Source organism: Symphalangus syndactylus, chromosome 5, assembly GCF_028878055.3.
Source record: "Symphalangus syndactylus isolate Jambi chromosome 5, NHGRI_mSymSyn1-v2.1_pri, whole genome shotgun sequence".
Classification (NCBI taxonomy): Eukaryota; Metazoa; Chordata; class Mammalia; order Primates; family Hylobatidae; genus Symphalangus; species Symphalangus syndactylus.
Genome location: NC_072427.2, coordinates 6934857 through 8088289, shown reverse-complemented (window position 1 = coordinate 8088289; position 1153433 = coordinate 6934857). Strand labels below are relative to the sequence as shown.

Here is a 1153433-nt window from a genome sequence, read left to right as displayed (position 1 = left end):
AGAAACAGCAATGTGGGATGAAAGATGGAAATTCTAGGGATCTTGGCAACTAGTTGACCATGGGATGATATGCAGGAAAGGAAGATTATTCCAAGGTTGGGAGCCTGAGTGATGGAAAGGGACCTTTGGGAATGGAAATGATGTGGATCCTTCATTGTTATCACAAACAGCATCACTGTCACCATTGTCAGTATTTAGAACAGTTTTCCTCTTCAAGAATATGTTCTCAAAATTAGCATGATCTCACTTAAGGGGGTTTCCAGTCTCTTGTCGTTTCAACTACTGAAGTGGCCAAAGCATGTTTTGTAACAAAAATTTTCCATTTGGCTGTTTTGTTTTCTGAAAATGCTTGTAATTATCCCCTGAGTATTTCAGGAACTCGAAGCAGGCGTGGCCTTTTTCAACAGCCAAATGAGCCAGAGCAAATCCTTTCCAGCAGCATCTTGTAACACTTTAAACAAGTGTGTGTTGACCAAGGGGCTGGCTGGCGTGCACGCAGGCAGACGGCTGCCTCACCGGAAGTCCCAGTGAGACTCAGTGGCAAGGGCCGCATCGATGGACTCATCAGCACTTTGGAGTTGAGCAGAGAGAGAGAAACTCAGCTGGACATGGGGAGGCACAAGTGGCAGGTGCTGACGGCATCTTCTGTAATGGCTTCTTGAGCCAGATGGTTCCTTCTGCTGGATGCTGACATCCTTACCTTCTCAACAGGTACGTACTAAACACCCTACTGCAGCAGATGCATGTGACTTCACCAAGCGTCAGATGCAACCAAACACTTGGCAAAAGCTGAAGCTGGCTCCCCTGGATCAGACACAAGGAAAACCATTAGGGCCCTCTTCTTTGCCTCCTCTTTAAAAGGCCACGCAAACATTAAGGGAATTCGAGGTTTACTCAAAAGTAGAAAACCTCTCTGGTTGCAGGCCTGCCACCAAACGAACTCATTCTCCTCCACCGCACTTATTTCAATGTAAAGGAAAAGCAGCAAGCGATTAGCAAGGAAGGTCATTTTATTCTTTAGCTTATTTACAGATACCTGATTGACGGAACCAATGCAGAGAATCCAGGACAAACGCCCCATGATATTAAGACAGTTGGGTGTGGTGGCTCACACCTGTAATCCCAGCACTTTGGGAGGCCAAGGTAGAAGGAGCCCTTTAGGCCAAGGTAGAAGGAGCCCTTTAGGCTGGTCAGTCTGAGACCAGCCTGAGCAACACAGCAAGAACCTGTCTCTACAACAACTATTAGCTAAAAAATTAGCCAAGTGCGGTAGAACATGACTGTAGTCCCAGCTACTCAGAGGCTGAAGCAGGAAGATCACTTGAGCCCAGGAGTTGGAGGCTGCAGTGAGATATGATTGTACCACTGGTACTCCAGCCTGGACAACAGAGTGAGACTCTGTCTAGAAAAAAAAAAGTTCTCCTCCTGGCTGTGGCTTTATTTGGGGGCCTTACCTTCTCAACAGGTATGTACTAAACACCTACTACAAATCCCACCCACTGCCCCAGACCCTGATCAGGAGAAGATTCCTGAGGAGACCCATCCGGGCACTCTGGCCATGCTATGCAAGCTGTGTTGCTCGGGCTGATGGGTTTGCTGTTTTTCCCACTGGACCCGTGGTTCTCAACCAGGGAGACTGTGACACCTGTGGAACATTGGGAAATGTCTGGAGACATTTGTTGATCGCCAAATACTGGAGCAGAGGGAGGTGCTATTGGCATCCAGTAGGTAGCATCCAGAGACGCAACTGCACACCACATAATTCCCAGGACAGCTGCTGGCAGCAGAATTCCCCAGCCCAGAGCACTAAATAATGCTGAGGCTGAAGAACCTTGGTCTAGATTATAAACTCCCCACAGGCCAGCATTGGGCCTTTTGTCCCCAGTGCCTAAGACACAGTGACTGATTCACAGTAGGTGTGGAATGGAGGGAAAAAGGGAAAGAAGGAAACAAGAGGAGGAGGGAGGAAGTCACATTGCACATTCTCGGAGAAACTTAAAGGCTGGATGGGCTGGGCACGGTGACTCACACCTGTAATCCCAGTACTTTGGGAGGCCAAGGCAGGCGGATCACGAGGTCAGGAGATGGAGATCATCCTGGCTAACACAGTGAAACCCCATCTCTACTAAAAGTACAAAGTTAGCCGGGTGTGGTGGCGGGCGCCTGTAGTCCCAGCTACTCAGAAGGCTGAGGCAGGAGAATGGCGTGAACCCGGGAGGTGGAGATTGCAGTGAGCCGAGATCACGTCACTACACTCCAGCCTGGGTGACAGAGTGAGACTCTGTCTCAAAAAAAAAAAAAAAAAAAAAAGAGGCTGGATGAAGGGACATTGCAATTTTGGCTTGACCAATGCGCTGTAGTCTCTCTGTCAAAGTGTGTCACCATCCTTCCAGATTTTTCCAGTTCAAGCCCAGTTGATGATATCAAGTCAGCTGCTCCTCCCAGAACTCCGACAACGTCAATCCTCATCAGTAGCCCCCAACTCTTCAGTTTCAGAGAGCCATAAAAAAGGTGGTCTTCTTCCCTACTCCACCCCAAGTGTGCCCCCACTGTGGCCCACGAGTGGCCTTGCACGACACTGACCTTCACCATCACCACTGGAGCTCACAACAGTTTTGACCGCCCCACAGCCTGCACAAGTGCACACACACACAAACACACACAGGAAGTAATGTGCAGGACCACTTGACTCTACTGCTCCCTGCTGGGGCTGGTCACCCAAGATGGCCTCCTTCTCAGTTGCAAACAAAACCTGGTGAGCTCAGAGCCCTTACATTCCAGAGCGGTCTGTAGGATGTTTTGTTTCCCCTTCGGACTTGCCATCAGAGAGAACGCAAACTCCACTGAGACAGGCTGTCGTGCAAAGCCAGCTTGCCACTGTCTTCCCGAAGGGTCGATCCTCTTCTTGGGCCTCCCTAACCCACCTCAGGCAGGCATCTCCTGGTGACTGCCCTGGCTGACCTGTTCAGCAAGAAACAGATCGAAGAGAGGCTTTTGACAAGGCCTCTGCTGGCACCGCTCTGCCTGCCAAGCATCATGGAATGCTGGAAGCATCCCCATTTGAATGAAGAATCTAGCCATTCTGTGCTCGCCCAGGAAGTGTATATTTGTGGCAGTGAAGCATGCATTCTAGAAGACCATAAACAAAGCCAGAGCCTTGGGGACCCAGAGAGCAGCTTCCTGGAGGGCTGTCCAAAGTTAGGACGTACCCCTCGCAGGGGATGGAAGTACCCATATCAACCATGTCTTATGATTTATTTCTGTATTCTGATGCTATGACATTTGTGGCTTTGCTGATCCTGAAGGGACTGCCCCTCCAGTGATAGCTAATTCCTAAGAGAGTCAACAAATTGTCCCCCAGCCCCAAGTATGTTTTTCAAATGCAAACAAACAAATCTTGATCTCACATACCCTCTCCAGCATCCTCCTTTATTGGGTCCCACCCTCCTGAGCCACCATCCATCCACCCTGACCACCCCAGGGCCAGGTGCCAGACAACTAGGGACAGCCTGGATGCCCTGGAGCGTGGAAATTCTTGCCCTGCCTCTCTGCTCCATCCCACAGAAGGCACAATAAAGACCTCTGACCCGTGTTCCCCAACCCAATCACCCTGACCAACCCGGCGCTTCCTCTTATGAATGTGCCTCTTGTTTGCAGGAAACTGTAATTAGGATAAGGTGTTTCCTGGTGACAATTATTTCCATATCTGGGGTATGGTGACATAGCCTCCCCACCTCAATGCTGGGGGAGTACAGAGTAGTCAGGAGGCAGTGCACTGCACTGTGGAAGCTCTGACTCTAAGCAGACAGGATGTCTGTTCCCCGTATCACCCCCTCTATCGTCACCACAAACTGTGGACACCAAAGAGGCACAGGAGCAGTTAAAACCCCTCGTTCATCAGAGGCAGAGTCAAGATTTGAACCCAAGACTCAGTGAACAGTGGTTCTCTTTCCACCTCCTCTGGCTGCTTTCTCAATGGACACTTTAAAGCCTCAACAAGGATATGTCTTTTTTCTTCTCTGGGACCAGCGAGGGCCACGCAGAAAGGGATGTCTACAAGGGTGTCACTGCTGCTATCAGTCCCAGAGACCATGCACCCCTGTGCTCCAGTTCTCCACCATCCTCCCCAGGGACACCCAGTTATTAGGCCATCTTCAGTAGCCAATGGCCAGTAATAGCTTCTGGTGTCCCCTCTTCTTGGGACATCAGCATTTTAGCAGAACTCCAACTGCAGAGAGGTGGCCCAGCGGGCAAGGGAGCCTGCCAACTGTTTCCCCGGAACCCCCGCTGTGGTACGGCACACTGGAGTGTTTTCAAAACGATGCAGCAAAACCACTGCGGAGGTAAAAGGTTGATTGTTCCCAGCCACAGCTGCTCCGTGGGGACGACTTTATAGCGCAGCCTGGGCAGTACCGACAGGGAAAATGGTATTTGGGAAGCGTGGGAACTGCCAGCATCACTCATGCCTAAAGCCAGCCTTCCCGCTGTAAGCCAGGAGGCTTATTAAGGTCTTTCAACCACAGCTGAGAATAAATGAGTTTTTTTCAGAGTCCACATTGAAAGAGAGCCATCTCCTGACATTCCAGCATTGCACAGATCCCATGGTAGCAAAGAGAAATGAAAATATTAATAGCTTGTGCTATGAGAAGGCATTTGAAGAAGGTTCTGATTTTAAATCTGCTTTCACATGGGATACCTTGAGAAGAAATAAAATCGTCTGCTCTGTGTTCCTGCATAATTACAGAGACTCATCGGACACACACAAAATAAAGAAGGTTCTTTTTTTAAAAGCAGAAGTACTATATGCTTCAAAAATGCCAGTGTCATAAAAGACAAAGAAATGCTGTGGAAATGGTCCAGATCAAGGTATATAAAGAGACATGACAGCCCAATGTAGTAACTGCCCCTAAACTGGATCCTGTACTATGGAGGACGGGGGATGCTATAAAGGACATTATTAAACCAAGTGGCACAATTAGAATATGGACAGCAGATGAAAGTATTGTATCAATGCAAATTGGTGTCAGTGACTGCACCGTGACGACATAAGAGGTTATCTCCATTCTTAGGAAATACCCACTGGAGTGCTGAAGGGCAAAGGGCCATGTTCCATATAATTCACCCTCCAATGGCTCCGAAAAAAAATTACACACAAGCGTGTTGAAATAAAAAGTACACAGGAGCGCCTTGTACTATCTGCATTTTTGCATCTCTTGTCAATTTAAAATTAATTCCAAATAAAAGGTCTGTTTTGTTTTTTGTTTTTTTTTTTTTTTGAGACAGTCTCACTCTGTCACCCAGGCTGGAGTGCGGTGGTGTGATCTCGGATCTCGACTCACTGCAACCTCTGCCTTCTGGGTTCAAGTGATTCTCCTGCCTCAGCCTCCTGAGTAGCTGGGACTATAGGCATGCGCCACTACACTCAGCTAATTTTTGTATTTTTGGTAGAGACTGGGTTTCTACATGGTGCCCAGGCTGGTCTCGAACTCCTGGCCTCAAGTGATCCGCCCACCTCAGCCTCCCAAGTGTTGGGATTACATCCATAAGCCACCATGCCCGGCCAAGTAGTCTGCTTGTAAATCTCATCTTTGAGTAACTGCAGGCAGAGGGAGAGAATGTTCTACCACTAGAGCATAAGCTGGCAGCAAAGTGTGACCAGCACGGGTGGGGACCAGCTTGGGGCCCAGGAGAGGGCTGATTTCAATTTTCTCAAGTCCCACTGGATTCCAGGAGCTGCCCCAGGCCCTATCACAGTGGGGAGCAAAACTGACAGTCTCAGGAGGCTTACAGCCTGAAGGAGAAGGAGGAGGAGGAAATGGAGGAGGACAAGGAGGAGGGGAGAGGAGAAGGGGGAGGAGGAGGGGGGGAGGCAGAGAGACAGGCCAAAAATCACACCAATAGATGGGTCATAACAAACTGTTAAAAGCTATAAGGGACAACTTCAAAAAGATCTAAAACACTAGCCTTAGCAACATGGTGATATCCTAGCTCCTAAAAAAAAAAAAAAAAAAAAAAAAAAAGTAATTAATTAGCTGAATGTGGTGTCATGCATCTGTGGTCCCAGCTACCAGAGAGGCTGAGGCAGGAGGCTCGCTTGAGCCCAGGAATTCAAGGTTACCGTGGGCTTTGATTGCAGCACTGTACTCCAGCCTGGGCAGCAGAGTGAGACCCCATCTCTTAAATTTAAAAAAAAAAAAAATCTAAGACAGTGAACTGCGGGGGAGCTGATATAATTTGGCTGTTTGTCTCTGCAAATCTCATGTTGAAGTGTAAACCCCAATGTCGCAGGTGGGTCCTGTGGGGGGTGTTTGGGCGGATCCCGCGGGAATGGCTTGCTTGGTGCTGTCCCCACCACAGTGGATGAGTCTTCGAGACCTGGTTGTTGAACAGTGTGTGACACTCTCCCTCTCTTGCTCCTGCTCTGGCCTGTGAGGCTGGCTTCCCACCCCACCCCCTGCCTCCACCATGATTGGAAGCTTCCTGAGGCCCCCGCCAGAGGCAGGTGCTGGTAGCATGCACTACAGCCTGAAGAACTGTGAGCCAATTAAACTTATTTTGTTGGTAAATTATCCAGCTGCAGGTATTTCTTTATAACAATACACGAACGCCCTAACACAGGGCCCTATGAGAAAGTAAAACCAGAAACCCGAATTAGAGTGTGTTTCTGGAACACTAAAGCAAGAGCTGAGGGAGGCTTGAGGAGGGGGGCATTTGAGGGGTGGTCTTGAGGGGCTCGTTGAAGCATTTGCCTGAGAACACGCAGCAAGAAAGCGGCGAGGGCAGCTCCCAGGCATCCCAGATCGAGCAATTAGGTGAGCGGAGCGCCAGTCACTGAGAGGAGACCCTGCCGGGAGCCTCCCTCAGCTCCAGGGCTGCTGTCTACACAGCAATTTCCTACACTTGTATTTCATGTTCATCCACCTCCCTCTCTCCATCTGGACCCTATGGACAGGTCGGCTCTGGCTGGCCGCTTGCCCTGGTGCACAGGCTTCCCACTGCCCTCACCTAGTCTTCTGTGCCGCGGCCGTGGTGCCTTTCTCTTCCTCAGAAGATGCCTGATTCCAAAGCTGCAGCCCTCAGCGATGCCTGTCAGCAGTCTCAGGGGTAGGGCATGGGGGACTCAGCACTTTCTCTTAAACCTTTCAGGTGGATTCAAAGCTCTGTCCGTTGGGAGCCCCAGTGCCTGCAAAGCTGCGCTGAGGGAGGAGGTGGGGCCTTGGGTGGAACAGTCGGGAATCCTGGGTCCCGTGGCTCCTCCTTGCCCCTGGAGCCAATGAGGAGAGACACATCCCAAGAAGGCCCCAGGCTGGGGCAGCCCCCTCAGTCGGGACACCACAGCTCCTGGGACCTCCACTGCAGACCCTGGGGCCTCTGGCTTGGAGGCAAGGAGGCCCTGGAATCAGAGGCCTGGTTTGGAATCCCGCCTGCGCCTCCCTGTGCCTCCACTTCCCCACCTGTGTACTGGGACACCACAGTCCCTCCCTCGTAGGGGTGCAGTGAGAGTTCAGTGCGTTTGTTCTCATTGCCGCCCTGTGTTTATTACTGTCACCATTACGGCCTCGTCCTCCAAGGAGACTGCTGCTGGAAAGGCCATGGTTGCTGCGTGTGTCCCCGCAGCCCCCTGCAGCGAGTGTCTCCTCAGTCCCGGCCCGACCCTGCCGTCCCTCCTCTGCTCCCACAGCGCCCACGGACCCCTCACTCACATGCCCAGCCCTGCAGTCCTCAAGCCCAGCAGATCGCTCCTTCTTTCTCGGGGCCTTCTGCGGGCCCCTTGCCAATCTGTGGCGTTTTTCCTTTTCCTCCTTGTCATGGCTGAATTGATGCTCAGACACAAAAGAATGCGGGATGCAATCAGATTAGAGGCTTCCCGTGAGAAGAAAATCGCCTGTCGCCACTTTTATGAGCGCTCAGCAAGGGAGGGCTTTGATATCAGGGTCTGTGACGGGAACTCTGCCACCCCAAGGGGCCTGGGCTTGAGTGGGGGCAGCATGCGGGGCGTGGAGACGGAGACCTGTAAAGTCCTAAAGGCTCTCCAGCCGCAATCCCACAGTCAGCGTTCCCTCTAGGCCAAGCCTCCTGGCTGCATATCATTTCCTGGACATCTTAGTGAGACCGGCCTCAGCTCACGGTGGCACGTTGTTATTACACTTCGGGGACTGTGGTGGGACCCTGGGAAGCCAGGAGGCGGGCGCCGGCGCGCCCCGCGGAGCCGATAGGAAAGTGCAACAGCGCCATCTAGTGGCCACGCGGGGAGGCTGCGGAGAGCGCGCGCCGCGACCCAAGATCCAGGAAAACGTGGTCCCTCCGATGCGTGGTCACAGCGCAGCAGCGCGGCCTTTGCAGCTTCTTAAATAACAGGTTAGCTATCGCAGCCACCTCAGTAAGAGAAGTAAAGGCCAAAACGCTTAAAGGATTTTGACCTATTCGGCTTGGCTGTTGTGGAGAGCGCTAAAAGGGGACGCTGTAGCGGGATTCTCAGCTCTCCTGGGCTAGTGGGACCCCCGGTGCGCCGCCGATGGGGTCTTAGGGCCTGTCTGCCTGGGCTAGAGCCAGCCCGGGAGCCTGTTTGCGGGGAGTGCGGGTCAGCAAAGCTGTCACAGAAAATCCTCCTCCAAAGGAAGGAAAAAGCTGTGTTCTCAGGGAAGGTACCCTACAGAGCGCAGGTCCCCACCCCTGAGCATGCATCGGCGACCCCCGGAGGGCTTGTTAAAACAAAGGATTCCCGGGCCTCCCTGAGGCTGTGATTCGCAGGTCTGGGGTGAGGGCTGAGGATCTGCATTTCTAGCAAGTCCTCTGTTGATGCTGATGTTGCTGGTCTGGGGCGCACCTTAAGACCCACTCAAGCCTCATAGCTATTTAAGCTGGGATGCTTCTTCCTGAATATTTGAAAAATTCCCATGATCTACGCTTACCTTGCTCCACCTACGCTGGCAGTTCCAGAGCCTCAGTGAGGGACTTTTCAGGAAAAGCCAGAGAGGCACTGGTGGGGGGGAGGGGGGCATGGGAAAGGGGATACGATGGAGCTGAACGTGGAGCTCTCTCCCACCCCCTGAACTCTGGCAGCCCAGATCCACCAGGAGTTAAAGTCGGACCCAGCCCCAGGCCCGCAAAGGCTGTTGGTCCCAAAGGCAGCATCTAGACAGTCAGTGAGGGCAGGATGCTTACACTCTGGAGGCTTACATTCTTTGGAGGACAGGTCTGGGGTCATCTGTGCAACATAAACGCTCGTGGATTTCCACCACCTTTACAGACAGATTTGCACTGGCGACATTTTATGCTAGAGATTTATCAACACAAATGAGAAGTTTCTCTTCTGATACAACCACCATGATTTCATGAGAGGGTTGGTTCTTCAGCTTGCAGTCTGTGGGTCTCTGGCTGAAACTTACGCCAACAAGACCACGTGTGCATTCAGTCAGTCGGGGGTGAGCAGTGCTCTTTAGTGCCGTCCTGTTACATTCCAGCCAGTCAAACAGCAAGCGTATTCAGCCGATCAGAAGTAAGCTTTGCTCTGAGCTCCATCCCCATCACATTCAGCCTAATCAGACCACAAATGCATTCAGCCAATCGGAAGTGATCACTAGTCTGAGCCCTCACCCACCAGGATCCATAATATTGTTATACCTGTTCTATTAATTCATAAATGGCCTCCATTGATGTGGCCATTAATATGTGCTGTAGATCAGCTGAAAAGTGATGTGCCTGCACTAGGAACTAACTGTTCATCACAAATGTACGCCCATGACAAAAATGTATACAAGCAGGCTGGGCACAGTGGCTCACGTCTGCAACCCCAACATTTTGGGAGGCCTAGGCTGGAGGATCACCTGAGGTCAGGAGTTCAAGACCAACCTGGCCAACATGGTGAAACCCCATCTCTACTAAAAATTCAAAAATTTAGCCGAGCATGGTGGCACATGCCTGTAATTCCAGCTACTCAGGAGGCTGAGGCAGGAGAATCACTTGAACCCAGGAGGCAGAGGTTGCAATGAGCTGCAATCACACCCATGCACTCCAACCTGGGAAACAGAGTGAGACTCCATCTCAAAAAAAAAAAAAAGAAACAAGAAAAAAAAGTATACAAGCAAGAAAAGAAAGTTAACACCCCCAGAGTTGATTTCTCCATTAAGTACACAGGCATCTTGGCCCAAGGCCCAAGGAAATATTTTATTTTTTTAGAAAAGTAAGTAAATACAATCTGTCTTGGCGTATATTTGTCTTTATACCAACACAGTGCCAAAATATATTTTTTAATATTTTTATGGAGGAAGGGGCCTACGAAAGCAAAAGTCCCTAAGGCCCAAGGAAGTCATGCTTCAAGCAAATAGGAAGAATTGGATCATCCTGAAGGCCTGTGCAGCTCTAACCATCTGTGGTTCCATATAACCATTCTCTTTTCCCTCCATTATCACAAAAGATACTGTATTGGGGAGAAGGAATGTGTCAGTCTGGACTGTTGGTTTCAGGGGCGGAAAACCAACTCGAATTAACTTAGGCAAAAGCGGAAGATTTTTAACTCTTGTCACTGAAAACTGTAGGAGTAGTTATGGCTTCAGGCTGGGTTCAGAGACTCAGTAAACCCCAGGTCCCAGGTCTCCCCATCTCTCAGCTCCCATTCCACTTTCTGGCCCTGCCCTGTAGCCACGAGATGGCAGCAGCTTTTTCACACTCACTTCTACCCTTTTCAGGCATCTGAGGCTCATTCTGTCTGGACCAGCTCAAGCCAACTTGCCACCCTGAGTGACTCAGGAGAATCCTATGCTCTGACTGGCTTAGGCCTGGGTCACCTGCCTTATTCTAATCACCAGGTAAGAGGCAGAGAGAGGGACTTCAGGCAAAAATCGGGCTATTCTGGAAGTAGAGAAAATGAAGGCAGGAGGCAGATGACACCTGCTGGATGGACTGCCCTCTGATCTGCACCGTGGAACAGCTGCTCCACCTTACAGCTGAGACGCCTCCACCTACATCAGCTTATTGCACCACCCAGCAACACCGGGACCAGAATATCATCATCCCCTTTTCACAGATAAGGAGACTGGGGCTCAGAGAGTTAAACTTCCCACCCAAGATCACCTGCCATTAATACAAAGCCACATCAAGATTCCAAATGTGTTCTGCCACTTAACCAGTCTCCCAGTTCCGTGTTTTCTCTTTATTGTACAGGAAGTGAGGAGAGAGGATGATCCTAAACCTGAGAGAGGAGGAGGAGAAAACACAGCAAGGATGAAAAATCCCTGAGGAAGTTTTCCCAAGGCCCTGGCCCCACTCCCTGCACCGCCCCCAGTGCTGGTCAGTTCATTGCTCTCCACTTACGAGCCTTCCTCCCAGCCTTTTTCGTTGTTTACCAAACATACTCATTTCCATGTCATCCTCACGATTTTGCCACTTGTATTTTCGTTTACTTATTTTCTTAAGTCAACTCATTATTATACTTGCAAACATGTATGTAAATATCAACTTCATAGGGCAACTGTCAATCAAAAGGAGTGCCACTTGCCTCAAATAAAAATTAACTTCAGGATCAACAGAGAACTATTAAACTTAATAACAGCCATCCACACATCCCTCAAAATCATCTTACATCCAAAGCGGGGTCCTCAGACTCACTTTGGGGAATCAGAGCTACCTGATCACACCGGAACACCAGCAATCACCATGCTCGTTATTCTGCCACATGCATTTAGCCAGGCATGCCTGCACCTCCCTTGTGCTCTGATGTGCAAGGGAGGGAAGGCAGAGGGCCCTAGGAGCAGGAGGCATGTGCAACCCACTCCAAATGCAGCCAGCGTGCTGCTGGATTACAGCCCGGTCCGCATCCTCCACCACAATGCCACTAGTTCTTCCACTATCAAAATAGTTTCACTATCAAACTAGGGTATCAGAAATCCTCCCCTAACCAAAAAAATTTCCCGTATCCTCTTTGGTTTTCTTCCTTTGGGTAAGCGCTCTTGGCTCACTGCAACCCTCACCTCCCAGGTTCAAGCAATTCTGGTGCCTCAGCCTCCCAAGTAGCTGGGACTACAGGTGCATGTCACCACATCTGGCTAATTTTTTTTGTATTTTAGTAGAGACAGGGTTTCACCATGTTGCCCATGGTGGTCTCAAACTCCTCAGCTCAGGCAATCCACATGTCCTGGCCTCCCAAAGTGCTAGGATTACAGGCATGAGCCACCGTATCCAGCCTAGATTGTTCTTTATAACACCATGAAACACGAGGGACCCTAAATATTCAAGAGGAGCAAAGCGGTGTCCACCATGGTGCAACGATGTGATGAGATCTTATGCAGACTTAAAGTATGACGGGCCAGGTGGGGTGACTCACGCCTCTAATCCCAGCACTTAGGGATGCTAAGGTGGGAAGATCACCTGAACCCAGGAGTTTAAGACTGTCTCTATTGGAAAAAAAAAAAAGTATGATGGTTAAAACATTGGGGTAAAATAACTCAGTTCTCACATTTTTAAAAAAACAGGAATTAAACTGCATGTGCAGTATGATTTCTAGTATAGAATAAAATGCTGCACTTTTAAAGCAAAGTCTAGCTGCATATACACCAATGATAGCATTGTTAGTGGTGTACTACTTGGGCACTGTGTGGAAATACAGCAAGATATGACTAATTAAAGGCAAGAGTCCCTGTTCCCACTCAGGGCCTCCCAGCTGCCTGGGACACCCAGCTCTGCCACTGCATGCCCTACACAGTTGTCACCTGGACCTCAGGCTACGATGCTAACCCAGGTGTGTGCTGAGCCCATGCACCTCAGGGTTTCTTCATGCAGGACACCACAGCAGCAGGAATGTCACCAGATGTGGCAGAGTCCAAGTTCTCCTGCAGATTCTTTCTAGCTCTTCAGACTTTCAGCTGACACTCACACGGTGCTGATTGCATCAATGCTGAGGGCGCTGTGAGCCCTGACCCTGAATTCAGGGAGCTTACAATCCAGCATAAATAGCCACAAGTGGACCCCACCTGCCCCTCCTTAGAAGTCCTCTCCTCTATTCATCTCGCTGGCTGCACCTGCATCTGGTCCTTGGGAGCCAAGGGCTGTGGAAGGACAATTTTCTGCCATACCCACAAGTCTGTACCAGTCCTCAGCACAGCACTTGGCCCATGGAAGCCACCAGTATGCATGGGAAGGATGACTGCATGAACCAGTGTTTTGTTTTTGTTTGTTTGTTTGTTTGTTTGTTTGTTTGTTGAGACAGGGTCTTGCTCTGTTGCCCAGGCTGGAGTACTAAGGTGGGATCACAGCTGACTGCAGCCTCAAACTCGCGGCCTCAAGCAATCCTCCCACCTTAGCCTCCCGAGTAGCTGGGGTTACAGGTATATGCCACCATGATCAGCTAATGTTTTCATTTTTTGTAGAGATGGTATCTCACTATGTTGCCCAGGCTGGTATTGAACTCCTGAGCTCAAGCAATCCTCCCACCTCAGCCTCCCAAAGTGCATGAACCAGTTTTAGAACAGTAATTAGAACTTCTATCAGCTGAGAGCGCTATCCTGAAGTCGGCAATCCCCAGAGGCATGGGGCACCCTGTGGCTGGGAGGATCTTGGGCACCTCTGTTACCAGTCCCAGCTTGGTTTAACTAGGGGGAGGGCTCCTTGGGCCAGAAGGGCATCTTCCATCCCACCCACCCCAATTCAAGTACCAGGTCTGCTCCCCCAGCTCCCCACTATCTCAGTTCAACCTCCCTGGGGGCAGGTGGGGGCGCCCGGCTCCAGCACGCTCTGTTGGATGTTCCACCTCCTTGTTCCCTCTCTTCCCTCTTCTTACCCCCAGTTCCATTCTCATCGTTGCAAGCCAGGGTTACTGTGAACTTGGCATCCCTGAGACGCTGCAAATTTACCTTCATCTTCCCAGTGAATCCTGCCAGGGAGACACTGTCCCCATTTTATAAACGAAGCACACTGGCCCCAGAGTATTTTGGCGGCTGCTGCTGCTAAAAAGAAGCCAAATAACACATCAAAAAACTACAGATGAAAATGGGGCCAAATTGATGACACAGAACAGAAGGGAGTCCAGATCACAGCTGGGTCGGGGGTGCCTCTAGGCCCATGGCCCCAGTGTTTTCTATAGAATGCTCAAGGGCCAGAGAGGCTAAGAGGGAGGAAGTGGGCTGCCCCCACTGCACCCCTCAGCTTTCATGCCCGGGTGGGGAATCCCAAGGAATAGGTGAGTCTCAAGGCCCCCCCACTTTCAACCTGTGGTGAAGGGAGGCAGTGTGCATTGTAGTGGGTTAGTTGAATTTTTTACATATGTATTTATTTATTTACAAGTCTATGGGGTTAATGAAGTAATTAGGGAAATCTGGGGTCTGCACTCCTGGACTCACAATGAAAGCTAAATATTTTTTTCGTAATCCCAGAACTTTGGGAGGCAGAGGTGAGCGGATCACATGAGGTCGGGAGTTCGAGACCAGCCTGGCCAACATGGTGAAACCCCATCTCTACTAAAAACACATAAATTAGCTGGGCATGGTGGCGGACGCCTGTAGTCCCAGCTACTTGAAGGCTGAGGCAGGAGAATTGCTTGAACCCGGGAGGCAGAGGTTGCAGTGAGCCGAGATCGCCACTGCACTCCAGCCTGGGCAACAGAGCGAGACTCAGTCAAGAAGAAGAAGAAGGAGGAGGAGGAGGTGGGGGAGGAGGAGGAGGAGGAGATGGGGGGAGGAGGAGGAGGAGGGGGGAAGGAGGAGGGAGGAGGAGGGGGCAGGAGGAGGAGGAGAGGGGAGGAGGAGGAGGGGAGGAGGAGGTGGAGGAAGAGGAGGTGGAGGAGGGGGGAGGAGGAGGGAGGAGGAGGAATGGAGGAGGAAGAGGAGGAAGAGAAGGGGGAGGAGGAGGAGGGGAGGAGGGGAGGAGGGGAGGAGGTGGAGGAAGAGGAGGTGGAGGAGGGGGGAGGAGGAGGAGGTGGAGGAGGGGGGAGGAGGAGGAGGAGGGGAGGAGCAGGGAGGAGGAGGAGGAGGAGGAGGAAGAGGAGGGGGAGGAGGAGGAGGGGAGGAGGTGGAGGAGGAGGAGGGGAGGAGGTGGAGGAGGGAAGGAGGAGGAAGGGGGAGGAGGAGGAGGAGGGGAGGAGGAGGAGGGGGGAGGAGGAGGAGGAAGAGGAGGGGGAGGAGGAGGAGGGGAGAAGGAGGAGGAGGAGGAGGAGGGAGGAGGAGGAGGAGGGGGGAGGAGGAGGAGGAAGAGGAGGGGGAGGAGGAGGAGGGGGGAGGAGGAGGAGGAAGAGGAGGGGGAGGAGGAGGAGGGGAGGAGGAGGAGGAGGAGGCGGAGGAGGAGAAAGAAGGAGAAGGAGAAGAGAAAGACACTCGAGCCCCTTTTAAGAATAAATCTCAGCTGTGTTATCTGTCTTGTCACATCACTGAAATGTGGGGATGGGGAGAACATACTTCCACATTGACACAGATAAGCTGTTTACATGGAGGCGGACGAGCAGGCAGGAGTGTGCAGTCTGTGCGGCTCTCTGTTTCTTTCACCTGTCAAGCGCAGAGTTTCTAGCTGCAACTAAAGACTCCCACCCAGGCCGAGCGCCCTTGGATTCTGTGGGAGGGCGGCCCCGTGTCCACTGTCTGGGGACACCGACTTGCGGCTGCGGACCTTGGAGCGCGCCCCGCGGGCTTTGGTTTGGGCAAGGCTGCCATCGTGTGGCCGCCGTGGGTATTTCCCTGGGAAAGCGGCCGGGCCGCGAGCAGGCGCGTCTTCTTTTCACGGGGGTCCACGCTCTCCGCAAGTCTGTCCTGTGATTGCCGTTTTCTCCCACCAGCCAGAATGGGGCTCACTGCTGCAGCCCGGGTCTCAGTCTTCTCCAGGGCACCTCCTGGGCCGTGCCCCGAGCCTTGACTGCAGCAGGTGGTGATTTCTCCTCTAAAGGAAGAACTTGCCCGTCAGGGCAGTCCACAGTCCAAAACGTGACGCATACCGGAGCTCAGGCCTGGTGTCAATCTCAGCATAGCATTTCAGGCTGAATAACTCTGTTCTGGGAGCTTTCCTGCCTCTACCCACTGGATGCCAGTACCACCTCTCACCCAACTGTGACAACCAAAATATCTCCTGACATGGCAAAATGCCCAGGGTTAGGAGGCAAAGTTACCCACCTGAGAACCCAGGAGGGAGTGTACTCGTTTCCCATTGCAACTGTAAGAAATTATCACAGATTTGGCGGCCTAAAACTACCAGGATTTCTTACCACACAGTTCTGGAAGTCAGAAGTCTAAAACAGGTCTTGCTGGGCTAAGGTCAAGCTGGTTCCTTCTGGAGGCTCCAGGGGAGAATCTGTTTTCTGGTCCTTTCCACACAGGCAGCCTGCATTACTTGGCTCATGGCTCCTTCCTTCATCTTCAAACCCAGCAATGGCTGACTGTGTCGTTCTCACGCTGCGACGCTCTGATGGTTCTCCTGCAGCCAAATCTCTCTGTGTGTCCCTCATTTAAACGACACTTGTGATCACACTGGGCCCACCCAGAGGATCCAGGATAATCTCTCCCTCTCACAATCTTTAGCTTAATCACATCTGAGAAGTCCCTTTTACCAGGTAAGGTAACTGATATGGTCTGGATGTGTCCCCATCCAAATCTCATCTTGAATTGTAGCTCCCGTGATTCCGATGTGTGGTGAGAGGGACCCAGTGGAGATCATTGAATCATGGGGCACTTTCCTGGTACTGTTCTCATGAGAGTTAATAGGTCTCAAGAGATCTGGTGGTTTCATAAACGGAAACCTCTTTCACTTGGTTCTCATTTCTCTCTTGTCTGCTGCCATGTAAGACGTGCCTTTCACCTTCCACCATAATTGTGAGGATTCCCCAGCCACGTGGAACTGTGAGTCCATCAAACCTCTTTTTCTTTATAAATTACCCAGTCCCAGGTATGTCTTTATCAGCAGCATGAAAACAGACTAATACAGTAACACACTCACAGGTTCCCAGGATTCCCATGTGAGCATCTTTGGGGGCTGCCACAAGAAGATAGAAGTGTAAGCCTTGACCAGGCTACAGCGACAGTGCAGATGAGTGACACAGGCCAGTGAGTGGTGGGGATATGCCCTCCAGGAAGGGACAGCAGCTTCCAGGCCTTAAGATGTCTCATCTGTTGACTAATTTGAACCCTCAAGCTGCCAGTTTACAGACACTGACTCATCCTCTTCCTTTCACCAATGAGAACCCCAGGGACCCAGAAGGAAAGTGATCGTCCCAGCCCCCTCTGGAGTAAGGAGCCAGGCTGAAGCCAAACCCCAAGCTCTTCCCAGTCCTGGGACACAAGTCCAGGTTACTCACCCTCAAAGGGAGACATTTCTGCTGTGGGATTTCAAGCTGTGCATGAGGCCAGGGAGGAAGTGGTGGTCCCCTCACCATCTACACTCCACACCCCCCACCAGAGGTTGGAGGCTGGCTGTGAGAATCAGCTCAGGGCCCTGCCTGAGGGGCTGGATGTGAGGACAACATGGGCACCATGACTCTCTGGGGACTGACAGGATGAGCTCAGGGGTCTGTCCCTCACTTGGAGGGTGAGACCCGTGTTTGGCTCTGCATTGAGTATGAGGATACGGAGTGCCAGGGAGGGAAAGAGAAAGAAATGCCTTTGTTATTTTTATTGACTTTGAAGTCTAAAAAGCCAGGCTCTCTTGGGCAGCGGTGGGAAGGGCATCGTAGAAGCCCTCAAATAGATTTGGGGGTCCCAGAGTAGAAGAGAGGTGCGTTCCAATTCCAGCTTGGAGTTCTCAGAGAATGAGTGGCCCCAACCCCAGGGCTCAGAAGAGGACTGCATGAGGGTGCAGGGTCAACCCCACAGCAAAGCCAGGAGTCCCCAGTGGGGACAGACAAATGATGCTTTCCCATGTGGCCAGGAACAGAGACGATGCAGGCTGAGAGTGAGACCTTGCCGGCCACAACGTCACTTCCTGGTTAGGACAGGGGTTTGGGGTAGAAGCGTCAGCAGACGCCAGCAGGACCACACACCAGGTGTCCGGGGAGCCTGAGACCAGAGACCATGACAAGACAATCGTGCATGTTAGCTTGAGCCAGGGTGGGCCAAGAGCAGATGGCATCTCCTCACCAAGGCCCCTGCCATTGGAGCTGACCCCAGGAAGAAAGAGGTACCAAAGAAGATCCTACTTGGAGTGAGGTTGGTTGGAAGGTGTCTGAATCCACTTGACTACTTTTTCTGCCATCAGCCAGAATGGGTGCCCCAGATACAGATAAAACTCAGTTCTAGGAAAATCAAGTCCTAATTTTGCACACCTGAGTGTGAACTGTGTAAAGTGAAAATTAAGTATGACAATAGCAGATGCATGTAATAATGGAGCCTTTTACAGATGGAAGAGTGCTGTCCTGGGTGACATCCATGGCGCCCTCACAGGGACGTGCTGGGGGTGGTGTTTCATGCCTATGGATAGCCAGGACCTCTGGGGCTCAGAGCTGTGCAGTGATCACTCAACAAGACCTGTCCAAATGTGCCAGGCCAAGTCTTCGAAACACTGTGTGTCCCCTCCCAAGCCGGCTTCATAGGAGAGATGGTGGAATGGAGCCCTCTCCCGGTGCCCACTTCCCGATCTGTCACCAAGAGTCCCCACACACCCAGGACCATCTGAAGCACAGGGCTGGGAAGCCGGCAGGGCTCAGCACGCACAGAATCCAGGCTTTGCAGGGGAGGGAGCAAAGGCCTCAAGTCAGCTTGGCCTTCCCACAGCACAGGCGCCAAGGCCAAAGCTGCTGGGCCTCCAGAAACCACCTCTGCAGCCCAGGCTCTGGTCCACAGCAAAAGTGGGTGGGATAAAAGTCAGCGCGTATATTGTGAAATCTGATTTCTTCTGCTCGACTTATGTCTGCAGCATTCAGGAAGGGAGCAGGGGAGGGTCTTTTTAGGGAATTACCAAAAATCTCTGATGGGGAGAGATCAAGAGAGGAAAGCAGAGCTCCCGAGTTCAGTGTCTGACATCAAACCAGGGCCGGTCACCAACACTCGCTGCCACAGCCGTCAGTCACCCGCAGCCCCGGAAGGTTGGGGGTAGAGAGGGGCTGACAGGGACTCCAGGCACTTTCCCAGGAGGCCGCCTCTGGCAACTCCTTTCTGCTCCCGGAGGCATCTGGGGGAGGAAATATAAGCTTCCGGAAAGTATGAGGAAATGGTTCTCAAACTTTTCAAACCATTGACTGAGATTTTATGGAACTTTATTTTCTAATACCAAATTAGGAACTTTTTTTTTCATTTTCAAAATATAGCACTGTGGTATTAGATGTCTTTTTCTAACCCACATCCACCTATCCCCACCCCGCACCCCAAAACATCCTCAAGTGCCACTTGTGTGGCAGGGGTTTGGGGTAGGAGCAGCCACTAGAAACGCAGAGGAGCGGGTGGGAAGCCGTGCTGCTGGCACAGCGCCACCGGAAGGCACATGGGTGGCCGGCAGCAGGACATTGCTGTGTGTTCCTTGTAATCTTTCTTTCTCTTTCTTTCTCTTTCTTTTTCTTTCTTCCTTTTTCTTTCTTTCTTTCATCTCTTTGTTTGTTCTGCCTTCTTTCACTTTCCTTCTCTTTTCTTTCTCTTTCTGTTTTCTCTTTCTTTCCTTTCTCTTTCTCTTTTCTCTCTTTCTCTTTCTCTCTCCTTCCTCCCTTTTCTTTCTTTCTCTTTCCTTCTTTCTCTTTTTCTTTCTCTTCTTTCTTTTTCTTTCTCTTTTTCTCTCTCTTTCTTTCTTTTTTGAGATGGAGTCTCTCTCTGTTGCCCAGGCTAGAGTGCAGTGGCACAATCTCAACTCACTGCAACCACCACCTTCTAGGTTCAAGTGATTCTCACACCTCAGCCTCCCAAGTAGCAGAGATTACAGACACATGCCACCACACCCAGCTAATTTTTGTATTTTTTTAGTAGAGACGGGGTTTTGCCATATTGGCCAGGCTGGTCTCGACCGCCTGACCTCAAGTGATCTGCCTGCCTCAGCTTCCTAAAGTGCTGGGATTACAGGTGTGAGCCACCACACCTGCCCCCTTGTAGTATTTCTTTATGTAGCTTATGTGAATTTAATTTAGACTGATTTTCATGAAGCTACTTTACAAATACAACACACATAGTTGGTTGTAATATCTACATTAGATGGGATGGATTTTATCTGCTTCTGTTGTTCACATGGTGATATGGTATGGCTGTGTCCCACCCAAATCCCATCTTGAATTGCAGCTCCCATAATTCCCACCTGTTGTGGGGGGACCCGATTGGAGATAATTGAATCATGGGGTGGTTTTCCCCACACTGCTCTCGTGGTAGTGAATATGTCTCACGAGATCTGATGGTTTTATAAGAAGTTTCCCGTTTCGCTTGGGTCTCCTTCTCTCGTCTGCCACATGTAAGACATGCCTTTCACCTTCTGCCATGATTATGAGGCCTCCCCAGCCACGTGGAGCTGTGAGTCTATTAAACCTCTTTTTCTTTATAAATTATCCAGTCTCAGGCATGTCTTTATCAGCAGCATGAAAACGGACTAATACACATGGAGACCCAGCAAACATTTCCTAAATTGAAGCACCCCTATTGCAAGTTGAGAGCCATGAGGGAATGATCATAAAAAGAGCCTACCCAGTCCTGTGACTGGCGTTACCTGGGAATATTATATCGCAATCCACCCCGAGGAGACGCCCTCCCAATCCCACGGAATTGGAACAGAACCTGGGTGCCCAAGGGCCCAAAGCCAACTGCTGGGAGCCCCTCCTGTACAGCATCGGCCGCCCACTGAGAATGGGTGCCTCAAATCTCAGGCAGTGAAGATCACCCAGGTTCACAAGTCCTGTAGCCCATCTGTCTGCACATTGTCAAGAATCCCTGTTAGAAGGGTTTGCTGCCTAGAAAATCTGAAGGTGACTTTTTTTTATTTATTTTTTTTGAGACGCAGTCTCGCTCTGTCGCCCAGGCTGGAGTGCAGAGGTGCAATCTCGGCTCACTGCAAGCTCTGCCTCCCAGGTTCATGCCATCCTCCTGCCTCAGCCTCCCGAGTAGCTGGGACTACAGGTGCCCGCCACCATGCCTGGCTAATTTTTTTGTATTTTTAGTAGAGATGGGGTTTCACTGTGTTAGCCAGGATGGTCTTGATCTCCTGACCTCGTGATCCGCCCACCTCGGCCTCCCAAAGTGCTGGGATTACAGGCGTGAGCCACGGTGCCCAGCCCTGAAGGTGATTTTGTTTGGTGGGAAGGAAAGTTCAGAAAGATGAGGCAACTCCATTAAACAGAGTTAGTTGGCACTAAAGCACCCTCTCGGAAGCACCTCAGTGGCTGTGGTCACATTAGGATTTTCCTGCCAGGAAAGAAATTATTCCTTCCAATTGTGTCTCATCTGATGCTGAAAATAACACAGGACCTTCCTAGAGCCAGAAATCACAGCTGCGGAGATACCGGACTTACGGACCTCCCATGACTGCATTGCTGTGGTTTGAGCTCGGTAGAATACGCAGCTCCAATCCCTCTTGCTTTGCCATGGTGATGTTTTGTGTCCTGTGTGAAATGGAGGAGCCAGGGGAAAAGAGGAAGGTGGCCAAGGAATTTCATGGCTTCTCAAGATGGAAACTTAGATACCTAACTTTAAAACATCCAGCTGCTAAGCATGCTTTCCCTAGAAAGAGAACTAAATCAAATGCAAAGATTGCTTCTTGCAGAAAATGGGGATTTTAAAAATTATCTCATAATCCATTGGCCCCCTGAGGTTTCTGGAAGTAGTCAACAAGTTGAATTTATTTCTTCCTCATCCTGAAGGGCTTGTTCTCAAAGACTTCCTGGAACAAAATACCCAATGCTGGGAGAGTCTCAAAACCCTGCTTCCTGAAATATAACCTGTTTGAACGCTCCATGCATAGCAGTGAGTGTCCGTCACCACTGCCAGACCCTGGCCTGGAATGCAAGCTTCCAAGTGACCATGGACTCCCTGCCTGAGCCCATGGGTGAGTGTGGGGCAGAGCAGCCCTCAAGACAGTGTAACTGTTACAGGGCATGTGCGTCTGGCCAGACGTTTGAGGAACGTGGGATCCAGAAACAGCCTTGTTCTAAGTAATGACTTCTTTGTGGATTTCCCACGTCGATTTTGGAGTCAGATCCCTTTCTCCCCAATAACTCCTTTTAGATGGGAATGAAAGAGCATGCATTTAAAGAAAAACACACACGGCTGGGCGTGGTGGCTCACACCTGTAATCCCAGCACTTTGGGAGGCTGAGGAGGGAGGATCACTTGAGCTCATGGGTTTGAGACCAGCCTGGCCAACGTGACAAAACCCCCATCTCTACAAAAATACAAAAATTAGCCGGGCATGTAGGCACATGCCTGTAGTCCCAGCTACTGGGGAGGCTGAAGTGGGGGGATGGCTTGAGCCCAGGAGGCAGAAGTTGCAGTGAGCTGAGATCACCCCACTGCACTCCAGCCTGGGCGATAGAGCAGGACCCTGACTCAAAAACAAAACAAAACAAAATTAAAACTGTGCTTCAAATGACATCAATAAAATGAAAAGAGAAACCAAAGAATGGGGGGGAAAACTGCAAAACATATATCCAAAAAGGGATTAAAATCCAGAATTTATAAAGAATTCTTACAAATCAACATAAAAACAACCCAATTCAAAAATAAGTAAGGATTTGAATGACATTTATCCGAAGAAGATGATACAAATAACTGAAAATGATACAAATAACATGAAAAGCTGTTTGACATCAGTAGTCACCAGGGTAATGCAAATCAGCACCACAATGAGATACCACTTCCCACCCACTAGGATGATGGCTGTATCAAAAAGATGGAATAGGCCCCGGGCGCGGTGGCTCACGCCTGTAATCCCAGCACTTTGGGAGGCCGAAGTGGGCAGATCGTAAGGTCAGGAGTTCGAGACCAGCCTGGCCAATATAGTGAAACCCCGTCTTTACTAAAAATACAAAAAATTAGCCGGGCGTGGTGGCGGGCACCTGTAATCCCAGCTACTCGGGAGGCTGAGGCAGGAGAATCGCTTGAACCCAGGAGGCGGAGGTTGCAGTGAGCCGACATTACACCACTGCACTCCAGCCTGGGGGACAAGAACAAGACTTTGTCTCAAAAAAAAAAAAAAAAAAAAAAGATGGAATAAGTGTTGGCTGGGATGAGGGAAGTAAAAACCCTCATACCTGGCTGATAAGAATGTAAAACGGTGCAGGGACTTGGAAAAATAATTTGGCAGTTCCTCAAAATGTTAAACATAGAGTTACCATATGACCCAGAAATTCCACTCTTGGATGTGTACCCAAGAGAACTGAAAACATATGTACACACACACACTTGTATTTATTTATTTATTTATTTATTTATTTATTTATTTTGAGACGGCGTCTTGCTCTGTCGCCCAGGCTGGAGTGCAGTGGCGTGATCTTGGCTCACTGCAAGCTCCACCTCCCAGGTTCATGCCATTCTCCTGCCTCAGCCTCCCGAGTAGCTGGACTGCAGGTGCCCACCAGCACGCCCGGCTGATTTTTTTTGTATTTTTAGTAAAGATGGGGTTTCACTGTGTTAGCCAGGATGGTCTCGATCTCCTGACCTCGTGATCCACCCGCCTCGGCCTCCCAAAGTGCTGGGATTACAGGCTTGAGCCACCGCGCCAGGCCACAAACTTGTATTTGTGTTTGTGTATATTCACAGCAGCATCATTGATAACTACCAAAACCTCAAATCAGTCCAAAGTACATCACCTAGCGAATGCCAAAATACAGGGTTCTACATCCATACCATGGGACGTTATTTGGCAATAAAAAGGAATAAGAACTGATGACACTCACCACAACACGGATGAACCTTGGAAAAATTATGCTAAGTGAAAGACGCCAGCTGTGAAAGACCCCGTATTGTGTGATTCCACTTACATATCTGGAAGAGGCAAATTTATATATAGATAAGTGGCTGCCGAGGGCAGGAGAAGGGGGTGAGTGGGGAGGGAGAGACTCATGGGCACTAATGGTGGTGATGAGTGCACAGCTCTGTAAATATACTAAAAATCATTGCATTATTACTTTTTTTTTTTTTTTTGAGACAAGGTCTCACTCTATCACCCAGGCTGTAGTGCAGTGGCATGATCTCCACTCAATGCAGCCTCAACCTCCTGGGCTCAAGCAATCGTCCCACATCAGCCTCCCAAGTAGCTGGGACTACAGGTACAGGCCACCACACCCGGCTAATTTTTGTATTTTTGTAGAGACAGAGTTTCACCATGTTGGCCAGGCTGGTCTTGAACTCCTGATCTCAAGTGATCCACATGCCTCTTCCTCCCAAATTGCTGGGATTACAGGTGTGAGCCACCTCGCTGGGCCTGAATTATTACTTTAAATGAGGGAACTTTAAGGTTTGTAAATAATATCTCAATAGAGCTGTTAAAAAATAAGAGACAGGACATGGAAAACTGAAAAATAAAATTGATTTAATAAAAACAACACAACACACACAAAGATGTGCATTATGGGCAGTCCTGCACACACTGCTGGAAGGGACCCCTGCACACAGCCTCACAGCTGGCATGGACTGGGCAGGAGGTTGCTCTCAGTTCCACAGCATTGCCTTCTAACTTGTGTGGTCAGTTCATATGCCCTTAAACGAAGCCATCGATACATCAGCTGTTCTTCCCTGAGAGGTTTCTTTTATTGAACAGTAACTTCATCAAACCCCTGAGACATTTTTAAACATTTCTTTTCATGTAAACACAAAATACTAACCATTCATCTCAAATAGCACAATGCTCACAGCACACACATCCCATATGAAAGGTTACATCTGACACCACACACAGGGCACCCTCTAGGCTGTAGACTTAACTCTACTTTTATGGTCTGTGCCACCTGCACAGAGAGCCGAAGTGTAAGGGGCAGGGGGGAGGCAGGCTTAATGATGTCTCCATATGAAGCTCTAAACTATATTTCTAGTCAATTGGACCCTTCCATCTTTGTAATGGGTGCAAGAGAGATGAAAACTCCAGTGGAACACTCCAGAAGAGATTCCTCCAAAGAGAAGAGAGTTTCCTGAGACCAGTAACCATACCTCACTTATATCCCCTGTGCCCAGCACAGAGCATGTCCCTGAGAAAGCATGCTGAATATCTGTTATACAACAGGATGGATGGATGGATGGATGGATGGATGGATGGATGGATGGATGGATGATGGATGGATGGACGATGGATGGAGGATGGATGGATGGAGGATGGGTGGATGGATGGATGGATGGATGGATGGATGGATGGAGGATGGATGGATGGAGGATGGGTGAATGGATGGATGGATGGAGGATGGATGGATGGATGATGGATGGAGGATGGATGGATGGAGGATGGGTGGATGGATGGATGGATGGAGGATGGATGGATGGATGGATGATGGATGGAGGATGGATGGATGGAGGATGGGTGGATGGATGGATGGAGGATAGGTGGATGGATGGATGGAGGATGGATGGATGGAGGATGGGTGGATGGATGGATGGATGGATGGAGGATGGATGGATGGAGGATGGATGGATGGATGATGGATGGAGGATGGATGGATGGAGGATGGGTGGATGGATGGATGGAGGATGAATGGATGGATGGATGGATGGAGGATGGATGGATGGAGGATGGACGGATGGATGGATGGAGGATGAATGGATGGATGGATGGATGGAGGATGGATGGATGGAGGATGGACGGATGATGGATGGATGGATGGATGGATAGATGGATGGATGGATGATGGATGGATAGATGGATGGACAGACAGAGAGATGGACAGCTGGGTGCATGGATGAATAAATAACAGGTCCCACCATGTGTGTCCTTTGACTGTTCAAGGGAACAGATGATATATTCCTAGAACTTGGGACTGTTGGTAGCCTCCTCACCAGGCCACAGGAGGGGCTTTATTACATCCTAAAAAGGTAAAACCCTATTCTTCTGTCTAACAAAGTAACCAGGTAGCCCAGGGCTAACCCTGCAGCTGAACTCCAATGGCAAGGAGCAGAGGCGGCAGGGCCCACGGTAGCAGGCCCCTGGCTTCTCCAAAGTCAGTGATGAGCACAGAGCGGTTTGGGGCGTCTTTGGCAATGGGATTGGATTTGCATTTTCCCAAAAGCAGGGTAAGAACTTGGGTCATCTGCCTCAAGAGGGCCTGACCAGCTTTCTCTGGGAAAAATCCTACTGAAATCAGCAAGGCTGGGCCCAATTGCAGAGAAAGCACCACCCCAGCTCTGGGGGAGCAGGCTTTGGGCTCCCTATAGCAGCCTGGATTTGCGCCCCACCCTTGAGGAGGGCAGGCGGCCCTGGGACAACTCTGCCTCGCCCATCGGACCTGGAGCCTGAGAGCAGGTCCTTGTCTCTGCATACACCACCCACCAAACAGGGCTCCATCAGTATTTGAGGGGGATGCCAATGTTACGTTCGAGCCAGGCTATCATTGTTAGTTACTTTTACTACCACAAGCCTTTCCACTCAAGGCCACCAATATTCTAGAAGCACCATTTGCCCAAATTCCTACCCAGTGCTTCCCATCTGAGCTCTCTGAGCACCTTCTGTATACCAGGCCAGAAGAGAGCCCCAGGCCTACAGTAGGCACCATCCAGCCACGGCCCCTGCCCTCAAGGCACTCCTGATATGGCTGAAGCCTCGCCAGAAGGACACGTGTACCCCTGCAAACCTCTTTGGTGTCCGTGGTCTCACGGCAATAGCAGGGTTGGCACGCACAAACCTGCAATGGGTTTCTACAGCCCAGATGGAACGGGTGTGGCCCCTTCCTGAGCATCTTTAAACTTCTACAAGGAAAGAGGTACATTCAGTAAAACATCCCTGTGGTTCCGGTGAAGTCCCACCAATTTATCCTGAGAAACAGAAACCACATTAGTTTTAACAAGTAGGCTTCTGAAACGTTTAGGAACTGTCAACAATTAACTTAGGGAAATATTTCCTCACTGTTGCATGGTGTCGCATGCTGAGCACAGCACGTTCTCAGGTATTCTAGAGCCTGAGCCCACCTCAGAGGTAGGTGGGGCCCCTGGGGTCACTGGCCCCTCAAAGATCCCTGGGGAAGGCACGCTCCCAGCCACACAAGTCTCAGACCCGAATCCTAGGAGCCCAGGCAGGCCTCTGGACCCGGCCCAGATGGGTATCTGGAGACGTCAGGGACTGGGCCTTGTAAGCTTGCCTGGTGGCTGCCCCGCCAGCCCGGCATCCTCCTTTTCCACTCCACACTCTGGATCATTCTTTGTGTCTTCCAGTTCTTCTCCACGCATGCTCTCCTGAAGTCAGAAGAGAATCCACAGGCATTCCAATTAAACATGGCAATGGGGTCGTCCCGCACAGTCTGGGGCTGGATGTTGAGGACATGGAGGTGTCCTGTCTAGCTTGTGCCTGCACTTCATGCTGAGATTCAGAATAGGCCAGGTTCAAACGCCCCAGCCAGCCACGGGGAAATCAGGTTTTGTGCATAAGAGCACATATTTACTGAAAGGAACTGAAGGACAGCCCAGCCTGGGGAGACCAGAGAAAGGGCAGGGAAGGAAGCACAGCTTTCAAAGCTGGCACCCCGTGCTCAGCTGTGCAGAATTCCCCCAGGTCCACACCCATGGGCGTTACAGTACCCCAGACACTTCTGCTTCCTCTAACAGAGGTTTAAAAGAAAAGTCAAGGATCAGCAGAAAAGGCCAAGTACAACGCTCTCTGTTCAGTGCCTGTTGGGTCTTAGGTTAGACCATCTTTCCATGGTGAACCAAAGAAAATGAAAGCCCTCATCTGCCAGATGGCTAGAGCTAATGTCAGACAGGAAGCGGCTTTCTAAAACAATCCAGCTCTTACTGGGATATTTTATGCTTTCATTGTTGAATCTTCTATTTCAGAGCAATATATTTTCCAAAATAAGCAGTGTTTGTCCATGAAGTGCAAGTGTGAGTTTAAAGTAATTTTGGACTCTTCAGGGATTTGAGAGTAAAGACCCTTTGGCACCAGAGAATGGACATTTTCACAATACCCTGTGTGGGCAAGAGTCTGGTTTAGCCACAAGAAAACCAGGAAAACCTAAAATCTTATAAAATACTGAATGACAGCAAGCTACTAAGAAATATTCTTAATATTCCCTCAAGATTCTATTCTACAGTCACTCTGGATTATACAAAAACCTAATACCTAATTCCACTCCATCCCAGCAATCTGGGCTTTCGCAGTGGAGGAGGAAAGAAAGACAAATTTGTCTTGCTTTTTGTTCTGCTTGACAGACACTGGTCCATGGCAAAATTTGAAATTCAGATTTTTCAATATTTCCTTAACGATGCAAGGTTACGGCCAATTCCCATGTGTTCTGTTCCATTTTGGTTTCGTTAGAGCTTGTCTAGTTTAGAGAAGAGAACCATAAAAAATCTAATTACAAAGGCCTCTCCTCGCAACACCCCCCTCCCATGATAGCCCGGAGATTCTGAGCCCAGACCAAGGCCCCGCTGCCACAAGAAGCCCACAGCCAAGTCGTCAAGGAAGTTGCCTGGCAGGTGCAGACCGCGGCTTCACTAAGCAAGGACAACCTGATTACTAGGAAAGTGAGGTTCATGGGGTGATACAGTATCACCATACCTTGCTGCCGTCTCCAGGGCCAGACTGTCTGGGTCTGTCATTCTGAGAAGTCCTCGCATGACGGCTCATGTCCTCGGAATTTCCTGGGTGTGCTGCCCTCCCCAAGCAAGAGAAAGAGGATAAGCAAATGAGGGTGGCTCCCAAGGGGCTGGACTATCAAAAGAGGAAATAGTACACTGGGGACATGGCAAACATGTTGATAGCCAAGACCCGATTCTATCTCTCTTTTTTTTTTTTTTTTTGAGATGGAGTCTCCCTCTGTGGCCCAGGCTGGAGTGCCATGGCGCCATCTGGGCTCACTGCAACCTCCACCTCCCAGGTTCAAGCGATTCTCCTGCCTCAGCCTCCGGAGTAGCTGGGATTACAGACACCTGCCACCATGCCTGGCTAATTTTTGTACTTTTAGTAGAGATGAGGTATCACTATGTTGGTCAGGCTGGTCTCGAACTCCTGACCTCAAGTGATCCTCCTGCCTCAGCCTCCCAAAGTGCTGGGTCAGTTCTATCTTCTTGACCTTCACTTTGCCATTTGCTGCAATGCTTTCCAGAAGACAGGAATACCTGCCAGGTGTCAGGAGAGGGAAAGTGATGGCTCCATTCAAGCATTGCTGAGCTGGAATCGTGATCTGTTCTTCCACCGATCTGGCATTCAATGGACTCATATTTCCAGTTCTAGTCCTGGATCCTTCTTTTTGCTCGCTGGTGGTTTTGCTCACAAGAGAGGTCATAATCACCCACGTTCAGTGAGTCTCCCTCCTCTCCTACCAAATCAGTACCGACTTGGAAAGGGATGTCCTCCTTTGCACCTCCCCACCCCACGCCCCCAAATCCATATGTGTGTGTGTGTGTGTGTGGTGTTCAGATCCCTAAAAAAAATACAGTTTTGCATTTAAGCTGAAAATACCTATGTAACACATTTTGTTTACTAAAGAACAAATGAATTATTTAGTTGTTATCTATATAAATAAATTTTTAAATTTATTTACAGAACTGTATAAATTAGCAAAATTTGGTTTGGCAAAATTTAATTGTGGGCACTTAAAAATACCAGCACACTTTAGTTCTCTCGGCCATATAGAGTTTTTATATCACACAGTAGTAGGTGCCCATGTATGTAGTTAGCTGGTAAATGAGTTCAGAAGCCAGGTCAGCCCTATTCACTACTGCATCCCTAACGTCTAGGACAGTGCCTGGCACATCTGTAGATGCCCCATTGACAGCGAATGAACGTATAAAGGAATACATGAATGAATGAATGAATGAATGAGAAAATGAAGTAGATAACCCATTATCAATTTTCCACCTTTCCTAATGTTTTTATGTGTTGTGAGCTATCACATGTTTACTTGTGTTTCATTCCTAATTGAGGTTCATTAAATCTTTAAAAATGAATGCGCTAATTTGGAAGCACACCTGGAGGTATCAGAGCACTCATCACAGAGGTTATCATCCAAGGCTGCAGTAGACTACAATAGCCACGAAGGGGAGCCACACAACCTGTCAAAGAGCAGCATGCGACAGAAAAAATCACACCCAGTATGGTGGTTTTGCCCCCAGCACTTCCCAGCACACTGCACCACCACAAAATTGCTGTTGCTATTGTACTCTATAACGTATGAATCACCAGAACAAACTGAAAAAAAAAAGGTCAGAACTGCAGTTTACTGGGCATCAAACTTTCAGAAAAGTAGCCCCCACTTCCCATCTCATATTTTTCACATCTCTTGATGCAAAGATCCTTCTGCCTTAAAAATTAAATGCAAATAAAAGTATGTGTGGATGACAACTGAATCCATTAAGAATTCAGCTGGAGAAAGCAAAACTATGACTTATAGATTGAAAAAAAATAATTTTTAAAGCAGTGGTCAATTATTTCCTTATCCCGGTAACAATTTTGTAAAAAAACATTTCACTGTTGACATATTCGGTTTCACTCTCTCTGGTAAAGAAACTTAAGGCATGTTCAGGCTGACCAGGAAATCACATCAGATGCAATTATGATCCTATTGGTCAAGTTTCAAAGGCTTTGTCTGTAACTGAGTGTAGGAAAAAAGAAATTTCCCACAAACTCCTTCCCTCAAAAGGTCTGCATAATCTGTAAATATTTTCAGGGCAATTATAAGCTGCAGATGTTATCAACAGCCAAGATCGCACAAACTTTTAAAGACCTGGCCCACCAATCAGGCTGCTTCAAAAATAGTCTTTAAAACATTTGCAAGGAGCACAAGTTAATTTCCCTTTGAAATGTTGTGAAATGTTCATGCCTTATTTAGAGCAAGAAGCAATTGATTCCACTGGGCTTCTTGCTTACAGTTCTATTTCTATGGCACATAAAATTATAGGATACCTCCAAAATAACTGTCAGGAAAAAGAAGGGAGAACAGATAAAACTTGAAAAAACAGAACAAGTCAAGAAAGCAACTCTAAGAATCACTGACTAATTTAAGACTAACATCCAATTAATGGCCTACTGAGATTCCCAGGGAAGAGAAGTTTCCGGAATCTGCGTTGTTCGGTGACCCGTAAGAAGTTCTAATCCACTAACACTTGCTGATTTCCATGAAGAGAGAAACAGACGAGAAACTGCAGAGCACAGAGCTAATCTGTGATCACATTTGCAGCCCCAACTCACCAACTTGAAAAAAACCTGAGATGTCAGCACTAACTGTCATAATGGCTGCAAGCGGAAGCCGGTTGGCTGAAAACCTTCCTGAGTGAATTAAAATCCTGACTGCAGACCCTCGAGGGGAAAGAAGGTGTGGGTGAAACTGGGAACTAGCCATGATTTATACAGGCAGTGAAAAGACCATAACTTGGAATTATTTTTTTTAATTAAAGAGTTTTAGTAATCTAATTATATCCTAATTATAATGATAACCCTTCTTCCTTCAAGAGACTCAAGCATGCTTCTGGAACATTCTCTGTGCAAGTCCCCTCATTTGCTGTTTTAAAATGAGAGTTGGTGAATCTCAGCATGAATTAAAGTGACATGTTTGGCATGTGACTTCCAGCTCAGTTTCCTCTGCCCAGACCACACCGACTCCCAGCTCTTGAAACAGCCCCAGTGGGATTCTCCAGGAGGAGCCATCTCCCCAATTAGGAGAAAACATCCTTGTCCCTGCTCACCCCTCTGGCCTGTGCGATTTCCACATTTCAATATGCAGTGCATTTTCTTTTTCCATTCCCAGCCAAGGAACCGAAACATCCAAACGCAGAGGCTGTGCGAGGCCCCACAGCCTCATTTGTGAAGCTTGTCCATAAACCCGCACGGCTAGACAGCTCAGTGCCCAGGGACCCGACCGGCTTCCCTTCATTCCTAACTCAGTGCCACAGGGCAAGTCACTTAACTGCTCCATTAGGGTCACAGCACAGCCCCACCCTGCCATGCCTCCTTCCCCGGTGCCTGGTCACCCCATTAATATCTGTAAAGATCCATTAAGCCTTCCAGCATAAAAGCAATACCAATCACTATTATCATCAATAAACTCCAAGGCACACTCACCTGTCAACACCTAAGGTGGATCAGTCACCACGTGGAGAGAAAGCCTGGCATCTCAGCTGCCTGTCAACCCCCTAATGAGCCACCTGCAGCTGCAGAAATGGCATTCGATGCTGACGGGAGCACCCACTCCAGGAGTGAAGGAGAGCCAGGGCTTTCATTTTGGACAGTTAATTTAAATTAACTGTCCCCCCTCACCTCTCACCCATGGCAGCACCTGAAGCCTGGAGGTGTCCACTGCCCCAGCCCTGGCCTGGCCTCACCTGTTAGTGCTGAGCTGAGAAGCGCCTGCCTGCTTGTGAGAAGTGGAAAGTCCACTGTCATAAAAGCAACTTGGAGTCGGGCGCAGTGGCTCACACCTGTAATCCCAGCATTTTGGGAGGCCAAGGAGTGCAAATCACCTGAGGTCGAGAGTTCAAGCCTGGCCAATATGGTGAAACCCCATCTCTACTAAAAATACAAAAATTTGCCAAGCATGGTGTCACATGCCTGTAGTCCCAGCTACTCGAGTGGCTGAGGCGGGAGAATGACTTGAACCCAGGAGTGGGAGGTTGCAGTGAGCCAAGATTGCACCACTCCACTCCAACCTGGGTGACAGAGCGAGACTCTGTCTCAAAAAAAAAAAAAAAAAAGCAACTTGGAAATCCAGACACTGCAAGCCTGCTTTCCCGTCTGGCTGATTAAAGGATTTCCCACCCCCTGCCTCCCCTGGAAACCCACCACCAGAGGCTCTGTTCTCCTGCTTCCTCCACTAAACCCCACTGGCAAACTGCCACTGGGGCACTGTCTCAAGCAACCAGAAACTGAAGACGCAATGCGTATCTGTCAACAGGGAAATAAATGATATCACGTCCACATGACATCATATTATGCTGCTGTGAAAAAGACCAGGCAGTGGTTTTGTAGAACGCTGTCTCTGTGATGCTGCCATTACGTGTGCAGTCCCCTCAGAGGTGAGGAGGATAGAAGACTTGCTTGTCATAGTAAACCCTTTTGAGTTTTCAACCAAGTGCACACATTACCTTTCATCACCTGTTCAGAATCGTGTTTTCAACTCATCTTCAGCTAGGCAGAGGAAACCGATCTTCTTATATGTTTCAATAATCTATCTAATTGTAAAAGGGGAGTCCCTTAGTCCCAGGGAGTTCCTAACTGCTAAACTGGGGGTGATCTTTTTGAGCAAGAAGGACGGGAAGGTGTGCTTCACTCAGGAGGGGAACGTTGGAGGATAAGATGTCCCCACCCAGGTCCCACCCCTCCTTTGTTCTTGCCACAACAGAAATAACATCTGTATGGGTCTCATTAGATCACTGTAAATCCACACTAGTATTGAAACCAGAAATAAATAGACACAGTGCAGTGTTTCAGTCCTACTCAGTCTGGAAGCCTTGCCTAGTGAAGCTGAACCTTGAGCCAGATATTAGTGCACTGGCCGCAGGCCCCCCGGGATTCCACCTCCCACAGGCATCCTCACTCCTCCGGACAGACCAGGAGGAACTGCCTACAGACTGGGAGAAGGGAACGCAGCGTGAGTCAGGAAGTCCCTCACCTCACCCTGGTTCACTCTGTGCCAGCTCTCTGGGTCTCAGACACAGCCCACTCCAGTCCTCGAGCAGCCCTCCACCTTCTGATCTCTGCTGGAATCCCTGCTGCACTCAAACCACTTTTTCACCTGCCTACCACGGACACGTCCACCTCCCCGGCTCCTCCTAGAGAGGAGCTCTCATCTCCACCCTTCCCATCTGCATTCATTTACTGGGGCTCCTCTAACAAAACGCTGCAGACCAGGTGGTTTAAACCAGGAGTCTGCAACCCCTGGGCCACCGACCAGTGCCAGGACACACAGCAGGAGGTGAGTGGTGGAGGAGTGCGCAAAGCTTCATCTGTATTTACAGCTGCTCCCATTGCTTGTGTTACCGCCTGAGCTCTGCCTCCTGTCAGATCAGTGGCAGCATTAGATTCTCGTAAGAGTGCGGACCCTATTGTGAACTTCGCATGCGAGGTTGCGCACTCCTTATGAGAATCTAATGCCTGATGATCTATCACTGTCTCCCATCACCCCGAGATGGGACCATCTAGTTGCAAGAAAATAAGCTCAGGGCTCCCACTGATTCTACATTATGGTAAGCTGTATACTTATTTAATTATATATTAAAATGTAATCACAATAGAAATAAGGTGCACAATAAATAAATGTAATGTGCTTGAATCATCCTGAAACCAACCCTTTGTCCCTGCCCCATCTGTGGAAAAACTGTCTTCCATGAAACCAGTCCCTGGTGCCAGAAAGGTTGGGGACCACTGGTTTAAACAACAGAAATTTGTTTCTCACAGTTATGGAGGCTGGACGTCCAGGATCAAGGTGGCCCAGGGTTGGTTTCTCCTGAGGCTTCTCTCCTTGGCTTATGAGTGGCCATTTTCTCCCTGCATCCTCACACGGCTGTTTCTGTTTGGGTCCATCCTGGTGCCTCTCTTCTTACAAGGACACCAGTCATACTGCACTAGGGGCCTGCCCTTAGGACCTCATTCAACCTTAATTAGCTTTTTAAAGGCCCTATCTCCAAATGTGGTCACACCAAGGGCTTCAACATATGAATTTAAGTGGGGGGCCCAATTCAGTCCTTGGCACCATCCACCCTGGCCGCTCTTCATGCACCGTCCTTCCTCCCTCCCAAAGAACCTTCAAGCTTATCCTCTGTTCCCTCCTGGATTCCAGAGTCCACTCAAAGTTCCCAGACTTTTATGCCAACATTCATGGGTGAACATGTTCACATGGCAATGTCCCGAATCCAGGTGAATGGGAAACTGCTCCTGGTTCTGCAGGTGCCCATGAGGACTCCATTAGGCCCTCTTCTTAACATTTGGGGGGTCCCGGGAAAGAACACAGATGGAAACCTACAGAGTGCAATGCTAAGTGCAGGCAGACTTCGGAGATACTGTGCGTTCGGTTCCAGACCACCACAATAAAGCAAATATCACAGTAAAGCAAGTCACGCACATTTTTTGGTTTCCTAGTGCATACATGTAAAAGTTATGTAGTCTAGTAAGCATGCAATAGCATTTTGTCTTAAAAATACAATGTACATACCTTAATCAAAATATATTTTAATGCTAAACAATGCTAGCGATCATCTGAGCCTTCAGGAAGCCATAATCTTTGTACTGGTGGAGGGTCTTGCCTGAAGGTTGATGGCTTCTCAGGGTGGGGTTGCTGTGGCAATTTCTTAAAATAACACAGCAATGAAGTTTCTTCCACTAATTGATTCTTTCTTTCACAACAGATTTCTCTGCAGCATGTGATGCTGTTTGACAGCATTTTACCCACAGTAGAACTTCTTTCAAAATTGGAGTCCATCCTCTCAAACCCTGCTGCTGCTACTACTTTCTCAACTAATTTATGGAATATTCTAAATCCTTTGTTGTCGTTTCAGCAATGTCCACTGCATCTTCAACAGGGGGAGATTCCAACTCAAGAACCCACTTTCTTTGCTCATCCATAAGAAGCAACTCCTCAACTGTTCAAGATTAATCATGAGATTGCAGCAGTTCAGTCCCATCTTCAGGCTCCACTTTTCATTCTAGTTCTCTCTGTATTTCCACCACATCTGCAGCCACTTCCTTTGCTGAAGTCTTGGACTCCTCCCTCAAAGTGATCCATGAGGGTTGGAATCAACTTCTTCCAAACTCCTATGAATGTGGATATTTTGACCTTCCATGAATCACGAGTGTTCTTAATGGCATCTAGAATGGTGAATCCTTTCCAGAAGGTTTTCAGTGTACTTTGCCCAGAACCATCAGAGGAATCACTATCTATGGAAACCTTAGGAAGTGTATTTCTTAAATAAGACTCAAAAGCTGAAATTATTCCTTGATCCCCAGGCTGCAGAATGGATATTATGTTAGCAGGTGTGGAAACAACATTAATCTCTTTGTACATCTCCATCAGTTCTCTTAGATAACCAAGTGCATTGTCAATGAACAATAATATTTTGAGAGGAATCTTTTATTCTGAGCAGTAGGTCTCAACTGTGGGCTTAAATTATTCAATAAACCACGCTATAAACAGACATGCTGTCATCCAGGCACCGTTGTTCCATTTCTAGAGCACAGACAGAATAGATTTGGCATAATTCTTGAGGGCCTTAGGATTTTCAGGCCAGTAAATGAGAACTGACTTCAACTGAAGGCCACCAGCTACATCAACCCCTAATAAGAGACTCAACCTGTCCTTTGAAGCTTTGAGGCCAGGCGTTGACTTCTCCTTTCTAGCTATGAAAGTCCTAGATGACACGTTCTTCTAGTAGAAGGCTGTTTCACCTACATTGAAAATCTGTTGTGTAGTGTAGCCAACTTTATCAATGATCTGAGCTAGAGCTTCCAGATAACTTGCTGTAGCTTCCATATCAGCACTTGCTGCTTCACCTTGCACTTCTATGTTATGGAGACAGCTTCTTTCCTTAAACTTCACGAGCCAACCTCTGCTAGCTTCCAACTTTTCTTCTGCAGCTTCTTCAAATCCCTCAGCCTTCATAGAATTGAAGAGAGTTCGGGCCTTCCTCTGGGTTAGACTTTGACTTAAGGCAATGTTGTTGCTGGTTTGATCTTCTATCCAGGCCACTAAAACTTTCTCCCTATCAGCAATAAGGCTGTTTTACTTCCTTATCATTTGTATGTTCACCAGAGTCGAACTTTTCATTCCCTTCGAGAATTCTTCCTTTGCATTCACAACTTGGTTAACCATTTGGTGCAAGAGACCTAGGATTCAGCCTACCTCAGCTTTTGACATGCCTTCCTCGCTAAGCTTAGTCATTTCTAGCTTTTGATTTAAAGTGAATGACATGTGACTCTTCCATTCACTTGAACATTCAGAGGCCACTGTAGGGTTATTAACTGGCCTAGTTTCAATATTGTTGTGTCTCATGGAATAGGAAGAGAAGGAAGGAACAGCTGGTCGGAAGCAGAATCAGAACAGGCTCGTGTATTGATTAAGTTCACTAACTTACACGGGCATGGTTTGTGGTGCCCCAAAACAATTACAATAGTAACATCAAATATCACTGATCACAGATCACCATGACAGATATAATAATAATGAAGAAGTTTGAAATCTTGTGAAAATTACCAAAACATGACACAGAGACACGAAGTGAGACCATGCTTTTGGAAAAATATCCCTGATAGACTTGCTCAAAGCAGGGCTGCCACAGCCTTCAAAAAGTAAAACACAAAGCATCTACAAAGTGCAATCAAGGGAAGAGCAGTGAAATGAGGAACGCCTGTCTTCCAAAGGTACAAACCAAGTTAGCAAAGCGCTATATATGACACGTTCTGCCCTCCTATCTTGACAAATATAACTTCCTAACAACAGGAGAAGCTCGTTTCAAATTTAGAATTCTTGGACTCCTTGGAGTGTTGCACCAGAATGTGGCAATACCAAGCGAGCTGGCCCCCAGCCGGCAGTCCACCCCCTTCTCCTCCCACCCCAGCCCCCGATACCTCAAGGGGCCTGTGAGTAAAAATGTGGCCGTCCTCCCCACATGCCATCCACAGCCCCCCAAGAGCCACCCCTGGGCTCTAAGGATGTGCAAACTGGCGGCATGGTCCACCCTCATGAGCACAGACCCAGGGATGAGGTCTACTCAGTCCCACAGTGGCCACTGGCAGGAATCCTGGGGTCCTGGCACCCTGAGCCAGTTTAGAAGGAGCAGCATGAGCCAAGTGGGCACCTCCTCTTGGGCCCATGGAGTCCTTGCCCCCCTGGAGGGAGATGCAGTTGAAAGAAGGCTCAAAGCATGGGGCCCAGGGCAGGGGTCCCTCCAGTCCGGTTGGAAGGCATCAGTGAACTCAATAGAAACCTGACGGGCACACCTGGGTGGCTGAAGCCCGGAGAGAAGCAGCGTGAGTCAGAATCAGCACGTTCAGGTCTTTGTTTGCAGGCAAAGACAGTGGAAGGACAAGAGGCATCACAGGGCCCTACAGGGTCTCAGCAAGGCTGGCCCAGGCTCAGCAGCCAGCCCTTAGCCTTGGAGCCCACTGTTCCTTTGAGTAAAAGCTCTCTCCTACTCCCTTGCCAAAGCCTCCTAAAACCCTGAGGCGGCCTGCACCTGAAGCAAGGAGGAGGAGGGGGCCTGGAAGGACATGGGTGTGGACAGAGGACCAGCTGCCTGGGCCCCCAAACGCTCCTGCACCTGAAAGTGAGCTACACGGTGCAGGAAGCCTCGAGCGCTCTTTGCAGAAATTGAAGGCTCTTCAGAGTTTTAACAACAGACTAAGAGTTTGAAAATACAAAGAAACAGCCAGACCCACTTGAGGAAAAGTATGTTTTTACCTGCTTTTCTTTATGACTTCACAGCAACAGAAGCTTTCTTGCCTTTCCTAACTGTTCTCTCCTATCCCTTGAGCCAGAAAGACACCAGAAACTGCATCCTAAGCATTCAAAAACAGCCGCACACCAAGAACAGGGGCAGGGCACAAAGTAGGGTGTGTGTGCTTCATGGGGGAGAAGGGGACTCAGAGACATGCTCTCCAGAGCCTCCCACCCTCTTCACCTTAGAGTGTGATGTTTCACATCAGAGCTGTTTCATCCTCCTTTGGCAAATGTGGATAAAGAATATGGGAGGCGTCTTGTGCGTAGAGAGCTACAGAGGCGCTGGAAAGCGGAGCCCATTCAGAGCTTGCCTTTCTACCCGGTCCCTGCCTTCCCTTCAGCCCCTGGGCTCTCCTGTGGCTTCTAGTTCAAAGGACAAAGTGAGGAACTACAGGCGTCAAGTGAAAGAGCAAAGGTGCTCCAAAGCCCCGCAGCCTGCAGCCTGGCGGCAGCTCTCCAGGTTCCCTCCTCTCTGAGCTCGTTGATTTGTTGGTGATTGTTTCTGAATCCAATTATTTTCCAGCTTGGGAGAGCTCCCTTCTTGTGATCAGACATGAAGTCTCGGTTTCTGCTGCAGCAACCAGAGATTTCTCAGGAGGAAGGAAAACCCCACGTGCGTGCTGCCGAGCCAAGGCCTGCATCTGCCCACGAGGGCTCCCAGAGCCTCCTCCTGCAGAAACCCCCGGAATGCACGTGTGTTATCCATCACCGTTACCCAAATGCTTCTGCACGACACAAGGGGGGTTTACCTTGGTACATGGTAGGAGACACCGGGCAGCCGACCCCCAAGGCCTCATCCTCTGGGAATGTCTCCCAGAAGTCCTGCAGCATGGCTGTCCCCAAGCCTCAGCGCCAGTGTTTCCTCCTGATGAACACGGTGTCAAAGACAGGCAGCAGGTAGCACGCACTGGTGCCATCACCACACAGGCTGCCTGCAGAGAAAGAAAGACACACACTGTCCCCTGGGCTCACGGCTGACCCACTAGGACCCTGTAGGGCCCCTGCACAGCCACAGTTATGGGTACCTCCTGGAAACACGGTCAGTTTCACAAGCTAAACAAGTGATGCTAAAATAGCAGATCATTCTCCAGTTGACTGATCAGCTTTCTTTACAAACTCACATGATACAAGACCACTGGACTGAAATGAAAGGTAAACCTGGGAGACCAGGCAGAGTGAGGCCACTCAGGCAGCACCCTCCTCAGATTCCTCCCTTCACTGCACACTGTTCAATGAGACCCTTGGAGCCAACCAGGAGTATCTGGCAACATCAACCATCTCCCTGCAGAAGTGAAACCTGAAGAGACAATTTGACCCATCGCTAGGGTACACACTTGTTTCAGTAACTCTAGCAAGGGCTCACCATGTCCAATTATAGCAAAATGCACTTATCTCAAATAGACGCAGCACCAGGCCCTGCTTCTCATGAAATATTGATGGCCTTGCTGCAGCAGAGCCAGAGAGGTGACAATTGGCACCGTCCCCCCTTTTTACCCACAACTTAACTGTATTGCAACCAAAGTCAACACTAGCACAGTTGCCATTTCTGCAATGAGAACGTGGCCTTTCAGCCAGGCACCTCTGTCATTGCCCTAACTAGAACACCAATTCTACACTGGGCCTACTAGCTCACCTTCCTCACCTCTAAACTGCACAGGTGCCCATGCCCCAGATGCAATGGAAGAAGAAAACAAATATGGAGCATTTTCAGCTTCTGTTGGAAGTGGTGGTATTTGTCCCTGCCAAGATTCATAAGTGGGTAATTTCCCAAACAAACAAACAAAAGTGACTCCGATTCTAATCAGCCAGACTGAACTGCAAAGATACACACTGCCATAGTGAACTGTTTGCAAAAATGGCCACGATTACTTCTTTCCTATGGCCATGCCCCTTTGCATCTGATTTTGAAGCTCCTCCCATCAAGAGATGGGATCAATTTCCCCTCACCTTTAATTCCAGCTGGCCTTGTGACTCACTCTGGTCAACAGAATGAGGCAGAGTGACAGCACCACCACTCTAAGCCTAGGCCCCCTGGGGTCCAGTGTGCCTGTGTTCTCTCTCGGATCCCTGCAACACACCATAAAAGCAAGCCCAGAGTGACCTGCTACCGTGAAAGGAATATGGCCCAGGCACTGCAGTGGTCCCAGCGAATGTCTAGCCAGCCCCAAGCAGCAGAGCCACCTGACAGGCAGGTTACCATGGATACACAGCAAGCCCAGCTAGACTAGAAAACCACCCAGCTGAGCTCAGCCTAAAATGCCAAGCAAAAGAATTGTTAGCTAAATAAGAAGTTACTATTTCATACCAAAAATGAATTTAAAAATAAATAATCCACAGCCAACAAGGAAGCTCATTTCTCTTGAGACAGTAACTACAAAATATTAGGGATTTCAACCTTGATGCACTTGAGATGACAGTACCAACTTGCTTGCAATTATATTATTTCAATATATAGAAGATGAGAGCAATGTTCTTGTAATTGTGAAGGCTTCCAAAAGTAAAAAGCTTTAATATTAAATAAAGATGCAATTTAATTTACAATAGCATTAAAAAGAAGTAAATAATTAAGAGTATGTTTAACAAAAGAATCTTGAAAACCAAAAACTACAAGACATTGTTGAGAGAAATTAAAGAAGATCTAAATAAATGAAGAGAAATTCCATGTGCATGGATTGGATGACTCAATTCTTACGATAATTCTTCCCAAAATGATCTGTAAACTCAATGCTAGCTCTATCAAAATCCTCTTTGTAATTCTACAACTAAGCATATGAAAGGATGCTCCCCATCATATGTTATTAGGAAATCGCAAATTTAAACAATGAGATGCCACTACACACCTATTAGAATAGCCAAATTCTTTTTTTTCGAGACAGAGTTTCGCTCTTATTGCCCAGGCTGGAATGCAATGGCGCGATCTCAGCTCACTGCAACCTCCGCCTCCTGGGTTCAAGCGATTCTTCTGCCTCAGCCTCCCAAGTAGCTGGGATCACAGGCATGTGCCACCATGCCCAACTAGTTTTTGTATTTTTAGTAAAGACAGGGTTTCACCATGTTGGTCAGGCTGGTCTTGAACTCCTGACCTCAGGTGATCCACCTGCCTCGGCCTCCCAAAGTGCTGGGATTACAGGCGTGAGCCACCACACCTGGCCTAGAATAGCCAAATTCTTTAACACAGACAACAACAAATGCTGGTGAGGATGTGGAACAACAGGAACTCTCATTCATTGCTTGTCAGAATACAAAATGGTGCAGCCACTTTGGAAGGCATTTTGGCAGTTTCTTACAGAACTAAACATACTCTTACCTTATGATTCAGCAATCACACTCCTTGATATTTACTCAACGGAGTTGAAAACTATGTTCACACAAAAACCTGCACACAAATATTTATTGCAGCTTTATTCATAATTACTAAAACTTAGAAGCAATCAGGATGTACTTCAGATGGTGAGTGGATAAACTATGGCTCATCCAGTCAATGTAACATTATTCTGCACTAAAAAGAAATGAGCTATTACTATAAAAAGATATAGAAAAACCATAAGGGCATATTACTCAGCGAAAGAAGCTAACTGAACAATGACATTCCATTGGATTCCAACTACAGTAAAGTGCTTCATAAAGACGTTTCAGTCAACAATGGACCACATGTGCAATGGAGATCCCATAAGATTAAAATACAGTTGAAAAATTCCTGTCACCTAGTGATAGTCATAGGCATCATAAAGTCATAATGCAACACATTATTCATGTGTTTGTGGTGATGCTGGGGTAAACAAACCTATCACACTGCCAGTCATATGAAAGTCTAGCACATACAGGCCAGGCACGGTGGCTCACACCTGTAATCCCAGCACTTTGGGAGGCCGAGGTGGGAGGATCACTTGAGGTCAGGAGCTTGAGACCAGCCTGGCCAACATAGTGAAACCCCATCTCTACCAAAAATATTTTAAAAAATCAGCCAGGTGTGGTGGCGTGCACCTGTAATCCTAGCTACTCAGGAGGCTGAGGCAGGAGAATAGCTTGAACCGAGGGGGCAGAGATTGCAGTGAGCCAAGATTGCACCACTGCACTCCAGCCTGGGCAAGAGAACAAGCCTCTGTCTCAAAAAAAAAAAAAAAAAAAAAAAAAAAGTCTAGCACATACAATTATGCACAGTACATAATACCCAATAATGATAATAAATGACTGATACTGGTTTATGTATTTACTATACTATATTTTTATTGTCATTTTAGAGTGTACACCTTCTACTCATTAAAAAAACAAAATTAACTGTAAAGCAGCCTCGGGCAGGTCCTCTAGGAGGTATTCCAGAAGAAGGCACTGTTATCCTAGGAGGTGACAGCTCCACGCGTGTTACTGCTCCTGAAGACCTTCCAGTGGGACAAGATGCGGAAGTGGAAGACAGTGATGTTGACAGTCCTGACCCTGAGCAGGCCTAGGCTAACGAGTGTGTTTGTCTCTTTGTTTTCAACAAGAAACGTTTTTAAACTTAAAAAAAAATTTTTTTAATTAAAGCTTATAGAACAAGAAAATATTTATGTACAGCTGCACGATGTATTTATGTTTTAGCCAAGTGTTATTACAAGAGTCAAAAAGTTAAAAAAATTAAAAAGTTTTTGTAAAGTAAAAAGGTTACAGTAAGCTACAGTTCATTTATTATTGAAGAAAAAAGTAGACATTTAGTGTAGCCTAAGTGTACAGCGTTTCCAAAGTGCACAGTAGTGCACAGTACTGACCTAGGCCTTCACAATCACTCACCACTCACTCACTCCCTGAGTCGCCCCGAGCAACTTCCAGTCCTGCAGGCTCAACTCACGGTAAGTGCTCTACACAAGCATACTGTTTTTAAATCTCTTTACTGTACCTTTTCTATATTTACATATGTTTAGATACACAAATACCATTATGTTACAATCACCTCCAGTAATCAGTACAATAACAAGCTATACAGGTTTGTAGCCTAGAGATGACAGGCCATACTCCACAGCCTAGGAGTGCAGCAGGCTCTGCCATCAAGTCTTATGTGAATACATTCTATCATGTTCACACAATGATGTAATTGCCTAACCATGCATTCCTCAAAACATATCCCTGTGGCTAAGTGACAAATGACTGTGTATTACATTCTGGAAAAGGCAAAACTAGGGAGGCATGGTGACCGGGCACGGTGGCTCACACCTGTAATTCGAGCACTTTGGAAGGCCAAGGTGGGTGGATCACCTGAGGTCAGGAGTTCAAGACCAGCCTGGTCAACATGGCGAAACCCCATCTCTACTAAAAATACAAAAACTGAGCCAGGCATAGTGGCTCATGCCTGTAATCCCAGCTACTTGGGAGGCTGAGACACGATAACTGCTTGAATTGGGGAGGTGGAGGTTGCAGTGAGCCAACATCATGCCACTGCATTCCAGCCTGCGTGACAAGAGTGAGACCCCGTCTCAAAAAAAGGATCTGTGGTTACCAGGCCCAGGAGTAAGAAGGATGAGTAGACAGAGTTCAGAGGAATTTTAGGCAGTGAAACTACCCTGTGTGATATAACAACAGTGGACACATGCCATTAAACATTTGTCACAACCTATAGAAGGTACAACATGGAGTAAGCTCTGATGTAAACTATGAACTTCAGTTAATGATAATCTATTCCTATAGGCTGAACCTTGTGTCTCCAACATTCGCAAACCCACGGTACCTCAGAAGATACTTTCTTTGCAGATCATTGGAGATAAGGCCTTTAAAAGAGGTCATGAAGCTAAAAAGGAGGCCATTAGGGTGTGCACCACTCCAACCTTCTTACAGGAACTAGTGTCCCTATAAGAAGAAATCTGGACACACAGAAAGACACTAGCAATACTCAAGTAGAGAAAAGACCAAGTATGGACATAGTGAGAAGGCAGCCATCTGCAAGCCAAGAAGAAGCCTCTGAAGAAAACAAGCCTTCTGGCACCTTGACCTTGAACTTCTAGCCTCCACAACTGTGAGAAAATTAATTTCTGTTGTTTAAGTCAGTAGTCTCCAACCTTTTTGGCACCAGGAACCAGTTTCATGGAAGAAACTGGTTCAATTTTTACATGGACCAGGAAAGGGAGGGGATGGTTTCTGGATGATTCAAGTGCATTACATTTATTGTGCACTTTATTTATATTATTACAGTGTAATATATAATGAAATAATTATACAACTCACCATAATGTAGAATCAGTGGGAGCCCTGAGCTTGTTTTCTTGCAACTAGATGGTCCCATCTGGGGGTGATGGGAGACAGTGACAGATCATCAGGCATTAGGTTCTCATAAGGAGCATGCACCCTAGATCCCTCACATGCGAAGTTCACAGTAGGGTCTGCACTCTTACGAGAATCTGATGCTGCCACTGATCTGACAGGAGGCAGAGCTCAGGCGGTAACATGAGCAATGGGAGTGACTGTAAATACAGACGAAACTTTGTTCACTCGCCCACCACTCACCTCCTGCTGTGTGGTCTAGCTTCTAACAGGCCACAGACTGGTACCGGTCCATGGCCCGGGGACTGGGGACCCCTAGTTTAAGCCACCCAGTCTGTGGCATTTTGTTATGGACGCCCTAGAAAACTAATGTATATGTCAATATTGGTTCGTCAATTGAAACAAATGTACCTCACTAATGCAATATGTTAATAATAGGGGAAACGATTAGGGGAGGTGATACATTGGAACTCTGTTCTTGCCCCTCAATTTTTCTATAAATCTAAAAACTATTCTAAAAATAAAGCCTATTCATATTTTTAAATGTATTAAGTATTTTATAAAGTGAGGTTGGACCTTTACCTTACATCATACATAAAAAATAATTCAAAATGGATCATAGACATGAATGTAAGAGCTAAAACTATACAGCTTTTAGAAAAAGTAAAAATCTCCCCAACCTTGGGTTAGGCAAAGAGTTCTTAGATTCAACACCCAAAACACAATCAATTGACAAACCTAACTTCATCAATGTGTTAAATGTTTTGTTTCAAAAGACACCACTGGGGAACATGGCGGACGGGAGGCAGGACTAGATTGCAGCTCTGACTGGGACAGACAGAGCAGTGTGTGGAGGCTCGCACTGTAAACTTCTGCTCCAGAACAACTGCAGGAATAAATCAGGAAACCTGAGAGGACCCACAGACTCCCTGAAAGAAGCAGATTGCTCCTGCAGGACCCGGGAGACACCCCAAATACTGTGCTCGTATCCATGACTGAGAGACCCACAGATGGTTCACATCACAGGACTCCGTGCCGACAACCCCCAGTACCAGCTGGAGCCTGGTAGACTTACTGGCTGGCTAGACCCAGAAGAGATAACAATCATTACAGCTTGGCTCTCAGGAAGCCACATCCATAGGAATAGGAGGAAAGTACTACCTCAAGGGAACACCCCATGGGACAAAAGAAGCCTTCAGCCCTAGCCCTAGAAGGAACCAGAAAACCAACTCTGGTAATATAATGAAACAAGGTTCTTTAACACCTCCAGAAAATCACAGTAGCTCACCAGCAACAGACCCAAACAAAGAAGAAATCCCTGATTTACCTGAAAAAGAATTTTAGAAGGTTAGTTATTAAGCTAATCAGGGAGGCACCAGAGAAAGGCTAAGCCCATTGTAAGGAAATCCGAAAAATGATACAAGAAGTGAAGGCAGGAAATAGATATTCAAGGAAATAGCACTAAAAAAAATCAAAACTCCAGGAAACAACAGACACACTTATAGAAATGCAAAATGCTTGGAAAGTCTCAGCAATAGAATTGAACAAGGAGAAGAAAGAAATTCAGAGCTCAAAGACAAGGTCTTCAAATTAACCCAATCCAACAAGACAAAGAAAAAATAATAAGAAAATATGAACAAAGCCTCCAAGAAGTCTGGGATTATGTTAAATGACCAAATCTAAGAATAATCAGTGTTCCTGAGGAAGAAGAGAAATCTAAAAGTTTGGAAAACATATTTGGGGAAATAATTGAGGAAAACTCCCCCAGCCTTGCTAGAGTACTAGACATCCAAATACAAGAACCACAAAGAACACCTGAGAAATTCATGACAAAAAGATCATCACCTAGGCACATTGTCATCAGGTTATCTAAAGTTAAGACAAAGGAAAGAATCTTTAAAGCTGTCAGACAAAAGCACCAGGTAACCTATAAAAGAAAACCTATCGGATTAACAGCAGATTTCTCTGCAGAAACCCCACAAGCTAGAAGGGGTTGGGGCCCTATCTTCAGCCTCCTCAAACAAAACAATTAGCCAAGAAATTTGTACCCAGTGAAACAAACCTTCATATATGAAGGAATGATGTAGTCTTTTTCAGACAATCAAATGCTGAGAGAATTCACCACTACCAAACCACCACCACAAGAACTGCTTAAAGGAGCTCTAAATCTTGAAACAAATCCTGGAAACACATCAAAACAGAACCTCTTTAAAGCATAAATCTCGGCTGGGCGCGGTGGCTCACCCTTGTAATCCCAGCACTTTGGGAGGCTGAGGCGGGTGGATCACGAGGTCAGGAGATCGAGACCACGGTGAAACCCTGTCTCTACTAAAAATACAAAAAAATTAGCCGGGCGTGGTGGTGGGTGCCTGTAATCTCAGCTACTCGGAGAGGCTGAGGCAGGAGAATGGCGTGAACCCAGGAGGCAAAGCTTGCAGTGAGCTGAGATCGCGCCACTGCACTCCAGCCTGGGTGACAGAGCGAGACTCCGTCTCAAAAAATAAAAATAAAAAAATAAAAAATAAAGCATAAATCTCACAGGACCTATAAAACAAAAATATAATTTAAAAAACAAAAACAAAAAAACAAGGTATACAGACAACAAACAGCATGATGAATGGAGTGGTATCTCACATCTCAATACTAACATTGAATGTAAATGGCCTAAATGGTCCACTTAAAAGATACAGAATTGCAGAATGGATAAGGATTCATCAGCCAACTATCTGCTGTCTTCAAGAGACTCACCTAACACATCAGGACGCACATAAACTTAAGATAAAGGGGTAGAAAAAGACATTTCAGGCAAAAGCGAGCAAGAGTAACTATTGTTATGTCAGACAAAACAAACTAAAGCAGCAGCAGTTAAAAAACGCAAAGAGGGCATTATAATAATGATAAAAGGTCTTGTCCAACAGGAAAATGTCACAATCCTAAACATATATGCACCTAACACTAGAGCTCCCAAATTTATAAAACAATTACTACTAAACCTAAGAAATGAGATATACAGCAACACAATAATAGTGGGGGACTTCAATACTCCACGGACAGCACTAGACAGGCCATCAAGGCAGAAAGTCAACAAAGAAACAATGGATTTAAACTATACCCTGGAACAAATGGACTTAATAGATATATACAGAATATTCCATCCAACAACCACAGAATATACATTCTATTCAACAGTGCATGGAACTTTCTCCAAGATGGACCATATGATAGACCATAAAATGAGCCTCAATAAATTTAAGAAAACTGAAATGATATCAAGCACTCTCTTAGACCACAGCAGAAGAAAACTAGAAGTCAATTCCAAAAGGAACCTCCAAAATAATATACATATACATGGAAATTAAATAATCTGCTCCTGAATGATCACTGGGTCAAAAATGAAATCAAGATGAAAATTTAAAAATTCTTCACACTGAATAACAATAGTTACACAACCTATCAAAACTTCTGGGACACAGTAACGGCAGTGCTAAGAGGAAAGTTCATAGCCCTAAACACCTACATCAAAAAGTCTGAAAGAGCACAGACAATCTAAGGTCACGCCACCCCAAGGAACTAGAGAAACAAGAACAAACCAAACCCAAACCCAGCAGAAAAAAGGAAATAGCCAAGATCAGAGCAGAACCAAATGAAGCTGAAACAAATAAACAAACAGAAAATACAAAAGATAAATGAAACAAAAAGCTGGTTTTTTGAAAAGATAAACACAATTGATAGACCATTGGCAAGATTAACCCAGAAAAGAAGAGAGAAAATCCAAATAAGCTCAATAAGAAATGAAACGGGAGATACTACAACTGACACCACAGAAATACAAAAGATCATTCAAGGCTACTATGAACACCTTTACATGCATAAACTAGAAAACCTAGAAGAGATGGATAAATTCCTGGAGAGATACAACCCTCCTAGCTTAAATCAAGAAGAATTAGATACCCTGAATAGACCAATAACAAGCAGCAAGATTGAAATCGTAATTTAAAAATGACCAACAAAAAAGGTCCAGGATCAGATGAATTCACAGCAGAATTCTGCCAGACATTCAAAGAAGAATTGGTACCAATCCTGTTGACACTATTCCACAAGATAGAGAAAGAGGGAACCCTCCTTAAATCATTCTGTGAAGCCAGTATCACCCTAATACCAAAACCAGGAAAGGACATAGCCAAAAAGAAAACTACAGACCGAATCCCTGATGAACATAGATGCTAAAATCCTTAACAAAATACTAGCTAACCGAATCCAACAACATATCAAAAAGATAATCCACCATGATCAAGTGGGTTTCATACCAGGGACGTAGGATGGTTTAACATACACAAGTCAATAAATATGATACACCACATAAACAGAATTAAAAACAAAAATCATAAGATCATCTCAATAGATGCAGAAAAAGCATTAGACAAAATTCAGCATCTGTTTATGATCAAAACTCTCAGCAAAATCGGCACACAACAGACATACCCCAATATAATTAAAGCCATCTATGACAAACCCACAGCCAACATAATACTGAATGGGGAAAAGTTGAAAGCATTCCCTCTGAGAACTGGAACAAAACAAGGATGCCCACTCTCACCACTCCTCTTCAACATAGCCAGACTCTGGAAGTCCTAGCCAGAGCAATCAGACAAGAGAAAGAAGTAAAAGGTATCCAAATCAGTAAAGAGAAAGTCAAACTGTCACTATTTGCTGATGATATAATCGTTTACCTAGAAAACCCTAAAGACTCCTGTAGAAAGCTCCTAGAACTGACAGAAGAATTCAGCAAAGCTTCCAGATACATAATTAATGTACACAAATCACTAGCGCTTCTATACACCAACAGCAAACAAGCAGAAAATCAAATTAAGAACTCAACCCCTTTTATAATAGCTGCAAAAAAAAAAAAAAATACTTAGGAATACACCTAACCAAGAAGGTGAAAGACCTCTACAACAAAAACTACAAGACACTGCTGAAAGAAATCACAGATGACACAAACAAATGGAGAAACATCCCATGCTCATGGATGGGTAGAATTGATATTGTGAAAATGACCATACTGTCAAAAGCAATGTACAAATTCAATGCATTTCCCATCAAAATACCACCACCATTCTTTGCGGAATTAGAAAAAACAATTCTAAAATGCATATGGAACCAAAAAGATCCTGCATAGCCAAAGCAAGACTAAGCAAAAAGAAGAAATATGGAGGCATCACATTACCTGATTTCAAACTATACTATGAGGCCATAGTCACCAAAACAGCATGGTACTGGTATAAAAATAGACACAAAGACCAAAGGAATAGAATAGAGAACCCAGAATAAACCCAAATACTTATAGCCAACTGATCTTCGACAAAGCAAACAAAAACATAAAGTGAGAAAGGACAGTCTTTTCAACAAATAGTGCTGGGATAATTGGCTAGCCACATGTAGGAGAATGAAATCGGATCCTTATCTCTCACCTTATATAAAAATCAACTCAAGATGGATCAAGAAGTTAAATCTAAGACCTGAAACTAAAACTTCTAGAAGATAACATTGGGAAAACCCCTCTAGATATTGGCTTAGGCAAGGATTTCATGACCGAAAATCCAAAAGCCAATGCAATAAAAACAAAGATAAATTGCTGGGACTTAATTAAACTAAAGAGCTTTCGCATGGCAAAAGGAACAGTCAGCAGAGTAAAAAGACAACCCACAGAGTGAGAGAAAATCTTCACAATCTATACATCCGACAAAGGACTACTGTCCAGAATCTACAATGAACTCAAACAAATCAACAAGAAAAAAACAATCCCATCAAAAAGTGGGCTAAGGACATGAACAGACAATTCTCAAAAGAAGATATACAAATGGCCAACAAATATATGAAAAAATGCTCAACATCACTAATGATCAGGGAAATGCAAATCAAAACCACAATGCAATACCACCTTACTCCTGCAAGAATGGCCATAATCAAAAAGTAGTAGATGTTGGTGTGGCTGTGGTGAACAGGGAACACTTCTACACTGCTGGTGGCAATGTAAACTAGTGCAACCACTATAGAAAACAGTGTGGAGATTCCTTAAGAACTAAGAGTAGAACTACCATTTGATCCAGCAGATAGCCAGATACTACTGGGTATCTACCCAGAGGAAAAGAGACATTATAAAAAAAAAGATACTTGTACATGCATGTTTATAGCAGCACAATTCGCAATTGCAAAATCAAGAAACCAACCCAAATGCCCATCAATCAACAAATGAATATAGAAACTGTGATATGTATATATGTATGATGGAATACTACTCAGCCATCATAAAAAGAAATGAACTAATGGCATTCATAGCAACCCGGATGAGACTGGAGACTATTATTCTAAGTGAAGTAACTCAGGAATGAAAAACCAAATGTCATATGCTCTCACTCATAAGTGGGAGCTAAGCTATGATGACACAAAGGCATAAGAATGACACAGTGGACTTCAGGGACTCAGGGGGAAAGGGTGGGAAGGGGGTAAGGAATAAAACTCTACAAATAGGGTGCAGTGTCTACTGCCCGGGTGACGGGTATACCAAAATCTCACAAATCACCACTAAAGAACTTACTCATGTAACCAAACACCACTTGTTCCCCAATAACTTATGGAAATTAAAGAAAAAAGACACCACTAAGAAAATGATAAACAAGCCATAGACTGCAAGAAAATGTTTACAAATCACATTTCTGATAAAAGAATTAGATTCAAAATATATAAAGAACTCTTACAATTCAATAAGAAGAAAACAACCCCATTAAAAATGGACAGAAAATCTGAACAGACATTTCTTCAAAGAAAACATACAAATGGCTACTTATCAATTAAAAAATATTTCACATCCTAAGTCCTTAGGGAAATGCAAGTTATAACCACAATGAAATGCCACTTTTGGCCTACTAGAATGGCTACAATAAAAAAAAAAAACAACTGTTGACAAGGATGTGGAGAAATTGAAACCCTCATCTATTGCTGATGGCAATGTGTTATGGTACAGCCACTTTGTGAAACAATTTGGCAGTTATTTAAGAAGTCAAACATAAGCTTACCCAATGACCCAGCAATTCTACTCATAGGAACCTACCCAAAAGAAATGAAAACAATGTCTATGCAAAGACATGTTTGTGAATGTTTGTAGCAGGGTAATTTATAATAGCCTAAAACTGGAAACAACCCATCAACTAATTTTGTTTATGATAGATGCATAAACGAAATGTGATATTCATACAATGGAATACTACTCAACAATAAAAAGGAACAAAATATTAACACATGTTACATTTGGATGAACCTTGAAAACACACTGTGCTAAATGAAAAAGAAACCAGATGCAAAAGAGTGCATATTTTATCATTCCATTTATGTGAACTGTCCTGGAAAGGCAAGTTGGTAGAGACAGAACAGATCAGAGATTGCTTGGAGCTGGGATGGAAACAGGCTGACAGCAAACAGCCAGTATTTTTGGGGGGGTGACGGAAATATCCTAAAACTGGATTTTGATGACGGTTACACAACTCTCTAAATTTGCCAAAAATCACTGGCTTATATACTTATAATTGGAAAATTTTATGGAATGTAAAAATTATTCAACAAATTGAATTATTCAATTAATAATTATTCAAAATTATTCAAAAAATCCAGTAAAATTGATTTCTTAAAAATACAACGGATTAAGTTTTTTTAAAAAAGAGATTGTAACAAATCAATTATAAAAAAGAGAAAAGAGTAACTTTACAGTGAAGAAATCTAGCAGACACTCCCTTAACTGTGATCAGGGTTATCACCAGTAGTAACGTTCATATCATGCACCCCACCTCTCTGATATGATGTGAGGAGAAAGGTACTTCCCTTTCCTCCCAAATTCAAAGCCCCACAGTCTAATAATGAGAAAACATCAGGCACGTATATATTAAGGGACATTCTATAGATCACCTGACCAGTACTTCTCAAAAGTGTCCAGAAGGTGAAAAATAAGGAAAAACCAAGAAAAGATCTCAGATTGGAAGAGTAGACTAAAGAGACTTGAAGACTAAATGTAACACGGTATGCTGGATCAGGAGGAGGAAACGGACATTGGTGGAAAATTAGCCAATATTGACGTCTTTGTTTTGATAATTATTCATGGTTATAGAAGATGTTGACACTAGGGGAGGGAGGGTGAAGGGTGAACAGGCACCTTCTGTGCTATCTTTGTAACCCTTCTGTAAATCTAAAATTCTTTCAAAATAAACAGGTAGAGGAAGAAGAAGAAGAAACAAAAATGCTGATTACACCTTCAGGTTGGTCAAATAAATTCATCTTGTAACATCAACTCCCAAAGCCAATTCTTATTACAAACCCAATCATGAACAGGGGCTGAAGCAATAATCTGGTTGTGCTCAAATGGGCTTGCTACTCATAATCAGAACATAAAGTCCAAGGAAACCCTAGCAACATAGCACAGAATATTTGATAGGAACCATAGCAATGATCTCATCCATGCTACCCATTTTACAGACATGGCAACTGACACGGTCATAAAAAGGTTAAAAACAGGGAGGACGTGGGACTTGGCCCCAACTGTCCAAAGATGTCTCTCTTCAGCTCGTGGGGCATCTTTTGATCCCAGAGCAAACCTAGACCAACCCATGCTGCCAAGTAGCTGGGGTCACAACTGAGCCAAGAACAAGATCTTCTGGTGCCCTTTCTTTTTCTTCTACTTTACGCCTAAAATCACTTCCACTGACTGCACAAGTTGTCTCTCTACCTAATGACACTTTGAAGACTAAAGCCTATTCCAAAATGTGCACTATCCAAAATCAGATGAAGCTGTGTCCCTCAGGTAAATGTTCAGAAAGGCCCGTTACATGAGGATAATTAGTCCTGGATAAAGGGTCAGGGGAACAGATCCAAAGAGACCACAATTCATAGTAAATAGTGGGGGAGGGCAGGTATGGCAAAGTACAGACCAGTCAGAACATACAACCCATAAGACCACAGCAGGGTGAACCAACCAAACTGTCAGTACTGTGAGACGGTTTTAACCGTGAATGCTGATAGTAGAAAACAAAAATGGCTGAAAGTGAATATGCTAAGCATCAGAATTTACAATATTCAGAAAGAACAGAAGAAACTCAAAGAAAATAAAGGGAAAAAGACAAAAAGATAGACATTAATGAAATAGAAAGGAAAGAGACAACAGAAAGAAGTTTTTAAAAATTCAAGAGTTGCTAAAATAAGAAAGAAAGGAGAGACAGTATATAAAGTATATTAGGAATTAAAAGAGATATCCCTAAAAATGTGGCAAAAGTTTAAAAGAAAAGAAAAGATGATAATAAACTTGAAAACAAATAAAAAGGACAAATTCCTAGGATAAGACAACCACCAAAACTGACTCAAGAAAAAACCAAAAGACTAACTTGTCCTATGAGCATTTAAACCTTAAATCAGTAGCTTAAAATCCTCCAGCACTGAAGACATCAGGCACAAATGGTTTTAGAGATAAGTTCTGTCAAACTTCCAAGAGCACCTTCAAGAGAACAAAAAATAAAGAGAACATTCCCCCTCTCAGTCTATGAGTATAATATAGCCTTTGAGGGAAAAAGAAAAAGCCAAGGACAGGAAGAATATGTCAACAGTAGTCATTTGTGAACATAAAGAAAATAAAAATAAACAAATATTAACATACTGCATTCAACAAGGCATACAAAGCTAATTTAGGTCACCATAGGGGGCTAGTTTCTCTGCTCATTAACCTAGCTGCTCTGGAGGAGACACAAGACCAATAACCCACACAAAACAAAGAAAAGAAAAACTAGGGTTACTTTAATGAAGATACGAGTGACTTCTTGGAATACCTAAGACAGAATTCACAGATGGCCCACCAGGAAATGATAGGGACAGACAGCTAGAAAGTAATGGAAGAAACTGTATCTACTTCAAAAAGGTGATTTGTCAGGAAGGAGGAAGATTAAAAAGACAAGTGGCAGGACAAATTCCATAATGTATGTCCCTGCTCAGCTGCTTTTAAGAATCAAGACAGGCCACCAGGAAAGTCATGGTGTGGATGTCAGAGCACAAAATAAACAAGCGCCTGGCCAAAGATGACCCAGCTTTCAGCAAATTTCCTTTTGCAGTATTTCTTTTGTGGAGCTGTGAAGCACCCATCCAGGTCTTGTCCTGATAATTCTAAGAGACATTATTCTCATGGTGGCTGCTGCACCTGCTGTGGCTCTGTAGAATGTTTTATGAAGAACTGCTCTAAAAATCCAAATTCAAGTCAAGTAGTAACAGTTGCTAGTCCAAGAGAATGAGTGCAAATTATGACGATATTTAGGATACTCCTAAACCACAGAAATCCAATACAGAAATGACTAAGAGTTCAATTTTGCTAAGTGTTATTACTTTTAGTTATAATCATGCTATTATATCTGTCCTGGGCCCACTTCACAAGGTTAGAGCCAGACTCCCTTGGAACCTAGCACAGTTAAGCATCCATTGAAGACACTACTAAACGGTCTGAATGTTCCTAAATTCTGCCCACCAAGAACTACTACACCAATTTAGATTAAATAATGTTTTGGAAAAAGAAATGTTTAAATTGCATTCTCTAGAACAGGGGTTGGCAAACTTTTTCTGTAAAGATCAGAGAGTTAAGTGCTTTAGGCTTTGGGAGCCATAAAGTCTCTGTTGCAACTACTCAACTCTACAGTTGAAATATAAAAGCAACCAAGGACAATATGAATGGGCATAGCAATGTGCCAATAAAACTTTATTTACAGAAACAAGCGATGGGCATGATTTGGCTGACAGACCATAGTTTGCTAATGTCTGCCCAGAAAAACATCATTTTTAACAGGGGGAACTAAGCTTCTATAATATCTATTTGTAATAATTATATGTTTCTCAAAAACAATTAAAAATAATGCATTCACATGAACCATCCCAAAATAGGACACACCTGGAGAAAAGCTTTATTATATTATTTTCCCTTTTAAAATTTCATTTATTTCTATATATTTTACTATTATAACAGGAATGAATTTATAAGGTGCCACAAAATTTGATTTACTTTTTAAATATTCAAAAAAAGCTCAGGAATTAAAAAAAAAAAAAAACACTTGACCTAGCAGATTTATCCCAGGTAGTATAACATAAGAAAATCTATATCAGTAATGTACCTCATTTAAAGATTACAGGAGAAAGGCTGCTTCAGTTCAGCATTGTGCTGGACCCTGAACATTACTCAATCCATTAATCAGAAAACAGAATTTTTTTTTTTTTTAGACAGAGTTTCACTCCTGTTGCCCAGGCTGGAGTGCAATTGCACGATCTTGGCTCACTGAAACCTCTGCCTCCCAGGTTCAAGTGATTGTTTTGCCTCACCCTCTGAGTAGCTGGGATTACAGGCGCATGCCACCATATCCAGCTAATTTTGTATTCTTAGTAGAGACGAGGTTGCTCCATGTTGGTCAGGCTGGTATCAAACTCCTGACCTCAGGTATTCCACCTGCTTCAGCCTCCCAAAGTGTTGGGATTACAGGTGTGAGCCACCGTGCCCGGCCAGAAAACAGAAAATTTTAAAAAGCAAAAGAAACCATAAGAATGGACAATCTTTTCAATGAATGGTGCTGGAAAAACTGGATATACATATGCAAAAGAATGAAATTGGACCCTTAGCTGACACTATACACAAAAATTAACTCAAAATGGATCAAAGACCTAAATGTAAGACCTAAAGCTATAAAACTCTTAGAAGAAAACATAGGGCAGAAGCTTCATGACATTGGATTTGGCAATGATTTCTTGAATATGACACCAATGACACAGGCAATTGGACTTCATGAAAATTTATAAATTTTGTGCATCAAAAGTCAGTATCAAGACAAAGTAAAAAGGCATCACATAGAATGGGAGAGAAAAATTGCAAATAATATATCTGATAAGGGATTGTTATGGTCTGAATGTGTCCCCCAAAATTCGTGTATTGAAACTTAATCACCAAAGTGATAGTATTCAGAGATAGGGCCTTTAGAGGGTGATTAGGCCTTGAAGGCTCCAGCCCCATGGATGAGATTGTCATCCCTATGAAAGGGCTGGAGGGAGTGAGTGGAAGGAGGCCCTTTTCTCGCCTTTCCATCCTTTCACCATGTGAGGACACAGCATTCATCCCCTCAGGAAGATATGTTAACAAGATGCCATTTGGAGGCAAATGGCAGATTGGGTTTATTTCGGGACACATCCAGCAAGTTGACACTTTCCTTAACCAAGGACATTCCTCAACTTGGGCAGCTGTAGTAGCAGAAGGCTGAAGTCAAATAAATGGTTTGAAGGGTCAGATTATGGAGTCCAAATCTAGCAGAAGCAAGGAAATCACAGAGAGGGTAAGTCACATCCATGTCCAAATCTTTGTTGAACCACCAACTTCGCAGGTACAGGGAAGAACCCTACAGGGCCAGGCTAAAGAAGCAGCCATGAGAAGCCATAAAACAGATGTCAGCAGCTACATATCACAAGGGAGATGAAGTGTGCAGTTTAAATCCGGGCAAGTTCAATGCCTGCTAAAACAAAAATCTCAAAATCCTCAGAAATCAAAAAAGAATTTCAGTTGCTGCAACAACTAGTTTTCAACCAAAAATTACTAAATATGCAAAGAAACAGGAAAGTATGACCCTTACTCAGGAAAAAAAATAATGGTGGTAAATAGAACTGAGTTTACGTAGGCCCAGATATTGGCAGATAAGGACTTCAAACCAGCTTTACAAATATATTCAAAGAATTAAAATAAAATAATCCTGTGACTTCAAACCAGCTTTACAAATATATTCAAAGAATTAAAATAAAATAATTCCAAGAATTAAAGAAAAAGATATAATCAAATGAATAGATAGGGAATCTCGATAAAGAATTTAAAACTATACACAAATTTTAGCACTGAAAAGTACAATAACTAAATTTTTCAATTGACTTAGCAGCAGATTATAGATGTCAGATGAACCTGAATATAGATCAAGATAAATTAAACCAAAGGAGAAAGAAAAATATTCCAAGAAAAATAAAATTTCAGAGGCTTGTAAGACAATATGAAGCACCCTAACATACATGTAGCTGCAAACCCAGAAAAAGAAGACAACTGGAACTGTGAGGAATAAATTTCTGTTGTTTGTAAATTATCCAATCTCTTGCATTTTGTTATAGCAGCACAAATGGACTAAGATATAGGTGTATCACAGTCAACTGCAACAAAAAAGTCAAAGTTAAAGAGAATGCCTTAAAAGCAGTCAAAGAAAAAATGACATTTTGTTTATAAGGGGACAAGAATAAGACAAATGGCTGACTTCGCACCCAAAATTATGAAAGCCAGATGATACTGGAACAAAATATTCAAAGTGCTGAAAGAAAAGAAGTGATCTCTAATAATTCTGTATCTGGATAAACTATCTTTCAAATATGAAAGTGAAATAAAATAAAAACATTTTCAGTAAACAAAAATTAATGGAATTTGTTGCCAGCAGAATGGCACTATAAGAAATACTAAGGGAAGCTGTATTAGTCTGTTTTGTGCTACTATAAAAGAATACCTGAGGCTGGGTAATTCGTAAAGAAGAGAGGTTTATTTGGCTCCTGATTCTGCAGGCTGTACAAGAAGCATGGCACCAGCATCTGCTTCTGGTGGGGCCTCAGGAAGCTTACATTCATGGTGGAAGGCAAAGGAGAGCAGCCGTGTCACATGGAGAGAGAGGGAGCAAGAGAGAGATGGGAGGTGCCATGCTTTTTTAAACAATCTGCTCTAGTAGGAACTAATACAGCTAGACTCACTCAGTATCACAGGGAAGGTGCCAAGTCATTCATGAGAGATCTGCCCCCATGACCCAAACACCTCTCAGTAGGCCCCATCTGCATCTCCAACAATGGGGGTCACATTTTAACCTGAGATTTGGAGGGGACAAATATCCACCTATATCAGAAGTATTTTGGCCTGAAGGAAAATGACACTGGATAGCAACTGTTTGAAAGAGTATGACACTTCCCCACTCTTGCTCCCTTGCAGATATGAATGACATCACCAATCACCATAACCTGACAGTTCTAAACACTATACCCAACAACTGCAGAATATACTCTTTTAAGTCCCCACAGAATGTTCCCAAAGATAGACCACACACACACTAGGCCATAAAACAACTCTCAGTCAGGCTGGGCACGGTGGCTCAAGCCTGTAATCCCAGCACTTTGGGAGGCCGAGGAGGGTGGATCACGAGGTCAGGAGATCGAGACCATCCTGGCTAACATGGTGAAACCCCGTCTCTACTAAAAATACAAAAAATTAGCCGGGCATTGTGGCGGGTGCCTGTAGTCCCAGATACTTGGGAGGCTGAGGCAGGAGAATGGCGTGAACCCAGGGGGCGGAGCTTGCAGTGAGTGGAGATCGCGCCATTGCACTCCAGCCTGGGGGACAGAGTGAGACTCTGTCTCAAAAAAAAAAAAAAAAAAAAAAACAACTCTCAGTCATTTTCAGAATATTAAAATACAGCAGGCTATATTCTCTTACTGCAGCAGAATTAAATTAGAAATCAACAACAAAAAAAAACATCAGAGATAGCCCCCAAATATCTGGAAATTAAAAACTCACTTTTAAAGAACCCACAGAAATCATAAAGTATTTTAGAAAATATTTTCAACTGAATAATAATGAAAACTGATCAGTTAGACTTGCATCAACATTTAAAACTTTTGCTCTTTGAAAGCCACTGTCATCAAAATGAAAATGTTTTCAAAACATATATCTGATAAAAAGCTCTTATTTAAAGTATATTAAGAACTCTTGAAGCTCAATAATTTAAAAAACAATTTAAAATGGGCAAAAATATTTGAACAGATGCTTCAGCAAACAAGTTATATGACCATCAAATAAGCACGTGTTCAATATCATTCATCATTAGTGAAATGTGAATTAAAACCAAAATTAGCCACCACTTCACACTTTATAGACTGGCTAAAATGAAAAAGATTGACAATACCAAGTACTGGCAAGGATGTGGTGCAACTGTAACTCTCAGACATTGCTGCTGGTAATATATATATATTGATTCCACAGAAATAGCCTCATTGTGTCTCCCTAAAAATGTTAATCCATAAAAAGGCAGTAAAAAATTTTAAAGTTGGCAATGAAAACCTGAAAAATACATTTGCTTCATTTATTTTATTTTCTATAAGTTTGATACTTTATTTTTATTTTTATTTTTTTTTTTGAGACAGGGTCTGACTCTTTTACCCAGGATGGAGTGCAGTGGCATGATCTCTGCTCAAGTGATCCTCCCACCTCAGCCTCCTGAGTAGCTGGGATCACAGGCATGCACCACCATGCCCAACTGGTTTTTGTACTTTTAATCGAGATGGGGTTCCACCATGTTGCCCAGGCTAGTCTCGAACTCCTGAGCTCAAGCAATCTGCCCACCTTGGCCTCTCAAAGTGCTGGGATTACAGGCGTGAGCCACCACGCATGTTTGACACTTTTTAAACCCACTAGATTGCTGAGTAACTAACAGTCCATTGCCACTTCAAAAACCAGTTCATTGATGAAAATAATGTGACCTCACAAGCAGCTTCAGGGAAGTTTTCACCAAATCTGTGGGATCCATCAGAAATGAAAAGGCAGAATTCAAGCACGCAGCCTGACCTGCCTCAGCTCAGCATCCTTCGGTGCTCCCTCTCCTCCAAGGCTCTGAATCTGCCTGGGGAAGAGCATGGCAGTTGCACACAACCCCTGCGTCCCTCCCTGGAATCAGGACCCTTGGTATCACTGCTTCCAGGAATAGCAGCAGGACCAGGCAAGACCAAGGTCCAGCTCCTTCTGCCGCCTGCCTGTGGTTTCACACGTCAAGCTGGCATCTCTTAACAGTTTTTGTCATTATTAGTAGCATGTCTATACCACAAATGATTTGGTTACAGATTCAAAAACAGCCATTTGGTAGAAAATGACCACTGATGAGTCTCCCGGGAAAGAGGAATTACAAAAAGCTTCCTTTTCATTTTTCTCTAGGCCCCTTGGTCTATCTTAAATGGCAAAAGAACATGACCATTCAAAAAAGTGAAAGGGTATCAAAATCTGAGGACAAAGGCTGTAGTGAGGAAAGGAGCTGAAAGACACAGGGGCTAAAGCTACAACTGACTTTGCAAATAATTAACCAAGAAATGAAGAAGTGGTTTGGATGAGAAACTGCTGTATCTCACTGAGGAAAAAACAAGAAAGTGAGAAACACAAATTTATCGCATCCTGGGCAGGTCAAGCACACACACAACGTGAACGTGGCTCAGAACCAGTCAGCCTCTTTAGCGCCCGAGAAAAACATCTAACTCATAGTACATCCATGGCAGTTTACTGAGAAGATTAATTTTTGCTAAAATTGAGAACGTTTTGACAACCAAATGATGGGGCTGGAATTAGTTAGGTGAGAGATGTTGACAGCCTTTAAAAGTTAAATAAAGAGGCCAGGCGCGGTGGTTCATGCCTGTGATCCCAGCACTTTGGGAGGCTGAGGCAGGAGGATCACTTGAGCCCAAGAATTGGAGGCAGCAGTGAGTTATGATCACGACACTGCACTCCAGCCTGGGTGACAAAGAGATCCCATCTCAAAAAAAAAAAAAAAAAGAAAAGAAAGAATGAAAAAAAGAAAGCAACTTTAAAGAAGAAAACCGGTGGCCAGGCGCAGTGGCATGCACCTGTAATCCCAGCACTTTGGGAGGCTGGAGTGGGCAGATGGCTTAAGCTCAGGAGCTTGAGACCAGCCTGGGCAACATGGCAAAACCCTGTCTCTACAAAAAATACAAAAATTAGCCAGACGTGGCTGTAGTCCCAGCTACTCAGGAGGCTGAGGTGGCAGGATCACCTGAGCCCGGGAAGTTGAGGCTGCAGTGAGCCATGATCATGCCACTGTACTCCAGCCTGGGCGACATCAAGCAAGACTTTGCCTCAAAAAATTAAAAAAAAAAAAAAAAGAGAAGAGACAAATGCCTTCAGCAAAATAGTACTAGTCCCACACTTAGCACTGGTCACTGCCCTTCGAGTCAGAGACTTTCACCCTAACCTTGTTATCATGGCCGGACTCCCTCTCTTCTAATGTCTATAAATCTTGGCATCCAAGCTGCTTTGGCTCCACATGTCAGCTATTAGCAGTGGTATTTTTCCTGACAACTAACTAGTAACACTGAAGGAAATAAATGAAATTTTATACCACTAGTTACAATTAGTTATTTTTTAGAGGGGACATGGCACTGCCTGGAAATCAAAGGGACATGCTTTTCACCGTGTTTGCCACTGAGACGAGAAATGTGGTGGAAATGGGATCCATACATGGGGTTTATTTACACCCAACTTAATCCGCGATACTTCCTGTGCCAGAAGATTCTCTCCACATGGCTGGTGCTGAGGAAGCCCTCCAGGCCAGGCAGACCCCTAGAGAGCCCCGCTCAGTCCAGCCTGAAGTGGTGGCCGTGCATCCCTCACCTTTCATCTTGGTTGTGTAAAACCCAACAGCCGCTCCACATCTCCGCAGGATTTTAGCTGGTTCCTTCACAGAGTGAGGTAGAAAAACATGTCATCATCATCCAAATTTCTCTCCCATCTTCCAAAAATAATGTCGTTTAGAATGAAAAGCACAATCCTTTCCCCAAACGACTGAACCTTTGAAGAAAAAAAAGAAAGAAAGAAAGAAAAAGAACAGTCAAGTGAGACAAGAGAAAAAAATCATATGCAGCAAATTCTGCGCTTAGATGTGACCCACACGTTGGGGCCAGGTGTGAGCTCCTCTATCGAAGATTCATTCTGTGCTCAAAGAGCCAAAACGTGCATCATGGCATCTCACAGAGGCTTCCACACCACTGACCTTTCGTACCACGCGGCCTCCAGGAGCAGAGAACGATACCAGGGGCAGCCCCTGGGTCCCCAGAGCCACAGACTAGGAATGTGAGATGACAAAGCACAATCCATCACATGGTAACAAAACAGGAAATTAACACTGGGGGGCTGGGGCAACCCATTTCAACTGACTTGCTGGATGTGTCCTGAAATAAACCCAATCTGCCATTTTCATGACAGCAGACTCCGGAATTCTGGCCGTCAGAAGGAGGGTAGATAATGTGGGAGATCAATTGCTACACCACAAGCAAGTGAATTTCAATGGCTTGTGACAGATTTAGAGCACACAGTGGTGTCCTAATCCCAGAGAATTACGGGGACTCAGGGCACAACCCGTTCTAAGGCTGTAAAATTGAACTATCTCTTGCCTGTAGCAAAGTTATCACAAGTGAGGAAATTGTATTGTGGTCAAAGTCAGGCCCACACACTTAGAAGCTTTCCCCTTCGCAAGTCAAAATGACTTCACACTCCTGCCTGTTAAAATGCTCTGCATGTGTGTAGCCCACGGATGGCAAATAGGTGGCAGAAACCAAGGTCTGCCACCCCTGGATTCAGAGCAGACCTATCTGTCCAGCTAAGCGTGGACACGGTCTCAGAAGCCTCCTTAACGCAGCCCTTCAAACAGCCACGAGCAACTGCTAAAATGTGGCACGAGGTGAAAACAATCGGCTATTTACGAAGTGACAATGCTGTTGAATGGGAATTTACTCTGCAACACTGCTAGATGACAGCCTCTGGTGTCTGTCTGTCACTTTATCCTATGCATTACCTCCAGATCAACAAGGCCACTAACTGGTCCATGACATCCACCCACATGCTACCATCTGATTCTCACCACCTGCTGGGGAGGTCCTGGTTCATAGGTGGGGAAATTGAAGCTCAAAGAGGGTGATTACATTTATTGATTTCCCTGCCTCATTTCAAAGAGGACTTGAGACAGCTGGGCGAGGGGTCCGTCAGAGGCAGGCACAAAACAACAGGCTGGGGCTTTCCAGTCCAGCCAGCGGTTTCGTTCTTCATCTTCATCCATTAGAAATGAGATTTGGGGAAAGGGGATAATACAAATATTAATACTTCATTTTATATTTAATACTTGACCCTTGGATTATCATTGTCATCATTTGTGGTTTGTGGGTTGTTACCCTGGATTTGCTGGGAGATCTTCAGCAACTCACAACCTCTTTGAGTCTTGGTTTCCCCCTCCAGTCAAGGGAGAAGATCCTTCATGTGGTCTCTAAAATACTTGCATGTTTTTCAAATGCTCTGATAATAAAAATAAGGCAGCTTGCAGCAAATGGCACGAAGTGTTCAGTGCCAATAAACTTACGAATTGGCCAGAATGTGAAATATTTCACCTTCGTCTGGAGCTAAATCTTAAATGAGAAAAAGATTAGTGAAAACCACACTAGCTTGGCTCTGAGAAGCCATCACATTTTGTATCTCAGACAGCGGCAGCCAAATCAAGTTCAGACGTTAAGAATAACTAGCTAATCACAAAACCAGATTGGTGTCATGGGGGAGGTTATATTTTTCAACTTATAAAACCAAAAAGTTCAGAAGAAAGCCAGAAGACAAAAGCAGATTGCATCTGGCAGAAGGGAAATATCCAATCAAAAACTGGCAGGAGAAAAAGGGGGAGAAAGAAAATGTACTTAATTTGTCCAGTTTCATTATGGGGGAGGAAAATGTGTGACATGTGATTTTGACTCAGAAATGTTTCTGAAAACACAAAAGTAAGTTCCAGTTCACATCCCTCATTACGACCACTAATTAAGTTAACAGGAAAAACATTAAGAAATCTTGTGGGGTTTTTTTTGGTAATTTGTGAAGAAGAGCTGGCTAGGAGACAAAACGTAATTAAAAGAAAAAGAAAAAAGTCAAGACCTAAAGTTCCACAAACAGAGGGGAAATATTCCTCTGTACATCTGGGGTAGGACAGATCTTTACAACATGGTTCATTAAGTGGAAATAACACCCAAGTTTCTTTTTGTTCATAATATAGGCCACATTGTCAGAAAATGTGCAGGTTTTCTCATTTAAACTTAGAAGAAGAGATGACAAATGAAGGAAGTAACAACTCTTGTTCTGAAAAAATTATTTAAGGAGCCATTCACATTCTTCATAGCATTCAGAACAGTCAGTCGTTAAGTGGCCACCTGGCCCACCTGCAGCACCAGAGCTGGGGCAGCAACGCAAACCAAGATGCCAAGCACCACACTGGGTACATCACGCTCACTTGCTGAATCTCAGGCCATCTCTAATGTGCTGGAAGAAAAACCGTTTCAAAATAATATCTACTGAGTCGATTAAAATGAGACCTAAAAAAGACAACTTATAGAATGGGAAAAAAACAATTGCAAATCATATATGTGATAAGGATTATGCATATGAAAAACTCTGCATATGAAACCCTGCATATGAAAAACTCTCACAACCCAATAGCAAAAAGTCAAATAACCCAATAAAAAAGTGGGCCAAGGATCTTCTTAAACATTTTCCCAAAGAGGATCTATAGATGGCCAATAAGCACATGAAAAGATGCTCCCCATCCTTAGCCATCATGGAAATGCAAATTAAAACCACAGTGAGATTCTACTTCACACCTACTAGGATGGAGAACGTTAAAAAGACAGTAACAAGTGCTGGTGAGGATATGGAGTGACTGCAGCCCTCAGACACTGCTGTTGAGAGTGCAGAATGGTGCAGCTGCTGGGGAAGGCAGTTGGACAGTTCCTCAATATATGAAACATAGAGTTACCACATGACCAGCAATTCTGCTCCTAGATATATACTCAAAAGAAATGAAAATATGTATCCTCACAAAAATTTCCATACAAATGCTTATAGAAGTATTATTAATCGCAGTCAAAAAGTGGATACAATTCAAATGTCCATCAACTGAAAAATGGATAAATGAAATGTGGTATATCCATACAATGGACTATTATTCACCCCAAAAAGGAATGAAGTACTGATGCATGCTACAATGGATGAACTCTGAAAATATTATGCCAAGTTAGAGGCTGTTTACAAAAGACCACCTGTCATATGATTCCATTTATAGGAAATGTCTAGAATAGGCAAATCCATAGAAACAGAAAGCAGATTAGTGGTTTCCAGGGACTGGAGAAACACAGGAATGAGGAGTGATGCTAGTGGGTAGAAAGCTTTTTTTTTTAAATGATGAAAATGTTCTGGAATTAGTGGTGATTGATATACGATGTTGTGAATATATTAAAAGTCAGTGCATTGTATACTTTAAAAGAATGAAAGTTATGATGTGTGAATTCTATCTTAATGAAGCACTTGTTTAGAAAAAAATCAAGAACTAATTTTTTTAATTGCTCAGCAGAAAAAAATAAAAATAAAATAAAACCTGGATTAACAACTTGGGAACATTACCTGAGACCCCTTATAGGGATTATCTAATTTCAGAACCTTCGAGGTATTTGTTGTGTAGATGAAGACATCGAGGCTGAGTCACAGAGCCAGTAAGTGACGTAGCTGGGTACAAACTTCCATCTCCTTGACATCAGTCTGGAGATCTTGGAAGTATTGTGCCTGGGACTATTTCCCCTCTCTGTTTGTAGAACTTTAGGTCTCGACGTTTTTTCTTTATCTTTTAATTGTATTTTGTTTCTTAGCCATTCTCCATACTGAACCTGAAAGAATACTGATATTTCATTCATTATTTACAGGGCTCTATGAAGGGAACCAAATGGCATTCCAGACAACTGTAAACAAGATCACACATTTCAAGACTGCAGGGAAGCATCATCCTTCTTCCTACCTGTGGAATTAAGATAAATATACCAATTAAATGAAAATGGGTGAATGTGAGGCACACAGTCCAAACTCTCAGTTGGGTACTGGCTTCCTCCTTAGCCTCTGCCCCAGCCAAAGTTCAGCAAAGAGGATGTTACCTGGATCTCTGAGAAGCTCCTCTGGCTCCTGCCTTCACACCTGCCATGCCAGGTCTCTGCTTTACTACTGCTCAACAGAGGCACAGCTCTTCAAAGATCACCAGGTCTGATGTCAAGGAGACAGATGTTTGTACCCAGCTAAATCACTTACTGGCTGTGTGACTCAGCTTCAACGTGTTCATCTGCAAAACAAATACCTTGAAGGTTCTGACATTAGATAATCCCTATAGAGTCTCAGGTAACATACAGGGTAATATCTGCTACAATTCTAACTCATGCTAAGAGCCAATAAACGTCACCGCAATGCGCTAAAGAGAAGTTTCCCATTCAACAGAGAGATGGTGTATATTAAAGCTTTAAAACTTAGACATGAGGGGCCACTCAGGAAAGCAAAATAGACTTATCAGTAGCCAGATATCTGTTATACATAGCACTGAGTGCTGTTTTCCTTGCTAGCAGGGTGTTATGGATTGAATTGTCACCCCCAAAAAGCTGTTGACATCCTAACCCCCAGTTGTGTGAATGTGACCTTATTTGGAAATAGAGTCTGCTGGTCCATCAACATGAGGGGATTCAGTTGGTCTCTAATCCAATATGACTGGTGTCCTTATAAAAAAGGAGGATTTTGACAGAGACGGACACACATATAGAAAACAATGTGGAAATACAAGGAGAAGGTCATCTACAAGCCAAGAAACCCCTGAGGTTACTAGAAGCCAGGAGGGAAGCCAGGAACAGATTCTCGTTTACAGCCCTCAAAAGAAAACAACCCTGTCGATTGCTTGATTTCAGACTTCCCAGCCTCCAGAACTGTCAGACAATACACTTCTGTTTTGTGGTACTCTGTGGTACTAGGAAGTGAAGACATGGCTAGACTGCTTTAAATGATCAAATTATCAAGTAAGCACTGTGACTTTTAAAACTTCTTTTACAACGTTCATTTAAAATTGCATCAAGTCACCTTCATCAACCCTTCTCTTGCACGATCAGAGGTTCTTAGTGCATCTTCCGTGGACCACCAGGGTTCCTTTATGTAAACAGCCACAACTAGAGAGAAAGCCAAGAAAGGATGATGCGCACACAGCAAACTGGCCAACAGAGGGGCAGCTTCACAGCACAGAGCCACTGACAAGATGCAAAGGGAAGATGATTTGTGGGGAAAGCAGGTGATATTTTTAGAGCTGAATTTATTGACCAGGAAAGAGTGACCACTCTCACATGAACGGGGCTTCACAGATGTTTCAAAGGTGGCCTGTTGTTGATGCCAAAACAGGATATATTCCAATGTTTGGGGACACAATGGGATACACACCAGTATTGACAAATCCAATGGGTAAGAATTACCTTTTTTTGAGTCAGAGTCTTGCTTTGTCGCCCAGGCTGGAGTGCAATGGTGCAATCTCGGCTCACTGCAAGCTCCGCCCCCCAGGTTCAAGTGATTCTCCTGCCTCAGCCTCCCAAGTAGATGAGACTACAGGCGTGAGCCACCACACCCTGCTAATCATTGTATTTTTTGTAGAAACAGGGTTTTGCCATGTTGGCCAGGCTGGTCTCAAACTCCTGACCTCAAGTAATCCACCCGCCTCGGCCTCTCAAAGTGCTGGGATTACAGGCATGAGCCACCGTGCCCGGCCAACTCTTTTCATGTTAAAAACACTTATCAAAGTCCAACCATGTGCCACAGCCCAGAATTTCCCCAATTTAGTAAAATTCAACATGGGCTAAGTGCATTAAACAAACTGATTTAATACCTGTGCATTGAGCATCACCTTGGCCCTGGGCTTGGTGCTGCCTTCTTTTACATGAGTTTCTTTCATTCTCACCATGAAACTGTTACCAGCATCTTTCTAAGGAGGATGCTGAAGCTCTGAGAGGTGAAATGACTTGCAGGCAATCAGCTAGAAGGGGCTGAGGTGGGGTTCAGCCCTGGGCCACTAGACTCCTAAGTCAGTGCTCCTTCTAAGAGGCTGGAGATGGGTTTGGTGTTAAGAATGGGGTGAATCACATGGGATAGAGGGGGTGTCTTTGGATGAGAAGGTCCCTGGGCTAAGATCTACAGGAGAAGGGTAGGGAAATCCTCCCCTCCTCCCCCCCACCCTTACCCCAGGCATCTCCAAGGCCTGCTAACTCTGCCTCAGAAGCATCCCCGGAACCATTCCAAGTGTAGACATGGGTACCGCTACTCAGCAGGGGAGACCTGGACATGACTGCAACTTCACTAAGCCCCACACTCCTCATCGGAGTTGCCCAAACCAATCACCCCAGGTGGCTGGGAAGTTCTCATGAGGATCAGGACTGAAATGCCCAGCATAGGGCCTGGCACACGGGAAGTGCTCAGTGTCTACTAATCAATGAGTTGATTTCTCCTCTTCCCCTCATGCTGGCATCACCATGTCCCATCAGTTCCTCCTGCTGCCTCCTAACAAAATCTTTCCTCTTGGTTCCAGCCCCATATCTCAGCTGGGTGAGGCCACCACCATCTCCACTGACGGCTGAGACAGCCCATCGCCCAGTTCCCACCTCAGTCTCCCCTGCCAATCCATTCCTACTGAGTGGTCGCTCTAAATCCCACCATGGTCTCTGCCCCTTGTCTCAACTCAGCAACTTTCCTTTCTTAAAAATTACATTTTTTTCTTTTTAAATTTTTTTCCTTTTTAATTTTTTTTCAATTGTTAATTTTTGTGGGTACATAGTAAATGTATATATTTATGGGATACCTGAGATGTTTTGATATAGGCATGCAATGCATAATAATGGAGTATCCAACAGGGTACTTATGTCTGTAATCCCAGCACTCTGGAAGGCAGAGGTGGGCAGACCGTTTGAACCCAGGAGTTCAAGACCAGCCTGGGCAACATGGCAAAACCCCATTTCTGTGAAAAATACAAAATAATTAGCTGAGTGTGGTGGTACATGCCTGTCATCCCAAATACTTGAGAGGCTGAGGCTGGAGGATCACTTGAGTCCCAGAGGTCAAGGCTGCAGTGAGTCATGGTTGCACCACTGCACTCTGGCCTGGGCAACAAAGTGAGAATCTGTCTCAACAAAAAAAGGAAAGACAAAAAATGGTGTATCTGTCCCCTCAAGCATTACATCCTTTGTGTCACAAACAATCTGATTCTATTCTTTTAGTTATTTTAAAATGTACAAGAATCACATTTGAAACACCAAAGTTACTTTGGTTGTTTTCTGGTGTCTTTTTTATACCCCTTTGATCATCATTTTTATGTCTGCTTCTCAAGCCCAGTATTTGAGCCTGAGGGTTCCAGAATCCACAGAATTATAAAAGAGGCCTCTTCCCAGTCAAACCTTTTTAGATGGAGATTTGGAGGAAAGTGTGAATACGGAGTAGGAAACAAAAGCAGTTGAACATTTCACATAAGCCTCAAGATTTTAAAACAAATGTTGTGGACCACTCGGGGTCAGCTGCCACAGCCTTTCTCCCTGTCCTCTCTGCTACTAAAGGAACTTTAGTAGAAAACTCTGTGAAGACCAAGCTACAGTGGTGTGATGGTTAATAATGAGTGTCAGCTTGATTGGATTGAGGGATACAGAGTATTAATACCGGGTGTGCCTGTACGGGTGTTGCCAAAAGAGTTTAATATTTGGGTCAGGGGGCTGCGGAAGGCAGATCCACCCTTAATATGGTGGGCACAATCTAATCAGCTTCCAGCAAATATAAAGCAGGCAGAAAAACATGAAAAGGAGAGATGGGCCTATACTCCCAGCCTGCATCTTTCTCCCATGCTGGATGCTTCCTGCCCTCGAACATCAGACTCCAAGTTCTTCAGCTTCAGGACTCGGACTGCTTCTCCTTGCTCCTCAGCTTGCAGACAGCCTATTGTGGGACCTTGCAGTTATGTAAGTTAATACTTAATAAACTCCCCTTTATACATATATATAATACTTGATAAATTCCTCTTTATGTATATATATAAAATACTTAATAAACTCATACATATATCCTATATATATATCCATACATATATATTCTATATATATCTATATATATATCCTATATATATCCTATATATATCCTGTTAGTTCTGTCCCTCTAAGAAAACCGTGACTAGGCCAGGCACGGTGGCTCACACCTGTAATCCCAGCACTTTGGGAGGCTGTGGCTGGCAGATCACAAGGTCAGGAGATCGAAACCATCCTGGCTAACACGGTGAAACCCCGTCTCTACTAAAAATACAAAAAAATTAGCCGGGCGTGGTGGCAGGCACCTGTAGTCCCAGCTACTCGGGAGGCTGAGGCAGGAGAATGGCGTGAACCCGGGAGGCGGAGGTTGCAGTGAGCAGAGATTGTGCCACTGCACTCCAACCCGGGCAACAGAGTGAGTGAAACTCCATCTCAAAAAAATAAAAAATAAAAAAGAGAGCCCTAATACAAGTGGCATTAGCCAGGTATTAAACATTAACTCTGCATAGCCAGCCCCTCCTGCCTAGAGACCAACAGCATCTAACCCACCCTGTCAGTTTCATATGGGTGAATTATATCATCTCTGACAATGGTTCCAAAATTGATTGAGCCAGCTGGGAGCAAAGAGCCAATTAAATGTTTGACATCTGCCTTCATTTATTCAACTCAATTCACTTCCAAAATGGCACCTACTAGAACTTCCAGGAGCTTTATAAGCTATAAGGATTATTTTCCTGCTTAACAAGGTGAATCAATAAAAGCTGTTGAATTTACTAATACTCTGTATTGCTGTAATACAGATGTTCAATTTGCTAATACAGTTTCAAACAAGAAATGTGTTACGATTCGGTGTTTATGTGGTACCTTGCAAGTTTCGTGGTGCACTGCAGACCAGTAATTAGTCACACAAGTTGTCACAAATAAGACTGAATGGTTTTTTTTTTTTTTTTTTCAAAACTCACCTTAAACTGCTAAGTATACATAACAATGAAACTGAAGTCCAATCACATGTAACAGTTAAAAACAAACTGCCCTCAAAACCAACTCTTGAAAAACAGAATCAGCCTTCTGGAGAGCAGTAGCTTTTGATCAGTGAAGTGTAATACCTTGTCCAGAGAACATAGGAGGGAGACATGGTGGCACAGCCCTTGGAGAGAGGCAGTCCCCAGCTCAGCAAGGATAAATGACAGCTCCTGGGGTGCTGACAGGTGCCACAGAGCCAGCCTCAGGGCATCACTGCTGAGACCCTGGAGCCAGCAACCTCCAAAGGTGAGAAAATGGAAGTCACAACATCCTTGTTTTTAAAAAGGAAAAATATGGTCCTGATCAGTCATTTCCTCCACCTAAGGACTGAGAAGAGCCTGGACAGCTGCAGAGAGAGATGCACCGTGCTGAGAGCCATCGGGAGGGCATTGTGAAGAGCCAGCCTCACCATGCCAATTCAATTTCCCTGTCCCCGAGTGGCAGGTGACATGGACCACAAGGAAGATATCAGGAATGGATTTTATTCTATGACACTCCAAGGTCTCCCAAAGAAGTTAAGACAGTGAGGTCCCTAAGGCAAATTCCTAGAGGCCTGGATTCACCCGAGGCTATGCATGATCCACTGAATTCAACTCTCCACGGCTGAGTTCCCCATTGTGTCCTGGACCCCGGGAGCTGATGATTAAGCCTCCATCCTTGCCTCTTGGAGTTGGGAGCCCACTGAGAACGAGAGAGCTAAATAAGCTATTCCAGTACAGGGCAGGGAGTGATCGGTGCTGGAATCGAGTTTCACAAGGACCCAGAGGAGAAGGTCGACTCTGCCAAGGGGAATTGGGAAAGCATTCCCAGAAACTCCACCAGCTCCGCATCACTGGGTGAGGTTTCAGCAGACAGAGACGGTGGGGAAGGCTGATGCAGGCAACCCAGGAGCAGAGGCACAGCGCCCTGGAAGTCCCAGGCCATGTTCAGGGCATCCCAAGTGGCAGGGGTAGCTGGGCAAGGTCTAAATGTGGAAGAGACTGGGCTGCAAACACCATCTCAGCAAAACATTGGCCTCATTCACTCAGAAGTCACTAGCCGACGTCAGCGCCAGTGAGGAGTAAGATGACTCAAGGCATTTTAGAAACGGCTCTACATACTGTCCATGGTATAGGAAAAGGAATTGGAACCTCAGAGCCAGACAGGGCCCAAATTCTGGTGTCTCCAGTTACTAGCTGCATGACCTAAACCCATCCCCTCCCTAGCTTTGATTCACCCACTTGTCAAATGGAGATCACAATCACATCCTCTTCTATTGTTATAAAGCAAGGTAGGTGAGAGAGTTCACCTCACCAAACTGCTTTTCCTTAGGTGTTTGAAGCATTCCAGTAATTTCTAGAAAGTTCCTCCACCTGCTTCAAACATTGCTCTGGGATTACAATGAAGTATGAAAAGGCTGTGTAATATTTTCATTGTCAACAAGACAATGGAAAGTGTTCTGTAACACTCTGTTTCTCCCTGGGAGATCCCCATCCAAACCGTCTTTCTGCTCCGGTTTGCACAGAAACGTCTGTCTTTCACAGCTTGAGGTCTGCCCATCCAGTGAGTATTTACTTTTCACACCACATTTCCTCACGACCATCCCCTTTTCTATCAGGGAATTAAGCTGACCACAGCTTTCCTCGCTCTGCCCTCCCAACGTAGTGGGCACACATCAGTGCGGGATTCAGACACATAACAGGACCTCTGACAAGATTTTTTAAACTTTGTGTCTTGCCTAAGACTTCTTAAAGAAGCTGAACCTTTTTCTCTGATTGTTTAAATCTATTAGTAAGCAAAACAATCCTTTTGAAAAAGTTAGCATGACTTTTTCACAGTACAGGTCAGAGAGACCTGGTTGTCACCTGTTACCTCGGATGGATGGGCTGTGGCAACTAAGAGTGAGTGGTGCCTTCAGAAGGATTTTGAGGCTGCAGCCAAATTCAGCAAGGAGGAGTCTACTTAAGGAATTAAACTATACCCTGGCTTAAGAAACTTACAATTTAAAGAAAGACACAGAATCGAGTGAAAACAGACCCAGGCTGTGTGGTGTGATGCAGCAGGAACGTCCAGCGGGGACGGTGGAGCGCGAAGTTGAGCTTGCGGTCCCTCTCCACCTGCCTCAGCACAGAGATCAGCAGGAGGTACCAAAGCAGTGCACAGACCCTCCGGAGGTCACAAATCTGTGGCACGTGTTGCTTATCCAATCCACATGTAGAGCAGCTATAATGTGCAAAAGACATATTACGTCCAATCAAGGAATCAAACTAGACCCTGGCTTAAGAAACTTACAGTTTAGAGAAAGACACAGAATACAGTCAAATCAGACCCAGGCTATGTGTTGTGGGAGGGCTAGAAGGGAGAAGAAGGTCATTTGGACTGAGGGATGAGAGTCTCCAATGGCAACTGACCTAACCAGGTGGGAAGAATGAGTCAGGCCAAAGTAAGGGGAGAAGGCCATGCCAGGTGAGGGAGGTGACAGAGAGGTAGAGAAGTGACAGGCAAGGACAGGAACTGCAGCACGCCAGAGCCACCAGCGTTCAGAGTGGTGAGGAGGCAGGAGAAGGCCCATCAGGAAGGCTATGACAGCCAAACTCTGGACAGCTACTATGCTTCAGAAAAGGATAGGAACATGATCCAGTTACTGCTTTAAAATAATAGCATTGACCACCACAGCACTCATCAAGCGCCTGGTGCAATGCCAAGGGCATATGCAGTATCTCATTTTTTTTGCCTTTATTATTTTTAATTGACACATTATAATTGTACATATTTATGGGGTACATGTGATATTTTGATACACATACACAACATGTAATGATCAAATCAGGGTAATTAGCATACTTACCACCTCAAACATTTATTCCTTCTTTGTGTTGGAGATATTCAAAATCTACTCTTCTAGCTATTTGAAAACATAGAATAAATTGTTGCTAACTGGAGTCACCCTGCAGTGCTACGGAACCTTAGAATGTATTTTTCCTATCGACCTGTGCTTTGCATCCATTTGCTAGGCCCTCCCTCTCATCCCCCAACAGTCTTCCCTGCATCTAGTAACCACTATTCTACTCTCTACTTGTATGAGCTCAACTACTTCAGCTTCTACATAGGAGTGAGAACATGTGGTACTTATCTTTCTGTTTTGGCTTTTTTCATATTTCGACATAATGTCCTCCAAGCTCATCCATGTTGCTGCAAATTACAGAATTTTGTTCTCTTTTTATGTCTAAATAGTATTCGATTACATTGTCTTTATCCATTCATCTACTGATAGACTCTTAAGTCGATTCCATATCTTGGCCATTGTGAATGCTACAGTACATATGGGAGTGCGGATATTTCTTCAACATACTGATTTTATTTCCTTTGGGTATACACCCAGAAGTGGGATTGCTGGACCATATAGTAGTTCTATTTTTAGATTTTTGAGGAGCCCCCATACTGTTCCCCATAATGGCTGTACTACTTTACACTCTCATCAACAGCATACAAATATTCCCCTTTCTCCACAACCTCATAGCATATGTTATTTTTTGTCTTTTTCATAATAGCCGTTCTAACTGGGGTGAGGTGATAGCTCACTGTGGCTTTGATTTGCATTTCACTGATGATTTGTCGTGTTGAGCATTTTTTCATATATCTATTGGCCATTTGTATGCCTTCTTTTAAGAGATTTGTATTCAGCTCATTTGCCCATTTTTTAATCGGATTATTTGTTTTTTTGCTGTTGAATTATTTGAGCCCCTTGTATATTCTGGATGTTAATCTCTTGTCGGATGAATAGATTTCAAATATTTTATTTGATTCTGCAAGTTGTCTCTTCATTCTGTTGTTTATTTTTCTGTGCAGAAGATTTTTAGCTCAGTATAATCTCACTTGTCTTATTTTGATTTTGTTTCCTGTGCCTTTGAGATCTTCTCCATAAAATATCTGCTCAGATCAATGTCCTGAAGCATTTCCTCTATGCTGAAGGAACAGTATCCTCTACTATTAATAGTTTCATAGTTCCAGGTCTTATATTTAAGTCTTTAATCTATTTTGAGTTGAATTTTGTATATGGTGACAAATAGGGGGACTAGTTTCATTCTTCTGCATATAAATATCCAGTTGTCCGAGCACCATTTACTAAAGAGACTGTCCTTTCCCCCAATGAATGTTCTTGGTACATTTTTCAAAAATCAACTGTCTGTAAGTATATCGGTTGATTTCTGGGTTCTCTATTCTGTTCCATTGGTCTACATGTCTGCTTTTATGCCAGTACCATGTTGTTTGGGTTACTACACCTTTGTAGCATATATTGAAGTCCAGTAGTTTGATGCCTCCAGCTTTGTTCTTTTTGCTCAGTATTGCTTTGGCTATTGGAAGTCATTAGTAGTTCCAAATTAATTTTAGAATTTTTTTCTATTTCTGTGAAGAATGCCACTGGTATTTTGATAAGGAGTACACTGAATCTATAGATTGCTTTTGGTAGTATGGTCATTTTCACAATATTAATTTATTCAACCCATGCACATGGAATGTCTATTTTTTGTGTATCCTCTTCAATTTTTTCATCAGTGTTTTATATTTTCCCTTGTGGAGCTCTTTGACCTCCTTGGTTAAATTTATTCCTAGTTTGTGTGTGTGTGTGTGTGTGTGTATGTGTGTGTGTGTCTATTGTAAATGGATTTCCTTTCTTGATTTCTTTTTCCACTAGTTTGTCGTGGATGTATTGAAATACTACTGATTTTTTATGTTGATTTTTGTATCCTGCAACTTTACTGAATTGGTTTATCAGTTCTAAGAGCTTTTTTGGTGAAGCTTTCATGGTTTTCTATATATAAGATCATGCCATCTGCACCAGGGACAATTTGACTTCCTCCTTTCCAACTTAGATGACCTATATTTCTTTCTTTTGAATAGTGGCTATAGCAAGGTCTTCTAGTACCATGTTGAATAAAAGTGTTAAAAGAGGGCATCCTTATCTTACTCCAGATCTTAGAGGTAAAGCTTTCAAATCTTCCACGTTCGGTATGATGTTGGCTAGGGGTTTGTCATATATGGCCTTTATTGTGTTGAGGTAGGTTCCCATTATACCTAACTTGAGAGCTTTATCATGAGACAATGTTGAATTTTGTCCAATACTTTTTCGTGTCTATTGAGGTGCTAATATGGTTTTTATCCTCGATTCCACTGACGTATCACATTTATTGATTTGCGTATGTTGAGCCATCTTTGCATCCGGGAGATGAATCCTACTTGATCATGGCGAACAATCTTTTTAATGCATTGTTGAATTGGTTTGCTAGTATTTTGTTGAGAACATGTGCAATTATGTTCATTAGGGATATTGGCCTATAGTTTCCCTTTTTTGTTGTTGTGTCCTTGACTAGTTATGATATCAGGGTAATTGTGATCTCATAGAATGAGTTTGGAAAACTTTCCTCCTCTTTAATTTTCTGAAAGAGTTTGAGAAGAATTGGTATTAGTTATTCTTTAAATGTTTGGTAGAATTCAGCGGTGAAGCCATCAGGTCTTGGGCTCTTCTTTGATGACAGACTTTTTATTACTGATTCAACCACATTACTCACCTATCAATAATAACCTTGACAGGTCTCTTTTTCTCTTTCTTATTTGGTTCAATCTTGGTTGGTAGGTTCTATGTGTCCCGAAATATATAGATATTGCTGCTGCTTTTCAAATTTGTTGTAAAGTTGTTTGTAATATTCTCTAATGACCCTGTGTATTTCTGTGGTATCAGTTGTAATTGTCCCTTTTCATTTCTGATTTTATTTATTTGGATATTTTTTCTTTTTTCTTATCTGTTAAAATAACTAACTTTTATTTGTTGATCTTTTGTATTTTATTTAGTCTCAATTTATTTTATTTCTGCTCTACTCTTTATTATTTCTTTTCTCCTACTTATTTTGAGTTTGTTTTGTTTTTGCTTTTCTAGTTCCTTGAGATGTATTGTTAGGTTATTTGAAATATTTTTACTTTTTTGATGTAGGTGTTTATTGCTATAAACTTCCCTCTTAGAACTGCTTTTGCTGTCTCCCAAAGGTTTTGGTATGTTGTGTTTCTATTTTCATTTGTTTCAATAAACTTTTAAATTTCCTTCATAGTTTCTTCATTGACTCCTTGGTCATTTGAGCGCATGATACTTAATTTCCATGTATGTATACTATTTCTAATGTCCCTCTTGTTATTAATTTCCAGTTTTATTCCACCGTGATCAGAAAAGATACTTGATATGATTTCAATTCTTTTAAATTTGTTTAGACTTTTTTCGTGGCCTAACATGTGGTCTATCCTGGAGAATGTTCCATGTCCTGATGAAAAGAATGTGTATTCTGCAGCTGTTAGATGAAATATTCTATAAATGTCTGCTAAGTCTATTTGGTCTAAAGTGCAATTTAAATCTAATGTTTCTTTGTTGATTTTCTGTCTAAATGATCTGTCCAGTGCTGAGAGTTTGGTGTTGAAGCACCCACCTATAATGGTATTATAGCATATATCTTCCTTTAGATCTAATAATATTTGCTTCATATATCTGGGTGTTCTGGTGTTGGATGAATATAGATTTATTATTGATATATCCTATTGCTGAAGTAACCTCTTTATCATTATATTATGACTTTCTTAATATCTTTTTACCATTTTTTAAGTCTATTTAATCTTCGCATAGCTATTCCTGCTTGCTTTTGGTTTCTGTTTGCATGAAATATCTTTTTTCATCTCTTCAGTTTCAATCTATATGTGTCTTTACAGGTAAAGTGAGTTTCTTGTGGGTACCATATAGTGGGGTCATGTTTTTTATCAATTAAGCCAGCCTATATCTTTTACATGGAGAATTTAATCTGCTTATATTCAAGGTTATTATGGATAGGTGAGGACTTATTCCTGTCATTTTGTTAATTGTTTCCTGGTTGTTTTGTATGTAATTTGTTCCTTTCTTCCTCTCTTACTGTTTATAATTGTAGTTTGATGGTTTCCCATAGTGATAAGATTTTATTCTTTTGCCTTTCTCTTTCGTGAATCTGTTCTCCCAGTGAGTTTTATATTTTTGTGTGTTTTCATGATAGTGATTATCATCTTTTTGCCTCCAGATATAAGACTCCTTGAGCCTTTTTTGTAATGTCAATCTAGTGGTGACATTACAAAGTTTTGTTTGTCTGGGAAAGACTCACTTTTTGCTTGTCTGGAAAAGACTTTATTTCTCCCTTATTTCTGAAGTATTCTTGATGGCAATTTTTTTTCTTTCAGTATTTTGAATACATTATTCCATTCTCTCCTGGCCTATAAGGTTTCTGTGGAGAAATCTGCTGTTAGCCTAATGAGAATTCCATCACATATGACTTGATGCTTTTCTCTTGCTGTTTTTGGAATTATCTCTTTGTCTTTGACTTTTGATAATCTGACTATAATATTGCCTCACGGAGGGACTTTTGTGGCTGAATCTATTTGAGGATCTTTGTGCTTTCTAAATCTGGATGTCCATCTCTCTCCCCAGACTTGGGAACTTGAGGTTTTCTATGCCTTTTCCCTTCTCTTTTTCCAGAATTCTCATAATATGATTATTTGTTCTCTTACTTACGTGTCATAAGTCTTGTAGGATTTCATCACTTTTTTCATTCTTATATCCTTTTTTTCCTCTGAATAATTTCAAATGACTTATCTTCAAGTTCAGAGATTTCTTCTTCTGCTTGATCAAGGCTGCTGTTGAATCTCTCTGTCATATTTTTTATTTTTCACTAAATTCTTCAGTGATAATATTTATGTTTGGCCCCTTTTAATGATTCCTATCTGTTGAATTTCTCGTTCATATTGTGAATGGTTTTCCTTATTTTGTTGAATTATATTGTATTTTATTTTATCTTTTTTAGTTTCCTTAAGACCATTATTTTGAATTCCCTTTCTGGTAACTCATTAATTTCCCTTTCATTGGTGTCTGTTACTATACAGTTATTGTGTTCCTTTGGTGATATCAAATTTCCTTGCTTTTTCACATGTCTTATGTTCCTATGTCAATGTCTATGCATCTGATGGAAGAATCACCTCTTTCAAGCTTTCTAGAGTAGATTTTGTAGAGAAAGACTTTCACTTGCAGTTGCATTTTAATGTGCCAGTTGGGAAGGGTGTCGTGACTCTTTCCGGATAGGCACAATATTATAGTCTCCATGCAGGTTCTTTATTTGTGCACAACATCAGGAATAACTGTGGGTGCCACAGTGACCTAGGCTGTAGAAGTTTGTGGCAGCAGCAGCAGTGGAGTAGGTTGCTAATGTCCTCAGTGTCAAGGGATTTGGGGGTCCTCCTAGGCTCATCTTCCCTACAGTGTGGAGACTCAGCCAAGGGGATCCCTCCTGATGTCAGGTCTGACATGACCCACAAGTAACTGCAGTGGTGCTAGGTTCCAGATTCAGGTGCTTAAAGCAACTGTGGAGCCAACATCCTAGGCTCAGAGTCTCACGAACCTATTTTGACACTCGGGTCTTGGGGTACAGGTTCACTTTCTGTGGCAGGGTTGGTTGAAGATTGCCCACAAAGCCAGTATCTGTGAGTCTGAGGCATCTTCTAGCAGCTCTGGCCCACAAGGTTGCATTGTACCTGTGATTCTACCCACAGGGGTTAGGGCACAGAACTGGCCCAACTCGAGGGAAGAAGAGGTGCTCTAAGGTTTGGGCCTGGGGAGAAAGGTACAGCTGAAATTTGGGAACCTGAGCCAACAGGGTTCAGTGGCAACTTGGGTCCCACAGGATAAGGCACCATGCAGTGGTGACTCTAGACACTGGGATGGTGGGGCTCACCAGTATTCCAGACTTTATGAGACCAGGTGCAGGAGCTACAAGTACCCCAGAACGGAGGAACACAGCTGCCCTTTGGGCCCCGGGATATTGGAGAGGCTAGGAGGTAGCAAAGCTGTAACTCCACTCCCCAAGGAAAAGGCTGTCTCAGCAGCTCAGATTCTAGGGATCTAGTTCAGCTTCAGGAAAGCAGGATACGAGAGTTATCTGGCCAGTAGGAAAGGGTGTCTGAGATCAGTCACTGCTCTGTTTCCCTAGGACATGGGATACCACATCAGCTCAGCCCTGGGATGTGTAGCTGCTCAGCTCAGCAAAAGCTCTAATTCCCCACAGGGCAATGTACCACTTCAGCTTGGGTCTGGGGGGTGTGACTGTTCTGGGTGCCCAGGCACCGTTTCCCTGGGATGCAGGGCATTACCTCAGCTTAGATATAGGATGTGTGACCACTCCGGATAACAAAGATATCATTTCCTGATGTAGGGTGCTGCTTCAAATTAGGCACTTGAAGGCATGGCTGCTCTGGGCAGCCAAGGTACTGTTTTCCCAGGAAGCAGAGTACTGCTTAAGCTCCAGCCCAAGGAGGTGGAGCTGGTGGTAGGTGGAGCCACTTCACCTCTACTTGGCCCCATGGGGATGGGTGTAATAGCTGCTGACAACTTTGCTTGGGGATGTCAGGCCATCAGGCTGGGGTGTTTCTGTGGCAGCTTAACCTCAGAGATGAAGGGAAGCTGTGGCTACTCAACCCCAGAGGCAGACATACCCAAGCCATCTTTCCAATTCCAAAATAAGAGAATGCAGTAGCCATGCAAGGCATGGGGCAGGGCACAATATTGGCTCCTACCCTGGGGGAAGCATAGCTGTATAGACTCCAGGCAGACTCTTCAGCTGGGCTTAGTGCCTGTGAGGGCTGTGGGAGATCCCAGCAGTGAGGTCTGTAGGTGTGATGGTGTAAGGTCCAAGGTGGTAATGGGGTTTTCTGGGATCCCCTTGCTTACTTCCTCACCATAGGAAAAAGCTCCTCCTGGTTCCCAGATTATCCCAGTTGGAAGACGTAGTGGCGGAGGCCCACTGCTCCATTCTCTATGTGGTCATCCCGAGTTTCTGTGCTCACCAGCATTTCTCTTAAACCTCTGATACACTTTGGCACTCTCTCTCTCAGTTATTTTCATTGACGAGTAGTGGTTTATTTGTTGTTCTGGCTGTCTTTGTAGGGGGTCAAGCACTAGGGGCTTTTAGTCAGCCATCTTCCTGACATCACACCAAGTTCTCCAGTATCTCATTTACTGGTTACTATTTTCCAGGTGAGGCTCGGAGGGTTAAGAAACCTGCTCAAGGGCTGGGTGTGGTGGCCCGCGCCTGTAATCCCAGCCCTTTGGGAGGCTGAGGCAGGCAGATCACTTGAGGTCAGGAGTTTGAAACCAGCCTGACCAACATGGTGAAACCGCGTCTCTACTAGCAATACGAAAATTAGCCAGGCATGGTAACGGGCGCCTGTAATTCCAGCTACTCGGGTGGCTGAGGCATGAGAATCACTTGAACCCGGGAGACGGAGGTTACAGTGAGCCGAGATCGTGCCACTGCACTCCAGCCCAGGCAACAGAGCAAGACTCCACTTCAAAAAAAAAGAAAAAGAAAAAAGAAAAAGAAACCTGTTCAAGGTTGTGTGCCTAGAAATAGCAGCACTGGAATTGGATGTGAACCCAGGTGGGTCTCACTGGCTCCAAAGCCCCTGTTCTAAGCAGTATGCCCCAAATGAAGAATGGACAAAAGACAAGAGGGCAGAGCTGGGCCAGACCCGGGCAGAGGCCAGCAGAAAGAGAAAGGAAAGGGATAGATAAGGAGAGGACAAACCAAGGCACTGTGCTGAGAAAGGAGAGGCTAGCCAGGAAAGACCTTAACAGGGTGAATGCCTCATGCCTGTGTAATACTATAATGGTGGATACATGTCATTATTCATTTGCCCAAACCCGTAGAACGTACAACACCAAGAGTGAACCCTAATGGAAATGATGGGCTCTGGGTGATAATGATGTGGCAATGTAGGTTCATCAATTGCAACAAATGTCCCAGTCTGGTGGGAGATGCTGACCACAGGTGAGGCTCTGCACGTGTCGGGGAAGGGGGCGTATAGGAAATCTCTGTACCTTCCTGAGCCTGAAACTGTGAAACCTAAAGCTGTGACCCCGAATCTGATCTAAAAAGATAAAGTCTTAAAAGGGAAAAAAAAAAAAAAAAAAGGTTCACACTGACTGAGGGTGGAGACTGGATTAGGATGGGGGCGAGGCTGGAGGGAGAGAAAACAATAGAAAGCCATGGGGATGCAGCCAGGAAGTGAGGAGAGATGGGCTGCAGCAATCATGCCCACTGGGACGGAGGTACTGGGGAAGAGACACGGGCTGGGAGTGGACTCTTCTGCAGCAGAAGGAAGGGGGTAGCAGCCAGGCATGGTCGCTCACGCCTGTAATGCCAGCACTTTGGGAGGCGGGGGTGGGTGGATCATGTGAGGTCAGGAGTTCAAGACCAGTGTGGCCAACATGGAGAAACCCTGTCTCTGCTAAAAATACAAAATTAGCCAGGTGTAAAAATACAAAATTAGGTGGCGCATGCCTGTAATCCCAGCTAATTGGGAAGGCTGAGGCAGGAGAATCGCTTGAACCCAGGAGGCAGAGGTTGTGGTGAGCCGAGATCGCACCACTGCACTGCAGCCTGGGCAACAAGAGCAAAACTCCACTCAAAAAAAAAAAAAAAAAAAAAAAGAAGGTAGCAGTGAGGGCAGCCAGCCCTCAAGCTTCAGCAGAAGGTCGCAGGTGCCTTAACTAGGAGGAAGCAAAGAGGAGGAAGAGGAGGAAAGTGCGGGCTGCAGTTCCCAGATGCCTGATCGAGATGGCAAAGTGAGCCTGGCCAGCAGGCAGCTGGATACATAGCCGGAAGCTGAGAAGACAGAATGAAGAAGGATCCATGTCCCATGCCATCACAGACACCAAGGAGGGACCCATTCCACTCGCACACATTTTATCTCCTCAAACTACCTGCAAATTGTTCAGGTCTGACCCCTGGTCTGGAAGGGGCTTCAAGTGCCCCTTCCTGCCCCTTTTTGCTCCCCCATCCATTGCTCTCCTGGAGTCTAAGTCGCCACTGCCCCGTTACAAATCCAACAAATATGTAGTTCCACAAAAAAAGAACACAGTCAAACCAAAGTGACAGGCCGTCTTCTCAAAAGCAAAACACACGTAGGAAAAAAAAATGCTGAAAAGTTCTGGCAGAGGACAGCACATAAACACATTCCAAGGCATTGCACGACTTTTATGCAACATTGAACTGGCCAATAATATAAGGGGAGGGGAAAATACGCGAGTCGACATAGCAACTGTCACATCGCATTACTCAGGCTACCACTTCCATACAGATGTCTTCCTTAAAGACAAACACTTCCCCAGATGCCCCCTGAACTTCAGCGCCTCTTTGCCACAGAGAAGGAAACATCTGGTTTGCAGTAGATTTGCATCAGCCTCCCTGTGTTTCTCAGGCCTTTCTTGCCTTAAGCAATTTTGTTTTCATGAGTCTAGGTTTTAACTAGAGGAAGATGGAGCAAGGTGGGGTGCCTGGATCCAGAGGTACAGCTGAACTGCAAGGTTTTGGGGACAAAAAGAAACCCACGCTAAAGCTGTCCATCTAGGAAAGGAATCTTAAAATCACTGGCTGGACCAAGGCAGGCTTGGTATGTTTCTTGGGTTTGGGGAAAGCAAAGACAGATGCAGACAGCCCCCCAAATGCGGTGGTAAAACCTTCAGTGTGCCTCCCAGAAGCAACCCACCCCCACCACACCAAGCCCAAGGCTCCGTCCTTGACACGAAATATTTTCCATGGAGCGTCCCTGTTTTCCAAATACCATTAGTCCCTTGGTAAGAAAGTGGGATGCTGTTTTCCCCTATATTTAAATCCAACTCACAGTAAGTGCCATAAAGAGGGAAATCCCAAACTCTAGCCAATGAGTGCTTCCAAAACATCTTGCTGTCCTTGTGAACAGCCAGCCCTTCAACTGGCACCTTTTAGGGCCCAACAAAAACAAATCTCTCTGTTCCTAGCACGGGGCTCCTTTAGGTTGTATGAGAAGTGGCTTGGGTCACTACTCAACCTGGGGGCCTAACACCGGCCAAATATCCATGGCCACATGGGCACCTTAGCTGCCCAGAGACGCAGGTATTTAAATAGAGCCTGAGTTTCTGGCCAGAGCTCTTTTCCCTCAAACTGTCAAACCTACTTAAGCGGGGCTCTGCCAATGTGGAGGGTGGGATTTGACCTGCCTCGGACTGACGTTTCCCTTTGCATGATCCAGAAAGAAAGCACAGACTAAAATACAAAGATGCTATGTCCACACGTTCATGGCAGGCATGTTTACAGGGTGCCTGCTAACCAGGTGGTCCCTGAAGCAGGCTCCGGGAAATCTCCACTCTGCATCCTTTGTGTTCATGAGTCTGCGGGGCCATCACACTTCAAAGCCAGAAAAATTGCAATCACTGCTCCACATGCCAAAACCCAGACTTCACTAGGACGGCGAGCCTCTCCCCATCTCCCACCACCCCAGTTGTTTTTTGTTTTTTCACTAGATATACACAAACTGCCCTCATCCTGCTAGTCAGCGCTGCACTGAACCCATCCATCCCACCAGAGGGCCCAGCCCCTCCCTTCAAGGCCCACCAGCAGGGACCAGGAGCTGCTCTAGCTGGGCCCACTTCTGGGAGTCCCAAATTCACAACCCCCACCGCTTCCAGCCCTCCATCCCTGACCCATCCCCAAAATCTGGGCAGCCCGCACAGCAGAGAGGAACAGCCCAGACAGGGCCTCCTGGCCCCAGAGAAGTTCCCGGAGGTTCCCTCCCGACCACCACCTGCCCCCCGCACAGCCCAGACAGGGTCTGGCCACAGCCCCACCATGTCGCAATCTTCCGGCCCAGGACAGCCATTCAGAAGGCAGGCTACACCAAGGCTCTGGTTTCAGCTGAATGTTTGCCTTGGCCCCTGCTGTCCCTGTAGGCTATAACGGGCATGCTTTTCCAGGAAAAAATCATCATTTTTTGATTCTCTGCTTGTTTTTCTCCGGGTGCACATGATGTGCAATCACCAAAAACTGTAAATCAATTAGCAGCCATTTGAAGGGTTAGTGCTATGCTTGGTCACAAAACGTCCTGGGAGTTGGCTGGAGGGATAGATGTTCTAATCAGGGAAGTCAACAACTGCAAACACTATTGCTTCAGCCTTCCTTCTCCCTCAGTGTCTTGATTTCTGTTTCTTAGCCCAGCTGCCTCCCCATCCCACATCTCCCCCATGCAGAGACCTAACTAATATTTAGCAAACACCCTCTGGGGATGCTGGCCACCCAACAGAGCCCAGAAGATCTAAGTGGCAGGACCCCTCCCTTCAGAGAGATTATAATCTACCAAAGAAGGTCAACCACAGGCAATGACCAGGGCGAGGAATAGCAACAGGTGATAACTGCAAGGTGCTATGCCCCAAAACGCAGACACGCCTAGAGCACAGGTTCCCACCCAGGTGGAGGATCCAGGCCCAGACTCCTCCTCTAGCTGCCGAATCTTACTTCCCCCTGCTTTTGCTGTTCCCCAGACCCTTCAGATGGGAGCTCAGGTTGACCTTGCCCTATGCTTTTTCTCCTAGATAACCAAGCATGGCTGTTACCACCACCTAGCCACGCTGAAACCTTCCTCACCATTGCTTTCAATCCACTCCACGTGTCTCCAACCTGTGCCCCCTGCCAGGCAAGCCCCCAGCATCTCTGCCCAGGTTGCCAGCAGCCTCCGCAAGATTCACTGGCATGTCCTTCCTTCCAATCATGGGTAGGGCATTTTGCCAAGGGCTGAAGATACGGAGCCAGGATCCTCATCCCCACCCCATCCTCCATAACATCGCCAGGCTTCTTTGGAAATCTGTGCTTCCTTTCAGCGCTCCTTCGGCGTGCCCCCCCATGCAGCCAAGGGCTGCGAGCAAGCAGGGAGGGCCTGCTGCTGCAGGTCCACAGTCCCCTAGTGCTGGGGACAGAGCCAGCCTCTGCGAGAGCCAGGCGCAAGCACCACCACTGAGTCTGGACGCCAGGAGGCAGAGCCAGAGGTCCTGAGGAAATGGGCAGTGGGCGGTGATAACTTATCTGGCTTCACACCCCCATACTGGCCAGACTGCCGCTTCCCTGCCAAGAACCAGGGAGGGCTCCCAACTGCTTCCAGCAATACCCAAGAGCCTCCTTACTCCAAAACCTTCTATAGCACCGTGGCATCATATCTTTGTCATTTTACTCAATTATAATTTTTTTTCCTTTTTCTAAAACACTTGATTACAAAAGTTTTCAAACATTTGTTACAGTGGACACCCACACACTCACTACCTAAATTCCATCATGAATATTTTTTTTTTTTTTTTTTTTTTTTTTTTTTTTTGAGACGGAGTCTCGCTCTGTCGCCCAGGCTGGAGTGCAGTGGCGCAATCTCGGCTCACTGCAAGCTCCACCTCCCGGGTTCACGCCATTCTCCTGCCTCAGCCTCTCCGAGTAGCTGGGACTACAGGCGCCCGCCACCACGCCCGGCTAATTTTTTGTATTTTTAGTAGAGACGGGGTTTCACCGTGGTCTCGATCTCCTGACCTCGTGATCCGCCCGCCTCGGCCTCCCAAAGTGCTGGGATTACAAGCGTGAGCCACCGCGCCCGGCCCCCCATCATGAATATTTTATCATCCTTACCTGTCTGCCTATCTATCTATACCTCTCCTATCATAGGTTTAATTTTAATTTGGGGGTCTTTACTGTTTAGTCTGTATATGCTGAAGCTAATCTGTTGTGAATTCCTTTTGCCACAGAGGTTTCCAGAAACTTAAATCATGAGTAGAAAGAAATTTTATATTCATTTTTATATTATGGGTGTGGATTTTAATTTTTTCTCATTTGGTTTTTTTACATGTAATTCCTCAATCCGTTTGGAGTTTATTTGGGTTGTTGTATAAGGCAAGGGTCTTGCCTTTATTTCCCAAACAGCTGCATTTGATTGCATATCAATTACAGTTTGCCATTTTTAATCAGCCTCTGGAACATTCTTTGCCTTGCCCTCTGATCATCTGACCCCTGGGCTTCATATGAAAAAAATATATAAAATAAAAGTTGTCCGAAAGAGAGCTGATAAGAGGAAATCTTACAAGACAAATCAGCAAGTTTCCTGACAAGGACAACAGGAAGACTCCATCTAGAAGAACTAACAGTGTGGCCCAGGAGCTTGCAGAAAAGAGGTCCATTCAGAAAGGGTCGGATGTTACGAAGGTGTTACAGTTGGGGATGGACAAAGGTGCCTGTAACTGAGTACAGAGCCCCAGGCCTGGCACAATCCTTAAAGAATAAGGTGGGGAAGACCAGAGCGCTGAGTAAGCTCAGGCAGGCTGGGAAACTGCTCGCAAAAACAGGGTGAGGGGCCTGGGTAGGCTGGCTAGACTCGGAGAGAAACTTGAGGAAGAACACACATTGGCCAGATGCTCTAATGGTCACGGAGGACCATCTCCACTGGAAAGACAACCGGCCCCCAAATTAGGAATGGGTTGGAAACTGGAAATAGTGGATTGGAGTATAAGGCAAGGGTCTTGCCTTTGTTTTTCTTTTGTTGTTTGTTTGTTTTTGTTTTTTATTTTTTATTATTATACTTTAAGTTCTAGGGTACATGTGCACAACGTGCAGGTTTGTTACATATGTATACATGTGCCATGTTGGTGTGCTGCACTCGTTAACTCGTCATTTACATTAGGTATATCTCCTAATACTATACCTCCCCGCTCCCTCCACCCCTCAACAGGCCCTGGTGTGTGATGTTCCCCACCCTGTGTCCAAGTGTTCTCGTTGTTCAATTCCCACCTATGAGTGAGGACATGTGGTGTTTGGTTTTCTGTCCTTGCGATAGTTTGCTCAGAATGATGGCTTCCAGCTTCATCCATGTCCCTACAAAGGACATGAACTCATCCTTTTTTATGTCTTGCCTTTGTTTATTTCCCAAACAGCTGCATTTGACTTCATATCAATTACAATTTGCCATTTTTAATCAGCCTCTGGGACATTCTTTCAGAGATTTGCTCCTTTTAGAGATGCTCCAGTCTCTAGACCCAGTGAATTCACATCCCAGGGAGCAGAACCTGTGAATGTGATGCTGAAGTTGAAATCCGCTCTCTGTAATTATACAATGACAGGAATGGCCAAAAAGACCAAACATAAACCAGTGCTGCCCCAGTGCGTAGGGGGATAACATCAGCCTTAGTATTAATGCCTGGTTCTCCTAGCATCCCCTCCTGACAAAGGTCTAGAGTGAATGGTGAAAGATGGTCTATAAGGACCAAGAAAAGAAAGACTAGACTTAAAATCAGTATGAATTCCCCAAAACCAGGTGATACAAAACTGATCTCACCTCCTTTTCTCAGAGTGTTCCCACACTAGTGTTAGGAGAACAATTAAACATAAGTCATCTCAGTTTCAGCAGCCAGGTTTCCCTCCACTCTAAATTTCAAGCATTCATTTCATAAAGTCTCTTGAAATCTTTTTGTGGATGAGCCAGCAATGTGTGCTAAACAATGGGTTGAGTGTGTTTTTAAAGGTATAATAATTGCATGAATAATGATCGGCATTTTTTTAGGTACTTGGATTACAAATAAAGAAAGCACACCATCAGGGCTGGGCATGGTGGTTCAGGCCTGTAGTCCTGGCACTTTGAGAGGCCAAAGTGGGAGGATCGTTTGAGGCCAGGAGTTCAAGATCAACCTGGGCAATATAGGGAGACCTTGTCTCTACAAAAAAAAAAAAAAATTTAATTAGCCAGGCGTGATAGTGTACACATGTATAGTCCCAGTTACTCAGAAGGCTAAAGCTAGAGGATTGCTTGAGCCTAGGAGTTCAAGGTTACAGTAAGCTATGAGCTCCATAGCCTGGAAAACAGAGTGAGATACTACCTTAAAAAAAAAAAAAAATGAATGTATGCCTTCAAAGGACACAAGCTATACAGTCAGAAGAAATAGCTAATATAACTGGATGGAAGGACCCACTCTTTAAACACAATGAAATAATAGACCCAAGTGAAACATAATCAGAAAACACAGGCATAAATCTTCATGACCTTGGATTAAGTAATGGTTTCTTAGATATGACACCAAAAGCAAACACAACAACAAAAAAATAGATAAAGTGGACATCATAAAAATTAAAAACATTTATGTGGCACATATACACCAGGGAATACTATGCAACCATAAAAAAGGATGAGTTCATGTCCTTTGTAGGGACATGGATGAAACTGGCAACCATCATTCTCAGCAAACTATCGCAAGGACAAAAAACCAAACACCGCATGCTCCCACTCAAAGGTGGGAATTGGACAATGAGAACACTTGGACACAGGAAGGGGAACATCACACATCGGGGGCTGTCATGGGGTGGGGGGAGGGGGGAAGGATAGCATTAGGAGATATACCTAATATAAATGACAAGTTAATGGGTGTATCACACCAACATGGCACATGGATACATATGTAACAAACCTGCAAGTTGTGCATGTGTACCCTAGAACTTAAAGTATAAGCTACGCGGGAGGCTGAGGCAGGAGAATGGTGTGAACCCCGGGGGGCGGAGCCTGCAGTGAGCCGAGATCGCGCCACTGCACTCCAGACTGGGTGAAAAAGCGAGACTCCATCTCAAAAAAAAAAAAAAAAAAAAATTTGTACTTCAAATGATACCACCAACAAAGTGAAAAGACAACCCACAGAATGGGAGAAAAATTTTGCAAATCTTATAGCTGATAAAGAATTTGTATCCAGAATATATAAAGACTAGATTTTAAATCTCACAACTCAATACTAAAAAGACAAATAACCCAATTTTAAAATAGCAAAAAATAGGAATAGACAGTTCTTTAAAGAAGATATACGAATGGCCAATAAACACATGAAAAGATGCTCATATCATTAGTCATCGGGGAAATGCAAATCAAACCCACACCCAGAGACACCACTTCACACCTGCTAGAATGGCTATTGACTTATTGCCAATAATAAGTGTTGACAAGGATGTAGAAAAATCGGAATCCTCAAACATTGTTGAAGGAAACATAAAATGTCACAGTGTCTTTGGAAAACAGTACAGATCCTCAAAAGGTTAAACATAATTACCATATGATTCAGCAATTAATCCCACTCCTGGGCTCCCAAGAGAAATGAGAACATATCCCCAACGCAAAAACTTGTACACAAATTTTCAGTGGCATTATTCATAGCCTGAAAGTGGAAATAATGGAAGTGTCCGTCAACTGATGAACGGATAAACAAATGTGATGTAACTGCATAGTGGAATATTATTCAGCCCTAAAAATGAAGGAAGTACTGAAACATGCTATAACATGGATGATCCTTGAACACATTATGCTATGTGAAAGAAGTCAGGCACAAAAGGGCATATATTATATGATTCCATTCATAAGAAATGTCCAGAATAGGCAAATCCATAGAGAAAGTAGATTAGTGGCTGCCTGCAGCAAGGGAGGGTAGAAGGATCATGATAGATAAAGCGAGTGGGGTTTGTTTTAGGGGTAATGAAAATGTTCTGAAACTGATTGTATGACGGATGCACAATTCTGTGTATGCTAAAAAACATGAACTGTAAACCTTAAATAGAGGAATTATATGATATGTGAATTGTATCTCAATAAAGCTGTTATTTATGTATAGTAGAATAAAGATAAGTTCCTATCTTTAGGTTTGAAACATCGACTACACAAACTTTGAAAGAGAGTCATGTCTTAATAACAAGTTCATGTGAAAAGCCCGGGGCCAAGCACACAGGTGGTGAGTGAAGTCTCAGGTAAAGGTGAGTCAAACCTGGGTAGGAAATGCCCGGGTAAACTGAGGCTAACTTTGTGGAAGGAAAATGTCCAGTCCAAGAAGAGCGAACACTTCACCATCCACCACTCTAATCTCACGGTTCTCTGGACAAGCATTTCGCAGCCTGCAGCGTGTCTGCAAATCGCCTGGGGATCTTGTTAAAGCCCAAGTTCTGACTCTAGGTCTGGGGTGGGGCTGGAGATCCTGTATTTTTTTTTTCTTTCTTTCTTTCTTTCTTTTCTTTTCTTTCTTCCTTTCTTTCCTTCTTTCTTTCTCTTTCTTTCTTTCTTTTTTTTTTTTTTTTGACAGAGTCTCTCTCTTGTCGCCCAGGCTGGAGTGCAGTGGCATGATCTCAGCTCACTGCAACCTCTGCCTCCTGGGTTCAAGCGATTCTCCTGCCTCAGCCTCCCAAGTAACTGGGATTACAGGCGCCCGCCACCACGCCTGACTAATTTTTGTATTTTTTTTAGTAGAGTCGGGGTTTCACCATGTTGGTCAGGCTGGTGTTGAACTCCTGACCTCAGGTGATCCACCCACCTTGGCCTCCCAAAGTGCTGGGATTACAGGCGTGAGCCTCGGCACCCAGCTGAGATCCTGTATTTCTAACCAGCTCCCTGATGATGCCTTGCTGCTGGGCACAGGCCACACTACCGAGTCGCAAGGCAGGAAAGTAAGGCTCAGAGACACTCAGGAACGCCACCAGGCCCACCCGCTCCTAAGGGTCACAGCCAGGATCTGAACCCAGGACTAACTTACTACAAAACCCAGGTGCTTCCCACAATGGCACCCATGACACAAGTTCTGATGTCATGCTAAAAGAAGCTTAGACCTGAAAGAGGGACCCAGGATGTGACAAGCTCTGCAGCCTGTATCCCAGGAGAAGCAATTGGAGGCTGAGAGATGTGTGATCTGGTGGAGGGGAGGACTTTGAAAATACGGCACACCTGAGTGGAGAAGCCACGCCCACCTACCTGGATGACCCCACGCGAGGCACAAGGCCAGTGGAGAGGCATATGGCCCTATCAATTTGGGCTCCTCATGAAGAATGTTCTAACAATCAGAGCCATCCCAGAATAGAACAGGCTTCTGGGGGTGCAGAGGCCCAGACCCCAGGCCAGTGCCTCCCAGAAAACACCTTTGTGATTTTGACACATCTGGACACCACCTGTCCTCTTATTAGCCCTGCCATAAATGAGGCATCATTTGCTATAATTATAAAAATACCTTACAAAGACAAAACATGGCATTCTAGCTAAGGGTACTCAGCTGGGAGGCCTATTTTCTTTTTTCAAAAATAAAAATAAAAAAGGAGATTAAACAGGGTTGGTCAAGCACTAAAGTCATATTGGCAGGAAGCAAAAACCTTCTCCTCAAAATATTGAAAATTACAACCCAAAAGATCATCCTTTTTCTCCGTCTGAAATTCAGCCGCACCTCCTTAAAATCATCTTGGAAAACACGGGACCTAACGACCTCAACACCCTTTCAAACCATGAGTTTCTAGCCCCCTGCATTCCTTCTCTAAAGTGAAATAGCCCTAGTTTCCTCAAGCGTTGCTCAAAAGGTTTCAAGTCCTCTCATCCGTCATCCCCATTACTCTCCATGGATAAGTGCTGTTTGCTTCAGTCACAGCCTAAGCAGCACCAAAGAAAACTGAGTTCTAACTGAGCTGGACCTATCCTTCCATTAGTGCCACATCGCACCTGCCTTAAGGCTTACCTGATGAGAGCCACTGTCTCTTTACCCAGGGGGCATGGAGACACATCCCCTCCAGCCCATCCCTGATCAATTGGGGCTTTTGGATGGACTGCATGACATTTATACAAGGAGGCAGTTTGGATTAGTATAAGGAATAACTTTCTGACAATAAGAATCCAAGAAGAGGCCGGGCGCGGTGGCTCACGCCTGTAATCCTTTGGGAGGATTGAGGCGGGTGGATCACTTGAGGTCAGAAGTTTGAGACCAGCCTGGCCAACAAGGTGAAACCCCATCTCTACTAAAAATTAGCTCGGTGTGGTGGCACACGCCTGTAATCCCAGGTACTTCGGAGGCTGAGGCAGGAGAATTGCTTGAACCCGGGAGGCGGAGGTTGCAGTGAGCCAAGATCGTGCCACTGCACTCCAGCCTGGGTAACAGAGCAAGACTCCATCTCAAAAAAAAAAAAAAAATCCAAGAAAAGTAGTTCAAAAACAGACTAAGCTTGCCCCTGGGGAAGTCCCCAAGCAGAATCTGCCAGGGTGGTGATTCCAACTGCCAAACTTTCACCAGAAGCTACAGAACAGGCCCCCCACTCTGAAATCCATACTTCTCTAGCACAACATGCAAAGACAGAGGAGGAACAAGCCAGGGTGCACCTTCTGGAGGAGCCCAGGAGTCCTGCACATTTCACGCCTAGGCTGTGCCCTGGGATGGTCCAATGCATCAGACTTCCTGCCATAAATAATTTTATTCTCACCACTGTCTTGTGAAGTAGGTAAGCTGTTTCCATTTTGCAAACGATGAAACTGATGCTCAAAGAGGTTAAATAACTTATCCCCTCTGCTAGTCAGTTGGCAGAGCCAGGATTCCAAGTCAGCTCCATCTGACGTCAAAGTCCATGTTCATCCTATTATGCTGCACAGGACACAGGAAGAAACAAGAAAAGCTGAAGGTCATCATCTGATGTCAATCTTGAAGGCTAGGATGAGTGGTTTTGATTTTACACGGAAGATCGGAAAAAGGCCCCAACTTTTTTGATGAGAGAAGTTTTTTTAATATTTGTAAACATTTGAGATCCATTAATAATTAAAAAATGAGAATAACAAAACAAGCAGAAATAAATGAAGTAATGAGGTGACATAAGTGAAAGCTGAAGTCCTTACAAAGGCACAGGAGCAACCTAGGAAAGGAGGTTCCTGGCAGCCTTCAGCCATGTCCCCTCAAAGAATATAAACCAGCCTCTGTCCAGAGATGCATCCAGAAAGAGCCCGCCAGGAGCCACGGGGACAAGGGCACCTGCTTTCACCCCCGCTCTATGGAAAGTGCTGTCACAGTTTCTTAAAGGGGAAAGGTGGAAAGCTTCATTACTTACATTGTAACAGCAGACTGCCACCACGAACGATAACCACTTGCCACAGGGGAATTCACGATTCCAGGATGTTTTTCATTTGCTTGCGGAGTTATTGGAAGTGACTGTGATGGATTCAACCACCTTATCAATAATTAACTCATACCCAGGGCTTATCAAACAGCTTCTGATTCCTTTAGCTTCCATTTAAACACACAAAAACACAAACATGCACGGCCTTCACAAATAGAACTCCTCCAAGAAAGTGACAAAGGAACGAGTGATAGCATTCTCCACGGTCACAGCTAAGCATAGAGGGGAGGTGACACATTTGTCAAAGCTGTGAATAGGGTCCCTGATACCATCGGCTGCTGCCCAGTCCACATGCTTCAAGCCACAAGACATGCTCTGGAAATGTGCGAGGTGTTTGGGAAAGAACTCGTGCCTGCTTCCAAATACCGGATTAAAGAGCGAGAGCGTGCGGCTCCAGGAACACCTGAGTGCTTTTTTTGAAAACCATGCAAAATCACAGCCAACACAATTGAGCCCACAGCAGCAGGAAAACATTTCGAAACGTTATTTAAAGTGCTATTATATATAACGAATGGTCCATAGTGAGATGTCTTGGAGCTTATGAATATTTATTATAGTACATTCTTGAAAACAACAAAAAAAATTAAGTCCAATACAAATGAGAAACAGATTTATAAGAGTCAGTCATATGTTTACATTATGCAAATTGTAGTTAAAGACCTATAACCAGAATATTGTTAAATGCCTAAAACGGGGTGGTGGGGCAGCTGATATGTGAGCACTTTCTTAAAATGGGCAAACAATATTCTTAGACGTTTTGACAATCTGTGCACTGAAGGGTTCATGTGGGTACATCTTGTTACTTTCAGCGACTTGGTGGTGGAGTCACACAAATCCAAGGCAATATCAAAGGCCTGAGGTTCTCATAGGCCCTCTGTTCACAACAGCCAAGGCTCCACCGGACGGAGGTAGGAAGCGCTCTGAACCTTGACAGAAAGCTCTCACACACATCTCAGCCACCTCCAGCCCTGAAGCAACGAGGAGGCTTTGCCAGCATGCTGAAAACTCCCACACAGCTAGCTAAGCACACTTGAGTTTCACGTTTAGCAAAGACAGAGGCCTTGAGGACGTGCAGAATAGCTTGCCCCAAAGATGTCACCTTGGGCTTTGTGACACGCACCAAGTGGGGCATCCTCTGAGTACGGGTCCCAGACAGACATGCAGGCGACAGGCAAAGGTCTATGTCTAAGGAAGCTGGAAGCTGAAGGAGGCCCCTGTTTGCAGATATAGTAAAAGATCCATAACCCCAAACTTTCACCAGATACCACATCATCGAAGGAGGGCTGACCAATAGTATTAGTCCGTTTTCATGCTGCGGATAAAGACATACCTGAGACTGAATAATTTACAAAGAAAAAGAGGTTTAATGGACTCACAGTTCCACATGGCTTGGGAGGCCTCATAATCATGATAAAAGGCAAAAGGCCTGTCTTACACGGCAGGAGGCAAGAGAGAATGAGAGCCAACCGAAAGCAGAAACCCCTTACAAAACCATCAGATCAGCCAGGCGCGGTGGCTCACCCCTGTAATCCCAGCACTTCGGGAGACCGAGGCGGGCAGATAACCTAAGGTCAGGACTTCGAGACCAGCCTGGCCAACACGGTGAAACCCCATTTCTACTAAAAATACAAAGATTAGCTGGGCGTGGTGCCACACACCTGCAGTCCCAGCTACTCAAGACGCTGAGGCAAGAGAATCACTTGACCCGGGAGGTGGAAGTTGCAGTGAGCCAAGACTGTGCCACTGCACTCCAGCCTGGGCAACAAGAGCAAAACTCCATCCACCCCAAAAAATAAAAAATAAAAATAAAAAAAACCATCAGACCTTGTGAGACCTATTCACTACCACAAGAACAGTATGGGGGAAACTGCCCTCATGATTCAATTATCTTCTGCCAGGTCCCTCCCACAACACCTGGGAATCATGGGAGCTACAATTCAAGATGAGATTTGGGCAGGGACACAGCCAAACCATGTCACCAATTGAGATGTACTATTATTATTTCTTATTAGGAAAGCAATACTCAGCCATTGTAAGAGATCTGCAAAACACAAGATAAAACATAGGTATAATAGAGGAGAAAATTTCTGCATAGGATTAAAATTAAATTGAGAGCCCTCACTGAAACGAGTTCCTTCACTTCTTCTCAGGGAGGACAGACAGGCTGCACCCCTTCTCTGCTCCCCACCTCACACCGCCCACTGCCACAGCCCACAGGCCCCTGCCCCAGATGCCATGGAGCCTGGTGGTGCCTCTTCTCCAGAGGACTCACTCCGAGGATCTGAAATCCAGCCACAAATGGTCTCTCCACAACACAGAGGAAGAATGAGTATGTTAGGATGTGAAATCCAGCCACAAATGGTCTCTCCACAACACAGAGGAAGAATGAGTATGTTACAGATTACCTAAACTTCACCACCAGAAACAAAACCCCACCCAGTCATCACCTTGCAAAAAAAATCCCTACCATGCCCTAACTGTGCGGTCTTAGGCCAGTTACTCCACCACTCAGAGGCCGCATGTCCTTGCCTGAATGTGGGGATGAGAATGGTCCCCTGGCTGCACAGGGCTGTGGTAACGCTCCAACAAAAGGACCTCGCTCAGCGCTTGCAATTCTGTGCGCTATTGTTAATGAGAACAGCAACCTCGAAAGCAGCTCCGAGGCCTGCTGCTGTGGGCAACAGGCAGTTCTCGTGTCTTTAATACAAAAACAAATATATAGGCCAGGTGTGGTGACTCACACCTGTAATCCCAGCACTTTGGGAGGCCAAGGCAGTCAGGGTCATTTGAGGTCAGGAGTTCAAGACCGGCCTGACCAACATGGTGAAACCCCACCTCTACTAAAAATACAAAAAAATTTAGCCAGGTATGGTGGCACACCCTTAGTCCCAGCTACTCGGGAGGCTGAGGCAGGAGAATCGCTTGGGCCTAGGAGGCAGAGGTTGCAATGAGCCCAGATCGCACCATTGCACTCCAGCCTGGGCAACAGAGCAGGACTATGTCAAAAAAAAAAAAAAAAAAAAAAAAAAGGCTGCGCGCGGTGGCTCACGCCTGTAATCCTAGCACTTTAGGAGGCCAAAGCGGGTACATCACGAGTTCAGGAGATCAAGACCATCCTGGCTAACACAGTGAAACTCCATCTCTACTAAAAATACAAAAAAATTAGCCGGGCATGGTAGCTGGTGCCTCTAGTCCCAGCTACTCAGGAGGCTGAGGCAGGAAAATCGCTTGAACCCAGGAGGTGGAGGTTGTAGTGAGCTGAGATCACACCACTGTACTCCGGCCTAGGTGACAGAGCGAGACTCCGTCTCAAAAAAAAAAACCCAACAACAATATATATGTCAATAAACAGAAATACAAATGCACTACTGGATCCCTAAGAGCTGAAAATAAATCCGTTCTGCTTTCATGTCCTTCTAAGTTCTGCCTATGAGCACAACCATCATCTCCTAGGGATTTGATTCTATCCATTGTATATGATGAAGTCAAGATGCCCGTTTTTGAAATCCATTAATAACCACCAACCTGTCTTTGTGTGCTGGGGATTAACCAAAACCAGTATCTTATGTTGAGGTTCATCACGGTGCACCGTGCAAAAGCAGACATATGAAGCTTCAAGTTTCACCTGAAAAAATAACAAAATAACCGTTTTGTTATTTCATCATGATACGGGCATGAGAATTTACTTAACATTAATTCGCATGGTGTGCATTGAAAGAACACTGTTGCACGGAACACAGGCTTAATTTGACAGAACACAGGCACCACAAAAATGTGAACCTTCCCCATGCTGAGCTAAACACCAGGGGAATTTCAAAAACTTCTCCTATCTCCCACCCAGCACACCTTTTCTTCCCCACGTCCACATGTCCATCTATCCATGTGTCAACTAGACACCTACTTGTTGGCCAATCACCATTCGGCTCTCCCTTCCAAACGCTTCCTACTGCAGCAGCTTTCTGGATTTCAATCTGCCCACCTCGGGCCCAGCTCTTCTCCCAGGGCCCCGGTGGCCACTGTATGGACACAGCCTGGGACGTGCCCACCTCCCCCCGGGATGCCACTCAGGCTGCCTGCTGCCCTGGCTCAGTCCAGCAAGCAGTCTCAAGAAACGCACACCTTTGGCCAGGCACAGTGGCTCATGCCTGTAATCCCAGGACTTCGGGAGTCAAGGCAGTTGGATCATTTGAGGTCAGAAGTTCAAGACCAGGCTGGTCAACATAGTGAAACCCCATCTCTACTACAAATACAAAAATTAGCCGGGTGGTTGTGCCACATGCCTGTAATCCCAGCTACTTGGGAGGCTGAGGCAGGAGAATCGCTTGAGACTGGAAGGTGGAGGTTACAGTGAGCCGAGATCACACCACTGCACTCAAGTCTGGGCAACAGAGTGAGACTGTGTCTCAAAAAACAAAAAAAGAAAGAAATGTACACGTTCTCTGGGCCCTACAGGCCCAGTCTAGGCTCCCTGTCAGCCCTGGGACAGAGAAGCTCAACTCTGGGTACTTGTTTGTTATATGAGACAGAAACCAGTGCCTCCAACGCTGAGATTGCCCCAGAGGCTTCTCCCAAGTGCCCACATCCAAAGCCCTTTCTGTGGTCATCAAATGAAAAAGGTCAATGTGCTCTGGTACCAAGTCTGTTTTGAAAACCAAGAACGGTATAAGAAAATTACAAAAGAACACATTGGCTGAGCTAGACAGGCAGGTTGCTTGTTAAAAGTTGATAGCAGCCGGGTGCAGTGGCTCACGCCTATAATCCCAGCACTTTGGGAGGCTGAGGCGGGCAGATCATCTGCGATCAGCAATTCAAGACCAGCCTGCCCAACATGGCAAAATCCCGTCTCTACTGAAAATACCAAAAAAAAAAAAAATTAGCCAGGCATGGTGGCCAGCACCTATAATCCCAGCTGCTCGAGAGGCTGAGGCAGAGGAATCGCTTGAACCTGGGAGGTGGAGGTTGCAGTGAGCCGAGATAGTGCCACTGAACTCCAGCGTGGGTGACAAGAGCAAAACTTTGTTTCAAATAAGTTGACAGCAGGCCTCCACAGTTTCAGAGAACTATTTCTTAACAAATCTTGCAACCTATAAATGTCTTGGTCTTCGGTGTCACTTTAATGAAGAGTCCCCAAGCTGGCCCTCCCGAAAGGTTGTGTGCAACATGGTTCATCCACAAGCCAGCTGTTACAGGCCATTAAACCCAACATTTACAAAGCGTTGGATCAACACAGAAAGACAGTTGAGTACAATGGCTCATGCCCGTAATCCCAGCACTTTGGGAGACCTCAGTGATCACTTGAGCCCAAGATTTTGAAAGCAACTTGGGCAACATAGTGAGACCCCATCTTTACAGAAAATAAAATATTAGCTGGGCATGGTGGCACATGCCTGTAGTACCAGCTACTCGGGAGGCTGAGGTGGGAGGATCGCTTGAGCCTGAGAGGTGGAGGCTGCAGTGAGCCATGGTCACACCACTTTACTCCAGACTGGGCAACACAGAGAGACCCTGCCTCAAAAAAAAAAAAAAAAAAAAAAGAAAGAAAGAAAAAAGAAAAGGAAAAGGTGCTTGTTATAAACCACATTGTATTCAGAGAGTAATCTCACCCATTTTTTTTTTGTTTGTTTGTTTTTTTTTTGAGAGGGAGTCTCGCTCTGTCGCCCAGGCTGGAGTGCAGTGGCGCTATCTTGGCTCACTGCACGCTCTGCCTCCCGTCACCCATGTTTTAAGAAATGCAAAAATACAAAAGTCAAAAGCAAACACATCAAAATGCTCATAGCAGTTAACTATGGATGATTTTATTTTCTCCATCCTTTGTAACAGTTCCTAAATATTAAACGACGAGCATGTACTGTTTTATAATCAGAAAAATCAATAAGTACTAATATTATTGTATCTTAACTGTGATAGGACAATTTCAAGACTGGAAAAAGAGTTAATTATCAAAAGGAAATATTTTTAGGAGGACCAAAGTGAAATGACATGATGTATGTTCAAACCACTTCCTTATCTTTCTTTTTGTTTTGAAAAACTTCTCTGCATTCAAAAAGAAAAGTTAAACCTTCTTTTCTTCTTTAAGCAATGAGGAGGTCCAATACTATTCCAAATTAGACTATTTCAACATCCTAAGTGGCAAGAGACGGCTCCCATTTCTTTCCTTTCTTTCTTTCTTTTTTTTTTTTTGAGATGGAGTCTCTGTCTGTTGCCCAGGCTGGAGTGCAGTGGCGCGATCTCAGCTCATTGCAATCTCCACCTCCCATGTTCAAGCGATTCCCCTGCCTCAGCCTCCTGAGTAGCTGGGATTACAGGCACGTGCCACCACACCCAGCTAATGTTTTGTATTTTTAGTAGAGCCGGGGTTTCACCATGTTGGCCAGGATGGTCTGGATCTCCTGACCTCGTGATCCGCTCGCCTCAGCCTCCCAAAGTGCTGGTATTACAGGTGTGAGCCACCGCGCCCAGCCTCCCATTTCTTATTAACTACAAAAATAGTAAAATAGTAGGAAATAAAATGATTGTTTTCATGAAATTTTTTTTTTTTTTTTTTTTTTGAGACAGAGTTTCACTCTTGTTGCCCAGGCTGGAGTGCAGTGGTGTGATCTCGGCTCACTACAGCCTCCGCCTCCCGGGTTCCAGCGATTCTCCTGCCTCAGCCTCCCAAGTAGCTGGCATTACAGGCGCCCACCACCACACCTGGCTAAATTTTTTTAATTTTTAGTAAAGATGGGGTTTCACCATGTTGGCCAGGCTGGTCTCGAACTCCTGGCCTCAGGTGATCCACCCACCTCTGCCTCCCAAAATGCTAGGATTACAGGCGTGAGCCACCGCACCCAGCCAAAACTTCATTTTTTTAGAAAGGGAAAAAGGAAATAGGTATAAAGTCATTTCGCATTCCTATCACATTAAAACAACTTAATTTTAGTAGCTGTCTTATGTTGCCGCTAATAACACTAAAATTCTTCACTCACTGAGCATACTACATATTGGGGTGGGTTGAAAGTAATGTAATCCATAAATACATGTGAAATAAATGCAGATGATTGAAACTGCATCCTAAACTACTTCAGGGCTAACTCTTGTAATTCTCCCCACTTCCGAGATGACCTAGCACCCCCACACTCCATGCAAATCTGCCCCTCACCACGCTGGCTCACTAACACAGCCCCTAGCCTTGACCAAGCTTTTGCCTTTTTGGCTTAATAGCCACTAGGGGGCGCCAGAAGCGTGTGAGGAAAGCGACCTCCCTCTGCAGATCAAAAACGTGGAGGCCTTTGATCACAGATGAGCGCTGGATTCTTCAGGGAAGGACTGCGAGCTGGCATCTCCAAAATCTCAAGGAAGCCACACAATAAACTGTACAAGCCATTGTTTCCATTAACTCAGGAACAACTTCAGTGCAGTGAAATAAAACCCTGTCTTTCTCAACCAACTTTGCCCACCAGATAACTATACCTGGTATAAGTGAAATTGTATCCGTATAAAACAAGAAAACTTTGTCTCTTTCAACAGATCAGCCTCAAATCTGAAAGGTAGCTGACACAGGTATTGACTAAAATTTACATATTCTTTTTACTTACTGCAGGGAGGGAAATAAAGATCTTAAAAGTAACACAATTTTAACATTTCACCCACAATCCTACTGTCCCAACAGAGAGATCCTTCTCTCTGTTGCTTTTCAGTCCCTACTCAAAATGCGTAGAATTGTGTCAGTGCTAAAAATCAAAATTGATATAACTTCATTCCAAATCACGAAGTTTTGGAACTGAATCAAACCTTGGAGACTGAAGACCAACCAATCCCCTCATTTACAAATGGGGAAACTGAGATAGCTGGGCACAGCACACAGTATCTCACTTAATTCTCATAACAACACTATAAGGTATGTGCTGTTATTGTCCCCAGTCTAGAGATGACAATACCAAGACCAGAGAGGTTAAGACACTTGCTCAAGGTCACACAGCTAGTCAGTGAGTGGTAGACATTCACACAGGCTGTCTGGCTCACTTCCTGGCAACTGTGGACTCACACTCTGGACTCCAGAATCCCAGTGCAGGATTTATTCTGCTTCTGAGGGTGCGCTTATTCTAATACTCACTCCAGAAGAGTTTTTTTTTTTTTAGTCTATTATATTCTTTCAATAACATTCTACTCTGTAAATTAGATTTTACAGAGCTCTTCGCCAAGGAAGATCACGCATACCTTCTCCCCAGTGGGAAGACAGAAAACCTCAGATGGGGCCCCAGCTCCTTCCCTAACTGAGGCGTAGTAAGCCAGAGCTGCTTCCTGATGTGCGTCAGGATCATCTTCCAAAACATCTACTGGATACGTGCCTGCTGGGGTGAAAGAGGCAAGAAAGGACATTAGTTTTACTCTTTTGTGAAAGGAAAGTCACTTATTCCTTGAGGAGTTTTTTTAAAAAGTGAACACTTGGGCCGGGCGCGGTGGCTCATGCCTGTAATCCCAGCACTTTGGGAGGCGGAGGCAGGAGGATCACGAGGTCAGGAGATCGAGATCATCCTGGCTAACACGGTGAAACCCTGTCTCTACTAAAAAAAATACAAAAAATTAGCCAGGCTTGGTGGCGGGTGCCTATAGTCCCAGCTACTCAGGAGGCTGAGGCAGGAGAATGGCGTGAATCCGGAAGGCGGAGCTTGCAGTGAGCCGAGATCGCACCACTGCACTTCAGACTGGGCGACAGAGCAAGACTTCGTCTCAAAAAATAAATAAATAAATAAATAAATAAAAAGTGAACACTTGCTCTAAAAATTATGTTTGCCTATTTTTTTAATTTTTTCTTTTTTTTATTTAGAGACAGGGTCTGGCTATGTTGCCCAGGCTGGACTTGAACTCCTGGGCTCAAGTCATCCTCTGAAGTAGCTGGGACTATAGGCACATTGCACCTTGCCTGGCTCACCTCTTTTTTAAAAAAATTCAAACAAACAAACAAAAAAGCAGCCCAGCAGAGGATACCAAAGAAAATAGAAGGCATTCCTGACGGCAGGGTTGGCCCCAGCCCCAAGGAGATGAAGCGTGAGCCCTCTTAGATGGCTGTAGAGTCAGCCTAGAGACCATGCAGACATGCTGGTACCCTGAGCATGAGACTAACGGGATAGAACTTGATAACTTGGTCAAAATCCGGCCTGAGTGATTATTTTGCCAGCTTACACTGGCCGTGCAGGTTCATAAGATTATGCCGATTCTTCTGCTTTAATTGGCTACTCTCTGTAAGACTGTCAGAACACTGCTAGTATGAATTATAAAACTACACGACCACACGCAGACGGGCTATTGTACATACTAATGTGCTGGTGATTCGTCAGCTCTTCCTCTGCATCTCTTTCCTCTCACCTTACTTTTGGAGGTAAATTATATCTTTGAATACTCAGATGATGGTTTTGTGTGTGTGACAGGTCTCGTTCTGTCACCCGGGCTGGAGTACAGTGGTGCAATCTTGGCTCACTGCAACCTCGGCCTCCGGGTTCCAAGCAGTTCTCGCCCCGTAGCCTCCCAAGTAGCTGGGACAACAGGCACGCACCACCACGCCTGGCTAGTTTTTGCATTTTTAGTAGAGCCAGGGTTTCACCATGTTGGCCAGGCTGGTCTTGAACTCCTGACCTCAAGTGATCCACCTGCCTCAGCCTCCCAAAGTGCTGGGATTACACGCGTGAGCCACCACACCCGGCCAGCTAAAACAAATAGACAGCATCCAACTTCAGCTGAGAAGCAGCAGTCGGTTTCCCACTCTGCAGTGACCAAAGATTCTGGCTGGCATGTCCCCAAGTGGGGAGGGGGCTGTATCCCTAATCTGTGGACCCCACCTCAGCCTCCAATTCACCTCTAAGCATCCCATAGGGGAAGGAGGCTGCCACAGCAACTGCCTCCTCCTCCTCCTCCTCCCCCTCCTCCTCCTCTCCCAAGATAAGCCTGGACGTAAACACCCACTTGGTGCCCCTTGGGGAACAGCAGCTTCCTCTGCTTGTTTCGGAAGCACCATTCCCCCTGCCAGTCACTATTCTGTATTCAAAGACAGCAATAAGTGGCAAAAAGTGTCAAGTCTTCAGTGCACCGAGTTTGCCTGGGAAGAATTTCACTGCTGGGAATAGTTCCCGGAGGAAAAGGCTCCTAACTTGGGAAGATGTCAACAGACTCAGTGGACCAGGACTCAGCCTCTGCAGAAGCCTAACCTCCTTGCCCCCCACTTTCCAGGGTGAAAATGTCATGGGCTTACAGAGCGGTAAATAAACAGCTGAGTAAACACATTCTTCCAGCCCCCTGGTCTGCACCTACAAGCCCTCCCTGCTCCTTACTGGGCCCTCCAGGCGCACAGCTTAGGAGCCAGATGGATCCACGATGGCACCCCAGTTCCTTAGTCAGGGACCACTCAGATCCGCCACAAAGTCCCAACTGAGCCGACACCACCTCTCTCCCACTGTCCTGACATTCATCCCTTAGCTCAGGGCCTCAGCACCTTTTCTTTTTCTTTTTCTTTTTTTTAAGACAGGGTCTCACTCTGTCACCCAGGCTGGAGTGCAGTGGTACGATTTCAGCTCACCATAGCCTCAACCTCCCAGGCTCAAGGTCTCCTCCCACCTCAGCCCCCCAGGTAGTTGGGGCCGCAGGTGCAAGCCACTATGCCCGGATAATATTTGGTGGTGGCGGTGGGTTTGTTTTTTTGTTTGTTTGTTTGTTGTTTTTAAGAGATGGGGTTTTGCCATGTTGGCCAGACTGGTCTCAAACTCTTGGACTCACGCATTCCACCCACTTCAGCCTCCCAAAGTGCCGGGATTACGAGCTTGAGCCACCACGCCAGGGCCTCAGCATCTTGTAACAACTATCTGCTCCATCCATCCATCCACCCTCCCTCTATCACCAATTAAAATAACAACAGCAGCTGATGTCTTTTGGGCTCCAGTTGCCAACAAGATGCTGAGCACTCCACACCCGTGATCTCACTGAATCCTGCTTAACTCATTTACAGAAGAGGAAACTGAGGCCTCTAGAGGATAACGCTTGGCCAGTAAGGGGCAGCACTGGGGCATGAGCCCAGGTCTATCTGATTTCAAAACCTGTGTAAAACATTCAGCTTGTGCTACTGACCGGATCAAAACAGTCCCCTTTACCAAGCTCAAATGCCATTTAAAAGTCCCAGGTCAGGCCAGGTGTAGTGACTCACGCCTGTAATCACAGCATTTTGGGAGGCTGAGGTGGGTGGATCACCTGAGGTCCGGAGTTCGAGACCAGCCTGACCAACATGGTGAAACATCATCTCTACTAAAAATACAAAAAGCAGCTGGGCGTGGTGCAGGCGCCTGTAGTCCCAGCTACTCAGGAGGCCGAGGCAGAAGAATCGCTTGAGCCCGGGAGGCAGAGGGTGCAATGAGTTGAGATCGCACCACTGCACTCTAGCCCGGGCGACATGAGTGAAACTGTCTCAAAAAAAAAAAAAAAATTCCAGGTCCCTCCCCTGCCGTACCCAGGGTGCCCTATACCCTCTGCTGCAGAGCTCTCTCTGCCTGTGCATCCTCAAGGCCCATCTCAAATGCAGCCAGCTCTCTCCTGGAGCCCTAAAACACAAGCGCAAGGACTCTGGGGGACACTGAGTCCTGTGTTCAGCCTAGGATAGGATGAGCACTGTGGGCCACATCCTCTGTCTTGCAGGACTCCCTAACCCACACCTCGGCTCTGTCTCAGAGCAGTCACTCCCCAGCTCACAACAACGAGAGGAGCCGGGACATGCCGAGTACAACACAGCTTCCCTCCGCTCCCCAGCCCACCATGAAGACCCCTTCCTATGCTTTTCCCATACGAAGCATTTAGTCCATTTGGGTGGCTGTTCAACTAAGCTCTCCGTTGAAACTGCTATTCATTTCAACTCACTGGGCAAGTGGCTTCCCACAAGTCTGAAAAAAGATTCACTGAACGTTCAAAGAAATTAAGAAAAACAAACTGGAGAGAGGGCTGCTTCCACCCTGGGGCCTGCATGCATGCTGCACGCTTCTCCCATGGAAACCAACTTCAACAGCTACCTTTCTCCAAACACACCCAGGAGCTCCAGCGTTAAGGGGCAAGGAGAGATCTGACCTTGATTTGTACTCTCTGTCGCTGGCCCGGTGTTCTGGGAAGGATGTTTGTCAGATCTAGACCACCCGTCTCCTACAGCAAGGTTGCAAGTTCAACCAAGACCATGATTGACCAGCCCCAAGAAGATGCTGACCTTGGCCCTTTGTGAACTGTCCTCCAGCCAGGGGAGTGCTGAGACCCTGTGGTCATTTGGATTTGCAGGGACTGGGGCACCTCCCCCGGGGCCGTCAGGTCTGAGGCCTGGGTGCTCAGGGTCCTGCTTGATTCCTGCAGGAAGCCTGGGGTTGCTTGGCATCATTTCTGGTCACATGTGAGCAGCAGAAATGCAATGAATGTTTTGCTCCTTCCACACCATGAAATCGTTTCCCCTGCAGCTTATGCCGCGGGGGCCGTCAAACTCCCTCAAAGAACTCAGTGGATTCTGTCCCAGGGCACCGCTGCCCCAGAGCTCTAGTGCCTGGCCACCCAAGAGGCCACAGGGACAGGTCCCTGGGGGAGTGTTCTCAGCACTGAAGCCACCAGGATCAGCAGACACAGCCCAGCTCAATGATCCTGAGAGTGGAGGCAGCATCAGGCCGACCTCTGGAGAGCAGGGTCCCGGAGGCCACAAAAATTAACCCTCCCAGACCACAGCAAACTGGGGGAGAGCTTAATGCTCAGAAAGTAACGTGGCACCCAGAGGCTTGGTTCCCTTTTAAAGATTGAAAGCAGGACGCAGTCCCCTGTGTCCCCAGGAAGAAGAGCCACAGAGCAGGCACCAGGGCCACCTCTCCCGGGCCGTCCCTCAACCCAGCCTGGGTGACTCGTAACAAGGGGCGCCAGGCTGAGGCCCGCAGCTCCAACCCACACCAAGGCCGCAGGCTGCCCAGCGTTTTTTGTTCAAATTAGTTCTCTTCCCTGAGGGACACTTCCCTCTCACACGGAGAATGTTTGGGTTGGCTTTCTGGAAAACTGGGTGGGAGTGAAAAATAGCTGCCTAAGGCATGAGGGGAGGGGGGATGCAACACTCACTAGCACTCACTAGGAAGAAAGATTCCTGTCCCCACTCCGGGAGAAAGGAACCCTCCTCATTACCCAAGAGGAAGACCCTCCATCTCCATTCCAGGAAGAATGAACACACACACACACACACACACACACCCCTGCCCTGGGAGCAAGGAAGCGCCTCTTCCCCGCTCAGAACCCCCTCACTCCCCGAAAACCCGCAAGGCTGAGCTTTGGGAAGTAAACAAGTCCCAGCGCTTTACGCAGGCGCTGGGGGCCCAGCCAGGCCGCCACACTCGCTTCGCTGGTGACGGGAGGCACAGGCTTCCAGATGTGAAATGCTAACAGGCTGTAATGGCTTGAACTGAACAGGAAATATTTTTCCAAAGCCAAAAGAACGTAATCTTTTCAGTACAATGTAAAATGCTTTTATGAAAAAGGCACACAGTTAAAACGATAATTCACTGCAGACTGTAAAGAAACTGAAACCCCCAGCAAACCCCAAATTTAAGAATTCCCTTTAAGCATATGTTGACGTAGTTACCTTAAAAACAAAAATAATGGTACGTCTTAAGGTGTTCTTTAGGGAAAATACTTAAATCATTCAGAATCTTCATATCAAAGCTTGGGTTCCCAGGGTTGCAGCAATAGAGTGATTCACTCCCTCGGCCACTGCCTATCCCATCAGCCACTACCACAGCTGGGTCAGCCACTGCTGATCAGTCCAGCAAGGCCTTATGTCCAAGCCCCTTAGTAGCACCTTTTGGTCCTTCCTATGTAAACTGCAAGGCCAACTAATGAAGACCTTGAACGGGATCAATGTTCTGCAATTAATCATTGATTTAGTATCACTAGCAAAATATTCTCTTCAAAGACTACCTTAACACAAAGGTTAGCAAAGTCTTTTCATTTTAACAAATGTAATTTGTATCATATGGGCCCATTATTTTAAGAAACATTACCGAAGATATTTTACACTTTACTAGCCCCACTCTTAGAAACTTGGACTTTGCCGAAAGCCACTACCTGGCAGTAACTATGAGGCAATGTGTCATGGGAAAAGCTGGCTGAAGTCACTTGATTGTTTTAGTAACGTGGGCTGTCATTCTTCAACTACAGCAAGAACGATTCTTGCTCCGGATAATGTGAACACATTTTTAAGGACACAAAATTATGAAGTAGTATTCAAGTCTTTTTGTTTTGTTTTTTTGTTTTTTTGAGGCAAGGTCTCACTCTGTTGTCCAGGCCAGAGTGCAGTGGTACAATCGCGGCTCATTGCAGCCTCTACCTCCCAGGCTCAAACAATCCTCCTGCCTCATTTTTTAATTTTTTTGTGGAGACAAGGTCTCACTACAGGCTGGTCTCAAACTCCTGGGCTCAAGCGATCCTCCTACCTTGACCTCCCAAAGTGCTGGCTGGGCTTACAGATGTGAGCCATTGCACCTGGCCATCAAGTCATATATATATATATATATATATATATATATATATATATATATATTTTTTTTTTTTTTTTTTTTTTTTTTTGAGACAGAGTTTCACTCTTGTCACCCAGGTTGGAGTGCAGTGGTGCAATCTCGACTCACTGCAACCTCCGCCTCTCCGGTTCAAGCAATCCTCCTGGCTCAACCTCCTGAGTAGCTGGCATTACAGGTGCCCGCCACCATGCCCAGCTGATTTTTTTGTATTTTTAGTAGAGACAGGGTTTCGCCATGTTGGGCAGGCTGGTCTGGAACTCCTGACCTCAGCTGATCCAACCACCTGGGCCTCCCAAGGTGCTGAGATTACAGGCATGAGCCACTGCGCCTGGCCTCAAGTCCTATCTTTAAACAATAGTTAGGAATAGATACTGCTTATACAAAACCTTTTTTTATTTTTATTTTGTCACATAGGTGGTCTGTTTCTTTCTTCACAAATCAATTTTCTTGTAAAAGGAATTTATTATAGAAGAAATCCTTATTAAATAAGAAATCTGCCAGAAGTGGGGGGGTTAAATGACTAATTTTGGGCTTAGCAGAGAGCATGAAAACTAGTTTCTAATCAGAAAGAGGACAACATCATAAAATATAGGAAGCTTGTGGCAAGAGCTCTGCAGGGGTCTGAACCCAGGTGTTCTGCACACCCACGGTAGCGGTGTAGCATCTAAAGGGAGAAGAGTTCCAAATGCCACCTCAGTAGCTCAGAATCCAGAAAGAGAAATGCAGCAGGGGTCCTGATTTCTAGGAAGGTGTGTGCTTCACAGCACAGTCCAGACCCCAGAGCTGCATGTTCTTAAGCTGTATGCTTTAAGAAAACTCAATACTCACAAATGCAAACTTCATTCTGCGCCTCCAAACCTCACCACGTGATGCTTTAAAACTCAAAGCTACTTTTAACTTAAAGTATGCTTATGTTTAATTTTTTTTTAAGGAGGGCTGTTGGATTCAGTAAGGAATGCCCACAGTTGTGCGAGGCAGTGCCTGGCATTTATTTAATAGCAAAGAATCTGAGGTTTTGTGCAGTCATCACTACAACCTCCCTGGTATCATGCTGGCCTTTTCCCAAGCACATCTTCGGAACGCTGGCTCCATAAGCTATGCTTCAGACATGCTCATGAAAGGGGGTTTCTGAAGTCAGCAAGATTAGAAAAGGGTGGCATGCTGCGCCTATCAGAAATCGAGCACTTTTGGAAATCCTGCAACAACAGAGTTTGCTTAACTCAGCATTTATTTCCCAAACGTATTTAACTAGAGACCCTTTGTCCCAGAACGTTGACAGGTAACAAAACCACCTTGGAGAACAGTGCTTTGGAATGATGTCACAGTGGGAGGAGCCATCACTGTCAGACAGAGGGCAAACAGGCAAGCACCCGGAGTTCAAGGTCAGAGTGTAAGAACTCATGGCCATTTGAAAGAGCCATGGTGACAGCAGCACATCCCTCTACATAGAGGAGGAGAGAACAGAAGGTAAGGCGAATAAACACTTGGATATTTTTGTTGTTTTTTGAAGAGCATCTGATTGCCAAAATATTCTTAGCAAAGAATTTTTTTTTAAGTTGGAAGACAGAATGTAGAATACGTTAGAATTTCTTGAGCAGATGAGCAAAATTGTCAGGGAACGAGGAGGCGCTGCTGGAGGTCTGCAGGTGGTGGTGGCGAAGGTTCTATTACCCAGTAATTGACAGGCAGCCTGTTGCTCTGTTATCACATATTTAGTATTAGACAACTTGCAACTTGTCATTGCCTTGACTGAGAATAAATCACTTTTCCCAAATCAAAGAAGGTAAAATATGCAGATGCCTTTCTGTGCCACCCACATAAAGGTTTATATAATCCCAATTGCTTCTAATAAGAAGGTCTTGTAATCTGAGCATTGGTACCTCTTTCCTTTAGGCACTTTTACAAGATAGAACTATTTTTTCCCTTTGAATCAATCAAAAGGAGATGAGGTGGGACTAAAACATACCGTTCCTTTTGCATTCAAAGAGGTGTCACGTCTGGGGACCAATGGATCTCTACATTTGGGACAGACAGGAGGATATAACGCCTCAAATATCTGCTTCCTTCTGAATGGTAACCAAAGACAGGTCCTGACCTTGACCCCGTGCAGGAAGCTCAGGCTTCCCTCGCCGCTGACCATGAGCCACCCCAACCCTGTGGTCATCATGATGTTGCCCTATTTGTCTAACCTTTACCAGGAAGGAAGAGGGCTTTGGCACATGCACAGGAAAACACGGAAAGCCCGACTCTTCGTATCCTGAATGTAATTGACCAAGAACTTGTAAAAATACCAAGTCCCAGTGTCAGTAATACCACAACACCACGCGGTGGCCCCAAAGCTGGTGGGAAACTGCTGTGGTGGAACAACTGTCCAGCATGGATCCGGAGCCCTAAACCACACAGCACACATGAGAAGAAAAATAACCCCTCGTCACCATAATGCGTTTACCCATTAGTCACAGAATAGCATTTCTCAGAACTTACTCCCAAATTGTGTCTATTTTTTTTTTTTTTTTTTTTTGAGACGGAGTCTCGCTCTGTCACCCAGGCTGGAGTGCAGTGGCGCGATCTCGGCTCACTGCAAGCTCCGCCTCCCGGGTTCACGCCATTCTCCTGCCTCAGCCTCTCCAAGTAGCTGGGACTACAGGCGCCCGCCACCACGCCCGGCTCATTTTTTGTATTTTTAGTAGAGACGGGGTTTCACCGTGGTCTCGATCTCCTGACCTCGTGATCCGCCCGCCTCGGCCTCCCAAAGTGCTGGGATTACAAGCGTGAGCCACCGCGCCCGGCCCCAAATTGTGTCTATTAATGGGCTTTATAAACTGTCATCCAAAAATCACATCCTTACATGTTCATCTATTACATTTCAAACAATACAACCTCTGAAAAGGAAAAAGTGTTTTTCTATTTGGTATGCCTAGTTCTGTGCAAGCGATGAGGAGACTTGAAAGCACATTGGTCCTCGTCTGCACAGCCCAGTTCTGGATTAAGTTGGTGCACACTGTCTAAGTACTTAGACTCCAGATATGCTGCACTCGAAAAACGTATGGTGTTGAACGTGTTTATCTTAAACTTAGACAATGATTTACTCAGGGAAAATGCAGTCACTTCCAAATAATTGAAAATGGATTAAGATGACTATATTTTTACAAGGGCACTGAACTCATTTGTGTAAAACTGAAAAGTAAATGAGGAAATACATGCAGAATACTAATATTTGTATCAAGGTTGCAATATTGGTGCCAATTCAGTTTTAAATTGAAGAAATAGTAAAGGAATGTAACATTCTGCCTTCTGCAAATAAACAATATTTCCGAAGTACTTACTGGGAGAAAATGTATGGTATTACAAAATATGGTGATATGTGCCTATATTAAAATGTACTCTTTTATGCCTGTAATCTCAGCACTTTGGGAGGCTGAGGCGGGCAGATCACGAGGTCAGGAAATCAAGACCATCCTGGCCAACATGGTGAAACCCCGTCTCTACTAAAAATACAAAAATTAGCCGGGCATGGTGGCAGGCGCCTATAGTCCCAGCTACTCGGGAGGCTGAGTTAGGAGAATCACTTGAACCCGGGAGGCGAAGGTTGCAGTGAGCTAAGATCACAGAGTGAGACTCCGTCTCCCAAAAAAAAAAAAAAAAAAAAAAAAAAAGTGCTCTTTTAACCTGACATTTGCACAGAGTTTTCCAGCTTACCAAGGGCTTTCACATTTCCTCTCTTGTTTGAAACTTACATCAACCCTATGAAGGCAACGAAGCACGAAGCCCTAACCCCATTTTTCAGGTGTGGAAACAAGTTCAAAAACAAGAAGTTATTAGTAATGAAGCTGGGGCTCAAACCCAGGTCTTGAGATTTCTAGCAGAGCCTTCACTGACTCACCTACTTATTAATTTCTATTGTCCTACCCACACACTGTGCAAACGGCAGCCAGGGCTCAGCATCGCACTGTTGAAAATACCACTGAACTAACTTGCACACCCACGTTCATAGCAGCATTATTCACCATAGCCCAAAGATAGAAGCAACTCAAGTGTCCATTGATGGGTGAGTGGATAAACAGAATATGGTATACACATACAATGGAATATTATTCAGACTTAAAAAGGAAGGAAATTCTGACGCATGTTACAACATGGATGAACTTTGAGGACATTATGCTAAGTGAAATAAGCCAGTTACAAAAGGACACGTGCTGAATGATTCCACTTATATGAGGTACCTAAAATAGGCAAATTCATAGAGACAGCAAATAGAAGTTATCAGCGGTTTCGGGGAAGGAAGAGTGAGGAGCTTTGTTTAATGTTTGCAGAGTTTCTGTTTGGGATGATTAAAAAAATCCTGCAGCTAGATGGTGATGAAGCTTGCACAACAATGTGAATTTACTTAATGCCAGTTAAAAACGGCTAAGATGGTAAATTTTATGTTATGCATATTTTAACACAATAAGTAAAATGTTGGCCAGGCACGGTGGCTCATGACTGTAATCCCAGCACTTTGGGAGGCCAAGGTGGGTGGATCACCTGAGGTCAGGAGTTCGAGACCAGCCTGGCCAACATGGTGAAATCCCGTCTCTACTAAAAATACAAATAATTAGCTGGGCATGGTAGCGAGCGCCTGTAATCCCAGCTACTTGGGAGGCTGAGGCAGGAGAATCACTTGAACCCAGGAGGCGGAGGTTGCAGTGAACCAAGATCCCGTCATTGCACTCCAGCCTGGGCAACAAGAGCAAAACTCCATCTCAAAACATAAAATAAAATAGGCCAGGCGCAGTGGCTCATGCCTGTAATCCCAGCACTTTGGGAGGCCAAGGTGGGTGGATCACGAGGTCAGAAGATCGAGACCATCCTGGCTAACATGGTGAAACCCCATCTCTACTAAAAATACAAAAAATTAGCCGGGTGTGGTGGCACGCTCCTGTAGTCCCAGCTACTCGGGAGGGTAAGGCAGGAGAATTGCTTGAACCTTGGAGATGGAGGTTGCAGTGAGCCGAGATCACACACTGCACTCCAGCCTGGCGACAGAGTGAGACTCCATCTCAAAAAAAAAAACAAAAAAAAAACTAAATAAATAAATAAATAATAAAATGTTAAAAACACTGAATATCTGGCCCCTTCCTTCAAAAGTTTTGTTTTATATGGAAAAGCATGACACATTATTATTTTAGATTGTTTTCACGGAGGTAAAATACATATAACTTAAAGTTTGTCACTTAAACATTTTTAAGTATACAATTTTGTGGCATTATGTACATTCACACTGTTGTGCAATCATCATCACCACCTAGCTCCAGAATCTTCTCATTTTACCAACTGAACTCTGTACTCCCTGTATAGAAGTGACTAACCCTCCCCTGCAACAGCCATCCCACTTTCTAACTCTATCAATATCACTACTCTAGGTACTTCAGATAAGTGGAATCTTACAATATTTGTCTTTTTGCGACTGGTTAGTTTCATGTACCATAATGTCTTCAAGGTTCATCCATGTTGCAGCACATGTCAGAATTTTCTTCCTTTTTAAAGCTGAATAATATTTTTTTCAAATTATTAGGTTTATTGAAACCATCCTCTTTTTATTCTATGTATAGACCACATTTTGTTTACCCATTCGTCTAACAATGGACGCTTGGGTTATTTCCACCTCCTGGCTATTGTGAAGAAGGCTGCTGTGAACACTGGTGTACAAATATCTGTTCAAGTCTCTGCTTTCAATTATTTTGGCTGCATATCCAGAAGCAGAATTGCTGGATCATATGGTAATTCTATGTTTACTTCTTTGAGGAACTTCTACACTGTTTTCTGCAGGAGTGACACCATTTTACATGTTTTATATGGAAAAGCATGACACATTATTATTTTAGATTGTTTTCACGGAGGTAAAATACATATAACATAAAGTTTGTCACTTAAACATTTTTAAGTATACAGTTTACATCAATGCGCAAGGATTCCAATTTCTCCACATCCTCAACAACACTTGTCATTTTTTGTGTTTTTGTTTGGTCGTTGTTGTTATTTTGTTTATTTTGAGATGCAGTCTTGGTCTGTTGCCCAGGCTGGAATGCCATGGCGCGATCTTGGGTCACTGCAACCTCCATCTCCTGGGTTCAAGTGATTCTCCTGCCTCAGCCTCCCAAGTAGTTGGGATTACAGGTGCTCACCATGACACCTGGCTAATTTTTTGTATTTTTAGTACAGATGGGGTTTCACTATGTTGGCAGGCTGGTTTCAAACTGCTAACCTCAGGTAATCCTCCCACCTCAGCCTCCCGAAGTGCTGGGATTAGAGGTGTGAGCCACCATGCCCAGCCAGTTCTCATGCTTTGTGACTTGCATTTCTCTAATGATTAGTTATGTTGAGCATCTTTTCATAAGCCTATTGGCCATGTGTATATCTTCTTTGAAGACATGTCTATTCAAGGCTAGGCACGGTGGATCACGCTTGTAATCCTAGAACTTTGGAAGGCCGAGGCAGGCGGTTCACTTGAGGTCAGGAGTTCAAGACCAGCCTGGCCAAGATGATGAAACATGGGAGGCAGAGGTTGCAGTGAGCTGAGATCGTGCCACTGCACTCCAGCCTGGACAGCAGAGCAGGACCTCAAGAAAGAGAAGAAAAAGGAAAAAAAAGAAAAGAAAAGAAGGAAGAAGAAAAAAGAAAGAAAGAGAGAAAGAGAGAAAGAGAGGAAGAGAGGAAGGAAGGAAGGAAGGAAGGAAGGAAGGAAGGAAGGAAGGAAGGAAGGAAGGAAAGAAAGAGAAAGAAATGTCTGTTCAAATCCTTTGCCCATGCCTTCATAATTTTTAACATCAACTTTGAAAAACTTGCAAGAGGGAGAAAGAGAGATATTCATTCAGTAGGAGATAATTAAGTGTGTGTGTGTGTGTGTGCTGCTTCCTCTAGAATATACTGCAATAGGAAACCAAATCAGAGAATCAGAGTGCCAAGAGTTCAGGCAAGATACAATGACAACTTAGTCTAGTGATGGCATTGAAGATGGCATTGAAGAGAGAGATGGGAGACTTGAGCCAGGTTTTGGCAATGGACATGGCAGAACTTGCTGCTAAGCTGCAGATGCAGGGTGAGGCCAAGCTGACCTTCTCCTTTAACTCTTCCCCTCAATAAAATTCAACTGGCAGCTTCCAAATTGTGACAGATTTAGACTGTTTCCAATGTTACTTTATAAACCTGTTAAGATCCTAGCCTTCCCACAGGGTTAAACTAATGAACACACCAACAGAAGAATGAGATGCACATTACTCTAAAACAACAAATATTTGTAAGGTATTTTAAACTGAGCAGGCCTCCCACAAGAGGATGGCTTTCATATATTAGATTGAAACCTGGAGAAACTCAAAGAATGATACCATGACTCTTCTCAACATTAGGCCACGCAGATGTTTGGACACGAGGGCAAGGGCACCCGCTTCGAGGTCATTCAGACTTGATTTCAAAAATCCCTGAGCATATGATTGAAGAAATTGCCAAGGAAGAATCAGCATAAACTACAGAATTGGACCCATCAAGACCACAGATATTAAAACTATTCCATATAGAAGATAATGATATTAAATAAGTTTCAGGAAATTTAAATAAAGAATTTAAAGGGCCAAGATTTTTCAAATTGCCCAATAAGATTCCAGGGGGAAAGAACTTCTAGAAAGGAATGTCTTTAATAGCCAATAAACTGGAAAATGTGTTTGAAGAAATTACCCAGAATGCAGTACAGATGAACACGCAGGTGGAAAACTTGAAAAGCAGGTTAAAAGAAAGGAAGAATAGAATGATAAAGCCTGGTAAGTATCCAATTGAGGTTCCAGATGGAGAAATTAGAATGAGGAAGAGTCAAGATTTGAAAAAATAATGCTGGAAATTTTTCCAGAATTAATGAAAAACATCTACCCTAACATTCTGGAATTCCAACCAATCCCCAAAGTAGGGAAAGTAAGAGAAAAGTCCCCACTTAAACACACTGTAGTCAAACTGCAAAACAATAAACATAAAAAAATGACTATAAAAAGAGCCAGAAGGGCTGGATGTGGTGGCTCACGCCTGTAATCCCAACACTGGGAGGCTGAGGCGGGTGGATCACCTGAGGTCAGAAGTTCAAGACCAGCCTGACCAATATGGTAAAACCCCATCTCTACTAAAGTAAAACCCCATCTCTACTAAAATAACAAAAATTAGCTGGGCTTGGTGGCATGCGCCTGTAGTCCCAGCTACTCAGGAAGCTGAGGCATGAGAATTGCTTGAACCTGGGAGGCAGAGGTTGCAGTGAGCAGAGATTGTGCCACTGTACTCCAGCCTGGGCGACAGAGAGAGACTCTGTCTCAAAAAAAAAAAACAAAAAAAACAAAAAAAAAAAGCCAGAAGGAAAAGACAGATCCTTTCAAGAGAACAGCAATTAGGGCCAGGCGCCGTGGCTCGTGCCTATAATCCCAACACTGTGGGAAGCTGAGGCGGACAGATCACCTGAGGTCGGCAGTTTGAGACCAGCATTGCCAACATGGTGAAACCCCACTCTCTCCTAAAAATACAAAAATCAGCTAGACATGGTAGCACGTGCCTGTAGTCCCAGCTACCTGGGAGGCTGAGGTGGGAGAATCACTCAAACCTAGGAGGCAAAGGTTGCAATAAGCCGAGATCACACCACTGCACTCCAGCTTGGGCGACAGAGCCACACACCGCCTCAAAAAAAAAAAGAGAATGACAATTAGATTGACAGCTGCCTTCTTAAGTGCAACTGTGGAAGCCAGGAGACAATGGAGTACTATTTTTTAAAGTGCTAGAAGAAAAATAACTTTCATTCTCCATCTAGCAAAAGTAACTTCCAAGTATGAGGCAAAATAAAGCAATATTTAGAAAAATAAGACGCGAGGGAATCTGCTACCAGAAGATCCCCCTAACGTCATTTCTAAAGGATGCATATCAGGGAATAAAACGGGCCAGGTGCGGTGGCTCACGCCTGTAATCCCAGCACTTTGAGAGTCCAAGGCAGGCAGATCATGAGGTCAGGAGATCGAGACCATCCTGGCTAACACAGTGAAACCCCGTCTCTACTAAAAAATACAAAAAATTAGCCGGGCGTGGTGGGCGCCTGTAGTCCCAGCTACTCGGGAGGCTGAGGCAGGAGAATGGCGTGAACCTGGGAGGCGGAGCTTGCAGTGAGCCTAGATCGTGCCACTGCACTCCAGCCTGGGCGACAGAGCGAGACTCCGTCTCAAAAAGAAAAACGACTCCCGAAGAGGTGATGGTTGCCATACACGCATGAGGGCAGACCCCACTGCCACCACTCCAATGAAGCACTTTGGCAGGCACCCCCTACTGGAGTGTTGTGGCCAGTGGACAATGTGACACATTGGCCCCTGCAGCACAGCAGGTGCTTAACCTTGAGAGGCCAGAGAACAAAGCCATAGGCCTGGTACCCAAGTCCCCCAGAGTTAGAGCACACAGCCCAGGAGGGCTGAGCTGTGCCTTTGGCCCCTGAAATCTTCCAGAAACCAAGCCAGTTGACTGAACCCACCTTATACCACAGTCAAACCCTTAAGGGCATCAAAGAAGATAAAAGCAAAAAACCCATTGAAAGGACAGCAACTTCAAAATTAAAGGAAAATCAACCGACACAGAAGACAGAGAACCAGCAAAAGAACTCTGTCAACTCAAAAAGCCAGTGTCTTCTCACTCCAAATGATCACACTAGTTCGCTCTCAACGGTTCTTAACCAGACTGAAATGACAGTCTGATAGGAATGAATCTGGATAGGAATGAAGACCATCAAGATTCAGCAGAAAGTTGAAACCCAATTCAACGAATCTAAGGAATCCAATAAAACCATACAAGAGCCAAAAGATGAAATAGCCATTTTAAGAAATAACCAGGCAGGGCGTAGTGGCTCAGGCCTGTAATACCAGCACTTTGGGAGGCTGAAGCTGGTGGATCGCATGAGCTCAGGAGTTCGAAACCAGCCTGGGCAACATGGTGAAACCCCATCTTTACAAAAAATACAAAAATTATCTGGGCATGGTGGTGTGCACCTGTAGTCCCAGCTACTTGGGAGGTTGAAGTAGGAGGATCTCTTGAACTGGGGAGGCAGAGGTTGCAGTGAGCCAAGATCATGCCACTGCAGTTCAGCCTGGGCAACAGAGCCAGAACTTATCTCTAAAAAAGAAAGAAGGAAAGAAGGAAGGCAAGGGAAGGGAAAGGGAAGGAAATGCAAGGGGAAGGCAAGGGAAAGGCAAGGGGAAGGCAAGGGGAAGGCAAGGGGAAGGCAAGGGGAAGGCAAGGGGAAGGCAAGGGGCAGGCAAGGGGAAGGCAAGGGGAAGGCAAGGGGAAGGCAAGGGGCAGGCAAGGGACAGGCAAGGGACAGGCAAGGGGCAGGGCAGGGCAGGCCAAGGCCAAGGCCAAGGCCAAGGGAAGGGAAGGGAAGGGAAGGGAAGGGAAGGGAAGGGAAGGGAAGGGAAGGGTTAGGGAAGGGAAGGGAAGGGAAGGGAAGGGAAGGGAAGGGAAGGGAAGGGTTAGGGAAGGGAAGGGAAGGGAAGGGAAGGGAAGGGAAGGGAAGGGAAGGGAAGGGAAGGGTTAGGGAAGGGAAGGGAAGGGAAGGGTTAGGGAAGGGAAGGGTTAGGGAAGGGAAGGGAAGGGAAGGAAAGGAAAGGGAAGGGAAGGGAAGGGAAGGGTTAGGGAAGGGAAGGGAAGGGAAGGAAAGGAAAGGGTTAGGGAAGGGAGAAAAGAAAGATCAGGCTGCTCCCATGAGAGGACAAGAGAACGTGGTCCCTTTGGTGCTGGCCATGGTGGAAGACCAGGCCCCAGCCTCACTTCAGAGGCAGGGACAGCAAGGAGCATGGGACAGGGGGATCCAGTCTATGTTGCATCAAAGTTTTGTTTTGTGTTTTGTTTTTAATTTTCAGATGAATAATTCAGTGGCTATGCCAAGGTTGAAATATTTTTCTGTTTTCAGTAAGATGTGAGAAAAGGAAATGAATTTTAATGAAATGTTTTGGTTTACTTTATCTGAGGCTTCCAGTGTAATGGGAGTCCCACGCCCTAAACAGATGTCAGCTGTTTCATCCTCTTGCCTGAAAAAGGCAACAGAGAGCTGGGGGGCTCCCCTGCTCAGCCCTCTTGCACCCGCCTCCCCCATTTCCCAGATGGGCAGGACTACCTGTGGGCGCAGCACTGGGAGAACTTTGAATGTCCCAGCCATTCAGAAAACTCAAAGTGCAGGTGACGATTATGATGCCTTCACAGATGCAGACCAACAGCACTTCATAGGTGACAGCAAAGCACCTGTTCCAGGTTCCTGGGGCCTGTGCATCCCTGCCCCGCCAGGAGGCTCAGACTTTGGCAGATGGCCCACGCTGTCTGAGCCAACGACCCCCAGGAAGAACTTGAGGGTCATAAAATTCTGCAAACAAGATTTCAGGAGAGGTGGAGAAATGTGGCAAGATCTCTAAGGAGAACGCAGAGCTGTCAGGTGGAGGTGATGTCACAGACGTCTGAAAATCTGCCAGAGCATGAGCTAACTTATAGCTGCGGGCTCAGGACGTTTCTGAGCAGAAGTTTCTGAGCTAAGTTGGCAACTAACAGACCACATAAATTCCCTTAAATGGGATTACTGATGGGATTCCTTCTGATTCAGTAAAACACCTGCCCAAAATGAGCTGTCATCAATGGATCCATCAAAGGAATGATGCACTGAGCCCTTCCCAAGTGTTCGTGCAGTCGGGGATGAAGAGGAAAAGATAAGCAGACTCTGCCTGCAAGGGCTTATGAGAATATGCCTGTTGAGGCAGCGACCCTGCATGACAAACCAAAGAAAACCCAAAGCACATCTGTAACCAAGTGCTCCTTGCCTAGGTTCTCAGCTGCCACCCTCCCTGTGGTGTCACCATGTCTAGAGACCTGAGTGAATATCTGAAAAGAAAAAAAGAAGAGTAGTTGTTGAAAGAACACAGCTATAAAAGATTTATGTGGCCACTGGGGTCTCTTAATAATTCTCTTTTCATATCCTTTGCCAGTTAAGATTTCAAGTCACATTCTGTATCATTGTTCCTCTGGTATGAAAAGGGTGAAGGTCTTTGTCCTGGTTTTACTGGTGATTTAGAGCACTGGGATTCCCAATCCCAGCTTCCCAGCAGCAACTATGCTTGGCTTTCCTGTATTGTGAGGGGGTTGTCCAGCGGGCAGAAAACCCAAACAATGGAGGACTCTAACGAAAGCCACACCAGAGCCTCCCTTGCTCCTTCTAATTCTCCAACAGGAGAAATGTCCCAAGCCTTCCTAGTGGAATGTGACTGTGGCACTCACCTTCCCAAAGGTGGCTAGCAAAACGAGAAATGCTGTTAGTCAACTTTCAATGTCCTCTCTGCCCAGCGCTTTGATTCCAACAGCCTGTAAATGCTGTTTCTACACTGGATTAGTCCTTCAACCCCACCGCACATGCTGTCTGCTGTGCTCAATTTCATCAACCCGCATTACCTAGAGGCCAAGCAGACACCATCGTCCTCCCTTGCAGGTGAGAGGGTGATGGAGGGGTCCTCAGGAGCCCAGCAGGAACAATGTCTATCTCTGCAGGCTTTGCAGAGATCCTGGAATATGATAATATGGTGGGCAGAGGCAGGTGGGAGAGGCATGTGTAGATCGGGCTCGAGGAATGGATCTGGTTAGGAAAAAAGGGATCAACAGAGCAAACAAAGCACCCCAGTGTGTAGACAGCTGCAAATAAGGGGTGAATTAATCAATAAAAACCTGTAGGAATGTAATATAATCCAGAAAAACATACCTACCCCTTTCTCTGCCATTAGACAAGCTGATTCTCATTTACATGAGAGCAACAAATAAGAAAGACTGGACAGAAGAGCTGTGAAAAAATACAATGAGAAGGAAAACTTCCCTGCAAATAGAACAGACTACAAAGCCTTCATAATTAAAACAGTGAGGAAATGGCCAAGTGTCCTGCAAAAATCCAGAAAGAGACCCAGAGACATACAGAAATGTATCTGGTGTCTCATTTCAGTGGAGGTAAATGTTAACATTTTAAATACATGGTGCTAGGTCAAATGGATAACCATCAAAAAGACAGAGCTGGATCCATACCTCACACTGTACATGAGGATAAGTTCCAAACGGATTGAAATTTAAACATGACAAATTAAATTTTAATAGTATAGGAAGAAAACATGAACAAACTTATTTGGCACTTTGGTGTAGAAAGCCCTGTCTATGATTTTAAAGATCCAGAAGCCATATCCAAAAAAAAAAAAATTGATTATATAAAAATAAGCTTCTAGAGAGGGAAAAATACCATAGCAAAGCCAAGATACGTAAATGAGAAAAAAACATTTTCAACTCATACCTTCTTAATATATCAAGACTTCCTAGAAATTGAGAATATGAAAAACCTATAGCCTAAAAGAAAAGAGGCAAAAGATTGGAATAGAGAGTTCACAAAAAAGAAATACAAATGGCTTGTTTTTTTGAGACAGTCTCACTAAGGTTGGAGTACAGTGGTGCAATCTCAGCTCACTGCAACCTCCACCTCCTGGGTTCAAGCAATTCTCCCGCCTCAACCTCCCGAGTAGTTGGGATTACAGGTGCCCGCCATGACGCCCGGCTAATTTTTTGTATTTTTAGTAGAGATAGGGTTTCACCATGTTGGCCAGGCTGGTCTCAAACTCCTGGCCTCGGGTGATTCGCCCACCTCAGCTTCCTAAAGTGCTGGGATTACAGGCATGAGCCACTGCACCTGGCCTTTTTTTTTTTTTTTTTTTTGAGAGAGGGTCTTGCTTTCATGCCCAGGCTGGAGTGCAGTGGCTCCATCATAGCTCACTGTAACCTTGAACTCCTGTGCTCAAGCAATCTTCCTGCCTCAGCCTCCTGAGTAGATAGGACTACAGGTGTGCACCACCACACCCAGCTAATTTTTAAAATTGTTTTGTAAAGACAGGGTCTCGTTATGTTGCCCACGCTGGGCTCTTACATTTATAAAAGATGTTTGATGAAGAAAATGCACATTTAAACTACACCGAGATACCATCTTTTATACATCAGCTTGGAAAAATCCAAGTTTCAGAACACCCTACAGATGTCTGTGGACAAACGTGGCTCATGGAAAGACAAAATGGTTCCATTCTTGTGGAGGGCAATCTGGTACTTAAACATCTATCAGAATGGCTAATGTACTACTGTTGCCCAGTGATCCCACCTCTGGGAATTCAGTCACAGCTGCACATGGACAAAATTACGCATGAACAAGATCCATCATCGTAACATTATCACAAGGAGGAATATTGGAAACATCTCAAGTGTCCATCAATGGGACAGCGGTTAAATAAACCTTGTAACACCATGCAACTGTCAGAAAAAATGAATGAGGGCTGTTCTGTATCCTAATATGGAAAATTCTCCATAGGATAGTCACGGGGGAAAGCAAGTCTTAGAATAGTATGCTGTCTTTTCTGAAAGAAAAGGGAGAGATAAGATCACACTCATGCTGGCATGTACTTGCATGAACAACACAAGAACAATACACAGGAAACTAATAAAAGTGGTTATGGGGACGTGGGATGGAACAGAGTAGCCAGGGGTGGGGCAAGGACTGAGACTTTTGGTCTGCATCTGGTCCCAAAGGGGAATCCAAAGTCTTCCCAGAGGAACCAAGTGGATGAATTAAATTTAAAAAAAAAAAAAAAAAAAAAAAAAAAAAAAAAAACAGGGTTGGGCGCAGTGGCAGTGGCTCACACCTGTAATCCTAGCACTTTGGGAGGCTGAGGCAGGAGGATCATTTGAGACCAGGAGTTCAACACCAGCCTGGCCTCAAATATCAAATAGTGAGACCCCCGTCTCTACAAAAATAAAGAAATCAACCTGGCAAGGTGGTGAACCTGTAGTCCCAGGTACTTGAGAGGCTGAGAGGGGAGGATCACCTGGGCCCAGGAGTCGGAGGCTGTAGCGAGTTGTAATCACACCACTGCACTCCAGCCTGGGCGACAGAGCGAGACCTTGTCTCTAAAAACAAACAAACAAACAAAACAACAAAAACAACCAAACAAGCAATCAAATTTAAAAAAGAAAAAGTCAACAGGAAGAAATTCAAATGAGAAAGAACTTGCTCTGAATGTCTGCTCCATCCTCCAGATCTTTAATCTGAGTTCCATCCCTCATTCTGTCAAAACTCAACAAGCAGTTCCAAGTCTGGAGTTGGTGTTTCCTGAGAAAATCAGTTACAGCTGATTTGCAGGTTTAGCATGGCTATTTGTGCAGTCTAAACGTCCAAGCCAGATTTCTACAAGACAGTAAGATTACACCACGACGGCGGGAGCACACATATATGTCTCTCCTATTTCTGTTGTTATGTTGTAAATATTTAAAATAAAGCAATCCAGCCAGGCGCGGTGTCTCATGCCTGTAATCCCAGCCCTTTGGGAGGCCGAGACGAGTGGATCACTTGAGGTCAGGAATTCGAGACCAGCCTGGCCAACATGATGAAATCCCGTCTCTATTAAAAATACAAAAATTAGTCAGGCGTGGTGGAGTGCACTCTGTAGTCCCAGCTACTCAGGAGGCTTGAGAATTGCTTGAGCCCAGGAGGTGGAGGTTGCAGTGAGCAGAGATCGCGCCACTGCACTCCAGCCTAGGCAACAGAGAGAGACTCTGTCTCAAAAAAAAAAAAACAGAAATAAAAATAAATAAATAAATATATAAAAATGAAAATAAAATAAAGCCATCCCTATGATGTTTTAAAAGACTATGAAAGATGTATTTACGGGGTAGTTCCTGCCATGTTTTCTGAGCGTGTATTGCAGGGAAGGCTCTGCGTCAGACCTCAGGGCCCCTTTGCTACTAGGAGACCCAGCAAAGTCCCTGTGGGCTGGGTGTTCCCCGGCATGCTGTGCTGTAGCTCAAGCCACTCACCTTCGTATTCTGTGCCCTGGCCACGCAGGTCTGTTAATTTCTTGCCTTCACCTCTGCTCTGCTAGATACTGTTCACGCTGCTGTCTACCTTCCCTCACGATCTGACAAGCTGACTTCTATTCACACCTCAGGTCTCAGCTGAAGAGCCTCGCTTCACACAAAGCACACCTGTGGTTGCCAGGGGCTGGGGTGGGGGTCCTGGAAAATGACTACTCAGCGGGATGGAATTTCTTTCTGGGTTGATAAAAATGTTCTGAAATTAGATAGTACTGATGGTTATAAAACTCTGTGAAAACGCTAAAAACCACTGAACTGCAAAACTTTAAGAGGTGAATTTTATGGTATGTAAATAATATTAAATCATTCTTTAAAAATCCCTTCTTAACCGGGTGCAGTGGCTCACACCTGTGGTCTTAGCTACTTAGGAGGCTGTGGTCAGAGGATTGCTTGAGGCCAGGAGTAAGATCAGCCTGGGTAACATAGTAAGATCTCCCACCTCTACCAAAAAAAAAAAAAAATTAAATTAGCTGGGCATTAGCAGCTTGCACCTATAGTCTCAGCTACTCAGGAGGCTGAAGTGGGATCACCTGAGCCCAGGAGTTTGCGGCTGCAGTGAGCTATGATTGCACCACTGCACTCCAGCCTAGGTGACAGAGCGCTGTTAAAAAAAAAAAAAAAAAATCCCTTCTTCAAGGAAGTCCTCCTAGGTACACCTGGACACTCTACCTCAGAGGACTCTGTGACATCCATTAGAGCAGACACCACAATTATAAAGAGTAATGGTGTTACTGGTTACTAAATACAGTAGGATACTGAGAGCATGGTAGGAAGGGTACATGGTCAATAATTTAGAAACAAGAATAAAACCAACTAAAAATTGATCTCTTTACCATGCCATGTCCTGGCAGTTCTAAATAACATCAGTGATAAAAGTCACCTCCCTCCTCAAATATTTTTTGGTTTAAGTTCTAAATAATTGCAGGGGCTACTGTTGAGTTTGAGTGATAGACATGTAAGCTTCAAATTAACACATTCTAATTACTTATCCTTTAATAAGCATTATCATTCTACATGTAATTTAATTCAGAAAACTCCTAATTACAGCCAGTCCCCCACAGATGAACTCGAGCAATAGGGTTTGTTTGTTTGTTTTTGAGATGTTTGTCACTATAACAATTTTGAGTTGGCTCAGCTAGCATTTCCAGCCCGCGATACTATTTATACCTGCCTTTAAAGTGTAGAATCAAAGTCAACACTGATAGCACACTGATACTGGAGAAAGAAAACAGAACTTGATAAAGCTCAGTTCTCTCACTCTATGTAACTGCATGAGTTTTGATTTGTGTTTTAAAATTTGAAACAGTGAAACAGTGAGAAGTACAAGGTGTAATATTTTTGTTTGATGAATGCAAATTTTAGTCCATGCATAAAATATTTGACTAAATTTGACACAAGTTTATTCTTTTCTTCTAATTATTGTTTTTTTTTTTTTTTTTTGAGACGGAGTCTCGCTCTGTCACCCAGGCTGGAGTGCAGTGGCACAATCTCGGCTCACTGCAAGCTCCGCCTCCCAGGTTCACGCCATTCTCCTGCCTCAGCCTCCCGAGTAGCTGGGACTACAGGCGCCCGCCACCACGCCCGGCTAATTTTTTGTATTTTTAGTAGAGAGGGGGTTTCACCGTGGTCTCGATCTCCTGACCTCGTGATCCGCCCGCCTCGGCCTCCCAAAGTGCTGGGATTACAAGCGTGAGCCACCGCGCCCGGCTAATTGTTGTTTGTTTTAAACTAAAGGACAAGGCCGGGCGCAGTGGCTCACGCCTGTACTCCCAGCACTTTGGGAGGCCAAGGCGGGCGGATCACGAGGTCAGGAGATCGAGGCCACCCTGGCTAACACGGTGAAACCCCATCTCTATTAAAAAATACAAAAAGTTAGCCAGATGTGGTGGTGGGCGCCTGTAATCCCAGCTACTCAGGAGGCTGAGGCAGTAGAATGGTGTGAACCCAGGAGGCGAAGCTTGCAGTGAGCAGAGATAGTGCCACTGCACTCTAGCCTGGGCGACAGAGCGAGACTCCATGTCAAAAAAAAAACTAAAGGACAAATTTTAAAAAATTGTTACAACATTAGTAATTGACTAAACTCTACCTTTTACACGATTTGGTTTTATTAAAATTCACTTACTAGTTACTGAACAATTATTTACATGAAATAATATTACATGAGACTATAACCAAAATATCAATGTTTAATCTTTAGTAAATATAAAACTGATTGAATAACTGGATTGAGTTTTTTCCCTTTTTTTGCATGATAACTTATTTTTATTCATTTTATTGGCAAGATTGTGTAAAGATTCAATATAAGGAAATTTCCAGTGTTTGCATTTATTTTCTATTTTTGTTATTAATTTTGTGTTATGATTATTGCTAAAAAATAAGCATATAGAGATTATTTTCTAACACTCTCTTTACTAAACTGTAATATTCATGAAGAATATATTAATGAGCTACACACGTGCTTTACTATATTTCTAAATATTCTTAATGTATATAAAATACATAATATGTATATTTTGAAGAATATTCGTATTCATTTAAAAATATCTAAAAAATTGCTTAATGCAAGGCTTTGGTAAATTGCTAATTTTGGTGAATTGTTTGGTGATTTAGCCATTCAGTGATTTGTTTTTTGCCCCGTGAGATAGATAGTTTTATCATTACTTCCAAGGGAAAACTGAGGTATAAGGTATGTAAACTAGTTGCCCATGGTCAGAAAACCAGTAAGAAGAGCTATGATCTCAATCAAGATCTTCTAATTCTAGCCATTATACTATATTGCTTCCTCCCATACCTCCCATTAAAACTAAAGTTGACCATGAAATATCATCCAGCTGTAACTTCACCAGAAATGCTGCCTTGGTGAGAATGAATAGCCACATGGGACTACAGACCCCCGTCTGCACACCTATGAGTCCAGCTCGCCCTTCAGCCTAGTCATCAAGAATTAGAGATCACACAGAGGCAACCCATCAAATGCCAAGGACATGTGTCCAAAGTGGTTCACTGGGTCCATGTTCTGAGCCAGGTTTTTGATCATGTTAGGTTCATTCCTGCCTCAGGGCCTTTGCACACACTGTTTTGTTGTTGTTGCTGTTGTTGTTTGGTTGTTTTTGTTTTTGAGATGGAATCTTGCTCTGTCACCCAGGCTGGAGTGCAGTGGCATGATCTTGGCTCACTGCAACCTCCGCCTCCTGGGTTCAAGTGATTCTCCTGCCTCAGCCTCCTGAGTAGCGGGGACTACAGGAACACGCCACCATGCCTGGCTAATTTTTGTATTTTTAGTAGAGACAGGGTTTCACCTTATTGGCCAGGCTGGTCTGAAACTCCTGACCTTGTGATCTGCCCACCTGGGCATCCCAAAGTGCTGGGATTATAGGTGTGAACCACCGTGCCCGGCCTGTTTTGTTGTTTTGTTTGGGCCTGGCTTTCCCCTCTCGCTTTTGAAATAACTCTTCCTCATGTTACCTACTCGGAGAGGCTTTCCTTGACTACCATATCTAAAGTTACTCCTCCCAACCACTAACCATTGTCCTAGTGCTTTGTATTATTTCTATGCACCATTCATCCATCTATATTTCTTTCTCTCTCTTTTCTTCTATGTCATATCAGTGACTTGTATAGAATAGATTCCTAATAAGTATTTATTAAGTTATTGAAAGAATGAGGCCAAGCACAGTGGTTCATGCCTGTAATCCCAGCACTTTAGGAGGCTGAGGCAGGCAGATCTCTTGATCCCAGGAGTTGGGATATCAGCCTGGGCAACGTGGTGAAACCCCATCTCTACCAAAAAATACACAAATTAGCTGGGTGTGATGGTGCGTGCCTGTAGTCCAGCTACTAGGGAGGCTGAGGTGGGAGAATCACTTGAGCTCAGGAGGCGGAGGTTGCAGTGAGCTACAGTGGTGCCACTGTACTCCAGCCTGGATGACAGAGACCCTGTCTAAAAAAAAGAAAGAAAGAAAGAAAGAAAAAAGCATGAAGGGATTAATCACAGTACTAAGGATTTTTCTGAGGTCACATCCAGGCTCAGTGGGGCAGAGCACTGAGAAATGAGCCTGTGCTGTCATACGTAGGATGTGGGGAGGGCTGGCGCACCAGCACCTGAGAACCCTGACTTCCATATTATCCCTAACGGGGGGGACAGGCAAGGGCTTTCCCCCATCAGCACCCAGCGACGCCCTAGCATCTGTCCATTCACAGGTAGGAGTCTTCAGGAGGGGAAGCAGGTAAGGCACAGGCAGGGCCCAGGTGGAGACTGGTTTTGTGTCTGGAGTTTGTTCCTTCTGGTGGGTTCCTGGCCTCGCTGACTTCAAGAATGGAGCCGCAGACCTTCGCAGCGAGTGTCACAGCCCTTACAGATGGCACGGACCCAAACAGTGAGCAGCAGCAAGACTTAATATGAAGAGCAAAAGAATAGATATTACAGAACACGCAAGGGGACCCAAGCATGTTGCCTCTGCTGGCTGGGGGGTGGCCAGCTTTTATTCCCTTATCTGTCCCCGCCTCTGTCCTCCTGATTGGTCCATTTTACAGAGTGCTGATTGGTCCATTTTACAGAGTTCTGATTGGTCCATTTTACAAACCTCTAGTTACACAGCACCTATTGGTGCGTTTTTACGGAGCACTGATTGGTGCATGTTACAAACTATAGCTAGCTACAGAGCACCCATTGGTGCGTTTTACAATCCTCCTGTAAGACATAAAAGTTCTCCAAGTTGCGACCGGTCCCAGGAGTCCAGCTGGCTTCACCTCTCAGTTTCGTGTTCTACTCCAATACCATCTGTACACCTTCATGCGGGGATTAGGGATTTGACAGGTGAACAGGTTACTCAATAGCGTTCAGAGTTCAGAAACCAAGACTCTACCTGCTTCCCACAGCCTGCGTTCATGGGAAAGAGGCAAGAGAATAAAACCAGCCTCAGCTATATCGAATTCTTTCCTTCCCCTCCCAAGTCATTAACAAAGACTGACACTGTAGTATTTATCAAAAAATCTTGTTCCCTAAGTGGTGATACAGAATAATTATCTCAGCATGCAATCAGCTCACCGATCTTCTTCAAAGCAATTTGTGGCAAGGATATGCATTTTTTAAATAGATTAAATTTTCAAGAGCTTGCCTCTGAAACCTGGTCAGAATGTATTTGCAACTCACCTGGTGAGATGATGCATATCTTGAAGCTGGAATTCTCTTTCGTTAGGTCTTGCTTAATTGAATCAAGCAAAGTCATTTTGGGATCGTCCCAAAAGAAAACCTTTTATCTCAAGGCAAATGTGTTTTAACAAGGCCTTAAGGTAAATAAAAGCCAGGTTTCCATTCACCAAAGCTCTCTGCTCCTCCTTTCAAAAAGCCTACCACTCTACTTCATTTGTTTTTCTTTTAAGTGAGGAAGTTGCTTATAGAGTTAACTGTTGCCAGTGAAAGCAACAAGTTGCCTCTCCCCTCCTCCCCGCCTTTACGGTTAAGAAACACCTTGTTTCCCTCCCTCCCTTCCTTCTTTTAAAATAAATAATTTATGCATAGCTGGAGCGTGCATGCAATGCTCAGGCGTGGTCTTGGTATAGCCAATAGCGTCATATTCAGCTCTGTTTAATTCCCACTGTCTTGGGTCTAGAATTTAGGCTTTTGAGAAATTTTTATTGAATTAATGAAAGCTCAAAGACCACGATTCTGCATTCCCCCAAATCCTGGAGTGCAGTAGGAGCCCATGCGGGGCTTGGGACGGGCCCTTTGCCTCAGCAGCCAGAACAGCCTCTGCATCCGTGACCACCTCCCCGCCCCCCATCCCCCCCATCCCCTAGTGATATCCTTCTAGCGCAGGCTCGGTCTCTGGAGGCGGGGTGGGGCCGGGATTCCGCAGCTGTAACCAACTCCCCTGCTGGGGGCATGGGGCTGGTCCCTGGGGCGCACTCCGGCCTTAGAGAAGTTGTGACAGATAATTGACGTGATCAGGAGGGGCGTCCAGGCAGACCTCATGTGACTTCTAAAACCAACCCACAAATCTGAAACGTCGCTTGCGTGGTCAGCCGCCTGCCCGGCACCCGGTGAACAGTTTCTCCCGGACTCTCTGCATCTAGCGCCAAAGAATCTAAGATTCTTTGTCTAGAAAAGTGCCCTTGTCTTCCCTGGCACCGTTCGCGGTGGGTTTCCTTTCCTTCCAGCCCAAATCAGAGGCGGTCGCAGCAGCCGTTCCTCGACTCCGTCAGCATCCGCATTGCCATTTCCCCGTCCTGAGCTGTTGCTCATATCAAATGTCACTCGGGGATGACTAAGAGCCGATGTTGATTAGGACCCTTCAGCGTTACCGTAAAGGAGCTCGTGCAAACTTAGACCCCAGTCATCTGACGGTCACGTGGGCGGGCGTCGCGGCCCAGGCTCCCGCCTCCTCCATCCTCCGTGATTCGGGCATGACACGGTCCTCCGCGAAGGGCAGGCGTTACATAAACACGGCGAGCTCACACCGTGCAGCGGGGAGCAGCGCGAACGCTCGACCCGGACACCTCCCTTCCAGCTCCCGGCCCGTAGGCGGGGCCGCTCCCGAGGCACAAGGAGGCCTGCGCGGCGCCCGAGGTGTGTGGATCCCAAAACAGGACCCCAGGAGTTTCTCACACCCAGGACTGGCCCCTAGTTGTCAATCCAGAACAGGCATCCTCCGTCCTAGATCCAGCCTGTATTTCACAGAAAGCGTTTCCTCCCGCATCCCCAAAGCCGGCAGGGGTGGGGCGGAGAGAGGAGGCCCGGGGAGACTGACTATTATATAAACTTGTAATTGGCTCCGGCTCCTGCAGCTCGGGCACTGCAGGACGTTTCCAACCAGATGGGTTGTGAGGCCCGGCGGCTTCCTCCTCCTTCCCTCTCCCCCTCCGCGCCCGTCCCCTGGCCAGCCAAGCCCCACCCTTCTGCCTTCCCAAGGCTACCAGAATTTCCCTGTCTTTGCAGTCCTCCCCTGCACAGGAGATGGCACCCAGAACAGAAATGCATGATGATTTGAAAATAGTATTCCATTGTTAAACGAATGTATTCCCAGTCGGCTAGTCCTGGCTCCAGCTGACTCTTAGAATCAATCACCTCAGTAACTCAAGTGTTCCAAGCTGGGAATTAGTCATCTCAGACCCGCATTCTCAAATGAGCTGTTGGTAGGGGGGTTGTCAAAACTCAGAGCGCTGAACCCGACTCCCAGAGTTATTTTCGATCACTCTAGATTGGGCCCCAGAAATGTGTATTTCTTTCTTTCTTTTTAGAGGCAGAGTCTCCTTCTGTCGCCCAGGCCGGAGTCCAGTGGTGGAGTCATGGCTCACTGCAGCCTCCACCTCCTGGGCTCAAGCCATCCTCCTGCCTCGGCCTCCTTCATTATAGACATGAGCCACCACGCCCAGCGAGGAAAGTGCATTTCTACAAGTTATCAATGATGCTGATGCTGTGGAACCACTAGTATACACAGGGGCAGGGTGGTGGTTTATATATTTTTCCTTCCGTTAAAAAGGTTTGCAAAACAAATAGTGTGACAGAATGTCAGGAAGACCAGCCTCCTCTCAGGGATTCTCTGGCAGTTTAGAAGTGAGAGGTGACAGCATGCTGGCAGCCCTCACAGCCCTTGCTCGCTCTGGGCACCTCCTCGGCCTTGGCGCCCACTCTGGCCACACTTGAGGAGCCCTTCAGCCCGCCGCTGCACTGTGGGAGCCCCTTTCTGGGCTGGCCAAGGCCGGAGCCGGCTCCCTCAGCTTGCGGGGAGGTTTGGATGGACAGGCGGGGGCGGGAACCGGGGCTGCGCGCGGTGCTTGCGGGCCAGCGCGAGTTCCGGGTGGGCGTGGGCTCGGCGGGCTCCACACTCGGAGCTGCCGGCCGGCCCCACCGGCCCCGGGCAGTGAGGTGCTTAGCACCTGAGCCAGCAGCTGCTGTGCTCGACTTCTCACTGGGCCTTAGCTGCCTCCCCACAGGGCAGGGCTCCGGACCTGCAGCCCGCCATGCCTGAGCCTCTCCCCCACCCCGCCCTGCCCTGGGGTCCCTCGCGGCCCGAGCCTCCCTGACAAGTGCCGCCCTCTGCTCCATGGCGCCCAGTCCCATCGACCACCCTAGGGCTGAGGAGTACGGGTGCAGGGCACGGGACTGGCAGGCAGCTCCACCTGCAGCCTTGGTGCAGGATCCACTCAGTGAAGGCAGCTGGGCTCCTGAGTCTGGTGGTGACTTGGAGAACGTTTATGTCTAACTAAGGGATTGTAAATACACCAATCGGCACTCTGTATCTAGCTCAAGGTTTGTAAACACACCAATCAGCACCCTGTGTTTAGCTCAGGGTTTGTGAATGCACCAATCAACACTCTGTATCTAGCTACTCTGGTAGGGACTTGGAGAACCTTTGTGTGGATACTCTGTGTCTAGCTAATCTACTGGGGGACGTGGATAACTTTTGTGTCTAGCTCAGCAATTGTAAATGCACCAATCAGCACCCTGTCAAAATGGACCAATCAGCTCTCTGTAAAATGGACCAATCGGCTCTCTGTAAAATGGAGCAATCAGCAGGATGTGGGTGGGGCCAGATAAGAGAATAAACGCAGGCTGCCTGAGCCGGCAGTGGCAACCGTTCGGTTCTCGTTCCACAACGTGGGGGCTTTGGTCTTTCGCTCTTTGCAATAAATGTTGCTGCTGCCCACTCTTTGGGTCCACACTGCCTATATGAGCTGTAACACTCACCGCGAAGGTCTGTAGTTTCACTCCTGAAGCCGGTGAGACCGCGAACCCACCAGGAGGAAGAAACAACTCCAGACGCGCCGCCTAAAGAGCTGTAACACTCACCGCGAAGGTCTGCAGCTTCACTCCTGAGCCAGCTTAGACCACGAACCCACCAGCAGGAAGAAACTCCGCACGCATCCGAATGTCAGAAGGAGCAAACTCCGGACACGCCACCTTTAAGAACTGTAACACTCACGGCGAGGGTCCGCGGCTTCATTCTTGAAGTCAGTGAGACCAAGAACCCACCAATTCCAGATACAGAAGCACACTTTTACAAACAACAAACATGTTTATTATAAACTGTAACATCTATTCCTGTGCAGGATGAAACAACTCTGCAGGAGCACCTCAAATGAGCAACCAAGGCTAGCTCACTCCAGCAACTTGAAATTGAGCATTTTATAGCAGCAGGTGACGTCAGAGACTGGCCAAGCAAAAACCTCATCTAATAGGTGAGAAACAAATGAAGGGCAGCAAGGTCGGTAGATTTGTGTGGTGAACTGGGAAGGCTGACATCCAGGTAAGCAGGTGAACTCCCTGGATAGGGTCAGACCCCAGCCTCCACCATTAGCTAGCTCTGTAACCACCTTTTCTCTGTTTCCTAATCTGTGAAATGGGATCGAAGTCTATTTTGCTGCAATGTTGTGAAAATTATATAGGATGTATAACAGAAAACCACAATTCAGATCAGATTTCCATGTGTGTCATAGTATTGCTATTATTAATAGTCAGAGCCACTGTGCTCATTATCAGGACTCCTGATTTCTCATCCGGATTGATTTTTTTTTTCACTGCCCTAATGAGTAGGGAATGTTTCTTTAAAAATATATACCCATGGCACTTATGGCTCAAGCTTCTCCAGTGAGAAGCATTTGCTCCTAATTAGTCCGAATAGATACAGTGTGTTGGACTTTGTTACTTCCATCAGGCTCATAAACAACCACAATCACAGCCCAAGAACCAGGAGGATTCAAGACGCCACTTTAGAGTTTCTGTGAAATGCATACCCTGAATGGCATGACTCAGTCTTTCTTGGTATTTATGAGACGGAGTTTCGCTCTGTCGACCAGGCTGGAGTGCAGTGGCGCAATCTTGGCTCACTGCAACCTCCGCCTTCTGGATTCAAAGCAGTTCTCCCTGCATCAGCCTCCCAAGTAGCTGGGATTACAGGCACCCACCACCACGCCCGGCTACTTTTTGTAGTTTTAGTAGAGACAGAGTTTCGCCATGTTGGCCAGGCTGGTCTTGAACTACTGACCTCAGGTGATCCGCCCGCCTCGGCCTCCCAAAGTGCTGGGATTACAGGCATGAGCCACCGCGCCTGGCCTCTCCTGGTTTCCAAAACTGGTGTTTTCAAATGTCACAGGCCAGGGACAGATGTTGTATACGTTATTACTGCTGCCCCTGAGGGCAAATACCCTGAAAACTAAAGAATCTTTGAAACTTCAGTCTAGAGTTTAATATTGCCCCCTCTGAGCTCCTAAACAGGCGATATTAGTGCTGAAACTGCTTCCTCTGTATTTTCAGGAAACAGGCTGTTACTATACCTTTGCAGCCTCTCTCGTCAACCCCTCTGAGAGATCCCTGCAGCTGGGAGAGTCCCAGGAGAGAAAGGGATGGGGGAGGAAGGGAAAGCAATGGAAGGATCCGGGTGGGTAAACTGGAAATATAGAACCTCCTGGTGTGGCACTGAGCACCATTGTGGGTGCTTGAGCACGTGGGTACGTGGCATTCACATTCCCACAAGAAATGAGATGCTAAATTGTTAATGGCCTCCCAGGGGTTTAGTTCCCTGCTGCTATGCCTTCCATGATTTCATCAGAGTTTAGGCGCATTAAAATACCACAATTTAGGCCCACATGTGAGGCATTCACTCATGCTCCTGACATTGATGCTGAAATCCTGCAAGGAAGAAAAACCTCTTTTCGTTGTAATCCAATTGCAATTATCAGTGTCAACGGACAATTCCAAGTAGGATCCTTCTTACTCTAAGAAGCAGTGATATCTGTGGTTTTTAAGTTGTAGTGATACACAGAACAAGTTCGGCCTGTTGCTTTTAATTCTCAGAATTTGTGTCTTTTCCACATTAATTTGTTTTCCATCTCTCCAACCTAATTCAGCCTTCAGTTTTATTTCATAATTGCTCATAACATTTTTAATCCCCACCCCCCCCATCTTTGATCCAAATGGTCTTTAAGATTTTGAATTTCTACTGTGATTCCCGTAACTCTTTGGATTATGAAACCCCAGGCATGGTTTTTAAATCCAATCAAGCATACTGAGATGTGCGTGTCTAATGTGTCTTCAGGTAGGTGGCATCTGTAACTAGGTAGAAATCTATTTTAAATCAATATACTTACTAGTCTGCACATTTATTCTGGGTTTTTTCAAGTTGTTGTCATAGAGCAGTCACTTATTTTGTCTTTTCATCTTCTTGATATTTTCCTTCTGGGTCGGTAAATTTTTAGTATGTCCTTAGGTACTGTAAGAGAAAGATTTTGATTTATCCAACCTTTTACAAATTCAAGAGCATGGCTCATGTTTCTTGAGATTGCAAGTGAGATTTTGATTGTTTCTCTGACAATTATTGATGTATGTAATATATCCAGACCTGTCATTTACAGATCCCTCCTCGGAGGCGGAGTTGATATAAAATTGAAAAAATTGCTCACTTGGTGCCCTTTCAAAGTTGCAGTGTGATTGTTCCTCTTGGGTTAATGCTTGGGTGTTAAACACATTTCCTTATCCAGCAAACACACTGAGAACGCATTGTGCCAGCCCCGATTCCTGGTGCTGGGCATACAGAGGGAAGCAGAGGGAAGTCAGAGAAGGGCCTTTTCTGTGGGAATCCGGTGATGGTGGCAAAATATGGACAGATTTTATCCTTAATGGAGCATGATAGGAAGAAGGGCCAGGGGCCATGGAAGCCAGAGGAGGGACATCTGAACTGCCTCTGGAAAGCCAGAATGGCTTCCCAGGGCAAGCAACACCTCGGCTGAGCATTACAGGAAAAACAAGAGTTAGGCAGACAGAAGAGGCCAATCAGTTTAAATGGTGCTTGAGGCCAGGTGTAGTGGCGCATGCCTGTAATCCCAGCACTTTGGGAGACTGAGGCAGGCAGATCACTTGAGGCCAGGAGTCCAAGGCCAGCCTGGCCAACATGGTGAAACCCTTGTCTCTAAACACACACACAAATATATGTAAAAATTAGCCGGGTGTGGTGGCGCATGCCTGTAATCCTAGCTGTTCAGGAGGCTGAGGCATGAGAATCACTTGAACCTGGGAGATGGAGGTTGCAGTGAGCCAAGATTGCACCACTGTACTCCAGCCTGGGCAACAGAGTAAGACTCTGTCTCAAAAAAAAAAAAAGTGCTTGAAAGCGCTCTTTATGTAAGTTAAGATCTTGTTTGTTTACAGATAGCCAAGACCTAAATGAATAATTGCTGAAACAAGGTAGAAGCTAATATCTTTCACATATAAAGACCAGACGTGACATTGAGGCTCTCTGGTGTCAGCAACATAAGGTCCTGCTATCTTGTTGCACTGCCATGTGTGGCTCCATCTCCACGTCACCTCTTGGTCTAAGATGGTTGCAGGAGCTCCAGCTGCAACAGCCTCATTCCAGGCAGCATAAACACAGAAGGGAAGGAAGAGAGGCCCTTGCCTTTTAAGGAGGCCTTTTGATGTGCCATACTTTCCTCATTGACCAAAACACATCACATTGTTCTTCATAGCTGCAAGGAAGACTAGGGTATGAGGTCTTTGACTGCATGGCAAGGTGTCCAGGTATTGTAGAAGTCAGTGTCTTTACTAAAGAAGAAGGGGAACTACTGGGAAGCGATCAACTGTCTCTGCCCTTAGTGATGGAGTGTGGGGAGAAGGCTACCTGAGCAAGGGAGAGAAGGAAAGCTTATCTTGTTTCACAGAATAGATAAGTAAATCAATTTGGTTTAGAGTTTGGTTTGCCAAGCGATAAGGCTGGGAAAATAAACAGATGCTGGGTTGTGGGAGGCCTTGTAAACTGTGCCCTGCTGGGGAGCTGGAGTTCTATCCTGAAGACCAGGGCGAGCGGTTAAAGGAGTTTTATCACTGAGGTGGAGGGAAAGGCACTGGGAGGTGAGAGCAGGCCCATCATTAGGAGGCACTCACAGCCTTTCAAAAGAAACTATGACAGCCTGAACTAGGTGGTGAAATCAGGGATGGGGAGATGTGAGCAGATTCCAGAGATATTAGAGAGGCAGAACTGGTCAGAAGTAGGTGAGATGTAGGTGACACATAGGTGTAGAGAGATTAATGATGGCAGACACTCAGGCATCTGGGTGGATGTGACACCATCCATTGAGATAACAGGGATTCTGGAGAAGGTGGGTGGAGAAAGTGAGCGTGGTTTCAGCACTGTATCTACACATACAGATTGGGTTGATCCATTTTTTAGCAGCTTTGATGAGGTATAATTTACGTACCATAAAATACACCCATTTTAAGTGTACAGTTGGATAAGTTTTAGTAACATACAGTTGTGCAACCCTCACCATTACCCAGTGTTGGAAGACTTCCACTGTCCCAGAAAGCTCCACTGTGCCCGTTTACAGCCAAGTTCCTCCCACCCTGAGCTCCAAGGAATCACTGATTTGATTTCTGTCAGGTCCACCCTTCAAAGTGTAAATTCAATAAAAAGACAAGTGCAGGGAAGGTGTGGGGGGTTGTGGAGAGTCATGATCCCCCAGGACAGTGTACAAGAATCATCCAGGAGGCGTTTTCAGACTGCATATCTGTCCCACGCGCCCTCAAGAGTTGAGTTCCCTTCATCTCCCCCACCCCGCAGAGTAAGCCATTGTTAGAGTCCTGGATAAGAAGTATTCTTCAAGCTTGCTGGCCTGGCACAGTGGCTCAGCACTTTGGGAGGCCGGGGCAGGTGGGTGGATCACTTGAGGTCAGGAGTTCAGACCAGCCTGGCTAACATGGTGAAACCCCATCTCTACCAAAAATACAAAAATTAGCCGAACATGGTGGCAGGCGCCTGTAATCCCATCTACTCGGGAGGCTGAGGCAGGAGAATTGCTGGAACCTGGGAAGCAGAGGTTGCAGTGAGCCAAGATCGTGCTACTGCACTCCAGCCTGGGCGACAGAGCAAGACTCTGTCTGAGGAAAAAAAAAAAAAAAGTATTCAAGTTTGTTGGGGCAGATAATGATAGAGAACCTATAAGCGTGTTTTTTTGGTTTTTTGTTTTTTTCTTTTTTTTTTTTTTTTTTTTTGAGACGGGGTCTTGCTTTGTCTCCCAGGCGGGAGTGCAATGGCGCGATCTCGACCTCGGCTCACTGCAAGCTCCGCCTCCCGGGTTCACGCCATTCTCCTGCCTCAGCCTCCCGAGTAGCTGGGACTACAGGCGCCTGCCAACACGTCCGGCTAATTTTTTGTATTTTTAGTAGAGATGGGGTTTCACTGTGTTAGCCAGGATGGTCTCGATCTCCTGACCTCGTGATCCACCCGCCTCGGCCTCCCAAAGTGCTGGGATTACAGGCTTGAGCCACCGCGCCCGGCCTGTTTTTTGTTTTTTTTGAGATGGAGTCTCGCTCTCGTTGCCCAAGTTGGAGTGTAATGGCACGATCTCAGCTCACCACAACTTCCGCCACCCAGGTTCAAATGATTCTCCTGCCTCAGCCTCCCGAGTAGCTGGGATTACAGGCATGTGCTATCATGCCCGGCTAATTTTTGTAGTTTTTTGTTTGTTTGTTTGTTTCTTTTAGCAGAGACAGGGTTTCTCCATGTTAGTCAAGCTGGTCTCAAACTCCCGACCTCAGGTGATCCGCCTGCCTCGGCCTCCCAAAGTGCTGGGATTACAGTCTTGAGCTACCACGCCCGGCCGTGTGTTGGTTTTTAATAACTAGCTTGATAGATACTGTTTTACTCTGTTGTTTTGAACTAGACATTGACACTCCTAGAATAGAGCTCAGATTTCTGTTATGTCCCAAATACCAGATGAGATGGTGCTCAAAAGCACACACTATATGACATGGCACTTTTTGAGGAAGTCTCCTTGATTCCCCGCAGAAAGTATCTCCATATTATCAATTGCACTCCTTGAATGAAGTTTTTCAAATGCAATTCAGCAATTTACAAATCCAAAGGGTGCCCCAGCCTCACTTGATACTATAACCATCTTTTTTGGCTGTGAATAATTCCACATGTAAACACAGATGGAGGATTCTTTTTTAGTGGCAATGCAACTCTGTTGAGTGGTTTGAGGACACGCTGGTTTGAATGTCCCTGGTTTTCTTCAGGAAGACTGTTCCATCAGGGACACCTGTTCTTAGTACTTGACTTTGAACCAATTACAAATATCTGAAGGCTCTCAGACTCCATTTCAATTATCTCTATCTTTAGTAATATCAAGATTTCTTAATTAGTTGCTAAAACCATCAATACCGTGAAGCTTAAGATTGCTGTTTTACAGACGAGTATTACATAGGCACTTTTTCCTCTGCTCTCTTGTCTCAATGCATGAAGGATTGATTCAAAGTGGCTTTTGGGTGGAGACGGTAGTTCTAACAGGTTTCCATTGCCCAAAAGGACTTTTCTACTGTCTCACCCTCCCTTGCATAGGTAGGCAAAGTGAAAATATTAAGCACCATACAACCCAAAGCTTTAAAAATCATCTTATCAAATACTCTTCAAATTCAACTTTCTTTCTAGCTGGCAGTACTGGGGTGTCGTAAGTCTTTGAAATCAATGCACAACTTCTCCAGGAAAAAAATGGCAAAGAGAGGTTACCAGGCATTTCTTCATCCTACACATATTTTTTGAGCATCTACTATGTGCTAGGCTGTGTTCTAAGCACATGGGATACAGCACTGAACAAGACAAGAAAGGTTTCTGCTTCCTGTGGTGGACATTCTGGTGGGACAAGAAACAAACAATAAGCAGGATGATGTCAAGGTAGTAAAGCAGACAGACTGCTGGTAAGTGATGTGAGGAGAGTCATGAGAGAGGCCTTTAGAGGAGGTGGAATTTACACTGCATCCCAGATAGAGAAGGGAGTAGCTGAGGTCGGGAGGACCATTCCAGACAGAGGGCCTGGGAGAGGAGAGGGCTTGGCATGCTCAAGGTGTTTCCGGGAGGCTGGAGGTCTGCAGAAGAATGACTAGGGTGGGAGGAGACTGGTGTGTAATGGGGGGGACCACAGGGCACCATTCAGATAAGCTGGCCTGTAGCCCACAGCAAGACATTTGGATTCTATGGTAAGGGCCATGGAAAGTCACTGGAGGAGGGGCCTTAAGCAGGCTAGAGGCATGGCACACTTGGCTGGGTAGGAAGATTACTCTGACTGTGGAGTAAAGGCTGGACTGTAGGTGGGGGAAGAGGAGGCAGGGAGACAGGTTAGGAAGCCATTACATAATGGAGGTGAGAGATGATTATGGCTCTGAATTGGATATGGTGTGGCAGGCAGAGGGAAGGGGTGGGATGGGGCATATTTTGGAGTTGGAGCGCTGGGCTGAGATGACATGGTAGGTAAGGAAAGAGAGGAGTCAAACATGGCGACAAGGCTATTGGCCAGATGACAAGATGGCAGGGGTGCTGTTTACCAGGGTGGGGAGGAGAGTGTGGGGGTATGGAGAGTTCTGTTTTGCACATGTTAAGTCTGAGATGTCTAGTCATTCATTCATTCAACTCTCCTAGAATGTACATTCTGTTTCAAACACCAAGCACTCTCACTGGAATCATAAAGTTAAACAAGCGAGAGCCCCTGCCTTCTAGGCGTTCCTTGACTACTAGAGGACGTGGACCTGCAGTAAGAGGGCTGCGATGGTCATAACAGAGGGGTGTCAATGGACCAGCCATGCCTACCTGAAGCAGGGCTTAGGGATACTTAGGAGATGGGAGCTCTCTGAGCTGGGTCTTGGGGGTGAGGCCAGTAGCCAAGTTTTCCCATAAGGGAGATTTCCTTTGGGCACTGGAGATGGTGGCTGTTGGGCCATAATCATCCAGCCCCAGAAGGGAGGACCTTACAGAGCAGCAGTCAAACCACAGTGACTGTGGACCAAATTGAAATAGTTACACATACCAGATAGCATTGATTAAAAAAAAAAAATACCAATATACTACACTACATTGGCCAAAAATAATAATTTTGAAAAGGAAAACGTATATTCTTTATTTTTTTATTTTTAGACAGGGTCTTACTCTGTCACCCAGGCTGGAGTGTAGTGGTGCTATCATAGCTTACTGCAAACTTGGTCTCCTGGGCTCAAGCGATCCTTCTGCCTCAGCCTCCTGAGTAGCTGAGACTACAGGTGCGTGCCACCATGGCCAGCTAATTTTTTTTTTTTTTTTTTTTTTTTTTTGGTAGAGACAGGGTTTCTCTATGTTGCCCAGGCTGGTCTCGAACTCCTGAGCTCAAGCGATCCTCCTGCCTTAGCCTGCCAAAGTGCTGGGATTATAGGCATGAGCTACCGCATCCAGCCAGAAAAGGTATTTTTCTATGTCTGGAGGTGTCTCTCCATGTAGGGGGATGTAGAGAAGTTAAGGAACTTGCCCAAGGTCACTTAGGTAATAAGTGCCCAGCCAGAATTTTATCCCAGTAGGTCTGGCTCCAATGCCCAGTCTTGCCCCTGTCCCTGTATGTGCCATCATGGGATGACTAGCTGGTGAAAATTAGGACATTTCACAGCAGTGCATTCAGCGTGATCATGATCCTTTTTATGTTTATGGGGGCACTTCATCACAAATATATATTCACATATATATTCTGTGCACAGAAGTTTTCTTTTTTTTTAATTTTTTCTTTTTTTTTTTTTTTTTTTGAGACAGAGTCTTGCTCTGTTGCCCAGGCTGGAATGCAATGGCGTGATCTCGGCTCACTGTAAGCTCCACCTCCCAGGTTCACACCATTCTCCTGCCTCAGCCTCTGGAGTAGCTGGGACTACAGGTGCCCGCCACCACGTCCGGCTAATTTTTTGTATTTTTAGTAGTGACAGGGTTTCACTGTGGTCTCGATCTCCTGACCTTGTGATCTGCCCACCTCGGCCTCCCAAAGTGCTGGGATTACAGGCATGAGCCACCACACTCAGCCAGAATTTTTCTATTAGGGTTTTTTTTTTTTTTTTTTTAACTTAAAGGTTACATTTGGGGAGTAGGAATGAGGTTAGAGGAAAAGGAAGCTTTAAATGTTGTATGTTTCTGCTGCTTGGATTTTTTTAAGTGAGAATGTATTAATTTGTCATTAAAATCATAAATTCAGGTCATCCAGGCAGGGCCAGGCCAGCATCCATTTCCACCTGGCTGACCACCCATTCCACCTTTGTGGAGTTCTTAGGATCCTGGGTCATTTTCCATCTGGCTGTTGCCCAAGACAGCATACTTCGGGGCATACTTGGGTAGCAAGGACCCTCACGTTGGAGGCTTATCTTTTGTAAATTTAGTTCCTGAACCTTCTTTCTTTCACCTCACACCAATCTCTATTGCCCTCACCTTGGAGCCTGAGGTCTAGAGAGAGGTCGTAGAATTCTTTCATTGTCGCCCTGGGAGGAACTTTCTCTATTGTATTCCCCCGAGGGATTGCGATACAAGCCAGCAACCTTTTAGGAATCGGAACCCTAGATACTAGACAACCTGGAATAACTGGAGGGTACAGACAGACCAAGCGGGGTACCTCCGGCAGCAATAAAGGGGAAAAGGGATGACTGGGGTTCAGACATTTCTATATTATTTACCTGACACCATCTCAATGTGATAAATACCTTAACCATAGGTGTGGCAAATACGTTTTTACCATGAGTGCCAAATATGTTCAATGATTGTTGGCTGCCAGGAGCACTAAATTGAGAAAACTTCTGAGATAGAGTGTGAGCTCTGCAGAGAAAAATGAATTAGTAACTGATTAGTGATAACTGCCATTGGCAAGACCATTGCCATTGCCATAGATGCCTCAAGTATGTGTGCTAGGTAGTTCTCATCCCAACTTGAGTTCAGTCCTGCCTTTGGCTTTGTCCTCAGATGAGTAATTCAGTCTCCCAGCTGATACGTGTCTCTTTCTTCCCCTACACTCATAGCACTTTGTTCATGCTTCTGGAACCACACTTGTCACAGCCTGCCTCGTGCCTGAATTAGTCACACGTGTGTCTGTCTCTCTGGTGCTCACTGCTCCAGAGGGAAGGAGTGGTGGACAGGTTTTGCTAGAGGTGACAAAGAAGAATGGGGAGAGAGGTGACAAGAATGGGGAGAGAGGTGACAAGAATGGGGAGAGAGGGGACTGTCTTGAGGATGAGGAAAGGCTTCTGCTGGTCCTCTTGTTTCCAACCTCACTCCACTCCTTGGCATTTTATGGGGAATGGCACACAGGGAATGCTTGTGGGATTTGGACTGTGTGGAACTGAATGTTCGTGGGGTCCCTGAGACGTGGGCAAAATGGAGAGTCTGGAGGAAGCACAGCAAGAGAGGGGAGAAGCTGTGAAGCGGAAGCGGCCAATGTGTATGAAATATTCATTTCATTTAGTATTATTATTTATTTTTTGGTTTTGAGACAGGGTCTCTCTCTGTTGCCCAGGCTGGAGTGCGGTGATGCAATCAGGACTCACTGCAGCCCCAACCCTCCAGCAATCCTCCCACCTCAGCCTCCCAAGTAGCTGGGACCACAAGTGTGTGCTACCGTGTCTACATTTTTTATTGCTTGTAGAGACCGGCGTCTCCCTATGTTACCCAGGCTGGTCTTGAATTCCTGGGCTCAAGAGATCCTCCTGCCTTAGCCTCCCAAAGTGCCGAGATTACAGGTGTGAGCCATGGTGGCTGACCTCAATTTATTTCCATGGCTGCTGTAACAAGTCACCATAAACTTAGTGGTTTAAAACTCAGATTTCTTATAATTGTTACAAGATAAGAAATCCAACACCCTGTAGCTGTGTTCCATTTGAAAGCTCTAAGAGAGGATCTGTGTCTGCCTTCTCCAGCCTCTAGAAGCTACTACCCACATCCTTTCCATCTTCAGAGCCAACAGCAGAGCATCTTCAGATCTCTAGATTCTCTTCTTTCAACCACTTCTCCCACAGTTAGGGCCCCTTGTGTTTACATTGAGCCCGCCAGGATGACCCCAGAGAGTCTCCCCGAATCTCCTTTGCCAGGTAAGGTGGCATATTCATAGGTTCTGGGGATTCAGAATGGACATATTTGAAGGAGCCACAGTTCTGCCTACCACATCTTCAAATAAACGTGCAGATGACTCTGAAGCTGCAGCCGGCGCAGTCGAGGGACGTTTCACCTGACTCAGAATCGGATCTCCCTCCTATTGTTTCACAAAGACCAGAGAGGCCCACGGGGCCCCAGGGGCATGACACTACCTTCCTGTCCATCATAGCAGCATTATGGTGGCATCAGTCAAGCTTCGAGGTTCCTATGGGGTGCCTTTCAGCTTCTTTTTTTCAAGCTGGAGTTTCGCTGTTGTCGCCCAGGCTGGAGTGCGGTGGCGCCATCTCGGCTCACTGCAACCTCCACCTCCTGGGTTGAAGCGATTTCCCTGTCTCAGCCTCCTGAGTAGCTGGGATTACAGGTGCCTGCCACTATGCCCGGCTAATTTTTGTATTTTTAGTAGAGACGCAGTTTTGCCGTGTTGGCCAGGCTGGTCTCGAACTCCTGCCTTTCAGCTTCTGTAGCATTATCCAGTCTGAGAACCTCAGGAGGGGCATCCAGCTTCCTTGAATACCAGCAGGAGCCTTTCTGTGGCCTGAAGACAGTCCCCTCTCAGCTCTTCTTTGGGACCTCCAGCAAAATCTGTCCAACAAGCTGTGAGTTTTTCGAGACAGCATCCTCTTCCTCCAGACACATACACACTTTAAGCCGTTAGTGAAGCAAAATTCCCTGAGGTAAATAATTACAAAAGGCCCAATGAGATGCTTGTAAATAGGGCGGAGGAGAGAAAAACACAGAGAAGGAAATACACATTAATACCTCAGAAATGTCTCGGGCCACACCTTTTGCCCAGTTTTGCCTGGGGCCTGTCTCAGCTCCGTAAATGCCTCATAACACCTCTGCCTGGGGTGTGCTTCCCGTGTGGGCCTGGGCCATGGGAACTGATCCTCTCTAAGCCCTGGGCAGGAGGCAGCCCCCCTGGCCACTGGCTGCGATGCTCATAAATGCCCAGGCCAGGCTGGGCACGTCAGGGCATCCCTGGGAGCTGGCGCATGTCTACACGGCTGGCAAGGAGGCCCTCCTCGGCGTGAGAAGAGGCCTGTTTCTAGTAGAACGCCCGGAAGGATTTATGGAGGGCCGGCTGCTGAAATAGAGTAGTCATTAAGGAGAGGTGGGCAGCCTTTGGAAGCGGGAATATTTAGTAATGACATGGGCACAAACATTGGTCAGGGAGGGCCTTCCTAGAATGTGCTGTTTTCTATTTGCTTTGTGGGAGAGGAGAGTCCGCTGCCTTTTTTGGAAAACAGGGATAAAAAGGTGTGGATTTAATGCTTGTGAGAGGCAGAGGAGAGCCTTGAAAACGAAAATCCTTAACTCAGCCCCAGAGGCACAGGTGGGCCCTGGCTGTGACCCTGGGGCTTGCTGTGGGGCTGAGAAGCCCCCTGAGTGGACAGGCCCTGGAGACGTACCCAAGCAAATCAAGCCACCCCAGAGCTGGGAGAGACTTCTGGGTTCTCCATCTTGGGTCTACTTCATTTTATCTGCAAAGATCAGCAAGACAAGCTTTTACTCTTTCCCCTTTGGGATTCTTTTTAAAATTCCTTTTTTTTTTTTTTTTGAGACAGAGTCTCACTCTGTCGCCCAGGCTGGAGTGCAGTGGCGCAATCTCGGCTCACTGCAAGCTCCGCCTCCCGGGTTCACGCCATTCTCCTGCCTCAGCCTCTCCGAGTAGCTGGGACTACAGGCGCCCGCCACCACGCCCGGCTAATTTTTTTGTATTTTTAGTAGAGACGGGGTTTCACCGTGGTCTCGATCTCCTGACCTCGTGATCCGCCCGCCTCGGCCTCCCAAAGTGCGGGGATTACAAGCGTGAGCCACCGCGCCCGGCCCTTTTTAAAATTCCTAACGCTTTTGAAAGGACATTACCTTAGAATCTAAGGCTTAGATGGATATGTTTTTGTTTTTTGTTTTTTTTTTTTGAGACGGAGTCTCACTGTCACCCAGGCTGGAGTGCCCTAGCGCGATCTCGGCTTACTGCAACCTCTGCCTCCCAGGTTCAAGCGATTCTTCTGCCTCAGCCTCCCAAGTAGCTGGGACTACAGACGTGCACCACCACGCCCGGCTAATTTTTGTATTTTTAGTAGAGACGAGGTTTCACCATATTGACCAGGCTGGTCTCAAACGCCTGACCTCATGATCCGCCCACCTCGGCCTCCCAAAGTGCTGGGATTACAGGCATGAGCCACCGCACCCAGCCCACAAATACATTTTTTTAATGTAAAGACATTTTGTAAATTCAAATGAGCACTTAAATAATACTGTTTTCCCAGTTTCTCTCTTTTCTTCATAATGGCTCATTTCTTCGTTTGCTGTTTTTGTACCTAACTCGTGTGTACATCTTCATTGGTCCTATAACCTTGAGAGAGCAGAGGGCCTGTTCTTGTCCCCACCTGCATCAGCAGGACCTTGCCCCAGGTCTTTTGGCCAGCCTATGCAGCTGAGGGGCCACCCTGTTGCTGACAGCGAAGTGCCTGTCATGAGAACAGAAGTCTACGCCATGGAGATTGTGCCTCAGTGCTCCCAGAGCTGCCTGAGAATGGTGCAAAAAGGACCGTTAGTCACTGGGAGGCAGCATGGTATAGTGGTTTATGGCATGGCTTCAGGAACCAGAATAATCATAGTTCCGTTCCGGAGCCACCACGTATCAGCTGCATAAGGTTGGGACGTGCTCCCTAAGCTTTCTGTTCTCAACAGCCTTATCTACTAAATGGACCTGATGGTCATATGTAACCCATGGGGCTGGACGGAGGAGTCAGTGAGTTACCGTTACTTATTGGACCCCAGGTCCCAGAAGCAGGACTGGTTAGGCCCAGAGTCTCACAAAATTGTTCATGAAACCCCAGGTTAGCCATTTCCCAGCTGTGTAACTTCGACGAGTCACTTACTGTCTCTAAGCCCAGTTTTCCTACTTGAGAAAAGAGGATAATAACGACAGCATCCTTATAGGAATGAGTGAGGAGTGGATAAAATAGCACTTGTCAATGCTTGGTATGTCATAGCTACTCGGGACACATCCACTGTCATAGGGACAATCAAAAAAGCTCTTTCCCAACAGATAAGAATGGGCCCACCTAGCTGTCTTTGCAAGCAGCAAACCTCTCCCAAGTGTGAGGTGTGGCAAGGGGCAATTGGCCTGAGCTGGGGCATCAGGGATTCTGCTTCTAGCACATTCTCCAACTGTGTGCATACATGCTCACACATACGCATGTGAGCACACACACGAGTGGGGACACCTTGTGCCAGGAAGTCTCAGCCTTTTCTTGGACAATAGGCAATTGCTGTGAAAACTGGTTTCAATATTTTCTATTTGCCAATTACCCATTTTAATTCAAATGGAATCTCCTTGGGCTGCATCGCACAACAGTGTTCTCTCCAGTTTCCCAGGTGAGGAAATGCATTTCCTGGCCAGGCACGGTGGCTCACACCTGTAATCCCAGCACTTTGGGAGGCCAAGGCAGGCAGATCACTTGAGCTCAGGAGTTCAAGACCAGCCTGCCCAACGTGGTGAAACCCCGCCTTTACTTAAAAAAAAAAAAAAAAATTAGCTGGGTGTGGTGGCAGGTGCCTGTAATCCCAGCTATTCAGGAGGCTGAGGCAAGAGAATTGCTTGAACCTGGGAGGTGGAGGTTGTAGTGAGCCGAGATTGTGCCACTGTACTCCAGCCTGGGCGACAGAGCAAGACTCCGTCTCAAAAAAAAGGAAATACATTTCCAAGAAACTTTCCTCTTCCTTCAAAAGATGTTTATTTTAAAGGGTTCAATTTTTATTGTGCAGCAATAAGTGGATATAAAATTTATTTATTTTAATGTAACTGGCTTTTAAGTCATCACATTTTACCTTTAACAAACTGTGTTTTTGGTCTGTTACTAACTTGATAATTTAGACATTGTCTGGTTTTAAATGTACTGTCATTATACTAGGATGATTTGGCATGGTATATTTTATTCTCTCCTTCAGAGAAATACTGATGCTCTGGAAACAAAAATTTGTTGAACTTTTATGTTTTTTAAAAAGAAAACCGATAGGCTTTTTGGTCACCTGAAAGCTAAAAACAAATTATATTGATATGTTTAAACATGCCTGTGTACCATTATTTTCAAGAATGAAAAGTACGAAGAACTGGTATTTCTAAATCATCTCAGTTGAGAGGTTAGGAAATCCCAGTCTAAACATAGCCTTGCAAAAGAACGAAGAGAGAAGTCAGTGGAGAAGGAGGAAGGCATTCTGCTTGCAGGACACAGTGCCCACTGTGGCTCCCCTGGGCACAGAGGAACCCTTTCCAGGTCTGGCCTCAAACTTGATGGGCAGGCGGACCCGCAAGTGAATGAAAGTTCCATTCATATGGCTCTTTTCATCCCAGAATCAAAAAAGACTGCTGAGCGCCCAGGTCAATGAGCCGTGGTGTAACCGCAGACGGGCAGCCACCTCTGAGACGAAACACAAACCCAGGTTCTTGCCAGAATATTCCACCAAGGGAATGGGCAGCCACCACACACACCTCCAAGGAGCCATGTGCCACACTGTTTCCCTAGATAGGCCAAATGTTTTGGCCTGTTGGCGTTCAGCTTAGCGTTTTTTCCTATCTGCCTGTGTTTGTCTCTAGTCCCACTCTATATTTTATCTCCCCAGCCTGCTTGGGGCTTTATAACTAGCCCAGCTCAGGTTTTTGTTTGTTTGTTTTTTTTAGAGATGGAGTCTCATTCTGTTGCCCAGGCTGGAGTGCTATGGTGCGATCTCACTCAGCTCACTGCAACCTCTGCCTCCCGGGTTCAAGTGATTCTCCTGTCTCAGCCTCCCGAGTAGCTGGGATTACAGGCCCGTGCCACCATGACTGGATAATTTTTGTATTTTTAATAGAGACGGGGTTTCACATCATTGGTCAGGCTGGTCTCGAACTCCTGACCGCAGGTGATCCACCTGCCTTGACCTCCCAAAGTGGTGGGATTACAGGCATGAGCCACGGCACCTGGCCCCACTCAGTTCTTAAAACCAAAAAGACCAGCTGGGTGCAGTGGCTCACGCCTGTAATCCCAGCACTTTCGGAGGCCGAGGCGGGCAGACCACGAGGTCAGGAGTTCAAGACCAGCCTGGCCAACACGGTGAAACCCCGTCTCTACTAAAAATATAAGAATTAGCTGGGCGTGGTGGCGCATTCCTGCAATCCCACCTACTTGGGAGGTTGAGGCAGGAGAATTGCTTGAACCCGGGAGACGGAGGTTGCAGTGGGCCGAGATTGCGCCACTGCACTCCAGCCAGGGCTACAGAGCGAGACTCTGTCTCAAAAAACAAAAAACAGACCAGGCTCTGAATCCCAGCTGAGTGTCTTAACCAAGAATAATTTAACACATATTTATTATCTATGCATTGGAAAGTTTTAATTCTAACATCCCTTCTGGGCCTCAGTTTCCTCATTGGTAAAATCACAATAGTGCCTGCCATGTAGGTTTGTTGTGAGGATTAAATGAGATAACCCAGAGAAGGCACTCAGCACAGAGGTTGGCACCTAGTACATTCTTAATACATATTAGCTATTATTATTTGTATTTGTATTATCATCACTGGAATATGTGGGTAGCCTTCCAAGGTTTTAAATGTCCCTACTTTGAAGAAGAGCTGTCACTCAGTGACGGGCTTCTTTGCATAATGTTAAAAAATAAGTTCCACATCATCACAATCCCACAACTTTAGGAGATGATACCTTCTATAAATTTGAACACGATTGGGGTAAAGCAATTTAAAATGTAGAAATGAAATAAATATCAGCTCAGTGATGCTACCCAGCCACGTGAAAAAGTGGGGAGAGATGGCCTATGCATGGGAGGTTCTATTTAAAATGAATTTTAATCCTTTTGATCTCCTGCAATTTTTCTTTCTCTGTTTAAAGTTTAATTTTAAGTTCCAGGATGCATGTACAGGATGCGCAGGTTTGTCACATGGGCAAACGTGTGTCATGGTGATTTGCTCACCTATCAACCTGTCACCTAAGTATTAAGCCCAGCATGCATTAGTTATTTATCCTGATGCTCTCCCTCCCCCAGCCCCCAGAACAAGCCCCAGTGTGTGTTGTTCCCCCCCGGCATGTCCATGTGTTCTCACTGTTCATCTCTCACTTATAAATGAGGACATGTGGTGTTTGGTTTAGATTTTTATTTCTCTCCTGCTCATTGGAATTCCATCACAGGTGGACAGATTGGTATACTGCTTGGTTTTCTCTCTGGAAGCCTTCACTTTCCCGGAGGCTGACCCAGTACCTTTGTGCTGACTCTTAAGCAACCAACAAACCTAAGTCACAGATTAAAAGCATCTAGGCTAAAACATTAGTCAACATTTTAACTGTCACTCAAAGCTCAGACTTATCCCCTTCAGGCAGCTGAGAACTGGGTGCCCATACATCAGGGTTTGCCTAGAACAACCCCAGTTTACATCTGTTGCCCTGACATCCTGTCCTTGTTGGTATCTGTCCTGGGTTTTCCAGTTTTCATGAGGTATTATTAATAATAGTTGCATTAAAAGAAGCTAGGATGGGTTTGGGGACCTCCACTTGGTACTTCCAACTCTTCCAAGTTCTCTAGTAGAAGCATGCAAAATTCATGCACAATAAACAGACTCATGCACAATTAACTCAAATGTGAAAACTGAAAGATGAATGAAACTCTCTCTAGTTCTTTCCAGACCCAAAGTAACTCACACCTTCATTTCAGGGATGGCATGTCGGTTGATGGCTAATAGAACAGTTTGCCCACACACAAGCATCTGGGGACAGCTGGCTCCTTTCAGTCTCAAACAGTGGTGAGAGAATAATTGGCGCCGCTGGGCTGACCAGCCGCATGGTGTACCAGCCAGGCATACCATGGTCTGTGCTGAGTCACAAAGCTGCCAGGCTTCACTCGGCAGAGTTAGGATAATACGGGAAATCATAGGTTAGGTGTGAGTGAAATATGTGCAGAAAATAGAAGCTGCAATCCTGCTAACAGGCATTTAGAGAGTCATCCGAAAATCTTTGCTCTGGTGCTATTGTTATTATATGATATAAATCCACAACTATTAATTGGTAATGATTTTTATTTTGTAATAGACCTGCAGCAGTAATGACCCATAAAACAATGTAGGTGCATGTTTAATGAAATATATTAAGTACTGCATTTCCATTTCTTAAAAAATTTGTTGAAGAATACATAATTTGCACAAGATGTCTGTCAACATTTCTCCCATCAGGGGAGCTGTGACAATTTTACTGACCACGTAAAAACACAGAAAACACCAATCTGCTGAAAGCACACTAACATCTATTACATGTAATGCTTGCAATTACAGACGGGGTTTTATATATTACTCTGGGAAGCATGACTTTTCATTTAGATCAAATGTCTTTCTTCAAATTGAATTTTGCTCATTTTCTATTCCACGTTTTCTTGTGCACATAGAAAAAGGAAACCATAGTTGTTAATGTGCTAGCTCCACTGGAAGCAGAAGAATTTTGCATATGGTCAAGTTATGCCTGATTTATATCAGTGACATCAGGTTCTTCAAACTCAAAAACAGTGAACTCTAATAATAATGTAATAGTTTTCATCTAGTTCATGGTATCAAAGTCAGGTTTTTGGAGGCTCATTCTGTCGACACAAACAGCTGATATATGGATAATTTTGTAAATCCAAGTAAGAAGTTCTACATTAAAGATAAAATTGTTTTTATAGTGATATCAGAATTACCAACTTTAGTGGAGGGCATAGTATTGTAGTTAAAACATTATTATTGCTAAATTAAGAAGCTTATGGAGCAGAAATCAATTTAGAAGTGGTTGTGGTGCACAGATAATTTATTGCATCTAAACAAGCTGATAAATTTTCTTTTTAAAATAGAAGCAGTAGTTACCTGTTTATCTACCTTTCTACCCACCTATTAGTAACTGAACTACAAATTTTTTGCAGCTGAGATGATGGTGAGCACAAAAACATACTTTGGCATGGCAGTATGTCATGTCCTTGGGCTTTTTTTTCCCTCTTAGTCATGAATAAGATTATAAACATATTGGAGCCTTTAAAGAAATATTTTATAAACCAACCAAAATATCCTGTAATGGAATTAAACATTTCTGAAAATGAGTCATCCAAATGTTGGTTGCATTTTGGTTACATTTTGTTCCAAACAAATTGGTTGGAAATATTCAATCAAATATTCAAAGAATGAAGCAACCAAAAAAATAATCAGCTTTTAAGGCTTTTTAGAGAATGGCAATTGTTGAAAACAAAGCTTGAAGTGGGAAAATATTAAATTTTTTTCTCCACAAAAGTAAGGAAGGCACAATGAAATAGCATTTTCATGCCCACTAGGATGGCTATAATAACAATTAATTAGTTAAATAGGAAATAAGGCCAGTGTGTGGCTCACGCCTGTAATCCCAACACTTTGGGAGGCCAAGGGAGGTGGATCACTTGAGGCCAGGAGTTTGAGACCAGCCTGGCCAACATGGTGAAACCCTGTCTGTACTAAAAATACAAAAATTAGGCATGTAGTCCCAGCTACTCAGGAGACTGAGGCAGGAAAATCGCTTGAATCTGGGAAACGAAGGTTGCAGTGAGCCAAGATCATGACACTGCACTCCAGCCTGGGTGACAGCGCAAGACTCTCTCAAAAAAAGAAAGAAACAAAATAAGTGTTGGTGAAGATGTAGGGAAATTGGAATCCTCGTACACTGCTGTGAAATAGCAGTGGGATAGAAAATGGTGCAGCTGCTATGGAAAACAGTTCAGCAGTTCCTCAAAAAATTAAAACTAGGATTACCATATGACTTAGCAATTCCACTCCTAGGTAAATAAGCCAAATAATTGAAAACAGATCTTCAAACACTTGTACAGGACTATTCATGGCAGCACTATTCACATTAGCCAAAGGGTGTGAATAATCCAAATGTCCATCACTGGATGAATGAATAAACAAAATGTAGTATATCCATACAGTGGAATAGTATTCAACCATGAAAAGGAATAGAGTACTGATACATACTACAACATAGATAACCTTGAAAACATGTTAAATGAAGGAATCCAGAAACAAGGATCACATATGTTATGATTCCATTTATATGAAGCATCCAGAACAGGTAATTTCATAAAGACAGCAGAATAATGGTCGGGCATGGTGACTCACACCTGTAATCCCAGCACTTTAGGAAGCTGAGACAGGTGGACAACTTGAGGTCAGGAGTTCAAGACCAGCCTGACCAACATGGTAAAACCCCATCTCTACTAAAAATGCAAAATTAGGTGGGCATGGTGGCACATGCCTGCAATCCCAGCTACTTGGGAGGCTGAGGCAGGAGAATCACTTCAATCCGGGAGGCGGAGGTTGCAGCGAGCCGAGATTGTGCCGTTGCGCTCCAGTCTGGGCAACAAGAGCGAAACTCCATCCTAAAAAAAAGCAGAATAGTGATTGCCAGGAGCTGGGCCTGAGGGGTGGAGAATGGAATCAGGAACGGCTGATCTGCTAAATGGGTATGAGGTGATGAAGATGTTTTAGAACTAGATAGAGAAGATGGTTGTATAACATTGTGAATATAGTAAGTGCAACTGAACTGTACACTTAACAATGATGAATTTTCAATTTTTAAAAAAGTAAGAGGCCGGGCGTGGTGGCTCACGCTTGTAATCCCAGCACTTTGGGAGGCCGAGGCGGGCGGATCACGAGGTCAGGAGATCGAGACCACGGTGAAACCCCGTCTCTACTAAAAATACAAAAAAAAAATTAGCCAGGCGTGGTGGCGGGCGCCTGTAGTCCCAGCTACTCAGAGAGGCTGAGGCAGGAGAATGGCGTGAACCCGGGAGGCGGAGCTTGCAGTGAGCCGAGATTGCGCCACTGCACTCCAGCCTGGGTGACAGAGCAAGACTCCGTCTCAAAAAAAAAAAAAAAAAAAAGCAAGAGAGGAACTGAACATATTCAACTAAATCATCTGCAAGATTTAACTTTGAAATTCTGTAATCATGCTTTGAAATATGTTGATTTATGGAAGGAATATTTGGGTGAAGCTTCTTTTTTTATTAGATGTTTAGTATTATGTTCAGTCACAGAAAAGAATGTAATTGAAATACCTAAAACACGGTGCAGCATTTTTTAAAGAATAGAGAAAACATTTAATTAATTGCGTCTTACACAAATATTTGTCAAGGAAAGGGTATCTGAATGAATCCAAAATGACAATACCTGTGAACATACGTTGACTAAAGTGTTTGCACATTTCAAAGACTGAAAAAATAGAATACTCTGTTCAACAGAATTTGCTCTCTGGTTACCATGAACCTCACTCTGCACCTATCAAGAGAGGTTTTGTTGTTGTTGTTGTTGTTTTGTTTCTAAGAGACGGTCTCTTTCTGTTGCCCAGGCTGGAGTAGAGTGGCACCATCGCGGCTCACTGCAGCAAGAGTATATTGTTAAAGTTATTATGGTCTACGGAGAAAACTCAGTTGAAGATGTTACCAATTTCAATTTATTATTCATAATTCCATAATAAAATGCATCTTTGAGGGTGGCTACAGCCAATTTTATTTAAAAAAAAACAAATGACTGCGTTTTTAAAAAATATGTTAGAACAAATAAGGCTAAGAAACTGATAAAAAGTATGTGAATATGCACAAGATTTGTATTCTGCTTATGTATGTTTTTTGTTATTGTTTGTTTTGAGACAGAGTCTCACTCTCTCACTCAGGCTGGAGTGCAGTGGCACAATCTCGGCTCACTGCAACCTCTGCCTCCCGGGTTCAAGCGATTCTCCTGCCTCAGCCTCCCAAGTAGCTGGGACTACAGGCACACACCACCACGCCCAACTGTGCTTATGTTTTTTAATGTTCAGATTAATCATCATCAAGGCATTTCATTTTTCTCTTTAATGTACAGAGATATTTTTATTTTTAAAGAAATGTATTTCAAAAATTATTTTTGAATAGGACTATTTTTACAATATAATACAACAGGCTGGGCGCAGTGGCTAACGCCTGTAATCCCAACACTTTGGGAGGCCGAGGCGGGTGGATCGTTTGAGGTCAGGAGTTGGAGACCAGCCTGACCAAAATGGTGAAACCCTGTCTCTACTAAAAAAAAAAAAAATTAGCTGAGTGTGGTGGCACATCCTTGTAATCCCAGCTGCTTGGCAGGAAAATTGCTTGAACCTGGGACACGAAGGTTGCAGTGAGCCGAGTTTGCGCCACTGCACTCCAGCCTGGGCAACAGAGTGAAACTCCGTCTCAAAAAAAAAAAAAAATATATATATATATATATAGAAGTTCCTGTGGATCGAGAGCAGAACTGAACATTAGCCGGGAAATCTCACACCAGAGAGTGAAGAAATGTGCAAAGACCATGTAGCCATGTCAAATGGACACGAGACTTCTCGAGTTTCTTGCTAGCCACATTTAGACAATCTGTGCATCAAACTAATAATGAATATGATTGATTAGAACATATTGACTGTTTTTGTTTGTTCGTTTGAGACAGAGTCTCCCTCTGCTGCCAAGACTGGAGTACAGTGGAGTGATCTTGGCTCACTGCAACCTCCACCTCCCAGGTTCAAGTGATTCTCCTGCGTCAGCCTCCGGAGTAGCTGGACTATAGACATGCACCACCACGCCCGGCTAATTTTTTGTATTTTTAGTAGAGACAGCGTTTTGCCATATTGGCCAGGCTGGTCTCGAACTCCTGATCTCAAGGGATCCACGCCTCAGCCTCTCAAAGTGGTGGGATTACAGGTGTGAGCCACCATGCCTGGCCCTGATTAGAACATATCGAATGAATAAATATTCATTAATGAATAAATAGAAAACAATGAGAATGCAGGGGGCATAAAAGCTCTTCTTTACTGAAAAACATCATCTGATAAATATACAGGTGTAGAATTAGAAAATTACCATTTTGAACCTTCAGTGTATCAACTGATTCAGGTAAGGGTCTTCTATAGGTGATAAAACCATTAGATGAAAAATTATTAGGGGACTGGATATCTGTATGATGTCAAAGCACTACTCTTTTAAAAAATGTATCTTTGACCAGGTGCAGAAGCTCATGCCTGTAATCCCAGAAGCTTGGGAAGCTGATGTGGGCGGATTATATTTGTAATTTCGTACGCTAAAAATGCTGCTTTTTTTTTTTTTTTTTTTTTTTAAGACCAAGTCTTGCTCTGTTGCCCAGGCTGGAGTGCCATGGTGTGATCTCGGCTCACTGCAACCTCTGCCTCCTGGGTTCAAGTGATTCTGCTGCCTCAGCCTCCCCAGTAGCTGGGATTACAGGCACGCACCACCACGTCCGGCTAATTTTTGTATTTTCAGTAGAGACAAGGTTTTACCATGTTGGCTAGGCTGGCCTCAAACTCCTGATCTCAAGTGATCCACTGGCCTCAGCCTCCCAAAGTGCTGGGATTACAGGCGTGAGCCACCGTGTGCAGCCTAAAAAAGCTTCTTATACAGCTTCAGACCCTACAAAATCTGGGTCCCTTCAGGGATGTCTTACCTGAACCCCAAGATTATTGGGATTATCCTATGAATGCCCTAAAGGCACCTCCTACTTTTGCTTGGTGGTTCTGACCATGATTTATAGTTATACACTCATCATGGCATCTGCCTCCCCTCACACCTTAGCTTCTGAGAGGGCAAGGACCACATCAGGTATTGTTACCAGTTATATTCCCAGTGCTCAGCACAGTGCCTGGCACATAGTAAATGCTCAATAAATGTTTGTTGCATGAATGCATGAACAAATGAATGAATATATAAACATGCCTTCTCTCTTTATCAGCCTTAAGTAACTGATACTCTATCGGTCTGATTCTCTGATTGTTTGTGTAGTGATTTCTCAATTTCAACAGGTGGCCTAAATTGTGAAGATGGTAAGGTATTGCCTTGATGTGTTTTCTAGGTATTAGCTTTTTCTGTGTATTTATTTTTCAAAAGACAATTGATCATAAACCTTTATTTTATATCTGTAAAGTATTGCGCTGCAAAAGGTTTTCGTACTTTGTTACTTAAAAAGAAATAATCTTTTTTGGTCTTCTCAAAAAAGTATGTATTTTCTCCCTCATGTACTAAGCTTTCTATGCTTGTATAACTTTTGCTATTAATGTCCATGAAATGCTATCTTCCTGTATGAAAATTAGGTACCTTGGAGGAATTCATTCAGGAACCTGAAGGACTCTCTGTGGGTGTGGAGTACCAGGAGCCAGGGTAGTCCCAGCAGTGTCAGGTTAACCAGGAAACCACTCACTAAAATGGGGAGAGAAACTCTTCTCAGGGCAGTTCTGAGGTTGGCAGGGAGATGATGTGTTTGAAAAGTCCTTCCCAAACCATAATGTATGTTGTATTATTATTATTATTATTTGAGACAGAGTCTTGCTCTGTTGCCCAGGCTGGAGTGCAGTGGTGCTACCTGGGCTCACTGCAACCTCTGCCTCGGGAGTTCAAGTGATTCTCCCACCTCAGTCTCCTGAGTAGCTGGGATTACAGGTGTATGCCACCATGCCTGGCTAATTTTGTATTTTTAGTAGAGGCGGGGTTTCGCTATATTGGCCAGGTTGGTCTCGAACTCCTGACGTCATATGATCCTCCTGCCTCAGCCTCCCAAAGAGCTGGGATTACAAGCATGAGCCACTGCACCCAGCCCATATGTTGCAAATATTAAGCTGCCCCTTTCTCTCCTCCTTCTCCCCCTCCTCCCTCTCCTCTTCATCACAGTGTTTTACCAAGGTTTTAACATTATTAAATAAATAACTTATACCAATTCAAGGTATTCACAGAAAAAAATCTTGGGGAAAAAACATAATTCTATATATTTATTACTTCTATTGCAACATTTTAATGAAATCGTATTTTTGTTTAAATGACATGTTTTCTTCTCTAAAACAAGACTATGGTAATTTTGTATGTACTATAGCCCAGTTTTAAAAATTTTTAAATGGAAAGTTCTTAAGAATGATTTTCCAGAAACAACAATCCTCTTATTTCAATTCACAGAATCCATTGCCAGTTTATTCTTCAGTAATTTTACGTGAAGGGGAGGCTAGATTTCTTCCAATATCAATTCATCTTTTGATATCTATTACCATCTTGTGAGCTAAAATATAGAACTATTTTCTCAATGAAAAAGCATCCTTTCATTGAGAATGCTCACAATGGAATATGAATTTCAGCCTTGTCTCAGTGCAAATAACAATAGGGGAGAAATGGGCTGAGTTCAGTGGCTCATACCTGTAATCCTGGTGCTTTGGGAGGCCAAAGCGGGTGGATCACTTGAGGTCAGGACTTAGAGACCAATCCGGCCAACATAGTGAAACCTCGTCTCTACTAAAAATACAAAAAATTAGCCAGGTGTGGTGGTGCAGGCCTGTAGTCCCAGCTACTCAGGAGGCTGAGGAATGAGAATCACCTGAACCCTGGAGGCAGAGGCGGAGGTTTCAGTGGGCAGAGATCACACCACTGCCCTCCAGGCTGGGTGGCAGAGCAAGACCCCATCTCAAAGAAAAAAACCACAAACAAACCCCGTAGGAGAGCAATGTACATATGAATGCATGGAAACAAGGAACCTTGTTATTAACCCCCTTAATCCTATGTCAACCAGAAAGGGTTTTTAATGTGTTTCTTTCCAAAATTAAAAATAGGCTCGGCACAGCGACTCATCCCTGTAATCCTAGCACTTTGGGAAACCAAGGTGGAAGGATCAGTTGAGCCTAGGACTTCAAAACCAGCCTGTTCAATGTAGGGAGACCCTCATCTCTACAAAAAGAAAAAATGTCTTTTTTAATTAACTGGGCGTGGTGGCACATGACTAGGTTGCAGCTACCCAGGAGGCTGAGGCAGGAGGATCACTTGAGCCTGGAAGGTCGAGGCTGCAGTGAGCTATGATTATACTGCTGTACTCCAGCCTGTGCAACAGAGCAAGATTCTGTCTTAAAAAATAAATAAAATTTGTTTTATTTTATTATTATTATTTTTGAGATGGAGTCTTGCCCTGTTGCCCAGGCTAGAGTGCAGTGGTGCTGTCTTGGCTCCCTGCAACCTCTGTCTCCCGGTTTCAAGTGATTCTCCTGCCTCAGCCTCCCGAGTAGCTGAGATTACAGGCATGCACCACCATGCCCGGCTAATTTTTGTATTTTTAATAGAGACGGGGTTTCCCCATGTTGGTGAGGCTGGTCTCAAACTCCTGACCTCAGGTGATATGCCTGCCTCGGCCTCCCAAAGTGCTAGGATTACAGGTGTAAGCCACTGTGCCTGGCCAAAATAAATAAAATTTAAAATTAATAACATGAATTTGACCCAAGATACTTCTGTTCAGCTCCGAGCTTGCTTATGCATCATTACTCATAAAACCTACCCAGGACTGGGGCCATTGACAGATACCCACTCATACCTAAGATTCCGTCACCCTTACTGAAAGCTATCACAGGAATACAAATGTTCACAGGTACTCTATTTTTATCTGAAATGAGACAAGTAGAGGCTGAGCTGATGGTTCTTCCGATTTGGCAGTGACCTCTGTCACCTGACCCTCAGGTTGATCACAGCCAGCTCCAGCAGGAATGTGTATCAGCAGATGGTTCACTACCACAAAGATCAAGTGTGTTCACTGAAGAAAATTTAGAGAAAACAGAAATGCACAAATCATATAATAAAAATTACTGTAACCCTACCTCTGAGAAATAGCCTACTGTGAACATTTGTGGAAGTTCTTTCAGTATGTTTACTGAGCATATATGATGATTTTTTTCATGATTGTCATCAGTATGATTTGTAACTTGCTTCTCTCATGTAGTATATCATGAGTGGTGTTTTATATCATTGGATATATCCTTCCCTTCCTTTCCTTTTCCCTTTCCCTTTCCCTTTTTCGTTTTTTTGTTTGTTTGTTTGTTTGTTTGTTTTTTAAGACAGAGTTTCGCCCTTGTTACCTAGGCTGGAGTGCAACGGCATGATCTTGGCTCACTGCAACCTCCACCTCCTGGGTTCAAGCAATTCTCCTGCCTCAGCCTCCCAAGTAGCTGGGATCCCAGGCATGCACCACTACTCCCAGCTAATTTTGTATTTTGAGTAGAGACAAGGTTTCTCCATGTTGGTCAGGCTGGTCTCGAACTCTCAACCTCAGGCAATCCACCCGCCTCGGCCTCCCAAAGTGCTGGGATTACAGGTGCAACCTTTTTTTTTTTTTTTCAACAGAGAGTCTTGCTGTGTTACCCAGGCTGGAGGCTGGAGTGCAGCCTTGACCTCCTGGGCTCAAGTGATCCACCCACCTCAGCCTCCGAAAATGTTGGGATTACAGGCATGAATCACCAAGCCCAGCCAAAGATATTTTAAAATCATGTTTAGAATATATCTTAGGAGGCCAGGCATGGTGGCTCACGCCTGTAATCCCAGCATTTTGGGAGGGCAAGGTGGCTGGATTGCTTTGAGCTCAAGAGTTTGAGACCAGCCTGGACAACATGGCAAAACTCCATCTCTACAAAAAATACAAAAAAATAGCTGGGTGTGGTGCTGCGTGCCTGTGGTCCTAGCTACTTGGGAGGCTGAAGTGAGATGATCACTTGAGCCCAGGGGGTCACGGCTGCAATGAACTATGATCGTGCCACTGCACTCCAGCCTGGGTGACAGAGCAAGACCCTGTCTCAAATGAATAAATAAAATATCTTCATGGTAGCTATTCTAATGCTTGTGCCATAACATACTTGATGATTCAGTATTTAGTGACATTTGTACACAATTTTGAGGATACCCTTTCCTGTACTCAGAATGCATTCCAAATTAGAACTTCTGGGGCAAAGGATAGTCATGTTTTTAAAAGCTTTTGATAAATATCTTTAAGCTGCTTTTTAGAGGGCTTCCAATAAGTTGAACCTCAGATGTCCTTGCCAAACTTTGATATTATCATCAAAGCAACAATACACTTAAAGAAAAAAAAATTGGCTGGGCACAGTGGCTTACACCTGTAATCCCAACATTTTGGGAGGCCAAGGCGGGTGGATTGTTTGAGCCCAGGAATTCGAGACCAGCCTGGGTAACATAGTGCGACCCCATCTGATATGGTTTGGCTGTGTTCCCACGCAAATCTCATTTTGAATTGTAATCTCTATAATCCCCACATGTCTAGGAAGAGACCTGATGGGAGCTGATTGGATCATGGGGTGGTTTCCCCTATACTGTTCTTGTGATAGATAGTGAGTTCTCACGAGATCTGATGGTTTTGCAAGGGGCTCTCCCCCCTACACTCCTCATTCTCTCTCCTGCCACTTTGTGAAAAAGGTCCTTGCTTCTCCTCCACCTTCTGTCATGATTGTAAGTTTCCTGAGGCCTCTCCAGCCATGAGGAACTGTGAGTCAGTTAAACCTCTTTCCCTTATAAATTACTCAGTCTGGGGAAGTTATTTATAGCAGTGTGAGAACAGACTAATACACCATCTCTTAAAAAACAGTCAGGTGCGATGGTGTGTGGCTATAGTCCCAGCCTCTTGGGAGGCTGAGGTGGGAGGATCTCTGAAGCCCAAGAAGTCAAGGTTGCAGTGAGCTGTGATCACACCACTGCACTCCAGTTTAGGTGACAAAGTGAGACCCTGTCTCAAAAAAAGAAAAATAACATTAATTATATGTAATTATATGTTTATATTCATTGATCATTTGTATAGATTTGTTGGGGAGAGGAAGAATCACTTTTCCATGTCTACTAGGGCGAGGAGTTGTCTCTTTTTCTTTCTTACTGAATTGTATGAATAAGCCTAGTTTTTACAAGTGACAAATTTCCAGGACACCAGAATAAGTTACTTGGTGTGATGGTCAGATTGTTATATTGCACTAATATCATACTCATCTTTTGGATAAAACACTCGCCAGGCACAAAAAAATATTTTATAATGCCGATCTGCAGCTAAAGTGCCAAGCTACTATAAACCCACTCTTGGCATTTCAAATTGGGGGTCCTTGGAGTGGGGTCCAGCTCCCATGCCCCCCTGGAGAGATGCCTTCTGAAGGCCACACCACCTCCAAGGGCACAGCTCCAGTGTGCTACCACATTTCTGTGAGGGCCACTTCTCTGTGATGGTCTTGGGGAGGAGGGCGGGTGTCCTTTTCTGTGTATGGGGCGATGGAGCACATGGTGTCAGGTCGCTGGCCCCGGACACACCTGCTCTCAGGGCAGCCTCAGGGTCGTCATTTGTGAGAAAAAAAGACCCGTAGCCGGGCGCGGTGGCTCACGCCTGTAATCCCAGCACTTTGGGAGGCCGAGGCGGGTGGATCATGAGGTCAGGGAATCTAGACCATCCTGGCTAACACGGTGAAACCCCGTCTCTACTAAAAATACAAAAAAAATTTAGCCAGGCGTGGTGGCAGGCGCCTGTAGTCCCAGCTACTCGGGAGGCTGAGGCAGGAGAATGGCGTGAACCCGGGAGGCGGAGCTTGCAGTGAGCCGAGATCGCACCACTGTACTCCAACCTGGGCGACGGAGTGAGACTCCATCTCAAAAAAAAAAAAAAAAAAAAAAAAAAAAAAAAAAAAAGATCGGTAGTAGCATCTCACTCGTCCGACTGTGGTGAGACACAAATGAGCTAAGATCACTAAAGCACTTTGTGTAACACACATATCTTATCAGTTTATAAGGAAAACCAGGCGGAGGTTGCAGTGAGTCGAGATCGCGCCACTGCACTCCAACCTGGGTGACAGAGCAAGACTCCATCTAAAAAAAATAAAATAAAAAAAAAATAAAAAAAAATAAAAATTATATATATGGAAAACCTTGTGTTTTAGAAACAGCAACCAAAACTAACTTTCCAGGATGACTTAACTAGCTGGTTGCTGTCTGATGACTCAATTGTGGACTCACATGCACATAATCTCATACTCCTTTCTTGAATAAAACGTTCACTGAGCCCCCAAAGTGATATTCTATTATTTTTCTACAAGCCTGGCAGGAGCGGGAGAGCAAGGGAGAGGAGAGGGAAGAGGGCTAAGATCTGGGCAGCACGGAACAGCATTTTGGCACAGTTCCAGTTGGGCAACAGCCCCACCAGTCCACCCCAGACGACCCCTGCCACCTCCTCAGAGCAGGATAGTCCTCATGAGCCTGGTCACTAAGTACACACTTTGCTCTCTCCTCCTGAAAAGCAGGTATCTTACGGGTGCAAGCCTTTCTGAGCTTCTAGCCCTATCCAATGTTGACTATTACCCAACGTGGCAGAGCGGAAGCCACAAGGAAAACATAAATGGAGCCCACATCCCCCGCCAAAATGCTCGCTGCAGCCAGACAGCTGGCCAGGACACTGTTGTCAGTGGAGGATGTGCGTGTCACTGAGGATTCCCAGGAATTTGGCTTGTTCTACGCTCTGCCTCTCCAGCTAGATGAGTTCCACTTGTACCCCGCATTACAGGCTCTGTCCATTAGGCAAAGTGGTGGTATCCCTTCCCGGCACAATTGACAACACTAATAAAAATAGATAACGTATTTTTAAAACCTACAGCAGATTGTCATGGTAATAAATAATTGTATCATGTTGCTGTCATAGCAACGAAGTCTGTGTAACACAGACAAATGAAGCCTATATGGAATTTTTCTAAATTTAGGTGTTTGAAAAGAGTTAAAATAGCCTATAGTCATCGGGAGGTGCATTAAGAGAAAACTCCTTAACCTTCATTGGAGAACATATTTTAGTCATTTTTTAAAAATCTGAATTGTTTGTTTTAATATTTCTCCATTCTCTTCAAATGATAAAACTCAACTTTCCTTTTTGTCATATATATATTTATTTATATATCCTTAAGACCTTTCATAAACAGTAGAAGACTAGAGCTGTCTCTCTCCCTCTGTTTCTGTCTCTCTCTGTGTGTGTATCTCTGTATCTGTCTCACTCTCTTTCACTTTCTCATCTTTAAAGTAATTTACAAGGCAGCATATCATAACTCTTGTACTTTCCCTTGGCAGCTAATGACACAATATTAATGGAATAACAAGTTACATTAGCTAAACCACGCCATATCAAATTAATAGCTAGTTTCCATACTCTTTGCTCCATTTTTTAAAAAAGCATTCATTACCGCATGATATCCAGTGTGTCATTAAGCACTATAGACTACCAGAGCAAACTATGATTATTTTCTGACACAGTAAACTTTCCTTCCTGACTTCAACTAAATGCTATTGAAATGACAAATAAGTGACATTGCCCAAAAAGGAGAGAAGGATTTTTTCCCAGATATGTAATTATTGTGCCATTAAGAGAAATCTCCAAGTCCAAAATAATTGCATGAAAAAATTCTGCAGTTTCCCACATGACAAAACAAGACCTATGTCCCTTGATTTTTTTTCTTGTATTTGGTTTTGATGAAATAAAACTGTCTCTGTTTTCCTCTGTAAAGATTTCTTCTGCATCCCCACCAGGGGCTGTTGTACCATAGAAATGGGGTTTAAATCGGAGCTTAGCTACCTATATCAAGGTAACTTGCAGCACGGTTGGGCAACATTCTTTAATTCTTTAAACTACGTATAGGTATTATTTAGAAAAAAATTGGATTATAAATTTTTAAAGATAAAATAATTAGGCGGGGTGTGGTGGCTCATGCCTGTAATCGCAGGACTTTGGGAGGCTAAGGTGGGTAGATCACCTGAGGTCAGAAGTTTGAGATCAGCCTGGTAAACACGGTGAAACCCCATCTCTACTAAAAATACCAAAAAATTTGCCAGGCATGGTGGCACACACCTGTAAACCCAGCTACTTGGGAGGCTGAGGCAGGAGAATCACTTGAACCTGGGAGATGGAGGTTGTAGTGAGCCGAGATCACGCCACTGCACTCCAGCCTGGGTGACAGAGCGAGATTCAGTCTCAAAAAACAACAAAAAAAGATAATTAAATGAGATAATATGTGCAAAGTTAGCTGCTGCTTTCAATTCAAGCCAAACGTTGAATTATATTCAACTTTAATAAGAAAGTAAAATGTTGAGATCTTTAAACATCTTCTATGATGTAAAAACAAAACCCAATGTAAGCATTGAAGTAAAAGGTCAGTCAGTGCCTCTAATGTTATTAATTTTTTAATGTGTTGTGTCCCTTTGTAATTTTCATGACTTATTTTTCCCTGATACACTGTATTAAAACGTGATTGCCAAAGAGTGAACAGACACTGGCCTTAGGTAGAGAGGAAAGATGATATCACACATGACAGCATTACTCTATTGGGGGCCACCACTTTTGCTGCCTGGAGCCCTGAGCAAGTGGGACTTGGTGGAAAGGGAGACAAACCTTATGTTTCTGTGCCAGCCCGCGGCCCCTAGCTCTGATCCAAAAACTTGATGGCTGAGTATTTATTAATGCCTGCAGAAGAAACCTGGGAAGGAATTATAGAGATTACAACTTGCCAAAAAACCAGAACTGAATGTATTAATAAAAATAAAGTACGCAGCAAGCCCAGGAAAGGAGGGCCCATCTCCTTGTGGATTCTTCCCCCAGAGCAGATACCTGCCTGACCGTGGCTGCAGATGGGACCTTTTCTCTTGTCAGCTATATGCAGGCACAAGAGAGAACTCAATGTCTTTGCTGAGAGAAAACTTACTTTGGGGTGGTGCTGACTTCTTCTACTTCTTAGAGGATTCCTTTTTCCCTTTACTCTCTGGGGTTTTGTTTGACTTATTTCATTTGGTTTTGTTTTTAAAAACATTCAAACTTTTGGATAATATTTTACAAGCAAGTCATGTCTTTTAAAGTTGTACACCCATGAAAACTTATCACAAGTGCAAAAAATCCTTCACCAAACACAGAAAGATGCATGGCTTTGCCATTTTCCTTACTGCAAAAATTGATGTCACAGAATTACAAACCCAGGTATATAGAATGTGAATTTTAATATACACTTCTAAAGACAGAAGAAAAAAGAATAAAATTGTTATCTGAAGAGTAAAATTAATTTGTTATTTCTAGATGATGTTACTATGGATGATTTTTATTTTCCTCTCACATTTTACCCCATTTCTACAACGAACATTTTTTTTTTTTTTTCTTTTTTTTTGAGACGGAGTCTCGCTCTGTCGCCCAGGCTGGATGCAGTGGCACGATCTCGGCTCACTGCAAGCCCCGCCTCCCGGGTTCACGCCATTCTCCTGCCTCAGCCTCTCCAAGTAGCTGGGACTACAGGCGCCCGCCACCAAGCCCAGCTAATTTTTTCTGTTTTTAGTAGAGACGGGGTTTCACCGTGGTCTCGATCTCCTGACCTCGTGATCCGCCCGCCTCGGCCTCCCAAAGTGCTGGGATTACAAGCGTGAGCCACCGCGCCCGGCCTACAACGAACATTTTTATCTGAAAAAAAAAAAAAAAAACCTGTAATGGAAATAAAATTCATCTTCATGTGTATCAATTGCCCTAGCAATTCTGTGACCCCTTCAGCTTTTACAACCTGTGGGTTCAATTTCCACAATTACCCATGCCAACTGAGAAGAGGTGACACAGATAAAGTCATCCTATTTTTTAATTGTTTATTGTTTGGGAACTATCATTAGTGTTATCATTGCATTGCATATGAATTTTTTAAACAGTTTCAAATTGTTGTCACATTATTTTCTTTTGAGACTGCGACATAACTTTACCCATTTTACAAAAAAGAAAATTGAATCACCTCATATCCAGTTTTTCAGAAGCAGTTTTTATATCGTGTCTCTCTAGGAAATCCAAAAGCCACTTACAGTTGACATTGATTTATAAGTGGTATATGATTTGTGTGTGTGTGTGTGTGTGAGAGAGAGAGAGAGGTGGCAGCAAATTCATCTTCCTAATTATGTTTTGCTTAGGCAAACATAAAAGTCCGCTTGCATTCTCTGAGCATTCACCAGCTGGGAAGTGGTGAGTGTTTTGTGATGGTGGAAGTTGCCTTGAGATTCAAACTTGGCCATATTTAAAAACAAACAGGGAAAAACATTTATAGCATGTGACCAAGCACATGTAGAATGTGTACATGGGTAGCAAGAGTTAATATCTTTATTATGTAATGAGCTTAGGGAAATTGATAACAGCAACACTAAGATCTAACAAAACGGGCAATAATTTCTGTTTCTAATATTTTCCATGACTAGGAAAAGAAATATTTCTAGTTCAAAATATAGAAATGTTTGCTCAAACATTGCATTTTTGTTCAACTCTCTAGTAACCAAAGAAATTAAATTTAGACCAAATTGGGGTGAGACACATTCTAAAATAAGCATTTACAATGTGAAATCAATACACTAATTTTGAAAATTATCCTTTTCAAACACAAATCTGTCAATACTGATCAATATGTATTAAGAGCCATCGAAATGTCCAGAAATTTTATAGTTTTAAGGCAACAATTTTATATACATATATGTGAAAAATGCAAGAAGATGTTTGTGATATGTAAGAGGACAATGCAGCAATGTGAAAAAAAATTCCTTATAAAATGTACACTGGGAAAAGGAACACAAAATTGCATGTACCCTATGGTTATAATGACTTAAAAATAACCATGGGCAAACAATGGAAAAGAAAGACATCTGAAAAACAGTGATTGTGGAGGTTATTCTTGTTACTTTCTTTCTTTTCTCAAATAGTGATTGTTGGGAATTTTTTTCTCTTTTATTTCTTTTTTTTTTTTTTTTTTGAGACTGAGTGTCGCTCTGTATCCCAGGCTGGAGTGCAATGGCGCGATCTCAGCTCACTGCAATCTTCGCCTCCTGGGTTCAAGTGACTCTTCTGCCTCAGACTCCAGAGGAGCTGGGATTACAGGCGTGTGCCACCACGCCTGGCTAATTTTTTTTTTTTTTTTTTTTTTTTTTTGGTGAGACAGAGTCTTGCTCTGTCGCCCAGGCTGGAGTGCAGTGGCGTGACCTCGGCTCACTGCAAGCCCCGCCTCCTGGGTACACGCCATTCTCCTGCCTCAGCCTCTGGAGTAGCTGGAATTACAGGCGCCCGCCACCACGGCCCGGCTAATTTTTTGTATTTTTAGTAGAGACGGGGTTTCACCGTGTTAGCCAGGATGGTCTCGATCTCCTGACCTCATGATCCACCCACTTCGGCCTCACAAAGTGTTGGGATGATAGGCGTGAGCCACCGCGCCCGGCCGTTTCTTGTTATCTCTATCCCTCTCTCAATTCTTTGTGTGTTTTGTTGTTGTTGTTGTTGTTTGTTTGTTTAGTTTTGTTTTGTTTTTGTTGTTGTCTATTGCCCAGGCTGGAGTGCAGTGGCGCCATCTTGGCTCTCTGCAACCTCCGCCTCCCAGGTTCAAGCAATGCTTGTGCCTCAGCCTCCTGAGTAGCTGAGATTACAGGAGTGCACCACCATGCCCAGCTAATTTTTGTATTTTTAATAGAGACAGGTTTTCCCCATGCTAGCCAGGGTGATCTCGAACTCCTGAGCTCAAGTGATCCACCCACCTCAGTCTCCCAAAATGCTGAGACTGCAGGTGTGAGCCACCGCGCCTGGCCCCTTTCTCAATTCTTTAATGAAAAAATACAGCCGTGGACCATACATACCTGGAAAGCTGGGGGTGGGTCCACGACACCAGCAAAGTGATGGAAAGCAGACCAGTGTCTCCCTCGAGGTCTAAGAATATATAAATGTCATCCTATAAACCAATAGGAACTTGGAATGGTTTTATATGGAATGATGTCTTTTTGTACATGTTTTTATCATCAGGACTACAGAATCTCAGAAATGCCTTTACTCAGTTACCATTTAAGGCCTTTTCTAAAGGGTGATTGTGAGAATAATCTATTTGAACAGAATTTTTCCCTCTTGTAAAACCATACTTCAGAATGGTATTCTCTGAACCACTCCCTCACTCTCTCAGCAAGGACCTATGTCATAAATTCCTGCTTGGTTTAGTTCTAGGAGAAGTGTTTGTTTGTTTGTTTGTTTGTTTTTTTCCAGAGTGGATTAATTTGGAGGCTCTCTTCTTTAAAACAAAAACAAAAACACTCTTTAGCCTCATCGCCTGGACGAGAACTCTTTTCTGCTACTCGGGGGTTGCCAGGGAGCCTCAAGCCAGAGTCTTTGCCCGTTTCACTGTAATCACACGTTTGCCTATTTGACTGTAATCAATCATGCCACAGGTCTGTAGCCTTGGTTTCCTTCAGGTTGTCTGTGTTCTGTGGTTTTGATGCTTTGATGTTTTATCTTGAAGTTCTCTCAGAAGTAGATAGGTGCAGAAATTGAAAATAAACAAATGAAGAAAAGAATTTTGTTATACAAACAGAACATACTAATTGTTTTTATTTGAAGATGCAAACCATCTAAACAAATAGAAAATCAAAGTGTGCCTCTACCCAATCCTGTGCCAGGAAGTAACCCAGTTTGAAGTGTATCTTTTCATATGTATAATTAGACAAACTTATTTTTTTCTAAGAAAAGAAAGACATGTGGAAACACGTGTTTTTAACAATGAGTTTAATGTTTTGAACATTTAAACTTTTTCAAAAGTGTATGCTTTTTTGAAACATAAACTGCGACATCCAGGTCAGGCAGTTGCTCACAATTCCACATATGTGAGGCATGCTGAGATTCAGGTGTGTTTTCCAAAAATAGAAGAATTGTGTTTTGTGTGGCAGAAGGCCTGCAATTTTACATATAGATTAAGAAATCACTCATAGATCCAAATAGTTAATCAAACACCTCTCTGAAGAATCTGAGCCACTTAGCTTTGCAAATTCAGGTGAAAGCTCTGCAGAAACACAAGCGGGGAAGCCCTCGGTTGTTGTTTCTGGGTTTGATTGTTGGGCGTGTTGTTTTGATTTTGTCTTTTCCTCTGGTAGGAATGGAGCTTTCGTTCTGATAGTTCAGACGTGTGACCAAAAGCAGTGCTTTCCAAAGGCTGCTTCAGATAAGTGTCACCGTGGACCCTCTTTTCTGAACAGGAAGCTCTAGGACACCTGGAAAAGTCTGGCCAGGCATGGTGACTCACACCTGTAATCCCAGCACTTTAGGAGGCTGAGGTGGGCGGATCGTCTGAGGTCAGGAGTTTGAGACCAGTCTGGCCAACATGTGAAACCCTGTCTCTACTAAAAACACAAAAATTAGCCAAGCGTTGTGGTGCATGCCTGTATTCCCAGCTGCTTGGGAGGCTGAGGCAGGAGAATCGCTTGAACCCAGGAGGCAGAGGTTGCAGTGAGCCGAGATCACACCACTGCACTCCAGCCTGGGCAACAGAGCAAGACTCCATCTCAAAAAAATAATAATTATATATATATATATATATATATATATATATATATATATATATATATTCTTAACTATTTTAGTTGTCGTAGAAGATATAAATACAGGTGGGGCCAGGCGCGGTGGCTCACGCTTGTAATCTCAGCACTTTGGGAGGCCGAGGTGGGCAGATCACTTGACAGAAGTTCAAGACCAGTCTGGCCAACATGGTGAAACCCCGTCTCTACTAAAAATACAAAACAATTAGCCAGGCGTGGTGGCGGGCGCCTGTAATCCCAGCTACTCAGGAGGCTGAGGCAGGAGAATTGCTTGAGCCCAGGAGGTGGAGGTTGCAGTGAGCCGAGATCACACCATTACAATCCAGCCTGGGCAACGAGCAAAATTCCGTCTCGAAAAAAAAAAAAAAGACAGCTGGGATGTGTATCATATCTCACATTATAAATTGGAGGCTGGGAGCCACAGCTCATACCTGCAATCCCAGCACTTTGGGAGGCCAGGGCAGGAGGATTGCTTGAGCTCAGGAGTTTGAGACCAGCCTGGGCAACATAGGGCGATCCTGTTTCTACAAAAAAATTAAAAATTAGCCGAGTGACATGGCACATGCCAGTAGTTCCACCTACTCAGGAGGCTGAGGTGGGAGAATTGCCTGAGCCCAGGAGGTTGAGGCTGCAGTGAGCCGTGATCATGCCACTGCACTCCAGCATGGGCAATGAAATGAGACTCTGTTTAAAAAGAAAACAAAACTGGAGTCAAGTTAAAAAGTATAAAGAAAAACATTTAAAATTAGTATCATAAACATAATTAAAATGCCATCAGCAATGAAAGGTTTATATAAATATTAGCATACAAAATAGCCTGATTAAAAAATATTTTTGGAAGTATTAAAGAGAATTTAAAATCAGAATTATTTGTTATTTGCATGGCTTTCTTTTAGATCTAGTATTTATTGGCAGAGAGTATGCTTGCAATTTCCCAAAAATAGATAACTATGTCATTACAAATTAATGAAAATAGAAAAAATTGAGGTGGAGTTATATTATTTAAATGACTATTGATCTTTTAAAATTATTTTTAATGAAAAGAGACAGTGTAATTCCTGTTAAAATAAGAAATTATACTTAATAGTTAATTTATTCTATCTACAAGCAAGCCGAAAAGTCTACATTACTTACAAAAGACATGTTTCATTTACTTAAAAGGCTACATTTTTTTAAAGATGGTTATTAAACATAATAACTTAAAATTTTGTTGGAAGTCTGGCTGGGCATATTGCAGAGGATGACTAAGGAATAGGGTTAGATAGAATACCCTATTTCTTTTTACTGACAGGAAATACACATCCCAAATCAAGAATATTTGTATAAGAAAAAGCAAAAATATCACTCGAAATATTCATGTGAACACTACACAATTCCCACGTGTCACAAAGACAATTTCTTTGTGATGTACCATGTTAGTTTTAGGTGGTGATCAGAAATAGTACCACCCTGCCATGATTTAGAGAAACTTCCTCCAAACCACAAAATCTGAGGGGAAAAAAACTACACAGACACACACATTCTCTCTCTCTCTCTCTCTCTCTCTCTCACACACACACACACACCCCTTAAAAGCAAAGTTTTACATTCAACTTTAAAAATTTGGCAATTGGCCAGGCACCGTGGCTCATGCCTGTAATCCCAGCACTTTGGGAGGCCGAGGCACGTGGATCGCTTAAGGCCAAGTGTTCAAGACCAGCCTGGCCAACATGGCAAGGCCCCCTATCTCTACTAAAAATACAAAAAAATGAGCCAGGCATGGCAGTACATGCCTGTAATCTCAGTCACTCGGGAGGCTGAGGCAGGAGGATCGCTTGAACCCAGGAGGCAGAGGTTGCACTGAGCTGAGATCACGCCACTGCACTCCAGCTTGTGTGACAGAGAGAAACTCTCTCAAAAAAAAAAAAGAAAAAAGGCATGAGGATATTTCAAAAATACGTTTGATTTTTAAAATTCAGCATATTTTACCCTTAAAAGTTGTATTATTTTAGGGTGAATGGTTAAGCAAACAATGGTATATTCACACCTTGGAATAATATTTAGCAATAAAGAGGAAGGAAGTAATGATACCTGCAATGACTTGGATGAATCTCAAGGACATTATGCTGAGTGAAAAAGCCAATCCCAAAAGGTCATATTGTATAGGATTCTATTTCCATATCATTCTTGAAATGACAAAATTATAGAAATGGAGAACAGATTGGTGATTGCCAGAAGTAAAGGAGGAAGGGAAGGGTGGGAGAGAAGTCGGGGAGGCTATAAAAGGACAGTGATAGATGATGGAGCTGCTTTGTATATTGACTGAGGTGCTAGAATCTTGAACCTACACATGTGTTCAAACTGTAGAGAGCTAAATACACACACAAGTAACAAGGGGGAAATGTGAACAATATCTTGGATTGCATCAATGTTAATAATTTCATTGTGATATTTTATTACAATTTTGCAAGAGGTTACCCCTGGAGAAAAGAGTAAAGTGTACATGGGGTTCTCGGTATTAGTTCTTACAATTGCATATGAATCTACAATTTTTTCAAAACAAAAAGTTTAAATTTTAAAAAGTCATTGTTTTAGGATTGTACCTTCTAATTTGAGTTAAAACAACATCTTACCTCTCAGAAGATGAATATAAGATATATATGGCTGGGAAAAAGCAAAAAATGCTCACTTAAAATATTCAAGTGGGCTGGGCGTGGTGGCTCATGCCTGTAATCCCAGCAATTTGGGAGGTCGAGGTGGGTAGATCACTTGAGGTCAGGAGTTTGAGACCAGCCTGGCCAACATGGTGAAACCATCTCTACTAAAAATACAAAAATTAGCCGAACATGGTGACAGGCACCTATACTCCCAGCTACTTGGGAGGCTGAGGCAGGAGAATCACTTGAACCCAGGAGGGAGAAGTTGCAGTGAGCTGAGATCATGCCATTGCACTCTAGCCTGGGTGACAGAGCAAGACTCTATCTCAAATAAATAAAAAATAAAAAAGTAAAATATTCAAGTGAATATCATCCCCACTGGTCCTGTAGCTTTCAGGGACCCTAATGACATATTTAATGGAGCTGAAGGGGCCTTTCACCCTTGGAACAACCCAAATGCTTCTGAACACTTGGAAGCTCCAGGTATGGCCCTGCTTCTCCTGGTCTCAGTAGATGTTCAGAGAAGCTCTTTCGGATTCTCTAGAACAAAATTCTGGTCTTGTTACCACATATAAAAGCATCAAGCTTCAAAAAGCACATGTTGTCTAAAAGATTTTTCTCCTTCTGTATAGACTTCCCTCTTTCCTCAGCTGGTATTGTGTTTAGACTTTTTTTTTTTCCCCCGAGACTGGGTCTTACTCTGTGGGCTAGGCTGGAGTGCAGTGGTATGACCAATAGCTCACCACAGCCTCAAACTCCCTGCCTCAAGTGATCCTCCTCTCTCGGCCTCATGAGTAGCTGGGACTACAGGCGTGTGCCACCACACTGACTAATTGTTTAATTTTTTGTAGAAACAGAGTGTTGCTATGTTTCCTAGGCTGATCTCGAACTCCTGGCCTCAAGAGATCCTCTCACCTCTGCCTCCCAAATAGCTGGGATTACAGGCAGGAACCACCATGCCCAGCCACTGTGTTTACATAGAACCAGAAGAAAAGTTCCCCCTTCCAAGTGTGTATTTTCCCAATCCTTGGGGTTTTATACGTATAGGAAGCTTGCATTCTAGCTTCATGTCCTCATTCACTGTGGCCACCAGAGGCTGTGTGCCCCCACACCCACCTTGGGTTTCTCTTGCTTCTTCCTTTTTTCCCAAGCCATGGAATAGGTCCAAGAAAACCATTGTCTGGAGAAGCTCAGAGCTGCCCCCTGTTGCGGAGCCCTCAGATCCTCCTTGCTCAGCTTTACAACTATGTTGTGATTCTCCAAACCAGTGGGTCTTTGTGGGGAAGCTGTTAACAACTGCTCTGGAAGGAAATAACTCTTACTGTTTCTAAAGTCAAGTATTTTAGCCATTAACACGTGGAATAGTTCTCCTAATTCATCCCTTTCTGTCTCAGAACCTGTCCAACTCTTGGCCCTGGTTTGGTTTTTGCTGTCACTTACGCCTGTTCTTTTCTGCTTTCTCCTGTGTTTGTGTCCCAGAAAGCACGCCTGTATCTTTTCCCCTTCAAGTCTGTCTAGCCCACATATCTCCTGAGCCACGAACCCAACAGGTCCCTCTAGGAGGATGCCACCTTCTCTCTCTCGTCATAGAAAAGCCCAGGAAACAGGACTGCCTTTTGCTGCTGTTGTAGGAGGTGAACCCCTGAAGGAAAGAATTGCCAGCATCCTTGCGGAGTTGACACAGGAAATGTTAACATTCTTATCTGTTTGGAGGAGGCACTGTGTACTCCTTGATAGCAATGCTTAATAGATCATCTCCCAATAAAGCCAGGGTGAGATAGGATTTACTAATTTACTAATTTCAGGGGGACTGTGGTATACGTTGTGTAAGATAGTTTTGAAACACTCCCTTCTTTGGTTTGCCTGCAATGATAGTTTTGAAACATTTAAAGAAAATGAATGAGAAACCTTCTCGATGCTAAATACAGTGAGGTGGGGAAGGCTCGTGCTCTGCTCTCTAAGCGGTTCCCACACAGCCCTGCCTGGAGGGAAGGTGTGAAAATGCCCACAGTTCTCTAGGCTCTGTCACCTGCCTGCACATTTGCAGGTCGTATGCTTCCCTCAGAAAGATGACCGTCGACGTGAGCCACCCGGAGGTGACAGACATACCATAGTAGGGGACGGGATAGGCCACCCCCCTCAATTTGGTTCAAAAGACTTCCTTCTCTCCCTGTGTCCCACCCTCCATCTATGGCCCACCTTGTGGCAAGCTAGCGAGGCAGACGTAGAGAGCCCCAGGTGAGACGAGCGAGGCAGCGGAGGAGCTGCCACAAGAGCAGCTTTCTGGGACACAAACACAGGAGAAAGCAGAAAAGAACAGGCGTAATTGACAGCAAAAACCAGCATCCCTGCTCTACGCTAGCTCAAGTCTGCCAGGCCAGGCCCGCTCACCTGACCCACCGTGACCTGCTCCGCCTCCACAAGCCCCTCCTTAAAGGCTGTCTGACTTGGTTACTCCATTTCCCCACTTCCACTCTCCCTGTCAGCCCCTTGAGCTTCATGAGAAAGGGTTGGACAATTGAAAGTTCTATTTGATTTCCCAGCTCTGTTTTTAGCTCTTCCATGCCGACATTGTAAAAGAAACAACAACAGGGCTGGATGCAGTGGCTCACGCCGGTCATCCTGGCACTTTCGGAGCCTGAGGTGGGCGGATCACGAGGTCAGGAGTTCAAGACCTGCCTGGCCAACATGGTGAAACCCCCGTCTCTACTAAAAATACAAAAATTAGCCGGGTGTGGTGTCGGGTGCCTGTAATCCCAGCTACTTGGGAGGCTGAGGCAGGAGAATTGCTTGAACCTGGGAGGCAGGCATTGCAGTGAGCTGAGATCGCGCCACTGCGCTCCAGCCTGGGCGATGGAGTAAGACTCCTCTCGGGGAAAAAACCGAAACCAAAACCAAAGGAAGTTAGCCAGGCTCAATCATTCCTGCACCTGGATCCCTGGCTGCTGGCAGGGTGGAGGTGGGAAAATTGCTTGAGCCCAGGAGTTTGAGTCCAGCCTGGACAACATAGCAAAACCCTGTCTCTAAATAAATGAATAAGTAAACAATAAAAAGTGAATTCCTGTAAGATTTTGTGCATTTTGTGATGTGAGAGGCACAAACATTGGTCGTCCAGGGCTTCAGAGATCTAATTAAAACAATCTGTGTGAAACAAAACATTGGCTTCTAGTCCTGTCAGACCAGTAGCCTCAGTAAAGTCACTCTGCTTTTCCAGATCTCAGTTTCTCCTATTGGAATTCAAGGAAATTGAGACACATTATTTCTGATGTTAGTTTCAAAGCTAACATCCTATGGTTCTAGGAAATGTATATATATGAATTCTTTTGAAGGAAGTTCCTAAAAAATGCAATGCCATTTTAATAGAATTAGCAAATTTAGGTTGAGTGCAGTGGCTCACGCCTGTAATTCCAGCACTTGGGGAGGTCAAGGCAGATGGATCACCTCAGATCAGGAGTTCAAGACCAGCCTGGCCAACATGGCAAAACCCTATTTCTACTAAAAATACAAAAATTAGCTGCACATGGTTGTGCATGCCTGTAATTCCCTGGCACATGCCTGTAATTCCAGTTACTGGGGAGGCTGAGGCAGGAGAATTGCTTGAACCCAGGAGGTGGAGGTTGCAGTGAGCTAAGATGGAGCCACTGCACTCCAGCCCGGGCAACAGAGCCAGACTCTGTCTCAAAAAAAAAAAAAAAGGAATTAGCAGATTTGTATGTTTTTTAAAAATTCAAATTAGATTTAAATATTAAAGTTCCTTCTATCAGTATTTATATCCAAGAACTAACAGTTACGAGGTCACATAGAGAGGTCAAAGTGACCACAACATGGAATATTGACTGACAAACTGATCACTTTTTTTTTTTTCTTACTGGAGACGAAGTCTCGCTCTGTCACCCAGGCTGGAGTGGCACAATCTTGGATCACTGCACCCTTCACCTCCTGGGTTCAAGCTATCCTCCTGCCCTCTGCCTCTCAAGTAGCTAGGATTATAGGCGTGCACCATCATGCCTGGCTAGTTTTTGTATTTTAAGTAGAGACATGGTTTCACCATGTTGGCCAGGCTAGTCTTGAACTCCTAACTCAACAGATTCGCCTGCCTTGGCCTCCCAAAGTGCTGGGATTACAGGCGTGAGCCACCACATCCAGTCCAAACTGATTACTTTTAATATTTATTCTCAATTAACTAGGCTTCCAGGTGTAAGAGCAACACCCACCCACACCTATCACATCACTATTGTTTCTTTGTTATCGTTTGTTTTTTGAGACAGGGTCTCACACTGTCACCCAGGCTATAGTACAATGCTGCAATCATAGATCACTGCAGCCTCAAACTCAAGGGCTCAGGTGACCCTCCTGCCTCAGCTGCCCAATTAGCTGGGATTATAGGCACACGCCGCTGTGCCCGGCTAAATTTTTTGTTTGTTTGTTTGTTTGTTTGTAGAGACAGGGTCTCATTTTTATTGCTCACGCTGTTCTCAAAGTCCTGGCTTCAAGTGACCCTCCCACCATAGGCTCCTGAAGTGCTGGGATTATAGGCATGAGCCATTAAATCTGGTCTCACATAAATATTATTTTAGGTCAGCCTCTTTCTGATGATGATGACACTATAAATATCTAACAATACAAGGCAAAGAAAAACCAAATTGGCCACAAAATGAGAGTATGAATTGTAAAAAAAAAAAAAAAAAAAAAGGCTACAAAGGTCAGCCCTGGTGAAAAAAATCGCGTTATTTTATCACTCTGGAATTGCTTTGGCAAAACCCTACTACCAAAGACAGTAGCTGCGTCACCCTTTGTTCTTACTTAAATTGGTGCATGGTTTTCGTTCCGGCCTAGATAATTTTGGTTAAATGTTAGCTTATGTTTTTGGTATTAAGCTCCAGTTACACTGTTTTTCCCATCATTTGCTATACAATTTGGTTCCTGCTTTCAATGTTTTGTTTGTTTGTTTAGTTTCGGTTTTGTTGTTGTTTAAGGGATGATTCCTCCAGTATTGATCATCAGGCAATGAGAACCCATTAAACTTACTGAAGAAGACCAAAGAGCGTGCCAATTTAGAAAGAGTAGGCCGGGTGTGATGGCTCACACCTGTAATCACAGCACTTTTAGGAGGCTGAGGCGGGCAGATCACCTGAGGTCAGGAGTTCAAGACCAGCCTGGCCAACATGGTGAAACCCTGTCTCTACTAAAATACAAAAATTAGCAGGGCGGGGTGGTGGGCACCTGTGATCCCAGCTACTTGGGAGGCCGAGGCGAGAGAATCGCTTGAACCCTGAAGGCAGAGGTTGCAGTGAGCCAAGATCATGCCCCTGCACTCTAGTCTGGGCGACAGAGCGAGACTCTGTCTTGAAAAAAAAAAAAGGAGAGGAAATAGTGGCCGATATACTCAAGTAAATTGCCAAGTATAATGGATCACCAAAAACTTGCTCCATGGTGTCAATACTGAAGGGACGTGGGACTGAGTGAGAAGAGGGCTGTGGGGGACTTGTTGAAAATCCTGATTGGATAATAATAGGTATTGTTTATTGAGGGCTTACTAGACTTCAGAGTTTATACATACCATCTCTTTTAAACTTCACAATAATCTTACGAAATAACGACTATTATTTCTCTGATTCTATAGACCAAGAAGCAACCATAGAGCTGTGCCAAGTGGATACATCTACTAAGAGACTAAGGAAGACACAGACCTAGTCAGTCTGGCTGCAAAGCCCAGGCTCATGTATATCGATAGTTCTTAAACTACATGGGGTCGCTAGAGGAGGGCCAGGGACCTGGGTCTTTTTGGAAGTTTCTCAGATATGGCTGAGTGCGGTGGCTTACACCTGTAATCCCAACACTTTGGGAGGCCGAGGCAGGCAGCTCATTTGAACCCAGGAGTTCCAGTCCAGCCTGGGCAGCATGGAGAAACCCCATCTCTACAAAAAAAAAAAAAAAAAAAAATACAAAAAATTAGCTGGGTGTGGTGGTGCACGACTGTAGTCCCAGCTACTCAGGAGGCTGAGGTGGGAGGGTCACTTCAGTCCAGGGAGTCGAGGCTGCAGTGAGCCATGATCGCACCACTGCCCTCCAGCCTGGGTGACAGAGTAAGACCCCATCTTAAAATAATAATAATGACAATAATAATAATAATTCCCAGATGCTCCACTGTGCAGCGAGAAAGGAGACCACTGGCTTAGAGGAGCACTTCTTTGATTCCAACGTGCACATGAGTTCCTGGGGAATCTTGTTAAAATGCTGACTCTGGTCGGGAGGTGCTGCAAATTCTGTGATTGTATGGTTCTAGCAAACTCTTAGGAGCAGCTCGTGTGGATCTATGGCTACCGTCTGAAGAGCAACTAAGAAATTCTTCCTCTTTAGGGGTTGGGGGGTCATTTTGAAAAAAGTTCTGGGAGTGAACCCCCTGCCTCATCTGCAAGCCGCCCCTTGGTGGCATCACTACAAGGGACCCTTGAAAACTCACCGTCAACCAATTTCCCACAAGCAGGTGGTCTCCCTTGCTTCACAGGGAGGGGAAGTAAAGGAAAGATTAATCTTTCATACTCTGAGCCACAGCAATGCCAACTTGATATGGGTAGGAGTGAAAGGGGAGTCACCTCCAGACACCCTCTCTAGCCCCTTCCATCTTCGGTGGCTTTAACATCAGCCCGGGCAGCTGCTTACTAGTACCCAGGACTGAAGCAACTCCCTCTGTTCTGGCACTTCAAGGACAAACCTCTACTTAGCAAAGGGATCTTGAGGCCATTTTGGTTTCTTCTGGAGCACCATGATCAGTGCCAGTGGAGGGGGAACAGGCGTGCTCCACCCTGGTGCCTGGGAGAAACGGAAAGCTTTTTTCTGAGAAGTGTTGCAACCCTCCTGCTTCTAGCTCCCGCTGCCCTCCAATCGTCCTGTCTCCCAGGGACACACACTGCTGATATCAAATAACTTTTATTGTTTAAAGGTAACTGAATACATTGTGTACAGAAAGATACCATCATTACCAGATGGACCTAAAATCTACATGATACAAACAGGCACTAAAAGACACATAGAGAAAGTGAGTGTGCCAGAGAATTCCATAAGGCTAGGGGAGACGGGGAGTCACGAGGATGGCGAGATGTTTATTGTCATGACGGTATGTGTGTAAAAAAGGAGCTGCGCCGTTTAACTTCAAAGTGGATGTGAAGAGCAGTGTATACATTTGAGAGCTGCTGAGACAAAGCTCAAATGCCAGGAAACTCCAAGCATTTGGCTTCTGCCACTTCCAAAGAGATGTGTGCGTGTGTGTGTGTGTGTGTATTTAAAAGGGAGTGATGAAGAGGGAGCTATTTAAAGGTAATCAGGATGATACAATATTTCCTTTCATTATGTTGCATTGTATCTGGAACTGGATCACGTGGTTTCCACATCTTGGTCATGATGCTTGGGCTTTTTCACTTACCAAGAGCAAGCATTGAAGTCCCTGTGAATATGCCCCAGGGGGACCCCAGGAAAGAATGGCACTGCACACTGCTCCCACTCTGAAAACTTCTCCAGGTCTTTAAAATGTGCACACCTGGGTGGGAAGGAGTCTTCTCTCTCCGGAAGTTAAATCTCCAAAACAAATGATGGGTTTGTTTTGTTTTTTGGTTTTGCTATTGTGTGTTGTGTGAGTTGGAAGGCTCTTGAGCCAGACATGGGAGGGGAACAGGCAGCTTGGCACCTCCATCATTGTTGACACCCAACTGGTTCCTGTCCCACATCTACCACCTCACCAAACCATCACGTATCCTTTGCACATGCAACCCCTCCTTTCTAGAAGCAACAGCCTGTGTCCAAAGCTACCTTGCTTTGTGGAAGGGCCCCTCAGCCACACCTGGTTTGATCAGTTTTGCTTTCTTAGCACTCCCCATTCCCAAAGAGTGTCTTGGAGCAGAATCCATGACTCACTGGTTTACCAGGAGTTCACAGCCCCGAGTCATTTAAGATCAGAACATCAAGAACAAAGAAAAGCCCCAGGATGTCTTCTAGGAATCTTACGGCATCCGAAAGGAAAAGTGAGGGTTCTCTGGACTCTAATAGCCTCATGAAACACCAAACATACATTTTAAAAAACCAGAACATCTTCCATCCACTGCTACATCGTGAATCCTCATTAAGATGACACTTTGCTCTGAAAATATTCCAGTTGGCATTTTAAGATATTTCTTTTTTAAAACTACTTAAATATCTGATGTGTGAAAAACATTGAATCTTACCATTTGTAATTGGAACTAACATTAAGCAGAGTTTGTCAACAAGGTTTGTGTAGAAATGTATCTATACAGACTTTTCATGTACATATATAGCATATGTTGGGTGAAGAGATTTATGAAAATACACAACATATAATTCCGTAAAGCAATAATTTGTCAGGCAAAAGAAAAAAATACATTTCAGGGTAAATTTTAGAAGATTTTTTCAAAAACTTTGCATGAAGGTTGACTTTATGAGAAAGCATTCCCTCTGGTAGGTCTGATTGTATCACTGGTGTCTTTCCCACTAGACTATGAGCTCCACAGTCTGCAGAATGGGAATGTGCAATCTGTGTTCTCACTACCAAATCTCCAGCTCGCACTCAGCACAGCACTTGGCACCACAGTAGGGTTCTTCAAGCATTTGTTGAATTAACTAAGTTATATTTGACTGCTAGGAAAGCCCACTCTTGCATTGAAAGAGAGAGAGAGAGGAAGGAAGGAAGAACAGAAGGAAGGAAGGAAGGAAGGAAGGAAGGAAGGAAGGAAGGAAGGAAGGAAGGAAGGAAGGAGAAGGGAAGGGAGGAAAGAGGCTTATTGCTTTCAAATTGATTTATTGAATTCAACACCTGGGAAAGCAATCCTGTAGCTTGGTGTCCCAGCTCTGGTTGTATATGCAAGTCTTAGTCATAGTGGCTAGTATTGGCGGTTTATCACACATCATAGGTCATCTTACCAGATCCTAACAACACTTTTTTTTTTTTTTTTTTTTTTTTTTTTTTTTTTTTTTTTTTTTTTTTTAGACCGAGTCTTGCTGTATCGCCCAGGCTGGAGTGGAGTGGAGCAATCTCGGCTCACTGCAACTTCCACTTCCCAGGTTCAAGCGATTATCCTGCCTCAGTCTCCTGAGTAGCTGGGATTACAGGTGACTACCACCATGCCCGGCTAATTTTTGTATTTTCAGTAGAGACGGGGTTTCACCATGTTGGCCAGGATGGTCTTGAGCTCCCGACCAAGTAATCCCCCACCTCAGCCTCCCAAAGTGCTGGGATTACAGGCATGAACCATTGCGCCCAGCCCCAACACCTTTTTAAATAGATAGAATTTCCATCATCACTATGCCCATTTTACAGATGAGGACAGTGAGGTTAAACTGTTGCCCAAGGTCACAGAGCCAGCAAGGGGTAGAGCCAGGATTCAAACCCAGGTCATCTGGCTCCATGCTCCAGGCTGAACTGCTGTAGATGCAGTTCTGCAAACCCATTCCTGAGAAAGAATACTTTGTTTTTAGGTGATAAACACAAGCCATCTACTTCTCCAAAATCTTACATTTTAAATTTAAAATTCAAAGCTAGCAAAGCTCCAAATCAGAACCTACTGAACTCAAATCCAAGCTCAGAAGATGTGACTTCCAGCAAATTACTTAACGTCATTGAAGGCTGAAAAAATACCTGTCTCCAAGAGATGATGTGCGGAAATTCTCTGGCTCCTGGTAGGCATGGAACTAATGATCACTAAGTGCATTTAATGTCCTTGCTACAGTAAAGAAAGCACTGGGCAAAGCTCATGGCTCCTAGTAGGTCCTCCATGTCTGTTTTCTCCTTCTCCCTTCTGCCGTCTTTCATACACATTGGGAGAAGAGTGTGGATATTATGTCCGCATCATTGAGATAAAAGATATTTATCAACAAACAATTGCAGTTGCAACGGGAAAGCAAGACAAGAGCATGGGATCCATGGCTTGTATGAATGCAAATAGCAGGGATGTGATAGCATACGTGCTGGCAAATATTATGTGCCTAAAAGCTGGAGAGCTGCAAAACAAACCATTCCTATTTATAGCTGAGAATAGACAGCTCGCAGGCTTTTGCCACCACGTGTTCCTCTTGCTGCTCAGGATGAATGGGGGCTTCAGACCAAGTCCCAAGTTTTTAGTTAACAATCCACACCAAGTTTTAGATTTAACATTTCCAGGGCCCCTATGTCATGAACTAAATATGTGAAGTTCAAAAAACTGGAATGGAATTTAATTTGCAGTGAGATCAGGACCTTTTGCGAGTGGCTGATTACCTAGCGTGGATATAACACATACACATGTGCAGGAGAGAGCTTTAAGCACGAGGGCAGAGCTGAGGCCTTCTTAAAAAAAATGGTAAATACAATTCCGAGAACAATCAGGCCCCTGTATTTCTTGAGCTGGAGAGAATTGGGCATACACGTATGTTTACAAAGATTGAGCTCGCGGAAGAGGTTTTAAAAGACCAAAGAAAGTCTCAATGGGAAAAGATACCTTCTGCCCTGCCTCCCCCACCTCCTGCTCCTCCTCCTCTCTCTCTCAGCTCATGCACATGTACACACACACACACACACATGCACACACACGCACACACACACACCACACTGGCAAGGATTCCATCCCCAAGGCTCCTCGCTCCGGGGGGTGGTCACTCCCCAAAGAATGTGCTCTTTGGGGTTCCCCTGCTAGGGAGCCTCCAGCCCTCTCTCCTGGCCCTGCCTGCTGCCTGTCGGTTGCTTTCACTCTCACTTTCCCTTCCTGGAAGCCCTTTCCTGATTTACACTGATAGCCTGAAATCCTGTGAATTCAAAGCTGCCACACTGTGTTCATAGCAAACATATAATATATTATTTAGTTCGTTTTCAATTACAAAGATATTTCCTTGAAAAGAATCATTCACAGGAACTTGGCCATGTTTTAAATATGGGAAATAACAAAGTGGCCAAGGAAAGCCTCAATAAACACGCAGGGAGGGCACACCAATCAGCCTTCTTATAGACATTTTTGTTTCCTTACAAAAACTCGAAACTTCATAACTTTTCACAGTAGAACACAGAAAGCCAAGAGACACAAATCATTCTAAAATAGTGAGTTAGCCATACAGAAATTACAGAAAAGTCTAGATAAGTTGAATCGTTGGTTTCACTTCTTCCTTTAAAAACACCTTATTGTTAAGAAAGGGAGGCCAAAAAAAGGAAGAAATTTAAAAAGCCAAATTGGAAAACAATGGGAAAAAATATTTGAAGAACCTATTTTTTTTTTTTTTTTTTTTTTCAAGATGGAGTTTCTCTCTGTCCCCCAGGCTGGAGTGCAGTGGTGCAATCTCGGCTCACTGCAGCCTCCACCTCCTAGAGTCAAGCAATTCTCCTGCCTCAGCCTCCCAAGTAGCTGGGACTACAGGTGTGCACCACCATGCCTGGCTAATTTTTTTGTATTTTTACTAGAGACGGGCTTTCACCATATTGGTCAGGCTGGTCTCGAACTCCTGGCCTCAAGTGATCCACCCACCTTGGCCTCCCAAAGTACTAGGATTACAGGCGTGAGCCACCATGCCCAGCCAGATCCTATGTTTGATAAGGGACTAACATCCAGAATACATAAAGAATTCTTTCTTTCTGTTTCTTCCCCCCACCCCAAGGCAGAGTCTTGCTCTGTCTCCCAGGCTGGAGTGCAGTGGCACAGTCACGGCTCACTGCAGCCTGGACCTCCTGGGCTCAAGCAATCCTCCGACTTCAGCCTCTCAAGTAACTGGGACTACAGGCATGTGCCACCAAGCCTGCCTGATTTTTGTATTGTTTGTAGAGACAAGGTTTCACCATGTTGCCCAGGCTGGTCTCAAACTCCTGGGCTCAAGAGATCCCCCTGCCTTGGCCTCTCAAAGTGCTGGGATTACAGATGTGAGCCACTGCACCCAGCAGGAATTCATATAGCTCAATAACAAAAAAAAGACAAATAACCTAATTGTAAAATAAGCAAAAGATTTGATTAGATATTTCCCCAAAGAATGTATACAATGACCAATAAGCACAAGAAAAGATGCTTTGCATCGGGAGTCCATAACCCCTGGGCAGTGGGCTGGTACCAGTCCATGTGGCCTGTTAGAAACCCAGCTGCACAGCAGGAGGTGAGAGTCAGGCCAGTGAGCATTACTGCCTGAGCTGTGCCTCCTGTCAGATCAGCTGCAGCATTCGATTCTCATAAGAGCATGAACCCTACTGTGAACTGCCATGCGAGGGATCTAGGCTGCACACTCCTTACGAGAATCTAACCAATGCCTGATGATCTGAGATGGAACAATTTCATCCCGAAGCCATGCCGCTCCCTCCATCCCATGTCTGTGGAAAAACTGTCTTCCATGAAACTGGTCCCTGGTGGCAAAAAGGTTGAGGAACACTGCTCTACATCATTAGCCATCAGGGAAATGCAAGTCAAAACCACAATGAGATACCACTTCACATCCTCTAAGATGGCAATAACAAAAATGACAGATGAAAGCAAGTAGTAGTAAGAATGTGGAGAACTTGGAACCCTCATATACTGCTGGTGGAAATGTAAAAGAGTACAGCCACTGTGGAAAACAGTGTCACAGTTTCTCAAAATGTTAGACACAGCGTACCCATATGACCTGGCAATTCCACTCCTAGGTATTTACCTAAGAGAAATGAAATCTGGCCGGGCGTGGTGGCTCATGCCTATAATCCCAGCACTTTGGGAAGCCAAGGTGGGCGGATCACCTGAGGTCAGGAGATCGAGACCAGGCTGGCCAACGTGGTGAGACCCTGTCTCTACTAAAAATACAAAAATCAGCTGGGTGTGGTGGCACATGCCTGTAATCCCAGCTACTTGGCAGGCTGAGGCGGGAGAATTGTTTGAACCCGGAAGGTGGAGGTTGCAGTGAGCCAAGATGGTGGCATTGCACTCCAGACTGGGCAACAGAGTGAGACTCCATCTCAAAAAATAAATAAATAAATAAATAAAAAGAGAGAAATCTACATCCACAAAAGCTTATACATAGATGTTCGTAGCAGCATTATTTATAATAGTAAAAAAGTGGAAACAACTCAAGTGTTTATCAACTATGAATAGATAAAATGTGGTATATCCATATAATGTAATATTATTCAGCCATAAAAAGGAACGAAGTACTGATATATACTACAATGTGGATAAATCTGGAGAACAGTATGCTAAGTGAAAAAAACCGTGAATAAAATAGCACATATTATATGGTTCTGTTTATATAAAATGTCTAGAATAGGCACATCTATAAAGATAGAAAGTAGATTAATGTTTGTCTAAGGCTAGGGGTGTTGAAGAGAGTAGGGAATGACTGCTAAAAGGTTTGGGGTTTATTTTTGGGCTGATGAAAATGTTCTAAAATTAGGCTGGGTGCAGTGGTTCACACCTATAATCCCAGCACTTTGGGAGGCTGAGGCGGATGGATCGTTTGAGGCCAGGAGTTCCAAACCAGCTTTGGCAACATAGTGAGATCCTATCTCTACAAAAAAAAAAAGGAAAGAAAAAAAAACAACATAAAAATTAGCTGGCCATGGTAGCACATACCTGTAGTCCTAGCTGCTCTGGAGGCTGAGGCAGGAGAATCGCTTGAGCCCAGGAGTTCAAAGCCATCGTGAGCGAGGATCAGGCCACTGCACTCCAGCCTAGGTGACAGAGCAAGACCTTGTCTCTAAAAAAAAAAAAAAGGAAAGAAAGAAAAGAAAAAACTATGCTTTAAAATTAGATCATAGCGGATGATTGCATAACTATGAATACATAACACCACTGAATTTAACACTTTAAATGGGTGAATTTTATGGTATGTGAACTATATCTCAGTAAATATATTTAAAATATAAAATTAGTACATAGTTAACATCTCTGTAACTGTGCTAAACACCTTAATTTATCATTTTGTTCATAACACACCATAGCACACCTGTTAGACTATTTCTATCCCTAATGGTAAAAAAAAATGTTTTGACATTAAATTGGAAAGAAATGACAATGGTTAGAAGTTAAACTTTCCACTTTTCTCAATATAAGAACTAGAAAATGTCATCATGCAAAGAACAGAATTCATTTACTTCATAGAACAACAAAAGATGTACTTTTCCAGGTCTTTCCTACTGAAGAATGCTAAACACTTAAAAAAAAAAGTAATTCTTTTGAGAATTAGAAACACCACCTAAGTGTTTTTTTCAAAACTTTCAAATAAACACACCCTAACAATTATTTTATTTTCTCAGGCGCTAGCTAAATATCTCAAGTGGGGGCTTTTCTGGTGGTATTTCCCACCCCCCAAGCCCTTGCATGCAGGTAGTGCCTCATAAGTGTTTGTTAAGAAAGTCTGTGCACAGAGTAAATGACATCTGCCTACAGGATAGTGGTCCTGCTGTTTGCAGTATTTCCACTGGATACACGAAGACAGTACGAAATGATTTTCACACATTTTCTCTGAGTGTGAGGCCATGTATTCTCCTGCTCCTTCTGGAGGTTCCAGTTCAATATGTGCTCACCCACGAAGCATCTGGGACACACAGGGCATGTGACAAGTGCTTCCCAGGGAACAAAGGTGAGGAAGGTGGCTCCCATCCTTGTGGCACCTTCCATCCATGTGGAGATGAGAAGATCAGCCAACCACGAGCATCGCAGAGTGGGGCCTGCCATCAGAGTGAGTGAGCTTCTTGGGGAGCCTGGGTTTGATATAGACCTGGGAGAAGGAGAGAAGGCAGCAGAAGGAGGGAAGAGTGCGGGGAGCAGGAGGGGGTCTTTCCAGACAAGGGGAACATCATGAATAAAACCTGGACCCTGAGAAGAAAAGGACCAACCTGGGAGAAGAGTTTGGGGGAAGGTGGAGATGACTCAGGGAAGCAACAAAGCCCATTTTCGTTTCTTTTCTTCTTCTTCTTCTTCTTTTTTTTTTTTTTTTTTTTTTTGACAGAGTCTCGCTGTGTCAGCAGGCTGGAGTGCAGTGGCGGGATCTCAGCTCACTGCAACCTCCGCCTCCTGGGTCAGCCTCCCGAGTAGCTGGGATTACAGGCATGCGCCACCACACCCAGCTAATTTTTGTAGTTTTAGTAGAGATGGAATTTCACCGTGTTGGCCAGGATGGTCTCGATCTCCTGACCTCGTGATCCCCCTGCCTCGGCCTCCCAAAGTGCTGGGGTTACAGGCGTGAGCCACCGCACCCGGCCTCAAAGCCCATTTTCAATGCCTCTGGATGAGCAGCTCTGCTGGGAAGAAGTGAAGGAGAGGGAGCCAGGAGCACCTGTGGAATACGGATTTGGCAAAACGCCACCCAGGGAAATGAGGACATTGGCTGCTGATTCCAAGGGACTCTCCTCTGCACATCTGTGCTTAGCAGGGTAGATGCAAAAGGCCCTGTGTTAGGGAAGGAGCTCCTATGTCAGCTGGTTCATTTCCCCAGTGATGGTTGGTTCTGCCACAGGCTGGGACAACCTAGCAACTGTAGCAAAGTCTGAAGTGTTGCACGTATGCTTGCCGTTTTTATGTTGGGTCTCAACGGACTAATAATTTATGGAAATATTTCATCATGGTCCAAAACAGAAGCAGAAACTTCCAAACAGTATTTGTTTGGAAGTTTGGGAAGGACCTGAGAACACAGAAATGGCAGTTAAAACTCAACATAAACCCAGCAGCAGAGGCTCAGAGGCTGCAGGCAGTGGGAATTCCATTTTCTTTTCTTTTTTTTTTATTATTATTTAGGTTTTAGGGTACATGTGCACAATGTGCAGGTTTGTTACATATGTATCCATGTGCCATGTTGGTTTGCTGCACCCATTAACTCGTCATTTAGCATTAGGTATATCTCCTAATGCTGTCCCTCCCCCCTCCCCCCACCCCACAACAGTCCCTGGAGTGTGATGTTCCCCTTCCTGTGTCCATGAGTTCTCATTGTTCAATTCCCACCTATGAGTGAGAACATGCGGTGTTTGGTTTTTTGTCCTTGTGATAGTTTACTGAAAATGATGGCTTCCAGTTTCATCCATGTCCCTACAAAGGACATGAACTCATCATTTTTTATGGCTGCATAGTATTCCATGGTGTATACGTGCCACATTTTCTTAATCCAGTCTATCGTTGTTGGACATTTGGGTTGGTTCCAAGTCTTTGCTATTGTGAATAGTGCCGCAATAAACATACGTGTGCATGTGTCTTTATAGCAGCATGATTTATAATCCTTTGGGTATATACCCAGTAATGGGATGGCTGGGTCAAATGGTATTTCTAGTTCTAGATCCCTGAGGAATCGCCACACTGACTTCCACAATGGTTGAACTAGTTTACAGTCCCACCAACAGTGTAAAAGTGTTCCTATTTCTCCACATCCTCTCCAGCACCTGTTGTTTCCTGACTTTTTAATGATGGCCATTCTAACTGGTGTGAGATGGTATCTCATTATCCAACTTAGAAGGGATGTGAAGGACCTCTTCAAGGAGAACTACAAACCTCTGCTCAATGAAATAAAAGAGGATACAAACAAATGGAAGAACATTCCATGCTCATGGGTTGGAAGAATCAATATCGTGAAAATGGCCATACTGCCCAAGGTAATTTATAGATTCAATGCCATCCCCATCAAGCTACCAATGACTTTCTTCACAGAATTGGAAAAAACTACTTTAAAGTTCATATGGAACCAAAAAAGAGCCCGCATCGCCAAGTCAATCCTAAGCCAAAAGAACAAAGCTGGAGGCATCGCGCTACCTTACTTCAAACTATACTACAAGGCTACAGTAACCAAAACAGCATGGTACTGGTACCACAACAGAGACATAGATCAATGGAACAGTACAGAGCCCTCAGAAATAATGCTGCATATCTACAACTATCTGATCTTTGACAAACCTGACAAAAACAAGAAATGGGGAAAGGATTCCCTATTTAATAAATGGTGCTGGGAAAACTGGCTAGCCATATGTAGAAAGCTGAAACTGGATCCCTTCCTTACACCTTATAAAAAAATTAATTCAAGATGGATTAAAGACTTACATGTTAGACCTAAAACCATAAAAACCCTAGAAGAAAACCTAGGCAATACCATTCAGGACATAGGCATGGGCAAGGACTTCATGTCTAAAACACCAAAAGCAATGGCAACAAAAGCCAAAATTGACAAATAGGATCCAATTAAACTAAAGAGCTTCTGCACAGCAAAAGAAACTACCATCAGAGTGAACAGGCAACCTACAGAATGGGAGAAAATTTTTGCAACCTACTCATCTGACAAAGGGCTAATATCCAGAATCTACAATGAACTCAAACAAATTTACAAGAAAAAAACAAACAACCCCATCAAAAAGTGGGCAAAGGACATGAACAGACACTTCTCAAAAGAAGACATTTATGCAGCCAAAAAACACATGAAGAAATGCTCATCATCACTGGCCATCAGAGAAATGCAAATCAAAACCACAATGGGAATTCCATTTTCTAACAATCCCAGGAAGGACAAGAGTTAGTGGGGAAAAAAAGTTATTGAACAGCGGCCGGGAGCGGTGGTTCATGCCTGTAATCCCAGCATTTCAGGAGGCCGAGGTGGTTGGATCAGAAGGTCAGGAGTTTGAGGCCAGCCTGGCCAACATAGTGAAACCCCGTCTCTACTAAAAATATAAAAATTAGCCAGGCATGGTGACATGTGCCTGTAGTCCCAGCTATTCGGGAGGCTGAGGCAGGCGAATCGCTTGAACCTGGGAAGGGAAGTTGCATGAGCCGAGATGGCAATACTGCACTCCAGCCTAGGTGACAGAGCGAGACTCCATCTAAAAAAAAAAAAAAAGTAATCGGACAGCTTCTGTTTCTCCTATCTGTTGGCTAGGGCCCCTCCCACGTGGCAGATGGGTAGTTTCTGGTATTTTCCTTGACTGCTAGGTGAGCTAGTTGGGGCGGGAAACAACACTGAGTTTCAAATGGTCTCAGGAGGAGATTCCTTCCTCCTCATTCATTTATTCCTGGTGGGAAATCATTTCATCCTCTTGTACTTCAGGGAACTGTCTACAGCTTTTCACAGAGTAGTGGACTAAGGATTTTCTCATCACCAGTGAGAGAAAGCTGAATGAGAAAGTTGAAGATGGGGTGGGAGATGAAAACACAGGGGCATGTTGCATGGAAGATGCCTGCTCTTCACTCCTAAGATGCATCGGCCTCTCAGTCTACCAGGCAACCCCGACCCTCTCTGCAAGGCCATGTTTTAGCCTCTGCTCTTTTAGAGCCTGCCTTGGCACCCTCTCCCAAGGCCACCAAGATGACAGCAGTTCTCTCTGGCACCATGGAATCTCACCCATGCTCCCTCCTACCCTCACTGAGCTGGTTCTGAATCACCAGTCTCTCTCTTGGACAGAAGGAGGAGGCTGACCCAGGCATTGTCTGTGTGTCTGTAGCTTCTAGAACTATACCAGCACACGGTAACCCCAATACATGTTTGCTGAGTGAAAAACCAACGGTCTCTTTGGTATCTGATGGTAAATACAGATGGAGAAGGTCACCACTGACGTCTTTTCTTCTTGCTTTGCCCTCATTGGAGTCTACCTATCCAGGGACCTGATCTCTTGACCTTTGAAATGGAGCAGAAAATAAAAACGTCTCAGGACTTAGGGATGCCCAAAGGTCACCTGATCTAAACTCCTACTTTTATGGTTGAGAAAACAGGACTTTCCAGTGCTAACCCCAATTTAACCTCGTCCCCCGAGTGCCCAGCACTTGCTGTGAGATCCTGTTATACATGGGAACACACAGGGAGGGCACTGGATAGGAACAACTCCTACAACTGCAGGAAGTAACGTACAGATGATTGGCTCTAGAAGTGGGGACCTTGGCTCAGGTCCGAGCCCCTCTGTCCTTTGGGCAAGTCCAGTAAATTTTCATCTCAGTCTCCTCATCTAGCAAATGGACAAGAATGATTGTTACTATATGGTTTTCATCACAGGACTATTGTGAAACGTTTGATCTGAAGGCTCTTGGAAATCTGTAAACACCTTCTACATGTTAGCTATGGTTTTATTTGTTGTTATTCTCCATAAACCCAAGGCTATTTAAGAAGGGAGAAGACATTGCTGCGTGGCAGTGAATTTTATAAATGCTGAGAGATTCTAAAGATGGGACACCTGAGGATGCCCAAGTTTATTTTATTTTATTTTATTTTATTTTATTTTATCTTATTGAGATGAAGTCTCATTCTGTCACCCAGGCTGAAGTGCAGTGGTGCAATCTCAGCTGACTGCAGCCTCTGCCTCCCAGGTTCAAGCAATCCTCCTGCCTCAGCCTCCCAAGTAGCTAAAATTACAAGCATGTGCCACCATGCCCAGCTGATTTTTGTGTTTTTAGTAGAGATGGGGTTTCATCATGTTGGCCGGGCTGGTCTCGAACTCCTGACCTCAAGTGATCCGCCTGCCTTGGCCTCCCAAAGTGCTGGGATTACAGGCATGAGCTACCATGCCTGGCTTTTTTTTTTTTTTTTTTTTTTTGGCAAGGTCTCACTCTGCTGCCCAGACCGAGGTACAGTGGTGCAATTTTGGTTCACTGCAGCCTTGGCCTCCTGGGCTCAAGTGATCCTCCCACCTCAGCCTCCCGAGTAGCTGGGACCACAGGCATGCACCACCACGCCCCACTAATTTTTGTATTTTTTGTAGAGTCGGGGTTTCTCCATGTTGCCCAGGCTGGTCTCAAACTTCTGGGCTCAAGCAATCCACCTGCCTCTGCCTCCCAAACTTCTGGGATTTCAGGCACATGCCACCACACCCAGCCGGGTTAATTTTTAACCCATCCAGCCTGTCCCTCCAGGACAGATGTAGTCCAAGTCGACTGTCTGGGGCCAAGTCCTGAAGTCTCTCATTTACCTTCCTTGGCTGACATTTTCTGCCCTGCTGTAAAGAGATAGCAAGGCCCCCTTCTGTCATTGTCTTGGGTGATAAGTGGGTGAGGAAACAGGGGTGGTTGTGTGGTCAAGGCCCCAGGACACCAAGCAGACCCTCCACTCCTATCTTCTTCCCTATTTGGAGAATACACAAAAGCACAGGACCCCAGTCCTGCCACTTGGCACCTGATTCTATATTTTCCCTCATGAATAAACTGCACATCATTTTCACACACACATCATTTGCAAATTAGTAGGTTCAATGGCTGAGATGTCTGATGATTTTCCTCGGTTTATTTATATAAGAAGAGAACACTTCTTGATTGATATAGATCTATATCTATATATATCTCTATCTATCTATCTATCTATCTATCTATCTATCTATCTATCTATCTATCTGTTTAGAATGGATTCCTCCCAAATACAAAAGCAATGCATGCTCAATTCATACATTTACTCATTTATCCTCAGATTTATTTGTTATCCTCTGTGTGTTAAGAGCTGTCCTGGACACTAGAGAAAGAGTAGTGAGCTAAAGAGACAGAAGTCCCTGCCCTCACTAAGCTTAGGTCCTAGTGAACTCTAGATGCAAAAAAATAAAAATTGAAGAAATACGCAAAACATCCTCTTAATTTCAATTCCTAATGGTTTGGAAATGCCCATCCATTGCTTCTTTTATTTATCTCTTCATTCTGAGATCTTAATCATTTTTAAATAATAAATAATGTAGTCCATTCTCGCTACTTCTCTGTATATTTGAAATTTTTGATAAGAAATTTGTTGTTGTTGTTTTTTGAGACAGAGTCCTACTCTGTTGCCCAGGCTGGAGTGCAATGGCATGATCTCAGCTCACTGCAACCTCCACTTCCTGGGTTCAAGCGATTCTCCTGCCTCAGCCTCCCGAGTAACTGGGACTCCAGGCACCTGCCACCATGCCCAGCTAATTTTTGTATTTGTAGTAGAGACGGGTTTTCCCCATGTTGGCCAGGCTTGTCTTGAACTCCTGACCTCAAGTAATTCGCTCACCTCAGCTTCCCAAAGTGCTGGGATTGCAGGTGTGAACCACCGCACCTGGCTTTGATAATAAAAATTTTAAATCTGGGCAATCCAGGCACTTGACCCCTCTCCATCTGTGTCACCTTTCTAGAGGGAAACAGGTTGCCCTCTTAGTCTCCTGCCTGTTTTTCCAGAATTATTCTGTGGATGTTCAGGCACATTTCTGTGCCAGCTTGGATTCCTACCTGTGAATCCCAAGAGGTTGTGCTCCCTGGAGAAGCCCAGCCCACTCAGCCTCACCCCCAGATGATGAGCCCATGACGGTGGAACACTTCCTCGGGCTTGGGCTGCCTCTGTTCCATCCATTGGCCTGTACCCATGACCTGGGCCAAAGCTGAAAAGGCCTGGGCTCTAGGCAGGATGTGCACTTCCCACCGACACTGTGCAGTCCAGGCACAGAACCGCGACCTCCTGAGCCCCAGCGTTCACACCGGCAAGAGGGGATGATGGTCTCTCTCTGGCCTCACAGTGGTCTCTGTGGGGTCAAGTCACTTGGGACAGCACCTCACAGTCCTACTTGCAGTGCACTCGTATAGTAAAAAATGACCTCAGAGCAGAGGTGCTCCCCTTGGTAGCACATTAGTATCCCCTGGGGAGATAAGAGATACATCTACACAAATGCCCAGGTCCCACCTGGACCAGTTAAGTCAGCCACACTGGAGGTGGGGGCCCAGGCACCGCCAGTTTTAAAGCTCCCCAGCTGGCTCCAGCAGGCAGCCAGGCTGTGGACCAGGATTCAGGAGCACGTTGACTCCCGGTAGTTTTGCGGAATGAGTCATATAGACAGGAATGCCAATTAAGTTGTGGTATGTGGGCTGTTTTTGCAGTTCTGATTTTGGGAGAGCATGGTCGTTACAAGATTTGTTTTTAAGATCACAGGTGTTTCATAAAAGTCTGAGAGGACATCCACCAAAGTGTTCCCAGAGGTGATAAAGAAGTTAGCATTTGTGGTTAGGGGGTATGTATTCGTGGAGGGGGTACCCTGTGGGTGCTGGCTCTACAGCGGTTTTCAATTTGCTGTACACAGGAAATGTGCATCCAGTGGCACACGGACGATTTGTGCACTTTGCTGCAAGTGTGCTACGCTCTGTTAAAGCTTTATTTTATTTTGTTTTTGAGACACTGTCTTGCTCTGTCACCCAGGCTAGAGTGCAGTGGTGCGATCTCGGCTCACTGCAACCTCCGCCTCCTGGATTCAAGTGATTCTCCCACCTCAGCCTCCCAGGTAGCTGGGAAGATAGGCGCGCAAGCCATCACGCCCGGTTAATTTTTGTATTTTTAGTAGAGATGGGGTTTCACCATATTGGCCAGGCAGGTCTTGAACTCCTGACCTAAGGTGATCTGCCCACCTTGGCCTCCCAAAGTGCTGGGATTACAGGAATGAGCCACCGCACCCAGCCTGTTGTTAAAGCCTTAAAATTCACACACACACACACACACACACACACACACACACACACATTCTGCCACAAGAAGGTTAACAGTAGTTACCCTTCAGGTGATTAGAATTCAAGCAATTTAGGCTTTTTTCCTTTGTACTTTTCAACATTTTTTGAATATTTTTCTGTGAGCAGGTATCATTTCACAAAAATAAAGCATTTATCTAACAGAAAGTCAATAGAGAAGAAAGGGCAAAGGAAGAGAAAGGGAGAAGGGGGAGACTTTTTTGTTTTTGAGACAGAGTTTCATTGTTGTTGCCCAAGCTGGAGTACAATGGTGTGATCTCAGCTCACTGCAACCTCTACCTTCCGGGTTCAAGCAATTCTCCTGCCTCGGCCTCCCGGGTAGCTGGGATTACAGGCATGCACCACCACGCCCGGCTAATTTTTTGTATATTTAGTAGAAACGGGGTTTCACCGTGTTAGCCAGGCTGGTCTTGAACTCCTGACCTCAGGTGATCTGCCCACCTTGGCCTCCCAAAGTGCTGGGATTACAGGCGTGAGCCACCACGCTCAGCCTGGGGAGACATTTGATTGCTTATCAGGATAGTTCTGTTCGTGTCTCATACTTCAGTAAAGCAAACAGTCATGATGTGACTGCTTCCTATTTGAGATCTGTTCCCTAGCAAGTAGTGTACCTTGGTAATGGCTTTTGACCCTCTTCTTGAGTGACCCTCCCGAGTCCAGAGCCCATCTTCAGCTCCCAGCATCCCAGAAATACTGGCTACCTAGGCCCTGTCTGACCTTGGGCAAGGCCTCTGTTGAAGGTTAAGCGAGAACCCAGGCATGCTCACCCCAGACACCTACCCAGGGGATGTCCAAAGGGGCTGGGGAACTCCAGGCACAAGCTCCAGCAAGAGAGGTCTGTTATGTGTGGACAGACTAACTCCACTGGGTGTCTGCATGAATGCCCCAAAATTCATCCAGCTAGGCTAACTGAAAATTCATTTTCCCTCTTGGACTTTATGCTTCTCTCAAAATTTCCCTGCTGGATAGAGAGGGGAAGGAGCAAGTGTTATCAATCCACTAGTGTGATCTGAGAGCATGATAAACACCAACTATCACCCAGTTGTAAGGTTATTCACCCCCTAAATAACTTTATTGGACTCTTATTGGTGACTGTTTTTATTGGACTCTAATTGAAGACCTTTTTTTTTTTTTTGAGACAGGGCCTCACTTTGTCACCCTCGGCTGGAGTGCGATGGTGCCAACACAGCCGACTGCATCCTTGGTTTGCTGGGCTCCAGTGATCCTCCTACCTCAACCTCTGAGTAGCTGGGACTACAGGTGCACCACCAGACTTGGCTGATTATTATTTTGGTAGAGACAGGGATTTTCCATGTTGCCCAGCCTGGTCTCAAACTCCTGACCTCGAGCAATCCACCTGTCTTGGCCTCCCAAAGTGCTGGGATTATAGGCGTGAGCCACCGTGCCCCACCTGTGACCCTTTTATTATTGCTTGGTCAATGGAAGAGGAAGAAAGTGTTATTATCTGCCAATATATCTTGTAAATTCAAAAACAGTATTTAAGTACACTATTGACCATTGCCCTGTAAACAATGAACAGGTTTCTATTTCAAGGAGTGTTGTCCACAGCTGTGTCAACAAAGGTTTCGCACTCCCTGTCCACCAGTGGGAGTGCACATGATATTTTGAAAAACAGGTGTAAAATCCCCATTGCTGAGTCTAAGAATGGTTGTGGATTTCTCCTGCCTCCTTCAGAGGTGGAATCATATCAGCTGGAAGTGGTCCTGGCTGACATCGCACCAAGCACCTACTCTGAAGGATGTTTGAGGTGGCAGAGGAGTGGAACCTGCAGAATGGGAATTTTCTTTTCTTTCCTTTTTTTTTTTTTTTTTGAGACAGAGCCTCACTCTTGTCGCCCAGGCTGGAGTGCAGTGGTATGATCTCAGCTCACTGCAACCTCTGCCTCCTGGGTTCAAGCAATTCTCCCACCTCAGCCTCCCAAGTAGCTGGGATTACAGGCATGCACCACAATGCCCAGCTAATTTTTGTATTTTTAGTAGAAATGGGGTTTCACCATGTTGGCCACAAGCTGGTCTCGAACCCCTGACCTCAAGTGATCCTCCCACAGCCTCCCGAAGTGCTGGGATTACAGGTGTGAGTCACTGCACCTGGCCAGAACGAGAATTTTCAACTCCCCTTCCCAGCAAAACACATTCTGAGAAATGGAATTCTGTGTAGAAGCAGCTTTCTTTTGGAGCATGCCCTTGGTTCCTGGGACTGGAAGTAATCATCTCACGGGGCTCTGTCTCTTTCCTTTTGAGTGAGTTCAGTGGGAACAATATCAAATGAAGAAAGGACCCGAGTTCAAGTGCAGGTTCTGTGTAACCTTGAGCAGGCTTGAGCCTTGAGACCTTACCTCTGAGATGGATGAGAACACATGGAATGATGGCTTTCTCTCAGGGTTCTTGGGAGGCTTCCATGAACTGGGACAAGTGAAAGTACTTTGCAGCTAGTCAGCCACCATGCAGCAAGAGACAGCTTTGCTGCAACCACAACTTCATTTCCTGTTTTCACTCTATCTTCTGTTCTCCTTGGAGTCCTGGCCACCAGTTGCATGGCACTTCCCATTGAGGAAGGGCCCAGGGTGAGGATTTACTTTATCAGGCTTGGAGGATAAAGGATAAGGTGCCAAATCATTTGCTTATTTACATGCTTATTATTTGTGTCGTGACATTACAATGCCAGTTCCTTGAAGACTGTCTGCTGGGTCTATTGCAGTATCATGGCAGCCAGAACAATGCCTGGACCTCTTTACCAATATATCAGTTATCAGTCTTATATTAACATTATCGTTGATATTTGTCATCAACTTATTATTGTTATTATTATTATTTTGAGATAGAGTCCTACTCTGCTTCCCAGGCTGGAGTGCAGTGGCACGATATTGGCTCGCTGCAACCTCTTCCTCTCTCGTTCAGGCGATTCTCCTGTTTCAGCTTCTCGAGTAGCTGGGATTACAGACGCCCGACACCACACCCGACTAATTTTTTTCTTTTTTTTTTTTTTAGTAGAGATGGGGCTTCGCCACGTTGGCCAGGCTGCTCCCAAACTCCTGACCTCAGGTGATTCATCTACCTCAGCCTCCCAAAGTGCTGGGATTGCAGGCATGAGCCACCATGCCCAGCCTCATCAACATATTATTAATTATATATTAGATAGTACTTCCATTATATAATACTATCAATTATATAATAATATGCCATCAATATTTTAAATTATAAACTCCCCATCAAGGGGGAGCCCCTGGGAGACAGTGGCATAGATGGTCCCACACAAGAAAGAACTTGATGTCAGCTCTGTTGAAAGGGTCACAGCAGGCTGGGTGTGGTGGCTCACACCTGTAATCCCAGCACTTCGGGAGGCCAAGGTGGGCAGATCACCTGAGGTCAGAAGCTTGAGACCAGCCTGGCCAACATGAGGAAACACCACCTCTACCAAAAAAAATACAAAAATTAGCTGGGCGTGGTGGTGGGCACCTGTAATCCCAGCTACTCGGAAGGCTGAGGCAGGAGAACTGCTTGAACTCAGGAGGCGGAGGTTACAGTGAGCTGAGATTATGCCACTGCACTCCAGCCTGGGTGACAGAGCGAGACTCCATCTCAAAAGAAAAAAAAAGGAAGGGTCACAGCACTTTTGAGAAATGCCGCCGGAACATTCAGACTCAGGCCTTGGTGCTTTACAGCGCCTCAGCAATGTGCGAGCTCAAGCCCTGTCAGCCATGGGGGTTGCTCTCCCCCCGGCCATCTGACTAAGCTAGAATACCACGATTTACACATGTCCTCACCAGAACCTAGAAGCTTCCATGACACCTCCAGGAGACTTCCCTTCTTGCTTAATATTTCTTTTTTATGAGCTCCAGAGAAACTTTCTATTCTGCATGAAATGTTCAAAGCCTTATTAAAAAAACAGAGTATACTGTTCTCAATCCCACGTTGCACAGTTGGATGCATTTCCCCTGAAGGGGAAGCTTCTGAGGGCTGAAAGTTCCATAAGCTCCTTTAGTTGAGGCCCCACACATACAGAAAAGAAAGAGGTGACTGGGTGCAGTGGCTCACGCTTGTAATCCCAACACTTTGGGTGGCTGAGGCAGGTGGATCACTTGAGGTCAGGAGTTCAAGACTAGCCTGGCGAACATGGTGAAACCCCATCTCTACTAAAAATACAAAAATTCGGTGGGTGTGGTGGCGCGTGCCTGTAATCCCAGCTACTTGGGAGGCTGAGGCAGGAGAATTGCTTGAACCCAGGAGGCTGAGGTTACAGTGAGCCGAGGTCGTGCCACTGCACTCCAGCATGGGCAACAGAGCGAGACTCCATCTCAAAAAAAAAAAAAAAAGAAAAGAAAAAAGAAAAAGAAAAAGAAACAGTTATCTCAGGAAGGTCTAGGAGCCAGGTACATTGTCCAGGCATGCAACTGGGAAGGCATTTTACAGGCCTGGCATGTGGTGAGTGCCCCTCACATTTTAGTTGGATGACTAAACACAGAACATTTGATTTGTTCTTTCCAGAACCTGGAACTCGATAGGAGGCTTACGGAGAGCATCAGAAATGAAATAGAAAAATGGAGTTGAGGTTCGGCCTTGAATACCAGTAGCGGGGAGGCTACCTGCTGGAAAATCAAGGGACAGCAGACCCAGGCCAGAGGCAGAATAAAAAAAAGTGCTGGGCCGGGCATGGTGGCTCACGCCTGTAATCCCAGAACTTTGGGAGGCCAAGGCGGGCAGATCACGAGGTGAGGAGATCAAGACCATCCCAGCTAACATGGTGAAACCCTGTCTGCACTAAAAATACAAAAAATTAGCCAGGTATGGTGGCGGGCACCTGTAGTCCCAGCTACTCGGGAGGCTGAGGCAGGGGAATGGCGTAAACCCAGGAGGTGGAGCTTCCAGTGAGCCGAGATCGTGCCACTGCACTCCAGCCTGGGTGACAGAGTGAGACTCTGTTTCAAAAAATAAAAATAAAAAAAAAAAGTGCTGCCAAACTACTAGAATCTAGGCGTCAACTAACCAGGGACTTTGTAACCCGCACTTTGTGAACTCACTCTTTTCTTTCCTTTTTTTTTTTTTTTTTTTTTTCTTAAGACAGAGTCTCTCTGTCATCCAGGCTGGAGTGCAGTGGCGTGATCTCAGCTCACTGCAACCTTCGCCTCCTGGGTTCAAGCAATTCTCCTGCCTCAGCCTCCCGAGTAACTGGGACTACAGGCACCCACCACCACACTTGGCTAATTTTTTATATTTTTTAGGAGAGACGGGATTTCACCACGTTGGTCAGGCTGGTCTCGAATTCCTGACCTCAAGTGATCCGCCCTCCTCAGCTTCCCAAAGTGCTGGGACACACTACAGGCATGAGCCACCGCACTTGGCCTGAGCTCACTCTTTATTTCTATCATCTGTGTCCTTTTTCTTTTCTTAATTTTTAAGACAGTCCCTTGTGAAAAAGCCTCCATCCTGTTCCAGCTCTTCCAAGGGAAGACAGGGACTCTGTGTCTGAAGCCAGAGAGACAAAGGAGGCAAAGAAGGGACCCTGGCTTGGGAAGGGCTGTGACCGCCCAACCTGTATTTGTGCAGCTTCTCCAGACCCAGGGAACTCTGTTCTCTCTGTTTGAACCTTACAACTGTGATATAATCAAGGTTGCTGGAGAGAATTTACATAGAACCCCACTGGGGTGGAAAAAACTCGAGAGGAGCCAACGAGGACAGCTCTCCCCTCCTATAAGTGCAGACAGCCCCTCGACCAGAACTTTCCAGAGTGGATTTTTGGGGCCAGGGTTCTCTGGGTAGTGGCAGGCTACTAGAAGGTTTCAAGGTCAAAGCAGAAAAGCAGTCATTACCACAAGACATTCAGAGCTACATCCACTCGTAGTCAGCTGAATAATTAATAATAATAATAATCTCTAAAGAGATCAGGCCCTAATCTTTGGAACCACATATGGCAAAGGGGTCTTTGCTTGTGTGATTAAATTAGGGATTGAGAAGAGAGATCATCCTGGATTGTCCAGGCAGACCCTAAATTTCAAGATACTTTATGAGTGGAAGGCTGAAGGAGATTTGGCACAGACGGGAGGGGAGGAGGCAGAGATGAGTGTGATGTGGCCACAAGTCAGGAAATGCTGGCAGCCACCAGAGGCTGGAAAAGGCGAAGAAGGGACTCTCCTGGCGCCTGGGAGGGGGCGTGTCCCTGTGGACCCTGGCTTTTGACCTGGCCTGTGTGCTTCAGACTTCTGGCCTCCAGAACTGTGAGAGAACAAATTTCTATTGTTTTAAGCCATCAGGTTTGTGGTCATTTGTTACAGTCTCCACAGGAAATAAATATGTTCATTTAAAACTGTAAATTGGCCAGATATGGTGGCTCATGCCTCTAATCCCAGCACTTTGGGAGGCTGGGGTGAGCAGATCACTTGAGCCCAGGAGTTTGAGACCAGCCTGGGCAACGTGACAAAACCCCATCTCTACAAAAACACAAAAATTAGCTGAGTGTGGTGGCGTGTGCCTGTAATCCCAGTTACTCAAGAGGCTGAAGCAGGAGGATTGCTTGAGCCCTGGAGGTCGAGGCTGCAGTGAGCTGTGACGGTGCCACTGCACTCCAGCCTGGGCAACAGAACAAGACCCTGTCTCAAACAACAACAACAAAAACCTCGTAAATTTCCTGAAGGTTTGGGACTCTGTCTGATTTGTTTCCTGTTTCATCCTGAGCCCCTAAATAAGACCCGGCTTTGGTAAATGCTCAGTACATATTTATGGAATAAATGTTGGTTGTTCACGGGTCTCTAAGAGGAGGGTAATAATTTTTGGCACTTCCCAAACTTATTTACCAAAAGAACCCTTTTCCAAAAAACATCTTTTGGTTCAAGGGTTTCTTACTCTGGGAAATACTGATTTTTGTTGTTGTTGTTGTTGATGCTGCTGCTGCTGAATCTTAGGAAAAGTGTAGAGGGGGTTGTTTAAATGGTATATTCTACAGTGCTGGCTTTTTGCCCTTTTTTTTTTTTTTACCCTAGTAACCTGGTTTTTACCCTTGGAATGCTCAGCACTTTACAGTGTCCCATTTTTCTTGGGTGATGGGACATGCTCAGATTGTGAAGCAAAGTATTTATGGGAATGAATGGCTCTGATCACACATTTGTATTAACAAAAATGTGATGCTTTGAAATGTTTAAATGCCACACAGTCATTATTTATATACTGTCCATTTAAAAGGAGAGGCAATCAGAAATGTCATGCCTGCCCAGCTTTACAGTAATAACACTATTTATTGCAGAGATACAAATTGTCACGCTAGCAATATTTAGCAGTGGCATCCAGCTTCCCATCTTCAGCCTGTGCTAGCACTGTATTTTGTATGTCAACTGCAAATGATCAATTACAGTTCTTCTGAAGGGGGCCAACTTCTTTTCTTCTCCAAGGTGATTGGCGGTGTCTACAAGAATGAGAGAAGCCCTTATTCTCATTGCCTTTGCTAGTGTGTTTATTTTAGGTTTATAAAAGAAGAGTGCACACAGGTATTACTCAGATGTGTAAGACTCTCATCTGAGAGGAGCCAGAGGGTAGGTGGATGCAATCCTTTTTTTTATTTTTATTTTTGAGATGGAGTCTCGTTCTGTCACCCAGGCTGGAGTGTAGTGGCGTGATCTCGGCTCACTGCAACCCCCGCCTCCCGGGTTCAGGCCATTCTCCTGTCTCAGCCTCCTGAGTAGCTGAGACTACAGGTGCCGGCCACCACGCCTGGCTAATTTTTTGTATTTTTAGTAGAGACAGGGTTTCACTGTGTTAGCCAGGATGGTCTCGATCTCCTGACCTTATGATCTGCCCGCCTCGGCCCCCCAAAGTGCTGGGATTACAGGTGTGAGCCACCACGCCCGGCCGGTGGATGCAATTCTTTCACAGCACACAATAACACATAGCAGTGGGTCCTGCTGAGCCCTGTGCACGTGGTATTTTGAATTTACTCACAAGATGCACTCCTGAGAAGGAGGTCGAGAAACACAGGAACAAGCTGGTGAAAGGTCCGGGCGAAAGGCAGGTAATAGTGGTAGCTGTGTTGAAACAATTTCCGGTCTGCTTTTTTTTGTTTGCTTTTTCTTTTTTGTTTTTAATGGGGTCTGGCTCTGTCGCCCAGGCTGGAGTGCAGTGGCGCCATCTCGGCTCACTGCAAACTCCGCTTCCTGAGTTCAAATAATTCTCCTTCCTCAGCCTCCCAAGTAGCTGGGATGGCAGGCACACACCAACATGCCTGGCTAATTTTTGTATTTTCAGTAGAGACAGGATTTCACCATATTGGCCAGGCTGGTCTCCAACTCCTGACCTCAGGTGATCCGCCCGCCTCGGCCGCCCAAAGTGCTGGGAATACAGGCCTGAACCCCCGCGCCCAGCCTCCAGTCTGTTTAAGAAAGATTTTATTGCTTCCCCCCCACCCCACCCCCCCAAGAAAAGATAACTGTATTATAAATTCTAAGAAGTTCTGGAAGAGAGGGTATTACATACCCAGGTGGCAGGAGGTTACTGAGAAGCAGAAGTATATGTAAATGATTAGTAATGAGAGATTAAACTTCAGAAATCAAAAGATCCCTAAGAGAAGAGAGTTTTTAAAATCTAAGATCATAGGATTCAAAGGATGAAGTAAGTTCTCAAGTATGTCTCCCTCTCTAGAAGTCGAGAAGATTTAGTTGTTTTGTTATCAAGGTCAATTACAGTAATGGATACTATCTGTTGTTTCTCAAGATAAATTTGCATTTTTCCCAGGTTCTTTTGGAAAAGTCAGGTCACTTGGAAGTAACAGTGTTCTGGGTAGATGACTGAGCAAGAGGTTCTGTATGATAATTCTTCTCTGTTAATACCAACAAGATATCAATTTAAAAAAACAGAAATCTAGAGACTATTTGGTGAATATATTAATATTGAGACAGAAAGAAATTAGCCCTTCTTAGGAGTTAGGTTAAAAAAAAGAAGAAAGGTAAACGCTTAAAAATAAGTGAAACCCTTATTCAGTACACGCCATTAATATCAGGAAAACCATTAAAGCTGCTGTCCCTTCTAAAAATAACAGCTACAAGAATCACAATGAGAATATAGATGACCTTCATTCTCAAATAAAGAGGAATGGGACAGGACAACCACTGAACCTGTTGGAGTTTTAAAACCATAAAATGTAGTGATTGCTTTAAACAGAACCATTTAGAACAGTCTAGAAGCACTAATAGAGAAAGAGAGAGAATACTCCAGAATATTGAATTACTAAAATAAAGAATAACCTGGAAAATCAAGTGTATGATAAAGAAGGATTAACCCTTCCATAGATAGCATAAAGGAAAAACCATACAGCCTGGTTTTCCAACCTGGCAGCCAGGGGCAAGAGGTCAATAAATGTTAGCCACTGTTGAAACTATTCCTCCTAAAAAACAATTAAAGTATGGCCCCAGCCCGTAACTTAAACCATAAGCCAATAGAATTTCCAGAACTGATTAAAGAGGTTAGATTGGAAACTGAAACAGACAGTGGTGAATATATACATTTGATTTTATAGGCATTTAAAGTATTCCACATCTCATTCCAAAAAAGAATCTCAGCTCTATGGGGCAGTTACATAACAGACAAGCTATAAATAAAGAATGAGATCAATCGATATATAAATAAATGAACTCAGCGATAATGAAATCGTCACCAGAGGCTTGGTCCCTTTGACCACTCTCAGCAACTCTCCGGGAGTATCTCAGTGTTTAGGAGACGATACTGCAGTCAGTGGCAGAGCTAAAACTCTAAACTCCGTGCTCCTCCCAGCAACGGCCCATAAAGTCTGACGACCACACAACAGCAGCCAGATAGTAATGCTCGAGTTTCCCAGTGGAGAACGGAGAATGCAACCATGTTTTCTCAGTGTTCAGTGTGAAATGAATACAAGTGACTGGCATGATTTTACCTGTTCTATTCATGTTCTTATTTAAAATGTAATCAAGATGGGTGGTTTTCTGCTTTTAAAAAGTGCTTTACTCTAGCAGTTGAGACTGTAACCTTCCTAAAAGCAATGGAAAACTATATATAGTCTTCCTAAAAAGGACAAAAAAAAAAAAGAGATTCTCACAGATAATCTACCAGATTTGATCTCAGAAAATGCTGCAGATACTCCCTGACCATACACTTCCCCTCCAAATAGCATTTCCAGAGTCATAGCAATAAATGATCAGCATCAGTTACAGAAAAGTGTAAGAATTATTTTGAAACTATTTTACAAGTTATGAGGAATGGTACAAAGGAAAAGAGAGGGCAGGTGTAAAGTTAAAAGTGCAAAATTCTAAATGTCAGATTTTTATGAGAAGTCATTATTATGTACTTTAAAAATACCAATATTTGTTTTGTATTTCTTTTTAGAATTAAGTGAAGTAAAAGAAGCTTAAATATGACCCTTTCCCAAGTGAAGAAACAAAAAAGACAAATAACAGAAAACAGAATAATAAAAATATGGTTACAATGGTTTAAATACAGCAATTACAAGAGCATGCCAATAGATTAAATTTCAATATTTTTTAAAAAAGAGTTTCAGGTTGAATTCAAGAAAAAAATCCAAGAATATTTTATTTAAAAGAGAAAGAAGACGAGATGTGGAAAGAACAAAAATAATTGGTTAGGTAAGAAAGTATCAATTAAATATATTATGATATCAAAGCAGTATATAAAGCAAAAAGGGTTATGTGTGAGTTTGTGTGACAACAAAAGGCAAAATAATCACTAAAACCAAAAAGTATTAAATTTATATGAATTACAACACATTGCAACAAAGTACATAAAAAAACTTAGACCTGCAAGATGAAATTGAGAGAAACAAAATAGTAGCAGAAATCCTTTTCCTATCATAAAAGTTAGACAGATGAATTAGGGAAAAAAAAAGAAATACTAATACTTTGTAAAACTGAAACTACAAGAAAGAAGGCCGAATGAGCAATTTTATGGGGAGAATTTAAAGAGAAAATGCAGAATATGTAAAACTTTCAGAGAAAAGAAATGAATGGAACTTTTCAATAAAGGAAAAACACCAATAATTGTATGCACTGTATTATGTGACCTTGCTGCAAAAATGTTAATAGTTTATTTTAAATAAACGAAAAATAACTAAATATCAGTGAAACAAAAATTCTATCACCTGGTCAAAGAAATTTAAAATATAACAACAAATCATTTTAAAAATATGAAAAATGAAGATACTATTCAATAAATATTTGAACTTAGAGAAAAGATATAAAGAAAATGTATTGTTTTACATGTTTTATTAGTAAAGTAAAATTTAAAAAACTAGAAAAACACTTGTAGGTAAAGGACCAACCAAAACCCTCAAGACAAAAACACATACAGCAGTAAACAAATTGATTCTGTGAAATTGTCACAAAAAATTCTGCGAAATGCCAAAACAGAGAACTCTCTTACTTTGAAAAGACAAAAAAAATCAAATTCGCTATCAAAATTAATGAGATTAAAAACCCTAGAAAGTTTTGAAAATCAATGAAAAGAGACAAAATCATTAGAGATTATGGTGCCCATTTACAATGGTGATGCACTTAGAAATTTAAATAAGATGGATGATTTTACAAAAGTTAGAGAGTATCAAATGGTATCATGAGAGACAGAAATGTGAACAGGCCAGTTGCTAAGGAAGAAATTAAGAAGGGTAGCCAAGAGACTGCTTTCCTTGCCACAAGGAATTAGCTGGAAATTTTTTCAAAATTTCAAATAAAAGTTAATTACACCTAATAAAAATTTTCTTAAGTTAAATAGTTCCTAGTTTATTCTAGCAGGCAAAATTGATTCAGTTCTTAAAAAGTGTAATACTACAAAAGAAATCTGTCTCTAATCAAAATGCTTGTAAGTGTGAAAATACCTGCGAGTAGAATGTGATCCTATTTTTAAAGATTTGTTTACCATATCTTTATGATAGGGTTTATCACTGTGATATGTTTAGTTTAAAAATATAAAGTAATGAATAAAGTACACAATTTAAATAAATTCAGGAATAAAATTTTTATGATCTTCTTGATACAATAGTTAAATATTTGGTAAAAATTTAATGCTCCTTCCTGTTACAAATTTAAAGACAGAAATAGGAAAATATTTCTTTAACATGATATAACTTATCAGTCTGTAACAGAGAAACTTTTGAAGGACTCCACTTAAAAACAAGGAAAACAAAGATGTTTTTTTCTTAAAATTATTTAGCGTATCATTGGAGATTCTTGTCATCCTAACAGTGCTTCAAAAATGTACTAGAGAATCAATATCATAAAATAAAAAACAGAATCATCAAGTTGAACCCAAAGAAACTAAGAATTCCAACTAAAATATTAGAAATAAAAAGAGAAGTCAGGAAAGTGTCCAGATAAAAGTGAAATCCACAAAACCCTAAAGCATTTCTACTAAAAACCAGCAAGTAACTGGTAATTGGTTTGGGGCAGTCTCATTCACAATGCTGACAGAAAATATATAATATGTGAGAATTTTCCTGATTTGAAATATGCAAACAAAACTAGAAAATGCTAACCTTTAAAAAGAGATGTGAAGAAAGATGAACAAATGCTTTATATTAGGTGATTAAATATAAAAAAGAATTTATTTTATCTCAAGGTAATTTTTAGATCTGATTTACTTTTAATCAAACTGTAAAAATACTTATAAAATCTAATAGCAAAAGCTATTCCAAATTTATGGCTGAAAAATAAATAGGCATGAATGGCAAATGCAATTTTTAGAGATTTTTCCTCATTATGAAATACCAAAAACAAAATAAAATGCATGCTCATTGAAAAATTTTAGAAAACACGGAATAGTGTAAATGTGAAAATTAAAATCACCATGGGCCTGGTTTAAATGCAGAAACAAATTAAAGCACGATAGAAAATGCAGAAGTAGATTGTGGTATGTGAGAAACTGGTGAATCATAAATATTAACAAAGCAAATGGAAAAGTAATAATTACTTAATAAATGCTCTGGGGATACTTAGAAATCAGAATGAAGAAAAAGTTAACCTGACCTAGACCTCAAACCATTACCATAATAAATAGCGGGTAGATTAAACGGTAAACTAATAATAATAGTAATGACAGTAACAATAGAAAAACTAGGAGAAGAATAGAACTATGTATGAAAATAATTTTGATTATTCAAGCAACAGAAAAAGTAGATTGATATAATTAGGTTTCTAAAAAATCATATAAGATAATGAAAAATATTTGAAATAAATTATAGGCAACTGTTTAATATCTAAAACTGATTAAGGATTTATGTAAATTGATTAGAAGAGAAGCAAATACCAGTGCTCAAGAGACAAATGTTAAAAGCAAAGGGATGGTTTAAACAAAACAAAACACAAATAGGAAACCAACATCTGACAAACCAAACACCTTTTCTGAAATTTAAAGAAATTCAAGTGGAATCAATGTGTTTTCATTTCACACCCATGAAATTAAATGAAAGGAAAGAAAATGATAAAACTCACTGATAGCTGGACTTTGGGGAAAAAGAGGACTCCTATTTTGTTGATGGCAATAAAAATTGGTTCATCTCTTCTGGAAGGAAATGGGATGATCCATGTCACACACACATAAAAGTTCCACCCAGAAACATTCACCTGTCAGAATTTATCCTCATGAAATTATTTTTTTAAAAAATTATATACAGAGATGCCTATAATGGCATTGTTTAAAATTTCAAGCCCTGAAAGCAGTTTAATAGCAATTTAAATATTACAAGAATAGTTGTAAGTATTAAAATCAACTTCCAAAATGGTTATGCAGGGCAGGGAGGGCACCCACCACACTGTGTATGATTTTGTTTGATCAAAGAATTAGTCTGCTAAAGAAAGTTTAAAATTAACTCCTTTCCAGGACAAAAAGAATTTAAAGATAATTGCAGATACATTGAAAAACATGTAATAAAAAAAGTGGAAAAGCAGAACATAAAAGTGCAGGAAAATGCATAAAACTATGGATAATGGTAGTGTAAAATCCAGTAATATAGGGATAAAAATCAAGAAAGGCTTAAAGTAATAGAAATAAACAATTTAATTAAAGAAGGTGAATATTGTTTTTACATTGGTTTACTAAAAAATAAAATTAAAATCTTAGGCTTAAGAGTAGAAAAAGAAAGGATGAATCCTTAAACTCCAACTAGTGTACGAATAAAGTGCTTTTGAGTATGCATTTTTCAAATCTCAGCTTAGCAAGACCCCCTACTGGAGTAAGTGGTGGGGGGCAAAGCAGAAGAAAATTATTTCAAATCTGGGATCTTTATCATTGCCTGGGGATCATTTTCCTTCAGCAAAAAATGCTCAAAGAATTGTGAGTTATTTAAGCAACTTAAATCTATTGACTTATTGGTGTTTATAATGTACCCGCGTATGTATTGTTTTTTCTGGTATCAATTAGTATAATATTGGGTAAATATCTTTATGATATTTTGTTTAAAAAGTAAAACAAGCATATTTCCATCAAAAACAGCACCATTCTTCCACTTACTGATGTTAAGTGTGTGCATGATTCTAGGAACATATAGAGGAGGAGAGGGGTCTTTGGGGCCAGTGATTCTTGCTCGCTCAGCCAAAGGAGTTTTTGAGGACAAGGACCATGTGAGTTTCATCTCTATATGACCATAACATAGCATAATCCAATTTTGCTCCTATATAGATCATTGTTGATAAAAATAACCAAACCTAACAAAAATATTAAAATAGTTAGAAAGGAATATAATAAATTAGAATGATGGACTAGACAACAGTAAATTAATCAATCAATATAAGTGAAGTATATGTGTCCTTTAAGAGAATTTATCCTAAACCATTTGCTGTTAAAATGTGTTCTAAGCCTCTTATTATTAAGATGCCATTCAAATTTTCATCCTTAGAGCATCCACAACATCAGCATACAGTATCTTTATGCATTTTTAATCCCTTACTTCCAAAAGGGCACACAAACCCTTCCTTATATTTTCAGAAAAATTGTTTGAATGAAAGCCCCTTAGTTCTCTATCGACTTTGCACCTTGACCTGACATCTTAACATCAGAAAAGTTGCAAATCTGACAAAGAGTGGCCGCATTTTTGGAAAATCAGCTTGGGCTATCATGGAGAGCTCTCTGGACATGGGGACAGAAGTCTTTGGCGTGACTTCCTGCTTTGTCCAGTGTTCCCAGACCTCAGAATCCTCACATATAAAATGGGGTAATAGGCCAGGCGTGGTGGCTCACGCCTCTAATCCCAGCACTTTGGGTGGGAGGCCGAGGCGGGTGGATCGCTTGAGACCAGGAGTTGGAGACCAGGCTGGCTAACGTGGCGAAACCCCGTCTCTACTGAAAAAACTAGCCGGGCGTGATGCCACGTGCCTGTAATCCCAGCTACTCCGGAGGCTGAGACACGAGAATCGCTTGAACCCGGAAGGCTGAGGTTGCAGTTAGCCGAGATTGTGCCGCTGCAGCTGCACTGCAGCCTGGGCGACAGAGCAAGACCCCGTCTCTAAATAAATAAATACATACATACATAAAAATAAAATAGAGGTAATAATCATGGCAGTGTATGCACTACCAAGTTTACACATTAGTTCTTAAAAAAATTTTAAAACTAGATAACATATGTAAATGTTAAGGTGTTACACAAACACGTTATTCTTTCATAATACCTGAAGACTGTATTTCTTATATTTGAGAATCTCAGCACTCTTCAAGAATTGCACACTCAGGATAAAAGGTACCGTGTTCCAGGCAGTGGGGTTGTCTGTCCATCCCACCCTGCCTCCCTGTCCCCACTTCCAAGCCTGGCCCACCTACTCATATAAGGCACAGAATTCCAATCTGGTGCATCAGCCGCCCCCACTCCCCATTCACTCCCAGCTTGCCTCCTCCCAGGTCCCGGCATCCTCACCCCTGGCCTCCTGCTTGTTTCAAATGATTTTGTGTCTTTGGCAATCCCCAGGCTCTCCTCAAAGCCTGTTTTAGAAGGAGCTCACCACTCCTGCCCATTGGTGGGTTGAATTTGCACCTATGATGTTTCTTCTCCCTCAGGGCCCCAGGCTGCTCACCTCTGTCCCACAGCGTTTAATTAGATGGATATTGAGGATTGATTGGGTCTGTACTTGAGGAAGTGCAGAAGTATTTCATGGCAAAGAGAATGACAGTAGCAAAAACTAAGAGGCTGGAAAGAGCTGTGCACGCTTCTGCAAGTGACTTGGGGAAGGCTTGGATGGCTAAGGATGGCAAATGTAACTTCCTGGGCAAGGTAAATTCTAAGGGCATCTCGGTACAGATAATAGTGTTAGAGAATGACTCATCATTCAAATGTGACAAATTGCTATTGATTTCTTCCATCCATTTTTAATTTATAAAAGTTAATCTTTTTTCCTTTCTATACCATGGTCCAATGTCATATTTCTATGGAATTTATTCTGATCAATTTTGGAGACTTTTATAAGATGTAATACTCAGTGAGGATGCAATAAAATCTCATATTTGGCTGCTGAAGTATAAATAACAAAACTTTCTGTGGTACAAATTAATAGTACATATGCATTAAGAGATTTTTTAAAATTCATATTCCTTGATCCAGCAATTTTACTTCAATTTATCCTAAGTAAATTATCAAATGCTCATACAATTTTTGTAAAAGGACGGTCACTACAAAATTATTCAAAATTGAGAAACAATGGAAAACATCTTACATATCCAACAATAGTTGATAGGTTTGAATAAATTCAGGCTCATGGATAAGATTGAATTCTACTGATTGTTACAACAAGTAACAATACAGTGAGCAAAGCAGGCTCTGTGTAATCCTGTGTGTGTGTGTGTGTGTGTATATGTGTGTGTCTGCATACATCTATACTGATCAGAAGAGGAAACTGCACCACACATTAATCACACGTTATCACTACTTGGTGGAAGAACAGGTGGCTTTAATTTCATTTTACTTTTCAAAGTTTTCCTAGCTTTCTTCAAGGAGTATTTGTTGCTTTATTGGAGGAGAAGTTTGAAGAAACCTCATTTAAAATTTTTTTGTGGTAAAAAACACATAATATAAATTTTGCCATTTTAGCTATTTTTTGAGTATACAATTCGGTGGCATTAATTATATTCATAATGTTGTTCAACTATCACCACTATTTATTTCTAAAATTTTTCATTTTCCCCAAACAGAAACTCTGGACCCATAAAACAATAACTCCTAATTTCCTCCACCCCCCTACAGTCCTTGATTACCTCTAACCTACCTTCTGTCACTATGAATTTGCTTATTCTAGATATTTTATATAAGCGTAATCATGCAACAATTTTTCTTTTGTGTCTGGTTTATTACACTTATAAAGTTTTCTAGGTTCATCCATGTTATAGTATGTATCGAAATTTTATTTTAAAGGGTGAATCATATTCCATGGTATGAATATACCATATTTGGTTTATCTGTTCATCTGTTGATGGGCATGTGGGTTTTTTCTACCTTTCAGCTACTGAATAATGCTATAATGAGCATTGATGTATAGGTATCTGAGTCTCTGCTTTTAATTCTTTTGGGCGTATACCTAGGAGTGGAGTTTCTGCATCATATGATAATTCTACAGTTAACTTTTTGAGGAGACTGCTGCTTTTCATGAGAAAAATACACATTTTAAATTTCATTGTGATTCAGCTTTCAAGAATATAGTGTAGAAGGAGGCAGGTTGATGTCAGCATCTATCAGTTGTAAAATTGAATGCCTCAAAATGTTCTGTGTTTTACACATGTCTTCACCAGCTAGAAATTTAGGCCAACTTTTAGAAAATGTCAATATAAATTTAATTGATCCAAATATCCGTAAGAGCTTTATGTATGCCAAGCATTTCAGGGCTAGAAGCTAAAAGAAACTTTGTGATCAGTAACTCTTTTTGGAATGTTTCGAGTTGCAAAATCACCCCTGAGAAAACCACATCATTTACTTTATTGCAATCTTTTGCCAACACTTAGATCTTTTCCTCACATTTCCACATGCTAAATTTTCAGTTCCAGGCAAACTCCAAGTATTTTCATGTAGGAATTGCTTTTTTTTTTTTCTTTATAATCAGAATGTCACTTTAAAAATTTAGTCTGAAATTCAATACTGTTTAGTTTAAAGAAAATTTTCTCAGGTAACTTGTCAGAAAAGGATGATTGATTGTGTATGGGTTGAATATTTAAAAAATGAGAATCATGGAATTCAATAAAGTATATTGTTTTCTCTTGGGCTTAAGACATCTACAAAGGATCCAATTCAAATATGAAGTTTAACCTTCCCTAATTTTTTCCAAAAAAATCTTTTTCTTATTAATCTGACAAAAGATGTCTGGCCAACAGTTGTCAGGACAGGGGATATCCTTTTTTTGTCTATTTAAAAAACTCTTGTCTACAAAGAGAAGTCTCTATAAATAGGAGAATGGGTCAAGTATCCCTAGAGAAACAAGAATTTCTATAAACATCTGAGTTTCAAACTTTTCTAGCTATACCATCTATTTGTATAATTTAAAACCACAGGTACCTAGGATATATTAAAAAAAAAAAAAAAAAGTGACCCAGTGCGTTTTATAGCAGAGTAGACGTATTTTTCTAAATGGGCTTATATGGCAAGTGGGGACATTGTGAGGAGAACATAAAAGTAGAAATTTAATAGACAAAGGATTCATATCTACAATGCATAAAGAATTCCTATAAGTCAATAAGAAAAAGACAAACAATTCAGCTTTAAAAAAGACAAAGGGTTGAACTGGTAATACCCAGAAAAGAAAGCTGGCATGGCCAGTAAGCATATAAAAATACACTCAGCTTCACTAGCAACTGGGGGAATGCAAATTAAAACAACCATGAGAAGGCATTTTATATCTATGATATCAGTCAAAATAAAAAGATCTAATGACATCAGGTGTTAGTGTGGAAGCAGGGAAATAAGGGCTCTCATCTCTTGGTGGGAGTGTAAATGGCAAAACCACTTAGAAGAGTAATTTAAAAAAAAAAAAAACAAAAAACAAAACTAGAACAGTTGAAAACATGCATCCCCTGTGACCTAGCAATTCCACTGCTTGGCATACACCCTAGAGAAACTCTTACACGTGTGCTTAAGGAAACAAGTGCAATATCCTTCACTAAAATTGGCAAGTGTATGGGAGAAATACAGTTGGGGCATGCTGCTCAAAACCTATAGAACTTTGTCACCCAAGCACTAACAAAAGCTACAATATTTTGAAAATTATGACACAAACAGAGTTGGTCCCATGCTGGCATTGTTCTCAGCATCCAAGGTGCCTGTCCTTTGCAGCCTTTAACCCGAGGCTCCTCCTTCTGGGACAGGTAGGTATAGAATGTTTTCATCAAAATTAAAAATATGGCCCCTGGACTGTATTTTTTAAGGTCTGCAGTTTTAATACAAGGACAAATGCTTCCAATTTCTTTTTTGTTTGTTTTTGAGACAAGGTCTCGCTCTGTCGCCCAGGCTGGAGTGCAGTGGCGAGATCTCAGCTCACCACAACCTCCACCTACCAGGTTCAAGCAATTCTCCTGCCTCAGCCTCCTGAGTGGCTGGGATTACAGGCGCCCGCCGCCACGGCCAGCTAATTTTTGTATTTTTAGTGGAGACAGGGTTTCACCATGTTAGCCAGACTGGTCTGCAACTCCTGACCTCAAGTGATCCACCCGCCTCAGCCTCCCAAAGTGCTGGGATTACAGGTGTGAGTCACCATGCCTGGCTCAAATGCTTCCAATTTCTTAACGTTATTCTTCTGCACCCACAGCAACACTATATAGCTTCATAGCTCTATGAAAAACATAGTGCTCCTTGAAGTCACTAACCCTGTAACTATTTGCTCTGAAGGAAGACATTTTAGGTAGATTTTCAGCTCCAGGTCTTTATTCATTGCTACGACTTTTTTTTATTTTTTTTTTCTCTTTCTTTTTTTTGAGATGGAGTCTCCTCTGTTGCCCAGGCTGGAGTGCAGTGGCGCGATCTTGGCTCACTGAAACCTCTGCCTCCCGGGTTTAAGCGATTCTCCTGCCTCAGCCTCTGGAGTAGCTGGAATTACAGGCGCCTGCCACCGCGCCCCACTACTTTTTGTAGTAGAGACGGGGTTTCACCATGTTGGCCGGGATGGTCTCGATCTCCTGATCTCGTGATCCACCCGCCTCGGCCTCCCAAAGTACTGAGATTACAGGCGTGATCAACTGCGCCCGCGCAACTTTCTCTTTAAATTGCTTTAAAACAGTAACGTGTGGAAAATCATGTGTAAGCTAACATGACTTCTGTGTTCTAACATCCTCCCCTTATTTGCCAATTGTGTGTTAGGTAATTTGTACAAGAAGTAACCCGAGTTGTAATAAGGATGTACATTTCAGCATTGTTTGTTATAGCAAAGAGCTGGGTAGGGAAACTCTGAAAGTCTCTCACTTGGCAGTGGTAAGTAAAACCTGGTATATTCACATCATGGGATAGTATATAATAACTAAGGCAAATAAGCTAGATCTATGTCTATCAATATAGATTGGTCTTGAAAACATAATAATTAAGTTTAAAAAGCAAGGTGCAGAACATGTAAAGTTAAAAAAATATGAAACAATACTAAGGATTAATGCAGCAAAAATATAAAATGCAAATCAGAAAAATACATACCAAAATAATGACCATAGTTTTCTCTGTAGTGGGCAGGAGGAGGATAAAATCATGGAGAGGAACTTCTATTTTATCTCTAAATTTTTATTTCTTTTTTGAGATGGAGTCTCACTCTGTTGCCAGGCTGGACTGCAGTGATCTCGGCTCACTGCAACCTCCGTCTCCCGGGTTCAAGAGATTCTCCTGCCTCGGCCTCCCGAGTAGTTGGGATTACTGGCGCCCGCCACCATGCCCGGCTAATTTTTTTTTTTCTTTCTTTTGAGAAGGAGTCTCGCTCTGTCGGTAGGCTGGGTGCAGTGGTGCGATCTCGGCTCACGGCCACCTCCACCTCCCAGGTTCAAGCGATTCTCCTGCCTCAGCCTCCAGAGCAGCTAGGACCACAGGTGCGCGCCACCATGCCCAGCTAATGTTTGTATTTTTAGTACAGACGGGGTTTCACCATGTTGGCCAGGATGGTCTCAATCTCTTGACCTCGTGATCCACCTACCTCGGCCTCCCAAAATGCTGGGATTACAGGAGTGAACTCGCACCACTCCTCTAAATTTTATTTCTTTTAAACCAACAAAATTCAAGGCAAAAATGAGAACAATGTTTTCATTTGCTAAATCTGGCTCATGGGTAAAGTGTCTCTTCAATACTTTTCTCCTTAATTTTCTGTGTCAATATTTTTTCCCAATTAAAAAAATAGGAATTTAACTCAGTTCGGTAGACATTTACTGAATGCCTAGTATGTGCAATCACACCCCTAAGTAACACTGGTGAAAGAAATGACACAAACTCTGCCTACACATCATTTACAAGGAGTGGAGATAGTAAAGAGGGGTGTGAGAATAGGAAGCAGGAAAAGCTTATTCCACCTCTGGGGAACCAGGGCTTCTCCTCCCTGAAAGACACCAGGCTTTGCAGAGTGAGTGATTGAGTGAGTGAGTGAGCAGCATTCAGGAAGGAGTTTTTTCTTTGAGGGATGACATGTAGATATAGAAAGGTTTCCTTCTGTTTCTTTCTAATGGAAAACCCAAGAAAATGAAACAAAAGAACCCAATGATTTCATCATAAATGGCACAAGAAACCCAAATTCCGCTTTTTTTTTTTTTTTTTTTGAGATGGAACTTTGCTCTTATCACCCAGGCTGGAGTGCAGGGGTGAGATCTCGGCTCACTGCAACCTCCACCTCCTAGGCTCAAGCGATTCTCCCACCTCAGCCTCCTGAGTAGCTGCGGCCACAGGCACACACCACAATGCTCAACTAATTTTTGTATCTTTTGTAGAGATGGGGTTTCGTCATATTGCCCAGGCTGGTCTTGAGCTTCTGAGCTCAGGCAATCCACCTGCCTCAGCCTCTCCAAGTGCTGGGATTACAGGTGTGAGCCACCACGCCTGGCCTTAAATATAATTTAAATAAGACGGAATTTGAGTTCCCCACCCATGGAAAGAAGTTAACCCCACTTTGCTCAATAAATTCATTTTGTAAAACATATTTTAAAAATGATCACTATGTCTGTGTTTAAGGCAGACTTTTTAACACTATAATACTGTAAGTTGCATATTTAACACTATAATACTGTAAGTTGCATAAGTTCTTGGGAACTTATGCCCTCCTTTGACTTCAGTTTCCCCATCTATAAAAATGGGTATGAAAATAACGACTATTTCTCTTTGTTAAGGAAATGGAGGTGGTGTGTCGTGCGCAATGTCTGGTTAAGAGCTGGTACTCAACAAAGTTACTTTCCTCTTCTTCTGTAAGAACCTGTTTCTAGATAGAGCGAGACTCCGTCTCAAAAAAAAAAAAAACCTGTTTATATGAGCAATGTCTACATTGCACTAGTTACAACAAATATTTCTTATCCATTCATTAATGTACATTCTCTTTTATCACAATTTTTTATTTTAATCGTTATTTTTATAATTTTGAAAATAATAAAAGCTACAATCTGTTTAAAGGATTCTGCAGTATAAATCCTTCCCTATTTCTCAGAGTTTTCTTGTAACATAGAGGCAGTGAACACTTTGGTGTTCAAAGTACATCTGCAAAAGGCCTTAGAGGTCTCTGAACCCTAGAAAGTGTTTGCAAACTTGTGTGTATGAAGAGAGACAGATTTTTCCAGGGAGAGGACCCATGACTTTTATTAGATTATTCCCACCTTACTCCAACTGCTGCTATAACCTTATATTGTGTGTCTTTTACAATAACTCAGCTTTGCAACTATACAGGAAATTGAAAACTACTTGCCCACCTTTATGTTAATAAAAAAATTGAGGGGAATTAGAATGGGGTATGAGGGTAAAAGAGAATACATTAACTTAGAAAAGAAAAAGAAAGGAGCATGCTACAGACCAATAACAAGGAAGGTGAGGCAGGGCATAGTGGTGTACGCCTGTAATCCCAACGTGGAGGTTACTCAGGAGGCTGGGGTGGGAGGATCACTTGAGCCCCGGAGGTGGAGGCTGCAGTGAGCCATGATCATGCCATTGTACTCCAGCCTGAGCGACAGAGTGGGTACCATGGCTCACGCCTGTAACCCCCAAATTCTGGGAGGCTGAGGAGGGAGGATCACTTGAGCCCAGTAGTTTGAGAATAGCCTGGGTAATATGGCAAGATCCTGCCTCTACAGAAAATTTAAAAATTAGCTTGGCATGGTGGTGTGAGCCTATAGTCCCAGCTACTCGGGAAGCTGAAGCAGGAAGATCCCTTGAGTTCAGGAGTTCAAGGCTGCAGTGAGCTATGATCGCGGCACTGCACTCCAGCCTGGGAGACAAAGCAAGACTCCATCTCTAAAGGAAAATAAAAGACAAGAAGTGAAAAGAAAATATAAGTAAACAGTAGCCCAGCGGTGGCATCTAATAAAGTCTTCTTCTCCTCTCTTTTTTCCTACTATCCTAGTTGTAGACCAAGAGGAAATATTTAATGAAAATTCAATACCTTTATTGCAAATATCAAAATTTGGAGAGGAAATGTTTTTTTCTTTTCTTCCTCTTCCTCCTCCCCCCTCCCCCCCTTTCTCCTCCCCCCACCCTCCTCCTTCTTCTTTTTCTTTTTTTCTGAGACGGAATCTTGCTCTGTTGCCCAGGCTGGAGTGCAGTGGTGTGATCTCAGCTCACTGCAAGCTCCACCTCCCAGGTTCATTCCCCTGCCTCAGCCTCCCGAGTAGCTGGGACAACAGGCACCCACCACCACACCTGGCTAATTTTTTGTATTTTTAGTAGAGATGGGGTTTCACCATGTTAGCCAGGATGGTCTTGATCTCCTGACCTGGTGATCCGCCCGCCTCGGCCTCCCAAAGTGCTGGGATTACAGGAGTGAGCCACCGCGCCTGGCTTCTTCTTTCTTCTTTCTTTTTTCTCCTTCTCCTTTCTTCTTTTTCTGTAGAGACAAGAGCCTTCCTGTGTTGCTTAGGCTGGCCTTGAACTCCTGGCCTGAAGCAGTCCTCCTGCCTAGGCCTCCCAAAGCGCTGGGATTACAGGCATGGGCCACCATGCCACCTGCACATTTCTATCTTTATGCTCTAAGTGCTGCAGATTTGGGGGAAGCTCTAGCTCGGATGGGAAATGTCGGACCCCTTTAATTTTCTTCACCCTGTTCCACAGGTCAGCGTCTTTGTGCCTTCATACGCCCTTCTCTCTTCAGTCTCTCAAGAGTAACTTGGTGCTTTTTTTCTCTGTGGTCTTCGGAGCCTCTTTAGGAGTTCTGCTTATTCCTCTTCCTGAGGCCAAGAGACTGTGTTGGCTGTCCTGGGGATCTGATCGCATCAACACCCACTTTTTCTTCTTGGAAGTGGTCATGGCCACTTTCCCCATGGGCAGGGAAGAGCAGCTTCTGAGGATTACACGGAGCACAAAGGCCACAGAAGTTTCCCCCCAGTCTAGGGGTGGGATCTTAGCGCCTACCAGTAGGTTTTAGCTTCAGAAGGAGGGCCTCGAGTGCTCTGCCTGTAGGGAGCCCTAAAACCCCATTGCAGCATGGCAGGACAAGCCAGTCCCCAGCCTCCACTGTCCTGAGGCGTCCCCTCCTCTGCCCTCGCTCTCTGCCTCATTCGTCCCCACCCCACCACATGGTCTCCTCTTAGGGGATCTCATAATAGGCAGTGGTTTTCAAACTTTTTAGAAAAAGTGGTGGAATCATTCATTTCAAATTAATTTTTCATCCAAAATCTAATGTATAAAACAGCTTGAAGCCAGGCAGAGGTTGGATGGTGGGACTGGTCATTTCTTTACCTCCTTAACTTCCTTTGACTCCTCCCCAACCCCTTCTTTTGACAACCCCCAGGAGGGGCTATATAGCACCCCTCAGATTCCAGGGATACCACTGAGGAGCCATTGATGGAAGGAAGCAAAGCAGTCACTGCTGGCCGGGCACTGTGGCTCACGCCTGTAATCCCAGCACTTTGGAAGGCTGAGGCAAGTGGATCACTTGAAGTCAGGGAGTTCAAGACCAGCCTGGCCAACATGGTGAAATCCTGTCTCTACTAAAAATACAAAAATTAGCACATCTGTAGTCCCAGCTACTTGAGACGCTGAGGCAGGAGAATCGGTTGAACCCGGGAGGTGGAGGTTGCAGTGAGCCAAGACTGCACCATTGCACTCCAGCCTGAACAACAGAGCGAGACTCCATCTCAAACAAAACAAAACAAAACAAAACAAAACAAAACAAAACAAAACAAAAACAGTCACTACTCACTATTCCTGTCAAAGTTCTTGTTCACAAACAGCAACATCCAACTGTAGGTCCTTGATCAGTACAGGAATTTATTGGAAGACTACACTACTGGATAGCTGAGAATTATAAGGAAGGCTGGGAGAACCAGGCTCAAAAAAAGGGGAAAGGACCGTGGGGGACTAGATCAGCTGAGCTATGGCCATGCAGTTTATGTTCTGTGCAGTTCCAGAGCATCAGTCACTATACTTGTGCAGTGCACAATCTGCACAGCCACCCATGTAAGTTCTGAGCAGGGCCCTTGTGACCCCATTCAGAGGTACGTGGTATTCGGATGCTGGGCAGCCCAGAAGGACAACGTCCTTCCTGCTCCTTTGTGCCAGCTCCTTTATTTATTTCAGCTCCTTTCATCCTCTCCAGATCCCATCCTAAAATCACTGGGGGACCTTGTTAAAATGCAGATTTCTAGGCTCTCTCCCACACCACCACCTACCTCCCCACCCCCAGGATCCTGTCTGATAAAAAAGTTCTGGGTGGCAGCCTGGGAAGTTCCATTTAACAAGCACCTCAGCTGACTCTGATGTGGGTGGCACAGGAAACACATTCAGAGAAACACTGCCCTTCATGCTAAGCTTTATGATGGCTATTTTATAAAGGGGTAAAGTTTCACTCACCCAAGATCACATAGCTGGCAATTGAATTCAGACCCTTCTGGCTCCAAAGTGTATGCACTTTTCACTATAGTCAAGACATCTCTCTTCATACCGGTTTCTGAAACTTCAGTATTTTTCCTGTTCCAAATGTCACTTCATATGTTTCTTTAAATTGATTTTGTTAAAAATAAAACTGGCCAGGCACGGTGGTTCATGCCTGTAATCTCAGCATCTTCGGAGGCTGAGGTGGGTGGATCACTTGAGCCTAGGAGTTCGAGACCAACCTGGGCAACGGCAAGACCCTGTCTCTTAAAAAAAAAAAAAATCAGCTGGGCATGGTGGTGCATGTCTGTGATCCGAACTACTTGAAAGGCTGAAGTAGGAGGATCGCCTGAGGCTGGAGTTTGAGGCTGCGGTGAGCTATGATCGTGCCACTGCACTCCAGCTTGAGCAACAGAGCAAGACACCATCTCAAATAAAAAATTAATAAAAATTGGCCGGGTGCTGTGGCTCATGCTTGTAATCCCAGCACTTTGGGTGGCTGAGGCGGGCGGATCATGAGGTCAGGAGATTGAGGCCATCTTGGCTAACACGGTGAAACCCCGTCTCTACTAAAAATACAAAAAATTAGCCAGGCGTGGTGGTGGGCGCCTGTAGTCCCAGCTACTCGGTAGGCTGAGGCAGGATAATGGCGTGAACCTGGGAGGCAGAGGTTGCAGTGAGCCAAGATTGCACCACTGCACTCCAGCCTGGGCGACAGAGCGAGACTCCGTCTCAAAAATAAAATAAAATAAAATATATTTTTAAAAAATCCTAGATTTATTTTTTTTTAATTTTATTATTTTCACAAATAGAAAACCATTATTACTTGCTATTTGCTATAAATAGGAGGTAACCATAAAAGCAAACTGGCAAACTGAGTGCAGTGGCTCTTGCCTGTAGTCCGAGCTACTCAGGAGGCTGAGGCAGGAGGATCACTTGAGGCAAGGAGTTTCAGACCAATTGCCCAGGCAACTGGTCTTTTTTTTTTTTTTTAAATCTTTTAAAATTAGTCAGGCACGGTGGTGTGCCTGTAGTCCCAGTTACTTGGGAGGCTGAGGTGGGATGATTCTTTGAACCTAGGAGTTCGAGGCCACAGTGAGCTATTTTATTTTAAAGAGACAGGGTCTCACTCTGTCACCCAGGCAGTGGTACCATCATAGCTCATTTTAGCCTTGAACTCCTGGGCTCAAGCCATCCTCCCACCTCAGCCTCCTGAGTAGCTAGGACTATAGGCCTGAGCCATTTTGTCTGGTTTATTTATTTAGTTTTTTGTTAAGATGGGGTCTTGGTATGTTGCCTAGGCTGGTCTTGAACTCCTGGCCTCACATGATCTTCCTACTTCAGCCTCCCACAATGCTGGGATTACGGGCATGAGCAACTGTGCCTGGCCTGTAGTGAGCTATGATTGTGCCACTGCACTCCAGCCTAGGTGACAGAGCCAAGACCTGTTTCCTGAGTAGTTGGGATTACAGGTGTGTGCCACCATGCCCAGCTAATTTTTGGATTTTTACTAGAGACGGGGTTTCACTATGTTGGTCAGGCTGGTCTCGAACTCCTGACCTCGTGATCCACCCACCTCAGCCTCCCAAAGTGCTGGGATTAGAGGCGTGAGCCACCGTGCCCAGCGACCTTGTATCTAAACAAACAAACAAAGTGAACTGTTAGTGACAGATCCTGACCGTTCTGAAAAGAACAGGGCTGAAGTAGTGTAGCCTTCAGACTTGGTTACCCCTAGTCCTACTCCAAACACACACACACACACACACACACACGGCATTCATGAAGTATACATGAAGCTTTCTTAACCTGAGGCCCAAGTATGGGCTCAGAGGCGGGAAGAGTTTTTGTGCTGTTTGATCTATTGGAATGTTTTCCTGAGCTGAGCATCCATTGCCCACATTCGAGTCTCAAAGAGGCTCACTATTGAAAAAGGTGGAAAATTGCTGTTTGAAATGAATGTTTCCAATCTCGCTTTTCTCTTTAGCTTACGTTATGTGATTCCTCCTCCCACCTAATTTTCTTCAACGATCCCCTCCAGCTGTGTCCTGGACTTGGTGCTCTTTATCCCTCACAACTGGGTTTCAGAGACCTGTTCTGAAGGGACATTTGGCCTGTGTTTCCATGAATGCCCCCTGGAAGGGCACAAGACAAGCATGTCCTGGCCCCATAGAGAGGTCTGTGCTGGGAATGGATCATGACATGAAACTTCTTCTCCCTGCAAATGTCTGCTTTGTAAACAGTCTGCACCTTTGGTCTGGATGCTGTAGTAAGTTGAAGCATTTCTTAGCAGCATTTATTTTTCTTCTTAAAAAATTATAAATTGAGGCTGGGCATGGTGGCTCACACCTGTAATCCCAGCACTTTGGGAGGCTGAGGCAGGAGGAACACCTGAAGTCAGGAGTTCGAGACCAGCCTGGCCAACATGGTGAAACTCCATCTCTCCTAAAAATACAAAAATCAGCCGGGCGTGGTGCCAGGTGCCTGTAATCCCAGTTTCTTTGGAGGCTGAGACAGGAGAATTGCTTGAACCTGGGAGGCGGAGGTTGTAGTGAGCCGAGATGACACCACTGCACTCCAGCCTGGGCAACAGAGTGAGACTCGATCTCAACAATAAAAAATACAAATTACAAATTGAACAATGAGTAAATGGATGGCAGATGGTGAGAACCAGGGTTCTCATTAATGGATGGGAGCAAGGGCAAGGGGAAGGGAGCTAGGATGATCCATGTGCTAATGAGCGGTTGGAAACTTCAGTAGGAACTTCGTTTGGCTTCACAGAGATACAGATGGTTACATATTGAAATACTTACAGATATGTGTAAATACACAAGTTAGTTTGCACAGATGTGTTTCCTTATTTCGTCAGCTGAGAGGACCTAGAAGCAATGACACCCCAGTAGCAACAAGCACACCTGGCAGCTGGCTTTTGGTTTCTGAAAGTGTTCTCCAGTTTCCACTGGAGCCAGGGCTCCTTGGAGAAGTAACTGATTCTAGGACTGAGGCAGGAGACATATGAGATCAGCCTGGGGTATCTTGTAGTGCCGGAAAGTAAAATTGCTAAAACCAAAACAAAACCCACAATGATGGGGTTATGTCAAGTGGACCCAAGAGGCAACTGAAATTACTCCCAATAACCAAACCTGGAACAATCTGAGCAACATAATAAATAAAGTATTACTGGGTTAAAACCCAAAATGTGAAATAAATATCCACAAGCCTGTACTGATATAAATAAAAAGTTATTATATAAATAAAGGAGGAGAATAGACAAACCTGATGTGCAGAAGAATTCTAGATAACTTACATAGATACGTTTCCCTTACGGAGGTGGAGCATAAGTGTGGGATAGGCAGAGTGACCTTCTTTCAAAGAGTACAACATATAAAGAGAGAGAGAAATAGACATAACTTTACAGTAGAAAACTTGATGAACATCACCTCAGGCAGGTGATCAATGTTAACACCATGTTGACAGCATGTACCCTTGTTATGATGTAATGAGAACAGCACTGTACCTCTGGAGTCTTTCTCCCAGAAACACATTATCCAACATGGTGAAACCCTATTTCTACTCAAAATAGAAAAAAAATTTAGCCAGGCTTGGTGGTGTGCGCCTATAGTCCCAGCTACTCAGGAGGCTGAAGCAGGAGAATCGCTTGAACCTGGGAGGCAGAGATTGCAGTGAGCCGAGATTGCACCACTGCACTCCAGCCTGGGCAAGAGTGAGACTGTGTCTCTGAAAAGAAAAATAATAATAACGATCACAATAACGATGTCTTAATATTGGTTCATTAGTTGTGACAAATGTTGCATAGCAGTATAAGATGTTAATAATATGGGGAACTAGGTGTGGTTATATGACTCTTTGTACTACGTTTGCAACAGTTCTGTAAATCCAAAACTATTCTATACTAAAAAGTTTATTTAAAAAAGACAAAGGAAAAATTTATAAAACAGTTCAAGCCTACAAAAATATACACAAAATAACTTATAGGCACACATGTACCCGCCATCTAGGTTTAACAGATATTAACATTTTGGATCATTTGCTTCAGATATCTTTTGTCTTTTAAACAAACAAAAGGTTGTCAATATAGTTAAAACTATTCTCTATTTTTTATGTCTTCCTTCATCCTGAGAATGTCTGACTGACGTTATTATCTCTTCCATGAATATTTTATACTTTTGATACATATGTATGTATCCACAAACAATAATGCTATTGTTTTTGTATTGATAGTTACATAAACAGTAGCATATCGTTATTTAACCTTTGCAAATTGCTCTTTCACACCATATTGGCTGTTAAATCTATCTATGTTGATTCACTTAGATCTAGTTCATTCATTTTAACCTCTGTATAGTATTCTACCTATTCTACCATACAAGTAAAGCACCATTATTCATCCTTCCACTGAGGGACACTTAGATTGTGTCTAGTATTTTACTATTGAAAACAATGTTCCAATTAAGATTCTTGTTTGTGTCTCCTGGTGCAAACATCAAGAGCTTTTGGGATATCCTCCTTATGAATGGAGTGGCTGGGTTGTGGAGTAGGTGTATCTTTAACCTTATGGATATTGCCAAGCTGCTCTCCAAAGTGTATGTACTAATTTATCTTCCCAGGAGCAGTGAATGAGAATGCAATTCTCCCCATTCATCCTTGTGAACAGTTGGTACTGTCCAATTCTTAATTTTGCCAACCAGGTTGCTTGAGTATATTTTCACGCTTATTGGATGTTCTGGCTTCTTCTGTGAATTGTATGTTTATAGCTATTGCTATTTTTGTACTGGTTTGCTTATAATGTTCTTATGAATACATATTTAATTTGTTACAAAGGCAACACACAGTTTTCAGCTATCTTAGCCCACTGATGTACTGGAGCAGGCTCACACTGTCTTACAAGAGACAACTGTGCACAACCTTTCAGACTTCTGTATCCAGTGACCTTGCATTGGTAGCTTAAATTGGCCATGGTGGGAATATTTCTACAAGGGAAACTGGGAAACTACAGATCTTGGCTTTCCCCACCCCATAGTCCATGTTAAGCATTTACCAGCATACCACTATCTTAACCTCCACCTTGGCCCAAGCATCTCCCACAATACGACTGACTTGAAAATAAATCTTGATCGAAGTTGGCTTTTCAGTCTGTTGGAACTGGGCCTTGGACCTCTTTCAGGAGCGATTTCATCAGGGTTTCTGTAATATATGATAAATTCAATATCCTTTTGAACTAATGCATCTTCTACTCTGAAGTGGATCACTATTCATTTAAAGTGAAGTGAGGCTCCTTCGGCAGCTCATCAGTCACAGTAATCCAAGCACGGAGTAGAATCCAAGTATCCAGTGATCCTGGAACTGGAAGGGATGGCAAATGTCACCCCCCTCACACACCCCTACCATCTTCGCAATCTTGTTTCTTTGGACAATTTCCACAGCAGGTATCAGTTCAGTCTCTGCATGGACATTCTGATGACAGAGGGATTTCTCCCACACCACGTAACTCTCCAAGCAGAGACTGCAAAATAATACTGACTTTTTGTTTCAGTTGGAAAAGAAGAAAAATTCTTTAAAATAAATGAAATCTGTTTTCCTTCCCATCAGTCTTGTTCTGCCCATTGGCATTACCTGGATCAAGTCGAATGACCAATGGGCAGAGCTAGACTGACGGGAAGGAAAACAGATTTGAAAAGTCTAATGACTTCTTCAGGTATTTGAAACCAGAAATCATATACGACCTCTCTTAATGTCTATATGTCTTAATAATTCCTCATGGATGTAGGAACCAGCCTTTTCCGGGTTCAGGTCCCTGTGGTCCCTGTTCAGTTCTCTGGTTGATCAATGGTACTCCAAGAACAAATACAAACAACTTGATTCTGCAGCTGATTCTCCAAATTGCAGAGCTGCAGGTATCTGCATAACTTCAAAATCACCTTATTTTGTAGCCTGTTCATGAGGCCAGAAATAGAGTTTGCTGCTAGTAAGGAGCCTGACATAATGATGTTGTGTCTAAAAATGTACTGAAGAAACGTGCAAATATATTCTACAGAATAAGGTTCCACTAGAACTTAATATCCCAAAGAGAATGTTTTGCAGAAACATTCTCGATGATCAATTGAAGGATCCCTTTTGTGGGTGACCTGTGACCACTTCCCCCTGCCTTGATGATGTTTCTGTTTGTCTGTCCATACTCACATTCTTAAGATAAAATATATTGAAATTCAAAACTGCTAAAAAATATTTTATGCTATACTTTAAGAAACCCTGGCTGGGCATGGTGGCTCATGTCTGTTATCTCAGCACTTTGGGATGCCAAGGTGGGCGGATCGCTTGAGCCCAGGAGTTTCAGACCCACCGGGACAACATAGTGAGACCTTGTCTCTATTAAAAACAAACAAACAAACAAACAAACAAAAACAGCTGGGTGTGATGGCACACTCCTGTAGTTCCAGCCACTCAAGAGGCTGAGGTGGGAGCCAAGATTGCACCACTGCACTCCAGCACTCCAGCCTGGGTGACAGAGCCAGATGGTCTCAAAAAAAAAAAAAAAAAAGAAAAAGAAAAAAACCTCTAATGTGGAAAAATCTGTATTAATAAAACAAATTAGGAAGCGTTTATTCCCTGAGCCTGGCTGCTGCTGCCTGTGTGTTAATTTATAGAATTATTAATTACTTGACAGAGAAGGCGAAAGTACAAAATGTATAACTAAAATATGAGATATCAAGGTACCACTGTCAATTAAAAATCAAAAAAAGAAGTCATATTTTAGAGCAGAAAGGTCAATGTCAACATGATCATTTCATACAGGAAAAAACAGAGAGGTGAAGCCACTTGCACAGAGTCACACAGCTTTGCAGAGTAGGGCGGGGTAGGGCAGAGGAGTAGCTTGTCTCTTCCTGGCATGCTGCTGTTACAACATCTCAGAGCTGGTGGCATTAATCAGAGGGAACAGAAATTTTGATTTAACCCCACTTTTCATGTACATCTATGATGCATTTCAACAACGAAGAAGCATCTTTTGTACTGTCTGCCAGACAGGGATCCTTACTATTGATATGTTTGAAAGTTAATTACATGGAGGAGTGAAGACGGAACACCCATCTCAGAGACTAACCACCGCAAATGACAAGTGAAAAAGACAGAGCCGTTACAGCGATCCTGGTCGGGTTTATTTTCCCAGACTACCACGTGAGGAGTTGAACATACCCACCCTCGGGTCGGGGACAGGCTCGTGACGATGCTCAGGGTAATGGTGGAGCCCCAGAAGCCTCCACTTTCCATTTTGGACCCATGGAGATCTGCAGGGTGCCTATCACTCTTGGCCCAGGCCTGGGTTTTCCAGGAACTTCCCTGATTGATGTTTTACTGAACGTGGTGCCGAAAGTTAGTCACAGGAAGACATTATCTCAGCTGTCTCTGCGCAAATGCTCTCTGAAACCTCCACGTTGCTTTTAAAGTATTATGGAGAAATGTAGCATTTATGCCTTGGGAGCCAGCTATCTATGCAGAGCTAAAATAGAAAATCTTCTCAAGTTGAGTGTAAACAGATCCTCAACAAGACTGAGACTCTTGTTGCTTGTGGCTGTGTGGGGACTGGAATCAGCTACAGCATCACTTGTATTTTTCCTGCCCTTGGGGTGCTCTGTGGAGACCATGTGATGCCTCCCACAGCTAATGCCCCTAAGGAAAGACCTTAGGCAGATATACACTGAAAGTATACACATCTGTAGACAGCTGTGGGCAAGGATGTTGGAGTTTAGCATCTCTACCAACTCACCTAATAGTAAAAATGGGAAGCATTGTGCTAACATTTTTTTTAGAACAGCTGCAACTATCTAAATTATAATACAATCTTAACAATTTAACAGATACAATTATGCAGAATGAAGTGCACCCATCTTAAGTGTATAGTTTGATGTGTTTTTGATAAATGCATATACTAGCATAGCCAACACCCCATCAAGATATAGAGCATTGCCATCACCCAAGAAAGTTCTTTATGCTTCTCCCTAGTCATTTGAAACTCTCCCTCTCTACCCACCCAGGGCAGCCATGATTCTGATTTCTAGCTCTAGATCAATCTTGCCTGTTTTTGAGCTTTACATAAACGAGCTAATACCGTATGTACTCTTTTGGCTCATACATTATGCTTTGGAGACTCATTTATGTTTTTGCATGGATTAGTAGTCCATTCCTTTTTACTGCTAAGCAGTATTGCATTGAATGGATATATCATGATTTGTTTATCCATTCTCCTTTTGATTTACATTTGGGTTGTTTTAGTTTTTGCTATTATGAACAGAGCACCTATTGACATTCCCATAGAGATATTTTTGTGGAATTTTCATTTCTTTTGGGTAAATAGCTAGGGGTAGACTTACTGGATCGTAAGTTAGTTGTATGTTTTACCTTATAAGAAACTGTCAGTTTACATAATGCACTCTTAATGAAGCTTATTACCTGTGAGGTGAGGTCTTTTAAATTTTTTGTCTTTTGATTTTTGTCTTAAATTGCATCGATATTAGATGTGTGGACATTCTTCTGAAATGTCTTAAGGATCAGACCTTGATTAACTGTGTTATTTTAGTAGATTTTTAATGCTTCTGAGTTATTTATACAAACAGCTTGAAATCTAAATGACTCCCATTGGAAAACCAGAAGAATGTCTCTTTCATGGATCTCTCCCATATTTTTATTTATCTTCTTTAATGTTTTATACATACAAAAATATGTAGAACGTGTTAGTTATTAAGCATAATTATAAAATGGAAATTTGTAAATCCGTCACTCAATCCAAGAGTGAACACATTTCCAAATTGCAATGGAAACCCATGTGCCTATGAGCTTCTCATCCTCTCCAAAGGAATTCACATCCTTCATTAATTCTTTTGCTAAAACAAAAGCAAAACAAACGAAAAATATTTATTATTTTATTCTTTAAAGCAAGGGATTTCTATAAAAAATTTTCTATAACTTTCAAAGTTTTTCTTGCTTTTAAGAGCTTTATCAAAATGGTGTTATGCTGTGTGTGTTTTTGATACTTGTATATTTTTACTCAGTGTGTTTCAAAGATCTGCCCATGTTGTGTGGGGCTGTAGTTTATTCACTTTTGCTGCTAACATTCCTTTCTGCGAATATATCACAATATATTGTATTACTTGATACTTGTCAATTGTTAGTTGTGCTGTTTCTCATATTTGCACTTCATGTATATGATATACATTACATTTTTTGGGGAGTCTGGTACATTTAGCAGAATAATTTGAGATGAAACTGTTATCAAGTAAACAGCGTTTTTAAGAAATGAAAACAAGCAATCAGTTTCTGCTCCAAAAGAGGAAGAATCTATAAGATACCCGGGTAAAATGGTGTAAAATAAAAAGTGTGGTGCATTGTCAATGTGGGTGTAAAGCAAAGACTCCAATTAATTTTTGTCTACAGGATTTTATTTCAAGGTTGAAAAAATAAGTTTGACTTGTGTATGTAGAATATAATCACTGAAGAAATACAAATCACCTCCTTTGTCCATGTGGTCAAGTTAGAACATAAAGACAACCCAAATTTTTGTTCTTTTTTTTTTCCTAAATATTAAGCTATATAATGATACATCTCCCACCTCACTGTTTAAAATAACTTAATACGATTGATTTCCTACTACTTCAGGAAAACACAAATATTTAAAAAATTCACAAATAAAAATCATTTTAGTAAAAAAAAAACACACAAAAACAAATAAATCCTACAACCCCTACAAAAACCTGTATGCATTTAAAAATTCTATATACCTCTTTATGTTCTTGGGGACAAATAAACAGGCATATTTATTACTAATACTAAAAATACATTGGGTAGTATTTGAAGATTTTATATTAGCACTAGCCTTTTAAAAATCAGCTCTAAATTTTTGTCTTACAAGTATGTATTAAAAATTCTGAAATCAAGTATAACGAAATTATATATCAATATTCCTTTGCCTTTAACTCCAGAGTGGATATGCAGGAATCAAGACCAACCTCATGCAGAGAACTTCCTTAAGAAATATTTAAAAATTAGTAGACTGGACTTTAATTCTTCACGTGTAGTGCCTGATTTTTAAATAATACATTTTAAGTTTAAGATTCTAATAAATTTCTTTCACTGTTAAATCTAGGAACATCCAAAACTGAAACTCCTTATTTACAAATCAAGCTGAATTTCAGTTAAACAAAACCATCCCATCATATGAATAATTTTCTTACGTAAAACAAGGTTTATTTTCCTTCTATACAACTGACTCTGAATTGAGCTAGAAATTTCCAAGGAGGAAAATGATCTAGGAAACAACTTTAGAAAGAAAGGGCTAAGTTTCCGTTATGACAGCTTTTGACTTGTTTTCAGCTCTTAATTTAAAAAATTATTTACGAACGATGGATACACGTTCTAATGCAGAAGTATTTTAGAATTAGAGAGTAATAAAAGAAACCTACTACCTTCCTTTGCATCAGGTCCCTTCTTACCATCCTACCCGATTGTTTGAGACAACCACTTCTTATCTCGACAATTCACAACTCTTTTATTAGCTATCTTAAAAAATTTTATTACTGACATCAATTAGCCTGAGTCATGAAACCGAACCACATTAAGGGCGACACATGGTCCAATTACTGTTTGTAAAAGTCCACGTATTTCAAACTCCTCTCTCCTGCCACTGCTGGGCTGTTTCCCTCTTTGAGGACCTGGTCTCCGCAGCATTTATTCATTAGATGGCAGTCCTAGGGAAGTCTCGCTTTGGGGAAACCTCTCCTCCTGCACATTCAAGAAAACCACCGCGGAGACTTAGGGTCGGTACTGGTTTCTAGTCACTTACGTAGCAAACGAAGCAAGAGGAACGTGCCTGGGAGGACCCGAGACAGGTGCGGGTGGGTTTCCGCAGTAGCCGCTGATCCCGAGTGCATGCGGCGTGTTCCCGGGTCGGGACCGCAGCCAAGGGAGGCTTCCCGGCCCCAGCCTCCACCCCCTCCTCGGGGCCCCGGGACCCGGACACGCCCCCCCAGATTCGGAGCCCCGCAGCGTGCACGCGCCCCGGCCGCTCCCCGCAGCCGCCCACGTGGTGGAGCCCTGAGCCGCGCGGGGCCGCGGAGAGCGCTCAGGGCGGGCCGCGGGTCCGGGAGGCCACGCCAGCGCGACCCAGCCGAGTCGGCCCCCAGCCCGGGCCCCCACATTTCCTCCCCCGGAGGGAGGGAGGCGACTCTCCGCGGGCTGCCCTCCCCGGCGCCCGCCGCGCCCTCTGGCGGCCGCCGCGGGGACGCGCCCTGGGCACGCGGGGCTGCCTGTCTGGGCCCCCCTTCCGGGGCGCGGGGCCCGCCAGGGGTGGCTGGGTCCTCTCTCCTCGCGCCACTCCGGGCCGAGCCACGCGGGCCGCGCCCTTCCCCCTCCGCTCCCCGCGAGCCCCGAAACTCCGGGCTCCACGGTCGCAACGCCGCGGGCGCCCCAGCCTGGCGTGAAAGTGCCAGGCGTAGTAGCCTGGGGGGGGGTCCCCTTTCTCCCAGGTGCGCCCCTTCCGCCACGTTCGGGCTTTCCAGTACGCAGCGAAAAAAATGCCGCATGCACGCACTTATTTATTTTGCAACAGCTGCAAGAAACAATGAAGCTTTTCAAGAACCTGGGAAACGCGCTTTCCAGCCGCGCTGTTGTTGTTTTCAATGAACCTCTCCCAGCCCCGCACTCCCCGCCCACCCCTCCCCTCTCCTGCCCACCCCTCCCCTGCCCAGCCTTTCCCTGCCTACCCACCCCTGCCCCGCCGAGACCGGGCCGGCGGCGGGGGCATTGTTTTTGGAGTCGGGCGGGAGGGGAGGGCGCGTGCGGGGTGGCCGGCGCAGTGCGGTGGGGGCGGGAGCCGGTGGGCACGCGCGCGTGTCTGTGTGTGCGCGCGGGAGGCGGCGGGGCGGGAGATGGGGGCGGCGCCTCGCAGTCTCGCGCCCCACGCCCGGGCTCCGCTCCGCACGTCTTGGGGATCCCGGGCTCCGGTTTTTGGCGCGCGCCGGCCTGGGCCGGGCCCTCGGCGCGCCGCTGCTGCGGCGGTGGCCGCTCGAGTGTGCGAGCGGGCGCGTGTGCGCGGCCCCGGGCGCGCGCGCGCGCGCGCGAGCCCCCAGTGTGTGGCAGCGGCGGCGGCGGCGCGGCGAGGCTGGGGCTCTTGTTTACCAGCATTAACTCCGCTGAGCGGAAAAAAAAAGGGAAAAAACCCGAGGAGGAGCGAGCGCACCAGGCGAACTCGAGAGAGGCGGGAGAGCGAGAGGGACGCCGCCAGCGAGCCTGCCCGCGGCCGGCGCTCGCAGACCCTCGGCCCCGCTCCCCGGACCCCCCCGCGCCCTCCACGCCTCTCCCGCGCGGGGGCAGCTCCACGGCGCGCCTCGCCTCGGCTTTGACCTTCAGCGAGCCGGAGCCCCCGCGCAGAGCCGGCGGCGGCGGCGGGCGGGGGCCGGGCGGGGGCCGGCGCGGGGCGGGCGGCGGCGCAGAGCCGGGCGGCGCGGCGGGAGTGCTGAGCGCGGCGCGGCCGGCCCGCCGCTTTGTGTGTGTCCTGGATTTGGGAAGGAGCTCGCAGCAGCGGCGGCGGCGCTGAGGGAGGAGGCGGCGGCGAGCGGAGCCAGGAGGAGGAGGAGGAGGGGGAGCCGCTCATTCATTTTGACTCCGCGTTTCTGCCCCTCGCCGGCCTCGCCTGCGACCCGGACTTCGGGGCGATCTTGCGAACTGCGTCGCGCCCTCCCGCGGCGGAGGCTTGGGCGTCGGGCCGCCTCCCGCGCGGCCAGAGCCGGGCTTGTTTTTCATCGCTGAGGCAGATTTGGGCTTTGCCCCCTTTCTTTGCAGTTTTCCCCCCTTCCTGCCTCTCCGGGTTTGAAAATGGAGGCCGACGACGCCGACAGCCCGCCCCGGAGCGCCTCGGGTTCCCGACTCCGCCGAGCCCTGGGCCGCTGCTGCCGGCGCTGAGGGGCCGCCCCGCGCCGCCCGCCCCGTCCGCGCACCCGGAGGGCCCCGGCGGCGCCGCCTTCAGAGTATTGTTTCCTTCGCCCTTGTTTTTGGAGGGGGAGCGAAGACTGAGTTTGAGACTTGTTTCCTTTCATTTCCTTTTTTTCTTTTTTTTTTATTTTTTGAGAAAGGGGAATTTCGTCCCAAATAAAAGGAATGAAGGCTGGCTCCGGAGGAGGGTCCCCGACCTCGCTGTGGGGGCTCCTGTTTCTCTCCGCCGCGCTCTCGCTCTGGCCGACGAGTGGAGAAAGTGAGTATGTGCCCGCCGCCCGCGGCCACTGCGGGAACTTTTCCTCCGAGGGGCTGCGCCCTGTTTGCGAAACCCGAGTTGCCACCGTCGCAGCTGTCGGGCCCCCGGGCTCGGGAGCGGCGGGGCGGGGCGCGGGGCGGCTCTGCCGGGAGGGAGGCTGCAGCGGACCCGGGACCCGGGCTCGTTCGTCTGGAGCCCCGCGGGCCCTGGCTCCGCGCATCCCCGCGCGGGAGGGGCCTGAGGGGCTTTTTTTTCTCGCGGTCCTGACAGCCGTGTCCCCCGGCTAGGCACGAAGACACGGTAGGGAAGTTGGTGCCGGGGCGGGCTCCGCGGTTTCCCGGGCCCCGCGACCCGCACCTCGCCCCTCCCGGGCGCACGAGCCTCTCCGCACACAGCGCTGATCCCCTGCGGCGCGCAGGCAGCAGGGACAGCACCCTGGGTCGCACCGCGTCTCCGCAGCTGGGGCTGACCCGGCAGTGGGGAGCGGGCAGCCGCCCGGCCCGCGGGGTGCGAGTTGCCCTCGAGGCGGGAGGTGCCCTGCGGAGAGGGCCCGAAGCCCCAGGACACGTCTCCAAGCGCCCGGCGCTGCCTGCCGCCGCCCAACGTGCTTTTGCTCCTCGGGTTCCTGGCCTTGCCCGTCACTTTGGCCCGCTGCTCGTTGGGTTATCTGCCCCTGGCGTCCCGGGGCTGGGCGGTGGCGTGAGGGGAAGCGCTCTCTGGGCAGCTCCCCGGGAAGTGCGAGGCCGGGAGTCTTCCTCAGCTTGTCTCTTCTGGGGAGCGCCACTGGGCCCCCCAGTTCAGAGGGATGGTCTCCCAGTTTCTCCCGGGCCGGGGAATGGAGGGGTACTAGGGCCGCATCCGAGTGTGCGTTGGTGGGTGTGTGGTCGGAGCCGACGTGCATTCCGACACACGTGCTCGCAGCGCGGGGTGTAGTCGCCGCCTCACGGGGACACCTAGACGCCCGTCCCTGGCGAGAGGTGTCGTACGCGGTGGTTTCAGGAGCGCCAGGGTCTGCGGCGGCGGGGGGTAGGGGGGGTGTTTTGCGAGCGCGGAGCCCTGGCCTTGGGTTTGTTGTGGTCGGCGTCGTGTCGCCCTGTCTTCTGCCGCCCCGCACTTCCTTTGTACGTAGTTAATAAGCAGTGTCGCTCCATACTCGCTATCTTTTGCAATCTGATAGCTTTTGTTTTGGTGGTGTCGGGTGGGGGTAGGTAGGGAAGCGCGGGGGATGCAGGGAGTGAGAACTCCCCCCCGGTGTCTACGGTCGGAGGAGGTGGGGGTTTTATTCTTCTCAAAAAATTGAAAGTGTGGCTTACTGGTACATTCAAGATGGTAGGGTAATTTGAACACGATTAAAAGTTTAAATGTCGCAGCACTGGGACTGGGAACGGTGAGGGCGTGTTGGTGAGTAATGGTTGCCGAGGGTATGCAGGTGGTGCCGATTAAGTTTGAAAAAATCACGACGGAGCCTTCGAGAGTGAGGGGGAGAAGTAGGAGGCAGCGGAGGTTGTCTGGCCCCATCACTGGGGCAATTCAGAAAGGCTGTTTCTATAAACAAATCCTTAAACGTCTCGTAAGAAATGAGTCCGCGACGGAACGAGAGCAGATCGTGGTTCGCGTGTTTACTGCCGAGTGGGACGCGGACTGGGGCCGGACCTTCCACGGATCTGGGCTCTCCTGCTCTTTGTTTTCTAAACTTTCAGCGGACTCGATTGGGCGAAAGCCTTCCGGCTCCCTTTACTAAGTCGTTTAGGTGGTGGTTGGGGGGACAAAGGAGGGTTTTTGTCTTTAAAAGATAAGTACGGTTTAGAAGACACGGGAGAAATAATCCATTTTATTATGGAATGCAGTTGAACTGTATAGCTTCTCTAGTTTTGTGTTTTTAATGTTCTGAAATTCAAAAGAGCAGGGATGGCCTTCTCCGACGCAGGAGTCGGGCATTTTTAAAATAGGCTGTTTTTCTTTTGGAGCGTTCTTCTTGAAGGACATTCTTTGTGCAAGACGGCGATTTTTGAGAACATGGGAGGGGAGGGGGTGTTTTAATGTATGTTTTTACTCCATGATACCAAAGCTTCCCCCAAGGATCCCTTTACAGTGGTTAGTTCCTTGAAACCTGATGGGTGGTCAGAAGGCACCCCAAATCTCGATTATGGTTTGCTGAAGTCTTGACTGACTCAGTACCTGCCCCTCCCTCCATCTCTGAAATGTGGAGGATTAAAAGCTATGCCTGTGAACGGGCGTTCAGTTTTTAGCCGGGAAGGTGCTAGACCACTTAACTCTGATAGAAATAAGCTGCTGAGCCCTATCAGGGAGGGTATTCTTTCAGCTGTTGTCTGGTATAGAACTAAAGACAGGGTGTTGGTTCAGTTGCAGGTATTTTGCTGGCGTATTGAGAGATTAGAGTTTCCTCTTTGAGTGTGATGGCAGTAGAAAGAGTGTTGTTTATCTTAGAAAACTTAGTTTTTGAAGCAGAGGCAGTCATATGGATGTGTTTGTTTTGTATCACCATAATGTGAACAGGGCATCTAAATGAAGGAGGTTGGGAGGTTCTGAGTGATAGCCAGATAATCTGATGGCTATTTTGTTTTTAAAAAGTCAGCATGCACTTTAAATTTATTGTACCCATCTCCTTAAAAGGATTCAGTCATCTTTCTACCCCAGGCATCCTGTTGTCAGAGAAATGTAGGTATGTGAAATGTTGGTGTTTAAAGAAGTTAGTGTTTTATTACCAGAAGGAGAACCTAGAAAAAGAACTTTTGAAAGAACCTAAACAGCAAATTATAGTTTAGATCCTCTAGAGAGACATAGCAAGCAAATGGTGATTTGTGGAAGGGTGGGGTTTTTGTCAGGATTTGAAATGTGAAAGGTCATATGTTTGATTTGTCAAAAAGATTAGAAAAGTTCAAGTCTAAGAAATATGCTAAGGTTGAATAGATGAAGCTTAAAAATATCACAAAAAGTGGAAGAAGTCAGTCACAAAAGACCACATATTGTATGATCCAGTTTATGTGAAATGTCCAGAATAAGCAAATCCATAGAGGCAGAAAGTAGATGTAGTGGTTGCCAGGGGCTGGGGGTCGATGGAATGGGGAGTGACTGCTGGTGGGCACAGGGTTTCTTTTTGGGGTGATGAAAATTGTTGTAAAATTAGTTTGTGGCGATGGCTGCATAGCTCTGAATATACTTAAAACCATTGGATTACATACTTTAAATTGGGGACTTTAATGGTATGTGAATTATATCTCAAACCCTTTTTTTTTTTTTTTTTTTAAAGAAATGTGCTCAGGTTGAAAATAACTTGTTATGCTACCTTAAATTACATTAAAATTATTACATGTATTTGACAGGCTGATGTCTTTCTTTTTCATTTATGAGTTTTTCAGATCCGTAAGTTGCAGCAATACAACAAACTGATAATTGAAGCTTAGCAACAGGGATTCAATCCCGTAGTAGAAATGGGCAAGCAGGAAAAAAAGAATCTTGGTTCTGTGTAGCTTCAGTTAGGGATTGAGGAGCTGGATTTGAAAAACACAAATGCTGGTGGTAGGCAGATTTTTGACAATAGAAACCTCAACTGAATCTGAAATGATGAGGAGCTGAGTCTGAAGGGCTGTTTGTATTCCCAGTTTTATTATGTTTTCCAACAAAGAAAGAAATTGCTGTTTTAAGATGGTTTAAACACTTATTTTTTGATATGCCATATTGACCACAAGTGGTAGTGAGGACTGAGGATGAAGAGTTCATTTGAATGCAGTGTTGTTGTTTCTTTTCTTTGCGGTTTTATTTCTCACATAGTTCCAGGGTCTGAGCAGGAGAAAGAATCTTTAGGATGCAGTAGTTTCAGGATATACTGTTGCAAGTATACAGTGATTTGTATAAAATTAAAATTCCTTACAGAACAAAAGATTTTAAAATGTGGCAAAGGCATTTTTGTTTTGAAACTGTGTGCGTTTATCCAGATTTACCCTGGCCTTTCAATAGGAAAAGACCTAGAGAATAATTGTTGTTTACATTTGCTTTTGGTCTTTGTCTAAGGCTTAGTTTACTTATAAAAATGTTTCCTGCCCTTCCTATTGTTGCAAGATCAGGGCAGTAATGAAAATCAACTGTATCATTTTCACTTGTTGCCTTAGAGTTTTTGCCAAGAGGAACCCTCAAGGGACGGTGGTTTCCTTTTAAATCTGGTTTCATTTGTTTTGTAAGAATGTGCTGTAAGAAGCAACTGAATCCAGCCAGCACTTATTGTGCACCTACTGTATGAAAGCTGACCTTGTGCTTTGCATGAGCCTGCAAAGTCTTGCATGAAACCAACTTTCTTGAAATTCAGATTTTTCAGATTCAGTATAGGATGCAGTTTTCAAGTAGACAGTAGGCAGCATTGTAAAGGTTCTTTTAAAAATATTTCTGTAGACTTAAGACTCTAGTGTTGTTCATGCAGAAGCCTTTACCATACCGTTTTTGCCTCATTGATGCTTTCTGTTATATTGGGATGTCACTGTAGACCGTGACATATAGGTGAGGTTAACCCATCTTGACTGGCGGCACGCCTTCTTTATAACACTGGATATGGCAATTGTGATTTAAAAACTGCAGTGTTATAGTTGCCTTTTTCCAAAAATTAGGAGTCACAGGTGTGTACATGAACGTTGCATGGCATGTTTTGAGTTGTAAGGAAGATGGAACTTATTTCAGAAGTTTTCTGGATTACATATTGCTTAGTTAGCTTTCTAGAAATCAGGAAGCACTCATAATTTCAGGGCATTTTATAATTTATAAATAGCTTGGTGTTTTTAAAAGCATGAGGGAGTAAGAGTGAGGAGACAAATCCTGAAAGTTTTTGTTTTTTAATTGTAAGGCATACAAGATACATTTCTTTCTAGGTTGTGATTTTCTCCAGTTTGTTTTCAAAACTCATTTAAAAATCAGACCTAGTTCATGGAAGAGGTATTTTTGCGCCTGTGGGCGAACTTGCTTTGAACTGCTTTTCTTAGCCAACTTATGACAGGTGCTGAGTCCAGGAGATGAGCTCTTCTCAATTGTACTAAATATATAATAGTTGCACACATGCTAGGGATATAGTTTCTTGATTTCCAGTCTGAGATGTTCTGAAGGAAAATTCTGAACACTTTAGAGACAACAAAGTGCCTGATGAATGATGCACTCTGATCCCGCCTGGAAAATGGTGTTTGGCATCAGCTTAGCAAGAGGAAGTTTTCCAGTTATTTGTAAAGATGTGATGTGCCTTTAAGTGGGGATGGGGGAGGGCAGCAGTCCCAGTGTTTGTGGACATTGAGACCTGTTGACATTTGGGAAGCATAACTGAGTTCCACTATTTGAAAAGATTAAAACTTTGATATATGTACACATCCCCTCATGCCTGCACCCCCACCCCCGAGGGTCTGGAAAAGAATTGATTTGTTCTGAGGAAGGAACATATATTTGGTATATAAAATGGTTAGTAAACAAAGGATCTTTAAAACAAGTTAGATTGTTATCTCAAGAGAAGCATACTTCCTCGGCATGATGTTTTCTTTTGTTAAATTGCTTTGGTTTTATTTGACTCAAAGTATTAACAATACCTTTGATTTTGAGACTTTTGGACTTTTGAAGACTAAGTTTTTAAATGGTCAGTTTTACTCGTTTGAAAGTCCCAGATACCATCTTTGAAGATTTCTCTCCCTTTTTTTCCACTGATGCCGGCTTTACTTATGTTTTATTAATTTTCAAATCTTAAGGAAAAATTGATATTTCCTTACTTGAACTGAGAAATAGTCGTTTTCCCTCCCTCTTTTGTTCCGCAGCAAATACATGTTGAGTACTTACTGGATGCAGTTCTTTAGGTTTAGAAATTACTTGATACTGTAAAATGTCTTACCATAAGTTTTTAAAGATACCAGTCAAACTATAGATGCTACTGCCATGTTTATTTAAAAAAAAATAAAACTAGTAAGCAAGCTTAAAACTTTTCTTTTTCCTGCCCTGGACTATAGATTTTTTTCTTTTTTTTTGAGACAGGGTCTCTGGTCACCTAGGCTGGAATGCAGTGGTATGATCACGGCTTGATTCTGCCTTGACCTCCCAGGCTCCAGTGATCCCCCCAAGTAGCTGGGACTACAGACACACACCACCATGCCTGGCTGATTTTTTGTATTTTTAGTACAGACGAGGTTTTGCTATGTTGCTCAGGTTGGACTCAAGCGACCCACTCACCTCGGCCTCCCGGAGGGCTGGGGTCACAGGTGTGAGCCACTGCACCCAGCCTACAAGAATTTTTAAACTCATAGATTGCTCTTCTGTTTTCACTGGACCACAACAGAAAGTAGTTTCTTTTATGGTGAGGGATGAACACCTACGATTGCAATATAAGTTGTTGGGCCTTGTGTCCATGGAGCTCACTTGGTGGTTGGTGGTCTTGAAGCACTCACATTCTTTGGAGTAGTGGGGCGGCTGGCTAGTCACATGGGGAAGATGTGCACACCTGTGGATGGGGCCATCACACACTGCAGTGATGGCTGGGCCTATCTTACTGCCCACCAGGCTGGGTGCAGCGGCTCACGCCTGTAACCCCAGCACTTTGGGAAGCCAAGGTGGGCAGATGACTTGAGGTCAGGAGTTCAAGACCAGCCTGGCCAACATGGTGAACCCTGTTTCTACTAAAAATAACAAAATTAACTGGGCGTGGTGGCCCGTGCCTATAATCCCAGCTACGTGGGAGGCTGAGGCAGGAGAATTGCTGAAACCCAGGAGGCAGAGGTTGCAGTGAGCCAAGATGATGCCACTGCACTCCAGTCTGGGCGACAGAGCAAGACTCCATCACACACACAAAATACGTATATAAAAATAAAATAAATTGCTCACTTGGTAATAGTCTGGAAAACTTTTTTTTTTTTTTTTGCATATTTTAAAGGCTTTAGAAACTAATCTTGCTAATCCAGAAAGTTCTTGCGGGGAGGAGTTTGAAACTTTTGAAACTTTGTTTTATCTCACTCCTCAGTCTAAGCCCCCTTAATACCACAGGTCTCTACTTCAGTAAGAGGTACATAATACGAATGCCATTTGTTCAAAATTGTGTGTCTCCATCCATCCATGCATCATCCAAATTCTGTGAGTTTGAAATACATTGTTATTGCTGTTTTGTATACTTCTGTTCAGCCATTTTCTTTTTAACATGGCACTAGCTTTCTCAAACTGGCTTTGGAATTATTTGTCAGTTTAAAAATCAATACCACTGTAAAAATTACATGGGAGGACAAATATATTTTGATAGTTGTTAGAGCATAAATATTTTATAGAGCATAACTTGAAATTTTTCCTGATACATTTTGAATGCTTTCAGTTTGTCCTCTGCTGTAAAAAATATAGTCGTGGTTAGTCTCTGTAAAGTTGGTTATTGGGAATATATGCTTGATTACATAAATGAGACATCACCAATTTAAGTCAGCCAAAGTTTAGTCAATAGAACTTTAAGGAACAGAAGTCTAATGGTAATTAGGGAGAGATGAATTTATTTATAGGAGTTTTCCCCAAATTCAAAGTGTCTTAGTGACCTTTGATAACTTCCTGGTAAAAGTAGGAAGCGTGGAGAGAAATTCCAGGTAGGATCCCATGATCCAATTGACTGCATCAGCTTACAAAGTGTTTTCTAAGTCATTAGCTATTAATTCTGTCTAGATTGTAAAGTCCCTCTCAGTTGTGTCCACATTTATCTGTGTTGTCCTGTATTTATTCTCTTTACCAAATTTCCCTGAGTCTCATTGTAGTGGGATAATACACAAGCCTACAGACTCAGAACTTTAAAGAGAAGCACAGATTGCCACGAAAACAAATGAACCCAGAGACCAGTAGCAGCAGAGGGAGATCTGCTGTTAGGCTTCCCTTAGTTCTGTTGTCTGATTTCTGTGGATAATGAGTTCACTGCGTATGTTAGGTCACAACATGATATCGTGTAGTCGTAGGAACTTTTGTTATGGTAGGCCTTTCTTGGTCAGGTGATACGATTGGGATTTTCTTTCTCACATGCACCTCAGTAAAATTTTCAGCAACAGAGATTGGCTCAGGATGGAATTTGTGGTTCAGTTTCAGTTCTGCAGCCTGTCCTTTTCTGGGGAGACTCGTTAATTGAATGTTGCCTTTCGATCTCACTGAGTCACTTGAAATCGCTGAGATTCATCCCTGTCCCTGGCTCCAGCCTGGTCCAGTGCAGACCTGCATTGAATCTGAGTACATGCTGAGTTGGCCTCTGAACCAGTTCCTGTACCATTCCCTTAGTTTGATGGACTTGCCAGCTCCAAATACTCAGAATGTGCCTCTTGTGGTCCTAGAATCAAGTCCAAGGTCCTTAGAATGAAGTAATGAAACAGGTCCTTAGTAATCCTGTGCTGTAGGGATCCACTGTTAGTTCCTGGTACTCCCCAGCATCTGTGCATTAGCTTGATGGAAAGGGAAGCCGTGCTATGCCTGTCTCCAAGTTTTTGCTTCTGCTGTTTCCATAGCTGAGAATGTTTTTCCTCTTCACTGCTCTGCTACTTCTCCTTCCATCCTCAATACTGAATAGCAGAAAGTGCCACTAAATAGCACAGGAAGGTCACCATAGCTTTAGTTTCTCCTTAGCTGCCAATTAGTTCTTTGGTCCTAAAGTTATTAACTTTTCTGAGTCTCAATAGACATGCGGAGACTTAAAAATATTTGGGGGAGGCATTTCTCCTTTTCTCACTAAACAACAGAATGAAAACATTTTCTAACATCTTTAGAAAACCAAATTCAGAAAAATTGTGGGGAAATAGGTTTTTTAAATTGAAATAATTTCCAAGCTCCAGGTGGATCTGTAAAATAGGGACAAGATCATAACTTTCAAAAGGCAGCACACTAAGTCAGGTGATTCCTTTCCCCCATTTGCCTTTTCTGTGGTTTGAGTAGGTCAGAGATGCCATCTTTACATTTCCAAGTCAAATTCCTCCTCCTCCTTGAAGGTTTTTGGGATTTCCCTAACTTGTATAGATCTACTTCCCCATTACTCCTTTTGAGTTCACAACCCACGGTTTTGCTGGTTGACAGTGATTTGTTTTCTCTTGTTCCTTGTAATTTTATTAGGACCGTGGAGCCACAGTGGCTGGTTTGAATCTCAGCTCTTCAGTAGCTAAGCTCTCAGGCAAATAATTTAATCTTCTTGTGCCTCAGTTTCCTCATCTGTGAAATTATAATTTTAATAGAATCTACTTTAAACATTCATGAAAATCAAACAAATTCGTACACATGTCAAGTGCCTAGAATAGAACCTGGCACCTGGTATTAAGCCCTCGGACTTCAACTGCTACTGTTCTTAGGGATGTGACATCCTTGAACAGAGATGTTCTTTGGATAGAAATATAAAGCTGACTTGATGTTTGATTGCCCTTGCCATTTAAATATGGTATAGAACCTGGCACATAGGTGCTCAATAAATGTATAATAAAACTTTATTTTGCTAAGGTGCTTATTAACAAGATGGCATGTTGCTTATTAAACAGTTGGTGATTTTTTTTTCCGGTAAACGCTGGTCATCCCCTGCAGTTTGCCATCCATTTCAGAGATCTGTTTATTACACTTTCTCCCTTAATATTGTCATTTGTCAATTTCTCCTCACACCTGAGAGGTGTCCAGTGTGCATTTTGCCCATCTCGCCAATGCATAGGCTCCATCTAGTGGCCAGAAGGGAAATTCAGCCTATTCGGTGACTGAATTAATAGTGCCCCAAGGAGGAAGATAGCGATCCCAACCCACTCTCTGGCTTGCTTCATGGGGGCTAATTGCAAGAAAATGTCGATACTACAGGATTCTGTTAGAAATCACTGGGCTACAGTTTTGGATTAAGGTTACTCTACTGTGTCAGTGCGAGCTGTCCTGAGAGAATTAGGGTCTTCCTAAATGATGCAGACAAGCGTACTGCAACTCCATGGCAGACCTGTTACACCTAGTGTGTCTTTTACAGTTAAAGTTTTAAGATGATTTTACAGGACTTTAATAAATTTAAAGCTCCAAAATATTTATTTTGAGATTAGAGATTAAAAAAACACTACTGATTTCATTTGGAAAAATACAGCAAGATTTACCTTCCATCGCTCTTATTTAAATAGGTAGTAACACTTTCATTATTCTCTTATCTCTCCCCTTTGGCTATTCTATGTGGTTAAGATGCTTGCTAGCCAGAAATACTCACAGAGAATAAGAATAAATACATCTAGGGTTGGTGTTAGGTCCCACACCATCTGTATTTCGTTAGCTAATTTTATGTATTTTGTTTCATGTTTTATTGATATTTTCAGAATCTTTCTTGCTGAGATTACACAAAATATATAGCTTGTTATTCAGTTTTACATGTCAAAAGCCTTAAACCCGTTTCCCCATGATTGCCTTTTATTATTTTTAATTTGGAAATCTTTGTTTGGCTATCTGAGAGAGAACTTCAGCCTCCCTTCCTCCCAGACATTTTGAACAACTCAGGCTGTACTCATTCATGTCTCTTTGTCTTGGCAGGTGAAAGCCCCTCTGCTTGGAATAGCAAACAATACTACCAGCTTGCCCTCTGGCAAGCTCCTTTAAGAGTTAGCTGTAATCTCACCCTCTCTCTGGCCTTGATTCTGCATGCAGAATGATTGCACTGACTTGAGCTCCTGTGGTCTCTTGCTATACCTCCTATTTGGGCATCTCCCCCATACTGCTTTCCCCCACCACTGGGGAGGGGAATGGTACCTTGGTTATCTTTGAATTCCCAGGAGGTGGCCCAGCGTGTGGTGCATAGGAGGAGCTGAAGAAATGGAAGACTTCTTAAAGGGATACTCCCCATTCACTTTGAAGCACTTTTTTGTACAACAAATTTATTTTCATCCAATCATTGTACCTCTGCTAGCCAAAACATTTTATCACACCAGTTACTGCTGCGTGGAACTTGAAAGCAATACAATTATCTTTAAAATCATTGTTTCATTAGGCTTTTTGCACATTGAGGTGAATAAGAAAATTAGAACTCCTGGAAGGGTAATTTGTGAGTCTGGCCTTGTGTCAAGATCACCTCATCCCTGTGGATGGAGACTTTGTTCCATAAGTTCCCTATAGATAAGATGTAATGAATAATTCATTGGCACCGATTTATGTCTGTAGTATGCTTTTAAACCCTCGTGGAGCTGGGCTCCTGAGGAGGAAGCATCTGCAGTCTGGACTCAGCTGCCTGGTGGTCTCCGGAGTGGCCTGGTACAGAGGGCCAGGGTGGCATCTCAGAAAGTCGGGTGGGTACTTGCACACCTGCTGACCTTGAGTGACAGGGTGGACCTAGGTCATTTCACAGGCCCTTCCAGCCTTCAGATCTCAAGATACTAGGCAGAGAGAGAGATGGAGATTTGAGGGAGATGTAGTTGGAACCAGCAGAATCACCACGTATGGAAGTTGGCTTCTATTTTTTGCATTGTTTTCTTGGTGAGGCCAGTAAACTTTTGCCTCAACTCCTGGGAGGGACAGTAGCACCCTCCCCAACCCTGCCGGTTTTGGTTGCTGGTGAAGGCCTTTGACAGTCTCCTGGTAGGGCCCTTGGAGACGGGTGTGGAGACGGTGAGGCCAGCTCCTTATCTCTGGACAGAAGAAAGTTTACTTGTCTAGGTTGGTGTGAAGGGGACTCCTGAACTTAATGAACACCTTAGAAATTATCCTTAAAGTCTCCTCTTCTGAGGAGTGGGGTGGGATATTTCTTGCAGAAAATGTAAGTGTAATCATTTGAAGCTGGAATGTTAATTTTCAAGAGCAGCTTGTAAAAAAGCATCTTGTGAAATTCTCATGTGAATGCTGAACCAGGTGGATGTGAACTTACCTGGACAGCCTGGCCTGCCTTTGTTCTGCTCTTCTCCGTGGGGTTTGCGTATGTGCAGGGCTTCCTTTGAAGCCTCGTCCCCTCAAACAATTCACTGTCTCCCTCTCTCCCATGCATGGAGGCATGTTGGAAAGGGAGCTCCAGGCCTCAGTGTCTCTGCCTGTGATTGGAATAACACTGCTCTAGCAGGGATTCCAATGAGAATTAGCAATAGATAATATATCCAAGCTGCCCAACAAACCCGGCAAATAGAAAGTATCCAATAAATGGATGCTTTTCTCTTTTTTTCTCCTCCTCATGGTGAGTGGCCCTAGTGGGCTCTCTCTGGGGCCTCCAGTCCTCCTTCCCCACAACACTGGGGCATTGCTGCCAGTTGAATAGGGCCTTTTTTTTTTTTTTTTTTTTTTTGAGACAGAGTCTTGCTCGGTTGCCCAGGCTGGAATGCAGTGGTGCAATCTCCGCTCACTGCAACCTCTGCCTTACTGCAACCTCTTCCTCCCAGGTTCAAACAATTCTTGTGGATCAGCTTCCCAAGAAGCTGGGATTACAGGTGTGTGCCACCATGCCTGGCTAATTTTTTTTTTTTTTTTTCTAGTAGAGATGGGGTTTAGACATGTTGGTCAGGCTGGTCTCAAACTCCTGGCCTCAAGCAATCCACCTACCTCGGCCTCCCATAGTGCTGGGATTACAGATGTGAGCCACTGTGTCTGGCCAAGGAGGGCCTTTTTTTGCACATCTACAGTGAAAGGTTTGAACCTGGAAGTCTGAGTCTCAGGTCAGTCGTTGAAACCACTAAGTGACCACCTTGCTTCTCTGTGCCTGAAGAGAATGGGTTTTTAGGTTAACTAGGCTGACTGGTTCAAGGTCATGTCCTATCTGTGGAGGGGGAGTGGGAGTGGAAGGTGAGTAGTGACAGAGTATGGAACCCTATTTCTGATATCTAGATTATTTGAGGGCCTCCAGTGGTCTCTGCTCCATGGAAAGCATATGAAAGAATATGATTTTTTTTTTTTCTCATGGAGCTTGCTGTCTAGCTGGGAAAACTCAACTACTGGTGGAGAGTAACAGACGCTATGAGTTTAGTGCTAAGTTATGGGATGCTGACCAGAGAGAAGTGTGTGGGCTGCAGGCAGTGGGGTCACGGAACTGCAGAATGGCTTGAGAAGCTTTAAGGGGGATGTCTGACTTTAGTGTGCCCTAAATATTTGACTCTCAAGATCCAAGGAGGCAGCTCCCCAGGAGAGGAAGGGACCATGTGTGGTGTGGGTGGCAGTGTGCACTGATGGAGTGGAGAGGGTGTCAGAATCCGGTGTTTGTGTGGTGGGAAGGAATTGACTGCTGGCAAGAGAATGAGGAGCGCTGAAACCTTTGCACCATTGCAATGGGCCTGCTGAGAAGGGTGTTCTGGGGAGGCTGCTCTGGCCTCTCGATGGAGTTAGGATTGGGGGACAGATAGACACCCTGGTGTGAGCCAGTGATGGTATACATGAGGGAGGCAGTGAGGACAGGCTCAGGGAGGGAAGTGTTGTCTCTAGACCTGAGACCAGGAAGCAGGAATGGACTGGACAGGTTGGCCCAGCTGAGGGAGGTGACTGGTGAGAACAGGGGTCCTCGGTGTGAGGGTCTGGGTTGCCAGAGGAGCTGTGGGCTGGGGTGGTTTGTCAAGAGAGTGGTCCCAGTTGATGGAGAGACAGGACCCGCAAAACAGGTTGGCTGCAGGACTGGGGGCAGTAGCACAGAGCAGCTTCCGAGGAGACCTGGCACTTTTAAGGCATGGAATGGAGAGAGCTAGGGGAGCACACCTGCAATGAGGCAATTCACATAGCAAAGTTCTCCGGAAACTGCAGTGTTCAACTTTTTAAAAAAATAGCTGGATGTTAGAAAAGTGGAGGAACTCTCACCTTTATTAGGGGCATCATGGATACCTGGTAGCGTCAAGGGCTAGGGTTAAAACCCGTGGAGTAATACGCCCTCCTATTGTGTTCCTCTCCTCTAAAAATAAAGGCGAAACTTACAAATGAGCTCTCTTGTTGTTCATTTGTTGGGGCACTGCTTTCTGACTTTTAGAGGAGTCCAGGCTGGAGATGGACCCCTGCCTTTTTCTGAGTTGGGCCGGCTGGGCCCGAGGCTGGTTCTGGACTGGGCCAGGCTGATGCAGTGGCCTTGGGCTTCCCGAGGCTGGGAGAGGGCGGTGGCCCCCGCTACCCTGCAGAGCTGGCCAGCGTGGCAGGGCTCTTTCCAGTCCTTACCATACAAGTGAAGAGGAACAGTTTGTTTAAAGAGGGGTGCCAGCTTTACATCCAGGCCTGGGCTTTGCTGCTGGTGCTTTTGAACTTGTATTGATTTATGTTTGTAAATTGACTGGACACACTGTGGTTCTTGATGAGAAGCAATTGCCATCCTTAGCCCACGATTAGTGCCACTCTCTGGGTGCTGCCTGTTCTGCCACTGTAACTGTTTGTTTTCACTTGACAAATAACATTAAAAAACACAGTAATGCAAGAGACTTCCTGGGAGGGTGATATCATTTGGCCTGTGGGCTTTTGTGATACTTTCCTGCTATTAGGAGAGTGAATTCTGAATTTTCAGTCATGTTTACCTGTTGGAGCAAGTAGCGTTTCAGACGGTCTCTGCTTTTCTCGACTAGAAAGCAGGCCTTCTCCCTTTTCCCCAATCTTGTTTCATGACACCATTCCCTTCTGAGATTAGGGTTTGAGAATTAGAAGTCTACTGATGGGTTGTACCAGGGGCACATCATTTACCCTCTCTGCTCTCCTTTCCTCATCTGTAAAATGGAAGATAATGCCACCCATCAGGCCGAGTGCGGTGGCTCACACCTGTAATCCCAGCACTTTGGGAGGCTGAGGCGAGCGGATCACCTGAAGTCAGGAGTTCGAGACCAGCCTGGCTGACATGGTGAAACCCTGTCTCTACTAAAAATATGCAAATTAGCCAGGCATAGTGACATGCACCTGTAATCCCAGCTACTCAGGAGGCTGAGGCAGGAGAATTGCTTGAACCTGGGAGGTGGAGGTTGGAGGTTGCGGTGAGCCAAGATCGTGCCACTGCACTCCAGCCTGGGTGACAGTGAGACTCCATCTTAAAAAAAAAAAAGTGTCACCCATGTTGGAGGATCGTTACCAATACTTCATGAGTGAATACATACACATTTCTTAGAACCTAGGGCTTATAAACACTAGGAGTTAGCTGATACTGTTGTTGCTAAGGATAGAGGAAATACACATTAGAAGTTATTTACTTTCTTTAAAAAAAAAAAAGTACCCTTTGGGTGTGTATTGATTCTGATGTTTTGCTCCTAGCTACATTTGCCGGTCTTTTTTTGACTGCAGAATTAGGAATCAGCTTCATCTTTTCTTTTTTTTTTTTTTGGATGGAGTCTCGCTCTGTCGCCCAGGCCGGAGGGTGGTGGTGCGATCTCGGCTCACTGCAAGCTCCACCTACTGGGTTCACCCCATTCTCCTGCCTCAGCCTCCCCAGCAGCTGGGACTACAGGCACACGCTGCCACACTAATTTTTGTATTTTTAGTAGAGACGGGGTTTCGCCGTGTTAGCCAGGATGGTCTTGATCTCCTGACCTTGTGATCCGCCCACCTTGGCCTCCCAAAGTGCTGGGATTAAAGGCTTGAGCCACCGAGCCCGGCAGGAAGCCAGCTTCATTTTACGTAAAGAGAGTTTGACAAGCGCTCCATTGGGGATAGCAGCACAGCTGCCTCCTTTTCTGTCCCTGTCTTCCTCCCGACTCTGCATCTGCCTCCGTTTGAAGCATCCTCCTCCAGTAAATGGGTCATTTGGGTTCCAAGGCCCTTTTGAGAAGGCCATGGTCATGGATCATTCGCGTTATCAGTGTGAACTGTGGATGTCCCTTCGCCCTTCAGTCTCTTCCTTCTTCAGGGAGAGGTAGGTAATTGGGGGTCATGTGGCCTGGAGAAGAGCCTGGTCATGAGCATGAGGGATGTGAGTGGGACTATGTTTCCAGCCAAATTTAGGGCACAGGATCTGAAAAGCACTTAGATTAAGTATCTGCAAAACAAATTAGGGTATTTTAAATTGAAGTGGAGAAACTTGAGAACCTGTGCCCTTTGTGCGTCGATGGCTGCTTGCAAGGATGAGCATCCGCAGCTGGAGCGGCCCCATGGCTGCCAGAGCAGGAGAAGGCTTCAGTCAGGTGGGAGGCCAGCTGCGGTATGTTGCCTGATGCAGGATGGTGAGAGGAGGAGCTGCTCTCTTGCTGTGCTCCCTGGATTGCACAAGGTCTTCCTGAGACCAGAATTCAAGGTTAGTCCTGTTTAGGCAACTCAGTAGATGGACTTGCCTATGGTGGTATTTGCAAGGAAAACAAAAGTGTTTTGAGCCCAGACTAACCAATTTAACAATGCTAGTAAGTAAGGATACTGTTTGCTTTTTGTGATGAGAGGTCTCTTAGGAGGAGGGGTTAATTCTTTTGATTTAAAACTTACTACTTGAGGCGAATAGGCACATGAAAAGATGCTGAAAGTCACTAGTCATTGGTGAAATATAAGTCAAACCCACAATTGGTACTTCATACCATCATACTCATTAGTGTGGCTATTACCAAAAACACCAGATGATAACAAGCATAGGCCAGGATGTGGAGACATTGGAACCCTTGTACCTTACTGGTGAGACTGTAAGATGGCACAGCCACGGTGGAAGATGATATGGTGCTTCCTCAATAAATTCATCATAGAATTGCCATATGATCCAGCAATTCCACTTTGGGGTATATGCCCAAAAGAAGTGAAAGCAGGGGCTCGAACAGATATTTGTACACTCATGTTCATGGCAGCAAATAATTCAGAATAGCCAAAAAATGAAAGCAACTCAAGTGTCCATCCATAGACGGGTGGATAAACAAAATGTGGTCTATCCATACAATGGAATATAATTCAGCCTTAAAAAGGAAGGAAATTCTATGACGTGCTACGGTGTCTGCGAACCTTTCAGACACTATGCGAAGTGAAAGAAGCCAGTCACGAAAGGACAGACTGCATGATTCTTACCCTTACGTGAGATGTGTAGGGTAGTCACATTCATAGAGATGGAAAGTAGAATGGCGAGGGTGCGGTGAATACAGGCTGGGGGGAGGGAGCAATGAGGAATTGATGTTCAATGGGTACAGAGTTTCAGTTTGGGAACACGTAAAAGTTCTAGAGATGGATGGTTATGGTGGTTGAGCAACATTGGGAATCAGTGTTAGTGAACTGTACACTTAACAAGGGTTAAAACGTTAAATTCTTTGTTGTGTATATTTTACCACAATTTTAAAAAGCTTATTTCTCGATTGTTTATGCGAGTATGTGTGTGGAATAGTTGGGGAGACAAATTCAAGACCAGTCCTTGTCCATGGTGGTCCTAGGTACCACGGGATCACTGCAGGGGAACTGTGAGGTCAGGAGAGGCCTTGAAAAAAAACGCAGGTTTGAGCTGAGTCAAGTGGAATGGGTCTGTTTTCTATAACAAGGGACAGTATTGCAGATAATTTTTTTCTTTCAAGGAAAGTAAGTCAGGAGTCAAACTCTGATGCCACCGTAGTCACAAATGAAATTTATTGCTCATCAGCCATGTGACGTGTAATTGCTTTTTCATTTTCTTATTTTTCCAGAAGAGAGATTTGTTTAGATGTTTGATTCCCTCATTGATTGTGATTATACTGGAAGTTTTTCATTTGTTTTGACAGCTCAATTTTTTTTATTGTAAATGGACTCCCTCATTACAGAGTGGGGAGCCCTTGAAAGAAAGGGATTGACCTCTGCAGGCAAGAATTTGAGCGTCCTAAAGGTAGAAAAGGGCTAGAGGCTTCGCCTTACAGGTGAGGAAGCGTGGAGGGACGCGCTGCCTGAGACCATGGTATGCATGCTGCGTGTCAAAGGCCAGGTCCGCCTGTCTAGCAGATACTCTCCGGGGCTGCTTTTTTCTGCTTGGTTGTCATCCTTTGGTTTAACCAGGCGCCAGGGCTCAGGCCTGGACCTGCTGGATTCCAAACAAGACTTCGAGGTGGCCGAGCTTGTCTGGCTTCCAGAGGAGCTTTCTCTGTCGCGCCCAGAGGAGTGGCTCACCTTGGTCTGGGACCAATGGGAGGAAGCCTGCTGCGGGCAGCTGGTCTGTGCCTGGAAGTTGGACTTGCATTTTCTCTGGACCTCCAAAGCAAACCCGAATGACCACTCTCATCCTCTCCTTTTGCTTGTTTGTGTATGTGCTTGTTTTGCCTGGTCGTCAGGCAGGAGGTGGTATCAGATGATGAAAGGTGTTGCTCGTCCCTGGGTTGGTTCTCTTACGGGGCTGTATGGATGTCTTAGCTCAGACTGCTCCGACAAGCTACTATAGACTGAGGGCTAAAACCACAGACTTATGTTTCTCACAGTTCTGGAGGCTGGAAGTCTGAGAGATCAAGGTGCCGACCAAATTTGGTTTCTGCTGAGGGTCCATTTCTTGGCTTGCAGATGACAGATGTCTTGTCATGTGTCCTCACAGGATGGAGAGAGCAAGGGGCTCTGGTCTCTTCCTCTTTATGTAAGGGCATTGTTGCCATTATGGGGGCTGTACCCTCAGGACCTCATCTAAACCTGATTACCTCCCTAAGGCCCCACCTTCAGATACCACTGAAGGTATTTGGGGGTTGGGGCTTCAGTATATGAATTTGAGGGGACACAGTCATGCAGTTCCTAACAGTGGAGCAGTGTGCCATAGTGAAGGGATCTCAGGACCAAGACTCTCTATGGAAGTTCTTGGCCAGGTCTGAGAGTTGGTTACAGATCATTAAAATTTACGTGGAATCCAGTACTTGAAAGTACATGTCTTCAGGATGACACTGAGCACATTCGCCTCCTTAACCAACTGCCAGAAATGTTTAGTGCATCTTCTGAGCACCCCATTGCTTTCCTTGAAGTGAATGCAGTTTGAGAGGAACTCAATTATGGAGAAATTTTATATGACCCCATTTCTTTCATTTTAGGACAAATAAGTTGCTTATTTTAAACTGCAGGAGCTACATAGAGGAAGTTATACTCCAGGAGAGCTTAAATTTCAGTCTTTGAAAACTCTGTTCCATGTAAGTACATTCCTTCTCTCTCCCCTCCTCAGTGAGCACACACCCATCAGATGTGTGGAATTCAATTAAAAGCAGCTCCTCTCGACCCTCCCCGGGGTCTGTTTTGTAAAGCTGACACCAGCATCAGTGAGCTGGAAGGGGCTGCCACAGAAGACAGACTTACTGCTGCGGCCCACTTCAGAGCCCTCAGTAGTACTTTTTCCTCTCCCAGCAAATCCAGGAGGCTGGGAAGGTGATTGTTAATTGTTTATAAGCATTAACTGTTTACCAGTCATACTTAGTATTTTAAATCTGACCCTGCTATTATGTTGTTTTGTTTCTGTTCACAGCTGAGCTTTAAGCTGGGTAGAATTTCGTGATGAGTCACTCCCATGACTGTAAGATCAGTATCGATCAAGCCTTCCTGTTAATCCTATGAGCAGTTTAGAGACAGATGAGACAGGCTTATGGTTTCCACCGGCTTGGCTCCCTGCGTGTGCGGGTTGGGCTTCTTGAGAGCCTGGTTAGCCCCTTTTATCTGCTGCTCTGAAACCTGCGCAAGGGTGTTTAGCATGCACCTTGAAGCCTCTGCTGCCTGAAGACAGTGTGCTTAAATGAAGGGTATACGAGCCCATGTGAGGTTTTCTCTTCCCTTTTGTTTCATGAACTCCACCCCAATTACCTTTGAATTTTGCATGCCAGTTATTTTCAGGGAACTAGTGACCCTTTTCTTGCCACCCTGGGCTTTGAGTTGAAGGCCAGTGTGCCACCTTTTCTTTGGCTTCGTTAGAACGTTGCCCTCAGGGTCATATGTGCTGGCTGCTATGAATTCTTACTGCTTGATGGACAGAGAAAGGTGAGGGTTAGATATCTGGACAGAGCATGACAGGGCGGGACATCCAGTAGGAACATTGGGACCTTTTGCTTCCAGGCTTGGGCAGTGGGTGAGAAACACTGTCTTCCCATTAGGGCAATGGGTGAAACACTGCCTTCCCTCAATCCTCTGGGCAGCCTTGTCAGGTGGGTGTGGAAGCTGAGGTGTGTCTGCCCCAGGCTGTGCAGTCAGCCCCGTGTTCTAGCTTCCCATGCCGAACCTGGCCCTGGAGGCCGTCTGCCTGGCGAGGCTGCACAAAGCTCGGAGGGGCATTTCCGGTGCTTGGTAGATGCCAGGCCTGCCCCCGGTGCAACTGATAAGAGCATGGGCTGAGAGTGCCACTTGGATTCGGCTGCAGTGGGCAGCAGAGTGGGGGTGACTGGTGTTGCTTTTACTCTAGAGCAGAGGAGGCAGATGAGGTAGATTGGGGCCCCAGGGATGCTGAGCTGAGCTGGGTAGAGAGAATTTGGTTTTGTAGGATTTGGAGACAGAGACAAATTTGGAGTGTTTGGATGTTCGGGGAGCTGCAGGAGGTATGTGAGGTGTGTAAAATGCAGCCCCTGTTTTAAAAAGAGCTGACATTGTCTCTTGAGAAGATAAGGTGTGCACAGCTGTGGAATGGAACCAGATGCTTTTATGAGTGAGGACAGTGTGAGCGCACTGGGAAAGAGCTCTGGAATTGGAGGAAGAGATCATTTTGCCCAGAGGGATCTTGGAGGTCTCCTGGAGGAGGGTGCTTAGATGATCAGAAGGATTATACTAGACTTGATGGCGTGGTCTTGGCATCAGAACTCTAAAAATGTATGTTGGGGCTGGAGAGGAAGGTTTGTTTAAGTTATAGTGGGGGATGAGGCTGGGGGCAAATCGGGGATGGTTTTCCAGGTCTGTAGAGGCCGGGGTAAGAGGAATGGTTGGTTCTTAAGAGCAAAAAAAAAATCCCTTACATGTTGGTTCTCTTAATTTGTGCTAAGTTAAATACATGGGAGGTTACTGGTGTTTATGAAATAACCCTGAGCCTTTTTAGAGAGGTAGTAGTGGATGTCTGATGGAAGAGATAGAAGACTGGTCCCAGGGGTTTTCCAGGTGGCACCTTCCTCTCAGGTCATCACTGTGCTTTTGCACATTGCAGTTATATTTGACTACATTTGATTATTGCAGATTCACTTAGAAGGACACTGGAAAAAAGCCTCTCAAATTACAACTGACACAGGAAATGACTTTATTTTCTTCTATTTTTTTCTTTGCTTTTCTCCCCCAATCAACATACATTTTTAAACCTGTCATCTCACATGACCTGCCAATAGAATTGATATGTTTAATTTCTGTAGAAAATAATTGGAAATATTTCATAAGCTCCAGTAGCTTGCTGTTGTAGGACCCTTAGGACTTTGGAATGAGAAGTTTTCTATTGAGTTGTCATATTTGGAAGGCTAAAGGTGCCCTCTTTTCCTTCGATGCACATAGTAGACTCCTGTGTGCAGGCATTTGTTTGGTGTCTCACGTTGATGCAAATGCAGCCATTGCAGAGTGAATCCTGCTCTGTTACTGGATCTCCATTTGCTCAAAAGAGAGCAGTGTCCCCCTCCAAATCTGCGTGTCTGAAAGCATTCATGCAGGTTCATTGCGTGGGTCTTTGCATTTTACTTAGACTTAGCAAAAATCAGGTATAGTCTTTCCTGAAAACAAAAGTGACCATTGTTTTTAATCAACTGTAGGGTGTTTGGAGTTGTGAAATATTTAGGGTCCCGAGTCCATTCCAGATTCAACATTGGGAAAGAATGAGAAAGCTGAAGCCTGGGGCAGGCTCTGTCTTCAGAAACCATGGGCTATCACCCCCCTCTCCTTAGCAGCATTGTAAATAAAACTCCATTTGTAAGGAGCACGTCCCAACTGAGCTTGTAATGATGGGGCAAGATTTGTGTGGTGGGGGGGCATGGAGCTGGAGACTGGGGCCTTCCTTATTGGTTCATTTATCCTGGCCCTTCTCTTTTCTCTCAAGTCTCAGCTCTTTTAAGATTCAGAAAATAATGCAAAATGCCTAAGATTTCTGAAATTCCTGGCTTCAGAGACTTGACTACATAAAAGAGCCAGGATTTTCAGGCTGGCCATTTCAGGATCAGCCATTTCCCACTTCCTGATTCATAGCTTCCAGGATTTGTAATGCCTGTAGACTTTTTTCTCTCTTGCTTAAAAGCGGCCATTGAAAGAAAAAATAAATAGCAAAATCCCCATCCCAGAAGTTCTACTTCCTGTTGTTGTACTATTGAGCTCTGAAAAATAGCTTTGTAAGTTTAGGCTCTTGTTTGGGCTATTTCAATGGAATTCTTGAGATCTTTTTGTTTGGACAGGCACGTATGAAGGCGGTAAGTTGAAAGAACTGCAGCTTAATCAGCACAGAAATGCAGAGGCTAAAATTTAAGTTCTTTCTTAGCTTTATGGTGTGTATATTAATATAATCCAAGCAATAGTGAGTTACTTAGCCAGGGTGCACAGACATTTTCCACAATGCCAGTTGTTTCCCTCATAATGTTTAATGTTTATTTTTAAAGGACATATTTGGGCACAAGTTTCATTTTTGCCTGTAAAAGAATTGAGAATATTTATGATTCTTGCAACAAAGGAGAAGGATCCAAAGTAACCAAGAAAATGATAGACTGGCAGGCTTCACATTTTCCCACAACTCTTCATGAAATAAAATGTAGATAAGGCTGGGTGCCATGGCTGATGCCTGTAATCCCGGCACTTTGGGAGGCCGAGGCGGGCGGATCACCTGTGATCGGGAGTTTGAGACCAGCCTGGCAAGCATGGCGAAACCCCGTCTCTACTAAAAATACAAAAATTAGCCAGGTGTGGTGGTATGCACCTGTAGTCCCAACTACTCAGGAGGCTGAGGTGGGAGAATCACTTGAACCTGGGAGGCGGAGGTTGCAGTGAGACAAGATGGCGCCATTACACTCCAGCCTGAGTGATAGAGCAAGACTCCATCTCAAAAAAAAAAAAAAAAGTGTAGGTTAGCAAAAGTGCCTACAGTTCAAATGCTTCCATGCTAAACACTGTATTTCTTCTGGTCTCATTTGTGATGAGAGTCATAAAATATTGAGAAATACAAAAACCTTTACAGTTTTATAGGATGATAATGGCCACTCAAATAGTTGTGATTGGGTTAACTAATTTGGGCCAATAATCATTTCATTTGTGATGAATGGATTTTTCCTCCCTAAATACAGATTCCTAGAAAGTTGAAGCAGTGAATCTGGTGATACTTAATCAGTGATTTCATAAGGGTTCACACAAACGTTTCTGGGTGGGATTCCTAATGTCCAGCTTCCTCTGTGTAGCTCAGTAAGTCTTCTTTGGAGACACCAGCCTGCATTGTAAGACTGTCACATGGGAGCATCTTTTTATTTTACTTTCTTAAAAAAATGAGGTCTTGCTTTATTATCCTGGCTGGAGTGCAGTGGTGCGATCATAGCTTACTGCAGCGTTGAACTCCTGGGCTCAAGTGATCCTCTTGCCTCAGCCTCCCGAGTAGTTGGGCTGATAGACACGAGCTACTGCGCCACCTAGCATTTTTGGGGATTATTGTAGGGTCCTTTTGGACCACACATGGTTTTATACTCTATAGCTGATTGATGTACTGGCATGTCAGTGACATTGTGTGTATCATCACACTATTTGGTTAATTGATGTACCAGTGGAATAGCCATCTTCTGGAGGCTCTTGTTGGCATACTTCTCTTAGTGGTGGACTAGCGGTTGTATAGTAAATAGATAATCATTCTCGCTCTGTTTTACCTTTCCTCAGCTGCTCTTCTAGTAAGAAAATAACAGCTCTCTGAGCTGTAGTCTTCTGGAGGCTCTCTCAATAATAGAAATGGAAAGAAAAGACTCAAATCCCTGGGCAGTGACTTTTTAGTTGTTTCATTTGTTTTTAAAGCAGAAGGACCTTTAAGTCTTAGTAGCCTTATAGATCATCTTTGAAAACACCTGTGCTTGCATTGAATGGGGCGGTAACCACTGGATTCTCCCATGCTGGGTACATGTTCTGCAGTCACAGACACTCCTGGCCTCACCTTTGGTGATGAAGGAATCTTTCCAATTTCTGCTGATGGCGTAGTGCTCTTGGGAGCTGGGTGCTCTGAATGAGCAGATGGGCAACTGCTTTTTTAAGCCTGCTGTTCATTCTGCAAAATAGTCATTGTGCAAATACCTGATAAGCACCAGGTCTGTGCCAGGCGCTGTATTTTGTATTTTGCATGTCTGAGGCCAGCATCTTTTTCCCTGTTCCTTTTTCTCCTCATCCAGTGAACTTTCCACTGTGGTTGTAGTTTGTCTGAAAAAGGTTTGGCAAAAATGTACAGCCATGTTTCTCTTGTCTAGAGAAGCTGTCTTAAGGACTTAGACAAGTTTCATTGGCAGAGTGAATGAGTGGTGGCCTCTGAATAGTTGAAATGTTAATGGTATCTATAGGTTCTAGAAAATCTGTGTCTTTAAAAGTCATAGCGATAAAGCCTCAGCTTTTTGAGAGAGTGGGTTTCAGACATATTTTAAAATATCACTATACAGGAAATCTGATTGTTGCGCTGAAACAGGATTTGTTATCACATCACGGTTTAGACATACCCAAAAGGCAAAATTACACTGGTCATGATTGCTTTACATAAAATTTTGGAGTAGAAACTGTTAGAAGCAAGAACTGTGTTCACTCTTGAATGCCTGCTACCTGCACGTGGTGGATGTTCTGTAAATGTATATTAAAGAAATGGAGGTCCTTAGAGTTCCAAGATCACTGCCAATATCATAACCCTAGGCTTCCTTGTCCTTCCAGTTACTTCTCTTCCAGAAGAGCCCATTGCCTCCTTTATATGAGGTCTACAGAGTGTGTTCAGAGGGCTCTTATCATTGATTCAACAATCACGTGTACACATAGCACTAGAATGACTTCACATATTTGACCTGTTTAAAAATAACGTGCAGCTATGACGAACAATGAACCTTTGATTAGGGACACATTTGCCTGCCGCCAGACACTACAAGTATTATGTGTATTGCTTTTTTCAAATTATAATAGTAATAGATGATTATGAGGAGAAAATTAGAAAATAAGTTTTCTGTCTCTCTATAAAAGGAAAATAAAAATTATCCTTAATCTCAAGGTAACCATTGTTAATATTTTGTTGTATTTTCCTGAGATTTTCCCCCTAAACTTATATGTGTATCTATATATTTTAAAAAATGAAATTAGTAGTATACTACGTACACACATATTGTGAATTTCTGCCCATAACATTATATCTTTATCACCTGGAAGGTGGTCTTTAATGAAATTATTAAAATTAAAATTATTCTATAAATGCTAAATTTAAGTATTTTACAATTTTTTTTTTTTTTTTGGGGGGGGGACAAAGTCTTGCTCTGTTGCCCAGGCTGGAGTGGAGTGCAGTGGTGCAATCTCAGCTCACTTCAATCTCTGCGTCCCAGGTTAAAGCAATTCTCCTGCCTCAGCCTCCCAAATATTTGGGACTACAAGTGCATGCCACCATGCCTGGCAAATTTTTGTATTTTTAGTAGAGATGGGGTTTCACCATGTTGGCCAGGCTGGTCTCAAACTCCTGACCTCAAATGATCTGCCCACCTTGGTCTCCCAGAGGGCTGGGATTACAGGTGTGAGCCACTGTGCCTGGCCCATTTTATAATTTTGATCATTAAAAAATGATGTGATAAAATTTTTGTGTATTGTTGTTGATACGCTACTCTGATTAATTCTTTGGGCTAGATTCCTAAAAGTGGAAAGTAAGGAATAAGAATTGTGTTAAGTGTGCATGATCCTAGATAAATATTGCCAAAATATTTTGCAGAAAATTCTTAGTTTCAGCTTCCAGAAGCAGTGTCTGTCATCCATACTCCACCAGAATTGAACACTAACTTGAGCCTTGCAATTTTAGCATTTAAAAGGTTGTGTCATTTAATATAGAACAGCAGTCTCTTCATTGTGATCTTTAATTGCCTTGCTTAGTGAGTTTATACTCAAGTCAAAATCGGTTAATCACGCATATTGATTCCTTGTTTATCTTTTTCTTTTAATTCTTTAATACTTCTAGAATGTATTTGTACTTAAGTAAGTTACCTCCTCCTGTTGACAATTTAGTTTCCCCACATTGTGCTGTTTTTTTCTTCACTGGATTATCTAACAATATCTTTTCTTTTTTTTTCTTTCTTTTTTTTTTTTTTTTTTTGTGAGACAGAGTCTCGCTCTGTTGCCCAGGCTGGAGTGCAGAGGTGTGATCTCTATTCAGAGCAGCCTCTGCCTCCCCAGTCCAAGTGATTCTACTGCCTCAGCCTCTTAAGTAGCTGGGATTACAGGCGTGCACCACCACGCCTGGCTATTTTTTTATTGTATTTTTAGTAGAGATGGGGTTTCCACATGTTGGCCTGGCTGGTGTTGAACTCCCGGCCTCAGGTGATCCACCCACCTCACCTTCCCAAGTGTTGGGATTACAGACGTGAGCCACTGCGCCCAGCCTAGAGACTCTATTTTATTTTATTATTACTGTTTTTTGTAGACAAAGTCTCACTCTGTTGCCCAGGCTGGAGTGCAGTGGCGCCATCTCGGCTCACTGCAACCTCCACCTCCTGGGTTCAAGCAATTCTCCTGCCTCAACCTCCCGAGTAGCTGGGACTACAGGCATATGCCACCATGCCCGGCTAATTTTTGTATTTTTAGTAGGAATGGGGTTTCACTATGTTGGCCAGGCTGGTCTTGAAATCCTGACTTTGTGATCCGCCTGCCTCGACCTCCCAAAGTGCTAGGATTACGGGCGTGAGCCACTGCTCCTGGCCGAGACTCTATTTTAAAGCTGTCTTCTGCCACTATTTGAAAGCTGTCTTCTCCCACTGATCTGCTTTTTGTTTGTGGTAAAATCATTTTGTCTTAAACATTGTAGCTTCATTATACATGTTAACATCTTCTAGGAAGAAACTCCACTCAGGTTAAAAAAAAAAATTTGAAGCACCATTATTTCAGGTGAACTGTGTGTGTGTGTGTGTGTGTGTGTGTGTGTGTGTTGTTTTTGCAATTCTTCTCCGCTACTTTTCCAAAAAAGAAAACACAAATTCATTAGATTTTGTTTGTTAATAAATCAGTTTGGGAGAAAACATTTCCAGATATTTGAATTACTCATTCAAGGACATTTCGTGTTTCTCCATTTACTCAACTCTTATCTGTCCATGAAGAAATCACAGAAGGTCATAGAGGTTGTTGTATACTTTTCCTTTTGGGTTATTTCTGGTTAATGAACACTTTTTTGTTGCTAATGTAGAAGGAGTCTTTATTCCCCGTTGTTTATATTTAAAAAATTTTTTTAATTAACATCTTTTTTTTTCATTTCTGAGACAGGGTCTCGCTCTGTTACCCGGGCTGGAGTGCAGTGGTGCAGTCGTGACTCACCGCAGCCTTGAGCTCCTAGGCTCCAGTGATCCCCCACCTCAGCCTCCTGAGTGGCTGGGACTACTGGTTTGCGCCACCATGCCTGGCTAAGGTTTTTCTTTTTCTTTTAGAGGCAGGGTCTTGCTGTGTTGCCCAGGCCGGTCTCAAACTTACGGCCTCAAGTGACCCTCCCACCTTCACCTCCCAAAGTGCTGGCATTTCAGGCGTGAGCCACCACGCGTGACCTCTCTTGTTTCTCTTAGGTGATTATTGGTTGTGTGTGAGGAAAGCTCTGGTATTTTCTGTACTTACCTTGTATCTACCCAATTTGTTGATTGCTCTTATTCATTATAATAGTCTTTCAGTTGACTCTTCCTAATTTTCTTGTGCCGAGAATCATTGATGACAAATAAGGATAATTTGGTCTCCATTTTTGTGGTACATAATACGTCTTTACTTACCATTAGGTGTGTGTCATTTAGGAATATAAATGGCTGAAAATAACTGAAAGCCTGCCTAATACGGGAGTAGGCCGACAGGGCTGACTTTTCTCAAGTTCAGGCAGTCTGGAGGGAAGGACTCTGTGGCTGCTGTGAGGTGCTCAAAGAGGGTGTGAGGACCGGGCTCCTGACTTCTGTTTCTTCATCCTTAGCCTGTGGCTTTTGTCCTCATGAACACAAGACGACCTCCAGGAATTATGTCTGTGTTTCAGGCAGGAAGAAGTTGGGAAGGGATGAAGACAAAAGGCAAAAAAGGCAGAATGACAGGTCAGCAAGTGCTGCTCAGCCAGTAGGCCCTGCTTCTCCTTGGCCAGAACTGAGTTGCATGCAGCTGGCTAGAAGGTGGGAGATGAATGTGGGTATGGCTAGTGGGTTGGGCATGGTGGTTGGGCCAACCAACTAGGGTTGGTCATAGGGTCTTGCTGCATTAGCCTGCACATCCAGAATTGTTACATGTTGATTACAGGCATATTTGTCCTTTTTTGTCTATATTGTTGATAATGCCTCTGTTTCTCAATATGTAAAGCATCTTTTGGTTTAAGAGGTTTTCATCATGTTGAAGAATTGCCTGTCTTGTTTTCTTGGGTGATTTATTAAGGATGGGTGTTGAATGTCATCAGATGTCATTTTGGCATTCATTTAGATTCAGATGTGGTTGTTACACCTATTAATTGATGTAGGAATAGATTACCTAGTAGTAATCCCTCCTCAAATTCCTGTGTTAAACTATTTTTCGTTGCGGTGGGTGGCTGCTTAAATTCCTAATTAAATTTGGTTTGCTAACATATTCAGATTTTTTAATCTCTTATTTTAAATGAGATAGCTTTACAGTTCTCTTTAGATGCATTCTTTTCCAGATTTTGCTGTCAGGCCTAGGCTAGTTTTGTAAAATGAATTAATGACTTTTCCTTTTTACCTTCTTCTCTGTAACAGTTTTTATAGTGTGGCAATAAACTGTCCTTTCAAGGTTTAGAACAACTCACTTGTTAAATGCCTGGAGGCTGACACTTAAAAAAAAAAAATAGTTTTTGGCGTGTGTGTGTGTGTGTTTTAGGCTTCAGTGCAGTGGCATAATCTTGGCCCACTTCAGCCTTGACTTCCCAGGCTCAAGCAATCCTCCTAGCTCAGCCTCCCTGGTAGCTGGGACCACAGGTGCTTGCCACCACACCCGGCTAATTTTTTTTTTTGGTAGTTTTTGTAGAGATGGGGTTTTGCCATGTTGCCCAGGCTGGTCTAGAATTACTGGGCTCAAGTGGTCCGCTTGCCTTCGCTTCCCAAAGTGCTGGGATTAACAGGTATGAGCCACCATGCCCGGCGTAAAAAAATGGTTAGTTTTTGTGACAGCTTTAAAAAAGTCTTCCATGGGTATTGGTCTGTTCCAGGTTTCTGGTTCTTTCCTCTGATGCTCTTTTTTTTTTTTTTTTTTGAGACGGGATCTCGCTTTGTTGTCCAGGACGGTGTACAGTGGTGCGGTCATGGTTCACCGTAGCCCCAGCCCGCTGGGCTCAAGCAAGCCTCCCACCTCAGCCTCTGGAGTAGCTGGGACCCATACCTGGCTAATTTTTAAATTTTTTGTAGAGACAGAGTCTCGCTGTGTTTCCCATGCTGGTTTTGAACTCCTGGGATCAAGCGACCCTCCTGCCTTGGCCTCCCAAAGTGTTGGAATTACAGGCATGAGCCACCATGCTGGCCTTCTGGTTCTTTTTAAATCAATTTTAGTAATTTAATAATTTCTATCAAGTCAATTAAAAATTATAGCTCAGTTGTGTGTAGTATTTTCTGTGTGGTGTTATTCCCTGTTTTCTCAGATGTTTTAGTTGCTTTTCTCTCTTAATCTTTATTAGACCTGCCAGAGCTGTGCTTATTTTGTGTCCCCATCCAAATCCAGAATTAATTGTCATGCTCTACATAATGTTTTGGTCAATGGTGGACCTCATCTATAACAGAAGTCCCATAAGATTATAATGGAGCTGAAAACAGTGCTGTCCCCTAGGGATATCGTGTCTGTTGTAGTGCAAGGCATTACTCACATGTTGTGATGCTGGTGTAAGCCTACTGTGCTTCCAGTCAGATAAAAGTGTAGCACATACAATTGTGTACGGTACCTAATACTTGATAATAAACAACCATGTTACTGGTGTATGTATTTACTATGCTGTACTTTTTATTGTTATTTTAGAGTGTACTTGTACTTATTAAACACAATATTAATTGTAAAATAGCTTCAGGCAGGTCCTTCAAGAGGTATCCAGAAGAAGGCATTGTTATCATAGGAGCTGATGGCTCTGCCTGGGTTACTGCCCCTGTAGACTTCCAGTGGGACAGGATATGGAGGTGGAAGGCAGTGACATGGATGATCCTGACCCTTTGTAGGTCTAGGCTAACGTGTGTGTTTGTGTCTTAGTTTTTAACAAAAAAGTTTAAAAAGTTAAAAAAAAGTTAAAAATAGAAAAAACTTATAGAATAAGAATATAAAGAAAATATATACAAGAACCAAAATTTAAGAAAAATAGTTTATAAAAGTAAAAAAAAGTTGTGGTTAAACTAAGTTTAATTTATTGTTGAAGAAAGAAATTTTTAAATAAATTTAGTGAGGCCTAGGTATACAGTATTTGTAAAGTCTACAGTAGTGTACAGTAATGTCCTCAGCCTTCACATTCACTCACCACTCACTGACTCACCCGGGGGAGCAACTTCCAGTCCTGCAAGCTTTATTCGTGGTAGTACTCCCATATACCTACATATACATATATATACTTTTTTGAGACAGTCTCGCTCTGTCTCCCAGGCTGAAGTGCAGTGGTGCAGTCTCGGCTCACTGCAACCTCCACCTCCCAGGTTCACGCCATTCTCCTGCCTCAGCCTCCCGAGTAGCTGGGATTACAGGCGCCCGCCACCACGCCTGGCTAATTTTTTGTATTTTTAGTAGAGATGGGGTTTCACTGTGTTAGCCAGGATGGTCTCAATCTCCTGACCTCGTGATCCACCCGCCTTGGCCTCCCAAAGTGCTGGGATTACAGGCGTGAGCCACTGTGCCCAGCCTTTTGTTTCATTTTTAAGAGACAGGGTCTAGCTCTGTCACCCAAGCTGGAGTGCAGTGGCGTGATTATAGCTCATTGCAGCCTTGAGCTCCTGGGCTCAAATGATTCTGTTGTGTCAGCCTCCCCAAGCAGCTAGAACTACAGGCTCGTGCCACCACACTTGGCTAATTTTTGTTTTTTAATTTTTTGTAGAAATGGGATCTCACTATATTGCCTAGGCTGGTCTTGAACTCTTGGTGTCAAGCAAGTGCTTGGCCTCTGAAGTGCTGAGATTATGGGTGTGAGCCTGGCCATATGTACTTTTTTTTTTTATCCTTCTTACTATATTTTTATTGTACCTTTTCTGTGTTTAGGTATGTTTAAATACACACATACTTACCATTGTGTTACAACTGCCTGCAGTATTCAGTGCAGTAACACACTGCAGGTTTGCAGGTCGGTAGCCTAGGAGTAATAGGCTATACTGTATAGCCTAGGTGTGTAGTAGGCTATACCATTGAGGTGTAAGTATACTATGATCACACAATGATGAAATCACCTAACTGTGCATTTCTTAGAATGCATCCCCGTCATTAAGTGATACAGAACTCTGCTTCCTTAAGCCTCTGTAGCACTTTGGTTATGTTAGGATTCTGTCTCTTTACAAGTCTGCTTTGCTGATTGATTGTGACATCTTGAGGGCAGCTGCTCTACTTTCTGCCTGCACCTTGTTTTGCATGTCTACCTGGCGCATGACATGTACACCTTGTTGTTTAATTCTTGCTTCTCTGCTTGTGTCTTTGCATTCACCACCAGCTATTCTGATAGTTATCAGGAGGTTTTCATTGATTGTAGTCTCGTGCAATGGGTGTAGGTAATGGGTAGCCTTATGGAGGAGAAAATGCTTACCTATTTGGGTTCATTCCAAGGAGTAGTTCAAGGATAAACCTCTAAATTTAGGGAGTGCTGTAATTTGCTGGATATGTGAGCCATAGAAGACAGCTTGGATGGCATCTGATGCTTCCTGGCTGCAGGGATGGAGGCAGCAGACCCTCCTGCCTGGGGTGGTTGGATGCCATCCCTGTCGGGGGCTCATGCTCCAACCTCAGGGCTATTCTTGGGGGAGCTATGACATGGCTTTCATAAAAACTCAGTGGAATTTTACCCTGTGTATTAGTAAAGGTGAGTCTGGTTCAGTTGCTTTGATTCAAAAATTGTGTTCATATCTCTGCTTTAGACCTGCATCAGGCTAATACTTGAATTTAGGGCTGTCCCTGGTGTCATCTGAGTTATTGTTTGCTATGTGTGACCAAGGAGATGGTCACTCTTCAGGATGGGTGGGTGGAGGGGAGAAATGCTGTGATTTCTGTTGGGTCATGTGAAATCAATTTGGAATGTGGATGGGGCCCTTATACTTTTTCTTTTGAGCGTAGTGATTTTCTGTGTAGGGTAGAGAGCGATTAGGAAGGAATTCACCACCCTTAGGTCCTCAGGCATAGGGTCTTCTAGGGGCAGGACTGATGAATGAACAGCAGGGTGGATGGAGCAGAACCGTTGAAACCTTCAGGGCCTGCCACCGTTATTTGGTCACAGGAAGCGTTCAGTGGTGAACTTGTTTGAAATGATTTTGAGTAACTTCCACCTCCTAAATCATATTAGGACTCTTTGGTCTCCTAAGGTTATCTGAGTTGTTTTCCAGGAGGAGCTGGGAAGGTACCAGGAGAAAGATGACTGCCCCTCTCATGTTTGCTGAGGGTGTTCCTGTAAGGTGAGCTAGTGTTCCTTTTAGGGCCCATGGAGACCGACCTTCACATTGAAGAAGCGTATCTGTGCTCCGAGATGTTTTCATGGGGAAAGGTGTCAGATGTAATTATAAAAGGAGTCTTTCTCTTTAAATCCTGTAGTTGATTTAGAAATATTGGAGGTTTAATTGAAGAGCTTGTCTACATTTTTACATTTTCCTTAGGCACACAGAAACTAATATCTTTCTCTGGGTTGCCTTTTTTTTTTGGAGACAGAATCTTACTCTGTTATCCAGGCTGGAGTGCAGTGGCGTGATCTCGGCTCACTGCAGCCTCTGCCTTCCGAGTTCCAGCGATTCTCCTGCCTCAGCCTTCCGGCTAGCTGGGATTACAGGCACGTGCCACCATGCCTGGCTAATTTTTGTATTTTTAGTAGAGATGGGGTTTCACCATGTTGGCCAGGCTGGTCTGGAACTCTTGATCAGGTGATCCACCCTCCTCAGCCTCCCAAAGTGCTAGGATTACAGGCGTGAGCCACCACACCCGGCCTGGGTTGCTTTTTAAATTCATACCTACTGTCTTATTTGGGTCTCAAATGTGATCAGTGGTTGTACTTTTCTTGCTATGCATTTAAGTTGGAGCAGGCTCCGGGGCACCACTTCGCTCCCCAGAGTTGATTAACCCCTCATATCAGTGACCTCCCTATGTCACAGTGTATCTCGTGTGCACTGCTAGATATTCTGATCACACAGTGCTGAGATTACTGGTTTCTCTCCCTTTCTCTTTGTGTGGTTATAGGGATTCTTTAAGGGCCGGAAACATGTTCTTTGTTTCCATAGGATCTGACAAAGTGCATGGCATAAGTAGGTGTTCATCAAAAGAGGTGGAATAAGGTTGATAGCAAGGGTTTTAAGAGAGATCTGACTAGTTTGGGTGTGTGACTTAAAAAGCAGATATAGTGCCTTTTCACGGATACACCTCCATGATTCCTCAAGTGGTCTCGCTGTGTTTATTTTAGGATTCTAAAAGTAAAGTGTGCTGTTCCGAGTCTTTCACAATCTGATATTCTCCAGTTCTGTTAAGTCTCCTCCTTTAGTCCCATAATTGGGGGCTGTTTCTGCTCGGAAGGCCAGGAAGTTGCTGGGAAGTCTGCTGGGCTTTGCAAAGGGACTTTTGCTTGTGTGGGCATTGCCCAGTTGTGTTACAACTTGTTTACAGCCATTGGTTTTTAAGGGATGAGGTAATCTTAGCTCAGCTTAGTGTAATACACAACAGTTTTGTTTATTGAGAAAATCATTGTCTGTTAAAGTTTTTCAGATGTTAGAGATGTTATTAATTGCAATCAAGTGGGTATCCTCTTATATAAGTGCATCTGACAAGCCCATTTCACAACTACATCTCATCAGTCACAGTTGGATGGCAAGGTTTATTGTTTAAAGTTTTCATTTTTTCTTTTTTAAGTTGGGAAAGGAAGACAGATGGTTTCAGAAGCCAAGAAAAGGCACAAAGGCATGGGTATTTGGAAATCTGGACGTAATTCACCATTCTTCTTAATTTTTTCTGATCTCTAAGACACTGAGACAGCTGTTAATTGAATTGCTTGTTCACAGTATTTGAGATGTAATGAAATGTGAATGTCCTAATCACCTGGCGGGTGTAGATCTTTGGGATCCTCCTGGAGGCTTAGTAGGGCTGCCCTGAGCAGTATTGTCTTCTCCAGCTGGGCCTCTGAGCTGTACCATGTGCCCGTGCTCAGCCTCAGTCCATCCCTCAGCCAGTTGTTAAATCACTTTGGACGTGTGACAGCCTCAACATGTCACAGCTTTAAAAGTTCAAATTTTAAAAAGGTAAGGAAATGATCTCCTAGTGAGACAACTTCTGCCTAAAAAATAAAAGCTTCTAAGACATAAATTCTGTGTTATGAACAACTTGCAATTTTCATAGTTTTCAGTTTTAGCTCTGGCAGCCTCTATGATAGATCTTAAATATGTTTATCACAGCTGGAAAAATGTTTTATTGTCATCTTTGTTTATCATGATATGCCACCTACTCTGGTTGTGTCTTATAACTGTAGCTCTGTGGGTTTTTTTGTTTGTTTTATGCTTGCTAATGGGGGAGGTGGGGGATGGGGGCTGATGAATATAAATGATACCTAGAAATTGAAATAGGAAAAAAAGAAATGTATTCAGCCAGTACTCTTTCCAGGTTATAGCTAAACGTCAGTTGGCAACCTCCATGCTGTGGTTTATTGAGTAACACTTAGCACAGCACTCAGTGAAGATCTTTTATGGCGTTTTCTGAATGTTATACAAACATAACTAAAGCTTATCCAGATGAGGACAGGGACCTTTCTTTCCTTCTTTTTTAAATGGAGCAAAATTTGGCCACTGGGTTGCTGCAGATGAGAGAGTAGAATGAGAAAGGCAGTCAGTGGGAGACCCTCTGTGTGCTGAGAGAACGCATGTGGGATTTGGCTTCAGGAAGTCTGGGCTTGCATTCTATCCAGCGCTAATATTTAGTGAGTGTGATTTGGGCAAATTATTTAGTCTCCCCGAGCTTCAGGATGTTTGAAACTTTGTGAGGAGTCTGACCCCACGCTGTAGGCTCCCTCCATGTATATATTTCTTCTTTCTTTTCCTTTTTTTTTTTTTTTTTTAAATTTTTGAGATAGTGTCTTGCTCTGTAACCCCAGTTGGAATGCAGTGGCATGGTCACGGCTTACTGCAGCCTCAACCTCCCAGGCTCAAGGGATCCTCTTGCCTCTCAGCCTCCTGAGTAGCTGGGGTCACAGGTATGTGCCATCACGCCTGGCTAATTTTTAACATTTTTTGTAGAGATGGGGTCTCACTATGTTACCCAGATTGCACTCAAACTCCTGGACTCAAGCAGTCCTCTCCCTCCAGCCTCCCAAAGTTCTGGGATTACAGGCATGAGCCACCATGCCTGGCTGGAACTGTTGGCTTTTAAGAAGAATGATGCTGTGCTTGCGTTTACAGTCATATCACCATACTTCCTGGAAAGTGGATGAACACGTTGGATGGATGGTAGATGTTGAGTTCTTTAGATGCCTAGATGCCTAGATGCTTAGATGCTTTTTGTGGGTTCTTACTGGGGCTGTAACTTACTAGAGGACAGAACCCAACTTCTGCTTGCTTAGTGTGGGGAGGTTAATAATAATCTAGGGCACCAGCTTCCCAGTGGGTTTCCATCCTCAGTCTCCTCCAGCCCAGTCTACTCTCTGTTACCCAGCCGGGCACCTCTTCCTCTGTGTCCCTTTGGTATCTTCCCAGTGGCTCTTTCCCTGACTGGCTCAGACCATGTGTATATCTGTGCATTGTCTGTCCAGGGTCCCTCCAAAGATGCCTCTGTGGGCTGGGCCTCTGGTGGTGCTTCCTCCAGATGATGGTTGAAGACGGAACAAGAGTGTGCAAGAACACCAGCATGCTTCCAGTATTCAGGTCTAGCAGCAGGTCCCAGGCATCAGCGGCTCAACACTCCACCTCAGGTAGCCTGATTACCCAGCCTTGGAGCCACAGCCTCCTTGGATGGTGTGGCAGCTGTCAGTGTCTGAAACCATTTTGAACTTTAAAGGGTGGTGTCAGACAGCAGCTATTGAGTCTACTTAAAAGAATTTTTTTAAATGTATAAGTTCAGTGGCATCTTAAGTACATTCACATTGTTGTGCAACCATCACCACCATCCATCTCCAGAACTTGTTCATTTTCCCAAACTGAGACTCCATATCCGTCAAACAACTCCCCATTGCCTTTTTCCCCTAGTCTCTGGCAACCGCCACTCCGCTTTGTCTGTAAATTTGACTATCTAGATACCTCATGTAAGTGGAATCGTATACTGTTTGTCCTTTTGTGACTGGCTCATTTTATGAGCATAATGTCCTCAAAGTTCATTCAGGTTGTAGCATGTGTCCAGAATCTCCTTCCTTTTTAAGGCCCAATAATATTTAATAATATATGTATGTGTGATAACACATTTATATAATGTCCATCACCACATGGTATATATGCTTATCCATTTGTCTGTTGATGGACACTTGAGTTGCTCCCCCTCTTTGGCTACTGTGAATAACATGGCTATGATCATGGATATACAAATATTTCCTTGAGTCTTTCAGTTCTTTTGGGTATATACCCAGAAGTGGAATTGCTGGATCATATGGCAGTTCTATTTTTAATTTTTTGAGGAACCACTGTACTGTTTTCCATGTAGACTGCGTAAGAATTCCAATTTTTCCACATCCTTGCCAACATTTATTTTGTTTTTAAATTTTATTTTTTTATAGTAGCTATCCATCCTAATGGATATGAGGTGGTATCTCATTATGGTTTTGATGGGACTTTTGAGTTTTAGCAAATATCAATGAAGTATTTTTCTTTTTTTTTTCTTAGAGACAGGATCTCACATTGTTGTCCAGGCTGGAGTGCAGTGATGTGATCATAGTTCACTGCAGTCTCAACCTCCTAGGCTCACGCGATGCTCCCCCCTAAGCCTCCTGAATAGATGGGACTATGTTCCTGCGCCATCACTCCTGGCTAATTTTTAAATTTTTGTAGAGATGCGGTCTTGATATATTTTCTAGGCTGGTCTGGAAGTCCTAGCCTCAAGCAGTTCTTCCACCTGAACCTCCCAAAGTGCTGGGATTATAGGCGTGAGCCACCGCGCCTGGCTTACTAAATTTTTATGAGTATGAATTCACTTAAAAGCTGAAGGTTTTGAGAAGAGAGGGAGCATGTGGGAAAACCTAAAGGTTTTGGGAGGAGGAGAAGGAAGAGAGGGAGCATGTGAACAAGGGCAACTGATTACTTCCTTGTCATTCATTTGCCCGGTGTTTACTAAGCACCTGCTATTTCTCACACCTGTGCTGGTTTGGCTCTTGTGAAGGACAGTAAATACAGTGCAGTTCCAGCTGCGCATGGGATCACAGTCCAGTAGGTAAGTGAGTGCCTAAACTTAAGAGAAATTAGTGCAGTCGGGGTCCTGTGGCAGTGAAGGGGTGAGTCTGCACCCAGGCGAGTGTTAAAGGCCTGGCCTAGAGAAGATGGGTGTTTTGATGGAAGGAGCTGCTGGGAAGCATGTGTACTCAGTGACTTGGAGTTTAGAAACCTCAGTTGGCTCCATGTCTTGTCCTTGGTAAAGGAATATCGGGAGCTGAGACTGGATGTATTGACACAGGTCAAATCACAGAGTCTTAGGCCATTTCAAGGAGGTTGGATTTTTCTCTGGAAGGCACAGGGAGGTTTTGAAGGACTTAATGCAGAAGAATGGGCACTGTCAGGTTTGTGGTTTGGAAAGTCCGCCTTGGTAGTAGGGTGGAGGGTGCATTATGGAGGGCTAGACCAGGGCCCAGCCCCCAGCGAGATGCTGTGTGGTAACCAGGGGAGAGAGAGGTGGTGGCGTTAGAAGCCACGACTTGGCATAGAATCCAAAGCATCCCCAGGTTGTCATTGTGTAATTAATGGTTAAGTTGGGACAAGAAATAAAGCTCTTAGAAGTGTCCAGCTGTAGAGCTCTCTGCCTCTTTTTATCTTCAGATTTTTGTCTTTGCCATCTCTGGCCTCCAGTGGAAGGCGGAAGTTACTTATCTCCTTGCTGGAAAGCAGGACTCCTCATGATTGCCAGCCCCTGTTTGGTAGTGGTCCTGGAGTGCCTGTGGAAATGGGATACTTGGTACCACTTACCTTGGGGCTTTGCTTCTGAATTGCAGTGGTGTCTTGTGCTCTGTGGTTTGTAGCATGGAACAGTGGCTGATGGGCTGGGAGTTTGAGTCCCAGTGATTGAGACCCCCTGCCTGCCTGCACCTTACTGAAGGAAGGACATGGTGGCTTCTCAGTGTGCTCTCTGGTGATCTGAACCTAGATTCTTGTTTCACGAGTAGGGGGCAGGGTTTTGGATTGAGCCCTGGCCAGCCCTGGCCCAAATTCTTAGTGTCAGTAGTATAGTTCTCCCACCACCCCCTTCTCTCCCCCGCCCGTTTTCTCCCCCTCCCATTTTCTCCCCCTCCCCTTCTCTCCTACTCTCCTTCCTCTCCCACTCTCCCTCCTCTTCCACTCTCCCTCCTCTTCCACTCTCCCTCCTCTTCCACTCTCCCTCCTCTTCCACTCTCCTTCCTCTCCCACTCTCCCTCCTCTTCCACTCTCCCTCCTCTCTCTGCCTTTCACTTCCCCCCACACACTCTCTCCCCCCCGCCCCGCTCCCAACTTTCTCTCTTCGACTCACCACACACACCTGTGTGTGTGTGTGTGTGTGTGTGTGTGTGTGTGATGGCACTGTTATTTCATGTGTATACCTTTGCCTAGCGTTGGCACATATGGGAATGCTATTACAATGCTTTCGTTGGGGGTCGGTGCTAACCACTGCTGAGTGTGCTGCATGTTTTCTAGAAAACCCTGCTTAGCAGCATGAGACCAGAGCTCTCCACCTTGCCATTAGCTGGTGGGAGAATTTTGAGAAAGTCACCCAATCGCTCCAGTCCTCATTTTTTTTTTTTAATCTGTAAAATGGTATCACAGATGCTTATAGCTCAAGACTAGTTGATGACGGTCTGTGACTCACTCAAAAGGCCCTGTAGATGGGGTTCAGAGGACCTTTGGAAATGGCATGCAAACTCTTTCTAAGTGTATTTTTTTTGGAGAAAGGGCCCAACTTTTTATCAGACATCCTGAGAGATTCAGGATCTAAAAAATAAACCCTGATTAATCTTGGAAGCCTCTTTTTAAGCAGTATGCTTTGATTCATCAGTATATGCATGTGGACGGGCTCTCAGATGGCCTCATGTTTCTCCTCCTCCCTCTGTGTGGCGGGTGACGACTTTGGCTGCCCAGATGTTAACATTAAGTAAGCAGAAGCTCAGTCAGTGTTAGCAAAATTAAATCACTCTGCAAAAATCAATGTTAGTGAAATTAAATCACTTGATCTTAAAAGCAGCATGAAATGGCAGTTTTTCATCTTCATTGTGCTGTTTTCCCTCTCTAGATATCTTGCAGATTTTTTTTTGGTTGCTTGGTTGGTTTTTGGCGTCCTGTTCAAGGACAAGCAGCTTTGGACAGTTGCACTACTTTTTTATTTCATTTTTTGATGGAGTCTCGCTCTGTCACCCAGGCTGGGGTGCAGTGGTATGGTGTCAGCTCACTGCAACCTCTGCCTCCCAGGTTCAAGCAATTCTCCTGTCTCAGCCTCCCAAGTAGCTGGGATTACAGGTGCCTACCACCACACTTGGCTAATTTTTATATTTTTAGTAGGGACAAAGTTTCATCATGTTATTCAAACTCCTGACCTCAAGCGACCTGCCCACCTTGGCCTCCCAAAGTGCTGGGATTACAGGCGTGAGTCACTGTGCCCAGCCAGTTGCACTACATTTTTTTAGATGCCATGGTTGAGGATTCAGGGGTTTGTCATAGATTGATTAATCAGAAAGTATTAATCTAAAGTATTAGAATATATTTATTGCAGGCAGAGACCTTGCATAGTTTAAAGATGACTCAGAAGGCACATTAGGTTCTTGCCTTGCCACACTTTGCTGCCATCACAGATGGATATGAGTTGCCCCCTTATATAGATCTTTCAGGATGCCCCAGTGGAGAACAGCATTGACGTTGAACAGATCCTGTCTGATGGAGAGACACCAGCGTTTCAGCCAACGGTGTGAGTGAGGGCAGGGGCCACCCACCTCTGAGGGCGCTTGCTCTCTCACAGTGTCCTCACGCTGCCGGCAAAGGAGGGGGATGCCATCACAGCTGTAGAAGCAGAATTCCAGAATGTGGGCTCCTTTGGGTGTGGTTTGAGGGTCAAGGAGATGGAGCAGGTAAGGAATGAACTTTGAGGATTTATGATCATTTTCATGATGATAATGATTTAAAAACCTGCTTGGCTGGGCGTGGTGGCTCAGGCCTGTAATTCCAGCACTTTGGGAGACTAAGGAGGATTTCTTGAGTCCAGGAGTTCAAGACCAGCCTGGGCAACATAGTGACACCCCCATCTCTACAAAAAAATTAAAAAATGAGCCAAGCATGATGGTGTGCCCCTGTAGTCCCAGCTACTCAGGAGGCTGAGGCAGGAGGATCCCTTGAGCCTAAGAGGTCAAGGCTACAGTGAGCCATGTCTGTGCCACTGTGCTCCAACTTGGGTGACAGAGCAAGACCCTATCCCAAAACAAAAACAAAAACACATGCTTATGGTAGGAAATTAAAACAGGAGGTAAGGAGTAAACATGCGAGGCCCCTCCTCCTCTCCTCTGACTCTTCCTTCTTCCACCCTGCTTCCCAAGGGTAAGCTTTGCAGATACTCCCTATGCAAGCAAAAATGCTATTCTTAGCCGTCATTTAAACACAGATTTGCAATTTGTGGTTTTTCATTTTAATAAATCTTGGCTCTCTTCCTATAGCAGGATGATCTTTGTTTTTAAAATGATTTTAAGTATACAATTAATACGTGAATGTATGTTTCTTATGGAAATTAGAACAATACACGGTTACAGAGTAGAAGGTGATAGGTGATATACCTCACCCTCTCCTCTTCCTGCTACTCTATGAGTCTGCTTCACTCCCCAGAAGGAACTACTGGCCCATCAGCATGTCTCCTTCCAGGCATTTTTTCCATGTGTTTATGTCCACCTGCATAAGAAACTGGGGGCGGCAGGGTGGGGCGGTGTTGGTAGGTCAGGCAGAAGCAAGCCACAGAGCAGTAAGGGTACTTTTTTAAAAAACATTTAAATAGATCCCTGTTGTCCTGTGGCTTACATGCTCATACATACTCACTCTTTCTTTAAATAAACTTTTTCTTTTAGAATAGTTTTAGATTTACAGAAAAGTTGCCATGATAGTCCAGAGAGTTCCCATATACCTCTTAACAGCTTCCCCTCTGTTAACATTCTATGTCACCATGGTAATTTGCCACAACTAAGGAACCAGCATTACTCCATGACTGTCGGTGAACTAAACTAAGACTTTCTTTGGATTTTACCAGTTTTGCCCAATGTTCCTTTCCTGGTTCAGGATCCTGTGCAGAATAGCACATCACAGCACATTACATTTAGCTGTCTCCTTCACCTCTTCTGGTCTGTGACAGGGTCTCAGACTTTCCTTGTCCTTAGTGACTTTGACAGTTTTGAGGGACACTGGCCAGGTTTTGTGCATACTGCCTCTTAATTTGGAGTTGTCTCATGGTTTTCTTCTTCTTTTTTTTTTTTTTTTTTGAGACAGAGTCTCACTCTTGTTTCCCAAGCTGGAGTGCAATGGTGCAACCTCGGCTCACTGCGACTTCTGCCTCCCGGGTTCAAGCAATTCTCCTGCTTCAGCCTCCCGAGCTGGGATTACAGGTGCCTGCCACCACACCCAACTAATTTTTGTATTTTTAGTAAAGATGGGGTTTCACCAGGTCGGGCAGGCTGGTCTCGAACTCCTCACCTCAGGTGATTGCCCGCCTTGGCTTCCCAAAGTGCGGAGATTACAGGTGTGAGCCACCATGCCCAGCCCATGGTTTTCTTATGGTTAGTCTGGGACCGTGGGTTTTTGGGAGCAAGACCACAGAGCTGAAATGCCTTCCTTTCAATCATTTGTCAGCATGACTTATCACCATCGTTGTTAACCTTGACCACCTGGATGAGGCAGTGTATGTGTTGGGACATATATCTATTTGCCCCACCTACATGAGAGTTGGATCTCTAGAAGAGGAGTCACTGTTCAGAGGTTATAGGCATTTCTATTTTTTGGTAGATGTTGTCCTCCAAAATGGCTGTACACATAATGCTCCTCCCAAAAGTAGGAGAGTGCCTGTTGCCCCATGTCCTCACTCAAGCTTGGTGTTATTAGATTGGTAATTTTTTTCCTGTGAATCTGTTAAGTTAAAAATATTTCTTTAAAAATACCTCCTTGGCCAGGCACAGAGTGGCTCATGCCTGTAATCCCAGCACTTTGGGAGTCCGAGGTGGGCAGATCACTTGAGCTCAGGAGTTCAAGATCAGCCTGGGCAACATGGCCAAACCCTATCTCTACCAAAAATACAAAAAATTAGCTGGGCATGGTGGTGCTTGCTTTTGGTCCCAGCTGTTTGGGAGGCCAATGTGGGAGGATCACTTGAGCCCAGGAAGTTGAGGCTACAATGAGCCGAGATCGTGCCACTGCCCTCTAGCCTGGGTGACAGCGTGAGACCCTGGCTCCAAAGAAAAAAAGAAGATTGATTGAGATAGGGTCTTGCTCTGTTGTTCAGGCTGGAATGCAGTGGTGTCATCATCATAGTTTATTTACTGTAGCCTTGAACTCTTGGGCTCAAGCGGTCCTGCTCCTTCGGCCTCCCAAAGTGCTGGGGTTATAGGCATGAGCCACTATGCCCAGCCAAGCTAAAAATATCTTAGTTTGCATTTCTCTAATTGTCAGAAGTATATTTACTATACCCTGGAAACCTTATGTAAGATGATGGTGAGTTTGGACTTTCCAGTAACATTTGGAAACTCTGTTTAATACCAAGCTCTGGTTAACAATATAAACAAAATAGGGGTCTACCCTCAAGGAATCAAAGCCATTATGTAAAAGCTCTTTCCCACAACACCTACCTGAGATACTACTGTCCTTGGTCATATGCCCCAGCATTTAAAAATGGAGTTAGTGAGAGTCTGTTATTTACCACCTGATACATTGGTAAGAGCCTCTTGATGGTATGGGGACATCAGTAGGGAGGATATAGACGTAGCCACCCCCGCCCTCGATACTAGGGGCCTCAGGGTGGGGTAAGCCTGGGTGGGAGGTATGAGTGGTGGAGCAGTGGGAGACCCTGGATCCTTAGTCTCCAGCGTGAGTGCATTTTGCCAAGGCTTTGTCCCATGTCCCTTTGTCCTATGTTCCATTTGCCCGTGGTGTTGCCTAGAGAGCATGGAAGGGCTGGTGGAGCATGCTCTGTGGTTCCCTAACCCAGGGCTGTGTGGGGAGAGCTTGCAGCACCGCCCTGACCCCATATGAATGTCCTTGCTGTTTCCTGCTGTGCCATCCAGCAACCATAGGCTGCTGTGCTGTGGCTGGGAGACCTGTTTGGTCTTGGAAGCTGGGTCCTGGATGAGCAGAATGAGGCAGGCATAGAGGTGATGTTGGCTACGGGCAGGGGAGCGTTTGCTTTGCCTCGGAGTAGTGCCAGTTCCATGTAGGGGGGCAGGATTTACCACCCCGTTGTGGGGATTTGAGACTTTGGGTTTTATTTTCCTTTATACCTTGAGCTTTGTTCTACAGCAGGTCCCTGGGAAGACTGGTCCACAAAGCTGCTGAATGGGGCTGCTGTCCAGCAGCCCTGCCTCCTGCTGCAGAATGCAGAGGACGCTGTAGACTTACTTGGTGGGTGCCTGGGGATTTCTGCCTCCCTGGTGCACTGGGCACAGCGGCTTGCCTGCCTTTTGGGTCATCTCCACCTCTCAGGGATGTTTTTGTTTGAATGACCTCCTGTTTTGTTTGTTTTTGGAGACGAAGTCTTGCTCTGTCACCCAGGCTGGAGTGCAATGGCATGATCTCTGCTAACTGCAACCTCCGCCTCCCGGGTTCAAGTGATTCTCGTGCTTCAGCCTTCTGAGTAGCTGGGACCTCAGGTGTATGCCACCATGCCATGCTCATTTTTGTGTTTTTAGTAGAGATGGGGTTTTACCATGTTGGTCAGGCTGGTCTTGAACTCCTGGCCTCAAGCAGTGCGCCTGCCTCAGCCTCCCCAAGTGCTGGGATTACAGGCGTGAGCCACCGTGCCCGGCCTGACCTTCTGTCTTCTGTTTTTGCCCACTGTCAAGGGTAGACTTCTTCAAGGCTGAACTTGTGCTGTCCTAAAGAGGAGTGATGGGAGACATTTCTGACTTTGTCAGTGTGCTGCTTGGCAGCACCTGCCTCGTTTCTGGTGACCATTTGGAAATGTGTCCTTTATCTGGTACCAAGGAGCATTTACGTTGATCCCTTTGCACTTAATTGGCATACTTTTATTCCTCTGGATTTTTTTTTTAAAGCATAATTGTTCTTGTCTACATGATGTAACATGCTGCTGACTTTCAAGCAAATTAACAGAGTTCGTGCTGAAGCGCAAGGGTGCAGGGAAACAAAATTGGAGGGTTATTAAAGGGGTGAGGCGGCTCCTCAAAGATGTCACTGCACCATTCATTCATGTGTTCCTGGCCCATAGCAGGCTCATTAATCCTCCACGACAATCCGTTAGCATGCCTGTCAGCCCTTCAGAGAAGATGAGCCATAGGAAGGCTTAGGGACCCCCACTTGGACTGCTGTGTGGCTCTGTGAACATCCCCATCTTCCTGGAGTGATGTGGTTGTGGCAGCCTGACTTTCCCCATTTTTTTTTTTGGACCTCAGCCTCCAGTGCTCCTGGGCCAGACTCAGGGTGGGGGGATGCAGGTGCCAGTGACTGACACTTGGCCCCTCACACTTCACTGCCTGCTTTGCTTTAAAGGCAGGGGCTGCTCATGTTTGTCTGAGCTCTCCATCTGTTTGAGAATTATATTGTTCTCAACTGGAACTTGTAAAAGAGAAAAAAATGTACTTCTCAATTTCCATGGAAGAATGTATAGATTTTCTGGTGGGGTGGAAACTTTCTTTGCATGAAGGGATCTTTGTGTGATCTGAGCATCAGCACTGAATAAAGAATGGGTGCGCTGAAGTCGGGGAGGCCGACTTTCCTGTGGCTTGCTGGGGAAAGTTTGAACTGTGTGTAAGCAGTGCGTGGAAGGAAAGCTAAGTGTGGAGATAACGAAGGGAATGGGATTTAATAGAAACAGGGTGTGATGAGTGGCAGTTGCCTGATGAAGTGGAAATCTTGGTGTTCCAAATTTGTGAGATCCATTTCTGTCCTCTAAGGAAAATGTTGTATGTGCAGGAGGAGTTCATGCAGTTGGGTTAGATTGTGTTTTCTGTCTTTATTTTTTTTCCTCCCTCTGTGGGTTGTGAACAAAAACAAGAATTTGATATTCTGCTGTATAGTTAACTTGTGCAAACGTGTATGCTTTTCAGTGGAATATAAGGTCTGAAATAATAGCATTTTCCCTAGTAAGTCAGTTTTATTCCTTTACATATGGGTTATGAGATACAAAGTGAAGCTCTGTAAAGCTTTTTACGAGCTCCCTATGTTGCCTTCCTTTGACGGGTCAAGGCATTGGGGTTGACAGAGGTTTCTACTCTCAGAGGCTTTAAAGAGGTGCCCACTCTGGTCAGATGGCTGTCAGCATGCACCATGTGTGTGAGAGAGCCCCTCTTCAATCATATGCACCTGGCTGTAGCATCCTTGTCAGCCTTAAGAGATACCGCCAAAGAGGAATTTTCTACCCCTAGAATCATGTGAGGTCATCTTAATTTAAGCCCCAGCTCTGCTCCCTAAATTAACTGAGTGATCCCAGGTAGGTCATTTGCTCATTGTTAACTATCAGTTTCCTTAGCTGCAAAACAGAGCAAATAACACCCCAAAAGAGTTATCATAGTAAATCACATCAGGCTTATACAATCTCAGAAATGTGCAGCTCCACAGAAATCTTCATTACCTCTTTAGGCAGTCCAGTCTGGTTTCAAATGAATCCTACTGTCTGTTCTTATATGGAACCACAGTCCCTCACCCTGTGTTGATCTAAGTTCTCTGTTTCTCTCCCCCAGCAGGGTCATAAAGAGCCTGACCAGTCCCCCTCCCTGGAGACCTTTGTGTGCTGGGTTTCTGCAGCCGTTCTCCATGAGAAGGGACTTCGGTCCCTGCTGTCACTTGGATGTTCTTCCACTGACTTATCTCTCTTAATGTGTGGAGGCAGAAACCCAGTTTTCAGGGTCTCTTCCCCTGGCCCCTTACTAAGTCGCCCTTAGGTACAGTCTAAGACTGCCTGACTTTTTCTTTTTTTTTTTTTTTGGCAGCCACAACATCACATCGTCACATAGAGAAATTATATCCAATTAAATCTCCTAAGTCTTTTTCACACCTCCTACATTTGTGCATTTCTTTTTTTGCACCCAAGTGTCCAAATAGCATTTATTTCCTCTCTATTGCAATTCCAATCTGTTGATCTTTTTAGCTCTTGACTCTGTCATCCAATGTATTTGCCATTGCTCCTGGAAACTTGTCATCTTTGAATTAGATAAACATTTTATCTGTGCCATCGTTCAAGTAATTGATAAAAATGTTGAAATATACAGTACTCAGAAAGAGACCTGTGGCCTTCCACTAGAGACCTTCCTTGGTCTCTTCATTAATCAGCACTTTGGAGGGTAAATTGAACATTTACTAAGCTATTCAGATGTGGTTCATATTTCTTCACCTTGTCAACAAAGAGATTTTAGCAAGGCATTGTAGACAAAGTATGTGTTCCTGGAATATACCTATTAAAAAAAAATCCTTATACCAAGAAAATGGGCACATCCCCAAAACCCAGGTTATTGTGGTTTGTGGCTTCTGACCCAGGGCTTCACTTTGTAGCAGTGTTTTTCTTCTGTTTTTGCCTTTGGTTGATACCACTGCTAGAGTGCAGATAAGAGAATGTTACTACCAGGGGCTTGAGTGTCGGCCTGTGATTGGCTGTCATCTGGAGCAGAGCGGGATTGAGCTGCTCGGGAGAAAGGTCTTTAGGTGATTTTTTTGGGGAAGCTGAGAGTACTGGTTGTAGACATCCTCTCCTGGCTGATGATGGGTTTGGCCTCCGTGGGGCTGCTGTCTGGCTGGGCTCGTGGGCAGAGGTTCCTGTGCGTGTGGATGGAGAAGTCCTAAATGCCGAGGGTACCTGGTCTTAGTAGAAATTGTAGGATGCGTCAGTGAAGAAGTCAGGGATGCGGACTGTCCTCCGGATGCTCAGATGAGCATGCAGTAGAAAAAGTACTCCTTTGAGGGAGGAGGTGAATCTGGAGGTGTTAGAGCAGAAGAGTAAATGCAGAAGTTGTAGCAGATACAGAAGCTTTGGCAAGAGTGGGAGTGATCACTGAAGGGAAGGCAGGGGCTTGCTGGGACAGGCTGGAGCCGTGATCGACCCTCATAGTAACCCTGCTGCATTTTACAAAGGAAGAACTTTGTTGGGGTACAGATGTGCCAAACACTCAAAGTTAGAAAATCAATGCAATGGGTTGTAGCTTCTGCCCTTGAAACATAACAGATAGTGAGAACCTGCCACAGTTCAGTTTGCAGAATGGTTGGTTGCATACAGTGTTTTAGCTCTTGCCCACTCAATACAGAGGTTGCATGCGGGCGTCCACCTGCTCTGCCACCTCTGCCTGCTTGTGGCTGTGTGCCCAGAGCCCATTTCCCTGGGGAGTCAGTGCAGCACTCCCGGGGGACCCTTCTATTTGTGTCCTGACGAATCTGACTGTGCTGGATGCAGGCCCGTAGCCACACCTGGTATGGGTGGCATCTTTAAATGCCTGGCCTGTATGTGCTGTATCTGCAGCAGAGCTGTGGCCAAACCTGCTTTCCTTCCATCTGGGTTCCCCTTGGTTCTCGGTGGTGGACGGGCTGTGTGGTCTGCCCTCAGCTGTCCACTTGCACTTGTGTTAAAATGCGGCAGAACTTTCCCTCTATATTTAAATTGTGGTGAAATACATACAACATAAAACTTACCATCTTTAACCTTTTTTTATTGAGACAGGATCTCATTCTGTCACCCAGGCTGGAGTGCAGTGGCACGATCTCAGCTCACTGCAACCTCTGCCTCCTGGGTTCAGGCGATTCTCATGCCTCAGCCTCCTGAGTATCTGGGATTACAGGTGTGTGCCACCATGCCTGGCTAACTTTTCTATTGTTAGTAGAGATGGGGTTTCGCCATGTTGGCCAGGCTGGTCTTGAATTCCTGGCCTCAAGTGATCCCTCCCGCCTCGGCCTCCCAAAGTGCTGAGATTACAGGCGTGAGCCACCGCGCCCGGCCTCCCTTCTTTTTTTTTTTTTTTTTTTTTTTTTTTTTTTTCTTTAAGAGATGGAGTCCTGCTGTGTTGCCCAGGCTGGAGTGCTGTGGTGTGATCTTGGCTCACTGCAACCTCTGCCTCCCAGATTGAAGTGATTCTCCTGCCTCAGCCTCCCGAGTACCTGGGATTACAGGCGCCAGGCACCATGCCTAGCTAATTTTTGTATTTTTAGTAGAGATGGGGTTTCACCATGTTGGCCAGGCTGGTTTTGAACTCCTGACCTCGTGATCCCCCTGCCTTAGCCTCCCAAAGTGCTGGGATTACAGGCGTGAGCCACCACGCCCACCGGCCTCCCATCTTAACATTTTAAAGTGTACGGTTTAAGTACATTTACACTACTGTCGAGTCAATCTCTAGAACACTTTTCATCTTGAAAAATGGAAACTGTGTACCCATTAATAACTCCCATTCTCTCCTACCACAGCCACGGGCAACCACTTTCTGCTGTCTCCGTGAGTCTGACTACTTTGAGTACCTATGAGCAGAATCGGCAGGATTTCTCCTTTTGCGACTGCCTTATTTCACTTAGCATAATGTCCTCAAGCTTCATCCAGGTTGTTGCATGTGAGAGGATTTCCTTCCTGTGCATGTAGTAGAGTGATGCAGGGACTGACCTCTGGCCATGTGGTGGGTGGTTAGTGATGGAACCAAGAGGTAGCTGGTCTCTGAATACTAGCCCAGTCCTTCTCCTCTCTAGGAAAGTCCCCAGATCAGATAGAAAGCCTCAGTATTTCAAGAAGCTTCTGTTTTGACACCACATCCATGAAGAATCACACCGCAGGGTAGGGGAACAGATGAGTGGGATTTCTACACTGTTATCAGCTAGACTTAGATAACTGGCTGATTGAAAAGAGTACAGGTCACTTAAGGAAACTGGAGCATTGTAGGGCAAGGTAAAATGCTTTTGAAATGAGGATGTGAACTGTAACTGGAATGATGTAATGTGTTCTACAAAACGAAGCCAGTGAGAGGACAGGGGACACAGGGCCGACTTTTATTTAGGACATTTGCCTGGTTCTGAGCAGAAAGTTGAAAGTCACGAGAGAGAGGGAAAGGAAGGCAGAAGGAGCTTGGTTTTTGCAGGTGCCTGCTCAGCATGGGCCTTGCCCCAGCTTGGCTGTACCTCACAGCACCATCCGCTGGCTGTACAGTCTGTCCTTCGGAGGTTTAGGGTGCTGTCTCATGCACGGTGGGTGCTAGGTGGTAGTGAGGACAGGGTGTAGGACTAGGCAGGTGCTGCCCCTCGGAAGGCCTCATGGTGAGGCGAAGAGCTCTGGCTCCGAGGGACTCTAGCTCCTGGTGTCCTGCTTCGTCGAGAAGCCAGCCACCCGTGGGAACTGTGGATAATTAGAAAGGATTAGAGGCTCTTATAAGGGTGTTTTTTGAAATATGGAGACTTAGAATATTGGGCTTTGGGACATTTTAAGATGAGAAAGGCATTTGGAGTAACTGTCAGAGCAGATAAAGTTGTTGTTATGAAGATCGAGGAAAACAGTTGTTACAAATACAGCTCTGCACCAATTCTGCTCCAATCTGTTTGGCTACAGATGCTTTAAGTGGAGGGGACACTGGGGCTTGTGTTCCCTTTAGTCTTTGAATTCCCGTTAAAGTTTCCATGTCTTAATTGGCATGGCAGGATAGAAACATCTCACCCATCTTTGTAAGTTCTTTGCTGTATGTAGCACTCTGGTTTTAATGTTCCGAGCCTTCAGGACTGCCCTCTATGTGTGCATTTATTTTGTTTATATGCATGATGTTAAGTGGCTCTTGTGGCAGTAAAAAACAATGTCCACATTCAAATTACACTTAGTTTTTAATTTCTGTTCTCAGAGTTACCTCTGTAATGGAAATCTCTTACATTCTTATCATTGCCTTCAGTTATTGAATGTGTTAGGTGGCCAGGATTGCTGTCTGTGTGAAACGGGAATGTACATATACAATGTAAACATGTTCTGATTGACACACGAAGATAAAGGGCTTAACATGAATTGTGTCGGTTTACACTTACACAGAAAATTCTACTGTAATAAACTGAAGTGTCAGTAGTGTTTGTTATCATAGCATTGTCTTTTTCACCCTTTTCTGATCTCTGATTTTTCAATTAGGAATGAGGCCTAAAGAAACCCATGCTCTCTCTTCTCTGAGCACAAGGAGAGTGTCCTCAGACCTTGAAGGGCACAGCATGGGATGATCATGTACTAGGGAGATTCTGTCTCCACCCCATTTTTCTTCTGCTTTGCTTTGTTTCATGCGTGGTTTCTACGGGCTTCTTGGGGGTTTTCTGAGAGAGAGAATGTCAATTTGAGAAGTAACAGGTGCACAGGCTTTACCTGCACCACACTGCAGATAAGGTGGGTGGGGAGGCTAGTGACAGGTGGTGGGGTGGGTTATTCAATTATTTCCTAGGGCAGTGGGTCTCACAGGGTGGTGCTTAGGCCAAGCAGCATCACCTGGGTGAATATTAGAAGCATGAATTTTGGGGCCTCACCTCTTGCATTTTAACAGTTCCTTCAAGTGGTCGTGATGCATGTTGAGGACTTTGAACACTGTCCTCCTACATGCAAAGTGAGGTTGACCTCCCACACACTTGTCTCAGTCTGCTTTCTAGTATCTGTCCCATTGCCTTTGTTGTTGTCCCTGCCACACGGGCTGCACCCCTGGGATTCCCCCAGCTGCCACCAGGCATCAGCTCCAGCTGCCTCCCAGGGTGTGCTCCTGCCTCTGCTTGGAGTACCCTGCCCCCCACCCTTCCTGGCAAGACCCTGCTCATCTTTCAGGGTCCTCTCCGCTGAGAAGTCTTCCTGACCTCCTCGGAGATAGGGAGTCGTGGGGCCTTGTCTTTGTGTTCCCAGGGTTCTGTCTATTGCGCTATTAAAACTTTTCTTTCATTTAATTTGCCACTTGCTAGAGAGATGGTTGTTCTGTCTTCCTTGTGCAAAATTCAGTGATACACTAATCCTCTCCTAACCTCTTAAATCATTTTGACTTTCCCAGAGTGATAGTGTCTAGAGAGGGTTTTTGTTGTACTAAGTTATTGGTTCCAAAGAATTCATCTTAAGAGGAGTAAAGAACGATTATAGTATGCCGCTCACTGAGACAAAATCATCTTCTCACATAAGCCCAAAGGTTTTGTTACATTGGATTTTACCATCAGAATTAAAGATGATGATTGGCTCACTAATGTGCTTCACCTTCACAGTGTGCCTGTAGACCTGTAGTAAAAGAAGGCTAATTATGTTTCCTGACGTCTTTTATTTCCAACTATAAGCTAAGCCTATCCCACTTTTTAAATTTTTTTTATATTTATTTTTTGTTTTTGAGATGGAATCTCGCTCTGTCGCCCAGGCTGGAGTGCAGTGGCGTGATCTCGGCTCACTGCAAGTTCCGCCTCCCAGGTTCACGCCATTCTCCCGCCTCAGCCTCCCTAGTAGCTGGGACTACAGGTGCCTGCCACCACGCCCGGCTAATTTTGTTTTTGTATTTTTAGTAGAGATGGGGTTTCACAGTGTTAGCCAGGATGGTCTTGATGTTCTGACCTCGTGATCCTACCGCCTTGGCCTCCCAAAGTGCTGGTATTACAGGCGTGAGCCACCGCGCCTGGCCAACCTATCCCATATTTTTAAAGAAGAGTTGATCAAGTAGTTACCCATTTTAACTAAATGGATAACTATAACATTCTTTAATGGAATTGTTGACAGAAGGATAATCAATGATTTTGCTAATTCATGCCACCCTCCTTTGTTGTATGTTAGTAATATTTACATTGGGGCAACAAAATAGATCACCATTTCCGTTAATGTTTACTTAATAACAGCTGCTAAAAGTTATTACTGTTTGCAGTAACACAGAAGGACTTACCTGATCCTTATGCCAGCTTCTGTAGGGTAGGTAGTGACAGCCCATTTTGCAGGTGAGGAAGATGAGGTTTAGAGGTGAGGTGTGTCTGCCTGAGGGCAGGAGCTGGTAAATGGCACTCCGGGCTCATGGGAGTCACGCTGTTTTTTCTAGGACCTCAAGGTTGTGTCTAAGACATAATTTACAGTTCTCGTGGAGCTCTTCCAAATACTTAGATACACAGCTTTGGGGAGTTTTCTCAGCCAAATGCTTTTTATTAGCCCTTCTCATATTAACATTTAGTTCTTAGGGGTTTATTTTCAAAATATGTATAGCTTGTATATGCCATTCACCTAAGTTCTTACAGCAGACATTCTGCCTCTTGATCTTTAGAAAATACCTAAGAGTATTTTGTTAACAGTACTCATTTCAACTGAAAGGCTTTATTTTAAAATTTAATTTGATTTTATTATTGTTTTTTGAGACAGAATCTTGCTCTGTGTCTCCCAGGCTGGAGTGCAGTGGTGTGATCTTGACGTGTTGCAACGTCTGCCCTCCTGGGTTCAAGTGATTCTTGTGCCTCAGCCACCCAAGTAGCTGGAATTACAGGCATGCACCACCACACCTGGCTAATTTTTGTATTTTTAGTAGAGATGGGGTTTCAAACTCTTGGCCTCAAGCAGTCTACCTGCCTTGGGCTGCCAAAGTGCTGGGACTACAGGTGTGAACCACTGTGCCTGACTTTTAAGGCTTTCTTTAAAATGGCATCTTTTGGCCAGGTGTGGTGGTAATCCCAGCACTTCTGGAGGCTGAGGCTGGAGGATTGCTTGAGCCCAGGAATTGGAGACCAGCCTGGGCAACATAGGGAGACCCTCTCTCTGCCAAAAAATTTAAAAAACAAAACCTAGGTGTTATGGTGTACCCCTGTGGTCCCAGCTACTTGGGAGCTGAGGTGGAAGGATTGCTTGAGCCCAGGAGGTCGAGGCTGCATTGAGCCATGATTGTGCTGCAGCACTCTAGCCTGGGTGACAGAGTGAGGCCATGTCTCAAAAATCAATAAAAAATAAATAAAATGACATCTTTGGAGAAGTGAGTTCTACCCAGGTACCAAGCCCCTGCCTGCCCCTCCCAACTCCCTTCCCTGCCTCCCAGCACCCCCATCTGTTTTGGTTCTGCTGTTGCCCTTCTCTGGCTTTGGGGACTTTGCTGAGGCCCCACTGTCCCCATCTTCCAGCTGTACCCTTTCTCTCTGCTTCCCTCCTTGTCTTATTCTTTACAGGGCTGCCTGGGATCTCACATGCCAGTATCGGTTGCTTTGAGAAGGGAGAAAGGGTATTTTGCATTTTCCTTTTAATCATCAGTGAGTAGCCACAAAGGGTGTGTCTCTCCCTCCTGTGCTGTGTTTACTGTTTACTCCCTCGGTGCATGAATTATTTCGTGGCACCAGTGGAGCATGTTTTATTCTCTTTCCTGTTTGTGGCTTGCGCCTCCTGAACACTGCTATCATTCATGGTCCAGCTTGGTTTTCTTTTTCACTGTTTCTATCACAAAACCTCCTGAAGACCAATGGTGTCAGTCATAGGATCCAAAACAGCTGGTTCCTAGGCCTGCCTCCTGCTCTGTGGTTTGGGCTTGTCTTTTCTTCCAGAGTAAGTGGGTAGCTTCTTCCTACTTTTTTTCTCTTTTCTTCTGTAAATGGGAGGAGAAGTGTCAAGTATGGAGGCTGCTCTTTCATTTGAAGGAAATTCACAGTCCAGCTCGGTAGCGTGGCCTCTGTTAACTGGTGGCCAACACTGACTGTGGAAGGGGGGCCAGATGGCAAAGTGAAGCAGATTCTTTCCTCCTGTCTGCATTTTGATTGCAGAATGAAGTTCAGCTTGCTTCAGTCTGTGTCTTCATGTTCTTTCACTAGGTACTGAATTTTGTGATCTGTTGGAAATAACAAGTAAATAGATGCCTAACGCTTTATACGGGTTGAGCATCTCTAATCCAAAAATCCCAAATCCAAAATGCTTCACAAGTTTCAGCTTTCAGAGCACTGACATGACACCACAAGTGGAAAATTCCACACCTGACCTCATGTGATGGGTCACTTTTCAAAACTCAGGCACACGACACACAGTTAATTTAGTGTCCCCAAGGGAAAAAAGACCCTCCTGGCCCTCTTCAGCTGTGATGTGTCTTTTCCACACATGCCCAGATTCCCTCAAACAGCTCCACAAAGGGTAATAAAATGGCTCGTTGTACACAAACTTTGTTTCGTGCAGAAGATTCTTAAAAATGTTATATAAAATGACCTTTTAGAGAAGCGAGAAGAGAAATGAGAGGTAGGGGAGGGAGGGAGGAGTTGGGGGACAGATCGGGGAATAGTTGAAACTAAGGTGTTTAGGCAAAGCTCTGAGGAGGTGACGTTTGAGTGGAGACCCACATGGCGAGAGAATGGGGCAACCTCCTGAGGGGGAGCAGAAGCACTGTGGGCAGCAGGGTGTGAGCAGAGGAGAAGCTTGATGTGCTGGAGGCTGGTGACTCCTGTGGAGTCTTGTCGGATGGTGTTGGGACACGGATGGACTGTGAGGAGGTGGGATCATGGGGAATGTGTTGCTTTAGGCCAAGCTGGAGATGATAGTGGCTCAGATCAGAGCTAAAGTTGTGGAGACACACAGACATTGAAAGAATGATGAAATTCACTCATTCTGCTTGTGTCCCATGTGATGTGTCCGCTGCACACCAAGTACTGTTTTAGGCACTGGTGATATAATTGTGAACCAACTGGAGCTGCGATGAGAGAGACCATGAAAAGAAAGGCCAGAGCCATGTCCTGCAGAAGGTGGTGTACCTTGGGAGGGAAGTGCGTACGGTTGTTGAGGAATAGTGTGCTGCACAGGGAGGAATGAGGTGGGACAGCATTGTGGGAAGAGCAACCAAGATTCTCATAGGCTTGGGAGCTGGAGCCCTGAGGTCTGTTGCTGGACTAGATATGTGAGGTGTGAGAGGAGAGAAGAATCAGGAATGACTCGTTGATTTTTAACATCAGCAACTCAGAGAATGAGAGTGCTACAGTTTACAAGCTTGGAAGGTGGATTATGTGGGGGAATGAATGAGTTATTAGACACCTCAATGGATATGCTCAGATGGATATATACATTAGAGCTCAGAAGAGTCTGGGCTAGTGACATGAATTTGATCATCATCTAGAGTATGAGTGGCACTGGAAGCCACTTGTCTGGATGAGGTGACAGAGGAAAAGGTTGAGGATAGCAACCGACATTTAGAGGTAAGGTAGAAGGCAGAGCAGTGTGGAATCAGGGAAGCCGAGAGGAGGAGGCAATGCCAGACGACTGGAAGGTCAAGTGACACTTTGACAGTGTCACTGGGGTCTCTGCTAAGAGCTATTCAGTGTCGTAATGGGGACAAAAGCTCAGTCGGAGTGGGTTAAAGGTAACCAGGAGGTGAGGGTGCTGAGAGGTAGGACTGTTGACAAGCCTTGTGTCAAGTTTTGCTATGCAGGGGCTGGAATCTAATGTATGTGACTGTGTATAAGTGACTTGACTTCCCCAAATCTATTTCCTCACCTTTAAAATGGGTGTTTGCCAAGTGCTGGTTTCTACCATTCTCTTCTCTGTCTTAGGGGTGTCATTTTCTCTTTGGTAAAATGAAAGAATTAGACCAAATGAAGTTTGACGTTCTAAGTTCTCAAGCTTTGCCCACTCCTCAGCCCTTGGGTCCCTCCACTTCCTCTTCTCTTCGCTATCTCTGCTCAGTTGCCGTCTGTGATTGTAATGTAATGCCCAGTGGGTCTTTTCTTCTCTCTCTTGTTCATTCCGCTTACTCCGTCCTGCGCTGGGCCACCAGATTAATCCTGCAAAAGGGCTCATATGGGCTTCTCTCCCACTCAGGAGCCTTGTGGGGGCTTTATTCCTCTGAGATGAAAGTTCTTATCCCCACATGTGATCCTTTATGACTTGGGTGCTGTCAAATTCATTTCCTCACCTGCTCCCCTCTTCACCCTGACCATCCGATCTGCTGGCACATGGGCATACCTTGTTCTGCATTGTCTCTGGCCTGTGGGATGTTTACCGAGCTTTAAATCCTAGGCACCCTTTGGGAGCCAGCCTGTGTGCAGAGCTTCCCTTAGCACAGTGGCCCAAAGCTTGGACACCACCTCTTGTCTGTCCTGCTTAATTCCATTCACATCTAGAGTGGACTTGCTGTGTGCACACCACTGACCACCTGCCTCATGTGACAATTGTTCCTCATGGGTCTTAGCTCTTTGCCTTCACCATGAGCCTCCTCAGAGGGCAGGGCACTGCCTGTTGGCTCTCAGAGGGCAGGGCACTGCCTGTTGGCATTTCTTGTGGTGTCATACACGTTGGGTGCTTCCCAAATTAATTACTTCAATCAGAAAACTTCACTCTATCTGAGAAGCTTTAATAGTGTACTTGGGATTATTAAATCCTAAAAAAGGTTATAACAAAGTTTTCTTGGTGTGTGTCTGTGCTTAGAATTTAGAAAATAAGTCATCCAGTATTGAGGCCATTTTATGAAAAGCCTTTAAAATCTGCAAATGCATTGGCCCAGCAATTCCACTTCTAGGGATTTATCCTAAGAAAATAGTCTTGGGTATCTGCCAATAATGTTCACTGGAGTGTTGTTTATAATGTGCAAAACAGGAGCTAACCTAAATGTCCAACAATAAGGGGATTGGTTAAAAAAAAAGCCTCATGGTGTGCATTCATACTCTGGAATTACTGTCCGCTTAAAATGATGATGTAGAAGGACATATATTGACTTAGTAAAATATTAAGTGAAGGAAGTGTGTTTACAAATGTCATTTTTGTCTGGTTTCACTTACCTTCATTTATAGAGAGTGGATAATTGGCATAGATAGTGTTAACATTGTTTATCTTGGAATGTTGAGATTGCTGATGATTTTTACTGTTTTTTTTGTTGTTGTTGTTATTACCTCTAAACTCTGTAGGAAGCATGCTTTCTTGATCAATAAAACTTAAAGTTGGAGTTTGTGCTGCTTTTATTCATAAAACAAAATCACGTTTTTAATCTTCTGTTAGGTTATCCTTTATGTCTACATTAATGCACGTATGGAGAGAACACAGTCTACCCGGCTCATGTCAAATGGTAGTGGGAAGCATGGAAGCATGCGTTTTTGAGCCCCCACTTTACAGGTCACAGTGACGGTTCTCCAGCGTAGAGTAGACTGATTGCCCTGTGTCCTTCAGGCAGGGTGCAGTAGTAAGTTATTGATACTTGGCTGCTGAGCTGTTGTTCGGGCCTTGGCAACTGACGCTCTGCAGAATGGACCAGGAGTGTGCAGTGGTGGAGTCCGGCTGGCCTGGGTTGCAGATTTAACTTTCGCCTCTGCCTCTGTGTGCCCCTGGGCTGTAAGCTTTAGTTTGCACGGTTAACTGGGATGGTCTCTCCTGTAGTCGGTTGGTGTGTGTTGCACAGCATCTGGTCCATTGTTGGCACATAAATGCCAGCTAACTGGTTAGCCACCTAGACTGTCAGTCTGCAACCTACAGCTCTGCAGTGAACAGTTGAACCTTATTTCTTTAATAATAATACAGGATTCCTGAAAACCAACTGTATTGTTGTTTGGAAAATAGTTTAAAAATTATTTCCTTCTAACTGAGACGTTTACCCTCTTGTCTCCCTTCAGTCTGTGGGCCAGGCATCGACATCCGCAACGACTATCAGCAGCTGAAGCGCCTGGAGAACTGCACGGTGATCGAGGGCTACCTCCACATCCTGCTCATCTCCAAGGCTGAGGACTACCGCAGCTACCGCTTCCCCAAGCTCACGGTCATTACCGAGTACTTGCTGCTGTTCCGAGTGGCTGGCCTCGAGAGCCTTGGAGACCTCTTCCCCAACCTCACGGTCATCCGCGGCTGGAAACTCTTCTACAACTACGCCCTGGTCATCTTCGAGATGACCAATCTCAAGGATATTGGGCTTTACAACCTGAGGAACATTACTCGGGGGGCCATCAGGATTGAGAAAAATGCTGACCTCTGTTACCTCTCCACTGTGGACTGGTCCCTGATCCTGGATGCGGTGTCCAATAACTACATTGTGGGGAATAAGCCCCCAAAGGAATGTGGGGACCTGTGTCCAGGGACCATGGAGGAGAAGCCGATGTGTGAGAAGACCACCATCAACAATGAGTACAACTACCGCTGCTGGACCACAAACCGCTGCCAGAAAAGTAAGAATGATGCTGACTGCTGCTTTCTCTCTGCCTCTCTCTCTTCTCTTCTCCTCCTTGACCTCCCTTCTTTTCTGAATGCACGAGTTCCACTGGGCAGGGTGCAGTCGTGCTGCATTTAGGACGTGGCACGCCTGCTGTGCGGAAGTGGTTCCCAGCGGGGGTCTTGGTTGGCTTTCCTTTGCATCTGGGACTCTTGGATTGCGGGACTGTGGCATGGCTGGAGGCCATCATGGCTGCTGTCAAGACTGTTCAAATCACATGTTAGAAATAATCCACCACACTCCTGGGCTAGAAACTTGCTGACCTTCAGCTTTGAATTCCTGATGAGAAAGGTGACCTGGTGTGCTTGGAAGTCCCTGAGCCTTGGCAGCTGGGGGCTGCTTATGTGTCAGCTCTTTCATCCTTTGTGCAAAGTGATATTTTTTGTTCTGCGGGAATTCCTTAGTTTGAATGGACTTGGAATATGGTTAAAGGGAAAGTAAAGCACTAACTCATATCCTATGAAAGTGGTCCTTGAGTCCTAGTGAGGATGTTATGATGCACAGAGCACCTGGCCCAGGTGGGAGACCTCGACCCATTTCTGCAAGTCCCAGGTTTAGGCTGTACTTGCAGGTAGCTGTGTAGCAGGGTGCATTTTTAAACCTCTGGGATTCTGTTTTCGTTCTTTTATACCTGTTTACTGAACAGTTGTGAAAATCTTAAGATTTCACGAGTGAGGGAACTTTGGGAAGTATTTACTGTTCTGGGGGTCAGATGGTGGTATTTTGAAGCTTCTTGTATATTTATCTGCAATAGATTTATTTTCCCTTGAGAATAACTGAGCTCTTGCCTTCATGTGATCAATTCCTTGAGAGCCAGGCTGTTTGGTATTAAAATGTGACTCTGAGCCTTCACCTTATTGCATTCAGCAATAGTTACGTATATTGGCTAGGAAGCTTTTCCTCACTGGTTGGAAGTCAGTGTGTTAGCTATAAATAGCTATAATTTAAGTGTTGGCCCAGTTAAAGATGCAAGGAACCCATGTTCTGTAGTTATGAAGAACCAAGAAACCCCAGATTGTTAGACTTGCCTAAAATAAATAAAAGACGAGACCCCACAGCGGTGAAGTGTGTAAAAAAAGGCCAGACCTCACAGGTAGCCCTTACTTCAGTTCCCCTTCAGCCAGGCATGAGGCAGGAAAGGGATCTGTGTACCCTGATCTGCCACACACTTTTATATTCTGCGGAATTGGATCAGTGCGTATGCGAACATTGATTAGTAAGGGCAGGGGTCCCACTGGCTGCAGCCAGTACCTTGTAGAGCTCTGAGAATGCCGTCAGGCCACTTTAAGGTTGGCTAGAGTTGGGGGGAGATCTTATGCTAAAGTCAGTTGTGTGGTTGATTAAAACTGCCCTATCATTAAGTTACCCACTGGTTTGAGAAAACAACAAAATATATTTTTTAAATAACCTTGACATTTAAAAATTTTATCCGAAAAGTAAAAGGTGTTATCAAGGGAGGCAGCATGGAGTAGAAAAGAGATGTTGAATGTGGTGATGAGGGCCAGAAATGACCTTGGATGGGCCAGCCTCTCCGGGCTGTAGTTGGGCTTTTTTAGGATATTTCTAGGGCAGTCCCTTAGTGGTGATCATATATGGGCATGAGGATGTTTTGAAAACTCATAAGCTCTTTACAGAAGGGAGGTGCTAAATGAAACGTCATTAAGTGGAGAGTTGTTCAGGAACTAGGTAGGTAGTTACTTTGGTCTTGCCATGGGTTTTTGGCTGTTTCTGATGAGCTACTGATTGAAGACCCCTGGGGTAGGAGTGAGGCCTGCAGTCTGGGTCCAAATCTAAGAGTGGCGACTAGAAATGAGCAAGTTATTTAAATTGCCTGGGCCTTGGTTTCTTCATATGTGGAATGGGGTAAAGCCTGCCTTCCTCATAGGGCTGTTGGAAGATGAAAAGGAGAAAGGAAAAGCACCGTGAAAATGTAACGATGGTTAGAAGTTGGGCTCTGCTGGTGACAGACAGACCCTTGATAACACCTGTTGGTTGGTCACCTGCTTCCCCAAGGCCATGCCCTGCAGCCTTCTCTTTGACCATCCCAGCCCTGCTGAAGTTCATTGTGATTTCGCAATGGAGTACTTACATAAAATTGATAACTGCTTTCAGGGAAATTGACTTCCCTTCCCCTTGTCCTGAAAACTCAGGCATGGGCGTATTTCTTGGAGATTTTCTAGTTGAATCAGAACTTCCTCTTGGTTTGCGTAGATTCCATTTAGACCTGCATTGTCCAGTGTGGTAGCCACTTCTTGAATAAGCCATATGGCTTATTGAGTACTTGAACTGTGGCTTGTCGAAATTGGGACTGCTTTAGGTGTAAAATATACATTAGATTTCCAAGACGTAGTATAGGAAAAACTCTGTACACCATTTCATTAATAATTTCTATGTTGATTACATGTTGAAATATAACATTTTATTATATATTAGATTAAGTAAAATGTGTTCTTAAATTTTCACCTGCCTGTTCTCTTTTAATTTCTTTTTCTTTCTTTCTTTATTTTTTTTTTTTGAGGTGGAGTTTTGCTCTTATCGCCCAGGCTGGAGTGCAGCGGCGCAATCTCGGCTCACTGCAACGTCCGCCTCCTGGGTTCAAGCGATTCTCCTGCCTCAGCCTCCCGAGTAGCTGGAATTACAAGCATGTGCCACCATGCATGTCTAATTTTTGTGTTTTTACTGGAGACGGGATTTCACCACCATGTTGGCCAGGCTGGTCTCAAACTCCTGACCTCAGATGATCTGCCCGCCTCAGCCTCCCAAAGTGTTGGGATTACAGGTGTGAGCCACCATGCCTGACTCTTTTTAATTCTTAATGTGGCTACTTGAAAACTTGAAATTACGGATGTGGCTTGCATTCTGTATTGGCAAGCTGCTTTAGAGCATTTCTTTTAACATCAGTTCTTCCCCTCATCATCTTTTTGGCTGAGTGGTCACTGCAGCATTCATAGCCCCACATGCACCTCTCCAGCCAGAACCCTTAGGAATCATTTGGGGAGCTCCGTGAAGGGCATTGAGTCCAGGCAGAATGGCTACCTTGAGTTCAACATAAGCGTTAAGATGGCCATTCGAAAAGATTAAGCACAGAAGAATCCCATTCAGGTAATCTTCCGTTGGCTGGCTGTGGAACTAAGGAGAACATCTGGAGAAACATGTCAAGGGTGTGTGTGAAATCGTTGAGCCTACTCGATTTTGTCATGCTGATGTGCGGTTTTCACTTGGCACTGTCCTTTAAACTCCCTCTGTGCCATGACTCTGCAGTGCCTGGCAGTGTAGTAGACTCTACTCCCTCTATGGACGTGATCCCCCTGTGGGTTCTCTGCACACTTCTTTATTTCTCAGTTCTTTTTGGATTTGGGAGTGGATTTTATACATTTTTGAGTCATTCCTAAAGAGCGATTGACCCGTAAAGAACTGTGTAGAGTGGTTTCCTTTCAGTAAGAACATAGTTGTGTGGCACTCCCTGACATGTGGTGTGGTTATACTTCTTCCCTTGTCTTCCGACACCACCCTTTTATGAGTCTCTTCCTGCCCCCACAGGTGCCGCTTCTCTGTCTCCCTTCCCTCAGTCCGGCTTTTAATGGTGGTCTCCTGACAGTGCATTCAGGCTGCTGTAACAAAATCCCATACTCTGAGTGGCTTACACACAACAGAAATACTGCTCACAGTTCTGGAGGCTGGAAGTCCAAGTTCAAGGTGCTTACGAGATTAACTGTCTGGGGAGGGCCCGCACTCTGGTTCACAGAAGCACCTTTTCACTGTCTTCACATGTTGGAAGGGGCAAGGGTTTTTTTTTCTGGCCTCTTTTTTATAAGGGCACTAATCCCATTTGTGAGGGCTCCACCCTCATGACCTAATCACCTCCCAGAGCCATCACACTGGGGATTAGGTTTCAACATAAGAATTTTGAGGGGACATAAACATTCAGATCATAGCATGGCTGGAGTTCTATCCGGGGCTTCCTTTTCACTTTCCTTGTTCTCATCTCATCCACTGGTAACTGCATTGCCTCCTGTCTCCACCTAAACTTCCAAATATCTCCAGCACAGAACCCTTTTGAGTCCAGGGCCTGTCATTCATATCCATCCCAGAACCCTTTTGAACTCAGGACCTGTCATTCATATCCAGCGCAGAACTCTTTTGAGCCCAGGACCTGTCATTCATATCAGACCACCACGAGCATTTCATTACAGCGTCTGATGGTCTTCCCTGTTTCCTCACTTTCGCCTATTTTTTTTTTCTTTTCTATTCCCTCTTAAGTGGGCCACACTTTTGTTCCCCTGGTTCTTATGTCAGGAATGTGGGTGTCCTTTGGACACTTCCTTCTCCAGTTGGACACCAGGCCCTTTCCCTCCCGAATGGAAAGGAAATGCTGCTTCAGCTGTGTTCCTCTGCTCCTCCCCCTTACAGCAGCGACATAGACTCTCTCCTGCTATTGTGTCCTGTGGCTCCACCGCGCACTGGGGAGCTTTTCAGTATGCACTCTTTTTTTTTTTTTTTTTTTTTGGAGAAAGAGTCTCACTCTGTCACCCAGGCTGGAGTGCAGTGGTGCGATCTTGGCTCATTGCAACCTCCGGCTCCTGGGTTCAAGTGATTCTACTGCCTCAGCCTCCTGAGTAGCTGGGATTACAGGCCTGTGCCACCACACCCAGCTAATTTTTGTATTTTTGGTAGAGACGGGGTTTCACCGTGTTAACCAGGCTGGTTTCGAACTCCTGACCTCAGGTGATCCACCCGTCTTGGCCTCCCAATGTGCTGGGATTACAGGCATGAGCCACTGCACCCGGCCATCTAGTGTGCACTTTGGACTGATGTGCTCCCCTACCCGAAATCCTGTAGCAAGCCCCTATAGGATAGGCATGTGGTACAGTGTGAAGCTCCTGAGTGGTCAACACCTACCCCATGACAACATGCCACACTCCATGTGCCACTCCCTCCCGCCTGCCTGCCGTGTCCTTGGCCCCAGTGGTGCTCTCCCATGCTGACCAGCTGGCACGGCTCACCTGGCCAAACTCTAGCCTTGCCTTTTGCTCTCAAGGATGTAAAAATTCTGCAGATTTCAGGAGGCATGTCTCCCAGTACCTGATGGGACACTTTTTGCCCCACTGTAAATTCTGGGTGTATCCTCCAGTGTATGCTGTCACCCCAAGGGCAAGCACTACATCTGCTTAGTGAAGGATTTATTGTTAGGAAGATACATTTTCCCCTTGAGCAGGGAGTAGCATATCATGGCAGTCTGCAGTGAGCCAGTTGTGCCAGGATTATGAAATGCAGATGTTTACTGTGTCATTGTTGCTGTCATTGCTGCTGAGGAGTATTGACCAAAATCATCTGCAACTCTTAGTTGGCAGAGAGGACCACTATGGTGGGCAGCTCTTTCTTTCCTGCCGTTGTCGGGATGATTCCAGGCCAGAGATGTTAGAGAAGTATGGAAATCATCTGAAAGGTTGAAGCTTGGCGCGTGAAGCCGTTCATGACTTTGTAAGGCAGTTTTGCTGAAGGCCAGTTCTGCGCTGGGAGGGACAGAGGTGAATCCTCCTGAGTGCCTGTGGTTTTCTTACTTCCTGGTGAATTTGCCTAAGTGCCTGTTGTTTGCTTGCCTTGGAGGCTTTCTGGTATTTCATTTCAGGTGCAGATGCCTCCACTTCCCCACAAAAAAACCCCAACAAAACCTAAGACCTTACTGCAGCTAAGTCTCCAAGTACTTTTTAACCCATCGGGATGAACAGCCTGTGGTCTACTCAGATCACCCTGAGTGCGTGTGAGAAGGCCTGGGCTTTGCCAGGAAATCCAGGAAGGCAGGGCTGGGCTGTATTGGAAGCTGGCTTAGCTGGTGGGGCAGCCTCATTTCAATTAAAAGGGCATTGACTGCGAGCAGCAGTCCTGGAGTTTGTTGCATTTCCTATTGCCCTCAAAATGAGAAACCGGGAAAATAGCAGATTGGAGCCTTTGAGAAGGCAGTAAATAGCTGTTTTTATTGACAAAAGGAAAACATTTTACTGCCATCTCACTGATGGCATCTCACTGACTTAAAATGAAGGCAGGTTGTAGTAAAAAAAAAAAAGTCTACATTTTTCCCCACCGCATTCTTATATTCTTATCAGCCACTGCTCACAAGGGCAGTGTTGTCTTGTGGAGTAGAGGCGTCTCCTTCCCTCATTTTCCTGTGTAGGTTGCTATGGCTGACCTGCTAGATCAAAGTGGAGGACCTTTTTAAGAATGTGTAAATTTAAGGCTGGGCGCAGTGGCTCACACCTATAATCCTAGCATTTGGGGAGGCTGAGGCAGGAGGATTGCTTGAGCCCAGGAGTTTAAGACTGGCTTGGGCAGCATGGTGAGACCTTGTTCATATAAAAAATTTTAAATAATTAGCTGGTTGTGGAGGCATGTGCCTATAGTCCCAGCACTTTGGGAGGCTGAGATGGGAGGATCCGCCTGAGCCTGGGGAGATGGAGGTTGCAGTGAGCCGTGGTTGCGCCACTGCACTTCAGCCTGGGTGACATAATGAAATCCTGTCTGGAAAAAAAAAAAAAAGAATTTGTAACTGTAAGTTTTATGGCTAGCTTTGAGAAAGGAAAATAATAATAAAAAAAGAATGTCTAAGTCACCTGCTGGATGGGGGGAAGAGGGCACATTGTCTTTGTAGTGAGACTTCACTCATGTGATGTGCAGTATTTCATCTTAATATATATATTTTTAAACTTAAGCTACTTGTGAAAAGCTGAGATGTTTCTGTTAAGCGCTGTGTGGTCTGCTGCCAGTCTCCTGCAGGCCGTCGTTCCCCAGACTGCTAAGATGATCATGACACAGGCCTGCATTTTCAGGTGGACCCTTGGGAGGGGCTTGTGGACCCTGGAGGAGAAGGCGGCCAGGAGAGGGGCATCTGGCTTTGTGTTGTTGGCAGGAACTTGTCTCGGTTGCCCTGGAAGGCCTCTGCTCTGGTCAGCTGCTCGTAGTGTGGGGGTGATCTTTATTTAGAAGGGGGTCACATGCCCCCAGGCCTCATTGCTATGCCTTTTATAGTCAGGCGAGGAGCTCACGTTCTGTTCTGCCTGATTGCCGACCCTTGTTGCCGAGATGGTGAAGCAGTTTGTGTGCAGGTTCCCTGGGACCTGGCTTAGCCCACCTCATTTCTTGGGGTGTGTGCCTTGTGCCTCAAAGACTTTGCTTTTGGCTAATTGTCATGTAATGATGGTGTCACTATCCTGGGCCCCCTTCAGAAGTTTTTAATAGGATCTCATCTAAGAGACCAAAAAGCTTTCAGAATGACTGACTGTGATTCTTGCATGCCAGGTATTTGGAAAATATCTGGAGCCCCTTCAGCTCTCACCAGTTAAACCTATTTGTACAATTGTTCTGGTTTCTTCCTGTGCTTGAAAAGCCTCTTTCTTTGTTGCGTTAATACCTCTGTCTTGCTTTCCTCATGTGTTTGCCAGTGTGACATTCTCGGCAGAGTGGGGATGACGTGGAGCGTGTGGGCCCGTGGTTAATCTTGTCCTGAATTGCCTTGCTCAACTTGCGTGTATAGGGTGGTTCAAAAGTTAAGTTTGGCTGGTGAAGTTGGAAGCATCACTTAGAAACACGCCTCCTTTGGGCATATGGTGTGAATCAGGGACTCTGGCTATAAAAGGTGGGGTCTCTGAGCACCATCCTAGTTGGAATGTTCCCCTGACTTGGAGGTAGCGAGAGACAGCCAAGGTGTTTGTTCCAGGGAGGCTGGTGGGTGGGAGATGGGATTTTTCTGTCTGTGGCACAGGCAGTATTAAGTAGAGCAGGCTGTTTAAATCACATTTTAAGTAAAAACCAAAGTGCACAGACGATCGGCAGAACTTCTGGGGGATAAGAAGCTGCTTTCCTCGAAGAAGTTCACCTCCAAACCAGCGGCCATGGCTCAGCAGCCAGCATGGCAGCCCCAGGGGTGCATGGGACTTGGGCATGCGAGGCTGGTGAGGGACAGGGACAGCTGGGTCCAGCAGTGCCTTTCCCAGGGACGGTTGCCACGTCACCTGTCTGCCCTGTCCTTCCATTTCCTTTCTTTGAACTCGGGGGGCTTGCATCGGACTACCTGTGCCATTTCCTCAAACTCTAAAATTGAGTAAGTTACTGAGGGTTTCCCTGGTCTGCTCTGAGAAGATTTCTTGCTTCCTGATCTGCCTGTGTGTTCGTGTTGCTTGGTCTCTCTCTCTCTTTGTCTCTTTCTCTCTCGCCTCTTTGATCCTAGTATATACAGGCAAGGTATGCAGCATTTAAAATGTTCGTAACTCATCACATGGCACACTGAATCGTGTATAACTTGGGAATCAGGGTTTAAGAAATTTAGAGATCATTTATATGGAAGAAGGAACCCCAAGTAGAAACCCAAAATCTAGACCATTCTGGGTTCTAGTCTGTACCTGCCACTGGCTAACATATGGCTTTAAGCTGGATGTTATAATGAGAGCTGGAGTTTTCGTCTGATTGCACATAGCCTTGCTTTTCTGTCTTTGGAAAAGTAGCTCACTGCAGAGCCCTGGTAAACGTTTGAACTGCATTGCGGGAGTAGGCAGAAGAACAGAACAGTCCTTGGAGCTTAGTAGGAGGTGTGAGGGCTTATGGGGGACAGTTGTCTTTTCAAGTCAAGGAGGAATAAGGGCTTCTGGGGTCGGTGGAAAGGGTGAGTCTTAGGCAGGGAAGGGTGACCATCCAGGTTAGATCACTTCTTCTGCAGGGTCAGCTCGGCCGCTGTTAGGTTTTCAGGGTGTCGTGGGGCTGGCCAGGCCCTCACCCCTGATATCCCTGAGCATCTGTTCCTCACAATGTTGTGGAGTCCGTGGGGGCAGAAGCTACCATCCTGTGCCTGCCCTCACTCTCAGTGTGACTGGTCTTCAGGATGTTTAGGTGGCTCCACACGTGGATGTACAGCATTCTCCTGTTTTCCCCATGGCATATTAACAGTGAGATCTGCAAGAATACATAATTTTGTACAGAATGGGATGTATTTCTTTTAAACCACGTTCCTGTGTGGACAAGTGGTATCATATGCAAAGGTTTAAGAACCGTTGATGCCTTGAGATAGTGCCATCTGTTTGCCTCAGGTATTTGGTGCTAGGACAAAGCTGCCAGGCCTCACCTTCCTTCAGTGAGACAGGAATAGGATAGTATTTGGAAAGCATCTAACGTGTTCCCAAGCACATAGGTTTTTGGTAAATGGTGGCAGCTGCTGCTATTTTTTTTTAATTAAACTATCTAAGAGTTGCATTCTGAGACCATCTAAAATTCTGAGTCTTAAGCTGTGTTGACTATGTTCACTACCATATCTTAAATGGTCCTTCTATATTGCTTTTCTAAATTGTAGAATTTCAATTATTGTAAATAGCGGGCCATACTGTAGGTGTGGTTCTTGCTAATTTGATTCATACTGTTCAAATTCTGGTGCTCTGTCCAGATAAACTGTATCTTTAAAGAACATTCAGTGAGGTACATATGTCTATATCGGGGTGCCAGTGGAGTCCCCCTAGTTATATGTAAACTCTATTTATTTGGTTCTCAAACTGAATTTATTTTGTTTGCAAGTTTGGTATTTGGGAGCATTTAAGAAATATCCATAGATTCTTGTATGATACTGACATTAAATCATTAAATACTATCTTTTTGAAATGCCTCTGTCTGTGTGCCTGGAGAACATTGAAGTGGTTAGAGTGGGCACAGTTATTGGTAAAGATTACAAAGATGTGCATTTTTATGACAACTTTAGGTCTCACATAGGTAGCCAACCATCTGCTCCAGGAAGAAGCATGTGCCTGTTTATTCTCTTCTTTGGTAACGCTAGCAGTGTATGTGTGCACACGTGCACGTGTGCGTGTGTGTTTGTGTATGTGCACACCACTTTATTCTCCCACCCAGACTCTTCTCCTGTTTTGTTTAGTTTCATTTTCCTCCTCTCACCCCCATTGCAGGAAACAAACACTGGCTCTCTGTCCTCTCTTAGATCTTCCTTCCGTTCAAGGGGATCAGGTGGGTGGGAAAATGTTGTGCAGGAATGCCAGTCCTCTGCCCGAAGCCGGGCTTCTGTTTCATCTCATTATTGAACAGAAGTCGCTTTTTGTTTCTTTGCCTTGGTCACAAACAAGCACCCAGTCCTCTCTTCTTTCTTCCTGCCATTTTTCCCAGAATCCATGTGGGATGGGAACAGAGGCAGCGTATTTAGGGACTGTCGGTTGCTTGATACCCATGGCCTTGTTTAGAGAAGCTGTACCCACTGCCCTGACGTGTAGCTGCATCTAATTTGTTTTTGCAAGTCCTAATGAAGGGACCTGGATGAAGTTAGTGAGGTTGCCGTTCCTGGGGTTAATGCAGAGTGGCCCGTGGAGCTTAGCCACCCTTCATGCAGAAGGTGGGGCTGAGGGCAGCCAGTGTGACTGAGACTGGCTGGCCCACCCTGAGCTGCTTGTGCCCATGGGGCCCCTGGGGAGGAGGGCCCAGCTGCAGTGCGCATACATCTGCCCTTGGCAGCAGATCTGTGAACCCAGGCTGCCATTCTGGATTTCCGGATAGATGCAAAGTGCTTGGACGTGTTTTAGCAGCTGCTGAGACCAGGAGTTGGGCTTAGTAGTAAAAAGGGGGAACAAAATAGAAGATCAGGAGACAAAGAGCCTACAGTACAAAAAAGGAAAGACGAAGGTTGATATTATTAGAAATACTTCCTGGGCAGCCTTAGTGTTTGAATTAGGATCCCCCCACCCCCACCTCCCAGAGGTATTAGTTGTAATGCAGAGACAAATGGAAACTAGTCAGATCCTTGGGTCCTAGAAAAGACCAGCTTTGTTCCTGGGGTGGTAACCTAGTACAACGTTTCCGTGCCTATTTCTTGACCTCTGAATGGCCCCTTCTGCTTTGCTAAGTAGATGATATTATTAGGTGCTTAGACTATTCTCCAGATAGGATGTAAGGATATATTTTTGTTCTCTTCCTCAGTGAACTTGAAATGATTGGATTATTTTGTAATACGTCGATACTACTTTTAGAAGCTTTTGAATAACTGTGTCAAAGAAGCTTTAGAACAGGTTTTAAGCAGGGTTGCAGAGAATGTACTGAGTGTGTTTTTCCACTCACAAAGACAGCATCTGATTGCAGAAGTGTGTATCTGGTTCTAACTCTTTATCACTTCAGGGACTGTTCAGGCAGCACCATCCATTGGATCTCCTGCCCTTCCTCTTCCAACCCCCGCCTTATCCCTGACCATTCTTTTGTGACCAGTAGTCGCTTATGAATGGAATTCTGAGAATGTATAATTTTCTCAGAAGAATGCTTCTTTAGCTCACCAAATATTTCTTGTTTGCTGAGGGGGAAAAAAAAATCCTCCTTGGAAAAGTCATTGGATGCCAAAGGTGGGTGATTAGGAGGGATGAACTTCTGGGTGTGCCTAGCAAAGCCATTTCTATTCATAGGCAATTAATAAAACAGCCAAACTTGACCTAACAGACTGCCATTTTGAGAGGAATTTGTTTTGCAGGATTAATTGGCTTCGAGGTATATTGGTGGCGGTGCAGTGATGATGGCTGTCATGCCTTCTGTGTCTTCTGCTCATTGTGATGCAGGGCAAGTGCTTAGGCCTCAGACACAGGCTCCCTGAACTTCATGTTCAGTGCTTTAGGGCGGGGGGACTGGGGGACTTGAGACCCTTGACTTAACTCGGTCCCACTTTTCTGTTGCTTATTTGGGTAACCCCAACTTTATCTTACTGGGCAGTAGTGTTATCCTAATTCTTGGAAATACTCAGAATGTAGAATAAAGAGCTGATGAAAATGTGTAAGAAGGGAGTGAGTAAGTGGTCATTAGAGAGAAATGGTAATTGGGATGATGCTCTGACCCCTTCAGCAAAAAATAAAAGGTGAATGGTTTATTATGAGCTAGTTCAGATTCTGTTTTTGGAAACGAGCTTGGTTATACATAGTGTATTTGAAAAGCGTGAAGCATGGACTTTCAGATGCCAGCTCTTCAGCCTCCTGTAACTCCAGTTGCAAAATCCCTCCAGTGTATCTAAATAAATGCAAAGTCATCAGTGGCTTACCATTATAAAGCTGGGCTGGAGAGGCAGGTGGCCTGGATAATCAAATGGCAAGAAGTAAAGGGAGCAGCCCAGCTTCATGATCGGGAGAATTTGCATGAAAATTGTGTACACTTAAGCACCATTGTCTGTTGCAGAAAGCACGATCTGGCCTCTTCTACTGACTTTCCTTCCAGCTCTGAGATTCAGTGTTGAAGACAAGGTTGTTGGGGACCTCGGATAGATCCGTTGGCCCTGGCTTTCAGTAAACATTACTAGAGACTGAGGACGTGTTCTAGACTTGGAATGGTATGAAGCAGTCGAACTCTTTAGGATGGGCCCTACCCTTAGGGACTGCCTACAAAACTAGATCCAGAAGAGAAGGCTGTGGACATTAGGAGGTGGCTGCAATTCGAAAGTTCCAGAGAGCTTACTGAGGGGTAACGGATGTGGGACAGGAGGCTGGCAAAGCACCTCAGCGATAGGGCAGAAAGAAATAAAGTGGTTAGGGAAGGAGTTGAGAGCAGGAAATTCAGGTAGGATTGATGTTAAGTCTTAGATCTTTGAAGTGACTTTCTCTGGTCTGGCTTTTGCTGTTACCAAAGTGAATTATTCATAAGTGCATATGAGAAATGCTGATGTAACTCGATTATGTGGAATGAATTTAAATTCATTTAAGTCATTCTTTTCAACTAAAGTAAGCTTTCCCTCATCCAGAATCTGAGCAGCCCGATAGCCAAGCAAGAGTTTCCTTGTGCCATGGCCAGTGATTGATGCCTTCTTCTATGATGCTGCTGAAATGCTGGGGACTCTGAAGCGCTACTGGAGTGATCAGAGCAAAATTAAAATACTTTCTCAGCGGTTTGGGAGTTGGGTGCATTCTGCTGTATTTTTTGCTTTTCGGCATCTGGGTTTGGTGTGCATGCATGGTGAGCTCCAGCTGGAGCAGACGTTACCTGCCGAGGCCACGCTCTTCATGGTTTCTCCTTAACTGTCACCCACTTGATCTTCCGTGAAGCCCCCCAAATCTCCCTTACTGAGGACTCTTGCTTCCAAGTTGCTTTTGTGCTCATCCAGTGCTGGGTTATTTGGTCAGTGATGATGGTTTCTCTGTACTTTTTATCAGTAGGTTCAGAGGACCTTGTTTACTCCTCATTCATCTGTCTCCCCAAACAGTTGAGAAACCACTTGTGGGTTAGGACTCATGCTGTGTTTATAATGTTTGATTCTCCAACCTCACAGCTAATGGGAGGCCCATGGAGGAGATACTCTGTAAAAATCCATCTCCTGTGTGGGCTTGACCCCACTTAGTGTCTGAGTGGTTTGGTCCTCATAGTTCTCTTGGGGGAGGAGGAAGGGAAGGAGGAGGAGGCAGCGATGGCAGTGGCAGTGGCAGCAGTGGTGGCATCTTGGACCAGAGACCAGAGACAAAAGAGGTCTTCTCTCAGGGTAGTGCACCATGAGAGGGAGCACCTGTTTACATTTTGTACCCTGGACACCAATCTTGCCTTGCTCTAGTGCTGGCCCTGAGAGGTGCAGGAATTTTATAAAGAGATTTATAAAACATTTTTGGTTGACCAAATTGGTCCCTGGTTCTAGCTGGAATGAATAAACCAACTAAATAACAGTAAAGTTTGAGAGTAAGTGTGTGTGCTAGAGAATGTGTGCACATGTGTGGCCTTGGTGAGTTCTTCACTTTGCTGACTTGTAAATTATTTGGGGTCCTATGCTCCTCCCCACCATTCTTATTCATGTCAGTCCACCATCATTAAGGAAGTGGAAGCGAACACATTGTGTACATATCACTCCCATAGAGAGGGAGACTGGTGAAGAGGTTTGAGTTATAGGTCACACCTAGGTTAGGTCTGGATGTGTCTTTGCAGGTTTCCTTGCTAGTTCCTTGGCCAGAGTTTCCATCATGTCCCTCAGCTACACAATTAAGGTGCCCCCGTTTTGTGCAAGTCTCATGCTAGGCAGTATGAGATGACACAAACTAGGATTCTGTTGTGAGATAAGATAAAAACACTTGACATTTAAAAAAGAGAGAGACAACTCATGCTGTGTGACGAGACACTCTACGACTTTTGCCAGAAGAGAAATAGAGGCAACAAGTGCTGGGAGCTCAGAGGAGGGTGAGTTCCACATTTGGAACTTTGGATGAAAGATACTTGGGTCTGGTGAAATCGAGGCCTTTCATGAGGAATGTCCACACTTGCTCTGTATTATTTGCTGAGCACTGTATACAAGGCCCTCGGCTTGTGAATGAGCTGTAATGCGAAACTTTGCAGTCATTTGGAATGTGGAGTATATTATTTTGTAAAGATGAGGTCTGAATGGTGGTTTAGGTCCCAGGCCAGTGTCCCTCTGCCCCCCACCTCCGTATGTGCCCTCAAGCCGGTTTGGCTTAGACATTCTTTATCTTTGACTACTGTGTACAGCCTTAGTTCCATGGGGAGGAAAAGGCTTGATGAACTCTACCCTGGAAGGCTGGTGGCTCTGTTTTCTGATGGATGAGGTAGGAGTGGTGGAAAGCTGGTAGTTTCTACTTTATACCTGTTTAAAAAGCCCCCTCTGAGGCCTTAGCACTTACCAGATGTTCAGGATTGGGAGAACAAAGGAGCTGCCTTTGCAGAGGTCTGTGGGCATGCAGTGGGTGAGAGAGCAGGCACCGAGTGCCCCGAGTTTCCTGCCTGTGTGGGCAGGAGGATTCTAAGTGGAATCAGCAGCATCTCCGCCTGGTGCTGGAGGAGGAGTGGAGTTGAAGGTGGGATTCTTCCTCTTGAAGGACTTGAATGAGTTTCTTTGTGGCCGAACAGAAACTGGTTCATCACTCATGTCATGATTTTTGTGAAGCGAGGACTTGGGGTCCAAGTCTAGGTTTTAGGTTCCCTGCTGTAACCCGTGGCCACCGAGAGAGAGTTTTATGATAAAAGGTCAGCAAAGTATCTGACGACATCTCACACTAGAATGGGTTTCGTACATGTTTAGTTCCCTCTCTTTTTATTCCACACTCCCCCACCCCAACTTTAAATCAGAAACGTGAGGGTGCTGATTGAAGTTTTTTATAACTTTTCTTATTGAGAATTGTTCTCTGGAGTTGTCTCCAAGAACAAAGGAATTCCAGACGTTCTCCTCCGTCTCTCCTTGTCTCTTCTGTCCTCCAGTCAAAGAAAAACTCTGCATGTGATCTTTGACCTGGAGAAATATTAAATCTATGTTAAGTATGCAGACGTGAATGGGCAAATGAAGGATTTGTGGCAAAGAAGATCTGCCGAAACAAATAAGTCATGTAAATGGGCAGAGGGAAATATTAAATCGATTGCATCTTTCGGCTCCTGGTACTTAATGCAAAGATAAAGTAGTGGGAAAAGGTTGTCATTTGAATTAATGGAAAGATGAGGGAGTTTTGAAGCTAGCTGGGATTTTTCTGCCTGTTAATAGAGTGACTTGGATTACAGACTATAAAAATAAAGAGTAGGGCAGTTCCGTTTAGTATGGATCATGACACTGATTGCTCTCTGAGCAGCCTCTACTAAGGGAGGAGAAGCTAAGATCCCTGGGCCTGGAAGATACTGGATACCAGCTCATTAAACTCTTCTGAGAAGCCTTCATTAGCATTATGGGAAGACTTGCTATATCTATATTATGAAGCCATTTAGATTTTTTTTTAAATGCATGTTCTTAACATTTTTTGTTTATTAAGTGGGGCGGTAGATTAGGACTGAATGGATTTGGTTCTGTCATCCTACATAGTATGCCCAGAAGCCAGAAGGTTTCCCAGAATTTGTATTATGGCAGCGAGGGCAAATTTAATTAGCAGATAGGAAAAGCTTTGGAGCAGTTTAGGCCAATCCATTTAATTGTATCAGCAATTAATATTTTGAGAAAATGGAAAGAATTAAATTTACATTTCTTCCAGGACTTTATTTTGTTATCCTTTAAGGTTATTGTAAATGAGGAGACTTTTGAACTCACAGACTAAAGCAAAGTACAGCAGATAATCATTAACTTTTCCTATTGTGTGCCACCCTTCCCAGATTATTCCATTAGTATCACTTATGAATCAAGAACCTGTGAGCTTGCAAGATGCATATTTAAGGAGACTCAACTTTTTTGATTTGTGTTAAAGTTTAGGTGTGGGTCCCAGAAATGAGTTTCATGGAGGGGAGAGGTTGTCTCTCTGGGTGGGTAATATAGGGGCCACTGGGGGCTCACTGTGGCTTTCTGGCACTGACAGTTACGAAGCAGGGGTTACTAAAGTGGGAGAAAGCAGCCAGTTCTCCAGCAGCCCCAGTGAAAGCTCTCATGGATCTGCCTATTTCCCTGGGGTAGGAGCCATCACCATCAGCTTTTCTCTGGCCCACAGTGCCATTTTCTGATTAAGCTGAGACCTCTGTAATAGACACGTTGTCATTTTTTCTTGTATCTAAAAGTTTGCTTGACTGCAGTGGGTCTCCAGCTCATAGCAGGTCTGGCTAGAGAAAACAGGAAGTGATGACTGGAGCACTTTGCCCTTATAACACATGCTCTGATGTAGAAAGCAAGAGGATTTTCCTTGCAGTTACTGAAGGTACCTTGTGTACACAGAAAGAAGACAGACAGAGTACCGGATGCCTCCTTATCCCTCTGGGCTGGATCCTTCAGACCTGTGCAGTATCTGTGGATTTGGTTGTTCAATGATGCGCTGCCATTAAAACAAAGGCATCGGCCCTGGAATAGAGAAGTTCAGTGAGAATCTCTGTACTCCATGAGCATTTTCTAGGAAATAACTTCACCTGCCCTGTGTAATTCTCTGGAAGAATCACAGTGAGTTGGAAGGAAACTTAAGACTTGGAAAAGGATTGGAGAGGTTAGCCCAGACCACACCAGGGCTCTGAAGGCCAAGCTGGAGTTAGAACCTGGGACACCCTCCAGCCCACTGTCTCCTGTTCCCTGGCCATTTACTGCCCCACTCCCCTTTCCACTCTCAGGGGCTCTGGATCTAATGAGGGGATTAGTGCAGTTTGCTGCACTAATACATTGAAAATGGTGCCAACCTAAAGGTATTCTGATGGTGGAATCAGAGCTACAGCATCTTATTAGGTCAGAATCTGTATCTCCTCTTCCAAGATTTTTACATGATTTAGTGTTTTCTGAACTGGGGGAAAAAACAAAAACAAAAAAAAACACAAACCATGTCTAAATCCTAGCATTTCATCCCATGTTGATGAAAGGGCATCTTTTTTTTTTTTTTTTTTTTCCCTAATCTGTGGTTAGAACTCTTCAGAAACTTTTAGAAGATCCCTCCTATGTTGTGGAGTTTTGCAGATTTGCACCCCAGTTCCTCCCACAGTGCTTCTCCAACTCCTGGAGTGAAGTAAACCTCCAGGCAGCCTGTTGACCCAACCCATGCATGCCGGTCTTTGGGACTCCTCGATGTGGACCCTGGAGTGTATAGGGATCAGGTGGGAAATGAGTTCTTTTGATCAAGATCTTTGTACCAGTGAACTGACCCCACTCCCTGTCTGGATTCCTGTGATGATTACCCTCTGTATTAGTCCATTTTCGTGCTGCCGATAAAGACATACCCAAGACAGTGAAGAAAAAGAGGTTTTACTTGGACTTACAGTTGCACATGGCTGGGGAGGCCTCCGAATCATGACAGGAGGCAAAAGGTACTTCTTACATGGTGGCAGCAAGAGAAAACGTGGAAGAAGCAAAAGTGGAAACCCCTGATAAACCCACCAGATCTCATGAGACTTATTCACTATCATGAGAATAGCACGGGAAAGACTGGCCCCCATGATTCAATTACCTCACCTGGGTCCTTCCCATAACACATGAAAATTCTGGGAGATACAATTCAAGCTGAGATTTGGGTGGGGACACAGCCAAATCATATCACTCTCTTAGCAAGGACTGTGTTCATGATCGTGACTGGCATTCACTGAACAATGACTAGGTGCCAGGCACCTCGCCAGTATTCTTTAATCTTTGCACAATCTGTAGGGTGGATATGGATACTACTGTTGCATTTTTTGTGGAAGAGGAAATGGAGGCAAGAGACCTGGTTATAACTTGTGCAAGGTGCCATGCAGCTAAGCAGCCAGCCCAAATCCAGCCTGCTTTCCTGTGATTTTCCTGCCCATGACTCTCCTATTGTAGCCCACCTAATACTTCTCAGTGGGCTCCTGCTGAGTGAACACACACCCAGGGATGACTTAGTGGCTTGTCTTGCTTTGAAAAAGGCTAGGCACCATGTTGGATGAGTTCTTGAAGATGTCTTGCTCTAGTCAAGAGACTTTTAGATCTTGGGATTTTTTGCCCACATCTACCTAGTGCTTAGTAAACATGATGTGGGTTCTATTAGCATGGTGCCCTCCCTCCCTACCACCTTTATATGAGCGGAGAAAGTCTGTGACTCTTACGATAAAGGAAAGATGAAAATGAAAGAGTGACATAGTATAAATTACAGATGCTTAATTATAAAACAGCTTGTTTCTGAATTTTAATACCTTGCTTTTCTCTGACTTTTTAAATTCCCCTCCTTAGGCAGAATTCATTTTTACATTGATTAATTTTTTTTTTTTTTTTTTTTTTTTTTTTTTTTTTGAGACAGAGTCTTGCTCTTGTCACCCCGGCTGGAGTGCAATGGTGTTGTGATCCTGGCTCACTGCAACCTCTGCCTCCTGGGTTCAGGCAATTCTCCTGCCTCAGCCTCCTGAGTAGCTGGGATTACAGGCACCTGCCACCATGCCGGGCTAATTTTTTGTATTTTTAGTAGAGATGGGGTTTCACCATGTTGGCCAGGCAGGTCTCAAACTCCTGACCTCAGGTGATCCACCCGCCTTGGCCTCCCAAAGTGCTGGGATTATAGCTGTGAGCCGCCACACCTGGCCTGATGAATTATTTTCCTGTGTGGAGCAAAACTTTGATGCCGATCAGTGATTAGATACCTTTGTTTGGTTCATTTTTAACTAAGGAGATTTCCTTCTTTTAAAAACCGTTCTTTAATCTTGTAAAAATATCTTTTAATGGGTGGATGTTTTAGCTGTGATGAATGACAGATTGTCGTAAAGGAAGAAAGGTATGTGGTTTCCAGTAAACTTAATTCTTTTGCAAAATAAAAATAACAGTCATACAGAGAGTAACATATAAGAAGAGTCAGGAAGTGATTTATCAAAATCAGATCTTGGGCTCCTGATTTTACCATGAATTAGGCTCTTGGAAAGTGATTGGGCCAATATAGCTTTACATTTTTTTTTCTTGTTTTATTTGTCAAAGCAAACTTGTGGTTGCCTGCCTGTAGTTTAATTCTGCCTCCTTTGGGCAAACAACTGACTTTTACTGGGAGTCTTTCTCAAGGAGATAAAGGTGCACCCTGAAACTCTGCTCTCTGATTCCTCAGCAGTCAGTCCTGAGTATGGGGCCTGGGTGTCTCTGCAAAGCCTTGCAAGTGAGATGGACTGTCACCTGAGCTCAGGTGGGGCTGCTCCTGCCTTCGACGGCCTCCCCAACTTCTCCTGCAGTATACCCAGGGTCTGGAGGGCAGAGAGCAGGTTTTCTTCTGCTGGTCGGGGCAGCCACAGGCTTTCCTCTCGGCCTGCTTGTCCTCCGGGTGGGTCCAGCACCCGCTGGGATTCCTGTGGGCTTAGTCACTGTGTGGCGGCGGCAGAAGGACTGGGGAAACCACCGGCCGGCCCTGGTGCTCTGTCACCCTGAAGGAATGCGGGCCAGGCCGGGGCTGCTGGGCCTGGAAAGTTCTCCAGTCCCTGTTGCAGATCCGGCCTGCCGACTCAAAGTAAATCTCCCTTCCCCTTTATTTCCCATCAAATAAGAAAGGAACACGAGGTAGCCACTGTACTCACTGAAGATGCATTTTTTTTTTTCTTCAGCGAGCAGCAGCAAGATTTATTGTGAAGAGTGCAAGAACAAAGCTTCCACGGCATGGAAAGGGACCCGAGCGGGTTGCCCTGAAGATGCATTTTTTAACTTGCTTTTTAACTAAGTATTTTTGTTCTGAGCCTTCCTGGATCTGTAAACACACCCCCAGCTATTCAAGATGGGCTTCTCGGTGAAAAGTGATGTGTCCTAGGAGAAATTGCGCCTGTTGTTGCCACTGGCCATCACAGATCCCAGTGCCTGTCTGTGAAAGGCTGGCTGGGCTGGGTGGGGATGAGAATGGTCAGGTTGTCTAGACTCAGCCTGGACTTTCTTTGACCGGAGAGGCCCGAGCTCCTCCTCCACTGCTCAAGACCCCGGTTAAGGGGACAGCAGAGCAGGGATGAGAAGTGGCCGTCTTCACAAAACCTCCCGATGAGAGGGCCTGACTTAGTGCTCCCACCATTGCCAGCCCCAGTTGCAGGGTCCCCCTCAGTTGCATTTGAATAGGTCTCATGACATGTGCTTGAAGAGCGGCTGTTAGCAGCAGACCTTCAGGAGGCTGAGCTCAAGCAGGTGAGCATGTTCGGAGCCATTGTAAACCCAGTGAGGTGCCTGTGCTGATGCCCAGGACCGCCTGGGAGGGTCGGGCCCCCATCGCTTCTTCATCCCAGCTCTGGGAGCGCCTTCTGCACTCTCTCCCAAGGCCAGCTGGCGGCCATTGGTGATCACCCTCTCTGTAAGTTTTTAAGTGGCTTCCTTTCCTCTGGTGGAGAAGCCAGCACCTTTATCCTATGATAAGAAAGCTCTTTGTAGTAGGTGGTAGTAGAATCAGACAGATCTGGCTTAAAATCTTGGCGGTGCTACCTCTTGGCTCTGCCACGTTGGTCAAGAGAATTTACCTTCTTCCTAAGGCCTCTCAGCTACACGACTCTGGACACTCAGCTTCCTTCTAAGGTCGTTGTAAGAGGTAAAGGAAAGGGGTTAGCCCAGGGCCAGACATGGCACAATGCCTCAATGAAATATTAGCTGATACTATCGTAATTTTTAAATTCCCATAGGACTCATTGTTAAAGGATTACAAGGCAGACACAAAAAATACTGCATTTTGAATTTGTGTCTGATTTATACATTTCCAAAGAGTGGAATTCTCACTACAACAGCTGTTCTTTGAAAGGTTAGATCTTTGTTCTGAGATAAATTAAGTGGAAAAAGGTGCAGAGCATTATATGTACTGTGATTCTTCAGGGCTTAATTTAAAAAGAGCGTGTATGCTGCTGAATGCTGGTTCAATCATTAAGAAGTTTTTGAGAAGGAATCCCAGAAAGTAATAAGCACTTATTTGTCATGGAAAGGAACTGGAAGTGCTGGGTGACCTCACAGGTAATCTTGTATTATTTTTGCACTGTTTGGAGTTTTTTAACCATGTGCTTTTATTTCTTTTATTCTTTTCAAAGGTCAGTAGGTGTTATTAGGACAATAGGGTTCTGGTCTGTTTTCTGTTTTCTTCATTATACTGTGCATTAAGAAAAACCCTGATGTGCTTTTTTTTTTTTTTTAAGTGGACCTTTCCACATCTGATTGTCCTTCAGTGAGAGCAGGCCATGTGTGTGGTCTTGGTGAACTGTCCCTCCCTGGAGACAGTATCTGGGGGCCTCCCTGCCCTTCCCAGTGAGAGTTGGGCCTTCACAGGAGTGGAGGCCTAGGATTCGCCTTCATCCTCTTGAAGAGCCCTAACAGTAGGTCCTGGCTGGGGTCTGGCATAGAATGCCCTTGGGACGACGTGTGTGAGTGTGTCTTTCCTTAGTGAATGGCCTTGGAAATGCCATGTGCTTCTGGCAGGCCTGGGTAAGGTTTGCCCTTCATAACCCTTGGAAAGCACAGTTCTCACTTGTAACACCCTGTCTGCAGGTCCATGATATTGTAATTAAAAAGTTATGGGATCACAAGGGCCTATTTAAAGGGCATCTGGTCTAAAGGCACAGCTAAAAGCAGAATTTGTGTCAGTGGCTCCCTTAATTTCTCAAATATGGTTCTGTTTCTAAATTCATCCCGCTGGATGTCTGTGTTGAGTTTTCTGTTGATGAAAGAATGTTTAAAAACGAGGTGGACCCAAATTCTAATGTCTGAGTGTACCACTGCCTAATTACTTTGGGCAGGACACCTCACCTCTCTTGGAAAGAAAGGTGATATACTACATCTGTGATTTTCAATTTTTTTTTTTTTTTAAACTAGACCCACAGTAAAACATAGATACACACCGTGATCCCAGGACAGAGTAAGGATATAACTAAAGCAAGTGTTTCCAAATCACTTCTTGTCTGACACAGCACTCACCCTTTCTATTCAAGTAGTACCATGATATTTTCTTCTATTCTAATGCTGGTAAGAGATGTATTAAACTGATTTTGAGAACTACCAATGGGTAGCAGCTAGTGGCTTGAAAAGCACATTATTAAGGTCCCTTTCACCTCTGATTTTGAGTCTGTTGGCTCTCAGTTGAGTGCCCCATACTTACTGCACATAGAGTTGGCCTTTGAGGTCAGCCTCCTGTTTTCCTATGAAAATGAGGACGGAAGAGAGTCACTTGTTTCCCTCCTTCATGGCTACCCCCCTGAGGACTAGGAAGAATTTAAGAATTTGAGTATATGTTCCCAGTAGCATGATGTGTTTGATTGTTCATCTGTAAGCATTTTTAAATATGTGAGATCTGTATCTTGGGTAATTTTTATCAACTTTTTATTTGTAAAATAATTTCAAGTCACTTATTAAAGTAACAAAAATAATGGCAAACTTGATACCTTCCCGTATTTTTTTTCATATTTTTCCTTGAATGCTTACAAAAATATTAAAGAATATTATCACATCATTGTAGTCACCGATGAATTATTTTCTGGTGGCTTATGATTGGAAAAGCTTGATTCGGAGTGAAAACAGGTAACATTTGAGTGCTCTTTCTGTTAACTCATACTTGTAAATAACCCCATTAGCTAACTTCTAGCAAGGCTTTGTTAGGAATGTGGAATCAATTAGATGAATTTTGAAAATAACTTGGTCTGTTCTAAAAGGCCCTATGAGATCCAAACTGTTGTGGCCTGGTGCCTGGTAACTTTGATGGCCATTTTGAAATGTTACCATAGTGATAATTCTTCTGGAATCTCAAGTCATTAAAAGTGATATGGCTAACTCTGGGCCCTGTGCTATAAAAATAGATGTCATGGGATGTGTGAATCCTTTCTTCAGTGTTATAGTTAATAGCAACTGAAGGAACGTTTTGGTCAAATCCCGAATACTTATTAGGGGCTCACTGCTTGGCTGCATTTTTCTCCTCTGCGTAAATCATCTATCCATGTAATTATTAACCCCTAAGAATGAATAGCATTTTTAAAAGGGTTCCATTTTCCCCTCATTTGACTTTGGTTTATTCTACTCCTTGTTTCTGTCTCTCAGTGAACTTTTCAAAAGATGAGTTGTGATGAAAGATTAATCATCATTGATAACTGCTCTTACACATCTGTATATGGAAACTGCATATAGTGCTCTTCAGCTCCGTAGCTGGATTTAGTGCCTCTTCTAGGGAGGAGTGGGTGTTGGCACAAAGTGTATCCCATTTCCCTGAATGTCGTGTGGACATGTGAGAGGACAGTGCACCCTTTGGGCTTGGTGCTGCCCCCTTCACACTACTGAACCCCAGGGTAATAATTAAAAGCTGTGTTAGCACTTCTCTGGTTAGAGGCATACAGGTTGGAGGCTTGTAAATAGCCATGAGCCAGTTGGTCTAGGCCAGGAAGCAAACCATTGGAAAATGTGGTTAGCAGTGACAGTTGACAGCATGTTCGCCTGCAGTGGTGGTGGTTGGTTCTGCTTGTTGACTGGAGTTGCTTGCATTGGGAGAGCCTGACTTGACTTGGCCAAGTGTGTAGCTTGAGACCAGTTGGATTCCTTTCACAGAGACAGTCTTCATCCCCAAGCTCTGGGTGTTGGGTGTGCAGCATTCGTATTGAGCAAACATTTGCTGATTTCTGCCTCTCCAGCTACTGAGCTCAGCTTTAGGGATCTGAAGATGAATAGACACAGCCACACTTCTGGGGAAGTCTCCCTGTGGGGGGACACTGACATGGAAACCAACCAAATGGGAGTGTGGTGCATATCTTATTAGGGCTTCGTGCAAAGTGCCACAGGAGGCAGGAGAAGACTTGCTTAGGAGCAGGGCCTCACAGGATGCAGAGGAGTTTGCCAAGTACCAGAGATTGTGGGGTAGGTGAATGCAGGCTGAGTATAAGGATAAGTCAATTCAGGCAGATGTCCTCTAAGAATGAAGGTGAGAATGCTGGCAGAAACCAGTTGTGGCCCTGTCTGCCTTCCCTAGGAGACTGGACCTGACTTTACAGGCAGTGACGGTGAAGCAGGGCAGTGCCACAAGCAGATCTGTGTTTCCTGAAGGGTCTCTGGCAATTGTCTGGAGAAGGAGGGAAGCTGGCAGAGCCGTGGGTGGAGGCAGATGCCATTGCTATGGAGTGAGCATGGGGAAGGCCTTTTGGAGATAGATACAGCAAGACTCGGTGAAGGATGAAGTTGGGGCAGGTAGAGGAAAAGCAATGAGCTTACGGATGACTGGAGACTGACTGGAGAAAACGACCACCCTTGCCATTAACTAGGAAGGGTAGGAATTTGACAGAGGAGAAGGTTTGTGCTGTTGAGGTGTTGAGTTTAGGTGCTTGTGGCATGAGCAAGGGGAGTGAGCTGATCTAGGAGGTTTTTGGAAACGCTGACCTGGCTGCAGAGAGGGAGAACCTGGGACACCTGTTTTGGGAGTCATCCCGGTGGGGAAGGATCACTGGGAAGGGGGCCACCCCTTTGGGAGGGGTCAGCGGGATGACTCCCAAGGGAAGAGGTTGGTTGTAGGGAGTTAAAAGAAAGGAGCACCCTTCATGATAGCCCATTTTTCAAGGATACGTGTTTGTCTTTTAGATTCTATAAGGAGTAGCTGCTACGCAGAAAGATATCTATGTGTGGGTGAACACCTGGCATATCCCATGCAGGGAAGCTTCAGCAGACCTTAGTGGCGATGGAACCACCACACTGATCTGAGGACTGGGTCTGAAGGCTCCTCCGAGTCTCCGATAAAAGGGGTTGTTTTGAAAGGCTCAGGTTCTTCCTGGGCTTTTTTGGGCCAGTCTTGCTCTGTTGCCCAGCCTGGAGTGCAGTAGAGGCAGTCATGGCTTATTGCAGCCTCAGCCTCCTGCCTCTGGGCTCAAGTGATCCTCCTGCCTCAGCCTCCTGAGTAGTTGGGACTAGAGGTGCATACCACCATGCCTGGCTAATTTTTAATAGAGATGGGGTCTTGGGCTCAAGTTATCCTCCCACCTCAGTCTTTCAAAGCGCTAGGATTGCAGACATGAGCCACTGCGCCTGGCTGAGAAGGTTTTTTTTTTTCCTTCCAAACCCCCATGTGGTCCAGAGGAGGTCAGAGGATCTCAGGGGAATTCCCTCTCTGAGGAGCCTCCACTGCTATTGCATGGCCCCCAGCATAGTCATTTGAGTGAAGAGCCCTCCAAAATCATTAAGCTTATTTGTAGAATCAGTTTGCTGTCTGACTACCTGATAAAGATGAGAAGTGGTAGACCTCCCCCCACTGTAAGGTCTTAACAAGATCTAGGTGGAACGTGGGACTGTTTGCAAGCTACTTCTGTGTCTGAAATCACGTTTGGGATCTCAAGTAATCTACTGAAAGATGTCTTTGGGAGGCAAAGCCTAGGGATTTGTTTTGTTTGCCCCTAATCATCTCTTCCATCCCCTTTCTCAAAAGTCTTATGTCTAGATAACGTAGTACATTTGATCTACTAACAGCCAGGGCCATAACAGGAGCTGATATTACATACCCCGGAAGGCCTTTGCAAACACACTGTGGTGGCGATTGATTAGTGTTCCGAGCCATAGGTGACATTAGCCTACCTCGTAGGACCCTCAGATGCTGACCGTATCCGCTACAATTCTTAGATGTAAAAGAGCGCACGTCATATAAATCAAAACTAGATGATTATTTTCATTTGAAATTGTTGTTGTACTGTAATTTCTCGGGATTTTGTATTTTCCAACAGTAGTGTCACTTAATGGGAAGATCGCTCAGGCTTTGTAACTGGGCCTGATACCAGGTATACTCGTTTAGGCATTCTGCTCGGTAGTATTAACCAGAAGCCATAGGACATGCCAGTGTTTTATTCCGTGTTTTTTAAAAAAATTAAAATGGCTACAAATGCATCCTTTTTTACTTCAGAGTAAGTCAGCCTTGGTTAAGTCTTAATATTTCTCATGCCTGTTTTTTTTTTCTTCAAATGAAAACATATGGAGAAAAAATAGCATGTTTATGCCTTTTGGTTGTACCCAGCACTGCCCAGAATGGCTTACAGAGTTTATACCCATGGAGGCTTCGTAAAAATGACATTAACTTCGCAGTAAAGTCACTGACCCCGAACCTGTGTCACTTCAGGCTTAGCCAAATGCTAACAGAGCACCTTAAAGCTTGAGCAGAGGTATGTGCTTGCTAAGTGAGTGTGTGTTTTGGACTAACTGGTGACTACCATTCTGAACATTAACTGCCGTTTGTGTTCTAATGTTACCAGGAGTCTGATTGTGTAACCTTCGAAGGCTTCCCTGAGTTTGGAGAACTGAATTATGTGGTGACTTCCTATTTATAATGTCTTTGGGGGAGCTATGAAATAACTTTTCTTCTAAGTGTGATTTTTTGCTTTTTTAAAAGTTTTTATGTTGTTGTCAGTTGGGTATTTCCCTTCTATGCCAAGACAAATTGTAGGTTCAGGTTTCTATGCAGCCTGTATGTAAAAATTGGCCCTTCTGTATCACTCTGCTTTCAATTTCTTGCATTAAAACAAGTATGGGTAGTGGTATCCTCCGTATTTCTGCTTCCTGGTGATGTGTGAGACCCTGAAAGGTCCTAATGGCAGTGCTGATTAAATTGTGGCTGGGGTTCACCCACAAGTTCCCAAGTTGGGGAACATGGAAATGCTGTTAACTGACTTGTCCCGTGTCTGGGGTTTTGCAGCCTGGGGAGAAGTGACCACCCCTTGTTTCAGTCCAGGTAGGGTTTTGTGTCCCTGTCAAAAATGTGTTGTGTGAAGTACCTTGACTTCCATTTCCAGGGAAGAAAGCCCATTTCAATTGGCTTATGCAGAAAAGAGCACTGTGGGTCCACTTAATGGAAGAGTCTAAGAGTGGCTTCAGGAAGTCCACTGGGGGCTCCCCGTGACTCTGCCCACCTGCATATTGTCTTCATTCTAAGGATCCATGTGGTAGCAAAAGGGTTGTTACAACTTTAACCCTGCATCCCCACCTTCAGATTCAGTACCTAAGGGCAAGCAATCTGTTCCAATGGTACAGACCTGTTTCAAGAAGTCTCTAGCTGTGATAGTGCTAGGCCACCACCCTCCACCAGTGTGTTCCAGAGAAAGATGCTCTGATGTGCCAGCCCAGGCCATGAGGTTCCCGGCCTCAGTAAGGAAGAAGGAGGACAAGGTGGTCCCTTAGGAGAAAATGTGGATATTCAAGAAAGAGGGTCGCAAAATAGCAAATACCCACTATGGCTGGGCAGTACAGGGTTGCAGAAATACATCTTGATGTGTGAGTGCATTGGAGCTACTTCAAAGGGCAAACACACCACTTTGATTTATTTCTCTTAGTGATATGGTATTTAGAGAGGGAGATACTTTTTATCTTCATGGGATACTTACAGTGGTGCCCTAGAAGCCATGTACTGCTTCTGGCCTCTCCTTCCTTTCCTCCAAGCCTCCTCCTGCCTCCTCCCAAAGCTCCGTGCCCTGAAAGAGCCTTGTGCCATTGCTCGGTTGTCAAAATTGTATTAAGCAGACACATCAAATTAAAACTTTTGGGATCACTCACCAATGTGGTTTCCTGTATAGTACTGCCCTGAGGGGGGATTACAAGTAGTTATGCATCCATTTCATTGATGTATCATTTTTATTAAAAAGAAAAAAAATCCAACCAAGAGAGGAAGTGTAGCCAGCTGCCTAAAGAGTGGCGATGATGGGAGATGATATTTTGATTACATTAATCCATATCCTGTTCACTTTGCTTCTGTCGCTGATGCTGGTGAAGTTACTAATGCGAACTAATTACATTTGCTCTGAAAAGCCAGAATTTTTAATGCATCTCAGCAAGAAAGGTTAATATTATCAATTTAACAGCATGAATGAAACATTGTGTGTATTGAACTTGAACTGTCCTAAAAGCTTGGATAATAAAAACCCAGTGGCTTCTTTTATAACTCACTGGATAAACAGTTATTGGTGAGACATGGATAAGGCTTTCTTCTCTTTCAGTTTTATGGGGGGTGGTAGGCAGTCAGCATTAGATGCTGTCTGTTTACAGGGTGATATCATAACTTCGTGAAATTGGAGGCCACATTTAAAAAGGCACTCCTTCCTTTTAAAAGCTTTGCAAGGGGGCTGCATATATTTTCCTAATTAGTGGGAATATTTTCCTTTTTTTGAGACAGAGTTTCACTTTGTTGCCCAGGCTGGAGTGGAGTGGCACGATCTCGGCTTACTGCAACCTCTGCCTCCCGGGTTCAGGCAATTCTCATGCCTCGGCCTCCTGATTAGCTGGGATTACAGGCGTCCGCCACCTCACCCGGCTGATTTTTTGTATTTTAGTAGAGACGGGGTTTCACCATGTTGCCCAGGCTGGTCTTGAACGCTTAAGCTTAGGCAATCCGCCCATCTCGGGCTCCCAAAGTGCTAGGATTACAGGCGTGAGCCACCGAGCCTGGCCGGTGGGAGTATTTTCAAAGAGAAAAACAATTCACCACACTGCAACATGGTAACAGTCTTCTTGTTTTAGAAGCATTTATGAATTGCCAAGACTTGTAGAACCAAGATTTGTTAAAAGTCAGTCGATTTTCTGGAAACGACCCAGCCCCTGAAGATAGTCTTTTGGGGACTTGAGTGTTTTGAGAGGGACACCCCCTCTACGGGGACTTGCATGGAATGGCTTTTTGTGTGTGCACAAATCACCTGCAGTGATTTCCTGTGTCTAATTACTTCCTGCACTCATCTGACTTACACAGTGGTAAACACTGAGGATGGGAACGGGCAGCAGCTGCTCTGTGCCATCCACCGTCTTGGGAACCCCAGCGTGGCATTCTCTCCGGGGCAGCATGTTGAAGTGTTTGGCTGGTGATATTTTGGTGACCAGTTGGCTCCTCATTGTCTTTCAATGTGGAGATTAGGAACCAAGCGAGGATTTGGAACCCTTGTGCTTGTTCTGCCAAGAACATGACTTGCCTCTCGCCTGAGAGCAGTGGAGTAAGCTGATAGGAGCTAGAAATACGTTTTGGGTAGGACTCACCCAAAAGAGTGGGCTGAGTCACAAAACTCCCAAGTTTGAGACCTGTCAAATAAATTCTGAATTGTTCTCCGGTATGTTTCTCACTTGGGATTTTTTAAAAAATTTAATTTAAAAAGGACTTTGAAAAGTTACCTTGTTCTCATTTTTCTTCTCCCTCTTTGCCCCCTCCCCTCAATATCTTAGAGTGAAGAAAAGCAGGTTTGAGAAAAGCTGTTTTTGAATCACGTTATTTGTAGTAGCCAGAGCCTGCTGAGATCACGAGGTGGAGTGGAGGGAGGAAGAGACCTTGAGGAGGTGTGGAGGGGGAAGGGGTGGAAAGTTCTGTTGTCTTCTGTGCCTCTCTCTCTCTCTCTCGCTCAGGGTCTCCAGTCAGCCCTCTGGGTTTGTACCCTTCGTGCTGTACTCACAGGTCAAAGCCGACTCAGGCCTTTGATGTCTGCCCTAGGAGCAAAAGTGATTCCTGGTCCCACAGCCGTTCCCGCTGCCATGTGTATGAAGGTCTGCTGCTCCGAGGTGGATGGTGGCTCTAGGCAGGCTGTTTCCGCTGGCTGCGGTTGTTGCTGCAGGTTTTTCTATATAGTTTGGTCATGCTCCTGTATCTAGATTAAAATCCTATGACAGATGGGCCTGCTTATATCTAAACTTATTCAAAGAGCCTTATGATAGGCAACAGGTTACCCTTTACCTGGGTAAAACATGGTTTATTCTACAGTTTGGTCCCGTTGTAAGGCCAGGAGATACAGTCTCACTGGTTTGCCCAGGCTGAACTCAAACTGCTGGGCTCAAGGGATCCTTCCGACTCAGCCTCCCAATTAGCTGGGGCTGTAGGTGTCAGGCACACACCACCTTGCCTAGCTTGAAGATCTTTCTTCTAAATGAGTAGGCTTTAAAGTGAGCAGTGGGACCTGGGCAGGTGGGCTCATGCCTATAATCCAAGTGCTTTGAGAGACTGAGACAGGAACATCACTTGAGCCCAGGAGTTTGAGGCTGCAGTGAGCTGTGAGCACACCAGTGCACCCCAGCCTGGGTAACAGAGTGAGACTCTGCCCCAAAACAAGATAAAATTATCCCACAGGATTTTAGTCCTGACTTCTGTATTACTAGGCAGTTGTGTCTGTCTGAGGCTCAGATTCTCCCCGTTTAGGATTTGTGTGGCTAAACCTCAAATCTCATTTTCAGGTGAATTTCTCTATTAAGGTTATAAAAGACCAAAATAACTGGAAATTCAACTCTGTACTTGAATACTTGGTAATGCCCAGCATTCTCTTGACTATCCCATTTCATAGTTTGCTGGTCATTTCCCCAGTGTACTCACTGGATTCTTCCCGCAGCCATGAAAGGTAGGTATAATTAACTCCAGTTGACATTCAGGACGATAGAATGTTCGTCAAAATGCCTTTGCAGATGTTTTCTCACCCTGAGTGGCTACACTTGTATTATCATACCCTCCAGACTCTAAGATGTATACTCTTACATACCAAAACACAAAGAAACAACAGGAAGTAAGAACAGAACTCGAGGTCTAAGTGACATCTTGCCGTGCTTCACAACTTCAGAGTTTGCATTGCTTTAAAAACATTGGTTATAAGTGAGTGTGGGAACGGCGTGTTCACTCTTTATGCCGTGGCTGTGCTGTGCAGGAGCTGGGCTTTTCGTGCATTTTAGACAGAATTGACCTTGGTTAATGCTTGACTCAGGAACTATGCAGAAACATCCAGGAAGTGGTGGTGGCTGATCCTGACTGTCCTCCGTTTTGTGAAGCAACAGCCTCTGTGTCTCTTCCTCTGCATGCTCTGTTGATGGTCTAGAGAGAGAACCTGCTGCTGTCCTGTCTGTCATAGCCTTCCTAGAAACTCTTAGGCCTGCGTGCTGTGTTTTCATGATCTCCCGCAAAGTGGCACTATGATGTTTTTCAGAGTCAAAGTGTCACTGTGGATATTTATCCCAAACAAAATTGCAAACTGATCAAATGTTACGTCTTTTGATACCAAATCAAAAACGATTCTTGGTGGCTGATCAGGTCGTCTCCTAAAAATTTGCCTTTTGAACCTATACTGCCTTTATGAGATTATTATGAAAGTAGAAAATAGCCTGTGAAAAGAAAAAAAGAAAAAAAAATTTTTTTTTGAAACTAAGAGTCTCACTCTGTTGTTCAGGCTGGAGTGCAGTGGCACTATCTTGGCTCAGTGCAACCTCTGCCTCCCAGGTTCAAGTGGTTCTCCTGCCTCAGCCTCCTGAGTAATTGGAACTGCAGGTGCACGCCACCACATGTGGCTAATTTTTGTATTTTTAGTAGAGATGGGGTTTCACCATGTTGCCCAGGCTGTTCTCGAATTCCTGAGCTCAAGCAATCTGCCCACCTTGGCTTCCGAAAGGGCTGGGATTACAGGCCTGAGCCACTGCGCCTGGCCTGCTGTAAGAAAATATTAAACTTAGGATGGGAAATGTGATCTGAACAGGATTCCTGTGAATGTGCCCAGCGTAGATCTTAGTCTCCTCTCCAGTGTACATTTATGAGGGGCAAGATTTCACCATTCTGTGAAGAACTCTGGGTGTTGAAGACTGCTCACGCCTAGGGAATAAATTTGAGAGCATGCGTAGATAGTGCCATTTTCTACTTAAAATATTATAATCCATTATTTACTTCGGAAAATAAAAGCATTAAGTCTGAAAGTTTTGGGTTAGTAATCTTGATGTTTTAAAATGCCTTAGCATTCCTTCATTTGTTTTGCTTGCCCCGTGATTTTGCTCTGATTTACACACCTCTGTGCATGGTTAATCCACTGTGTCACTCTCGTGGCTTTATTAACTCTTCTCTGCCAGTTTTTCCCTTAGAGAATACCATGGCCATTCTCTAAGATGATAAATGGGACTAAGAGTAAATGCAGGCTGAAAAAGCATTTAACAGGTCAAGGATCTGAAGCTTTTAAGAAGGCAAAACAATAAACAAGAAACCCAAACAGAGTCTTGAAACACCCATCGAAACCCAAGTTTCAGAATCTGCTGTAGCCTTGCTGCCAAATCACAGTAAAAGCTGAAAAGGCTTTTGTGGTTAGTTATGTGTGATACAAGAAATCGATGTGTCTGAGAGGATTTCTCTTTTTGAGGGGGAAAAAATACAACAAGGGGAAATGTTTTATTAACAATAAATATGTGGCTTACCGTATCTGTAGGGCACAGATTTGCTTAGTAGTATTTTGAAGGCAGGATAAAGGAAGACCCTAAAATCTCTGTGCTGTGTAGCTTCCATTCGAGCTGCACATGTTAAAAACATTCTAGAATCCACACGGTTTAAACAAGGTGGCTGGTTTAGGAAATACTTCTTCCCGTTCCTTGGCATTCCCCACAACCCTATTCCCCCACTTTCTGTTAAGTATCTGGACTGGCTTTTAAAAGAGATTTAGTGAAATTTAATTTTCTAGGGAAACTCCACTTTGTCAAAAGTGTAGTATTCCTCAAGGACAGCTTTGCTGGTTGGCAAATCTCAGTTGAGTATATTTGTGGTTTAAAAAAAATTCTTTCTGAATAGAAATACAAAGAGTGATAATGTTTAACGTTTTATTTTTTAAAAAGCTTTATGCTGTGTAAATTGTGGGTTGACTTCATGTTTCTAAACTTCCTCTTTTAGAGTGACTCTCTTGGGTAAATTATTAGCAGACACTCTCGTGTTGACATGTCCATTTTCCTTTCCATTAAGCTGTCTCCATTGCAATTCTGTTGATACAGCTTTATATAGTTTTCCTGAGCTTTTTTTTTTTTTTTTTTTTTTTGTAACAAGATAACTATGCAAGCTGAAAAACTCTTGGCTTTTTAGTTTATATCACTTCCAGAAACTTTTAGATGCTGTGTATAGAAGTGACTTTCTTTTAGGGTTAGGTAAGAGATACTTCCTTTTTTGGAAATAGTTTTGCCATTTGGTCTTGCTGCCTGATTTGTGCTTTTTCTTCTTCAGCAGGTAGTGGGAGGCTGTATATTGTATTGCCTTTTACCAGACACCCAGAGGGGTCATCTTGGAAAATAGCATCCTCTTAGCAAAAACACAACCCCCTCTCTGAGAATAAATTGCCAAGTCCTTCCAGGTCATTGATGGACTCTCAGGTGCGGCATTTCTGCACGTCGGCGAACAAGGGTGAAGAACAGCGCTAGTCCAGCACTGCTTCCTCGTCCCGCATTTCTTCTTCTGTAGAGTCCTTTGAACGCTGGAGAGTCTTGCAGAGTTGTTGGGTTTTCCCAGGAGATACTGTATGCAAAGAATTGTCATGAAGACATAAAATCAAGTCTTGGTGTAAAACTGTTATAATAAAGGCATGTCTCTGTTTTTCTCCTCCTACGTGGGGATTTTCATGTGGTTAGTAATAAAACTGTAGGCAGTTGTATGTCTAGATCTCTATGTGATTTGTTCGTGTTCATATATGCACACCTGTATACATGTGCATGTGTATTCAAGAAAGACCTCCAGTATGCTTGAAAGGATTGAGGTGTCTAGTTTATGGTAGTATCTGAACAGAGTGGGAGGTCAAAGTTAAGTCAGTGTGAGGCAAGGAAACTTGACTTAGCCTTTAAGAATTGATCTGTCCCTGCTAAGCCAAGACTATTAGTGCTTTCTTCTCTAGCTGTGTTCTGAAATGGTCCACTTGACATTCAGCTGGGTTGGGGGAGAACCTCTTTAAACATCAGATCTTATTCCGGAGGAGTGTATCCAGCCTTCTCACAAGCATATCCTGTTAAATATCTGTTCAAGGTTAGCCTAGGCCTGGAGTATGGACAGCATGAAGCCAGTGGATAAATGAGGAATTTAATAAAATTTGAAAATAAACCCCACATAACTAGTGCTGCTATTGATCATTCGTGTAGCCAGCAGGAGTGGTGAGAGGCTTGGTCTGCCTAAGTTGTGGAGATGCTTGTGGTGGGGGGCAAGATGGACGAGGGCTGGGGCTGCTCCTGGAGCATCTTTACGTGGGTGGAGGAGCTCTGACACAGTGGCAGTGTTTGTAACACTTTCCAAAGGGATTAAAATAATTCTGTAGAGTTAACCCTAGGCTAGTGTGGCTTGATCTGAAACAGTCCCAGCCAGAAGGTAAGAACTCCTGTGTTATGCTGTTAGCATACAATTTGCTGAAGTTCAAATTTTAAATTTTATATTTAAAAACCAAAAAGTAGTACTGATCATTTTGGATTGTTTCAAAGTAATATTGTTTTTACTTGTTACAAACATTGGCTTGCCTGCATCTAATTGCACTCACAATGGGCCAGGCCTGGTGGCTTACACCTGTAATCCTAGCACTTTGGGAGGCCGAGGCGGGTGGATCACCTGAGGTCGGAAGTTTGACACCAACATGGCGAAACCCTGTCTCTACTAAAAATACAAGAATTAGCCAGGCTTGGTGGCGGGTGCCTGTAATCCCAGCTACTCAGGAAGCTGAGACAAGAGAATCACTTGAACCCGGGAGGAGGAGGTTGCAGTGAGCCGAGATTGTGTCATTGCACTCCCGCGAGTGCAGTGTGAATCCGTTAAGGAAGCAATGTGCTATGGTAATCATGATAATCATAGTAAACAGGTTTTGTTAGTTTTTTTTTCTTTTACTTCCTTTTCTACCAGTAACTAGCCCTAATGTGTTCTAACTTTTGAAAATAAAGTACAAATTAGGTGGATTTAAACATAAGGGAAGACAGAAATTCATTACTTTTAACAAACAATTTGTTGTGGGTAAGATTTAGAAATCGAAAGACAATAAACTGTGTTTCCATGACACAGGTATACCACCAAGTTCTTACAATGTACCTTTGAGGTAACGAATTTTCATGTCATTTGGAGTAGGGCTGGGCCAATGAGTCACTCATCTCCTTGTTCATTCATTACGTGAATACCTAGTAAATGCCCACTAGCTACCCTGGAGTCATTTGTGTAGAGTGGCATCTCTGTACAACTGTTAGACTAACTGTCGGAGACACCCTAATCACCCCAGCCACAAACAAATAGAACATTGTATGTGTGCTGAATCCCACAAAGGCCAGGCATGATGCCATGAGACCAAGAAGGAAAAGAAATAATGTGGAAAGGGCTTGGGATGGAAAGGTGGGGAACCTGGAGGCCATGTTGAGAGTTTTGTCTTCACCAAAGGATCCGTGGGAGATTATTGTGTACATTAAACAGAGGTGGGGTGTGTGTCATATTTCCATTAAAAAATTCACCCTGGCCACAGTGTGAAGAATAGATTAGGGAGGAAGCCAATCAGGAAGCAATTGGAGTAGGCAATGCAAAAGGCAAAGTGAACTTGGACTAGTGGTGGAGATAAGTTGACTGCAGAGAGACTAGGAAGTAAAATTGGCCAGGCCTGTGTTGGGGGTGGGCTTGTGAGCAGGATGTCAAAGATAATGTCCAGGATTCTGGCTTGGATGACAACTATGGCAATGCCCATTACTGCGCTAGGAGATGCTGGAGGAGGATCAGGTGGGGACTCTGAGCATGAGTTTGATTTTTGCAGATACTGGGTTTAAGACACTTCTGAGTCAAGCAGGCATTTGGAAATGTGGACTGATGCTGAGAAGGAATTCCCAGCAGTGACTTGGTTTAGGTGGTCCTGGAAAGTAGAAACACCCATGAGATCATTCTGGGGATGGAGCTCAAAAGGATGTCAGCATTCAAGGGTCAGGTAGAGGATCATGAGCTGTAAAGGGGACCCAGGTGGTTCCAGCACAGCGAGGAAAGCATGGCAGTGTGATGGCCAGGCTTCCAGGGAGAGAGGAGGGTTTTAAGGAGAACAGCGTGCCGAAAGCCACTAAGAAGCCAAGCAGAGTGAGAAACGAAGACCTCCACTGTCTTGTAAGAGGGAGGCCTTTGAGGACCTCACCTGGGAGCTGATGAATGAAGTGATGGCTGGAAGCAGCTCTGCAGAGGGAGGAAGACTGTGGGGAGGGGAGGAACTGAAGAAGTAGAAGCATGGCTGTGCACAGGGGAGGTGGGATGGCAGCCAGGGAGGAGCAGGGGTGGAGTGTGGATCTTGTTTTCCAGAACAGAGATAGAGGGGGGCTAAAAGTCCATGGAAGGGACTCTGCTGAGAGGGAAGGGTGGATCCACGAGACAGAAGGGGAGAGCTCTAGTAGGGACCCAGAGGCCTGAGGACGGGCCAAAGCACAAATGGAGGGATTAGCTTTGGATGGTAAGAGGAAGGACAGATGGCCCCTTAAAGATGACAGTAATGCAGGCCGGGCGCGGTGGCTCACGCCTATAATCCCAGCACTTTGGGAGGCCGAGACGGGCGGATCACGAGGTCAGGAGATCGAGACCATCCTGGCTAACACAGTGAAACCCTGTCTCTACTAAAAATACAAAAAATTAGCCGGGCGCGGTGGCAGGCGCCTGTAGTCCCAGCTACTCGGGAGGCTGAGGCAGGAGAATGGCGTGAACCCGGGAGGCGGAGCTTACAGTGAGCCGAGATCGCGCCACTGCACTCCAGCCTGGGCGACAGAGCAAGACTCCGTCTCAAAAAAAAAAAAAAAAAAAAAAAAAAAAAGATGATGGTAATGCAAACTGCTCTGCTTTTTTTTCCTTTTGGCGTTCGTGATGAACTTTGTATATGCTTTCCTTGTTTGATCCTTATCAAACCCTATGAGAAGAAACTACCATTCTCCTCATTTGATGGGTGAGGACCCTAAGCCCTGGAGAGGCCAGGAAACATTCCCAGAGTCCCTCAGGAGGAGGACTAGGGCTGGGCTCCTTTCCTCCTGTTCTGAGAGGAGTGAGGATTGAATCGTAGCCTTGTCCTCTGACCTGGAGGTCTGGGAGTAACTGTCTCATGACTTTTTTAGCCTAGTAAAATTGGACATGAACTTCATGTTTTAAGGGATGGTTGCATTTGTTTTAATGGTCACTTCTTTTTCTATTAGTATTAACTAACACAGGGAGAAGGAAGTCAAATGCTTCTCAAGTAAAGCAACAGTATCTGTGTATCCATTTACTTGATTGAGCTTTCTCTGAATTACAGGAGTTAAATTATACTTTGTTACACTCTTGGTATTACAAAATGATGGCCATGCCTTTATTATAAAATGACACCAGTTACTCTTTCCTGAAGGATATGCCTTGTGTCACTAGCTGCACTAAGCACTTCCCCACTAGTAGCCCCATGTGGTTGTGTGTCATTGCTGACTACCTGTTACAGGTGAGGAACCTGGGCGGTGCAGAGACAGAAAGCCGGTGGCCCAGTCAGGAGCTCCTGAGTGGCAGAGCCCTGTCTCCTGGGTTCCTTCTCCTGTCTGTCTTGCCTCTCACTTGAAATAAGAGAGGACATCAGAACTGGCCTGAATGGGGCCCTGGTAGGACAGGAACAGGACACCTCTGTGGTTTTGTTATGGTGTCCTGAGGATAAAGGAGTGGAAAAAAAAAAATCTTTGAGGAATTGAAGATTTCTTTGTGAAAGATGGCTGAAACTCCTGACAGCTTTTCAAATTCATCTTTGGAGAAACTTCTGTTTTCTCTTTCCTGTTCCGAGGCTTAAAGCTGCCCTGAAATCTACACATTTGTCAACAGTCTCTTGTCAAGACTCCAGGGAGACAGGAACTCTTATACATTGCTGTTGAGAGTGTAAAACGGCACAACCTTTATGGAAGGCAAATTGGCGTTATAAATGCGTGTTACCTTTGACCCAGAAATTCTACTTCTAGGAATTTATCTTACCAATACACCTGCCCACATACCAATTGCAGCATTGTTTTTGATAGTAATACGTTAGAAATAACCCACGTGTTCTTCAGTGGGAGACTGGTTAATACACTAAGCTATATGCACAAAATGGAATGCTCTGCAGCTGAGAGAAACCACAAGTATGCCTGAATAGATCTCCAGTATATTAAGTGGACAAGGCAAGGCAGGCTTTTTTTTTTGTAAAGTTAAGGAGGGTAAATAAGACGGCGTGTTTGCATCTGCTTGTATTTGTGCAGACTGACACTAGAAGGGCAACCAAGTAACTGAAAAACATGATGATTCGCCGGGGTAGGTGGGGAAACATCTGGGTCGGGACAGGTATGGGAGTGACACACCTCAATGTACATCTTTGTATCATTTTTAAAAGTCTGTGCTTGCATTGTGTATCAAAACTTAGTGCTGTCTCCTCAGGTGCAGGGGTCTCTGGAACTCTCTCTAGGTTGGTCTCAGATGGCATTCTTACAGACTTGCAGGAAAACCAAACAAAAGGTGTGAGTGCATGCCTCTTGGATAGATGTCCTTTTTGTGTAACTTAGCACACCTTTTACACTGTCAGGGCACCTCTCAGATAAGTCATCCTGGCAGCCCCTGCTCCATGAGTGTCTTCCCCACAATCCTGAGTGCTTCTAAAATCGTCTACACTAGTGGAGGCAAAACTAGGTATTTTCTTAGTTTGCAGAAAGGAATATTTCCAGACAACATGAACTTGTTCTCTTTTGGTCTCCTTTTCCTTGTCATTGTTCAAGTCACAAGGTCTGCTGATTAAATTTCCCCTTGGGTTTCAAAAGAACTTGCTTTTTTGGTTGTTGTGTTTTGCCTTTTAATTTGAGCGTTGAGGCCCCCAGGTGCATGTGGTAAAGAATTCAAAGGGCTAAATGGGTGTGTGTTGTTAGTTATTTCTTTGAACCTCTTGGCACTTGAATGGTGTCAGTAATTTCACTAATTATGGTTGGCGAAGAAACTGACACATGGGTTTGGAGCTGTGTTGTTCTTACATCATATCTCTTGAGTTGAACCTATGCTCTCTTGATGGATGAACTCTTAATTCACCAGGTGCGTGGATCACTATGATTAATTTTTTCAAGCTATCAGTTATTTAACTCTCTAGTGCCAAATGTTCAGGAGAGAATGTAAGTGCAGTGTAATGTAAAATCAAGCTGGCAACTGCAGCAATTTACTCTTCAAGCTATGCTCTATCAGTTCCCATTCATTTATACACTTACACTACTCAATTTGTCATTGTTTTTGTTGTTGTTGTTGTTGTTGTTTTGAGATGGAGTTTCACTCTTGTCACGCAGGCTGGAGTGCAATGGCATGGTCTCGGCTCACTGCAACCTCCACCTCCCGGGTTCAAGCGATTCTCCTGCCTCAGCCTCCTGAGTAGCTGGAATTACAGGCGCCCACGACCACGCCCAGCTAATTTTCTGTATTTTTAGTAGAGACAGGGTTTCACTATGTTGGCCTGGCTGGTCTCGAACTCCTGACCTGGTGATCCACCCGCCTCGGCCTCCCAAAGTGCTGGGATTACAGACACTGCACCAGGCCATACTACTCAATTTGTAATAAATCAGGGTAAGTTATTTTTGGTGCCAAGTCGATTAATTGAATATAGGTTATTTTGCATCTTAGATTCCCTCTGATGACTAAATCTTATAAGCAGAGGTATGTGAGCATGAGAACTGTTGGGTGGTCCTGAGGAGATTCGTGGATTAGAAGGAGATTTGGAGATTTTTTAAAAAGCCTCTGGACAGTGAGTTAAATGGTGGGTTGACACTCTCTGGTCGGGACTTCTTGGAGAGTCTATAAAGTTCTGCTGTATTTCTCAAGAGCTAGAGAGAGATGATACTATGACCAAATTTGGTTTGAATGTATTATAATGTACTGAGTATCACTAATTTGTTGGGAAATGACGTTAAAAATACTTACTGACGCTTAAAAATATCACCTATAGCATTAGTTTAAGTAGCCAACTGATTTACATATATTTCATGTGTGTGTTGGGGGAGGGGTGTGGATTAGTTAGGCCAAAGATTTCTGTAATATATTTGGAAGAGATAAATGAAGATAAAGAGATAAATTACCTTTCGAATAATTCCAAGACTAAAAATGCTTCCCTTAATTTTTATTTCTGATTTGCTTATTTCTCTCAGAGAAATGTTCCTCGTGTGACAAATATAATGTTTTCATATTTACTTCTGCACGCACAACTTTTCTTTTAATTAAGTATTAATTGATTAATTTTTTAGAGACAGGATCTTGCTGTGTTATCCACTTTGGAGTGCAGTGGTGTAGTCATAGCTCGCTGGGGCCCCAAACACCTGGGTTCAAGGGATCCTCCTTTTTCAGCCTCCTGAGTAGCTGGAACTACAGGCATAAGCCACCATGCCCAGCTAATTTATTATTATTTTTGTAGAGATGGGGGTCTTGCTGTGTTGCCCAGCCTGGTCTCAAACTCCTGGCCTCAAGTGATCCTCCTTCCCCAGCCTCCCAAAGTGCTGGGATTACAGGTGTGAGCCACCACATGCAGTCCGTGTACACTTTCACACCTTTTAATTTCTTTACTCATTAGGTGCATTCTTTAGCAATTACATGTAAAGTGGAAATGAGTGTGCAAATCGTCGTTTTCTATTGACTTGCACTCCAGAATTGGAAAATTGGAAAACTGTAGGATCTAAAACAAATCTCTTCTGTGACTTATAATATTCACTTGTAGAACTCACTGGCCTTTGTCAGCTTTCAGAGTATGTGAACACTTTTTGCCATGTAAGTAATTAGTCCATTGGCAATGGATATATATAAGTTGGTATCTTCACTGCAAACATTTAGTTAATTGCGTTTATTCTTGAACCATTCTTGCTCTACCTTTTGATTTTCAGTAGCTACAGTGGTTATTCCAGAAGTTGTTAGAATTAAGAGCCAGGAGGAGGTACTATGTAAGCTACATTTAGACTCCACTGGACACTCACATATTGCACGTGGAATATCTTAAAGGGGTTGTGTGCTGTGGTCAGGGTGGGAATTACCTCTTTCCTTTCCATGAGACCTCCACTGTGCATTATTTAAGGGCCTGTCAATTGCCCATTATTCAAGTTTTGTTGTTCTTGGAGGACACTATTGCCTATTTCTTTCCTTGTTTAAAAAATTTCATTTAGGTAGGCTTAGCATAGTTGCAGCAGAATTTAATAAATCCTTTTTTTTTTTTTTACAGAATAAATCCTTTTATTACATAAATACCCTTTAATTTGCCTATTTTTAAAATTCTTGTTTCTGTGCTTACCTTGTTGTTAGACAGCCAAGGGGATATGCGGTTCTTTTTAGTGCTAAGGTAAAAGGTAAAGCTGTGTCTTAAATATTTGTATTTCTCTTTGGTCTTGGTGACCCAAAGTGATTTGGGTCATTCTGACATTTAATCAAGTTTAAACAACATGGCTCTTAGAAGTATGTTTCCCAGGTACTCTGAGGGCTGGTTACCTGGTAACGCAATTGAGAAATTTCATCAAGACTAATTGATTAATTTATTAAGCACTTCTTGTCCAGTTTGCCTTTAATTTTCATTTTTCTAAGTTTCCATTAGCTATCATAGCCTCACTTGTTATTTAATAATGAATGGTTACAAATTGTTTGTGTGTTTTTATAATTAGAATGTAATAGCAATCGTCTACCAGATGAGCTGACATTGTAATGACATGAAGTCAGTAACAATTATGCCTTACAGGAAAATTAATTATGTAATCCTATCATCCCATATTTTGCCTAAGAGATTCGATTCAGCTGCTACTAGGCTGCTTAGGCAGGTGACAGCGTGGTGGAACACTTCTCTTTTTTCTGGTTAGGCTACTGAACCATAATGTTCATGGTGCCACCTGAAAAAATCATTTTATCATTTTAGACTTCTAAAATATTTTTAGGCTTTTTTTTTTTTTTTTTTTTTTGGCTTAAAAAAAGAATTTGTTCTACTTGGGTATTTTGTTCTCCTTATTTCTTAGTGAACAAAGGTATTTGCTCGACTTCTATCCCAGAAGGACCATCCTTTCTTCCTCCTTTTCCTTACCTCTATGGGACATGAAGCTGTGAGAGGGAATTGCATATAGCAATACCATTTTGATTCCAGTGAAAGTTCTTACCTTCCTCTTTCGTCGTTCTCAGCCTCTTACCTGAAGAGTCCATTCCCTCAGTATATAGAGCATCTGGAGGTCTAAGGTGCAGGCAGGACTGAAAGAGCCGAGAAAGGCCTCACATCAGGTGACACTGGGGCACCTGGCTGTGCTCCCTTGTTGGAGGGTCCCTTGGCCTGGGCAGTTTTGCGCTTCTCCCTGTTTCCCTGTGCCCTGAGACTTTATGGGTCACAGGCAAGGGGGCTGGCCTCCCTGATCAGGTGCCCTTTGCCTAGGAGGGACCCTGGATTTATCTAGTCCAGCTTCTCATCGTCCAGGTGCAAAACTGATGCTCTGAGATATTTAGGGATTCGTCCAAGGGCAGAATTGGAGCCACAGTCCAAATCTTGTGAGCCTAGTATGGTATTCTGTCATACCTTGGTTTCATTTTGTTCTGTTCATAAAAATTGCCCAAAACTGCTGGGCAAAGTGGCTCATGCCTGTAATCCCAGCTCCTCAGGAGGCTGTGGAGGGAGGTTTGCTTGAGGCCAGGAGTTCAAGCCTAGCCTAGCCTGGGCAGCATTGGGAGACCCTGTTTCTTAAAGAGAATAATTGCCTAAAACTGTTTATGGATAAAAATTTGTCTCTAAGCTTAAGAATTTGGAAAAACTCAGAAAAGTAGCCACCTATAACTCCAGCATTTTGAGAACAGTTAAGTGTATTTTCTTCTAGTTTTTTGTTCGTTTTTGAGACGGGATCTTACTGTCACCCAGGTTGGAGTGCAATGGTGTGATCACTACTCACTGCAGCCTCTACCTACTCAGGCTTAGGTGATCCTCTTCACCTCAGCCTCCCGAGGAGCTGGGACTACAGGTGTACACCACCATGGCCAGCTAGTTTTTGTGTTTTTTTTTTTTTTTGTAGAGATAGGGTTTCATCATGTTTCCCAGGCTGATCTCAAACTCCTGGCCTCAAGTGATCTACCCGCCTCGGCCTCCCAAAGTGCTGGGATTACAGGTGTGAGCCATCACACCCGGCCTTCTTCTAGATGTTTCAAACAAACACATTTTAGTGTAGTTGAGCCTCTGATAGTTATATGTTTATTTCCTAGCATTTAAAAGCCTTTCAGCGACATATACTCCTCATTAGCTTAATTTTTTCTTTTAAGAGCTGTGTTCTTGCTCTGTCACCCAGGCTGGGGTGCAGTGGCACCATCATAACTCACCGAAGCCCTGAGCTCCTGGCTTCAGTGCTCCTCCCACCTTAACCTTCTGATTAACTAGGATTACAGTTGTGCATCACCACGCCCAGCTAATTTCTAGAAAAAAAAGTTTTTTGTAGAAGTGATGCCTCGCCATGTTGCCCAGGTGTCTGTCTTGAATGCCTGGCTTCAAGCGATCCTCTCCCCTCAACTCTCAAAAGGCTGTAACCCTGATTTTAATGGTAGGGAAAAGTGACATGGGATGAAGGAACCGTAACGTTCTTAAAGTTTCGCCAATGTTGGGCATTTGCATTGGTCCCAGTTTTTCAGAATTATAAGTAAAGAAGGCTGCAGCAAACTCTGTTGTACCTTAATCTTTGTCCTTTATTTCAAATTATCTCCCTACAATACATCCCTTGAAATAGGATTTCTGTGGAAAGGTATCAGTTTAAAGCCCTTGACCCATATGGCCAAGTTGCTTTCCAAACAACTTACCTGGTTCAGACTCGGACCCATGCTTTTAAAGCCTGCGTGTGAAATGTTCACATTGTCTTTGGGAGAAATTCCCCATGAATAAGAAAAGTAAGGGAAGAGCATTTGGATATATGCTGTGGTTTGCGTGGACGTCTCCCACCCTTTCCCTTCCCCAGCCCAAGTCAGTCTTCTGTATAAATAAATACAGACTTTTCACTGTTTGTATTATACATGTATTTTGTGAGTCTGTGTCAGTATTTGTTTACACGGGAATTAGGGCATCAGGCTGTCTTCCTAGGGTTCCTCTGTGCAGACTTGTAGACAGTATTGGTTCTTTGCGTGCTGAGTTGAGGTGGCCCCAAACCTTTTAGACAGTTGCTCAGATACCTGGCAGTTGCTCATTTACCCTTCTAGACCTTCCTGCCTCTGTATTAGCCAATGACAAGCAGATGCTTTCCACAAAACATTTGTGTGTGAACTGTTGACATTTATGACTATTTTCTGAGCCCACACCAGGTCATTTTTCTATAAAATCAGAACTGTGAGAACTCAGGGCATGTGGCCATCCTGGATAATGGGTCCTGCTGTCTGTGGAGTCGTTTTCATCAAAATTCACCTTTAAAGAATAGAGTGTTTATTAATGAAAATATGTGAGCCTTGGCTGGGCACAGTGGCTCACGCCTGTAATCAGTCCCAGCACTTTGGGAGGCCGAGGCGGGTGGATCACGTGGCCAGGAGATCGAGACCATCCTAACACGGTGAAACCCCATCTCTACTAAAAATAAAAAAAAAAATTAGCCAGGTGTGGTGGCGGGCGCCTGTAATCCCAGCTACTCTGGAGGCTGAGGCAGGAGAATTTCATGAACCCGGGAGACGGGGCTTGCAGTGAGCCGAGATTGTGCCACTGCACTCCAGCCTAGGCGAGAGAGCGAGACTCTGTCTCAAAAAAAAAAGAAAATATGTGAGCCTTATCCCCCAAATGTACCTGACATGTGAATAATATAGCTCAAACTAATGATGTGTATATTAAATTGAGTTTGTTATTATAAGTGATACATAATTCAATTTTAGTTAAAATGCATTATTTCAATCAATATCAAATATTGCAGAAGGAAAACCTAAAATAGTAGCCAAAGTTACCCAGATGAGATAAGGAATATGTTTATGGCTGGAAAATCATACTTTTTTCTTGAGATGGAGTCTTGCTCTGTTGCCCAGGCCGGAGTGCAGTGGCATGATCTTGGCTCACTGCAACCTCTGCCTCCAGGGTTCAAGCAATTCTCCTGCCTCAGCCTCCCAAGTAGCTAGGACTACAGGCACGTGCCACCACACCTAATTTTTTTGTGTATTTAGTAGAGACGGGGTTTCACCATGTTAGCCAGGATGGTCTCGATCTCCTGACCTCGTGATCACCTGCCTCGGCCTCCCAAAGTGCTGGGATTACAGGTGTGAGCCACTGCGTCCAGCCTTTTTTTTCTTTCTTTTTTTTTTTTTTTAAAAGAGACAGGGTCTCACTCTGTCACTCAGGCTGGAGTGCAGTGGCACGATCTCAGCTCACTGCAGCCTTGACCTCCTTGGCTCAAGCAATCTTCCCGCCTGAGCCCCCCAAGTAGGTGGGACCACAGGTATGCACCACCATACCTGGCCTTTTTTTTTTTTTTTTTTTTTTGTATTTTTTGTAGAGACGGGGTCATTCTATGTTGCCCAGGCTTGTCTCGAACTCCTGGCCTCAAGCAATCCACCTGCCTCGGCTTCTCAATGTGCTAGGATTACAGATGTGAGCCACTATGCCTGGCCCATAATCATATAAATTTTGATATAAATTCCTGCTCTCAAAGGAGATGTGGGGGTTTTTTTTCCTCATGAGAGTATATTTATAAAGTTAATTGGATATTACACAAAAGAAGCTTTTGACTCATTTCGCTTAGCTTTTAACTTTATCATCTGGGAGGAGATGGTGAAGAATTCTGTTAGCCAAACCATGGCGAATTAACGTTTCTTACAGATGGTTTTATTACTTTTTATGATATTATTTGGATCATGAAACAAGTATCTTGGAAAATGTGAGATACAAAGATGTGAGTTGGGAGGTCTCTCTTGTATGTGAGTTCCTTCTGTAATAGAGAAAGGATACTTTCAGTTGAAGCTGAGATGCTTTTTCCTTTTCACTCTTGAAAAGTCTTTGTTGCAGGAATTTTCTGTGCCCTCCTCCTCTGGGACAGATCTGCTTCTTGATATTGCAGGGCTCCAGCCTTCCTTCCAGCCAGCTCATTTCTCAGGGAAGCCTTGTTCTCCTTTTTCAGAACATTTAAATGTATATTTAACGCACAATTTAACTCCCTTTCCTGTTGGTAATTTTTTTCTTCTTCACATTTTGTTATTAATAGTAGCTTACAGAATGGGATCAGTATCAGGATCGGGAGGTAACCAGGTCTCCAAGTTTTCTCGTTCGTTTTTCTTTTCTGCTTTTAATGACCCTTAATTAATCCAGGGAGCTAGGCTGCAGTCGCTGTGGCTCTCCCTGATATTTTCTTTCTGCATTTCTGTCTTGGAGGGGAACCTGAGGATTTGGAAGTAGAGGGCTCTACTAGTGCTTCCTTTGTCCTTTTCTCATTGTCCAAAAGAGTCTTAAGCGATCTCCAGGAAATCCCCTGCTCCTGCCAGGAATCTGCCTGTGAGTATTTGAGTGAGTTGCTGCTTTTTAAGTACCAGTTGAGAAGCTGAAGGTTGGTGTTGTGGTTGTGATAAACTCCCAACATGAAAACTGAGGACCACCAGCGTTTTCAGCTCACCTTTGACTCACGCTGGCAGCTACAGTAACACTGAACAGGAGTCCCCACTGAATCTTTGCTGCGTTCCGAAGCAGCACAGCCATGGTTAGGTTCTGCCAGGCAGGTCTTGGAAACCACAGGGAGGGAAGTTTGGTTCTTTCTTTCTTTGTTTTTGAGAGGAATGAGCTTAGAATAAAAGAACACTAGTAATGACTGATTTGCAGGTTAGGTGTAAACATTTAATCCTCATAACAGGCTAATGAGAGGTGGGAGAAATTATCCGCATTTTACAGATGAAGGAACAGAGGCTCCTAGAGACTAAAGAACTTGCTACTAAATGAGGTCAGGATTCACACCTAGATTGACCTGGGGATAGCTGCTGCAGTGCTCCCCCTTCCTACCTTCCCAAGAAATAATACGCAGAGAATTTCTTTTCTAAATGTTGTGTGCCTAGAAGGTGCTTTGTGTCTTCGAAACAGATATATATGTATATATCTGGTCACTTTAAAATTCTCTTTAATAAAAAACAAAAAGTGATGCAAGTGTAAAGTAAAAGATATATATAGAAAATTTTGTGTCCACGTTAATATCTTTCTTTAGGAATATAAAAATATATGCATATATGCAGTATAGTTTTAGGTTTTTATAAAAATGAGATCATGCTATTAGTATAATGAATAGCCTCTATGTAGTATTTCGTAACATTTTTACTTTTTCTCGGTGTGTGGATATCAATTTAGGTCAGTTGCTGCGGAGTTTGAAATAAGAGTTAAAATTTCAGCAGTTCACAAAATGGATGATTCATAGTTTAGTCGAGCCATCATATGTTGATGGACAGTCATGTTGTTTCTTGTTTTTTCTTTCTCTATGTTTCACTAACGAAACAGGATTACAGTAAATTCACTTGTGAATGTGTATACATCCATCTTTGCTGGTACTATAGAAAAGTGTATTGCTGGCTGGGCATGGTGGCTTATGCCTGTAATCCCAGCAATTTGGGAGGCTGAAGTGGGTGGATCACCTGAGATCAGGAGTTTGAGACCAGCCTGACCAACATGGCAAAACTCCGTCTCTACCAAAAATACAGAAATTAGCTGGGCGTGGTGGTAGTTGCCTGTAATCCCAGCTACTTGGGAGGCTGAGGCAGAATTGCTTGAACCCAGGAGGCGGAGGTTGCAGTGAGCCTACAGCGTGCCACTGCCATGCAGCCTGAATGACAGAGCAAAACTCCATCGCAAAAAAAAAAAAAAAAAAAAAAGCATTACTGCCTTGTTCCTGATTTAAATAAAAATGTGTTTTAACAAGGAATATGTTAAGTTTTGGTAAATATAGTTTATCATATTTAAGTTGTATATACTCATTCATGTTATAATTTTTTTCGGAAGAGGCTGATGAATTTTATGAAATGCCTTTTTGGCATGATATAATTGTGAGCTTTTGCTTTTATTTGGTGGTGTAATAAATTACGTTGATGAGATTTCCCAATATTGAATCATCTTTGCATTCCTGGAATAAGCCCTAATTTGTTATGGTGTGGTTTTCTTTGGATATGTTGCTATTTGATTTGCTAATATTTTTTTAAAAATTGTGACTGTAGCCTACAAACCCCTACCGATAGGGGTCTTTAGTTTTCTTCCTTGTTTGCATTCTGTCAGGTATTGATATTAGGATTATGTTTTTTAAATAATTTAAGAAGAATTTCACCCTTTCCCAAGAGTCTAGAAGCATTTACATAATATAGGAAATAACCTGTTTTGTTTTGTTTTTTTTTAAAGTTAAAGTAAAATTAACTGGAAAACTTCATAGGCATCCCCTATAGTACCATCCCAAAACATCTTAAAACAAATTTTTTAGTTTTTCAGAATATGTTATAGTTGTTCTGTTCAGCTTTTAAACCTTTTCTCTGGATTTTGATATTTTCTACTTGCTGGGAAAGAATTTATCTAAAATTTGAGTTTATTGCACAGTTATTTGTAATATTGTTATAATTTCTCTGGTAATCATAATAAACCGTTTCTCATTACTAACACGTATTTTTGCTGTTTTTTTGTTTTTTTCCCCTTAATCAAGTTTGTTAGAAGTTTATATATTTTATTGTCTTCAAAAAACTAGGTATATTAATTTTATATTTATCCTGCTTTTAATTTCATCTCAGTATTTAATTTTTATTCACTTTTTTATTCCTTTAAGCTTATTAAGTTGAATGCCTGTCTCATTTGCTTTTTAGTCTTCTTAAAATAATGGCATTTAAGGCTATAAATTTTCTTTGAAAATTGCTTTTATTATGTATTTTTGGTTTTAGACAGTTGATCTCCTTTTTGTTGTTTTCTAGATGGTTTGTAATTAAAATATTTATTTGACCTTTGATTCTGACATTACTTAGAAGTATGTCTGTCCTTGAATTTTTCTTTTGCTTACCTTTTGATATTGTTTGTATGACTTATGAATGCAGCTCTGAGGTATCTGAGGGGATTTATTAACGTTTACTGGTGTCCAAGTACATGATTAAATTTTAATTGCTTTGTGGACATTAAAAAATTATGCCCTTAGTAAAATGCAAAGGTTTTATTTTCTACATTTAGTAAATCAAACTTACTGATTGCATTATAGTCAGATCTTCCAAATTCATTTATGTTTTCAGTTGTCAAATTGACAGTTAATGATGTACCTTTTATGATTTTTTTTTTTTTTTTTTTTTTTTTGAGACGGAGTTTCACTCATGTGGCCCAGGCTGGAGTGTGGTGGCACGATCTTGGCTCACTGCAGCCTCTGTCTCCTGGATTCAAGTGATTCTCTTGCCTCAGCCTCCTGAGTAGCTGGGATTACAGGCACATGCCACTACGCCTGGCTAATTTTTATATTTTTAGTAGAGATGAGGTCTCACCGTATTGGCCAGGCTGGTCTCAAACTCCTGACCTCAGATGATCTGCCTGCCTCGGCCTCCCAAAGTGCTGGGATTACAGGCGTGAGCCACCACACCCGGCCCCTTTTATAATTTTTAGACTCATATTTCTAAGAGAAATGCTTAGTGTATCAAGAAATGCTTAGTGTATCAAGAAATGCTTAGTGTAGCCATTTTGCTTGATGCATCAATATGTGTGATGTTTTTATTTTTCGGGGATTACATATTTATCACATGTAATATCCCTTTCTGTCCAGTTTAATGCTTAATGGCCTTGAGTTCTTCTTTGTTTGATTTTTTTTTTGTTTGTTTTTTTTTTTTGAGACAGAGTCTCGCTCTGTCGCCCAGGCTGGAGTGCAGTGGCGCGATCTCGGCTCACTGCAAGCTCCGCCTCCCGGGTTCACACCATTCTCCTGCCTCAGCCTCTCCAAGTAGCTGGGACTACAGGCGCCCGCCACCACGCCCGGCTAATTTTTTGTATTTTTTTTTTAGTAGAGACAGGGTTTCACCGTGGTCTCGATCTCCTGACCTCGTGATCCGCCCGCCTCGGCCTCCCAAAGTGCTGGGATTACAAGCGTGAGCCACCGCGCCCGGCCCTTTGTTTGATTTTACTATTGCCAGCTTTGCTTTCTTTTTACTTGACTTTGCTTGGTATACTCTTGTTCAACTATTTGTTTTTAAATAGAGCTGGACTTTTAAACCCAGTGAGACATTTTTGTTCTTTGATAGGGACATTCTGCCTTGTCTTTCTGTACTGTGATCATGCATGACTTTTGCTTTATTGCTTTCATCTTATTCAACGGTTGCCATTTATTTTACTTTCTGTTATTCTCAATTCCCATGTTAATTGAACAAGTCCTTTGCTAATTTGAAAAGTGTGTTATTTTCAAACCTACCGGTGCCTAACAATTTGAAAATAGATCTTTATTTTTGTCCTGAAATAGGTACCAGCATTAAATCACTAATTCTTGCACTGAGGTTTGCGTTTCCGCAGCATTTCTGCCGTTCCCATGACTTTCTCTGTCTCCTGGATGTGTTCTCTGTCTTTTCACTCATGGATTCTAGTAGATTCTTATTCCTTGCCCTTGGGTGCTCGCATTTCTTCTTCTTAATCCTCCAGAATCTGATACTCTAGAGCAATAGATCTTTTCTGTTCAATTTAAAATTTTAAAGTGTGTTTTTTTTTTAATGCCTGCCAGTTTTTATACTCCAATTGTGTCTCCGTGTATGTTCTTATACTCCTTTTCCCGTCTAGTTCTCCTTTCTTGGTTCGATTAGTTCTGTTTTAGCTGGTGCCACCTGTTAGAGCTGAGCTTGGTCACCCTCCCTCAGGCTCCTGCGTCGTCCTCAGTGGGTCATGGTTTTTCTTTGCTTGCCGATGGCTGCCCTCAGCCGTCACACAAGTCATGGGTTAGTGTCACTCAAGGAATGGTAGACCAGCAGATGGTAGATGATAAGCCAGGAAACAGATACTGTGCCGCTAAGTTGCTCTGTTCCCAGTCTCTTCTGACTACATAAGGCTTGGGAACAGTTCCACCTTCCATGGAAGCCCCCCTTCCCTCTGGTTTCAGCTGGGACAGCAGGATGAGCAGGGTGCAGGGCCTTCTTCCCTGTGGATGGACTCTCAGGTTACACTGACCATGGAGAACTGTACCTGCTCTCTGTTTTGGAGATTTGGGAGATCCTGAGGGCCTCAGAAGGCCCTCACTCTCATCCCATGCACTACCTGTAAGCTCATTAGATTACTGTCCTTGTTACTTTAGAGAGTGGACTGTGAGGGAGGCAGGACCAAGTATGTTTATTCAGGCCACTGTCTTCCCCATAAAGAATGTATTTGTGTACATTTTTCTTTGCTGTATTGTGAGATGGAGGTAGAAAAAAGATGTGCATGTCTGCATTTGGAAACCGTTCTGAGAGTGGTGCTGCATCAGCGGGGCTGGATTGCCCTCAACTATAAGAAAGTAGGATACTTATATAAAGGAAGCATAATATAGCATATTTCTCTTACAGAAAGGACTGTTTCTTAGAGTCCTCATCCTCTGTCTCCATCACTCAGTATAGCAAATCATACATTCCATCAATGTTGGTGACATCAATTGTATGCCTGTAAGTATGTACACACGCACAGGGGGAGGGGGCACTTCTTCACTCCACAGCTGGAAAACTTGGGACAAAATGCCTAGCTAGCTTGGCCCAAATTTGAGGGTATTGCCATCTGTATCTCAGTGCAGGTGTTTCTGTCTGATGTTCACAGTCTGTTTATCCAAAGTGCCCCAGAAAGGACAGTAGTGTTAGGTTAAACCTATGTGTATCTGTTCTTAATTTTAATAACAGTCCTGTCTTTGGAATTGTTTAGTGTGTTCTCTCATTTCTCAGGAAGTCAGGATGTTAGTGCTGAAGCACTTCTCTGACTTGGTCCGACATGGGAAGTACCTTCCCCTGCATTACAGAAGAAGGGCCCCCCAGGGGGTCTGTTTGATGAACACATGTATTATTGCAGTGAGATACTCTAGAAATAGCTTCATGTCCTTGCAAAATTGCCAGCACAAGTAAGGACGTGGAAATTGTTGCTATGCATGTATGTCAGAAGATTTCTTAACCACTTCTGTACTGAATAAAAGAAGATTTATTTTCAAGTTTTGTAGGGACCTGGGGCAATATGTCAGTTAGAGCTGAATATTTTCAAGGCATTTTTAGTTCATGGGGCACATAGTTTGTTTAAGATATCTATGTGTATCAGGACTGAAAGGTAAAGTGCCTGAACCTGCTAATGAAAGAGGTGTCTGTGCTGGCCATCTGAGGTTCAGCCACAATGCGTCTTGCAGAGTTACTTTATTTTGCTAGTTTTTAATTTCTCAAACAGTTCAGCTGCCTGTCCCATGGTACTGTGAGACTTCTAATTCAAGATGACCAGTATTTGCAGACAGAGCCGCTGCCTTTGCTGCCACATTTTGCTTGGTTATTGTGTGAGAACACCATTTTTATCGTTTTAAATTGAGCATCCGGCTGGGCACGGTGGCTCACGCCTGTAATTCCAGCACTTTGGGAGGCCAAGGTGAGTGGATCACCTGAGGTCAGGAGTTTGAGACCAGCCTGGCCAACATGGTGAAACTCCCGTCTCTACTAAAAAAAAAAAAAAAAAAAAAAAAAAAAAAATGCAAAAACTAGCTGGGCATGGTGGTGCACATCTGTAATCCCAGCCACTTGAGAGGCTGACGGCAGGAGAATGGCTTGAACCTGGGATGCGGAGGTCGTAGTGAGCCAAGACTGTGCCATTGCACTCTAGCCTGGGCAACAGAGAGAGACTCTGCCTCAAAAAAAAAAAAAAAATTCGTTTACTTAGTGATAAATAATTACTATAGTGGTGGCATTCTGCCTAAGTCATCTTGAAAACTGAACGCAAAATCTTTTTAATAGCTCCATAATGGCCTCTTGAAGTGTTACAGATTTTTATAATGATTGCTGTAATACAAGCGCCTTTATTTACTGTGAGACTTGAACATTTTGACCATTTACATGGGTACTTGTGTGTCTCCAGCTGAGCTGAGTGCATGCCACTGTGGCATTGCAGGCGTGTGTGCATGTTGGCTCTTGCAACAGGGCGTCTGCCAGGGGTTGTCTCGGGCAGGAGAAGGAGGCCAGACTGGCACCACTTGTAGTGATTGGAATGTGTCTAGTCCAGCTCTTCAGTTCCATGTAGTAGGTTTTAGGATGGAGATTGTGTTTTGGGAACTCCAAGTCACTGTCCAGTTTGGAGAGTATTATGTAAGAAGGCATATTTCTTATGTTTTCTGATTACCCATCCTTCGATACAGACCAAATAACACCACAGTGATAAAAATGGGAAAGGAGCTGTCGCTCAGCTCTTCTTGGCCATGTTGTTTGCTTTTCGATGTCTAATTTATGAAAGCATTTCAAAGTGACATATATACTGAACAGCTTCCTCTTGCCAAATGTAAAATAAACTGGAGATGAGTTTAGCACAGAGCTTTGTAGATTGTTATCCTCTTGGTAGAGTCGGGGCATAAACACCACCTGGCCTCTGTGCCAGTGGACAGGTGACCTGCCTGCCCTACTGCTGGTCTCTGCAGCTCTCTGTCTTAGGCATCCCTGGCTCTGCGTTCCAGAGTGTTCTCCAGTAGGAGAGTCTGCAGGGGCCTTGTGGAGCACTTGGGCACGTGCACATCTGTTGTTGGCTGGCGTTGTCTCTGATAGCTTGGGGTGTCACAGAGACATGACAGTGCTGTCACTGCATACCTCTCAAGCTTTTGCTGAGTCCTACATGAGTTGCAAGGGCAGAGAGGGAGGGAGAAGACAAGTCCTAGCCACACTGGGAAAGGGGAAAGTGCTACAGCGTCCTGGAAGGAAGCGAGGATGGACATGGATGGGGAAGCATTCAAACCAGACAGGAAAAGTGACTTCATGGACCAGTCACAGAGGACAGGGCCAGGTATCAAACCTTTGTAATTAGCCTCCATAGTTTGTCTGAGACTGGCTACCTGGTTGAGTCTGCCAGAGCCCTGTGTGCAGGTATTGCTACTCACTGTCACCTCCCAGGCAGGAAAGGCCATGTGAATGCATGCATCTTTGCAGGAGCTTGCCCCTTTCTGCTGAGGTTTGAGGCAGACTCTCCAACCACATTTCCATCCAGTGGCTTAGTGAACTGTTGTCTCTGCCAGAACAGTCTTTGCCTCTGTAAGTATCTCCATATCCCTCCATCCTTTCAGGTCCCTTTCAGTCCCTAGCTCCTCCATGATGGAGTATTGGTTGATGCACTTATTCCACAAACATTTGTTGGCCACCTTTCAAGTGCCAGACAACCCTTCTAGGTATGGAGGGGTACAGTGATGAGCAAGTCACTGTTTCTGGCGGCAGAGGCCTCACTGTTTAGTGGGAGAAACAGACAAATCATACATCTTGACTACACAGCCCTTGATTGCTCTTTACCTGTTATATCAGTTGGTCTTGCCTGCCTAGCATTTGTTCCCTGTTTGGGGGCCTGTATGATGTTCGTTTAGATACCCAGGGTACATTTTCCCATCTTTGTGATGATGTAGCTTACTTGGTCTGAATGATAGTAATCTGCACATGTAGAGTGACCATTATATTTGCATAAAAAACATTGGAAGAATATATAAGAAATGAATAAAAGTCGTTATATCGTTTGATTTTTCTTTTATTTTTATTTTTCTTTTATTTTTTTGAGATGGAGTCTGGCTCTGTTGCCCAGGCTGGAGTGCACTGGCACGAGCATAGCCCATCGCAGCCTCAGACTCCTGGGCTCAAGTGATCTCCTGCCTCAGACTTCATTTTGATTTGTGAACCTTGTGATTCTATTACTTATTCCACAAAAAATTTTAAAAGAAAAAATATTTCAAAAATACATATATTCCGGCCAGGCATAGTAGCTCAGGCCTCTAATCTCAGCACTTTGGGAGGCCGAGGCAGACAGATCACCTGAGGTCAGGAGTTTCAGACCAGCCTGGCCAACATGGTGAAACCCCGTCTCTACTGAAAATACAAAAATTAGCTGGGTGTGGTGGCACGTGCCTGTAATCCCAGTTACTTGGGAGGCTGAGGCAGGAGAATTGCTTGAACCCAGGAGGCGGAGGTTGCAGTGAGCAGAGATTGCATCATTATGCGCCAGCCTGGGCAACGAGAGTGAAACTCCGTCTCAAAACAAAACAAAAACAAAACTGGCTGGGCACGGTGGCTCATGTCTGTAATCCCAGCATTTTAGGAGGCCGAGGTGGGCCGATCACAAGATCAAGGGATCAAGACCATCCTGGCCAACATGGTGAAACCCATCTCTACTAAAAATACAAAAATTAGCTGGGTGTGGTGGGCGCCCGTAGTCCCAGCTACTCAGGAGGCTGAGGCAGGAGAATCGCTTGAACTCAGGAGGCGAAGTTGCAGTGAGCTGAGGTCGCACCACTGCACTCCAGCCTGGCGACAGAGCAAGGCTCCATCTCAAAAAAAAAAAAAAAAAAAAAAAAAAAAAAATCCTCCACAACATATATTCCAATGTGTAGTTTTTCTATTACAGAGATCACATGTACTCTAACTTGTCAACTAAATTTAAAAGGAAAAGAAAACTTTGAGAGAAAATTAAAACCAATGCAGTGTGCATAAATGCCATTTTGGTAAGCTCTTATTTCATATTGACATATTCTGTGGTGCTCGTCTTACATAGCCCTCGTTAGGGAAATGTTTTGTTCCAGTCTGGCTTTGCTTTTCTTCAAGTGTTTAGGTCCTTCCACTTTCCTTCTGTTAATTTTTGGTATTGTACTTCAGGAAATGAACTGAGGGTTGCAAATGACCTGGAGGGCCTTAGTTTGTTTGCTTGTTTGATTTTAGCAACAGTCACCGTGGTACAACTGACATCGCTGGGACTCCTGTTTTTTTTTTTTTTTTTTTTTTAAGAACAAAGAATGTGTCCTTGTCTTGGCATGGACTGGGTAGCCTTGTCCACCTCCCCACCCATCTCTCCTTGTTGGTGAGGCATTGTAAACCATGTGAACAGGTAGCATCCACAGAACCCTGGAAAGGCTAAGTCTCTTTGGAAGCCTAAGGGTTTTGATCTCATCCAGGTTGTAATCTTAAATTCTGGTACAAATTCCCTTGTTACAGCTGGGTTAAGTGGTTTTAACCTCTTTTGTGCCTTCATTTTGAATGCTTAGACTGGAAAGTCCTTTAGAGAATCCTGACCAAATAAAGCCTACTTCCAAATGAGTGGGTTGTCCAGATGTGCTTGTAGATGTCACATACTTCTAACAGGGCTCTGCAGCTGTGATGTCACCTTGCCCAGAGTGACCTCATTAGCACATATGTGGCTTTCAGTGGCCATGTACTATGCTTCTAGAGCTTTCTTTCCCATCCTGGGGGCTTAGGAGGGGGCCGTGCTTTGTGTATGGCCAGGCAGAAGTGCATGTTTTAGCTTTTCAATTCTCCTGAAGAAAACAAATGTTGTTGATAAGAACACTTGGCATGGCATCTGATTTGTTCTTGTGAGGGCTGTATTAGCAATAAATAGACATTTAGTTTGCATATTTAACACCCCATCTTCTTTCAGCCCACACCTCTTCACTACAGGATTAGCTTTTCATTACTTAGTAGAGCTTTTAATTACCTGAAGCTCTTGTGTCTTTACTGAGATATAACTTTTCTCCTTATTAACCAGAAAAAGTCACAGAAAATCTTGTAATTTATAATGGAATGGAGTAATATTCACAAACAGGCTTTAGCAGGATATTTTTTTGGTTATCGTGTGTTTTTTTTTTTTTGTTACACTACTTTTATCACAACACAAGAAAGAGGAACTTTTAGAAGTAAAAATTATGTGCTAAAATAATTAACCTTCATGAGTAACAGACTCAGAATGTTGGTATAGTGTTTGCACCAGAGGAATTACATATGGAAGAATGCTAGGATCTTTTACCAAATAAGGGAAAGTAGAGTTCATTACAAATAGAGGCTTCTAGCACAGAAAAGAGGACATTTTATAAATACTGTGAAGCATTTTCAGAGATAATTAAATAATAGAAAATATTAAACCCATTTAAACAATTTGTAGTTTTTTTCTAATAACCAGTAAGTTCTTTGTCTTCGAATAATTATTTTATACTGTTCTATTTCCAGCGCCACCGAGTGCCCATGTGTTTTCAGAGAAAACAGGAGTCTGTTTTAGACTTCCTGTTTGGTATATATGGTGGAAGATTTGTTTAAAAGAATTTTTTATAGAGGTAAAATTCATATAACATAAAATTGTCCATTTAAAGGTGAACAACTCAGTGACATTTAGTATATTCATACTGTTGTGCAATTGCCATCTCTATCTAGTTTCAAAATATGTTTGTCATGCCGTAAGGAAAGCCTGTACCCCTTAAGCAGTTAATCCCCATTCCCCTTTCCGCTCAGCTCCTGGCAACCACCAGTCTGCATGCTGTTTCTATGGATTCACCTATTTTGCATAGTGCATATAAATGCAGTTATATAATATGTGACCTTTTGTGTCTGGCTTCTTTCACTTAGCATAATATTTTTAAGGTTCATCCATGTTGTAATGTATCAAGTACTTCATCCCTTTTTATGAGTGAATAATAGTCCATTGTATCCAGAAGATTTGCTTTTCATTGCCTAACTTCAGGGCTTCAGACACCTCAGTCTTTGTTCTGAGATGGATGTAAAATTAGTGTATATCTCTCTCTCACCCAGTGATCATGCCAACACCTTTTTTTTTTTTTTTTTTTGAGACAGTCTCGCTCTGTTGCCCAGGCTGGGGTGCAATCTTGGTTCACTGCAACCTCTGCCTCCCAGGTTCAAGTGATTCTTGTGCCTCAGCCTCCCAAGTAGCTGGAGCCACAGGTGTGAGCCACCACACCTGGCTAATTTTTTTTCTTTTCTTTTTCTTGTTTTTGTAGAGATGGAGTGTTGCCATGTTGGCCAGGCTCATCTCGAACTCCTGGCATCAAGTGATCTGCCCGCCTCAGCCTCCCAAAGTGCTGAGATTACAGACATGAGCCACCTTGCCTGGCCGTGTCAACAATAATTATTTAGAAGTATGTTGAGAATACATCCCAAGTGAAAGCTCTTTAAAAAGAAAAATATTCTAAACTTACCAGCTGATGTTATGTTTCATTTAGAATGGCTACCTTCTTTGCAGTACCCTAAGGTTGTAGAAATTCTCCCCCATGATTGCACAACCCACTCCTTCTCAGCCAGCGTGCACCTGGAGTCAGCTGTGTTTGGCCTTAAGGTGTCCATGGTCCAGCAGGGAGATGGCAGATGGGTGTCCTGCTAGTGATGAGTATTCCATGGTGGGCATGCTGATGCCACGCCAGGGAGAGGATGTCTGGTTCTGTGTGGTGGCAGTGGTGCAACCCCTTACCAAGGTACTGTGAGGACCTGGGTTAGGGCAGGAGGAGGACTGTGTTCTCTACAGACTGCAGGGCTTGGAGGCAGCCTGTCGTGGGGAAGGGCATGGGTGAAGGGTGAGTCGGGACCCCAGGCAGGTATGGAGCAGTTCGAGGCCATCAAGTGTGCTTCATTCGTCAGTCATTAGGGTATCTCTGAAAGGTTTTTCATTGAATCAGAATTCCCCTAATTCATGAATTCTAAAGCTTAAGTAAATTCGGTAATAATAAACTGTCGATTATCTAAGTGATGAATATAAATCCATAGGTTTTCCAGATCCCCAGAAATCCCTTTCCTTTCCCACCTGGTTTTGCTGAGCGCCTCTTTTGTCTCTTTTCCGATTCCCACCTTTCACTTTTCCTCCATTTTTCTGCTTAATAGATTTATACTTTAAAGTAGGTATTCTGAAAATTCCAATTTTATGATGTAACAATGAGAACTGATCCATTGAAATAATCATTACATTTTATATTTCAAGGGTGATCCTTAATATTCTTCGTATTTTTAATATAGCTGCATGATTTGAGTAGTTGAGTTGGGGATTGGATAGTGTATTTATCGATTGATTAAGTCTCTGTGGGTCCATACATACCTCTCTCTATATCCCTGTGTTCCCTTTTAGTCCTCTTGTAAAAACTTCATAATGTTAACCTCTGCCAAAGCTGATGCAGTTGTTGTGAGTGGTGGGACGCAAGCGTGTTGATTTATTCTTGGAGACAGCCGAAACAGCACCACCTTCAACTGTTTTGTCATGATCATCTTGTAACTATAATTCTGTGCTAAGTCACAATTAATGTTATTTTGTTAATTCAGGTTATTGTGAAAATCTCCACAGGAGGTTATTTAAGCAAGTAACACATTTATGATTCTGTTTGTAGAAAAACTCCAGCTCATCTAGCCAGCTACATTATTCTAGGGCTGCGTGGTGTCAGCGTAGGGACCAGGCTCAGTGTAGAGACCAAGGGTGCCTTTCCCCTTCCTTTCCGCTCGTTAATTGCCTACCCGCCCAGTGGTACCTTCTGGACTTTTAGAAATCCAAATAGGATTTCCACGTGGTTCATTAAAATTCATTTATTTTTTTCATCTGTATTTCTTTTTGTTGTACTCTTTAGATCATTATTTTTAGTTACTTTTTACATGCATTGGTTAGGTTTTTCATGTAATCTCTCAATAAGCATACTGAGGGATGAGTGACTTCAGTATTTAAATTTTTAATAGGTAGGATGAAATGTCTTTTCTGAGTATTTCTGTTCCATTCTTCTTTTCCAGGCAGGCTCTTATTCCATGCTGCGATTTGGATTCAGGGAGCACTGACACTTCTGTCAGGGTCGCTACTGCTATGAAGGATGGAAGGGCATTTTGATACATGAGGCATAACTGTAATTACCCGGTGGGGCTTGGTTTGTGCTGTTTTCCACCTCTTCATCATATTTTGGAAAACTGAGGCCAAAAGCAAAGTTCATTTTCCCCTTTAAAAGTTTCTTTAAAAAAATGATGAAAGAGCTTTATCAATGTTTCGAATAACCCAGAAAATATTTCTTATTGTCGATAATCTGCAGTTTACAAGTGCAGTGAATCTTGTAGGTAGATTTACCTTGAGTTTTTTGAAACGGTAGAATTAATATATTAAAACATACGGTTTTTAGTTAAAATAGGATATTAAAGGAGTAGAGCGCACGAACAAAAAACTTTCCACTTGAACCCATTTTGTTTCATCTGGCAGTGGATATGGTGTCCCTGGCAGGATAGGGCTTCCACCTCCTGCTGGTGCTGGTAGGACAGGGAAGAGGTGGGGAACACTGTGTCTCCACCTCCCAAGCATCTTACCTCCCAAGTCAGATCCCTGGCATTGTTTGAATACTTGCCTGTTTGTGTGTGGGGTGATGTTTTCCTGAGAATGTGGTAAAATAATAGAAGGTCCCAGGGTTCCTCAATCTGCAGACCACAGCTGAGTGGTGTGTGCCTCTAGCCATGAGGTGAAGCATAGGTGAAATTCAGATCCATAGGAAGACAGACAGACTGCAAGTTAGTAAGCTAACTTGCTAGAGGAAACGGTAGACTCCTGTGCTGGTTGCCAAATAAAAAGCCTTTCTCCACAGTTCTGTTCTCATGTACACCTTCAGGACCTTGGATGAGCTTGTGTGTTCAGGAAATTGGGCACCGAGATTTTTTTTGTATCTTTGATTTTAGTTGATATGTAGTCCTTCCAAGGGAAGTATTCATTGGATGCCATTTCTACGCTGTGGCATTGTGCAAGAGGTATCAACTTTTAAGTAAAAGTGTACAACCCGGCTGGGTGCGGTGGCTTACACCTATAATCGCAGTACTTTGGGAGGCTGAGGCGGGTGGATCACGCTGTCAGGAGATTGAGACCATCCTGGCCAATATGATGAAACCCCATCTTTACTAAAAATACAAAAACTAGCTGGGCATGGTGCTGTGTGCCTATAATTTCAGCTACTTGGGAGGCTGAGGCAGGAGAATCACTTTAACCAGAGAGTTAGAGGTTGCAGGGAGCCAAGATCGCGCCACTGCACTCCAGCCTGGGTGACAAAGCGAGACTCCATCCTAAAAAAAAAAAAAAGCTCACAACCGGGCATGGTGGCTCATGCGTGTAATCCCAGCACTTTGGGAGGCTGAGGCGGGCATATCACGAGGTCAGGAAATCGAGACCATCCTGGCTAACATGGTGAAACCCCATTTCTACTAAAAATACAAAAAAAAAAAAAAAAGCCGGGCATGGTGGCGGGCACCTGTAGTCCCAGCTACTCAGGAGGCTGAGGCAGGAGAATGGTGTGAGCCCAGGAGGTGGAGGTTGCAGTCAGTGGAGATCGCACCACTGCACTCCAGCCTGGGCGACAGAGCGAGATTCCGTCTCAAAACAAAACAAAAACTCACAACCCTGGTCTCTCAGAGCTTCCATATTAATACATCTAGACAATGTGAAATGCAAATCCACTTAATATTTGTTGCAAAAATAATTTATTTGACCTGTTATTTTAACTCTTTGACATAAAATCTCTAAATCAAAATAATCAGCAACAGTTTTATGTATTTCTTTCAGTTCTATGAACATTTTTAGACAGGAAGATTCTTGATCTTCTTTGTAAGCAAACAGCATCAGAGTAACATTTCTGCGTCTTTGTGGTGTGTACCTTCTGGCTAATTTGCCCATGAAGGGATAGGCCTTGGGTTTTGTTGCTTAAGTCGCTTAAGGCCTTTAAAGCATTTCCAAACTCACCTATTTTTGCTCTAAGGGGTATAAGGTGTTAAAAAATGAATGGAAGTTAACTCATTCTCACCTTGTCTGCTAACTTCCTTTTGTTCTTTTTCTGTAAGAACTCATAAAGCTGTATGCATCAGCTGCTCCCAGGGGCCTTCTAAGGCCTCAGTCCAACAACAGTACTATGGGTGAGGAAGGAAGACACTATGTCATCATGTCATTCTTTTAGACTTGGTAAGAAGTATATTCAAGCAGATCAGATGCTCTCAGAATCACAGCGTGTTGTACTGCTAGTAATTAAAACTGAAGTCCACATTGAGTAAGAAATAATTTTTTATTGATTGCTGGCATTTGTGAAAAAGGTTTAATTAGACCAGGATATGGAGGGGACTTATCGACAGTTCCATTATACATTGTTGACATGGTTATTTTCTGTATCTCATTTTGCCTGGGAATTTGTCATTCTCTTCTATTTTCTTATCAGTAGCACTGCTTTTACACTTATTAGTCGTAGCTGTTTGTCTTGCTTATTTAAACTTGTACATGGCACATGCTCAAAGGTTTTTCCAGGCAAAATTTCTTTAAAGCAGGATTTGAGATTTTCCATCCCCTTCCGTCTGGTGGATTATTCCGGTGAGTGTTAATCTCCTGTCTTTGTTTTAGCCTCCCTGTGGTCTTTGGTTGCCTCCTTGTTCTCTGTAAATCTCCTGAGTTGGCCATTAGCTGTCAACAGTCAGCACTTGCTGCCTCTCAAGCCTCTTCCCCTCCTGGCTCTGCCCTGGTTTTGCTCTCTGACAGGGATCTAAGTTGGGATTCTTTCCAGTGTGGAATCCTGGGTGTCCACCGTGTCATTCTGACTTCCAGATGATAATGAGTGTGACCATGGGCTGAATGAATGTCTCTCTGCTGGGATTAAAAGTTAGGGGAAGGTAAAGACCAATATTGCGTGTTCTCACATATACACGGGAGCAAAAACAGTTGATCTCTTAGAGGTAGAGAGTAGAGTGATGGTTACCAGAGACTGGAAAAGGGGGTGGTGAAGAGGGGTAGAGAATGAGTACAAACATTCAGTTAGATAGAGGGAATACATTCTAATAGGGTGACTATCGTTAACAGTAATTTGCTGTGTATTTCCAAATAGCTAGAAGGTTAGATATGTTCCCAACACATAGAAATGATAAATGTTTGAAATGATGGATATCCTAATTATTCTGATCATTATACATTGCACGCATGTTTCAAAATGTCATATTAACCCCATAAATATGTACAAATATTACACATAAATAAAAAATAAAAGGGGAAGACATAGGTGTAGGCATAGATTTTTACCCTGAGAACCTTCTGACAGGGAAGACCAGGGATGGTTTTAGAGTGTGGGGAATCTGTGTAAGTTGGCCATTAGCAGTCAACAGGCAGCAATCACTGTCTCTCAGGTCCCTCCCGCTCCCAGCCCTGACCTGGTTCTACTTGCCGGCAGGGATCTAAATTGGAATTCCTTTTCCAGCATGGAATCCTGAGTGTCCACCATGTCAAAATTGTGTCAAAATTTGTCTGTATGCCTTTTTCTTGGTAGAAGGGTCCCCAAAAGTCACCACATTCTCAGAGACTTCTGACCCCTAAAACTTTAGATCAACAGTCAGTAAAAAGGTCCCGGTTGTGTCTTCTTAGTCCCCATGGCAGTACTTTTGAACATTTAAAGGCAGAGAATCACTACTGAGGACTTTGTTCTGTGGATGAAACTTCGAATGAGAATTGTTGGTGAGAGTTGGATTGTTGTTGTATGAGGAAGTGCACCTTGGAATCTAATGGGGTCTTCACGGCGGGGGAGTCAGTTGTGGCACTGTTTGTCTGTGTATTCCATTCTTCATTCATCCCTCCATCCAAGCGCCCAACGTGGAGCTCAGAAAGATGACTAACACATACCCCCTGCTGCTCCTGTTTTTCTAATGAGTGCTGGGACCATTTACATTTAGTTCTTTGGAGAACACAGCTACTTAGGATTTTTGTTGTTGTTGTTGTTTTCCTGTACATTGTCTTCCTATTTTACTTCTGGGTACCCACCCTAGCCTCTCTCCCCTTCCTCACTGCTGTTTTGTAGGGGTTCCCAGATTCCTGTGAATAAAGCAAACCGATGTGCAGATGTGTGTGCTTACACATGTGGACGTATTTGAGGAGGTAAGAGGGACCTGCACAAGGCTTTAGTGAGTAAGCTGAGAAGTTATTTATATATAGTGAGACCCAGTAAACGGCATTGTTGCAGGTGAGGCAGTCGATCTGGTCAGAATATGCCTCCAGAGAGATCACTGGTGAGGCCTGCCTGCACGTTGAAAAGAGTGTATCTTAGATATAGGCTTGGGTTTCCCCCTGCAGCTCACTTATGAATAACAATGTATGCAAGAGATTTGAACATTTTCAATAATGAAGAGGGACAAACATTTAAGGTTAGGGTTAAGCTTGGATTGTTTGCTTATTGGTTTGGTTATTGGCAATTGCTGCAAAGCCCAGGGTGTTCTTTGTTTATCAGCAGCATGCTTATCAAGTTACTGACGTTCAAGCTGAGTTTCCTTCCCTCCCTCCTTCCTTCTTCTCCACTGACTTTTTTTTTTTTTTAACAGGTAGGGAGGCATTTAATCTTGTAACAGCATGAGAATAGCTTAAATGTCCCTCCTCTAGCAGTATGTTTATAGCAGCATAGGTAAGGAAAGCCTAGCTTGCACAGCTGAGCTCTAAAGTGCATACATCCCTCAAGTTCTCATGCACACACTGACCAGTGAGACCCCCAAACTGCGAACAGAGAATTCTAATTGAAGTAGAAGCATGAAGTTTTTCTTTATTGACCATGTAGCAACTGTGGAATCATTTGAACATTTCTGAAAACATGAAACAGGTGTTTATAAGGAATTTTCTGACTTAACAAAATTTGTGAAATACCAACTTTACTAAAAACTACTAATTCATAATTTTTTGATTAATAATTTCTAGTCTGGAAAAGAGGAATTTTTTGAAAATCACTGATATTTTTGATATACTGTTGTTTTCAAATTGAGTCCTCATAATGTGGTCGGCTCTGTTCTATGGAATTAATATTGAACAAGCTGTTCTGAACCTAAGAAAGGTTTGTAAAAAATAAACATGAAGGAAGACTTCAAAAGGTCACTTAAAATTATTATTATTATTATTTTAAGAATTAGGTCTCTGTTGGCCAGGCTGGAGCACAGTGGCACAATCATAGCTCACTGCAGCCTCGAACTCCTGGGCTCAAACAGTCCTCCTCCCTCACTCAGCCTGTCTAGTAGCTAGACTATATATATGCACCACCATGCCCAGCTAATTTTTTTTTTTAACTTTTTTTTACTTTTGAAGAGGTGAGATTATAGGCACTAGCCACCGTGCCCAGCCAAAAGGTCACTTTTTTTTTTTTTTCTTGTTGGGGAGGAATCAATAACAGGAACACCAGTCATGATTTGGTGTTTTTTCCAGGGCAGACAAATAAAGATCATATTATGCTGTTTGTTACTACAGAATGTGTTTGCTTTTGATAGGGGATGGGTGCTGAAGGGTAAGTGGTTAGAATCATTCTTTTTCTAAGGGTACAGTCATTAATACTCCTTGATTCAAATCACTATTTAAGTTGTAAATACGTGGATTTATTTTCTAACCTCAAAATTATAGCATCTTACCACATATTTGCATGCTTCTCATGAGTTAACTACTGGTGATGATTCTTAGCTCATCTGTGGCCAAGTATAGATAAGAGAATTAGAAAGTTGTTTCCAGTGTGTGAACTTTTATGATTTTCTTCCTTGGTTACTAAGTTCTTTTTTGTTTTGTTGCTATACAAGATGAGTAGCTGGTGTCTCAGATGACCCCCATGCTGCATGTTGTACAGTCCCATCCAGAGAGTGTTGGGGGCTGTGTAAACCTTGAGGCTCAGAGTGGCTGCCATTTTCCTAAAAGAGAAGTATGGCTGCTGTTGGCTTCAATGTTCAGCTTTACAAAAATTCACATAATTAACGAAGATCAAGGCATCTGCAAACATTAACGTGATCACAAGGGACAAATCAGTTCCCTCAGAGGGGAAAAAGTTAAAATGCTAGATTGCTTACTACTCCGAACAAGTCGTTCTCAAGAAGTATGTGCAATTTTGGCACAAGGATTAACTTGGAGCATTACTTAGGCCATGGGGTGCCTTGGGGGACATGGAACAGCAACCATTTCCTTTTGCTCACAGCACCCAGATTTTGTTCTGGGAACCACTCTTATCTGCACTGCATAGCAGCCACACATTTTGGGTGAAATTAACCCCAACTAGCATTAGAGCATCCTCTCCTCCCCAAAAGATGGACTATACCCCATACTGTAATCAGCAGGGAGGCATTTCCTGGCCACAGTTCAGGTTGATCCCTTAGAACGCTGCTCAGAACTGTGGTTTGGTGGTTCTGGGAAGCAGTGCTCTCTCTGAATGTGAATAAGGATCCACATAGCTCCAGTAGGTGTCTGAGGACATCTTGTGATGGGGGGTGGTGGGGGGAAAGCCAACCTAAGGACACAGCCATTGTGGGGTGAGAGACAGGATTGGAAGAATCACTGAAAACCGCAGTAGTAGCCCAGAATAAACTGTGCCTGAAACCCACCCTATTTTTATATTTTTTCCATTTTTAAGGAAATAAATCCCCTTTATTGTATAATCAGTTTGAATCAATTATTTTTATCTCTTTGGGATTGGTTTTTGGTTAATCTCAGCAATTCAGAAATAGCTGAAGAACTATGCTGTGGATTTAGACATCATGCTGTGACAAAAAGAAGAGGATCTTAGAAGCGGGGAACATTCACTGAAGTTTTATGAGCCTTTCCTGAATCCCTTCAAATCAGATCAAGTTCTCTCTCTTCTGTGCTTAGAAATGCTGCCTGTTAAGTCACGTTGGCTACAGCACCTATCTTGGATCCCTTGTGATTCAAATTGTAAAGTAGATTCTTCTGGTCTGAATTTGAGGCCAAAATACAAGACAGATCAAAAATGGAGAACATATTGCACATTGCCCCACAAAAGATTGAAGGATGCATTTACCATTGATTGCACAAGAACTGCAGTGTCTGTGCTTTTAGGCATGGAAAATGCAGGGTTTGACTATGGAGTTTAGATGTTAAAGTTGAGAATTGTTTCTTTAAGAAGAAATATAGAATATTATTCAGTCCTAAAAAGGAACGACATTCTGACACATGCAACAGCATGAATGAACCTTGAGGACATTATGCTGAGTGAAATCAGCCAGTCACAAAAGGACAAATATTCTATGTGATTTCATTTAGATGAGGTTCCCTGGAGTAGTCACATTCAGAGACAGAAAACAGAATGATGGTTGCGGTGGGGGGGTCGGGGGGTGGTTTGGGGAAGGGAGTGGAGTGATGGTTTCACTTTTGCAAGATGGAGAAAGTTCTGAAGGTGGCTGGTGGTGATGTACAACAGTGTGAACGTACTTAACACTGCTGCACTCTATACTTAAAAATGGTTAAAATGGTAAATTTCGTTATGGATATTTTCCCACAATTTAAAAGGAAGATGAGTAGTACTCGGCTCATTATTGGATATGACATCAGGGAACTGGAGGTAGGGTCTCACTTACTAGTTTTGTAGCTCAGGAACCTGGAACCAGACTCCTTCTCCAGCTGGGCAGTCCCAGGTTTGAGTCCTGGCTGCGTTGGAGGCTTCTGACTTGGACAATTAATAATAACCTGCCTCAGTCCCCGAGTCCTTCGAGGGAAAATAGGTTATAATACCTGAGTCCATGTGCATCAAACCCTTGCTGGTTCCAGGCCCCTGGAGCACTCAGAAATGGATGACCCCCCAGCCGGGTCAGGCCAAGCCCTCCCTGCTGTAGCAGACCGGGACCATTGCCTCACTCCCCTCCACCTCCACATGGAAGGTGCCTTTTGTGTCCTGCCCTGTCTCTGTTTTAACAGTCACAAGACTGTAGGCAGATCTAAACTTGTTTGCACATTATTATCACCTGGGGAGCTTTTAAAATTCCAGAGCCAGGCTGCCACCCCCACCTCTAGACCAACTGAATCACCATTTCTAGGGATGGGACTGGGCATCCGTGTTTTCGAGGCTTCTGGGTGAGTACCTTGTGCAAACAAGTTCAGGTACCATTGCCCTAGACATTGTTCTTCCCCTCATGTCTCAACGTGGGCCTCCTACCACTGCCACCACCACAGCTATGCCACCTGGGAAGTGTCCCAAGCCCCCACTTGTGGGGGAAGCAGCTGGGGAGGGGTCTTTGGCCACCTCTGCAGCTATAAGGATCAGAGCAACACCTGGCTTCTGTGCCTGTGGCCCCTGCTGGTGCTGGGTCCCTGGTCCGCACTGAAGGTTCCAGGCAGAGTACAGTGGGCAGAATCCCCTGGGCTGCTTGTTAAAGCTCACAGGGCTGGGCCCCACCCCGGGATTTCCGATTCAGCAGGTCTCCGGCTGGTTGGATGATGAGAATTTGCATTTCTGTGAAGTTCCCATGTGATCCTGTTTGGGGTCTGGGACCACACTTTGAGAACCACTGGTCTGTTAAACAAATCTTTGCAAATTAGGGAGGTGTGTTGTGGGAGGAAGAGACTGATAGTTGAAACAATATTTGCCTAAATACAGTGCCTGGTATTTACCAAGTACGCAGCCTTCTTTCTGGCTTTAATCATACAGACTTTCTCAATCACATGTAATTGCACATCCTTTAAGCAGCTTTTGACTGACTTTGGTTTTCTCTTTTGTGGCGATTCTCCTTAAACTCCCGAAGGGGGAGGGTGGATGGGGCAAGAGAAATCTTTATTTATTTATTTATTTATTTTAATTTAATTAATTATTTATTTATTTTTTTGAGATGGAGTCTCACTCTGTCGCCCAGGCTGGAGTGCAGTGGTATGATCTCAGGTCACTGCAACATCCACCTCCCGGGTTCCAGCAATTCTCCTGCCTCAGCCTTCTGAGTTAACTGGATCTATGGGCATGTGCCACCATGCCGGGCTAATTTTTTGTATTGGTAGTAGAGATGGGGTTTTGCCATGTTGGCCAGGCTGGTCTCGAACTCCTGACCTCAGATGATCCACCCGCCTTGGCCTCCCAAAGTGCTGGGATTACAGGTGTGAGCCACTGCGCCCAGCCAGATTTTATTTCTTTAAAAAAGAAACTTAATAGTTATCAGGACACTTGTGTTCTTGGTACTTTATTTTGTCAGCATTATTTTTTAGAGCCTCTTCCCTCCTTCCACCTACCTCCGTGTTGAGCCCAGGCTCTGAAATAGCATAGGTGCACATGAAGTTCCCCTACCTGCCATTACCAGACACTGGTGCTGGGCAGCCCTCACCTCCACCTCCTCTCACCTGAGGCCACAGTGGTGTGCAAGGATGTGGTCTGTCTTGAGTGTGTTTTCAAAGCAGCTGTTTGGTCTGTGCCTTGGATGTTTTTCTACAGATAAGCCCTAAAGAGAACCACATCTTAAAACGCCCGTGACCTTGAATGGTCTTTCCGGAGGGGTGGCTGGATTTGTGCTCTCATCGTCTCAGGTATGTGTCAAGCCACTGTTGTTTCAGAGCTGGACACAGGTGCTTAGGAAAATTCCTCACTGAAGGGTTTTCAGGATTTACAAGTTCTTGCTGTTTTTGTGGCCTTGTGTGGTTTCTGGTTTCACTGAAGGCTTTGTTTCTTGGTTCTCGTTGCTGCTTCCAGCCTTGGCCTGTAATCACTGGGCGCCAGGGAGGGCTGCGGTCTGTTTGCCGGGGTGTGCTCAGGGGTGTGCTCAGATACCGTGTCAGTTCACATGTGTTGCTGCAGCGGCAGGGGGCCAGGCAGGAGGGGCGGGTGTCCTGAAGCACACTCAATTTGCTGATCAGGGCCTTCACTTGGATTTTGCACTTGCCGCAGTGGAGACATTCCTCGTAGCTACTCAGTGTGGTTTGTTTTAAGTGGGCCATCCTTAATTCATGTGACCTGGAACTTGGTTAATGTACTTTCCAAGGTTAAAGTTTAGACGCTGTTTGTTAAACCTTTCAGAGAGGGAAGAAGGTTGTCTTGAATTCAGTTCCAGGGTTTGGGAGTCTGAGAGGGAGGTGGTGAGGGGCCCGGGGAGGCCCTGAGAAACAAAATGCTGGTTAAGGACACAATCTGCTCACCGACCTCGGAAGTCTCTAGACTTCTAAAGAAGTCCAAGCGAGGAATGATGACCAAAGAGGAACCTCAAGGGTGCAGGCGGCTCTGGGATCTCAGCACATCTCAGTGATGGAACGAGCTGCCGAGGAATGACCCCTCTGGGGGCTGTCCAAAGTCAGAGCAGACACAAATGTAGCTCTCCAGGCCCCATACCATGGTGGGCAAGAGGGCGGCAAGTGCATCCTCACAGTTGATGGGGAGAGCGGCATTTTCAGCCTACGGAAAAGAGAACCACACAGGTGCAAGATGAGGTCTGCACTCACTTGCCTGGTCATGCAGAGACGGAGCTGGGAGCAGCTGCATGACTTTTCAGAGCAGTAGCACACGTTTACTGTACGGGTCCCAAATGTAGACCACTGCAGATGGTAAGGTCTAGATGGAGGGACCAATAGTAGGGAAGCAGGGGAGGAGAAAGTAAAACCTTACAGTATAAAGACTCATAGATGCTCTTTTGTTTTTGATGTGTGTATGGGGGATTAGGTATTTATTGAGCACCTACTGCATGACAGAGTATTCAGCAATGACAATGCAGAGCTTAATAAGAACAGGTTCTAGACTAATCTTTTAGGGGGTGGGGATAGAACAGAAATAGGTAATTATGTCCTGAGAACATGAGAGAGTGTTGGTGGACAGAATGGCGACGTATCCCCAAGGGCAACTGAAGCCTTCACAGAAGATGCAAAGCCTGTACGTGGTCCTCGGAGTCACGCTACATGGTGACTAGTTATCTTAGTCGTAGGAAAACTAAGAAGCTGTGAGCCATGTTCTTTCTGTCTTTGCGGGCATCATCTTCATTATTTGAACAATTCAGAGTGCTCGATGCCTTTTGCTTCGTTCTCACAATCCTTGACACTAAGCTGTGGGCTTGGGTTATAGTCACTCATTCTGTTATTCATGTCATCTTGTCCTACCCCTCCACTTCACAGGTGAGAAGACTGAGACCCAGAGAGGGTCATGACTTTTCAGTTAGCCAAATGGTGCAGAAACCCAGTGGTCACAGTGGCCCTCTAGCTCTTTCTCACCCACAGGGCCCTTGACAAGAGTACGGTCTTTCTCCAGGGGAGCAGGGTTGAGGAGTGGGGGCGGCCCTGGCCTGGGTGGCCGTATCCCTATTTCCTCTCCCTTGGCTCATAGCTCTGTATCTTGGGTGAGGTGAGAAAGTAAGGCTGCTCCTTGACTATGGTCCGTTTTGTGTCTGTCCTGCACTGGGTCACCTTCCCAGGGGCCTTGCATCAGCCTGGTAGTGGTGGTAGTGGCCTTGAAGTGAGAATGGGTGGATCACACATGGCGGATCTCTGGCAGTGACCTTTTCTGTGGATTTCCAGTGACTGATGATAGCCTCTTTGGAAGTCAGCATATGCATAGCTCTCTGTCTTTTGAAAACAATGGAAAAACCCACCACCAGCCCCAAAACCAGTTGTCTTTCTTCTTATGAATAGATATCCATGAAAAGCAGAAGAGTAGTTTCTTGTAGGTACTCTGGGAGTGCATAATACATTTTAAATAAGATTAAAAATTATGTTTTATTCTTACTAGCATCACTGTCAGATACTTGAGCTTGAGAGCATTCAGTGCTGTGTGCTTGGTACGAAGTAGTAACATCAATTCAGTGTTCAGTACATCCACTTTGTTCAAGAACAATGTATTCAAGGTCAGTGTATTTTGGCTGTGCTACAGAGTTCTGGAAATTCCCAAGAGAATAAGTTTTCACCTGTTATATAATCCAGCACAAGTGACTGTGTAGCAGCAACCTCATGTTTAGTGATGACTTTAAAATGCAATTGATTCTAAAACTTAGCTTTTAAAAATTTTTACTTAAGATTTTCTCTTAAGGTTTAAGGTAGGCTTCTTAATTTTTTTTTAAGAAATACTTAAGAACACTGCTGTGTGCTATGTACCATTCTAAGCACTTTACAAATACTAATTCATTTAATCCTCAACCTCGTTAGGTAAGTACTACTATTCCCACTGTACAGATGAGGAAACAGCCTCAGAGAAGTTAAAACACGTTGCTCAGGTTACGCAGTCAGCGGTTTGGACTACTTCAGTTTCAGATAATCACTGTGAAATTTTACTGTTTTGAGCTACACATTTCAAAATCTTTTCTGATGCGGAACTATCATTAAATCATATAATCCGCTTCTCTGGAGTCAAAGGTTGACAACACATTAGCACTTGACTCGAGCCTCTCCCTGGAGGAGGACGTTCCATCTGTGGGGAGCTGAGTCGGAGGCTGGAGCAACTCTGGAACCACAGCCCTCCAGTAGAGGGAACACGAGAGCAGGCTATCTGTGGAGATACACTGTTGGCACAGGGGTGAAGATGGACAGAGGCGAACCCAAGCAAAGAAAGTTAATTAGCAGAGTTTGCCCTCCCAGCTCAGTGGGCAAGTCAGCCTAGGGGTCTGGAGTTAGTTCCGTTTTCAGCTGTGACCATTGAAGACATTCACCAAGTTCTCGGGCTCCGGGATGTCAGCTGTGGTAGTGACTTGCATGGGAGGTTATCCGACATGCCTTACACACTTTAACTCTACCTCGTCAGAGTTTGTGGCCAAGAATGGAGCCAGGTGGCTATTTTTTTTTTTTAATTTATGTAATAACAAACATTCGCATTTATTGAAAACTTATTCCTGTGTCAGGCACTTTTTTAAGTGCTTTGCAATGTATTGTCTCATTTAATAGTTGTTTAAATTAAGAGAGTAGGCCGGGTGCGGTGGCTCACGCCTGTAATCCCAGCACTTTGGGAGGCCAAGGCGGGTGGATCACCTGAGGTTGGGAGTTCAAGACCAGCCTGACCAACATGGAGAAACCTCGTGTCTACTAAAAATACAAAATTAGCCGGGGTGGTGGCGCATGCCTGTAATCCCAGCTACTCAGGAGGCTGAGTCAGGAGAATCGCTTGAACCCGGGAGGTGGAGGTTGCGGTAGCCAAGATTGCATCATTGCACACCAGCCTGGGCAAAAAGAGTGAAACTCCGTCTCAAAAAAAAAAAAAAAAAGTAAATAAAATTGTAAGGTGAATATGTAATCTACTTGATGGAATTTTTTAAACTACCTTGAAAAGTTTTATAATTTCCTATTTACAGATGAAATTAACATACTAATTATAAATCATACCTCACTATTCACTTTAGGCAGTCTGTCTCCTTAAGGATCTCCTTATGGTTTAGATAGATAAGTGAATTACTTAATGTTTTTGGAAGTAATAAAACTGCATTTCTTTTTAATTAAACAATCCAGATAACAAGAATTAATTCTAACAGGAAACTTGCAGGATGTATTTACAGAAAATCTACACAGTCTTACTGAACAATGTAGAAAAGAAGATTTACCAGCCTGGGCAACATGGCAAGCCTTGTCTCTTAAAAAACAAAACAAAACAAAAATTAGCCAGGAGTCGTGGCATACGCTTGTCATGTCCACTTCTCAGGAGGCTGAGGTGGGAGGACTACTTGATCCCAGGAGGTCAAGACTACAGTGAGCCACGTTTGTGCCACTGTACTCCAGCCTGGATGACAGAGCGAGACCCTGTTTCAAAATAAAAAGAGATTTAAATGAAGCAAAATGCCATTTTCTCTAGGTGAGAAACTGGAATATTATCAACATCACTTCTTCCCAAATTGATTTATAATTTAAAAACAATTTCAGTACTTCTGCAGCTTGTTTGGAGCTTGATAAAATGATTGTAAAGTTTGTCTTGAAGCTTCAGTAGTGAGGCAGGTTTAAAATTGGGGACAAAAAGAAATGGGTTAGGGTGTAGAAGGGACTTGCCTGATCACTTTTGCTAGAAGTAAATGTCCCTCCAAATTAAATTACTAATGTTGCACATCAGATCGTATTTAAATCCATTAGAAGATTTTACTGTTCCATTAGAACTACCCATGACTGGTGAAGGCTCTGCTTGTAGTGCAACCCAGTTTCTCAGTTTTCATTTATATTTATTTACCTGAGCTTTTTGTAAAGTAGCAAGTACTTGGCTGAATTTCTACTATTTATCAAATGCTGTTTGAATAGAAATAATGAGTTAATAACGTTTAACCTTTTTTAGTAAATAGTATAAACAAGATAGGGCAAATAAGTAAGCTACTTAGAACTTTATATACCTTGCATATTTTGTACCTCTTATTTGCATATGCGTGTCACATGCTCCTTATGTACCATGTGTTGTTACTGTGCCGGGGTACTGAGGCGATATTGAGTCTATTTTCTGTCTTTGTAGAGTTGATGGATAATTTGGACAACACTGTGATATTCCAGGTTGAAGAGAATATAGTCCAACATTTCTCAAACTCTGAAATTCTCTGAGCATCTTTTCGTGCACTGGCCTAAAATGTTTTCATAGCCCAGCAAAAGGCTGATTACCTTATTTCCCTCCTGTTGATTTTTTTTTTGAGATGGGGTCTTGCTGTGTTGCCCTGTCTGCTTGTGAACTCCTGACTCAGGTGATCCTCCTGCCTTGGTCTCCTGTTTATGTTTTAAATAGCATTTCTCAAACCTATTTGAGCAAATAATTTTCCTGTTAATATGTAGCATTCCTTGAAAGAATTGAATTTGTGAGTCCCTAATCTAGACACTTTTAAAGAAGAAACAAAACTCAGTAACACATTTGGATAAAAACCTGAATATGTCCATTTTGGGATGAAAGGAAGCAGCTTTGTTTACCATGTTGAATTAAGTGGAAAACATCTTATTTTCATCATGATTGGTAGAAATCTAAATTTGTAAATTCTGATTTTTTTTTGTTTTTTTTTTAACAATGAAAATACATTTTAAATGTCACCATCCCCTTCCCCATGAAGTCTTCATTACAACTAATTTTGAAAATACTCTCTCATTTATTTATATTATATATTCATATGTTCTACTGTATAATTTTAAATACTTTAAATGGGGTTATCTTTTTCCATTGTTCTGTATATTTTCAGCTTAATCATTTACCTTGCTTATAATTATTGTCAGTGCATGCGGACCTGCTCTTTATGCATTTTTAACCATTGCGTAAAGCTGGAATGATGGATATGATTTCTTTAATCACTCCAAATTAGGCATTTAGTTGTTTGCAGTTTTTTAGTATTACAAATAACTCTGCAGTAAATATGTCTTGGGTATGCATTCTTTTAGTTTAAAATAGTCTTGTTCCTTCAGAAAGTTGCTCAATAATAGACTTAGAAATTCTTTTGTGCTAATTACTGTAATTGCTTATTTTAAGATCTCCCTTTAGTTTATTGTTTTCATAGTATATAATCCTAAACTGTTACAACCGAAATAGTCCTTGAGCTAAGAAAGCAGTGTAGCTTAAAGATAGGATTTCTAAATAGAGACTTAAAAATTAACCTTTTTGGAGCTGTGACTTCCTGATGAAGTGGCAGCACACAGGCTGAATATGTTCTACATCTGGATGGCCAAACATCACGATGATGTGATTTGCAAGAAGCTGCCTGCCTGCCTAGGCTGCTGGAGGATGGCAAGTTAACTTATTTGTTGTTGGGAGATCTCCCCCCGCCCCCATTAAAAAAATTATTTTGAGATACTTGTAGATTCACATGCAGTTTCAAGAAATAAAGAGTAATTCCATGCACCATTTTCCTCCAATAGTAACATTTTTGTGAAACCAGTACAGTTTCACAGCCAGGATATTGACATTAATATAGTAAGGATATATTTCATCACCACAAAGGTACACCTACTTCCCTTCTATCTCTCTTCTCTCCTTCATGCCTGGTTACAAACTAACCTGTTCTCTCTATATAAAATTTTATCATTTAAGAATGTTCTATAAATGGACTCATATAGCATGTAACCTTTTGGAACTGAAGTTTTTCCATCAGCATAATTCCTTGTAGATTCATTCAGATTGCTGTGTTTATCAATAGTTTGTTTCTTTTTATTTCTGAATGGTATTCTGTGGTGTAAATGTACTACATTCCATGGGCATGGTATGTCCCTCCATTTATTTAGTTTTTCTTTGATTCACTTCATTAGCATTTTGTAGTTTTTGTAGTCCTGTGTATGTTTTGGTAGAGTTATACCCTAAGTATTTAATTTCTTTGCTCATTGCCGGTATACAGAGATAGAACTTGTTGAACTCACTTTTTAGTTTATGCCAGTTTATTACTGGTTATTAATATATGCTCAATATATGTAGACTCCTTTTATTTTTATTAGGTGTCACTTGCTAAATTTTGTGGAGAATACCGATGCTATTGCTAGAAAGTGCTGCTGTCACAAAGTGGGTTTATATATAGTACCATGCTATCCTTCTTCCTAGGCTGGATTAGAAGTTATTTATGTGCTATATGCACATAGAGTTTTTGATTGGTCTACTGCAAATACTATGGCGTCTGAATTTTTTTTTTTTTTTTGAGATGGAGTCTCCCTCTGTTGCCCAGGCTAGAGTGCAATGGCACAGTCTTGGCTCACCGCAGCCTCTGCCTCCCAGGTTCAAGCGATTCCCCTGCCTCAGCCTCCCAAGTAGCTGGGATTGCAGGCACGTGCAATCACACCTGGGTAATTTTTGTATTTTTAGTAGAGACAGGGTTTCACCATGTTGACCAGGCTGGTCTCAAAGTACTGGGATTACAGGCGTGAGCCACCGTGCCCGGCCCCTGAATCTTATTTTTAAGTATAAAAAGTCTTTCTTCAGCTCTGGGTTATGGTACCGAAAGCTGGCATTCTTCTCATGGCAGTAAACAGAGAAGTCCTAGGGGTTAATCTTACCCCTCTGGGGAGTCCAGGATATATGAGCATCTCCCTTTTCTTTTTACTGCTAGAAAGAATTTCTGCTGGTAGAATTTTTATTTTGGCCAACTCTGACCCCTTAGGTTGATATCAGAATGAGGTGTACCAACCTAGGTGGTCAGAGTTGGCCAAAATACACATTTTCCTGCTGAGCAATTTAGTCTGGGTTAAGTCATACTTGACCATATGCCCTAGTTTAGCATCCAGTTTGTGAACATTCTTTACCTGAGTTACTGTAATTCTAATCTGTTATGTAAAACTGCAGGTAGTCAACCCTTTGTCTCCTTCAGTTCTACATCTGCGGATTCCTCCAACTACAGATTAAGAAAATTTGGGGGGAAAAGGCAGTAAAAAAAATTATAATACAACAATAAAGATAACAAATTTAAAAACTAGGATAACACCTTTTTACACAGCATTTTTATTGGGTATTGTAAGTAATCTAGAAATGGTTTAAAGTCTATGAGAGGATGTGCATAGGTTATATGTAAGCACTGCCATTTTATTGCAGAGACTTGAGCATCCAAGGATTTTGTATCCGTGGGAGTCCTGGAACCAATCCCCCTTGGATACTGAGGGATGACTGTATTTACAACATGTCTAGATTTTCGACAACTTGAATTAAACCAGAAAGAATATGAACACACAGAAGTTCATGTGTATATATATATGTGTATGTGTTTAGAAGGGAGCAAGCTGTTAAACATGGGAAATAGTTGCTAGTAGTTTGTAATTTTATGATTACAGTTTTAAAATTCAATTTTGCAACTGGAATTTGACTTGATTGGTTAGTGCCTTACAGTAATTAACCTCCAAATCATCAGAATGTCATCTTGTTATTTAGGGAATTGAATCTGATTTTCTTGTATACAGAATGCTTTTTGGAAACAATACACTGTATATCTAGTTTGTATCAAGAACTGATTGTACACAATCAGATACTTGCAGTTCCTTTGGACTTGAGTTTCTTTATCCTTCTATCAGATGTCGCAATTCCCTCTTCCCTTTGTAGCATATGAAAGTAGTTGTGTGTGCACTGTATTTGGGAATATCAAGTAATAGAATCTCTAGAAAACATTCACGATTTCAGTCCCAGATAATCCAGAGTTAAAAATAATGTTCATAAGGAAGGGTAGCAAAATTTAGATTTTAATACTTATTATAGGAGGCGTGTTAATTGGCTCCAGGGCCACAGGCTTTAGCATCCAGAGGACTTTAGCCCCAAAGGTTTTGTGGAACTTTTCCAGAGTCCTCACCAGTACACTGGGAATAAATGGAATGCCTTTGGAAGTATTTTGAAGATTGAATTAGATAATATAGGTAAAGCAGTCTAGCTTGCTATGATTGTGCTATTGATGCAAATATTCTCTAACCTGTATTATTTTTCCTTGGAGCTCGGGAAGTGATCCCCACCCACCTCAAACAGTAAAGGAAAGAGAGGCAGGAGGGTCTGACCATGTGAGATGTCCCAATAAAGGATGTGTATTGTAAATCAGGAATGTAGGTATTGGGTTTCCTTAAAACAAAGCACACCTACATGGCCACTAGCTGGAGCACAATGTGGGCTCGGTCTGCTGAAAGCGTCAGTTGGTTGCGGCTGTCTAATCCAATTATGGATGGTCCCAGCGCTCAGCCGTTCAGCTGCTGCCCCTCCCCTGCAGACTCTGCCTCTCTCACCCTCCCTTTTAGGGCTTGGTCTGTGGCTACCCCAGAAATCACGTGCACTCCTAGGCTTCAGCAAGTACAGCCTTGTTAATCCCAGACATGGAAAGCAAGTTGCCGAGGTCTACAGATGAGTATTCAGTTTCCCCACCAGTTGACCTCAGTGCAGGTTTTGTTGATTCCAGTCATTTGGGGTCAGCACCTGTTTGAAGCCAGGACACTTAGAACAAGGTGGAGGAAAACCTGAAGGTACGTACAGTGTGGTTTCCTTGGCTCACCTAACGGAGAGTCAAAATAATTAGCCACATCGCAAATTGTCTTTACTCTGTGGTTTAATTGTTAACCAGGGAGTTTTTTTGTTTTTTTTTTTTTTAAACAAAGAAGAAAACACCTCTAGATCTTTCTGGGACAGATTGCCCCATTGAAAGAAGGCCACGTGCTGCAACGAATGGCCAGGCCTCAGGTGTGGCCAGTTGCCTTCCAGCTCAGTGGTTGCTTTGTGCTCCTTTGTGTATTTGAAGACATTGTGGATGAATCAAAATCTATAAGCCTATTTAAGTCAACTATTCTAAGGAACCTGGAAACACAGGGGATTTCTCTGTTGCCTCTAATACAGTGAAAAACCACTGTCTCTCTCTTTTTTTTTTTTTTTTTTTTTTTTTTGCATTGGGGGAAGAAAGTCCAGGTTTGCATGTACATTTTACTCATAGGATTTTTTTTAGAATAATTTGGGGAGGACATTGTGCTCTGGCCAGTAACTGGGCCTGTGTCTGGTCACAAGATGATCAAGCAGGTGCCTGCATGACTGTAGGACAGAGGACTGGGCAGCTGGACAGCCTGTCTGAAATGTGAAGCCTTTCCCCACTTCGTTGCCATCCTAACCTTTCCTCAAGTCATGGAGAATTGATCCTTAGACATTCCTTACCTCTCTCACCCACTTGAGGATTGCACAGAGCCTGGGTTTCGGATTGAAATAGCACTATTTCTGGTTGGCGATGACATTCTGTAAGCCAGCAATGTAGTTTAAATATCCACAAGAGTGCCCCGGTTCCATCAGCACCCCTTAGTAATTGGTCATGAGACTTGGACCTCCTTCGGGGCTGGGACTCAGGCAAGGGAGTTGAGTAGAGCTTCTCTTTCTGGGCTCCTGGGAAGGATTCATGGCATAAAATGACTTTCAGCATTCTCCGGGCACACCTGTCTCTGTTTTTGTCCTCTCCTGAATCTTTCTGGCCTGCAGAACAGAATAAAGTCACTCTGTGCCAACCTGACTTTTGTTCATGACTGTAATAGGGACATGGATAGAAAGTGCCCCCATAGCACTCTCAGATAAAATATCTTCAAACAAACCCAGAAACCCATGCTCACAAAACCACCCACCTTAAATTATGAAACTTTCAGGCTGACTAAATCCTGAAGGCGTTGGAGCCTGAGCAGAGAGAAAATGGTTACACAGAGCTTTGCCCTTCCTAATCCAAACGAAAAGCGCTATAACCCTCTCCCCACCTTTGCTATCAATAAATCTTGGACGTTTGGGAAGTAGATGTAGAGTATTGATCTTTAAAACAGAGACGCCTCACCCTAGGTAGATTTCTAACTGAAGTGGGTTCCATATTGGAAGTACTTTGCAGAAACTTCTATTACCGCAATTACTTTTGCGCCAACAAATATTGTCCTCAACTCGGAAAGAATTGGAACACTGAGCTCGAGGTGTCTGGTAGGGGTATGTGTCTGCTTTTTGAATCAGTTGTATATATTTTTGTTCCTGTGCCTGGAGGCCCTTTGTGGTGTGAGAACATTGAATTTGGAGAGGGAAAGGGAGACAAAAGAGAAATGGGGGTGATGCTTAAGGGAAAGGAGGGTTTTTAGTTTGTTCACCGCGCTTGATGACAGATTTGCTTCTGGATCCTCAGGCCTCGTTCCTGTGGTGGGTAGGGATCTCTCTCTCTCTCTCTCTCTCTCTCTCTCTCTCTGTGTGTGTGTGTGTGTGTGTGTGTGTGTGTGTGTGAATAGTGATTTCTATAAGTTAATAAAGAATGTGGGGTGACCTCCTACACATGCCCATATGATATTGTGTAGGAACAAATGCATGGTATGAATGGATAGACTCTAATCTGAAAGCATCAAGTTGTGTGCTTCTTCTGCAGTTAGGAATCTGCTCACCAGCATGAGCGCTGTGGTTTCTGTAGTTCTGGGATTCAGAGGAGCATTTTAGAGATGTAGGATGTTAGAGGAGGAGGTGCAGGGATCTCCCCTTGGGTAAAGAGTGGAGACAGTCTCTGAGTCATAATCTGGGACCAGTGAAAGGTCAAAGGGAAGAACTGTCCTGTTGTCTGCTAAGTCACAGGCTTCCTTCCTGTTGTCTGAGCCCTGTCACTTACCCAAGGTGCAGCGACATTAGTATCTGTTTACACATAACAGACATCTCTTTCATAAAATAATTTTTAAGGCATTTGTCTGGTAGAAGTTTCCCTGTTGGGGGAGTCTTTTCCCTGACTGCATGTAAATAACCTCACCGTTTGCGCAAGTTTGCAAACGGTCTGTACTGCCCAGCCTTGATTGGGCTACCCAAGGATGCGCCCATCCTGCTGAGCTCTGACAGCTCTGAGAGGCCAGTGAGGCCTGTCCTAATCCCTGTTCTGGCCGGTGATTCAGCTCCAGGTGGAGGCTGTGCAGAAACAGCTCCGGTCATCTTTGTGTGAAATACATTTATCGTCTCCTTCTTTTTCTTTTTTCTTCTGCTGGTTTTCAGCAAAACTGTATACATTACATTTTTTCTTTACCATTTCTCTGTAGTTATTTCTAGCATTTTTTTTTCAGCTGATGAAAGCAAATAAAGAATTTTTATGCTCTATAGTCAGTCAAACACTGATTTCTCAGACTTTTACCTTAGAAAGTCATTTTGCAGTGGCTTGTGAGTGTGCGTGTTTGAAGTTAGACTGTGCTTCTACAAAAAAGCACACGTAGGCTTATGGCTCAGTTTACTTGTTCCAGCTCACTTTCCTGTTCATTTACCTTCTTGTAAAATGGAAAGACAAACAAACAGACCTTAAACTTAACTCAGATCATGATTGCCAACTTTTTTCTCTGTGTGTAAGTAGTTATATTATTCCTAGGTTATGGCATCTTGATTTATCTTTGAAAGAAAAAAACCCTCACTCAGTTGACGGGGACTCATTGTTCTAGGCTTATGCAATTGTGCCAATGACGCTTTTTCCCATTGGAACGACAGGGTTGATAAGGTCGGCCGGCTCGCCTTTTTTTAAAATGTAAAAAACCACAACTTTAATTTATAGCATCATGATTTTCCTTATGTATGTAGTATGTTTCTGTTTGTTTGTTTGTTTTTGTTTTTGTTTTTTTTTATTATTATACTTTAGGTTTTAGGGTACATGTGCACAATGTGCAGGTTTGTTACATATGTATCCATGTGCCATGTTGATTTCCTGCACCCACTAACTCGTCATTTAGCATTAGGTGTATCTCCTAATGCTGTCCCTCTCGCTCCCCCGTATGTAGTATGTTTCTAAAAGAATCCAATGTCAGATTCTTGCTTCTGTGATCAAGGTCTTGTTTTTGCCTTTTCTCTGCTCACCATCTCCCTGCCCCTGACTCCGAGTCCTCTCCTTAGAGGAGGTGGTCAGCTTATATTGCACCATTGAAAATGTTATACCTTACAAAGAAGGTGATATGCCATTTCTTAATTATAATAATGTGCAACAGTGACTTCTGAAGTAGACCTTTAAAATTGGGCCACGCAACTTTTTCTTTGGAGGAGGGGCATTTCAAATTGGATGATGCTCTTATAGTTTAATAAAGAAACAAGCAAACAAAATAAACAGGCTATACAGCGCATGTATTCTCAAACTCTATGACAGTGAAGGTAAACCCAGGGCCCTTTCATGGCCTTGGGAGGGTCCTCAGCTTTGGGGGCGAGGTATCTGGGTGGAAAAGCACCCTTGGAGGAAGAAGTCAGAGAGGCGGGGTTGCTGGAGCTCAGAGAATAAAAGCAAGTCTCCGCCCTGAAAATGGCCCTGATGTGCTTCAGATGTACTCCGTCTGCCAACATTTAGTGTCTGTGACTTAGCCAAAGGAAATGTACCTTAACTGTTCAGTTTCTATGTAGTTTGTGCGCTGAGACTTTGCCTCCAGAGGATTTCTGTGAAGGAAGCTCCGTTCAAGTGGCTCTGTTCCACTTGGGTTTGGAAAGAGGCCGGGACAGGTAATTTCGAAGGAAGGATGCATGGGCAATGGAGGAGAGGGCTTGGTCATTGCAGTGTGAGGTGGCCCAGCTTACCTGGCATTTTGGGGTACTATATGTGCCATATGAGGTGGGTATGGGTGTTTGAAGGGAAAGGAGGTGGCCTGGGCAACTTGTTTCCTTGCCTAGAAAGATCATTACTCTTTTTATTTAAAAGAAACACGTGAAAGAGCCGTCAGGGACAGTTTTGTCCTCCCTCTTCTTACAGGTGATCATTCCCTTGATAGGGCAGTGCCAGACCCTGCTTGTGAGCACAGAAAACGCCATAAGTTCCTCATGAAAGCATGTCTGGGGAAGTTTATCTCAAATGCAGTTTGCACTTGTAAAAGTCCTGTGGTATCGCGAGGGAACAGGGGAGATGGAGTCTGGGAGCAGTGAAGGCTGGGCCACTAGCTGGCTCTGTAGCCTCTGGGCCTGTTGTTTTTATCCTCAGAGGGGCCACTGCACCTGCTGCGTGGTCTCTTCCCACTGCAGACCCTTCTGTCTCTGTGCCTCGAAGGGCTATGTAGAAAGCAGAGGAGGACTCAACCAGAGTCTTCGCCTCAGGAAAATCAGAAGGAAAACAAAATTAACGGCATTAGAACTAAGTATGTATTAAAATTTCTACTGTCTTATAAAATTTAGTTTTTCTTATTTTTCTTTCACTCCATGTTGACTCAGTAGGTAAATGGACTAAACACACATTCATTTAGGGCAGGAAGAACTTCATCATTTGATTACCTTTAGTTCATTTACCTTATAATGCCCAAAACAAAAGCAGAAAGTGACATTGGTTAATCAAAAAGATAATTTTCTTTTTTGTGTTCTTTTGTGCTATTGTGAGATGCCTCTTCTCCAGCAAGCTGTAGTTGTTCACAAAGTAAAGCTCTTCGTTCCTAAGCCTTCATTAGATTGAAGCTTGTCCCAGACTTTCTTTAAAGAAGTTTCCATAGCTTAGTTCATCTCAGATGATTCAGTGATGATGATGGGTTCTTGGTTAGAAATTCCTTAACAACGCCTAATAAATTATTGACTGATAAATGTTAAGACATATTCTTTAAGTGTCTAAATCCTATTCTTGTGGAGCTGCAAAGATCTTGGGGGTGTGGTTGCCCTTGTCTGTTGCATCATCTTTCAAATGCAACAACTATACTGATATTCTGTATCTTGAAAAACTTAAAAAAGCAATAGCTAAGTTATTTGTATCTTTTCCTCTAATATTTAGTTTTTACTTCACTTGTAACTTATTATATTTATTAAGGAGTTTATTTTTATATTACATTTTACTCATAAAAGGATGAAACCAAGATTGTTGATCTGTTTAAATAGATTAAAATCCTGTTTGTGACCACTTAAGTGTGTAATGTGTGACTTGTAGACTGTGTCAGAAGAAGATTTTCCAACCAAAAGTACCCATTGGTATCGCAGATGAAAAGTCCTTATACCATCTGAAAAAAAGTAGAAGGTGGGGAGAAGCTTGAAAACCTAAGAAGGCCATTAGGAAAGGCCGTATATTTTCTAATTCCGTTTAAAATTGTAAGTTGGTGAAAATGCTGTGTGATCAAAGGATGAACGTATTTTAGTAAATAGAGTTATAGTGCTACAGTGAGATAAATTTCACAGGTAAATCTGACGTAGCTAATGCATAATCATTATTCTTCGTGTTGTATGGCAATTCTGTACAAATAGAAGGTAGCATGTTTAACGTTCCTGTTATTTCACATAAATACAAACTGAGAGTTTCAGTGGTCTGGTTTGAGAGGGAAGAAATAGAAGACAGAAGGAGAGAAGTTGGCAGAGGGGCAATCTGCTCTAATATCCTCCAGTGCACAATCTAGATATAGGTCTTAACCTGGCAGGGTTTGAGGATCAGAATGGTGGCTCAGGTTTAGACAATTCTGTTTGTGGGGCCCAGCAGCTAGTTAAGAGAAAAATCTTTTTTCCTTCCCTATTACCCTAAAAAGTCCCCAAATTCATTGTATGTAGAATACTTGAGTCAGATTAACCTTCCTAACACTTAGGTTTCAGGTTTGTTAGGTATGGCTGACAGCTCTCTTATCAACTCCCATTGATTTGCTAATCTAAATGAAAGTTTGATGGTAGAGTATAGTAAATTTAGGGAAAGTGAAGTGTTCGCCTTCAGATGGTAGCTATTTATCTCAGCAAGAAGAGCAGATGACTAACACCCAGATGCATACCCATTATTATATGACTTAGCATTTATAAGGCATTTCTGTGCATCCTGAGAGACTAGACCGCTCTCAAATGAGGTTTCAGAGTAAGACTCATCTTTGCATATGAAGACAAATGAGCAAAATCTTCCTATTTTTAAAATGTGCCTTTTGATTTGATATCTATTTGTTTGGAAAGAAGCTTTTAAAATCAAAACCATCAATCTGTGGTTATCTTCAAAGGATAAATTATGGTAGGTAGTTGTTACCCAGGTTACCATTTTTAAGATGATTATGGCTGGCCCAAATTAGGGGATCTTTTCATATATGTGTTATATATTTTAACTTCAGTCTTTTAAAAATGAATATTCCTAGGTGGCATGGGAGGGTGGGAAGGTCAAAACCCCAAAGCCCAAACTCCTCTTACGTATTGGCTGCTTCCTTGAACTTACCGTTTTTCTTTTGGAAAAGTGAGCTTTTGTTTTTGTATATTTTGTACTGATATTCTATGCCTACACAGATTTTGTTTTGGTTCAATAAGAGTTAATATTTTGCCAGGGGTTGCCTCCCATGAGATTGCAAATACCGATGTAAGTTCAACAGGCTTCTGAACTGGATGTTTCTATGCGTTGAAACTGTAAACACATGTAGCTTTGTCTACCATTGTATATTGCTGTATTGATTTGTTGGGTTGTTTTTTTTTCTTCCTCCTGAAAAGCTCTGGCCTGTCTGATACAAAGACTGGTCCATTCCCCAGGGTCACTGCAAGAGAACCTCCAGGGCCTGGCCACTGTTAGATATTACTAATCTGCGAAGTTGCTCCAAATTCTCTTGCCCCTGATCATAAAGTTCCATTGAGTTCAATTTTATGTGAAGGTTCTTTGTCAAAAGGAACAAATGTTTATTCAGCAGATCCAGTTGTTGTCAGCATTGACAGACGTGAAAATTAGCAAATAGCAAGAAGTCTCCCCTTTAGAAAAGGAAAACAAGTACTTAAAAAAAATCTTGTATTGTCAATAAACAAGTCCATTTTAAAAGCATTTTTGTGTAATGAAAATGGAGGCCTTAGGATGTTTCAGGGTTTATGAAGAGCCAGCTTATATGTAATCAGATGCTCCTGTTACTGTTACCACTGTAGTACTAGGGCTTAGTTCTGCCCTTTAAGTCACAGACTCAAGTTACTCCTGATTTTACCAGCAGTCAGAATACATTTTTCTTTAAATAGAAAAGAGACGATATCCCAGTGCTTCTCTATACTAAAACAGGAAGAGAAGCTTCCTTGTTGAAGTGGCAGTTTAGATGTTGTTATTTTGACAGAAATATTAGTAAATATGTCACATTATCCCTTGCTAAATATTTATAGCATAGAACGTATACTCTGATGCATAATATTTCATGAAAGAAATATCTTTTGCCTCAAATCCCTTTCACTGTTTTGACATGAATCTATAATTTATACCCAGAGGTCTACAGGCAAAAGACTTTATTAAGACCCTTTTATTTCAGCCAAGATAAGACTCCATCCTAAGAGGGAACACCCTGGAATCTTTGAGACCCTTAAAGGTGGAGTATTCTGAAATACCTGTGTTCATTCCTGTGCTAGAATTTAGATAGCTTCACTTTTGCAAAAAGGCACAAAATGAGGGCAATTTTTGATGTAAAATTTTAGTTTTTGAGATGAAGCAGGGGGCACAGTGGCGAAGTGCCCTATGTTAGCGCTTAGGTAGCAGCCGTAACAAGTGTCCTGGATATTCCTCCCTGCAAAGGAAATGTTGGTCACAAATGGCAGTGTCCTCTGCATTCAGTTCAGCTATGTGACTGAAAGACACTGTTCTTCAGCAGCTGTGAGTTTAGAAGATGTCACACATTGAGTATTTTTCTCTAGCTTATTTAGAAATGCCAGTCTAGACTTCCACAGTCTTGGATTCATGGCCATAGTTTTGGCCTTTATTAGATGGCTCTCAAAGGTACTTTTCAGGTGGACATTGATTTCATGCCAGCTGTCAGAGGTGATTTTCCCTAGAAATGGCTGGGTATATGGAGACATTCTGTATTAGAATGGAGGTATACACCCATCTCTTCTGTATTAGAGAGCAGGTGTTGCCCCCCCGCCTGTGGTGCTCAGATTGCTTAGTGTGAGAAGGAAAAGACCAGTGATAAGAGGAGGAAAACTGCACCTTCCATGTAGCTCAGTTAACAGCATCATGATTCTCCAGGATGGCCCCGTTTCTGTTTTTATTTACAAAATGGACTTGAGAATTAATTAGTAAGCAAACCATCTCCATTAGGTAAGTGGCATTCTGATTTGTCGGCGTAAAGTTCTATTTCCCAAGTAATGTGTTCCAAAGCATTTTTATGTACAACTACTAGAAACTGCTGTACAAATATTTGCTGTTATTTGGTTGTAACAAAATCAGTAATGAGTTTCAAAATGGAATAATTTCAGAGCCCTTCCTTTACAGTAGTTTGGGAAACACTTGAAATACCAAGTGATCTTAATTCACTGCAAGCTCTCTAACTGGAAAATGTGCCTAGTGTCGTCTTCAAGCAAGAATCCCCCGCCGCTTAACCACTGCTACTTTAGACTTGAGTCTTCAACCTTGTTTTGTAGACTTTAGCATTCGTATTGTGTAATCTTTGACATCTCCCCAACCCCAGCCTTCCAAGCTTTGATTGCTTACCTTAGCAATGCTCTCAGCTTGGACCGGAAGGCACGGATGTTTCCCTGACCTTAACCTCACTGTGTATCAGCTCAAGGAAGAAGCTGGATTTGCTGATGTTGTAAGCACTAAATTATGTTCATAACATTTAACCCTCACATCCATAAGCAAACTAAGTGGGAAAATAAAGATTGACTATTGTAGCAGTCATAGATTGTTTAGGAAACAGCAAAAAGGGAAATTTTTCTTTAAAGTTCAAAAAAGTGGGGCGAAAGAGGGTGGGAAAGGAAAAGTTTATTAAGAAAATTGTATACTATATTAATTTGACTTTGCCGTCTAGACTTGAATTAAATTCATGTTTTTTTTTGGTGTTAACACATTCACACGTATCGGTAAGTTAAAAACTTAAAAATACACAAATGATTAGATTAGCATTATTATGTGTTTGTTTCCTTCCTTCTTTTTTCTTTCCTTTTCCTTTCTTTTCTCTCTTCTCTTCTCCTCTTCTCTTCTCTTCTCTTTTCTTCTCTTCTCTTCTTTTTTGATGGAGTCTCGCTCTGTCACCCAGGCTGGAGTGCAGTGGCGCGCTCTCGGCTCACTGCAAGCTCCACTTCCTGGGTTTACGCCATTCTCCTGCCTTGGTCTCCTGAGTAGCTGGGACTACAGGTGCCCGCCACCACGCCCGGCTACTTTTTTTCTATTTTTAGTAGAGACGGGGTTTCATTGTGTTAGCCAGGAGTTCTGTTAGCCAAGATGGTCTCGATCTCCTGACCTCGTGATCCGCCCATCTCAGCCTCCCAAAATGTTGGGATTACAGGCGTGAGCCACTGCGCCTGGCCTATTATGTGTTTCTTACAGAAACTCTGGCTAATTTTTTAATAAGCATGTTTTACAAATGCTGTTTCCTGAGAACTGTCGCTCCTAGATGGAACATACTAGATGTTTGTGGGTGGTCCCTTCGTATCACCTGTGTCTTCTTACCTAGTAATTTGAAACACCCGTGTAAATTACCTTTGGCAAATAGGATAGCTAAATCACCGTTAAGATTTATAATTTACTTTTTGGATATCTGAAACATCAACAATATAGCCGTCCATGGCATGTTCCTCTGGAGTGTAGGTCGTGCCGTCTCTGCCTGCTCCATCTGGCTGATCCCAGGCAGGCAGCTCAGCGCTCAGCAGACACAGATCCCCAGCACATATGAACGTGAAAGAGGCTTCTCCGTGGGAGCGAAATGGCCAGCAGGTGTCACAGGCTGTGTGGGCCAGCATCGTGTGGGCACTGTGCTGGGGGAATCCCATCACAGCATGTGCTGGCGTTAGTAGTAGACTGTGTGTGTCTCAGAGGGTCCAGAAAGTAATACAGTAAGGACGCCTGGGGGTGTGTGGGGGTGGTTGGTTGGGGTTTGCTTGTTAGTTTGTTGTAAAAGCCCAGCTTTTCATTCTTGGAAAGATTTCAGCCAAATCGAGAGGGTTACCTGCCAGGAATGCTGCAGAAGCAAGAACTCAGTGGGTGAGCACTTCCATTTCTTCAACAAATGCTTCTGAGTCCCTGACCTGTGCCAGGTGCTCTTCTTGAGCTGAGAATCCTGCAGGGAAAAAAGAGATAAAGACACCACAGTCCTGTGGTTTACCTTCTAATGAGCACACTTTTGTCGATCAAACAGGGTGGCTTCTCTGGTGTCTCTGCACACTACCTGTATGATCTTTCCGTAGCTGATGGGGTCTCCTGACTAGTGATTGGTGATTTTAATCTGGATTTTGCCACAGCACTTATTTTGTAACATATGACTTAATTTACTTAATAATCGTGTCTATTGTATGTATTCTTATACATACACACAGGCATGCACACACAGACACGAATATAAGCTTTACAAAGACAGAAGCCTTATGTTTCTTTTATTTCTTACTTGTGTATCCTGAGCACTGAGAACAGCCTGGCACAAAGCAGGGCTCAGGAAATGTTTGCTGAATGCATGTTCACACTGGATGTGTTTGAAGACTGTCACTCACGACTCCTGTTGGTGTGTGGGGAGTGCATCTAGCTGTAAAAGCCATGGTGCTTGAGTGTCTTGGGGTGCTGAGCTTGTTCCCCCCTCCTTTGTGGGTGTAGTGCTATGCTGGCGTTTGGGTCCATGCCCCGCGTTTCTGATGGCTCTGCGCTCTGCCCTGTGTGGGGTGGCAGAGTTCTGTGTACACAGTTACATTTCGTTGTTCCTGGCTTCTTGTGGATGACAGCAGCACTGATAAATGCCGCACCTGCTTTCTCAGCAGTCTTGTGGGGTGATTTTTCCTCTTAAGGAAATCACCTGATGTCTATGCGGAGTAGGAAATGCATCCAAAGCTTTGGGAGCTCAGTGTTGGCCCCTGGGCTGCAGCCAGAACCCTGTTTTAGAGCCATGTCTCCCAGGCAGCTATGATTACTGCTTGAAAGCCCACTCAGGGGGAAGGTAAACCTGATGCCCGGGTGTTTGGACAGTGAGCATGGTGAGTGGACCATTACCTGTGCATAGAGTTGTTCATGTGTGGTGACAGATGTTGGGCTGTTACTTAGTAACTTCAGATTGTTTTTCTTTGCATCGGAGCCATGTCTATGTTCTGAGTGCTTCTCCCAGGTCAGATGGAGAGCTCTTCATTTGGGGGTGGGGGGGTGGGGTGGCATTTTCAGGTGCCCAAGGCATTCCATGAACGTGCACCTGCAGGGTATGTGTCATCTTGGGTAAGACAGAGCCCTCCCAGTTCCTCTTCTAGATCTGTGCTTTTAGTTTTTAAAGAATGTCAGTATATACATTGCCATTTATTCAAATACGGAATGAGCATTCTGTTGTACTGACATAGCTACTTGGTAACAGAGACAAAGCCAACTCCATGCTCCAAATGGAAAACAAATGGAAACATTCTATGGTAGAAACAGACAACAAAGAAGTAGACAGAAAATAATGTCAGACAGCGGTAAGTGCTATGAAAAAAACACAGACTCACTGATTGTGATGGAGACTTTAAGTTGGATTCTCATAGAAGGCCTTTCTGAAGAGGGGACATTTGCCATGGATCAGCCATGAGAAGGCATGGAGAGGAACATGAGGTGATAGTTCCCAGTGAAGGAAAGATCTCCATGATGGCATCGATTATTTACTCCACAAATATTACTGAGCACCTGCTGTGTGCCAGACACTGTTCCTGGTGTCAGGGTTATAGCAGTGGACAAAATAAGGCCTCTACCTCTATGGAGCTTTTATTAAAGTAGGGAAGGGGATGGGAGGGCTGGGTCACGCATTGGGTGTGGGGTACAGGGTATGAGGTGCGGGGCAGGTATCCGGGTGCCTTTTTATGTAGGGTATTCACAGAAGGTCTCTAGAGAGGTGGCATTTGGACGAAGACCTAAAGGAAAGGGAGGAGGAAGGCGAGGAGCTTGGAGAGCTTGGTGCATCTTGATGGGGGATAGGGTAAACTAAGTCAGTTATGTAGGGCCCTGGAGGCCACAGTCAGGACTTCGGCTTTGACTCTGAAAGGAGATGGCAAAGTTTGGAGCTGCTGTGTATGTTAACAGGACCATGCTGGCAGCTGCATTAAGAGAGACCGTAAGGGCAAGGACAGAAGTAAAGAGACCAGTAGGAGGAGGCTGTTGCCCCATTGTAGGACAGAGAAGATGAACCTTAGACCAGGGTGGTGGAGATAGTCAGTGGAGAGAAGTAGAGTCTGGAAGCACCAGCAAGACTGTCTGGCGCACACAGGACGCACGTGGGATGTCCAATGAGGACGAGAGGAGGTTGGGTGACTGGAACCTGGTGAGTGAGAGGCAGAGAGAGTATTAGGTCACATGGGCTCTGGAGCCATGGTGAAGAATTTGGATTTTGTTCTCTGTGTTGGAAAGTTAGCAGAGAGCTTATACGGGGGGTGAGATGACATAGGGACAATGTTAATAACAGCAACGAATATTTATTGAGCACTTACTGTGTACCAGCTGTTGCAACAGCCTCTCAAGGGTTGGTTCTGCTGTTGGAGCCATGTTATAAATGAAGAAACTGAGGCACAGAGAGATTAGCTAACTTGTCCAAGATCACACAGTTAGGGACAAACTTGACAGAATTATGTATGTCCTGGTATGTATTTCAGTTTTCTTTAGGGAAGGTATCACAACTTTGGGTAACTGTGCCCCTACCCCAGGATTTAAGATGTTTTGATGGTTGAAGGCGATGTTTAAGAGTGGGACCAGAGAATATTGAGGTGTTAAAATCTCACTAACTCTGTATTCATTAAATCTGTATTCATGATATAATTCATGTGCCTCCCCCTTTTGTGAGCCCCTCAAATATGATCATGGGTATGTTTTCTCCACCCGTAAAGTACGTTCATATTCATAGAAAACCCACAGAGAACTGCAGACCTGAAGGTTTCTTTGTAAGAGCTTTCATTGGATAGCTAAAAGGGCTGCAGTAGGTTTAAAAAAAAACAAACCCAAACCACCCTGGATTCCAGGCTGCACAGCCTCTAGGAGGTGTGGGTAATCCCTTTATAAAGCTTGGCATAATTTCCGTAAGACTTGCTTATTTTGCTCTCAGCTTGCTATCTTGATATGTTTGCCTTTGAAGAGGTTAGAGTTATTGTGATTTAATCACAGACCATGTATTTCACAAGATTCATCTGGTATCTCCAACTTGTTTTCGTGTTTCCTTGGCTGTCAGTCCACAGGCACAGGTGGGAGGAGGCCATCATGGGGGACAGAGTGTGGTAGAAAGGAACGTTTACTTAGCAGAGGAGAGTGCTGAGGGCTGCTGTTACCTTCCCAGAATGCCTGATCCCCAGCAGTGATGAGCAGGCTGGGATCGTGGTGTTAAATTTGGTATTTTCTAGAAATATATAGCAGGCTTTCCCCTCCATCTGCCCCCCTTCAAGGTTTCGAAGCCTTGTGTTTTGCAAGAGTTGAGAGGGGAACAGTTAATAGCTTGGATTATCTTGTCTCTGGAGAGAATTTATGTATCAATTCACCGGAAGACTGCTCTGCTATTAGGGCAACAAGAATGGTTTTATTTCTCCCTTCCTTTCCTGCACTCTGTTCTTATGTAATTCTTGTATTAAAACCATTCCTGGTAAATTAGAACATGCTCTTGTGTTTGGGCCCTGCTTTGAAGGAGGGTGCTGAGTCTAAAAAGTTTGGTAGCCTCTCGTTTCTCATGGTGATTTCTGAGATTTCTAGGGACTTTGTGTTTTACGGAGCTTGTTGTGTTGCACAAACCAGCCTCCTTGGCGCTTCTAGGTGATAAAAGACGCTGGGCTGGGAGGGCAGCCGTGGAAAAGGGTGTGGGCGAAGGAGACAGTGCTTCATCCTGTCTGGATGAAGTATGTTGGTTGTTGGTTTATTCATAAATTAGAAAAATATATTAAGAATTGAAGTTGTTCCTTATCTCATAAGATTTCTAGCAGGCTGCATAAAGTCTGTAGATGGTAATATCCATTTAAAAGCGGACAATGAAAAAATTCTCTCTTTGGGAGTTGTGTTGCTATCTCTACCCCAATTTGGCAATCTTTAATTAACTTGGTAACCCCCATTTTACCAACAAAGAGCAAGCTTTGATTAAAAAAATAATAAAATGTCAGGGAGTGAAAGATACGGAGTGTGACTCAGCAGATGGGAATTCCTTTAATAACACGCTGGGTGTTAGCATTAGAACCGCCACTGAACAGCTCTGCAAGATGCCCTCCCAGCCCTCCCTCCGCCTATTTGGATAAGACCAGGAGACTGCAGCAAACTTCTGAAGGAGAGGCGAACTTGGTGTTGGTATCTGAGCGATTGTCTGTTTCAATTGTTTCCCTCTGTCTTGGAAAACACTGACACAAATCCAGTCTCGGTTCCTGCAGCTGCTGGGGCAAAGCAGGCTTTTTATGAATGAGGCCCAGAAGGGGGAGGAGAGGGCTTGTGTTACAGCAGCAGTTGGGTAATACATTTCATTCACTTGCAGCCATCTAGCCTAGGCTTCATTTTAAAGGATATTGTTCATTTTTGGCAATTCAGATTAGACTTTTTTTCTTCCTTGTGCAACTGTTGGTAAGTTAGAACACTAAGCATGTGTGTGCATTCTTTTTGCTTGCTTTTTTGAGTGTTTGCTCCTTTAGTTGGGATAAATGGTAGGAGAGGTAGGAAGGCTTTGTCATACCCGGGGGCCTTAGTTACTTCTCCCTCCCAGCACCACTTAAGAGAAGAAGAGGTGGCCTCCCTCTCCCCAACCTCAGAGCCCTCTTTAAAGCCCTTGATAGTGAGCCTGAGCACTTGTTAGGAGGTGACTTCTACCTGAGGTCTGCTGGGGTTCACATGTGCCAGTCTCCCTGTCCTGCTCCCTGTGGGCGGCTCTTTATTTGTGGCCCTTGAGGCCCCATTGTTGTGGCCACCAAAACCTGAATTGGAAGCTGTGTTGACAATGCTGGTCCCCCTCCCTGCACTACTTCCTGCTGGGGGCAGAACAAAGAGAGCAGGCATTGTCTCTGGCATAAATGAACCTCTATCAAAACAAACACCCAGAGAGAGGGGCGGCCTGGTTACAGCTGCCTGTGTGAGCCTCGACAGTGGGCCTCATTCCTCACAAAGGGAGCTTTGAGGCCCGGAAGAGGCCTTTCCTTGATGATGGAGCTGTGCACAGGGAGCAAACCCCAAGCCGACTGCTTGTCCGTGCCACCCTCAAGCAATGATTTCCCCAAATTGGACAGCCTGGGTTTGTATCCTTGAGCACGTTTTTGGGAAGAGCATTCCCCGTGAGGCATTGTAGCTATGTGTATGGAGTATAATTCTGTTTTCAGGTTGCTCTGCCACGGAGGTTAAGAACTCCCTCTTCCAAGGTAGAGAGACGACGACACTGGGTTTTCACTCCAGCTTTTAAACAGGATGACTCCCAGCCCCCACCCGCGTGGCTAGCAGCAAGCAGGGACTCTGAAACACTGCAAGCCAATGGACTGAACATCTTACTTTTGCTGTCCATGTTTTGGTGTTTTATAAACACATCTGGTAATGACCCTGATGCCCCATGTCCCAGCAAGGGCATAGGTACCTGCCATTGTGTACCGAAGTCCCTTTCCTCATGGCCCTGCCTTTTCTCCTGCATGGGGTCATGTGTGTCCCGTTACCAAGTTGTGGCCCCTTTTCAACCTTGAGTGCCACATCTGTGCTGTTGTAGGCATGGGTAGTACAGGCTGGGTTTGTTACTCTAAAAATGAAAGGGAGGATTAGTTGTTAGTGCCTTCCTGTAGGTACGAGAGGGAATGAGTTGAGGATTCGATCACTGTTTATAGCCAGTCTTGGATCCTGATTGTGAAGTCATTCTGGATAATAACTACTATATCCAGCATCTTGAGAGTATAAAGTAAAGGCACATGTTGTACATCAACTCTGAGATGTAGCAATGGCTTGGACTTTGGAGGCTGATTAGAGAAAACTCATGATGAGCTGGAGCAGGGTGTGGCTGGCGGATTCTAAAGGTGCTAGCCCTAGTTTTACAGCTGACCAGGGAAGGTCATTGAACCCCTGAGAGTCTAGGCCCTGAGAGAACCTTGGAGGACTTAAGGGTGGAGAAAGGTGACAAAAGAGATGCAAGCCAACAGCAATTTTATGGAACAAAGTGTGTACAGGATTTGAACTTAACTCTGTGAGAGACAAGGGTTGCTTGTATGCACAAATTCACATCTGAAGAATGCATCTGATTGTGGCTGTAATTTCTGTGGATGTGCAAACATCTACCTGTGCATTTTATTTGTCTAGCATCATTGAAAGAGTTTTTTGCTTGAGTTGATTTCCCAGGTAATTGAAGCTTACTTCTCAAGGCACAAGATATTTTTTCTCATATATTAGCAGTCTTAAGTGAGTGAGACCCCTAAGAATTCTTAATTCTTTTATCTTACTTTTCCTACAGGAAACTTCTTATGTTTTCCTAGATAGGAATTCTGCTACCAAAAATGAAAAGTAAACGTAATATGTAATGTTCTACTGGTAATTGTTTCCATTTTAGGTTGACACCGAACTAATGATTTTTAAATTGTAGCTGACTTGAAACACAATGAAAAAATGGTTTCCTGCTGTTTTTAAGCTGGATTCAGTAACATGAAGGTAATGAAAAATGTACAGATCTCAGTAATAATATAGCTGTATGTTGCTTAATGACAGGGATATGTTCTGAGAAATGCATTGTTAGGTAATTGGATTTTATCATTATGCCAGCATCATAGAGCGTACTTTCACAAACTTAGTTGATACAGCCTACTACACACCTAGGGTCAATGGTATAGCCTATTGCTCGTAGGCTGCAAACCTGTGGAGCATGTTGCTGTACTGAACACTGTAGGCAGTGGTAACACAATGGTAAGTATTTCTGTATCTAAACACATAGATAAGGTACAGTAAAAAATATACTGTAAAAGATTAAAAAAAAAATGGTACACCTGTATAGGGCACTTACTAGGAGTCAGGCTTGCAGGACCAGAAGTTGCTTTGGGTGAGTCAGTGAGTGAGTAGTGAGTAAATGTGAAGGCCTGGATAAATACTGTACACTTAGGCTACACTTAGTGAATATTTTATTTATTTATTTATTTATTTATTTATTTATTTATGAGATAGGGTCTTGCTCTGTCCCCCAGGCTGGAGTGCAGTGGTGCAGTCACAGCTCACTGCAGCCTTGACCACCCAGGCTCAAGCGATCCTCTTACCTCAGCCTCCTGAGTAGCCGGGACTAGATGCACACACCACCATGCCTGGCTAATTTTTGTATTTTTAGTAGAGATGAGGTTTCACCATGTTGTCCGGGCTGGTTTCAAACTCCTGACCTTAAGTGATCCACCTGCCTCAGCCTCCCAAAGTGCTGGGATTACAGGCATGAGCCACGGCGCCTGGCCACAGTTAACTTTTTTAATAAGTAGAAGGTGTACACTCTTAAATAACTATAAAAAGTATAGTAAATACATAAACCAATAACATAGTCACTTATTATCATTATCACATATTATGTACGTGCACTGTTTTACGTGCCATACTTTTATACAACTGGCAGCAGGGGTTCGTTTGCACCAGCATCCCCACAAACACATGAGGAATGTGTACATCTTATGATGGTTGCAATGTCATTAGGCAGTAGGAATTTTCTGGCTATATTCTATCCTTACAGGACCACTATTGTATATGCACTTCATCTTTGAAATGTTGTTAGCTGCCTCATTACTGTATTTCTATTCCACAGTCATGGGCTCACCATGCAGTACACATGTGTGGTCACTGGATGGAATGGAAGAACACTGAGGAAATGCATAGCCTGTTTCATATATTTATTGCACTATTATTTATTTAGAGGAATGTTAAGAAATCTTGCTTTTTGTAGTTTTAGAATGCTGTGAAATATCTAGTTGGGGCATTATCATGCCATTTTGCAAGGTAATCTTCCATTTCTGAATAATGTTGCAAGTAGCCTGCATTTGGAGGACTGATTTGGGACTAAGGCAAGGAATTTAGGGGGCACAAGTAGAGGGGAAGAAATAAACACATGACTTTGTTTTTGTTTTTGAAAGGACAGTGGTTTGCTTGTTGATTCTGCTTTGAGAGGATGGGGATGCACTCCAGAGAAAGTGAAATGAGGCTATGGGAGGAAGAGAGCAGCGCACACACAGCACTTGCATTTGATTGTGAATGTGATTGTAACTCCTTAGGCAGGAAGGAGAGTGCTAAGATCGTCATCATGAACACTCAGAAAATACCTGCTAATCTCTTTACTGGAAGATACAGGGAGCTGCAGATAATTATTGTTTTTTGAGATGGAGTTTTGCTGGAGTGCAATTGTGCAATCTCAGCTGACTGCAACCTCCACATCCCCAGTTCAAGCAATTCTCCTGCCTCAGTCTCCTGAGTAGCTGGAACTGCAGGTGTGCGCCACCATGCCTGGCTAATTTTTTGAATTTTTAGTAGAGACAGGGTTTCACCATGTTGGCTAGGCTGGTCTCGAACTCCTGACCTCAGGTGATCCTCCTGCCTTGGCCTCCGAAAGTGCTGGGATTACAGGCATGAGCCACCACTCCTGGCCGCTGCAGAGAATTTTTAAAATAAATGATAGATTCTCACAGATAAGAAGTACAGGATAATTATTTGCCAAAGTTTGAAATTGCCATTATATTCAAAGGCATTCTCTTTTGGGAGTGGTTTTATATTTAAGGTTTGAATTTAGATGACCTCAATCTTGAGATGTTATCGGAGCATTACAGGGGAGTCTCATAGACATGCAGGTGCAATTTAACTTGAAGATACTTAAACTTTATGCTGCCAGAGTTGGCCAGCTAAGCAAAAAGAATTCTGATAGGTCTTATTCTCCTCCCCATCCCACACACTGATTTTTTTTTTTTTTTTTAAATGTTTGGCTGAAACATTTTACGTTTCTCATGTTTCACAGAGCTAATGTTTCTCTAGGACTGTTTTCCCTGAAGTGTGTACCCTGTGTTTGGGCAGAGCAGCAAGACCAGACTTCCAAATGGCATGCTGCATTTTAATGTGCTTTCATAATTGTCTGTTCTAAAAGGGTGCCTGTGTGTGTATGGTGTGTCTGTGTGTGTGTGTGTGTGTGTGTGTGTGTGTGTGTGTGTGTGTGTGTGTGATTCAGGGCACCTGAGAGCACATTGCCCGTTGTCCCCTCCAGCCCCTCTGAAATGCAGGCCACCCTTTCTGTTTCAGTTGCCCCTTGGGTAGCAATCTGTGATAACTCAAGGTCAGGAGGAAGTATTTGTTTTGGTTGTCTTGTTTAACTAATTAAATCATTAATCTTGGTCCTTAAAAGAAACTAAAATAAAATCATAAAGTAGTTCTGATAAGTCCTTGCCATAAATTACTGCTTTTGTAAGCGCACATAAAGGACTCTGAACTGTTGCTACTCATAACGTTTCTGACGCCAAATGTGTGGGGTTTTTCCATACCAACAACCAGTTCTCCAACTCTCCAGACACCAACTGGGTGCCTTACAATTCAGTGCAGTTCTGACACTCACCACCTGGAGTTAGCACAGACTCCACAGGGTTGAGGGTTCAGTCCCACGAGTCTGCCCTCGCTGCAGATGCCAGTGGCAGGTGTGGGGTGCCCACACTTCTGTCTGACTTGCCTGCAAGGTTGAGAGTTTGTAGCCAGGCCCCTTGCTTTCAGGTCTGATAACTTGCTAGGTTATCAAACCTGAAACTTGATAACTTCTGCAGGTGTTGAAATTAGAACGGCCTCACTCACCTGGGCTCACAAAATTCCAGGAAATAGTTGACTTCCTATTACTGGTTTAATGTGGAGGCTGTATGTCCAGAGTGGATGGGACAAGTGGAAGAGTTGCACAGGGCGAGGTGTGGGGGTGGCGTGGAGCTCCTTTTCCGGAGTCTCTAAGAAGGTGGGACTCCAGCGGCAATACCTTGTCCATGTGCTAAGGCAGCTGAGGGCACGCTAAGTGCTGTGTGGTGTCCAAGCTGACTTGGGAGGGACCAGTTTGGGGCCAACCCCCCAGCCTCACTTGTCATGTCCCACCTCTGCTGGCATCTGTGGGCTTAAAGTGCCTTCACTCCCATCCTTTTCAACTATTTCTTGATTAAAAAAAAAACAAAAAACTGTTGAATGGTAGGAGCCTCTCTCTATAATTGGCATTTGTGGGAATAAATATTAAATAAGCACTTTCTAATAGGTGTTACCAGGATGCCTATGGAAATTATCTCACAGAGTTTTCAACACTGTGGAAAGAGAACCTGACTGCCAGGGAGATCCCTTTTTCCTAGTCCTTGTGAACATGTGCTGGACAGCCAGGAGTGGCACTGTGGCAAGAAACACCCGTTTTCTGGCATTAGTAAGAGGGATATAGCCAAGAGTATCTGTATACCAGTGTTAGGCCCATACATCCACAAAATATTGATGTGAGAGCTTTGGGGCACAGCTGACCCTAAGCCTAACGTGATCATTAATGTCATGAAAATTGGAGAATTGGCCAGGCGCGGTGGCTCACACCTGTAATCCCAGTACTTTGGGAGGCCGAGGTGGGTAGATCACTTGAGGTCAGGAGTTCAAGACCAACCTGGGCAACATGGTGAAACCCCATCTCAAAAGAAAAAAAAGAAAAGAAAATTGGAGAATTTATAACGTCTGATGTGACCTGTTCTTTAGGTGTTGAAATTAGAACGGCCTCGTTCACCTGGGACATTCTTCAGCTCATGCCCTCTGCCTGGCTTACGGTTGCTCAGTGAAATGCTTTCTTAATTGTAGCATGGTGGGATTTTTATAAATCCAAATGACTTAGAGCTAGGTGTCACATTTTTAGCAGCTAAAATCTTACTAATCGTAAAGCTCGGATTCCTCTAAGTAGGGCGCTGAGCACACGCTGCATCCTGGATATATGAATAGATGAACCAGATCGTGTACACGTGGGACACATTCTTTGTCCTTTGGGACTTTCTTTTGCTTGGATGTTGGTAGTAACCATGTAAGTTCGGGCAGCTTTCTAGAAACTTTCCTTGTTGTGCAACATTATGCAGTAAATGCACTGCTATGTGATATCTGAGACGTTTTGGTTTTCTTCAGCTTGTTTGAGTTAAATTTAGACTCCTGGCATAGTTTTAGGTTTGAATGCATTCTCTGAGATAGGATAAGGACCAAAACATCCACTCAGCAGCCAGATGGGGTTTTATCCTTGTGCTGCCATTTTTGAGACCCATGCCTCTGTTTCCTTTTCTGTAAGATAGCATTAATAGTGAGGGATTGTTGTGCTGTGAGGTTTAAATGAACTAATCCCTGTGAAGAGTTTACAGCAGGGCCTGGGCCATAGTGAAACACTATTTGTGCATGTGGAAGCAATCGTCACTTTGTCATACCTTTGTTGTCATTAATGTATACCCTGTCTCCTTGCCTTTTTTGGGTCCTTTCAAGCAGTCGGATTTTCTGTCTGACATAGTATAAGTTTAGAGGAAACACTAGCAGCTGTAAGATAATAGTAATTTTCCTTCTGAAATCATTTTGGTGAATTTAGTCAGAATATCTGATCCATAAACTCTCATTATAAAACATTGCCTTATGATTGGAATTTTTTCTCAGAACAGTTCCAATGAACATGATTTTTTGGTGGTGAGGTGCTATTTTCTGTGCAGTAATGAAGTTGTGAGGACACACAGATACCAAATCCATGTTGTTTGGGAAAGGTCCTTGGGATAGCCTGGCATGGGGAAGAATGACATTAGGATATTCTCCTTGAGGAGCTCAGAATAACCAAAGGTAAAGCATTTGGTGGTATAAGATATATTAATCTTAAAAATAAATTGAAAATAATAAGATACTGGGATATGTTAGCCACCGAAGTTTAAGTAACTACAATGAAATAGCTCTTTATTAATTTTGAAACCTAAAGTTGAAAGAGTTCCTTATTATTTGTCAGTATCTTTATCCTCTTCAAAAAGGTTTCCAGCTTTGGGATAAATTGTGACTAATTGTTTCACTTTGTTTTTTAATATTGGCTATGCAGTGATTTTGCATTGAACTGTGATATAAGAATGATCATCAGCCCCTTGGGATTACTGTGTGTACCTGTGTCACCAGTGGCATATAGGGGCTTAAAAGCAAATAAGTTTAATATATACATTCATTGAGAACACACTGTAGACTGTTAGGATTTTTGGTGCTGGAGCCATAATGATGAATGTGACAAGGCCCTCACCCTTGAGGTGCCTATAGTCATGTGGAACCTAGGTCCATGCGGGTACTCTAGGGCAGGTATGTTCTTGAAAGATTTTTTTTTTTTTTCTTTTTTAAGAGACAGGGTCTTGCCTTATTGCCTGTGCTGGAGTGCAGTGGTGCAGTCATAGCCCACTGCAAGCTCAATGTCCTGGGCTCAAGAAATCCTCCTGTCTCAGCCTCCCGAGTAGCTAGGACTGCAGGTGTGCACCACCATGTCTGGCTAATTTTTATTTGTATTTTATTTTTATAGAGACGGAGTCTTACTCTATCGCCCAGGCTGATCTTGAACTCCTATCTCAAGTGATCCTCCTGCCTCAGCCTCCCAAAGTGCTGGGATTACAGGCATGAGCCACTGTGCCCTATGTAAAATATTCTTATCAACAGTTAAAATAAGAAGCCGCTCAAGACATTTACCTATCCTGAATGTTCCCGGCCCTCAACGTGCCAGGTAGCGGCAGTATTGTTCTAGTGCAGATAAGAAAACCCTGAGGAGGTCTATATATTCCAGGACTCTGTCTGAGGCCCTTTGACACTCCGGGGGCACCCTGCCCTGACCCTGACTCTTTCCTGCATATACTGAGGATGGAGGCAGCCTATGGGTGGCACAGAGATTTGCTGCCTGGCTAGCAGTACTTCAGGGCACTAGGTGGCTTGAGGACCTCCTGTTAGAAGCTTGGATTCACTTTTCCCAAGGCAACCAGGATTGGATTCTATTAGTTCTGGGTCTTGAGAGCCTGCAAGGGCTTGCTTCTGTGAAGGTGAGTCTGGGAGAGAAGCCATGGAGTCAGTGTGAGTTCTGCAGCCTCCCAAGTTCTGCTGGCGAGAGGCTTGCCTGGTGCCAGGGCTCTGGGCATTGGGAACATTGCCTGGTCTACCGGGCAAGAAACGTGAACCACCGCAGTGAACTGGCAGCACGTTGGCATTTTTCCCTCCATGTTTTTATAAAACCGCTGAGTAGACACCAGATTATAAATCCTGTGTAAATAGTCTTGAAGAGTTTCTGGGTTCAGCCCCAGAGAAGACTGGTTTGGGTTTTGAGGAATACTTCAAGAAAATGTTTGTTGGTTCTGTTTTCCAACGTAAAGTGCTGCACAAGGACTATGCTGTGAGATCCAGGAGTGTCTTTTCAGCCCTGAGTGAGTGCCTGCGGGGGACACAGCTGCTTTGGAGGAACGTGGTTCCAGAGGGTTTCCCACTCTCCATCCTAGTTGCTAAAATCATGTTCCACGTATTGTGTTCTGATGATAGAATGAAAGCCCACTCCCCGCACCCTGGGGTCTAGGTGGGGAAAGGAGAGGTGTGTCTGGGGTAGCCACAGGGTTGGGCATGAGCTCAGTAGAGACAGCAAACTGACCCAGACAGACTCCCGCTTTAGGGAATCTGGGATGAACTAAGTGAAGGTGGGTCATGGGAGCAATGCTGAACCACTATGGTGGTTACAGTGAAGGCTGCTACATACCCAGCTTTGGGAGGTGGGGCCCAGGGTATCCAGCTTTGTAGAAAGGCATGGTGTGGGGGTGGCTGGCGGGGGTGGTGGGTAGTTTTCCTCTTGCATCTCTGAGAAACTGGACTGGTGTACTGCTCTCTGCTTTCCTGAGGGGTCCGTAGCTGTGCTGGTGGTTTGCTTGGTATCTGCATTACATCCACTCTTTGCTTGAGCCTGTTTGTCCAGTTGCTGTGTCTAGGGAAGCTAGCATTCACATATTTCAGATTAAATTCCACACTCCACCACCAAATGAAAACCCTGCTATTTAAGGTAAAAATAATTTAAAAATGTTTTATTTTGGTCTCTGGATAAATTAATCTTGAGGAAAGCAATACTTACTGAATGTTGGCGTGTGTATATGTCTTTCTCTTTATACCATACTTACAGGCAAGTAACTCTCTTGTAAAATCAGATTCTACATGATTTTCTTTTTTCTTTTTTTTTTTTTTTTTTTTGAGACGGAGTCTCTGTAGCCCAGGCTAGAGTGCCGTGGCATGATCTCTGCTCACTGCAAGCTCCACCTCCTGGGTTCACGCCATTCTCCTGCCTCAGCCTCCCGAGTAGCTGGGACTACAGGGCGCCCACCACCATGCCCAGCTTATTTTTTGTATTTTTAGTAGAGACGGGGTTTCACTGTGTTAGCCAGGATGGTCTTGATCTCCTGACCTCGTGGTCCGCCTGCCTCAGCCTCCCAAAGTGCTGGGATTACAGGCGTGAGCCACCGTGCCCGGCCTCTAAATGATTTTCTTAAGTGTAATTCAAGAGTTGGCAAACTACAGCCCATGCTGCCACATCTGGCCTGCCATACCTGTTGTTGCACATAAAGTTTTATTGAGTCACAGTCATACTCATTTGCTTTCATATTGTCTGTAGACAACTTAGAAGTTAGAAAATTCTTTCTCTGGCTGGGCACAGTGGCTCACACCTGTAATCCCAGCACTTTGAGAGGCTGAGGCGGCTGGATCACCTGAGGTCAGGAGTTCGAAACCAACCTGACCAACATGGAGTAACCCCGTCTCTACTAAAAATACAAAAATTAACCAGATGTGGTGGCACATGCCTATAATACCAGCTACTCAAGAGGCGGAGGCAGGAGAATCACTTGAACCCGGTAGGTGGAGGTTGCAGTGAGCCGAGATCGCACCATTGCACTCCAGCCTGGGCAAAAAGAGCAAAACTCCTTCTCCAAAAAAAAAAAAAAAAGTTCTGGCCTGGCGCGGTGGCTCACGCCTGTAATCCCAGCACTTTGGGAGGCCGAGACGGGCGGGTCACAAGGTCAGGAGATCAAGACATCCCAGCTAACACGATGAAACCCCGTCTCCACTAAAAATACAAAAAAAAAGAAAAAATTAACCAGGTATGGTGGCGGGCGCCTGTAGTCCCAGCTGCTTGGGAGGCTGAGGCAGGAGAATGGCTTGAACCCAGGAGGCAGAGCTTGCAGTGAGCCGAGATCACGCCACTACCCTCCAGCCTGGGCGACAGAGCGAAACTCCATCTCAAAAAAACAAAAAAAAAGTTCTTTCTTTATGTAAACAAAGAAAACTCTCCGTCTTATAACTTGTATGTATTGGGTCTATTTGTATTTTGTGAACCATAAGAAATAAGTCAACTATCAGCTGGGCGCGATGGCTCACGCCTGTAATCGCAGCACTTTGGGAGGCCGAGGCGGGTGGATCACGAGGTCAGGAGATCGAGAACATCCTCGCTAACACGGTGAAACCCCGTCTCCACTAAAAATACAAAAAATTCTCTGGGCGTGTTGGTGGGTGCCTGTAGTCCCAGCTATTCCGGAGCCTGAGGCAGGAGAATGGCGTGAGCCTGGGAGGTGGAGCTTGCAGTGAGCCGAGTTCGCACCACTGCACTCCAGCCTGGGCAACAGAGCCAGACTCTGTCTCAAAAAAAAAAAAAAAAAAAAAATAAGTCGACTATCTCAAGATAATTACCCTTTTGAATACTTGAGGACATCTTTTCTGTACCCTCTGAATATTTCCTTCTCCAGATAAAATATTTCTAGGTCTTTTACCTGTTCTTTGTTTCAGAGTTTTAAGTCTCCATTTGATAAAGTATAGTTTAATAGCCTTCGAAACCACATCGTTGAGATTTAAAAAGCCCACCTTGAGGGACATGACCAATAGAAATCATACCAGGACCGTTTAGCACCCTTACTCTGGGAGCCATGGCTCTTGGGGTGCAGCTGAAGATTGTATTATCATCCTGGAAGCCCTCTCGGACAGCTGAATCCGACTGGAGCCAGGAGAGTTCCTTGAACTCTTGTGCCCTTCCAGCTGTGAGCTGTGTCACCATTGTATTATTTAAGCCTTTTTTTTTTTTTTTTTTTTTGAGGCAGAGTCTTAACTCTGTTGCCCAGGCTAGAGTACGGTGGTGCGATCTCAGTTCACTGCAATCTCCGCCTCCTGGGTTCAAGCATTTGTCCTGTCTCAGCCTCCCCAGTAGCTGGGATTACAGATGCCTGCCACCAGGCCCAGCTACTTCTTTTATTTTTAGTAGAGATGGGGTTTTGCCATATTGGCCAGGCTGGTCTCGAACTCCTGACCTCAGGTGATCTTCCCACCTCAGCCTCCCAAAGTGCTGGGATTATGGGCGTGAACCACTGTGCCCAGCCGAAAAAGCTTTTAAAAATTTTGTTGTATAATATTATGGCCATCCTTCCAAATGTGACCTTTTTATGTCGTATTTTATCTAACTAATTTGCCCTTGCCCCCAACTTTTATCTTGGAATTTCTTACGTATTAATATGCTGTCAGGGTCCCTGCTTGGGGCATTGTCCTTGGGCTTGCCATTAGATAACTCCAAGTTGGCTTGACTCCAGAGGAGCTGCCTTCACATGTGCCGTGAAATGTACTGTTGTTGACCAGAGACCATCATTATCATTAAGTCCACAAACCTGCTTCCTGTCTCTTAGGCTGTCCCAGTCTTCTATCGAAAAACAGTGGTTTAAGTGGCTTCTCTGATAGTGCTGGTGAATTGGGAGCTTCTTGTCATCCGCCTTGGCTGGGGTGAGGCTTACCTCCTGGGGCCTTGGCAGTTTTGATCTAATTGACTTATGTTACCTTTCTGTATTAATCAAGCCTTTTTATTTTCCGTACTTCTGATGCTTTGACATCTTGGGGCCTTGCTGACCCTGAAGAGACCAACCCCCGTAGGGTTAGCCAGTTCCTAGATAGTGAATGAGCACAAGGCTCATGTGCAAAATAACCAATCCAAAGGCCACACCCCTCACCACCTTTATTGGGATTTCATACTCAAGGCCAGTATTCCCCTACCTTAATCACCCTAGGGCCAGATACCAGACAAGAGACAGCGCCTACACCCCAGAGCCTGTCAAAATTATTCCAACCAGCTAGTCCTAAACCTCCTTACCTGTGTGATTTATTCCTTCCTAAGGAAACCACAATAAAGGCTCTCCTCCGTGTTTTCCTACCATTCCCTCTGCCTCAGAACCAACCTTGGTTCTTCTCTATGTGGCCCCTCGGCATGGTGCACTCCCTCTTCTTGGGGACTGTGAGTAACAGACTTTTTCAGTGGCATTTGTCTTTTTAACTGTTGGCCTCACCATACCTAAATAGCAATAAACCCTACATCTTAAAATACTTTGAGATTGTCACATACAGTACCCAGAATAGGTGAGGATGAGGGCAATTGACTGGATGCAGAGTGGCCCCAGTCCATTCCTATGTCCGAATGCTGAGACTTGAGAAAGGTGGAGAGGAGCCTGACTATCAAGAGTTGCCTTCTTGGATGAAGTGGGCTGAAGACACATGAATCCCTTCCATTAATACATCTACATATTTTCTACCATTGTAATTGTATTAATAATTGGAGAAAATAACAATGACTGTCAACAACAATAGCTTAATCCAGTAGAGATGAGGTCCGGAATAGGTTCTGGCCTACTGCAGTTCATGTTTTTTACTTTCAATGCTGAAGCACAAGCAAATGTAAAAGCTTCTCTTGAGTGTTTTGTAAATTGTGGGATAATTGAGGTATGCGGCATGGTTAATAACCCAGTGTCTCCTCATTGAGCACTGGGTTCTTAACTGTATATAGCAAATGAAGCACATCATTGTGGATTGCTTGCGTCACTAGATCCTGTTGCAAAACCAAGATTCAACTTTAAAATACATTTTAATTTAAGTCACCCTTTCTGGCATGAATGATACATCACTTTGGAGCAACACTTACCAGGCAGTGAAAGCTTTTTTTAATGCCCTGTGTAGCACTGCTTTCTGTGCCCTTATATGATTTGGATGGATGGATGGATGGATGGATGGATGGATGGATGGATGGATGGATGGATGGATGGATGGATATAGCCACAGGGTCTTGCTCTGTTGCCCAGGCTGGAGTACAGTGGCACCATCATAGCTCACTGCAACCTCAAACTCCTGGGCTCAAGTGATCCTCAACTCCTAAGTAGCTGGGACTACTACAGGTATGTGCCACTATGCCCAGCTAATTTTTAAATTTTTTGTAGAGATGGGGGTCTCACTGTGTTGCCGGGGTTAGTCTCAGACTTCTGGCCTCAAGTGATCCTCCCACCTTGGCCTTCCAAAGTGCTGGGATTACAGGTGTGAGCCAGTGTGCCCAGCCTGTTTATATGGTTTTAAAAACAAAAATGTATATGCTCTCAAGATGGCTTTCAGAGAGCTTATTAGTGTCTTGGCCATTTGGAATTCCATTTCACTTAAATTAGAAGAGTGAAAGAGTAGTGAATGGGAGGAAGACCGAAAATGGGGAGAAGAAACCTCTTTGTATCTGATATAAGCGTGGCTCTACCTGGGAGAATGGCCATTCCGAAACTGGAAACAGGAAGAAGACTTGCTACGATGCTTCCTTATATCTGTGGGGGAAAATCAAACTTACATTCTGAAAGGAAACTTAATACTTCATATTTTTAAACACAAAAGGATATGTTTTTCAGAGTAGCAGTTATAAAGTTGTGAGTTTAATCTTTTAGTTCAGCTTTTTTTCTTACCAGAAAAATAATTAGTAGTACAAAAATTTATGTGTTTGTTTTAGCTGTATTCTGATACTGTTCTGAAGATATATGACATAAAAACAGGAATATTTTCGGTCAGTGATTACAATTTAAAATCATATTCGAAATTTAATAAAAAGTTTAAAAGAAATCACCAGCATAAGATGTTGTCATTTGGATCTTGGGGCAAACCAGCCCTCTTCTGGTGAAAGAACTTTCTGGATGAGGTCAAAAGGCAACAGAAAACCTGGGGAACAATGGCTATCTTTTTAATGGGAGTTGCTCCTATTCCTGGTGGTAACAACCCCTTCCTGTTGCTCCTTTCCGAATGGAATTGCCTCAGTGAAGTTGTTGAAAAAGTGAGGAGGGCGAAATATGCCCATCCTTCTACAGTGGGGAGAGGCCTGGCGCATGAAAGCAGGCCTTTGTGTATGCCGGGCTGGGCCCATGCAAACAGGGCACAATCAGGCTATTGTTTGTTTGGGAAAAGCTATGGCATCCTATTGCAATTATTTATGGAAGAAAATATTTGATGTTTTTGGAAGAGGTTGGGTGTGGGGGGTGATGAGGGAGGGAGGAAAGAGACTGGGCTTACCTCTTGTCCCATTCACTCCAAATCTCTCAGTGTGTAGGATAGGGCCCATCTGGTCCAAAGGAGAGTTTTGTGTGATTCTGTGTGTTGGAGTGTTTTCGAAATGCAGAGAAATTCAGAGTTTCTCTAGCTTTGGCTAGAGAAGAAACAATGGAAGTGAGTCTTATTCTACCCAAGGTTGGTGTGGGGCAGCCTGTTCTGTAGTTGCCTTCCAAGCCCTTCTTCTTTCTGATGCTTTCTTGGTACCATTGCCCACATGCTGCCTTCACCCTGGATAAGGTCTAAACCTGTTACACTGATTCTCAACTATTTAAAAGTCAATATGGTAAAATATTTGCAGCATTCCCTCTCCCTCCCTGTGTTCATTTCTGAAGCTCAACAGTCTTCCATACTCAAGCTGTGGGGAGGTCCCTTTCTCCTTTGACACCAGCCATTTCGTGATCTGCCCTTTCTGACCACCCCAGCCGTCGTACTTTCCCAGTCTTGCCTCTGCCTACTTCACCTCTTCTCTCCAACCTCAGAAGTTTCTGGAGTCTTCATGGTGGCCCTAATCATGGGTCTCATCCATGTTTTCCTGTCACTTTGAGGTTCCAGCAGCCAGCTTTGCCTCATCAGGCCTTTCTCTGAAATTCCCGTCCATAACTCCAAGAGCTGCCCAGCACCTTGTGCATATCAGGTCTCAGGAAATTGTGAGTTTCTTGTTTCATTAAACATTTTTCTTTCCAGGAATCATCATTCATCACATTGCCATATGCGTCCAGATCCCTCTTTTCGGGGAGCCAGTAATTCGAAAGCACCTGCCTGTGTTGAATATGGTGGAAAATACAAATGTCAACCCTAGCCAGCCATCACTCCCCATCGGCCAACCCCATTCTCTTGTGCCAGTAGGACTTGCCTGTGTTTTCTTTGGGCGGTTCAAAGTTGGGCTCTTGAGAAGTTGCCTGTAAATTTAATTGAAGTGACCAGATCTCATCCTTACCCACTCTGTAGCTGCAGATAATAAACACTGGGGACTTCCCTTGTGCCTGTGTTTTAATGTAACCTTAAGACTTGATGCTCCCTGGAGTGTAAGAATATGAATAACTACTCACTGTGGATATTGCAGTTAATTACTCCTTCCTGTCCCATGTGGTCACCAGAGGAATATGAGATTGCCACAAACATGGCAGCTTTCTTTGGGGAGGTGGGAGAGGGAGATGAATCTTGGGGCAAGGCACATTCTCATAACCATGTGGCTCCAGAAAGCTGCCTGACTCAGAGAATGGCTATAAATGCTCAGTTGTATGGATCTGAGATCCTCAAAGGCAGGTTCATTCACTTATTTATTAATTTAACAAACATTAGGCACCTGTGGTGCTCTGTCTGATCCAGCAGTGATCAAGACAGAAAAGATTTCTTCAGTGCTGCACGTGGCGGCTCATGCCTGTAATCCCAGCACTTTGGGAGGCCAAGACAGGCGGATCACCTGAGGTCAGGAGTTCAAGAACAGCCTGGCCAACATGGTGAAACCCCATCTCTACTAAAAATACAAAATTAGCTAGGCGTGGTGGCCCATGCTTGTAATCCCAGCTACTTGGGAGGCTGAAGCAGGAGAATCGTTTGAACCCGGGAGGCAGAGTTTGCACTGAGCGGAGATCATGCCACTGCACTCCAGACTGGGCAGCAGAACGAGAATCTGTCTCAAAAAAAAAAAAAAAAAAAAATATGGGGGTAGGGATGGTAGGATGCACAGTAAAGAGAGAATAATAAGCTAGTGATGAGTATCTAAGAAGAAAACACAAAACAGTACTGTCATCACAATGCAGGAGTGCTGGGTTGGGGGCCAGGTGTGGTTGAGGGTTGCTGTATTAGGCTGGTTAGTCATTGAGGCCTCTGTGAAAAAGTGGCATTTAGACTAAGGGAGATTGGAAGGTCCAGCCATGGGAAGTTCAGGAGAAAGAAGAAAAAGCTGTCACATAGGCACAGACTGATGACCAGCAAGGCTGGAACTTGGAAGATGAGGGAAACTGAGAGTGTTAGTCAGCTCAGGCTGCTATGACAAATTACCATAGCCTGGGTGGCTTAAACAATAGACATTGCAGCATTCCCTCTCCCTCTCTGTGTTCATTTCTGAAGTTGGATAGTCTTCCATACTCAAGCTGTGGGGAGATCCCTTTCTCCTTTCACACCAGCCATTTTGTGATTTGCCCTTTCTGACCACCTCAGCCATACTTTCCCAGTCTTGCCTCTCTGCCTACTTCACCTCTTCTCTCCAACCTCATGGTTGGAGAACCACATTCTCATGGTTCTGGAGGCTGAAAGTCCAGGGTCAGGTGTCAGCAAGGTCTGGTTCTAGTGAGGGCTCTCTTCCTGGTTTGCAAACAGCCGCCTTCTCACTGTATCTTCACGTGGTGGCTGGAGAGAGCAAGCTGTGGTGTCTCCACTGATTAAGGACATTAATCCAGTTGTATCAGGGTCTCACCCTTGTGACCTCATTTGACCTTAATTGTCTCCTTAACGGCCCTACCTTCAACGGAGTCACATGAGGGGTTAGGGCTCCAACATATGAATTGGCGGGGGCCGGGGGGGGAAGGTGGCCGGGGGTGGGACACAATTCATTTCATAGCATCGAGTTATAAGATGGGTCACAGTATTAGATGGGACCAGAGCAGAGAGGGCCTGTAGGCCATGGCAAGAGTGAGAATTTACTCAATACACAGTGGAAGTTGGGGATGAGTGAGAAGCACAAGAGTGGCGCACTGATTTCTACAGCAGTCACTCTAGCTGCTGGGTGGAGAAGGGGGGAGGGAGGAATAGTGGAAAAAGCAGGGAGACCACTTAGGAAGCTGCTGGGACAGTGCATGAGAGGTGTTGGTGGCTTGAACCAGTGCTGGGTTTCTCAGCATTGGCAGCATTGACACATTTTGGGTGAGATAATCAGTTGGGGAGCGGGGGGCAGTCCTGAACCAGTGCCAGGTTTCTCAGCATTGGCACTGTTGGCATTTTGGGTGAGATAATTAGTTGTGGGGGGCTGTCCTGTGTATTGCAGAATGTTCAGCAGCATCCCTAGTCTCTACCTGCTAGATGCCAGAAGCCCACCCACCCTGCGCCCTAGTCATGACAATCAAAAATGTATCTAGACATTGACAGATGTTAACCTGGGATTAGGGGTTGGGGAGACCAAAACTGTACCCTGTTGAGAACCACTGGACCAGAGTGATAGCAATTTGTAGTGGACAGATTTAGGAATATTTGAGGACTTGTAAAATATAGCCTGAAGGGAATGGAGACTGGGAGAGTGAAAGATACCTCTGAGACATTTTGGCTTGGACAGAACAGAGGGTGGAGGCTCCCATTCCTGAGCTGCAAAGGAGTGGGGAGGGAAGAGCAGCGTAGTTCGGGAGGTGTGTGGTGGAGAAGGCAGATGGGGCAGGAGCTCTGTCTTGCATCTCTCAGGTCAGAAATGCCTCTTAGACATCCAGGGGAGCAAGCTAAGATGGAGTTGAACACAGCAGTGTAGGGCTCAGGGGACAGGCCAGGAATGGAGAGAAACATTTGGCACTCATCTACTTGCAGCTTCCCTGTTCAGAAAAATGAAATCATCCAGGGGTTTTCAAATTCAGTGGTCTCTGGACCCCTTCACACTGTTAAAAATGGAAAACCTGCCACAGTCTACGTGTTTATGTTGCCCCAGTAATCTATACGTTGAAACCTAATCAGCATGTGATATTATTAGGAGCTGGGGCCTTTAGGAAGGGATTAAATCGTGAGGCGGGGGGACCTTTATGAATGGTGTTGTGCCTTTATAAAAGAGAGCTGTTTTGCCCCTTCTGCTAGAAGGTGCCCTCCGTGAACCAGAAAGTGGAGCCCTCACAAGACACTGAATCTGCCAGTGCCTTGATCTTGGACTTCCCAGACTCTAGAACTGTGAGGAATAAGTTTCTGTTGTTTAAAAGCTACCTAGTTTAAGGTGTTTTGTTATAGGTGCCCAGACAGACTAGGACAAATGCCAGTGAACCTTCGTTTATGTGGGTTGTATCCATTGATACTTGCTGTATGAAAAATTAAAATTAATAACTTTAAGAAGATTTATTGATTCAGAAACAGTAACAAAACTTAATATGTGTTAACATACTTTTTTGTTGGATAAAAACTATACCCTACGCCAGTATATGAATAGAGTGGCATTGTTCTATGTGTTTAATCTCTGGCTTAATAGAAGGCAATTGGATGATCATATCTGCTTCTATGTTCATTCTGCTGCCAATATCACACAGCTTCTGGAAACTCCCACTGCACACATTCATGAGACAGTAAGACTTAAAAAGGTAAACAGTGTCTTAGTAGTGTATGAAAACAGTTTAATCTCATAGACTCCCTGAAAAAGCTGCAGAATCCTTAGGGGTCCACAAACCACGCTTTGAGAACTAAAGATCAAGGGATACAGTTTTCTCATCTTTATGCTGTTCAGAGTGTGGTTGAAGTTCAGCCATCACTAGTCCTTCACGGATAGTTCCATACCCCAAGTTGATGGCCTTGTGGAATTGCTGACGCTATTTTCATATATGTGTAATTCTAGCCTTTTTCTTTGGTCTTGTAAGAGTCACATACATAGGTAATTTCATATCACACAAATATGTTCTAAACAGCAGAATATTCCAGGAAACCTTAAGTGATAACTGAGTTGAAAGAATCATATTTTTTAAGCAATACAATTTAAATGATTTTTAAAGGAAACATTTCTAAAGGACATTTTACATTGCTTGCATTAAAAAGAATATAATGAACATAATCCAACTTTTTCTCAATACTCAGGGTCATCACTGTGAAAGTAACTTCATTCTATGATAAGATAATGATGCTCCCAGGTGGGCAAGGCAGTTTTTCATCTAAGGTAATTGGGACTCCTTTTAAAAGCAAAAGATAAATTCACAGACCCTCAGTGTCATTATAAATTACTTGGTAAAAAGATACTTAAATACCTACAGCCTTACAAAGCCTAGGTGTGAATTTCTTACGCTTGCAGATCTTTTACAACTATAAGTTAAATGATTTTACACATAAAGTGCATATAAAACAAAAAGATTCAAACCCAAATATTAATTTAATTACATGGGTAATATTTTGCTAAAACTAAACCACTGCTCAGAATGTGAGTAAACTGACCTCGAAGGCATGAGTACGTGTGAATTACGGAACACCTCTCTTTGACATCACAATTGAATTTTTTCTTTAAGTATCGCAAGGCCCCAGTTCACAGAAGTACCACAACATAAATTGGTCCTCACTTGGTATGTAAACGCATATTTATATGTTAAATGTGTCTTTTCTTTTTGGTGTACAACAGCTAGAGTAATGCAGTTTGCTTGCAGTGTGTTTTTTATGTAAATGTTGATGCTGAAACCAGTTGGCAGCACGGAGTTATAAGAAGGTTAAGTAGATGAACTAGAAGATTGATAAACGAAGATAGATAAAATGAAGAAAAACAAAAATCAAGGAGAACTCAAGCGTCCACGAGTGTGTAAACAGCTTCTGCTGTGAGAAGGAGTACATTGCGCTAAATGACCTGTGCGCTTCTGATTTTTCCCTTCCTCTGTTGACTTTTTATAGTTGTCTTTTATTTTAAACATGCCCCCCCTTTTTTTAAACCTGATTTTGCCATCACTCTCTCTAGCCCTGCCTCCCTAGAATTCGCTGCTGCTTATCTCCCTTGGATGTGGAACTTAAATATTAATGTGTATTTAAGGTAATAGTAAGTAGACCGTGAATTTAGAAGAGTAAAACAGAATCATGAGTACATAGTCACTGTGGCCCCTTTTTTGCTGGATTTCAAGTTCGTAAGCATTTTTGGAAGAGAGTGGAAGGAGAAGGGTGGCTTGCCAGTCAGTTGAGTTATGCGTAAGGGAGGCCTTAAATGTGCATGAGGCACTAAAATGCATGTTTCTAGATCCAGTATGAGTGCTCTTCCATAGATGATGAAACCAAGGCAGAGGAATAAGATGTAACTCTCTTACCTTGATTAGTGATGAGAATGGGACAGTTTTATTCATGAAACCCTGAAACCACTAGCCCATTCCTGGGATGACTGATACCTGCAAGGATCTTCAGGAATAGTGTACCTGGGGCTCAGGAGCCAAGACTGGAAGTGTTGAAAGGTGAGCAGGAATTAGCTGCTGGCCTCAGATGTGGAGAGACACAGGTGTGTATGTGCACACACACAGGCACATGTGTATTCATGATGGCTTCTGAATTCCAACTCCAGGCTAACTTATTTCCCTTTCCCTTCCACAGGTACTTACACCATAAAAGGTATATGAAGTGCTAAAATACTTGCAGAGTATGTTGTCAATATGAGCTACTCTGTAAATGATAAATAATAATTGACTGGTGAGTCTGGGCAAGGCAAGTCAGTGAGATTACAAGAAAAGAGATGTTAGGCCTTCAGAAAGATGGAAAATTCTCTTTGTCCCTGCAGGGACTGTTGCAGAGCGTTAGAGCCACCCTCAAATAGTTACCCATTGAGTCTCCTCAAAGCAAGTGGCACTGAGATACAACCTTCCTACAGGTTTTCGAGTCATCTTGTGTGGTGCACAGTCCCGGCCTCACCTCGAAGGCCCGGGCGGAGTTTTCCTGAGTGTATATACTCATCTCTGTGTGTGGTCTCTGGCAGGGAGCAAGTGAGTACAGGATTGGAGTAATAGGCATTTTTAGGCTTGAGATGGCTTTGCATGTTTGGTTAATGTCACTACATTTCCTAGGGGATGATAAAAGTCTAGCATGATAAAAGATCATGTCTTACAAGGTCCCGATGTAAAGTATGGAGCCTAACTTAGAATTTAAAATAAAATACATTTTGACCCATTGTATTGAGAGCTGGTATAATTTAATATAGTGAGCTCCCCGGCTTCTGGTTGGTTGGGTTATAAAGCCTGTTATTCATTCGCTCATCCATTCATGCATTCTCCTATGAGGAAGCTTCTTCCGTTGAGCTGAACACACAAAATTAATCATGCTCAAACTCTCCAAATTTTGTGACTTCCCTGGTAACTGACTATGTGGAAGACAGAAATAAAAATCAGAATAAACTTTTATTTTCTGAGTCAGAAAGCAGTTGCTCCAGCTTCTGGTGGTCACATTGCTAAGATATAAAAAATAGAAGTTAGGTGAAATAAATTAAGAATAATTATTTTGGAGAAAGAGAGGGTAGTGTTTGACTAAATTAGAAACATTCTCTGAGTTTTAGAAGCGTGAATGATTTAAATGAGGTTCCAGCATAGTATTGCATGTGGTTTCTATTTTATAGTTTTCCCACTTGAAAACAAACTTTGAGGATTTTTATTGAAGTCCATCAGTTTTAACTTACTCAAAGCTTAGCAGCCACCTTTTGCTTTTCTTCCCGTTCCCCCTCTTCCTCCCCTCATGCTGTGAAGAAAGTCATACACCATTGTGGTATTGATTGAAACCTTTATTTCTCCAGGTCTCCTCTCATAAACTGGGCTAAGAAACACAAAAGACATTTGACACTTCATGACTACATAAGATGTGCTCTTCCTCTCTCTTTCTCTTTGAAAGTGACTTGGCAGGGTGAGGTCGAGAAGCCCCTGGAAAGAAGGAAGCCGAAATGCAAACAAAGTTGAATAATGAAGTGATGTCACTCTGAACCAATTGGAGCAGTGGTGTCATGTGCCTGGCAGCTACTTCAAATGCCCACAAAACGGGAGTAATGGTTTAAGCTGTTTCCCTCTTCCCCTCCCACCACTAATCAGCAGCAGACTGCTAGAGAACAGATGCAAAACAGTTATTAGACCAGGCTTAGTTACACATGGAGGATGCATCTTAACAAGTTAGTACGTTTTTGCAAAGCATGAAGACTAATTCACAGTCTATTTTCTGGTTTTGCACTACCAGTATGGCCAAAACCATGTCTTTTTAAGTGAGAAGTGGGGATATGGTCAGGTTTGATTCCAGTTGAAGTTGTGAGCTGCACAGGGCTGGTCTGAGCCCAGTGGCATCTTTCCAGGTGTCAGAGCCATGATTTTAAGCTACTGTTACATTCACAGTGCTTAATAACCATAACTTCTTGGTTTCATGATCACAGGGGTTTTTGCATAGCTGCCACCCCCATTTTCTGTTTGTGATCCAGTAGTTAAAACTCTCCCAGAAAATATTTCTCACCCTGGTTTAAATAAACAAAACAACCACCACAAAAACAAACAAAAACTTGGCTAACCACTATTTTCAGGCATATTCTGAGAGAGAGGGGGGAAAAAAAGACTAGACATCCTAAAATTAAGCAACATTATTTTTGGAATTGTGTTGTTTCTTATACTCAGTCATTTGTGAATGATGTGGTTCAAACAAAACTGAAACAAAAATAGTTTTTCTCATTAAAAATATGTTTGTCGCATAGCCAGCACTCGGAACTAGGGAGGGTAACATGGACCTATTGTCATTCCCTGGGCTGCCTGGTTGACTGCAGCCTATACAGGAGTGGAGAATATTGACGGGGCTGCCCGTTCGCCCCAGCTGGAGGAGAGCAAATGCATATCCCTGTGTGCACACCCACCTGCATCCTCTCTGCACTTGCTGGTGAGTATTGACCGGCTCACGTAATTAGGCAGGACTCAGGAACTTTCCTCCCTATCTCTTTCATTCTTCTACAATGCCCTTTATGTATTCCTCTGCTCTTTCAGTCCCAATGCCTTTTCTGTGGTGCAGCCTCGTGGTTCGGTCTCACCTTCAGCTTTTCCTTCCCTCCAATACATCCTGTAAATTATTGCCAGACTTTTTTTGTCTAAATAACTGGTTTAGGTAAGGTACTCATATGTTCAAAATACCATGGCGGCTCCCTGTTCTCTGTGATGTGAAGTCCTAACCATTAGACTCAGCTTTCCCCCTGGACACCTTGGCTTATCTTCTTGCTGCTTCCAGAGGCATGGGCCATTAGACTGGTTTTCTGAAGGTTCTGCCAAAAGGCTGGGCCCTTGTCTCCCACCCCACTGCTGGTACTCATGCGTTCTCCCACTTGCTTGGCATTCTTTCCCATGCTTTTTCCTTGATCATCACTCTCTGGCTAACATCTATTTTTTCCTAAACACTCTGTTGCAGTTGTAGTCTGCAGTCACTCTCCTGAGACTTGATCATGTATTACGCTGTTTTGTTCTTTATTTTTTAACTTTATTTTTTATTTTTTTTTAAATGGATTCTCACTCTGTCACCCATGCTGGAGTGTACTGGCACAATCTCAGCTCATTGCAACCTCTGCCTCCCGGGTTCAAGCGATTCTCCTGCCTCAGCCTCCCTAGTAGCTGGGATTACAGGCACGCGCCATCACCCCGGCTAATTTTTGTATTTTTAGTAGAATCGAGTTTCACCATGTTGGCCAGGCTGGTCTCAAACTCCTGACCTCAAGTGATCCACCTGCCTTGACCTCCCAAAGTGCTGGGATTGCAGGCATGAGCCACCATGCCCAGCTGTTTTGTTCTTTAATTTTACAAACTTGGCATAACTTAGAAGACTTCATAATGGCACCATATACAGTTTTCCCTGAGAAAACTGGTACCCACCCCACCCCAACAGATACCAAAATCCACAGATGCTCAAGTCCCTTTTATAAAATGGCATGATATTTGTGTATAACCCATGCCCATCCTTCCATATACTTTAAACCAGGGATCCCCAACCCCTGGGCCACGGACCAGTCCTGGTCCATGGCCTGTTAGGAACCAGGCTGTACAGCAGGAGGTGAGTGGCAGGCCAACTAGCATTAACTGCATGAGCTCTGCCTCCTGTCAGATCAGCAGGGGTGTTAGATTCTCATAGGAGTGAGAACGCTATTGTGAACTGGACATGCAGGGCATCTCACTAATGCCTGATGATCTGAGGTGGAACAGTTTCATCCCAAAACCATCCCTCTCCCCCACCCATCTGTGGAAAAATTGTCTTCTATGAAACCGATCCCTGGTGCCAAAAAGGTTGGGGACCACTACGTTAGACCATCTATAGATTACTTATAACACCTAATACAATGTAAATAGTTGCTATAATGTATTATTAGGGAATAATGACAAGGAGAAAAGTCCATACATGTTTAATACACAAGCGTCCTATTTTTTTTCCTGAATATTTTTGATCTGCAGTTGGTTGAATCCGTGGGTGTGGAGCCCTCAGATATGGAGGGCGTGCTGTACTGATCACCCCTATGGGTGTGAATGTTGGGCAGATCCTCCAGTGTCACCAGCCATGTGGCCTTGGTGACCTTGCCATACTTTTCAATCAGAATGATGATCTCCACCTCTCAGGAAAGTTGTAGGGATGAAATGGTATAGTCTGTGTGTGTAGAGTTCTTAGGGTGAGGCCTGCCATGATAAATGCCCATGAAGCAGGTAATTATGGTAGTAGTGGTTGATACCTTGAAATCAGGGAGATTCCCAAATTTCTACCCCAAATCCGAATAACTGCATATTGCAGGAGGTCAGTAAATTATTTGTTGCACTAATGCTTATGTGCATATGCTGAAATAATCTAAATATTTAAAAACCAAACTAATGGTAGCACTTTCTTCAGGGATTTAACGTTTGCTGTAGAAGACTGAATGATAGAATATATAAGCTATATTTTTCTTGTGATTCTACACACTGTCCATGTTGCAACTTAAATATTTTTGGAATGCAATATAAAAATGATTTACTGTTCTATAATTGTTTTCCTGAAAGCAAAATGATATTTAAGTGAACTGCAATGAAAAATGCAACGACTGTAATTTATCGTTGAAGAGCATTTTCAAAGTGTATAGAATGACTAAAGCTTAAGTGTATTAAATATTCTAGAGGAAGACATATTTAGGCTATAAATCTAGACTTCCTTTGGAATTTGTTTCCTTTTTCTCTGCCAGGTGTGTGAAGATTTTAAGTTCTTAGGCCTCAGTGGGAAGAAGATTTAAGGTTCCAAGAGTACATTTGTATCTCTTTTAAATTTTCTATTGTTTATCAGTGACATATGTAAATGTTTTAGGGAGCTGTTTACTGTAACTTTACCTACTTGAGCTCTGTGCAGTTGTCTGGCAACCAGTGTGATAAAGACAGAAGGAAGTGCTGTATTTTGTTGCTGACAAGTATATCTTAAAAGTGCGGGTGCACCTCAATAGGCAATAAAGTATTAAGAGCTGCTTCTGGAGCGGTTTGCTCTCTGTGACGTGTGAAAGTCTACTGGGTTTATAATTGGTCTGGCCATACGGCTGCCTAGGATTAGACTCTCTTCATATCCCACTAAACACTCCCCTTAGAAGCAAGCACAAGGAGATAGTTTATTTTAAAATGTAATTGCTATGTTACTAAGATTTGAATTTGAGTACTGAGAATAAACCATATTTCTATCTAGAGGCTGGTTGGCTAAAAATTGTGTCTGATCCTTCCCCTGCGCCCCAATCCCGAATCAGAGAATGAATAACAAATAAACATGACAATGAATCTCATGGTGTTGTTTTCATATTTGTATTTAGGAGTTTCAGAGCAAATGACTTGGAAAACAGGCAAATCCACTGACATGGGCATTTTTAGCCACCTTAGAATCCGTGGAGGGATTCTGCACTATGCCCTGTAACCTCGTTCACATGCCGTTTGAATGTATACCATGAAGACCCCCTTAGTTCAGGGAGCTTTGCTCTGTTGAAGTAATGTTTACATTCTTAATGAACCAAAGAGGAAGTGGTTATGGGAAAAGAGCCAGGACTAGATTTCATTCTAATGCTTATAAGGAGAGTTCTAGGAAACCCTCAGACTTGGTAAACCAAGGCATTTGGAGATACTATGAATTGGTTTAAAAGGCCATTTACCAGTTCTTTTGTAATTGGCCTTTTAAACCAACTCTCACTTAGCTGATTAAATGTGGTCATTTAAACTGCTAGTTAACAATCACAGAAATGCAGTGGGGCAATCTCAGCTCACTGCAACCCCTGCCTTCTGGGTTCACGCCATTCTCCTGCCTCACCCTCCTGAGTAGCTGGGATTACAGGTGCCCGCTCCCACACCCGGCTAATTTTTGTATTTTTAGTAGAGACGGGGTTTCACCATGTTGGTCAGGCTGGTCTCGAACTCTTGACGCTGTGATCCACCTGCCTCAGCCTCCCAAAGTGCTGGGATTACAGGCATGAGCCACCGTGCCCGGCCTGAGATTTCTTATTGTGGTATTCTGCAGTGGAGAATGGGGGTTGGAAAGAAATGTTTTCTCCCACACCTGTCCCGCTGCTGTCTACTGAAAGCTGATTAATCAGTCAGATAGTGAGTCCCTATTGGTAGTAAGCCTCCAGAATTTGGAAGAGGGGAGGTGGTGTGATGTGAAAAAGCAAGGCTTTAGGGAGAGATTACCGCTGGGGGCATTCACCCTCTGGTCCAGTGTGCCTGTTACAGTGATCACTCCGTGGTGGTTTTGCATGAACAAGACTGCCCGGTTTGCCTAGGAAGAAAACAAAGGACGTAAGTTAGTTCTCATGTCTTTCCAGCACCCTAAATACTTGTAAACTTTCACAGTCAGACCGTCAGCTTCAGTAAGGGCTGCTGTTGGGAACTTTGTTTTAGTTTGCAGTTAGTTGAGCTCCAGCCAAAAACCTACAAAAAGCCACTGCAAGCCCTCTGCCTGCTCGTGTACGACACCTTGGTTGGGCCCTTGTGACTGTCCATCCATAGGATGGTTGGCCATTGGCCACACAGAGAGGCAGGGCAAGATAAAATGACTCATTTGTGGATGTGACTTCTTGTACTTCTGTTTGGATTCAAACGGAGGAAGATAGAGTAGTGGCCTTGGGAAACCATGGAGTGAGAAAAGGCATAGTCCGAATGTTTTCAAATGAGCACAGACTTTTTGAAACCCCTCTAATCACATTCCCACTGATCTTCAGTTCCAGTGCTCTGGCCACATGGTCTCTGCACCCCAACTTCTTTGCCAATAAATTAATGATCTGTGAAGACACACAGCCATGAATAGGACTTACTATTTAAAGGAATCCTGAAACAAATATTTTTCTGATACATATTTATCCTAATACATTTGCTTAGCATTTTTTTTTTTTCTATTTCGGAGTTTTTGGGTTTTTTAAGCCTAGAGAATGCCTGATATGTACTGTGGAGTGCGTTTGTTCATTTATATCCCAGTGCATTGTAAAGTCAAGCAGTTCAGTGCCTTAGAATCCTTTATGTAAACTTGATGCTACATGAACTGCTTGAGAACAACTACTTTCAAGCCCTCAGAAGCACTTAGTTACAACTGTTGGTCTAATTGCACATTATTCTAATTCATTAAAAAAGTCCCCAAGGGCTTCTTAGGATACCGCTCTGTGTTATTAGAAGTTCTTCCAAATAGAAAAACTTTATTAATTTAAAAATAACCACCAATTCAGACTTTCATTCAAACAAGGCATTTTACCAAGTCCAGCTGAAAGAGCTTCTTACCACATCTGGCATATAGAATGGCAGAAGACTATTTTTGCTAGATTCCTTGTTGCTGCAGCCGTTTCTGATGTCCTTTTCCCCTTCACACCTTTCGTGTTACACGTGTCTGAGATGACATGATGCTAAGTAACCAAAGTACCGATGTGATAGAATTGCTCTGATGTTTTTCTCCAGAGTGAAAGCTGCTATTACTTTAAAAAAAAAACTTGAGGTTTGGTTTCTTTCCCCCTTTATCCGGGTGTTATACAAATATGTAATTAAGATGTTTGGGGGTTCAGATGACAAACAAGGAGTCTGCTTCTAAGAATGCATTTGCAAGCCAAAAGAGTGGTGAACCACTTCAGAGTGCAGGTCTGTGGGGGATGATGTCTGCTTTGCCTCATTTTGTGGAATGATTTTTTACATTTCTATTTAGCATTCATGATACTCTAAATAGAAGCAGGAGAACACTGTGGCTTTTGGATCCAGGAGAGGCAGGCCATGAGGGCTCCTGCTGTTTGGGGACAGTCTGTAACTCTAAATCTTTTTATATGCAGCAATTATGACCTTAAAAATGGATGGCTCTAATACTGGCATTCATTGCCTAAAAATAATTTTAACGTGCAAATGCCAGAGACCAGGTCATCTCAGAAATGGACTAGAATTGACCACTGCTATGTTTCGGTGAAACCTGATAACCTTGCTTTTCTCTGCGTACCTTGTTTTTTATTGTAAAACTATTTAATTATGAAAATAAGAGTGTGAAAGGCAAAGTATAATTGAATTTAGGGGGCAGTTCCATATAGTTGTAACTAATTATCAAATGTCTGCCATTAGTATGTTAAATACGGTTTTCTAATACTGAGACAACAGGGATGGAGCAGCCTATCTACTGAAGTCTTGTTGTTTGTCCCTGCTGTGTCCCAACCTGGAATCTCTTTCTTCTTCCTTCAGCAGACCCTTCAAGCTCAGCTCAAGCTTCACTGCCTTAGAGAACCTTTCCTGTCTACCTGGACTCTCTTCCAGATTTCTAGAGCAGTGTTCCTGCCCTTTTCCTTTCTAAATGGGGTGGGAGTTCTCAGAGAACTCATCTCTTTTATGGCTTTATCCATCACGGCCACAGAGATAGGTTCTGTTTGGACCACCTTTTTCCCTGAGCTTTTTTCTTTGCCATATGTTTTCATTTCTACCAGACACTTGCTCTGGGGAAGCCTCCCATCATTTCAGACTCAGGGTGTGAAAAACAAAACATACTTTGAAAAACAAACCAGCTTTCTGGACTCTCCAGTTCGTGTACTAGCCTAAGCTGAAAATCTTGAAATCTGTCATCAGTGACTATTGTAGTCCATAGGAATACCCAAGACTGGGTAATTTATAAAGAAAAGAGGGTTAGCTTTTTTTTTTTTTTTTCCGGATCATGGTTCTTCAAGCTGTTCAAGCATGGTTCCAACATCTGATCATCATCATTCTTTTTTTTTTTTTTTTTTTTTTTTTTTAGATGGAGACTCATTCTGTCACCCAGGCTGGAATACAGTGGCGCCATCTTGGCTCACTGCAACCTCCCACTTCTGGGTTCAAGCAGTTCTCCTGCGTCAGCCTCCCAAGTAGCTGGGATTACAGGTGTGTGCCACCACACCCAGCTAATTGTTGTATTTTTAGTAAAGATGGGGTTTTGCCATGTTGGCCAGGCTGATCTTGAACTCTTGACCTCAGGTGATCCCCCCACCCTGGCTTCCCAAAGTGCTGGGATTACAAGCGTGAACCACCACACCTGGCCCGGATCTGATCGTCTTCTAGGAGGCCTCAGGAAGCTTTTACTTGTGGTGGAAGGTGAAGGGGGAGCAGGTGTGTCATGGCAAGAAGGGAAAGAGATGCCACGCTCTTTCAAACAATCAGATCTCTTGGTAGATAACTAACAGAGTGAGAATTCACTCTTTACTGTGGGGAGGGCACCAAGCCCTTCCTAAGGGATCCACCCCATGACCCAAACACCTCCCACCAGGCCCCACCTCCAACAATGGGAATCACATTTCAACATGAGATTTGGAGGGAACAAACATTCAACTATATCTATGACCAAATTTTCCTAATTCCTTTCCACTTAAATGCTTTCTTTTCCATTTATTTCACCCACATCTGACCCTAGGATTTCAACGTGTTCTGAAATGAATTTCTTGCACGCATTTTCACTTTCTCTCCACCAGAATCCATCTCACCACCCTACCTGCCATTGCATACTCCTTGCATAGACGCTGCTCTAGCGTGAATATAGCCCACTGTTATCTGTTGTAGAACCTCACGCCCAGCTTCCCACCCTGTGTGAAATCTTCACCCTCTTGCCCTGGCTTGTGCCATCCACATTCCGATCTTGATGACTCTGGTTCTCTTCTCTTTGATGATGTAGGGTTGATCCGTTCCTTCCCCATGATCATAAAGGGTCATGCCAACACTCCTAAAACAAAAGATAGATTAATAAGAGAAAAACCTAACCAATTTATTATATGTGTGCATGGGAGTCATACAAAATATGAAAACTCAAGAAAATGGCCAGATGGTTGATCCTTAAATGCTTTATTTATTGGTGAGAAGGTATTGGGAGTGTAGGAGTAAATGATTTTCAGGGAAAATGAATATTTCCCTGAGACAGAAATTTACTTGTAAATGATGCTCTTTAGAATTTGAACAAGCTCCAGAGGCAGAAATTGTCTTGTGAAAAAGTCTGTCTGGGTATAGTTGCATTCCTCAGTCTTGAGCTGGGGGATGGCAGGTGCAATGGCAGGCTGTTGTGTTCCTCTTTGGGGATCTGGTTTCTAGGTGGATAAGGGAACTTCAGAGAACAGCCTTATCCTGTGCTTTGCGAGAGACAAAGGATGAGGAAGGAGGGTCAGAGACCTTGAGGCTGCTTCAGCATGTCACAGTGCCATGTTTGGGACGCCCCAACACTGGAAATAGCCTTCATTCCTCTGCTCCTTGTGTCTGGATCCTTTTCTTTAGACTCCAAGAAATTCTTCCTTTCACCCCAAACTCACATTGTTTTTGTCTTCTGTCCCTCTATTTCTATTTAATTCTATTATTATGCACAGATTCTGTGTGCGCAAGGAGACTGTAAACTCCAGGAGGGCAGGGATTATGTCTTAAAACACTAGAGGTTAAACAGTTAAGAGGTGTCTTAAAATGTTCCTGTAGCCCCAGCTACACTCTCGGGTGCAGGAATCACAAGTGCCTTATTCCCCACAGGGTCCCCAGCATAGTCCAGGAGCTCATTATGTTTTTAAATGAATGACCCACTGAAGGCAAAAGGCCAGGAAGGACAGTTTGTAAAAGTTTACATGATTAGATTTCTCCTGAGATGTGTAACCTTCTCACAAGTTAGATTTCTCGAGTCACTGCCTGGGTATTTTGTTCCTACTCTAGGAGCTTGAAAGATTAATGATAATCCTTTTACAGATATGTTTACAAGTTTCTGTGAATGTGAATTAAGTATGTAAATCTTGATTGCCTTTCTTGAGTGCATGGCTTTTTTCTAGAAAAACAAATTTAAGTTAGGTGGGACACCTAATGAAGCTCTAGGCTCCTTTTCCTCTTTTAAGACACAGTTAATTACCTTATGCTAAGTTGGAATATAGGAATTATCTTCCAAAACTGTGTTTACTTGCTATGTCTACATAAAAATTGATACAAGGTATGCCATGGTTTATACAATTTCTGGCACATTTACCTGGTCTCTGTTACAGGTTTGTGAAACCAGTTGTTTATTGTAAATAGTACTGTTACCAGCTTAATTGCCTTAGAACCTAGACAGTCTATGTCTGTGATAGTAATTACATTCTTTCATGACTTTGTTTGGTAACCTGAATGCTGAACTAGCTCTACAGATTTAGGTCATGTCTGATGCTAGCCATTACTGGGAAAAAGTGGTGACGACTACATTGTGGGCCCTTCCCCCTAGATGTAAAACTGTGAAGAAGTCATTTTGGGTTGAGGTATCCCCTGGTACCCTCTCCTTAACTTCAATAGAATAACATGATGTGGTGAACCATGTTAGAAAAACCAGCCAATCAGCCGAGATTCTTACACTGACTCATTTGATCTGCCTCTACCTCTCCTTTCCCCATCTGCCAAACAAAGGGTTTGGAACAGTTAAATTCTGAAGTGGTGTAAATGATGGTTCTTAGTGTTCTGTAGACTTTCCTGGTTGATTCAGCACTTGTGATTGACCTGGTTCCCCTGGTTTGGTCCAGCCTTAGAGCGGGTTTGCAGGTAGACACCTTCCTAATGTTTGCTCCACGTAAGCCTCCGGAGTACAGTATCTCCATCAGCTATTTTGTGGAAGTGAGCAATTCTCTTTTGGTTGTAAACCTTCACTATTTCATGTGGGTGACTTGACAATGGCTCCATTTTTGAATGGCCCATTGATAGTTGTAGTCTAAAAATTTCCAGAGATTACACAAGGGTTTATTTAAAGGGAATGGGAATAGGGAGAAGGTATAACCTTTCCAAAACAATCTTTAAGGCAATTATAAGCTGTTAGGAAATGTCATGTAATAATAACACAGATACCCAAGCTTATATCACATAAATCATTCATTTTGCATGCTTTTGACAGGGAGATTTATTTCCCAGGTTAAAAAAAAAAAAAGAAAAATTTTAAAAGCTTAAGCTTTTTTTGTTTGCTTTTTTTATTAAAAAGTAATTTGGAGCCAGTAACTTAACCTGTTTTTCATAAACATGCTATCTAGAGACAGCCAAAAAAATATTCATGCGTGCATAGTCAGGGTCCTCAAATGAACTTATGTGTTGGATCATGATCACTCTGGTAATTACTCGAATTACCCTTGTTGAGTAATAGTATGGACCCTGAATACAAGGCTTTGATTTATGTGGCCAGCTCTGTGCTGCTGGGTTTATGCGGACTTGCCAGATGTCATCTCCTAATTAAAATCCTTCTTTACCCTTAATATCCTCTCCTCTGTCCCCAAGAAATTAATCCATTCTGTTGCTGGAGCATGTAACAGTTTATGTTGAAGTTACAAGTTTACAGCTTGAACTTTGTCTAGATCTGTACCTTTTTTGGGAAAGAGTTTGCAAAGCTTTTAAGCCTGACTCTTGTCTTTAGATCGCCAGCATCACCATGGTGCCTGGCATCAGTGGAACCTCAGCAAGTGTTTATGGTGGAAACCTCAGGAGCTGTCACTTCCTCTGGCTGTATCAGTTGTCATCTTTGTTTACGGGGAAAATGCTCTTGAGAAAATGGAGGCCATTAAACACTCCAGCTTCAGCAATATCATCAGAGCTTTCCGTCATGTGAGTTATCTCACAAAAGGGCCAGATTCTGGTAAAAACTCTTGCCTTCACACTTACTTGTGTTTTATTTTGCCTTATTTAACACTTCACTCCACCAGAATTGATCCGTAGGTTCAATAAGACTCCATTCTGTTCGGACAAATCAAGCTAGAAAGACACTGAACTCTGGGGGTTACCAGAAATATCTGAAAGCAAAGCAGTGACTGTGAGGTGGGAATCTCCCTGAGAATCCTTTGCAGAACCATGTAACAGCTCTGCATCGCTAGATGAGCCAAGCAAAGTGGTCCTGGATGGTTTAGTAGGCTCAAGCATTGAGGATCTAGAGCATCCTTTGCCCCTGGACATGGAAGAGTTTTAATTGGGAGATGGCATTTAGGGCATCCTTATAAACTAGCAGGCATAAGCCTAGCAATAAAAACCAGACCTCTGTCTTCAGAGGTATATACTATTACTTATGCTTAAACCATTGTCAGAGTTAACAGTTTTGGTTAGGGATTTTTGTGGGGCCAGGGCACGCCCAGACACCCAGATGCTTGTCTATGTTTGTAAGATGGCGAGTGTTGAGATGTCTTATAGGCTTATATTGAGTGAAAAGGAATAGGATCCTTTGTCAGTAGTAACTTAGGCTTTTTAGGTGGCCAGGGCAAGAGAACACCCCCCTACACACACCCACACACCCCTACACCCACACACCAGCATTTGAAGACTCTGCTAAGAGGCTACAACATCTGTAGATACAACTAGCACAATTGTTGCTCTTATGTGTAGGTGACTAGATGGAAAGAGTGCAGGTAGGACTACCTACCATTCACCCCTACCAGCTAAGTGGAAGCACTCATCTTCTTTCCCTTCTTACCCTTTCGAAGCAAGTTGTTGGGGGATGAAAGGGAGAGTGACTTATTCGTGGCTTTAAGTAGAGATTTTCTTTAGGAATAATTGTTTCTCTCGACAGAGTGGATAGGCTTCCATAGTTGTCTTAATACCTTTTGTCCACCGCAAGGATTGACCCAGGCAAGGAGGATGAACCCTCTTCAATTTGGGAAAGTCAAATTTTAGGCACAACAGGTCAAAGAGTAGGGAAGAGCTGCAGTTCTTGGAACAAAGTGACATTGATTTAGTCTGGAAAGGAGTCACAGAGGAATCAAAAGCCAGACCCTCCTGGCAGCTTTAGATGCGGTTGGGGTCTGGGAAGAATGCTGGTCCCAAAATCACCTCTGGAACTAACTCTTGTAAAATGAAGCCTCTGCATCCTTCAGTAACTTACTTAAAATTTTGTTAGGGCTGCATTTTCTTCAAAGCCAAGTTCTGAATAAGAAATATTTGTTTTGAACTCTAGCCAGATTACTGAAGTATTGTTGAGGGAGATTTGCCATGGAAGGGGTGGGGGGTACAGGGATTGTGAAGATAATGTAAAATATTTAACATTTTAAAAATTTTCAGTAAGTTCTCTTTCCCCAATGTCAGCATGACTTCTTCATTCATGTTCTTCCATCACTCTCCATTCAGTTAGAATCTCAGTTGTGTAGTATCAGTGGTAGCGAAAATTATGAAATTCATCCAGTGAGGAAAATCCGCAGAGCTAGAGCCCAAACCAGCAACTTTGTAGTGAGGATGACCCCACTGGCCCGGGAGAAACTGAACTGATTGTTTTGTTTTTTGTTTTTCTCTCTCTCAGCTTTTTATTTTGAAATAATTTTAGACTTACAAAAAAGTTGAAAAAGCATCCAGGCATGGTGGCTTATACCTATAATCCCAGTGCTCTGGGAAACCAAGACAAATCACTTAAAGCCAGGAGTTTGAGACCAAGCTGTGAGACTATCTCTATACAAAAAAAAAAAAAGTAGCCAGCAGTGGTGGCACGTGCCTGTAGTCTCAGCTGCTTGGGAGGCTGAGGTGGGAGGATCGCATGAGCCAGGAGTTCCGGGCTGCAGTGAACTATGGTCATGCCACTGCACACCAGTCTTGGAGACAGACAGATTAAGACCCTGTCTCTTTAAAAAAAAAAAAAAAAGAGTTTGCAAAATATCACCCAGTTTTCCCTAATGTTAGCATTTTATATAATCTGTACGCCAGTTCTCACAGCCAAGAAATTAACAATGACACAATACTGTTAATTATGGACTATTTGAATTTCACCAGTTTTCCCACTAATATCCTTTTTCAGTCCCAACATCCTTCACTGTGTTTACTTACTGTATCTAGTCTTCTCCAGTCTGTACAAATGTGTCTGTCTTTCCTTGTTTTTCATGACCTGGATACTTTTGAAGAGTATGGACGGGTTGTTGCATAGAATGCTCCAAATTGGTTCTAATGTTTCTCATCATTAAACTCATTTTTATACATTTCGGGGAAGACGACTACAAGATTGACATTGCATCTCAGTGCATCACATCTGTGTGATGTCAGCATCTTATCACTGATGATATCTTAGCCTTGAACACTTGATTGAGGTAGTGCCTGCCAGGTTTCTCCAGTGTAAATTTTCTGCTTTTCCCGTTGTTACTAATATCTTAGGGGCTGATACTCAGAGTATGCAGATGTCTTGTTTCTCTTTTTTCATATTTCTTTTTTTTGAGACAGAGTCTTGCTCTGTTGCCCAGGCAGGGGAGTGCAGCCTCAAACTTCTGGATTTGAGCAATCCTCCCATCTCAGTTTCCCAAGTAGCTAGTGTGCACCACCACTAATTAGCGCCCCACCAATTTTTTTTTTTTTTTTTTTGGTGAGGGGGGCGGAATCTCGCTCTGTCGCCAGGCTGGAGTGCAGTGGCACAATCTCAGCTCACTGCAACCTCCAACTCCCTGGTTCAAGCAGTTCTCCTGCCTCAGCCTCCTCCCAAGTAGCTGGGATTACAGGCACGCACCACCACACCCAGCTAATTTTTGTATTTTTAGTAGAGACGGGGTTTCACATGTTGGCCAGGATGGTCTTGATCTCCTGACTTCCTGGTCCGCCCACCTCGGCCTCCCAAAGTGCTGGGATTACAGGCATGAGCCACCATGCCTGGCCTTCACCAATTTTTAAATTTTTTGTAGAGACTCAGTATGTTGCCTGGTCTGGTCTCGAACTCCTGGCCTCCCACCTCAGCCTCCCAACCACAACTGACCAAGGTCGTGTTTCTCATCACATTGTCACTCACTGATCTTGTCATGCTTTGGTGGAGCTTATCTACAATAATTATTTTTGCCATGCTTTAATGGCAGTTTTCTATCTCATTGTCATTTATTCATTGGAATTTTACATAAGAAAGACCTGCTCCTTCTCAAACTCTAAACAGTTTCATTCACCATACTTTTCTCCAGGTAACTTTCTGGGTGGTTGAAAGTGACTTTCAAAGAATGGAGATACCTTTTCAATGTTGAAAGAGTGGCAGTCTGCTGGTTCCCAAGATGCCTTCTTCACCTAGCATTGAGACTGCAGAATGCCTTGACCACAGTTGCGATTTGCAAAGCCCATTTGAGAATTCACAAAATCATTTTCATGGCCTGAAAGTCTTTTAGGTACTGATTTTTTTCATCCCTTCTTTACTAACAGACTATTTAGTAGAGTATTATTGTACAGGTTTGGGGTTCATCTTTATGAGAAAAAACTTAGATTTTCTAATTTCAGCTTTTTTATTTTCTTCCACCAGTGGGACAAAGTTGACATCGTTGGCTAAAAGGAATTTCTGTGATTATCTGTATATTTCAATCAGCCATGTTTTTTGGACTCATTATGGTCTTCAGCAGGGATGGTGGCCAAACTAACTACGTTTAGAAAGATAAAAATTAAAATGAAATCTGCATCCTGCATGTAAACCAATAAAAAATAACATGTGACCCTGAAAATCCTCTGCCTCTCATTCCAGGTTTTACAATTGAAAATGCTATCTGGGATGTTAAAAACTAAAACTATTCTAGGACTTACTGGAATATTGATAGTTGGGGAACTCTGTTTGCTTTCTTGAATTTTAAACCAGTTATTTAGAAGGTAGATGCCGCCTGTTTACCCCGGGAAGGCTCCTCTTTGAAGACAGTGCCCCTGAAGCACATGGCCTTCTCATGCCCTTCCCTGTCAAGACTTTTCCAGTACTCTAAGGTCAAAGGGCGTTGGGCCAGGCTGATCTAATGGTATTAACCTTGCCTCACTCATCTTGATTTATTCCTAGATCCCAGTTCCCAGAGCATCCCTTTAGAGCCTCAGAAATGGAACAAAAGACAGCTGAAATAAGCCCGTGGCCAAAAGGCACTCTGAGCATGAGGGAAGTATGCAGGCTTCCCTGTCATTGCTGAGGCTCTGTCATCCTGCCCCAGCTGTCCTCTTGTGATCACTCAGCAGACCCGGGAAAAATTCAAGAATTTGTTTTTTAGTGTCAGTGGGAGACGTGGGGATCCTGCTTTTGCTGGGAGAGCTTCAGTTGTCTGAGTCCCCACTCAACCCCAGGCTCCTGCCAAGGCCACCAAGGGCAGGAGCACTGGAAGGCTGACTATGGAGTGAAGAGGCCAGTGGGTTTCACAAACAGCACTGTCAGCCAAAGCTGTAGCTTGTTAGCCATCCAAAAGAATCTTGCACCTGCTGCTGGTGAGCTTACACCTAGATGACAGCTGGAGCTGACACTCATTCAACCCTTACTCCATGCCAGGTACTATTCTAAACACTTGCCATATACTCAGTTGTCCCATAGATACAACTATTTATCCCCACTTTAGAGACAAAAAATTGAGGCACAGAAAGGTTAAGTAATTTGGCCAAGGAAGTGCAGCTAGTAAATGGCAGACTTGGGATTTGAACCGAAATCAGTGTGACTCTAGAGTACCTACTCTTAGACTTGGCTCTGTACTGCCTCTCATTAGAAGTCTCCCCCACCTCCCTACCACCACCATCACCACCCACCCTCCCAGCCACAAATACGCTCACACCGGGTGGTTCAGATGGCTAGAAGTGGCAGCTCAACCTTGTATGCCTCGGACACGAAAATATTAGGTTCAGACACCACTCAGACTTCACATTTTCATTAGTTGTGGGTAGAGGAATGAGAATAAATGTTCGGCGAGACAGCCTTTTCTAACTGTAAGATTGCATTCCTCTTCTTTCTAGATGTGGTGGCAAGAACAGTACCCTGGATGGTGGAGCTGGTACTGGTAGATGAGATAGAGCAGTCCCCTGATTCTGCTTTGTCCCCATTAATGACAGATCTGAGGGCATCCAGAAGGAATCTCCACAAGCCCAGTCTGCATGGTGGCCGCCTCCTCTACGTGGTAGAGCGGTGCTCGCCTCCACTCCTCCATAGATGCCAAGTCGTCTGTGGTATAGATGTGGATGTCTTTGTTCAAATGGTCCTTGAGTCTTTGCTCAGATGATCCTTGGTTCTTCATTTCACCTGGGAAACAAAATAATTTGCGTGTTGTCATTTTATCTGAAATATTAAGAAAACTTAATGGCACAATCTAAGCTTTTTACCATATTATTTATCATGGGATTACTTTTTTCAGGTCCCTTCTGAACATGCAGTTGTCCCACCAAACTTTGACACTGCCCTTGTGATTAATTTTTGCCTACATTAATCACTCTCCCTTGTTTTAATTGCACATTACATTCTTTTCTGTCCTTCCGGGACATCTTTGCTAGCACAGTGAGTGCAGGGAGGACTGTCACGGACTCTCTCCCCACTTGAATGGGGGCATTCCAGCAGAGTATGTTACATGAGCCCAGAGCACATGATGTGAGAGCCTTGTGATGAAAGATACTGCAAAAACAGTGTGCACTGTTATCAAACCTGACTGCCTTCACATCTTGCTTTCTGTGGTAGCAAAATAAAGTTGTTATAGTGTCCTGTTTCTTCTGTTATCATCTAAACCAATGGGGAATGGTGAGTAAGTAGTAGTCTTTAGAAAAAAAGAAAAGACAGGGAGGAGAAAGTGTACTGGAGGCCTGCTGTACCACTAAGTTGTTAAGATGGAGTCTCACTCTGTCACCAAGGCTGGAGTGCAGTGGCGCGATCTCAGCTCACTGCAGCCCCTGCTTCCCGGGTTCCAGCAATTCTCCTGCCTCAGCCTCCCAAGTAGACTAGCTGAGATTACAGCTGCGTGCCACCACGCCTGGCTAACTTTTGTATTTTTAGTAGAGACGGGGTTTCACCATGTTGGCCAGGCTGGTCTCAAACTCCTGACCTCAGGTGATCCGCCCACCTCCGCCTCCCAAAGTGCTGGGATTACAGGCATGAGTCACAGCGCCTGGCCGTCCAGGCTGGTCTTGATTTCTTCCCGCTTACAGCCTCCCAAAGTGCTGGGATTACAGGCGTGAGCCACCACATCTGGCCTCTAAGTTGTTTTTGAAAGTGTGTGTATGTGTTGAAAAACAATCTTACTACCCTCATAATGAAGTTACCTAGTGCATTTCTTCTTCAGGCTATGAAGAAAAAGGAAAAGTATGTCCTGTGGTTGAGAGAAATCAGTAAAGTGGAGCCCAGTACGAGGAAGTGCTGGTGAGACTCCAACTAACTCCATTGAGATGAGCTACAAAAAAAATATTGATTGGGTTCAAATCCTAGGCCTGTCATTTACTGGCTGTGCTTCCTTGGTCAAATTACTTAACCTCTCTATGCCTCAATGTTCTCATCTCTAAAGTATGGAAAATAATTGCATCTATGTGAAAACTGAGTTACTATATGTAACATTTTTAGAATAGTACCTGACATACAGTAAGTGCTAAATAAGTATCAGCTAGAGAGAGAGAGAGAGAGAGAGAGTTTCCAGCAGCCTGTTTCTGTTTGGGATCACATGTGATCTCTGTCCACCTGGCTTTGCAGGCCTCTCTTACCTGTTTCCCTGTTTATCCTTGCCTGCACCAGGGAGGAGTTTGAGCTGGTACGTCCTGACTGGGTACTCTGCCTGTGGTTAGCAAATACTCTGCATATTGAGTGCTTTCAAAATATAGAAACAAACAACTTGTGGAGGCATTTGAAAAGCGTATTTGAGAAACAAGCAGCCTCACCGTGAATGGGAGTTTGTTTCCCTTTGTCGTCTTTCTGGTCATCTGCTGCACGGGCAGGAGGAGCTGTGGGTTGCTTTTCTTCCTTGGAACATGGAGCGCTGCTCTCCCCTGTGCTTATACACTTATAAAGAAGTTCACCTACTCCTTGGAAAGTTCTGGAAAAGGGGCTTCTACACTGTTGGCCTCTCGAGAACGGTTTTTGTTTCTGTCTTCCTGGAAAAGAGGTGACTCCTGGCATCATCTTTCTAGATAAACTCCTTTCTATGATGCCATTAGAAGCAGTGTTCTTTATGTTTTGCTTTTGTTTTTCCCTGTAGACAGGAATAACATTTTGACTAGAAACTTCCCTGATATAATAAGTAAGATGGCCTCCTTAAAAAATTCCAGAACAGACCCCTTCACCTCTATCCCTATAGAGAAGCAGAAGTAGGTGATGCACTTTCCTGGCAAGCCACATAACTACCATTTCTCTACAGTCGAACTCAAAAATCTGTGCTTATATACGTTCATTTTTTGTTTTTACTTCTTTACTTCCTTTGATAAGACAGAAACTTCTGTATTAAAACTGATTTAACTCTGAGGGGCTAAGTGAACAACAATCTGTTGTCCTATAGAGGTCAAGACAGTGCTCACAACAGGATCATTGTGCTGCTGTAGTTCAGTTTAGGGGACAGGGGGAATGTTTATAAAAACAAAGTTTTGAAATGAGGACAGGGAAAGGCTTTGTTTACCTGGGGCTCTAGACTTAAGGTACTCATTTTGCCTGCAGAATAATGAAATGCAGAGTTGTAATTAGAAAAGGTTGATGTAATTGATGTGTTAACAATTTTTGAGGTTTTTCTCTTTCCACTTTAGGACAGTCATGCAATTATTTTTCTGAACCAAAATCAGAACCATCAGTCGAAGGCTAAAACAGGCCTCGGGAAACACTGTCTTTTGGCAAAGAAAGACAAAGATCCTTGTTCTCTAGGCCAGTGTGCATATGTGTGTAAAGCTTTAAAGAACAATTTTGACAAGAACTCTTAGGATGCAACTTGTAGAGTGATTTTTAAGGAGATGCAGTAGGATTTGTGCAAGTATTCTGCTATGAGCCTAAGATTTTCAACATGGAAATCTAGCCATGCAGTGACTCGTTCACTTTGGCAGTGTCTGTCTGAGTCTGGGGGTGAGCGTTTGTAGAAAATATTTAGAGACTCAAATACACTCATTTGAATTTTTGCTGTTAGCAAATAAATGACAATATGTGTAACGTGGTGAACGGGATGTAAAGCTGTCTTTATATTACCATGGTTAGAGTTTAATTTTGAAAGTTGCAAGTTAAACTACTTCCTCTTGCGTCATTAAGTTGTGCCTCTTGTTTGCTCACCGGCACGTGTGTCCTTATGTCATTTTGGTTGCTGTGAAGTTGCTCTTATCATTCTTTGATCCTTCAGCCTGCTGTGCTACAATCCTAACATGCTGTTTTTGTTGAAAATTCGTTCACTTTTTTTGGCATCTTTTTTCCCCAGAAAGTTAGAATATTGGGAATTCTTGGTATTAGTGAAATTCCCACCTAATGCAGCAGTTTTTTTCTCTTACCTTCATAATAGACGCAGAACAAATTCACTCTAAATGGATTAGAGCTGTCAACTGACAGATACTGTGCCAGATACTGAGGAAGCCTCAGAGATGATACAAATAAACAGGACAGTGCTTTTTGGTTGTGTTTCTACTTCTCTCTTATTGGTTTGTCTTAGCAATTTTGAATTGCACTGAAAATGAAATTTCATAGGTACGCAATACAGTAGTTAGTTTTAAAAGTTTTTAAAATATTAAAAAATTGAAAATATTTAAAAATATTTTAAAAATATTTTAAAATCTCCTGTGTGAGATAGGAGACCTAGCTTTTCTTCCTTCTTACCTTGATCCATAGAGAAAGCAACCCTGAAAGAAGAAAAACTCACCCATTTGAGCTTTCTTTTGTTCCCACTGAGCAATACGGAAGAAATTCACTGCTGGTTATAGGTCTTCAGTGCTTTTTTCAGAGTGGGATTGTTTTTTATTTCACCATAAGTAATAGTCTATTAAATTAACAGTTGCTAGAGAAGAAGCTACATCTATATATGAAATTCTCTTCTTGTCAAGCAGTACATTTTCATGATAGCAATGAAAAAATTCTATCCTCACCAGCCGCTGAAACATACTAATACTGCAGAAATTCCTGTGAACTGTGTGTTTGCTGCTTCCTTTTGTTTGTTTGTTTTCAGAGCAGATGGGCTTGTTTGCTTTTTGCTTAAACATTAATCAAAAATCAATTTATGGCTATGTAAGTGGCATTAGATAATTCTCATTCTGACTACAGTAAATAATATCTATTTGTTCATGTTAGATAAGTCTGAGCAGCAGTGGAATATAAAATAGAATTACATGAGATATGACATATGGCTATGTGTTTTATAAATTAATGCTTTTATGCATGTGGGAGGAGAAGTAATTTAGCTTACTAACAAAAGAAAAGCAAAGGAAATTCCAGAGAAAGAACAGGATACCAAGTCTAAATAAATTTGGAAGACAAAGAGAATATCATAATTTAGTTCAATCTTTTAAACAAATTGTCACAATTTATATGTTGGGATAAGAGAACCATGAGAAAAGGAATATTCTAAGTCCTGAACATCTTTCTATACCCGAAAGATACTTTTATAGCTCTTCTGCTGACTCCCTGCCAGAAAAACCATTTAGGGTTTGGGGTAGGGGACATGTCATGCCATACAGCTAAATACACTTTTTTCCTAATCTAGCAGGCATGTCTACTTACAAATAAATTGCTTGAACTAGTTATGCTTGTGTAATTGTAACTGACATTTCCTTGAGATTAGAAAAAGTTTTGCTGATTAACTATATTTGTGTATGTGTGTATTTAGAGAGGAGGGATTTTATAATTATTACAGTTTGATTTGAAATACCTAGAGAAAGTGAGAGATTATGGAAATTACCATAAATGCTCCCTTTTTCATGGATTTAGATCTGTTAATAGCAAGAAATCTGTTTTTAAGTGAATCAATGGGAACTTTTTATTTCTTCCCTAAGATTCATTTAGCCTTGAAAAGGCCAAAAGTTTAGTGAAGCTTCTGAATGCCAATCTTTCCCTCCTTCTGTTAAAGAGTATGCTTCAACTATAATTACATTTGTATTGTTTAAAATATTAGTTAATTCTACAGCCAGACCTCTGAGATAGCTGAGAAACCAAAAAGTGAAGTTCAAAGACATCATCAGGCACCCTCTCCACACACAATATACCAGGCCCACCAAGGAGTTCACATGAGTGTTTCTGCCTTGTTAGCCGTGGAAGGACCTGGGCAGTACCCAAAACTTAGCAAACTCTTCTTGTACCTTGTATTCAGTAGATGGTCAGTAGCACCGAGAGTAGGGAGAAGAATAAATATGTTTCTAATACTTTATTCAATGTATGTTATTAACAGTGTAGACACTCTGACTTTCCTTGTGAATTGTGCCTCAGAATTTATTTTTCATTTACCCTGGATCAGATAGGGCATGATAACCTTTGAGGGGCTTTGTGCATATGTAATTTGGAATCTGAGTCAGTCGGGCTCTGTCTCTCCCTGCTTCCCTTCTCATATTCTTCTCTCTCCTCCTCCTCCTCCCCCCTCCCCCATCCTCCCCCTCCTCCTCCTTCTTCCCCCCATCCTCCCCCCTCCCCCATCCTCCCCCTCCTCCCCCCTCCCCCATCCTCCCCCTCCTCCCCCTCCTTCCTCCCCCTACTTCCTCCCCCTCCTCCCTCCCCATCCCCCTCCTCTCTCCTTTCTCCTCCTCTCTCCTCTCTCCTCTCTTCTCCTCTCTCCTCTCTCTCCTCTCTCCTCTCTTCTCTCTTTCTCTTCTCTACCATTGCTGTCAGTTGAGATGAGCCTGGGCAGCACTTTGTTTGCAGTTGATTGGCAATCTTCTGTTCTACTACTGCCTCTGAATCATCACTTGCTTCCACCAGTTTTCTGAATGTCTTACCTAGTGATCCTGGTGGGGAAATTACAGTGATTAGTGTTCCAATTCTTGTTTGCCCATAAGTGTTTCAAAGTAGTATTTTTAAAAACTCTTCTAAGACATTCTGTCTTCTCATAGTAGATGCAGTGAATCTTAAAGGTGCCCTAACTAAAATTTTTGTACTATAAAATTGGCAGCTTTACAAAATAAAAGGTTAGAGATATGAGCCTGATTAAGGCTCCACATTTGTAACAATACCCTTGGTTTGCCTGGTCCTGTTGTATTTTGCTGTTGTGATATGACTCCTGCCAGTGCTATTTTCATTTAACCTTTGTTTTTCTAAAAGGCAGTAATAATTTTTCATTTCTAGGGAGTCTCTGACATCAGCCAAAGGAAAGACACTTTTCTTTGACTATATATACATTTCTCCCCATTTCATTAATATCAGAGTTGCTCTTTCAAATGGTTTATAAAATGTTAAAATTACACCAGTTGCATAAGCCTGCATAAAAAGCAGACTCCTACATAAGCTGACAATGCATTTGTACTGTGGTGTTGAGCAGTTTTTTTTGTTTGTTTGTTTTGTGTTTTTTGTTGTTGTTGTTTTGTTTCGGGTTTTTTTTTTTTTTTTTTTTTTTTTTTTGAGACGGAGTTTCACTGTCGCCCAGGCTGGAGTGCAGTGGCGCGATCTCGGCTCACTGCAAGCTCTGCCTCCCGGGTTCACGCCATTCTCCTGCCTCAGCCTCCCGAGTAGCTGGGACTACAGGCACCCACCACTGCACCCAGCTAATTTTTTGTATTTTTAGTAGAGACGGGGTTTCACCATGGTCTCCATCTCTTGACCTCGTGATCCGACCGCCTCGGCCCCCCAAAGTGCTGGGATTACAGGCGTGAGCCACCGCACCGGGCCTGGCGTTGAGCAGTTTTAACATCCTCCATTCCTCTGTGCTTCTGCTAGCTACTGCTCTGATAAAGTTATCAAGGTATCATTGGATGCATTGACCAGGATGAAGACACAACAGTATGGCCTTATTAAATTTGGAAATAATAAATAGATGAGTAGAGAATTTAGGAGCAACATAGGCAAGCATAATAGATGAGTACAGGAAAAGTTAAGCTCTATTCCCAGTAGTTCTGCTGACAAGTTGGGTGACTTTGAGATGGTTACCTCTTCCTTTCATGATACCACATGGTGATGGTAACAGAGGCACTGTCCAGTCTCTGGTTCACGCACACTGGTCTTCTCAAGGGTCCCTGTATAGGTGACACAGTGGAGAACAGGGCAGTACTGCTGGACTCAGGGACCCAGTTCATCAAGAGAGGCAGTGGTTTCTCTTATGCTGCCTTAAAGGCATTGGATGCCTTTTGGAAAGCCAGTGGATAACTCCTGCATCCACCCAAGATTAATGTTAACAGCTTAAAGAATCATTGCAATCACGGGAAATTTTGCAACACTTCGTTGGGATATTTTAAAATAAATGTGTGAACACCTTGTTTTAGGCTTGCTGAAAATGACCCAGGAATTCCTTGACGCGGCAATATAGTATATGGCTGCCAATTATTATATTCCTTCATAAGACAAAGGTGGAACAGTTCACTCTTTTTTTTTTTAGACATAGATTCTCACTCCCTCACCCAGGTCAGAGTGCAGTAGCGTGATCTTGGCTCACTGCAACCTCCACCTCCTGGGTTCAAGTGATTCTCATGCCTCAGTTTCCCAAGTAGCTGGGATTTCAGGCGCGTACTACCATGCCTGGCTATTATTTTTATTTTTAGTAAAGACAGGGTTTTACCATGTTGGCTAGGCTAGTCTCGAACTCCTGACCTCAAGTGATCCTCCTGCCTTGGCCTCCCAAAGTGCTGGGATTAAGGTGTGAGCCACCTTGCCTGGCTACCGGACAGTTACAGGGAGGCGTCTTGGTATAAGTATGGAAACCTCCGTAGATGCCATGTCAGTCCATACCCTCACTAGCTTCTTGACCCTGTGTTGATAAACTAAGAGACGTGGGCAGGGTACCATCAGGAAAGGAAAAGGCTTTGGAGCCAGATAGGCCTGCCTGCACTTGAATCTGCTTTCTACCACTTACTTACATCCGGTTTTCCTTGTCTGTAAAATGGAAGTGCTCGTACCCACCCCCTAGAATGGAAGCGAGGATCAATCCAGACCGACGATGAAGAGTCCAGCATGCAGGAAATGCTCGTTTATAACCATGGAAGATTCGAGGCCTTTTGAAATTCGATGACAACCTTTGAGGTGCGATTTAGTTGGCTTGTGTGATGAGTCCTTTCTGCTTCTATTCCAGAATCGTCTGGATCTGCATTATGTGGGAATGTTTATTCCCTCCTTTACTCTCCCCAAATTTGCTAAACATTTTCATTGCTATTTGAGTTTTTTAGGAGACAGACTGAGATGGTTAGGGATGTGAAAGGTTTACTGAGGATAACACCAATGAAAGGAAGAGAGGAGGAAGATGATGGGTGTGGGGAGCCGTTTGACTAGGACTCTGATAGGACAGACACTCTGCCAGCCCTCGGGGAGCTCATTTGTGGAGCCCCCTGTTAGATGGATATAACCGGGCCCTGGGACCATTGCTGGGCTCAGTTACTGGCCAGGAGCTGCCTAGGAAGAGTGTGAACCTAGGCCAAAAGTAGAAGTGGACCCTAGAAGAGCTAGCAGCTGGAGGCCATCTGCTAGTGACACTCTGCAGCTGGACAGCAAGTCCTTTCTGAAAGAGGATCTGAGCTGGGTATCCCCATGGTCCAGTATTTTAAGTTGGAACCTCTAGGTTTGAAAAATACATGTTTTGGGTGAGAGTTTGATTATTCTTAAAGGGACATATCTTTCAAACATATGGCTGTGGAAGAGGAAACTTGTTTTTGACTTGTAAAATACCAGCAGAGCCTTGCAGTGATCACAACTTATGTGAAATATAGCCCATCACCCACAGTTTACATGTTCACACTAAAGTGCGAGTCTCTCTATGGGTTTTAGAGCTGATTTAGATACATGCATTGCTAATACAGTCAGCCCAGCCAAGATAGTGCCATCCTCCGCAAGCATCCACTCAGGCGTGGAGTCAGCTTCCTGTCACTGTTAGCTCAGTCCTTGTTCCTTTCCCTTGCTGATTTTCCCTAACCTCTCTGAACCTGCTGTGTTGGAAGCTGAAGGAACATCATCCTCTGTTTGGCAGAATCCTTCCTTGGCCACCCCAGCATTCTGCCCCACACCATTTGACTTACTCATTTGTGAATGCCAACTCAGAATGTATTGCTTTGATTCTTGATTAGGATCTCAACCTCTATTTATTGTTAAGACTATCACCCTTTGATTCCCCCCCATCCCATTGTGTCCTTCTTAAGGCACAGAATAGAACATCATCTGCCAGAAATAACATACAAATTTGTCATCATACAACTGTACAATATGCAAATAACTTGCTAGATGATATTACTGAAGATTCCACATCCAATGAAAATAAAAAGAAAGCACCGTAAGATAACCATACTATTAAAAGATACAGCAGACAGCTGGAATAACCCGAAGACATGCCATATTGATTAGGCAGGAATAATCGTCATTAGCGAGATGGCAAGATGTCAGTTCTCCGTAAGTTCTTCAATTTAATATACATCCAAATACAACAGATTTTTTTTCTTTTAGTTAGATTCTGAGGTTATCAAAACAAAAACAAAACTGAACAAGAGCAAGGAGTCCTTACCAGGTATTAAAAACTTCCGTAGTGCCTAAATAATTAAAATAGTGAAATACCAATAGATGAAGAGACAGACCAACGGAACAGAATAGAGAGTGCAAGTGTAGATGCAAGTACCTGTGGAAATTTAGTTATTCGATAAAGGTAGCTTTACAAATCATTGGGACTAAGGTAAACTCTTGATTTACTGGATTGGGGCATGTAAATTATGGCCCAATCATGCCATGTTTATTTTCTCTGGAAAAGAAAGTAACTTAGCTTCATACATTTTACCATGTACCAGGCTAAACTCCAAATGAATCCAAGGTAAAAATGTAAACAAAACTATGAAAGTCCTGGAAGAACACATAGCGAGTTCCTTTTTTATAACCTTGGAGCAGAGAAAGCCTTTCTAGTTTCAACTCAAAATCCAGAAGCCAGAAAAGAAAACATTCATAAAAACTGAATTTAAATTACAAAAAAACTTTCTGCATGGCCAAAAACCATAAGCAAAGACAGATGCCAAACTGAGAAAAATATTCGAAACTTCTATCACAAAGAGCTAATCTCCCTTGTTTAAAAAACAAAGTAAAACAGAGCTCCTAGAAATGGTTAAGGAAGAAGCTAACAGTTCAGTCAGATTTGGGATGAAGTATTGAACAGATAGCTCACAGAAGAAGAAACACAAATAGCTAAGCACAGAAAAAAAGTTTGATTTCACTCATACAAGAAATGCAAATTAAAACTACACCAAGATACCATTTTTTCACTTCTCATATTGGAAAAAATCCAAAATATTTGATAACACACTCTTTGGAAAACAGCCCCACATGGCTGGGAGGACTGCAGAACAGCACATCTATAGAGGAGAATTTGGCAATATCTCTCAGGTTATAAACATGTATTCTTTGACTCACCAATTTTGGAGGGGGCATTTACCCCATAGATACACTTGCACACATGTGAAATGACAGTTGTGCAAAGTCGTTCATTGTAGTGTTTCAAGTGGCAAAAGATGAAAATGTCCCCAAAATGCCATCACCGAGGGAATAATAAGTTAGGGTGATAGCTCCCAAGCTTATTTTCTCTTTAGAATCACCTCATGAAGAAAATCCAGGGCTGTGTGATAGTAGCTGGCAGGTGGGCATGGTGGTGGGGATGATGTTAGAGCAGAGACCTGAATGAAGGTTGAGAAGGAGCCAGCCACTCACAGCCACAGAGGAGGCCTTCTGGCTGAGAGAGCGGAGAAGGACCCTGTGGCAGAGACAAGCTGGAAACAGCACTGCTTCCGTGGTCTGGAGACTGGAATATGTGGGTTCTGCAGACACCTGGTGGGGGACACCACCTGGTAAATCCACCTTTCAGCTCTTGGTTCTTCCAGCAAACCTTGTCAGCTGTGGCTCTATAGCCATGTCCTCGTAAGAGGGCAGAGGTTGCAACGAGGCCTCTCTGAGGTGCTCTGGGAGCACAGAGGAGTCGGGTGGAACTTGTGGCAGGTTGCCAAGGGAAGAAGTGATTTTTAGACAGAATAGGAATTTGCCAAGTAGAGAAGTCAGAAAAGCATAACTGGCAGAGGAAGCAGCATACGTTTCAAGTAACTGCATGTGTATAGGGAACCACTGAGTGAGGGGCAAGGGCTTGGAACTTGGGCAGGGTGGGGGGGTACCAGGTTAACATGTTAGCAAGAAACTAGGTAGGGGTACTTGACTTGGGGGCAGCAGAAGCAGGTGCGAGTGTTGGAGAAGATGAGAACTGAGTGCTGCAAATATTTGGCAAGACTTGAGTGAGTGCTTATTGTGGACCTGTGTCTCCACTGGAAACACAAATTAGAATATAACACCTTGCCCTTATATGCTCAGGGTCTACTGAGGTGGAGAAACCTGCAAGTAGAGTCAGAATATAGTGTTCAAAACACCATCTGCAACCTTAACACCGTGCTACCGAAACCGATTTGGGAACACTTCTGCAGGAAGTGGAATGGCCAGGGCAAGGGAAGCTGTGGAGAACAGTGGCCTCTCCCGGGCAGGCAGGGTAAGGCCTAGAAAGAAGCAGCTGAGTGAAGGTTTGCGTGTGGCCCATCCAGGGACCTGCGACAGGAACACAGCGGCCGGGGAAGGGATGCTTGGAGAGGAGGGGGTGCTTCACATGCCAGGCAGGCAGGGCCGGGGTGGGGCCAGATGCTGGAGGGAGAGGGCTGGCCAAGGGGTGGCAGAGAGGCCCCCCAGGTGGCAAGTTTGCACTCTGTTGTTTCCTGCAAGGAGCTTTTGTTTACGTTTTAAGCTTGGACAGTCTGGCTGTCTGGCCAAGAGTGACAACGTGACTTATCAGAGCGAAGCACCAAGGAGCATGTAAATGAAGTGGAGATCCCTCCTGTGTCCAGCCTCCCCCTCCCCGTTGCCTTGTCCTACCTTCCCAGTCCTCCATCAGTACCTGGGGGCCTTGCCAGAATCTCAGAAAGAATCCCTGGAATCTGGCTTAGGACCTCTGAGATGATGATGCACCTAGAGGCAGCCCCAGGTGCTGCCGAATTTGGGGAAGCAGCACTTCCCGCTGGAAGCTGGGAAGTTTCCCCTGGCTGGGGGTCCTGTGAGGTTGGAGAGGCCAGAATGAGGACTGGGTTGTGAGTCAAGACCAACCAGAAGGGGACTTAGCGATGTCAGATGATAGCCTGGGTGAACTACACCCTGTGTGGAAAAGGCAAGGTGTAACTGCTTATTTCTTGTCAAGTGAGCCTAATATCATGTTTCTTTTTATACATGCTCGCGAACTCAGCCCCTCCGAGTGAGATCACAGCTCCAGGAACTTGCAAGGAAAGGGACTAATGGGGCATCTGATTCACTCGTGTGCCCTTAATGGCGTATTGTGTGAATAAAGCAACAATTTTTAGTACAGTGATTTAAAACAACTTCTGCAAAGACAGAAGTAAAAATTAATCTTAAAAGGTGGAGGGTGAGGGTGGAGGTCAGGACGGAGGAGAAACTAAATTGCCATTCTCTTTGGAGACTTTCTAAAACCTAAGATGAAGAAGAGGAGCCGAATTATGGAAACAAAAAACCTTTGCGGTTTTCCACAGAACAAAAATGATGTGAAGCTGCAAGTCAGCAGTTCTGGCGCAGGGGCTCCGGGGGACGCCCGCTCGGCGGCTGTGGTGTGCGCCCTTCCTGCTCTCCCCTCTGAGGGGCTGAGGCTCCTTTTGTCTGGCGCGCGCCCCACCCCGCCCCGGGCGAGGGAAGAGGGAGCGGGCACCCCGCGCCCGCGCCGCCGCCGTGGACCAAGGTTGTTTACTACTTTCCACTCCGAATAACACGCCAATCACCAGGGCCCACCCTCCCCGCCGGCCAATCGCTGCATTGGGAAATTCCACCTTTCCGCGGGGCCCGGGCAGCGACTGGCTGGAGTGTCTGTCAGTCAAGTGGGCATCCCGCAAGGATGCAGCAGGAGTATTAGGGACGCGATCACCAGAGCAGAGGAGGAGTAACCTTCCCCATAAACAAGATGTGTTCCCCCCACTAAGAAAGCGGGGGTGGGGGGGTGGAGGAGCCAAAGCACATCCCAACCCCGGGGCCCCACCGGAGCGAAGCGGGCCGAGCGCAGAGTCGGGGAATCCCTCCCTCCGCCTCCCTCCGCCGCTGCAGTTGTAAACACGTTTCCCTCCATGTCTGTTTTCCCTTCTCTCACCGTGGCCATTACGGGCTGCTGTTTACAAAAATCCTGCAGGCCCTTGACACGCCGTCCTCCCTTCCCCCGGCATCCCTGCCCTCATTCTGGCTTTTTTCTCTTCCATCTCCTGGTGAGCACAGCATACTGTTCTCAGGCTTGTTTTCTGTTTATTGCTCTCCATGTGGGACAAGTCATGCTTTATCAACGTGTACCATTTTCTACAAATGCCGCCCTTCCTCTTTAAATTGCTTGGATGGGCAGATCGATTTTGATTAGCAACACTGCAACAGAAACAAGGTGCATCTCTGGAAGGACTGGGTGGTTATCTCGTTATTGTTGCTGGTTTGGGTCACATTGGATGCTATTTTAAATTCTGTGTTTTATTCCATGATGGGTCTTGCATCCTTTCCCCATTCCTAGGTTTGAAATATGTTTCCTCCCTTTAAAAAAAAAAAAAAAAAAAGCAATATTGTGTTGAACCAAATGTTTTTCTACCTTCTCCTGTGATCTGAATCAGGTTTCCCATTTCCAGCAGTACAATGTGGTTGTATTCAGTGTGATAGGGGCGTAGTGGACATGAATTATTTGCGACAGGGCTGCCTGGAAGATGCGGAGCGGAGTTTGCGTGGCCCGGAGCAGCTCCAATGTCTGAGGCTTCTCTGTGTCACAGGCTCCAAGCAGGAAGCGCAGGCAAAATGGCAAAATACAGCATGTGGCATTCAGTTCAAAAATGCCCTTTTTTAGAAGTCGGTATTCTAAATGACATCCAGTCTTGCTTAGTTTTTTTTAAAAGAAAGGAAAAATAATCTATGAAGATGGTTTGGAATATTTTGTGAAAAGCCTTTTCAGCATAAAAAAGATCTTGAGGGTCTGGTTTGCAGAGTGGAGGATAAGTCTCCCTCCTGCGATTCTGAATTGCTTTTTGGTTTGTAGGAATTTCAGGGACACGGTGCAAAGCTGTGGCCGCTTGAAAGGGTCGGTGCCCTGCGCCCTGTCTCAGTCCCTGTGGTCTCTGCACTTTTTCAGTGATGGAGCACTTGGGGAGAAATGCGGGGAATGGAGGAGGGGAAGGTGCATTGCGAATAGAAATGTAAGGTGTGGCCTGGGTGGCCAGAATGTGCCAGAGCAGCCTCCAGACCTACTTAAATCCCAGGAAAGTCCTGCCTCAAGTTAGGCACAACATCTGACTTGGATTTCTGTCTGTTTTTTCTTCTTCCAGTTGTCTGTCTGTGCGCCCTCTCCCACAAGGAATAGTTTTCCAGACCGATGGAATTGATGGAATTAATGCATATCGTGGTATTATTGGTGGAATATGTTTAACCTTTGTTTCGTGATTTGAGAGGAATGGTTCTTGTGTATCGTGTGGTGACAGCAGGTTAAGGGGAGTGCCAGAGCTGGGGCAGAGTTCTGCCTCGGGGCCACGAAGTTCTGGGCATCATGACACTCTCTTATGAAGTTACAAAACTGGGCAAGCGATTGAAGGCAGAAAGACACTATAATAAAGTGTGCTCCAGTGATGTGTGCTCCGGCTTCTCTCCCTTACTCATCTGGGCCAGGTGCTTTCACCACAGTGAGCCTGGGTGTCCCCTGCCTGAGATGAGAACAGTGATGTCTATGCGAGGTTGTAGGACTCAATGAAGTGCCTTAGGGATTTTGTCTGGCACTCTGCTGGGCTCATGAGGTGCCTAGGGCTGAGACTTTGCCTTCTCTGTCTGGTAAATCATCTCCCCCGTTCTTTCTTCTGTGGCCCTTCATGTGAGCTTCGTAATTTACTCAGGGTGGCAGGGTGAACTCATCTTTTGCTGGGTTTCTGCATCACCTGCTCCTTTCTGGCCAGGTCAGCCTGTTCATTTTTTCCAAGCCAACAGCCTCTAAGTGCCAGTAAGTCACATCTGAACAACCAAAGCATGTTTCCCTACGGGAGAATGCCAGGGCAGGCGAGTCTGGGAGCCAAGTGGATTTATCCTGTTCAGATAAGTCGGGGTAATAGAAGAGCCCTGTGACTTGAGACAAGCTTTGAGTGACACCCAGTGAATCTCCCATCACTACTTTAATCCCCACCCCAGTGTTCTGGTTCCCTTTTCCTGCATGAGGCGGTACAAGTACCCTGGCCTGGCTTTGGGTTCTGCTCGATCTGACTTTAGCCTGCCTTGGCCTTTGTTCCCCTCTCACTACCTCCACCCCCTCCCCAACACGTGTGGAGTACCTTACCCTGCCTTCCTATTCTGGAATGGGTGCCCCTGTGCCAGGCCACCCCATTTTCTAGAACCACCTTCATACAGCCCCTGCGCATCCCACTGTACTATTTCCTTGTTTGTTTTTCGTGTCAATCTTGCCTTCTGCGGTAATGGGACACTGATGCTGTATGGTGATGTGTTCTCCCACAGCCATCTTTTCCTCCTGTGGTTGGAATGGGGAGCTTTCTCTGTGTCCCCCCATGAGAGTGAGGACAGTCTCATTTAATGGCACCATGGTCTGCGGAGCCAGGCAGGCCTGTGTGTCTGACTCCACTTCAGCACTCAGCACAGCGTGGGCACCTCGGACCCAGACAGATGCCCCAAGCCTGTCTTTCTGGAGAGGAAGTAGTAATACCTTTTCCTTGAGGGAGTTGTGAGGATTAACTGTGCCTGGCCCTGAATTCTTGCCTTGCAGGTACTGAGGAAGTGAGTTATTACAAGCAATGCTTTTTATCATCCATAGGTGGAGATGTTATCTACGCTATAGAACTGCAGAAAGAATTACAGAGAATTATGCAGAATCACTAGGGACTTGATTAATATTTGTTTACCTTTCCCCTACATGGATAGATGCCCTTTATTATACTTTGTACCCCCACTTGGCAAGCCCTTGACAAATACTGATTCAACAAAAAATTAGCTCTTTATGTGTATACATTTGGAACCAGTTGCTTTGTCAGTAGTGGTTTTTATGAAAATGAATGCTCATAGGTCAGACTTCTGGAAACCCTAATCTGAGGGAATTGGGCCAAATAGGAAAGTGAGCCCCTTAAAGGCGGTTGTCTGGCCAGTACTTGGAGCACAACAGGTTCTTGCTAAATCTCTGTGTGTTTTTAAAATAGTGGAGTTATTAGGTTGATTCTGAATAGCAAGAAACATAATAATTGAAGTGCTGCCAGCTCCTTGATGCTGGTGCAGCTGGTCAGTTTGCAGAAGCAGGCCAGTTGCCGGAGCAGAGTGGCCGTAAAGGCTACTACATGGTGGCCAAAGCATGAAGCTGCTGTGTAGTGGCAAGGTCACAGTGATTTCCCCCCGGCCTCTGTTTAGAGGGAGACGGGGTGTGCTGAGCTGTGCCTGCTTCTGTAGAAGGGGCCTTCTCCAAGTCTGAGTAGCCTGAAGCCATTAGGACTGCTGAGTCTTTCTCCACAAAAATAGGTGGGAGGCCTGCAGGGCAGGTGCTTAACTAAGCTCTGGGGCTACAAAGATCCAGAGCCATGCCACTCCTTGGAGGCAGGTCATTGTAGACGAGGACCATCATAGCCTTCCTGATTAAAGCAGGAATTGTCCAGTCAGGCTATATGACAGGCATGGTCCATAGTCTTCACCAGGGGAGCTTCTCTGACTATACATCTCTAGCCCTGTGGCTTGAGCCAGTCACTTAATTTCTGCTAAGCTTTGGTTTCCTCCTCTTGGTAGCAGAGAGACTATCAGAGTGAGGGGCAGATGCAGTAACATATGTAAAACACTTAGCGTTGGGCCTGGTGTTTAACTGCAATAAATGTTAGCTCATATTTTACTATGACATAGATGCTGTATGCCTTTTGCTGAGTATTAAAGATACTGAGCTGTAGCATGCATACTTGCATGAATCAGTCTGCTAAGTTATTTTAAGTTTGCATTTGAAAATAAAGGGTGGATTGCTATCCAAATATAAAGAATTGGAACCAGGCTCTAAAAGGATGTTTGCTCTTCTTTAGCAAAATACCATTCTTCTTAAGTTTCATTCAATCATTCCACAAAAATTTAAGCATCTGTTTTGTCCCAGGCCGGCACTGTGCTTGTAATGGGTGTGCAATAGCAAACAGAACACTTGCTTTCAGCTCACACAGAGCTGACTGTTGGGCAGAGAATTTCAACAGTAAAGAAATACAAGTGTGATGAAGGAGAAACCCTTTGGTACTACCTGCTATATGTTTTAATATTTAAATGTTGACTTAGGGAGGCCTTTCCATCTAAAAATAACGATTTGCCCTTTCTCCTGCAAATGACCCCTTTCTCTGTAGGCAACAGGAACGCTCTTTAAGTTTTGGGTGAGAGATTTTATTTTTTTAAGGAAGAAAGATATTTTACAATCGAATGTACAACTGAGATAATGCTTAGAGAGAATGTATATTGGGTTTGTGCCTTGGGAGTTGCTTAGGGGAAACAGTTGTGTGCAATTGGAAAGGTGATGCTTTAAAGAAGCTTCTATAAAGTGACCCCATGATTAAACTGTTTTGTGTACATCTTTATTTTTTAATTTTTTCTTTTCTTAATTGAGGCAGAGTCTCACTCTTTCGCCCAGGCTGGAGTGCAGTGATGCAATCTCGGCTCATTGCAACCTCCACCTCCCAGGTTCAAGCAATTCTTCTGCCTCAGCTTCCTGAGTAGCTGAGATTACAGGCGTGTGCCACCAAACATGGCTAATTTTTGTATTTTTAGTAGAGACGGGGTTTTGCCATGTTGGCCAGGCTGGTCTTGAACTCCTGACCTCAAGTGATCCACCCACCTCGGCTTCCCAAATTGCTGGGATTACAGGCGTGAACCACCACGCCCAGCCTACGTCTTTAAAAATAAATGTAAATACCCAAAGCTCACAGTTCCGTTCTTCCATCTAGTCCAGCACCGTCCAGTGGAAGTTTCCACCATGATGGACTGTTCTGTGGATGCCCTGTCCAGTACAGGAGCCGCTAGACACGTGTGGCTACGGAGCACTTGAAATGTGGCTAGTGCTACTGAGGAACTGGATTTCAGATTTCTTTTAAGTTTTAATTTAAATTTGAATAGCTACGTGTGGCTAATGGCTACTGGACATCACAGATCTAAACACAGGATTAACTGACAAAATTCTTGCCTCTTAAAAATATGTGTTTATTTTGATGAGGATAACTGAGACCTGTACATTTCATTTTTCCTGTCATATTTAGGGCTCATAAAGGGGGTGGTGTGCACATTTTAAAAAATGCAACACAAGCACTTAAACCAGCTGTCTAATTGTACACATTTCCTGGAGCTGTTGGTGTTGATTATTAGCAAATAATAAGTACTTGGAATGACCTAAGAACTATAAGACAAGCAAGTCGTCTTCTGTAACTGAGTATCAACGGATTCAAGTGTTAAGGAAAATGATTGAGAGAAAACAGCCAAGAAAGTCTTAATGGTTCTGTCAATCAAGTGGCTATGGACTCATGGCTATTCAAAAGCTTTTGTGGCTATGAAAATAAACTAGATTGAAAAAATTCTAAAACAAAATTGAAACACTCATTTGAGTTTAAAATTTTAGTTGAGTTGATTTTTATTTCTTCTTTTGGTTCATTTGTAGTTTCCCCCTGCTTTGTTGTTCGCTCAGATTTGGAGACTAAAGCCTGGCTGGTCAGTTTCAGTTTTATTTACATTCATTTTGTCTTCATTCCTTTTAATCTAGCACAGTCCTGTGATGTATTGGGATCACAGTGCTCTGGGGAAACATTGAAATATAAAAACATTTTCCTGAAAACATTTCCAGTTATATTTAATTTTGCTTCTTGAATAGAAAAATATTTCCAACTTAATCCTCCCTCTTCCCTCTTGAAATGAATTGCATGCTTTAGAAATAACATCAATCCACCCAAGTACACAAGGACAATCTCAGCCATTTAATCGAGATATAAAGGCTCAGAGAACTCTGAGCTTCGGAGGCACAGACTCCACCTTTCGGGATGCTAATAAACGTGAATGTGGACGAGGTCTCGCCTGGGCTTCCTCCTCCATTGTGCAGCACAGCACTCCGTGGCCAGGGTTTGCCAGGAGAAGTCTCTCACTCTGTTTTAATAGCATCATCATCCTTATCAGCACCCCACTTTTATTTTTGAATAGCCAGAATTCCTCTTTCCAAACTTCGTCTGACATCTGGGACCAGCTATGCTTGAAGGAGTCTGAACATGCCACAGAGTGGCTCATGCTTTGAAGGGAGGAAGGCCAGTAAGCCTTCCTCAGTGGTAGAATTCTTTCAGTCTACCCTTTGATTCTGTTGTGGTTGTTCCTTAGAACTTTATTCTGCTCATTAGGAAGCCCAGCCTCCGGGGAGGGTTTAACCTCTCATCTAAGCAAGAAGTAAAATGTCATAGTGGAGAAAAAAAAAAAGTCCAACATAGGAAAGTCCAAATAGGAAAGTGAGCATCCAGTTTGAGCTCCACTGGGCTATCATTCCAGTTACAAAGCCCACGTATATTGAGATCAGCGTAAAGCTTCGGCATGTCCACCTGCGTAATAATTTATTGCGCAGTGTATTGAAAGCACATTTCATTTAGTTTTGCAACAGCCGATGAGGTGGATTCTACCAGCATTGTTTTACAGAAGAACAAATGGAAGCCTGGAAAAAAATTGTCTACCTCACATACTTCACAGGTGGTAAACACAGGATTTGAACTAAGACATACTTGATTTTAAAGTGTTTGCTTTTCCTTTGCACTACTGTATCTGCGATCTTTGCACTCAGACATTCTAGAATATTTGGTGTTACATGTTTTTGCCCCAAGAAAGAGCCCATTAAAATGAAACTTTCCAGTTTGTGAGCTTTGCCCTCAAGAAGGGAAAGAACTTCTTGCAAGGTTCTAAAACAAAAAGAAAATGAAAAGTAACTTTATTGTATCTGGGTTTTCTGATTAAATTATGGTTTTTGCAAAAGCTTGTGGATTTCTCAGTGTCCAGATAGCCAGGATTTTTCCTTTTAATAAGTGTCACTTTAAAAAACAAACACACACCTTCTTAAATGCATGATTAACTGTATAGATTGATTTTGTTTTAAGATGTCTTAACCTAAACAAACATCACATTCTTAAATGCATGATTAAAATGCATGATTAAGTGTATAGATTGATTTAGTTATAAGATGTCCTAGCCTAAATATAAGAAGGTATATGTGTTAGAATTAATTTCTTCAATAAAGAGAAAGAAATTCAGGAATTGTGGTTGTGTTGGTCTTCTGTACTGTATATATATTTCTGTGCAGCCAAAGCAGCATGCCTTGGTTCTTGGTTTCATTACCACATGGGTAGTTTCTTGAAGTTTTTTCTTTTGAGATGGAGTCTCGCTCTGTCACCCAGGCTGGAGTGCAGTGACGCGATCTCGGCTCACTGCAACCTTCACCTCCCGGGTTCAAGCAGTTCTCCTGCCTCAGCCTCCCGAGTAGCTGGAATTACAGGCATGTGCCACCACACCCGGCTGATTTTTGTATTTTTAGTAGAAATGGGGTTTCGCCATGTTGGCCAGGCTGGAGTTTCTTAAGTATTGACTAATCCTTGACTCTGAACTGTATGATCAAAGACTTTTGAAATGGCACACCGTTTCTTAACACTTAGGCCAATTTCAGTTGCTCATATCCAAAAATAAAGTCATGATTTTCGGACTCAGTGCACAGCACTTAGTACAAAAATCCAAACGCTCGTACAGACCATCCTAGTAGAAATTTGGGTCTTGAGTATCTCAGAGTCTTAGTAGATTTGAACTCCGTGAGAGCAGGAGCCAGGCCTCTCACAGCAAGTCTCTCCAATCTGCTCAATAAATATTTGTCAAATCGAGCAATGACCAGATGATGAAATACATTAAAGCCTTAGGGAGAACTGAGACTACTGCATCAGTTTTTGTGCACTATCATGCTGGAAATCTTTCCAACATGTATTCTGTATTTCTTTGCTTCTTCAGTGAATATAATTTAATCATTTCTGGCCAACTTGACATCAGTGAGCATAAATTGTTATATTATGCATAATACAGTGATACCCTCAAGGCTGAGTGGGAGGCAGTTTGCCCTCTGCTGAAGGTTTCTTGTGCTTATTGTGTTCTTATGGTTTGGTTTTGTCATTTTTATGTCTCCATTTCTGTTTAATAGACTTATTTCAGTAAGAAGAGAAAGCCGTCTCCATCAGCACCTCTGTAGGTGATGATTTGCCGCTTCCTTTTTGCTGTGAGTGCTTTGAAAACAGATTTCTAAGCTTGTTAGAATTATGTGTTAAGAGTAAATAGGCAGTAAGTGAAACCAAGCTTCTTCCTGGTGCTTGACTACCCCAGAAATGTTTATTTGCTGAATAGTTGAGTTCTGGAACGGTGAGGTATCAATGTGTGAGAAATGTATTCCTTTGCATGATTTTTTTTTTCTTTTACTTCCCTCCCTCCCTCCATCTATGTCTCTGTCTTTCTCTGAACATCTCTGCATCTCAGTCTGTCTCTCTTATGATAGTTGCTGGAATAATTTAAATGAATGTAACTCATTTACCTACATTGAAGCCCAACTCAGTAGTGAAAAAACAAATCTTCCAAATGAATGCACTTTCCCCTTGATGTGCTACATACAAGACCTTGGCACACCTAGTTCAATGACATAGTATTTTAGAAGGGCCTCCTTATACCTTCCTTTCAGATAAATATACATGCAGGGACATTCTGAAGAAGTTTGTTATGGGTCTCCTCCCCTCCTGCTATTAGCTCCGCCGTCCTAGTGTTTCTCTTCTGCCATGCTGACCCACGCACCACGCAGGGAGGACCCTTATACCCTCTGCATGCAGCGCTTGTGCTCCTTAGTGTTCATAATCCCGACCTCCATGGCCTCTCTTGCAGTTCTCAGGTTAGGCCCTGCTTCTAGGGGACATTAGCTTTCCACCCTCCACTACATACTTCTTAGTTGTTGCAGCTTCTGCAAGCAACACTTGTTTTGGTTTGGGAGACAGCATGATCCTGGGGTGAAGACATTCTGAGTTTGTATCCCGTCTTTACCACCTCTGAGCCTCTGATGCTGGACAAGTCAGCAAGTCTTTGCACCTTAGTCTCCTTTCTGTAAAAAGGAGCTTATGGAGATGTAATCAGAGAAGCCTAGCATGGTTCCTCGTACAAGGCACGGACCAAATCCATGGCACGCTCACTCCTTTCTTTTCAGTAATACTGCTTAAATAGGGCACACGTACCTAAAAGGATTTTGTCCATTCCTTGACAGCAGAATTCTCATCTTCTATTGCATATCCCATAATGCTGGGAGCACCAAAATAAAATGGTAGCTTTCCACATTCACTTTTGGCCTCAATTTTTTGTTATTCCCCAATGAGGATCATTTCATTTGGGGCTGGTCTCTGGAAAAAAGTAGATCAAGCTTTTCAGATGAGATTTCGGTGAAACCCTGACAAACTCTTTTTATTGCCTTCACTACCACATAGTGGTGGATCAGGAAACTGTAGGGCTTGTGATGCTGGGAAATTGCTGCTAATGCAGTAAAGATTTTTGCTGTTGAAAGAATTTGATCTGTTTTATGTATAACATGCAGAGCGTAGAAGCATATATTATCTGTAGCAGATGATAGAGCAGGGTATATGGGCAAGTTAGAAAAACACATTTCTCACTACATTTCAAGAAAAAGGACAGGGAGTTGTCACAAGGATCCAGGAGAGTCGCACATAATTTTCTGTTGTGCATTTTGTTGACTATTCCTCTTTGCATCCTTCAGCCATCTTAACTTCCCACTTTCACCCTGCTGGAAGACAAATCTAAGATAAATTCAATGCTAGGCAGTATGTCAGAATGGAAAGGGCCCTCAACTTGGGATGCCCAGTTCTCTACCAGCCTGAATAAACTCCAGCAACAGTATTTCTCTAGGAATCATCTGTAAAAAGTAGAGGTTTGTCGTATCTTTAAACTAGGGATTCACCTTACTTATTAAGCTATCAGTGACATCATCTTGAGGTGCATGACTTTTAGTAACTCTGGTTCAAGTGCAAGGAATGCAAAGTTAAGTGTATCATTGGAGGTGGGATTTTTGAGTTTGTCAGTCGTTTATTGATTTGCATGTATCCTTATAGTTCAAAGGTCTTTTTCTCAATTTAGTTGATGATCATGCTGTAAGTTGTTTTCTTTTGCTTTATCAACTTTTAAAAACGCTTATTAACTTTTATATTTGAAATAATTTCAGACTTGCATAAAAGGTTACAAAGAGTACCCAGGAGTTCTGGAACACCCTCCACCCAACTTCCACAGATGTTAACGTCTTACATAACCATAATACAGTTATCAAAACAGTGTTAACTCCATACTCCAGTGCTGTTAATCTCCAGAATGAATTTGGATTTCACCATTTTCCCACTGATGTCCCTTTTTTTTGTTCCAGATCCAAGAGATGATCCTACCTGGCATTTATTGTGTTCAGTTTTTCTAATTCTGGGACGTTTTCCTGGGTTTTCTTTAGTCATTCACCAAGTTCGCACTTTTGGAGAACATGGGGCCAGTTATTTTGTAGAATATCTTTCTGTTTGAGTTTGTGGACGTTTCCTCCTGATTAAATTTGGGGAGTACATTTTTAACTTGGAGATCACAGAGGTGCTGCTGTTTGTGTCTTTGCGCATCCTGTCAGGAGATACATGATGTTTCCTTTCTTGGTGCTGTTAGCTTTGATCCCTTAGTTCAGGTGGTCTCTGTGGGTTCCTCCATTCTCATTACTATTTTTCCCTTTGTAATTAGGGAGAATCTTTTGGAGGCAGATACTTGAGACTATCTAAACAAACATTCTGTTCCTCATTATACTTTCACCCACTAATTTTAACATCCATTACTGTGATGTTTGCCAAATAGTGATTTTCTATTTCTGTTTTCTATACTTAGTAATTGGATTCTACTCTCAGGATTTTATGTATTTTTTAACAATGAGGGACATAAACTTTTTAACTAGCAGTGGCAAGTCCACTTTTATTTGGGAGGACAATTACTAGTCACATGAAGAAGAAAAAATATGCAGAAGCTTAAGAAATCCCAAATATGAATGTTATTTGAAATGTTCTTGCCATTTTTCCCTACAAAGGAGGTGAAGAAGATGACAGGAGATGTTAATTGCCAAAATAGTCTCATAGTTTTGGTCCTGGCTGCAAATCTCTCGTTTTTGAGTACTCAAGAGAATGCTATTGGGGAACTGACTCTGAAGCACAGCCCAGATGCTTTAGATGGGTTGGGAAGGTTTACATCAACACCATGCATTTAATTTATCATGTGACATTTTATTTCTGAGTTTTTAAAGGTGTAATTAAAGGAAGTGTTCAAAGTGTTGCTTTCCTCTTTTAGAATAAACGTGGCTGGGTGTGGTGGCTCATGCCTGTTATCCCAGCACTTTTGGAGGCCATAGGCAAGAGGATTGCTTGAGCCAGGAGTTTGGGACCAGCTTGGGCAACATAGGGAAACCACATCTCTACAAAAAAAAAAAAAAAAAAAAAAAATTAGTCTGTCATGGTAGCATGCACCTGTGGTCCCACTTACTTGGGAGGCTGAGGTGGGAGGATCACCTGAGTTCAGGAGGTCAAAGCTGCAGTGAGCTGTGATCGTGCCCCGGCCCTCCAGCCTGGACAACAGAGCAAGACACTGTCTCAAATAAATAGGCAAACATTACCAACATGGCAAACAAGTTGGAGGAGGCCCCCTATTTAATTAAATTTCAGCAGTCCCAAATCTAATTGGTATGAAGAAATCATTATTCAGAATTTTCCATCATTGAAATACTAAAATCACTTGTTGTTTGAGACATCTTGGCCTGTCACCCAGGCTGGAGTGCAGTGTTGCTCTCATAGCTCACTGGAACTTCAACCTCCCAGGCTTAAGTTAATGCTCCCACCTCAGCCTCCTGAGTAACTGCCACTACAGGCGTGTGCCACCATGCCCAGCTAATTTTTTAATTTTTCGTAGAGATGGGGTCTTTGTTGCCCAGGTTCCTCTTGAACTCCTGGCCTCAAGCTGTCTTCTCCAGTCGGCCTCCCAAAGTGCTGTGATTACAGGCGGGAGCCACAGCGCTCAGCCTAAAAATAACTCTTTATCCAAAAGAAAGTTTTAAAAAATTGCCTATTGTATTCTTTGATTTTACTCTATCTATGTGGTCTTTTCTATTATTTTTAAAATAAAAAAGATTTATACTCCTCAAGTGTAACATTTTATCAAATCTCATGCTTCTGTTTGATGAAACTGAATGGCTAAATTTTTTAAATATTCTGCAATCCATCCCAGTTTCTAATTTTATTATGGCTCTCAGAAAAGAGCATGCAAGCTATACTAAGCTTCCTGTGGCCCTCGTTTTTCCTCACTGATATTTGTAACTCATCCCAAATTAAATTTTAGGAGTCTGGAATGTAGCTGTTATATTTGGGAGATGTGAAGAAAAGAATCGTAGGAATCTCCGTAGGCTAGGTATGCTTGCTGGACCAAAGAGGACTCCTTACAGTAGGAGACATGATTCTGAGTTAGTTTGTGTACTAAGTATATACTATATAGCCTTTGAAGGTGAGACTGGCACAGAATTCACAATATCATGTACTAAGAGTTATTTTGTGTTTGCAATTTCCAGATGAATGTTTTAAAGTTGGCTGCAGAATACAGCGAGATAGGTAAAATCTATTTGAGTGTTACTTATAGACCCCAAAGGATATCCCAAAGGATATGTTGGACTAATTCCTAAAATATCCTGTAAGTCATTGCAGGTACAGGCGTGGATCTGGGTTTGGAAACGCCGCCTGGATCGCTGGCTGGGCTCCTGCAGCCGCCAAGGAGGGGCCGGCTGGAGGCGGGACTCGGCGTGCATGGCGGCCACGTGACTGTGCCCCGGCCACACCCACCGTCCCTCACGTGGTCCCAGGCCACGCTGGGCTTCGGGATGTGCTAAAGTGGATGGAAAAGGGAGTGGGGCCCGGGCGTGGCTTTGTAGTTTGGGAAGATATGAACTCCTTGGGTTTTTTTTTTTTCTTTTAATTCTTTAATTTTGATATCTGGAAATGCATAAAGGGTTTTTCATTTCTCCTTGACCACGTGGTCCAAACCTCAATTTCCCTAGTAGAACGCAGTTTCGATCACTGATGGATCCGTCTCAAAGCACCAGTCACGCTGCCTCGCTGGGAAGGGGAGGGCTCAGGATTCCCGTGGTTCACGATCCATTTTATGTTGGAAGGAACTCATTTTGAACTATCTCAGTACACACCCTAGTGTATCTTTAAACATAATTGAGTGTTGATGGAAAATCTGCGGTCCGAGAACCGTAAGAAAAGGGCGCTCCCACCTCCCGCTCTGGGGTCGCCATTTGCCTCGCAGGCAGGAGGAGGCTCCCAGAGTAGATAAAAACTTGTCCGTCACCCGGATAGGTTGGTAGTTCACATATGCACGGGCGCAGTTTAAAATGAAAGTAAAAGATGCAAATGTGTTTGCAAAAGAAAAATTAACATAGGATACGTGTCGGCGTTCTCAGTTGAACTCGGTCTTACTGTTCCACGCGACCACCCCATGACTCAGAGCCCAAATCTCAGCGGAACAGCCCAGGACGCTCCTGCCGTCCACAGGAAGACGTCTCTGTCCCCCGCCGCCAACCACACAGATGCACGTACTCTCTTCACTTCCGTGTACCCAGTAAATGCGGATCCTGATTTAAATCTGCAGCACGCTGCTTTCTCCCATTGCGTGTGGGAAGCGTCAGGTTCTCTTCGGTTTATTTTCTCATCACCTTTATTAAAATGCAGTAAAGCAAGGAGTATATTAATGCGGGCCCCTGCAAATAGAGGGAATTAATTGAAAAGCAGAATGGCTTGAAAGATTCAACTTCATCTTAAAAATCAGAAACAGACTCTTGTTATTAATAGCTTTCGAAACGAAAGTCTAACTTCTGATAAACTATTTCAGAGGAGTGGTTCAAACGTGTAGTAGATAGCTCTGCCTGGTCATCAATTATAGTGATGTCCTTGCATCAGCTCCAGAAAATCAGAATATTCATGAGCTTTCCAGTCTGACTCAGACCTTCAGGAGCCATGAAATTTTCCTGTTGGGATGAGAGGAAGCGCTGGCGGTCGTTTCGGCAACTTAATGAAACCAGAAACAGATAAGCACGAGTGAGGGGTGATGTCCACTTGTTTGCTCCCATCATGTTGTTTTTAATGTGTGAAAGTGAAAGTTTTAAAAATCATACTAAATGTGTGATCCTTTTTAGAATTCACTGGGTACGGGTACGTGGAGGAAGTGTTTTTGTGAATTTGTTTAAACAAATGACTGAGGCTTTGTTTTCCACTCTGGCCAAGCACCATTGCTACACTTTTTTAAATTCATGACATCCTGAGCAGTGAAGCTGTTCTTCAGCCGGCCTCTCCATTTGTGACTGGAAGACAAGGAGGCAGACACCAATGGCGCCTCTCACAATGGAGGTTTGTTTATTTTTTTTAATCTAATGGAGGGATTGTAGATGGTGTAAAACTTCCTTGTGCCAGGAGAGAAAGGGAGAGAGAGAGAGAGAGAGAGAAATAACCCATTCTAAACAACTTTAGGAATAGATGATCCGTAGGCATCGACTTTGCGCAACAACAAAAGCCACTTGCTGGACCTCATTCTGTGAAGTTTTAAAACAAATTGGGTTTGTTTAATTAAAATATTTCTTAAAGGCAAAAAGCACTGAGCTAATTTTTAAGAATTTTAAGTTATATATTAATATGAGTGTGATTTATAATTTTCTGTTGAAATACATAAATTCGAGACGCCCCACCCCTACCACCTCCCAGTCTTGAGTCCCCACGGCTCCTTTGCGTAGTTTTAAAGTCACTACTTGCACACTCCTGCCTTGCACATGCCTTGCCATTGTGTGGGCCTCTTGGCTGGAAGTGTTCTTGTCCTCCTGTTAGGTATCTTTTATGACATGAATCCTTACCTCAAATTATTATCTGTGTGTACATCTCATCTCTTGCATCTGACTGTGCACCTTGTATATGTCTCTTAGCCCTCACAGTTGCCTCGCATGCCTTACAAACGGGTAGACCAGGTGTTAAATGAACAAATATTTAATAAGAACTTAAAAGCTTTTTGATTTTATATATTTTTAAAGCCATTGTGATTAAACACTATGTTTGATGTAGTACTAATTCTGTGCTTTTTCAACTGTGTGAATTGTAGCATTTTTAAAGTAGGAATAATTGAGAAATATTTTGAAGTTAGGTTAAGCATAGCAGTAAAGTTTCCACTTTTTAAAATAGCCAAATCCAGGCCAGGCGCAGTGGCTCGTGTCTCTAATGTCAGCATTTTGGGAGGCCAAGGCGGGCAGATCGCTTGAGGTCGGGAGTTCGAGACTAGCCTGGCCAACGTGGCGAAACCCCGTCTCTACTAAAAATACAAAAATTAGCTGGTTGTGGTGGTGCATGCCTGTAATCCCAGCTACTCAGAGAAGTTGTTTGAACCTGGGAGATGGGGATTACAGTGAGTTGAGATTGCACCACTGCACTCCAGCCTGGGCAACAGAGTAAGACCCTGTCTCTAAAAAAACAAAAACAAAAACAAACCACGAAAACCAAGTCTGGTTTTTTTTTTTTTTGGTCCTTTAGAATGGCCCTGACAGATCTTTAAGGCATGGAAATGAGCCTTATGCAAGCTCCTGGCAATCAGTACATGAGTTCTGTCTTCTTGGCAAGATACAGCCTCTTAGACCCTCAGTGTGGGGAAATAATGCTGATTTCTGCTATGAGTTGCAAGAATTATGCTAGAAAACTCCGTGACGCATACAGGTGCCCCGTAGCCTGTTGATTAGAAGCATTGACCCTGGAGTCAGGTCGCCCAGGTTGGAATTCCAGCTCTGCCTTCTTCAAGCTGTGTGACTCTGGGAAGCCACACACACTGTCTCTCTGTGCCTCAGGCTCTGGTTCTGAAGATGGGAACAGCAGGCCCTCCCTCTTTGGCTTGTTGCACAGATTAAATCTGACGGTGTATGCCAAGCGCTTAGCAAATGTAGCAATGAGTGCCCCATAAATGTTAGGTACCTTCCTACTACTACTAAACATTCATTGTTCCCTTCCCTGCTGATACCTTCAGCTCCTATTCATCTCACACCCTTGAGAGAGAATTATTTTCATTAAAAAGTTTTTAGTCTGCCCAGAAGCAAGTGTTACCTGTAAGAGAGCTGGGCTTATGCATAGGTTAAATTATTTCTTTGGGTTATTCCAGGGGAAACCTGCAAAGAAATGCAGCCGCAGGACTCTGGTTTATTTTACTGCTCATCTCCTAAAAGTGGTTTCTCAGATTTTTATCCTTTTTTTTTCTTTTTCGAGGAAGGGGCAAAGAAATGTTTTTTCATATTATTCTTGTCATCATCTGTTTATTTAATAACAATTGACTATTGAAACATAGGAAAGTACTTATCCACCAGGAAACTCCCTTCTATTATTGGACTTACTTGCTTTCCATTTATATGTTGTCTAATTCCAAAGAGATTTCGAGACAGCTTTCAATTAAAAAAAAAAAAAACAAAAAAAACACCACATGCCACATGGGTAACACAGGACCTGTATGGTCAAATTGGCAACGACCATACCACACGAAAAGGAAGATTATTCTTCCTGGAATCTGGCTCCCTTGAGAGTCTTGTTTTGTTTTTTGAGACGGAGTTTCGCCCTTGTTGCCCAGGCTGGAATGCAATGGCGCCATCTCCGGCTCACCACAACCTCCACCTCTCGGGTTCAAGCGATTCTCCTGCCTCAGCCTCCCAAGTAGCTGGGATTACAGGCATGTGCCACCACACCCGGCTAATTTTGTATTTTTAGTAGAGATGGGGTTTCTCCATGTTGGTCAGGGTGGTCTCGAACTCCCATCCTCAGGTGATTCGCCCACCTCAGCCTCCCAAAGTGCTGGGATACAGGCATGAGCCACCACGCCCGGCCTCCCTTGAGATTCTTATAAGCCAAGGCAAAAGAAGAGACATCTTAAAGTCTGTGTGTGCACACTTGCCTCCCCCCATTTTATATACAATTCAAGGGCTTTGCTTTTGGAAAGCTTGCCTATGTAGTCGTCCAGGGCTAAATTAACACCTGTCTCTATCTGTGTGTAAGGCTCTCCGGGAGGAGCTGTGAGGCAAATAAAAATAAGGAATGGTGTCCTGCAAGGAGCTTACAACGTGTCCATTACAAGTATATACTGAGCATGGCCCTGGGAACACAGTGAAAAAAACTAGATTCCTGCCCTAGTACAGTGTATACTAGTGGAGGAGAGAGAGAGGCAGTAAACCTAAAAATAAGTCTTTTAAAAACTGTGGTAAAATGCACATAACATAAAATTTACCATCTAACCATTTTTATGTGTACAGTTCAGTGACAGTAAGAACATTCACATTGTTTTGCAGCCATTACCATCATTTATCTTCAGAACCCTTTTCATCTCGCGCAACTGAAGCTGTACCTATTAAACAGTAACTCCTCATTCTGCCTTCCACCTAGCCCCTGGCCAAAAACAAAAATAAGTGATTGTAAACATGATCAGTGCTTTGAAGGAGATGGGAGGGATGTTATCATAAAATGATGGAGCTGCAGGAATGGCACCTACCCAGAGAGGGCGGTCAGGAGAGACCTCTTGGGAATAATGACATCCAGCAGGCAGGTCATTAAGGCATCTCTAGGCAGGTTGAGAGTGCAAGGAGGCATAAGCCAGGCAGATGGAGCAGCGTGTGTGAAGGCCCAGAGTCAGGAAATGGTCTGCTTCCTTCCAAGGAAAAGAAAACAGCCAGTGTGGTTGGAGCAGGGGCTAGGTGAGAAAAGATGTGCATGTGTATGTGTGTTTGTGTATCCCCATCATGATTTAGTAATATCAGCGCTACTGTGTGCTGGACCTGGAGTACAGACAGACACAGCCGCATCCCAGAAGCTCAAGAGTGCCCGTACCAGGAAATTACAGAAATCTTTGCCGAATGGATGAATGAATGCAACTTCCTTGATACAGAGTCAGAGAGGGGAAATCTGAGGAAAGCAGGTGGGCAATGTACTCCCGACACACTCCCTTCCATTGCTATGGCCTTGAGTGATGGAGCAAGGGTAAAGGAATGTTCCCATGGCACTGGCACCAGGATGATTTTTTTGTGAAGCAAGAGCAGTTGGTCTTAGATAGTGGAGGTGCAGGAGGCATGAGAACTGGGCAGTCTGACGGCTGCACCAGCCAGTTGGCTGTCCTTGCCACCTGCACGCCCAAGAGCTGGCCCAGGGCTCCCATGCATAAAGCCAGTGCTCTTTTCAATCAGAAAACAGCCTGCGTATGTTCTTGCTTGCAACTCAGATATCCAGCCCACTGATCCAGGAAGAGATTCCTTTGACCTGGGAAGTCATAATGGCAGATATTTAGACTCAGCTCTCAAGCAAGCCTCCAAGTTGTTCCAGTGAACCCCTAACTTTGAGTAACCTCTGATTGAACCAGAGAGCAGGAACTAGTTGCAGAACCTTGTTGAATAGAATTATTTAGCATTGTCCATTTATTTGAGCATTTCAGGGTGCCTATCCTAAAATTTGGTATCATAATGGTATTTACGCCTTACTCACCTCCATCTCAGCCCAGTAATTAATAACAAGGGACTTGCTTCTTCACCTCTTTCTTTATTGGTTGTAGGAAGTCTTTTCCTTACCACAGAGGAAGGAGCTTCTGGCTCCCTTTGCTACGTCCAGAGAGTTTTCATCTAACCTGTGTGTATTAGTCCATTTTCACACTGCTGATAAAGACATACACAAGACTGGGCAGTTTGCAAAAGAAAGAAGTTTATTGGACTCACAGTTCCATGTGACTGGAGAGGCCTCACAGTCATGGCGGAAAGTGAAAGGTACATCTCACATGGCAGCAGCCAAGAGAAGAAGAGCTTGTGCAGGGAAACTTCCATTTTAAAAACCATCAGATCTTGTGAGACATATTAACTAATAACAGCAAGGGAAAAACCCATCCCATGATTCAGTTAGCTCCCACCGGGTCCCTCCCACAACACGTGGGAATTATAGGAGCTACAAGATGAGATTTGGGTGGGGACACAGAATCAAACCATATCACTGTGTAAAAGTTGAATGAAGTTATTTAGGAGCACATTGTGTTGGCAGTTTTTTTTTTTTTTTTTGAAGAGCCAAGTAAAGTCATTGGAAGCATGGGGAACTTTTTTCCCTGTCTAAAAGGAACTCCTTCCTAGTGGAAGTTGAGAGCTTCCTTGGCAGCCTCAGCCCCCGCCCTACCTCCACCACCCCAGTGGGTACCTGTGTCCTGAAGACCTTTCAAAATAGCATCTGAACTATACTGGGCCTTCAAATGATGTCTTGGGTAAACCCATGTCCAACCTGCACTAAATGAAGATTATTTTCGAGCGAGTGGATTTAAGAACAGTGCTGAGAAATTAGAATTTGTAATATTTTCATTTGAGCAGAGGTGAAATTTGAAATATTTTATCATCTTGTCTTGTTTTCTTTCTTTGTCCCATAGCCCTCCTCTAGAAATTAAATCCGTGGATCCCTAGTATATGAACTGATCAGAGACATGGCTTGGGGTCTCCCCCTTTACCCACTTCCCAGCACATTATAATCCACTGGACACCTCCAAGGATGCGAGACCAGCGGCTCATAATGCGAGACTGGACATCTCTCCTACCCCGTGTACACTTCAGCTGAGCAGACAGAATTAGCAGAGTCAGGACTAGAAGTTCAGTCTAGGGATCAAATAATAATAGTAGCTAATGTTTAAAGAGTACCTGAGATCTGCCAGGAGACATACTCTGTATAGTTCCGTGGTTTGCCACATTTCATCTTATACCAGTAGCACAGGTGAAATTTGTCTTATGTGTATACTGAGGAAAACGAGTCCTGATACACAGCAGCCAATAAATGACAAAGCTGGGATAGAAACTTACTTGATTCTAACCCGAGAGTCCATGTTCTTGCATGGGCACAGCCTGCCCTCCCCATGCTCTGCCTCCCAAACAGAGGATGAACTTAAGCATCTTAAAATTTTAAACATTGACTTTCCCTAAAACCAGTTTAAAAAAAAAAAAAAAAAAAAAAACAGACAGACAGACATGACTTGGGCCCTTAAAAATGCCAGGCTGGCATATAAATGGGCGTAGGCTGTTTCTAAATTTTTTGCTTTAAATTTTGCCAGCATAGCTTCTGGACTGGTAGTTTTGTTTGCTTTTTTTTTTTTTTTTTTTTTTGAGACGGAGTCTTGCTCTGTCGCCCTGGCTGGAGTGCAGTGGCACAATCTCGGCTCACTGCAAGCTCCGCCTCCCGGGTTCACGCCATTCTCCTGCCTCAGCCTCTCCAAGTAGCTGGGACTACAGGCGCCCGCCACCACGCCCGGCTAATTTTTTGTATTTTTAGTAGAGACGGGTTTTCACCGTGGTCTCGATCTCCTGACCTCGTGATCCGCCCGCCTCGGCCTCCCAAAGTGCTGGGATTACAAGCGTGAGCCACCGCGCCTGGCCTTGTTTGCTTTTTAATGTATTTTTGACACCGTTTGTGTACAGAGTAATGCTACCTCGCGTCATCATGTCCTCCTCCCTGAAGGCAAGCCAAGGATGTCGAGAGGCCACTTCAGGGGATGTGCACCCTTAGGGTAAAGCTGCCCCAGTGGGAGGGGTTGGGGTAAATGACAATGTTATAGCAGCTGGTAAATTTTTTTACCTGGGATATCTCACAAGACTTACTGATGCATGTTGTACGTAATAACCTGAGGCACATCAACATTTTCCACTTTTTCCTATTCTTTCTGTATTTTCACTGATACTTTTTTTCAAAAAATCTCCAATAAGTTTAGGATCAGCTTCAAGATTTCTCTTTAGGTGAATAGATTTGTATTTTTGATGGCCATCCTAGTCCAGTGTAAAGATATAGACAAGAAACCCCACATAAAGGAAGCAAGATCGCTGGCTGCTTTCTCTAGGTAGCTTGAGTTGTATACTGATTTGTAGATTATTTCTCTTCATCGAAAAAACAAAACATTCTACAGAGGGCAGTCATGTGTCCACTGTGCCTCTGCTCCTGTGTGCACCATAAAACTTGAAAGTGAGCCAGAATTTGAAAATATTAGATTGGGATGTGATTTCTTTAAGCCTCTGGCTAATTTAATATAAAGTGTTTACACTTCATTTTTCTGGCAGTGGATTTTCTATGTAGGTGGTGGAAGATTTCCTGTAAGTTTTGCAAGTTCCAGGGCAAAGAGAGTTGCAATATGCAATATCTTTCTGTGGTCACAGCAACAGAAAGGGCGATTTCTTAACCTGCTGCAGTTACCATGTGTGTAGGTGGATGCTGGATATTACAGATGGTATCCTTTCAACCCTCAAAATTGTTGCAAGATCACAGGTATGTTAATGAAAACGAATAAGTGGCATTTTTAGGAATTACAGATACTGAGTCTTGGAAGTAGATAATCTTTTCCCTAAATGTATGCTCCGGTCAGAACTGCTGCCTACCATACCTCGTGGGTGAAACAGATATTTTGAGCATGACTGAGCTTATTAAGAGCCCTGCGGCGCTTCCTCTACCGGGGGTTTAGAAATTTCAAAGGATGGGGGTTGAGGGAGGGAGGAGTTATGGGCATGTGATGTGGGCAGGGCGGGCAGGAGGATGGAAGTAACAGGTTCAAAATGTATCTTTGGTGGCCCGGCAGAGCTCTTGCATGGGGTGAGAATGGTAATTTAGGAAGAGCAAGTCTTCCCATCTGTGAAGCAGAAGAAAAAAGTGGACTTAAGGAGAAGTTTGGGTGCTGTTTATTTAGATAGGAGTAAGGAGAGTGCAGTTGGGGGAAAAGCATTTCAGAGGCTTTACTTAGACTAGCAGAAGTCTGTTTGGCAGGGTGGGAAACAAGTGCAGTTGGGGAGAAAAATGTTTTCAATAGGCCGTTTCAGAATTGGAAATTGGAGGAGAGCAGTCCATTTCAACATTTCCAACAGTATTAAAGAAAATTTGCGGGTTGTTTGTCAAAAGGGGTCATATGCTTTAAAGATTGAGAGATCTTTTCGGTGAAGTAGGGGAGCTGGGGACATCGTGATGTGACGAGCCGTGGGCTCAGAGGCTGGGGACCCGGGTATTTAGCCCAACTCTTGTGAATGGTGTGGCTTTCGTAGCTTTGGTTCTCTGGTCTTCACTTTATCTGCCAAATGAAGGCATTTGACTGGATGTCATGTTCTTGAGTTGCTTTCAGCTCCAGAATTCGATGGCCCCTTCCGCTGGGCGTTCATCTAATTTCCAAGATGCTCCCTGGCTCCGGTTCTGCAGTGAAGCGAAATGATACAGCCTAGCTTGGGGGTGGGGAGTCGGCCCTCCTTCCCCCCGCCTTCCCAGGTCCTCTGGGTGAATGGGGGAAACTGAGAAGCCATTCTCTTTTCAGAGCGCTCCAGTTAACAAGCATTGCAGAGCCTGGCTCGTGCTGCAGTGAACAAATGCTGACTTCAGCCTTTACCCTGGGTTTCAGGTCACACTGATTGTTTGCAAAACATGTTCTTTTTTTGTCACTTGCCAGTGCTTGTTCTCTGTGAGTAAAACACAAACACATCCTCAGGGATGCTGCACGCCAGTTTGCAGCACTGCAGCTTCTGCACTCTGGCCTCCCCAGGCCCTCGGCTCCGGGATGAGGATGCTCCGGGATTTCGGGAGACAGCAGTTGTTTTGACATGAATCTCGAAGTTCCTACAAAGCTTATTTCTTTGAAGAAGGCCAAAAAAAAAAAATTAAACATTTTCAGATCTTTATTTTCAGATTATTCAAGTCCAGAATGTTGGATAAGATTTTTGAAGAGATTTATGCTTGAGATTCCTTTTGGTTTCTTTTTTTTTTTTTTCTAGGTGACTTGGCCAGTTTGGGTTTTTACAGTGTTCAGGGAAAGGGTTAAGAAGTTAATTTGGGAAGTACAGTCATGTGTTGTACAAGTTGCTGTCTTCTGATCCCTTCATTGAGCAAGTAAACTTGACACATTCTCATGGTCCGCCAAACATGTGGATGCATGGGCAGTTATGTGTATGAACTTTTTTTTTTTTGCGAATGGCTTTAGTGTTCAGACCAAGGATGGAATGAAAGATCACGTATGCTTTCCACTGTAGAGCTGCCCTGCTTGTTTTGATTTTATAGTTATTCTGAGTGTTAAGTTCCTTCATCTTTCAAAGCAAATTCCTTTGATCCCTGAAAGTCAGCTGATGTTTGGGAGGCAATTATAAGATGAGGCTGTGAGGTGGGGTGAAGGCTTCCCCAACAGGAAGAGAGGAGAAGCCCACTGGATCTTGCAGCACCGTGCTAGGACTCTCTAAGCGTGACCTCCTTCAGTTCAGCCCAGAGTGGTCAGATAGTTTGCCGGGGCATAGGATGGATGACAGGCCTCATACCCATCACGTCTGAAGGGAAAGCCCTGGAATTTTCCACCTACTTTTTAGTAACAGTAGGCTTTGTCATAATTAGCTTCATGTTCCAGCTTTCCTAAAACTGTAAGTGATGTTGAGTGGGCCGGCAGCAAAATAATTCGCTTTATAATTTGCATGATAGTCTGGAATGAACCGAATACCTAAAACCAGGAAATAATAGTAGATATTTAATGGTTCGGGGATCAAATAAGAATTTACTCTCAGATGTTTCCTAATTAATTGGAAAAAGCAGAAGGTTTCTGGAAGGCCATCTCCACTGGGCATTTACAGATGAAATTCACTCTTTCAACTAGGATTTTACTCATGGGATGCCTGCGTTCTTCATTTGAACCCAATTTTACCTATCATTGACCAAAAAATATTAAGAGTTAAGAAAAGAAAAGTCTTGAACTTTGAAATCCTTCATCCATGTTTTATAAAGTATGGGGTCAGATTTTTTCCCTAGTTGAAATTGAGGAAATGAGAGTTGCCAGTATGATTGGATTTGTACTGCCAAGATGGGATTTTAGCACTTCTAATGCATTCTGGCAAGGTTGGTATATTTTTATCAAGTGCACAGCCCCACTACCACCACCTCTACCACCCACAAAAATAAAAACTAAGCAAAATAAAATATGAGCCAACAGAATTCTGTGGGAATGGCAAGTGTTTTGTTTTTGTCTTTAGTAGTAATCTTTGCGAGAACATTCCAAAGATGATAGTTTTACATTTTATGTTTTTTCCCGAGGCACTTTTGAATCATCAGATAGATTAAATATAAGTTCCATATATTTTTGAAGGTGGGAGTGTTCTTTGGTACAGTTCCCCAGAAAAAACTGGTTCTCATGAGGCTTATGTGGTAATTCTGTTAACCAGAATGTATGATTATCTGGGATACTCTGTTCTGCTCTCCATCCTGGATAAGAGTTTACTTTGAAAGTCTAGTTGATCTTTTGTGATTTCTGCACAGGGTAAAAGGTACTTTAACTTCAGGAGATAGGGCCAGCAATCAGATTTGATGATGGAAAAGAGCAGTGTAGCATTTAAGCATAATGTATACTCTGTAATAAATGTTTACAAGTCCAAAAGTGTGCCATCAGGAAGTAACCAGATCAAAAGAGAGGTGACCAGAGAAGCTGGAAAGATAAGAAATAAACTTTTCAAGGTTACTGATCTGTAGCTGTTGCTGTCCATGCTCCTTGGCAGATTTAATTATGACAGGGAGAGGGACCCAGAGAGAGAGAGAGAGAGACTGACTTACACATAAAGGCATTTTATCACCAAGCCATCTAAAACAAAAGTGTTAAAGGCACAATGCTGTGTTTAAAAAGCATGTACTTCTTTAAGAGCTCAAATTTAAATAAATAATACAAACTTAAGATCCAAGGAAGAAAATGGACCCAGGACACAAAGAAAAGTTAACGCCAGAGGTAATGCAGATGGCCAAGAGATGTGTGAGAAAGATAATCCAGCCTCACCAACAGCCACAGAATGGAAATGAGATACCTGTTTCTGCTTCTGACATTAGGAAAGACAGAAAAATGGCACTAGCGGCTATTTTTTTTTTTTTTTTTTTTTTTTTTTCAAAAATTTGTTTCTCTTGAGGTTCTGTCAAAGAATGTACTGTGGCCTCTAGAAGCATTTTTAAAAAGAGACTTTCACAAGTGATTGTGCAAAATTGTGAGGTCACTGAATAGGTGTGTATCCCCCTAAGGAGGTAGCGTTGAAGGCGCTGTTCCTGTTGAATTTACTCAGCACCTGTGAAGAGGCTTCACTGTGATTTGCCTATACAGGTGTGCAGGTAAAAATCTAAGTTCCACAGGTAGTGCAAAAAAATCTACCTCCCCAGGGACCTCGTACATTTCTCACAGTTTCCTGATAAATAGTTCTGCTGTTGCTGACAAAATTTTATCAGAAACATTGCATACTCTTCTCTAAATAGTAGTTTCCCTACAAGTGGCTGTCTTCAGTTTAGTCATTTAAATTATGTTGACATAAATGATTATATGTGTGGCAGGGGCTTTTGCGTAGGTTGTTGAAACATTGCACCTTTTGGACTAAGTTTCTACCAAAATAGGCAGAAGGGACATTTGCAGCTACAGCTGTGTAGCATTGAGCATCTAAGGATATGTGTAGTAGGCAGTATATCGGTAGCATTGATACCTTGGTCAACACCAGTAAGCCATGTAATTGCCCAGAAGTGGACTCTAACACTGGTTTTAGGAGATGCAGCCAAAACGACAAAGCTGGAGGCCTCTCCCTCTGAGCTTGGCCTCCACTTGGTCAAAACAGTCCCCAATTTGTCCCTACGGGACACAAGCCTGCCTTGTTAGGAAATCAGCAACATTTAGGAGCCCACAATACCTCACATAACTCTGTGTACAGTAACAGAGAGTGGAAATAGGGCTGTAAGCACGAACAACCAGTCAAGTTATAAATATAGAATACTCTCTCAATTCCACTTTAGTTAGTCATGGAGCGACAGTGTGAGTTTTATAAACTTATAAGGAATATACAAACAGTTCCAAATTTAAAATAACTTGAAGTAACTTTTAAGTGTGTGAAAAGAATATTTTTTCTACCCTGTCCATTTAAGCATCTGTGACAGGCAGTATTAAGTGATGGGTGTTTTTATGTACACATGCCTGTTGCTCATAGCACTGGGGAAGAGTTGCAAAATAGTCACCCATTCTGCAGTGATTTCTCTCTTCTTATTTGTGAAAGACTCAAACAAACAGGCCAGGCATGGTGGCTCAGACCTATAATCCCAGCACCTTGGGAGGCCAGAGGTGGATCACAAGGTCAGGAGAGCAAGATCATCCTGGCTAACATGGTGAAACCAACCCCGTCTCTACTAAAAATAAAAAAAATTAGCCAGGCATGGTGGTGGGAGCCTATAATCCCAACTACTCGGGAGGCTGAGGCAGGAGAATTGCTTGAACCCGGGAGGTGGAGGTTGCAGTGAGCCGAGATTGTGCCATTGCACCCCAGCCTGGGCGACAGAGCAAGACTCTGTCTCAAAAAAAAAAAAAAAAAAAAAAAAAATGGTGGGGGTGTGGGTTGTGAGAGAGACACTGTATGTCCATGCGTGAAGAAACCCAGCCCATGATGACCTTGCCCCAGAACGCCGGAGCAGGGCTGGTCCAGCCTGGACTCCACAGTGTTCTTCGTTGCCTTTATCCTTGATTTTTTTTTTTTTTGTTACCATTATAGCTTATCTCTGTTTCCCAAATTTATAAGTAGGCTTTGAATATGAGTTTAAAAGAAAGAATTTGGGGATGATTTCAAAGTACGCTAGAATATTTTATAAAAATACAGTGATAGTAAAAGAAGTAGAAGGTCAAATTCCACCCCCAGCCCCTTCTTAATATTGGACTTTATTCCTTTGCTTTTTTCCCTTGCTGCCATCTAAGGAGGCTTTCTGTGCTACAGCATCCAGTTCCTCTGCCAGGCATTTCTGTAAAGATGAGGCTAATTCCATTATTTTATTCTCCATCATTAGAGCAGGTGTCCTGCTGACTCGGAGCAGAGGGGAGGCACACGGGGGTGAACATTCCCTGACAGATTGGATGTCTCTAACTCTTTTTTCCTGGTATCAAAGATGGCACAATTTGGTCAATTTGATAGCATTACCAAATCCTTTTTCCTTTAGAATGAATCTAGAATGCAGATAGATTCTGAGGTCCAGATGGGCCTCTCTCCACCAACCTGTGACCAGTGTACCTGTGATTTTATCACTACACATTAATAGAAAGGTTTATAGGGCTAATCTTCCCATGATGTGAATCATGAAAGTCAAAATGTATGAGTGAAAATAAAAAGGAATGAAGTACTGATATATGCCACACCAGAGATAAATATTGAAAACATTACCTATGCTAAGTAAAAGAAGCCAGTCACAAAAGACACTACCTATTGTCTGATTCCATTCATGTAAAATATCCAGAATAGGCAAATCTATAGAGGCGGAAAGTGTGATAGTGATTGCCTAGGGAAAGGGGGGTGGGAAGCATGGCTAATGGGTATTGGGTTTTTCTTTGGGGTGATGAAAATATTGTTAAGATTAATTGTGGTGTTTGTACAACTCTCTAAATATACTAAAAGCTACCAAATTGTACACTTTAAATGGGTGAGTTATAGGGTATGTGAATTAGATCTCAGTAAAGCTCTTGTAAAAGATGTGTGAAGGAAGGAGAAACACCATATAACCTCTACCATCCCAACAGCCCAGCTAGAGGACAATTCCTGAGCCTCCTTCTCAGCCTTTGTGTCAGTTCTTTGCACTGATGGCTTCTCTCTCTTTACCCTTACTAATTAGCTCTCAAAACCTCTGCTTAATAATGATGCTATTTATAACTTTCCTCCTTCTGGTTTCTTGCTTGCCCTTTCTGTGGTGTTTGTTTTTCTTTTTTCTCAGTACTCTGCCCAGCGTTGCGTATTGGTTCTGGAGACTTAAATGATCCAGTGGGCACTGTCAGGCGATTATTTATTTTGCTCATTAATTAAGTGTTCACAGATACATTCAGCAGCCAAACCTTGTGGCATGCCTTCTGTCCCAGACAGTGAGAATCTACTTGGAACTTGGATATTTCTGTGAGCCTTGATTATATGTACCACCAAGGGGATGGCATAGAACTAAGTTTTTTTCTTCTTCTCCACAACAGACTTTGTTCTTTAATTTCACAAGCTTGACATAGCCTATAAGACATCATAGTGGTACCATAGACAGTTTTCCCTTGATGCCCATGGGGGATTTGTTCTGGAATCTCCCACAGATACCAGAATCCACAGGTTTATCAGCAAGGGTCACTGCTCAATTGCAACAACTGAAGCAGAAGCTCCTCTCATCAGAGGCAGGCACTGCAGCATGTTCTGTAGGGCAAATATAACCGTGTATAAATGACTGTGCTGTCAGGAGACAGAACAACAAGACCCAGAAAGACTCAATGACCCACACAGCCACTTCCACCCAAACAAGTCTTACTAATGAGATTAGATAATGAGAGTTTATTTTCTTCATCAATTCATGTAGCTCAGCAAGACTGGAAACTCTGCTTGCACACTTCCGCAGAGAAAAAAAAAGTTCCATTTGCTGGAACTCAATAAATAAGGCCTTAGTGGGTACGTGTTATCTCCTTAGCATCACCTGGATGCCTGACCCTTTTCCAGAGTGTTATGTTTCCTGGGTTTTATCCTTCAGACTAAGTGATATACCTCTTAGTGTGGTGGAGAAAAGGGTGCTGTATTTCTTCCTGATGGATACATGCTCAAATGGAAAAGTAGCATGAGATGAACTCCTATAGCCCTTTCCTTTTATTATTTTTAAAATATTTATTATTTATTTATTGGTTGATTGATTGATTTTTGAGATGGAGTCTCACTCTGTCGCCCAGGCTGGAGTGCAGTGGCACAATCTTAGCTCGCTGCAACCTCCGCCTCCCAGGTTCAAGCAATTCTCATGCCTCAGCCTCCCGAGTAGCTAGGACTACAAGTGTGCCCACCAGCACACCTAGGTAATTTTTGTATTTTTAGTAGAGATGGGCTTTCACCATGTTGACCAGGCTGGTTTTGAACTCTTGACCACCTCAGATGATCCACCTGTCTCGGCCTCCCAAAGTGCTGGGATTATAGGCGTGAGCCACTGTGCCTGGCTGCCACTTTTAGACAATAGAGGCATGCTGCAACCACATACCACCATAAACACGGTGGGGGAAGAGGCTGCAATCAACAATCAGGAGGATCTGGGTTCCAAGCCCGGGTTTGCAGTGTAACAGCTGTGTGCTCTTGGTGTGACCAGTTGGTCATCTACAAATGAGGATAATGATACTGCCCCCTTGTGATCATTAGGGGGATTAAATTAAATGCAGAAATGTGAGATGCTTAATGTGTTGCAAGGCACATGGAATATACTTAGTGAATATTAACTGTATATCAATACAAAGTCCTGTATTCAGAACCTCCAGTATAAATTACATTTATATAGTAGAGATTTGAATAGTTTTTGTGAACAAGAAGACCTGGAACTTCAGGTGACTAGAAGCTCAGAGTAAGCCAGCTATGTTTGATGATAGTTATTCTTAAGATCACACAGAGAAACTGCAAGCAAGCTGCTTTGGGCAAAAAAGAGCATTTCTACCCTGTTCAGACTGCCTCTGTACTGTTAGAATAGGTCTGGGGCGTGTTCCGTGAGTGGTGACTGAGTAAGATGTTCAGAGGGAAGCCGTGACCGTCATCTTGGAATATTGTTTGAAAGTCTGACCTGTACAAAGCAGCACTCACTTCCCCTGTGTGTTAGACACCTGCATGAGGGCTGGGGAGGGTCCAGGACAGGAAAGCGCATTTTTAATATGTGTATGGAGGAAGTTGGTCAAGATGGGTGCTATCTGGCAGTGGAGTGGCACTTCCTGGAAAGTAATGAGTTCCCTTAGACTTTGTTTGAAGGGTCACCCAGGTCTTTGTAAAGAAGTGTTTTAGATCAGTATGCGATGGATGACTGTAAATTTCTCTTCAAATCTAAGAATCTGTGATTGGATGAAAGGGAGAAAGGACTGCGTAAGTACTTGTCGCTTGTAAACTGGGCCAGGTGGATGTCACGGCCCTAGGAGCTTCTTGCCTGCTTTTGCATGCCGTAAAGCAGTCCTGCAACCCAGTGTCACCTCAAAGGGACTAGAATGTAGGAGAAGAGAGTGAATAGGGACAGTGATGGGGGTGAAAATATGTAACTCCTTGCCCCTTCTGTATACCCTAGTACTTTAGGAAGTTCACCCTTGTCTAGGCTTTTTCCTGTTAGGAAGACAGCAGACTCAAAGTGGAGTCTCAACCCCTTTCAAAGACTGCAAGATCTCCTTGTACACACTGGACTTGGGAGAAAATGGGCGCTTTCAGGCCTGCTATCTTAACAGGTTCAGAAAGGTGTGGTCCAGCCCTGTGACTAACCAGCCCTGCTGTGCACACTGAGAGTTCTGCTCGGTGTACCTTTCTGTGTGCTCCTGGGTGTACCCCCAAAGCGCTGGTTCTCTTGAAAACCTTTTTATTTAGGTTCAGACAAACTGTGGTATCTTCTATTCTGACCGTAAAGTGTTTCTTCTGGGTCTAACTACTATAGTGGGATATTTTCTCTAGAACAAGACGTTGTTTCTTTTTGGCATTGAGAAGAGAAATGTTGCTGATGTGATTTTCTTTTGTGAACGTTTAAGACACAGAGCTTGCCACTTGAACTTTCTTTTGCCATGCGTAGCTAATTCCACATAATGGTTACAGCTCCAGGCAGAAACCTGTTTGGAAGTTGTTTTAAACTCTTCCTGGAATCTCTAGGCAGTGGCTCAGTGGGGTTTTTCTTCAACCATTCCTTAGGATGACCAGAAGCGTGACAGAATCGTCTTGTCTTCATTTTGAGAAAATATTTCTTTACTGTGTGTATGTGCAGCATTTGGTTTTACCTCATGGGTCTAAGCATTTTCAGCTAAGCTTCCTTTTCCAACCTAGCAGACTTGTTTAAAGAACTTCACATTAATACGCCGAGGTGTAATACGGTGGCTCTCTGAGCCTGAGAAGCCTGTGCTCACCATCACTCTGTTCTTCACTGGGGTGATAGGGGTGGGGAGTAGTGTGTGTGAGAGGACAGAAGCGGGGATTGGTTGAAGATTATTTTACGAGGCGAGAGCATGGTGGCACACCTGTCAGCTGAGTGGACTCAGCGCCTGCCCTGGCTAGGCTGTCCCCCTCCTGTGCCAGCCATGGGCTCCCTGAGCCCCTCTGCAGTCATTCGTGGGTGCTGGAAATAAAGATACCTTTCTGTCGAAAGTGTTCGCTGGGCTGCTTCTGCCTCCCTGGAAAAGCAGCAGGGCACACAGGCTTCCAAAGCAGCCCCTGAGGGAGGGGCTCTTTTTATTGTCGCTCTGGTTAGTTCGAAGACCAGACAAAAGGCAGCAAGAACCAACCCTTGGTTGAAAACTCTTTGCCTTTAGGCCCTTGGTACCGTGTTCATGAGGCTCCAGATAATTCCACAAATACATTATTATTGTTACCTAGACGTGGGGACAGAGAAGGGTGAAACATGGGTCTGGGAATTCACAGATGAATATACTGTATCCACTCAAGCACATTTCTTTTAAAGGAATGGGGGTATTCTAAAGGAGTAAAGACTCCGCTGGGGGCTGCTAGGCCCCTGTGAACGATGGTAGCCTTGGCCACGGTGTGTGCTGGGATCTGTCCTGGGTCCCCCAGGCATTCTCAGAACTCCCCCACACCCCACCCACAGTCCCCTCTCCATCCATCTGCTGACCACACCCCAGGACATTTCCAGCTCAGAGCACACCTGATTGCATCCATACAAACTGCATGCCAGGCATTTCCGTTTGGATGTGTACACAGAAAGAACACATCCCAGGCTGAGCTGATCTTCCTGCACCCTCAAAAGAAAAGTCCTGTACCCGGCCGGGCGCGGTGACTCACGCCTGTAATCCCAGCACTTTGGGAGGCCGAGGCAGGCGGATCACGAGGTCAGGAGATGGAGACCATCCTGGCTAACATGGTGAAACCCTGTCTCTACTAAAAATACAAAAAATTAGCTGGGCATGGTGGCGGGCGCCTGTAGTCCCAGCTACTTGGGAGGCTGAGGCAAGAGAATGGCAAGAATCCAGGAGACGGAGCTTGCAGTGAGCTGAGATTGTGCCTCTGCACTCCAGCCTGGGTGACAGAGTGAGACTCCGTCTCAAAAAAAAAAAAAAAAAAAAAAAAAAGAAATTCTGTACCCTTCCAAATGGTCCTAGACATGTCTTGAATCTACCCTGCTTTTCCTCATCTGCAGTGCTGTCCTCTTGATCTGCGCCACTGTGGCTAGAATGCACATCTGATCATGTGCCTCCTGCTTAAAATAGTATTTTTCCTCTTAAGAGTAGTGCAAACTCCTGTTGCTGGATTAAAAGGCTGTTCCAGGCTCTCCCTACACCTCGGGGCACACCATCTTTCCTTCCAGTCTCCCCTCCCTTCCGTCTCCAGTGCTTCCATCCTTCAGTCGTGCTGAGGTTGTCTTTGTTACCTTTGCTTCTCTTGGCCCGCACTCTCTGTCGGCTCTGCCAACATCCCCATGCACCTGCTAGCTCCTACTACTTGTCCAGCTTTGGCCTGGAAGTCCCTTCCTCTGGCAAGCAGCCCTAATCTACCCTTTGCTTGCTACTGGCTCATATTCCCACTGCTTGTCCTCAGGCTGTGAGCCCTGGAAGGGCTGGGCGGAGTCCCTGAACCTGCCACATCTATAGGGTGTAACTACCTGAGGCCTGACTGCTAAAATCAAAAGAAGCCTTTCTCATTCCCTCAGCTGAGCTAAGTCCTTTCTGGAGAAGAATGCCCACGTCCTGGGTGGACTTCTGTTCAGGCTGGGGGACGACCCTGCATGTCAGTTCACCTAGAGCCCCTGGCTTGCCCTCCCCCCGCCTCCCTTTCCTTCTCCTCCCCATGTTGTCTCATGGTCAGTTCCTCTCCTGGCAAGGCAAGAAGATCATAAAATCTCTTTGGACCATGTGTCTCTCTGATGCACTTTGGAGGTTGAAGCTCACTTTCGTGAAGTTAGGAGCAGTTAATCCGCCTGCATAAGGATGCATACCTGCTAGGGAAAGCCTCCCTGCGTTTATATGGAACAGTGGTGTGTCCCTTAGGGCAACCCAGAAACAGCTGAGATGGCCCTAAATTCGTCTGTATTTTGATTCAGAAGCTTTACCCTATTTGAACATCTACAGAATAAGTTCTTTCCTTTAGAAATGACTGGGGGTAAAATTATTTGCATTGTAAAATATGGTATGGACAGGTGGCCCCTCTTTCATGTTTTGTTCCTTGTGAAGAGGTTGAGTCTCGTATTTTTTTTTTCTTTTCTTTTCTTTTTTTTTTTTTTGGAGATGGAGTTTCGCTCTTGTCCCTCAGGCTGGAGTAAAATAGTGCAATCTTGGCTCACTGCAACCTCCGCCTCCTGGGTTCAAACGATTCTCCTGCCTCAGCCTCCCAAGTAGCTGGGATTACAGGCACATGCCACTACACCTGGCTGATTTTTGTATTTTTAGTAAGAGATGGGGTTTCGCCATGTTGGGCAGGCTGGTCTTGAACTCCTGACCTCATTTGATATGCTCGCCTTGGCCTCCCAAAGTGCTGGGATCACAGGCGTGAGCCACCACGCCCAGCCTATGGTGTGCTTTTAAAAATGGTTTCTCCTGGCTGGGCACGGTGGCTCATGCCTGTAATCCCAGCACTTTGGGAGGCCAAGTCGGGCGGATCATGAGGTCAGGAGATCAAGACCATCCTGGCGAACACGGTGAAACCCCGTCTCTACTAAAAATACAAAAAAATTAGCCGGGCGTGGTGGCGGGCGCCTGTAGTCCCAGCTACTCAGGAGGCTGAGGCAGGAGAATGGCATGAACCCGGGGGGGTGGAGCTTGCAGTGAGCAGAGATCGCGCCACTGCACTCCAGCCTGGGCGACAGAGCGAGACTCCGTCTCAAAAAAAATGGTTTCTCCGGACTAATGATTATTAAAAAAAAAAACTCTGGCAAGAACAAAAACAAATGGTTTTGAAAAACCTCTAGAAATAATTTGATACATTCAAGGACTCTGGAGGAGGAGAGAGTTAAAGGCTGATGTGTGTGACTCTTCTTCCTCTCCCCCCAAGGAAGAAAAAATGAAGAGAACGAGCTTTTAAGTGCAGTGCCTCATTTTTATGTGATTGCAAACCTGAACCAATCCTTTTAGCGGTGGACGTGGGACATGTTAGCTTTTCCAACAGTTTAGATGGGCCTTTGTTTTTATTGTTGGTTACTGTAAGAATTCCAAGGAATAGAAGGATCTCATTGGCAAAATCAGTTTGCTTTTTTCTCTGTATATTTGTTAGTTTATAGCAGCTTCTATTTTCCTCCTATTTTTAAAAGCTGAAATGCCTTTAATTGCACTCAGTGTGTTTATTCATGGAATCCAGAGAAGAGGGTCCCTTCCTTTCCCCCCATAGCGCTGTAATTGGAAATTTGGTACTAGATGAAATTCTCAGTTTTGGCGCTCACATGGAACAGCCATCCATCTGCTGACGAGACACACCGCCTGGGGCTTTTCAAGAAATCCCTTAATGGTCCTGAACACTAATAATATTTATATACATTGAGATGAGACAAAATTTACAGCGGGCTTCTGGGGCTGGCTCCAGGACTCTCTAATCCCGCACTTGCTCGCGTTCTCTTGCTTGCCTCCTAGAATCCTTTCAGGTCGTGCTTCAGTGAGGGGAGCGTGGTGTCCGTCTCTGGAGCCGTGCTTATTTATGCAGTTCGTCCTCTAACAAACAGATCACCTTTCCTTTTGACCTTCCCCTCTTCTCCCCATCACATTCCATTGCGACTCCCCCATAGAGCATGTGTTTATGCATAGTTTGTATCATTTAACACAAAGGAACCCCTTGATTTGTGATCCCTTTAAGAAGTTGCTCTGTATATAAAGAAAATGATTTTTCCTGGTTGGTTTCACTGAAGTTCCTTCAGAAATGGCTCCCACCACCAAAACAAACCCGACTTCCCTAGCCTGTGCATGGGTTGTGGCACGAACTGACTGGGTGGTATAATTTCACTCACTCCTTTGGGAGGTTTCGGGGGACTGCTGCTCAGATATGTGGGAAATGCGGAATATATCTACAAGTACTTTGTCGAATTTTTTTTTCTTTCTTTCTCATCCTGGAAAATCCCGGCATTGATATTTAGGTATAACTATTCGCAAGCAAGTGCAGAGGGACATTTTTCTGTTCTTTTCAACGTTCTTGAGTTATTACTACTGCATTAATAGCTACTTGATCTTAATGTCTGTTACACATCATTTTATATAATGTTTTCTTTAAATTGTCAGGGAAAGGGATTCTGCAAGTAGATGTTGGTCCCCCCAGTTAGTGTCTGATGATGATGGTAAGATTCTCAGAGTTTCCTTCCTCTAATGACAAAGCATGGTGATGGTGATGTCTGAAGAGCAGCCTCCGGGGACTTCAGTGCTCCGAGATGGGTGTATGCTTAATACTGCTGGCACACGCCTGATGAGCAGGAATGTGAGCGTTGTTTCTGTAGCCAGTTTTATTGAACCTCACAGATCTATTATACGACGTGAATTTTGTGGGGGTAACATAGGCTAGGAGTCTGCTCTCTTCCAGCCTGGTCCCTCTCTCCTTTGAGCCCTACCCTCTCTGATTATCATGTCCCTTGCACTGCTGCCAGGTAACCTTTCTGATACGAAATTCTGGCCGTGTTGTTCCCTTGCCTAAAACTTTCCGTGGTTTCATATCATCCACAGTTGGGCTAAACCCTCTTGGACAGGCCTTCGGTGCCTCCCTGAGCAGTGGTCCCTGGCCGCCTTCATTAACACCCAGCCCTTGCACCCATAGTGACCTCGTTGCTTTTACAAGCATTTACATGTGATTGCATTTACATGCCGTGTTCTTTATTCCTCCCTTGCTCATCTTTCCACTTTCAACTCCACAAAACCTTCCCCGGCACCCAGAAGCCCAGGAAACACCAGGCAGCTCCCCTCATTCCTGTACTTGCTACGTCGTCCGTTCCGCGCGGACAGGATTGTCGCTGATCCTGCGTGCATCTGTCTGGCACACAGGTGCAGCACACATTAAATAGTTGCTAAATGAATAAGTGAAGAATAGATGGAATTATATTCTGTTGTTACCAGTTTAAAAACATGAAATTGGGATACCCAGTTCAGTGTTTCTTTAGATCTTGGACCTTGAAGTGACCTCTGTAATGGATATATTTGAAATTATTAACTGTCTTCAAGTGGGGGTTTGATGATAGAGAGAGAGAGAGAGTGTGTGTGTGTGTGTGTGTGTGTGTGTGTGTGTGTGTGTGTGTTTACAGCAAATATGCTAGGTTTGTAAATTCAAATTTGTGTTACCCTCTTCAAGAAAGTCACCTTGGTAGACAGCATATATATCCCAACATTTTAGGAACTCATAAAATGCTTACTTTTTTGGTGTGATCAGAGATGGGTAACTCCTTATTACTTGTGGGTTAGATTAGTTTTTGGAAATAGCCTGGAGTCATTGAGAGCCAATCCTTATCAACAAAATGGCATAAACGGACAGGAATGGGTTTCTTCTTCACTTTATAGATAGCTCTGAAGACATGTCTCAGTTGGGATTAGTTCAGTTGCATATATGAATAGCAGTCATTGAAACAAGATAAAATGTATTTCTCTCACATCTAAAGAAGTCTGGAGTAAGCAGTCCAGGGTTAGCCTAGCAGCCCCACTCTCATAAGGGACTAAGTTCCTTTTATCTTGCTTCACCATTCTTGATGTTTCACCTTGTGGTCCAAGGTTGGTACTTGAGCTCCAAGCATGACTGCTGCATTCCAGCCAGCAAGGAGGAGGATGGCTACGCCCTCTTTGTTCTCAGGAGTCTTCCAGGAAGTTCCAGTCACAAAGTTTGTTTATATCTCACTGGCCAGAACTTAGGTCATATGGCCACCTCTAGCTACAAGGAAGGCTGGGAGCTGTAGTCTGTAACTGGATGGCACTATTCTCAACTAACAATTACTGAAAACGACAAGAAGAATAAATAATGGAAGGCAACCTGTTGTTTCTGTCAAAGGATGACTTCAAAAGAGAAAGTTGCAAAAGTATTTTAAGCTTGACAGTATCATGACAGTTTTCTTCAGAGGTGACACTATTCATTTGCGTGTCCAAGTTCTGATATCTGTTTTCAAGTTCACCTATTTGCAGCGACATAGGAACTCTTGGAGGCAACTAGTGGGCGTGTAAACCAGTACAAACTTTCTAGAGGACAGTTTAACCCAACAAGATTAATTCTGGAAATTGACCCTAATGAAATGTTAAGAGTGCTCTTGAAAATTGCTTTGCCAATTACAATAATAAAAAGTAAAGAAAATGGCTTATAATTGGGGACAGGTGTAACTTGTGATACATTTCACAATGGCATGTAGTACTGCTGTTAAATGTTTGTGGAATTCACAATCTTTTATTCCAAAAAACTTTCAGAATGGCTTGTCTTTTTTATAGATACTTGTATTTATATGTCCATGCACATACATAAAGGACCAGGGAAGGTCTGCATGAAGATATTAATAAAGGGGTCACTTGTGGGTAGGTGGACTTACTTGTTCTCTGTATTCTCTTTATTTGTTTGTGATCTCTGATTTTTTTAATCATGTATTTTTATTACAAGAAAAAACAAATTCTAGAATCTCCGCTCAATATTGCATGTCAGAGTCAAAAAGATATACATTTAAATAATTTTGTATTGTTTTCCAATTTGAGAATAAAGTAGGAAATGTATAATGCAAACCAGATTTCATATTTTATTGATTTATACTTAAATTACAAGTAAGACTAACAGCCCACAGAGTGTGATCACGACAGCATTGTTATAGAAATAAATGCCAGCTCATCCATTTGGGATGTACACCATGGATCTGTGGTTATCAGATACTGATTTAACTTTAGCACATGAAGAGGCTTAGAGGAGATGGCTTCTAATATCCTATGGTTCTGTGGGCTCAGAGATAGTACTCACCCACTTGTCAGAGACATTGAAACCAGAGCAACTGCATCTTGAATAGGAGCTAGGTAAAATGAGGCCGAATTCCCAGACAGTTAAGGCATTGTAAGTCACAGGATGAGGTTAAAGGTCAGCACAAAATACAGGTCATAAAGACCTTGCTGATCTAGCAGTTGCAGTAAAGAAGCTGGCACAAACCCACCAAAACCAAGATGGTGACGAGAGTGACCTGTGGTCGTCCTCACTGCTGCACTCCCACCAGTGCCATGAGTGTTTAGATGCCATAGCAACATCGGGAAGTTACCCTATATGGTCTAAAATGGGCAGGTATTAATAATCCACCCCTTGTTTAGCATATCATAAAAATGGGCAACCAGCAGCCTTCCAGGCTGCTCTGTCTGTGGAGTAGCCATTCTTCTGTTCCTTTACTTTCCTAATCAACTTGCTTTCAGTTTACAGACTCACCCTGAATTATTCTTGCATAAGATCTAAGAACCCTCTCTTGGGGTCTGGATCAGGACCCCTTTCCTGTGACACACCCATGTTCTTGGACTTGAGAATGACCCTCAGACATGGTGACTTCTTGGTCATCTAACAGCTTTGGCTTATTTGAGGTAAAACCTTTGATATCATCTAAGCCAACAATTTTGAATGGTATCATCTTTACTATAGTATAGTTTAATCATTTTCAAAATAAGCATTTCTGCACACTAAGGCTTTTAAAGAGTTTTCAGTAAGGAACATATTTGAAATGCAAAGTGAGCAGAGCACAATGTCTTTTAAATTACTAATAAACCATGGAGTTCCTGTAGGGCTTCCACTGGCTGACCCACGCCTGAGGCAGCCTTCACATGTGGGTATTATCCCCCTCATTTTACAGATGGGAAGAGAGAGGATCAAGATCACAGAAGCCAATGGTTTGTCCAGACCAAACAAGGAGTTCCTAGGAGAGGCTGAACTTTAAATATGTCGACTCTCTGCAGGTCTAAGTGGGATGAAAGGACAGTGGTGGGGGAGAGGATTTCGTAATGTGTTTTAGCGTGGTCTCCTCAGTGAGTGACCTGGTGCTGGTGGTAGCAGTGAATGACCCAGAAGGATGCTGGCCAGGCCCAGAGAAGGCGGTGCCGCCCCTGCCCGGTCTCATCTCCGTCTCTCCTCTGTCTCCACAGTGTGCCCGAGTGCGTGTGGGAAGCGGGCATGCACCGAGAACAACGAGTGCTGCCACCCCGAGTGCCTGGGCAGCTGCAGCGCGCCTGACAACGACACGGCCTGCGTAGCTTGCCGCCACTACTACTACGCCGGTGTCTGCGTGCCTGCCTGCCCGCCCAACACCTACAGGTTTGAGGGCTGGCGCTGTGTGGACCGTGACTTCTGCGCCAACATCCTCAGTGCCGAGAGCAGCGACTCTGAGGGATTTGTGATCCACGACGGCGAGTGCATGCAGGAGTGCCCCTCGGGCTTCATCCGCAACGGCAGCCAGAGGTCAGTCGCAGCCACATGGGTGGTCACTACCCGCCCCCCTCACCCGCCACCCTGGCACACAAAGGTAGACTCTGTCGGTTGTTTCATCCGGGTGCAGCCCTCAGGAGGTTCACTGAGGTGGGTCAGTTTGAGAGGGCTGGCTTACCTTAAATGTTTGGTGAGATTCTAGGAACAATTGGCATGGCGTACCGCCCCCTCAGCAGTTTGTTTTGTATTTTAAGTGCATACTGCCTGGCCATTTGAAATTAAGTACGTGCTTGCTGGTTTCGATACTCAGAGTTCACGGTCTCTCTGGGTACTTGCCAAGCTGCCATCTAAGAGACAGGGGACTGTAGTTTTAGATTTTCCTAGTCTGGGTGCTGCTAGCCAGGTGAGGCTTTGGAAGTGCAAAAGAAAAGACATGCCAAGCCCCCACCACCATCCTTGAGACCAGCAAGCAGACCTAAACGTCTTAGCGCAAGAGCTAGCAGCAGCTCAGAGTAAGCAGTAGCTTAAAATAAGCGACATTTTTCCATCAACCCTTCCTTCCTCTCATCCCCCTCTACCTTGACCCCTCCCTCAGTGCTCATCATGTCCTTCATTTTCCTTCCTGAACTTGGAGACTTCACTTGGGAAGCAAATAAGTTCCTATGGCCGGGCACGTGGCTCATACCTGTAATCCCAACACTATGGGAGGCTGAGGTGCATGGATCACTTGAGGTCAGAGTTTGAGACCAACCTGGCCAACGTGGTGAAACCCTGTCTCTACTAAAATTACAAAAATTAGCACCTGTAGTCCTAGCTACTTGGGAGGTCGAGGCAGGAGAATTGCTTGAACCTGGAAAGCAGAGGTTGCAGTGAGCCAAGATCACACCACTTCATTCCATCCTGGGTGACAGAGCAAGACTCTGTCTCCAAAAAAAAAAAAAGAAGAAGTTCCTTATAACAAATGCCATATGCCCTTTTGTACATGTCAACTGGACTTCTATAAATTTGTCATTGGTTTATGCTTTTGAAAATAAGATGTTAGCATTGTTTAAAAATGTGGTAACTATAACTTTGAAAGCAAAAGAAGATTGGAGATTTGGGGTTGCTGTTCTCTTTCCTGGAGCAGAGTGAAGAACTTTTAGGGGCTCACGCCTGTAATCCCAACACTTTGGGAGGCCAAGGTGGGCAGATCCCTTGAGGAGCCCATGGGTTCAAGACCAGCCTGGGCAACATGCAAACCCCATCTGTACAAAAGATAGAAAAATTAGTTTGGCGTGGTGGCACACACCTGTAGTCTCAGCTCCTTGGGAGTTGGAAGTGGGAGGATCACCTGAGCCCTTGAGGTCAAGGCCGAAATAAGCCAAAATCGCCTCACTGCACTCCAGCATAGGCAACAGAGACCCTGTCTCAAAAAAAAAGAACTTTTAGGAAAGTTCTGTACTAAATGCCTCCTTCATGATTAGCACCAGGAGGCCTGTCTTTCTGAGTCTGTCAAAATCTATTCTACAAATATAAAAATATGTTAGAAAAGTAGGTGTTAATTTTAAATATAATTTTTGCTGCAGTTTATGAAGTACATCGAGCAAGTGTTTATAAAGGGGGTTCTTTTTCTAGTGTATTATTTGGAGACGCAGCTTCTACTGTAGGCTTACCTTCAAATCCAAGATAATACATTCTTTTATAGTATTAGATGTAGAGCAGCTTTCTGCCTCTTATAATTTGTATAACCATTGGGATAGTAACAAGAAGAAGAAAATTACTCTGAATACTTTAAAATGATAAATAGGCCAAGGACTTCAGTGAGCTGTGAAGGATACATATTACATCCAAAATCAGTCTACCACATTGCACTCACATTTTGTTGGCAGCCTTCGAGTGTAAAAGGACTTTTACTGGTGCACACCTCAGGCCCAGGGGCAGTGCCTGGAACCAGGTTGAGGCTCAGACACTAGTCGCACGTCACCCTCCTCCGTGGGGTGGGGTTAGGGGAGTGGTGGCTTGTCCATGAACTCAGTGTGCTATCATCTTTATTTTGTGAATACATTTTCTTAATGACATTTGGAGGCCTTCAGTCATTCTGCAGCCACCAGAGTTGTGGCTAAGTGGGAATGCTGTCCCTTTGACAGTGTTGTTTCTTCCGCTCTAGTGCACTCTTCAGAGAATTGAGCCATTATTTCCCCGATTCATTCTTACAATCTGTTAAAAACTATACATCTACCTTTTTGTTTAAAAATAAAACACCATAAAGAATAATAAATTCCCTTCTCTCAGCCTTTGAGGCTTATTTAACAATTACTTTGAAATATTTTTTTTCCTCTTGTTTATACCTTCTCTATACCATAATGGATTTGAGGAAGCTTCATCTATAAACGTGTTATCAAAACACTTCCTTAGAAAAACATTTTTTAAGTGCTTGATGACTCCTAGACTTTGTACCAAAGATGATTGGTTCCATTTTTTTTTCTTTTCATTTCTCTTTGATAGACTCTGGCTGTGTCGCCCAGGCTGGAGTGCAGTGACACAATCATAGCTCACTGCAGCCTCAAACTCCTGGGCTCAAGTGATCCTCCTGCCTCAGCCTCCCAAAGTGCTGGGATTACAGATGTGAGCCACTGTACCCAGCTTCAGATTCTTCTATTTGAGTGAAAGATGGAGAGAAACTAACATACCCTTATGTTACAACCCAGCAGTTGTAATCCTGGATATTTATCCCAGAGAAATGAAATTTATGTCAACACAAAAACATGTACACCATCGTCCATAGCAGCTTTATTTATAATAACCCCAAACTGGAAATTAGTCAGATGTCCTATGATAGGTAATTAGTTAAACTGTGGGACATCCACACCATGGAATATTATTACTCATCAATAAAAAGGAACAAACCACTGAAGTACACTACTTGGATGGATCTCAAGGACATTATGCTCTGTGAAAAAGCCAACCTCAAAAGATCACATACTGTATCATTCCATTTATGCAACATCCTCAGAATGACAGATTATAGCCGGGCGCAGTGGCTCATGCCTGTGATCCCAGCACTTTGGGAGGCTGAGGTGGGTGGATCACCTGAGGTCAGGAGTTCGAGACCAGCCTGGCCAACATGGTGAAACCGTGTCTCTACTAAAATTACAAAGTTTGACCAGACACAGTGGCTCATACCTATCTCAGCACCTTGGGAGGCTGAGGTGGGCAGATTGCTTGAGGTCAGGAGGCCAACATGGTGAAACCCCATCTCTACTAAAAATACAAAAGTTAGCCGGGCGTGGTGATGGGTGCCTGTAATTCCAGCTACTGAGGAGGCTGAGGCAGGAGAATCACTTGGACCCAGAAGGGCAAAGGTTGCAGTGAACCAAGATTGCGCCACTGCACTCCACCCTGAGTGACAGAGTGAGATTCTTGTCTCAAAAAAAATACAAAAATTAGCCAGGCATGGTGGTGCGAACCTGTAGTTCAGCTACTCCAGAGGCTGAGGCAGGAGAATCACTTGAACCCAGGAGCTGGAGGTTGCAGTGAGCTGAGATCAAGCCACTGCACTCTAGCCTGGGCGACAGAGTGAGACCCTGTCTCAAAAAAAAAAAAAAGAAAAAAGAAAAAAGACAGATTGTAGGCATGGAAAACAGATTAGTGGTTGCCAGGTGTTAGGGACATTGAGGACTGGGTTGGGCAGGGCAGTAAGTATGAACAGGTAGCATCAGGGAGAGCTTTGTGGTGATGAAACAATTCTGTATCTTGATTGTAGTTGTGATTACACAAATCTGCACAAGTGATCAGTGACACAGCACCACACACACACACACACACACACACACACACACGCAGTTAATTTTCAGGGTTGATACTTACATCATGTAAGATGTAGTAACCATTGGAGGAAGTTGGGTGAAGGCTATGCGGGATCTCTCTGTAACTTTGTTGTAAGTCTTTGCAGCTTTTTGTGACTCTATAATTATTTTAAAATAAAATGTTTTTTTTTAATGGAGAGTTTATAGGGTATGTAGATAAATTAGAAACAACAGAAGGCCAAGTAAAAAAGTGCTGAAGGAAGCCTCTACCCAGGCTAGAAATGAGAATGATGAGTGCAATGGTAGAGGAAGGACTCTCCCCATCTGTGGGTGGGTCCAGTTCCTGCAGGACCCTTGCGGAAGCCATGACCCCCATTCTCCCAAACACACAATAGGAAAATACCAGAGAAGTTTTGTTTACCTGTTAGCTTTTAAACAAAACAGAACCCTGCATCTTTGTCTTAGATACAAAATAACCTTCACGGGTAGGGGGAAGGGACATTAATAAAAAGAGCTATAACTTACACTGTTTCTCTTGAATGTTTTTACTTCATGAAATTTGAGAGGTGATTTAAGAACAATAATGTACATATAATGGCTCCCCAACTTACCATCCTATTACACACACCTCGCATAAGGTCATATCATTTGTCTACTTTGGAAATCAATCCAACTTTCTGACCCTTGTTCTATATATAACTATAGATCCCAAAGGTTCAGCTGCTGGGTTAGCATTTTGTCTGCTATTTCCTAAATAATGGTAGGTAAGCAGGAAAAGTGCCAGTCTTACCTGTCCCTGACTCTTGGTGGTTTGTGGCATGTTCAGGATAGTATTTGAAACAAGAGCTCATTACAAAGTAATGGAAACCCCTTGCTTTTATTGTGTATGCAGCGAAAACAACATTTGGATCAATTTACAAGTTTCTGCAAAACACTGTCAAGAAATAGTTTCAGTTGTGCTTTAGCAAGAAAATAATGGATCTGTGCTATACCACATGCCTTTTGGCATCCCTCACTGGGCTTTGCCAGAACACTGACTGCAGGAGCTAGACTACTGTTAGGCAGAGACACTACAGTCCCTTTGCTGTCCCTGTCTTCTCTCCTAGCTACTCCTACAGGTACACAGGCCAGGGTCACAATATCAGAAAGCAGCTCTGTTTTCCTCCAGAACCCCCAGAGCTTCCTTTCTGCAACACTATCTCTCCCACATGGAACCAGCTGGCTCACCAGTCAACAGCCTGTGATACACAAATGCCTTGAGGATGCATCATGTATTTTGTCTGGAAGCAAGCAACACGCTCTTCCTTTGTAGGCTGTTTCTCCTTTTGGTTGCAATGTGAGTGGCTTATCTTGGGTGGGCTTGGGGATGAGATACCATGTGACCACATGAACGCTTCAAAACAGTTGCTTTTTCTAATGCATGTTGTAATAACAATAAAAAGCGTATCCTTTTTTTTTTTAATGCAAGAAGACAGACTCAATTATCTGTGTTTTTGATTTTTTTTTTTTTTCCTTCAACAGCATGTACTGCATCCCTTGTGAAGGTCCTTGCCCCAAGGTCTGTGAGGAAGAAAAGAAAACAAAGACCATTGATTCTGTTACTTCTGCTCAGATGCTCCAAGGATGCACCATCTTCAAGGGCAATTTGCTCATCAACATCCGCCGGGGGAGTAAGTATTCCATCCCACTGGAACAATGGCTAGATCTCATGGTTTTCTTTTGTTGATGCTTTTCATGCTCACGTCCCTGAGTCACCACTAAAATATGGGCTTAGATAAACAACGTGGTGTGTAAGCCTCATGTGTGACGTCTCTTCTTTGAGTTTCCCTGAAAGATAAAAAAACAGATTGAAAGGCAATCTGTTTTTTAGCCATTGGCACATCATTTATTCCTGTAAAGAGGGTCATCACTCATCTTTTTGTTAGTCACATCTTGCATAGGAGAGGCAAGCCCTGACACATACAAACCCCAGAAGAGACCATTGGATCAGACGTGTGACTCAGCAGACTCCAGCTGTAGCCAAATCGACACATCTTTCAAGTCTGAAGAGTTTTGGTTACTTGAATGTACTGAGAAGACTGAGCAAAGGGAAGTTTAGTGATATCACGTTAAAATTTTATGAAGTCCAAAAGAATGCTAGATTTCCAAATTTACTTGTGAGAGACAAAAGGATACAAGTGTGTATCATTGTGTACATAAAGTTTCAGTCTCACCCCCTGTACAATGACCTTTATTTGCAGTAGATGGCATTCCTGGTAAGTTGCTTCTAAGTTGGATTTGTGCAAAGGATTTCCCACTGACTTAGCCTATGATCTCTTCACTTCTTTGGTTTTTTTGTGTGTTTGTTTTTTGGTTTTGTTTTGAGACAGGATCTCACTGTATCACCCAGGCTGGAGTGCAGTGGCACAATCATAGCTCACTGTAACCTGGAACTCCTGGTCTCAGACAATCCTTCTGCTCAGCCTCCCACATTGCTGGGACTACAGGCACACACTGCCATGCCTGGATAATTTTAAAAATCTTTTCACTTCTGATTTTTCATTGCCAAGGGCTTCTAGTAATGGTGCCTTAAATTCTCTGCCACTGGGACCACTTGGTCAATGTACTGATAGTTTTATAAGCTAGAATAAATATCATAAAAAAGGCTTTGAAGTTGAAAGGAATTTTGGGGGGAAATCCTTTTATGAAGAATTTTTTTTTTTGTACAGTTTGAGAGGAAAAATAATGTATTTTGAGAATGTGCTTTTCCTTAATATTTGTTAAGTGAGTAAACTCTATTCTTGAGGTTTAGAAAGGACAGAAACAGGTTTTGCTTAGTTCTTCTGAATTTGTTGATATCCGTTGTTGCTGTTCATAATACACCCACTCCCAGCCCTCCATGATGGAGATAACTCTGTTCCCCACAGCTAGGGCTTCCTTACTTTATGGTACTTCTGAAGTTTAATTATTTTGGCTGTGTCTGCATTTCCTCATCTACTTTTAATTTGCTTATCCCTAGAACATACCTTTTGAGTGCCTAAACATTTTTATCTTCCTGTCCTGAAGATAAAATTTGAATTTGTGAATTAAACCCATGGAGAAGTATCATTTATGAAGGAATTGGTACATATTTATGCATGATGATGAAATATGTCTTCCGGTTTATATCCATTGCAGGAAATAGATTGGATTTAGGATGACGGGACATCTCATTAGAGGGGAAATTTCCTGATCTTGACTAAGGCATGCTTCCTGTCCCACGTTTAAAATTCAGGATCTCTTCCTTAAAACATGAACTGCACGCAACCTCTCATCTTTCCAACTTGAATTTCCTTTTAACTTTTCTTGGAAAGCTATTAAATTAAATTAGATGTAGGGCTTTATCCTTTAGTACCCTTATTATTTATTGTATCAACTCAAAGCAAAATAGAGCCTTTTATTAAATATATCTTCATAAATTATACACAGTAAAATCCCATTAATTGAACCACACCCAATTCATTATAGTCTTTATTATAATTTTAGCATTAATTGAACTGAAAATTGGTTTTTATTTACTATGAGAAGAAGGTAGACTAAACAAGATGAAACCTGTTGTTTGCATATTATGTTTGTACGTCTTTATTAGCAATTATTTTTCCAACTATTTTCTAGTTATAAAAGCAATACATAAATATTATAGGAAACTTAGCAATGCAGAAATGAATTTTTAAAAATCCCTCATAGATAGCCATTGTTAACATTTTGGTATATTTTCTTCTAGTCTTAGTATAAATGGAACCTTTAAATATAGATCCCTGTATCTTAGGAATTAGAAAAGCAGCAAAGGCAGTTGCTAATGAGACGGAGTGTTGATTTAGTCATGCCCTTGTACTGTGGAGGCCATACTGTCTGTTGACAGAGCGTATTAAAAGACGTTCCCTACATTTGTCAGCCTTAGCTAATTGGCAGTCTGGTATTTATGATTTTATATTTTGTTAATCATCTTGGGAGCTGCAGTGCCCCCCCAGCCTCCTAGAAACTTGCCTTCCCCTGGCTGGGAGGCCTCGTTCCAGGAGTCGTTGTTGAGAGTCAAGCCAGGGAATGGCCAGTCCTGTGCTGGGAGCATGAGTATCTCGGGAAACCAGCCATCGAATTGTTCTCACTTGTGTTTGTAAGAATCCAAGTATGTCACCCTTACACCAAGTGAGCACACAGTGACACGACCCCCTTTCAATGTAGATAACATTGCTTCAGAACTGGAGAACTTCATGGGGCTCATCGAGGTGGTGACGGGCTACGTGAAGATCCGCCATTCTCACGCCTTGGTCTCCTTGTCCTTCCTAAAAAACCTTCGCCTCATCTTAGGAGAGGAGCAGCTAGAAGGGTAAGTGCCCCAAATTTCATGAGCTGACGTTCTCCTGTTACAAAATAAGCAGCACGCGTATAAAACTGTGTTGCTGAGGTAAGAGCCCTCCCTGCCTTGTTAAACAGAAGAAAGGAAGAAGCTGCAGTATTGCCTGTGCCGCTCGAGTAGGTCTTGGGTAGAGTCATGATTCTCCATTCTTAGGAGGTTGCTGTTTTGGAAAACAGAGATGTTTTCACCCTTACTGGATTTTGCCTCATCAGTCAAGGGTTGCGTGTCTGGCTATGACCAGTGAGATGGCAGACGGGGATGCACTTGGGGCTTTTCTGCCAAGAGTGACAGCAGTTGGTCTGGAGTGCTCACCTCCCTGTGAAATCATTGTTCGCGCGACCCTCATCTGCCTCAGGATGCTGGACTCTATTACGCACAACTACTCCATCTTTTAAGATACTGGAAGTGAGAGCATTGGAGGAGCATGGGCGGTTTGTTTTGTTATAAAGAAATCCGGATTCACGAGTTTGTTTCTATTGATTAGTTTACAGGATTTGCGCTATTGATAGAATTATTGCCTTGGCACAGGCCTGCTTTGTGATAGGGGTTTTAAAATAACCATGGGCTTTTCACTGGAGGATAAAAGCCGGTGCTTATTGCATGCACAATTGCTTTCCAGCCGTCAGCCTGTGTGTACCTTTGCATATGTACTTTCCTCTTTAAAACTCTCCCTTTTAAATACGACTCTTGCCAGGCTTTAAGCGAATGCTTCAAAATAAAAGGAGTTATCAATTAAGGAGTGAATTCCTTCTAAAGAGAATTTGGGAAAATAATTTAGGAAAAAAAGAGGCGAGAAGGTCATGGGAAAGGTTGTCTTTGCTGATTTATCTGCCCCAACTGGATAAAGTTACTGCGTAAGGGTTTCTTTACAGCCTCCCTGTTTTTCTCAGACTAACTCTTGGTCAGTCTTAAATTCTTAAAATTCCATCATCTGATAGAGCTAACGAGAGCGGGCAGCTCTTCATTCCATCCTTGAAAAGCACAGTGTCCTCCCCACTGGGAACGCCAATCCTTAAAAAACTCTCATTGCAAATTGAAGGAGGCTGCCACTGCGCCCAGCCCCAGACTCCTCAGTCACTTACCTGGCAAGCTGAGGCCCTACCAATTTAAGGTGATGATTATTATTTGTTGTATTAAATTTTAAAATGAATCTTTTTTTCCGCTTTTTTTTTTTTTCTAAGTAGATTTGTGTTTCTGGAATCTTGGGTGTCTGTGAGCTCTTCTTCTTTAGCAGATTAGTAGCTGTCAAATTTTCCTGTTGCTTAATGATATACTTTTTTTTTTCTAGACTAAGCAAATGATAGACATAGAGGTGAATGCTGAGAGGACAGTTTAATTAATTTCTATTAGGAATTATTATGTGATTACCTTTTCATGGAGTGTTAACTAAGTATTGTGCACTTAAATGTAGTTAGAAATTAAAGCCTGATTTTTATTTGCAAGAATATTTATGATGTCTTTCTCATTATCTGAAACTTGCATAAAGCCTGAAGCATCAGCAAAATCTTTTTAAGGATGCGTGCTCAGGTGTTTGGGAGGCTTTCCGGGTAAGCCTGGGCCCCTGGCCTGCTCTTACCATTTTAGATGCAGGGGACAGCAAGTGGGCCTTGGGTTTTCCCTGCTGCTGCTGCTCCCCAGCAGCCCTGCAGCTCCAAGGATGCTGGCTCCAGCCTTTCATTCCTGCTGCTGCTTTCTAAGAGGCTCTCTCAAGCTCGGGCTCTTAAGAATCTTTCGCCTCTCAATGGGAAGTTTTCTCTCACCCCATCTTCCTGGCCCATGACCACGAAGGTATAGCCCATCCTCACGATGATGAACTCCCCAAGAGCTCTGTTTGATTCAGGTGTTGACCGCTAGTAACACCTCAGCTGTTCATTTCTCCTTAGACTCAGGGACAGAGTTAGGTCTGGCCCCTTCACTAGCTGCCCTCACTTCTTCTGCAAGAAGGGAAGAGTCAGAGCAAGAAAGAGAAGGGCAGGATACGATAGTCAGATAAACATCAGCAGTGCAAAGCAGAACTCGCACAGTGATACAAGGGAAAGAAAGAAATGTGCCCTAGGCATGGAGAAGAGCCAGATACCTGAGAAGATCAGACAGGCTTCTGACAAGAAGTGGCATTTGAGATGGGCCTTGAAGGCTTTCGGGAACAACTTGGGGAAAGCAGAGGATTGAAGTGAAGAAAGGCAATTCAAGGTAGGGTGGCAGGAGCAAAGGCAACGAGTTGGGGCATCCTGGGGCCTGTTGGGCAACTAACACTGGAGAGGTGGGTGGCACTAGAGTTACGTAAGATGTTTTGCACCCAGGTATGAAGGGTTATAATTTAGGTAGACCATGGAACGTATTCAAGGCTTTTGAATAGAGTGGTGTTAGCAGAGCTGTCTGAAATTTTTATTTCGGTATGCTTTGGTTTAAGTCAAGATAGCTTTTATCCCAGTGTTTCTCAAACTTTGCTACACATTATGGAATCATTGGGGGTGGGGGCAGGGGTGGAGTTGAGAAATCCTGATGTCTAAGTTGCACCCCCACCCGAATTCAATAGGAGCGTTTGGGGTTAGGATCCAGGAATCAGTGCTTGTCTAAAGATCCCTAGGCACTTCAGCAAGCAGCAAAGATTGGAAACCACTGCTTTATCCCTTCATTTCTTCCCATGTCATATCACAAAGCACTTTGACGGTTTTTTTTCCTAAATATTTTCCCCTCACACTGCTGCCTAATGTTTTAGAGGTTCATCCATGTTGTTACACATGTCACACTATTTTCTTGAACTTTTTTTTTTTTTTTTTTTTTTTGAGATGGAATCTTGCTGTGTTGCCCAGGCTGGAGTGTAGTGGCGCTGTCTCGGCTCACTGCAACCTCTGCCTCCTGGGTTCAAGCAATTCTCCTGCTTCAGCCTCCTGAATAACTGGGATTACTGGCACGCACCACCACACCCAGCTTATTTTTGTACTTTTAGTAGAGATGGGCTTTCACCATGTTGGTCAGGCTGGTCTCGAACTCCTGACCTTGTGATCCACCCGCCTCAGCCTCCCAGTGTGCTGGGATTACAGGCTTCGGCCACCACGCCCAGCCTTCTTGAACTTCTTTTATAGCCAGTGATAACATAAATGTTTCCATTTGGTTCAATAGGATGAAAGTTCTGTTCTGTAGCCTTTTGTTTTTGATGGAGAACAGAACAATTCAAGGTACAGAGATCCTTCAACTCTGACAACCTTGGCTTTCCAAAATGTCACTGAGATCCCTCTCAAAAAGTCTCCTGAGCCATCCAGAACAGAAAATTCAAGCATTTTACCTAGAGTAGAGCTCTTACTCCTCACTCAGAGCCTGTTGACTTTTATATCGCACTCAGTGTGAGCTGATTTTGTAACCCAGTTACAAAAGCCATAGCCATGGTTTCCTCAAGGACACCACTAGGGTGTGTTTCTAGAGTAATGACCTTAGACATTAAGAAAATCAAGGCCGCTCTGCTGTTTACAAAGGAAACAGGTTTTGTAATCCACATGTACACGATTTTTATAAAATAGCTAATTTTTAAGCTCTTGAGTAAGAGAATATTTTCACTATCTGGAAAATCCCCTTGTTTGGACAATCTTGTTTCCTGATGGCATCAGATAACTAAGGAGTTAAAATTTCACATTCTTTGGTGCTACCAAGGATTGTTGCCTTGAAAAGAAGAAGGAAAAAGTAGATGGAGGGTGGTGAGTTAAAAGAATTGAAATTTGCGGATAGGCATTTCTATGCTTTTGTTCCTACCACTTGACTTTGCAACACACAGTGCTGTGTAATACCTTCTTGGAGCTCTAAGGTTAGGCTGAAACATGGCCGCTTTTTCACATTTCCCTGGGACTTTTGGAAAATATACACTCAACCCTGTGAGCCAGCAATTCCAGGATCCACCCAAGAGAAATGAAAACAGGCCCACACAAGACTTGTGTATGAATGTTGGTAGCAGTATTACTCACGATAGCCTCCCGGGACTCCCCCGACCCCCAGGCCAAAAGAAAGACCCACTGGAAACCATTCGGATGTCCATCAACAGATGAGTGGATAGAAAGATAAATGGATAAATGGAATGTGGCACAAAGGACAACTGACTACTCAACAGTAAAAAGACGTGAAGTATGACACGTGTTACAACATGGGTGAACCTCTAAAACGTTAGGCTAAGTGAAAAGAAAAAATCCAGACACAAAAGGCTACATGTTGTATGACTCATTCGTATGTAATGTGCAGAAAAGGCAAAACTATAGAGACAAAGCAGACCAGGGATGGCTTCAGGGCAGAGGCGGAGATTGACCACCAGTGGGAATGAAGGAACTCTTGGATGATGGAAATGTTCTGAAACTGAGTAGTGGTGATGGTTGGACAGTTGTGTAAATTTACGGAAGCTCATGGAATTGATGGGTGAATTTTTTTTTTTTTTTTTTTGAGATGGAGTCTCGCTCTGTCACCCAGGCTGGAGTGCAGTGGCGCGATCTCGGCTCACTGCAAGCTCCGCCTGCCGGGTTCACACCATTCTCCTGCCTCAGCCTCCTGAGTAGCTGGGATTACAGGCGCCCGCCACCACGCCCGGCTAATTTTTTGTAGAGACAGGGTTTCACCGTGTTAGCCAGGATGGTCTCAATCTTCTGACCTCTTGATCTGCCCGCCTCAGCCTCCCAAAGTGCTGGGATTACAAGTGTGAACCACCGTGCCCGGCCTGATGGGTGAATACTTGATAGGCAGATTATACTTCAGAAGTAAAGCTATTTTTAAGAAACACCTAAGAAAACAAAGAGGAAACATTTTCTGAATATCTGTATGGTGCGTGGTTCCACCTAGATAGACATATCCACCCTTGCTGAACCCCTAAGGTTGATGTAAATATTGGATTTGGGGGAGAGCGGACATGATATAAACCAGCCCGTTTGCAGACGGATTCGTGGGAGCATCTGCAGAAAGGCAAAAAAAAAAAAAAAAAAAAGGCCAAATACTCTTATCAGTTGCAGATGGCTCTGTTGCTGATGACAGCCTGTGTCCTGGGTTCTGATGCCCCCTAGAGACAGCCGTGGAGAGGCAGTTTTCTCCTCTAAGAAAGGAACTGGAATGATTGGTTGTATAATTGCAGAATTGTTTTCAATATGTCAGCAAGCACTGAAAATGGGGAGACTGTCCCTTCCTACCTCTGTAGGCTGGAGAGCTTGGGTTCAGCTCCATTTATCAGGGCACAGGACCTTCCTGTTCTGAGACTTTGTTCCAGGGGACTTTCACGCTTCAGAGAGTAGCACAGGTCACCCTGCACTTTTGTGGGGTGATTAAAAGCTCACGATATCCTTTTATGTTTAGCCTATCCAATTCTTCCAACTGGCCTCAGGGCCAGAAAAGCAAGGAAGACACCCCCAGTTTGCAGCTGAGAGACTCCAGCCTGGGAGAGCTGAATAAATCTTTTGCCCAGAGTTGTTCCTCAGTAAATGCTGGAGATGAGGCTCAGACCTGACCTTGGGATTCCCAGATGGAGTGCTCTGAACCCTGTACCAGGGGCTGTTTTCACCACTCAAATATCGATAGAGATAACATAGAGATGTCCTCAGGAAGATAACCAACTGTTCCCATCCTGTGTGGTCTACAGATTGGGAGATAAGGCCTACCCAAGTGTAGAAACAAACATTTTTTACAACATAGAGAAGGCTGAGAACCAGGATACCAATATCAATAAAATCTGGATATCATAGAGCATATGGAAGCTAAAGAAAAATAAGTAACTGGTCACGTGCGGTGGCTCACACCTGTAATCCCAGCACTTTGGAAGACCGTGGGAAGGGATTGGTTGAGCCCAGGAGTTTGAGACCAGCCAGGGCAACATAGGTGAGATACCAGCTCTTAAAAAAAAAAAAAAAAAAAAAAGAAAGAAAGAAAACCAGGCATGATGGGGCATACCTATGGTCCCAGCTACTTGGGAGGCTGAGGTAGGAGGATAGCTTGAGCCTGGGAGGTTGAGGCTGCAGTGATCTGTCACTGTGCCACTGCACTCCAGCCTGGATTACGGAGTGAGACCTTGTCTCAAGAAAAAACAAAACAACCTAATTTTTAAAAGCATTCTTTGAATGTAAAGGCAGTAAGCTTAGAAACAATTAGGAAATCACATTACTGAGTAATTGACTTAAGTAGTCTTTTTCTTTAGGAAACAATGATAACTTTAGTGTGCGCACATTTTAAAGATGTGTAGACAGGTCTCTGCCTTTTACCTTCTCTTAATTCTCACCTAATCATGGCAGGAATTTCGCCGGGAGCCTTGCCCCAAGCTGTGGCTGCAAAAACAAGCATGGTATTGACAGGCAGCTCATGAATGGCTTGATTATTATTTTGACGAGGGTTTTATTTTTATTTTTCTTTAGCTTCCACAGGCTCCGTAATGCCTGGGTTTCATTGATATTGGTATCCTGGCTCCCAGTCTCTTCAATGATTGTAAAAAATGTTTGTGTTTACTGTAAAAAGATAATCTTGCTTTTCAAAGTGATTAATCAAATACACAGAATTTCAGTGTGCCTGCCATTCATTTGTCAAATTCCTGATTTATAATTCATGCTTCCTTCTTTGGAGGAGAAGAATGTTTTGTTCAGAAGGTATTTTTGGTGTGGTTCTGTTCCCTGCTAGTGAAATTAGTTTACTAAAAGAGGCCTGGTTCTGCGTGTAGATGGACGTTTGGCCTGATTAATTGGTCCTTACCGGCAGCCCCGAGGTTTCTTCACCAACAGGGAGATTTTGTCCTGTAACACTAACTCAGGTACCTGGAAGCAGCCCGACATTTGGGGGTGCATCACTGCAGAGTCTCCTTTGGAGCCAGAGAAACTCCATGAGCAAGAATGGGCTTATGATAGGATACATCCATTTCCACTCCGTCCCTCCCTCATTTGTATGACCGCATGGAGCCTTTCTGACCTCTAGCAGTGTCACCTGCAGCCTGGTAGTGAGAAACAGCAGGTGTGGATGGGGCCTACCCCCAGCAACAGTAGCGCCAACTGGGCCATATCCTAGCGCTGCTCCCCAGGAAACACGCCTTGTGTTGCACTGACCAGATCTGGGATCATTTGGACAATGTCTTATGCTGCTTTTCCAGGATAGCTCTGTGTTCAGGAGTGAGCCCTTACTGAAAGGAAAGAATTGTTGACTCGCAAGTTTTTGCTACCGGTTTGGTGGCCACTAATGTGTCCAGAGGCCTAAATATGGGCTTATGAGGAGCCTGACTTAGCTTCAGAGGCTCTTTCGACTCACTTGTGTGTTCACTGCACCCCTGTGCTGGCAGGACTCCCACCTCCACCCCCAGCACTTGTGTGGACAGAGAGCCCAGTGCTCAGGAAAGGGTTGGGCTTCAGGCTTGTGGGGCGGATTCCGTGGCGGCTCTGTGACTCCTTCTGGGCATTCTTAAAGTAGACAGGGAGCTTAGATGTCACCTGTGTATTCCCCTTGTCCTACGAGTGAGTAAACAGGGCTACAAATAGCACTAAGCGACCTGCACGTGGCTGTGCAGCTCATTCATGGCATCTCTGGTCCTGGGTCCCAGTCTCTGAACTCCCTCCTGGTCCGACCTCCCTTTGTGAATGTTCAGGAAAGTGTTACAGGGCTGCTGCTTGGCAGCGTTGTAACCATAACTTGTGCTTTACTGCAAATGAGAATCAGGCTGAGGGTTGACCAGCTGGTTAGAGGTCCTGGTTTGGGTGTAAGTGAAGACCCTCAGCAGATGCAGAGAGATCCCCAGTGGACATAGCCTCCAGGGCAGAGGAAGGCTTGGGGGTTCTGTTCTGTCCTGGCTGTGCTGGCTCTGCAGGGAGGGGTGGGGTCTTTTCTCCTTTATGTGTTTATACATTAGATCTGTGAGTGGATCTTAGAAATCACTCAAAGTACTGCACTGATTCCTAAACTTAGTAAGAAGCAGAGCAGGAAGAGGAGAGGAAGGATTCACGGTCCGTGGGGATCGGGCCCGTCAGCACAGAGGCCTCAGATTATCAGCCCTGGCATTGTCTGCTGCCTTCCTGGGGAGGCCAGAGAGAAAGGCCCACTGCAGGCATCTTTCTCTAGACCCAAGCCGCAGCTGTCTGCTTTCTTGCCTCTCCAGGGATGGACTTGTCCTGCCGTCTGGGTAGCCAGATAGAACGGCTTCCTGTGCTGGTTGGATCCGCTGCTCGTGTGCACACCCTGTGGGGCAGAAGCCACGTCTGGTTTGGTGGGCTTTGGTCCTCCATCACCTCACTGGAACTCAGCCTCTCCTAGATTGCTGGTTCTCCACGTGTGGTCCAGGGACCACAGCAGGGGTCAGCACCACCTGGCACTTGTGATAAATGCAGATTCTTTGCCCATCCCAGCTGAATCAGAAGCTCTGGGGGTGGGGCCCAGCACTTTGCAAACAAGCTTTGTGCGCGCTGAACTTGGAGAACCACTGTGTTGGACTCCGAGTCCTCCTGCCTGGATGAGAGGCCGGAGGGCACTGCCTGTTAGCGGCTCTTCCTCCTCCCCCACACCTCCGGGGACGGGAGCTGGGGCTTCTCAAAATGAAAGATGAATGGGGGAGGGAGAAGGCCCAGGGTTGACCCCCCACAAGCTTGTCTTCCTGTCTCAAGCTGTCTCCTATCCCATCATGCTGCTGATTGGGCATGGGCAGGATTTACTTCCATGGATAATGGGAGACTTTAGAGCAAAGTGTACGCTGTTCCGATTGGGTAGCAGAGCATGTCTGTTCTCTCATGGACTGCTTTCAAGCACGTTGTACATTACTTGGCTGAGAAAAATAACCAAAGGCATTTCTTGGGAATGATTCTAGTAACATCCTCTGGTACAAGAAGCATTATTTGATGGTAATAGAGGTCATAAAATTAATTAGCATCTTACCGATTTTGATATGTTATCCTTGAATCATGTTGTTGATATTGTTAACAGCAACTATCTGTTCTCCTATAGTGTTAATAACTAAATCTCTTATTGGCAAAGGAAGTGTATTGTGGAGCAGGTGGCAAAGAGGACCTGTGTTACGTGGCCAGCAGGCTAGAGGGAACTGTGGCCAAGGGCAGGTGCGCTAACATCGATTTCTGTGCTTCTAGGAATTACTCCTTCTACGTCCTCGACAACCAGAACTTGCAGCAACTGTGGGACTGGGACCACCGCAACCTGACCATCAAAGCAGGGAAAATGTACTTTGCTTTCAATCCCAAATTATGTGTTTCCGAAATTTACCGCATGGAGGAAGTGACGGGGACTAAAGGGCGCCAAAGCAAAGGGGACATAAACACCAGGAACAACGGGGAGAGAGCCTCCTGTGAGTGACAGCATCCAAAACACCGTGGGCCCAACCATCATGATAACAGCAGACCCTCCTCCCATGCGTGATGGCAGCTTTCCTCTGCGGCCCCTCCTCGTTTCACATGGGGGACCACTAGACCATCTTAACTAGCACTTTGCTCCTACTTATATGTCATCACAATCAGTAGTGGGCAGATACGTGATGTATTCATATTTATAAATTCTGTACATCTCGGTGAGTGTGTGAAACACTTACAAGTAGGTTCTCAAACTTTAAAGTGCTGCTTACAGAATGCACAGTTAAATGTCCTTTTATACACGGATGCACAGTTAGATTATATCTCTTTCTTTTTTTTTTTTTTTTTTTTTTTTTGAGATGGAGTCTCACTCTGTCACCCAGGCTAGAGTGCAGTGGCATGATCTTGGCTGACTGTAACCTCCACCTCCTCGGTTCAAGCGATTCTCATATCTCAGCCTCCCGAGTAGCTGAGATTACAGACACCCGCCACCACGCCCAGCTAATTTTTGGATTTTTAGTAGAGATGGGATTTCATCATGTTGGCCAGGCTGGTCTCAAACTCCTGACCTCAAATGATCCACCTACCTCAGCCGCCCAAAGTGCTGGGATTACAGGCGTGAGCCACCATGCTGATTATTTTTCAGGGAAGAGCCAGTGTGCTCCAGCCCTGTGAGCTGTACCCTCCTGCTCCCACAGAAGGGAAGCACAGGCCCGTGGGGTGGAGGGGGCTCTGCCCTAAGCACAGCCCCTGTGGGCCACGGGTTTCCTGTCGCTTAAACTCGGCCGCCTTGTTTCTCCCACCCCAACATGAAAAAGATGGAGTGAGCCTGCATCCCTGAGTTGTTACTGCTTTTTAAATTGAGAACAATATAATTACAGCCTTGTACTGGTTATAAAAATTTAAGATGTCATATCAGAGATACAGCAGTGCCTTTCTCATCTAACCCTGTGTAGAATACGGCTGCTGAGAATGGTGTGGCTCTCTTTGGCTGGATAGGGTTATAAAAGTAAATTGTCTTTTCACCTTTGGCTTTCAGTAAGGGAAGGGTATTAGAAAAAAAAGTAATTTGTATGATGAAGGGTGATTTGTGCGTGTGCACACAGACACACTTACGAGGAGGCAAATGAGAACCAATGTGTGTTTGGCTTTGGCTTGTTTTGCTGGTGTCTGGATTTACCTGGCGACACTTGTTGCCCTGGGGGATCTTAGAGGGAAGCATGCTGACTGACCAGTAGGCTTACGACCAGCACCGCCCCCCGCCCCCTGCCCGCTCTGTCCCTGCAAAGCCCATGCCTTGTTCCCTGTTCAGATCATAGTAAAATCGGATGGATCAGAGTATTTCAGAGTGCTTTTCTCCTTAGAGTCAGCCAGTCTGACCTGTCAGATCATAATATATAGTAGCCATTTATTTTCTTTTGAAAGCAAAATCATGGTTTCCTCTCTAAGTAACACTTCAGCAGGAGCTGTGACATTTCCCGATCTCAGTTGCGCACATTTTGTCCTAAAAGACTTCTTAGCTCTTTTACTGTGTTCAGTCCCTCTGCTTCACCTCTTGAGTGTGTAGTGGGATTCAGGCACATAAGAGGGCGAAAGGACAACTCGTCAGAGAGCTCTGGGTCTCCTCAGGGTAGGCAGGCATCAGTCTTCCCCTTGTCCTTACCATAGTTTGAATTTGGTGCAAGGAATAAGAGAGGGACTTGGCACAGCTTCCCCGCCATACCCGCCAGCCAGGCCTACTTCCCATAGAGCACATGAGGCTTGGCCAAGTGAGATCTTCTTGTCAGTGCTTAATCCAGCCTCCCATTGTTTGTCAGCCCTAGCTGGAGGCCTCACAGGAGTTCTTGTGTCCTTCCAGTGTGATACCAAGTTTAGACCAAGAAAAGTTCCCTTCTGTGGCACACCTGTAGTCTCTTACCTGTCTTTGGTGGTTGTACAGGAACAGGCAGATAGCCACAACTGCAGAACAAGTGTCATCGTCTCTCTACGAAGTTTCAGGGCAGCCTAAAGGCTCACCTTCACCTTACGAGGCCCCGTTTCATAGCCAGGATCTTAGGGATGGAGAAGAAAGATAAGTTCACGTCGTTCACTGAAGTCGCCCCTTGTTTTCAGGTTAGGAAACCAGGTTCATGTCCAAGTCCCTGGGCAAGTAGCCAGCGTAACTGATTGACCTAAAACAACGGATGGAACCCTTGGAGCTCTGCATAGTGAAATGTATGATTTCTTAGTGGAAAACGAGACAGCCACTTAGGAAGCCCAGAAGGGAGCTTAGCATACACAACCAGCTTTGGGGAAGGGGGAAGCAGTGCCGAGCAAGACAGGTGCTTTTCAGAGACACGTGAATCTCTGTCACTCACGGATGTACTCTGTGCCCCAGGTGAAAGTGACGTCCTGCATTTCACCTCCACCACCACGTGGAAGAATCGCATCATCATAACCTGGCACCGGTACCGGCCCCCTGACTACAGGGATCTCATCAGCTTCACCGTTTACTACAAGGAAGCGTGAGTTTCTGCTTTGGGTAATGCCATTCTGTTGACAGGGCTACGAATGGGAGAGGCCGGTTTTTTGATCCTTGAATGGGTTGGCTGAATACAGGAGGTCAGCAGAGTCCCCAGGGAGAGCCACGCCAAGCATCCCTACTTCATCCTCATGCACCCTGTCGGGCTGTCCCTGTGATGTCAGTCACAGCCGGTGACAGCCACGAATGGGAAAGTCTTAGCTTGAGGCCTGTCATTCTTTAGTGAGTGATTAGAGATGTTTGAATAAAATAAACCCAAAGTGGGGAAAGCTTGTTTTTTCCAGAATTAGGTCAGTCCAGACTCATAAACGATGATGGGGGACTTGACTGAAATACCATTTCAGCCTCCTTACCCACTAGGCCTACTCCAGGAACACCCTGCAGGCACATGGCTCTCTTGTGTCATCTTGTTCCTTTCTGTCTCTGTGTGTGCCTCTCCCAAGCTGTGGCCCTCTGCTCTAGGTCATGAGCCTTCCAAACAAGCGAAGAAAAGTGGAGAGAGAACAACCTTTATGTCTTGAGCCTTTTGTGACTTCTCCCAGACTCTGTTGGGAGCTTTTCTTGTGCGATCACATGACATTCACCCATCTAAGCGGCCAAGGCTTATTCCTCCCGACTGCAGCCCTCTTTGGTCTCCCTCTTCCTTCCTTTGCCTCCTGTGTCCAGGTGGCTACCCCAGTCTACTTAGCCATCCCCCTTACCCAGGTCCCATCTTAATCCCATAGTTCTCTTTCCCAGATGTGTGGCTTCCAAAGAGCAGGAACCAGAGGCACCTTATGACAGCATCTTGTACTCTTTCCTCCTGCCAGAGCTGGGGTCCTATGAATGAGAAATTGGGTACTTAGGATTACTAGGCTTTCAGAGTTTGTACATAGGGGAGCCCCTCATGATCTTCCATCCCATGACAGCAGACAGTGTTCTGTTAATGTTTGTTTCAGAAGCCAGCGGCCAGCAGCTGTCCAGCCCTTTTAGCTGATAAATGTAAAATGTCTACCCAACCATGCATCTGTGCAAAGTACTGTATTCTCTTTGGTAGTCGCACCAGTGCTTTGGCAATGTCAGCTGGTAGTTTCACTAAGGACTTGATGCTAGTTTCTAAGGCAATCTGGAAACTAAATATTTGAATATTATAAGATGCTTAAGTATCAGAATTGTTTATGAGCAATTTGAATTTTAGAAGCTACTTCTGTTTGTCTGTAGGAAAGTCATTTTTCTCCAACAGTTACCTTCTTTCAATATCTGATATTTGCATTAACTGACTATGCTTGTTTTTTTCTTAATGATGAAAAAATGCTGCAATCAGAAGAGAGAAAAATAGTATTTGCGTATGTTCTTAAGGAGCAGTAACTATTGAATCCCAGTAACTGTTGAACTGGCTCTTCCTGAGGCAGAGCATTCAATTCTATAGTGCCCGACTGGGGAAGTCCAGAGTCCAGGCACTTCATTTTCTTCTTCTATAAAAGTCTAATTGATTATTTGTTTATTTATACCTCCCATTATAGAAAGTGTGACATGCTGGACCTCTGGGGAAGATTTTTGAGGGTTTAGATGTCAGAGCCCCGAACTTTCTCTGAACTTAATTGTCTTTCAGACCCTTTAAGAATGTCACGGAGTATGATGGGCAGGACGCCTGCGGCTCCAACAGCTGGAACATGGTGGACGTGGACCTCCCGCCCAACAAGGACGTGGAGCCCGGCATCTTACTGCATGGGCTGAAGCCCTGGACTCAGTACGCCGTTTATGTCAAGGCTGTGACCCTCACCATGGTGGAGAACGACCATATCCGTGGGGCCAAGAGTGAGATCTTGTACATTCGCACCAATGCTTCAGGTATCCATGCCTAGACAAGCCCCCAGCATCCACACTTCATAAGCTCACTGGCCTTGCTTGTACAAGGTGTCATTGTAGGATTAGCAGTGAGCTATGCCTGTTGTCTTTCTTGTCAATAGGTAATACTGTGTCATATTCATTTCTCCACTGCTAGCACTAATTAGGCTCTTCCGTGCCAATTTCTGGCCTCGGTGCTATCTTCCGTCATCTCCTGCTTTGTGCCTATGAGCCCAGGTCCTCCAGGGTGCTGGGCTGGTTTCATTGGAAGGCCCAGCCTGGAAACAGCCATCTTCGGCTGCCCTTCTTTCTTGTTTATTTTGATGTTCAATCCTCCAGGAACTGAAACCGTGCTGATCTGTGTTCCACTTAATTCATGTGGCTCACTGGTTTTCCATCTTCATTCTGGAGCCTGTAGAGTTCCAAAGAGGTCAACAAAAGTTGAAAGACTGCAGATGTAGTATGTTGTGGATATCCAAAGTATTCACTGATGATGATGTTCCTCCTTCCTTTATCTTTCTCAACTCCAGATCTGGAAACAGTAAAAGCCAACATTAATAGTGTCTAAGTATATAAAAACTAGTTTAGAAGTAGGAAAATCCACTTCAGTTTTAAAGACACTGATTGTTTTAGTCCCTTGGAGCTTCTGTCACAAACAGCATAGCCTGGGTGGCATAAGCAATAGAAAGGTATTTCTCACAGTTCCAGAAGCCACAGAGTGCAAGATCAAGGCGCTGGCAGATTTGGTGTCTGGTGAGGGCCCACTCCCTGGCTCATAGATGGCTGTCTTTTCATTGTGTCCTTGCATGGTGGCAGGAATGCGGGAGCACTCTGCAGGGCCTGTCGTAGAAGGGCCCGGATTCCATTCATGAGGGCTTCACCCCCATGACCCAATCACCTCCCAAAGGTCACGCCTCCTAATTCCATCACCTTAGGGGTTAGGATTTCGACATGTGAATTTTGGTGGGGAACACAGACATTCAGTCTGTAGCACTGATAAACATTCTTTGATAATAGCCATTATTTTAGTGGGTAAGGTGTTTTTAAATACCCATAAGCGAGCACAAAATGAGTTTAAATGGCAGAGAGGAGGGTGAGAAGAAAATGCTGGTGGGGAAAACCTTTTGCTGTGCACGCCTGCTTCTTCCTCCCCTCCTACCCCATTTCCATGACCCTGTAAGTGGCCACAGTCATGTCACTGGGTAAAGTGCTTATTAAAACAAAATTGGCACAGGCTTCTGATCCTGGGTGTGGGTTGGTGTAGCAGAGGTTCAATGCAACAGAATAAGTTCTTCATCCTAAAATTTGGAAGTAACCCCTGCCCAGCAATTCACTGTAGCATTTGGGAAACATAGGAATATCTGCTTATTGTGACAGATTCTCAAGAAACCTGTTTCCTTTCTGCAAAGATGGAAACCAGGCACTGTACAAATGAGTCAGTTCACTATGTTTTGTCCTCTGTCCTTTCATGCAGCAGACACAGACAAGAACTTGGTCGTCTGCCTCTGCTGTTTTGTGACACCTGTCATAAGAATGTATCTAGGAATGAGCTGTTTGTTTTTGAAGTACTTATTTTTGGAAACCCTAAAGTGGCTGCGCATCAAGTGGTTATGTTTTCTCTGAAAACGCTAGTTATTAGTCATAACCTTTTTCCAAAGTATCATCCCTTAAAGATGTTCAGAGCCTTGTGTGTATTGTATAACCTGGAGCACCCTCAAGCTGTCCGCCCTTTTCAAGTTTTAAAAATGGCTTAGGCAAACATGTTGCTTAAGTGATACCCAGTGAAGGTGTCTCCTGCGCTTTGGAAAAACCGTCAACATTGATGCTTTTTTGTGACCCAATAAGGACAAGATTTCAGTGGTTCTGGGATGCATTTGATCTTCATGCACACTTCAGCTCTGGGTTTGGGTTCAGGGGTCAGCATAAGTAAAGCTTGATCAGATAACTATGCTTTGCCTATAATCGGCATTCATTCTGCTGGTAAGAAGAGTCCTTTGCTCGAAATGAGGCTTCCATGCATTTGAAGTTCTAAACTGCTTTTCAGAGTCATGCCTCAATCATTGTACTGAAGGATGCCTGTGGAAATGGTGGACTTCCGTGTTCTTTGCATTGCCTCTCCCCCATCCCTCTTACACACAGCTGTGACACAGGCACGCACACTCCTTCACACACACAGACTCTCCAGCCCCCTTTCCACTTCCTCTTTCCATTTGGCTTCATGACGTTTTTATCAGAGATTCAAAATCTCAGATGAAATCCAAGTCAGCCTATTTTACCAGTTGTCGAAATTGCCGGAGTTCAGCACTGTGGAGAATGGCAGTTGTAACAAATGAGAAATACCAGGTGTTTGAATTAGCTGTAGATTTTCATATTGTCTCTTCTAACCCTGCTTGTGCCCCCGCAGCCTTTTTCCATTTACAACTCAGTAATGTTTGTTTTCACAGAGATTACCTGAGGAAATAGATTATAAAGGGAAATGTTGGCATTTAAAGTAGTAGTATTTCAAAATACGGTTCACTTTTCACTTTGTATTTCATTGTTCATTGTTATTTTCTTATCCAGGTCAAACTTGCAGTTTCCTGTTGGCTTGCACAGAGCGTCTGATAGCCTGAATCTGAAGTTCATTTCATTTTCCTGAATGTTCTTTGTTCCCCTTTCCAGTTCCTTCCATTCCCTTGGACGTTCTTTCAGCATCGAACTCCTCTTCTCAGTTAATCGTGAAGTGGAACCCTCCCTCTCTGCCCAACGGCAACCTGAGTTACTACATTGTGCGCTGGCAGCGGCAGCCTCAGGACGGCTACCTTTACCGGCACAATTACTGCTCCAAAGGTAAGGGTGCAGCAGCGGCCTGGACGGAGGGTGTGACCGTTCATTCCTGTGGTTTTAATGTACCTGAGCCCTAATATTACACATATCAGATAACAGTGTAGTTCTCCATTGGAAACCAGCTATCTTCTTTTTTTTTGAGACAGAGTCTCACTCGGTTGCCCAGGCTGGAGTGCAGTGGCGCGATCATGGTTCACTGCAATTTCTGCCTCCCAGGTTCAAGCATTTCTCATTCCTCAGCCTTCCGAGTAGCTGGGATTACAGGCATGCACCACCATGCCCGGCTACTTTCTGTATTTTTAGTAGAGACAGGGTTTCACCATGTTGCCCAGGCTGGTCTGAAACTCCTGACCTCAGGTGATTTGCCTGCCTCGGCCTCCGAAAGTGCTGGGATTATAGCCTTGAGCCACCACATCTGGCCGAGACCAGCTATCTTCTTGATTAAAGGTACTGAGAGCTATTATTTTTCCTCACAAGCATGTATAATGGCTTTCATTCCCACTCTTGTTTTGGCTTTTCTTTTCCGAGAAGACAAAATCCCCATCAGGAAGTATGCCGATGGCACCATCGACATTGAGGAGGTCACAGAGAACCCCAAGACTGAGGTGTGTGGTGGAGAGAAAGGACCTTGCTGCGCCTGCCCCAAAACTGAAGCCGAGAAGCAGGCCGAGAAGGAGGAGGCTGAGTACCGCAAAGTCTTTGAGAATTTCCTGCACAACTCCATCTTCGTGCCCAGGTACCCAGCTCATGTGAAATTTCAGTTGGCAAAACCCACTGCTCAGGCAGGCTCTGTTGCCTTTCTCCCCACCAGGTAGTGTGTAAGTCAGCAGCTGGGGGGTACGAGACAAGTAGCCATTGAGACGGAACCGAAAAAGATGACAGGTTCGGTGAAGTGAGTCCCTGCGGAAGCCAGTCAGCCCTGAAGGGAGCAGGGACCAGGGCTTGGGTTGCTGGGGCCGCCGGTGTGACAGGTACTGCTGTCTCAGCTGCAATCCGCCACAGAGAGCAGGTGGGCATCCTGTGGTAGAGGCAGGGAGGGGAGACTCAAAGAGTACTGACATCTGCTGTCTGGCGAGAGGAAAGGCCAGGAGTTGGGTCCATCTCTGCCCTTCCCAATTCTCTCTGCTGCTTCTCTCAGCCTGACAGAGAAGGAGTGAAGCAAGGGGGAAAAGGATCAGAGTCTGTGTTGGAAGGGGCCTGACTTCAAAACATAGCCAGGTGCCACAGGCATCCTTTACAAGTAAGTTTGGGAAGCAGTGTAGGGAGACAGCCTGCAGTGGCTGTTTATTGCGTGGTTACTCTGCCTGTCAAAGCAACACAGCCCCTGCCCCAGGGACTCTGCTCCTCTGCTCCTCTGCTGTGGTCTTGGTTTCTGGAGAGTGGGGACAAAAGCAGAAGAAAATAAATGTTCATAGCAGGACTGTTCATAGTAGCCAAATCCGGAAACAACCCAGTGTACATCAACAGGTGAGTGGCTCAATAAAATGAGCTCGAACCATACAGTGGAATATTATTCAGCCATAAAAGGAGGAAATTTTGATCCATGTCACAACACAGATGAACCTTGAAGACACCATGCCAAGTGAAGCAAGGCCAGACACAAAAGGACAAATAGTGTATGATTTTATGTTGTGTGAAATACATGGAATGGGCAAATGTGTGGTGACAGAAAGTAGATTTGAGTTTACCAGGGGTTGGGGATAGAGTGTGGAGGGGAATGGGAATTATTCTATAATCGATAGATTTTCTATTTGGAGTGATGAAAATTTTTGGAAATAGATAATGATGATAGCTGTGCCATTCTGTGAATGCAATTAATGCCACTAAATTGTACCCTTAAAATGATTAAAATGGCAACTTTTTATCTTACATAAATTTTATTTTGTTTTAACATTTTATTTTAACACAATAAAAATGTTAAACAATTTTTTTTTCCTTTCAAAAAAGGATTAGCCCAGTAGTGTGTGGGAAAGGAGATGGAAGCACGGTGGTGTTCCCTGGCCCCCTCTTCCTGTAAGATGATAGTGCAGATTTTGGAAACGACCTTATGCCTGAAAACTAGGCCAAGGGGTTGGATTTAAATCAGCATGGTACCCATGAGCTGCCCACCCGCAGTCCCCACAGCGCCCCCGCTGCCAGCACCCCACCCAGCACGTTCCCTTCCCTCACTGCCCCTGACCCTGAGAGGAGCCTGTAGTGGCTATTTATTCCGCAGTGACTCTGCTCTTAGAGGCTTTCTTAGGCTGTAACAACAAATGGTTTCTAAAGTGATTTTTTTTTTCTGCAAAGTGACCTTTTTGATATTTGCAAAATGGTTGAAATGGCTATCTCACTTCGAGAAATCAGTAAAGTGGGGAAATAAAGACTGGTTAGAACTGGAGGCACTATTTCCTTTTGAGAGTGAGCCTCTTCATTGCTTGGTGGCTTTCTTCCCCTCCCCTCCTCTCTTGAAGTTAAAACCACCAGAGCAGCCAGGTGCGGTGGCTCACGCCTGTAATCCCAGCACTTTGGGAGGCTGAGGTGGGCAGATCACAAGGTCAGGCGTTTGAGACCAGCCTGGCAACATGGTGAAACCCTGTCCCTACTAAAGATACAAAAAATTAGCCAAGCATGGTGACGCACACCTGTAATCCCAGCTACTTGGGAAGCTGAGGCAGGATAATCGCTTGAACCCGGGAGGTGGAGGTTGCAGTGAGCTGAGATCGCACCATTGCAGTCCGGCCTGGGCAACAGGGCAAGACTCCATCTCAAGAGAAAAAAAACACCAGAGCTGCGAGAAGGGCCTGCCAGTCCCTCATGGCCTCTCCCAGCCTGCCCCGCGGGGGGAGTCTTCTGCCTGCTGGTAGGTGGCAGGGCCTTGAGTGTAAACCTTGAAGTTCAGTGCCCAAGGCCATTTTCTTATCCAGGATATCTTTGTATCACTGGTAGTTCCTAGAAAGCAGAAAGTTTGAGGACTAGAAAGATTGCAGAGAGGTTTGGAAACTAGAACTCAATGAGGTTTGGTGAATTCTCCAACATCCTAATTAATTAAGAATCGGTTTGGGACCTGGTCCTCATTCCCACACACTGACTCTCTTTTCCCCCTCTTCTCCCCCTCTTCTCCATTGCGTTGCTTCTCGTGGTCCCTTCCACCTAGACCAGCAGAGGCTCCGCTTGTGGCAGCTCCTGCTGCCCGCCACACGGAAGGATGGATTTAGAGTGTCCCAAAGCAGGCTGGGCGGGAAGTTCGTTTTTCTCTATCATGGGCCCTTGTTTTACGTTGCTGTCTTGTTCCACTAATCAGCAGGAGGTTCGGGTTGTGAGTCAAGGTTTTGGAAAGATTTTGCTGAAAGACCCGTTGCTTTCAGTTGTAGTTACAAGGCAAGACCTGTTTTTTTCTCATCAGATGTGTAGCACAAGATTAAGTGATGTGAAGGCAGAGCTGTGATTGACACTATGTTATTAATGCACAGCATCGGTGGTGTTGGGTTCAAAACAAGTTTCCTCTGTTCCACTTGCGAAGTGTGTTTATCTGTCCCCCGAGTCCTTCCTTCATCTCTCCTAAGACAAGTCCAACTTGTGATTCTCTCTTTTCGTGGGTGTATATAAAGACAATATTTTGTCCGTGGTGAGGGGCCGTAATTTTTAAGAAGTTAATGTTTGTTTTTTGCCTCCTACTGAGTTCTGGCGGAGTTCAGGTGAAGGAGTGTCCAGCTGAGAGAATGACTGAGTCACAAAGGCTGGCTTTCTGTTTTACAAGTGAATTGTCCGAAAATGGATTTGATTTCTTTCAATTCATTCTGAGAACAATTTATTTGTGATAAAACCAGTTAAGTAAGATTTAGTTCCTTGTAAATTGTCCAGAATATCCTGTATGTTTTGAAGTAGAGTGGAAGCTAGAGTTTGTAAAACTTACTAGTTTCTGAAGTCAATATTTGCAGCAAATGCCTTTCTTTGACTACTGTCTTTATTTTGTAAATCACATAGTTTGGTTTAACTAGCTAAAGTGTTGACAGATGTTGGAAAGTAAAAGGTTTTCCAATAGGGCTAGGTTGTATCATGGGGTGGAGTGGGGAAAGTTGGCAGTAATGTTTGCTGTTGGGCACACGATTTGGAAATGTGGTTGTTTACCAAAAAATGATGTATGGGCCATTGTGCTTCCCCTGTTCCTGCCTTCCAGATAATGTTCTGTGTCACCTCCCTCCCCTTGTCACTGCCTTGATGTCATCCGCATTGAGAGCTGTGCAGTCCCTAAAAGTGTGATGTTGATAAACAAGTAAAGTACTGAGTATACTTCATGATGTAATCCCAGTTAAATAGGGGTGGGCTGGGCTGGGAGAGGGGTTTTGACACAGAATTATTTTGCAGTGTGTCAAACCTAAGCAACTTCTGACAGACACAAGTGTATGTTGCGTTGGTTTTGAAGGGAGGGCAGGAAATTTGTTGATGATGTGTTGACAAAGATTTCCCTGACGGTAAATGTGGTTTCTTGTGTTTTTCCCTTCCGGGAAGCTTGGTTAGCCAATTGGTTGGTTTGCAGAGTGTGAGGATTGTGGATGATCAGCCTCATGTCCTTACCCTTCCTCCCCCAGTATTGTGAAAGCAAATGTACACGCCCTGACCTCGTGGTTTTCTGCTTGTTGGAATGAGCATATCTGTGTTGGGCAGTTTATGCCTTTGGTAGGACCCCCGTGTGCTACTACACAAAGAAGGACCATGTTTTCCTCAGGGGAATCTCGGCTGAGAAGACTGGGGAGACTCAGAGGCCCTTTCCCCAAGCCCCCTGCCCTCCCCTTCCAGGTTCTGGCCTAAGGACCAGCTAGAATCCTGCCGAGCGTCAGCCGAACCTGCACATGGCTCCTGGCTGCTCCATTCCCTGCGTGAGCTTGCTTTCCCTCTCTGCTGCTGCTGCTGCGCTGTCCCCTCCATGGCACTGATGAGCTTCCCATGTTCTGGACTTTTCATTTCCCTGGGCAGATGGAATTCATCCCATTTGCTCCCTGCCTTTTGCCTATTCCTAAGACCAGTGACCCCAGCCGAACGCCTCAGCCCTGTTTTCTCACCATTGGTCCGTGGCTGACCTAAGGGTTGCCCTTTCTCCATCTGGGTGCTCCTCTCATATTCTGTTTGTTTTTGTTGGTTCCTGTAAATATTAGGATTCTGTTTTAAGGTTTCTAGGGGGAGCCACAAGGCCCATTTTTTCATATTTGACCAAAGCAGCAATTAGAGGGTCGCACCCTCGTGCCTCATCTGCCCTTTTCGGTGTGAATGTCCTTTTTGTGATGACTTTATGATGCACTCCCTTTTGCTTTTCGGTTGTTCCAGGCCCCATTCAAATCCATGACAAAGACTGCCCTCTCATGGGCAGGACCTTGGTGAGGCCACAGGTGCTCACTGCTGAGTGGGAGGAAGCCTGGGTGGGCTCCAGGGACCCGCAGAGTGTAGCAAGCACAGACGCTTGGGGTTGGGGGTGGGCCTGCAGCAGGAGCCCCCAAGAAGAGCCCTGGGGTCCGTGGAGCTGCTTGCTGCTAGGCTCCAGGCATCTTTATTTCCACAGTCAGAGCAGATCCAAGGAGCCACTACCACAGGCTTTCATATCCCTCTGCCCCAGGTCTCTGGGGCCTCTGCCACACACCTCGCCTCTCCCCTCCTGCCCTAATAAATCTTAGCACAGCTGGTAGGTTTGCCACCTTTAATGCTTAACCATAAGGTCTGTGATCAGATGGCCTGAGTGTTCTGATGACACAGCCAGGACTGCGTGGCCAAGAGTGGCAGAGACACTGTTTGCCTCTAGGTAAGATCGAAGAACCACTCTGAGAGCTGGGGGGTGGGGGTGAGAGTTTCTGTGCCCATTCTGACACTTGCAGAGTAGAGAAAGCCAGACAATGAGGAAGGACAGCCCTGTGTTATTCATGAGTTCTTATCCAAGGGGGCTCAACAGCTCCTTCTATTCACGGTTAAGATTCTTCTGTTACTCTTACTCAAGTCATAGAAAAGACAAAAGAGGTAAAAGTACTTAAAAGCCACATTTCTCTCTTCCTTGCAGACCTGAAAGGAAGCGGAGAGACGTCATGCAAGTGGCCAACAGCACCACGTCCAGCCGCAGCAGGAATACCACGGCCGCCGACGCCTACAACATCACCGACCCGGAGGAGCTGGAGACAGAGTACCCTTTCTTTGAGAGCAGAGTGGATAACAAGGAGAGAACTGTCATTTCCAACCTTCGGCCTTTCACACTGTACCGCATCGATATCCACAGCTGCAACCACGAGGCTGAGAAGCTGGGCTGCAGCGCCTCCAACTTCGTCTTTGCAAGGACTATGCCCGCGGGTACGGTATGGCCCCATTGCCACCTTCCTCACAACCTAGTGGAGAAGACGTGTTTTATGGACACAGGGTCTGACACCCAGGGCCATGACCCTTCGACTCAGGCCTGCCTGCTAAACAACGTGCAGTCATTGGCAGGTGGATGTAGACCAGCTGCCCAGGGAACAGAGCCCACGCTCTCCTAGTGACACCACTCCCAGCTTGGTCTGTCTGTAGAACATGCTGGGAGCAGGGAGCTGTCTGCAGGGCCCACCCTCCACCTGCTACTTGGTGCACATCGTGCACCCCCGCTGTCCTTTGCCCCTCTTGCACACAAATCGGGTTGCCCCCTCCTCAGCTCTCACATATCCAGAGATGTCTCCAGTTAGTTGCCTTGATCCAGAGTAACCATTGCCCCCCAAGATCAACTCCTGGAGTAGCCTCTGGTCTTGCTTATTTAGTCTTTGGCTTTCCCTTGTTGTTAGACACTGCCTGTCACTTGGGCATTCATCTGTCTTTGAAGGTGGGTGCCTTCAAAGACAGAACAAGAACTGCCCTGTTCTTTAGGAGGCCTCAGGTGGTAGAAAGAGCACGGAGGGGACGGGAGTCTGGGGTGTGGGGTCCTCCTGGCACTGAAGTCCGTTGTAGCATGCCTTAAGGCAATCGTCAGGCTCCCTGCCTCAGTTTCCTTAGCCCTCCTAGGAGAGACATAGCCAGCTAACCCCTCAAGTGCGTTTTCCAGCTGTAACTTGCCGTGACCTTTGCTTATCACCACTCTGTTTACTGCTTCAAGAAGCAAAAGCAAGAAAGGAACATCGCAAGGTCAGTCAGCCGCTGGAGGAGTTGATGCCGGCAGGGAGGGCTTGCCCTGCCCTCGGCACCAACCTCCCAGCAGCTTCCTCACAGGCCGGGCTTGGGACCATCCTTCATGCCTGCATAAAAACTGCAGTTGCCGTGTGTAGCTGCGGGCCACGGAGGGTCCCTGTCACAGCCGGCAGGCCCTGTGTCCTGCTTCTGCTTATTCAGCATCTTTTCAGGGCTACTTGTGTTTGATGGCTTCACAAAGCTTTCTTTTTGCAAGTGGTAGGCACAGAATAGAAGAAAGTTACTTAGGTTGCCAAGATTTTCCTGTTGTGCTTGGCAGCAGGCTTTTTTTGTTAAGGGACTGGGGAGAAAGGAGGATCTTGTGGCATCTTGAGACGTGCAAGTTGTGTGGTTGGTGTGATTCCGAACCCTCCGCTGTGTGTGAGCCGCCCACTCAGGGGCAGTGTACGTGGCTGATCTCCATCGTCCTGCCCGCATGGATGGGGGCGTTATTCTCAGGTCAGCCCAGTTGTTGGCCTCCCTCCCTGGGAACCCAAATCCAACTTTGTCCCTTGTTTAAATTGTGCAGAAGGAGCAGATGACATTCCTGGGCCAGTAACCTGGGAGCCAAGGCCTGAAAACTCCATCTTTTTAAAGTGGCCAGAACCTGAGAATCCCAATGGATTGATTCTAATGTATGAAATAAAATACGGATCACAAGTTGAGGTAGGACTGGGGCAGTGGCTCGTGCCTGCATGTACTTCCATCCATTGACAGCATATGCTACCTGACTGCACAGGTTACCTCCTGGTTAGCATAGGACTTAATAAAATATATGCCAAGTTGGTGAGGATTTGGGTCTTTCTACCCACTCTGTACTCTAAGGAGTACTCCATAGTGTGCAAAGAGCTAGGCTGCTTTTTGCCCTCAAGAAACAATTTCATTGTATAAGATAACCTTATAGCATAGGCCAGATCAGTTCTAATAACTTTTAATCCTTCTGGAGTTCTTGGTTACAAAAGTGTTTGGTTAAAGCTTTTAGGTGTGCTTGAAGCTACTTGAAGACGACCTTTTAAGATTTGGTTTCTTCGTCTTTACTGACACTCAGGATCATTGTTAGGTGGGAGGTCAGATCAGGCAGCTGGGTCCCCAGTGTGGTGAGTTTAGTTGGCAGGCCCCAGATTCTCCTGCATTCATGGGAAATTGACATGTATGTTTTATTTCCCCAGGATCAGCGAGAATGTGTGTCCAGACAGGAATACAGGAAGTATGGAGGGGCCAAGCTAAACCGGCTAAACCCGGGGAACTACACAGCCCGGATTCAGGCCACATCTCTCTCTGGGAATGGGTCGTGGACAGATCCTGTGTTCTTCTATGTCCAGGCCAAAAGTAAGGCTTGTGGAGGGAGAAGAAACGTGGTAAAACTGAAAGCAGGGTGGTCCAGGATTAGGACAGCCTGAGTGTTTATGGCTGTCTTATTTTCTGTTAAAATAGAGTTGGCCAGCTTCCAGAAGGGTCATGCTAAGGTGCCGGCACATACCGGCACTGTGTGTGAAAGCTTGGGCAGGGCAGATGCTGAGCTTTGGGCCCCTACCTCATGTGGCAGGAAGGGAGAGGATCTGAGCCTCTCTTTTGAGGTGGTGCAACCACTGGAGAGCCAGAGGAGACCGTTGCTTTCAACCTGGCTTATATTCAAAGACCTTTTTTTTTTTTTTTTTTTTTTAACAAGACATAAAGCATTGAATTGACCATTCCACCTCCTACTTGGTCAGTGAAGCTAGATAGAGCTCACATTCAGGGCTTGAAATCCTAAAGGGTGTAAAGAACTCCAGAGGTCATGTAGTTCAGCCTGCTGTAGGGCAAGAATCTCCATGGTAGCATCGCAGACCCTCCACTGCCCTTTTAAAGCCCCCATATGCATTGGAAATGTGCGATGCTCACCCTTCGGCACAGAGACTGAGGAATGTGAGTTTATGCTCAAGTCATTAACAAGACAGAATTCGTAGGCTGTTCTGTGTGATGACTTCAGATTTTAAAACAAATTATAAGATGTATAAGGACAACAAGGGCCACATACTTGTTTGACCAGCAAAACTTAATATTTTGGTGAAATTATTTCTGTATTGAGTTTCTGTTATTTCTTATTAGAAACCCAGTTTTTAAGATTATTTCATGTTCATGGAATGGGATCAAATTTGGCATAACACATAAAATAGCAATGCAGCCTCGCTTAGTGGTAACACTTTTGGATCTAGTGGGCTGATCTTTCCTGATGTCCACGTTTCTGCTACTCAGATCTGGACATGTTAAAACATGCACTCGGCTGGGTGCGGTGGCTCAGGCCTGTAATCCCAGCACTTTGGGCGGATCATTTGAGGTCAGGAGTTTGAGACTAGCCTGGCCAACATGGTGAAACACTGTCTCTACTAAAAATACAAAAATTAGTTGGGGGTGGTGGTGCATGCCTGTAATCCCAGCTACTTGGGAGGCTGAGGCAGGAGAATCTCTTGAACCCAGGAGGCAGAGGTTCTAGTGAGCCGAGATCATGCCACTCACTGCACTCCAGCCTGGGCGACAGAGCAGGACTCCGTCTCAAAAAAAAAAAAAAAAGAAAAAAAAAAACAAAACAACACACACTCAACAGGTCCAGCAATCTCACTTCTAGTATATTTAAAAAGGCAATGAAATCGGTATGTCAAACGGCTCTCTGCACTCCCATGTTCACTGCAGCAGTATTTGCAATGGCCAAGACATGGAATCCACCTAATGTCCATCACTATATATATGAATGGATAAAGAAAACCTGGTACATATACATTATAGAATACTATTCTACCATAAATTAGAAAAAAAATGTTATTTGTGGCAACCTGGATGAACGTGGAGGACATGAAGTTAAACAAGCCAGACACAGAAAGACAAATACCACACGATCTTTTTGATAATGTGGAATCTAAAAAGTTAAGCCCGTGGAGAGTAGAATGGAGGTTACCAGGGGCTGAGTGTGAGGGAGCAGATTTTGGGAGATGTTAGTCCAAGGATACAAAATTTCAGTTAGATAGGAGGAATACGTTCAATAGATCTATTGTACAACATGATGACAGTAATAATGATGTGTTCTTAAAAATTGCTGAGACAATAGATTTTAAGTGTTCTCACCACGCACAAAAAAAGTGATGTAATGCATATGTTAATTAGCCTAATTCAGCCGTTCTACAATGTATACATATTTCAAAACAATATGTTGTACATGGTAAATATATACAATTTTTGTTTATTAAAATTAATTTAAAAAAACAAAAGAAGATCTCCAGTAGTCACCTGGATATTCTAATCTGTTTGTGATATCTGAAAGTCCTAATACAGACAGCAAAAGCAGGATGGGGGTGAATAGAACTGCAAATATTGAGCCAACATTTTATGTGCCTGGCACTGTTCCTGGGTTCAGGTTTTTAGGGGCAAATGGATGTTTTAGGCAGATAATTTTGTGAGTTAAAATAGTCTGAATTCTCCCATCTAGTCCAGTTAACCTAGTCTCACCAGTTAGTCTGTGCCACCTTTGCAGCGCCTAGAACCTTCATAATATTCCTGCAACCTTGTCCAGAGTAGTGGCTTGCTTGCTTTCTCTTTCTCTCCCCAGCCTCCTTCCCTCCTCTTTTTTCCTCCCCTCCATCTCCTAGAAACAGATCCTAGTTTGGGGGTCTGTGATCTGTGAAACAGCAACCTTGGCTTCTGGGGTTGAGTGAACTCAGCTTGTTTTGGTGACATGCCATGTTCCTGTCTGCCTTTGCTGCTCCATTTTTAACCTTGTAAGTGCCAGGATGCCAGTGGGAAATTGGGAGTCCTTCTTATGGAATTTTTCCAGCAGATGTTATCGCATACTGCAGGGAAATTGGATCTGCGTGCTGGCCTTACTGTTGAGAAATTTTTCCTTATGTCAGACAAGACTCTGTACTGCTACAGTTTAGTCTCATTTCCTCTTATTTAATCCTCAGAGGAGATGGAAGGTTTGGAAGCTTTCAGGCAACTGCCTTCCTTTTAGGAACTCCTTGTGTGCCTGAATACTGTTAAATTACTCCTCAGGCTTCTCTTTTCCAGATGAAATAATCTCAGGTCTTTTGGCCTTTTCTTGTAGCCCAGTATCATACACCAGTTTCCCAGCCATTTAATCATTTTGTTCTTCTCTGAATGTGTTCCAGTTTCTCCATGTCCCTGTTGAAATGTGAAACTCAAAAAGAACACAGTACAGCCTGACCAGTAGTGTAAGTGATATAAACAGCGGGCTTCAGGGGAAGAAAGAAAAATCTGCCAGCTTCCCCTTGGTAATGATCACCTCTGAGTGTTTTCAGGAATTACAAGATGCTGGAGCCTGCATCCATTTTGAGAGATACAATATCAATAAAAATAGGTTTTTTCTTCAATTAAAATACTTTTCATTTTAAAAATTAAAACAGCTTTAGTAGTCTTTAAAGAGTAACCATGATCACAGTTTTTAATGGCAAAATCATCATTGATAGGGGACTTAGGATTAATGTTAACTTGATCCAGTGATTCCAGGCCCATTTCCACACAGACATCTGTGGTTGGATGTCTCAGGTCTCAGATTCACCGTTGTTGCCCTTGAAAGGCCTCTTCTCTCCTTTGCTCCTTTGCTCCTTTGCTCAGTCAGTGGCCTGGTAATCCATTTGTCACCCAAGCCAGGAACCTCACAGCATCCTTCACTCTTCCTTCTCTCCAGCCACCCCCTTTTCATTCCAACCCAAGCCTCAGGGATTCTGTCTCTTAAATGTCTCTGGAATCCAGCCCTCTGTCACCACCAGCACCGCCACAGCTCAGACTCCAGGTCACTCGCCCTGGGGGGATGGTATGAGCTATGATACTGTATGAACCTCATCCTGGGGCCATCACTTACCAAGCCAGATCATCTCTGTGAGTCTGCCTGGTGTAAAGACAAGGATCGATGACTACTTTGTAGGTCTGAACTGGGTAATGCAGAGCATGCCCTGGAGACATGGCATGTCCCCCCAGTTCTCTAAGACATGTCAGTGCCTTCTCTTACTGCCAAGTCCCTCGGTCTGTCCTCAGCACGGCCATTTCCCTGGAACTCGAATCTGATCAGTTCACTGCTGGGCCTGAAAGCTTTCGCTGGCTCCTTTTAATCTGCAGAATGAGGTTGAGGTTGAAACTGCTTAGCTTGGACAGGGTCCCTTGTGAGCTGGCCCTGACTTCTGTCCAGTATCATCATTTTCTAGGAAAGCCATTTCCCCGCAACGCCCAAGGAAAGCATATCATCAAGAAGTTTTCCCCTGGGGAGGTTCCCTTGACTCTCTTCTCTCCTCTCCCTTCCTCGCTGAATCCTTGCCATATGTGAAGTCCACTTTTCTAGTTATCATGCTACCTGTTGACACTAGTTTCCCATGTCCCACAGAATGTACAGGGTGTGGGTCCATGTCCCTGGTGCCCAGCCTAGCGTCTGCCATACAAGTGCTGGTTCTGATGATTAGTGGCCTCTGTGGTCTTAGACTTGTCACAGGACTCAAATGTTTGCAGCAGCATTGGAAAGGGGTGTCATCCAGTGTGTGCATGTGTGTGTGTGTTTATTTTAAATTGTCTATGGAACTATCTCAAAGATTAAGGCCAGCAGGACTTGACCTATACATAGATGTCGACTATACATAGATGTAAGAATTTCTGTTCATTTTATGAAAATGAATAGAAATTTTCATTCTATTTATTAGAAATAGAATACTTGCTGCTGCAAGCGTTTGAGTCCTTTTACAGATGTGAGATCACGAAGACCGCTTACCATCAGAACCAACACTTGTATGGCAGATGCTAGGCTGGGTACCAGGGACATGGACCAAACCCTGGAACATTCTGTGGGATGTGGGAAATTAGTGTCAAATGTATGCATTTTCACTAACAGGCATTAAACTGCATACAAAGATTATTTTTCTTCAGTCTGTCATTGAAACTATTATACCAGAATATACTGTACTTTAGAAAATGAGTATATGCCTCAGTCTGCACATATTTACTCTTTTTTCAAATAATTGTTTGTTTGCCGTGTTCTATTTCTGACACCATTTACCTTCAGGAATTCTTACTGTATGATGGGGAATAAATGAATATACAGGTTTTTTTTCATACTTTTGACTGAATGTAAAAAAAATGAAATGAGCAGATTGTTCACCTGGTGATATTTTATCATTTCCTCCTCTTTGCTGTAGCAGGATATGAAAACTTCATCCATCTGATCATCGCTCTGCCCGTCGCTGTCCTGTTGATCGTGGGAGGGTTGGTGATTATGCTGTACGTCTTCCATAGAAAGAGGTCAGTGATGTGCAAAGTTATGACTCTGTGGCTAAGTGGTTTGATGATTTGAATGTGAGTGAAGGTAATATTTTTGAAGATTTCAAGGAAATATTTTATGGACTGGAAAACCTGATTTTCCCATCAAGTGTTCTTCCAGGAAAAGAGAACCTTTTCTAATGATTTTAACAATAGCCAAAATAATTTTTTGATAGTACAGACCTTCCCCTGGCTGGCTTTTCTGGTACACAGATACTGCTGCTGGTACATACTTTTCCAAACGTAATGCACTAGCCTTCCCAATCAAATAAGCCTTTTTATTTCCAATGAAGTAAAGAAACAGATGTTTCTTAAAAAGCTCTAATCTCAGGCTACTGAGGAAGCCAGAAGATGTGTTAGCAAATGTCTGCTGGCCCACCCAGGCCTGAATTGAGAATGTAGACAAGAGCTGCTGTAAACACTAAGCTCTCCCCATTCTCTTCTCCTGATACCGTGTGAGACAGAATAAATGAAACTGTTGTAGCGAAGATGAAAGTATATACAGAAATGTATGGAGGTGGGGTTTTGTTAACGTAAATTTAATCTTTTTGACAGAAATAACAGCAGGCTGGGGAATGGAGTGCTGTATGCCTCTGTGAACCCGGAGTACTTCAGCGCTGCGGATGGTAAGAGTCCAGGCCACCAGCACTGCCGGCGTGCAGGGGAGGTAGATCGGGAGCTTTCAGGAGGGTTGCTAATTGGGGAAAGGAAGGAGGTTTGCATTATTTTGAGCTACCTTTGGCCTTGGATCTGTCTTCATTAATATTTCTTTCTTTCTTTTTTTTTTTAATCAAAGTTTTTAGCAGTTCAGTGAATATGTCAAAACTCGTGGGACTGTGTGGGGTGCCCCAAGGAAACACAGGCTTTAGAGATGAATGCGGCCAGCACAGTAATCAATTTACTTAATTGCTTGAGATGTTATGCTAGAATGAAAACAGATTTTTAATTGTTAACATCTAGTCAGAGGATATGCTGCAGCTGACAAAACAGTCCTTTTAAACTAGTTTCAGCTTGAGTATCATCTCATTATAATTGTCTTTGATGAATTACAGCTCTGCTTTTTTTATCATGGAATTTTTCTGTCATTCCCTTCCGACCAGGGTCATACGCTCGTGGCTCATTCACATTCCCTTTGGTGATAACTAATGAGGGCCATTCAGTTAAGCGGCTGGGAAGGTCTGACGTGGAAGTTGGGTGATCCTTAATGGTTATTTCCTTTTTTGCTCTTTTCTTTCTAGTATTTTTATATCCAGACCTTTTGAGTGAGTTGGATTAGGGTGAGGGGTTGGTCACTGAGTCCAGTGATACTAGGACCCTTAACTGGCACTTTGCTAGGGGCTTTTACAGACACCGTCCAATTTGTTTCTTAAACCCCTGCAAGGTGAGTTTTCTTAATGCCCATCTTCAGGTGAGGAAATGAGCTCGGGGAAAAAACCTGTGCAGGCTCACATAGCTAGACAGTTGAGAAGTCAGGAGGAGAATGGAATCACTGTGGAAGGAGCTGTGAGGTCCCCCGGGCGGGCAAGGAAATAGCCTGCAGGAGGGGCTGGACCAGATTCATCAGATGAGTAAATCAGTGCATGACGTTGAGTGAGTACATTTAGAAAAAGTGCTGTCTTCTTGCCTCGGGAGAAGTGAAAGTAGATGCGGGAGAAGTGAAATAAAGAGACCTGATTATTCTAATTGTTGTGATCAAATGAGAAAGCATAAGAAAATGCTTTGATAATGGGAAAACACCGTTATACTATGTAGGGTTTTACTATGGTTTCTTTAATAATTTCTAATTCAGTTTATAATAAAGTCAATCAAAAGCAGCCTCCTCTGAATGGGAATCAGGTGCAGAATAATGACATTATTTCTGTCTACATAAAGGTCTCACAAAGTTGTTTTTTTAATAGTAATATATACATACATCTGTATGTGTGTGTATATAAGGCAGAGAGAATATTCTGGACAGATGCACACCACACTTATAAGAGTTGTTACTTGTGGAGAAGATCTTTCCCTTTTGAACAACAACAAAAAAAAGCCAGATGTGCTCGCATGCACCTGTAGTCCCAGCTACTCGGGAGACTGAGGTGAGAGGATTACCTGAGCCCAAGAGCTGCAGTGAGCTAGAATCCCACCACTGCACTACAGCCTATAGAGCGAGACTGGCTCTTAAAATCCAGCAAGAAGATAGATACGCATTGTTTGTATGAATAATAGCTTCTAAAAAGAAAACCAGTAAGGAAGGGAGTCATCCCAGATAATGGAATTGATAGGAACAAGGCAAGACCACTTTCCCCCTCTGTGAGGGTGGACAGTGACTCTACCAGAGAAGCTATTCTGCTTTGAAATGCAGCACTAGAGGTTGGTGTGCGTAGCTTTTGACTGTGAAGTGTCCAGGAAGAGAAAGCATCAATACAACAAATTCAGATTCTCATGGCTGTCATGGTGACTTGAATTCACATTTTGTGTCCTTCTAGAATGCTTTCGTGATACGTCTTGGTACTTCATTATAACAAAAACAAACTTACTGCCACCCAGGCCGACAGGTGGGAACAGTGTCACCTTATTTGAACTTAATTTATTCGGCCTTTGACAAGCACCATATAGCCAGTTTCCTCAAGGGGCAACAGAATGACATTGCAGTTCAAAAGTGCTTTAAAAACTTCTTTTTCCCAAAGCTATAATCTGCATGTCACCATTCTCCAGAGTACACTGAAAATCCCCTACAGGAAAGTGCTGATAACATTGTGCACAGAAACCACTCCTGGCTGGTAGTGCTGGGGACAGCTGCTTAAAGTCAGAGCTGTTGGGTTGAATTTAGAGAAAAGGATTGAGGGTATTGACTTCAGGGACATCCCAGGGAATGAATGTGATTGGTTTTAACTCCATGTTTTATGGCAGTCTAAATAGTTAATTCTGACTAAAAGCAAGCCTAGATTCTCAGAGATAAATGGCTGGAGACAGTGAACTCTTTATACTTTCTTTTTTTTTTTTTTTTTGAGACGGAGTCTTGCTCTGTCTCCCAGGCGGGAGTGCAGTGGCGCGATCTCAGCTCACTGCAAGCTCCGCCTCCCGGGTTCATGCCATTCTCCTGCCTCAGCCTCCCGAGTAGCTGGGACTACAGGCGCCCGCCAACACGTCCGGCTAATTTTGTGTGTGTGTGTGTGTTTTTAGTAGAGATGGGGTTTCACTGTGTTAGCCAGGATGGTCTCGATCTCCTGACCTCGTGATCCGCCCGCCTCAGCCTCCCAAAGTGCTGGGATTACAGGCTTGAGCCACCGCGCCCGGCCGAACTCTTTATACTTTCTGAGGGGCATGGTGAAGAGGCTTATCTCCTGGGTTGTCTTGCATACTTACTCTCCTCTGACAAGCACCCGCCTCTTCTTCAGGGGTGCAAGCCACGTATGCCAGCTGGAGGGCAGAGTTCCATTCGTGAAACCCTTGAAACATATGGACTGAAATACAAAAATGTATAGGAAAGAAAACTGAAGATGATTAATGAAGTTCATATTGGACACCCCTCAGAGGCCTACAGTGATGGTGCCCCTCCTGGGCCTAATTTATAATGAACATCTCTCCTTTGAGACATCACTTAAGAGTCGATAGTTGGGATATGGAGATGCTGGGATACAGTTGTCAGCCTCTCACACCCAGCCACAGGCCCAGGGTCAGCATCTGAAAGCATGAACGCAAAAACAGGCACCATCTCCACTTCCTGAGCCAGGACCACCTCCTTCCCACAGTCAGTGTGTGGTAGAGCCTGGTGGCAAGTCCCGTCGGGCGAGGACATTAGCAGACAGCATCAGAGGAATTACATTTCATATGGATCTTATGGAATAGGTTGATTTCATTTTCATTTTTACCCTACCCATTTGGAGGTGTAGAATTGAGCCTCTGTTTGGTTTTGTTTTCTTTCTTTCCAACCTTTTTCCTTTCTTTCTCTTTGTTTTGCCTTCCTTCCTGCCTAGAAATATTTATTCATTCATTCATTCATTTTATTTAAGACAGGTTCTCACTCTGTTGCCCAGGCTGGAGTGCAGTGGTGCAGTCTCAGCTCACTGTAGCCTCAACCTCCTGGGCTCAGGCGATTCTCCTGCCTCAGCCCCCTGAGTAGCTGGGATTCCGGGTGTGCACCATCACACCTGGCTAATTTTTTAATAGAGATAGTGTTTTGCCATGTTGCCCAGGCTGGTCTCAAATTCCTGGGCTCAAGCGATCCTCCCATCTTGGCCTACGATTACAGGCGTGAGCCACCACACACGGCCCATTTGTTTTCTTAAACCAGATCGAATCTAAACAGAAACAGAAACTGGAGAAGAAATCCTATTCAGGCTTGGTATATACTGTGCATTCCTCCCGGATCTTTACCCATTGGTCAAGGTCCGTGAGTTCACGGAGCCCAGGCCAGAGCCCTGGAAACGCCTCTGCTCACAGCTGCCTAATTGCCTCTCCACACTGGGCACCACCAGGTCTCTCCCTCAGTCTCAGAGCTCAGTTGCTTCTGCACCTCATCAGGGATCCAGCCGTCAAAGCCAAGGCTGGGGGACGCTTTGACTAGAGTAATCCTACCAATAATGCAGTTCACCTTTGTAACTGCAAATTTTCTAGTAGCCATATTTTTTAAAAGTAAAAAGAAACAGATCAAATGCATTTTAATAATGTTTTTTAGTTCCAATAATATGTTTCATTTAACCCAGTATATCCAAAATATCCATTTTAACATGTAATCCGTATTAAAGTTACCTAAAAATTTCACTTTTGTTTTTTTTTTTGGTCTAATCTTTGAAATCCCATGTGCATGTCTCAGATTGGACTAGCCACATGGAATGCTCAGGAGTCCCATGTAGGGACCAGCTACCATGTTAGATAGCCCAGGCATAGCATCTGTGTTGAGGACCCTGACGCCTCTTTTGGATTCATCCAAGAAGTAGGACCTTGCATGCACCATCATCACCTCTCATATGTGACTGTGGCCTTTTTCCCAACCCAGCGTAAGAACTCTTCCCTCTCCCTACTACTCTCCTCCTTTTTACATTTGCATTTTAACCTGTTGATGAAGATGGGTAAAATCCTGCTTGACCATTTCATTCAGTTTCTCTATCCCCTATGGTTAATTTGTTTTTTTTCAAAAATGTATTTTTATGTGATGAAAAGAAATTTTTAAAAAACAACTGCTTTCTTTCCTATACTAGACTTCTTGCTTTGTTCTGGTCCTTCTATCTGTTAATATCCTCAAATTATCTTGAAATCCTCAGAGATTTGCAATACTAGTACTGATTGTACAGTTTTCTTACTCAAATCTGTAGCATGTGGAAAGTTGAGAGCAAGCCATGCCATCACCTCCTGGTGTTCTCCTTTGTGGGTTTAAGGAAGCAGCATCTTACATTCTTTGGCCTAGAGTTCCCCCAAAGCACGTTCTGTCTAAGGGCTTGTTTCTGTACCTGCTTTAATTACGGTTTCTTCTCCAGTGTATGTTCCTGATGAGTGGGAGGTGGCTCGGGAGAAGATCACCATGAGCCGGGAACTTGGGCAGGGGTCGTTTGGGATGGTCTATGAAGGAGTTGCCAAGGGTGTGGTGAAAGACGAACCTGAAACCAGAGTGGCCATTAAAACAGTGAACGAGGCCGCAAGCATGCGTGAAAGGATCGAGTTTCTCAACGAAGCTTCTGTGATGAAGGAGTTCAATTGTCACCATGTGGTAAGAGAAAGTTCCTGAAAAGCCAAAATGCAGCACAGGGAGAGGGTATCACAAGCCTCCCAGTATGTTCTTGGCTACATGTACCCGTGGGTTTGGTGTCTTGCCTTTGCCTTCTAGACAGTTACCCCGTTACCTCACTGTTACCTTCAGACCCCTGTGCTCAGACCAGGCCGCAGCACCACAGAGACAGTTCCAGACAACACAGGCACCAGCCAGGGCCACCCTGACCCTCTGAGTCTTTCTCTTTTTGATTCCTCCCAGGTGCGATTGCTGGGTGTGGTGTCCCAAGGCCAGCCAACACTGGTCATCATGGAACTGATGACACGGGGCGATCTCAAAAGTTATCTCCGGTCTCTGAGGCCAGAAATGGAGGTCAGTTTTCATTTCCACCAGTATTGGCATGTTGCCTTGCCCGCTCTCTTTCCTTTAGAACCTCCCTGCAAGGAAATGCTGTGTCTTTAAATCAGTTTACTTTCCAGCATCCAGTGTTTGTTACTGCATGCTCGGTTATAGGTCATTTATGCAAAGGATTTCCCCAACTAGAGTCGGACTCTGATCTTCGTGAGGGGAACTCCCTGTTCCTTGGATCACCTCTGCTGAGCCCCTCTGTGCCTTTGTTCCTGCATTCCCTCCGCCCCCAGTCCCCTCCCCACATCAGTGTCCACCTGCCAAGCCAGGCCAGTGCCACTCCCTTCCCGAAGCTTTCCTGCCCCACTCCAGTAACTATCTCCTCTGCCAACTTCTCGATGTGCTTGACACATCCTGGCATGCGCTGTCTCTCGTTGTGTTGTGTTGTGTTGTTGTTGGAGTGTGTCCCCCCTCCACCCGTTGTGTTTAGCTTTTCATCTCAGTCCAAGTGTGTGGCTCAGGGCCGCATTTGTGGCAGGCACTCTGTCAATAAATGTGTGTTACAGTTCAAGGTTAAGCTGCCTGGATTCTTGCCCTTGCATCTGGGCAGTTGCTGGGTGATTTCCCACCCAGCTCTGTGCGCAAGATGTTCACTTATTCATAAACCCCCTCCCCACACACAGCCCCCTTCCCCGGCATTGTTGGCAGTCCATGTCTTTGCCACTGGGAATCTGGTTTCCTCAAACTCTATGTCCACGTTTCAGGATTGATCCAGAGTCAGTGTCTTGCTTGCGCTTTTGAACGAATGATCCCACCTCAGCTGCAGGATTTCTGCTTAGTTTCCTAAAAATTTCACTTTGAGTTATGAGCTTCAAATTCTAAACCTGCTAAAGTCCTATGCAATTTTTCATTAAAAGCCACCGTGGTGTCTCCCCCTTCTGTAGTATTAACCCACAGGCCAGCTTTTTAACATATACGGGCATGACTTTTGAGTAATTAATTCTACAAATAAACTGGGAGATAAATGCTGAGAAATAAAGCCAGCAGCAACTGCATTTTCATTTGGTTGCCTCCGTGGGTGTGAAGTCCTCCCTTTGACCCTTACTTTGCTACTTACTGGGTAAGCGGTGTGTCTGCTTTTATTCCTTAGAAGCAGTAACTTCCTCTTCTTGGCCCCTTTGGAAATTATTTTGCCGTTCTTCATTTGGGCTTAATTTTTTTTTTTTAATGTTCTTTGAATCGGCAACTTAATCATCTCCCAAGTGACAGTTTCTTAATTTCAGTTCCAATCACCTGTTCACATATGACTTCATTTATTTACAGCACGTGGTGTTTGGGGCCAAGTGTGTACTGGGGCTCCAAGCAGGATGGTTAACAAAACTCCCACCCTCTGTTCTGCCAAGCATTGGTCCCCAGCACCGCTGGGTGTTAGTGCCTCTTCCTGGTTCACTCACTTTCTCTCTGTGTCTCTCTCTGTCTCTCTGTCCCTCTCTCTGTGTCTCTCTCACTCTCTTTCTTTCTTTCGAGATGGAGTTTTGCTCTGTTGCCCAGGCTAGGGTGCAGTGGCGTGATCTCAGCTCACTGCAACCTCCACCACCCGGGTTCAAGCGATTCTCCTGCCTCAGTCTCCCAAGTAGCTGGGATTACAGGTGTGCACCACCATGCCCACCTAATTTTTGTATTTTTAGTAGAGACGGGGTTTCACCATGTTGGCCAGGCTGGTTTTGAACTCCTGACCTCAGGTGATCGACCCATCCCAGCCCTCCAAAGTGCTGGGATTACAGGTGTGAGCCACTGTGCCTGGCCCTTGGTTCACTTTAATACACAAAACAGCATGAAGGAGAAAAGCTTGATGAAATAGGTAACTAGAGATCTGGCAAAGTATTTCTTGCCAGCATCGATTGAGGCACCTCTGAAAAGTCCGAAACTCACTCCCTTTCTCCCCAGTTTCAGGCACAGAATAAAAATTCAGAACACATGGCCTTGGTCCTGGCTCTGCGGCAGCCTGTGGTCCTCAGACAGCCGCTGCAGGTTCCTGGGCCTCAGTGTCCTCAATATAAAATAAGAGGGTGGGACAAGATTACTGAAGTCCCTTTCAGAACTAAAATTCACCTTTAGATTGGTCAGATTTAAATTTTCTTTCTAGCTCATGTCAAGTAATAAAATGTGTGCACTTACCCTGCAGTTTCATTATATTCAACCTGCTCCCCTGACCAAGATTCACTTATGTATCTCACTACGAGTGTGTGTATATGTATACTTGTCTTAAATAGCTCTAACCAAAGTAAAGGAAAGAATGGTAGTGTAACACCGTGAATTGACAAAATTTCAGCCCTCTCTCTTTCTCCGTGCTTAAAATTGAGTGCTTTTGTTGATTTTGTTGTTCACGGCAATTATAAATGACCACTTCATAACACATATACGTCATACTGTAATATTTAAGAATCGTGAGCATAAACTTTACATTTCACGTGCATATTTCCTAATGCATCGCACATATCTAAAGCCCTAAAAAGTAGTGATTTGGACTTACCCCCAGTGACTTAATGTTGCTTCCCCAGATAACCACGTGGTAAGTGTTTTAAGTCACCAAGAGACAGCTTTGACAGGCTGTTCAGAATTCAAAGGTTTGTGTCGCTGAGTGTAGAGAACCAACCAAGAAGTACTGAGGAGTTGTTATACTGATTCCAAATACTAGCTTTCCGTAGAAACTAGCACCTCGCAGGGCAACAGTTGACCAGCCTGGCCAACATGGTGAAACCCCATCTCTACTAAAAATACAAAAATTAGGTGGGCATGGTGGTGCACACCTGTAATCCCAGCTACTTGGGAGACTGAGGCAGGAGAATCACTTGAACCCGGGTGGTGGAGGTTGCAGTGAGCTGAGATCACGCCACTGCACCCTAGCCTGGGCAACAGAGCAAAACTCCATCTCGAAAGAAAGAAAGAGTGAGAGAGACACAGAGAGAGGGACAGAGAGACAGACAGAAAGTGACAGAGAGAGAAAGTAAGTTTCCGTAGAAACTAGCACTGAGCATTGACTATGTGCCAGGCATCACTGGGCACTTTCTGTGCATGGCCCCAGGTCATCTTCTCATCAGTGAAACAATTGTGATACCCCATGTGGAAAAGCCTGGGCATGCTCATCTGGTGGCCAGCCTACAGGTGTGGGACCTATCAGAGCCCTATGGCTTTGCAGTGTTGTATGAGATGCTTTGTGGTCAGGAAAACCAAGGTAGAGTCTATTGCACTTGTATATGCAAAAATAAAAGGTAGCATTAAAGTTAGGGACTAGTGATTGTTTTAGGGTGGAGAGACTTGGGCATGTGTTTTATATAAAACTTTTTTCTAAATGGATGTATTATTTAGGGGGAATTCTTTTTAATTCCAAAGCCAGCATGTTGCTGTCCTCTGCAAAGTAGGAGATGCTTATCCATGTTACTTATTCCCGGTCTCCTCCAAGACGAGCTTCAGCTGGACTTCAGTTGCCAAGGACTTGTCTTCCGTAATGCCCACAGAAAAAAATAATGCCACATTGTAAGGTGAAAAAAATAATCCTGGTATTTTTGTATTTTAGAAGAAGGTTTAAGGGAAAGAAAAGGATTAAATAATTTATAACGATGCTTTTATGGGAAATAAAATATACCATGTCCATTTGGAAACACGTTTGCTTACTTCCACGCGGCCTTTGAAACGTGCTCTCCTTTCTCTTACCTGTACTTTGGTGATGGAAATAAAAGGAACATATAAACGAATAGGAATTTGAGTAACTGAGAATCCTTACTACCAAAAATGGCTTGTTTCACTTTAAAAAAATTTTGCTCTAGCCAAAATAGAACATGCTGGTCCTAGAGAGTGCAAATTGGTGTTTCCCTCACCAGCTGTGATGTGGTCAGGGAGCAAGTGCAGATGAGCTTGCCGGGAGCAAGCAGGTTCCATGCTGTCCATGATGGTTTGTTCCTTCCAAGCAAGTCCTGGTTTCTTAGCATAAACAACCCACGGTGCCCAGATTGAACAAAGATGCTATGCAAACCTCGAAAGAAATTGGCCTGGAAAAAAAATCCAAAATTCTCATGTGAATTTTTTTAAATCTCCAACAGAATAATCCAGTCCTAGCACCTCCAAGCCTAAGCAAGATGATTCAGATGGCCGGAGAGATTGCAGACGGCATGGCATACCTCAACGCCAACAAATTCGTCCACAGAGACCTTGCTGCCCGGAATTGCATGGTAGCCGAAGATTTCACAGTCAAAATCGGAGGTGTGTCCTTAGCTTTCCAGGTCTGGGCAAGAACTAAACTCAGGTGTTTTGAGGACCTTGTTGGCATTAGTCTGCCCCTGGAGAGGTTTTCTAGTGTGTCCCTTGAGTGCACAGACTCTTTCTTGGGAATGAGGTGATTGTCTCCAGTTGATGGTCACAAACCTGGCGCGGTCGGTCCCAGTGCTGATAGCTCATGGATATGGTGGTTCAGATACTGGGCATGGTCCCTGAGGCTGGCTCTCCAGACGTTTGAGGCATTTCTTGGTAGAACACTTCTTAGCATTGGTTACAGAAATAATTAAGACAGTGTCTTCAGGAGATTTTGACTTGGGAATAAAACTCACTGTGCAACCTTGCATTCATCCCTCCAATTTTCCTAGCTTATAAGGAGCATTGCTCCCCTTCCAGGGACCCACATTGTTTTCTAAGAGGCAAGCTGCCCTAATGACGAAGCCTCTGCACGGAGCAGGAGCAGTGGCAGGAGCTGACATGGCAGTCCCTTAGGTGAGGGACGATCACTGCTCACTGGGTTTCACGGCCGGGGCTGGCCAGCCTCCAAGCTCTTGACCACTCACTCTCTCACAACACTTGCTGTCCTGCTCTTAGCTGACCAGCCTGCTGGTTAGACCCCCTTGTTGCCACCACCCACTGTCACACCAGAAAAAGGGGTTAGATTGAATTTCTGAGCAATGGTTAAAACTCACTTCAGCTTTTAGGTTTGTGTTATTACTTTGGTCTTTTAATCTGCCTAATAAAAACACACATAACATCAGGGCTGCTCAGGAAACCACCTGCTTTTACCAGGATTCTCATCTTCCCACTATGATACGATGATAGTTTAGGAAAATACCAAATATTTATCTTGAGAAACTGCAGGGGAGATTTAACACCCAAAAGAAGCTATTTCAAATGGACCTCTGTGTCTAGTTCTTGAACTGCCTTTTCTGGAAGTGTTCACCTTCCTTTAGTAACATATTTTTTTCCTTTAGTAGTGATGTTTTAATGAAATGTTTTAGCCCCTTTAGTGAACAATGAGAATCTTTTAGAGAACGGTTTCTTTTTTTGAGATGGAGTTTTGCTCTTGTTGCCCAAGTTGGAGTGCAGTGGCGCAATCTTGGCTCACCACAGCCTCCACCTCCCAGGTTCAAGCGATTCTCCTTCCTCAGCCTCCTGAGTAGCTGGGATTACAGGCACATGCCACTATGCCCAGCTAATTTTTTGTATTTTTAGTAGAAACAGGGTTTCATCATGTTAGCTAGGCTGGTCTTGAACTCCTGACCTCAGGTGATCCACCCACCTCAGCCTCCGAAAGTGCTGTGATTACAGGCATGAGCCACCATGCCCGGCTGAGAATCATTTCTAAAGTAGGGGTGAGTGTCTTTCTTTTTACTCTAGGAGCTAGAGATATTGAAATGGAGCCATATCCCAGAGCCCACATCCCTCCGCCATCAGAGTTCCTCGTTCAGGATCTGCCAGTGGGTCCCTAGGTTTGGCACGTTGAGACGTCCTCACGTTTGGTGCCCTGTGAAGCTGGGCAGCCCTCCGAGAGGCAAAGGAGTCCGAAGAGGCCGTCCTGCCTCAGGGCTCCCGGGAAAGAGCCGCCCGCGTCCCTGGCTGGGCTTCCTTTGTGCACCCAGCTCGTTTCTCCTTCGCCTTCTCCTTCCCTCTCTGTAGAACTCAGATTGTCCCCATGGAAATGCCAGCCAGCTCCCCTTTCCCAGTGCAGGGGAGAGCACAGGGACTGGGGAGCCAGGTGGGCCTGAGGTGGGCCAGTTCTGCCACTAATGGATGAGAGACTTGGGCCAGGTGCCTTACATCTGGGAGCTTCAGTTTCCTCACCTCGGAAATAGGGTGATAATGTAACAGACCCCATGGGATTATGAGAAGGACTTGGTGCAGGAAAGCAGCAGCACATGCCTGGCACGGGGCAGGGACTCTCCAGATGGCAGTTGCTGTCTGCGTCTTCTTCCCACCCTCCTGGCACATGGGAGGGACTCAGTTTCTCCCCACTGCGCGTCACCCTGAGAGAGGTGTTTTTTGTGCCAATTGCCATTTTAAATCCAAATCAGCAGGGATCATGTTTGCTGTTGAACCATGTGGCATATTTATAGTGATTTTTTTTGTAATCATGGTTTTTCTTTCTAGAATTTCAAGTTTTTCATTTGTGCTGAGGAAGATCGTTTGTGTTTTTTAATAGGGTTCCTTCTTTTCCACCTTGTGCAAGTAAAGGCAGATCCCCTATTTGCATGTCACTGGATTAATTCACAGATAACACTTTCGCACTTCATTTTTATTCTTCACAAGGGTTCAAGACGTTTTCCCAATGCCCAGCATCTCATGGATGACAAATATGACAAGTAATTTTACCAGAGGCAGTTTGAGGGCTCTTAGCATAGCACAAGTAAATTATGTTGGTTCAAGTCCAAGGAACTTTGGTCTCTTTGTGTTTGCTTTTGTAGCCTTACCTCTTTGTGGCATGAGATAGAGACATACATGAGCATTTTGAAGTAGAGCAGCCCTTTCTCCTGGGAAGGAGAACAGAAGAGTCCACTTAAGAAAAGGTTGTATGATTGAGTGCAGAATCAAAATCTGACAAAGCAGCAATAATTTAGGATTATAAAGCGACCTGCCATCAGACATAATTATGTGGCATCTTCTGGAGACATGGAAAATGGAAGAAATTTTCAAAAATGAGTGGGAGTATTATGTTGAAAAACGGTATTGAGTAATAGCTTCAGGGGCCTCGTAAATAGCATCTCTTCAGCATCTAACTGGGTACTTTTGTCATCATGAATTGTTACTCTGAATATTTTCCCACTTATTAAGCAGTGAAATTATTTTCTCCAGTGATGGGGCAGTGCTACCAAGTTAAGTAAGCATCTGTACTCTCCTGTTTATTTGGTCAGGTTTTAAAACCATGTGTAAATGACCATTGGTCTCTGCAGTACTACATATTTTCTTCAATTGTGGGACTCTAATTTTTACACCGCCTCCTTTTTTCTTATTTTTATTTTCGAGACAGGGTCTCACTCTGTCACCCAACCTGGAGTGCAGTGTTGTGATCATGGCTCACTGCAGCCTCAACCTCCAGGGCTCAAGTGATTCTTCCACCTTAGCCTCCCAAGTACCTAGGAACACAGGCGCACACCACCACTCACAACTGGCTAATTTTTTATTTTTTTTTTATACAGACAGGGTCTTGCTATGTTGCCCAGGCTGATCTTGAATTCCTGGGTGCAAGCGATCTTCCTGCTGTGGCCTCCCAAAGTGCTGGGATTACAGGTGTTCAGTCACTGCACTCAGCCTGCCTCTCAGTTAAATGCAATAAGGGAATTAACTTAAGGGAATCAAATTGTAAATATATTAGAAGTGGAGATTGCTTGGTATTTGCTCATCATGTGATTAATCATCCCTTACTGTCTCCACCTTATAAAATTGCAAACCCTAATATTTGGCCGCCTTAAAGTGGGACGTGTCTTGTGTCTTGCCTTGTGTCTCTCCACACGTAATGAGTGTAGGGTCCTCTGCTGTGACAGTAGTGGTCCTGCTCCAGCGTGTGACTCTGCGCCCTCTCTTCCCCTTACAGATTTTGGTATGACACGAGATATCTATGAGACAGACTATTACCGGAAAGGAGGGAAAGGGCTGCTGCCTGTGCGCTGGATGTCTCCCGAGTCCCTCAAGGATGGAGTCTTCACCACTTACTCGGACGTCTGGTATGAGAGCCTTTACTGCATTGCCAGCCTGCAGCCCCCAGCCTCCGCACTTTCCACCAGCTTAGTCTCTAGGGCTTTATCTTTCTCTGTTCATTTCCAGCTTAGCTCAGTGTTGTGAGAACCACACTTCTTCATCATTGAGGGGTTCCTGTTGTCAGTGGGCTAGCTAAGGGCAGAAGGGCATTTGTGGGATTTTAAAGAATTTGTGGGACCAACATTCTTTCCATCTTCAGCAGATACCGATTATGTTTCCAGGAGCTGGGATGTGCCAGAAGCCGTCACCTCTTTTTGTTTCTCCTCTGCCTGCCTTCTTTCTCTTTTCCTCTTTCTCAATAAACAGATACTGTGTGTCTGCCTCACCTAATCTAACCCTCAGATTGCAGACAGTGCTTTATTTAGACCCAAAGCTTATGAGTCCTGATTGTGTTTTCCTGCTGGTCCCATCTGCCGTCTGTCTTTCAGTGGGCATCCACCGTTGTGCACCCAGGGATGGTTATGGGAAGCAAAACGTCTCCCTTAATCGTAAACAGTGTCTTCCAGCGGAAGCCCATCGGCCGAGGGATCAGAGGCCTCTCGGTAGTATTGTTTATTGCAGTTTCTTGGCAACATTGCAGAGAGGCAGTCAGGTTCTGAAATACAACTGAGGTTATTGGCAGGCTGAGGCCCTGGCACAGGCACCTTCTAGAATGTCAACTAGTGTCTTGGCTTTCCTCTGGGGGGATCCCGTTGCTGTTGTGTTACAGAAATGGTAGTTGTTTACTCCAACAGTCTGGATGACCACATAGAGGAACTATTTCAATAGTGACTGACATCATTTTTTTTTTAACCTCGTAAACCTTTCACAGTTCAGGGGCCTTGGATCTTATTTTGAAGACAGGTGCAAATTGGAAATAGCATTTGAATATGACCCGGCAAAGCATGATTGCTTCTTAAGCTCAAGTATGAGATCTGTTTTGCAATCAGCTTGTCCAAGATGGTTATCTCTTTACTGTCAAATCAAAGCGCTCTGCATGGTGTTTAGAGATTGGGATGGTGAGGAGAGGGCAAGCCTGGGTATTGCATGCATCTGTTTATTCCAGGCTTCGTGCCTCCAAGAGCTTGGAGGTCAGCTTGTAGTATAATAAAATAGAAAACTATACAGCCAGGGAGAACAGAAGCAGGATAGAATGCTAAAGTGTTGTTCCTATCTCTCAGGCAAATGTTACCCAAATTCTGACTAACAGTTACTGCACAAGCAGCAACAAAGGGACATACAGTGTGTTCAATGCCAGTTTGTTTTTTTTCTTTTTTTTGGAGACGGAGTCTCGCTCTGTGACCCAGGCTGGACTGCAGTGGCGCGATCTCGGCTCACTGCAAGCTCCACCTCCCGGGTTCACACCATTCTCGTGCCTCAGCCTCTCTGAGTAGCTGGGACGACAGGTGCCCGCCACCACGCCCGGCTAATTTTTTTTTTGTATTTTTAGTAGAGACGGGGTTTCACCATGGTCTCGATCTCCTGACCTCGTGATCCGCCCGCCTCGGCCTCCCAAAGTGCTGGGATTACAAGCGTGAGCCACCGCGCCCGGCCTCAATGCCAGTTTCTGTCCATTTGACTACATGACTACTATGAACCAATACGAAAAGTTATGTATAAACATGAATAGGCATTTGGTATTCATTCCATGAAATGCTCAGGCATTGACAGTGCTTCAGGTTTTGTTTGTTTTTTAACACAGACTTTGAGGATAGCACAGGTCAGGAAGGCTAGGGCGTTGGAGTAGGTTTCTCAGCTGTCCAGGCTCTAAACTAAAGCTGTCCCTCTCAAAGGAATGGAAATGATTTTAGATTGTATTCAACAGCACAAAGCAATGATTCCTAAATAGTTAAAAATCTAGAAAGAAACACAAAGAATTTTATTTGACTTTGTAGAAGAGACCCCAGAATTTTAGGATTTGGGATGTATGCCTGCAGTCAGGCCCAGCCCCCAACGCACCCACAGATCTTTGACAGCTGGTGGTTGAGCTTCTGCTAAGAGGTTTCCAGGGACTCCATGTTCACTTCCTCACAAAGGCAGGCCAGCCTCATCCTTTAGACAGCCTTGTTCTTAGCAAATCCCTCTTGTTCTGCTACGTCAGCCTCTGTGACACCCATTGGACCTTCTCTCTGTAGCACAATTGCATACCTCGCTCTGTTCTTCATAGATAGGTCCAGGAGTCATCTAAGGAGGGGTGTCTGTTCTAGCCAGAACACCTCCAGGTTTTCTGCTGTCTGCCAGGACTTCATTCCCAGGCCCTTGGGCACTGTGGCTGCTCTCCCTGCAGCTCCCTGTAGCACCACATCCCTCTGAAATGACAAGGGTGCCCTCTAGGTGTAGAGGAAACCAGACAAAGGACTGGGGAGCCGCACCCCACAGCCTAGAGCTGTGCCTTCTTCCCGAGCATCTGGATCACCCAACACATAATCTTTATTTTTTATTAAGACGCTTTCCAAATAGTCACAAATAGCCAAGGTTATTTGCTTCTTTCATGGCTAATTACCATCTGTGGGGAATGTGGATTTCTCTGTAGGTTTTAATTTGCTGGAGAGTGGGCCATTGCTACCATCCCCTCCTGGTGTGGGGAATTATAGTTACTGAATGCTGCCTCCAGCCAGCACGGGCATTGCGGGGGGACTCACAGCCACGGGTCTGCCCCCTGGGGAAACAACCTCAAGGTTCCCAATTAGAAAGGGCTTTACACAGAGACATTTATCTAATGTTTGAAGATTAAATCTATCCATGAAATGGAAGACTTGATTTTATATGAAGTCATGAATAGCCAGCACCACATAGTAAAATACCGGCTTTGAAAACCACAGAGGTGTTGCGTATTTCTCAGTGCTTCTGACTGGCTGTGTGGCCCTGGTTAAACCTCAGAGCTTCTCTGGCCTTCGGTTGCTCCATCTGTAAGTCAAGGTCTGTCTAGAGAAGTCTGTGGTACCTGAATAGATGTTTAAATGCCTCCTGTGGCAACTGGTATTGTGTAGAGATGGTTCAGTGTCCACACCTTGCAGTTATCACAAGCTGTGAAGGACGACAGACTCCAGCACTCGGTGGCCCTCAGTGACAGGTGATGTTGACCTCAGACAAGAGTTGCTCAGGAGATAGGCTTTGCAGTTCAACTCGACCAGCATTTGTGGAGAGCTAGGCCTGCCACCTGCTGTATTGTTGCCTGTGTGTGATGGTAAGGCTCTTGGGGGTGTGGAAGATGCAGGGATGACGATGATGATAATGATGACGACAACGACGCCGTCGTCCTGGTCCTTGAAGGATAAAGTCTTACGGAGAAGAGGAAGCAATTCTCACAGTTTGGGGTTGCAGAAGCCTTCACAGAAGAGATGAAGTTGTGTAGGCACCCTAAGTATGGATTGTCACAAAAGGAGCACTAGGAAGCAGGGCGGGGCGGAGGTGGGGGTTCCTGGCAGCGGGAATGCTGGGCAGGCATGGCAGTAGGGAGCACCTGCTGCAGGTGGGGTTGGTGAGGTTTCCTTGGGGGACTTAGGCTGCAGAGCGATCAAGCCAGGCCTCAGCTGTTGTGTTAGGCATCCTGGACTAATTCTTTAAGCCCTGTTAAGGTCTCCGAACCGGAGCGTGATGAGAGCTGTGCTTGAAGAAGTTCTTGTTAGCAGAGTATATGGGCTGCATCGAGCGAGATGCTGTAACCAAAGAAGAGAGGGCTGTGGTGGGCCAGGCCAGGAGGATCCTGCACACTGAGGGAGCTCTGGGGGACAGAGGAGGGTGCCAGACCTTGGACAGATGCGAGCCTGGGTGGACAGGTCGCAGTGGGACTCCGAGGAGGCCGAGGGCGTGGGTGACAGCAGGCCGACTGCTCGGGTGGAATGGGCATCAGCTGCAGGGAAGCTGGGGGAAGAACAGGGCACAAATCAGAGTTCAGTGTGAGACGCAGTGAGTTTGTGGGTAGCCCAGTAACCAGGAACTTGGAATGGAGCAGTTGGGCCGTGAGGGCCAGGGTGGGAGCCGTGCCGTGAGAACTGGCTGCCTGCAAGCCGCTGACACAGCCAGGAAAGGCACGTGGGGCAAGAGGAGAAGTGGGTCTGGGAGGGAGCCACATCCTCAGGCCATTTCCCAGACCAGCCTACAGTCAGCAAAAGCAGAGAGCTGGTCATTTCTTCTTTTTTATTTTATTTTTAATTTTTTGTTGTTGGAGAGCTAGTCATTTCTTATACCAAGCTGCATTTCAGATGTGTGGGTCCTACTGCCACTGGCATCTGAGGCGTGCTGCCCGTATGGCTGGGCTGGTTGTGGAAGGCAGAGCTTCCCGCACAAAGCTGATGGAGAGCCCCTTCTCCCCTGGGCCCAGGCCTCTCTAAACTGCGCTTTGGCCTCTGGGTCTCTTGTACAACATGAAGACGACAGCATTTCTTGGTCACTTGCAATTAAAAAGGACCTTGGGTTGGTCTGTCCTCTGATTGCTAAGATTCTATTTCTGTCTAACATCTACTTTTAGTATCAATTGTACAAAAATCTTTGACCGAAAGTAGCTGAAGCAGCGAATAAAACGTTCTCATACAGTCAGGGGCCCCGTGGGCTTGGGCACAAGGTCAAGGTCCCAAGAGCTCTTGGTGGGAAATCTCCTGCCCCAGGTTTTTCCATGAGGCTTGACCAGCACCTATAGGTGCCCAGGACAGATCCAGCTAGAATCCCTGCTCCCCACCCCGCTCCCGCCCCTACTTGTTGATGAGTAGCCCACTTTACTCCACCAAAGTGAGCCAGGTGGAAAGGCACACAGGCCAGGGAGAATTTGTGAATTACGGAGATTTGCCCTGGGAGGGCACATTTGTTTTGCAGATTCTAGCATTGTCTTTTTTAACATTCTGTCTGAAAGTTATGTATATGTACTCTTTGTTCTGTTTTCCAGTGGTTTGATCTTCTAAACTGGCAAAGCTGCATGCATGGCAGAATAACTCACTACAAAGTTATTCCTCAGCCAACTTCTCTGCTTAAGGATTCTTTGTCCATGATACCCCCTCCCAGCCAGTGCAGCCCACGCTGGTCCCCCGACCTGTGACACAGAGGCCCTGCAGGCCAGCAGCTCCCCAGCTCTGTTGTGGGTAGGGGAGCAGCAGTTCTCTTCTCCCTTGGCCCAACTGGGCCTCAAGATCCCTATAGATCTTTTAAACATTCCAGGACCCAGGCCCTCACCCCAGACCAATCAAATCAGAGTTTCTATTGGGTGTCCAGGCCTCTGTTTAAAAACCTCCCCAGGAGATTCTCCTGTGTAGCCAGAAGTGAGAACCACTTGGGTAGAGGTTTCCAAAATTGTCTGATTGTAAAAATCACCTGAGGAGCTTGGTAAAGCTTGAGTGTCCCAGGCTTCATCTGAGGCTACTAAGTCAATGTCCAGGCTGGGGCTTGGACAAGAATGTCATTCTTTTTGGGTTACAGCCAGGTTAGGAGATACCGCCTTGCCACGTAAATGGCTGGGACTAGGTAGATGCTGAACCCAGTACGCTCTGCGTTCAAAGCACAGCTCGGGGGCTTCCTGACCGTGCAAGGGATGCCAGAAGCGCCCTCACCATCACCTTCCTTAGCTCCACCACCGGGGCTGAATTGAGTCTATGGGGAACATTAGCGGCAACAGAGGGAGGATGATGTCCCACACTTAGCCCAGGGTCTGGCTCGCTGTCTGACAAGCACTGTCACCGTAGTAAGGACAGTTTATCTGCTCGGGATGTAAGAAGTGCTGGAAAGGAGGGGGCAGCATGGTTCAGTCCATCCCTTTCCAAGCTCCTGACGGTTTTCTTCTCCCCGTAGGTCCTTCGGGGTCGTCCTCTGGGAGATCGCCACACTGGCCGAGCAGCCCTACCAGGGCTTGTCCAACGAGCAAGTCCTTCGCTTCGTCATGGAGGGCGGCCTTCTGGACAAGCCAGACAACTGTCCTGACATGCTGTACGTACTTCCTGGGCCCTCCGTGCTCTTCTGATTTCTCTTCTCAAATACCTGTTTTCTTGGGTCACAGGAGATTAGGAGATTACAGCCATTCTCTCTGGTCCTGTGCCCCCTTGCCAGGCGCAGGTGAGAAGAGGTTTGTCCTCGTGGAAGGAGCTTCATTTGGTTGGTAGACCTGTGCCTTTCCGTGGGTTTCTACCCCGTATTCCTTAATGCTTTCATTCTGATTTGCAGTTCGCACTGTAGTTTCTCAGGCCAAATGTCTCTGAAATGTCTGGCCGGAGTAATCCATCCTTACTCATCCTCTCCATGTGAGGTTTTTGTTTCTTTTTAAAGAAGGCAACAACACAACACTTACTACTCTGAAGTCGAATTCAAGAGCCCCCACCCCACCTGTGGCGGGCCTGAGAGAACCACCGCAGTGAGTGTACACAGAGCTGCATGGCCAGGACTCTGGCATGCACCATGTAGGGTCAGCTTGGTGTCTTCTGAACCCTGCCCCACATGTCTTCTCTGTTAAGTGTTTACAAAAGTCATAAACCATCTAAGTAACATGCTCTCCAGAGCTTCATCCACTGACCAGTGTGGACCTGGAGCGTGTGTGAGCTGACATCCCTGCGGACAGAAGGACGCCAGTGCTGGTGAATTTGTCTTTTCACTGCACTTTTTTTTTTTTGAGATGGAGTCTCGCTCTGTCGCCCAGGCTGGAGTGCATTGGCGTGATCTTGGCTCACTGCAACCTCTGCCTCCTGGGTTCAAGCAATTCTCCTGCCTCGGCCTCCCAAATAGCTGGGATTACAGGTGCCCACCACCACTCCCAGCTAATTTTTAGTAGAGGTGGGGTTTCACCATATTGGCCAGGCTGGTCTCGAACTCCTGACCTCAGATGATCTGCCCGCCTCAGCCTCCCAAAGTGCTGGGATTACAGGCATGAGCCATCGCACCTGGCAACCCCACTTATTTTGAAAAAACACTTTGCAGCTTTTAGTCCTAAGTTTTGTCAGATGACGAGAGACAGTTTGTGATGCCTCACAGTGTTTGTGAGGCCTCACTGCTCAGCGCTCCCTGGAGAAGCCCCCCTTTTGGTGAAGGACTTGCTCTCTGTCCATGGACAGTGCTGTTTTGTGGCTCAGTGGAGGTCAGAGCTGCTGGAGCAGGGAGGCCTCGTTGTCTTTCCTGGAACGAGTTTGAGGAGGGGGTGAAGGTGTTCTGGTTCAGTCATCAGGTGCACAACAGTACAGGTTGGGAGCAATGGCCTTGCTTTTGACATGCACTTTAAGGCGGGCGTCAGAGATTGATCTGGATCTCCACAACTGAACATGAAGGTCGGCTCCCACTAGGATCTCAAGACCAGTTCAGGAGATTTCCAGAAATGCTTTTCAGGACAGGTTTGGCTTCACTTTGGAAAGGATCCTGAGGAATTGCTGAGCTGTTATGTCTGCATGAAGGCACCCAGCTCCTATCTCACCCATCCACCCACCTGGAGCCAGCACAGTCTCAGGCTGGGCCCACAGTGGCGGGATAATAGATAGATATGAACCAGACGTGTGTCAGGTGGACAGGAGGGAATGAGGGCTCCAGCAGCCACAAAAGTTTTGCTCATTTGGTCTTGTACAGTGTCTGTGGACCAGGAATCTAGATACAGGTGTTCTTGCTCTCAGCTCAGAGTCGCAGGAGGCAGAAATCAGGATGTCAGTGGGGCTGCGGTCTCTCACCTGAGGCTCAGGGACATCTTCAGGCTCCTTTAGGGTTCTGCAGTTGCAGGACTGAGGTCCCCATATTCTTGGCACCTGTCAGCTGGGGACTGCTTTCAACTCCTGGAGGCCAAGGCCACTCACAGTCCTTGCCATATACACCCTCCGTAGGCCCTCTCATAACAGCAGCCTATTTCTTCAAGACTGATAAGAGGACAGCTGTCTACTGCTTCTACTGGTTTTTTACCTGATAAAGTCAGAGCTACCCAGGATAATCTCTCCCTTTTAAGTGATTGACAGTCAACTGATTAGAAGCCTAATTAGAGGAGTGAAGTATCCTCTCATGTTCACAAGTCCCACCCATACTCAAGTGAGGGGATTATATGGGATATTTACACCAGGGGCAACAATCTTGGGGGGCATCTTAGAATTCCATAGTCTCAGAAATCATTGTCCTTATCAAACAATCAAGGTGCTATTTTTGTTTCAAAGCACTTTGAGTGTTGCTACAAATACTGAATCCCTAAGCTCCTTGTAAATGGCCGGCCTCTGGAGGGCATGGGGTAGGGAAGACTGGATACACAGCCCTGTGCTTTGGGAGTACGTTGGCTGGGCATCATGCTCATTAGCTGCTGCTTCCGAACATAGGTTCAGCTGAAGTGTATCCCAGGCAATGGACACTTTGTGTGGAATTCAGAAAGGTGCTGCAGGAAGGATGCCAGGGAAAGCCAGAGTGAAGGCATCACCCTCGCACAGCTAGCACATGTGGGGGTTCCCATTGTCCCATCAAGGCAGGGCCAGAACCAGAAAGTTGGCTGGTGCCCTGGGCCTGGGCCTGGGCCAGTGATGGCAGGCTCCTCTTCTCCAAGGGTGGCACCTGCAGATGCAGCGGCACTGGCTTTCCTGGAGCCCTCATCAAGGAAACCTCCCAGCATGGCCTCTTCGGAACTCCACAGTCCAAACTTGGAAGAGGCTCGAAAGACCACTTAGTACCTTTTCTTGTCCAGTATAGAAATTCTTCTTCTCCCCTTCTGTGTTAGTTTTTTATCTCAGTTTAACAAACTACCCAAAATCTACTAGTTAAGCGCAACAGTAAACATGTATTATCTCTCAGAGGTTTCTGAAGTTGAGGAATGCAGGAGTGGCACAGCTGACTGGCGCTGGCTTGGAGCCCTTCTCACGGTTGCAGCCCAGCTGTCTGCCGGGGCTGCAGTCATCTGAAGGCTTACCTGGGGCAGGCAGACCCACTTCCAAGGTGTCGCTGCATAGATAGTATGCCCTGAATGAATCGCCCTGTTCTACGTGGGCCTCTCCGTAGCGCTGCCCGAGTGTCTCAGGATGTCTAGCTGGCTTCTCTTAGAGCAGAGTTCGGCACACTCTTTCTCTAAGAGGCTGGCTAAAAAATATTTTTGGCTCTGTGGGCCCATATGACCTTGACTATGACTACCTGACTCTGCCATCGTGGAGCAAACACAGCTGTAGGTGTCACATAAGCTAGCGTGGCTGTGTTCCAATACAACTTTATTTTTGCAAACTGAAATTTGAATTCCACATAATCTGTTGTTACAAAATATTCTTATTTTGAATTTCTTTTAGCCATTTACATGAAAACCATTCTTAGCTCATAGACCTTGGAAAACTAGGCAGCAGGCCAGATTTTACCCACAGGTACATAGTTTGCCTGCTGTGCCCTAGAGTAAAAGATTCAGGACCTGAGCAGAAGGCACAACGTCCTTTCTGACCAAACCTCAGAAGTCACACTCTGAGGTTCCCACCTTCTCCTTCAGGTTACACCATGTGAGAGTCAATCACGTGGGGATGTGAGCTCCAGGACACAGGGGAGAGGACCACGGGGGATCCGGGAGCCTGGCTACCCCCTAGTCCCCCACCAACACACACACACACACCCAGTGCCCCTCACAGGTGACCATCTGCTCCACACTTTGAGCAGCGCAGCCACTGTTTTCTTGCCAGCCATTGTGAGAAGAATCATGCTTTCAAGTCTGAATATAAGCCATGGAGTTATGAGGTCTGATGACCACTGAATTTGCATAAAGGTACAGTGCCAGAATCTAGGCTAATAGTAGAACTGGTGGTATTTTAGCAAGCTTAGAAACAGCCCATGAAAGAAGGTGTGCGTTTTGCTCCTGTGGTTTAGGGTGGGTGAGGGAGAGCGGTATCGTTTTGTGCTTTCTCTGACTCGGGTAAATGTTTGTCTACAAGAGACTTGTGGGTTTCTTACTTGCTCCACCTCCAGGTAATTGGGGTTTTACTATTGATGTAAACTGCCTGGGACGCAGCCCCTGCCATGGGAAACGCAGGGCACTTCCTGTTCCCAGCATAGAGTGACAAGGAAATCACTCAGCGCTTACTCTGACATTAAATGTTTAGTCAGGAGGCATTTCTGCTTTGCCATTGAGAACTTTTCTCCCTTCTACGAAAATTTTTTTCTCTTTTCTAAGAAAATTTTTCTCCCTTCCAAGAAAAGAGGCAATTTGGTTTCATAGGGAGTGCCCATGTTATCCTGAGTTTACTGATGAGCTTACGTGAGAAAGGAGGATTCTAGGATGGGAGTTCTGTTGTTACAAGACATGAAAGAATGGCCTCTGTTTATCCCGGAGAGGAGAGTCCCTGAGCTCAACCTCTGCCAGGTCCCAGGTGAGAAAGTGTGTGAGTTGTGTGGTTCTGAGATCTGAACAGGCACCATCTGGCCTCACCGGGGGCTGAAGGAGCTCAGTGGCTGCTGGTGGACTGGAGCTCACCATCAGGAAGTAGCCAGATTCTCACCCCTCAGTGTCACCGAGTGTTCCAGCTTTAGAGGAAGGACTCTGTGGTCCCCAAGCCACGGGGTGTTGAGGTCTGAGTCTCAACGCCATGACTCAGTGTGAATTAACTTAGCAAGTACCACGGCATCAGATTTGGGTTGTAGTTCCCTGCTAGGTCTGTACTTTAGATTGGTGACACAGCCCGTCCTCAGCCTTATTTCAGCCCAGATCTCGGTATTTATGCCACAGATACCGTTGAGCCCCTCTGGGTGCGTGCTGACCCTGAGGTCACACAGATGAGCCAGGAGTGGCCCTGGCTTTCAGGAAATGTAGTGACATAAAAGGTCCCGGCTCTAATGCTGCAGGATAAGGGCCAGGGCAGAGGTGTGAATGCAGCCGTGGAAAACTTGGGCTAGGAAGCCATTTGTTCTACTGGTGACACTTCCACAGCTCCCTGTGTCCCGACTGTTGCCAGAGAAGTCTTTGGTCTGTAGGATTCAGGAGGGAATCTGAACTTTTAGCCTGGAGCATTATCAACTCATAGGTGAGTCTGAAACAAACGTAGTGAAATCTGATGTTTTTTGTAGTTTTCTAGTACAGTGTTTCCCGTCGCTGGAATCCTGGTTTGGTTCTGCGGGAATCGAGTGCTTGAGTGGGATCCAAACAGGCAGGAAGGGCGCCCCTGCTCAGTCAGCCCCAGTAAGCTCACGGAGGCACGCAGGCCCCATGTCCATAGCCGCTCCTGGCTGAGGCATGGTTTCTAAGATGACCCTCACTGTGGAGGGCTGCCAGGAGAGAGACACATTCAGCCCTGCAGGTCCTCTGGCAATCTGGTGAGCGTCGGCACCGGGCTGGGGCTGTGCTGATTCCCGGCAGCACGCGGGAATCGCGGGTGCCTCGTGGCCTGCTGACATCCCACACAGGTCACAGCCTGTCCAATTCAGGACATCAGGGCCAAGAGTGGAGTGAGAGTACAGAGGCACCTCCATGTGCTCACGCTGCTGACCGTCACCCAGCCTCTGGGGGGGCACAGCTGGCCCCCAGGAAGCTGCTTCCCAGCAGGGCAGGAATTCCGTTTGAGTCTTGTCCCTGTTCCAGGAGAAGGGCTGGGTATGTGTCCCCCAAAGGGGAAAGCATTCGAGAAGGATGGCTCCAGACTCCCCAGAGCTGACCCGTGGTGGAAAAAAAAAAAAAAAGAAAAATTTGCTTTTTAAAAGATGAGTTTTATCAGCTCGCACATCCTTCTAGAGTCTAATGGAGATTTTGTGTGTGTATGGAAATAGTAAACAAGGTCTTGAACCCTACAGAGCAAAAAAGACTTCCTTTTATGGGCAGCACTGGAAGGGTTGTTACTCTGGAATGGTTTAAAAGAGGCATCACATGGCTTGTTTGTGCTGATGTCACTGCCTCACTGCTCCGGTGGCACCTCCTCGGTCCCCGGCCACAGGGCACAGAGCCAAGCACATCTCATGCTCTTGGCCTGGTTACGCTTCTGCCCAGGGGTAAGTCAGCTGGAGAGGAATTCACAGCCCAGGCACAGAGATGCATTTCATGTCATTATGGCCTATTTTAATTTTTTTAACCCCAATCGTTTTTCTTAGGAAGTGATGGGGGGTATGGAAAGGCAGGATTATTTGTCATCAAGCTGCCAGTTTTTATCAATGCAAACTACATCCCTGTGACATCCGTGACTGTCCCTTGGACAGTTAGGCAAGGGAGGGTCTCCTGGTGGGCCCATTGTTACTCTTATTTAGGTTAAGAGAAAAATTCCTTTTTCCGGGCTTGTTGGTGATGAAAGTGTAGTCATTCTGTTGCACAGAGAACTTCATCCCAGCTCCACCCTCATGAATTTTGAAATCTTGGACAAATGATTTAATATCTTAGTGCTTTAGTGCTTCTGTTCCGTCATCTGTAACATGGGGGTATATTATAGTCAGTAGCACCTGCTCACAAACTTGTGAGGACTTCAGCAGTTCACACACATAACTTCCTCACTGCCTGGCACCTAGTGTGCACATGGCATTCTACTGTGGGGTAGACTTTTAAAATTCTGGCTAAAGAGATACTTTTCCATAAAAGTGGCCACATGAAACTCTCCGTATCTAAGCAGCATACTGTGGGGGCCTTCATATTTTGTCTAATTCCTTTCTCCCCAGAACAGGAACCCGCAACCTTCCTTCTGTAAAGGGCCACGTGGTAAATAAACATTTTTAGACTTGCAGGCCACAGTCTCGGTCCTGATGTCCTCAGCTGGTAGTTGTAGCTGGAAAGCAGCTGCAGCCCACATGGAAATGAGGGAGCGTGGCCCTATGCCAGTGCAGCTGATGTACAGAGGCGGGCAGCCCCGGGTTAGGCCCTGTGGAGATGCAGGCCCCCAGGCTCTAGAACGCTGAATTCTAGTGAATTCTGGATGGCTCTCCCTCCCGCCCAGGCCCATCCTTCCTCAAGGTTGCACCATCTCCACCTGAACGAAGCTGCCGGGTGGCCATAGCAGCCCTTCTCTTGGCAGGCCAGCTTCCCGGCCCAATGGCTTCTCTTACATCAGGGGCCGCCCCTTGGAATTTTCCCTGAAGGCCAGACATGGGCAGGTAGTCTGTGGTCAAGCAGCCACCCTCACAGGAGGCTAGATGCCATTGGGTGCTTTGAGTTTCCTAGATATGGAGAGTTCTGTGTGGCCACTTTTATGGAAAAGCATCTCTTTAGCCAGAATTTTAAAACAGAGGAGAACTTCCTGGTGAGAACAGAGGTGGAAAGGAAGGCACTTTGGTTTCACGCTCATGTAAGAGAGAGCTGTTGGTGGTCACTCCTCAGAACCATGGCCAGCCCTGGACGGTAGCCAGCTGCTTTTTGCCCCAAAAGTCTGTTTAGCTGGGTCTCTCTGCATTCTGGAAGCTTGTCAAAGCCCGGGCCTTTCCCGCGTCAGGGCGGCCGGCTGTTTTCTTGGGGAGCCCTGGCCATAGCCGGCAGGACTCCCTTTGCCCCATGCGACTCTGAGGGCCTCTCAGATATTTGCAGCCCAGGTGCTGTCGGAGCCCAGCCGATGCGACCGAGACACAGCACAAGCGTCATCCTGTTCTGCCTGTCCTTTGCGTGTGGAGTGGACTCGTGCCCAGGGCTCTCCTTGCTGGCTTGTTGGAATCTGGCTTCAGGTCTACATTGGGCCTCTCGTTTGGTCCAGAATAGCCTGGTTCATCGGCTGGGGCTTGCTTGTGCAGGGCTGGAGCAAGCACGTGCTAGATGGAGACAGCAGGCTCGGAGTGTGCATTTCTTCATGTTGCAAGCTGGCCTCATGGTGCCTTCTTCCTTTGGTCCTCTGCCAGGGGTAGTCCTGCACCAGGAGGAAGCTTAGAAATAGCACAGGTGGGAACCGGAGAGAGAGCACTGTTGGGGAAGCTGTGGTCACTCATCAGCCTTCTTAGTGAGAAACCAGGGGTTTCCTGCTTTCTAATTCTGGAAAGGATGTTTCAGCAGTGCCTGCATGAGATGCCTCAGATAGAAAACTGGTGATTTTTATTTCTTAGCACAGACACCACAGATAATACCTGTAATGGACAGTGTAGACCTAGATTAGTCCTTCTTGGGAAAGGAGAGTTTGGGTTTTGTACCGTGGTGGTTCTGGGTTCTGGGTGAAGAGAATGGAACCGTATGAGGTAAAACAGGAGACTCTGAAGGCCACTTGGCCATCCAGGCAGAAAGCCAGGGACGGAGAGGGCCAGTAGGGCTGTTTTCAGTGCTCCCACCGTACGCTTGTAGGCAGGAAACCACTGCAGGCGGCCCATGAAGCCTCTTGGCCACGTGCGCCCTCCCAGTTTGGACCCCCTCTTCCGTGTGTCTTGGCTGCAGGTTTGAACTGATGCGTATGTGCTGGCAGTATAACCCCAAGATGAGGCCTTCCTTCCTGGAGATCATCAGCAGCATCAAAGACGAGATGGAGCCTGGCTTCCGGGAGGTCTCCTTCTACTACAGCGAGGAGAACAAGCTGCCCGAGCCGGAGGAGCTGGACCTGGAGCCAGAGAACATGGAGAGCGTCCCCCTGGACCCCTCGGCCTCCTCGTCCTCCCTGCCACTGCCCGACAGACACTCAGGACACAAGGCCGAGAACGGCCCCGGCCCTGGAGTGCTGGTCCTCCGCGCCAGCTTCGACGAGAGACAGCCTTACGCACACATGAACGGGGGCCGCAAGAACGAGCGGGCCTTGCCGCTGCCCCAGTCTTCAACCTGCTGATCCTTGGATCCTGAATCTGCAAACAGTAACGTGTGTGCACGCTCAGCGGGGTGGGGGGAGAGAGAAAGTTTTAACAATCTATTCACAAGCCTCCTGTACCTCAGTGGATCTTCAGAACTGCCATTGCTGCCCGCGGGAGACAGCAGCTCTGCAGTAAACACATTTGGGATGTTCCTTTTTTCAATATGCAAGCAGCTTTTTATTCCCTACCCAAACCCTTAACTGACATGGGCCTTTAAGAACCTTAATGACAACACTCAATAGCAACAGAGCACTTGAGAACCAGTCTCCTCACTCTGTCCCTGTCCTTCCCCGTTCTCTCTCCTCTCTCTCTGCTTCATAATGGAAAAATAATTGCCGCAAGTCCAGCTGGGAAGCCCTTTTTATCAGTTTGAGGAAGTGGCTGTCCCTGTGGCCCCATCCAACCACTGTATACACCCACCTGACACCGTAGGTCATTACAAAAACACATGTGGAGATGGAAATTTTTACCTTTGTCTTTTACCTTTCTAGGGACATGAAATTTACAAAGGGCCATCATTCATCCAAGGCTGTTACCATTTTAACGCTGCCTAATTTTGCCAAAATCCTGAACTTTCTCCCTCATCGTCCCTGCGCCGATTCCTTGTGTCCAGAAGCGTGGGTGAGCGTGGCACCTGGTTGCTCCATTTGAGAGACACGCTGGTGACACGCTCCATCGGTCTGACTGCCCCTGCTGTGCTTCTCAAGGCCACAGGCACCCAGGTCTCGTTGCTTCTGACTAGGTTATTATTTGGGGGAACTGGACACAATGGGACTCTCAGTGAAGGTGGGGAGAAGCTGAACCAGCTTCCCTGCCCTGCCTCCCCACTCCCTGCCCAACCCCCAAGAATCTGGTGGCCACGGGCCCTGAAGCAGCCTGACGGACAGGCTTTGAGTCAAGGGGCCCCATGCCTGCTTCTCCCCCAGCCCCAGCTCCCCCGCCCGCCCCCAAGGACACAGATGGGAAGGGGTTTCCAGGGACTCAGCCCAAGCAAGGAAAGAAATTCAAACACCACAACAGCAAGAAGAAAAGCAGTCGATGGATTCAAGCATTCTAAGCTTTGTTGACATTTTCTGTTCCTAGAACTTCTTCATGGGTCTTACAGTTCTATGTTAGACCATGAAACATTTGCATACACATCGTCTTTAATGTCACTTTTATAACTTTTTTACGGTTCAGATATTCATCTATACGTCTGTACAGAAAAAAAAAAAAGCTGCTATTTTTTTTGTTCTTGATCTTTGTGGATTTAATCTATGAAAACCTTCAGGTCCACCCTCTCCCCTTTCTGCTCACTCCAAGAAACTTCTTATGCTTTGTACTAGAGTGCGTGACTTTCTTCCTCTTTTCCCGGTAATTGATACTTCTACGACATAATTTGCCATGAACTGTTTGATGCCTTTTTATAAATACATCCCCCTCCCTGCTCCCACCTGCCCCTTTAGTTTTCTAACCCATAGGCTCTGTGGGCACGAGGCTGGTGAGGGCATGAGGCGGAAAGAAGGCCAGGCACCTGTCCTGAGAGGGCCACGCCCCTCTCCCCAACCTGCCCTCACAGCATTGGAGTCTGTTACAGTGCAAGACATGATACAAACTCAGGTCAGAAAAACAAAGGTTAAATATTTCACACGTCTTTGTTCCGTGTTGCCACTCACCGTGGTTGAGAAGCCTCACCCTCTTTCCCTTGCCTTTGTTTAGGTTGTGACACACATATTTTAATTCTTGGGTACAACAGCAGTGTTAACTGCAGACACTAGGCATTTGGATTACTATTTTTTTTTTAATGGTTATTTAATCCTTCCATCCCATGAAAAACAGCTGCTGAGTCCAAGGGGACATCTGAGCATGGTCTGGCAGGGCCTGCTGTGGCCCTCGCCACCACCCTCACCGGACCGGCCAACCTGTCTTTGGAACCAGAACATCCCCAAGGGACCTCCTTCACCCTGGTGGGGAGTGGGACTCCGGGATCCAGGCTGGCCCACGGCGGCACCCTCGGGGCTGTGCCGGCTGGAGTGCTAGGTCGAGGCAGTGCAGACGCCACAGTGGCCCAAGAGCCCCTTTGCTTCCTGCCGGGGGACCAGGGCTGTGGTGCTGGCCCACTTTCCCTCGGCCGGGAATCCAGGTCCTCAGCGACCAGAGGTCGTGGTTTGTTGTTGCGTTTTTAGCACTTCTCACCAGAGAGATGACAGCACAAGAGTTGCTTCTGGGATGGAAATGTTTAGGAGGAAGAACCTAGCTGGGATACGGTGATTGATTGCTAGTTGTGACTGAAGATTAAACACAAAAGAAAGTTTATAGTGCTTTTTTGCTTGTCAGCAGTTTGTCCCACTGCTTTGTCTAGCCTCTATCCCATAGCGTGTTCCCTTTTAAAAGGTATTATATGTAGGAGTTTTAATTTATTTTGTGATACCAGTTTCAATCACTGTAGAGAAGCCCCATTATGAATTAAAATTTCAAGGAAAGGGTGTGCGTGTGTGTGTGTGGGTGTGTGTGTGAGAGTGATGGGACAGTTTTTGATTTTTTGGGTTTTTCCCCCAAACATTTATCTACCTCACTCTTATTTTTTATATGTGTATATAGACAAAAATACATCTCACATTTCTCAGCACCTGACAATAGGCCGTTGATACTGGTAACCTCATCCACGCCACAGGCTCCACACCCAGGTGATGCAGGGAGAAGCCAGGCTGTATTCCGGGGTCAAAGCAACACTTCACTCGCCCCTCTGCTCATTTCAGACAGCTTGCCTTTTTCTGAGAGGTCTTGCTTTGTGTTGCTTTTGTCTTTTTTTCTATCTTGGTTTCCACCAAGGTGTTAGATTTCTCCTCCTCCAAGCCAGGTGGCCCTATGAGGCCAAGGAGGGCACCAGAGTGCACCTGGGGGAGCCACCAGGCTGTCCCTGGCTGTCTTTGGAACAAACTGCTTCCATGCAGATTGAATGACCAACACATTTCGTCCTTAAGCGAGCAATTGTTCCTCAGGTTCTGAGGACAGGAAGGTGTCCAGGCAGCACAGTCTCTGTGCGAATCCCCTGGGTAAAGGCATGGGGCATTGGGTTTGCTCCCCTTGCTGCTGCTCCATCCCCGGAGGCGGCTTGCACTGAGGCAGGGCTGTGCGGCCATGGCTGCTGCATTCATTGAGCACAAAGGTGCAGCTGCAGCAGCTGGAGAGCAAGATCCACCCAGCCTGTGCTCCAGAATGCAGAGGCTCCTGACCTCACAGCCAATCCCTGATAGAACACATGCAGGAGCAGAGTCCCCTCCCCGCCTCCAGGCCGCCCTCTCAACTTCTCCCTCACCTCCTCCTCCCCTAGGGGTAGAAAGAGATGTACCAAACCTTCAGGCTGGAAAGCGCCGAGCCTCCGTGGCGTCGCACCCCCCACCAGGGCTGGACCTCCGTCTGTCCCTGGTCCTGCTGCTCACAGGACGGACGGCTCGCTCCCCTCTTCCAGCAGCTGCTCTTACAGGCACTGATGATTTAGCTGGGAAATGTGGCGGGCAGCTTTCCCCAAGTGTGGATGGCTCCTTTGCGATTCCAGCACTAAGTGAATGCGCTCAGGAGCCTTTTTCCTCGTGCCGGAACGCGACCCATCTCTCCCAAGACCCCGGGGATCTCAAGGTCATTGAGAAATACTGTTTGATCAGGGTTTTCTTCTTCCACACTGTAGGTGACCCCTTGGAGTAATGGCCTCTCCTCTCTCGTGCACATACCTACCGGTTTCCACAACTGGATTTCTACAGATCATTCAGCTGGTTATAAGGGTTCTGTTTAAACTGTCCAAGTTATTGATGTCATTTTTTGTTTTTGTTTTATGTAGGTAGCTTTTAAGTAGAAAACACTAACAGTGTAGTGCCCATCATAACAAATGCTTCAGAAACACTTCAATGAAAGAGAAAACTTGGCTTGTGTGATGGTGCAGTCATTTTACTGGACCAACCCACCCACCTTGACTATACCAAGGCATCATCTATCCAGTTCTAGCCTAACTTCACGCCGATTTCTCCGCCTCTTGATTTTTCTCTTTTGTGTGTTCCAAATAATCTTAAGCTGAGTTGTGGCATTTTCCATGCAACCTCCTCCTGCCAGCAGCTCACACTGCTTGAAGTCACATGAACCACTGAGGCACATCATGGAATTGATGTGAGCATTAAGACATTCTCCCACACAGCCCTTCCCTGAGGCAGCAGGAGCTGGTGTGTACTGGAGACATTGTTGAACTTGCGTGAGATCCAGACCACCCCAGGTCTCCTTCGTGGGATGTCTTGACGTTTGACATACCGTTGGAACGAACCTCCTCCTTGAAAGATGGAAGACCGTGTTCGTGGCCGACCTGGCCTCTCCTTCTGGCCTGTTTCTTCAGATGCAGTCACATTTCAATGGTAGGAAAAGTGGCTTCGTAAAATAGAAGAGCGGTCACTGTGGAACTACCAAATGGCAAGATGCTCGGTGCAAATTGGGGTGCTTTGGGATAAAAGATTTATGAGCCAACTATTCTCTGGCACCAGATTCGAGGCCAGTTTGTTCCACCGAAGCCTTTCCCGCAGCAGTCCACCTCTGCAGGCTGGTGGCCGAATGGCTTGCAAGTGGCTCTGTGGCAAGATCACACTGAGATCAGATGGGTGAGAAGGCTAGGATGCTTGTCCAGTGTCCTTGGCTGTCACGTTGGGTCCTACCAGGGTGGCCAGACGGTGTTGGTGGCCACTCCCTTCTAAAACATAGGCGCCCTCCTGGTGACAGTGACCCGCCATGGTATGCCTTGGCCCATTCCAGCAGGCCCAGTTATGCATTTAAAGTTTGGGGTTTGTTCTTTTCGTTAATGTTATTCTGTGTTGTCAGCTGTCTTCATTTCCTGGGCTAAGCAGCATTGGGAGATGTGGACCAGAGATCCACTCCTTAACAACCAGTGATGAAAGACACTTTCTTACTTCACTCTGAAGTAGTTGGTGGTACAAATGAGAACTTCAAGAGAGGATGTTATTTAGACTGAACCTCTGTTGCCAGAGATGCTGAAGATACAGACCTTGGACAGGTCAGAAGGTTTCATTTTTCGCCTTCATCTTAGATGACTGGTTGTGTCATTTGGAGAAGTGAGCGCTCCTTGATGGTGGAATGACCAGGTGGTAGGTACGGAACCATTGTCACTGGGATCCTGGCACAGAGAAGAGTTACGAGCAGCAGGGTGCAGGGCTTGGAAGAAATGTGGGCAGTATTTTGAACTTGATGGTTTCTGAAGCTTATCAGACCACATCAAGGCTCAGCAGTCGTCCATGGGCATTTGGTTTCAACAAAGAAACCTAACGTCCTACTCTGGAAGCTGATGTCAGAGTTAAGGCGAATTGTTCAAGAACACGAACTACATCGCACTCGTCAGGTGTCAGTTCTGGGGCATGACTTTAGGGTTTTGTTTTGTTTCTGCGAGAACATAATGATCTCTCATTTTTATGTCCCACGTGTGTGTGTCCGCATCTTTCTGGTCAACATTGTTTTAAATAGTCACTCATTAGCGTTTTCAATAGGGCTCTTAAGTCCAGTAGATTACGGGTAGTCAGTTGACGAAGATCTGGTTTACAAGAACTAATTAAATGTTTCATTGCATTTTTGTAAGAACATAGAATAATTTTATAAAATGTTTGTAGTTTATAATTGCCGAAAATAATTTAAAGACACTTTTTTTTCTCTGTGTGCAAATGTGTGTTTGTGATCCATTTTTTTTAGGACACCTGTTTACTAGCTAGCTTTACAATATGCCAAAAAAGGATTTTTCCCTGACCCCAGCCGTGGTTCACCCTCTTTTCCCCCCATGCTTTCCGCCCTAGTTTATAACAAAGGAATGATGATGATTTAAAAAGTAGTTCTGTATCTTCAGTATCTTGGTCTTCCAGAACCCTCTGGTTGGGAAGGGGATCATTTTTTACTGGTCATTTCCCTTTGGAGTGTAGCTACTTTAACAGATGGAAAGAACCTCATTGGCCATGGAAACAGCAGAGGTGTTGGAGCCCAGCAGTGCATGGCACCGTTCAGCATCTGGTTTGACTGGTCTGGCTGCCGTCATTGTCAACGCAGTACCATGGACATGGGAAGACTTGACTGCACAGCCAGTGGTTTTCTTGATGATTACAGCATACACAGTGATCACATAAAACATGACAACTCTGGGGCACACAGGCCATTTGCTTACATGCCTCGTATCATGATTAATGCTTTGTTAGAACACAGAAGAGGCCCTATTTTATTTAAGGCAGAACCCCGAAGATACATATTTCCAAGACAGAAACGAATTGTTTTTAGGAAAAACTACAACATACACAAAAATTTGTTTTAAAGTTAGAGGAGGTGGAGTCAAACTCCAGTGGATTGTTGGCCATGTCTCCCCAACTCCACATCTCTCTATTGTGGGAAACACCTGGGGTTTTTGTGCTACATAGGAGAAAGATCCGGAAACTATTTGGGTTTTGTTTTCAACTTTTCATTTGGATGTTCGGCGTTATACACACACATCCACAGGTGGAAGAGACGCCCAGTGAAAACACCTTTCTGCTTTCTAAGCCAGTGAGGTTGAGGTGAGAGGTTTGCCAGAGTTTGTCTACCTCTGGGTATCCCTTTGTTTGGGATAAAAAAATCAAACCAGAAGGCGGGATGGAATGGATGCACCGCAAATAATGCATTTTCGAGTTTTCTTGTTTAAAAAAAATTTTTTTTAAAAAAAGTAAAAAAAAAAAAAAGGTAATAACATGGCCAATTTGTTACATAAAATGACTGTGTATAAATTATTCCTAAAAAAATCCTGTTTATATAAAAAATCAGTAGATGAAAAAAATTTCAAAATGTTTTTGTATATTCTGTTGTAAGAATTTATTCCTGTTATTGCGATATACTCTGGATTCTTTACATTATGGAAAAAAAGAAACTTTGTCTATTTTGAATGGCTGAAGCTAAGGCAACGTTAGTTTCTCTTACTCTGCTTTTTTCTAGTAAAGTACTACATGGTTTAAGTTAAATAAAATAATTCTGTATGCATTTCTGTCTCTGGTTGGGTTTTGTCCCTCCTGGAAGCATCACCACACTTTGGTGGCAGGGAAGCTGAGCTACGTGGGGCACGTGTGTTCACACATGTTGCCTGGAAGCGTTCTCCACAAAAGCCTTGCCTCTTCTCTGACAGCTGAGCTTTCTCAGCATGCAAATTGCCAGTGAAGACGACAGGGAAGCTATCTGTTTCTCCCTCCATTAAATTATCTGCAAAGAAACTTGAATACATAAATTATGAAAACCTGTACTGCAGTCCTGACTCGTGTGGGCTTTTCTCCCATACCTTCCACTAACAACAGGCAGGCCAAGGCAAGTCTGATCTGCATGACCCCTGGGCAGAAGGACTTCAGTTCTTCACATTTCCCATGTGCTTTTTGGTCTTTCACAGCTGACATGCCCGCCTCGGGGGTGCTGGTGAGAACCCAGCGGGCCACACGCAGGATGTGGCTCACTGGAGGAGCTCCAAAGCCTTAGTTACTTCCTAGCTGCTGCTTAGTGATCTCTGTCTGCCCCTAGGGACCCTACAATGTCAACATCATGATTTTTGTCAGGGGAAATAGCCATGTATGGCAAAGGTGTGAATGTTCTAGAATCAGACTAAGGATTCATAGACACATCAGGAGGAGAAGCTGGTCATTTCTCTCAACTTTATCATGGGAGATCAGGCTCCAGTAGCAAATCGGGCTAGCAGAAGAGCTGCCTAGCAATGTGTAGGTAGAAAAAGTAAACCGAAGATCATGGGCACTTCAGACCTGTGAGCCTCAGAAGTGTTTGCACCTAAAAGCAAAGGCCTTTCTGAAAGGAGACTCTCAGCTGGGGTGTGGTGGCTCACGCGTGTAATCCCAGCACTTTGGGAGGCTGAGGCGGGTGGATCACACGAGGTCAGGAGTTCAAGACCAGCCTGGCTAACATGGTGAAATCCCACCTCTACTAGAAATACAAAAAATGAGTGGGACATGGTGGCGGGTGCCTGTAATCCCAGCTACTTGGGAGGCTGAGGCAGGAGAATCACTTGAACTCGGGAGGCAGAGGCTGCAGTGAGCGAAGATCGTGCCACTGTACTGCAGCCTGGGTGACAGAGTAGGACTCCGTCTCAAAAAAAGAGAGGGTACTCTCAAGCTTGGCATTGCTTCAGGGTTACTGCTTAGTGTTGTCACCCCGTGCCTGGCACTCAGGTGATCTTCATTAGGTGACATGACCAGGAGGTCTCAATTCTGAGGCTGGAAAGCCCAACGGGGCTCTCCTTCTTTCCTGGTCAGGTTGATGCTGCACTTCCAGGTTGCCACAGTGCAGTCTGCACTTGGCCTGCCCAGCCAGAAGCAGCAGCAATATCTAAGGATGAAGGTGCTGGGTATTTAGAAGCGCTAGAACCTTTCCCCTCCATGCCATTTCTTAGGACTGCAAGCCCTCAAGAGCTATTTCTGCATTTACCCCCTCAAGTCCAGGTATGAGTCCATACTCACTCAGATGTGTGACGTTTGTAGTGTTCTAATGTTACTAAAAGACCTTCACATCCATTCTCTCACCAGATGTTCACAATCACCCTGCAAAGGAAGGATTTTAATTACTCTTACAGATGAGCAAACGTACAGGGATGCTCAAGACCCCCCCCTCCCACCTCCCCGCCAGCTACCAACCCAGGACTCGGCCTTTTCCGCTGTGGTTCTCAAACTGGCTTCAGCACCGCCAGAACTAAGCAGACTCTGCGTACTGACAAGGGATGCTGGGCAAAGTACACAGCCCGGGATGTGAATGAGACTTCTGGGGTTCTCCCTGGAGAACTTCAGAGGCCACAGTGGGGGAAACGATGGGGAAGTTCATGAAGAGGGAGCTCTGGGCCTCCCAACTGGATAATATCTAAACATTTAAAAAATGTTATGGCACGCCGCCAAGCAGTCTGAAGTATAACACTAGAGCCCAGTCCTGGGGGCCCCGTGCTCGCCAGTGTCCTGGGACAGAATTGTCCGTAGCACAGGCAGATCTCCACATTACCAGCCATGCAGCCAGACATGTGCACACCACCTCCCCCATCCCCCAACATGCGGGCTTTGATCTGTTTTCTAGCAAATGATCCAGGTGTACTTGCAAAGGGAGTCCTCTAAAGGCTACTCCAAATGCAAAAAGTGTGCTGGCGGCCTTGACTGGTTCCTTTGGTTTTGTGTGTGTGCGTGTGTGTGTGCGTGTGTGTGTGTGTGTTTTGAGACGGAGTTTTGCTCTTATTGACCAGGCTGGAGTGCAATAGTGCAATCTCAGCTCACTGCAACCCCCACCTCCTGGATTCAAGCGATTCCCCTGCCTCGGCCTCCTGAGTAGCTGGGATTATAGGCACCCACCACCATACCTGGCTGATGTTTTTGTAATTTTAGTAGAGACTGGGTTTCACACGTTGGTCAGGCTGGTCTCGAACTCCTGGCCTCGAGTGATCCATCCACCTCAGCCTCCCAAAGTGCTGGGATTAGAGGTGTGAGCCACCGCGCCTGGCCTGGTTCCTTTGTTAGGAAGCTGCAAATGCTTTTCTTAGTATAGTGAATGAATGTGAACACTAAGTGATGAATTTTTTAAATGTAGTCACATGAAAAATGGTAGTTGTGAGCACACCAACGTAACAAGAACTTTCCCAGAGCTTACCTATCTTCACTCACTTACTCCAAAAAAAAAAAAAAAAAAAAAAGCAGTGTTACCAATGGGACTCCCAAAGGAAATCTTCCCCTAGAAAACACTGAACAGGTAGAATCTTGCTGGGAGAAGCTTGGCACGAGACCTGGTGCTGTGTCATAAAAGCAAAACCAAACATGAAACAGAAAGGAGATTGTGTTTGTAAAAAGGGATGACGCCACGGAGAGCAGCTCAGCCCGGCTATTAACCTGTGCTTTGAAACCACACACTACCAGTGTGGCTATAAAATGGCGCAGCTCCTCTGCAAAACAAAATGGCCGTTCCTTAAAAACGTAAACACAGAATTAGCACTGAATCCAGGAATTCACCTCTGGATATTTACCTGAAAGCAAGGACTCGGATACGTATTTGCACACCAGTGTTTGTAGCTGCATGATTTGCAAGAACCAAAAGGGGCAAGTAACGTAAGTGTTCATCTACAGATGAACGGATAAACAAAATGTGGTCAATACATACACTGGAATATTATTCAGCCTTCAACAGAATGAAATCCTGTCCCATGCTACAACATGGATGAACCTGGAGGACATGAGGCTGAAATAAGCCAGATGCAAAAGGACCAGTGCCGCATGCCTCCCTCATATGAGCTACCTAGAGTCAGATTCATAGGGATGGAGGGTGGAATGGTGGGCACCAAGGGCTGGGAGGAAGAAGGAATAGGGAGTTAATAGGTACAGAGTTTCAGTTTGGGATGAGGAGAAAGTTCTGGAGATGGATGGTCATGACGGCTGTACAACAAATAGGTGTACTGTATACTACTGAACTGTAAGCTCGAAAATTATTAAAATGAGTAACTAGTAAAAGGGGCAAACACAGAGACACAGAAATCATACAGTGGAGCCTCAGTGGCTTCGAGGCTACCCAGGACCTGGACACACAAGCTCAAAGGCCAGGAATGGGGCCCCTGGAGCAGTGGCTGTCTCTGTGCTTCTGTAAGCCTCTCCAAAACAGGTCTATGGTCCCCACAGTTCAGGCAGGATTACACAGACCCACTGTGCAGATTTTTGGAAGAAAACCGATGACTCGGATTTCATTTTATTGTCACGAAAACCCTAACTGAAGCTAGTTCATCCCCTGTGAAATGTCCACCTTTCAGAGTGTTCTTTCTCCCGACAATAAAATAACCCTTTGCGATTTTGTTGGGCTAATTCAGTTTTCCACCCTCTTTGTCTTACAAGCAATTTCTGAAAAAGTTTCTCAATGCACGGCTGAATGCTACACATAGGATTGAAACATTTAATTTTCTCTAAAGGAGCAATCCTCCGGTCAGTTCCCTTTGGCTGGAAGGGCCATGGTTGAGTTTTCTTCGAACGGGGCTTTGTGCTTGGGCTTTCCCACGCTCTTCCAGCATTTCCTGGATGATGACTTGCAAGACTCTTCCCAGCAGGCTAGCCGGGAGCCCGCACGATAGTGGAGGGACATGAATGAGTGCGGCGCAGCCCTTTCCATGATGCAGAGAGAGATAATAGGTATAATCACAGACGTATCTGCAACCACAGGAAATGCCACATTAATTCTCGGACCAGCCTCTAACCTCAGTGAAACATAAGCGGAAGCGGCAATACAACACCCACAAAGCCTGAGGAGGGAGGACTGCCACCTGAGGGAGACTTGAGTTGTGTTGTTTCACCTCAGAAAGAACATGGTGCCGGGATAAGCTGGGGAGAGCTGGCTCTTGGCCTCATGGTCTCATGACCAGCAAGTGGCTGAGGCAGAAAGGGGTCAGATATTCCACAAACCAGTCCACAGCACCTGCATCCCAGTGAAGCCCTCTCATTCATGCCTTCGTTGAGTCACTTACTCATTCATTCGTTGGGGAAAGGGGAAACCACCTACTGGGGATCAGAGTTTGGAGAAACAAAGGTAAATCAACCTTTATCTGGGGCTACATCAACATAGTTAACTCACAACTTAAGTCACCCCAGAAATCAAAATCAGAAACATTCACAAATGTTAGTGGCTCTTCAAGTCGGCCTTCCCATCTCTTCTCCTAGATCAACACACCAAAGCCCATGTTTCCACAGGGAGACCTCAGGCAAGGTGTGAGCAACTGTGCTGGCCTGCACACAGCAAAGAGGGGCAATCGGGGGGGAGGCGCCGCATGGCCAAGTGGCCAGCTGGACGGTACAGGATGGCTTCTTGGAGGTCGGGGGGACACTGACGGCTATTGCTTCTCTCCTACCTGCTCAGAGTCCTGACACCCACAGAGCATACCTGCCTGCATCTCGGGAAAAGATCACCTCGACACCCTCCACAGCTACGCGCTTGCAGACTGCCTTCATGCAGACCCCTGACTCCAGCACGTCTGGGCCGCCAGGTAGGCACACGCCGCCCTCCGGCCGGAAGCCCCGGATGTCGGCGTCCCGGTAGCCTTGGTTCTTGCCAGACTGTTCCAGAATGATCGCCTTGGCGGCGGTGTCCATGCCCACATGCACGACGAGCTGTGTGAACAGGCAACAGCAGAGAGAACCCAGGAAAACGAGGCCCACCCTGCTCACCCGATGTGCAGAAGGGCCGCTCCTTCTGAGAGCCCAACTCCATGCAAAACATCTCAAACCCCAAATCCACCGGGAAACCCCAGGATCCCCCACCAGTGTCTCCTAATTAATACGGCTGGAAAGAAAAACAGCTGGATTCTTCTAGCTGAATAAAAACTCACGCTGCATCTACATTTAAATACTTTTTACTTCAAATTATTCTTACAGGGTAATGTACTCTCCTTTCGTGGGGGGAGGGTTGGAGAGAGGAGAGGCAAGCTGCTAAGTGGTGAGGCTCCCACAGCAGAGGCTTCGTGTTTTGGTGGAATCCTGCATCTTTTTATTTTCTATTTTATGTATGTATTTTTATTTTTGTGAGACAGAGTCTGGCTGTATCACCCAGGCACCATCTCAGCTCACTGCAAGCTCCGCCTCCCGGGTTCAAGTGATTCTCCTGCCTCAGCCTCTGGAGTAGCGGGGAATCCAGGTGCACCACGCCCAGCTAATTTTTGCATTTTCAGTACAGACAGGGTTTCACCATGATGACCAGGCTGGTCTCAAACTCCTGACCTCAAGTGATCCGCCTGCCTCAGCTTCCCAAAGTGCTGGGATTACAGGTGTGAGCCACCGCGCCCGCCTCCTGCATCTTTTTTTAAATGAAACTTTAATAAAGGAAGTTAGTAGCCATCCAATGAAATCTTCTTAGAATTTATTCAAGCTGATTATTTTTCCTTTTTGAAAAATAGCTGCCCAAGTATGTTATCAAAACATCTGGGGCATTGTCTGAATGGTTTGATAGTGTATGCTTTATTAACCTCATCATCTGGTCCTTGTTTGGGGAACTTTTTTTTTTGAGGGGGTGGAGTTGTATCTGTTTTTTATACAGTAATTATGTCCAGATAAAATGGGCTGAGTGCCATGAAGATGGGCCTCCCCTAGGTTGGCCACCCTCCCAATCGTTCCCTGGGCACAGAGGTCCTTGCCTCATGTCCACCTTCAAACCCACCTGCCCCTCATGGGTATGGGTGGGGCCCAACCCAGGGGCCTCTCCCTTAGGTGGAAACTATTTTTGAGTCCCGGCTGGGAATAATACTTCCATTTCTTTTCCTCCTCCTTTCTCTCCAGATTTTCTATTAAGACCTACTCCATATTTTGGCTTAAACTTTTACAAACCGACCCAGAACCTTACACAATCAGCTGCGACCTTGCATGACTGGTGGGGCCCAGGGACGGGGTGCCTCTCAACCATCACTCCTAGAACCAGGGCCCGGGGACGGGCTGCCCCTCAACCATCACCCCTAGAACCAGGGCCCAGGGACGGGCTGCCCCTCAACCATCACCCCTAGAACCAGGGCCCAGGGACGGGGTGCCCATCACCCCTAGAACCAGGGCCTGGGGACAGGGTGCCCAATCATCACCCCTAGAACCAGGGCCTGGGGACAGGGTGCCCAACCATCACCCCTAGAACCAGGGCCCGGGGACAGGGTGCCCAACCATCACCCCTAGAACCAGGGCCTGGGGACGGGGTGCCCCTCAACCATCACCCCTAGAACCAGGGCCTGGGGACAGGGTGCCCCTCAACCATCACCCCTAGAACCAGGGCCCAGGGGTTCACAGGCTCCAGCTCTACCACATCCCCAGTCCCACGCCCCACTGCCTCCGGCCATCATTTACTTGCAGCTGATGATCTTCCCAGATTCCGGTGACCCTCCGCTTAGCCTCCCTGTAATCTACAGGCAGCTCCAGAGTCCGCAGCTGCACCACTGTGTCATTCCCCAGGCCCAGCTCGGACAGCTCCTGCGGAAAGCGGCAGGTGGACTTGCCTCAGTTGATGGGGGGAGGGGCACCAAGAGTCCCTGAAAACCCAATCCCTGGGGTCTACTTCCAGGGGTCTTCCGTGGCCTGGACTTTGCCCTCAAGAAGCTCACAAAGGAGCAAGGGGCCAAGAAGAGAGCCACAGTTCCCACCGAGAGGCAAATGCACACAGCAGCACCTGTCCAGGAGGGGGCGCAAGAGAGGCACGTCTGACAGCCGTGTTTGCCAAGGGGATGCAGGTGAGGTCTGTGGACAGGCGGGAGTGAGCCAGATGGAGACGCTGGGGAAGAGCATGCCAGGCGGAGGAAACTGCAAGGGCAGAAGAGACCATCAGAACCTGAGGCCTGGCTGGGCGCGGTGGCTCACGCGTGTAATCCCAGCACTTTGGGAGGCCAAGGCAGGCGGATCACGAGGTCAAGAGATCGAGACCATCCTGGCCAATATGGTGAAACCCCATCTCTACCAAAAATACAAAAATTAGCTGGGCTTAGTGGCGGCGCCTAGTAATCCCAGCTACTCAGGAGGCTGAGGAAGGAGAATCGCTTGAACCCAGGAGACAGAGGTTGCAGTGAGCCGAGATCGTGCCACTGCACTCCAGCCTGGCAACAGAGCAAGACTCCATCTAAAACAAACAAACAAACAAACAAAAAACAAAAAAAACCTGAGGCTTTTGGGGAACTTGGCGTGACCTGGTGCTCCCGGCAAGGCTGAAGGCTTCTTCCGTGTGTCTTGCATGTCTCAGGACAGGACACCCCTGGACTCTAACAGCATCCCCACGTGTTTTGACAAGGAGCCCACCACCTCCACCACGGTATGCCAGGGAGCACTGCACACCAGGGAAGGCTGGGAACAGAAGCTGGAGCAGTCTGTGGAAGCCACTGAGTGCTTAGCTCGGCGTGAACTTTCTTCTTAGGGCAACTGGGAGCCGTGGAAAAGTCGTGAGGGAGCCAATGAGCCAGAGCTGCCTCCTGAGGGGACAGGAGGAGGCAGAGCTGGGCGGGGACATCATGTGGGTGATTGGGGTCCTGCCAAGTTTGAAGTGCCCGCGGAGGCGGGCCCCTGGGCTGTTTGTGTCTAGAGCTCACAGACAGGTTCTGGGAAGACACTGCCGTGCCTGGGCAGCCAAACCTAGAGGTTTAGGTGAGATGCAGAGAGAGACAGAGATTCAGATAGAGGGAGGAACAGGGAGGAGGTGAAGGGCTGTGGAGCCCCAGAGTCAGGCAGCACCCTCCTGCCTCAACAGCCAGCTGTTTGCAAGGAAGAAAACAAGCAGCGCGAGAGCTTAGAGCTGTGCATTTCGCTGTCAGTAAAAGTCACATCAGGAGCATCACACCATCTCCAAAAGGCCCAGCCCTTTCCCGGCACCAGGAGCTATGCTTATCATCAAGATGGTTTTCAATCAGCACCTCTGTTCTTCCCGACTACTTTTCCTGGCATTTCAGGGCACTCGGGAGAATACTTTCTCTGACAGATGATGGCCAAGCCAGGCTTTCTGGCCTGTCCCAAGATCCCAGATAGGAGGTTCCAGGCCCCCGTCTAGGCGTCAGAGGAGTCAGGTCTACCCAGATGCTGCAGAGGGGACAACATGCCCAGATGAGGCTCCACCTGAGCTGCCTCGTCCAGGAGTGGGGTGGCCAATTTCTGGCATCTCGGGTCTGTCCTTGATCAGCTCAGCCTCCCCGCGGGGCTCTGCTCCACCCTCCAGACACCTGCTCGGTTCCCTTCCCAGCTCAAGCTTTATTCTCTTCCGAAAGTCAATGCCAAGACCAGCATCCCCACGGAGCCCTGAGTGGGAGATCACTGGCCTGACTGTGATGGTGGGAGGCAGGAAGGAGGGCCGGGTAGGCAGGCACAGGGCAATGGGCTGTGGGGCCCAGGAGGAAGGGGCTGCAATTCCAAGGGGACCTCCCCAGGCCCAGACAGACCAAATGGGCTACAGGCAACCCTGCATTCTAGGTCTTGTGCCACCGTCCATCTTGGCCTCCTGTCCTGAGGGTACCTGTGAGGCTGGGCACGGAGGGGGCACAGTTCAAGGAGTGGGGGCAGGAAGCCAACATGCTGGGGTCCCCTTCAGCTCTGCCAGAGGGTGAGGAGGCCTTGACTTGGCCTCAGGGCTGCTTCTCAGAACCCGGCCTTCTGTTTAGAACTCATTTCTTCTACTCGGGGGCAGGCTCACAGGGTCTTTGGCGTGGCTCTGAGCAAGAGGTGCAGCGGAAGCTGGGAAGCAAAGGGAGCTGCCTGGGAATCTGCATTCAGGGCTGTATCCCAAGGAACTAGTTATCAGTGGAATCGTCAATTATGCTCCATAAGCCCACAAAAAAAGGCAGCACCCGCAGGATGGCGACATCCTCCCTGAGGACTGTAACTCCCTCTCCCTCCACACACCAACTCAGCTCCGCTTATCCTTGGACACAGAGGAAAGCCTGGTGTGGCGTGGCCACCGTGTGTGAGCCCCACCCAGCCCCATAGCTTGCTCTTTCCTCCCTACCCTGAGCCAGCTGAGAGGGGAGAGAAGAGAGGGATCCTGGGGGCAGCTGGTAGAAGAACCGTTCTCCAACCCTTTTGGGTCCAGCGACCGGTTTTGTGGAAGACAATTTTTCCATGGACCAGGAGGGGTTGGAGATGGTTTCAGGATGATTCAAGTGCATTACATTCACTGTGCACTTTATTTCTATTATTATTACGTTGTAATATATCATGAAATAATTGTGCAATTCACTGTAATGAAGAATCAGTGGCAGCCCTGAGCTTGATTTCCTGCAACTAGATGGTCCCATCTGGGGGTGATGGGAGACAGTGACAGAGCATCAGACATTAGATTCTCATAACAAGTGCACAACCCAGATCCCTCGCATGTGCAGTTCACAATAGGGCTCACGCTCCTATAAGACTCTGATGCCGCCGCTGATCTGATAGGAGACAGGACTCAGACGGTAATGGGAAAGATGGGCAGTGGCTGTAAATACAGATGACACTTCGCTCACTCGCCTGCCGCTCACCTCCTGCTGTGCAGCCTCGTTCCTAAACAGGCCACAGACAGGTCCTGATCTGTGGCCTGGAGATTGGGGACCCCTGTTGTGGAAGATCGTCCAGCTGCTTAATGGGTACGGGGACTGGGTTTGGGGAGTCCCTCTGTGTTAGCGTCCCAGGGCTGCTGTCACAATGCACCACAAACTGGGTGACTTAGGATGACAAAAATGTGTCGTCCCACACTTCTGGAAGTTAGATGAGTCTAAAGTCAGTGTTGGCAGGGACAGGCTCCCTCTGAAACCTGTACAAGGGTTTTTCCCTGCCTCTTCCAGCTTCTGGTGGCCCTGACGTACCTTGGCTGGTGGCAGCATCACCCCCATCTTCACATGGCCTTCTCCCTGTCTCTTCATATTGTCTTTCCTTCGTGTCCAAATTCCCCTTTTATAAGGACACCAGTCCTAGTGGATGAGGGTCTACCTCATGCCCTCATTTTAACTTGGTTACCTCTGTAAAAACCCCATGTCCAATTAAGGTCACAGGCACTGGGGGTCTGGACTGCCACATCTTTCAGGAAGACAAAATTCAACCCCTGACACCCTCAAGGGCTGTGCTTTCCAGAAGGCTGATGGCAGTGCTCTTGCCAAAGTAGAAACTGCCAGGAAGACATATCCTACATCTCCTTGGCACTTGCAGAGCCAGGGTTGGGTGGAGGGCATTTGCCATGAGTCGTATATTTTACTTATCTGAGAGATGATGCCCAGGAGACTCAAGGGTCCTGCCTCTGCAAATCCTGGGTTCAAGCTCCCCATCTGGTGCTCAAGCACCTGTGGCTACAGGCTGGCATCAGAATCCCCACGCTGGATTCCAGGGGAGCTCCTGGGCTGAAGCTGCCCTCCGCAACTGAAGACGTGAATGTTTCCGCTCAGAAGAAGAGAAGACGCAATTAAGGTGAAATAAATATGAACGGCACACAGAGCCTCCCATCAGCTCGGGTCACTTTTTGCCACTAAATAAGTCGAGAAACATTCACAGCTCTTTGGGTATCAGAATTGCAGAGAAAGGACTATGGACCAGCATACACTTGAACTTGCTTGTGTATTGCCTTGGAATTACTCTCCACTTTCTCCCCCTAACTAGAATGTCATACTCTTCCTCCTTCCTTCCGCAGTTGTCCTGATGAAGGGAGAGGCTGAAGCTGGGTGGATCCACCCTTTTGCCAGAGATGAGGACTGGCTGTCACCATGGGCTTTGCTAAGGTACAGCCAGCCTCCCTGGAGGAGGTCATCACTGCTGCCCATGCGGTGGGGCTGGAAGTCCTGAGCCCTGCTGGATTTCCCTGGAGCCCTTTAAGCACAGGGAGGCCAACTGTAGCCAGCAGACATCCCCCATGGAGGACAGAGGGCACCCTCCACAGCCACCAGAGGAACAAGTTTGAGGACAGGAGAACAACCGTACCTCCCCTGACTGCAGAGCTGGCTGAGGCTCTGCCATGCTGCTTGGATAGTCCTGGGAAGTCTGCCACCATCCTGATGTCACCAGAATGAGCAGTCGCATCTTGGTCTCCTGGAGTGCTTATGGGCTGAACTGTGTTCCTCCAAAATTTGTATGTTGACGCCTTAACTCCCAGTGGAATGGTATTAGGAGAGGAGTCCTTTGGGAGATGATCAGGTTTAGATTAGTTTGAGTGTGGGGCTCCCTTGATGGGATTAGTGTCCTTATAAGAAGAGGGAGAGACACCAGAGACTTTCTCTCCACCGTGTGAGAGACAGCAAAGAGGTGGCCATTCACAAACCCGGCATGGAGTCAGCCAGCATCTCCCGCCCAGCCCTCTCGCCTCCGCAACTGTGAGGAGTCTGTTTTGTCAGCCACTCCATCGATGATACTTTTTATACCAGCCCAAGCTGACTAAGATAGGGGGCTTCCAGTGGGTAAGGAGATGAGGCCTGGTTTCACCCAGCCAGTGCATCATTGTGCTTGAGAGGGCCAGTCTGAAGCGGATTTGGGATACTGAGGAACTTTCCCAATGTGGTATCACGGCAGGAGTCTGCAGGCACTGCCTCATGTTGAAACTCCTGCTCTCAAAATCTCCCCACCATCTCTCTCTCCCCCCAGCCTCCCCTCTGCTCTCAAAATCTCCCCACCATCTCTCTTTCTCTCTCCCCCCCTTTCTCTCTCTCTCCCCGCTCTCAAAATCTCCCCACCATCTCTCTCCCCCTCTGCTCTCAAAATCTCCCCACCATCTCTCTCTCACACACAAACACACACACCCCTGGTGTCCCAGGCCACCTACCCTTTGTCCCATGGTAGACAAAGGCATGTTACAAAAAACAAGCCAGCGCTGGTAGTAGCTACCAGTCTGAGCCTGGCCTGGGGAGGGTGCCAGGCAGAAGGGGCGCAGGCAGAGCCAGACCCACTACAGTGCTGCAGGGAGAGGCCCGGGCTTTGGGGTCAGAAAGACTGATTTGAAACCTGGCTCTGCCAACCTTTCACTGGGTAAGCTGATCATGTTACTTAACTTGGGTGTACCTTAATGTTCTCATCTAGGAAATGTGGATAATGAACAGTCAGAGGGGTTTTTCGTAAATATAAGATTCACTCAGCACATTGCCAGGCACGTAGTTAGAGCTTTATAGGAGGGATTGGTGCTTATAATGAACCCATGTTAATTTGAAAAAGTCATGCAAGAAGGATTTATTGAAAGTGACATTTATGAAGTGGACGCAGTGGCTCACGCCTGTAATCCCAGCATTTTGGGAGGCCGAGGCAGGTGGATCACATGAGGTCAGGAGTTCGATACCAGCCTGGCCAACATGGCGAAACCCCGTCTCTACTAAAAATACAAAAATTAGCTAGCATGGTGGTGCACACCTGTAATCCCAGCTACTCGGGAGGCTGAGGCAGGAGAATCGCTTGAACCCAAGAGGCGGATGTTACAGTGAGCCAAGATCCTGCCATTGCCCTCCAGCCTGGGTGACAGAGCGAGACTCCATCTCGAAAAATAAAGGAAAAGAAAGTGACATTTATTAAATCTGATGAGCGTGGGGCCCGTCGGAAGCAGAGAGAACATTCTGCACAAGCAGATTCAGGCTGCTGGCTGCAGCCACCCGTTCTGCCAAGAAGGGCTGGTTGTTTCAGCAAAGGGCATGTCGGTTCCGTGCAGACCTAGGAGAGCCAGGGGTGTGTGTTTTCTGAACCAGCACACTTTCTCGGCTAGAATTTCAGAGTGTTTTGTGCTAACGCGGAGAGGACAGAGCCGGTGTAACCACTGCCCACAGAGTGAAATCCAGGGCATTGCTGAAGCTGTAGGAACGACCCGGCTCAGCAGGGTGCTGTGTCTGTGCCCAGCCCACAGTCCCTCACAAAGGCCTGAACCTCCCCACCTGCAAAGGTCCTGAGGAAGCAGACAGCCCTGCCTTCTGCCTCTTTCTCTCACTTCTTCTGAATTCTGCATCTCCCGAAATCTAGTTGCCAGGAACACATGGCAATTTAACAAAGGGAACTGAAGGAAGGAAAAAGACACCAGTTGCTCTCTGAATTTGTTCAAATCCATTGAGGCTGTGGCACCAGCTGGTGTTGAAAAACAGTTGCTGTTTTTCCAAGGTCTGAGTCTTCTCTTATCAAACATGAGTTCGGGGCTAGCACGAGGATGCATGAATGCATTCCTTTACTGAGTTGTTCCAGAAAACTCCGACAGCCTGAAATGGAGCTTCAGCTTATGGACATGTGATGGAGGCTCGTGGTCTTGGTGACGTGTGAACTAGCGGCGGGCAGGGCTGGGCTGCAGAAGCCAAGGGTGAGGACTCAGGATTAGAGAGAAGGAGACCAAGCACCCCTGCTTCTCCTCACTGCTGTGGGAGTTTGGGCAACTCGTAATTTTCTGAGCCTCAGTTTCCCTATCTGTGCAACATAGTAATAACAGGACGTTGACAAAGGTAAGCGATGCCATGCAGGTGAAGGGCTGCATGAGGGGAAGGCTCTGTGACCAGGGCTTGGAGGACTGGTAGGAGTCTCCCAGCAAAATAATTTTTTTTTTTTTTTTGAGATGGAGTCTCGCTCTATCACCCAGGCTGAAGTACAGTGGCACCATCTCGGCTCACTGCAGCCTCTGCCTCCCGGGGTTCAAGCAATTCTCCTGCCTCAGCCTCCTGAGTCGCTGGGATTGCAGGTGCCTGCCACCACGCCCAGCTAATTTTTGTATTTTTAGTAGAGATGGGGTTTCACCATGTTGGCCAGGCTGGTCTCGAATGCTTGATCTCAAGTGATCCTCCAGCCTTGGCCTCCCAAAGTGCTAGGATTATAGGCTTGAGCCACCGTGCCCGGCCCCAGCAAAATAACTCTCCACAGAGCAAGAATAGTGAGGCTTAGGAAGTATGTGCAAAGACCTTCCTTCTTTTCCTTTTCATCCTTTCTTCCCCTTTCTTTCCCTGCCCTTCCACCTTTCCTTCTTTACTTCCTCCTTTCTGTTCATGTGATCTTCTACCCATCAGTCATGGGACGTGGATGAGGCACCTACTGCTTGCAGTCTCTGTGCTAAGCTCTGGCTGAGGGTTTTGGGGTGTGTGCTGTGGAAGGGAGGTCAGGGTGGCAATGGAAGAGGGAGAGAGAATGTGCTCCTCTTCACCTGATGGGTTGGAAGGGACCTAGGATTTGGGAGCCATCCGATGTAGCTGAGACCCAGGCCTGGGCTCCGAAACCATCCAGCCTGGAAGCTCCATGTGAAGACAGAAGCTACGGTACTGCCAGAGCCAGAGGCTTACCAGGCACAGGAAGCGGGGCTCGAGAGATGAGAGGAGGCCAGGCAGAGCAGAGAGGGGAGAAGGTGCAGGACAGCCGTCAGGGGAGCAGCAGGCAGCCATTAAAAACAATGTATAAAGCACTGATTGACATGGGAAAACCCTGGAGAAGGAAAAAATTTAAAAATCAGGGTCTCAGACTGTTGCCTGCAGCCATGGATGGAAATGGAGCAAGAATGAAATGGTCATCCCTTGAGGGAAGAACTGGGGCTGATTCCTGTTTCTTTCTATACTCTTTGTAAGATTTTTATAATGAATGTGTATGTACTATTTCTCTGGTTTTAAAAAGAAGGGCTTCAAAGTAGTCCAGTAATCCTACTAGCTGTCTCTGGAGGACCCTTACTGTGTGCAGACACTATGCCAAGCACCTCGCCATGACCCTCTTGATGAAGTACTGATAATGTCCCCATTCTACAGACGAGGAGACTGAGGTCTAGGGAGGGTACGTTTATTTATTATTTATTTTGGAGACAAGGTCTGGCTCTGTTGCCTGGGCTAGAGTGCAACAGTGTGATCATAGCTCACTGCAGCCTCAAATTCCTGGGCTCAGGTGATCCTCCCAACTCAGCCTCCCAAGTAGATGGGACTACAGGTGTACACCACCATGTCCAGCTAATTCTTTTTTTTTTTTTAGTGATGGGGTCTCGCTTTGTTGCCCAGGCTGGTCTCAAACTAATGGCTTCAAGCGATCCTCCTGCCTTGGCTTCCCAAAGTGCTGGAATTGCAGACATGAGCCACCACACCTGGCTGAGGGTACATTTAAAAGAACAGAGGAGTTCCAGGAAGCAGCCACACAGGAGATGCTACCACAACAGTGGGGGTCCACCATTTAGGCCTGATCACAGCCCTCACAAGTGGTTTGGGAAATCCTAGAATGCCAGTTAAAGATCACTCTCTTCCTTCACAATGCCAAGTTCCATCCTCCAGATGTGATGCTTGCCCCAGCCCACTCCCAGTATCCTTTAGGTCATTCTTCCAAACTGCTGGGTTGGTCTTCTAGGAAGGAAAAACAGCAATGCCATAATTCCCAGTCCTCCATCTGGAGTGGTTGTCTCCAAATATTTTTGATCACTTGCCCCTATTAATAAAAAAATTCTAGTGTGCATAAGCATGCGTGCGTGCATGCACATTGCCATTAGCTCATGTCTTGATGTCTCAAGGCACAATGCACACTTCAAGTGAGCTTCTTGTTAATAAACGGATGTAAATCTATATTTTAAGTGGTTTTCTTAGTTCCTTCCTTTTTGGCCAACTTTTCAGCTTGTCATTGTTTTCCTATTGAAATGGGCTGACAAAGAGCTCCTATGAGTGGTAGGAGAAGTGCCACTCAGCTGTTTCCTCATGGTTTGCCCAGATTTGTATTATTTTCTTCTGTTTTTTTTTTTTTTTTTTTTTTTAGATCATTTTTGTGAGGAATGCTTGGTCATAATTTGAGGATTAGTTTAATTAAAACAGGATAATATAACCCTAAAACCCATTAACTGGGCTGAAACACTTTGTAATAAATTAGAAATGAATCAAAGAGGGAGGACCTCTCTATCACCACAGCATCCCTTTCCCTGCCAGTGCAAGGATCCTCTTCCCTCAGGAAGCCACGCCTGTCCAGGGAGGTAAGGACACACACAAGCCAAGACACAGTGTCAGTGTCGGTCCAGCTGTGACATACTGACAAAGGTTAATTTCTTATGTTTTATAGACTAAAACTACAGAAATTCATACCATTAGGATGCCCACTATCAAAAACCAGGAAAGAACAAGGGTTGGTGAGGATGTGGAGAAATCGGAGGCCTTGTCCACTATTGGTAGAAATGTAAAATGGTGCCGCCATTGTGGAAAACAATATGGTGGTTCCTCAAAAAAATTAAACCCAGAATTACGTTATGATCCAGCAATTCCATTTCTGGGTATATACCCAAAAGAACTGAAATCAGGATCTCAAAGAGATATTTGCACACCATGTTCACTTCAGCATTATTCACAATAGCCAGGAGGTGGAAACAATCCAAGTGTCTGTCAACAGATAAATTGATAAAATGTGGTAAATACATGCAATGAAACATTATTCAGTTTTAAAAAAAGAAGAAACTGGCAGGACACAGTGGCTCTTGCCTGTAACCCCAGCACTTTGGGAGGCCCAGGCAGGTGGATCACTTGAGATCAGGAGTTTGAGACCAGCCTGGCCAACATGGCGAAACTCCACCTCTACTAAAAATATAAAAATTAGCTGGGCATGGTGGCACATACTTGTAATCCCAGCTACTTGGGAGGCTGAGGCAGGAGAATCGCTTGAACCCAGGAAGCAGAGGTTGCAGTGAGCCAAGATTGTGCCACTGCACTCCAGCCTGGGAGACAGTGTGAGACTCCATCTCAAAAAAATAAATAAATAATAAAAAAGAAGGAAATCCTGTCACATGCTACAATGTGGACAAACTTTGAGGATATTACACTAAATGGAATAAGCCAATCACAAAAATACAAATACTGTATGGTTCCACTTACAGGAGGCACCTAAAATAGTCAAATTCATAGAAACAGAATAGTAGTTACCAGGGGCTGCAAAGAGGAGGAAATGGGGAGGCATTATTCAATGGGTACAGTTTTGATTTTGCAAGATAAAAAGTTCTAGAGATCTGTTGCATAACAATCTGAATATACTTAACACTACTGAACTATATACTTTAAAATGGTTAGCTTGTAAATTTTATGTTGTGCATTTTTTAATCACTATTTAAAAAACATATAAATGGAAATCCTAATACTGTATATTTTCCTATACCCCAGTGGATCACCTTGAAAGCCCCACTTTGGAAATGACAGAGGATCCTCAAAAAGGTGACGATGTAGGAAGTGTTGTAAGAGGCCTGAAGGATGAAGGGTAGAAGGGTCTGCAGGAAAGGGCTGTGCAAGAAAGTGTTGGCCTATGACTCACTTTTAGCCAACAGAATTCAGCCAGTTTGGGGCCTAAGTGTAAGAAGGCCTGGACACTTCTGCATTTCGCTACCCAGCTGTGGAGACCTCAAGGAGAAATCGCAGGGCAAGGGACAGAGGCCCTGCTGTCCTCACAGCTGAGTCAAGCCCCCATGACTCCACCTTCTGCCTCCATCTCACTGCAACCACATGAAAGCCCCAAGAAAGATAAGCAGAAGAACTGCCCTGCTGAGCCCTGTGGACCTACAGAGCCAGGAGAGAGAATGGTGGGTTTTTTTGATACTGCTAAGTTTCAGATTGGCTTAATTTGTGCAGCCATCGACAACTGACACAGAGCATTATAATAAATATTGTGAGGAAATGCACTATACTCAGAGTTATTTTTAGGTGATGAATTATAATCTGATTTTTAAAATGTTTCTTTTTGGTGTTTAGAGGTTTTTTGTAATTGGAAAAAAGAACAACACATATTGTTAAAAGTAAGATGCATGTTTTTGCTTCCTCAGAAATATAAACTTTTTAAAATAATGATATTCCTTTAACAAATATTAATTTTGCCTCTACCGTGTGCTAGGCCTATGCTAGGTTCTGAAGACAAACTGGTGACCAGGACAGAGGAGAGACAGGAAGGGGCAGATACAGAGAACACTGCCATGGGATAGGGAAGGTGCCCAACTTCAGTGGCAAATGTGGGAAAAAATAAAGATTTATGGAGAGTGACATCAACAAGATGACAGAAGAGAAGATCCACTGGCACACTCCTTCCACAAAAATACCACTAGAAACTATTTAAAGACAAGAATGCCACCTAAATAAACCAGAACAAAAAGGAGATGCAGAGAAACCCTCTGGTCCCACAAAGTCAAGAGAAGCTGCAACCAGTAAGAGAACTGGTCATTTTAGATTGTGGTATCCCTCCCCCAAGCCAGCATAGTATCACTCAGAGAGCATTTCCCTAGACCTATGGTTGCTGAGGGGACAGGAGGGAATTAGAGGTGAACATTCAATCTTCCCACCAGTCTGGGAATCTTCATGAGAAGCCTACTCCAGTCCCATTCCATGGGAACCACTGGGAATGCCAGGAGGGCTGAACCACTTGGGGGGCATTGGGGACAAAGAGTGGGGCACTGATCACAGAAACCAGCCTGTCAATCTTGGTGGCTACGCAGCACTCAAATCATCAAAGACACCACATTAAAGAGGCTGGCTGGCACCATAGCATCGCAAAGACAATAATTGGTGGGAAGGTCTGAATCTTTAGCTAGATTTTTCCACAAAGCCCAGGTATTCATGCGGAGGCTTCCCCTGGCCTTGAAACAACCTAAAGGCTGAAATGAAGTTCCTGTGCCTGCTTGTCTTCCCCAGACTGGGAAACAATGGCTGGGCAGTGGTTTAGCTCCAGAGCAGTGTTAAGTTCCAGTGTTCACTACGTATCTTCCTCAGACTGGGAAACAATGATAGAGCAACAAGTTCTACTGCAGTATTTTAGTTCTGGTACTCACTACAAGTCCTCCCCAGAAAAGGAAGAAACAACAGGCCAGTGTTTAAGTTCTGATATTAACAAGAATAGGTCTAACATCAAAGAATACATGCAAAAAACGTAAGAAGTGGCTGTCTTTTCAAGTTCACAGGCATTGATGTAAAGGCACAAGGATTGTAAAAATTCAGGGAAATATGACACCACCAAAAGAAACCAACAAAGCCATAGCAATAGACCTCCCCCAGACTGAATATTTGTGAAGTGTCTGATAGACAGCTCAGAATAATTCTCTTAAAGAAGTTCAGGGAATCACAAAAAACCCATGAATAAAAAACTAAATAAAATTTGGAAGACAATCCAGGAACAAAATGAGAAATTTGATAAATAAATAGAAACAATGTTTTAACCCTAAAAATAATGTAATAAGTGAACTAAAAAACTTATTAGAAAGTTTCAACAGTACACTTGGTCAACCAGAAAAAAGAACTAGAGTGCTTGAAAACAGAATATATGAAGTTACCCAATCAGAGAAGAAGAAAAATAAGAATAAAAAAGAGCAAAGAAGGCCAATGAGAATTATGAGACACCATCAAGAGAACTAATCTCCACATAATTGGAATTCCTGAAGGAGACAAGAGAGAAAAGGCCTAGAAAGAATACTTAAAAAAAAAATGGCTGAAAATTTCCCAAATCTGGAGAAAAACAACAGCATCCAGGTACAGGAAGCTCAGAGATCACCAATCAAACTCAACTAAAAGAATAATTTCCCAAGGGCACATCATAATACAACCAGCAAAAAATACGAAGAAAGAATACTCAAAGCAGCAAGAGAAAAGGAAGGTATCATGTTTAATAAGGCCATAATCAGCTGGGCACAGTGGCTCACGCCTGTAATCCCAACACTTTGGGAGGCCGAGATGAGCGGATCCGAGGTCAGGAGATTGACACCATCCTGGCTAACACAGTGAAACCCCATCTCTACTAAAAATACAAAAAAAAAATTAGCCAAGCATGGTGGCAGGCGCCTGTAGCCCCAGCTACTCAGGAGGCTGAGGCAGGAGAATGGCATGAACCCGGAGGCCAAGCTTGCAGTGAGCTGAGATCACACCACTACACTCCAGCCTAGGTGACAAAGCGAGACTCCGTCCCAAAAAAAAAAAAAATTTGGGCTATAATATGGCTTTCAGAAGATTTCCCAGCAGAAACTCTGTGGTTCAGAAGACAGTGATATTTTATATTCAAAGTGTGAAGGAGCCAGGCATAGTGGCTCATGCTTGTAATTCCAGCATTTTGGGAGGCTGAGGCAGGTGGATCGCTTGAGGCCAGGAGTTTGAGACCAGCCTGGACAACATGGTGAAACCCTATTTCTATTAAAAATACAAAAATTAGCCAGGCATGGTGGCACATATCTGTAAACCTAGCTACTTGGGAGGATGAGGCAGGAGAATCACTTGAATCTGGGAGGTGGAGGTTGCAGTGAGCCAAAATAGTGCCACTGCACTCCAGCCTGGGTGACAGAGCTAAACACTGTTTCAAAAAAAAAAAAAAAAAAAAAAAAAAAAAAAGAGAAGAAAAAACAACACCCAAAGTGTGAAGGAAAAAAAACCCACCAACAACAATACTGTACCCAGCAAAGCTGTCCTTCAAACATGAAGAAGGAATAAAGACTTTCCCAGACAAAAGCTGAGGAAATCAATGCCAGACCTGTCTTACAAATCTAAACAGAGTTCTTCAGCTTGAAAGAAACAGATACGAATATGTAACAAGAAAACTCCTGAAGGTATTAAACTCACTGGCACAAGTAAGAAAACATATTCAGAATACTCTAACACTGTAACTGTGTTAAGTGAATCATGTATGTCTTAAGTAGGAGACTAAAAGACAAAACTATAAAAAGCAATAATTACTACAATTGGTTAAGAGATAGGCAACATAAAAAGATAAAACTGAAACACTAAAGAGTCAAAATGTAGGTGAAGGGTGGTGTTAAATTGTAGAGTTTGTTTTTGAGACTTTGCAATCAATGTTCAGTTGTTATCATTTAAAATAACTTACTATAACTATCAAATTTTTTGTAAGCCTCATGGTAATCACAAAAGAAAAACCTATTAGAGATACATTAAAAATAAATAGCATGGGCCGGGGACGATGGTTCACACCTGTAATCCCAGCAGTTTGGGAGGCTGAGGCGGGTGGATCACTTGAGGTCAGGAGTTCGACACCAGCCTGACTAACATGGCAAAACCCCATCTCTACTAAAAATACAAAAATTAGCCAGATGTGGTGGCAAAAGCCTGTAATCCCAGCTACTTGGGATGCTAAGGCAGGAGAATCACTTGAACCTGGGAGGCAGAGGTTGCAGTGAACTGAGATCACACCATTGCACTCCAGCCTGGGCAACAAGAGCAAAACTCCGTCTCAAAAATAAATAAATAAATAAATAAATATTTAATGTGTTGGGGTGGAGCCAAGATGGCCAAATAGGAACAGCTCCGGTCTACAGCTCCCAACGTGAGCGACGCAGAAGACGGGTGATTTCTGCATTTCCATCTGAGCTTTGAAGAGAGTAGTGGTTCTCCCAGCACGCAGCTGGAGATCTCAGAACAGGCAGACTGCCTCCTCAAGTGGGTCCCTGACCCCCAAGCAGCCTGTGAGGCACTCCCCAGTAGGGGCAGACTGACACCTCACACAGCCGGGTACTCCTCTGAGACAAAACTTCCAGAGGAACGATCAGGCAGCAGCATTCACGGTTCACGAAAATCCACTGTTCTGCAGCCACCGCTGCTGATATCCAGGCAAACAGGTTCTGGAGTGAACCTCTAGCAAACTCCAACAGACCTAAAGCTGAGGGCCCTGTCTGTTAGAAGGAAAACTAACAAACAGAAAGGACATCCACACCAAAAACCCATCTGTACATCACCATCATCAAAGACCAAAAGTAGGTAAAACCACAAAGATGGGGAAAAAAACAGAGCAGAAAAACTGGAAACTCTAAAAAGCAGAGAGCCTCTCCTCCTCCAAAGGAACAGTTCCTCACCAGCAACGGAACAAAGCTGGACGGAGAATGGCTTGGATGAGTTGAGAGAAGAAGGCTTCAGACAATCAAGCTACTCCGAGCTACAGGAGGAAATTTGAACCAATGGCAAAGAAGTTAAAAACTTTGAAAAAAATTAGACGAATGTATAACTAAAATAACCAATACAGAGAAGTGCTTGAAGGAGCTGATGGAGCTGAAAGCCAAGGCTCGAGAAATACATGAAGAATGCAGAAGCCTCAAGAGCTGATGCGATCAACTGGAAGAAAGGGTATCAGTGATGGAAGACGAAATGAATGAAATGAAGTGAGAAGGGAAGTTTAGAGAAAAAAGAATAGAAAGAAACGAACGAAGCCTCCAAGAAATATGGGACTATGTGAAAAGACCAAATCTACAACTGATTGGCATACCTGAAAGTGATGGGGAGAATGGAACCAAGTTGGAAAACACTCTGCAGGATATTATCCAGGAGAACTTCCCCAATCTAGCAAGGCAGGCCAACATTCAGATTCAGGAAATACAGAGAACGCCACAAAGATACTCCTCAAGAAGAGCAACTCCAAGACACATAATTGTCAGATTCACCAAAGTTGAAATGAAGGAAAAAATGTTAAGGGCAACCAGAGAGAAAGGTCGGGTAACCCACAAAGGGAAGCCCATCAGACTAACAGCGGATCTCTCAGCAGAAACTCTACAAGCCAGAAGAGAGTGGGGGCCAATATTCAACATTCTTAAAGAATTTTGAACCCAGAATTTCATATCCAGCCAAACTAAGCTTCATAAGTGAAGGAGAAATAAAATGCGGAGAGACAAGCAAATGCTGAGAGATTCTGTCACCAGCAGGCTTGCCCTACAAGAGCTCCTGAAGGAAGCACTAAACATGGAAAGGAACAACCGGTACCAGCCACTGCAAAAACATGCCAAAGAGGCTAGGAAGAAATTGCATCAACTAACGAGCAAAATAACCAGCTAACATCATAATGACAGGATTAAATTCACACATAACAATATTAACTTCAAATGTAAATGGACAAAATGCTCCAATTAAAAGACACAGACTGGCAAATTGGATAAAGAGTCAAGACCCATCAGTGTGCTGTATTCAGGAGACCCATCTCACATGCAGAGACACACATAGAGTCAAAATAAAGGGATGGAGGAAGATCTACCAAGCAAATGGAAAACAAAAAAAAGGCAGGGGTTTGAATCCTAGTCTCTGATAAAACAGACGTTAAACCAACAAAGATCAAAAGAGACAAAGAAGGCCATTACATAATGGTAAAGGGATCAATTCAACAAGAAGAGCTAACTATCCTAAATACATATGCACCCAATACAGGAGCACCCAGATTCATAAAGCAAGTCCTGAGTGACCTACAAAGAGATTTAGACTCCCACACAATAATAATGGGAGACTTTAACACCCCACTGTCAACATTAGGCAGATCAATGAGACAGAAAGTTAACAAGAATACCCAGGAATTGAACTCAGCTCTGCACCAAGTGGACCTAATAGATATCTACAGAACTCTCCACCCCAAAATCAACAGAATGTACATTTTTTTCAGCACCACACCACACCTATTCCAAAACTGACCACATAGTTGGAAGTAAAGCTCTCCCCAGCAAATGTAAAAGAACAGAAATTATAACAAACTCTCTCAGACCACAGTGCAATCAAACTAGAACTCAAGATTAAGAAACTCAAAACCGCTCAACTACAGGGAAACTGGACAACCTGCTCCTGAATGACTACTGGGTACATAATGAAATGAAGGCAGAAATAAAGATGTTCTTTAACACCAATGAGAACAAAAACACAACACACCAGAATCTCTGGGACATATTCAAAGCAGTGTGTAGAGGAAAATTTATAGCACTAAATGCCCACAAGAGAAAGCAGGAAAGATCCAAAACTGACACCCCAACATCACAATTAAAAGAACTAGAAAAGCAAGAGCAAACACATTCAAAAGCTAGCAGAAGGCAAGAAATAATTAAAATCAGAGCAGAACTGAAGGAAATAGAGACACAAAAAACCCTTCAAAAAATTAATGAATCCAGGAGCTGGTTTTTTGAAAAGATCAACAAAATTGATAGACTGCTAGCAAGACTAATAAAGAAGAAAAGAGAAAAGAATCAAATAGATGCAATAAAAAATGATAAAGGGGGTATCACCACCGATCCCACAGAAATACAATCTACCATCAGAGAATACTATAAACACCTCTACACAAATAAACTAGAAAATTAGAAGAAATGGATAAATTCCTTGACACATACACCCTCACCAAGACTAAACCAGGAAAAAGTTGAATCTCTGAATAGACCAATAACAGCCTCTGAAATTGTGGCAATAATCAATAGTTTACCAACCAAAAAGAGTCCAGGACCAGATAGAGTCACAGCCGAATTCTACCAGAGGTACAAGGAGGAACTGGTACCATTCCTTCTGAAACTATTCCAATCAATAGAAAAACAGGGAATCCTCCCTAACTCATTTTATGAGGCCAGCATCATCCTGATACCAAAGCCTGGCAGAGACACAACCAAAAAAGAGAATTTTAGACCAACATCCTTGATGAACACTGATGCAAAAATCCTCAGTAAAATACTGGCAAACCGAATCCAGCAGCACATCAAAAAGCTTATCCACCATGATCAAGTGGGCTTCATCCCTGGGATGCAAGGCTGGTTCAACATATGCAAATCAATAAATGTAATCCAGCATATAAACAGAACCAAAAACAAAAACCACATGATTATCTCCATAGATGCAGAAAAGGCCTTTGACAAAATTCAACAACACTTCATGCTAAAAACTCTCAATAAATTAGGTATTGATGGGACGTATCTCAAAATAATAAGAGCTATCTATGACAAACCCACAGCCAATATCATACTGAATGGACAAAAACTGGCAGCATTCCCTTTGAAAACTGGCACAAGACAGGGATGCCCTCTCTCACCACTCCTATTCAATATAGTGTTGGAAGTTCTGGCCAGGGAAATTAGGCAGGAGAAGGAAATAAAGGGTATTCAATTAGGAAAAGAGGAAGTCAAATTGTCCCTGTTTGCAGATGACATGATTGTATATCTAGAAAACCCCATTGTCTCAACCCAAAATCTCCTTAAGCTGACAAGCAACTTCAGCAAAGTCTCAGGATACAAAACCAATGTACAAAAATCACAAGCATTCTTATACACCAATAACAGACAGAGAGCCAAATCATGAGTGAACTCCCATTCACAATTGCTTCAAAGAGAATAAAATACCTAGGAATCCAACTTACAAGGGATGTGAAGGACCTCCTCAAGGAGAACTACAAACCACTGCTCAATGAAATAAAAGAGGATACAAACAAATGGAAGAACATTCCATGCTCATGGGTAGGAAGAATCAATATTGTGAAAATGGCCATACTGCCCAAGGTAATGTATAGATTCAATGCCATCCCCATCAAGCTACCAATGACTTTCTTCACAGAATTAGAAAAAACTACTTTAAAGTTCATATGGAACCAAAAAAGAGCCCGCATCCCCAAGTCAATCCTAAGCCAAAAGAACAAAGCTGGAGGCATCCTGCTATCTGACTTCAAACTATACTACAAGGCTACAGTAACCAAAACAGCATGGTACTGGTACCAAAACAGAGATATAGATCAATGGAACAGAACAGAGCCCTCAGAAATAAAGCCGCATATCTACAACTATCTGATCTTTGACAAATCTGACAAAAACAAGCAATGGGGAAAGGATTCCCTATTTAATAAATGGTGCTGGGAAAACTGGCTAGCCATATGTAGAAAGCTGAAACTGGATCCCTTCCTTACACCTTATACAAAAATTAATTCAAGATGGATTAAAGACTTACATGTTAGACCTAAAACCATAAAAACCCTAGAAGAAAACCTAGGCAATACCATTCAGGACATAGGCATGGGCAAGGACTTCATGTCTAAAACACCAAAAACAATGGCAACAAAAGCCAAAATTGACAAATGGGATCTAATTAAACTAAAGAGCTTCTGCACAGCAAAAGAAACTACCATCAGAGTGAACAGGCAACCTACAAAATGGGAGAAAATTTTCGCAACCTACTCATATGACAAAGGGCTAATATTCCGAATCTACAATGAACTCAAACAAACTTACAAGAAAAAAAACAAACAACCCCATCAAAAAGTGGGCGAAAGACATGAACAGACACTTCTCAAAGGAAGACATTAATGCAGCCAAAACACACATGCAAAAATGCTCATCATCACTGGCCATCAGAGAAATGCAAATCAAAACCACAATGAGATACCATCTCACACTAGTTAGAATGGCCATCATTAAAAAGTCAGGAAACAACAGGTGCTGGAGAGGATGTGGAGAAATAGGAACACTTTTACACTGTTGGTGGGACTGTAAACTAGTTCAACCATTGTGGAAGTCAGTGTGGCGATTCCTCAGGGATCTAGAACTAGAAATACCATTTGACCCAGCCATCCTATTACTGGGTATACACCCAAAGGACTATAAATCATGCTGCTATAAAGACACACGCACACATATGTTTATTGTGGCACTATTCACAACAGCAAAGAGTTGGAACCAACCCAAATGTCCAGCAACGATAGACTGGATTAAGAAAATGTGGCACATATACACCATGGAATACTATGCAGCCATAAAAAATGATGAGTTCATGTCTTTTGTAGGGACATGGATGAAACTGGAAACCATCATTCTCAGCAAACTATCACAAGGACAAAAAACCAAACACCGCATGTTCTTACTCATAGGTGGGAACTGAACAATGAGAACACATGGACACAGGAAGGGGAACATCACACTCCAGAGACTGTTGTGGGGTGGGGGGAGGGGGGAGGGACAGCATTAGGAGATATACCTAATGCTAAATGACGAGTTAATGGGTGCAGCACACCAACATGGCATATGTATACATATGTAACAAACCTGCACATTGTGCACATGTACCCTAAAACTTAAAGTATAATAATAAAAATAAATAAATAGCATAGAATAAAAATATTCTACTAGAGAAAATCACGTAACCACAAATAAAGATAGTAAGAGAAGAAAAAAGGAAGAAGGGATCTACAAAGCAACCAGAAAATAAGTATCAGCAGTAGTAAACATTTGCCTATCAATAATAACCTTGAGTGGAATGGATCAAATTATCCAATTAAAAGGTGCAGTGGGCCGGGTACGGTGGCTCACGCCTGTAATCCCAGCACTTTGGGAGGCCACGGCAGGTGGATCACAAGGTCAGGAGATCAAGACCATCCTGGCTAACACAGTGAAACCCCATCTCTACTAAAAATACAAAAAATTAGCCAGGCGTGGTGGCAGGTGCCTGTAGTCCCAGCTACTCGGGAGGCTGAGGCAGGAGAATGGCATGAACCTGGGAGGTGGAGCTTGCAGTGAGCAGTGACCATGCGCCACTGCACTCCAGCCTGGGAGAGCGAGACGCTGTCTCAAAAAAAAAAAAAAAAAAAAAAAAAGTTGCAGTGTAGCTGAATGGATTTTGAAAAAATAAAAACAAGATCCAACTACATGTTGTCTACAAGAGACTCACTTTACCTAAAAAGATATGCACAGACTAAAAGTGAAGGGTTAACAAAAGATATTCCATGCAAACAGAAAGCAAAAAACAGCAGGAGTAGCTATACTTATATCAGATAAAATGGACTTTAAGTCAAGAATGGTGAAAAAAAAAGACACAGAAGAACATCATATAATGATAAAGGGATCAATAAAGCAAGAGGATATAGCTATTATAAACGTATATGCACCTGACACCAGAGCACCTGAATATATAAAAAAAAATTAATAGACCTAAAGGGAGACATTAACTGCAACCAATAATAGCAGGAGACTTTGATACTCCACTTTCAGCAATGGACAAATCATCCAGACAGAAAATCAACAAAGAAACATTACAGTTAAACTGCACTCTAGACCAAATGGAAGGAACAGACATTTACAGAACACTCCATCCAACAGCTGCAGAATACACATTTTTCTCAACAGCACATGGATCATTCTCCAGAATAGTCTATATGTTAGGTCACAAAACAAGTAACAAATTTTGAAAAATTAAAATTATATCAAGTATCTTTTCTGACCACAATGGCCTAAAACTGGAAATCAATAACAGAAGGAATGTTGGAAACTGCACAAATTCATGGAAATTAAACAGCATGTTCCTGGACAATGAATGAGCCAATGAAGAAATTAAAAAGAAAATTTAAAAATTTCTTGAGACAAATGGCAATGGAAACACAATATATCAAAACCTATGGGATACAGCAAAAACTATTCTAAGAGGGAAGATTATAGCAATAAATGCTTTCATCAAAAAGACAGACTTCAAATAAACAGCCTAATGATGCACCTAAAGGAACTGGCACTAACCAACCAAACCCCACATTAGCAGAAGGAAAGAAATAATAAAGATCAGAGCAGAAATAAATAAAACTTGAAACTAAAAAAGCAATACAAAAGATTGCTGATATGAACAGGTGGTTTTTGGAACAGATAAACAGAATGAACAAGCCTTTAGCTAGACTAAGAAAAAAGAGAGAAGACTCAAATACATAAAATTTGATATGAAAAAGGAGACATTAAAATCGATACCCCAGAAACACAAAGGATCATCAGACATATAATGAACATCTACAAACCAACAAATTGGAAAATATAGAAGAAATAGGCTGGGTGCAGCGGCTCATGGCTGTAATCCCACCACCTTGGGAGGCCAAGGTGAGCAGATCACTTGAACCCAGGAGTTCAAGACCAGGACAACATGGCACAAACCCGTCTGTACTAAAAAAATACAAAAATTAGCTAGGCCTGCTAGTGCACACCTGTAATACCAGCTACTCGAGAGGCTGAGGTCGGAGGATTGCTTGAGCCCAGAAGGTTGAGACTGCAGTAAGCCAAGATCACGGCACTGCACTCCAGCCTGGGTGACAGAGCAAGACCCTGTCTCAAAAAAAAAAAAAAAAAAAAAAAAAAAAAAAAAAAAAAAAAAAAGAAACAAATAAATCTCTGGACACATAAAACCTACCAAGATTGAACCATGAAGAAATAAAAAACCTAAACAGATCAATAATGAGTAACAGATAGAATCAGTAATAAAAAGTCTCCCAACAAAGAAAAGCCCAGAACCTGATGGCTTCACTGCTGAATTCTACCAAACACTTAATGAACTGATACCAATTCTACTCAACTATTCTAAAAAATTGGGGGCCGGGCGCAGTGGCTCATGCCTGTAATCCCAGCACTTTGGGAGGCCAAGGCGGGTGGATCACCTAAAGTTGAGAGTTCAAGACCAGCCTGGCCAACATGGGGAAACCCCATCTCCACTAAAAATACAAAAATTAGCTGGTGTCATGGCGCATGTCTGTAGTCCCAGCTACTCGGGAGACTGAGGCAGGAGAATTGCTTGAACCCCGGGAGGCGGATGTTGCAGTGAGCCCAGATCGCACCACTTCACTCCAGCCTGGGCAACAAGAGCGAAACTCCACCTCAAACAAAAACAACAACTAAAAAGAGGTGTACCATATTATCCAGAAATCTGACTGCTGGGTATATATCAAAATAAAGGAAATCAGTATATCAGAAAGATATCTGCTTTCCCATGTCTTTTGCAGCATTATTCATAATAGCCAGGATATGAAATCAGCCTAAGTGCCCATGAATGAATGAATGGATAAAGAAAATATGGTAATCATACACAATGGAATATTGTTCAGCCATAAAATGGAATCCTGTCATTTGTAGCAACATGGATGGAACTGGAGGTCATTATGTTAAGTGAAATAAGCCAGGCTCAGACATACAAACATTACGTATTTTCACTCATATATAAAAGCTAAAAAAGTTGATGTCATGGAGGTAGAGAGTAGAATGATGATTACCAGAAGGTGGGAAGAGATAAGGGGGAGGGAAGTATGAAAAGAGGTTGGTTATTGTATACAAAAATACAGTTAGACAGAAGGAATAAGTTCCAGTGTTCAATAGCATAGTAGGGTGACAATAGTTAACATTAATTTATTGTACATTTCAAAATAGCTAGAAGAGATTTAGAATGTCCTCAGCACAAAGAAATAAGTGTTTGAGGTGATGGATATCCTAATTACCCTGATTTAATCATCACATATTGTATATGTATGTGTCAAAATATCACTTGCACCCCATAAATATGTACAATTGGCTGGGCATGGTCGCCCACACCTGTAATCCCAGCACTTTGGGAGGCCGAGACGGGTGGATCACTTGATGTCAGGAGTTTGAGACCAGCCTGGCCAACGTGGTGAAACTCCGTCTCCACTAAAAATACAAAAATTAGCCAGGCGTGGTGGTGCATGCCTGTAATCCCAGCTATTTTGGAGGCTGAGGCAGGAGAATCGCTTGAACCTGGGAGGCGGAGGTTGCAGTGAGCCAAGGTCACGCCACTGCACTCCAGCCTGGGCGACAGAGCGAGACTTTGTCTCAAAATAAATAAATAAATAAGTAAATACGTACAACTATTATGTATTAAGAAAAAAATTGAAAAGAAAAGATGTATGGTGAAATAAGCCAGATTAAAAAAAAAGACAAATATTGTGTGATTTCACTTATATGAAGTATCTAGAATAGTCAGATTCTTAGAGAAAGAACATATAGTGATTACCAGACGTTGGGGGAAGGAAGTCATGGAGGGTTATTGTTAATGAATACAGAGTGTTAGTGTGGGACGATGGAAAGTTCTAGACACGATAGTAATGATAGTTATACAACAATGTGAATGTACTTAATGCCACTTACTTGTACACTTAAAAGGGTTAAAATGGTACATTTAATGTTATACATCAATGTTATACATATTTTACCACAATTTAAAGAAAATTATGGCTTTCACCGTCACCCTCCCTCACCAACATTTTTTAACCTGACTAAAAACTTTGCTCTGAAGGAAGACTAAATTCGTAGTAAATCATTTAGCTCAGGCTAACATCCCTCAGGGATAATAATTAAGTTGGGATTTTAACTAAGCGTACTCTTTTCCATAATCTGAAAGCCATCTAGAGTTCTGTGGAATCACAATCTAAAAGTCATTTTCTCATATCACAATAAAATCTGAAGCCTAACAGTATTTAAGCTGCTGGTTTGCTGAAAATGTCTCAGGACTTGAGGTGTCCTGAAGAGAAGTCATTATGGATGGCAATTATTCCCATATAAATGTTGTATTGCAAACCCAGAACAATCAAAACATAGATGTTTTTCTAGGAACAGAAGAGGCAAGGAGGGGCAGTGGCCACTCCAGAATTTTCTGGTGGCTGAGGCCTGAGCATGGTGAGCTGGCTGGAGAAGGGCATGGTCTTGGTAAGGGAAGCTCATGAGTAGATTATGTTTACTTGCTGCATCTCAGAGACATTAGTAAAGATATGAAAATTTTAGTAAAGATAATAAATTTTTACAGATTATTATTTTATTTCACTGAATTATCACAGCAACCTTTCAAGTTAACAAGAGGAGAAACAAGGTGGTCCTGGTCAACTTGGGCCTCATGCTCCTTACCTGTATGATGGGTACAACAATACTGTATCCATCATAAGCATTATTAGGACCCCATAGAGGTCAAGTAAAATGGCAAAAAAAAAAAAAAAAAAGAAGTCTGTAGTGACTTTGATAAGAGTAGTTTGAGTATGGAACCAGGCCTTTTATTAATTTTTTTTTATTGTTCTTTATTATTTATTATTTTTTATTTATTATTCTTTATTATAATATAATATTTATTATTTATTCTTTTATTTATTTTATTTATTTTCTCAAAATATTAACTTTTGGGTTTTGGTTTCTTTGATTTCTATTATTATATTTCTGCTACTTCATTGATTTCTGCTTTCATCTTTACTATTACTTTTCTTCTGCTTAGTTTGAGTTTAATTTGTTCTTTTTTCATTTCATAAGATAGAAATCAAAGTCACTGATTTGAGAACTTTCTTCTGCTATAATATTGTTTAGTGCCATAAATTTCCCTCTAAGTTCTGCTTTAGCAGCATGCCACAAAATTTGATATGTTATGTTCTAATGTTCGTTCATTTCAAAATGCCTTCTAATTTCCTTTTTATGTCTCCTTTCATCTCTGGCTTATTTAGAAGTATCTTGTTTGGTTTCCAAAATTTAGGAAATTTCCAGATGTCTGTTATTGATTTCTAATTAAAATCCACTGTGGCCAGAGAACACACTTTATGTGACCTGAATCCTTTTGAATTTATTCAGACTTGTTTTATGGCCCAGGGTATAGTCTGTCTTGGCAAACGCTCCATATGCACATATGAGAGTGTGTTCCATGCTGGGTGGAGTGTTCTGTAAATGTCAATGAGGTCTGGTAAGTTGGCAGTGTTGTTAAAGTCTGCTGTATCCTTTTCCGTCTATGTGTTCTGTCCATTATTGAGAGGGGTACTGAAATCATCGACTATTAACTGTGAATTTATCTATTGTCCTTGCAGTTCTATTAGTTTTTGCTGCACGTATTTTAGAAGCACTGTTATTAGGGGCATGAATGTTTACATCTATTATGTCTTATTTATTGACCAGGGTTCAGTGAATGCTTAACACCTAATTGCTACATGACTTTCTGACTCCACATTGTGAGCTCTAGAACACAGCTACCAAGGGAGGTAAAGGTCAGGAATAGTCTTGTAAGTGGGCAAAAAATAAGGTGAGCCCAGCAGGCTCTTGGCTGAGGGCTGCTGCCCAAAAGGCATCTTGTGGCTTCCCAACCATTTCCCTATCTCTGGGGGACCCAGTGCCTGAAATTTCACCTCCAGAGATCTTTTTGGTTCATTAGTCCCTGTCTAGATAGTTTTGCAAACGCCTGCAAGAGAGGAAACACAGCAGCACACATGCTTCCCTGCTGAGAGAGAAGGCACCGCGTGTCAGCACTGGGACCCAGAGTGGAAACCGAAACTGGGGGAGTCAAGGGCACCCCTGAGAGGCGCAACTTCCCAAGGCTGGTCTGGGGTGTGGAGTAATCATCTGTGATTACAGATGTCAGTGTAGAGTCCAGGGACCTAATTAATGGCATCTCAAACTGGCTCACAGCCTGCAGGCCCAGGCAGGCCTACTGGATTTTGGAATCCCAGGTTTGGCATCTGTAATGTAATGCTGACATTTTTCAAGATTTGTACCGTGGAAGTGGATGTGAGGATGGAGATGAGAAAAGGTTTGCCCAGTAGACTTCCCTTCTTTCTGTTTCTTCCCCCAAAAAACTGTTTAGAATGGAAAAGAACTAAGATTTCTCTTCTGAACCCCAGTTCAAATTAGACATTCTGCTGCTCTAAGTAACCTGCCTGATTTCCAGGGCCCCATTTATCTGTGTCTTTTTCTCTGGCATTAGGCTGTGTGTGTTGCAGGAGAGAGAGATATATAATTTATATATATTTATATTTATATTTTTTTGAGGCAGAGTCTTGCTCTGTCACCAGGCTGCAGTGCAGTGGCACGATCTCGGCTCACTGCAACCTCCGCCTCCTGGGTTCAAGTGATTCTCCTGCCTCAGCCTCCCAAGTAGCTGGGACTACAGGCATGTGCTATCATGCCCAGTTAATTTTTGCATTTTTAGTAGAGATGGGGTTTTACCATGTCGGCCAGGATGGTCTTGATCTCTTGACCTCGTGATCTGCCCATGTTGGCCTCCCAAATTGCTGGGTTTACAGGTGTGAGCCAACATGCTTGGCTGCAGGATATATATTTTTTATCACATTTATGGCAGCACAAATATAGCCCTGATGCCCTCAAGATTCTGGTCTGGATTCTGTGAAACAAGATAAACAGGTCAGACCGTTTCCCATGCTGATAGAGTACGTAACCCAGGAAGGACATGATGGATTTCGTCAAATCTAAGTCCCAGAGATGGAACACCAAGCATTACTGTAGGAACCAGCAAGACAGTAAAAGTACTGCTCAACTATGACAAAGCATAAGATGCAGCTGACTGTGAGATTCATCTGATTTCAGGATGCCAACGTTAAAACAAAAAACACCTGGCTCTTTGCATCAATAAAATATGGTAGGCGATGAGAACAAGAACAGGAGGACATGCACATAGCAACACAGCACAGACTTCTATATATAAGTAGTATGGTTATTTAATAAGTGCCCAACAATTTGCAATTGCAGAAACGTGGAACCAGCCCAAATTCCCATCAATCAATGAGTGGATAAAGAAACTGTGGTATATAGATAGGATGGAATACTACTCAGCCATGAAAAGAAATGTATTAATGCCATTTGCAGCAACCTGGATGGGATTGGAGACTATTCTTTTCTTTTTTTTTTTTTTTTTTTTTTTTGGAGACAGAGTCTCACTCTGTCACCCAGGCTGGAGTGCAGTGGCATGATCTCAGCTCACTGAAACCTCTGCCTCCCGGGTTCAAGTGATTCTTCTGCCTCAGCCTCCCAAGTAGCTGAGATTACAGGTGCCCGCCACCACACCCGGCAATTTTTTCTATTTTTAGTAGAGACGGGGTTTTACCACATTGACCAGGCTGGTCTCGAACTCCTGACCTTGTGATCTGCCTGCCTTGGAGACTATTATTCTAAGTGAAGTAACTCAGGAATGGAAAACCAAACACCGTATGTCCTCACTCATAAGTGGGAGCTAAGCTATGAGGACGCAAAGGCGTAAGAATGATACAATGGACATTGGGGACTCAATGGGGAAGGGTGGGAAGCGGGTGAGGGATGAAAGACTACACATTGGGTTCAGTGTATACTGCTTGGGTGATGCCGCACCAAAATCTCACAAATCACCACTAAAGAACTTACTCATGTGACCAAACACCACCTGTTCCCCAAAAACTTCTGAAAATAAAGAATGAAAAGTGTCCAACTTAGTCTTAACTTTCAATACAGCTAAACACACAGCCATAAAAACAAAGTGTGGACTCGTGCCATTTCCCCTGGAGCAGAGAAACCTGAATGATCAGGGAGGCATTGTCCCAAGACAGTAAAGGGAGGAGGGAGGAGAAAAAGGTTTCAGGAGGAGACAGACTTTCAAAGGAAACAAGCCCTAGGCCAAAATAGGAGAAATAAATATTCATGAGTCCATCCTGATCTAAAGAAATGACTAAATAACAAACAAGTAACTGGGCCCAGAAGGAGGACTGAGCTCTCTCATGCACTTGCACTCCCAGTAACTGATGTAACTCCTCTGCCCTGAACCGGAGAGGAACTCCCCGCTGGAGTGTGGGCTGCGTAGAGTTACTTCCTTCCAAAGAGAACAGGATAGAAGTGGGGACAAAAAAGTAACTGTATGGCGGTCAGGCGCAGTGGCTTATGCCGGTCATCCCAGCACTTTGGGAGGCCCAGGCAGGCGGATCACCTGAGGTCAGGAGTTTGAGACCAGCCTGGCCAACAGAGTGAAACCCCGTCGCTACTAAAAATACAAAAATTAGCCAGGCGTGGTGGCATGTGCCTGTAGTCCCAGCTGTTCAGGAGGCTGAGACAGGAGAATCGCTTGAACCTGGGGGGCGGAGCTTGCACTGAGCCAAGATCACCCCCACTACACACCCGCCTCGGTGACAGAGAGAGACTGTATGGTAGAGAGGCCTGACAAACACTCCCTCCACCAAATAAGATCAAGGTCATCATGGACAGTGCTAAGTCATGTTGATACTGTGTGCCCTTGATCTGACAAGATGAAAATGATACTTTACCTCTGTCTTCCTCCCCCTAACCTCAGTCTGATCATGAGAAAAGCGGCAGAAAAATCCCAGTTGAGGAACAAACTATAAATTCCTGGCCAGACTCTTCAAAATCATCAAGGTCATCAAAAACTAGGAAAGTCTGAGAAATGGCCACAGCCGAGACAAGCCTACGGAGACTCAAGGACTTATGAATGTGGTGTTCTGGGTGAGGTTCTGGGACAGAAAAAGAGGCATTAGGGGAAACTGAGGGAACCCGAATAGACTACGGACTTTATGTAATGGTAATTTATTCATACCGGTTCCGTCATTGTGACAGATATACCATACTAATGTACAAGGTTAATAATGGGAAGAATTGAGGAATATATATTCTGTGCTATCTTCACAACTTTTTCGTACATATAAATGTACTTTTAAATAAAAATTTTCTCTAAAAAAATAAACAGGACACAAGCTAGAGAGGCTGCTCTGTTTAGCACCCTGGAAAGGGGTGAGGACTCTAGACTTGCTGGGGGGCCATGTAGGAAGTAGAGGGACCCACAGTAACATCCGGGAAAAATGCAGGGGTCATTCTGAAAGATCTATCATCTTGGTCTGGTTTTTCTGGCTTGCCTTCCTGTCAATGAGGGAATGGATTTGGGGTTTAGCTAGAACTAAACATATGACTCACTTGTCTGTGAATAGCAAACTTTTCTCCAAATAAGCAGAATAAATGTTTCCTTGAGTGTTTACTAAGAGCACGGTGTTTGTGGGGAGGACTGTGAAGCCACAGCAGACACCCTCCATGCACGTGGACCGTGGGGTCTCCTCCACTAAGGTGTGGATTCCATCTGCACTCGCCTTGATCCTTGGGAGCTCCCTGGAGTGCGGCCCCTTGTGCAGGTGGCTGGGGCTATGAGAGCAAGCCTTCTGCCCAGAGCACAGACTCTTTGCCATGGGCTCACATAGTCCCCATATTCTTACAGATTCTTGTGTCACTTCAAAGTGAGAATGCAAGGTCAGCATGAACCGTGTATCACCACTTGGTTACTTCTCGTCCCACTAACAAGGTGGGGCTCACACTACAGTCACCAGACTGAAAAAAGGAGGTATAAGACGTCATGGGAAAGCGCATTTGGGTTATCCAACCATGGAGGCCAATGTTCAGACAACTCATTGAAGCAGGTGCCCAGGACATGGTTGGCACCGAGTTGGTGGCTATCATAGGTGAGGTCTCTGTAAACTAGAGAGATGTCTGAGGTTTCCCTTCCTCCTCACTCTGGTTATTTTTATCTGAGGCTTTTTTTTTTTTTTTTTTTTTTTTTTTTTGGAGACAGAGTCTTGCTCTGTCGCCCAGGCTGGAGTGCGGTGGCATGATCTTGGCTCACTGCAACCTCCACCTCCCAGGTTCCAGTAATTCTCGTCCCTTAGCCTCCTGAGTAGCTGGGATTACAGGCACCCGCCACCACGCCCAGCTGATTTTTGTGTTTTTAGTAGAGACAGTCTCACCATGTTGGCCAGGCTGGTCTCAAACTCCTGGCCTCAAGTGATCCACCTGCCTCAGCCTCCCAAAGTGCTGGGATTATAGGCGTGAGCCACCGCACCCAGCCTGAGGCTTTCTCATTTTAGTCAAGAAAACAAAACCCACTCTGGACTAATTGGAAAAAATGTCTGTCATATATATGTTTGTATTCACCTAGGCTGGAAAAAGGTTTTGTCCTGGGATTTGGTGGGAAGAATAAAGGTTCTCTTGGGGAAAAAAAAATAAAGAAGAATCAAGAGAAACAATTTTCTTTTACTTGGAAAGGTTTGCAGTTACTTCCCTATCCTTGAACAGGACTCAGCTTTCATCCTAAAGCACCATTCAGCTTAGAAATTCTTTGACTGTTCTGATCCACTGCTTTGTATTCATTATTACTATTATTTAAAGCAACATGTAAGAAAGGCACCAGGCCACCTCATCTTTGGGGCAAAGAGAAATTATTCTGCATATCAGGTTTATCAAATATGAGAAGAGCCCTGACCTCTTGGCTGCCTAGACTGTATTTTAAGTGCAGTTACGTAACGTCTTGGCCCAACTGACCTGGGGTGTGTTTTCAAAATCCCTTGTTTTATCTGCTGACTCACCAGGCTGAGGCCCTTAAGAGAAGAGCTAAACATGCAATTTCTTTTGAATGAATATGAGGTGGTAGTGGCTCCACAATTAGAGTATCCAGAACCCAGGGAATAATGATGTAACCACTGCGTAGGTCACTATGTAAAACTTGAGACTAAGAAGGGAAGCGTGCCCATCACAGTCTGGTTCAACGTTAAATATTTTGGCACATACTGTAAACAGCATTAAGTCACTTTTCTGGGAGTTTGTAGGAACTGCCTCTTTTCCTTGTGAACTTTTAGCATGTATAATCATCTTTCCATATTTTTCTTCTTTTCAAAATATCCTTTTCCCATTTATGAGCAACCCACAATAAAAATGCATTTATTTGAGTTATTATTTGTTAATAGCTCACCTCTCTTAGAGGCAAAATGCTGCTGGTGTAAAACTGAACATTTTTTTCTTACTACCTATAATTCCATGAGTTCCCATTTATAATGCCTGGCAGTGGAGTATGTATTTTTTTTTTTTTTTCCGATTTGGAGTCTCACTCTGTCACCCAGGCTGGAGTGCAGTGGCACAGCTCACTGCAAGATCTGCCTCCCAGGTTCACACCATTCTCCTGCCTCAGCCTCCCCAGTAGCTGGGACTACAGGCGCCGGCCACCACGCCCGGCTCATTTTTTTGTATTTTAGTAGAGACAGAGTTTCACCGTGTTAGCCAAGATGGTCTCGATCTCCTGACCTTGTGAACCGCCCACCGCAGCCTCCCAAAGTGCTGGGATTACAGGCGTGAGCCACTGTGCTCGGCCTGGAGTAAGTACTCTTTAAACGTTGCTTGATAATGCTTGTGATATTGATAAAGTTGACTTTTGCTGGGAGAACGGAGGATAGAAAACCATTCATGTATCCAGTGAACACATAGCCGGGCCCTTGGTGGAGATGGGGGTATGTTACACAGCTCCCTAGAGACAGTGAGATGCTTGTATTGACTCAAGATGCCATGTGCCCTTTTGTTCATTATTCAGCCCATCTAAGTCTATTTCTATATCCGTGTAATGGGTCAAATGAACATACATGAACATTACCTTAGTACAGCCACTTAGATGATTATACCTACCATGGACACTTTTGGCTGTATCCTGGCACTTTCAGTGGGTACTACCAATGAGGTCCCAAACCAGAATCCCGGTGGAGTCTACAGACATGTTAGTGGAGGACCTGGAGTGACCCAGGATAGCCCAGGAAGAGACAGTGGTCCTGCAGATTGATAGTGAAGAGAGCTTCTAAAGAGGTTGCAATGGACTCTGCCCAGATGAAAATACCACCAAGAAGGGGAAAATGAAAGCTAGAGACTGAGAGCAAGATGGTGGAAAATACAAACTTGACTGGCAGAGGGTACTAGAACCCTGGACGTAAGGCCTGCCAGCCTAGGAAACTGCTGCTTCCAGATGCCATTCCTGGTAGTGCTCCTCGTGGGTCATCTGCTGTTACTGGGGCTTCTGTTCTGGTTCACCACGCACACAGCCCCATGGTGAGCAAGAAGATTGAGCAGCCTATAGTGCAGTCTATGTCTAAGGCACTGGAAGCAGAGCCTGAGGAGGGGCAAGTATGAACTCATGGCAGAGGGACAGCCATGAAGAGATGGATATAGGGCTGAGGCATTTGGGTGACCATCCTCACTTTGCTCACACTCAGGTCCTTGGGTTCTTCTATCTCGAGTTCTACTAAGTTTTAAACCTACTGGCTGGGTGCGGTGGCTCACACCTGTAATCCTACCACTTTGGGAGGCCAAGGCAGGAAGATCACCTGAGGTTAGGGGTTTGAGACCAGCCTGGCCAACATGGTGAAACCTCATCTCTACTAAAAATACAAAAATTAGCTGGCATGATGGCAGGTGCCTGTAATCCCAGCTACTCAGGAGGCTGAGGCAACAGAATTGCTTGAACCCGGGAGGCAGAGGTTGCAGTGAGCCAAGATGGCGCCACCACACTCCAGCCCAGGCTTGACAGAACAAGACTCCATCTCAAAAACAAAAAACAAAAAACCCACTCTTGTGCTAGAAGTGATCCTCTTCCTCTCGACTAAATGTTTTCTGGCCCCAGGAGAAGAGCGCAAGTGGGCTGAACCTAGCCTTCCCTCACCAGGACCAACTGAGGTTGGAATTCAGGCACCACCACTCTGTGGCATGTGCCCTCAGGCCAGATGTGCAACCTCTCTGAGCACCCCTTTCCTCATCTGCAAAGTGGGAACAATTTCAGTGCCTCTGGAAGGCAGGAAGAACTCAATGAACTACTCTGCATAAGAAGTCATTTTGAGAATTTATTCCGGCTTTCCAGAAGAAGTTAGCCTTCACTGCTGCTTCCACCAGGCAGCCTTCCCAGCTATCCTCCCTCTAGGAAACAGTTTCTTTTTACTTTGCTTTAGCTTCCTCATTATGTTGCTTTCTTCCATATGTTTTTCAGAATGAAATTAATCTCTTTTCTTCCTCAGATGCCTACAGTGCAGCATGCAGCTCTTCTCAGAATCTGCTTTGTGTTATAATTATTTTGTTTATGGACTGTGTCCTCTCCCTAAACAGGAACCCCTATAGGGAACTGTGGTATAAGAGAGAGTATACTTAGCCTGTGCCCCTGGTTCCAGGCACAGAGCTTCAAAAACCCTTAGAATTTCGTAAGTGATGGAAGTGTCTTTCATGGGAATGAGGTGACTCATGTGGGCCCCTAGATAGCTTCAGGATGGGATCTGGCCACCAGAAAAAAAACAATCAAGTGATCAGAGAGAGTTAGACTTTCTGGTATCAGATCTTCAAAAAGGAGAGGTGGACTAAAGATTGAGTTTAATCATATGACCATTGATGTAATCAGTCATGTCTACATAATGTATCTCCAATAAAAACTCTGGATACCAAAGCTAAGTAGAGCTTCTTGATGAGTGTCTGGATGTGCCAGGAGGGTAACGTGCCAACTCCATAGTGAGAGGGCATGGATTTGGGATCCTCCCAGACCTCACCCTTCATAATGAAACTGCAATTTAAGCACAGCACGTTCCTGAGTTCTGTAAGTAGTTCTGGTGAATCATTGAACCTAGGATTGTGAGAATTCCTAAATTAATAGCCATTTGGCCAGAAGTGCAGGTGGATCTGGTGACCCCTTGAAGTGTGGCTGGCATCTAAAGTGGGGACAACTTCATGGAGAACTTTGCTCTTAGCCTGTGGGGTCTGTGCTAACTCCAGATAATTAGTGTCAAAACTGTATGCAGTACACCCAGTTGGGATGGAACTGGAAGAGGAAGAGACTAACATTATAATAGTCTTTGTGCTCCACATCAGGAATGGATAAATATATGTCAGACCTAAAAGAGCTAATTTAGGCTGGGTGTGGTGGCTCACACCTGTAATCCCAGCACTTTGGGAGGCTGAGGCAGGTGGATCACGAGGTCAGGAGATGCAGACCAGCCTGGCCAATATGACAAAACCTCGCTTCTATTAATACAAAAATTAGCTGGGTGTGGTGGCATGCGCCTATAGTCCCAGCTAATTGGGAGGCTGAGACAGGAGAATTGCTTAAACCCAGGAGGTGGAGGTTGCAATGAGCCAAGATTGTGCCACTGCACTGCAGCCTGGGTGACAGAGTGAGACTCCATCTCAAAAAAAAAAAAAAAAAAGAGCCGATTTCATTTTTGATATTCATATGGACATTTGTTATTTCTTTGATCTTCCTCTGTTTGGGGAAACCCCTGATATTGGAGTGTTGATGGTAGATAGAGTCTGGCTCCCACTACACCTGCTGAAAAGGCCAGTCTCTCCTGCAGCCAGGACAGGGTGACATGACTTAGGCTTAGCCAATATGATACACTCACCCTCAACATTCCATCAGGAGCAAATGTTTCTGAAAGAAGCAACAACACCAAGCTTCCCAGGGAAGAGGTAAAGCCTGAGGTGGGCAGGGGTGGTGGTGGGTGCAGTATACAGTGGCATGGGGACAACTACAGTGCCTAGTGTTCAGCAGGGATGGCAGTGGTGCCTTTACCCACCTTGTTCTATAGGGTGATTTTTGGGTCTCTATGACTGAAGCTTTATTTGTTTTCTTATCTGTTTTGTAATTTTATTGAAACCACATACTCTACTTCTACTCTTTAATCGTTACTCTTGAAGATAGCCAAATAGGAGCAGCTCCAGTCTGCAGCTCCCAGTGAGATCAACCAGAATGTGGGTGATTTCTGCATTTCCAACTGAGGTACCCAGTTCATCTCATTGGGACTGGCTGGACAGTGGATGCAGCCCACGGAGGGCAAGCCGAAGGAGGGTGGGGCATTGCCTCACCTGGGAGGCACAAGGGGTCAGGGGATTCCCCTCTCCGAGCCAAGGGAAGCTGTGAGAGACTGTACTAGGAGGAACAGTGCACTCCAGCCCAGATACTGTGCTTTTCCCACGGTCTTTGCAACTGGCTGACCAGGAGATTCCCTCCAGTGCTTAGGCCACCAGAGACCTGGGTTTCAAGTACAAAACTGGATGGGTGTTTGGGCAGACACCGAGCTAGCTGCAAGAGTTTTTTTTTCATACCCCAATGGCACCTAGAACACCAGCGAAACAGAATCATTCACTCCCCTGGAAGGAGGGTTGAAGCCAGGGAGCCAAGTGCTCTGGCTCAGCGGGTTCCACTCCCACAGGGCCCAGCAAGCTAAGATCCACTGGCTTGAAATTCTCGCTGCAGCACAGCAGTCTGAGGTTGACCTAGGACCCTTGGGCTTGGTCGGGGGAGAGGCGTCCACCATTGCTGAGGCTTAAGTAGGTGGTTTTACCCTCACAGTGTAAACGAAGCCACTGGGAAGTTCGAACTGGGCGCAGCTCACCACAGCTCAGCAAGGCCACTGCGGCCAGACTGCCTCTCTAGATCCCTCCTCTCTGGGAAGGGCATCTCTGAAAAAAAAAAGGCAGCAGCCCCAGTCAGGGACATATAGCTAAAACCCCCCATCTCTCTGGGACAGAGCACCTGGGGGAAGGGGCAGCTGTGGGCGCAGCTTCAGCAGACTTAAATGTCCCTGCCTGACAGCTCTGAAGAGAGCAGCAGATCTCCCAGCACAGCGTCTGATCTCTGATAAGGGACAGACTGCCTCCTCAAGTAGGCCCCTGACCCCCATGTATCCTGACTGGGAGACACCTCCCAGTAGGGGCCGACAGACACCTCATATAGAGGAGCTCTGGCTGGCATCTGGCAGGTGCCCCTCTAGGACGAAGCTTCAGGCAGCAATCTTTGCTGTTGTGCAGCCTCTGCCAGTGATACCCAGGCAAACAGGGTCTACAGTGAACCTCCTGCAAATTCCAGCAGACCTGCAGTAGAGGGGCCTGACTGTTAGAAGGAAAACTAACAAACAGAAAGAAATAGCATCAACATCAACAAAAAGGACGTCCAGACACAGAAACCCCACTTGAAGGTCACCAACATCAGAGACCAAAGGTAGATAAATCCATGAAGATGGGGAGAAACCAGTGCAAAAAGGCTAAAAATTCCAAAAACCAGAATGTCTGTTCACCTCAAAAGGATCACAGCTCCTTGCCAGCAAGGGAACAAAACTGGATGGAGAATGAGTTTGATGAATTGACAGAAGTAGGCTTCACAAGGTGGATAATAACAAACTCCTCTGAGCTAAAGAAGCATGTTCTAACCCAATGCAAGGAAGCTAAGAACCTTGAAAAAAGGTTAGATGAATTGCTAACTAGAATAACCTGTTTAGAGAAGAACATAATTGACTTGATGGAGCTGAAAACAGAGCACAAGAACTTTATGAAGCATACACAAGTATCAATAGCTGAATCGATCAAGCAGAAAAAAGGATATCAGAGATTGAAGATCAACTCAATGAAATAACGTGAGAAGACAAGATTAGAGAAAAAAGAGTGGAAAGAAACAAAATAAAGCCTCCAAGAAATATGGGACTATGTGAAAAGAATAAATCTACGTTTGATTGGTGTACCTGAAAGTGACAGGGAGAATGGAACCAAGTTGGAAAACTCTCTTCAGGGTATTATCCAGCAGAACTTCCCCAACCTAGCAAGGCAGGCCAACATTCAGATTCAGAAAATACAGAGACCACCACAAAGATATTCCTTGAGAAGAGCAACCCCAAGACACATAATTGTCAGATTCACCAAGGTTGAAATGAAGGAAAAAATGTTAAGGGCAGCCAGAGAGAAAGGTCGGGTTACCCACAAAGGGAAGCCCATCAGACTAATAGCAGATCTCTCAGCAGAAACCCTACAAGCCAGAAGAGAGTGGGGGCCAATATCTAACATTCTTAAAGAATTTTCAACCCAGAATTTCATATCCAGCCAAACTAAGCTTCATAAGTGAAGGAGAAACAAAATCCTTTACAGACAAGCAAATGTTGAGAGATTTTGTCACCACCAGGCCTGCCTGACAAGAGCTCCTGAAGGAAGCACCAAATATGGAAAGGAACCACCGGTAACAGCCACTGCGAAACCATACCGAATTGTAAAGACCGTTGATGATATGAAGAAACTGCATCAACTAACAGGCAAAATAACCAGCTAGTATCATAATGACAGGATCAAATTCACACATAACAATATTAACCTTAAACGTAAATGGGCTAAATGCCCCAATTAAAATACACAGACTGGCAAATTGGATAAAGAGTCAAGACCCATTGGTGTCTCATGTGCAAAGACATACATAGGCTCAAAATAAAGAGACGAAGGAATATTTACCAAGCAAATGGAAAGCAAAAAAAAAAAAAAAAAAAAGCATCAGTTACAATCCTAGTCTCTGATAAAATAGACTTTAAACCAACAAAGATCAAAAGAGACAAAGAAGGGCATTACATAATGGTAAAGGGATCAATGCAACAAGAAGAGCTAACCATCCTAAATATATATGCACCCAATACAGGAGCACCCAGATTCATAAAGCAAGTTCTTGGAGACCTACAAAGAGACTTGGATTCCCACACAATAATACTGGGAGACTTTAACACCCCACTGTCAATATTAAACAGATCAATGAGACAGAAAATTAACAAGGATATCTAGGACTTGAATTCAGCTCTGCAGACCTAAGAGACATCTAACAGAACTCTCCACCCCAAATCAACAGAATATACATTCTTCTCAGCACCACATCACACTTATTCTAAAACTGACCACATAATTGGAAGTAAAGCACTCCTCAGCAAATGCAAAAGAATGGAAATTATAATAAATAGTCTCTCAGGCCACAGTGCAATCAAATTAGAACTCAGGATTAAGAAACTCAAAATCGCACAACTACATGGAAACTGAACAACCTGCTCCTGAATGACTACTGGGTACATAACGAAATTGAGGCAGAAATAAAGATGTTCTTTGAAACCAATGAGAACAAAGACACAACATACCAGAATCTCTGGGACACATTTAAAGCAGTGTGTAGAGGGAAGTTTATAGCATTAAATGCCTACAAGAGAAAGCAGTAAAGATCTAAAATCAACACCCTAACATCACAATTAGAAGAACTAGGGAAGCAAGAACAAATTCAAAAGCTAGCAGAAGACAAGAAATAATGAAGATCAGAGCAGAACTGAAGGAGACAGAGGCATGAAAAACCCTTCAAAAAAAATCAGTGAATCCAGGAGCTGGTTTTTTGAAAAGATCAACAAAATAGATAATATGCTAGCCAGACTAATAAAGAAGAAAAAAGAATCAAATAGACGCAATAAAAAATGATAAAGGGGATTATCACCACCGATCCCACAGAAATACAAACTACCAGAGAATACTATAAACACCTCTACACAAATAAACTAGAAAATATAGAAGAAATGGATAAATCCCTGGACACATACACCCTCCCAAGATTAAACCAGGAAGAACTCGAATCCCTGAATAGACCAATAACAAGTTCTGAAATTGAGGCACTAATTAATGGCCTACCAACTAAAAAACGTCCAGGACCAGACGGATTCATGATCAAATTCTATCAGAGGTACAAAGAGGAGCTGGTACCATTCCTTCTGAAACTATTCCAAACAATAGATAAAGAGGGAATCCTCCCTAACTCATTTTATGAGGCCAGCATCATCCTGATACCAAAAACCTGGCAGACAAACAACAAAAAGAGAATTTCAGCCCAATATCCCTGATTAACATTGATGCAAAAATCCTCAATAAAATACTGGCAAACTGAATCCAGCAGCACATCAAAAAGCTAAAATGTTATCTACCACGATCAAGTTGGCTTCATCCCTGGGATGCAAGGCTGGTTCAACATACACAAATCAATAAATGTAATCCAGCATATAAACAGAACCAAAGACAAAAACCACATGATTATCTCAATAGATGCAGAAAAGGCCTTTGACAAAATTCAACACCCTTCATGCTAAAAACTCTCAATAAACTAGGTACTGATGGAATGTATCTCAAAATAATAAGAGCTATTTATGACGAACCCACAACCAATATCATACTGAATGGGCAAAAACTGGAAATTCCCTTTGAAAACCAGCAAAAGACAAGGACGCCCTCTCTCACCACTCCTATTCAACACAGTATTGGAAGTTCTGGCCAGGGCAGTCAGGCGAAAGAAAGAAATAAAGGGTATTCAAATAGGAAGAGAAGAAGCCAAATTGTCTGTTTGCAGATGACATGATTGTATATTTAGAAAACCCCATCGTCGCAGCCCAAAATCTCCTTAAGGTGATAAGCAACTTCAGCAAAGTCTCAGGATACAAAATCAATGTGCAAAAATTACAAGCATTCTTATACACCGATAACAGACAAACAGCCAAATCATGAGTGAACTCCCATTCACAATTGCTACAAAGAGAATAAAATACCTAGGAATACAACTTACAGGGGATGTGAAGGACCTCTTCAAGGAGAACCTCAAATCACTGCTCAAGGAAATAAGAGAGGACACAAATGGAAAAACATTCCATGCTCATAAATAGGAAGAATCAATATTATGAAAATGGCCATACTGCCCAAAGTAATTTATAGATTCAATGCTATCCCCATCAAGCTACCATTGACTTTCTCCACAGAACTGGAAAAAACTACTTTAAATTTCATATGGAACCAAAAAAGAGCCCACATAGCCAAGACAATCCTAAGCAAAAAGAACAATGCTGGAGGCATCACATTACCTGACTTCAAACTATACTACAAGGCTACAGTAACAAAAACAGCATGGTACTGGTACCAAAACAGATATATAAACCAATGGAACAGAACAGAGGCCTCAGAAATAATAGCACACATCTACAACCATCTGATCTTTGACAAACCTGACAAAAACAAGCAATGGGGAAAAGATTTGCTATTTAATAAATGGTATTGGGAAAACTGGCTAGCCATATGCAGAAAGCTGAAACTGGAACCCTTCCTTACACCTTATACAAAAATTAATTCAAGATGGATTAAAGACTTAAACATAAGAAACATAAGACCCAAAACCCTAGGAACCCTAGAAGAAAACCTAGACAATACCATTCAGGACATAGGCATGAGCAAAGACTTCATGACTAAAACACCAAAAGCAATGGCAACAAAAGCCAAAATTGACAAATGCAATCTAATTAAACTAAAGAGATTCGGCACAGCAAAAGAAACTATCTTCAGAGTGAACAAGCAACCTACAGAATGTGAGAACATTTTTGCAATCTACCCACCTGACAAAGGGCTAATATCCAGAATCTATAAGGAACTTAAATTTACAAGAAAAAAACAACCCCATCAAAAAGCGGGCGAAGGATATGAACAGACACTTCTCAAAAGAAGACATTTATGCTGCCAAGAAACATATGTAAAAAAGCTCATCATCACTGGTCATTAGAGAAATGCAAATCAAAACCACAATGAGATATCATCTCATGCCAGTTAGAATGGTGATCATTAAGAAGTCAGGAAACAGATGCTGGAGAGGATTTGGAGAAATAGGAATACTTTTACACTGTTGGTGGGAGTGTAAACTAGTTCAACAATTGTGGAAGACAGTGTGGTGATTCCTCAAGGATCTAGAACTAGAAATACACAGATACAGAAAATCAAACACTGTATGTTCTCACTCATACTGGGAGTTAAACAATGAGAACACATGGACACTGGGGGTGTGGGTGGGCATCACACACTGGGGCCTGTCAGGGGGTGGGGGGCTGGGGGAGGGATAGCATTAGGAGAAATACCTAATGTAGATGATGGGTTGATGGGTGCAGCAAACCACCATGGCACGTGTATACCTATGTAACAAACCTGCACGTTCTGCACATGTACCCCAGAACTTAAAGTATAATAAAACAATTACATGAAAAAAAGAACACAAAATTGAAAAAACAAAACAAAAAAATACTCTGTTAAATTATATATGTATGGCAAAATTTCAAAAGTCTAAAGCTGATATCTGGATGCCTGTCCCGTAGAATACAAGGACCTTAAAAAACAAACTTTGGCCTGGCACAGTGACTCATGCCTGTAATCCCAGCACTTTGGGAGGCTGAGGCAGGTGGATCATGAGGTCAGGAGATCGAGACCATCCTGGCCAACATGGTGAAACCCCGTCTCTACTAAAAATACAAAAATTAGCTGGGCGTGGTGGCACACACCTGTAGTCCCAGCTACTTAGGAGGCTGAGGCAAGAGAATAGCTTGAACCTAGGACACGGAGATTGCAGTGAGCCAAGATCATGCCACTGCACTCCAGCCTGGGTGACAGAGCAAGACTCTGTCTCAAAAAACAAAAACCTTAAACTTTGATCATCCTGCTTGGCTTATAAAAGCTTTCACTATCTTACATTTTAGTTCAGTTCTCTATTTAAAGCCTAACAAGAAGCTATTGGCCCGGCGTGGTGGCTCACACCTGTAATCCCAGCACTGTGGGAGGCCGAGGTGGGTGGATTGCTTGAGTCCAGGAGTTCAAGATCAGCCTGGGCAACATGGCAAAACCTTGCCTCTACTAAAAAATACAAAAATTAGCCAGGCACGGTGGCACGTGCCTGTAGTCCCAGCTATACTGCATTCCAGCCTGGGCAATTGGAGTGAGACCCTGTATCAAAAAAGAAAAAAACATGGAGCTATTACTACTATGACCTTATACAAATAATGCTAGTTTAGATTTTGCCTGCGGGCTCACTACCCCTCCTTGCATTTCACACTGTCTTTCTCAGATCATTTTCCTTCCTTCTGAAGGACATCCTTTAATTGTTCCCTTAGCATTGTGTCTTTTGATAGTAAACTCTTGGTGTCTGTTTTTATAAAAATGTCTTTGCTTCATTTTTCATGTTTTTGAAACATAATTTTGCTGGGTACACAATTATATTGATAATTTTTTGACACTTTGAATATATTACTCTATGTATTCTGGCTTTTACTGTTGCCTTTGAGATATTTACTCTTAGTCTAATTAGATTGTCAATTATTTCCAAGTAATCTGTCTTTTTCTCTCTGGCTAAAGACCTCCTTGTCTTTGGTGTTCTGTAGCTTAACTATAATGTGTATAGGTGTGGATCTTGTTTGTCCTTGCTTGGTCTATTTTGTGCTCATCTCTGTGGATTCATGCCTTTCATCACTTCTGGAATATTCTCAGTCATTATCTCTTTGACTATTGCTTCTGTTCCATTCTCATTGTTCTCTTCTTCTGGAACTCCTACTAAATGTATTTAGAACATCACATTTTATTGTCCACATTTATTTTCTGTCTTCTTTCTATAACTCCTTATGCTGCTCTTTTGAGTAATATATCTTCAGATCTATCTTCTAGTTCACTAATTTTTTTTTTTTTTTTTTTTTTTTTTTTTTTTTTTTTTTTTTGAGACAGAGTCTTGCTCTGTCACCCAGGCTAGAGTGCAGTGGCGCGATCTCGGCTCACTGCAAGCTCCGCCTCCCGGGTTCATGCCATTCTCCTGCCTCAGCCTCCCGAGTAGCTGGGACTACAGGCAACCACCAACACGCCCAGCTAATTTTTTGTATTTTTAGTAGAGACGGGGTTTCACCGTGTTAGCCAGGATGGCCTCGATCTCCTGCCCAGCCTCCGCCTCCCAAAGTGCTGGGATTACAGGCTTGAGCCACCGCACCCAGCGTTCACTAATTTTCTCTTCATTTGTCTCTAAACTTCCATATATGCATATGCATGTATATCTATATGTATATCTAATCTGTCTTTATTGAGATATAATTCACCTCCCATACAATTATAGCATTTAAAGTCTACAATTCAGGCCGGGTGCTGTGGCTCACACCTGTAATCCCAGCACTTTGGGAGGCCAAGGTGGGTGGATCACCTGAGGTCAGGAGTTTGAGACCAGCCTGGCCAACATGGTGAAACCCCATCTCTACTAAAAACATAAAAATTAGCTGGGCATGGTGGCATGCCTGAAATCTCAGCTACTTGGGAGACTGAGGCAGGAGAATCTCTTGAACCCAGGAGGCAGAGGTTGCAGTGACCCAAGATGGCATCACTGCACTCCAGCCTGGGTGACAGAGCTAGACTCTGTCTCTAAATAAATAAAGTCTACAACTCAATGGTTTTTAGTAGATGCACAGAGTTATGTAACCATTACTACAATCAATTTTAGAATCTTCCTATCACTCCCAAAAGAAACCCCATATTCATTGTCACTCCCCATTTCCCCACCACCTTCCTCCTCTTCACCTACCCTAGAAAACCATTAATCCTCTTTTTATCTCAATAGATTTGCTTAATCTGGACAATCATATAAGTGGGATCTTACCATATGTAGTCTTTTGTGACCGGTGCCTTTCATTTACCATAATTCTAACCTGCCTTTTAAGTCATGTTACATTTTTCACCTCAACAGCTGTGTTTTGAATTTCTGTAAGTTTTATTCCTCTCCTTTTCAGTTCACCTGATCTTTTCAGTCTTTTTGCTTATTTTGTGATTCTATCTTTAAGTATTTCATATGTAGTTATGCTGTTTTCTGATCATTCTTGTAGCTGAGGTCCTTGAGCTTCTAAATCTGCTTCTGCTGATTCCTACTCATGGTAGTTTGCTTCTCTGTGTATTTGGTGATCTTTAATTGGAAACTGACATTTAGTTCATCTTAATTTGTGAAAAATCAGAGGTTTTCATTCAAGAGAAATTGCATAAGCTTCTGCAGGAGTCAGGGTGCTTGAGACTACAAGGTCCCTTAAGGGACTGACTTAAAGAAAGGTCAGACCACAAGGTCCCTCAAGGGTCTGACTTAAAGAGGCTTGGTTTCATCTCCACCCCCCTTGCTGCTCACAATGCTGATCATGAAATTCACCCTCACCTGTGTATGTGTGCCAACCACTCACTCACCACAGCCTGAAGCTCTTGGTATGTGTGTATGGGTGTGCGTATGTCTAGGTGTATACATGCATGTGTATATAGGGGTATATGTGTGTGCATATGTATATGTATGGGTGTGCATGCATGCATGTGTGTGTTGTGTGTGCCCATGTTGTATATGTAAATATGTATGCACGTGTATATGCCTGCATGTATGTGTGTTGCGTGTGCATGTTGTATATGTATATATGTATGCACGTGTGTATGCCTGTGTGTGCATGTTGTATACTTATGCATGTGTGTATGCATGTGTGCATGTGTGGGTATGTGTTTGGTCCTCAGAGCTGCCCTTTACCTTCTGCTTGCCCAGCCATGCACAGAGGCTCTGTCTTACCTAGCGTTATCTACCTTATCTGTGAATCAGCAGAGTCAGATCCTATTTGCCTGCGGCTAAGAACCTTGACTCATGGAAGAGCCTTTTAGTAACAGAAGAATTATCTATGTGAGCACTGGCAATATGCCCCACCTGGTTCTAAGGGGTTTACATGTGTTAACTCCCTTAATCATCACGCCTTCCCATTTCACAGATGAGAAAACTGAGACACAGAAAAGCTGGGTGGCTTATCTTGGGTCCCACAGCTTGCCACTGTTGCAGCTTGGAGCTAAACCCAGGAGGCCTGGCTCCTTTCCATTCTCATGACTGCAAAAAGAAATGGAAGGGTTCAGGGTCATCGAAGATTTGGCAGAAAAGGTCCTGTGCTTTGAGGAACTGCCTGCAGACACACGGGAGCCCATAAAGGCCCAGGCTGGCCTCTCTGGTATGTTGCGTGCTGCAGTGAGGCTTGGCAGTGGCTCTGGGATTCCCTCAGCTTTTTCCTGGTTGAAAGAAACCTAAATTCTGACTCAAGAGTTGAGAGTTTTCCTTGATTGCATCTGTACTGACAGCCTAGAAAACCGACGCTACAGCTGCTGCAAATGCATGGTGCGAAGGGTTTTGCTGCATTTTCAGCTTGACCGAGAAACTTAGAATAGACTAAAGACCCCACGTTGATCCAACGGAGGCATGAAATTGATGGCCAAGTGTGAATAAGCAGTTGGCGGTGTGTCACTTGAGTGACAGCTGTATGGGGACAGACAGCAGACAAGTGCCCCAAGGAGAAGAGGCAGTTCCCTCCTCAAGGCCTATCTGAGGTTGTGCTTTCTCCTAGTTGGCTGCTTTCTTACAAATAAGCATGTTGTTTATGACAACAGACATTTATTAAGTGCTTACTCTGTGCCCAGGTGCTCAAATAGCTGCTTGTACCAAGTGGCTTTACATTACATACTTACCTCTTTGGATCCTCAGAACAACCCTGCAACATCTGCTCTATTATTCCCTCATTTCATGAATGAGAAAACTGAGGCTGGGGGAAATGACTTGCCCCCGGGCCCCACAGCCAGAAGGGACGCAGACAATAGAAACCTAGCTCTGGGCCAGCAAACCTGCTCTGGGGACACTCCCCATCCCTCCCAGGAGGGTCCCTTTAGGCTCTTTTCTTTACTTCAGAGGCAGGAGGAGCACGAGGCAGACAAGTCACAACCCAAGTGCCAAAGACAAGCTGTTCTCCCAGGGACCCGTGCACTTGTTTTCCCTTCTGCCCCTGCAGATCTGGTTACTGAGGGACCTGCATGCTGGAGGTTTCTCAGCAGCCACAGAAGAAACTCACTGGGCACTGAGCTCCCGGGTCTTGAGCTGCAGGGTTTTTACCTTCACTGCTTCCCAGCTGGAATTCACCAAGTGCTGCCGGAAGGGCCCAAAACCTGAAACCAAACGTGCCCAGGTTTGCTCAAGCCACGCCTTGGGACTGGGGCCTCTACTCCTGGCTGCACTTGAGCACCAGGCCCCACCCCGTAAGACTCTCTTCCTGCTCCTCAGACCATCTTGGGCCCTAGGGATCTTTGCACGTCCCCTTCCCCGTGGAGGCTGCAACTGTGCCAACCTGGGAACATTCTCAGAGTCCTCACATGTGAGGCATTGTTGGGGAGCAAAGAAAGAACAGGGAGCTGACCCAGTGCCAAGCTGGGAGGGCTTAAGAACATGTGCACAAATGTCTGAATAAAAAGCATGCTTTGTAAAGAACCCTGGAATAGACCCACATGAATATGCCCAATTGTTTGTTGACACAGGTGCAAAAGCAATTTCAGTGGAAAAGGGATATAGGCTCGTCAACAAACGGTGTAGAATTAGACACCAACAGGCAAAAAACCCGGACCCTTCACCTAAACCCCACCCCTTACACAAAACTCGACCCAAATGAATAATGGACTTAAATATAAAAAGCAAAAGTAGCCTCGCATGGGGGCTCATGCCCGTAATCCCAGCATTTTGGGGGGCCAAGGTGGGTGGATCACCTGAGGTCAGGAGTTCGAGACCAGCCTGGCCAACATGGTGAAACCCTGTCTATACTAAATATACAAAAATTAGCCAGACATAGTAGTGGGCACCTACAATCCCAGCTACTAGGAAGGCTGAGGCAGGAGAACTGCTTGAAGCCGGGAGGCAGAGGTTGCAGTGAGCTGAGATTGCACCACTTCACTCCAGTCTGGGCGAAAGAGCAAAACTGTTTCAGAAAACAAACAAAAAACTAAGTTTTTTGGGGGGAAGGAGAAAATCTTAGGCTATAAGGCTAGGCAAAGAGTTCTTGGATTTGAAACCAAAAGCAGGCTGCATAACAGGAATAATTAACAAACTAGATTCCATCAAAATTAAAAACTTTTGCTCTGTGAAAGACCCTGTTAAGAGGAGGAAGAGACAAGCTACAAATGGAGAAAATAGTTGCAAATCATGTACTTCACCAAGGCTTTGTATATAAAATACATAAAGAACTCTTGAAACTCAAACAGTCCAAGTAGCAGATGGGCAAACCACATGAAGAGACATGTCAGTGATGAGGATATACAGGTGGCAAATAAGTACATGAAAAGATGTTCAACATCATTAGCTATCATAGAAATACAAATTAAAATCTGGAGATGTCACAATACACTTATCAGAGCGGCTAAAATAGACTGATAACACCAAATGTTGGCAAGGATGAGGAGAAACTAGGTCACTCACACATTGCTGGTGGGAATATAAAATGGTACTGTTGCTCTGGGAAATAGTTTGACAATTTTTTTTTAAGTGAAAGTGGATTTACTAGCATTTGCACTCCTGGACATTTATCTCAGAGAAATGAAAACTTATTTTCATACAGAAGTGTATACAAAAACGTTCAGAGAAGCTTTATTTGTAATAGACCAAAGCTGGAAACTACCCAAATGTTCTTCAGTGGGTCAACAGTCAAACAAATCATGGTTCACCCATCTCACAGAACACACTCGGCAGTGGAAAAAAAAAGTAGAAACATCAAAATGTCCATCAACTGATGAATGGCAAACAAAATGTGGTATAATCCACACAATGAAATATCATTTGTCAATAAAAAGGAATGAAGTACTGATACATGCTACTGAGAGGTGACAGCGTGCTGGCAGTCCTCGCAGCGCTTGCTCACTCTCTGTGCCTCCTCTGCCTGGGCTCCCACTTTGGCGGCACTTGAGGAGCCCTTCAGTCCACCGCCGCACTGTGGGAGCCCCTTTCTGGGCTGGCCAAGGCCGGAGCCGGCTCCCTCAGCTTGCCGGGAGGTTTGGAGGGAGAGGCACGGGCGGGAACCAGGGCTGCACGCAGTGCTTGCTGGCCAGTGCGAATTCTGGGTGGGTGTGGGCTCTGCGGGCTCCACACTCAGAGCCGCCGGCCAGCCCTGGCGGCCGGGGCAGTGAGGGGCTTAGCATCTGGGCCAGCAGCTGCTGTGCTCAATTTCTCGCTGGGCCTTAGCTGCCTTCCCTTGGGGCAGGGCTCAGGACCTGCAGCCCGCCATGTCTGAGCTCCCCCTCCTCTATGGGCTCCTGTGCCGCCCGAGCCTCCCTGACGACTGCGGACCCCTGCTCCACGGCGCCCAGTCCCATTGACCACCCCAAGGGCTGAGGAGCGCAAGGGCATGGCGCAGGACTGGCAGGCAGCTCCACCTGCAGCACCAGTGTGGGATCCACTGCGTGAAGCCAGCAGGGCTCCTGAGTCTAGTGGGGACTTGGAGAACCTTTATGTCTAGCTAAGGGATTGTAAATACACCAATCAGCACACTCTGTCTCTAGCTCAAGGTTTGTAAACACCCCAATCAGCACCCTGAGTCTAGCTCAGGGTTTGTGAATGCACCAATTGACACTCTGTATCTAGCTACTCTGGTGGTGACTTGGAGAACCTTTGTGTCCACACTGTGTATCTAGCTAATCTAGTGGGGAACTTCTGTGTCTAGCTCAGGGATTGTAAACACACCAATCAGCACCCTGTCAAAACAGACCAATCAGCTCTCTGTAAAATGGACCAATCAGCAGGATGTGGGTGGGGCCAGATAAGAGAATAAAAGCAGGCTGCCGGAGCCAGCAGTGGCAACCCACTCAGGTCCCCCTTCCACACTGTGGAAGCTTTCTTCTTTCACTCTTTGCAATCAATCTTGCTGCTGCTCACTCTTTTGGGTCCACATTGCCTTTATGAGCTGTAACACTCACTGTGAAGGTCTGCAGCTTCACTCCTGAAACCAGCGAGACCACGAACCCACTGGGAGGAACTAACAACTCCAGACACGCCGCCTTAAGAGCTGTAACACTCACTGCAAAGGTCCGCAGCTTCACTCCTGAGCCAGCGAGACCAATGAACCCACCAGATGGAAGAAACTCCGAACACATCAGAACATCAGAAGGAATAAACTCCCGACACGCCGCCTTTAAGAACTGTAACACTCACCGCGAAGGTCCGCGGATTCATTCTTGAAGTCAGTGAGACCAAGAACCCACCAATTCTGGACACACTACCACGTGGCTCAGCCTTGAAAACATGCTAAGTGAAAGAAGCCAGAGGCAAAGGACCACATGTAAAATGATTCCATTTATATGAAATGTCGGAAGAGGCACATCTATAGGGACAGAAAGTACATTAGTGGTTGCCAGAAGCTGGGTACATGTGTTGTGCAAGGACATGAGTGGGGAAAGGTGTGGGGTTTCTTTATGGGGTACTGAAAATGTTCTAAAATTGACTGTAGTGATGAACATGTAACTGACTATAGTGAACCACTGAATGTTACTTGCTTTAAATGAGTAAATTATATAGCATGTAGATTATATTTCAATGAAGTAGTTTAAAAACTTTATATAATGAAGGGACTATTGATACACACAACTTGGATGAACCTTAAATTATGCCAAGTGAAAAAGAACCAATCTCAAAAGGACATATACTGCATGATTTCATTTATATAATATTTGTGTTTTATTTTTGCTTGTTTGCTTTTTGAGACAGAGTCTCACCCTGTCACCGAGGCTGGAGTGCAGTGGTGCGATCTCAGCTCACTGCAACCTCTGCCTCCTGGGTTCAAGCAATTCTCCTGCCTCAGCCTCTTGAGTAGCTGGGATTACAGGCGCCCATCACCATGCCGGGCTGATTTTTATATTTTTTGTAGAGATGGGGCTTCACTATGTTGGCCAGGCTGGTCACGAACTCCTGCCTTAAGTGATCCACCCCTCTGGGCCTCTCAAAGTGCTGGGATTATAGGCGTGAGCCATCACACCTGGCCGTATTTTTGTTTTCAGACAGAATCTCACTCTGTCATGCAGGCTGGAGTGTAGTACCACGATCATAGCTTACTGCAGCTTCCACCTCCTGGGCTGAAGTGATCCTTCCACCTCAGCCTCCCGAGTAGCTGGGACCAAAGGTGCATGCCACCATGTCTGGTTAACTTTTTGTATTTTTGCCATGTTGCCCAGGCTGCCCTCGCACTCCTGGTCTCAGGTGATCCACCCATCTGAACCTCCCAAAGTGCTGGGATTACAGGTGTGAGCAATTGTGCCCAGCCTACATAAAATACTTGTAAAATATCCACAGATGGAGAACAGACTAATGGTTGCCAGGTGTTTGAGATGGGAGGAAGGGGGTGGGTGTGGCTGTAAAGAGCTGGCACGAGCGAGCACTGTGGTGATGGTACTGCTAGGTATCTTGATTGTGGTGGTGGTGATAGGAAGCTACACGAGCTGAAACTACACACACGCACACATACTGCACACACATACAAATTTTGAATTATACCAATATCAATATCCTGGCTTTTATATTGAAAATGTTAATATGTCAGTATCAGGAGAGGCTGGGTAAAGGATACAGGGAAACTCTCTGTACATTTCTTTGCAAATTCCTATGAATATTTATTTCAAAATAAAGTTTTAAAAACTCTGTGGCCTCCTGTGTGGGACATTAGCCAGTGCCAGATACGCCTGTGATGGAGTCAGGTGCTCAATTAAGTGGGCTGCAGATACAAGTGGAATTCTCTAACTCAGCTTTATCCTGGAGCACAGCTGAGGTTTTCAGTTCCATCTCTGATTCCTGTGACATAGTTCTCAATTCATTCAAATTCTTAGATGAGGAAAGGGCTGTGACTACATGTCAAAACCCAGCTCCCTGGACCTCAGGCCTTTAGAGTAGGAACCAGTTCTGGAGAGAAACTTGAATTACACCTTTGCAATTCCTGAACATCTGGGTCAGGACCCACAAACAGGGTTGGCTCACGAGGGAGTAAAAACTTTCTCAGGGAATGAAAAAGTTTTGGACAGGACATCCCAAAAAGCCCATGGTGTCCTCTGATTTGACCAAATCCTTCAGAATAAATAAGACTTTAGCTGCCCCTGGAAACAGCCAGGAAAAAAGAAAAAAAAAAGGGCAGTTATAGAAAATAGCAAGATTAAGAAAAAAAAAGCACTGAGAAGCCAGGTACCTCTTGGGATAATAAAAATACAATAAAAATGCAGCAACACACATAAAAATCACATTCTTCTTTAGAATCATATTTATATCAGCAAATATGACATTTCTTATCTTTTTTAAATTAGAAAAATCAACACTGCAAATGAAGGTTTGATGCTCTTGTGTTGCAAGGTCACACCTTACTTTAAACTTGGTCGGGCCCCCCAGTGGAACTTGCAAAAGGAGCTGGAGAAATCTTAGAATTCTGAGAGGCCCATGGGAGCGATGCATGTTTTCTCACTCTTGTTATTGTTGGTGCCAGTCCGAACACCTTGATCTGGAAGCAATTTGTCGGAACCCTGGTTCTCCCACCATCTGTCTACATGCCAATTGTCTTGGCGAGATTTATACACGAAGCAAATCCAATTAAATGAAGAGATTGCCCCTGGCAGCTCTAAGCATTTCTAAGACAGGAAGGCCACGCTCTGGAATCCAGCGGGCATTCCCAAATCACAGCTGATTATCAGGTACTTCATCAAACAATCTCCAGTTTGCCAGCAAACCACAGGCTGACAAGACAAAGGTAGGGGTCAGTGTGATTCTAAGATGGTGCTTCAATGTTTATATTTCATTCATGACAAGCATTGCATGCATTAGGGGTACAGTTTCCTTAGGAATTCAAGAGTAATTTGAACGATTCGATCTCCAGAACCAAAATAACCCAAATAAGAGCATGGGAGATAAAAGGTTTCCCAAAGAACTTTCTTTTTCTCAGAAGGTCGATAAGAGTTTGAATTATAGTCCGAAAAGATTAAATGACACAACTTTCAATTTCCCATTCATCCAGGAAACCCTGTCTCTTCATCCAACACAATTCAGAAAACTTAAAACCAGCCAAATGTGTCTAACTAAAAATGAAGGCTGGGCACAATAGCTCATGCCTGTAATCCCTGCATTTTGGGAGGCCAAGGTGGGAGGATCACTTCAGCCCGGAAGTTAGAGACCAGTCTGGGGAATACAGGAAAACCGTTTCTACTAAAAACTAAAATAAAACAAACTGTGGGGTGTGGTGGTGAGTGCCTGTTGCCCTAGCTACTCCAGAGGCTGAGGTGGGAGGATTACTTGAGCTCAGGAGTTCGAGGCTGTGGTGAGCAGCCTCTGAGTCACTGCACTCCAGCCTGGACAACAGAGGGCGACTGTCTCAGAAAAATTAAAAATATAAAAATAAAAATTGGGCCAGGCACAACAGTTCATGCCTGTAGTCCCAGCACTTTGGGAGGCTGAGGCGGGCAGATCACAAGAAGTCAAGAGATCGAAACCATCCTGGCCAACATGGTAAAACCCCATCTCTACTAAAAATATAAAAATTAGCTGGGCATGGTGGTGCATGCCTGTAGTCCCAGCTACTTGGGAGGCTGAGGCAGGAGAATCGCTTGAACCCGGGGGGGCGGAGGTTGCAGTGAGCCGAGATCACGCCGCTGCACTCCAGCCTAGCGACAGAGCGAGACTGTCTCAAAAAAAAAATAAGAATAAAGAGCTTTGTGAAGATCAGGCCCCCAGGGACCAGCTGGGATGCTGACTTGGTGAGGCATGTGTGGGTGGGGGTGACTCTGGATGTGCTGGTGTCTGCAGGAGTGAGCAGCCACCATTCCTACCACGTTGACCTTCTGGGGCTCAGGGTCTCCAAGTAGTGGCTCTCAGGTGGGGCTTCAGAGCTCCCTAAAAAATGGAAGTTCTTACTCTAGGAGTGGGTACTGGGTGCCACCTTTGCGGGTGGCCGTTATAGATGGACTTGCAAGCCTTGTGAGGCCCTCTGGTTTCTGGGCCTATAGATCCCTCTTCCTTGCTATGAATCTGCACCCCCAAGGGATACCTCACGTGCCTCGGGCCCCACCCAGGGAAAGCAGGTACCAGCCTCAGCTTCCTCCCTGCTAGGTTGAAAGGCAAGGTCTGAGCCTAAGCCACCAGTGGCACCTTCGTGCCTGCCACTCAAGAGTTATTTGAGGCGAATGAGCCACAGAAGCAGAAATGCCTGTGTTCCTGATTGTTTATTAATGGGGCACAGCAGGAAGTTCGTTTCCATCTGGAAATATTAGCACCACCAGTTGCCACTCTTTTTTTCCCTCAGGGAACTGTTTAAGACCCAGGGGCAGGCTAAAAGCAGCAACCAACAGGAGAAAAAAAAATTTGTAGTCTTACCGGTCACCACCACGCAGCTGGGCTGGGAATCCATGAAGACGGAGTGAGAGCTCGCTCTGCGCTTCCTGGGTCAGACAGCGGCCCAGTGGCCGGACTCTGCGCGCTCTGAGCTCCGGGCGCCTCCTCTGCCTGGCGGCGTGCTGGCCGGGGGCCGCTATGGAGCGGGAGCCCAACCCCTCCTGGCCGCCGGGCTTCCGTAGCGTTCTGGGCCCCGAAAGGCCAAGGATCTAGGGGAGAGTGACAAGGCAATGCCCCTTGAAAGCAGAACGATCCAGCGCTGGACAGCGGGTCAGAGAGCCAGCAGGGGCTTTCTGGACATTTGAGTCTGGGTTTGTTGTTAGGGATGGTTCAAAGGCGAGCTAAGGGTTTGGCTACCAGCTGTCCCGGTTTGCCTGGGATGGAGGGGGGTCTGGGACCGGACACTAGATCGTGCTCAAACGGGTACCGTCCTGGGAACTGTGGGCTACACTACAAGTCGTTTACTTAGATTTTTTCCTCTTTAGTAATCCCCGCTCCCTGCCAGAGCCCCTCATTGTGTTTGGCCATTATTTGGTAAAATTTGATTGCTCTGGAAACTAATTCCACAGAATATGTGAGATGTGAGCAGAAAAAAAAAAAAAAGAGAAAACCATAGATGAATCTTATGGCGCCTGCCTTTCAAATATTGATTGCAAGCACCGCTGCCTAGAAGCTGTGGGTCCTCAGGAAAGTTAACCTCTGTGCTCAGGTTTCCCGTTTTGAGAAACGAGGATCACAGCACCGGATCATGTATGGATTGTTTCTGTGCCCCAGGCACTGTCCCCAGCTTCATCAGCCCTGAGGGACAGAGGCTTGCCACCTAGGGTCTGTGCAGACTTGCTAGCTCTGTGCTCACCACCCTGCGTTCTGCCTGTGAAAAGTGCTGGCTTGACACTGTGCAGGACTCCTTAAACGTGCCACTGACAGTGAGCCACAGCCGTGGCATGCCACCTGGCTCTGCAGACAGTCCTCCTCTTTTTAATTGTGTCAGAATAACTGAAAAGGCTAACATTTGGGGCTATTTCCTCTATTGAAGAAGCTGTTTTACAATATCTTGACCTTTCAGAGAATACTATTTAAAAACAAAACAAACTTTCGGCCAGGTGCACTGGCTCATGCCTTTAATTTCAGCATTTTCAGAGGCCAAGGTAGGAGGATAGCCTGAGGCCAGGAGTTGAAGATCAACCTGGGCAACATGGCAAGACTGCATCTTTTTTTTTTTTTTTTTTTTTTTGAGACGGAGTCTCGCTCTGTCACCCAGGCTGGAGGGCAGTGGCATGATCTCGGCTCACTGCAAGCTCCGCCTCCCGGGTTCACGCCATTCTCCTGCCTCAGCCTCTCCGAGTGGCTGAGACTACAGGCGCCCGCCACCACGCCCGCTAATTTTTTGTATTTTTAGTAGAGACGGGGTTTCACCGTGGTCTCGATCTCCTGACCTCGTGATCCGCCCGCCTCGGCCTCCCAAAGTGCTGGGATTACAAGCGTGAGCCACCGCGCCCAGCCGTCAATTAAATTTTTAAAAATGTGGTGTATGCCCATAGTCCTGACTTCTCAGGGAGGCTGAAGCGGGAGGATCACTTGAATCCAGTCAGTCATAACTGCACCTCTGCACTCCACCCTGGGTGCCAGAGTGAGACCCTGTCTCTAAAAATATTCTTAATTTTTTTTTAAACTGAAAGTACTATTTTTCTAAAGCTGTATAATAAGAGGAAGAGCCATAATTCTCTGTCCCCATCTAGGTCTGGGGAGAAGCTCCTTCAGGGAAGCAGGCAGAGCCACTCAAGCACGGTGCTACCTCTAGAGAGCCCAATGTGACAGAAGGAACACGTGGCTCCATCTGCTGAATTGTCCTCCTCATATAAAGCCCTCCCTTTTAATTGGGATCACCCCCCCGGGATTAGACCCCACCTGATGGCTTTCTGGGATTCTGAACTAGGTGCAATTCCCTTTAATTGGCTCCTGGTGTGGGTTGCAGCCTTCTTTACAGCCAACAGGTGGGAAGCGCCATTTGCTCCCACTGGTCTCCCACTCCCTGCCCTGAGAAGCTGGGACCCACCTTGTATTGAGTGGGATGCAAAGGGCTTTGTACTTTGCCTCATTTCACGGAAGTTACCCAGTTTCTCATATTCCCCGGAGGCATTTGTGGAGGTGGTCTCAACCTCCTCTGGGGTGCAGCTCTCCTGGCTCCTATCACGTGCCTAGTTCCATCACGGTGTGTCCGCAATCAGCGAATTCTTGGTCTCGCTGACTTCAAGAATGAAGCCTCCGACCCTCGCGGTGAGTGTTAGTTTTTAAAGGCAGGGTGTCTAGAGTTTGTTCCTTCTGATGCTCGGATGTGTTCGGAGTTTCTTCCTTCTGGCAGATTTCGTGCTCTCGCTTACTTCAGAAGTGAAGCCGCAGACCTTCGCGGTGAGTGTTACGGCTCTTAAGGGGGCGTGTCTGGAGTTATTCGTTACTCCAGGGGGGTTCGTGGTCTGGCTGGCTTCAGGAATGAAGCTGCAGACCTTCGTGGTGAGTGTTACAGTTCATAAAGGCAGTGTAGACCCAAACAGCGAGCAGCAGCAGCACTTAGCGCAAAACAGAAAAAGAAAGAACAAAACTCCCACGCGGTGGAAGGGGACGCCAACAGGTTGCTACTGCTGGCTCAGGCAGCCTGCTTTTATTCTCTTATCTGGCTCCACCCACATCCTGCTGATTGGTCCATTTTACAGAGAGCCGATTGGTCTGTTTTACAGAGAGCTGATTGGTCCGTTTTGACAGGGTGCTGATTGGTGCGTTTACAATCCCTGAACTAGACACAAAAGTTCTCCACGGTCCCCACCAGAGTAGCTAGATACAGAGTGTGGATTGGTGCATTCACAAACCCTGAGCTAGACACAGGGTGCTGATTGGTGTGTTTACAAACCTTGAGCTAGATAGAGTGCCGATTGGTGTATTTACAATCCCTTAGTTAGACATAAAGGTTCTCCAAGTCCCCACCAGACTCAGAACCCAGGTGGCTTCACCCAGTGGATCCCCCACTGGGGCTGCAGGTGGAGCTGCTTGCCAGTCCCGTGCCGTGTGCCCACAATCCTCAGCCCTAGGGTGGTCGATGGGACTGGGTGCTGTGGAGCAGGGGGCGGCACTCGTGGGGGAGGCTCAGGCCGCGCAGGAGCCCAAGGCCGGGGGGAGGAGGCTCAGGCATGGCGGGCTGCAGGTCCGGAGCCCTGCCCTGCGGGGAGGCAGCTAAGGCCCGGGGAGAAGTCGAACACAATAGCTGCTGGCCCAGGTGCTAAGCCCTTCACTGCCCGGGGCCAGCGTGGTCGGCTGGCCGCTCCCAGTGCTGGGCCCACAGAGCCCACGCCCACCCGAAACTCGCGCTGGCCCGCAAGCACCGCGTGCAGCCCCGGTTCCCACCCGTGCCTCTCCTTCCACACCTCCCCGCAAGCTGAGGGAGCCGGCTCCGGCCTTGGCCAGCCCAGGAAGGGGCTCCCACAGTGCAGCAGGGGGCCGAAGGGCTTCTCAAGTGCTGCCAAAGTGGGAGCCCAGGCAGAGGAGGCGCCGAGAGTGAGCGAGAGCTGCCAGCATGCTGTCACCTCTCAATGGGGGCTTGGCTTCCCCTGCACAGTTAAAGGAAGAGATTGGACCATTAAGAAATGCCCACTTTTTTTTTTTTTTTTTTGAGATGTAGTCTCGCTCTGTCGCCCAGGCTGGAGTGCAGTGATGCGATCTTGGCTCACTGCAACCTCTGCCACCCAGGTTCAAGCAGTTCTCTCCCTCAGCCTCCGGAGTAGCTGGGATTACAGGCACCTGCCACCAGCCCTGGCTATTTTTTGTATTTTTAGTAGAGACAGAGTTTGACCATCTTGGCCAGGCTGGTCTTGAACTCCTGACCTCGTGATCCACCTGCCTCGGCCTCCCAAAGTGCTATGATCACAGGCGTGAGCCACCGCGCCCGTCCAGAAATGCCCACATTTGTAAAGTTGGTTGCTGCTAGGGTCCAACTCTGCTATCAACATTCACCGATGAGGTCTGGGAATGGGAACTTGTGTTTAAGAAGACTCCTTAAGTGCTAAGACTGCCCATCTTTAACCATACTACTTTTCTGATAACAAAGCTCAAATTTTCATCATTTTTTTTTATTTGACATGAGCTATTCTAACTAAACTGGAATGTGTCCTGTAGTTTTCACTTTCCCGTAATTCACTTATTTTTTTCTGTTCTAAAGTTTTCTCTAATTTTGAAATTAATAGAAAAAGAAACCGACAAATATAAAATATTTTACTTAGTCACAGTGATATGTCTATTTTTGTATTCATTCATCTCCCCTCTCCCCACACAAGAAACCCCCAGCACATCCCTACTTTCTGGAATGAAAATAGTTCCAAGAAGTATGGATTTTGAGGTTCAACATCTGCACTTTTATTTCTTTTTCCATTGTAAAAACAAATGGTCTCTAATAATTGATGTCAAACACAGTCTTCAGGCCGATGAAATACAGTAAGCCTGAGAACGAATAAAGCAACTAAATGGAGCTGTTTTATTTAACAGAAAGCACAGTGATCTTCCTTACGAGCTGGATTCCCGAGAGGAAAATGTTTGTAATCAGATTTGACTCTAGGATTAAGAGGGCAAGGCGCGACCCTCTTAGTGAACCGGAAAGTAAGCAACAGTACACAAGTGTTCTCACCAGGGACAGCAAATGGGAGTTGCCAAGATTACAAGATCCCGAGACCTAAACTATTTCATCTGCTGAACTAAACTCAAAACTTTGTGGGATTTGTTTTAAATTTCTCATTGGCAAGTGGTGACTTCCTGCTCTAGCAAGAAAAATGATTAAAGGGGTTTGTTTACTGTCTCTGACACAAACAGCTCTTACAACACATTTTGTACACTTGACATAAATGAAATTTAATCAAACTGGTCAAATTCCTTTGGGAGGTGGGGAGAAAATAAATCAATCAGCAAGAAGCACTTGTGATTTCCAAAATAATGATAACAAGTCTTTCTCTATGTCAAACATCACTGTTTCCAGATAAGCGACTTAGCTCTACTATAAAACACAATCCATAGCCAAACTGCTTCTTGTCAAAGCACTAAGGGATCCTCCAATAATGTCACCCTACCAAGGCAGATTCAGAACTCACCCTCCTCTATACCTCTGCCTCTGCAGCTTTGTACCCCAGCAGGGGCCAGCCAGCACACGATTTCCGAAAAGGGCTATAAAATAAATGAATAAATGTAGTAGGCTTTTTTTTTTTTTTTTTTTTCTGAGACAGGGTCTCACCCTGTGGCCCAAGCTGGAATGCAGTGGTGCAGTCTCGGTTCACTGCAACCTCCGCCTCCCGGTTCAAGCAATTCTCGTGCCTCAGCCTCCTGAGTAGCTGGGATTACAGGTGTGCAGCACCACACCGGGCTAATTTTAGTAGCGCCTGTAGTCCCAGCTAATCCGGAGGCTGAGGCAGGAGAATGGCATGAACCTGGGAGGCAGAGCTTGCAGTGAGCCGAAATCACGCGCTGCACTCCAACCTGGGCGACAGAGTGAGACTCTGTCTCAAAAAATAAAATAAATAAAATAAAATAAAATAAAATAAATAAAATATTCCTGGCAGTTTTCTGTGATATATCACAAAGTGATATTTCTGTTACATTTTGCAGAAGAAGGATTTGTCTTTATTTTTCTTCTGTCTTATATTTTTCCCTTAGACTTTTGCTAAGCCTTGATCACTTTTTTTTTTAGGGACTACAGCTCCTTGACTGCAAAGTAACAACTGTTGCAAAAGGAAGTTTTCTACTTGTTAAAATCCAGTAGCTTGTTAGCCCTATTGTTTAAATACTGGATTTTTCTTTCAAATTTCACAATTATCTTAGGAATGACTGGAACATTTGTGTTCTTAACACTGAGGAAATTCCTGTGTAGGCAAATGAGGCCAGATGGAGGGTGCAGCAGAGAGTTTAATATCCTCTTGGAATGGAAGGGGGGCCATACTAAAACATGCTCCGGGCCTTCGAGGGGCTGCTATTTTCCGGTATACACATATAAGAGGCATTTTTCATTTTTCCTTGATTGGGGCCAAGGGTAATTGTGTCAGAAGTGAGTGCTAAGTGGCTGAGTAGGTTTGAGGAAGGCTTAGAGACCCAGCTTATTTATGGATAATCTGATTATAATATTTATGATCATTGATTTTTAAAAATTACTGGACCTCTTAAAAATGGTTGGATATGAGACTGGTATATACTAATGCTAATAGCTTTCTCTTTTTAAAGAGATAGTGTCGCTCTCTGATGACACACAGGCTGGAGTGCAGTGGCACTGTCAGAGCTCACAGCATCCTCAAACTCCTGGGCTCAAGCAATCCTCCCACCTCAGCCTTCTGTGTAGCTGGGACCGCAGGTGTGTGCCACCATGCTCGGCTAATTTTTTAATTTTTTCTTTGTTGCAGAGATGGAGTCTTGCTATGTTGCTCAGGCTGGTATTGAACTCTTGGCCTCAAGCAATCCTCCTGCCTTGGCCTCCCAAAGTGTTGGGATTACAGGTGGGAGCCACCTCTTGGGGCCTAAGGGTTTTCTTATATATCAGCAATAACTAATTCTAATGTAGTTGGAGAAAAGAAAGAGCCCATCCACAATGCCCTTCAAATATCAGAAATCTCTAGGAATAAACCTGGCAAGAAATGTATGAGATCCCTTTGTGGAAAACTAGAACTAGTGGGATGTAGTGGCTCACGCTAGTAATCCCGGCACTTTGGGAGGCCGAGGCAGGTGGATCACCAGAGGTCAGGAGTTCCAGACAAGCCTGGCCAACATGGTGAAACCCCGTCTCTACTAAAAATACAAAAATTAGCCAGGTGTAGTGATTCATGCCTGTAATCCTAGCTACTTAGGAGGCTGAGGCAGGAGAATCACTTGAACCCAGGAGGTGGAGGTTGCAGTGAGCCGAGATCGCACCATTGCATTCCAGCCTGGGCAACAAGAGTGAAACTGTCTCAAAAAAAAGAAAAGAAAACTGTGGGTCTTTAGGAAAAAAACATAGAAGACCCGAATAAACCAAAGGATGCTATGTTCTATAATGGGAAGATTCAAAACTTTAAAAATGTTAATGCAAACAGATATTAAAGACTAGATGCAACTGGCTTGCCTTCCCAGATATCCAAATATATGCTAAAAGCTGGGGTAATTAAAATAGTGCAGTGTTGTAGAAATAGGAAAACTGTCAATAAAACAGCTAGAATGTTTATGAGAATTTAATATACGGTTAAAGAGATAATTCAAATTAGTTGCAGAAAGAATATACCATTTAATGATGTGGGAACCATGATATACAGTCAGATCCATTCCTTATGCCATATAGGTCAGTAAATTCTGATTGGATTAAAATTCAAATCTGAAAATCAAGACAGTAAAAATACTGGAAGTAAATTTAGAAGAATTATTTTCTAGTTCTGGAGTAGTTTCAAATTACTCATGCGAGACGCAAAACTCAAACTAAAAGGAAAAGAGGAAGTATTTGACTAATACTGACTTTGGAAATAGGAGTTGAATGAGAAGCAGGGAACTGTTCAGTTCATTATTCTTTATATATACTGTATACACACACACACACACGTACGTATTTTAAAGGAACTGTTCAAGCACTATACATGTAATTTTTTTTTTTTTTTTTTTGAGACAAGAGTCTTGCTCTGTCGCCCAGGCTGGAGCGCAGCGGCGCGATCTTGGCTCACTGCAAGCTCCGCCTCCCGGGTTCACGCCATTCTCCTGCCTCAGCCTCTCCGAGTAGCTGGGACTACAGGCGCCCGCCACCACGACCGGCTAATTTTTTGTATTTTTAGTAGAGACAGCGTTTCACCGTGTTAGCCAGGATGGTCTCGATCTCCTGACCTCGTGATCCGCCCGCCTCAGCCTCCCAAAGCGCTGGGATTACAGGCGTGAGCCACCGCTCCCGGCCCTATACATGTAATTTTTAAAAAACAAGAGAACTTTGCCAGGCGCCGTGGCTCACGCTTGTAATCCCAGCACTTTGGGAGGCCGAGGCGGGCGGATCACGAGGTCAGGAGATCGAGACCACGGTGAAACCCCGTCTCTACTAAAAATACAAAAAAATAGGCGGGCGCCGTGGCGGGCGCCTGTAGTCTCAGCTACTCGGAGAGGCTGAGGCAGGAGAATGGCGTGAACCCGGGAGGCGGAGCTTGCAGTGAGCCGAGATCGCGCCACTGCACTCCAGCCTGGGCGACAGAGCGAGACTCCGTCTAGAAAAAAAAAAAAAAAGAGAACTTTAAAAAATGTAACAAAAACGTACACCAAAAAATGTATACTTATTCAGACCTTGAAGAAATATATTTTACATTTTTACAGCAGACATTAATGAACCTTTAGTCCTGTGTGCCTGTGGCTGCCACAATTACTACTTGAGACCGTCACTATGACAGTTATTACTCTTACTACTTGAGACAGTCATTACAAGACTGAACGAAGGGACAAACGTAGAAATGATAAAGCTGTTTTAAAGGAAGGGGAGACGGGGAAGAAGGGAGCTCCCTGCTTCTAGTGAGCAAAGGCAGCCCCCTGAGCTTCCACAGCCCTTCGCATTCATTGGGAGAATGAGCAGGGAGGAGGCGGTAAGACTGGTCAGCTGTTTGATTGATCGCAAGTTCTCATTACTAACAGGCTTCAGTTCTGTCTAATCATAAGAAACACTTGCGCCTGGGTGGTGACTGCCCTCAGCAGTCCTTCTGGGCGGCAGACACAGTTTGTCAGTTTGCCAACATCCTGCTCTCATGAGAAACAGTTTGCTGCTGACTCACATGGCCTCCAGTGATGCACCGAGTTGATCACAACCCTCAATCTTTCGGCCTCTACGAGCCGCAGCGGGGTGGGGAGGTGCCAGCCTGCTGAGGCCTTCGGGTTCCTAGGCTGCTGGCATTTTAAAACCACCACTGCATTCCAACTCCCCTTGGATAACACCCTGAAACAGGCCAAGAAGAAATACAGGAGAAAAAATTACCTGCCGTTGAATATTTCTATTTCAAGTGAATACTAGCTGAATATTTACTAAATGACATTGTTAGGCATCAGCAAAAGCGGGCCTGTAATAGTTGGGCGAGGACAGGGAAAGACTGAAATGGGCAGAAAAGATTACTGGCTGTCCTGCAGGTTCAGTGTGCTTTGGCCTATTTTTCAACTGTGTAAATTTTCGCCGCCGCTGCCTATTTTTCAACTGTCTAAATTTTCACCGCCAAAGCCGCCAAAACCGCCGCCGCCGCAGCCTCCTCAAAAGCCGCCGCCACCGCCGCTGCCGCCAAAGCCGCCTCCTCCTCCTCCTCCTGGTCCTCCTCCTCCTCTCCCTCCTCCTCCTCTTCATCCTGCTCCTCTCCCTCCTCCTCCTCTCTCTCCTCCTCCTCATCCTCCTCCTCCTCCTCATCCTCCTCCTCATCCTCCTCCTCCTCTTCATCCTGTTCCTCTCTCTCCTCCTCCTCCTCTTCATCCTGTTCCTCTCTCTCCTCCTCCTCCTCATCCTGCTCCTCTCTCTCCTCCCTGTCCTCCTCCTCCTCTTCCTCCTCCTTCCTTCTAGTAAGCTTACTGGAGTGAAACTCGAATATTTTCAAAACGGGTTAACGCAAATGATTCTTGTCCAAAGAAATAGAAATAATCGAAGTGTGAAGGGGCGTGGGAGGGGGTTGAGATGTGCCCGTTCAGGCCCGGGGCACTGGCGAGGGTGTGCGTGTGAGTGGGGGGTGGGGGCATTAACGGTGTCTTCTCCCCACAAATGAAAGAGAAACAGTAAATTCTCCTGGGGGTGGTGAATCAGGTGGGAAGGTGGAGCCAACGCTCTTTGCAAACTGGGGAGCCAGGGGTTGGTAGCTGGGAAGAGGGTTCGGTGGTGACCCTGGGGGAGGGGATGGGGGCAGGGAGCGGGAAACAGGGGGCAGCCCCGGGGGAGAAATGGGAGAGGGAGGAGGACGCCAGGGGCACAGGGACAGCCTCCGGGGGGGCGCGGCGCCGCGCGAGCCCGAGGATGGAGGCTGAGGCTGCCCGTGGAGCTGCAGGTAAGCGGAGCCGCTCTGGCCCGGCCTAGGGCTGCCCGCCTCCCTCCCTGCGCTGCAACAGCTCCTCCCCGCGTCTCGGGTTTCAATGGCTCGACCTGCCTGAAAGCCCCGGGCCCCCGCGCTGCAAGCGGATCCCGTAAACAGCGCGCGGCGGCCAGGGAAACCTTCCCCGGAGCGGGCGCCAGGGTGCCGCGAGCCGCGCACCTGTTGTTGCCCCGGGACTGAACTGCAGCGGCGGAGCGGCGGGCGGGGGGCCTGGACGTCGAGTGCGGGGTCGGCGGGGCTCCCGCACTCACACTGGGGAGCGTTTCAGTCCCTCCCTGGAAGAAAGGGGAGGAAATGCTCGGGGGAGCCAGGAGAGGCACTGCCAGCATCAACCCCACGCGCGCCCCGGCCTCCGCTCCCGGCCTCGGTCACAGCTTCTCTCGGAGGTCCCCCGGGGACACCGGGCGCCGGGACTGACCTGGGCTTGCTTCCCAGGCGCGGGGGCGTGGGGAAGTCCCTGCCTTCCCAGGGTCTCCGCTGTCTTGTCTGTGAAATGGGAACCGCACAGTGGGGGAGAATTCTTTACTGCCGCTCGGGTTACTGCCAGCGCCCCTTCCGCCCCCGCCACCCTCCCTGGGCCGGGACGCCTCGGCTGTGGTCGGGGGCGGAGAGGTGGAGCGGGTCGGGGTCGCCGGAGTCCGGGCTTCGTGCCAGTTCTGGCCCTGGAGCGCGCGTCCCCGAGCCTGTCGCTTCCCGGGCCCCAGGGGGTGCCATGCTTGGCCCCTGTCTCCAGAAAACCAGGCAGAGCGGGTGCACGTTCCGAATCTGAAAGCACGTGAAACAAAACGCCCCAAAGCCCACCAGCCCCTGAAGTGCTCGGATAGGAGCAAGAGTAGCGCCCTTGGATGCTGAGAAAGTGCCTCTTTACCTCCTGCGCCTTCCCTTCTCCTTGTGGGGACGTGTGGCAGGGCCGGGTGTGATAATGAGACCCGTTTCCCGAGGGAAGGAGGGCGCGGTGACCGGCTGTTCTGGCCCCTGCACGTCCAGTCCGACCCGTTAGGCGCCCTGGCCGCAGGCGGCCTGCCCTCCCCAGCGGCAGCTCAGCCACAGACTGGCCACTTTCTCCCGCCACACGTCTCGGTAAGGGAACAAAAAAATCTCATAAAGGCTTCTCTGCTTTTTCTTGGAAGGCAACTTTAGAGGCGAATTACGCTCTTTTATGACTTGCTCTGAAAGCTGTGACTTAGAGTTGCTTTTCTCCTGATTTTAGGTGAGTTAAGGAGGTAAGGTAGCTATTAGCCAATTGTATGGATTAGTTACATTTTTCGTGGACGTTTTAGTTGGCCTAGAGATTGAGAAAGGGTTTTTTGTTTATTTGTGTGTTATTTGTTTATTTGTTTTCAGACAGAGTCTCTGTCACCCAGGCTGCAGTGCGCAATCTCATCTCACTGAAACCTCCGCCCCACCCCCACTCCCTCCCGGGGTTGAAGCAATTCTCCTGCCTCAGCCCCTCGAGTAGCTGCTTCTACAGGTGCCCGTCATCATGCCTGGCTAATTTTTCTATTTTTAGTTGAAACGGGGTTTCACCTTGTTGGCCAGGCTGGTTTCGAACTCCTGACCTCAAGTGATCCACCCGCCTAGGCCTGGCAAATTGCTGGGATTATGGGCGTGAGCCACCATTCCTGGCCGAGAAAGGTTTTTTGTCTTTTGTTTTGGAAGGGGAGATACCATTTCTTTTTTGATTGTTTTCTCTGTGCTTTTTTCTAGAAAGTTGGGTTTCACGGTTGTGGATGGCGAGTACTGTTTCCAGTTTACACGTTGGAGAACTAGGACAAGGAAAAAAAGTGATTTGCTCTTTGAATCTCATCTTCCTCATCTACAAAATGGAGGAGATTTTGCCCACTTGGGGGCTTATTGTAGAGCAGTATTACACCGAGGTGCTCCCAGAAGCTCTTCCCTGCCGCTAGGCCTGTGGGTGATTTCATGAGCCAGAGGGTTCCTGCCAAGGATTGCTTTAGAGATCTGTCTTACTCTACCCAGTCTCCTTGCCTTTTAATGGGAAAAGTAATGGTAATTTCATCTTCTGGAAAAGTATAGTTGGCTTAAAACAGTTTACGGATTTTCCTGTATTTATTTCAACTTTTGCTGTGGCTTTGATGGTTACTGATGGCCAAGATGACACACAGCAGTTGCACATTAATCATTTCAACATGTGCTACATCCTAATGGATTGGAGTTTTACATAGCTGAACCACTGCCTGAACTTTGGTAGCCTCTTTCCAAAAAGGGCTTGAGCAAATCATGTCTACTTGGGAATCTGATTTCCTGTAGCAAGGAAGCAGGAAACTAAGAATTAGGCTTTCAGGGAAGGCTGTATCCCAGGTCCCAGTGAGCTCTAGTGCTGAAACACAGTGAAAAGGCACACGACATCCCCCTGGGAGCTGTGCTGTGTCTGCATAAGGCTCCTCAATGTTGGTGTGTCTGGTTTTCAGGAGGCAGGCGTACTGTCTGAAGAGGCTTTGGAGGTACCCCAAATAATTCAGGTCTTGACCTGCCCCAGGGCCACACACATGCATATGCTCTGTCTGTCTGTCTGTCTCTCTCTCTGTCTCTGGATTTCTCAGAGTGTGTATGTGTTTTTAATTTCCCCGATGCTGCAGACCTTCTTAGGTTCCACCAGACCATCTGTTGCTGTCATTCCAGCTTGGAGTGCAGTGGAAAGAAAAAAGAAAGTCAGACACAGCCCGATTCTGTTACCGTCCTCATCCTTTACCTTGGCCTTCCATCATCTATAAGAACTTAACCTGCCTTGTAAGGATTAGATGAGACTGTGTGCATAAGAACCGACCGCCAGGCCCATGGTGAAACGGAGAGTAGATTGTGGAGGAAGCCATCTGTTCTGACCTCCTCCCTTCTGTTTACATACAAAGCCGAAGGCTTTGTGAGAATTGTGTGTGTTATGACCTTCATTTAGGAAGTCAGTTAAGTGTTTGAATTTGGAAAAGTTGGGTGTTCTGACAATTTGCACTGGTAATAAAGCAGAGAGGGGCCATTGCGGTGGCTCAAGCCTGTAATCCCAGCACTTTGAGAGGCCAAAGTGGACGGATCACCCGATGTTAGGAGCTCGAGACCAGCCTGAACAACATGGCGAAATCCTGTCTCTACTAAAAATACAAAAATTAACCGGGCTTGGTGGCGGGTACCTGTAATCCCAGCTACTTGGGAGGCTGAGGCAGGAGAATCACTTGAACCTGGGAGGCAGAGGTTGCAGTGAGCCGAGATGGCACCACTGCACTCTAGCCTGGGCGACAGAGCAAGACTGTCTCAAAACAAAAACAACAAAAAACCAGAGAGGGCTAGTAGACTAGAAAGATAGCAGGTGAGGAGGAAAATTGAGGGTGACTCAGAAGCTTGGGTTTGGGGGTGGGGAACAGGGACAGTGGTGACACCCATGGAGGAACTGGCTCTCAGCGGGGGAAATGGTGCAATACATTCCAGAGTGTTTCAGGACATACCTCCCACTGGAGACACGAAGAGCTGGGCAAAAACACTAACTCCAGAGCTTAGGGGGAATTTAAGTGCTAATTCTAGAAAAGCCAGTGCCTGCACCTGAGCTCTGAGGGACCCCCTGTTACTTAGTGGAGAGAGAGCAGAGCAGATGGAACCCAGGGAAAGGCTGTCTCATCCTTTGGAGCATGAGAGGAGAAGAGGAGCTGAGGACAGGGGCAGAAAGCTCAGAGAGTGAGAAGTGTTGAGGACCTAGCTTTGAGACAAGGCCCCAAAGGAGGAGAGACCAAAAGGGAAAGAGGCCAGGGGCGGGCCTGATGCTGAGGGAGACTGAGACATGTGCGGGTTTGGAGAGGTCCAGAGAAAGGATCAGGGAGGGCAGAGTTGGTATATCTCGGGACGTTGAACAGGGTTGGGCACAGCTGCCATTTCCAAAGGGTTTGTGGGGATAAGAAAAAGGAGGAGGCTGAGCTTGAAGTGATGTTAAGCATTAGGGAAGCTGGCTTTTCCTTTGTGTTTTGGGGTGGGGGGGGCTTGAATACATTTTTAGTAAACTAACCTTTAGGAAGAGTTTACTATATGCCACGTATGGTGCTAAGCCCTTTCCTACATTACCTTAAATGATTTTAACAATAAATAGTAAGCGTGGGTCCAAAAGTTCCCCCTTATCCAGGGGAATATGTTCCAAGACCCCCAGTGGGTGCCTGAAACTGAAGACAGGACTGAACCCTGTATATACTATGCACGAATTTCTCTTTCCTTCCTCACAGACAGCTTCACGGATAGAAATTTGTTCTTACTGCAGATCTTAGCAAGCTCAGTCTAGGATATTTTTTTTCTTTCTTTCCTTACTAAATTGAGAACTTTCACCTTTTCGCTTAAAGAAAACACTTTACTAGCTGGGCATGGTGGCTCACACCTGTAATCCCAGCACTTTGGGAGCCCGAGGTGGGCAGATCGCTTGAGCCCAGGAGTTCGAAACCAGCCTGGGCAACATGGCGAAACCCTGTCTCTACAAAAAAAATGCAAAAATTGGCCAGGTGTGGTGGCGCACACCTGTAGTCCCAGCTACTTGGGAGGCTGAGGTGGGAGAATCACCTGAGCCCAGGTAGGTTGAGGCTGCAGTGAGCTGTGATGGTGCCATGGCACTCCAGCCTGGATGACAGAGACTATGTCTCAAAAAAAAAAAAAAGAAAAAAGAAAAAAAAAAAAAAATATATATATATATATATATATATATATATATGTGCAAAGGAAGGAAGGAAAGCAAGCAAGCAATCACTTCACAGCATCTCTTTGGCATTTCTGAATTGCCAGCATCCCTACTTTTATGCTTTGGGGCAGTGATTAAGTAAAATAAGAATTACTTGAACACAAGCACTGTGACGCCAGGACAATTAATCTGATCATTGAGATGGCTCCTAACTGACTAATAGACAAGGAGCATTGACAGCGTGGATCCGTTGGACAAAGGGATGATTCATGCCTCCGGCTGGACAGATCCGGATGCCTCAAGATTTCATCATGCTACTCAGAACAACATGCAATTAAAAACTTTCAAATTGTTCATTTCTAGAATTTTCCATTTAATATTTTCAGACTATGGTGGTCTGCAAATAATTGAAGCCTTGGAAAGCAAAACTGAGGATAAGGGGGGACTACTGTACTGTTATTATCCTCATTTCACTGGTGAGGAAGCTGAGGCACAGAGATGAAGTAACCTGCCTAAGGTCACCTGGATAGTAAGTGGCAGTGTGGCCATGGGGTTGGTGGCGATTTGACTCCCAGAGAAAGGAATCTGTCATGAGGGTGGGGTTCAAAGTGGATGCTCCCTCCCCTCCAAAAAGTGGGGGTCCCCTCTAAAAAAGTGGAGGCCCAGAAAGTAAATAATTTATGATTCAGTTTCTAAGGGGACTCCTTCAGAGATGACCTCATGTAGACATAAAATTTTAAAAAACCAGAGGTGGGTGGATCCCTTGAGGCCAAGAGTTCGAGACCAGCCTGGCCAACGTGGTGAAACCCCATCTCTACCAAAAAAATACAAAATATAGCCGGGCACAGTGGTTCATACCTGTAATCTCACCTACTCGGGAGGCTGAGGCATGAGAATTGCTTGAACCCGGGAAGCGGAGGTTATAGTGAGCTGAGATTGCACCACTGCACTCCAGCCTGGGTGACAGAGTGAGATCCCACCTCAAAAAATAACAAAAAAACTCTCCCAAACCAAATAGTCATCAGCCATTTTGGATCTTCTCTAGTCCGTGGTGTGTAAGTGTCTCTGTAGGGGAACGTGGACCCAGCATGTCTGGGATTTCAGTTCTTGGGGAGCAGGGCCTCACTGGGGACCATGGGCAGGGGCTGGGCTGGATATGTGGACTCATAACACTGCCACAGACTATTCCCATTCCTTCATCAGTGTGAAAGGAAAGGATGAGGTGGCCTCTGAAAGTCTACCTGGCCATGGAGGTTGTCAGTTGCTTCTCACCCAAGCAGATGGTACAGTCTGTGAGGGCAGTACCCACGCTGATCCTCCAGCCCTAGTGCCCTGCCTGTACCTGGCACACAGCAGGCACCCCGTGAGCGTGGAATGGAGGAAACATTTCCTGTTAGATGCTGCAAAGAACCTCTCGAAAGTTTGCTAGGGGGGATTTTTTTGTGATTGGGTGTATCGACGAGCTGGCTTGCCACCACCTGGCCAGGGCTCTGGGCAGCTCATCCCCTAGAATGTCTTTCCAGGGATCCTGTTCTTCCTGGGAGGGCAGGTCCACAGTGAGGTCCCCTGACGGCCCAGGCGTCTGTTTTCCATCTTCTGTTGTGATTCCTTGCCATGTAGTGGCATCTACACTAGAGATGGTTCTTGTCACCCCCTTTCTACACATCAGGGGCTGTAGGATATCTGTATGAAATGGGATCTCCACAGCATAAGATGGCTGGTGTCCTGTGCCCCTCCACATGGGTCCTGCCATGGCCTGGCAGGACAGAGTGAATGACCAGACTTGGATACGGTGGTGGCAGGGCAGTGGATGCTGAATGTTGTCGTTTTGACCTTTGAAGCCCTAGTCTGGCAGCCAGCTGACCGGCCTTTGCTGGGCTCCTGACGTTGGCTGGCTGCCGGTTCCTCTGATATTCAGATTTACAGCTCAGCCCTGGGAGATTCAGAGGACTGTAGAAAATGGCTGTTTTGTGGTATAGAAAGAAACTTCAGGGAAAAATTTAAACGCTTGGTCAGATGCCCTGGGGTTCACATGACTTTTAAAGTCAGGGTTGCTGGAAGGTCGGAGGAGCAGTTGCAGGTCAGAGACACCTGTTGGACCTGAAGGTCTGGGACTTTGGCACGCAGCAGTGGCGGTTTAGAAGTGCCATGCCTTCTAGTGTGCCCACCTGTGGTTGTTGCTTTGCTTTTCCTAGGCCAGCAGTCAGCAGGCTTGGGCAGAGGTGGGGCACACAGGCTGCATGAATCCAAAGGCCACTGTTGAAATCCAAGCATGTCCCTCCACCCACCGCTGCTCTTCTCCCTGTCTTTCTTTCCTGTCCCATTCTCTGGTCCACTCTGTGCCTTCTCACTTCAAACCCGTTGCATTCCATATCCCCAGGCAATGGCTTCATTTCCCTCCTAAGAGGAACCTGCTCAAACCAATGCCTATTAACTATCAAGGCACAGAAAACTTTCCATGCTTCTTTGCTCTTCCAAAGCAGGGCAGCCACAGAACCACCAGGAACTGCCCTGAGGCTGAGGCCTGGGAGTGCCTGGGGAGGGCAAGAGGGAAACTCCTTGTGATGTGTGTGTGTGTGTGTGTGTGTGTGTGTGTGTGTGTGTGTGTGTGTGGAGGGGAGGCTCCCATGGCCCAAACCCTCATAGACCACTTGGTTTCCTTTACTTGCAGAAATTAAGATAAATGTGTTTTTTTTGGAAACCGAGTCTGTAACCACGATTGGCAAATTCCGTTAACAGAGAAAGCTGCGTTCATTTCTTCATCGCATTTTGCAGTGAAGTTGGTGTTGTGGAGTCTTCACTGCATAAAGCTCCTCCCAGTGCTGCCCCCCGTCTAGCTGTGTTCTATTAGACAGGTACTTGGCAGATTATTTTTGGTGTGTGCATGCATGTGGCAGAGTTGTATAATATTCAAACAGCGAATTATGGTTGGTTATTCATTTTGACCTTTACGTTTCCCAACAAGTGATTTGTGTGATACACGTACGCTGCCCACCTTTGACCTGCTGGAACATCTTGAAAAAAAAATTTTTTTAAGCTATGCAGGAGGAAAGATATTGCTTTATTTTTTCATAATATATGAATACTAAATTAAAATATTATTAAAATATTTAAAAATACTTGGGGTAAAAAAAAATCGCTCCTCCAAAAGAAAAGTCTAGTTATTTGTTGATGAATATCTACTTTTAAGAATAACACTTAAACATGGTTATTGGCAGATCACCTTCTCTTCATTTCTTGCCTTCTTTTATTTGTTTATTTATTTGACGGAGTCTTGCTCTGTCACCCAGGCTGGAGTGCAGTGGTGCGATCTTGACTCACTGCAACATCCGCCTCCCGGGTTTAAGCGATTCTTGTGCCTCAACCTCCCAAGCAGCTGGGATTACAGGTGCCCACCATGACGCCCAGCTAATATTTGTATTTTTAGTAGAGACAAAGTTTCACCATGTTGGCCAGGCTGATCTTGAACTCTTGACCTCAAGCGATCCTCCTGCCTTGGCCTCCCAAAATGCTGGGATTACAGGTGTGAGCCACGGTGCCCTGCCTGTTTCCTGCCTTTTAAATGAGTTGAGATTCCCTTCACCTTTGCCCCAGTCCCATTTTTTTCTCTCTCCTTTGAAATTTAATATCTATGCTTCTATTCTTTTAGAAGCTAACTTAGAAATCTTAATATGCATGTTTCACTTTACTTTGAAATCAATGATTTTTAAAACTTTTTCTGGAAAAATATAAGGTTCTTAGAATGCTTACACTCCAATTACTCCTTCTCTCCTTGTGTACTATTGTTTGTAGCACCTTAGTTCTATTATGATTTTTTTAGCTCCTCAGATTAGATGTTTGTGTTCTGTATTCTCAGTATTTTAACTTAGATTTATTCACATGTTGATTTTTTTGTTGTTCCCATTTCTTCTTGACTGTCACCTCTTTTTTGTTGTTGTTCATTTAAATTCTTTTTTTTTTTTCCTGAGATACAGTCTCGCTCTGTCACCCAGGCTGGAGTACAGTGACGCAATCCCGGCTCACTGTAACCTCCGCCTCCAGGGTTCAAGCAACTGTCTGACTCAGCCTCCCTAGTAGCTGGGATTACAGGCACGCAGCACCATGCCTGGCTAATTTTTGTATTTTTCGTAGAGACGGGGTTTCACCATCTTGGCCAGGCTGGTCTTGAACTCCTGACCCCATGATCCACCTGCCTCAGCCTCCCAAAGTGCTGAGTTTACAGGCATGAGCCACCGCACCTGGCCTTAAATTCTTTTTTCTTTATTTTTGTCTGACCAAGTTAACCCAAAGAACCCGTCTTTGAGCTCTGAGATTGTTTCCTCAGCTTGGTCTTCCGCTGTTAATACTTCTGAGTTTATTATGAAATTCTTGCAGTGACCTTTTTTATTGTCTTTTTTTTTCAGCTCAATCAGTTTAGTTTGGTTTTCTTTCTTTCTTCCTTTCTTGATGGAGTCTTACTCTGTCGCCCAGGCTGGAATGCAGTGGTGCGATCTCGGCTCACTGCAACCTCCACCTCCTGGGTTCAAGCGATTCTCTCACTTCAGCCTCTGGAGTAGCTGGGACTACAGGCACCCACCACCATGCCAGGCTAATTTTTTGTATTTTTAGTAGAGACAGGGTTTCATCGTGTTAGCCAGGATGGTCTCCATCTCCTGACCTCATGATCCGCTCACCTTGGCCTCCCAAAGTTCTGGGATCACAGGCATGAGCCACTGTGCCCCCTTCCCTCCCCTCCCCTCCCCTCCCCTTCTTTTCCCTTCCCCTCCTTTCCTTTTTCTTTCTTTTCTTTTCTAGTGTGGGTCCTAGGACTGAAGATCACATGTTGTCATGACTCCTGGAACTGCAAAACTTGGAGGGGCACTGGGAGCCCAGGTGGGGGCACACCAGGGATGTACAGGCACCCGCCCACGGAGAAGGCCTCTCACTGCTCTCTGAAGCCTGGGCCAGCCAGGAGCGGAACCTGTGACCCACCCATAGTTCCATTACCAGGCTACAGCTCCTGGGCCATCCTCCTGTGGCTGCCTCTGCTCTCCACCCTCCCTGGAGGCTGATGCTGAAAGAGGGGGCCAGAGGCCTGGGTACTGATCTCCCTCACTCATGTGCACGCCCTCAGCAGAGGGAGTGGGGCCGATAGGGACGATGATGTCCTCTGGATGCTGCCTTCCTGGATTGTTCATTTGGAACTTCTCTTCCATTTCTAGTTTCCCTGTGATGCTCACTTTAACCAGATGGCACCTGCTTAGCAGTTTGGGAGAGGCCTGTTCCCTGTAGGTGTGGGCCTTTGGGGTCGTTACCCTCCCCAGATCTGGCAGCTCCATCAGGTGGTGGCTCTTTCTCTAAACGTCCTTGACACCTTTAGTGCCCCTCCTTCTACTGTGCCCTCTGGTGAGCAGGGGTTTTCTGCATCTGTGGTGACCATATTTCTGAACCCAGACGAATCATGGGTATGAGAATTCTTGGGGTGTTCAAGGGAACACATGTTTATTTATTTATTCATTTATTTATTTATTTATCGAGATAGGGTTGTACTCGGTCTGAACTCACCCAGGAGTTCAGTGCCATGATCGTGGCTCACTGCAGCCTCAACCCCTGGGCTCAAGCTATCCTCCCACCTCAGCCTCCCTAGTAGCTGGGACTACAGGCATGTGCCACTATACCCAGCTAAATTTTTGTACTTTTTTTTTTTTTTAGAGATGGGGTTTCACCATGTTGCCCAGCCTGGTCTCAAACACCTGGGCACAAACGATCTGCCTGCCTTGGCCTCCCAGAGTGCTGGGACTGCAGTGGGAGCGGATCTTTGAAATTGTGGCTGCCCTGAGAAGCCAGGGGCACATGGCAGTTGTACGTCTGCTGGGGCATCCTGGGAGCTTTCCAGCGATGGGACTTCTCTTTTGGGTATGGTCAGACTAGTTGCATGCCTTTTTATCTTACTTGTTACCTAGGTTTCTCCCTCATGAAATTCACTTATTTCAGTTACCAAAAAGTACTTTGTAGATAATGATGGGGGCTTCTTACACTGATGGCCCAGAAACGCTGGAAGATGTAGATTAACCAGATGGCCCAGGCACAAAAGCCATATCCACACATTCTAAACAGGGAGAGTGCTGAGAGCCCACCCTTGGCTTTGTTTGTGGAAAAAAATATTGCCTTCTTCCCCTAAGAAACTGATCTGATTTTTCAGTGTGACCATCAATGTTCATCTACCCTAAGGATACTCAACTCTATTTCATGTTGTTGTGCAAATAAAGCCTAAGCGTTGGTGAGAGGTTCTGGCTTCCCCTAAAATACTCACTCACTCGTTGTGAACTCCTTTGTGAGAGGTGGATTCTGAAAGTGAATGTGTGGCTCTTGAATACTGGGATCAACACCAGCTGTGTTGGCAGCAGAACTTGCGGGGTTTCAGGGAAAGAGACCTGGGGCAACAAAGGGAGGGTAGATGGGCAGAGCAGGGGTGAGTGTGGCGGAGCTGGAATGGGGAAGGCCAAGGTAAAGATGGACCAAGAGCTGAGACTAGCTGAAGAGCCCTGGTCTGCATGGCTGGGGCAAGGCTGGCTCAATCTCAGCTCGCTGCAACTTCCATCTTCTGGGTTCAAGCAATTCTCCTGCCTCATCCTCCTGAGTAGCTGGGACTACAGGTGCCTGCCCCCATGCCCCGCTAATTTTCATATTTTTTGTAGAGACGGGTTTTCACCTTGTTGGCCAGGTTGGCCTTGATCACTTGACGTTAAGTGATCCACCCACCTCGGCCTCCCAAAGTGTTAGGATTACAGGCATGAGCCACCGTGCCCAGCCCCTTGAACACAGGTCTTTAAATGGTTTATTTAACAAATTCTTACAAGAGTCTACAATGGGCTTGACTTACATGGGGGCAAGATGCCTATTGTGGAGGAACCCTTACACCCTTACAGTGGACTTGTTTTTTTTTGTTTTTTTTTTTTGAGTCAGGGTCTCACTCTGTCACCCCGGGTAGAGTGCACTGGTGTGATCATGACTCACTGCAGCCTTGACCTCCCAGCTCAGGTGATCCTCCCACCTCAGCTTCCCAAGTAGCTGGGACCACAGGTTCACACCACCACGCCCAGCTAGTTTTTTCATTTTCTGTAGAAATGGGGTGTCTCCATGTTGCCCAGTCTGGTCTTGAACTCCTGGGCCCAAGTGATCTGTCCATCTCAGCCTCCCAAAACCTGAAGCCAGACCAGGTATGTTAATTTCCTCGGGCCTCCAGGTCAAAACACCACAAACTGGGTGGCTGATCATTTTATTGTCTCACCTTTCTAGAGTCAGAAGTCTGAGATTAATGGGTCAGTAGGGTTGGTTCCAGGCATTTGGAGATGGGGCACTCATATTTCCTTCTGAGGGCTGTGCAGGAGAATCTGTTCCATGCCCCTCTCCTAACTGCTGTTTTGTTTTGTTTTGTTTTGTTTTGTTTCTCTTTCCTCCATCTCGTGGATGCAAAAATATAAACTGACCCAAGAGATTCATTTTTTAGAAAGTGATGCCTTATACCCAGGATTTAGTGGCTCTTCAGGTTGCCATGTAGAAAGCAGCTTTCCTGGCTGCCACTTTCGATCAAGGGCTGAACTCTGAGGGTGACATGCCACTAAGGAGCTGAACAGAGCCTGGGTCCTTGCAGCAGAGGCTGGTCTCCAGTCCTGTCTGTTCTTCTACTTGGGCACACAGCTAGGCTACATTCCCTAGCCTTCCTTGGAGCTTAGAATAATTCCTAGCCAATAGCATTTGAGTATAATTGAGTGGGCCACCTCCAGATGTGGCCCATTACAAGTCACATTCTCTGCCTCCAACCCAGGTTACTTCAGTTAATAATCCTTCTGCCTAGAAAGGTTGGGCACCTTGATATGCAAAAATCTGCATTAACTTCACAGATGACTCAATTAGCAGGTGATGACTTACAGGCAGTGTTTATTACAGTGGCCTTTCTAGTTGTGATCTTCCCAGTTGACATTTTTAGAATTTGATCTCTACAATTTCCAAAAACACTACTTGACACCTGTGGATTTAAAAAAGAAATAACCTCAGATATGAAATAACCTTTCCCCAATCCATTCATTATAGTTGGAAGCTGGTCTTACTAATGGCAGAGCGACCGTAACACTTGGTTATGAACCAGGGTATTGCCTCCAACCAAGCCTTAACAATCTCATCCTCCCTTTAGCCTTCCATGATTAGACCTCAACTCATGAGAACTCTTGCCTTGCTCATAAGTGGGAGTGAATGCTCATAGCTCTAGAAATCTCCCAGGAACCAGCATCATGGAAGCTAGAAAGGCTAAGGGAGTCCAATCTTCCTCTAAATTGGCCAACAGTGGAGTGGCGGAAAGAGAACAAGCTGCAAACCAGACAGACCCAAGCTTGAATCTCACCTCTGCCAAGCTACAAGGTATGTGAGTTTTTCCAAGTTATATCACTCTCCTGATACTCAGGCACCACATTTGAAAGATGAAGCCTCTTCCTGTCTTACAAGGATGAAGCATATGGAATGGAAAGCCCTCTGTCAATGTGGTTATCTTTGGAAGTGATTGCAGCTCTCTTGCTTCATTCTTGCACACATCTGGAGCCCTTGGTCTCAGAATCCCAGCCCTGACACTTAATGAGGTGTGTAACTTGTCCAAATAATCTAACTTCTTTGTACTGTTTCCTCGTCTTTAAAAAGAGAACAATAATAGCACTACCCACACAGCACTGTTGCAAGGATTTGGTGAGTTAAAGTGTGCATAGTACATACAGCAGAGTGTGTAGAAGTATCCAGTGAACTGTTATTATCATATGAAGAGACTATTTGGTTGATCTCCTCAAGGACAGAAAGCTCCTTGGGGCTTGAAACCTTGCCTGTATACCAGTTACAAACTTCCTTTTGCTGTTAAACCCAGTCCTTAGAATGCTCAGTCAAATCCTGTGGACTTACTGGCTGGTCTGCTGACGTGGAAACAAGGTGGGGTGTGACCCATCTCCGGGCGAGTAAACTTTTGGGTACCTGCACAGTGTCCGAGCCTCAGGTACCACCTCTAAATGGATGGAACCCTGTGTCTGTGCCCATAGCATTGGTCTAGTCTGTCACCAGAAAGGAATCTTGCTGTCAGATGATCACACATCCTCCCACAGTCTAGTTTAGTTTAGTTTAGTTTAGTTTAGTTTAGTTTAGTTTAGTTTAGTTTAGTTTGTTTTTTAAGACAGGGTCTCGCTCTGTCACCCGGGCTGGAGTGCAATGGCGTGATCATGACTCACTGCAACCTTGACGTCCCAGGCTCAAGTGATTCTCCCACTTTTGTCTCCCAAGTAGCTGGAACTACAGGAATGCACCACCATGCCTGGCTAATTTAAACATTTTTTGTAGAGAAGGGGTTTACCAGTGTTGCCCAGGCTGGTCTTGAACTCCTGGGCTCAAGCGATCCTCCTGCTTTGGCCTCCCAAATTGTTGGGATTATAGGCATGAGCCACTGCACCTGGTCCCCCAGAGTCCAAACGATGGTGCAGGTTCTGTTTTTAAATGTATCTGTTGAGTATGTATTAGCTCAAACAGAGTTTACTGGAGATGTGCATCTGGGGTCCACCCTCTTTGGCACTGTCCCTCATTTTCCTCCTCCAACATTCTCCCAACCTGTCTCTGTTAACCCCAACAACCTGCCACCCATCCCTAACAAACGACTCCCAGCTCAAGGCCAACTGGATCAAGTTTTTCTTCTGCAGAAATTGTGGGGAGGTGGCTTCAGAGGCCCACAAGCAGAACCCCGCCCAGACACATAAACCTTTCTTTGGCTGGTACCAACTCCTCTATTGCAGGCTGTGGTCCAAGTAGGTTATACAAGTCTCTACCTCTTCTAGCTGAAGCCAACCTCCCAGGAAAAGGATGAGAGGAGAAAGCCACCCTGCCTGGTGTGTGGATAATACCACCAGAGTTTCCTGTAATTTCAACTCGATGACTGCAGCCGCGTGACCTAAGGCCCATATCTCCATTCACAGGGTGTGGTCAGTACTCCGTGAATATCAGGTGTTCTGTCTGCCCTGTCTCCTGTCTTCCTGGAGCCTGCCCTTATCCAGTGAGTCCCTGGAGAGAACATTCTGGCACCTGGCTGTGAGCTGTCGCAGACATGGGTTTCTTTCGGTTCCCAGAATGATGGGATGCCAGCCGCTGGCTGCCCCCAAGCAGCTTGGGAGCAGGACAGGCTTGGCTGTCCCAGAGGAAGAGCCTGGCATTGGGCCAGGAGGCTCAGGAGGGAAGATGAGCTCGTTCTGCCCAGCTCGGCGTCTCCCGTATGCAGACCAGGTCATCACAGGGACCTGCCTTCGCATTTGCGTCCTCCACGGCGTATTTTCCCAGCACGTGCAGCATCAGGAACTTGAACGTCCCGCTGCTTTTCCTTGGTGATACCCACCAGCCCCGCATTAGGAAGGAGCCTGAACATTTGACGGAGCTTTCCTGTCACCTGTGAGCGACGTGCACGCTGCTTCCAAAGAAAGAGACATCCCCCTACTGTTTTCTCGCGGGGGGATGATTCAACCTTTTCTTTCTTACAATCCCAGATAATCATATCTTCCCAGGTTTTGTCATCTTCGAGGACTACTTGATATCTAGTTATAAGTCAAACAAAACTCAATTTAACCGATAACTAACCAGCCATCATGTATCCCTAAAGATAAACCTGGCTTATCCTTTTTATACCCTCTGGCAGAGCAAAGGAACAAGGAGTTCGGGGGAAAAAACAACCCACTAGAAACAGCACTGACACATGTCGTTAAATACAAATGTGACCAGCCTTGATTACAAGTGTTGTCATCCTCTTTTAACGGCACCTACCCCGAACTTTCATTAACCCCTGGTAGCTGAATAGCAGCTTGTCTAAGTGAGGTGCAGGGATTTTGTCAAAGCCTGCTTTCATGTAAAAGGCAGGGCCACCTACCATGAACTTCTCTCTGTGACTTCATTCTTTAGCAGTGCTCAAGTGTAAATAAACTTGTTTACCAGGATTAGAATGGCCATGTTAATGAAGTCTTATTTGTGTCACCACAATGACAAGTAATTTGTGCACAGTTGGACTCAGAGTGGACAAAACCAGAGAAATTGTATTTCTGCTCAGAAGTTTCCATACAGATGCCTTAGGCCAACGTTAGTACAGCCAGTATTTGCCTATTTCTTTTGATTGTGTGTCCATGCTGGAGAAAAACCTTGTTACTGTGCCCAGTGTGGTAAATGAAATTATACCGTACGCCATGAGAAGAAAAATGAAATAAGAAGCATTGATGAATGTACCCACGGGTGTAACCTTGGTGGCCGGTGTGTGGTTTTTATGAAACGAATGCATGAACGCGAGGACCCTAATTATTGCTTTCAACTGACAAAAGATGGTGAATATATGGATAACGCTGCTGTACAACACTGGCTGTGTCTCAAAGCAGCTTTAGAAGGAAATATAGAAATTCTTGGGTACATGGTATTGCATAGAAAAGTCATTAAGAAAAAAGCAAGACAATTTGTTAAGACCTTGGTAAGTGGAGCTGGGGGGATGATTAATTTTGTTTGTTTTTGTTGTTCCCTGGTAGAGATCAACAAACTACGACTATGGGCCAAATCTGACCCACTGCTGCTTTTGTAAATAAAACTTTATTGGAAAAAAGCCACATTTGTGTATGTGTTGTCTGTGGCTGCTTCTGTGCTACCAAGACAGAGTTGAGTAGTCGCAACAGAGACCATATGGAAGGCCATTAGGCTCCTTCCTAATGCGGGGCTGGTGGGTATCACCAACAGAGACCTAAATTATTTTATTTATTTATTTATTTTGTATTTATTTATTTTTTTGAGACAGAGTCTCACTCTTGTCACCCAAGCTGGAGTGCAGTGGCATGATCTCAGCCCACTGCAACCTCCGCCTCCCAGGTTCAAGTGATTCTCCTGCCTCAGCCTCCTGAGGAGCTGGGATTACAGGCTCCCGCCATCATGCCCGGCTAATTTTTGTATTTTTCTAGTAGAGATGGCTTGTCACCATGTTGGCCAGGCTGGTCTCGAACTCCTGACCTCAGGTGATCCGCCTGCCTCAGCCTCGCAAAGTGCTGGGATTGCAGGCGTGAGCTACCACGCCCGACCCAAGACGTAAATAATTTACTATTTGGCCTTTTATGGAAAAAGTTCATCAGCGCCTGTTCTTTTGGAAATAGTTATTTCAGAGAAGGTTCGCTCATGTGGAGTTAGTGTGGTGATGACCCAGTAGAGTAGAGAAAGAAAAAGTCACAAGATAATGGGGAGGAAGGCACAGTATTAGAGTATGTGCAGAGGAAATTGAGGCCTTCAATTAGGAGGTAGGCTCCAAAGTGAACAGGCAGAAGAGAGGGCTACGTGGGTTGTGATTCTGTTCTCTAATAAGCAGTCTATGTGGAGTAAAAGTCTAAACGGAAATGCTCAGGCACAAAGGGAAATTACCATGTCGGTTTTCATAGAGGTATGCAACATTTTATCAGCTCATGGGATCTCTGACTCACAAATAAATCATGTCAAAGTCAGAACTACAGCAGAGCAAAACATTTCTTTGGAAGCTCAACCGTGGAAGGGAAGGGTCCTGACTTCCTCCTGCAGTTGGGTTCTCTGGCCTTTAAAGCTTTGTCTGAAGGCCGTCACCCACATTTGCACTGTTGCTGCAAACCGAGAGAAAAGAAGCATGGAGAATTTTTCTCCTGCCACAGGGATCTATTGCTCAATAGAGTTTGTGACATTAGGCCTGTGCCTACCTGTTTAATAAATCTGAGTCTGGATTCAGTAGCCCAGTGGGTTATAAGGAAGGTACTGGCTGTGGATTTTACTGGAGATGGGGGTCTTTCAATCCCAAAGGTAGGGCTGTGAGATTGCTCCGAGTAGACACTAAATTATTAGACTATTAATACAATAATAGCTCGTTAGCCCAGATGGCCCAATGTCTGGGCCCTTTTTTTTGTGTGTGTGTGAGACGGAGTTTTGCTCTTGTCACCCAGGCTGTAGTGCAGTGGCGCGATCTCGACTCACTGCAACCTCCACCTCTCAGGTTCAAGCGATTCTCCTGCCTCAGCCTCCCAAGCAGCTGGGATTACAGGTGACTGCCACCACGCCCAGCTAATTTTTTGTATTTTTAGTAGAGATGGGGTTTTGCCATGTTGGGCAGGCTGGTCTCGAACTCCTAACCTCAGGTGATCTGCCCGCCTCAGCCTCCCAAAGTGCTGGGATTACAGGCGTGAGCCACCACACCTGACCTGTCTCGTCCTTTTTAGTCTTGCAAAAGTGACTTCTAGTTCAAAAAGTCCTAGCAGAACTTTTCTTGCTGCCTTTCCTTTCTGCTGTCTTGGCGAGAATAGGGCCTGTGTACACAGCCAGGCAGTGTAGCTCCAGAGTCTATGCTTTAAAAACTTTTTTTTAGTGGACCTCAGGTTCATAGAATTAGATTAATTACAGTCTTCTCATGCATGGGCTCTCTTTTACTTAGTGAAGTTACAAATCATTTAATATACACACACACATACAGACACATAATCTTAGTTTAGGCTCCCACAGAAGCAGACTCTGAGACAGGGATTTGAGTGCAGATGGTTTACTTGAGAGGTGAAGGGAAATCAGCAAGAAAGGGGGGAAGCGAGACACTAAAAAGAGGGCAGCAAATACGGAGTACATTCCTCAGGAGCAGCCACAAGGGGCAATCAGAACTTAGTCCTATTGGCCAACTCTGGGAGAAACATCTGCTTCAGAATTGCCCAGTGCAGTGCAGGGGCGAGGGAGCTGGGGTATTTATACACGAACCCCAGTCTCTTGCTGGTTGACAGATTCTGGGGAATGAAGGGAAAACCTTCATGGACAAAGATACAGATCCTAGTAGTTCAGAATCATCTGGGGTACATGAAAAAGTGGAATCCAAAGCACTCTTTCTTTTTTTTTTTTTTCCGAGACAGAGTTTTGCTGTTGTTGCCCAGGCTGGAGTGCAATGGCATGATCTTGGCTCACCACAACCTCCGCCTCCCGGGTTCAGGCGATTCTCCTGCCTCAGCCTCCCAAGTAGCTGGGATTACAGGCATGCGCCACTACGTCTGGCTAATTTTGTATTTTTAGTAGAGTCGGGGTTTCTCCACGTTTGTCAGGCTTGAACTCCCAACCTCAGGTGATCTGCCCGCCTTGGTGTCCCAAAGTACTGGGATTACAGGCATGACCCACCGCGCCTAGCTCAGCACTATTTCTTGATCTTTTTAATTAAATCATTGCCACCCCTAAGTAGCTTTTTTTTTTTTTCTTTTTGAGATGGAGTCTCGCTCTGTCACCCAGGCTGGAGTGCAGTGGCACTATCTCAGCTCGCTGCAACGTCTGCCTCCTGGGTTAAAGCGATTCTCCTGCTTCAGCCTCCCAAGTAGCTGGGATTACAGGCACTATCTACTAAATTCTTTTGTACATTCATTTCATCCTCTATCAGCCCTGGGAGGTCTACATTATTTATTAGCTTCACTTTACACAGAAGGAATTAGCGCTTAAGAGGTCGTGTGATCACTCCCTCAAAATCTCACAGAGAGGAAGTGGATGAAAGCAGACTTAATTCTGGGCCCAGGTCATTCATCTTTTCATGAATCAAGTAGCAACTGAGTATTAGTAGGTGCCAGGCAGGGTGCTGGTGCCTGTGAATTAAGCGAAGAACAGAACAGACTGGACTTTGCTCTCAAGGAGTTTAGAATCTACTGGAGAGACAGACATTAAAAGAACAATTGTAATGCTTTTTGTTGTTGTTGTTTTGTTTTTTTTCTTGAGACAGAGTCTTACTCTGTTGCCCAGGCTGGAGTGCAGAGGCATGATCTCGGCTCACTGCAACCTCCGCCTCCCGGATTTTAGGCGATTCTCCTTCCTCAGCCTCCTGAGAAGCTGGGACTACAGCCACACGCCATCACGCCCGGCTAATTTTTTTATTTTTAGTAGGGACAGGGTTTCACCATGTTGGCCAGGCTGGTCTTGAACTCCTGACCTCAGGTGATCCACCTGCCTCAGCCTCTGAAAGTGCTAGGATCACAGGCATAAGCCACCACACCCAGCCCCTAAGTAGCTTTTTTGAACATTTTCTTTCTAATTGCTTCTCCACTCCCCATGAAATTTTAGTATCACAAATATGCTGTAGATCTGTTTATGTACTGTGTCCATTTGGAGGGAACCAAACCATTAAAATATACAAATTTTTTTGTCCCCACCATCCCACCCCTGGATCGATTTTTTCTACCCGTTAGCAGTGTTGCCCCTGTTGAGGAGGTATGGCCCTAGTGCCACGGGCAGGACAGTACCTGATGCATGTGTACAGCAGGCTCCAAACCACCCTGCCCTTATCTCTCTATACCTGTTATTTGGGGAAACTCATTGGTGCTGGAGTGGTGAATCCACAGGAACAGAAAGAAAAACACTCTGCATCAGTTCCTTCTTCTAGTCTATGGAGCCTTGGGAGTAGGAGACGAGAGAGGTGGGGCAGATGGAAACAAATGATTATCTTTGATCATCTATCACGGCAGAAATGAAGCTGTGGTTTTCGTTATTTTCATGGGTTCCTATGCAGTTCTGATTTCCCCAAAAGGAGCCCCAGCATATAGCAGTGAGGCCCCGCTTAGTATTTCGCTGCTGTTGAAATCAGATGCTAGAGAGGATGTGAACATCCCTCCCCGCGCCTGAGTCCCACCACAATCTCGCACCAGTGTCAAGCTAGCTTCTCATGTTCTCGAGTTGAAAACAGATGGTGGCTGACACCTTTCTCAAGAATCCTGGAAACCCACCAGTCTACCCACTGAGGCACGAAAAAAAAAAAAAAGGGATCCGAAAATGTGGTGTAGAAAAAAAAATGACTGAAGTAGGATGAGCCCAAGAGAAGCCTGTCCTGCTCAGTGTGATGGAGCAGTGTTCTCTAAGCATTCTCACAAGCCAGAAATTTGGGAGCAGGGGCAGGTGACTTGCAACCCCTTACGTGAGATGTTGCCGCAGCCAGAACTCTAGGACCAAACAGCATTCCCACCCAGCCTGGGCACTGGGAGACTGTTTCACCCAAAGACTCTGGAGATGAGTTAGAGCAATGCATTCCAAATTTTTATGCTTGCCTTAAAGCAACAGAATTTCTTCCAGGTTCTAAATGGAAGCTTAAGTTGTGAAAACTAGATCATAGAAAAAGTGAAGAGAAGAAAAGGAAAATCAATGCAATATGGCATACCTACATTTTCCTTGAGAAAGCAAAACACACCACAAACCCATGTCCACACTTAAGCACTGAAGATCAAGCAAGGAAGTTTTCCAGGCTTGTTAGAATAAGAAAAAAAGTCTTGTTTCCTTGTTAGGATAATAAAAAAGTCTAAGCAAAGAATGTCTTTGAGGGGAAAGGAAAATCTCAGCTTTAATCACAAAGTAACACCTTGGTAAGATGTATATGCCTGCCTTTATGCTTAATGATTTCATATTTTTTTAAATAAATAGGGTAATAAGTGTAACATATAATCCAGAACCTAGGCCAAATTCCTTCCCTCTTTTATTTAACTTGAGACATAATAGCTATATTACATTTGTCCTGTAACAAACTCATCTTTCAGCCTCAGTAAGAATTTTGTGGCTGACCACCTAAAAATTACTAGAAATGAAACAACTGTAGCAGAGTTGCTCTAATTTTTTTTTTCTTTTTAGACGCAGACTCGCTCTGTCACCAGGCTGGAGTGCAATGGCACCATTTCGGCTCACTGCAACCTCCAACTCCCTGGTTCAAACAGTTCCCCTTCCTCAGCCTCCTGAGTAGCTGGAATTACAGGCACGTGCCACCATGCCCAGCTAATTTTTGTATTTTTAGTAGAGATGAGGTTTCATCATGTTGGCCAGGATGATCTCGAACTCTTGACCTCAGGTGATCCACCCGCCTTGGCCTCCCAAAGTGCTGGGATTACAGGTGTGAGCCACTACACTTGACCTAATTTTTCAGTTTCCATAAGTTCAAGGCATTAGGACATTAGAAGCCCTTACAGGAACAGGAAAGAAACCTAGAATCTAGAACATACTATTGTTTTAGGTCAAATGGAATCTTTTAAAAAAAATTATTTATTTAGTTGCCCAGGCTGGAGTGCAATGGCACGATCTCAACTCACTACAACTTCTGCTTCCTGGGTTCAAGTGATTCTCCTGCCTCAGCTTCCCAAGTAGCTGAGACCACAGGTGCCTGCCACCATGACGGCTAATTTTTGTATTTTTAGTAGAGATGGAAGTTTCACCATGTTGGCCAGGCTGGTCTTGAACTCCCGACCTCAGGTGATCCACCCACCTTGGCCTCCCAAAGTGCTGGGATTACAGGCATGAGCCACCGAGCCCAGCCCAAAGAAAGGAAGTTTAAATGAGCTGACCAAGATCTCCTGCAGTCAAGGAAAGAGCTGGGATCAGGAATTACTGAACATTTCTGACAGCATATCTGTTTACTGAAGCAGGTTTTAATAGAATCATAGGATCCCTCAGTTAACAGAACCCAGTTTCAGAAATAGATGCATGAGATGATCTTTTTGGATTTGGAAGAAAATATTACATTTTTTTGTTTTGATTTTAAGTAAAATATGAAGAAGAAATTCATTTTTACTACTATCTAATATGTAGATAATGTCATTGCTCTCTTTTGGTCAAACATCTCTGGCATGTAAAGTACCAGGAATCCTGGGGAAAGAGATGGAGGTCTCATCATAACACATTGCTCTCTGAGTGTATGAAATAAAGCAGCTTCACAAATTATAGTACTTAGTTTTAAGTAAACTAACTCTAACAAAATGGACAAGTGGAAGCTTTGGTGTACAAGTGATGAGCTAGGTTATTCAGAGTAACTCTCTGCTGAAAACATATAGAAATGCTGGACACAATGTATTTTTTAAACTTTTCTTAAAATATCAAGGAATTGGCAACATAGTTAGGAATTCCTAGGTAATTGAAAATTGATGGAAAATTGAGAAGCTTAAGAACTTTTGTTCTCAGGGCACTTGCTGATCTAGGCACATAGGAACATTAGATTTTACAGAGTCTTGGGGAAAGAGGAATAGAAATCAAAACCATAAGAAGCCATCTCCTAAATAAGCTGGGACCTCAAAGGGATGCACTCTCTTGGTATAGGTGATCCAGAAGTGAACCAATGGGTTGAATGAATTTGAAGCTCAAAGTATCACCTTTTGGGAGCACTAAACCCCTGCTAGCTGTGAACCTCATTTGAAAGAAACTCAGGCTGTAGTGCTTTGAGATACTCAACAGAAACAAACACAAATCCTCTTGTGAGAATACTTCCTTCTAGATCTCAAATTATTCCTACAAATAGTTTTTAGTGACAAAAAGCAGCATACACTAAAAATAATCAAGCACATAGGAAAATAGACACTGTGAATGAGAAAATAAGAAACAATACAAAATAGAAACATTTAAAGACTTCATATTTCAGAACTTCATATTTCAGATCTGTCAAACACAGATCATAAACAAATATGCTTCCTACATTTAAAGATTAAAGACAGCCTTAAAAATGTATATAGGGAATAGGAAAATATACAGTATGATAAAAGATTTGAAAAAGAACTAAATAAAATTTCTACAAATGAAAAGTTCAAGAATTGAAATGAAGAACTCAATAGATGCATGTAAAAACACTCTAGACATAGCCAAAGAAAGAATTTAATAAGATGGAAGATATGCAGGAAGACATTTTCCAGGATGCAGAACAAAAAGATTAAACATACAGAAGTTATAAGACATGGAAGATAAACAGAGAAGATCTAACATACGTTTAAGCAGAGTCCCTGAAGAGACAATGGAGAGAATGATACAGAGGCATTATTTTTAAAGATTATGGCTGATAATTCAATAATGAATCATTCCATAATGAATTTAACAATGAATTCAAAGCAAGATAAGTAAATGAAAATCTAGATATATTGTAGTGAAATATCAGCACACCTGAAACAAATAAAAAGTCATAAAGGAGTCAGAGTAAAAAGATGTACTTCCTTCAATGGAGTGAAAGAGTGACAACTGACTTATCAGCTGTAAGAATGGAAGTCATAATATAGTGGAATGATATCTTCAGTAGAATGAAAAAAATGGCTGCCAACCAAGGATTCTATAATTAGAGACAACAGTTTTCAAGTATAAGAGCAAAACAAACAAACAAAAGATCTACTTTCAGAAACAAACAAAAACTGTGACTTCACCACTGGTGGACTTTTATTGAAAAAAAATTCTAAAGGCAGAAAGAAATGTGTCCCAGAAAGAAGATAAAGAAGGAATGAAGAAGCAAGAAAGAATATATAGCCAATTCTAAATAAACATTGACTGTATAAAATAATCATAGTTTCTTGTGAGGTTAAAAGAAGAGAGAGAGATTAGGGGGAATTGTAGTGGTGACAGCTCTTTTCTTGCACTGAATCTCCACGTATTAGCAAACAACAATTACAAAAAACTGGTGACAAGAGATCTTCAAAAACTCTAAAATACAAGTGGATATGTGGACAAACCACCAATAACCTCAAGATCTTTATGATTTTGGAATCTGTGTAGAAAGGGGAAAAAAGAAGCAACAGAGTGGCATTCAATACACCTGAGAATAGCAGAACCCCAGCAGGAATTTGCTGGAAAACATTGAGAACCAATTGAGAACAGCAGTTGAATCTGGGAGGGGCAAATACTGGAAAATGATACATATGGATCATGAACCCTAAAAGCTAGCTGTCTAGGGCTTCCTTCTAAGACACAGTCCCAATGAGGAGAAAGTGCTGGAAGTAGAGTTAAAACTGAGCAGGATGAAGACAATATAGATGAAGGAAAGGGAAGGTCCAGTTCAAAACAGGAGAAGGAACCAGAGACAGGAAACCTCAGAAAGTCAGTCATTTTATTTTTGATGGACATTGCACAAAAACAACAGAAGACACTTGATGATGTTAGAAAATTTTCCTGAACCCCACTTCATTCTAAAGTCAAGAATATGAATTTCACCCAAAACTAATGTCAAATTCTGTACGAAGATAGAATTTTTAAAAAAGAGAATAAGGATCAAAAATAATAAAACACACAAAAGGCATGCCCACAAAATAGACGAAAAAATGTAATTTACTATTTCAAAACAACTAAAAACATTAAGAAAATTATAAAAGACATGGAAATACATCAGCATTATAAAAACTTAGAAATGAAGTGAGAGAAATAATTAAGAAGTAAAAGACAAATTCACTTCAGAAATGAAAACTAAACTAGATGGAACATGGGAAAGAATAAACAACAAATAATGCCTTAAGAGGAATACAAGATTTTTTAAAAGTTTTCAAACAAAAAAGAAATGAAGAAAGGGATAAAAAGGATTTAGGAGAAAGTAACAGTTGCAAATGTTAGCCAAGGATTATATGCCTTCTTCAAGAAAACCTGAGAAAGCAAACCAAGAGAAGGACCAAAAGAAATATTAATACTAAAGACTATAATTAACCCAAGAAAACTGGCCTAAAATTGTAATTAAAGGATTTGAAATTACATGTTCAGGAGGACACTATGTACTTATGAATATTGACAAAAAGTTATTAACACCCGGAGATATTCTAGTATAACTACTGGACTTTAGAGATGTTATTTGGTTGGGAGGCTGAGGCAGAAGAATCACTTGAAGCCAGGAGTTCGAGACCAGCCTGGACAATATAGCAAGACCCAATCTCTAAAATAAACAAATAATAAAAATAAAAGTTATTTGGGCATAAAAAGAGAGAGAGAATGGAACTTGAATAGAAAAGAATAATAGATTATCATCAGACTTTTTGAAAGCAGTACTTTATGCCAGAAAAAAAATAGTCATATATTTAAGAAAAGGTGCATCCAGGATTTTATATTGCAGCAAAATTGAATTTCAAATATTAAAAACAAACTATTATCAACAAGAAAGATGTAAGGGAATATTGTTTCCATGAGTCTAAGAAATTTAGCAGAGAACAAAACTTCAGACGACCAAAATGACCCTTACCGATGTGAAGGCAGATGGCGAGGATTAAATTTAACTTGTAGAATTTTTTTTTTTTTTTTTTTTGAGACGGAGTCTTTCTCTGTCCCCCAGGCTGGAGTGCGGTGGCGCGATCTCGGCTCACCGCAACCTCCACCTCCTGGGTTCACGCCATTCTCCTGCCTCAGCCTCCCGAGTAGCTGGGACCACAGGCGCCCGCCAGCACGCCCGGCTAATTTTTTTGTATTTTTTTAGTAGAGACGGGGTTTCACCGTGTTAGCCAGGATGGTCTCGATCTCCTGACCTCGTGATCCACCCGCCTCAGCCTCCCAAAGTGCTGGGATTACAGGCTTGAGCCACCGCGCCCGGCCTTAACTTGTAGAATTAAGACTGAATAGTGGCTAAAAAGGTTTGTGTATAGACTGTCCTGGCTATATGTTCTGATAACACATAACACAGCTTTTGAAAAATGGAGAGAGGGCTGGGCGCAGTGGCTCACGCCTGTAATCCCAGCACTTTGAGAGGCCAAGGGGGGCAGATCAAAAGGTCAGGAGATCGAGATCATCCCGGCCAACATGGTGAAACTCCATCTCTACTAAAAATACAAAAATTAGCCGGGTATGGTGGCACATGCCTGTAATCCCAGCTACTTGGGAGGCTGAGGCAGGAGAATCGCTTGAACCAGGGAGTCGTAGGTTGTGGTGAGCCAAGATCACACCACTGCACTCTAGCCTGGCAACAGAGCGAGACTCTGTCTCAAAAACAGAAAAAAGAAGAAAAATGGAGAGAGAATGGGAGAACATATGCAAAAGATTTATTTTAATGTTTTAAATAATCACATTGATAGTAGATTAGTATTTTAGTATTTTTATTCCATGTCTGTTGTGTGTGTACTATGGGATTCAGGAAATTATTAATTATGAGAAATTCTAATTATATAATTCCTTGTATTCTTGAGAACCAGAATTTGTGATGGAGAAGAAAGGAGTTACAGGTGTAATACAGAAGAAGTTAAATAAAATTGTGGTAGTTTTGAATTAGAAGTATCAATATTGACTCATGAGCTATTTTATTTTTAAATATATAATTTTGGCCAGGCATAATGGCTCATGCCTGTAATCCCAGCACTTTAGGAGGCTGAGGAGGACAGATCACTTGATGTCAAGAGTTCAAGACCAGCCTGACCAACATGATGAAACCCCGTCTTCACTAAAAATACAAAAAATTCGCTGGGCGTTGTGGCACGTGTCTGTAGTCTCAGCTCCTGAGGAGGCTGAGGCAGGGGATTCCCTTGAACCCAGGAGGTGGAGGTTGCAGTAAGCAGAGATCATGCCACTGCACTCCAGCCTGGGTGACAGAGCAAGACTCAGTCTCAAAAAAAATTGTGCATATGTGTACAACATATTTGAATATGTGTTCTAATACATCAGAATTAGAAACACTCAGAAGTGTGTGTGTGTGTGTGTGTGTGAGTGTGTGTGTGTGACAGAGAGAGAATTTAGCGCCACAGAAAAGAAACAATGACCAGTCTAGAGAAATGAGCTTTCCTAGTGCTGATATTATGTGTTCAAGTTCCACATCACACTACAAAGGACCAGGACTTCTTGCAGAAATGACTGAATTCAGGTCTGGTCCTGGAACATCTTGTCATATCAGAAAGCAGCGATGTTAAAGACTTGTAGCATCATGCCCAAAGGACTCAAGAACTAACCTAAAGAGGTTCGCACTGGCCAAAGTCAGAATAATTTGAAGCTACAATAAAGATAATGTTTAAATTTGTGAGTACATAATAATATTGCAACAATAAAAAAGAACTAGTCACCCTCAGAGGATGACAGGAAACCAATTCATTATCTTGGAAACTGACGAATAAAGAAAGAATCTAGCATCTATCCCCATTTCTATATGAACTGTACTGCTGGGTAACCAGATAGCAGTTGGAGAAGCATCTCCTTAGAACAGTATTACAACCATTAAATAACAAAACAATAAAAAAGATATAATGTCACCATTTTGCATCCCCAGTTAATTATTAGATGTAGGCACTAAGCATCAACAACTGCTAACAGCAATAAAAGAGACAACAGGGCTTTATATGCCTCCTATTGTCTTGCCAAACCAAGGAATCAAATCTGAATCTGATCCAGTTCCTGGATCCAGCTGCCCAAATTTCTGGAAATACAGAGGGCAGAGAAATGCAGTGTACTGTGAGGATGTGAGCAGCAAACTCTAAGCTAAAGGAAGCTAAACCACTCAGAGAGAGCCCACGTTCCCCAAGAGATTATCTCTATGGAAAAGAAAAGGATGAGAGGGAATTTACAGATTAAAAGAGACTTGAAGTGTTAAATTCTTTAACTCGGCAAAGCAATGCAATAGTTCTATGGATACACCATTTGGTTGATAAAATTATTATTATTATTGTTTTTGAGATGGAGTCTTGCTGTGTTGCCCAGGCTGGAGTGCAGTGGTGCAATCTCAGCTCACTGCAACCTCCACCTCCTGGGTTCAAGTGATTCTCCTGCCCCAGCCTACCGAGCAGCTGGAATTACAGGTGCGTGCCACCACACCTGGCTACTTTTTGTATTTTTAGTAGAGACAGGGTTTCACCATGTTGGCCAGGCTAGTCTCAAACTCCTGACCTCAGGTGATCCGCCCTCCTCGGCCTCCCACAGTGCTGAGATTACAGGTGTGAGCCACCGCACCTGGCCAAATAAAATTATTTTTAAAGGAAATAATAAATATAGAAACCAGCCCAGTGGTTACTTAAGAGGTAAAAGAGGGTTTGTGATTGGGAAGAAGCAGACAGAGGTATCTCTGGGAAGAATGGCAAAATTTTATTGCTGACTTGAATGATGTTTATCTTAAAATCAGTCAGTAAGCCACACATTTGATTCATGAGGATTTCTGTCTCTGGGCTTTATTTCACAAGAAGAAGATTATTTTAAAACATAGATTTGAATACATGGCAATAATGTTACATAAGGTTAGAAGAAGGGCAAGTGGAATTAAAGTGGTCTAAAACCTTTCTATTGTCCTGGGAGAGGGCAAAGGTACCGATTACCTTTAAATATACTTCATCGTAATGTGCATATTGTATACATACAAATATATACAATTTCTAGAATAGCAACTAAAAGAATAGAAATAATATATATAACTCTCAATGCAGTAGAAAGAATAAATGAAATAATAAAACTTATCCCACATTTTTAGGCAAGAAAGGAGAGAAAAAGAGGCATGGAGCAGGTATATTATGGGTTGAATTGTGTTCACCAAAAAGATATGTTGAAATCCAAAGCCCCAGTGTCTGTGAAAGTTACCTTATTTGGAAATAAGGTCTTTGCCAATGTAAAGATAAAGTCATGCTGAATTAAGGCGAGCCCTAACCTAATACGGCTGGTGTCCTTATAAGAGAAGAGACAGACAAAGGGAAGGAGTCCATGTGACAATAGGGCCAGTGGAAGTGATGCAACTGCCCGCCAAGTGCACCAAGGATGGGTGGCCACCAGCAGAAGCTTGGAAGATGCAAGGAAGGATTCCACCCAGAATTACAGAGGGAGCATGGCCCAGCTGACACCTTGATTTCAAACTTGTAGCCTCAAGAAATGTGGATAACGACCTTCGGTCATTTTAAGCCATCCAGTTTGCAACACTTTCTTATGGCAATGTGATGGGTAAGCTTATGTGTCAATGTGGCTGAGCCCCAGGACGCTTAGATACTTGATGAAAACATTACTTCTGAGTGTATCTGGGAAGGGATTTTTGGAAGAGATTAAATTTGATTTGGTAGACTGGGTAAAGCAGATTGCCTTCCTCATAGGAGTAAACCTCATCCAAGTCATTGAAGGCCTGAACAGAATAAACAGATGAGTAGGAAAGAATGAGCTGGGACATTGGTTTCTCCTGCCTTCAGACTGGAACTGACACCTTAAGCTCTCCTGGGTCTCTAGTTTGCTGGAGTTTGGACTTCTCGGCCTTCATAATCACAGGAGCCAATTTCTTATAGCAAATATCTTTGTCTATCTATTATCTATCTATCCATCATCTATCTATCAATCAATCATTTACCTAATTATCCTGTTGGCATATGTATCCTATTGGTTCTGTTTCTCTGGAGACCTCAGGCTAATACAGCCATACCCGGGAAACTAATACAAGGTAGAACAATTGGAAAACACAAAATAAAGTGCCAAATGTAACCAAATATAGGTGGTGGCTCATGCCTGTAATCCCTGCACTTTGGGAGGCCAAGGTGGGTGGATCAATTGAGGTCAGGAGTTCGAGACCAGCTTGGCCAACATGGTGAAACCCCGTCTCTACTAAAAATATAAAAAGTAGTCGGGCGTGGTGGTGCACGCCTGTAGTCCCAGCTCCTTGGAAGGCTGAGACAGGAGAATTGCTTGAACCAGGAAGGTGGAGGTTGCAGTGAGCTGAGATCGCATCACTGCACTCCAGGCTGGGTGACAGAGCCCCGTCTCAAAAACAAAAACAAAACAAAACAAACAAATGTAAACAAATATATAACAAAATGTAAATGGTTAAATGTTCCAGTTAAATGAAAATGACAGAGTGATTTTTCAGAATTTCAACTATATGCTGTTTTCAAGAAAAACGTCTAAAATAAAAGGCCACAAAAATTAAAATTAAAAGATTGAAGAAATCACAAAATGAAGCTGATGTGGCCACATTAGTATCAAACAACATATGCTTTACAGACAATAGTTTTAGCAGAGATAAGACAATCACTTCGTGACAAACGATTGAATTCAACAGGACTATATAATAATTTAAAATATATATGTACCTAGTATCACGTCCCCAAAATATATCAAGTAAAAAATCACAAAATTAGGCCAGGCGCAGTGGCTCACATCTGTAATCCCAGCACTTTGGGAGGACGAGTCAGGTGGATCACCTGAGGTCAGGAGATTGACACCATCCTGGCTAACATGGTGAAACCCTGTCTCTACTGAAAATACAAAAAATTAGCCGGGCACAGTGGCGGGCGACTGTAGTCCCAGCTACTCGGGAGGCTGAGGCAGGAGAAGGGCGTGAACCCGGGAGGCAGAGCTTGCAGTGAGCTGAGCTCGTGTCACTGCACTCCAGCCTGGATGGCAAAGCGAGACTCTGTCTCAAAAGAAAAAAAAAAAAAAGTTAAGATGGTAAATTTTATGTTATGTGTACTTTACCAGACTTAAAACAATACAAAACTCTAATATGTTCCAAATTAGTTTTCAAGAATAACTGATTAACATGAAAGGAAATGGAGAATTACTAACCAATCTCATTTAAAATTTTTTTGATCAGTTGATGGCTGGAACCAAAAAAAAAAAAAAAAGGCATGATTCACTAACTATGGCCAATGATGCCTGTCCACCAATTGGAATCAGGCATCTTTGAAAATTATATTATACAGCTCAACAGTTATTAAAACCAAGTATTCAAGGAAACTAAATTTAGAGCCAGGCTTCCACATTACACTATTACAGAGTGGTAAATCCACGAAACAATAATAAAATATTTTCAATCATATGGCCCTAAAATACCAATAATTAATCTAATACTTGTGATAAAGAATTTTTAGCTGGGTGAGGTGGCTCATGCCTGTAATCCCAGCACTTTGGGAGGCCAAGGTGGGCGGATCACAAGGTCAAGAGTTCAAGACCAGCCTGGCCAATATGGTGAAATCCCGTGTCTACTAAAAACACAAAAATATTAGCCAGGGTGGGGGATGGTGGGCATCTGTAGTCCCAGCTACTAGGGAAGGTGAGGCAGGAGAATCGCTTGAACCCAGGTGGCAGAGGTTGTAGTGGGCTGAGATTGCACCACTGCACTCCAGCCTGGGTGACAGAGCGAGACTCTGTCTCAAAAAAAAAAAAAAAAAAAAAAAAAACCAGAGAATTTTTAGTGTTAATTAATAAAATAAAAATTAATTCAAAATAGACTTATTTCATTTATTGCTCGTTCTTTTAAAAGTCTATTTTGTGATGGTTTTTTATATGCATATGTATTATTATTATGGTAGAATGTGATATACATTTGCATAAATACACACACACACACACACACAGGCTGCATCCTCAAAATACTCTCCTGATGGCACTGCTCAGTGCAAGCACTTTGAGCCCATCACCTGGTTCAGCTGCCCACCAAGCTTAGCCTGCTTCTTCTGCATCCCAAGTGCTTGACCAGCTGATGCTCAGATGTATCCTATACCAGGGAATGGCAGCATCCCAGTGGCCTAGGGCTCTTAGAAGGAGCTGGGAGTTTCTGCCATGTACGAAATCAAAACGCACCTCCCTGGATGTTCTGCTCATTGCCTCCAGCCCCAGCCCTGCCCTTACAGCCCATGGTCCACACTGGCTCCTGCTTGACCCAGCTGCTCTTCAACACACTTGCAGATCATCCAAGTCTCAGACCTACCCTCTTCTAGTGGACTCTCACTCATTTTTTGGTCCTCTAACATCCCACTTCATTTTTAACAATACACTGAATTTCATCTGGGGCATTCCCTGAGAAGCCTTGTCCTGAGAGGGGGCAGCCTGTGCCCAGGGGCTTGGCCTCTGTCCAGCCTCAGCGCCCCTAAGAAACTTGCATGTAATGTCCCAGGACTTTGGATCTTAAGCAAGGGACACAAAGATGTGGGATAGTTGGAGCTTATGTTTTCCTCAGGGATCCTTCTAAAGATCTTGTGTGTCTTAGTGTGACCTCCAAACACAAATAAATCTCCCGATTTCCTAGCCACCCCCATCTCAGTAACTGGCATCTCATTGGGCCAAGAAACTGGGAGTTCTTGAACTTCTTTCTTTCCCTTCATACTTTATCTAATCCACTAGTACTGTCAGTTCCACCTCCAAAGAGTATCTAGGGTCTGATTATTTCTTATTCCCTACTGGAACAGCTCCCTCAACCCCTGTCACCTGTTGCTGAGACCCCCACCTGGGTGCCTCCTACCTGGGCACTCTCCTGGGTGCTTCTCCACTTCATGTTCCACACGTGGAAGTCAGAGAGATTCTTTCAGCATGCTGGCCGGGTGCAGTGGCTCATGCCTGTAGTCCCAGCACTTTGGGAGGCTGAGGTGGGCAGATTGCTTGAGCCCAGGAATTCAAGTCCAGCCTGGGTGACATGGTGAAACACCATGTCTACAAAAATGCAAACATTAGCCAGACGTGATGGTGTGCACCTGTAGTTCCAGCTACTCAGGAGGCTGAGGTCGGAGGACGGCTTGAACCCAGGGGGACAGAGATTGCAGTGAGACATGACTGAGCCACTGTACTCCAGTCTGGGCAACAGAGCCAGACCCTATCCGAAAAAAAAATAAAAAAGAAAGGAAAGAAGGATTCTTTCAGCATGTAAATCAAATGGGGTTAGGGTTATTCCGCTGTTCAAATCCTTGCAGTGACTCACCATTTCACTCAAAATCCACAGCCCTCACTGTGGCCGGCTCAGTCGGCCGTAGCCACATGGGTCTAACTGTTCCCAGGAAGACAGAGCTTGTTCTAGCCCCCATTCTTCTGCTGGGGATGCTCGCCCCACTGAGATTTGCAAGGCTGCATCTTCTCTGCATTCAGGAATCTCCTCTGATCGCATCACTGGAAAGGACTTCCTGTCCCCTGCATCTGAAACAGAACCCCCCCCATGCCCTGTGTGGCTCTGGGGCCCTCCTTCACCTTCATACATTCTCATCCCGCCTGCTATTCTGTTACCCGTGGATGTGCTGTTGCTTGGCACCTAGTAGGCACACAGTAAATGTCTGGGGAATGAAAGAACAGGGGATTCCTGCTGCCTGACCATCTGGAGACATCTTGGTTCCTGTCCATTTCCTAAGCCATCAGGTTTGGTGAGTTCTGTTAGCCTCCCAATGAATGCCTTTCTTATGTAAGATTGCCTGAGTCCATTTTTGACACTACTTTCCAGGAGCTCAGACTGACGCACCTCTGACAAACACACACGCTCCTTTCTTTCAGGTGTTCCTTATATTATCTCATCCTCTCTTGAGATGAGGGATCCATAGGAGTGGATCCAGCGAGGAGCCACCACACCCTTGACAAAGATGTGGCAGGGTATGAGGCAAGGCAGTCAGAGAGTGGCAATCCCACTGACTTTAACTCCTGCCCCCCACAACTCAACCACCAGCTCCTTTGGCCCAGCTAGCGTCATCTCTCATCGGGACCCCAGCAAGAACCTCCTACCCAATCTCTTCTCATAATTCGGATCCTCTCTGATCACTGTCCACACTGCAGCCAGAGGGGTGCTTCTATCCCTCTGTGAGCTGTGAGCCCAGTCACAGCAGTTCACAGCAGTTCACGTGGTTCTCAGCATGGTCCAAGTTCCGCCTGACCCCCTCAGCCCCCTTGTTCCCCCTCCCCCCGGCACACACACCTCAGAGGAGCATGTCAGCTCCTCTGATCCCTCCTGGTTCTCAGACCCCTGCCGAATTTCTGCACCTTTGCCCCACCCTGGGATAGTGGGGCAGACACTGTCAGTGCCCTGGGACCTTGGTGGACAGCTCCGTGGTCCCAGCGACACCTCCATCCCACCAACACCTGCCTCTCTCTGCCTGAGAGTCCTCTGTGGCTACAGCGGGGCAGCCAGCTGGCTCAGGGTGCAAGTTGGAAGAGCTGTGGGATCAATGTTCTCCTAAGAGCATCCTTCAGCCATGAGTGGAATTTGGAGATAAGCACCTAGCTCCTCGCTTTGTGGGTGGGACGCTCCTTAATGTGTTTCCCATGGTCCCTCAGGAGATCTCCAGCAGGCCTGAGCTTCCATTGCCCATGGCAGAAAGTCTCCCACTGATATTCCTTTCACTGACTCCCTTCCCTGTCTCCCTTCCCCACCCCCTGTCTGAGTTTACCTCCCAGATGAATTCCTCACACACACACACTCTGTCTCAGGGTAAGCTTTCTGGTGAAAGCTTTTTTTTTTTTTGTCTTTTGAAACAGGGTCTTGCTCTGTCACCCAGGCTGGAGTGTGGTGGCACGATCACCTCTCACTCTAGCCTTTACCTCCTGGGCTCAAGCGATCCTTCCACCTTGACCTCCTGAGTAGCTGGGAGCACAGGCACGTGCCACCATGCCCCGGCTAATTTTTTGTAGAGACAGGGACTTCCTCTGTTGCCTAGGCTGGTCTTGAACTCCTGGCCTCAAGTGATCCTCCCACCTTAGCCTCCCAAAGTGTTGGGATTACAGGCATCAGCCACAGCACCTGGCCAGCACCTCTCCTTCACAGCATAAAATATATTTTGTAATAATAAGCATTATAATTGCTTTCCAAATATCTGTCTCTCCAGTATATTCTAGTCCAGTCTTCTGCTCTTCACTAAATTCATAGGCCCCAGCACCCTGCCTGGCACCTACTAACACTCAGTCACTACTTGATTCATGAAAAGATGAATGACTTGAGCACAGAACTAAGTCTGCTTTTATCTACTTCCTCTCTGTGAGATTTGCGGTGGGTGATCACATGACCTCTTTAAGCACCAATTCCTTCCATGTAAAGTGAAGCTAATAAATAATGTTGACCACCCAGGGCTGACACAGGATTAAATGAAATCATATACAAAAGAATTTAGTAGATGGTGAATGGTGAATACAGTCATGTGCTACATAACATGTTAGTCAAGGATGGACAGCCTACAGGACGGTGACCCCATAAGATTATAATACACGCAGGCCAGGTGCGGTGGCTCACGCCTGTAATCCTAACATTTTGGGAGGCCCAGGCGGGCAGATCACTTGAGGTCAGGAGTTCGAGACCAGCCTGGACAACATGGTGAAACCCCGTCTCTACTGCAAATACAAAATTTAGCTGGGCATGGTGGCTGGCGCCTATAATCCCAGCTAGTCGGGAGGCTGAGGTAAGAGAATCGCTTGAACTTGGGAGGCAGAGGTTGCATGAGCCAAGATCACACCATTGCACTTCAGCCTGTGTGACAAGAGCAAAATTCGATCTCAAAAAAAAAAAAGATTATAATATATGTTATTATGAACTTGTCAAAACCCACAGAACTATACGACACAAAGAGTGAACCTTGGTGTAAATTCGGGATTATAGTTAATAACAATGCATCAGTGTTGGTTCCTTGATTGTAAGAAATGTGCCACATGTAAGAATTTCTTAGGATAAACCACAGTGGGGTGGGTGAGACAGCAGGGGATGGGTGTATGGAATTCTATGTCTTTTTGCTCAATTATTCTGTAAATCTAAAACTGTACTATAATAAAGCTTATTAATTGTTTTTAAAAAGATTATAATGCTGTATTTTTACTCTGCCTTTTCTATGTTTGTTTAGATATACAAGCACTTACCGTTGTATTACAATTACCTACAGCATTCGGGACAGTAACACGCTGTACGGGTTTGTAGCTTCAGAGCAACGGGCTGTATCATACAGCCTAGGGGTGTACTAGGCTACGTAGGTTTGTGTAAGTAGACTTTATAGTCTTCATACAACAACGAAATCACCTTATGACAAATTTCTCAGAGCGTATCCCCGTTGTTAAGCAATGCATGACTGTAGCTGGTAACTGTCGTTACCATCCTCAGGTCCAAAATAGACCTGCACAGCAGGGCACCCGAGGAGCACATGGATAATGCCCGGAGGCAGAGAATCAGGAGACAAATGGGAGGAGGGCTGACACATTCCGGAGATGCAGACATCTGTGCAGGGTCAGTTTTTACCTGCCCTCTGTTCATGTGTGGGACGTGACATTGAAGTGTTCTTGGACAATGGACACCCTGGATTGCCATCAAGGGCAACTGCACCATGACTGCTCTCTGAATGGGGATGCAGAGTCTCCATCCCAGAGACTGGGATAGCGCAGGATGGGCGTGGCATGTGAAAGGCTCAGAGGGGAGACACACGTGCTGGGAGACTCCCCAGGCAGAAGGTGGGAGGCTTCCCACTTCCCAACACCCTCAGTCTTGCGATGTGGAGTGTGCCTCAGTGGCCTCTCCCTCAGCTCAGGGCACATTTAATGGCAGGAAAGCAGCACCTTAGTATTTGTCCAGTGACTGTTCTCAAGCTTAACTGTTAGAGAAGTGACCAAAGGTCCATGGCATCTAATAATTTGCCAATTTACTCAGGCACTGGTTTGAATTGCATCAGATTGGTGTGAGGAACAAATCGTCACGCAGCTTGTGACCAAACCTAGTCAACAGCCCGGCATCCACCCTCAGTGTGGATTCGTAATGTTTTATTTATAGTTGTGTGTGCACTGACTTTCATTAAGGGTCTACCGGGATCTTTAGTTCAGCAGGTTCAGTAAGACTTTACTGCATTTTTACGTTTATTTATTATCATTATATAAAATACCACATATGTACAAATATGGATATTTATACTTATTTGTAATATTTACATTGTTAATGCATTTTGTTACGTATTCTGTTTATATTATTATGAATCATATTGTTAAAGCATTCTGCTACACTAGGACATTGAAGATTGCTAAAGTCCTTCACACCCAATCTTTATGGATATCAAGGTTTTTCTCTGTTATTTATTTTTGAGACAGAGTCTCCCTCTGTCACCCAGACTGGAGTACAGTGGCTCCATCTCGGCTCACTGCAACCTCCACCTCCCGGGTTCGAGCAATTCTCCTGCCTCAGCCTCCTGAATAGCTGGGATTACAGATGCCCGCCACCATGCTTGGCTAATTTTTGTATTTTTAGTAGAGATGGGGTTTCAACATGTTGGCCAGGCTGGTCTCAAACTCCTGACTTCAAGTGATCTGCCCACCTCGGCCTCCCAAAGTACTGGGATTACAGGCGTGAGGCACCACACCTGGCCTTTCCCTACTATTTAAAATGGGCTAGCCTGACCCAAAATGGGAGGAGTATGGGTCTCCTGTGTAACCCAAAATGCTTCTAGTTACCCCTCCCCTGCCTGCTTGGTTTGTGAGTGCCATTAGCAGCGGAATTGATCACTGATATAGTCTGGCTTTGTGTCCCCAGCCAAATCTCATGTTGAATTGTAATCCCCAATGTTGGAGGTGGGAGTCTGGTGGGAGGTGATTGCATTATGGGGCGGATTTCCCTGTTGGTACTGTCATGGAGATAGTGAGTTCTTGTGAGATCTGGTTGTTGAAAAGTGTGTGGCGCCTCCCCAGCTCCTCTCTTCCTCATGCTCTGGCCATGTGAAATGTTGGCTCCGCCTTTGCCTTCCACCACGATTGTAAGTTCCCTGAGGCCTCCCCAGAATCTGATGCCATGCTTCCTGTATAGCCTGCAGAACTGAGCCAATTAAACCCCTTTTCTTTATAAATCACCCAGTCTCAGGTATTTCTTTATAGCAATGAGAGAATGGACTAATACATTCACCATTAAACCATTAAAGTTTTTTCTCTATTATCAGTCTTTTTTTTTTTTTTTTTTTTTTTTTTAGGCAAGTCTTGCTCTCTGTCACCCAGGTTGGAGTGCAGTGGTGCAATCTGCAACTTCCGCCTCTTGGGTTCAAGCAATTCTCCCATCTCAGCCTCCCAAGTAGCTGGGATTACAGCCATGCACCACTATGCCCTGCTAATATTTGTATTTTAGTAGAGATGGGGTTTCACCATGTTGGCCAGGCTGGTCTCGAACTCCTGACCTCAAGTGACCCACCCACCTAAGCCTCACAAAGTGCTGGGATTACAGGCATGAGCCACCTGTGCCTGGCGTTTTCTCTAGTATCTTTCTGATCCATGGTGTACTTGGTAGGGTATAGTGGACATCTGTCATATTTCCCTGCTCAGCATCCCTGACCTCTTTTAATAAAGGGAACCATGATTTCTTTTAGAGATCCAAGTCTCTAAGTTTTCTTAGGCCTGGCCAACAAGGGACAAAAAAAGGGTCACTGAAAGAGCCAACCTGAGAATAAAGCCAACAGGAAGGAAAACAGGGCTGAGATATGGAGAAGGCCAGTCCATATAACGTTGTTAATCTCCTGGATCAAGCTATGCCTGAAGCTGGACCTTTCCATTATCAGTTGCATGAGCCAATTAAATTTCCTTTTTGCTTAAATCAATCTGGGTTGGATTTCTGTCTTTTCCAGAAAACAGAAAGAGTCCTGACAAGCCTGGGCTTAAAAGGGCTGCCGTGGATTTAAGAGGACAATAGTTAGGAGACCCAAAGGTAGCTGCTGTCCACTGGCATTATATCTACATGTGTAATTAGCCTTCTGTCACTGGCTTCTACATCCGTTTCAAAGACACATGGCTAACTGCCAGTTATTCACACTGAGGAGTCAGTTTTAATGCCTCTCCATGAAGACCCTGCAGCTCACTTTATAGGACTGTTTATGATTTATTCTTTCTTCCCAGGTTGCCCATAACTGCAAAGCCACACACTTTAGCGCCAGATGGAACCTGGCCCTGCTGTATACTAACTGTGTGACACTGGGTAATTTACTTAGCCTGATTCTGAGTTCCTTGTATATGCAATAATTTTGTCTACATTCTAGGTTTCCATAAAGATTCAAATGTATATGTAAAGAGCCTTAGTTTGTAGCATATAGCTGACCCATCAAAAGAAGTAGCTGATTATACTACTGGCCACATGACTGAGCCCTCTCTTAAGTGCTAGGCCCTGGGCTAAAGGTTTTTACAGGCATTATTTCATGTAATCCTCTGAACTGCCCTGGGAGGTATGCCCTCCTGTGCTCCTCAGGGGGCAGGTACTGTGTTAAGTCCTTCACATATGAAGATATAATTAAATCCTCACGACAGTGGGAGCACAAAGAGTTTAAGGAGTGTGACCAAGGCTGTGCAGCTCTGTTCCCTATGTCCTTGCTCCATTGCTGGGCACCACTGCCCCTCCAAACAGGGCAGTCCCTGAGATGATGGTGGGACAGTGTGACATTCCTTTGGCTCCATCTGCCTCAAGGCATAAACAGAGAGCAGAATCCAGGCAATGGAATGGAACCATATCTCCATTTGGGAGTAGTTTCATGGTGAGGAGAACCTCAGGAAGAAGTGCAGAGCCAAGGCAGGTGTTAGGGACCGCTGGGCTGCAGCCTGCCAGAGCATCCGGAAGGGAAATGGCAGCAGGACTCTTACTGGCTCCTGGGATGGGGACCTGGGCTCTGGGATGTCAGGGCAGACCCGGATGGGGTTGCCCCCAACTGGAAGTGACTGCTGGTTCTCATGGAAGCTGGTGCCTGGGATCATCAGAGTCATTGCCAAGGAGAGTGAGCCTGCCTCCTGGCCTGTCAGCTAGGCAGTGCCAACAAGGGACCAGCAACAAAAGGTGCAGCCCTGAGCAAGACACGAGAGCAGTGGAAAAGGCCTGGGTTTTTCCACTAGGAGATGGGAGGCCTTACTGGAGCTGATCAACTTGTTCATACTGTGGCGTTGACTGTAACCAATACAACAACGCTGGAGAGTAAAAGCTACAAGATACTCTCGCTGTCCTTTTCCCACAGAAATATACTATGTATCAAGCTAAGTAAATGTCTGGAAACCTGGAAACCCCCCAAAACTGGTAGAAGCAGCTTCTTTTCTTTATTCCTTTTTTTTTTTTTTTTTAACTATTTCACACACAAAAAAAGAGCTAGAGAAAAACCATGTTTCTTGGATTTAATTTTGTTCACACAAATCTTCTTTTTGAAAAAAGAATCAACTGGAACCATCTAATCTAAGGTAAGCATGAAACTGTCACAGTGACTCTTTTAAAAGTTGTCTGTAATTGTGTGACTTGGAAAATTAATTTCTTTCCAGATGAAGAAACCTGAGGCAGGTCTTATGAGTGAGAATTATTAGTAACCACCTCAGGAAGCAGCTCCAACAATGAGAAGGGGCGGAGGACCGTGTGGGACCTGCTTGCAACTTGCCTAAAATAGAAAATAGAAGTTCGCAACAGCTTCCCTGCCTGCCAGGCCCCTCTCTGGAAGGCTCTGTGGGGTAACAAGTACCGTGGCAGGATGCTACCCAAGAGCCTCTCTGGAGATGGACAAGAGCCCCTGGGGCTGGGGCAGTTGGAGCGAAACGAATGCCCCCTGGCTTCCTTCCCACCTCTGGGGAGCAGGTTCCCCACTAGACCCACCTCCACGTGCTGACGCCCTTTTGCTTCCTTCTGCTGAAAAAGTCAAACCAGTTACTGTTTTGATTCTTTTTTAAAGGTCTTCGAAGAATGACACATATTACACGAGCTTTATTTGGAGGAGTCATTGGCGAGGTAATGTGCTCTTAACCGTGGAACAAGCCTTGGCGCTGAAGCGTGAAGGACCAGGGTTCGAATCCCAGCTTGGTCACCTTCGCCTTTTTGAGCTGCGCAGGATAAGAAGGTTGGGAAAGGCCCAGCCTGCGCTTGGCTAGTGCTTAGAAACATAATCCCAGCAGTTTGGGAGGCCTAGGCGGGAGGATCACGGGGTCAAGAGATGGAGACCATCCTAGCCAACATGGGAAAACCCGTCTCTACTAAAAATACGAAAATTAGCTGGGCGTGGTGGCGCATGCCTCTAGTCCCAGCTACTAGGGAGGCTAATCGGTTGAACCCAGCAGGCGGAGGTTGCAGTGAGCCGAGATGGCACCACCGCACTCCAGCCTGGGGGTCCGAGCGAGACTTCGCTACACATAGCCAGGCTCACCTGAGAGGCTGGAAAAGCAGGGGTGGAGGGAGGAGTGAGGAAGAGAGGGAAGGGGGTGGGGAGGAAAGTACCCGAGCCGACACTGATCCCCAAATTGTACCTTTTTAATTAACTTAGTAACTTTCACCCCAATGGCACGGCTTATCTTAACACCGATTACCGCACCCCGCACCCCCGCTATCTTCCCCCACTCCGTGCACTCCCAGATGCTCCCATGAAATCGACATGGCAAAGTCACACCCTCAAACTGAAACGGTTTTCCAATTTTGGAAGCTTGACTAGCCATAAAAAGGTTTTGTTTTCTTCTTTTCCCTCTTCTTCCCTGCCTGTGACGCCGCCCCCTCCCCCGCCCTCCGTCCCTCCCCGCACCCCCACCCCCACCTCCTCCCCCACCTCCTCCCCCACCCCCTCCCCACTCTCAAGAGCGGATCCGCGCCGGCCGCGGCGGAACCTACGGGCCTGTTTACCAGCGGCTGCTCCCTGGCGCTGCCCGGCGCCGCCCCCTGCCGGCGGGAGTCGGAGCTGCTCCCGCGCGCGCGCCGGCCGCTGCGGGCTGATGACCCAGCGCCGCAGGCATCTGAGGATAACCTTTCCCCTTTCTTTCCAAGACCAAATAAGGGGGCTCTTCCCTCTGCGCGCCAGGCCCGCGGCAGTTAGACCAAGGGGCGTGGAAAGGAGGATCCGGGAACGAGGCAGACAGTCGGCAACAACCGAGCACATTGTTCCCGCGGCGCCCGGCCTCCCCCTCCTCCCGCGGGCGGGGCCCGTGCCCACCGTGCCCACCGTGCAGCCCCAGGCGCGGGGAGCCAGGCGGGATCGGCGTGACCCCGGACCCCGTCGGCAGCTCCGCCAAGCCCTCCGGCCCCTGCCGCTAAAAGAAGCGAAGGGCAGGGTGCCCGCGGGCCCTCGCCCCGGTGCGGGCCCTCGCCCCGGTTCAGACCCTCCAGGCTCGCGGGGCAGCAGACCCGGGACCCCGGCGGGGGCCAGGCCCGACTGCCCGGCCTCGAAACCGTGGCATCGCCCCCGAGGGAGGGAGTCACTGGTGGTTGACAGTGTTTGGTAACCACAGAAACCGAGATTTGACCTATATTTTCGAACATGGCCTCAACTCTAGCTTTCCTTCTAGAAATCAAAGTGAGAGAATCTGACTTGCTGCTAATTTTCCTCCTGCTTTATATTCCAAAATGCCACCCGGAAGGCTAGGCAAGTCAGGAAACCTCGCTGGCGGTGTGGATGGCTGGTGAGGGTCCCCGGTGCTCCAGTTAGGAGGCAGGGGCTGCTCCTGCCGGCCACGGCGTCCTGCCCACCAGCGGCTGGTGCATTTCTGGAGGGCAATTGGATGATATTGATCAGGATTTAAAATAAGCGCATTGTTTGACGATTTCATTGCACTTCTCAGTGTTTATCCTAAGTAGGTGCTGAGAAGGGTGCACAAAGATAGACATTCTAAACACAGAGGATGGCCACAGTCCTGCTTAACAGTAACAGTAGTTGGCTTTAACTGAGCATTTACTAAGTGCTAGAAACTGTTCTAAACATTTTACAAGTAGCTACTCACAACATCCCTATGCTGCGGGGACTGTATTACTTTTTATTTTTATTTTCTGTCGCCCAGGCTGGAGTGCAGTAGCACGATCTCAGCTCACTGCAACCTCTGCCTCCCGGGTTCAAGCGATTCTACTGATTCAGCCTCCCCAGTAGCTGGGACTAAAGGTGTGCGCCACCATGCCCGGTTAATTTTTTGTATTATTAGTAGAGACAGGGTTTTGCCATATTGGCCAGGCTGGTCTCAAACTCCTGACCTCATGATCCACCCACCTCGGTCTTCCAAAGGGCTGAGATTACAGGCGTGAGCCTCCGTGCCCGGCCGGGGACTGTATTATTAATACAGTCAACCCTCCATATCTGTGGATTCAACCAAACATGCATGGAAAATATTCCGGAAAAAAAAATTCCGCCAAGTTCCAAAAAGCAAAACCCGAATTTGCCATGCGCCAAGTACTACTACATTGAATCCACGAGAATGAAATGAAGTGTTGGCATTGTATGGAGAATTATAAGTAATCCAGAGAAGATTTAATGTGTACAGGAGGATGTGTGCAGGTTATATACAAATATCACACCATTTTATATAAGGAACTTGAGCATCTGTGGATTTTGGTATGGGGCTCCTGGAACCAATTCCCCATGCATACCGAGGGACAACCGCACCTCCATTTAATACAGGAGGAAACTTCTCAGAGATGCTAGATTTCTGCTGACCATCACCCAGCTGGGGAGTTGCACAGCCAGGATTGATGCCACGCTCTGAGGATCCAGAGTCTGTGCCCTTGACCGCAACACTAAATGTTTATCAATGGGGATTTGATTAATTTAGAATACATCCGTATAATGGAGTATTTGCCGGCCGCTTAAATGGTGATGTAGATTGGGAATAATTGGCATGGAAAAACGTCCATGACATATTGTTGAGTGAAAACAGCTGGTTATACAAGAGTGTGCCTAACGGGATCTTGCGGTTGTGCAGAAGGGCGCTCACAGCTGTGCTAACCATGGTCACCTTTGGGCAATAGAATTTCAGGTGGCTAATTTTACAGGTATGTTGTCTGTGTTGTTGAACTCTTTTTTTTCTTATTGTTAATCACAGTCCAGGCTGTGCTCAAATCCCACTTTCTTCACATAAGCCTTTCCTGATCCCCAAAGTTGGAAGCTGCAGCTCCCCATGATTCTGACAAGTGGGAACTTGTGTTGGAAAGTTATTCAGCGGCATGGGCATGTACCTGTGTTGTCAGCTCAATTGTGAACTTGGGAGGGAGGCACAGACTGTTTCATCTTTTTCGGTATGCCCATTTGTATATTGCATGGTACTTTACCCACTGCAGGATTCAAATATTTATCAGTAATTTGGTATAACTCAATGGTGATGGAGCAATCCACAGAAAAATTAATTGCATTAGTTGTTTGAGAGCTGCTTCCATTAGCTAGGTGGTAAGTTCCTTGGGGACAGAGATGTACCTGTTCCTTTCCTGTCCTGGCACTAGGGCAGTGCCTGCACACAATAGGTGCTCCATAAATGTTTGCTAAGTGACTGAGCCAAGGCTGCTCTGCCCCAAGCAGCCTTCCTTCTTAAGGAATAAAAATGAGCTTCTTTACTTTTCTCGGGAACCTCTGTCTGTCTGTCAAATGATAGTCACCTATATGGACCAGACCCCTCAGCAGGAATTGGCTCTGGTTAACATAGCAGAAAAGGGAAGCTCTTGAAATGGATGGGAAGGCAGGAGAAGGCGGCTTGGAAATAGGGCAGGAAATGAAGGAAGGAAGGCAGGAGGAAGACTTGGCTAAAGTCATGCCAGGGAGAGGCAGCTGACTCTGGCACCCTTGGGCACTGCCACCACCCACACTGGATTCCCCCCTGCCCTGCCATGGCCAGCTGCCCCTGCAGTACATGAATTCTGTCTTGTTCCTGTGTCTTGGATCACTTGCCTGAGAGTCAAGGCCTCAGAGGGAAGATCAGGTGGCTAAACCCAAGTGCTGTGCTGGGTGTTGGGCTGGGAAACGTTTAACAGCTTGCTCACCAGTGGGAAAAGCCCTGATTTGTATCATTTGCTGACTTCCATGGTGAAGACATTCTCACCATGACTGATTTTTATTTGCCAACCATTTAACAACCAGCTCGAAGGATTCCTGAGAATTTAAAAGTTGGTGCCGGTGGGCTGGTGAGCTGTGCTCCAGCAAAGTCCTGGGTGTGCCCCATTGCCTGAGATTCCCATAGTAGGGAAAATCCCCTGGAAAGGAAGCGGGAAGGATGCCAGGTAGCCCCGCAACACCAGCACACATCCATATCTCAAAGCAATCCAGGGTGTTGTGGCAGGGGTGCTATAACCCAAAGTGTGCTGGCCCTTCTACTTGTTAACAAGAACTTTCAGAGATAATACCCAAAGGAAGGTGAACGACGAAATTTAAGATTGTGGGGCAGGCCAGTGGGGCAGATGTTCGAAGGCAGAGGTGGCTGAGGGAAAGATGTTTAGATCTGCACCCTTCAGATCTCAGACAGTGTCCCTCCTATACTTGTAGCCCCCCAAGAACAAGGACCCAGCCCTGAATTATCCAATAAGTTGTCGGGAAACGGAGAAGCCTTCTCCAGGAGAGATCTGCCTCTTTTCCCAGGTTTCAAGTCCAAGGGCAAGAATAATTACAACGGTGGCTACTATTGTGTATAAAGGGCTTCCTACATGTGCCAGGCACTGTGCGAAGCACAGTCCTTCACCTAGGTAGCTTTTCTAAGGGTAGGTCACTCATGGATAATCCCCCTGGGATTTGAGCCCAGGCTGTCTAATGGCCAAGCCATGTTCCTGATCACAAAGCCATCCTGACTTGGCCCATCTGTTGGTTGTCTCTGAAAGAACCACGAGGCATGCCCACATTTTGGAAAATGGAGACCCATTCAAAACCCTGGAGCTCCCAGACACACATTAGATTAAAGAGACTGCAGAGACAATGTGGCCAAACTGATCTACACTGGCATCTGAGGTCTGCCCCTTGGCAGCTTCCTTCTATGTGAAAATGGATCCAGGGATGCCCAATGCCAGGGCTACGGTGGAGCCATGTTGGAGCACAGGACATCCGACACATCATAGGCTGTGAGTGTCATTATGCATGTTTAGAATATTGTTTGCTTAAGTTGAAATTACTACGGACATTTACTATTTTTGTTTTTAAAATCGTCTCTCAGACATCGCTTAGCGATATTCACACATCAATTTTGGAGTAAAGACGTCAAAATGCGGGAGACTGGCTTATTGAGCAGGCAGTACTCCTGGGATGTCATCATGAAAGGGGGCAACAAAGCGCATCATTCCTCGCTCAGCTTTGTCATAAGAGGTTTCCTGCTTGTGGGGCCTGGCAAGGGGCTTCCGTGGGTTCTTTGGCCGGCCCCAGTGGAAATACTTGACTGCATATGTTATGACAAAGGCGGTGCATTTCCCCCAGGCAGGCTCACACCCCTGGTAGTCTACACCACACGAGTTCTTTCTGTTGGGATTCTATTGCCCAACAGGGTCACACCTGCTCCATGGGGAAATGTCACACATTTTCTGTTCCATCAAATTGTGGGAGTAGAGACGCCTTCCGTGCAGTGGCCCCTCAACTAGTCAGCTCCTCCCTTGTCCTCAAGGTTTCCTGATCAGTCATCAGATACTAGTTCACTGGGTCCCCCTTGATGACAAGGGACACATGTCAAGCTCTCCATGTGGTCCCTTGAAACCCCATTCTCCTGATTGAGAGAAGGAGGGAGGCAGCTTCACTCCACCCTTGCTGGGTTGGTTCTCTCAGCTCAGGCATCTGCAGAGCCGTGCCCTTTACAAATGTTCTCTAACACGTAATGACCCGATGCCTCCAGGGGTCTAGGCTTGGAGAGTCATAAGACTGGCTCCACGCCCACCACTCTGGAAAGCTCACCACTCCAGCACCTAAAATTCCAATTTGGCATCCTGCAAGAATTTACCAACTGAGTGATGATTACAGGGGTCTTGGCCTGATGATATTTTGCTACATCCTACACTTAGGATTTAGGCATTTCATTCTCTGTGAATGAAAGAACACACAAAAATGCTTTAAAAGGTATACACTGACTGGGGCCAGGCGTGGTGGCTCATGCCTGTAATCCCAGGATTTTGGGAGGCTGAGGCAGGTGGATCACCAGGTCAAGAGATCAAGACCATCCTGGCCAACATGGTGAAACTCTGTCTCTACTTTTTAGTACAAAAAAGTAATTTAGTAATACAAAAATTAGCCAGGCGTGGTGGCACATGCCTGTAATCTCAGCTACTTGGGAGGCTGAGGCAGGAGAATTGATTGAACCCAGGAAGCTGAGGTTGCAGTCAGCCGAGATCACACCACTGCACTCCAGCCTGGTGACAGAGCAAGACTCCATCCAAAAAAAAAAAAAAAAAAAAAAGTATCCACTGACCACCATGTGAGATGGGAAAGAACTGGTAGAAAGGAAAATGGGCTGGTTCTTGGACAAAGAGTGCAAGACGTGCCAATGCTCATTTTCATCATGATCTGGAATCTTAAGAGATATAAGAACGTAGTAGGAAGTAGAGTGTGATGTGAATCTGGAAGGGAACCCCAAGGGTGAGGGATGTAAGCCAATGGCTGGTGGGAAGATAAGACTAGAAGAAACCATACTCTGTGTCCTGTTCTCTCTTGCAGATTAACCATGTTCAGTCGTGGGTTCTACACTGAGTCCTCTCATGTCTTTCCATCAGAGTAGTAGCAGTGACTAAAAAGTTCCCCTGTGGAATTGTGCCTCCCTGCCCTTCCACCTCTGCGTCTGTGTTCTGGTATCCTGGAGGAGAATGCCAGTCATCAGCCGTCAGCCACAGCCACTAAGTGTCACCTAACAGCTCTCTCTAGACCCTACGCAGCCCACGTCAGTCAGATTAGTCATGCTTTGTAACAAACAACCCCCAAATCTTGGTGGCTTAAAACAATGAAGATCATCTGGGCTCGGTGGCTCATACCCATAATTTCAGCACTTTGGAATTACACGCCTATAATCCCAGCACTTCTGTTGCCTAGGCTGGAGTGCAGCAGCGCTGTCTCAGCTCACTGCAACCTCTGTCTCCTGGGTTCAAGCGATCCTCCTGCCTCAACCTCCCAAGTAGCTGGATTACAGGAATTTGAAGCTGAGGTCAGGAATTTGAAACCAGCCTGGCCAACATGGTAAAACCCTGTCTCTATTAAAAATACAAAAATTGGCAGGGGGTGGTGGCGCACACCTATAATCCTAGCTAATCAGGAGGCTGAGGCAGGAGAATCGCTTGAACCTGGGAGGCAGAGGTTGCAGTGAGCCGAGAGCACGCCACTGCACTCCAGCCTGGGTGACAGAGTGAGACTGTCTCAAAAAACAAAAACAAAAACAAAAAAAACCAACAAAGGTCTATTTCTTGATCATGTCACATGCCCGTTGTTGAGAGACTAGGGGCTTGTCCCGGCACTATCCTCACCCCAGGACCTAGGTGGGCAGAGGAGCTGTGAGCTGGAGTGTCACCAGGTGCCTGGCAGAGGAAGAGACAGCTTAGCAAATAGTGCACAGGCTCCTGAAGCTTCCGCCTGGAAATAACGCAGCTCATTTTCACTCATGTTTTATTGGCCAAAGCAAGTCACAGAGCTAACCCCAGTCACATGGCTAACTCCAATCCTATCATTACCCGGAAAAAAAATGAGAACTATTTAACGCACAGCACTAAAGACGACCCCGGGGCCTTCTCTCAGCCCTGTCAGAGGCGTTCAGAGGACAGGTGTCTGGGCAAGCAGGAATGGGACACACACCAGAAATGGGTTAAACAATTTGGGTTAAAAAAAAAGGACCAAGGAGAAGGTTCTACCTGTAAGACAGTGGTGGTAGTGGGCTTAGGGGGTAGCTGGGAGGAGCGGTTTGAGAGAAGTGGCCTGAGTGGCTTGGTGGGAATGGAAGAGTCAGGATCCCAGGGGAGTGAGGAGTGAAGAGGTTTTCATTGTCAGCTCTTGACTTCTCTGGATTCCCAACCATGGGACTTGCTTTGTGAGTGCAGTGGATTCAGCTTGGATCCTCCACGCTGGCTTCTGTTAGCTAAGCACGCCATCCACCTCCTGAGCACAGCGAGGAAATATTGACTATTCTCCTCTGCTCTCTGTGCTGTCCTCTCTGACCCTACCAGACCTGCCCTAAGCCCCTAACAGGGCATCTATCTTCCTTCCCCTTAGAAATGGGAAATGCCTCATTGAGTTGCCTGAAGAATCCTTTATTTATTTATTTTATTAGTATTATTAATATTTGAGACGGAGTCTCACTCTGTTGCCCAGGCTGGAGTGCAATGGCGCGATCTTGGCTCACTGCAACCTCTGCATCCTAGCAGAGCAATTCTCCTGCTTCAGCCTCCCAAGTAGCTGGGATCACAGATGTGCACCACCACGCCTGGCTAATTTTTTGTACTTTAAGTGGAGACGTGGTTTCACCATGTTGGCCAGTCTGGTCTCAAATTCCTGATCTCAGGTGATCTGCTGGCCTCAGCCTCCCAAAGTGCTGGGATTATAGGCATGAGCCACCATGCCTGCCCTATTTATTTATTTGAGATGGAGTCTCCCTCTGTCGCCTAGGCTGGAGTGTAGAGGTGCTGTCTCGGCTCACTGCAACCTCCACCTCCTGGGTTCAAGCGATCCTCCTGCCTCAGCCTCCCAAGTAGCTGGATTACAAGTGTAGGCCACCCTCACCTGGCTAACTTTTGTATTTTTAGTAGAGACGGGGTTTCACCATGTTGGCCAGGGTGGTCTCAAGCTCCCAGCCTCAAGTGATCCACCCACCTCGGCCTCCCAAAGTGCTGGGATTACAGGCATGAGTCACCACGCCCAGCCAGAGTCCCTTTATTTTAAAAAGTATTATAAAAATTTCCAAATACTAGCCGGGCACGGTGGCTCACACCTGTAATCTCAGCACTTTGGGAGGCCGAGGCAGGTGGATCACGAGGTCAGGAGATCGAGACCATCTTGGCTAACACGGTGAAACCCCATCTCTACTAAAAATACAAAAAATTAGCCAAGCGTGGTGGTGGGCGCCTGTAATCCTGGCTACTTGGGAGGCTGAGGCAGGAGAATGGCGTGAACCCAGGAGGTGGAGCTTGCGGTGAGCCGAGATGGTGCCACTGCACTCCTGGGCGAGAGCGAGACTCCATCTCAAAAAAAAAAAAAAAAATTCCAAATACTGAGACATAGAGAGATGAGTACAGTGCACCTCCACGTAGACATCATGAAGGATGTTTTCCGCAGTTGCACTAAGAACAGAATCGCCATGCTAAACTCTGCAGAAACTTGGTCCCATCTTATCTGCACGAGAGCCTTATTATTTGTCCCATTTTATAAATGAGGAACTGGGACCCACAGAAGCTAAGCGACTTGGCTAAATTTACACAGCTAGTGAGGACAGAGCTGATGGCACATCCACCCCTGGCAGGGCCGCTGGACGGTGCTACAGCCTCAGGGGTAGATAGAGCTTGGCTAGAGGCCATGGCAGGGAAGCGGGCATGTCTGTCTTAACAAGGTGCTAGCCACGTGTGAGCCTGGCTCCCCTTCCAGCCTGCTTTGCTCTGAGCCGGGGCGTCACTTATCAGGAGCTAGAGGAGGAGGCAAAATCCAAGAAATCAGAGGGACCCTTATCCCCAAAGAGGGATCGTCGTGAAATGCAATAGTGTGGGCGCATAGACATTCATCTGCCATTTACGCTAGAATTTATTCATTCAGTATTCACTGAGCACTGACGCTGCACCAGCTCTGAAAATACAAAAATGAGTGAGCCAGGCCTGGCCCCTTGCCCTGTAGGGGAGACTCCTGCCTTTCTGGGTGACTGACTAGACGATCTCAGACGCCTTCACTGGAGTCTCCGTTTCCTCACATGTGAAATGGGAATAATGAGCTACTGAATTACACACTTTAAAGTGGTTAATTTTAAGTTCTAGGAAATTTATTTCAATTTTAAAAATAGGCAGAGTGATAGCCTCTGTACAGCAAGACTGTTGCGAAGATTAAGTCAGCTCATGCACACAGATGAGTGGGAGCTGCTACCTCCTTCCATGCCCATGGGCAGGGGTAACATTCTAAGTACTGAACAACCCAGAAGGCATAGGCAGCAATCACTGAGAAGGTCAGAGCTGAATATGGGCCTTGGTGTTGCTGTGTTTTCACAGATAGATCCCTAGACGGTTCTGGTTAGTGGGTGCTGTTTGGTCTTATGAACAGGTTTCCGGCCAGGCACGGTGGCTCATGTCTGTAATCCCAACACTTTGGGAGGCTGAGACAGGCAGATCACTTGAGATCAGGAGTTCGAGACCAGCCTGGTCAACATGGTGAAACCTCATCTCTACTAAAAATACAAAAATTAACCGGGCATGGTGGCGCACACTTGTAATCCCAGCTACTTGGGAGGCTGAGGCAGGACAGCTTGAACCCAGGAGGTGGAAGTTGCAGTGAGCTGAGATCACACCCCTGCACTCCAGCCTGGGCGACAGAGCAGAGCAAAACTCCATCTCAAAAAAATAAAAATAATAACAATAATGAGTAGGTTTCCCAAAGGTGGCTGGCCTCTCGACCTCAGCTGGCTGAGGCCCATCCATGCTGCTGGTCTCCAGGGCTGGAAGCACGTGTGGATGGACCCCACTCCTAACCTCCATACCCATCCCTTCTAATACACCCACCCTTGTAAGTGCATGGCCAAGAATATCTGGAGAGTAACAAAAGATTAGAGACATACGCAGATCCTCCTCTTGTGCTTAAAGCCTGTGTCTTTCACTCCGGTGGGTGTCTGCAAGAGGAAGAACAGTTTGCTACTCTCGCCTTGGTAACGAGCCCTTTCTAAGGACCTGCCATTTCCAAAGTTCCCACAGAAGGATGCATCAGTCCCCTGTAACTGCTGGAGGGGAAAGGTGTGAGCAAGAGCTTTGCCCGTTGCTGCTATGAATTCACCTGAAATAAATTAATTTGTTCTGTGCTAGTTACAGGCATGTTACAAAGCTTCTTCTTTTAAAGTGGCAGCAAATGTCTCCTGATATTAATGAGGATAATTCTGGGGGAAAAAAAGTCTCCAGAAAGGTTTTTTCTTCTTCCAGAACGTTAGGCTGTCTACGTCTCATTACTTGGGGAAGGTTCTCTTTCTCCTGCCTCTTCCATGTTATTAAAAACAAAAGCTAGCAGAAGGCAAGAAATAATTAAAATCAGAGCAGAACTGAAGGAAACAGAGACACAAAAAACCCTTCAAAAAAGTAATGAATCCAGGAGCTGGTTTTTTGAAAAGATCAACAAAACTAATAGACCACTAGCAAGATTAATAAAGAAGAAAAGAGAGAAGAATCAAATAGACGCAATAAAAAATGACAAAGGGGATATCACCACCAATCCCACAGAAATACAAACTGCCATCAGAGAATACTACAAACACCTCTACGCAAATAAACTAGAAAATCTAGAAGAAATGGATAAATTCCTCGACACATACACTCCCAAGACTAAACCAGGAGGAAGTTGAATCTCTGAATAGACCAATAACAGGCTCTGAAATTGTGGCAATAATCAATAGCTTACCAATCAAAAAGAGTCCAGGACCAGATGGATTCACAGCCGAATTCTAGCAGAGGTACAAGGAGGAACTGGTACCATTCCTTCTGAAACTATTCCGATCAATAGAAAAACAGGGAATCCTCCCTAACACATTTTATGAGGCCAGCATCATCCTGATACCAAAGCCTGGCAGAGACATAACCAAAAAAAGAGAATTTCAGACCAATATCCCTGATGAACATCGATGCAAAAATCCTCAGTAAAATACTGGCAAACCGAGTCCAGCAGCACATCAAAAAGCTTATCCACCATGATCAAGTGGGCTTCATCCCTGGGATGTAAGGCTGGTTCAACATATGCAAATCAATAAATGTAATCCAGCATATAAACAGAACCACAGACAAAAACCACATGATTATCTCCATAGATGCAGAAAAGGCCTTTGACAAAATTCAACAACGCTTCATGCTAAAAACTCTCAATAAATTAGGTATTGATGGGACATATCTCAAAATAATAAGAGCTATTTATGACAAACCCACAGCCAATATCATACTGAATGGGCAAAAACTGGAAGCATTCCCTTTGAAAACTGGCACAAGACAGGGATGCCCTCTCTCACCACTCCTATTCAATATAGTGTTGGAAGTTCTGGCCAGGGCAATTAGGCAGGAGAAGGAAATAAAGAGGAAGTCAAATTGTCCCTGTTTGCAGATGACATGATTGTATATCTAGAAAACCCCACTGTCTCAGCCCAAAATCTCCTTAAGCTGATAAGCAACTTCAGCAAAGACTCAGGATACAAAATTAATGTACAAAAATCACAAGCATTCTTGTACACCAATCACAGACAAACAGAGAGCCAAATCATGAGTGAACTCCCATTCACAATTGCTTCAAAGAAAATAAAATACCTAGGAATCCAACTTATAAGGGATGTAAAGGACCTCTTCAAGGAGAACTACAAACCACTGCTCAATGAAATAAAAGAGGATACAAACAAATGGAAGAACATTCCATGCTCATGGGTAGGAAGAATCAATATCGTGAAAATGGCCATACGGCCCAAGGTAATGTATAGATTCAATGCCATCCCCATCAAGCTACCAATGACTTTCTTCACGGAATTAGAAAAAACTACTTTAAAGTTCATATGGAACCAAAAAAGAGCCCGCATCGCCAAGTCAATCCTAAGCCAAAAGAACAAAGCCAGAGGAATCAAGCTAACTGACTTCAAACTATATTACAAGGCTATAGTAACCAAAACAGCATGGTACTGGTACCAAAACAGAGATATAGACCAATGGAACAGAACAGAGCCCTCAGAAATAATACCACACATCTACAACCATCTGATCTTTGACAAATCTGACAAAAACAAGCAATGGGGAAAGGATTCCCTATTTAATAAATGGTGCTGGGAAAACTGGCTAGCAATATGTAGAAAGCTGAAACTGGATCCCTTCCTTACACCTCATACAAAAATTAATTCAAGATGGATTAAAGACTTACATGTTAGACCTAAAACCATAAAAACCCTAGAAGAAAACCTAGGCAATACCATTCAGGACATAGGCATGGGCAAGGACTTCATGTCTAAAACACCAAAAGCAATGGCAACAAAAGCCAAAATTGACAAATGGGATCTAATTAAACTAAAGAGCTTCTGCACAGCAAAAGAAACTACCATCAGAGTGAACAGGCAACCTACAAAATGGGAGAAAATTTTCGCAACCTACTCATCTGACAAAGGGCTAATATCCAGAATCTACAATGAACTCAAACAAATTTACAAGAAAAAAACAAACAACCCCATCAAAAAGTGGGTGAAGGATATGAACAGACACTTCTCAAAAGAAGACATTTATGCAGCCAAAAAATACATGAAAAAGTGCTCATCATCACTGGCCATCAGAGAAATGCAAATCAAAACCACAATGAGATACCATCTCACACCAGTTAGAATGGCGATCATTAAAAAGTCAGGAAACAACAGGTGCTGGAGAGGATGTGGAGAAATAGGAACACTTTTACACTGTTGGTAGGACTGTAAACTAGTTCAACCATTGTGGAAGTCAGTGTGGAGATTCCTCAGGGATCTAGAACTAGAAATACCATTTGACCCAGCCATCCCATTACTGGGTATATACCCAAAGGATTATAAATCATGCTGCTATAAAGACACATGCACACGTATGTTTATTGTGGCACTATTCACAATAGCAAAGACTTGGAACCAACCCAAATGTCCAAAAACGATAGACTGGATTAAGAAAATGTGGCACATATACACCATGGAATACTATGCAGCCATAAAAACGGATGAGTTCATGTCCTTTGTAGGGACATGGATGAAACTGGAAACCATCATTCTCAGTAAACTATCGCAAGGACAAAAAACCAAACACCGCATGTTCTTACTCATAGGTGGGAACTGAACAATGAGAACACATGGACACAGGAAGGGGAACATCACACTCTGGGGACTGTTGTGGGGTGTGGGGAGGGGGAGGGACAGCATTAGGAGATATACCTAATGCTAAATGACGAGTTAATGGGTGCAGCACACCAACATGACATATGTATACATATGTAACAAACCTGCACATTGTGCACATGTACCCTAAAACTTAAAGTACAATTAAAAAAAAAAAGTTTCGTCCCATGTTCACGTGTGGCTATAGGATTAGACCACATGCAAGAAATTCAACAATTGGAACTGGGATTGGAATTGGGGTCAGATTGGGGAGAAAAAGGCTGCCAGCTCTATTTGCAGAAACCCACATGGAAGATAAATTGCAGTGAGAAACTCTGACAGTCGAGTGAAATAATTAATACATCATTGTGAAGTATTCGAAATCACATTCCTCAATATCATTTTCCCCATTTGGCTGCTACCAGTGAATTGAGCTGTGTGATCCTACAGTGTAGTGCTACTCTCCCCGCAAGAAGCTCACTGGGATTAGGAAATGCTAATGAATTAGGTGGCACATGACTCTGAATATGCTATTATTACACCTACGTTACAGATAAGAGACTGAATCATCAAAAAAATGTAAGTAATCTGCTTGGTGTCAACTTAGAAGTCACAGTGATGGGCTGGGCATGGTGGCTCATGCCTGTAATCCCAGCACTTTGGGAGGCCAAGATGGGTGGATCACTTGAGGTCAGGAGTTGGAGACCAGCCTGGCCAACATGGCGAAACCCTGTCTCTACTAAAAATACTAAAAAATACCACCAGGCATGGTGGTAGGCACTGTAATCCCAGTTAGGAGGCTGAGGCAGGAGAATAGCTTGAACCCGGGAGGAAGAGGTTGCAGTGAGCCAAGATTGCGTCATTGTACTCTAGCCTGGGACACAAGAGCAAGACTCTGTCTCAAAAAAAAAAAAAAAAAAAAAAAAAAAGGCACTGGTGATGATTTGGAAGGATCTGCTGCCCTACCCTGGCTGATATAAATTCATAGCTTTCCCCAGGCCAAGGTTAACAGACAAAAATGAGGGGCAAGATATTTCCTGAAGTCTCTGGCCTTCAGACCTCTCCTCATTGTGTGAGGGGGAAAGGGGAGGCTGGCAGGAATCTTGCAGAGACAGGAGGCATCTGGGAGGACCAGTGTGGGGACTGCACACCTGCTGTTGACTGACTGTTGCTAGGAGGACAGGGACAGATAGATTCCAAATAGAGAAACAGGTGCATTGCTCCAGGGCTGCAGCTTCGGGCCCCTCACTCGAAGTTATCTAGAAGACCTGTATGTCTTTGACATATGGCCCTGAGGGTGTGGAGCAGGTGAGGAGGTGGGGTGCCTTGCACTGTCCCCAGTCCGTTCACCTCCTATTTTGAGGCCAGGAGGATGGGACAAGCTTATGTCTCCCAACATAAGGGAGAAGAGACCACTCACATTGCTTTGAGCTCGGTCCAAGACAGGAACCAGAGCCTGGGAAACTTGGAGAGGTCGCTGGGTCCTGAAAACGTTGTCATTTCAACCCTGGGGGGGCTTTTACGTTTGCAGGAGATGGAGGCCTGCAAGCATTTTTGGGAAGGTGTTTCCCTCGGTTCTGGAAAAGCCACCCAGACAAGCACACACGTAGGGAGGCCATCTGCCCCATGCAGGTGCAGGTTCTTGAACAGGGAGGCAAGCCGACTGCATCCAACCTTCGGATGTGATGTTTGGCCTAAACAATGTTTTAAAAATAAACAAGTTCACAGTTAAAAATTACAATCTCCTTCTTTTTTTTTTTTTTTTTGTTGTTGTTGTTTTATTTTGAGATGGAGTCTCACTCTGTCACCCAGGCTATAGTGCAGTGGCACAATCTCAGCTCACTGAAACCTCTGCCTCCCGGGTTCAAGTGATTCCTGTGCCTCAGCCTCCAGAGTAGCTGGCATTACAGGCGCGCGCCACCACACCTGACTGATTTTTGTATTTTTTAGTAGAGGCAGGGTTTCACCATGTTGGCCAGGCTGGTCTCAAACTCCTGACCTCAAGTGATCCACCCACCTCAGCTTCCCAAAGTGATGGGATTACAGGCATAAGCCACCGCGCCTGGCCTTACTTTTTCCTTAAAGCAACAAAAGCTGAAAATCTAGCATCGCTCCACCTACATTTGCAGATGGCCCCCAACTCCCCTTTGGACAGGGTTTGTAGGCTCCAGTGCACCCCTCCCCCATAGCACCAATATTGCTTGTAGCTCCCCCACCCCACATGGAAGCTGAGCACTTATCACTTCATTTGCACCATTGTTTTCATTACAGAAGAGCCTGTGTTTCTTTGTACCTGGGTCTCTATCAAACAGATCAAAATAATATGGTAAGGTGTCTCTGTGGCTCCTCGGAGGCATTTGGGTTTGCATCCCCTGATATAGGAGATTTTCTCTCTTGAAGTCAGAAGCCAGTGAGGTTTCCTTTGGATACTATTTTTCCTAAAAAGGGATCTAGACAACCTGCAGCATCCAACTGTTGTTTTTGAGGAAATATTAATAATAAAGCTAACATTTATTGAGCACTTGCTCTGCGCCTGACAATTTTCCAAGCTCTTCACATGAATTTTTTTTTTTTTTTTTTTTGAGATGGAGTTTCGTTCTTGTCGCCCTGGCGTGAGTGCAATGGCACGATCTTGGCTCACTGCAACCTCCACCTCCCAGGTTCAAGGGATTCTCCTGCTTCAGCCTCACAAGTGACTGGGATTACCGGCATGAGCCACCACACCCGGCTAATTTTTGTATTTTTAGTAGAGACGGGGTTTCACCATGTTGGTCAGGCTAGTCTCGAACTCCTGACCTCAGGTGATCTGCCCGTCTCGGCCTCCCAAAGTGCTGGGATTACAAGTGTGAGCCATGGTGCCCAGCTTACATGAATTAATTTATGTAATTCTCACAAGGATATGCAGTAAATACAATTATTGCTAATTTATTTATTTTTATTTTTTTGAGACAGGGTCTTGCTCTGTCACCCAGGCTGGACGTACAGCAGTGCACTCATGGCTCACTGCAGCCTTGACCTGGCTCAAACGATCCTCCCAACTGAGTCTCATGATTAGCTGAAACTATAGGCACGTGTCACCATGACCAGCTAATTTATCTTGTTTTGTTTTTTTGTTGTGATGGGGTCTTGCTTTCTTGCCCAAGCTATACATTACTGCCATTTAATAGATGATGAGACAGAGGCATAAAAAACTTGAGTAATTTTCCCAGGGTCTCTCGGGGAGGAAGTGGCAGAGCCAGAATTCAAACGCAAGCATCACAAGCCATGGGGCCCCGGAGATGGGGCAGTTACCTGCTATGCTATCCTGCCTGCGTGTGGCTTTCCTGGACCAGTTTTCGCAGGTTCATCAGTCAGGATAGGCTACTAGACCATGCTACATACAGAAGCAACACTCAAATCTCAGTGGCTTACAACAACAAAAGCTTATTTCTTGCTTATGCCACATAATGACTGAGGGTCAGCTGATGTGTCATCGTGGTCCTGGACAGACAGAGCTAACCCATCTGGAACACTGCCAGTTGCCATGGCAAAGAGGAAAGAGAGCATAGCCCCTGTGCATCAGCTCTTAAAGGCTTTTCCCCTAGAAAGTGGAGTTCATCACTTCTGCTGCAATTTCACTGGCCAAAGCAAGTCACATGGCCAAGCCCAACTGCAAGAGGCTGGGGCAGTGCAACCCTCCTGCAGAGAGAAGGGCTGGCGAGCAGTTTGCAGAAGAGGAGATGAAGTTGACTTGCAAGGTGCACATTTGTGAGCCTCAGGAAATAAGTAGAGCTGTTTGGGGGCCCAGAGGACAAAGTTTGCACGGAGTTAGGAAGATGGCTTTCCTCCCTACCTCTGCTGCAGCTCCTTAGACAGCACTGGTGGCTTCAGAAAACTCAGGACGCCCACTTCTCAGGACTATTGGCATGCAAAGGGGCATATTTCTGTACCTAGTGCTTTGCATATGCTGTTTCCTCTGCCTGGGTCTCTTCCCCACCCCACCTCCTCACCTACTTAGTTCCTTCATCCTTCATATCTCATCCATAAGTTCAGTTCCTCTGGGAAGTCTCTCTTATAGCTTCCACTGGATTAGACGCCCTCTCTGCATAGCACCCTTTGGTTTTAATTGCCTGCACTTATTAGAGATTATCCTTGCATGTGGCTCTGCATGATAATGTGATTGTGCTTATTTTCCCAAAAAGCCTGGAAGCTTCATGAAGGCAGGCTCCAAGACTGTCTCACTCACCTTGCACCCCCAGCACCTGGTACAGTATAAGGCACATCACCAAGTCTCTCCTTAATGCCAATGAATGCCAATGAAGACAGGCCATGCAGTGGGGGACTGCATTTGATAAACACGGCTTTGGGCACATGGGGGGGTTCCCCTTCTAGGACTTCAAGAAATAATGTAGGGGAAATTTCCAGGGGTTCAGAGGTCCTGTCGCTGAGGTAGAATCAAGACAGGACAGAGTTCATGGAAAGGATAAGCAATATTTTATCAGAGGCCCCCCAGAACCCCGATCCTGAGTCAAGGATCGGGAGGCAAGTAGTTTATATGAGAGGTGACCTCCAGGTGCACTGGCAGGGGACTGGGGAAGGAGGCAGGAACCGGGAGGAAGCCAGCCATTCTTGTCATCAGTGCGGCCACTGAGCACATCCCACCCACCACAAGCATTCTGGGTGTGGTGTAAAACACATGCCTAGAGTTATCCCATCTAAGCAGTGAGGGAGCTGGGGTATTTATACACTGACTCCAGTTGATCATTGATCCAGGGTTGCTCTCAGGGGTCTGCCAAGTGGACAACAGAGATGGCTTCTGCAGCAAGAGAAAACCTCAGATGGAAATGCAGGTGCTGGCAGTTGCAGAGCAATGGGTATGGGCAGGGCACAGCTGGCATCTGCTTCACTAAGGAAGAGTCCATTTACACCATTCTCGCTGTGGCATCTCCTATACTGGTGAGAGCTGAGGTTCTAATCTAAGCTTCTCCACATCCACTTTGCATTTTTTGGCTCTCTGGGAGTGCTCTGGGAAGTCCTTGACGTAGACTCAGGCTAGTCTTGTGTAGAATTTATGTTTACGGCTTGGCCATATCTCTACTGCTATTTCATTCATCATTCATTATTTCACTTAACAGACCCCTCAAACATTTACTGAATTTCTTTGTTTGGCAGGCACTGACCTAAACGCTGGGGTACAACAATCAGATAAAGCACAATCTCTGCTTTGAAGTACTTTATAAAGCAGTATTTCCAAGGATTTAGAGAGGTGCTAAATGCCAAACATTTTGTTAAATAAGTTTGAAAAGCTTTGCAAAATACCACCTCTTCTTGGATAACTGCAAAGCACATTGACATATTAAAGGCTCTGAGAATGTCTGCAGAAAAGATATCTGTTAATTTTACCTAGGATTTTCCACACTTATTTCGCATTGGAGCCCTTTTCTACCAAATTGCCTTTATTAACATCCCAAGGAACTTGAGTTCTGTGGAACATAGTTTGACAAAGTTATTGGATTTCCATCTAATCCACTGAAGGCCTTAATAGAGAAAAACAAAAAGGGCTGAGTAAGCAAAAATTCACTCTCTGGTCTTTGAGCTGGGTCATCAGTCCTTTGCCTTTGGAATTGTACTTGAACTGGAACTTACATTGAGGGCTGAGTAAGCAAAAATTCACTCTCTGGTCTTTGAGCTGGGTCATCAGTCCTTTGCCTTTGGAATTGGACTTGAACTGGAACTACGTTGAGGGCTCTCCTGGTCTCAGGTCTTTGGCTTCAAGACTGGAACAATACCATCAGCTTTCCTGTGTGTCCAGCTTGCCAACAGCAGATCTGGGGACTTCTCAGCCTCCATTATCATGTGAGTTGCTTCTTCATCATATATGATATATCCTGTTGCTTCTGGTTCTCTGGAGAACCCTAACTGATACAAATTTTGGCTGAGATTTTTGATGGGATGGTCTGCAGGGCCTCATGGCTCACGGCTGCTTTATAGATGAATAGCTACAAAGGAAATCTCAAATCCTTCACATGAATTACCTGCTCTGGGATACAGACACTATCTGCCTCCTCATGGAGTCAGAGTTCTTGGTTCTCAGAAATATATGACTTGTATATTCATTAAAAACACTATTTATATATTCTGATGGGAGAAAGTCCAAATAAGAGAAACACTGATACGTAATTACACTTAGTTTTGGAGCTAATTTTATTGCAAAATTGTCCTTAAATTGTTTCTTGACTTTGCCCTTAATCATGACGTGTTAAACACTCACAGGAAATCAGCATATGGCTCTTTAATGAACCAGCAGTGCATGACCAAGAAGTATGGAGGTTGGTGTTTATTTCGAGATCAAAGGGAGAAAAATGAAGCCCAGAGGTACTTGTTTTCAGAAAAAAAAAATCACACTCTTGTGTGTGAGGGTGACGGGAATCTTCTTGATTTTTCTCCTGACCTATTTACTCCCACCACTAATCTAAATCTATAAATAGGGTTTAAATATTGCCCCTCTGGCTGTTTACTACACAGTCAATTATTTACTTTTAATTAAGAGATTTCCAAAGAGCATCCTTCCATTTCACCCTTGCAGCCAAACAACAGAGGGTGTGGCCTTTCCACAAAGAATGACTTTCTGTAACTCACATCCAAGAAAAGACACTGAAACAGGAAGAGACTAAGGAGCAGTTCCTCTCTTTGACTTGAAGGAAAGCCAGGCTTAAAGATGATAATTTTTTTCCCCCAGAACTTAAAAAAAAAGTTGTATGCTCACTACATGATGCAGGATGAGGCCAGAATCTGGCACAATTCCTGGTCCCAGGTCTGTTCCGTTCCATCCTTGGTTGCTTCCTGCTTGCCTCCGTCCTTCACCTCCCCAAGAGTTCGGCAAAAACCTGGTTGTTGAAATGCTGTAGTGTGGATAACACGCCATCTAGTGGTTAACAGGACAATTGCAAAAATAGCTTCACAGGTCATATGTCAAACTATTCCAAAATCGGGCTTCAGACCTCAGTTATCTATGCCACTGGTTCTCAGGGTTTGCTTCACATTAAAGCCACCTGGGGAGCCTTTAAAAATCTGATGTCCAGGCCGTACCCCATCACAATTAAATCAGAGTATCTGGACGTAGGGCCCAGACATTAGCATTTTTAAAAATCCCCAGGTGATTCCAAAAGGCAGCCAAGCTTGAGAACTGGTGACCCTTGCAACCAAAACAATGGAATGAAAGGTAGAAACACTTTATGCAGTTATTATAAATCACATGTATCATAAAAAACATTTCATGTATAAAGCATATATAGAGGTTGCTTTTTTCCTTCTTCTTTATAATTGGATTTTATTGATTTTGTTTAGACAGGGTCTCACTCTGTCCCCCCGGCTGGAGTGCAGTGGTGAGATCTCGGCTCACTGCAACCTCGCTTCCTGGATCCAAGCGATTCTTGTGCCTCAGCCTCCCGAGTAACTGGGACTACAGGTGTGTGCCACCACGCTCGGCTAATTTTTGTATTTTTAGTAAAGATGGGGTTTCGCCATGTTGGCCAGGCTGGTCTTGAACTCCTGACCTCAAGTGATCCACCTACCTCAGCCTCCCAAAGTATTGGGATTACAGGCATGAGCCACCATGCCTGGCTTATAATAGTACTTTAACATTGCTTTTTCAACTTAATATGTTATGGATATCTCATATAGTCAATATGCTAGATCTAACTCATTTTCTTTTTTAAAAAACTTTTGTTTTAGGTTCAGGGGTACATGTGCAGGTTTGTTATATAGGTAAACTCATGTCACGGAGGTTTGATGTACACATTATTTTGTCACCCAGGTATGAAGCCTAGTACCCAATAGTTATTTTTTTCTGATCTTCTTCCTCCTTCCTCCCTCCACCCTTAGGTAGTCCTCAGTGTCTGTTCTCTTTTTTGTGTCCATGTCTTCTCATTGTTGAACTCACACTTATAAGTGAGAACATGCAGCATTTGGTTTTCTATTCCTGTGTTAGTTTGCTAAGGATAATGGCCTCCAGCTCCATCCATGTTTCTGAAAATGGCATGATCTTGTTCTTTTTTATGGTTGTATGGTATTTCATGGTGTATATGTACCATATCTTCTTTATAAAGTGTACTATTGATGGGCATTTAGGTTGATTCCATGTTTTTACTATTGTGAATAGTGCTACAGTGAACATAATGTGCATGTATCTTTATAATAGAATGATTTATATTCCTTTGGGTATATACCCAGTAATGGGATTGCTGGCTCGAATGGTGGTTCTGTTTTTAGCTCTTTCGGGAATCGCCGTTCTGCTTTCCACAATGGTTGAACCAATTTACACTCCCACCAACATTGTATAAACATTCCCTTTTCTCCACAACCTCACCAGCATCTGTTATTTTTTGACTTTTTAATAACAGCCACTCTGACTGGTGTGAGATGGTATCTCACTGTAGTCTTGATTTGCGTTTCTCAAATGATCAGTGATATTGAGCTTTTTTTCTTATGCTTGTTGGCCACATATATGTCTTCTTTTGAAAAGTGTCTATTCATGTTCTTTGCCCACTCTTTAATTAGGTTTGTTTTCTCCTTATAGATGCTGAATATTAGACCTTGCAAATATTTTCTGCCACTCTGTAGGTTGTCTGTTTACTTTGTTGATAGTTTCTTTTGCTGTGCAGAAGCTCCCACATTTTATTAGATCCCGTTTGTCAATTTTTGCTTTTGTGGAAATCGCTTTTGGTGTCTTCACCATAAAATCTTTGCCAGTCCCTATATCCAGAATGGTGTTGCTTAGGTTGTCTTCCAAGGCTTTTATAGTTTGGGGTTTTACATTTAAGCCTTGAATTCATCTTGAGTTGATTTTTGCGTATGGTGTCAGGAAGGGGTCCAATTTCAATCTTCTGCATATGACTAGACAGTTATCCCAGCACCACTTATCAAATAGGGAGCTCTTTCCCCATTGCTTGCTTTTGTCAGCTTTGTCGGAGATCAGATGGTTGTAGGTATGTGGCCTTATTCAATGCTATTCCTATCAAACTACCAAGGACATTCTTCAGAGATCTAGAAAAAACTATTTAAAAATTCATATGGAACCAAAAAAGAGCCCAAATAGCTAAGGCAATCCTAAGCAAAAAGAACAAAGCTGGAGGCATTACCCCACCTGACTTCAAATTATACTACAGGGCTACAGTAATCAAAACAGCATGGTACTGGTACAAAAACAGACATTTAGACCAGTGGAACAGAGCAGAGAGCCCAGAAATAAGGCCTGATTTTCAATCGCTGTGAAAAATGAAAAAGCATCTATAAATATGTGTCCTTTGAGGTATAACATCCACCAGTGGATTTCTTTGGTTAGATGGTGTATATGTTTGACATTTAACCAAAGCTTCTGACCAGCATTCTTTGTCCAAAGGACAGTAATTCACTCTCCCACTAACACTGTATGAATTGTTCCATCTACACCTTCATAAGCACTGAATGCTATCAAGCTTTTTAATTCTTGCCAATATGATTTGTGAGAAGTGCTATCATGTTACCTTATAAAATACATTGCATTTCCCTGTCTAGTGAGTCTGGGGATCTTTCATTTATTGACCATTTTCATTTCCCTTCCTATGTATTGCCCAGTCACGTCCTTTGTGCGTATTTCTGTTGGGTAAGTTTTTTTCCTTATCAGTTGCAAGAGCTCCTTATATATTACAGATATTAACTCACAAATCAAGAATGTTGCAGATATTTTCCCCAATCTGTTCTTGTGTTTTAACTTTTATTTTATTACTATTTATTCATTTATTTATTTGAGACAAGGTCTTGCTCTGTTGCCCAGGCTGGAGTGCAGTGGCCCAATCACAAACTCCTGGGCTCAGGCAGTTCTCCCACTTCTGCCTCTGTGCCTGGCTGGGCTCAGGCAGTTCTCCCACTTCTGCCTCCATGCCTGGCTAATTTATAATTTTTTTTTGTAAAGACAGGGTCTCCCTAGGTTTCCCTGGCTTCTCTTGGCCTCCTCAAGTGATCCTCCCACCTGGGCCTGGCAAAGTGCTGGGATTACATTCATGAGTCACTGCACCTGGCCATGTTTTAACTTTTTAGAGTCAAGCTTGTCTTTTCTCTTCTGGATTCTAGATTTCCTGTAATGCATAAGCAATACCCCCCACCCACACCATGCTCCAATCTTGAAATTATACACATTTTCTCCTAAATTTATTCTATTTTTAAACATTTTTCATTTAGGGTTAATTCATTCATAATGATTTTAATCATGGCTGGAGGTGTTATTTTCCAGATCAATAACCAATTATGTTAGTAGTATTAATTAAATAAATCATCTTCTCTCCCACTGAACTAAAATGCCATCTTTATCATGTATTAAATTTGAATATATACTCAGTTTTTTTGACTTTCTGGTCTTCTGATCTGTACACTTATTTATAAGCTAAAGTCATACAGTTTTAAAATTATTATATTAGCTTTCTAGAAAGCTTTAATAGCTGGTAAGGGAAACCCACTCACTGTCTTTTCACAATTAAATATTTTTGTTGTCAGTTCTAAAACATTTAGAATTTCTCCAATATAAATGCTAAATACTTTTTGTATAGCCCCAGGAAAACACCATTGATATTCTGATTGGAATTAATTTAAGGTACATATTTATTTGGAAATCACTGACATTTATGATGATTAATTCTTCCCATTCAAGGATATCCTGTGTCTCACAATTAGTTGAAATATTGTTTTTACACCCTGTAACAAAATGTACGGTTTTCTTCATGGAGGTCTCATAATTTTTGGTAAATTTTAACAGTTAATTTTTCTTTTCTTTTTTTTTTGAGACGGAGTCTCGCTCTGTCGCCCAGGCTGGAGCGCAGTGGCGCAATCTCGACTCACTGCAAGCTCCGCCTCCCGGGTTCACGCCATTCTCCTGCCTCAGCCTCCCGAGTAGCTGGGACTACAGGCACCCGCCACCACGCCCAGCTAATTTTTTGTATTTTTAGTAGAGACGGGGTTTCACCGTAGTCTCGATCTCCTGACCTTGTGATCCACCCGCCTCAGCCTCCCAAAGTGCTAGGATTACAGGCGTGATAATTTTTCTAAGTAAATAATATAATGGCTATACAGCACTTAACCCAAAAATCCCATGTGTAGTAACTATTACAAATGTTAGGTATTAAAATTGTTGTTGTTATTTTGCTTATTAGCTTTACTTATTCTCATTGAGTAAAATCATAGAAAAGATAAAGCTTGAAAAAGCTCTTTGCTGGTTAACTCACATAGATCCTCGATACTGTAAAAATATAATTTCTCCCCAAAATTGATCTATAGAATCAATACAATTCCAATAAAAATTCTAGGAGATTGTGTAAATTCACAAGTTGCTTGTAAAATTTATATAGAAAGACAAAGAGCCAAAAATAACCAAGCTAATCTTGAAGGAAAATAAGAGGACTTATACTAGAGGATATTGAGACTTCTTATGAAGCTCAATAATTAAGACAATGTGGTATTTGGAGCAAGATTAGACAAATGACGAATACAACAGAATAGTCTAGAGGTACACACACATGCTCAATTTATGACAAAAGTGACAAGTCAGAGCAATGGGAAGGTATGATCTTTTCAATAAACAGTGCTGGGTCAATTAGAAATCAATGTTTATGTTAATCTCTATAAACATTTTACACTAAAATCAGTTCCAGATGGATTATAAATCAAAATATAAAAGGTAAAACAAGAAAACATATAAAAGACAATATAAGAGAATGCTTTCATGACCTTGGGATAGACAAAGATTTCTTTCACAGGATACAAAAAAAAAACAAAAGAAAGTAAAACATTGGCTGGGCATGGTGGCTCATGCCTGTAATCCCAGCACTTTGGGAGGCTGAGGTGGATGGATCACTTGAGTTCAAGAGTTCAAGACCAGCCTGGACAACTTGGTGAAACTCTGTCTCTACTAGAAATACAAAAATTAGCCAGGCATGGCGGTGGGCAACTGTAATCCCAGCTACTCAGGAGGCTGAGGCAGGAGAATAGCGTCAACCCAGGAGGTGGAAGTTGCAGTGAGCTGAGATCACACCACTGCACTCCAGCCTGGGTGACAGAGCAAGACTCCATCTCAAATAAGAAAAAAAAGTAAGTAAAGCATTAATAAATTGACCTATATTAAGATTAAGAACTGTTTATTGAAAGGCACCATTATTTGGCTCAGCATAAGAAAATCAATCAATGCAATATACCATATTGTTGGAATAAAAGAGAAAAAAACAACATGATCCTCTCAACAGATGCAGAAAAAGCATTTGACAAAATCCACCACCCTTTCATAATAAAAACACTCAACAAACTAGGAATAGAAGGGAACTCCCTTAACCTGATGAAGGGCATCTATGAAAACCCCACAACTAACATCATTCTTAATAAAGAAAGATCTAATGGTGAAAAGGCAAAAGACCTAAGATTCTCCTAAGATCAAGAACAAGGCAAAGATGTCCATTTTCATTATTTCTATTCAGCATTGTCCCAAAGGCTCTAGCCAGGGCAATTTGGAAAGAAAGTAAACTAAGAGGCATCCAGACTTGAAAGGAAGAAGACTATCTCTATTTGCAGATGACATGATCTTGTATATAGAAAATTCAAAGGGATATATACCAAAGAAACTTATTAGAATAAACGAGTTTAGGAAGGTTGCAGAATGCAAGATCAATATACAAAAATCCTTTGTATTTCTATATATGAGCAATGAGGAATCTGAAAATGAAATTAAAGAAATAATTCCATTTATAGTAGCATTATAGGGAGTAATATAGGAGTATATTTAACATAAGATGTTTAAGATTTGTATACTGAAAAGTACAACACATTGTTGAAAGAAAGAAGATTTAAAGAAATGAAAAGACATCCATGTTGATGGATTGGAACACTTAATATTGTTAAGATGGCAATACTCTCCAAATTGATCAACAGATCCAATTCAATTCCTAGCAAAATCCCAGCTGCTTGTTTTGCAGAAGTTGAAAGCTGATCCTAAAATTCATATAAAATTTTCCGATTCAAGGGACCCAGAATAGTCAGAACAATCTTGAAAAAAAAGAATGAAGTTGGAAGACTCAAACTTCCTTGATTTCAAAACTTACTACAGAGCTACAGCAATCAAGGCTTTGTGGTACTGGGATAAGGACAGCCATATAGATCAATGAAATAGAATTGAAAATCCAGAAATAAACCCTTGCACTAATGGTCAATTGATTTTTGACAAGCATGCTGAGGCAATTTAATGGTAGGAAGGAATATTCTTTCCAATAAACAGTGCTGAACAACTGAAGATCCACACGCAAGGAATGAAATTGGATCCGTACCTCACACCATACCCCAAAATTAACTTAAAATGGATCATACACTAAAGCTCAAACTATCAAACTCTTAGAAGGAAACATAGGTGCAAATCTTTATGATTTTGGATTAGGCAATGATTCTTTAGACATGATACCAAAAGTACAAGTAACCAAAGAAGAAATAGATAAATTGGACTTCTTCGAAATTAAAAACTTTTGTACTTCAAAGGATGCCATCAAGAAAATGGAAGACAACCCATAGAATGATAGAAACTATTTGCAAATCATATATGTGATAAGGGACTTGTAGTCAGATATAACTCTTACAACTCAACAATAAAGAAACAAATAATACAATTTTAAAATGAGCTAAGGATTTGAATAGACATTTCTTTCTTTTTTTCTTTTAAAAAAAAAAACAAAAAAAAAAAACAGAGTCTCACTCTGGCACCCAGGCTGGAATGCAGTGGCGTGACTTTGACTCACTGAAACCTTTGCCTCCTGGGTTCAAGTGATTCTCCTGCCTCAGCTTCCTGAGTAGCTGGGATTACAGGCATGTGCCACCATGTCTGGCTAATTTTTGTATTTTTAGTAGAGACGGGGTTTCACCATGTTGGCCAGGCTGGTCTTGAACTCCTGGCCTCAAGTGATCCTCCTGCCTTGGCCTCCCAAAGTGCTGGGATTACAGGCATGAGCCATCGCACCAGGTTGAACAGACATTTCTTCAAAGAAGATGTACAAATTGCCAATAAGCAGATGAAAAGATGCTAAACATCATTAATCAGGAAAATGCAGATCAAAACCACAATTAAATACCACTTTCTATTCTCTAGGATAGCTATAATAAAAAAGATAGACAATAGCAAGTGCTGGCAAGGATGTAGAGAAATTGAACCCTCATACCTTGCTGATGGGAATGTAAAATGATGAGGTTGCTTTGAAGAACAGTTTGGTCATTCCTCAAAAGGTTAAACACAGTTACATATGATCCAACAATTTCACTCCCAGCAATAAATTCAAAAGAATTGACATCATATGTTCACACAAAATTTTGTACACCAGTGTTCATAGCAGCATTATTTATAATGGCCAAAAAGCAAAAAAAAATTCAAATGTCCATCATCTGATAAACTGATAAACAAAATGTATTATATGTATACAATGGAATACACGTCACAACATGGATGAACTTTGAAAACGCTTTCTAAGCCAGACACAAACGGTCACACATATTGTATGATTCTATTTATATGAAGTGTCCAAAAAAGGCAAATACAGAGAGATAAAGTTTAGGTTAGTGGTTGCCGGGATGAGAGGAGAAGGGAATGGGAAGTGATAGTTAAAGGGAATGGAGTTTTTTGGGGGACGATGAACATGCTCTGGAATTGGATAGTGGTGATGAATGAACAACCTTGTGGATATGCCAAAAACCACTGAAACATACATTTTAAATGTGTATTTTATGGTATGTAAATTAGATCTCAATTTTTAAAAGATCTCATTAAGAAAAAGAAAAGTCAAGACTCAGTGTGCAAGGAAATATTTGCAATGTGTAACCATAGAGGTACAACCAGAGATACAAGAAAGTACTTGTGGCCAGGTGCGGTGGCTCATGCCTGTAATACCAGCACTTTGGGAGGCCGAGGCAGGCGGATCACGAGGTCAGGAGATCGAGACCATCCTGGCTAACATGGTGAAACCTCGTCTCTACTAAAAATACAAAAAAAATTAGCTGGGCATGGTGGCGGTCGCCTGTAGTCCCAGCTACTTGGGAGGCTGAGGCAGGAGAATGGCATGAACCCGGGACATGGAGCTTGCAGTGAGCTGAGATCACACCACTGCACTCCAGCCTGGACGACAGAGCGAGACTCCGTCTCAAAAAAAAAAAAAAAAAAAAAGCACTTGTATTTCACACATACAAAGAACAAAGCAGGCAGGACGTGGTGGCTCATGCCTATAATCCCAGCACTTTGGGAAGCCAAGGTGGGCAGACTGCTTGAGCCCATGAGTTTGAGACCAGCCTGGGCAACATGAGGAAACTGAACTCCACAAAAAAATACAATAATTAGCTGGGTGTGGTGATGCACGCTTGTAGTCCCAGCTACTCAGGGGGCTGAGGTGGGATGGTCACTTGTGTCCAGGAGGTCGAGTGATGGCGCCACTGCACTCCAGCCTGGGGACACTACCGCACTCCAGCCTGGTGATGCCACTGCACTCCAGCCTGGGGACACTACCACACTCCAGCCTGGTGATGCCACTGCACTCCAGCCTGGTGACACTACCGCACTCCAGCCCGGTGATGCTACCACACTAGTGACAGCCTAGTGACAGAGTGAGAACTTTTCTCAAAACAAAACAAACAGAAAAGCAAATCAATGAACAAAAGACACACAGCCCTGCAGAAAAATGAGCAAAAGATGTGGACACTTCATAGAAGAGGTTAACATAGCCAATAAATATATGAAAATAAATGTTCAGTTTCATTAGTAATCAGAAAACTGTAAGACCCTAATCCTAACTCGACTACTACTCCTAACCCTAATCCGAAACCTTAACGGTAAATCCTACCATAACAGCTATAATTTAAAATTTAAAACTCTTGGGACATTACCCTTTCTCTCCTCCCCAGAGGGAACCATAGCTCTTGCTGCTACTTGCTGGTTGTGTTTGAGTTTGAATGATATATTCTTTTGAATCTGGCTTCTTTCACTCAACGTTCTGTTTGTGAGATTCACCCACACTGCTGTGTCTCGTGCCAGGTCATTCATTTTGGTTGCTGTGTTGTATCCCATTGTAGAATAGACTATAGTTTACTTATTCATTTTTTCTGTTGCTGAGCATTTGGGTTGTTTCCAGTTCTGGTCTATTACAAATAACACTGCTATGTGGAGTGAAAGAAGTCAGATGCATAAGAATGCATACAGTGTGATTCCATTCCACTGGCTCGCCCAGTCTATTGGGGTGTGTGTGTGTGTGTGTGTGTGTGTGTGTGTGTGTGTGTGTGCTGTGAGACAAGGCCTGGCTCTGTTGCCCAGGCTGGAGAGCAGTGGCGCCATCTCACCTCACTGCAACCTCCACATCCCAGGCTCAAACATCCTTCCACCTCAGCCTTCCAAGTAGCTGGGGCCACAGGTACATGCCACCACACCCAGTTCATTTTTGTATTTTTGGTAGAGATGAGTTTTCTCCATGTTGGCCAGGCTGATCTTGAGCTCAGGAGCTCAAGGGATCCACCCGTCTCAGCCTCCCAAAGTGCTGGGATTATAGGCGTGAGCCACCGTGCCCAGCTTCCAGTCTATGGTTTTAAAGGGAAAGGATAGTGCCTGGCAGGGGACATGAGGGAGGCTGCTTCTGGGTGCTGGTTATCTTCTGTTTCTGGATCCTGGTGATGGCACAAGGGTGTGCTCACTTTGTGATTCTGTGAGTGTACCACTCACAGAAGACACTTAGGATTTGTACACTTAGGATTTGCACCATTCCACACTTCAATCAAAACCGATTTAGGAAACTCAAAACTCACTTGAGACCAAATTGGGCAATGTATTTCCTTTGCTATCCACAAGCTACTAAAGCCACTTTATGAAGACAGGCAAGCTGGAGCTACTCCAGATGGAGGCTGGCCACGGGGCATTTGTCATGGGTATTATTTATAGGCTTGAGTATTCCTCCTAGGCTGCCCTGCTTTTTGGTTTACTTCTGAGACATCCTTGATTCATGGGCTCCATATAGTACCTCCTTGGGTCTTCACCCCATCCTCACAGTTGCTGGTGATGGCTTTTCCATTCTTGACTGTAAGTAATAAGAGCTGATAGTATGAATGACAATAGAATCCATTCACTCTTTTAGGGACTTCCTTTACTGTAAGTAAATTACTAACAGTGATGGACAATCGGGTGAAATGATCATAAGAAAAGATATTTCCAGCTGGACACGGTGGCTCACAACTGTAATCCCAGCACTTTGGGAGGCCAAGGCGGGTGGATTACTTGAGGTCAGGAGTTCGAGACCACCTGGCCAACATGGCGAAACCCTGTCTCTATTAAACATACAATACCAAAAATTAGCCAGGTGTGGTGACTCACACCCGTAGTCCCAGCTACTCGGGAGGCTGAGGCAGGACGATCACTTGAACCTGGGAGGTGGAGGCTGCAGTGAGCTGAGATCACACCACTGCACTCCAGCCTGGGCAACTGAGTGAGACCTCATCTCAAAAAAAGAAGGAAAAGATATTTCCTAACTATCCTAAATTCTGTTACATTGACACAAACAAAGATATTTGTTCCTTTATAAGTTTCCGGAGAAATCAGAATGAAAAGCCCCATGCCAGTATTATTTCAACAGTCCCTGAAACACGGCTTTGGAGAAGCACTCTGCAGAGCTAATGCTTTATACATGGGCATCTCCACTCGGCATCTGGAGTGTTAGTTGCACTTGCTATATTTTAATTTATTAGAATATGTATTTTAAAACAGTAGGCTGGAAATATGACATATATCCTGGTTTTTTTTTATCACATTGTCATATAAGGGTGTTTCTAAATTCAATGCCTTTCAGAAGAGAATAGAGCTGCTTGAAAATTGATTAAGTATATTTAATCATGCAATCCAGTCTCTTAGACGCACGGGAAACATCCTGCTGCTCCCTTGACAGGATGGGCTGTGAGTCTGGCCAGGCCTTTCTGCCTAGCCTTACTGCACAGCCACACTTCTCCTCTGTAATCCTGCCACCCTCCCAGATGCCACAGCCTCCCTGGTTGTTCCTCTGCCCAGGGTAGAGCCCAAGGGAACAGGCCACAGGAGCCCTTCCTTGGGAAGCGCCACTCCACTCCTGGCCTTCTCGACAACTCTTCCACTCTGCCAAGGGGGAAGAATGTTTCCTGGCCTGGGGGTTCAGGGTGGAGGGCAAAAAGCTGTGTTCTTTCTCCAGGGTAGTTCTCCCAGGTGCCACATTCACGAGGTTTCTTCCATCACCCCAAGACTGAGGCATTGGAAAAGCTAAGGCCAGTGTCTGAATCTTTGCCCTTCCCTACTTTCTGCTGATCATCCTTCCCTAAGTGATCTGGAAAGCTGACAATATGGGGAAGGGGAATCTGGCTATTATTTCAGATATTACCCACCCCCTCCCACACTAGCAGCCCTGGGTCCCTCGTGCCTCCTGTCTAATCAAATCCCAGAAAATGACTGAGCCTCCACCTGACTGAGTATTCATGTCTGCCCAGGTATTCTAACCTTGTGTCCTGCTGTACAAAGTTCAACAGGAATTACTCCCAGGTTTGCGCGTGGTCTGGGGTTGTCTTCACACCACGGCCTTCTACTAACTTGCCAGGTAAAGACCTGACTGTTTGGGATCTGCTGCCTCCCCGCCCCCCATCCCTACCAGCCAAGATCCCTGTGTCAAAGCCCAGTGTGATCTCAGTGGAAAAAGCATATCTAGGACCCAAGATCTGGTACTTGTCACCCCATGACCCACTCTGTCTCGTCCTGTCACACTGAGCAAATTGTTCAAAACTCTGTGGATTGGTCTTGTTGCAAAATATCAATGACATTTGCTTCCTCCCTTCCTGACAGTTATGTGGGGAGAGTCAGTGAAACACTGTACTACCATCACTAGCAAAACAGCAGCCTATTGGACTTGAGACACTTTCACATCTATTATTGCATCTATGCAAACACTTGGCTTCAGAAAAAATAATCCTCATGGGGTATATAAATATAAAGGAGGAGAAATTGCTCTTTAATACACCAAAAACTACCGAGTTTCTTTATCTTCCGGAATTCCGTTCCCTAGTACAGTACTTCCATTTTGATGGGTTTTTCTGCTATTCACTCCCCAAGCATGTCTTTACTTCATTCACAAAGGGAAAACTCACACGGTGAAGCAGCATTGCGTTCAGCTCTGTGTGGTCTAGCAATCGGAAAGGGATCTCTTGGAAGGAGCAAGGAAGCTACCGCAGTGAGCTTGGTGAAGCAGCCAGGTTTGCTGAAATCAATAGGAGGTTTGCTGAAATCAATAGCAGGTTTGCAGCCAAACAACTCTCCAGTCATGGCTGGGCGCGGTGGCTCACGTCTGTAATCCCAGCACTTTGGGAGGCCGAGGCAGGCGGATCATGAGGTCAAGAGCTCAAGACCATCCTGGCCAACATGGTGAAACCTCGTCTCTACTAAAAATACAAAAAATTAGCTGGGTGTGGTGGCACGTGCCTGTCGTCCCAGCTACTCGGGAGGCTGAGGCAGGACAATTGCTTGAACCTGGAGCTTGAACCCGGGAGGTGAAGGTTGCAGTGAGCCGAGATTGCACCACTGCACTCCAGCCTGGTGACACAGCAAGACTCTATCTAAAATAATAATAATAAAAAAAGAACTCTCTGGTCTTAAGTCCCCTGAAAGACTTGACTCTCAGACTGGGCATCCCATCAGCTTCTCCCTCTTCCCTCCAGCCTCACACATCTTGTTTCTTACTCATACTTCTCCTTTATTCCACAGCAACACCAAAAAGTCCAAAGCTCCCCATCCAGTTAAGACTATTTAGATCTTTTTTTGTGTGTGTGATGGGGTCTTGCTATGTTGCCCAGACTGGCCTTGAACTCCTGATCCCAAGTGATCCTCCTGCCTCAGCCTTCTGAGTAGCTGGGAATATGGGCATGGTGGTTTCAATCTTTTTGACTCAAGAGGCAATTATTAAGTTCAAGATGGGGTTTATCTAAATGACCACATAAATAAGAAAATACTGCAACAAAAGCCCATTTGATAAAGCAAATGCTTTCAGAGCAACACACTTTTAATCTTCCAGAGTCACGTCCCACCCATCCATATCTCTTATTTTTCCTAATTTCTTTTCTTTTTCTTTTCTTATTTTTTTTTTTATTTTTTGAGACGTAGTCTCACTATGTCACCCAGGCTGCAGAACAGCGGCATGGTCTCAGCTCACTGCAAACTCCGCCTCCCTAGTTCAAGTGATTCTCCTGTCTCAGCCTCCCAGGCAGCTGGGATTAAGGCATGCACTACCACGCCCAGCTAATTTTTGTATTTTCAGTAGAGACAGGGTTTTGCCATGTTGGCCAGACTGGTCTCAAACTCCTGACCTCAGGTGATCTGCCTGCCTCAGCCTCCCGAAGTGCTGGGATTACAGGCGTGAGCCACCACACCCGTTTTCCTAATTTCATTTTCACGTGCACTCCCATCCTTTCAACAAACCTATGTTGAGGGTCTCTTCCATAGAACACCAAATCTAGAGACCCATCGTGGGCAGAACAGACCCTTGCCCTCCAAATGTGCCTTATCACCCTCAGCATTCTCTTTCCTCTTCCAGCCCCTTCTTACCATCTTTCCAAACTCATCCCTGCACTTGTCATCAGCCCTTGCCATCAGCTGATGAGGCCATCAGCTACTTGTTTTCATTTGGGGAGCCACCAGGGCTCAAACCGCAGCCAGAGAAGACACAGGCCTCCTGAACCCACCCTCCATGCTCTTAATTCCCTTCCCAGCCTCCTGTTTATCAAGGATGGTCTCCATTTTAAACAGAAAATCACTTCTTGTCACTTGTCCTGTCAAAAGTCTTCTGTTAATTCAGTCTGACCTGGTAGCCCCATTGCCCAGCTGTCTGCTTCCAACCTTCAGCTATTTTTCTGGAGGTGACTTAGCAAGCTGCATTCTTCTCCCCAGAGAGTTCCCCGGGCCCGTGGCTGCCTGGGGAGACATGTGCAAGTATTACCACCACTCAAGACGCATTTCTCATGATGAGGCGGAAGTGAAACAAAGCAAGCCTGTACCTCATTTTCATTCACCACCGAGGAATTGCAAATGTTGTGAAAGCGAAACACATTTGCATTCTTCCAATCACCTAATTTATCTGGATTTCCACCTTCATTTGTTAAATAAAAGATTCAGTGAAGCAAAATCAACAAGGCTTTGGGAACTCTTATAAAAACAAATAAAATAAATATTGTGATTCCACAATATGTTTTGACATATTTTGTATTATCTCTTTATGCTTCTGGCTGGGGGCAGGAGAGGAAGGATTGACAATGGTTGTAAATCAGGCTTTTCCTGAATGCAATAGCTGTACTTCAGGGACTTTATGCTTATAGAATTTTAGAGCCAGAAACAATTTGTATGAGTTATCTATTGCTGTGTAACAGAGGACCTCAAATCAGCAAATATTTATTATCTCACAGTTTCTGAGGGTCTGGAATCCAAGACTGGCTTACCTGGGTTGTTTGGGCTCTGATTCTTGCATGGAGCTGCAGTTAAGCTGTGGGCCAGGGCTGCAGTTGTCTGAAGGATTGGCTGGGGCTGGTGAATCCACTTGCAGGCTCACTGGCATGGTTGCTGGCAGCTCTTGGTTCCTCACAGGCTGTGGGCCAGAGGCTTCAGCTACTCACTGGCTACGTCTCCAAAGGGTACCCACGACATGGCATCGAACTTCTCCAGAGTGAGGGATCCAAAGCAGAGAGAGAATGACCAAGAAGGAAGCCACGGTACCTTTTTTTTTCTTTCTTTTTTTGAGATGGAGTCTCGCTCTGTCGCCCAGGCTGGAGTACAGTGGTGCAATCTGGGCTCACCGCAACCTCCACCTCCCAGGTTCAAGCGATTGATTCTCCGGCCTCAGCCTCCTGAGTAGCTGTGATTACAGGTGTGCGCCACCACGCCTGGCTAATTTTTGTATTTTTAGCAGAGACGGGATTTCATCATGTTGGTCAGGCTGGTCTTAAACTCTTGATCCACCCACCTCGGCCCCCCAAAGTACTGAGATTACAGGCATGAGCCACCACGCCTGGCCCATAGTACCTTTTATCATCCATTGTAAGTGACATACCGACCACCCTAGGTATAATGACGAAGTAACGACAGGAGATGAGGATCACTGGGCACTGTCTTGGAGGCTGGCTACCCTAGAATCTTAAAAATAATGGAGTCCTGGCCGGGTGCGGTGGCTCACGCCTGTGATCCCAGCACGTTGAGAGGCCGAGGCGGGCGGATCACGAGGTCAGGAGATTGAGACCATCCTGGCTAACATGGTGAAACACCATCTCTACTAAAAATACAAAAAATTAGCTGGGCACAGTGGCGGGCGCCTGTAATCTACTCCGGAGGCTGAGGCAGGAGAATGGCGTGAACCCAGGAGGCGGAGCTTGCAGTGAGCCGAGGTCACGCCACTGCACTCCAGCCTGGGTGACAGAGCAAGACTCTGTCTCCAAAAAAAAAAAAAATAAAAAAGAAATAATGGAGTCCTGTTCCCTTAATGACCGCTAAGGAAGCTAAGGTCCGAGAGTTATAACCTCTGAGTGAGTTGGCCAACATCACACCAGAGGTTAATCACCAAACCGGAACTTGAACCCAGACTTTCCATATTTTAAAACATTGCAGTTTAGCAGCTACATATTTTGCTCATTCAGTGCTTATCAAAAGCAAGAACTGGACTAGGCAGCATGGAGATTCCAGGATAAAGAATACAATCATGGTCCCTGACCACAAGGTCACAGGAGTGGCGTGGAGTGGCATATACTGAATGAGATTACCCAGTAGAATGGAGCACACTTCATCAGAAAGTTACAACTGAACACCCTTGACAGTTCAAAGGCAGGCCTGATTTCCACCGGCACCCTCAGGGCAGGCTTTGCAGAGATGGTAACACCTGAGTTGGGCCTTGAAGTATAGATGGATTTAGGCAGATGGGGATGGATGGGGCTAGGCTGAGAGTCCATGATTCGACCCCAACGTCTCCAAATCTAACTCTGTGAGCTTCAACTATGGCAGTATTAATCAAAGGCTCCAGCTCTGAGTTACCCTTTTGGCTGCTGATGACTAAACTTTGGGGCTCTCTGGAATGAGGGCCTTGGTAGCTGTTGTAAGAGCTTCAGTTGCCTTGGCTGCCGCTGACATTTTTATTGATGATGCTGACACTTTGTGATCGAGAAATTGAAACCAGCTTCCTGACCATAGCTATCGATGTCATCCAGACAATCCCCCAATACAGTGGAAAAACAATTTCAAGTAGTTTGTGAGTTCATAAATTATCCTTGCCTGTTGATTTAGCTGCTTGCGAGTTGATGTGGGAAATTTACTATCGAGGAGGTGGTAAGAGGTTAGAAAGGGTGGGCTTGAGTTGAGGGCAGCATTTCCCCAACCACAGGCCAGGAGCCTTCAGGAAGGTGGGAGTGGAGGCGTGGCCAGCGGAGGTCCATTACAGAATGGGTTCAATCAGACTCATTATCCACCACATTTAGAAAACCCACAGGTGGGCCGGGTGCGGTGGCTCATGCCTATAATCTCAGTACTTTGGGAGGCTGAGATTGGGCGGATCACCTGAGGTCAGGAGTTCCAGACCAGCCTGGCTAACATGGTGAAACCCCATCTCTACTAATCACACAAAAATGAGCCGGGTGTGGTGGCAGGTGCCTGTAATCCCAGATACTTAGGAGGTTAAGACAAGATAATTGCTTGAACCTGGTAGGTGGAGGTTGCAGTGAGCCAAGATCACGCCACTGCACTCCAGGCTGGGCTGGGCGACAGGGTGAGATCTGTCTCAAAAAAAAAAGAAAAAGAAAAGAAAGCCCACAGGTGTTGATGAATGCCAGGCCCATGTAATTGATTAATGTGTAGATGGCATCATTTGAATGAAGGGTTTTGAAATTATAAAGCAAGATCTATTAATAAGTCATGATATTAAATTTATGGCACCAATACAGCATTAAAAAGGAGATTAAAACACTGGAGGGATAAGTAATGCTTTGTAGAACTTTTGTTTCAGTTACTTGCATGTGTGTGCAATGAAAAATATATTTCCTTTTGATGTGGTCACTGACAAAACAGTTTGTGTTTTATCTACTTTATTTTTTTTTTAATATTTTATTTTTGGAAACAGGGTCTTTCTTGCCACCCAGCTGGAGTGCAGTGGTGATCACAGCTCACTGCATCTTCAAACTCCTGGGCTCAGGCGATCCTCCTGCCTCAGCCTTCTGAGTAGCTGGGACTATAGGCACACCACCACGCCCAGCCAAGTTTTTTATGTTTAGTAGAGAAGAGGCCTCACTCTGTTGCCCAGGCTGGTCTCGAACTCCTGGCCTCAAGTGATCCTCCTGTCTCAGCCTCCCAAAGTACTTCAAAGTACTTTAGAAACATAAAACTAACATTTCAAATGATATTGTAGACAGCGCTTCTTGGGATAAATGTATCTTTTTTTTTTTTTCTTTTGAGACAGAGTCTTGCTCTGTCACCCAGTCTGGAGTGCAGTGGCGCCATCTCAGCTCACTGCAACCTCCGTCTCCTGGGTTCAAGCGATTCTCCTGTCTTAGCCTCCCAAGTAGCTGGGATTACAGGTGCATGCCACCATGCCTGGCTAATTTCTGTATTTAGTAGAGATGGGATTTCACCATGTTGGCCAGGCTGGTCTTGAGCTCCAGACCTCAGATGATCCGCCTGCCTTGGCCTCACAAAAAGCTGAGATTATAGCTGTGAGCCACCCCGCCTGGCTGGGATAAATGTCTCTTTAAAAAAATCAACTTTATTGTAGCACACTTACTAAAATTTACTATTTTTTTTTTTTTTTGAGATGGAGTCTGGCTCTGTCACCCAGGCTGGAGTGCAGTGGCACAATCTTGGCTCACTGCAAGCTCCGCCTCCCGGGTTCACGCCATTCTCCTGCCTCAGCCTCCCAAGTAGCTGGGACTACAGGCGCCCGCCACCATGCCCAGCTAATTTTTTGTATTTTTAGTAGAGATGGGGTTTCCCCATGTTAGCCAGGATGGTCTCGATCTCCTGACCTCGTGATCCGCCCGCCTTGGCCTCCCAAAGTGTTGGGATTATAGGTGTGAGCCACCACACCTGGCCAAAATTTACTAATTTTAAGTGTGCAGCTTAAGGAAGTAGATATGTATAGTTGTGTTACCACCACCCAAGTCAAGATGTGGAAGAGTTCTGTTTGACCAAGAAGGTTCCTGTTCCCCTTCCCAGTCAGTCTCCTTCCATCATCCAGCCTGTTGTGTACAGCAAGGGGGCCAAGGTATCTAGGGCAGAAGCACAAGGAGTGTAAGTCGATCAATATGTATTGAGGATCCACAGCACGTAGGGCTTTGTAGGTCAGAAGATGTCCAGGGCTTTGGGTTTACTCTAAATGAAATGGGGAGGCATGGGAGGGTTTTGAGCAAAGGAGTGATCTGATTTAGGTTTTGAAAAGACTATGGAGAAACTACTTTACATATACACAACGGGTGAACAAATAAAAAGCTATACTATAGGTAATGAGAGCCAGGCTTCTCACTGCTAGAGAAAGAAGTTACAAATGAGAAATAAGGGAAGGAAGGCTAGAATGATCCTTGTGGATGGGAGTTGGAGGCATCAGTATGAACTTGTGTGTGGACAGCCAGCTAGATACATAGAGAAATAAATATAGACATGCCTGTAGACATGGGTTACATGTGTGCATGTGTGTATGTGTGTATGTGTGTGTATGTATGTGTGTTGCTATCTTAACAATAGTAAATCTTCTAATCCATGAACACAGGCTGTCTTTCCATCAATTTAGGTCTCTTTAAAAACGTATCTTAAGAATGTTTGGTCATTTTCAGGGTGTAAGTCTTGAAATTCTTTTGTTAAATTTATTCCTCAATAATTTTTTTTATATCATTATGAATGGAATTTCTTTTTTTGTTTGTTTTTTGTTTTTTGAGATGGAGTCTTGCTCTGTCACCCAGGCTGGACAGTGCAGTGGCACCATCTCAGCTCACTGCAACCTCCGTCTCCCGGGTTCAGGTGATTCTCCTGCCTCAGCCTCCCTAGTAGCTGGGATTACAGGTGCCTGCCACCACGCCCAGCTAATTTTTGTTTTTGTTTTTTTGTAGTTTTAGTGGAGACCAGGTTTCACCAGGTTGGCCAGTCTAGTCTCAAACTCCTGACCTCAAATGATCTGCCCACCTCAGCCTCCCAAAGTGCTGGGATTATAGGCATGAGCCAGTACACCCAGCCATGAATGGAACTTCTAAATTAAAGTTCCATTTACACAAAAATAAAAAAAGTAAATGAATATTAACTGAATTTTTGGATTGTTTATTGCTAATGGGTAGGGGAGTATTGACAGTTCCCTGCAGGCTGTCGAGGTGTGGTTGCTAAGACTTTCACTTCATGAACTGGGACAGATACAGTAGAAGCGGAGGCAGGTGAAAGGGTAAAATCCCATGAGCTCTTGAGAGGTTTGGAGGGAACAGTAACTAGAAGGACTGTAAAATCAAGTGACTTTTGCTAAGTGCCACTAACTCATTAAGAGAGAAAATGTCAGTCTCAGATCTGTTGCTCAGCGATTTACAGCCAACTGTGAGAGTCACAGGGCCTACTTGGCTGCCTTTAAAGAGACCCTCACCCCCTGCAGGCAGAAGGCAGAGAGAACGGAAGAGCAGGCACAGCTTCTGATTGTAAGAGAGGCTGAGTTCTCATTCTAGGCAAGTCTCCAATGTCAAAGCCAGGGCTCTGATGGGAAACGAGTGGGACTGTGAGACTTGGGATGGGGGTATTTGGGGACTGCAGGTAAGAACCAAGGATCTCCAGATTCCCCCCGCAGAAGTGACCCACTCCCTCTTTCAGGAATATAGGCCCCTGCCCCCCACCACCAACTTCTGCCAGAAGACTACGCAGAGGCCACAAATGTTAGGCAGGGGCCTTACCAGGCAATGCTTTCCCTTCGTGGTCCACCAACACCTCTCTTCTGGCCACCAGACTTGTATCTAAGGTCAAACCTCAGCAAGCCCAGCTGGGAAGTACTGGGCCAGCTCAGGAAGGAGGGGAATTATACAGAAAGGGTGCTACAGGACCTGATTCATGCAGGCCAACAGGGACTGGAGCGGAAAGCCTGGGAATGGGAGGATAGGTGGTCTGTAAGGTGCTGCGTCAGGGTGGGCTTGTGGGTCAAGGCTATATGGCTGGAGTATGGGAGAGTTGCTGATGTGGGGGCACTGTCCTGCGACAAGGATTCACTCTTCACTCCCTGGCAAGGGCCTTGGGCAGCTGCTAGTGTGCTGCTGGGGTAGCCCTGGGAAGTCTGGGAAAGGGATAGTACACATTAAATGAATGAAGTAGAGATGCCAGGACAGACAATGCGGGAGGGAAGGGACAAATATCAGAGAAGTGGGCTAAGACCAGAAAACCCACCAGGCTAGCTACGTTCCTTGGGAGGCCTGGAGGATCCTCCATGTATCAAAGTGATAAGGAAGCAGCTGGTGAGGGGCCGCACCCCATTGAGAAGCTGAGTGGTACCTGTCCTCTGGAGGGGAGGGACTGACAGAAGAGATGCTGTTACAGAGTGGCCTCTCTGGTGGGAATGAGAAGACGCAGCAGTGGCTCTCAAACTAGCATGAATTCAAATCAACTGGAGGCTCGTCAAAACACACAAGGTTTCATCCGCAGGTCCGGGCTGGGGCTAGAGAGTGTACATTTCTAAAAAGTTCCGAGGTGATGCTGCTGTTGCTCATCCAGGTACTAGACTTTGAGAGCCACTGGCTACAGGCCTAGCAGAGGGCGGACGGTAGCCCGTAAGTCTCAGAAAAAAGGTGAGTATAATTACTGTAATGAGCTGCAGAGTTGGAACGGCCATGGGGGTAGGGAGTGAACTAAGGATTCTGCAGACTCAGGGATCTGAGAGATCTGTGACTCATAGAACATGGTGTTTCTAGGGGAAAGATAAATGCGCTGCCGGCAGAAACATCCCCAAGTATATATATAATCAAAAACACTTCTAAGCAAAGTTATGATCCAGTTTTCTGACCCTGAGCCACCAGAACACACTGGCTGAAAGGAGGACCCAACAATCTCTATGGCAAGTGAGAGCCTTGGTCCTTCCCCAGAGCGACTGCAGCCAGTTAGGACGTGAGCACTCATTTCTTTTCAGGATGGTTGGTTCCTACTGTGGTGTCCAAATTGATGCTGATACCCAGGGAGCCATAGCACCACCATGGCCCCCGTGTTAGAGTTGGGATCTATGGGGGTCATGTCATCCACAGAACCCTGGCCCAAGACACAGCGGGGTCAGAACAGCAGTCTGGGCTGCAGCGACACATCCGAGGATCACTGGCATGTTATTGTATTTAAAGCCATGAGATTGGACTGGAGCAGCAGCAGGTAGACAGAGAAGAGGTAAGTGGCTAAAAGACTGGTGGGTGGCAATTAGGGGAGGAGCAGGCACTTGTGACAGCGTTGGGGAAAGAGAGCAACCTCCCCAAGCCCTCTGGCCTCCCCAGGCCCCAGGTCTATGAGGAAAACGGCTGTGTCTTTCTCCTTTCTGTGTTCCCAGGGCCCAGCCCAGCACCAGGCACATAGAGGGAACTCAAAAACTAGCTTTCGAGTCACCCTACCATGAACACCACCAATAAACCCCACAGAAAATGCGCTTCTAAGGCAGGGGGAGAGCAAATATGCTGCTCTTTGAAGGCAAGTGATTCTTTTTTTAGTTCTTCAGTGGAAGTGAGAAGTCTTGTCCCTGTTGGGAAGATTAAACAGGGGATGTTTCTTTGTCACTTGGGGCCCTTCCCAAGTTCATTTGTAATGATTATGACATGACTTTCCAAATAAAGAGAGGGAAGTTGTGCAGCTTAAATTAGTGCATTTTTTTTGATGTGACAAATGCTATTTTTGTACCTTTTGAAAAGGCAGCCTATACCCCAACAAACACCTGCTGTGCTCCTATGAAACAGTGACAAATGATCTGCCCACCCAAAATAGCCAGAAGAGCTGTGACAGAGTGGGGACACTGTGGGCTCTGAGCAAGAGTGGCTGGATTCAGATTTTGGAGTGAGATGGAGCATGAAGACGCTGTGTCCTGAGGCCTTTACATTCTCATCTTACTTATTCCTTGTAGCAGTCCTATGAGGGAGGGGTTATCCTTACTTTACAGATGAGGAAGCTGAGTCTGGGAGGCTCAAGGACTAGCTCGTCCCTGTCCTCCTGCTCCCTACACCCAGCTGGTCGCAGACCCTGCGGGGCTGCCATCATCTGCATCTGTGCCCTGACTCTTCAGCTTCTCTCCCTGGCCTTCCGGAGACAGACCTCTGACCGGTGGCCTCCATGTGGTCCTGGGCTCCAGGACTTCTCCCATGAAGATGACCAACACTTGCTGAGTGCGGTGTGCTAAGTCTTGTGCAACACGTCTCACACAGCATAACGGGCAGTGTGGCAAAGTGGGTAGGGGAAGGGTTCAAATCCTGGTTCTGCCACTTTTTACTTGCATGGGCTAGGGCAAGCTGACCACTCCGTGGCTCAGCCTCCACGTCATTCACCTTGAGCTGATGGTCCCCGCTGCACAGGCTGCTGTACCGATTGTGAGTTCACCCACATGAAGAGCTCAGAACAGTGACCGGCGCGGCAAGACTACACAAGGACTAACTCTGATGGTGGGAGCCAGGAGGCTTCCTTGTGTTCCTGGCCTGGCAGCATCTTCCTCACCTGGGAATGGACTAATGCTTAGCCCACTCCAGGCTATTGACTCTGAAACTCTGTGTGTGTGGCCCAGGGATCTGCATTTTAACAAGCTCTCCAGTGAGGCCAATGGACGTGAAAGCTTAGTCCTTCTAACATCTCTATAAGGTCTATTTTGTTCTCATTATTACTATTACATGGATAAGGAGATGGGCTCGGAGGGGTTGTCATGCCTAAGCTTACGCAAGTGCCAGGACGCAAAGTGGGTCAGTCCACTCTACACCACTGTGCCTGGCCCAGCCCTTCCCGCCGGCCTGATGCACCTCCCTTTCCCACTGGCTTCATTTCCTACCTGGCCAAGCCTGTCGGGGGCAAGCGTGCCTCTCAGTCCGCAAACTTAGGGAGGCAGGGCATAACCACAGGGTGATGAAAACTCAATCCCCATCCATTAAAGGGGTTAGAGATCTGACCTCCTTCCCTAGATTGCACCAGAACTGTTGAGGACTTATACAGTGCTAAGCCACCAGGGCTGGGGGCCCACCTGGTCCTCATGCCACCTATCAGTGCTGGCATCCACTAGCCTTCCAAGAGAGCCCTGGATCTTCATCCCTACAGGCAGAGGCTGGGACAGTGGACCACTTTGGCTAGTTAAGCGGTTTGTTCACTGCACAAACATATCCGGATGGGTGATCAGTGGGACTGAAATCCCACCTGTGCTGCCCTTGCTGCGCTGTGGATGTGGGTGCAGGGCAGCCTCCACCCTGAGGCAGGGCATCTCTTCCTTAGCACCAAGGAACCATCCACGGACCAGGTCATGCACCCAGTGGGCTCATTCATCTTCCCAGAAAGGGAGCCTTTCCCTAATTTGCACAAAGGAACCTTAGAGATAGATGTGGCCCCGCTGGCGTGGCCCTGCTGGCGTGGCCCTGTGCTGGTGCAGTGGCTCCCACAGGTCTGTGGTCCTCTGCCACTTCCAGGTGGCGCTCAGGCACCTGGCCTCACTCAGGCTTGGGGAGATGGGGTGCAGCGGGAGGGCATGGAGGAAGGCTATCCTGGGCCGTGCCGCGGCCCTCCCTCTCAGGCCCACAACTTCCCCAAGGCTGCCTCTGGGAAGTAGGGCACAAGGGGCCCGTGGGATCGGTGCTTGGATCCCACAATATAACTGGGGTTTTGCTGTCTCCTGGGGCTCTGCCCAGGAAGGGGTGCAAGGCTCCCCTCACTACGACCCAGGGCTGTGCTTCCATTCCACTCCATCACCCCTCCTTCAATATTTTCTTGCCTCCACGGAAACCCAACGCTACCCAGCCTTCCTTCAAGATTTTCTTCCCAACTTTCTTCCAGCTAGAAGTCCTCCCCGAGTTCCTAAAATCTTGGATTTTGGAGACCAGTCAAGCCTTTTCGTTTCGTCTAGGGCGCAGGCCTCCCTTCAGGCAGTGAGCAGATGGAGTGAGCTGGGGTAGAGGGAGAGGGAAGGGCAGATCTATTAATCGCCCCACCCCACAATAATTGCGCATGCCTGGGAGCCCCATGGAGCGCAGGCCACACTGTGCCAGGTCCTCCGAGTGGGAAAGACTCGCTATTCCCGCTTCCCCAGCCCGGAGCAGGGGCTGATGCAAAAGGCTGTAGCCCCCCGCGCGCGCAGCCTCCTGCTTCTTGGACTTTGGTAAAATTCTGGCTGCGGGCCCGCGCTGCTTCCGATCCACGGCGCCGCTCAAGCGAAGGCTCAGGGGGTCCCCCGCCCCAGGCGGCCCCAGAGCCGCCCCTCTGGTCTCCATGCCGGAGCAGCGCCCTTCCATCCTCCTCGCGCGGCGCTGCCCCAGCGGCCTGGAGTTTTCACCCCCGACCGCGAGCTTCCTACCTTTCATCCACCCACCGCAGGAAGGGGGCGCACGTCACTCTCTTCTCTCCAGTCCGGCTACATCGCGGAGTTCGGTTTTCACTGGAAACGACACCACCTGGGGTTGATGGTCCCTAAGGCGTTCAGCCTGCGAAAGAGGGCTGTGGTTAAAAAGATAAAAATACACTAGTGCCTTACTGGGTCGTAAGCAATTTGTTTTGTATTAGGTCAATTCTAGAAAAAAAAATGTACATGTCATTTCTTTTTCATTCAAAGTAAAAACTGTTTTACTGAATCCCACGCTCTATCAGATATCACCTGTGTAATCTAAGCTGGAAGACTCTCTCTCTCTAAATATTCTATTGAATAGAAGAATGTCAATAAGAAGTGAAGATTGCAAGACTTTTATTTTTGCCATTAAGCTATTAATAGAAATGCATAGTTGTTAATATGTTACCAACGTGGCTTTCAAATTTTTATTACAAAAAATAATAAAGTATACACTGGTCCTTATCATAAATTCCACATAGCAAATTGATTCTGGCAGAATGGTTTTATCGATTTTTGCAGAACTCTGGTGTTCCTAGTGAATTTATGGTTACGGTTGACAAATGAATGCAGCACCATGAATATTGATTGATATTTTTGTTTACCTTAGCAAGAAAAAGGTGAAATAACTGAGAAACTTCATTTATTCTTCATCATGATGTAACTTCTTTTTAAATTTTTTTTGTATTTTTAAATTTTGTGAAGACAGGATCTCACTCTGTTACCCAGGCTGGAGTGCAACGGCTCAATCACGGCTCACCAAAGGCTCGATCTCCTGGGCTCAAGGAATCCTCTCACTTCAGCCTCCTGAGTAGGTGGGATTACAGGTGCATGCCACCATGCCCAGTTAATTTTTGTATTTTTTGTAGAGAGGGGGTTTTGCCATGTTGTCCAGGCTGATCTGGAACTCCTGAGCTCAAGTGCTCTGCATGCCTTGGCCTCCCAAAGTCTTGGTATTACGAGTGTAAGCAGCCACCACACCCAGCCATGAAGCAACTTCTTTCCTGATCTGGATACAAGATTTGAGACACCGGACAAACATTTCCTCAAGTTTTTGTGCTATTCAGAATTCAATAGCTACAGACACAACATACCACTAAATTTAATCTGCACTATTAACATACTCTCCACTGCTTTTAAAGGCTAGACAATCAACAAAACATGAAATCCACAAAAACAAGTCATTGGCTGATTTCTGTGTTGTAAATACTCAAGCTACCAACACGATGTCAGTGAATGTTGAGTAGGGTAGTACACATCAAATGGCATTTCTATAGGGCAGGCACACTACTCATTCATAACTTCAAGAACAGATCATAGGAAAATGCAGTGAAATACTGAGGAAGTGATACGTTTTGAATATGTGTTTGTTCTTTTTGTATAATTAATTGTAAGCTTCTATAATTAATTTTTAACAATGGCTGTGTTTAACAAGTGGTCCACAAAATTCTAGAAATTTAACAGTTGGCACTCACAAACCTGTGGGAGCCAACCGCAGTGCACCACTGCCAGGCTCCCGTGACTTCTGGCTTCCACAGCGGGAGGCATTGGCAAGAGAAGGGAGGCTTAGAGGAAGGAAGAACTGGGTTTTCCTCCTCCTGCTCCCTCCTGGGATCCATTCTGCTCCTCTTTTCCAGCGCTCTGGGCTTCTCCAGGCTCAGCCAACACCCTAGGGCGCTAACAGCTTCTTGACTTCTTGCTATTTGCTGGTCCCTGGTGCTTCCTCATCCCATCCACCCCCAGCCCATCAATCATTCCCTTCCCTTTGAGTTTGCCTCTGCTTCCTGGCCAGACTGTGCCTCCTCAAGTCTGCTCTTGTGGTCACAACTCTAATACTTCTAGTCACTTCACCCCTCCGAGCTTCAGTGTTGTGAGGATTCAGTATGAAGCAGCAGGATATTATCCTGAAAGAGTAGCTGGGGGTACTTTCCCCCTCCCCACTCCTGGCCCTGCTAGTTCCTGATCCCCTGTAACTCTTTCCCTACCTGGGCAGCTGTATGCTGGAGCAGTCAATTCCGCAGGGACAGGATTTACAGCAGAAATGGGGGAAAGGTTTTGAGTTTCAAAGTCCAAGACCCTGAAGGGCACCGGGCAAAGAAAGACTGATGAGTCACTGCAAAGTGTCCTGCTGGGACTCACTGGTCCCTGAGAAGGCTCTCCCACCCTGCAGGGCTGTCCCCTGCCCAGCCAGGGGATGTGGGACAGCAGAACCCCTGTTACCGTGGGGAGTCAAAGAGCTGAGAACAAACAGCTGCAGGGGAGTCCAGGCAACTGTGAGAGCCGCCCCCCTGCACCCTAATGTCCCAGAGGGGCCCAGGACTGGCAGGGTCTCCACATAGGTTTGGGCGATGACACCACAGCAGTTCTGCGCCTGGGGGAATGGGAGGGTGGACAATGATGGGGTGATGGGGGTCCAGATCCCCCTGTCCCACACCAAGGTGAATAAACCCAAGCACTGAATACACCCACTCTCCACCCCCACTTAGTTTTAGCAGAAAAGGACAGGGAATTATTCATTGAAAGATACTAATTTCCACCAAGTACAGAATGGGATCTCCAACGTAGGGTCTCTAGAAAAACAAAGACCCACTTTCTGCCTTGCTTGTGATTGGAGGCTCCTGCCTGTGACAAGGAGAGCACTAGAAGCTTTGTCAGAGGCCCTGGACCAGCTCGCTGAGTAGTCCACCTTTCCATGCCATCTGTAAAATACACCAACTGCTGGCCCTGCCATGAGGAGCCCTCTGGCCAGTGGATGACCGTCCAGGTCTCGCCCTGGACACTTGTGTTGCCACAAGTTCAAGGGCACCCCAACCAAGGGTCAGCTGGTTTGTCCCTGTGAGCCTTAATGACACTTATACTGAGAACTGTCATTCATAAATAACTGCCATGAAAACTAATGAAATGCAAGTGTACAAAAAAGAGCTGTGGTTTCCATGACAATTAAACTGAATACTTTCTTAGGGAAATGCTGGAAAGAAACAGCTGTCACATTAGGGGTGTGTGTGTGAGATTTGTAAAAGTTCGGGGAGATGTTAGATGTCCAGAAAGTTCTGTACTTGGAGCACTTTATGGTCTCTAAGTTTTCACTCCAAATGAAAGAAATTCGTTTTGGAAAATGTAATGTACTATGAGGGTAGTTTGTATAAGAAGGGCAACTGGGACTCCAGTCAACTGACATCAAGAGAAGTATTTTGAACATTAAAATACTGGCAAATGGATATATATTTATGTTTTAAGTTAAAAAGATTATTTAGGCTGGGCACGGTAGCTCACGCCTGTAATCCAAGCACTTTGGGAGGCCGAGGTGGGCGGATCACTTGAGATCGGGAGTTCCAGACCAGCCTGACCAACATGGAGAAACCCTGTCTCTACCAAAAATACAAAAAAAAAAAAAAAAAAATTAGCTGGGCGTGGTGGCGCTGGCCTGTAATCCCGGTTACTTGGGAGGCTGAGGCAGGAGAATCGTTTGAACCCGGGAGGGGGAGGCTGCGGTGAGCCAAGATGGCGCCATTGCACTCCAGCCTGGGCAACAAGAGCGAAACTCTGTCTCAAAAAAAAAAAAAAGATCAATCAATGCACATGTATGTGCAATGTATACACACACACACACATATATATATGAGATGGGGTCTCACTCTGTTGCCCAGGCTGGAGCGCAGTGGCACAATCAGGCTCACTGCAGCCTTGATCCTCCCGCCTCAGCCTCCCAAGCAGCGCGTGTGACACCATCACACCAGGAGATATATATACTATATATATTATGTATATATAATATATATGTGTATATATTATATATTATATATGTGTATATACAATATATAATATATATATGTGTGTATATATATACATATATAATATATACATATATTTTTTTTGGTAGACACAGGTTCTCTCTATGTTGCTCAGGCTAGTCCCGAACTCCTGGGCTCAAGCGATCCTCCCACCTCGGCTTCCCAAAGTGCTGGGATTATAGGCGTGAGCCACCACGCCCGGCCCATATAATTTTTTTAAAAATAGAAAACCCACCAATCTCCAGGGCCTCGGGTAAGAAGTCTCTCGTAAGCGGCCGGCACCACAGCAACTCAATAGGCTTCTATTTCCATCCACGAACGCCAGGACGCTCGTATGCTGCGGGCACGCGTGACGGGGCAGCAGCAGGACGCCCTCTCCGGCGTCCCTTGGCAGAGCCCGGCCTGGCTAACCCGCCACCCCGGTCGCTGTTACCCGACTGCCCGCGCCGACCACCTGCGGCCGCCAAAGTGCCGTAGGGGGCGCTGTGCGGCCGCAGAGGCCGCGCCGGGCCGCGCTCTGATTGGCTGGAGGCCGCGGCCCTCGCCCCGTCCGCCCGCCCCGTCCGCTAAGTGTCTGGGCTCTCCCGCTCGCGTCCCAGTCTGCGGGCCTCCGGGGCAGCGGCGAGGCCGGAGCGTCGCGGCGGAGGGGACAAGACCAGGACAAGACCAGGGCAGGAGAGAGCCGGCCAGCCGCGAGAGCCCCGCACGCCCGGCAAGATGCTGTCCTGGCGGCTGCAGACGGGCCCCGAGAAGGCCGAGCTGCAGGAGCTCAACGCCCGGCTCTATGACTACGTGTGTCGGGTGCGGGAGCTGGAGCGCGAAAACCTGCTCCTGGAGGAGGAGCTGCGCGGCCAGCGCGGGCGAGAGGGCCTGTGGGCCGAGGGGCAGGCCCGCTGCGCCGAGGAGGCGCGCAGCTTGCGGCAGCAGCTGGACGAGCTGAGCTGGGCCACTGCGCTGGCGGAGGGCGAACGGGACGCTCTGCGGCGCGAGCTGCGGGAGCTGCAGCGCCTGGATGCGGAGGAGCGCGCCGCCCGCGGCCGCCTGGACGCCGAGCTGGGTGCGCAGCAGCGCGAGCTGCAGGAGGCGCTGGGCGCGCGCGCCGCCCTCGAGGCGATGCTGGGCCGGCTGGAGGCCGAGCGCCGACGCCTCGACGCGGCCCACGAGCGCGACGTGCGGGAGCTGCGCGCGCGCGCCGCCAGCCTGACCATGCACTTCCGCGCCCGCGCCACCGGCCCCGCCGCGCCCCCGCCGCGCCTGCGGGAGGTGCACGACAGCTACGCTCTGCTGGTGGCCGAGTCGTGGCGGGAGACGGTGCAGCTGTACGAGGACGAGGTGCGCGAGCTGGAGGAGGCGCTGCGGTGCGGCCAGGAGAGCAGACTCCAGGCGGAGGAAGAGACGCGGCTGTGCGCGCAGGAGGCAGAGGCCCTGCGGCGCGAGGCGCTCGGGTTGGAGCAGCTGCGCGCGCGGCTGGAGGACGAGCTGCTGCGGATGCGCGAGGCGTACTGGCTACAGGCCCAGGAGCGACAGGTCCGTGCGCGGGGACGGCGCGTTGACCCTATACCCCCTGCCGTCGCCCCGGCACCCTGCCCTTGACGGGGTGGGGCCCGCCCAGAGGGTGCCCGAATGGCATGGGGACCCGGACTCGGTCCGCTGGTCCATCGACTCAGCGGGCGAGCGCCGGGCGGCAGGTCCTAGCGGATCGCCCCGTCCCCGTCATGGGGTTGGGTGGCAGCTGCTTTAATTCTTGACGCGCGTGACTGGGCGCATCCTGATCGGCTACCCTGTTAGCTCTAGGTTTTCCTTCCATTTTCCGTGCTTCGTAGACTCAGTAGACCCAGATCTAAGAGTCAACCGAGAAACCTCTGTCACTTGCAGAAGTGACGGCTTGTGGTAGCCCCGCTGTCTATAGCGCTCCTCAGGGGAAAACTCAAATTAATTTCCAAAACGGTTTTTATTTTGCCAATGTGATTTCCCAGTTGGAAGCCGCAGTTGTGGCTCTCTGGGCGGCTGCCTTGTTTGTTCTTGGGAGGGGCAGCAACTATAATGCAGAAAAGAGCTTGATCGAAGATGTTTTGCTCACAGCACACGCTGACGTCAGATCTCTGCGTAGTGTAAAAGTTGTGGGAAAGTGGGGCCCTTTGGCAGGATGTTATTACAAGTGCAGAGTGATATAAACAGTTACTATTCCAGGGAAGCAAACCCTCTGACACCAGCGGGGTGACACCTGTGGCTGATGTAAACTATGCCCAGTCCAGTCCTAGCGTTTGGCCCCCCGCCCTGCCCAGCCTCAGCCAGAATTGGAAATATTCCCGAATCACACTCAGTACTTCTCAGAAGGACAGTTGGAAATAACATCTGCACAATTTCACAAATATTTTAAGAGTACAGTTTGCAGCTGTGAGTTAAAGATTTGAGACTGACTTTTAAAAATTAGAAGTGAGAGGAACATGGGGGTTGTCATACGGAACGACTGGGGTGATGTGACAGGGATCCACAGATGATAAGTAAATACCTGTTGATTCTCCGTGGGTCCCCAGCACTGCGCTAGACTTTCAGTATGCAAAGAGCTACAGGCTAGATGGGAAATCATAGAATGCAATATGGCACTAAGTTGGGATTTAATCTTTTGAGTTGTGGGTTTTGTTTGGCTTCCGCCTCATAACTTTTGAAAGTGTTCTCTTGGGGCTTTGCCATAGCTAGAGCAGGGACAGGGACTGACCCAGTGTATACCGATTTCCACTTGTGAGCACTTGTGTCCCTTCTCAATGACAGTGGCCAGGGGTCTGAGTTCCACAGGTCCTATACCCGTTGTTGAGTGAAAGTTAAAAAATGCCTTAATGGCCGGGTGCAGTGGCTCACGCCTGTAATCCCAGCACTTTGGGAGGCCGAGGCGGGCGGATCACGAGGTCAGGAGATCGAGACCATCCTGGCTAACACAGTGAAACCCCGTCTCTACTAAAAATACAAAAAATTAGCCGGGCGAGGTGGCGGGCGCCTGTAGTCCCAGCTACTCGGGAGGCTGAGGCAGGAGAATGGCGTGAACCCCGGGGGGGCGGAGCCTGCAGTGAGCCGGGATGGTGCCACTGCACTCCAGCCTGGGCAACAGCAAGACTCTGTCTCAAAAAAAAAAAACAAAACAGTGCCTTAATGTGGCATTCAGGGAGATTTAACCAGTGGTTATTGTGACTCTCCAAAAAGGAGTATCTGTCAAACCTACTGCCCAGGGAACTCCTTTGTAGGGAATCCTGGCTACCAACTGAGGGGCCTGTGCTGTGCAGGCAGGTTTAGAAAACGCTGCTTTGAGCCACGCTGTGTGGACCAAATCGTCACCCTGCGTTCACAGCCACAGCTCAGTTGGCACATTTCAGGCCTTCAAACTCTGGTTCCAGTGTTTTTTCTTAGCGGCAAAGCCCTTTTCCCCACTAATGAAACCTTCAGTGGAACTCCTGATCTGAGCCATATGAAAGCAGAGTTCCCCGACTGGAGGAGAGATGGGGACTTGGAAGTGCAGTTAGAATCCTGTCCAGCCCTCCTTTGGCACAGAGACTCCAGGGCCCACCAGGGAAGTGCTTTTCCTGAGGTCATACCTGCCCTCAGAGTGGGGCTGGGACCCCACTCTCAGTTTCCCATCCAGTGATACCTCTCTCTTGTTGGAATTTGCTGCCTTTTCCTAAAAGCAAAGAGCGAGGAAAATGTCAATAAGGACCTGGTTTTTTTTTTTTTTTTTTGGTTTTTGTTTTTGTTTTTTGAGACGGAGTCTTGCTCTGTCGCCCAGGCTGGAGTGCAGTGGCTGATCTCGGCTCACTGCAACATCCGCTTCCTGGGCTCAAGTGATTCTCGTGCCTCAGCCTCCCGAGTAGCTGGGATTACAGGAGCCCACCACCATGCCTGGCTAATTTTTGCGTTTTTAGTAGAGACAGGGTTTCACCATGTTGGCCAGGCTTGTCTCAAACTCCTGATCTCAAGTGATCCACCTGCCGTGGCCTCCCACAGTGTTGAGATTACAGGTGTGAGCCATGTGTCCGGCCTTTTTTTTTCCAGTTCCAATTTGTAGAGGTTTTATTGCATTAAATGTTACCAGTCACTACCTTGTCCGTATACTGAATCTTCCCTCAGTTAAGTCAACCCCATTTCAAATTGCATTCCAGAAGATTCAGCACCAATCACAGAGATGCTAGGAAGTATGTGAAAGAGCAAGTATGGATGATTTAACCCCAAGCCTGTAATTTTTTTCAGGTTCTGTAGAAGCTTACTATGGGGAGACTGAAAAAATCCTAAAAATGGATTAATTAGTATATGGTAATAAATATCTTATTACTAAGAGCCTTTAGCAAGTGCTTCCTGTGTGCCAGGTACCACAGATGCCCTTCAGAAATATTCACTCTCAGTGCCCACACCAGTGTTAGGAAGTGGGTACTAATATTAGCTCCATTTTACAGAGGAGGAAACTGAGGCACGTAAGTCACCTGATTAGTAAGTAGTTAAGCCAGGATTCAATTCAGGCTCCAGTGCCTGAGCAACTGACCGCTGGGCGGCCGTTTCTCTCTTCTGTCTGTTCGATCAGAGAGAAACCTTTAACCAGTATTCTTGCATTCATAGCATAATGATAATTGCTCTTCCTAAGGGCTAGCCCGAGGTACTCTGCTGATTTCCAGTCCTAAAATGCTTTTAGACCCCTCCAGCTGGCTGATGTCAGAATAGTTTTGGCATTAAAACTATTTTCTTTCATTTCTTTTTTTCTGTGTTCCCTGTGCTTTAATGCCCCCCTCCCCTGGAGGCAGGAGCTGGAGGCAGTAGAGGGTGCTGCCACATTGTGCCCAGCTCTCCCTGCCTCTGGCTATAGCTTCTGTGGCTCAAGGGGGAAGATGCTCGCTAGGATTCTACTTGAGGGGAAACGTCCTTCCCAGATGGCCCATGCGCCTTCACTGTATGAGGCGATAGTCATTGGCCTGCCCCAGGCCTGGCCTCAGATTTGCCCGAGAAGTGTTTGCTGAACTGACATCCAAGTTCCCAAATGTGATCTAGATCACTTAAAGCCTGAGTAACACACCCAGGCTGCAGGAGGGGGCTTCAGAAAACACTTGAAGACGTTTGTGATAGGGGGAAGACCAGCTTTACCCTGCAAACGCTGAGATTTTTGCATATGAAAGTGAGCCCTTAGCTGCTGAGGCTGACTGTTTGGAAAAGGCTTCCAAGCCCCCAAAACATGGTTGAATGAAAACTTTATGTAGATAGGAAGGTGGGGTGGGATTAGCTAAGGGTCAGGGCTCTGCAGCTGTCCTACCTGGCCCTGAATTCTGACTCTGCTGCTCTTTGGGCTGGTTACGTTCCTTAACCTGTTTGCAATTCAGTTTCCCCATTTGTGAAACGAGGTACTGGAAGTAGCTCCCAGGGTGTATACAATTGGTTCATTCGTTCAGCTAGCAGCCGTTGAGCATTTAGTGTGCCAAGCTCATTTCTTCATGGCTGCAGATTCAGCAGTGAAAAATGCCACGTAAAACAAGGAAAGTCCCTTGACCTGAGGCCTTCAGGTGGAAACAGTGCATGGTTTTTCGGGGATGCCACAGCCAAGCTGCCGATGCGGCTAGGGCACAGTGAGCAGGGGGTAGGGTGGCCACTGTAGGACTTGAGCATTCACTCTGAGTGCCATGGGAAGCCACTGGAGGTTCTGGCAGAGGAGAATTAGGGCCTGGCTGTGGCTTAATGGAATCACTGTTGCTGCTGTTTTAAAAATAGACTGAGTGGGCTCAGGGATGCCTTAAGAGACTGTTGCAGTAATCTAGGCAGGAAGTGCTGGAGGCTTGGACCAGGGATCTCAGAGGGGGACCTGCCTTCAAGTTGAAGCCAACAGCATTTGCTGCCAGATTGGATATGATGGGAGAGGGAGAAATCACAGTAGACGTCAGGTGTTGTGGCCTGAGCAACTGGAAGAAGGATGTGCCCTTTACTGCAGGCGTTGGTTAGGAGGACGGGCCTGGGTGGGAGATTCAAGTTCAGTGTACATGTGTTCAGTTTGAGATGCTTCTTCCATACCCACCTGGGATTGTAAAATATAACTTGAGTTCAGGGTGCTATCTGGGCTGAGCTATAAATACTTCGTTGGCATCCAGTTCATGCTTATTGTTAGGAATACATTTAATTTTTGTGTCTAACTGAAGTTACCACAGTATTTAAATCCCCTGGAGCGCTACCTTTCAAGGTTGCAAATGACAGTGATGTTTGTGAACTGTCTCACAGGTGTGCTCAATGAGCGGTAGCTCAAGTTTGGCTAAGAGAAAATTAATTCTTCTGATACTAACAGCAGCATGCCTTTCCTGGTGCAAGGCAAGATTTCATCATCAGTTGTGATGGTGCCCAAAAGTTCTCTAAATAGCAAAAAGGTGACCTCTCTCCCAAGCTTTTGCAGCATGAGGTGAAACTGCGTCTGCTCGGGTTAGATTTAGTGTCCTGTGTCTGGGGCTCCAATGCCTCTGTTCTGACCCACAGCTTGCAGACTGGCAAAGCAGGGCCCAAGTCTGAAGTTTTATTCAACAGCAGGATTTGTTGTGATTTCTGCGGAGACTGTTGGGAGCCAGTTGAGTCTTATATTCCTGCTTCCAAACGTCAGCTAATTTTCCTTTGACAGTTTATGAGGAGCTGACTCACATGGAAATGGGACTGAAACTGTACTTACTCCAACTTCAGCACAGTTTGATTTTCCTCTCTGTATTTTTGTGGGGTGCGGACTGTTCTGTGTGTTCTGGGAGGAGAATCTTCCTGCACGCCCCTTCGACGTGACTGGGCTTTCTTGACCCACTCAGAAGGTTTGTGGTTGGAGAGCTTTCATCGTGTTTTTTTTCTAAGTAGTTTAACAACATTTGAACTTCTTTGTAAGGAATAAATTACTATAAATTTTCAATTTGTAATAGTTATGTCAAATTTCCTATAGTAGGAAGGACACACATACATACACACATACATACATACATGCATACCTACAGCCCATCTTGTATGAGAACCTTGTACCTGAATTTGTATTCCCTCTAAAACGGGAATGTAGGATTTTGACACTGAGACTTAATGATAGAATGTGTGAATATTGTGGCTAATTGTGGCAGTGCTGTCAGGACTGGCAGTTGCTCTTTGGTGAGCTTCTCTGTTTGTAATGCCAGCTGTGGGATCTGTTACCGTTTTTCCACCCTGGGACATAAGCCAGTGATTTTTAAGTTTACTTCTTTGCTTGAAAAGCTAAGGGGTTTTAAACTACTTTAGGACCCTTTATATTCAGAGGGAACCTAACAACAGTCGCTGGCATAGAAATAGAACTGTTATGAGAAGTGGAAATAGTTATTGGCTGATCATGCATTTTAGAAAATGATAAATTCTGGCTGGGCGCGGTGGCTCATGCTTATAATCCCAGCACTTTGGGAGGCTGAGGTGGGAGGATCACCTGAGGTCAGGAGTTCGAGACCATCCTGGCCAACATGGTGAAACCCTGTCTTTACTAAAAATACAAAAATTAGTTGGGTATGATGGCGGGCGCCTGTAGTCCCAGCTACTTGGGAGGCTGAGGCAGGAGAATCGCTTGAACCTGGGAGGTGGAGGCTGCAGTGAGCTGAGATTGCACCATTGCACTCCAGCCTGGGTGATAGAGCGAGACTCTGTCTCAAAAAACAAACAAACAAAAAAACCAAAAAGATAAACTCCATGTGCAATCTTAGTAGAGTTCGTTCCTTGGTTTCACAGACATACTTATTGTGGACCCTCAGCATCTTGCTGGGTGCCTTTGGTGAAGGGATTCCAGCAGCAATGAACATAATATTCCCTCTGCCAGTAGTCTTACTGTTTCCGAATTCTACAAAGATAAATGTTTATAGGTCTAGCTTAGTTTAGTTAATTATGTTCAGAAATAATGCGACTTCCCATTACAAACCAGAAGTTAAAACTATATGGACATATTTCAATGTTTAAATATTTGCTTGGTTAATTGTTCCCCTGAGTAACTAACAACCTCCGCCTCCTGAGTTCAAGTGATTCCTGTTCCTCAGCCTCCTGAGTAGCTGGGATTACAGGTCTGCGCCACCACGCCCAGCTATTTTTTGTATTTTTAGTAGAGACAGGGTTTCGCCATATTGGCCAGGCTGGTCTCGAACTCCTGACCTCAAGTGATCCGCCCGCTTTGGCCTCCCAAAGTGTTGGGATTATAGGCGTAAGCCACCACGCCAGGCCCAAAAAGAAGTTTTATATCTGAGTCTATATTTTGTCATTTATGCCCAGAGTGCATTTCTCCCCAGATGATCTTAAAGTAGCTTTTCTAAGTGAAACAAAACTCTGTATCAGTTTACCTGCTTATTATTGGATAAATCATGACTTTGGGGAGTACATTCCAGTTCAAATCTGAGTGACTTATGTTTCAAATATTGTAAAACCCTTGATTTCTAGTCTTGGCTTATTTTCCACAGCGTCTTAGTGACTGGTTTGAGGTACTGGCCTTCCTAAGCAGCCTGATGTCTGAACGGTAGAGATGATTTGAATAAACCTCTAAGCATTCGTTATTAATGAAGAGTCTGAGCAGAGAAGCCAGTGTCCTATCAAAATGTTCCATATGCGATAAAAAACTTCCATATGGAAGAGATACAGCATTGGAGACCACCCTGCAAATGACTGCGTGTTTAATAACCCGGGATGGTTTTCAGGTCTGCTAATTATCCTGGTCTGTTTTTCAATTCAACCCTGAATTGTTGGTACCTTCAGTTCGACCCAGTAAAGCTCCAGTTCTCCGATCTAAAAGTCTGTCTATTCTCTTTAGAGAGCGATTGACTGCCTGGAGGATGAGAAGGCAACCCTCACCTTGGCCATGGCTGACTGGCTGCGGGACTATCAGGACCTCCTGCAGGTGAAGACCGGCCTCAGTCTGGAGGTGGCGACCTACCGGTAAGGAGGCTGTGCTGAGTTGGCCTTGATGAAGCCATGGGGGTGTGACTCATACATGAAGGAAACTGGTCTAGGGACCATAGCCTTTGTGGAGTCCCTGTGGCTTTGTGACAAGCAGAGAGCAGCCCTTGGCATGGCCAGGCAAGGAGTCCAAGGCCAAAAGGAAGAGGAAGAGTAGGGGCTTGCTTAGGTCACTGAGCAGGTATCACAGGTATCCCCAGTGTGGGAGTAGCTGAGCCCTGCCCCCTTATCTAGTGTTTGTATGTTCTGGGGACTGCTGAAGAGCTTTACACATGTCAACGTGTTGGATCCTAGGAACTGGAGGCTGTGTTTACAGATGAACAGACTTTGCTCGGAGAAGTTACAGAACTGGAAAGTGGAGGGCCAGGATGTGTTAGTGTGTTTTCATACCGCCATAAAGGTCCTACCTGAGCCTGGGTAATTTGTAAAGGAAAGAGGTTTAATTGACTTACAGTTCCGCAGGGCTGGGGAGGCCTCAGGAAACTTACAGTCGTGGCGGAAGGCAAAGGAGAAGGAAGAACCTTCTTCACGAGGTGGCAGGAGAGAGAGCGAGCTCAGGGGAAACTGCCACTTTTAAAGCGTCAGATCTCATGAGAACTCACTCACTGTCATGAGAACAGCGTGGGGGAAGTCGCTCCCATGGTCCAGTCACCTCCCACCAGGTCCCTCCCTTGACACGTGGGGGTTGCAATTCGAGATGAGGTTTGGGTGGGGACCCAGAGCCAAACCATGTCACAGGATTTGGACCCAGGAAGTCTGTGTGTATCTGCCTGTTGATTGTTGCTTTGAATCTCAGGGCTCTGGTGCCACCCTGTGTGGGTGTGGCCCTGAACTGAATCTCTTCCAAGAGATCAGCATGGTACATGGTAATGTAGGCCGACTGGCTTCATGTATCAAGATGTTGACTTGAGTTCAAGGTAACCAACTCTGATGAAAAGGTCACAAAGCGCTCAAAGGGGCTGGGTGGGGCAGAGAATGCAGTCCAGTCCCCCTGGGTGTGGCCTGCAGGCCGGCAGAACAGTGCTCCCCCCCTCCTTGGCATCACCCCTCCCTTCCCCTGGGTGCCAGTGGGTCTTTGATTGAGGTGGTGCCCCTTATTTCCTGGCAGCTCTCATGCTCAGGGCTGCTATGAAGGAGCTAGGATCTGTGAAGCTTACAATGGAAGGAATTTTAGAGACCCAGGTGCTCAACTTGCAGGAACGCCAACAATAGGCAGCTTTATGGTGTTCTTACTGCCTGCCAGACGTGCTGCTAAGTTCTTTGCCACTATTCTTTGCTCCGAGTCAACCTCTGAGGTGGGCACCACTCTCCCCTCCTAGAGGTGAGAGAGAGAGGCCGGGAGGTTGGGGCTGCAGGCTGGTGAGGGGCAGAGCCAGCCGGGTCTGGTGCCAAAGCTGTGCCGTGCCCACCAAGCCATGTAAAAAGGGCACAGTGCCTGCTCCGTTCCCAGGATTGTGGAACATGTGTCAATGGAGGGTGTGAGCAAGCTGTGGAAACCGCTTTGGCAGAAGAGTCAAAGTCTGGTCATCAAAGCCATGTTCCAGTCGTGTCTCCTTAACAGGTGGGGGAGTTAAACCTGGAGAAGTTAAGAAGGGGACCAACTCCCCTGGTGAGGGGTAGAGCAGGGACCATCCCCAGGCCTAGTTCAGCACATCTTGTAGGCTGTCTCTGTAATCTTCTGATCATGATTTTTTTTTTTTTTGAGACGGAGCCTTGCTCTGTCTCCTAGGCTGGCATGCAGTGGCACGAGCTCAGCTCACTGCAACCTCCGCCTCCTGGGTTCAAGCAATTCTGTTTCAGCCTCCTGAGTAGCTGGGACTACAGGCACCTGCCACCATTCCTGGCTGATTTTTGTATTTTTAGTAGAGACGGGGTTTCACCTTGTTGGTCAGGCTGGTCTCGAACTCCTGACCTCAGGTGATCCACCCACCTCGCCACCGCAAAGTGTTGAGATTACAGGTGTGAGTCACTGCGCCTGGCCCTGATCATGATTTTTTGCTCTAAGAATATCAAGGTGGCCTGAATTGCTTTGATGTCTATTAAAAGGGTATCTGGCTGATATGTTGCTTGTAGTTTACATTGCAGCCTGGACCGGCCTCACTGTCTTTATTTCCTGGAAGACTTAACATCAGCCAGGGTTCATCCCAGCCCTCACTCCCATTAGTGAAGAGGGAGCAGCTCTGTCAGACAGCCCCTGGCCTGGGCCCCAGGAGGCTGCTAAGGGGTGAGGCCCTCCCAGGGGCATGGCAGTCTGTGGAGGAGCCACGGCTTAACTGAGGGATGAATTGAGGGCTGGTCCTGGGGCTAAGGCCATGAGGGCCTTTCTGGATCCCCCATTTGAGAGCCTTGCTGCAGCTGAGGGGCTGGTGGCCGGGGCTCAGAGAAAGGGGAAAAGATGCTGCCAGGCTGGACTTCCCAAAGCCCGTTGTTGGCATTCTCCTTGGAAATCTTGTGGGGCGAACAGTTGCACAATTAAATCGGTAGGGCATTGAAACACATGTTGAGTTAGATGATCTAAACTTTAATATGGAAAACTTGAAAACACTCAGGCTTTATATGGGGGAAGAAAGCATTAATCAGGAATTTTTCATTTGTGAGTGACAGAAACTCTCCTCAGACTGCCCCAAGTCAGAAAAAGAATTTATTACTCATATACCTGCAAGTCTTGTGCTGGTCCACTCTGTGTTATGAAGGAATAACTGAGACTAGATATTTGTAAAGAAAAGAGGTTTATTTCGGCCCACAGTTGTGCAGGCTGTACAGGAATCACGGTGCTGGCATCTGCTCCTGGTGAAGCCTCAGGAAGCATACAGTCATGGTGCAAGATGAAAGGAGCAGGCATGTCACATGGCAAGAGAGCGAGCAAGAGAGGGTGGGGAGGTGCCAGCTTCTTTTTTTCTTTTTGAGATGGAGTCTCACTCTGTCACCCAGGCTGGAGTGCAGTGGTGCGATCTGGCTCACTGCAACCTCCTCTGCCTCCCGAGTTCAAGCAGTTCTCCTGATTCTCCTGCCTCAGCCTCCGGAGTAGCTGGGACTACAGGCACCTGCCACCATGCCTGGCTAATTTTTGTATTTTTAATAAAGATGAGGTTTCACCATATTGGCCAGGCTGGTCTTGAACTCCTGACCTTGTGATCCACCTGCCTCGGCCTCTCTAAGTGCTGGGATTACAGGCATGAGCCCTTGTGCCTGGCCGGTGCTGGGTTCTTTTAAACAACCAGATCTCGTGTGGACTCATAGAGTGAGAACTCACTCATTATCGGCGAGGGCAGCACCAAGCCATTGATGAGCGATCCACCCCCATAATCCAAACACCTTCCACTAGGCCCCACCTTCAACACGGAGGTCACATTTCAACATGAGATGAGGAGAAGACACACATCCAAACCGTATCAAATCCTTAGTTTCAGGTGCAGCTGGTCCACATGGTGGGATGGGCTCTGTCTTCTGGACTCTTCCCACCACATGCCTGGGTGGGCCCCGAGCAGCTCCAGGCTTAGGGCCACCCAGCCTCGTGCCCGCGGTCAAAGGAGGGCATCGTCTCGGCCTCTCCATCTCTGTTGGGTCATGTTCCTGCCTCTGAGCCCGTCACTGGCCAGAGGGACGAAGGGCTCTAGAGCTTTGGGGTGGGGTCCCAGCCTCTTAGGAGTCACATGGACTGAGACTGGGGTGGTGGGAGTTACCCCAATTCAGGCACTGTTCTAGGGCAGATGCCAGGCAGGCCTGGAAAACTGACTTCTGTATCTGTGTTTGGTAATGCCCCATGCCAGATAAATCTTTTCCCTGCAGGGCAGTTGGATTTTTCTATTTTCTTTCTGTAATAGTTCTCTGAGTTAGAATCAGGAAACTTATTTTGTGCCTTGTCTCTCTGGAATTTTGAGCCCTTTTCTTCGTTTCTTCCCTACTTCGTCCTGCCCGCTGTTCTCCATCTTGAAAAGCCAGTGTAAACACAGGCATCCTGCCTGAGAGTGCCGGGCCTGCCTTTTTGGTTGGGTGTTCACAAGCCACGGGCCCAGCTTTTCCAGGGCATCGATCGCGAGCTGTTTCTGCTCACTGTCAGCAGTCCGTCAGCCAGGGCAGAGTTTATTTTGTCTGTCTGTGGCTGGCGTTTCCCTAACCCGATTATGGATTGATGTGGCCATCTCCTAGGAATTTAGGAGCGACTCGTGCTTTCAGGGGAGCCAGTGATGGATTTCACTGTACCTCTTTCTGCCTTCCAAGTTTGCGTGGGGGAAAACGAGGACCCCTGTCAGGAGCCTGCCTGACCGGCCCTGCCCCGCTGCAGACTCCCAGCCGTGCTGGGTCGGGTCGCTGCAGGCCTCCTGCCACTGTGCTCCGGTTTAGTCTCGGAGCTGCCCATCGACGAAAAAGACATACAGATGGTTGAATAGAACCCATTTTGTATAAGCCAAAAACTTAGCATTTTTGAAAATCACCAGTGCATGTCTGGAAGACAAACCCTCGTCATCCTCGATGTGAGTCTTTCTCAGTAGCCTGCGCTGCTCCAATTCGGAGGACAGGTGTGAAGTTCCTCTTTGTGTTAGTGGACTTGCGCTCTTCCGACCCTTATTCTTTAAAGCGCCCATTTGATCTCTGCAAACCTTGACCCATCTGTGGTGGCCGTTGGCCCAGAATTGCTGAGTTGATCGTCATCACCCTGTGGCTTATTGGTTCTCATTCACATGCGAGGGAAGAGGCTGTGGCTCTTTAATGCTTAAAGCACATTTTGCTGGGATTTGTCCATTGTCCCAAGGACTCTCAAATGTACTGAACACCTCCCAACCCAGATCTTTGGCCCTTCTAGGTGACTGTCACAGGGAAGGAGCAACATTAAAGTCATCATAAAATAATATGATTGTAAACTTGTAATTTCCAAAGAGGCTTGCAATTTATAAATAAATATATAATTTAATAAAATAAACATAAGATAATAAAATTAGGCTGGGCTCGGTGGCTCACGCTTGTAATCCCAGCACTTTGGGAGGCCGAGGCGGGCAGATCACGAGGTCAGGAGATCGAGACCACAGTGAAACCCCGTCTCTACTAAAAAAATACAAAAAATTAGCCGGGCGTGGTGGCGGGCACCTGTAGTCCCAGCTACTCGGAGAGGCTGAGGCAGGAGAATGGCGTGAACCCGGGAGGCGGAGCTTGCAGTGAGCCGAGATCGCACCACTGCACTCCAGCCTGGGCGACAGAGCGAGACTCCATCTCAAAAAAAAAAAAAAAAAAAAAAAAAAAGATAATAAAATTAAATTAAAACAAAGCAAACCTCAAAGAGTCTGAGACTGGAGTTTTGCCTTTGGCCAGCACATGGCCAGGGAAGCTGCTGGCACCTTGCCTGGCAGGTGAAGATGAGATTGAGACCTCTGAGCATCCTAAGACGTGCAGCACCAACCCGCCCTTTCCTCCTGCATTGCGGGTGGCAGTGAACAGGAGCTGTGAGGCTGGGCTTGGGGCCGTGGATACTGAGAAGAGAGGAGACACCCTGCCTGCAGCTGGCACCAGACTGTACTGGCTCTTGTGCCCTGTCGAGAGTGGCTGCAGTTGTGTGGGGCTGGAGGTACTGGTCCATTTGCTGTATGACATTCGACTACGTTTGCTTTATCTCATGACTGTCCACCCGGTATCATCATCCATCTTACTTTTTGATGCATTCCAAGTAGGTACCATTATCTCTGGCCATGAATGGGTAACAGGGAGTGACAGCTGCCTTCTGTTTAGTGCCTACCATGTGCTAAGTGCTTTGTAGACAGTATCTCCAATTTTTATAGCTTCACCAAAGAAGTTTATTTTCCATGTGATGAAACCCAGGTTCAAGGTTACTTAAAAGGTTACACAACTCATAATTGGAGAGCCTGAGATTTTAACTTCAGGCCTTAACCCAGGGCTGTTCCCTCCATGCCCTGCTGAATGTGGAATTGGAAAGGGATGCCGGGCGGATGATGGTACAGACCTAGTCCCTGTCCTCAGTGGTAGGGTGATGTGTTGGGTGCAGTGGGAGGGAGGCTGATGAGGCATGCAGGGAGGGCTTCCTGGAAGAGGCAATGCTTGATTCTTATAGGAAGAGAAGCTGGAAATGACTTTTTGGAAAGGGTTTTCCAGGCAGAGGGAATGGCCAGGGGGAGGCCCTGAGGACTGAGCTAGTGTGGTATTTATGACAGTGCCAGTCTCTGGGCAGCTGGGTTTTGGGGGCCTGTCATGCAGGGCCACGTGTGATGATGGGTAAGAGCCGCACCTGCCCTCAGCCTGCTCTGGAGACACTTGTATGCAGGATATGATGCCGGGTGGGGGCCTGCAAAGATACTCCCAGTGTGGGCTTCATGTCAAGGAACATGGGCTGTAGATGAGGCAGCGTGGACCTGGGAGCCTGCCACACAGCAGGGAGCCCGAAGGGTCACGAAAGACACTCCAGCACGAGGCTTCTGGAGATGGGGAGGGAGTTGTGAGAATCGGGAGGCTTCTACAGGGATTTAAGATTGATGAAGGTCTTGAAAGAAGGGGAAATGTGAGCAGACACAGAGGAGAGAGGGAGATGGACAGTAGGGGGTAGCGTGGCAGGAGGGACACAGTATGTTGAGGTAAAAAGTCAAGCATATTCCAGTAATGGAATGCACATTCCTAGGAGGTAGTGTCGATGGTTCACTGCCACCTAACAGGGAAAGCTATCCATGGGTCACCGCTGGATGGAGCACTTCAGACCGAGGTGATGAGAAGAGATTTGCAAAGGGATGTGGGGTTTGGGCCTTTGGGTGGTGGGGGAAGTGGGGAGATGGGACTTGGACTGGCAGAAAGGAATCAGGAAGGAGCTCCAGGTGGGCAAGTTTGAATAAGAGAATAAACTGAGGGAGGAACTTGCAAGGGGAGTGAGGAGAGGTCTGGGAATGAGGCAGAGTGCAGGGGTCTTGAACGCCGGGAAGCTGCAGTGGGGCTTTCTGTGGCATGCAAGGGCAGTCCCAGGGCCAGCACTATGGAGGGGGTAGGTGGTGCTGGGGAGGCAGCTGCAGGCAGAGGGCAGGAGGCCCGCAGTGCTGGGGTGGATGGGGTGTCTGGGTGGCTGCAGGGAGGCTTCCAGAGTTTCCTGCAGTCGCTAGCGCCCAGGCGTGCAGACCTGATGGAGGTGGCTGTGGTAGGAGGGAGGAGCCTGAGGGGCTGAGAGGTAAGGAAGTATGAGAGACACGTGCCACTGTCACTCGCTGCAGGCTAGCACAGAGTCTGTAAAGCAGGTGCTTGTGAATAATCGGATGATAATTGATAAGATGATGAAAACCCTAGTAATGTCCAGAACCTGCAGCGTCCCAAACCCTCTCACTGCTGATGTGAAGATCTGGTCCAGATTCTACAGATTGAGGATGTGCAGAAGCACAGATAGAAAAGAAACAGCTTCCCCATACACACACTCAGCACAGAGCCCAATCATCAGCAAGAAGCTGTTAGAAAACATAATCTTTCAGAAAAGATACTCAATATTGAAACAACAAATGCAACAATACCCAGGAGTGGACGGTGCAGAAACCACAGAACAGAAGGATGCAGAAACAGCGTGCGTGACATGAGGCCCATCCTAGGTTTCTGGTCTGGAAGACAGACAATGCAGGCTCTGTAAGAATCCAAAAAGAGGCTTTTGTATTCTATGTTTTGGGGATGAAAGATACGATAATTGTTCTAAATTTCACCTGAAAGAAAAAATGGAAAGCTGGGTCAAAATGATTTTTCAGTAGAAAAATTGAAAGAAGCCTTACCTCGGCAGACTGGAAAATGCAATGCAGAGATGTATTTACTGCCTGGGGCCTTTAAGGCAAAAGTCCTTTTAAAAGGTTCGGTTAGAAACAACAACATCAAAAAATATTGTGTGTGCCGGGGAAGGGCATGGGAAGCTTCCTGTTTCTTCTTTCTGATCCCAGTTGGCAGAAGCAGCGTGTTTTAATGGAGAAAAATGTGATATTGTCCCTGGTCTCGATGTAGACTGCTAATGTAGCAACACAGAGTGTTAGGTAACAGGGGTACCTTAATGGCGCCGGTTCCGGGTTCTTCTCCCCTCCTTGACCGGGCACTGTCTGAACCCGCCAAAGGAGGGCCAACCAGAAAGAAGCATCTCCCGCCTTCCCTTGGGCCCGCCCCACGTAGGCCCAAGGGATATAAAACCCAGCACACCAGCAGCTCTCTCTCTCCTCTTCTCTCTCTTCTCTTCTCTCTCTTCTTTTCTCCTCTCTTCTCCTCTCCTCTTCTCTCTCTTCTTTTCTCTCTCTTCTCTCCTCTCCTCTCTCTTCTCTTCTCTCTTCTCTTCTCCTCCCTCTCCTCTTCTCTTCTCTCCTCTCCTCTCTTCTCTCCTCTTCTCTCCTCTCCTCTTCTCTCTCTTCTTTCTTCTCTTCTCTCCTCTCCTCTCCTCTCCTCTCCTCTCCTCCCTCTTCTCTTCTCTTCTCTCTTTCCCCCGCGCGACCTGGCCTCTACCTGTCCAGTAAAGATCTCCTGGCTGCCACCGGTGTCGTCTCTGACTAGCCTGTCGCCCTTCACAGAGGACTCATGTTTACATCTCATCATTCTAGTGGTATCTCTGATTGCTCCATTATTTTTTAGGCCACCTGTACCTTTTCACATGTCTATTCAAAGGGAAACGTTTCTTAGGGGTTTCCTCAAGGTTTTGCAGAAGTACATTTTGTTTTTTTAAGCTAGATCCCACCTTTTTTTGGAAGACTTATAAAAATATGTGAACACTGAGACTTATCTAGTTACTAGATAAAATACTTGAAGTGAATAAAAATCTTGTAATTTTAAGAATAGGGTTTGGCATGGTGGCTCACACCTGTAATCCCAGCACTTTGGGAGGCTGAGGCAGGCGGATCGCTTGAGCCCAGGAGTTGGAGACCAGCCTGGGCAACATGGTGAAACCCCATCTCTACAAACAATACAAAAACAACTAGTTGGGTGTGGTGGCACGTGCCTGTAGTCCCAGCTACTTGGGAGGCTGAGGTGGGAGGATCACCTAAGCCCGGGAGGCAGAGGTTGCCGTGAGCCGAGATGGCACCACTGCACTGCGCTCCAGCCTGGGCGACAGAGCAAGATCCTGTCTCTAAATAAATAAATAGAATATATAATTGAAAGGATCGACCAGTACCTTTGGTTGCTGGTCAAATAAATGAGTTAACATCAGTTAACCATAAAATACAGGTGATCCACAATCCCTTCCCTTGTTGACTCATTTTAGTTAGCTGGAAATCAGTTTTCTTTGGAGGATGTAGAAGGAGGTGGTGATCGCTGAAGTTTAGTGAGCTCTTATTCTGTGACAGCCATGGTTCTGAGAACTTTCTGCTTCTTGATTAATTCCTACTGCCAACCTGTGAGTTCTTTCCATTTCAGAAATAGGGAAACTGAGTCACAGTGGGTTGAGCGGCCTGCCAGGGTCACAGAACTAGGAAGTGGCAGGCCCCAGATCTAAATCCAGACATCCTGACTCCGGAACTTTATCCTATGCTTCCTTTCTGTTTTATGAGTAACGTTTGTCTCTGTTGATTATCTGATTTTTTTTTTCAGTCTCTAGTATTGACCTAGAGATGGCTCTGGGATGTGATTGAATACTGACCCCAGAAGGGATGCCCGGAAATGGCCCAGCACTGCCACGTTACCTACTGTTACTCTTCCTATGAAGCTGGTGGTCGTCTCACCTTTCCCATTCAGGTGGCATTGCTGGTCATGGGAATGAAACTCCCCTCTGCCCCCTCCCTTCTGTTCCCTGGTCTTCCCGGCGACTGACCAGCCACAGGCCCGCATCTGGGGTGACCCAGGCAGTGCCTCCACTCTGTGTGGAGCTTGGCTTCCTCTGGCACAGTGAGAGCCGAGGGAGGCGGTTCTGCGGCTCCTTCTCCAGCTCTGGAGCCTCCCTTTCTTCTCTGTACTTCTCCACCTGTTTGCTAGGAAGCACCCTGTGAATCACCCACAGGCCCAGGCCCCGACCCCTGCGCCGGCCCCAGCAGGCTCCTGCACAGGCACGGCTTCTGGGAACATCCTGACAGTGCCTCATTTATGGGGCTGTACAGAGCAGTGGCCTTGTGCCCACAGTGCTGAATCACGGCAGATTATTCAGAAATTCCATTAGGATAATCTATCCCAGACGGAGAGCCTTGCCTTGGGGCCTGCTCAGGACGCCGGGTGGCCCATTAGGGCCTGGCGCCTGGCCAGAGGCCACATTACGGTCGGCTTCTGCACTGTGGGTTTGTCTTGGGCTCCTTAATGAGGCCAGGGACTTGAGTTTTCTTGCACTTATTTTCCTGCATAAGGGGCCACCAGCCTGTGGAGCTGTGTGAAATGCCCACAATAGCCCGTGACTCAGGGCATTGGCATTTCTCACAGTCCCCGAGGCTTGGGGGCAGATTTCCTCCACCGCTCTCAAAATAACCAGGTTTGATTGCAGCCTCAGAGAACATGCTACGCATTTCTTAAAGTGGTATGAACCTATTCCTTAAAAATGTCCCTTGCAGAGCCTTAGAGGAAATCATAGTTTCTGGCTTCTCCTCAGAGTCTTGTTGATGCTTTCGCCGTGTAGTCCTGGGGCCGTGTGGAAGGAGGGTGGCTGCCATTGGGCTGGGTGTGCTACCCGAAGCATGAACTCAATGGCCACTGCTCAGCTGGGTGCTCACAGATAGTAAAGGTGACGTGTCCCTGCCTGCTAGGATCTGGCCATTGAGAGGGGACACAGATGAGGGACAGCTCCTTCTCCAGCAGGAGCTTCTTACTGTCATAGGAGAGCTCTGCAAGGCCATTTTGGATGAAGTCACCAAGAGAATTTACTGTCATTAATATGGCCTGGAGGGTCTGTCTGCAGGATTTGTGCTTTCTGAAATGTGTGTGCAACACCGTGGTCTCTGGCCCCACTGGGAGGCCTAGCGGTGTCGCAGGGGAGGGGGCTGAGAGCTCAGGCTGCCTGGGTTTGCATTTTTCTCTTTACTGGTGAGCTGTGTGCCCTTGACCAAGATGCTATCTCTGCACCCCACTCTTCTCACCTCTAGAGCGAGGATGCGGCCACAGGCCCTGTGTTGGGGGTGGCTTCGACTGTTTTAAGTACATGAGATTGACCACAATGCCTGGTGCTCAGTGTCAGCCAGGGATGGTAAAGGCCTAGAAAGGGGAGGCTGTGGGGCTGTATCTTGTCCCCTGAACCGGGCCAGAAGCCCCACGCAGGGCTGGTGCCTGTCTCGTGTACTTCAGGGTCCTGAACTCTATGAAGGTTTGGTGATGCTTTGGAATTCTGGAAGAGGAGCAGAACCATTCCCCTTGGAGGGGTGGGGAAGACGTATTTTTCCCTGGACAGCAACATACCTTCCGTTCTAACTTGAGCAGCTCAAGGGAGAGGCCCCGTGCTATCCGAGGTTCACAGCTGAGCCAGGCCGGGAGGATCTGAACTAGAACCTAGTCTTCCTCCCCACACCCTGCTCTGGCTCCTCAGCTGTAGGATGCCAGCCCTTCTGCTGCTGTCATCCTGAGGTGCAGACCCTTGGAGCCTGGCTTTTACCCTGAATGTTCCTCTGATTATATAGACCTCAGAACTTGCTCAGCAGTGAAAGCTGTTTGTGTTCCTGGAACCTAAAATGCTTGGTCATGAGGGTGTGGGATTAATGGATTGGTGTCCTGTTTCCTGGCCTCTGCCCTGAGCGAAGGGCTGGGCCTCTGGACTCGGGCCCCTGCACATCCACCGTCTACCCACAAGTGCTCTGCAGTCACCGCTCCGGGGCAGGCCCGCTGTGTGTGCCTTCGTGAGAGTGCCTCCTGCCTCCTTTGCTTTCTTCCAGCCGCTCACAGGGTTCTCATGTTCATGGGGCCCACCATGTTTCAATAGATGGAAATACAACTCAGTGCAGTTTGTCCAAGCTGCCAAGTCCCTGCTCGGGTGTGGGCACCCTGCTCCGTTTTTGTGCCCATCTCTCAGCCGTAAGATTGGCATTTCTCAGTGGGCTCTGGTTCTGGATGCCTTTTGCCGTGTGCAGTGTATTTCTTGGAACCGGAGTTAGTGACTTCACATGTTGCTCTAGCAGCTGAGAAACTGTTGCACCCAGAGCTGCCAGCAGCCCAAGGGGTCTTCGTGAGTGACTTGGTGACAGGCATCCTGGTGCTAAGCCCCTCACCAGCAGGCTGGGTCTGCTGGGACAACTCTCCTCAGCTCTGGATCTGAAGCAGTAGACGTGAACAACCTAATGAAGCCTCTATAATTTTAGAACTTTGGAGCAGACATAGCCAAAGAAATCACCTCGTTCAGTACTTCTCACCATTTTATTAAAGGAGATAACAGGATGTCAGTTTGGATGAAGTGAGGCCCTGGGGGTGGCAGTGGGAGGGGCTCCTGACGGGCGGCGCTTTAGCACTACCTTTTCTGTCTGCCTGCCTTCTACTTTTTTTTGTCATCTCCAAGATGACCCCCTGGAACACAGTTTGAAACCACAGATGCCGTTTGGCTGCCTTACAAGTGTCAGTCCCTGCTGTGCTCCTGGTCAGCCCTCTGCAAGCTGCTCCCCCAGTTGTGACTCCAGGAAGACCCCAGTCGGGGGTGTAGCTGCTCTGGGGCCCTCTAGCCTGGGGTGACAGGCCATGCCTGGGGCTCACATCTCTCCAGTGTCCCCTTGCTCCTGCTCCTCTTCACCCTGGACTGAGAAAGCTTTCTGGAAGGGCTTGGCTCGCCAGTACCACCGAAGCCCTGGCCTGGTCATTTTGTTCACTGGGCGAGTAGGGGTTGAGCGCCATGCTGGGTGCCAGGGATGTGGCGGTGAGCAGAGCAGGCGGCCTGGCCCTGGTCTGCTGAGGCTGGTGGGTGGGCTTGCCAGCCCTATGGTGCAGCCCTGCCCGAGTCTCCTCTTCAGGTAGAAGTCCTAAAACATGTGACACTCTGGTCGTCGGCCACATACCACGTACTACGTTTTATTAGAGGCACTTCTTCTTCTTTCATTTCCTAATGAATTATGTTTTTAAATTATTTTTACAGGGCCTTATTGGAAGGAGAAAGTAATCCAGAGATAGTGATCGGGACTGGGCACATTGAAAACATGCCACCAGGTAAATAAAAGCTAATGATTTAACTTAGCTTTAGGCATCTGAACTGTTTATTCTGTGGTAGATAGTAAAGCACCGTCATCTGGAAGAAGGGGTTAGATACGCTGTTTAGATAACAGGAGTTCATCTCTATTTAAGTACCAAATAGATTTTAGTTTAGTGTGACATCATTTCAATTATGTGAATGAGAAGGTTTGGGAAGGTGCTTGATAAACTTGGTCCCTCTCTCGACAGGATGCAGGAGCGGAAGGGGCTAATGGCACTGGGCAGTGTGAGGGCGAGCAGGAGTGCACATGAACTTGTGTTTCACAGCCCTGGAAGGGACACTCCGTCCATTTCCAGACCAAGGGGTTATGGTTGTTACACCTGTAGAGGGAGGTATGGCCTTGGATGGCAGGCGGCACTCTGGAACCTGCTACCCTAACAGGAAGAGACAGGGGAGTGGTTACATTGTGTCCACCACCCTAGGTTGGTGTGGGCAGCTCAGGAAAATGTGTCCTGGTGCCTTGAAGACTATCTTATTCAGGCCGAGAGCCTCAGGACAGGGCCCATCCTTCCTATGGCTGCAGAACTGACATAAGATAATTAATGTTCATTAGAAAGATCCTAAGAAACTGAGGGATAACTTGTTTTTTAACCTTTTAAAGCCCTATAGAATCTTAAAGAGCTCTGGATAAGCAAGTGTCAGTTAAATTACGTATAGAATGTTGAGTTCACACCTTAGGCAGCATGGTTTTAGTCTTCATTGTTTCTTTTAGGCACCTCATGGATTTGACATGTCACTGGGTGGAGAAGAATATTTGGGTTCTAATCATCTATAACTGGAAGGGATCTGGTCTTAGACAACATGCAGCAAATTTTCTTTCTAATTTTGAGAGTAAGTTTGAAAAAAGCAAAGGCGTTCATGGAAGGGTAGGCATTGGTCAGCCTGCCTGGCATCAGTTAACATATGACATCTATAAAATAAGAATTAACTCCCCAGATTTCAAGGTTTACTTAGTTACCTGCATTTTTAACCTGTGGATAGCTAAGTTTGGACATCCATCGTGTAGCCTAGAGAGAGGGGAGAAGGAAGAAAAGGGCCCAGGAGCTCCGAGGAGGACCAACAGTCTAAGCCAGGGCCCTGCTCAAATTTTCCCAGTAGTAATTTTGGGGCCGAGGGAGAGCACATGGAGGGGCTAATGGCCTTTGCTATTAACTTGCTTCATTCGTTCATTCATTCATTCATTCATTCTTTTTCAAGCTTCTTGAAGGAAATAGAGACTTAATGTTTGTAAACTAAATTTGTTCTGGCAATTAACATATTATGCCAAAAGCTTTAGAATAAAAATTACTAGTTGGGAATTTTTTTATTAGACTTTGAGCTTCTAGATCTGTTCTGTTGAGTGAATGTACAGATAAGTTCCTAGGTAGTGAACTTATCAATACTTACTAGTGTGCTTGTGTTTCTTTTATAATATTGCATAAAATAATGTTGGCCACTTGCCCACTAGCCAATAGACCTAAACCCAGTCTGTAATCTTCCATATTTGTTGTTGAATCTTAACTATAAATGAGGTGGTTCCTGCACTGTTGCTTGGGGGTTCATCTTCTGGGACTTCTCAGTTGGATCAGTAGGATCAGGTGACCTGAAAAGAGGAGTCTTGTAGAAAATGTCCTGGCCTGGTCTCTTTCCTGTACGTTGGGATCTGTCCAAAGGAGGCCTCTGGCCTTGGCTCCATAAGGGAGAGAGAAAGCCTTGTCCCCGCTAAGCCAGCTGGGGTGTGGGTAGACACCAGGGGCACTCTCGGGGTGGACGGTGCTCCTGGCTACGTTCTAACCACCAGCTGCCATTCCTAAAGAGCAGTTTACCCTGCTGGGGTTTGGACACCCCAAAGGGTAGCATTGTCTGCAAACAGCCTGGAGCAAAGCTGGAAGCCCTGAGGACTCCCAACTTCAGGATCATGACACTAAGACAGACTGGGGTGTTTCTGCACTGGCTCCTTTTCAGATAAGTGTTAAATGTAAAACAAAAGATCAGAAAGCTTAAAAAAGTTAAATTCTTTAATACTTGTTGGCCCAATATGGAAATCAGTGAAAAGTAAGAGTATATTAAATAGTGGAGGATAATGCTATTTGGTGTTTAATAATGACATACTTTGTAATTATAGAGCTCTTCTCTGCTAAAGTAAGTAAATTAAACTTACCTCAAAAAGCAGAAATTAATGATTTCAAAATAAAAGATTGTGAAATTTCAGCCACAAAAACGAGCACCTCTGACCTTTCTGGGATATGCATTGTGCTTTGTGATTAATGTTAAGACGAGTGAGTATTTTAATATCAGTAACTGGAGAACGTGTTAGGCTGAAGTATTTGTAGTGCTACCTTTTATTGCAACAGGATTTTGTAAACTGCCAAAAAATAATTTGGGCACCAAATATAACTTATTTTTATAATGAGCTTTCTGTGGTAACAGTATATATTTATTATGATGGAATGGGATTTGACCTGCAACAATGCTTTTAGATGGAAAAGGGTAATGATGCCTGTCATTTTAATGAACCCTTTTTTCAATTTCTACAGAATTCAGACACAAATCCTATCACTATGCCGACTCACTATTACAGAGGGAAAATGAAAGAAATCTATTTTCAAGGCAGAAAGCACCTTTGGCAAGTTTAAATCACAGCTCGGCGCTGTATTCTAACCTGTCAGGGCACCGTGGATCTCAGACGGGCACATCTATTGGAGGTGATGCCAGAAGAGGCTTCCTGGGCTCGGGATATTCTTCCTCGGCCACTACCCAGCAGGAAAACTCATACGGAAAAACCGTCAACAGTCAAACCAATGTCAGAACTTTCTCTCCAACCTATGGCCTTTTAAGAAATACTGAGGCTCAAGTGAAAACATTCCCTGACAGACCAAAAGCTGGAGATACAAGGGAGGTCCCCGTTTACATAGCTGAAGATTCCACAATTGCCCGCGAGTCATACTGGGATCGCCGAGACAATGTGGCAGCAGGTGCTTCGGAAAGCACACGGTCAAGTGAGAGGACCGTCATTCTGGGAAAGAAAACAGAAGTGAAAGCCACGAGGGAGCAAGAAAGAAACAGACCAGAAACCATCCGAACAAAGCCAGAAGAGAAAATGTTCGATTCTAAAGAGAAGGCTTCCGAGGAGAGAAACCTAAGATGGGAAGAACTGACAAAGTTAGACAAAGAAGCGAGACAGAGAGAAAGCCAGCAGATGAAGGAGAAGGCTAAGGAGAAGGACTCACCGAAGGAGAAGAGCGTGCGAGAGAGAGAGGTACCGATTAGTCTAGAAGTATCCCAGGACAGAAGAGCAGAGGTGTCCCCGAAAGGTTTGCAGACGCCTGTGAAGGATGCTGGTGGCGGGACCGGTAGAGAGGCAGAAGCAAGAGAGCTGCGGTTCAGGTTGGGCACCAGTGATGCCACCGGTTCTCTGCAAGGCGATTCCATGACAGAAACCGTAGCAGAAAACATCGTTACCAGTATCCTGAAGCAGTTCACTCAGTCTCCAGAGACAGAAGCATCTGCTGATTCTTTTCCAGACACAAAAGTCACTTACGTGGACAGGAAAGAGCTTCCTGGGGAAAGGAAAACAAAGACTGAAATAGTTGTGGAGTCTAAACTGACTGAGGATGTTGATGTTTCTGATGACGCTGGCCTGGACTACCTTTTAAGCAAGGATATTAAGGACGTGGGGCTGAAAGGCAAGTCAGCTGAGCAGATGATAGGAGACATCATCAACCTTGGCCTGAAAGGGAGGGAGGGGAGAGCAAAGGTTGTCAACGTGGAGATTGTCGAGGAGCCCGTGAGCTATGTCAGCGGAGAGAAGCCAGAGGAGTTTTCTGTCCCATTCAAAGTTGAGGAGGTCGAAGATGTGTCCCCAGGCTCCTGGGGGTTGGTTAAGGAAGAGGAAGGTTATGGAAAAAGTGATGTCACATTCTCAGTTAATCAGCATCAAAGGACCAAGCAGCCCCAGGAGAACACGACTCATGTTGAAGAAGTGACAGAGGCAGGTGATTCAGAGGGTGAGCAGAGTTATTTTGTGTCAACTCCAGATGAATACCCCGGGGGGCACGACAGAGATGACGGCTCGGTGTATGGGCAGATCCACATTGAGGAGGAATCCACCATCAGGTACTCTTGGCAGGATGAAATTGTGCAGGGGACTCGAAGGAGGACACAGAAGGACGGTGCAGTGGGCGAGAAGGTTGTGAAGCCCTTGGATGTCCCAGCGCCCTCTCTGGAGGGGGACCTGGGTTCCACTCACTGGAAAGAACAAGCTAGAAGCGGTGAATTTCATGCCGAACCCACAGTCATTGAAAAAGAAATTAAAATACCCCATGAATTCCACACCTCCATGAAGGGCATCTCCTCCAAGGAGCCCCGGCAGCAGCTGGTGGAGGTCATCGGGCAGCTGGAGGAAACCCTTCCTGAGCACATGAGGGAAGAGCTGTCTGCCCTCACCAGAGAGGGGCAGGGCGGGCCGGGGAGCGTTTCCGTGGACGTCAAGAAGGTCCAGGGTGCTGGTGGTGGTTCTGTGACCCTGGTTGCTGAAGTCAACGTCTCACAAACTGTGGATGCCGATCGGTTAGACCTGGAGGAGCTGAGCAAAGATGAGGCCAGTGAGATGGAGAAAGCCGTGGAGTCGGTGGTTCGGGAGAGCCTGAGCGGGCAACGAAGCCCAGCGCCTGGCAGCCCAGATGAGGAAGATGGAGCGGAGGCCCTGGCTGCTGGTGTTCGCTTCAGGCGTTGGGCCACCCAGGAGCTGTACATCCCTTCAGGCGAGAGCGAGGTTGCTGGTGGGGCCTCTCGCAGCTCGGGACAGCGCACTCCCCAGGGTCCAGTGTTGGCCACTGTGGAGGTCAGCAGCCCCACAGGCTTTGCCCAGTCACAGGTGCTGGAGGATGTGAGCCAGGCTGCAAGGCACATAAAACTCGGCCCCTCTGAAGTCTGGAGGACTGAGCGAATGTCATACGAAGGACCCACTGCAGAAGTGGTGGAGGTAAGTGGGGGAGGTGACCTAAGTCAGGCAGTGAGCCCGACTGGAGCCAGCCGGTCTGTGAGGCATGTCACGCCGGGTCCCGGTCAAAGTCCACTGTCCAGAGAAGTCATCTTCCTAGGCCCTGCCCCTGCCTGTCCGGAGGCAGGGGGCTCGCCAGAACCTGGCCCAGCAGAGTCTTCTGCAGATTCGGACGGATCGGGGAGGCACAGCACATTTGGCTCCAGACAATTTCATGCTGAAAAGGAGATTATTTTTCAGGGCCCCATTTCTGCTGCAGGGAAGGTTGGTGATTATTTTGCAACAGAAGAGTCAGTGGGTACCCGGACTTCTGTCAGGCAACTCCAGTTAGGCCCTAAAGAAAGGGTCAGTGGGCAAATCCAGTTCACAGCTCCACTTTCAGAAAAGGTGGAGTTGGGTGTCAGAGGAGATTCTGTACACATGGAAGGGTTGCCAGGGAGCAGCACATCCGTCAGGCACATCAGCATCGGGCCTCAGAGGCATCAGACCACCCAGCAGATAGTTTACCATGGGCTGGTTCCCCAACCGGGGGAATCTGGTGACTCAGAGAGCATTGTGCACCAGGCCACTCACAGTCATACCTCAGGTAGACAAACCGTTATGACTGAAAAGAGCACCTTCCAAAGTGTCGTTTCTGAATCTCCCCAGGAGAATAGTGCAGGGGACACAACAGGGGCAGAAATGACATCGGGCGTTAGCAGATCCTTTAGGCACATTCGACTAGGTCCTACAGAAACGGAAACCTCTGAACACGTTGTCATCCGTGGACCCGTGTCCAGAACATTTGTGCTTGCTGGTTCAGTGGACTCCCCTGAGCTAGGCAAGTTAGCAGACAGCAGCAGAACGCTAAGGCACATTGCACCAGGGCCCAAAGAAACTTCGTTTACCTTTCAGATGGATGTGAGTAACGTAGAGGCGATCCGCAGCCGGACACAGGAAGCGGGAGCTCGCGGTGTGTCTGACCGTGGTGCCTGGAGAGACGCGGACAGTAGCAATGACCAGGCAGTTGGCGTGAGCTTTAAGGCCTCTGCTGGGGAAGGAGACCAGGCCCACGGAGACCAGGGCAAGGAGCAGGCCATGTTTGATAAGAAGGTGCAGCTCCAGAGAATGGTAGACCAAAGGTCGGTGATTTCAGATGAAAAGAAAGTTGCCCTCCTCTATCTAGACAATGAGGAGGAGGAGAATGATGGGCATTGGTTTTAATAAGCAGAAACATTTTGTTTTAATGGCATCCTGTTGGCGATGTGCCAACATCCAAAGGCCTTAACTTATTTTAAGAGGCCGAGGGAGTCTCTGAAAATCTCCCCTTTTTTACTTTCTTAAAGAGTACTCCAGGCATTGTCAATTTACTTTATAGTTAATCCGTAAAGGTTTCCAGTTAATTCATGCCTTAAAAGGCACTGCAGTTTTATTTTTGAGTTGGGACTTTTACAAAACACTTTTTTTCCTGGAGTCTTCTCCCCACTTCTGGAGATGATTTCTATGTTTTGCACCTGGTCACAGACATGGCTTGCATCTGTTTGAAACTACAATTAATTATAGATGTCAAAACATTAACCAGATTAAAGTAATATATTTAAGAGTAAACTTTGCTTGCATGTGCTAATACGAAATAACAAACTAACATTTTAGGGTAAAAATAAATACAATTTAGACTCTTTCTAAAAAGTCTTTTCAAAAAGAAATGGGAAATAGGCAGACTGTTTATGTTAAAAAAATTCTTGCTAAATGATTTCATCTTTAGGAAAAAATTACTTGCCATATAGAGCTAAATTCATCTTAAGACTTGAATGAATTGCTTTCTATGTACAGAACTTTAAAAAATACTAGTGTTTATGGAGAGGACAGCTGTAGTCTGTTGTGATATTTCACATTCTATTTGCACAGGTTCCCTGGCACTGGTAGGGTAGATGATTATTGGGAACTGCTTACAGTACCATTTCATTTTTTGGCACTAGGTCATTAAGTAGCACACAGTCTGAATACTCTTTTTTGTTATAGCCTAAGTTCTGGAGTGGCCAGTTCCTATCAGACTGTGCAGACTTGCGCTTCTCTGTACCTTATCCCTTAGCACCCAAACATTTAATTTCACTGGTGGGAGGTAGACCTTGAAGACAATGAAGAGAATGCCGATGCTCAGACTGCAGCTGGGCTGGCAAGCTGGCTGTGTACAGGGAAATTGGAAACACACAGTGGACCGTGCCTCCTAAAGATGCTTTTCCCAACCCTCCATTCATGGGATGCAGGTTCTGAGCTCAAGGGTGAAAGATGAATAACAACCATGAACGAACCCACCTCACGGAAGCTTTTTTTGCACTTTGAACAGAAGTCATTGCAGTTGGGGCATTTTGTCCAGGGAAACAGTTTATTAAATAGAAGGATGTTTTGGGGAAGGAACTGGATATCTCTCCTGCAGCCCAGCACCGAGATACCCAGGATGGGCCTTGGGGGTGAGAAAGGCCCCCATGCTCATGGGCCACAGAGTGTGGACCTGTAGATAGGTGCCACCGAGTTTAAGATACTGGGAGGAGCATGCTTCATTGGATTCGTTTTATTTTACACATTGGTATTGTTTTAAAGTTTACATCTGCAAAGTGTAGCATCACATATAAAAGGTTTCGCTAGCAGCACAGCATTTTTTAGTTCAGGCTAGCTTTTTTCACATAATGCTGTCTCAACTGTATTTCCTGTAACATGGTATCATAGCACTGACTGTAGTGCACTGAGGAATAACAGTCTGAGGTAGCACCACCCTCAGGCAGGCTACAATGACAGCACTGGAGGGTCTTCCCTCTCAGATTCACCTGGAGGCCCTCAGACCCCCAGGGCGCACATCTCCCCAGGTCCTGGGAGCAGCTACCACAGATAGTTTCCAGAGAGCGCGTTTTCTTCATTGGTAAGTGGAGGAGAAATGCAGCACAGCTTTCAAGATACGATTTTAAAAACACCGTGAATCAGAGTATGGAAAGAAAGTTGATTTGAATGGCAAGTTTAAACCTTTGTTGTCCATCTGCCAAATGAACTAGTGATTGTCAGACTGGTATGGAGGTGACTGCTTTGTAAGGTTTTGTCGCTTCTAATACAGACAAAGATGTGCTGATTTTGTTTTAGCTGTAACAGGTAATGGTTTTTGGATGGATGATTGACTGGTGAGAATTTGGTCAAGGTGACAGCCTCCTGTCTGATGACAAGACAGACTGGTGGTGAGGAGGCTGAGTATGTGGGTTCAGTTTGATGTCAGTGTCTGGGCTCATGACTTGTAAATGGAAGCTGATGTGAACAGGTGATTAATGTTATGACCCACTTCTGTTTACTTTGGGAAATATCTTGGATCTTAATTGTCATCTGCAAGTTTCAAGAAGTATTCTGCCAAAAGTATTTACAAGTATGGAATCGTGAGCTATTGTTGGTTGCTAAATCTGTGAATCACCCGGGAGTGTGCCCTTGACATTGTGACAGGTCACCCCAAAGCTCCATGTCCTTTAAAACCAGTCACTCTGGACACAAGAGAAATCAACTTCATGGTTGGATGGGGCCGGAACACAACCAGTCTTTTTGTATTTACTGTTATTTAGACAAAACAGTACTCACTGTTTCTCAGTTTCCTACTGGTGGTTTTGATATTGTTTGTTTAAGATGTATATTTAGAATGACATCATCTAAGAAGCTAATTTTGCTAAACTCCTGTTCCCTACAATGGGAAATGTCACAAGAATGTGCAAAAATAAAAATCTGAGGAAAAACCCACATTGTTCCTCAAGAGAATGAATATTTTCAGTAGATTCTGATGTTTCCTTTGAACTCGAAATAAAGAATCTGTGTGTTGACATGCATGTTTTTAGGGTAGCAGAGAATTACTCGGCAGACTATATATGAAAAGTTCCAGTTCTCTAATTCCTCACCCAAATCAGAACTCAATATTGGGAGCACAGAGCTAGAAGGCATGGCAGACAGAGCATAAGCCAATTGGCTTGTAATCAAATATACACTGGACAATTTGTGGTAAAAATGTCACCATCACAGCCTGAAGGATTAGTGGCAGCAGGATACCCACCAGCCATCCCATTTGGGATGGAGAGGTTTCTTGGGATGTGGTCCTTTGAGTGCTAAACCCAGGACTGTCCTGGGCATACCAGGACAGCTGGTTACCTTATAAGTGCAAATTGGAGGGTTAACCAAGAAATGGCCATGGCCATTTCTTAGGGGCTTGAAAAAACTGAGGTAGTTTGAGACAAAGGAATAGCTAGATATCTTTACCTGTTTGTAACCTTGTAGCCCTTTAGCAAAAATAGAAGAACACAAGTAGCTGCAGTCTTCCTCTCTTGTTGAAGTCAACAGAACTAACAGATGGGAGACATTGGAGAGAACATTCCTCAATTCATTGTTTCCTGGGGTGGGGGCGCTAAATTTTAAAAATGTGTTTTAGTTTTTGTGATTCCAAGCTACTCTTCAAGAAATACAGAAAGGAAGAAGTAACATCAGAATTCACATTTATTTCAAAAACTCAGCATGGGCTCTCAGTTCAGACTGCTGTAACAGAAAGCCATAGCCTGAAAGGCTTAAACAACAAACATTTGTTTCTTACAGTTCTGGAAGCTGGGAAGTCTCAAGGTGCCAACAGATTCACTTCCTGGTGAGGGCTCTCTTCCTGGCCTGCAGATGGCTGCCTTCTCACTGTGTCCTCACATGGTGGAGAGAGAGATCGTCTCTCTGGTGTCTCTTCTTATAAAGCACTAATCCCATTCATCAGGGCTCCACCCTCATAACCTAATCACCTCTCCAAGGCCCACCCCCTAATACCATCCCTTTGGGGATTAGGGCTTCAACGTGAATTGGGAGCATATGAACATTCACCCCTTAGCCGACTCCACGCATGTCAACTAGATAGGACACACGGTGAGTAGTGACCACATCTTACACCTTTTTAGCACACTGATGTCCGACAGGCCTGGGTCTGGGACCAGTGTGTATCAGCAAGCATGGTCTGTGGGGCCAGCTGTCAGGCTCCTGAGGAAGACAATGGTCCCTGCTTCTCTCCACCGTGGTGGTTCTATTGAGTTTATTTTCCCCATCAATAGTGGAGGTGGTGCCTGCACAAATGGCCCTAGGGTGGTTTGGATGTCCCACTGGGGGCTGAAGGGGAGGGCCCTGTGCTGCAATCTGCTGTCATCTTAGCACCAGCTTGCAGCCTCATGGCGACAGTCTGTGGGACCAGGGGAGGGAGGGGAAGGGACGGCACTGCCCACATCTGCACCCCTACCCCTGGGTGTTCCATCCACCTCGATCTGGCACTGGATCTCCTCGTTGACGTCGTGGAGAAAGGTGCTCAAAGCTTCCTGTTCGACTTTGCCATCCTCACACGACTATGGCCTCCTTCCAGGGGGCTGAAGACTGCTGTGTACACGATAGTGTGCCAACTCAGGAAGCAGCTCCAGGTGGTGTCCAGGTTCGTCCTGCCTGCAGTGGAGGCCACAGGAGGGATGCGAAGCAGCAGGGAGTCTGCGGTCCTCCCCTCGCAGCCTCCTGCTAGCCTTTCTTTTCACTCCCTTACACCTGCCTCCCGGGCCCCAGGCCAAGTCAGGTGTTGGCCTCCTGCCCCTCCTACTGGGCTCTTTCCCAAACCCCTTTTCAGGCTCCAAAGAACTCGGAGGCAGAGGCTGCACATTGAAAACACATGCTGACAGCAGCGCGTTCAGGTTTCCCTTCATTAGCGTTTTCTTCTCATGCTATTCTCAATCCCTATTAGCCTCCTATAAGAAAGGACTTTTTTCCTGAATTTCACTGTTCCAGATCTGACTCCAGACCTATGCAAGGAGCTGTGTGTACAAGCAGATGCCGGGCTGACTCCTGCACAGGGCGCACTGAACTTTTGAAGAGAAGTTTTTCAGCCACAGTAGTGCTGATGGGTAAAAATTCTTGTTGGTAAGAAAAACCACTTAGGTGATAGAAAACTGCTTTATAGCATATATCACCCTGAAGGGCATCCACTGTCAAAATGTGGCCCACGGGAGGCTTACGGTCTCACTGATGCATGTTGGGGCCAACAGTTGGCCTTGGAAATCTATCCTGACTGTTGAATTCCATTTTCTAGGCGGAGACGATTTGTACAGCACCCTAAATGACAGTGCCCAGGAATGTCCTAGGCTTTTTCAGGGTGGGGGCCTCAGTCTGCTGTTGTGCCGGGCTGGGCCTTCCCCAGCAGAGTGTCCTGAGGGATGCTGGTGCAGAAGGCCACTTTGGCTTTCGATGCCTGCCTTGGCTTCGAAGCAACCTTGGGGGCCCTGCAGACAAGCAGAGGGTGGGGTGAGTGTGGTGTCCCTCAGCCCCCCACACCGTTCCCATCCAGCCTTTGCTGCCCAGCAGGTGCCCAGACCCATTCATGAGAAGCCTTGGGAGGGGCTATAAATGAGAGGAGAATTGTAGCACAGAGCATAAAATGAGATGTTTTCCTCCCATCTTTTATTTTAAAAAAATTTTTTTTTTCATACAGCATCTCACTCTGTCACCCAGGCTGGAGTGCAGTGGCCCAATCTCAGCTCCCTGCAACTTCCGCCTCCCAGGTTCAAGCAATTCTCGTGCCTCAGTCTCCCGAGTAGCTGGGATTACAGGCACATGCCACCACGCCTAGCTAATCTTTGTATTTTTAGTAGAGACGGAGTTTTGCTGTGTTGGCAAGTCTGGTCTCAAACTCCTGGCCTCAAGTGATCCACCGCCTTGGCCTCCCAAGGTGCTGGGATTATAGGCATGAGTCACCTCGTCTGGCCTCTCCCATCTTTTAAAATCACCTGTGACCATCCTCACTGAGCTGAGGCACTCAACTTAGCTGGCTTGGTGAGCAGGCCATGGGTGACGAGGATGGTCAGGGTTGCGCTGGAGGCCTCCCTGGCTCGCCTTCCCTGCCCTCAAAGGGGATGGCGCCCTGCTGGCCAGGTTGTCTCTGCTCCGGGCTGTGGCCCTGTTTCCCTGAGCACAGACTCAGGCAGCCCTGGGGCTGCTCCCTGCGGACCAGGCCTTGTGAGATGGGCCCTCCATAGCAGAGCGCTGGGCCTCTGCTCAGGGGCTGAGAAAGGACGTAGGGGGCCAGCCTTTAAGGTCAAGTCAGTGAACCTTCCAGCTCCAGTCCTGACAACCATCCGAGGGCGGAGGGAAGCCGGAAGCAGAGCTGCAGGAGGCCACAGGAATTCTTGGGGCCCTCCCCCTGCAGCGGGTGCCTTAGCCTGCAGGGGCTGGTCTGCAGGAAGACAACATCCAGCATGTATTTCTGACTTAAAGATGAATTATTTTTAAATACCTGGGCAAGGAAGATCTTTTACAACTCAGGTTTCAAAGGAACTTGTCCTTTATGCAAGTTATGGGAAGTCAGTAAAACATTCCAGAGAAGGTTACACAGAACCTTCTAGAACCAGCTTCCTCTTGAGATTCTGAATGGAAAGGGAATGAGATACTCAGAGAAAGTGTGAGGGAAGCCAACTCACGTGGACAAGATGCCCATGGCCTGCTGGGTGGCCAGAGTCCTTTTGTCCTGCGGTCCATATAAGAGGGTCTGGATCTGGAGACACTGTAGAACACCAAGCAACTATCATGAGGCTACGGAAATGTCGCTGAGAGCAGGAAAATAAGGTCTCCCTTGAACGAGAGAAAGATGACCTCATTCTTAGGCCCTGCTGTGATGGAATTAGCACGTTCCTGGGGTTTCTCCTAGTGACTGACCTTTGATTTGGATGTTCTGAGGGATCTAGGCAAAAATGAACAGTTTTAGCACTATTTCACAAAACTCTCTGTGACTATCTGTATGCAAAAAAATAGATTTAAAAGTAGTATTTTTAAAAATCAAGGCAAGAACCTTGGTACTGACCAGATGATGGGCTCCAGTTTCTGTTTTTAAATGTGGCCCTTGCTATAGCCTGGAGAAGATTTAAAAAAAAGTTTTGTTTTTTTGTAAACACATACTCCACTTTTATTAATATATAGGCTTTCTATATTGTTTACTACACAGCAATGTCTTAGTTATTAGGAGTCAAATATTCAGCTTATGGATTATCCAGGGCTGGCTTTGGCTTGATTTCTCCCTTCTGCTTGCTTTAAGTCTTGCCATTTGATTGCTTGTAGTAGGCTAGGGCAAAGCAAGGAGAGGAGAAAGATGAAAGTTGTGCCAAAAATGGCCAAAATAATTTTGAGAAAGAATGAGGTGGAGGAACTTGCTTTACTGGATGCGAAGACCCTTTTATTTTATTTTTTTAATAAAGTAATTAAGACAGCATGTTTGTCACCCGGAGTAGACAAAAAGACCAGTGGAACAGGGCAGAGAGCCCAAGCCTTGACAGATGACAGAACTGGCCTTGCAGAATTGGTGAGGAAGAGGTGGGCTAGTCAATAAATGGTCCTGGGACCGCTGGTTTTCCAAATGGAAGAAAATGGATCACTACCCCAAATCAAACACAAAAATTAAGCTCAAGAAAGATTTAAAGGACTAAATGCGAAGTGCAAAACTTGGAGCTTTTAGATGAAAATATTGGAAAATACTTTTTTTTTTTTTTGATGGAGTCTTACTCTGTCGCCCAGGCTGGAGTGCAGTGGGGCGATTTTGGCTCACTGCAACCTCCACCTCCTGGGTTCATGTGATTTTCCTGCCTCAGCCTCCTGAGTAGCTGAGATTACAGGCACCCGCCACCATACTTGGCTAATTTTTGCATTTTTAGTAGAGATGAGGTTTCACCATGTTGGCCAGGCTGGCCTCAAACTCCTGACCTCCCGTGATCCACCTGCCTTGGCTTCCCAAAGTGCTGGGATTATACCAGTGAGCCACCATGCCTGACTGGAAAATATCTTTATGATCTTGAGGTAGGGAAGTATATCTTAGACAAGATCTGGACAAAGCAAAAGTGAAAGACTGATAAAATGTAACTATATGAAAACCTAAAATATTTGTGCACCAAAATTCACCATAAGCAAAGTAGAAAGACAAACCATGCTGAGGAAAGATTCTTGCAGTGCACAGAAATGAGAAAGGTTTAACATTCAGAATACATGAAGAATTCCTATAAAGTAATGAGAAATACCAAACCAAACCAAAACCTCTCAATAGAATCACAGTCAAAAATATAAACAGATTATTCAGAGAGTTGAAATATGATGAAATAAACATGCTTAATCTCATTAACAACCAGAAATACAAACTAAAACTTCAACGAGGTAGGTACCATTTCACCCATCAGACTGCAAAAACTACCAAGCTTTGTTAAAGATACAAAGCAACAAGAATTCTTTTACATATTGATAGTGGGTATTCAAACTGGTATAGCCCCTTTGTAAAACAATTTAGCAATATTTAGTAATGAATATGTAAACTGTGATATGTATATATTACATATGTATGTGATATATAAATGTTTGATATATATATGTTTATATATAACCACATATATGAATCTCATGATTACAAAGTCAAGGGGAAAAAGAAAACTACAGATGAATGCATATAATATATATTATAATTTAATATGAAGTTTTAAAACATGCAAAACAAAACCACAGTAAAATAAGAAGAGCATGGGAATGATATCAAATTAAAAAAAGTAGTTATCTGGGGATGGGGTAGGTATAGAGGGGACTTCAACTGCATAGGTCATGTTTTATTTCTCATATTGAATAGTGAGTTCAAAGGTCTTTGTTATGTTATCCATACTTTTCTGCATAACTGAAATTTTTCATAATATATTTTTTAAAAATTGGATGGATTGTGCTACATGGTAATAGCTTGAGTAAAAAAAAAGTGTGAGGGTTTGGGGACTTACTACTGAAGGCTGTTTATTCATTCTGATCTGCCAACCATTTTTAGGTCTTCAAGAAAATTAAAATGCAAGCAGCCAAGTGCCTTTGTCTTTATAAGCTGTGGAAACTATAAAAACTGTCTGAATGTTTCAGTCTGAGGAATTGAGAATGTGGTTTTCAAATCTGAGAATGTGGTGGTCCTTTGAAAAAAGTAACTATCAGATGAGAATATGACAGGATTTTTTAAATAACAGAAAATATTCACTATTTCGTCATTTGACTAAGAAATACACAGTATCAAGAAGTAGTAAACTCTTCTTGTTCTTTTATTTAATGCATAATTCAAATTCTACAAAGGCAAGGATCCCTGTCCCTTTGTCCAACAAGCCCTTGACTTTCTAAATCTGCACGGGGACCTTGGCTTGGCCTAGGCAGTGGGGTGAGCTGCTCATTCCATGGGGTTGAGCCAGCGTTGCTTTAATGCTTTAGGTTGTTGTGACCCCAGAAATTTAGGAACTTTGACTAAGCTCCATTGCTTTGAGGGGAGGGGATGGGGACGTGTTTTTGACACCCATGGTGCCTGATGAAAACCCTTCCAGCACCCTGCATGGGTTACAGCTATTGGAAGCCTGGGCACACTGGGCCTGGCAGAGGAGGTGGTGCTCAGAAAGGGCCACAGAGCAAGAGAGGTAAGATACTTCCCCCCACCGCCACCCATCAGTGAGAGGGCCCTCTCTCCAGGGTTAACACTTCTTACCAGAATAGACATTATTTTGCCCAGAAATAACTTCACTCAGTGTAAAAGGTCAGGGCTAATTTTAAAGCCACCCAAACTTCCCTGTGTTTATATATTTATGAGTGCCTCTGATGCAGCTCATTTTGAGAGGTGATGTCACTGCTTGTTGTTAATTCATTCACTGTGGCATTAGAGTTTTACTGACACTGTAACAATTACTTGAGACAGTCTGAGGTCTCAGTTCACTCTGCCTTAACAGATTGCCTTCAAAATCTAATACTCCGGAGGAATTTCCATCCTACCCCTTTGGTGATTGAAGCTGCTTCTCCTTGGCCCCTCATTCTCTAGGGAAAGAAATACACCACTGGCTGAATATGCACGAATTCCTGGGAAGAATGAGAAGGCAACTGACAGTGCTTACGCAAATTCTCAGTGGGTCTACAACCATCCCCACTTGTTACAAACCTGTGTGCTGATCATTTTCACTGGGAGCAGTTTCACTACTATGTTCATAGAGAAGAGTGGAGTTAGGAGAGAAGATTCTGGTTGGGTCAAGAGATCCTTTTCAGTCATCAAGCCCTGAAGAGGGGAGCCCCATCCTTACCCTACCCCTAGACCTTTGTCAAAACTCAACTCTTCCTGTTATCAGTATATTTTTTCCCCCTAAGGTTACTTATCCTTACTAAGGAGATTTGCCCAAAATTCCAGCTGAAGTGAAAAGAGATGCAAAGGGGTGTCAACTAGGAGATAGAAACAGATCCTCAGCCCCTCACTAATCCCTTGTGTGATTACAGTGTAAGAGCAGGCACCAAGGCTGGAAAAATGGTCATCCATTAACTGACTACTCTTCCAAAGATAGCTTTTTAAAACAGCAAAATAACCTATTATGGACTTCTACTAGAAAATGTTTTATATAGCTATATATTTATCTAAGAAACATAGATTGAATTTTTCAACATTCTGCTCTTCTTAGCTAAATTTACTTAAGCATTTTTGTGTGAAGTAGGTGTTTTGATTCTTTTGTTAAAAACACAGGCATTGACAGAGAGGAAGTCAATAAATGTTAATTGAACCTACTGGAGCCAGGCATTGTAAACATGTCGCTGAGCTAAGTAAAGAACTCGCCAAACCTTGACAGTAGAACATTCTCCATCATAAATAAGGGTATTCTGTGCTCCCCAGATTCTTCTGAGAGGCAGATACGCTCCTCCTTGAAATCATCCACTAAGGGGTGTTTCTCACTTTTCTTTAAAGTGAACAATAAACTGAACTCCTGAGTGTCCAGATGAATTTTAGGAACCATTCATTACATTGCTCTTATTCTCTTTGATTGTATATGCAGGGTTGTGAGAAGTCACTTGTGTTTCTATTACTCCTTAAATACCAAACAGGGAGCTCTTCTTTCCCTTGCAGGAAGACAGAAGGGAATATCTGCTTTTATACCAGCCTGCAGGCTGTCCCTAAATGGGGCCATGTTTGTCTTGCTCACCACTGTGTCCCAGGGCCTTGCACAACCCCTGGCACACCAGCTGATGCAGTAGTTGCTAAGTGAGTGAATGATTAAATAGGACAAACACGTAAGCTGGGGAGATTCTTACATGGAGCCTTTAGACTCCTTAAGACGCAGTTGGACCCTAGGGCTCCAGTGGCTCATCAGTTACTAAAACCTCTGCTAGGGAAGTTCCACTGGGTGTGTGGTGTTAAAAACCCTCGAAATTACAGTCCAGCCTTCAGCAGGAGAAAGACTGCTATTCACTATTTGCTGCTTATTCTTAGGACTCATTCGGAAAGCTGGGGTGGTTAAGAGACAATCTTAAGTATTTTCGATGCAAACTTTCAGAATTCTTTTTGACGTGACTTTGAGGTTTGAAAGCTAGGAGTCCAAGGAGCCCAGGAGCCAGGCAAGCTGGGATAGGTGCCATCAGTTAGCCACCTTCCTAGCTGTGGTGACTTTGAGCTAACACCCTTCCCAGTGTGGACAGAGGGTGGCTCAGTGGCAGCTGTGGGATCAGGGTTAGGTGACTCGGTATACTCTCATTTAAACACCCACAGGAATTCAATACCCAAACTCAGGAAGAATATTCTCTGTTTTAGGGGATCTGTGAAAATGTGCAGTTGCTACTCAGGGTCACTTTCACAGCAGCATCCTGCAGAAGTAGATTGGCAGTGTCTCCCTTCCTCCCTTAACCTCCTGCCTAAGGTCCCAGAATTGCATCATAACTTCTATTGAGGAATTTCAGATGATGAAGGTACCGATGGAACACACCCTATTTATTAATGGAGACAGTGCAGCGAGGACTGCAACTAAAGGGTCATTTAAGTTACAAGGCTACATGACTCCATAACAGAAAATCGAGAAAAGCATACTATTCGTTCCTGGTAAGGTTCCAAGCCAGGCTTGTCAAGCTATCACTTGTATTTTGTACTTACATGAAATGAAAAAGCTAAAGAAAGGTAAATTTTAAAAAATTGCTCTAATGCTGAGGATGTGAAATCACTATTCTTTACACACATTATCCAATGCCAGATTATGTCCATGGGGGAGAAATTACTCAGCAACTTGAAAACTGTGCTTCTGTTTTCACGTCAATTCTCAAGGCTGATACTAAGAGAAAAGATGACTTTGGAAGCCTCACTATTTGGAAGTGTGAAATGTGATAAATCTTTCAAGAAATACAAGTATGCTTTCATTTACCAACCATTACAAGGCAGGCAGAAATGACTACCTTGGGGGAATTGAAGGAACAACCCAAAACTTAATTCATCAGACAGCCTTCCCCTACAGAAACACAGTCAGGGGTAGTGGGTGGTTTTTCTGAGCCACCCAGAAACCAGCCTTTTCCTGGCTGGACCCACGTCTTCGTCCACATTCACCACTTCCTGAAGCCTTGTCCTGGCTGGACCCACGTCTTCGTCCACATTCACCACTTCCTGAAGCAGGTGTCTGCTGAACACCAGCAACACGCCAACCCTGTGGCTACTTCGGGGATGGAGTGGAGAATGGGCAGAAGTGAGCCTTGCTCTCAGGGGGCTTCCAATGGAGTGGCGGAGAAAGATATTTTTAAAATACATAAACATAACAATTTGTGATAAGAGCTACAAAAGAAAAAAGACGACGGGGCTATGAATGAATACCGGAGGGCCTTGGTGGTGGTCGATCCAGGGTTCCTGGGCCAGCAGAGGCCTATGTGAGGAGGTGACACTGGAGTGAGACCTGAGGACTGGGGAGTCGGCAGGTGAAGAACAAACAGGGCAGGATGGGGATGGAGGGAGGTGGTGGGGATGGGGGGAGGTGGTGGTGGTGGTGGTGGGCTCACAGGGAGAAGAATTCCAAGTGTTTGTTTGAGAGACCACACCCCTGCATCCTCTTTCTCTCGGTCTGTGTCTCTCTCTCTCTCTGTCCCTCCCTCTTTCTGTCTCTGTCTATCCCTCTCACACAGCCCTGCAGCTCCCTTACTTGGAGGGCCACTGATCCTATGACCAGAGGACTGAGGCACTGGTGGGTAGGTAGGGAGCCTCCCATGAGAGAAACACAGGGAAGGTGGGAAGGGGGATCCTGGGCTTTGCAGGGAAATGGGAGATGAAGGAGAAAGGGGGTGAGGTCCAGCCACTGACACCCGCACAACTCCTCAGAGTGGACTCTTTCAGAAAGCGCTCCCTGAGTATCTCCTAGGTGCCAGCCCTGGGGGCATGGATGTCATCCTTGCTGTCTCCCTCACTCCTCACCTCCAGGTTGCCAAGTCCCATGGGTTCTAATGTCCTTATCAACATCCCTCAACTCCCCTACGACTTTGTTCCATCCCTTGGCCACTGTACTGGAGCAAGGTACCATCATCCTTCTCCACAACTGCAATACAAATATTTAGAAAATAAATGCATTGGCAGGACTTGCTATGGAGAGAAATCCTGCTGTGTACCCACGTAGAAATTATGGTTTTTCAAGTGGAGCCAGCTTTTTGTATAAAGGCTGGATTTGCCTATTTCTAAGCCAGCCAAGGCAAGGGATGCAGACTCTTAAAGCTGGGCCTTCTGAGCTGCCTTCTCTTGGCAAATTTCCCTATTACATGGAGCTCAGCGATCTGGTTCAGTCCTTCCCGAGTCTGTGCTATCCACACCAGCCATCTCTGACCATTGCTCTTTCAACTTGTTAAAGTTACACTAGATTTATGTAATAGGAGCTTTTGCTTTTCCCTCCATCCCCGGCCATGTACCCATAAACTCACTGTTCCAGTGAAGCTCTGAAAAACCGCTAGAGAGCCTCATGCCAGGATGGTCTGTCCAGACCCACAGTTCTGCACCCCTCCAGACCTTGTGGGACAGTTGATGACCCTCTGAGGCACTGTACACTCACTAAGCCATGGTCAGAGTTCTGATGTTTGAGGAGCTTTTCCACAGCAAATGTAGCCTTGGCAGTGGGCAGTCTGTGTACACTACAAATCAAGTGTTTACAAGGGGATAGCAAACATGGAGGGGGACTGTGCCTGGGTGCCATAGCTGGGCAGGCCCAACCTCAGGAGGGTGCCTTTTCCCCGCAGCTGATGATGCCAGGGAGGCCTGTGGTCAGAAGAACTGGAATTCTTATTCCCACACAGCCTATAGTAGGCAAGGGAAGCTCCACATTCGTTCTTGTTTTTTGAGATGGAGTCTCGCTCTGTCTCCCAGGCTGGAGTGCAGCGGTGTGGTCACGGCTCACTGCAACCTCTGCCTCCCAGATTCAAGCAATTCTCCTGCTTCAGCCTCCCAAGTAGCTGGGATTACAGGCATGCCACCACCACACCTGGCTAATTTTTGTATTTTTAGTAGAGATGGGGTTTCACCATGTTGGCCAGTCTGGTCCTGAACTCTTGACAGGTGGTCCATCTGCCTCAGCCTCCCAAAGTGTTGGGATTATAGGTGTAAGCCATAGCGCCGGGCCTCCAAATTCATTCTTTTTTTTTTTTTCTGAGACAGAGTCTCGCTCTGTCACCCAGGCTGGAGTGCAGTGGTGCGATCTGGGCTCACTGCAAGCTCTGCCTCCCAGGTTCACGCCATTCTCCTGCCTCAGCCTCCCGAGTAGCTGGGACTACAGGCGCTCACCACCATGCCTGGCTAATTTTTTGTATTTTTAGTAGAGATGGGGTTTCACTGTGTTAGCCAGGATGGTGTTGATCTCCCGACCTTGTGATCCTCCCGCCTTGGCCTCCCAAAGTGCTGGGATTACAGGCGTGAGCCACCGCACCCAGCCTCCAAATTCATTCTTAACCAAGATAAGAATGAATGACCATGACCCCTTTAACAATTGGCTCTCATTCTCATATAAACTGATTTACAAACATCTTCAACTCATGAGTGTTTGAAGAGTCTTTAAGCACACTTCTCAACCCAAGAACAAGACTTTTTATATGCAATTAACGTCATTATGACCTTCTCTTTAAAAAAGGTGGGCTGTTGCAGTCCAACAATGGGTTAGTCAAAGATGATTAGAAAAATCAGGATCAAGGACAAATGAGGCTCTACACATGAAAACAATGTGGTGTGGCGTGGTGACTCTGTGGGAATTCCAAATTTGGCTCTGGAATTCCTGGTATATCCAGGACAACAAGGAAAACACCAAATATGCTAAAGGGAAAGTACAACAAAGTGGGCCACTGATGGAATTATAGGGAATAGATTCTAACATAAGGTATGGCCTTCCCTAGGAAGGCTGTGTGTATTGGCCTGCTTGGAGGAATAGCTGGAATATAGCAGGGACTCGATAGCCTATTCTCCAGTCTTGACCTATGACCACATAAGACCTTCCTAGGCCGGGCGTGGTGGCTCATGCCTGTAAGCCTAGCACTTTGGGAGGCCGAGGCAGGCGGATCATGAGGTCAGGAGTTCAAGACCAGCCTGGCCAGCATGGTGAAACCCCATCTCAACTAAAAATACACAAATTAGCCAGGCATGGTGGCAACGTGCCTGTAGTCCAAGCTACTTGGGAGGCTGAGGTAGGAGAATCACTTGAACCCAGGAGGCGGAGGTTGCAGTGAGCCGAGATTGCGCCACTGCACTCCAGCCTGGGTGACAGAACAAGACTCCGTCCCCGCCACCACCCCCCCAAAAAAAGAAAAAAAGACCTTCTTAGCACTGGCTTTCTTGCCTACAGCCTCCGAATAAAAACTATGTTCCAACTCCTTTCTTAAAAAGATTCATTTTAGTGGGCTTTGAGTTTTTGAAGAAAGGGGTCACATAAAATTATTTTGTTGTGTGGAAATGTTTAATGCCCACAGCTAAAGTAGTGAGGCAGTGGACTGAACCCTGCTGAAGATAGTACCTAATACGGAGGCCAGATGACGACTGCACCCAAATCCGACTTCACAGTGTTCTTGGGCTCAGCATACTCCTGAGATGTTCCTGATCCATGAAGCAGCCTTCAGGAATTCTTTCTGCAGCCTTTCACCTGATGAAAATGTTGGTGATGATGACCATTCTAGAATACAATCAGGTTTCTATGTTGTACAAGTAGGTGAACTTTTGCTGTGGAAATTTCCATCTGGAACCAAGAGAATTCTGTGATTTTTCCCCTGCAGGCAGATGCCTTTAAAAGGCAGATCAATAATATGGTTTCCTTTTTGGTGATTTAATCCCTCTGGGTGCCTTGTTTCCCAGGTCTTCCTGTTTTTTGTTTTTCATGCCTGTGGGTCCATGCCTGGACCATTCAGTGCAGGAGGGTACATCTGGAAAAGCCACTGTTCAGTGGGTTCCTGCTACTGAGTTGAAAACGTCGGGGATGCAGCTGTTGTTGTGATAAAAACAAGAGAAACAGTCGGCGGGCAGTGTTTAGCTTTAGGAATTGCTGGCTTCACAGAGTTGAGTGCTAAATATGGCATTTGAGAAACTCCAGTCAGCAGCAGATGTGAAAAGCATGTTTCAAGTCCCCATTTGTGCCCTGGTATTCGTAGAGCAGTCAGCCTGTCCTCAGATAGGTACATGTGGAGGAGCGGAGATCAGAACTGCATGCACCACAGTGCACAACCTTCAGAAATACAAGTGCCCATCGTTTCTCTTGGAGCCTGGCAAACAGGTATCTTTAAGATGCCAATGCCATTGTTTTCAGGACTGATGGTAAACAAGGCCAAACCAAAGGAAAAAGGGGTCACCAGCTTCTACCACAGGCTTTGGGGTGATGGCACCTTTAGAGTTTCTTGAAGCCGAGCTGATTTTTAGCCTCTAGGGTGGCAGTGTGGCCCAGAGCAGTGATTCTCCGCCTCCGCCTAGGAAACTGGCGAACATGCAGACCCCTGGGCACCTGGCCCCTGCCCCAGAGACTCTGATTCAGAAGGTGACCCTGATGCAGGGGGCTTAAGATGCACACTTAGTGAGCCACTGGAATAAAGAGTCGGGCCTTATGTAAGAGTAACCTGCCCACAGACCACTGGCTTACTTCTGGGAGCCACAGGCCTCTTCTCTGTTTAACAGAGCTATGCAGGTCTGACCTGCAGAGTTGCTGTGAAGATGAGGAATGATATATGAGCCACACCTGGCAGCAGCGAGTGTGCAATGGGGCACATGGTACCAGTTCAGTCCCACCAGGAGCCAGCGGTAACAGTGTGAAGGTCTGTGTGGTCCTCTTCAGCCCTGCTCAAGTTTCTGTGTATCTCAGTTATCATTTGCCACCCTCCTCTATTCTAAGGTCCTTCCCCTGCCTGGGGTGCAGTGGCTGGGCCGAACCCTAGGAAGAGTTTTTCCAGACGTCATCTACCTTCTTCACGGGATAAGTGAGGAGGGGGAAGGAAAGCAGGTATTCCCAGTGGCAGGCAGCGCCTTGGCTCTGCGTTTTCCTCTCTCCTGCAGAGGTGCTGATGGTTGGAAAAGCTTCCCAGCAGCCTGCACTGCCCGCACGGCCCACACGTAGGCAGTCTCCGGTACTCATTAGAACAACCTCACTCAGTTCATCTCATTCGATCCCTAAAACTGTGGGATGGAAGGAGGACAAAGAAAACTGAGTCCTCTTGTCTCCATTCTTGGACCACTCCATTCCATCCTCAACACTATCCTCATAGTGATTAAAAGAAAATTCCAAAGGACAACTCTAGACCCGTTGTGCCCTGCTTAGCATTCCCTCCAAGCTCCCAGCTGCTTAGAGCAAGTCTCAGAAAAATTTTCTGCAAAGGGCCGTATGGTAAATATTGTAGACGTAATAGTCCAAGAGACAAAGTTGAGGCTACTAGGTAGGTGCAGCACTTATATAACAAGACGGAAGACAAATTTCCACAAATTTCTTCTGATGAAATTCAAGATATAATAATAAGCATATTTTTTTAGGGCAATATAGTTCTATAGTTCTACTAATGAGAAAAATAGATTCATTTTGGGGGGAGGATAACTTTTCACTTACTTGAAGTTCAAAGGTAGTGTTCCCTATCATCAAATGGGTTGCAAATGATCATGTGTGAAAAATGTTTAACTTGAGGGCCACACAAAAGCAGGTGGAGGGCTGCATTTGGCCTGTGGGCCATAGTTTGGGACCCTTGCTTAAAGGATCAGGTCTCAGCCCCTTCACCTGGCAAACCTGGTCTTAGGGATTTGCCCTGCGCCTCTCCCACCAGCAACCCTACAGCCAGCCAGCTCCAACTGCTTTTTGTTCCTTAGATGTACTTTGCTGTCCTGCCTCTGAGCATCCTTCTTCCATCCCACTTCCCCGCCTGAGAATTCCTGTTTCTCTTAGCCTATACTCTTTTTTTCAGGACTACTTATCTGGACACCTTCCCTAAATCTCTTCACTCCTGTAGATCCCAGTATGGACCTGCCGCATGGAACTGAGCATGTAATACACTTGGGAGGTTACAGTCTGTAACTCCCTCATTGGTCTGGGACATTTTTAAGGGAAGGGGCTACTTCATTCCTATTGTATTCATTGCACATGTGCCAAAAACAGGGAGGGATGCTGGCAACCCTGTCCTAGGTCTTCTGACTATAGGATAGTGTTTCCTGTGCCACCTCCACCCCAGGGCACCCAGTTACCTTGGAAGCACCACGTTTTTATAGCTTACCACTCTCCTGGCCTTGGCTGACTGAGCCAGGGGTGGGCCCTGGATTCAAGCCAGGCCTGTCAGTCTTTCCCTGAGGTCTTTGAGGTCTTTCAAGCTGAGACAAGAAAAGGCACAGGGACAGAAAGTAAAACTCTGGAGTGTTGCCAGCCTTGATCTTCACCTTGAGGGAAGACATTGCCATGAGAGATGAGGAAGATGTGCAGAGAGGAACAAGGAGAAGTCCTGGACAGAGAGCACCCTCCTGGCATGACAGTCTAGCTGAGGCTCAGCTGCATCCTGCCGGCTAATCACTGGCTGTCGGCCCTTATTTGGAAACCACAAGACAATAGACGCCCCTTTATACCTGAGCTAGTTTCAGTTGTATTCTGTCAGTGACAACTCAAAGACTCCTACTGTCCCAATCTTGGCATTCTCCCCACCGTGCCATTTGCTTCCAAACATTTTTTAAGCCCAGAAACCCCTTGTTCAAAAACAAGTCTTACTTGGAATTCCAAGATGTGAAATAGACGACCCTGTAGTATACACTGTGCGATATCGACCACCTGGCCAACATGGCGAAACCCTGTCTCTACTAAAAATACAAAAAATCTCCACTCCAACAACTCTGAGCCACGTGATTAAGGCCAAGACACTTCTCGCTCAGCCTCAGTTTCCCTCTTTATAAAATGCAGAGTAGAGGTACCCAAGTGATATAGTTTGTATATTTGTCCCCACCCAAATCTCATGTTGAATTATAATCCCCAAAATTGGAGGTGGGGCCTGGTGGGAGGTGATTGGATCCTATGGGTGGGGATTTCTCATGTTTTAGCACTATCCTCTTAGTGCTGTCCTCATGATAGTGAGTGAGTTCTCATGAGATCTGGCTGTTTAAAAGTATGTGGCACTTCCCCATTCTCTCTTGCTCCTGCTTTCCCCATGCGACGTGCCTTCTCCCACTTTGCCTTCTGCTGTAAGTAAAAGCTCCCTGCGGCCTTCCCAGAAGCTGAGCAGGTACCAGCATCATGCTTGTACAGCCTGCAGAACCATAATCCAATTAAACCTCTTTTCTTGATAAATTACTCTATCTCAAGTATTTCTTTTTTTTTTCTTTTTCTTTTGAAATGGAGTCTTTCTTGCTCTGTGCCCCAGGCTGGAGTGCAGTGGCATGATCTTGGCTCATTGCAACCTCTGCCTCCCAAGTTCAAGCGACTCTCCTGCCTCAGCCTCCCCAAGTAGCTGAGATTACAGGTGTGCGCCAGCAGCTAATTTTTGTACTTTTAGTAGAGACGGGGTTTCGCCAGGTTGGCCAGGCTGGTCTCTAACTCCTGACCTCAGGTGATCTGCCCAGCTCGGCCTCCAAAGTGCTGGCATTACAAGCATGAACCACCATGCCTGGCCTCAGATATTTCTTTATAGCAATGCAAGAATAGCCTAATAACCAACTCTTAGGGTTACTGTAGGGGTTAAATGAGTTAATATACACGAATCACTTAACACGGTGCCACCAGTGTAACAACCACTCAAAAAGCACTGGCTCTTTTTTATACAGGGTCTCACTTTGTCACTCAGGGTAGAGTGCAGTGGCATGATCTCAGCTCTGTACAATCTCTGCCTCCTAGGTTCAAGCGATCCTCCCACCTCAGCCTCCTGAGTAGCTGGGATTACAGGCGTGTGCTACCATGCTCAGCTAATTATTTGTATTTTTAGTAGAGACAGGGTTTCGCTGTGTTGGCCAAGCTGGTCTCAAACTCCTGGTCTCAAGTGGTCTGCCTTCCTTGGCCTCCCAAAGTTCTAGGATTATAGGCATGGGCGACCATGCCTGGCCAGCACTGGCTCTTACTATGTGGAGGTGACAGATGGGGAAACGCAGGGAACCTGCCACCCTCAGCTTCTGTCTCACCTCTCCCTCACTAAGATGTCTTTGGCATATGGGTAATGTTCAAATTATTAAAAATGATTGATTCAATATATTTCTTCCTGCCTAGACTGGGAACTCACGAAGACAAGGTTCATATTTGTCTTGGTCACTGTTTTCCCCCAGGTCTGGCTAGCACATGACTGGCCTATTGAAGGTGCCAAGTAACTATTTGCTAACTAACTGATAGCAGATACATGTCATCTCATTAACAAATCTGTGTTATCAAATCTGTCTTTTGCAGCAGAATCAGAAAAATCATAAGAAGAGAAAAATACTTGATTTACAGGATAGCCCCTCAGAACTAGTTAATTCATTTGGTTTGATTAATTATGTTACTTAGGGTTTCCCAGGTTTTCCCCATTTTGAAACTAATTGATGTAATGAAAACATATGATGTAACTTATGAGATACATTTAGAACAATAAGAGAAAATTTCATATTCATAAACACTTAGATTAATAAAATGAAAACAAATGAATTAAATTCCCAACTCATAAACACAGAAAAAAATTTCAACAGAGCAAAACAAAATAAGGTACAAGGACAGAAATAATAAAGATAAAATCAGAAATTAAGGAAATAGAGAATAGGATTCATGGGATTAAAGTCCTGGCTCTTTGAAAAAATTAACACAATAGACAAACTAAGTCAAGGAAAAAGGGAGAAAACCCAAATATAAAACTAAGAAATTATAATGGGAAAATAACTGTTTAAAAGTAGAAAGTTTTAAAATTCATGAGACCACTTTTCAAATCTCCATGCACATAAATCTGAAAATATAAGTGAAATGGATAATTATCTAGAAAAATACAGTTTGCCAAAATGACCCCATTAGGGACAGAAAGCTTCAACAGACCACTTTTTGTAAAAGAAATAGAGAAAATTGTCAAGGAATTTCCCTACAAAAGAAGCACCAAGCCTAAAGGATGTCACAGAAGACATAAACCTCCAAAGACTACAGAGTTTCAATGCTGCATAAGTTCTTTCAGTGCATGAAAAATAAGGTAAACTTCCAAATCATTTTTATAAGCAAATATAACATTGATCCTTAAACAAATAATACATACAAATATTGGCACAAAAATCCTAAAATAAATGTTAGCATACAGGATCAACACCTGCTATGGTTTGAATGTGCCTCCCAAAAAGCATGTGTTGGAAACTTAATCCAAAATGCAACACTGTTGAGAGATGCAGCCTAATGAGAGGGGATTAGGCCATGAGGACTCTGCCCTCATGCATAGATTAATGCTGTTATCTTGGGAGTGGTTTGGTTATGAAAGGCTGAGTTTGGCCTCCTTTTCTCTCTCTCCCTTTCTCTCTCTCATTTCCTTTTGCTTTCTGCCAAGGGATGATGCAGCAGGAAGGCCCCTGCCAAATGCCAGTCCCTGGATCTTGGACTTCCCAGGCTCCAGAATTAAAAGAAATAAATTTATTTTCTTTATAAATTACCCAATCTCTGGTAGTGTGAAATAAATTTATTTATTGTGATTTATTTAAGGATCTGAGAAGAACCATCTGATAATCTCCACTGATGCTGAAAAAGCCTTTGGTAAAATTCAACATTTAGTTCTAATTAAAAAAGCACTCGTGAAAATAGAAATTGATGGATACTTTCTTAACATGATAAAATACATAAACCTTAGTTCTAAAACCAGAATCTATTAAATAAAGAATCACTAGAGGCATTTACACTAAGATCAGGAACATGGCAAGGATGCCCATTATCTCCACTACTGTTTATTATTATATTAGAGGTATGAGCCAATGTGATTAGACAAAAGAAATAAATTGGAGGCATAAGAACTGGAAAGCATAAAGTAAAACTAAGTCTATTTGCAGATAATGTAATAGAATACCCCCAAAACCTGGGAGAATCAATGATTGAATTAACTCAAGCAATAAAAGAATTAAGCAATTAGCAGGATATAAAATTTACACAGAGAAACCAACTGGGTTCATATATAAAAAAATCAAAAGATATAACAGTAGATAAATCTCCATTTATAATAGTAATAACGAAGATCAAATGGTTAGAATTAAACTTAATAAGAAATACACAAAACCTATATGAAGAACGCTTTTGGATATGCCTGAAAGATATAAAAGTAGGCATGAAGAAATGGAAAGATACCCCTTGTTCTTGGATAGAAAAACTCAGTATCACAAAGTTGTCAATTCTTACAAGATTTATTTATAAATAATGCAATAAAAATACTAGCAAGCTCTTTATGGAGTTAGACAAATTGATACAAAAATTCATGTAGAAAAATAAACATGGAAGAATAGCTAGAACACCTGATATTCTAGTAAAAGAAAAGCCATAAGGGGTGTCTACTCCTATCACATATAAAATCTCTGTAATTAAAACTGTGAAATATTGACACATGAATAAATAGAAAGACTAGTGGAAGAGAAGAGAAATCTAGAAATAGACTGAAGTCCATAAGGAAAATCAGTATATGATGAAGGTGTTATCTGAAGTCACTGGAGCATAGATGGGCTCTCTAATTAAATGGTGCTGGACAACTGGGTGGCCATTTGGAAAAAAGGTAAGATTAGATCCATCCCTCATGCCATCCACACAAATAAACTCCAAATTTAAAGAAGAAAAAGAAGAATGACAATTGAAGAAAATGTAAGAGAATTCCTCTATAAACTCAGTATATAGAGAGAGCACCACAAACATAAAGGACTGATAAATTATACTATGTAAAAAATTAAAAATATTTGCATAGTATAAATAATTGATAATTCATTTAAAAAATATGTATGTCTAAGAGGCTTACTATGTCTTTTACCCAAAAAGTATTAGCTTAGATCTACCACAAAAGTGATGTCATCCTATCTAAACAAGCCACTTCTAAAGTTTCATTTAAAAGAACCACCACAAGGGAGAGAAATTGACCTTGGAGAGGGGAGGGAGAGTCTAGTCTCGTGTTAGTACTAGTTCCAGCTTTACCTTCTTCAGTTTCTTGTGGGCCCCACTGTGGTTCCCCTGTGCCAGGTCTGCTCCTCCCAGGAGCCGGTATGTCTCTGCCACCTCGGGACTGAAATCGCCAAATGCTTCCACTTTGGCTTCCAGGGACTCTCTCAGGATCGAGGTTGCTCTCTGTGAAAGGAACAAAAAGCTGTCTGGTTAACAAGCTCAAAGGCCGATTAGGATCATTACATAACTTGTATATTTTCACATGGGTGTGGCAGTCTCATGAGCTGAGCCTATTCTCCTCTTGCTGCTGTGAAGAGATACCTGAGACGGGGTAATTTATAAAGCCAAGAAGTTTAATTGACTCACAGTTCCGCATGGGTGGGGAGGCCTCAGAAAACTTATAATCATGGCAGATGGCACCTCTTTCATAGGGCAGCAGGAGAGAGAAGTGCTGAGCAAAGGGGGCAAAGCCCCTTATAAAACCATCAGATCTTGTGAGAATTCAGTCACTATCACAAGAACGGCATGGGGGTAACCGCCCCATGGTTCAATCACCTCCCGCAGGGTCCCTCCCGTGACACATGGGTATTATAGGAACTACAATTCAAGATGAGATTTGGGTGGGGACACAGCCAAATCATATCACCTCTGGTTGAACAGGAGTCAGGAAACAACACAAATGTGAGGAAAGGTGTAAACTATGAAGAGACAGGACACCTGGCAAAATAAACCCACTCAGCCATTACATGAATCCATTTCAGTTGAGTAGTAAGAACAAAAGCTGACATGGATCAGTCCTCACATGTCAGTAATTGTGCTGAACACACACAATTTGTGTGGATCTCGTTTAATTTTTGCTGTCTTCTTTAGATGGGTAAAATTTTAATCCTCATTAGGCAGAGGAGGAAACAGGCACAGAGCAGTTAAGAAACTTGCTCAGAGTCAGAGGGCTCAGCTATGGTGGTGCTGGGATCTGAATCCAGCCAGTAATCTTCATACCTTTTTTTTAAAAAATCCATCTCAGCAGATCTTCCATTTTACAACAGCAGGTGGAAATCTGGAGGTTTTTTTTTTTTTTTTAGACAGAGTCTCTCTTTGTCTCCCAGGCTGGAGTGCAGCGGCATGATCTCAGCTCCCTGCAACCTCCACCTCCCAGGTTCAAGCGATTCTCCTGCCTCATCCTCCCAAGTAGCTGGGATTGCAGGCGCCCACCATCATACCTGGCTAATTTTTGTATTTTTAGTAGAAACAGGGTTTCACTATATTGGCTAGACTGGTCTTGAACTCCTGACCTCAAGTGATCCACCCACCTTGGCCTCCCAAAGTGCTGGGATTACAGGCGCGAACCACAATGCCCGGCCTAATTTTCATACATTTTAGTCCCATGCTTTTCTCCCTCTGTCCACAATGCCATTCTTACAGAAGTGAAAATACAGCATTCCTGGGCAAATTATCTACGTACAGAACATCCTGAACACACTCCAGCCTTTGCTATTCTCATAGGAAATCGTTTAGGAAACTGAAAGTAAACATTCCAACATGACATGACATTTTGTTTGGTTTATCCAATTTATTTATACTAACATGGAATAAAAAATATGAAATGGTCAGGACCCAGTATTTCCTGACAGTAGCTTCTTCAGACACCAAAATATGCAGGGGGAAATGCTGTTAAAGTATGTCAATCCTCCATACTTTCTCCAGAAATTCTTCCATGATCTTCCACATGAAGGCATGACATCAGCTGCAGAGCACGGATGCTGAATTTAACTGCCAAATACAGCAGGGACCATGGGAGCTTCCTCATGACACAGCCCCAAAGGGGTCCCGAAAATGCTCCACAAACAGAAGGACGAGGAGGGCCTTTAATCCTTTTGTTGGCAATAATACAAGGTAGGGGCTAGGGCCGGGGTAGGGGAACCACATTACAGGTGCTGATGAGGTGAAAGAGGAATCTCTGTAGAGGCAGAGTGATTGTGTAACTCAGCAGTGAGGCCCCACTGAGGTACATGAGGGACTAGAATTTAAATCTAGACTTGCCTGAGGGCAAAGCCCATCACGTCTCCCAAGTTCTGCGAGCAAGGACTTAGACTGCTGAGAGTGTTGGGTTTGGTAATATTTCTGTGGGAACTGACTGTCAGACTTAGAGAAGCCAGTGACGGGGAGAAGACCCAGGGAGACTCCCTTTCCCAAATAAAGCTTTAGATACCGTCTACAGCCTGACTGCGGAAACGGGGAGATGTGAAGGAAGTTAAATGGCACGGGTTTCTAGGAAACTGAGATGGCATCAACCTCTGCTAGGAAAAACTTAACAGAGAGGAGTGAAGAGTAAAGAGGACTTAGGTGGGATGAGAAGAGGGTGTGGGCCACTGGGAGCACAGGAGGAACACATGGCCTGTTGAGGGCCAGTGAGTGGCCAGGCTGAGGAAGTCAGAAAGATTCTTGAGCAAAAGAGTGGCACAACTAGAAGACAAACCCTCACAGAGTAGCTTAACCTGTGGCAGAGTGACCTTCACTTAGATTTGACTTTAAAAGTCATTTCGTCCCCCAAAGATCATGTTCCACAGTACCCATGGCCATGTGCTGTGGGAACAGCTGGGATGGCCTGAGCACAGCCCCATTCTTGGCTCCGGGACTGTCCTTGGGCCCGGCCCTTGTTGGCCAACACCTGCTAGAACCCACAGTGAGAGGTTTGCAACCAAATGGTGAGAACAGCATGAGGCTGCCATGTTTGGCTGGGCAGGTGGTGCCACACACAAGGGTGCCTGGCAGGAGCATGGGGAGGGCTGAAATCCAGCCTATGGTCCCCTCCAACATGGGCGGTATCTACCTGAGGAAGGGGCAGCTTTTTCTATTATGATAAGGGCATTGGATGGGCTGGCAGTGGCCCTAGAATGAAAAGAGCCAGTTTGCTAAAATCTTCGAGGGCAGCTTAGGAGAGTGAGGTGCAGCTTTTGATCAACACTGATCTGGGTGACTTGGGCAAGGGCAGTGAGGCATAGCATCAGTGACACTGAGCACTGGCTGACTCAGCAAGACACTATGGTGGGAAGCCAGACAGTACAGGGGAACTGATGCATGGCCCACGGGAGTCAGAACAGTCAGCTGGCCTGTGGCCAAACATGCATCCACCTCTTTGCTCACCACTCCTCACCACAGGCAAGACGGTCTCTGCTGTCACAGGTTCAGTCTAGTTGCAAGATAGATGTTAAATATCCACATGAATATATACTTACAAATATTTGATGACATCAAATGGATTCTCTAAGGAAGAATAATGGGGAGTGTCTAATGAAGCCTGGGGACAGGAATCAGAGAAGCTGGTAAGAAATGAAGAATGGGTTAGCACTGGCCTGGAGATGAATGAGGAAGGGCCTTCCAGGAGGAGGAAACAGAAGCTGGCACTGCCCAGAAGTGGGAATTAGAAAAGGCCAGTGTGGCAGGAACGTGGATCAGGGAGAAGAGGCAAAAATGAGCCTGGAAATGTCAGTGGAGTCCAGGTCGTGGACGGTACTGTGGGCCATGTCAGGATTCTGATTTATCCTGAGGGCATCGGGGAGCCAGTGGACTGGTTTTTACAAATGAGTGTTCAGTGGTCAGATCTGCTTTTTGGAAACATCACCATGGCTTCCTTATTCTGAGTGGATTATAAGAGGGCAAGCATGGAAAAAGCAGCTGAGAGACAGGAACTTGGTAGAGCGGTCCAGGCAAGAGATGATGAGTGGCAGGACTAAAGATGGAAAACAAGGGATGCAGTCAAGATCTATTTTGGAGGAAAAAATGGCTGAGGAACTGGATGGAGTGGGGCATGAGGGGGCAAACCTACCCCATTATTCTGACCTGAGCACTCCCCTTAAGTCTTCTAGAGATGTGAGGCGGGATGGGGAGGGAGGGAATCTGAGGCCCCTGGAAGGCCCCTCTCTCTCCCTGGGGTTGGGTGACCGAGAAACATCCTGAAACTCCCATTTGTCCTGGTGATTGTGGCCCTACTTTGGCCTGAGAAACATGGGTATATCTGCATAAAAGCCCGTGTTCCCTAACTGACAGAGGGCGGGGGTGGAGGGGGGATTACGGATGAGAAAGGAGCTGTGGGGGAGGAGGTCTACAGACGGTAAGGGAAATAAAGTTTTTCATTTCCAAGATTTGCCATAATAGGTTAGAGTTGAAAAAAACACATAGTCAGCCCTCCATACCCATAGATCAAAAATTATAAGGGAAAAAACAATAAAAATAACAATACAACAATAAAAACAATACAAATAAAAATACAGTGCAACAACTATTACCATAGCATTCACATTGTATTAGGTATTATCAGCAATCTAGAGATGACATATTCAGGAGGCTATGTCTAGGTTACATTATAAATGTGACACCATTTTGTAAAGGGCTTGAGCATCCTTGGAGTTTGGTATCCTTGGGGGCTCTGGAACCAATCCCCCACAGATACTGAGGAACAACTATATATATATATGTGTGTGTGTACACATATATGTACTGTGTACATATGTGTGTATATATGTATGTATGTATGGTTTTCTAGGAAACTGAGATGGCGTTAACCTCTGATAAGAAAAGCTTAACAGAGGCCGGGCGCAGTGGCTCATGCCTGTAATCCCAGCACTTTGGGAGGCTGAGGCGGGCCGATCACGAGGTCAGGAGTTCAAGACCAGCCTAGCCAAATGGTGAAACCCCATCTCTACTAAAAATACAAAAAAATTAGCTGGGCATGGTGGCGGGGGGCCTGTAATCCCAGCTACTCGGGAGGTTGAGGCAGAGAATTGCTTAAACTTGGGAGGCAGAGGTTGCAGTGAGCCGAGATTACACCACTGCACTCCAGCTTGGGTGACAAAGCAAGACTCTGTCTCAAAAAAAAAAAACAAAAAACTTAACGGAGAGGAGTGAAGAGTAAACAGGACTTAGGTGCGCTGAGAAGAGGGTGTGGGCATATATGCACACATACATATATACATATATATGCACACATATCTATATAATTGTTCCTCAGTATCTGTGGGCGATTGTATATGTATATATATGTATTAATATGTATACACACACACACACACATATAAAAAAATAAAGCAACGGTATGTTAGGCTTTTCAAGGAATACGTTCCCAAGAGTTTAATTACCAATGAATAGAAGGTCTGGGTCTTCTTCTATTTTTATAAGCCATGTAAATCAGGCTTGTACGAATCAATACTAAACAACTCAGCTGTAACTTCTGCACCGTATAGTTTTCCTTAGATATGCAAATTCCATTCATTACCCAAACTGAGGAGAGAGGGATTAGACACACTAACTGCCACACTATTCCAGCCAGATCTGCAGGACTTCCATAAGCAGGGCCTGTCCACTATTTCTTTAGGATCTTTTGTAGGTGGGCATGACAATCTATATTCTCATAAAGTTTCCCAGCTTCTAAGAGCAAGTATCTCTGGAAGCTGCCCCAAAGGAGCCCTAGCCTTATTTGTGTGTCCCTCTAGAGACTGGCACATGCTTTGCACACAGTAGGTGCTTAATGGATGCTTGCAGAGTAAAGGAATTGCCCTTTGGATATCAACTGTGAATAACTAGACAATTGTGATCCAAACTCACTTACCTCTTTTTGTCCAGTCATTTGTAGAAAATGGCAAAATTCATCTTGAATTGAAAGAAATTTGGTTCTTCCCATCCCTTCAGAATCCTTAAGACGAGCCATGCTCTCTTGAAAATACTGCTCAGCTACATCTGAAGAAAAGCATTTATTATACTTTGAAAACTGCTCACAGATTTGAAATGGAAACAGAATAAATATACTGTTAGCAGTGTTGAGCTATTTGGAAAGAGGTATTGGGACAAGAAAAAACAATTAAGACTGTCATTTGCCCATTAATCTGCCTGTTTCATTACAAAGAATTTAGGTCTCGAAGGATACCGTAATTTACTTTCTTTAATTTTCATACATCTAGCTTTCCCGGTGATACATAAAGAAAAGTTACTGCAGAAGAAGAAACTATGCCCCAGATCTGAACACACTGGTAAGTTTTCAGGTTGATCAACCATTAATTCTTCCTAAAACTTTAGTTATAGGGTAACTATGACTTTACTGAGGGTAGGACTCTGAAAGTTCACTTATTTTGATGGATTTGGAGTGTAATCTTGGTACATATTTCTCTTTTTTTTTTTTTTTTTTTTTTTTTTTGAGATGGAGTCTCGCTCTGTCACCCAGGCTGGAGCGCAGTGGCGCAATCTTGGCTCACTGCAAGCTCCACCTCCCGGGTTCACGCCATTCTCCTGCCTCAGCCTCTCCGAGTAGCTGGGACTACAGGCGCCCGCCACCACGCCCGGCTAATTTTTTGTATTTTTAGTAGAGACGGGGTTTCACTGTGGTCTCGATCTCCTGATCTCGTGATCCGCCCACCTCGGCCTCCCAAAGTGCTGGGATTACAAGCGTGAGCCACCGCGCCCGGCCGGTACATATTTCTAAAACATGAAAAATCTGGAAAATATTGCTGACATGCTGCCAAGGGAAGAAATCATTCAAAACCCCAATCATTCCAAATACTTCAACATACTGGTTATAATATAACACAAATATTTTTAAATGCATGCCAATCTTGAATGCAAGAAAAAGAAAACCTCAGGTATGGAAAATGATGAGAGAACTAAAAGCCAGAGAAGTGAGTGGGAGCTGAGGTTGAATGGCCCATGAGCATATTAGAAAAAAGGTCCATCTACTAGTACTGGGGTTTTCTAAGCCTGAGCAGGACTAGGGATGAGGCCTGAGGCTCATTTGTGGTGGAAAGCTGAATAGAACTCCCTGCAAAAAGCTGGTGTGGCCAGCAGAATTCTAAGGTGACCCGTGACCCTTGCCCTTGCGTAGTCCCTCCCCTGTGGTTATGGATGGAACTTGTGAGTATGAAGATACAGTTCTCCTGAGATGAGCTTATGTTATAGGGTGCAGCTGACTTTAAGAAAGCGAGATTATGGCCGGGGGTGGTGGCTCACACCTGTAATCCCAGCACTTTGGGAGGCCAGGGTGGGAGGATCACTTGAGCCTGGAAGTTCAAGACCAGCTTGGTCAACACGGCGAAACAAAAAATAAATAATACAAAAAAAAATTAGCCAGATGTGGTGATGTGCACCTGTTATCCCAGCTACTTGGGAAGCTGAAGTGGGAGGACTGTTTGAGCCCAGGAGGTTGAGGCTTCAGTGAGCTGTGATCACACCACTGTATTCCAGCCTGGGTAACAGAGCCAAGACCCTGTCTCAAAAAACAAACAAACAAACAAAAAAAACCCAGAAAGATTATCCGCTGGGCCAGACTTAATCACAGGAGCCCTTTAAAAGCAGAGTTTTCTCTGGCTGGTAGCAGAAAAGGAAGTCATATTTATGGAAAGCATGACAGAGATTTGATGAGAAGGATTTTGCCTGCTGCTGAGATGGAGAGGGATATGGTGGAAGGACCTGAGCAAGAGCAGCCTACGGAAGCTGAGAGGGGTCAATGGCCACCAGCTCTCCAGGAAACAGGGACTTCAGTCCTACAGCTGCAAGGAACTCAACTGTGCTCATAACAGGAACGAGCTTCAGAAAGGACCCAACCTCCAATTGAGAGTGGAGCTGGCCAACAATGCAACTTCAGTCTGAGCAGAGAAGCACGCCTTACCATACCAGACTTCTAACCTACAGAACTGCAAGGCAATAAATGGGTGAGTAAACAAATTTGTTACGCAGGAAATAAAATGAATACAGCCAGTGCTATGGTCCGAATATTTATGTCCCCCTCAAATTCGTGTGTTGAAATCTAACCCCCATGGTGATGATATTCAGAGGTAGGGCCTTTCAGAGGTAATTAAGTCATGAGGATGGCACCCTCATGAATGGGATTAGCATCCTTATAAAAGACACATCAGAGAGTTTCCTCATTCCATCCACCCTGTGAGGACACAGTGAAAAGACAGCTGTCTATGAACCAGGAAGCAGGTCAGGCACCAAATCTACCAGAGCCTTGATCTGGGACTTTCCAGATTTCAGAACTGTGAGAAATACACTTCTATGGTTTATGAGCCACTTAGTCTATGGTGTTTTGTTACAGCTTCCCAAACACTAAGACAGCCAGGAATCTCTAAAATGAAGATAAGAACAATTGCACTGGTTCCAGGTGTGGACTTAAGGGTGTCTATCCAGAGGTTCTGACTAGAAAAAGAATACCTGAAATAAGCATATATGTAGTCTGAATGTGTACCACCTACTTGGTCTGGAAATCCTGAACCAAGAAACCAGCACAGAAACTAGTCTGAAACTGGAAAAATCACAGGGCTCTAGCATAAGGGTTGGCAAACTTATTCTGTAAAGGACAGGATGGTAAATATTTTAGGCTTTGCAGGCCATATGATCCCCATTGTTGCTATTCAACTCTGCTGTTGTAGCATGAAAGCAGCCGTAGACAATACATAAATGAATGAGCGTAACCATGTTCCAATAAAACTTTATTTACAAAAACAGGTGGTGAGCAAATTTGGCCCATGTGCGTCAGTTTGCTGCCCCTACCCTAGAAGAGGAAAATGTGACGGCTTCCTCCCCCAAGAGACATGGGATTCCCACAGAAGCACCCGTTGAAGAGAGCTTCATGGTGACACATGACAAGCACATAAAGCCTGTTGGGGAAGATTATGACCCATATATACAGTGGTCTACTTGACATTTCCACTTGGAAATATCGTATTTATTATGGAGCACTGTATAAAACATTATCTTTTGCTTTTAGAAATTTCCTCAATATTTGGTTATTCCCTTCTATCATATCTAGTTTTGTATTTGTACTTTCTCTCTGTTTTCTTGATTAGGCCAGCTAGAGTTTTATCTGTTTCATTATCTTTTCCAATGAATTGATTTGGATTTATTTTTCTCATTCTGTGGCGGTAATGCCAGGTGCTTCTCAAGTGGCCTCCATGATCTTCAGGTACAGCTCTCTAGAACACATGAGGATCAAAAATCCAATCAGCCCCTGTAAAGTGTGCTGCTTCTTGGAAGCAGCAGGGTGAGTGGCAAAGAGAGCAGGCTCTGGGCTTGCATTACCTAGGCCCAGGTTCTGGCTCCGCCCCTTACAGCTGTGTGCCTTGCTGTATTCCCCATTTGGAAAAGGGGACCATCATATTAATAACTCCCTTATAAGGAGGTATAAGGAGTAAACAGATTAATCATATGAATAAATGATAACAGGACTGACACATAGTTGGTGCTCAATAAATGTTGATTTTAATTTTAGGGACAGTTTTGATTTGATAATTGTGGCTATGGGTCCCCATACTAGGCTGAAATAGCAGGCAGACTGGAAGCAACAAGTGACAGAAATGGACATTGAGAGGACAGAAACATGAAAACACACAGAGCGATCAAAAGACACAGAAGTCTAGCATCCTTTGCAGATAAACAGCCCTGTACACCTCAAGAGCTCTGAGAACATGCCTGAAATTCACAATGAGAATCCTGGGTCTTAAGAAATGATCTAACTACATTCCATAGGATCTGTGTTAGAAAGGAGAGATGTAAACACTTTGGAAATATGTCTACCAAATCTAGTCAACCTAAAGAAAGCTTAGGTCTGAAACAGGTTATGTTCATCTGCATGATTTACTCCATGTAGATTCTAGGCAGTTGCCAGACAGGAGCAGGAATTGCACTCAATGCCAGCTGGCCCTGGGGTCTGCAGTTAGGCAGAAATCAATTGAACTGGATTCCTGTAGCCCTCTCTTTCAATGGGGCCTGTCCCCAGCCAGAGCAGCAGATGCATTTCTGGAGCACTACTCAGAAGTTTTTGTCTTGGTGGGAGAAAATCTACCACATGGAAAATGTTACATCTCTTCCTCACAGCTGACCCATGTGAGAAAATGTTACAGATTTAATGTGCAAATTGAGTATTAACTTTGGCTACTTTGATAATCTAATGTCAGCACATGTTGAGGATGAAGTGGCATTAATTTTGTTGATTATAAAAGCCTTACAGAGATGAACATTCATGTCTAAAATGAATGAAGACAGTCAGGAGTGGAGTACTCTTTTGGTATTTTAATTTTCTGGCTAATTGAGAGTTAACTAAAGAACGTAGCCGAGCAATTCTTTTTCAAAGTAAAGGTCTTTCTGTATCTCAGCCTTGTCCCTAAAGATGGGCCCTTACTGTGCTTACCATGAAGACCTGCAGATGTATAAGGCATGGGGCAATTGGTGCACTGAGTTTCAGACTCTGGGCTCTGGCTGAAGCAGCATTGCCATGCTCAGGGAAAGGCAGGGGCCAAAAGGGCTTAGGGAGCATTTCCCTGCCCTCTCCTGGGGAGGAGCCGATCTCCCTGGCAGGGGTGGACACAGCTGCACCTCACATCTTTCTAGCCCTTTTCTTTGTAATGTTCTCCCACCTCCCAGGATTCCTTCCCCTAACTGCCCCGAAAAGCACCCCATTTGGGCTGGTCCTCTCAACCCGAGAATGGCATGCTCCTTTCCCTCAGTGCAGCTCAGCTCACAGAGAAGCTTTGAGGGAGGACGCTGCAGGGTTCAATTCCAACTAATGTGCAAATGGCTCCTAACCTCAGACTTAGGGACACCCAGTCATATTTTCCAAAGAGGATGCTTGTTAGTGTAGGTGGAAGAGTACACTCCCTCCGGAAGAGGGAATGGGTGCGAGGGAGGAAGGAAGGGAGAAGAGTGCGGAAGGAGCGTATTCCTTACATGAAGGCAACGTGGCTATGGAAGGGACAGAAGGCCAGGTGTTGTGGTGGGCAGACGGACATGGGCCCTGCCTGGGAATCTGCCTCTGGGGGCAGCCTCCTCAAGTCGCCGCTCTCTTTCTTCCTTTAAGTCCTTGGCTTCTTTAAGGTTTTGTGCTTTTCCCATTTTTGTTCCTGGTAGGTCTCTAGTCACAGGAGGATAAAGCCATATAGAGGGTTCCCAGACAGATGTTGTCACATGCAAGCCAACCATACATCAGGCATCTGTGAACTCAGGTTAGGACCCCTGTATATTAGAATGGCCTAGAGCTTAGGAACAGAGGAAGGTCTAGTGCGTCCATGTGTGCACCTTCCCTGTCTATAGATTTCAAACCACTTTTATCTTTATCTGGGATACAAGAAAGCTCCTTTATTGCAAGATCCTGACTTATTCCCCCCAACCCCCTCACCTCCATATTAACTTTGAGAACTAAATCCACATGAGCAGTCTTTGAGGGGAGGGCAAATTGAATCCTATTACTAAAGCAAAGGGGTCACTTCCTGAGAAGCAGTTTATTCTCCTGCTTCCAATGGACATCCTAGTCTATCTCCACCTGGGACAAGTGACAACAGGATTTCCAGAGGGACAGGAAGTCATGGCTGCCGCCTCCCGGCCTGAACCTTGTGCCCTGAAACAGGGTGTGGGTTCACAAAGAGCCAGCAGTTTCAGCACTCTCACACAAAGCCATCCCTACCTTTGAAAGCCACTTCTAGAATCTGCAATCTGATGCCGAAGGCCTGGGCAGAAGCTGAGGTCATTTTCTAAAACACAGGAGCATGACTTAGCTTGTAAATCTGAGCCCTAATGGCACAGGCGTTCCAAGGCCATGAATCTTCTATTTTCGCTCTAACAGAATGTTTAGGTTGTCTGTGAGTTAGAGCAGGGAGAAGGTGTGGCTCGGTGGGCAGGGTGGTTTGATGTCTCTCCAGATGGCTCTGTCTGAGGACTTGGAGCCACGTCATTCTAAAAGACCCTGAAAGATTCTGTGTAGAGATGTTCATATACAGGCAAAAGAAAACAAGGCTTCATCCCAAGAGCAAGAGGAATGCAGGACTGCAATGTGGCCCACTGGAGGGGAGGTCAGGAGGCTTTTAATTAAAATAAATTCCAGTAACCCTGCGTTCATTTTCCTGTGGCTGTCCTAAGGCAGGAGTTGGAACAGTAAGGACAGCTTTCATTAAGAGGGAGGCCTCTGTGTACAATGTGACGATTGTCTTTTGTAGCAGTCTTAGGAAATAGTCCCTACTCTGTACCAACTGCAAAGGACCCCAGGGAGTTTAAAAATGGAAAGTCCCAAATCTTAGCCTGGTGCTAACCCAGAGGAGCTCCTTTACCCAGGAAACACAACGAAGCTACGTAGACCCTGCTGGGGGCTGCTGTTCGAGTCTGCTAGCCTGTGGATGCCACGTGGGAAGTCTGAGAACACATAAAGCCCGGAAGAGACTCTTTCCTCACCCCAGAGCCTTCAGTGGTCCCCACAGGAGACCCTCTTCATGAGGAACACTTTCACAATGCCATAGACAGGGGCCTGTGACATGGCTTCAGGGAGTGGCAGGACTGCTGCTCACCAGCTGTGTGATACAAGGAAGTCCGTGGCCATCTCTAGGGACAGGTGTGCATCCATAAAGTGAAGTGATCCAATGGCAGCAGACAAGGTGAGGCTCGCAAGGTATAAATATGCAGAGTGCCCACACAGGGCCTGGTCGCCATTGGGATCTGCCTGCCTTAAGTGTCCTCACCACCAGGAAAGTGACCAGCCCCCCCTCCACCACCACAACTTGGGGCCACCATGTAGTGAAGGCTTCCAGCAACCTCAAGTTCCTGTCACTTGTCTTGGTGATATAGATGTGTTTTCCATAAGCTGCCTTAAAAATCCTTTTTGAAGCCAAGTCGGGGTATAAGTTACATAGGCTTCTCTAAGAAGTTCTGAACACAAATTACAAACCAGCTCAGAAGTGAAAAACCCGAACCTCATGAATATGGTCATCATGCTGCTCATGCACTTCAGCCTCCCCAGGAGAGAAATGAAGGGACAGGCTTTGCTCTCAGACACAGTGAAGGGACAGCAGTTGGTGAGCAAGCTTGATGAGGTTTCAGCTCTGCCCCAGCTAGAGGGGCCAACGCACAAACTTGGGTGGGGAACAGGCCTCCTCTCCTCCTCTTCCACTGGCCCCAAGGGCTGCCAACCCCTGCAGCCCCTACCTGCCTGTCCTTTAGGGCTGCTCAGAGCCCTGCACCCTCAGCAGGGTGGGGTAGGGATGGGGCAACTCCCTCTCTGGGTCTGGAGTGTGATAAGTGGGTAGCACCTGGGTTCCATTCTAGGCCTTGCTTGGCCTCTAACTTGCTGAGTGACCCTGGACCCCAATCCCCTAGATGTGACTACTCTAGGGTGACTTCCAGAAGTTTCTGAGAAGGGATCCTCCTAATGCTGGTGAAAATAGAGTACGGGGTATCTCTTTCCTTCTCTGGGCCTCAGCCTCACTCCACTGCACCCTCACTTCCCCTTTCTCCCTCACTCCCCGTGGGGCACAGAGCAGGGATGGATGCCACATGTGCTGCTTGGGGAGCTCAAAGGCAAGGCCAAACTCATGCTGGTTGGGCATTTTGTAAAAACAAATGGGCCCTGAGAAGGGACAGAGGAAGGTTCTCTCAGAGCGCACAGGGGCCCAGGGGAGTGGGAAGTCTGAAGGGAGACAGGCAGCTGGGGCATGGCCAGCCATGGCTTACTCTCACTTGACTGTACCACCAGGCCCCACTTGGAGGCTCAGATTGGAGGCATCATGAGAGAGGCAGCAGGGACAGCTAAGAAGAGCATGGGAAGGTAAAGGACACCTCACTGTGGCTGCTTCCAGGTGTCCATGTCAGGGGCCCACAAGACCTAGAGCCTGTGTATACCAGGTGTGACTGATTTCTGGTCTCTCTGGAACACACGGGGCCCAAGGAGCATCAGTAACCCATTGAGCAGGGAGTGGGGAGGGCCCAGCACTGGGCAAGCTGAAAAGGCAGGCCACAGGGGGAAGACTTGAGAAAAGGGAGGGTCGTGTAAGGTAAAAAAGAGGAGACCTGGGTGAGATGCAGTGTCCAGCTTCTGATACTGACATTTTTCCAGTCTACTGTGTAAAATGTGGCTAGAGGCTAGGACCAGTGGGGGTGGGGGAGATATACATATTTGTGCATAGGAAATTATATCTTAGGAATCCACTTAGTCAGCCCCTGCCCCCTAAGCTCTAACCGGACAGAGCCCGTTCCATCTGCTGTCACTGAACGCTGCAGAACTCCCCGGCCTGCAAGAGCCCAGACCACAGATGGGGCTACTTCCAAACAAGGCCGCCTGCACTCAGCAGGCTCTGCCCTCTCAAAGGCTGAAATGTTCTTGGCTTTGAACCATTTCATTTCAATATCCTTTAGGAGATGAGTTATAAACACAAAGCCAATGCCCTGAACACTTAGCAGGGCTGGGAAAGCTGTTAATACCAAGTTTGTCTATGGCTGCTCTGGGAAGCTGGCCAGGCTCAGGTTAGTGACATTCCAGGAGCCTGAATTGGGAATCTTTATGCAATCACAAGCCTTCGTGACTTCTTGGGCAGTTTTGTCTGCATAAGGAATACAGGGAAGGCACAGAGCAAAGGGATCAGCTTGTGCGTCGAGACTGAAACACTTGCTTCTTGGCCAGTGGCGTTTTGTTAGTGAGAGGGCAATGCCTTCAATGGGCATTCTGCACGCAAGCAGGCAGGCTACAGAGAATCCTCAAAGGAGAAATTTTTCTCATTAATAATTATTTTCTTCAAAAATCAAAACCAAAACCAACCCCCAAAAGTCTTTTTACCCCGTACAAACAGGTTTAAGCACAGGAGAGCAGAGCTAAGATTCCCCCTTGGTGCTGGGTGAAATGTGCAGATTTGCTCCTGGGATCCAGCCAGGACTTCTGAATTAGAAGTGACCAACGTCCAGGTCAGAAAGTCCTGTGCTGTTGAGAGCTGTGAGTGATTTGGTTGCCCCTTAGTTGCTACACAAAGATAAGTTGCAAATTGCCCTCTCTTATTTCTCCCTGGTGGAGGCAACAGAGGCCTGGAGAAACCTAGGCCGCAGTAGATTTCTTTCATTCCTGCTGTGGGGGCATTGGCCACGTGAGGAGACAGCAGAGAGGTGACATAAAAAACACTGGGAATGTACCCACCTGTGCTCCTGCTGCAGCCCCTGGCTGGGTGGTGCCTGTTGCATTTCTGCTTCTAGAGGGAAGCTGATTCCCCACATGTGCAACACGTGCTGGCCTGGTGAGCTCTTTTCCAGCCTTTCCCACATCTGCCACTGTGGGCGCAAGGATTTCAATGGCAGCAGTTTTTAAACTATGTTCATGGGGTAGGAATAGTTTGAGAATTCTTCTTGCTTTTATTGCTCCTGATTTGCCCATTTAGGTGATTCGTTTGAGGCCTTAGGGGCAAAGGTTTGTGCTCCTTTTTGCACCTGTTCCAGGACTTCATGATGCTGCAGGACAATCAGCATTTATTTCTAGCCCACTGCTTCTCTGCCCTGGCTCCTCACTTAGCATTTACTCACCTTTAAGGCCTCAGTAAGCTTTTTTCCTAACAGCATCAGGGTGATAAATAGTTCAAGTGTCTTCTGATTGATAGGTGCTGAATCTGACAAGGGCCTGCCTAGGAGCACTATACAGACTGATGGGGACTTGGTCCTTTTGGGGGTAGAACAATGAGTAGAGACAGTAGGTCCTTCAGATTCATGGTACCTTCTGGTACGAAGAGGTGGCAGTATGAACTCATCTGTAAAATGGGAGGTCCTGTCCTGCCTCCAAGGGTTGTTAAAAGGATTCAGTGAGCATGTCTGTGGAAGTACCAGCACCTGCATACAAGAGGTGCCCAGGTGCTGCTGCTATGGTTGTCACTGTCATTGTTGCTGTCATTATTGTGATTCTTGCTTGCTCCTGAGTCTCTCCGTCTTTTCTTTTTTTTTTTTGAGACGGAGTCTCGCTCTGTTGTCCAGGCTGGAGTGCAGTGGTACAATCTCGGCTCACTGCAACCTCTGCCTCCAGGGTTCAAGTGATTCTCTTGCCTCAGCCTCCCGAGTAGCTGGGACTACAGGTACGCACCACAACACCCAGCTAATTTTTTTGTATTTTTAGTAGAGATAGGGTTTCACCATGTTGGCCAGGATGGTCTGATGGTCTCTATCTCTTGACCTCGTGATCCACCCACTTCGGCCTCCCAAAGTGCTGGGATTCCAGGTGTGAGCCTCTGGGCCTGGCCTCTCAGTCATCTTTTGCTTCTGCTTCAAGCAACCAATCCTCCAGGCCTAATGCAGAAGCCACCCCCTTTCCCAGTTTGTAAAACTATCAGTCCCAACTCCTTGTGCCTGGGAGAAGTTGTCTTCTTACCCATCTACTTTATGTTTCTCACATTTTTTTTTTTTTTTTTTGGAGACAGAGTATTGCTGTGTTGCCCAGGCTGGAGTGCAGTGGTGCAATCTTGGCTCACTGTAACCTTTGCCTCCCAGGTTCAAGTGACTCTCATGCCTCAGCCTCCCAAGTAGCTGAGACTACAGGCGTGCGCCACTACACCCGGATAACTTTTGTATTTTTAGTAGAGATGGGGTTTCATCATGCTGGCCAGGCTGGTTTCGAACTCCTGACCTCATGTGATCCACCCATCTTGGCCTCCCAAAGTGGTTCCTCACATATTTCAATTCTGACTGGCAAGTGGGCTTTCTGAGTGCATGTCACCGAATGTCCTCAGCTGCTGCAGGTTGGAGCTGAGATTCTCTGCATGCTCCTGGGCCCCAGGCCTTCCCATTGGCACTCCAAACCCTTTTCTCTGGGCTGCCTTCATTCTTCCTGTGTCCCTTGTCTGCCCACAGATTCTTTGGTGGGCCTAAGGTGGGAGGAGACATGTGCAGTGCCAGACCCTATAATGTGACATGGCATAAAGAGCCTCGGGGGTGGCTGGCTGCCTGGGTTCATATCTTTACCACTCACTGGTTATGGGCCCTTGGAAAAATTACCTAATCTCTGGGTGCCTCAATTTCTCCATCCAACAAATGGGGATAAATGTACCTATCTCATCGAGTTGCAAGGATTTCTGAATTAATAAATGTAGTGCGGTGAGAACCATTGCTGGTATGCCATATATAAGTGGTAGCTATTAATATTATAACTGTGTGAAGTCATTTAATTATCACATATTTATTATCTGTATCAAGCAGGTATTATTATCATTTTCAATTTAAGAGAAGGCAATAGAGTGCTATATTTAGACTGGAAAACTTTTTAAAAATATATAACTAAAATTGGATTGCCTCTGATTCCGTAAGTCATGCAAAGCAGAGTGGCCTAACTTCACAGCTATGGGACAATAGCATTCTAGGGCACAGATTCACTAGGTCCCACTCAATTCATACCTGCAGTCACTACACTGAGCACTGGGTCAAGTGCTGGAAACCAGAATCCCTCCAAGCAAAAAGATGGTCTTTTGGCCTTAGCCTCCTCTCTGTTTGGTATTCATTCAGGAATGGACCCACCTCTCCTTACTCTGCCAGTTTACGCCCCCAAGGAAAACAGGAAAGATCTGACAGCAACCTGACACTCTTGCTTTCCAGGTCAAAAGTCACAGATCCAGTCTTCACACTTGTTTTGCCTCACTCAGAGCCTTAAACATATTTCAGTTAGTTACTATCAGTTAAAAATTGGGCTGGGTCTGTGGTGGCTCATGCCTGTTATCCCAGAGTTTTGGGAAGCCAAGATGGGACGGTAGCCTAGGGCCAGGAGTTCGAGACCATCCTTGGCAAGACTCTGTCTCTAAAAAAGAATTTTTTAAATTAGCTGGGTGCAAGTAGTGTGTACCTGTAGTCCCACCTACTTGGGAGGCTGAGGCAGGAAGACCACTTGAGCCCAGGAGTTTGAGGCTGCGGTGGGCTATAATTGCGCCACTGCACTCCAGCCTGGGTGACAGATTGAGACGCTGTCTCTAAAAAAATAAAAAATAATTAAAAAAAAAAATTGAAGATTCTCCAATAAAACTCCAAATTTCTACCTTCTCTTAGAAAAGGAGCTCTGCCAATATAAGCTTCCCTTCCACATGGCTGCCAGGGGCTGGAGCTTAAGTAGCAGGTATGGGTTTTAGTTTGCCACAGTCCTCACCACTCTGTTTCGTCTCTCTCATACTACAGCCATCAGTTAGCTACCATTTATAACTATGCTTGCTGCTGCTGCTGGTTTCTGATAACCACCTGCTTCACTCACATTGCTTGCTTGGTTCCTGTAGACATTTAGATTTGTGACTTGCTATTCTAGGAGTTTCCATCAAACATGTATTTTAAGTGTTTTATTAAGAGGTATGGAATAGAAAGTACTTTCCTCCTATTACATGAATTTTAGGCACCAACAAACAAACCTGATGGTTAGTGTGGAATGTTCTAGGGAGCGGGGACAAGAAAGGTCACCTGTCTCCTCTCTCCATCCTTACACAGGCTCCTCCAGATCTAAAAAGGTGCTTCAAGCTCTAGCAGGCCAGAATGAGAGATCTGCAAGGTGAGATGGACAGATGGATAAATGCCGATGCCCCCTTCATCAGTTCCTCTGTGGACTGAAACTCCCTGCCTGGCCCATGGATCTTTTCGGACCAGGCTGTTCACTGAAGCTTTCCCTTCACCTTCTCCCATGTGCTGGCCTCATTTTAGCCTGACTTCTGCTTCCTGAATCAGCCCCATGCCTTCCAGATATTGATTTTATGCTTTTGAGCACAGTGGACCTTATTTTATTCAGTACGTAATTATTTTTATCTGATATCTTGGAATACACCCTAGGTCTTCTTTATGAATTGTACTCCATTTCTGAATATTATGACCAAAAAAAAAAAATCATTAGTACTATGTGTTTTCTGCCAATGGAGGCACATTGTATGCTCTGTATGCTCTGAGCCCAGGATGGTGGATTAAATAATTCCTGAAGCTTGATGCTCTACCTATTATGCGGCGATAAGAAAAACCGCAAGAAAAAGCCATAAATGGCAACTTCCTTTTGGAATCCTGAAGCCGTGTAAGTTCATCCTGATGGAAAGTTCAGCCCTGACAGTGTCTGGAGGCCGGCTGGCCCAGAGGCTGAGCTGTTGCCACAACAATCTTTAAAAATAGATCACCTTTGAAAGCAGAGCAGATTTCCCGTAAGCCCAGTACAGATGCTCTGGGGCCCTTAACAGCTAACATTTGGATAGAAAGTAGCTGTATTTAAGAATAAAAGACTAGAAGAAGGCTAGAAGGGGAGAGAAACCAAAGGACTCCGAGGAAAGCAGCAGAGTAGCATAGCTGCAGATGATCAGATAAAACAAGGAAGGCTCTGTGGCGGGCCTGTGTCGTGGCTCTGTCCACCTGTTAACCCACCTAGAAGGCAGCTCGTTTACAGACCCAGGTGCCTGTGAGACAGGAAGAGAAAAGGATTCTTCTCACCATGGTGCTCGTGTCTCCCTGAAGCGACAGCAGCGTGGGCGACGATGTGTGCGGAGTCTGCTGCCTCCACTTGAGAGGGGCTTCTACTCAGGATGATGAGATGTGCCTGTCACCACAGAAAGAAGAAACATGTTGTTTACATACTTGGCAGCAGCAACAGGGAACTAACTGTCCTTGCAGAGATAAGCAGAAAGCCAAGGAACTTTCCAGCAAGCTAGAAGAAATTATTTATGTGGAAGTGAAATCAACTTGCAGGAGAGCTGGATTTTAAAAGGACTGAGTAGTGGAGGGAACACTGGACAATGAATCCAGATGGCTCAATGCTATAGCCAGGGCCTGTCACTAAGCAAATCATTAAACGTCTATGATCCTTTGAGCCCAGTGTCAGCAAAGGAAGGGGGAGTTACAAGAAGTAAAGAGATGGATAGAAGGTGTCAATGCTGTGCAGAGAAAGCGGGCAAGCCCAGTGCCCTGCCTGCCAGTCAGCCCCAAAAGTGGGACCTACCCGTGGGTGTCAGCAGTCTCCCCACAGAAATACAGACCCCTCCTTTGTGCCTGTGCCACCAAGCCCATTTGCCTGCACCCTCTACAAACTTGCTCAGGGGAGCTGCCCAAGCACAGAAAGCAGCTCAGTTCCTTGAAAATAAAGTCCACCAAAATGTTTTTGCCCAGGCTTGGTGGCTCATGTCTGTAATCCCAGCACTTTGGGAGGCCAAGGCAGGTGGATCACTTGAGGTCAGGAGTTCAAGACCAGCCTAGACAACATGGTGAAACCCCGTCTCTACTAAAAATATAAAAATTAGCCGGGTGTGGTGGTGCATGCCTATAGTCCCAGCTATTTGGAAGGCTGAGGCATGAATATCGCTTGAACCTGGGAGATGGAGGTCGCAGTGAGCCGAGATTGCACCACTGCACTCCAGCCTGGGTGACAGAGACTCTGTCTCAAAAAAAAAAAAAAGTTTTTAAACAACGAACAAAAAACTATGATCTTATGAACATAAAATCACAATAGTCCTTTCAAATAACAATGCAAAATACATGCTTTCAAATAAAAAGTAACTACTCATCTCCCTGTCAGCATTTGGAGTTTTAAAATACTATTAGTAACATGTCTACATTCATTCATACTTAGGATCGCCTACTGTAGGAGTGGCATGGGCTAGAAAGTGTGGGCAGTACAAAAAATAAAATATGGTGAAGTCAGATAATACACTAATGTGAGTCAGTAGGTAGTTCACAATTAATTGCCAAAAGAGTGACAGAATACTAAAATGCCATGAGTAGGCTAGGCATGGTGGCTCACAACTGTACTCCCAGCACTTTCGGGGACTGAGGCTGGTAGATCGCCAGAGGTCAGGAGTTCAAGATCAGCCTGGGCAACATGGTGAAACCGTGTCTCTACAAAAAATACAAAAATTAGCTGGGCGTGGTGGCATGTGCCTGCAGTCCCAGCTACTCGGGAGGACTAAAGTGGGTGAATTGCTTTGAGCCCGGGAGATTGAGGCTGCAATGAGCTATGATTATGCCACTGCACTTCAGCCTGGGTGACAGAGCAAGACCCTGTCACACACACACACACATTCACACAAAAAGATAAAAATGCCATGAGTTTAAAAAAAGAAAACACTAGATTGGGACAGGCAAAACACACTAGCAATTCATAAGATGTAAGCTGCACTTTAATTCTTTTTTATTTGTGATACCATTTTAATTTTCTTGATAATTGTTATCTTCATTTTATACATGAGAAAACTAAGATTGCTGAATGGGTGATTACGATATCTCACAGCAAATAAGAGACAGAGATAAGAGTCTGACTCTGATCCTCTAACTTCAAATTCTGCAGTTTCTATCATGTCCTGAGTGCTGCCATTCCCCCCACCCTGGCCAGTGGTGGGAGACATCACTAACTGATGCCAGCACACTCCTCAGGGAACCCCGATTCAGTCCTCAGGAGCTGTGATTCATCCATGGCAGCTGGCACAGGAGATCAAGTCATCCCAGTTGAGCATTCTAGTCTGGACCATGCAGTACTTCCTCCTCTTGTGACCAGCCGAATGCATTTCTGAGACTATAATCAGGGCAGAGATAGAATCTTTGATTCTAGACTGTCACCTTACTTGTCACATGTTAAAATCTGCTGAGCTACTAGCTCTGGACTTTTTATGATGGGGCTACTCCAAAATAAGATTGCAGGTAATAATTTTTATTGCTGCATTGGAATAGTCAGAATTTCTTATTCTTAAGTGCCAACAATACCCTTTGCTTTAAAACAACATTTCTGATTATAGAATATAAAGAATTGAGTATGTGATTTTGGCAACCCCAAATTAGCCACTGTCCTTGATTTGGCATGAAAGGCCCAATCTTAAGCTCTGACTTGAAATGTTTTTCAAATAATGGGCACTATGAAATTCAACTTCATGTATGCCTAGACAATAGGAGCCACAGGGATAGAGTCAAATTATTGCTTGTGTAGTGTTTGCAGAAAGGAAAAAAGAGAGGAAATACCCACTCCCACCAAAAAAATACCACATGCAAATTGAGCCACGTTTACTTTGTTTCCCTCCTATCTCTACTCCTATCTCTACTCCTATCTCTACTCCTATCTCTACTCCTATCATCTCTACTCCTATCATCTCTACTCCTATCATCTCTACTCCTATCATCTCTACTCCTATCTCTACTCCTATCTCTACTCCTATCATCTCTACTCCTATCTCTACTCCTATCTCTACTCCTATCTCTACTCCTATCATCTCTACTCCTATCTCTACTCCTATCATCTCTACTCCTATCATCTCTACTCCTATCTCTACTCCTATCTCTACTCCTATCTCTACTCCTATCTCTACTCCTATCTCTACTCCTATCATCTCTACTCCTATCATCTCTACTCCTATCATCTCTACTCCTATCTCTACTCCTATCTCTACTCCTATCTCTACTCCTATCTCTACGATCTGTTATTTGGAGAAAACAATCACTGTGTAATGCCAGAAAAGCTTTAACTCATACGATGCAAAGACATACAGCATTTTAGATTAACACCAAAACAAGAAAGATTTTATATTTTGTTTCTTTCTATTCAATATTATAAATTCAAGAAAATGTTAATAGATATGTGTCTAACAAAATTATTTTCAAATGAATAATTACGTGTTCTGAAACCAGCGTAAGTTGTTTTTTTGCCATGGAGACAAAGCAAAGTTTTCCAAGAGTAAAATACACACAATATCAAGAAAATGAGTCAGGCTGGGCGTGCTGGCTCATGCCTATAATCTCAGCACCTTGGGAAGCCGAGGCAGGAGGATCACTTGAGCTCAGGAGTTTGAGACCAGCCTGGGCAACATAGTGAGACCCCATCTCTACTAAAAAATAAAAAAAATTAGCCAGGGGTGGCGGCATACACCTGTAGTCCCAGCTATGCAGGACACTGAGGTGGGAAGATCACTTAATCCTGGGAGATCAAGACTGCAGTGAGCCGTGATCATGTACTGCACTCCAGCTTGGGTGACAGAGCAAGACTCTGTCTCAAAAAATAAAAAAAGAAAGTGGGTCCTGAAAGCTTAAAGGGATCTCAATTTATCATGACTTAAACATTTTTCTACATGAGATGCTAACATAAGCAAACATTTATTATTCATTATTCACTTCAGAAACTCAATCCCTAATGTAATTTATTTGATGTTCATGAAGCTTTTAAAAACCATACGCTAGAGGGAAGGGGGTTTGATGGGGGGACACCCATGATGTCTAAAACGTGCAAAATTAGCATCTAATTTATTCAGTAAAATTCAATTTAATTTCATTTAATTTAATTCAGTCCTACTCAATTCAATTTATTTTAATTTTTAAATGCTTTCTGCATGCCAGATATTGTGCTAACAGTAGGAATTCCCCTGAAAAATTAGGCAGGAATTTTAGTTTTAAAGGAGCTCACATGTGAACTACAAAAATGTAGGATAGTTTGTATTTTATGCAGATTTACAGACACCGCCCCTCACTAGGTTTTTGCACCCAGCTAACTAACTTCCTATCTACCCTTACTCTTGTCATCATTTCCCAAGATTTCAGTATCCATGAGATTGGCCTGTACTCAATCAGGCAGGAAAGAGATGGCACGTGTAAACAGGTTAATAGAGGAAAAGAGGTCAATAAAATGATTCCTGCCATGCAGGAAACCCAAGATGAGCGTGCTGGGTCCCAAGACAAGGTGCCGGGGGCATTTGCTATAACCAGAAAGAAGAATTGTAGGGAAATGAGCAGTGGGTTTCAGTAGAGACGCAGCCTACCTGCAGGCACCTTGAGGGGAGGGGCTGGAGGAGTGGATGCTCTGTCTCCATATCTTCCCTGGTCCAGGCTGTGTATCTCTCAGTCTGAGGGAAAGGGCACTGAGATGGTAATTAAAGGTCAGCCTCTGGGGCACAGAGTAGGGCTGAGAAGGATGCAGAGTGTAGCTGAAGGACCAAACGGAAATGTCCAGCAAATGACCCAGCTAATACCTTGGCCTCTCAGGTTTCTGACAAACTTACTTTCCTCCTTACTCTCAGGTGCCCAGTCCCTGGGTCACACTCCAGACTTCATCATCACTCACTCAGTGTTACCACTGCATCCTCCAGCTCACAGACCCATTTTGGCTCTTGGGGGGTCCTAGATCTATTGCCTCCATGCACATCTACTCCACCGCCCCCTGACACTCTCACTAGTCATCCAACCCTCCTGCTGTCCTTCCCTTCTTGTCCAGCTTAATGGGCACCGCCTGTTGCCTGTGTTGAAAATGCCCTCCACTGATGCATTAATTGAGATGGTAAAAAATGGGGAACCACGTAAATATCTATCAGCAGGGGAATGAACATATTGTGGTTTATTCTACAATGAACATATTGTGGTTTATTCTACAAGTTCTTGATTGAACTCCATCTACATATGTTAACATGGTTATATTTCAAAAACATACCACTGAGTGAACGAAGCAACTTGTAAAAGGATGCAAACACCATGGCACCACTGATTTTCAAGTTTCTTTTCTGGAGCAGAAGAACCCAAACAAAACCTTCTGTGGTTCTCAATATACACAGCAGGAAAGAGCAGAACAGCTGCTCTCACAGAAGCAGGTGGAGGGGCCTGGAAGTCTGACTACCTGCTTCCAGCTGGCTGCCCCAGAAGAACCTCCATGGAACATGAGGGCTCAGGGTGACACAGATTGAGAACCACAGCACATGCTGGGCAGTGAGGCTTCCTTAGGGAGTGAGTGCAAAGGAAGTTGACAAAGCTAGTGATTAGACTACACTGTCTTTCCAAATTCAACCATTGTTCACAATTTTCAAACAATGCTTCATTTGCTAAGGGAATATAACTACCCCGTTACATGCATCTGAGAGCATTTAAGGACTAGGAATCACAGTTAACAGAATTATAGGCATCCTGCCTGCCTCTCCTGGATTTCTGCAAGAGATCAAGTAACGGGCCTCGCTGGGGCTCCATAATTTGACCACACTCACTCCTCCTCATGATTTATTCATCTCCCCAGGGCTTGCATTTCCCCTCACGTCCTTTGTTCTTTTCAGTATCTTATGGTTACATTTATCAACTGTCATCTTGAAGCTGAGGAGGAATGTTTAATATCCCCAAATCCCTTGGGGTGCTGGCATGTTGGACCGGGTTAAAAACAAACAAAAAACTTCTAATATCCCACATTGAACAAGGTCATTAATTAAAAAAAAGAAAAAAATCTCATCCACAAGACCAAGGACCTCAACCCCTGCCAAGGCACAGAGCAGCTGTTCCATCCTGGTGCCTTGTGTGTGTGTGTGGGGGAAAGCACAGATTCCTCAGTGCCAATCAAGCTGTCAATAGATGTAGCCAGAGCCAGAGCTGGCAGACTTTTATCTAACTGGGCCTGTCCCCTTGGATTTGTAAAATGTGTAATATTTCCTAGAGAAAGCTTGATGACTAGTGAAAAGGATGAGAGATACTTCTATTTCTGCAGGCAGACCCCATCATCTGAACACTCAACTTCAAACCCTGGGAGGAGTCTGAGTGTGGAATCCCAGCTCTTGGGGATGGGGTGAGTCTTGCGGGTGAGGGAAATATATTTTCCCCCCACTTTGTAATAATTACGGGTTCAGTGACAGAGCAAAATCTCTCCTACAGCAAAGTAGAGAGTAAGTACACAAGAAGATCAAAGTACATTTGTTGACTTAGCTTGAATGTATTTACTCTGGAGATGAGAACACTCAGCGAGGAGACAATAGAAGTCTTCAACTTAGTCACAGCCAGGATCTCTTTGTACAGCTGAGGGTGAGCACTGGAGGGACACAGGGAAGGAGGGAACTAACATCGATTAAGCATCTTCTTCTGCCAGGTGTGGCACTAAGTGAATTTTACCACTTACCAGTTCACTCAGTCTCAAAATGACCATTGAAAGTGATGTGAACAGCCCAATTTACAGAAGGGGAAATTAAGCCTCCAGGAGATTAGGCTACTGGTTGAAGGTCACATGGTGGGTCGGCAGCAGAACAGAGATTCAGACTAAGGCCTGTAATTCCAAACTGCATATTTTTCTAGTCTAACGCTTGGTTATTGAGAGGGTAGAAGTCACAGAAAGATGATTTTCTAATCAATGTAATGAAGAGCTATTTAAGGGTCAGAGAAAGAGGTTGTCAAAGAGTAGACTCTGTCCAGAAATGGAGTGGGCTGCCTAGAGGGAAGAGCGAGATGCTAACATGTGGATGCCTGAGCAGCTTCTAAACGCTTCAGAGGGATGCCATAAAGGAGAGAAAAGCGGCAGATGGTGGATAGAGAAGATGTTATGGTGCCATCCACCGAGAGTCTACGACTCTGCTTTGTTTCACGTTTGTGCCTTAATTCAAAAGAAGTTCAAGTCCACTTGTCATTGGAGGTGTGAGCTTGCTGTTTCTTTTATAACTGACCAGCTGTGAAGTTGCATAGCTTTCCTTCTCACCCTGCCAAAACTGGTCATTTCACCCTTCAAATTTAAGCTGACACCCTTATGTAAGACAGGGTCACGTTGCAGCCCCGGGTTGCCATTTCCTTCCCTCTCCCATCTCTGCCCAGCAGGGAAGCCTTTCATGGCCACACACACCTTGGAGGCCTGGGGCAGCTGGTGAACCTTGGCCAAGAAAAAGATGGAGCTGGGAATCCCTGGGGTATTAGATGAACAGGAAGTCACTGGGAGCAGAGAGTATTGGAAAACTGAGTTCTGAGGGCGCTGGACTAAGCCAGTTTCTTTTAATAGTCAGAGAAAGTCCTCAGTGGCAGCTCTCCAGTTGTCAATTTTAGCTCCTCCAAAGAGCTGGGGAGAAAAAGCACTACTCTGTATAAGCATTACCAACAAAATAGATATCTCAAGGGCTTATATTTTCTTGGTTTGGTTGCAAGTATGTGTTTTCTTAAAACTTAATTAGATTTTTAAATGATAAGAGTATTACCTGCATATAATCTTAAAAAATCTTAAGTGACGGAAAAGAATAAACAATTGAAATTAAAAATACTCCTTCCCCCTTCTACCTGCCTTACCCTCTTTTTCTCCCCATTCCCAGCCTTACAGCTAATCAGTTTCCTGTATTGTTCCAGAAATAAATCTCTCTCTCTCTCTCTCTCTCTCTCACACACACACACACACACGCACGCACAATCATAACCCAGCCACGCGCCGCTCTAACTTCATCTCCTATGACCCATACTGGGCTCCAGCCACAACGGCCAGACAGATAAATTGCATTTCTTTAATTACGAGTGAGGCTGAGGATTATTTTTATATGGTTATTGGTCATTTATGTTTCCTCTTCTGTAAATTGTATGTTCCTGTCTTGTGCATGTTTCTACTGAGTTGTCTTTTTTATCCAGATTTTTAAAGAACTCTTTGCATATTTTCTCCTCTTTGACATTTATGTTTTGACTTCATGATATATTATCACAGAGTAGTTTTTCATTTTTACGCTGTCAAATTTATCACTTTCTTCCTTTCTCTTTTTTTTTCTCTTCTGTCTCCTAATGTATACTCATCTGTATATATGCAGAGAAAAATTGTTCAGCAAGTGTCAACACTGGCTATTTCTGGGCAAGGAGGCCTGAGGTGACTGGTAGCATATATTTGACCTTTCCTATATAGCTTGATTTTTAAAACACAAAGAACATGTATCATTTTTAGAAAAAGTAGTTATTAAAAAAAAAACCAGTAATCTTCCCCTTTGTGGCACTTGGATTGATGTCATTCTTAGAAAATTTTTATAGTGAAACAATATGAAACAATAAGTGAAATAGTATGAAAATGGACTAATACAGTAAATTGGTACCAGCAGAATGGGGCATTGCTATAAGATACCAGAGAATGTGGAAATGACTTTGGAACTGGGTAATGGGCAGAGGTTGGAAAAGTTTGGAGAACTCAGAAGACAGGAAGATGTGGGAAAGTTTGGAGCTTCCTAAAGACTTGTGGAATGGCTTTGGCCAAAATGCTGATAGTGATAAGGACAATGAAGTCCATCCAGGCTGAGGTGGTCTCAGATGGAGATGAGGAACTTGCTGGGAACTGGAGCAAAGGTCATTCTTGCTATGCTTTAGCAAAGAGACTGGTGGCTTTTTGGCCCTGCCCTAGAGATCTGTGGAACTCTGAAATGAGAGAGAAGATTTAGGGTATCTGGTGGAAGAAATTTCTTTCTTTCTTTTTTTTTTTTTTTGAGACAGAGTCTCGGTCTGTCACCCAGGCTGGAGTGCAGTGGTGCGATCTCGGCTCACTGCAACCTCCGCCTCCTGGGTTCAAGCGATTCTCCTGCCTCAGCCTCCTGAGTAGCTGGGACTACAGGCACGTGCCACCACGCCTGGCTAATTTTTTGTATTTTTTGTATTTTTTTTAGTAGACAAGGGGTTTCACTGTGTTAGCCAGGATGGTCTGAATCTCCTGACCTCGTGATCCACCTGCCTCGGCCTCCCAAAGTGCTGGGATTAGAGGCGTGAGCCATTGCTCCTGGCCTGGTGGAAGAAATTTCTAAGCAGCAAAGCATTCAAGAAGTGACAGAGCATAAAAGTTTGGAAAATTTGCAGCCTGACAATGCAGTAGAAAAGAAAAACCCATTTTCTGGGGAGAAATTCAAGCTGTCTGCAGAAATTTGCATAAGTAACAAGGAGCTGAATGTTAATCACCAAGACAATGGGGAAAATGTCTCCAGGGCATGCCAGAGACCTTCACAGCAGCCCCCCTCATCACAGGCCCTGAGACCTAGGAGGAAAAATGATTTTGTGGGCCCAGGACCCCCTTGCTGCATGCAGCCTAGGGACTCGGTGCCTTGATTTTTGCTCCAGCCATGGCTAGAAGGGGCCAAGGTACAGCTTGGGTGTGGCTTAAGAGGGTGCAAGCCTCAAGCCTTGGTAGCTTCCACGAGGTGTTGAGCTTGCGGGTACACAGAAGTCAAGAACTGAGGTTTGGGAACCTCTGCCTAGATTTCAGAAGATGTGTGGAAACGCCTGGGCGTCCAGGCAGAAGTGTGCTGCAGGGATGAAGCATTCACAGAGAACCTCTGCTAGGGCAGTGTGGAAAGGAAATGTGGGGTGGAAGCCCCTACACAGAGTCTCCACTGGGGCACTGCCTAGTGGAGCTGTGAGAAGAGGGCCACGGTCCTCCAGAGCCCCAGAATTGTAGGTCCACTGACAGCTTGCACCGTGCTCTGGAAAAGCCACAGACACTTGATGCCAGCCCATGGAAGCAGCCAAAAGGGGGGTTGTACCCTGCAAAGCCACAGGGGCGGAGCTGCTGAAGGCCCTGGAGCTCACCTCTTGCATCAGCATGACCTGGATGTGAGACATGGAGTCAAAGGAGATCATTTTGGAACTATAAGGTTTAATTACTACCTTATTGGATTTTGGACTTGCATGGGGTCTGCAGCCCCTTTTGTTTTGGCCAATTTCTCCCATTTGGAAAGGGTGTATTTACCCAATGTCTGTACCCCCAATGTATCTAGGAACTAACTTGCTTTTGATTTTACAGGCTCATAGGTGGAAGGGACTTGCCTTGTCTCAGATGAGACTTTGGACTTGGACTTTTGGGTTAACGTTGGAATGAGTTAAGACTCTGGGGGACTGTTGGAAGGGCATGACTATGTTTTGAAATGTGAGGACATGAGATATGGGAGAGGCCACAGGCAAAATGATATGGTTTGGCTTTGTGTCCCCACCCAAATCTCATCTTGCACTGTAATCCCACAATCCCCACGTGTCAGGGGAGGGACCTGTGGGAGGTAATTAAATCGTGGGGGTGGTTTCCCCCATGCTGTTCTCGTGATGGTGAATGAGTTCTCATGAGATCTAATGGTTTTACAAGTGTCTGGCATTTCCCCTGCTGGCTCTCATTCTCTCTCCTGCTGTCCTGTGAACAGGTGCCTTTTGTCATGATTGTAAGTTTCCTGAGGCCTCCCTAGTCATACAAAACTGTGAGTCAATTAAACCTCTTTTCTTCATAAATTACCCAGTCTCGGGTATTTCCTTATAGCAATGTGAGAATGGAATGGACTAATACAACTGCATTCTACATCTTTCTTAATTCTAAACAAAAGGCTAGTATTAATATTTTCGGAGGTGTTTAAAATTAAAAATAGCATTATTCTGATTATTTACAATAAGTTGATTGCATATGTATAGCAAATGCACAGCAACTACTAAGAGCCAATCAGAAGCGCTGCCATTAGCTGAGAACTCTGCACCTGCTAGGAGCCATGTGGGAGCACTGAGCAGCCATCACCCCAGGCCTGACCAAGGCCAGTAAGTTGTTCAGGCTGAGACCTAAAGCTAGATTTTCTGGCTCCAAAGCTGTCAGTAGAGCAACTGATGAATTTAATGATTTCATTACACTTTGCAAGTCAAAATACCCCAAATTTGGGAACTCTTAGAGTGGCAGAGCTACCCTGGAAACTGAAAAGAGGGATATGCAATTCAAGTGAGAGATGGGAAAAAGCAACCCAAGCTAGCACTGTTATGGGTGTGTTAATTTATACACACCCATAAACATACTCTCACTCACATAAGTAGAACCCTGTGATTTTTCTTTTGGATAGGAAAATAAGGTTTTATTGCCAAAATCTGCCATGAGGAGTTTCAGAAACAGTCACATTTGCATGGTTTTCTTCCGGACCCCTGCAGCAGAGGAAGGGATGAGGTAGATGACGGCTCTTTCATCAGTCCCTAGGACTGCTGCCTTCCTTGTGCTGGCTGTCCAGGACTTGGTTTATTTTTCTTCATTTTAATGAGTTAATCACTAAAATGCTTTGGAACTTTTCTGTATTTTACAGGAAATAAAAGGTCTTTTCTCTCTGGGTATTTCTGTCACTCCAAAGGAATGAAGGGTGAAAAACAACAGGGAAAAATAACAAAACCTCTTTGTGTATACTTAATAAATGGCTTTTATACATGGGTCCCTTTTGAGGGCTGTGGCCTTACTGCACCTTTCTGTATCTTAGGTAAATCTCCTAAAAGAAAGAGAAGGATTGAAAAATGTTTAATAATTACTGTTAAGAAATAAAAGTAGCGTATACTTGCAGAAGGCCTAATAGTTCACAAAGCACTTTCCATTTTGAACCTTTGAGTAGTTCTATGAAGTGGATGGAATATTTTGTAGGTTATTTTTTTTAAGGAGCTAAATGACTTGCCTACAATCAAACAGCTGATAAACAGAATAGTCTGAATTCCAACCCAGATTTTTTGACTTCAAATTCAATATTATTCTCATTTCACCAAGGTATTTCTTTAATAATCTCCAGTTAGTTTAAAAACACTCTCTAATCTTTTTTAACCTCAAGAGTAAACAACAGCAAAAGTCGCCTATCAAACTTTATAAGTATTATAAAAATGAGTGAATTCCACTATAACCTGGATACAGGGAAATCCTTCTAACTTAGGGTCACAGGAAAGGTTGAAAATTTGAACACATTTAGAAAACTTGTGTGGCAAAAAGCAGAAATAGCACTAATAAATGAGTTCAGTAAGGTTGCAGGATACAAGATAAACATAAAAAATCATATATTTCTATACATGAATAATCAGAAAATGAAATTTTAAAAGTTTCCATTTGTAATAGCATGAAAAATAATAAAATACTTAGGAATAAATTTACCCAAAGAAGTACGAAGCTTATACTCTAAAAACTACAAAACATGGTTGAATGACATGAAAGAAGAGCAAGTAAATAGATATCCCATGTTCAATGATTCAAAGACTTAATATTGTTAAGACGTCAATACTTCCCAAATTGTGATACAGATTCAATGTAATCCCTACCAAAATCCTGGTGTTTTTTTGTTTTGTTTTCTTTTTTGCAGAAATTGACAAGCTGATCCTAAAATTCACATAAAAATTCAAGGGATCCAGAATAGCCAAAAGAATCTTAAAAAGAAGAACAAAGTTAGAGATTCACACTGATTTCAAAACCTACAACAAAACAACACTAATTAAGACAATGTGATACTGGCATAAGGATAAACATATAGATCAATGGAACAGAATTGAGAATCTAGAAATAAACCCTTACATTCATGGCCAATTCATTTTGACATGGGTCCCAAGATAATTTGATGGTGAAAGGATAGTCGTTTCAATAAATAGTGATAGGACAATTGGATAGCCATATCCCCCTCTACCCCCCCAAAAAAGGAAGTTGGACCCCTATACCTCACACTATATATAAATATTAACTCAAAATGAATCAAAGACCCATGTGTAAGAGCTAAAAATTATAAAAACTCTTAGAAGAAAACACAGATGTAAGCCTTCATGACCTTGGATTAGGGAATGATTTCTGAGATGTGATGCCAAAAGCACAAGCAAAACAAAAAAACAAAACAAAACAAAACAAAAAAAAACCAGACAAGTTGGACAATCAAAGTGAAAAACTTTCATTCTTCAAAGGACACTATCGAGAAAGTCAAAAGACAACCTACAGATTGGACAACACCTCACAGATAAGGTTCTAGTATCTAGTATCCAGAATATGTAAATAACTATTATCAGTCAACAATAAAAAGCCAAATAACCCTATTAAAAATGTCCAAAGATTTTCAATAGACATTTCTCCCATGAAGATATACAAATGGCCAATAAGCCTATGAAAAGATGTGCTACATCATTAGTCATTAGGGAAATTCAAATAAAAAGCCACAATGAGGTATCACTTCATACTTAACTGAAATTTAAAAAGACAGACAGTAAGAAGTGTTGGTGAGGATGTGGAGATATTGGAACTTTCATAAATTGTTGGTGGGAATGTAAAATAGTGAGGCTGCTTTGGAAAATAGCACAGTAGTTCCTTGGAAAGTTAAATATAGAGTTACCATATGATTCAAAAATTCCACTTGTAGCCTTATACCCAAGAGAAATAAAAACAAACGTCTGTACAAAAAAATTGTACATGAATGTTCACAGCAGTATTATTCATAATAGCCCCAAACTGGAAGCAACCCAAATGTCCATCTACAGATCAATGGATAAAAAAATGAGGTGAATCTGTATAATGGAATATTATTCCACCATGAAAAGGAATGAAGAACTGATACATGCTAAACATGGATGAATCTTGAACACATTACGCTAAATGAAAGAAGTCAGACACAAAAGACCACATACTGTATGATTCTGTTTATATGCAATATCTAGAATAGAAAAATCCATAGAGATAGAAAGTAAATTGGTGGTTGCCAAGAGATGGGGGAAGAGGGAGGAATGACTGCCAATGGGTATGGAATTTCTTGAAAATACTCTGGAATTAGATAGCAGTAATGGTTACAAAACTGTGAATATAATAAAACCACTACATTGTACACTTTAAATGGGTAAATTTTGTGGTATACAAATTTTCTCAAAAAACACTATGAACTAAATTTTAAAGAATAAATTGGGTGAAGATATTTACAACATATGTCGTAAATAAAGGGGCAATATGTATAAGATATGAAGGATTTCTAGCAGTTAAGAAAACTGGACCAAAGCTTCTATTTAAAAATAGTGAAATGATAGGAATATTTCACAAAAAAGACAATTGACAAAAAATATATGAAAGTCACTTAAACATATGAAAAGGTGTTCAACTCCTTTTTAAAAAATATAAATGCAAATTAAAACTATCCTGAGATGTCATTTCTCACTCATTAGATTGGAATTAACTCAAAAGCCTGACAATGTACTTTGTTGAAACAGGTTGTGGAGAAACTGGCACTATCATACATTGCTAATGGAAATACAAATGATACAAGCTTAATTAAAAGGCAATCTAGCAATGTAGTAGTAGAATTCCAATAAGACAAACTTACCAATTAAGTTTTGTAGTAAATAAAACTACCAATATATACTCCCTTCAACCTACTGGTCCCATGCCTAGGAATTTTCTCTGAAGATACAACTCCAACAATACAAAAATAATTTCAAAATATTGAAACCTATTTAAATGCCCCAAAGTGGAAACTATTTGGAAAAAACCCATAGTACATACATAAAATGTATTATTATACATCTCTACAAGTAAGGGAGATTTCTGTGAACTGCTATAAAGTTCATAGTATGAAGGTTTCCAGATATACTGTTATGTGAAAAGAGCAAACATACTAATAACAAATAAATAACTTGGTAGGGAAAAAGAGGGACATTCCTAACAGCAGAATGCCAACTGATAAGTGTGAATAAAATGGTAGAACGGAAAATAATTATTTTACAACCATCACAGTTATGACTGGTTCGGGAAAGATTCATCAATAGATGTGTTAAACCCAGAGGGAAAATTTATGTGAGGAGCAAGATATTTACATAATCTTAAAATGTGTCTTTAAAGATGCTTATTAGCTGCAAGGGGAAAATAGTTACTATACAGAGAAGAAACTGTACATCACCAAGAATGGGTGATAAAAATTAATATCACCAGAAAAGGACAGATGGATTTCATGTGCCTCCAAATGAAATATCACAAGAAGGTACAATATCCTTTTGTAGTATTCTAGCTCGGCATGCATCACTCATGAGGAAACATTAGACAAACCCAAACTAAGGAACAGTTTATAAAACAGCTGACTTACATTCTTCAAAAATTTCAATGTCATAAGAGACAGACTGAGTGAGAAACTATTCTAGATTAAAGCAGAGAAGAGCCATGACAACTAAATGTAATACATGATCCTGGAGTGGATCTTGCGTTGGAGGAAAAAGAACTGCCATAAAGGACCTAACTGGGGCAATGGACAAAATGGAATATGCCCAATGTTCAAACTTCCCTGAAGAGCCAGGAGTAGTGGTTCATGCCTGTAATCCCAGCGCTTTGGGAGGCTGAAGTGGGTGGATTGCTTGAGCCCAGGAGTTTGAAACCAGCCTGGGTAACATGGCGAAACCCCGTCTCTACAAAAAAAAATATATAAAAATTAGCTGGGTGTGGCAGTGCATGCCTATAGTCCCAGTTACTTAAAGGGCTGAAGCGGGAGGATTGCTTGACCTGCGAGGGCGAGGCTGCAGTGAGCTGTATTTGCACTACTACACTCCAGCCTGGGTGACAAAGCAAGACCTGTCTAAAAGATAAAGAAAGAAATAAAATTCCTGGCTTTGATAGCTGTATTGTGGTTACATAAGAAAATATTCTTTTTTTTTTTTTTTTTTTTTTTTTTAGATGGAGTCTTGCTCTGTTGCCCAGGCTGGAGTGCAGTGGCGTGATCTTGGCTCACTGCAACCTCCACCTCCTGGGTTCAAGCGATTCTCCTGCCTCAGCCTCCCAAGTAGCTGGAATTACAGGTGTGCACCACCACGCCTGGCTAATTTCCTTGTTCTTATAAAACATACACTGAAGTATTCAGGGATAAAAAGACATGATATATTGAACATATCTTCAAGTGATTAAAAATATAAACAATTATCTCTGAGTATATGTGTCTGTATATATATGTGTGTATGTTTGTATGTATGTCTATATAGATAAATAGAGAAAACAAATGTGGCAAAATACGTTACAATGGTGGTGAATCAGGGTGCCACAAATGAAAGGCACTACATAACTCACTTCCCATTCCCAAAGTGCTAAGGACTCCTGAGAGTGACAAGACCTACATGCCGCATGCATATTTGAATTCTTTTGCTGATTCCTACTTTTAGACATTTATATTTCTTTTTATTTTTTTTTGAGACAGGGTGAAGTGCAGTGGCGTCCAGGTTGGAGTGCAGTGATGCAATCTTGGCTCACTCTAGCCTCGGCCTCCCAGGCACAAGCGATCCTCCCACCTCAGCCACCCACCCGAGTAGCTGGGACTACAGGTGTGCGTCATCACGTGTGGCTAATTTTTGTATTTTTTTTTGTAGAGACAAGGTTTTGCCATGTTGCCCAGGCTGGTCTTGAACTTCTGAGCTCAAGCGATCCGCCTGCCTTGGCCTTCCAAAGTGCTGAGATTACAGGCATGAGCTACCGCGCCTGGTCTACATTTCTTTCCCTAAGCTAAACTGTGGCCTGGGGACACTAGTATCTCACAGACTCATTAGATCTACTCTTGATTCATAATCCAAATTGGCATACTTAATGCACTATAAAGCCATAAGTAAATGTGTTTGATTTCAACTTAATACCTTTCAATTTTATTTAACCACAAACACTTTTTTCTAGGAAGACCTATGAACTCTCATGATATGCTAGTACCCTATGGAACACAGTGTGGGGAATGCTTCTCTAAACCAAACTCAGATCTATGAATGCATACTGTTGGTGTTGGCTCTTGGAGGCCATCTTTCAGTTCAATGAATTTTGTCAGGAGAAATGGTCCTTGCTGGATGACTATGTGCATATTATCACTTATATGGTTTGGCTCTGTGTCTTTCCCTGCTGTTCTCGTGATAGTGCGTAAGTCTCACAAGATTTGACGGTATCATAAGGAGTTTCCCTGCCCAATCTCTCTCTTTGCCTGCTGCCATCCACATAAGACGTGACTTGCTCCTCCTTGCCTTCTACCATGATTGTGAGGCTTCCCCAGCCCCGTGGAACTGTCAATCCAATTAAACCTCTTTCTTTTGTAAATTGCCCAGTCTCGGGTATGTCTTTATCAGCAGCATGAAAACGGACTAATACAGCAAATACAGCAGAGAGGGGCACTGCTGAAAAGATACCCAAAAATGTGGAAGTGACTTTGGAACTGGGTAACTGGCAGAGGTTGGAATGGTTTGGAGGGCTCAGAAGACAGGAAAATGTGGGAAAGTTTGGAACTTCCTAGATACTTGTTGAATGGCTTTGACCAAAAGCCTGATAGCGATATGGACAATACGGTCCAGGCTGAGGTGGTCTCAGATGGAGATGAGGAACTTGTTGGGAACTGGAGCAAAGGTGAATCTTGTTATGTTTTAGCAAACAGACTGGCAGCATTTTACCCCTGTCCTAGAGATCTGTGGAACTTTGAACTTGAGAGAGATGATTTAGGGTATCTGGTGGAAGAAATTTCTAAGCAGCAAAGCATTCAAGATGTGACTTGGGTGCTGTTAAAGGCATTCAGTTTCAAAAGGGAAAGACAGCAAAAATGTTTGGAAAATTTGCAGCCTGACAATGCAATAGAAAGGAAAATCCCATTTTCTGAGGAGAAATTCAAGCCAGCTGCAGGTAATGAGTGAATTTTCATCACCAAGACAATGGGGAAAATGTCTCCAGGGCATGTCAGAGACCTTTGTAGCAGTCCCTCCCATCACAGGCCTGGAGGCTTAGGAGGAAAAAGTGGTTTCACAGGCTGGGCCCAGGGTCCGCATGCTGTGTGTAGCCTAGGAACTTGATGCCCTGTGTCCCAGCTGCTCCAGCCTTGGCTGAAAGGGGCCAACATAGAGCTTGGGCTGTGGCTTCAGAGGGTGCAAGCCTGAAGCCTTGGCAGCTTCCACATGGTGTTGAGCCTGTGAATGCACCAAAGTCATGAATTGAGGTTTGGGAACCTCCGCTTAGATTTCAGCAGATGTATGGAAATGCCTGGATGCCCAAGCAGAAGTTTACTGTAGGGGTGGGGTCCTCATGAAGAACTTCTGCTAGGGCAGTACAGAAGGGAAATGTGGGGTGGGAGCCACCACACAGGGTCCCTCCTGGGACACTGCCTAGTGGAGCTGTGAGAAGAGGGCCACCGTCCATCAGACCCCAGAATAGTAGATCCATTGACAGTTTGCACCGTGTGCCTGGAAAAGCTGCAGACACTCATCGTCAATGTGTGAAGGCAGCTGGGAGGGAGGCTGTACCCTGCAAAGCCACAGGCGTGGAGCTGCCCAAGACTATGGGAACCTACTTCTTGCATCAGCATGACCTGGATGTGAGACATGAAGTCACAGGAGATCATTTTGGAGCCTTAAGATTTCACTGCCCTGTTGGATTTCAGACTTGCATAGGGTTTGTAGCCCCTTTGTTTTGGCCAATTTCTCCCATTTGGAATGGCTGTACTTACCTAATACCTGTACCCACCTTGTATCTAGAAACCACTTGCTTTTTACTTTACAGGCTCATAGGCAGACGGGACTTGCCTTGTCTCTGATAAGACTTTGGACCATGGACTTCTGAGTTAATGATGAAATGAGGTGAGACTTTGGAGGACTGTTGGGAAGGCATGATTGGTTTTGAAATGTGAAGATATTAGATTTTGGAGAGGCTGGGGGCAGAATGATATGGTTTGGCTCTGTGACCCCACCCAAATCTCATCTTGTAGTTCCGATAATTCCCACATGTTGTGGGAGGGATCTGGTGGGAGATAACTGAATCATGGGGGTAGGTCTTTCCCATGCTGCTCTAGTGATAGTGAGTAAGTCTCATGAGATCTGACAGGATCATAAGGGGGAGTTTCCCTGACCAATCTGTTTGCCTGCTGCCATCCACATATGACATGACTTGCTCCTCCTTGCCTTCTGCCATGATTGTGAGACTTCCCAGTCATATGGAACTGTCAGTCCAATTAAACCTCTTTCTTTTGTAAGTTGCCCAGTCTTGGGTATGTCTTTATCAGCAGCGTGACAATGGACTAATACAATCACTGATGTCTTTCCATGAACTTAAGAAACTGGTAGCTGAGACCTTTTTTTTGAATTTTTGAAAGTTTTAAAGTTTGTGCTGGGCACAGTGGCTCACATCTATAATCCCAGAACTTTGGGAGGCTAAGGCGGTCATATCACTTGAGGTCAAGAGTTCAAGACCAGCCTGGCTAACATGGTGAAACCCCATCTCTACTCAAAGATACAAAAATTAGTTGGGTGTGGTGGTGGGTGCCTGTAATCCCAGCTACTCGGGAGGCTGACGCAGGAGAATTACTTGAACCTGGGAGGTGGAGGTTGCAGTGAGCTGAGATCGTGCCACTGCACTCTAGCCTGGGTGGCAAGAGCAAGACTCTATCTCAAAAAAAGAGAAAGTTTTAAAGTTTGAAACTTTTATTAAAGTTTTGAACTTTAGAAACTGATAGCTGAGACATTGAGGATAGATCTGGATTTAGTCATGAAAAATTTAGAGAACAACTTTTAGAAATTGGATAGGAAGACTCAGTGTTGTCAAGATGTGAATTCTTCCCAATTTGATATCCAGATTCAATGCAATGCTAATAAAAATCCCAGGAACTTATTTTGTGGATATTGACAAACTGATTCTGAAGTTTGTATGGAGAGGCAAAAGATCCAGAATAGCCAATGAAATATGGAAGGAAAAGAACAAAATTGGAGGACTGATACTACCCAACTTGAAGACTTACAATAAAGCTACAGTAATTAAGACAGTGTGGCAGTGGCAAAAGAAGAGACAAAGAGATCACGGAACAGAATAGAGAGCCCAGAAATAGGCCCACATAAATATAGTCCGCTGATCTTTGGCAAAGGAGCAAAGGCAATACAATGAACAAAAGATAGTTATTTCAACAAACTGTGCTGGAAAAATAGTACATTCACGTGCAAAAAAAAAAAAAAAAGAATTCAGACACAGACCTTATACCCTTCACAAAAATTGACTAAAAATGTGTTATAGACCTAAATGTAAAATAAAAACTAGCTGGGCGCAGTGGCTCACACCTATAATCCCAGCACTTTGGGAGGCCGAGGTAGGCGGATCACCTGAGGTCGGGAGGTCAAGACCAGCCTGACCAACATGGAGAAACCCCGTCTCTACTAAAAATACAAAATGAGCCGGGCGTGGTGGCACATGCCTGTAATCCCAGCTACTAGGGAGGCTAAGGCAGGACAATTGCTTGAATCTGGGAGGCGGAGGTTGGTGAGATGAGATTGTACCATTGCACTCTGGCCTGGGCAACAAGAGCAAAACTCCATCTCAAAACAAAAAACAAAAACAAAAACAAAACAAAACAACACTGCAAAACTATAAAACTCATAGAACATGACACAGGAGAAAATCTAGATGACCTTGGACTTGGTGATGACTTTTTAGATATATCACCAAAGGCACAATCCATGAATGACAGAAATGATAAGCTGGATTTCATTAAAATTAAAAATTTCTGCTCTGCAAAAGACATTGTCAAGAGAATTAAAAGAAAAGCCGCAGACTGGTAGAAAATCTTACAAAAGACATATTGAATTAAGGACTGTTGTCCAAAATATACAAAGAACTCTTAAAAATTCAACAATAAGAAAATAAACAAATTGATTTTAAAAATGGGCCAGTAACTTTGACACCTCACCAAAGAAGATACACAGATGACAAGCCCATGGAAAGATGCCCCATGTCATATATCACCAGGGAAATACAAATTAAAAGAACCATGAGATACCACTACACACCTATTAGACTGGCCTAAATCCAGAACGCTGAAAACATCAAGTACTGGCTCGGATACTTGATGGATATGAAGGATATGGAGTGACAGAAACTCTCGTTCATTGCTGGTGGAAATGTAAATGGTATAGCCATTTTGGAAGGCAGTTTGGTGGTTTCTTACAAAACTAGTGGTTGCCAGAGTTTAGGGGGAAGGAGAGCTGGATAGGCAGAGCATGGAGGATTTTTAGGGCAGTGAAGCCACTCTGTGTGATACTGCAATGGTAAATACATGATGTTATAAGTTTGTGCAAACCCACAGAATGTACAACGCCAAGAGTGAACCTGAATGTCAACTATGGACTTTAGGTGATAATGATGTGTCAATGTAGGCTGATCAGTTATAACAAATGTATGACTCTGGTGAGGGAGGCTACGCATGGTGGGGGGCAGGGGCTATATCTTTGTACGTGCCACTCAATTTTGCTGTGAACCTAAAACTGCTAAAAAAAAAAAAAGCCTATTAAAAAGTTTGTTGGGAGGCTGAGGGGGATCTTCAGGAGTTAGAGATCAGCCTGGCCAACATGGTGTAACCCCGTCTCTACTAAAAATACAAAATAGCGGGGCATGGTGGTGCACGCCTGTAATCCCAGCTACTCGGGAGGCTGAGGCAGGAGAATCCCTTGAACCCAGGAGGCAAAGGCTGCAGTGAGCCGAGATCGCACCACTGCGCTCCAGCCCAGGTGACAGAGCCAGACTCTGTCTCAAAAACAAACAAACAAACAAAAGTTTGAGAGATATGGGTTAAGATAAAAAATTAAAGTAAATTTAAGACTCTATTCTGTAAAATGACAGTAAAATAATGTAAAAAGCTGGCATGGTTTTTACAAAACTGCTTCATTTAAGAACAAACAAAGAAAAAACTGCTGGTGGCAAGGTACATCAAAAACAGTTCTGTGGCAGAATGTTAGTATGAATCCATATGAACTTCCTCCTACTAGTTTAATTTCTGGACATTTACCCCTGGAAATAATTCAAGAAACTATGAAAGGTTTTTGTATAAGAATATTTACAGTTATTGATACTAACGAAAATTGTAAACCCGCCAGTGTTCCTATGCTAAGTAAATGTTGCCGTGAGCAACACAGTGACCTAGGCCAGAAAGCTGGTGTAAAGCTGGACTCCTCGAGATGTGCACAACCCCTAGGCCTGTCATGTCTACTCCACACATATCTCTCAGATCTGTCCATGCTTCTCCATTTTCACCAGCACCACCTGAGTATGGGCTGTCTCACCCCTAACCGGAACTGCTGCAGTCATCATCTCTGAGTTATCCCCCTGCTTATCTCACCACCATCCAGTCCATTCTACATACCAGAGTGGTCCCTCCAGAACGATAATCTGATGATGCCAATCTCCCTGCCTGAAAACCTTCATCTGCCCTTAGGAGGAAGCTCAAATTCCTCAACACGACTTTTAACACCTACCTAAAAGATACCCATCTACTGCCTTTGCCATTCCCACTGCCGAAGCAGAGGGAGCTTCCTATAGCTTCCTGAATGTGTCAAGCGTCTAACCTTCAGACCTTACCATGTGCTCTGCCCTCTTACCTAGGCTTGTCTTCCCCCAAAAGCATCTCAGTACTTTTGGTAACTGCCAACTACACTTACTATTTTTGCTCCCTCACATCTCACCTGCTTATATAATCTGGTTTCTGTTCTTTTTTTTTTTGTTTGGAGATGGAGTATCGCTCTGTTGCCCAGGCTGGAGTGCAGTGGCACAATCTCGGCTCACTGCAAGCTCCGCCTCCCAGGCTCACGCTATTCTCCTGCGTCAGCCTCCCGAGTAGCTGAGACTACAGGCGCCCACAACCATGCCCGGCTAATTTTTTGTGTTTTTAATAGAGATGGGTTTCACTGTGTTAGCCAGGATGGTCTTGATCTCCTGACCTTGTGATCCACCCGCCTTGGCCTCCCAAAGTGCTGGGATTACAGGTGTGAGCCACTGCACCCGGCCTGATTTCTGTTCTTACCATCACCCCAGTATTCACCTCAACAAAGTCATCAATGAAAGAAAAATAAAAGAAAAATAACATAAAAGGAAACGAAAGAGAAAATTAAAAACATCCATATTTAGCACTATGTATCAGGCACTGTGCTAAGCTCTTTACAAACTTATTCATCCTCTCTGGAATTCCATGTCCTCCAAAACAGTGAAAGGTATCAAAAAAGGGAGGGAGGCCAGGCACAGTGGCTCATGTCTGTAATCCCAGCACTTTGGGAGGCCAAGGTGGGCAGATCACTTGAGGTCAGGAGTTCGAGACCAGCCTGGCCAACATGGTAAAACATCGTCTCTACTAAAAATACAAAAATTAGCTAGGCATGGTGGCGGGCGCCTGTAATCCCAGCTACTCGGGAGGCTGAGGCAGAAGAATTGCTTGAATCCAGGAGGTGGAGGTTGCAGTGAGCCCAGATCGTGCCACTGCACTCCAGACTGGGCAACAGAGCAAGACTCTGCTCAAAAAAAAAAAAAAAAAGAAAAGAAAAAAGAAAGGGACAGAGTACACCACTTTCATTTTTCCTTTTCCTCCTGTTTTCCTGGCAGTCTTTCTCTGTTTCATTTGCTAGGTAATCCTTCTTTACTTCAGCCATGAATACTGAAATTCCTCAAGAATCTGTCATCAGTTCTTTTCTCCCTCCATCAACTCTCCCTGGGTGATCTCATCCTCTCCCAGGGCAATCACTACGTGTAAATGGATAACTTTCTGACCTACATTTGAGCATCAGCCCCGATTATCTAACTGCCTATTGTCATTTCCACTTGTACGCCTCACAGGCATCTCAGACTCATCATCTGAAACACAGCTTACCATCTCTCCATCACCCAGTCACACACCAGTTCCCTGGTAGAAATGGCACAAACATCTACTCAGCAGTCCAGGCCAGAAACCTGGGAGTCATCTATAACTCTTCCCTTCCTTCTTTCCCCCACATCCAATCAATCTCCATGTCCTATCAATTCTGCCTCCTAAATCTTTCCTACATCCATCGACTTCTCTTCATCCCCACTATCTTCATCCTAGTTTAAGCTACCAACATTCTCAGCTTTGGCTACCTCAATAGCTTCTTAAGTGATCTAGTTCTAGGGTTGGCACAACCTCCCCAATCCATTCTCTACAAATCAGCCAGAACAATCTTTCTTAAGTACTGGTTTTGAATGTGAGCATGCCATTTATTGGGTGTGTACTCCTGGGCATATCACTCAACCTCTCTAATTCTTGGCTTCCTTATCTATAAATGGGAAATAATAATGTGTCACAGGGTGGTAATAATGATTAAAAGAGACAATCCAGATAAAGCGAGAAAAAGGGGCACTCTAATAAACTGTCAGTAGGAGTATAAATTGTCAGACAAATTAAAATAAGAAATATTAATGAAGTACTCTCAGGACCTTGTCACTGTATCTCATTTCAAATAACAAGAATGGATTGGTCTGTATCTTACAACTTTTACAGGAAAAAATTATCAGAAAAACTTTTTAAAAAGTGCCTTTGGCATGATACAATATAAAGACATAAAACTCACTATTATGGTTAATTTTACATGTGAACTTGGCTAGGCTATGGGGCCAGGTTGTTTGGTCAAACGCTAGTCTAGGTGTTGCAGTGAATACACAGTATTTTGTAGATGTGATTAATATTCGCAATCAATTGATTTTAAAGGAGATGACCCTGGATAATATCGGTGGCCCTCATCTAATGAGTTGAAGACCTAGAGTGAAAAACTGAGGTTTCTAGAAGAAATTCAGCTTCAAGACTGCAACATAGAAATCCTGTCTGAGTTTCTCCTGTGGATTCCAGACTTACCAGCCCCTAAATTGCATGGGTCAGTTCCTTAAGAGAGGCCGGACGTGGTGGCTCATGCCTGTAATCCCAGCACTTCGGGAGGCTGAGGCAGGAGGATCACTTGAACCCAGGAGTTTGAAACCAGCCTGGGCAACATGATGAAACCCTGTCTCTCCAAAAAAAAAAAAAAAAATCAAAAACAAAAAAACAAACTCTGTCTCTTTTTCTCTCTCTCTCTCTGTGTGTGTGTGTGTGTGTGTGTGTACATATCCTATTGGTTCTGTTTCTCTGGGGAACCCTGACGGACACACTCACTGAGGAATCTTATAAAGATAAAGTAGAGTTGCAGCTAACAGACATAACTCTAGGTGGCTTCAGGTGAAGACTTTAGAATATAGAAAAAAAGAGTCCTTATCAGTTTGGTAACATACGCTCTAAATAAATATTAAAGGATAAAGAAACCACCTTTAGGGCATCTCAGGCTGTTTGTGGTTTGTGCAACTACTAACAGGGGACAAGTACCAGCACTTGCCCTCATGGCCATCTGATAAGAACACCTTTGTTGAGCATCTACTCTAGGCCAAGTGTTGTCCTTATCTAGAGCAAATGACAAAGCCAGGCATTTTCAGAGCTGCTGTGCCACTTGTGTCTATGAAAAGCATTGGGTCTAGAACAGCTTTGGTAGCCAGGACCTTGTAGCTTACCTGGAGGAAGTGGTTGATGGATACATCGTGGAGTCCCAGGGCTTGCTCTACAATTGCTAATTCTCTCAATATGGGTACACACTCATGACTTTTTTCACCTTTACTGATCTCAACATATTTCAAAGCTGCTTGATAGTGGGACAAAGCTTCTTTTGATTTCTTCTGACCTTGATATACCCTAAAAAAATCAAAGGAATTATTTTATTTAATAATTAAAATAGAAAATACTGAAAATACAGGTGAGTTGGTAGTTGGGATGTGACTCTTTGATCCCTGGTGTCCAGGTTCGTTTCCTTGCTAACTAAGCATTTCCTCTAAGAGCCAGCAGGGCATGGTGGTTAAGAAGATGGGCTCTGGAATCACCATGAAGGTTTAAGTCCTGGCTTCACCACTGACTAGATGTACAACCTTCCAGCCACTCAGTTTCCTCATTTGTGAGTTAAGGATAACAGTGCCCACACTTCACTGGGTTATTATGAAGATTAAATTAATTGATATTCATAAAACACCTAGAATAACCTCTAATACATAGTAAGTGCTATATGGGTAGGTACTGGTTTAAAAACTGTTAAATACTTCACAAAACAATGATAGCAACCATCAAGGAAAGGATGCTGAGATGCTGATAACTGATCTGTTAAGAAATTTTAGAAATTTCCCAATATTGAGGAGGATGTGAAGCACTCTCATTAACTGTTGAGGAGAATATAGTTCGGGCATAAACTTTCCTATATCAAATCATACACATATATGTACACACACACACACATACACACATCCAATTTTGCTAATTCCAATTCTAGGAATTTATCTTGAAGTGATACTCTAGCAGGGCAAGAAGATATATATACAAGAACATTTACCTTAGCATTCTCTATAATGGTGGAAAAGTCCAAAGCACTTAAAACGCACCAATAGGAGACTGTGCAAGCAGGTGACAGTAAGTACATCTATACTGTGGAATGCCATGTAGCCATGAAAATTAGTGCTGATCTGTATTTATTGACACAGAAGTTTACCCATTCTATATACTTCAGTGAAAGGCAGGCTACAAAATATTCTGTATATCATCGCAGGCATGTGAAAACTTTATATCTAATCTGCACGTACACATATGCACAGAAAGATGGCAAAAGCCATTGCTATGTCAGCAATACTTATCTCTAAGCTGTTCGACTGTAATTTTACATTCCTTGTTTGTGCTTTTCTAAATTTCCCAAACTTTCTTCTATGAAAATGTGTTACTTTTATATCATAAAAATGCTAATTTAGAAATTATAAGTAAAGGTGGCAGTGGGAAAATATTTCTATACCTTCTTAGAATAAGAATCTCTCATATAAAAAATGTAACCCTACATGTTTTTCAGCAAACACAACATATATTTAAAAATAATCTTCTCCAGCATATTTGTTAAGACTATTAGGAACCTTTTCTTTCATGGAAAAATTTTATGTGCAAAATTTATAATCCCTCCTATGTTGCCCTCCACTCCAGAACTTTTAATATCAAAAGGCCTTGTGATTCCCAAACTGCCCAAGGGAAAACTAAAAGACTACAAAAAATAGGTATTATTTTCACCTCAACCACTGGGTATTTTTCACACCTATTTTTGCTCTCCAAAGGAATTAACTGATAGAAGTAAAGATACGTTTCGGATCTGTGGTCCAGATGGCCATAGTGGAATAAAATGCTGATTGAACAGCTTATTAATCTGGATACCTTCTATAATTGTGAAGAGGCTTAAAAACTCAGGAAGAGTTCAGGGACTAAGGAGGGCTACAGCTTGTAGAAACTCTAATCTGGGAAGGAAAAAGATTAATAGGCAACCCAGTAATACTGGGCTTCCTTTCTGATGCTGAAGGAGCTTAGAATGTAGGGGGTAATCCTTAGTTTTGTAAATATCATACTTTATATTTGAAGAGAAAGCCCATTAGAACCTTTGGTGATAGAAAGAGTCTCAGAAACATATGGTTGGTAAGAAATCATTTAGCCAAAAACTTAGATTCCGTGGTAGACAAAGCTTAAATAACTAAAAATGGGGGTCAGCAAACTATGGTGTGTGGGCCAAAACTGCTGTTTTTGTAAATAAAGTTTTATTGGCACAATGCCATGCCCATTCGTTTACGTATCATCCATGGCTGCTTTTGAAATATGACAGAGTTCATTGGTTGCCACAGAAACTATACGGCCTACAACATCTGAAATACTTATTATCTGGACTTTTAGGGAAAAAGTTTGCTGACCTCTGGTCTAGAATCTAGAGAAAGTTAAATACTTCCAAAATGATTTCAGATTTTTTTCCACCTAATTTAGCCTAGAGAACTCAGACAATGCCATGGATATTTGAGAGACGGAAAAAAATATTCATCTTTTTCCTGTCTCATGTTCATAAATGATGCAGTGTGCCACTGAAGTAAAGAATGGGTCCTTTGTTTCCCAGACTGCCCGTAAAAGTCACAGAAGAGAAATGAAGGAAGTACAAACGCCAAGATAATTTCATCTGGGCAACTGCTTTTAAAGAAAGCAGTATTTAAAGTTTAGTAATCAAGCTCATAAATGAGCAAAAAAGAAAACAATAACAAGGCTTGTGTTCATTGATATATCAAAAATTCCTTCTTTCCTGAGATAAGTCACTAAAGAAAAATGTGTGGGGGTTTGTTAATAGGTGAAGACCATGGAAAACTTGTAGCCACCTATTAGCTATCTCAGCCAAAAGCACAGCATATCATCCCAAGTTAACACCAGGTCACCTTTTCAGGTCTCAGAAGTCATCCTTCAAATACCTGACTCCCAGAGAAAATGTTATGGAAAAGAACAGAAAATGAGAGGCAGGAAAATCAGTTGTAAGTAAGCAGGAGTAGAAAACCCAAACTGTAGTCCGAGCAGCCTCGTTGACAAAGCTTCGACAAGAACAAGACGTCTCGAACCTTGGTTCTGTCATCCGAACACACTGGTTGTTGTGAGAATTGAATCGGATGTCCGTGAAAGTGCTTTGCAGACAGAAGCATATCACACAGATTACTACTAAATGTCTACACATAATCGTATCTCTTACTCCTTCTCCTCCCAACCTGCACACCATAGGCAACAGCCTCAGTTTGTTCCCATGTTGAAACGCGCTCAATTGTGATCTCAGCCCCACCCCAACACCAACCATATAAGAGTTTGGAAAGTCCAAATAATAGGCAAAATCAAAGAAACTGGTTGGAACTATTGTGTAAATGAGGTGGGCATTTTCTTATCCAACTGAACTTTAAAAAAACAGAATAATGTATTATAAGAATAGATACTCATCACTAAAAGTAAGAACACATAAATAAAAACAAAAGATATATAAAAGGAGATACCATGTACACCAAAGCTCCGAGTGGATTAGAGGACAAATTTTTTAAAAAATTAAATTATTATGGATACATAATAATTGTATATATGTATGGGGTGCATGTAAAATTTTGATAAAAGCACACAAAGTTAATGATGAAATCAGGGTTATAGCATACCCATCACCTCAAGCATTTATCATTTCTTTGTGTTAGGAACATTCCAGTTCCATTCTTTGTTATTTAAAAATATACAATAAAATATTGTTAACTATAGTCAACCTGTTGTACTACCAAACATTTGTCTTATTCCCACTATTCACCTATATTTTTGTACCCAATAGTTTTCCCCTCTTCATCTCCCACTCTCTACTCCCCTTCAAAGCCTGTAGTAACCATCATTCTGCTCTCTATCTCCATGAGTTCAATTTTCCTTTTTTCTTTTTTTTTAATCTTTTTAGCTCCCACATTTGAGTGAAAATGTGGTATTTTCTGTGCCTGGCTTATTTCACTTAACATAATGCCCTCCAGTTCCATCCATTCTGCTGCAATTGACAGGATTTCATCCTTTTTTAATGGCTAAGTAATATTCCATTATGTATATCTACCACATTTTCTTTATCCATTCATCCACTCATTGACACGTTGAATCCTAGGTTGGCCATTGTGAATAGTGCTGCAATAAACATGGGAGTGCAGATATTTCTTTTGATATACTGATTTCCTTTTTGGGGGGTATATACTGAGTAATCAGATGGCTAGATCATATGGTAGTTCTATTGTTAGTTTTCTGAGGAACTTCCACACTATTCTCCATAGTGGCTGTACTAACTTGCATTCCCACTAACAGTGTATGAGTGTCCCCCTTTCTCCACATTCTCACCAGCATCCATTACTGCCTTTTTGATAGAAGGCATTTTAATCGGGGTGTGATATCTCATTGTAGTTTTGATTTGCATTTCTCTGATCATCAGTGATGTTGAGTATTTTTTCATATACTTGTTGGTCATTTGCATGTCTTCTTTTGAGAAATGTCTATTCAGATCTTTTGCTCATTTTAAAATCAGTTTGTCTTTTTCTATTGAGTTGTTTGAACTCCTTATTTATTCTGGTTATTAATCCCTTGACAGATGGGTAATTTGCAAATATTTTCACACATTCTGTGGATTGTTTCTTCACTTTGTTAATTGTTTCCTTTGCTGTGTAGAAGCCTTTTAGTTTGATGTGATCCCATTTGTCCAGTTTTGCTTTGGTTGCCTACGTTTTTGAGGTCTTCCTTAAGAAGTCTTTGCCCAGACCAATTTCCTGGAGTGTTTTCTCAGTATTTTCTTCCAGTAGTTTCAGAGTTTCAGTCTTAGATTTAAGGTTTTTTTTTTTTTTTTAGACAGGTCTTGTTCTGTGACCCGGGCTGGAGTGCAGTGGTGTGAGATCATGGCTCACTGCAGCCTCAACCTCCTGGGCTCAAGTGATTCTCCCACCTTAGGCCCCAGAGTAGCTGGGACTATAGGTGCACAACACCACGCACCTGGCTAATTTTGTTTGTTTGTAAAGATGGAGTTTCACCATGTTGCCCAGGCTGGTCTTGAACTGCTGTGGTCAAGCAATCTTCCTGTCTTGGCCTCCCGAAGTGCTGGGACTACAGGCATGTGCCCCAGTGCCTGGCCATATTTAAGTCTTTCATGAATTTTAATTTGATTTTTGCATATAGCGAGAGCTAGGGGTCTAGTTTCATTCTTATGAATATGGATATCCAGTTTTCCCAGCACCACTTGTTGAAGACACTATCTTTCTCCCAGTGTATGTTCTTGGCACGTTTGTCAAAAATGAGTTGACTATAAATGCACGGATTTATTTCTGGGTTTTCTATTCTGTTCCATTGATCTATGTGTCTATTTTTATGCCAGTGTCATGCTGTTTTGGTGACTATAGATCTGTAGGATAGTATGAAGTCAGGTAATGCGATGCCTCCATCTTTGGTCTTTTTGGTCAGGATTCCTTTGACTCTTTTGGGACTTTCGTGGTTCCATATAAATTGTAGGATTTTTTTTTCTATTTCAATGAAGAACATAATTGGCATTTTGATAATGAGAGTTGATATTTTGGGAATGCATTAAATCTGTAGGTTGCTTTGGGTCATACGCACATTTCAACAATATTGACACTTCCAATCCATGAACATGAAATCTTTTTGCATGTCCTCTTCATTTTCTGTCATCAATGTTTTATAGTTTTCATTGTAGAGATCTTTCACTTCTTTGGTTAAGTTTATTCTTAACTATTTTATCTTATTTGTTGCTAGGGTTTTTTTTTTTTTTGTAGCTATTGTAAATGGGATTACTTTCTTGGTTTTTTTTTTTCAGATTGTTAGCTGTTGGCATATAGAAATGCTACTGATTTTTGTATGTTGATTTTGTATCCTGCAACTTTACTGAATTTGTTGATCAGTTCTCATAGCTTTTTGGTAGAATCTATAGGTTTTTCTGAATGTAAGATCATATCATCTACAAACAAGGATAATTTGAATTCTTCCTTTCTAATTTAGATGTCATTTATTTATTTTTTCTTGCCTAACTTCTTGGGCTAAAGCTCTCTGTACTATGTTGAATAAAAATAGTAAAAGTAGGCAACCTTGTCTTGTCCCAGATCTTAGAGGAAAGGCTTTCAGTTTTTCACTGTTCTGTATGATACTAGTTGTGGGTTTGTCATATATGGCTTTTATTGCGTTGTGGTATGTTCCTTTAGTAAGTTAAGTAAGTTGCTTTAAGTCCTTGTTAAATTTTTATCATGAAGGGATGTTGAATTGTATCAAATGCCTTTTCAGCATCTATTGAAATGATCATATGGTTTTTGTCTTTCATTTTGTTGATATGAGGTATCATATTTACGGATTTGTGTACGTTGAACCATCTTCGCATCCCTGAGATGAATTCCACTTGATCACGATGAATGATCTTTTTAATGTGCAGCTGAATTTGGTTTGAGGTTTTGTATCCATATTCATCAGAGATATTGGCCCATAGTTTTCTTTTTTGATGTGTCTTTGTCTGGTTTTGGTATTGAGACAACGCTGACCTCATAGAATGAGTTTGGAAGTACTGCTTCCTCCTCAATTTTCTGGAACAGTTTATGTAGGATTGATATTATTTCTTCTTAAAATGTGTGGTAGAATTTAGTATTGAAGCCATCAGATCTTGGGCTTTTCTTTGATGGACGACATTCTATCACTGCTTCCATCTTGTTACTTATTGGTTTATTCAGGTTTCTGATTTCTTTATGGTTCAATTGTAACAGGTTTTATGTGTCTAGGAACTTATCCATTTATTCTAGATTTTCCAGTTTATTACATATAGTTGCTCATAATAGTCTCTAATGATTCTTTGAATTTCTGTGGTAGCAGTTGTTTTGTCTCCTTTTTTGTCTCTGATTTGACTTCTTTGGGTCTTCTCTCTGTTTTTCTTAGTCTACTAAAGGTTTGTTGATTTCATTTATCTTTTCAAAAAACAAACTTTTTATTATATTCATCTTTTGAATTTTTTTAGTCTCAATTTTATTTATTTGTGCTTAGATTTTTATTATTTTTTTATCCGAATTTGAGGGTTAGTTTGCTCTTGATTTTCTAGTTCCTTATGACACATTGTTAGGCTGTTTATTCGAAGGTTTTCTACTTTTTGGAGGTAAGCATTTATTGCTATAAACTTCCCTCTTAGTACTGCTTTTGCTGTATTATATATGTTTTGGTATGTTATGTTTCCATTTTCATTTGTTTCAAGAAAATTTTTAATTTCCTTCTTAATTTCTTCATTGCCCCAATGGCTGTTTAGGAGTCCTAAATTTAAAAATAAAAACTTTGATATGTTTGAGAGAAAACATATGGAAAAGTAACCCTGTGTCTTTGAGTAGGGAAGGATTTCTAATATATACACAAATAAGAACAGAAAAGATAGGTAAAATTGATCATATTAAAAATAAAAACTCTTGTGCATCAAAAATCAAGGCAAACTACACATTTGAAGTACATACAATATATGTAAACAGCAAGTAACTTGTTTCCAGAAATATGAAGACTATCTACCAATTTTTAAGAAAAATGCAAATAGCTCAATAGCAAATAAGCAAAACATGTGAACAGATAATTTACAGAACAAGAATTCCAAATGTCTAGCAAACATATAAAAAGACATTTAACTTCCCTATCAGAAAAATTCAATTAAAGAAACCATAAGGGCCGGGTGCAGTGGCTCACGCCTGTAATCCCAGCACTTTGGGGAGGCCGAGGCAGGTGGATCACTTGAGGTCAGGAGTTCGAGACCAGCCTGGCCATGGTGAAACCCCGTCTCTACTAAAAATACAAAAGTTAGCTGGGCCTGGGGGCATGTGCCTGTAATCCCAACTACTCAGGAGGGTGAAGCATGAGAATCGCTTTAACCCGGGAGGTGGAGGATGCAGTGAGCTGAGATCATGCCACTGCACTCCAGCCTGGGTGACAGAGGGAGACTCTGTCTCAAATTAAATAAATAGATAAATAAACCATAAGATATAACTTTGCATCCATGTAATTGAGAACTATAAGAAGCCTGAGGACGGTGAGTAACAAGAATTTACACACCCTGCTGGTGGGAGCATAAATTGTTAGAAAGCGTTTGGTAAATCCAGTAAAATTGAAGATGCAGATGCTTGTCAAGTAAACAATTCCACTCCTGGGAATATACCTCAGAGATAATCCTGCATATGTGCCCAAAGAGACTTATATAAGAATGATCATGCAAGTAGTGTTTATAGTAGTAAAAAATTGGAAACAATTCACATGTTCACCCTCATCAAAATAGACAAATTAGGGAAAAGTCAGACAATTAAACACCATATGGAGGTCTAAAATGAAAAGACTAGAGCTGGATTATATCAATTGGTAGAGATATATCTCAAAAATACAGATGTAATGGGGAAAAAAGGAAGTTACAGAAGGAAACATACATATAAAGTTTTAAAATATGACAAATTTTATATATATATGTACACACACATATATATGCTATACATATACACAGTAAAGGTACAAAAACATTCAGAGGAATGAAAAACACTAAATTTCAGCATAATAACTGCCTATAATGTATGGGAATAAAATGGTATTGGTAAGAATGCATAACAAGCTTCCATTTATCAGAAATAGATTTTGTAAGCTTAGTAGTGTGTATACTATTCTTTACACTACAGAATTTACATAACAATACTACATATATATGTGCCTAAAATGTTTTATTAAAAAGATGAATACAACATGCAATTGCACAAAGAACGAAGCACATCCTACCCCTCACCTCCTGAGGTTGCTGTTGCCGGCTATTTTATGGTCCTGGCACTAACACAGCCAGAAATGGAGGCTATCAAGCTAATGCAACCCACAATAAGCCTTCTGAAGCTCATTATGAGTACACTATTCACATAAAAGAAAAGGCAAAATAGAAAATAAATTAGTTTTGTAATATATTTAATAAAAAAGGAATTGAGAGTACTACATCAAGAAATAACTAAATTATAGTCTTATATCCATCTACAACTTACTTAAAGCATCAGTCAATTTTGGGTAATCTTGTGTGTTTCCATTTTCTCATATGTAATGTTTGAGAGCAATATTTTCTCCTTTCCAGTTCTATCTACCTGCCAGGGATGATTTGAGGATTTATTATCTGGTGTATCCACAATGAACTTGGTAGCTTCAGAAATACACTAGACAGATGAAAAGACAGAAAATTTTGAATAATAGAATGTGGCAGTATGTTAATTTAGCAGGTGCACAACTTAAGCCATGGTGTATTTTATTGAATGAAAGTTTATACACAGTAATTCTACAGAGCACAAGAGGAGACACTATCTCATTGCAGACAAGTTTCAGATCTCACAGGGATGGAGACTCGTTTTAACAAGCAATAAACAAATGCAATTTCTGGTATTACTAAGGCAACAGAGTTTCCTTTTAAAAACTCTAGAATTTGGCAAGAATATTGAGCACCAGTATAAAGGAAAGGCTTTGTGTGAATATCACTGATCAGAATCTGATGAGAAACCAATCCCAAAAGATAACAAATGGGATTTTCCATAGCCAACATGAGAAAAGAGTTACATCTGGGTCTCTTTTTATCACCTGATACATACAGGTAAAGGCTTTGCTCTGCTGAATGCATTGTGGGGTTTCCAGTCTACATCAGTGAATGTAATCTGTGCCATGGTCAGGAGCTTGGAAACTAGCGTTGAATAAGCAGGGCTCTGCTGGGCCACTTTCCAGCTTTATCGCTTCCTGCCTGTGTGACCCTGGAAGTGACCTCACTTCTCTCAGCCTTAGATGCTACATTTGAACATGGGAATACTAACAGTATCCACTACACAGAGAGGACTAAGAATGAAAGGAGATGACATCTGTAAAGCACTTAGCAAAAGCCTGACACAGAAGGTGGTCAGTAATTGGTAGCTAGTGTGGTTTTAAAAAAATCATTATTATTATATTTTTGAGAAGGGGTCTCACTCTGTCACCCAGGTTGGAGTCCAGTGGCATGATCTTTGCTCACTGCAACCTCTGCCTCCCAGTCTCAAGCAGTCCTCCCACCTCAGCCTCTGGAATAGCTGGGACTACAGGTGTGCACTACCATGCCTGGCTAATTTTTTGTATTAGTAATTTTGCATTAGTTGTATTACTTTGAGACAGGGTTTTGCCATGTTGCCCAAGCTGTCTCAAACTCCTGGGCTCAAATGATCCGCCTGCCTTGGCCTCCCAAAGTTCTGGGATTACAGGTGTAAGTCACTGTGCCCTGCCTATTATTTGATATATATTATTATACATTGTGTTATTTATTTAGAGATATATGATTATATATTTGTTACATATTAATACTAACATGTTATTTTAAAACATTATTCTATTATTTAAATCATTATTCTTATATATTTAGGAAAATGTACATTATAAGGGTATAATGTCAGAAAAGGAAAGACAGAAATGCAGTGCTCTAAAACATTAAAGCTTTAGGAGATTCAAGAAATAGAAAGCAGATAAAGTATATGAAAGTAACCTGTGCCATGTGGTTTTTCTTTGGCTTCCCCACATTGAAAAAAATAATTAAAAAAAAAATCAGACTTGTGTAAATTAAGAGCATATCTTCAATCACAGAAATATAGGATTAGGAAGAGTCCCAGAGAAAACAAGCAATTTCTTTCTTTGTTAAGTAAGCAAAAAGTATTCTAGGCACGTAGTGTCCCATAGTAGGGGCTGACAGGAGAAACATGTCTGCTGGAGAAGAGCAGGACGTTCCCAGGGAGCAGGCAAGGGAGAAGCAGGACTTTGAACATATGAGCATTTGTTAGAGCCTTTATGCCCAAAAGAGAGAAGCAGAGAAAATGCAACTTAGACATCAAGGAACCTCAGGTGATGGTAAGAACTAAAAATTTTTTTAAATGCTGAGTCCAGAAAGCAAAAGTTAGATGTAGAAATTTCTGACTGGACCAATTTTGGGAGGACTATGGGATCTAAGAGCAAAGATTATTATTGAAGTATCAAAAATTCCACTGGGAAGCATTTCTGGAGCAGCTTATGGAACTAAGTAGAACCCCATCATCTCAACAAGGTGATGGCAGGTAGATACACACTCTGTTCCCCTTGCCACTTCACTTCTCCATTATCTTCTCCTCCTTCCTAGGAAGTACGAATTAAGGGAGAAACCTTCCCCATCCCCTTTCCTTTTGGAAAACTTGTGTTAGAATAACTTTCCAAATCTCACGACTTCAATGAATCAAGAGAGAGCAAGACAAAGAAACAAAATCAAGCTTAAGGAAATAAGAATATACAGGTTGGGTGTAGTGGCTCATGCCTGTAATCCCAGCACTTTGGGAGGCCGAAGTAGGTGGATCACTTGAGGTCAGGAGTTTGAGACCAGCCTGGTCAACATGGTGAAACGTTGTCTCTACTAAGAATACAAAAATTAGCTGGGCGTGGTGGCACACATCTGTAATCCCAGCTACTCGGGAGGCTGAGGCAGGAGAATCGCTTGAACCTGGGAGGTTGCAGTGAGCCAAGATCACGCCACTGCACTCCAGCCTGGGTGACAGAGTCTCAAAGACAAAAAACAAAAAACAAACAAAAAAAAGAAGTATATACAATTGTCTGATTTTAGCTTAGATGATTCATGAGAGCAAAGAAAACAAAATGTAGCCTTCCCAAGGCATAGGGAAAAAATGCAGAAAAAAATTGCACACCAAGGGCAGTCTTGAAGTACAAAACCTTAATATGTGATATAAGTACCTGATTTAAAATCACCTCTGGGATGAAACAGCAGAAAGGAAAATGTTCAATTAGATCATAATGATAATTATAGCTGCCCTTTTCTTTCTTGCTTGCTGGCTTCTGAGGGTCTCCCATGCACCTAGATGCTTTAAAGTAATATCTTTTTAATCTTCACAGCAACCCCTGGAGGTCTTATTATTCCCACTTCAACAGGAGAGGAGAGTGAGACTCCCAGGAAGCACAAGATCTGCCCAAGTTCTACAGCTGGGAAGTTTGAACAAACACTGATTTGAACCCAGGGCTTCTGACTCCAAAGACTACATTTTTTTTTTTTAATACAGATGGGGTCTCACTATGTTGACCAGGCTGGTCTTGAACTCCCGGCCTCAAGCGATCCTCCCATCTCAGCCTCCCAGTGTTGGGATTACAGGCATGAGCCATCATGCCGGGCCCAGAGCCTACATTGGTAATGACGCCATGGCACACTGCTTAGAAATACCTGGGAGGTGTCTTGTTGATGCTCTGAGGAAATAAAAGTGTTTACTCATTCCTGAGTTAGTTCAGCACAGTCATGCCAGGCAAAGTGTTCGCTGGACATGCTGCGGGAGACTTCAAGGACATGTCAAGCAGTCAGAGAGAGCTGGGGGAAAATCACATGTTCTGGAGCAACAGTCTCAATAGATCATCATCATCCTGCATAGAAAGATAATTTAAAGAGGGATGTGTGTGTGTGTGTGTGTGTGTGTGTGCATGCATGTGCAATGGCATATGCCTGTATATACAAAGACAACTATTTCTCTCTGGGCATCTATAAGTAACCAGGATAGAAAATAATTCTTAACACTGGGGATAAATTTGCCCATTTTTGCAAGTGACTTTCTTTACCAGATTTAAAGAAATATTTAACTGTGCACATAGGAATACATGATTTGGATTCACTCTCCAAAGTTAAGAAACCATTACTGTATGAAGTAGCACCGGAACAGAGGAGAGGAAGAAGAGGAGAAGTTTCAGGCCATAGTTAGGGATGGGAGGCACAGAGCATGAGTCACCCTGCGGCACTTATCTGTCAGCCCAAGGAGAAAGGCACTGGGCTGTTGCGATGGGCACCATAAAAGGACAGGCAGGAGAAGGAAGATGATACACTAAAAGATACCCTTTTAAGAGGGACATAGGACTGAGTGCAGTGGCTCATGCCTGTAATTCTAACACTTTGGGAGGCCGAGACAGGAGGATCACTTGAGCCCAGCCTGGGCAATATAGTACTGAGACCCTGTCTCTACAAAAAAATAAAATTAGCTGGGTGCAGTGGCACGTGCCTGTAGTCCCAGCTACTCAAGAGGCTGAGAGGGCAGGACTGCTCGAGCCCAGGAGGTCAAGGCTGCTGTGAGCTGTCACTGTGAAACTGTACTCCAGCCAGAGCAACAGAGTAAGACCCTATCTCAAAAAAAAAAAAAAAAAAAAAAAAGAGGGACATAAATCCAATGAGCGCGCCTGAGAAATTATCTTGGCCTTCCACTTCCAAGACCTGGCAAAAGAAAAGGCCCTCATGGTTCAAGTGTAACTACAGAAGTGCATAAACCCAAAACACCTTGTTGATTTCTAAAGCAGATCAATTTGGACAAAATACATTTCAATAAGGAAACAAAGAAAAGTAATTGAATGAAAATTATACAGTTTAAACATGCACATTGTGGTGATTATATCAGGGTGAAGAATTAGGATGAAAAGAAGTAGCAAAGTTTGAAACAACTTGGCTAAACACAAAAGTAACTTTGTAGAATAGTCTGGAATATTAACTTAAATTCTTGTTGGCTATTCAGCTTAGATGTGTACAGGGCCCGCCATCTGCTGGCAAGGCTTGGTACTGCTAATTTGGAAAGCACTCAGAGGAGGTGCCAGAGGATCATTTACTCTTTTTCATAGCAACACTGCTCAATATTAAATACGGGTATATTAGTCAGGTCTCAACAGATGCAACAAATATTATATCTTGGATCTCTGAATTGTGTATTTCCTATCTTATAAGACAGAATACCTAATTTCTGGCAGGAAGGGATTCTGGACTGGTAAAGCCCTCCCAGTCACTAACAACCTTCTTCCTCCTCCAGTTATATAAATGGAATTGTACAGTATGATTCTTTTGCATCTGGCTTCTTTCACTAAACATTGTGAGAGCCATTCATGCTGTTAAGCATAGGAGTAGTTTTAGTCATTTTATTTATATTAACAGATCACATTTTTTCTGTTTTACTTTTGGTGAACATTTAGGCTGTTTCTAACTCTTGACTATTACAAATAATGTAGCTTTGAATATTCTTGGCTATGTCTTTTGGTGAAAACATGCATGCATTTCTGTTGGGTGTATAATTTAGTAGTGACACTGCTGGGTCAAAGGGTATGCAAATGTTTAAATTTAGGAGACAATGCCAAATAGTTTTCTTTTTTTTTTTTTTTTTTGAGACGGAGTCTTGCTCTGTCGCTCAGGCTGGAGTGCAGTGGCGCGATCTCGGCTCACTGCAAGCTCCACCTCCCGGGTTCACGCCATTCTCCTGCCTCAGCCTCTCCGAGTAGCTGGGACTACAGGCGCCCGCCACCACGCCCGGCTAATTTTTTTTTTGTATTTTTAGTAGAGACGGGGTTTCACCGTGGTCTTGATCTCCTGACCTCATGATCCACCCGCCTCGGCCTCCCAAAGTGCTGGGATTACAGGCGTGAGCTACCATGCCTGACCTCCTGCCCATCTTTCTATCCAGTTATGTGTCTTTGTTTAACTGATATATAAGGGTTCTTTATAGATTTCAGATATAAGCCCTTTGTCAGTTGTACGTATTACAAATATTGTCTGTAGTGTAAGATATATGTGATTTAAATACAGGACAACACAGCACCAAGCAGAGAGGATAAAGAGTGCTGGCATGCTCAAAGGTCCTTGCATTGTTCAGGAAGTGGTTAAATGATTAATTTACAATTAGATTCTAATAAATCAGGGATATAAGTGACAAACTCCACAGTAACTACTAGAATAAAAAGAAAATGACAAGGCCAGGCATGGTGGCTCACACCTATAATCCCAGCATTTTGGGAGGCCAAGGTGGGTGGACTGCTTGAGCCCAGGAGTTCAAGACCAGGCTGGGCAACATAGCAAGACCTCATCTCTACAAAAAATACAAAAATTTAGCTGGGTGTGGTGGTGCACACCTGTAGTCCAAGCTACTCAGGAGGCTGAGATGAGAAGATTGCTTGAGCCCAGGGAGGATGAAGCTGCTGTGAGCCATGATCCCACCACTGTACTCCAGTCTGGGCAACAGAGTGAGATCCTGTATACAAAAAAGAAAAGAAGAAGAAATAAAAGAAAAAACAAGGCCGGGCGCGGTGGCTCACGCTTGTAATCCCAGCACTTTGGGAGGCTGAGGCGGGTGGATCACGAGGCCAGGAGATCGAGACCACGGTGAAACCCCGTCTCTACTAAAAAATACAAAAAATTAGCCGGGCGTGGTGGCGGACGCCTGTAGTCCCAGCTACTCGGAGAGGCTGAGGCAGGGGAATGGCGTGAACCCGGGAGGCGGAGCTTAAGGTGAGCTGAGATTGCGCCACTGCACTCCAGCCTGGGCGACAGAGCGAGACTCCATCTCAAAAAAAAAAAAAAGAAAAAACAAGAGAAAAGAATGTATAACTTGCAAATTAATGGGTATAAAATGGAATGCTAGAAATATTTGATTAACCTAAAGGAAAGCAAGTAAGGAAAAAGAAAAGAACAAAAAATTGGTAGGAGAAAAGGAAATTTAAACCCAAATAAATATTTTTTGAAAGGTATTGTAGGAAAATATATACCAAAAGAGAGCCAGAATATAGTATCAGACAGAATAGATGTAGGGGACATAAAAGGACAAGGTCAACTAACCAATAAAGTGATAGATTAAGAAGATATGAGGCTGCTAAACTCTCCTCTCACCCCAACAAAATAGCTTCAGGATATATATAACAATGCAATACAATTACAAATCAGTAACATCAAGATATCTTGAAAACTCTCATACCTGCAAACCAAAACACACATCATTTGAATAATCCTTGGACTAAAGAGTAATTTATAAACTGAGTTATGAAATACTAAGAAGTTATGACAGTGATAATGCTTCATGATAAAATATATGGAGTAAAGTAGGTCTTGGAGGGAAATTTTAGAGAATATTTTTGATATTTAGCTGGAAAAGACTTTCTAACCAGACTCCCAAAGCATAAATCATTAGGTGAAAATGAATGGATTTGAGTGAAGCAAAATTAATAATTTCTAAGCCATGAAGAACACCATAGACAAAATTAGTAAGTGGGCAATAGATGTAAGAAAATATTTATATCATTAATATTTATAATATACAAGAAAACCCTGATTATCAATAGGAAAGGTACAGGAAACTCTAAAAGAAAAATGAGAAGGAATACTAACAGGCTATTCATAGAAGGGGAATCCCAAGTGGCTAAGACGTGTATGAAAAGTATTCAAACTCACTAATAGGAGAAATGTAAATAGAACTTTAATAATTAGATAGCACGTTATATGCACCAGGTTGGCAAAGATCAACAATGTCAAATATTGCCAGCGGTGTGTTAGGAACCCACCTGCCCTGCAAGTGGGAATGCAAATGCAGATGGGTGTCGTGGTTGGCTGGTGCTTGGTGAACTTAAAGTTTGTTTGTACTCAGTACCACCCCTGGAATATAAACCTCAGAAAAGCAATACCACCCTTGGGATATAAACCTCAGAAAAAGTGTCACTTAGCCACGTAAGTGAAGCTGTGTAAGGATGGTCATGGCACCACTGCTATGGCAGCAGAGAGCTGGGGACAAGCTGAATGTCCATTGTTAGGAGGATGGACAAACAAAATACAACAAATGCATTCTATAGAGCATTATACAGGAACCAGAAGCAATTAACTAAAATCCAGGCAACAACCAAAACGTGCTGAGTGGGAAAAATAAGAAGCAGAATGAAATATATGCTACAAATTTATACAAATTTTCTTTTATTCTCTTTTTTTTTTTAAGACAGAGTCTCACTCTGTTGCCCAGGCTGGTGTGCAGTGGTGTGGTCTCAACTCACTACAACCTCTGCCTCCTGGGTTCAAGCGATTTCTCCTGCCTCAGCCTCCTGAGTAGCTGGGATTATAGGCATGCACCACCATGCCTGGCTAATTTTTGTATTTTTAAGTAGAGATGGGGTTTCACCATGTTGGTCAGGCTGGTCTTGAACTTCTGACCTCATGATCCACCTGCCTCAGCCTCCCAAAGTGCTGGGATTACAGGCATGAGCCACTGTGCCCGGCCAAATTTATACAAATTTTAAACACATAAATATAAAACAATATTGTTTGTCATTCAGAGATACATACTCAAAAACATAAGCCATCATTAAAGTATTTATCTGTGATGTGTGTGTAGGAGAATGAAAGAAAAGATCGGAGATGAAGGGAAAAATTAATTTAAAAATCCATACCAGAGGATTTGCATAGATGAATGAGCTCTGCACTTGCAGTTCAAAAACCACCCAAGAAAAACAAAAGAACAAGCGGAATTGTGATCACAAAAGAAGTATCTTTAACTGCATGAGTCAAAGTTGGTTCTTCCCACTTTCCATTCACATGGAAGCATTAGGTGTGTTCTCCTGGGGCCCTTTCCTAGCACCTTTCTTAAAATGATTCTGTGGGTTCTCTGAGTTGTCTTGGGAATCAACCTACACATACAATCTAGTTAGGAAGGTAAACTGAATTCTTCCGGCTTTGGCTAAGGGCACCCATGTAGGTCAACTGGGATTCTCTGCCTCTTCCAACACAGACCTTTCTCCACCTTTTTCTCTGCACAAGTCCATCTTTCCAAAGAGTGTGGGCAAACTCTGTCACCCCAGTACTCTGAGGAATTGGCTTAGGTTGCTCTTTGGAGAGAGATAAAAGTACTAACTACACACAACCTTCTCTTCATATCTCTTCCAGCTGAGTTTATTTGGTGAATATGGAGTAAGGTGAGGAACAAAGAACAATCCTTTCATTATCATGGATTCAGATATGTTTAAGATCTTTCTCCTTTGAGGCTTTCATCATAAAATCAGCCTGTTGAAGCATTTTAGACTGGAGCAGGGCAGGGAAAAAAGGAAGGGAGGGAGGAAGAGAAGCGTGTAGGGGCTGGGGGTGAGGAGGGAGAGCAGGTGAAATGAAAGTCAAGAGAATCATGATCAGAACTCTGGGACCCAGGGCACTCCACAGACAGTGAAAAGTGTCACTGATGGATGCCCTGGTTGGGGCTGCTCTGACATGACTGTGTTCCTCTTTTACTTTTACACAGTGACCTCCGGAGAAGCCATGGCCGCAGCCTCATGGAGATGCTCCTCCTACCTGAGACAGATTCTACTGGCAAAGAGCCTCCAGCCATCGTGTATGCAAAATCCTAAACTTGAAACTTACTGTGCAAATGATAATCTGATCCGTGCTTCAATTTCTATCCATTCTTCCTTTATAATCCTTCCACATTGTAGCAGCTCCTTTGAAAGTCTCTCTGCTTTTGTCAAATTCTCTGAAGCTTCCTTAAATCTGCCTTGTGTTCAGGAAATTTTCCACTTGGTTCTAGATTCTACACCCCATGTCCTGAACTTCCTTGGCTCCCATACTTCTAATCACACTTCCTAAGTTATCCATCAGCATCAGCTTTTTACTTGGCATGTAAGTATTACGTGAGTAGTATTTCTATTTGCAAAAGTTAGAGGCAAAAGGATACTTTTGAAGGGAGAGTAAAGCTCTGCCCATGGTATGGAAAAGCTCAATGGAAAACTTGAAAACATCTGTATTCTCGTTATAGGGAGGCACAATGGAGTTGGCGAGGATTTGTCTGGCTTTTTCTGCATGTTGTTTCGCTTGCAGTGACAGTCCTGTAGACAAAGAAAAACAGGTCTCAGTTTCGCTTTCATCTCAAGTGGACAGGAATACAGTTCCCTATGGTCTGGGAATCTAATAAGGTCTCCTTCACATATTGTCAAATGACACATGGAGACGTATCTGGGCAGCATGAAACACTGTCATGACTGTAACAACCAAAGAAGTGTTTTATACCAAGTACTCAAGATAAATTTTCCCCCCAAATGGTCTTTTTAGAAATAAACAAAATGAGCTGGAATTGAACAGCTTTGAAACCTCACCAATAGCAGAAGTAAAATATGTTACATATAATTATAAGAAACAAACTGAATACAAGAACTATAGCATTCTGAGCAGGAAATAAAATATTCATGAATTTTAATCCTGGCTGTGTAACTGCAATCTTAATGAAATACTAAAAATTCTGAATCTTCGGCTCACCCACCTATAATCATAACGTCAGAGAGTTATTTTTTTTAACATAATACATATCTGATATCTACAAAAACTTACAAACACAATTCCAGTGAGGTAACAGATTAATGTGTGACAATTTCATATTCCTATGTGGTAAGAGACTAATATGAAACAAAATGGAGCAAAAAAAAATTACGACTAAGAACGAATTCCCCAGTGTGTTCCAGTGTTCCTCCATGGGCTTGTTAATCTGCGGGAAGGGAGGACTGAGATTGCCAGCAAGGCTTCAGGGCTTTGCACTTCCCTGTATTGCCATCCTCCTCCCCTACACTGACACCCACTTCCACTCACATACACACAGCCCCCGTCTTATGTTCTTAGTTACACAAAATTGTATCTCAGATCTCTAAAAAACCTGTCAAAATATGAAGTTAATTCTGTTCCTATGTCTATAAAACAGGAAGAATATATTTTCTAATGCAGAAAATCAAGGGTATGCTTTTTATGTGGGAATTCTTACACAAGATTGTCTTATTACATATTTTTAAAAAGCACAGACATGTATTAGTGCCACCTGTGCTTGTGATGTTACACAAAGCATGTTGGATTGTATTTTCAACTGTGTCGAGTCCCTGAAGGAACCTGAACTCAATTTACTGGCGGCAGCATAGGGTGAAGTTCAAGAACATTGACTGCCCAGGATGGATCCCCTGCTCTACCACTTATTATAAAACGTCGGCCTCAGCTTTCTCAGCTGTAAACAGGGATATTAAAAACGCCCACCTTTGAGGACTGTGGTGAGGACTGAATAAGGTTATGCATGGAAAACAACATGATGCCTGGCACCAAATGAGACTTTAATAAATGGTAGATACTACTTTTACTTTAAATTGAGAAAGAAGGACTGTCACGCAGAGAGGCAGCAGGCTGTATAAGAAAAGCATCATCTGAAACCCCAGATGGCAGGACAAGCTGGCATTGAAATCCTGGGTCTGAGTCTCAGGTCAGCTACTTATTCACAGTGTGGTATGGGGAAAGCTGTCCTAACTCAGACTCATTGTTTTCCCTGAATCTACAAAACGGGGTGGGAGGGCTGAGTTTAAATTAGATAATCTCCAAGGTCCCTAAGAGCCTTTGATCTAATAGGTAGGACCAGTCTATAATCAGATTTGGCCAAATTTATTGGGTGGCAATAATGAATACGATTGGTATAGAATATGCTTAGCATTTGGTGTTTTCCACTTCTATGATCTTCTTTATTCACTGGGCCAACCCTGGAAAGCTAGCATCACCATCACCATCATTATCACTTTTCAGCTGAAGAAGCTGAGCACAGAGATGCTCTTGTCCATCTTGTCTTAGGCTGCACAGTCAGTAAGTAGAAGCCATCATCATATCCTGGGTGTCTATTGTTTTTGCCTTCCCTGCACCCATTCTCCCCTCTGTTTCCCTTTTGGGATCCTGGCTCCTGCACATCCAATCCATGTGATTTGGCGAAGGCCTGCTTCTCCTTCAGGATCCAATGAAGCCAAAAGGAAGGTTTAGCCCATCAGACTATTCCTTGCCTTTGGTATACAACCCAAGTTGTTCCAATTAGAACCCTTCCCAAATCCTGGGATTTTGGTGGAGGGACATTCTTTTACTCCTGGGAATGCTTATAAGGGAAGCCTAAAGTTGCAGGCAGTCTTGTTGCCACCATATGGGCAAAGCCTGGCGAAGAATGGAGCAAATACCAAGAAAAACAGAGCCAAGCAGTGGGAGAGACACAAACTGAATCCTGGTCACATTGTTTGAACACTGGATATGGCTAAGTCTAAAAAGTTGTTCCGTTGAATTTTTAAGTTGTATGAGCCAAAAACTTTTGTTTATGCCAATTTGGGTTAGTCTTTTTAAATTTTTTGGTTATTTACAGTCAAGAGATTCTCCAATAAAAGCGTGAATGGATCCCATTCTGGGCCCCTATTCCATACCTTGGGTTTTTTCCTACAAAGTCTTCTGGCCCAACAGATTAATTTTCTCCTAAGAACCTTACTTTTGAAATCATTAAAAAAAAAAAAAAAAAAAAAAAAAACCCCAGAAAAGTTAAAATATTTTTTCCATTTTTCCCCTTTGAATGTGTACAGGTTATATACCTTAACAACTCTTTCTAAAAAGAAATGGCTTCTTGGTATTTAGAAAGGAGAATATTTAAAAACCTGATCCTTCTAATTAAGCGTGAATCAAATTTTGGGGAGAACAGCAGAAATCAACCAACTGATCCCCCTCAGTCTAAGGCGAGCTTACCTTTCAGCTGGAGGTAGCCTTGAGCCAGATTAACATGTGCCTCTGCTAGTTTCCAGTGTGAGTCTCCATAGCAAATTCTTGTCAGTGCTACGCAACGCACAAGCTCGTGGACGGCCTGTTTGTACTGTTAGGAAGAGAAAACAGGCTTACCAGTTACACAACTTAAAACTTAAGAGTCACAAAACACAAAATCAACGTGCTTTTATAACCCTTTGATAAATACTGAGTGACTACTATGTGCAAAACATTGTTCTAAGCACTTCAGATGTATCAGAGAACAAAACAGACAAAGATCTATTTGGGGTGGTAGAGTGTACATCTGGTAAGATGAAATAGACAATAAACATAAGAAGTACAATTTATAGTACATTTAAGGGTGAAAAAAAGAAATAGAATTTAAAAAATAGAAAAAGTAGAGCAGACATCTAGTCATTCTCTAGGTTTCCCAGCTGCCCACCAATGAACAGCTACTACATACGCAGGCACAACAGGAGCAAATGGTAGTGTTTTCAAATACTATACTTTGTGTGTGTGTGTGTGTATGTGTGCATGTGTATAAGACACGGTCTCACTCACCTGGAGTCACCCAGGCTGGAGTACAATGGCACGATATGGGCTCACTGTAGCCTTGACCTCCAGGGGGCTCAAGCAATCCTTCCACCTCAGCCTCCTGAGCAGCTGGGACCACGGGTGTGCACCACCACACTTGGCTAGTTTTTTGTATTTTTGGTAGAGATGGGGTTTTGCCATGTTGCCCAGGCTGTCAAATACTACACTTCAGCTCTCTATTCAAAACTTTCCTTAGCCATCTATACTAGCATAGCAAATGAGATCAGCAGGACTTACAGACTTGATTAAAGTAGCAAGAAGCACATTTTCATTCAGGGATAGGACAAAAAGAACAGAAAACTAGATTCCCAGCCCCAGGTGATCTCAGAGCAGCCATATCCTCAAAGCAGAGCTGGCAGTTTTTAAAACACAGTTCCAGGCTGCACGGTAGCTCAAACCTGTAATCCCAGCACTTTGGGAGGCGGAGGAGGGTGGATCACGAGGTCAGGAGATTGAGACCATCCTGGCTAACACGGTGAAACCCCGTCTCTATTAAAAATACAAAAAATTAGCCAGGCGTGGTGGCGAGTGCCTGTAGTCCCAGCTACTTGGAAGGCTGAGGCAGGAGAATGGTGTGAACCCGGGAGGCGGAGCTTGCAGTGAGCCGAGATCGTGCCACTGCATTCCAGCCTGGGTGACACAGCGAGCCTCAGTCTCAAAACAAACAAACAAACAAATAAACACCTCAGCTCCAAAATTATTTGATACTCCTTCCATTCACAGATGGAGGTCTATGTCCCATTCCCTTTGAATCTGGGCTTTATGACTGTTTGGCCAATAGGACCTGGAGGAAATGATGCAGTGCCAGTTTTCAGGCCACAGTCTAAAGGAACTGGTGGCTTCGCTTTCTGTCTCTTCTTGGGTACTCACACTTGAAACCTGTTATGGGCTGAACTGTGTCTCCTCCCCAACCTCCCTGAATTCATATATTTAAGTCCCAACCCCCAGCACCTTATAATGTAACTGTTTTTGAAGATGAGGTCTTTAAAGAGGTGATTTAAGTTCGAAGGAGGTGTTCGGGCGGACTCTAGTCCAATACAGCTGGTATCCTTATATATGAAGAGGAAAAGACACCAGGGATGGGCATGCACATGGAGAAATGACCACGTGAGAAAACAGCAAGAGGGCAGTCATCTACAAACTAACGAGAGAGGCTTTAGAATGAAATCAAGCCCTGCTCACACCTTGATCTTGGACTTCCAGCCTCCAGAACTGTGAGGAAATAAACTCTGTTCTTTAAGCCACAGCATCTGTGGAATTTTGTTATGACAGCACCACAAACTAATACAGAACCCAACCACAGTGCTGTGAGGAAGCCAACATGGCCCCATGGAGAGAAGACCCACATAGAAAGGCCTGATAGTTTGAGTGAACCACTTTGGCGGCAGATTCTCCAGACCCTTCAAGACCAGCTGACGCTGTGTGGAGCAAAGCTGAGCAAACCCCACTGAGCTCTGCAAAAACTGCAGGCTCATGAGAAAAATGAATGGCTGTTTTTGTTTTAAGCCACTAAGTTATTGGGGTGTTATGCAGCAACAGATAGTCAGAACAGCAAGAGAGATGGCTGAAGAAAGAAAGCTGAAGGGGTCAAAGCAGAGGAAGAAAGGTAAGAACAAGGATAGAGTTGTGGAGAAGATCCAGGATACACCTAGGATGCACCCCCATCAATGTCAAAGCTCAAAGGGCTTGCATTTCCACACAATTCCTACATGCATTGGAAATACCTTCACCCTAAAACAACATTTTTCTTGACAAAAATACACAGCCAGACAGTTGGCCAAAGGAGAGTCACTTTTGTGACCTAGCAGGAGGAAGGTAAGGAATACATGCTCACCATAAAGTGCTGAAAGAAGGTGGACTGTGGTATTTTTTTCTACAGTAACATGTTTCTTACTACAAAAATAATGTATGCTCATTGTCAAAATATAGATGAGCAAGAAGATAAAAACTAAAAATCACCTGTAAGTTTACCCCCTAGAGATATCTAGGTAGCTAAATATCCCTTTATTCTTTATTTTTGTGAATCTATCTTTATATATTTTTTCTTTTTCAAAAATAGGTTCATAAACTACATGCAGGTTTACAGCTGCTGTTTTAACAATTGATGAATAACTTGTCATCTTCTATGATGTAAGTTTGAATGGCTGCACAGTATTTTATTATATGACTGTATCATAACTGCATTACTCAATCCACTCTTTATTGGGCATTTAGGTGTTTGTAAATTTCTTACTTACTGAATATCCTGTATGGATAGCTTTGCACATACCCATAAACATTTCCACAAAACAAATTCCCACAAATGGGATTGCTGTGTAAAGGATATGCAAAATTCTGAGGCTGTGAGGAGCCATTGCTGAAGTACCTCTCCAAGAGGTTGCACCAGTTCATACTTTCAGTGCAGCACATGTGAGCAGAAATGCCCCTTATGTTGAACTGAGTACAAACTGTAGAGTTTTTGTTTGGTTTTTAGTTTGTCAATTTGTCAGTTAGCCCATTTCTCCTTGATTTAGTCCACATTTTTCTCCCAAATTGATGAGGCTGAACATCTTCATGTGTTAACTGGCTGTTTGTACTTCTTTTGGGAATCACCTTTTTATTGCCTCTAGACACAGGAAGTTTAGGGAATGACTACTTTGGAGAGAATGAAAGAGAACAACAACTACAGTGTATGAAAGAGAAGGAAATGATGACAACGTCATGGAATCCAGACAGACAAAAAGAGAGGTAGATCTGTTTTCATAGTGAATCTGTCCCAACTACAGATTTCCAGCGAAGGGGACTGTGCAGGCTGAGCTGGGCTTCCCTGATAATAGTCTTAGTTCTCAGGACCTGAGTGGGGATAGAGGTATACAAGAAACAGCTTGTCCTCCCTTCACTTCCTTATTTGTTATAAGGCATGGTCCAAATATCCCTATTGGTTTTCCAACCTTTATTCTACCAGTTCCAGTGACTTTAGCAATAGGCATCGGTAAGGGGCAGACAGAAGACAAGGACAAAGTAGGAAGGCAATTTCAAAACTGGGAGGAGCCTTGGAAATAATGTAACCTGGTCCCCTCAATTTAAAGATGGAGGAATATAAGGCTGGAAAGTTGAGATGATTTACCAGCAAGTAGTAGTGCCAGGAAGTGGTTAAACCATGAGGGGATGGATTGAGGATTCAGAAGCCAGCTTGAAGGGTCTCTCACTGGCAGATATGGAACAATCCAAGCTTCCATAAAAATAATAGGTTGTAGTGTATTTGAAAAATACAATTTCCTGAACCCATACTGATAGGAATAAATGAATGATAAACAAGCTGTGAAGAAAGAAAAGCTCTTCCTTATAATAGAATGCCAACAAACAAATGTTGAAAGAATGTGGAAGTCAGAGACTGGCTATGTGACAAACATCACAGTAATAACTGATTCAGGTGGCAGAGTGAAGTTTTAAATATATACATAGTCTCAATCTACCCACAAAATACTTATTAATTACAAAGGGAAAAATCGCATTTCTGTAGTAAAGAAACCTTCCAGACAGCACCTTAACCAAGTGTTCAAGGTTGGCATCACTGTACCGAGACAAATAGACATTCTGCACCTCCTGACCGGACGCACTAAGGAGCGCCCCACGTCACATCTGTGGTACATCCAAATGTACAATCTGAATAGAATCATAAGGAAGCATAAGACAAACTCAAATAGAGAGATATTCTACAAAACAATTAGAGTATATATTTCCAAGATATCAAGATCATGAAAAACAAAGTAGGTTAAGCAATTGTTTCAGATTAAAGGAGACTAAAGAGACATGACAACTCTATTTAACATGAATTCACAGACTGAACCATGGGTCTGATTGTTTTCTGTGAAGGACATTATTAAGAAGAAATATAAACAAGGTTTACAGATTAGATAGTAGTATGATACTGACATTAATTTCCTAATTACAATCACTGTACTGTGGCCATGTAAGGGAATAGCTTTATTCTTAGGGAATAAACACTGAAGAATTTGGGGGTAAAGGGCCATAATATCTACAACTTACTCTCAGTTCAGAAAAACAATGAGAGTCAGAGAACAAAGCAATAAAGCAAATCTTAACAATGACTGAATCTTGTGCCTTTTCTGTAAGTCAGAAATTATTTTAAAATACAAAATTACCAAAAAACTGATATTTTAAAAAGTAAATTACATCATGTTAATACCTTGCTGAAAATATTTTTAAGGCCTTCCAGGGCACTTAGCTTGAAACTTGCAAGGCCCTAAGTGAACTGACAGCCTCTCTCACTCTATTTAATGTCAGCTTGCAGCTTCTTCTCCTTGCTTCCAATGTGTCCTGCTTGTGCCTGCCTTGTAGAGGTATGTGTGCTGTCTCCTCTCCCTAGAACTTTTTTCCCTCAGCTCCTCCACACTGGCTCTTCTCTTCCTCAGGTCTCAGCTCATCTGTCACGTCTTCCTGGAGGCCCTCCCTGATCACCCTACCCAAGACGGAGCCACTCTACGCCCTCCTTAGCCCTTATCACAGTCTATAATTACCTGGTTCATTTACAATGTTGATTGCCTCTCAGGTCCATCAGGGTACGCACCTTGTCTGTCCTGTTCACCATTGTATCCTGGATTCTTCACCAGAATCACAGAACAACGAAATGTTTAATACCATTCTAGCTACACAGAAAAGAAGTTAATTCTTTACACCTGTTAAATGCCTTTGGGCATGAGGGCTTAATTCTTTTGCAGAAGTCTGTTTGAGAAAGGCTGCCAGCCTAGAGCCTACAAATAGCAGGTACTGAGTGAGTATCTGCTGCATAATGAACAAGCACAACCTCAAAACCAAATTTATGCTCTTTCTCTATAATCCTGGTCTTTCTCCTGTATTCGTTATACTGATGAAGGTCATGGACAAGTCTCCAATCACCCAAGCAGACTCAGACCTTGGGTGGTGGGAATTCTACACACCCCACCTTTCTCACTCTCACATCTCCATTCCCTATGTCCCCTCGGTCATCCAGCCCTGTCCCACTGATTTGCATTTCTAAATTCCTTTCAAAAGAGCTCAGCACTTCTATTTGTCTCTGCCACATGTAGTTCAGGTCCTCATAAGTACTTGCCAGGATTACTGCAAATATCCTCCTAACTGATGCTCCTCTTGCAGTTTTACTCTTTTTTTGTCCATACCCTTCACAGCTATGGGAGTGACTGTTCTTAAAAGCAGACCTGCTCATGGCATGCTTCTGCTTATAACCTCATGGTAATCCTCCATCATCTTTAGGAGAAAATCAAAACTCTTTCACTGGGCCTTGAGTGCCCTCTGGGCCTCAGTTCCTGCCCATAATCCAGCTTCTTTTCTTGCCCTGTGTCACTAACACATTAGTCCCAGACAGCTCCTTATAGTTCCCCAGACAGACTGCACTCCCTCAGACCACTGGCTCTTGTCCATCTGCTACCTCTGTCCAGAACATCTGGTCCTCTTCCTCACCTGTCCAACTCCTAAGCACTGTTGACCAGTGCAGTCTACCTAACTCCCATCCCAAGAAAGTGTGCCTTAACTGCTGTCCCTCTACCACCTCCAGGCTCACTGTCCACCCCTTTGTGTTTTGCATCTATGTCACTCGAGCTCTCGCAGAACTCATCAACCTGACTACCATTATCTGTCCCCCGTCTATCTTCCCAACCAAATCCCGAGTCCCTCCAAGACAAAGACTGTGGCTTTTCCTTCTGTGCCCCTGGCACCTACATTGCACCTGGCACCTACATTGCACCTGGCACATATTAGGCATACAATAGATTTTTATGATGAATGGATGAACAGGACCCAACATATAAGAGGTGATAGAGAAATGCCTACTGAATGAGTTAGTGAATGAGTAAAACTTTTGAGGAAAGAATGGGAAAGAAGCATGCAGAGAACAAGATTTGAGATTATAAGGAATTACAAGCTCTATGACAGCAGAAGCTGCATCTGCTTTGTTTGTGTTGTATCCCAATGCCTAGACTTGGCACACAGTGCGAGCTCAATAAATATTTGTTGTTGGCCATGCCAACTGCTGTGCTTGGAGCCTAGAGGTACTGCATTCATTCATGTTATAACAAAGGCACTGTCTTATATACTTTCTTGTATCAAACTGCTGAGATTAGGAATGTAATCCAAAACATTCTACTTCTCTTGATTACACCTTATAGCTCAATTCTCAGAGTAGAAATACAGAAACAAAAGTCTCCTTACTTCATGACTGTTGGAATAGGACTTTGCTTTCTCTTCACAGAGGTGGAGTTTCTCTCGAGGAGGCTGGAATAGTGCTGTCTGAGGCAGCTTGTTTTGGAACTTCTTTCTATGAGTGATGCTAACAGCAGCAACAACTTCATCTAGGTGGTTGGATATGTGGGTTTCCTGTGATTCTTGCATATTTTTATATACATTGTCTTCTAATTTTAAAATAAAAAACAAAGATGTTAAACGATAATTTCCATAGTTACTTTTAGAAATATACATTTCAACACTATACCCATAACTTCTTTGAAATTAGTAGCATTATATCCCAAAAGATTATGGTGGCTACTACTGACCTGCTGATTTCTACTTTCAACTAATTAAACCTTCTTTCTTTATGTATATAGACATACATATATATATACATACATACATATACACACATACGTACACATGTATATAAACACACACATACATACATGTATATGTGTATATGTGTGTATGTATTATACACATACATATGTACGTATATAAAGTCCAGTAGAAATTAGTTTAGCACATATATATGTATTTGTATGTACATATATATATAAAGTCCAGTAGAAATTAGCTTAGCTCAAACAGCTCTCAATGGCCCCAGATTAAATGAGCTGAAGCCCAATTGACCCTGAGGTAGAAAGTAAATAACTGTTGTTACAACTTTTGCCTCTGGCCAAGATGAAGTATATTAACTACATTTATCCTCTTGCCTGAAATAACCCAAAACAAACAAATAAACAGCCCCCAGAACAAAGGATAAAACAATGGTTTCAAGAAACAAGACAAGCAATGAGAGAGCAATTCCTGAGAGATGGAAAAAATAAGTCACCCCAGTTTATTGCTTTGAGAGAATTTCCAGTAAACAACACAGGGAAGAGGGGAGCCAGAAGTTATCCCAGTGGACTACCTGAGTTGAGGAAGTAGAGTTGAGAGTTTGGGGAGACCAAGGTGACCAGAACTGACAGGATAAATTACTGAAGAGGAGAAGGCTCCAGAGACAGAGGAACCAAGATATTAGCAGAGGGACACCCTCAAGTATAGGGAGAGAATACTGATTAGCATGTGTGTAAGAAAAGTATTTAAGTCTGGAGAAAGAATCCTTCAATAAGGTTACAGGGAACAGTGTTTTGTGCTAACATAAGGCTGGCGCCTGTTCCCACCAACCAGACTGAAAAAATTTCTAATTCATGAGGCATTAGATAGATAGGGTACTCAGAAGCCTTTTATCTCAGTAGAGGTGATAATTGGCTCTAGACTGAACACTGCTCAGATCACACAGATCAAAAAAGTAAGACCTAAACGGATCAAACTGTTTCCAAGTGACTTGATTGCACTAGAGGACAATACTCAAGGGTGTTCATAGGAATACTAAAATAACCAACACCTAACAAAGTAAAATTCACAAAGTCTAGCATCCAAGGATTACCAAGCATCCAAAGAAGCAGGAAAACATCGCCCATAATGAGAATAATCAATCAAAACTGACCCAGAATTGACACAGATGTTAAATTAGCAGATAAAAACATTAAAACAGTTATAATAATTGTATTCTATATGCTTAAAAAGTTAAATAGACATGGAAGAAATAAAAAAGAACCAAATGGAACTTCTAGATAGAAAAATTATGTGTGAAGATGAAAATGTGTGGGATTAATGGCAGATTAGATAGTGCAGATGAAAAGATGAATTTGTAGACATAGCAATAAAAATTATCAAAAACGAAAAAAAATCAGTGGGCTGTAAAACAACTTCAAGTTGCCTAATATATATGTCATTTGAGTCCCTAAAGAAAAGCATATTAGAGGAGGGACAGAAAACATATTTGAAGAAATAATGGCCAATATTTTTCCAAATTTAAGAAAAAGCATATAGCCAGAGATCCAAGAAGCTCAATGAATACTAAACACAAGAAACATGAAGAAAACTATACCAAATAAAGTCAAAACATCATAAACAAATTGCTTAAAACTATGATAAAGCAAAAATCTCAAAAGTAGAGAAAAAAGACACATTACATATAAAAAATAAAGATAAAGATAACAGATTTCTTAGAGGAATAAAAAGCAAACAAGGAGAGAGTTAAAGATACTGCTTATCTTTAAAGTATGGAAAGAAAAAAGTTGTCAACCTTAAATTCTGTACTGGTAAAAATACCTTTTGAAAACAAAATTTTAAATAATTAATCACCAGAAGACTTGCACTACAATGTTCTCAAAGAAATGTAAAAGGAAGTCTTTCAGAAGGAAGGCAAATGATAGCAAATGGAACTCTAGTTCTACAAAAAAGAAGACCTTGGAAATGGTACCTACATGGGCAAATATGTAAGATTGCTTTCATATTACAATCATGTTTAGCTTCATGGCATTTCAGTCAATGACAGACTGTATATATAAAGGTAGTCCTATAAAATTATAATGGAGCTGAAGAATTCCTATTGGGTAGTGATATAGCAACTGTTGTAACATCATAGCATGATGTATTTACTCATGTGTTTGTGGTAATGCTGGTGCAAACAAACCTATTGTGCTGCCAGCCATATAAAAGTAAAGCATACACAATTATATACAGTACACAATATGTGATAATATTTGATAAATGACTGTTACTGGTTTATATATTTAATATACTACATTTTATAGTTATTTTAGAGCGTACTCCTTCTACTTATACATTTCTAAAAGTTAACTGTAGAAAAGCCTCAGGCAGGTCCTTCAAGAGGTATTGCAAGAGAAGGTATTCCATTATCATCATAGGTGATGAAAGCTCCATGCATGTTACTGCCAATGAAGACGCTCCAGTGGGACAAGATGTGGAGGTGGAAGGCAGTGATATTGATGATCCTGACTGTGTAGACCTAAATTAATGTGTGTGTTTGTGTCTTAATTTTTTTTTTTTTTTTTGAGACGAAGTCTTGCTCTGTTGCCCAGGCTGGAGTGCTGTTGGTGTGATCTCTGCTCACTGCAAGCTCCGCCTCCCGAGTTCACGCCATTCTCCTGCCTTAGCCTCCCAAGTAGCTGGGACTACGGGCGCCTGCCACCACGCCCGGCTATTTTTTTGTATTTTTAGTAGAGACAGGGTTTCACCGTGTTAGCCACGATGGTCTTGATCTCCTGACCTCGTGATCTGCCCACCTCTGCTTCCCAAAGTGCTGGGATTACAGGCATTAGCCACTGCACCTGGCCTGTTTGTTTTGTTTGTTTGTTTTTGGTTTTTGGTTTTTTTTTTGAGACGGAGTTTCACTCTTGTTGCCCAGGCTGGAGTGCAATGGCTCTATCTTGGCTCACCGCAACCTCTACCTCCCGGGTTCAAGCGATTCTCCTGCCTCAGCCTCCTGAGTAGCTGGGATTACAGGCATGCACCACCATGCCTGGCTAATTTTGTATTTTTAGTAGAGACGGGGTTTCTCCATGTTGGTCAGGCTGCTCTGGAACTCCTGATCTCAGGTGATCCACCTGCCTCAGCCACCCAAAGTGCTGGGATTACAGGCGTGAGCCACCACGCCTGGCCTGTGTCTTAGTTTTAACAAAAAAGTTTAAAAAGTAAAAAAAGAAAACAAAAAATTTTAAAAATAGAAAAAAGCTTATAGAGTAAGGATATAAAGAAAGAAAAATTTGGCCAGGCGTGGTGGCTCACACCTATAATCCCAGCACTTTGGGAGGCTAAGGTGAGCGGATTACAAGGTCAAGAGATGGAGACCATCCTGGCTAACACGGTGAAATCCCGTCTCTACTAAAAATACAAAAAATTAGCTGGGCGTGGTGGCACATGCCTGTAATCCCAGCTACTCAGGAGGCTGAGGCAGGAGAATTGCTTGAACTTGGGAGGAGGAGGTTGCAGTGAGCCAAGATCATGCCACTGCACTTCAGCCTGGGCGACACAGCAAGACTCCATCTCAAAAAAAAAAAAAAAGTAACGATCAAAGGGCCTGATAGGTATTCCTCAAAAGAGATACAAATGCCCAATAGGTGTATGAAAAAATGCCCAAGATTGTTATCATTAGAGAAATGCAAATTATATCCATGAGATTTCATCTTACACCTGTTAAAACGGCTATGATTAAAAAAAGAAAGATAGATGTTGGTGAAGATGTGGAGAAAAGGGAATCCTTGCACATTGCTGGTGGGAATGTAAATTATGGAACACAGTAAGGAGGTTTCTCAAAAATTAAAAATAGAACTACCATATGATCCATCAATCACAATACTGGGTGATACATCCAAAGAACAATATTAGTATATTGAAGAGATACCTGCACTCCATGTTCATTGCAGCGTTATTGACAATGATCAAGATATGGTGTCAATCTAAATGTCTATCAACAGATGAATGGATAAAGCAAATGTGGTATGTATACACAATGGAATGATACTCAGCCTTAAAAAAGAAGGGCGTCCTGTCATTTGTGACAACATGATGAACCTAGAAAATACTATGTTAAGTGAAATAGCCAGGCACAGAAAGACAAATACTGAATGATCTCCTTCATATGTACAATCTACAAAAGTCGAACTCACACAAGTAGAGAGTAGAACGCTGGTTACCGGAGGTTGTGCGAGGAGGAATAAATTCAAGAGATCTATTGTCTAACGTGGTGACTACTGTATTGTTTCCGTGAAACTGCTAAGAAAGTAGATTTTAAGTGTTCTGATCACAAAAAGTGATAAATATGTGAGGTAATACATGTGTTAATTAGCTTATTTAGCCATTCCACAACATACACATATTTCAAAACATCATGTTGTACAAATAAAAGAATGAGAGAGATGACATCACTACAGATTCTACAAATATTAAAAGGTTAATAAGAGAATATTATGAACACCTTTATACCATAAATTTGACAATACAGATGAACAAATTCCTTTAAAGACACAAACTACCAAAGCCCAAAATATTAATAAAAAAGAAAAACTGTATGATCTCACTCAACATAGAAAAAGCACTTGACAAGATCTAATATCTAATATCTATTCCTGATGAAAATTCTTAGCAAAGTAGGAATAGAATTATACTTCCTCAATCTGATAGGCAACTTTGAAAAACCTACAGCTAACATCAGACTTAACAGTGAAAGACTGAATGCTTTATCTCTATGATCAGAAACAAGACAAGAAGGTTCACTCTCAATACTTCCATATAGATTTTAGATTTTAATCTAAATATGAAATTTAGATTTAAATCTAAAATACAGATTTATTGACCTATATTTATTATAAAGCTACGGTAGGCAAGGCAGTTTGTACTGCTGTTAAGTAGACAAGCAATGGAACAGAATGGAGAGTCCAGAAATGGACCCACACATACATGAATAACAGATTACTGACAAATAGGCAAAACCAATTCCTTGGAGAAAGAAGTCTGCTCAACAAATGATACTGGAACAACTAGATAGTCACACGTAAAAATAAAGCAAAAAACCCCTTTGATCTATATCTCATACTTTATACAAAAATTAACTCAAAATTGAACATAGAGCTAAATGTAAAACTTAAAACTATAAAAACATGTGTAAGAAAACACTTGTGACCATGCATTAGGCAAAGCTTTCCTAGATATGACCACCAAAAAGAATCATTAAAAGAACAACATAACCAATTGGATTTCATCAAAATTTTAAATTTTTGCTCTTTAAGAGAAACTGTTAATTAAAAAACTAGAAGCTGGGAGAAAATATTTTCATAAATATGTATCTGATGTAAGATTTGTATCTTACTGGTATAAAGAACTCTCAACACTGGTATCTCAACTTACTGGTATAAAGAACTCTCAACACTCAAGAAAACAGCTCTCTATACAAATGGGCAATTTATTTATTTATTTATTTTTTGAGAGGGAGTCTCACTCCTTCGCCTAGGCTGGAGTGCAGTGGTGTGATCTCGGCTCCCTGCAAGCTCCGCCTCCTGGGTTCACACCATTCTCCTGCCTCAGCTTCCCGAGCAGCTGGGACTCCAGGTGCCTGCCACCATGACCGGCTAAATTTTTTTGTATTTTTAGTAGAGACAGAGTTTCACTGTATTAGCCAGGATGGTCTCGATCTCCTGACCTCGTGATCCGCCCACCTCGGCCTCCCAAAGTGCTGGGATTACAGGTGTGAGCCACCGCACCTGGCCAAAAATGGGCAATTTATTTTAACAGATGCTTCATCAAAGAAGATATACCAAGAACAAATAAGCACATGCTTTATATTCAACATTATTAGGCATTAGGGAAATGCAAGTTAAAACCACAATGAGATGTCACTCATCAATTAGAATGACTAAGATTAAAAAGACTTATTGTAGTAAGTGTTGATGAGGATGGGAAATAACTGGAACTGTCATACACTGTTGCTGGAAATGTAAAATGGTATACCACTTTGGAAAACAGTTTGGCAGGGTTTGAAAAAAAAAAAGCTGGTAAAATAAGGCCAGGCACGGTGGCTCATGCCTGTAATCCCAGCACTCTTGGAGGTGGAGGCCGGAGGGTCACCTCAGCTCGGGAGTTTGGGACCAGCCTGGGCAACATGGCAAAACTCTGTCTCTACAAAAAATACAAAAATTAGCCGGGTGCAGTGGCATGTGCCTGTAGTCTCAGCTACTCTGGAGGCTGAAGCAGGAGGATGGCTTGAGCCTGGGAGGAGCAGACTGCAGTGAGCCAAGATCACACCATTGCACCCCAGCCTGAGAGACGGAGGAAGACACTGTCTCAAAAAACAAAACAAAACAAAACAAAATTATAGTAAAATATGTATATATAAAATATACATATATATTTAAAATAAAATTTCTCATTTTAACCTTTTCATTTTTTTCCCTTACTTCACGTGGCCATTTTAAGCATTTTTTTTTTTTTTTCGTTTGTTTTTGTTTTTGAGACGGAGTCTTGCTCTGCTGCCAGGCTAAAGTGCAGGGGCACGATCTTGGCTCACTGCAATCTCCGCCTCCTGGGTTCAAGCAATTCCCCTGCCTCAGCCTCCCGAGTAGCTGGGACTACAGGCACGCACCACCACGCCCAGCATAATTTTTTGTATTTTAGTAGAGATAGGGTTTCACCATGTTGGTCAGGATGGTCTCAATCTCCTGACCTCGTGATCCGCCTGCCTTGGCCTCCCAAAGCGCTGGGATCACAGGCATGAGCCACTGTGCCCAGACCATTTTAACCATTTTTAAGTGTGCAGTTCAGTGACATTAAGTAAATTCGCATTGTTGTACAACCATTACCACTGTCCATCTCCAGAATTTCCTTCATCTTGCAAAACTGACACTCTGTACTCATTAAACAATAACTTCCTATTCCTCCTACCCTCCCCCTCTGGCAACACCCATTCTACTTTCTGTCTCTGAATTTGACTGCTCTAGGTACTTTGTATGTGTGGAATCATACATTATTTTGCCTTTTGTGACTGCTTATGTCTCTTAGCATAATGCCTTCAAAGTTCATCCATATTGTAGCATGTCAGAATTTCCTTTCTTTTTAAGGCTAAATACTATACAACATATTGTGTTTATACATTTATCCATTAATGAACACTTGGGTTGCTTCCACCTTTTAGCTATTGTGAATAATGCTGCTGTTGAACATTAATGTACAAGTATCTCTTTGGGTTTCTGCTTTCATTTTTGGGAGGTACGTGCCCAGAAGTGAAACTGCTGGATCATATGATAATTATGTTTTTAATTTTTTGAGGAAACATCGTATTGTCTTCCACAGAGACTATGCCATTCTACATTCCCACCGGCAGAGCACAAGGGCTCCAATTCCTCCACATTCTCGACAAAACTTATTCTCTGTTTTTAATAATAGCCATCCTAATGGATATGAAGTGATATCTCATGGTGGCTTTGATTTGCAGTTCCCTAATGACTAGAGATACTGAACATCTTTTCATGTACTTATTGGCCATCTGTATACTTACTTTGGATAAATGTCTATTGGAGTCCTTTTCTCACTTTTTTTTTTTTTTTTGAGACAAGGTTTTACTCTGTCACCCAAGCTGGAGTGCAGTGGTGTGATCGCAGCTCACTGCAGCCTACAACTCTTGGGCTCAAGTGCTCCTCCTGCCTCAATCTCTGTTTCCCCGGCTGGTCTCCAACTCCTGGGCTCAAGTGATCCTCCTGCCTTGGCTTCCCAAAGTGCTGGGATTATAGGTGTGAGGCACTGAACCTGGCCCTTTTCCCACTTTTTGTTTTTGTTGTTCTAGTTATTGTTGATCTGTAGGATTTCTTTGTATATGCTAGACCTTAACCCCTTATCAGATACCCAATTTGTAGATGTTCTTTCATTCCATGGATTACCTTTTGTTGATTATTGTCCTGTTTTTGCACAAAAGTTTTCAATTTTGAAGTAGCCCAATTTATTTATTTTTTATTTTGTTGCCTTGGCCTCTGGTGCCATATCTGACAGTTTCTTAATAAGTTAAACATACACTTAGTACAGGAGTCATCATTTCACTCCTAAGTTTTTTTTGTTTTGAGACAGAGTTTCACTCTTATTGCCCAGGTTGGAGTGCAATGGCACAATCTTGGCTCACTGCAACCTTCGCCTCCTGGGTTCAAGCAATTCTCCTGCCTCAGCCTCCAGAGTAGCTGGGATTACAGGTGCCCGCCACCATGCCCAGCTGATTTTTGTATTTTTAGTAGAGACGGGGTTTCACCATGTTGGCCAGGCTGGTCTCAAACTCCTGACCTTAAGTGATCCACCTGCCTCAGCTTCCCAAAGTTCTGGAACTACAGGCATGAGCCACCATGCCCAGCCAACTCCTAAGTATTTACATGAGAGAAATGAAAACATACATTATAAAAAGACTTACATACAAATGTTCATAGAATTTTTATTTTTAATAGCTAAAAAACTAGAAAAAAAAACCCAAATGTCTATAAATGGGTAAATGGGTAAGCAAACTGTGGTATAGCTATACAATGAAATACTACTCAGTAATAAAAAGGAATGAATATGTTACAACATGAATAAATCTCAAAATAGTTATGCCGAGTGAAGAAGTTAGGCAAAATAGAGTACATATTGCATGATTCCATTTATAGAAATTTCAATGAAATCTACTCCAATGTATAATGACCAAAAGCAGATCAGTGATTACCTTGAATTGGGCTAAGGAGGTGGTATGACGGGGACGGGACACAAGAGGGAGGAAGATGTAGGAAAGGGTGGAGTGGAGGGATTACAAGGGGCATGAGGAAACTTTTTGCGGTGGTGGATATGCTCATTATCTTGACTGGTTGCGGTTTCTTGGGTGTACACATATGCTCAAACTTAGCAAATTGTATACTTTCATGCCAATTAATAAAACTGCTAAAAATCATATATATAGATTAGCCTTTCAGAGATCCCTCCCCATTCTTCCTCTTCAAACTCCAATTCCATTATTTACTATAGATAACATTTTAAATTTCATCCTATTGCAACTTCTTTATTTATTTTTTATTATTATTTGAGATGGAATCTCACTCTGTCACCCAGGCTGGAGTACAGTGGCACGATCTCAGCTCACTGCAACCTCTGCCTTCCAGGTTCAAGCGATTCTCCTGCCTCAGCCTCCCAAGTAGCTGAGATTACAGGCACGCACCACCATGCCTGGCTAATTTTTTTCTTTCAGTAGAGATGGGGTTTCACCATGTTGGCCAGGTTGGTCTTGAACTCCTGACCTCAAGTGATCAGCCCACCTCGGCCTCCCGAAGTGCTGGATTACAGGCATGAGCCACTGCACCTGGCCACAACTCATTTATTTATTTGTTCCACAACTATTTACTGAATTCTGGCTACAAACAATGCACCAGGCTAATGTACTACGTGGAAAACAATAACCCCAAGAAATGTAAAATAGAGCAGGAAAAAAGATGAGGTACACATTAGCACAGTACTAGGTGCTAAAATTGCTAGAAGAGTGGCAAGTGCTAAGACTTCAGAAATGGGAATCATTGCTGCTGCAATGACCTTGCTTGTTTGGCTAAAAAGACTCCAGAGAATAAGGAGGGAGAAGAGAAAGCATCCCAAGCAGAGTGAATAATTAGAAAAGGCTTGGAAGTGGGAAAGTGAAATAAATACATGGCTAACTGCTGGTGGTTCAATTTGGTGTATGTGAAATGAGGCTACAGAACAGCATTTTGCAAGCCAATTGCTGCAGTACACCAGAGCCACAAGACATTAATGTACATTCCATCAAGGAGGGTTATTGACAGAGGTGATCAAATGAGTTGGTAAACACAAATATTGGTTCCACAAAAGGAGGATTTTGTGATCAAATAAATGGGTAAACAGGTCTTCTCAAAACTTTAATATAATACCTTGTGAATATCCCAGAGTGGGTACAGTATACAGCACTTTTCCAGTCTTTTTTTGACCATGAGATTATCTTTTTTCTTGAGCACCTATTAAATCTTATGGAAATAACACTTTAAAAACATTTTTTGGGAAACCCTGAGCTAGAGGAAAAGTAAAATGCTGGATTTCAGGCTAAGAAGGCATTCATTCATTTCAGGCTAAGAGTTTGATTGACTCTTTTCCTCATAAAGCTTATACAGCACAAAAATATGAAAAAGAGAAAGAAGGAATCAGCCAAAGGTCCAACTGTGAGAATGCTAGAGAGGCTGATCTACAATGCAGGTGGTGTTCTCATTCCTGGGTACCTCTTAAAAATGTTAAAGGTCGGCCGGGCGTGGTGGCTCACGCCTATAATCCCAGCAGCACTGTGGGAGGTCGAGGCATGCAGATCACAAGGTCAGGAGTTCAAGACCACTCTGGCCAACACAGTAAAAACCCGTCTCTACTAAAAATACAAAAATTAGCCTGGTGTGGTGGCATGTGCCTGTAGTCCCAGCTACTCTGGAGGCTGAGGCAGGAGAATCGCTTGAACCAGGGAGGTGGAGGTTGCAGTGAGCCGAGACCACACCATTGCACTCCAGCCTGGGTGATAGAGTGAGACTCTGTCTCAAAATAAATAAATAAATAAATAAATAAAAAATAAAAATAAATAAATAAAAATGTTAAAGGTCAATACTTCAGGTTTAACATGAAAGCTTTGCCTACACCCTGTTGTACAGAGACACAGTGCTATTTGAGATCCTAAGATGTTGGCTAACATTTTTCTAATAACTTCTTGCCTTATGCTTCCTCATCTGTTCAACCCCACTGGCTGATAAGATGACCATTTCAACAGGTGCTGCGGTGTAGAGAAAGAGCAGTAGCCAGAGATGGAGAATCTGAGATTCAAGAACCTGTGCTGTCCCAACTACCCATGTGATTTGGGCAATACCAACTAATATATACATAACACTTTATACTTTCACGTATTTTATCTCATGTGGTCCTTACAACCACGTAAGGTACAGAGGGTAGGTATTATCACCCCCTTTTTATAAATAAAGATGATGAAATGTACCTAAATCAGTTGCACATCACAAAGCCAGAATTAGGACCCTGGTCTTCTCATAATTTGGGGGTTTCCCATGACATCATCCTGCCTTTCACTGACCACAGTCTACAGCAGTGAGAAGCAAATGCTGTTGCTTTGGAAACCTAAGCCTGCATTTTAAAAAGTGATCATACATTTTTATAAACAGGAATGCAACACCTTTAATAGATTTAACTATATTTTCTTATCTTCCATTTAGGGGGAGGCAGAAAAGAAAGTTTAAAGATGAAATAAGTAAGATGCCCTGCAGTATTTGTTATTCTGGGCCTCTGAACCTAGTGTTAAACTTCGAAATGGATTTAACTTTTCTTTTTTGGCTTAATTGTAAAAACTGGCTTGTCTCATGCTGCCTTTTAATATTGCATCCTTAAAAGAGAGGTTATATTTATTCTGAGCACTCATAGGCTCATCTAACTTGTATATACTTTTTTTTTTTTTTTGCCAGTTAAAAAAAATTGAGCCATCATTTTAAAATTAGGAGTTTCACATAAAGATGTAGATTTTGGGGTTTCTGACTTCCTTTGAAAACTCAGAATACTTGTCAACACTAGATCTATGCCACCACAGGCAGTAATCAGCTAGGGAAGAGGGGTAGCTGCCCTGGGGGCAAGGGTACCCTCCAGTTTGCCTGTTGCCACCAATCCCTATTGGCTACCGGACATGAAGGCAGCAAAGTCGTTCCCATTTGTCATTGTTCTTGTGTCTTATTGTAGGAAAGTAGGTCTCTGTATCCATTTCTCTCTTTCAAAGTGAAAGGCCAACAGAGAAGGATATAAATTTCCTGGCCAACACCACTCATTTTCTGTTATTTCGTCTAATCTAAAGCACCACAGACTATAAAGATGCTGCTTTTTTATACACCATTTGACTTGCAATTGTAAAGTTCACTCTAATTTCAGAGATGTTCAAATGCCAAAAAAAAAGTACGTCTCTGAATCAATGAAAGGAGGAGGTACGTTACCTGTCTGGCTTCTAGAGGCATTTGAGTCTGTGGCCTTACTTTAAATGTACGGGTTTCAATGTATGTGGCATCACACAGTAACATCCTCAACATAAAAACATGCTTCTCAGGCAGGGCGGGGGGGCTCACGCCTGTAATCCCAGCACTTTGAGAGGCTGAGGCGGGCAGATCACCTGAGGTCAGGAGTTCGAGACCAGCCTGACCAACATGGAGAAACCCTGTCTCTACTAATACAAAAAAATTAGCCAGGTGTGGTGGCGCACACCTGGTAATCCCAGCTACTCGGAGGCTGAGGCACAAGAATCACTTGAACCCGAGAGGTAGAGGTTGCAGTGAGCCGACATTGTGCCATTGCACTCTACCCTGGGTAACAAGAGCGAAACTGTCTCAAACAAACAAACAAAAAACATGCTTCTCAGTTCACTTACTTTGAGTTACACGCTTATCATCAGCCACTTTTCTTTGTAGTAGCTATAGCTGGGGCTTCAAATTTCATCAGACATCAGCCCTGGTCCCACAAACCATCCTCTTCCTGCCAGGTGTGGGTTCAGCTTTCTAGGCCTCTGAATCACAACTGCCAGTGAGACCTACTCAGTCAGTTGATACTGTTCCTTCTGCCAGAGCTGCCCAGTAGAATGTTAAAGCACATAATCAGCCCCAGATCAGAGTGTTAGGAAGAAGAGGTCTGAAGTGGAGTCTCAGTCTTCCATTTCCAAGTGGTGATGTTCAAAATAATAACTGAAATAGCAGGAGGGCCAACCAATCTATATAGGTGCCAACTAGGCTGGAGCTCGGTTCTGAAGGTCCCCTGCTTTTCCAGGTGTGAACCTTTGGATGCTGACTTGTGGAGAGATGTAGGGGAGCCTGAGGAAGGGGCAGGGGCCCTCAGGGCAGTGGCTTTTAGGAAATAAAAAACCTCATCAATCAGGGACAGTGGCTCATGCCTGTAATACCAGCACTGTGGGAGGCTGAGACAGGTTGATGGCTTGAGCCAAGGAGTTCAAGGTCAGGCTGGGCAACATGTCAAAATCCTGTCTCCACTAAAATTGCAAAAATTAGCTGGGTGTGGTGGCGCTCGGCTCCTCCAGCTACTCGGGAGGCTGACGGGGGAGGATTGCTTGAGCCCAGGAGGCAGAGGCTACAGTGAGCTGAGATCACACCACTGCACTCCAGCCTGGGTGACAGAACAAGACCCTGTCTCAGAACAAAAAAATAAAAATAAAAATAAAAAGCCATTATGACTAGTTTCTTAACTAGTGAAAGTGTACACTAGTTAAGAAGCAACCTTACCCATATGTAAGCTAACGCACTGGAAAAACACCCTAAAAAGATAAAAAATACTGAAAAAATACTGATAAAAAATAACAGAAAAATGGAAAATCTGAATAGATCTATAACAAGTAAAAAAATTAAATTAGTAATTAAAAACATTTATACAAAGTTAAGCCCTGGCTCAGATGGCATCAGTGATGAATTCTACCAAACCACTAAAGAAAAAATAACATGAGTATTTTGAAAACTCTATCAGAAAATAGAGAAGGAAACTCTCACTTGTTCTATGCGGTCAGTATTACCCTGATATCAAAGCCAAAGACATCACAAGAAAATAACAAATGAATATCCTTCATGAACATGGACACAAAAATCCTCAACAAAATATTGGCAAACCAAATCTAGCAACATATACAAAGGATAATACATTATGATCAAGGGGGGTTTATCCTAGGAATGGCAGGTTGGTTTAACATCTGAAATCATTAATATAATATGCTATACAATAGAATATGGTCACAAACCATCTGATCATCTTGGTAGATGCAGAAAACACATTTGGCAAAATCCATTATCCAATCATGATTAAAAAAACTTCCCCAACCTGATAAAAGGCTGATAAAAGCCTGATTTTACAAATCAAAGTGGATTAAAGACTTAAATATAAGACCTGAAACTACGAAATTACCGAAAGAAAACACTGGGGAAACTCTCTAGGACAGTGGTCTGGGCAAAGACTTCTTAAGAAAGATCTCAAAAGCACAGGCAACCAAAACAAAAATGGACAAATGGGATCACATCAAGTAGAAAAGCTGCTGTATAGCAAAGGAAACAATCAGCAAAGCGAAGAGACAACCCACGGAATGGGAGAAAATATATGTAAACTACCCATCTGACAAGGGATTAATAACCAGAATATATAAGGAGCTTAAACAAAACCCAATAGGAAAAAAATCTAATAATCTGATTAAAAAGTGAGCAAAAGATCTGAATAGACATTTCTCGAAAGACATGCAAATAACCAACAAGTATATGAAAAAATACTCGACATCACTGAGCAGCACAGAAAGGCAAATCAAACTACAATGAGCTCATCTCACCCCAGCTAAGATGGCTTCTATTAAAAAGGCAGTAACGGACGCTGGTGAGGATGTGGAGAAAGAGGGACACTCATACACGGTTGGTGGGAATGCAAGTTATTACAGCCACTATGGAGAACAGTATGGAAGTTCCTCAAAAAGCTAAAAATAGAAGAACTACCATATGATCCAGCAATCCCACTGCTCCATATATATCCAAAAGAAAGGAAATCAGTATATCAGAGATATCTGCACTCCCATGTGTACTGCAGCTCTACTCACAACAGCCAAGATTTGGAATCAGCCTAAATGTTCATCAACACATGAATGGATAAAAAAATGTGGTAGATATACACACAAAACAGAATGAAATCCTGTCATTTACAGCAACATGGATGAAACTGAAGGACATTATACTAAGCGAAATTAACCAGGCAGAGAGAGACAAATTTTGCATGTTCTCACTCATTTATGAGAGCTAAACATTAAAACAACTGAACTCATGAAGACAGAGAGTAGAATGATGATTACCAGAGGCTGGGAAGGGTATTGGGCAGGGAGGGAAAAGTGGGGATAGTTAATGGGTACAAAACGTAGTTAAATAGAATGAATAAAATCTAGTACTTGATATCACAACAGGGTGACTACAGTCAACAATAAGTTATTGTATATTTTAAAATAACTAAAAGAGTAGAATTGGAATAATTCTAACACAAAGAAACGATAAGTGCTTGAGGACACAGATACCCAATTACTCTGATGTGATTATTATACATTGTATGCCTGTATCAAAGCATCACACGTATCTCATAAATATATACACCTACTGTGTACTCACAAAAATTAAAAATTAAAAAACAAAACCAAAAAAACCTGATTTACAAAAACCTAAAGCTAATATCATACTTAATGGAGCATGTTTGAATGTTTTCCCTCTAAGATTGGAAACAAGGCAAGAATGATTTCTCTCACCACCTGTAGTCAAGGTTGTGGATATTACAGTCAGAGCAACAGGCAAGAACAACAAATTAAGGCATGAAGGTTAGAAGGGGAGAAATAAAACATTATTATCAGATGACATAACCCTCTATGTAGAAAATCCTAAGGATTCCACAATAAATAAACAAATAACCGCCCCCCCCGCATTAGAACAACTAAATAAGTTCGGCAAGGCCATAGGATACACAATAAATAAATAAAATTGTATTTTTATATGTCAGCAATAAATAATCTGAAAATAAAATTAAGAAAACACTTTGATTCAAAACAGGATAAAAGAGAATAAATATGTAGGAATAAACTTAACAAAAGAAATACAAGACTTGTACAATGAAAATCATACATTATCGAAAGAAATTAAAGATCTAAATACATGGACATTCCATGTTCATGGATTAAAAGCCTCAATGTTAAGATAGAATACTCCTCAAATTGATGTATAGATTTAACGTAATATCCATCAAAACTCAGCTTTTTTTTGCAGAAATTAACAAGTCGATCCTTATTATGGATCAATTAAGATGGAAATACGAGACCAAGAATAAATGAAACAATCTTAAAAAAGAAGAAGTTGGAGGACTCACACTTCCCATTTTTAAAATGTACTACAAAACTAAAGTAAAAGTAATCAAAAGTGTTGTACTTAAAAATTTTCAGTTATAAGGTAAATAAGTTCTAGAGATATACAGCATGGTAACTATAGAAAATAATTGAAATTTGTTAAGATCTTAGATGTTCTCATCACACACACAAAAATGGTAATTATGTCAGGTGATTAATGTGTGAGCTAGCTTTATTGTGGGAATCATTACAAAAGGTATACTTATATCAAAACACCATGATGGTTACCTCAAATGTATATAATTTTTAGTTTGTCAATCATATTTCAATAAAGCTGGGGAAAAGACCCCCCCCAAAACAATGTGGTGGTACTGGCATAAGAAATGACATATAGAGGCCGGGCATGGTGGCTCATGCCTGTAATCCCAGCACTTCGGGAGGCCGAGGTGGGCGGATCACTTGAGGTCAGGAGTTCGAGAACTGCCTGGCCAACGTGGTGAAACCTTGTCTCTACTAAAAATACAAAAAATTAGCTGGGCATAGTGTCGGGCACCTGTAATCCCAGCTACTCGGGAGGCTGAGTCAGGATAATCGCTTGAACCCGAGAGGCGGAGGTTGCAGTGAGCTGAGATTGAGCCACTGTAGTCCAGCCCGGGTGACAGAGTGAGACTCCGCATCAAAAAAGAAAAAAAATTATTAACATGGGCTGGTGCGGTGGCTCATGCCTGTAATCCCAGCACTTTGGGAGGCCAAGGCAGGTGGATCACGAGGTCAGGAGTTCGAGACCTGCCTGGCCAACATGATGAAACTCCGTCTCTACTAAAAATACAAAAAATTAGCCAGGCGTGGTCGTGGGCACCTGTAATCCTAGCTACTTGGGAGGCTGAGGCAGGAGAATTGCTTGAACCCAGAAGGCAGACACTGCAGTGGGCCGAGACCACGGCACTCTGCACTAGAACCTGAGCGACAGATCAAGACTCAGTCTCAAAAAAAAAAAAATCAGTAACAAGATGACAACCCAATTAAAAAAACAGGCAAAATATTTGAAAGACATTTTACAAAAGAAGATATATGGATAGTCAATAAGCACATGAAAAGATGCTTCATATCATCAGTCATCAGGAAAATGCAAATGAAAGCTGTAATAAGATACCACTTAAAATCCAGCCGAATGACTACAATGAAAAAGACAGATCATAAGGAGTGTCGGTGAGGATGTGGACAAATTGGAACCCTCATACGCTCTGGTGGAAATGTAAAATGGGGAATTCACCTTGGAAAGCAGTTGTGTAACACCTCAAAAAGTTACACCCAGAGTTACCATATGACAGTAATTCTACACGTAGATATACACCCAAGAAAACTGAAAATACACGTTCATACAAAACTTGTACCCATCTTCATAGCAGCATTATTCATAATAACTAAATACTGTACTGTATTTACTGTAACACAATTACAATTAGTAAAATTAAACACTATAATTAAATACTAGAAGAAATTCAAATGTCTGTTAATTGGTACTGTTAAATAAAATGTGGGCTTGTCATAGAGTGGATTGTTACTTAACAATAAAAAGGAATGAAGTAATGAGACATACTACAACATGGATGAACCTCAAAAACATGCTAAGTAAAAGAAACCAGATGCAAAGAATCACATAATGTGTAATTCCATTTACATGCCCAGAAAAGGTAAATTTATAGACAGAAAGTTTTTTAGTGATTGGGGCTAGGAATAGGAAACCAGGACTTGCCTGCAAATGGGCACAAAGTATTTTTTTAGGATGATGAAAACTTTCTAAAATTGGAATGTGGCGATGGTTGTACAACTCTATTATATTTTCTAAAACAATCATTGAGTTATATCCTTAAGACAAATGAACTTTATAATATATATACTTCATTTAAACTGTTAAAAATAGCTATGAAACCACAATGCAGTTTTATGTGTAATTCTGGTTTTTATACATCTTATGACAAGACTTTTATAAAGATGGGGCAACCGTGATTCCCCAAGACAATGTGGCAGAGGTCCCCAAAAATCTTAAATAAGTAAACTCAATGCTTTCGAAGACTACAAAGAAATGCATCAAAATTTATATTATTCAACAATGATAAGGTAAATGTATTCGGGTAAGAAGCATGGTTACTAATCTGTGTGCCAGTATTTACATAGTATGGGGCCCCTTAGCTTCTGGTCTCTGCTCTTGTAGCCATCTTAAATTACACTGTCAGTTTTATTGTCTTCAAATATTACTTTCATAAGGTGTGCCTCCTGTTCCAAGCACAGGAACAAAACCCCTGATTTTGGGAATTCCGGCTCTTCATATTTCTCATGTTGCTTTTTAAAATTTTTAACCAAAGCTTCCAAATGAACCTTCTGCCGCAGTCACAGCCAACTCTTCCTCAGGCTGCACATATTTGCTAACAACTCACTCACTAGTAGGGATGCCACTTCCCTTCATTTCTCTCTGAAATTCTGCCCATTGCTCAGGCCCAAATTGAGTCTTACCCATACTGTGAAGCCTTCTCTGAATAATTCATCTCACACTGAACTGAGCTCCTGAAGTACCTGTGCCCTGCAACAGTCATCTGGGCATCAAGAACTGTTCAGAAGTTTTAGTTTAAATCTTCTGAGCCTCATTTGTCCCTGTTCTTGAGGGGCTGGATTTTATTACTTTATATTCTCCTATATGGATTAACATAGGCAACTCAAGAAATAGTTATTCATGTTTATCAATGTTTCCTTGATAAATTCTCTTTTATATTTGTTTTAATTAAAAATGTCATTTTTGAAAATACAATGCTGGATTTCTTTTTTGAGAATTTATCCTTACATGCTGATTTTGCTTCAGGTATCTGTAGTATGTTTTGTTTAACCATTAGCAGATCTGTCCCTGGAATCCCTAATCCACAAATATACACAAAATTTGGGTTCAAGCAACTCTATTTTCTCTTATATCTTTTAATAGATATATTATCTATTATGCCAGGTATGACAATATACAAACAAAAATATCCATTTAAAAATTACCATATTACTAAATGTCCTTCTAAATCCACACTTAAGCAACAATAACGAAGCACAGTTTCTTAAAGTAGAAAACGATCTATAATTAATCTTATTATCTTGCCTCCTTTACCTTTCAAAAATCCACTGATAATCTGGGCATGATGCTTTCAAACTTCACCCTAAAGAGAAAAATGCTCTCTGAACACTCTTCTTCCTGCTATCTTTAAATTGTGCCTGTATTTTCTCTGCTTTCCCTTTGACACTCAATCACTCCTTTAAAACTTGTAAAAAAAACCGGAAAAGTTTCTGTAACTCTCCAATCTCCAACTATGTCGTAAAATCTTTGCCAGTTTACTCAGTCTGCTGGAGAGGCTCACCGTTTCTTTTTCGAGCGAATTACACAGTTGTCTTGGCAGCGTGATTTGCCCTTTGGTTCCTGCTTTATCAGTTTGGTGATTCTTTGCACAGATTGATAACCATGAAAAAGTCTAAAGTAGGGCAGTTCCGGAGCAGCCTTTTCCCGTAAAGCAAGCGGGTACCTCACAAAACTCCAGGCAAAAGAATGAATGATAGACAACTCACCAATGGCAAGTGGAGAAGAGTATTTTGTCGAAGTTTCCAAACCAATCCTTGGGAGCCAGAGGTGGGAATTTTAAAATGAGGTCTTTTCCTTGGAATTTTCTTAAAGTGGTATCGTTGCCTGTTGATATTGAAGTTTGTCAAAGAATGTAAAATCAGCAGCTTAGAGGATTTTTTTCCCCTTTAAGAGAGACAAAACGTGCAAATTGATTCTCTATAAATTGAGAGAACTTCTAAGAGTGGCTGGTCATAAGATACTATCACATATAATCACTTGGTAACTTTTGTGTCAATTTGGGGAGGAGGTGAAGGTTATTTTAACGTGATTCATTTTTCATGATCAAATATCAGATATTAATCACTGAAAAACAGTATTTCCCATTTAAAAAAAGAAATGAAAACTAAGCGGCTAACATTACTTTGAAAAAACTGTTCTACTGTTAATCGTTTTTCTTTTTTGGGGGGTGTAACTCTTCATATATTAGCAGCAAGTCTATTTGGGCTGACCATTAAACACCCTAAGTATCTTTGTTTTTACACAAAATGTGAATTTCCTCATTTTAAGACCAGCAAAAAATTTCTGAGTGCCACGAATTCTTAGGTATTACGAAACTATCTTAGAAATACATGACATATACAACCATGCTATATACCTGAGTAGCTCTTGAAGACGATTTAATAGATAACTGATAAATATTTTATTATAACTCATACCTTGTTTTAAAACCAATGTTTTTTATTTAATATAACTCTGCTTTCTAGGTTATTCATCTCTATGAATAATTAAGTCAGCAACTGTAAAACTACTTCATTATAAAGTTGAGGTTCCTTGACAAGGAGCCTCGCTAATTAATAGGCTTTTCACAGAACAAAAAATATCAGCGATTGTAGTAGAGGAATATACTTTAAAATCTTCATTTCAGAAGGAAATTTGTCATATTAATGAGACAAATAAGAAGTGTCTTTTCAAGTATTTTAACAGTATAAAGCCCTCTTTCTTCGATGCTATTTCGCTGACATAGTAATTTTCGTCTTGAAGAAATACATATTGACGGTCTACTCAGTCAGGCTAGGAAATGTCATTGTATTTAACTCTCTAAATTGTTCCTGACCTTTTTAGCAATCTTTACTCAAAATAAACCTTGGGTGTTTGAAGGGCAGAGACTAGGTTACCTCCTCCTCATCTTTGTTATCTACCAGTGGGCAGTGACCCCTTAAATCCGGTGCTTAGACTCACTACTTGCTAACTAACGTTGGCTTCATTACATAAACCCACTGGCCTGTTTTTCAACCGTCAGACTGGTGCTGTTAGTCCCTGTGTCATGGGATTGCTGTCAAGGGTTCAACGAGATACTCTATAAATAGCTCTTAGAATGAACGCTCAACGTGTGCTACTGAATGAGAGGCCGAGTGACTGAATGAATGTATGAATGAAGGAACAGGTCAGTAACTGGCGGTTCCCGAGGTTGGAGCCGGCTAAATTACCCCTTCAAGACGCTAAGCAAAAAGCCACTCCGTCGACAACAAACCCTGCGCCGGAGCCGGAAGCAAGAGTAGAGCCGTAGGCGGGGCCAGCATAGAGGAAGTCGCGCTCTCGGCCAATACACAGATCTCTTGGCAAACGGCATTTCCCCGTGCCTATCGTGAAAGCGCGAGAACACAGGGGATTTTCGCGAGGTTCCGTGCTCCTCTCCCGCTCCCTCTTCCCCAGCTCCCCGTAGCGCGGGCTCCGCTCCTCCCCCGGAGCCCCGCCCCCGACGCCTGGCGCTCCGCCCCGCCCTCGCTCGGCTCCCTGCCCCGCCCCGCCCGCCTTCCCCCGCTTGTCTTCCAGCGCCGCCTGCGCTCCGGAGCGCTGGCTCTGCTGGCGCTGAGGTGAGTAGAGCTGTCCGCCTCGTCGAGTGATTCAAGTGGCAGGGCTCTCTGACTCGGCCCCCGGCGGGGACGCTCCAGACCTGGTCCTGCCAAAGCGTCCGGGTCCTGCCAAAGCAGCGAGTGGGACAGCGGGGCCGTCCGGGCCTCGGGTGGCCACAGCTGCCGGGTCCTCCTCGCACTCTGCGGCCCGCGGCCCCTGGGACCCGAGAGTCCTGATACCGGGTCCGTGAAATCCCTGCTGCTGGGCTCGCTGCTTCCCAGCTGTAACGATCTCAGTGGCTGGCTAACTCGGGCGAAACGGCGCCTGTTTTGCCTAAGACTCTGCCAGTGTTTGTTACCACAGAGCTGAGAAAATAGCCTTTTACAAATGCTTTTAATATGTAGCTTATAGTTCTCTAACCTCCAGCGTTAGGAAATTGGAATGCGTATTCAACTAAATTGAGTACGGGGAAGTCAGTCTAAGGGACTCCTTTCTTTCAAAATGCTCCTTAATATGTGTGGAATTTTGTTGAGAGGTTTTTGATGTTTTTGTTTTGTTTTAAATAATAAGATTGGTGTTCGCCTGTTGGAAAGCTTGTGTGTAGGTGCAGCTGTATACAGCTGATATTAAGTAATACTATTTGCCTTAACTACATAAGAGGTAGTATAACTATACACGAGGTAGTTTGCTTAACTAGGTAAGATGTAGTAAAGTGAAATGGCGTAAGAAAATTACCTTGTTAAAGGCTGCGTATGGCCCGTGAATGCATACTGCAAAACTGTGAGCATTTTTGATGCTTTATTGCTATTATTGGCAGTTTTAGGATTTCATTTGTTTAGATTTTATCTCCCAAACAGCCTTTGTAGCAATTTTAGCAGAGTGTAATGGAGTTTTTGAGGCAGCCAATCCCAGCCAGAACATTCAGAAGGAAAGCTGTCAGGTTACAGGGACCGTCTTATTGAATCTTCTCTCAGTGAGTGTGGTTTTGCATTATAGGGCGGCGGTGCACAGGCTTTGTAGTCAGTCCACCTGCGATGGAACTACCGCATGCTACCTTCTGAGAAACTCAGTTTCCTCCTCTACAAAACGGGCTACATAATGTCTATTGCAATGCATGGTTGTAAAGATTAGACATCCTTGTGGCATGTAGCAAGCTTATAGGCGCTCTCCGTGGTCTTGACATAGGTGGATGAGAAATCAACCTTGCAGTGTTCTTCCACATGTCATCGGACATCAGAAGGCCTACTTTAAAATTTCATTTTAAGTTCCTGGATACATGTGCAGAATATGCCGGTTTGTTACATAGGCAAACGTGTGCCATGGTGATTTGCTGCACCTATCAACCCATCACCTAGGTATTAGGAAGGGTTACTTTTAGTTACTGTGCTAGATGCACGTATGCAAGCGTGAAGAAAACAACGCAGTCCCTGCCCTCAGGATTTCTAAATAAGTTTCGGAAGGGTTTATTTACAGGCTTTTTGGCTTTATTGACAATAGACAGATGCAACGATAAATATTTAAATGACAAATTGTGAGGAGTCCTACGAAGAAAAAACAAACAGCCAAGTTCCTCTGAAAGAACACTAGGGGAATACTTTGGGATAGGGAAGTGATTTTTTTTTTTTTTTTTAAGACTGAGTCTCGCTCTGTCGCCCAGGCTGGAGTGCAGTGGTGTGATCTCGGTTTACTGCAAGCTCCGCCTCCCGGTTTCAAGCGATTCTCCTGCCTCAGTCTCCCGAGTAGCTGGGATTACAGGCGCCCGCCACCACACCCAGCTAATTTTTGTATTTTTAGTACAGGTGGGGTTTCGCCAAGTTGGCCAGGCTGGTCTCGAACTCCTCATCTCAGGTGATCCACCCTCCTCGGCCTCCCAAAGTGCTAGGATTACAGGCGTGAGCCACTGCGCCTGGCCTCGGGAAGTGATTTTTATGTTGAAATCTGGAGAATGATGAGATATTGCTTTCTAGGCTAAGAGGAGAGCAGCAAGTGCTGCTTGGGGTTGGTAGCTTTGAGGATTGGAAAAGCCCAGAAGCTTGGTGAGAAGCCAAGCAGAGTCGCTGGAGAAGTGGGTGGGGGCAGATGGTGAGGCACCCTCAAGGCCTAGTATGAGTTTGATTTTCTAAATAAGAAGTTTCTGAAAGGTTCATTTAGTAAGATGTGTGCCGGAAAGAGTGAGACGTAATTCGATGTACATTTTTAAAGGCCCATTGCTGGGATTAATGTGTTGGAAGTGACTAGAGTGGACACAGGGAGACCGCTAATAATGTTGGCCACGCAGGAGATGACAGTGGCTTGTGGTTTTGGCAGATGGAGAGATTTGGATGGATCTGAGATGTATTTGGGAGATAGAAGCCACTAGCCTTGTGGTAGATTGGAGGTGGTCAGAATATGAGAGGATGGAATCATTCATGACTTCCTGCTTCTCCGGCTTGAGCCACTGGGTGGATGGAGGGGTGAGCCGTTTACTGAGATGGGAAAAACTATGGAGATTCGGATTGGTGATGAAAATGGAAAGCTCTTTGAATGTGTTAAGTTTGAGATGGTTGTGAGACATCTAAACTGCTAACAGTTTACTAGTTCAGTGAATAATTACCTATGAAGTTTCACTTTCTACACAGAATCATTGATGTTATTTGTAGTCTACTTCCCTTTGCTTTACAGGTAGGAGAATTAAGATGTGGAAAGATTATCTTGCACAAAGTCACATATCTCATAAAATAGGTGAGTGAGTAGGTGGAATAAATGTGGAAAAGTATTGGATCCTTATGTGGCTTTGGAAATAGTATTTCATACTTGGCCTTTTTATATAAAATGGCAAGTGCTAGCTCATTAGCTAGGAATTAGAATTTGAAAATAATAAAATATAGCCAGAAAATTACAAAATACTTGTTTATTGAAAGCTTATATTGCTGCATTTTGTACTAATTTGGTATTAATTCCCGGTGAAAATCACTTTCCTTAAGAAAAAAAATTATTGAAGGGTACTTTCCAATAGAGAGTTGGGAAAAAGGGCTGAGGAAAACAGTCAAATCTTTAAGCAGATCTCAACTTCTTTGTAGTTGTTTCAGCATTTCCTTAGTATCCTGTGGAATCTTGTGAGTCAGTGTCTGTGAAGAACCCAAGCTTTGAAATCCACTGGACCTGGCATCAAACCCTTGCTTTTATCCCTTGTGAATGGTTTGACCTTGGACAAATTACTGAAGCCTTGAGTTTGTTTCTTTTTGTGTTAAGTGATGGTGAAGTTTGTTTTAGCTCTGTGCCTAGTGGATAAAATGGCAAATGTTACTTGTCGTCTTGCCCTTGTCAATTTTGGAGCTAGAAGAGAATTTATAATAATCTGCCCTGGACTCAGGCCTTTAAACCAGTACATTAATTGCTATCTCCATTCTATATATTAGGCAACTGGAGGCCCAGAGACATTGTAATATTATAGAATAATACAGGATTCTTGTTTCTGAGTGCAGTGTTTCTTCTTTCATTGAAATAATTTAAAATAATGAAACTGTGTGGCCCTGGATCTATTTCTTTGATGCCTCTGATAATCCATAAAGCTAAAAACAAAGAGGCAAGGCACAGTGGCTCGTGCCTGTAATCCCAGCACTTGGGGAGGCTGAGGTGGGAGGATTGCTTGAGCTCAGGAATTTGAGACTAGCCTGGGCAACACAGTGAGACCCCCATCTCTACAAACAAATAAAACAATTAGCTGAGTGTGGTGGTGCTGCCTATAGTACCAGCTACTTGGGAGGCTGAGGTGGGAGGATCACTTGAGCCCAGGAGTTGAGGCTACAGTGAGCTATGATTGAGTCACTGCACCCCAGCCTGGGCAACAGAGTGAGACCCTGTCTCTTAAAAAAAAATAAGAAGAAAGAAAAGAATAAAGAGATAGATAAAAAATCAGAATATAGGATAATATTTATATACTAGGAAGTGAAGAAAATGAAGCTATTAGTGCTCTAGATATAAATAATATATATTTTAATATTTTTGAAGTATCTTAAGCTAAATACAAAATGAGGTAGTTCATAAAAGAAATGGGGTTTGCTGCATTTGATTTTTAAGCTTCTCCTTTGGTTGCATGTTATGAAACTGGTCACTGTTTTTCTTAGACAAGGGTTCCTATCTCAAGTGCAAAAACTATTTTTTTCCATTAGGACTATTTCTAATAAGTAATAAATATTGCTTAATCAGATTATTTTTATTAAATTGTTACTCATTTTAATCTCCTCCTAAATATGTGTGACAATTTTAGTTATGAAAGTAAAATGTAGGATTGAATGTATCAATATAAGTATGTTTTTCAGTGTCTTCAAGTAGCTCTGTGTGCTAACTGGTTTATATGGCAATTCTTGTAAAAAAAAAATCTTACAATGAATAAATTTTCTTGTTCTCTTTATAGAAATGGACCAATTTTGACAAGATATAGTGCTGCAGCGTGCCTGATGGGATATATTCAGTCATGGCATCCGAACTTTGTAAGACGATCTCTGTGGCAAGGCTGGAAAAGCACAAGAATTTGTTCTTAAATTATAGGAATCTGCACCATTTTCCATTGGAGTTACTGAAAGATGAGGGACTGCAGTACTTGGAGAGACTCTATATGAAAAGGAACTCCCTGACATCCTTGGTACAGTATTATATTACACTACAAAAAACTATTTATACATGTGGTGCTGATCAAGATACATTTACATACCCTAAGGTATTCAGACCAAGACTTATATCCCCTGTTGTTATATATACAGTTAATATAAATACACACACAGGAGTTTCTCATTGGCTATGAATTTGTTATCCAAGTTCATGCAGTTATGAGGTTGCCAGAGAAGTTGTGGAGGAAAGCAAAATATTCACTCATGTATGACTGATAAAGTTAGTACCCATTCAGAAAGCTGTCTTCGTTTAGCATGTGCTTCTGTCCTGACTTGTAATTTGTTTGTGTGTTAAGCTTCTCAGGTGATTCTTGGATATTACAGCATTCACCAGACCAGTTAAAAAGTAAACAAGAGAAAGACCAACAATGCTTTTGAGATATAGGCATTACAGGGAGAATGATTTGAAAATTAAAGCATTAAGAGAGGCACTTGGGAAGCTTAATGTAACTTTTGAGTGTTTGAAAACAAAACCTTTATGATTGCCCTGTGAAAATCAAATGATTTTGAATTGGGCTAGCATACAATTTTTTGGAAAAAATTTTGCCACAAAGGCAACATTTAATTTGCTCTTTTTATGTTCCAAGAATAAGCACGTAGTTTTCATTATAATCTGAATTGTATTACATATAAGATAAACTAAAAGTTTTTCAGGAGAATGTCCAAATCAAGCTTTTTATTCCTATTATTTATTGTAAAATTTGGTCTCTGTATTAAATGGATTTACTTTGTATGGCCTTTTCTGGTTATCACTTAACCTTATTTGAATCTTACTTGAATTCTAGTTCTTACTCATTTTAGATGATTTATGAAATCTTACTACTTTGTGAATTCACCCATTCTTCATTCCCTTCCATATATTGGACTTTGCTAAATATCTGGAAAGTGTATCTTATTGGCTTCATGTATATGGCATGTTTTCCTGGAAAGGTTTTATTTAATCTATGTACAATGCCTATAGTGGGTAGAAAGCATTATAAAATTTGTTTATCTTTGCTCTGTCTGGAAGTAAATAGATATGTATGTTTTGTTCTTTTGTGATTGGCATATTGGCATATATGTTGAATGCCTACCTATATTTCTGAAATTAGATTTTTCAGTTTTCCAACTTGGAAAATCTATATGCAGTTATAGGAATCCTTTTCTGCAAAGTCATCATCCCATGATATGAAACCATATTAGTACTTTTTAACCCTTTAACGAGAAGTGGTATAAGAAATATTTTGACAAGGATTATAGCCTAGATTTTCCCATGTTTGTTCTTTATGTATAAAGAAAAATTTGTGAGTGGATTACTTATTAGCTATCTGCCATAGCCCAGTGGGGTAGACTTTGTTCAGAGAATTGACCTTTGCTTATAAAAGTTAAATTTGTAGGCGGACCACGCGGCCGGAGGTGTGAGGATCTGAGCCCAGGGGTGAGAGGGTGGAGGCGGCTCTTGCGATCAAAAGGGACTTGAGACTCACCAGCCACACGCCGTGAAGGCCCTGTGGGTGCTGGGCCTCTGCTGCGTCCTGCTGACCTTCGGGTCGGTCAGAGCTGTTGATGAAGTTGATGTGGAAGTTACAGTAGAAGAGGATCTGGGTAAAAGTAGAGAAGGCTCAAGGATGGATGATGAAGTAGTACAGAGAGAGAAAGAAGCTATTCAGTTGGATGAATTAAATGCATCACAAATAAGAGAACTTAGAAGTCGGAAAAGTTTGCCTTCCAAGCTGAAGTTAACAGAATGATGAAACTTATCATCAATTCATTGTATGACAATAAAGAGATTTTCCTTAGAGAACTGATTCTGACGCTTTAGTTAAGATAAGGCTGATATCACTGACTGACGAAAATGCTCTTTCTGGAAATGAGGAACTAACAGTCAAAATTAAGTGTGATAAGGTGAAGAACCTGCTGCATGTCACAGACACTGGTGTAGGAATGACCAGAGAAGAGTTGGTTAAAAACCTTGGTACCATAGCCAAATCTGGGACAAACGAGTTTTTAAACAAAATGACTGAAGCACAGGAAGATGGCCAGTCAACTTCTGAATTGATTGGCCAGTTTGGTGTCAGTTTCTGTTCCACCTTCCTTGTAGCAGATAAGGTTATTGTCACTTCAAAACACAACAACGATACCCAGTACATCTGGGAGTCTGACTCCAGTGAATGTTCTGTAATTGCTGACCCAAGAGGAAACACTCTGGGACGGGGAACAATTACCCTTGTCTTAAAAGAAAAAGCATTTGATTACCTTGAATTGGATACAATTAAAAATCTCATTAAAAATATTCACAGTTCATAAACTTTCCTACTTATGTACGGAGCAGCAAGACTGAAACTGTTAAGGAGCCCACGAAGGAAGAAGAAACAGCAAAAGAAGAGAAAGGAGAATCTTATGATGAAGCTGCAGTAGAGGAAGAAGAAGAAGAAAAAAGAAACCAAAGACTAAAAAAGTTGAAAAAACTGTCTGTGAATGGGAACTTATGAATGGTATCAAACCAATATGGCAGAGACCATCCAAAGAAGTAGAAGATGAATACAAAGCTTTCTGCAAATCATTTTCAAAGGAAAGTGATGACCCTGTGGCTTATATTCACTTTACTGCTGAAGGAGAATGTTACCTTCAAATCAATTTTATTTGTACCCACATTTGTTCCATGTGGCCTATTTGACGAATATGGATCTAAAAAGAACGATTACATTAAGCTCTATGTGCGCTGTGTATTCATCACGGACGACTTCCATGATATGATGCCTAAGTACCTTAATTTTGTCGAGGGTATGGTGGACTCAGATGGTCTCTCTTTGAATGTTTCCTGCAAGACTCTTCAGCAACATAAACTGCTTAAGGTGATTAGCAAGAAACTTGTTTGTAAAACTCTGGACATGATCAAGATGAGAAATACAATGATACTTTTTGGAAAGAATTTGGTACCAACATGAAGCTTGGTGCGATTGAAGACCACTCGAATCAAACATGTCTTGCTAAACCTCTTAGGTTCCAGTCTTCTCATCATCCAGCTGACATTACTAGCCTACACCAGTATGTGGCAAAAATGAAGGAAAAACAAGACAAAATCTACCTCATGGCTGGGTCCGGCAGAAAAGAGGCTGAATCTTCTCCATTTGTTTAGCGACTTCTGAAAAAGGGCTATGAAGTTATTTACCTCACAGAACCTGTGGATAAATACTGCATTCAGGCCCTTTCCAGAATGTTGCCAATGAAGGAGTGAAGTTTGATGAAAGTGAGAAAGCTAAGGAGAATCATGAAGCAGTTGAGAAAGAATTTGAGCCTCTACCCAATTGGGTGAAAGATAAAGCCCTTAAGGACAAGATTGAAAAGGCTGTGGTATCTCAGTGCCTGACAGAATCTCTGTGTGCTTTGGTGGCCAGCCAGTACAGGTGGTCTGGCAACATGGAAAGAATCATGAAAGCACAAGCACACCAAACGGGCAAGGACATCTCTACAAATTACCATGCTAGTGGGAAGAGAACATTTGAAATTCATCCCAGACATCCGCTAATCAGAGACATGCTTCGACGAATTAAGGAAGATGAAGATGATAAAACAGTTTTGGATCTTGCTATGGCTTTGTTTGAAACAGCAATGCTTCGGTCAGGATGTCTTTTACCAGACACTAAAGCATATGGAGATAGAATAGAAAGAATGCCTTGCCTCAGTTTGAACATTGATCCTGATGTAAAGGTGGAAGAACCCGAAGAAGAACCTGAGGAGACAACAGAAGGCAAAGAGCAAGACAAAGACAAAGAAATGGATGTGGGAACAGATGAAGAACAAGAAACAGCAAAGGAATCTACAGCTGAAAAAGATGAATTGTAAATTATACTCTCACCGTTTGGATCCTGTGTGGAGAGGGAATGTGAAATGTAAGTCATTTCTTTTGGGAGAGACTTGTTTTGGATGCCCCCCACCAGTCCCCTTCTCCCCTGCACTGTAAAATGTGGGATTGTGGGTTACAGGAAGAAGTGGGGTTTTTAGTTGATTTTTTTTAAACATACCTCATGAATGTAAATTTGTACTATTTAACTGACTATTCTTGATGTAAAATCTTGTCATGTGTATAAAAATAAAAAAGATTTCCTCCCCACCAAAAGTTAAACTTCTGGTCTTGTGGTAGTTTCTCAGCTTCAGTTTTTTATTTATGAAAATAAGAATCTACTGTCCAGTAAATTGATGTTTATAATAGCTTATGGTAATACATTTTATTTCTCTGCAACCTTTTTAATCATCAAAGATTAAATTGTTGTATGTGTTTCTAATGCTGTATGGATTTTACTTTGTTTTCTCTTAGCTGTGATATTTGATTTATGTATATTAAAGAACTTTGTAAACTATAAAGTGCTATACAGATATGAGGTGATGGTGGGAATAGTAGCAGTCATCCCAAAGCCCACCCATTGCCTGATTATATCAGATATATGACAGCTTACAGCACAGTTTTTGCAAACAGGTAAAACATTACTTTTCCTAGAGTGCTGAAAACTAGTGATTCTTAGGGCTTTTGGAATATTTGCTGTTGTTAAAATATAGTTCCTAAAGGAGAGTAGTGTGTGGAATTCTATTTACAACTGCAATACTGCCCAAAACTGGGGAAAACATTATTGAAAATATAGAGTATCTCGAATATGTTATTGCTTAATTGGCCTTTTCCTTATGGATTTTAAACAAGCTTGGGAATCTGTCAGTCACTTCCATTTTCATGTTGTTTTTGTGTTTCTTAGCATTTTTTTTGTTTGTTTCCTGTTAACATTTTTGCGTGTGTGTTAAATGCCTTCTCTCAGCATTTTCCTCCTTTCCTCTCCTACCCCTCAGCATATTAGGCCTCTTGCTGAGAAGAGAAGATGTTGCTAATACATAACCTCTACTCTTCTCCCTTTTGCCCCTCAGTCGCTCAAAGCCGTGTAGTGGCTTGTATTTGTAGGATGATTGCATGACAAAAGTCCACAACTTGGTGAATGCTCATGTTTAGAACTAAAGCACAAGAAAAAGCCTTTTTGCACATTTAAAAGAACTTTTCAATTACAAAACGGGTATATGCCCTTATGTCAAACAACATAGAGGCATATCTGGAAAGCAATCCTCTCTTTGTCCAGTTTGTGAAGCAACCAACATTAATAGTTGGATTGTATCCTTCTGCTTTGGTTCATTCATGCTGCCATAACAAAACACCATAAAATCAGTGGCTTATAAACAAATTTATTTCTTACTGCTCTCGAGGTGGGGAAGTACAAGATCAGGGTGCTAGAAGATTCGGTGTCTGGTGAGGTCTCTCTTCCTGGGTTCGTAGATGGTGCCTTCTTGCTGTGTTCTCACATGGTGGAAGGGGTCAAGGGTCTCTCCCCGACCTCTTTTAAAGGACATTAATTCCATTTATGAGGGCTCTGCTGTCATAATCTAATTGCCTCCCAAAGTTCCCACCTGTTTTTTTAATTTTAATTTTATTTTTAATTTTTTTTTTGAGATGGAGTTTCACTCTTGTTGCCCAGGCTGGAGTGCAGTGGCTCTATCTGAGCTCATGGCAACCTCTGCCTCCTGGGTTCAAGTGATTCTCCTGCCTCAGCCTCCTGAGTAGCTTGGACTACAGGCATGCACCACCACGCCCGGCTAATTTTGTATTTTTAGTAGAGACGGGGTTTCTCCGTGTTGGTCAGGCTAGTCTTGACCTCGGGTGATCCACCCACCTCGGCCTCCCAAAGTGCTAGGATTACAGGCGTGAACCACTGTGCCCGGCTGGTCCCACCTTTTAACACCATCATCATCTTGGGGTTTAGAATTTTAGTGTATGAATTTGGGGAAACACAAACATTCAGACTATACCACCTTCCACCTCCTTGCTCGTGTTTATGTAATTACATATGTATTTTATTTATATTTTTCCTTTTTAATAACAAAAAATCATACATATTTCTCTGGAAGTCTCTTTTTTCATTTCATGATATTCTCATTCCACTAACCTCTAGGCCAGTAGATATATGTACATTCTTGTATGTATTTGTATGTTTATATTTAGGATAGCCTAAAAAGTAGGATTGCTGGACTAAAGGGTAGACATGTTTTATATTTCAGAATACTTTTAGGCCAGGCGTGGTGGCTCATGCCTGTAATCCCAGCATTTTGGGAGGCCAAGGCAGGCAGATCACTTGAAGCTAGGAGTTTGAGACCAGGCTGGCCAACATAGTGAAGCCCCATCTCTACCAAAAATACAAAAATTAGCTAGGCATGGTGGTGCCCATCTGTAGCCCCAGCTACTCGGGAGGCTGAGGCAGGAGAATCACTTGAACCTGCAAGGTGGAGGTTGCAGTGAGCTGCGATTGTGCCACTGCATGCCAGCCTGGGCAACAGAGTGAGACTCGGTCTCAAAAAAAAATTTTTTTTAAAGCAATATTTGATTATCATTTATTTGTATAGCTGAGAAACGTTAAAACTTTTTGTTTTGTTTTGAGACAGCGTCTTGCTGTGTTGCCTAGGCTGGATTACAGTGGCATGATCCTGGCTCACTGCAGCCCTGACCACCTGACTTCAAGTGAGCCTCTTGCCTCAGCTTCCTGAGTAGCTGGGACTACAAGCACACACCACCACACCATACCCAGCTGAGTTTTACATCTTTTTATAGAGATGGGGTCTCGCTGTATTGCCCAGGCTGGTCTCAAACTCCTGGGCTCAAGTGATCCTCCTGCCTTAGCCTCCCAAAGTGCTGAGATTACAGTGAGCCACTGTGCCTGGCCAGAACTTTCTTTTTAAACATAAGCTGGTTTGTATTGAAATCTAGTTATATAATTGATAGGTGAAAAAGAATTAGTTGTGGGGGCTGGGTGCAGTGGCTCATGCCTGTAATCCTAGCACTTTGGGATGCTGAGGCAGGCGGATCACTTGAGCTCAGGAGTTCAAGACCAGCCTGGGCAACATAACAAAATCCTGTCTTATAAAAAATACAAAAAAAAAAAAAAAAAATAGCTGGTTGTGGCGGCATGTGCCTGTAGTCCCAGCTACTTGGGGGGTCTGAGATGGGAGGATGGCTTTGAGCCCAGGAGGTTGAAGCTGCAGTGAGCCAACATCACGCCACTCCACTCCAGCCTGGGTGACAAAGTGAGACCCTGTCTCAAAAAAAAAAAAAAAAAAGAAGTAGTTAAGAAACATGATTTTGCTTCCTATCCTTTACCTTAGAAAATGTTTTAAATACTTTTTCCATAATTATTTTAAATGCAATTCGGGAATTAAGTCTGATCTTTGTGATCGTTTTAAGATAAATAGGATATTAGAAGTAATATAGGGTCTGGGTTTGTCACATGATAGGTATTCATGCAGTGGTAGAATTAAATAAATGAATATAAAGTAGAATTGCATAAGGACCATATTATAAGAGTTCCAGACTGAGAGCTTTCAAGAGCAGGAACTGTGTCTTGCGTTCTGTACCTTCAGTGCCTAGCTTACTGCTTAACATGTGTAGTACACATAATTTCATTCTATGTAGCAGCATTGTAGAATGTTTTAAAAATAAGATCCTATTTGTATGACACTGAAGACTGACTTTGACAGGCATTTAGGAGGAAGAGCATCATTCAGTCAGTGTGTATTTGTTGAGTACTTACTGTGTACCCATCACTCTTCAAGACATTGACAATAGATATATCATGGAACGGCTTCTTCTCATGGAATTTTCATTTGTTGGAATTTCAAGTTTAAGGAAAAAAAATGAACTAAGACTCAGTGGCATAATGTTCGACGGACAAGTCTACATACCTGTTCTGCTTGCCTTGAGCAGTGGTTTTATAGGTTCTATTGGAAGTAAGAGCTCAGAGCCACAAAGAAAACGAGCACTCAAAAAATTTCTCAGCAAGGCCGATTTTCTTCTGCAGAAGGGTGCTGCTGATAGGCCTAGCCACCATGAGAACACACAGAACAAAAGAGAACAACGCAGATTCTGTCTCTGTGTCTTTCCCCCATTAGCTGGGATTGGACCACACAGTCTAAACTAGTCCCGATTGGCTACACATTTAAACTTTCTTAGACAAGGTAGGCACGTGATAGAGGAGAGAGGGAGAGGAGGAAGGAGTCACCTACAGACGACTAGAAAGCTAACCTATTTCCACATAAGGAAAGGAATGTGGAACAGGGCCGTGGCATGTCTAGGCATATTTAGACAGGTTAAGGCTCAGCAAAAGCGGGGAGTTGTGGGTGGAACTTGGAACTAGAGAATAAAGAAGAGGGGAACTGGACAAGCTGTTTGAAGAGGAACCTCGCTGTATCTAACAGTTCCACAGAACCTCAGGTTTACTGAGCAATGCTGAGGTGGGGACCGAGCAATAGTGTATCTCCACTTCAGCGGGAGCAGCTCTTCTTTTGTTTGAGTATTGATGTTCTCTATGCAAACCCCCACATAGATGGGGTATGCAGAGAGGACCTCTAGTAAACAGATGAGTAGATAGGTCTTAAAGTTTGGCTGTGATATGGGATGGGCATAGTGGGAGGGGATTTGACAACAAAGGAGATTTTTCTTCTATTCTTCCCTTTTCTCTTGTTTTCCCTTTCCTTTTGTTTTCCCTTTCCTTTTCCCCCGTCTCTTCTCTTTTCTAAGAGGACAGAGTAAATGCTGATAGGACATTCCCATTAGAGAGGAGTTGAACCTCTGGAAAAAGGGAATAATTAAAAGTCCAAGTTTCCTGAGAATGGGCTCCAGAGTACACATGGAAGGACTGACCTTGGGAATATATCCTTTCCTCCTTTGTAAAAGTAAAGAAAGGGAGAACAGGTGGAAAGACAGATGTGCAGTGAGCGAGAGAGAAGCAGTTGAGAGAGTTTTTGTCTGATGCTCTCACCAGGTCAGACCATCTGCTTGGGAATGAACATTTGGGGAGAGGGCAGGTTTGAAGACTCACATGGCAGTTTGGCTAGAGAAAGATAGAATTGTTGGGTGTTATTTAGCAAGCAGTTGGTGACTAAGCTTATGGTGGAACCTTCTGCTCGTTTAGGGAACTTTCTCTTGCTGTACTCAGTTGTCTGAGGGATGGAGAAGGTAGACTGTGGCATTCATACAGATTTAGGTTTTTGCCAGGTGGGTGCAGTACAAGTACAGAGAGACTAAGGAGGTTTATGATTTGGCCAAGAGAGTGATATAACATGAAATCTGAGTTGGATTGGAGGCAAATAAAGGAAGAGTGAATATGGAGAATGGAGGTAGGCCAAAGTACCCATTGATGTTGAAGAACTGCTGTATTGGGTATGACTGAGTAAGCCGTCCGGGGTATGGGACATTTTGGTGGCAGAGAAAGACTGTGGTCGTGAAGTTTCTGATGATGACACGGTCTGAGTGTGCAAGGTGGAGGGGGCTGAAGTAGAGCCTTACAACCTTCCCTGCATCAGTCCCTGTGGTCTTTGTAAGAAGGAGAAGGAATATAGTGTGGAAGCAACAATCACCAGTCCTTTCTAAAACTCTAAAGTTCCTCAAGGGAGGAAATTAGTAGTGGGAGCATTTCAGGGCTGCAGTCCCAGGAAGGAGGTGTTTCATGGTTTGGTAGCAAAACTCAGGACTGAGAGGTAAGAGAGGTAAGAGATCAAAGTCCTGTGGCTTAGCCTCTTTGGACCTCAGTTCCTTTATTTACGACAAAAAAAGGCCACAAGAGACTTGGAGGAAAACATAAAATCTCAACCTGGAAGCAAAATCACTTAATGAATCTGTCAACTTCTTTTCTTAATGGGAACAGTTGGCCTTCCTGAGGAAATGAAAGAGTAACTTGCCCAAATACTGATAGAGCTCTCACTAGTTGCTAATTTTATTTTATAAATATGAATGGACAAAAAAGAGGTATCCAAATTTTAATGAAAGAGGGGAGTTTGGCTTATAGCTAAGCAACAGGAGCAGATGGATCCTGATTAAGCAGTGAATCTATGCAACAAGAGATAATTTAACTTAAAAATTATATTCCACTTAGTGAAGGAAAGAGAGATCCGTCAATCATGTTCCTGAATTGGGCTGGAAAATGAGGCACAGATGTTTTTTCTTTCCTATTAGCCCAGGAGGAAAACATTCCTGACTTTCTGCTTCAAATATGAACAGGCAAGTGAGAAAAGAATACAGATAGCAAAAACACGTAAAAAGATGTTCAACTTTTAGAAGAAGTGATAAAACACTAATTTTTACCTGTCAGATTGGCAAAGATTAACACCTAGCCAGGCATCGAGGCATACCAGCTACTTGGCAGAGATGAGAGGATCGTGTGAGCCCAGGAGTTTGAGGCCAGCCTGGGCAACATAGTGAGACCTTGTCTAAAAAAAAAAGAGATTAACACCTAGTATTCAGAATAATTAATACCCAGTGTTGGAGACAGTTAGGAGAAGATACTGTCACATACTACTAATGGAAATTAATGTTTTTGTTGAGTCATTGGGCCATATCTAGCAAAACTGCACATGGATATGTGTTTGAATTGGCATTTTCACTTGCAAGAATCTACCCAATAGAAAAGTCTGGTGAACAAGAATGTTCATCACAAAACTGAATATGATGAAAAATTGTTAAAACCTCGATATTCATCAATAATGGATTAGTTAAAATATGATAGCAGCTAGCACTGTGTAAGTCTTTACCAAGTGCTCAAACAGTTTTAAGCAAATGACATGTATTATTTAATCCTCAGGACAATCCTACGATGTAGGCACTATTATTATCCTTATTTTATAGACAAGTAAACTAAGTCATAAAACGTACCTCAAACTGAATAGTGATTATAGTTGGAGATGAGGGGAGAGTGTGAGGGTAGGGGTGGAGGCTGAAAGAAACAGAGCCTTACTTAAGTGTTTATAGGAAAAAGGAAAGCTCTACTAGTAAGTTTGGTTTATATTACTTTCAGTAAATATTTATTTTTATAATTTGGAGTCAGTTAAAATAAGATGGTTAGAATATAGTATCACTAAGTTTTTATCAAGCTTTCTAATCAGTGAGTCTGAATATTTTGATTTACAGTGATGCATATGTTTGTGCCATATTGACATAGATGACTCTCTTAGCCAGTGGTTAGGTGAGGGTGAGAGAGGTTGATGGCTAGGAAAGTCACACAACTATATCCGCCACCCCCTCCTTGAATTTGGTGATAGTAGGATCTCGATCAAATAAGGATTAGAACACCCTGAGGGGAAAAACAGTAAGTTAAGGAGACGGCCTAAAAGAGCATCATACAGCCAAGTGCGGTAGGAGAAACTGGGAGCAGGAATTAAGTTTTGTCATTGGTTTGATTCATTTTGAATTCCAGAGCAAGGACTTCTTGTTTTTCTCCAGTCTGTTGGATCCTTGCAGCCTGAACTGCTGCTACGGTGCAGGGCCTCCATATCGCCGTGATTGCACTGTGCTTGAGCTAGCTCTATATAAAAGCATCTCTGTTTCTTAAATTGACTGTGGAAATATGTGACTATATCAAATAGGAAAGCATTCTAATGGTCTGTCAGTGTTTTAGTGTTTGTAAGTAATATGTGGTGCAGTTCTGGAAAGCAGCCATTGCACATTTATCCTGTCTTCATGATACACATGTGCCTGAAAATTAAGTTTTGTTACAACAGCTTCTTTTCCTGTTGAATTTTCAGGTTTAGAAGCTTTTCTGTCATTGTTACTGATTCCCTGTCAGTAATGTGGAACAGTGATTCCTTGTCAAATAATTAAGAAACTCAAGCCTCTCACATGTCATAATGACTTTCGTTTTTCAGGAAAATGAACGTCTGTTCCATAACTTAACTCTATTTATGGAGTCATAGGATTTTAAAGCTAGAAGCTTTATTGATAATTTAGACAATTTTTCTTTTTGAGGAAACTAAGAAGAGGATAATGGCTGGTTCTAAAGTCACTTTTATGGCTTTTCAGTGCAAAAATAAGGTCTCCTAATTTGTGATCCAGTTAGTTTTGCTTCATTTTAGTTCCGTAGATATTTATTGATAACCTCTTCCTAGCCTAGCACCACCATGTTGTTAAAATTTAATCACATTTATCGACTGTGGAGAAATGAAGTGCTGCATGTTAAGTGAATTTTCCCAGTTAATTTTTGTAAATTCTGTGTCTGAGTTTTCCTGTGAATAAAAGTCTAGCTTAATAGAAATATTTTTAAAACATGTATCATTCTTTGCTTTTTAAATAAAATATAGGGAACCTGACTTAGCATATACCCTGTAATTTGTGGTTTCTGCCTAGGGAGTTAGGAGGGGGACATTTAGAAAGAGGTGGCAGGGCTAGGGGTCTTTTCCTTAGAACAGACCATTATCTTGTGTACTCGAAGGGTGTTATTTGCAAGCAAAAGACTCAAAACCATTGGTGTATGTATGTTTCCACAAGTTTAAATTCATTTTTCAAGCATTCACTATAATGAGGCACCTGTGTACTAGAAGTGAGATGCCAGTGTCTGTTAGTCTCATCGAATCAGTCGACAAATACATACGTTATGTAAGTAAGGCACTTGTACACCGATCTTGGAGCATGCTCCCCACCCACCCCGCCAAAACCAAACAGTTATGTCATAAACTTACAGAATTGTTCAAGCTAGGTGTAATTTTAAATCATTGATCTGGCTTAATGGGAATGTGTTTGGTATTCTATTTTTGTGTGTATTTTTATATTGCTTTGAAAATTTCATTTACAAAATCATACTTATGGCATGTTTATTAAATAGGTTTTTTTAAAAATAAAAAGCTGGAAAAGACACTTGATGCTTGTAACCTCCAACCCTTGTTTCTGACATTTATATAACTTTCAGTTTTAACAAATATTTTTAAGATAAACACTTCAAGAGGCATTTCAGCAATTTTTAATGCCTATTTTTTCTTTTGAAAAATCTTTTCTTGGCAATCAAATTTCTATCAAATTCAGAAACATTTTATTTTTGTAAATGTACTGGATGTATAGTGTTTTTTTATTTTGAGCTCATTCTGTAAGTTTTTGCTAAGTTAAAAATATCAGTCTTGATGTTTGTTTTACATTTTTTGCCAGAAAACATTTGCAGATTTGAAGATACTTAAAATATTTTCATTTACATTTCTTAAGATGACAATTTTAATCTCTACAAATGCTAAGCAAATACTTTCATTTATTTCTAAGAAAAATAATCTAAAACATTTATCATTCTTACAGTTAAGTAGTTATTCTTTATGTTTTACATTTGAAAGAGCTGACTTTAAGTGAAAAATCAGTAGTGAATATAAAGGTATGAATTCTGCACACTTTACCAGCCACATGTGCTATTAACTTTTTTTTTGGGGGGGGGCGGAGTTTCACCCAGGCTGGAGTGCAGTGGCACGAACTCAGCTCACTGCAACCTCTGCCTCTCAGGTTCAAGTGATTCTTCTGCCTCAGCCTCCCGAGTAGCTGGGATTACAGGCACCTGCCATCACGCCTGGCTAATTTTTGTGTTTTTAGTAGAGACGGGTTTCACCATGTTGGCTGGGCTGGTCTTGAACCCCTGACCTCAGGTGATCCACCTCCCTCAGCCTCCTAAAGTGTTAGGATTACAGGCATGAGCCACCATGCCTGGCCTTAACATTTAAATTAAAGTAAAATAATATTAAAAATTCAGTTCCTCCATCACATAGCCACATTTTAAGTGCTTCATAGCCACATGTGGCTAGTGTCTGCCATATTGGACAGCACAGAGAATGTTTCCATCATGGCAGAGAGAGAAACAAAGGAAAATGAGTAATTATTATAAAGTGAGTCAAGAGACAAAGGTAATGGTAACTAGGACCCTGAAGGCATTTACGCTACTGGGGAAGAAGAAAGAATGCTGGTTCCCTCGTTCTGTACCATTAGCCTGCTAGGGTTTCTGATTCCTCTGTTGATAAATATTGCTCTATGACATATATAAAATTGGAGGGAAATACTGGAGAAGGAATGGGCAAGTTGAAAAGAGGTCTACCACAGTTTTAAAAAATCTGGACATGTGGTATTTAACTCATGTCGTGTACCTGCTCAGAAGCAATGACATCAAATTATTGATTCAACTAAAAAGCTTGTTAAGTGTGTTGTGGTAGTTTGTGAATGAAGTGCTTTTTATTCCTTCAGTGCCAAGACTTCATTAGCTTTTTAAAAATGAAAACTAATTTATTGGGGTGAAACTGACATAACATAAAATTAATCCTATTGAAATGACAATAGGATTCAGTACATTCACCGTGGATGCAGCCACCTCTGTCTAGTTCCAAACATTTCGTTCACTCCAGAGTAAAACCCCTTACCCATTAAGCAGTTTCTCCCCATTCCCTCGCCCCCACCCTCAGCTCCCACACCCAGCCCTGGTAACCAGCAATCTGTTTTCTCTCTGGGTTAACTCTAGATATTTTATATAAATGGGATCACAAAATATGAAACTTTGTGTATCTGGCTTCTTTCACTTAGCAAAATGTTTCCAAGGTTTATCCAAGTTTTAGCATATATCAGTACTTCATTTTTTTTTTTATAATTCCATAGGGATTCCATTGTATGGCTATACCACCGTTTGTTTACCCATTCGTCTACTGATGGACATTTGGGCTATTTCCACCTTTTAGCTGTGGTGAATAGTGCTACTATGAACATGAAGGTACATGTTGAAGGACCTGTTTTCAGTTCTTTTGGGTATATAAATAAGAGAGGGATTGCAGGGTCATATGGTAATTTTATGCTTAACTTTTGAGGAGTCACCAAAAAGTGGCTGAGCCATTTTACATGACCGCCAGCAATGCACAATGGTTCCAGTTTCTCCACATTCTTGCCAGCACTTGTTATTTTTCTTTTTTGGTTAGTGTTACAGCTGTCTTAGTGGGTATGAAGTGTCACCTCATTGTAGTTTTCATTTGCATTTCCCTAATGCTAATGATGTTGAGCATCTTTACATGTGCTTGTTGGTCATTTGCATATCTTCTTGGGAGAAATGTCTGTTCAGATCTTTTGCCCATTTTTTAATTGAGTTGTTGTTTTGTTGTTGAATTGTAAGGGTTCTTTTTATAGTCTGGATGCTAGACCTTTGCCAGATATATGATTTGTAAGTATTTTCTCCCATTCTGTAGGTTGTGTTTTTTACTTTCTTGTAGTGGCCTGTAATGCACACAAGTTTTTACATTTTGATGACATCTAGTGTATTTTTTTTTTTTTTTTTGAGAGGGAGTCTCACTCTGTTGCCAGGCTGGAGTGCAGTGGCGCCATCTCGGCTCACTGCAACCTCTGCCTCCTGGGTTCAAGCGATTCTCCTGCCTCAGCCTCCCGAATAGCTAGGACTACAGGTGCATGCCACCACACCCAGCTAATTTTTATAGTTTTAGTAGACATGGGGTTTCACCATGTTGGCCAGGATGGTCTCCATCGCTTGACCTCGTGATCCACTTGCCTCAGCCTCTCAAAGTGCTGGGATTACAGGCATGAGCCACCGCGTCCAGCCTTATTTTTCATTTATTTATTTATTTATTTATTTATTTATTTAGAGATGGAGTCTCACTCTGTTGCCCAAGCTGGAGTGCAGTGGCGCAATCTCAGCTCACTGCAACCTCCCCCTCCCGGGTTCAAGGGATTCTCTTGCCTCAGCCTCCAGGGTAGCTGGTACTATAGGCGCATGCCACCACCCCCAGCTAATTTTTTTGTATTTTTAGTAGAGATGAGGTTTGACGAGGTTGGTCAGGCTGGTCTCGAACTCTTGACTTCAAATGATCCACCCACTTTGGCCTCCCAAAATGTTGAGATTACAGGCTTGAGCCACTGCATCTGCCAGTGTATCTTTTTTCTGTTGCTGCTCATGCTTTTGATGTAATAGCTATAAATTCATTGCCAAGTCTAAGATTATGGGGATTTACTCCTATGTTTTCTTCTATGAAGTGTGGTTTTAGCTCTTAAATTTAAGTTGTTGATCCATTTTGAGTTAATTTTTGTATATGGTATGAGATAGTGGTCCAAATGCATTCTGCTTTCTTCTACTTTTTATAACTTGTATAAGAACCCAAATGCATTTAATCTGTGACTTCTTTGAAATGTGTTGTTAGAAGGCAGGATGGAGCAGGTTTTGCCGAACCCTGAGTCCTAGTGGTTTGTAACAACACACATATTTCTTGTCTACACTGTACTAGTCTCTCAGAGCCTGGAGCCTCTGCTCAGGAATGAAGCTGACAAAACGTCCACTGTCTGGTGGTCACTGTGGAAGGGGTGAGGTCTTTTGCACTCAATCTTGTCAAGGCTTCCACTTTGGCTTAATTTCACTGACCAAGCTAGTCACTTAGTCATGGCCAGCTTGATGAAAGATGTGCAGTCCTAGCAGACTTCGGAAAGAGAAGGAAAGAAAGTAAGTTATGCACAGTGCCCACCAGAAAATACCACTGAACGTGGTGGTGTTTGCAAAATATTTGACGTATTTGTTCCAAGATAAAAAATTTTAAAACATTCCCATTTAAGTGGAGTCTAAAAGGATATGGTAAAGCAAAATCGATTCAGAATTTGGGGTAAGTTTTATACTAACCGTGCTTGCTGGTTTATTTTTTCATTATTGTAAAGAAAAGTTGTTTAGCTAGGTAGTAATGTAAATGAGATTTAATGAAGAGAATCCTTGGCTTGATTTAGAGAAACAATTTCTAAGTAATTTAGTAGGAGGTATTTGAGTACATGTTATATTTATCTGATAAACTTTTCTGTTTCAAATTGTGAGAAAAGAAGGTAATAATAGTAATAGATTTGAGAAGCACTTTAAGAGTATTGCTTTTATCAGGATTTTAAATTTAAAAACATTAAAAAACTTCATAGCTTGTAAATCCTATGGATTAGGATACACTAATTTGTGTGACTTCCGTAATCCAACATTAGAGCTTAGTTACCCAGAAAGTAGCAAAAATTCTGACATTAATTTCTAGTTGTCTAGTCTCTTACATGCTGTACCTAAATTATAGAAGTATAAAAATTAAAACGTATAGCATTTCTCAGCTACATTGCTAAAAATATGGCATTAGAAAACAGAGTGATATTATGGAACACCAGTAGGTGTCAGTCACAGCCTGTGCAAGGGCTGATAACTTGCCAGGAGTTTTGGGCATCTATTCCTAAGTGTCTGTGTGGTGGTGGTGTTTTTTTTTTAAATTTTTTTGAGATGGAGTCTCACTCTGTCGCCCAGGCTGGAGTGCGGTGGGTGGCGCGATCTCGGCTCACTGCAAGCTCCACCTCCCGGGTTCAGGCCATTCTCTTGCCTCAGCCTCCTGAGTAGCTGGGACTACAGGCGCCTGCCACCACGCCCGGCTAATTTTTTGTAGTTTTTAGTAGAGATGGGGTTTCACCGTGTTAGCCAGGATGGTCTCGATCTCCTGACCTCGTGATCTGCCCGCCTCGGCCTCCCAAAGTGCTGGGATTACAGGCGTAAGCCTCCGCGCCCGGCCGTGTCTGTGTGTTTTAAGGCATTATTCTAATGAACTACAATTTTCTCAAAGTGAATGTGCTTATTTTTAAATAAAACACAATGTACCTACTTGTTAATAAAGACATAGAGATGCTCTATTGGCAGCAGAAGCATTATTTCAGTGCTTAGTTGTGTATAGAGCTACAGCTCAAAAGAACTAACTAGTTTGTCATGGAAAGATTAGAATGCTATTTGATGGAGCCAAGTAGACATCCAGAAAGAATGGCTATGGAGTGTGTGAATTAGCCAGCTGTAGTATTGATATTAGCAGACGAAACCAGGTGAAGGTCTAACAGTCAAACAGCATTTCTTTTTGGACAAATCTTTCCTTTTTATAGGAACAGCTATAATTAAGGCCCTCCACCCACTGGTTCCCTAGTTTTTCTAGGATGCTTTGTATGTATGCCCATAAACGGAAGCGTTTATTCTCAAGGGAGATACTGATAATAAAAACAAAACATTCCAGGGATTTAGATGGATCCACAAGGAACATCTGAGAAATGACTAGTTTTGATGGATCTTGTTGCGTATATCAGTATAGAAATATGGGGCAAAAAGAATCACAGCTTTCAGCATTGGAAAATGAAATACAAATGGTACTGTCAAGAGTGAGTATTCAAAAATGCTTCCTTGACTTCATAACAATATTCATATTCAGTGATACTTGGTTATCACCAAAGGGAAGGATATGTATATATAAGCAGTTTGTGATAGTGTTGCTAAGTATTTAAATACATCAGTATGCCAGTATGACATTAATAATGACATTTTCTGATTTAAAATAAACCACTGATTTTCCATTGTGTTCAGGATTTTTTTAAAAGCTATTCCTTAGTATAAAATATAAGCCTTTAGTGATCTGTTCCTTGCCATTCTCTGAAATCTTACATCTTCATACCCAATGGCCCAGACATACCAAACTAATGTCATTTGTCTTAGTGAGTGTTTAGATCTCAAATTGTATATAATTGATTAATCAATTGCATAACAGCTTATGCTGCACACAGCAGATCTTAAAATTCAATTTTAATTTTTTCAATTATAAAAGACACATGCTTATTTTTAAAAATTCAAGTTTATGAAAAATTTCTTGGTTATTTAAAATAGTCAACTTTCTAGTCCCTAACACGTTAGTTTTTCTATTGACACGATTGTTTTTCTAACAGGATTTTTGAAAATGTAAGATTTCTTCGGGGAGTGCTGTTATGTAGTTAGAGCAGAATGGATTGTATTTGCAGTTTCCCAATTGTACTTACTCTATTTTGGCGTTTCATATGTTGCTTCTTGTGCCTAGAAAGCTATACAGAACTACCTTCCTCTCCATTCCATGTCATCCTCTTACAATTTATGTGTTTTGGAACTCGGGTCAGGCCTAATGTCTTCTAAAAAGCCATACCTGATTCATTATTATTGATACACAGTTTACCCTATAGTAGCTTGAATGTAAATGAAAAAAATTAGTTTTGACTCAGTGTGCTCCTTCAGCCTTTCGACTCTTTTCATATGTGTAAATTTGAACCCCCTGTGTGTGTGTGTGTGAGAGAGAGAGAGAGAGAGAGATTATATGTATATATATGCATATATACGTGTGTGTGTGTGTGTATGCAGACTGGCTTTCAGTTATTTACAGGAGGCTTTCTCCACTACCCAGTACCTGCAGCAGAGAGAAGCCTGCTTTCAACCTGTGGTAGACTTGTTTTAGGATTCTTTTCATGGAAAGGCCAGCCCTTTTAGGGCTCTGACTTTTTCTGGGTAAAGGACCTAGGTTTGTCTGCCTTTCTCTCTCCTGCCAATGGCCAATTTCCTGCCCCTCTACTCTGATGTCTGGACCTGTGGCCAGGTCTGACACTCCCTTGGATCACATGAGCTCCAGCTTCCCCTGTTCATTTGGAGCTTAGTCAGGTCTTGTACCTGGGGGCCCTGCAGATTTCCCTTATTTTCTCTTGAGGAGCATGATTTGGGAATTTGGAGGATATATTAGTTTTTTAGGGCTGCGTGACAAATTATCAAAAACTGAGTGACTTAAAACAACAAAAATGTATTCTCTGACAGTTCTTGAGGCAAGAAATCCACAATCAAGGTGTGATTTAAATTGGTTCCTTCTCAGGGCTCTGAGGGAGCACATGCTCTTTGCGTTTCTCCTTGCTGGGAGTCGCCAGCAACCTTCAGTGTTCCTCAGCTTCCAGTTGTGTCACTTCAGTTTCTGGTTCTTCCCTCTCTCTGTGTCTGTGAAGCACATTTTTATTTCTTCCATGACCATGGATTATGAGGTTTGTGGTTTCTTTAAGGCAGGGGTCCCCAATCCCTGGGCCATAGACCCGGTACCTGTTAGGAATGGGGCCACACAGCAGGAGGTGAGTGGCAGGCAAGCAAGGGAAGCTTCATCTGTATTTATAGCCACTCCCTGTGACTTGCATTACCGCTTGAATGCCACCTCCTGTCCCATCAGCAGCAGCATTAGATTCTTATAGCACAAACCTTGTGGTGAACTGCACATGCGAGGGATCTAGGTTGCGCACTTGTTAGGAGAATCTAGTGCCTGATGATCTGTCACAGTCTCCCATCACCCCAGTTGGGACCATCTAGTTGCAGGAAAACAAGCTCAGGGCTGCCACTGATTCTTCATTATAGTGAGTTGTGTAATTATTTCATTATGTATTACAATGTAATAACAATAGAAATAAAGTGCAAAATAAATGTAATGCGCTTGAATCATCCCCAAACCACCCCCACAACCTTGTCTGTGGAAAATTTGTCTTCCATGAAACCAGTCCCTGGAGGCAAAAATGTTGGGGACCGCTGCTTTAAGGGACATTGTTTTTTAATGTTCAAATTTATAAATTTAAATTGTAGTATGGTCTCTGTAAGAATAAAACCCAGACCTGCTGATTAATTATTTTCACATTTTCTCAAAATTTACACCCCTCAAAAAGGTAATACTTTGTATTTAAACAAATTAGAAATGTTTAGACATTTTTCAAAAATAAAATTTAATTCTGAGTTTTTAATTTTCAGCCAGAAAACCTTGCTCAGAAGCTTCCAAACCTTGTGGAACTGTGAGTCTGTTTATTCAAATTTTTTAAAAACAAGAATGAAAATAATTCTAAGTTGTTTGAAATAATAGGATATGTCATCTTAATGTATTAATTTGTTATTTTTTGGTATCATGATCATGGTACTCATGCAGGTAGACCTGTGGTTCTACTAAACCCAATAGTATTTCAGAGTATTTAACCATTTAAAATTGTATTTTAAATATTTCACTTCAAGGTAGTGAAGATGATGAGAAACGCCTTTTCTCTGGGTACAGTGTCTTCTGTCACAGAATCTTTCTGGATAGTCTATGTAATTGGGAAAATCGATTATTGTTATTACTACTACTACATGTGATACTTGATATAAACAGGTCTTATAAAATGTTTAAAATATACAGTAAAAGTCTCTTTTCCTGCATCCTCCATGCTTCATTTGTTTTAGTTCTTTTTATGATTACCTCCAAATGCTAAATACTATGTTTACACCTTTGTTTTTTTAATGCAGCAGTGTTAATTATCTGTTAACTTACCACTAAGGAAGACAAATTTAGATATCTTATATTTCCCTCTCTGCTTAGCTGCCTCCTAATTTTTCGCAGGAGGGTGTGCATTGCTATTTCTTGTACTCTTCGTTATTTGGCACGATTTTCAAGAAGTCAAGGAAGAAAAGCTAGCCTTATACCCCCACCTTTTCTGTCATTTCCTTTGTCCTATCCTTTTATTTTGAAAAAATTTCAAACTAATAAGAAAGTTGAAAACATAGAAAGAACACCCGTATACCCTTCACCTAAATTTAACCAATTTTGACATTTTGCAACATTTGCTTTCTCTTTCCCTTTTCTACCTGTCTCCTACCCCTCTGCCCCCTCCCCCAAGTGGAATGATTTGAAAGTAAATTGCAGACATAATGTCATTATCACACCTAAGGAAAGTAATATTCAATATGATTTAATACACAGTTCATGTTTAAATTATGCAAGTTTTCAAAAATAATGTCTTTTAAAAGTAGATGTCGGAATTTACTGGATTATTTCCTCTTGATTAGATTGATTTAAACATTTTTTGTGGTGTTTGACCCCAAAACTTGCTTTATCAAGTTTTTGCTTTCATCCTTTTGTATGTATGTATATGTGTATTTATTATTTTCTGAAGCTTTTGAGGGTTAGTTATGCACATCATGGCTTTTTGTCTGTCTCTAAATACTTAAGTACGTATTTCTAGGAACAAAGATGTCTTTCCATCTTTTTAGTCTACTTTTGCATCCTTTAGGTACTTTACAGTTTTCTTTAAAATAGGTTCTGAAGATTTCTGAAGTCTGTTACTAAGTATTTAATCTTTTTTTACTATCGTAAATGAATTTTGTCGTGTTATGTCTTCTAACTGGTTATATTTTGTATATATGAACAATATTGATTTTTGCGTGTTAACTTTATATCCTGGTATCTTGCTGAAATCTTTATTGTTTCAATTCGTTTTCATGATAGATTCTCTATGGAGTTTTCCAGGTATACTCTTATGTTGGAAAATACAGATAGTGTTACTTCTTCTTTTCCAGCTGTTATCCCTTTAATTACTTTCTCTAGTCTTATTGCATTGGCTAGTTCCTCTAGACAATGTGAAAGTGTCCTGGAGAGAGTGGACATCCTTGTCTTCTTTCTTTTTTAAAAAAAATTTTTTTAAGACCGAATTTCACTCTTGTCACCCAGGCTGGAGTGTAGTGGCGCAATCTTGGCTCACTGCAACCTCTGCCTCCCAGGTTCATGCAATTCTCCTGCCTCAGCCTCCTAGTAGCTGGGATTACAGGCGTCCGCCACCATGCCTGGCTAATTTTTGTATTTTTAATAGAGATGGCATTTCACCATCTTGGCCAGGCTGGTCTCAAACTCCCGACCTTGTGATCCACCTGCTTTGGCATCCCAAAGTGCTGGGATTACAGGTGTGAGTCACTGCGCCCGATCCCTTGTCTTCTTTCTGACCTCGCTGGGAATGCCTCTAGGGTTCCCCATTAAGAAAGATGCTGGTTTTACAGTTAAAGTGTCTGTAGTCTATTATGTTAAGCAAATATTCACCTTTTTAATTATCTATTGCTGCTTAACAACTTACCCCCAAATGTAGTGATTTAAAAGAATAAACATTCAATATCTTGTATTTTCTGATGCCCCAGAATCTGTGCCTGACTTAGCTGGGTGCCTTTGCCTCCAGGCCTCTTACAAAGCTGCAGTCAAGGTTGTTGGCCAGGATTGCAGTCTCATCTGAAGATTTAACTGAAGAAGGATCTTCCTCTATTCACGTGGTTGTTGTCAGGTTCAATTCCTTGTAGGCTGTTGAACTGAAGGACTCTGTTTCTTGCTTGCTGTTGGCTAGAGCACTTCCCTCATTTCCTTGCCATTTGGCCTTTCTATAGGATAGTTCACAACATAGCAACTCTCTTCCATCAGAGCAAGCAAGCCAAAGAGCAGGAGAGAGTATACACTTTCCCACAATCCCTGGTAATCACTAACGTACTTTCTGTCTCTATGGATACGCCTTTTTCTGGGTGTTTTATATTAGTGGAATGAGACAATATGTGGCCTTTTGTATCTGGCTGCATTAACATAGCATAATGTTTTCAAGGTTTATTCATGTTGTAGCAGGTATCAGAATTCATTCCTTTTTTATGGCTGAATAATATTCCGTTGAATAGATACATGACTTTTTGTTTATCTGTTCATCAGTTGATAGACATTTATGTTGTTTCCACATTTTGAAAGCTTTTCCTTTTACAGTTTGTGGTTTGTCAGTTGTTTGTTACAACTGTTTCAGGCAGCTGTGAAGTTAAACAATTGCCTGTAATTTGTTTCAGTTTACAGTGGTTTTTGCCCTGGGCTATCTCCTAGTCAGATGGAATAAAGACAGCCTTGCAAGTGGGTCTTCCAGGGAACCTTGAGACAAATCTTTGACGGTTCTCTGAGAAGGAAGCTTTGAAGGCACTCTAACGTGGTCCTACCCCCTTGCTACTGCTTTTCTCTTTGATTGTGGACTGTTGATTTTTCAGGCTTCTGCAGAGCAGGAGAGTGGGGTTAGGACTAGAGCAGGCGAAAATACCATGAAGCCTACAACCCACTGTACTTACTGACGTTCAGTCATTTTTTTCTTGAATGAATTCTCCCCGTATTACTGTAAGCCTTAGGTTCATTTCCAGAGTTCTCAACATGTAGCATTTGGACATTTCTGACAGTTTCTCATTGTTTTTATGGAAGAGAATTTTTGGAGGTTCTTACTCTACCACTTTTGCTCAAAATTTTTAGTTTTGTAAAAAACTGCCAATTTAACAGATTAGCTGTCCCATTTTACATTTCCCCTGTTAATGTATGATTGTTCCAGCATCTGCACATCTTACCAGCATTTGGTGTTGTCTTTGTTATTTTAGTCATTTGGATAGATGTGTGGTTTTTATTACATTGGAATTTTCATTTGTATTTCTAGAATGACTAATGATATTAAACATCTTTTTGTATACTTATTTGTCATTGGCATCTTTTTTTGGTGAAATGCCTGTCCATGTCTATTGCTCATCTTCTACACTTGATCTTAACCAAAAGGCCGAGAAGCGATCTATTGCTCATCTTCTGATTGTATTTTTTTTTAATTTCTGAGTTTTAAGAGTTCTTTGTAAACTAGTTTTCTCTTCTATATGTTGTTTACAAATATTCTCTCCCAGTGTATAGCTTGTGTTTTCATCCTCTTTATGTTCTTTTGCAGAGCAAAAGTTTTACATTTTGATGAGGTCCAGTTTATCATTTTTTGCTTTGATGTGTCCTGCTTTTGAGGGCAAGTCTAAAAACTCTGTCTAGCTAGGGCTAGGTCCCAAACACTTTCTCCTTTCCCCGCCCCCACCCCAAAGTCTTACAGTTTTTTATTGTACATCTATCACCTATATTTTTAAAATTTTTTTCTGGGATTAGAACTCTTAGTGACCATTTTTTTTTCCTATCAGCACGTTCATGATATTCATTATTCCCTGGTGTGCATAGTTTCTGAAGAAACATCTACAGTTGTTATATTTGTTCCTTTGTGTATATGTGTCTTTTTCTCCCTTGGGCTACTTTGAAGGGTTTTCATTTTTTACACTTATTTTAAGGGTTGGATTTAGGTGTATCTTGTTGTAGTTTTCTTCTTTCTTACCTTTGAGGTTCATGGGGCATCTTGGGGTTGTGTCTTAACAGTTTTTATCAAATTTGGAAAACTTTTGACACTGTTTCTTCAGATATTTATTTACATACCCTGTTCCTGGCCCCTGCTTGTGGAACTCTTACGTGTTTCTTAGATTGTTTAATACTGTCCTGTAGTCACTAAGACTCTTCATTTCCTTTTCAGACTTTTATTCCCTGTGTGCTTCAGTTCGGACAAATTGTATGTTCTGTGTTAAAAGTCAGTCATATTTTCTTCTTCAGTGTCTAATGTACTATACTAATCCCACTCAGTGAAGTTTTCTCTTTGGTTATTGTATTTTTTTTTTTGAGAGACAGGGTCTTGCTCAGTCACCCAGGCTGGAGTGCAGTGGCTCTATCCTAGCTCATTGCAGCCTTGAACTCCTGGGCTCAACGGATCCTCCCACCTCAGCCTCCCAAGTAGCTAGAAATACAGGCATGCACCACCATGCCCAACTAAATTTTAAATTTTTTCATAGACATGGGGATTTGCTGTGTTGCCCAGGCTGGCTTTGTGTGTGTGTTTTTGAGACAGGGTCTTACATTGTCACCCAGGAGTTACACTGGAATGTTGTGATGCAATCATGGCTCACTGCAACCTCAAACTCCTGGGCTCAAGTGATCCTCCTACCTCAGCCTCCCAAAGCTCTGGGATTATGAGAGTGAGCCACTGTGCCCAGCCTGTTACTGTATTTATGATATTTGGAAGTTCTGCTTATTTTTCTTTATATCTTACAGTTCTTATAAGGTTCATATTTTCATTTAAATAGCTGAATATAGTTATTATAGCTATTTTAATGTCCTGTTTGCTAATTCTGTCATCTGTGTCATACTGGTTCTATTTGTACTGACTGATTTTTCTCCTGGTTATGGGTCATATTTTCCTGATTCTTGGCATGTCTAATACTTTTTGATTGGATGATGGACCTTATAAAGTTTGCATTTTTGAGAGTCTAAATTTTATTGTGTCCCTTTTTTCTGGCATGCAGCTATTTGCAGTTTATTTTGATCCTTTTATGGCTTATTTTTATACTTTGTTAGGATAGATGGGTAGGTTAGCCCTGTTACTAAAGCATGAGCTTTCCAGGATCTCTCTTGAATACCTCAAATGATCAACAAGGATTTGGCACACTTGCTCAGAACTTGAATGTCTTTCAACCCTGTGTGAGCTTTGCAGACTGTTCAGCTGATTGATTTTCAGCTGCTTTTTGCCTGGAGTACCTTTTATTTTTCTTCTATTATTTTTTGAGATGGGGGGTCTCATTATATTGCTCAGGCTAGTCTTGAATTCTTGGCCTCAAGTGATCCTCCTGCTTCAGCCTCCCAAGTAGCTAGGGTTACAGGTATGACCCATGACCCACCACACCCTGCTAGAGTTTTTCTTATGTGTGTTTGTTCTAGAATTCAGCTATGAGTGAGGCCAAGGGATTCCTTATGTAAATTTTTGGAGGTTTTTTTTTTTTTTGTAGCAGTTGCTCTCTCTTCTTCAGAACTTTACCCCACAACTTGCAGTTGCCTCAGATTCCCTGAACTCTGATATGTGTCTCCATAACCCAGTAAGACTTCTGTACTTTGTTTGGGATCTCCTTCCTGTTCTACAGTCCAGAATTTGCCCCTAGGGAGAAAGCTCGGGAGATTGTGTGGCTTACTTCCTTTCTCTTAGGGCATGTAGTCCTAGTTGCCTTTGTTAATATCTGAAAATAATTGTTTCGTGTACAGTCATGCACAGCATAATGATGTGTTGGTCAATGACAGGCCACATATGTAATGGTGGTCCCATAAGATTATAATACTGTGTTTTTACTGTACCTTTTCTATGTTTACATATGTTTAGATACACAAACACATCGTGTATCAGTTGTCTGATTGTGTTACAGTTGTCTACAGTATTCTGTACAATAACATACTGTCCTGATTTGTAGCCTAAGAGCAACTACACCTTATAACCTAGGTGTGTGGTAGGCTATACCATCTAGGTTTGTGTAAGAACACCCTATGATGTTTGCACAACAATGAAATCACCTAATGACACATTTCTTAGAACATATCCCAGTCATTAAGTGGCACATGACTGTATTTCATCTGGTTTTCTTGTTGTTTATAACAGTTGGGCAAATCCTGTTTACTCTACTGCTATTACTCATCTTGGCTGAAAGTAGAAGTCCTGCTTCTTTAATTAATTTTTTTTTTTTTTTGAGATGGAATTTCGCTCTCGTCACCCAGGCTAGAGTCAGTGGCACCATCTCAGCTCCCTGCAACCTCCGCCTCCTGGGTTCAAGAGATTCTTCTGCCTCAGCCTCCCGGGTAGCTGGGATTACATGCATGCGCCACCATGCCCAGCTAATTTTTGTAGTTTTAGTAGAGACGGGGTTTCTCCATGTTGGTCAGGCTGGTCTCAAACTCCTCACCTCAGGTGATCCACCCACTTTGGCCTCCCAAAGTGCTGGGATTACAGGCGTGAGCCACCACACCTGAACTAAAAATTATTTTTTAAATAACTTTTTTTATTTTGGAACTTTTATATTTATAGAAAAGTTGTAAACATACTATGGAGCGTACTGGTATACCCCTTACCCAGTTTGTCCTGTTGTTAACATCTTAGAATTCCATGGTACAGGCCAGGCATGAGGAGTTTGAGACCAGCTGGACCAACATGCTGAAACCCCATCTCTACTGAAAATACAAAAAAAAATTAGCCAGGTGTGGTGGTGCACGCCTGTAATCCCAGCTACTCAGGAGGCTGAGGCAGGAGAATCGCTTGAACCCAGGAGGCAGAGGTTGCAGTGAGCAGAGATCGAGCCACAGCACTCTAGCCTGGAAGACAGAGGGAGACTCCTTCTCAAAAAAAAAAAAAAAAAAAAAAAAAAATTCCATGGTACATTTGTCAAAACTAAGAAACTGACTCTGGAATATTCCTATTAAGTAAACATCATATTTAACATTATTTAAAAAAACTGCCAAGCCATTTTCCAAAATGAGTATACCCCAAAGTGACATTCCCACCGAAAATGAATGAGAGTTCCTGCATTATTTGAGTAGAAGAGGAACATTTTATTTTAATAAGAACATTGAAACATCAACATTTCAACTACTCTGAAATTACCAAAATTAAGTAAAAGGAAGTGACTTAAATTTGAAAGTCCTAAGCCTGTGATTACAAATGACTCATAAGAACTATAATAACAATAATAAGAGCCTTCATTTAACTCTTACTCAGAGCCAAGCACTGTTCTAAGAGCTTTACATTTATTAATTCATTTAGCCCCTGCAACATCATAGATGAGGAGAGAGAGCAGTTCAGTAATTTCTCCATAGTCACATGGCTATTAAGGTGCAGGCAGTGTGGCTTCAGAGCCCCCTCTCTGATCCACTTTACCGGTAATGGTTCCTCATCGGTTGTACATCAGGGTTATTTGAGTGGAGATGCTGTTTCACTTGCTACAGGATGGTTTCGGGCACCCATAAGACCCCTGGTGATTCTAATGTGCAGTCAGGATTGGCAACACTCTGTATTTTTTTAAAAAAATACATTTATTCAGCGTCATGATCACACTACTACATTTAGCAATCAACAGCATGAGTGCAAAAAAAAAAAATCTACATTAAAACCCCCTGTTGGAATGCTTTACACTTTCCACAGAACAGAAACTAAAATAACCTGTTATACAGTTATTCACAAATACAGTCCTCGAGTTTTTTGCCCATATACATGAGTATTTGTCTGAACCATGTCTTCTTTGTAGCAGGTAGGCCCTGCCGCCACTGTGCTTGGCTGAGTTCAAAACTGTTGTAACCTGTAGCTTCCCTGTCACCTCTCTGGCTCTCCTTTCCTGCTAAGCTTTGTTTCCTGGCAGTAATTAAAATCGTCTGACATTGCCATAGCTGCTGCTGCTACTGGAACTGGCATAGCCACTTTGGTTTCATGGTTTGGCCAAGTATTGGCCTCCACCACCATAGGAGCCAGAGCTTCTGCCACCATTGTCCTCCCTTCATGGGCTCAAAATTTGAAGACTGACTGTTGTAATTGTCAAAATCATTGTAGCTTCCACCACTTACAGAATGCTTCCATCATTACCAAATCCATTGTAGCCATCCCCACTGCCACCATATCTACCATCACCATGGCTGCCACCAAAGCCACCATGACTGCTGAAGTTTCCTCCACGACAAAATTTGTCATTCCCATCAAAACCACCTCCACAACCACCACCAAAATTTCCAGAATCACTTCAGCCTCTTTGGCTGGGTGAAGCACTAGCCATCTCTTGCTTTGATGGGGCTTTCCTAACTTCACAGTTGTGGCCATTCACATTATGGTATTTCTGAATGACGGTCTTATCCACGGAGTCATGGTCATCAAAGGTTACAAAATCAAAGCCCCTTTTCTTGTCACTGCCTCAGTCAGTCATGATTTCAATCACTTCAGTTTTTCCATACTGTTCAAAGTAATCTTAGGTAATGTTCTTCAGTGTCTTCTTTAATATCACCAACAAATATCTTTTTCACAGTTAAGTAGGCACCTGGTCTTTGAGAATCTTATCTTGAGACAACTGTCTTTAGTCCTACAACTCTTCCATCCACCTTGTGTGGCCTTGCATTCATGGCTGCATCCACCTCCTCTGCAGTGGCATAGTGACAAACCCAAAGCCCCTGGTGTGCTTGGTGTTGGGATCTCTCATAACCACACAGTCCGTGAGCGTTCCCCATTGCTCGGAATGGCTCCTCAGGCTCTCATTGGTTGTTTCAAAGCTCAGGCCTCCAATGAAGAGCTTCCTCAGCTGTTCGGGCTCTTTGGGAGACTGACTTAGATATGACGGCAGAGGGCGGAGAGACTTTAATGATGTTTCCTCAGCGGCATCCACGGGCAGCCACTGTGTACTATTTCATACGGCATCTTCATTGTATGTAGATAATATTTTAAAGTCTGGAAAATTCTAATCATAATAGTGGGTACTTTAGTTCATATTTTGATTTGGACATTTTAATGTCTTTTTTATAGGTGGAACTTGAATTGAGGCAAGTATTTTGTTGAAAAAAGTTTTTTTAATCAGTTCTCTACTTTCATTTAGGTATTCCTTCCTAAAATTAATGTTTAAAGAGTATTGATTTTAAAATGTGTAATCATTTCATATACAGAAAGCAAGGAATGAAATGTATCATAGAGTAAATGGTGGGCTTATTTAAATTGTGTTATACCCAGCAGGTTAGTTAACCTTCTACAAAATTGATTTAATTCAACATAAAATAGTCTTCATAAAATTATTAATTTTCTGTCATATTTTGTGTTTATTGACATTTTAATATTCAATATTAGACTTTAAGAATGCAGAAGAAAACTTCTAAATTCTATTTAAAAGTACTTTATAAATTTTTTTTTTTTTTTTTTTGAGACGGAGCCTCACTCTGTTGCCCAGGCTGGAGTGCAGTGGCGCAATCTTGGCTCACTGCAACCTACGCCTCCCAGGTTCAAGCAGTTCACCTGCCTCAGTCTCCCAAGTAGCTGGGACTACAGGTGCACCCTGCCACGCCCGGCTAATTTTTTTGTATTTTAGTAGAGACGGGGTTTCACCTCGTTGCTCAGCCTGGTCGCGAACTCCTGAGCTCAGGCAATCTGCCCTCCTTGGCCTCCCAAAGTGCTGGGATTACAGGCGTGAGCCACCGTGCCCAGCCATAAAGATTTATTTTTTAAGTACAATAAATAAAACCATAGGTTTGAAAATAAAGTTTACTAAAATCTTGTTCTCTTATCTCTAAATCAATGATACAAATTTATTTTCTTAAATTATTGCTGTGTGATCTCCAGCATTCACTTGTTTTGCTCTGAATGGTTGGTTACTGATTGCAGAAAGTCTCCACCAGAGTGTGCTAAAGACACTGTCGTGGGAAAATTGTTACTTAGGCTTGCCTAGACTTCTCAGCCTCTGTGAAAAAGAAAATTTTTTAAGAGAAGCATTTGATTTCTTGTTACAAAATTTCTTTTGCCATGAGATAAATTCTGTACCTTGACAGTTGAGTATTTCTACAGACACTGTAAATGATGAGTATTTAATCTCTCTGTTCTTGGTTCTCAGTATGCATGCTAGCTAGAAATATCTTTATTTTGTGAAGTTATTTTTTAGAAACGAAAAGTTCATCTTCCTTTACACAATAGGTGTTGATTTTTCTTCACACGGTAAGTATATTTTTTAAAGCCTGAATAAAATGAACTGGAAGAACTAGTAATTTGTGTTATGAAGTTAAAAAGACCTTATAGTTTATCCATTATGTATGCTTTTATTTTAAAATAACAACTAATTCAGTAAATAGATTTAATATTTGCAATTCTGGTACAAAATATTTTTCTCAAGGTATTATTAGTTAGCTGCGATAACCATTATTGTATGTTGATGCATTAGAATAGGGTGTGAAAGTTGTGGCCTATTTACATTTGATAAACTTCTAAGTGAGCATTTTATAAACTGATTATCTGGCCAAAGTACTTAATGATAATGGCTGTTTTTTTCCTTTTTCCTTCCTAGATACCTGCACTCAAATAACATAGTTGTGGTTCCAGAAGGTATGTTTACTTAAAAATTTTAGTTAGAAGATAATATAGGCCAGGCGCGGTGGCTCACGCTTGTAATCCCACCACTTTGGGAGGCCGAGGCGGGCGGATCACGAGGTCAGGAGATCGAGACCACAGTGAAACCCCGTCTCTACTAAAAATACAAAAAATTAGCCGGGCGTGGTGGCGGGCGCCTGTAGTCCCAGCTACTCGGAGAGGCTGAGGCAGGAGAATGGCGTGAACCCGGGAGGCGGAGCTTGCAGTGAGCCGAGATTGCGCCACTGCACTCCAGCCTGGGCGACAGAGCGAGACTCCAGCTCAAAAAAAAAAAAAGAAGATAATATAATTTAAGCTTTGTTTTATATAAATAGATCAAATTTCATTTTTAAGACACCTTTAGTTTTTTAGCTTCAAAACTTGTTTTCTTCTAATAAGTCCAGTTAAGACCTATAATTAAATAAGTCTAAAATGGTTATAATGGTTAGGTAAACTATTATTGGATAAATTGCTATTAGGTAGATAATAAGTTCTAAATTTAATAAATCTAGTTAAGAATTCTGGTCAGATAAAAAAAGCCCTATGTATCAGTTCTTGATTTATTTTAGTCTTAATGTTTTTATTTGTGCTGTATTTTAGGTTATATTTTATCTTGAGCTGGAAGTATTTATCACTTTCATGAACTTAGTTTGATCTGTGTTTTTACTATTTTGTGAGCAACTGAGACAAGGAAATTAAGTAGTAAAATATTTTAACTTGGAATACTTGCATTAAAGATTTGATGTAATACTTGAGTCAAATTCATTTTGCCTTCTCCTTTTCTCTTTGAAGCCATTGGGTCTCTCGTAAAACTCCAATGTCTGGATCTTAGTGACAATGCCTTAGAAATTGTTTGCCCAGAAATTGGTCGTCTGAGAGCTTTACGTCATCTTCGATTAGCTAATAACCAACTGCAATTCCTACCTCCAGGTAATCATAGTCTCTAGCACACAGTAGTTTCTTGTCTATTATAAATCTATATTTATTCATATTTCTCACTATATGTCTAGGCAATGGGCTGTAGATGTATTTATGAGTATTTGTCCATTTGTTTGAAGATGAAACTAAAGAATGTGGGTGAAATATTACTAAGAGTTTTTTGTGATGCAAATGTAAGAAGGTAGAACTTATATTTTAGATATAGCTACAATTACTACAATTGTGCATTGCAACCAATATCCCTTTGAATCACTGCTCTGGCAAAATATTTGTACAAAGAGTTACTTCAGTTCTGAATTTCACATAAGACAATTTAGGTGAGCTTTGCATGATATAATCATTTTGCTATCCAAAAGTCAAATACATACAATGTTTTCTCTCTTATTCTCCAGTGAGGTAACTAATGTACATTAACTTTTTTTTTTTTTTTTTGAGACGGAGTCTCGCTGTGTCGTCAGGCTGGAGTGCAGTGGCGCGATCTCGGCTCACTGCAATCTCCGCCTCCCAGGTTCAAGCGATTCTCCTGCCCCAGCCTCCTGAGTAGCTGGGATTACAGGCGCAAGCCACCACACCCAGCTAATTTTTGGATTTTTAGTAGAGATGGGGTTTCACCATGTTGGCCAGGGTGGTTTCGATCTCCTGACCTTGTGATCCACATGCCTTGGCCTCCCAAAGTGCTGGGATTACAGGTGTGAGCCACCGTGTCTGGTTGACTTTTTTTTTTTTTTTTTAAACAGAGTCTCACTCTGTTGTCTAGGCTCTAGTGCAGTGGAGTGATCTCAGCTCACCGCAGCCTCCGCCTCCCGAGTTCAAGTGATTCCCATGCCTCAGCCTCCCGAGTAGCCGGGACTACAGGCGCGTGACACCATGCCTGGCTAATTTTTGTATTTTTAGTAGAGACAGGGTTTTGCCATGTTGGCCAGGCTGGTCTCAAACTCCTGACCTCAAGTGATCCACCTGCCTCAGCCTTCCAAAGTGCTGGGATTATAGGTGTGAGCCACCATGCCTGACCTAATGTATGTTAACTTTGATTTTAAAAGGAATCATGCTAAAATTTAGTAGAACAATTTAAATTTGAGCCTTAGGATTTTCAGTTCTGCCTGCTGAACATGTAAGTAAATTATGAATGTGCCTTATAGATAGGCAGTACTAAAATCTTGCATTTTATTGAGAGCCACCATTAAACCCTTTGATTTCTTGGGAGGAGCATCCAGAGACCTTGCTTTGTGAATCCACATATTTGCAAATTCCACTGTCATATATGATTTCCCATATTAAAAAAAAGATAGATAATTAAAAAATAAAAAACTTATGCTTCGGGTATTATATGAAAGTTACTGTGTATTCAAGAATGAGCAGAGAAAGATACAGATGTTAATTTGTCTGAGATTATTTTTACTCTTTTGAGTAAAACCAGTTCAAGAACACCAACCAGCCTTTTAGTGTATCTAAGTGAAATACGTGACTCAAATAAAATTACAAATTGCTACCTGTCATAGAACTTCAGGGTTACATGAGAATGTTAAAAATTATGCATGTTAAACCCATGAATGAAGAAGTTTATGATATTTCTTTGTTTTTTCAAGTACAGAAATGTCTAAATTAAAACATACTAATGGATTAATTTTTAGACTTTATGTTCTGGCCTTAATATATAGATTCAATACTGTGTATAAAAATGGCACCAGTCAGGCTGGGCGCAGTGGATCACACCTGTAATTCCAGCACTTTGGGAGGCCGAGGTGAGTGGATCACCTGAGGTCAGGAGTTCGAGACCAGCCTGGCTAACATGGTGAAACCCCATCTCTACTAAAAATACAAAAATTAGCTGGATGTGGTGGCGTTGTGCCTATAGTTTCGGCTATTTGGGAGGATGAAACAATTGCTTGAACCTGGGAGGCGGAGGTTGCAGTGAGCCGAGATTGCACCACTGCACTCCAGCCTGGGTGACAGAGTGATACCCTGCCTCAAAAAAAAAAGAAAAAAATGGCACCGCTCAGCAGTGACTGTATTTTAAAAAATATTTTCTTTACTGTCATGTAATGAATGTCTTATTTTTTCTAACTATAGTTAATATAAAATTTTTTGACACAATACAGGAATATGGTCTTTCCTTTATTGTATATCATCAGGCCAATGGTGTTTCATCATTCTAGCGTTCATCATGTTTGTACATTCAGATACCCAGAAAATGAGATACTCTTTTGAAGATTGCCTAGAAAATGTATCAGTAAAGATAATACTTTACATTTTCCTAACAGTTTCCTATATGAAACTTATATAAGACATACAACCAAAATTCATGAATATAATGCTGTATTTATGAACTTTTTTTTACATACATTTAAAGAATATACAAAAAATACAATTGTGCCAGGCATGGTGATTCACATCTGTAATCCCACCACTTTGGGAAGCTGAGGCAAGAGGATCGCTTGAAGCCAGGAGTTCGAGACCAGCCAGGGCAACATAGTGAGGCTTTGTCTCTACTAAAATCCAACAATAAAAAAAAAAAGATTAGCCATGTATGGTGACACACACTTTAGTCCTAGCTACTTGGGAGGCTGGGGCAGAAGAATCTCTTGAGCCCAGGATATCAAGGCTGCAGTGAACTCTGATTGCAGTATTGCACTCCAGCCTGGACAACGGAGAGAGACTCTGTCCCCAAACCCCCACAAAAAACAATTCTGTGATAAACTATTGTTCTGGGTGTTGTATTATTCTGTGTTTTCCTGTAATATAAAAACATGATGTGGTAGAATATGGTCATTGCCTTCCATTATATATTCTTAGAGGTTAAGGATGTACTTCTAATATCATTGACTGCTTCTTAATAACCAGTGAAGGGTATATGTTTTGTGACTACTTTCATATAATTTATTTATATCTCACCTGTTACACAAGAAATTCAAGGCATATACTTGTGATTTTATTTTGCTAGGTTTGTTTCTATTTGTGTTTGCTTTTGCTTGTTTTGAGTAAAATTATATACATTAATAGTTATACATTTTGGATAGGAACTTTTGATTGAGCCATGTATATAGGCTTTATTATTTCTTGCCACCATAAGTAGCAATTGACTAGGTCTTACCAATTATTTGATTCACTTTATACATCTCATGAGGTGATTTCAGATGTTATGATTTAAGTATGTAAGGGGCAAGCATACATCCCCTAAATGCTTGATTATGTTTAGAGACATACTACGGGAGGGTATTCTAAATGTGGGAAAGAAATGTGAGGGACTGTCATATTATCCCCATTTGACCACAGTAGGCACCACTTGGTATCTGCTTAATAAGCCCTTTCTCCACAGTACATAGTCCATGCCACGTTATATTCCCTTAAAAGACTTAACATTTTACCGTGTTTCTTTGTTGTCATTGAAAAGCCTTTGAATATAATTTTATAATTTTATGTCCAACATTTAAAATTTGCCAATTAGTTTTCAAAGTGGTTATACCATTTTGCACTGTTCTCTCAGCAATATGAGAGGTGCAGTTACTCCACATTCTTGTCAACATTTGGTGTTGTCTATTTGTTTAGCCATCATACTGGGTGTGAAGTAGTATTGCATTTTTTTTGAATTTTATTTAATTTGCATATCTCTCTTGACCGATGTTATTTAGCACCTTCTCATGTATTTATGGGCTATTCCAAATCTTTTTGAATTATGGGAGATATCTCCCTGCTTTAAAGACCAGCTGCCAGCAGGTTCAGTTGCTGAGGAATTCTCTTTGCTCTCCAGTTTGGCTTCTGACTTTCTGTGCCTTGAGAGCTCTTTGAGTCCTGCTGCTCCATCCTTGGCCTGTAAAGGTTGACTATCATTGCCCTGTACTCTGTGACGGTGGGTCTCGCCTCTGAGAAGTTGCTCTTGGCTTTTCTGTTACCGCCTATCCTCCAGGTTTTCCCTTGCTGGAAGCCTAGAGTACGTTGAGGAGATTATCTCAGCTCTTGCTCTCTTCTCTTGCCCTCATTTGTGGTAAAGGTTGGTGGGACAGAGTGTGTGTGTGTCTGCGTTGAGCAGGGGGATTTATTGATCGTACAGTCTTTCTATACCTACGGATCCTCTGGGTTCTACACGGGTATGTCCACATACAGCTTTCAAAGTTAGACTGATTTTTCTTTAACCCTTGTCTGTGGCAGATTTCTTTTCCTACCTCTATTTCAGTCATGGATGATAGCAGCCGAGGATCTCTTCTCTTTGAAAATGTGCTTCTCACTCTTTGGAGTTGATTTAGATTTCCCCATGTCCTCAGTCTCTCATGGGTTTTTATTCAGCTTGTTTTAGTTGTTAGGGTGAGAGTGATGATCTCTTTGGAGTTTCTATTTTCAAATTGGAATTAAGTCCTCCTTCTTCCCAACTGAACTCCACCATTTGTTTCTGGTTCCACTGTGCTTCCTTTCTGTTTTTGGATTACTTGAGTGTGTTTTAGTGTTCCGCTTTATTTCTTCCATTGGCTTTTCTCTAGGGTTCACAATATGCTCCCTTAACTTACTACACTTAGAATATTGTACCATTTCATACAAATTATATGCATTTTTATATTATTGTGCATATTTTACAACAGTATACTTCCTTTTACCCTCCTCCTTTTGTACTACTATGTCATATATTTTATTTCAATGTATGTTGTAAACTCCATTAGATAATATTATTTTTGCAAGTCAGTTGTCTGTAAAATACTAAGGTTGGGCACGGTGGCTCATGCCTGTAATCCCAGCACTTTGGGAGGCCAAGGTGGGTGGATCACCTGAGGTTGGGAGTTGAAGACTAGCCTGACTAACATGGAGAAACCCCGTCTCTACTAAAAATACAAAATTAGCCAGGCATGGTGGCGCATGCCTGTAATCCCAGCAACTCAGGAGGCTGAGGCAGGAAAATCACTTGAACACAGGAGGCAGAGGTTGTGGTGAGCCGAGATTACGCCATTGCATTCCAGCCTGGGCAACAAGAACGAAACTCTGTCACACACACACACAAAAAACTATTTACCTGAATATTCACCATTTCCTGTGCTTTCTATTCTTTTTTTCTTAAGAGACACAGTCTTGCTGTGTTGCCCAAGCTGATCTCAATCTCCTGGCCTCCTAAAGCACTGAGATTACAGGTGTGAGCCACTGCACCTGGCCATTTTTTCCTCTAGATTTAGTTTCCATCTGTCCATTTCTCTTCAACATATGAATTTATGACTAGATTTCAACATATGAATTTAGAGGTGGGGACACAGACATTCAGATCATAGCACCCTCTTTACCTTCTCACAGCCTTTTCATCTTTGGTGCCCTGTCCTGCATCTTCCAGGTGCTTCACTTGCCCCCAACTCTGATCTATTCCTCTTCAGCTCTGCAGGACTGGAGCTCTGTTTAGGTTCCATTTCCCTGTGCCATGGCCCAAAATATGCCCCATGGCAGAAATTCAGGTCCAACGTGAGGCTCGCCTCTTGTGTTCCCTAGATTTTAAGGATTGTAGTTCTGGGTTGCCTGTCCATTGCTTGAAAACAATTGCTTCGTACGTTTTTGAGTAGTTCATTGTGTTTTGGTAGGAGGCACGTCTGGTATCAGTTACCCTGTCATGTCTGGAAGTGGAAGTCCTATTAGATGTCCTTTGATTTCTCATCTGATTGCTTCCCTGCATTCTTTTATATATGTGTTTTTGTTGTTGCTGCTGCTGCTGCTGCTAAGCGTGTACCACTTAAACATTTGTGTATTGCTTTTCCCTACACCTGGCATCAAAACTGTAACATTATTTGTCATAGAACATATTTAAACTAATTTTCTCCCAATGACATTTTGTAATTTGATTGTATAAAATTATGTAATCTATTATGAAGAGAATTACTGTATACCTAGAAATAAAGGATTGTTGGAGAAAGGCTTCCATCAGTGCAGGGCCCCTTTCTGATTAAACCTCACTAAACATCACAAAGTCCAATGGATGTTTGAGGAGACAGAAAGAACAGCCAATCTCTAATAGTCGAGAAAGCTGATACCTTTGTGAGTTGCTGTAAACACTGAATTACCATGAGAGAAGGTTATAGTAACAAAGAAACAACAAAAAGTAACCACCAGTCAGAAAAGATGTTGCTTACATCTGGCATATAAATCAGCCTATTTTTAAAAAATACTTTTATCCTTGAAAAGTTGTTTTGCATACCAAAAAAGGAAGGATTTTTAGCCCAAGTTAAAAGCATGAATCTGTTGTGTTTTAATGGCCGAAAATATGCACAGACAGAAATGTGTACCACATATAACCAGCATGTGTTGTTCCTAAAACCCAGGCTTCAAGTGTAGTCAAATTTATTACCATTTTTTTCTTAAAATTTACTTTTTCTCCAATTGAACCTCTGTAGGTTTATTGGAATGAAATTTAGTATCCTTTCTTAGGTCTGTCCCATTGCCACCTGAATTGTTGTGAAACCTCCGTGTTTATTGATCTTATGTGGAAGTGAAGAGGAGTGGATCAGCCTTTTTCCTACAGACGACATAAAAACAGCCAGAGCCTGGTCCTCTAGGGCTTCTGCTGTTGCTTACTACCCTATTGTTGAGAGTGTATTGGCATAGGCTGTTGTTCTGCAGCACAGGCTGCAGTGATTTTTCAGAGGTGCTGATCCCACCTTGTAGTTACAAGCCTGGGCACAGGTGGTCCATATTTGAATTCCCTGTGTTACAGTTTATAGGAATGACAGGTGGCCCAGGAACACTGGGTCAGCCCTGGTTTCCTCATCACTTCCATTGTGCCTACATACTATGTGATCAGTTCAGAAGGAGAACAAAGCAGCTCTCATTTTGAATCCTTAAAACACGAAGTGTGTTATTGTGCCTCCTGTCCCCAGATATTCAAGGCTCTTCACCCCATGTTACCCTCCTTAGGCAAATACTATGGTAATTTTGGGTGATTTACTCTTCTGGGAGACTCAGCTTTTCACTGATTACACATCAGTCTGGTAAAATAACTAGCTAGCACTTCTCTCCCTAAAAAAGAATCTAAAAAATTAATCTCTGGCAGAGCATCCTTCTAGTGTCACCAGGCTATATATGTGTGGTCAGCAATATACGTAAATAGATTTTCTCTATTTTGTGGGGTTATCTACATGACTGGAGGGGGGACTTGCTATTTCATCTGCTTAACAAAATAGTATTTACTGCTGCAAAGTATGCCATGCTATGTGCTAGAGAAAGTGGGCACTAAGAAGGAAAACAAAATCTGGACCCAGACTTCAAGGGAGCTTATAATATTTTATTGTCTAATATTTAAACTGCATGCAGCACTTGCAAAGAAGGGATTAGACAGAGAGGAGAGAGAAGGAAGTATTGAGTGTGTTATTGTAGCTAGTGATTATCTTGGTACACAGTGCTGAGACTTGAAATACCCATTTTGACAACTAATCGGTAGAGGGACAAAATCTAACAATCTGCCTCAGCTTGCTAGATGACCACTGAATAAATTATCTACCAGATACAGAAATAATTAGCCGGGTGTGGTGGTGGGCGCCTATAATCCCAGCTATTCCGGAGGCTGAGGCAGGAGAATCACTTGAACCCGGGAGGCAGAGGTTGCAGTGAGCCAAGATTGCACCATTGCACTCCAGCCTGGGCCACAAGAGCAAAACTCCGTCTCAAAAAAAAAAAAAAAAAAAAAAAAAAATTATCTACCAGAGCCCTAAACTCATGTTCAGAACTTGTTCTTTCAGTCGCTTTATTTTTTATTTTATTTTATTTTATTTTATTTTAGGGGCAGCATCTCACTCTGTCACCCAGGCTGGAGTGTAGTAGAGTAATCATAGTTCACTGCAGCCTTGACCTCCTGGGCTAAAGTCATCCTCCTGCCACAGCCTCCTGAGTAGCTGGGACTACCGGAATGTACCACCATGCCTGGCTAATTTTCTTTAATTTTTTTTTTTTTTTTTGTAGAGGTGGGGTCTTGCTATGTCACCCAGGCTGGTCTCAAACTCCTGGCCTCAAGTGATCCTCATGCTTTGGCCTCCCTAAATGCTAGGTTAAAGGTGTGAGTCATCATGCCTGGCCCTCAATGACTTTTATGGACCTAAAGTTACCTTATTATTAATTGTAACTTTGTAATCGATACAGTACTTTATTAGTAAAGTAACTTTATAGTATAATTAAATATACATATATTAATAACTTTATAATAACAGATTTTAAATTTAGATTTTTACATAAAATTATTGTGGTATAATAGATAAAACAGATTTCTCAGAAAAATATTTTTACTATAGATAAACTATCAGCTATTGTAAAATCTTTTTACAAATGAAGCTAAGGCTTTTCAATTTTATTTACAAACTTTTACAAGCTTTGAAAATTTGGCAAAACCTTAGGATAAAAATGACTGTTAAAATTATTCTAAAAGAAAAAAGGTTTTGTTTTCTGAACCATGTGTCCTTCTCAGTGACAAATACATACAGAAAATACTCCTTTTTAGGAAAAGTGTAAGGGGAGATGGTAGAAAACTTGCCAGATATCTAAAAAACAAAAGTTCATTGCTACAATACTTTAAAAAAAAAAAAAGCAAAAGAAAAGAAAAGTTGGTTGCTCAGACTTGGAAAGCCTCTACCATCAATCATGCTTACTGCCTAAGGCACGTTGAGCTCCTTTCCAGGGCGCGTTCCTTTGTGAAAAGATTTAAAAGCAACTAACACTATAACCCAAGTGATCCAAATTCACTTCACATGCAGTACTTCTTATAGAATTAATTTATGACAGCATGGTGTATTATAAGCTTGGTGCTGTGTGGGAACAGTGATGACAGCACTGAGGTCAGTTGAGGGCTTAAGGAGAAGGCAGATGTGACGTGTTGGGACTAAGCTGGTGTGAGAGTGGTATGCAGGAGCAAATGATTTGGTTTGGGTATTTTCCACTATTTATCTCTGAAATGTATCCATCTCATAATCTGTCATACACACTACTTCCAGGATGCTCTCTCTCAAATACAGATTTGGCCAACTGTTTCCCCAGTTTAAAACCCTTCATTTAAATAAATTGCCGAAAATGTTGTGGTTGCATGATAGAAGCCTATACTGAGTTCATAACCATTTGTTTATGATGAATACCAGGAATTGGGGACATTTTTAAAAACCTGATAGATATAGAAGGGTTTTTAATCTTTTCAAGTGAATTTTCTTGAGAATATGTGTTTTCTTAGACACAGCCTATTAATGAGACTTCCGAGGTCTAATTGGGAGATGGAGTCTCGCCCTGTCGCGCAGGCTGGAGTGCAGTGGTGCAATCTTGGCTCACTGCAACCTTCGCCTCTTGGGTTGAAGTGATTCTCCTGCCTCAGCCTCCCAAGTAGCTGGGATTACAGACATGTGCCACCACACCCAGCTAATTTTTGTATTTGTCGTAGCGATGGGGTTTCACCATGTTAGCCAGGCTGGTCTCCAACTCCTGACCTCAGGCAATCAGCCTGCCTCTGCCTCCCAAAGTGCTGGGATTACGGGTGTGAACCATGGCGCCTGGCTTTGTTATTTTTGTATCTAAATCAGCTTGCAATATTTTACATGTGGCATGGAGTAATTTCTACTATACCTTTTGCTGTCTTGGCAAAATGTGGTTTAATAGTTCGTTTTTACTAAAGAACTTTCAAGTATTAAAATATATGAATAATGATTTGATGTATTGCATTTGTTAACCAAACTTTGGCAAAAGTATGTTTTAGATAAATACATTAACAAAGATAGCATTTTCATGTGTAATTATTTTATAGTTTCAGCTAATTTTTCTACCTTGATTTCAATATACTGAAATTATTCAGTTGATTTTTCTACCTTGATTTCAATATATTGTTTTGTGACATCAGAAAATTATGATTTTATGTAAATTGTGAAGAAAAATTAATATAGAGAATATATCTACATGTATTACGTAGATGGATATAATATAGATTTCATATATAGGTACACATAATATAGATACCAAAATAAGTGTTTCTTAAAAATTAATGTATTTAATATGCAGAACGTTTTATTTTTCATTTATTTGAACATGCTGTTGCTTTACTTCATCTGTAAATTATGTTTTAACTTGTTAAAGGTTTCAATTTAAATCAGATTTCTGTTCTGCAAGTAGTTTTAGAGTTAACACTAGTTTTAATGAGTGAAAAGCTCTGTGATTTGCCAAGGATCGATGTAATGAGAGGTAATTTTTATAATGTTGTTTGATATTGTTTGTTATGAACCCCCCCACACTCAATGTGCATAATAGTTCTTTGTTTAATCCTTTTTATTAATGCTTTTATTAAAAATTGACATTTTAAGCAGATACCTTTTTTTGAGAAGTTTGGTTTTCACTGTGTATTTTTTGTAGGTAGTAGGAAAACATGAAGTCAAAACTGGCTGTGGAAGTGAGGAAGCACTCAAAAAATGAATATCTTTATATGCTTATAGTTGTTTATATGTCTGATCTACTTCTTAGCTGGATCTGCTGACATCTCTGCTCCTGACATAATCTGAAAGAGAATTAAAGCCCGGCAGAGCTGTTTGATGACTTTTTTAAATTTCAGAAGTTTGGCATTCTTCACTTTAGTGTGAATTTACAGTACTAATATTAGTGACTTAGTGTTCTTTTTTTTTTTTTTGAAGAACAGCAGGTTTTGTGGAAGTCATGTTATTTTCTTATATATTTAGGTCCTAGCATGAATCCATTTTTCTTAAATGAGATAGTTTTTACTGTAATTTTATAGTCATTATAAGATGTTGAAATAATTAAAAAGTATGTTGAGAAAAAATGCTGAAAGATATATATGGATGTTTATAGTAATATAAAGTCTTAGAATTTTTATCTATTTTTACCTAGTTTTAAAATATAAATGCATATTTTTATAAAGGAAAGTACAAGTCTCATATATAAAATTAAAATTTTAATTATTAAAATATTCAATTGAGTAATCAAATAATTATTCTTACAATATTTTTGTTTACAGGCTATGAAAATAGTGTTTAATCTAAAGCAGAACAAATGTACATTGGAAAATATTTTTAAAAGTATGCACAATTGGCCGGGCACCATGGCTCATGCCTGTAATCCCAGCACTTTGGGAGGCTGAGGTGGGTGGATCACTTGAGGTCAGGAGTTTGAGACCAGCTGCACCAACATGGTGAACCCTGTTTCTACTAAAAATGCAAAAATTAGCTGGACGTGATGGTGTGCACCTGTAATCCCAGCCCCTCAGGAAGCTGAGGCATGAGAATCGCTTGAACCCGAGAGGCAGAGGCTGCAGTGAGCCAAGATTGTGCCACTGCACTCCAGCCTGGGTGACAGAGTGAGACTCTAAGAAAATAAAATAAAAAGCGTGCACAATTATGTACATTGTTGCATATGTCCTGAACCAAAATTATGATTTCTGTGGTGCTATTCTTCTTTTACTTGATATCTCTAGGAGACTGAATACTACATGTTCACAAATGTGAGATAATTTTTCTCTACAGCTCTGTGTACATAATCAGTGAAGGAAGAATCACCGTTACTGTTTTATATACACAGGGTGTTGTCTTGCAGTATTTTTATCCATCAGAGGAGCTGCTCTTGTTCAGAGAGAAATTTCCGTAACTCATTCTGTTTAAGTGAAAAGATCCAATAGCGTAGTTGAATATGTATTTTACAAAGACCAAATCCCTAAATTATTTAGCAATCTAAGAGTCAAATATTTGTATTGTTAAGTGCGTGTTATATTAAATATAGACTATAGAATACTATTAATTTTTAAGTAAAAGGGAAGTGAACATTTTAACCTTTTTCTTTTGAGACTCAATAAAATCAGCCTCATAAATCAGTTACTAATAATTTTATCTATTCTGTACTTCTTAATTTTTTCCTAAATTACCAACCACCATATCTATTTTATTTGAATATTCTTGGTTTGCTTATGATATCCTGTGAAACTGCATTTGAACTTTATAGATAAAACTATTTAAGTCTCCCACAGTGGAATTCCATGGAACTTTAAGTACTATAAACTTTCAATAGGGCAAAAGCCTGTAAAATTTTGTTACTTGATCCCTCTATGTCTCCATTTTCTTATCCAATGTGGTAGGTAAATTTTAACATGATGGATTCTGATACTCATTCTACCACTAAAACTCAACATTTTTAAATTTATACTAGCTCTGGCAGGTTTGATTTTATGGAGGACTTAAAATGATGCCTTTGAAAATTTGCTTCTGCTGCTAAAAGAGATGACATAATAGGGTGTGAGAATTTACATATTACCAGTGTTTGTTTCCTACCTGTAGTTTAAATTTCTAACTACTTCTAAATCAGAAACGTATGTAAACTTATGATATATAATGGTATGACAAGAAAGAGAACCTATATTTCCTTATCCCCAGAGCATTATCTATGCTGATTTACAATGTGTGTTCCATACATCACTTTTTTTTTCTACATACCACTCTTAAATGTCATCTAAATAATACCTTGTTAAACTTTATAACAATGTCAATAATTTTGTTCTTGGCATTAGTTAATAATTTTTTTTTGTTTTTTTTTTGAGGCGGAGTCTCCCTCTGTCACCCAGGCTGGAGTGCACTGGCACCATCTCAGCTCACTGCAAGCTCTGCCTCCCGGGTTCACACCATTCTCCTGCCTCAGCCTCGCAAGTAGCTGGGACTACAGGCGCCTGCCACCATGCCCGGCTAATTTTTTTGTATTTTTAGTAGAGACGGGGTCTCACCGTGTTAGCCAGATGGTCTCGATTTCCTGACCTCATGATCTGCCCACCTCGGCCTCCCAAAGTGCTGAGATTACAGGCTTGAGCCACTGCACCCGGCCAAGTTAATAATTTTTTAAGCTATTGATTTTCTTTGTGTGTGTGTGTTTTTTTTTTTTTTTTTTTTTTTTTTTTGAGATGGGCAACAAGTTTCACTTTTGTTGCCCAGGCTGGAGTGCAATGGCACAATCTTGGCTCACTGCAACCTCTGTCTCCCCGGTTCAAGCAATTCTCCTGCCTCAGCCTCCCGAGTAGCTGGGATTACGGGCATGTGCCACCAAGCTATTGATTTTTTAACAGCTTTATTGAAGTGCAATTTATATGCCATAAAATACATCATTTTACATGTACAGTTAATTAACTTTATTCAATGTCCACAGTTTAGGAACCCTCAATACAATCTAGTTTTAGAAGACTTCCGTCATTGCAAAAAGTTCCCTAGTGCCTGTTTATTGCTAGCCTCTGTTCTCACCCGCAGTCAACTACTGATCTTGCTTTTTGTCTCTATAGTTTTGACTTTCCAGAAATTTCATGTAAATGTACATAACCTCATGTTTTAGTCGTTTAAATATATATAACCTCATCTTTTATTACTTAGTAATGTTTTATTGTATGGATGTGCCATATTTGGTTTATTCATCAGTTGTTTATTTAGGCTGTCTCCAGTTTGGGCTGTTAGGAATAATGTTGCTATGAACATTTGTGTACAGGCTTTTTGTGGGCATATGTTTTCTTTTCTCTTGGATAAATACCTAGGAGTGGAATTGCTGGATGTATTTTTAACTTTGAAAGAAACTGCCAAACTGTTTTCCAAAGTGGCTGTACCATTTTACATTCCCACTAGCAGTGTATGAGGGTTCCAGTTCCTCATCCTTGCCAACATTTGGTATCTTCAGTTTTTTTTTATGGTAGCTATTCTAGTTGCTGTATAGTAGCATCTCATTGTGTTTTAAATTTGCATTTCACTAATAACTAAAGACTAAGCACCTTTTCATGTGTCTATTTGCCATCTCTTTGGCAAATATTAACTATGCCTATCTTTTGGCCATTTTTAAATTAAGTTGTTTATTTTCTTATTATTGTAAGAGTTCTTTATGTGTACTGGTGTTAATGGATAATTTTCATAAAAAAGCTAAGATCATGACTCCCATACAGATATAAAAAATGTAAAATGTGGCAAAGCTTTTATTTAACTCATTAATGAGTAAATTGATGAGATGTTATAACCAGTTCAAGGAGAATCCCTAGAACACACACATTTATAGATCAAGAATATAAAAATGGCCTAGGCACGGTGGCTCATGCCTGCAATCCTAGCACTTTGGGAGGCCGAGGAAGGAGGATCACTTGAGGTCAGGAGTTTGAGATCAGCCTGGCCAACATGGTGAAACCCCATCTCTACTAAAAATATAAAAATTAGCTGGGCGTGGTGGCGCATGCCTGTAATCCCAGCTACTCAGGAGGCTGAGGCAGGAGAATCGCATGAATCTGGGAGGTGGAGGTTGCAGTGAGCTGAGATCACGCTGTTGCACTCCAGTCTGGGGGACAAGAGTGAAACTCGCATTACAAAAAAAAAAAAAAAAAAAAAGAATATAAATGAATATTCAAATGGAGGCAAAGCTAATTTTCTCAACAAGGACAGAGCATTGTCCCCCCACTGGATGTAATTTATGTGTGTGTTTATAAACAAGAGTTGTTTACATTGTTATCAGTTATCTATAGTTTGTAAAATTGCTGTCAGAGACTCAGTATCAGATAACCTGTACGGATATACTAGAGACCAAGGTTAGAAAACTCTGACCTGTGGGCCAAGTCTAGCACTTCATCTGATTTAGTAAATTAAGTTTTTTTTGGAATACAGCCACGTCCATTCGTTTACATATTGTCTATGGCTGCTTTTATGCTGCAGTGGCAGAGTTGAGTAGTTGTGACAATGAACATATGGTTTGCAAAAACTAAAATATTTACATAAATAGCCCTTTACAGCAAGTTTGTCAACCCCTGCGATTATCTGGATACAAGTCATTTATCAGATATATGATTTGCAAATATTTTTTCTCAGTCTGTGGTTTGTGTATTTTTTTAGTTGGGGTGTCTTTTGAAGAGCAAAACTTATTTTTCCTTTTTCCGGCACTCCATTCATTTATATATATTCGTTTTCTTTTTTCTTTTTTTTTCAAGACAGGATCTTACTCTGTCACCCAGGCTGGAGTGCAGTGACGTGATCTCGGCTCACTGCAACCTCTGCCTCCTGGGTTAAAGTGATTCTCGTGCCTCAGCCTCCTGAGTAGCTAGGATTACAGGCGCGCACCAACACGCCTGGCTTATTTATTTATTTATTTATTTTTGTATTTTTAGTAGAGACGGGGTTTCACCATGTTAGCCAGTCTGGTCTTGAACTCCTGACCTCAAGTGACCCACCTGCCTGTGCCTCTCAAAGTGCTGGGATTACAGGCGTGAGCCACCGCACCCAGCCTTATATATATTTCTTTATGTGTACATAGGTAGCAATATTAACAGGAATGAGGGTCTGAAAGACTATTTATTAAAGTGATCTATGGGGATCACGACGCCATTCGGTATTATTTTTAATCATTTGGTCTATTTCTTGCTTTTATTTTTACTTATGTAAAAATACTTACGGCTTTAGCCTTGCTTCTCTCATTTTGTTGGGCCTCCACAACAATGTGCCTCTTATCAACAATATAGGGAGAGACTTGAGACTGTGTGGCCCACCCCAATCCTGTGGACCTGCTCACATGCGTCACTGATGGCCAGATCTTAGTAGTAGGAGTTGAGCCAAAGAAGTGAACGGCTCTGGGTTTTGGCACACATCAGATCAGCTAGGTGCATTTTGCTATGCTCTAGAGATCATATAAATACATATATATAAAAGGAGACTAGAGGAAGGCATGCCGACAGCCAGGATGGTTATTGGAAGAGTTCATCTCTCAGGATTTTTTATAAATATGAATGAATTTTCTGTCTTGCTAAATGGTAGTAAATATTGTGAACAGCTTTTTATATAGTCATGGTTGACAAGTCTTTCAGGGCTTTTACAGCACTGAAACTTGGTTTAATTTTTCTGTAATTTCTAAACTCTGAGATTTAAACACATAAATTGTGTAAAGATGTAGATTTTCTAGCACATATTCTTGTAATTTTTTATTCTTTTACAGAACTAAAGTAAGATAAATGCTACTTTGAAATTAATTAAGAAAATGTTTATAATGTTTGAATTTAACAAAATGTTTATAAGAAAAAAGTATTTCTGATATTGCCAAAACTAAAATTCTCCCAACACCTTCAGGATTCAAGCTTTAGCTTTCCATAAAATATCAGAGTTTGTTTATTTAAAAAATGTTAATTAATAGCTACTGTCTTTTTTTAAAAGCTCTGTGATATGCTGATTGGGGTCAGTAAAATTTGGAAAGAGGAATATTATATATTTTTCCTTCTATATTTTTCTGTCGTTTATAAATTAATTTGAAAATTAAAACAGTGGCTTTGTTTTCTTGAAATCCTTCTTCATGTTTCTCCACTCAAATCTCCTTGAATGTTCAAACTGAGCTCTACATAAAGTACGTTAGTATATCTTTGTAAGAATTGTGATGCATAACTTCACATTTCTCCTTCATCACTTAGAAAAAGAGGGCAGTATTTTAGTATCAGTCATTGAGAAATTAAGCCTTGAGTGGTAGTAGTTCATTTATTTTTAACAACATGATTAAGGTTATTCAGGAGAATACTTTTGTTAAACATTTGGATTTTTCCCTTTTGTCTTCATTTAATTATTTCTTAGTATTGCACAATATTAGGCTAAATTACCTTGGTATCTCTAATTAAAAATTAAACATCTTATAATGATGTAGCTTTTAGGGAGACTTGCAGGCTAATGATGCCGAGGCATTTCTCTTTGCTGTTGTCCCAGGCATTGCCCACTCGGTTTCCTAATTTAGTAACAGAAATAAAACTATGCACGACTGGGCAGGTTTGGTATGCCGGCACCCTGCCAGGAAGCATGGGTTTCTTAAGCAAATGGACCGATGGGGATTTGAGGAAAACACAGATTATGTTACATGAGCTTTGCACTTTGCAAATCCCTAACTATTTAAAGGAACTCGGCTAACCCTCTGATACCTAAATAAAGTCAGTTTTGTTTAAACACACATACACACAAAATGATATATTGTTTCCTTTTCCAAAATTAAAAATTACCCTTCATATTTGTGTTTTTAATTTCACATTTTTCGTCAACTTTTAAAAGCTCTCTCGGTTAAATAATGTATGAAAATTATTGTTAATTTTGTTAAATTCTTTTATGTATTTGTAGTACCCTTCCATATAGCATAATATAAAGGAGTTGATAATGTACATATGCATTGTGCTTCTGTGTGAGGAAATGAAAGGAAGTTCTGGCAGGTTTTAAAAGAAGCCTAGTTTTATACCTTGGCTCTGGCACCAGCTTGGCTGAGTGACCTTGGTGCCTGTTGTCTGTCCTGCACTGTGAGTGTCATGAGTGTTCTGTGTCACGCTAACACTTTAGGTTGGTCTGCAGCAGTTTCTTTGCTGAGTGAGCACGGGCTGCTTTCCTATCCACTGACATGTTTCCTTCTTGCTGGTGCATCTTGTCTGGCACATCTTTGGTCCTTTTAGGGTCCATTGCCTCTGAATTTGGAGAAGAGCCTTGAAGCCCTGAGGATTAGCCTGCTGCTTTTCTCCTTCAAGCCATTCTGTGTTTCTTCAGCCTCTGCCATTCATTGTCAGAATGGGGCCAGCTGTTCACTCTGGTGATCTTTGTTTAATTGCCATTAGATTGTATGTAAACACTGGGGGCAGGTAATTCTGAAGCATGTTTTCATTGAGAGAGAGAGAGTTTATCTCATCTTTTACTAGACTTTTGACAGATAGAAATGAAGAATTCTAATACTTGGGACACTGTGGGCTGGTTAGGGAGAACGATACAGTGTGCAGGGTCCACATCATCCTTAAGGCAGCATTGGTTACAGTGTGGAACAAAGTGGATTTAATATAAACTTAAGTTGTCAAATCCCATGGACTTTAGGACCAGTAAGATTTCCCATCCCATAAATGCCATCCAAAAGTGTAAAAGAAAGAATACTAAACATCAAAAATTCTTAACTGAAGCGGTTGGAACATTACTAATCTTTGAAAATAGTTTTTAAAAAGATCTATTCCTCTCCTTTTGAATATCTGAATAAGGCAGATAGATGTCCAGTCCTAGCATCAGAGACTAAAGATTCTAATCCTGTTCATTCATTTTCTAAAATGTAAAAGTTGTTACGTATAGAAAAGTTCTCAGACCAAATGTATGTACTCAATAAATTTACCTTCTTCCTCATCTCATTTTTCTGCCTTCCCAGTTTATTTCTATCCTCTTAGAGTCCACACTCCATGAAGACTGGCTCATTGTTCCTCTGTCATTAGCCTTGCCTTTGTTTTCCTGACTTCCAACACTCATCTCAGTTTTAAAGGGAAACTAAAGATCCTGCAACTGAAAATCTTGTCAAGGTGCAGTATGCTATACTTGTTAACAGTAAAGACTTAATTTTGGGTGACCTTGGTCACTGTGGATTCCATTCTGTATGTGAGGGGAAGTCGCTGGTGGATTTTGAGCAGAGGAGTGATATGATCTCATTTAGGTTTAAAAGAATGACTCAGGTAACTGTCAAGAGGGGCCAGTGATGAAAACTTAAAGGAGGCGCCTGCAACAAAAACTGAGACGAGTTAGGAATCTGCCAAAATAACCCCAGCAAGAAATGATGATGGCTTGCACTAGAGTGGCAGCAGAACTGTTGATGAGAAGCAGTTGGATTTTAGTTTATTTAGTGCTTTATAATTTTCAGTGTCTCACTCACTTTCTTTTACCAACAGGGCAGGTTTTATCCCTGGTTATAAATAAGAACTCTCGAGGCTCTGAGAGATTATGAATCTTACACAACGTGACTTAGTAAGGTAGAATTGAGACAATGCTAGGTCTTCTGATTCTCAGTAGTGTTTTTTCCAAGTCATTAACTTAAATACTTAATCTTTAAAAAAAGTCTGTTTCAAATATTTTATATGATTGAAGAAAGTAAAATCATGTACTAGTGACAGAGCATGGTGGCTCACACCTATAATCCCAGCTCACACCTATAATCCCAGAGGCCGAGGCAGGAGGATCGCTTAAGCTAGGAGTTCAAAACCAGCCTGGGCAACATAGTAAGACCCTGTCTCTACAAAAGATAAAAATAAAAAACTTAGGCATGGTGGCACGTGCCTGTAGTCCCAGCTGCTTGGGAGGCTGAGGTGGGGGGGATTGCTTGACTCTAAAATATTTGAGGTTGCAGTGACCTATGAATGCTCCACTGCACTTCAGCCTGGGCAATAGAGTGGGACCCTGTCTCCAAAAAATAAATAAATAAATAAATAATCATGTACTAGCTTATAATACTATATTATTTATCTCTACATAACAAATTACCACAAAGTTAGTGGCATAAAACAACACGTTTATTATCTCAATTTCTATGGATCATCAGTCTAAGTACAGCTTAGCTCGATCTGCTTAGGGTCTCAGAAAGCTGTAGTCAAGGTTGGGTTGGCCAGGGCTGCAGTCTCATCTGAGGCTCAACTGCAGACGAATAAAGGAATTCTTGATTGTTTTTGCTATCTAAGAGAAAGAATTAATTCTACTAAGGAACAGTGCCCTCGTCTTTTTTTCTATATTATCACTCCCTTCTCACCTCAGCTTTAGATATATAAACTTATCAGTTGGAGTATAAATGCTTGTTTATTCCATTCTGTAAGAATCTTGGAATGCAGACTCTGCGTTTGTGGGTGTTACCCTCGTTTTGCTGCCGTGAGTAAATATACTAATTAGGCTTGTTAGTGGTTATTTTCCATTTAGTTTCCTAATTCTGCTTTTGCTGTTAGTCCACTGTCAGGGTGATATTTTGCAGGTTCTTTGGCTGATGAATTAAGAAAATTTGTGGAACCAACCCCTGGGTTCAAAAAACAGAGTGACCCTCAACTGTGATCTGACTTTCCACTCCTGAAGCCTTTCTGAATTCTACCCCAGTTTAGTTGATTGTTATGAACTAGTCTTTATTTGTGTGTATGGCATATAACTGAGGGAAGATGTCTTTTTTTTTTTTTTGAGATGGAGTCTCGCTCTGTCGCCAAGGCTGGAGTGCAGTGGCACAATCTTGGCTCACTGCAACCTCTGCCTCCTGGGTTCAAGCAATTCTCCTGCCTCAGCCTCCTGAGTAGCTGGGATTATAGGCATGCACCACCACGTCTGGCTAATTTTTGTATTTTTAGTAGAGACGGGGTTTCACCATGTTGGCCAGGCTGGTCTCGAACTCCTGACTTCGTGATCTGCCTGCCTCAGCCTCCCAAAGTGCTGGGATTACAGGTGTGAGCCACTGTGCCCACTGGGAAGATGTCTTTTAAAAGCTTTTGGGTTCTCTCTTCCACAATTTCTTATCTTAGGACTTCTGCTTATAGAATTGCAAGACTAGATAATTCAGACCAACCCTCCCTTGAGGACAGTGCAGGGTGGGGAGTCTGGGAAAAGCTGTTTTGAAGGCATTGGTGAGCTAATAAGGTGGTGAAGAATTCCAGGCCAAAGAGATTAAAGCCTTTAAAAACCATTTCCCACTAAAATGAACCAGGTTGCTGTGTTTGAGGCACAACTTGTAGAAGATGCACCCTTGGGACATCTTGTGCCAGAAAACAGAGAATCAGTCAGAGACTACCGAGGGTCATGTGAAAATCGTACAGAAGTCAAAAGTGGACTGTTAAGCATAAAAAGCCATGACTGAAATGTATTGAAACATATCAGATATAGAAACATGTATGAGTTTGTAATGGTGCTCTTAAAAACTTGTTGGTAAACTCTGGAGGTTGTTATACTACCAACTTGTTCTTCAAAATTTAAAGGGAAAGAATCAAACATTTTTCTGCCTTTTCTAAAACAACTATTTTTCAGAGTAACTGAATAGTTGAAGGAGGGAGAGTTTTTCTACATGGAATAATTATAGTTAATACATATAGAAGGAATGATGGAATTTTAAAAACCAACATTTGTAATTTCTAATGAAATATCTTGGCAAAATCACTAATAGCTTCCTGAACCATTAGGTAAAAAGTTGATAGGAAGCTTTGTATTGAATGGATCAGGCCGATAACACTAGAATCTACTAGTTAATCTTCACTTCACTAGAAGTGGGACAAGCAGACATTATGTTCTACTACCTAGTGTGATGAAATTGGAAGGGTATAACCCTCTCCTTATAATGTAATTATGCCAAAGAAAAGTGAACAAGGGATAAGTGAGTGTTTTTGATGACACAATGAAGGCACAATAAACCAAATCGAGGATGTTGAAAATTCTGTAAGACAAAAATCCATGTAAGTAAACGAAAGACATGAAAATGAAGAAGAGAGAGGGAGAACTGTTATAAATTAAGAAATTTAAGAATCATATCCTTCCATTTCTTCAAGTCATACATGGTGGCCATGCCAACACTATACTCTTCTGTAAGGTGTTTCACACAATACGGCTGTCCACTTTCTCCAACAGTTTGATTTTCTGTGCTGTAGATAAACACAAATGCTTCCTATTTTTCTTATCACTGTTACCCACAGAGGTATTTGCAGACCTTTTTGACATTTTCAGCAATATATTTACACCACAAAGCAGAGAATAAACAAAAAACCACAGTGAGTAATGCACGTAGGTCTTGGCCCTGTGTGGGTCATGGTGGGGAACCTGCCATTGGTGTCCTTAGCCTGCACACATGCCATTTCACTACTCTTTGTTGGTTTGCTTGCATGGGGCTATCTGGGCATGCACAGAAAAGAGATATTTCAGCTACAGGGGACTGGGAGGGTCTGTTCTCTCTTGGGGACATGGAATAAACTATGTGTTGTGTACTTGCATTTTGACTGCAACCTGTCACGTGAGGTCAGGTGTGTAATTTTCCACTTGTGGCATCATGTTGGCACTCAGAAATCTTTGGATTTGAGAGCATTTCAGATTTCAGGTTAAGTACTTCTTTCGTTGCTTTACATGAATTGTGATATGTTGTGTGTTTGTTCTCATTCATTTCAAACATATTTTCTAGTTTTCTTCACAATTTCTTCTTTACCAATGAGTTGTTTACAAGTGTATTGTTCAATTTCCAAGTGTTTGGACATTTCTCAAGTTTCTTCCTGTTGTTGATTTTCAATTTAATTCTGTTGTGGTCAGGCTATATTCTTATATGTTTTCAGTTTTTAAAAGGAAATTTAATAAGACTTGTTTTATATCCTAACATGGGTTGGCAAACTATGACACACAGACCCAATCTGGTCAGTGGTCTTTTTGTGGTTGTTGTTAATTGTCTGCAAGTTCAGAATGATTTAAAAATTTTAAAGAGTACTTTAAAAAGCCAAGAATATGCAACAGAATCTGTACATGGCCTGCAAAGCCTAAAAACCATCTGGCCCTTTACTGAAAAAATGTGCCACCCCTGCTCTAGAATATGATCTATTGGATATGGTAAATGTATGTGAAATATAAAGGGCTGAATATGTATATTTCTTAATTTCTTTTAAAAAACCCTAAAGATTATTTAAAGCAATAGTCATAACAATGAAGAAAGTGGAAACAGAGCTATACTGGAGCAAAGTTACTGTGTTTTACCAGAATTAAGCCAATATTCACCTGAAATATATTGTGATTAATGATATGTATTGTGATTCCTAGAATAATCACTAAAAAAAACCTCAAGAAGTATAGCTAAAAAATTAATAAAGGAAATTAAAACAATACACAAATATTTCTACAGTCATGCATTGCTTAATGGGAATGCATTCTAAGAAATGTGTTGTTGATTTTGTTGTTGTGTGAACATCATAGAGTACACTTACATAAACCTAGATATTATAGCTTGCTACACACTAAGCCATATAGTATAACTTATTGCTCCTAGGCTACAGACCTGTGCAGCATGGTGCTATACTGAATACTATAGGCAATTATAACACAATGGGACTTTATTGTTAAAAAGTGAGACACTAACACATTAGCCTAGGCCTAGACAGGGTCAAGATAATCAATATCACTGTCTTTCACCTCTAATCTTGTCCCACCAGAAGGTCTTCAGGGACAACAGCGTGTATGGAGCTGTCATCGCCTATGATAACAATGCTTTTTCCTGCACTATCTCCTGAAAGACCTGCCTAAGGTTCTTTTACAGTTAATGTTTTTTTATAAGTAGAAGGAGTATAGTATAATTAATAAACCACTAACAGTTGTTTAGTATCAGTTATTATGTACAGTATTTGTATGTGCTGTCTTTTATACAACTGGCAGCATAGTAGGTTTGTGTTTATACCAGCATAATCACAAACACGTGAGTAATGAGTTGTGCTACAATGTTACAATGGTTACAACTCTCACTAGGTGATAGGAATTTTTCAGCTACATTATAATTGTATGGGACCACTGTCTCATCTGCGGTTTATTGTTGACCAAAACGTAGTTATGTGGTTCATGACTGTATGAGCTAAAAAATAGAATGGAAAAACAGAGACACAAAAAGACATGAGATGTAATTTTAAAAATAGCTGAATCAAAAATGTAAATATAACAACATCAGTAATTACATTAAATGTGAATGGTCTAAACACTACAATCAAAAGGAAGAGATTTTCCAACTTAATCATAAAGCAAGACCCAAACTATATTTTGTCAGAAGAGATACAATTTAGGATCAAAGACACAAATAGGGCCAAAATAAAAAGAAGGAAAAAGATATACCATGCAAACAGGAAATAGTAGCTGTAGTAGCTATTTTAATAACAGGCACAATGCACCTTAAGACAAATATTGGAACTAAGCAAAGACAATTTATAATGATAAAAGGATCAGTATATTGGGAAGATATAACAATTATAAATGTAGATGGACTTACCAAAAGAGGCCCAGAATACATGAAGCAGAAAATGACATCTGGCTCACACCTGGAATTGAAAGGGGAAATAAACAACTCAATTATGTTGAAGATTTTAATAGTCCTCTCTTGGCATCTGAGAACAAGTAAAGATATAGAAAACTTGAACAATTTTGTTGACCAACTTGAACTAAGTTAACTCTCCACACAACAGGAGCAGAATGCATTATTCTTTTGCAGCACACATAGAACATTCTTCTGCAGCACACAGAGAACATTCTTCAGAATAGATCATATGCTAGGCCATAAAGCAATTCAAAAGAACTTGATTCCTTCCTATTATTTTGAATTACCATCTGATAATCATTTTCTTTCAGCTCTTTTAATATTTCTTATAGGGCAGGTTTGCTAGCAACTAATTTTCTCATTTCTTATTTATCTGAGAATGCCTTTATTTTGAATTTATGGCTGAAGGATAGTTTTCCTGTATGTAGAATTCTTGGTTGACATTTTTTTTCTTTTCCTTACAGATTTTGCCACTTTTAGATGACAAAGCTGTGGGATTTTGTCCCCTGCCCCAAATTGAGGGTGCTGTCTCTGGTAGCCAAGCTTTTGGTTTCCTTATCCCTGTTTTGATAAACTGCTATTCTTGTAGACTGGGCTGGGGTGCAGGATGTGATAGGAGCCATCCCAACCAAGAAAAGGCTGCAGACTTCCACTGTTCTTGAATGAAGGTTTTGTAGAATACACACTACTGAATTTATTGTCTGCCTTTGGTTGATCTCTAGAGTTCTGAAATAGTTGTTTTTCAGAGTTTTGTCCAGTGTTATGCTTGTTTTTGGTGGAGGAACTTTGCTGAGTTTTTCACATGCCTTAGGCTACTATTCTTCCAAAATATTCTCAAGCCATTTATTTAATTAACTATTTAAAAATATTGGCCAGGTGTGGTGGCTCATCCTTGTAATCTTAGCACTATGAGAGGCTGAGGCAGCTGGATCACTTAAATCTAGGAGTTTGAGATCAGCTTGGGGAACATGATGAAACCCTGTCTCTGTAAAAAATTAGTGAGGAATGGTGACACATGCCTGTAGTCTCAGCTACTTGGGACGCTGAGGTGGGAGGATCACTTAAGCCTGGGAGATTGAGGCTGCAGTGAGCTGTGATTACACTACTGCACTCCAGCCCGGGTGACAGAGTGAGACCTTGTCTCTAAATAAATAAATAAATAAATAATTTTTTAAAGATATAAGGAGCTCGCAGAGCTGCGGAATCCATATTTTTGTCATGAATTTGTAACAATATTTTATCATCTCTGATCCTGTGGCACTTCTGTTCTAAAGTTACTGGTTAAGTTCCTGTGTTCACAGTTACTGACATAAACATTGGGAATATGTTTTTATGTTCTTTCATTTACTGAGATGGTATTTGTCTGTGTATGTAAACTGCTTTAAAGTGGATGAAAGCCTTCTTACCCCCTTCACCTGACCTGGGTTTTAAGTTCCTCTATAAGATGTTTGAACATCAATCTCTAATGGAGAAAGTAGCCTTTAACTTGTCATTTTAGAGAACTATTCTTAGTACAAGCATACATATAGAAATCTTTCTGGTAGTAGCATTTTTTTGAAGTGTGGCTCATGCAGGACAATGGAATTTACTTCATTCTTGCAGATTCATTTAGCTAAAGACAAACGTAAATCTTTGGTTGTAGCTTTCTCAGAAAGCAGTAAGATGTATATACAACTTAAATCTTGGATTTTTATTTACATAGGGTGTTATTTGACATCAATTTTTATTCTCTTTACTCCAAAGGAATAAAATAGTAAAAGCTAGAAAATGTTTTTCATAGATTTCAGCTCTTCAGAGGATGAAAAAAATTTTTTATCATCAAACAAGGAATCATGCAGTTCTTGTAAAAATTCCCAGAGGAGCACAGTATAATTTCAGTGTTGATTATTTGTTTAAAATATTATACATAATTTAGTTTTTGAGGACAGCAGCAGATCAACAGACAGTAATATCTAGGTAACAGGAAAGTAAATTCATTTTATTGTTTTAGGTGCTGTTTAGATACTGTCATTGTTTAGGTTCTGTTTCCGTATTATTTCTGTGATAGAAAGTTTCTTGGTGTTTTGAATCTTTAATCAAACGAACTTTCTTATTCTCTTATTATAGGCTTAAAATGAACGTCCAGTGGAAAGTCATTACTACTATCCTAAATATTTTTTTTTTTTTTTTTTTTTGAGACAGAGTCTTGCTGTCGCCCAGGCTGGAGTGCAGTGGCGCCATCTGTGCTCGCTGCAAGCTCCGCCTCCTGGGTTTGCACCATTCTCTTGCCTCAGCCTCCCAAGTAGCTGGGACTAATTGGCGCCCACCACCACACCTGGCTAATTTTTTGTATTTTTTAGTAGAGACGGGGTTTCACCGTGTTAGCCAGGATGGTCTCGATCTCCTGACCTCGTGATCCGCCTGCCTCAGCCTCCCAAAGTGCTGGGATTACAGGCGTGAGCCACCATGCCCGGCCACTATCCTAAAATTTTTATGGTGGGAAACGGAATTCTAGGGTCTCATGCCAGTAGTGCTATTGACAGTCCACATGCTTGTTTGTTGATTAAACTCAATTTTGAAACAATTGTAGACTCATATGCTGTCCATATATTTTGAGCCAATCATATTTTTTTCTTTTTAATTTTTTCCAGCTATTACCTGGTTTTGTACAAATTAGCTAATGCTACTTTGTGGGTAATGAAAGAGGCCATATAGAAAGGTTTGAAGTTGACTGCTACTCTGTGGCCCCAATTTTGTTAAGCACCAACTATGATAAAAGTCATGATTAAGATAAGGTATCAGAGATAGCATCTTCAGGCCAGACATCTAGCTCACACCTGGAGGCTGAGGCAGGAAGATGGTTTGAGGCCAGGAGTTCAAGGATGTAGTGACTCGTGCATTCCAGCTAAGGCAACAGAGTGCGAACCTGTCTCCAAAAAAAGAGAAAGAAACATTATCTTCACCTACTAGAACCCTGTTTCCCACTCCTGAAATTCTTATTTTAAATTATGAATTCGTAACAAAAAGCATCACACATTTTAAAAAGTTGAGTAAAGCATCAAATTAACAACTTTTGTGTGCTATTAATGGAATCTGCTCATGTTTTCTAGAAATTTTAACTTAAATAAAACATTTAGATATTAATGTTATATTGGCTCAACCAGTAAGCCTTTTATAAAGTTTGTGGTTATCTATGTTGACAATATTTCTGAATGTAAGGTTATATAAAAATCATTTCATCCATACTTTTGGTTACTCATAAAATATAATTTGTTATGTATACTACTTATATCTCTTAATGAAAGTGAGTACAAAGGAAATAATTATTTGAACAGTAGTTGTATCCATGTTTTTGTAGACTCATTTCAAAACAGAGTGCTCTTTTTCTCCTTTTAATTTTATTTACTCTAGCATTCTATCTGGCCCTTTTCCTGTGAAGAATTTCTATGGTAGAAACCACTTGCCTCTAATAAGGAACTAGATACATGGGAATTAGGGAATAAGGAAATAGGGAATTAGGGAATAAGGAAAGTCATTTTTTTGGTGGAAAGATTTGAAGGAAATTATGGATACAGTTCATTCCATATTTTATGAGAAATTTTTGAATTCTATTACTGTATTGGGAACATGTGCCATAAGGCCGGTTTTTGCCTATAGGGAAGAAATTAGAAAATTAATGGATAATAGGAGAAAATTATTATACAAAGAGAGGTTTGAGGTAGGATTTAAATAGAAAACTCTTAAAAAAAAAAAAAAACTGAATATCCTTCAGGAGAACTACAAGAATAAAACAGTATCTGTCAAGTATTGAAAGGACCCTGGCGGATACAAGCTTGGACACCAGGGAAGGTTTTTTGTTTGTTTTTTAAAGATGGGGTCTTGCTCTGTTGCGCAGGCTGGAGGAGTGCAGTGGCATGATCATAGCTCACTGCAGCCTCATAATCTTGGGTTCCAGCAATCCTTCTCCTTGGCCTCCAAAAGTGCTGGGATAACAGGTGTGAGCCACCTACTGGGCCTTTTTTTTTTTTTTTTTGGCGGGTTGGGGGAGGTTTTTTTTAAAGCACAGCCCAAAGTTATAATAGTCAGAGCCTCATAAATGTTGCATGTACACAAGTATGCCAATGACCACCAGTATTAGACTAGGATTTAGCATCCCATTTTCATTTCGTTTCCCTTGAGCAGGGTCCAAAATAATTCCTTTTTATTTTTCCTGTAAAAAGGAAAAAAAGATTAGAACTACTATTAAAAATGTCTATGCCTTTCTGATGGAATACCTAGGGAAAATGTGCCTTAAAACGTTGATAACCAACCTTTTCTAAACTTTCTTTACATGTTCTGTGAAAAAGTGTGTGGTGGCCAAATGTATGGGAACCTGCTGGTGAATCACAGTTAAGTGGGTTTCCTGACTCGATAATGCTCTGTGATATGCTAATGTGTATTACAGTAAACTGTATAGTGTATTGTTTTTCCTAAACTTAATAGACCATGAGAACATTGCTCTGAACTGGTGTTCTGTGAACACAGTTGGACTAACTACTACTTGAGATGTGTGTTGTTCCATAAGGTCAGTTGTAAAAATTATTACAGACATTTGGTTTTTCTTAAAGTTAATTTAAAAATTAAACGTCAGCTTTCTTTTGTTCTTTTTTTTAAGTTGCTTTTTGGGGTGTTGTTTTGAAATAATTCCTATATTTTGCTAATTTGCCAGTTCAAATAATAGGAGAGTAGAACATAAAATTAATTTGGAAAATGTTAATATTCTTGGAAATTTTATTTGCAGCTAAAGCATTTCTGAAAAAAATATGACTTATAAAACACATGTCATCTCTGCAACATTGAACTGTTTGCTATTCTCTATAAACATACAAGTTTTATTGTTCTTTTCCACTATTTTGTTACTTCCTATTACTGAGGAGCATTTAAAAGCTTTGTTGATGCAGTGCACAACAAAAGATTTGTAGAACACAATAAAAGATTTTGAATTCTGGTATGTACTGACTGCCTTGCAGCAAAGCAGTAGTCCTCTTTGTAGTATTTTTGCAAAGATTGGGAATAAATAGAAATCTGAAGAAATATGTTTTTATGTGTTCTCATTAGAAGCATCATACAGTTTTCTATAATACTTGTAATTGACAAACTGTATGAAATTTGAGATTTAAAAAAATTTTATAATGACAGAACTTGTGAGACCCTCAGCAATATAGATTTGCACAAAAGCATTATATATACACATTTATTAAATTTTTGTTTTCTGTTGCAGTGAACCAGAATATCATTAGGAAACTCAAATTTTTAGAATTTTAATCTCAGATTTCAGTGTGATAATTCTTAGCTAAAGTGAATACAACTAATAAATAAAAATGTAGCAGGTGCTTAGAATTGTTGTGTTTCTTGTTCTAAGGAATCCCAAAGTGTGTGAGGAGGCACCATTAAATAATTAATTTTTATTATAGAAGTAGTTCATAGCAATAGAAATAAAAGTTTAAACAGCATAGGAAATTTTGAAATGAAAAGATAACATCTTTCTGTGCCACATTTCATTTCTACCCTTGATATTAATCATTTTTGAGTCTTTTTTTTCACTCTGTAGGTGGTTATCTGAGAACTCTAAACAAGAGCAGGCAGTAAATTTAGAGACTTAGCTTTTGTATTAAGATTAATAACCAATACATGCATATTCAGAAATCTCTAATGCAGTGTTTTTCATGTAAATTGTGATGTGAGTTTCTTATTGTTTCTTACAAAGGCTATATATTATTTAGAAATCAAAATTATATATTGTATTTAATATGGACTTATTTTAATTGAGAGGTGTTTTTTTTAAACTAGATAATTTTGTGCATGTGTTTTTCCAGTGGTTTCCAAGTGTTCTGTCAGTGGAGGTCATCAACCACTTTCTATTTTTCATGGTAATTTTTTATGGGAATTTCAAAGAAATAAACTGGAATGGATCGATTTGGTAATCTGAAATGTATATACACTAAAATGTTTTCCTTTAAAATTTCTTCCTGTTTTGAATTTAGAAAGTGAGATGAAAGCAGTCATCATTATTATATCATTCTTTCCAGCAAGTAAAATAGAGATTACTTTTACTTATTCTGTGCAAAGTAGTAAAGTTAAAAAATAAATTTTTATTCTGGACTATGATGCTGTGATATTTCTTGAGGCAATGATTATAATAGTTTTATGCCAACAATAGACACCTAGTGGCCTCATTCAGGTCAAAGCCTAAAAACCCCATTGTGCTAACTCAGTTAAGAGAAAAAAGCCTACCTAGAAGAAGTCTGTAAAATTGACCATCGCTAAAATAAAACATAAAATGAAAATCTGCGTATGTGATCTCCATGAATCTTGAAGAATGAGGAAGATAAAGGATTTTTCCAAATAGAAATCCATGTACAGACACAAAATGATAACAAAGATGCTAACTTTTAGAATAAATGCTTTTAAAAATCAAAGACAATATATCTGAAAAAGAGATAAATGCCATTTCTCTCTAGCAGTTAGTTATATTATAATTGTCACTTAGCAAGAATACTTTAATGACTAGTTGGTTAGATACCCAGCGAACACCTGGGAAATAACTTATTTGGAAGAATACCGAATGAAATTCTAGTGCATAATTTAGTCACACACAAAGCACGAGGTAAAATGTCAAAACAGTGTGATTTTTTTTTTAAAGTACGGTCTTTAACATTTAAAAATTTCTACTGGGAATTAATTGGCAAGCTTGACACCTAGACATAAATATTTAAATCAAATTCATTTTTCTTATGTTTCTCAGATGTCATATGTTTGGGAACGTTTTATTTTATTTTATTTATTTTTTATTTTATTTGAGACAGAACCAGACTGGGGTGCAGTGGTGCAATCTCAGCTCACTGTAACCTCTGCCTCCTGGGTTCAAGCTATTCTCTGCCTCAGCCTCCCAAGTAGCTGGGACTACAGGTGCCCGCCACCATGCCCAGCTAATTTTTTTTTTTACTTTTTAGTAGAGACGGGATTTCACCTTGTTAGCCAGGCTGGTTTTCAACTCCTGACCTCAGGTGATCCGCCCGCCTCATCTTCCCGAAGTGCTGGGATTACAGGCATGAGCCACCGTGCCCAGCCAGGAGCATTTTATTTTAAAGCTCCAAAATAATATTTAATTATCTTTTATAAATATAATAGATATTCTGTTAAGAGGTCTTCTTAATTGCTAATATAATTTTTTTAACTTTAAGTTCTTCTTGTGTATTGCTTATATTAGACAAATGCATAATTGATTTTCTCCATGTGCTTCCTGGTATTGTTAACTTTAAGTTATGGTCATTTGTTACTAAATATAACCTGCCACACATTCAAAAGTTATGAATATATAGTAAGCCTCTTATAATATGGACAGTTGTGTCCTATACTAGCAGACCCTAAGTAATGTGTTACTAAGGGTTATAAAAAAATAAACATGAGTTCATGTTTAAATTTGTAGACTATTACTCTTTAGAGCCAAAATAATTGCTGGATAGGTTCCGAAGCAAGTTTCCCAACACCTGATTAACTCCTGGTGCCTTTGAAACATGTTATGCACTTGGAATTATAGGAGGGAACACATACTAGTAAGCATGCAGCTATAATGGAGTGTAATAAGAACGTGGAAAAATACGCTGGTGCTGTTTGAGCCCTACAAGCAGTCACACCTTCAGACTTACTGGATCATGACGTGAACCAAAATCAAACTATTTCTGGCCCATCAAATAGACCAGGTAAGGCATAGATTTGGTTTTGCCAAACTGGGCGGATCTGGTTGTACCTTCCCAAATGTGAAAATGATGTAATGGTTAAACAAATACACCCAGATTCCAAATTTATAAAGTCAGATCATTGTTAATTCCTTCAGATTAGTTAATCTTGAAAATACATTTATTCCAAAAAGACTTCATGGTTTTTAAGTTTAAATAAGATCTAATCGAGTTTCTAAATAGTTCCAAAAGCAAAAGAACATCATTGTTACAAGAATGCCTCTGAGCTGTCATTGAGTATGTTATTCAGAAGATGCCAATCTTGTTTAAATATGAAAAAAATGTTTTCTTTTGGACTTGCCTTCAGAGTTTGAGGCATGTTCTTCTCAATATAATTGATGGTATCATATCCTTATCGTTTTGGGGGTAGATTTGATCCCTAGAATCCATGAAAAAATTCTATATCAAGACCTTAAGGGAATTCCAAAACAAATTTCAAAAATATGAATGAACACATATCATTGGATTGGTTTTGCTGGCTTATGATCTTGAAGGGCAATATTTATTTGCTTACATGACTTCTGACATGCCTGCTGAAAATTTAGTTATGTTATTGTATAGTCAACTCTAAGTTATGCACATTACATTTATTTCTGTAAAACTGTGTCAGCTATATAGCAGATCACACACACAAATTTGAAAATGCATAACAGACTGGGGCTATTTAGCTTGTGGGCAGCTGGTCTTCTGTCAGTAATGTCTTATAGAATACTCCCATCACTTGCATTCACAGAGATAATTATAAGACATTAAGGAAAACTTAAATTATGTTAAATGTGCAACAAACCTCTAGCAGTCTTGGATTTCACTTTTTTTTCCTCTAAGGATTTGTGAGTTTCCTTAAAAGTCCACAACTGTTGTAATTTTGCTAAGCAACAAATCTGAATCGTAAGTGTGAGGTTTGTGTGCAGCTGCAAGTCTGGTCTGCGGCCACTTTACAAGTGAGGTAGTTTAAGGAATACATTAAGTCAAAAAATATTTACTGTGCACCTACCATGTGCTAGACTCTGCTAGGTGCTAGGAATATAGGCAAATAAAGTCAAAGCCCCTGTTCTTATGAAATTTATTTTCTAGTGGGAGGTACACACTGTGGTTTGACATGTAAATAAATGAATAAGTAATTAAATAAGTAGATGCAGGGAGGGAATAAATAGGATGCTACAATTGAGAAATAGGGAATCTGCTTGAAGTCAGGGAAGGCCTTTGTGAAAATGTGGTAACATTCTGAAAGACAAGAAAGAGTCTACAGTTTGGAGGGTTGGGAAAGAGCATTCCTGACCGAGGAATAACAGATTCAAAGGCTCCGAGGGAAGAAATAACTTGACACTTCATTGGGCCAGACAGAAGGAAGGACAAGGTAATTAGATTGTAGCGAGGTGGGGAAGAGAGGTGGGCCAGGGCTGATCTGGAGACCATGTTACTAGTAAGATGATGTTAGAGATTTTATTGATATGCAGCAGAAAGCCAGGGCAGAGTTTGGGGCAGGGAAGGACCACGATCTGACGTATATTGTAATATCACTTTGGCTTCTGTGTAGAAAATAGATCGAAGGGGGCGAGAATAGAAGAAGACCAATGGGGAGGCTTGTTGGTTGAGTTCAGTCAAGAGATGGTAATAGGCTGAGCCTGGTGTCAACAGTGGAGGTGGAGGGGCGAACAGATTCGGTATGGATTTTGGAGTGTGGCCTCTCATGGGGCCCTCACCTACCTTTGTTCTGTATTTGTCTCTATTCTGTAGAGGATGTAAGTTACAGTGGTGTTCCCAGATTTGGTCATTACCCAGTTCATAAAATATCAATAAAATAAGGGTATGTTCTTTGCTTTTTTAAAAATAAAATAAATGATTAAAAGGTTTTAAAAGGTATTCTTTTCTTACCTGGAAAATTATCTTCAGACCCCTATTAGGGTCCAGATACTATTTTACAGTATGCTAATCACATTCTAGTTTATTCTTTCAGCAAAGAGATAATGGTGCCTCCTGTGTTCCAGGCACAGAGCTAAGGCATGTTACTGCAAAGATGGGCAAGACAGTCCCTGCCCTTTAAAAGGTCATGTCCTGGGGCAAAGCAAGCAAGAGCCAAATAAACAGCTAAGTTACTATTCAACTTTGTGGAAAGAACCAGGCTATTGAGTTAGCTTGCGTGGATGGTGGCTAGCAGAGGCTTTGACCACTTTATTGATGCTGCTGACTTTTTTTGTGGTGTTTCTGTATTTAATTTAATTTCTGTTCTTTTCTATCATCCAGTAATTTCTCACAATTTCTGGTCCATGATACCTGCCAGTATTTTTTTTTACTGCTTTTGTAGATTCTCTTTCCCACCTTTTAAAATAATGTACACTCAGAAACATCTCAGAACGGAAGTATCAAAGTTTATTTGTATTATTAAGCATAATTTACCACAATTTGATTTTGGCTCCCTGGTCTGTGAGCATGATTCACCCCACGTGTAGAGACCAGGTCCATTTCTAGATAGGCGGCTTATTTGCAGTGACCAGTCTGGATTTAAAAATATAAGTACAATAATTGGTGTTAAAAGATTTTAATCCTCATATCAAAGAAGCAGGTTAAACTCCTTCTTAGGAAGATACGAATTCTGCTTTTTAAAAAACAATTTTAGACTATATCTAGGATTCCATCCCAATTGTTACAAGGAATGTCTAAGAGGTTGCATTGTTTGATAATTGCAGTTAAGTGTGTGGGACATCCTGAATGCTGTTCTTAGCCTTAAAAATGGACTAATATTTCAAGTGAATCTGAATTGCTTTTAATTTTTTTAATTGTCCAAGGAAGATAGTGCTTCACAGTTTCTGAAAGTCATCTATCTCCCAATAAAGAGCCCTTTTCTCTATGTTAGAGTTAAGAAACATGTTTGTGTTTGCAGTTATTTTCATAATAAAAAACTACATCAATTACAGAAATATTTATATTGTGTTTGCATTTAGAATATTTTGTAGTATGAACTGAAAATTAGAAATAAATACTAACTTTTCTGTTATGTATTATTGAATTACATGGGATATTTTCATCACTATTAACCTCCTGAGTTGGTGTTACTCTCTCTTCTTTAACAGCGATTCGATGATCTAAATAGTTGAGTAAATAACCCAAAGTTGCATAGCCAGTAAGTAACAGGATTATGGTTTGAACCTATTTGTACATACCAGAACATTCCACAGCTCAGTCAAGAGAAAGAAAATGGATATAAAAAGGAAGACTTACTGTACACCAAATGATATTTGGTATTGAAATGTTGTCTTTTATTTATTTGTACAGTAGTCCCCTATTATCTGTGGGAGTATGTTCCAAGACCCCAAGTGGGTGCCTAAAACCTCAAATAGCACTCAACCTTATATACACAACATTTTCTTGATCTAATAACCTAAATGACTAAGTGACTAATGGGCGAGGAGGGTAGACAGTGTGGATACACTGGACTAAGGGATGATTCATATAATGAGATTTCATCATGCTACTCAAAATGGCATGAAATTTAAAACTTAACGAATGGTTAATTTTTGGAATTTTCCATTTAATATTTTCAGACTGCAATTGACTGTGGGTAACTGAAACTTCAGAAAGCTAAACCGCGGATAAAGGGGGATTTCTGTATCTTCTCAACCCAGTGTGCTCTGGAGCTCAACTTAGAGCTATTTTTAGTGGTACCGGAAAAAGCAAGTGCTTAAAAATAGCAAGTCAGTTATTGACTCTCTGTGGTCACTAGCTTGGTGTGGAGTGGGTGGCTTCCTTCCCATTCCCATTTAAATTTTAGGTTAGGTCATTGTGCATCAGCACAGAACTATGATTTAAAGGGGACTTACTGTGTTTTTCTTTTGAAATTGACACCATAATGTTATTTTTGTGCCTAATCTAAGTAATTACTATGTGGCAATAATAAAATCATTTTCAGGATACTCTATAAGTAGCTGAAAAGTTTCACGGTATTGTGTATTTAGCACAAAAGTAAACAATGCAAACAACTGTATAGTTAGAGACACTAAGGAAATAAGGTGTACAGACTTATGTTTGCTCCCAGGGAAGGGGTAGAAAGGATCGGGAGTGGTGTGAAAAGAGTAGGATTCTACCAGGATTCCAAAAAGAATGCGTTGTAACTCTATGTCAGTAATACAACATTAATTTCAGCGTGACATAGCAATAAATATTTAAAATCAGCCTGTCAATTTCTACCAAAAAAAGCCTCCTGGGATTTTGATGGGGATTGTGTTGAATCTGCAGATCAGTTTGGGCAGCATGCCATCTCACCAGTGTTGTCTTCAAATCTATAAACATGAAATATCTTTCTGTTTATTTAGATCTTCTTTAATTTCTCTCAGCAGTATTTTGCAGTTTGCAGCATATAAGTTTTGTACTACTTTTATTCAGTTTATTACCAAGTATATAATTTTTTTGGTGCTGTTGTGAATGGAATTATTTTCTTAATTTAACTTTGGAATTGTTTTTTCCTGATATATAGAAATGCAGTTGATTTTCTAATATTGATCTTGTATCTAGCAACCCTTTAAAACTTAGTTCTAACAGTTTTTGTGGATCCTTTAATTAGTATTTTCTACTAAGGATCATTTTATCTGTAAATAAAGTTTTACTTCTTCTCTTCCATTCTTGATGCTTTTTGTTTGTTCAGTTTTTGCCTTCCAGCCTTTGCTAGAATCTCCAATATATTGTTGGGTAGCAATGGAAACACTCAGCCTCCTTGCCTTGTAGGCACATGGGGGATTTAAGGGGAAAGCACTCAGCCTGTCACCATTAACGTAGTGTTCCATATGTTCTCAGCTCGAGGTGTTTTGTAGATGCCCCTTATTGGTTAAAGGAGTTGCCTTTTGTTCCTAGTTTGTTGAGAGTAGTTATCATGAGTAGATTTTAGATTTTGTGAAATGCTTTATTCTTATTTCCATGAACATGTATATTACGTTGATTTTTCAGGTGCTGAACCAACCTTACATTTCTAGCATCAGACCCACTTATGGGGAAGAGAGGTGGGCCAGGGCTGATCTGGAGACCATGTTACTAGTAAGATGGTGTTAGAGATTTTATTGATATGCAGCAGAAAGCCAGGGCAGAGTTTGGGGCAGGGAAGGACCACGATCTGACGTATATTGTAATATCACTTTGGCTTCTGTGTAGAAAATAGATTGAAGGGGCGAGAATAGAAGAAGACCAATGGGGAGGCTTGTTGGTTGAGTTCAGTCAAGAGATGGTAATAGGCTGAGCCTGGTGTCAACAGTGGAGGTGGAGGGGCGAACAGATTCGGTATGGATTTTGGAGTGTGGCCTCTCATGGGGCCCTCACCTACCTTTGTTCTGTATTTGTCTCTATTCTGTAGAGGATGTAAGTTACAGTGGTGTTCCCAGATTTGGTCATTACCCAGTTCATAAAATATCAATAAAACAAGGGTATGTTCTTTGCTTTTTTAAAAATAAAAAAAAAATGATTGAAAGGTTTTAAAAGGTATACTTTTCTTACCTGGAAAATTATCTTCAGACCCCTATTAGGGTCCAGATACTATTTTACAGTATGCTAATCACATTCTAGTTTATTCTTTCAGCAAAGAGATAATGGTGCCTCCTGTGTTCCAGGCACAGAGCTAAGGCATGTTACTGCAAAGATGGGCAAGACAGTCCCTGCCCTTTAAAAGGTCATGTCCTGGGGCAAAGCAAGCAAGAGCCAAATAAACAGCTAAGTTACTATTCAACTTTGTGGAAAGAACCAGGCTACTGAGTTAGCTTGCGTGGATGGTGGCTAGCAGAGGCTTTGACCACTTTATTGATGCTGCTGACTTTTTTGTGGTATTCCTGTATTTAATTTAATTTCTGTTCTTTTCTATCATCCAGTAATTTCTCACAATTTCTGTTTCATGATGCCTGTATTTTTTTTTTTTTTACTGCTTTTGTAGATTCTCTTTCCCACCTTTTAAAAAAATGTACACTCAGAAACATCTCAGACCCACTTGTTCATGATAAATAATGATTTTAAGTGTTGCTAGCTTTCATTTGCTAATATTTTGTTAAGGACTTTTACACTTATGTTCATGAGGGATATCGGTCTGTAGATTTCTTATGATGTTTTTGTATGGTTTTAGTATCCAGGTAATGTTCATAGAATGAGTTGGAAAGTTTTTCCTCCTATTTTCTGAGACAGTTTGTGAACAATTGATATTATTTCTTCCTTAAATATATAATAGAATTGAAATATTTGATAGAATAGAAAAGCCATCTGGACCTGGTCTTTTCTTATGGGAGGATTTAAAGATTTAAAATTATGAATTCAATTTTTTTGTTTGTTTGTTTGTTTGTTTGTTTTTTGAGACAGAGTCTTGCTCTGTCACCTAGGCTGGAGTGCAGTGGCACGATCTTGGCTCATGGCAACCTCCACCCCCTGGGTTGAAGCAATTCTCCTGCCTTAGCCTCCCGAGTAGCTGGGATTACAGGCGTGCACCACCACGCCCAACTAGTTTTTGTATTTTTAGTAGAGATGAGATTTCACCATGTTGGCCAGGCTGGTCTCAATCACCTGACCTCAAGTGATCCACCCACCTTGGCCTCCCAAAATGCTGGGATTACAGGCGTGAGCCACTGTGCCAGGCTACTAATTCAATTTTTTAACTTGTGATACAGCTATTTAGATTTTTAATGACTTCTTGAATTTGGTAATTTGTATCTTTTTAGAAATATGTTTATTTAAATTGCTAATTGGTTGAAATTAATTTGTTCATATTATAGTATGTCCTTTTAATCATTTTAATTTCTGTAAAGTTAATAGTGATATTTCATCTTTTGTTCCTAGTTTTTCTAATTCAAGTCAGTTTTCTTTTTCTGTGTATGTATTTATTTGCTTTGGTTAGTCTAGCTAAAGGTTTGTCAATTTTGTTATCTTTTTAAAGAACTCACTTTTGTTTTCATTGACATTTTTTTCTGTTGCTTTTCCGATTTCTATTTCATTGATATCTACTATAATTTTTATTCTGCTTATTTTTATTTTAGTTTTTACTTTTTCTTTTTTCTAAAGGTGGAAGCTTAGGAAATTGATTTGAGAACTTTCTTTGCTAATATAGGCATTCGAAGCTTTAAATCTCCCACGAATCTTTTCCTTGGCTACATTCTATGAATTTTGATATCTTGTGTTGGTTGTTTCTATTTGGCAAAAATATTTTCAAAGTTTCCTTCTGATTTATTTTATTATTATGGGTTATTTAGAAGTGTATTGTTTAATTTCCAAGTATGAGGATTTCCTAGATTTCTTTCTGTTGTTGATTTCTAATTTAGTTACCTTTGGTTAGAGAACATACTTTGTATGATTTAAATTCTGTTAAATGTGAGACTTAATAGTCTAGCATGTGGTCTGTCCTGGAGAATATACCATGTGCACTTGAAAAGAATGTGTGTATTCTGCTGTAGTGTTCTTCTTAAATGTCAAATTAGGTCAGTTTGGTTGCAGTGCTGATCACAATCCTGAAAGATACAATCCTGAATGTGAGAACCCCAAATGTTGAAAGATCAAGTTTCCTAAAGATCAGAACTCCTAACATATAAAATTCTAAAAGTCACAATTGTGAAAGATCAAAATCCTGAATGTTTAAATCCTGAAAGCCGAATTCTAGGGAAGGAGTTTTAGTACATTTTGGTTTTACCAGGATAGTTGCATCATGTTAGGTGGAACTATTACCTTGTTATAGCCTTTATTTGGAAAGTAGGTATGGTTTAAGGAGACACATGAGTGCCAGCATGACAAGGAGTGGACTCGTGGCCTTAATTTTAGGTGTCAGCTTGACTGAATTAAGAAATACCTAGAAACTTGATAAAGCATTATTTTGGGTGTGTCTGTGAGGTAGTTTCCAGAGGAGACTAGCACATGAGTCTGAGTGGACTAGGTAGGGAAAGTCTGCCCTCATTACTGGTGGGCACTATCTAGTAGGCCAGAGAGAACAAATACTGAAGGCGAATTGGTCTCTGTCTCAGAGAAGGGACAGCCTTTTCTCCTGCTGCCTTAGACATTAAAATTCGAGGTTTGACATCCTTTGGGCTCCAGGATTTACACCAGCAGCCCGCTGGGTCCTGAGGCTTTTGATCTCAGACTGAGAGTTGCATCATTGGCATCCTTAGTTCTGAGACCTTCAGACTGGGACTGAGCCACACTGTAGATATCCCCGGGTTCCAGCTTGCAGACAGTCTGTCATGGGACTTCTCATACGTGAACCGATTCCCCTAATAAGTCCCTCCTCATGTATCTATATACATATCTTATTGGTTCTGTCTCTCTGAAAAACTCTAATACAGATTTGGTATTGGGGAAGCCAAGTATCATTCCTTCTTACCATTTTCCTTTTAACACAATGGAAGAGATCAGTGAAATTGTTCTCTTGCAAAGACGCTGAGATAAATTAAGTGTATGATGCTACTTAATGGTAAAAGATAAATTTTAAAATATAATTGGTGCTATGAATACAGAAAATCACTTAATTGTAATGGTCAAGCAATAACCAGACTTTCAAATAGACAGCATACCCTTCAAAAATTTGTAGACCACAACCACCCTCCAAATATAAGTGGAGAGAGTGTTTTGAAGATCATAGAAGTGAAAATGCAGGTAAAAAATACAAGAAATCTCCCCTGCCAAATTTTTCAATGGTGTACTTCTGCCCCTTCACACATAGTGCCAGTTTGTTATGCTGAGCATTTCATCTTCGCATAATTTCCAACACTGGAGGTATAAATTGTGTAAAAATTTCGAGAGTTCTAATTTATTGTGTGCATTTTTATAAATTTGAGTCTGTAAAAGTACATTATTACAATGTTAATTTTGGGTATAAGCATTGGGCATGTGTGGAAAAGGTTGAAACTTCCTCAGTAAATGAAGAGATGTCCATTTTGTACATCTGCATATGTGAAAGATAAAATTTCTTGAGATCTTCGCTCTTTGGATATGGATAACTGCATATTCAGTGGTTGACCCATCATAGTTTTTCATTGATCTCGTCAGAAGACTTAGGTTGTTCGTCATGGTATTTCATGCAGCTGACTGCAGTTATAAAGCTGGCTGCACACGGTTGCCAACCATAGTGGCATGCATTTATGCATTTTGCTTTTTGACATATTTCCTTATGAATATGGTTTTTCTGCTTGTAACTATTATACCCATGCACCTATGATTAATATATCTGAGTGTTTATGCTTGCAAAGATATGTATGTTTATTGCTTATTTTATTGTGTAGAGTGACCTATCAAGTATTGTTAGGTTTTTATGTTTCTAAAATAAACCCTCTTTATAAAATAAATACATGTCTTTTTTTAAAAAAGAATTTTTAAAAATTCTTTCTTTCCAGAATTATACTTTTGGGATATTGATCTTTCAGGATTGTGATTTTCATTCAAGATTTTACACTTTATGGATTTTGGATCTTTCAGGATTTCAACATTTGGCATTATGGTTGTCAGGAGTGTGTCTTTTAGGATTATGGCCCAAGCCCATTTGGTTGATTGTGTAGTTTTAAGTTTTCTATATTCTTAGTGGTTTTCTGGTTAGTTGTTTTATTTTTATTGAGAGTAATGTATTAAAATATCCATCTATCATGTTGAAATGTCTGCTTTTCCTTCCAGTTCTGTCAGTTTTTTGCCTCATATAATGTTGGGCTCTCGTTAGATGTCTATATATTTATAGTTGACTTATTTTTCTAAAGTATTATCCATTTTACTATTATGAAATATTCATCTTTGCCTTTTATAGCATTTCTTGTCTATTTTTTTCTGATATGAATATAGCTGCTCTCTCTTATGTTACTTTTTGCATAGTATGTGTTTTTCCCATCCTTTTACTTTTCAACCTATTTGTGCCTTTGAATCTAAAGTGTATTTCTTATGGATAGCATATTGTTTTCTATGCAGTTGACAGCCTTCCCATTTGACTGGGTTATTTAGTCTGTTCACATCTAATGTAATTATTGATATGATTGTGTTTATTAATACATCAACCATTTTGCCATGTGTAGTCTACATATCTTGTATTTTTTCCCTGTACCTCTCCTTCTATTGCCTTTGTTCATGTTAGATAAATATTTTTAGTGTGCAATTTCAATTACTGTGCCGACTTTTTTTAACTATATATTTTTATTTATCTTCTTGTTTCCTCTGAACATGATGAGTCATTTTTCTATTGATGCTTTCAAGATTTTTTATGTATCTTTGTCTTTTATAGTTTGATTATGATGTGTATAGGTGTGGGTCTCTTTGTGTTTATCCTACTTGGTCTTTATCAAGCTTCTTAAGTCTTCAATATTTCTCATCAAAATTTAAATTCATAATCACACATTGTTGCCCCATTTTACAATAACGCAAAAAAAGTACAAGCCTTAGTAATTTTTGCAGCCATGTAAAAACACTTTTTTGCACACTTATTTTTGAAATATGTTCAAAATCATTCATTTTACTTGCTGCCATGTAAATTTTGATGGATTTTTTTCAAATACCTTTAGGTAGATGGTTTGCAAATAATGCAATTCAGAGGTATTGATGACATTTTAATTGTTTTTCTATAAAAATAAATTTTTAGCATTGGCATCAGCACACTTAGAGTGTAATAGTCTAGAAGCTTGTGCCTGTCTTTGACTTTTTCCTATTTTATTATTTTCCATATCCAATAAAGCCTACCTCATGCTTTTGTTAAAAGTACCTCTGGAATTTATCTTCAAATTCTATTGCTCTGCCTCTGTTCTAGTTAAATGCCTACTTGTTTTGTCAGCCTAGGATCTCTTTCCATATCATTGCTTTCTGCATATTTGCCTGTCTGGCCTTTCCAAAAAACATCCTTTCATCCTTTAAGAATCTTCAGGAGATGTCATATTCTCACAATAGCAAGTCCAGGCTCCTCCACCCAATATTTATTATCATTCCTGTCTCCACCAAGCTCTCTCTCTCTGTATTGAATTTATTTTCTGCTCTTCTCCCATTGGTGTCTCTGTCATTTGTTGGTCCCCAAAGAGCCCATTGTGCAAGCTGTGTTTAGTTTTTTCACTTCCATGCCTTTCCTCATGGTTTTAACCCCACCCCTATCCCCTGCTGGGAATGCTTTCTGCGTTTTCTCTGTGCCTTATTAAAATTCCCATCTCCAGTAAATTTTGGAAGAGTTTCTCCAAGCCTTCACATAACCTTCTCTGAGCTCCTCTTGCACTTTGTCGGTTGTGTGTGATATGCTTCTCAATGGCAGAGGCCTTGTCTCATCATCGTCTTGACACGGGCTGTGATGTGTCTGGGATTGGTTACTCTTCTCTCCCACATAGTCATTTTTTGATTTTTAAATTTAGTTCTTTTTCTTTTTTCTTTGTATTTTTTCTTATGACTTATAAAACACGATGTTTCTTCCTCATGTTTTATCCCCACACACCCAAAATCAGAAGCATTTTTGTTTTGTGAACGAGATAGGCTTAGCAAGGTGGAATATTGTGCCATTGGAGCCAAGCGTGAAATTGACTCCCCTGTGCACCAGTTAAGTTCAAGTAGAAAACTCCCTTTCAGAGTCACAGGCTGTGTACTGAATCCTACCTGCCCGCTCCACTGCAGATGTATATTTTGTTCAGTATTGAGGAAATTGAGCAGTAATGTATGAACTTCCTAGCACAAATTTGTAAATATTAGAAAAATAACTACAAGTTAGGGTATTTTGGACTTGTATTACTTTTGTAAAGTAAAATAATTATTTTAAGTGCTCCTACTAATAAAAAGTCTATAGCAAAGATCAGCAAACCTTTTCTGTGAATGGCCAGATAGAAAATATTTTTAGGTGTTGTAGGCCACATATGTTCTCTGTCACATGTTCTTTGTTTTTATTGTTGTTTACCATCCTTTAAAAATGTAAAAAAACAGTTTCAGCTTGCAGGCAGGACAAGAGCAAGCCATGGGCTAGATTTGGCCTGTGAGCCATAGTTTACCACCACCTGGTTTGTAGCAAGAGAAAAACTAATCTGTTTAATTGAGCATCCAAGACGGCAGAAGACTCTTACCCAGTAGAGAAGACATTGCTAATACTAATCCAAGTGTTGTACAAACTGGAATGTGCACGGAGGGGTACTGTCAAGTGGTAGAACCTGGGAAACCTTAACCTAGGAGGAATGACTCGGGAACAGCGACAGGATGAGAAGGGGAAGAGATGGTATCACAGTGGTCTTCAACGTCTAAGTCTCCATGATGTGAAAATAGACTTGTCCTGCAGAGTGCTGACCTGGGAAAGAGTAAATGTCCTTCCCCTAAAATGGTGATTTACCCTGAGAAGGACTAAGTTCCTTGTAAGGACCTTCCTAATCTTCACTCAAGTCTTAGGTGATTTGATGTATGAAAAGGATCTAATTGTACTCACCATGGAAGAGATGACAACTGTAGACATCAATGATGAGGGAATTTTGGAGTAAATGGAAGTATTTAATTTGGGAATCAAAGTAAATCTTTATAGGGTATGTATACTTTGGGTTTTTTACAAGGTGCCACAGGCCTAAACAATATCTAAAAATGTTAGTTAACTGTATCTCATTTTATTGTTATAATCTTTACCATGGTGAAAATTTCCAAAAGACATTCTAATTTCTACTCCAGAAATCTATTTAGCTCATATGAAAAAGTTGCACTTACTTCATTGCTATTATTCATAAATCTCCTATTTTCTTCTTATATGGATGGTAAAATCACACAAGTGGCAAAAACCAGGTTCCTTGAAGTGACTGTAATTGTTCTTTTCTCACCCTGGCAACAAACTTGACTCATCAAGATGCAGAAGCCATAGTGACAGACTTCTGGTTCAGATTCACCACTTTGTGTCTCTTTTTTTCTCCATGCTAGCCAGCCCTTTTCTCCATTTAAGAAATTCTGGCAGGGTAATTTAAAGACACTCACCTAGGTTGGATTATTTGCATTTTCACCAAAAATCCTGCACTTCAGCATTCATGTTTATGGAAATAGTCACAGCTACTGATTTCATTTGGTTAAAGTGTTATATATTGATTCATTTTGTTCATTTCAGTTCATAAGGATGCAATTTATCCTAATTTTGATTTTGGTTGTAGAGGTTGGCGATTTGAAGGAGCTGCAGACACTAGACATTTCTACCAATCGTTTGCTAACTTTACCCGAGAGGCTTCACATGTGCCTTTCTCTGCAGTACCTCACTGTGGACCGAAATCGTCTATGGTATGTGCCGCGCCATCTCTGCCAGCTGCCCAGCCTCAATGAGCTCTCCATGGCTGGAAACCGTCTTGCATTTTTGCCACTTGGTAAGTGATTGTGTTTAAAGTAAAGCAGCCAAAGAATAAGATGGAAAGCCTTTGTTTCTTTGACTAGAACCAATTAGTTAGTTTCCTTCCTTCTGTTTATCTTGACGATTGCTTCTCTAAGTTTGTTTTTGCAGTGAACAAAGCATCATTCCTAGTTAACAAATGGAACTTATTTCAGTGAGGGATTTTATACTTTAAAAAAGAAATCTGTGCTAAAACTGTGTTTAGGGATAAAATATATGAGATGGTTTCCTCAGAGAAAGGAATTAAAGTGCGTGTGTGTGTGTGTGTGTGTGTGTGTGTGTGTATGTAAGATATTGAACAGTATGAAAAGATAGCTAGCTACTGGTATAAGTATTGGCTTATATGTTGACTTCTCCCTAGAAAAATTGATATTGGGTATCCTAATAATTAATATTGCCAGATAACTAGATTATCTGACAATATTAGATATTGCTGAGCTAGAAATGTCAGCCTGGCTAAAAAATAACATATTATCCACTGTAGAGTTCTGTAGCTGACCCATTTTGACATATTATATGTCAAAGTACATAGGCCTTGAATAAAACAGTACATTATAGATAGCTGAATAATTTTGTTAACTTGTAAGAAACAAAAGTGCCATTTAAAAAAATTAAAATATGAGGCCCCTTTGAACCTTAAACTGTCACAATAAGCATCATATGATTTTACTCATAGAAGCATTTTTATAATTTATCTCTGAGGGTAGTAAAGTGAATAATTTACTAGTCCCTAAAGGAAATAGTTTCCAACGTGATACAATGAACATATTATTTTCAATTCAGTATGTTCAAGGTAACTTTAAAATACTGGATACATTAAAATCAATTGAAGTAATAATCAAATTTAAGGAGATTATTTTTCCATAAATATAATTAAATTTTGTACTTATAAAATTAACAAAATGAAATGAGGCTGTTTCAGAAGCAGGCTACATTTCTAAGAAATCAGAGCTTCTTTCAAGTGAGAAAAATATCAAATATAAATAGATTTTTAAAAATAAATGTACCTGCTGCACTAACCACACAGGTCATAGACCGATTATGGTGGTCAAGCACCAAATTACAAATCTAGAGATCCACCTTATAGCCTGATTCCACCATTTCACAGTGTGTGACCTGGAGTAAGTCACCAGAACCTCTCTGAGCTTCATAAATTTTATTTTCTGTGAGCCAGAGATCATATTTATCCTGCTTCCTTTATAGTTATTTTGAAGTTGAATATGATAGTTTATGTATCAGAATTACAAAGCACTGTACAAATTAGATGATTCTCAAATGAGAAGATACAACTTGTAGATTACCATATCTGACTTAAAAAATTTTTATTCTTGAGCCAGGCATGGTGATACATACCTGTAGTCCCAGCTACCCAGGAGGCTGAGGTGGAAGGATCACTTGCGCCCAGGAGTTTAAGGATGCAGTGAGCTATGACGATGCTTGAGAAAAGCCACTGCACTCGAGCCTGGGCAACATACCAATACCTTGTCTCTAAAAATCTTTTTTTACCCCCCTCACATTCACCCCCTCTCCTTGTAGTAAGTACCTAAACTTGTATTTACCACTTCCTAATGGAGGTGGAAATGTGACCTATACCAGTGCCAACTCCCTTCCAAGTGATTGCCAGGATGTTGCAGTCAGTGCTGGCAATACATGAGGGAAGGCAAGGAGAGAAGGAGGGAGGGAGATAAAGGATGTGATGGTTTGATTTGTGTGGCATGAAATGCAACTTACTGACATAACACCAGAGTTCAGAGTAAAATTGCAAATTTTGTTATAAGCAGCCTTTAACTTACTGTGGTTTGACTTTCAGATGTTACCAGAAACAGATTAGCTTATTAAGTCTGGGGTCGCCTATACTACTATTCATAATGTTGTTATTACAGACAATATATGTAAAAAGGAGTGTTTCCATGTGCAATAATGGTATTATGTATACTACTATGACTATTTGTAAGAAGAATAATAGCTATCATTTATTGAGCACTGAGTCTTCGGCCTGGTACTCTGTTTAATTGCTGTACATATGCTCACTAATTTAGTTATTACAAAACCTTATGACAAAATCTATTATTGTAAAAGTTATTGGCAACCTAATTTTACAGATAAGGAAATTGAGGCTTACGGAGGTACCTGCCAGAGTCACAGCTAGTAAGAGACAGAATTGAGTTTCAGACTTGTCTGATTCTAAACCTACATTCTTGCCACATTGACATGCTGTCTCCATATTTCAGACATGGTCTCTCTACAGGGGGCCCTTATTTGGGAATAGGGCTGAACCATGTTGAGCATCTTTTAGTTGTTGTGTGGCCGTTTCCAGTGTCAAAGTTTGGTTCTGCCATTTTGGGCTCAAGATACTCCTATTGACACTCTCATTGGCCTCATCCAATCTCTTTCTCTATTCACTTAGCAAGATTACCTGCTGGAGGCTAGTGCTTTCTCTCACCTACCCACTCTGTACACCAACCAGGTGCTCCCAATTACTTGTTTCCACCTGACCTTGCATCAGTAGCTTCTGCATCAACAGAAATCTTATAAAAGCCCAGGCCTGAGACCTGTTATCTAGGTCTGTCTTGGTGCTAGTAACTCTTCTTCCATTGCCCGGCCCCTGCAACTTCAGCAGAACTCCTGATTCCTTAATTTGGAGGTGTGCTCCTAATAACTTGTTTTTCTCTTGTCTTGGTTATTCCATTACATATTCTTTGTCTCAGCTGTAAACCATTCATACAACTACTGGCTACATTGAGCCTGCCAGAGTCTGATCCACAGCCCTGTTCTCTTGTCTGATACTCAGATGTGCTATTACCAGAATGCCATCTGGTTCTAGAGCCCTAGGTCTGCCTAGACTCCTGCATACAATCGAACTCCTTAAGTCGAATGACTTTTGTTTGCTGCAGCTGGTTGCTGTGCCCTTCGCCTTGCCTGTTCTCCCTCCCTCACTATAGCTCCTTAGCCCTGGCTCCTCATTCCCCTAGTCATTGGCCACTCATTCCTGCCTTTCTTTCAGCAGTGACAAAAGCTGAGTATGTGCCAAGATGGCAGTGGTGTTCGGAGAATAGAGGGAAGCCATTCCCATAGGAAGCTGACCACTGTAATGTTTGGGGTCCTGGGGAGTGATGCTGTGTGTCATGCTGAATGCTTGCAGCAACAGAGGACCTGACTTGCAGTGGCTGGTGCAAGGTGATAGAAATGGTTGTTGGGTAGAGAACTGAGCGCTACATACACATAGCTAGGCTGCTCTTCTGCCTTGGCACCCTCAGTTATTTACTAGGGCATTTTCTGTATGCACCATGCTAATGGCCGGTGTGGTTAAGGAGGTGGGCATCTCTTCTTTGGTATACAATCTTCAGTGCTGAGTTGAATTATTACAGAGTAGCTTCTTCTGTCTCTAGGTTTCTTGTCACTCCAAAGCCTTGCCTCTGTGTCAGGAGCAACTTTCCTTTGTGAATTTGTGAATGTGGTGTCAAAGAACTTTAGAGGCAAGAGGGTCTGCTCTGCACTTTGAGAAGGTTGCCTTATGGCAGTTGAAGTAACCACAACTCCCAAGTCTTGGGCTACAGATAGCCCAGGATAGGAAGCAGCTTCCACAAGGCTCTGGGCACCATCCTGGCTCACAAGGCTTACAGCCCTGGCAGAACATGGGCCTGTGAATAGGTTTTACTTTACTTTAGAAAAGCATACAAGCAAGAGGATGATGATGATGAAGATTATCCAGTATAAAAGAAGCAGGCTACCTGAAGCAATGCTCTGCCCTGGTCTAAAACTGAATTCTTTGAGAACAGCAGGAAGAAAGGATCAGGGAGCAAATACAAGCCCCGGTGGCCTTGCTACATCTGGTATACTGGATATTCTTTGTAAGAAATGGATGAGACAGCTAGAGAGCTCTGTGTGAGGTCACTCAAGGAAGGCTTCAGGAGACTGGAGACCGGATAATCCACGGAGATGAAGAAACTGAAGCTGACCAAAATAGCCACAGTCTCCTCAGTCTTGTCTTTCTTTTTCTGGGGGTATTTTTTGCCATCATGAAGATCAGTTTGGAAATAGAATTCAGTTCCGTCTTTAAGAAGAAAACAATTAAATTTATACACTTAAAACCTTTCCATGAACCGTTTTCTGAAAAACCAAAGCCACCTAATGCTAAGAACTATCTGGGAGAGTCAAACAAAGCATGCCGCCTCTGGCACTGCCTTTTTTTAGAGAACTGAACTGTTCTTAGAAACTTAGCAAATAGAGGTACCTCTTTACAGTATTTGGAAATACTCTGCACATACACACAGGCACACACTCACGTGTACCCCTAAGGTTTTCAAATATTAGAAGGCTCCTGTGTTCTAAGAGCCTTGATTCTATAAGCATAATACAGGAACTTGAAGGTTTTATGAAATGAATGCTGTGATATCGCTCCCTATGATGGAAGGTGGTAATCTTATTTTGGGGAGCCACTTAATGAATTCAATTTCTTGCCAAAGAAGTGTGACTTAGGAGAAAACCAATTTTTAAGTGGCTTCTTAAAGAAATGTAAGATTATAGCCTCTTCAACAGGTAACTAGAGACACCACTGTAAGGATGACTTAAATCACTTATAATACTGTCTTACCCGTTAACAGTCTTTGAGTATGTTTCCCTAAGTCACTTGTACTACTGTTGAAACCATTAAGACTCTTTGACTATGTTCTTCTTAAGATGAAAAGATGCATCAAAAGAAAAGGATGTTCCTATTATTACTATGCCATCACAACTGAGTGACAGAAGATTCTACAGATGGAAGCTTTGTTCACAGTGGTGACTATCAGCAAGGAGGAGGGGAAAGCAGTCACTTGAGCCTAGTGCTGTGAAATTTAATAGAGGCCTCAAGACGTGAATATTTGCATTTGATTCAATACAGCTCTGTTAACTAAATAACTCAGAGAACTGCAACTGATTTCTTGGCTTCTGAAAGTGTAGGGAGATATAAAGAAAGTGATTTTTTTCTCTAAGGCTTTTTAACCATGCGCTTCTGGTTTTCATTGCATAATTAATAAGTCCAATTATCCAGGCATGTTTACAACTTATTTAATGTTGAATAATAGATATAAGGATTGTGTTCCATTCACAAATTGACTATGGAAGAGCATCCTTTAGTTAGCTCCCAGGAAATGCCACGTCAGCCAAACTCAATGCCAGTAACTTCTGTAGTTTAAGAAAACAAGAAAACAAAAGTATCCACGTTAGCGATGGAATTCTTATTCGATGTTAACTTAAAAAAACAGTGATGGGCTGGGAACCGTGGCTCACACCTGTAATCCCAACACTTTGGGAGACCGAGGCGGGTGGATTACTTGAGGTCAGGAGTTCTAGACCAGCCTGGCCAAGATGGTGAAACTCCGTCTCTACTAAAAGTACAAAAACTAGCTGTGTGTGGTGGCAGGCACCTGCAATCCCAGCTACTGGTGAGGCTGAGGCCCAAAAATTGCTTGAACCTGGGAAGTTGCAGTGAGCCAAGATTGCACCACTGCACTCCAGCCTGGACAACAGAGCGAGAAAAAAAAAAATAGGGATTGAATTCGTAATCAGGAACGTTTAGCACAGGTCATTGAGATTTACAGAATAGCTTGTGCATAAACCACCATGTAGTAAGCCCAACAGCTAGTAGAAAATAACTTTCTACTAAGGAAAATTAACTGGGTTTCTAAACCAGCCCCAGAATTATCTCTTGGAGATTCTAGTAGTGTTTATTTTCTTGGGAAGAGTTATTCTGTGTGTCAAGGACTTGTGCCACATAATGAAATGATGTTTGAAAAATATCAAATATAAATAGATTTTGAAAAATAAATGTACCTCTGCACTAACCTCAAATTGTTTATAGAACATTTTAGTGGACAAGCAAGCACATGAGTACAGAGATTCATGTTTTAGCGTGATCTCCTCCAGATCACACACTGTGACTTTGATAAGGGTATAAAGCTGGCCCTTTATCACATAACAGGAGAACACTCCAGTTTTTTTTAGTGGTAGTACACTTGTATTTGTTTGTAGGAATTGGATGCCTTATGTAGAAAAAATATATAGCAAGTAGTGGTGCAGTTTTAGAAACTAGCTCCTAGGCATTTTCAAAGCACATGCTGAAATCCCTTCTCTTTTTGTAAATGGCATATAAAAGGTACAAATCTGTTAACTGTACTTGTTTTTTCTATTGCCTCTTGTTCCTACTTTCTCTATATTTGCTTAGAAAGTCAGGAAGAGAATTGCTGTTTACTATTTTTTTAATAAAAATTAAAGTCCACACAGTAAAACTATTTAAACTTCAATCAAGTATTGAAACTAGTTGGAAACCAGTTAATAATTTCCTAATCTCAGACTTAGAGAGGAGTGTAAACTGTACTGTACTGAACTGTGAATATATTTCATCTGCAGTTTGAAGAACTATGGCCTTGACGTCATTATTTAATGGGACTAATTTGCAGAATTTGTGGCCTTAAGTAAATTTCAGTAAAGAACTTTATTCTAGTACAGACAAAAAGTCCCAGAAGTTGGAGTGAGTTCTGTGTTTGAGTAGAAGGTGTAGAAGGTGTGATAGCTGCTTTCAAAAAGGGAACCCAAACGTGACAAGATGATGTTCTATAGTAATTGTTGGGCAGGTCTCTATTTAATGAAAACAGAGAAAAGAAAGTCTTGAAAACAAGATTCAAAATCTAGTAGTGGGAAGAAATGAGAGAATGAGTCTGTTAACAAAAATCCATACAGATCTTGTTTCACAAGAAAAGTTAGAGCTCTGGAATGCACATTTTGTCAAGGAAGTGGATGTGCGATGCTTCTTTTTCAGCTCTGTCTTTTTGTAAGTATTTGTAACAAAAACTCTTCTTTATCCTTGTGCTGCTTACTCATCTGAGCCTATTCTACTATCTTTTTTTTTTTTTTTTTTTGAGACGGAGTCTTGCTCTGTCACCCAGGCTGGAGTGCAGTGGCGCGATCTCGGCTCACTACAACCTCCACCTCCCGGGTTCAAGCGATTCTCCTGCCTCAGCCTCCTGAGTAGCTGGGATTATAGGCGCACACTGCCATGGGTGGCTAATTTTTGTATTTTTAGTAGAGACGGGGATTTCACCGTGTTGGCCAGGCTTGTCTCGAACTCCTGACCTCAGGTGATCCACCTGGCTCAGCCTCCCAAAGTGCTAGGATTACAGGCGTGAGCCACTGCACCCAGCCTATTCTACTGTCTTCTGACAGTGCTTTGTTTTTCTTCCACTGCATATGGGTTTTGCTCTTGTGTTAGGTTTTCTTAGGAAGCTAACACGATTATTTCATGTGGCTTCTGCAGCACCGGCCAGATGTTGACTTACTATGCTAATGTATGAAGAGAAAAGTGCACCTAGATTAGGTGAGCTTTAAATGAACAAATTTGTATTTTTCTCTAAGTTTTAGAGTAGGATTTAGTGGGTGGGACATGATTAATGTGAAGAAAGTGAGCCCTGTTCTCCCAGATATCAATTAAAAGAAAAAGAAATGCTCATTCTTAGGGCACAATGTGAAGTTTAGAAAAATAGCAGTATGAGGGCTAGCACCATGAGCAGAATGTTTACCAGGAGAGTTTTTTGTTATTCTGGTTCTAGAACTCACAGCTTTTTAAATAGTGACAAGAATGTGCAGTACTAGTGAAGCCTGGGAGATGTTATGAATTGACTTAAAAGCAAGAATCTGGAGTTTCCATCAGTCGTAGCTTTCAGTAAAGTTCTTAAGTTCCAAACAAACCAGAAAAACAGGAACATAGTGCAGCTGAGCAGCAGTTCAAGGTACAATGCAGTGAAGACATTTTGCTCTTCACACAGGCAGCCATGGCAGTGTTGTATTTTCCAAGTCCACACTGGACAGTCAGCCAGTTTCCTTTTCTAGGATCTTCTCTGAAGGAATTCTTGGTATTTGTGCCATAAATCTGTAAATTAGAACGAGCCCACCAGTTTTCTAGACCTTTAAAGCAAGCAAAGAGAAACTTTGTTCATCACTTATCTCTTTGGCAATGTCTGCTTCAAGACCCCATTCTGATACTACACCTGGATGCCTTGGGCAAGAACCAGCTCTCTCACCCTTAGCCCCCAGGGAATCCTGCTAGGTAGTACCACTCCCTGCCCTGCATGGGAGTGCCCTGCTTGTATCGAAATGATGTGTTGGGGGAGGCTGTTTAACTTCCATCATGGTGAAACAGGCAGATGTGCCTTTAAATCCCAGCTCTACCACTTAATAGCTGTGTAATCTTGGACTTAGGAAGGTTATTTAAGTCTCAGTAATAGGGTAATATTAGCACCTACTTCATAGCACAATTGTGAGAATAAGATCCGTAAAACACGTATCACTTATAAATACCACATAAGCGTACAGTCAGTATGAACTGTTTTTACTCTGTAACTAGACTGTAAGGAAGTGTAGCAACTGTGTGTCTTTGGACCCCAAGCATTGAGCACAGTGCCCAGCCCATTGCCTGTGATCTCTTTGTTACCTGAACTGTGCAACAGAAATAGAGATGCTACAGCATGAATATTTAAACCCACAGCAAAGGAAGCCTGCAGTCATTCAAATTCATTAAAATCTATTTATTGTAATTGAACAGTTGATGATCTACCATGTATAAAGTTATTAAATTATAATTCACGGTGAAGTCTTCTTTTGTAAAAGCTGAATAGAAAGACAGTGACTTCGTAAGAGAGTTAATGGAGTCTGTGTGCTTGTGTGTATTTAAAGAAGCTAGCACTTAAAAATTTATTACTCTGAGAAAGTGGTTGAAGGGTTCTCTTTGTAAAAAGCATCATGTAGGTAATTTAAATTCATTTTAAGAATTATTTGGGAATACACTGTAAATTATTCTGAATTTATTGCTAAGAAGCCCACATTGTATAGTATTTAAAGCATTGTAATTATGACTAATAATATCTCTGATTTATTGAACTATGATAATTGGTTTAACATTGATAGAGCATTCCAAATAATTTATTTTGATTGATTGCTTTGATGTTGTTGTTTCTTTTGCCCCATGATTTTGTTGATGAGAATATACCGTTCACCTTTTGATAAAATAAATGAGTTTCATACTGGTCAGCATGAAGTAAACACAGATCCTGTTCTGTCCTCTCCTGTGCTGTCATTCCATGCTTGCTTTTACAGTGTGGTTAAAAGGGCAGTAGCCTGAGTACACAGGAGCTTTTTGTTCCATTTTCAGCCATGTGGACTGCGTATGCCAGAGCCTTGAGGTTACAAACAAACAGAATTGAGTTTGTGCAGGACTCCTAGATTTTGCTAATTTCTAAGTCAGAAACTTTGATCTGTGAGTTTGGAAGAAAAAAAGGAAATATTTTGGACACAATACAGTACTTTAAAAAGCCACATGAAAAAGTTCTTTATGGCTGTAGCATCTATACGGATGGACAGCTTCCTTGCTTTATAAATTTTACATACTGAGCAATTTTGCCCAAGAACTTTAAAAAATATTATTGCATAATATATCTATCGTAAGGTATTGGTGCATTAATATTAATTAAAGGAAGAAAACAAACCACCCCAGTGGTTAGTAGATGAGTGATCTCTTACAAAGTTAATTATTGAGTGAAGGTTTTTGTGTCTTAAGAATATAAGAAATATCTCAAAGCCTTTTCATGAAGTACATGTTCATATTTCAGCCTCATAATGATTACGAATGCCATTCCATTGTGCTTGGAGTTTTTGCCAGCCAACTGCCTTCTGGCCAGGATCATGCTCTCAAGAGGCTGTCACAGCACCGCCTTTACAGCCTGTGACCTTGCCCAGCGCTGCGGTGCCCTGGCCTCCCCACCAGGCTGTGCTGTGCCAACTAAAACAGCAGAGCTGCCTGGTTCTCTTCATCATCCCACACTGTTTTGTGATCTCCTCTTTGTATTCAGAAGTGGGAGGTAAAAGACTAAGATGTATCGAGTACCAATTATTTTGCCAGGAATAAAGCTGGGCACTATATATGTTGTTTAATCTTCATAACAGGTCTGTGAGAAAGGTACTGTTATCCCCTTGTTGCAGTGGAGGAAGCAGGCTCAGAACATTTCATTTCCCTTCATGTCAGGAAGCAGTTAGTAAGTGAGGAAGCAGGATTCAGACTCAGTTCTGACTCCAGCACCCACTGCATTGTCTAATTTCAGTACTGCCGTTCCCCACTCTATATCAGATTGTGTATTTGGAAAGTTTAAGTGTCTGTATTACATACTCATGTCCATGTGGCATTATGCTGGCTAATGTATAATAGATCTGAACGTAGCAGATACTGATTTTCTTTCAGCTTTAACATAAAATAGTCTATTTCATGGTGGGCATATATAAAAAATTACCTTCCTTAGAGTAGCCAGGAGGTGCAAACTGAATTATGTGGAATATTGAAAAGCTAAGACAAGATCTGAACCTAATAGCATTTTTAAATTATCAACTCATTTTTTTCCTGTAAAACTAACACAGGGAAAGAAGACTAAACTATGTAGGAAGTAGCAAGTGTCAGCTTTTATTTAACTGTGTTGTATGATCTTTGCCTGTCACCTCATTTAATTTGCATAAGCTCTTTTTGCAGTATAGAGAAAAGAGGTGCTTCCTCTGTCATGTCCCATTTTGTGTCCTTGGTTTGAGGGGATGAATCATTGTCTCTAGAGGCCGCTGCCTCCAAGTCTTTTCTGTGCAATTTAAGTATAGAAAAGTGTTACTACCATATGCTGCATGCCAAAGAGAATTCTAATTCTCTCTTAATTGGCCTTCTTCTACTGTAGGCCATACTTCCAAATATGTCACTTACTAATAATGAGGACAGTAACTGCCATATATTGGAGAAGGTTATGTGCCAAGGATTCTATTTGATAATTTTTAAACCTTGTTAGCAATTCTCACTAAACCTGAAGACAGCTTTATTTTCCCTATTATACAGATGAGGAAACTAAGCCGCACAATTAGTAAATAGAACAAAGATTCAAACCCAGGTTGTCAGACTCCAAGACTGTGCTTCTGCTCTCTTAACTAGTATGCTACACCCCTTACCATTGCATGTACCCAAGTAAAGAGTATGTCCTGCTTTCTGTGAGCCCCCTAGGGGCTCTGAAAGACAAATCTGAAACCAGAGATCATTTGCGTTTTATCAACGAAGTTTCATTTTGAAAAAAATATTCCAAAGTGTTCTATGTACCTTTGAAGTCTTCTATTTGTGGCAATAGGATTTGTTGAGCACCTTTTCATCTACCTGTTGGCCTTTCATATATGTTCTTTGGAAAAATGTCTGTTTAGATGCTTTGCCCATATTTCAATTGATTGTTTTTCTTCTATTGAGCTGTAAGAGTTCTTTATGTATACCAGAGAAGTAGTGAAGAAATTTAAAATAGGAATTCTTAGTGCCATGTTGAGGCCTTTTTTATGCAAGTGGATTCTGGTATTTATAGTTTTCCCAACTATATTTTATAAATGTATTGCCTTTTATACCAGTAGATATGTCCATGCATGTTTACTTGTTAACAGTATGCAATATTTTGGTAATTCTCTAGTCTGATGCTTAAAAAACATATTGTATGGTGATTTAAATATCATAATTTTTTTAAACATTCAGTGACCTTGCAACTGGTGAGATTGAGGGACCAGGTACTGTTACACCATTTAACATATGAGCAAACAGAAGCTCTGCTCACATGCCTTGTAAGTGAATAGTCAGACACGAGTCCTCTTATCCCCACAGTGTGCACATTATTCTCTTCAGTGACTTACTTCTGGGTTAACGCCTCTCTTTTTGTTTTTATTTTTTAGCAGGGTCTCACTCTGTTGCCCAGGCTGGAGTACAGTGGTGTAGTCATGGCTCACTGCAGCCTTGAAGTACTGGGCTCAAGTTATCCTCCTGCCTTCGCTTCCTGAGTAGGTGGGACTCTAGACATGGGCCACAATGCCCAGCTAATAGTCATTCATTCATTCATTCATTCATTCACGTGTTTTGAGACAGGGTCTTGCTCTGTCACCCAGGCTAGAGTGCAGTGGTGCAGTTGTGGCTCAGTACAGCCTGGGCTCAAGTGACCCTTCTGCCTGAGCTTCCTGAGTAGCTGCAACTGTAGGCATGTGCCGCGACTCCCAGCTAACTGTTTTGTAGAGACAGAATCTTGCTGTTTCCCAAGATGATCTTAAACTTCTGGCCTTAAATGACTCTTGTTTACTTTTGTTTTAAGATAAATTACATTTTAATACAATATTTTAAGAAATAAAATTAATGCAAAGTAATCCATGGTAAACAAAAAGCAAAAATTTGAATCAAGGCAGGATCTGGCAATGCCATGTTGAGACATTTGAAGCCTACGGCAAAAGGAAAAATGTGCACTCCTATGATTTTTTTTCTAGAACATCAATTTTTTTTAGGGCATTAAAGTACTTGAAAAAATATCAAAAACTGAAAGTAGGTGTATTAAAACTTGACATTATTCTAAGTTTAAATATTTTGTTTATACTAAAGCCAGAATTCATTGTAAATTTACTTCTCTAGCTTTAATGGAAGCACACTCATCAAAAATATTTTCATTACAACCATTACCCATTAAAAAAATACATAAAAACCTGTATATGGGGTATACATTTTTCCTTTCCAAATTGTATGACCTCTGTTCAGTGTTATTTTCCATTGAAGAAGGTTGTGTGTATATATATATTTAAGTAAATTTTATTATGTATATTTCAGGTTTATAACACGATATTATGGGATACAAATAAATAGTAAAGTGGTTGCTGTAGACAGACAAATGAACATATCTATCATCTCACATAGTTTTTCATGACAAGAGCAGCTAAAAATTTATTTAACAAAATTCTGTAATACAGTACAAGTTTATTAACTATAGTCTTCATGTTGTACATTAGATCTCTGAACTTGTTCATCCTGTATGTCTGCTATTTTCCTTACCTTCTTCCCACATGATAACACCTGTTTCAATCTCCTTGTGTACGTGAGCTCTTTTTTTTTTTTTGAGACGGAGTCTCGCTGTGTCACCCAGGCTGGAGTGCAGTGGTGTGATCTCGGCTCACTGCAAGCTCCGCCTCCCAGGTTCACGCCCTTCTCTTGCCTCAGCCTCCTGAGTAGCTGGGACTACAGGCACCCACACCATGCCTGGCTAATTTTTTGTATTTTTAGTAGAGACGGTTTCACCATGTTAGCCAGGATGGTCTCGATCTCCTGACCTCGTGATCTGCCCGCCTTGGCCTCCCAAAGTGCTGGGATTACAGGTGTGGAGCTCTTTTTAAAAAAATACTCTGCATATACGTGAGATTGCACAATATTTTTCTTTGTGTGTCTGGCCTATTTCACTTAGTATAATGTCTTCCAGATTCATCCAGGCTTGGCATAAATCTCTTTCTTTTTTAAGGCTGAAAAATATTCCATTATGTATATATACCACATTTCTTTAGTCATTCATCAATGGGCATTTACATTGTTTCCATATCTTGGCTGTGGTGAATAATGCTGCAGTGAACATGGGAGTGCAGATGTCTTTATGAGGTGATGATTGTGTATCTCCTTTAGATATATACCCAGGAGAGGGATTGCCGAGTCATGTGGTAGTTCCATTTTTAATTTCTTTAGGAACCTCCATACTGTTTTCCATAATGGCTGCACCAATCTACAGTTGGTAGACTGTAGTCCTACCAACACATGCTAGGGTTCCCTTTTCTCCACACCCTCAGCAACATTTGTTATCTCTTATCTTTTTGATAATAGCCATCCTTATAGATATGAGGTGATAATCTCATAGTGATTTTAATTTGCATTTCCTTTATTAGTGATGTTGAGTACCTTTTCATATACCTGTTGGCCTTTTGTAGATGTTCTTTGGAAAAATGTCTGTTTAGATGTTTTGCCCATTACTTAATCGAGTTGTTTTTCTCCTATTGAGTTATAAGAGTTCCTTATAAATTTTGGATATTAACCTCTTATCAGTTATGTGGCTTGCAGTTATTTTTTTTCACAGTCAGTAGGTTGCCTTTTCTGTTCTGTCCTCTTGGTATGCATATATGTTTAGATTCATTTCTGGACTCTCTGTTCTGTTCCATTGGTCTATGTTTCTGTTTTTATGCCAGCATCATAGTGTTTTTGTTACCATAGCTTTGTAAAGTAATTTTAAATCAGGAAGTGAGATGCCTCCAATTTTATTTTTCTGTCTCAGTATTGCTTTGGCTGTTTGGGTTTTTTTTTTTTTTGGTAGCTCCATATGAATTTTAGGAATTTTTTTCTACTTTTATGAAGAATGCCATTGGAATTTTGATAGACCTTATATTAAATCTGTATGTTGCTTTGGGTAGTTTGGACATTTTAACAATATTAATTCTTCCCATCCATGAACACTGGATATCTTTCCATTTATTTGTGCATTATTCTTTTTCTCTCATGAGTTTTTTATAGTTTTCAGTGTACAAATCTTTTTACCTCCTTAGTTACATTTATTACTAGGTATTTTTTAAAAATACTATCACAAATGGGATTGTTTTCTTGATTTCTTTCTTTGGTAGGCTGTTGTTTGTATATAGAAATGCTATGAATTTTATACGTTGAAATGTATCCTGTAGCTATAGTGAATTCATTTATAAGTTCTACTAGTTTTTTTGTGAAATCTTTGGGGTTTCATCTCTTTTATTTTTTACATATTTTCAGCCCGATTAACACCACAGTTATTCTCTTCTGGAATCTGCACACTTTATAATTGTTTTTATCTTCTAGTCTTAGAGATCTTTTTTTCTTTTTGGTGTACTGGAGTAAAAATGGACTAAAAAGTTCATAAATGACACTGAGACAGCTGAATCACCATTTGAAAAAAGGAATTATTAGCTTTTTATGCCATATATAATAATAGACTCCAAATGAATTAGGACTCTATTTGTTAAAAAAAGGAAAGGAAGAATGAAACCATATAAACACTAGAAGAAAACATGGGTGAATTCTGCTTAAACTTGGATGTCACAGGGAAGAGGTTTTCTAGCTACGACTCAAAATCTGGAGGCAATTTAAAAAAAGATAAATTGAAAGACTTTTCAGAATTTTGCATGACAAAAATACACCATCAACTAAGTTAAATGATAGCTGACAAACTGAGAGAAAGTATTTACAACATAAACCACAGACATGGAACTAATGTCCCTGATACGTAAAGGACTCTTAAAAAACAAGGGATGAAATACCAAAAACCTGATCAAAAAATGAGAAAAATATTTGAACAGGCAATTTACAAAATGTATATAAATGCCCCTCAGACATAGTTTTGAAAAAGTAGAAAAATGCAAGTTAAAACAATGTCAAGATACCTTTTCTTACCTATAAGGATGGCAAAATTTAAAAACATTATGTTTTGCTTCCTATGGGGAAGCAGGTGTTCTCATACGTAGCTGGGGGAGGTATAAATTGTTGTAATGCTTTTGAGGGAAATTGTGGTTCCTTTCTGTAACTGGGCAGGATGATTGTAATAAGACCAGCAGGAAGTAATGTTAACCCACCCTACCCTCTCCCACAGGAACTCTTTCTTACCTTAACTTTATATTACGCTCCTCCTGCTTTCTGGGACAAATTGTCCAGAACCCATTTGTGAACCAAAAGACCTTCAACCAGCCTCTCTGATAGCAGTGATCGTATTGTATTACAGTTCCTGTTTTTCCTGTTTCCATGTTGGTTAATGCTGTATTCATAGCTATGTTTCCAAGGCCTAGCATAGTGCTTAAAGGTCCTTAATGGTTAAGTGGGTTTTCTTTTGCAATGTAAATGAATCTAAAAACCTCCTGATTTAGCTCTTTGGGCCTTTGACTTTCCTAAACTACAGAAAGATGAGGAGGAAGAGCTGTCCTTCAGCCTATCTTCTGTTTTCATAAGCAGAACCCTAGAAAACCTTTCAAAGACTATGTTCTTTCTTTTTTCTCTCTCTCTTTTTTTAAAATGTTTAGTCAGGGTCTGGCTCTATTGCACAAGCTGGATGCAGTGGAATGATCTTGGCTCATTGCAGCCTCGACCTCCCAGGCTCAAACAATCCTCTCACTTCTCCAGAGCAGCTGGAACTAGAGACACATGCCACCACACCTGGCTAATTTTTTTGTATTTTTTTGGTAGAGATAGGGTTTCACCATGTGGCCCAGACTGGTCTTGAACTCGTGGGCTCTAGCAGTCCGCCTGCCTTGGCCTCCCAAGGTGCTGAGATTACAGGCATAAGCACCACCACCCCCCACCCCCGCCATATTATGTTCTTTCTTAAGAGCAGATGGTTAGCAAGACTGCTCAGGACTCTGTTGTGTACCTCTGTGACAATAAAGTCAAATAGCCCTAGTCAGCAAGTGCTTAGGAGTGGAGAGGAGAGCTGGTTGGACATTCCTGGGCACATGGGAAGGGATGGCCTGGATACCTGAGAAGTGTCGCCACCACCTGTACTTGCCGGGAATCTCCATCTGTACTTTCAGCCTTATTTCCTCACCGGATCCTCTTCCACTCTTTGCCCTCTCACTGCCCTGCTACCTCTGGGAAATACCTGAGTTCTGCCTCTTTCTGACATTCTTGTTACTGTTGTAGGCCCTTCTTTTGGGGCCCCCTTTCTCAACTTCCTCCCTTTCCAGGTTCATACCCATTCCAGCCCCTGCTCTCTGGCCCTTAAGTCTTGTCTATGTCACTGTCACACCTCACGGGACTGGGATTTGGGTTCTGCTTCACTTCTTCCTCACAAGGAAGTTCTCTCTATTCCTACATCTGCCTGGATCCTAAGACTCCTGCATAGCCAGTGTCTGATCCCTAATCCTCCTCCATCCACCTTTGCCCATGGGAGGTGAGACACAGGAAATCTCTGTATAAAGTGTTAAAGAAAAAGTTATTCAGTGGCACTTGTTAAAGCATAGCAGGAAAGACTTTATTTGAGACCATCAGCCTAGGTACAGCAACCGCTGCAACTGGGTCTTGTAGTTGGGGAAAGAGATTGGGCCAGCTCTGAATATAACGTGGGCAAGTAGGAATTTACAGCCAAGGAGCAAGGTGGTCAGTGGATGGAAAATTGCTCAGAGGAAACATCAGGAATAAGGAGACAATATGTAGTTCTGGCAAGAAAAGGGATGACTGACCAAATAGAATTCTTGCTGAAGACAGGCCAGGGTGATTAGACCTAGGAGATGGGGGAGAAAGCAGGAACCCAATCAGATATCCCAAGTGGGGGGTTCTTGCTAAACTGACTTAGCAGAGTTCTTTGCTAAAACTGGATTTTACAAGGTCCACACATGGACCTAGAAGAAGGTTTAGGAACCTGACTAAAGTTTAGCCAAGCAAAGAATCTGTATCAAGGGGCAGAACTGGGCTTGTTTAGGCTGACCCATAACTTAACGTTATAGAACACTTTTTATGGTTTTCTTCCAGAGTAGAAATTTTCGAATATTTCTAATATTATGTATTAAATTTTATATTTCACATTATAATGGTGCCTGCATATAGGAATTACAGCACTTTTCTTTCTAATCCAGATTTAGGTCGATCTCGAGAACTACAATATGTATATGTGGATAACAACATTCACCTGAAAGGCTTGCCATCTTACCTATACAATAAAGTCATCGGGTGCAGTGGGTAAGGCCGATTTCACATTTTGAACTAAAAAATAGATTAACTACTTTTGGTACTTCTGTTCAATTTTGTCTTTGCCCTTGATGATATGCTAAACCAGGTATCCTTAGAAACTAAGGATATTGGGTAGGCAGTTTGAAATATTACACATTGGGTTCAGTCAGTAAGTTATTATTTTCTGGTCTAAGGAAAAATGAATCCATGTATACCTTTTTTTTTATTACAGAGAGAAACACCTTTATTTCCCCCAACACACCCCAGCTTTATTGAGGTAGAGTTGACAAATAAAATTGTAATTATTTAAATTGTACACGTGATGGTTTGATGTACATACATTGCCACACGTACCATTATAAACTCGGTGGTGCTAGTCACAGAAAGTAGAGGAATCAGCATTAATTTAGAAGGTTTTCTGTCACTGAAGCCCATTGCAATGACAATTTTACTGCAGTGACAGTCCTAGTGTCTAGGATTTTACCAGTTGGAAATATTTAGAACTCAACATTTGAGATAGTCCCTCAAAATAAATCATGATTCTAGCAACCAAAACAGATATTTCAGTTAATGGGCTTTTATTTTCAGAGCAGCAATAATCTTTTCTTTTTAGTCAGGCTTTTAGAAAGATGGCTTCGTCTTCTCCTTCTACAACGCTGGCACAGAACCACCCTAAAGTGTTTCCTTGAGTGGCCAAGGATTAAGATGGGGCCACTCAACCACCAGGACCCACTTGTGACTGACCTTTCCTTCCCCACTTCAGCAGCCAAGTAAACACTCTCCCCTTCTAGTCCCCATCATCCCGCATGACTTGGCCCATGCTATGAGTAGTTCTGGCCAGAAAAGGGATGACAATAAGTGTATACATAGAAGACAGCCGTTCCCCCCGTTGGCATAGCATAACTCCAGGGGCAGTCCCTAGGAGTAGTGGCCTTCTTTTAGGAAAACTTAACGCAGTTATCTTGGGAAAGCCCAAGATGAGTTCAGTGCCTATACAGGCTGATGAACTCCAAGCTGAGAGATGTATTCTGGAAACTTCAGTGAAGGAAAGATAATAGAATAGGTGTTTTTAGCTCAGTGATTTTTCTACAGCTGATTATGTCACAGCTGTGATACTATGTAGTCATTAATCCTAATGAGTTTTTAAAGGATCATTAATATAGCCCAATTCTTCCAGGTGGTGAATAAAATGCCTGCAATCACCATGGTACATAGAATGATGCAAGCAAGCTCCAAAGCTGAAGGCACTTTTTCCCACACCAAAACCTTCAGAGACCACACTGAAATGTGATCTGCATCTCTGCCACAATTAAGGAGTAGTTTTTGTTTAAGGAAAAGTGCCTTATACTTTGTTGTTTAGATATAGATGTTATTGACTACTAGAAAGTTCTATTTGTGCTAAGTAGAGAGATATTTTTAAATCTTTGACTTTGTGTCTGGTAGCAGTGGTAGTGAATTTGATGAGAACTCCAAATCTTTTAAAAAAAAACAACACTAGGAGAAAATACACAAATTATTAGGTAGTAGTCTACTTTTTTATTATTAAACTTTTGTTATAGTAATAGAGAAATAAAATTATTAACAGGATGGTATCAAACAACCAGTTTTCTAATAGTAGTATTGAGGGAATAAGCAGTCCTACTTACAAATTGCCTATAATCTAAAGGCATTTTTAGCCTGTTGGTTTAACTCAAAACTCAGAATGCTTTCTTCATAGAAACAGCTCTGGCCACTACATTCCTAAGCAAACTCATTAAAGAGTCATTTGACCTATTTTGCACCCCCAAAATTATACTTATAATAATATTTCTATGACAAAATGTGTTCAGAATTTTAATAGATGATAACTAGTGAAGCTTTGACAACAGCGTTAAGAGTCTCCTTTCTTCTGCCTCTTTTATCTGTTGGATATATGAAAAGGGACTTCCCAATTCCAGTTCAAAGTAGTGTTGCTTAGTGCCTCAGCCTAAAGGAAAAGAGGGGGAAGGGGTAGTAGCACAAGGGCGTGGGGGAAACCTAGTGAAAGGACATACGTGTGTTTAAAGCCTAGAAAGTGCCCTTCTTGATTCAGAACACGAATTTTGGTCCAGTTCTTCCTTCAGTGAACATTTATTGAGCAACTACTCTGGTCACTGTATGAGATAATGGCTATACAGTGATGAGCTAAGCGATGCAGTACCTGCCTTCATGGACCTTCTGATCTAGCCAGGGTGTCAAGCAAACCCTAAATAATTTAACAAACTTGGTACTAGTTCTCTTTAAGGAGGTAATATTTAATCTGAGACCTGAAAGATCAACTCCCTTGGTTCTTCACTGCTATCATATGTTGCATCTGACCTAGATGTAGGCTTGGGATACAAGAACAGTTTCTGCTGTGCTGTACAAGCTCTGAAACAATTACAGTACCCTTTTCAGATTGAGGGTCTAAGAATTAGAGCAACAACTGAACAAAATGAACACAGCTTTAGGGACTTGTGGGACAATATAAGAAAAGTCTGAGATATATACATATTTATTTCAGATTCACATCTCAGAGGGAGAATAGAGAGAATGGGGTATAAAACTTATAAACAGGTATAAAAACAGCAAATAACAAATGTTGCAGTTTTAAGACATCTCAGAAGTCTCATAAAATTATCTTTGGTATTCATGGAAATGCAAACAAAGTTAGCTTCTCCTTATTCTATGTTTATTTGTCAAATAATTTGTGAACATTAGCAAATCAGCACAGTGCTAGAAATTGTGGGAAAAACAAAGATAGTTTAAAGGTTTATCTTGGTATGCAAAAACAACCGTAATACAAATAATAAATACCCTAAGAGAGGTAGAGTGATGGAAATGTATAGCATGGAACTGTGTTTTATAACCTAGCTTCAAAGCCACACCCTGTTGTTTCTGTTATATCCTGTTGATTACACAGGTCAACCCTATTCACAGTAGGAGGGGACTACATGGAGAGTGACCACTAGGAGCAAGGACCATTGGGGGCCCACTTGGAGACTGGCTGTCACAGCTTCATGGCATCTATACTATTTGCTAGCCTCATGGAAAAGAACGATCTTTATTTTTTCTGGGTTTTTCTTATTATTACAGGAGTAAATGTCCTCAATCTTCTACGTTATAGCCAGAAAGAAAGGTTCATTCCATGTTAGAATTTTAGAGAATGGTAATTGGCACATATCTTTACTGAGGAGAACTAATGGTAAAAGTAATCCTCTACAGGATGATTTTTTCCAGTTGTTTAATTATGTAAGAAAAAAAAAACCAAGCCACTGCTTTGCTTTTTATTGTGTAAATAAGCAATTATAGCTGGATTTGTGTCCAAATTGGTTAAATACTATTCTAATGGTTTATTAATGTAACCACTGAGGGTAATAGAGTTGTTTGTATGAGAAATGTATTCTGAGTTAAACCAATATACTAAAAGTAGTCCCTTTTTTATGTAGGGGCTGCCTGCCCCCAGTATCGGATACCTGAAACACACTTCTGTGGAGCAGGACCAAAGTGGCCTGGCTGCAGATGAAAGTACTCAAGTGTGATTGAAACTGTCATTTAAGAGAGCAAGTTTGCAGTTTGACGCCCATGAAGTTAGTTGTTGTTAAAACAAAAATATTAATTACTTTTAAGTGTTAGCAGAATATAAGAGAACCCAGGGTCTCTACAATATAACTTTCACAATATCTAGGAAACATTCCAAAATTACAAGACATGTAAAGAATCAGGAAAAGGTGACCTATTCTCAAGAAGAAAGATGACCAGCAGAGACTCCAACTTGAGATGACCCAGATTGTTGAAGTGACAGAGATTTCAAAGCAACTGTTATAATTATTCTCAATGAAGTAATGAATGAAAAGGCCAGAAAAGTAGAGACTGAAAAAAAAGGAAATCCTAGAATTGAAAACAGTGTCTGAAGTAAAAAATTAACTTGATGGACTTCGTGGCAGAATGGTCGGAACAGAGGAAATGTCACTGAACTGGAGATAGATCAGTAGAAATGATCCAATCTGAAGGACACATAGAAAATACATTGAAAACAAAAATGAACACAGCATCAGGGACCTGCCAGCCAATATAAAAGAATCTTATGCATGTATAATTGGCATCCTAGAAGGAAAATGGGGAGAGAATGGGTAACGTCAGTAACAAACATGTTTGAAGAAATAATGTTTAAAAATTTCCCAAATTTGATGAGAAACAAATTTACATTTTCAAGAAGCGTAGCAAATCCTAAGCAATATAAATTCAAAGAAAACCATGCGTAGGCAAAGCTGATGAAAACAAAAGATAAAAAGAAAATTTTGAAAGCAGCCAGAGAAATTACATACAAAGGAGTAATTCAAAAAGATTGTTAATTTTTCATCAGAAACTTTGAAGTCCAGAAAACAATGCAACTACATTTTATAAGTGCCAAAGAAAAAAGTCAACTCAGGATTATGTAAATACATTCTCAGAACAAAACTTAGCCTTAAGTAGCTCTGCCAAGATGACAGACTCTTTGTCCAAGCCAAGGTTTATTCTTTCTAGGTGACATAGTTTCTTTCCATCTCCATATCCACTTCTCCCCTTTCCTTTTACTTTTAAGCTGAAGAAAAACTTTTCTGCTAAAAAGGAGAAGGATAAATCTGTAGTAGTTCCCACAAAAATGCACATGTAGATGACACAGCATACTTTCTGAAGGAGAAAAGGTCATTATTTGGGTACTATCAAAAGTCATACAGCTCTCACTCCCCTCTCAGTCTATTATATATTAATGTCTGTCTCTCCTCACTATAATAGGCCCAGTTCCGATCTTAAGTATGTTCCTCACAAATGTATATGCTCATATGTACCAAATACCCAATTTTTATGGAGGCACGATTTGTAGTAGCTCTACACTACAAACAGCCCAAATGTCCATCATTACTGCACAGCAATGAAAATGAATAAACTACAGTACACAAAGCAACATGGATGAATTCCAGAAGTATAATGTTGACAAAAGAAACCAGACACAGCAACCTTCATGCTATTCAAAAAGGCCGAACCAGACTATAGTGTTAGAATTTGGAATAGTAGTTCCCTTTGGGGTATGGGTTTTGCTTAGCAGTGGGACCCAAGGTGGTCTTCTGAGGTTCTTGTTCTTGACCTTGGTGGTGATTAGTGTGTTCATCTTGTGAAAATCATCTTGTGAGTAATTGTGTTTTTTGTACTTTTCTATATGATTATATTTTTAAATAATGTTTTAAGTATTTTAAAGTTTACCTTAAAATATCGATAATTTATTCAACATTATATTAAAGAAAAACACGATTATATTGGTATGTTAAGAAAAACTTTTGATGATTTTGTATGATTTCTGATTTTGATTAATTCTGTAGCCACATATAATAATAATTTTTATATTAAATGATGATATATTCAAACTAGGCCATTAAAATCAGGAATAGGAAAGGAGTGAGGGCCCACTGTCACCACTGCCATCTGTCTAATGCAATAAGACGGAAAAAAAAGGAAATAGACATAAATACTGGGAAAAAAAGAACCAGAAAGACCTTTATAGGTGATATGCTTGAATACCTAGAACACTCAAGATATGCTACCAAAACAAATCTTTCAGACACGTAAAAGAATTTAGTAAGGTGGCTAAATATAAGATAGCATACAAAGATTAGCAGCTTTTCTTTATGTCTTCATAAATTAGAAATCAAAGTTGGGGGAAATGTCATTTATATTTGTACCACACATTTAAATATCCAGTAATAAATATCACAAGGAACAGAATCTATATGAAGAAAATTGTGAAATTTTTATTAAAGGATAGGATAGAAAGCACTAGGTGGATAGTACAGACATACCGTGTTTTCAAATAAGGAAATTTATCATCAAATTACCTGTCTTAACATAGAAATCGATGTTAATTCTAATCCAAATCTCTGGAAGGCTTTAGGGAAATAGAGATAAAATAATTGTAAAGTTCAAATTGAATGGTAAGTGAGAATTTCAAGAAAAAAATTGAACAATAATAGTTAGGGCAGATTTGTCAAATGATAGAATGTTCTATAAAGTATTGTAATCAAAACAATATAGAACTGACACAGAATTAAACGGATACATCACTGAAACAGACTAAAGACTCCAGAAAGCAATGCCAGTGTATTTGGGAACTTAATAGGATAAAGAGAACAGTTCAATTCAGAGGTAAATGTTAGTGTTGTTTAATAATGCTACCCATATTATTTTTCCATTTGGAAAAAAAAAAGCTATGTCCTATTTTATATAACCAAGTAAGACAAATAGATAAAACATCTACATGTAAAGGTGGTGGTTCGTACCTGTAATCCCAGCACTTTGGGAGGCCGAGGCGGGCCAATCACTTGAGGTCAGAAGTTCAAGTCCAGCCTAACCAACATGGTGAAACCCCATCTCTACTAAAAATACAAACATTAACTGGACGTGGTGGTGGGTACCTGTAATCCTAGCTACTTAGGAGGCTGAGGCAGGAGAATCACTTGAACCCGGGAAGCAGAGGTTGCAATGAGTTGAGATCACAGACTGTGCTCCAGCCTAGGTGACAGAGCAAGGCTCTGTCCTAAAAAAATAAATAAATAAATAAATCTACATGTAAAAATACAATAAACATACTGGAAGAAACTTGAGGATAATATATGCACAGTCTTCAAATTAGGGTAACCCTCTTAAGAAATTCAGAAAAATGTAGATACCGTGAAGGAAATAAGTGGATAGATTTCACATCAGAAAAGAATGCAGACAAAGGGAACCATATGCAAAGTTAAAAGACAAAAACATTTTTGTCGATAAATATTTCAGCGCATATGACAAAGGATTGTTATCACCAATATGGAAGTTCCTACAAATTGATATATTTTAATTTAATAGAAAATTAGGTAAGGGATGGACATGGACAGTTTACAGAAGAAGAAATATCAATGGCCAGCAAGCCTGACAAAAGGTGATCAAACTCATTAGTTACCAAGGAGACATTTCCATGAATCAGCCTAGCGAAAACTAGAATGACTGATAACATCCAGTTCTGATGATGGTGTGGGGAAATGGATACTTTCTTCGCAATCTTTTTGGAAAGATCTCAGGCATTTAAAATGTTCATTTTTCATGGCCAGTGGTCTCAGTTTGGGAATTTTACTATAATAAAAACATCTGCCCACTGGAATGTATGTAAGATTTATTGTGATGTTGTATGTGTAGTAGGAGGGAAAACATTGAAACCAGGATAAACATAGTGAATAAATTAATAAACTGTGGTTCATCCGTAGTATGGAATATTACAAAAGGAGTTCTCTAAATCTATCTTGATTGGCATAAAAGATTATGTGAACAAAATCGCATTCAGAATTATTTGCTTTAGGAACTAACAGAGAAAGCCACTGGCTTCTTACCCATAATGATATTCCACACCTCTTCTGTTTATCTCAAGCTCTCATTTTCGAGACCCTAAATACTTCCTCATTTCTGTTTCCTTCTGTATTTGGGTTCTCTTTACCTCTTTGCCACTTATTAGTCCCTTTCCTATCTACCATACTGTGGTCAGATATTTGGTAAAAAAACAGAACAAAACAAAATAAAGAAAGAAAAAAAACCACACCTAACATTCTTCCCCGTGAATTAAAACCATCTAACTTCAGCTAATATTCCTGGCCTCCTTCCCCTACCCATCCATACCCTGCATCCCTGTTTCCAGCACTGTTGAAACCAAGACGTAGCCATATTCTTTCAGGCTTCTGTACTGCTGCACATGCTGTTCCCTCTGCTTGGAATGCTCATAACACATTTCCATTTATTCCAGGTGAGTCGAACATTAAGTCAGATATTGTCTTATCTTTAAAATCTCCCCCAATTCCCTGGACAGAGTCAGTCAACCCTTCTTTGCCCCCACATTAGAATAATTGTAATGATTTTCTCCCAAAGGAAGGGTTCATTCTTGTTTTTCTTAATTTAAGTATCTTAACTGACTGGCATAGTAAGTGCTCTGGAAATGTTTTCTGACGGAGGGAAGGAACAAATGAAGAAACTTTTAAAAAATAAACGAATCAAGGGCGCTGGCTTCCAGTCCTGTCCCCTAAGCTTCATTGCTTGTATCTGGTCAAGGTTAGTGATATTATTTCATGTTGTCTTCAGAGCCAAGGTTTGTTGGCCATCTGTTTGTCGTTAGACAAGAAAAGTATTCAGGCTTTTAGGTTACCCAGTGGTTTCACACAAGAAATAGAATGATACTGGATTTGTGAGTTTCGGTAACACTGCAGCGTTAGGAACGAGGACAACTCTGCCTCCTGGTTATGAGTGGCTGCAGGGAATAGGGCATGACTTGGCTTATTGAGTATGCCAAGAATATTTTCCCCACAAGTTTATGGAAGGATCCAATAAAGTTATCTTCTGCCATTTAAAATCTATTTGCTTTGTGGGTTTAAGTTTTTCTGTACAAAAAGTCTATTAAACCAAGAAGAAGTACTCTTTTTTTTTCTTTTAATTTTGAGAGTTTCAAAAAAACACGTACTTGGAGAGGGTAATAAAATTGGGAAAAGTAAAATTTACAAAGCAAATTGTGTACAGCCTAAGAAGGAAAGTTCCTTTAAAGTTCATCCTTGCTGGAAGTGACTGGGCCTCAGCAATGATTTAGCTGAGTTCCAACTGATGAGTTTAGATTGCTGGGCCAGGTTTTATGAAGGAACCCAGGATAGCATCTGTTCACTTTGAAAAGAATTCTGGCAATTCAGCAGTGTCATAAATTTTCAAATGTATATTTTGATTAACACATTTTATTGGCACCCATATTCTTTTCCTTATTGCTAATAATACTGTGAATGTGGGTCTTTCTGCAGCTGTGGTGCTCCCATTCAAGTTTCCGAGGTGAAGCTGCTTTCCTTTTCATCAGGGCAGCGAACCGTTTTCCTCCCAGCTGAGGTGAAGGCCATAGGGACAGAGAATGATCACGTCCTCCCTCTGCAGGAATTGGCCATGAGAAGTCTGTATCATACCTACCACAGCTTGCTGAAAGGTATGTGGGACTTCTGGTTTTTTTATTTTTCTGTCTCATTTAGTGAACATTGTGCTTTGTGCACTTGTTTTGGCTTTCATCTTTAAAAAAAATTATTGTGGTAAAATACACATAACACGAAAGTAACCATTTTATCCATCTTTAAGTATACAGTTCAGTGGCATTAAGTACATTCACATTGTTGTGCAACAGGATTTTTCTGATAAGAAAAATAGTTTTGATATTTTATTAACACTGATCATTTTAGCACCCCCTACAGACACAGGGAAGCATTCTTAAAAACGTGGTTGTCAGTTGCAAAGCACGGTGCTTAAAAGTTCAAGTTTCAAGTAAGGAACTTGGTATTTGGGAATGTGTATTTGGTTGAAGTGAAAGGCTGGCAGTAGGGGAAATTTGGAAACATCTTGTCCTTAAAGTTGGATACGTCAGTAGAGCAGGTTTTTGCCTTGCCGCCTCCTCGCATCTCAGCAATATGTAGACCTAAAGGAGGTAGAAGTACTGGGAGCCGTTGGCAGTATTGTCGCAGCGTGCCAGCTAAAATTTGGAAATGATTTGGCAGTGCATAGATTTGATAGGTATTGTGGGTGTATGTCTGAAATGCTTTAAGACAGCACTAGGCAATATTAATACGAAAAATACATTTCAGGTGTTTTTAAAACTGTGAAATGTTTCGTCTTTACTTAAAAAACAGAGTCCATACAAAAACATCTCACATTAACCTTCCAGAAATGCCTAGTGCAAAGTTAAGTTGGTTTTAAAAGCTAAGCAGAAAATTATAGTTGTTCACCAATCAGTAAATTCCATTTTTCTAAGTGTTATTGATGAGTCTGGACAGATATAAAAGGTAAAAAGATGATTTGTATTTCCTTCCCAAAGTTGAGTTGATAATTTTTAGATTTCACCTCAGCATGACCATTTCTCTCTCTGTTGGATGTTCATCATCAGTAGAAACCCAGTGTAAATGTGTCCTCAAGATTGCCTGGGCCACTGGGATGTTTTGCTTTAAATGTCTCTTTTGTGTAGCTCAGACCAAGCTGGGAAGGAAGCTCCCTGTTTTTATTAATGACAGCTCATGAGAGTAAGACAGGCAAAAGCTTGGTTTCATTATTTTTCATTCTTTTTTTATTTCCTCCCTTTCATTCTCTTCAATAAATATTATTTAGCCTTGGTGGAAGATTGATACTAAATACCTGATAGATTAGGGAGAACTTAATGAAAGTCAGTTTTAGTCGTCAGTTCCAAAAATTCTCTGACTCTTTTTTTTTTTTTTTTTTTTTTTTTGAGACGGAGTCTCGCTCTGTCCCCCAGGCTGGAGTGCAGTGGCGCATCTCGGCTCACTGCAAGCTCCGCCTCCTGGGTTCACAATTCTCTGACTCTTATTAAAGTTTGCAAAATCCTCTTTGGGTGAATTAACCCTTTTTGATCTTTGTTCTTAAAAAATATTTTATCTCACTTATTCCTTGCCTCTACCTCAGGACAGCTTCTGGCTCTTAAAATGAGTGACTTTGTGTTTTCTTTTAGTATCAAAAATATTTTAAAAAATCTTTCATTTTCAAATGATGTTAGATTTTTATTCAGTGTGTATCAATCAGATAACAGATTTTTCAACATGAAGTACTTTTAAGTAACTGAACTTATTTGGTAACAAATAAATACTTTAAGAAGCCTAGTTTAAGGAAGTCAGATTTTTTACTCGTGTGTGTGATTTTCTCTTGTGTTCCAGATTTGAACTTTCTGTCTCCAATCTCATTACCCAGAAGTCTCCTGGAGCTGCTGCACTGCCCTCTGGGGCACTGTCATCGGTGTAGTGAGCCTATGTTTACCATCGTCTACCCCAAGCTCTTTCCCCTGAGAGAGACGCCAATGGCAGGGCTGCACCAGTGGTAATCATGCCTAAGTGGGCACCAGGGTTTACACCCAGGCAAGGGGTGCCGGGTGGGGAGGGGAGAGGCTGTGCATGAAAGCATTAAGTCAGCAGTTTTAAAGGGGCATGACATGCTTCCTGAGAAACAGCTAAACGAAACGATGCTCACTTTCAACAGCACAAGAAAACTGGATTTGCCTTTATTAATTTTTTGGTCATGTGCTGGACAGTTTTATTGTATATATTATTTAGAGGAGCTCATTCTTTGTGAGAATGTTTTCCTGCTGTTTCCCTATTCACAGTAGCCTTTAGGCAATAAGGGATGCGAGAAAAAAAAATGTGTTATATAACGGGATGAGCCCAGCTCTTTTGCTTAGTTGGTGTTGCTAACTGAAAATGTGTGATTGAGTTCTGTGTGTGTGTGTGTGTGTGTGCATGTGCACACACACACATTTCTGTTTTGAATTTCTAACCCTTCCAAGTGGCATTCTCATGCCACTCTTTATTTCTTGGCATATTGCCTTGAATTTGCTAAGAATGTTCACTAAGTAAAACCCCAATAGTGCTACTTTAAAAAAAGAATAGTCGTTAAAGATAGGCTCTCAAATGAAAAATTCCCCATTTGCACAACCTTAGTTTATGGCCTTCCTAAATTTAGGAAACTGAATTTAAACTTTTTCTAAGTTTGAATTTTTTAAGTAAAAAAAAAAAGTACTATAGTACCTCATTTATCACCATCAAATGTATTTCATATGAGTAAATTTTCCACATAACTGAAGCCATTATCCCTCTTTCAATGCCAAAAAGCATTTTGCTTATAATCATGTTAATAGAAACCTTTCCAAGATTTTCTTTCCCTCCTTCGTTTCTTAATCCATGCAAGATAGGCAGTATGGGGCAGTGTTCAGAGCGTGGACTTTGCACCCGACAAGCCTGGCCCTTCTGTTGTGAGAATGTGGGCAGGCTGTGGGACTTCTCAAAATGGGGATACAACAGCCTGCGTGGCAGGGCCATGTGAGGCTTGGCAGATGAGAAAGGCACACACCTGGCACGTAAGAGGTATTCAACAAATGGTAGTTACCATTTACATAGCTCTACTCACTCCATCCCAAAACCGTGTTTATCTTTTTCTTCCTCTGGATAATCCTGTTTTGCTATATTTCAGTTCCTATTTCAATCTTCTATAATTTTAACGTTTCCTGCTTACAGGAGCCCTCCTCCAAATCTTTCTAATTGTCTACTTCTAAGGTGATCAGATAACCAGATTTGGTGGAATTGCATTTAAATTAGAATAAAAATAATTGAATTGGGTTCTGAGTGTATTACTACATGAATAAAATTAACAAATAAAATAGACACGTTTATGAGAATCTTACAGTGGTGCAGTGCACAGGCCCTGATTCCAACTGCACAAGGCCATCTCAGGCAACTTACTGATCATCCCTGAGCTTAGTCTTTTCATCAATAGAATGGGAATAATAATAATATCTATTTAATAAGGTCATTGTGAGAATTAAATGTGATCATCCCTGTGAAGAGCCCAGGATGGTGTCTGGCAAGTAATAAAAGGCAAATGTTAACTATTATTCTATTTTTGTAGTGCAGAGACTTTTTATTTCTTATTTTTGCTGTGTTCTTAGCAAATTATCTTTAGCAAGATATCATCACAGGAAAATCTTAACTAATTCATTAAACTACAGTTCAAACCTTTGTGCATTGTTATTATACAATTTCCTATAGAAGACATTTCCTTGTTGAAAATATGAAAATGTAAACAAAATGATAGGGTCAGGATGCTCAGTAGCCAGTCAAATTCTGAATACCTGTTTTTAAAATTAAACTTTTTTAATCATGGCAATTCATTTACGAAAATAAAGTAGATCCTTCAAATGAAATCACTTTTATGTTATCTTTATATGAAATTTGGGGAATTTAGTCAGTACTTGCATTTTCCATTTACTGTTTAATTTCCCTGCTACAACTTAGAAATGTAGTGTGACTGACTAATCTATTGTTTCAGAACATAAATATTATTAATTTCATAAAATGAGTATATGAAGTACATAGGACTAAGGCAGTGTCCTTTTCTTGCATAAAGCCAGAGTGCCTCTGTTTATAGCGGAGATGAAATGCAAGATACAAACATGGCTTTCTGTGGGAAGTTAATGGTAGGGTCTGAAATTGAGAGTTTGTGGCTTTCATTCAGCCCACCAGGCTGTGCTCCTTCCCATGTTGCCATGGAGATTGTATTAAAAGCATCGGCTTCGGTTTCTACCATAGTCTTAAAAGTACTTTCTTTTGTAATTGAAAACCAAATACTTGAATCTCCAGTAGCCTGTTGCTGAAAATATTTTTTAATATCATAAACTCTAAAAGATCTAAGTTTTCTAATATATTCAGTTGTTTGCATTGCTTGTCATAAAATACATTATATCAGCCAATATCTAAATTAATGTGAACATCTGGCATTATTTCAAAACGGAGCATATTGAATATTCTTCTAAAATACCAAATTCAGTGGAAGTGTTAGTTTCAACCTAAATTTAACACAGAGTGAAGTAAAAAGAAATGACAGTATTTTGCATAAACAGTAAATACCCAAACTTTCAAATATATATAGCAAAGAAGAATAGCTAGTAAATTCATGACTTTTGATCCTGTAGGCATAGCAAATTTTCATTTTCAAAACTTATTGTTCATTTATTAAAATGGAGAACTTCAACGTAGAAGATTATTTCTTAGTAAAATAACATGTGTCTCTTTTCCCAAGCATGTATGGGTCTCACAAGTTCCGTATTTCCCAATAGGAAACCAGGCTACCCAAAGTTTTTCAGGGGCATTGGATTAGTTTGCTAGGGATGCTGCAACAAAGTGCTACAAACTGGGTGGCTTAAACAACAGAAATTTATTGTATCTCTGTTTTGGAGGCTGGAAGTCCAAGATCAAGGTGTCAGCAGGGTTGGTTCCTTCTGAGGCTATGAGGGAGGGATCTGTTTCAGGCCTCCATGGCTTGTAGATGACCATCTTCTCCCTTCATCTCTTCACATCATTTTCCCTTTATGAATGTCTGTCTCTGTGCACAAGTTTTCTCTTTTTATAAGGACACCATTCATATTGGATTAGGGCCTACCCTAATGACCTCATCTTACCTAACTGTTATATATACAAGGACATTGTTCCCAAATAAGGTCTCTATATTAGTCAGCACAGGCTGCCATAACAAAATGGCAGGGTGGCTTAAACAGCAGAAATTATTTTCCTATAGTTCTGGAGGAAAGAAGTCTGAAATCAAGGGGCCAGCATGGTTACGTTCTGGTGAGGGCTCTCTTCCTAGCTTGCAGGCAACCAACTTCTTATCGTCTCCTTACATGGCAGAGAATGTCTCTTCTTATAAGGGCACAAATCCTATCATGAGGATCCCACCTCATGACCTCATTTTAACCAATTATCTCCCAAAGACCTCCTCTTCAAATGCCCTCACATTGGGATTTGGGCCTCAACATATGAATTTAGGAAGGAAACAGTCCAGTCCATAATAGTCACATTATGAGGTACTAGAGGTTAGGACTAAAACACAGGAATTTTGGGGGCTATACAATTCAACCCATAACAGTCTACGCTCTGGCCCCACTGAGATAAGAAAAAAAAAATGTTTTCTCCTGCTCTTACATAATCACTCAATACTGAATATAACACTGAATGCTTCACTTCTTGTCACCAAAATTTGTGGGAAGTTCTCCCCACCAGCAACGAGTCAGTTCTCCAGTAGACACTAGCTGGGTGTCCTGTAAGTCCATCAGTTTCTAGACACTATCTTACTGGAGATAGCATTAGATCCCACAGGTTAAGGGCCCAGTCCCACAAGACTGCCTCCACTTAAGATGCTAGTTGCAAGTTGTAGATTGTCACCTGTACTTCTGACCAACCAGCTATAAAATCAGGGTTCCCAATACCTCCTTCTCATGTTCAGTTAATTTGTTAGAGTGGCTCACAGAGCTCATGGAAATACTTAACTGTTTTATCTGTTTTATTCTGCTGTGACAGAGTAATTGAGATTGGGTAATTTATAAAGAAAAGAGGTTTATTTGGCTGATGCTTCTGGACGCTGGGAAGTCCAAGATTGAGTGGCCACGTCTGGTGAGGGCCATCTTGCTGCATCATAACATGTCAGAAGGGCAGCGGGCACAAGAGACAAAATCAGACCAAACTTGTCCTTTTCATCAGGACCCCCCTCCCACAATAACTAACCCACTCCTGTGATAACGGCACTCATGAGGGCAGAGCTCTCATGACCTTATCACCTCTTAAAGGCCTTACCTTCTAATATTGTCATATTGGGAATTAAATGTCAACATAAACTTTGGAGGGGACATTCAAACCATAGCACTTGAGTTTACTGGCTTATTATAAAAGATACAGGTGAACAGCCAGATAGAAGAGACGTATAAGGCAAGGCTTGTGGGAATAAATATGGAACTTTCATGCCTTCTGTGGGCATGCCATCTTCCAGCTATCCCAGAGCTCTCCAAACCCAGTCCTTTGGGCTTTTATGGAGGCTTCATTACATAGGCATGATTAATTAAACCATTGATGACTGGTGATTGGCACAACTTTCAGCCTCCCTCCCCTCCCCAAAGGTCAGGGGTGGGGCTAGAAGTCCCAACCCTCTAATTATGTCTTGGTCTTTCTGGTGACCAGCACACATCCTGAAGCTACCTAGGGATTCCCCAGCTACCAGTTGTCTCATTAGCATATGAATGATACTCTAATCACTTAGGAGATTCCAGAGTTTTAGGGGCCATATGTCAGGAAACAGGGTCTAAGACTAAATATATATTTCACAATACCACATCCTCCAAAACTCATGTCCTCACATGCAGAATAAATTCACCCCATCCCGTGCCCAGAAAGTCCTAAGCCTATTTCAGCATCAACTCTTAAGTTCAAAATTTCAGCTTAAATATCTAAATCAGGTATGGGTCAGGACATAATTCATTCTGGGGCAAAACTCTCCAGCTATGAACCTATGAAACCAGATAACAATTTATCTGCTTCTAGCATGTAATAGTGGGACAGGAATAGGATAGACATTCCTGTTCCACAAGTGAGAATGCTAGAAGGAAGAAAAGGGGTCACAGGTCTCAAGTCTAAAATCTAGAAGGTGAAATTCCATTAGATTTTAAGGCTTAAGAATAATCCTCTTTGGCTCCACACTCTGTTCTCTGGGCCCAGTGGGGTGGCAATCACACCCCCTTAGTCCTGGATGAATCAAAGAGGTTGCCCTGCCCCTGGAATTGAGAAGGCTGCCCTACCCTTGGGCTTTTTCTTCTCTTTAAGGATAACATATGTTTGCATCTAGGTAGTTCTTTTGGCCATCCTGCCTAAAATCCCAGAAGTCTGACAGTACTTCTTCATCTCATCCCATTTCTGTCCTGTTCAGTACAAGCTAGCAGTATTTTTGCTGAAATAGTTGATGATCCACAAGTCACATACCTAATCTGTTTGCAAACCATTGTCCAGCCACGCTGTTGGTGTTCTTTCATGTTTTGCAATATGAATGGGCTGAGAATTTTCCAAATCTTCAAGTTCTGGTTCCTTATGCTTAATAATAATGTGCTCAATTTATCTCTCTCCTCTTGTATTTTACTCACATCTATAAGCAGCAAGAAGAAACCAAGCTGTGCCTTCAACACTTTGCTTAGAAATCTCCTCAGCCAAATATCCAAGTTATCACTTACAAATTCTGCTTTCCATCCAACAGAACACAATTCACTCAAGTCCTGTGCTACTTTATAACAAGGATCACCTTTCTTCCAGTTTCCAATAATACATTCCTCATTTGCAGTCTGAGAACTCGCCAGCAGCATCTTTAACATTTTTATTTCTAGCAACATTCTGTTCCTGACAATGTATTTTCTAAGACATTAGAAACTTTATAGCTCCTGCCTTTCTTTTGTGAGCCCTCACTAGATTCTTTATTTCTCCCAATAATCTCTTTTCTATCACACACCTCAAAACTCTTCCAGCCTCTATTCATTACCCCATGTCAAAGCCACTTCCACATTTTTAGGTATTTGTCACAGCAGCATCCCACTTCCTGATAGCAAAATGTCTCACATTGAAAGAGAGAGAATGACTGATTTTAAGAAATTGGCTCACACAATTGCAAAGGCTGGCAAGCTCAGAACTGTGGGGCAGACTGGCAGCCTGGACGTTGAGGTAAGAGTTGAAGTTGCAGTGTTGAGTCTGAATTCTGCGGGGCACCAGGCTGGAAACTTAGGCAGGGATTCTTTATTGCAGTCTTAAGGAGAATACCTTCTACATTTTTGCTCTTAAGGCCTTCAACTAATTGGATGAGGCCCACCCACACTGTGGAGGGTAATCTGCTCAACTCAGAGTGTACTGATTTAAATGTTAATCATATCTTTAAAAAATACCTTTACAGCAGCAGCTAGGCTAGTATTTGACCAAACAAATGGGCTCCATAGCCTAACCAAGTTGACACATAAAATTAACTAAAAGGTCTTACTTTAATCACCAGGGTATTTTGAGACAGGAACTGTAGATAGGCTGGTATCCCAATGGTTCTTCCCATATTGCTGGGTTAAGCTTTAGCCATAACAGGTAGTACAGAGTGCATTCAGGCTTTATTGCTGTGTTTTCTCTGCTTTTGTGTAATAAGCCATGGTGTGCAATGGAAGAACCAGTAGTCCTAGGGATAAAGAGATCTAGTTTGGAAGTTGAGCTGTATTACTATTCTTAGTACTGTGAGATAGGTACTATCGTTAAGTTGAATCATACAAGTCATATGCATATGTTCCAACCTGTGATATCCCTTTTACAGGGCAAACAGGTACAGGAAGATTGCAAACTGGGCCAAGGTGTCATAGCAGAGCTGAGATTTGAACCCACATGTGTGTGTGTATGGTTTGGGTATTTGCACTAAAAAGTACAGAAGGATGGAGCTCCAACTCTTTACTATGAGTATCTTGGGAAGGGGGGAATGTGGAGTTATGAGGTAGTCAGGTGGAAGGGGAGCTTTCATTTTCAACTCCATATACTTGGGATATAATTTTACAAATCTACAAAACAATATTTGAAAAAAATTATTTCTAGAGGCATTGAAAAAGCCCTTTGCCTAAAACTGTATACATGTTAAAAAAAGAAAAGATTGTTATGGCAAATTTTTTTGTTCAATTAAAAATGTTTTTAAGCAAGTTGCATAAAAGATTGCATAGTGTGATCCAGTCTTTGTCAAGCAATTATAGGTGTGAATATATGTGTGTATCTATGTGCACATATATAGTAAATACATGCACATACACACGTATTGAAACCATTGTATGTATATAGAAAAAGTCTTCGGAAGGACTCATACACCAAAGTAACAGTGGTTTCCTTTGAGTAGTGTTAAATTTTTGTAACAAACTGGTATTGATTTAGAAATTAAAAATATTTTCAATTATTAAAACATGAGTATGCCAGGTGCCTGTAATCCCAGCTACTGGGAGGCTGAGGCAGAATTGCTTGAACCCGGGAGGCAGAGGTTGCAGTGAGCTGAGATCGCACCACTGCACTCCAGGCTGGGTGACAGAGCAAGACTCTGTCTCAAAAACAAAAGCAAAAACAAAACATTAGTATGCCAATGGCTTCTTGTAAAAAAAAATTTTCAGGTTACTTCCAAGTAACTCAAAAGACTCATCATCTTGTTTATTAATTTATCCAGTCGGTCAGAAAACACACTTTGAGCATCTACTGCCAGCTGGGCGCTGTGGTAGGTGAGGGCGCCATGGGCTTCAGTCAGGCCACTTTCAAGCTCAGATTTGCATAGCTTGGTTCTTTCAGGAATTCTTGGTCTTCTGGGCCAGAGTGATTCTATGAGAGTGCCACATGTCTGAGTGATTGTTGTGCCTTTAGATAGAGACCTGTTTGTTAGAGGGCCTGCAAAACTGACTTGGTCTTACAGTTTCCTTTTGTCTTTCAGAACAACTAATACTCCCTTCTCCCACTCACTAGTAGTTTATTTTTAAAATAAGCTCTTTTATATAATTCTTATCTGGTTTCCTCACTTATAAAATGTTTCATATTTCCTTACCCTTGCTTTTTGTGGCCATTGCTTCTTTGAAGCCAAGTAATATCAGTCATACCAACACTATTTGCCTACTCATTTTGGGGATTTTTTTTTTCCTTTTGGCAGAAGCCTATTCATTGGCACCCTCTTAAAGTGACTTATGAAATTTCCCACAAGTGAAATAGTCTTCAAAAATTTAAGTAAATTGTTCTTAACTGTTTCTTCCTCCTTATAACATTCAAAAATTATTTGTTGACCATCTGTCGTGGGCTGTGCTCTGCAGTAGGTACTGAAAATTCTGCTTTGACCCCACCACCTAATTCTTTTCTCAGACATATCTCATTCCTAATGTCTAGGGCAAGGGCACAGTCAAGAAGGAAGTCTGCTTGACGTTTCTGTTTCTGTTTCTGCACACAGAATCTTCCTATGAGGGACAGTCACTACTAACGTAAATGCAGCAAGCAGATACAATATGTTATTAGATGATTCTTGAGTAAGTTAATATGTACACAAGCTCAGGATTTTAACTTTGTCTTATAAATACTATTTTTTCTTTTGGCTTGACTTTCTGTATGAGTCAAATATATGCTTTGTGTTTTTAATCAGGAAACATTTGCAGAAAAAATCCCACATTTCTTATGATTTTTGTGGGCTCCAATATGTGCCAACAGCATTGTGATTCGTTCTTTTAAGGAATAGTGGTATTTCTGTATTTTAAAACCAAGCTGAAATGCTCTTTCTTCTGCCTTGCCTGTAAATATGCTCAGAGATTCTAAAGCAACAAATGTCATGTCTGATGTTCTTTGTAGAATTTATCAGCATCTTTTTCTTAACTGTAGAGCTTATTGCTTAGCTCAAAGTGTTTCCCCAGACCTCTGATGTCTCCGGTGCCACAGTGCTGGATTTTAAAGGACTTAACCAGCATGAATCCATTCTTAAGGCAGCAGATTTGTTGGTGTACTTGTAATAACTCAGATTATTAATACAACAAGCAGATACAATATGTTATTAGATGAGTCTCCCAAAAGCAAATAAGTACACAGCCTTGGGATTTATTTGTTGCACAAATATGATACCTCCAGGTTACTCCACCCCCATGAGCTTCATAAGGAGTTAATGATGATCCAAAGGACATTATCCTTTAATGAGTGTAAATCCCATATCTTCATGGAATTGAATGCTTTTGCTTGGGAGCTGTTTTAGTCCATTCTTATGCTGCTGTGCAGAAATACCCAAGACTGGGTAATTTATAAAGGGAAGAGGTTTAATTGACTCACAGTTCCACATGGCTGAGGAGGCCTCAGGAAACTTACAATCATGGCTCGAGGGGAAGCAAACATGTCCTTCTTCACATGGCAGCAGGCGAGAGAATTGCTGAGCAAAGAAGGAAAGGACCCTTATAAAACCATCAGATCTCATGAGAACTCACTCACTATCATGCAAACAGGAGCATGGGGGTAACCACCCCCCATGATTTAATTACCTCCGACCAGGTCCTTCTCACGACACATGGGGATTATGGGAATTACAATTCAAGATGATATTTGGGTGGGGATGCAGCTAAACCATATGAGGAGCTTTATTTTTAAAAACTAAATGGTTGTGGTATGAAATGTATCCCTTGTATGAATGATTTGCATGTAACATAATTATCTTTTGATCACTGTGTTAAGTTTCATCAGCTAATCCCCCAAAATGCACTTTTTGTGTCTGTGGTTCTTTTCAATTGTGATTTATTCAAATGTATACATCCTGGTATAGCATAAAAATTATTGGAACTAGGGTTCTAACCAACTTCATTTTTTTAATTATTTTTAAATTTTTTTTTCATTTCTAGTTTTTGTGGGTACATAGTAGATATATATATATATATATATTTATGGGGTACTTGAGATGTTTGAGATAGGCATGTAATGCATAATAATCACATCATAAAAGTCACATTCCCTCAAGCATTTATTCTTTGTATTACTAACAATGCAATTATACAATTTTAGTTACTTTAAAATGCACAAATTACTGATTGTAGTCACCCTGTTGTGCTATCAAATACTAGGTCTTACTCATTCTTTCGGATTACTTTTTGTACCCATTAACCATTACCCAACCAACTTTAATTTTTTAAAATTAGAGGTAATGCAAAAGTATCTAATAACTCAAAATTTACAGAATTTCCTGAGTTAAGAAAAAAAATTCAAAAGTGATGCTTGCCTTTTTGCTTTCCTAAAGATGTCATTTGAAAACAAGTCTTCTGTTTTGATGAAGTTAAATTAATCCATTTCAATTTTATAGTAATGCTTTTTGTGTTCTAAGAAATCTTTACCTACCCCCAGGGTCATGAAGCCTATATAATTCTCTGTTAATATAATTATATTATAATTCTCTTTTCCATTCACTTGATCTGTGTCTATCTCTTAGTCAATAGAAAACTGTCTTAATTACTATAGTCAGATTATGGTAGGCCTTAATATCAGGTTGAGTGATACTTCCACTTTCCTTTTCCCTTTCAGGATTGTTTTAGCTATTCTAGGCCCTATACTTTTCCACTGATTTTTAGAATAAATTTATCTTTGTCTCCAAAAAGCCTTGTTGAGATTTTCATAAGAATTGCTTTAACTTTATAGATTAATTTGGAGACAGTTGACATATATACTATATTGAGTTTTCTAATGTGTGAACATGATGTGTCTCTCCATTTATTTAGGTCTTTTACTTTCATCAGTATCTTATAATTTTCAGCATATATATCATTAAATGTTTTCCTAAGTTTATATCAAAATATTTCACTTTTTTGTGTGCTTATAAATGATACTGTTTTAAAATGTCAATTTGCATGTGTTCATTGTTAGCATATGGGAATGTTAATGATTTTCATATTTCGATTGTATATGTTACAGCCTTGCTGAACTGGCATATTAGTTCTAGGAGTATTTTTTTGTAGATGCCTTGGGGTTTTCTGCATAGAAAATCATGTCATGCTGTCTACTAAGGAATAGTTTTATTTCTTCCCTTCCAATCTGTTTGCCTTTATTTTTTTTCTTGCCTTATAGCAGTGGTTAGAACTTCGAGTACTATGCTAAGGTTGTGAAAATAGACATCCTTGCCTTGTTCCAATCTTTTTTTTTTTTTTGAGATGGAGTCTCACTCCATTGCCCAGGCTGGAGTGCAGTGGCGCAATGTTGGCTCACTCTGCCTCCTGGGTTCACACCATTCTCCTGCCTCAGCCTCCCAAGTAGCTGGGACTACAGGTGCCCACCACCACGCCCAGCTACATTTTTTTTTTTTTTTAGTAGAGACAGGGTTTTACTGTATTAGCCAAGATGGTCTCTATCTCCTGACCTCGTGATCTGCTTGACTAGGCCTCCCAAAGTGCTGGGATTACAGGCGTGAGCCACCACACCCAGCTGCCTTGTTCCCAATCTTAAAGGGAAAACACTCAGCATTTCACTGTTAAGTATAATGTGTTAACTATGATACTATATATAATGTGTTAAGTATAATATAATTTTAATCTGTTAAGTATAATGTGTTAACCCTACTGATAAGTAGGGGTTTTTGGTATGTTCTCTTTATTAAATTAAGGAAGATTTCCTCTCTATGTAGTTTGCTGAGAGTTTTAATCAAGAAAAAGTGTTCTATTTTGTTAAATGCTTCTTCTGAGTCCATTGATACGATCATATTTTGCCTGTTGATATGGTGGGTGATAACTGATTATCAAATATTGAACTAGCCTCACACGCCTGGAATAACTCCCACTTGATCATGATGTGTAATTCTTTTTGTACATTTCTTTAATTTGTTAATACTTTGTTGAAGATTTTAAAATCTTTGTTCATGAAAGATACTGGTCTGTAATTTTCTGTTTTTGTATTATCCTTGTCTGGTTCTAGAGTCAGGATAATACTGGCCTTACTAAATGAGTTAGGAAGTGTTCCTCTTCTTCTGTTTTTTCCTGAAGAAATTGTTTAAAACTTTTCAAAAATTTATTTTTTTTACTCTTTGTTAAAATTCTACAGTGAAACCATCTGGGCAGGGAAATTTGTTTTCTTTTTTAAATTATAAATTCAATTTATTTAATGGTTGTAGGACTACTCAGATTGTCTATTGCATCTCAGTTGAGTTTTGGTAGTTTGTAGTTTTCTAGACACTGGTCTGTTTCTTCCAAGTTGTCAGATTTATTAGTATAAAGTTGTCCCTGGTATTCCTATACGTCTTTTTAATGGCTGTAGGATCTGTGGTGATATCACCTGCTTCATTTCTAATATTAATTCGTGTGTTATCTCTTTTTATCTTTGTCAGTCTTGGTGAAGATTTATCAGTTTTATTGTTACTCATAATCCTAGTGATTGATGTCATTGGTTTCTCTTCTTTATTATTTACTATTCTTCTGCTTGCTTTGGGCTTATTTTGTTCTTTTTTTAGGTTTCTAAAAGCTAAAAGAGAAAAGGGGATATCACCACCAATCCCACAGGAATACAATCTACCATCAGAGAATACTACAAACACCTCTATGAAAATAAACTAGAAAATCTAGAAGAAATGGATAAATTCCTCGACAAATACACCCTCCCAAGACTAAACCAGGAAGAAGTTGAATCTCTGAATAGACCAATAACAGGCTCTGAAATTGTGGCAATAATCAATAGCTCACCAACCAAAAAGAGTCCAGGACCTGATGGATTCACAGCTGAATTCTACCAGAGGTACGAGGAGGAACTGGTACCATTCCTTCTGAAGCTATTCCAATAGATAGAAAAAGAGGGAATCATCCCTAACACATTTTATGAGGCCAGCATCGTCCTGATACCAAAGCCTGGCAGAGACATAACCAAAAAAGAGAATTTCAGACCAATATCCTTGATGAACATTGATGCAAAAATCCTCAATAAAATACCGGCAAACCGAATCCAGTAGCACATCAAAAAGCTTATCCACCATGATCAAGTGGGCTTCATCCCTGGGATGCAAGGCTGGTTCAACATACGCAAATCAATAAATGTAATCCAGCATATACACAGAACCAAAGACAAAAACCACATGATTATCTCAATAGATGCAGAAAAGACCTTTGACAAAATTCAACAACCCTTCATGCTAAAAACTCTCAATAAATTAGGTATTGATGGGACGTATCTCAAAATAATAAGAGCTATCTATGACAAACCCACAGCCAATATCATACTGAATGGGCAAAAACTGGAAGCATTCCCTTTGAAAACTGGCACAAGACAGGGATGCCCTCTCTCACCACTCCTATTCAACATAGTGTTGGAAGTTCTGGCCAGGGCAATCAGGCAGGAGAAGGAAATAAAGGGTATTCAGTTAGGAAAAGAGAAAGTCAAATTGTCCCTGTTTGCAGATGACATGATTGTATATCTAGAAAACCCCAACTTCTCAGCCCAAAATCTCCTTAAGCTGATTAGCAACTTCAGCAAAGTCTGAGGATACAAAATCAATGTACAAAAATCACAAGCGTTCTTGTACACCAATCACAGACAAACAGAGAGCCAAATGATGAGTGAACTCCCATTCACAATTGCTTCAAAGAGAATAAAATACCTAGGAATCCAACTTACAAGGGATGTGAAGGACCTCTTCAAGGAGAACTACAAACCACTGCTCAATGAAATAAAAGAGGATACAAACAAATGGAAGAACATTCCATGCTCATGGGTTGGAAGAATCAATATTGTGAAAACGGCCATACTGCCCAAGGTAATTTATAGATTCAATGCCATCCCCATCAAGCTACCAATGACTTTCTTCACAGAATTGGAAAAAACTACTTTAAAGTTCATATGCAACCAAAAAAGAGCCCGCATTGCCAAGTCAATCCTAAGCCAAAAGAACAAAGCTGGAGGCATCACACTACCTGACTTCAAACTATACTACAAGGCTACAGTAACCAAAACAGCATGGTACTGGTACCACAACAGAGACATAGATCAATGGAACAGAACAGAGCCCTCAGAAGTGGTGCCACATATCTACAACTATCTGATCTTTGACAAACCTGACAAAAACAAGAAATGGGGAAAGGATTCCCTATTTAATAAATGGTGCTGGGAAAACTGGCTAGCCATATGTAGAAAGCTGAAACTGGATCCCTTCCTTACACCTTATACAAAAATTAATTCAAGATGGATTAAAAACTTACATGTTAGACCTAAAACCATTAAAATCCTACAAGAAAACCTAGGCAATACCATTCAGGACATAGGCATGGGCAAAGACTTCATGTCTAAAACACCAAAAGCAATGGCAACAAATGCCAAAATTGACAAATGGGATCTAATCAAACTAAAGAGCTTCTGCACAGCAAAAGAAACTACCATCAGAGTGAACAGGCAACCTACAGAATGGGAGAAAATTTTCACAACCTACTCATCTGACAAAGGGCTAATATCCAGAATCTACAATGAACTCAAACAAATTTACAAGAAAAAAAGAAACAACCCCATCAAAAAGTGGGCGAAGGACATGAACAGACACTTCTCAAAAGAAGACATTTATGCAGCCAAAAAACACATGAAAAAATGCTCATCATCACTGGCCATCAGAGAAATGCAAATCAAAACCGCAGTGAGATACCATCTCACACCAGTTAGAATGGCCATCATTAAAAAGTCAGGAAACAACAGGTGCTGGAGAGGATGTGGAGAAATAGGAACACTTTTACACTGTTGGTGGGACTGTAAACTAGTTCGACCATTGTGGAAGTCAGTGTGGCGATTCCTCAGGGATCTAGAACTAGAAATACCATTTGACCCATCCATCCCATTACTGGGTATATACCCAAAGGACTATAAATCATGCTGCTATAAAGACACATGCACACGTATGTTTATTGCGGCACTATTCACAATAGCAAAGAGTTGGAACCAACCCAAATGTCCAACAACGATAGACTGGATTAAGAAAACGTGGCACATATACACCATGGAATGCTATGCAGCCATAAAAAATGATGAGTTCATGTCCTTTGTAGGGACATGGATGAAACTGGAAAACATCATTCTCAGTAAACTATCGTAAGGACAAAAAACCAAACACCGCATGTTCTCACTCATAGGTGGGAATTGAACAATGAGAACTCATGGACACAGGAAGGGGAACATCACACTCCAGGGACTGTTGTGGGGTGGGGGGAGGGGGAAGGGACAGCATTAGGAGATATACCTAATGCTAAATGACGAGTTCATGGGTGCAGCAAAACAACATGGCACATGGATACATATGTAACAAACCTGCACATTGTGCACATGTACCGTAAAACCTAAAGTATAATAATAAAAAAAAAGAATAAATAAATAAAAGCTAAAAGAGGACATTTATAGCACTAAGTACTTACATTAGAAAAGAGGAAAAGTCTCAAATCAATAATCTAGGCTTCTTTGTAATGTAAGCATTTAGTGCTATAAATTTCCCTCAGCACTACTGTCTCTAGCTGTGTACCAAAATCTTTGATTTTTGAATCGTATTTTCATCTTCACTCAGTTTGTGTATGTTTTAAGTTCCTTTGAGATTTCCTTTTTGACCTATGGAAGTGTGGTCATTTGATCCATGGGTCAAAGAACTGTGGTGTTTAATTTCTATATGTTTGAAGATTTTCCTCTTGTCTTTTTGTTATCAAACTATTGTAGAATAGTTTGATTCTATTATAGTCAAAGAACATACTCTATGATTTTTCCTTGCTTTAGACTTAAATTGTTCTTCATTCTGTAGTTTCCTGGTAGAAATATGAGTTATTGATTTTAGAACTTTCTTTTCTAGTATGTGTGTTTAATACTGTAAGTTTTCCTTTCGGTACTGCTTTGGCTGCATCCTATTACTTTTTGATGACTTGCATTTTATTTTCACTTAGTTGAAAAAAAACTTGTTTTATACTTTAAGTTCTAGGGTACATGTGCACAACGTGCAGGTTTGTTACATATGTATACATGTGCCATGTTGGTGTGCTGCACCCATTAACTCATTATTTACATTAGGTATATCTCCTAATGCTATCCCTCCCCCTTCCCCCCACCCACAACAGGCCCCAGATTGTGAAGTTCCCCTTCCTGTGTCCATGTGTTCTCATTGTTCAATTCCCACCTATGAGTGAGGACATGTGGTGTTTGGTTTTCTGTCCTTGCGATAGTTTGCTGAGAATGATGGTTTCCAGCTTCATCCATGTCCCTACAAAGGACATGAACTCATCCTTTTTTATGGCTGCATAGTATTCCATGGTGTATATGTGCCACATTTTCTTAATCCAGTCTATCATTGATGGACATTTGGGTTGGTTCCAAGTCTTTGCTATTGTGAATAGTACCACAGTAAACATACGTGTGCATGTGTCTTTATAGCAGCTTGATTTATAATCCTTTGGGTATATACCCAGTAATGGGATGGCTGGGTCAAATTGTATTTCTAGTTCTAGATCCTTGAGGAATCGCTACACTGTCTTCCACAATGGTTGAACAAGTTTACAGTCCCACCAACAGTGTAAAAAGTGTTCCTATTTCTCCACATCCTCTCCAGCACCTGTTGTTTCCTGACTTTTTAATGATCGCCATTCTTACTGGTGTGAGATGGTATCTCATTGTGGTTTTGATTTGCATTTCTCTGATGGCCAGTGATGATGAGCATTTTTTCATGTGTCTCTTGGCTGCATAAATGTCTTTTCTTGAGAATTGTCTGTTCATATCCTTTGCCCACTTTTTGATGGGATTGTTTCTTCTTTGTAAATTTGTTTGAGTTCATTGTAGATTCTGGATATTAGCCCTTTGTCAGATGAGTAGATTGCAAAAATTTTCTCCCATTCTGTAGGTTGCCTGTTCACTCTGATGGTAGTTTCTTTTGCTATGCAGAAGCTCTTTAGTTTAATTAGATCCCATTTGTCAATTTTGGCTTTTGTTGACATTGCTTTTGGTGTTTTAGACATGAAGTCTTTGCCCATGCCTATGTCCTGAATGGTATTGCCTAGGTTTTCTTCTAGGTTTTTTATGGTTTTAGGCCTAATGTTTAAGTCTTTAATCCATCTTGAATTAATTTTTATATGAGGTGTAAGGAAGGGATCCAGTTTCAGCTTTCTACATATTGCTAGCCAGTTTTCCCAGCACCATTTATTAAATAGGGAATCCTTTTCCCATTTCTTGTTTTTGTCAGGTTTTTCAAAGATCAGATGGTTGTAGATGTGTGGTATTATTTCTGAGGGCTCTGTTCTGTTCCATTGGTCTATAGCTCTGTTTTGGTACCAGTACCGTGCTGTTTTGGTTACTATAGCCTTGTAGTATAGTTTGACGTCAGGTAGCGTGATGCCTCCAGCTTTGTTCTTTTGGCTTAGGGTTGTCTTGGCAATGCAGGACCTTTTTTGGTTCCATATGAACTTTAAAGTATTTTTTTTCCAATTCTGTGACGAAAGTCATTGGTAGCTTGATGGGGATGGCATTGAATCTATAAATTACCTTGGGCAGTATGGTCTTTTTCACAATATTGATTCTTCCTATCCATGAGCATGGAATGTTCTTCCATTTGTTTGTGTCCTCTTTTATTTTGTTGAGCAGTGGTTTGTAGTTCTCCTTGAAGAGGTCCTTCACATCCCTTGTAAGTTGGATTCCTAGGTATTTTATTCTCTTTGAAGCAATTGTGAATGGGAGTTCACTCATGATTTGATTCTCTGTTTGCTGTTGGTGTATAAGAATGCTTGTGATTTTTGCACATTGATTTTGTATCCTGAGACTTTGCTGAAGTTGCTTATCAGCTTCAAGAGATTTTGGGCTGAGATGATGGGGTTTTCTAAATATACAATCATGTCATCTGTAAACAGGGACAATTTGACTTCCTCTTTTCCTAATTGAATACCCTTTATTTATTTCTCCTGCCTGATTGCCCTGGGCAGAACTTCCAACACTGCGTTTAATAGGAGTGGTGAGAGAGGGCATCCCTGTCTTGTGCCAGTTTTCAAAGGAAATGCTTCCAGTTTTTGCCCATTCAGTATGATATTGGCTGTGGGTTTGTCATAGATAGCTCTTATTATTTTGAGATATGTCCCATCAATACCTAATTTATTGAGTTTTTAGCATGAAGGGCTGTTGAATTTTGTTGAAGGCCTTTTCTGCATCTATTGAGATAATCATGTGGCCTTTGTCTTTGGTTCTGTTTATATGCTGGATTATGTTTATTGATTTGCATATGTTGAACTAGCCTTGCATCCCAGGGATGAAGCCCACTTGATCATGGTGGATATGCTTTTTGATGTGCTGCTGGATTCGGCTTGCCAGTATTTTATTGAGGATTTTTACATCAATGTTCTTCAGGGATATTGGTCTAAAATTCTCTTTTTTTGTTGTGTCTTTGCCAGGCTTTGGTATCCGGATGATGCTGGCCTCATAAAATGAGTTAGGGAGGATTCCCTTTCTCTATTGATTGGAATAGTTTCAGAAGGAATGGTACCAGCTCCTTCGTGTACCTCTGGTAGAATTCAGCTGTGAATTCGTCGGGTCCTGGACTTTTTTTGGTTGGTAGGCTATTAATTATTGCCTCAATTTCAGAGCTTATTATTGGTCTACTCAGGGATTGAACTTCTTCCTGGTTTAGTCTTGGGAGGGTGTATGTGTCCAGGAATTTATCCATTTCTTCTAGATTTTCTAGTTTATTTGCGTAGAGGTGTTAATTATAGTATTCTCTGATGGTAGTTTGTATTTCTATGGGATCAGTGGTGATATCCCCTTTATCATTTTTTATTTCATCTATTTGATTCTTCTCCCTTTTCTTCTTTATTAGTCTTGCTAGCAGTCTATCAATTTTGTTGGTCTTTTCAAAAAACCAGCTCCTGGATTGATTGATTGTTTGAAGGGTTTTTTATATCTCTATCTCCTTCAATTCTGTTCTGATCTTAGTTATTTCTTGCCTTCTGCTAGCCTTTGAATGTGTTTGCTCTTGCTTCTCTAATTCTTTTAATTGTGATGTTAGGGTGTCAATTTTAGATCTTTCCTGTTTTCTCTTGTGGGCATTTAGTGCTATAAATTTCCCTCTACACATTGCTTTAAATGTGTCCCAGAGATTCTGGTATGTTGTGTCCTTGTTCTCATTGGTTTCAAAGAACATCTTTATTTCTGCCTTCATTTCGTTAAGTACCCAGTAGTCATTCAGGAGCAGGTTGTTCAGTTTCCATGTAGTTGAGCAGTTTTGAGTGAGTTTCTTAATCCTGAGTTCTAGTTTGATTGCACTGTGGTCTGACAAACAGTTTGTTGTAATTTCTGTTCTTTTACATTTGCTGAGGAATGCGTTACTACTTCCAACTATGTGGTCAATTTTTGAATAAGTATGATGTGGTGCTGAGAAGAATGTATATTCTGTTGATGGGGTGAAGAGTCCTGTAGATGTCTATTAGATCTGCTTGGTGCAGAGCTGAGTTGAATTCCTGGATATCCTTGTTAACTTTCTGTCTCGTTGATCTGTCTAATTTTGACAGTGGGGTGTTAAAGTCTCCCATTATTATTGTGTGGGAGTCTAAGACTCTTTCTAGGTCTCTAAGGACTTGCTTTATGAATCTGGGTGCTCCTGTTTTGGGTGCATATATGTTTAGGATAGTTAGCTCTTCTTGTTGAATTGATCCCTTTACCATTATGTAGTGGCCTTCTTTGTCTCTTTTGATCTTTGTTGGTTTAAGGTCTGTTTTGTCAGAGACTAGGATTGCAACCCCTGCCTTTTTTTGTTTTCCATTTGCTTGGTAGATCTTCCTCCATTCCTTTATTTTGAGCCTATATGTGTCTCTGCACGTGAGATGTGTTTCCTGAAGAAAGCACACTGATGGGTCTTGACTCTTTATCCAATTTGCCAGTCTGTGTCTTTTAATTGGAGCATTTAGCCCATTTACATTTAAGGTTAATACTGTTATGTGTGAATTTGATCCTGTCATTATGATGTTCGCTGGTTATTTTGCTCATTAGTTAATGGCAGTTTCTTCCTAGCGTCGATGGTGTTTACAATTTGCCATGTTTTTGCAGTGGCTGGTATCAGTTGTTCCTTTCCATGTTTAGTGCTTCCTTCAGGAGGTCTTTTAGGGCAGGGTTGGTGGTGACAAAATCTCTCAGCATTTGCTTGTCTGTAAAGGATTTTATTTCTCCTTCACTTATGAAGCTTAATTTGGCTGGATATGAAATTCTGGGTTGAAAATTCTTTTCTTTAAGAATGTTGAATGGTGGTCCCCACTCTCTTCTGACTTGTAGAGTTTCTGCTGAGAGATCAGCTGTTAGTCTGATGGGCTTTCCTTTGTGGGTAACCCGACCTTTCTCTCTGGCTGCCCTTAACATTTTTCCCTTCATTTCAACTTTGGTGAATCTGACAATTTTGTGTCTTGGAGTTGCTCTTCTCGAGGAGTATCTTTGTGGTGTTCTCTGTATTTCCTGAATGTGAATGTTGGCCTGCCTTGCTAGATTGGGGAAGTTCTCCTGGATAATATCCTGCAGAGTGTTTTCCAACTTGGTTCCATTCTCCCCATCACTTTCAGGTATACCAGTCAGACGAAGATTTGGTCTTTTCACATAGTCCCATATTTCTTGGAGGCTTTGTTCATTTCTTTTTACTCTTTTTTCTCTAAACTTCTCTTCTCGCTTCATTTCATTCATTTGATCTTCAATCACTGATACCCTTTCTTCCAGTTGATCAAATCAGCTACTGAAGCTTGTGCATTTGTCACGTAGTTCTCGTGCCATGTTTTTCAGCTCCATCAGGTCGTTTAAGGACTTCTCTATATTGGTTATTCTAGTTAGCCATTTGTCTAATCTTTTTTCAAGGTTTTTAGCTTCTTTGTGATCGGTTCAAACTTCCTCCTTTAGCTTGGAGAAGTTTGATCTTCTGAAGCCTTCTTCTCTCAACTCGTCAAAGTCATTCTCCATCTAGCTTTGTTCTGTTGCTGGCGAGGAGCTGCATTCCTTTGGAGAGGGAGAGGCACTCTGATTTTTAGAGTTTTCAGCTTTTCTGCTCTGTTTTTTCCCCATCTTTGTGGTTTTATCTGCCTTTGGTCTTTGATGATAGTGACTTACAGATGGGATTTTGGTGTGGATGTCCTTTCTGTTTGTTAGTTTTCTTCTAACAGTCAGGATCCTCAGCTGCAGGTCTGTTGGAGTTTGCTGGAGGTCCACTGCAGACCCTGTTTGCCTGGGTATCAGCAGCAGAGGCTGCAGAACAGCGAATATTGCTGAACAGCAAGTGTTGCTGCCTGATTGTTCCTCTGGAAGCTTCATCTCAGAGGGGTACCCAGCTGTGTGAGGTGTCAGTCTGCCCCTACTGGAGGGTGCCTCCCAGTTAGGCTACTCAGGGCTCAGGGACCCACTTGAGGGGGCAGTCTGTCTGTTCTCAGATCTCAAACTCTATGCTGGGAGAACCACTACTCACTTCAAAGCTGTCAGACAGGGACATTTAAGTCTGCAGAGGTTTCTGCTGCCTTTTGTTCAGCTATGCCCTGCCCCCAGAGGTGGAGTCTACAGAGGCAGGCAGGCCTCCTTGAGCTGTGGTGGGCTCCACCCAGTTCAAGCTTCCTGGCTGCTTTGTTTACCTACTCAAGCCTCAGCAATGGCGGGCACCCCTCCCCCAGCCTTGCTGCCACCTTGCGGATCGATCTCAGACTGCTGTGCTAGCAATGAGCGAGGCTCCATGGGCGTGGGACCCTGCCAGTCAGGAACAGGATATAATCTCCTGGTGTGCCGTTTGCTCAGTTGGAAATGCAGAAATCACCCATCTTCTGTGGCTCTCATGCTGGGAGCTGTAGACTGGAGCTGTTCCTATTTGGCCATCTTGGAACCACCAAAAATTTATTTTATTTCTCTTCAGATTTCTTCTTTCAGCTAGATATTTAGAATTAAGTTGTTTAATTTCCAAATATTTAGGAATTTTCCAGCTATCTTTTATTGATTTCTAGTTTAATTCCATTGTAGTTTGAGAACATAATTTGTATGATATCTTTTAAATTTTTTAAGGTGTGGTTTTATGCCCAGATTTTGTAAACATTCTCATTTAAGTGTTCCTACCAGTTTATGGCTCTAGCAGTTCTGTCCAGATGGGCAAATCTCAGCTGTGACTTGGTATATGGTCTATGGGCATATGAAAAAAAAACATAGATTCTGCTGCTGTTGGATAGTGTTCTGTATGTCAGATTTTTAATTTATTGTGTTGTTCAGTTTTTCTGTACTTATACTAATTTTCTATCTAGTATATAAGTTGCTGAGAGTAAGGTATTGAAGTCCCCAATTCTATTAATGGATTTATCTATTTCTCCTTTCATCTCTCTTATTTCTTAATAGCTTTATTGAGATAATTCACATATCATACAATTTCACCCATTTAAAGTATACAACTCAGTGTTTCTTAGTACATTCAGCAATATGCGCAACCCTCACCCTAATCCATTTCAGAACATTTTCTCACCCATACGGAAACCCTAAACATTTAGCTCTTGCCCCTGTCCCTCTGTCCCCATCATACCTAGCCCTAGGCTTATCTACTTTCTGTCTCTGTAGATTTTCCTGTCCCTGGCCTTTGGCGTGGGGGCTTGGGGTTTACTTGGAGCCAATTGCATCTGTGCCTGTTACTGGTTCTGGATTGGAGGCTTCTACAGCATCCTATTTAAGATATAGAGGGCAATAACGTACCCAGGGAACTTGCCAGCACTGCGTTGTTCCTCAAGTCCCACTGTCCCTAGGCTGTCTGCCTTCATTTTCCCTTTCAGAGCTTGCCTGTGCTTATTTGTTGTATTTTGTCCAGAGTATTTCAGGTGTAGGGGGGAAGACCTGAGAAGAATGGGGCCTACCCCATCTTGGCAGGACCAGAAGTTCCACCAAAATATATTTTCCCCCAAAATCCAGAGGGATCCACTGAGTGTGTATCTGTTTCTCTGTAGTGGGCAGTTCTGGATACAACTCTTCTTTTCCATTTGAAACTGCAACTGATGTAGTAGGCATGTGAACTCTTGCAGGATTTTTCTCTCTCATCTCTGATAATCATGTATCTATTAAGGCATCAAGGGTGCTTGCTACTTCCAGTTTGTATTCCCCCTTGCAAATACATTTAGCCTTAGGGAAGAAAAAGACTTCTTGGCCCTCCTGGAGATTTTCAGGAGGTGGCTGAGCAGGGTCCGCCACCTTGGGTCCTCTCTGCATTCCCATTTACCCTCTGTCTAGAATCTGCAAGGGGAGTCTAGCATAGCTATCTCATCAGCTGTTGGCCTCCAATGAGTCAAGCCTTTTGTTAACCATTCCCAGGTGCTTAATGTATCATATTCTGAGGTATAGGTGAAGTACCCCTGTTGGCCTGATCCAATCTTACATTCATTCTTGCTGGCTAATGTACTTAGAATCCATTTCCATGTGTGCCCTCCAGGTTCCTGCTAATATAATTTGACAAGATCCTGCAACTCCGTCAGCGTGTACGTGATTTCCTCCAGGAGTAGACCTTGCAGTGATCTCTGGATCATGCTAGGATTTTACCTTTTTTGGCCCTAGAGGCGATGAGTATTGATGGTGGTGGGTCCTGAAAAGTTTTTAGGTAACCACCCCAGGGGAAGCCATTGAAACATTTTTACGCAAGGGAATGGTAGTTTTCGTGGAAGGTGGAAAGGTCTGTTTCTGATATGCAGAAATGTTTAGAGATGCTAGAGAGTGAAGGCTCTTAGATCTGTGCCTGTCTACAGGCTCCCATATCAAGTTTCAAGTTCCCACTCTTTCCCCACAGCACCTTTTACCTTAGCATAAGAGACTTAGCATAAATATATCTTTATCTGGCATGTACTCCTGAAACCTCTACATTTAGCCTCAGCCATGTCCCTTGCAGCTTCATAAAATAAGGATTCATTTAAGGCCACCATAAAAACTTTCTGATTCTCTGCCCATGCCTTGAGTTGAGATCTCAAGGCACTAAGCTTATCGTTTTCTTTTCGGAGTCTCTTCAGCACAATCAAAAGAAGCCATCTCACCCCACAAACTTGGAATCACCATGATGCCATAGCAATCAAGTGCCACAGCCACTTGCTTTCCCAATGCCTTGCCCTCCTATTACCTTCTGTTCCAGTGATATTTGAGTAACCGTGATGCCACCACATACTACAGATTAGCAGGGTCCCACTTCTCTCTAATAAGAAAGCCATTCATGTACTCGCCAGCCCAACCTCAGAATCTCACTTGGATGAGCTGCTTCATTGGGCCACTTCTCATAACACATACTGTATTCATCAGGGCTGGAAAACAAAATGCACATTTGGCTGAGACTTTGAAGAGAAATTAATGAAGAAGGACAATTGGCTGAAGTTTGGGCAGGGTGCAGAGCACCCAGAAGGATATTGAGCACGCAGGGACTCACAGCAGTAGGAAGCCCTTACCATGCTTAATCCTTGGGCCTGAAGGGCAAAGGGAGCTCTGGAGCCTGGTGAGAACCAGAGGTGGCAAAGGGGGCCTGCCTGATAGGAGCTCCAGTCCCAGGGTTAGAGAGGGAGTGGGGTGGAAATACTCAACCTTCCTTCTTCCTGCCCTTCAGCCCCCTGCTGGTGCCTCCTGCTGGTGCCTCTCACTGGCCTAACCAGAAGCCGGAGTTGAGGCAGCTTTGCTGGTAAAGTCTACAGAGGTCCCCTTCCTGGGCCACAGAGAAAGGTGGACTGTGTTGGGGGTGAGGAAATAGAAAACAATCAGCACAGGGGGTCTTGTGGAAACAACAAGAGACTCTTCTCCTTCTACCAGAGGATAGCACTTCTGGCAGGAAAACAAGGCATCTAATAGCTGGAGCCGTCCAGAGTGGGTCGGAGGCTCCTGGGGCTCGTGACTCACTGCACAAAGGTGCCCAAACCTCTGATATGTGGGAAGACCTTTGAACTGTATTATTCAGATTCTGAAATGACCTCTATGAGCAATCTATGATAAATTCCTTAAAATTATGTTGTTTAAGCTCTGTGGTATATATGTGTTCTGGCTAAATTGGTGACATTTTCTGTTACGTGATTTTTATAATGGACTTCGATTCTGTGATTGCACTGTTGGTTCTAGTAAGCAGAATTCGAAACATAACGTGGAAAAGGTTTTTTTCTTCTTAGTTTCTACTTTAGGGATAGTATATCTTCTGAACGCTGCTATTAAAATGAACATTCACATGTACATACTTCACCTGATTCCAGTGTTCAGTTTGAAAAGGAAATTTAAATTTCTATTATGCAGTTTGTTGACAATGGCTAATCCTCCATTTTAACAAAGAAAAAAAGTTTCCAACAGAAAGAATCAGAGACTTTAATCTTGAACTCACAGCGTTCTTCTCTCCCTTTTTCCCCTTCCAGGAAGACAACTGTTAGTTTTGTGGCTTACTGCTGCTCCAACCAGTGTCTGCAGACTTTTGACCTGCTGAGTTGATAAACACTCAAGAACCTCAGGAGCGCTGCCAGCTTGACACTGGGGAATCCAGCCAGTCCAGCACACTCTTCCATCCTATCCTGTCCAATGCGGGGGCACTGCAGAACTCTCTGGAAATGTCATGATTGAGCTTCAGAGCTGAAATGCCTTCACCCTTCCCCCAAGTTGGAATATATCCTCCCCCACATTAAGGACCCGTTTGTCTTCTGTGTTTTTCCTTTTTATGTGAGTGTGTCTTTTACACAAACTGTTTAGATTGATGGGCCTCCCCAAATCTAATTTAAAGCAAGTTTCAGGTCCCTGGAGAACAGTGATTTGATAGTCTAGCCAGATTCCCTTTTGAACACACATACCTTCAGTGATGCTTCCTCTCCTCTCCCTTGCTCTCCCCAGAGAGTTATTTCCCCGAGGCCACATTCTCCACAGTGTCTCCAGTGGAAACTTGGCAGTTTTTGAGGAGTTTCAGCAAACCCCATGGCCTCAATGGTCTTGAGTAGCAGGGTGGGGTGCCTGAGTTGGCGGCAAAGTGAGGCTCCCATGGAGGCTCAGTGAGGATCCCAGAGCACACACCCTCTGGAAAGTTCCAGCCTTGTTTATATGTTTTACAATGTAGCAACAGACTTTTGTGAGGGATTTTAAAAACAAAAATGTAGGTTGTAATGAAATATACTTCTTGTTTTTTAAAAGTGTTTGCAGAAAAATGATTTTTGAAGTTTTTGAATTTCCTGATAAGATTTTTTTTATATGAGAAGAATTTGAGGAATATTTGAAGCTTTACAAGATCTGATTTTTTTTCTTTCTCAATATAAACAGTTTCCATACAACGAGAAAGGGGAAGAAAACACACATTGAAATAAGACTTCAGTGTTCCTTTTTGATGGGTTTATGATTCAATTTATACTGACTTTGAAATATTTTTGTCACATGTGAAAGACAGGCTTCACCTACTTCCACTACTAGTTTTTAACAGGATGATTCAAAGTACAGCCTGTGCACATTTACCTAGTCACCTGATGCATGATATTGTCTTCATGTTGACCCTCATTTCTTGTATACTTAGCATACTGCCCAGATGCAACTGAGAAAATACAGGAAAAGCAGGTCCAAATTCAGCCTTCGACTTCTGCAAAAGTCCATAAACAGAAAGTCTGTGAGCCTCCACCCTGCCAGAAAGAACTGCTCTTCATGAAGGAGTCACGTATTTGCTCTTCCTTTCAAAGGATGGCATTTTAATGTTGCTTTGCTGCCAGATGTTCATCTGGTTGCTGTGAAGTGATTCTTTTTTTAAAATGTTTTTTAATGATGTAAGTTTTCTAAAAGGCAGGGCTGAATGGAGAACCAAGGATTTGCTTGGTAGAAAAATTATTTTCCTAAAATTTCAGACTTACCAAAAATTTGGTTGATGGAATTTTTATTAGCTGCCCTGACTTTATAATGCTACGCTCAAACAGTGCCAAAAAATCCTACATAGTTACTGACAAATGTGTGATCTTTTTACAGTCACACCACCTGCTGCCCGGAAAGCACACCATCCACGTAGAATGGAGAAGGCAGAAAGTTACCATGTGTTCCCACTGTATCTGCACTGTTCTTACTTCCTCTTGTCCCTTTTCATAACTTGGTCTATTCAGCCTTAACATTTCAAAGGCTTATAGTAAAATAGGAACTGAAGATCTGTATCAAAATGTAACACTTTCATCCTTTGGAATAATTGAAGTTTTAACATAACCTCTACATGTATATAAGTTAGCCAGTGAAAATGTGGCATGAAACTTCACAATTGTGCTTCAGGCCTAAGTGACTGCTACCTATCATTTAAGTGACAGTAAATGTCTTGCTACATTTTTCTATTTCATCCTCTACAATCATATGTCATGGAATGGAGCTATGAAATATGCTAACTTGGTATTCAGGATTCTCATTGTGATAAGGTAATACATTAGTTTTACCTTGTTTGAAATTTTATGAAGATGCTTACAATCCAAGCATTCTTTCTCTACCTATTATGAACTACGGTGTGTTAAACAACAGCAGTGGGCTGGGCAGACAACCTTTGGGCAGTCTCAAACTTAATCCTTGGGTACAGCACCTGAACTTAATTGATGAGAAGTGGAACTTAAATGGTTTCCCTGGTGCTGTTCATTATGGAAATTTTATGCTTGATTTATCGATGTCATTCTTAATCTTTTGATACTATAAAGGAGTGTTATCAACTGGAGAAAATTTGCCTACATGCTGTATATTTGAATTGTGTCCAAAGCTTTGCCGAAAAGCAAATCTGAAGTTATTATATATGTTGTTTTCTTGAGCAACAGTTACGCTAGGTAGAAAAGTATTTCACACAATAATAGTAATGCAAAAAAAGTGAGCTACGTGGAAAGTATCATCTCTGTTGAGGTAAGTTTACTTCAGTGAACTCTTGTGTGGTTAGTGATAAATTTTAAAGTCCAGGATAGCCTCATGAGCATAGGCCTTCCTATGATGTAGTGCAAAGGGGGCCCATTTTAGTGGATTATCCTATCAGTGTTCTTCAGTATGTCCAATTGTTACCACACCAAAAACCTTAATTACATAACATTGTGTGGATGAAATGCTGCATCTTCAGTTAATATATGTTTTGAGCACACTCTTAAAATACATAATAATTAAATGATCCCTATTCAAAAGAACCCTGGCCTGGGTGGAGGATCCACTCTGGCTAACGGATAAGAGTGATGAACTTCTTTGTTACCTGGCCCTTCTCTTCTGGAAAAGTGAGGTGTACATTAAACATCTTTTGGTCACCGTGCATCACTAAGACCTTTCACACTGCAGCTTGTCTGACTAGTGTAATGTACATCTCACTTCTGTTTTATGTTGAGCATTACGAATTAAAATCTTTACAGTCTGGGGAAAAAAAAGGCTTCAATACCAGTTGGCTTAAGAGGCTCTGCATATAATTTTCTCTAAAACATATAACTATTTTGTAGTCTCTGGGGACTTTCAAAGCCAGTTTTTAAAATTATTAGTAGTAAAGTTGTTTCCCTTTCCTGAATGAAAAATCAGAAATTCTAATCTTTGCTATAAAGTACTTAAATACAATACATTGCCTCAGCATAAATAAAAAACATTTTTATTAAGATGATTTATGAACATGGATTTCTGACTGGACCAACACTAATGCAACCTGATATAATTAAAAATTGAGATGTAAATTCATTTCACAGACTCATAAACACACTCTCTTTAAGACTCTTCTTTAAATGGATCCTTACATTACCCTGCCCGTTTTATTATGCCTTCATTTTTGTGGTTTTCATTCACTCCTGCTTGCTCCTAATGAGGTTCTCCTACATTTTCCCAGAAACTCAGTGAATATCTTGCCTTTTCTTCAAACAAAGGGGGTTTTTATAAAGTTTGTGTTTTTGAAACTAGCTCTATGTCTGTCTAAAAATCAAGTCTCGGCAGTGGCTCAGGCCTATAATCCCAGCACTTTGGGAGGCCGAGGAGGGCAGATCACCTGAGGTCAGGAGTTTGAGACCAGCCTGGCCAGCATGGTGAAACCCCATCTCTACTAAAAATACAAAAAATTAGCCAGGCATGGTGGTGCGCACCTGTAGTCCCAGCTACTCGGGAGGCTGAGGCAGGAGAATTGCTTGAATCCAGCAGGCAGAGGTTGCAGTGAGCTGAGATCACACCATTACACTCCAGCCTGGGCAACACAGTGAGACTCCATTTCAAAAAAAAAAAAAAAATCATTCAAGTCTCACTGTGCCTACAGTGAGGAACTACCTCCTTGTGTCACCAGCTAATAGATCTGAAAGTGATGCCGGTGTCTCTAGGAAAGGGATTGATCATAACCAAGTGACTGACATTCTCGGTCAGGAAAAGAGCTTGCTTCAAAGCCTTTGAAGCATGACTGTATGTGTGGTCCCCTTGTACTTTGGAGACAGAAGGTACTGGCAGCGAGTGTGGTGACTGGGCAGAAGGTGTAGCATTCGGAGATTATTTCTATATGTAATTAAGAGACTTTCAAGGGTAAGCCAGGTTTTTTTCTACTCAACAAGTGTGGATTATCCTTGCTACCTGTGTTAAAGAATATCAGGTTTTGTTTCTCATGATTTTTGAGTCTTAATGATCCAAGATTTTAAAAATAGATACATAATGAAAGGATTATCCAGGCCTCTGAAAAATTATGGCAACATTCATTTGGAGTGTGGCTAAAAACTCATACTTTATCCAGTTTGGTTGCCTCTCTCAGTTACTGCAGTTTATAGAATAATTGAGCTTGAACCATGTGAATGCTCAGAATGTCAATTGTGGAGTATTTATTCAAGAGAAATGGCTGAATCTCGGTATGAACAACGAGCTTTGTGGTGTTTTAACTTGCCCTATTCCTATCTCCCCCTTCCATCTCTGTTGTATCCTTGAAAACCAACAGTATACAATGAAGGTGAGAAGTAGCAGCCTGGAAGCCACTAGAGGGGGCAGAATGGGGTTAGAACTCCTTTAAAGCCTCATTCCCAGAGAATTGTCATTTGACCTGTCAGGCAGGTCCCTGGAAGACCTCATTTGCAAGATTGTCTTTATTTTACCGGATTGGAGCTTGCCAGTGTGAAAAACCTTTTTCCCAGGGACATTAGTCAAGAAAGACTCAGAGGCAATTAATTAATTTTGTGGTTGCCTCAAGTGGTGGCTAACCCTTGGAGCAGACAATAGGCTAACCAAAAACGGAAAAGCTTGGGAATGAGATGTCCATAGGGACCTTGAAAAGCTCTGGTATTCTTGGGAATTTAGATGGTCATGTGTATGTGTAGAGCTTTGCATATGCCACGGGTTATACTCCTGCTCAGGAAAGACTTAAGAACGCCTTGAGCTGTCACCGTAGGTTGACCTTGACACACAAGCAGAAAGTGAGGCCAAAGGCAGCTTCCTGCCTGTCATCTTCCTGGCTAAGTGTTGAAGGGGTGCTCCAACATGCACCCAGAGCCCTTAGCACAGACTTGGAGACATAGCACAGTAAGAAAACTCCCTTAGTGGCATTTAGGGAGATTTCTGTCCAATCATTAGCTGACCACTAAACGACCCTAGCAGTGACTTCAGTATCCATGCATTATAAAGAATATAGACTTTACTGAATTAGTTCAGAATAGTCACTAAACAAGCCAAAAACCCAGCAAGTACATCAAACCCTTAGCAAGGAGATAAAAAGGTAGGTATTGCGTCCAGAATTGGTGGGTTCTTGGTCTCACTGACTTCAAGAATGAAGCCACAGACCCTCGCGGTGAGTGTTACAGCCCTTAAGGTGGCACGTCTGGAGTTTGTTCCTTCTGATGTTCAGATGTGCTCGGAGTTTCTTCCTTCTGGTGGGTTCATGGTCTCGCTGGCTCAGGAGTGAAGTGGTAGACCTTCGCAGTGAGTGTTACAGCTCTTAAGGCGGCGTGTCTGGAGTTGTTCGTTCCTCCCGGTGGGCTCGTGGTCTCACCGGCTTCAGGAGTGAAGCTGCAGACATTTGCGGTGAGTGTTACAGCTCATAAAAGCAGTGTGGACCCAAAGAGTGAGCAGTAGCAAGATTTATTGCAAAGAGCAAAAGAACAAAGCTTCCACAGTGTGGAAGGGGACCCGAGCAGGTTGCCACTGCTGGCTTGAGCAGCCTGCTTTTATTCTCTTATCTGGCCCCACCCACATCCTACTGATTGGTAGAGCCGAGTGGTCTGTTTTGACAGGGCACTGATTGGTGCGTTTACAATCCCTGAGCTAGACACAAAGTTTCTCCACGTCCCCACCAGATTAGCTGGATACAGAGTGTGGACACAAGGTTCTCCAAGGCCTCACCAGAGTAGCTAGATACAGAGTGTCGACTGGTGCATTCACAAACCCTGAGCTACACATAGGGTGCTGATTGGTGTGTTTACAAACCTTGAGCTAGATACAGAGTGCCAATTGGTGTATTTACAATCCCTGAGCTGGACATAAAGGTTCTCCAAGTCCCCACCAGACTCAGGAGCCCAGCTGGCTTCACCCAGTGGATCCCACACCGGGGCTGCAGGTGGAGCTGCCTGCCAGTCCTGCACCATGCGCCCGCACTCCTCAGCCCTTGGGTGGTCGATGGGACTGGACACTGTGGAGCTGGGGGCAGCACTCGTCGGTAAGGCTCGGGCCGCACAGGAGCCCATGGCCGGGGAAAGGAGGCTCATGCATGTTGGGCTGCAGGTCCCAAGCCCTGCCCCGTGGGAAGGCAGCTAAGGCCCGGTGAGAAATCAAGCACAGCGCCGGTGGGCTGGCACTGCTGGGGGATCCAGTACACCCTCCGCAGCTGCTGGCCCGGGTGCTAAGCCCCTGATTGCTTGGGGCCAGCAGGGCCAGCCGGCTGCTCCGAGTGCAGGGCCCACCAAGCCCAGCCCACCCAGAACTCCAGCTGGCCCGCAAGTGCCGCGCACAGCCCCGGTTCCCACTTGCACCTCTCCACACCTCCCTGCAAGCTGAGGGAGCTGGCTCCGGCCTTGGCCAGCCCAGAAAGGGGCTCCCACAGTGCAGCGGTGGGCTGAAGGGCTCCTCAAGTGCTGCCAAAGTGGGAGCCCAGGCAGAGGAGGCACAGAGAGTGAGCAAGGGCTGCGAGGACTGCCAGCACGCTGTCACCTCTCAGTATGATTTCCAGAGTTGCCATGTTGTTCTTTGAAATGTCCAGTTTTCCACAGAAAAATTGAGACACATAAAGAAGAAAGTATGTTCTGTACATGGGAGGAATAAAAAATAGAAACTGCACCTGAGGAAGTCTAGACATTGGATTTTTAGATGAAGACTTTAAATTGGCTATTTTAAATAGGTTCAGAGAACTAAAGAAAAATTATGTGTAAAGAACTAAAAGTATGAAAATGTCTCACTAAATGGAAAATGAAAAATTATTTTTAAAAGAACCAAATATAAATCATGAAGTTGAAAATACAATAACTGAAATAAAAAATTCATGAGAGGAACTCTGTCTAGTCTGAGAAACAGAAAAAAGAATAAAGAAAAATGAACAGAGCCTCAGAGACCTGTGGCACACCATCATGCATACCAATATATGCATAATTGGAGTCCCAGAAGAGAGGAGAGAAAGAGGTAGAATATTTGAAAAAAAAAAATGGCCAAAGACAAATTTGATGGAAAGAATTGATTTACATACCACAGAAGCTCAATGAACCTTAAGTAGTATAAACTCAAGAGATCCATGCCTGGATACAAAATCACACTGTGTACCAAAGAATCTTAGAAGCAAAGAGAGAAGTGACTCATATACTAGGGATCTTCATCAGAAACTATGGAGTGTAGAAAACAGTGGGATGACATATTCCAAGTGCTGAAAGTGAATGACTATCAAATAAGCATTCTGTTTCCAGCAAAACTATCCTTCAGAAATGATTAGGACATGCCTAGATAAACAAAAACAGAATTTATTAGCAAGGGTGCTCTACAAGAAAAACAGAGAACTTAAAGGCTGAAATGAAAAGATAATAGTAACTCAAATGCACATGAAGAAATAGCACTGGTAAAGGTAGCTGTATTGGTAAATATAAAAGGCAGTACGAATGCATTTTTGGTAACTTTTTTCCTCCTATCTAATTTGAGGCAACTGCATAAAACAATAATTAAAAATCTGGGCACATAGTGAAAAAACAATTTGTATGACAACATTATAAAGGAAGGAGGAGGGAAGAGACAGAGGAAGAAAATTTTTCTATACTGTTAAGTTCGCATTATTCCAAACTAGGTTGTTATAAATTGAAATGTTATAATCCTCAGGGAAAACACTAAGAACATAGCTAGAGAATATATAGTAAAAGCTACAACAAAGAAAATGGTACACTAGAAAATAGCTGCTAACAAAAGAAGACATGGAAGTAACAGAGGAATAAAGGAACAAAAAAGACAAAAGACAGAAAACAACAAGGCTGGTCACAGTGGCTCATGCCTATAATCCCAGAACTTTGGGAGGCTGAAGCAGGAGGATTGTTTGAGCCTGGGAGTTCAAGGCCAGCATGGACAACGTAATGAGGCCTTGTCTCTATTAAAAAGAAAAAAAAGAAAAAAATTAGCAAAATGGCAGACTAAACCCTGCCTTATCAATAATTGGCATTAAGCATAAATGGATTAAACACTCAAAAAGGCAAAGATGGTAGAATGGATAAAAATCATGGTCCAACTATATGCTGCTTTAAATTCAATGACACAAGTAGGCTGAAAGTAAAAGGATGAAAAAAACACATGTAAACTGTAAGAAAAAAGCTTGAGTGGATATAACATCAGACAAAACAGACCTTAAGATAAAAATTGTTAGTAGAGACAAAGACATTACATAATAAAAGGGACAATCCATCAAGAAGGCATAATTTTAATAGTTGAAATTATACAAAACATGTTCTCTGACCACAATGGGATGAAATTAAAAATTGGAAGAAAATTTGGGAAACCTAAAAAAATGTGGAAATTAAACAGTACTCTCTTTTAACCAATGGGTCAAAGAAAAGAATCACAAGGGAAATTACAAAGTCCCTTAAGAGAGTAATGAAAATAACAGAACATACCAGAACTTATGAGATGCAGCTAGACCATTACTTAAAGGACCATGTAATATACATATACATACAAATGTCTCCGTTAAAAGCTTCAAATCAATAACCTAGCTTTAAACCTTCAGAAACTAGAAAAAAATAGCAAACTAAACCTAAAGCAAGTAGAACAAAGAAATAATATGGATTAGAATCAAAATAAATGAAATAGAGGATAGAAAGAAAAACAGAAAATCGAAACAAAAGCTGATTCTTAGAAAAAGTCAATAAAGTTGACACACCCTTAGCCAGCCTAGAAAAAAAAATAGAGAAGACAGATTATCAAAGTCAGGAATGAAAGATTACTACCAATCTTATGGAAATAAAAATAAGAGTTCATATGAAACAAATTAGGGAACTTAGATGACATGGACAAATTTCTAGAAAGACATATACTATCAAAACTGAAGAAGAAATAAAAACTTTAAATAGATCCAAACGAGATTAAATTAATGAGTAATCAAAAAACTTCCCACAGCCAGGCATAGTGGCTTACACCTGTAATGCCAGCTACTTGGGAGCCTGAAGCAGGAGGATGGCTTTAGGCCAGAAGTTTAAGACCAGCCTGGGCAACATAGTAAGACCTTGTCTCTAAAAAATATATAAATTAAAAAAAATAGGTGTGGTGGTGCACACCTGTAGTCCTAGCTACTTGGGAGGCTGAGGTGGAAGTATCCCTTAAGCCCACAAGTTCAAGGCTGTAGTGAGCTAGTGTCACACCACTGCACTCCAGCCTAGGTGAGAGTGAGACTTCCATCTCTTAAAAACAACAAACTTCCCACAGGGAAAAGTCCAGGAGCAGATGTCTTCACTGGTGAATTCTATCAAACATTTACAGAATACCACCAATTATTCACAGACTCCAAAAAACAGAAAAGGAGGATACCCTTCCCAATTCAGTATCACCCACATTAGAAATCAGGCAAAGAAAACAACTACAGGCCAATAGCCCTCAATATAGATGCAAAAATCCTCAACAAAATACGAATGAAACTAAATCCAGCAACATATAGAAAGGAATATACACCATAAGCAAGTGAGATTTATCTTAGGAATGCAAAATTCAACATACAGAAATCAATGTAGTACACCGTATTATTAGAATAAAGGACAAAAACAACATGATCATCTCAATGCCTATAGAAAAAGCATTTAACATTTGGCAAAATCCAAAACTCTTAGATGAAAACATTCAAAAAGCCAAAAATTGACTTTTTCATCCTGAGAAAGGACATCTATGAAAAAGCCATAGCTGATATGTTGATGCAAAATACGTAAGCCTTCCCCCGCCGGAGATCACGAATAAGACAAGGATGTTCTGTCTCATCACTTCTATTCAGTCTTGTACTGGAGGTTCTAGCCAAAGCAGTAGGCAAGATGAAATAAAAAGCATCCAGATTGGAAAGGAAGAAGTAAAACAATTTGCAGATGACATGATCTTGTATGTAGAAAATATTAAGGGATTCACACCAAAATATTACTAGAGCTAATAAACTAGTTCAGTGAGGTTGCAGGATACAAGATTAATATACAAACATCATTGGTTTTTATACATTAGCAATGAACAACACAAAAAATTCCATTTACAACACATCAAAAAGAATACTTGGATTTAACATCATTAAAAACCAAAGATAATTTGAATAAATATAAAGAAATTTCGTGTTCACAGATTGGGAGAAAATATTGCTAAGATGCCAATATTCAATGTCAAATTGAACTCCTATTTCATACCATAGGCAAAATTTGCTGTAAATGGATGACAGACCTAAAAGTAAGAATGAAAATAAACTCTTAGAAGAAAATGTAGGTGTAAACCTTTATGACATTGGACTAAGCATTTGATTATTTGATATAACACTAAAAGCACAAGCAACCAAGGAAAAAATAGACAAATTGTATTTCATTAAAATTAAAAACGTGTGCCTAAAGGACACTATCAAGAAAGTGAAAAGACAACTCACAGAATGGGAAAAATTGTTCCAAATTATATATCCGATAAGGGTCTAGTATTTAGAATACAGAAAGAATTCTTACAACTCAAAAAGAAAAAAAATTCAAAGAAAAAATGGTCAAAGGATTTGAATAAACATTTTTCCAAAGAAGATATGCAAATGTCCAAAAGCACATGAAAAGATCTCAACATCATTAGTCATTAGGAAAATGCAAATCAAAACCATGAGATACCATTTCACACACACTAAGATGGCTATAAACAGGTGGAGAATAATAAGCCTTGACAAGAATGGATAAATTGAAACTTTCATACATACTGGTGGGAATGTGTGAACTATGCACGCTGGCTCAGTCTGGCAGTGCCTCAGAAGGTTAAACAGAGTTATCACATGACCAGTAATTCCACTTCTAGGCACACATCTACACAAAAACTAGTGCATGAATGTTCATAATGGCCAAAAAGTGCCCATCAATGGATGAATGGATGAATCAAATCTAGTATACCCATATGATGGAATATAATTTAGCCATAAAGCGGAATGGGTTAGTGACACATGCCACAACATGGATGAACCTTGAAAACATTATGTGAAAATGAAATGAAAGGAGCCAGCCACAAAAGATCACACGTATGATTCCATTAGTATGCAATGTCCAGAATAAGATATCCCTAGGGACAGAAAGTAGATGGTGGCCAGGAGTTGAGGGGAGAAGAAAATGGGTACTAACTGCTAATGGGTATGGAGTTACTTTTGGGGCAATGAAAATGGTCTGGAATTAGATAGCAGTGATGGTTGCACAACCTTGTGAATGTACCGAAAACCATTGAATTGAGGTAAAATTCAGCATATGGTATATAATATCTCGATTTAAAAAAATCAAAGCTGGTGATGCAACTTACTTTACATATCTGTTAGTACATTTTTTGGATAGACAAACACTCCTTCCAGAAGCCAGGGAACTGCTGTCACTGTGGCTGTAAAACAGATGAAAGCAGTACTAACAGCTCATCTGGTTTCAGATTCTGTTCTTGCTGGTTAACATCAGCATCAGGCCAAAACTGCAGTAATTTTAAATTTTCACTTGGAGGGTCTTCCAACTCACTTAATCTATCGATCAAACAATTACCATCCTAGTGAGCGCTCCTCAAGGACTGAAACCTGCTGAAAGTAAGACACCATGAAATTAATGTGTTTGAACATAAAATCAAATGGAAAATTCTGTAAAGTACTAGGAAGTACTCCTCTGTAAAGCATTTGAATGCCATATTTGCTTTTTTCTTCAGTTTCCAATGCTGTGTTGGTACCATTCTTTAGAACAAAAATGTACAGGAAGGAATTATCTACCAAACGTCCTCCTACAACTTGCTAGTGCCTGGCACTGACCTGCACCGTTAGATTTATTGACTGAAGAATTACACCCTATTTAATGGTATGCAGTTTAATTCAATAGATCAAAGCTACATCTAGATTTTAAATAAATGATAGGGATTTAAAACTGTATATAAAATACAGTCATTATGTCTTGCTTTCTTTGGGTATGTATTCTTTCTTTAACTGAGCAGGCAAATAATTTTAAGAGAAAAATATAAAATCCAGCTATAATATTATTAATCTGATCTTGCTATTTGAAAGAATCTAGGTCAGTTATGTTTTGAGCTATTACTGTTGAATCCTGTGCATATAATCTTTTTTCTTTTCTTTTCTTTATTTCTTTTTATTTTGAGATTGAGTCTCTCTCTGTCTCCCAGGCTAGAGTGCAGAGGCGCGATCTTGGCTCACTGCAACCTCCTCCTCCCAGGTTCAAGTGATTCTCCTGCCTCACCCTCCTCAGTAGCTGAGAACACAGGTATATGCCACCACACCCAGCTAATTTTTGTATTTTTAGTAGAGACAGGGTTTCGCCATGTTGGCCACGCTTGTCTTGAACTCCTGGCCTCAGCCTCCCAAAGTGCTGGAATTACAGGATTGACTACCTTAAAAGGGAAAACCTGATCTTTTTTTTTTTTTTTTAAAGTACAGACGTGTACTTTAATCCCAGTCTCCTTCCAGGAATTTTCTATCCATGTAGTATTTTTTACAGTTTCTAAATCATATCGAAGTAGCCTTTTTCTAATTACAAAAGTAATACGACAGGCTGAAGAAAAGCATGAAGTAAAAGCTTGAAATTTAATTAATCCCCTCTCTTTTGATGAATATTTGCCTATCTTTTCATTCTTTTGTATGAATCCTAAACATACATATGTGGTCTGACTTAAATGGCATCTTTGTATGGAGTTTTATAACCTGCTTTCTTCACTTATTATGAAAATCTATATCAACAAACATAGATGTACATAATCACTGCATAGTATTACATGTCTACTGGCCAGATGCAGTGGCCCATGCCTATAATCCCAGCACTTTTGCCGAGGTGGGCAGATCACATGAGGTCAGGAGTTCGAGACCAGCCTGGCCAACATGGTGAAACCTCGTCTCTACTAAAAATACAAAAATTAGCCAGGGGTGGTGGCAGATGCCTGTAGTTCCGGCTATTCAAGAAGCTGCGGCAGGAGAATTGCTTAAACCTGGGAAGTGGAGGTTGCAGTGAGCCAAGATCGTGCCATTGCACTCCAGCCTGGGTGACAGAGTGAGACTTCATCTCAAAAAAACAAAAAAGTATTACATGTCTACCAATATCATTTAATATAATTTATATGTATATTTACTATATTTTTAAACCTAAATCTTTTTCTTTCTATCAATTTTTTCCAGTTTCTTCCTCTATGACTTTGTTTGAGCAAGCAGATGGAAGATTAATTCTTATACAAGTAAGTACTAAATTGCTACTACTTTTATAAACACATATGATTGGTTCAGCTCTTTTCAACCAGAGCAATCTTGGAAAACGTTATCTTTTTTTTTTTTTTTGAGTCTCACTTTGTCGCCCAGGCTGCAGTGCAATGGCACAATGTCAGCTGACTGCAAACTCTGCCTCCGGTTCAAGCAATTCCCCTGCCTCGGCCTCCCGAGTAGCTGGGATTACAGGCGCACACCACCACACCCAGCTAATTTTTTGTATTTTTTTAAGTATAGATGGGGTTTCGCCATGTTGGCCAGGCTGGTCTCAAACTCCTGGTCTCAGGTGATCTGCCCGCCTCAGCCTCCCAATTTGCTGGGATTACAGGCGTGAGCCACCGCGCCTGGCCCAGAAAACGTTATCTCTTTATTTAATGTAAGATTCATTTATGATCAGGCTTGTAATAGGATCTCATTCCAAATGTATTTTTATTTGTGTGACTGTCCAGTGGGCCACGCGGTTTTCATCAGGTTTCCCTGAACCATCTCCTTTGACATATTATGTAAAAGCAGCAACAACAAAACAAGCTGGAGTTTCATCAATTAAGCTTTTGCTTCATATTAAATTCACAGCATTGATTTACATCAGATTCATGGCCAAAATATTAATAGTTGGCATGTTGATCTGGGGTCACTACAAAAATAAGCTGTGGGATCCAGCTTTAGTTAAAATGAACAGCTCACAGAAAGAGCTGTGTGAACACTGAGAAAATGGCATCAGGAAGACAAGAGTGGCAGCAGGGGTCCTTGTGTCAGCTGCAGAAGAGCAAGCCGCACCCTTTGGGGAGTTTTTGGGGTTGAGAAACTCTGCAGACTTAGGGAGTGTGAAGAGTAAAGAGACTGGAGAAAAGAGAAAAGAAGAGGGTGGTGGGGGTGGAGGGGGATGATGAAATACCACCGCTTTAGGAACAAGGCATGACTTACAAATGAGCATAATTTTACCAGTGCCTATGTTTGCTCTGAAAGAAAATCCAAATTTAAGGAAAGAAATGTTATGGTGTCTCACGCCTGTAATCCCAGCACTTTAGGAGGCTGAGGCGGGTGGATCACTTGAGGTCAGGAGTTCGAGACCAGCCTGAACAATATGGTGAAACCTCATATCTACTAAAAATACAAAAATTAGTTGGATGTGGTGGTTCACACCTGTAATCCCAGCTACTTGGGAGGCTGAGGCAGGAAAATCGCTTGAACCCAGGAGATGGAGGTTGCAGTGAGCTGAGATCACGTCATTGCACTCCAGCCTGGGCAACAAGAGTGAAACTCCATCTCAAAAAAAAAAAAAGAATAAAGAAATGTTATGAATTGGTAACATTAGTCACATTCCTACAACTTGCTGGTGCCTGGCACTGACCTGCAGCAGCCTCTGAGATTACTAAGAGGCTGAGTGTAGGAGTAGCCTGGACCGTGTCTCCATGGGTGTGGGGGCTGGCTCTTCTGAAGAAAGACTTAGGCTCAGTATTCAGGAAACTTGAAATGAAAGTGAGCCCACCTCTGTTTACCCTGTAGGAAGCTGAGCTAAGTGAGTAGCTGAAGATGAACGGAAGCCCAGAGGTTTTGCAGGTCACCAGAAAAGCCCTAATCGAAGGAGGTACTATACAAATTTAGAAGAAATAGTGCATGATTGTTCACGAAAGGTTCCTGGATTTGCAGTGTTTGGCAGAGGAGGAGACATGGACAAATACTGAAACTCCTGCTAAAGGTAAACATGAAAAGGTGAGATTAAAGAGCAGAATCATCTGATATCACAAATATCAAAAGAAAGCAAGAAATAACTTGATTTTTGCCTGTGCCTGTGGCCACCTCAAGGAGTTGTCTTCGCACGCCACTTTCCTTTGGGACAGTCTTGCCCAGTCCCATATCTTTGCGTGATCTCATTGATGTATCTGAATTGGCAAACCTATCTCAGAGGATGTGGAAAATTCCTCAAATAGAATTCCTCATGCCTCACCCCAACTCACCCGCAGGTTTCTCCAAGAAGCCCTCTCAGCCCCTTTGCCAAACCCGTAGCAAGCAAATGTAGATGATTCCTACTTGAGAACAGTTCCTCTACTTCTATTAGATGGTTCCCATTATTTAATTTAATTTAATTTAATTTAATTTAATTTAATTTAATTTAGAGACAGAGTCTAGCTCTGTTGCCCAGGCTGGAGTGTAGTGGCTCAATCTTGGCTCACTGCAACCTTCACCTCCTGGGTTCAAGCGATTCTCCTGCCTCAGCCTCCCGAGTAGCTGGGATTACAGGTGCACACCACCACAGCTGGCTAATTTTTTGTATTTTTTTAGTAGACACGGCATTTTACCATGTTGACCAGGCTGGTCTCAAACTCCCGACCTCAGATGATCTGCCTGCCTCGGCCTCCCAAAGTGCTGGGATTACAGGCATGAGCCACCGTGCCTGGCCAGTTCCCATTATTTTTATATTAATATTTTAGTCATCTTCATCAGGAGTTGTGGTGACCATAATTTGCAAACTACATTTTCCACATTACCAATACCAAACAATCTTTATTCTACTTATATAGAAAGACCCAGGAAAATCTGAGAGTTTCATTTGGACCACTTTCATGTCATGTTTTTCACTAGAGTCTTAAAGGTCCATCATAGCTAGAGCATTCATTTGAAAATATGCCATCTGGGACCTCACTTCGGTCACCCGAGTTTCTGAGAAGGTGCACACTTCAAAGCATGAATTAAACGGCTGCTTTCTATTTTAACCTGCAGCTTCCTCATAACAAAACTTTTTAATGGTACTGCATTAATCCATTTTCATGCTGCCGATCACGACATACCTGAGACTGGGCAATTTACAAAAGAAAGAGGTTTATTGGACTTACAGTTCCACGTGGCTGGGGAGGCCTCACAATCATGGTGGAAGGTGAAAGGATGTCTCACATGGCAGCAGACAAGAGAGGAGAACTCGTGCCCCGCAACTCCCCCTTATATAATCAGATCTCGTGAGATGTAGTCATTATCACAAGAATAGCATGGGAAAGACCTGCCTCCGCGATTCAGTCACCTCCCACTGGGTTCCTCCCATGACGTGTGGGAATTGTGGGAGTTACAATTCAAGATGAGATTTGGGTGTGGACACAGCCAAACCGTATCAGGTACTTTTACTATCCAAAGTAATACACAAAGCAGTCACCACTAAGTGATATCCTGGTTCCTCTGAATAAAAGAAACAAAATCCAAACAAGACTGAAGGCTAGGAAGTGAGCCCACCCAGCCCAGCAAAACCAGAAGGAGCTGAAAAATCACTCCAGGCCTATCACGTTTGCAAGTGCTTTTAAAAGTTCTCCTCCCGAACTCATGGACACAGGAAGGGGAACATCACGCTCCGGGGACAGTTGTGGGGTGGGGGGAGGGGGGAGGGACAGCATTAGGAGATACACCTAATGCTAAATGACGAGTTAATGGGTGCAGGAAATCAACATGGCACATGGATACATATGTAACAAACCTGCACATTGTGCACATGTACCCTAAAACCCTAAAGTATAATAAAAAAAAAAAAAAAAAAAAAGTTCTCCTCCCAACCCCGGCTCACTTTGTACTTAGGAAAAAGGAATTCAAGGTATAAATTGAATAAATAGATATGATAGTGATGACTTGTGTAAAGCAACTGCTCATACTTTTAGACTGGTGAAGTCAATTCTGTAGCTATGTTTTGGCCTATATAGAGGTTTAAGAATATTCAGACATGTATCTGTTACATGAAATAATCATTTCACTTCTAAAAATGCTCTTCTGCTACTAATTCAATTTAAACAATGCAGCAGGAAAGCTTAATTAAGCTTTCTAGGTTGTTAAAACTCTGCTTCCAGAAAAATATGCTATTCTTAGAGTCCCATAGTCAAATTGCAAGAAACAACTAATATATTATCAGTCAAGAAATGTCGGTCCCTTTCTTGTGCTTAGCACAGAGCCCAAGCTAAGAGATTTTTAACTTGGTAAACCCCAAGAGTGGGCAGCTGGAGAGGACTTTGTTCTGCTGCTAATGTCAGCCTCGGGAGAGGGGAGTTGACAAGAGGCCAAATTCCTCCAGCAAATTTGGGACTAGTTGAAACCATCCTACCCCTCCTTGCTTTGATGATGGTGATTGATAAGTTTTAATCTTTCAGCACCTGGTGTTAACAAGGCAGGCTTCACAGCACCAAAACAACAACAAAGAAAAACCTAAAACATCCTTTACAGGTTGGCAGCCTGATCCAGAGCCTGCAGAGGGAGGAAAAAGTAGCGAGGGAGGGGAGTGAGAAACTTGACTCCCTTTTCCAGACACCGTAAGGAGAAAATCCAGCCTGCTGAAAAGCCACAGGAGACATGAAGACTTTGTGGTGTTTGCTGGCTGGGTGGAAAGAGGCCTGCAGGCAGGGCTGGCCTACCTGTGAGTGGTTCGAGGCAGCGTCCCCCAGAGGTGCGGCCAGGAACGGCGCCTCATTCCTGGGCACAGCGCTTGGCGAAGATGCTGGTAACCCCCACTGGGCTCCAGCCCCTCTTCTCTGCCAGGCCTCCAGTGCGAAGCAGGGCACAAACGGGAGTGCCAGTCTGCAGAGGAACAGTCTACAATGATAAACAATCCCAATTCAGAGAAAACTAAGGCTTTCCAATGGCCTAACCACCAACCAGAGCTGTATGGCGACACAGCAAAGAATCGCTGTCTCTCCCAGCCTGGCCAACATGGTGAAACCCCGTCTCTACCAAAAAATACAAAAATTAGCCAGGTGTGGTGGCGCATACCTGTAATCCCAGCTACTCAGGAGCCTGAGGCAGGAGAGTCGCTTGAACCTGGGAAGAGGAGGTTGCAGTGAGCCAAGATCGCGCCACTGCACTCCAGCCTGGGCAACAGGGCCGGACCCTGTCATAAAAAAATAAATAAATGAAAAGAATTACTATCTCTCCTGTGCAGTCCTGGGTGGGGGCAGATACTTTTGCCCACATTTATTACAAGAGAAAAGTGATACCAAAGGAAATTTAGAAGATGTAGCGAGGGTTTCACAGCCTCATTGTAAAAGAGTTGAGGCTAAAACTGCATCATTCATTCGTGTATTCGCAGGACACTCCTTCAAAGGGCAGGCGCTGTGCTGGGCTCTGGGACTCGCGGGTGAACTGCACAGAGGTAGGCCCTGACTTCAGGGAAAGAAGTCAGACAATAAGCAAAACATGCCCAAAGAGATGGTTACAAAGACAGCGAGCACCCGGGAGGAAAATGGAAGGTGCCAGCAAAGGGGCTCCTGGGCCTACTCACCAGGGAGTCACAAAGAACAGAAGCAGCCAGTTGTGGGAACAGCCCGGGGAAGATTGTTCGAGGCAGAGGAAGGGCGGGGCTCTGAGGCGGGGTCCCGTGGGACGGGATGGGAGTGAGTGTGGACAGATGTGAGCGTGCGTGAATGGGGGGACGTGGGTGCGTGTGAGTGTGGATGGGGGGCATGAACAGGGTGTGAGCATGGACAGGTGTGAGCGTTGACGGCGGGTGAGTGTGGATGGGAGTGAGCATGGATGGGGTGAATGTGGACGGGGTGATCATGGACGTGTGTGGGTGTGGATGGGGGAGAGCGTGAACGGGTGTGAGCATGGACAGCAGGTGAGCACGGATGGGGGTGAGTGTGGCTGGGGGTGAGTGTGCATGGATGTAGGTGCGAACGGGGCAGGCGTGGACGGGTGTAGGCGTGGACGGGTGTGGGCGTGGACAGGGGTGAGCATGGATGGGGTGGGCGTGGACAGGGGTGAGCATGGACGGGGGGTGGTGAGCTTGGATGGGGATGGGAGTGGATGGGGGCAGGTGTGGACAGGGTGGTGGGCGTGGACCAGGCTGCAGGTGAGGCCTGGCTTGAGGAGCACTGCTGAAAGGATTGTGTTTTCTTCCCCAGAAACGACGGCTGCGAAGCTGTCGCATCATTTCAGGGAGGCTGACATTTGGTCACACTTAGTGCAATGCTGTGGAGAAGGGACTGGGGGAGGCAGGGGGAGGCAGGGGGAGGCAGGGGGCAGGGAGTGGGCACAGAGGTCCAGGGAGCAGTGGTGGTGGCGGCTTGGACTGGGCCGGAGTGCAGATGGGGTAAGGGACTGAGGGCAGAGGCTAGGAGGTGACGAGAGGTGGGACGGTGAGGAGGGTGAGGAGGATGGAATGGTGAGGAGGGCAAGGAGGGTGGACTGAGGGAATGGGTCTGGGGTTTCCAGCAGGATTGCCCGCTGCCCCCTCCACCTCCACCGCCCCTTCAGCTTCCATGTCTCCCTGTTCTCCTCACCTAGAGAGTGGGCCCCCTTCCCACACCCACTTCCCACCACCCTGCCTTCCCCACCCCCTGACACCACCCCTGCCCCTGCTGGGGGCACTGCCAGCAGCTTCACCCACACTGTCCTCCCATGAGCTCTGAGCCAGGCTCCCGGCCTCCTTGCGCCTCTCTGGCTAGGTCACCTCCTCCTGCCCGCACCCCAAGCTGTTGGACTAGGGGTCCACCTGGTCCACCCACTGCCTGTGGTTCCCACTATGGCCTTGAAGGAGGGGCCGTCTCAACCCCACGTCCAGTCCTCACCAGCCCTGAGGCCTGGCCTGCATCCTCAGCCTCACAGAAGCACAACCAGTCACTTAAAGCAAGATTGCAGTGATGTTTTACAACTCTGTGAATGTACTAGTAGCCACCGAATTCTACACTAACGTGTGCATTTTATGGTACATAAATTATACAAAACAAAAGGGAAAGGCCACCAGCTCTCCTTTCTCCCCAGCCCTAACGTCCACACCCATGCCTTTGTCGCCAGGGAGCCACCACCTGCCCCCAACATGACTCACACTGCACTGACTCTTCCCTCTGACTAACTTCCCAGTCCAGAAGGTTTCCACAGTTGGCCAACCCTGGCCCACCAGTATTTCTCGAACCGCCCACCTCAGCCCCCATCATCCATCGGCAAACCCCTGAGGGCTCTGGGTTAGTGGCTCACAGCACAGGCACTGCCACCCAGGGAGCATTCAGACCTTTGTGGGGGGGGGGGGGGCGCTTTCGGTTGTCACATGACTGCAGGGCACTGTCAACAGAGGTGGGTGGGAGAGGATGCAGGACAGCATCTTATAACGAATCCTGGTGTCCCGCAGGCCTTTAGAACACCCCATCCACTTTCTGTTCTGTCCGGATCAGTCTGGTCTGCTGTGATCCCTCCTGCTACTCCATTCTTGTATTAACCTGTTCCTCTGCTCTTTGTTTTCATGAATCTCTTATACAGAATGGCTTCTGATCCTCTTATTTTCTTACATTCGAAATTGCCCCTCCTATCTAGCTGCCAGCAACCGATTCCTTTGCTGCCTATGAAGAAGGAGCAGGGCACTCTACAAACACCGGGATCACTGTGTGGCTCGGACCATGCACTAGTGGGGACCTGGACCCCCATCTTCCAGCCAGAGGGGCTGCCTCTGAGCTCGGCCTCATCCGGGACAGATGGTCTCCTTGCAGCTTTCCTGGGCTAGGGTCTCCAGTTGCCAGACAACTGGCATTCCCAGACAACCCCCAGAAACAGCTGGCACCACCAGCCAGATTTCCTGGCACCCTGCAGTGTGGGTATTCCCTCTGTGACAGGGCCACTTTCTCATGTGGGCCCTACAAAAAGGGAGAGTGACAGAGGTGGGGAGCCTCCTGTGGGACATCTGTTGGCCAGCTCCCCACCGCCACTGCTCTGTTCTCTGTGGGAGGATGTAGGAGGATGGGGGGCCCACCTCCTGTCTCTTGCTGATCCTGGCTTTGTAAGGGTCCACATCCCCCGGTAAGGCCTGTTCCCTACCGGGGCTAGCGGCGGCATGGAGTCCAGCCTGAGCCTGTGAATGTGCCGCCCTTTGCTTATTCTTGGCCCTAGGGGTCAGACGCCTTTGGACCTCCTCACTTCCACTGGTCAGCAGCAAGCTCTCCCTCTCTCACTCTTAGAAAATGTTTTATTTGTAGTTCTCTAACAATGTAGGTCACTTCCTTCCTTACATAAAACAGTCCCCTTTCTCCCACTGCAGTACTTTCCATGCAATCTATGACAAGTGCATGCAGGAGGGAAGTTCAGGCCTCATCATTCTAGAAATATTTAACATGTACCTAAGGTCTTATACTAGATACCACTTTAAGGCCCCGCAGAGATACTGTTAAAGAAAAATTATTCCGTGGTAGTCGTTAAAGTGCGGTAAAGAAGACTATTCAGGACCATCAGGATAGCTACAGGGACTGCTACGATGGGCTTATACAGTGGGGAGGGGAGATTGGGTCAGCTATGAATATGGTATGGGCAAGGGGGAATTGGCAGCCAAGGATCAGGGTAGGGGCAGTGGACGGAAAATTCCTGAGAGGAAACATCAGGAGAAAGGGGGATTTGGGGGATCCAGAGCAAATGGACCTCAGGGGATTCTTGCAGAAGACAGGCCAGAGTGAGCAGACCCCACCGGGGGATGGTGGAGAGGGAGGAACCGGATCAGACATCGAGGGTGATCAGGTACAAATGGTAGGGGGTTCTTGCTCAATAGACTCAGCAGGGTTCTTGTTAAAACTGGATTTTACTAGGAAATGCAAAGATGAGCCTAGGAGAAGGCCCAGGAATCTGGCTAAAGTTTGGTCAAGCAAAGAATGTTTGTCAATTCCTGCAGAGGAAACACAGTCCCTGCCTTTGAGAAGTTCATAATGTATTCATGTGTAGCCATTGGAGTACAAAGACATTAGTAGGAAAGGAGGGTGGAGGGAGGGAAGAGGCAACATTTATAATCCAATAAGGATAAATGCCACCCTGTCCAAATGCACTACTGGGTCCAGTCAGGGATTTTGTGATGTGGCGACTGGAGCCGGCAGCGGGCCCAGCCATTCTCCCCAGAGCTTCCCCCTTGCAGGCTTGATGGGGTGCCCCTTGAATGTCCCCTCAAGACTTCCCTCTGCTTTGGGATGGAAGAAAGCTCACCTGCACCTGTGGAGGAAGAGGCAGGCTCCGTGAGAGTCTCTGAGGTCCCTGATTTCTACTTTCTTAGACAGGAGTGCTGCATCTGGATGGCATGGCAGAGGGATGCCCCAACTGCTACCGCTCCAGTTATAGTTCCACGGTGATGGGGAGAAGAAAGAGGCTCTTCCAGGAAACAGCCTTGGGGACAAGGAGACCACACTCCTGGGTGATTCGAAGATCAGACAAGGCTCCTGTAAAATGAACGAATGAAGTGAATGAATGAGACAGTAAGTCAAGTGAAATGAAAAGTGTGGGTGTGGGCTTCTGGCTCTCCACCATCTTACCATTCCAAAGTGTCCCTTCCTTACAGGGAAGGGGGACGACGTTCCCCGGGGCCTTACTCTTTGGCAAATATCGCCATTTCCAGCCAAGGCACCCTGGGCAAGCTGTGGTTAAGTAACTGAACATGGCATGGTCAGGGCACACAGGACACCTGTGTTCACAACCGGGAAATGAGAAAGCAGAGATACGACTTTGTCAGGATAAGGACCATGCATCTCCAGAACTAGGCGACTCTTGCAGGTGTAAAATGGTGACAACAACGTGTCTTCTTGCTCATAAAAATAATTCTCGAACCGGGCATGGTGGCTCATGCCTGTAATCCCAGCATTTTGGGAGGCCGAGGCGGGCAGACGACCCGAGGTCAGGAGTTTGAGACCAGCCTGACCAACATGGAGAAACCCCATCTCTACTAAAAATACAAAATTAGCTGGGCATGGTGGTGTGCACCTGTAATCCCAGCTACTGGGGAGGCCTAGGCGGGGAGAACTGCTTGAACCTGTGAGGCGGAGGTTGCGGTGGGCCGAGATCGCGCCATTGCACTCCAGCCTGGGCAACAAGAGTGAAACTCAGTCTCAATAATAATAGTGATAATAATAATAATTCTCACCCCTAAAAATGCTTCAACCAAACAAAAACTTTTCCTGGTTCTCAGCCATTTAGTTGGCCTTTCCAGAGCCAGAAGTTTGTGGCGAGAATTCTCGTCCTTGCTCTAAAAGCAGTGGCCAGCCTTCCAGGTGCACCCACATAGCCCCGTCAGGCTTTCTGCACTCCCTGCCAGCTGCTGCTCTGGAGCTAGGATGTGCCAGGGTTAGCATCTTAAAAATAAAGATTTCTTCCAGCTGAAGATCAAAAATAGACTTGGTGAGAGTTTTTCAGATGAGAAAGAGGAGAAGAGCAGATTCTCTAAAAAACTGGTCCTGATTCTTACCCAAACCCAAGCTAGAGAGCTGGAGGTGCTCATAAACTCAAGTCCCCCTTCTCAACCTCTCAGAGTCCACCTGTAGCCTGAAATCAGGCCCGTCCCCACCTCGTGCCCAGCATGGTGCTGCACATTGCTCTGAGGAAGCGCTCGGTTCCTCCAGGTGGACAGTCGGGACTAGAGCAACAAGGAAGCCTGCAAAGCCAGGTGCAGCAGGACTGCGTGGGCACGCCATGGAGCGGCCTTGCTCTTCCCTCCGGTCCCAGCCAGGCACGCTGTCTGGGTGGTCCTGGCCTGGACCCTTGCCAATCAACAGACATGAATGGAAATGCATCTGGCACAGATACCCTGCCCAAATTGGTTGCCATTGCCACTTTGCTGTGCTGGGATCTTGGGCAACACAAGGGCTGAGGGTGATCAGCTGAGAGCTGGTGCTTCCAGCCTTCGGGCAGGTAGGGCTCAGACAGAGGAGCTGGTGGATTCTGCCTAGGGGCTCCACCAAGACCTTTTGAGGGCTGCTCCCCAAGACCTGCCCTGGGCCTCATGTGCCTGAAAGGTTTTATCTGCCTTGGAAACCTGCACGTATTAAGTAACAGCTACTTTACTGACCCATTTTTCTTGATAATCAAAGCACATTATCTTTGCACACAGCCTCAGGTCAGGCTGGAGGGTCTCTGGGTTGCCATAAGTCCCACCTAAGGCAGGTGTGCTGGGCCTGCGGCGTGGGCACATGTCTGTCTCCATGGGGTGCTCCCTGGACCCTGCTTCCCGTTTGCAGACCTCTGGAACCCTGGACTCAGATTCAGAAGGGCTGGGCTTTGAGGACCTAGCCCTGCAGCCAGAGAACCGCAGAAGCTGCTGAGGGAGAGCTGCGACTTCCTGTAGGCTGATGAGGCTGACTCTGGAGGTGACGGTCCCCAAGTCCTAGTCAGTGGCACCACCACATTCTGCTGCCCCTAAAGTCCAGAGCCACCTTTGCCCTGGAGGGGACACAGCTCTGCAGCTAGATGGCGTGTGTTTGCCCCCAGCCCTGGCATGCCCCTCGGCCTCTCTAAGCCTCATTTCCTGATCTTATAAAGGGAGACAATGAAGAGATTCTCCTAGGATTTTTTTGAGGGATAATGAAATGTGCCTGGTATATGACAAGGCCTCAAAAGGAAACCTTCTCCCCATTCCCCACCATCCCCCAAACACTGCCCACTCCCTCCTGCCCACTCCCTCCCTCTCTTGGGTGTGGCTCAGTATTTATCTTCACTCCCTGGAGCTGAGTTAGGTTGGAGGGAGAGGGGTGCTATAGGAAAGCCCTCCTCCTGTCCCCACAGAGATAGCATTCCCAAGGGGCCGATTCCAGCCTCCGCTCGTATCACACTCCTGCCAAGCCTGCGGCCTCCTTTTTTCTCCTTATGGCTGGAGGCCCAGTTTTGGAGACATTTGGCTCTGATGCACTTCTAAGTGCTGAGACAAGTTACTTGGATGCCTTTAAACCCAAAACAAGGTCAGACATCAAACCACATCTCGCTGTGCAGCCAGGCTTCCACTCCCAGCTACCCCAGGGAGGTTGTGGAAAGAATAAAAAATATTAATGGTGGAGTTAATATTGTGCCCACCCAGCCTCCAGGCCCCGCACCAGCTGCAACCGCTCTCGCCGATGGTAGTCTGGGGTCTCTCTGTTTATTTGCTATGTTTGCACACGTAAATGTTGCCCATCTTATATAGTATGGTTTTGTGGGCATTGCACGGGTAATAGTGTTCTTCAACTGTACTTTCACTAACTTGGCATTGCTGAGATGAGGCCCTGTGGATAAGTTTTGTGCATGGTTCTCCTGAGCTCCTGGCTGACGCCTGTCCTCCCCAGAAATGGCCAGCATTTGCTGACTCTGAGGCAGTGTCTGGCCAAGGAGTGCCTTTCCTTCCAGACCACAACACAATCACTTTAATAATAACGTCACTTAAAGATATAAAAAAACAAGGCACATTTGCCTGATTTGAAGCTGAGAGCGTATTCTGTATGCTGGTTTAGGGCTGCAGAAAAGTTTTTGGTGCCAGTGACACATAAACAGCACTGTTTCCTGATCTGGGTCATGGTGACGGCCATGGCACCCTGAAGAGCACCCAGCACCTAATACTGGCAAGGGGTAGAGGGAGCTCCAGAGCCAAGGCTGGGCTGGAGATTGCTGCTCTTCCTGCTCCTCCCATGTCCCCAGCTGCCAGAGGGAAGCTGCTGCCTTCCTGTTTAAACGCATCTTAAATCTGTGCTCATCAAAAGCATCACTCAGGGCCGGGCATGGTGGCTGACGCCTGTAATCCCAGCACTTTGAGGAGCTGAGGCCAGCGAATCATCCGAGGTCAGGAGTTCAAGACCAGCCTGGCCAACGTGGTGAAACCCCGTCTCTACTAAAAATACAAAAAAATTAGCCAGGCATGGTGGCGGGCATCTGTAATCTCAGCTACTCAGGAGGCTGAGGCAAGAGAATTGCTTGAACCCAGGAGGCGGAGGTTGCAGTGAGCCGAAATCGCACCACTGCACCCCAGCCTGGATGACAAGAGTGAGACTCTGTCTCAAAAAAAAAAAAAAAGCATCACCCAGAACATGGGCCTGATGGGCAGCCTGGATTCCACCCCAGCAGCCACCTGGTGAGCGGGGCCCCACTTAATGGGAGCCCTTCTAGAACAGCTCTATTGTAAATGCCCCCCTCAGCAAGCTGTAGGTTATGGGCAGGGGACCTCAGTGCCTGCCTGGTGCTGTGTGAGAGGCTGCTGTGCCCATCAGGAACAGAGGTGGGCTGGATGTCAGCCTCCACTGCCCATAACACATCCCTTTCTTCACTTGGGGCTGTTTGTCTGAGATGTGAGTCAAACCTACCCTCAGATGGCTTCATAAATACCAAATTGACAGGGTGGCCTGGTGCTGTCCCTGCTCACACCTATAATTCCAGCACTTTGGGAGGCTGAGGCGGGTAGATCACTTGAGGCCAGGAGTTCAAGACCAGCCTGGCCAATATGGTGAAACCCCATCTCTACTAGAAAGAAAATATGAAAATTAGCCTGGTGTGGGGGCACGCACTTGTAATCCTAGCTATTTGGGAGGCTGAGGCAAGAGAATTGCTTGAACCTGGGAGACGGAGGTCGCAGTGAGCTGAGATCGCACCACTGCACTCCAGGATGGGTGACAGAATGAGACTCTGTCTCAAAAAAAAAAAAAAATTAAATAAAAAAATAAAAATAAAATAAACAGGGCACCAAAGCTACGAGTTCCCAAGGGTCTGTGAAGATCTAGTCAACCTTGGGGAGGTGGCCCACAACAGAGGGGTTCCCTCTCCAGCTGTCACCACTCTGCATCAGGTAAGGTGCCAAGTGCAGGCCAGCCGGGATGCATCCTAGTGGAAGGATCCATGTTGGGACATAGCCACCAGCCAGCCTAGCTGCCCAGCCCTAAGGCAAAGGCCCACTCTGAGCTGCAGAGTTTGATTTTCTGGTGTTTGACTAATGTCCTCTCCTTTTAGAGCTCGGGTTCCTCTGCTGTTGTTCACCAGCTCCCTCCCCTCTCCCCTAGGCCTGCCCCAAGCATCCCTGGCCCAGGGCTGAGCCTGACTGGCCAAGCAGCATCCCACTGTCTTGGGCACTGTGATTGGTGGAGGAATCCAGGCTTGAGCCGATCAGCACAGGCATTACCCTGGGCCCCAGAGTTGCAGCTCCAGTGGCTTGGAGGTGGGCGTGTGACCTAGTTTGAGACAGCGAGATGTGAAAATGGTTCCTTGCTCTTAAGAGTGAACCAAGGAAAGAAACACCTCCCCTGTCTCTGGACATCTGGGCGGGGTTGGGGCCTGGGACAGCTGCCACCATTTTGCCACCATGAAGGGAGCAAGACTGAGGATGAAGCTGACACAGTTAATTCAGGGAGACAGAGAATCACTGAGAAATGGGGCCGCTGCTCCTGGATGAAGCCAGTCCCGAAGCCCACCCTGAGCCTCGGCATGGAATTTATGTGAGAACAAACTTCCCTGTGGTTTGGCATCTTAGTGTAGGTGGTTTTCTTTGAGCTTAGGTGAGCAAGGGCTGAGGGTCTCTTCAAGGAAACCTCCCTGCAAACTCCCTTTCTGGCAAACACACCTACTGTGAGACTAGTCCAGTGTGACTCGAGGATCAATATTGCACATTGATGTCACCGAGTGAGTTGTCTGGATTAACAGGCATGTCAAAGGCACCTGCAGCCTTGGCTCTGCCTGTCCTGGATCCCTTTCCAGGTGACCCCCCAAAGACCCTAAGTGGAAGGAGTACAGGCAATGGGCTTTGAGACCAGAGAAGAAGACAGCAAAACCACAGGCATACATCCAAGGCCAGGACGCCACTCTCTGGTGAGATCAGCTCCCTCGTTACAAAGAGAGAGCCTGGATTCACCGCTCCACAATCCCAATGGCTGTGCTTCTCCTTAGAGAGGCAGGAGGGCTCACAGGTTCAGAGCGCTGGGGTACCCAGCTCTGCTGCTTGTTTGTTTTCTGACCTCAGGCAGATTACTGAAGGCCTCTGTGCTTCAGTTTCCTCATCTGTAAAATGGGAGTAGTATCGCCCTCCTAGGGTTGCTGTGAGGATCAGATGAGCTAATTATTCATAAGAAACTTAGGACAACGCTAGACAAAGAGTAAGCACACAATCTAACAGCAGTTATTAGTAGTAGTATAATTCTCATTAGCAATCATTAGTAGTAGTATTCTCATTAGCAATTATTATTAGTATTATTATTTTCATTCTTGGTAGGAACAGAGAGTCAGTTAAGTTAGTTTCTGGCTTTCTTTTTTTCTTTTTCTTTTCTGAGACAGAGTCTCACTCTGTCGCCAGGCTAGAGTGCAGTGGCGTGATCTCAGCTCACTGCAACCTCTGCTTCCCAGATTCAAGCGATTCTTCTGCCTCAGCCTCCCAAGTAGCTGGGACTATAGGCGCTCACCACCACGCCCAGCTAATTTTTATATTTTTAGTAAAGACGGGGTTTCACTATGTTGGCCAGGATGGTATTGATCTCTTGACCTTGTGATCCACCCGCCTCGGCCTCCCAAAGTGTTGAGATAACAGGTGTGAGCCACTACGCCCAGCTCTTTTTTTTTCTTATAATTTTTTTTCTTTTTTTTCCTGGGGAATGGAGTCTGAAGCTCTCAGTGCTCTCCAGCAGCACTGGGAAGTAGATGGATTCTAGAACTCTTAAACATATCAAGATTCCCACACCCACACACTGGGTGGATCTCAAGGGCAGGGCAGTCTGGGGTCTAGTGTCTCACCACACCCAGGACAGACCAGTGAGCAGGGCCTCCAGCACCTTGGCCTCATAGAGAAAGCCTGTGACCTCTGCTCTTCCCAAACAAGAAGCCTAACGATGGCTGAGGTCAAGCTCCCTCCAGCCCAGCATAATGAGGCCTAGAGCTGAAAGTAAATGAATCCATAGAAACAAAAGCAATGAATCTTCCTTCCAGCGTGTGGTCATGCCCAGCACATGTACACAAATCCTATACGCCATTGCTAATCACGGAGGGCTTCCCTGCCCTGAGTGCTTGCGTTGGTTTCATGTTCTGAATGAGTCTCTTTATGAGACGCCTTTGCCTGGAGCCTCATTTTGCTCCAGCACCAAGAAGGTGAGGGGAAGGGTGCTAACACGAGGAGAGCCACAGAGGCACAGCAGGGCATGGCAGGGCTGCATCAGGCTGCTGAAGGCAGGCAGGACCTCAGGCTGAGAGAGGTCACAGGGACTTGGCACTGGAGGGGACTGCATGGCAGACATCGTCTGGTGTGTTCCCCCAACTGCACTGCCTGGCATCCACCAGGAGTCCAGCTTGGGGAAGAACGCCGGGGAAGGCTGCTGGTCCCTCTCCTGCTGGCTTCCCTGTGCCCCTCTCCCCTCCCTGGTCATGGGGTCCAGGCCAGTCCATGTGGCTGTGATTGGGGACAGGCTTCAGCACTATGCCAGCTCAGAGCAGGGCCTCAGCCAGCCCATGCCAAGTTCCCAATAAGTCACTTCCACTCAGGGCTAACGAGTACCCTTGGCATTTTTCTTGCTCTGGACTCCAGAGGCCACATGGTGATGCAATCATGGGCACTTTTTTTGTTGTTGTTTGTTTGTTTGGTTGGTTTGTTTTGTTTTTTGAGGCGAAGTCTTGCTCTGTCACCCAGGCTGGAGTGCAGTGGCACGATCTCGGCTCACTGCAAGCTCCGCCTCCCGGGTTCACGCCATTCTCCTGCCTCAGCCTTCTGAGTATTTGGGACTACAGGTGCCCCCCACCACACCAGGCTAGTTTGTTTTTGTATTTTTAGTAGAGACAGGGTTTCACCGTATTAGCCAGGATGGTCTCGATCTCCTGACCTCGTGATCTGCCAGCCTCTGCCTCCCAAAGTGCTGGGATTACAGGCGTGAGCCACCGCGCCCAGCCTTTTTTTTTTTTTTTTGAGATGGAGTCTCGCTCTTGTTGCCCAGGTTGGAGTTCGATGGCGTGATCTTGGCTCACTGCAACCTCTGCCTCCCGGGTTCAAGCAATTCTCCTGCCTCAGCCTCCCAAGTAGCTGGGATTACAGGTGCCAACCATCATGCCCAGCTAATTTTTGTATTTTTTTTAGTAGAGACGGGGTTTCACCATGTTTGGCCGGGGTGGTCTCAAACTCCTGACCTCAGGTGATCCACTTACCTTGGCCTCCCAAAGTGCTGGGATTACAGGTGTGAGCCACCACACCCGGCCATGCCCACTTTTTTTGGCGGGGGGGGTGGGTGGGGGGTGATACAGCTAGTGGTAATTATATAAAATTGTTTGCAGTAGTAGAGTTTAAGACAAAAACACAAATGAAATAAAATGAAGTTCATTGCATAGAAACACTGAAAACATGGTTATGTCCTTCTACAACCCTATAAGACATACAAACATTGTCAGAAACACCCCCTGGTTCACATTTTAGATTTCATTCATTGAGTAATTATTTTTTTGCCCACTGTCTGTGCAGGGGTTGTTATAGATGTGAATCAAATGAAGTCTCTGCTCTCCCAGAGTGGTTGTGGCCACATTAGTCCAGCCCAGAACAGTCTCCAGGGATCTGAGCATCTGTCCTCATATCAGAACTAGCTTTGGGATTGTGACTTTGGGGTTGCTTTTTTGGCCTTCCTTTTCCTGTCAGGCAGCATATAGGGCTGGGGGCTGTCAACCGCACCCTCCCTGAATCCACGTCCATCACAGGTCCCCTTGCAGGGCCTTCTGTTTTTCTGACCCAGCGTCAGTCACGTAACTTGCTTTGGCCAAGCGATGTCAGCAAGCGGGATACAAGCAGAGGTCTGAAAAGTGCTGGCAAACGGGGCTTGCTCGCTCGGCTCTGCCACTGTGTGAGAACGTGCCTCGACTGGCCTGCCGGTGGACAGGACACTTGGAACAGGACTGGTGTCACCAGCTGCCCCAGCCGAGGCCACCCTAGACCAGCCAGCGGCCAGAAGAATGGCCCGGGCGAGTCCAGCCTGCATCACTGGCTGCAGATTCGTGGGCTAAATAATTGCTCATTGCTTCAAGTCACTGAGTTTCAGGGCAATCTGTCCCACAGCATTATTGTGGCAGTGGTCACTGATGGGGCAGCAGGAGGGCTCCTGTCAGTACCAGGAGCTGTTGGCTCTTGTCAGAAAGGACCTAGTGGTAGCCAGTGTGGACCTGGAACAAGAGAGTGGGCCTTAAAATGAGGCTCTCCAGGCACCATGTGGGGCTGAGCCTCATAGGCAGCCATTCCTGAAGCTCAGGAGGTGGTAGGAAATTAGGAGGCAAAGGTATGAGATGCTATGGCAGCTTCCCTGAGTGGGGACGATGGGCACCACTCATCGGTGGGCACCGCAGGGTGAGTCAGTTCCCGGCCCTGCTGCTTGAACTCATCTCCCACAGGCACAGGCTGGCTGTGGGAGTCCGCGGGCCATGTGCAGTCTCCTCATTCCCACCTCCTCCAGGTTTCCTTGCAGCCTCCACCTCCAGGGCTGAGTCATGAGCTCATGGCCCCAGGGAAGGAGAAGCTGGAAAGCCTAGGACTTCAAGGTCACAGAGCTGTCAGCCCTCTGGGGAACTGCCTTGGCAGAAAAGAGCAGCCTCCTCAACCAAGGCAGCCCCCAGCCAGGGACGGATCAGCTTGGGGGCGTAAACCTTGGTCCCCTCACCGCAGCTTGGTGCAGCCTGCAGGGCCACCCCAGCTCCGGGGCTCCTGAGACCAGCTTCTCCCTCGGGCCATCCTGCCTGTCCCATTCCGTCCCCTTCCATCAGGGCTGACCCCCAGAGGACACCCTAACAACTCCCTGCAGCCCAGGCTCCACCTTGGTGGGTAGCAGCTTCCCTGAAACCAGGGGTGCTTCTCATTCAGTCCCTGCAGAGTGAGAAGCAGCCTGAAGGATCTCCACTGCTTCCAGGGGAGGCCCCAGGGATCCGCTGAGAATCTGGCTGGTTGGCTTGCCAGGAAACACCACTGTGAGGGTGAAGGGTCCCAGCCTTTGAGGGCTGCACGCCCACTGCCCAGGAGAGGGCTGAACGGGAGCTGCAGACCTCAGGAGATCACAGTGTGGGCAAGCCTAGGCTGCAGGACGGAGCCACAGCAAGGGTGACACAGGTTGCCAGTGCCCCGTGGAGGACACCACAGAAGCCAGGGACAGCCTGGGCCTGCCGCGCCTGCACTGTCACCTACTTGGGGTGGAGCATCCTTCTCTGCAACCAGCTATAGCAAATCCATAGTCTTATAATCTTTGTCCACCTGAGGAATTACAGACGGTCCCTGGCTCTTGGTGGCTCAATTTATGATTTTTTGACTTTATGATGGTTTGAAATTTTGGCAATTTTGATGAATGTACATTATTCAATACATTGTGTGAGGTATTCAACATTTTATGATAAAATAGGCTTTGTGTGGGATGATTTTGCCCAATTGTAGGCTAACCTGAGTGTTCTGAGCATGTTTAAGATCCACTAGGCTAAGCTAGGATGTTCGGTAGCTTAGGTGTGTTAAATGCATTTTCAGCTTAGGATATTTTCAACTTGGATTGGGTTTACCCGGATGCAACCCCCACGTAACTTGAGGAGCACCTGTATGCGTCAATTGCCTTCACCCTCTAACGGTGGGTGTGAGGGCTGCCATGTCAGAGAAAGCAGGTCTGGAATGGAGGTCAGAAGAGGATCCTGGAAATTCTGAGGTTTCCTAACAAGGCCCCAGTCATGGCAGGAGGCTCTGAAGGCTCCAATGGGGCTGGAGAATCTGCTTCCAGGCTCTCTCTGGCGTCCCTTGCTGGGGCTCCAGGCCTTCTCCAGCTGCTGGTGGCAGACCTGGATCACAGGGCTGCTCAGTACAAGGCAGCTGGCTTTTCCCAGAGCAAGGGCTCTGAAGGGGAGAGAACAAGAGAAGGTGGGTAAGGTGGGGGGCACAGACATTTTGTAGCCAAATAATCTTGGAAGGGATAGCCCATTACCTTTGCCGGATTCTACTTAGTAGAAGCCAGTCCCTAGGTGACAGGAATCACGAGGGCCATGGGAGAGGCTGCTTGCCCTACGAGATTGCAGAGGGGACGAGGCACAGCAAAGGCCATGGAGCTAGAGGATGCCAAGCCCATTCAGGATGAAATGCAAAAGGATGCTGCAGAGCCTGCTTCTCTGTTCCTTCCCCTCACTGGGGCAGACCAGCTGCAGCCAGCCTGTGTCCACTCCTCGCGAACCTGGGTACTGCTTCCAGGGGTCCTTCAGTCCTGGGAGTCTAATCATTCTGTCCTGGCCTCTTTGCTTCCAGCCCTCCCCTGGCAGTTGCTGCTCTATTGTGCTAGCTCAGTTTTCACTTTTTGCCTTTGCAATGCACAAGGGTTAGCAATTCTTGATGGTACAGTCTCTATGTTCAAACAGCTGGGGTGGTTTCTACTTCTAACTGGACCCTGAGTGATCCTTCAGGCAGGGGTCTCTGCAACTGGAGACATGCTCTATGCATGAGGTCCCATGTACACTCCAATTGCATCCCCCACCCCTGCCCAGCCCTGAGAGGCAGGCGAGACAGTCCCCCTCTCACCATCTCTGGGGTGGGCCTTGATTTATTGGCTGAAGAATTACACCCTCTTTGATGGTATGCAGTTTAATTCAGTAGATCAAAGCTATGTCTAGATTTTAAATAAATCATAAGGATTTAAAATTGTATATAAAAAACAGTCGTATCTTGCTTTCTTTGGGTATGTATTCTTTCTTTAATTGAGCAGGCAAAGAATTTTAAGAGAAAAATATAAAATCCAGCTATAATATTATTAATCTGATCTTACTATTTGAAAGAATCTAGGTCAGTTATGTTTTGAGCTATTACTGTTGAGTCCTGGGCATTGATTATATAATCTTTTTTATTATTATACCCTAAGTTCTAGGGTACATGTGCACAATGTGCAGGTTTGCTACATATGTATACATGTGCCATGTTGGTGTGCTGCACCCATTAACTCATTACTTACATTAGATATATCTCCTAATGCTATCCCTCCCCCCACCCCATGACAGGCCCCGGTGTGTGATGTTCCCCACTCTGTGTCCAAGTGTTCTCATTGTTCAATTCCCACCTATGAGTGATAACATGTGGTGTTTGGTTTTCTGTCCTTGCGATAGTTTGCTCAGAATGATGATTTCCAGTTTCATCCATGTCCCTACAAAGGACATGAACTCATCATTTTTTATGGCTGCATAGTATTCCATGGTGTATATGTGCCACATTTTCTTAATCCAGTCTATCATTGATGGACATTTGGGTTGGTTCCAAGTCTTTGCTATTGTGAATAGTGCCACAATAAACATACATGTGCATGTGTCTTTATAGCAGCGTGATTTATAATCTTTTGGGTATATACCCAGTAATGAGATGGCTGGGTCAAATGGTATTTCTAGTTCTAGATCCTTGAGGAATTGCCACATTGTCTTCCACAATGGTTGAGCTAGTTTACAGTCCCACCAATAGTGTAAAAGTGCTCCTATTTCTCCACATCCTCTCCAGCACCTGTTGTTTCCTGACTTTTTAATGATGGCCATTCTAACTGGTGTGAGATGGTATCTCACTGTGGTTTTGATTTGCATTTCTCTGATGGCCAGTGATGATGAGCATTTTTTCATGTGTCTATTGGCTGCATAAATGTCTTCTTTTGAGAAGTGTCCTTTGCCCACTTTTTGATGGGGCTGTTTGATTTTTTCTTGTAAATTTGTTTAAGTTCTTTGTAGATTCTGAATATTAGCCCTTTGTCAGATGGGTAGATTGTAAAACTTTTCTCCCACTCTGTAGGTTGCTTGTTCACTCTGATGGTAGTTTCTTTTGCTGTGCAGAAGCTCTTTAGTTTAATTAGATCCCATTTCTCAATTTTGGCTTTTGTTGCCATTGCTTTTGGTGTTTTAGACATGAAGTCCTTGCCCATGCCTATGTCCTGAATGGTATTGCCTAGGTTTTCTTCTAGGGTTTTTATAGTTTTAGGTCTAACATTTGAGTCTTTAATCCATCTTGAATTAATTTTTGTATAAGATGTAAGGAAGGGATCCAGTTGCAGCTTTCTACATATGGCTAGCCAGTTTTCCCAGCACCATTTATTAAATAGGGAATCCTTTCCCCATTGCTTGTTTTTGTCAGGTTTGTCAAAGATCAGATGGTTGTAGATGTGTGGTATTATTTCTGAGGGCTCTATTCTGTTCCATTGGTCTATAGCTCTGTTTTGGTACCAGTACCATACTATTTTGGTTACTGTAGCCTTGTAGTATAGTTTGAAGTCAGGTAGCATGATGCCTCCAGCTTTGTTCTTTTGGCTTAGGATTGACTTGGCAATGCAGGCTCTTTTTTGGTTCCATATGAACTTTAAAGTAGTTTTTTCCAATTCTGTGAAGAAAGTCATTGGTAGCTTGATGGGGTGGCATTGAATCTACAAATTACCTTGGGCAGTACGGTCATTTTCACAATATTGATTCTTCCTATCCATGAGCGTGGAGTGTTCTTCCATTTGTTTGTGTCCTCTTTTATTTCGTTGAGCCATGGTTTCTAGTTCTCCTTGAAGAGGTCCTTCACATCCCTTGTAAGTTGGATTCCTAGGTGTTTTATTCTCTTTGAAGCAATTGTGAATGGGAGTTCACTCATGATTTGGCTCTGTTATTGGTGTATAGGAATGCTTGTGATTTTTGCACATTGATTTTGTATCCTGAGACTTTGCTGAAGTTTCTTAACAGCTTAAGGAGATTTTGGGCTGAGACGATGGGGTTTTCTAAATATACAATCATGTCATCTGCAAACAGGGACAATTTGACTTCCTCTTTCCTAATTCAATACCCTTTATTTCTTTCTCCTGCCTAATTGCCCTGGCCAGAATCTCCAACACTATGTTGAATAAGAGTGGTGACAGAGGGCATACCTGTCTTGTGCCAGTTTTCAAAGGGAATGCTTCCAGTTTTTGCCTATTCAGTATGATATTGGCTGTGGGTTTGTCATAAATAGCTCTTATTATTTTGAGATATGTCCCATCAATACCTAGTTTATTGAGAGTTTTTAGCATGAAGGGCTGTTGAAGGCCTTCTCTGCATCTATTGAGATAATCGTGGTTTTTGTCTTTGGTTCTGTTTATATGATGGATTACGTTTATTGATTTGCATATGTTGAACCAGCCTTGCATCCCAGGGATGAAGCCAATTTGATCGTGGTGGATAAGCTTTCTGATGTGTAAGCTTTTTGATGTGCCGCTGGATTCGGTTTGCCAGTATTTTATTGAGGATTTTTGTGCCGATGTTCATCAGGGATATTGGTCTAAAATTCTTTTTGTTGTGTCTCTGCCAGGCTTTGGTATCAGGATGATGCTGGCCTCACAAAATGAGTTAGGGAGGATTCCCTTTTTCTATTGATTGGAATAGTTTCAAAAGGAATGGTACCAGCTCCTCCTTGTACCTCTGGTAGAATTCAGCTCTGAATTCGTCTGGTCCTGGACTTTTTTTGGTTGGTAGGCTATTAATTATAGCCTCAATTTCAGGGCCCTTTATTGGTCTATTCAGGGTTTCAACTTCTTCCTGGTTTAGTCTTGGGAGAGTGTATGTGTCCAGGAATTTATCCATTTCTTCCAGATTTTCTAGTTTATTTGCGTAGAGATGTTTATAGTATTCTCTGATGGTAGTTTGTATTTCTGTGGATCGGTGGTGGTATCCCCTTTATCATTTTTTATTGCATCCATTTGATTCTTCTCTCTTTTCTTCTTTATTAGTCTTGCTAGCAGTCTATCAATTTTGTTGATCGTTTCATAAAACCAGCTCCTGGATTGATTGATTTTTTTGAAGGGTTTTTTGTGTCTCTATCTCCTTCAGTTCTGCTCTGATCTTAGTTATTTCTTGCCTTCTGCTAGCTTTTGAATGTGTCTGCTCTTGCTTTTCTAGTTCTTTTAATTGTGATGTTAGGGTGTCAGTTTTAGATCTTTCCTGCTTTCTTTTGTGGGCATTTAATGCTGTACATTTCCCTCTACACACTGCTTTGAATGTGTCCTAGAGATTCTGGTATGTTGTATCTTTGTTCTTCTTGGTTTCAAAGAACATCTTTATTTCTGCCTTCATTTCGTTATATACCCAGTAGTCATTCAGGAGCAGGTTTTTCAGTTTCCATGTAGTTGAGCGGTTTTAAGTGAGTTTCTTAATCCTGAGTTCTAGTTTGATTGCACTGTGATCTGAGAGACAGTTTGTTATAATTTCTGTTATTTTACATTTGCTGAGGAGTGCTTTACTTCCAACTATGTGGTCAATTTAGGAATAAGTATGACGTGGTGCTGAGAAGAATGTATATTCAGTTGATTTGGGGTGGAGAGTTCTGTAGATGTCTATTAGGTCCGCTTGGTGCAGAGCTGAGTTCAATATCCTTGTTAACTTTCTGTCTTGTTGATCTATCTAATGTTGACAGTGGGGTGTTAAATGTTATTATTGTGTGGGAGTCTAAGTCTCTTTGTAGGTCTCTAAGGGCTTGCTTTATGAATCTGGGTGCTCCTGTATTGGGTGCATATATATTTAGGATAGTTAGCTCTTCTTGTTGAATTGGGGATTGCTGGGAGAACCACTACTCTCTTCAAAGCTGTCAGACAGGGATGTTTAAGTCTGCAGAAGTTTCTGCTGCCTTTTGTTCAGCTATGCCCTGCCCCCAGAGGTGGAGTCTACAGAGGCAGGCAGGCCTCCTTGAGCTGCGGTGGGCTCCACCCAGTTTGAGCTTCCTGGCAGCTTTGTTTACCTACTCAAGCCTCAGCAATAGCGGATGCCATTGCTCAAGGCCACACAGCTGTGAGTGGAGCTCACTGCTATTGCTCCTCCACTGCTCCACACTGCCCTGCAAGGAGGAGGAGGCCAGTCTTGTTTCTTGGGGAAGGTGGGGACTTATGACCCCAGGGCCGAGTTGCCCCCCTGTTTGGGAGCATTTGCTTCAATCTGGGAATTCAATCATCTGGGAATTATTTAAAAGAGGTGTAGAGGCCTTGAAAAATCTCAGGTTGGATTGATTGGGGGAGGGAGAGGGACAGTGTCCTGTGTTTTCCATTTTCTTTTTTTTGGAACTTTTATTTTAGGTTCAAGGGTACCTGTGTAGATTTGTTATATAGATAAACTGTGTGTCACGGGGGGTTGGTGTAAAGATTGCTTTGTCACCCAGGGGATAAGCACAGTTCAGATAGGTAGTTTTTCTGCTCCTTTCTCTCCTCCCACTCTCCACTCTCAAGGAGGCCCCAGTGTGTGATGTTCCCCTCTTGGTGTGTCCATGTGTTATAATTTAGCTCCCATTTATAAGTGAGAACATACATGTGGTATTTGGGTCTCCTGCATTACTCTGCTAAGGATAATGGGCACCAGTTCCATCCACATTCCCACAAAGGACATGATCTCATTCTTTTTTATGGCTGCATATTATTCCCTGGTGTATATGTACCACATTTTCTTTATCCAGTCTACTGTTGATGGGTATTTAGGTTGGTTCCATATCTTTGCTATTGTGAATAGTGCTGCAATTAACGTATGTGTGCATGTGTCTTTACGATAGAACGATTTATATTCTTTGTGGTATATACCCAGAAATGGGATTGCTGAGTTGAATGGTAGTTCTAAGTTCTTTGAGGAATCACCACACTGCTTTCCACAATGGCTGAAATAATTTATACTCCCATGAACAGTGTATAAGTGTTTCCTATTCTCCACAACCTCACCAGGGTTTGTTATCTTTTGTCTTTTAAATAATAGTCATTCTGCAGGCTGGGCGCAGTGGCTTACACCTGTAATCCCAGCACTTTGGGAGGCTGAGGCGGGTGGATCATGAGGCCAGGAGTTCAAGAGCAGCCTGGCCAACATGGTGAAACCCCGTCTCTACTAAAAATACAAAAATTAGCCAAGCATGGTGGTGGGTGCCTATAATCCCAGCTACTTGGGAGGCTGAGGCAGGAGAATCCCTTGAAACTGGAAGGCAGAGGTTGCAGTGAGTGGAGATTGTGCCACTGCACTCCAGCCCAGGCAAAAGAGTGAAACTCAGTTTAAAAAAAAAAATAATAATAATAGCCATTCTGATTGGTGTGCAGTGGTATCTCATTGTGGTTTTGATTTGCATTTCTCTAATGATTAGAGATATTCAGCATTTTTTCATATGCTTTTTGGCCACATGTATGTCTTATTTTGAGAAGTGTCTGTTTATGTCTTTTGCCCACTTCTGAATGGAGTTGTTTTTTGCTTGTACATTTGTTTAAGTTCTTTATAGATGCTGGATATTAGATATTTGTCAGATGCATAGTTTGCAAATATCTTCTCCTATTCTCAGGTTGTCTGTTTATTCTGTTGATTTGCTATGCAGAAGTGCTTTAGTTTAATTAGATTCCATTTGTCAATTTTTGTTTTTGTTGCAATTGCTTTTGGCATCTTTATCATGAAATTTTTCCAAGTTCTATGTCCAGAATGGTATTTACTAAGGTGTCTTCCAGGGTGTTTATAGTTTTAGATTTTCCCTTTAAGTCTTTACTTTGTCTTGAGTTGATTTTTGTATATGGTGTAAGGTAGGGGTCCAGTTTCAATCTTCTGCATATGGCTAGCCAGCTATCCCAGCACCATTTATTGAATAGGAGGTCCTTTCCCATTGCTTGTTTTTGTCAGCTTTGTTGAAGATCAGACGGTTGTAGGTGTTCAGCCTTATTTCTGGGCTCTCTATTCTGTTCCGTTGTGTCCTGTATTTTCAGTGAGGGAGACAAGACCCTGAGCTTTCACAGCCCTAGTCCCTCCGGGGCTGCACGCCAGGGACTCCTGCCCAGACCTGCCTGGAATGGCTGCTCCTGTGTGGGCCTCCAGCTCAGCCATGCATGGACACAGGACGGCCAATGGCCAGAGGCTGAAGGGCCATAGGAAGGATGCTGGGGCGGCATCAGCTCCATGGAGGGGGCCGTGGACCACTCTTACATTTAAATCCATCTGCCAGTCAGGAACAAGTTCACTTCCATAACACAACTTTATTGTGTTTACACAGTTAAACACAGCCCATGTGTTCACTGTAGACACAGAACTGCTGTGAAAGGACTGCCCGTTTCTAGGCTTTTCCATGAAGATTAATATGCCACTTGTTTGTTCCCTGTGTCCATCTGCTAGCATTGGCCAGTCAGCGGCGGGTTAAGGAGAACTCACCAGGGAAAAACTTAAATTGGAGAAAAAAAAATTCTAGTAGATACTGTTTGGCTACTCACCCAGCTTCCACCACCCTTTCTGCTGTCTCAAGAACCCAGATATTTTTTGTCGTGGTCCCCCAAGTCCTCTCTCGGTAGAGGCCGCAGGAAGAGCCCTCAAAGGCGGAGCTCTCCAGACACTGTCAGGAGCAAATGCGAGCCCAGGACAGCCGTGGCCACCCAGCAACACACCTTGTGGAGGGAAGTGTGCACCACTCAGGGGGACTAGGGGACCAGAACAGGTGCCATGGGAGAAGCCCGCCCTGCAGCCCCTGGCCTCCGCTTAAACCAGTTTGAGCTGGACTTCCTATTACCTGCAGCTGAAGCATTTTGACTGCTACAATTCTACTCATCTTCTCTTCTCTCTTAAGCTGGTCAAACGCAAGTTAACATTGGTTCCAGCTGGATGCCGAGTTGAACTCTGCGTTTGCACTCCTGCTGCACCCCCCGTGGCACACTCAGCCAGGGGCCTGTGCTTCTTCTCTCTGCCTGGAAGGGGCATGGCTACATGTGGGTTCCCCCTCAAGCAGACCGCAACGAGGACTTGGGTGCATGAAGTGATCCCAGAAAGTGCAGGGCAGGGGTGGAGGTGCAGAGGGAGGCAGGGGAGGGAGACAGGTCCATGAATGAGGGGTTTCCACTGTGGGCAATGGGCTCAACCCACTGGGCCCTCAGGGAGACTGTGGGACACAGGCCTCCAATGTCCCCCCTGGAAAAGGCAGAGGTGAGCATTTCTACAGACTCCCACCCCCATGGATGAGGGGGCCCTGGGGCACAGACTCCCCTGGCATAGCCGACCTGTGCTTGCAGGTGGGAGGGACATTCCCAAGGTGGCAGAGAAGAAAAGAATAATTGAGAAGCAGGCTAGTAGGTATCTCTTGTCCTGCAGGAGAGCTGGGTGGCTGGGGCTCTGGAAGGGACATCACAGCCCCTGCTTAATCACAGAAGCTTCAATTTTCTTTTTTTTTTTTTTTTTTGAGACGGAGTCTAGCTCTGTCGCCCAGGCTGGAGTGCAGTGGCGCAGTCTCGGCTCACTGCAAGCTCCGCCTCCCAGGTTCACGCCATTCTCCTGCCTCAGCCTCTCCGAGTAGCTGGGACTACAGGCGCCCGCCACCACGCCCGCCTACTTTTTTGTATTTTTAGTAGAGACGGGGTTTCACTGTGGTCTCGATCTCCTGACCTCGTGATCCGCCCGCCTCGGCCTCCCAAAGTGCTGGGATTACAAGCGTGAGCCACCGCGCCCGGCCAGAAGCTTCAATTTTCTTATCTGTGAAATGGGGCTAATGTTTGGAGTACATACCTGGCGGGGCCAATGTGACAAGAAGCAATAACAAATGTACTTCCTGGCATACAGCAGGGGCTCTGAGTGCTGATCCTGTCAGTGGCAGCTCCGTAAGGAAAGCAGCTGCCTCAGTTATGGTGCCAAATGCTGTGTGCCAGGCTCTGCTCTCCCTCTGCCACCTCTACCCCACCCCTTTCTCCTGTATCCATGAGTGGCCCGGGGCTCCAGGCAAATTAGGCTTTAGCACCCCTAGCTGGCCTGCTGGCCTAGAGGCCAGGCCACTGTCCTGAGGTGTCCCGACAAAGGCTGTGGGGGCCACATGAGGCAGCCAGGCCAGGCAGGTGCCCCTGTTTGGTGTCCGCAGCCCGGGCCCAGGTTGATCTGCAGGGTCACTGCCAGCTGCCGGTGCCCACAGACCGCGCCACTTGGCCCTCTGGCCTGAGCAACCACCTGCTCCCTTCCACGAGAGGCCTAGCCGCCTGACCTTTCCTTCCCAACGTCATTTTCCATTCTGCTGTGTTATTGGCCAGGCCTGAAACGCTCCTCTGAGGGAGTGGGAAGGACCGTTCTGAGGCTTGTCATTGTTTCACGATCAGGTTACCTCAGCCTCAAAATCTGACAGAAACCAGAACTTCCTCTGAGTCACCCACACCCATGACAGGGGCCTCAGGTGGAGAGTGAGGCTGGGGTGGAGGGTGGGGGCTCTCTCGGCCCGTCTGGGCCTAGAAGGCCTCAGCAGTGCCCTCCCCCTGGCAGCCCAGCTCCAAGTTTGCAGCTCTGGCCAAGCACCAAGCTGGCATGAAGGTCTGGACCTCAGCCTGAACTCTTCCCAGCCTGAGCCAACTTAGGGGGCAAGGTGGGAAGGAGGTGGCCCCTCTCAGACAGGGGAATGCAACCGCTCCTGCCACGGAGCCAGGGGAAGGAGGCTTTGGGGTTTGGGATGAATGCTGCGAAAGGCCCACAGGAAGCCCCTTCAGAGCTTCCTGAAGGCAGATGAGGGAACCCCAGGACCCCAACACTCACTTCCTGTCTCCAGCCCCCCAACACTCACTTCCTGTCTCCAGCCCCATATCCAAGATGGGGCCGGGGCGGGAGGACCCCTGCACAGCTCACCGCTTGGGCCCTCTCTTAACAGCCTCCTGTACATCTGTGTCCCATGTGTCCTTTGAGGAGGAAGGAGGCCGTCCCTGGGGGTTCTCAGCCGCTCCCTGGAAGAAGTTGGCTCTGGCCTCAGACATGCATCTCCCGTCAACAAATGAAAGCCCTGCCACTCATCAGCTCCACTGTCGGTTAGGAACCTGCAACCACCTCTGGCTCTCCGTCTGTACAGCCGGGGATCCTGGCCCCATCCCCGCCTCAGGCTAGCTGGCTGTGGATTCCGTGCCAAGACACACTGCCCAGACACATCTCCAGCCGGCAGGAGGCTATGGTGCCATGTTCAGCCTCTGCCAGTGCTTCTAGGGCCTCTTGTCCCCTCTGAATGTCCTCAGGTGGAAAACCTGGGCCACTCCTCCTATGTGCCCCTTGTTCTTCCACTACAGAGTGGCCAAAGGAGGGGCTCTGGCTCCCAGCCCCAGGCCCCAGGAGCAGGGCCTGTCTGTCCCTTTCCTGCCGCTCAGCCTTTCCCATAGTGCAGCCTTTGAGGACCTCAGCTGAATCCCACCTGCCTGCCCTCCACGGGCCACAGCCCTTCCTCATGGTCACCTGCATTAAGCACCTACTGTATACCCAGGGCTGTGTCCCATGAAAACAGAGCAGATGTAAGAGCCAGGTCTTTGGTCACGGTGCCAGCACCTGAAAAGCATTTGCAGTTTGAGAAACATTCACTTGACCCTCATGGTCACTTCCAGGTGTGCAGAGTCCAGGAATTGTCCCGTTTTCCAGACGAGGAAATGGATGCTTTTGCGAGGTCACATCACATGCACGGAGCACAGGTGTGCCCGAGGGCCGCGCCCTGCAGCAGAGGTGGGATTAGAATCTAGCTGTTTTAGAGCCATTGTGTTTTCCGTGATGTTCTGAGGGCCTCTCTGCTTCTTTTGAGGAGTTTCATGCTGATTATTAGAGACAACGTGGTTCAGGCAAGACCGCTTTGAGCATGGACGCAGGCACATAAAAGTTCACACACAATCACACCATAGGCGCCCAGGGCACCTCAGACGGGAGGGGCCTGCGGGAGGATAAAGTCAGAGGGCCCTGGGTGGGCAGCAGATGCAGCCATGAGGAGAGAGCATCCCGGGGAGCTGCTCTGGGGATTGGCGTGGGAGGCTGGACGAAGCAGTGTGGACAGAGCACAGATGTGGTCACAAGCCACACCCAGGTCAGGCTAGACTGGTGTTAGAGTCAAGAATGGGAGGCTTGGGACTGTGGTCTGTGCTGCAGGGTGATAGTGTCACAGCAGGTTTTGACCTGGGAGGTGACTCCCCGAATGCATTCAGTCTGGAGTAGCCTGGGAAGAGGCAAACGGAAAGGGTCTCCACTGACAGTAACTGCTGTTGCCCACCTGGCAGGTGAAGAGGGCCTGGAAATTGGATTTTAAAACTTAGAGTCAACCTGATCATTCAGTAACAAGTGGGGCATATCCGGCTTGTAATAATAATAACCCATTCTGCACTGCAAAGGCCTCTATGGACCACAGACTGTTTTCTCCTCTTGTTCCTACAGGAAAGACGTTCCCATCTGTCATGGCAGCTCATCACCTTCAGCAGCCTCTGAAAGGACCCCACAAGCCCTCACCTTGTACTGAGGGTTGCCCCACACATGTCTGCACGGGCTATTTGAGGGTCTCTGCACCCAGACCTCTCCCTGGATGGAGTTTGGCAGGTGGTCAGTTTTGCTGTGTGAATTGTAAGTAAAGAGTCTTTTAGCAACCACCTCCCCACTCTCTGCAGCCTCAACTTCACGGTTCTGTGCCCCTCCCCTCTTTCCTGCCTTGTACTATTTGGACTCTTTTCTCTAATCAAAATCTGCTCCCTGGAAGAATCAGAGAGCAGTCACTTACTTTCCTTAGGGCCAACATCTTCACTTGGTCATCATTCTACTGTAAGCTGGTGAATATAGCACCTGACATAGAGTAGGTGCTCAGTAAACTAGAAGGAAAGGAAAATGTGTTTGGAAGGACTGGGTGGATGCATGGGTAGATGCGTGGGTGGATGCATGGATGTCCATGTGAAGAGGCTCTCTTATGCAGAAAAGCTACTGAAAATGGATCGGATTAGATAAAAGTGGGAAGAAGGCTCTATCAGATGCTTCACCTCTCTTACCGCCTGGGCATTACTCTTCGGGCTCTTACTTTCTTGCAAGTGGGAAGAAATAAAGCTGATGAGTACGTGAGAGGGTGGGCAATGCGACTAGAGTGCTTACAGTCACAGGCAGTAACATGCATGCAGTGTGAGCAGAGGTGGTCCAGTTCAGGCTGAGACAAGGTGCAGCAATCTCAGCGGGACTCGGAATGCTGCAGGGCCAAGCCTCAGTGTCACTTGCAGGGTCCTAGATCCCTCCAGAATGGGAGTCAACACATCCCTGATCTAGCTGGTGACATCAGGCGTCCTTTACCTCTTGAGGCTCCACTTTATTCCTCTGATGAGGGACTACACTGATGCAAGATGGTTCCCAGGGCCTCTTTGCTCCTTCGCTGACCCTTAGGTCTCATGGGTTAGAATGGCAAAGGTGCTGGGACCCCGGGTTCTCTCCAGAGCTGTAAGCCATCTCCAAAGGAAAGCTGCAAGGAACATCTGTCCATCTATCTATACATATATATAGATATATAGTTAGGCTGTGCATGGTTGTCCATGCCTGTAATCCCAGCGCTTTGGGAGGCCGAGGTGGGCAGATCACCTGAGGTTAGGAGTTCGAGGTGGGCAGATCACCTGAGGTTAGGAGTTTTGCCAACATGGGAAAACCCCCTCTGTACTAAAAAATACACAAAAGTTGGCCGGGTGCAGTGGTGTGCACATCTATCTATCTGTCTATCTATCTATCTATCTATCTATCTATCTATCTATCTATCTATCTAGTTTGAAGTCTTTGGAGACCTTTGCTGTATGTGTGTATATACATGTGTGTATAGATACAGTCACATAGGTATACATCATATATGTACACATATGTAATTTATACATATACTTTTTTTTAATAAGAAAATGAGTGAGTCACTGGGGTCTGAGTCCATGCTCAAAAGATCAAAAGTGGACATGTGGTCTGCATGCCCATGCTCACTGCAGCACTATTCGTAAGTTACGGAATCAACCTAATCAACCAACAATGGTTGAATGGATAAAGAAAGCATGGTGTATACACACAAAGCTATACTATTCAGCTGTAAAAAAGAAAGAAGTTCTGTCGTTTGTGACACCATAGATGGAATTGGGGACATTATGCTGAGTGAAATAAGCCAGGCACAGAAAGACAAATACTGCAGGTTCTCACTTGTATGTGGGATGGAAAACAATCAAACTTAAAGAGGCAGAGAGCAGAATGGTGCCAGAGGCTGCGGGAGGGCTGGCGAGGGGAGCGAGGAGATGATGGTCAAAGGGCACAGGGTCTTAATTAGGCAGGAGGAATATATGTTTCGTTTTTCTTTTTAGGAAATGGGGTCTCGCTGTGTTGCCTGGGCTGGTCTCGATCTCCTGGGCTCAAAGGATCCTGCTGCGCTTGTCCTCCTGTATGGCTGGGATTACAGGTGTGCACCGTAAGTTCTCTTTTCTTTGCGATACATTGCACAGTGTGGTAAATATAGTAAGTAATAATGTACTGTACATTTCAAAATCACCAAGAGAGTAAATTTCAAATGTCCTTACCACCAAAAATGATGAGTATATAAGGGGGTGGCTATGTTAATTACTTGATTTAATCTTCTACGTTGTATTCATCAGTCATCACATCACTTTGTACCCATAAATACATACAACTGTAATTTATCAATTTAGAATTTTAGAAGTAAAATTTAAATGTAAAAAAGTGGACATCTGACATAGGAAGCTCTATGGGTGGCCCAGCCTGAGGATCTGGGCAGGCCTGGCCCTGAGCTCTGTGACATGTGATCTGCCCGGCATGTGGCTTTGCTGGGGACAGGAGGGGAAAGCAGGGGAGGAGGGGTCCTGCTTGGGTGTGGTCTGGTGCCTGAGAACTGGGCAGACCCATGGTGGGCCCCTGTGTGACTGCCCTCCCGGCCGGCCCCCAAGCATTTGGGTGGCCAACGGACTACTCCTAGCCAGGGAGCACAGGTGACCTGTGACACTTCCTGGCAAGAGCTTCTGAATGCTGGTGTGAGAACATCCAGAGGGCTTCTTGCCTCTGAAATGGAAGCCAACAGTCTAAGACGGTGGCTTCCTGTCAACCGAGTCCTGGATAGATGACCACGATCAGTCTCTTGCCAACCATGGTGGATGCTTACTGTGGGCAAGAAAGAAGCTTCTGCTGCTATCAGCCACAAAGACTTGGGGCTTGTGACCATTGCACCACCTAACCTATCCTGGCAGGGTCGAGGCCCAAATATTCCCCAAAATCCCAGAAAAATCACCTTATTTTTCTTCTTCCCATGTGCTGGCCCTCAGGTTCTTGGTGGCTGATCTGGGTTTCCTGGCCAAGCTTTTCAGCAACACTGCTGATGACCTGAAGTATTCCAGCACCTCCCCTGCTCCTCCCGCAGCCCCCCAGCCACTCACTCTGGGGCATCGCTGCAGATGCAATGTTTCTTGATAGGAGGGAGGGTGTGACTCCACGACAGGCTGAGGAATTGCAGTGAATGGGGGCCGCCAGGAAAGGCCTCCCCTGGAAGTGGAGCCCCAATTGGCATAAAAAGCTGTTTTCACTGGGTGCAGTGGCTCACACCTGTAATCCCAGCACTTTGGGAGGCTGAGGCCGGCGGATCACCTGAGGCCAGGAGTTTGAGACCAGCCTCAGCATGGAGAAATCCCGTCTCTACTAAAGATACAAAATTAGCCAGGTGTGGTGGTGCATGCCTGTAATCCCAGCTACTCGGGAGGCTGAGGCAGGAGAATTGCTTGAACCTGGGAGATAGAGGTTGCGGTGGGCCGAGATGGCGCCATTGCACTCCCGCCTGGGCAACAAGAGCGAAACTCCATCTCAAAAAATAAATACATAAATAAAAATAAAAATTTAAACAAATAAAAAGCTGTTTTCACACTTGCCTTATTTTCTGCTGAGAGCTGATGGTCTCCTCTGGATGTGAAGCAGCCAGGCAGAACTCTCTCTCCCGGGAACGCAGTGTTAAGCAGGGAGCTGAGAGGTGCACGCATAACCCTGACAGGCTCGGCTCTGCCTCCTGGTCGTCTGCAGCCCACGTGCATGCCTGGCACACCCAGCGTGGACGCGCCCTAAGTGGCCCTGGGGCAGGGCAGACCACAAAACGCACAGCCTTCAGCTCCGGCAGCGGCAGGTTCGATGGGGAGGTGGTTTTTAAAAACCTCCTGCTTATCGATTTCTGCGTGGTGAGGGAAACTTCAGCCGGCCTTTCCTTGGAGAGAAGCTGAAAACCGACCCTGCTTTGTCCGCATCTATTTCCTGCTGGCTCTCAGCAGCGTGACCGGCTGCCTCTGCTGGTGGCGTGACCTTGGGTATGTCACCTCACTGCCTGCTCTCAGTTTCTCCCTCATCCCTGTCATCACCAACATTTCCTGAAGCCCCCCATGGGCCACACATGGACTCCATGTCTCACACGAAGTTGCTCCTTAAATGCCCACAGAACCACCCTGGGTAGGTACAACTCTTCTCCATTCCCATTTTTCCAGACGAGGCGACTGGCACACAAAGAGGTTAAGAAATGTAACGGAGGTCACCCAGGGGTGGCGTCGGATGAGAGAGCGCTCAGCCCAGTGCCCACCTCTGAGGACTGGCCACCCAGACGTGTGTTGCCAAGACCCACTCCCCTTCTGATTGGAGTCACTTTTTCCTCCGTGTCAAGCCCGTGCCCACTTGCCCTGGCGTTTATGAACACGTCGTTCCCTTCTCGTCCCCATGGGGACAGCACAAGGGATGCTGGTGTCTGGCTGTGCCCCCAGCCATGTGAAGACCTGATAGGCCAGCCTCCCTGTGGGGTTTAGGACCTGGCCTGCCAGTGGGCCTGAGTCACAAGAGAGGCCATGGCTGGTGAGGAGGGTCATTGGCCTGCCTGAACGAGGCACGGGGACCAGCCTGATGCAGCAGCGGAAGGCAGGGCTGGCCTTTTCTCCAGTGGTCATCCCTGCAGCCCACACAGAACCTTGGTACCAACATGACCCCGCGTGGCAGCCCCCGGAAGTGTGGTGAGCAATCACCAGGGCCAGAACCCCAGCTGGTGCTGGGAGACAGGCTGCCGCCCCTCCAGAGGCCTGGATCAAGAAAAGGTGACATACCAGGGAGGGGTCAGGCCCCTAGGGAAGAGGCTGGAGGGTCTCTCATCTAGAGAGTACAAGCAGGAGCAGGCATGGGGCCTTGCCCAGCTCTCGGCCGTCCTGCTCTGTTGCCCATGTGGGGTAATGTCGAGACCCAACCAAAGATCCCAGCAACATCAGTCTGACCTGGGGTAAGGGGGCCTTCACTCCAGACACTCAGGGTCTCTTCCTTCGGAATGGGATGGGGGTGTAGTGGGGAGGGTGCCCTGTCAGGGGGCGCTGCTCAGCACAGGGTAAGGACGTGCAGGTGTCTGGCCTGCATCTTCCATCAGCCCCCATAGCAGGAAGGAGACCCACAGCAGGGGATCCTGATGGGGGGACACACCCACACCCCGTCCTTCAAGGCTGGCCCTGATGATGAGCTCACAGCTCCTCCCAAGTCCTGTCTGGGCCCTGTCATGTCCATCCAGGTCCTCCAGCGAGCAGACATCAAGCCAGGAGGAGAGGGGCAAGAGATCCGTCAGGGGAAGGGCCTGTGGCAGATGGGAAGAGGGCCTCGAGCCAGGATGCAGGTCTGACGCTGCGACAGAGAGAGAGGGAAGGGGGATTGGGTAGGAGGACGTGCGTACCCAGGGGAGCCCCGAGAAAGCCGTGCCGCTAGGCTGATGAGAAGCCCCAGAGAGAGGCCTGCATACAGGGCAGTCGGTGGGTCAGGAATGGCCTGGTTCTAGGGACTAGTGCCTGCACCGTATCCAGTCACTGGCTAGAGTGGCTGGGGAAGGGGAGGCCTCTGTGTGAGCAGTGACTCCCGTTGGGGCAGCAGTGGGCAGCTGAGCCTTGCTCCAGCATGTTCTTTTAGGAGATCCCATAATTCCCATTGGTTTCTGGGGCCCCCTTTCCCCAGAGGCCCCCAGACCTTCTAGCCCCCCACGCCCTCTGCCTGTGGACCCCTCACCCGAGTGGACTGCCATCCCCTCTGGTCCTGTCTGGCAGGCAGCTCGTGCTGCCGGGCCTGGAACCCACCTGCCAGGTGCTCCTTCTGCCCTCCAGCTGCCCAAAGAGGGGCACCCAGAAGCATGTGCAGCCTTGTTTCACAGGGAGTCCTGTGTGGGGCAGAAATGGCCCCCTGTGGGTGAGCCAGGACAGGAAAAGGCCGTGGAGATGAGGAAGAGACCCTGAAGACAGACCTGGCCTCGGCCACACTCATGCCTGGAGCTGGCTTGAGCCCTGTGGGGTGGGGTCAGATGGAGCCCATATGCTGGCTGGAGGGTCCAGGTGAACATGTGCCAGGCGCAGGGGCAGCCTGTCCGGTTCTCAAGGGACCATGGGCAGCAGGACACTGCTGTCCCCACCTCAGCTGGGCCCAGCTTTTGAGAACAGTGAGAGGAAACGGAGGCCTGAATGGGCAGGGCCCTCACTGGATACAGGCCTACCTCCTGGGAAGGAGGCCTGCGTTTTAGAAATCCCCGCGGCCTGGGAGGGCGGAGAGACAGCACCCTGCGTGGGTGTTCGGCCTTCAGCAGCACCACGCCCTCCCACCCCCAGAGCTATTTCTGCAGCTTCCTGGCTTGGTTCCTCTTGCTCCACCCCCACCTCTGTTCCGGGTGAGACCTGCTGGGAGCAGAGGCCCTGGAGCCACAGCAGGGCAGGGCCTGGGGAGGGGGACACCCCCCGTGGAACAGCATGGACGAGTCACAGCCAGGTTTAACCCCTAGGATTCCAGTTAAAATGGAAAATCGGAACTCAATCTGCCTCTCCCCACTGAGCAGAACCTGGTGGGGCTCCAGCTTGTGGGCTCTGGGGGTTTCTTAGTAACTTCTCCCACGGCAGGGATGCCACAGCGCTTCGAGGGCAGATGACCACGTGTGGCTGCTCCTGTTGGCTGGAGGGGACAGGAACCTGTGACAGTGTCCTCTTTCTTCCCCTAGAGCAGAGCCGAGGACCAGGAAGGCGCCACAACACCAAGGGGACAGGCCCCACAGAACGCTGTGGGGAGGAAGACATGATGCTACAGCTTCAAAGCACCCGGCAGAGCTCTCGCCTCCTTCCCTGCAATTGCCAGAGTCCAGATGGGAAGTCGGTCAGCCCTGGGGCTGCCCGAGTGTTCCCTGCGTTCGGGAGCCGTGACCCAGAGCTCAGCTGCGCGGCATGGGAAAAACAGGGGCTGTCGTGGAGGAATTTGTGTCCTCACACATTCGGAAATTACTTTTTTTTTTTTTAAGAACCTATACTTTTGGGCTCTTATAAACAATCCATCTTCTAAAAGTCCACCTGGGACAGGCTGGATACCCTCATGGCCACCTATTTAAGTAAACTCCCCATCTCCATCACCGCGCAGACTCCTCTCCGCTCCTGCTTCCTTTTTTCCCCTAGCTTGCGTTGTCAGTAACACACTCCGGATTTGACTTACTTACCCTGTTATCATCTCTTCCTACCCTGACTCCCAGTAGAATAGAAGCTGGAGTAGGGAGTGATGTTGCCTGTCTTGTTTACCCTGTATCCTCAGAACTTAAACTGTGCCTGGCATGCCATAGGCACTCGATAAATATTTCTGGAATGAACAAAAAGGAAGCTTTCTTCAGAAAGTGGTGATGCTTTCTCAGCAGGGCTGGAAGGGCGGACGCTGGCATCCCCGTTGCTCCTAGAAGCCCCCCTGACAGGGTCTGCCCTGGGTGAGAATCTGGTGCACCTCCCTTTCGGGTCCTTACCACAACCGGGGACATCTTGAGACTGGACCCCCAAATTGGTGGCAGGACCTGCTCTGAGCTGCCCAGCGAGACCTGGGCAAGCCACCCCCACCAGCCCGGAGCTCCCGACTTCCTCTGTGCTCGTCCCTGCGCCTTCATGCCTCACCTGGGAGCTGATGAGACACGAAAAAGCTCCAGCCCCACCCCGGACCTGCAGGGACCAGGGGATACATTTGAACCAGGGATCCAGGTCAAACAAGTGCACATTGCAGTTTCCCATGCAATGCCCTGCTCACAAACGCCCCCTTCTCCCAAGCTAAGTGGAGGGCTTTGCTGAAGCCATCTTGGTTCTTCCTCCCTGCAGCTACTAAAACAGGCAGCGCTGGCAGCTGAGGGGCGCGGGCCTCAGCATTACCGCAGAAACCGTGAAGGGCAAACCTGGTAATTAGCCGGAGAGAGAGGGGAGGCGAGGAAGGCACAATGGGAAGGCAGGGGAACGGCAGCTGTAATTGCAGGGTGTGCCAGCCCTGGGGATGCGCAGGGGGAGGGCATTAAGACGTGGAGGCAACCACCTATGGGTGAGCTCCTGTCGCGTGGGGGCCCACAGGGGTCAGCAAGGGAGGAGTGGGGTGACAGGATGCGAGCAAGATGTGAGTCCAGCCACCTCGAGCCTGAACCCAGCCTGCCCAGGTGTGCAGGGGGAGCCTCCCTCACTGTCCCCACCCTCGCTGGGTGACACCCAAGGGACGCTGCCCCAGGCTTCTTGGCCACTGGAGGGTGAGGCTTCCTGGAAGCTGTTTCCCTGTTTGCTGCATCTGAATTGGATCCAGAGAGTTCTAAGCCATCAGAGTGAATTTCACACTGAGGCTCCCTGGCACCCTGGGGCTTCATGTCAGGGTGTGGAGGCAGCCTGCAGGGCAAAGAGGAGGCCAACCTGGTGGGCTTCCTGCCCCTTGCCTGACCCCTCCATCCCACACAACCTGACTTTAGCCAGGCAGTGCTGCTTCTGTTTTATATTGAAATTTCTTAATGAGATTTCATCGCGACTTTAAAAAAGAGAGCAAGAAAGGAACTTGATTCATCTGCTCTGCTGTCTCATTTTATAGACGAGGAGGGAAGCCGTGTGCTCAGAGATACATGGGTAAGAAGAGGCAAGTTCCGTTCTCCTTCTACTTCCTGGCTCCAGAGAAGGAAACGGCACATTTAGGGAGGACCCTGTCTCCTTGGGCAGATTCCCAGAGCCTGGGCATTTTTTTTGTCCTAGAAAAATGATGCGGAAGCTGAGAATCAGGATACTTCGCTCCCTAGAAGACACACAGAGGTTTGAGAGGGAGCTGGGCTTGGCACCCAGGTTTGTGGGGAGCATTGGGCCATTTGGAGTCCAGGGTGACATCACCCCACCCCTGCCAGCCCCTTCTGCTCTGTCCTCAGCTCCACTTTGTCCACTGCCAATCAGTCATTGCAGGGACAGGCGTCATGCAGGGGGTGGAGCCCCCAGCAGCCCCAATGCTGCCCTCCTTGGCCCCAGATCCAGCAAGACTGGGCACAAAAGCATATTTGATTTCACCCATGGGAGGGCTTCAAAGGAAAGGGAAACAGTTGGGGCCAGAAGGGGCTGAAACCTCCAGAGAGCTGCCACTCCCTCCTGCCCCCTGCCCCTGGGACCCCTACACCATCTCAAGCCCATGAGATCTGATTGGCCCCTCGTGTTCCATGACGAGACCCACTGCATCCCAGGCGCCTCCCCCCGAACCCTCAGCCACCAGGCATGCTGACTTCTTTCACTCCCCCTCCCCGGCCAGGGCAGGTGCCCCGCGGCCCCCGACAGAGGACCCAGTTCTGCCTGCAGAGAGATTCTCCTGCGCCAGCTCCACATTCGCTCTCCTGTGCCTGTGGGAGGGCCTGACAGCCCCTCTGTGGGGTGTGGACCTGGGTGGGAGGAGCCCCTGACACTAATCTGAGTGTGACCTCGAGGTGGCAGAACTTTTCTGGTTCTCCCTTTCCTCACACGTAAAACCAGAAGACGGTACTGGAAGAAAGGTCTCTTGGTGACCCCCAGCCTGACCTCTGTGACCCCTGCCGTCCAGGGGTCCATCAGCATTTCTTAGCAACAGGACATTGCTGCCCTGGATGCTGGGGAGTGGAGTGGGGCACCGTGCCTAGTGACCCAAGGGCCAGGCCCACGTCCCAGGGCCGCCTTTGTGGACGTTGCCAAGTCATATGCCAAGTGGGGACACGGCCCTGGGGTCGGCTCAGCATCCTTCCTCCCCTCTGTCCAGCACCCTTGCCTCTGGGGACTGCCTTCTGCCCCCCATGTACTTCTGGGGGTCTGCCAGGCCCAGCTGCCCCCGGCCTCATGCAGCGTGGGCGCATATGAAGACAGCCCTTCCCTCCCTGGCCCTAGGCTGAGAAGGTTGGCCCTGGAAGTCAGATGGAGTGTCCCTTGGTCCTGGGAAAGCTTGTCCAACACCAGAGAGTAAGGTCCACAGGCAGGCAGGGGTGGCGCTAAGTGAGACAGAGCAGAGCCCCTCCACGATGGCGCATCCTTGGGCCTGTGTGGCCTGCACTGGCTCTTGGCAGGGGCACTCTGGCCCTCCTTGCTGCCCCCGACCCAGCTCTCCCTGCCCGACCTCTCCCTGTATCCCTCCTTGCTGTGTCTGCCCAGGATGACTGACTGCCTGGCAGGGAGGGCAGCAGCTGTTGGCTTTTCCTATGTTCCCTACCTGGAGCATTCAGCACCACACCAGGGATCAGGCTGCAGTGTAGCCTGGGCATCAGGCAGCCAGGGCGAGAACCGCGGCTCGGGGAGAGAAGTCTCTCTGGGGTGCAGAGCTGGTGAGGAAAGAGGCTCCAACACTATCTGGGGAGGCCGCCTGCTCCAGCCTGGGAGGACTGGGGCCCAGCACACTGGGGGTCTCTGCCCTCCAGGGACCCAGGACCCAGGACCTAGGGAGGGAGAGGAGGTCAGCGCTGAGCAAAGGACCGTAACACGAGGCAGGAGGATGTCGGCACCCAAGAGACCTGACAGCCACTGGTGACTCAGGGGGAGTGGCTGGGCTGCCTGCAGGTTCCCCTGGGCACTCTCACCCCTGTGGGCCCCCTTTCGATCCCTGGTTCCTGGGCTACGGCGTGCTCCCGCGGGCCCCTCGGCAGGGCTTCCCTATTCCCTCCAGCTTTCTGTTTCCATGCAGAAAGTTCCCGAAGCCTGGACCAGAAGGGCTAAGCGCCAGGCTGAAGGAAACAAGGCAAGGGCCACACCAGCCCGTCTGCCCTTCCCCGGTTTTAAAGTCTCGTGCTTGGAGAAACATCAACCTTTGACTTCAGCCACGTGCGACTGCTTTTCTGCCGGAATAATTAGCAGCATCCAACCCTGAAACCCGAACACTTTTTCCTGAATCATCCTGGGCCTCAGGACAGCTGGAAGGGCCGAGTGGCTCACACAGCCTTTCATGCCGCCCTCCTGCTGGTCCACATGGGGACAGGAGTCACACTGGCCAAGTGGGCTGGATGACAATATTTTATTTTAAGACCCAGATTTCCAGCCAGCTTCCCCAGCTGTGTTATGACCCTCTCTGTTCACACAGGTTGAAAGGAAGATGGCAGGCAGCGTCCTGCTTTGGGGGTGGGGAGAGGGCAGCGGCACTACCCTTTCCCTGGACTCCCCTATTCCCTGACACCAGGATGAAAGCAGACCCCTCATTATCCCCCGGCCAGGGCAGCCCAAGACCCAGCGTCACCGGGCCCAGGCGGTGGGTCCTCCCGCCGGGACGGGGGTCGGGGGAGGCTCCTGTTTCCCGATACCCCCATCTGGCTTCTGAGAAGGTGCAAATAATGAACGAAAGGAGGGAAGGGGGGAGGCACCCAAAATAAAGGCCTCTGAGGATGAAAGCCCGAATCCAGTCTTTCCACGGAAAAAAAGACTTCCATTTGTTCTTGGGTAGAGTTTAAAGAAGAACAGAGTATTGTCATCACGAAATGGTTTCATTTCAAGCCTTGACTTTGGGGGGTTTGTTCTGGTTTTGTACTTTCTCTCCTCCCTGTAGCTGCTGCACATGAAAGGCTGGGGTCAGGCCCGGCACGGGGGTGGGAAGCAGGGGCTGTGCATTTTGCTTTCATTTCCCCGAGAACAGCAGGAAGCTCATTCCACCTGGAGATGTCTGGCTGTCTCCTTCCGGCCAGTCCCAGACTCTGCTGAGAATAATTCCTTCTTGAAAAAAACATAACAATTCCCATTAAATGTTTCAAATTGCCCACACCAAACTCAAAGCTCCGAGTGAGTGCTTTGAAGGCTTTTCACGGAACAAAAATAAAACCCTTCGCAGACCTTGGAGAGATGTGGCTGAAATAACTCCCGGTATGTGAAATGAGCCTGAGGTGTGTGAGTGGCAGAACAGCAGCCCTGGTGCCCGAGGAGGGGAAGGTTTGATGAACAAACGGAAGAAATGAGGATGGTGGCTGGAAGAGGCATTTTGCTCGCAGGGATTTCACAGATTTTTGTGATTTGATCCAACACTGGGTAATTATCTCCACTAATGAGGGAAGCAGATAATCCCAAACAACGACTAATCCCTCCAGCAACCTATCCCCCTCCGGCCTTCCATCAAGATGGCTGGGGAGAAGGGGACCAGCCCAGGCAGAAAGCCCCGCCAACGTCCTTGAGGTCATTCTGAGCTCAGTCTGAACGCAGCCATACTCAAATTCAATTAATGCACTCAGTAAACATTTACTGAGCACCTACTATATGCCAGGCATTGCTCTAGGTGCTGGAGATAACAGCAGTCAACAAAATGACAACGATCCCTGGACATCTCGGCTGCGTGGTCCTACAAACCCAGAAGGAGCATGTGACGGTTTTCTGGGGCCACCTTCTCCAACCGGACCAAGCACATAAATCACCTGGGGCCTTGTGAGGAGCAGCCTCTGATCAGAGTCTGAGGAGGGGCCTGGGGCTCTGCATTTCTGACAAACTCCCGGGCAGCGTCATGGCTGCTGGCCCAGCTGCCTGGGTTCCACCCCAGCTCCGTCACCCACTATGTCAGTGTGGGCAAGCTTTTTAAATGCATTTGCCTCCATTTTCTCATCCACAAAATAGAGCTTCAAATAGAGCCCACCTCACAGAAATGTAGTAGGGAGATACATTTTCTTAATTTTTTTTTTTTTTTTTTTTTTTTTTTTTGCCTAAGCCCACTTGCACTGGGTTTTCCATCCCTCACAGTGTCTGTGGATGCATCTTTATATCTTGCTCTTGCTCCGAATTTCCCCGTCTTTCTTGCCAAGCCACCACATACCCTTGATTCAAAAGGCTCCTTTCAGACCTGAGAGGGTAGAAGGGTGCGCAGCTTTCTTCTCAAACGCTGCCACTTGGGGTGGCTGAGCAGGGAGATGGGAGTGAAGGGCTTCTCCATAGAACTGTGGCTGGGGAATCTTATCCTGCACAGCCTTTTAGCAGCCGGGGAACTGAGTGGACTGCGGTGCACTGCCACATCACCTGGGGACCACGGAGATTATCTGGAAAGATGGACTAGCCAAGAGTTACCCAGCACCCTGGATCTGCGGTCAGACTCCCCACGTGCGACTCTTGGCTCCTCCGCTCAAGACCTCGGTGACCTTAGGCAAGGGACTTAACCTCCCCACTCCTCTTCCTGTCCAGTAAAATGGGGGTCAAGGTGGTGCCGATTCCTAGACTGGGTTGTTCCTCCATTTCTCTGCTTTCTTGTGATCCAATTTGGAAGCAGGCCCACAACGAACATGGTGGGGAGGCATCTGTTCCAGGCAGGTGGCATTTTACCTTGGGGCTTCAAACTCCCCAGTGGGTGAGTTTGTGGTTTAGATGCCACTAGTGACAGTCACATTGATGGGTCACGGAGACTGACGCCAACCTGGGTTCCAGCAAGGGGTTCGAATGTCTTAATGACATTCCAAAGCTCTTCCAAAGCTGAAAGACTGAAAATGAACCTGACATTGTGAGACCCACAGGGCAGAGCAGGGAACATGCCCAGTGAAGCCCGAACCCCTTCATCCGGGTGGTGACCAGCCTGAGCACTTGAGTGTGAGTCAGGCTCAGGCAGCCGCGGCTGCAACTCACAGCCTTCAGCAACCCCTGCACCCACCACACCTTCCTGGTGTAAGCAGGAGGCCTTGGTCTCAGGGAGAATCGCATCTACCACCTACTGGGTAGATAACTATAAAGCGACCAGGCAGTTTGCTTAAGCCTGCTGGGTCTCAGGTGTTCCATGTATAACATGAGAATATTGGAATCACGGTTTCTAAGGATGCTTGGCTTAATGCCAGGTGGGACGACAGCGACTCCAGCAGGACAAGAGTCTGCAGTGTCACTGTAGCAGGGTGGGGGGGCTCGCCCCAGGCCATCCCCACCCAGAACCTGTGTGGAGGCTTCCTCCTCCACAGCAACGCCATGCAACATATGGGACATACTTTACAAACAGTCACTGTTTATCTGATATTCAGTTTTAACTGAGTGTCTTCCACTTTCTCTGCCAACCCTACCCCCTGACTCCATGCTGCACTTTGGTCTCCCACCCAAAGCCTGGCAGCCTCCCTGAAGTCTGCTCACCTTGCTGCCCCCCCAGCTCAGATGCCCCTCCTCAGCTGCGGGAAGAGGATGTTCCGTCTCCTGTCTGTACTATTATTAAGTACAAACTATGTTTATTTCCAGCTTCTTTTTTGATTTGCAAAAAGCTGTCTTGGAGTTTGTTGTTGTTAAGCACAGTGCCTGTTTTTTTGCTTTTTTTCATTCCCACAATCACTTTCCTTCTCCAGAAAGCAATGTGCATGTGAGGACTTTGGGAAAGGAAGAGCTCAAGGATGGATCCTTCGAGACACTGTCTCTAAGCGCAGGGAGCCGAGGAGGCTGCCACTGCTGGGGCAGAGGGTGGGGAACGGAATCACTCTGGAACTCAAGGGTGTGGATGAGGTTTAACCGTTCTAAGGGCATCTTGTTTGGAGCCCAGCTGTATGCATTGATGAGGCCCATTTAAATATTTTAAATAACTAGTAAATTCCTTTTTGCAATAGGAAATGCTTGTATGTTTTTTTTTTTTTTTTTTTTTTTACTCAAATGGCACAAAATGGCATTGAGTGAAGCCTCATTCTTTCCCATCCCCAAGCTTTTTCTCTATTCCCTGAAGACCAACTTGATGACAGAGGCAAATTGTGCACCCTGGGACATATTCGTCCCTTTTGGTTGGGTGTGTTTCGGGCACAGGAGGTAGCTGTGCAATGTGCACGGTTCAGCATCCTGCTTCCCCCTCACTCTCCTATGCTGGAGAACATTGTAAACCCACCCCATCTGCAGTTGCCTTTAGGTAGGTCAGCACAGGCGGTGGGGGATGTAGTCTCAGCACCTGTGCTGGGGCTCACAGAAAGGACCTGGAACCAGACATCCATGAAACACTTGGAGAGCCCCTGGGAATGCCACCCTCCTCCCGGAACAGTTGGTCCAGACTGCTGATTAATGTTTACCAGAACAATTTAAAACTCGGCTTTGCATTAAAAAGAGAGCCCAATGCTATACCAGGGGCATAGCTTTGTGATTCCATCTGAGTTTTGTTGATGTGCTTAGAGCTGTTTGTACACACTTTTAATTAGTATATACACACCGACTTTTGTTTTGCTCCCTTTAATGTCACTGCTCATAAACAGTTCCCTGTACTAACATAAGATCATATCTTTTTGATTTGCAATGGAAAAACTGTGTCACTATTTTTTCCACCACTCAAGCATCTATGGACTTGATCTTTTTGCCAGAGTTCTCTGGCTGGCGTTTGAATAAAAAAAAGAATGTGAACTATGTCATCTGAAAACTGCTGATTAACTCTTAAAATGTCTCAGCTCTCATTTGCTCCACATGTAAAGATTAAAAGCAATAATAGTCATGTGTCTGCCTTCTTCTGCTTCAGAACACTCCACCCCCACCCCATCTTCTCCACACATGCCATTCCTTGCAGGCTTCTGGCAGTGGAAAGGATTAGTCAACTATGTCAAAGGCCAGGAGCCAAACATCACGCCCCGCGCTAGCCAGGAAAACCCTCTCCCCCCAAGCCATGCCCTCTCCCTGCCAGCCCCAACACCCCAGGCACCTGGTACGAAATCATTGAGCCGAGAGTGGGTGCTTCGGTGGCTAACTCTCCCCTTCACAGCATTCACGGAAATACTCATGGACCACGCTGGAAAAGAGCATCTGGGGTTTCCCCTTGAAGGGTGATGAGCTGAGTCTCCTAAAGACAGGAATGCCATTGCAAATGTCATGGCAAAGATGAATTTTGAGCTTGGTGCAGACATCGGTAACCAGAGACGTGATATCACCACATGTACTGGTGTTGGAGAGCAGTCACCCAATCAGAAAACATGACAGTGGATGGGCTGGTGCTGGACCCTGGAGCCCACTTCAGGGTGGGGTGAGGCTGTTAACCTTCCAGATGCTGGGTGCCCTGGGGTCCTGGAGAAAGGCTAGGTCAGCCAACAATGGGGGCACAGCAGTGGGTACTGGGCCATAGTCTGGAAGGATGGCAGGGTCCTCATAACCAGCGCAGCCGTCACTGGGAGTACTGCCTAAACACTAGCCCCTGGAGTGAGGGAAGTACCGGGCTCCCATGGGTGGCCTCACCTTCTTTCCATGCACCTGCCCTGAGGCTGCCCTCAGCAATCCTTACATCCTGCAGAGAGACCTCATTCCACAACAGGTTAGTAAAAAAGGGGTAGAGTACTCTCCGGGGAGCCAGAAGAGACATGGTCCAGCACAGGGCAGAAGCATAGCAATTCCTCAGGAGCTGTGCCCGTTTTTTTTGTTTGTTTGTTTTGTTTTGTTTTGTCTTTTCCTGAAACGGAGTCTCTCTATGTTGGCCAGGCTGGAGTGCAGTGGTGCAATCTCAGCTCACTGCAATCTCTGCCTCCCAGGTTCAAGCGATTCTCCTGCCTCAGCCTCCTGAGTAGCTGGGATTATAGGCACCCGCCACCATGCCTGGCTAATTTTTATTTTTTGTATTTTTAATAGAGATGGGGTTTTGCCATGTTGGTCAAGCTGGTCTCGAACTACTGACCTCAGGTGGTCCACCCAGCTCGGTCTCCCAAAGTGCTGGGATTGCAGGTGTGAGCCACTGCACCCAGCCAGGAGCCATGCCTGCTCTTTCCCAAACAGCTGCCCAGCCTACCCCTCCTCTCCTCCACACAGCCTGTCAACACCTTGCTGGAGGTCCTGGGCAGCTCAGCTCTGACACATGTGACTGTTTCGGTCATGGTTCACACTGGGCAGTCTGAACGTGAAATTAGGGTGATTAACAATCACGCCAGGTGCCACCTTAGCAAACCACGAACTTCTGTCTCCCTCGCTCTGACTTTTAAACCCTCCTTGGCACAAGAAAAGCCAGTGGTTTGCTAAATAGACAGCCTTTATTCCCTCCAAGCATTCTCCTTGGAGACAAGAACAAGTTTCTCCCTATGGGTCAATTCAGCTGCAGAGAAAACACTTGCTTTCTAGTCTTCCATGTATATAGTCAGAAGGAAGAAAGGAAATAAACACATAAATAAATGTACATTTTGTGGGCAGTCTTTTTGTGCCAGGAGCTCCATGTTCAATGTTATTTAACTTAAGCCACACAGGTCTGTAAGAAAGGTGGGGTTTCCCCCCGCCTTTTTTTTTTTTTTTTTTTTTTTTTTTGAGACAGAGTCTCACTCTGTCATCCAGGCTGGAGTACGGTGGCTCCATCTTGGCTCACTGCAACCTCCGCTTCCCAGGTTCAAGCGATTATCCTGCCTCAGCCTCCCAAGTAGCTGGGATTACAGGCACCTGCCACCATGCCTGGCTAATTTTTGTATTTTTAGTAGAGACATGGTTTCACCATGTTGGCCAGGCTGGTCTCGAACTGCTGACCTCAGGTGATCTACCTGCCTCGACCTCCCAAAGTGCTGGGATTACAAGCATGAGCTACCATGCCCAGAGGTTTTCCCTGTTTTACAGATGAGGAAATTGAGACTCAGAGAGGTTCCCAACTGGTGGGTGGTAGGGTCAGGATTTTAACCAGCTAATCAGCTTGTCTGACATTATGTTCCAAGCTTTTCAGAGGACAAATCATATCTCTAAAAGGCAAGACACAAGGTATACTCAGAAGGCCATTTACCCTTAAAATGAGGACTCAACTTGAGGCTGGAGACATTTGGCCCCTTCCTTCACAGCATTTTCCTGTTTTACTTTGGACCTTTTTGACATTTTTCATCAGTGGGCTGCTGCTGACTGGTTTTGATAGGCACATTTTTATTTACATGCAAATTCTCAGCAAGCAGCTCACATGTAAATACTATACTAATTATTAAACTTGTATGGCTCATCAGAATGCTGCATCCTAATTGGCTGCAAGATTGTCGATAACCCACAATAGCCTGATTTGGAGCCTTACCAATTTTTGCATCTGCATAATAAAAGGGAACAGGAGGTTGACAGTGTATACCTATTTTATATGTGTTTCTTCAAGGTCAAATAATCTTTTATTTCCTTCCCAATCTACATATTCATAAAGACCTTTGTACAATTAATGAGACGGAAGATTAAATGGTTGCAGATTAAGAACAAACCCTACCGTTCTAATTAGAGTAAAAGTTACTTAGTCAATCAGATTAGAATTCCAGATTCAAACCAGCAAACGCTGAGGCATAATAACACCAGCACACACCATCCCCCTGATGGAACTGGTAGCTGACACACAACTAGTGCAGCCAGGCAGGAAAGCCATGAGCCCTGGGGGTTCTTTTTGCCTTTGCAAAGACCCTTCTAAGTGCCGCCAATGGTGGAAAAATTGAGTAGGGGATGGAGTCTCATCACATCACAACAAGGCAACATTGTTTGGCCCCATTGGGGTTACAAGAAGAAAGAGTCTGCCCACATCAATTGGTTTGTGATTTTCCCCAGAGTCCTCTTTGGGGAACCTTAAGGAGTTTTGGCAAGCAGTGAGTGCTTATGGATGAGGTCTTGGGGCAGTGGGGCTGGGTACAGAGATTTAAGATTCAGTCCCTTCTGTAAGGGAGCTTGCAGTTTCCTTCGGGACATCAAGACCTGTACATCTGGAGATGATTTGGAACGAGGTCCTCACTTGGGCTCCACAGACTCCTGGAGCAGTGTTTCTTGTTGTTGCTCTTGTTTTGTTTTGTTTTGTTTTGAGATGGCATCTCGCTCCATCGTGCAGGCTGGAGTGCAGTGGCACCATCTCAGCTCACTGCAACCTCTGCCTCTTGGGTGCAAGTGATTCTCCTGCCTCAGCTTCCCAAGTAGCTGGGATTACAGGAGCGCACCATCAAGCCTGGCTTTTTTTTTTTTTTTTAGCAGAGATGGGTTTTTGCCATGTTGGCCAGGCTGGTCTTGAACCTCAGGTGATACCCCCACCTCGGCCTCCCAAAGTGCCAGGATTACAGGTGTGAGCCACGGCGCCTGGCCACGGAGTAGTGTTTCTTAAGGTGCAGTTCTAGAACAAGCATCTAAACGACTTCAGACACTGGCCAAAATGCAGATTCCATGTCACCCCGGACCAGCTGGTAAAGCTTGAACATCTGTATTTTTGACAAGCCCCTGATGATTCTGATGCACATTGAAGTTTAGAAACCACTGGCTTGAAGGGTCCCTGAATGGACTTTAGTGAATCCACAGACCCCCTGACATTGCAGACATTTTATATTTTATGTACATTTTTCTAGAAAGAGGTCCATAGCTTCCATCAGGTTCTCAAAAAGTGTCCATGCTCCAGAAAACAGTTAATATCCCTAGAATAGCAGAAAGAGATTAGGAGAGGGGAATCCAGCAAACCAGCAGACACTGGCCACATATGACCCAGGACAAATCATGGAATCTGAAGTTTAGAGATATCCCCAGTGCAGTGAGGTGTTGGCAATTCTTTCCTTCAACCCCAGTGGTGCAGGCAACAGCACTACAGGAGCTCAGAGGAAAGAGCCAGGGTGAAGTGATGGCCTGGAGGAGAGCTCTTCCCAGCAGAGGAGGGCTCATCTGGTCCACAGAGGAAGGGCACTCCAGCTGTAGAGCCCACCCGAGCACACGTGGGGTTTGCATAGCCAAGGCACCAGCCAGGCGGGGACACGCACACAGGGAGCACTGGGAGTGTGAGACTCCTCCTTTGTTAAACATGCCCTGTCTCTCCTTTGCCTCCATATTCCCAGGAAACTTAGAGCTTGGTCCCATTTGCACGTGGAGCAGATGGTGCACCTTCTCTGTCTTGAGTGCCGCCCTTACCCGGAGCGGGGGGCAGGATCGCTAATGAGATCAAGTCTGCCTGTTGGGAGGGGCGGTTATCCTGCGGTAATGGGTTATTACCTTTTACGAGTGGCGCTCGGCCTGCCCCGCTGCCTGCGCACCTGGGGCGCACACACCTGGCGGGCACAGGGCAGCTGCTGAGAGCCACTCCCGCAGCTGGCGGCTCATTAGCAGACGCAGCCTCGCCGGGGGCAGAGCCACGTGGGGGACAGCACTCGGGGCTGTCTGGGCCTCAGGACCAGATCGCAGGAGGAGAGGGGCAACCCCAACCGCCCTGGCTCCAACCCAGCTCAGCCCTGGAAGTGCAGCCGGGGATTCCCTACCATGCAGGGGTCCGGGCGTCTTAGAGAGGCAGGATCCTCACTTTTTGTGGAAGGCTCTGAGGCCCTTGCCCTGCCTGGCCCTAAATGAAAAACCTTCCTCTGGGCCCGCGGGACAGTGAAGGGAGGCATCAAGTCTCCAAGCAGGTTTATCCTCCACTCTGACCTGCGGCTCCTCGTCCCTGAAGCTCAGGAGAAGCCTCTAAATTGCAGTCCATCTCCCCCAGAAATGGATTTTCCTGCCCCTCCCTGTACATCCCATTGCTCTGGGGTCGAGCTGGCATGCTTGCAGAGACAGAGGAAGCGGAGGCACGGCGGGGGGTGGGGGTTAGCGCAGTGCCTAGACACGCCCACTGCCCCGAGGAGGCCCCGCCCACAATCTCCGGGCCAGCCTGCAGGGAGGACCCGCAATCCTAGAGCCAGGTGCCACGCGCTGTCCCCATCACTCTTCCCCCACGTTAACCTCCATCCACCCGCTGTGCTGCACTCCCCAGCGCGGGGCCTGTGGAGGCTGCCAGCTTCCTGCGGCCCCCACACCTGTTTTTGCTGCAGCTGCGTGCAGGCCTCTGGGGATCTGCCAGGGCTTTCGGGAGGTCCGCGTGGATGTCTCTGTCCTAGCCCAGTGAAGGAAGCCTCCTCACGCTCTGCCTGAGCACCTGTCCTTTGGCTTTGATCTTCGTCCAGACCCAAAGCCCCACATATTGTCTTTCATATGATTCGGTGGGGGGAGAGGGGTGACTGTGGGAGGGGAGAGAGAACGGAGAGAACAGTTGTCTGCACCTGGGTCATGGTCTGCAGCATCAGATAAGGGGTAAAAGACACCCAGATAATCCACACCCCCCACCCAGCTTGGGGCCTAGGGGAGCAGAGGCAGGGAGGCCTAATGGACGGTGTCTCTGTTGGTCTCCTCTGGCTGTCCTAACAACACGCCACAACACACCACAACACACCACAGAGCCGGTCGCTTAAACAACAGAAGCCTGTTTTCTTAGATTCTGGCAGCTGGAAGTTTGAGATAGAGATGCTGGCAGGCTTGGTTTCTTCTGAGGCCCCTCTCTTTGCTCTGTAGACCGCCACCTTCTTCCTGTGTCCTCACATTATCCTTCCTTTGTGTCCAAATGTCCTCTTCTAAGCACACCAAGTCAGGCTGGATTTGTAACCCCCAATGACCTCATTTTAATTTAATTACCTATCTCCAAATATGGTGACATCTGGAAGTACAGGGAGTTATGACTTCAACAAGAATTTCGAAAGAGGACGCAGTTCAGCCCATAGCAGCATCCCAGGGACCCCACAATTCCTCCAGGGCTTGCCAACCTCCAAGGCGGAACCTGAACCCCTTTCCTCGGGAGTTCCCCGTCTAGGTGGCGAGGCAGCGGTGAAGGAGGCAATCACGTGTCCAGGTGCAGGGAAAGCCTCTTGTTCTCGGAGCCAGGAGATCCTGGAAATAATTGTGAAAGGCCATCTGATCCAGGTGCTGGTTCCAGTGGGGCATCAGAGAATCTTTCAAGTTAACCTGTTTTTTTGTTTTTTGAGACGGAGTCTTGCTCCGTCGCCCAGGCTGGAGGGCAATGGCGCGAACTCGGCTCACTGCAACCTCCGCCTCCCAGGTTCAAGTGATTCTTCTGCCTCTGCCTCCCAAGTAGCTGTGTGCACCACCACGCCCAGCTAATTCTTTCTTTGTATTTTTAGGAGAGATAGGGTTTCACTATGTGAGCCAGGCTGGTCTCGAATTCCTGACTTCAGGTGATCCACCCGCCTCGGCCTCCCAAAGTGCTGGGATTACAGGCGTGATTAACCTTCTTCGGTTGAGCATTCGAGGAGGCCTCCCCTAGAGAAGCACACACCCAACCTGATGCTATGAATCAGGTTTCCTTATCCCCACTTTACAGAATAGAAAAGTGAGGCATGGAGTCACCCAAGAATCAGAAGAGCCAAGATTTGAACCCAAATTGTGTAGTCCTGGAGCTCAGGCTTGGACTTGAAGAACTTGAAGAAAACATGAATTTAAGAAAATATATATCGAAGTGGAAAAAGCTTTTTAAAGCATAACACGCATCCAGAAGCATTCAAACCAGATACATTTAACATCATTCACAGAAACCCCTTCATGTCCTATAATAATAATAATGACCACCACCACAACTCAGACAAAAGACAAAGGAAGTGCCAGGGAAAACCACTTGTAATATACAACAATTTCCATTTTCTTTAATATACAATGAGCTCTTCTAATCAATAAGAAAAAGTACAACAACCCAAAGGAAAAATGGGGTGGGAGGCAGGGAGAAAAGCTGTGAGCAGACAGTTCACAGAAGAAATGGATTTGGCTATGAATCATTTTTTTTTTTTTTTGAGATTTGCACTCCCATGTTTATTGTAGCACTATTCACAATAGCCAAGATTCGGAAGTAACCTAAGTGCCCCTCAACAGACGAATGGATAAAGAAATGTCATAGATATACACAATGGAATACTATTCAGCCATAAAGAAGAATGAGATTCTGTCATTTCCAACAACATGGATGGAACTGGAAGTCATTATGTGAAGTGAAATAAGCCAGGCACAGAAAGATAAACTTTGCTTGTTTTTACTTATTTGTGGAAGCCAAAAATTAAAACAACTGAATTCATGGAAATAGAGAGTAGACAGATGATTACCAGAAGCAGGGAAGGGTAGTGGGGAGTGGGGTGTAGGGGAGTGTACAAAAAACTAGTTACAAAGAATGAATAAGACCTAGTATTTGACAGCACAACAGGGTGACTACAATCAGTAATAATTTAATTGTACATTTTTAAATAACTAAAAAAGTATAATTGGAATGTTTGTAATGCAAAGGATAAATGTTTGAGGGGATGGATACCCCATTTACCATGATGTGATTATTACACATTGCATGCCTGTATCAAAGAATCTCATGTACCCCATAAATAGATACACCTACCACGTACCCACATAAATTAAGAATTAAATTTTAAAAAATGAAATAAAATATGTGGCCCCACCATTATACATGTCATTATGCATTTGTTCAAATCCTTAGAATCTACAACACCAAGAATGAACCCTATTATAAATCATAGACTGTGGGTGATAAGGATGTGTCAATGTAGGTTCGTTGTGTGTAACCAATGTAACATCCTGACGAAGGACATTGACAATGGGAGAGGCTATGCATGTGTTAGGGCAGGGGAGAAAGGGCAATCTCTGTTCCTTCCACTCAATTATGCTATGAATCTAAAACTGCTCTAAAAATAAAGTCTATTTTTAAAAAAGTAAAATAAGAATGCCTTTAACAAATAATGTATAAGACTTCTATCATTGAAAATTTTAAATTTTTATGGGGGCATTTTAGAATATTTAATAAATAGAAATATGTACCCTGTTTTTGAACAGAAAATCTAACATTATTATTAAGAGAAAACAATTTTTAAGCCACCCTAATAAAATTACATATATTATATTACATATATACATATATATGATGGTAGTGGTGGTAGAAAAAGGACTTCAGAGACTATAGTATGTTTCAAAAATATATATGAAAAGATAACAAGAATAGTCAGAAAATTACTGGAAAAAAAGGAATAATGATTAAGGCCTGCTTTTATCAGATATTGAAACTTACTATCCAATTACTACTGCAGCATAACAAACCACTCCAGTTCTAATGGTATAAAATACCCATTTTGTTATGTCCATGAAATCTGTGGGTCAGGAATTCAGTCAGGGCACAGGGATGGTGGAGGGTTTCTGTGAAGCCTCAGTTGGGGTTGCCTCTCTGGGTGGGGAACAGAACAGGGGCAGCTTCACTCATGGGTCTGCCACCGGAGCTGGGATGACTTGTTGATGCAGCTCAGCTGTAACACCTACACGTGTTCTCCATGAAGCCCAGCTGGACTATTCCCTCCACTGTGAGAGTTATCTAGAGCATCTGTGATGGTCCTGTAGGCTTCTGAGGCGATTGGGCGGCGTCAGTCTTCAGCTGCTAAGCCGAGAAGATCTGGGAAGGAGTCAGAGAACCTTGGGCCAGAGTTCCAGGGCCGCTGGAAATGGCTGCCAGGTGAGTTGAACAGTCCAATTTTCAGTGGGGTCCCGCACAGATGGGACGCGGCTTAGGAGGGATCCCGCGCTGTGGGCATTCCTTGGCCCAGTGGTCAGATTTCCGGCACTTGTAGCAAGCTCCGGATTTGAAATTGGTGAGATGTTCCTTGGGCTGGTGGGTCTGACGACCAGAGGTCGTAGGTGGATCTTTCTCTACAGAGCAAAGAGCAGGAGGACAGGGGATTGATCTCCCAAGGGAGGTCCCCAGATCCGAGTCACGGTACCAAATTTCATGAGCGTCCGTGTGAAGAGACCACCAAATAGGCTTTGTGTGAGCAATAAAGCTTTTAATCACCTGGGTGCAGGCGGGCTGAGTCTGAAAAGAGAGTCAGCTCGGCTATGAATCATTTCTATGTGCAAAGTCACCCAAGGACACTCATAGTTAAAGAAATGCAAATCAAAATGCTGACTCTCCATTTTCACCTGTCAGAATGGCAACATGGAAGATACTCACAATTCTAGTACTGATGAAAGAATGGCAAAAGGGAATTTTTTCTATATTTTGGGAGAAAATATAAATTGATGGAACCTGTTTTAGGGCTATCTAGGTTCTGGCAAAATTGGCATCGCAAACACCATTCCACCTGGCAATGCGTTTACTAGGCGGTATCTGCCCCAGAAACAGATTCTCACAAGAATGCTCACGGCACCAGCCTTTGAGAGAGTAAAAATCTAGAAACAGCCTAAATGCCATGGATGGGGCAATGGCTGAATGAATTATGCCCCCTATCCCCTGGAAGGGAATTCTATACAGGTATTAAAAAGAATGAGGTTGGCCATGTGTGGTGGCTCATGCCTGTAATCCCAGCATTTTGGGAGGCCGAGGCGAGTGGATCATCTGAAGTCAGGAATTTGAAACCAGCCCAGCCAACATAGTGAAACCCCATCTCTACTAAAAATACAAAAAAAAATTAGCTGGGCATGGTGGTGCATAACTGTAGTCCCAGCTACCTGGGAGGCAGAAGCAGGAGAATCACTTGAACCCAGGAGGCAGAGGTTACAGTGAGCCAAGATCGCACCATTGCACTCCAGCCTGGGCAACAGAGGGAGACTCCGTCTCAAAAACACAAAACAAAACAAAACAAAGCAAAACAAAAAAAAACAGAATAAGGTTGACACCTAAGTTCTGGAGTTGGCAAAAGGTGGGTGGATCTAAGATCTATTTATTAGGTGAAAGCATGAAGCGCTGAGCAGTGTGGTGCTGGGAGTGATCCCATCTGTGTGAGAACGTGAATAAAGGAAGGTACCCCCAGGGCGCGGCCGTGGGCGTAAGAAGTTTGCCTTCTGTGGTCTCCATTCTGTATCGTAGGGTTCTCAGACTCTGGTGCCTCGGGGTCCCCTGGAGATCTTGTTCAAACACAGTCTGCTGGGCCCACCCCCAGGGTGTCTGATTCAGCAGGTCTGGCGGTGAGTGGTGACATGGGGAGGAGGCAGAATATGCATTTCCAGCAAGTTCCCAGGCAAGGCTGCAGCCGCTGCTGCTGCTCCAGGAGCCCTACTTTGAGAAGACCTACTGTAGTGTTCAAATCTGGGCACCATGTGCAAGTATCGGTTTTATAGTATTTTTAAAATAATTTATGAAAATGATCCCTGGGCCAGACTCTTCTCCACCCACGCCAGTGGTTTGTTGTCTTCACCTTGTCGGTCGGGAAACCACTCCCTGTGTCTAAGCCCCGTCTCTCTGGCTTCGTTCCAACCACCCCCTCTCCCCAGTGAGGTCAGCTACTCACAGGAAGGACAAGCCACGCTTGGAACAAAGCTCCCACCCACTGGAAGACAATGACCAGACCCCGCCCCTTGAGCCTCCTGTCTAAGAGCAGAGCTCCAAACCCTGATCTTCCGCACAGAGCAGCCCTTTCCTGGTTGCATAATCACAAGCCTCAGCCTCAGCTTCCTGCTCCTTCCCCCTAAGCTAGAGGATGTGCAAAAGGAACGCTGACACCTGTGTCTGTGGAAAGGTTATGACTTCCCTGTGACAAGCCAGAAAGCTCAGAGCCCGACTCGCAGGAGCCTGTGCACCCAGAGACTTGCCATTATACGACCAAGAACGAAACTGCGCATTGAGAGGAGAGGACGAAGAAGTCCTCCTTCAGAAGGCCGGTTCTGTCTCATGAACCCCATTTGAACCTCTTGGCTGTGAGGGTGAAGGCAGGGTCTTGGGACAACCTCCAGGTCACCCCAGGAGGAGGCCCCAGCAGTGGGGCTCTGATCACTGTGGCAACCTAAATTCCGTGCTCAGAGCTTCTAGACACTCTCTGCCCTCCTTGCCCCTAAATAAGTGGAATTGAGTCATGCCCACGGTCCTCTCCCATCCAGCACCCCTGTGAAGCTGATGGCCACCATGCAGAGCCCAGAGAGGGACATCTCACCCTCGGTGTCCTGAAAATCATGTAGTCACACAGTGCCTTGGAGCACATACCTGCTGAGTGGAGTGGCAGTGTCCCTTGGCCACCCTGTCTCTTTTCATGCACCTCACAGCCTCACAGAGGGGTTGCTCCCAGCCCCCTCCCGATCTGCCTCCAGAGACCCGCCTCCCCCTTTCCTCCTCCTCTCTCCTCCTGCCCAGGGAAGCAGTGACCCAGCTCCCCTGTGTCCATCCTTCACATGCTCCCTCCATTTCTGCTTTCAAAGGAGGGAGAAAACGTTTTGATTATGAAGCATTTGCAGGGCTGCTTCGGTTTGCCATTGCTAGGTCTTTTGTTTGCCTTTCCCCCTAGCCTCCGCCTGGGTCGAGGCAACATTATTTATTATCTCCTCTGTACAGGTGAAGAAATGCGAATTGAGAAAGGCCACAAGACGGCCAAGGTCAGACACCTACGCGGCCTGGAGCAGGGCAGAGGCCCCGCCACCTAATCGCAGGGCCCGGCAGTGTGCAGGACACAGAGATATTGGCCCCTCGTTCCAGAGCCAGTGACTGCTGGGGGGAGACACGAGCACCCCGTGGTAGCCACAGAATTGAAGAGGGTGTGAGTGCAAATCCTACCTGGTCAGAGAGGCAAATCCTACCTAGGTCTGAATTGAGGGATGATGGGGAAGAAGGGAGGTGGGCAATGGGCGAATCAGGGCTTCATCCTCTTTGCTTCTACCAGCCTTTTAACCCTTCAGTTGTTCTCACAATCGTATCCTCACTTGATTCTTAGAAGCACCAGGGGTAGTCGGGAATGTCAGGGAAACCATGGCTCTTGGGCACAGAGACGCATCCCAGGTCACACTGCTTGGCTGTGATGACTTCAGTGAGCTCTTTCTAGCCAGGGGATATGTTACAGGCTTGGTGGGTCCAGCGTCGAGAAGCAGGAGGCCCTGTTCTGCCCAGTGGCCATCTGGGAGTGGGGTCACTGTGACCCTGCTGTGTGTGGCGAAGGCGGCCAGGAGCGTTGAGTGCATTGCAACCAGCCAGGAGCCCATTCCGCTCCTGACCCGCCTCCACCTCCCGCCTCACCACCTGGTTTTTGTTCCAGGCAACCACATTTCTCAGCTTTCCCCCAAGCTGAGACCTGGAGGGGATCCAGTTTGACCAGTGAGTTGCACGTGGCAGGGTGCCGGGACGCCTGGGGAAGTGTGGTGTTCCAGACACAGACACCGCCCTGTCTCCTTGCTGCTTCCTGCCTGAATGCAGAAGCGGAGTCCGGCTGGGGGTGGCCATCTGGTGACTCTGAGGACAGAGTCTACGCTTGGGATGGCAGAGCCGGATGCTCAGAGGAGCCTGGATCCCCAGCACTTCCTCATGGGGCTCCACCAGCCCTGCCTGCTTCTGGACTTGCTCTGTAAGAAAACGAAACTCCTATCAGGTTCAGTGGCTGTGGTTGGCTGTGGTCAGGGGCAGCCAAACAGAACTTGAAGTCTCAAAGGTCATGAAGCCCATCAGAAAAGAGGAGCCCCCCGGTGCCTGCAGCTTCTCGGTCTCAGATCCAGCTCCTGGGACCTCAGGGCCTGCCCTTTCCCCTGCCTTGCACCTCAAAGCCTGTCTGGGACCCACAGCCCCCTCCTCCCTGCAGCTGCCGGGAGCTGCGAGTGGCACTCACGCACTCTGGGCCTGGTCTTTCGGCCACGACACTTGCCACCTCTGCTGGGCAGTCTCAGTAAGTATTACTCCTTCCACGCAGCCCAACTGTAGGTGGCCAGAGGACAGTCAAGCAGTTCCTTCTGTCTGTCCTACCATCCACAGCGGCCAGCCTTGCCCAGATCTAGGTGGTCTCAGGACTGTGCTGAGGGGTCCAGGGAGGCTGCTGTTTTCCCCCAAGTTACGCACGAAGCAACCATAGGTGAAGGGGCTTGCTGGGGGCCTGTGGCTGGTGAGTGGTAGAGATGGAACCAGAAACTCATTCAGATGTCCCTGTTCTGTGGCTCTCAAAGGGAAGATCCCTGAGCACACATCAGAATCACCCGGGACATTGCTCACGATGCACACTCCCCAGCCCCACTCCAGGCCAACCAAACGGGGATCTCTGGGGAAGACTCCCAGGCAACCTCACGGCTGGGCACCCCCCTCACAGCCCAGGCAGGATTCTGGTGCACACCAAAGACCAAGCACCTCTCCTGAGCTGAGCTGTCTCCCCAGGCATGAGGGCCAGACTTGCAAGGTGTCAAGTGCAAGCCTCCATCTCATGGTTCATGGTTCCAGGTGATGACCCTGAGCCCAGCACCCCAGAACACAGAAGCACTTTCAGCCTGCAAAACAGCCGAAAATCCCGATGCCCAGGCTAAAACCCAGACCAGTGAAATCTGAATCTGTAGGAGTGAGACCCAGGTGTAGGCACTTTTAAAAGTTCCCCTAGTGATTCCAAGGCCAGAGCTGCCTGTCCCCAGGCTGTGTAGGGGAGAAAGATGCTTCTTCCTGGGGGAAGGTGGTGGGGTGAGGCTATTAAACACACAACTAGGCCCCACCCCAGAGTTTCCCATCCAGCAGGTCTTGGGAGGGCCCAAGAATTTGCACTTCTAACAAGTTCCCAGGTGGTGCTTGTGCTGCCGGACTGGGAGCCACCCTCTCAGAACCCCTGGAGAAGGAAGCAGCAGTGGAAGAAGAACTGAGGGTGGTTACACGTGGTCCTTGTTAAGGGGCAGATGACTTGCTCCACTGAGCAGGGCCCACCTGTCCTGTTTTCTTAGGTGCTGTGGATTCTCCAGATGCACCTCTTCTAACATCATTGCAGCCACATAGATAAAGAATCGTGACCTTCCATCCAGGGCCCCTGGGATGGCAGGGCAGAGTGTGTGCTGCACAAATCCAGAAGCCACCATTCACCTCCCCTGGACCGTGGCCCTCCCTGGCATTGCCAAGCCTAACACATTTCCCACTGAAAGCACAGCGTGTGGCCATGGAAAGTTTCCTGTGGCACCTCAGAAATTCTGCACCCACGTTTGCTTTCATTTGTCTCCTTTCTGCCCCTCCTTATTTCTGTTGGAGCTCCATCCCCCTGGAGGGTTTGGGATGGGATGGATCTGGCTGGCCTGGTACGGGGGCCTCTGCCCTACACAGGACCCACCAGAAGCGAGCCTCCATCCTGGAACCAGGCGCTCGGCCTGGCTGACCCAGCTGATCCGGGCATGGGCAGCTCAGCCAGGTCAGGAGCATATGGCCTCCCTCCTTTGCCACTTCGTGCTGCTGATTAGGCCTCCTCCACAAGGAGATAAACCTGCTGGAGGAATTTGTTTTCTCTGGCAGCCCACACTCTGTCCAACAGAACTGCAGGCTGACTCACCGGCGCTGGTTTCCTCCAAGCCCCCGCCCATCCACGGCCTGTTCGGGCTTCTCCCTTTCAGGAGGCACTTCCTGGCTTGACCTACGTGTCCTGGGTGTTTCTGTCTTGTGATTCGGGCCCAGCTGCCACCACATTCCTTCCGTGACACTTGGCTGGTGTGGGTGGGCAGCCACGAGCGGGCTGGGGAATCTTATCAGAGGGTGTTCCGTTTGGTGCCTGAGCACAGAGAGAACTCGCTAGCCCAGGAGCCCAGCTGGCAGGAGCGGAGGGCCCCACGCTGCCCCCCAGCTCACTTCTATGCAGGGAGCGAGGGCAGGTGGGCAGGGCCCCCAGGGGAGAACACACCCAACCCACTAGTGGGGAGTGAGGCCTTGCCAGGTATGAAGTCGCTGGGGAAAGAATGTCCAGACCAGCTGGTGCCTCCCTCATTTCTGTCTCCAGACCAGCCCTCTCCCCCGAAATCTGGGGTCATAAATCCAACTGCCTCCCTGACAAGCCTGCCCTCCTGATTTCTACCCCCAAAAGCTATGTACGCCTCCCAACATCTCAGCAACTCCATCGTTTCTTAGCTCAAGCCAGAAATCATGATGCTATCCTTGACTCCAAGCCTTTGGCACATTCTACTTGCCTTTTTTTTTTTTTTTTTTGGTACACATGAGTTTGACTGGATGACTGACTGTGAAATGTCACCAGTAACTCTCCACAGGGCTAGATGGGCACTGTGAGACTTTTTACTTTTACTTTGCACTTAGGCTTACTTCGCTGGCAGGAGAGCATCATCCTCCAACCTCTCCCACCAAAGTGAGGTCCCATGAGGTCACTGATGGTCCTGAGTTGGGACCGAAGGCTGGCGATATTCTCCAAGCCCTGCACTTGGGACAAAGCCTGGAAAAGCCCCTGGCTTGGATAGCTCACAGGCTTCCTGAGAACTGCTACTCAGGGAGCTGTGCTCTAGCTGGGAGGACCACCTTCTTGCAGGTCATGCCCCACATTTTGCTTGGTCCTTGGATGAGAGGAGGGAGAAACAGAGGGGACGAGGCATGGACCAGATCCCTTGGCAGTAGCTAAACCTTGGGAGCTGCCACCAGCTGCAATTACTTGCTTCTGTCTTTAATTTCATGTTGAGAAGCCACGGGTGATGGAAAAAGAAATTGGTCCCCATGGGCAGAACGCTTTTTCGATATGCATTTATTAGCAAAGCTTCTGAAAGTGTTGTAAGCTGAACGCGAGGCAGCTGCCTCTAGAAGTGAGATTCACATACAGGGTGGAAATGGTAGATGGGAGATCTGGAGGAGAGAGACTTTGGAAAAAAAAACTTCTGTTTGCAAGGGACCGTTATTTTAAAGTTCAGAACATTTTTGCAACTATCTCCCTCCCCCGGGCAACCTCCTGGCTTGTCCCTTATTTCAAATCTATTGTTGCTCTCTAAGGGCCCATCCAAGCAGATGTTCTTCTTCGAATCGGTGAACCAAGGAATTTTAGTACAGATGCACCTTGTTTCACGTAATTGATATGTGTCTGAAAAATTATGTGCGAATTAGCTTTGTTATAAATTAAATGCTGTTTTAAATGCAACAAGATGGTTTGCATTTTAAGATAATTTGATGGCAAATTCATTATTTTCGAAGGCTCTTATAGCCAATTATACTCAGTTCATGGCTCCTTCCCCAAGCAGCCTCAGAAACGTGGCTGGGATGGATTATGATTCATATCATCACAGACATCCACAAATAGAGAGAAACTCAGATATTTTCACCGTGGTTTCCAAATGCTTTCTCTCTCTTTTTTCAGCCATGGAACTAATGTTTCAAATGAAATCTGGCTCAGAGCTGAGTGAATGAGACAGGGGAGAGGGGGTCCTCTCCTGCTCAATTAGTGTGGAGGACCCAAATCCCCACCTGCCTGACACCCATGTAGCTCCCTATGCTCCCTCATGAAGTCCCCAGCACCCCTTGGAATGCCCAGTTTGAAAAGCATTGCTCTCAAAGTGTCATAAGCATTCTCTCTTATCTGCAGTTCTACCTCTAAGATTCTAGATCCTCCCACTGGAGCACAAATGTTCATCACAGCTTCATTTCTGACAGCAAGTATTATAGAAGAAAACGGTTTAGCTCCTGCCACTGCATTGTCAATGGAGAATACACGGAGAGCCTGGACTTCATAATAATGAGGCATCCCTCCCTGTCTCCCACAGGGGTAGAATCGGTGGAGCCTAGTGGGGAGCTAGAATTGCCACTCTGGGCTAGTAGGAACAAGGATCTCCCCCCCCACCCCAACCCCAGGCATTAATAAAGGACGAGCAGAGAACATGAACTTCTACTTCCACCTGGCAGTAACAAGACAGCATAGTGTCCCTGCTTTGGTGCTGGAGCAATCTCAGAAGAAACCAACTGGAACAGAAGGTTTAAATAGAATCCAGAATTTCACAACATAATACCCCAAATGTCCAGGTTTCAGTCAAAAATCACTCGTCTTATTGAGAACCAGGAAAACCTCAATTTGAATGAAAAAGACAATCAATATATACTAATACTGAGATGATGAAATGTTAGAATTATTTGACAAAGATTTAAAGCAAATATAATAAATATGCTTCAACAAGCAATTACAAACACACCTGAAACAAGTGAAAAATAGAAAATCTAGGCAAAGAAATAGAAGATATAAAGAAGAACCAAATGAGAAATTTAAAACTGAAAAATACAGTAACTAAAATTAAAAACTCAGTGATGAGCTTAACAGTAGATTGGACAGAGAAAAGTATCCACAAACTTGAAGACAGAACAACAGATATTACCCAGTTTGAACAAAGAGAACATAGAAGAGTAAGAAGAAGGAGGAGAAGGAGAAGAGTAATAGTAGAAGAACAAGAGAGTTTCCGGGATATGTGGGATGATTAAAAAATTCTAACATTTATTGTCATCAGAGTTCCAGAAGAAGAGGAGAATGAGGGCTGAAAAAGTACTCAAAGGAATAATGGCTAAAAACTTCCTAAATTTGTCAAAAGACATAAATTTACTGATTCAAGAAACTTAGTGATCCTCAAACAAAATAAATTCAAAGAAATTTATCCCAAGAAACATCATGGTAAAACTTAATGTGAAACTTTCACATTATAGTGAAAACCAAAGACAAATGAAAAATATTGAAAGCAGAAAGAGAGAAATGACACCTTACCTAAAGGAGAAACAATTCAAATGACACTGGATTTCTCATTAAAAACCAAGGAAGCCAAAGAGAAATGTCACTGCATTTCCTAAGAGCTGAAAGAAAAGAAATCTCAGGCTGGGTATGGTGGCTCATCCCTGTAATCTCAGCACTTTGGGAGGCTGAGGTGGGTGGATCACTTGAGGTCAGGAGTTCGAGGCCAGTGTGACCAACATGGTGCAACCCCATCTCTACTAAAAATACAAAAATTAGCCAGGCGTGGTGATGGGCGCTGGTAATTTCAGCTACTCAGGAGGCTGAGGCAGGAGAATCGCTTGAAACCGGGAGGCAGAGGTTGCAGTGAGCCGAGATCATGCCACTGCACTCCAGCCTGGATGACAGAGTGAGACTCTGTCTCAAAAAAAAAAAGAAAAGAAATCTCAGCCCAGAATTCTATATGCCATGAAAATATCCTTCAGGAATGAAAGAGGAAATTAAGACATCACAGATGAAGGGAAACTAAGATAATTTGTCACCAGAGACCTAAAAGAATGGAAGTTCTCTAAACAGAAAGGCATGATAAAAGAAGAGGCATCTTGGAGCATTAGGAACACGAAGGAACAATGGAAAGGGCAAAAATATAGACAAATACATTTTCCTTCTCCTCTGGAGATTTCTGAATTGTTTCATGATTGAAGCAAAAATTATAGCACTGTTTGATGAGTTTCTAAATGTATATAGAGGAAATATTTAAGACATATTATAAATAAGAAAGGGTAGAGGAATATAAAGGGAGGTGTGGTTCTACACTTCACTTGCACTGGTAAAATGTCAACACCAGTAGACTGTGATAAGTTATATAGATATAATGGGCCGGATGTGGTGGCTTATGCCTGTAATCCCAGCACTTTGGTAGGCCGAGGCAGTTGGATCACTTGAGGTCAGGAGTTTGAGACCAGCCTGGCCAACATGGTGAAACGCCGTCTCTACTAAAAATACAAAAATTCGCTGGGTGTGGTGGTGGGGGGGGGCCTGTAATTGCAGCTACTTGGGAGGCTGAGGCAGGAGAATTGCTTGAACCCAGGAGGTGGAAGTTGCAGTGAGCTGAGATCTCACCACTGCACTCCAGTCTGGGCAACAAAGTGAGACTCTGTCTGAAAAAAAAAAAGAAAGTTATATGGATGTAATGTAATACCTAGAGCAACCAGTTAAAATGCCACACAAAGAGAGACACTCCAAAACACTATCAATAAATCAAAATGGAGTCCAAAAAAAAGTCCCAGTAACCACAGGAATACAGGAAAAAGGAAATAGAGAAATGAAAAACAGAGAGAACAAACAGAAACCAAAAAATAAAATGGCAGACTAAAGTCCTAATAGGTCAATAATTACATTAATGTAAAAGTTCTAAATACATAATTTATTTTATTTTATTATTTTTTTACCTTTATTTTAAGTTCAGGGGTACATGCCCAGTTTGTTAATAGGTAAATTGTGTGTCACAGAGGTTTGGAGTACAGATTATTTTTTCACCCAGGTAATAAGCATAGTATCAGCTTTTTGATCCTCCTCCTCCTACCCTTCACCCTGAAGTAGGCCCTGGTGTCTGTTGTTCTCTTCTTTGTGTCCGTGTGTCCTCAATGTTTAGCTCCTAACTGTAAGTGAGAACGGGCAGTATTTGGTTTTCTGTTCCTGTGTTAGTTCACTTAGGATAATGGACTCCAGCTCCATCCATGTTGCTGCAAAGGACATAATCTTGTTTTTTTATGGCTGCATAGTATTCCCTGGAGTATATGTACCACATTTTCTTTATCCAGTCTACTGTGGATGGGCATTTAGGTTGATTCCATGTCTTTACTATTGGAATAGTGCTGCAATGAACATATGCATGCATGTATCTTCATGGTAGAACGTTTATTTTCCTTTGGGTGTATACCCAATAATGGGATTGCTGGGTCTAATGGTAATTCTGCTTTTAATTCTTTGAGGAATCACCACACTGCTTTCCACAATGGCTGAACTAATTTGCATTCCCAGCAGCAGTGTATAAGTGTTCCCTTTTATCTGCAACCTTACCAACATCTGTTATTTTTTTGACTTTTAAACTTTTCAATTCTAGCATATATATATGCTATGTTTTGCCATGATATATATATATATATATATAACATGGGATCACAGTAGCAGAACACACATTCTTTACAAGAGCCTATATAGCAAAGACATGGAGTCAATCTAAATGACCATCAATGGTTCCCGGATTTAAAAAAAATGTGGTACATAGACATGAGGGAATACTATGCACCCATAAAAAAGAACAAGAGTATGTCCTTTGCAGAAATATGGATGGAGCTGGTGGCCTTCAGGCATCACACCAAATTCATTGCTCCAACAGGCATGGACAGAAGCCTCAAGTTCTGCAGCCTGTAGTCCTTGGCGCTTCTGACAAAAGCTGGGTCTCATCTCAGTAGAGGGATAGAATTAGGGTTGGGGGGCTGGGGGGAGTCTATGAGGGGAAGGAGCATCTGTTGTGTGGGATATTCACATCATTTCACTCTGGTCTTGGTGGTGGCCTGAGAGCCATGGTGGCATGGACCAACCTCATCCATGCACCTCCAGGCCCCATAAGAACAGATGTGGAAGGAAGAACTGTCACCCCTAAAGGCCCAAGGTCAGAGCCTCTCCCTTCCTGTCATTCAATGGACGTGGTAGTGGCTGTTGCACACCCACTTTGCTGCAGTTCCTGTGAGATGGGAGAGGCTGAGCCAAGGGAACTGTGAAAGGGATGGGCAAGAGGGCTTGTGCAGGGTTGTATAAGCAGTGATCTAGTTTCATTAAAAGAAGAAAACTGTAAATATATATATATATATATATAGTTTTGAAAACTTAAGTAAATGGTGAATTTTGAAGTCAAGTTTCTCACCATTGGAATAGGAAGTTAGAGACAAGCAAGAGGAGAAGGCTATAATGGGGTGGGGTGATTGATTAGAGCTGGAGATACGGATATAAACTCATGTCTAGCCTAATATAGGTACAGATGGATACATATTGAAATATTTATAGATATGTGTGTATACACAGGTTAGTACACACACATAGAGTTTTCTGCTCTCTCTGCTGAGAGAGCCAAGAAGCAATGTCACCCCAGGAGCACACCTGGTGCCCAGATCTTGATTTCTAACATCAATCTTCAACAAAAGAAATCAGAGTTCTCTGGGGAAATGGCTGGCACTACATCAGGGGCAGAGACTCTCTGAGATGATCCTGGATCATCTTTTAATGTCAGAAAGCAAGAAAGTCCTCAAAACTAAGCCAAAATCCACAAAACATGATGATGGGAGTCTATCAAAGGAACACAGAAGCCAACCCAAAGAGCTCCCAGAGACTAAGACTGGGACAATTTAAACAACAAATAAAGTAGTGTTAGATCATAACCTACAATAAATATCTGAGTCCATATTGTCATAAATTATTCAATACATAGATACATGGAAAAAATAGAGAAATATTCTCCCTTCAAGGAGATAGCACATAACTCCTCATTCCTTAAGTATGGACTGTGCCTAATGAATTTCTTTCCAAAAAGTACAGTAAGAAGGCAGGGGATGGGGAGTTGGAGGTAGGGGTAAGGTGAAGAGTAAATTTTTGGTAGAGAAAACTGACAAACACTCTCTCATCCAGATGACCAAGGTTAACATTACCAGTGACAAATCATGTTGATGGTATATGTCGTTAATATGATGTGATAAGAAGGGCACTTTGTGTTTGTGGTCTTCCTCCCCAAAACCCATAACCCCATTCTAATTATGAGAAAAAACATCAGACAAATCCCAATCAAGGGACATTCTATAAAATATCTTGCCAGTACTCCTCCAAAGGTCATCAAAAACAAGAAAGGTCTAAGAAACTGTCCCATCCAAGAGAATCCTAAGGAGACAATGATGACTAAATGTAATGTAGTAACCTGAATGGAATCTTGGGCAGAAGAAGGACATTAGGTGAAAACTAAGGAAATCTGAATAAAGTGTAGACCTTAGTTATTAATAATGGATCAATATGGGCACATTACTTGTGACAAGTGTATCATACTAATGTAAGGTGTTCATGAGGAAAACTGGGCATGAGACATAGGGAAACTCTCTTCACAACTTTTCCATAACTCTAAGTCTATCCTAAAATAAAAAAGTTTACTTAAAAAAGAAAAGGCGGCAGGAGTGGCTATATAAATATTAGATGAAGAACACTTCAGAACAAAGAAAATTACCAGACACAGACAGAAGCATTACATAATGACAAAAGAATCACTCAACCAAGAAGATTTAACAATCAGAAACATGTATGTACCTAACAACAGAGTTGCAAAAAATATGAAGTAAAAACTCATAGAACTGAATGGAGAAATAGACTAATCCATAATTATAGTTGGGGACTTGAATATTCCTTTCTCAACAATTTATAGAACAACTAGACAGAAACTCAGCAAGGACAAAAAGGGCAACAACATCAACCAACAGGAGCTCATTGACATTTATGAAGCATTTGATTCCACAGTAACAGAACACACATTCTTTATAATAGCCTATGAAACATATATCAAGATAGACTATATCCTGGGCCATAAAATAAATCTTAACAAAAAAGTTTAAAAAAAACTGAATTAATGTAGAGTGTGTACTCTGACCAGAGCAAAATCAAACTAGTAATCAATAAAAGAAAGATACAGAAAAACCTCCAAATGTTTGAAAATATAACACACATACACTTCTAAATAATCCATGAATCAAAGAGGGAGTCCCAAGGAAAATAAAAAATATATTGAAGTAAATTAAAATGAAAATATGTCAAAATTTGTGGGATATAGCTAGAGCATATGGAAAGAACATATAATTAAACCCAAAGCAAGTGGAAGAAAGGGAATAACTAAGGTAAGAGCATAAACCAGTGGCATTAAAAACGGGAAAACAAAAAAGAAAATTCTATGAAATGTAAAGATCAATAAGATTGACAAATTTTTTGCCAGACAAAGAAAAAAGAGAGAAGACAAACTAACATTATCAAGAACAAAACAGAAAATATCACTACAGACCCTACAGCTATCAAAAGGGTAATAAAGGAATACCATGAAGAGCTCTACAGACATAAATTTGACAACTTGAATGAAATGGACCAATTTCTTGAAAAGCGTAAATTACTACAACTCACCTGCTGTGAAATAGATAATTTTAATAGCCCTGTAACTACAAAGAAAAACACATTTATAATTTAACAATTCTCCAAAAAGAAATCTCCAGGCCTAGATTATTTCAATACTAAATTGTATTTAAAGAAGAATTAACATCAATTCTAGACAGTCTCTTCCAGGAAATAGAAAAGGAGGCAATAGCTCCCAATTCATTTTATAAAGCTAGTCTCATTCCGACCATGAAAGCAGACAAAGATAGTTGTAAAAACTAAAACTACAGAACAATATCACGTATGAGTATAGATGCAAAAATTCTTAACAGAAAAATGAGCACACAGAGTTCAGCAATATAGAAAAAATTAATTATACATCAAAACTGGACAGGATTTACTCCAGCTATGCAACAATGGTTTGTCATTTAAATATCAATCAATATAATCTACCATATCATCAGGCTAAAGAATAATAATTACATTATAGCATAAATGGACTCAGAAAAAAAATTTGACAAAATACAACACCAATTTATGATAAAAACTCTCAGCAAATTTAGAATAAATGGAAACTTCTTCAGCTTGATAAAAGGCATCTACAGAAAACCTACAGCTAACATTACATTTAATCACAAAAGACTGAATGATTTTCCTTTAAAACTGGGGACAAAGCAAGGATGTCCACTATCATCAGTCTTATTTAGCATGGTATTGGCAGTTCTAGCCACTGCAATAAGACAAGAAAAGGAAATAAAAGCCATACATATTGGAGAGGAAAAAAACAAAAGTGTTCCTATTTGCAAATGACATCACTTTCTACATAGAAAATCCTAAGGAATCTGTGCAAAACAAAAAACTTACTAGAACTAAAAAGTGCATTCAACAAGGTTGCAGGACATGGTTGCAGGATCTAAGATAACTATACAAAAATCAATCATACTTCTATGTACTAACAATGATCGGGAGACATTAGCATACAATTTATAATTGTTTTTTAAAAAGCAAAATACATGCAAATTTAACAAGACATAAGAACCATATGCTAAAAATTACAAAACTGTTGAAAGAAATCAAAGATCTAACAAATGAAGAGATGGACTCTGTTTGTAGATTGGAAGACTCAACATAGTAGAGATATCAATTATCTCCAATTTTATATACAAGTTTAACACAATTTCTATCAAAAGTCCACCAAAAGTTTTTTGAAGATGTTGACAAAATTATCCTAAAATTTATATAAAAACACAAATTACTAAAATAGCTAAAAAAAATTCAAAAAAGAAGAGCAAAGTGAAATTAGTCCACCAATTTCAAGACATATTATCTAGCTCTAGTAATCAAGACTGCAGTACTGGCAGAGGGATCGACACACAGATCAATAGAAAGAATGGAGAATCCAGAAATAGAGCCACAGAAAAATGACCAACTGATTTTTGACAAAGGTGCACAATCAATTCAATAGGTTAAGTACAGCTTTTTCAATGAATGGTGCTATAACAATTGGACATCTATAGGCAAAAAGTGAACTTCGACCTCAGCCTCACACCTAATTCAAAATGGAACATGAACTTAAATGTAAAATATAAAACTATAAATCTTTTAGAAAAAAATTGGAGGAAATCTCTGGGCTTTATGGTTAAGCCAAGAATTCCTAAACTTGACACCAATGGCACAATCCATAATGAAAAAAACTGATAGATAGGACTTCATCAAAGTTTCAAATTTTGTTCTAGAAAAGACCCTGTTAAAGGGATGGAAAGACAAGCCACAGACTATGAGAAAATATTTGCAAACCACATACCTGACAAAGGACTGGTATGTAGAATATATAAAGAACTTTCAAAACTTAATAGGAAAAAAAACAAAAACAAACCCAAAAAAGCCAATTAGAAAATGGCATAAACAGACACTTCACCAAAGATGTCCAGCATCATTAGGCATTAGGGAAAAACAAATTAAAACACAATGAAATATCAGTATGTATCCATCAGAATGGCTGAAATACAAAATAGGGACAACACCAAATGTTAGTGGAGAAACTGGATCACTCATAGATTGCTGGTGGGAATGTAAAATGGCTCAGCTGCTCTGCGGTGCAGTTTGGTAGCTTCTTAGGAAACTAACATGCAACTGCCATATGGCCCAGCATTTGTACTCCTGGACATTTATCCTAGTGAAATGAAATTTATATTCCCATAAAAATCTGTACACAAATGTTTATAGCAGCTTTATAGGTAATATCCCCAAACTGTAAACAACTCAGATGTCCTTCAAGAGTGAATGATTAAACAAACTGTGGTACATCCCTTCTGAGGAATACTACTCAGTAGTAAAGAGGAACAAACTCTGATATGTGCAACAACCTGGATGAATCTGCAGGGAATTATGCTAAGTGATAAAAACCAATTCTTTAAGTTTACATTCTATATGTTTCCATTTACATAACATTCTTGAAATGACAACATTATAGAAATAGAGAACAGATTAGTGATTGCCCAGAGTAAAAGACCAGGTGCAGGGAATGGGAGTGAGGATGTGAGGGACATGGGTGTGGCTAAAAAAGGCAACAGGTGCTCACGCCTGTTATCCCAGTGCTTTGGAAGGCCAAGGTGGGAGGATCATCTGAGGCCACCTAGGAGTTTGAGACCAGCCTGGGCATAGCAAGACCCTGTCTCTAAAAAAATAAAATAAAATAAATAATAAAAAAGGCAACAGAAAGGATTCTTGTAGGGATGGATCACTGTATCCTGGTTATGATACTGTACTATGGTTTTGAGTGGTGCTACCATTGGGGGAAACTGGGTAAAGGGTACATGGCATTTCTCTGTATTATTTCTTACAACTGCATGTGAATCTACAATTATCACAAAGTCAAATATGTAATTTAATAAGAAGCGTCTTTAAGAAAAACACTCTAAATGTCTGTAGTTAGAAGCCCAACAAAATAAACTATGGGTCATTCATACTCTGCAAGACAAGCAAGTGTGACAAAGAACAAGAGAAGCCAACCAGAAGGGTATGGAATCAGAGTTGAGTAAAAACAGCAAGACATAGAAGAGTATGTAGATGTCATTCTTTGTCCACAAAACAAGACCAATTTTAAGAATGTCTGTAAACTCATGTAGAAGAACATCTGGGCAGGCACACTGAGCGGTTAACATTGGTTTCTTGGGGTAAGGGAATTAGTTGGGAGGCACACTTCTACTTTTAACAACAAACTTGTGCTAAACAAACAACAACAAAACCCACTTCATGTTACAGATTAAGCAACTGAGGCTTAGCAGTGATGAAAACAATGGTCAAGGTCACTGATTGGGGAAGAGGTTCAGAGCTTGGCTCCAAACCCAGAGCTTCTGACTCAGATCAGAGGGGTGGGAGCAGGAAACCAGTTGCGTGGGCCTCCTGCAGGCCTGCTGCCGCTGTGCACTCGAGGGCCTGCAGATAAGGAGCACTCCAGAGACCAAGAACCTGGGACAAATAAGACCTGAGCGGATGCAGAGGACAGGAAATGGTACCTGCTGGGGTTTTCCCTGCCTCCTGGTGCAGACAGTGCTGGGACCTCAGCAGGGCAGAGGGGCAGACAGGGCCAGGGAGTTTGGATTTGGGGAGATGCCCAGCTACTTAACAGGCTGTGCCGTGGGCACTGGATGGCCACCTTTCCTGTCTTCCTGGGTTCTCTCTTCCCAGGCAGGAGGCAGATCGCAGCCAATCACCAGGGTGCAGTGTGATCCTGGAATCACAGCTCAGGGAGCCCCAGCTTGGCTGGAGGCCTGTGGGGAGCCCCAGAGAAGCCACGTTTGACTTCGGCTCTGAACAAGGATGGGTACGACTGCGCTGGGTAGAGTGGGAAGAGGTGGTTTTCTAGGAGAAAGGATTAGCATGGACAAAGGTGTCGGGGCAGAGGGTCACCTGGGGCTGAAACCAGCAGGCCTGGCCGGAAGCATGGTGCGAAGCCAGGCTGCCAGCGGGGGTCCCGGACTGAGTGTCCCTTGTTCTGCAGGCTGTTGTGAGCCCTGGAGAGAGTCACAAGACAGGTGTGTTTTTCTGGAAGGGAGTTCTGGCAGCCAAGTGAGGGGAAGGGGAAAAGGTGGAGAAAAGTGGGAGGGCTGCTGCCCCCCAGCTCAGGCACCGCGTGATAAGGCAGCAGCCTGGGAATCGTGCGGCGGGAATGGATTGGAGAAGTAGCTTGATAAACGGATTTGCAATGTATCTGAGAAATATTTTGTAGGCAGAACGAGCAGGACTTGGTGTGGGGCACCTTTGCTGAGCCATGTCCCCCTCTCTGGTCACGGGGCCTTGATTTTCTCTGGGGACATCTTGGAGGGACTCCCAGCCAAGGAGCCCTGCCCACACCCCAGGTTCCACCATCTTTACTTTCTGCCCTGGGACTTTGACTCTTGAGAGGAGGAGTACTGTAGACAGTACATGTCTACAAACATGGTAGAGCGGCTGGAATCCCCCCAGCAGCTGCAGAGCCCTGAGCTGGTGTCTTCAGGCTTCCCTGGAGCCTGTGGCCTTCCCTTCCCTGCAGCCCTTGCCTGCAGCTCATAGCCAGAGGGCCTTGGTGCTGGGTGGGCTGTGGTGTTGGAGACAGGGAGGAGTCCCCTTGGCTCTCTGTCCTCACCATTCTGAGCAGGTATGTTAGAAGTTCTCCTGGGCCTTGTGGGCTTTTTTTTTCATTCTCTCTATGTGGTCTGATATCTGCTATAATTGAATCATCTATGATGCTGACTCACTCATTCAAGGAGCATAATTAAAAATTAGGCTGGGCCTGGTGGCTCCTGCCTGCAGTCCCAGCACTTTGGGAGGCCAAGATGGGAGGATAGCCTGAACCCAGGAGTTTGAGGTTATAGTGAGCTATAATCATGCCACTGCACTCTAGCCTGGGCAACAGAGCAAGACCCACCTCTAGAAAAAAAGCAAAAGCAAAAAGAGTTTCCATGGCCCAACTTCCCAGAATCTGTCTCTGATGATGATTTCAAGGAAATGTTCTATGGGTTCTGCTCCCTGAGGCACTGGGTCAAGATGTCCTGCCCGAATATAAATGCGTGGGCCTACTTAAATGTTTATGACACCCAATTCCCCCAAGCACCCGAGCACCCTGAGCAGTGGTGCCTGTCTACTTGTGGATGGCACTAATTTCCATTAGGACATTAGTTAAAAGTTGTCCTCTTGAGGAAGAGGCGGGAAGAACAACACTGTTGCCCTTGGGGGATTTTGTGTGTTGGCAAGGAGACCTAAGGGCGCTGGGGTATGTTGAGCATCTTCTATGTCCCAAGCGCTGAACTGAGGATCACATGTTCTCACACAGCCCTGAGGGATACATGTTACTTACCATCTCCATTTTATAGGCCAGAAAATCAGAACGTAGAAAGATCTGATGTTAGCAAGTGGCAGAGTGTGTGTAGAACTCCAGGTGTGTCTGATATTGAATTCTGCATTTTCCACCACACCACACTGACCCTCATTGGAAGGAGGGTTCCAGAAGAAAGAAGGTGATCTCAACACCCAAAATTCTGCTGCTTGGCAAATTGATAAGGCTGAAGATGACTCCTACCAGAGCCTTTACTAAGCTGGGGTATAATAAAGAGAAAAAGAGAGAGCCTGAGAGGGTGGAGGTGGGATCCAGGTCTTCCACCCCCTAGGATTCTATCCCGCTATTTGTGGCATCAGGAAACTCTGAGAGCACCACTTTTTAATTCATTTTTTTAATTGACAAAAAAGTATATATTGATGGTGTACAACATGTTCTGATATATGTATACATTGTGGAATAGCTAAATAAAACTATTTAACATATTCATTACTTCACAAACACCATTTTTGGGGGATGACAGCACTTAAAATCTGCTCTCTTAACAATTTTCGAGTATACAATACATTATTATTAACTATAGTCATTCATCATGATGTATAATCGATCTCGAATGTATTCCTTCTATCTAACTGAAATGTTGGATCCTCTGACCAATATCTTTCTAATCCCCCTGCCCCCCAACCCTTGGTTGTGACCATTCTATTCCTACTCCTATGAGTTTGAGCTTTTTAGATGCCACATGTAATACGTAAGACCATGCGGTATGTGTCTTTCTGTGCCTGGTTTATTTCACTTAATATAATATCCTCTGGGTTCATCCATGTTGCCATAAACAACAAGATTTCCTTTTTTAAAGCTGAATAGTATTTCATATATATGCCATATTTTCTTTATCCATTCATGCACTGATGGGCACTTACGTTGATTCCATATTTTCGCCATTGTCAATAATGCTGCAATGAACATGGGAGTGTAGATCTCACTTCAACATACCAATTCCATTTCCTTTGGATATATACCCAGTAGTGGAATTTCTGGGTCACAAGGTAGTTCTAGTTTTAATTTTTTGAGAAAACTCCATACTGTTTTCCATAATGGCTGTACTAATTTATATTCCCATCAACAATATGCAAGGGTTCTCCTTTCCCCAAATTCTTGCCAACACGTGTAATTATCTCTCATCTTTTTTTTTTGAGATGGAGTTTCACTCTGTCTCCCAGGCTGGAGTGCAGTGGGGTGATCTTGGCTCACCAAGGCAACCTCCGCCTCCTGAGTTCAAGTGATTCTCCTGCCTCAGCCTCCCAAGTAGTTGGGATTACAGGCACCCGCTACTACTCCTGGCTAATTTTTGTATTTTTAGTAGAGATGGGGTTTCACCATGTTGGCCAGGCTGGTCTTGAACTCCTGACCTCAAGTCATCTGCCTGCCTTGGCCTCCCAAAGTGCTGAGATTATAGGCATGAGCAACCACACCTGGCCCTCTCATCTTTTTGATAATAGCCACGCTAACAGTTGTGAGGTGACAGCTCACTGTGGTTTTGATTTGTATTTTCCTGATGATTAGTGATGTTGAGAACCTCTTCATATACCTGTTGGTCATTTGTTTGTCTTCTTTTGAGAAATATCTGTTCAAATCTGTTGCACATTTTAATATCAGGTTATATGTTTTCTCACTATTTAGTTGTTTGAGTTTTTCATGTATTTTGGATGTTAACCTAATCAGATGTATGATTTGCAAATATTTTTCTCCCATTCCATGGGTTATCTCTTCACTATTTTGATTGTTGCCTTCACTGTGCACCATTTTGATCTCAGGAGCAGGACAAGTCTCCTTTTGGAGTGCCACCCTGCTCACAATGACTATTCTCTTAATGCTGATCCCCTCCACCCACCTACATACAGAGGAGGGCTTCTGGTGTCTGTGTCTGTGTATTACAACCCTGTCCCCCTAATCCCAGATGTCTGGATTAATCCTGGACACCTAACCCAGACTGGACCAATCAGTGCTCGATTCTATACAGGGAGGAGATGTAAACTCAGAAGCTGTGTTATGACCACCTTCCACCCACCACATGACATGCATAGGGCAACACAGAAGATGGGTTGGTGGAGAGAAGCAGAGGCAGGAACACATGTGGCTTTTGCAAGAGACAGATAGGAAGTAGCTTCCTGCATTTCTGGCAGCTTCTAGGCCTGGTTCTCACCTCTCTTGTGATCCAATGGTTCAATTCCATCTTGGTTCCAAAAGAGCGCCCAATTTCCCCCCAACAAATTCCATGAGCTCGTTTGAAGTGGGCTTCTGCAACTTTTGACCTAAAGTGTCCTAACAACCCCAAACGACAGGGATGTGTATCCTTTTGAAACAGTAGAATTTTACTCCTCAAAAATCCTTCCCAAGGATCCCAGAGAAGCTGGGGAGAGAAAAGGCAAACTCTCTTGTGCAGTTGAAGTTAAGATCCTCATTCTGACATTAAGCATCTATGATGGGTAATTTTGTTTGTCAACTTGCCTGGGATAAGGGATGCCCAGATGCTTGGTAGAGCATTATTCCTGGGTGCATCTGTGAGGGTGTTTCTGGGAGAGAGGAGCATTTGGATCAGTTGACAGAGTGAAGAAGATCCACCCTCCACAATGTAGAAGGGCATTATCTAATCTATTGAGGATCTGCTTAGAACAGAAAGGTGAAGGAAGGGTAAATTTTCTGTCTCTTTAACCTGGGACATCCATCTTCTCCTGCCCTTGGATATTGGGGCTCTCAGTTCTTGGGCTTTTGGATATCAGGACTTAAACCAGTGTCCTCCCCATGCCCTTGTTCCCAGGCCTTTGGACTTGGACTGAATTCCACCACCAGCTTTCCTGGGTGAATTGGACTGAATTCCACCACTATCTTTTCTGGGTCTTCAGCTCGCAGATGGCAGATTGTGGAACTTCTTGTCCTTCATAATCTTGTGAGTCAATTTCCATAATAAATCAATCTATCTATCTATCTATCTATCTATCTATCTATCTATCTATCTATGTGGCTAGCTATGTAGCTAGCTATCTAGCTATTTTTCTGTCTGTCTGTCTATCTGCCTGCTATCTATCTATCTATCTCCTATTCGATCTGTTTCTTTGGAGAACTCTAATAAGGTATCTCAGTCAGTTAGAGATGCTACAGCAAGATATTGCAGACTGGGTGGCTTAAATGACAAACATTTATTTCTCCCAGTTCTGGAGGCACCAGCAGATCCAGGATCTGATGAGGTCCAGCTTCCTGGTTTATAGACAGCTTCCTTCTCACTGTATCCTCACATGGTGAGGACAGAGTTCTAGTGTCTTTCTCTTCTAAGGACACTACTGTCATCATGGGAGCACCACCCTCAAGACCTCGCCTAAACCCGATCACTTCCCAAAAGGCCCACCTCCTAATACCATCCCACTGGGGGTTAAGGTTTCAACGTATGAGTTTTGGAGGAACACAGACATATAGGCCATAACACTAGGTGGAATGAAAGGGTTAAATTCTGAAGGCATTTATCATAATAATTAAGCCCTATCGAAATTAAGCAGACATCGCTCTCCCTGTGATAACTGAAACTTTCGGTGTCAACACCAAGGACAGGGCTTCTGGGTGTAATTCATCTGTGGAGACTGTTCTGTATTAACCTACTAATCTGCGTGTGGCTAATGACTCAGGACGGCACGTTGACCTTGACTTCACTTCAAGGTTTTCATCACGCCTGCCCTCCCAGATAAAGGGCAGGGATTGCAGATGTGTGGCTTGTCATAACACTTATTTCCCTCCACAACCTGGCTCAGGTGTTTAAAGCATTCCACATAATCCTTTGCCCAGTATTTGACAAACTTTCCCTGGATCTTTTCCATAAGTCAGAGAACCCACCACCTCTGCTGCTGGCTCTGGCGAGCCCTCCACTGTGGCAGCAACACACCTCACCTTCTTTTCGCAGTCACCCCCCTGCAAAGGTCCAACCACTTCCAAGCACCCTGTGCCCCACACGGGGACAGGCAAATCAGCTTTTGCCTGGGGGGACCCTTCCAAGGCCTTGACTCCCTGCTGTTGTCAGACCCCTGCCTGGCGCTGAGAAAAGACCTGGGGAAGCCGACAGTGGCAGGAAGTTGGGGCAGGGGCTGTTCGGAGTCACCCAGCCCCCTTTTCTAGAGCACTGACCAAGCCGGCTGCAGCAAGGAGCAGGAAACATGACTCTTCCCCTTTCTTTTTCTTTCCTTTTTTTTTTTTAAGACAGAGTCTCTCTCTGTCGCCCAGGCTGGAGTGCAGTGGCGTGATCTCAGCTCACTGCAACCTCCGCCTCCCAGGTTCAAGAAATTCTCTGCCTCAGCCTTCTGAGTAGCTGGGATTACAGGCGCCCACCACCACACCCAGCTAATTTTTGTGGTTTTAGTAGAGACGGGGTTTCACCACCTTGGCCAGGCTGGTCTTGAACTCCTGACCTCGTGATCCACCGGCCTCGGCCTCCCAAAGTGCTGGGATTACAGGCGTGATCCCCAGGCCACCGCGCCCGGCCGACTCTTCTCCTTTCTGATAAGTCCCGGGGTGGCCTTGGGGCAGATGGTCCCCAGCGGCTGCGCGCACCACATTTGCAGATCAAGGCACCAGCACTGTGCATGCTGTGACCAGAGGCCTGAGGACCACCCTGCGTTCAGTGTGTGTAACCTCTAAGCAAAGACTTTACCTTTTATTGGGAGCCCCATGCAAATCAGCAGCCTCCAGAGGCACTTATTAAGTGCCCGTTTCTTCTTTACCTGCTTAGATGCTAGACCAAAGAGCTACATTCTAAAATTTCACTGACTGATTTATATCCTGCTTGTTCCCAAAAAGGACGACAATAAAACCACAGGTACAGCATGGCCAGGAACATTTAACCAAGACAAAGGAGGGGAACAAAGGCAGAGAATTGTGCCTAGCCTCAGCCTTTCAGGAAAGTAAAATCCAAGATTTCATTCTCCAGGTGTCTTTAAACTTCCGCAAGATGTAAGGGCGACTTCCTTTTCTTTTTGTAAAGCTCCTCCAGCCCCATTGGAAGGGTAGCCCGTGCTTTGTGATAAGCGTGGGAGGCCTGTTCCCACTAAGAGGAATTATTCTGTTGCAGGAGGGACTGCTGCGGCCATGCAGGCCGAGGCTGGCTTTTTTTGCCCGGTCACTTGACAGCCTTCAGCCCAGCAGCCCTACCCTCTTGGCCGCAGCCACAGAAAGCCTGGGCAGGATTGTGTTTCTCAGCTGACTCTGCACACTGGTGACAGATTGCCCAAGCTGTGCCCTGGCCCAGGTTTGCAGAGCTTCCCCATTTCCCTGTGGATACAAAGGTGAGCGACCAGAGTGAGCCCCCATCGCAGGCCATCGTGCCTTGCACCCTGGGACGCCCAGATGAGTGAGGAACGCTGTGCCCTTGGAGGAGGCAGACACAGCCCCAAATAGTGTCAGGAAGTGAAAGGGGAAGGGAAGGGGGTGAAAAGTGCTGAGTGTGGGCTTTGCAGGGAGCTCCTCTGGTCAGCAGGGTTCCTCCAGGAGCCCAGGGCACAGGGACACCCAGTGGATGGGGCCACTGGGCCGGCATCGCCTACGCAGGAGAAAGGCCGGAGGGGGCCTTGTTTAAGCTCTGTCCCCTTCTAGTGGCTCTCTCTCAACCTTAAAAACAGGAGACAGAAACCCTTCCCTTTGTTTCTACCAATGGAGCATAACAAAACCTGTGATGAGAGCTGGGGCTCGAGCCATTCCGTGGCTGTGACCTCTTGTTTTATGGCCATTGCCTGAAGGCGCAGAACGTGGGGCTTGAACTTTTGTTCTGCTGTCTGCTTCTCAGCTTAGTTTCATGGGACTTCTCTGAGTCTCGCTTCTCCCTGCTTAGAAAAAGGTGATAAACGATAGCCACTATCTAGGATATGGAAATTCAATAAAACTACAAATACACTGATAAAAGAGCCACATCTACGTACAGTATACGCATACACTACATTGACATATACACGTGTGACTGTACACGCCACACCTTCTGCACGCCCTCCCTGCAGAGCCTGGAGTGCCCCTGGCCGTGGCTCCCTGGCCCGAGTGTGACTCGGGTCCTTAGGGCAAGGACAGCTGCCCCTGTCCCCGGCGGGGCTGCCTCTCTCACCCCCACACTCTGACCCACTCCAGCCTGACAGCAGCTGGGGCCCCCTGGGATGGGCCAGAGCGTCAGCAGCTGGTCCTGGATGGGAACTGGGAGGCCTGACCACGGACGGAGCGCTCCCTGTGCGGGCCCCGGCCCTGGAATGCCCGCTTGTGAAACCCCAGCCTGCTGACCTTTGGGGCATGGAGTGAAGTGAAGCCTGCCTGTGACTTGGAGGTAGGAGGGCGACTGGAGTGGCGGGAAATGATGGCAGCCATCTGGCTGTGCTGTTTACCCTGCCTGCGAAGCCACCCTCCTCCAGCTTTTCTTTTCCCTTCCCTTCAGCATCCTCGCCCCAAGTGTACTGCCACGCCCACTGACAGTGATCAAATAATAACAGCAGCAGTGACATCTCCTGAGCTCCCACTGTGTGGGGGTGTGCATTCTCCCCTCTGTTGTCACCCTCCTTGGGTCCCTCCTGCCTCCCGGGCTGCACCTCTTCAGTCTTCTGTGCTGGACCCCTTCTCTGCCCAGCCCTGGCCTAGCTCACTGATGGCTGTGTGGTTCTGGCCTGCACCAAACTCTGTTCTCTGCTTGGTATTCACCCACCACTGGACGTGCTCTAGAGGCACAGGGCTGTGTTGACTGTGTAATGTCTAGAACCTAAGCACCAGTGGGGTGGCCTGGCCCTGGCACAGACGCATACCCAGGAAATGAATGAGTGCATGAAGAAACAGAGGCTCAGAGAGGGCAAGTCACTTGTCCAAAGCCACAGAGCTGGAAAGTGGTGGAAGGAGGGTTCAGACCCCATTGCCTCTGACTCCTGGAGCCCTTGGTATCTGAACTGCCATCTCCACTTCCCACCCCCTGTCCAGAGGTCCCCTTCCCTTGCCCCACCACCTCCACAAGGAGTGCCTCACCCCTACTGTCAATCACGCTCTACTTCCCCTCCCCCGCTCCTAGATAGCATTACCTAGGGGCACCGAGGGGGTTCACAGGCCCCACTGGCCCAACCTGTGGCCTTTCTTAAGCTGAAAAACCTGCTGAAGGAGAAAATGATCACGTTACCTATAAGCAGGATCATCTGGGAAGGAGCCCGGGGAACATCTGCCTTCTGGCTCCTTCCAAAACCCCAGAACCCAGTGCACGGGCAGCCTTTTGAAGACAGGCGAGCTGGCTCTACCTGTCTTTCTGATTTGAAATCTAGGTCACTCACTGCCTCCCCTCCTCCTTTAGAAGATCAGCAGGATATCTTCAGGGGTCTCAGAGTGAGAGAGGGGACGACAGGGACAAGCGTTTCAATGGAACCCACACCCTGCCAGCCGCTGTCAGGAACACTTCATTTTGGAGCCAGTATACTTTATGAGATGCAAATGGATTTAGCACTAAAAAAGAAAAAAAATCTTGGAAAAGGTACAAAGTGCACCTCACACCCTGCGTCGAGGCGTGTTTGGGGCTCTATTAATCATCTCAGACAAAAGAGATTTAATCTCAGGCTAGCTGATACCGAGAGTGCCAGCATCTCTCCCCAAGCCCAGGAGGCTTGCCCAGGGAGCTGCATGCCTGGCCTCTGTGCAGGCTCCGGGGCTCCGGTGCACGGCACTTGTGCTCAGCTCCTGTCTGAGTCACGCAGTAGATGAAATTACAGAGGTTCCTGCACATGATGAATCAGAAAGCAGGATCAAGCCAAATATTTGGACAAGCCTTGCCCCGCATAGAGCAGGATGAAGACTTAACAGCCAGCAAGCAGCCTGCCAGCAGCAATCCCAGAGACTGTTTCTGACAAAGTGCTGCCGTGGAGTAAGCTGCAGCTCAGGAGGGAATTAGCTCAGACCCATGAAGCCATGCTGCAGTTGGATCTCTTGGCCCGCGCTGGGCAAAGGGGCCTGTGAGCATCCCAGGGCCCTGAGCCGTGATTCAGTCTTGGGTTCAGAAGAGGGGTCTTGTCAGGGTGCAGCGTGCAGGGTGGGGGACGTGGGTTGGGGGAGGAGATGGTTCACTTTGAGTTACCCTCTCAGCCTTCTCTTTCTGGGAGTCTTCGGACAGCAGGCAGCATTTCCTGCAGCCGCGGGGAGACCACGCGGCCCTCCCCATGCTCCCGCCTGGGCCCTGGTGGGGGATGCAGCAGACACGGTGACCACAAAATGGGGAAGGAAATGAAGCCATGAGTCCCTTGGCAAGGCCTTAAATGCTTTGGAGACTCTCACCAGAGGCCTAATTGCTACCCTTTGGCACTCCAGAGTTCGTTTTTCAAGGTTGTTTGGAACAATGATACCCGTAATAACAATGCTACCTTAGATTTGTCTGGAATCTTTTTTTTTTTTTTTGGTAAATTAACTTTTGCAAGAACTCAACATTCTTGGGTTTATTTTAAGCTACTTTTCTCCTTTGCAAGATGCTTCCAGGCACTAAAATAGTCTGCACTGGAGAGAACAAACAAATCCCTACAAGTAAACAGTTGATATTGATGACTAGCAACAGTAGCTCACATGGGCTGTGGACTGACCCTGTGCTAGGCAGACCCCTGCTCCATGCTTCACAAGAAAATGGCTTGTCTGAACCTCACTAGAACCCCTGTGAGGTGGGTGCTGTATGGCCCCATTTTGCAGTTGAAGAAACAGGCTCAGGGAGGTTATTATAACTTCCTAAGGCCACACAGCTAGTGTTGCACAGCCAAAATTTAAACCCAGGTGGTCAGACATCCAGCTCATATTCTGCCTCCCGACAGCCCTAATGTTGCACAAACTCATCAGCCAAATGACCCTGAGAACAGGTTCAAGCCATACTTCAATGAGGTCAGCCTTGATGGCTGCCTTTAGGAGCCTGGCCCGCTCTCCAAGCTTGGAGAACGAAGCTGGGGAGATGGCTTCCTGAAGGGAGGTTAACCATGAGTGAACCAGAGTCTAAGCCCACGTGGGCCAGCCCTGCTTCCCCAGAGACAAGACTCAGCAAAGATCTTCCTACCTGGGCACCCTCTGAGCAAACAATGCTGCTGAGCTTGCATGAGAGAGCAGAGCAAAGACCTGCAGTCCACGGCAGTCCTGGCTCAGAACCTGGCTGGGGCCCTCATTAGCTGCGAGGCTACTCCTGTTAGTGTTGCTACATAAAGTCCCAAACTTGGTGGCATAACACTGCCATTTATTGTATTCACAGATGCTGTGCTTCGGGAATTCGGACAAGGTACAACAGCATCTACTTGCTTCATGGTGTCTAGGGCTTCATCTGGGGACGCTTGAAAACAAGGGTTGGGGGATGTGACTTGACGGCTGGGGGCTGGAACAATCTGGAGACATTTTTGCCCACGTGTCTGGTGGTTGATGCTGGCTGTCAGCTGGGACCGCAGCTGGAGCTGTCACCAGAATACATAGAAGTGGCCTCCCCATGTGGCCTGGGCTTTCTCATGGGCCTCAGGGTAGTCAGACTTCTTGCGTAACAATTATATTCATTTTCTAGGGGTGCCATAGGAAAGCACCACAAACCGGGTGGCTTAGAACAACAGAAAGTTATCGCCTTACAGTTCTGGAGGCTGGCAATCCAAGATCAAGGTGTCAGCAGGGTGGGTTCCTTCTGAAGCTGTCAGGGGGGGATCTGCTCCCCGTGTCTGCAAGTCATCTTCCTTCTACGTGGGTCTCTCTGCTCAAATTTCCCCTTTTTATAAGGGGGGACTTCATAATCCAATAAGTCATATTGGATTAGGGCCCACCTTAACGACCTCATCTTAACTTGATTACCTCTATGAAGATCCTATGTCCAAATAATTTCACATTCTTAGACATAAAAACTTGGGGGGATAACACAATTTAACTTATGTGTCACACCGGGCTCCAAAGGCAAGTGTTCCAAGAGAACCAGCAGAAACCACATGGCCTTTTCTGAGCAGCCTTAGAAGTTGAGCTCCATTCTATTTGGTTATAAGTAAGTCACTAAGGTCAGCCCAGATTCAAGGGGGAGGGACAGAGATCCCACCTCTTGGTTGGAAGAAGGTCAAATAATTTATAAACTTTTTTTTTTTCTTTTTGAGATAGGTACTATTTTTATTCCTCTTTTATAGGCAGAGAAAGCAAATCCTAGCATGATCAGGCAACTCACCCGGGGTCTGACAGTTAGTGGATGACAGGGCCAGTGTTGGATCTCAATGTGGATGTGCTTTCAAACTTCCTTACGACCTGGTGCAAGTTATGTAACCTCAGTGAGCCTTGATTGCCTCATCTGTGAAATGGTGATAATGATACCCAATTCACACAGTTGTTTTAAGTATTGAATGAGGTGAGTTATGTAAAATGCCCAGCACATTAGAGGAGCTCAATTAATGATAATTCCTCTCCTCCTCCTCCTTTTTCTTCTTCTCCTAGCATCATTATTATTATTATCATCATTAATCTTAAAAGTGGAAACATGATGACAAGAGCTTTGCAGGGTAGGGTAATGAAAAAGCACCAGATGGGAGGTTAAACTCCTTGGATCTTCATTTGAGCTGTGGATGTTTACAGCTGCTACCCTTACTGTGAGTGCATGGTGTGTCCAGCACAGAGCTGATCATTTCCACATTTGGTCCTATTTAACCTGTACACCAGCTAGAAAAGGCCAGAACTCATATTTGAACCCATGAGCCAATGCACTTAATCTCTGTGCTATCCCACTTCTGACAATCTGTAAGCTTTTTTTTCCCCAGCAATAACAATATATTACCCATAATAATGGAGCAGGCACAAATGCCATGGCCCATGCTCTCATGTGTGCAAAGATTCAACTTTATTTGCCTTTCCATGAGAAACTACTTCCTATCTTTAGTCCTCATTTCTCCCTAATGACAAAAAACAAAAGGTAACCTAGTCATTTCCATGGAAAACCAATTGAATTCAGTGATTTCTCAAGTTAGGTTAAAGCTTGTTGAAATTTAGGACTTTTCTCCCTGAAATGACATCTCAATTTCACAGGGAATGTACAGATCATTGTGTCTAAGACATGCCTGGTTCATGGTGGTGATAGAGATGATATTAGGTTTTCCCAAGCCCCGTTTAATTTCCCTCATCCTGGGCACATGGACGACTGCATTTCCCAGCCTCTTTTGTGGTTAGGTTGGGGTCATGGTGTTAGTTCTGGCCAAGGGGCTGTAAGGGGATATAAGGTATGTCATTTCCTTGCTAAGGCAGTGGGAAACCCTCTGTGCAGCCTTCCAGTCCTCCCTTTCTGCTGAGGCTATCCTAGAAGTCAAAACTAAAATGGAGCAAACTGGACTCCTGAGTCACGGCTTGGAAGGGAGCTACTTAGGAGACCCTCAAGACATGCAATGGATTAGACCACAGTGAAAGAGAAACACATGTTCGTGTGTCAAGCTACTAAGTTCTGGTGTATGTTTGTTACTACAGCAAAGCCTATCCTATCCTATGCTGATTATAATGAGTCATCCTGTGCTGGCTCCTAATGTCAACATTGATTTCCACTGGTATCTGCTGAAGCGACCAGCATTTCCACATATCAGTGTCTACAGGACTGAACATATCTCCATCTGGCCCCTGGCTTGCCCAGCCCTCTCTGCCACCGATGACTGTGTCTGCTTGTCACGTGAGAATTAGCCACCAGCCTGGGCCTCTGGCTTCCATTCTCTGCTCACTATCCCATCCATCTCAGGAGCATAGGCAATTTGGGCTACTCTCCCAATCTACAGTCCCAGTAAGACTGCAGGAGACCCCATTCTCACTCTGCTGTCCCCACACCCATCTCTTCTCAACAGCTCTCCTGCCCAGGAAGCTGGTGTAAGTTTCTCCTACCCTTTGATTTCCCCAAAATTCATATAGGAGTTGCTTTGTCTTCCCCTGAGCTTGAGCCATCTGGTAGGACAGGAGGGCTCACAGACTTCTCCCTTCCAGCAGCCCCTTCTCCCTTGGCCTTGGCAACTTGGCTCTGGTCTGCACATCACGTTGCTCATGTGGCCTCTTCTCCTGTCCTCTTTCCTTTCCACTCTTTAGGAAATAAACTTTATGCTCCAATTTTTTAAGAGTTTTTCAGTTTCTCTTTGAAACTCAGTAAACCATTTCTCTTTCAAAAAGCTTCACCTCTCGCATAGCAAAAAGTCTTGATTCACATGATTACTTTTTCTTCTACACATTTTTAAAGCCCATTTGAAACTCCCAAGTCAAGAACTGGATTCTTTAGTATTTGTATTCTGCTGGTTCTTTTCTTTCCAGGGAAAGGAGACCTCTGGAAGAATCAGAGCAACAAGGACATGCTGGGAGGATAGGAGCTGGATTCTGAATATGCATCTCTGCATATGATTGTGCTGCAATCATAAGGGACATTTGCATGGTGCCAGTGCACTTTAACCACTTACAATTCATAACAGCCCTGCTGTGTAGAATTACCTGTCTTTTACAGGTTGGAAAAGGGGCTTAGGAAGTTCAAGTGCCCTGCCCAGGATCAAATGGCAATGCCTAAACCTGGGGAGAGTGGTCTTTTTCTAGGGCGTGTGTCAACACAGCTAAAGAAAGAAGCCCCGACCAGGAGAAGACGAAGCCAAATGCATGCAGCCAGTGCAAGCTCCCAGGGTGTGACTGTGCCCAGCAAAACCACAAGAATCCTCAGGACCAGAATGTTGACAGTCATGGACTGCCATACAATTCAAAAAAGAAACGTAAGCTCCAAGAGAGTAGAAGCTGTTCTGGTCAGCGCTGTATCCTTGGGTTCTAGAACAGTCTGGCCCACAGCAAGAGCTCAAATGATATAGTCAAATGAGTGAATGAAGTAAGAAGAATAGGATCTGCTCTCAGGCACCTCATCATTTGGCTGAGAAAGCCAATTTCCGAAAGAAGGAAAATTAGCAGATTAAGTGCTAAACCAGGCGAAATTAACTATGAGCAAATGTAGATGCAATAAAGAATAAAAAATCAGTCTGTGGGTGAGGCCACCCACAGATCACAATCTGTCATAAATGTGTCACACACAGTGTCATATATGTCACACATGATATAAATGTCACACCTCTGGGTCACACATCTGAGATGCTCGAGGGTTGACTCTGAATGGCATTATACAAGTCATGATGTACTGGGAGCTCCATTTCCTGTTAGAGGTTGGTATGGGAACTTCTCTCAAGGGGAGACTTACTTTATCAGGGAAAATATGTTTTTAAGCAGATTAGGATAAAGAAGAACTCTAAAGGGTACACTAAATCCACAGAAGACGGCTGCTTCAGGGAGGGACAGGGATTGGAAATTTCCAAAAGGAAACCTTCATGGGGTAAGAACAGTAGGGTCAGATCTTGAAAAAGACATGTCTTTGTCTATTTTGTGCTGTTATAGCAGAATATCACAGACTGGGTAATGTACAGTGAACAGAAATTTATTGACTCACAGCTCTGGGGGCTGGGAAGTCTAAGATTGAGGAGCTGGCATCTGGGAAGGACCTTCTTGCTGCATCTTAACATGGCAGAAGGGCAGAGAGAGAACACGAGAGAGCATAAGAGGGGAAAAACTCTTTATAAAAAACCCACTTCCATAATAATGACATTAGTCCATTCATGAAGGTGGAGCCCTCGTGACCTAAATATCTCTTAAAGGCCCTACCTCCCAATACCATCACAATGGCAATTAAATACCACATGAGTTTGGAGAGGACAAGCATTCAAACCATAGCAAGATGGGGTACACGTGTCAGAGATAGAAGCCCCACAGTGGGATGATAAAGAAGGCGATTTGAAGAAGAGGCTTTTCCAAGTAAAAATAATGTGCATTGTGTCACGTCCCTTCACCAAGCACCAGTGAAGTCTCAATGAGAGTGCAATATGCCTGGCTGGGTTGATTGGCTTTCTTATGGCAAGAGGGACTTCCAGTTCCTGACTGGAGAGGAGCTGAAACAAAATCAAATGCATGCGGCCACACTTTTCTCACAAGATTCGTGTGAGGGTTTCTAATCTAAGTACTTAGTACCTGGGAAGTATTGGACACGGAAACCTTATTGACTCTACAGGTGCTCTGGGTTGGAGTGGGCTGGGGTAAGGTGGGGGGATTTAACCAATAAGATTCTGGAGGAATGGGGACTGAATGCTAGTTCATTCTGTATAGTGTCTAACCAGTCAGGAGAGCTCAAGATATAGATGCTGTCATTCTTCCAGGCTGTGCCTGTGGCAGACATGACCAATGGATTGCAGCACTCTTTCTCATTGAGGCCAGACTTAACGCTCAGAATCCCTCTCCATATTGTTCTCCAGGTAGCCACTATTAATGAGATAGAGTTGATGGGAGATTAAACCAATCTGCCTTCCTTAGCCTGAGCCAGAGGCCATAGGCAGACAACCCATGAGCTGGATGTAGACTGTTTTGTCTTTTGTCTTCCTTACATACGGTTTTGAAAAAGTTTTTTTTGTTTGCTTGTTTGTTTGGTTTGGTTCTTTTTTTTTTTTTTTTTTTTTTTGAGACAGAGTCTCACTCTGTCACCCAAGCTGGAGTGCAGTGAGTGATCTCGGCTCACTGCAACCTCTGCCTCCTGGTTCAAGCGATTCTCCTACCTCAGCCTCCCGAGTAGCTGGGATTATAGGTGTGCACCACCACACCTGGGTAATTTTTTTTTATTTTTAGTAGAGACTGGGTTTCACCATATTAGCCAGGATGATCTCGATCTCCTGACCTCATGATCCACCTGCCTCGGCCTCCCAAAGTGCTGGAATTACAGGCATGAGCCATTGTGCCCAACCCAATTACATTTTTGTACTAAGAATTTCACATAAATATCCAGATTTCCAGTCGCTCTTTTTTTGTTTGTTTGTTTGTCAGGGTCTTGCTCTGTTGCCCACACTGGAGTACTGTGGCACAATCTCAGCTCGCTGCAACTTCTGCCTCCCAGGTTCAAGTGATTCTCCTGCCTCAGCCTCCCAAGTAGCTGGGATTACAGGCATGTGCCACCATGCCCAGCTAATTTTTGTATTTTTAGTAGAGATGGAGTTTCACCATGTTGGCCAGGCTGGTCTTGAACTTCCAGCTGCTCTTGAAAAGCAGGAGTGTCTGACACACTGAGCCTGCTTTCCTGCAAGGTAACAATTGCCTGTGGTTCAAGAGCAGCTGCCCGCTGCCCCCTGGCCCCATGAAGGCTGAGGGCTGTCTAGTCCGGGGGTCCCTGCAGGCATTTTGGATTGGCTTCCATACCTGCCTCTCAGCTGAGGCCAGCTGAGCACACACGAAAGTAGACTCTGAAGACGGCCCGAGTTCCAGCCTCACCTCTGCCACGTATGAGTCATGTGACATTGGACAAGTCCCTCATCCTCATGGGGCCCTAACTTTCTCACTTGTAATGGGGGATAATAACAGTACTTACCTCAAGAAATAAGAGCTGTGAAGATTAAAGTAATTAGAATAGTGCCTGGCACACAAGAATCACTAAAATAAGCTTAGCTCTCATCGCTTGACATTTCCATAAGCACTCAAGTGTCTGTCTAGAATGGCACCATAATTCCTGCCTCACGGGTGAGGAACCAAGGCAAAGAAGGGCCACACAGTGTCTCTAGGGGCACAGATGAGCCCAGCTACCTGGGGATCCTTGCTGGGTGAGGGAGGGTCTCTGTGTTCCACCCTAGGCCTTGGAAGTGGATTTCCGTAGCTGCAGCACTGGGGCACACACGCGAGGATACAGATTTGAACTCAAGAAATGGAAAGAGGCCAGACGCAGTGGCTCATGCTTGTAATCCCTGCACTTTGGGAGGCCAAAGCTGGTGGATCATTTGAGGTCAGGGGTTCGAGACAAACCTGGCCAACATGGTGAAACTCTGTCTCTACTAAAAATTCAAAAAAAATTAGCCAGATATGGTGGCAGGCACCTGCAGTCCCAGCTACTCGGGAGGCTGATGCAGGAGAATTGCTCGAACCTGGAAGGCAGAAGTTGCAGTGAGCCAAGATCACGCCACTGCACTCCAGCCTGGCGACAGAGCAAGACTCTGTCTCAAAAAAAAAAAAAAAAAAAAAGGGAACGAGGCCGGGTGCAGTGGCTCACGCTTGTAATCCCAGCACTTTGGGAGGCCGAGGCTGGTGGAACATTTGAGGTCAGGGGTTTGAAACCAACCTGGCCAAAATGGTGAAACCTCGTCTGTACTAAAAATAAAAAATAAAATAAATAAATAAATAAATTTAACCAGGTGTGGTGACAGGCACCTGTAGTCTCAGCTACTGGGGAGGCTGAGGCAGGAGAACTGCTTAAGCCCAGGAGGCAGAGGTTGCAGTGAGACAAGATAGTGCCACTGCACTCCAGCCTAGGTGACACAGTGAGACTCTGTCTCAAAAAAAAAAAAAAAAAAAAGAAAGAAAAAAGAAATGGAATGAATATTTATTCTTTGTCCTCACTTTTCAAAGAGTTAAAAGATGAAGCTAACTAAAGTAGAGATGTTGGCTGACATTCATACTCAAAGCCTCGTAAGAAGGGCCCAGGGCTTCCCTAATGACATACTTTAATGGCGTGAGGATTTTTTAAATGGACCCCAAAATAAGGCAAAAATAAACAAACACAAAAAAGCCTCCAGCAGGGAGGCACAAAGCTGAAAGGCAAATGGCATCCCTTCTTGCCCTCCTCAGATCACGAGGCAGCTTCTTCCTGCCTTCTCAGCATAGGCGACTGAACTTCACACAGAGCACTTGGAGTCTTCTGACCTTCATGAAAGACCTTGTGTCTGACCACCCCTCATCCTGGGAACATCCCACAGCCTCTAGGGGCTGCCTGCATCCCTGGGGACTCAGAGTGTCCATGGTGGCCCTGAGGCCACAGCTGAGATTGTTGGTGGGGACATTCCTGGGGTGGGGTCTATGCAGTGTGGGTGGTACATTAAGCAGGCAGCCAGAGGGGCACAAAGGTCTTGAAAAGAAAGGGGTGTTTTGGGGACAGGAGCAAATCTCCCCACCCTAAAGAGGCTGAGCCCAGCCTGCGTTTGAACTGCATGCACTGTCTCCTCTCTCTTTTACAGAAAAAGGCCATCCGTCCTCAAAATTCAGCTGAATGAGTTCTTCCAATTCAGCCTCTTGTTCCTCCAGCTGTGCCAGCTTCTGCTTTGCAGGTCTTGCCAGGGTGAGAGGGTGTGAGTGTAGATCTACCAGCACCCCAAAGACCTTGGAGCATGTTCTATAGGCTCCAAAGCCACTTCTGGGCAGGAATGGAGGGGAAGGCTGGGACCCGGAGGTGAGAGGAAGCAGTTAAGTCAACAAGCAAGATAAAAGGTGGAGTGGGGGGCAGAAGCCGAAGACAAGGAAGGAAGGAAGGGCTGGGAGGAGAGGTGCCGTTTTTGTCCTTGCCATTTCAAGGATGGCAGGGAAGAGAAGGAGAAGAGAACAGAAGTTTTGCAGAGACTATGATGGGTGCCACGTCTAAGACCTTTGGGGGAAATGCGAGTGAGGAGTGGAATTCATTTCTGATTGCTGAATTGTGCTATTAATATTTCGAATCCAGCACTGCCCCAGGCCTGAACCACGGGAGCCCACAACTTCTATGGGACTGCCCAGGGCTGGGGTGGAGTGAGGGGTGAGGGCAGAGACACTCCACGAAAAAGGGATCTGTCCAGCAAGGACCAATGAGACGGAGAGACTCAAAATAACCAAGCCTGGTCCTGCCTTCAAGGAGCTCACGTCTGGCAGAGGCGAGAGAAATGCTGGAGAAACAGATGTGAATCCTACAAATTCCCCGAGCGTGCAAATCCCTGGCACCACCCAGTCAGCCCCTCGGGCTGCGCTCCGTGGGCCAGGTTCCCCAGGCTGGCAGCAGACACGCAGCCCACGTCTCCAAGGGCTGGCTGCGTGAGTGAACTGCTCTGAGGTCGCCTGGGCTCCTACGGACCCCGCCTTCGCCCTCTGTCCTCTATGTGTGTTTCGTGACAGGAGGGACGTGCAATGTCCAAATATTTTTCCTGGAGCAGGAGAGAGGTGGAGTCGGGGGAGGAAGGAGGTGGGGGCGGGAGAAGGAGGGGGCGTTACCCAGTGGTCTAAGCAGCCTGGGAGGCGGGTGGCTTGCCAGGGCGCTGGGCATGGCTGTCGGCAGGGACTGCAACATGTGCGTGTGGCACCCTGCCCAGGGGAAAAATCCGAAACAGCTTTCTACAGGGAGCTGCTGCTCCTGCGTGCGGGCCCCACCCAGCTCAGAGCCAAACAGCTTAGGAAGCCAAGGGATGCCTTGAACCCTGCAGGGGACAGGAAGGAATCTCTTGGGCCAGGGTATTTGTAGCAGGTTTAAAATTTATAATTAATATTCAGATGCCCAGAAATGTTAACTTTATTTTCTACCGTTGACTCTATTTGTTCGAGTGCCCCACTGCTATTCAGTAGTGGAAAAATACAAACCTCATCCATCCTGGAGAACGCAGTCACATTGAGTTCGCAGTTTAGTCCGTTCTGGGGGGTGAATTCAGTCTTGGGAAGTGCTCAGTCTTCCCAGGAGGCATGTGAGAGCTTGGGACGTCCATGTACAATCTTAGGAGGGGGCTGGGCCCTCTGGCTGTCAGGAAGTAAGCACCCTCCGTTCCGGGATCCCCTAACCTGCTGGAGTCCCCATCCTTCCTCCTCCAGTGACAGAGGAGCGAGGGTGCTCACTGAGGCCTCAATTCTTTTACTCCGCCCTCTCTGTTCCTGCTCTTCTTCCAGCCCAGGCAAATGGGATGTACTGCATTCCTGTGTAGCAGGAAATTGCCCACGTATTCTGTCCTGCTCCTTTCCCATTCTAGAGCTGAAAAGCAAAACTCTCCACTCTTCTGCAGAACATGAAATAGTCTGATTCACAGCAGCAGAAAGGGGAATGAATGGCAGGGGCCAGGGGCAGGGGAGAGGGAAAAGTGGAGTGAGTGCTGAGTGGGGACAGAGTTTCAGTTTGGAAGATGAAGAAGTTCTAGAGATGGAGGGTGGTGATGGTTGCACAACAATGTGAATATATGTAATGCCCTTGAATTGTACACTTAAAAAACGGCGTGTGCCTGTAGTCTGGGCTACTCAGGTGGCTGAAGTGGGAGGATCTCTGGAGGCGTGGAGCCCGAGGCTGCAGTGAGCTCTGATCAGACCTGTGAATGGTCACTGCACGCCAGTGGAGTTCAGTGTTTCTGGGACAAACATAGTGAGACCCTGTCTTTAAAAAAAATAAAATAAAATAAAAATAAAAAATAATTCTTAAAAATGGTTAAGCCTAGGGGCGGTTGCTCACACCTGTAATCCCAGCACTTTGGGAGGCCGAGGCAGACGGATTGCCTGAGGTCAGTAGTTCAAGACCATCCTGGCTAACACAGTGAAACCCCGTCTCTACTAAAAATACAAAAAATTCCCCCGGCGTGGTGGCGGGCGCCTGTAATCCCAGCTACTTGGGAAGCTGAGCCAGGAGAATTGCTTGAACCAGGGAGGCGGAGGTTGCAGGGAGCAAGAGTCAAAAAAAAAAAAGGTTGAAATGATACAAACAAAGTTCATGTCCAGTCTTTCCGGCTTTGGTGCCTGATATGTTAAGAATGCTTTTGGAATTCAGAAGACTTCTTTCTCTCAAGTACTTGGCTCTTAGGATTGAAAGACTCACTCTTGTTTCTGAAACAGGTTTCAGAAGCTTATCCAGGATGTCAAGAAGGAATGCTGTCACTTTCTCTTTGTAATCCAGCTATAAGAATCTTAATCGTCCCCTAGCAAAACTGGGGGAAGGTCACCGACAAGGAAGCGTGAAAAAAGAAAAATAATTAATTAGTCTAAAGTGTTATCTCCTGTTTTCAACAACCATGCATTAGAAGTGCTGGAGTTGTCAAGAGACTGGAGTCTCATCTGTCTCTAGGACTGCTTGAGGTATCAAAGTTTACATTTAAGGGTCTCATTGTGATTAGTTTTAAGAATACAGAGATACAGCCATAAAAAAGGAATGAAATAATGGCCTTCACAGCAACCTGGATGGAACTGGAGACCATTATTCTAAATGAAGTAACTCAGGACTGGAAAACCAAACATCACATGTTCTCACTCATAAGTGGGAGCTAAGCTATGAGGATGCAAAGGCATAAGAATGGCACAGTGGACTTTGGGGACTCGGGGGAAAGGGTGGGAGGGGGTGAGGGATAAAAAACTACACACTGGGTACAGTGTACACTGCTCGGGTGATGGGTGCACCAAAATCTCAGAAATCACCACTAAAGAACATATTTATGTGACCAAACACCACCTGTTCCCCAAAACCTATTGAAATTAAATAAATAAATAAATAAATAAATAAATAAATAAATAGGTACTTGGAGGCAACAAAAAGAATACAGAGAGAGGTAAGGGGTCTGGTGGGCAAAGTGGCAACAAATCTATTCATTTATGTACTTACAGCACCTCAGCAAGGCACCTGCTATCTTCTATTGTGCATTTACTCCCTTCTGCTGCTGTAGCCAATGACCACAAACCTAGAAGCTTAAAAACACACACATTTATTTTCCTAATGTTCTGGAGGTCAGCAATCTGAAATGGGACTGGGCACGGTGGCTCACACCTATAATCCCAGCACTTGGGAGGCTGAGGCGGGTGGATCACTTGAGGTTAGGAGTTTGAGACCAACCTGATCAACATGGCAAAACCCCATCTCTAGTAAAAATACAAAAATTAGCCGGACATGGTGGTGCACACCTGTCATCCCAGCTATTCAGGAGGCTGAGGCAGGAGAATCTCTTGAACCCAGGAGGCGGAAGTTTCAGTGAGCCGAAATCATGCCACTGCACTCCAACCTGGGCAACACAGCAAGACTCCAAAAAAAAAAAAAAGACATCAAGGTGTCCGCGGGGCTGTGTGCCTTCTGGGGGTTCTGGGAAGAATCTGTGTCCTGTCTTTTCCAGCTCCTGGAGGCTGCCCTCATTCTATGGCTCATGGCATCTTCCCCAACCATGGCATCAACCTGACCTCTGCCTCCATCCTCATATCTCCTTCTCTGACTCTGACCTTCCTGCCTCCCTCTCATAAGGACCCTAGTGATTACGTGGATCCCACCTAGACAGTCCAGGACGCTTACCCTATGCAAAGATCTTTACCTTAATCCTATCTACAATGTCCCTTTTGCCATGTGGGGTAACATATTCACAGGTTCCAGGGATTAGGGTCTGGACATCTTTAAGGATCATTATTCTGCTCACCCAGAGTTGAAAAACCAGCTGTACACCTTATAGTTGCTCTTTTGCAGGGCATCTGCCTTTTTCTAATAAATGGTTTTCAGCAGTTTGACCACGATGTGCCGAAGAGTGGTTTTCTCTGTATTGATCCTGCTTGGGGTTTGCTGGGTTTCTTAAATGAACACCAACTCAGTTGATGCTTTCTATTGGTTTTGGAAAATTCTCAGCCACTATCTCTTCAAATACTACTTCTATGTCATTCTCTCCTCTCTTCTCTAGGCCCCCAACTACATTAGACACCTGATGGTTCCCCATGCGTCTTCCACACTCTCTTTTGCTCTTTTCATACTCTTCTCTCTGTGCTTTGGTCTGAAAATTTCCTATTGGTTTTTGAGTTCACTCATGCCATCTTTTGTTATGTCCTGCTGCTGTTAAATTCACCCCAGAATCCTTGATTTGATACTATATTTAAAAATTCTAGAATGTTCAATTAATTATTCTATAGATTCTAATATTCTGTTAAATTCCCTATCTTTTATCCATTTGGTCATCTTTTCCTCTATTTCATTTAACGTATTTTTTATAGTTATTTTAAAGTCCTTATCTACTAACTCTAAAGTCCTTGACCACTTCTGTAGTTTGGATTTAAAAAACTTTCTGGTCATGTTTTCCTGCCTCTTCATATGTCTTAATTTTTTTTTTTTTTTTTTTGGAGACAGAGCTCTGTCGCCCAGGCTGAAGTGCAGTGGCATGATCTTGGCTCACTGCAACCTCTGCCTTCCGGGTTTAAGTGATTCTCGTACTTCAGCCTCCCGAGTAGCTGGGATTTAAGGTGTGCACCACCACACCCAGCTAGCCTTGTATTTTCAGTAGAGACAGGGTTTCACCATGTTGGCCAGGCTGGTCTTGAACTTCTGACCTCAGATCCACCTGCCTCTACCTCCCAAAGTGCTGGGATTGTAGGCGTGAGCCAATGTGCCTGGCCTTAAATTTTTAATGTATGCTGGATGGTGTGTGTGAAAGAACCCTGGAGGATGTCAAAGAAGGTTCACCCTTTCCTCTGTCCAATTGGTGGGAGAGGGCCGGTCACCTCAACCCATGAGGAACTGAGCTGGGTTGGGGCTGGACTGCAAGTTTAGTTAGTTTGACTCATTCATGGTTTATTATTCTTGTTCCTCAGCCGAGGTTCTCCTAGATGTTTTACTGAATGCCTGGTGGGTCTCTGCCTCTTTATCCCTGGGAAGGGGGTCTGTCTACCTTCTCTCATATCTTAGTTTATCTAGTCTTCATTGCATCCACAGCTCCCTAAGGTCTTCACAATGTGTTCCTGATGTGTTTGTCTTTTCTCTATTTTTATTATGTGTTTGTCTTTTCTCTATTTGTTGCAGCATTGCATTGCATGATGCTGTCTTCTACTTTTTCTTGGAAGTGAAAGTCCTTCTCTCTACATTTCAAAACACCAACAGGCGAAAAGACCTATAGAACAACAAGGTATCAAAGGAGGCAACAAGTAAGTGAGGAAATGGGTGGCGATCTCTCCAGAGAAGTGGAGACCCTCTATTTGGAGGTCTTTCAGGGGGCTCAACAAATAGCACCCTTCTTCCCCACCCAACTTCTGAAGCAAGTGAGAAATAAGTAGTAAGAGAGATAGAACCCAAAATATCATCTTTATTACTGACATGATGTCTTAGTTTGGGCTGCTATAACAAGGTACCATAGACCGGGTGTCTTATAAACAGCAAGATTTTCTTTCTCATAGGCCTGGAAACTAGAAATTGGAGATAAAGGCACCAGCCTGGCTGAGCTCTGATGCAGGACCTCTTCCGGATTGCAGATGGCCACCTTTTCTCTGTCTTCACATGAGGACAGGAGAGGTCTCTAGGGTCCCTTTTGTAGGGGCATGAATCCCATTCAAGAGGGGTTCACCCTCATGACCTAATCGCCTCCCAAAGTTTCACCTCCTAATCCCATCACATTGGGAGTTAAGATTTCAACATGTAGATCTGGAGGAGACACAAACATTCAGTCCATACACAGGCTATGTTAGAAGACATAGCATTTATCTGTGGGCCTTCATAATACTGGCGCTAAATTTTAAACTAACACTTAATGCCAGAGTTAGCAAGTGTAGCTAAGGCAGCCCAGAGAGAGCGAGCAATCAAGACAACGTGCATTCAACAGTCTCCTCCAGAGACACAAGGAAGGGGGTGAGTGGTGTGGGTCATTTCCACTTCCAAACCAGCTGATCAAAAGGGATCCCAGGGGCACAAGGGAGACAGACAGTCCCCAGGAGGAGCCAGCAAGAAGATGAACAGACAAATATAAAGCCAGGAGGAGGGTTCCATCGAGGGGAATATGGAGGGATTTGGGGATGAGATGCTGCAGGTGTGAGGTCTCCAGAAGGACAGACAGAAAGGGAGGTAGAGGAGGACAAGCCACGGGGAAGGGAAAGAGATGGTGGAGCCTGGAGCGGTCTCAGGGCTCGGCACGGGGCTGTGGTGACTGTCAGCCTTTGGTTGGGGCAGGAGGGGAGCTGGAAGGGAGCCTCTGTGCTGGGAAAGTGGGTCCTGAGTTTTCAGTCCTCCTGCCCCATGGCCTTGGCCCCAGGTATCTTTTGGAAACTCAGAGCTGACCCAGTCCCCAGTCAATGACCTTGGGCATGTCTTCAGCATCTTCAAGGAAAAGGATGATGCCCTTGGCATGACTTCCCAAGCCCCCTCTACAACCCTACTTGTCTTCCCAACCTCTTCTCCCATCGCTCTGCCTTGTCCCCCTCCTGCCTTTGGCTTCACTACAGGACTGTCCTCTGAGCCTCGGATCCTCCAGGGCTGAGGAGGGACGGGAAGGCCAAGGTGGACAGCTCCTGGAAGGTCAGGCCTGCCAGGGAAGCCCATTGAGGGGGCGGTCCTGAGGCCAGGCCAGGCCAGGCCATATTCTAAGCAGTATTTAGAAGGGAGGACACAAGCTTTGAGCTCAAAGTTGGAGGAGAACAGACAGAGCATGTTCTGGGAGGCCATGAGCCCAGGAATGACCCCACCACAGCATCCCTTTTCGACAAGGCTGACCACCATATGCATGGACCCCAGCTATGACCACCACAGGCCTCCATGCCCCCGATGTCATTTTGCCTTCACTGTGCTTGTGTGGCCCGGTGCAGTGCCCTTCTTGCGCTCAGTGGGCCCTCACCCTCAGAGGCCTGCTGGGACCTGCTATCGCCGCAGCACTCGGCAGGCACCTCCCTGGGCCTGTAGCTGAGGCTGTGTGCTCCCCATCTCAGGGAGCATGGGGTGATCCAGCATCCCCCAGCCTGTACCCAAGGTGCAAGAGAGCTGGGAAATATATTACTTTTTTGAATTCAACAATAATATATCTAAAGGCAGGGTAGTTTTTTGTTTTTTTTTTTTGTGAGTCAGAGTCTAGCTCTGTTGCCCAGGCTGGAGTGCACTGGCGTGATCTCGGCTCACTGCAAGCTCTGCTTCCCGTGTTCACACCATTCTCGTCTCAGCCTCCTGAGTAGCTGGGACCACAGGCACCCACCACGCCTGGGTAATTTTTTGTATTTTTAGTAGAGACGGGGTTTTGCCGTGTTAGGCAGGATGGTCTCGATCTCCTGACCTCGTGATCTGCCCACCTCGGCCTCCCAAAGTCCTGGGATTACAGGCGTGAGCCACCGCGCCCGGCCCTAAGGCAGGGTAGATTTTAATGACATGTTTGCAGCATCAGATGATTAGCTTCCCCAGACCAATTGCAATCACCTGGGTTCTTGGCTGCACCTGGAGAGACAGCACTGCTAGCTCAGGCCCACGTTCCCCGGTGGAAAGATACCCTCACTTCCTCCTCAGGAGACCCTTTCTACCAAGAAGCTGCTGTGCTGGCCCCTCAGCTGCCGTCAGCCCATCAGGGACACCACGGTGCCCGAGGGCATCCCTCCTCTGCAGACCCTGGCCCTCCCATTGTGTCCGGAATTGGTGGGTTGTTCGTCTCACTGACTTCAAGAATGAAGCCGTGGACCCTCGCAGTGAGTGTTACAGTTCTTAAAGGCGGCGTGTCGAGTTTGCTCCTTCTGATGTTCTGATGTGTTTGGAGTTTCTTCCTTCTGGTGGGTTCATGGTCTTGCTGGCTTCAGGAGTGAAGCTGCAGACCTTCGCGGTGAGTGTTACGGCTCTTAAGGGGGCGTGTCTGGAGTTATTCATTCCTCCCAGTGGATTCGTGGTCTCACTAGCTTCAGGAGTGAAGCTGCAGACCTTCGCGGTGAGTGTTACAGCTCATAAAGGCAGTGTGGACCCAAACAGTGAGCAGCACCAAGAGTTATTGTAAAGAGCGAAAGACCAAAGCCTCCACAGTGTGGAAGAGGACCTGAGTGGGTTGCTATTGCTAGTTCAGGCAGCCTGCGTTTATTCTCTTATCTGGCCCCACCCACATCCTGCTGATTGGTCCATTTTACAGAAAGCCGATTGGTCTGTTTTATAGAGAGCTGATTGGTGCATTTTGACAGGGTGCTGATTGGTGCGTTTACAATCCCTGAGCTAGACACAAAAGTTTTCCATGTCCCCAGTAGATTAGCTAGATACAGAGTGTCCATTGGTGTATTTACAAACCCTGAGCTAGACACAGAGTGCTGACTGGTGCATTTACAAACCTTGAGCTAGAAACAGAGTGCTGATCAGTGCATTCACAATCCCTTAGCTAGACATAAAGCTTCTCCAAGTCCCCACCAGATTAACTAGATACAGAGCGCTGATTGGTGCATTCACAAGCCCTGAGCTAGACACAGAGTGCTGATTGGTGTGTTTACAAACCTTGAGCTAGATACAGAGTGCCAATTGGTGTATTTACAATCCCTTAGCTAGACATAAAGATTCTCCAAGTCCCCACTAGATTCAGGAGCCCAGCTGGCCTCACCCAGTGGGGCCCGTGCAGGACGCAGGTGGAGCTGCCTGCCAGTCCCGCACGGTGTGTCCGCACTCCTCAGCCCTTGGGCGGTTGATGGGAAACCAGGCGCCTTGGAGTAGGGGGTGGCACTTGTAGGCGAGGCTTGGGCTACGCAGGAGCCCGGGGCGGGTGGGGGAGGCTCAGGCATGGCGGGCTGCAGGTCCCGAGCCCTGCCCTGCTGAGAGGCAGCTAAAGCCCAGGGACAAATCGAGCACAGCAGCTGTGGGCCGGCACTGCTAGGGGACCTGGTGCACCCTCCACAGATGCTGGCCCAGGTGCTAAGTCCCTCTCTGCCCGGGGCTGGTGGCGGGGCCAGCTGGCGGCACCCAGTGCGGGGCCCGCCAAGCCCACAGCCACCAGGAACTCCAGCTGGCCCGCAAGCGCGGCAGGTCACGCCCGCTCCTTTCCCTCCACACCTCCCCGTAAGCTGAGGGAGCCGGCTCCGGCCTCGGCCAGCCCAGAGAGGGGCTCCCACAGTGCAGTGGTGGGCTGAAGGGCTCCTCAAGCATGGCCAGAGTGGGTGCGGGGGCCGAGGAGGCGCCGTGAGCGAGGGCTGCGAGGGCTGCCAGCATGCTGTCACCTCTCACCATCTCATGCCTGTCACCCTCTGCGGCCAGAAGCACTGCAAGCCAGGGCACTGAAAGGTCCTCCTCTCTCAAGGCTGATTTCTCGAGAGCCGGTCCTCTGGTCTGGTCTCGGGAGCTGTGAACTCACTGGGGGCTTCAGCCTCGGGCCTCCCTCAGGCCAGCCTCTTCCCAGTGGAGGGGCCTCACTGCTGACATCAGCAGATGAAACCAGCCCAGGTGGGATGCTCCCTCACCGAGGACCCAGGAACGGCACAGGGTTAGTAATTCCAAGGACACAGGCTGGACTCCTGGGCGGCCTCCGTTACCAGCAGGTGACAGAGCCTGAGCCCCATGCTCGGTTGATGGACCAAGAATGCTTTTCACTGACCAAGTGAGGGCCAGGGGAGCATCCACAGGAAGGGTGGGAAGCACCCAGGCTCTGGCCCAGGCAGGCCCAGCCTCACCAAGACCACTAGCTGGGGGACAGGGACAGAGATGCAGAGGGGGCAGGGCCTGGCCTTATGGACTTGGAGCTTTGCTAGCTGTGGAGCAGCCCTCAGTTCTGACTGCTGTTGGATTGGTAAATATTTGGACAGTGTGAGCTTCAGAATTTCTCCTAAAGTAGGCAGGGGCTAGAACCATGGAGATGTGGATACTGACGGTGAATGCATTTGTCCTTTGGGGTTGATAACATGGTGTGTGCGGAGATCCTGTGGAAAGGGCTGCTCCTCTGGGAACTGCATGCACAAAAGGACCTCCCATGCGGACCCAGAGGCCGCAAGGACATTGCTGAGCTGCTTTGGGCAAAAGCAAGATGGAGGGGAAATAATGCACTTACATGTAACAAAGTGACTGAGCCCCAAGACAAGGGTGACTTCAAGAAAGTCAGTGCCACTCCTCCATCCCAGTGGCAGGGTAGGGGTCGCTGCTGGCCAGACTTGAGAAACAAGGAAGCAACCCGGAAGAGGCCGGTCTGATCCAAAACACAGAGAGAGTCCACATTTGTAATTGAGATGAGAGAAGGAGCTGCATTATTTATGAAACGGCTGAGCCCAGAGTTAACAAGGAAGGAGGAGGCCTTTAGAGGGGAAAGTGGTTTCAAAAGCATCCGTATTTCACCGAAAAAAAAGACACATAAACTATGATTTAGAGTGTGCTGGGGTTTAGAACCGGAGATGACTCTAGTGCAGTTGAGACCACGGCGGGAGGATGAGGGTGTGGGCAGGGAGGGCAGAGGGACAGAGAGGCAGGGGCAGGGTGTTCCCTGCAGGCTGCATGTGAGAGAGGGGCACGTGGGGAGGGGGCTGCCCCTGGGGATGAAGCAGTGTCTGTACATGTACACGCTCACATTCCCCAAGTGTGCAGTGTGTGTGTAAGACGGCATGTAGACACTTGGAACAGACGAAGGGACAGAGGGAGGGTGCCCCCACTAAAGGTAAAGAGCCTTCTGGGGCTTGTGTGCTTGCCAGCCTAATCTGTCATAAGAACTGGAGCCAAAATTTTGAGAAAAGGGATTTCTTCAATTTTTTTTAATTTTAGGTATAATTTATGTACAATAAAATGTACAGCTCTTCAGTGTTCGGGTTTGACAATGGCATATGCTTATGTAACCACCACCAAACACAAGATATAGAACATAACCATCAGCCCCGAAAGTTCCCTCATGTTCCTGGCCACCTTTTGACTTGTATCAACATAGATGAATTGTGTTTGTTCTAGAGATTCATATAAATGAAATCATACTGTATATACTTTTTTTGTGTCTGGCTTATTTCACTCAGCACAATTTTTTTTGAGGTTCATCCTTGTTGTGGGTCTAACAGAAGATGGATTGTTGGCCAGGCCTGGTGGTTCATGCCTGCAATCGCGGCACTTTGGGAGGCCGAGAGGGGAGGATCACTTGAGGTCAGGAGTTCGAGACTAGCCTGGTCAACATGGTGAAACCCCGTCTCTACTGAAAATACAAAAATTAGCTGGGTGTGGTGGCATGCACCTATAATCCCAACTACTCGAGAGGCTGAGGCAGGAGAATCGCTTGAACCCAGGAGAGGGAGGTTGCAGTGAGCCAAGATCGTGCCATTGCACTCCAGCCTGGGTGACAGAATGAGACTCCATCTCAAAAAATAAAAATAAGATGGTTCATTGTATTGCTGAGTGATGTTCCATTAAATGGAGATGCTGCATTTTGTTGATCCTTTCTGTTGACGTGCCTTGGGGTTGTTTCCAGTGTTTGACTCTTACGGGTATGGCTGCTGTAAACATTCTTGTATAAGTCTGTGTGTAGACATTTGTTTTCATTTCTTTTGGGTTAATAAGTAAGAGCGGAACTGACTGCTGAGTCATAGGGTAGATGTATGTTTATTTACTACCATAAGAAACTGCTAGACACGTCTTCATCCACAATGATAAAGAGTTCCAGTGTCTCCACACACTTGTCAGTGTTCATTATATTTCACCTTAGCCATTTTAGTGGACGTGAAATGTTATCTTATTGCAATTTTAATTTGCATTTTCCTGATGACTGGGGATGTTGAACACCTTTTCAGTGCTTACCGACCATTCATTTGTCTTGTGAGATACCTACTGAACTCATTTGCCCATTTAAAAAATTAGGCGGTTCATCTTTTTTGTTGTTGATTTGTAGACATTCTTTATATATTCTAGACCCAGAAAAGGAAGGATTTTAAAAGTAAAACAGTAGCCACTGATCATGATATCCTGGTCCTTTAAGCTGAATACGTGCCACCCCTCCCATTCCACCTCATATATCACTTTGGATGGTGTGCTGACTTTAAAATGCACCCACTGTCACTCAAATGGCTGAAATGCTCAATTCTGTTTAATGAAATTCAACCGACTCATGACGATCCATTTCCACCAAAAGCAGAAAACAAAACAAATGAACCAATAAAAGCAACGAATCTTACTGCTTCCAGGTAAACTCTCTCCCATTTGACACTTAATCTTTGTATAATTACTCTGGCCATTGAGTATTTCATTTAATTAATCACAGGGTAAACTCTTTTTCAGAGTTTCATCCTCCTGAAAGTCCAGCTGTCCTGCCAAGGGATGGTCAGGAAGTTGTTTGTATTCCTCACGGGGGCAAAGTAGACATTCCTGCTCCTCTGTCTGTCCTCTAGTTTCAAGTCTGACTGCGTGGGAGGCACTTGGGTTGTTCTTCCGGTGTCTGGAGGTTGGCTCCACCCCTGGGCCATGTGCTCTGCCCACCGTGATCCTCTCTTGGCCTCCAGCTGCAAGGGCTTGTCTCCTACCAGGCACCAACCTCTTCCTCTCCGGGGACCCTCTTAGTACTACTGCTCCCCACTCTCACCCCACACAGAAAGTTCTAGATCTCACCCAAGCCACACACAGACCCAGGGAACCTCCTCTATGGCATCTCAGATTCCGTCCATATCTAAACGTTCCACACCATCATTTCTCCTCTACTGAAGCTCCCCAGCATGGGTGTAGATCACCTTGCAAGGCAGTCTCTACCTGGAATTCCAAACAGAAAGTGGAGCACAAGCTTTCAGATTCTTCTTTGGACCATCTGAAATGTCCATAATCTCTCCTGCACTCTAGGTATAGTGTCTTAATCTAATAATCTCATTAACTGAAAATGTCTCTCATCTCTGCCCCCCACATCCCAGCCCAAGAAGGGCTGTTCCCCTTGCTGGGGGACAGGCAACTGCTCTTGGGTCATTTGTGAATCCTTCCCTACGCTATGGTGTGTAGAGAAAACCCCATGCTTGCCCTCTAAGATTTTTATATTTAAAAGAAATGTATGCGGATTTAGGAAACCCCTTCCTCTCTTAACGGCCCCGCTCTTGCAGTTGAAGTCTTGGCTTTCGGTCCTCCTGTTCTTGAGTTTATTTAAGTATCTGAAGCTCAGCATCCTGTCTCCATTCCCACTTCCCCTTTCTCCTTCATTCCAGCTACTGCTCATGAAGAAAATGGAAACTGTGGCTAAGTAGGTGGAAATCACAAATAAGGAGGAGCGAAAAAAGAAAGCACATTAATATAATTCGAGGTATTAATCTGAACACATTTACTTTGATGTTAACTAAGGATGACTTCTTCCCTCCTCCAAAAATAAAAAAAAAAGAAGAAGAAAGAAATCGTGTATTCCTGCACTCAGCTCCAACTTGGCTCCCACTCGGCCCTCCTGCATTGCTGAGCCTCTGGACTTTCCAAGCCTTAGGCTCCCAGATACCTTTCGTGGCGCCTGCTCGACTGTCAACTCTGTGTGTGGCATTGCCTGGTGTCATGAAAAGATTTTCTCTAGTATCCAGCTCCACAGGACCTATCACTCCTGGGCACCGAAGGGGCAGGATACAAACCCTTCGGGCAGGAACTCCTAGGAAATCCCCCAGATAGATTTCTTGATAATTCAGGTGAGCCTAAGTTTGGATTGGGAGCTTGGTGACAGCCACCTCTAATATGGCCATCTGTAGTCCCACCTCCTAGTATCCATGCTTTGTGTGGTCCCCTCTGCATCGGATCAGGGTTGGCCCACGTGACCGACGGAGTAAGGTCGAGTGATGGTACGGCTGTAAAAGACATCGTGGCTTCTGCCCTTGTCTCTCTCAAATCACTGGCATTGGAGAAGCTGGCTGCCATGTTTGAGGACACTCAGGCAGCTCCATGGAGAGGTCTATGCAGCAAGGAGCAGAGGCCTCCTGCCACAAGCCACGGGGGTGAGCCATCTGGGAGCAAACCCAGAATTACAGTGGCAGGCTAATGTGGCAGACAGGACTCATCCATCTAGCCCCATCGGCTCAGAGCTGAGGAAGTAGAGGCCTAGAGAGGTCGAATGATCCATCACCGCCACACATCTGGTCAATGTCCAAGCCACACCTTGGCTTCCAGTCCCATTTTAGATAAACTGATCTTCAGCTCAGAGTAGCTTCTTACGATGGGCGCGGTGGCTCACGCCTATAATCCCAGCACTTTGGAAGGCTGAGGCAGGCGGATCACTTGAGGTCAGGAGTTTGAGACCAGCCTGGCAACATGGTGAAACCCCATATCTACTAAAAATAGAAAAATTAACTGGGTGTGGTGGCACATGCCTGTGGTCCCAGCTACTCAGGAGGCAGAGGCACAAGAATTGCTTGAACCGGGAAGCAGAGGTTTCAGTGAGCCAAGATCGCACCACTGCACTCCAGCCTGGGCAATGGAGTGAGGATCTGTTGAGACAGATCAAAAAAATAAAAAAGGGAGGGTGGCGTCTTGGATTTCACCATTCATGTTTCCTGTGTGCTGGCTTCTCCATCCTGTGGTGCCTAGTCATTAGCAGAGTCTAGGACATCCTATTGCAGTAGGCAGGGAGTTGGAGGGGGGTAAGGCAGGCTGACGGGCGTTCTGGGTTGAGGAGATAATGAGTCTAAAGGCACAGCAGTGTGAACATGGGTGGCATTTTTGGAGAGGAGTGAGTTGTCTACTGCGAAAGAAGGCAGGGGCCATACAGAAGAGCACCTTCATTAGGGCATAAAGTGACACTTCCTGGAGCTCCTGAGACAGCCAAGGGCAGGTGTCAAACTTCCTGCCTCGAGTTCAAAACAGGACAGTGTCTGTCCTCGAAGGTGGAGGGCCCCAAAGAACAAACACCTATGGGAGGGTGTGTGTTATTAGCCTGAGTATTGTCCAAGGCAACATGCCATCAAAGCATGCAGGGTTCGGTCAGTCCCATTCATGCTTGATCAGGGGAGACGTTTCCAGAATAATCTAAAGCTGGAGCGTGCAGAAGAGAGTCCCTGCAATAGCAGATCTGGGGCTCCAGGAGTAGCCCTGATGACCAAGAATGCTGACCTTTTTGGCAAACTTTCTCAGCAGGCTCTCAACAACCTCTGCGCCTGAGAGTCCCAAAACAAAGGCTGAAGCAGCAAACGCAGATGGGATGTATTGATTCCTTTGGTTTTGTTCCACCTTGTTTTCATTCACTGCAGTAATTTTCTTCCCAGGAAAGCAGAGAATTTCCCGGAATAAGGATCCTAGCCCTTCTCTATAACCTGCATATGGGTATCATTTTTCAAGGCCAATTTACAGACATATGTTTCTTGCCAGTAAGTTCAAAGATGTAACCACATCAAGTGCAGAAAGCCTGGTTCTTAAAGAGAAGGATAAAGCTGAGTTGGAAGATGGTAGGTTTTCTAGCCCCAATCTCCACCTTCTTCCAAAACCTACGGTAACCCCAAGAGGTGAAGAAGGTTGAAATTTTTCAGACTCACGCAGGCAAATAAGTTACTTAATTTTTGTGATTGAATTTAATGCGGCTCCCAACCCCTTATTTACATTCAGTCACTATCAAAATTTTCTCAGTGTCCTTTAAGTAAAAACGGAATCAGTTATGGATTTTTTTTATTCCTCTTTCCTCTCTTTCTCACCAGGTATTAAACTTGAGTGAGGTGTATTATGGGTTGGGAGGCACCGTGTGTCCGCGACCCAGACAGTCGATGTTCATTGGCCTCAGGAAATTGACACCTACCCTGCTACCCCTGTATCTGTGGCCTCTCCGCTCTCCAGTTGCCAGGCCCAAGCAGGTGCCCCCTTGTTCTCTTTATCCCACTACCAAGGCTCTGCAGCCTGCTCTCAGGCACACCTGTCCTCTCTAAATGGCATGGAAACGTTGGCTGCACCACCCTGGGAAACTGGGGGCTCTGGGAAACCATGTGTGCCCCATCCGCTGGGGCCCCTCCATGCTTCTGGTGCCACGGCACATGTGGGCTTCTCAGGAGGCTTGCTGCCCCTTTCTCCCTCCCTTTCACCTTCAATTTACTTGAAGAAACCAAAGCCTTGGATTTGTAAAGAGTATTGTCACTGCCATGTGTTTAAAGACATCCATTAGGAAATTCAGATGGCTTTCCCTCCCTTTCCTTGGGTAGAGGCTGCAGGCCAACAAGGAAAATAAGATACAGAAACCTTGAGAATGGGAGTTGGGATGTGCTTTAAGGTGGAGGGAAACGCCGTTTGCCACAAGTTCTTAATAGCAAGCAACAGACAGCTATTTTGGCTAATTTCAGTGAAAGGGAGTCTCATGAAAGGCTATGGGGCAGCTCCGAATCATTTTAGAGGGCAGACAGGCACAAAGCTGACCTTTGAGGAACCATGAGTCAAATCACACCACAGAACAGGGCTGATGGGGAAACCCTGCCACCACCGCTAGCACCCACACCTCGCCCACCCCAGGAGCTGTGCCTGGCTGCCACTGCTCCTGCGGCCACCACTGTCCCTTCCCTCCTGAGTCACCAGCTCTGAGTCTGGTGTTGGCACCTTCACCTGGCTGGGAAGCCCCACTCTTTGAGCCTCAGCTGCAAGGCAGGCTGGAAAAAGGAAGTATCTGACCATCACTTACCTTTCAGAGAGGTGGTTTTGCTCTTCACAAAGACTCAAAAAAAAAAAAAAAAATAGAGAGAGAGAGAGAGAGAGAGGCAATTCTCCACATAAATATCAAGATCATGCTTCAGGTGCTGGGAAACCAAAGCTCATGACAAGAGCCCTCCTTTCACTTAAGAAGCACATGGGGCTGGCCTGAGAAGGTTCTCTGAGAGCCTCCAAGGTGCTCCACTCAAGGACACAAACCAAGCAGCATGGAGAGGCTGAGGGACACAGAGATTCTGCCTCCAGGAAGAGGAGCAGAGGCCTGACAAAGACGAAGGAGCTGGGACGGGACTCAGGAGAGGGTTGAGAAGCACAAGGAAAGCCCCTCCACTGTGGAGGAGCCTGGGGCGAGGCACCAAGGAGAGGAGCCCCTCCCCTGAGGACTGCGTTTATCCAGCTGGAAGATGGGACTGAACTGAAGGAAAGGCCACTGTGGCTAGACGTAATTGAGCCGTCAGCAGTAAAGCTACTCACTGGGCTGCACCAGCCCTCCCGGCCATTACTAGGAGTGCAACGCTGGGATGAAACCAGATTCTGTGGAAATTCGCTCAGGGCCAAGAGGACAGGGAAGAGCTCAACGCTTGGATGTGGATGTCGGAGCCCACCTCCCATCCACCTGCTTGTGGGGAGGAGGGGTGGGAAGTGCAAAGCAGAATCGGGGTAAAGGCCCCAGGTGGGCGAACAAGGCCGTTCCCCGCTGGTCCACATGTTGGCCTTTTGCTTGTGGCCTCTTGCCCACAAGGACAGTGTTTCCACTTAAAGCTCACCTCCCCCAGGCAACAGTCATTACTGTTTTGCAGCCTGTTGGGCAGGTCAGAGGTAAGCTATCAGACAAAAAAGAAAAAACATGACAAGAAGAGAAACAAATATTTCAGGGCACTGCTCTTGTCATTCCTCACCCCTGAGCACGCCGATCACCCTGGCCGGTGGAGATGGCTCCCGCCTCCTTGTTCAGCTCTTACGGTCACAGGGTTTGCCTTCCTCGCTGATGCCACCAGCATCCTTTGGTTGGAAACAAAACAGCCCCATCAATTCAGATTGTTCTTAGAAGCTTTCAGAAGAGATATTGGTTGCATTTAACACACAGTTGGGGCCAAAATAAAGGCTGGGCAGGTGCCCGGGTTATTCAGCGGGAAATGACATCCTGCTCAGGCACGTAAATGTCAGGCTCCCCCAAGCCCTGACACAGGCAAACCGTCTCACAGCATTCCTTCCCCAGGACTCCAGATTTTCCAACCAATGGTTCTGTTCTTGCCTTCAGACACAACCTGTCCCGGTTGGGAAGGCCAAGATAGTCAGGAGACCACGGTGGCAGGGAGCAAACAGGAAACAGAAGGGTGGTATCACTGACCTAATCTTTTCCTTTGTAAAAACAATCTCAATTAAAATGCATCACTTCAGAAACCCTATGAAGGACCCGCTCTGTGAATTCTTTCAAAGGTCATCTTAATAATCCAAACCAGTTGCACGACCAGGAAAGAATTATTCTCTAATTTGGTTGAAAACACCCACAGGCAGGTGCTTATTGCTTGTGAAAATTAAGACTCATGCATCACTGGAGCCTTAATTCCAGAGAAGGTGGGATGTGCACAGATCTGTTCTTTTGACAAAGCAGCATGAGGAAAAAGACTGTGTGGCCATTGCCCCTAAAAATAAAGGTATCCTGCCAAGCTTCTCATTGGCATCCTCAGCTTCCCCTTTCTGAGGCTGAGATGAGGTTTCCTTGGCCTCCTCACCCCCATCACCATAGAGCAGAGAGGCCCAAAGTCTGTTCTCAAAATCACTCACATTCAAATGCGAGTAACTGACATCAGCCAAATTGGGAACCAGAGTCAAATCTGAAACTCAAAGGAAAAACCTCCCAGATAAACTTCAGAGATCTTCACTGTGGGGAGATGGGAGGGACCCACTAGATGGAGTAGGGGATCTTTATGGCCACTGTTTCTCTGAAGGGACAGAAGGACCAGACTCGCTAGGTCTGGGTAGAAACCCTAGCTCTGAAAGTTCCTTCTTACGTGGCTTTGCGATGATGACTCAGGGTGGTTCTGAGCTTACTTATTTCATCATGAAAAGGAGAGACCCACGCGGACTTCTCAGTGAGGATGAAGTGGGATGCTATTTATGAAGGTGTTTGGCCCATCAAGGTGTCCATAGGACTAAAGAGCCTGCGCAGAAACACTTGTGGCCAGGACCGGGCTCCTCCAGGCTGTGGCCAGAGCGGGTCAGGTTCTAGCGGAAAACTCTGCCTCGGTCAAGGGCTGGTCAGGGGTTGGTGCTCTCAGTAGGAAGCCAGTCTCTGGTGCGTGACTGACACAACCTCCAGGGGCTTCCAGAACCCATCACAGCCGTGTCCCTGGCCTGCAGGGGACCTGAGCATTGCTCTCTTAACCTAGCATTTATTCATCAGCCTCCTGGAGCTGCTTCTGGAGGCCTGGCCTCAGAATGAGTCATATTGCCCGACACCACACTCTTTTGTTTAGAATTGATACAGGACATGGAGTTCCTGTGAAATTAGCTCGAAATTAATTTAGCCACAATGGCTTATTGTTAGATTTAATTGTAAATGAAACAATTCACCAGGGACGTTTTACTTTGTAAACAAGCACCTCAGAGTCAGCAGGGAATTTGGACATTTTTTTTTCCTACTCTCTAGTCGCCGCATAGGTTTTTACAAAATTTGTGGCCAAGCATAAAAAGCATTTTGGACACGGCTTTGGAGGGACAGCCCACTGCCATTCATCATCCTCTTAGGTGCCCTGGCATTGGGTAGGAGCAGTCTGCTTTCACACAGCCTGCCGGGCACAGGAAGGTCTCTTTGCTGCAGTTAATACATTGTCCAGAAATCACCCTGACTCTATTCCAGACTCCCCAGTGCTCCTGCAGAAGCATCAGTGCTGCTCAAATTAAAGAGTCCAAAAAACAGGGTCTGGGCAGTCCAGGCTATGGTTCCCTTCGAACCCCTGAAGCCAGTGTTTCTTAGAACATGATGCCACACCACTGTTGGAACATACAGTTATTATCAACATATAGTTCTCATCTTAATGGTTACATGTTCATTTTAAGATGTATTAAAACAAAAATCATTCCGCAAAGCTGTGATTTCATGGCAATACACATAGGTCTACATTAAAAGGTAGGTCAGCCGGGGACAGTGGCTCATGCCTGTAATCCCAGCACTTTGGGAGGCTTAGGCAGGCAGATTGCTTGAAGTCAGGAGTTCGAGGCCAGCCTGGCCAACATGGCGAAACCTCATCTGTACTAAAAATACAAAAATTAGCCAGTATGGTGGCAGGTGCCAGTAATCCCAGCTACTCAGGAGGCTGAGGCAGGAGAATTGCTTGAACCTGGGAGGTGGAGGTTGCAGTGAGCCGAGATTGCACCACTGTACTCCAGTCTGGGCAACAGAGAGAGACTTCATCTCAAAAAAAAAAAAAAAATTTACCTGTATTTGTATGTTCATTGCAGCACTGTATAGAATCAACCTAAGTGTCCATCAACAGATGATTAGATAAGGAAAATGTGGTGTACATATACAATGGAATACTATTCAGCCATGAAAAAGAATGAAATCATGCCTTTTGAAATAACATGAATGGAACTGGAGGCCTGTCTTAAATGAAACACTCAGATAAAGAAAGACAAACACCACATGTTCTCACTTATGAGTGGGAGCCAAATCGTGTGTACACACAGATGTATAGTATGGAATGATAGACAGTGAATATTTGGAAGAGGGGGTTGGTGGGAACGGGGTGGATGATGAGAAATTGCCTAATGGATACAGTCTACGTAATTCAGGCAATGGATACTCCAAAAGCCCTGAGTTTACCACTCTGTAATTATCCATGTATCAGGTTGGTGCAAAAGTAATTGTGGTTAAAAGTAATGACAAAACCTCAATTACTCTTGCACCAACCTATGACAAAATTACATGTATACCCCATATATTTTACAAATAAATTTTTTCGAAAAATAAATAAAAGCTTAATAATTAAAAAAAGATGATGTGGCAAAAATCATGACTGAAGTTTGCTAAATAGCACCATAAGCCTAGCTTCTTGGAAAGTGGTCATCAGAGAGATCAGGAACATTACCTGAGAGCTTGTTATGATTTTGGAATCTCCAGCCCCACCCCAGACTTTCTCAGTCAGAAGCTGCATTTTAGGCAGGTCCCTAGGGGATTAAGCATGCATTTTAGAGTTTGAGAAGAGTAGCCTAAGAAGACCCGGGAGCAGTGTCCCGTGGTACTGCTGACATTGCTGGGCACATCAAACACATCTAGCTGAATCCCCTCTGGCACGACTGGGTGAAGTTTTGGCCAGCAGACACAATTATTTTGAATATCTGTGGCCCCTCCTTCACTCTCACAGCAAGATGGTTTTTCCCTACTGTGTACGACTCCGGGCCGCCTCAGTGACCTTGCTTTGCTTGCACAGAAACATGGGCTCAGCTGGCCGTAGAGTAGGCAAAAAAGCCCAGAGCATAAGACAGTCTGGGATGGCCCGGGACGACTTCCCAGTGCACACGGCTGAGCCTAAAAAGAATGCCGCAAAGACTACGTGGAGGCTGCCAGCTGCAGGGGCCAGAAGATAAGAGTGTTAATTTAGCTTGGCTGGCATCCAGAAAGCTGAGCAAAGCTAGGCCTCCAAGCTCAGGGTAAAAATAAATAAATAAAAATAAGTAGGCAGATGTTTATGCTCCCTTCCTAACACTAGCTAGCATGTATCTGGTACATCCTGTGTGCCTTGTAGCAGCTCCAGAAAAGGCATCGTTGTCCTCTGTCTCGCACTGAAACCCCCAAAGGTTAGCGTTGTCACCCCATCTCACCGTGAGGGCCATGTGGCTCCAGTGGTGTTCTGCTTGTGGTCACCCAGCCCTCCCCTAAGCCCCACCACTTTCTGCTGAGAGCTGGCTTTAGGCAGGAAATGGAAACAGGCTGGTCTTTTTCAAGGCTGCAGCATAACCAAAGCCCTAGTGGATGCTGCATTGAAAGAACTCTCGGTATCCTAATAAGGTTTCAGAACAGAAAGGAGTGTCTTCATCACTCTCGTCTTTGCCAACACCATCCCATCAATCTTCTCTGTACTTTGACGCAGACACGACGGACTGTTATCCACGTGGCAAACTTGGAAGCACCTTGAAAGAGAGTCTAAGTAAGGTGCCAAGACGCCCGTCTTAGGGCCGGGTGCCTCTGTGACAAATAGCCTGAGCAGCTGCACCTCGCCGAGATGCCAAACAGATGAAACGGGGTCACTTTGAGAAACTGCACACGATGTGCCTGATGCATGGTAGGTGCTCAGTACGTGGGCAGTTCCTCCCCCGTCCCCTGCTCCCTCTGAATGTGGCTGACCACTTTGGACCATTTCCTCCACTCGCCCCGCAAAGAACTAAAGAGATGAAGTCAGCCTTTGTTCAAACAGGAATGAATTCTGCCACTGGCAAGGCAGTTGGAAAACGCTCCGTTATAATGCTAATTCTCAACCATTTTAAAGCTATGTCCCATTTTGATCAATGTAAACATTGTGTGCCCTTCTTCAATATTATTTGAAATTTCAAATAAAAATAAATATTGTGATTCAAAGCAAAGGAAATGAATCATATAATTTAATACACTTTAGGCAACCGTCCCCGCCCTGCAAGATCCTGCTATGACCATCCAACAAGGATAGCCTGGCTGCTCTCAGTTGAGTCCTTATAGATTAAGCCATTGCTGGAACATGATGAAAACACGTGGACAGCAAAACGGGACGCCATAGCATCTGAACAGCACTCTGATCGCCCTGTCTCTGGTAAAGACTTTGCCTCTCCTACCCCATAGACGGGGGCATCGACAAAGCTGGGCCAATCATAGTACCTCACCTGCCACTGGATGCAGTGATTGGCCCAGGAGGTGGGCACATGGCCAAATCTGGGCCAATCATAGTACCACACCTGCCTCTGACGCTGTGATTGGCTCAGGGGATGGGCACATGACCAAATCTGGGCCAATCCTAGTACCACACCTGCCCCTGATGCAGTCATTGGCCCGGGGTGGACACGTGGCCTAACCCTACAAGGACTTTTCTTATTGTTGGGGCAGGGCTCGGTGACGGAGGAATGGGGTCTCTCATCTCTGGTCTGGAAACTGGAACGGGAAGCAGCAGAGCCTAAAGCCCAGGCACGCTGTCTCCTGCCTCATGGAGGAGTGGTTTGAGACAGTGAAGCCCACTCACAAAGAAAGGCCGAGATGAGAGGTAGAGAGCAGCCAGGAACGGCCCCATTTACCCCATGGCAGGTACCCACCTCCCCACCCCACAGTTTGGCTTCAGGAGGTATCATTCTCTTATTTTAGCTAAATATTGTCCAGTTAAGGTTCTCTCCCACATCTCCAATCAAGAGTGGCCCAACTAAAACAAGGGGCATGGGAGAGAGGATTCCACAATATCCCTGGACGCGGAGGCACGGTCTCTCAGTGCCTCTTAGTTTGCACAGACCTTTCCCTGCACAGACGTGGCTTTCTTCCTCTGTCTCTTCACACCTTCCTCTTCCTTCTTCTCTCTGCATCTGCCAGTTCCTCTCAGTTCTTCTACACCTCCCCAAATTCTCTTCTTCTTCACTGCATCCTTTTGTCCACCCAGGCCTCTGACTCTTACCTACTTTTGGCTGTTGGTTCATACTTCCTGTAATATATTTTCTCCTGGGAAATCAAGGTGCCCACATGCCCCCGCTCTTGGGGCTCTGTGCATGCTCCCTGGCTCTATGCTCTTGAGACGCTGGCCTGGCTGGACCTGGCCGGTCTGCCCCATCCACACACTCTAGCCAGATGCGCCTGGGGGTGGGAGGGTGGTGTGGGACTAAAGCCACAGCAGACTTGAGAAATACACACAGGAAGTAGCCCATTTCCTCAGAAGCTGCCCAAACTTCTGCGATACAATTTTAGCATCTGGCCAGCCAAGCAAGTTGGGCCTGATACATTTATAAAATCGTTTGTTGAAGAAATCATATTCCAGAATCCCATCTGTGATCTTTTATTTTCTGTTTGGTGTTGCACATGTTTGGGGAAAGAAGTCAATAAAAACCATCACAATTTAATTTTAATTCCCACAAATACAAGAGACCTCAGCAAGTGACATGACAGAAATCCAGAAGGTTCAGGTGACAAATGCAAACTCATGTGAATGACTGTAATGTCAACTCTGTGGTCCGCGAGCCAAGGTTTCAAGTCCCATCTAGTTACATCAGCTCAGCAAAGTTCCTCAACTTCTCTTAGCATCTCTTTCTTCATCTGTAAAATAGAGGATACTAAGGCTTTCTCTGTGCATTCAAGATGAAGTAAGTCACTAATACCATTGCTGTTCTGGCCCTAGACTAGCCTACACCTTGTATATTTGCACTAAGGAGTAGATTAGGGATGCAGTACCACAGCTGTATGTCAATTTCCAAATCTGAGTGGAGGCCAGGCACGGTGGCTCACACCTGTAATCCTAGCACTCTAGGAGGCTGAGGTGGACAGATCACTTGAGGTCAGGAGTCCAAGACCAGCCTGGCCAACATGGTGAAACCCCAAAATTCCATCTCTACTAAAAATACAAAAATTAGCCGGGTGTGGTGGTGCGCACCTGTAGTCCCAGCTACTGTGGAGGCGAGGCAGGAGAATCACTAGAACCCAGGAGGCAGAGGCAGTGAGCTGAGATTGCACCACTGTAATTTAGCCTGGGTGACAGAGCAAGACTCCATCTCAAAAAACAAAACAAAACAAACACAAAAAAACACCAAAAAAAAAAAAATCTAAGTGGAGCCTGTTGGGTTCAATCATGTCATAATTTGTGTTAAAATCTCAGTTAACCACATTGTGTGACATTACATAACACTGTTTAAAGTTTTAGGGAACATTAACTCTGCTGCGATAATTCTGCCTGCAAACAAGCACCACAGTGGATTTGGAGAACTACTAAAACCACTGGCCATCCAAGAAGACTACAAACTTCCCATTTGTGGGGGCACTTAAAAATTACAAATTCAGTTTGGCTTTTCATTGCATTTTGCTCTATTACTTTGCATTTTAATGAGAATGGGTTTTTAAAGATTTTCAGTTATCTCAGTAGCTGGAAATTTAAACCAATTAATTTTCTACTTTAAAAATTCTACTGTGATATCTGTACTCAATAAGACTATTCGCTATGGGGGAAGGGAAGGAAACCCTCATTTTACCACCTACCCTTTTTAACTTTTCCGTAAGTTTTTGCTTCAGAAATGTAAAAGTCTATTTCACGCCCCAAGGCTGAGGGCTAGTGAATATACTGTTTTTGATAAAATACAGTTTTGTGGTGAAATGAACGAGTTGTTTAGAAGGAGAAAAATATGATCTTACGAAGAAAATACTAGACTTCTAATACCTCTTCTCTGAGGTCCATTCAGATTGCCGACTTTTTATAAGATGTCCAATTCTAACCCACCTAGGTACACCCAGACTCTATAAATATACACACACCTAACACACTTCTAAAAGGAGTAAATGTGTGCTGGGGAAATATTGGAACAATGACGTTCCTGAGAGAAGCTTGTTTTTTCAAGTTATTAAAGGAAGGTGGCAAGCATTCATGAGGATATAAAAACTTAACGTCGTCTGAAGGAAACTCTTGAATATGGTTAACATTGCTGCCAAAAATCTCAGCTATGTTATGTCAGAATGTTCAATTGCAAGCTACACTTTAATGAATGGAAAGATAGGGTAACAGCAGGAAGTTTCTGCAGCAACTCAGCAATCTTGAAAACCAAGTTCCCAGAGTTGGCTGGGCTCACTGGTTCAGGGGCTATGCTGTCTGGTTGCCTGATCTGCCAGTTAGCAATCAGGCATCCCAGGGGCCGACAAGGGAACAGTGGGAGAGCAGGAGAGCAGAGGCTATCTGCCCTCTCCTCATTCTCTTAGCCAACACTTCCATGGACAAGAAGCTCACTTTGCTCTTTGTGAAAAAGTAGATGGTCTGAGAAATACACCACTGGACTGGGAAGACAAGAAATCAGTGCCACTCTGCATTAAGTGCGTGACTCCCCTTCTTTTCCATGCAGCCTGCTTGCAGTGTGATGCTGCTATTTTTATCGGCTCCCTTCAACCCAGCTGTTGCTTCATGTTAACATGGCGAATGGTGTGAAAATCCCAGCAGAGGAGCGTGAATCCCAGAGGGACCCATCTTCTGTCATTTCTAGAACAGATAAAATGTCATGAGACTCAGTGGGGGATGGTGTAAGAACATTTGGCCAATGGCGCCAATGAGAACGTATCTGACATTAAAGTGACACGGAGCTAGGGGCCAAAGTTTGTCCTCAAACCCAACCAAAAGCACAGACGTCCAATGGCCAGTAAGGATCATGAATCTTTGTGGAAAAATTGGGAGCAGGAGTCTTCGCATTTTTAGGGCAGGCCATGGTTGTTCCAGGTGTTTGACCTTGTGGAGTTATGAGGTTGGGACAACTGCCTGGAGTCCAGCCTGGAGGTGGTCCCAGAGAACCCACTTCCTTTTCCTGAGTTAGAATGTGACTTGTAATTTTAAGCCCACTCTTTGTATTTCCTCTGTGAAAATAACAGCATTTTGGCAAGACTGCGTGTAGGGGGGAAAAAGTGCCACATAAAACTTACACAATTTAAAAATATAGCTCTAATTGCAGGTTTGTTGTCCCATGGTTTGGCAAATTAGGGGGGCAAATTGGAGAGGCCCTTGGAACTTGCTCCAGGCACGAAAAGATTATTCAGTTACACATCTGACTGTGTAGCTGGTGAACGCTTTCAAAAACTTATGAAAATAGGATTTTAGGGGCTTCCTTCTAGAAAAGCAGCTATTTTCTATGGGGGGATTATTTTGTGACTGAGTGCTCAATTTAGAATTTAAGCATCAAGGGCTTGGACTTCTCTGCACTTTTCTTTCTCCAGCTTTATTATGAGAATAAAAGATTTCTCTTCCTACTCCAAAATTTTCAGATTCTCTCAGGTCTAGATGAAATTCAGTGAAAAATCAATACCTTCTAGTATCTAAGTGAAAATACTAAATGCCAGCAAATTTTTCATTTTTAAATGATTAATTTTAAAATCACTTAGGATTTGCAATCTACAGAATTCTCGAGGACAAGAGTTAGAGCTTCTATATTTCAGTGCAAACTCTGATTCACTTCAAAGATGAATACTTTTAAGGTTTAAAAACGTCTAAGGGGAGGCTAAGGGGAGAAGGATACTGTGGATGGACACACAATCTGTTTGACCTTCCTGGTGGGCCTTTGTGTACTGCAAGTCTGGTTAGCTAGCATCTGCTTTTTCCAGGATCCCTTGCCGCTCAGCTTTTGATATGATTCTGTTTGGGCTTTTGCACAAAGTTTGGGAGGCAGAAGTAAGGCACAGACTATGCTTTTGTTGTTTCTGTGACAAATCCCACTGAGGCTGTGTTGGATCCTGCTGCAGCATTAACCAGCCCTGTTTCCATCTTTTCCCCCAAAGGCAAGGCACGGCACACTCATGTTTTTGCTGCTGTGGGTCAAAGTCACTGCTTGGCTTGACAGCCAATATTTGCACAGTAGTTTTCTGATGCCCGGATTGCAATGAAGGGAAGGTGTCCTACAGGCAATGTATCCAAGGCAGCTTCTGGATTTCCCTTGCTCCTGGTTATGGCAGCTCTCAAATACACCAGTCATGTTCCTTGTCCCCCATCCTGAGGTCTGTGCCTGGAGCCATCTGATGATTTTTTTAAAGCATACTGTTCCTTGTATTAATTTTTTTTCTGTTCAAAATAGCTAGTGTGGTTCCTGATGTCTACAAATGAACCCTAACATAGAAAGTAGGGGTGTGGGGCTATGGAAAGTGGGATCACAGCCTCAGCTGTGTCCTCACACGTTGGGATGGGTTACCCTCTGCAAAATCTCTTCCTTGGCTCTGTCCTCCTCCCTTTCTGCTAATATCATAGCCTCTACCTTCACAGAGAAAAGTGGAGGCACTAACTCCTTCAACTTTTCATTTTTACCTATAACCAGGTGAGTCTTATGCCCTTTATGTTCCTTTACATATTAAGAGAAAACAAATCCATCGCCTGGAATCTTGATAAAGAATATGGGGCTTTACTTTTGGTATTTCTACGGGGTGGAACTTCGTGGGTATTACCCAGCACACACCACGGATAGCTTCCCTCAAACCCCGGCCACCTCTGGGCAGCAGCTCCCTGCTCTCCCTCATTGGCCTTGGGCTTCCTTCCCTCCATGCAGCCCCCTCCTCTTTCATCCTCCCCTCCACAGTGCTCTCTCTGTAGAAAGTCCCCACAGAGACGTTTGCTTTATCTGCCCACCAGGCCCACCAGACCTGCAGGTGGCTGGGCCACAGCACCGTACCCTCTGCTCCTCCGTGGCCTCCTGGTCAGAGAAGCTCAGGAAGGCACTAAGCCTGAGAAGCAGAGTTCCCCTGTCAGTCTGACTGCTTTTCTCTTGAGAAAACTTCTGGTGAGACATTTTCCTGGCCATACACCTTTGTACTGGAAGCAAATATATGAACAAGTCAGATCTTTTTCAAAGCAGAGGGATATAAATCTAAGAAGGCAAGAAGATCTTTCCATCCGTTTTTTAAAATTTAGGTGAAATTCACAAAACATAAAATTAATCATTTTAAAATGAACAGTTTGCTGGCATTTAGTATCTTCACAATGTTGTACCAACCGCCACTTCTATCTGGTTCTGAAACGTTTCCATCATTCCAAAGTGAAAACTCCATATCTATAAACTAGTTACCCTCCATTCTCCCCTCACCCTTCAGCCCCTGGCAACCACCAGTCTGCTTTCATTTACCTATTCGGGATATTGCATATAAATGGAATCATACAATATGTGATCTTATGTGTCTGGCTTCTTTCACATAGCATGTTTTTGAGGTTCATCCACATTATAGCATGTATCAAAGCTTCATTCGTTTTTATGGCTGAATAATATTTCAACGCATGAATAAATCACAATTTGTTCATCCATTCACCCATGGATGGGTATTTTGGTTTTTCCACCTTTCGGCTTTTGTGACTAGTGATGCTGTGAATATTCGTGTATAAGGATTCGTTTGAGTACCTGTTGTCATTTTAGGGGGTTTACACCTAGGAGTGGAATTGCTGGGTCCTGTGGTCATCCTGTGTTTAACTTTTTGAGGAAGTGCCTTACTGTTTTCTACCATGGGTGAACCACTTTCAGTCCCACCAGCAATGAATGAGGTCTCCTATTTCTCCACACCCTCACTCCCACTTGTTATTTTCCATATTTTTTATTGTAGCCATTCTTGTGTGAAGTGGTATCCTACTGTGGTTTTGATTTGCATTTCCCTAATGACCAAAGATGTCAAACATCTTTTCACGTGCTTCTTGGCCATTTATTTGTTTATTTATTTTTGAGACAGAGTCTCGCTCTGTTGCCCAGACTGGAGTGCAATGGTGCCATCTGGGCTCACTGCAACCTCTGCCTCCTGGGTTCAAGCAAGTTACGTGTCTCAGCCTCTCGAGTAGCTGGGACTACAGGCATGTGCCACCATGCCCGGCTAATTTTTGTATTTTTAGTAGAGACGGGGTTTCGTCATGTTGTCCAGGCTGGTCTTGAACTCCTGACCTCAAATGATCTGCTGGCCTTGGCCTCCCAGAGTGCTGGGATTACAGGCGTGAGCCACCATGCCTGGCCCATTTATTTATCTTCTTTGGGAGAACTGTTCGTCCATTTTTAACCTGGAAAGTTGACGGCCTTTAGAACTAGTGAGACTTGAGTTCAGATATGTTCAACTATTTAGAAGTGGTATGACGTGAGCACATTATTTCTCCAGGCTTCATTTTCTCCCTCTAAGAAAAGCATAGAATAACTTCCCACAGCTGCCTGCCTGACATCCTTCAGGTCAGGGTTTAAATTGATTGGCTCAGAGAAACTTTCCTGATACTCTTCTTCTTTCCTGATCGATTCCTGTGTTGCTCTGTTTCACAGTAGCCAGTTCTTTCTTTCATAGCACTCAACGCAGTTTGTAATTACATATTCATTTGTCAGTTTTTGTCATCTATCTCCTCCACTAGATCATTCGTTCTTTGTGGTCGCCAGCCATTGACTATCTTATTCACAACTGCATATCCAGAGCATAGCACCATGTCTGCATCTAGAGTGCGCGTGATGTTTGTTGAATGGGAAAAATTAGTAAATTATTAAATAATATTTGTAGGGAACTTAGCGCAGTGCCTGGTGCATATTAAATTAATGGTTCACAATGGGGGATTTTGGAAATGTGTTGGTGGTGATGGTAATGTTTGTGGTTATCACAATAATTGAAAAGACAATACTGGTGTTTAGAGAGCAGAGCTGGGAGCACTAGACAGTACCTGTGGAGGCATCCTCCCATACAAACAATTGTCTCACGTCCCACTCAACTTTAGAATATGCCACCAGACATCGATATAGGGGGAAAATCTGTTTGTAATTATCTGCACTTATAATGCTGTGTTTTTCATATAAACAGAGTAACATTTGCACAGTTTTAATATGCACTGAATTTTCCAAGAATGCAACACACATAAATTTCTAAAGTTGTTTCACATTTTGTTTGAAACTCCACTGAGAGTTGTTTGCTTTTTCAGAAAAATCACATCTCCATGAGCAATACTGCTCATGGTGAATCCTCAATATAACACTCCCTGATCAGCCTGTGTTTGTAAGTGTGATTCCATGTATTGGTGCAAACAAACCTGATTAGTATATTATGTCTTCCAGTCTAGGCATGCCTGGATATGTACATGTTGCAATACACATTTTATTGTAATTTTTTTGCCTTCTTCTTTGTATTGTATTTAAAGTATTATATTTAATTATTTTGAAATTATGTATATAGGTAGATTCTCTATGAATTTTATTACAGAATCTTAGAAAAAAGCCTTTTTGTTTTAAAGAAAAACATTGAGTCAAATAGGGATTAGATGTATTAGGTGTGTATTAGATACTGTCTTTCTTTTAATAATAATAATTACAGTGGAACTTTACAGCCTTTTCTGAGATAAATGGCAAAGGAAATAAAATCTTATTTTTATCCTAATATCCTATTTTCTTATTCTTATTGCCAAAATGCTCCTTTTCACATACATAGGGACACTTTTAATACTTTGTGCACCCCAAAATATTGTTGGTTCAACGTAAAAAGTACATTACAGAACTTGTGAGCAAAACTTCTACAGAGCAACCCAAAGTGAGGTTTATGCAGCTGTAATTACCTACAAGGTCTGGCTAGTGTTTGAGAAGGATGTATTTGCTGGACTTGAATCCTGGCTCCACTCCTCAGTAACTGCATTATTTCAGACTAGTTGTTTAACTCACTGGTCCTCAGTTTTCTCAACTATAGAATGGAGTCAATGACAGCTGTCTCTAGGGTGCTGTGTCATGAAATGTAATCAGGTATATACCAGGCCCAGGACAATGCAGTCACATGGTAGGTACCTAGTGTTAATTTTCTTCTCTAAAATTATTTTCTTCATCTCCCAAATTATTCTAATAATTGCCATCAAAGACAGATCCTACATAGAACTTCATAAATGCAAAATCATAAAATAATACATCACAGACACCACTGGCCTGGATTACACAAGTGTATTTTTACACTACATTCCATGCACTCTGCTCAATGTAAGTCTTTTTTTTTTTTTTTTTTTTTTTTTGAGACGGAGTCTTTCTCTGTCCCCCAGGCTGGAGTGCAGTGGCGCGATCTTGGCTCACTGCAAGCTCTGCCTCCTGGGTTCACGCCATTCTCCTGCCTCAGCCTCCCGAGTAGCTGGGACTACAGGCGCCCACCAACACGCCCGGCTAATTTTTTGTATTTTTAGTAGAGACGGGGTTTCACCATGTTAGCCAGGATGGTCTCGATCTCCTGACCTCGTGATCCGCCCGCCTCAGCCTCCCAAAGTGCTGGGATTACAGGCTTGAGCCACCGCGCCCAGCCTGCTCAATATAAGTCTTAGTCTGTGATTATTGAACCTACAGTCTGTGCATGTGGAGTTTTCCAGGAAGTCCCCAACTTTTGCCATTCTAAAAGGAGACTGCAATCTCCAAAGGTTAGAAATAACCACCTGGCTGGGCGCGGTGGCTCACACCTGTAATCCCAGTACTTTGGGAGGCCAAGGCGGGCAGATCACCTGAGGTGAGGAGTTTAAGACCAGCCTGGCCAACATGGTGAAACCCTGTCTCTACTTAAAAATAAATAAATAAATTAAAATCAGCAGGGCGTGGTGGCGCAGGCCTGTAATCCCAGCTTCTTGGGAGTCTGAGGCAGGAGAATCACTTGAACCTGGGAGGCAGGGGATGCAGTGAGCCGAGATCCTGCCACTGCATTCCAGCCTGGGCGACAGAGCAAGACCTGTATCAAAAAAATATTATAACGTAAAAGTAATTTAACCTTTACATATGCAGTTTCTTCTGTCAGGAATGTTCTTTTCCCCTTCATCCTGCTAATTTCTTTTCATCCTCCAAAATTCAGCTGAATCATCACGACCTCTGGAAAGTCTTTCTGGACTTCCCAGGCTAGATTTGGTCTAGACACATGTTCCGGAACACCCTGGTTCTCTCCTGTGTTGTGGGAGGCAGCTGTGTGCTTGTAACTCGATAACATCAACCAACCCTCCTGGGACGTATATATTCCATGGGGGCAGGGATTGTGTCCTACTGCTCACCTGGGCATCCCTATTTTCTTATTCAGTGCCTGACACATACCAAAAATTCAATGCATATTTCTTGAACGAGTGCATGAATTTTCCATCAAAACCAATGAATTGACTTCAAGTCAACTTTTCTACTAGTAAGATTGAATTGACTATGATACAATAGCATATTTATTTGACCTCAGTTAAGAGGTCTTTGTGATATTTTCCTCCAAATATTGTGCTAGTCCTAGACCCATATGCATTAACAACCCCGAGAGCGCGTCACCAGGATTCCACCTCCTCCGACTTTACCTTTTCTGTGTGAATTCTCTTTGTTGAATGTCCTCAGTTTTGACACGTGCATCCTGAACTATAGCTAGTGACAGTTGCTCTAATTGTTCAGAAGTTGTCTGAAGTTTCTCGTCTCCTAGATTCAGCCAACAGCTCCTTGAAACCAGAGAATCTTTCAAATCCCCATGGAGTATTTAGCATAATAGATAGCGGACGGATATTGGTGGTTGAACACCACTAACTTATCTAACACATTTCTTACACGTTTGTAAAGTACAAAACAACTTCACCATCTGATAATTGCATCAAACTAATAAATTGACTCTGTCTAAGGTGGTTATTTCTTTTTCTTTCTTTTTTTTTCTTTTGAGATGGAGTCTCGCTCTGCCACCCAGGCTGGAGTGCAGTGCTGCGATGATCATGGCTCACTGTAGCCTCAACCTCCCGGGCTCAAGTGATCCTCCTTCCTCATCCTCCTAAGTATCTGGGATTACAGGTGTGCATTACCACATCAGGCTAATTTTTTTTTATTTTTAAATTTTTTCATAGAGATGGGGTCTCACTATGTTGCCCAAGCTGGTCTCGAACTTCTGGGCTCAAGCAATCCTCCCAAAGTGCTGTCATTACAGGCGTTAGCCATCCCACCCAGCCTGCCTTGTAGTCTGTCTCTCTATCTATCTATCTTTTTATTTTTTGAGACAGGGTCTTGCTCTGTTTCCCAGGCTGAAGTGCAGTGACATGATCATAGCTCACTGCAACCTCAACCTCCTGGGCTCAAACTATCCTCCCACCTCAGCCTCCTGGGTAGCTGTGACTACAGGCATGAGCCACAGCAGCTGGCTACTTTTTTGTTTGTTTGTTTGTTTGTTTTGGTAGAGACAGGGATCTTGCTATGTTGCCCAGGCTGGTCTCAAATTCCTGGGCTCAAGTAATACTCCCACCTCAGCCTGCCAAAGTGCTGGGCTTACGGGCATGAGTCACTGTGTCTGGCCTACAATATTTTTAAAGAAATCTGTAAAGATAATTCAAAATGTCTGATCCAGTTAATTCTGCATATGATATTATTCAGGCTGTAATTAAAATATTTTATATTTTTTGTGGTCTCAGTCAATTAAGAAAATGGCCCCTAAATATTTTAAAATATCATCGTAGGACCCCAAAGAAGACCATGGCCTGGAGTCCATAAAACCTGTAGGGGCAGGGGACACCTACTAAAACAGCCGAATGATAGACTGGATCTTTATCCAAGATAGAGACATGGCTTGGAGAGAGGCAGAGTGGTTGGTGTTGAGGACTGAAGGGCCATTGGGATTCAGCGACAAAGGCTGTATGCGGTGAAAGAAGCTGCACTTCATTTGCCCTGAGTTATAACTAACTAGTGGGAAGAGAGAATCATGGAATTTTAGATCAGAAATGATCTTAGAAAGAAATTTTTTCTATTCTTTTATTCTCAAATAGCCAGATTTTTGCTGTATTATGCCATCTGGCTAAGAACTTTTTGTTAGCTAAGAACTTTGCTCCTTTTTTAAAAAAAAATGATAAAAATAATGCACTCTTATTTTTGAAAAATTGGAAATTGTGAAAAAGAATGGTCAGAAATGCACTCATTATCCTGTATCTATTCTATTCTGGAATACAAATATGGATAGACAATTGTTCCTACAGTATTTATTGAAAAGTCAATCCTTTCTTCATTGAATTACCTGGTACCTTAAAATTAGATAATTTTCTTTATTTCCTAATATAAGTATTTAACGCTATTAATTTTCTTGTAAATACTGGCTTAGCTTCATTTCACATATTTTAATATGTGTTATTATTTAATTTCCAAATATTTGGAGAGATCTCAAATACCTATTATCAATTTTACTTTAATTTTGTGTTTAAATAGTTCTTCTGGCCAGAGGTGGTGGCTCACGCCTGTAATTTGGGAGGCCAAGGCAGGAAGATCACCTGAGGTCAGGAGTTCCAGACCACCCTGACCAACATGGCAAAACCCTGTCTCTACTAAAAGTACAAAAATTAGCCAGGCATTGTGGTGAGTACCTGTAATCCCAGCTACTTGGGAAGCTGAGGCAGGAGAATCCCTTGAACCCAGGAGGTGGAGGTTGCAGTGAGCCAAGATCGTGCCATCACACTCCAGCCTGGGTGACAGAGCAAGACTCTGTCTCAAAAAAGAAGCTCTTCTATATCCTCACAAATGTTCTTTATAGTTGGTCTATCAATCACATATTGAAAGGAAAGTAGAAATTTCCAACTATAATTATGGATTTGTTTATTTTTCCTTTCAACTATTTCAATTTTTGCTTCAGGTATTTTGAAGCTCTGTAACTAGTTGCATACACGTTTAGGTATTATCACATCCTCCTGATCAGTTGACCCTTTTATCATTATGAAATGCTCTTCTCTATTTCTGGTGATATTAGCAGTCGTTAAATCTACCGTGATATTAATGTAGCCATTCCAACTTTCTTTTGATTAGTATTTTCATGTTATGTCTCCCAAGACAACTCCCAGTTTTAATGATTTACTAGAAGGACACATAGAGTTATATTCATAGCCATAATTTATTACAGTGGAGAGATGCAAAGCAAAATCGGTATACACAGATGCACTTCATTCTTCCAGCAGTGAATTGTAACAACACATGTGAAATGTTTTCTGCCAGGGAAGCTCGTTAAAGACTCATGGCCAAGGTTTTTTCTTCTGGTTTTTTTTTAGAGCATTGGTCATATAGACACTCTCTGACTAGCACATATCAAAATTCCAGACTCCCAGAAGGTAAGTGGTTGTTCACCATAAACCACATTATTTGTGCAAACAGTTTAGGCACAGTAAGCCATTGTCATCCGTCCTGAAAATGGTAGTAACACTCCCAAAATTCAAGTTCCCACACACCATTGAAGGCCAACTTTGCAAGAAGGCCTGTCTAGGGATAGTAGTTTTAGACCTTTTATGTTAACTCTTTTCTGCACACAGGGTATATTGTTTTCTATTCTTTTCTTTTTAACATCTATGCAACTTTATACTTAAAATATTTTCTTATAGGCAGCATATATTTGGATCTTGCTTTTTAAAATCTAATTTGACTATTTTTGCCTTTTAATAGGGGTGCTTAAATCATTCATATTAGGGACATTCCTCTTCAATAAATGGTGTTGGGAAAACTGGATATTCACATGCAGAAGAATGTAACTGGACCTTTATCTCCCACAATGTATAAAAATCAACTCAAGGTGGTCTAAAGACTTAAATGTAAGACCCAAAACTATTTTAAAAAGCAGTAGAAGAAATGCAGGAGAAACACTTCAGGATATTGGTCTAGGCAAAGATTTTATGGCTAAGACCTTAAAAACACAGGCAACAAAACCAAAAATAGACAAACGGGACTATATTAAATTAAAAAGTGTCTGCACAGTAAAGGAAACAATCAATAGAGTAAAAAGACAACCTGTTGAATGGGAGAAAATATTTGCAAACTATTCATCCAGCAAGGGATTAATATCCAGAATATACAAGGAATTCAAACAACTCAACGACAACAAAAAACAAATAATCACATTATAAAGTGGGCAAAGAATATGAATAGACATTTCTCAAAAGAAGGCATACAAATGGCCAAAAGGTATGTGAAAAAATGCTCAATATCACTAATCATCAGAGAAATGCAAATTAAAACCACAATGCGATATCATCTTACCCCAGTGAGAATGGATATTATTAAAAAGACAAACAGATGCTGGCCAGGGTGTGAAAAAAGGGAACTCTTCTGTACCATTGATGGGAATGTAAATTAGTAAAGCCACTATGGAAAATAGTATGGAGATTTCTCAAAAAACTAAAAATAGAACTACCGTACGATCCAGCAATCCCACTACTGGGTACTTAGACAAAGGCAAGGAGATCAGTATATCAAAGGGATACCTGTAGCCCCATGTTTATTGCAACACTATTTACAATAGCAAAGATATGAAATCAACCTAAGTGTCCATCAACAAATGATTTCATTCTTTTTTGTGGCTGAATGGATAAACAAAATGTGTATATATACACACAATGGAATACATTCAGCGACAGAAAAGAATGAAATCATGTCATTTGCAGCAATATGGATGGAACTGGAGGTCATTATGTTAAGTGAAATAAGCCAGGCTCAGAAAGACAAATGTTGCATGTTCTCACTCATATGTGGGAGCTAGAAAAGTGGATCATATGAAGATAAGGAGTAGAATGAGAGAGACCAGAGACTGGGAAGGGTGTGTGGTTGGGAAGCGGGGATGGAAAGAGGTGGGTTAATGCGTACAAGAATACAGTTAGACAGAAGGAATAAGTTATAATGTTCCATAGCAGAGTAGGGTGACTATAGTTAACAACAGGTATTATATATTTCAGAATAGCTAGAAGAGAGAACGTGAAATGTTTCCAACACATAGGAATGATAAATACTTGAGGTAATGGATGCCCTAAACACCCTGACTTGATCATTACACATTCTGTGCATGTAACAAAATATCACAAGTACTCCACAAGTGTAGACAAATATTATGTATCAAAAATATATTTTTAAATGTGCTTATAAGTATGGTGGAGTTTATCTTCTTATAGTTTTATTTTATCTGATCTTTGCTCCTTTTCTTCTTTCTTTTCAATTATTTTTTAATAATCTCATTCAATTTCCACTCTGTTTATTGGCTATACCTCTTGATTTTGCTTTTTCAGTGGTTGCTCTAGGGTTTACAGTTATATGTGTATGTATTTTATAATATACGTATATGTATGTATGTGTGTGTGTATATATATATACACACACATTATCTTCATCTTATTTCAAATAACCTATTTGAAATATTACACCTTCTGTAGTATAAGAAACTTAAAATAGCGTAGTTCCAGTTCTACTGACCTTTGTGCTATGATTGTCATATATTTTACTTCTATATGTGTTATAAAACCCACAATACATTGTTTTTTATTTTTGCTCTAAATAGCCAAATACTTTTTAAAAAAAAATTAAAAATAGGTTGGGCACAGTGGCTCACGCCTGTAAACCCTGCACTTTGGGAGGCCGAGATGGGTGGATCACCTGAGGTCAGGAGTTCGAGACCAGCCTGGCCAGCATGATGAAACCCTGTCTTTACTAAAAATACAAAAAATTAGCCAGGCGTGGTGGCAGGTGCCGCCTGCTACCTGTAATCCCTACTCAGGAGGCTGAGGCGGGAGACTCGCTTGAACCCGGGAGGTGGAGGTTACAGTGAGCCGAGATTATACCACTGTACTCCAGCCTGGGCAACAAGAGCAAAATTCTGTCTCAAAAACAAACAAACAAAAAAACAAATAAAAGATTAAAAATAAAAAATATTCATTTTTACTGTAACTTTATTCAAAATTCTGGAAAGTAAGATACTCATGTCTGGCAAATGGCAAAATTAAAAAAAAAAAAACAACTCCTAGTCATTTTGATTTAACTGTCAGCAAACCCTCCATCATTTTAAATGAGCCGTGTCCATGGGCGAACAGTGAGTGCTTGACTGGTATCATTTAGTAGTCACCACAACTCTCTTTGTTTTGTTTCACCAAAGATTAATAGAGATTGCAGCAAGTACCTAGCATATAAACATTTCTTTCCCATATAAAGAGGTTTTTTCCTCAACTGCTCTTAATACTTTTATCCAGCAATCTAGCACCCTCAGACTTTTTTACACCATATTATGACCCACTTACTCCAAATACCCAACTCTGAAATTGGATCCTCATCTTTTATTGGTTTCTCTGAAACTTCTCTAGCTCCAATGTGAGAAATTAAAGAATCTAAACAGCTTAAATTCTTATTTACTAACCACAGCAGCAGTTCTATTGCAATATCTTCCTCTAAACTGTGCCAATCAGTTCTTCAAATTAATTAGATTATATTTTCAATATTTTCATTGGCACCATGTTATTATATTTCTCTATTTAGGTAAATGACATCTCATCTTTTTTTTTTTTTTAGTGTTAAGTTTCAGGTTTTGGGTTTACACAGGAAATTAAGAATTGTAGAGGAAGCTCTTTGTCGTGAAGGAACAAACAGAACTGATACAGGACTTGTGTTTGGGAGCCTTCCCGTCAAGCTTATTACCGTGGTATAATTTTGTTGCTTTCCTTTTTCTGCAACATCAATATTACTGATATAAACTATTAACTGACCTCGAAGGATGTAGTCAGACTACTATGAGTTTAAGATACTTGAAATAATTATTTGCTGTGTATGAATAGGTTATCCATTGGATATAGTGTTTTTTAGTTTATGTTCATTTTTTTTTTATAGAGACAGGGTCTCACGATGTTGCCCAGGCTGGTCTTGAATTCCTAGCCTCAAGAGATCCTCCCACCTTGGCCTCCCACGGCACTGGGATTACAAGCATGAGCCACCACGCCTGGCCTAGTTAATGTTCAGCTTCAATTTTTCCTTTTTTTTTCTATTTCTTTTTCTTTTAAATGTTATTTTTAAATATGTAAGACACTTATATAGATCAAAACTCAAAGCTATTAAAAAGGGGGTGGGAATCTTGCCATTCATATTCTCTTTAACATACTCCTGTCTACCCCTCCTAGGTAACCATTTTCGTTAGCTTCTGTGTTTCTATTTGCAAAAATAAGCAAATATGTATGTGTGTGAATATTATGTATTTTTTCTCGTTTCCCTTTCTTTCTTACATGAGAGGTAATATATTACATACACTGTTCTGCGTCTTGCTTTTTTTAGTAGTTATTTAATCTTTGAGTTTGTCATCTGTATCATAGGGAGAACGCTGTGTGTGAAAATTAAATAGAAGGGGGCACACAACAAGGACCAGGCACAGTGGGACCTACCTCCACGTGGTGCCTAGAACCTAGTCCTGTTCCTCCAAGTGGCAACATCATGGCTACTGATACTCCCATCACTTCAGGTAGTGGTTTTAGATTAAAATGTTCTTGGAGAAGTTGGGAGCACACAGCAGATCATCCAGCATGAATAGTTTGTAGCTTTCTAGTTGCATCTACAACCAAGGCCACTGTTCCTTTTCAATCCAAGACAAATTCTCAGAACCCAAGGAGGGCTGCTGGCAGGTCTCCTCCTGATGGTGCCCAGCACCCAGTCTTCCCACAAATTTAGCCGTGAATCCATCCCATCTGCCACATGGAGGCAAACAGACTCATGGCCAGGCTGCAGGGCAAAGACTTCTTATTAATAAATATGTTTTCTATTCGCCCACATATTTACCATTTCCAGTACCCTTCCTTACTTTGTGTAGATTTATTTCCAGCTGGTATCATTTTCCCTTTTCATGAATAAATTCCTTACCTTTTCTTGTGGTGCAGGTTTACTGGGAATAAGTTCTATTACCTTTTGTTTGTCATTTTTTACCTTTATGTTAAAAAAATCTTTTTGCTGGATATAATATCCTACATTGACAGGGTTTTTCATTCAGTACTGTTGCCTCATTTTCCAATAGCTTGCATAGTTTGTGACTAAAATTTGCCATCCTTCTTATCATTGTTCCTCTGTAGGTAGTGTATCTCCCCCAACTACCCACAGCTGCTTTTAAGATTTTTCTCTTCATCATGGGTTTTGAGCAATTGGATTATAATGTACTTTGGTGTGGTTTTCTTTATGTCTATTCTGCGTGAGTTTTGTTGAGCTTCCTCTATCATGGGTTTATAGTTTTCGTCAAATTTGAAAAGTGGCCATTATTTCTTTCATTTTTTTGCTGCTTCTTCCTTTTTTCTGGCATACCAACTACATGCCAATCAGACTACTTGTTTTCTCCGATAGGTCACTATGTTCCCTCAATTATTGAGACATCAGTAATTGAGAAAGGACTATTGAAATCTCTGACTATAATTTTCTTTTTCTCTATTTCTATCCAGTCTTTGTTTAATGTATTTTGAAGTTCTGTCACTAGATGCATACATGTTTAGCATTGCTATGTCCCCTTGATGACTTGACGTCTTTATCCTGCTGCAACAATCCTCTTTTCCCATGGTAATATCCTTAGCTCTGAAGTTTACTCAGTGTGAAATTAATATAAGCATCCCAGTTTTCTTTCAGTTAGTGTCAGCATAATATATCTTTTTCCATCTTTTTATTTTTATGCTATTTAGTTTTCATTTTTAAAGTATGTTTCTTACGGGCAGCATACACCTGGGTCTCTCTCTTTTATCCAATCTAATGATCTCTACCTTGTATTTAGGTCATTGAGGCCACTTATATTTAATGTGAATGAATATGGTTAGGTTTAAATCTACATATTGTTATCTGTTTTCTATGTGTCTCATCCCTTTTATGTTCCTGTTTTCCCTTGTCCTCTTCCTGTGGATTGCTTGAGTATTTCTTTTTATTTCACTTTATCTCCTTTGTTGCCTTATTAGCTCAAACACTTTGTTGGGTTATTTTAGAGGTTGCTGTAGAGATTATAATAACCTTTTAAATCTTATCACAGCCTACCGCAAGTGATATTATATCACTTCATGTATCATATAAGAACCTTAGAATAGTACGCTTCTATTTCTTCCATCCCAAACTTTGTGCTATTGTTGTCATACATTTTATTTCCACATATAAGCCTCACAATACACTGTTTTGGATTTTGCTTTAAACAGTGACATCTTTTTTAAAAAAGAGATTTAAATTACGTTTTAAAGTTTTATATTTACACATATTTCTAGTGCTTTTAATTCTTTTGTGTAGATCTTGATTTCCAAATAGCATGATTTTCTGTCTAAAGGACTTTCTCTAACTTTTTTTTGCACCAAAGACCTGCTAGTAATGAGTTCTTTCAGCATTTGTGTGTTTGCAAAAGCCTTTAGTTTGCCTTCATTTTGAAAAGACTTTTTTTCTGGATAAAGAATTCTGTGTTTACCATTTTATTTATTTGAATTTTCTCTTTTTCTCTTAGTTTGGTGAAAGCTTTGTCAATTTTGCTTATCTTTTAAAAAAAAAACCAACCCTTAAGTTTACCAATATATATTGTTGTCTAGTGTCTGTTTTATTTATTTCTACTCTGATCTTTACTATTTCCTTCCTTGTGCTATATTGGATTTAGTTTGTTGTTCTTTTTCTAGATCCTTGAGGTGTGAAGTTAGGTTATTTAAGATCTTTCTTTTCTCTCAATGTAGGTGTTTATCACTACAAACTTCCCTCTTAGAACTGCTTTTGCTGCATCCCATAGGTTTTGATATGTTGTATTTCCATTTTTGTTTGTCTCAAGATATTTTTTTATTTTCTTTTGATTTCTTGATATAACCATTGGTTGTCCAGGAGTATGTTGTTTAATTTCCATGTATTTATAATTCTTGTTTTCCTCCTGCTATTGATTTCTAATTTTATATCACTGTGGTCAGAAGAGATATTTGATGGATTTCAGTTTTCTTAAATTTGTTAAGACTTGTTTTGTGGCCTAACGTGATCTACCTGGAGACTACTCTGTTTGTGTTTAAAAAGAGTGTATATTCTGCTGCTGTTGGATGGAATGTTCTGTATATGTCTGTTACATCCTTTTGGCCTACAGTCTGCTATTTCTTTATTGATTTTCTGTCTAGATAACCTATCCGTTGTTGAAAGTGAAGTATTAAAGTTCCCAACTATTACTGTATTACTGCCTATTTCTTCCTTCAGTTCTCTTAATATTTCCTTTATATGTTTAGGTGCTATGATGTTTGATGCATATATATTTTCAATTCTTACATCCTCTTGATGAATTTATCCCATTATTATTATATAATGACCTTCTTTGTCTCCTGTGACAGTTTTTGACTTAAAATCTATTTTTCCTGATAGTAAGTATAGCTACCACTACTCTCTTTTGGAAAGAGAAGGCATTACAATGGATACCATGGAAATGCAAAGGATCATAACAGACTGTGAACAATCATATGCCAACAAGTTGGATAGCCTAGAAGAAATTGATAAATTCCTAGAAATGTCCAACCCACCAAAACTGAATCGTGAAGAAATAGAAATTTTGAACAGACAAATATTGAGTAAGGAGATTGAGTTGGTAATAAAATCTCCCCAAAAATAAAAGTCCAGGATTTAATAGCTTCACTAATGAATTCTACCAAATATTTAAAGAAGAATTAAAGCTTATCTTTCTCAGAATCTTCTAAAAACTTGATGAGGAAAGAATACTTCTAAGTTCATTTTATGAGGCTAGCATTACCCTGATGCCCAAGCCAGACAAGGACACCATAAGAAAATAAAATTATAGGCCAATATTTTTGGTGAAGTTGTATGCAAAAATTATCAACAAAATACTAGCAAACTGAATTCAATAGCACATTAAAATAATTATACACCATGATCAAGGGGAATTTATCCCTGGGATGCAAGGATAGTTTGATATACAAAAGTCAATAAATGTGATATACCATATTAACAGAATGAAGGATAAAAACCACATGATAATTTCAGTGGATGCAGAAAAAGCATTCAATGACAACATTCTTTCATGATTACATCTCTCAATAAATTAGATATAGAAAGATTGTACCTCAACACATTAAAGGCTATATATGACAAGTCCAAAGCTAATGTAATCAATAATGAAAAGCTGAAAGCTTTTTCTCTAAGATCAGTAGCAAGACAAGGATTCACTTGTCTGGCATAAGCAAGATAAGCTCACTCTCGTTGATTCTATTCAATATAGTACTGGTAGTCCTAGCAGAAATTAGGCAAGAAAGAGAAATAAAAGGTGATATGGTTTGGCTCTGTTTCCCCATCCAAATCTCACCTTGAATTGTAATCGTTTTAATCCCCATGTGTCAAGGGCGGGGCCAGGTGGAGGTAATTGGATCATGGGGACAGTTTCCCCCATGCTGTTTTCATGATAATGGGTGAGTTTCATGAGATGTGATGGTTTTATAAGTGTCTGGCATTTCCCCTGCTAGCACCCACTCCATCCTGCCACCCTGTGAAGAAGGTGCCTGATTCTCCTTTGCCTTCTGCCATGATCGTAAGTTTCCTGAGGCCTGCCCAGCAATGTGGAACTGTGAGTCAGTTAAACCTCTTTCCCTTATAAATTACCCGGTCTTGGATATTTCTTCATAGCAGTGTGAGAACGGACTGAAACAAAAGGCAACCAAATCAAAAAGGAAGAAGTAAAAGTATTTCTGCTTACAGATGCTGTGATCTTATATACAAAAACCCTAAAGCAAAAGTGTCACCAAAAAACTCTTAGAACTAATACACAAATTCAATAAAGTTGCAAGATATGATATTAAAAATCTGTTACATTTTTATATACAAACAATAAACAATTTGAAAAAAGAAATCATGAAAACAATATCATTTTCAAAGGCACCAAAAATATTTAGGAATATATCAAACCAAGTAGAGAAAGATCTGTACATTGAAAACTATAAAACAGTGATGAAAGAAATCGAAGAAGACACAAATAAATGAAAGAACATCCCATGTTAATGATTGGGATAATTAAAATTGTTAAAATATTCATACTACCCAAAGTGACCTATAGATTCAATGCAATCTCTATCAAAATTCCAATGGCATTTTTCACAGAATTAGAAAAGGCCATCCTAAAATTGATTTGAAATTGCAAAAGACCCTGAATAGTAAAAGCAATCTTGCACAATAAGAACAAAGCTAGAGACATCACACTACCCAATTTCAAAATATACTGCAAAGTTACAGCAATCAAATTAGCATGGTACTGGTGTGAAAACAGACATATAGACCAGTGGAATAGAATAGAGAGCCCAGAAATGAATCCACACATTTATGGTCAAACGTGATTAACCTTTGATCTTTGACAAAAGTACCAATAACATGCACTGGAGAAAGAATAGTCTTCTTTTATCTGTCTTTCTTTTTTTTTCCGTAGGATTTTGCTCTGTCACCCAGGCTGGAGTGCAGTGATGCAATCATAGCTCACTGCAGCCTTAAGCTCCTGGGCTCAAGCAATCCTCCCACCTCAGCCTCCCAAATAGGTAGGACTATAGGTGCATGCTACTATGCCCAGCTAATACAAAAAAAAATTGTAGAGATGAGGTTCTCCCTTTGTTGATTCTCTCTACACCGGCTGGTCTCAAACTCCCAGCCTCAAGGAATCTTCCTGCCTTGGCCTCCCAAAGCACTGGGATTACAGGCCTGAGTCACCACACCTGGCACATGCAGAAAAAAATTGGACTCTTATCTCATACCACATGCAAAAAATCAACCAAAATAGATTAAAGACTTAAATATAAGACCTGAAACTGTATGTCAGTAGCAATAAAACAACCCAATTAAAAAACTGACAAGGGACCTGAATAGACATTTCTTTTTTATTATTATTATACTTTAAGTTTTAGGGTACATGTGCATAACATGCATGTTTGTTACATATGTATACATGTGCCATGTTGGTGTGCTGCACCCATTAACTCGTCATTTAGCATTAGGTATATCTCCTAATGCTATGCCTCCCCCCTCCCCATATCCCCCAACAGGCCCCAGTGTGTGATGTTCCCCTTCCTGTGTCCATGTGTCCTCATTGTTCAATTCCCACCTATTGAACAGGCGGTGTTTGTTTTTTTGTCCTTGTGATAGTTTGCTGAGAATAATGGTTTCCAGCTTCATCCATGTCCCTACAAAGGACATGAACTCATCATTTTTTTATGGCTGCATAGTATTCCATGGTGTATGTGTGCCACATTTTCTTAATCCAGTCTATCATTGTTGGACATTTGGGTTGGTTCCAAGTCTTTACTATTGTGAATAGTGCCGCAATAAACATACATGTGCATGTGTCTTTATAGCAGCATGTTTTGTAATCCTTTGGGTATATACCCAGTAATGGGATGGCTGGGTCAAATGGAATTTCTAGTTCTAGATCCCTGAGGAATCGCCACACTGACTTCCACAATGGTTGAAGTAGTTTACAGTCCCACCAACAGTGTAAAAGTGTTCCTATTTCTCCACATCCTCTCCAGCATCTGTTGTTTCCTGACTTTTTAATGATGGCCATTCTAACTGGTGTGAGATGGTATCTCATTGTGGTTTTGATTTGCATTTCTCTGATGGCCAGTGATGATGAGCATTTTTTCATGTGTCTGTTGGCCACATAAATGTCTTCTTTAGAGAAGTGTCTGTTCATATCCTTCACCCACTTTTTGATGGGGTTGTTTTTTTCTTGTAAATTTGTTTGAGTTCATTGTAGATTCTGGATATTAGCCCTTTGTCAGATGAGTAGATTGCAAAAATTTTCTCCCATTCTGTAGGTTGCCTGTTCACTCTGATGGTAGTTTCTTTTGCTGTGTAGAAGCTCTTAAAGGAAGGCATACAAAAGTCCAACAGGTATATGAAAAAAAAGCTCAACATACTAATCATCATGGAAATGCAAATTAGAACCACAAATAGATACTACCTCACATCTGTTAGAATGGCAATTACCAAAAAGACAAACAATAACAAGCATTGGTGAGGATGTGATAAAAAGGGAACCCTTGTACATTGCACTTACTCTATGATCCAGCAATCTCAGTTTAGGGCATGTATACAAAGGAAATGGTATAAGTCTGTTGAAGGGATATCTGCACTCCATGTTCATTGCAGCATTACTAACAGTAGCTAAGACATCAAAGCAACCTAAGTGTCCACTGGCAGATGAATGGAAATACACACACACACACACACACACACACACTCACACACACAATGGAATATTACTCAGCCATAAAAGTAAAAGAATTTCTGTCATTTGGAATAACATGAATAAACCTGAAGGATATTATGCTACGTGAAATAAGCCAGGCACAGAAAGGAAAATACTGCATGATCTCATTTATGTGTGAAATCTGAAAATGTCAAACTCATAGACAAGAGTAAAATGGTGGTAGCCTGGAGCTGTGGGGTGGGGGAGATGAGGAGGTATTGGACAAAGGGTACAGTTTTTTACACAGGATGAGTAAATTCTGGAGATCTAATGAACAGCATGGTGACTATAATTAATAATATTGTATTGTATACTTGAAATTTGCTAACAGAGAAGGGCTTAAATGTTCTCACCACACACACAGCAAGACAGTTGTGAGGTGATAGCTATGTTCATTAACTTCATTGTGATAATCATTTCACAATGTATACCTGTATCAAAGAAATCCCATCATACACCTTCAATATGTATAATTTTTATTTGTCAATTTTATCTTAATAAAGCAGGAAAAAAGTTAAAAATAGAAAACTACAAAAAGGCATACATAGTTTAATATTGTTCAACTACATTGACAAAACTATTGATTTATGTCATAGATTTAGGAATTTTTGTATAAACAAATTCAGTAAAATTGCAAGGTACGAAATCAGTATACAAAAATTTGTTGCGTGTCTATACGCTAACAATGAACTAGCTGAAAAAAGAAATATTGGGGCTGGTCATAGTGGCTCACGCTTGTAATCCCAGCACTTTGGGGGGCCGAGGTGGGTGGATCACTTGAGGCCAGGAGTTCAAGACCAGCCTGGGCAACATGGCGAAACCCTGTCTCTACTAAAAATACAAAAATTAGCTGGGTGTGGTGGTGCCTGCCTGTAATCCCAGCTACTCAGGAGGTTGAGGCAGGAGAATCACTTGAATCCAGGAGATGGAGGTGGCAGTGAAAACAATCCCACTTACAATAGCATCAAAAAACATTTAGGAATAAATTTAACCAAGGAAGGGGAAGATCTGTACAGTATTATGTAAATATTTAATTACTTATTAAATATATAAATACTAATTTTTTAAAAACTTCTTAAATAAAGGATTTAACATAAGGAGAAAAATTGTATGTTGATGGGCTTTTTGCTTTGTTTTCTTTTGTTATTTTAATACTTTGAGGATGTTGCTGTACCATCTTCTCACTTGCAGTTTCAGATGAGAAATGTGCTAGAATCCTCACTTTGTTCCTCTGTACGTAAGGTCTTTTTTCCTTTGGCTGCTTTAAGAGTTTCTCTTTTTTATTTTATATTTATTTATTTATTTATTTTGAGACAGAGTCTCCCTGTCTCCCTCTGTTGCCCAGGCTGCAGTGCAGTGGCGTGATCTCGGCTCACTGCAACCTCTGCCTCCCAGGCTCAAGCGATTCTTGTGCCTTAACCTCCCAAGTTGCTGGGATTACAGGCGTGCGCCATCAAGCCTGGCTAATTTTTTAATTTGTAGTAGAGATAGGGTTTCGCCATGTTGGCCAGGCTGGTCTCAAGCTCCTGACCTCAAATGATCCGCTCACCTTGGCCTCCCAAAGTGCTGGAATTACAGGTGTGAGCCACGGCACCCGGCCCAAGAATTTCTCTTTACCATTGGTTTTAAGCAATTTGATTGTAATATGCCTTGGTTTTCTTAACCTGTTTATTTTTTATGTTTTAAATTTTGGAGACAGGGTCTTGTTCTGTCACCCAGGCTGGTGCAAAGCTCACTGCAGCCTCAAACTCCCAGGCACAAGTGATCTTCCTGCCTCAGTCTCCCAAGTAGCTAGGACTACAGGTGGATGCCACCATATCTGGCTAATTTTTTTTATTTTTTGTAGAAATGAGTTCTTGCTGTGTTGCCCAAGCTAATCTTGAATTCCTGGCCTCACGCGATCCTTCCACCTCAGCCTCCCGAACTGCTGGGATTGCAGACATGAGCCACCGTGCCCAGCCTTCTTCACATTTCGTGTACTTGGGGGTTCATTGAGTGTTTTGAATTTATAGTGTGAGTTTATATTTTTCATCAGCGTTGAAAAAATTGAGGGTATTATTTCTTCAATTATTTTTTCTGCTCTCTCCTCCTTTGGAGACTTCAATTACACATACAGTAGACCACATGAAATTGTTCCACAGTTCACTGAATCTCTGTTAATCATTTTTTTATTCTATTTTTTCTTCTGTGTGTTTCATTTTGGATTGTTTCTGTTGCCATGTCTTCAAGTTCACTAAACTTTTCTTCTGCAGCGTTAATCCTATCCCAACTATTTTTCATCTCAGACATGGTAGTTTTCATCTCTTAATTCGTGTGTGTGTGTGTGTGTGTGTGTGTATAATATCTACCATATATCTACTTAACATGTTTAATCTTTATCTTCTTGTACACATGAAATACAATTATAATTACTATATTTATGTCCTTGACTAGTAACTACATCATCTGTGTTATTTTGGGGACAGTTTCTATTGATTAATTTTTTTCTCATCATGGGTCATACTTTCCTGCTGTTTTGCATGCCTGGTAATTTTTTCTGAGATACCAGCATTATAAAGTTTACATTTTTAAGTGTTGGACGCTTTTGTATTCCTACTTCTATTAATATTCTTGAGTTTTATCCTGAAGTTCAGTTAAGGTACTTGGGTCCAATTTGCTTCTTTCAGATTTCACTTTCAAGTTTTGACAGGAGGGCCCAGAATAGCATTTGGTCTAGGGTTAACTTTTTCCCCATTACTGAGGTGGAATCAATGACCACTAAACTACGAACCCTTCCCTGCTCAGGCTGATCTCCAGGGCTTGCTCCCTGTAATCCTTTCAGGAGCTTCTTTCCTCAGCCGTGGGTAGTTTTCTCTTATGCATGTGCTGATCTGTCCATAGCTGGAGACTTACAGGGACTTCCTTGAAGATCTCCAGAACTCTTTCTCTTTGCAGCTCTTCTTCTTTGATACTATGTCTTGCATACTATAGCCACCTCTGTCTCGTAGACTTCGAGCTGAAGTCTTCTTAACCAGGGGAGACCAGCAGGCTCCAGCTGGGTTCCCCCACCTGCACTCATGCCTGGAAACTGTCTTCTGGCTGTACACTTTGTCAATGGTAGGCTTCCCTTTATTCATTTCCCAGCTCTCATGGATCACTATACTTTGTTAGCTGATATCCAATGTTTTGAAAATAGTTGTTTTGTATATTTGGTGCAGATTTGAAGTTATATTGATGGAGAGTCTCTGACCCATTATTCCATCTCGCCTGGCAGCAGAAGTCTTCAGAGGTAATCAAGTGCCAAAGATTTAGTCTAATGTTGAATGTGGATGAAAAAGGAAGTACCATATTTTTATTTTAATGCAGTCATTCTTAAATGTTTTTAGGCTGCAGATCCTCTGGCCATCTTGTGAAACCTATGGATTACTTTTGAGAATGTTTTGAAATGCACAAGGTAAAATACAGAGGACTACAGTGGAAATCATTATAGTGGATGTAGTTATTGGAATATTTTTCTAAGTGAATTTGTGCCATAGTAATAGATGTGTTTCTTAATTAATGCATTGAATAACAAGACCTAATAGTGGGTCTAGTGAGTTCTGTAATTTTCAAGTAGTAATAAGCATAAGCATTATTTTGAGATATTTACAACAAGGTAATGTAATTTAAATATATCACTACTTCCCATTGGTGACAACATCAGGGTACTATGATGTTCATGTGGTTTGTTGCCAACATACGTTACAGAAGACAATGCTAAATTTCGGTCATAGGTTAATAAAAATAAACATCCAATTGCTCTTTCACCCAAGATCAAAGACCCCTGAATTCTGTCCACAGACCCCTGAGAAGTCGGTGGGTCCAGTGTAAGAACCACTATTAATGAATGGAAACTGGAGTGCCTGGGAGTTGTGAGTCTTACACAATTGGCTAAGCTTGTGAACTGACAATGATTTTGTCTGAATCTACCTTGAGAATGTGAGATGCCATGAGGATAGTTTTGGTGCGGGTTGGGGGGATAGCATTTACAGGACAACTGGGAGTGTCCTTCGTGCCAAGATGGGTCTCCCTACTGTGGTTCCCCTACCTAGCGAGTTTGCCCCCACTGCTGAGGAGTCCACCTGTCAAATGGCTTCTTGCCCAACTCCCAGCCTGAAGCTCAAGATTCATCACTCAAAACTGACAAATTGGACAGGTCTGATGTTTATTTTTGCCTCTGGCCCTTTGGCCAGGCCACACACTCTTGGATTTCTGAATATGCAGTTCTGTTCCTAACCAGTGTGTCCCAACCAGAAAGTCACTGTAATTTTTGGTTTTGTTCCCAATCTCCCTCCAAATGTCATTAGTCATATCCTCCTTCCCATTTCTGCCTTGAATAGGCAGTCATTATGATGAAGCCAGGCTTGTTTCAGAATTCCATGAGAACCACAGTGTCAGGCTGTGACAACTCTGGGGCTGGAAATGGAAAAGGCTGTGATCTGGGGTTGGCTGGCACCGTCCCCATGAGTCATTATGGAAACACTGTCCCCGGATGCTGCTGAGAGGACTGGGTTGCTGGTGAGTCCATCTGTCAGATGAGATCCTGACCCCCTGACATCTTAAAACGTTCCATAATATGTGGGATGTTGGGCCTTCTGTCTGGTATCCTGGCTACATTAAAATTTGGGTTGTTTTATTCTATTTTTGGTTCCTTTGCAGTTTCCAATGTGTTAAAAAACAAAATACAATTTTTTTCAGATTACAAAAATAATACATATTCATTGTACAGAAATTGAAAAAAGCAGAAAAACATACAGAAGGAAATTCTACCACCCAGAGACAAGGATTTTTTAAAATGTTGCATTTGCTTTCAGATGCTATTTAGATTATAGTTTATAAAATACTTTTGTAAGCTGTGTGCTTTTTAAAACTCTAACAGTATAGCTCACACAGTCTGCCTTATAAAAAGCATAAAATTCTATCATTTTTTTCTCTGGAGGAGGCCTTATATAAGACCATCTAGTCTAACACACTCTTTGTAAAAATGAGGCAACTGTGATCCCAAGAGGGTAAGTAACTTGCTCGGGGCTCCCCAGCGCATGAGCCACAGAGTCAGGAATGGGAGTCTGGATCTTTGTCTCAGCATCCTGCTGCCTCGTGACCTGCCCATGTCTTGTCAGTGTTCATCTTCAGACAAGAGCTGAAAGCACTCTGGCCTCTCTGCCTCTTGACCCGGAGGAAATGTAGATGAGTTCCCAGGCTTACTGAATAGGACATTTGCCCCTGCTTTAGACCTTGAGTTAGGGAACTGTTTAACATCTTTGAAATTTTCATTCCCTGGGGAAAGCTTAAAATTTGAGGAAAAACAAAAGCCTCTTTCCCATGCAAAAATTATTTTTGATTATCATTTGGAAAAGAAAAATAGGCATTACTAACAACTTAATGACTTCACTAATATACCTGCCTTTAAACTTAAGAATGGTTATTTAGTAAAGTTTATAAACTCTACTAAAGTACGTACACAATAATATGTATATTTTATAATATGTATATTTCCAAGAAATGTGAATTCACCCCAGAAAGTAAGGAGGCTGCCTGTATGGTATGGTATGGTATGGGATGGGATGGTATGGCATGGTAATGGTATGGTATGGCCTGGCGTAGTATGGTATGGCATGGCATGTTATGGTAATGGCATGGTATGGTATGATAATGTATGGTATGGCCTGGCATGGTATGGTATGATAATGGGATGGTGTGTCCTGGCATGGTATGATAATGGTATGGTGTGGTATGGTATGGCATGGAATGGTATGGGATGGTAATGGTATGGTATGGTATAGTGTATAGTATAGTCTGAAGTATAGTGTAGTGTTATATTGATAGTATAGCATAGTATAATATAGTAAAATGAATGTAATTCAGATTTAGGTGGTCTTGGATTTAAATCCTATCTCAGCACCTACGTGGCTGTGTAATCTTGGAAACTGAGCCTCTTCGAGCTTTATTTCATTATCTGTAAAATGAAAATAGTAATAACAGTTATCCCAAGATATAGATACAATAAATAAAACAATGCATTCCCATTTCCTTTTTAGAAGAAAGTAGAAAAAAGGTAAGAAATGAGTTTATGAACTGGTCATTGTAATATTTCTGAATTGTTGATTATGACAATTGCCTACTGCTCATCTGTATTACTGTGCCAAAGAGCTGTGATGACAGCAACAGGGATAAGGCCTCCCCCTAAGTATGGGTGCCAATTCCAAAAGAAGGAACCGCTGAGAGTTTCACACTGCCACCCCAATTGGTGAATATTTCACTCTTTACGATCTTCTCATTCTATAATTTTTAATAAAATAAAAATCAAATCTATAAACGTTACAAAATCAAATATTTCAATTAAATTGTAACATTGGGTAACAGATAATCAATTTTTCAGAATACACAAGGACATGGACAACAGGATGTGTTAACTTCAAGGACAAAAATTAGGGTCAGACTTCAAGTAGAACATGGTTGAGTAAATCAACATCTTTCACCTTGTCCTGCAGAGAACCCTACAAAAGCAGCAAGGAGAATGAAAAATGCCCTATGCACTCGACTTTCAGTGAAATCAAGATAGGTAGATATTATACGCAGACTCTAAAATATGTTCAAGGAATGTCAAGGCGGCTGATATTAAGCAAAAGCTATAAGAAGAATATAAAGAAAAAGGTTCAGAGAGCAGCTAGATGTTCCAGGGTGGGGGTGGGGGTAGCAGAGTTGAAAGTGCCAATAAAAACAGGTAAGAGGCTCTACTTGATGTGTAAATATGTATCTCCTGTTTTCAGTAAAAAAAAAAAAAAGCAAGAACTATAGTAAGCAAAGCCGGGCAGCAGAAACACTCTTGGACGTCATATGACACAAAAAAGCAGAAAAGGTGGAGCTGCTCAAAGAATAACAAAGATGCGCCTTATTTGCAAGAAACAGTCTGTCTCTGTGGTAGAGCAGAGAAGAAGAAATTCTATGAGTTGTAAACTTTAGAAGGTTATATTGTCTCCATTCTTCCTCTCCATACCACTCCCCTGCCAGAAACCTTTTGATCCAGGGAAACCCAACTCATTCAAAGATGAATAATTTTTAAAACGAACTACCCAAACACAAATTTAAAGATACCTGCTTTTATATCTTGCTGAAAAAATCAGCAAGATTTGCCAAGAAATAAAGAATACTTATCAGAAAAATATTGTCATCATGAAACCAATAAAATGTTGCTGAATATGTTGTCATGAAATTTAAAGATTATTGAAGAAATTTCCTCTAAAAGTAAAACTACAAAGCAAAAATTAATATTAAAAAGCAAAAATATTGGCCGGGCATGGTGGCTCACACTGTAATCCTAGCAATTTGGGAGGCCAAGGCAGGTGGATCACCTGAGGTCAGGAGTTTGAGACCACCCTGACCAACATGGTGAAACCCCATCTCTACTAAAAATACAAAAAAAAAAAAAAATTAGCCAGGCAGGGTGATGGGCACCTGTAATCCCAGCTACTTGGGAGACTGAGGCAGGGGAATTGATTGAACCTGGGAGGCGGAGGTTGCAGTGAGCAGAGATCGTGCTATCACACTCCAGCCTGGAAGCGAAACTCCACCTCAAAAAAAAAAAAAAAAACTATCTATCTATCTATCTATCTATCATCTATCTATCTATCTCTCTATCTATCCACATATATCAGGGAAGAGGTGATAGAATAATAGGAAGAAACAAATCATGTGCTTGAAGAACTTGGGAAAGAAATAGAATAACATAGCAAAAGGACCATAGAATTAAGACAAAATTGACAAGAACATAAAAGACACAGTATTGACAAAAAAGAGTAAAAATGAAAACAATGAACAGATGAAATGGAAGTAAAGAAAGTTTTTCAAAAGATGAAAGAGAAAATGTTAGACGTAGAAGACAAGCGAAGGAGATCTAACACATACAGACAAACTTCAGAAAACCAAGAGATGCTTGAACATAGCATATACCTAACTATAGTTCTAAGGCTTAAACAAAGTGGGGATTAGCATGACAGATCAGAAAATGTGTCTCACAATCTGCTGAGATGTTAGAAATGATACAATTCCAGAATAGAAAAGAGAAGGGAGGAAAAGGTGGAAGGTAGAATATGCTCACTAATTGACTCCTTTGTAGTCACAGAAATCAAAGGATATCACTTAAGGTTGAACATCAAATAAAAGATTTACAGGCATATTAAATTATACAAAGATAAACATAAGAAAGATAACACTGACTAAAATTAGATGATTAAGGAAAGGAAAAGGTAGGGAAGGAGGAGGAAATATGCTAATTTCGTTATTGCTCATAATAGGGACCTGATAGATATAGTCCAAAGTACAGAACTAAGAGCATAATAGGAAGTTATCATTACAAAGGTAAACATCAAACATGCAAACCTGCCTAATTTGCAGAAGAAACTTGTACAAAAATAAAGTGAGAGAATAAGGTAAGTAGTGAATGATTTTAATAGATAAAGTAAGCATAATATAAAATAATATGACAGTAGTGAGATCACACATATCTGTCATATCAATCACTATAAAGCAGCTTAACTTACCTATAAAAAAAGAGTTTCAGGTCGAAGTACAAAACTAAACCCAGTTCTTTTTTTTTTTTTTTTTTTTTTTTGAGACAAGAGTCTCACTCTGTCGCCCAGGCTGGAGTGCAGTGGCATAATCTAGGCTCATTGCAACCTCCGCCTCCTAGGTTCAAGTGATTCTCATGCCTCAGCCTCTTGAGTAGCTGGGATTACAGGCACGCACCACCACGCCCGGATAATTTTTTGTATTTTTAGTAGAGACAGGGTTTTGCCATATTGCCCAGGCTGGTCTTGAACTCCTGAGCTCAGGCAATCCACCCGCTTCAGACTCCCAAAGTGCTGGGATTACAGGCAAGAGCCCCCGAGCCCAGCCCAACTCTATTTTTGTGTACAGAAAGAGTGAGAGCAAAAGATAAAAAGCGAAGTTTTCCTGCTGGCCTCTGATGGAGTATCAGGCACAGACTGAATGTCCCACCATCAACAACTAGAAAACTGGACCAAATATTTCAAACAATGGCTTTTTAACATCAGACACTGGACAGCACAGGACTGCGATCTCTTGGAGAAGGAAAATAAACGAGCTGAGCCCGACAATTGTCCCAGTCTGTCTGGAGACAGTTTCTAGACCACTGGGGCAAAGGGAAGACACAGACTGAGCCCAGCGG

The 1153433-nt window shown here is 44.0% G+C and overlaps 5 protein-coding genes, 4 long non-coding RNA genes and 2 pseudogenes across 29 annotated transcripts; 5 read left to right on the top strand and 6 right to left on the bottom strand.

The window, feature by feature from the left end:
• Positions 1-26977: 26977 nt before the first annotated feature.
• On the bottom strand, positions 26978-64330 carry LOC129483566 (protein FAM169BP-like; annotated as a pseudogene).
• A 64865-nt stretch (positions 64331-129195) lies between these two features.
• LOC134736696 (uncharacterized) lies at positions 129196-130542 on the bottom strand. Its single transcript, XR_010120949.1, has 2 exons — positions 129900-130542; positions 129196-129626 (listed from the first exon to the last, which is right to left on the bottom strand). It is a non-coding gene; the product is annotated as an uncharacterized lncRNA (long non-coding RNA).
• Positions 130543-233979: 103437 nt separating this feature from the next.
• On the top strand, positions 233980-551619 carry IGF1R (insulin like growth factor 1 receptor). 4 transcript variants are annotated; one of them, XM_055277093.2, is made up of 21 exons: positions 233980-235102; positions 292981-293526; positions 477623-477935; positions 483209-483357; positions 485888-486032; positions 495128-495342; positions 497721-497847; positions 499456-499694; positions 502353-502520; positions 503049-503253; positions 508543-508826; positions 510196-510332; positions 510836-510995; positions 515840-515939; positions 516513-516583; positions 521417-521646; positions 521908-522018; positions 526095-526254; positions 529841-529970; positions 535762-535896; positions 544199-551619. In XM_055277093.2, exons 1-21 carry the CDS (start codon positions 235009-235011, stop codon positions 544578-544580), a joined length of 4101 nt encoding a protein of 1366 aa, XP_055133068.1. In that variant the 5' UTR covers positions 233980-235008; the 3' UTR covers positions 544581-551619. The 4 variants fall into 4 exon arrangements, with proteins under 4 accessions (XP_055133068.1, XP_055133067.1, XP_055133066.2 ...); XM_055277092.2 differs by having other exon boundaries at positions 515837-515939; XM_055277091.2 differs by lacking the exon at positions 233980-235102 and adding an exon at positions 270830-271070 and having other exon boundaries at positions 515837-515939.
• On the bottom strand, positions 272780-276456 carry LOC129482019 (uncharacterized). Its single transcript, XR_008657570.2, has 4 exons — positions 276337-276456; positions 276081-276204; positions 275041-275190; positions 272780-273230 (listed from the first exon to the last, which is right to left on the bottom strand). It is a non-coding gene; the product is annotated as an uncharacterized lncRNA (long non-coding RNA).
• A 3685-nt stretch (positions 551620-555304) lies between the features above and the next one.
• PGPEP1L (pyroglutamyl-peptidase I like) lies at positions 555305-711113 on the bottom strand. Its single transcript, XM_055277113.2, is given in 7 exon segments — positions 555305-555642; positions 555644-555791; positions 556519-556745; positions 558456-558578; positions 611855-612081; positions 708235-708361; positions 708867-711113. Coding segments are annotated over 3 exon segments (429 nt in total). The 5' UTR covers positions 556728-556745; positions 558456-558578; positions 611855-612081; positions 708235-708361; positions 708867-711113; the 3' UTR covers positions 555305-555570.
• Positions 711114-712638: 1525 nt separating this feature from the next.
• Positions 712639-742814, top strand: SYNM (synemin). Of its 2 annotated transcripts, XM_055277088.2 has the most exons (5): positions 712644-713579; positions 720841-720965; positions 733951-734021; positions 736581-739027; positions 739940-742814. In XM_055277088.2, the coding sequence occupies exons 1-5, from the start codon at positions 712770-712772 to the stop codon at positions 740246-740248; spliced, it is 3762 nt and encodes a 1253-aa protein (XP_055133063.2). In that variant the 5' UTR covers positions 712644-712769; the 3' UTR covers positions 740249-742814. The 2 variants fall into 2 exon arrangements, with proteins under 2 accessions (XP_055133062.2, XP_055133063.2); XM_055277087.2 differs by having other exon boundaries at positions 712639-713579; positions 736581-742814.
• A 704-nt stretch (positions 742815-743518) lies between these two features.
• Positions 743519-857400, bottom strand: TTC23 (tetratricopeptide repeat domain 23). 7 transcript variants are annotated; one of them, XM_063640066.1, is made up of 12 exons: positions 857258-857400; positions 855776-855953; positions 829060-829183; positions 826223-826373; positions 825913-826038; positions 807863-808040; positions 786882-786980; positions 782587-782692; positions 768995-769122; positions 763423-763572; positions 746521-746603; positions 743519-745326 (listed from the first exon to the last, which is right to left on the bottom strand). In XM_063640066.1, exons 1-12 carry the CDS (start codon positions 857398-857400, stop codon positions 745209-745211), a joined length of 1584 nt encoding a protein of 527 aa, XP_063496136.1. In that variant the 3' UTR covers positions 743519-745208. The 7 variants fall into 7 exon arrangements, with proteins under 7 accessions (XP_063496136.1, XP_063496137.1, XP_063496135.1 ...); XM_063640067.1 differs by lacking the exons at positions 855776-855953; positions 857258-857400 and adding exons at positions 835876-836075; positions 855571-855690; XM_063640065.1 differs by lacking the exons at positions 786882-786980; positions 855776-855953; positions 857258-857400 and adding exons at positions 746901-746949; positions 835876-836075; positions 855571-855690 and having other exon boundaries at positions 746521-746780.
• Positions 855583-995276, top strand: LRRC28 (leucine rich repeat containing 28). Of its 9 annotated transcripts, none has more exons than XR_008657567.2 (11): positions 857442-857644; positions 862021-862248; positions 882667-882707; positions 893395-893432; positions 894249-894386; positions 938950-939156; positions 956643-956745; positions 965571-965746; positions 967470-967629; positions 973274-973829; positions 992981-995276. XR_008657567.2 is itself a non-coding variant. In XM_063640071.1 (10 exons), exons 2-10 carry the CDS (start codon positions 862081-862083, stop codon positions 993051-993053), a joined length of 1104 nt encoding a protein of 367 aa, XP_063496141.1. In that variant the 5' UTR covers positions 855583-855836; positions 862021-862080; the 3' UTR covers positions 993054-995276. The 9 variants fall into 9 exon arrangements, 5 of the variants coding, with proteins under 5 accessions (XP_063496141.1, XP_055133085.2, XP_055133083.2 ...); XR_008657565.2 differs by having other exon boundaries at positions 973271-973829; XR_008657566.2 differs by lacking the exon at positions 857442-857644 and adding an exon at positions 857732-857866 and having other exon boundaries at positions 973271-973829.
• Positions 863695-866378, top strand: LOC134736759 (endoplasmin-like; annotated as a pseudogene). Its single transcript, XR_010120987.1, has one exon. The product of XR_010120987.1 is annotated as an endoplasmin-like (transcript).
• Positions 995277-1006213: 10937 nt separating the features above from the next.
• Positions 1006214-1037431, top strand: LOC129482020 (uncharacterized). Of its 2 annotated transcripts, none has more exons than XR_008657571.2 (5): positions 1006214-1006388; positions 1007923-1008115; positions 1011470-1011532; positions 1015400-1015598; positions 1037191-1037431. It is a non-coding gene; the product is annotated as an uncharacterized lncRNA (long non-coding RNA). The 2 variants fall into 2 exon arrangements; XR_008657572.2 differs by having other exon boundaries at positions 1007923-1008129.
• A 48009-nt stretch (positions 1037432-1085440) lies between these two features.
• LOC129482018 (uncharacterized) lies at positions 1085441-1087041 on the bottom strand. The gene is made up of 3 exons (XR_008657569.2): positions 1086882-1087041; positions 1086287-1086439; positions 1085441-1085891 (listed from the first exon to the last, which is right to left on the bottom strand). It is a non-coding gene; the product is annotated as an uncharacterized lncRNA (long non-coding RNA).
• Between the last annotated feature and the right edge of the window lie 66392 nt (positions 1087042-1153433).

Bases quoted from the DNA above. Each gene is read 5' to 3' on its own strand.
- IGF1R (XM_055277091.2), top strand. From the start codon at position 270,965: ATGATGGTTGAAGACGGAACAAGAGTGTGCAAGAACACCAGCATGCTT. The intron at 477,936-483,208 runs GTCAGTCGCAGC...TTCCTTCAACAG, and splicing joins ATCCGCAACGGCAGCCAGAG to CATGTACTGCATCCCTTGTG. The intron at 483,358-485,887 runs GTAAGTATTCCA...CTTTCAATGTAG, and splicing joins CATCAACATCCGCCGGGGGA to ATAACATTGCTTCAGAACTG.
- SYNM (XM_055277087.2), top strand. From the start codon at position 712,770: ATGCTGTCCTGGCGGCTGCAGACGGGCCCCGAGAAGGCCGAGCTGCAG. The intron at 713,580-720,840 runs GTCCGTGCGCGG...TATTCTCTTTAG, and splicing joins TACAGGCCCAGGAGCGACAG to AGAGCGATTGACTGCCTGGA. The intron at 720,966-733,950 runs GTAAGGAGGCTG...TTATTTTTACAG, and splicing joins CTGGAGGTGGCGACCTACCG to GGCCTTATTGGAAGGAGAAA.
- TTC23 (XM_063640066.1), bottom strand. From the start codon at position 857,400: ATGCCGTTTGCCAAGAGATCTGTGTATTGGCCGAGAGCGCGACTTCCT. The intron at 763,573-768,994 runs GTAAGTGAGTTT...TTCCTTTCACAG, and splicing joins AAATGACTGGACAAAAAGAG to AGAGCAACCTCGATCCTGAG. The intron at 746,604-763,422 runs GTAAAGCTGGAA...GGTGTTCTACAG, and splicing joins CCCACAAGAAACTGAAGAAG to TGTCTCCAGATCCAGACCCT.
- LRRC28 (XM_063640071.1), top strand. From the start codon at position 862,081: ATGGCATCCGAACTTTGTAAGACGATCTCTGTGGCAAGGCTGGAAAAG. The intron at 882,708-893,394 runs GTGAGTCTGTTT...TTTCCTTCCTAG, and splicing joins CTTCCAAACCTTGTGGAACT to ATACCTGCACTCAAATAACA. The intron at 939,157-956,642 runs GTAAGTGATTGT...TTTCTAATCCAG, and splicing joins TCTTGCATTTTTGCCACTTG to ATTTAGGTCGATCTCGAGAA.